General features: G+C 47.4%; 13 protein-coding genes, 3 long non-coding RNA genes, 12 other non-coding genes and 2 pseudogenes across 48 annotated transcripts; 8 read left to right on the top strand and 22 right to left on the bottom strand.

Annotated features, from left to right (window-relative positions):
- Positions 1–794: 794 nt before the first annotated feature.
- KLHL20 (kelch like family member 20) lies at positions 795–29,164 on the top strand. Its single transcript, XM_037034958.1, has 12 exons — positions 795–887; positions 1,762–1,825; positions 9,038–9,611; positions 13,871–14,029; positions 14,797–14,891; positions 17,162–17,277; positions 19,121–19,304; positions 20,219–20,362; positions 23,225–23,358; positions 24,185–24,393; positions 25,973–26,079; positions 28,525–29,164. The coding sequence occupies exons 2-12, from the start codon at positions 1,803–1,805 to the stop codon at positions 28,607–28,609; spliced, it is 1,830 nt and encodes a 609-aa protein (XP_036890853.1). The 5' UTR covers positions 795–887; positions 1,762–1,802; the 3' UTR covers positions 28,610–29,164.
- On the top strand, positions 27,736–27,854 carry LOC118979298 (small nucleolar RNA SNORA32). Its single transcript, XR_005064887.1, has one exon. It is a non-coding gene; the product is annotated as a small nucleolar RNA SNORA32 (small nucleolar RNA).
- Positions 29,165–33,032: 3,868 nt separating the features above from the next.
- On the bottom strand, positions 33,033–45,428 carry CENPL (centromere protein L). Of its 2 annotated transcripts, XM_037034912.1 has the most exons (5): positions 44,869–45,428; positions 43,858–44,034; positions 41,530–41,781; positions 38,328–38,870; positions 33,033–35,657 (listed from the first exon to the last, which is right to left on the bottom strand). In XM_037034912.1, exons 2-5 carry the CDS (start codon positions 44,029–44,031, stop codon positions 35,586–35,588), a joined length of 1,041 nt encoding a protein of 346 aa, XP_036890807.1. In that variant the 5' UTR covers positions 44,032–44,034; positions 44,869–45,428; the 3' UTR covers positions 33,033–35,585. The 2 variants fall into 2 exon arrangements, with proteins under 2 accessions (XP_036890807.1, XP_036890808.1); XM_037034913.1 differs by lacking the exon at positions 41,530–41,781.
- Positions 37,806–64,904, top strand: DARS2 (aspartyl-tRNA synthetase 2, mitochondrial). 2 transcript variants are annotated; one of them, XM_037034910.1, is made up of 18 exons: positions 37,806–37,816; positions 45,837–46,326; positions 46,937–47,036; positions 47,871–47,937; positions 49,919–50,020; positions 50,402–50,497; positions 51,687–51,810; positions 52,525–52,571; positions 53,834–53,940; positions 54,635–54,704; positions 55,408–55,587; positions 56,565–56,672; positions 57,794–57,856; positions 60,195–60,347; positions 61,787–62,005; positions 62,152–62,262; positions 63,663–63,738; positions 64,484–64,904. In XM_037034910.1, the coding sequence occupies exons 2-18, from the start codon at positions 46,194–46,196 to the stop codon at positions 64,696–64,698; spliced, it is 1,971 nt and encodes a 656-aa protein (XP_036890805.1). In that variant the 5' UTR covers positions 37,806–37,816; positions 45,837–46,193; the 3' UTR covers positions 64,699–64,904. The 2 variants fall into 2 exon arrangements, with proteins under 2 accessions (XP_036890805.1, XP_036890806.1); XM_037034911.1 differs by lacking the exon at positions 37,806–37,816 and having other exon boundaries at positions 45,565–46,317.
- Positions 64,905–69,578: 4,674 nt separating this feature from the next.
- LOC118979041 (uncharacterized) lies at positions 69,579–73,598 on the bottom strand. Its single transcript, XR_005064834.1, has 12 exons — positions 73,532–73,598; positions 72,872–72,924; positions 72,645–72,677; positions 72,403–72,444; positions 72,070–72,101; positions 71,704–71,750; positions 71,374–71,413; positions 71,189–71,218; positions 70,942–70,999; positions 70,073–70,100; positions 69,848–69,889; positions 69,579–69,649 (listed from the first exon to the last, which is right to left on the bottom strand). It is a non-coding gene; the product is annotated as an uncharacterized LOC118979041 (long non-coding RNA).
- Positions 69,740–69,814, bottom strand: LOC118979290 (small nucleolar RNA SNORD81). Its single transcript, XR_005064880.1, has one exon. It is a non-coding gene; the product is annotated as a small nucleolar RNA SNORD81 (small nucleolar RNA).
- Positions 69,958–70,035, bottom strand: LOC118979294 (small nucleolar RNA SNORD47). Its single transcript, XR_005064883.1, has one exon. It is a non-coding gene; the product is annotated as a small nucleolar RNA SNORD47 (small nucleolar RNA).
- On the bottom strand, positions 70,818–70,897 carry LOC118979297 (small nucleolar RNA snR60/Z15/Z230/Z193/J17). Its single transcript, XR_005064886.1, has one exon. It is a non-coding gene; the product is annotated as a small nucleolar RNA snR60/Z15/Z230/Z193/J17 (small nucleolar RNA).
- LOC118979291 (small nucleolar RNA SNORD79) lies at positions 71,063–71,148 on the bottom strand. Its single transcript, XR_005064881.1, has one exon. It is a non-coding gene; the product is annotated as a small nucleolar RNA SNORD79 (small nucleolar RNA).
- Positions 71,489–71,553, bottom strand: LOC118979302 (small nucleolar RNA SNORD78). Its single transcript, XR_005064891.1, has one exon. It is a non-coding gene; the product is annotated as a small nucleolar RNA SNORD78 (small nucleolar RNA).
- Positions 71,823–71,886, bottom strand: LOC118979296 (small nucleolar RNA SNORD44). The gene has a single exon (XR_005064885.1). It is a non-coding gene; the product is annotated as a small nucleolar RNA SNORD44 (small nucleolar RNA).
- Positions 72,168–72,235, bottom strand: LOC118979301 (small nucleolar RNA SNORD77). The gene has a single exon (XR_005064890.1). It is a non-coding gene; the product is annotated as a small nucleolar RNA SNORD77 (small nucleolar RNA).
- Positions 72,513–72,594, bottom strand: LOC118979289 (small nucleolar RNA SNORD24). Its single transcript, XR_005064879.1, has one exon. It is a non-coding gene; the product is annotated as a small nucleolar RNA SNORD24 (small nucleolar RNA).
- LOC118979303 (small nucleolar RNA SNORD75) lies at positions 72,749–72,810 on the bottom strand. The gene has a single exon (XR_005064892.1). It is a non-coding gene; the product is annotated as a small nucleolar RNA SNORD75 (small nucleolar RNA).
- Positions 73,227–73,306, bottom strand: LOC118979295 (small nucleolar RNA SNORD74). Its single transcript, XR_005064884.1, has one exon. It is a non-coding gene; the product is annotated as a small nucleolar RNA SNORD74 (small nucleolar RNA).
- Positions 73,599–74,305: 707 nt separating the features above from the next.
- On the top strand, positions 74,306–83,911 carry ZBTB37 (zinc finger and BTB domain containing 37). 3 transcript variants are annotated; one of them, XM_037035238.1, is made up of 4 exons: positions 74,306–74,480; positions 75,747–76,703; positions 78,878–78,977; positions 83,163–83,911. In XM_037035238.1, exons 2-4 carry the CDS (start codon positions 75,781–75,783, stop codon positions 83,649–83,651), a joined length of 1,512 nt encoding a protein of 503 aa, XP_036891133.1. In that variant the 5' UTR covers positions 74,306–74,480; positions 75,747–75,780; the 3' UTR covers positions 83,652–83,911. The 3 variants fall into 3 exon arrangements, with proteins under 3 accessions (XP_036891133.1, XP_036891131.1, XP_036891132.1); XM_037035236.1 differs by lacking the exon at positions 74,306–74,480 and adding an exon at positions 74,488–74,839 and having other exon boundaries at positions 75,744–76,703; XM_037035237.1 differs by lacking the exon at positions 74,306–74,480 and adding an exon at positions 74,488–74,839.
- A 209-nt stretch (positions 83,912–84,120) lies between these two features.
- Positions 84,121–92,840, bottom strand: LOC118979219 (uncharacterized). The gene is made up of 2 exons (XR_005064869.1): positions 91,670–92,840; positions 84,121–87,601 (listed from the first exon to the last, which is right to left on the bottom strand). It is a non-coding gene; the product is annotated as an uncharacterized LOC118979219 (long non-coding RNA).
- Positions 92,841–98,786: 5,946 nt separating this feature from the next.
- Positions 98,787–108,243, bottom strand: SERPINC1 (serpin family C member 1). Its single transcript, XM_037035239.1, has 7 exons — positions 108,091–108,243; positions 105,983–106,352; positions 105,516–105,731; positions 104,666–104,803; positions 102,873–103,263; positions 101,951–102,015; positions 98,787–99,361 (listed from the first exon to the last, which is right to left on the bottom strand). Exons 1-7 carry the CDS (start codon positions 108,129–108,131, stop codon positions 99,185–99,187), a joined length of 1,398 nt encoding a protein of 465 aa, XP_036891134.1. The 5' UTR covers positions 108,132–108,243; the 3' UTR covers positions 98,787–99,184.
- Positions 108,244–119,902: 11,659 nt separating this feature from the next.
- RC3H1 (ring finger and CCCH-type domains 1) lies at positions 119,903–182,315 on the bottom strand. 2 transcript variants are annotated; one of them, XM_037035265.1, is made up of 20 exons: positions 182,102–182,315; positions 156,865–157,246; positions 153,964–154,084; positions 153,036–153,275; positions 152,425–152,600; positions 149,735–149,935; positions 146,418–146,544; positions 141,501–141,619; positions 139,495–139,607; positions 135,546–135,827; positions 134,802–135,016; positions 132,298–132,659; positions 131,205–131,369; positions 128,591–128,740; positions 127,483–127,699; positions 126,924–127,014; positions 126,666–126,798; positions 125,474–125,617; positions 124,818–124,933; positions 119,903–123,950 (listed from the first exon to the last, which is right to left on the bottom strand). In XM_037035265.1, exons 2-20 carry the CDS (start codon positions 157,093–157,095, stop codon positions 123,800–123,802), a joined length of 3,354 nt encoding a protein of 1,117 aa, XP_036891160.1. In that variant the 5' UTR covers positions 157,096–157,246; positions 182,102–182,315; the 3' UTR covers positions 119,903–123,799. The 2 variants fall into 2 exon arrangements, with proteins under 2 accessions (XP_036891160.1, XP_036891159.1); XM_037035264.1 differs by having other exon boundaries at positions 146,418–146,550.
- A 12,720-nt stretch (positions 182,316–195,035) lies between these two features.
- On the bottom strand, positions 195,036–195,901 carry LOC118979136 (TIP41-like protein; annotated as a pseudogene).
- A 12,777-nt stretch (positions 195,902–208,678) lies between these two features.
- Positions 208,679–236,165, bottom strand: LOC118979248 (26S proteasome non-ATPase regulatory subunit 8-like; annotated as a pseudogene).
- A 2,969-nt stretch (positions 236,166–239,134) lies between these two features.
- Positions 239,135–239,938, bottom strand: LOC118979205 (uncharacterized). Its single transcript, XR_005064862.1, has 3 exons — positions 239,896–239,938; positions 239,649–239,807; positions 239,135–239,322 (listed from the first exon to the last, which is right to left on the bottom strand). It is a non-coding gene; the product is annotated as an uncharacterized LOC118979205 (long non-coding RNA).
- Positions 239,939–240,164: 226 nt separating this feature from the next.
- On the top strand, positions 240,165–688,709 carry RABGAP1L (RAB GTPase activating protein 1 like). 12 transcript variants are annotated; one of them, XM_037035334.1, is made up of 28 exons: positions 240,165–240,253; positions 253,296–253,411; positions 271,676–271,736; positions 292,390–292,560; positions 293,990–294,182; positions 297,104–297,314; positions 300,913–301,087; positions 307,914–308,071; positions 309,277–309,387; positions 325,429–325,495; positions 329,120–329,222; positions 335,372–335,538; positions 337,128–337,269; positions 363,658–363,751; positions 365,709–365,859; positions 503,110–503,223; positions 515,523–515,597; positions 525,195–525,320; positions 527,869–528,012; positions 553,613–553,654; positions 588,937–589,065; positions 661,826–661,918; positions 671,915–672,025; positions 676,345–676,449; positions 677,613–677,696; positions 680,349–680,420; positions 682,439–682,639; positions 683,616–683,768. In XM_037035334.1, exons 4-28 carry the CDS (start codon positions 292,423–292,425, stop codon positions 683,766–683,768), a joined length of 3,159 nt encoding a protein of 1,052 aa, XP_036891229.1. In that variant the 5' UTR covers positions 240,165–240,253; positions 253,296–253,411; positions 271,676–271,736; positions 292,390–292,422. The 12 variants fall into 12 exon arrangements, with proteins under 12 accessions (XP_036891229.1, XP_036891231.1, XP_036891232.1 ...); XM_037035336.1 differs by lacking the exon at positions 271,676–271,736; XM_037035337.1 differs by lacking the exon at positions 253,296–253,411 and having other exon boundaries at positions 240,170–240,253.
- Positions 396,271–401,081, top strand: GPR52 (G protein-coupled receptor 52). Its single transcript, XM_037035346.1, has 2 exons — positions 396,271–396,943; positions 397,809–401,081. Exon 2 carries the CDS (start codon positions 398,241–398,243, stop codon positions 399,324–399,326), a length of 1,086 nt encoding a protein of 361 aa, XP_036891241.1. The 5' UTR covers positions 396,271–396,943; positions 397,809–398,240; the 3' UTR covers positions 399,327–401,081.
- Positions 468,888–469,075, bottom strand: LOC118979304 (U2 spliceosomal RNA). The gene has a single exon (XR_005064893.1). It is a non-coding gene; the product is annotated as a U2 spliceosomal RNA (small nuclear RNA).
- A 1,381-nt stretch (positions 688,710–690,090) lies between the features above and the next one.
- CACYBP (calcyclin binding protein) lies at positions 690,091–700,511 on the top strand. The gene is made up of 6 exons (XM_037035107.1): positions 690,091–690,344; positions 694,032–694,251; positions 697,202–697,298; positions 697,551–697,650; positions 698,880–698,977; positions 700,165–700,511. Exons 1-6 carry the CDS (start codon positions 690,324–690,326, stop codon positions 700,319–700,321), a joined length of 693 nt encoding a protein of 230 aa, XP_036891002.1. The 5' UTR covers positions 690,091–690,323; the 3' UTR covers positions 700,322–700,511.
- A 4,594-nt stretch (positions 700,512–705,105) lies between these two features.
- MRPS14 (mitochondrial ribosomal protein S14) lies at positions 705,106–716,441 on the bottom strand. 2 transcript variants are annotated; one of them, XM_037035124.1, is made up of 4 exons: positions 716,347–716,441; positions 711,753–711,911; positions 709,182–709,250; positions 705,106–705,529 (listed from the first exon to the last, which is right to left on the bottom strand). In XM_037035124.1, exons 1-4 carry the CDS (start codon positions 716,389–716,391, stop codon positions 705,347–705,349), a joined length of 456 nt encoding a protein of 151 aa, XP_036891019.1. In that variant the 5' UTR covers positions 716,392–716,441; the 3' UTR covers positions 705,106–705,346. The 2 variants fall into 2 exon arrangements, with proteins under 2 accessions (XP_036891019.1, XP_036891020.1); XM_037035125.1 differs by lacking the exon at positions 709,182–709,250.
- Positions 716,442–739,651: 23,210 nt separating this feature from the next.
- Positions 739,652–769,525, top strand: TNN (tenascin N). Its single transcript, XM_037035170.1, has 18 exons — positions 739,652–740,077; positions 742,327–742,701; positions 743,177–743,440; positions 746,398–746,583; positions 747,498–747,587; positions 748,191–748,454; positions 750,357–750,620; positions 751,233–751,513; positions 751,783–751,978; positions 755,302–755,565; positions 756,650–756,913; positions 759,610–759,740; positions 760,679–760,811; positions 761,244–761,395; positions 763,185–763,281; positions 763,980–764,147; positions 766,712–766,875; positions 768,655–769,525. The coding sequence occupies exons 1-18, from the start codon at positions 739,672–739,674 to the stop codon at positions 768,796–768,798; spliced, it is 3,843 nt and encodes a 1,280-aa protein (XP_036891065.1). The 5' UTR covers positions 739,652–739,671; the 3' UTR covers positions 768,799–769,525.
- Positions 769,526–778,481: 8,956 nt separating this feature from the next.
- KIAA0040 (KIAA0040 ortholog) lies at positions 778,482–807,172 on the bottom strand. Of its 2 annotated transcripts, none has more exons than XM_037034980.1 (2): positions 806,720–807,172; positions 778,482–779,643 (listed from the first exon to the last, which is right to left on the bottom strand). In XM_037034980.1, exon 2 carries the CDS (start codon positions 779,549–779,551, stop codon positions 779,246–779,248), a length of 306 nt encoding a protein of 101 aa, XP_036890875.1. In that variant the 5' UTR covers positions 779,552–779,643; positions 806,720–807,172; the 3' UTR covers positions 778,482–779,245. The 2 variants fall into 2 exon arrangements, with proteins under 2 accessions (XP_036890875.1, XP_036890877.1); XM_037034982.1 differs by lacking the exon at positions 806,720–807,172 and adding an exon at positions 789,701–790,086.
- Positions 807,173–866,221: 59,049 nt separating this feature from the next.
- On the bottom strand, positions 866,222–1,019,530 carry TNR (tenascin R). 3 transcript variants are annotated; one of them, XM_037035142.1, is made up of 23 exons: positions 1,019,435–1,019,530; positions 930,191–930,522; positions 929,965–930,091; positions 926,969–927,445; positions 920,674–920,937; positions 917,429–917,544; positions 915,124–915,274; positions 910,091–910,360; positions 904,527–904,712; positions 895,226–895,315; positions 894,066–894,329; positions 893,230–893,499; positions 891,928–892,047; positions 891,138–891,284; positions 888,486–888,605; positions 884,947–885,120; positions 884,120–884,250; positions 883,159–883,291; positions 874,039–874,190; positions 872,689–872,785; positions 869,341–869,502; positions 867,696–867,859; positions 866,222–866,696 (listed from the first exon to the last, which is right to left on the bottom strand). In XM_037035142.1, the coding sequence occupies exons 2-23, from the start codon at positions 930,458–930,460 to the stop codon at positions 866,577–866,579; spliced, it is 4,005 nt and encodes a 1,334-aa protein (XP_036891037.1). In that variant the 5' UTR covers positions 930,461–930,522; positions 1,019,435–1,019,530; the 3' UTR covers positions 866,222–866,576. The 3 variants fall into 3 exon arrangements, with proteins under 3 accessions (XP_036891037.1, XP_036891036.1, XP_036891038.1); XM_037035141.1 differs by having other exon boundaries at positions 929,965–930,522; XM_037035143.1 differs by lacking the exons at positions 929,965–930,091; positions 930,191–930,522; positions 1,019,435–1,019,530 and having other exon boundaries at positions 920,674–920,833; positions 926,969–927,049.
- Positions 1,019,531–1,147,894: the final 128,364 nt, after the last annotated feature.

Below are 1,147,894 nucleotides of genomic sequence, written 5' to 3' on the forward strand. Positions count from 1 at the left end.
GGATAGCCTAGACTGTTACTAGCAACAGTCTTTCACTGATACTACTGAAAATGTATCCCCCAACCTATCACTTGTATGTTTTTAAAATATATACTAATAATCAGCTGGCTATGTGCTGTGGGGAAATCAGGCAAAGGACAAGTTGAAAGGCGCTCCCACCACCCCACCCCAATACTAAAGTAAGCTCACAGAGGTGTTCGCTTATGTGTCTGGTGGTCGATGTTAAGTGGAAGGGCAAGCTGATACAACCTTAGAATCCTGAGTGAAACTCTGGTGTCTTGAAAGCTAAAGTGCGGGAAATCAGGAAGGTCGGGTCTGTTTCTGGTTTGGCCGTGTAGCCTCAGCAGTTTGCACAATAAATATATGTCGACCCCATGTATGCACGGGCCCGTCAATCATTCAATCCACATTCAGGAACAAGACTGTGCCGATAGGAGACTGACCTGCTTCAAATGCATCAAAATCCCTAACTTTCAGTGACTATTCCCATCTTTCTATTGACGTCTACTGGGGACAACAAGGAAGAAATGAGAAGGCTACAGTATTCAAATACTGCCAGTTCAACAGCAGAGCTGCAAAGAAGAGACGATCGGGATAAAAGGAACTAGATGCAAACTCCAGCAGTGTTTGAGGTTATGCACATCTTCAGCAAAGAGAACGGCTACTTCCTAGGCCACACCGGAACCTCCTGGCGGAATAAGTGCATTCCAGGAGGACCGCTTTCAGATCAGGACCACTTCCGGCTGCTGAACATTGGGCGAGGGACCCGGAGGAAATAGCTCGAGGAGCGGCAGCCGACTGGCGCTAGCAGTCGAGGGGGAAGCGGAGACAAGGCAGCGGGCAGAAGAGGCAGGGGAGGCTGCGGCAAAGGAAAAGTGTCAGAGCCGGTGAGTTAGGCCCCTTAGAGCAGGGACGGGGGAGAGCTCCCCGAGCTCGCTTGGTGAATCTGTGGTGTCAAGTTGCCGAGTCTCCGGGTAGAGCAAGGGCCGAGCTTCGCCCCGCCGCCTGTTAGGGGCGCGGAGGAGGACTGTTGGGGCTTGGGGCAGGGGCTCTGGGGCTGGGCCCGGGCCTCGCGGGGCACCAGACTGCGCTGTGGTTCGCCGACAGCCCTACCCCGGAGCCTGGGGAAGCGTTGGGCGGTCCTGCCTGGGGGCTTTGGGCTTCTCTGGACAGCTTCTCCGGCCAGGGGCTGGAATTCGGGAGACGCATCCCATTGAACCCCGGGGCCCTAGCGAGATCTTGCCAAGTGGGTGCTGGATATTGTTTCGGGGACAGGCAAGTGCTGGTAAAGAGCCCTAGTTTCTCTGTACTGTTCAAGCTGCCCCAGCTTCTGCCAAGTTGTTTGTTTTTAAGGGCAAAATGCTGGCCATGCCTCTGTCCCCTCTGGACAAGTTCATTGCTTTCAGATCTGTTTTAAACAGCGCATCCCCTGTTGGAGCTATCTCGTTAGTACTGCTGGGGGTATCTGGTGAGTGCTCGGTGGGTACACGTGATGGCGAGGTCAGAGTTAAGTGTCTCCAAGCACTTTTCGAAGATAGACAGCACCACCCTGGCAATCGGGACTGTGGAGTGCGCTTCCCCTCACCTTCACTTAGAACCGGTTCAGCTTCCAGAGTGAGGATAGTAACCCTGAAGGTAACAGGCTGAGGGCACGGTTGTGCGCCTGCCAAAGGCCTGTGAACGAAGGGGACTTGATGTTGTCACTGAACTGGAAAGATCAGAAGTAGTTTTTATTAAGTTACTGCTTTTCTGTTGCTTTAGGTTTGGCTTCAGAGTGTGGTCAAGGGGACTTTTCATGGTGCATGGAAGGAAAGCCAATGCGCAGGTAGGCATTTAGGGAGAAAAACTTTTTGCTTCACGGATCGAAATGCAGCATGTAATAATTCAGGGCTTTATTGAATTTTTAAAAAGAAGTTTACAAATCTTACCAAATTCTGCTTGGGAACTAATGATTCTTGTTCTGAAATAAATCTAAGGTAATATCAGGAATTAGTGGCTTTTAAAATAAGGTAGTATATAGAACTTAAATATCTAAAGAGTGCTATGAATTTTGTGTTGTTGTTAACATTTAAATTTTCCTTTTTGTGTGGTAATTTTCAATGATAATCACTAAGTGTACTATGATATATGGGTTTATTATAGTCTTCAATTCCCTGTAGAATGTAGAGGGTTCTGTTGCTATATAACCATTCAATGTAATGATTACTTGTAATACACTGTACTGAATGTCTAATTATGGTTTTAGTTATTTCATCATCGATATTCAGTAATACATTTGTTTTGTTAATTAAAATAGCTGCATTGCAGGAAAGATTGAGGAGTAAAAAAGTATTGGACGTAACTTAGTCCATAGAAAAGTAGAACAGTATGTGGGAAAATTATAGGCCCTTCCAACCTAAAATGTAATCATGTTTTTTTCTCAATCTGTTCTAACAAATAGGACATAAGTCCTTGAAACAAAATCAGCACAGTTCAATGTCTTCATTTTGTAAGCTCATTTTACATTAATTAAATGTAATTAATTTACATTAAAATTGAACTATATTTAATCATTTGTTCCTTGACATCAGAGGTAAATAACTGTGGCAGACCCTTTTAAGAAAAGAAACATTTCATGGTAGGGGTATGGCTTATAACTCAAAATCAGTAGCTAGAACCAGAACGATCTGTTCCCACAGCTGTCACTGATTGTTTATTCACTCTGAGCAGTTCCCTTCTGTGTACCCTGGTTCACTTCTCTGATGTGTCTGACCAGGATATTGGGAATTAATGAATGCTTGCACATGCTTTGAGATCTCCAGATGAAAAGATGTTATGGATAAATGCCATTACCTTATTTATATCTTACTCTATAGTAGCAATAGTTGACTGAAAGTACAAGAAATTAACAACACATATTAATACTTGTCACTTCAGCTTTTAACATGGTTGCCAGAAAACAGAGTGCTTTTCATCCTCAGCTGCCATACATGTTATATCTTATGTAATTGCTAAAATAAGAGCTTATTATTCTTTAGAAAGAGAAGGCACAGTGTGGGAATGTCTTTATCAGTAATGTCTATATAAAATATTCATTTAATTACTCACACCCATTTTTTCTGCCTTATTATATAATACCACCAGTTATTCAAAATCATTTTGGAGAATTCTGGCACCATTAAGTTATAGTTCTTCGTTCATCACTGTCGCTTAGCCAAAACCTGGCCTGCACTTTGCTGTCTGGTTTACTTTTATCTGATGCCTGCATTACGTCATGGTCACACTGCCAAAGGGTACTTCCTGGTTGGGCTGCCATCCTTGTTGCTGCAACCCAAAAGGCAGTCTCTGAAAAGTAGAGTTTATACTTAGTTGCTATTGGAGAAGCTTTTATGTGGGTACATATTCATTCTTGCTACTTGCGTGTAAACCCCTTGAGTCTCAAATGTCTGCTCTGTCCTTGTATCTCTGGAACCTAATAATCACTGAGTAATTGTTTGAAGGACTGAACGGTCTCTGCAGATGTTTCCTCGGGTGCAGGGACGATACACAAGATTAAAAAATATTGTTAAAGGTATTCTAATGAATAAAGTTTTGTGAAATTCATTGATATTTTAATAGTAAAGCTCAGTTGCATTCATTTATTTAACTAGCTGCTATGCGTACAGGGTTCGTAATTTAAAAAAATAAAATAGGACACTCAATGAAAAGTAAGTCCCCCAGTGCTAACCCCGGCTCTCCCCAGTTTTTCTCCCCAGAGGCAGCCAGTGTAAACAGTCTGTGTGCATGCTCTCACAGACATTGCAATGCACATACAAATATATCTAGACTATCTCCACTTAAAAAAAAACACTAGTGTCAGCATGCCATGCATATTCTTCTGTATCTTTTTTCGCATCACAAATTACCTTGTACTTTGTGACAAATACATACATACCTCCCTTACTCTGTTTAATAGTCACATAGAACTCCATCATCTGCATGCACCATAGCTCACCAGTCCTTTTGAGAGACGTTTAAGTTACTTCAGTTGTTTTGCGGTTACAACCAGTTCTACAAGTATCCAGATATGTAAGTACAGAATAAATTCTTAGACGCAAAATTGTCCAGAGAATATGTGCATTTTCAAATTTTGGTAGATATTGACTAATTCCCCTTCCTAGAGATTGTACCAGTCTAGTCTCACCAACAAAGTGCCTGTTTCCCAAGCTACTATTTCTAATCATTTTTTCCATTTTGAGACAGTAACACATTTTGCACTGTACCTCTTCCATCTTTCCTTAAGTGTATTGATGGGAAACTGAGCCTGCCTTCATTAGGAATCCGTTTATTCTCTCACCAAACGTGTGTGTGGTGCCTGGTCTGTGCCCGTGTGCCGCATACATGCAGGTGGAGTGATGGGAAGACGTGTAAGGGACACCGTGACACAGCAGGAACCGGACTCTAGTGGGGAGGTAACTGCAGAGGAGGGAATCTCTGCTCTGTGGAGGAGAGGAGACCTTCACCAAGATGGTGCTATTTGAGCTGGATCTTCTAGAAAGGATAGGAATTTGCTTTACAGTAAAGTGTACTTTAAAAAGTAAGAATATAAAGAAAAGCAATGATAAAAGACACCATGAAAAGAAGGAACAGCTGTGCCAAAAAACAGACAGGAAAACCTGAGCAGTATGGCATGCGTGGAATGGTAAATAAACCTGGAATGCAGAGTGCCCGGGAGAGCCCAAGGGGGAAGGGGAGGGCAGAGCCATGGAAAGTGAGGCTGCAGCCACGGGAAGAGTGTGGCTTTACCCTTCAGGCATTGAAGGGCCATTGGACATTGTTACACGGATCAGATTCATTCTTTGGGCTGACATTTAGGAAGCAAGGGCAGGGGCTCGAAAGAGGGAAGAAATGATGGCAAAGAAACTAATTTAAAGGGGTTGTAGTAGCTTAGGTGACTCTGAGGACCTGAAACAGATCCCTGGCAGTGGGCACTGAGAGGAGAGGATGGGATTGGGAGTTTGACAGGGAAATCAGGAGGGTCTGGTGGGCAGTGTTCCAGCTAAGGGAACGAGGTACTGCCAAGACGAGACGAAAACGGTGGGAAGAGGGACAGGTTGCAGCAAGCCAAAACCAGGTTCTCTTCACGCACTTCCAGCTTGTTATGCCTCGGAAACAGCCAGGTAGAGACAGCCAGCATGTGATTGGAATCGGGGGCCCGGGAAGAAGAGTAGCTTGGGTTGGAGATTTTTTAAAAATCATGAGTCATCAGTGCACAGAAGGTTCTAGAAGTTGTAGGTGTGAACGAGGGTAGAACAGAAAGGGAGGATGCCAAAGACGGAACCCTAGGGAGCACCACGGGTACTTAACGGCCCAGCAAAGATGAAATCCTATAAAGATTCAAGATGAGCAAGAAGCTTTAGGTCTTTTTTGCATCTAGAGTTTTATCAGTAATTTTCACTCACGGTGAAGATCAGATGAGCTTTTCTCCTTGAATTCAGCTTCAAAAGACAAAAAAAAATCCATTTAGATCTTATATTGTTAGAATTTTCTATTTATTCTAGCCAATCTAAAATGTATGCTTAGCCCTGGCTGGTGTAGCTCAGTGGATTGAGCGCGGGCCTGCGAACCACACGATCGCGGTTCAATTCCCAGTCAGGGCACATGCCTGGGTTGCAGGCCAGTTCCCAGCCGGGGACTCACGAGAGGCAACCATACACTGATGTTTCTCTCCTTCCCTTCCCCTCTAAAGATAAATAAATAAAATATTTTTAAAAAAATAAAAAAATAAATAAAATGTATGCTTAGTAGTGTAAGATACGCTGTGTGGTCAGCCTGCTCCTTGCTCAGCACCCCTCCTCCTTCCCTCCCTCCACACAGACACAAGGAAGTTAAATATTACTCTTAATAACTTTATCTTTTCCTTTTGTGGTGGCGTGTGACAGCTGCCAGGGAGATTGTTACAGAACCGACCCGGGGCTGGGGTGCGAATGACATACTGTTATCGAATGGACCCGCCCTTGTGCTCCGTGGGTCCCCAACCCCGTACGAGGTTCGCCTTGCTTGCCACCAGGGAAAGGTGTCTCTCAATGCCAGAGGTTGGTGAGAAGGGAAGGGATTGTTTATGTAAAGAGTTACACAAATTTAAGATTAATGACTTAGTAATGTCTTCATTGAGATCTCAGATTCCTTTAGAATACTGACAAACGCACAGTCCTTCCTTCCCCTCTGCCCAGCCCAGGGTACCGTATCTCAGGAAAAGAAGTAGACGTCCGTGGTTCTTCTCTGCCCAAGCCGCTCGGTCCCATAAAGACACGGCATGGCTGCTGCCCCTGGGTTTAAATCCCAGCGCCAGTCTTCCTCTCCCACACCATTTCTGACTCCTCCCACAATTGGCCGCAGCTGCCAGCATTCTCATATTTTTCTGGCTTTACTGGGCTGCCATAGTCAGGCCAGGCAGTCATGACCCTGTGGTGTGGAGCCAATCATCTCCAAGCTTTTACATAGGCTCTGTAACCAGGGGGAATTGCCTCCCAGTTACATCAGGGGTTGAAGCATGGCCACAGCTGTTTAACATCTGTGAAACCAGTTAAAGGTTATAGAGATGTGAAATTGCCATTCTAGAGGTTATCTGCAAAAACTGTTGCTATTCAAAACGACTCTCAATGGCCCTGCTCCGTGTGTCCCATCCCCCAGCTCAGACTTGTGGGGGTGAGGACATCCTATATTTTTTTTCCTAATATTTCTTGGACACCTGAGATCTGGATTTGTAATGGGTTACAAATCCCCGTTTGGGGGCCCCCTTTACAAGATGCTGGGAAGTTGCTGAGGGCTCTCCGAGGACAGCTTTGCTTTCCTGATGTGCAGGGAGAGCAGCTGGCTTGCGAGGCCTTTTCCCTGCCTCCCGCATTGTGCCTGGAGTGCTGGGCCAAGGCACCCAGTGCTGACCCTCGGTTTATCCAAGGACCAGTGGTAAGATGTCTTGAGGCTGAAGAATCCGTGTCCTATTTTCAGATTAAGAGTTGACAGCCTGTCTTTCTGGTGTGGAGTTAGGGGTGGGAGGTAGTGTCTAGCAGGTCCCCTTCTAATAAGCAGACCTGGCCCTTACATGGCCTGGCCCTTCCTCCAGAGCCACACCTGGAGGAAGGACGCGAATCAGGCCATCAGTTTCAGATGTATCCTTGAGATGCCGTGTGTCTGAACCCTGGCGCGTGTGGCCCACAGCCAGGTGGTGTTTCTCTTCCTCTCTTTCTCCCTTCCCCTTTCTCAAAAAATAAATGCAGTCTTTAAAGTGAGAGAGAGAGATACACTGGGTTTGAGTGATGGTGGGACAGTCCTATGGGTGTGAATTCAGAAGTTACCCAAATTGGAGATAGGAATCCTCGAGCCATTCGTACACGGTGATGGGAACCGCAAGGTGACGTGAACTGCCCCAAGCAGAGAGGGCAGGACTGTGGAGAAGGGCCACATTCAAGAGAAATCCTTCCAGGTTTGTTCACCACAAAGTTTATAAGGATATAGAAATTACCCATTACCTAAAGTTGGAACCTATACTAATACAATAACAGCATTTTTTTGGTATACTTTTAAAAGAAACAAGTCTGTAGAAATTAGCTTCCATGTTGTACTTAGGTGAGATAAAAAAACCACTTATATCTGAGTTCAATAGTACCATTTTTGCGTACATAATTAAGGTCATGACAAACATGCTTTAACTTCTACATGCAAGTCGGTATTATAATAGGGATTTTTGAATTGGTCTTGTCTTTAATGGTGGCTTTGTATAAAGCTTGGTGGTACCACTGTTAACCACGTGGTTTATTCTTTCAGCATCCACTGTGTACAAGGCACCAGTGAGCACAGTGGTTAGAGCCTTCTTGATTATACTTGTATTGGGGGGGGCGTGAAAATTATCCCTTACCTGTTCAGCTCATGTTTCAGCCTTTCACTTGTCAAGTGCACACAGTGCTGTTTCCTCCAGACACGAGGCATTACAAACAGTTTGCACTCTAGAACACACAGCCACCTCTGGGCTGAGGCCAAGCACAGAGAGATTGAACTTGAACTTACAAGTACTTTGAAAAAACAGGTTGCTGTTGGAGAAAGGAATGACCATGTTCTTGGTTTTCAAGTTCCTGCCTTTGTAATGCAAACGCATGGTCATTTACTATATATCCTCACTTTTAAGGCACACAGTTGATTTAATAACAGCTTTTTAGAATTGGGAATACTGTAGTGAAGTTATGCAAAGCTTTTCTTACTAGCTGGCAACATAGCACATGCTACCCGTGTAACTGATACCTCGGAACTCTTCAGTATCACAGAAGTCTAGGGCAAGCTCTCCTCTCATTCACGAACTGGAGTCCGCTGAATTGTGTCTGGCCTCAGGCAGTTATCTGTAGCATCCCAGTGACACACTACTGCTTCTTGCACCCTCCACTTGTGATTCGTTTTGTTTTTTACGTGTTTAGAACCATTGCGATTGGCTGTATAAACTGAAAACTAGGCATCTTGGGATAAAAGAAACTTAGTACTACATAAATGTAATTTTTGGACTGTGACCTGTTTTTCCTGCTGACCTTTTCATGCAACTTGAGCTACATTTTCTAAATTTTGTGCTGAACTTTAGAACAGTTTAAAATATCACCCAGTGATAAGAAGTAACATTTTAGGAAAATGACAAATATCAGGATCTTGGCTAAACCGGGTTAAGGAGTTAAAGTCCACAGATCATAATTTAGAAGTGTCCTCCATAGGTTTTTATTACCGCACTGTGGGCAGTTGTGAAAGGCAGGGCCTCATCTAGTCCGACGCTGCCAAGACGGGAAGGAAGTGCCCTTCACTTTCAGGGAGTCATGGCGACAGTGGGGAGTGTTCTGAGGCTAATACTCTTTATTCCTCAGGGGACTTTCAGGAAGTCTGTGAGTTCGAGAATTCTGAGAAGGGGAGCTCTTTGGGGTTAGTTCTGTCTTTCGGTCGTCTGAAGGTTTCCCTGGCTCTTGACTTAGGAACACACTCGTGCAGGAGTGAGCTTCTGCTAAAACTGCTGTCTCCCCCTCCCTCTCCCCGCCCCTCCCTGCAGGTGTACCAGCATTCGACCAGGAGAGACTGGAATGGATGTTACAAGCCGCTGCACTCTTGGAGACCCCAACAAACTGCCAGAAGGGGTTCCCCAGCCTGCCCGCATGCCCTACATCTCAGACAAGCACCCTCGACAAACCTTGGAAGTGATTAACCTCCTCAGGAAGCACCGGGAGCTCTGTGACGTGGTGCTGGTGGTGGGCGCCAAGAAGATATATGCCCACCGAGTCATTTTGTCAGCCTGCAGCCCCTACTTCCGAGCAATGTTCACGGGAGAGTTGGCAGAGAGCCGGCAGACGGAGGTAGTGATCCGAGACATAGACGAGCGGGCCATGGAGCTGCTGATTGACTTTGCGTATACCTCCCAGATAACCGTGGAGGAGGGCAACGTTCAGACCCTTCTCCCAGCTGCGTGCCTCCTCCAGCTGGCAGAAATCCAGGAAGCCTGCTGTGAGTTCTTAAAGAGACAACTAGATCCTTCTAACTGCCTTGGTATCCGGGCTTTTGCTGACACACATTCATGCCGTGAGTTGCTGCGGATAGCAGACAAGTTCACTCAACACAACTTTCAAGAGGTGAGTTGTACGGAGTGGTTTGGATGCATTCTTAGTGTGTTTGCCAGGAGAGCAATGTGGATTTGCTCGGACAACTAACACACACAGAACATGCCCAGTCGGGCTTTGACTGCCAATTGTAACTCATATTAAAGAAAGGGGTTATTATAAATTACAAACCTGGTGTTTATTTTAGAGGCCAATTTTGTGTTTATCAGTAAAAGTTAGAGTTTAGGGGTTGGCTGACCCTAGTCATACTCACAAAAGGCTCATTTGTAAGCCAGAGTACAGTTCGTTCATTGACAAGGAGACGGGTGTCTGGTGGGATGGCTGGCAGTCGTTTACATGAAGTGTGTCCACCGATCACAGAGATTATTCCGCAGAGTAAATTATGAGTCAGAGGTTATTTGTGACTAATCGGAGAAAATGAAATTAGATATTATCAAAAGAAGTTTTCATTAAACCTAATAGTTTTCATTTATTCATTCACTTAATGAATATTTGTAAAGCGACTATGTTTCGGCCACTTGCTCAGGAACAAAGGCTGCTGCGGTGGGGAACAACCCCCCCCCCCCTCCCAGTGTCTGTTTGCGTGACACTCGTATCCAGCAGGGAAGACAGCCAGTGACCGCGCCATCTCACAGATCGGTCCTCGTGGACACGGGCACTCCTGAGACGTGGCCCTGGGTGGTCCCGCGGTGCATTACAGAGATTTAACTCTGGTTCTTGAGCAGCTCGTGCAAAAGTCTGAGACAGGAAGAAGCAGGACTTGTGTGAGGACTAGAAACAACCTAGGGAGACTCAGTGGGGGGAGGGGGGTCATGTAATGATTTCACAGAAGGAACGGAGCCAGGCCGCACTGGAGCTAACAGACCATGTTAAGAATTTGAAACTTAACCATTAAAGTGTTTTGAGCAAAGAAAAGATATGGCCCATTTTACACTTCAGTGTTACCTACTGTTCACCGGGATAACCTCCGGTGGATCCAAGACTTAAAAATACAGAATGAAACCATGAAAACGCCACGCAACACGGAGTAATTCCTTTCTAATCTTGAGGCAAGGAAGGCCTAATCGACTAACCCAGAAGGCATGGAAGAAATAGTGATGGATTGGCTGTCTAAAAAGATTTTCTTCATGGCAAAAACAAAATAGTAATAAAGACGTACTGGGGCAAAATGTTTACAGTTTATATCACAAGCAATAATCTCTTTAATACACCACGGTCTGCTGTTGGTCAGTGACCTAGACCAGCAAAAGGAGCAGGAAACAGGAAGTGCAGATTGCCCTTAAATAGATGCAAATCTGCTCAGGCTTGTTCATAATAACTGAAACATGGAGTCAAACGACGCAGACTACTATTTTCTGTCTATCACATTGTAAATACCCAGAAGTTTGGTTGCACACCCTGTTGACAAGCCCAGGCAGAAAACAGCTACGTAGCCAGAGTGAGTGTAAAGTGACACAGTCCCTCTGCAAGGACGTTTGGCAGTGTCTCTCCGAGCGACAAACTTCCCGCACACAGTTGGCTCAGCAGTCCCGTTTCTGGGAATCCGTGCTGCAGATGTGCTGGAGGCGACACACGGTTTCAGCTTGGGTGCGTTCAGGTCGAGACCCTGGTGAGGTGTTGAGCAGCCACTGGAGTCTGCGTGTCTTAGAAACAAGGTTAGGCAGGTACTAAAATTTAGGAGTCATCAACATAGTAATTAAGTCACTGGAATTAAACTATGGCTTAACCTTTGTAGGCAGGATAGAATCCCGAAGCCATGAAAGAAAAGATTGATAAATTTCCATAAAAATTGTAAACTTTTTAATAACAAAAGCCCCATAAACAAGATAAAAAATCCATGTCCATGAAATCACCTACTGGGGAGAAGGAAGAACAGAGCCCTGAGACTTCCCGACATCAGAGGGTGGTTGGCTAGAGAGCCCCTGGCGGAGGGAGCTGGGAGTAAACAGGAGAGCTCGGCCAAGGCATCACGAAATGCGGAGGAGGGGGTTATTTAAGAAAGGAAATGTATATATTTACAAAAACTGACCCAGGAAGAAACAAAACCAGGATAACATTAGGGTGAAAGAAATTACCATAGTGTGGGGCTTTAAGTTCAGCTCTCCTGTCTACTGCTGTTTGAGAAAGCAGATACTTAAGTCATCATTTTCTTAACCTGGTCGTCTGGTTCCAGGGTAGACCCCAGTGCCACATTTGCCCAGTTGGTAGATCATTGATACCTTTTCTTGTTTGTGGGAAGGCGAAGCGACATTTTAGCCGTACTGCATCAAACGTGTTTTTGCTCTTTGTCCTTAGTGCCAGACAGATATTTTCTCACACACACTCTCCTGTCCTCTTGCCATCTGACGGGTCCAGGAAGTGGCACCGCTGTCAGTAGACTGATTCGCTTAGGAATTTAAACTTGGCGGTCACTGGGACTTAGCATGTGGTCTGTAATCACTGAGTCGGGGAAAAATTATGCTGACAAGATCCACAAAGAGCACTGAGGCTCCACAGAGCCTTCCTCCATGGAGAAATACACTACCTTCCTTGCACTTAAGTAAGAAATCAGAGTGAATAGAAGTTAAGAGGAAAGTAGGATGCAGCATGTCTTAAATTCTGCGTGCTGTGACGGCCGGCACCCGTAATTTGGAGGTAGGCCCCCCATTTGGCTCTGGACTTTCTCTCCCCCAACATAGGGTTGCCAGATAAAATACAGGGTGTCTGGTTAAATTTAAATTTCAGATAAACAACAAATAATGTTCCGTGTAACTGTGTCCTATTTTTTATTTTCTAAATTTGACAACCTCGCCACAGAGAGCCGTATAATGCAGTCATTCTGGCTTCTCAGCCACCTGGCTGAGCAACTCAGCTTAGGTCAAAGGTCACCGATTTCACTGCCTGAACCCCGGAAGGTTTCTCACTCAGATGATTTGAAACCTGCCATAAAAATTAAATTGTTCATTAGTACTTTCTACTAGAACTGACCTCTGGCCCTACACTGTTTTATTTGGGGATGTACATTTTTTTCTTATGTACTTGGGGAAACATTCTTAATCAAATACTCAAATTGCTATGGCTTATCTCGCATCCTGGTAAATATTCTGACTTTTTGATGAGCATGAAAATAACCTCACCTGCACCAGAGGCCACGCGCTAGGAATCTGAGCTCCTCACCACACCCTCCTGCACTCCCGGGCAGCCCTGTGGCGCAGTGTTCTGCACAAGAGACCGACCACGTGGAGAGCGGTCTGCACCGCACCCTGGCTCCCCTGCGCCACATAGTCACGCAGGATCCGTAAGCTCTCGGGATCTGTGGCTGGCATGTGCAACAGGTGACATCCTGGTCCCTCTCCGTTCCGACAGCTCCCTGGCCCTGGGTGAAGATAAATGATTGGTGTGTTACAGTATATGAGTATTTTATATATATACATACACGCACCAGTCAGACAGATACATAGACAAATACCAGAGTGCTTTAGTCCTCAGGTTTCCCTGGGTCGGACTCTCCTCACTATATTCATTCTTGCTTGTAAAATTGCTGACACCTCTATCCTTTTTTTAAACTGGCCCCTTTGTGTTTCTGCCCTAGGTATTGCCCTGTCAGTATTAATCTTCCTCTGGGAGCTGCTCTTGAAAATTTATGTGCTTTTTATATTCCTGGAGTTATAACTTGGTATAGTTAGTTTAGTAACATTGAATATAAACTTTTATTTTGATACTTCATTTTAGGGGGGAAAAGGTGTCATTTGACTTAAATTACTTGAATCACAAATTATTATTTGCCCTGAATTTTGTGTCCTCTATACTCTCCTCCGTTTCCTTTTTAAATAAACATTATTTTTTAGAGCAGTTTTAGGTTCACAGCAAAACTGAGCAGAAAGTACAGAGTCCCTTTGCACGCCGTCTCCACACGTACACACACAACCTCCCCACGGCCAACATCCCATGCCAGAGGGGTCCCTTGTCGCAAATGATGACTGCACACTGACATGGCGTTATTGCCTGAAGTCTGGGATCGACATCTGGGTTCTCGGGTTGTGCGCTGTACGTGTGTCGACAAAGGTGTAAGGACGTGCATCCACCACTGTGGTCCTGTACCTGATCATTTCGTCGTTCGAAAAATTGCTCTGCCCATCTTTGTGTTCTCTTTGACCTTTTTCTTCCTCTGTTTTGAACTCAGCTATGTTGTGGAATAGAGCTTTGCCCCCTAGTCCTTCAGGGAAATATTGAGACAATAAATTCAGTATGATCACAGGTCTTTTCTTTTATTCTTACCTCACTTTGAACAGGTGATGGAAAGTGAAGAGTTCATGTTGCTCCCAGCCAATCAACTCATTGACATAATATCCAGCGATGAGCTAAACGTTCGCAGTGAAGAGCAGGTGTTCAACGCGGTGATGGCCTGGGTCAAATACAGCATCCAGGAAAGACGCCCTCAGCTACCCCAGGTACGTTGGAAACGGGTCTTTCAGAAACTGCATAGTACTGGACGAGACAATATGTGTTCGACTTGCAGGGGGGAAAGGAAAAACAGATACTACTGTCCCGGGCATGAGACCGCAGGACAGACCATCTGTTTCCCAATAACCAAGGAGATGAGCTCTCACCACTGAACTTTTTGCTCCCTGCTTCCTCTCTACTTTGCATCAGCTCTAGGTTTGAGCTGTAACACGGGTCAGAACCTAAATGGTGCAGAAGGAACAAAACGAACGAAAGGAAGCAAGAGTGGCCACTCTCATGCTTCCCCTCCCTGTGGCTTGGAAACCCTGTGACACTTTGAAGAACAAAGGGATGATTTGGGGCATAAGTGGTCACAAAATGAAGTGTTTGATGTCCTTGCTATTGTGACTATCGTCTTTAGCAATTTAATAGGCTATTCTTCCAGATTGTAAATTAGAGTCCAGTTACATAATTACTACTAATTATAGTAGTACTTATAACACTGCTGAAAGCTTAAAATAGCATCTAAAGTGTTATGAGTGTGTTGTCTTTTCTGATTATTCTAACTGAACTGGTGGTTAGAATAAATTTAAATTTAGTTTTAGTATTTATGCCTTCCCTCCCTCTTCATTATAGATAAGTTAGATCAATTAATAGATTAATTCCATTAGATCCCAAAGCAACTGAAAATCCCCTGAGGAAGCGAGGGTCAGGTGCTCTCCACCTGCCTGCAGGTAAGCATGTGAGCTTAAGCAAGGTGTTGGTTATCTTGCAGGTGCTGCAGCACGTCCGTCTGCCTTTGCTTAGTCCCAAGTTCCTGGTGGGCACCGTGGGCTCGGACCCCCTCATCAAGAGTGACGAAGAATGCAGGTACGGGGAAGTCCACAGCCTAGCATTCCAGTTTTCTCCTAATTTCTGTATTTGTATTGCTTCCTGAATGTTGTGTTTCTTAATGCTGAAAGCAGGGCCATAGGTAGCAGGCTTTTCTTCTGCGCCGGGGTCAGGAGGAGCTGGAAGAGAGCACTGAACCTCGCTGTCCCATCCCATTGGTTTTTCAGTGTGGCGCTCATTGGGTAGAGTGGCAGTGAAGAGGCAGTCTCTAAGGTTATAGTGCAAGCTCGAAGTGGAAGAGGCGGTTCTCTGCTGGTACCCCTGTTTGTGAGCGAAATTACATCATGGTGCTGATTCTGTCAAAAAGTGTCCAGGGCACTTGTCATCCCGTCACATGCCCCATCAGGGAGCAGGACGGGCCTTGCTTTCGGAGACCGCGGACGAAGTTAAGGGTGTGCTGCACTCCTGTCGCGGCTGCGGGAGGATTCCCACCAGTGTCACAGTGTTTATTGGTTGAAAGAAACACCAGACGCTGAACGTACAGAGCAAACAAAGCACCTGTTCATTGGGCCGTCTCTGCAGGTGTACACTACCCTCCATAACATTTAATCAGTCACTTTCCCCAGCTTGAGGGACTTTAAACACTTTAAATCCCCGCCGTGGGTTCGAATCTGAAACCATATGGTTTTTTCAACCATTTTTCCTAGCTTGGGCCAGATATAAAGATGAAAGAGCAAGTCAGTACTTAGAGCTCCTCAGACTACACTGACTGACCTTTGGACCTGCCTTAGTGACTGAGCAAGCGTGTTCTCGAGTCAGGAGCCCGGGACCAGAGGAAGGACACGTGGGTTCATCTGCATTTCTTCTGTAATCTGAAGTCCGTCCAGCAGATGTTGGAGGGGCGTTTAGATGACTGTCTTTGAGATTTAAGAAACAGACCAATGGCAGTTTTCCTCCCAGACGTTTACCGTACCAGAGGGAAACCCACAGGAGGCGTGGAGCTGAGACCTGAAGAAATGGTACAGAGGTGTTCCTCCTGCATGAAGCAGAAATCAGATGGCACTGATTCTGATGCAGGAAGCAAAGGTGCTTAACGAAGCCCCTTCCTGGTATTCTGACCTCACCATTTATTGGCTGTGTGACCTTAGGCAAGTTGCTTTAGCCTCTCTCTGCTATAGTCTGTTCCACTTTACAGTTGGGACGTAACAGAACCTGCTCGTAGGGCTTCAGCGGGGATTAGTGAGCTAGTTCTTTACCGCACACGCACTGAGTGTCGTTGTTGCTGCTGATCTGGGTCGGCTTGCTGAGCACCAGCTCTGTAGTCCTCATCCTAGGAACCCCGGACAGCGTAGTTAAAAACCAGCCATCAGCAGATCACAGGCTTTGTGTTTAAGGCTGGGGAAGCTAGAAAAAGCTCTTTGCCATCAGCTTGGGGGCTTTTGTTTGTTTGTTTTGGGTTTTTTTTGGGGGGGGTTATTTTTATTTTGAAGATAAACTCAGAAGGGGCCTCGCAAAGCCATGTATTGGAAGTGCATTATCGAGTCATGCCTGGGGTCTGGTCCAGCAGAAAAAAATTACCCTCAGTAACATTAAATAACTAGAGAAAGAAAATATAGTGTAATTTAGGAAGCACTTCCAGAGCTGAGAGAGAACGGAGTAGTGGATGCAGTGGTCAGACACTGCCTCATGCAAAGGACTTCTGTGAGTACGTACAGAAGTAGTTTGCATTGTATTTAATAGGTATAATTACTAGGACCTCCTTGTAAAATGCCTTAACAGACAGGAAAAAAAGTTTTCTTCATCCCCAGTAGACTTGTTGAGAGTAAGCCATTCCGACAGCACCAGATAGCACATCAATATTAAATGGTGATAATAGTGTTTCTTTTTAGCCATCCAATTTTTGACCTAGTTTTATTACTTTAATCCAGCAAATATCAAGTGCATCGCCGATGTACTGCTCTGTCAGAATCTAATAAAATACATGAGAAAGCAAAACTTTGGAGGCTGCTCATCAAATGGTAATTTTTTTAGTTTCCCCTAAGTCATTACTGGCCCCAAGCATGTTGGGTTTTAGACCAGGTCTGCAGTAAGATATGAAGCCACGATAGGCATACCAGTCACTCCATGACTCCCAGTATGACCGGCATCCCTGCGGTCACACTGTGGCCCTTTTAAGATGGGCTGGTGTTCGTGGTTCGGTCTGATCCATGCTTGTTCCCCTTTGCCAATGCGCACATTGCTGAACCGTACCGGGTTTGACTAGCAGTGTTAGGGAGATGTTCAGAATCAAGGCAGAATTTTCTCCGCAGAGACCTGGTGGACGAGGCGAAAAACTATCTCCTGCTGCCCCAAGAACGACCGCTGATGCAAGGACCCAGGACACGACCACGGAAGCCTATTCGATGCGGAGAGGTGCTGTTTGCAGGTTTGGGTCTTCCTGTTCTGTGACTAAACCGCACCTTCCCACACGAGGGGCTGGCATGTGAGTGGTCCTTTGGGCAGCCATGCTGTCTGCCCACTGTCACAAGAAACATGTGAGTCATTGTGTAGCTGGACTCTTAACTCATGACCCAACACCAGTGTTCTCCCAAACGGTGCTGTTTGATCTAAGTGAGAAACGCACTGCAGTGGATGTTCTGTAGAACAAACCATATGCACTCATTTATAGTCCAGTGTGCAGGTTACCTCATCATTGCACGGAACTGTCAAAAACAAAAACGTCATCATTGAACAGTTACACTCCGTCCCAGCTTGACTGCGCCAGCCTGAGCCCAGGGCACCCGCTGTGTCATTTTGCTCCCGTTACCTGCCCCGAATGTGTGGATCCTGAGGAAAGCCAGCGAGAAATTATCCTCTGCCCACCATGATTAAGGGGAAACGAAAATCGGGTTTCATTTAAATCAGGATGTTCAGTTAATACTAAATGATGGGGAGTTGTGTGTGTTACTTTGAATTGTGTCCTAGGACGTGTGCCGGGAGTTTCAGTGTCAGAGAAAACACCGTAAATCCCAAAATGTAACCTGGCTGCAAACGTGAAAGTTACGAGCATTTGCGACAAGTCAAGTAGCCTAATCATTAAACTCAGGCACAATTTAATAGTGGAAGCCATTAAACCAGCTCGTTACTGGATTACATGGTTCCAAATCAAATTAATATCATAAACTGTATTTTTTGCTATCAGAGAAAAATATATAGGTCTTTAAGAAACCAGTGTACTTAAGGAAAAATATTACTGAAAAGGAACATAGAGTATTAGTTGAATATCCTGGTTTAAATGTACCATAATAAAATGTATACGGTACATTGAAGTTTGAAATAAATAAATGAATTTTCAATCCATCTAGAAGGTTAGACCCATTCCTGTTTTAATCTGGCTCAGAAAGTTACTGAGATCCCCTGGAAAACAGCAGTTTTCCAGTATTTCGAGGTTACAGGATCCTTAGGCCTCACTTTTTAAGCTCTAGAATCCAGCACTTATCTTCCCGGTCCGAAGAACAGCTCTGTGTCTGCTGTAGCCTCAGGCTTTTCCAGGGCACACTCAGAGAGGCTTTATGGCACTCACTTTGAGCTTGTTACCCCGAGTACGCCGGTGAAAAAATGTGACTTCCTCAGAACCTTTTTTGATCTTGTGTTATGTTGGATATTACAGAATTGAGTTCAGGCTATGGTTTAAACAGAAAGCAAAATGCTTTGTAATATAAATCGTAAGAACTTCTGTATTATTTTCATGAAACAAAAGAGTCATAAGAGTCAAAATCATTCTCCCCTACCAGAGTAAACACAGAAAGAACAGATTTATGAATTGGGGTGCTTCTCTTGGTTCTTAATGATACGTGACACTTATGTAGGGTTTTATGCTTTGGAAAGCAGTTTCGTGTATGTTATTTCACTTGAGGATTGTCATTCCTCACTACAAATTGGTAGTGAGCGCATTTTGTCAGGATCCCATGGGTTAGCAGAGGCAGCGGTCAAGCCCCCGTTTCCGAGCTAAATTCATGGTTCTCGTCCCTAAATGTCACAGTAACTCCCAGTCTGATTTGGGTTGGTATCCTTGCCCTTCTCTGTACTGGACCTAATACTAACTTATTTAGACTATTAAAATATATTATACTGTCCCAGGGGAGTAAGTAAAAGTCAACATGTTTTGCTCGCCTTCTAGAGACAGTTGGTAAGTCCTAGCATTGGGTCACAATGTCAAGGTCAGCCGTGAATACATACTTGCTGCTTTAGCATGGGCATTCTCCTGACCGTTTCTGTTATTGCCCCAGTCGGTGGTTGGTGTAGTGGAGACGCCATTTCCAGCGTAGAACGCTATGACCCGCAGACCAACGAATGGCGAATGGTGGCTTCCATGAGCAAACGGCGGTGCGGGGTCGGGGTCAGTGTTCTCGACGACCTGCTGTACGCAGTCGGCGGCCACGACGGGTCCTCCTATCTCAATAGTGTCGAAAGGTAAGTAGGTGGGGTTTCAGCTTTCTCCTCTGCTCTTCAGAGTTCCATTTGGGGTGTTAATTAGGGAACGGAGAGGACTTGCTGCTTTCCTGCTGCCTCTGCGGCACGAGTTGGCGGCCAAGACCGCTTAGCGTCACACACGAGTCCTTTGTGAGCTGACCTCCCCCTGCGTCTCCCGTCTGCCTTGCCGGGGCACCACTGCACCCCGAACACAGACACGCCACTGCAGACCCACTGAGTGGCTTGCTGGTCCTTGGACGTGCTCTCCTCTTTTGTGCCTGCCGAGTGGTGTCATTTATGTAAAGAAAACATGCTTGCATATATATATATATATAGATATAGATATATCTATATCTATATATATGTGTGTGTGTGGATAGGTACATAGCATTTAAAAGTATTTTACTGACAAGTCTTGTAGGATATACACGAAAATGGGAACAGAGCAGAAATCAAGTGTAACTCCAAGGGAACTTTATACATAGCATTCTGAAAATTTTTTCAAAAAAATTTTTTTTTGGCTGGTGTAGCTCAGTTGTAGCTCAGTGGGTTAGGCATCGTCCTACAAACCTAAAGGTCACCAGTTCGATTCCCAGTGGGGGCACATGCCTTGGTTGCAGGCCAGGTCCCCAGTTGTGGGTGTGAAAGAGGCAACCACACAGTGATGTTTCTCTCCCTCTCCCTCTCTCTCACCCTCTCTCTAAAAATAAGTCAGATCTTTAAAAAAATATTTACATGTAACTTAAGTAAAAATGAATATAAAAATAAAAACATAAATTAGACTTTCATATGCTTCAGTTATTAATCAGTCACATTTAGGGGAAGAACATATATATGCCATATGTCAGTGAATACGTGAACACAGGCGTGCTTTCTGTGTGCCATGCAGACTCTGGTCTCGGTGTTCTCGGCAGGTATGACCCCAAAACCAACCAGTGGAGCAGCGACGTGGCCCCTACGAGCACCTGCAGGACGAGCGTGGGCGTGGCGGTGCTCGGGGGCTTCCTCTACGCCGTCGGGGGCCAGGACGGCGTGTCTTGCCTCAACATTGTTGAGAGGTGAGTTTTTTCATGTCGTCTCCATTTTTTAGAAGCATGTAGAAGGCTCTTTAAAAGAAACCAGTTAGGACACAGGGGATCCATCATTTAGTAGATTTCCCAGGGGCTTTAAGGGAAATGTTTCCAGTTGATCTTGAAGTCTAGGATGAGGAAAGATATAACCCGATTTTTAAACTCTGTGATACACTGATTGGGGCTGACGGTAAAGTGCCGGAATCGTATTTCAGGTGCACTCCATGTGTAGTATCAAGCCCCCACTTCCGGGATCCGCTCCGACTTCCTCCTGGCCCTCGGAGTGCACGCCATGGAAGCCTGCCCAGACCTGCCCCAGGGCGGAGAGGACTGCAGTGATGGTCCTTGTCCAGCACAGACTCCCGGTGTCTCTGTAAAGGCCTAGGGAAGTCTGGGCGAGCTGCCGAGGTTTCCTCTGTACTTTTACAAATCAGTTAATTGTGGGGAAATAATTCTGTTCTCCGTGCCCCATCAGTTTTTGTCACTCCAGCCTAGAAATGAGATTTTGGAGTCTCATGTGCTGTGATTACTGGCAAGAGCGCACCATCTTTCCTCCTCACTCCTTAAAAAAGAGATGCTCAGGCCTCCAGAATTCCTGGAATTGCATTCACTAGTTGGGTTACCATGTGTGAGGTAAAGAGTTAACTCTGTCTTAAATGGAGATAAAGTTGCTGGTAACTCTTAAACCTATTCTAGTTCCCTTGTACCTGTCTGTCAAGAAACTTACTTCTCCACTTTCAAAACTATGCAGGAAGATTCTGCAAAGATACAAAAGCAACTGCATAATTTTTTAGTCTCTCCCGTAGAAACCCCCCAGATAGCTGACACGTATTTACCATGTAGCGTAAGAGGAGAATTTATGAACAGCTGGAACGAAGAAGGACGTTGCTCATTCCCAATACAGACCAAGGCAAGGGACCCACAATAAGATCTGAAGGACAAGGACTTAGAAGAGGGTTTCTCAGCTTCAGCACTACTGACATTTTGGGGCAGATAACTCTTGCTGTCCTGCGCGTTGCAGGATGTTTAACAGAACCCTTGGCCTCTACCTACGAAGTGCCTGTAGCATGTGCTGCTTGTGACAACCCAGCCATCCCCAGAGTCTGCCAAATGTCTGGGGGTGGGGCCAGGGCAGAATGGCCCAGCTGAGACCCAACCAGAATGACCTTCCAGGACCGAGTGCACACCTCTGGGTGCAGAATCAAAATCGAGCAGGATAAGGCCGACAGACAAAATGAAAAGAGAAGGCCAAGATGAAAAGGGGGGCAGTGCACAAGGCCAGTCCATCTCGAGGGGCACCCAGGGCACTTTCTAGTGCTGTGTGAAAAACAGGCGGAGCTTCGCGAAGTTAGAGAAATTATCACAAACCACTCACTCCCCTTCCAAAAATTCAGGAAAACTCGTTCTGTATAAAAATCGGCAACAGCAAAGTATTGAGGTTAGATCCAATACAAAGTTAAAGTAAGAAGTGCCCAGGCCAGTGTCGCTTAGTGGATTGAGTGCCGGCCTGTGAACCAAAGGGTCGACGGTTCGATTCCCGGTCAGGGCACGTGCCTGGGTTACTGGCCAGGTTCCCAGTGGGGGCGTGTGAGAGGCAACCGCACACGGATGTCTCTCCCCCTTTTTCCCTCCCTTCCCCCCTGTCTAAACATAAAATCTAAAAACAAAGAAAAGTAAGCAGCAGCAGCAGAGGAACATCTCTGTAGACAGTGAGACACCAGGAAGACACGCCTAGAGGACAGATCAGAATGTAATCAGCTGTTTCAAAAGTGCCAAAAAGATGTTGGGGAAATGACGCAAGATATGAAAATACTACATGAGCCAGAATTAGAAATATATTTTTGTGGATCTGACTCCAAAGACAAAGGAAGCAAGCAAAAATGAACAAGTAGAACTACATCAAACTAAAAAGGTTTTGCCCAGCAAAAGAAACCACTGCCAAAACGAAAAGGCAACCTACTAACTGGCAGAAGATGTTTGCAAATCATATATTCAACAAGGAGTTAGTTTCCAAAATACAGGATGGGGCAAAAGTAGGTTTACAGTTGTTCGTATGAGAAATAATGCAGTAATTTATGAACAGAAATACAAGACAAGCTCTGTGTTGTATGCACACAACTGTCAACCTGCTTTTGCCCCACCCTAAGAACTCCTACAACTCAACAACAAAAAGAAATGATTTAAAAGTGGGTGGAGGGTCTGAATAGGGATTTATCCAAGAAGATGTACAGACACATGGCCAACAGACACGTGAAAAGGTGGTCAGCATCACTGGTCATCAGAGAGATGAAAATTAAAAGCTCAGTGAGGTCCCACCTCACACCTGTCAGAATGGCCACCGCCAGCCATCAACAAGAAGGGCAGGTGAGGGTGTGGAGGAAAGGGAGCCCTCCGGCACTGTGGGCGAGAACCGGTGCGGCCCCTGTGGAAGACAGCGTGGAGTTTCCTCAAAAGGAAGAATAGAACTACCATACGACCCAGCAATTCCTCTTCTGGGTATTTACCCACAGAATGCAAAAACACTGATTAGGAAAGGTACATGCGCCTTATGTTCATGGTGGCAGCATTCACAGTAGCCAAGGCATGGAAGCTGCCCAGGCGTCCATCGGAAAACAAACGGTGGGGCCCGTGTGGTGCACAGCAGCAGAGGCCGCGCGCAGGGCACTCGCAGCCGACTGGGCACAGGCTCCACGAGGTTCATTCCCGATTACGTCCCACGTGTTCGCTGCTCTCGGTGCCCTTGACCACAGCACGCCCATGGCCTTAGCATCTTCAGCGCGACTTCGCACTCGTGACAGAGGCTTCACTTGCTGCAAACACGTGTGCAGTCTGTGGTTTCTCTCACTGCAGGTACGACCCAAAGGAGAACAAGTGGACCCGAGTGGCCTCTATGAGCACACGAAGACTGGGCGTGGCCGTGGCCGTGTTAGGAGGCTTTTTATATGCCGTGGGGGGCTCTGATGGGACATCTCCACTCAACACAGGTTAGTCCCTCCCAGAGTCCCCATGGTTCCCCCAAAGCAGCGCATTTTCCGTAGGAGCGTCCCTGCCACGAGAAGTGCAGTGAAGTCCAGCCTACCCCGTCACGCGCTGGGGCGTTGTTTCCCCTCCGGCGGCTGCAGGCGGGCAGCCTCCTAGTGCACCCACAAAATCTTGCTTTCTCCCTCTGCTCTACAAGCTGCTGGGAATCTTTAATGAACAAAATAAATATTTTCTCAATACTGTTTCCCTCCCCTCAACCTTCTCACCTCAGAAAACAAAAAACAAAACCAAAACCTTTTGTATTATAATCTGGGATAAATAAAAACTTACAGCTACAAGCAGGTTTATGTATTAGTCCTTTCTATTTAGAGGTAATGGCTATTGCCACCTGAGAGTTGTCCGTGTGGCACTCAGATCAGACTCACTGCCGACTCTTCTCGTCGGTGGCTCAGAATGCAGTGGGAATATAGACCGGGAGTACAGAGTAGTCTGATTCTGACGATGAGTTACTAGAACAGAATGGTGCTCACAGGTCATCCACTCTAACCCCATTTAAAGATAAGAGAGTGAGGCCACAAGCCCCCCAGCTATCGCATCCCAGTCAGAACTGCAACTAGGAGCCCCGACTCCAGCTCAGCCCTTTCTCCACACCACACTGGAAGAAACCACGCCCTGGTGAGAGCATGGCGGTGCCGGCCAGAGGTACACGAGTCCTTCTCGGAAGCAAAAGTCAGAGCACGTCTTCCTGCGACGTCCCAGTGGCTGTGGAGAAAACGAGAGGTGAGAGGGTGTGGCTGATGGCCACTCCCTGGCTTTCTCCCCCTGCAGTGGAGCGCTACAACCCCCAGGAGAACAGGTGGCACACCATCGCGCCCATGGGGACCCGGAGGAAGCACCTAGGCTGTGCGGTGTATCAGGACATGATCTATGCCGTAGGGGGCAGAGACGACACTACGGAGCTTAGCAGTGCCGAGAGGTACAACCCCAGGACGAACCAGTGGTCCCCGGTGGTGGCCATGACATCCCGCCGCAGCGGAGTAAGTGCCCGGCTACGGGAATCTGAAAACCCGGCGCCACGAGAGGGTTGCGTGCGGTCTGCACAGGAGAGTGCGTTGGGGCCGTGAGGGGCGCACTGCTTAGGCAAAACAGTCTGTTCCTTTCGTACTGGGAAAATTTCGGTTGCTGTTGTCACGGAGTTACACCTTACATTCAGTCATGCCTGTAATTAGCGAGTCCCCTGAAAGGCATCTCCCTGTCTTACCTACCACCGACTATCCTCAGCCACATTCATCTGTGTCTATTAGAGCTGAGTGTTCCTACCTAACGTTTCTAGGTGATATTCCAAGGCACTGGCACACCCGAACAACATGAATGTGCAGGCAGAAACACGCCTGGCCCTGCCACCAGTCCCCACAAGCCAGCTGGAGGCCATCCCATTTACAGCACAGGCCCAAAGGGGTGGGCCTGTGTCACGTTCTAGACTTTCAGCCGGGGTAGGCTTCACCCCCTGCCCCAAGATGTTGGCTGCGAGGGAGCTGCAACCCACAGAGCAGACCCTGGCAGAGTCCATCCATTGAGGACCACGAAGGCAAAGCCAGCAGTGGCTGAAGGCTCCAGACCCTGCGGATAAAGGGAGTCAGTGTGGCTGGCACACGACGGGGCACCGGTGCCTGGCATCAGCCGGTCACGGCATCCCCATAGCTGGGCCCTGCAGTACAGGCTCTTAGCCGCGTCCCTGCTGTTGGCACTGCCACGGTCTGTTGATTATACTTCACTTAGCGGATATTTGCTGGGTGCTTTCTGTGTGCTGGGCAAGCAAAACTGAGGATGATACGATACTGTCCTTGAGGAGCTTCTGTCTTAGTGAAAGAAAATGTTCACGGCTAACGATAAAAAAAATTCTGGAGTAGCGGCTTGTGCATTAATTAAAGGAAAACGTGGGAGAATACGCTTAACACTTGCGGGGCAGTGAGGAGACTCATCAGAGAAAGTCGCGCCCAAGCTTGGTTGTGGAGGGAGAGCAAGGTCTTCTAGAAGAGGGAACAAAGCCCGCAGCCAGGCCACGACATGTGCAAACGTGGGGAGATGAGGAGAATGTGCGGCCTGGGGTCCACCCTGTGTCGCTGCTGCAGCCTGGGGTGCACCTGGTGTCACCACCTGCAGCTCCTGTGGGTTTCTGGAGGGCCTGGGGACGTGAGGAAGCTTCTAGAGAGTGACTGTGCGGTTAGATCTGTTTTGCAATGGCTTGTCATAGCACTTTAGATGGTGGATTAGAGCAGGCAAACACCGAAAGAAGTGAAAAGGGTTGGAGGTTCTTGATTACTCCCAGTGAATGCTTTTCCTAAAATTCAATAAAGACATGTTGTCAGCTTTGTCAGTAGTCTAAGAATATATAATTTGATAGTTCCCGTAATTTAATAGATTTCTGCCTTTCCCTCTGTAACACAGACAAAAATCTATTACATAATCAAGTAAACCAAACAAACAAATCAAGTAAACCAGAGGTAAGGCCATGAAGAATTGTCCCCCATTAGGGAGAGCTAGAGAGAGCTGTCTAGAAGCCATGCCCCCCCCCAGGGCCCGTTCCTTCAGCAGCCACTGTGTTTGGTCCTGTAGGTCGGCCTGGCCGTGGTGAACGGACAGCTCATGGCGGTAGGAGGTTTTGATGGCACCACGTACCTAAAGACCATTGAAGTGTTCGACCCTGACGCCAATACGTGGAGGTAAGCTTTCGGCTTTGCTGTGGATCCCCTCACCGCTGCCTCCAAAAGCACCTGGAGACGGCCCCTGACCGTCCGAGTCAGCTCAGTCCGCACACGGAACTGCCTCTTGCAAGTTCTCTGCAGGGGCTGAAGTTCCCCAGACTGGAAGGCTTGCTTGGGCTTAATTAGGCTTGAAAGTGGCTGGCATGTTACAAAATTCTTCTCTTTGGTAATTGTTCAGTTGTAGAATTAGAAAGGGCAGAAGCAGGAGGGAAATCTCCTCTCTGGGCCCAGCATGTTTCGCTGGAGAAACTAAGGCGCCGATGGCTTGCCCCGCCAAGCTGGCGACCGAGCTCCAGGCGGAGCCCAGCTCTGCGGCTCTCGGTCTGTCCGTGCGGTTTGCACTGCTCCTGTGGGTGGCTTTGGGCCCCGGAAAACACATTTCAGATACTTAAAAAAAATATTTTGCTTCATCTTAAAAACCAGTATTTTTCCTTGAGGTTTTAAAATCTACTCAGACTATCCTATTTTAAAGTAAATTTAAAATCACTTTTAGGTGGAGGCTGCATGTTACTTAAGAGTGTTGTGTTACACTATATCGGTTTAATTTTAGTTGGCTTTTAAATCTTTGTCTAACAGGGCCCTGGCTGATATAGCTCAGTGGATTGAGCGTGGGCCTGCGAACCACACAATCTCGGTTCGATTCCCAGTCAGGGCACATTCCTGGGTTGCAGGCCAGTTCCCAGCAGGGGACTCACGAGAGGCAACCATACATTGATATTTCTCTCCTTCTCTTTCTCTCCTTCTCTCCTTCCCTTCCTCTCTAAAGATAAATAAATAAAATAAAATCTTAAAATTAAAAAATAAATAAATAAAAAATAAATAAATCTTTGTCTAACAAATCCTTGCTAAGTACCTAAGTGGTCCTTATAAATTCACATAAATCAGGTGACTCGTGCACTTATTTTAAATATTCATTAACTTTGACAGACTTAGCAAAACTCTCTTAGGCCTCTAAACTTAAAATCTTAGGTCTAAATCTTTACTCAATCACATGTTTTATACTTAACTCACAAACTAATCTTATAGATGCTTTCATATGCCAATGTTTCTTAAACATTGTAAAGACTTAAAATGTCAAACATTCTCACACTTAACATGAAATATCAATACTATGAGTTTGATGCACTTTGTATCTGTACTCGGCTCTAAATGCTGGCCTTCTGAGGAGTTTCACCTTCCACACAACCCGGGGCCTTTCTCAGTAAACTGGGCTTATTTGCCTAATCAGATCCAGGGTGGCTGTCCCCGCAGCCACGTCACCCGCAGCCACAGCCTGGACGTGAGCCCCGAGGCAACCTTCCGGAAGACTTCTCGTGACCGTGACGGGTCCGATGGGGTCTGTTTCACAGTCCCTCAGTGTCCGTTTCCTGACACGGAGCCCACGGCCCCCCACTCGGATTCTTTATCAGGTTGAGATTCAATGAGTGGATTCTCCGTGTTCCTTTCATCGTCTTCATCTCCGGGAGAGTCACAACTCTTACATGTCTTTAAGTAATGTTCTTTGGTTCTGCGTCTCTCTCACGGCTGCGTGTGGCTCAGCGGTCACAGTAATAACAGACTAATGACACTGTAGCACTTTTTCTTCTACATTACATTTTCACAGCCTGTTCATTAAGTTCATTGCCAGGCTTTCAGGTTGCAGTTTCTCATGTGCCGAGGACATGACCACAAACGTTCTCCCACCAAGTTTTCTTTCTGCTCCCTTGCTAGCATTCAGCCTATTGAGAACATTAAACATTATATGTTTAATGCTACATGTTAAACATTACATATAAAAGTATAAATTACTTTGTACTCACTAAATGTACATGTAAATTAAAATGTGAGTGTGAAAATAATATAGCCACGGTCAAAATTAGACACAAAAACGTAGAATCTGTGATTGTGTATAATTGTTAGCAGTCTAAGTGTAAAGTCGTACAGTTATAATGTGAAAAGTAATAGTTGTAAAAGTCATGTCTACTCTTATTGAAACAGCCCCCATAAGTGAGAGCATTTCATTCAGTGTCTGGAATAATTCTGCCACTTGCCAGTGCTCGATTCCGGCTCTAATCTTTGGAACAGACATTGAGAGCTAAAGATGGTAGTAGTGATAAAACCATAGAAAAATGTTTTAGTGCTCGCTTCGGCGGCACACGTACTAAAACTGGACCGATACAGAGAGGACAGCAGGGCCCGGCACGGGACGGCACGCAAGCTGGTGAAGCGTTCGTAGTTTTCGAGCTGATGGATATGAGTCCCCAGTCCGAGAATCTGTTTAAATTCAGGCATTTAATGGTGGCAAATAAAAAGGCCTATTGGGGGGGGGGGGCGAGGGGGGAGAAAGATGTTTTAGTAACATCTTACCTGTGGAAGTGCTCTTTTCCTGTAGAAACCTGAGTTGTCTCTTCCCTTTCTTTGCAGGCTGTACGGCGGGATGAACTACCGTCGGCTGGGGGGCGGCGTGGGAGTGATTAAAATGACGCACTGTGAGTCCCACATATGGTGAACGCCCAGGAGACCTGCTGTGGGTGCTCGCTGTGTTCCGGAGCACTTCGACTTTGGAGCTTTCCACAGCTCGAGAGAACACTAGAACGAATTTTATTCTTTGCCGGTGCCTCAACCTATGGAAATACAAATATCAACACCGTGAGAGTACTTCACCCGTAGGATGCCATTTTTGCACAGTGATTTTCAGTCCTGTGCACAACATTTATTTTTGGTTTTAATTTTTCATGGATTTTTTTCCTTTTTTTTTTAGTTTTCCTCCTAACCAAAAAAGAAAAAAAAAATCCAAGCACTAAAATATTACTTTAAGATACTAAGTTTGAAAATGCTAGTAAGGGGAGGCGCTACATGTGACCCAGCTGTTACCTCTAGGCACTCCGTCCTCGCGACTCCACCCACTCCTGACCAGGACTGCAGTGACTGAGGTCACATGCGAAGTGTGGAAGTCAGCCATCGTTCTTGCACTAAGCACCAGAAGACTTGAAAATCTTTTTTAAAATGAAGCATCTCATTTTCACTAGTACAACTCAAAAGAAATACCATATTTTTCAGACTATAAGACACAGTCCCCAAATTTGGGAGGTAAGAGGGGTGCGTCTTATAGTAGGAATGTAGCTTGCCTGGCTCGCTGGGGGGCAGTGGCCTATGTTATTTATGTTATTAAATATTTTACCATTTTTTGCTTCAAAATTTTCTTCCAATTTTCCTCTAAAACCTAAGTGCGTCTTATGGTCCGAAACGTCGGTATTAGATCAATAAAACCAGGACTCAGTTTTCATCAGTGGAACTCTGCAACCTGCTTCTTTTTTCCATATGAGCTTGTTTTCTGCTACATTGAAAGTCTTTTTTTCCCACAGTATTCTCTTAGTTTCTGACTGAACTAGAGCCCTGCTCAGCGCCTCTCCAGAAGCAGCAGACGACTCTCAGGCCCCTCGAGCCCCCGAGTCTGTCCCGTGCAGCCCTGCAAGTTCTCACTCCGAAACACACCGCTGACTGAGGCAACTCTCCTTCGCTCTCGAGCTGCTCCCGAGGAGCAGCGGGGGCGTCCCCTCCCCAGCAGTGAGCTCTGCTGTGCACCTTGCACAGGCTCCTGCTGAGGCGGAGGCCCCCCTGCAGGCACGGCCTCCACGGGACGAAGCCGTTCAGGTGACGGCAGGCGGGACGGCGAAGAACCGACGGCGCAGGTTCAGTGCTGCCTTCGTTCTGCTGTGCACCTGTGTGTCCTCGCCCTCGCTCCGTGACGCCGCTGTCACCGCTTCTCTCTCTTGGCACCTGGGAAGCAGTTAGAAAGGTCTAGGGAGAAAATGACAGCTTCATGGCGGTCATTGTGTTCATAGGCCTTCTGCGGGAAAATCTTTAAACAAGACTATCCACAACAAAAGGAATAACCTTCCCCCCCCCCCACTAAAAAATGTTTGGCAACTTTTGTGTTTACATTTAAAAATCATTTGCACCTTTACATGGAAAAAAATAAGTATTTGGTAAACAATTGTTTACGTGTATCATTTATGCTTTTTTCTAGCATGTATAACTTTTTAAAATAAAGATAGTACTTACCATAAACATTTTTAATGTTTGTATCCTTGCTGTTTAGATTTTCTGTGTCTATATCACTTATATTTTGTGTAAAGTTCTAAGTACTTTCACAAACCTGAAGGAATAAAGGGATTGCCAGCTAGAGTTCTATTTTATATAAAAAGTTTCATATATAACATGTTAATGTTTATATGAATGTTTCTTTCATACACTGGTTATAAATGTTTAGTGTAACATTTCCTAAGCACTAAACTTACTCCCGGGACCAGACTCAGAATCGTAGTTTCGGGCTGGAAGGACGCAGCAGTCAGCCGGCCCACACCCACTCGTTTCTCTGCTCTATGGCGGAAACCCAGAAGCCCCCCCTCAGAGTAAACAGGCAGCCACCAGTAGCAGCCAGTTGCCCAGAGGCCCCCCCATTCCTCTTCCTCTGCCCGCTGCCACCGCAGGCCCGCCCAAAACCGGTACACTCACCTTAAGTAGCCTGCTTAGTTACACTGAAAAACTAAACATTTTCGAACATTTTACTGAATCCTTAGAGTGCTGCATCATTAACAGCCAGTCTTCAAGGCAAAGTCGCATATTTCTCATGGCTCTAGTGTTACCTATGTTGGGAGAGAAGGAGGAGACTAACAGCAAAGTTCTAGGGCTGAGACGCTTCACAAACGGGGGCGTCCCCAGTGGGAGGTTCACGTGACCGTGATCCTCGAACAGACCCAGGAACTGGGTTACTGGCCAAAGCATTTGGTGGAGTCAGATTTTACCGAGTGAAATAAACACACTGCCGTGAAACGATGTTTCGTTAACTCATTTGCACAGTGATTCCGCCACCACTCTGTACCTGGACCCCCGGGATCGGCCCTCTCTGAGTTGCCCACGCCGAGCCCGCAGCCGAGCCCGCAGCGCTTCAGCAGGCAGGGCTCTGGTCTGCTCACCCGGCGCCGCTGCCGTGTGTGCAGTCTCTGCCCCGGAGGCTGTGGCTCCTTGCGCTCGCCCGTCTCCCCAGGCTCGGGGCCAGCTGTCTGCCCTGGGTCGTCTCTCCTGGGGATCTAGGAAGAGTTATTTTTCCATCTGTTCACCTGTTTACGTGGCTAGGGCAGGATGGCAACTTCCAAACTCCTTCCATAAGACACTGGAAACCGGAAGTGGAGTGTAGTTTTGAGTTAAAAAAAATTATGAATCATCTCAACAGATGCAGAAAAAGAAATTTGACAACATTCAACATCCCTCATCAAATTAAGAATGGCAGAGTGCCACTTTAAGCTGATAAAGGCACTTATGAGACGCCTACTTCCCATTTAAATGCTTTCTCGTTAAGATCAGGAACAAGATGCAGATTCTCATCACTTCCATTTCTTCTTATACTGAAGATTCTAGGCAAAGCAATTTAGCATGAAAAAAGAAATATGCATTCAGATTGAAATTAAGAGGTAAAACTCTTTATTCACAAATGACACCAATTTTGTATATAGAAAATATATGGAATTCACTGAAAACACTAGCCTGAAGAGGTTCAGCAAGGTCACAGGACACAAAAGCAATATACAAAATCAATTGCATTTCTGCTCATCAGTAACAAACAGTCCAAAATAAGAAAACAATTCTAAGTAGCATAAAAAAGTAATATTTAGGAATAAATTTAATAAAATGCAATCTTTGTATGCTGAAAACTATAAAACAGTTGAAGGAAATTTTGAAAGATTTAAATAAATGGAAAGATATCCCACGTTCATAGATTGGAAAATTCAATAAAACTATGATGATATTCCCCAAGTGTATTTACAGATTCAAAACAATCACTATCAATATCCCAGTTAACTGACTTATAGAAACTGACCAACAAATGCTAAAATTTTTATAAAAATGAGAAAGACCCAGAATGGCCAAAACATTCTTAAAAAACCAATAAAGCTAGAAAAGCATACTTTCTGACTTTGAAACACCACAAATCTACAGTAATCAGACAGTGTGATAGCGGCATACAGACTGATATAGTATAGACCAATTAAATGGAATGGAGAGTCCAGAAGTAAATATCCGTAGCCAACTGGCCTTTAAGAAAGGCAACACAATTCATTGGGAAAATTATCTTTTCAGGAAATGGTGATGGAACAAGTGACTATCCACACGCCCAGTGATGAGTCTGGATGCTCGCCTCACACCACACATAAAGAGTGACCCAAAGTGGGTTACAGCCCTAAATTTGAGGGCTAAAGTTACAAAGTCCTTAGAAGAAGACATAACAGTAAATCTTCAAGACTTAAGGTTAAGCAATGATTTTTTAGATATAACCCCAAAAGACCAACAGAAAAAACTGATAAACTGGACTTCATCCAAACTTAGAACTTGTACATTTTAAAAATAAGTGAGTTCATTCTGATACTTCCAATTCAAGTTTAATATTACAGTTTCCACGTGGCCTGCCTGACTCTACAATTTGTGTATCTTTTCTCTTACACTGTAAATCTGGTTCCAAACTTTGTTATAATTATGTGTTTCATCTCATCATAATCAGTGGTGAAATAATACCACTATTAATAAAAATATAACTGAATGCAATTTAGGGTTCCTTTGCTCTTCTTCTTTTCCTAGGATATGGGCCACTGATGGTGTAGAGTCAAAACAGAAGTATTTACAGATACTAAAAATAATACTTTGTGTGATAATGGCATGAACTTAGTATGTTTAGTTCATTTTCAGCTTTTAAGGACTGTTTGGTTTTTTTTCCTTTTGGACCTAGTTTCATAATTATATAAACCACTTATACAGTTCTAAACTATAAATAGGGAACATTCAGAAATGTTCCCTCCTGTTCCCCTACCCAGTTCCTTCCTTTCCCCTAGTAATAACCACTTTTGCTAGTTTTTAATTTGTCTTTCCTTTTTTAAAAAATGTAAGGAAATACACAATGTATTCCTCCATTCCCTCCATCCTGTACACTGTGCCCACATTTTGCTTTCACATAATGGATTCTAATGCAGTACTCGATTCTCTCCTCCAACCTTTTTATAGTTGCAAAGTAGTAATTTATTGGGAACTACACCATAATTTACTCAACAAATCCCCCTCTGATGGGCATTTGGATTGTTTTTAGCTTTATTGTTGTAATAAATAGTTTTGCGCAGGCTCCATTTTGTATTTTTGCCAGTAAGTTTTGGGGACAGAATCCCAGAAGTGGGGTAGGGGGTCAAAGGGTAAACCACACATAATTTTGACAATTGCTAAGCTGTTAATAGATGTTGTAGCATTTCTAACAACCTTGTCACTATTTTCCCTCTCCCACTCTTGCTCACCTATGTTTCATTCTATACCTTATAAAATACAAAGTGGGTCATACTCCTCTCCTGCTTAAAACTCCAATGGCTTCCCATTGTACTTAGTATAAAACCCCGTCTCTTCACAGTACCTACAAAAACTTAGGTGATGTGACTCTTGCTTCTCTGTATCAGGATTCGGTCTGGTTATTAGGGGCGAGAGATCCAGAACATCAGTGGCTGAAACACGGGGGAAGTTCACTTCTCTGACACATAAGTCTGGAGGAAGATCACCCAAGGCTGGTACTGGGGTTCAGCTTCCAGAAGCCCTCTGGGCACAAACCCCTTCCAGGCCCTGTCCCCCGATCCCCAGGACCTGACCCTCAGCCCTGCGACCAAAAAGAACAGCTGGAGTTGTAGTCATATGTGTTCCAAGCAGCAAAGCTGGAAGACAAGGACAAGGCATCCACAAGCCCACCGTGTTTTAAGGAAGAATCCTGGAAGCTCTGCACAACACTGACATGCCCTGGGTCAGAACCCAGAGACCAATGGGAGAGGCTGGAGAACTCTTCTGGGCAGCCAGGCGCCCAGCCAACTGCTGGGAGACATCACACTGGGAAGAAGTCCTGTCGCACCAGCCCCGCGGCTCCGTCCCACACCGCCCGTTCTCACTCACTGCGTTCTAGCCACACATATTCCCTCTACTCCTCCAACAGGCTGAGCCCTCACCTGTCCCAGGGCCTTCGCTCCGGCAACGTCACCAGCCGGGCACAGCCGTCCTCAGATCTTCCCGTGGCTGGTTCCCGCTCATCACCCAGGACTCAGCTCACCTGTCACTCCCTCAGAGGCCCTTCTTGGACACCTGTCCCTAAAGCAGGCCCACCGTCACCCTACCTCCTAGTAAACCGCCTTATTTTCTTCACAGCACTCGTCTCCACAGGAAATCCATTCTCCTCTGCCTCCCTCCATCCGAGTGTCATTCCCACAGGACGGGGATCTCTTTGGCTTTCCCAGCTACAGCCCTGTCACCCAACACAACTGTAAGTGCAGAGCAGAAGCTTAATGTCAGTTCAGTGAATGAATGTCTGACTCCAAACCCCCGCTTCTTCTCCTGCCTCTGCTGATCCCAATATTTGTGAAATAATACCGCACTCCAGAGCTAGGGTTTGTTTTACAGTGATAACCTATTAAAGTTACTTTCCTCCAAACAAGATTTTTAAAAACCTGGTTTCTAAAATAAAATAAAACCTTCCTATGCTCAGTTACGATTGATAAAAAGAAGAGATTTAGATATAACCTCTTGGGCAAGTCTCTAAAATTGGTAGATTTTGTAGTTTCCATCTATAAAATGAAAGAGTTGGTTTAAATTCATTCATTTTATCTACAGTTATTTACTAAGCACTGTGCTTAGAGCAAAATTATGGACGTGAAAGTTAGGAAAGTCTCTGCCCTCAAAAGAGGTTCACCAGAGCCTTCCAACTGCACAACTGTGTGACTCTGCGTAACTCGTGGTTTGTAACCTCTGTGCTAGAGAAAAAGCCGTGACTCCCCGTTCCTGAGATGTCCATTAATGATCTGCCACCAAGACACTGATAAACACACTGCTTCCGTTTAAAAGTGACTATTTAATGCAACATTGCAATAAGGACAGAATATTAAAAGGAAAGGCATATTAGTGGCTTTAAAAACCTACACTCATCTTTAGTTTCCTTTGCAGATGACTTTTTGATTGCGAGTTCTCCACAGCAAAATGGTGCTAGGAGAATGTCTTTGCAAGACAGAAATTCTCTCTGGACACAAGTCTAAAATGCTTACGAGGGGTTAAAAGTTTTACAGATGCAACTCAGAAATATTGAATATTAGCAGTATCTCATTTGAATTCTAAAAGCTGATATAATAAACATTCCCGATTTCTTAGGAAGATAGCCAACAAATCACACTCAGCCTTTTGCACAGACCGGCACCCCAAGCACCGAGGCCGTCCCAGGAGCTGGCTGGGGTTCACCCCCGTCACCTCCTGTTCTTCGGGATCCTGCTTGGCTCCCTTCTGGGCACCTGCAAAGGCGCTATGAGGACACAGACGCAGGCGGGCCCGTCTCTCCCCACGGTCCCTCTCAGCACAGCAGTCAGGCAAACGATCAAGGAGAAGAAAGTATATAATCCATAACATCTCATCCTCACAAGGCCTCACTCGATTTGAAAAATGGCCAGTTCTGTCAAATATGCCAACACTCCAATAAGGTATTTATGACACAGAATCTGAAAACAAAAAAAGGGCAACATTTAAAATTACAGCAGAATTATGATAACAAAGCAGTTTGTATTTGATACATACTCCGAGGTTATTTTAAATTCCATATCTGCAAGGCATTTTATTTATTTGTTTACTTATTTATTTTTTAAAGATTTTTATTTATTTATCTTTAGAGCGGAAGGGAAGGAGAGAGGGAGAGAAGTATCAATGTATGGTTGCCTCTCATGTGTCCCCTGCCGGGAACCGGGAACTGGCCTGCAACCCAGGCATGTGCCCTGACTGGGAATCGAACCGTGATTCTTTGGTTCTCAGGCCCATGCTCAATCCACTGAGCTATGCCAGCCAGGGCTTGCAAGGCATTTTAAATTCCATATGAATACTACTATTCATATCTTAGCTTGCAGATACAGAATTCAAAACCACTGCTGCTCTAAGTCAAATGAATTTTACCTAATGAAGACTAGAAACTGTAATAAATTTACAGCTATAGTCAATGGTGCTTAGAAGTAATCAGACTAGGGTTCTTATTTATCCTGGCTTCCGTGCTTGGGCTAACGATCCACCTAGAGAGTGAGGGGAGAAGGGGCCTCTATGAACCCCTTGGACTTATAAGCAAATTGAGTATCTTCATTTTCTAGAAAGAGGTTCCACAGCTTCCTTCTTCTCAAAGGAACAGACAATTCCAAATGTATCTTGCAGAAATGAAGCGGATGGCAGAAACCTGGCTAATACATTCGTTCCAAAGTTTTGAGAGGCAGTGCAGTGTTGTAGTTGAAAGCATAAGCTTGAGTTCAAATTCCAACTCCACTTACTAGCTGTGTGATCGTGGGGCACCTGCTCGTCCTGTGTCACCATTTCCTCTTTATAAGCGATGTAAATTTATAGACCACGTACACATGTTGTGGTGAAGGCTGGCGGAGACAATATGCGCTGAATGCTTCATAATGCCTAGCACGATTCGGCGCTTAATAAATGTCAGCCTTCATCGTGGGGTTATTTGAACCTCAGAGCCAGTTGCAGGCTTTTTTTTTTATTAACTTTTTTTTAAAAGATTTAATTTATTTATTTATCTTTAGAGGGGAAGGAGAGAGGGAGAGAAACATCAATGTATGGTTGCCTTTTGTGCGGCCCCTGCTGGGAGTTGGCCTGCAGGGAACCCGCCTGCAACCCAGGCATGTACCCTGACTGGGAATCGAACCACGATCCTCTGGTTCGCAGGCCCGAGCTCAATCCACTGAGCTACACCAGCCAGGGCCAGTTGCAGTCTTTTATCATCAATCTAACAGACTAGTCTTAGATTTAGAATAGACCAGATAAAATAAGTGTGTTTAAGGACCACCCTTATATACATAGATGGATAACAGCACATTATATACAACAGTTTTTAAATGTACTTTACTAAAAGGGTGCATGCATATGGAAAGAAAACTTTTAAATATATAAGGCAGGGGTGTCGAACTCACTTTCACCAGGGGCCACATCAGCCTCATGGTTGCCTTCAAGGGGCCAAAGGCAACTTTAGGACTGTAAATGTGACTACTTCTTAACTAGGGCCAAGGAGCTCAGCACTGCTGCCCGGTAGAAGCAAGGCGCTGGACCGGATAAAACAAGGTAGAGGCCGGATTCGGCCGTGAGCCTTGTGCTTGTCACCTGTGATACAAGGACTTCGAAAACACTGAATTCTGAGGGGCTAAAATGTCCGAATCACATGGCATAGTATAATCTTGTAAATTTCTTACTGTAAACCATAGTAAGAAATCAATTTAACATCATGACCCAGTACAAATGAAATATACCCTTACCACACATGATACTTTCATTTTTATAATTTCTATATTTTCTTGTTTTAAAAGCTGGCCTCTTTCCATCAGAATTATTTCCCAGCCTCCTGCTGCGCTGTGCCCTCAGTTTGGAAAGCACCGATAGAGCGCTTACAGACCCAGTCTGGACCTCTTGGAACCTGGGAAATAAGCGTTTGGACCGTGCTCCCCGCCCCCGCCCCCACAAGCTACCTTGCATGCGTGTTCAAGCCTATCCTGGCCTTGTTTAAAACTAAAATGTGGGCGAGAACTCCCAACAGCAGGGTTACTCTGAAGATCACTACTGGGACACGTTAGACCCCTAGCACAGTGACAAAACCAATACTCACTGAGTGTTCGTGGTGGTTGGTTTTACTATATTTAAGGGCCTACTCTCTGGTGGTTTCTGATACTTCCTCTAATAGGACTTCATAAGCAGTAAAACAATGACTTTCTTATTTCTTTTCCAGCAGGAATAGAAAAGCCTAAAATATAAAGATAGTATCTCAGGTTGTATGTTTCTGGCTATCGTTTCCTTATCTAACATACAAAATACTCTATCTGATTATTTCAAAGTTTGACAAGAAACTATTTTGAAAGTTTCAAAGTTACTACAGAATAATTCATATCATTACCGAAATCTGTAGCACATAGCATAGTCTCTTTCCATAATAAAGCTGAATCGAGAAAGCTAAAGAATTTTTAGTAAATCTTTTATAAAACATAAAATAAAATCTCTTTACTGCCCTGAATTGGTAGATATTCGGTGTGTTTCTTCCACGTGGAAAATACAATTACCATACACTCTGAAAACTGCAACAATAAGGAAGATTTGTTATTTAAGATTTTTACTTGACTGGATTTGTTTAAACTAACCTTTACTTTTCCATCAGTGTGGGCTGAAGCTACAGATGTTGAAACACGAACCAATCTTGTGGCTGATAAATGAATTTTGAAATGCCTATGGAAATGTGAACAAAGGCAGTCCATGAATAAGTCAACTTCCTCCTGGGTGACTTCCCCAGATGCTTTGTGGACACTGTCCCACAGAGCTTTGGCATCTTCCGGATGTATGGCATAAGAAATATCCAGACTCTGAGGGCTACAGGGTACGGACCAAAGGAATTCCGTGGTGGCCACGTAGCGGTCCACTTGGCACGCCGTCCACATAGCCGCCATCCAGGAAAGATTGAACGCATTGATGGCTAAGGGACTGAAACAGCAGTCGAAAGTCTTCTGAAACCAGGTTCCAACGAGGGCGGTGTTGGCCTCCGCGCCACTGGTCAGGAATAAGGGCAGGCAGGTGAAGTCCTCTGGGACGGTCTCCAGAAGACTGTCTCCAAACACGCAGCAGAGCCAACCGGTCCACAGCACTTTGCCCTCTCTGCTCTCAGACGGCAATTGAGATTTTGACAGAATCTACAAAGGATGAGGATAAAAACAGGCTCTTTAAGTTCAAAAGCACACTTACTCCTGCCCTGACCAGCGTGGCTCAGTGGGTTGGACATCGCCCCGCAAAGCAAAAGGTCACGGTCAGGGCACGTACAGGAGGCAGCCCACTGATGCTCCTCTCACACGGATGTTTCTCTCCCTCTCTTTCCCCCTCCCTTCCCCTCTAAAAACTAAATTAAAAAATACCCTTTAAATGTAAACTTACTCCTAAATTACACCATCTCAAAATGAATTAGTATATTTAAAAATAAGTATTAACTTATGAAAAAACACAAAGAATAGTGCCCTTAAGCATTATTAGAGTTTATCAAGTTCCCTGAGCGTTTTCCTAATATTTTTATACACTAGAGACATGGTATATGGCAAGATCTTCGTACACTCAAAATGCAAAATAAAGGATGCCAATGTGGTACAACCAGGTACAGCATCACACAAACCTCCACTTTAGAAAGGACAGCTTTTACTGCCACCAAATGCGACGTGCTCCAGCTCCTGCACTGAAGAAAACCCCGGCACTTCCCGAGGCGGCTCTTCCCATGCCCTCCCCGTGCAGGCCCCCCAGTTCCCACCACTGGTCCTGCTGTCCTCCGCACCCACACGAAGAGCAAAGCAACAGCTGCCTACTATTCTACGGGAGACGCCCTTCAAATACTTGAAGATCCCTATCACATGTACTGCCACGTTCAGTATCTCCCCTATCTTCGACCCTTCCTCCAGTGACATGTGTTCAAGTCTCACATAACCCAGGTCACTCTTCTCTGAAAGTCTCTGTGGGTGAACATAGCGAGTACAGTCTCTCCAAAAGATCTGAGCACAGGACTACCATCGGCTCTAGCCCAGATTACACTCCTATCAATACAACGTTAGATTGCAGCAGTTTTCTGGGGTTTGGTTGACAGCTTCACATAAATCAGAGCCCTACATATTCAATGTCAGTGTTAACGGGTCAATCCCCATCCTAGCCTCTACTGAGACAGTAAACGTACCCCCATTAAAACTTCAATCTCTTTCAATTTGCCCATTGTGGCACAATCCATTGAGCTCCTTCAGAATTTTGGTTCTATTTTCCAGCAGACTGACTAAATCTTCAGACTTTAAATTTGTCAATGACACAAAAAACCTGCCTGCCTTCCAAGTACTCATAGATGTTTTCATTAAACTTGATGGGTGCGGCCACTGCAGAAAGCAGTATGGAGATACCTCAAAACATTAAAAATGGATCTGTCTTACGACCCAATGATCCCACTTTTGGGAATAGGTCCAAAGGAACCCAAAATACTAATTCAAAGGAACATAAGCACCCTTATGTTCATTGCAGTGTTATTTACAATCGCCAAGATACGGAAGCTGCCCAAGTGCCCATCAGTAGATGAGTGGATACAACAACTGTGGCACATTACACGGCGGAATTCTGCTCAGCCATAAAAATCCTGTTTTTAATGACTCAGACATTAATCGTATTACTTTTATACATTGCATATAGGAAGGAATGTAAAATGTTACAATTCTGAGAGTAACTTACCATGATATCACAATGTGTAATATGCGACATTTTTGTTAAAATTCTACTTCTAGAATTTAATCCCAGTAAAGACCAGAGGACTGTAAACTTCCTAATGACATGAGTAATTATCTTCAACATTATTAGTAAAAAAGCCATAATGCAAACAAGTATGGGCACTGTGATCCCAATCTTGATACAAGTAGCCAAATACATGTATCTATGTTGACAAAAGGTTGGTTTGCAGTTTTCTCTTCTACTGCCTTGTCTGGCTTTGGTTAGCTGAACGCTGACCTCGCCAACCTCCCAGAACAAGTTAGAAAGTACGTCCTCTGCTTCTACTCTCTGACAGCGAACGTACATAACTGGTGGGCTCTCTTCCTTACACGTCTGGTAGAATTCAGTGAGTCTATCTGAGCCTGGTGCTCTGTTTTGAAAGGTTATTAATTAGTCATTCAATTTCTTTAATAGACATAGGCCTATTCAGATTGTATTCTGACAAAAAGATGGATACCAAAATGTTAAACTGTGTTTTGTTTTGTTTTTAAGATTTTATTTATTTATCTTTAGAGGGAAAGGGAAGGAGAGATGGAGAGAAACATCAATGTATGGTTGCCTCTCATGTGTCCCCTGCTGGGAACTGGCCTGCAACCCAGGCATGTGCCCTGACTGGGAATCAAACCGCGATCCTGTGGTTTGCAGGCCTGCGCTCAATCCACTGAGCTACACCAGCCAGGGCTTAAACTGTGGTTTTTAACTTTCTTTGTTCTCTATGTATTTTCAAAGTTTTCTAAAATAAACATGCTTACACAGTGTGGGGTGAAAGCAGGTTTTACAGTTGTTCACATGGAAATTAAACAGTAACTAATAAATGATTACACGAGAATAGACTGTGTTGCCCACTCACAGCTGTAAACCCACTTCTGCCCCACCCTGCATTGTAATAGAAAAAAACTTCTTTTAAGTTGACCACATCTAATTACTTTAATTTGGTCAAATCAGACAAAAAGAGTCATAAATCACGAGCTTAAAAATTGCAAAACCAGTAAAAACCATGACAGTCTCCAACCCAAAACAAGGCAGAGTCTTTTCCCCTCGGAACCAAGCACTGCTTACACACTGTACCTGGACAAGAACTGCGTCGGGGTCCCTGTGCGTTCCTTTCACTCCCTGGAGAGCAGAGAAACTCACTCTGAGGTTCAGGTCTGCGCCCACTTCCACGGCAAGTCCCTTCTGCTTTTCAGCAGCAAGAAATGCACTCAGCAGTTTCGAGTACTCTTTGAGACTAGTGTAGGAGAATTTATACAGGGGCGTCGAACTATATAGAGTCCACTGCCTATGCAGAAGGAATGCAACCTTTTGAGGATCAACATCTTCCTTAAAAAAAAAATCACAACAAGAGAGGCTTAAGAATTAGGAAACTTTAGTAAATAAAAGCTTAATCATAGTATTTAGCCCAAATCTGTGACTGGGTGCCTGCTCTTTGCACGCCAGCCAAACTGGCGTTTACAAGGCTCTTTGAAGATCCAGGGCCAGGCCTTCCCTTCGGCCTTCTCTTCCCAGCGATGTTCACACAGCATGTCCCCTTCCTTCGATCAGCTCTCCGCCCCAAGTCACTCGAGGCCACCCTATCTAAAGCAGCCACACCCACTCCAAACTCTCGCAGCATTTATTACTCTCTGATATCATGGATTTGTCTGATTTCTATTGCCTGTCTTCCCTACTAGAGTATGTGTTTGATGAGATCAGGAATTTGGTTTATTTTATGCCCTATTCCATTTCAGCACCTAGAACAGTGCCGTCTAGAACAGGTGTTCAATAAGCATTAAGTGAATGAACTTTTATGTTTCACTTTTAGAAACTTAAAATTACAGATGTGGAAATAGTCATTATTCCTAGAGCAACTAATCTGACTGGTTTTAATTAGTTTTTAAGCTGCTGGCAGCAAACCCACTCTCTGGCCCAATGCCTCATTCAGTAGATTAAACAAAAGGCACCGGGACTTATTTCCGCCATGCTCCGCCAGGGCTCAGGCACTGTCAGAAGCAAAGCGCTTCATCTGTGCCGGCCCTACGGCATTATGGGGCGTCTTCACAGACACCCCACGGCTCCCAGTTTCACCCTGAATTGAGGTTTTCTACACGATCCCTGCGTACTTCCTCAGTCTCATAGCTATCTTTGAGAACTTTCGCTACCGTTGCCCACTTACAAAAACATTTGCTCCGACTAGAGAACTCACGAAAATGGTTATAAACTTCTATATGAACATCATAAACTTTTTTCTTATTACTGTCAACACATATGTTAAAATGATTTGCATCACAGACACCGGGAGCACCGAACTGGACATCCCAAACTTTAATCTATACCCAATGTCTGTCCTCTGGTTAGCAGCCATCACTTTTCATTACCAGCACCAGTTAATTTTTCTTTAAGAACATGTTCACAAAGAAGCAAAAATTTTCTTACATCCCAAAAGATATCCCATCTTTGGGCACAGAGCAAAGACAAGACAAGACAAGACAACAAAGTAATGAGGTGCGGCGAGTGCCTTTCAGGACCACCCCTTGCCAAGTGACTCAAAGCCACACCCAAGCTTGCATTGCCTAGGGCTTTACTTCGTGCTTCAGTAAAATCACACATTACTAATGGGGCATACCTTCAGGGTCGCTTACGAATGCTCAGAAGAGCGCATGATGCCACCAGAGAAATCTGGACGAATTTAAACACCAAAATAATTTGGTAATGAGTTCCAAAAATTCGAAAAACAGGAATTCATGAATTCTCACTGACAGAAAAATACATGGAGCAGAAATGAGAAGGGCTTAAAACAGAATGCCAGAAGCTGGTTGGTAAGCATGGAGTAAACAAAGATGGAAAATTGTTATCTTGTAAGTGTCATGAGGAAAATGGGGCCGGGCAATAATTTTCAATGGAGGTTAAGCCTATGAGGAAATTCAGGTGAGTACCATGATGCCTGTGTCATTTAAAGTATCTCCCCACCCTAAATACTGGACAGCACCTTGACAGGACGACCAAAATGAACATCATCTGTGTGGCACCAGAGGTCACTCCCCCAGGACCCCACAGCAGCATGGACAGAGTGTCCCAGCCGAGAGTATTCGACTCAACCTCATCAAGCAGAAACACTAGACAAATACAAAGTGAGGCATATTCTATTCCAAAAGGGGAGAGGAGGAAACCACCCTCTTCAGAAATGTCAAAACCATAAAAGACATAGTGTGGGAACGTTCCAGGTTAAAGGGGTTTAAAAGCCCTATCGAAGCAGGTATTAATAGTATAAGTAACTGTTTCTTCTAGCCGTTTCTCGTTTATTTTATTACCTGAGCGACTGAGAAAATACTAATAACAGAAAGAGCACCAAAAATTGAAATGTGTGGCTCACGCTTACTCTCAATTATTGCGGGACACAAAGGCACAGGAAAAGCATACCCGCAACTGTGACCCCTGGGGAATCCTCCGTGGAGGTGAGGTCGGGACAAGCGAGGTCTGCTTCCGGGCCGACTCCAACCGCTTCTGCAGAGGGGTGGCACCTAGGAAGTACTCCTTCAGCCTTGAGGATGCCCTTCGTCTGGGAGCTGACTGCGGTGTATTGTAGGAATCCATGGTCTACATAGAAAGAAAGAAAACCAGAATTCTAACCAGCAGAAAGTTAATTGCCTGAGGGCAGGGGGCCGGGGGGGGTGAAAAAAGGTGACGGGATCATAGTCAATGGTATTGTCAAAGGGCACGGGGTGACACGTGCTTATTAGAATTGGTGGAATGATCACGTCGCAGAGTATGCAGATGTCCGATCACTATATCGTCCGCCTAAAGCTAATATCACTAATATAATATTGCATACCAGCCAAACATAAATGAGTAAATAAAATTCAAAACCCGGGTACAGGATATATATTTACTAAATAGTTTCTTAAATTTTTAAAAATATTTATTTATTTTTAGAGGGGAAGGGAAGGAGAGGAAGAGAAACATCAATGTATGGTTGCTTCTCGTGCATTCCCTGCTGGGAAATGGTCCCTGCCGGGAACTGGCCTGCAACCCAGGTATATGCCCTGACTGGGAATTGAACCGTGATCCTCTGGTTCGCAGACCCGCGCTCAATCCACTGAGCTACATCAGCCAGGGCTAGTTTCTTAAATTTTAAAAATTAGTTTAAAGTTCGCCAGCTCTCCTGTCGTGTCCTCTGGGCAGAGCACACCATTACAGCTTCGCTTGTTTTTCTTGCCCTGCATCAGTGGAGGAAGCAACCCTGATTCCAGTCACTTTTCTACACTCGCCACCAACCCCTGAAGTCAACCGCCCCGCGGCCAGGGCTCAGCCGGGTGCTGAGGACACAGAGGGAAACACACCGAAAGGCACGAAACTGTAAAGATAACAACCACACAACAGGTTGAAATGTCAAGTTCACTGTCAGTCCCGGACCAACATAAAGCAACTGACCAATGAAGTGACGTGATGACGCTGTCACCCATGCCGGCTTCACGAATCATTCTTCAAAACTGGGCCCAACACTTCGTCCAGGCTGAAGTCCCCAGAAGTTGGGGGAGCGGGGTGGAGGGAAGGCCGCCCAAATGGCAGCTAACGGCGAGGCCGGAGGTACACTTGGCCCCCCAAATTCTCTTGCGCTCCACGACAAGTGGGTTCACCAGGGACACAAACGTGCCCACTACGGAGACCTCCGCTTTCTCAGACGCCAGGAGAGCCCCGCGACTTCACCCCGAGTGACATTTCCGCACAGCCAGACGCCCAGTTCTGCCACCCTCGCTCCTGCCGAGTCAGCCTTTGCCCGCGGAGGGGAACAGTGTGTCCCGCCTCGCACTTTGCACCTGAGCCCCTTGGGTGCCAAGCAAGGACAGCTGCAAAATCCCGCCGTTGAGAAGCGCCAAATGACTCCCAAGCCACAGCCTCAGTTTAAAACTGTTTCCCGCCTCGCTTCGCGGCCCGTCACCGGAAGCCTCCCGGGCGCGGATGCCAAGTCAGTGAAGCCACTGTGGTCGCCATTTTTACTGAGGGCATGTTCGAGCGCCCTAACCACTAGCCTCAATGTTTCCTAAGGGCATGGCGGTTGCGCTACACTACCGCTCTTTCCTACGGACGTGAAGCTTTCCTTCCAACTTCCGGCCGCACTGAGCATGGCGCCAGCTCTTCTGCGCTGATTGGTTGCTTGTGCTTACCGTAATCTTAAACGCTCGCGGGACACTTGGAGGAGCACTTGGCCCCCCCTGAACAATCTGGAAGTGATTTCGGACCCTCAGAAAATTTGGGATTTGCACTCTTCCTCATCTTGAATATCCGAGGTCGGTGCCAAGAGATTTGAAACGCGAGGCTGAGTTCTCCCTGTTTTCCGTTTCTCCGGCAGGAACCTTCGAGGAAGCGTGGAAGGAAGAGAAAAGCGGGGCATTCTCCAGACGACCGGCCGCTTCCTTCTCTGCGTGATCGTGGGATCACGCCTTGCGCTGCTGTGTGGACGCATTCTCGCACATCTGGCCGCAGTTGCGTTTGTTAATACAAGTGGAAACTGATGCCTGCAGAGCGGAGCAAAAGCCTTTCTTCTACCCATTCTCCTAGGGCCTCCAAAGACCTTGCAGATCGATCTAGTGCCTAGACACGTGCTCGGCGGAGAAGGGGTTAAATTTTGGAGCAGTGACTCGAAACTGCTAGCACTTTAAGGGATTCGTGTGTATTTACAAAAATGACTGTTGACCATCACTCAACTGCGGCAGTGTGGGATTCGTAAGCGTCTCTCGCCCTCCTGCAGCTCCAAGATGTTCTCCAATTGGTTAACTCGGCTAAATAGCGGTGTAGCCACACCCACCGGAAAGATCGCCCAGCTGATCTGGGGGTCTCTCTCCAGAAGTCTGTCACTGAGTTCACAGCGGAGAGTTCCAGGTGAAAACAGTGAAGAGCCCCTTCTTGTCTCCCAACAGCACTTGCTCCTGTTCTCCATTCCCCCTAGTCTTAGCTGGATGGATGGCCTTACATGGAGAAGCAGATCACTGACCCGCTTCCTTTCTTATAATGTAGTTGTTTTGTTTTTATCCTGGAGTTTAAAAGGACCAGAAAAGTAGCCACATAGGCAATTCTGCTTTTAGTTGATGCTACTAATACGTCTTGAAAAATTCCCATCTGAGAATACTTTCAGTAGTGTGTTCCAAGTGTACATAGTGACTTTCATTCTAGATTCATACTAAAGCTGGTCACTGCACCATTAAACTTCTGTGATTTCAAAGATCCTATCTGATTTGGGAAAGATATGTGCACTATTAACAATGGGCTAATTTTAGGGCAATGCAAATGCTGGGTAAAACAATTTAGAAATCCTAACATAAGCTAAAAATTTACATTAGCTTTTTCTACATTTGCAGGTAAATTTAGTAGTAGTCAAATCAAATGACATAATTAGATTTACTTTAGCCTTTGACATGAAATACCTAAGATGATGTGATTTGAGAGTCTTTATTTTTAAGCAGTTTGGAAATGATATATTTTTAATCTATTTTTTTTTAAGAACTCAATAGCTTTGTCACCCGGACCAACACGTGTGGAGAGTTGCGTTCTTCTCACTTAGGCCAGGAAGTCACCTTGTGTGGATGGATTCAGTACCGAAGGTAAATTGAGGTGGTGTTTTTCCAAGAATGCATGGTGGTGTTTTTCCAAGGTAATTCCAAACCTTGATTAATTTTCAACCTGGCAAAAGAATAAAAGCGTTGCAACTCCTGCAAGAGTCTCAGAATTCATTAAATTAGTTTTGTTTTGAAAGACCCAAATAGTGTCTCAATTGTTTTTTTCTGTCTAGCAGAAAAAATCATCGTACCAGTAACATCTGTTGAAGAGTGCAGTAATGAAGTATGAGCCACCAATGGACTGAAATGTCCCTTGGCTTATAAAGGTTGGAGAGTCCTGACAAGGAGACAATTCTGAGATGTTCTAGATTAAATTATAGCAGGCCAGCGGGTAGAGGGAAGAGACAAAGGGGTTAATTGGTGAACAGCTACAGTGCAAAACCAACAAAAGGCTGCTCACACTCCTTCATGTGTGTTGGAATTATAATTAACATCCAAGTGGGAGTCTGCTTCACAGTCACAAGTGAGCTTTACAGATTCGGCTGCTGTGCCTAGCCCACAAGCAGCCCCGCTCCACCCTCTCCCATTCCCATTGTGTATAGCTGGGCTACCAGTTCTTTCGGAATGGCTACTGTGACACCTTTCTCTCGCTGTGTCATGCATAAAAATGCTTCCAAAACTCCAGGGTGATGGACATGCTGTTTTTTTCTGTCTAGCTGTGCTGCTGATTTAGAGACCAGTCTTCCTTTTTGGCCAACAAACGAAAGTGCATGTTATTTATTAATAAATGTGAGAAATTGTGTGGGTCGTTTGTTTTGCTTTCTTAAATTTGGGGCTCAGAGATTTTATCCTAACATGTTCATTTTCTTCATTAATCAGGCAAAACATCTTCCTGGTCCTAAGAGATTTCCAGGGACTTGTTCAAGTTGTCATTCCCCAGGATGAGGTAAAAATAGGTTTCCCACTGTTCCCGAGAGCCTCTTTGATGCTGTGGTTAGGGTAAGCTAAATATGTTTGAGGTTTGAAATTCAGAAGTTAATGAAAACTAAAAAAAAAAAAAAGTAAGCAGCATGGAGACCAATGGCAAACTGGGAAAAAATATTCCCCATAAACATACACCTATATAAATATAAATGACATTTGTTAATGAGCACAACAAATACAAAGGGTTAATTTCACTAATATCCAAAAGGCTACTACAAATCAAATTTTAAAAAATAGTAGTGACCCAGTAGAAGTATGAACATAAAATTTACGGAAAAAATATAAATGGCTTCTAGACCTATGAAAATATGCCCAACCTCACTCATAAGTAGAGATGTGTATTAAAACTACCCAGAAAAAGCCCTGGCTGATGTGGCTCAGTGGATTGAGTGCTGGCCTGCAAATCAAAAGGTTGCTGGTTCAATTCCCATTCAGGGCACATGCTTGTGTTGTGGGCCAAGTCCCCAGTTGAAAAAATTTAAAAAATGAAAGTACACAGAATCGTTATCCTTGACACACTGGATTGCCGACACACTGGGAAAACAAGTGTCTGCACCTTCCCGGAGGGAGTCCAAATGGCACCAGTTCCATAGAGGGCAGTTGGTACTATCACAATCAGCGACACATCCTTTCGACCATCCTTTCCACTTCCGGTCAGTTATCTTCCAACTGTCTTACACCTGGACTTATACAGGTACGAAATGACGTAGACACAAGGTTTTTCACTGCCAGGTTATTTTTAATAGAAAAAATATTGGGAACAACCTAGATGTTCACCAATAAGAGACTGGCAGTAGAAAATGTACATTTTGACAGGCATAGAAAAAAATTAAAGAAGCTCGTTATGTACTAATACAGAAAAAAACACAAGTATATTGTTAGACTGAAAAACACAGGATACAGAGGAGCATGCGGAGGGCAGTTAATCTGTGTTAAAAGGGGGTATGTATGTGTGTACCTCGTGACAGGTCCCAGAAGGACATGTGAGTGTGTGGTCACATTGGGTGCCTCTGGGGAGAGGAACTAAGGGGCTGGAGGACAAGGACAGGAGGGACACTTTTCACTGTGTATTTATGTGTCTCCTTTGAATTTTGAGCCATGTGATGGTACTACCTACTCAAAAATAATTGCCATTAAAATTAGATAAAATAACGATCCCTCGGCATGATTATTGGGCAACGGTGGTTTCTGTTGTGATGTTTACAAAGGCTGTGTGCCTAAGAAAAGAGATCTGCTAAGCTGTTTGTGTTCTGAAGTCAGAGCATGGTGGTGTTTGGTGTTTGGTGGTGAATGGTCTCAGGGTCCGGAGATGGGCGTAGTTACTTAACCTTCGGCCTCCGTTACTGCTGGTGGACTTACCTGCCCCTAAGACCAGCCCTGCAAACAGTTGCCTTTGAAGCACCTGTTAGCCCTGGCCGATGTGCTTCAGGTGGTTGGAGTGTTGCCCTGTAACTGAGGGATTGCGGATTCTATTCCCGGTCAGGGCTGATACTTAGGTTGCAGGTTCGTAAAAGCAATGAAAAAATTATCCTCGGGTGAGAATAATAAAAATAAAAGTATGTGAGACTTGTTTGCTTTAATCATTCTTCCCTGTATTTTCCTTTAAGGAACACATTTTAAACTTTTCATTAAGAGTTAATGAAAAGTATTAACTTGCTGTATTAACTTGAATCAAAACAGGGATGCAGTTTACCAGATTCTTTAATAAACTCAATAAGGATAGCCACAGTAATTTACAGCAATTAAGTTATGTGACTACTGTTGTTTTTCTAAACCATAGACTAGAGTTACTACAGATTCCTTTTTTAATTGTTTATTTTTCGTTATATTTTTCCCATTCCCATTTATTCCCCTTACCTTCTCTTCCACCTCCACCCCGCTCTGCCCCCTACAGATTCAAGTTCATGTGTTTCTTGGAACTGTCCTCCCCTCTTTTTCTGCAGTCAGCTGCTTCTGTGAAGAAGATCTTATGCGAAGCACCCGTGGAATCCGTGGTGCAAGTGTCTGGGACAGTCACTTCCCGGCCTCCAGGACAGGAGAACCCAGTTAGTAGTCTCGGCACTGTCTGTGTCAGTCTTGCCTGTACACACCGCCACTGTCTGCCTTCACACCCAGACAACGGGGGAGGAGCCCCCACTGGACATCAGGCGCTAGGGCTCTGTAAGTTCTGTGAACGAACCTACAGATCTCAGAGTCTTCACTATAAACACACACACCGATTTAGGTGAAGGTGTTTGTTCAGGATCACGGCAGCCATGGGTATGCATAAGAACGTCAAAATCATGCATGGACATTTACAGGACACACTGTGACCACCCACGCATTTTACATATAAATAAGTCATGTGTCTTACAAATGTTCACTGTGCACATGTCCCGATGAGTGAATTTGAAAATAAGTGTTTTTTTTTTCTCTCCCTCTCTAAGAAAATGCCAACCGGTGAGATTGAAATCAAGGTTAAAACAGCGAAACTTCTGAATTCCTGCAAGAAGCTGCCCTTTGAAATTAAGGACTTCATGAAGGTGCCGTCCTTTGTTATTAGTCTGGAAAATGGCCAGTAAAATATTTTCAGAGCTTTTTAAAGAAAAACTTTAATTTTCACACCATTAAGCCTTCTGCTAGGGATATATCGTGAGTTGTGTTAGTTCTGCGATTTCCCGACAAACCCTCCCTGACAGCGGCACTCCGTTGCGCAGTCGCAGTGCCTACGCACCGGGACCTTTTTTCAGACAGCTTGAAACATGGCTCTGCCTTTAAGGCTCGGGGTGGATGCTACTGTGTTCAAGTTTGTTGTTGCTGTTTTACAATTTGAAAGGAAATGTGTGCCTAGCTTGCACATAGCCAAACAGTGTAAGAGATCCTGCATCTATTACATTTAAGCCTCTAACAGCGATAAAATGCTGGCCTGACTTCCCCAGCACATAGGTGTTTCAGTGCTTCAGGATGTCGGTTACCAGGGTTTGAGGGGGTGATGAAGCTAGGCAGCACTGGAGACGTGCACCCAGGTGAATCCAGCTATGTCACACCTAGCTACAGTTGCAGACCTGCAGTTTATAAACTGATGTGCAAAGGGACTTTCAAGTTCCTGGGACTTCATTCTGTAATTAGAAGAAGCAGTGTAGTTACAAAGTTGGCCGTGTGGTAGTGGTGGGGGTGGTGGGGAATAATACCCAGCTAAACTTGCAGAAAAAGAAGTGACAGATAGTTCTTTTATTTCTCGTCGAAGAAATAAGCTGCACTAGGAAAATGGCTTTTTAAAAACTTCTTAGCACAGAGGGGGATGCAGAGATGCACAGTGTAAGCAGATGTTCTCACCGCCAGCACAGCGGCTGAATGAAGTTCCCTCTGCTGCTCCTCACGTTTCTGACTCTGCTGGTCCCATTCAGGGGATAGAGTCGTAGTTTTTAACTCTGGTGTGTATTTTTCAAAGACCTTGAAATCAAGGCTCAACTACAGGTTTACCTGAATGTGTAAGTGTTTAGTATCACCGGCAAATTTCAGTCAGCAGAAGGTCGTATTAATAATTATGAATAATGAAAAGTGTAAAATCTGTCCCAGGTGGTAGGAACCAGGAAAGGTGGTGTGTACCCCAGCAGCGGAAGCTAAAGCTAGAGCTGAAGTTTTTGAAAATTCAAACTCTGTATCTAAAGTTAATATCTTCTTTATATTTTAAAAAAATACTTAAACATAAACATCTCCAAATTTGTCTAGAAAACTGAGGCCCTTCGTTTGCAGTACCGCTACCTGGACTTGCGCAGTTTCCAATTGCAGCACAACCTGAGGCTGAGGTCCCAGGTGGTCATGAAAATGAGGGACTTTCTCTGTAATCTACACGGTAAGGGAGGTGCCCACGTGTCTCTCGGAGCTTTTTAGGGCCTCTTCTGTCCTATTCTGGAGTTTTGCTGTATCCTCTCCTTCGCATCACTGGGTCAGATGTTGCCAGAGGGCTGGAACTAACTCAATGTGTAAAGCAGTTTTTGAAGTTTTACTTCCAGGTGTTTTGTCCTAGAGCGTAACTTAGTAAGTTGGAGCATAATTTCATTTCCTTCTGAGTCACAAATACAGCCTCTTACGGGCTTGAGTGCCCGTTACAGGAGTTCCCGTCACTGCTGAGGGTCAGATGGCCCCTGGGTGGTCACCTCTGTAAGTTTTTTAACTCTTTATCATACTTATGTATCATTTGTTGTGAGCTCAGGAATGTCATGGGAGTTAAATCCAACTCTCGATCAGTCCTGGGGACTTTTCCTACTCTATTTGTGCTATTTCTACCCTACAAGAATATTTTAAAAATCAAAACAGTTACTAGACAAGATCCCATTAGGTTAGAATTATACCATGACAAAAGTATCAATCTAATTAACAGAATAGGATTTTATGAAAATCTTCAGCTTTCTTCTTGGGTTGATAGGAACCAGCATCAGTGACCTTGGTAACTTATTTCCGTCAAAATTCCTAGTTAAAGGGTAGCCTCGGGTTTGTTGGACTGCACCACAGACATCAGGTTTGACAAATCCCTATTTATTAAGTTCAGGCGTTTCTCTCTTCTTAGGGTTCGTGGATATAGAAACTCCGACCTTGTTTAAGAGGACTCCAGGGGTTCGTATCGGCCTGCTCTAATCTGTTCATTGGGAAACTGGGCCACTTTGCATTTCTGTTCACCTGGTTGTATTTCTTTCGCTTGTTTTACTGCCCCTGGAGATGGTCGCATTACCTAGATTTCCTAGGAGGTGAGAAAATTGACGGTGATGCAGAGGCGCTGAGAGGCAAAACCGTATCCAATTCCCACTGCTCGCATTCGTCTCCTCAATTTGGGACGGGAGTGGATCCGGGTGCCAAGGCTGGCCGCCCTGCACCCCACTGCTGGGTGTCCCTCCCTCAGCTAGGGTGGACGCTTGGGGACCCTGAGCCCGCCCTTCTCACCTGCAGCAGGCAGGACGTCCAACCCGGCCCCCCTAGGGCAGCCCCGCCAGCAGGGCCTTGGGAACTCGGAGTGGGGTCCGCCATCCCTCGTCCATGGGTCTGCAGAGAAAACGGGACTTAGGGCTGGCGAGAGTCGCACCTACAGTTGGCAATGCAGCAGCTCACGAGCCAAGTCTGGCCATGCCTTCCCAGCCCTGTGTTCTCTGGCTCTCAGGGTCATTCAGCTAAAAAGGGGTCCACGGGCTCCAGCCCCCAGGGCCCAGCACACTCCCTAATCCTTGGATTTGCACTGGGGTTCCCAGGCATTTTTATTCAGGATAAACCTTTTCACGTGGAAAATGCTAAAAGAAGCTTCGTAGTAAGTAAAATAGCATCTCCCAGCCATTCAGTTCACAGTGGTATTGAAGTGTGGAGTGCAGAAGGGGTGTGAATGGTGATGGAAGGAGACTTGGCTGGGGTGGTGAATTAACCAGTGTCACCCCAGTGAAGTTAATTTTAAAAAGAGCTGAGTGCAGCAGACATGAGGCCGATGGACTGATCTGGGAACCTCAGAAATAGGCCAAGGCTCTCACTGTTCTCAATCTTTTATTCTTCAAAATGTCAAAACTGAGCAGAAAAAAACCCCAGATGGGTTTTGATTGCAGTCATTTTAACGTGGGCATCACTGAGGTCTCCCTTTAGATCCTTTAGTAAAACTGTATTTTTCATTAAAAAGGAAAGTTGAGAAATTATATGGGTCAGTATTTTGAGACAGAATTCTTGTATTCTGCATGAGTTTTCTTCCGGATTTTTAGATGCAAATCAACAGTGACTTGGTTCCTTAAACATAAATCACTTGTTCATTAAAAACTGACATTTCTACACTTTGGTATTTAATCTGTTTATGCAGTCAGTGGACTTATTCAGTAATTCACCCTCTCTCTCTCTCTTGTTAAAAGGGCGCAAAAGAGTTTGTAATCCCATCCAGGGAACCTGGAAAATTCTATTCTCTTCCTCAGAGCCCACAACAGTTTAAACAGCTCCTGATGGTCGGCGGTTTAGACCGGTGAGCTTTCTCTGTGCTAGTAGTTAGTAGGAAAGGGAAGGTGGGAAGGAAATGGGGAAAAAAGGGGGGAAAAATTGGTCTGAGCTGTTAAAAGTTTAGAAAATGTGTGTGCGAGTTTGGAAAATGTGTGCAAAGAAACCCTCTAAAAATGTGTAGCCATCCCTCAGTAAACATTTGTTGGGTGGACTCCGTGTGTAGAGGGAGCTCTGGGCCAAAAACCAGCGGTGATATACACGAAAATGAAGTGCATTGAGATTGCAGAGTAGGTGTTAAGAGGTTTGCAATTGTATGATTTGGGGAAATGTCAAAAGCTCTGGGAGCTGCTCCTCCTGGGACAGAGCCGCTTGTTGCCGGATGAAGACTCAAGCCGAACAGCACAGCCCAGGAGAGCTCCGGGCGGGCCTGGGACAACAGGTAGTCACTGTGGCCAAGACGGGATGTATGAAGGAGCACGGGCCACCTGGCATGCCAGGCTAGTGGGTGACTATCCAAAGGTGCCTTTGTGTGTGCAAACAATACATACCATAGTTCAGTCCTCACGGGTCAGCTGTGTCCGACTAGGTTAGGTTGCTCACACGCCCTTCAGGTAGTATTATTAATGTACCTCACAGCCCGCACTGCCGTGAACTCTAGGGGAGAAGCGTGTGTGCCTTAGTAGAATCATGCCTCCCTTAATGCTGTTTTTCAATTGTAGGTACTTCCAGGTTGCCAGATGTTACCGAGATGAAGGTTCACGGCCAGACAGGCAGCCCGAGTTCACTCAGGTACAAAGCTGCGTTCTCTCGTCTCTCACTCACTCCGCCTCGCTGCAGCCAGTGTTTGCAGACCAGGACAGCAGTTACCGTACTTCCCTTCTCATTGCATCATACCCGTCAGACAGTTAATGGGACTATCCGGCAGTGCGGCGTTCATTATTTAGTTCTTGGCCTATTTTATGTGTCCTTTTCAGAAGGAGCGTGGCTGCCAACTGAGGGATGCCACGCTCAGTGGCATCAGAGGTTCCTACAGTGTTGAATGGCCACGATAACATTCTTAAAATGCCTGGAGTGCATTAAGAACTAGCAATCTGTATGTTGGGGTTTAAGCTCTCAGGGCTATTACAATTGGTTTCTGTTTGGTAGCACACTGATCAGAGTGGGGAAGCTAAAAAATCGTAAGCTTTGAAGGTGGACAGACCTGGGATCGAGGGTAGCTTTCCTGCTTCCTAGCTACACATACACAGGCAAGTTGCTCAGCCTCCCTGAGCCATAAGCCATGAAATAGTCTTGGGAACTCAACAAGTTGATGATGTATGTAAAGCGTTAGCATAGTGTCTGACAGAAAACAGATGTATAATAATTATTCCCCCACGTAGTAAGTATTTACGTCCAGAATTGTATGGTAACTTAAAGCCAGAGAAATATGTAAGTATGTCTATATTAATACTGCGGCTGTTCAAGTTAGTTTCCATATGTTATTTGGTTTCAGATTGACATAGAGATGTCTTTTGTAGACCAGACCGGGATCCGCAGTCTCATTGAGGGTTTGCTCCAGTATTCCTGGCCCAAAGACAAAGGCCCGGTGGGGGTGCCTTTTCCCTGTATGACTTTTGCTGAGGCGTTAGCCAGCTATGGAACGGATAAGCCTGACACTCGCTTTGGGATGAAGGTACCAACGCTTCCGTCTTCCAGGTCTCCGCCCCCAGAGTCCCGCAGTCTTTTGACCCACTTTGAAATCTACGTCCAGCCACACATGTGGTTCTGTCGTATCTTTTCTTGTTACCTGGGCTTGTTCCTTCTGCTGTTTTGGAGCTACAGCAGGAGAGGATCATAGCGGGCTGCCAGTACAACCCCCGTGTGTGTCTGCTGTGTTCTAAAACCCATTTCCGAAGAGCAGGCTTCTTGCTGAAAAGTTTATATTACTGACAAGTTATTAATCACATGGACACCAATGGTAACTTAAAAGAAAGAAAAACCTGTGCTTTCCTCTTCGGTGTTTCTAGGGCTAAAATGGCATTTGGAAGGCAAATGATTGTAAGTTATTTATTCTTTTTCCATGGTCTTTAAAGAGCTCAAAGATGTGGAAATGTTTATTCCAAGTATTAAGATCACTACACAGTCGACTAAGGGCACAGGCAGAATCTACGTGGCGCAGTTTCCATCAGCAAGCCTCTCGTTGTTTGCTCCTAGCCACAGCCCCTTCCTCCCTAACGCTACTGACATTTCTGTATCGGTTCTCCTGCAGACGCGTTAGGAGCCGAGTTCCGCCTCATCTGTGAATAGCGGTGCTCCGTTCTTAGAATGAAAAAGTTCGGTGCCCAGAACGTCCTAACTGCCAGCCCCTGGCTGCCAGTCTGCGTCCTTGTTTCTTCTTTGGACTACGGACTGGTGGTTCTTAAGCAGGGCTGCGTCGGTTCAGGCTCGGCCGCTTAGTAGCCGTGTCATCTTGGGCACGTTCTCGCCTTCTCTGGGCCTTGGTTTCCTGTTTTAAGTGGGGATAATCCCAGTGCCTCCCTCACACTTGTTTTGCGGAGGCGATGAATCAGTACTAATGCGAAGTGTGCTCACACTCACCACAGCGCCCAACCCACGGGAACCGCTCTGTAGATGTAACAAAATCTGCTTGTTCTTTTACCAATTTTCCAGATTGTAGATGTCAGTGATGTGTTCAGAAACACGGAGGTTAGATTTCTTCAAGACGCACTCAGTGGACCCCAAGGAACCGTCAAAGCCATACGTGTCCCTGGAGGAGCAGTAAGTGACGCACAGTCCTTTGCTTTCTCTAGAGTTTGCACAAAGTCACTGAGTTCAACGTGGGCAGGTTTCAACTTGAGAAAGAACAATCTCTTTAAATAAGTATGCTCTTCTTGTCAAATAAACTCATAAAAACGGCCCTACAAAAGAGAACATATATCCTTATGTAAAGTCTATAAGTAGACTTTAAGTAGAACCTATAAGTAGAGAGCAAAAAACCTGATAAGCGTGACTTTATGCTCAAGACCTAGAGCCGTTTCCCATGTAAACAATGCTGCGAGACACCTGCTTCGTTTGGGGTCATTTCCACCAGCAATGAGCATGAAATCTCATCCCTGTTCTGTCTCCAGCCTCAGTTTGTCCAAAGGCTGTCAGCTTAGCCCAGGACAGCCCAGGCCTGTTGGTGCCTGAATAAGATTGCTATTTGAAAGACTGGTCATTCGGGTGCATGAGCACGTTGGGTATATTCAAACTCAGGGTAAGAATTCCGTCTCATTGCATTCTGTTCACTGCGCGTGTTCAGTGGAGGGTCAGGTGGCGTCCCATCTCTAGTCCAGACGTGGGAGTGTGTCTGGGTAAACTGCGAACTCATCTAACATATGTTGCCTGTTCCCACCTCCACCCCAGTTCAAGGGTGTCCGTTCTTCCCCGAGCGACTGTAAGACGTGCAGGGCTGCGAGTCCCCCGCGCCCAGTTCGGTGGCCCATGAACACTAGTTATGATGGCAGTGCCCCACTTAGAAAGGCATGGAGATAGTTTACGAAAAGTAAGATATAACAAATTGGAAGAGACCTGAAATAATTAAATTCTGAGTCCTCCTGTTGATCTAAAAGTCATTTTTTCCTTCACAGTTAGATGTGGAGACCATTTTGAACACTTACCCTGGTTATTACACAGGACACATGCACAGCTTCTCCCAGTGAGAGCTGCGTGTTAAGGGGAAATAGCCCTGTAGCAAGCTTTAAAATGTTGACATTTGGCAGTAGAAATTAAAATTTTATTTGAATCCTACTGTTGTGATGTAAAGAGTCAGAGTGTATTTGTATCCCATTTGCTATCATAAACATGTTTACGAAGTTCAGTGTCATATTGATGAGTTTACTTTGATTTTCTTTCATCAGAAATACTTAACAAGGAAAGACATTGAGTCCATTAGAAAATTTGCAGCTGACCATTTTGATCAGGTAAGGAGTTCATCAGAGCAGTTTTTTCCCTGCTTTTAGAGATTTAATATTTTAAATAATCGCTTGAGCTCTTTCACTGTCATTAGTTTTGACAGTCTTGTTACTTCAGATCATTCTACTTTTTCTTTTTCTTTTTCTTTTTAAACTTAACCTTACCCCTGGGTACAATTCTAAGACTTCAGCTTAAACAGTCAAATTCACCATTAGTCAGCCCTGGCTGGTGTGGCTCAGTGGGTTGAGTGCAGGCCTGTGAACCAACAGGTCACTGGTTCGGCTCTCAGTCAGGACTCGTGCCTGGGTTGTGGGCCAGGTCCCCAGTTGGGGGCGTGCAAGAGGTAACCACACGTGGATGTTTCTCACCCTGTCTCTCTCCCTCTTTTCTCCTCTCTCCAAAAATAAATAAATAAAATCTTTTTAAAAATTCACCATTGATGAGAATGTAAGTTCAGTCATAAGCTTTTAAATAAACAATGGTACTTTAATCTGGTTAGGAAAATAAATGAAGCCCCATATGCCCAAGATTTTCCTTTTCACTTGAAAAAAACCAGTAATAGTGAAACTCCCACAGTGTTTGCTGTGGCTCGTGCCGCACCAGCCCCACACCATACTGCCTTTTAAAAAAGTCTGTTTCAAACTTTGTTAACTTCCTGCGATGGGAGGTGAGGCTCCCAGACACGGGCCTTACCTGTTACTCTGTCCCTGTGCGCACCTGCTTCCCGGACCTTTCCTTCACTCCTCTTCTGTGTCAAAGCCACTCTTGTCCTCGACCCCAGTCGTCCTCCTTCTTACCCGGGCAGGAGTTGATCCTCAGGTCCTTCCTAAGAAAGTATGTGGGAGAGAAACTTTCAGAATCCTTACAGGTCCAAAGATGTCTCTGTGTTCAAAACCTCACTTGCCTAACAGTTCTGCTCTGTGTAAAATTCTGAATTGGAGGGCACCTCCCTGTAGAACAGTGCTGTTCGGTAGAACTTTCTGTGAGGTGGGAAGGTTCCACGTCCGCATCGGGCTAAATGGCAGCCAGTGGCCAGAGCAGCGCTTGAAGGCTTGGAATGTGGCTAGCGTGCCCGAAGAAGTGAATATTTAACTTAATTTCATTTAAATTGATATAGCTGCGTGTGACGGGCGGCCGCTGTGTTAGACAACACAGCCCTGCTTGTTGACGGAGCTGCTTCAGTTTCTTAGTTTCCTCCTCTGTCTGCTGGTGAGAAGTCCGGTGCCGGCCTAGATTTATTCCTTCGTAGCAAACCTAATTTTTTTCCTTTGGGAGCCTTCAGCCCCCCAATTCTCGATGTTCTGAAACCTCAGCTTGTGTAGCTTTGCATCACTTTTCCATGTCCTGTGCACTTGAAGGGCCCTTTCAACTCACTGAGGCACGCGTCTTTCATTGGTGCAGAATTCTTTTTTATCTAATTATTTTGACCTTATCATTTTCTCTAGTGTCCCTTTTTGGAATTTCTTTTAGTTGTCCTTTGGACCTCTTTTTGTAACATGTATGTCTTTTTTCTTTTTTTCTGCGTCCTTTCCCATCTCTTCCTCTCCCCACCCCGCCCCCACCACCCCTGCCGCCCCCCTCCCCACCCAGGAGATTGTTCAACTCTTCTGTTGAGGGTTTTTTGGGGTTTTTTTCAGCAATCCCATTTTTATTTCCCAGGAGCTCTTTATTCTTTTCATTGCATTTTAAACTTGGTTTTATTGTTAAAAATATCTGTGACTGCCTTTGAGGTTTAAGTCCTTTTTTCGTGCCTAAATTCTCTCTTTGCTCTTGGGTCTTTCTTATCTTGGTTGTGGATTTGTTTGGGGGGATTTGGGGGGAGAGGATTGTACTGCAGAGGTTCTTCAGTGTGCAGCGATTGTTGATTGCGCACATTCAAGCATTCACAGAGCTGATTGGGAGCACCGGGCCCTTGCAGGGGTCTTTGTGAATGGTTAGGTTCGGATTAGGGTGAGCGGCAGGGCCATGGGCCATTGCCCTGGGGACCCAAAGCCTCAGGAGTCCTGGGCATCTCTAGGATTCTGCAGGTAAAACCAGTGCCTTCTCGTGCTGAGGCTGCCCCACAGTTCTCTGGGCCAGAGCTCCCTGCGCCTTGCTTCTTCAGTCGTTCCCATTCCATTCACTCACGATCTGCCAAAAACGTGCACAAATCTCTTATCTGCTGACATCCCTCCGACCCTCATTCTTGTTTGTTTTTCATTATTCTGAGATGACTCTTTAAATTCCTTTAGTATCGTTGGAAAGGGGCTCAGGGAAGGAATAGATAATCTCATGTAAATTCTCTTCTATTGAGAACAAGAAATCTTTGTACTGTAACAAAATCAAATGTCTTTTTCTTTATCACAGGAAGTCCTGCCTGTGGTCCTGAAAGCCAGTCAGAACTGGAATACACCAGTTGCCAAGTTTGTGATGGAGGAACAGGGATGGGGACTCGTTGGGCAACTGGAGGCCCAGGAGGAGGATGTGGTCCTGCTCACCGCCGGAGAGCACAGGAGAGCAGTAAGAAACGCTGCCCCAGGCTCCGGGCTATTGGGTGGAGTGCAGCTCCCCTCTCCTGTGCAGACAGTGCATCCTGGAAATTGCCAGCTTCACAGACTGGGACTGGCTGGCATGAGTTTTTATATGGGAAAACATCTTTCAGCCCTTCACACTGCATGGTAGAAAAACTAGTGTTGTTTCCACGACCATCCTCCACATTGCTCACACAAGACATGGATGAGGAAAGCCACTTGGGTGGAGAGCTGTTGGCACTCAGGGTACAATTGTGAAAACATATTTTCAATTGCAAGATTTTGCAAATTAAGAAAATTTGGTAGTCACTAACTTTTGCACGTAATGCATGTCAGCCTGCTGGAGGGCTGCTGGGCTGGCAGACACCTGGCCCACCTGGGCGTGGCAGGACCCTCTTCCTCAGGAGCAGCCACTGGGAGGGGCACTTTCCACCACCCACTGGCTGGGTCACTGTGCTGCAGGAGGTTCACGGAGACTGGACGCAGCTGCAGAGACCATGGTAAAACATACAACAGTGGGGTCAAAGTCAGAGGAGCACTGGAAGTAGACAGTAAAGGTCAAGAAGTACTGATACTGCCCTGGCTCCTGTGGCCTAGTGGATTGAGCACTGGCCTGCGAACCAAAGGGTCGCCAGTTCGATTCCCAGTCAGGGCACATGCCTACATCACAGGCCAGGTCCCCAGCAGGGGGCCCATGAGAGGTGGCCACACATTGATGTCTCTCTCCCTCTCTTTTGTCCTCCTTTCCCCTCTATCTAAAAATAGACAAATAAATCTTTTTTTTTAAGAAGAAGTACTGATACTGTTACCATTGTGAAAGTAAGAAAACCGAGACTCAGAAGTTAAAAATTTGCTTGCATACAGCAGGGAAGTGGAAAAGCCAGATTTTCTTTTCTGACCCTCCAGGTCTGGTTCCCAAGGCCACACTCTAAGTTAGCCTCTAAGCCACACTGCCTTCCTCATAGCAGCCAGTGTTTGTTGAGCATTAACTACGTGCCAGGCACTCAGCAGATCCTCGGCACAGCCCTCAGGAGCAGTGCAGAAATAGTCAGAAGAGGGACTCGTCATACTGCCCCTTCCAGGCCTTATCCCACGGAATTGTCACCACTGCCCTTTGGAGTAGCTCTTTTATCTCCGTTTCACTGTGGGACGGGGTGCGGTCAAGCCAGCAGCAAACTGAGATTCAGACCCAGGTCGTCCAGCGGACACCGGTGCTCCCAGTCACCGAGTCACAGAGTCTGACGGTTCTTCTTAGCCTGTTTCAGTCAGATGGGCCTCAGACCACTGTCTCCTGAGAGGCTTAGGTGTCTCCTCTGTTAACTGGCTAGTCCCTTCTCCGAGAACAGCCTGGCTTCAGAATCTAGACGGTGTCATCTGCTGACTACTCCATCCCGGCAGTTAACTCGGTGCTCGTGCTTCTGTTTACAGTGCTCTCTGCTGGGAAAATTACGCCTGGAATGTGCTGACCTTCTAGAAGCGAGAGGAGTGGTGCTCCGTGACCCAGCCCTGTTCTCCTTCCTTTGGGTGGTGGATTTCCCACTGTTCCTTCCCAAGGAAGAACATCCCGGAGAACTGGAGTCTGCCCACCACCCGTTCACGGCTCCCCACCCCAGTGACGTCCACCTCCTACACACCGAGCCTGAAAAGGTACCCTGTGGGTCCTGGGAAGGTAAAGGAAACGTGGAAACGAAGGCAGGGAACTTCCGATTTCAGTCTGAAAGCCCCAGGAGAAATCGTGGGGTCTGAGTCAGTAGTTAACATTCCCTGACGTAAAGATGCTGTGTATCTTCTAGGTCCGTAGCCAACACTATGACTTGGTTCTAAATGGCAACGAGATAGGAGGTGGTTCTATCCGAATTCACAACGCTCAGCTCCAGCGCTACATCCTGGAGACGTTACTGAAGGTAACCATCTTCCAACCTGGCCTTTTCGTGTGTTAAGGTTTGTTATGAATGCAGGACTCACTAGATACAGCACAGTATTGGCTTATCTTCCTGTCTTTAGTGTAAGACTTTGAAAGTAAATGGTAATAGCTGCTCATTAGTGCTTATTTTATGCTGCACACTGTTTAATACCGTGATGCACGGACAGACTTCTCACTGTCACTTCTTGGGGATGAACGCCCTCACTCTGCCCATTTCACAGCTGAGAGCGTGAGGCCTTGTAATTCGCTGCCCCGCCTCATGCCAGCACAGGAGTAAGTGAGGTTAGGATTCAGATCCCGGCAGGTGGCTCTTGACCCCAAGCTCCTGTCCTCCGAAGTGAAATGACTGAAACAGCTGAGGATGCAGAGGAAGAGGGAGGCGTGACGGGAGCCTGTGTCACTCGGCCGCTGCTGCTGCAGTCAGTGGCAGGCAGAGCAGGGTGATCGGGATTCTGCCGAGTCTGGACGGGCTCGGGCTCGGAGTCTGCCATGGGGTGGTGATTCTGTAGACGGCGAGGACAGGTCTAGGGAAGGAAAGGTCCAGCTCTGATCCTGAAAGGTCCCCTTGTGGATTAACCCAGGGGGGTGGCATGGGATGGAAGAACTTGGTTTTTCAGAGCAGCCGTGGAGAACTCAGGACAGCCGATGCCCACCAGCGTTACGGGCAGCGTCCGGGCAGCAGCCTGCCGCCCACCTGTCTTCAGTGTCAGGCTTCTCAGAGGTGTCAGAGTGCGCCTGCCTCTCCCCACACAGCAGCGCCCCCAGCTCTGCTGCCAAGGGGGGTGGGATCGCTTGAAAGGCATTGAAAACGAAACACTCCCTCTCACCCCAGACCAGTTAAAGGAAAAGCTCTAAGTGTGAGGCTGTGGTGTTTGTTCCGGAAAGCTCCTGCCTGGTTCTGATCTGCAACCTGGTTAGGTGACCATTTCCAGACACTGTCAGCATTTCTACATACCTTGTCCCACAAGAGTTCCTTGTCCCCAAGCCCAGTGGCCTGCCCTCCCCTCCGAGCACTCCCACCTCCCAGCAGCATTGGACAGGGTTGCTTCCTCCGGTCCTCCTTAGTCCCTGGGACGGGATGGTTCCCTGCTTTCCTCCTGCTGTTTGGAGCCCCCCCCCCCCCCCCGCCACCCTTAGCCTTGGTTGGTCCCCCGTAGCCTTGCTAGGTCTGCATTATCAGTATAATAGCTGCATTTACTGAGCACCAGGCACTTCTCTGCAGGTTTTAACACCTGCGATTTGTCCCATTATCTTACTTCACTAAACCTCTTTAAGTCATTTTTTAATCCCCCTGTATTTTCCTTTCACGCCTAAGCACACTGTGTGCTGTGTAGTGTGCCCTCAGTGTGTGCTGAAATGGAATTATCTTTGGAATTTCAGGAAGACGTGACATTGCTCTCCCACCTGCTCCAGGCTTTAGACTCGGGGGCGCCCCCTCACGGAGGAATCGCCTTAGGTAAACAGCCTGTCTTTGCAAGCCAAATTTCATTCTATCACACTGTCTCAAATTTGGGCTCCCAGCTTAGAGGGTGGTGTGGGGGAGGAAAATAGGGAGGGGGTGAGCCCAAGGGTTCTACAGAATTTAAGTTTGGGCTTTCATTTCATTGATATACGAGTGTGTGAAAAATACACTTTACCATGATAAAGCTAAAACTTAACTGATAATTCGCATTTAGAAGATTTTTTTAATAGAATGGAACTGCGTGGTTTTAAGTCACTATTGCTCAGCCCCTGGGGCCTCCAACACATTGGCAGGAGTCTAGGAAGCCTGGCTGCCTGGCCCAGCTGCCGGCTCGGTGCCAGGGCCCTCCTGACGGCTGAGGGTGCTCACCTCGCTGCTTTGATCAAGTCAGGGAGAGTGTGAGAAATTCTAGAAAGCTCACCTAGGATGTGGACCCTCAACCACAGGGACCTGCTTCTGTGTCCTTAGAGTCACCTGCACGGCACCGAATTTTGCTCAGCCTTGAGTGAGCTGTCCCCATGCATGCCAGCTGACGTGAACAAGTCCTGAGCATTTTTCTAAAATGAGACAGAAAATAACCTCAAACACACAAAAGGTCCTTGAAAAGACTGGGAACTGTGCTTGGCTGCAGCCTATTAAAGATTCTTTTTGAAAAGTTCTCTACAACCTTTAAGGGAAACTGAGTCGCTCCCAGCCTCCGACTACATTGTCCCCTGTTGACTTTGTGTTTTACTCACAGGGTTGGACAGACTGATATGCATCATCACTGGATCGCCGAGCATCAGAGATGTCATAGCCTTCCCCAAATCCTTCCGGGGGCACGACCTCATGAGCAATGCCCCAGATGTCATCCCTCCCGAGGACCTGAAGCCCTATCATATCCAGGTCTCCTGGCCGACAGACTCAGAAGTGGAAAGGAACTCATGGAGTCATCCACACCGTCCAGAAAGTTGAACTTTGAAGTTTCATCCTCTTTGCTCCCTCAAGGCTAAAATCAGATTCAAGTTCACACATCTGACCTGTCTTTAGGTGGAAGGGCTCCAGGCTACATTCTTCACCACAAAGAAGAGACATATAGAAGGTAACCAGTCTTGCACTTGATAATGTGAGTAGGGTGTTTTTGAGGTTTCTTTTTTACTTGGAGAGGTGTGAAAGAAGGCCCTTTGTGGAGTAATATAGCGGCTGTTTCCTAATCACAGTTTTCATACCTGGATAGTAGACTGTGCACTCAGGACAGAAGTAATCAAATCATGTGCGGAATGTGAGAAAATAAGTGCCCCTGAGACTGGTGAGTTGCTGGAGGAGTCAGTTTAACTGGCGTCATCCAGAGAATCCTGTGAATTCAGCCAGCTATCGACATAACAGGGAGAAGCCACGTGCTGTAACGCAGAACATCACTGAAGTCCACAAAGTCCTAGTCATTGCTGCACCTCGAGCAAGTTGCCGGAGCCTCTTGGCCTCCCTCCTGCTTATGGGAAACACAAACTGCCTGCCCTGGCCACCGCACCTTGCCAGAACCAGAGGAGACAATGTATGTGGAAGACAATGGGAGTGAAAATGCTCTGAAAAACGGTGAGGCATGGCACAGATGTAAGACTGCCCTCCCTTCTGGAATCAGATACAGGTCTATCTGTGTACTTTATAATTTAAGATTATAAAGTACTACTGACTATCTGTAGTGAAAAAAAAGCCAATTTATGAATCAGTATTGCTTCTATTTCTATTTTTTAAAAATAACTAATTGCTGAATAACTTTTGCTCAATTTTTTGAAAGTATGTTATCGACACAAATTACAGCTTATGATTCATAAATATAAAATAGGAACAAGGCCTTGATGATTGAAATTGTTCTTCTCTACATAATCTTCACTTTTGCTTTGACAGTCTTGATTTATAACGTGTCAACACCAAGTATCGGCCTCTATCCCTGCCTGCTTTTCTCAGGGCTCCAAGCAGGCGATACTATAACCTCTTGGAAAGTAAAAGCAGCTTCACTTCCAGGTCTGATTTCTGCTGCCCAGGGGGCTGTGAGGAGCGTCAAGGCCCTCCCCCACTGCAGACAGCCGCTCCGCTAGGTGGAGTGTTCCCCTCCAGTTGGCCCTTAACAGTGGCTCCCCAGCTGTGGGAAGACTCTGGAGCCAGAAAATCCTTGCTGGCAGGTTCTCCTGGTAAGAGAGGCTGCCCAACTCTGCCTGCCCTTTCTCCGTGGGCAGACTCTCTAGAGATGCCCGTTATTGAGCAGGAAAATGCGCTTTTACATCCACTTATCCCACAAGCATGTTACCCAGGTCTTAAATATAATAAATTCACTCTTCACTGTTTAGTCTCATTCTGATCAAAATATTGTCTTTCTATGCGCAGATGAGTGACAGAAAATACCCCAAATCTGTAGGCTGATTTCTAGGCTACAACTAACCCAAGGCCCTGGGGCCCCGGAAGTCCCACCACCCTGTGTCAGCATCTCAGAGACCCAGTCACGTAGGGGCACATCACTCAGCTTGTCTTCAGTCCTGCCTGTCAGAGGGGAAAGAAAATGCTCATTCTAAAATCCAGGGACACGTCACTATTTTAGATCTTCATCACTGAGGTGGAGTGAAACTTTATAAACATTTCAAATCCAATCCCCAGCCTCCTAGGCAATTTAGATTTATCTTATGTTGCAAGTTTTAAAAACATGGTAAGCAACTGCCAGCTACAACGTGGATAGTTATTAGCTTCAAGAGAGCTTTGCCTTGTGAACAAATTCTCCTCTTGGGGAAGGCGTGTCAGGTGATGAGTCCCATGGGGCTGTTTTATGCTCGTGGGCTTCGGGTAACACAATGCACCTATACAGCTGCTGTCTTTTCCCAGAATTCCCCTCTGTGAACCGGAGCTCAGACACTGCTCCCATTTCTTTTTGCTTTTTTGTTCAGATGCATCTTAAGGATACTTTTTTCTCAGGAGTTACTCATGAGCCATAACCAGGTAGAACCATTTTACCTAATAAAAAGGGTAGGTTTTCTACAGAACAACTGCACACCTAAGTCACACAGTAAGTGCTTATCAACATCAGTCTTTTGTGTTTACAACGGACCCAGCCAAAAAAACCTCCTGTGACCTGGAGACACCTGGATTTAAGGACTGGCGTTACCTCTGGTTACACGGCCTCGGTCCAATCCAGCTTACCCTGTCTGGGCTCCTGTTTCTTCCACTGTAGCCACAGTTCTCACGCTTTTTGGTCTCAGGCCTCCTCACAGCCTTTAAAAATTGGGGGACCCCAAAGAGCTCTTTAGAGGTCCACCACTATGGTAGGAATTCAGATTTCTTAAGTACTTATTAATACATTAACAACTAGTATATTTTTATTTAAAAAGTTCTCTTATTAGAAAATACACAAAAATTGGAAGAGTGACATTTTTACATTCATTCCTGCACATCTTTCTGAGACCTGGCTTAAAAGACACTGGGTTCTCGTTTTTGCTGCATTCCATCTGCTGCGATTGCTTTGGTTGAAATATATAAAGAAAATCTGGCCTCACAAAGTTGAAAAAAGGAAGCATATTTGAATGGCCTTTTCTGGTAATTATGGAAAGTCTTCCTTGATACTACACAGGTTACTTGCAAAGGGGAATCTGAATCATACAGATGAACTTTTCCAAGTCCTCTGGCCCTTTTCATAATTTGTCACTTTTACTTCTGAGTAATTTTATAACACACCAAACATTCATCATTTGGAACTTATTAGTCCACTGAGTTTTGCCAGCCTTCCCAAAGTCGCCACATTTCATCATGCAATCCCTAAAAACCGCATGCATTAGTACCACCAGAGAGCTCGTCACAAAAGGCTGAGCGTGGAAAGGCTGTGAGCTCACTGACAGATGCAAGCTTTCCGAAATCCCCATTTTCCGTTGAAGCTTGAATTTTATCACTGGCAACAAATGCCATCAGTTTCTCCCACACTTACTTGTTCATTTGTGAGAAAATACCTGCCAAGTATCCAAATAGGGATGATCTTAACTTTCTCAAGTGAAGATGGCGTTCCACAGGAAAAGCCAGCAACTCAAGACATCGGCTTTCCCAGGAGAAAACTACTGAGGGTCGTGGCACAAGTGTTCCACGTGCCCCTCCCACTGCCACACCAGCTGCCAAGATCACGTCTATGCAACGTCCAGATTTAATGGCTGAAATTCCACAATATGATGCTGTATTATCAAAATTCATATTGGATTAGCCAAAAAAGTCCAAGATTTCTCCATAAAACGCTGTTTTTGTTTTCACCAATAACCATTGTCCTCCTATGAATTACATGAGCGCTCCCTTGAGGAATGGGCGGCACTTTCCAATGATTCAGGATCCGGGACTCACACCAGGTACCGGGGCTCTAATACCACCTTACACACCTTCCCACGCACAGCCAGGTTACGGGAATTACGGGGCCCTAAAACCTGAAGGCCCACACTATTGTCCAACTTCCCACTGGTTTCTAGGGTCACACCAGTTAGAGTCCAGTCCCCATACTGTAAACAGGGTTGGCATTCCATGAAGCCTATCTCCCAGCAAGCGGGCGCCCCTGTACCACGGGGGCTTTTCAGAGACTAAGGCTCCTCCAGATGGCCAGTGTCTGGTAGCCATGGCCTTTTCTTCCTGTCCCCAAATAGGTTTGTTTCTTCTACCCCAATTTCAAAATCAGGATATTTGATCTTCAGCCTTTCAGCACCCAGTCACCAACTCTTCTCAAAGATTTCACCTGATCACACCTAATTATGATACAACTCCAGCCTGATTGAAGGCTTGGAAATACCGCAATACAAAAAACCCTTCATGGAGTTGCGTTCCAGTAGGTGAGACCATGAGTAATTTAAAGTTTTAAGAGGTAGCACCTGAGTGGGGATGGTCCCATTTTATACAGGGTCTGGAGGCCCCTGGGAGGACATTTAGGTATGGACCAGGAACCAGAAGTAATGTGGGCACTTGAACTCTCCTGCAGAACAGCAAGCATCAAGTCCAAGTAACTTCCAAGTACGGGTGTCAATGCAGCTAGGGTTAGCAACTTGGACTATTTCCTCATACACTGAAACTATCACCGTAACAGCACCAATTATTTGGAGAAAAGGACTGCCCACCTTTATCCTGATTCAGATTTGCAGTATCTACAACTTTTGAGTTATGCAGCATGAAGTCCTAAGCGAAACTGCAACTCAATGCTCCAAGTGCAACATTAGAACGTGAGTTTTAATTTGGCATTTCAATGCTGTCAGGAGCCCAAGTTAATGTTTTTGGAGGAAGTGGCTGGTAAACCCCTCGGTTAAATTAATGTTCTCATTTACCTGAGCACATCTCCATAACTCTATTTGCAAAATGTTCTCCTAAACTGATTTTCTAAAGACAAGGACATTTTTGTAACCACAGCACTAAATGGCCTCAAAAAACTTAATGTGCCTTACTGTTAGCTTTTTCTTCTTTCCAATACGCATCTTTTGGAGGTGATCCAACCCAAAGACAGCCAGTCACTTCACCTTACACATCTATTTTAACCAGAGACCCAGCACCCGGTGCTTGGAGCAAATAGAAGGTTCGAATTTCAGCACTTCCCCCACTAGTTGGCATTAAAGAGCTCACCTGCTTTTCTTTGCAATTTTATCTGCATAAACTCAATGGCCCATTCTGAACACTTAAGACCACACTCCTCAGCATAAACTGCACTTTCAAACCTAAGACATCATGTAAAATGCACATGGACAGACACGCTGTTTGTCTTCTGAGTGAAACTGGGACTGCCTAGGGGGTCAAATTACAAAGCTGTCCTATTTTCTTCTCTTCGTCCCATTAAGTTGGAATAAGCAGACTGGATCAGGTGGTTTGCACATAAAGTTTTATTAAAACCCAGTTATTTGATCTTCTACCTCAGGAGCACCCATCCAGCTCCCTGCAAGAAAATGGCCATTTTTAGTCACACTTCCGTATCTCAGTTCTAATGGCATTTCTGTCTTTCAATTCTAACGGCATTTGAAGCACACAGAATATCAGATCTTCTGTACTCATCAAGTGATCAGTGAGAGAGTTCAAGGTGGGTAGATCATCATATATTCTGGAATAAGGTGGTACTGCTCTTTTCCGGGCTTACCTTCAGCGGGCCAGTCAGCCGCCTGACCGCCGTCCTAAGTGCCTGAAAGCAAAGATAATGCGTTAATGGTGACCCAAAAAAAGAAAGCTCGTGATGCTTGTTGGTCAAGTAACCTCAGATTCAAAATGGAACGGTTTTGTGAGTGATATCATTCTAGTTCATTTGGCAGAATCAGAGCATCACCGGTCACAGTCTACGTTATCACTAGACCCACGCCTGACTCACCTGGAAACCTTCAGGGTGACAGGTCTGCCTGGAGATGGAAAAAAGGACAGTCATTAGAACTGTGCCCTACCTTACTCCTGTTATTACTTTTGGAAAACAACACTTAGGGCAGTGACCCTATTCTGTATAGTACGACGACGAATGTGTCACTATACGTTTGGCCAGACCCAGACAGTACACCGTGAGTGAACCCCAGCGTAAGCTATAGACTTTGGATGGCCACAGTGTGTCCTGTCTGTAGGTTTGACTGCTGGATGCTGACCGTGAGCTGTGCAGTTCCAGGGCATACGGGAACTCCGTACTTCCTGTCAATTCTGCTGTGACTCTAAGTGCAAAATTAAAGCTAATGACATAAAATACAACAGCTATATAACTCTGGTATAACCTAGACTGGTATATTCTCTATAAATTTTTATTGCAATGCCCTGGCCAGATAGCTCAGTTGGTTAGACTGTATGTAGTCCTGGTATGCCAAAGGCACAGGTTCAATCCTTGGCATACACATCAACTGATGAATGCATAAAAGTAAGTGGAACAAATCAATGTTTCTCTCTTCCATTCTCTAAAAATAAAAAAATCTATTAAAAAATTTCTTCAACCTGAATTTATCAACCTGAACTCCAAATATGAGTTCTTCACCCTTAAAATAATACCACATGGAACATTTATACAACATAAAACCCCTGAACCATTTTCTGAGATAATGGCCAGTTCCCTTTTGAGGTTATAAAATGATTGTTGTAGCCGGATACATCAGATAGGAGCGAAAGACATTGCTGTTCATCACTGTGAGTCTGCTGAACTATGTTATCATCATTGTATCGGCTTCAAACCACCTAAGATAGAAACCAAACTCGAAACTACCATACCTCTGTGCTTGAAATTCTTTCTTCCAGGCCACCTTCTCGACAAGCTAGCTCTTCACACCTGCAGAAATACATCCAAATTTAGGAGCAGGTAGCAATAAGCAAATTTCTAAAATTTTCCAGGTGCTGTTTCAGTTATTAAACAAAGCTTCATTCTTTTTCAGAGAGATTCCCATCTGTTTTTAGTTTGAAAAATCATCACCAACAGCATCTTTCTTAGTAACTAGCTAAGATTAATAAAACAAATTACCTTTATATTAAATGTCTCCAAAATCGGCACCTGAAAAACAAAGTATTTCTTTAGACTATTTAACAACACTGCCCATGGCTTTTTAGCACCAGAAATCACTAACAATTAACAATTACTAAGACAAGTACATTTCAGCAACAATATACATCTGAGTAACAGAGGCCAAGCACTGTTGCATGTCTTACCCCAAGCATGCCATCCACAGAAGAAATGTGTATCCAAGAGCTAGAAGGCACACAAAACATCTTTTATTAATGTTAATACCATTAAGTTCTTTGCTCAGTGTTCTTTGTCACAGGGTTTTTCAGTGTTAAATCTGTCTACATGCTCCTTTCAGGTCAGACATTTGATCAACATCATTACAAAAACCCCACAGAGAGCATGCGTAACATGCATTCACTAACCAAACACAGGACATCAAGTATTAGTAGCTTGTTAGCCAAGCACCGTATTCTATCAGCATTCTCAGTAACGGTTCTGAACCTAGTAGAATATTTTTAAGCACCGATACTCACCAGAAAAAACTAAAGCTGGTCCAGACATATCCAAGACTCAAGTCCACCTAAAGAAATAGGGGCAATTTTACAACAGCTAAAAGTGAATTTGCCCCTCACAAATCTACAAAAACGCCCGAAATCAGGTAGAGCTAATAAATAAGACCTTCACGTCCAATCAGTATTTGCTTATCATCACGCAGGCTGCTTTGACTAATCATGACACGGTAGCAGTACAAGGACCAGAATCTCTAACACAACCCACTTGCCACACTGAAGCCCGTTGCGGCGAGTGCTTCCTGTGCACTGGACGGCAACCCTAGGGAGCCGCTGGTGGCACTGTCATATTTGTCCAGCTACCAGTATCTAAGTTGTTATTTTACTTACCACGCCAACTCCCAGTTGGTTCTTTTCAGCGCCTACAAAGAGAAGCTAGATTAGTAGTGGCACTTTCCTTAAGCTGTTACCAGCCAAAGTTTTACACCAGACACATCAGACAAATGGTACCTCTCTTCAGGACTCAATCTGCTGAACTATGCAAACATCATTGTATCTGTTTTAGGTTTCGCATGAAATATCCAGAGTGCAGAAATTCACGTTTGAAAAGCGAAGGAGGAAAACCCTACCCTAAGTTATCAGCACAGTTTTGGCAATCGGTAACCCCTTAGAAAAGTAATCGAAAAGGACTGGGCAAATATGAACTATGAAAAGGTTTCTCACCTGTCTGCCCATGGCCAGGGTGGGATGCTTGTGCGTTAGGACCTGTGAAAAAAGTTTCATTTCATGTCAACTTAAGTGCATCTTTCTCTTCTCTAAATCACCATTTGGTGTGCCTCAGTTAGGATAATGGTGGTAATAATTCTCGTCATCCTCACAGTCAAGAGTAGCAAATAAAATGTCATCATTGTGGCACACCGCATGGACTTTCAACCTTCCTTTGTCAGGGAACTTCAGTAACTCACCACAGCAGCTGTTCTCCTTCCCTCAGCACAGACCTGGAAAACGCAAAAGACACCAATGACACATACTGCAAAGCCACGTGCGACATTAACATCACAAATATTTAAGCCTCAGAATGAAGTTTTTCAGAAATCCCTTCTGCCCACTACTCTTAAACCATCACAGGCTTAACGAAGAGGTCACATCTAAGCAAATTTCATGCTTCCCACTGCATTTACCCATTTCCTACCTGTCCATCAGACGATATCCAAAGCCACGTGGCACTCGTGCCTAGCAACATTCCTAGGAAAAAGATTAGGTTGTTTAACTCACTTTTCTTCTAATTACGTCCTTTTTATTATCACCTATGCAAGTTGTTTACAACACCACCCATAATTTCATGGCTGTAACAGGCACTCTTAACGTTTTATAAATCTAAAGACAGCACTGCACAGTTAAGATTAACGAAGACTGATGTAAATAATGGTGCACTGTGGAATGCAGCCACTTAAGAGAACCACGTGGACTATCCCAGTTACCCGCCTCCCAGGAGGAAGTGGCTCCAGCCGAGGACATTAACAAAGGCCCACTCGGTGACTCGGCATGTGCCGCCATCAGAGCTGTTGGCATTCATCAACAGTCTCAGATGTCCCTACCAACATAAGCTTCATCAGAGGCAGGGCACGCAAGCCGAGGTTTCTGTGCAGTTCGGCCCAACAACCCGACTGTTGAGTTCACGTCGAACCCGCACCCAACACACCATCCTCTACAATCCTCATCCCGTGAGTCCTGCAAAGGTTTGCGACTAGCCTGGAAGTAAGTCCCAGGCAGTTTACAACGACTTTAGGTGGAGTGACCGCGGGGGTTCGAGCCAAGACCCCACTTAGCGACTGCAAAACGAGGCACATACCCAAAACCGACCTTCATCTGCGAAAGACCGAGATGGCGTCCAGGCGCCTGTATATAAGGGTTTCTTTTAGTGACGTCATGACGCACTCGCCATGCCAGCGTCCGCGTGAGCTCCTCCCCCTCTCCTCCCTCAGTCTCCTCCTCCAGCCACACCTCCATCCCTGCCTCTAAGCCCGCCTTGGCCACGCCCCTAGGCTTGTGGGCGGGGTCACGATTGCCCGCGTGACCCAAGGCTCCCACCCTCCTACCGACCGAGGAGGAAGACAGGAGACGGGAGGGAGGAGAGGGGAGGGGGCGCGAGGGAAGGAAAGCGCTGGGGGAGGGGTGGGGGGGATGGTGTAAGGGTGAGTGATTTCCTTCCGGCACGTCGCCCGCTCTGGGGGAGGGGGCGGGGGGTTTCACTTCCGGGACGGTGTTCCGGCCCATTCCGGCCCATTTCCACCCCCGGAGGTAGGTGCTGCTCCTTCACTGGGCTGGGGCCCCGCACGACCGTCCCGCTGCCCTGCCCGAGGCTGCCCAGCCAGGTCTCCGCCGCAGTTGCTCCTGGAGTGCTCAGCCTCTTCCCTTCACTCCCACCTCAAGGCACCCGGAGACCTTCCACCCTTCTAGCCCCCCGGCCGGGGTGAGCTGCCTGGCCCGCCCCCTTGCCTGGCCCCTCCCCCAAGACCCCGGGATGGGCGGCCCCCTCCCCCACCCCCACCCCCACCGCAGCCGGCCACACCCAGGCACACACACCCACCCATGGCACCTCCCCGCCCGCCTACACCTCCTGCCTGGCCCTGGTCCCGGGGCGCCGCCCCCTTCCCGGTTCCATCCCCACACCTGAAGGCCCACTCCCGGCCGCACGCGCTGCTGCCCTCATTCTCTGTCCCCCTGCTCCTCGGTGACATTTGGTGGCTCAGCCAGCACCCCGGTCCCCACGCTTCCTAACGCAGACGGAAGCCACTCAGGTACGGGAGTGGTCGACCCCACGCGTTCCCGATTCTCCCTCTTACAGCGCTCACCCTCCAGTGCGGACGGGAGAGGACCTTCCTCCAGGGGCCTCCTCCTCGCTAGGGCATTGCCGGAGAGAGCACACAAAAAAGGCGCTCGTGTAGGCGCCAAAATAAACACATCTGAATTCAGGATGGCATCGACAGAGGCTCTTATTGGATTAAAAGTTTTCAAACAAACAATAACACTTTGGAAAAAGGTCAGATTGGCTCAAGTTGGTTCTTGAAAGCAGTGTCCACTTCCCTGTTTACTGATAAGTGTGTTGTGAATGCCGGGCGATCCTGGGAGCTTGTCAGAAGTTCCTGCAGTTTCTTAGGTAACTAACTATGCAATGTCATAACTTTACAGATAAATGGAAACACATGGGGCTCAAGTCAGTGTCTTACTGGGGTTCACGCAGAGTACTCTCAACCACTGAAGACTCTTGGATGCACTTATAGGCTTAGTGTTTTCACCGTTTTTTAGAAAAGATTCTAATTTAAAAGTATTAGCCATACTTGGTAAGTGCCCTGTTCTTTACCAGCTTTGGGGAACTAGGTTTTCAAAGTATCATCACCACCCTGAAATTTCCAAGTGTGGATTTAGATAGGATTGGGTATACCTACCCTTTCCTAACTCTGAGAGTGAACTTCAAGCTCTCTGCATTGCAGTTGAGTCCTGTGCTCAAGAGTCCTGAACGTAAGCCTTTTTGTGGGGGCTCTGACTCATACTTATCAATAATGACTTACATTCTTGTGGGCTTATTAGTGACTTTACAAAATAATAAGCTGACACAACATGTAGAAAAACATTAAGAGGCATATCTAATCTACCTATTCATAGGTAATTTCATACTTAAAAAACTTATTTCCTCCAAGGAAAAGTTGTCACAGCATTTTATATTCAGTGCAAACACCTTATGATTAACACTTTAAGAAACTCATAACTGCGTTTCTCCTCTCTTCTGTTGACCTTTTCGGCACTGTGTCCTGATGCTGCATCCTTTTTTAGTAAGGAAAGCATGGGGATAGCTTGAATTTTGGGCAGTCTGACAATCACTTTTTGGTTTTAAACTGAAAGACCTGTGGGTACTTCTGGTCCATATCTAAACATGGAGTGGGTATCTTTTTACTGGGAGATTTTGAAATTTTGCCAAATGATGTTTTCAGATAGGTTTGAGCATAGAAGCACTAGGGGAGTGCAGTTCCAGTCGTTAATGAGAATATGGTTTCTTCTCTCAGCAGGGTTGAATGCCTGCCAACACCCTCAGGCCCCACCATGGAGAAGGGTGGTAACATACAACTGGAGATCCCTGACTTCAGCAACTCTGTCCTGAGTCACCTCAACCAGCTGCGCATGCAGGGCCGGCTCTGTGACATCGTGGTCAATGTGCAAGGACAAGCTTTTCGGGCTCACAAAGTGGTACTGGCCGCCAGCTCCCCCTATTTCCGGGATCACATGTCCTTGAACGAGATGAGTACCGTCTCCATTTCGGTCATCAAGAACCCCACGGTCTTCGAACAGCTCCTTTCGTTCTGCTACACAGGGCGGATATGCCTGCAGCTGGCAGATATCATCAGCTACCTGACAGCCGCCAGCTTTCTGCAAATGCAGCACATCATAGACAAGTGTACCCAGATCCTGGAGGGCATCCACTTCAAAATTAACGTGGCCGAGGTCGAAGCGGAATTAAGTCAAACGAGGACCAAGCATCCGGAGAGACCCCCGGAGTCTCACAGGGTTACACCAACTCTAAACCGCTCCCTCAGCCCTCGACATAATCCCCCAAAGGGGAGCCGGCGAGGTCAGGTGAGTGCTGTGCTGGACCTCAGGGAGCTCAGCCCTCCGGAGGAGTCCACCAGCCCGCAGATAATTGAGCCGAGTTCCGATGTAGAGAGCCGCGAGCCCATCCTCCGGATCAACCGAGCGGGACAGTGGTACGTGGAGACAGGAGTGGCCGACCGAGGGGCACGGAGTGACGATGAAGTGAGGGTGCTCGGAGCAGTCCACATCAAAACCGAAAATCTGGAGGAGTGGCTGGGGCCCGAGAACCAGCCTTCCGGAGAAGACGGGAGCAGTGCGGAGGAGGTCACAGCCATGGTGATTGACACCACGGGCCATGGCTCCATGACACAGGACAGCTACCCTTTGGGATCGTCAGGAGCCAAGGTGGCTCGGCCAACCAGCAGTGAGATTGACAGGTAAGTTTTTCATTCTTCGTCCATCTGGCCCACCTGACACCCCCCCCTTCCCGTGTGTCCCTTCTCGATGCTCTTAGCCAGGAGAAGTGATGTTGGGGAAACTGGAGGCGTGCCAGAAGACTGCATTCTTGATTCTTTAAAGCAGGAAGTTCCTGGTCTTAGAGAATTCAGTGCTGTGGGAACTACGGTGAGGGGAGACGTGTCCATGAAACAGAGTAGCATCTACAGCCACACTAGGGGCAGCAATTGGCAGGGCTTCCTGGGAACTCGGGGCAGGCGGCCGGTCGTCAGCTGGAGCCCGGTGGCTTTGCCCTTCTTCCTCGTTCCTGGGTGTGTTAGGACCAGGTCTTGGTCTCGGAGCTGTTTACTTGACTTCCCTTTGCCCCTACCTGCCAAAGCAGAGGAGGCTCCAGCGGGGGATCGTTCTTCTTCAGTCAGTGTGATCACGGTAGGTATTCCAAGGAAAAGCTTTGGGACGGTTTTCTTTCCTTTTTTCACTTCTCCCGTGACGTCTTCCCTTTGACTTTCATTGGCGACAGCTGCTGCCACGGGCCTAGTTTTCTCACCCCTGCCTTTCCTCTTTCTGTTCGCAGTGAGAGCGTTTCTTCTTTGGTGGAAATAGCAATAGTTTGAATCCAAGGACAGTGAAAGTCTCAATTGAAAGAAAGAAATATTGTCAACTTAGAGTGATAATATTCGTTTTTTCCTAAATGTCAGTTAAAATTGACTGCACAGACTGTGAATACTAAAGCAGCTCTTTCTTTGGTCAGCGCTTAGTCTTGAGAGACAGGTGCGGCAGACTCAGAAAGTCCGTACTGTGTCCACCTCGGGCCGACTTGGTTTCCATGTTTTCCTTCTTGTGTTCTTAACAGTTAACATGCTCTTTTTTTTAAGACTTTATTTATTTATTTTTCGAAAGAGGGGAAGGGAGGGAGAAAGAAGAAGAAAAACATCGACGTGTGTGGGAAACCAGTCAGAGTGACAGCCAACGCACTCGCAGGCCCAGTACTTACTGCCCCATGGTGTTAGCGCTGTGTCGGAAATTATAGCCGCCCTGACCGTGTGGCTCAGTTGGTTGAGCATCTTCCAGCAAAGCGAAAGGCTGCCAGTTCCATCCCCCGTCAGGGCACGTGCTTGGGTTGCAGGTTCAGTCCTGGTTGGGCGCTTAGGAGAAGCAACTGATCAGTGTTTCTCTTCTGCTCTTTTTCCCTCCCTTCCCCTCTCTCTGAAAATTAATTAGTTAATTAGTTAATTAAATTTTTTAAAATATTTTATTTATTTATCTTTAGATGGGAAGGGAAGGAGAGAGGGAGAGAAATATCAATGTATGGTTGCCTCTGCCAAGGGCACACAATGTATCGTGGGTCCCCTGCCGGGAACTGGCCTGCAACCCAAGCATGTGCCCTGACTGGGAATCGAACTGCGATCCTTTGGTTCGCAGGCCCGCACTCAATCCACTGAGCCACATCAGTCAGGTAGTTAATTATTTTTAGAAAGAGAAGTAATAACTTGAATGCAAAGCCTTTGAATCTCCTTGTCTATTATTAACAGTCTGAAGTACTGGTATATAACAAGTTTTCCCAGGGCCCATGGGAAAGAAAAACCAAAAACCTAATAGTTACATAGAAGAAACAAAATTACAGACCCAGTTTTATTTTTTTATGGACTCCCCAATACTTACATAAGAATAGAACTCATGGATAGAACTTATGTTTAGCCTTGGCTTCACCAGGTCACATGGTGTATCTGCTATGTCATTTTGTATTTTTTTTAAGATTTATTTATTCGTTTTTAGAGGGAGGGGAAGGGAGGGAGAAAGAGAAACATCAATATGTGGTTGCCTCTCAGGTGTCCCCCAGTAAGCACCTGGCCTGCATCCCAGGCCTGTGCCCTGACTGGGGATTGAACCAGTGACCCTTTGGTTCGCAGGCCAGCACTCAGTCCACTGAGCTACACCAGCCAGGGATCATTTTGTATTTCTTAAATTTACTGTGGCAAACCTTTCTTGTCTTATTTCAGCCCAGACTCCTGTATGTTGACTTCCTCAGAGCATGTCTTAGTCATCTGTTCAGTTAGCTCCCTCTTCCTCAGCCACTGGCCAAAGAGGATAGGCATCACCGTGACTTAAGCACCTTGACACTCTATTAGCCCCCTTTTTGCTCCTCTTCCGACAGATTTAGCCCCTCTGGCAGTGTTGTCCCCTTGACGGAGAGACACAGAGCCCGAAGTGAGTCTCCCGGGAGGACGGATGAGCCCAAGCAGCCCAGCTCCCAGGTACGTCACTGCGGCTGCCGCAGAAACCGCTCCTGTGCGGGCATCCAAAGGGAAAGATGTAGGAGAGGGGCAGCGGCCTGGTAAATAAATACTCTATTGGATCGCTTTAAAAAAAAATTCTTATTTATAAGTGTGCAAGAAACGCACTTGTGGTGTCAGCAGAGTTTGGGAAGTAGAAAAGGTGAGACTGTGGAAGTCTTTCTGAACCAGTCCGTAGCCCTTGTAGTAGAAATGAAAAAGCAACCCCTGACACCTGTGTGCAGGTGATGTAGGGCCTGGGCTGGAGAGTCCGATTCCGTGTGTGGGTGGGGCTGTCGCTACATAATCACTACTTTATAGGCTATTGTATATTGTGAACAATTGCTTCTGCATTTTTGTGTGCTTGTATCTTTTCATTTATTTTTCTTCCTGAATATTTTATTCAACTAAAATGCTCTAGAAAGGACAGGAACGATGCCTTCTATTTTCTTTGCAACTCTCCTTAACAAGTAGCATAAGTAGTTGGTTGATAGTTCTGTTTGCTCTTCCTCACAGGTCTCTATCACTGAAGACTGGTTTTTAGAAGGACAGTGAACTCACCAAGTAGAACATAATACATTGCAAATACTTTGGTCCTTTAAAAGGAACCACTGGTTGATAAGGTTGCATTGCACAGTTAATCTTCATAGCTTCTGCATTATGCTGATTTCTTGTTTAGTTTTTACCTAAACATCGGATGTTTGTTTTGTACGTAGCATAGTAACACCAGCAAGACATTGTTACAAAACTATTTTTACTTGCATATTAATCACAACAGGGTTTTTTGGTACCAGAAAAGGAATTGTAATTATAAGAATTTTTATAATTTTAATAAGGTGTTAGAGAAAATGTTAGGAGCTTGGAGGAAAAGTAAGCTTAATGATATAATTAGGGCCCTTTTTCTCCTCATCTTTCAAATAGGAATTGATGACTACGTGACAGTGACTATTACGAAGATAAATACAACAAGGAGACAGACCGTCCAACTTAGTGGGGGCATGAGGCAGACTCACAGACACACAAAGCAGGTATAGGGGAGACTGTATAGGCTTCGGTAAGTGTGGAGGGAATAGGAAGTGCTTAAAAGGCAGTTAACTGCGATCAGTAACCACTTAAAGCAAGCCGTTATTCGGGAGAGTTTAAATGCAGTATTTAATGAGGTAGTTAGTAGAAAGGGCTAACTTACTCCCCGTGTAGATGTGCTCGGGGTAACAGCTGGAATTCTGCCAGGCTGTTTGCCTGGCTGTAGCGGACGGTGCAGCTATAAAGGAATAGAAAAGAAGTGATGGCCTGGAGATGGTCCTAAGAGTTCATGCATGCCCTGGCATGGATGGGAATTGGTTTTGGAGGTGAGTAGACCGTTATTTTCCCCCATCACAGAACCCAAACAGGACACGGACTTGCGTTACAGCGAGAACAAATTTCTGTAGACTTGGAGGGCTTCCTGCTTAAGGCTGATGATAGTGGAACCGACGACCAAGGTCCCCTCTTTGCTCAAAACATTCTGTAGCTCTTTCCTTCTTTCTACCACGTGAAGGGTAAAATACGGGGCCTGAGGTTCCAAGAAATTCATGATCTTTCTAACATGGCTTTTCTCACCACTCATCAGCACGCACTGCCCGCCCTGACAGGCAGACTTTCTCTGCCAGGACCTCATCAGACTGACTCCTTCTCTGCTCCTTCCATCGGGGACGCCCTGTTTTTCTGGGTGTCCGCGTCCACCCCAGTCCTGACTGCTGGAGCCGTCTGCCCTAACTACCTAGTCCTCTTTGTCTCTCCCCAAACCATTGTAGCATTTACAGATGGTATGTTTACAGTGGTTTACAGGTGGTATGATGCAGTCTTTCTTTTTTATTTGCATTAGTTTTGTGTCTCCATCTAGACTGAAATCACCTTGAGAGCAGAGTCCCCTTTTTTAATTTTTGTATCTGACCTTGTCTTCTCCCGTGCATCCCGCAAAAGGAGTTGTTTAACCACTAAGTAACCTGAGTCACTAAGGTTCCTAAGTTGGTGCCCAGTAAGTAGGGGATTACTTAATTGCTTGTGAAATCCCCAGTTTTGGAGATCTTTAAATAAAATTAGTGAACTAAATCAGATGATTTTTGAAGTCCTTTCAAGTCATTGAGTCTCTGGTTAGTATTTGAAGATTAGCAGAGTGAACAGCGTTGGAGACCATGTCAAGAATCCAGACTGCTATTTGTTTTGGAACATATAAGCAGTCATTTGTTTACATGGAATTTATTAATTATAGAATAATTCATTTAAAAAATAGTTCTTGAACATATGACACACCAAGCACTGCTCGAGTCTGGGACATTCTGCAGCTGTCCCCTTGCTCACAGCTTACAGTCTAGGGGGGAATTGCCAAGTGGGAGCAATGACAGGACCCCACCCCCACCCCAGTGTCAGAGAGCCAGGGACCCGCCACTGTTGTGCTTGCTTCCTATTGCAATGAAACTATTGGAGATATCACTGCCATCGACAAGGGCCTAATCCACATTTTATGCTCATTCATTTGCTATTTTATTGCAACTTGATTGTAATTTTTTAGCTGGGATTGATCATAACGTTCCAGTTCTGTGATTATAGTTCATCACAGATAACTAAAACATACAGGGCCCGGCAGAAGTAAGGCCTCTCGAGATGGTTGGTAGGGTACGTGAATATCTCGCACCAGATGGACAGCGATTTGACCATTTCACCTGAAATGTCTTGTGGTGTGCTTGAGTGTGATATTGTTATGTTACAGAATTACATGCTTGTGACTTTGTAATAAAAAGAAGGGCATTATTTGTGCTGAACCTTGTATTTATTTTCTGCTTGTGGACCATACTGGCATTACATTATGACCTTATTTTCCTTAAAATTAGGGATGATTTTGTTTGTTTTGTTTGTTTTAGGGAGTTGATACTCTCCAGATTATGAATAATATTCTTTGTAATGTATAATAATAGTGAACATTTGTTGGGCCTCATTAAGCCCTTCAGCTCATTCAGTGCTCATAGCAGCTTGTGAGGTACATGCTATTATATGCATTTTAAAGATAAAGAACTGTCCCATAGAGTAGTTCAGTCACTTGCTCAGGCCACACAGTCAGTAGGACAGATTTGACCAGGGTCCAGCAAAGCATTTGCTAACCCTTTCATTTCATGGATGGAAAACTAAGCCTCAGACAAGTGGTTATGCCCCTTGTCCATGGTCACCCAGGGCCTTTTGTGGGATCATCCCTCCCTCTTCATGGGAGTTCCCTTTCTATTATCCAGGGAATCGAAGCAGAAAGAATTGTTGTCTAAAACACTGAAAATCATGTAAAACCTTGGTCTCACTGCTTAACGCTGGGCTTCGCCGGCTGCCTCCCAAGCCTGCTGAGAACTTTGAGTGCCAATAGTTTTAGTGGTAAAATACTTTGGGATAAAAAGGAATACTGTCACCTACAAAGCACTTACATTTTTATAAAGCTAGGTACTGGTGGACTAAATTTTGGTGTGAGTGTAATTTATTTCTGGGATAAGAGTAAGTTTGCTGTAAGTGTAACTTACAATGAGCTTGCCACAATGTGCTCTGTACTGTCAGATATCGTAGCCATTAGCCAGGTCCCATGTGGCCACTTAAATGTTAATGAATTGAAAGAGATTTAAATAAAAAAATCCCGTTTCTCAATCGCATTAGCACACTCCAAATGCCTAACAGCCACACGTGGCTAGCGGCCCCACTCGTAGATGGTGCGGATAAAGGGACAGTTCCGTCCCCACAGGAAGTTCAGTTGGACCAGCACCATCCAGGCACCTGCCGGACTGTCCGGGTAGCACTAGATGAGAGTCCAGGAGGATGGGGCGAGCGGGCTCTGGCTCACCCTTTGCTGCGAAAGAGAACGTCCAGTGCGGGGTGCATGAGAAGCATGCTGCTGTGAGCATGCGGCCAGAAAGTGACTTGACTGTCTTGTTCTGTTGTGGCAATGAAATGCTGTGTGCTCAGATTCTTTTGTGGTGGTTATGTTAACATCTCTACCTTTGGGTAATAATACTCTGTTTGGATCTCTACTAAAAATAAGCATCAAGCTTACTAACAGAGGTAAAAGTTGGTTTGATTTCTTTTACTATGTCTCTCCTAGTACATATTTAAAAATACATGCTTATTTTCGGTGCTTGCTTTCCTCACCTGGCACAGGTGGACGAGTCAGCAATGATGGGAGTAAGCGGCTATGTGGAGTATCTCCGAGAGCAGGAAGTGTCTGAGCGGTGGTTCCGGTACAACCCCCGCCTCACCTGCATCTATTGCGCCAAATCCTTCAACCAGAAGGGGAGCCTGGACCGGCACATGCGCCTGCACATGGGGATCACGCCATTCGTCTGTCGCATGTGTGGCAAGAAGTACACCCGCAAAGACCAGCTGGAGTACCACATCCGCAAGCACACGGGCAACAAGCCCTTTCACTGCCACGTTTGTGGCAAAAGCTTCCCCTTCCAGGCCATCTTGAATCAGCACTTTCGCAAAAACCACCCCGGCTGCATACCGCTGGAGGGGCCCCACAGCATCTCCCCTGAAACAACTGTCACATCTCGAGGACAAGCTGAGGAAGAGTCACCTTCCCAAGAAGAGACAGTTGCCCCTGGGGAAACGGCCCAGGGCTCCGTGTCCACCACTGGGCCGGATTGAAACATCCAGGGGGAGGGGGCAGACCCTCTTCCCCTTTGGGCCGTAAGCAGCCAGCGTCAGAGCCATGGGCTGGTACTTCGATTCACAAAATGCCACATCACCAGATCGGAAGATGCTCCCAAGATGTTGCCAAACTAGAGGATCAGCAACATACACACAAGTACTAGAGGCTTTCCCCTCCTCCTTCCCGCCTCACACTTTGGAAAATAATCAAGCAAATCAACTTTCTAATTCAGGGATCAACAGCCTTGGTTTGTTAACTTTATAAAAAAAAGTTTTAACAATGATAAATGGTCATTTATCTACCAGTCACATTTGAACACCGTACTTTTGGTCCATGTCATCCTGGCTGTCACTTGCCCAGATCTAAAAAACACAGCCGGAGCCTTGGTCATCGGAACCAGCCAACCACAGAAAAGAAGGAAGTTACCACAATGGTGATGATGAGGGACTTTTCTCCCTTCCTGCCGGAATGTGCAGTTTCACGTGTCACGGGGGGGAAAAAAGTATCCTGGTGCTTCTTACTGTTTTGCAAGGTTAGACCTTCTCTTCGCCCTGAGCCGGCACCCAGGAGGTGCTGGCTTGTGGCCTGAAACAGCCATCCGGGGGCAGCGTTCTGGGGCGGCGTCCCCTGAAGCACTTTAGCCAGCTGGAAGGGAAGTGACAGCAAGTAATGGCAATAGGTACCACTGAGCTCGGGGGCCTGGGGGCCGAGTGGCGGTGAGGGGAGCAGGGAGGGAGGTTTGGGGTTTGCAGATGTGGACCAGTAGAGAGCCTGCTGCAACCACAGCTCTTGCATATCTTTGGGGATTAGGAAGTGGCTCTCAGTCCAGATGAATTCACGCGTTAGGTGAATTCTGACTACCAAAGTTTCACCCAGTCTCCTCGGCTCCCAGTTGCACCCAACAGCAATAGTACGCATCAGAAACGTCACTTTCCGGTGAAATGAGCCAGGATTGTGTTTTTAAATCCACATGTCTCCCTATTTGATAACTTTTATATGAAGTTTTAAACACATTTTTTTCCTGCAGTATTGTGATTGAAGAAATTCAACACTATGGTTCTCACTGCGACCGTCGTTCCATTTCCTTCTTCGTAAGTGATAGTTTATATTCTCAGTGCACAGAAGAACCTCACGAAACCGTGTCTCACAATCCTAGTAACTCATAAAAAGCCGACCATCAGCAAGGTGCTGGTGACTCCAAGAGCTCTGCTTTGTAATAATACAGTCCAGGGCGTTTATCAGGCAACGTCGGCCACAGTCCTGTTGCAATAAACTGATCAAGGCATCACTTTTGATCAGGTTTGGTTCCTTAATCATTCCTGAGATTTTTAAAACTTCAAGAGACCTTTTTGGTAATTCTGAGATTCTTAATCCAGCACTGAGTTGGAAAGAATTTACCAAACGTGTAGAGCTTCAGACGCCCTGCAGGGCATGCAGAGGGTGAGGGGAGATTGGTAAGGAGTGCAGGCAAGTAGATGCTCACAGTGCGGGTGAGAAAGAAAATCCTCAAGCTTCTCTTAATCATCCTTACGTTGCCAAGAGTATTGAAATGTGTAGCAGTTTAAGCAGTTGTTTGAGTGCAGAGACATGGGCAATTGTAAGAGAGATTTGAGAGAAGGCTGGTCCTGCCTGCACTGGGGAGCCATCCGTGAGCCAGCTGTAGTGGTGCGTCCCCTCCTGAGAACGCTTTGGGTACAGGGAGAGGAAGGTGGTAATGATGCCACCTCTTTGAAGCCGGGATGTTAGAATGCAAAGGGTAACTTGAGCACTCCGAGAACTGTACGTACACATTCAGCTGCGCTGTATCGCTGGAGAATGGTGATTTTGTCTTTTCTGGAAAAGCAGAGATGTGTCTTTTAATAGAAATGTAATAATGCTACCATTTGTTAAGAGCCTACCCTTAAACGTAGTGTTGAAGCTGAACTTTTCTCCAGAAGACAGGCTGGGACATTGTCCTCTGTAGCTGGGCATCAGCGTGATAGGGAGAAGCTCTTGCCTAGGACCATCTTAGGGACCAGCTGGGCTGGGTGGCCTGGGAAATGTGGATGAAATTAGATGCAGATCTTTAGGGAAATGTTTCAGCTGGTCATCAAGGCTTCCAGTAGACAGATCTTGCCATTACTAAATAGGTGAGGAGGACGGAATGTCCTGCTTTAGATGGGGTTTTTAAGCCTGCCAAAAAAAATATTAAGTCCATCCATCCTACTTCTGAGAAGTAGTATGCTGGAAAGTTCCTTAATGCTTTTGTCAGTTTCTTAGCTTTTGTATGAGAAAGTGGAGCTTTTAAAACTCTTATCAAATTGTAACAGTGAAGTGCAGTAACTTCTGTCAAGAGAAGCTTTGCCGCATTGGTCAGCACTCCGTCCGAGGTTGGCAGCAAACGCTTTAGAGGGAGCTGGGGCTGCCTGAGGGATGTGGAAATGCCGTGGTGTTTGGAGGGCCCCGCCCTTCTCGTTCACGTCCAGTAGCCTTTGCTGTGTCGGTACTGTGAACAGAGTGCTTCCAGGTCGTGTGGGACCCTTCCGCACCACCATGTTTGCTGGTTCTCTCCTCGTTGATCCAGCCCAGGGCTGTGATGTTCGTGAAGATTCTAGCAGGCTAGCTGTTGAACAGACTCAAGTTCCCGAAAGCAATTCTCCCGTTGTAGCTAGAAGAGCCACTGCTGCTCTGAACGACTACCCAGGACGCTTCTGGAGGTTCACCGTGACGTCGTCCTGGCTTCTAGCTGACATCCCTGTAGGACCATAGGAGTTAGTAGTGTTCTATCTACATTAATGAATAGCTATATTGTTATGTGCACAGAGGATACCTCTCTCAAGGGTATGCTAAATGGACTTTAGCTAATTAATGCTGAAAACTCATTACCAAATCTTAACTTGCACATGTCACCTTGGGAAGGGAACTGCATTAGCAATGAGAGCTAAATCATGGCTAAGTACTTTAATGCCAAGAAATAGCAAACACTGGGACTGTTCGTTCATTGAGTGGCACTTCATAGCAAAGGAGCTACCCAACATTCTCAGCAAAAGAAGAGAGATGGTGATATACCAATCTCCTTGCCTTCTGAGAGGTACTTTTTCTTCTGGGAACTCTGATACCAGCTGAAATACCGCGTTGACATGAGCATTGGCACCGTATGTACTTAGGCGGAAAGGCTCTTTCTAATGACCTCTTCTCTCGACTCAGAACCATATTTACCTCTGAACTAAGTTGAGTTTTGTTTCATGTAAGTTACAGACCCCCCCCCCAGGCCATTTCATTGGACCACTCTGAGGGTTAAGTCTAATTTTGAGTATGTAAAAATAAATTACTAAAGGATAAAGATGGGACAAGAAGGGAGCTGGCAGTTAAGGAAAGTTTTCTTGCTATTTTGTTTTTGAGTATTTTTTTAATGTTTCCAGTTCCCTCTACATCAGTGACAGGACTTGCCAAAGATGGTTTGACAGTAGAAATAAATGATTTCCCTCTGAACTTCATAGTTGAAATTTGGCCTTGGTCGGAAGTAGTCTGGCTGAAGAGAAAAATAGGAAACTTCATCCTTCATAGCTGAATAGTCTCTGGTTAAGAAATAACTTTTTTAAAGTGTTAGCTGTTACTGGACACTGATTTTGTTTCTTTTAACTAGTAAAAATTACATTTTGTTTGACCAGAAGATGTAATTTAAAGAAATGAAAGCGATGGATAATGGAAAGGAATTTAAATTGAACAAAGACAATTCCTAGTCATAGTGGGAAGGTATTTAACCCTGAGAACGGGGCGGAATCCTGGAAGGGTTTCTTCTCTCAGACACAGCAGATGGGCCTTCCCTCCTCCGCAAAGGCCCTCCTTGCCTGTGAACTGCTTGTTCGAGGAACAGCCACGTCTTCCCTGAAGTCAGTCTTTGGAAGCGGGGCTCTTTACTTACGCCATGTGGGAAAGAGTGCAAAATACTGAAGTATTTTGGTTCCTGAGATTGAGAAAAGGGACCACAAGCAATTAAGTCCGGTTCATCCCTACATTTGAGAGGATGTTCCTGAGCCAAGTGCATCTCTAGGACTATGAATTAGATCAGGGATCAGCAAACCACAGCCCCGGACTACATGCAGAAGGCTGCCTGTGTGTGTAGAGAGAGCGACGGTGCGGCAGGGCCACCCTGTCCACTTGGGGGACGTTCATGGCTGCTTTCCGCTGTGCCCGCAGAGCTGGCACGTGTGGGCCTGCACAGCCCGATCACACAGTGTCCACCTGACAGGAGGGTTCACCACTCCAGAATTAAATTGGGGGACTACCTCCCAAATCTGTCAGTCCTGCCGTATTGCTTTTTGTAATTCGTAAGTTAAAGAGGTTTTGAATTCATATTGCCATATGTGCATGTTTCTTCAAGGGTTTGCCATCCTTCTCTAGTTCCTCTTCTCACACCCCACTTTGTGCTTCATAAGGGTTCCTGTTGCTTTCAGAGCATTTCGAATAGGCCTTAGCATGCAGCCTTGCCTTAAAGGTGCAGGTAGCTTAAAGTGTAGGGCAATTTTTTACAGATGTAACAATTTTTAAAATAATTCCCATGTGTAATAATGTGAGGTTAAACGAGTACCGTGTTTACATAAAATACTGTAAAAAAATAATGTTTTTATAAGTCAGTTTTGCCATTCCTCTGAGTTAACTTGAACTTGCTTGCAAAATAATGGCAAGGATGGATTTATTCCCACTAGTATTACACTTTTATTTCTGTTTTGAGTAAGTGGTTTGATTCTTATCCAAAGTACTGTTTTTCTAGATTAGAAGCCTCCAACTCTTCCCTGTACTATAAATCTTCATTTTAATTTCCTCAAGTAAACTCACTGTGTTCCACGTGGAGGACTTAAAAGCCAAATCTTCCTTGTCTCTTTTTAATGAATGTTTTAAAACGTAACAAAATATCTGAGGATTTCAAATTCTTGTTAGGTCTACCTTCCAATTTCTTTCACTGTCTGTAATACATTCTTCTAAATATATATTGGGCCATTAAATACTTGCTTTGCGAATGTTCCTTCTTACTGTTCAAACAGCTTATTTATGCTAGACGTGGAAGACATGGAAAATGTCAGGATAACAATGAACAGACTTCCTTGCAAAAGGAAAATACAGTTCTCCATCTGCAAACAGTGCATCGAAGTCCAAGTTAAACGCACTTACCCGAACGGAGCGCCCCAGCCGTGCCGACGCAGCACACTGAGTTTGCTTCTGACCTTGCAGAGGCAGCTCTGCAGCACATACGGAGCTTGGGTGAGTGACCTCGCCTCCTAGAGAGCACTTCTTCGCTAGACAGTTTGTTCTTAAAGTTGCCTTTTTCTAAATTGGATATTAGTAAAGGATGATCTTCATCTGTAGGGTTCCAGACTACTTGCCTAGATTAGCTCCGCTTTGTCTTAGATCACTTCTGGTAATAATGGGTTCTGGAGACTTTGGAGTGTTGCTTGTCGGATCAGTTTGGGGTTCTGATGGATCTGGGGTGATGGACTTGAGAAAGAAGTTGGATTTCAGTACTGGGCTCAGTGAGTCGTCTGCATCTGTCTCTGAGGTCTGGGGAGCAGATGCCATTTAAATAGGAATCTGTTTAAATAGGAAACAGTGGAGTTTGCACTAGGGCTTCTCTGATAATTACCAAACTTACCTTTTGTCTCGTTTTTGAGTCTCTTTGTCCGTTTTCAATCTTCTTATTTTTCAGTGGTGCTTTCTCCAGGCCCAGTCTTTTTCTTTCGCAGTAAGTAGGTTTTCCTGCTCAGGACAGGCCAAAGCTGGGTATCGTGAATACTTTGAAGTACAGGACTGACTTACATTCCAGAGGATGTAATTATTGGTGGGGGCAGTGACATCAAAACCTGGGACATGTCTGCGCGGACTGTCCGGTTGTGTTTGGTAGCTGACGTATCTTCCCCTCTACTGTGCGGAGCAGCGGTGACTTAGATGGCGCATATTACTTGAAATACACGTGACCTTCACAGAGGGTACGTGTACAAGTGAATTCCTTATCACACATCTTTCTCATTGTTTATATGACAAATACCTCCCATCTTAACACAGTTAAGAATGGCCCACCAGCTCAAAGAGCAGATGCTTTAAACCTCAAAGCTAAGTTACAAAGGCAGAGTAGCTTTGTTAAAAAAAGAAAACACTTCTCTAATGCTTGTCTCTCTCGTGTCTATGCAGTAAGTCCCGTTGAAGTGGCTAGAATTCATTGTCCAGTTAAGAGAGATACAGGTACAGCGTTCCCGATGGCCAGCAGCATAGTGTAAGATGAATGACTAATAACTAGTAAGTACTGTGAATCTTGGAATCTGAATTAATCCATCCTGCCAAAAGTGGAAGCGTCTCACAGGAAAGCACTCCTATGAAATCACTTACCCTAAGGGGAGCACACAGGAGAGTCTGCACCATTAAGTAAATACTAAGTACTTTATGGTACCAGACAGTGTGTTTGGACTTTATATAACAAACATTATTTTAGACCTAGTTTAGATGTGGTTTCCTATACTTGAGCGTCCTCATCCCACTTGGTTGGAGTCTGGATGTATGCTTTTCAAAAGCCTGCACTTTCTACTACATACATAGAAGATAAGAAAGAAGACAGGAGGAAAGAAAAGGGAGACAGAATCAACCGCACTAAGAAAGCAGCCCTGTGAGGCAGTAACAGAAGGAGCCAAAAGGAGGTGACTTTTTCGAGTGCTTGCTGCCTGCCAGGCTCCGTTCTCTGCTTCACATTGATGACCTCACGGGACCCTGACCATGCGCGTAGGGGAGGTACTGTCGTTCACCTCACTCCAGGGAGGGAGAGACCGAGACACACAGAGGTTGACCCCCGCAGCCCCACTCTGGAGCCGACACTCAATTTTGGGAGTGTTACTACACCTCGTTGTGCAGATGAGGACACTGATGGGCCCGAGGCCACTCAGTGGGCACGTGGCACAGCTGTGTTCAGCGACCTGATTCCAAAGCCCCGACCTCCACTGTGCCATGTTGACTGTTTACCAGCAGAGTTGGGGTGAACTGGGGCGGGCAACAGCCCCTAACAGTGCTGCTTACGGTGAAGTGTTCATTCAAGAACAAGTGATTGGGAGAGTTCTTCAAAGATAATGCAGTTCCTCTGAGCAGGTGTTGGAGGGTGGCTCTTTTCCGGGGACGTTGCCCACTGACTCAGAGGCATAGCTGGTTCAGCAGGTCTGGTGGTGAATGAGTTACTGCCAAGGCGAACTTCGGAAGGCAGCATCCCAGCTGTGTCTTGTGTGCAACAGACTACCCTAAACCTCAGGGACTTAAAACAACTGTCTTATGTCTCTGATGACGTTGTGGGTTAGAAATCAGAGGGACTCCTCGCGGCAGTTCCCTTGCTCCCGGTGGGGCCAAGTCAGGTCACTCGGCCGTACTCGGCCTCCTCTCCCTTGCTGGTGTCTCAGCGACTCTCTGTGTGGTCTCTCCTTCAGGGTAGTCGGACCTACTGAAAATGCCAGCTCAGGTGTCCAAGAGGCTGGGGGGAAGTGCCAGACGTCATAAAGTCAGGCTTTCAGGCACGTAGCCACTGCCCTCCAGTACTGGTCTAAGAAGTCACTGGTCGGCCCAAACACAGTACCTTCCCGCTGGCCAGGAGGTGTGCGAGGGACAGGGCCCATCTTTAGTCTGGGGTGGCACTGGGCTTTATGGTTGGTGTTGACTCTTCGTGTTCATTCATTAGGTCTCATGTCTGTGCCATCGGGGCCATTTGTTAGGCCTGGCTTCAGTCAGCACAGGGGCGAGAGGGAGAATGATGCCTACGGCAGACTACATCGGCTGCCTGCCCCAAGTTTTAGGTATCTCACAGCAGATTTCCCATTTGTTCTTTTGTTCCAACTTGTATTTGCCTATGTTTTCTTTGTCTGTTTGCTGGTTTCTGTGAAGCCACAGAGACTGTATTTGCTGAGCCAGAAATTCTCCAGAGGGGGTGAGAAGCTTACTGTTCAGAACCTGATGCCAGCTGTGTTTCGAGTTTACAAATTGAGGGAGCTCCTGGGGGACGAGAACTTACGTGGCTACTGAGTCTCTTTCCACAGGACTCTTTGTTGGGCAGCCAGATGGTCATATCCTTGAGATCATTGAAAGCTGCGCCTGCGTGTCCCAGCCCCGTGTGCATGGCCACCCACCTGCACTGGCACAGTCTGCGCTGGCAGACAAGCAGGCCCATCCCGCCTTTACCACCTTTCAGAGGGAAGTCCATTGCCCAGTGTGACGTGTTGCTAATCCTCTCAAAGTACCAGTTGTTCACCAGCCTCTCATCTGAAATAACAGATCATGGAAGTTTTATGCCAGTGGTTAGATTGGTCAGATTTAAGATGCTTTATTTTAGCCCCTGCTGGCCTGTAATAATTAGACTGTTACTGCCATCACAAGGCATAGGGGAAGAGAGTAAATTCTGCCCTATAAATGGTCATTCTCAAATCAGTATGCTTTCTAAGAGAGGAAAGGTTAAGGACAATCCATCCGTTCCTTGGGCAGCAGATTCCTGGCGAGTTAGCTGTGAGGGCTTCTTGCTGGTCACCCAATTATACAGTAAGACCTCTGTCCATAGGGCAGGCAAATACAGGAACAAAAGAGGTGCCCAGGGCCGAGGACTTCATTTAGGACTCCACAAAATGCTGGGAGAGGGAAGAGAAGACTTTGGCTTTGTGGTTGGATAATCAGGGATGTTGATCCTATAAAGATTTGGGAAATTTTTAATGAATAAAAATAACAGAGCCTTAATATATTCTTTCTGATCCACCTTTCCCATCTGGTGAACCTCAGAGTCTGCTCTTTGTGACAGAGGAAGCCTTTGAAAATATTCCCAGGTGGTGAAGAATCTTATGGTAATCTACAGAGCTGTCGCCCGTTCTGGGTTCCGTAGTCTCTCGTTCTGGGTTCCGTAGTCTCTCATTCGGGGTTCCGTGCTCCCTCGCTCTGGGTTCCGAAGCTCTTTGGCCCTCCCCTAGATGCTCCATGACTCTAAAGTTTGAAATCATCTGGTGGTCACACAAAAATTCAGGACTGTGGGCTCAAATTATAAAAGGGAACAAAGTCAGAAGAAAGGGAACTTGTAGACGAAAACGTTTGTTCTTTCTTTCCCGGTCACAAGTCTAAACCATTTCAAGCCAAATCACAGCAACGTGAGCAAGTAGAAATTCTTAAGGGTTAGCTTTCTGCCCGCAGCTACGTGTCAGAGCAGACGTTCGCGTCGGGAGAGGATGACCTACTGAGCTGTCTAGAAGGTCACTGAACCCCAACCACTGCACAAACAGAATTCCAGCATGGGACAGAGCTTGCGGTGTGTTTCCCCCGAAAATCAGGGGTGACGAAACCCACCTCTAGAATGGCTGAGAGCTCTCTACTCAGAGAGCAGAGATTTAGGATTCATATGGCATTTGTATTATTTTTACAAAAATGATTTTAAATCATGTAACTTGAAGTTTTTTAGATATGAGCCGGTTTTCTTTTTGGAAAAATGGCCCGATAGAAATAACACTAATATAATTCAATTGTATATGCATGTGCATTGAATGCAGAGTAGTATGCTAAAGAGAGCTCGTGCAAATTACTTGGGGGAAGTTTGGCTATTTTCTTAATATCTTTTTCACAAATGTACATTTATAAATGTATTTACTCATCCACTATGACCTTGGTAGTAGTGTTAGACGCATTTGGTTAGTTGTAGCATTGATTCTAAAAATCTGATTCTTGGCACAGTAGGCTATGAGAGCTTTTGTTGCTTACTTTGTATTTTGGCCAAGGAGATTCTCTCATGCACTTTCTATTTATAAAGATGTTATAACACACTGCACCCACTTAGCACAGCTCTCCTCCAGAGACGGGGGCGTAGGTGTCAGCGTGCAATGTGTGTCTAGAAGCCTGATGAAAGGAGGAACCTCAGAATGACCCCCTGGCCTGCACCCGCCCGAGAAGAGCCGGGGTGCTGTGTGAATGGCGGACTGAAAGCAGCGTTGGGGTAGGCGTGCTGCTGCTGCAGGCTGCAGTATTGTGCGTTGCCAGCTACGTGTGTATGATTGCATGTATGGGTGTGAGCACACCGCGTCTGATGCAGGCAGATAAGTCAGAGCCGAACACTCTACCTCCCGTTGGAGACGGAGCACATTCCAAGGTTGCCCTGTAGCTCTGTCGGCAGGAGCCTGGACCCCTCGGCCTCTGCCCCCCGCCCCCCAGTCTCCTTTGTACTCACTTCAGCCCCTCTACCTCTGAGCACCTGGCTGAAGAAAGAGTGCAGCTTTCCGTCACAGGCACAGGAAAGCCAGACCCCGAATACAGAGGCTGCAGGGCCTCGTTCTTGTCCAGTTCAGACGTTAGTGCTTGGTTTTGTTGCCCAGACCAAAGGGTCAGAACACTTGGCTTCAGTGCTTCTGTCCACCGGCTTCTACTTGTCGAGAGTAGTCTGGACGTGCAGTCTTCCTGTTGTGTTTAAAGATGCACCCAACTCCGTTCGGTGATGTGAAAAATCTGCCTGAATCCTGAGTTGTTTTATCAGTTGCCATTTGCAGTCCATTTGGGGGTAGAGGGTGGAATAAAAAACATACTTTCCTGATAGTGAGCCTCCTGCCAGCATCTTGACACAGAGGTGTGCATGACATGGACTTCTGGGTGCATCGTTTTGCTTTTCGTCACTCCAAAGAGAGAGACTCCTGTTTTTAATGTCAATGCTGTTATCACGGTCAAGGTGGCCTTGCTGGAAGGTAACAGGCATCGGGAAGTGTAGCTCCAGCAGTAAGTGCCACTAGGCAGGCCTCCTCATCTCTGAATCCAGGTGTAGCACTCGGCAGACTGGCCGCTGGGGGCACCGGTGCACTGAGCCAGGTCCAGTCCCCTTCCCTGTGAGCATCTGTTACAGCTCTTGGGGCCGGGGGGCGGGGGCGGGGGGTGGTGGTGGGGGGCATGGGAACCACTGGCCCTTCTGTAGCCCCACCCTTCTCTGCAACGCCCTGGCTGGGATGTCCAAGTGGGGGCTCTCTGGGTAGGAGTGAAAACGAGAGAGAGCGGTCTGCTTTCAGATTCTAGAGGCTGCTTCTGTTTTTAGGTACCAGCTGCTAGGTATTTACTTGCCCAGTGACTGGGCAGGGCTGGTGACAATACCAGCAGTGTGAAATGCCAGGTAATGAGACAGGCCTTACCCGTGGGCGGCAACTGACACAGACGGCACCTCTGCCCGAGGACACCTGGAACCCTGTGGGGAGACGAGGCAGGAGAATCAGTGCGAATCTGCTCACCACGGCTACTTCCTGGCTGACTGTACAATAATGGTCAGCCTGTAAGCCATGCTAATATCCTAGATTCAGGACTTAACTCCTGCTTGCGGAAATTCTTCCCTCTGGCTTATATTTGGTTTGTGCCCAGAGTCTTGTCCGAGACCTGTCTCCAGCTGTGTGGCCATACAGCCTACCCAAGGTGCAGTCTTACCTAAAAGTCAATAATTTACTCTAGGCAGCGGGGCTTATCACGGCTAAAGTGATTTATTTAGACACAGAGCAAACACAAAAGTGAGAGAAATGCCTAGGTAACTTCTTTGAGGTATGTTTCTTCCCTCTCATCTGGTTGAACCTTGGCCTCAAAGCTTTCTCTGCCAGGGCCATTGACCTTGGCCAGTGGGTCCCCATCTCGTCTGTACATTTATTTTCATTTGGAGCATTTAAGAAATGACTGATGCCCAGGGCTTCCTCCAGACATGCACGTTTAACTGGCCTACTGTGTACCCTGGCCTTCGAAAGCTCCCTGGGTGATTCTAATGGGCAGCCAGGATGAAGAATCACTGTCCAGGTGAGCCTGAGTGGGCTTTGGCAGGAGACCCTCAGTCTGGTTCTTTTTCCTATCAGAGACCTTTATTGGCATCCCAGGCACGGCTCCAACCTCAAAGACTATAGGGGGCAAGGCTTGGGTAAGGAAATGGTAGTCCGTTTGTCCTCAGAGGAATTCTTGAGGGAGAGGCTGCCATCCATCCAGTTTCCAAGTGCAAAGGACGCTTCAGTGAGCAAAACGTTTTCAAAGTCTGGTCTCTAGAATCCTCTTTGCTTTGCATATGTGATGTGAGTGGAGATTTCTCCATCTGCGAGCTAAAATAGAGACCTTAAACTGTTCAAGAGCCAAGCCCAAGCCAGCCAGGGTGACTTCTAGAAGCATTGCTCATGTTAGTGGAGGAAGAAAAGGCTCCTTCTTGGGGCAGTGGTGGCCCATTTGATTGTCTGTCTCGTAGCCATCTTCTCTGTGGGAGTTCAGCGCAAAGTGACTTTCCTTTTTCCTTACTTCTTTGTGGATGAAATGCACTAGCTAAAGCTTATATGTTTCTGAATTGTATATGAAATGTGAAATGAGTCCTTTTGGCATCCTTGGTCTAGGGTGTCAGAGACTAATCCAGTAATTCCCAAATGAGGTTCCATGTCTTTTCCTTCTTCCCACTGCAGGTGGTAAAGGTACCTGCCCTGGGCAGCCTCACACATGGGAAGGGGAGAACTGTTCGATTTCCTTAAAAAGTGAGAACCACTGTTCTAACTAACAAGCTACCAGGTGATTTCTAATTCATGAAAGAACTTTGTGTTTAAGAACAAGTTCAGGATAGCTGTCTTGTCTTCTGGGCACGGTAGAAATCCGTTCGTATAGTATTGCCTCCAAATAACTGATCACTCAAATTTCAAATAGGTGGTTTGTTTGAGAAGAAAAAGGAAAGATTGGTTAGTGCAGTGAATTGGCAGCAGGCTGTGGAACTTAGTTATAGTAACATTAAAGCATGGCTATTTGCTTGGCGTGTAAATGCTGCCATGTCAGAGAAAATGCCTGCTATGCCTTAGAAAACTACAAAGGCTTCCTGACGTTGGGTGGCATTGGGAAGCGGTCACCTTTGGAACTTGCATGCATCGGAATTCCCATACTGTAGAACATTGTGGAGTACTGTGAAACATTGTTGAACTTTATGCAAATCATACCGCACTGGACTTTAAGATTGGAGAGGCAGGGGGAGAGTAGAGGAGGAGGTTGGGGAAGCAGTGGTAGAAAAAGAAATATATAACCTTGTACTATATTTTAAGCAAGGAATGAAACATTCCCTATAGGCCTGTGAAGTTCGGTCAAGTTCCTCCACCCTCCCGTGTCGGCTGGCTGATGCCTCCGAAACCTCTAAGATCCCCTTCCCGAAGCAGCTACCCAGACGCTAGTCTGACTGCCAGTACGCCACCCTGTCTACCCCGTCCTCTCGGGACAAAAGGCAGGCGTTCCCAAACTGCAGGCGGAAGCCGTGCGTCCTGTCCCCGCCCATGGGCTGTTCACAGGTTTAGCCCGTTGCATTTTTTTGTGATCTCAGGGCAGACCTGAAAGAGCTCTGCCAGTTCAGCCAGGAACCAGTGGCTTCCTTAAGGAATCAAATCAGAACTCAGCGTGCCGCCTGTTAGTGGACGCAGGGAAGGGGAGAGCTCACTGGCGGGGGGCGCTCCGTTCGGTTCCGGATTTCCGGCTCCTCCTCACTTCCGGGCTGGGCCTCTGCTCTGCCTCGGAGGGGAGAAGGCGGAGGGCGGCTCGGACAGCGGAGACACTTGGTTTCCTTCGGATGGACGCGGTCTGAGAGCAGCCTGTCCACTGCTCTCTATGGTGCTTACAGGGTGGGTGACAGCTGTCCCCATCCGCTGTCCTTGGCACTGTGCCTTCCCACTGGTCACTGTGAAAAGCAGATCACACTGGACTCAGAGGCCAGAATCCAGGACAATTTCCCTTCCCCTTGAGCCCGTCACTTCTTCGTACAGCTAATAATGTAGCGTTTCCTTCTCTGTGGGGAACACTCAGGGTTGTTCCCCACGGAACAGTGAAGCCTGAAAGGAAGACAGTCCACGGTGGCCGTCAGGTCGCAGACCCCAGGGAGACGGCTCTTCTGGCGGCTGGGAGCAGGGCCCCACCGCGCCCTCGGCCCGGGTTTGCAATGGCTGCCCCGGCAGACGAACCTGACGCTGTCCACAACTCAGTAAGCAAGGATTCATATTAAAACAGACAATCAATTTCTAAAATAATTGTTATCCCTGAAAGGGAGCAAGATAGGAGATAGTTTTTAACTATAAGAACCTACCAGTCTGTTTTTTCCCTTTGCAAAAACTTACCCTTGGGGTTTGTGTCCTTCATCTGCAGCGACTCCTTCAAGTCGCTTAAAGATGCTTCAGAAAAGGCAGCGAGCCCGGCTGGCGCTCCTGCCCTGCCAGGGCGCTGGGCTGGGTCTGTGCATCTGACTTCCTTAGAGAGTGTCTGTTTTTATTATGACCTTAATTATAAATACCTATATATAGGAATAGGATTTTCTCTCGCCCCACCCTCTTAATCATTATCACTTCCCCCACACCCCTTTTACTGAAAAAATGCACTTTAATTCCTAAGGAGAGTGGCTGTCCCCGCCCTGAAGCCAGATTACTGCAGGAGGGAGAGTTGAGGAGGGAGAACCCTCACCAGACTCTGTGAAATTAACCAAATTCCTTAATGTAAACACACAGATAATAACATGCATTTGTAAGCTGCCCCCACCCCCCGCCAAAGGGAAACAAACAACCAACATGAAAAAGCTCAAAATGCCTACTCTGATTTTAGAAGGTTTGCTGGGGAAACACCCAATGTTAAGTCATCTCCTCAGCTACCAACCTGTTGGGAACTTGTGGGTGGTTTTGTGGGAAGCTGAGATCCTGTTTGTTGGAAAGTCTGGTGGAATCAGGCAGGCCGTCGGGCTGAGTCTGACTGTCGTGTCTCAGTCCGATTGTTCTCGCCCGCAGTTGGACAGGTGCTCTCAGCTCCCCTCCTGCAGGCTCTGCCCTTCCCCTGATGATGGGCCAGTACTCCTGGTGGCCTCGCGTGTCTCCCGGAGCCCCAGGAGCCCGCTGTGCCCAGGGGCAGGGGCAGGAGGGGGTGCAGAGACCAGGGCTGGGCGATTTGGAGCAAGGGTTAAATGGGGGTTTATATAAACATATTTGAAGCAGCTTAGCAGAGGCTTTCTCGTCGAACAGCTTTAAGAACAATGTGAATGAAATCTTAGCAACTTGGTGAGTAATCTGAAAAGTCTATTAATGTATACTTGAAATTCTGTTTGTATAAAAAACACATTTTCCTCTTTATTTTAACACTGTGTAAAAGAACATTATGCATGTGAGTGGTTTGAGAATTAAACGGTTTAATACTCAGATTCAAGTCTGTGACTTTTCTGTACATGGATATTGACATGTCTTAAGTTTTTGGATTTTTTAGTAAAGCGGGAATCCGAGAGTTCAAGCGCTCTGCCCACCCCCTTCCTACCCCCCATGCCTGCTATCTCTCAGGACGACGTGCTCCGACAGCCTTCACTGCCTCCACCCACAGGCGTCCCCGGGCAGAGGGCAGGGAAGGACGCCATTCTCCCAAATGCCCAGCAGCACGACTCTCAGTTTCTCCCTTCCTCGTCTTCATGTCAGTCGGCAACGTCCATTCATACTTGAGAGATGGGAGTAACTGTGTTTATTTTTACCTCTACTCACACACCAAAATAGGAAGAGGTGCGAAGCATAAGAACACGTTAGTCAACACAAGGGTTGGCTACTCTTCCCATGAAGACAATAGTGTTCAGAGCAACTTCCCTTATAAGAACCAGGAAGGGCCTGTTGGCCTTGAAGGTCACCCTGTGGGGGTTCAGCGAACGGCCAGCGATCACGATGGAGGTACTGGCTGCTGCCTCGCTGCCTTCCTCGTTTACCTGCGGGTCAGAGAGCAAACAAATGCTTCATTAGCCACTCCGCAGTTCCTTGGACGCGGGGAGGTGGTGCGCAGACACGGCCATTCCTCCAAGTGCTATCTGTTACCCAGAGGAGAGTACCCTTGGGTCAAGTCGAGTTCCCTCTGAAACCCTACTGGAATGTTCCTTATTCTGCCATCCAGTGAACGTGGATGTAAGCATTTGTGCTCGTCCATGCCTTTGGCCGAGTCCATTCAGATAACCGCAGGACCAGAAATCTGGAGGTAGACAGGGTTGTCCCATTTGGGGCTGGCACCATTGTACGTGGTATCACCCGAGGATTATTTTGCACTTGATGCTGAGAGAGATTCTGACTCAAGATCAGAGCTCTACAGGTGAGGTGGTTTCACTGTTGGAGCATCAGGATCCTGGATGTAACTACCCCAAACAGCCACTGAGGACCTAGGCCTTAGGAGACGAGGGGAGGGTGCTCTGGCCGATGAGATGAGTATTCCTTGGAGTAACAGACTGAGACGGTGGCTTGGAGTTTGCTGATAAGCAGAACCGTCACGGGGCTAAAGGAGACACCTTTAGAAAACTGGTCGTGCGGGGACCCAGAATATCACTGAAAGTCTATCCCGGCCTCTTCACCCAAGCCCTTTGGACCCCTGAGCTTTGCGGAGCTGGTTGGTGGTGGTCTCTTTCTCCCTCTTGCCCTGCCTCTTTCCTTACCCACCCCCATCTCCCCATGCTATCTATTTCATAATCATTCTAGGACTAACTTTACAATCAGAGCTTTACTGGAGCTTTTGTAAGACCAGTATTCTTTTATTCAAACCAGATTCTAGTTTTTAATGCTTCCCAGGAGATTTACAGTCAGTTGGGGTCCTGCACACTGAGTCCTTGAGGACTTCAAGGAGAACAGCTTGGTTCCCAGAGCCATGGAGGAACCTGGCATCACTGGTTGGTGGGCTCGGGGGGGGGGCAAGTGGACCCAGACCTTGCCTCTCCCCGAGAATAGCCCAAAGCCCCCAAAGAGGCATGCGTTGGCCACTTCTGTTCGGGTCCTTCAGAGAGTATTTTCGTAGTTGAAGCCCCGAGGGCTCATCTTCCCTTGCAGCCTTTCTAAGTGCACTTTCTCCCAGAATGCACGTGGAAGAGGGCGACAGTAGCATCACCTCCACTTCCAACTCGGTGACTCACGTGAGACCCCTTGTTCTGGTCTCTGTTAAGTGGCTCCACCTCATCCAGCCCCGTGAACATTGCCTTCACTTCCACTTGCACGAAGCAGTCCCCAGGCCACACCTCCAGGGAGCTGTCTCCCTGAGCTGCTGTCCCTCTGAAATTATACTCACGTTACCCTTCTCTCCGACAGTAGCCTTCTGTCTTTCCAAGCTGCCTCATTCTCTCACTCCCATGACAATGAAGCTGACTTCCTCTTGTCCCTTGATAGGTCCGCTCTCCACTGAGCGGGGCTGTGCCACCCGGTTACTAGCACCGTGCTCTGCAGCCTTTCTCTCTGACCACAGCCTTCTTGCTTTGTGATCTCCTCGGTCCCGTGACCTTTTCTAACCTTGGCCCACATCTCTGTGCCCTCACAGCCTGGTTCCCCAAAGAATAATCTACAGAAGCGGCTTCCCACCCTGCCTGTGCACCAAAATTCCCTCAAGGAGCTTTGAAACTAGATTCCTGGGCTCCATCCCGGACTCACCAAGAGGCCAGCCCCCCAATAACTGACGCCGCCGGTGGCCCCAGTTCAGTCATCCTCTGCAAACCAGAGTGGTACAAGCTTTCCACAGCTATGACTCTAGCTATGACATCTTACTTGGGGCGACACCAGGAAAGCAATAAATACTCAACTGTTTTCTTCCCTGGAGACCCTCTCGGACTTCCCCACGCTGCTGCGGCTTCATTCTCATTCGTATCCCAAGAAGAGGGAGTGCGTTGATTTAGCTACCTAGCTTTCTGCTACCTGCTCGCAGTCTAGAGCGCTGGTTCTCTGGAACACACTTCAGAAGGCGATCCACTCACCAGCTCCCCTCCCTCTCTTCCCTGTGCCCTGGCCCCTTATCATTAGGCTGTACCCCTGCTATCCTGTCCAGCCGCCTCGGAAAAGGAGCCCATGGTCACCTTCCAGTCTTCCTGCGAGATGCTTTCCATTTCCTTAAAACTGCTCTCTGGGTTTCCACGAGCTCACACTGTCCTGATACTTCCCAGAATTCCTTCTCAGGGTCCTTTGCTGGCTCCTTTTCCTGTCTCCCCTTCGCCTTCGTGTTTGTGTCCCTGCTTGACCCGCCTCAGGAGAGGCCGTGGGGGGGGGGGGGGGGGAAACAATCAGACCCCAGGGCTTCAGGGCCGGGCTGTGGGGTAGCAGCCCAGGAGGGGGCCGTGGCCTTGGGGCTTGAGGGACACCAGAAACATGGCTCCCCCACCTTTTGTCTCCTGCTGCTCGCCCATCTATGAGCAGCCTGTGACGTCACTACCCTGTGACAGCCAGTGGAGCAGAAACCCCAAAGTTACAGACCACACAAGATACTGATGAAGGTGTAATAACACGGCACGGGATTAAAAAACAAAATCAGAAGAGAGAGCACAGGGTGGCATACTCACCTCAAGAAATGCCTTATGGAACGCATCCGAGACGTAGAGGTCGTCCCGGCCTTCGGCCACAATACCTGGAAGGAAGGCCAGATGGAGGAAGTTGACTTCAACCAGCAGCAAGGAGTTCACTGGCGTGAAGAGGTCCTTTGGGGTCCTTTTGACAAGTAGGAAGCAATCCTGGCCCCTCACCTAACGGCGCCCTCCAAAGAAATGCATGTTGACCATAATGAAGTGCTTGGGCTTCTTCAGCCCGGCTCCTGTGGGTTTGGTCTCATGCTTCGGCCCTTGGGTGGGGTGGGGGGGACCAGGGACTCTGTTCCTAATGAAGAGTTCTCTCTATCGAGTAGGAATGTCTGTCTTTCCATTCTGGCAACTCTTTAAAGAGAAGGACTGGTTTTCAGACCTAGTTTAAAGTCAACCCATTAAAGGTAAACTCAGCCACCTAATGTTGTAAACTAACGCTTGAAAAAAGAGATCCGAATGCACCGTTTTAAAGGATGGTGCATTAGAGGGGCCAAATCAAGTGAACACCGTGACCGAAACGTCCCGACGGGGAAACGTCCGGCTGTGTCCGTCCAAGTGACCTCGAGGAGAACACACGAGTCCCGTGCCGCTACTAAATGTCGGCTCTGCTGTGTGTGGAGCCCAGGTGGCCAGCTCTTCATCGTGTCTGGCTCTTTGCCCTGCGTTCCGATGCCCTTTCCAGCTCCTCTCTCCCTGGTCTCATCTCTCTCAGTGACAGACTCAAAGGGCTCTCGTGCCAGCTGGGCCCGTGGACATCCAAGAGCCCACCCTCCCTTTTCTAGAAGCAGAAACTGAGTGAGCAGGAGAGCTGGGGTGGAACCCAGCTGTCCCAGCTCGCGGCCCTTTGCCCCCTTTGGTCCGACCGCCGACAGGGCAGAGAAGGGAGGAAAGGCCCCGCTCGACTCACCCGGGAGCTTGGACTTGTCCGGGCTGAACAGGTCCACGAGGCCCATGTCTTGCAGCTGTTCCTTCACGCTGAAGCTGTCCTCGATGCGGAAGCGGGGCATGTGGACCACCAGCATCGTCTCTACCAGCTCGTCCAGCCACTCCTGCAGCAACTCCGGGGACAGTTCCTGCTCCACCTTCGCCAGGCTCTTCTCCATCGTGGGCAGGATGAGCACCATGGTGATGTCGTCCCCCTTGAAGGGCAACTCCAGCACCTGGGTGCCTTCTGCCACACGCCGGAAGCGGAACCTGCCTTCCTGGTACATCATGGACACCGAGCACCTGTCCGCATCGGACCTGAAGAAAGGTTCCTTCCTGGTGTTCTCAGGGCTGAACTTAGACTTCCACAGGCCCTGGGAGATGATGTCAGGTGGGAGAATCATCAAGCAAGAAGACTCTATTGACCTGGGCATATTCACATTATTTTATTACATTAATATGTATGTATCTTATTAGCAAAGTGGGCCAGAGGGGTCTGTGTGAAAAGATGAAGAGCCAGGGTGATAGACTCACTAGTGTTTTCTTTCTGTAAGCTTTCCTGTATACCCCAGATTTTTAGTAGTGACTGCCTATTTGCATTTATAACAAGAAAAATAAAAACTAGAACCAGGCCCTGGCTGGTGTAGCTCAGTGGATTGAGTGCAGGCTAGGAGCCAGAGGTTCGCCGGTCTGATTCTCAGTCAGGGCACATGCCTAGGTTATGGGCCACGTCCCCAGTAGGGGGTGCAAGAGAGGCAACCACACACTGATGTTTCTCTCCCTCTCTCCCTCTCTTCCACTCTGCCTAAAAATAAATAAATAAATAAAATCTTAAAGAAAAGAAAAAAACTAGAGCCAAGAACAATGTACTGGCCTCTTCACAAGTCTCTTCTCGAGTTTAAATCTAATTGCCTTTGCCTTCTGACTCCCACCAGCCTCGTTCTCCAAGGCCATCCTCCAAACCGCTGGGCTCTGCCCAGGTGAATACTGGCCACACACAGGGAATAACCTTAGGGGGTTGTCCAGGCATCCTGCCAGGCAGAAGGTGAGTCCTATTCAAAGGGAGGGGATACCAGACACTGCTTCAAATTTTCTGAGTTGTGCCATTCCTCATCATCTTTCCAGCTCTTTGATTTGGGTCCCAGTCATTTAACTCCTTGAGTGACAGGTCTTCATCTGTAATGTGAGGAGCTACTGATCACTAATACCTTGCTCCAAGCCTGTTACCTGTATTAACTGCATCCCCTTAGTAACCCTTGTGAGGTAGGTGTATCATTACCACCATTTTATAGATGCAGAAATCGGGGCAGAGAAAGGGCTCGGTAGCTAGCGCAAGTTCACGCCGTCAGGAATGGAAGAGCCTGGATTTCTACTAAGGCCCAAGGTCTCCTTTGTGATGTTAGGAGGATTGGGAGGGCTAATAAATGGCCCGTGTTCTGCGAACGGTCAAGGCCAGTGCACACTGTGGAAACACAACCTACTTTGCTCTTGGAGAGATGGAAACTCCAAGCAGCGACGTGGTGTTAGGGGGTAGGGGGCAATCTGCTTATGGGGCATGACCCAAGATGCACAAATGTGGCACAATGCCACTAGCCTTAAGTCGGTGACCCCCCCAGAGTGGGTCAGTAATCTGTTTATCCCCAACACTCTCGCCCTCATCCTCCTCCCTCTACGTAACCAGCCCAGAAGAATCCTTTGAACTCTGGCTCCCCGAGACAGGTAAGGTGCCGCTGCCTGATCAAATTGCAGGGCCTCTGCAGAGGTCCAGGTTAGTACCTTGAAGTAAATGGTGTTGACCAGCACCAGAACAGTGAACTCATCAATAGCCTCGGGGGGAATGACGTCAGTGATACGCCCTTCGGTCTTGTTGGCTATCCACTGGTTGATGGTCACTCTGGACAGCTCCGCGTTTTCCTAAGGAGAACGGGAAACAAACCTGCCCACTTGTGCTAGTCAGCGGTCTCCCCGCCCCCCCCGCCCCCCCGCGGTTCTCCGTGCAGCGCTTTGTTTTACCCAGCATCCCTCTGCCCTCACCCACCACTCAGCTACGCCATCCCCCTCACCCAGGTTGGGGAAGCCTCATGCATCTAGTGTAGTGCCAGGGTTCAGGTTCCCTGTTCCATGTTCTGTGGGAAGCTAATAAGTGATGAGGAGCAGGGAGGGGACGGGGGGATGTTCACGTGGTCAAAAAAAGCCTGAGAAATGAGCTTGAATTAAACTCGGTGAGACTTCTCAGACAACAGCTCCTCGAACCTCCATGCGGAGCATTTGACACATGCCATATGCCAGTTTCATTTAACTACGGTAACTTTAAAACACTGACCGAAGAAGGCATCTTGCAGGACTGGCATGTCCCAAATAGCGTTTGGTACGTATGTGAACTTGGTGGGTGAAATGAAGAATTTGTTATTTGTACCACTTTCTCGGGGCATCATGACCATCCATAGATAACACTGACTTCTCAGGTTTCAGGCAAGAGCAGGTGTTCCGGGGGTCTGACTTACAACCCCCTCCCTCCACCTCTAGCTGGCATGGCCGGGTGCGTCTGGCTTCTGCTCCTCCATCTCCTCGGTCTCGGAGTGGAAAGGGAGGAACTGGGAGGTCAGGGGTGACGCGTGTCACTCACCTTGAAGTCCAGGGGCTGGAGCTTGGCTCCATATACCAACTCGCTGATGTCCTGGTAGGTCTCATTGAAAGTAAGGGACTTTTCTCCAAAAAGGCGGTTGGCTGACACCAACTGGGAAGATTTGTTGGCTTTTCGGTAGAGCCGGCAGTTGAGTTTGGCAAAGAAAAAGTGGATCTGATCAGATGTCTTCTCAGAGATGGTATCGAACTTAAAAACCTGTAGAAGCCACAAGAATAGGGGTGGTGAGTCTGGTGGCGCAGCCTGGCGGCACGGGCCAGGAGGACAGTGACGCCAGCCTTGACCAAGGGCCACCTTGCCTGCGAGCTCCTTGGAGTGTTTGGATGAAAGAAGAATGGCGGGTAGGAAGGATAAGAGGGAAAGGAGACGGAGAGACCAGGAGCGTGGAGAGCACCTGAGGCCTCCAACGGGCTCCAGACCGAGACCCCACGGGAGGCTGCGGACTGTACCTCCATCAGCTGCTTGAGGGTGTCGTTGCAGGCCCCCAGTTTGGTCATAGCGAAAGCCGTGGAGATGCTCAAGGGCGACAAGAAAACGTTGTCACTGTCTTTCTTGGAGTCGGCCAGGTGCTGATAGAAGACGGTGGCAAAGCGGGAGTTGGCCTTGGACAGTTCCCAGACCCGCCGGTTGGTGGCCTCAGGGATCTTCTGGTCTGTGCCCGCCTCCTCAGGGGCCTTCTTCTCTGGGGACCGGTGAAGGCACATGGGGTTCACGGGGATGTCCCGAGGCTTGGCTGTGCAGATGTCCTCTACCGGGGTCCAGCGACAGGTCACACAGCCCCAGAGGCCAACGAGCAGCAAGGACAGGAGACATCCCCTCCTACAGTTGACGGAAAGCTGAGTTAAGGGAGGCGGGGAGACCCCACCCCCGACTGCCCATCACGGAGCTGCCCCATGATGCGTAGACAGGATGCCCGCCTGCCCGTGTGACCTTGGACTCTGTAAAACACAAGGCCCAGGACAAGTCCAGTCCTGGACTTCTTGCAAGTGGGCAGTTCATGTTGAAACTGGAATCAGCTATTGAAGCAACCGATGGTGCCCCGGGCCCCACGCAGGGAGAAATAAAGAGCGCGGAGCTTCCGGTTGGTGAGACGGGGCGGGCAGGGACCTTTGGAGCCCAGTGAAGACCGAGGGTGGCAGTGGGGGCCGTGTGCAGAGCTGTTTCGGGAAGACCGCGGAAAGGGACGGAATTTCACCCGGGCGGTACAGGCGTGGGAGGGTTTCCACCGACACAGCAGAGGGACGTCAGGGACACAGGCAGGGCGGGAGGAGCGGCTGCCTGGGGCACTAGCTGCGTGCTGACCTCCCGCAGCGGCAGCTCCAGCCCTGCGCGGCGCCCCAGCGGAGGGTTTGCCGGTCCCCTCCCTCCGCCCCTGCATGTCCTGCACCTTCCGTAGGGAGCCCCCACCCCACACCGCTTCTCCTTCTGCGTCCTCCCGCTCAGCAGGTGGGACCCCCATCACCCTGAGGTCCAGTCCAGAGGCATGGGAGTCAGCCTGATTCCTCCCTCTGCGCCTCTCGTTCAGTAAGACGGAGATTAATTTTTCCCCTTGCTCCTCACTACCTTTGTTTGGACCTCGTCCTTTCTGGTTGCGGGAAATCTCAATAGCTTCCAACATGGGCTTATTAAAGGGGTATGAAACTAATCTCATTTTTTAAAAAAGTGAGATCATGAGATTGGCAAATTAGAATCGGGACACCGATTGAACAAACCAAGGGAGACACTCTCTCCTGGAGTTTTGTGGCCAGGCCAGGGCGGGCCAGGGCTTCCTCCGACTAGGGTGTCTGGGTCTGGGTAAGGCAGCGTGTATGTGGGTACCAAGTCTTCTCAACCTTCCCCGGGCAGGAGAGGACGGGTGCACAGGGCAGAAAGGATTCCCTGAGGAGTCCGCTGGGCCAGAGAGGGGCTGGCCTGCAGCGGGGGGCACCCCTTCCCCGTGGTGGGACCTGAGGCCAGCACCACAGGCATGTGAAGAACAGAGGGCCACAGGGTGGGAGGGCTGGGGAGGTGTTGAGGCAGAGAGGCGAGGGCAGGGAAGATGCAGAATCTTGCCACCCATCTTTCCATCTGGCCGCCCCGTCTCCCACTCTGTCCCTCAGCCACACCTGGAAACACAGCTGGGGGCTGGGCGGCCCCGGAAGCTGGCTTAGACACGAAGGAAAACCGAGGTGTCCTCACCACAGCCTCCGGTCTAGCTTCCTACAGATCGAGGAGGGAGTATGTGTGGTGTCCAGGTGGGAGAACGGGGCTGACATCCTTTGGTCAAAGGTCACCGAGACCTTGGAGGGAGGCAGCCATGCGGGAGGAGCAAAAAGGGAGTTAGGAGGCCCTTGCAGATTAAATTTGCCTCACTTCAGAGGCAGGGCCAGTCCTGCCCCTTGGAGGGTCTCCTGGACTGCTGTGAGGACCCCAAGGGGTGGCTTAGGGAAAGGTCTTCAATGGTAACCTCCAGGGAGAGGGCCTGGGCTCCTCGCAGGTGCGGAGGTCATCCTTGTGGCTCCTGCAGAGGTCAGAAAGCCCAGGGAGGGCAAGCGAAGGCCACGCTCACCCCTCTTACCTTTTTCCAGCCGCTCCAGATCCTGTCCCACCGGAAAACATGGTCGCTAGTCCTCCCCAGGGCTCAGCAGGTGGAGGTCCTGTGATCCGAGGCAAACCCTCTGAAAACTGGCTCTTTCCTCTAAATCTGAGGCTCCAGAGGCTGGGGTGGGGGAGGGGCTGGTGAGGACGGGAGGACAGAGGTCAAAAGCTGATGACCAGCAGCCAGGGTTAAGCAAAGCACGGGGCCCAGCGTTGTTTTATTAGTGGAAAAGTTTTAAAGTTCAGGCGGGTCCAGGGAGAGCAAAGCCAACCTTTCTCCACCATCCTCCCCCTCTCTCTTCTCCATCTCAACCAGACAGGCCAAGATCATTGGCACATTCAAACCTGGTCTGCAAAACTCCAGGCTGAGGCCAACGTTGCAGGATTGCTCTTCCCAGTGAACCACACTGGGAGGTAGGAACCAGGTGACCATAACCAGTCCAGTGGAATGTCCAGAAATTCTAGCCTTCCACCAGCAGAGCTTCTATCCCCTCAGTGCCATGCCCTCTCTTCCACAGCTCTCTCTAGGGGAAGGGAGAGAAGGGGAAAGTCCACTGCATCCAATCAGAGCAGGGAGAAGAGGAATGTTCTGGAACAAGGTTCCATCTTCCGGCTTCTAAACCAGCACATCCGTGGTCACACGGGCAGTCCGCAGATGGAGCCCTCCCCACTCGGCCCCGAAGGGACCAGGGCAGAGGCCTCAGGGTTCTCAGGGGCACACCCAGGATGCTTCCCGAGGCGACAGAGCTGGTTGGAAGGTGCCGCATACAGTTCTTTGGGGCTCGGGAGACAGAGCGTGGAGCAGGTAAAAACACAACTGCTGAAGTACTTTAAAGGCAAACAACCCCAGTCACGGTGGGCCTGTATTGTTATTTCTACCCAGTTTCGTTACTGGGGAGGCTACATAAATGCCCACCAGTGGAGACAAAGGGCCCGTTTATATTTTTCTCTTCCCGAACGGCCCAGAACAGCGTCTGGCCTGCTGCGACAGCCTTCACGCTCAGACGGGGTGAGCAGGTGCCCTCCGTGTGGCTACAGGCTCCTTTTCTTTGACCCAGCCCCAGGAATTCTAGAGACTTCTCTAACCCTCAGATACGAAACCTCTGTCAGGTCTGAAGCTGTACCTAAGCTCCAGGCTGCTTTAGACCCTGGACCCCTTGAGGATTCCCTCCCATGGGCAGTGATTTCCTTTTCTGTTTTTGAACCTGGCGATGCTCACCTGTTCCACAAGATCTTGACTGTGAGTGAGAAGGGTGTTGTGTATTCCACAGTGGCTTTGGGGGAAGGGGGCTGGAGTTGCGGGCAGCACCAAAGAGGAACTAGAAGCCCCTGAGCCCCTGGCTGGTGACCAAGGAGAAGAGGAGACAGAGAGAAGCCCAGTTCAGCGTCTGCAGGTGGGGTGCGGGCCTTGAGGCGTGCCCAGCCTGGCCAAAAGTGTCTGATAGCTGCAGGTGTCTCATCGTCTGTAATCTAACTGCGACTCTACGTTCAGGTCAAATTCTTTAAATCTTTGAACATGATCACAGTAATAGGCACCATATTAAACACCTGCTATACATATATGTTTATATAGAAAACACAGTTATACAGAGAACCCAGTTATCACAGAATTCTATAACATACAAAAAACTCTGTTGCATTATCATGGAAGGAAACACTTTCCAATAATAAAAGTAATATAACAAAATTCTTTTTGTTTTATTTTGAAATACCAGTTGGTAAGATCGGAAAGTGAATAGGATCGAACTCTAAAGAAAAATCACAGCATGTTAACAAACGGATTGACAATATTCAAGTCCAAAGCCTGTGGACATTCCAAATTGATGTGTAAGCGTAGATAAATCAGGAGAAAGTCAGCCTCATTGGAAGGATTGCACTGCCTGGAATCTCTAACACCCCAAGTGACGGGAAAATCACAGGGCGCCTGGAGCGACCCCCTGGCTTCTTTGCCACGTAATCACTCGCTGTCCGATCTCGGATGTGCGGCTCAACCTCCCTCAGGGGCAGGCTTTTCAAATCTTAGATGCGCACAGAGTACTGAGCTCTCAGGGATTGTTAAGAATTAAAGATCGTTGTCCATTGGTCTGTTGTCAGAGTTCATACAGTTGCACTTCCTCCTGGGAAGACAGCTAAATCTATTTCCAGCCTTCCCCAGCCTTGCAGTTAGGTGGGGCCACCGGGTTCAGTTCTGGGCAACAGGACACGTGTATGGCTCCTGAATGTCCCCCCTGCCACCCCGGTCCTCCGAGCTCTGTCTCCCATGCTCAGGCTGGACAACCTCAGGACCTCGAGGGACATGAGGTATCTCCGCGTCATCCGGCCTGGCTGCTGGACCGCTGTCCTCCCGGAAGACTCCCACTCGACGATGGCATGCACATGACTCTGACCGTGGCGCTGGCTGTACAGAAATGAGCTGCCGCTGTCAGACGCCACGGAGAAGCTGCTGTGGTGGTTCCCTTTCCCTGCAGTTCACTGGCAGCGTCTTCATAGCACATGGTGTTGAAGGGAAATCTACCGACAGCCCCAGTGCAGCTCAGCCTGGTCTGGTTAATTAACAGTTAAGGGACACTGTTGTGGCAAGGACTGGCCTAGACACTGGGAGCAGAATGGTAAACCCGACACCTTCCCGGCCCTCGTACAGCAAATGTTCTAGTGAGTGAGACCGACAATAAAGGAGCTAATTTACATACACATGTACACAGACACACACACACACATATGTTCTTTTAAAAACCCACTCCCTTGTCCATCAGGGTCCACACTCAGTGCTTTGCAAGCTTATATAGTTTTCTCATCTGGCAGACACTGTTATGCCCCGTTCTCAAGGGTTAAGAACTTGCCCCAGTCAGAAAGTGGAGATTCGAACCCTTGTCTGCCTGTCTCACTGTGGGGACAGTGCCCAAGTGAACATTCACTGTCCACTTGTTTTCCAGGGGCCAGGCTTAGGACACGTCACCCTCGGGCTCCTCCCTGCATGGTCTCTACCTACCGAGTTTGTCCACGCTTCCCTCCAAACCCAGGCCCAGCGAGGAGCCCAGGGACCACCATCTTTCTCTTCGGTCACCCACGTTCTGCTAGAAAACGTCTGTTTCTAATGCACATCCCAGAGGCAGGTGTCAGTGGGTCCTTCGGGGTCCCTCACACCAGCCTGGTCGCACGGTTGCCTCTCAATCTCTAGATTTTGACGACTGGAATCCCTCCCTCTCCTCTCAATTCTTCATAGTTTGGTTTGATGAGGAAAAGAAAAAAGAGCTTGTATGCAGAGGGGAAAACCACCCTGGGTTCGTCTGTCTGTCTGTCTACACACACACACACACACACACACACACACACACACAGTGGCACTGGTAGCCTGTAACATGTTTCAATAAATGCGCATGTTTATATATGTAAAAGCACATTCAAATCAAATTCTTCATGACAACTTCTAGCTGTTTCTGGAAGGGGGCAGCCTGGGGGACCTCTCTCAGGTAGAGTCTAGTTACGGCAGAGGGCCCTCCGCTTTTGGGGCATCACAGCTTCTCTCTCTTCCGAGTGGAGAAAAGGTTGAGAGCAGCTCAAAGGAACTCTCTGTGCTTTGCTGTGCTCGGGGGTGGGGGAGTGCACTTGGGGAGCCAAGGAGAGGAAAGAACGTAGCATTCAATCACCCGCCCTTTTAGAAAATAGTTCCTCCAAGGTGAGTAATACAATTAGAAGTCCCTCGGCCCCTCTGCCCGCCTCTGGCCTCAGCAGTAACTGCTACCAGCAGGTGACTCAGTCGGTCCCTGCCTTCATCTCACACCCGGGCTGTTCTTTTCTTTGGATTCAAGAGCAAGACCTTGGTGGGAGCAAACAGCAGAGCGCGGATCCTGCTGTGGTTACTCAGTAACTCGAATCTGAGCTCTTGCTGGGACCTCCGGCAAAACACCTGGCACCAGATCTGGAGTTGTCTCCCACTCGCCCACGCTTCGGGTAGACCAGGCGGAGGTGGCATTTTAACTAAGGCGAAATCAAGTTCATCAAACTAAGTCTTGCATTATATCACTTGGCACCTTGCCGGTGAAACTCTCCGAGCGTCTGTCCAAACTCTCACAACCGTTAGAAAGTTCGGTGTGGGTTTCAGGGAAACCAAATGAAAACAAATATTTATTGAGCGTGCCCAATGCCAATCCCAATGGGTCTCCAATGTCCTGGGTACTCAATAAATATTTGTGTTTGAAGAAACCCAGGATCAGAGCAGTTTCGCTGATTTATTAACAGGAACATACTTCAAATTCCTCCCAAGTGGAAAGTTACCAAGTAAAATAAAAATGCCCCCTGATTCCGAGGAAGTGGCGTGAGTAGAAATAGTCCTGGACCTGCTGGTTTCATCTTTAAAAACGGAAGGGAACAGTCTGCAGACAGGAACAGTCTTCTCAGAGAACATAGCAACTGTGAGACTAACGGACCCAATGCCATTGCATTGAAAAACTCAAATTGCAGACATACCACCCTGGCTGGTGTGCCTCAGTGGTTTCAATGCCAGCTTGCACACCAAAGGGTCACAGATTCGATTCCCAGTCTAGGGCACACGCCAGGTCCCCAGTAGGGGGTACGCGAGAGGCAACCACACATTGATATTTCTCTCCCTCTCTCCCACACTTCCCCTCTCTCTAAAAATACATAAGTGAAATATTTCTAAAAACTGCAGATGTATTGTCCACACCTGGGACTGTGGCTGCTACTACAATCACACCTGCTTTGACCTTTGAACATATTACGAAATGGACGGCCCCAAGCGTTATGAAAAACCTGGTGGACCACACCATTCCTGAAGTTTCAAAGTCATGACACCCTGGGGGCTTGGCGACACATCCCCAGTTCACTTCCTCAGTAACTTAACTTTAAGTCATGCACAGGGAGCTTTCTCGGAGCCAGGGAGTATATAGATGCTGCAGGAAGACCCTTCTATCGGACTTTGCGGCTGTAAATCCTGACTGTTTGAGCTGATCCCTCGTGCGGACAGTTGCAGCCTTATCCCGGCTCTGCAGATGGGAAGCGGGGAGAAGATTTACTGACTTTCACAGAACAGTGTCTCTCCTAGAAACCTGGTGCTTTTACAAGCCATTATGGTTTAGAATGACGGATGCAGGCTGAGCTGTGTGTTAGAACCGGTCATCTTTATTCTTGAAATCAACCAGTGCTGTTCGTATGACTTTAGTTCTGTGGTATACGGAATAGTTGCATTTTTACTGTTACTGTAGTGCATTTAGAATAATTGCTTTTGATGGTTCTTTTGGTTTTCTCTGTGTGTAGTGTGTGCCTCGGTAAAGCACTAACAGAATTAACGCTGGTTTCCCTCCGTGTAAGCATTCTACAATGTACGGAGGTTGCAAGAGATTGTATTGATTATCATTCAGTTTTAACTACCTTCACTTGATATGCTTGAACTGTCGCCTGAACTATGCTAAGCACCTAGAATAAAGGTGCCAAAATAAAATTATTGCTGGCTTTCTAAAACCTTTGTGTAAATACCCAAAATGCAGTTGTGTGTCAAACCGAAATGCACACCAGCCCAGAACAACTTAACGGCACACACTGGGCTATATAGTGCAGCGGCTTAGTTGCATTTCAGATGTTCTAGTCATTGCGTGATGGAAGCTTCTTCTTCCCAAAGTGATTGGTAGCATGTTGAGAAGTGAATCACTATACATAATATGTGAAAATTCTTGTATAAAGTAGGATAAACTTTTGACTTCCTTTTTTCATTTGTAGATTAAATGGGATGGTATTTTCCTCTTCACATTATGTGATCTGGCTACTTTGGGATGGTCTAACAAGATAGTCCTGATGATTTTCTATTTCCTGACTCCTCCTTGTAATTAAAATGGCATCGATGCTTTATCTAGATTATTTTCTTTTTTGGTTTATGCCTATTCAAATTAAATATGTATATGTATAAAGTTGCTGAAACAAAAAACCCTCCAGAATCACCTTGCTCTCCACCCCTCCGCATCTTCCCTTAAGCAGTCTCCAGGTAATTATGTCTCATGTCTCATTCATTTCACACAAATTTAAGTCTGATCCGCAGAAACTGGGTCTTTCTGCTGAAACCACCCACCACGCAGAACCTGACCACTACAACATGTGGTCTACAGACAGTGCCGCTGTAATCTGGGTGCTCCTGATCTGGGTTTTCTCGGGCCCTGCTCCTGACCTGCTAGACAGTAGCTGCATCTTCACAAAAGCCCCAGGGGAACCATGTGCTCATTAATTTCAAGAAGCTGACAGGGAAGTGATCCAAAAAATGCAAACTGAGAGGCACCAATCGGATCCCTTCATCCCCTGCTTATAGCCCTTCCCAGGATTCCCTTTACTTTCACAGTAAAATCCTGACACCTCTGGGCTTCCTCGGTGACCTGCTTGCCGCAGCTCAAGCCACCGTCCTGTGCCTCTCCCCCAGCCTCAGTGACCTCACAGTCTCGGTGACACAGCTCGCTTCATTCTCAGAGCTCACTTCATTCTCAGAGCTCACTCAGCCTGTTTTCTCTGACTAGGGGGCTGTCTCCAGCATTCCTCCCATCTCCCCCATTCTCCAAGTCTTACCGTCAAGCCACTTCCCCAGGAAGGCCTTTGCTCCCCCACCGGGCAAAGCGAAGTCTCCTTTGCACAGCCTCACAGTTCCTCGCTCTTCTCTTCTAAGAACTGTGGTTGAAGCATTCATTGCTGATTCTGTCCAGGGCGTTTAGATGATCGTTACCTGTTTTTTAACTGTATACATGTACAGTTCAGTAACGGGAGTCCCAGCCCGTGGAAGGGAGAGAGTTCTCTTTGCCCTTGACAGGGTTGCATGTACACAGACTATTCCATAAACTGCTTTAGTAAATACGGTGGTGGGTGCTCTGTGAGCGGCTGTCTTTACATGTTCCAATGAGCCACCGTGTTGGACAGCAGAGGGGTTTACTAGTGGATCGTTGCAGACTAGCTGGTTACTGGGATTGAGGTGCTAACCCACGCACACCAAACTCCCATCAATCCATGTGAGCCTCAGTCTAAGGGGCCCCGAAGTCCCCTGCTGCTCTGAGCACGGCGAGCGGTGACAACGCAGGTCTGCTCGTGAAATTCCCACTCTAGACTGTGGAACACTGAAGGACGGTTGCAGTACTTACCACCTTTCGTTCTCCTGAGCCTTTTCCACTCCAGCCCCTTCTCTTGAGGTCAGACATGGTTACCTATGGGCGCCTCATTGCTAATTGCTGGTAGGACTAAGTAACCCTCACTGACAATGTCTATTTTCTAAAAAAAGATATTTAGCAATTCTAGCACTGATCAGTGTGGCTGAGCATCGTCCTGCAAAGGGTTGCCCATTTGACCCCTGGTCAGGGCACAGGCCTGGGTTGCAGGTTTGGTCCCCCGTCAGCACGCGTGCAAGAGGCAACCGATTGATGTTTCTCTCCTTCTTTCCCCTCTAAAAGACATAAAACCTTTAAAGAAAGATATTTAGTCATTTTAAACTCTAGCTATGGTCAGTTAGGCATCTTTTTAAAAAAGATGGACGTTTTCTTACGTTGCTATCATCACACTGAACAAATCTATCATTCCCTGATTCTATCTAACACCCAATACTTAATCAAACTTCCCCAATTATATAAAAATGGCTTTGCACATTTGGCTTGCTGGCATCAGAATAGTAACAAAGCCTACATGTTGCATTTGACTTTGGCATCTCTTCAGTTTCTTTGAATCTGCAGTAGGGCTCCCTCCCTTTTTTCTTTATGTCCTTTTTCTTACGTAGGAGAAAACAATCCTACATTTATCCTCCAGCTGCAAGGCACAACTAAGGGGTGGGAGTTTCAGGACAACTAGGAATCAGTAAGAATGGACTGATAAAAACTCTATCAGGAAGGCACCCTAGCAGGTCCGTGTTGAGGGACCCTGTAAGAGGGTCCGATTTTAAGAGAAGCCATGGAAGCCAGGACTTTGGGTGTTTGTTAGTCCCCGAGGCTGGTGGTCTCGGAACCAATACCTCACTCCTACTGCGCACTCAATGGGTGAGAAATGAAGGCCTTTGGGCATCGGTGTGTGTTAAGGTTGGGCTAACTCCTATGATGTCTCTGAAAGTCTGGCTACTACAGTATGTGTTTGCTTACGCACGTGATCTGCTTCTCTATTTTTCACCTAAAAAGACAAAGAGGTGTAAGAAATGAGCCCCATGGTTAGAATAAGATGGCACAGACTCGCGTACAAAAACACACTACACGGTTCCTCATTAATTTATCATTTAATATAAATGCTGACAGAAAGCAGATAAAGACCTTGTAGATACTGCCACATATTTACAAACCAAAAGGCGAATCACCTCCTTCTACATGTTAAAAGAATCCTTTTATCTGCAATTCGTGGGAGCCCTAAACACTAACTAGGAGCAACATGAGGCTGAGTCAGTTTTCAAAGGTAATGAAGGAAAAAGCATTTTTAACAAAATGCGGCGGCTTTGCTATACACAACACGCACAGGAATGATCCCAAATTGAGGATGGCTCTAATCCTCTCAACACCTGCAAAAAGTGGAATACAAACTCATTCCCATGCGGAGTTCTACTGCCCTAAACCTCTTCCTTCCACTATTTCTGTTTTTTCCACCTCACTTGATCAAAAGGCTATCTAAAAAAAACGAGAGCTATAAACAGATTTTTAAAAAAGAGAGGAAAACGGCTCATTTCAAATGGGGTTCTCTTTTCTATTGAAAAAGGACTTCCAGGAAAGAAAGTCTTCAAATAAGATTTCGGCTTGCCGAATGCTAAGGAATTATTCACAGCTTGTGGAATTCCAACCTACTGTTCATCTTCGCTTTTTTTTTTTTTAAGTTGAAAACATCGGAAAAAGTACAATTTCACAAGCCCAGCGATTTAAAAATCAGCTGTCACTTCAAGGCTCAATATTTCTTTCCCCGAACAGGTGACGGAGGCAGACGGAGTGAGCAGGGAGCTGAGGCGAGGATAAAAACAGGAGTGCAAAGAACGGTGAAAAGTACTGAGTCTAGCACTGATTTTTAACAAGAGGTTTCAATTTCGTTATGCAAAACTGTGATTTCATGAAATCATTTATACTCTGACTCAAATCTCATGGGCTCCTTTATTAACCTATATTATTTTTGTCTTAAGTACACCTCTGCCGGGCACAATCACATACAATCAATACGATTGGTAAATTACACAAGCTCTATCCCAAGCAAATATGCATCCATGTTAAAAAGTTATTTAAACAAAACAAAATAAAATCCACCCAAAAAGGTGAGAATGACTGCAGAATGTCTCCGGGAGACTGACTGGTATGAGCCTAAAGACCAAATTGACCGTGGTCAGGGGGGCAGGGGAGCGGGGTGACGAGGAAGAGGCCACACACAGGAAGAGGAATCTCACAACTGGAAAATGTTTGAGTGGGTGAAAGGTTCTGTTCATCGTCTTGATTCACTTTTACCACTGCTCTTGTTCCAAAAGGTCATAGATTTATCATGAAGTAAGATAATGAGGCTCAGGGATCAGTGAATAAAATGAAAAAAACAAAATTTTCGCCCAAGTTCCTTTTCATTTCCAGAAGGTAGGAAGAGAAGCCAGGAGAAAAGGGATAACGAAAATTGAAGCAACAACACACCTGTTAAAGCAGTTCCCAGGACAGTGTATTAGTTGAACAGAGGATGTAAAAATAATAAACAAAAGCTTAAAATGCCTTCAAATTAGAGGAATATTTTATAAGGTGGTTCAGAAATTACACTAAAGTCATTCATTAAAATCAGGCAAAACAAACCCCCCCCAAAAAACAACCCATAAACAAACTCCAAAAACCCAAAACAAAAAAACCACCAAACACCCAATAGTTTGCTTCCATCCTCTCCTTGACCTTGACCTTTTCAAACAGTGGCTGGGGTGGGGGAAGGGCTACCGGACAGTTTCCAGTCATGACCTCGAGTGAAGGGACAACCTAGAGTGGATGCCAAAGACTTGTGAGCGCCGTCCGCTTAGTGAAACGAAACCAAACCAAACCTCAGCACAAGAAAATAATTCCCCCCATGTAGTATACAACACACTAATGCCACAGGATTTAGTTTTTCTAGATACGCATTTTGGGGGGACACAATCTTATACTGAGATTTACGTTCTCTCTCTTGGGTTATTGTGCCTTATATTCTTTTGAAAATAAAGGTTATGACTCTTGGGATGTTTTGCTCAGAAATAAAGTTTGGGAGAAACGCCGTGTACGGTTAAAAATTCAGAGGCTCTGCCAGGGAGGATCCCAGTGGTAGGTAAGGCCCTGTATCACAGAGGACTTCAAAAGACTCTCCACTCACTTTGATCAGTGCAGTATTGAAAATCCACCTACTGGGAACACATCACTAGGGGGTGTTCCTTTCTGCTAGAGGTGGCAGTTTTCTGTTCTTTAACATTATAGCTATTGCTACTTATTCATTAGACTCTATTACAAGTAGCTTTAACGAGAGAAAAAAAACAACAAAAACCCTTAACAACCAAATCTTATTGTTATAGTTAACAGTACCTTTTGATAAAAACCTCTTTCTTTTTCAAGTGGCTCAGAAAAGTTGAATTAAGAATTGAAAAAAAAATACAGTGCCCTGGCTGGGTGGCTCCGTTGGTTAGAGCATCGTCCCAGTATGTCAAGGTTGAGGGTTTGATCCCTGGTCCGGGCACATACAAGTGTCAACCAATGAATGGGTGAATGGGTGGAACAATGAACCAATGCTTCTCTCTAAAATCAATAAATAGAAAAAAAATTTTTGAAAAAAATTTAAAATATATTCATTGCAATCCACCTACAACTTCCAATAAGTCATTCCAGCAGGAAAATTTCATAAAGCTGAGCAACAGCAACAAATAAATATAAAAAATAGCTGTCCAAGGGAGAAGTGTGGCCTGGCCGACGGCCCTCGAGGCTGCGGTGACCCACGGCAGCAGCAGACTGCTCTGCTCGTCCAGCGTCGAAAGCGACCGCGTTAGTCTAGGGCTCTCTTTTTCATCTAAAGGGACAGGCAGATTTTCCGGGGAAGAGGACACTTTAACCATGTAACACCAAGTTAAAAGGACATAAAATTGGACTCTTTAAAGGTAAAAATTGAAGGAAACACTGCAATTAATTTCCAGGCAGGTTATTAATGTCTCCTAATAAGTAGCTGGGCTTTTCCTTTTCATGAAATAGAAATCATTCCGGGTGCCTTTCACAGACAGATTTTATATAGAGTTCTTACTCAATTCTTCAAGATGAGTAAAAAGAACGTGGAAGAAAGATGGTAAGACCTCCATCCACCACCATTTGGGTACAAGTACTAGCAATCAAATACTCCGCAGTGAAAAAGAGTATTTTTCTCCAAATCTGAATATAATCCGACATACGTTACCTGTAGTTAGTTATTTCTCACCAGTCACATGCTCACAAATTCTTTGACCCAGACCCATGACCTGACCTTGGCAACAGGAAATTGTTCTTTAGGCACAAGTAAAAAACCAAAAACATGCAAGATGCTACCATGACACGTTAGTTTCCAAAAAAAGGAGGGACAGCTTACACATAATATTGTAAAAGATGACAGTTCCTGCTGAAAGACAAACTGATGAATTTTCAGTACTTTGACATTTGATAAGGCCAGCTAACTTTCCCAGTTAACTTGAGATAAATCTACTTATGCAGTACAATCCAGTCACAGATACTTCACGGTTTCACAATCGAAATGGCTACAATTTCCCCCAAACCAAAACAGAGTACAGCACAAGTCTTTGGCTCTCCGGTAAGGACAGACAGACAGACAGACCGACGAACGAACGCACAGCAGGCTGCCATTCTGAACCAGACCTGTGTTTGCCTACCAGTAGGGCAAATACCACATTTGTGCATCACTGAGTAATGACACCAATAGAAAAGGCAACTTCACAGAAGTTACTGGCTAAGCGAATTCATTTGAATGCTCTGTTGTGAGGCAGCACACTGTCACTGTTGCAGATTGGGGAGGGAAGTGGGAGGGCAAACCAAGGGGAATGTGCAAGACAGAGAAGGGCCGGAAAAAAAAAAGAGAGAGAGAGAAAATGACCTTGAGATCCAACCCTGAAGACCGATGGGAAGCCTGATGAAGTCATATATTCAAGCAGCAAATGAGAATCACATCAATTTTGTCTTTCAGGCAAAAGAATACATACTTGAGAGCGATGAGAAGGGAAGGGAAATGGGAGGAGGAACAGACTCGGCTATGTTAATGCTGTACCACATCGGTCTGTATGCATTCTGAGCAGCTGAATATTTGTAGCTGGCATTAGAAATAGTGTCTTCTCATTTGAATAATGTTAGTAGAAACCTATAACTAACTTCTGATTACAAAAGTAATAAGGAAGAGATCTTTGGTCAGGTTAGCCTCTAAATCAGCCAAGACAAGGAAGCTATGTGCCTTACCTTGTAACAATATTACCAGTAAGGCAGAAAGAATTCCATGGAAGCCAGAAATTGAATCTAGGTTTCTTAGTCTCAGTTCTTCTACGCTTTGCCAGAAACCCCTTGGAAAAAGAGTAAGTCAAAGTACTTTAATACTCCTAGCTATGATAAAAGCCTGATTTTTAGTTAAATGGTGAACACGGTGCTTATCATTCCTGAGTCCTCTCAGACTTATTCATGTCCATCTGAGAAGTCCAAGTTCGTGCTTTTGAATTCAGTGAAATAGTCATCTTCAGAAGAAATGAACACTTTAATACGTAGAAAGGGTAAAAACTGTATTTTCTATCCGACTGGTTTGATCTCTTAACTCTTTCTAAAGGCATACATTTTAAGAGCAAAACAAATCAATGTTTTTCACAGACTTTGACAAAACAGCGGTCAAAGAGTCAAGCAGTTTGGCCACAACGGGCCGCTTCCCGACACAGGCTCATCATCTCCGAAAACCTATCAGAGAGAAAAGGGCAAGGGAAGAAGACCCCCAAACTTTGGAGGCTGTCCTGGGTTCCTAAAACTGCTCAGGAGCACTGGGCAGGCTGTGAGAACACCCCAGAGGGAAGGTGGAACGACCGGTTTGGGGTGGTCCACCAGCTGCAGGCACAGCGGGTCAGGACGCCACTCCCTGCCTTTCGCCACAGCCAGCTCTCCTTGCGAGTGTGGGGCCTTAGAGGGGTGCGGCGGGAGTTAAGGCTTCACTTTCAGGGGTCTCCTGACCCGCTGGATGGAAATACCTTCCGCAGTGGAAGAAACTAGTTTAAGTCAAGTGCACACAGTGGCTTTCCTGGTTTTACTCGGAATGGGAATACTGTGTAAGTTCATCCCTGCTCCTGACTAGTGTGGAAAATCAAAACAGTGAGTGGGGACGAGAGTGGGGATGACAGCGTTGGAAGGAAATGAGAACAACAGAAGTTATCAGGGGCTGCTGTGTGTACACAAATGGAATTTTGTTTTTATTCTGAACTTGAACAAGATCAATGCCCACAAGCTTCCTTCCAACCCCGGAATCATTTTGGGTTCCAAATGCAACTGGCTGCTTCTAAAAGCCTGGAGTCCTGACACGTCCAGAGGAGAAGCGAGTCAGGCGACCCTGCCCACACAGGCTGGGGGCTGAGGGCACGGCCCCCTCCGTGGCACAGAGGGCGGGGACTCTTGGGACTCTGTCAGACCCCTGCTTCTCTCCTTCTCCCCCCCCAAAAACACACAATAAGCACTTAAAGAGTAATAAAAGGGTTTTAAGCAAAACAAACAAAAGCAAAAAAGCAAATGTACTGACAAAGCAGGAAAATGTGGATTTCCAAAAAAAACGCCTCATCTTTATTCAGTGCTTCTACCTCCCAATCAGTCGTTTTATCGCAACAGCTGCGCTCATGCGAAAAAATCCTTAAAACATACCCAATATATATACAGATATAGCTATGTATATGTGTATATATATAATATATATAAATTTTATTTAAATAAAAAAGAAAGCTCGAATCCCAAGCCAATATGTGTATATCAAATCCTTGACCAGCCAGGTCTGCAGGGCATAATCAAATTCAATGTGAAATAGTATATAAACACGGTGCCTTGACTGGGCAAATTAAATAATTGCTACTCAAAAGAGTGTTCGGTTTGGACTCTCCTACTGGTAGGCAATGGCAGGACTGTTGTGACCCGCCCCCCCTCCCCTCCCCACCGGGTGGTTTCGGTGAACAGTACAATGGACACAGAGCTTAGACTGAGGTGGTGAGGGCCTCAGCAAGAGTTAAGGGTTAAGAAAATAAGAAACAAGAAAAATACAAACTCTTGCTTTTACCCAACCAAAGCAATGCAGTAACTTATTACATAACCAGTGCTTTCTGTTTTAGTAGTATAACCCAGAAAGGGGAGTAGGAAAACCTCGGGCACACAGAGGGGCTGGGGGGGCAACCACAGCGAATCGTCCCCACTGAGCATGTCGTGCAGGGTCTCAGCTCAGCACAGACGTGCCGTCAGAATATGTGCAGTGGAGCCAAACAACGAAAGCTCTTCTTTATTCTTCTCAACATCGTCACGAAGAACCTCTTCAGTATCGCAAAGCCAAGTCTCCCGACACTGACTTCTCGGTACTTACTACCTTGTGCTAATGATCCTGAACAGCAAGGACCAGTCAGTTCACAAACTATACTTGCGATCCAGGCAAACCTCTCTGAGAGCCGGGGGCGCCACTATGGGGAGATGTTATTTCAGACTTTTGGGTTTTGAGGGAAAAGCAAAAGCATCCAGTGAAACAATGCGGCTCTGTCCCTGTTAAGCTCAAATCAAGCGCCGATTGTCCTGGGTTTTTAACATTCTATGATCTCAGCCAAAGTTCAGTTTGGAAAAGCACAGACCAACATTCCCAGCCGTCAGCTCGATCGAGGTGGTGCACTAAGCGTGCACTTTCAGAGCTGATGGGTTACAGCTCATTTCTAGAGTCTCCACCTGAGTCTGACCAACGATCTGAGACCCCGGCTCAGCTGTCTGATCGCATGGAGAGAATAAAAAGGATCGGTACTACAGAAAATGAGAACTCACAAAAGTAACTACCTAACAATTTAAAGACAAAAATGAGGACTACTGCAACACCCCCGAACGACAACGACGACACATGTGAGGGGGTGGTCCAGAGAGGGCAAGGCTGTGACGGCTTCCCAAGAGCAGCTCTCTCAGAAAACTCGGTCTGCTGCACATTTTCTAATGACTGGTCTGTCTGTCTGTCTGTCTGTTTGTCAAGCACCACAGACTTCTCAGAAAGGCCGGGGTGTGTTGTCTGGTTTAACTTACGGGTTGTGAGATGGGGAAGGATTGCGGGGAGAGAATTATACACTGGGTATGTAATAATACCAAAGTACAAGAAAAGCCTACTTCATTAAGATCATACAATTAATCAAACAGAGTGTATATATAATATCTTCTTTTTTTAAAGCCCTGGATCCAAGGCGTCCAAAGTTATTAAAATAAAGTTCATTCACAGAACAAAAACAAATTTAATCTGAATTGCTTGCAGATACTGCTAATTTTCTTTTTCTTTTTTCTTTTTTAAATTAAAAAATGCACTGGTGTGAGCGATGTGCAGGGCTGGCCAGGAGCAGTGGGTCTGTGCACATCGCACGGCGCACACTCGCTCCTGTGCTCGCATGCACGGGGCTTCTCCTGCCACTCTCAGAGGGCGGGTGCGGGAGTTGCCTTTCTTCCTTTCGCTCTTGTTCTTCCGGAAGCGAGAGTGCAGCTCTTCCTGCTTCAGGGAGCAGGGCTGGGCACGACCCCTGACCTCTGGGAGTCGTTGTTGTCCCCTCCTCCCTCAGGGTCCTCTGCCAGGTTCAGAGAGCTGGTCTGGTTTGACAGGAGGCTGATATTCTCTTGTGTCAAGGCTGATCCATTCGGTACATCACTGTTCCCATTAAAAAAAAAAAGGAGTTGGAGTTTTTCAAAAAGGAGATAAAAATGATGACTTAGAATAAAATCAGCAGGGCCATTCTTTTAGCCGTACGGACAAGATATGAATGGCTCTCCGACTTTCAGGCTGGCCAGCTGCCAGTTTTTGTAAATAAAGTTTTATTGGAACACGGCTCGCCCATTGTTTACCTACTGTCCATAGCTCCTTTCACACCACAATGGCAGAAGTGAGAGTTTTGACAGAGACTGTAAAACCCATCATTTTAAAGATGTAAATCTTGCCTTTAAGAAAAAGTGCTGGCCCCCTACTAATGTAAGACATTTTTGGAACCAAAACAGTGCACAGATTTCAACAGCCAAACCCTAAGTCTAAAAGCAGCAGAGCACCAGCAGTTACTGCTGCCCATTACCGGGAGCGTAAGGCGGGGCTACGAACAGGAAAGTCTCAGACCCTGAGGCGCGTCCTTCCACCCCTGCAGAAGAATCGCTGGGTGGTATGAGACAGACCAAATTAAAACCAGGGGTACGGAGTGACGGGGGTAGGCACATTCTGAATGAAGCTCAGTGCCTGCACACTTTAAAAAGATTGGAAAGGTGTACATCAAAATATAAATATTGGTTTCAAGTAAATTAAAAAACATAGGAAGGAAGAAATGTAACTGGAAAATTTCTTTTAGGTCTTAACAGACAATACAATGTTGGATCTGCTCTAAAATGAGTTTCGTAACTCCTAAATTTATGTAAAAACACTCTTTCCCCAATGTATACGGAACAATGATATTTTAAACACCAAATCATATTTCTAAGGGTATTTCTGTCACAACTGGGTAATATATGACTATGAAAATGTCCCTTTCTTTACCTGAATGTCAATGTAAGGTCCTCAGCTGGAACCTTATTTTGGGGTTCCGGTTGTCCATTTTCTGCTTGTTTACTTGTATTCAGTTTGCTTTTCATGTCCAGAGAACACTGGTTCTCCTTTGAAAGAGAAGGAAATAAATGCAGTTAGCTTCCATTAATGGTGCTAATGAAGAGAGACCAAACAGGTAATACAAACTGATGGTCCAGAAATCATTCAGGTTTTCGGAAATGACTGAAGACACAGGCAGACTCGCGGAGACAGACACACCGACAGAACACAGCCCCCTTGCGCACTACCCGGGCCGGTCAATGAGGGGAAGCTCCAAGTCAATACAGAAACATCCCACGTAAAGGACGGCATAGAAAAAGCCAAGTATACCCAACTACCTTGTTTTCCCCAAACAGCTTTTGTCATGCAGAGTCCTAAGACAAAGATCACACGCGAACCAAAAGGAGTGAGGACAAGAACGATAAAATAGGGTGGGAAGCCCATCTTCGTGAGACTTATTCTAAGTATTAAGCACTCGCTGGAGCGCTTTGGGGTGATTATTTGACGGCTCTGGATGATTCCAGAACTCCAGAGCCATGAGCTCGGAGACACGACTACAGAGCAGCTTCCCCGTCACCTTCCCCCTCTTTTCCCACCACGTCACTCACCAGACTCAGCTCCCGGGTTCTCTTCCCGATTTCCCGTTCCACCTGGTGCAGTTCCAAGCTCAACTGCTCACTGGAGACCATTCCGGGCCATTTTGGGGGTGCTGGTGGGGTCTGTGACTGGCTTGCCAGGGTGTTCGCCTCCCTCTGCAACAGCAGCCTGTTACTAACAGCATAGTGCACGAAGCCAAGCACACACACAGCTCAGCGCGCTCCGCACCATGTGCAGAACGGCTGGGCCCCACTCCAGACCACAGCCACAGGCAGCTTATTGCTCAAGTATTTGCAATGAACACAATGCAACTTAGAAGGTACTGTCTCTTTCTTTGAGTACCGTTCAAAAAGAAAAACAGGGGACTTGAACTTAGTGAACACTTGAACCTGCGTATAAGTTGCTCTTAGAGAAGTCAACTAGAAATGTACACTGTTCCCCTCATTACTGAATTTCTCTGATACACCCTGTAATTTATTTCAATGAAACCTCATTAATGGCAATGACCTTTAACCAGAATTAAGTTAAATATGTGGCAAGATTGCAAATGATGCTGTTATTACTTTGGGGCAGAAAATGGGTTTAGAAATTTCAACTAAGACAAAAAGCCATGAGTTAGCAGGAACCCTGACTCTGGAGTTTGAAGATCAGGGCTGATGCTCCAACTTCGGTGAAACTACGGAACTTCAACCAAAAAGGGGAACAACGCCACCCGCCCACCCTGCCTGTCAGGGACATGGTGAGGGCCTGCCAACACGACAGTAACTTATAAACTAAAACAACTTCATTAATGAAGGTGCTATTATTATACAGAGACTATTTTTTAAAGGCAAAGATCAAGGTTTCATTTTTTAACATACATAAATAAACGCTGAGAATGAAAGGAAGTAAGAGAAATTTTCAAAAGTTAAAAAAGCATGAAAAATCAAAAGCAATCTTAAGCTAAGGCACATGTTGATAGCTCCCTGTTGGGAAAACTCAGATCACCTGCCTCCTATTCTCGGGTAGTGAAATCTGAAGTTCCCCACTGCCCCAGAACTAAACTCTAAGTACCCACATTCTCTGAAGAACGGACACCTAACCCAACTCTCAAAAAGCAGACCTTACAGCTCTGCACCCACAGTACCTCAAAAGACCCCCCTTTTAGAATCCCTTCAAGCACCCTTCAAACACTGGAACAGAAACCCGGCCACGGGCCGCTACCTCCAGTCCGCGCAGCTGGGTCTGTTGGCTGATTTGATGGTTCAGTTGCTGCAGTTCCAGTCGTAGCTGCTCTCTGTCCGCAGACGGGAGGGGTTTTCCATGACTGGCCACTTCTGACATGGATATTCTCTCCCTTTGGTGGAAAAGAAAGCATGGAATACACGAAAAAGTTTATTAAAAAAACACGGGCCAGAAAAACAAAATGAGGAAAGTGGCAAGACTGTCAAGGTCTGCAGGAGCAGAAGGAGTGACTCCTACCTCTCACTGAAGTGCGCCTGAGACGTCGCGCTCTGGTGAGGGGCGTACGGGGAGCCGCCCCAGCTGCCGTGGGCTCCGTACGGATTGTAGTCTGTAAGAGAGGGACTTGCTGCAGGCAATGCACCCCGTCCACGGCGCAGTTCTCCTGCGTGGCTGCGCCCCGAAAGGCACGTGCACGCTGTGTGTGCAGCTGTCTGGAAAGAGCTCCACCTACGCAGTGACGATGCACTGATGTCTGGTTCCCCCCGCAATGAAACACCAGTCTTTGTAATTTTTCTTCTGACTGCATTTTTAAAAAATGATAATGCACTGCTTTACTAAAAAGCAATGAAGCTGTTAAAAAAAGAGGCAACATTCACATGCAGGCACTTAGTTTTAGTCTGTACCCTCGAATTCCCTGGCGTGTAATTACCTTTCTCCAGGGACAACTCCATGAAGGAATTTGAGGGAGGCTGTCATGGACGATTACGGACAGCAATGACAGCAAGTGGGTGGTAGGGGTGGTGCTGGGGGTCACACACATGAGCCCTCCAGAGAAGCTTACCCCTGAGAGTCTTACCTGACATGTTCATAGATTTTGTGGGGGCTCCCTGAGGTGCCATCGCCTGCAACGGGCCAGCACCCTGATATATTGTTTTGGAGGTTCGAGAGATGGCACCGAACCGCGACACTGTGGGCCGGTCTCCAAATGGGATGAGGTCATCGTCACTGGTTTCGGCAGCTCTTCTCTGATGATGCTCCAGTCGCTGGTCTCTCACTCCTTTACTCTCCACATTCTGACACGTGAAACGAGAAACCCACCCACATTTAGATCTCAGTTGAGGACAGAGTTACCTCCGGGGAAGGAGGGGGGGAATGAGATCAGGGCGGTCTGGATAGGAGGATTTAATGACCTCTAAAATTTTTCTTCTTAAAAAAATGAAGAAACAATGAAGATGAAATAGCGATATATTTTAAGCTCAGGTATTAGACGTACTGGTGCTTCATTATTCTTTGTTGGAAAACAAAAGCGTGTGAGCGGAACAGCCCAGCGCACCACGACTCACATGAGGCTCCACACTACAAGTCTGACCCACACACTCTATTTCACTAGATGCAACTTTGTTCGTTTACACTTCAGAGTTGTAGGAGTTATAATGTACTTGGACAAGAAAGTCAAGATCTTGATTAGTTATACAAAATAACTTCATCTGGGGTCTAAGAGGCTGCTGGGTTATCTGCTACCTGCACAGAAACATAATAAATACTCTCTGTCTAGATGAGTATTAAAATATTTTTACTTATATCTGAAAATCCAAAATAGTATAGTGTAAATGTAATTCAATTGCACAGCAGAGAATATAGCGTGAAACTTAAAAAAACAGAGATTTATTTTTACAGGGAAGTGAAGGGAGGGAGAAAGAGAGGGAGTGGAGCATGAATGGGTCCCCTCTCACTCGCCCCACTACTGGGGACCTGGCCCACAACCCAGGCATGTGCCCTGACCCAGAATGGAGCCAGCAACCCTTTGGCTCCCAGGCCAGCACTCAATCCACTGAGCCACCCCAACGAGGATTAGCCTGAAACTCTAAAGCAAATCCCATTTAGTTCTGTCTACACCGTAGTGGGGAACGATTTATTTGGTTGACCTAGACCTGTATTAATTATGGCTCAGTCAGCACACGTACCATCATCTCCGCACTCCCAGCTGCCACGACATCTTTGGGTTTTGCATCTTTGGTTCCGATGTAGGAGCCGATGGTGTCACATGACCAGGGGGAGTACTGGCTATAATCATTTCCTTTGTATTTCCCAGCCTTCAAGTCTTCATCCAGAAACTACAGACGAGGGGAGAAACCAGGAAACAAACAGGAAATGGGTCTATGAGTAAACTACACAGAGAAGCAGACATCCCGTAGGATGTCACGCTGAAACAACGTCTGACGGCTGTGGGATTTGTCGCTGACTTTGGTAGTCTACAAAGATACGTACCAGGCCCCTGTTTTGCTAAAGCCTCTGCTCAATGTTTCTCTCAATAACATTCCAGGGAAACAAGAACAGGAACATTATTTTTAATGATCTGTACGATGATGTAATAACTTTTTACTGAAATCTTTGTAATAGTAATAATTCATATCTTGAAAGAATTCTGGCCCTGAGGTTGATTCACTGAAGTGAAAATGAAAAGATGCCTAACTTTGTTTTCTCAAGATGAGTTTGGAAATTATGTAATGACAAAACAGCCATCCCAGGTCTAACGTGTTCTTATGGAGACCGCGGCACTCACACTCGGGGGCTCTGCGGCTGTTGCAGTGCTGGTGTGCACACCGCCTCCTGTCCAGGACAGTGCCCGGACTTCCACATGGCTCTCACCTGACACTGACCCCCCGGGGCTGCTGGAACTCTCAGGTGGCTCCAGGCCTCCCCCATCTAAGACAATCTTTTTTTTCTGAGTCCTCAGTGTTGGTCTTCTGCGTGACACTGGGCCGGCTATTTCCAAATATCACTCATTTCCAACCACAACGCCAGTTTCCAACGTTAGTATCTCTTTGCTTTTTTTGGGTCCTACCTCTATTTTTAAAATTTGATATCCTTTCTCATTTCTCCTCCACTTCCAAACCTTGTGTAGAACAGCTAGCCTTTCAGAGACATACTGAAAAGCTAGCGGTTTAGTGACCTACTAAAGAGTGTTTTTCCCCCAACCCTAATGTATCATGCAGCTGTTAAAAAGAATGAGATAAATTTATATTCTAACATACAAAACCTCAAGATAAATTACTAAATGATACCATTAAAAATAATGTTAGTTCATGCACCGAAAAGTTAAAATATCTACTCAATTGACAGTGATGTACAAAATGAGATTTAGGAGGCATTTTTTATATACTGTTAGAATGTACAAAGTTGATACAACTCTATGTATGTTGTTTATAATCAGAATTAAAGTGTAAATACAGCTGACCCATGAATGGCATGGGTTTGACCCACTCAGCCCCATGATACATGGCTACTGTTCAGTAAACATACAGCCGGCCCTTGTACTCCCCAGCTCTGCAGCTGCGAATGTGGAAGGCTGGCTGTGTGCATTAATCTATGCCATTTTATGTAATAAACTTGAACGTCCATGGATTTGACATGTGGGCATGCGCTGGAACCAACCCCCACAGACACTGAGGGACAACTGCATAGCAGTCAAGTTTTTAGGGGGTCAAAAGTCATACTTGAATTTTTGACTTCATGGGGGCTGGCACCCCCACCCTGCATGTGGTTCAAGGGTCAACTGCATACGGCGTTTGCGCGGCAGTAACTGGGGACCATCTACCGAGCGCGTGCTCTGGCCGTGGGCCGCGTGTCCCACTTGCTCTTCCCCATCTCGCTATGAGCAGGCTTCGCTGTGTTCGACCTAAAGGGAAATTCGAGCCTCCGGGGTCAGGGAGGCCAAGTAACTTGCAGAAGATCACATGCTGAGTGACACAGCTAAACCTCAAAGGTGTCTGATTCCATAACTGGCTCACCTGTCACAGAGTCATGTCGCTTCCTCTATTTCTTAAAAAACAGCATGGCATAGCAAGGTCCTGGGATGTCCCTAACATACAGTTTTCAAAAACACGTGACATTTATACTCTACAAGTAAAACTGTATTAATAGAAGATGCTGTGAGCTTACTAATTAATCTATATTGCTATGGACAATTTATCCCAAGTGTTCAGATAGGAAAGCTAGATACATGAACAACTTTTCTTTAGAAGATCACTTTCACGGACCCCGAAGGCGACTCTTTGCTGTATGTGATATGACGCACCTCACTTTCCACTGCCTGTCGCTCACAATTTGTCAGACACCAAGGTTGTTTAGAATGATAATTCTACACGCAGAGAATGGGAGACATTTTCCTTACATAACACTGCACCCAGACGACGTGGTGTTGGTGTAGGGACACAGCAGTGAAGCGGAATGCGAGTCCTGAGACGCGCACAGTCACCTGGCCATGACAAAGGGGACCTGATTATGATGAAGGTGACTGCAGGGAACTGAGGAAAGAGGTCTTTTCACTAAATGGTGCTGAGTCAATGAGATATCCTTTGGGAGGAAAAAGGACCTTGACTCCTAACACACTAGAATAAAAAAATCGATTCTAGATAGACTGTAGGTCTAAATGGGAAATAAAATAGTAAACCTTTTAGAAAAAAACAGGAAAATACTTTCATAGCCTTAAGAACAGGCAAAGACCACTTCAACAGGACACGGCAAACCACTGGCAGAGGAGAAGGGGACAGCGGAGATGGAAAATGCTGTGCTTACTTCCTCCGCGTGGAAGGGCGGAGGCAGCGTTGGCGAGGGCGCGAAAGGCGGCGGGGAGATAACCTTCCTTTCCTCCAGCTGGGCCATTATTTCCTTTCGTCTTCGATGCAGCTCATCTAGACTGGGATGGGGCTGCGGGGGAGGAAGCCGGCTATAGGGCGTCTCCTGCAAATGCAAACATTAGCAAAGACTGAAAAAGAATTTCAGAACACATTCATTCATTCAGCACATGTGTTAAATAAGCAGCAGCTTGTAAACTCATCTTAGCATTTGGAAATACCAAGAATCAAAGCAAAACAAGCTCCCCACTCCCTGAAATTACCAGGATTTACCAAAGAGCTAAATTAAATTGTTCTTCTAGGTCAGAGACCACAATTTCCAAATCAATCTAGAATTGTTAATAAAACCACCTAAACTTCAAAGACTAAGAAGGATTATTAGTGAGAGAGGGATAGACATTTTTCCTTTTAATAGTTTAATTGAAAAAACAAAACAAAACAAAACAGCCCTGGCTGACGTGGCCCAGTGGATTGAGGGCTGGCCTGCGAACTGAAGGCTGCTGGCTCAACTCCCAGTCAGGGCACATGCCTGGGTTGTGGGCCAGGTCCCCAGTTGGGGGTGTGTGAGAGGCAACCTATTGATGTATTTCTTACATGTTTCTCTCTCTCTCTTTCCCATTCCCTTCCCCCCTCTCTAAAAGTAAATAAAATCTTTAAAAAAAAAACCAAGACAAAAAAATTAGCCCTGGTCAGGTGGCTCAGTTGGTTAGAGCATCCTCTCATGTACCAAAAGTTTGTGGGTTCAGTTCCTGGTCAGGCACACACTTGGTTGCGGGTGTGATCCCTGGTTGAGGCGTGTGCTAGAAGCAACTGATCTGCTCTCTCTCACATCAACACTTCTCTCTCTGCAGCCCCTCTCCCTTCTCTCTCTCTCCAAACCAATGTATGTGTCCTTGGGTGAGGATTAAAAAAAACATCCTTCCCAAATAATGACAAGATGAAAAATAAAGGCATGCTTTCCCACTAAAAAAAAAGTCACTCTAAGCAATAATCAAACTAAACCTATGGGGAAGTAAGAAACAAACGTAGCGTACTCTGATGTACGAAGGTCTGATCTGCGCTGGATGAGGGGCCACCGGATAGTAACCCTCCACCTGCTGGTATCTCTCTCTGGCCTCTGGTACGTAGGAAGGTACTGCTGGAGGTGGAATCTCAATGGAACTTTCTCGGAAGATCTCCTCCCTGGGGTAAGACTGAGCAGGGTACACTCGACGGCCGTCACAGTGTGGCGGGTACATGGGTGGGTACTGGTGTGGCTGCGTGCCATACGGGGGGTTTATGACGCGATCTTGGAGGTAGGGTGGGTAATGATCCAGGTAGGGAGGTGCGGGCTCTGGAGCCGACGGTGGAGGTCGCACGAAGCGGGACACACACGGCGGCGCAGTGTAGTACACACCTGTGTGTCACAGAAAAGCAACAATGGGCCCATCTAGTACTCCATATGAGATTCTATGACAGCATTTGAACACAAGAGAATTAACAACCCACTGATTTCTTCAGATGTTTCCCTCTCTCCTTACTCAGATTAGCTTTATGAAAAATAACATGTAAAAACTGTTCTTAAAAGTTATTGAAAAAACTAATCTGGTTTATAATCTGCAATCGCAGATTGGCTCTCTCCAGTGTTTGACTGTCTTTCAGGTATGCCTCAACACAATGCAAACACTGCAGAGCAAAAAACTCCATTTCCCCGAATTTTAGGCTGCACAAATCACCCACTTGCATGAGTTCTGAATGTGCAACTGCACTAGCCGGAGAGAGACCCAGCGCAGACCTAGTGGCTAACGTGTTGCTCCAGAGCTGTGGCAGGAGAGCCCCAATTTCCAGATTTCTGCCACACGTGACGTGGTCCTGGAACTAGCAGGTAAGACAGAAGTTCCCCATTTCTGCTGCTTCTTCACTGTAACAGGTTCTTTTAGCAGCTGGTGCTGGGAAGTGCTGCTGAAGGCCTAGCTTAAGCCTGCTTTTCCTGCACTTTCCAATGACTTTATACCTGAACTTCTTGCATTAAACCTTTCTGCTAAACACTGAACCCTAATGGGTGCACTGGATTTAAAGTCGCTTCAACAAAATAATAGCCTGATACTGTTTCTGACACAGAGATCCAACACTTCCGTTTAAAAGTTGGGTGTTTGCCCTTGTTGTTGTGGCTCAGTTGGTTGGTTGGGGCACATCCTGTAAACCAAAAGGTCGTGGGTCTGATCCTTAGGGCACATGACAAGGCTGCGGTTCAGACCCCGGTTAGGGAGCACAGAGGAGGCAACTGATCAGTGTTTCTCTCTCACACTGATGTTTCTCCCCCTCCCTCCCTCTCTCCTCCAAAGTCAGTAAGCACATCCTCAGGTGGGGATAAAAAAACTGGGCGTTTATTTTTTCACACATTGCATATATGAAATGTCAGTCGTCTACAGTCCTTCACTCTCCATACCTAGTATTATCATTAAAACTGGCTAACTTTCCAAACTTACCTAAAGTCACTCCTCTCCTTTCCCTCCACGCTAACTCAGACCTCAACACTCCCACCTGCATCAGCAAGTCTCCTTACAGACTCCAGTCTCATTCTTTCAATCCACTAGTAAATCCCTCTTTCTAGTCCCCAACCCACTGTTCAGGGCATTCTTCCATGAAGTCTCCATAATCTCCCAAGCTCCCAATGAGCTCCCAAGGCCTGCAGTTACTGCAACCACACGGATACTAAGCAAGCAATACAACCGAACACCCACTTTTTAACACACGTACAGTATATATAGACAACTTCCCTTGTTTGCATTTTGTTTACTCCCTTTCACAATAATTGCATTTTCAAAAAACTGAAGATCTGTGGCAACTCTTGGGAGCAAGTCTACCGGTGATAGTTTCCCAATAGGCCCAGTTGGTGGTCAGCGTTTTTTACCCATAAAGTATTTTTAATTAAGCTATGTGTAGTTTTTGGACACAACGCTGCTGCACACATTAACAGATAATAATACAGTGTAAACGTCACTTTTATATACACGAGGAAACCAAAAATTCGTGCGACTCACTTTACGGTGGTCTGAAACTAAACCCAAACTATCTCTGAGGCGCCTGTACATATACAGACACTCGCCCATCGAGTTTTCTCCTCTTTACTAATGCTGATTCCACGCTATAAACTCTATGTATGCTGCATTTTTTGTATATATGATAGGACCCAGAGAAAACTATTAGGTGATAACTGAAGAAAAATATGCTGTGCTTACTTAGTTTCTATCCACTGTAGTAGTAAAAATATTTTTCATGCTTGAAGAAAATTTTGGTCAGGAAAATATATATTACCTTAGCTAATTTCCACTGTTTATGTGGACAACTTATCTCCATTATATATGAATATATTTAATATACAACAGCTTTATAGCTTTGCTACTTCATTTATTTTATACTATTTAGTTGATCACCAAATCTGTTTCTTCCAAACTATTAAAAAGTACACTACCTTAAGGAGGCTACTGCAAATATGACCACTCCTACCTGGACTCATTCCTAAGAACAGTGAGTGCAGTCAAGGACAGGTCATTACCCTGCTGATACGGTGCGGGGTCAAAGGGCGGAGCCGCTCCCCGTGGATCCTGATAGTAGACGTCTGCCTGCTGTGCTGGGTACAACTGAGAGCCCCGAGGCACCATCTGGAGCGGTTTGGTGACAGGCATGGGAGGCAGGTCTGTCGGTCCCCTTGGAGGTACAGGATGCGGGTTCACAGCTAGGGCAGGAATGCTCTTGGGGACAGATTCTAGCCTACAGAAATAAAATTCGGCAAGTCAAACTTAAGGTCTTGAATTGTATGGATGGTTAAATGTAAAAAAATAAATTGCCACAATTTGAGAAACGATTTTCTTCCAATAGTCATTCCTTCTACAAAATTTACCAACTTTCATCTTATTTCGCCTACGCTAACTTTCTTACAAAATCAGTAACACACACAAAAAGCGAGATGGCAAAAAAATTAATTAAAAAACACTGATTATTCTTCCTTCCCTCTATTTTACATTTATAAAAAAGAAACTTTAGCCCTGGCTGGTGTGGCTCAGAGCGCTGGCCTGTGAACCAAAGGGTCACTGGTTCAATTCCCAGTCAGGGCACATGCCTGGGTTGCAGGCCAGGTCCCCAGTGAGGGGTATGCAAGAAGCAACCACCCATGGATGTTTCTCTCCCTCTTTCTCCCTCCCTTCACCTCTCTCTAAAAATAAATAAATAAATAAATAAATAAATAAATAAATATTTAAAAAAAAAAAACTTTAAAATAAATGTTAGGAAAGTGGCATACAGGTCGGGAGGGGACCCAGGGGCGCTGCTGCTCAGATGGTCGATCTTCCCTGGTTTCAGACTGGAGTCGTAGCCGGGGTCCGTCCCGCGTGGAATCAGCTGCGTGACTGCGTTCCCTGCCGACACAATTCCATTGGGCAGAGCAGGGGGCTTCCTGCCAGGCAGATCCACGGTGCCCTCATCTGGGAGGACAGCTGCCGCAGGCAGGCCCACCTCGTTCAGCTGACCCAAAGAGGCGCTCAGGGGTCTTCTGGGAACGAGGCGTTTGTTCATCTTACGGAATCTACGTAAAAAGCAAAGGCACACAGCACAATCAAGATGACAAAAGTAAGACCGACAACACAAATGTCCTTAAGAAATAGATACATAAGTTAAAGATTCCAAGTGCATTATTTCCTAGAAATTCTTTGCCAACACTGACTTTAGCTATCCATCTGAGCACATGTGTGCACATGCACCCATGTTTATGTGTGTATATATTCTGTAAAATCTTAAGCAAGACACACTAAGTATAACATTCCTCATAATATTTGTAACATTACAAATCATGCTAACTAATATTTGTATGAATATAACTAAGTTATTTTTACTGAAATTTCTCTTTCTAGAACTTATGGGAGGAAGGGGTAGAAAAATTTTTAGAAGACAGTTTTCCGCAAGATTTTAGGTTCCCCTCAAATGCCTTGGGATACTGTGAGCCTATATTATAAATTGAGAATAAAACAAAAAGCCAATATGCACTGAGAAAAATTTACTATTAGTTCCATTAAAATATTTAAATATTCAAGGATTGTAATTTGTATCAGATCTGAATCAGAAATGCTGATGTTATGTGTACCCAACAAAAGGCTAAAATTATTTCAAAACTGGGTGAAGGGAAACAATGGAGAATATGCCTAAACTTGAACACACGCTCTGGTGTAAAAGGCATGGAGATGCTGCATGTAACCACAGGAAAAAAAGGAAGCCCTCAGACTCGGCATCCTTGCTCCTCGACAATGAAAGCAAATCTATTTACAACTACCTAGTGCATTTTAAAAAATTTTAAACACAAACCCCCAAAAGAGTAATGCTATTTTTCAAATACATTCCGTATGTGACAAATTTCTGGGGGAAACCACTGTGAACAGTTTGGTATGTGATCACACAGATTTTCCCCCCCATACACTTAATATTCATGTGTACATGAGATTACTATTTTCCGAAAGAGGGTCATATGTGACTGCTTAGAAGTTTCTTCCCCTCCACTTCGTAATCTTGGGTATTCCTTTATGTCAGTACATCAGAAAGTATTCCAATTTTTTTGCTATTAAAAGAATGCAGTGACAGATAACTACGTGCATGTATTTGCACCCTTGTGTGAGTCCCTGCAAGCAGAATCACTAAGTCTCACATATGCATATTAGAAACCATTTTAATGCTCACAACAAGTAATTACCAGCCCCACTAACAGTGTCTTTTATTTCAGCATCTCGTCAAACACTAGGTAGCATCAGTCTTTGTTAACCGTTAGTTTAAGAATATCAACTTTCATTTTTATTTGCATTCTTTAGCAATGAGGGAAGGTGAACACAGCTTCACATGTTTCCTGGTGATCAGTATCCTACTGTGTCCTGCTCACTCATGTTCATGTTCCATCTGTCTCCTGGCCTTTCTTTCTTACTGATTTGTAAGAGCTCATTCTACGTTAGGGATATTAGGCTTTGTGGATTATTTCCCCAATAATCTTTTTTCTTTGAATTGTGGTGCTTAGGCCACACTTCAGTTTTTAACTTTTATGTAATCAAACTTATCGATCTTCTCCTGCATGGATGCTGGGTTGTCATTCTTCAAAAACCCTCTCCTGTTGTAGAATTACGTAACAACAGAAGTCTCAAGTATTCTATGGCTTCTGCTTAAATATTTAAATTTCTCACAGATTCATAATTCATTCTGGTGTAAAGGTAAGAGTCCAGCTATTATACTTCAAATGGATAGCAGTTCCGCCATCCACTTTTCTCTTATTGGTGTGAAATGCCACCTTTAACACGTATGCCAAGTCCCTGCATGTATCTGGAACTCTCTCTACGTTTTCTATTATATTTCATTAATCTATGCTAATATTATAGCCTGTATACATTTTAGCTCATAATACAGACTAATAGTTATTAATCTAGTTATTAATCTGGTTCCTTCTTTTTTCAGAGTGTTCTTGGCTATTTGCATAATCTTCCAAAAAATGATTATTACGTCCTAAAAATCATCATGTGAAGATATTAATTGGGATTTCAGTGAATTTAGTATTTCAGAGAAAATAAAACCTTTATAATGCCCAGTCTTATCTAAAAATATAGTATTCTTCTTCTTTTATCCAATTCTTTCCTTATGTTCCCAGCTAGTCTACTAACTCAATTCATATAGGTCCTGAATACTTCTTACAGTTTATACCTTCCTATTTATCTTTTGTAGTTAATGCAAAAGGAATCTTTAATTTCACTTTACTGGTTTATATGACAACAATTCATCAAAACATTTTTTAATTTGCAATCTTTTTAAAAAAAGATTTTATTTATTTATCTTTAGAGGGAAAGGGAAGGAGAGAGGGAGCGAAATATCAATGTATGGTTGTCTCTAATGCGTCCCGCGCTGGCAAGTGGCTGGTAACCCAGACATGTGCCCTGACTGGGAATCGAACCATGATCTTTTGGTTCGCAGGCCCACGCTCAATCCACTGAGCTACACCAGCCAGGCTTAATTTGCAATCTTACTAAAGCCTCATTTCGTTTTTGTTAAAGATTTCACTTATTTATTCTCTTAGAGAAAGGGGAAGGGAGGGAGAAAGAAAGGGAGAGAAACATCCATGTGAGAGAGAAACATCGACTGGTTGCCTCTCACACACCCCCTGAATGGGGACCGGACCCTCAACCCAGGCTTGTGCCCTGAATGAGAATCACTGCCCAACTGAGCCATGCTGGTCAGAGCAAATTCTCATTTCTTTAGCTTCCAGTGCTTTTCTTGAATTGCTCTGTGTAATAATTTTAAGACTGTTTTACTCTCTTGTTCACATACATTTGCTACTACTTCTAGAATATTAAGTAATTGTTTTACTAGCACAGAAGTTTGCTTTACTCTTAATGAGACTGAATCTAACCTACTAATTAAGCATGATGTTATCATGCTGGCTTATAAGATATAATGTTGAGGAAATGCCTATGATATTTTTGTTCTAATAAGGGATTCTGATCTATTATGGACACTGGATTTTATTCAAATGCCTTTTGGCATCTTTGAATGTGATCACAAGGTATTTCTCCTGTAACTTGGAGTAACTAATACTGTGCTACCTTTGCAGTAAGCCGTGGCGCCTACTTAATGTATTATTGAATTTCAAGTTGAATATTTGAGATTTTTAAAATGTTAATATGGGAGATAAATTTGTAGTTTAAATTATACTATTTGTCAAAATTAGTATTACTAATTTTATTAAAAATTTACAAGTTTTTCTTTCTACTATGTACTGGAAAATTTAACATCATTGAAATTATCTGGTCCTTGAAATTTGAATGATATCTGTGAAACTCAGCCTGGAAATTAAGCAATTTCTTTAATAGAGCAAAGAGGCCGTTTTTCCACTGGTCATATGTTACTCAATTAGTTCAAATCAGTCAGTGAAAACTGATGAAAATTCTCAGAATTTTCATCTCTATTTTGGGAGTGAGAATGACTCAATTCTAGATTTAATTAACCAGAAATAGCTTCCTATTTTTAGGCACGATGAAATGAAAGCTGCAAAGACTGCTTCAATTTTCTTTTGAAAAATTCTGTCTCATCCATTACTTTCTAAACATTTCCTGTTCATTGAAGAGAACACATCTACTCCTCTTGTATTTCTCCATGGCAGCGAGTTACTCTACTTAACAATTCTACCTTCTTCCATTAGAAGGCTGAGTTCAATGACTTTTTGCACTTACTTTTCCAGTTCCTCCTGGGAGTGTGCAAATGTACAGCTGGCCCCACGAGGGCATCCTCCTCTCTGCTTCATATCTCGACACATGTATGTTTTGTATTTGCTATGCTGTGGAGGCTAAGTCCAAAATTAAAACATTAGACATTTTAAAAAAGATGGAAAAAATTCACTGCCATTTTAAGGATCCTGATAATCTAGATGAACAATTCAGACTGACTGCTGCACACATTTATCTAGACTGTCCAGAGCAAAAGCACTGGAAAGTCTTGCTGTCTTGTTTCAGAAGTCCCAGAATAAGTTAACTAAAGATAAATGTGGTCCAGATACCCTGGTATGTTCTCAAACACATACCAAGAGAAGGAGGGAGGTTAGGAAAGGAGAGGGATAGAGCTGGAGGTAAGTAGGTAGGCAGGCAGATGGATAGTAGACAGATAAGATATTGTTCACCCATTCTTGCATTCATTGGTTGATTCTAGTATGTGCCCTGAGGATCGAACCCGCAATCTTTGTGTATGGGGATGACACTCTAACCGATTGAGCTACCTGGCCAGGGCTCACATAAATTTTTTATTAAATCTCATAAGGGCTCAATGATATTCTTTCCAGGTTTCATAATGAACAAACCACTGAAGTTTAGGATTTTTTAAATGTTTAAACTGTCTTCTAATATTTGTTTTGAACAATGTTTAGTATAGTTCACTTATAGTTCTGTTTCTTTTCTAAAAAAAGATTTTATTTTACTTTTAGAGAGAGGACAAGGGAGGGAGAAAGGGGAGGAGAGAACCATCAAGCGGTTGTCCTTCCTGTGCCCCCAGCTGCGGGACCTGGCCTGCTACCCAGGCGCGTGCCCTGACTGGGGACTGAACTTTTTGGTTCGCAGGCCGGCGCTCGATCTGCTGATCCGCACCAGCCAGGGCTATAATTGTGTTTCTTTGTAACATCTACAATATGCCCTATAACCGAAAAATACTCTGTAACCAAGGCTTGACCTGTAGGCTGTATCAAGGACTTAACGTACCTCCCCAGGTACAAATGACTCATTATTTACCACTCAGTGATAAGGCAGGACAGAGGATTTGGGAGTTAATAAGTTATCAAACACAATACTAAGTGAAAGAAAAATTAATGCACCTTTATCACTTATTGGCAGAATTTAAAGGTTAATCTTACTAATTTTGTCACATTCTTCATAATGTCTCATGGAACAGGGAGTTAAAAAATAGGTTTTAGTTTCATGTATTTCTGAATCAAAAAATAAAGCTCTGATTTGTGCTTAGATTGATTAGAATAATAACATCCATATCATTCTATGTAAGACAGTTTTAATATTTCTTGCCTCCCAAAGAAGATTAAGAATAGCAAATAATCTATTGTTGCTATTTACCTGAGCCAGATAAATGAATAACAGAGTTACAATTTCTCAAGTTTATTACTGCAAAACAAAAGCGCTAGTAAACCTAATATAAATCCTGAGCATCAAACAAAATTTGGGGGCGTAAAGTTAAAAAAGTCTAGTTACATGATGTATTATACTATACTGCTATATATTTCATTTTAAAAATTTGAGAAAATTTGGTCCACTGGAGGAACAAACATTACGAGTGAAAACGTTAAAATGCTAATGCATAAAAAGCATTTACAAACATGTGAGCGGTGCTGGGGAGAGGTGGCATTAGCAGGACAAAGTGACGTGTACTGTCAAGCAGAGATGCTACAGTAACCAAGGAGGAGAATGTGATTCGAAAGGAACAAGCTTTGGCACAGAACCAAATGCTGCCACACCCACGGAGAAGAGTGGCTCCAGCCCAACCGCAGGCCAACAAGAACTACGTCATTTCAGTGCCGTCACATAAAATCGCCAGACCAATCCAGCAACCGGCTGCTGCTCATGCTGCCCTGACGTGTGGCCTGTACGGTCCAAGTCTCAGAGTGTGCGTGCCGCCCTGCCGGCCGTGCGTGCCTGTGGAGACACCGCGGCGGCTCGCTTCTGCGCTCCCCACCGCCCCTCACCTGCTGCTGGTCGGCCCCCTTCTTGCTGTGGTTCTGGATGTAATCCACCAGCCCGTGCACCACCGTGCGCACGGCGACCAGCCCGTGCTCCAGCTGCTCCCAAGTCGGAGGAGGGGCATCTACACAACAGACAAACACACAGTTTTAAAACGTTGTTCACAGTTTCTCTGTTCAAAATTACACTGACAAAGGAGCTGTGCCAGCACTTCAGTGAAATCCAGTTAAGCTTCAGGTAATAGCTTATTCACCTAAGCATCACTGCAGAGAAACAGACACATGACACATTCTTCTAAACCTAGGGCTGCAGAATGAACTGGCTGTAGGGACAGGGAAGGTAACATGAAGCAATTAAGTAGACCACACCACAAATGGCAGCTGTCCTTAGACCCTTAGTGTCAGAAATGACAGCAGAAAGAGAGAGGGGCTGCGCTGAACCGCAGAGTGCGTCTCACATCTAAGGTCATGGCTCCCGTTAGACTTCATCCACCGGGCGTCATGTGCGGATGCAAGGCTGGCACTGCCCGCACACCACAGCTTCCCAGGGAAAGCTGACATGCGAGATGTCTGGGTAAAATTATCCAGTCTTCAAGTGTTGGTAACCTCAAATGATTTAGAATACTGTGTAGGCCAACATCGTGTGCACCAAACAAAACTTACCTGTGGACCACCCACATAAACCAATCTGTAATGTGTATTTTGAAATTCCGTATACATCAAGTATTGATAAACAGAAATTTTAAAAGTTTCATAGAAGAACTAATATATAAAGCAACTCTGCTATCCATCTTCTTCATTTCTTACATTATTTTTTGAAGGCCAGCATTGGATTTTATAAAGGAAAAATTAACCACGGGGCTAAATATGACATGTTTAATTAATTGATTAATTATGATCAAGAGAGACAGGCAGGCAGGCAGGCAGGCAGGCAGACAGAGACATCAACTTGTTGTTCCACTCACTTAGGTACTTATTGGTTGATTTCTGTGTGTACCCTGACTAGGGAGCAAACCTGCAACCTTGGCATGTTGGGAAATGCTCTAACCAACCGAGCAACCCCGCCAGGTCTGAAATGTTCTTTAAAAGAAATAGAAAATGGCCCTGGCTGGTGTAGCTCAGTGGATTGAGCGCGGGCCTGCGAACCAGAGGATCGCAGTTCAATTCCCAGTCAGGGCACATGCCTGGGTTGCAGGCCAGTTCCTGGCAGGGGACACATGATACATTGTGTGTCCCCAGCAGAGGCAACCATACACTGATATTTCTCTCCCTCTCTCCTTCCCTTCCCCTCTAAAAATAAATAAATTAATTTAAAAAAAAAAGAAATAGAAAATGATGTGAGAACACAGATGCAGAGATGGTATCCGATGGAGACACTCCGAAAGATTTAGGTGATGGCATTCGAACTAGGCTTTGAAGGACACATGGAATTTTAATGACAACAACAAAGATGAGGAGGTGGAAAAGGTAAAAAGAACAGACACACAAAAAGATTTTTTGGAACGCCTAATTCCCTGGGATTGCTCTAGTTGCTGGGGAAGCAGTAGCAATCAAAACAAACATCCTTGTTACATTCAAGGAGAGGAGCCAGGTAGCAGGCAAGATAAACAGTCCAAATACAAAATGTTGAGATGATCATGAGTTGAATAAACCGAGCAAAGATGGGGAGTGAGAGAGGTGTGTGTAACCGGACTTTGGACCCGGCGGACTGGGAGGGCCTCCTGAGAAGGTTGCGCCAGATCGAGGACCTGAAAGAAGGGTCTGCATGTGCCCTGGGAACAGACTGGGAGAAAAGCGGTCCAGGGAGAGCGTGCAAAGCTCTGCCTGGGGAGTGGCCTGGCCCGTCTGTGCGGGTGAGACCAGAGGAGCCGGTGGGATGGAGCGAGTGGAGATGAGGTGGGAGAGAGGCCAAGGAAGGCCACAGGCCGAGAGCCCTGAAGGGCATGGAGAGGATTTTGGCTTTCACTGAGTAATGAAAGCCCTGAAGAATTTTTGAGCAGAGGGGTAACAGGATCACCTTGGCACCTATGCGCAAACCGACCAACAGGAGGAGGCTATTCTCTAGTCCGTGAAGGGAGCGAAGGGTGGCGGCACTGAAAGTGACCAGCAGGCGGACTCCGAATGCACCGGGCCTACAGGATACCCTGATGGGGCAGCAGATGTACCTTGTGAGAGAAAGATGAGTTGAGCCTGGTATCGCCAAGGTGTCTGCGCTCAGCACACAGAAAGCCAGGGTTGTCACTGACTGGAATGGGGGTGGGGCGGAGGCTTGGAACTCACTTTTCAACTGATTCAGTTGGAAATTCTTATCTGATATTCAAGGCACAGGCTGGAATGTTGGCTATTGAGCAGGCAGGTGGATATACAAGATAATTCTGGAAGAAGGTCTGGCCTGGATATACTGTTTCACAGATTCTATTGCCATTGATTGTAACACACACATGCCATTATATTAAGTGCTAAAAAATTTTGTTAAAAATTACTAAATTACCGCATTCCATTGCTTGTACAAATGCATCCTAATTTCAGAAATGCTAAGATCTAAATGAAATTGTGGGCTTCAAAAGTAATGAGATACAATAAATTCACGAGTTATATACATAATATTTAAAGCCATGAGACTTTAAATACATTTAAATAATATTTAAGGCCATGAGACTTTACATAATGATTAAATAACATTTAAAGCATATTCTAGGGAATACAAAGAAATAGAAAACAGAAGAGATACAAGGATTAACTGTGGAAGCACTCCAAAAGTTAAATACTAGGGGGCAAAATGATTAGAAGCTATGGGGAAGAATAGGAAGCAGCAAAGGAAGATAAAGAGGAGGATGGAACAAAGAAAAAAGGAAACTAGGAGAGAGTGGTGGCCGGGAAGGGAAGTGAAAAAGGTGTTAAAAGAAGCAGAATAAAGGACAATGGTAAATGCTGTTAACGAGCCAAATACAGTAAGTACCAAGCGTTGAGGTTTGGAGTTAGCTACATGGGAAGTCACTTGTCACCTTGACAAAGGCAGATCAGATTAAGCGGTGGAGGTAAATGCCTGGTTGCAGTAAGTTCAAGGGCTATAAAAAAGGCGAGAAGCGAAGTGGTAGGCGGAAGGCAAGCCGTGTGAGAAGTGAGTTAGTTACAGTGGGAGGAATAAGAGTGTGTTTGCATGCGGGCAGAACTGGCGGTAAGACACAGAGATGCGGGAAGGGCGGCCTCGGCTTTGGCGCAGTTCATCTGCCCTCACACCAGGAGCACAGAACCAAATGCACAGACGCAAGCTGGAGGGTGACAGGTGGTGAGGCTGTGAAGTGCTCTTCTCATTGCGCAGAGTGATCAGAACACAAAAGCAGGGAAATCACATGCTCTGGGAATAGCTCTGATGGGTTTGGTTAAGTAGTTTTGGTGGTAAATCCACAAAGGTAGGCTGGTAAAAAATTAGAGTGCTGAGGGCCACATTCAGGAGTTCTAACCTTTATTTGACGAGCACTGGGGTGTCCCTGAAAGTTTATGAGTGTGGAAGTGGGATCAGTGAGTGCAATGGGGGGCACTCAGTCTCGGGAAAAGGCCTGAGGCCCTGACCGAGGCGGTACTGATAGGCAGGGACAAAGGGACCCTGTGGGAGAAGAGCAGATAGATCCTGTTATCAGGAATGGTGTGTGGAGCAAGGGAAAGGAAAAGATAGAAAGTAACGAGAGACTCAGGTTTTGTGCTCACATACCTGGAGGATGAGGTCACGTACAGAGAGAGGGCACAGAAACAGAGCAGGCATCCAGTGAAGATGAAACGAGATGACAGTGCACCTCAGAAAGCATCTGGGACAGTGGGTCCGGGGTGATGAAGACAGAAGAGTGACAGAGATATCTGGGAGTCTGTGGTCTACAAAGAGACACCATCCGATGTTGGGAATGAATGAGTGTCATCCACAGAGTACGGAGAAAACAAAGTCCCAGAACACAGCCATCCTACTCCTTGGTGGGCAGGAGAGGAAGGAACAGTCAAAGACAGACAGAACAGCATTTAGACAGATGAGAAGATACCCGTAAGACTACGGGTATAAGCTACACACTTCTACAAGAGTTCCTGTATCAAGGAAGTAGTCAACAATATTATCAAATGCTGGGGACAAATCAAGTAATGTAAGGACTGAGAGAAGCTTTTGGAATAGAAAATTGGAAATTTTAAGAGAGTTTTAGTTCAGCCCCAGCTGGTGTGGCTCAGTGGACTGAGAGTTGGCCTGTGAACCCAAGGGTCGCTGGTTCGATTCCTAGCCTGGGTTGTGGGCCAGGTCCCTGGTGGTGGTGCGGGGGGTGATATGTGAGAGGCAAACACACATTGATGTTTCTCTCCCTCTCTTTCTCCCTCCCTTCCCCTCTCTCTAAAAATAAATAAATAAATAAATAATCTATAAAAAGAAAGAGTTTTAGTTCAGTAGTGGGAATATACACAGGAACTGCAATATACAAGCCGAAAGGTCTCAGATGAAGTATGAGGTGCACAATCAAGGTTGGGTGATTTTTAGGTCAGGAAGAAGGAATTGGAAGGGGAAAGGGGAAACGGTTGAAAACAGGAAGAAAAAAATGGGATCAAAAATGCAACTAATGACATATGATTTAGAAAAAAGGAGAAAACTTGAGTTTTGTCAAGAGATGAGAATGGTAAAATACAGCACAACTCTACAGTGAGAGAAAGGAAATGTAAAGGATTCCAGAGAGAATCTATGAACAGTATAATAAAAAGTATTCAGTAACTATTAGTTGAAGTAGTAACAGAGATGAAGAAGACTGGAGCCGGAAACTTAAAATACTGTAGAAAAAACCTAAAATAACCATTCTAGGAAATTCTAGAAGGTAACAAGAAATAATTTTAAAACCCCCTGAGCGGCACTGGGGCACACAGAGGACACAGTCCAAGAATTTTCCTTGGGTTTACCTGGACTGGGGTCAATGTTTGCCAATAGCTCCAAATGGGGTCTCAGTCGGTTCAAGTTTGCTGGGTCTCCAGTCCGCTGGAGAGCAATTGTTAGTTCCTGAACACTTTGTGCAAAAGAGGCTGGAGTCTGCAACTTAAAAAAGAAAAATATTAACATCCCCAAAGGCCAGATAATCCCTTTAAAATAAAAATTATTTACAATGTTCACACTCATTTGCCCAATTTATTAAATTTAATTTCGATCCTCCCGCACATGCCACACGTTGGCCAGATTGGATTACCTGCTACTACCTGAGCGAACCCTGCACTTCTCTGCGTCTACAGAGCTTGGCCTACCCCATCTGCTGCCGGTCCTCACAGGGGAGAACTGTCTTGGCTCTCAGCTGGGAAGTACTCTTCCCATTTTATGTTCTCACAGTCTGGGTGTTGGGATCCTTTCAAATAGCTGAAATTTGGAAATACAGTCTAGAGGTCATGCTATACAAAGGCAAGAACAATGAAGCTGAACTCAGTTGGAGTTGGAGTTCAAGTTCTCTTATAGGCCAAAGATCATGACACTGGCTATAACCTTTACAGACTCAGCCTGAAGTGCATGTGTTGTATGGACTAAATAATTTCCAAAGTCCACTGAAACTCCAAAAAATTCTAATTCAGTTTGGGATTCTTGGAATCCACCAGGTTGTATATTTTCCTAAGGCTTAATGCATTAACTTCCTTATGCTGCCCATATATGACCTTTAACAGGAAAAAAGGCTGATTGTGTGATAATAACCTAGGGTTTATACTTGGAAAAATTAACTGTTCATTAACACAGATGAGAATATTTTCCTTGCAAAAGGTTACTCTATAAAAGATAATTTTTCTTTAAAAGCATTTAGTTTAAAAGACATGGAAAATAACATTACTACTAGAATGCTGACATATCTATATTTAATTTTTTTAATCTGTACATGTTTTTATAATCAGTTTATAAAATTATGGTTTGGGCTACCTTTGATATTATAACAAAACATTTTTATGTTGCGATCCACAAAAGTAACTGTCTGATATAATGGCAATACCCCTGGTATCTAACACAAAGACTTAATGAAAATATTTCGCTAATTTTTAAAAAGAAATTAAACATTATTTATCAGTTCAAGGAAGTATCTGTTCTGATATAACTGTAATTTTAATAGCCATAAAACAGTGTTCTGAGCAGATAGTTCTTAACTTTTTTAACCATCCCCTCATTTTCTCCTTTATAAATAACATAGCAATTAATACTTTTGAGCTCATAGCCTTTGTGAAAGTTTTGATTATTTCCTTAAAATAAATTATTAGGAATACTAAGTTTGGTCAAAGGACATGAATATTTTCAATTTTTATTCACTGATGCTTCCCAAAAGATCTGTAACGCCTTTTACAAGCCATCAGCAATGTATGAGCACATACGTTTCTTCTACTAATTAAACAAGCAGCATTTGATTTGTCACTGTTTTAAATGTGTATTTAATTATAATTACTATTGGGGCTGAACTCTACCCAATCAACTAGACAGATTTCTCCTTTGTGAACTGTTAATTCAAATTTCATTGTCTATTAATTTACTAGGATAACTGCTGTTATCAATTTTAATAAATCTCCCCACTGTTCAGTACAGTAGCCATTAGCAACATGTGGCTATTTAAATTAATTAAAGTAAAAATTTTAGTTCATCAGTTGCACAAATCACATTTCAGTTGCTGAATAACCATGTGTGTGCTCTGGCTGGCTAGCTCCATTAGTTAAGAGCATCATCCTAATACACCAAGGTCGAGGGTTCAATCCCTGATCAGGGCATATACCAAAAAAAACCCAATGAACACATAGATATGTGGAACAAAAAAGCGATGTTGCTTTTTCTGTCTCTCCTTTCCTCCCCACCCCTCAAAAACCAATTAAGAAAATACCCATGTGTGGCTAATGATCACCGTACTGGACAGTGCACATACAAAACACTGTATTATCACAGCAAGTTCTGTCATTCTATAGGATAATAATACACCCCATACACTGCAAAGCTTGTTAATCAGTTTGTTGTGTGAAGGTCTCTGGATAGTAAATTCAAGTTCTTGCTCATAATGTGAGAAAATTACTACAGGACATACACCTAGTTACACAGTCCAGTTCAGACAATAGGTCAACTTCCTTGTAGAATCTTTATTAAAAAAGTCAAGATTCCCTTCAGTGGTAGAAAGCTACTTCTTTAAGAGATCATCACTAGGGTTTCAATATGTTATAATCAGTCAGTTGCACAATTTTAGACCTACGAGCTGCAGGTAAAGTTTGGTAAGTGGTTATGAACATGGATGCTAGAGTCGGAACACCCTGGTTCAATCCAGGTCTGCTGCAGGAGGAGCGCACTTGACCTCTTGGCCTCTGTGCGGAAGGGATCGTACAGCACTGTGAGTGAATCCATGAGTACATGAATGAGTACATGAATGAGTACATGAATGAATCCATGAGTACATGAATGAGCACATGAATGAATTCTTTACGTCACCGGGGACGCGCCCAGTCAGCTCTCAGTGAGTGATAAACACCTGGGCAACATCTTGACCTTATTTCTCCCAATTAATGGTAGGGTGGACTCTAAAGTATATAATCTCTATGGTTATAAGTATGTATGGTAAAATAGTAAAAATTAAATACTATTATTGAACATAATATATTTACATACATTCTAAGGCTTTTTAAAGTGCTTTCATATATTTCATATTGAATTACAACACATTTATAGTATATTCCAGTTTTTTTCTTAGTATGCTCCTGTTTTAAGAAAATTAAAAATAGCTCTTAGAGTCAGAAATAAATAATGGAGGCTGACCTAAAATTCATGTATACTCTACTAATTTTTTCATCACAGCACACAACAGATAAAGCAGAAGTAAGTTTACTGAAAATTTGATCAAATTTAGAACGGCTGGTAACTTATGTGAAATTTTTCTGGCTGAGGATATAGGAAACCTCAACGCGAACATCTTCCAGACCTTAAGTGGCTGCTGTGAGCCGACAGCAAAGGTGCTCAGACACTGGGTTTAACTAACACAGTGAGCACAACTTGGGGAACAGTGAGAGAAGGGAGGCAACGACATGAGCGACGAGAGCCCAGAGGAACGAGCGAGCGCGCAGTGGATAAAGTGCCAGTCAAATCCTATACAAACGATGTCCATTATACCCCAACTCAGACCAGTCTGTACAGGAACTGAGGAGTCTCACAGTACTACTCTCGTTAACACACATTCGTAAATAAATGAATTACCAGTCCAAGAAGAGAGAAACAAACAAAGGTCTACCTTGTCAATGATGGACTGCATGTGAGATTTGTGAGACTGGTCTCCGTAAAGCAGTGAGGACCACTGGTCTGGCGCGATGCGCAAGCCTGCTTCCATCGCGATCTGCACGATCTGGGAGTCGTGCTCCCGCCGCAGCGCTTCGTAGGTTCTAAACTCTTCCTTTAGCTGCATCAGAGAAGAGTCTTCATCACGTTTGGTGACCTGTTCGACACATAATCTTGTCATGAGTCCAAGAAAGAACAAAATGGGCTTATACTTTGTAAGAGCCTTTACAGATAATGGGTAATTTTTAATGTAACAAATTTCTTTTAGTAACAACAGCAAGATTAAAATGGAGCACGCCCTTTTGGCAATAAAACATTTCCCTTTTACTGATGTCGAAATTGTCTGGAATGAATGTGAGCTGGAACAAATCCAAAGACCTTAACACATAATGCACTTTAAAGTGTACATGTGTGTATATTATGCATTAGTGAAAAAAATACTAACACAAGTACGATTATTCTGAAAAAACAACGTACACTTGTTTTCCGTAACTGTGGTATATTACTGCAGGGTCTGCCTGGTGTTGAGCTAACTGGTACCCATAACTGGAGTTCTGGATGCTGGTGTGACTCTAAAGATGACTAATTTTATGTGGCTTAATTCTCCATGGAGTTTTGTAGGGTGAGCCACCAAAAGAAAGCGTAAATTCTGAGATGCTAAACTACAACCATGCTAACAATATCTTTTAGTAATTAAAATAATTAACACTTATTGAGCATTTAGCATGTGCCAGTCAATGTATTAAGCTCCCTTACCAACTGTTATATTGAAGTGTTAACTCATTTAATTCTCCCAACTTGTTGAGGTGAATGCTATTGTTCTCATGACCAGTAATTCACACTTTTAAGTCAAGCTGAGTTTTGGCCAAATCCTTAACATATCAAAGTAAGACACTTTATTTTTGTCTAGGATCACCTTGTATCCTAACACATTTTAGAATGTATTTTGCCTACAAACCTTTTAGGACTCAAATTCCTCTAGCAGAAAATTTCCATTGAAGAAACTACAAAATGTTGTAGTCAAGACTTCTAGGTCGTACGGATACAATCTTCTAAAGCATATTCCATTCTTATTACAAGATAGAACTTAAATTGTTAGGTAAGTCCACAGAAAGACCAAATAAATTTTTTTAAAAAATCAAGAACTACAGTTACAAAAAGGAAACATATTTTGCCACTGTTAAAAAGCAAGTTGAGCCTGGCTGGTGTAGCTCAGGGGATTGAGCACGGGCCTGCGAACCACACGATCGCGGTTCGATTCCCAGTCAGGGCACATGCCTAGGCTGCAGGCCAGTCCCAGCAGGGGACTCATAAGAGGCAACCATACATTGATATTTCTCTCCTTCTCTCCTTCCCTTCCCCTCTAAAGATAAATAAATAAAATCTTTTAAAAAAAAAAAAGCAAGTTGAAAGACCAAATGCATATGCATACGTGTGAGAACACCTCCCCAACACAGGCTAACCCTCGGTAACACGGAGACTGTGCTCTCTGTGTGCTGTACTGGGTGGGGTTCCCTGGACTCGGCTCTCAAAAGTTCCTGTGACAACCACCAGGGGTTTCCAGGAGATGCAACGTCCGAAGTCCTAGAACTGTGCTGTGCTGAGAACCACCAGAATTGTCCCTCGGCTTGAAAAGCTGCTCGAATGGAAACGAGAGGAATGGAAATGAATGGAATGGAAATGGGGACTCACGAGAGGCAACCATATATTGATATTTCTCTCCTTCTCTCCTTCCCTTCCCCTCTAAGGATAAATAAATAAAATCTCAAAAAAAAAAAAGAAAGACAGACAGATGGCTATTTCCATCTTTTCTTCCCTCTCTGTCTCCATTCTTCTCTCTCTAAAAACCAAGCATCAAAATTTTTTAAATAAAATAAATTTTTTACATTAATTCTGTATACTTTCCTGTTGCTCTTGTGGGCCATTTTATTCTTTTCAAAAAATGAAAGAACAGAATTTAGTAGGATGCCTAATGTCAGATTTTTTTTTTTTTTTAGTTTAAGTGTCAGGTGAGGGAATGGGGTGACCTCAGGAATGGATTTCCATGTAGCTTGGGTGGATTAACAACATTTTAGAGATATGCCTCCCTGGTCCACACAGCACGGGTTATATGCTGCATCACAAGCAAGAAGCCTTGACTTTAGGAAGTCAGGAAAACGAGATGAAGAATAAGTGAGACATAGAGGGCACCAGTGTGGGAAGCAGTATGGAACTGACCTGGAGTACGAAGAGTCTGCCCAGCATTCCTACCTATCCTGAAACCCACACGGCAAACGGAGCCCCAGTGCCCTACGTGTAGAACTAACTGTCTCTGAACAAACAGCCAAATACAGCTCATTTCCTGCTTCAGTGACTCTCTCTATTCAGACCATTTCCTTTTGTATCTTGGTGGAAAACTGACACAGCTTATTAAGTCTCTCCAAACACAAAAATCTCTAAGGCTTGGTCTGATCTATATTGTTCAATATCTAACATCCAAATTTAATATAAAGAGATTTAACTATAATAGGAAACTATCTATATTCTTTCAAGAGAAAAGTGAATTTTCTGCAAAGACACAGGCACCTTGATTGAACTGCAAGCTGCACTACTCGCTTAGGGACAGGACAGTGTCCCCTCCAGGCAGAAGCGTGGCAGGGTTCATACCTTGAAGCAGGAGGCACGATAGAGGAGCTGGACAACGTGCCCGATGCTGGTTTTGGACGCTTGAGGGAACCGAGGCTCCAACCTTTGCACCACAAAGAGAACCAACACTTTTCTTGACAAAGCAGAACCATCTTCTAAGGCCAGGAGAACCAGCTTTAGAGCTTCCTCCTGCATTGCTAGGAAAAGGTGGGCAAAATCAAAATTTACCACGTGCAGGGACAAGATAAATCCACTTATTAGAAGGGCAAAATTCAGTCATTTTTGCAGGTATCACCTGATAAACTGATAACACAGTAATAGATGGTCACAGTTAAACTTTTTAAGCTTTGGGGGGCATTTTTGTATTATAGTATGTGTATTTTATTTAGGAAAGCATATAAAAAGTTAATACATCTGAGAAAAACTTTATCGAAATGAACAAACTTTGGCATTAAGGGAAGTTTTAAGTGCTCTGAAAAACTACCGTGGAATTGCCCACGTCACGATTACCAAATGGGATATTGCTCGATAATAACAGAATCTGCAATGAACTAGCCTTTGTACATATTTCTAGTTCCTACATCACACTTTGAGAACTGCTAGCACAGTAGCCATGAAACTGAACTCTATACCTGGTCCAAGGAACTGGCAGCCCCGGGCCCTGACCGCCGCCCAAAGATTCGAAGAGAGCTGTTGAGGGTTCTGGTGCTGGAGGATGAGCTCTGTGACCGTCCTCTCGCCCAAAGAGCGTGCTGCCCGCATGGCCCGAATCCTGCCTTCTTCTTCCACGAGCTGGCAGTGGACCAGAGTCACCAGCTTTCTCTGCATCGGGCGACTTAGAACACTCTGGGTCGTGCTATTCAGACCCACTCCTTTAAAAGAGAGTAGAAAGTCATTCCTCAGTTTACAAGGCAATTTCAGAGGCCGAGAAAACATCCTCTGATGGGCTGATTGACTTAGGGGGTATATGAACAGTTCTGGGTTTTGCTGGGGTATCTAAAATGAGTAATACAATTACGCAAGTGAGGCATTTTTAGAAGCACACAAAAGCTCTTACCTCATGCAACTATTCATGACATTAAACATACCCTTACTCATTTTAATCATGGAGAAATAAGGATCGAGAGGCCAGATCATAACACTTAATTGAAGAGCCACAACTGGAGGTCACGACAATTCTGGCATGTTAGTTCATAGCGGTTACTCGAATCTTCCCAACGATACCAGGCTGTAATGGCCAGACACTACCAGCGACCTCCAGTTTCACTACATCCCCTGCAGCACACCATATAAGAGTGAGTCGAGGGCAGAAGATTCAGAGCTGCCCAATGCTAGCGAGCCCTTCTGAAACTGTTCTTGCATTTCCACTTGTATTTTCTTCTGCAGCGCATTCAAGTAATGTTTCCAACATCACCTAAACCCCCACTCATTACTGTATTTGGTGTGGTTTGTAATGATGTCATTTAGGACCAGTGAGTCTGGTTCACAATAAATAAATGAATTTCATTAACATTCATTTAATAAACACTGGCTTGGCACTGATAACTGCATCCCACTCACCTCTAGCACTGCTGAGTGGTTTCAGGTACAATGCTAATTCTTCTACACATTTCTTGGCTTCTTCATAATGCTTCGTGTCTTCTACCCCACTACACAGAGTAATGGGCGGCTGCTCAGGGACCTGGAGGCCAGAAGAAAGGTCTTCTTCAGTGCTCACTAACCAACAAACAGCAGTGGTACCGAGTGTGCATGTGCACCGCCACTAACCCCGGTGACATCAGAACTCCCACTAAATTTACTGAATGATTTTTTACTTTTTAAAGATTTTACTCACTAATTTTTAGAGAGAGAGGAAGGGAGGGAGAAAGACAGAGAGAGAAACATCAATCAGTTGCCTCTCCAACAAGAGACCTTGGCTTTGCAGCATGATGCCCAATTAACTGAGCCGTACCGGTCAGGGCTATAGTTACTGGATTCTTAAAAGAACTCCACGCTGTTTTAACTGCTACCCCCACCATATAGTCCTTCCCAAGCCCTACCAGCCCTACAGAAGAACTAATCTATCAATATTTCCTGTTTCCATGGATTTGCCCATTCCGGACATTCCATATAAACAGAACCATAGAATCATACAACAACTTCCCAAATGACTGCACTGTCTGCACTCCCACCAGCAATAAGTGAGTTTGTTGTGCCACAGCCTCGCCAGCATTTGGTGCTGTCCGTGTTTCAGATCTTAGGTATTCTAATTGATGAGTTGTGTGGTAGTACTTCAGTTTAAATTTGCAATTCCAAATGACAATGATGCTGAGCTCATTTATTTGTTCACTTGCCATCTCTGTATCTTCTCTGGTGAGGTGTCTATTCAGATCTCTGTCCATTTTAAAAGTATGGTCTTTTTATTAAGTTGTAAGAGTTCTTTGTATATTCTAGACACAAATTTCTTACTAGACAGATGAGTTACAATAATTTTCTCCCATTCTGTGGGTTTTGTCCACTCTCTTGACAATGTTCTTTGAAGCTCAAAGTTTAAAATTTTGATTTACTTCAATTTATCTTTTGTCTTGTGCTTTTGCCTACTCAAAGGTCACCAACATACACAGGCCTACATTTCTTGTAAGGTTCCATAGTGCTGGCTCCTACAGTGGGTCCTTTGATCCACTTTGAGTCTACTTTTGTATGTGGTGTGAGGTGGAGGTCCAAATTCATTCTTTGACATTTGGATATCAAGTTTTCCCAGAACCATTCGTAGGAAAGACTGTCCTTTCCCAGTTGAATGGTTTTGGCGACCATGTCAAAAATCATCTGACCATACATGGGGTTTATTTCTGAACCCCCCATTCTGTTCCACTGATCTAAACACGTCTTCATACCAGTACCACACCCACTCGATCACTCTAGATTTGCAGGTTCAATATCAGAAAGTGTGATTCCATATGAACTTTAGGATAAACTTTTCTACTTTTAAAAAAAACAAAGAACACCACTGGGATTTTGAGAGAGCTTGCACTAAATCTGTAGATTACCTTGGGTCATATTCCATCTTAATAATATGAAGTCTTCCTAGCCATAAGCAAAGGATGTCTTTTCATTTATTTATGTCTTTTTAAATTCCAGCAATGTTTTGTAGTTTTCAGGGTACCGGTCTTCCACCTCTTTTGCTAAATTTATTCTTTTTTGATGCTACTATAAGCGTAACTGTTTTTTAAATTTCTTGTCGAACTGTTCACTGTTAGTGTATAGATATGCAACTGATTTTTGCTTGTTGATTTTATATCCTACAACTTTGTTTAACTAATTTATTAGCTCTACCAGTTTTTAGAAGGAAATATTTATGTGTTAAAATACATACTATTCTATCCCAGAAATTTCACAAACATTAGCTGTTTGTTAAGACATGAAAGGTTTTACATAATTTTGTAACTCGGTGTCACCCCAGGAAATTCAATGGAAAAAAAAAAACATATGACAAGGCCTTACTTATTTTGTAGAAAAAGAACCAGTTCATCCTTAAATATCTCTAGGAAAACAAGTAAGCCTTGATTATTTGTCATTAAAATATTATATTTCTCAAGTTGTTACCTCCTAATAAGCCAATTTTTAAAACGTTTCCAAAATGTCATACTGGAATTTTCAAAATAAAAAGAGAAGTGACTCTGAAATAAAAAGTGCAGGAAGGAAAGAAAAATAATCAGCTGTACTCCCCCCGACAAATGTTTGGTAGTATCGCTGGTGACACTTTTGGTAAGAACTGTCCCTCTACCTCCAACACACATAACATTGACCTTCTCTGCTTTATGGCAGCTTTTAGGAAGATATCAGCAGGGTGAGAGTCAAAGTTCCAAATGTTTATCCAGATAGTACTTTACGGTGAACAGAGGTACTTCAGACTCCCATTATGCAAATTAACCTGGTAAGGGATTATTTAAGTGACTCACACACAGCCTCTCCCGTGAGCCCTTCTGGGGACATCACAGCACTTTCAGAACTAGCGCACTACTGTCACAGGTGCCCAGGGACACCTGCTCCTACTCTAGATACCTGGCTCCCAAGGCCGTGCGCTTCAGTTTTTGTTGCCTTCTTCACCTTTCATTTATTTCGGTTAGTGTCTACGAAGTTAAACTCTCAAGCAGCTTCACTTTTCTTATTAAGTAAAATGCGACGGTTCTATGGGTAATATTTTCCTCCTAAGAGGTCCTTGTGACTTACTTCTTAGGTTTCGCTAGCGATCTGAATAGCTAAGATTGCTGAGAAAGCCTAAACGCCGGATTAGATTGTTACTGTACCAGGACGAGACTCACTGGACTGCCACCTCACTCTCTTAACAGGACAAAATAAAGGGCTTGCATAGCACTGAACAGAATTCTATCTATTTAAATAGAGGGCAATACTACTCAGTTTTTTCTCAGCAAGAAAACACAGAGAGAGAAATTACAAAGTGTCATAAGTCACACACCATACCTGAGCACCCACTAGCTGCAGCAATGCCGAGTTCACTGGGAGGAGCTCAATGTCTGTATTGATAGTGGTCTGGTCGAATGGGCAAGCCTTGCGGTGGAGTTTATTCAGGCACATCTTGCAGACAGTATGGCCACAACCCAAACTGATGGGCTTTCGAATTGTTTCGTCGAAAGTCTGAGTGCAAATCGGGCAGGAAAGGAAATCCGTCCACTGTGGAGCTTGTACAGGCATTGCTTCTGGAGTTACAATTCACTAACACACACGCGCACACACACAAATATCTAAAGCAAAGATTCCACTGGAATCAAAAATCTTTGAAAAAAGTTTATCTTTTTTTAAATATTTTCTGTAGATATAGTCAGCACATAGTGTGAAATATAACCTGGAAAACAAAGAAAAAGAAAAAAAAATGAGTCCTTCTTCAACAATTAAACTGTGTCTTCTCATCCCACTACCCACAGCCTTTTATACCCCAGCTATGTCACTGCAGTCCATCTTTTTGCACTTTTACAGAATTAGAGCCATAATGAAACATTTGGTCTCAGCCCCACAGTTTAAAGACTGGGGACAAACTCCAAAAGACGAAATAACTTGCCTAAAGTGATACTTGAAGTTAATAAGAAAATTAAAAAGAACCAGGACCTAAGTCTCTCAAATTTATCTAAATCTATGCTTGTTTTATACTTAAAAATTAGCATTTTTAAAATTCATTGATTTGAAGAGGGAGACAGACAGACCTACAGACATCAATTTGTTGGTCCCAAAACTCACTCATTCATTGGTGGATTCTTCCATGTGCCCTGATTGGGGATTGAACCTGCAACCTTGATGTATTGGGACAACGTTCTACCCAGCCAGGGTCTAAAACTTAGCCTTTTTAAAGGCGGTTAATAATATTCTGGTTTTTGATCTGTACACCAGTTGCATGAATCTGTTCAATTGTGAAATTTCAGTAAGTTCTACACTTATGATATATACACTTAATAAGAGGGTTTTAAAAAAAATTGGCCTAAGAGAAAAACTACCTTAAAATACTTTATCATCAAATGTGGCACGGGTAATAAGATAAAAACAGACTAGATTTTTTAGGATTTATTTTTAAGGGTTTTACATATTCTTAAGAGTTTACTTTACTAGTAGATATCATTAAGCCCCAGGCAGGACCTATACTCTTTGCTACAGGATGTTGAGTTAGAACAACACAATTAGTATTATTTACTCCAAGAGATTTTTTTAATCCTCCAACTTTAAGAATGACAGAGTAATTATAACTTACCAGAATTTTCACTGCCTACACTCTGTTTGTGGTGGAGGATAAAAGCCAAATCACAAAACTCATCACCTATGTGTAACAGAAATTTCTTTAAGTATAAAGCCCTACCAGAAGTGTCTAGCACGTATCTCAAACAATACCTATTACATTTCCTCTAACTGTAGCATCTAAAAATGACAGCTGATGCAGACAGCTGTAAAGTAACAGTATTACAAATTCCTAAAGATTTGATTGTGCTTAGCAGAGACTATTTACGAAGACTTTAAAAATCTCGTTTAAGCTGTAATCACCTACAAAAGTAATCTATGCATTGTACTCTTCAAGTATTCCGTTTAATTCATGTTTTATTGAAATAACTCCACCTTAAACACAAGCCCATTGTTGATGAGAACAGTTTCTAGGAATACAAAACTTGTATCCACTCACCCAGCAAATATTTAACTAAGCGCTGCTACGTGCCAGACTCTGCTTGAACTGCCAGAGAAACAGTGAGATGGCAGAGTCATGACATCTGCCCTCTGAGTAACCTCGGTTTTGTCTGGGTTTTGGTGAAGCGCGCCACCAGACACATGGACAATGTAAAAACACTTAATGCTCTTGTAGGCAGTCACCAAGGTAATTTCACATTCAAAATCTAAGTTATCTGCATGTACGTTCAAATGGTCCCTGCAATAACAACATATAATAGAAGGACTGCCCAACTTTTGATGTCTATGTTTTAATTATACTTTCTTTTAAAAAGTATTTTGCTTATGCTAATTACAGTTGTCCCAATTTTCCCCTTAGTCTCCCCTCCACTCAGCCACCCCCCAATTATAAATACTTTTAATAAAATAGATGGTGAGTAGCTACAAATATGTTTATATGAAATTATTACTACTTTACACACTGAGACTACCACCTGGAATGCTAAAAAAGACAACACAGTTTCTGGTTATTCTACTGAATAGTAAAGCAAATGCCCCAGTTATGCACGGGGCTGCAGAATGCTCCAAAATAGAGAACAAGAAAAGCAAAGTGTTTAGAGGACACAATCTCAAAACATGAACTGGCTATCAGTCAGAAAATGTTTGCTGACAGATTCAAGTATCATCCACACGAACGTTTCTCTAGATTAGCATGGTTTTATATTAACACCAATAAAGGAACTGGTCCAGATGTCAATCCCTGAAAGGCAAAGTTAACAGCTCCTTTCTTTTTACTAGTATGGCCTGCAGAGAACTTGAAATTTGCTAATCATAAAGTTAAGATAAAACACATCACTTTATTCCCTTGAACACTATAAACTATACAAACCCCAAAGAACACAACAATAAATGTTTTACCACCCACCATTATAAACTTTGCTACTTATACGACCAAGTGTCACATACTGAGCTAAACGCCTTACATACAGCAAATCTATAAAGGGCAGGTAATTACAATACCCTGTTTACAGATATAAAAATGGAGGTTTAGACAGGCTCAGTAAGCTACAGAGAAATAGAGGTGAGATATTAACCCAGATATTCTGGCTCAAACTCTTAACTGTATCACCACCCATAGTTTAAAGGTTAATTATAAGGAAGGAAGAACTACTTGCAGTTTCATTTAAAAGTCAATGTCACAGAGCTGCATTGCCTACCAGCTACTGACTTCACAGTATTCTGTTCTTCTGGCGAGCTCGCTGCCAAATCTAATGGGCAGGTCATTGTTCTGACGGTAACTGTCTTCTCAAGGAGGTACGACCCAGAGGACTGCTCCCTCCTTCTTGGAGGGTCAGTGAGCCACAACACTTCCCTCAGGCTTCCCAACTCACTGGCTGTGCTTCCGAGCTCTTAATTCCCGAATTTTGCAGTCACCATGCCTCTGTCTCGAGTTTCTTTTTCTCATTCTCTAGCTAACAGTCTGAAATGGCTTCCTAGTACATTCGGAATAAAACTGGGATTTCTTATTCTGGCTTACAAAGCCCTAAGTGAGATGACCTGTAATTTAGCTCCAACTTTCTCTCACCCTTGTCCCCGTCACCCCATCACTCTCCAGCTGCTCACGTGAAGCTTAGTCCCATCACACAATGTCAGTACTGGGTTGGTCAAAAAGGCCATTACTTTTTTTCCATAAAAGACACATTTTCCATTTTTCACCAATAACTTCACAGATACGGTTATTTTAAGTATGTCGGCTATCTCCTGCTACTGGCTTCCCATGGGTAGAGGTCAGGGGTGCTGCTAAACATCTTCCAGTGAGTGAGACAGCCCACAGCAGAGAGTTACTTGGGCAAAATATCAATAGAACCAAGAAACTTCGCAAACCACTTCTGACATGTTCCACCACTCACAGCACCTTCTCCACACACTGTACACACTTATTTTTGCATTTCAGTTTCGTTTCTTACCTTTCTTGAAATAATAAAGTGTAATGCACTGAAAATGATGCATATATTCTTCCATCTTTAACATTAAAATGGCTGCACAAAAATCCATCAGTTTTGATACTTTTTTAAAGTGCATGCTGATAGGACAGCTGTCATGATACAATCTTAATGAAAGTGTTTCAAACGAAGTTAAAGACAACTAAGCACTCCCACAGCCATTGCAGGGGAAAAACACTAAACGAACGTTGTGGCCAGCCCAGTACTAGCCTCTCTAATGTTCGTATTGGAGGCCACCCGTTACCATTCTTAACAGAAGCCATCAAAAATGTCAACTCTTCAGAAGACCTCCCTGACCACCTAAAACCCTTAAATAACCTCTAAATCCCTCCGTAGTCCATCACCGTATTTAAATTCTGTATCAAACATGTCCGTCATCTATAAGTTGCATTTTCTTGCTTACGTTTTAATGTTTTTATTCGTCTATATTCTCCTATTAGAATACAGACTATATGAGCAAAGAACTGTCATCTGTGCTGCTCACTATGCAAGCTAGAGCCACTCATTACAATTCCAGCACACTGAAAGTTTTACATGTAATTTCAGAGTTCACAGAATGGTGAAAATCTACTCATATCTCTAGGGCATTTAAATACGCAAACCTTTCTTTCATGAATCTTAAAATCTGAGATTTCCATTTTCCAGAAGCATGGAATATGGAACAGGCAGAAAAAATGGTCAACGTCTGTTTTACAAACTTAAAACACCTCACTGATCTCTCACATGAGTTCAGATCAGCGCTGTTATATAAAAAGTTTTCCAAATTATTCTGTTGCAACAAGAATTGTCTTAAGAATCACAAAGCTTTATTGTAAAAGGTATCTAAGGGAACATCAAGTTCTAGCCTAATTTTTCAAGATGAGATAACAAATATTTATTTATGTTCCTATAATAACAAGTGCTACAAAACCTTTTGAAATATCTCTTTTCATTTCATCTTTAAAACCCAGAGAATTTGGAATCATCTTCCCTCTTTTTTACAGAGAACTAAAATAACATTTGGAAAACTTGTCCAAGATCACATGCATAGTAAGTGGCAAAGCCAAGTCACAACCACCTCAGGTTAATACCTGACACTACAGCCCATGTAACTTCTGCTACACTGGCTGGACACAGTAGAGACCAAAGTCAAGCAACACGAATCCACTGCAAATCATGCAGCTTAAGGGTGGCAGAGTGGGGGTTAGAAACCAAGCTGCTGAATCGCTAGTTTCAGTGCCCTCCTCCCCTCTGAATCACCCTGTGCATAAACCCATCGCTGACCCTCTGAATTTAAAAACACCTTCACATAGTAAAGCTACAATTAGCACCCTGGCCAGGTAGATCAACTGGTTAGAGCACCATCCAGATACACCAAGATTATGGGTTCAATCCCGGGTCAAGGCACATGCAAGATTCAACCAATGAATACGTAAGTGGAACAACAAATCTATGTCTTTCTCCCTCTAAAAATCAATAATAAAAAACTACAGTTAATGATACTTGCCTTAGATAAGGCATCCATTAACCTTGGAAATGATATGTAAACCATGCACATGCTCATTCTTCTGGAAATACAACCTATGACTTTTATCAGATTCTCAAAAGATTTTGCTTGCAGGGCACAGAATAAGAATCATTGACCCAGATATACTGAAATACAGTAACAGTTGAAAACATAAGAATATAGAAAAAATAGAAACAGTGCATTATATAAATGTACACTTCCTCTGCATTTACCCCACAATTTCAACAAACTCATACATGAAAAGGTTAAGCAACATTCGCCTGGGTCCAAGAAAGTCCAGGGAGTATAGTGACGTCCTGCCCACCCTACGGTCTCAGTCCTGCCCCGTCTGCACAGAGAAATACTGTCAGTACTCCCAGTCTCTTTATCTCTGTAAGTAGACATACAGATACATTGCTAACTAGAAAGAATTTTAAATGCTGTCATTCACAACTATTCTATCTGCTCATTAAACCAACTTTGCATAGAAATTTTCCCTAGAACCCTTTTCCCATTCCCAGCAAAAATTAAATGTTCAGTTACTGGCAAAAAAAAAAGTGTTATAGGTCTTTATTATGCGGCCTACAACTACATACAAGACTGTAACTCATGGCATGAGGGTGAAGCTCGGGGAGATCCAAGCAGATATAATGGAGATAGTCAAAGCAGTCTCGGTGGGCTGAGTGGGGCATTGCTTCCCCGAGGAAGGGATATACATGGTAAGATTTGAAAGCTGAAAACAGAATAAGAACTGTGGGGAGAATAATGCGTGCTGTGTGTGTGTAGACTCCAGGTTAACAAAAAGCATAACCAAAGGTATGGAGACAAGATAGAATACAGGACAACTGGGAAGCCAGAAAACCCAAACAGGAAAACCAAAAACAAAACACAATGCAGAGAGCAAGACAGAAAGTCATGGATGAGGAAGGAAAGAGCCAAGGTCAAATACAGAGGGTCTTTTAACTCAGCACCATGTCTGGTCATAATGCAGAGGCAGCAGGGACCACCCCGCTGTTTTCAACATTCCCCAGCCTGTATAATGTGCTCCCCAGCCCAGCCCACGGAGATCTCCTTCAAGGCCCAACAGGAAGAGCAACCTAATAAACCCCATGTGACTTCTCTCTCTCACTGCTGGGCCCTGAACGACCTAAGCTCTGTTCCACCAGCAGCACGCTCACCTTAAGAAAACACGACAGGTAAAAATTCTAACAGAGAACACAGACTACAGTGATCATTCATATTACAGAAAGACAATCTACCAAGGTACTCACAACAGGGTTCCTTTATTGTTTTCATCCTCTGCAGAGGACACTTTTCATTGTTTTTAGAGAGAGAGGATGTGGGGTTGGGAGTGGGGGTAGAGAGAGACACATCAACGTGAGAGAGAAATATTGACTGGTTGCCTCCCACACACGTCCCGACCAGGGATCAAACCCGCAGCCTTTTGGTGTGTGGGACGATGCTCCAACCAACTGAGCCATCCTGGCCAGGGCTTATAATAGGGTTCTTTTGAAAGAAAGGCTAGAAATCTTTGTAAAAAAATGGAAACACTGTGTTCAAAATAGGAGAACACTTAAACAGACGTTATACCTATACTATGGAAGCACATAGAAAAATCAAAAGGAGATTTATACATATAGAAATGGAGGGAGATCCAAAGCATATTGTTAAGTAAAAACAAAACTGTAAACCAATACACATGATATCATTTGTGTTGGGGGGAAATCCTACGTATTAGTCTTGGTTTTAGTAGATGTAAACGGATGGAAGGAAAAGGTCTAGAAAGGCATCTAACCAACGGGTTTTTTTGTTTTTTGTTTTGTATCTAACCAACTGAATAGCCATTACACAGCTGGGCAACATATACAACTGTGAATTATTTCTATAAATGTAAATAAAGTTTAAAGAATGAAAATAAGAGAAGCTAAGCATACATTTAGAACACAATTTAGGCTATTCCTAAGATGAATTGCTATAAGACTAGTAAAAATATTTTTCCTTACTAAATTGACCTTTTAACCCATTTGGAAAAACCACATCATCAAAACGTATTAGTATTAAAAATCTCTACATATTTCCCTATAATTTATGTTTCCAAGAACTAGCATGATTTGTTAATTTTATAAACAATTATTTCCATTTCTATTAGCCTAGCAAATGAGGCATATTGTTGCTGAACTCTTACATTTCCTAATAAAACTTCTCTTAGAGACAATTACAACAAACTTGATAGAGAAAACACACAGAATTAGCCCCTAATTCTTCCCTAAAGTAAGAGCATCCCTCTGCCCACACCGGTAAGTTTGAGAGACCAAGGAGAAAATAGTCTTTTCAATAAAGCATGACTCTGCCTGGGAAATGTGATGATTAAGAATAGTAATGATTCAATTTCAGGAATTAGAAAAACATAAATCAAAGATTTTTTAGAGACTCAAAGAGTCATTAATTATAGTTATTAGATCTAAGAAGAATTTCTTCTTCATTCTTAAACATTTTTCTCCAGTTATCTTTCCAAACATTCTCCAAGCTTCTCAAAGACAGTGTTTACATCATCTTCAACCACAAAACATATCTAAACAACATACGACATATGGCTTAGTGAATGTCATAAACATTCTTTCAGTCAAGAGTAAACATACAAGCCCCGGCTGGTGTGACTCAGTGGATTGAATGCCAGCCTGTGAACCAAAGGGTCGCCGGTTTGATTCCCAGTCAGGGCACATGCCTGGATTGTGGGCCAGTTCCCAGGTTAGGAGAGCACAAGAGGCAACCACACATTGATGTTCCTCTCTTTCTCCTTCCCTTCCTCTTTCTCTAAAAATAAAATCTTTTATTTTATTTGCTGGCTCAGACCCGTGGCTCTGCACAATAACAACTAACCGTACGTTGTGAGCGTCAAAGGCTTACCTGTGCGGTTAAAGTGACTGCTAAAGAGCTACTATAGACAAACCTATGACCACCTGCAGCATACATAACACAGTCTGGTTTTCCGAAAACAAAATCTAAATCTACCACAAATCTAAACCACAAGATAAACTTCCAACAGTAACCAATATTTGTTAAGCACCAACAAGGTGTCAGCCTCAAAACATTCTATATATAGAATGTTCTAGGTGTAGAACATTTTCAGTGTTTTATATATAGTATCTAATCAATTAAATGCTCAGAGCAATACAAACAGCTGTAATGTAATTATCTCCATTTTAAAGATAAAGAAACCAAAGTACAGAGAAGTAAGTATCCAAAGGCGCAAGGCAAGTAAGCAGCAGGACTATGGTTCAAACTCTTGCAGGGCTAACCCCAGACTGATACTTTTAAATCCTATAATGTGTGTGTGCCCTTAAAGATGAAAGTTAACCATCATTAAGGTGAGGGAACTTCTTGGGGTGAAGGAGATGTTCTGAAATTGGATTGTAGTGATGGTTGCACAGTTCTGTAAATTTACTAAAAGTCAGTGAATTGTGCACTTAAAACAAGTAAATTTTACTGCATGCAAATTATACTTCAATGAAGCTGCTAAAATAGTCACTAAAGCCTTTTCATAAAAAGCCAGTTTTTGAATTTTTAAAGGCAATAACTTCCAAACATAAAGACACTTCAGATTCGTTACACGAGCACAGCAATAGTTAGAAGTTACATTTACATATGTCACAGACAGACACTTAAGAAATTGCTGAAAAATGTATTAACCATCTCCTCTACTACAGGTTCATTTTATCTGCCTCTGATTAGGAGGGAGAAACGTGGAAATCAGAATTTATCAGTATCTACTCTGGGCCAGTCGCTCCTCCGAGGCATCAATGCGCCCATTTTCTGGATGACTCTTGAGTTTCTAAGGCATTAAATAACCTGCCCAAAGCTAAAAATTGTGGAGCTGAGATTAAAATCTCAGCTCTTCTTTGAAGTATAAGTTGCTTTGAGAAAGATATTATATCAAATAAAATCTACTGTCTGCAAGAAGACAATCTTGATCTATTCCCACCTGTCCTGCCATATGAAACAAGTTTAACACATTATTCTTGGCCTTAACCTGCCATTTTTCCAGAACATTTCCATAGCAACCAATACACAGGACAACACAGAGAAAAAGTTTTACTATCTTGGAAAATGAAACTAAAAGCAAGAAATAAAAAAGAAGAAATGAAGGCTTTATGATTCCAACCCTACTCAGTGTTATCATTCCAGCAGAATATCAATTAATTTACAGGTAAAATAGTAGTCTGAGAAAGACTGAGGTTTTCCCAGCAATATCCTGAGAAGAAAGACCCAATTTTGATTGTAAAAATATCTCTTCCCAAAATATATGGATTAAATTATAACCCTACGCCCTGGCTGGTGTGGCTCAGTAGATTGAGTACGGACCTGCGAACCAAAGGATTGAGGTTCGATTCCCAGTCAGGGCACATGCCTGGGTTTCGGGCCAGCTCCCAGCAGGGGACTCAAGAGAGGCAACCATACATTGATGTTTCTCTCCTTCTGTCCTTCCTTTCCTCTCTAAAGATAAATAAATAAAATCTAAAAAAAAGTTTAAAATGTATATAAAAAAATTGTAACCCTACACTGTATACAACATTCTAGATATAAATAATTCCACATGCTAATGTTATTGCTAATGGGGAAATATCTGGGGTAAGTATGAAGAGAAGGGCTTATGATTTAGAAGGAGAAAGGCCTGAAAAACAGAACTTGAAAGAGAAGGGTTACCAAAGCTGCAAAGGGTTAATCTAGGTGTTTTACTTTCCCAGTGTGCACAGGGACTAAAAGAAACATTTCTACTTTCAATTTAATTCCAAAAGAAAAAGAAACAGTCAAAAAGATAAAACCATTTTCCCCAGAGGCTGCCTGATGCGAAGCTGAAACAGTACTCTAAGATGTGAATGGCAGTTTCTAACTTTGTGTACACAGGCTGAGGCTCCAGGTTTCTATTCTGCGTAACAAAGTTACACATTGTGTACAAATGCGCTATACTGAAGGGGGGGGGGGAGATCAAGAGGTGATAGGATGAAAAGGCCAGACTCAAAAGCATCATCCGTAAAAGACTGAGATACTAAGCAGGAAAAATGTATCCATTACAGCAAAACAGCAAAGAGTCATTTTCTTATTTCAGTTTCTGTAGTACATACACTATTCTGTCAAGTACATAAATGGGTCATTACCAGTAGTTAGTGGTAGTCCAAACATCAAGGACATAATGAGAACAAATAACCAAAATCAGGACTTTTTTGGGGAGGAGAGAAACATCCATCCATTGCCTCTCACACACACCCTGACAGACCCAGGACAGAAACCTCAGCCCAGGCATGTGTCCTGAGGGAGAATCGAACCCGCGACCTTTCACTCTGTGGGATGACACCGAGTCACACTAGTCAGGGCAAAAGCAGGACTATTTTGGAATACACTGTGCATTTAGTTGATATGTCATCTTGTTAACTGCTTTCAAATGAAATACAATTTTTTCTTTTAATTGCTGTTCAAGTATAGTTGTGTCTATTTTCCCACCACCTCTTTCCCCCACCTCACCCATCCCCACAAATTTCTGAAACCGGCTGTTCTCTTTGTAAAAAAATTGATGTCGCCTTAATAAGGTTCTTTGCTAAACTGTAAAGATAACTCAGTCCTAATACAAAAGCGTAATGAATACATTTTGAAGATGAGGCCAGACATTTCCTAAGACCTCAGTTTCTCAGGTCCCATTTTGAAGCCGCCCCCCACCCCCACCGTAATAACGGCTCCGATTCACGGAGGAAGCCTGCTCCCAGTGCTCCCAGACGTTATTCTGACACACGATGACAAACCTGAACGACAAGAAGTCAGTGATCTTGAATGTAGGGAAAATGCTCACAACGAAAAGAAAATCTAACTTATGCCTCACGAGTTTCTATTTCAGATTGTTAAATACTAACCCACAGACTGAGGAATCCAGTGACACTGAGACATCTGAAGGAGCAACACCAATATCGCTGCATTAACTTATCCCTCTTTACCATTTCTTTTCCCACCAGCATGCTTAAACCCTTATTCAGAGGGGGTCAAAAAGATGTTTCCATTTCCAACCTGTCTTATTTAATTGAAAACAAAACAAAACAAGACAAAAAGTCATTCAATCTCTGCCCGTCTTGTCCCAGCCTCCGTTCCCTACCCCCTCGCCCCTCAGCTTCCAAGCGGCCCCCCTTTCCCACCACTATTCAGAAAGGACTCGAAACCGGCACATCAACACCTGCTTACGAAACCGAAGGGTCACATCTGGGTCCTCACCTCCCTTCTTTTCCTACAGCATGTAATGATGCCGCCCAGTTACTCTGGCACCGTCTTTTGGCTTCTATAGTACGTACAGTCCAAGCCTCCCACCGACCGACCGGCCACGCCTGTGCACCTCTCCGGAGGCCCCCTTCTCTGCCCACCCTGGGAGTACACCTGGTTCCCTCAGAATTCCTTCCTCGCTTCTCTTTACAAACTTTCCTCGAGTGGTATCCTGCATGTATGGGCTCTCAACTATCAACCAGATGCTGCTGACTTGCAAATCTGCAGCTCAAGTTCAGAGGTCTGAGGGCCAGGGCCATGTAACAACCAGCTGGCTACTAGTCATTCGTGTCCAACTACGGTCTCAAACCACCTCAACTGAACCCAGCCTTCTGTTCTCTAAGGCAGAGACTGAGTCATTAAGCTCTTGACCAGGGTACAGAGACTCATTCCTACCACTTCCTTTCCCTCAAATCTGCCTCTCCGACTAACGAGCCACCGCCGTGTCCCATTCACTTTATTTATTTAACATTTCTCCAAACTCTCCCATCCATTCCGAACACCTAAGTTCAGGCTACCAACACCTCTTACCTAGATTACTGTGACAATTTCTTCACTGGTGTCCCTGTTAACAGTATCCCCAATCAAGCAAAGCTAGGCTATAACTGAATTGCAAATTCCTTATAATCGGGGAATATCTTGGGTTTTCCCCTCCTCTCTTGCCATTTGCTCTATGGTTTTAATACAGAACAAGCCAGCAAACCTAGCAAGCTGGAACACTTGTTTTCTCCAATGGAGTTAATTAGGCCAATGGAAAACTTTAAGATCCTAGCATCCACCACAGCATGCGCAGCTCAACGAGGACATACGCGTGAGACTAAAGTAACTCTACAAAGCAACTGGACCCGAGAGGCATCCACAGAACACTATACCCACGACAGCAGGACTCTTCTCAAATACATATGGAGCACTATCTGTGACAGGCCGTACACTGGGCCAGCACAGGAACCCTGGAACTATTCAACCTACTGGTTTGTTTAAGAAACAAACAAACACCAGGGAATGGCATCTATTTCTTTCGAAGAGAGCCACAAGAATATTTTGTTAGAACACACTGAGAAATATTCAGAGGACTAAAACAGAAAAGGGCTCCTAATTCTATACGTAATGTATTCAACTGTGACATGCACACACCAAGCTACACAGATCAAGACGTGCAGCTCAGTGCACTGTTGCAAAGTGAGCACACCTGTGCACCAGAACACAAACTACCAGCACCCCGGAAGGTCCCCCCATAACCGCTCCTTTATTCTTCCCCTAGGGTCACCACTACTCAACGTAATACCGTAGATGAGTTTTGCCCCCTCTGAAGCTCTACGTAACGAGACCATCGGAGTGGAGCCCTTTTGGGCTCCTTTCACTCAACATTTTAGTTGTTAGGTTTTTTCCTACTTACACTTTTAAATAATGACAAAACATTCTCATAAATGTTTTCAGAATAGGCAAGATGTTTCCAGAATAGGCAAGATGTTTCTAGAATAGGCAAGGTGCGTGGGCAACATATTTTTTGCAATGGTCAGATGATACTGGAGTGTATACACTGACCTAGGGAATTTTTGCATCTTAAAGACATAATCTCACATACTTAATAATGATAAAATAGCAATAACATTAATGTTATTAAAACATTGCCCCCATCATCTACTGGCCAAGGCTTAAGAACATTTAAATTACTTTCCATTTATTTTATGGACTATATCTAATAGAATTTGAACTATTTCCAGAAAAAAAGGGACAGTGACTTTCTATTACACATACTTGAAAAACAAAGCTACAAAAATAAAGAGGTGTGCATTTACCATTTTAGAATTATTTCTGGACTATGATCCCAGGCAAAATTTCACTTTGAGTTTAAAAGAGTGAACAAATTGCTGTGTGGACTTCAAACGCAGAAGCCTATAGCCACAATGTATCTTGTTTATACAGCTGAACCCTGGTTCTGGAACTTCGTTTGTTCTGGAAGGCTGCTCAAGAAGCAATTTATTCGAAAACCAAATCCTTTTTGCTTGTCGCCCAAGAGACGTGTGACTCATCACACAGGTTTCAGCACGAAAGGGCTGTCAAGTCGAGACTTGAGACCAGAAGTTTTGTCAGAGGCCCGAGACATTTTTTCATGAGCATCTCGGTCAAGAACTAGAAGGGAGACGTTTGAGAACCGAGGTCTGACTGTACATAATGTGGTTTGAAACAGGTATAGAAGTTATAGAGAAGGCATTCTGCTGATTCCCAAGTAGTAGCTACTGTTAGAGAACCTACTGATTTATTATTGCTAATATATCAGAGTTAAACAGAAAACACTTCTTCCAAAGTATAAACGACAATCTCTTAAGGATTAAATCCATGCTTAGGTTTGGTCGTGTGTGGGTCTGTGTCACAGGGAGGAGGAGATGAAAGGCTGAGACACCTCGTCCAACAGCCCCAGGTGCACAACAGACAGACCTACTAGCATCATATCATACTCTGTTCTTTGGTAAACATACGGAGCCCTGCTTTCTTATCTTAAACAATTATGAACAGTCTGTCCCACCTTTCCCCTAAATACAAGCCTTCCCCCCACTTTTCTCCAACGTGTGGACTTCCTCAGGGTGGGCCACACTTACGCCTCACCTAAAACGGCCTGTCGACCACAATCCCACCATCACCTCACGTGAACTGTGCTTCTCACCTCCTTCCCAATTCATTTTTCTCCAGAATACTTCTCACCATCCAATATGCTGTTCTCTTACTTACTCTGCCACAGTGTGCACCCACTACTACCGAAACGTAAATGCATAATGACGGGGATTTTTGTTTGTTTCCATCGCTAACCTTTCTGAGTCTGGGCTGTGTACCGGGCACTGTACTAAGTGTTTTACAAGCTCTATCTCAGTCCTCCCAGTGACCCTACTCGGCACCACTATGGCTTCATTTTGGAGTTGAGGAAATTGAAGCACAGATGTCTGGAAAGATGTTCAAGGTTACATGGCAACTGAACTTATCCCTACTTCTAAAGTGGTAATTCCTTCTGTAGTCTGTACTTCCTTGGTGCCGCCACTAGCCACCCTGACACTCCCGCACCCACCCACCTGGCGATCTAGTGACCATCCCAGAGTCCACTCTCTTTTACCCCCATTAAAAAACCTTATTATCTCTGGCATCTGCAGCTGCCTGTCCATCTCTACTCCCCTGAGTGAGGCCTGTATTCATTCATTAAAAAACAAAACACATACTGAGTGCCTGCTGTGTGCCCAACAATGTCCAAAGATCTGAAGATACAACCCCGAGCCAAACAGGGCCCCCGCCCTCAGACAGCACGCAGTCGCTCTCACCTGGCTCACAGCCACCTTTAACTGATGTGCACCCCCTCCTTTGTTCTTGCCTCCCCCCACTCTCCTCACAGCCGCTGCGTTTTCTCCAATGACAACCAACTCAATAAAAAAAGGACCACTGACTGGAGCAGACATTTCACAAAAGGGGATGAGCATATGATAATGGCCAATAAGCCTATGATATACACACATACTAGGATACACATACATATTATCTCCCCACTGAAGAATTACAAGATACCATTAATCATGAGGGAAATTTAAATGACAATGAGATATACCCACCAGAATGGCTAAAATTTTTCAAACTGACAGTACCAAGTGTGAAAGAATATGAACACATGAAATTCTCGCACAATGCCGATGGCCGTGTAAATCAGTACATTCACTGTGGAATACTGGCTATATCTACTTAGGCCAAACAAAATGACCCACAAAATCTACTCATAGGTATTTATACAAGAGAAATTACTACATATGTCCACTAACAAACATACAAAATATAAAGGAATATTCATAACAGCTTTATCCATAGAAGCTGAAAACCAACTGGAAACAGCCCTAAGGTGGCTATTTCCACAATCACCTAGAGAGATGCAACAGCCGAGCCCCAGACACCACTGCCTCTTGCTCACACGTATACTCTCCAGGCAATTGCTCAAGACCAACCCTAAAGGGCAAACACCCCCTCCTTACAGCCTCTGCGCCTGCCCCGAACTAGCCCCGCTTCAGGGGCCACCCCGTGTTTATAGCCAATGCAGATTCTTTCAAAACAACTTACATCTTTCTTCCCCAAACTGCTGACAGAAAAGAACCCAGTCAATCCTAGGATGGAGAACATGCTGTCTTCTCCATCCAGCCCTGCCCCTGGCGGGTTAGACGGCATGCCCCAGGACCAGATCTTTCTCTGGCTAGCATGGTAAGTCTTTTTTTTTCCCCATTGCTTTTAGAGAGAGAGAAAGAGAAACACCCACATGAAAGAATCATTGATGGGCTGCCTCCTATAGATGCCCGGGCGGGAAACAAACCCACCGCCTAGGTACGCACCCTGAACAGCACTCAGACCAGCAACCCCTCAGTTACGGGATGAAGCTCCAGCCAACTGAGTCACACCGGCCAGAAAAGCTGTCCCCATAAAACAGCTTTTGCCATTAAAATTTTTGTGTAACAATCCCAACTACAGGACATTCCAGAAACGGTAAACTATGGGGACAATAAAAAGATCAGTGGGTGCTAGGAGTTGGCCTAAGAAGGCACGAACAGGCAAAGCAGAAAGGATTTTTAGGGCAATGAAAATACTCTGCATGATACCTACTCTCATGATGGATACATGTTACACATGTGTCCAAAGCCCCAGAGTGTACAACACCAAGAGTGACCCCTAATGTCAACTACAGACTTCATCAACTGCACCACAATGTACCAATCTGGTGGCAGATGTAGGTAACGAGGGAAGAGCTACAGTTGTGTGCAAAGTTTATGGGAAATCTTAGTATCATCTTCTCAATTTTGCTAAACTTGCTCTAAAAATAGTCTTTACAAACAAAGAAATTTTTTAATCAACAGCTGAACCTGAAATCACTCTCAAATACGAAGATTCTGTTGATAGAATTTGCTGTTCCCTTCTTTCCCCTCTGCCCCCTAAAATCATCAAATAATGGTGATTTTGGCATCATGCCCCAAAGAAGATTATTGAAGTTTTATCTTAACATCTGAGTGCAGTGAATTGAACAATGCCAGTCATTTAGAGGAACAGACACTACTATTTCAATATTCAATGACGCTTTCGTAAGAACGTTGCCTGTTTAGGCTTTGTGATGGTCTAAATGACTAAACATCACATTTTCTATTCTAACAATTTTCTTATTTCAAAAAGCACATTTTAAATAACATTTAAAAAAGTTATCAGTAGAAAGAAAAAAACTGGAGGGTCTTCTATGCCCTTGGGAGCAGGTTTTCGCCCAGTTCAGTCCCAGAGAACAAAATGACATTTCTGAGACAACAGACTGGGATCAAATGAGTCAATGCAAAGAACCCACAATTCAATTTTTCAAAGTGAATGTAAGGCCTTGCATTTATTTTCTTTAAGTTTTTAATAAAGAAAGGCTAGATTCGAGCAAAGTGACAGTTTTCATCAAAACAGTTCAAAAGCTGCTGTCAATGGAGTAATTAATGTGAAAACTGACATAAAAACATGTGTTTTAAAAGCAGTAATTATGGGGAAGGCATTTCAAAATGAAGTTTAAATCAAGGGTGTGTATTTTTTTTAAGTGCAGTACTTAACTATGGAAGATGACTACTCTGTAACCAAATGTCTCCCCAAAATGGACTCCGTGAGCGAGCCCAACCAGCCTGCGCTCAGGGAAGGTTAAATCCAGGCCACACAGAGCAGGACTACTCTGAGCACAAACAGGTACCACCCCCCCCAAAACACCAAAGGGATGGACCCTGAGGCTCTCCACCTTTCAAGCTCCGGAAACTTTACCACGATGAGTTTAGGAATATCCAAGTTCATATGGTGGCCCATTTGGACAGATCAAAATGCATTTGAATAGTATCCAAATGTAAATCAGTGCCAACAAATAATTTTGGAAAACAATGTTTAGTTAAATTCTATTCATCCTTGCCAACCAATTCATATTAGTTCTTGAAATCAATTTGTTATCTAAAATGGGCCACACTTGGAGAAAAACATTTCCATCATAAATTAAAGGAAAAATATCCACTGAATAGGATAAACTTCTTCATTTAAGATTCTAATTGTTTGAAGAATAAGATAACACGTCACTATTTATTAAACCTGTAGCAAACCTCTGTAGTTTTGATTTGTAAGTTTTGAATTACACAATAAAGAATCAAATAGAACTCCATAATTTCTTCACTGCATAAGTGAAGGGATTACACATTTTGAAGTTAGAATCACTTATTTAAAAGTTTTTGAATAAAGTGATTCTAACTTCAAAAGCAACTGTAAAAGCAAACCCAACAGTGGGGATCCCAAGAGAGAACGGGAAATAGGGAGAGCTAAATTCTCATCTCAGCTCTGCCATTTATTAGCTCTGAGATCTATACACCGTGATAAGTGTGCAAAAGGCTTGGAGGAGAAGAAAGAAGAGGGTTACTCCAGATGAGGAGCGATGAACAGCAGACTGAAAGATGATGGACATCCTGGTAGGAAACGGAAGAAACGATGCTGCCGTGAACAACATTTGAAAGGCTGGGTCTTTGGGGGAATAAAGGATTTACTTATTTTTTATTTTTTATTTACTGACTTGAGAGAAGAGAAATATCCATCTGTTGTTCCATTTACTTAAGCATTCTTTGGTTGACTCGTCTATGCGCCCTGACCAGGAATTGAACCCACAACCTTGGTGAATCGTGACTGAGCTACCTGGCCAGGGTGGACAAAGCACTGAAATCATAGGCTTGAGGATAAATTGAGGTCTTATAAGTAGACAAATTCTGAGAATGAACATAAATGACGAACTGGACCTTGGGGAAAGAGTCTACATACTGTGCTCTTCAAAAGAACTTTTTGAGATGATGGAAATGTTCTGTATCTGTTTTTCATATATGCTTCTGGTATGTGCCCTGACCAGGGATCAAATCTGCAACCTGGGGGTATGGGGACAATGCTCTAACCAACTGAGCTACTCAGCCAGGGCTTCGTTGTTAAGTGACAGAAGACAATCTTGCCCATAGAACTGTACAACATAAAGAGTGAACCCTAATGTAAACATGAACTTTGGTTAGTAATAATTTACCAGTACTGGTTCATCGATTATAATGAATGTACCACACTAATGCAAGATGTTAACAGAGGTAACTGTGAGAAGCTGTATATGGAAACTGTACTTTTGATGCAATTTTTTCTATAAACCTGAAACTATTAAAAAAAATAAAGTCCATAAAAATGTTTATATTTAAGTAGCCACATGAGCTAGTGTCTGGTATTAAACAGTATGGATCCATAATATTAAAGAAAGACTGGTGGGAAGAAAATGAGAACAGTATTTCATTTCTGACCACCACCCACAAAATACAAACATAGTTAATACTAAAACACACAAAGTTTACACGTAGCTTGAATATTAACATTTTATAGCAGAACTGTGTGTTTCAAATATTCTAGATGAATAGCTTTCTAAAATGACTTTTTGTTAAACATAATTTAAAGAGGAAAATCACATTTATTCAGTGGGTACTAGACGTCAGGTACTATAAAGGTGTATGTTATCTCATTTGAATTTCAAAACCATCTTTGAGGAAGCTAGTACCATTTCTGTGCTTACAGATGAAGAACCGTAATGTCTAAGTGATGGAACATGAGGACGGAGCTAGATCTGACTCCAAAGTCTATGGTCTAAGATACACTGTATATAGTTTTATGATTCCTAAAATTACAAGCATAACTGAATTTTCCCTACAATCAACTTTTCATCAGGAAATCTCAAAATCTTTTTTCTTTCTTATTCTCCTTTAAACCTTTTGAATAGGTCATACAGCACAATACAATAGTTAATTAATGATACACTCAGAGTCTCATGAAGTCCTGTCCCTCCATTACATGGCCCCTGCCAAGGTGGTTTCCTCCCTGGCCCCTCCTTGCTGCCCTCTTTCCCCTTACCGCCTCCACTCCCACCTCTGATTGGCACCTTTTAATCTCCTGTGGGATTAGAAAACAGACAACCAAACTTCTTAGAATTAGTACAAAGAAAGAGATCTTCTAAACCAGTGCCTTAGCCAGATGACTCAGTTCATTAATCATGTGAGAATTAAAGGTCTTTTTTATCTACTTCTTATTCCAAACTGGAAACTGGATAGATAAAACACTATTCTGCAATAAAGCTAGAAATATAACAATTCTGTTTTATAAACAAACCTTCCATTAAACCACATTTTCAAGCACAGCTATCACCCATTTAAAGATGCTATTTTATAATTAAATTTAGTGTACTAGCTTTTCAAAAGGCCACTATAAGAAATTAATGATATACAAAAACAAAGAAATATATTTACAAAAAACTGATAGTCCATAAAAAAATACTGTTTAAAAAAAGCAGAAATTTTCCTGCATTGAGCCCTGAATATTCTCATATAATTCCTTCTCATAACTTAAGCTGTCCTAAGACCTAGAGTTATTAATAATACTTTCCCTAAAAAGGGAGAGTTGTTAATTACAATTTCCCTAAATTTTAGTATCAAAATTTAAATTCTTTTCCATTTAGACCTCCTTTACTAAGAGCATGAAATCTGTATTTCACATCTCATCATACATTTTAAGATTTCAATTTAACCAGGAGAAGTACCATTGTGAATTTAAGATAAGAATAAAAGAATATTTTGGAGCCCAAAACTGAAACTTCAAACTTAGGAGAAACTTTAAATTTACAGAAAGTCCAACTTTATTACATTATCCCAGAAGGAAAAACAAACCTAACTGTTTTGTTCCTCAATCAACCATCTAAAACCACCCAAAAAAGCTAAATCCAAAAAAGCTAAATCCATACAAGTGTCTTATGTTTTAGAGCAAGTCACCTGTAAAGCCAAGATCAAGGTTCTAAGATTCATCAAACAAGAGATTAAATGCAGAGTGTCAGACAAATCATAATTCCAAATATTCTAAAAAATTAACCGAATAAAATGGTTCAATTTAACAATAATTTCCCAACATATCGTATTTTCGGACTCTAAGACGCACCTCCAAATTTGGGGAGAAGCAGGTGCATCTTATAGTTCAAATGTAGCTTACCTGGCTAGTAAATGCAGTTTACATTTACATTGGTGAAATATTAAGTTATTTATGTTATTATATATTTTACTTTTTTCTACTTCAAATTTGTTCTTCCTATTTTCTTCCTCTAAAACCTAGGTGCATCTTATGGTCCAGTGGGCCTTATAGTCCTAAAAATACGGTAACTTCAAATAAGTCTGTTAATGTTCCAGGTTGTTTCTATACATTGAGAAAAACCAAAAGGCAAACAACTTGTAGATAACAGGCTGAATAAATCATTTACATTTGTATATAACATTGAAACCTAGTTAATGCTCACAACCCAATGAGGAAATACGAAGTCTGAGAGGGAGCACAACTCCTTCAGAGTGATCAAAACTACAACTGCAAATTGTTGTGATTTCCATCTTTGCTTCCAGAAAAAGTCCCTGGCAGCAGCCTACTGTACTTGGAAAAGCATGCAAAGAATGAGGTGGGTTTTGATGGCTAATGATCACATCCCAAAGCTTTTTCTGCAGGTTCAACTATACAGAGCAAGCACGCTTCTTCATTATCGGCCCCAAAGAACTTTCCATTAAATCCAAAGAGACAGCAAGTAGGATGGTGGTCGCCAGAAACTCGGGAGAGAGAGGATGGAAAGCAACTGCTTAACAAATGTAGTTTCCTTCTGGGGTGATAAAACACTGTGGAATTAGAGTGTACATTGCGAATATACTGCTCCTGTACTGTTTACTGGTTAATTTTATGTTATATGAATTAAAACCTCAAGGAAAAATAAATGCCAAGAGAGATAAAATTGACCCCTTTAGAACTCTTCTTCAAAATATTGTTACCATGTTCAAAATCTGTTTAGATCTTAGAGATTTTAGCTAAAATGCATTACAAGTTAAATCATTACCATACTTGCTCAGGAGTATCCTGACATGAGTGCTACAATGCTCAACAAACATCAAAAGAATACCGCTGACATACATTTGTAAACAGTCTCAAAGAAAAATATCAGTGAACCTTAAAACATTTACTCCTCTATGACAGAATGCAATTTCAGTCAGCTTAACTGTGCATGTAAGGTGAATTCAAAGTTTTTACTAGAATTCTTTTCCCGAACCTCAGCCAATCAGGAAAACACTGTGAGCTGATGAGAAGTCTGTGATGTTGTTACATAAAAAGTAAGCAAGCTCAAGAATGACCGACAGGGACATAAAGATGCTAGGGCTAACTGTCTTGGGGATGAAGGGCAACATTACTTCAATTTCTGCGCTTCACACTTGAAAATGTACAGAATCTACCTTAAGAAACTTTGGAGAAAAATTCCTCAGTATAAATGCCTGACAAAATTAATCTTATTGGCATGACCACTAAGGCAAGTCCAAATCCCGTCTAGACTCCAGGATTAAACAAAAGAGGAGTCTTAAAGGGGATACCATGGAACAGGCTCATTTCGAGAGCAACTGTGGCTGTTTCGATGCAGGCCAGTCTGAGAAGGTAAACCCGCTGGAAACCAACCCCAAAGATGCATGCCCTCTGAGCACTGACAGGCCCAGAGCTAAACCGGGTCAGCATACCCTGCCAAGGAACATCTTGCTCCGAGGTGTCCACCAAACAAGGATCATTTATCAGTTTATTCTTCACTCAGTTGGATGCCAAACCCTTTCAAGATATTTCCAAGTGCAGAATGATTAGACCCCCATCAAACTTCAAGCCCTAAGATCTAGAGGTTAAAAAAAAAAGCTGCGGAATTCTAAATGGTCTATGCCTTTTAAAAATGTAAACGAAGAATTCAAATGTTGGCCCACTCAACTTTAAACACCACTGAAAGTCACGAAAGTCATTTTTGAATTTTCACTATGTATTTCAAAGTCACAACTTAGTAACTGCTTATATAACAAATTCAAGTCATGAAACAATTACAGCAATTCCACAAGTCTGTCCTATGTAAATGGTATGAGTTTCTATACTCAAAGTATTTAGACCTGCAAAAGCAGTAAGTGTTTCTTTTGTCAGTCACATGAATAAACACTTTCTCAAATTTATAACTAAGTATTTAGCAGGATACAAATAATGATCATTGGAAGGATATTAGGGCTACAGGCAAGTACAGTATTATAAGACGTAGTTCATGGTCAAAACAAGATGCCTCAAAGTTTAACCTTGAGACACATGGTAGCAGTAGTAAAGCATCTAATTTGTGTCACGACACCTAGGTTTGAATAAACTTTTACCTATTAATTATGTGACCTTTTTGCTACTTAGCTATGCCCAGCCTCAGATTCTTCACAGATAAAATGAGAATATTACAGCCTGACTAGGAGGATGAAATGAGAATGTTTTTATTCATTCAACAAATTTACTTTGAAAAGCTTTAATTTTTTTATGTAGAAAAAAACTTTTTCAAGTATTTTCAAATAAATCAAACATACATTAACTTTCAATATTACCGAGAAAATGCAAATCTGATTCCTAAGCTATGGTCCTGAAACTTCTCAGAAGAAAATTCTTAAATGTTAGTTGAGAAATTCTGAACTGAAATAATTAGAATAAACATGGATAATGAAGAAAGGACAGTTGAGAGATCACATCTTTAGGAAGTTTTGACAAATAAAAACAGAATTCTCTAAGAGATTTCTCAATATTAAACAGGAATAGGGACCCAAATTTAACCCGTAAATTGCTGGATCAACATCCAATTTCAAATTCTAAACCTTAACACTTAAAAAGCTTTGTTTTCAGAAAAATGATATTAAGTACGAGGCAAATTAGTCCTTGACACAACATGAAATGTTTTTTCATAAGAAAACACACTAACCACTTACAATTCACAAACTTTTAAGTTACTAAAATTATAATAGCTTTAGGGACACAGAAACATGTAAGAACCACTGCGATATAAATTTTACTTGTATTCTGTACTAACCTAATAAAATTCAGCTTAAAAAGAGAATAATAGATTTGAGCACTTAAAAGTTTCCCTTCTGAAACTTACTCCCAGAAAATTCACATTAGCGGGAGCCATGTGAAAGCTGTTCTCTTCCCATTACTTGAAAAGTCAAAACATGCGCATTACTTAAGCTGTGCATAACATGAAAGTCATTCACACGCGTCCACTGTAGTTCAGTCCTCCACAAGGCAGTCCCACCTCCACGTTTCCCCAATTGCTAGTCTATCTACTGTCAACTCTTGTGGGAGAACTAAGAACTAGTGTAGCTCATTAAATACTACATAACCTGAAAACGCTCTGAATTACTATAAACATGAGCGAGCAACATTAACTGGCGTGTTCTCTGCACAGGTCAGTCTTCCTTTTAAGAATACAAACCAGATGGATCACCCCATTTAGTGTTGAAGACTAGCAAGCAAGGCATCCAAACAATTTTAATACGAATTTCTGCACACTTCGGTAGAAACTGGAATAGAAGTAACTCAAATCATTTTTCTCCCTCCCTTGGAAATGGGCTTGGTAGATGCCTTTCAAAAACTACGTTTAGGAGAAATACCAATTCCTTGTTGAAGTTTCACACACCACTACCATAAGGGCAAACATAATGAACAGCTGTCCCTTGATAAGCCACAAAAAAAAAAAAGTCAAAACAGAACAGTTGTTGCCAATTTTTGAAAATTATAACAACGTTATGAAATCTGCTTTAGAAACCAAACGTCCAACTAAGAGGAACGGTCTGGTCTGGAATAATTTTAGGACGAATTACTGAAAGCCAAAATTAGAACGGGAGACAGGAGGACACACGAAGTTTCTAGCCTGCAAACGAGCCCTCGCGGCTCCCGCAGGGATGCCTCACTGGGCCCAGTGCACGCTAGTTACCGTCGTTTCTTCCGCGGCACATGAATAATGCACAGCGCTTCGTGGGAAGAAAAGTTCTATTCCAACATTACAGTTTGTCTCCGCGTTGCCAGTAAGTGGCTTTGTTTCCAGTTCCGTGGACTGTTGGGGGATGTCTGGAGTTACCGGCGGTCCCAAAGCGCCCCCTGCTCCGCTCTGCCCCGAGGTCCAGGGAGAAGCGAGGCCCAGAGCTGTTTAAAGAGGAGAGGCATCGCTCAGCCCTCCATCCCTCTCCATCCCTTCTCGCTAATCACCTTGGACCTCGCTCATTTTTGTTGTTTTTCTGGTTGCACTTACACGCTTTTTTAAAAGACACCTGCACTCACAGCGTTCCCCACCTAGCCACCGGGAGGAAAGGAGACTATCTGGCTCCATCTCCCGGGAAGCAGACCTCGTAAAACCCACTCGGCCGGGGCGGGGAGCGCCTGAGGGGGCTGGGGACCCGAGCGGCCCCGAGAGGGAGGCAGGCAGAGGCGGCGCCTGTTTACAGACGCCGTCACCCCACCCCCCGCCGCCCCGCGGGCTGGGGGGCCCAGGAGCGCTGCCCGGACGCGGCCCCCTCCCGGCCGGCTGGCGGCCCCCTCCCGCCGGCCGCAGCCCGCGCCCCCTCCCGCGGTCCAGGGCGGCGTCCCCACCTCCCCACGGCCTACCGGCCCCGCGGGCCCGCCCGGCGGCAAGCCGAGGCCTGAGGCCTAAAGGCCGCCGGCCGCTGACAAGCCCCCCGGCCGCTCGCCGGGCCCGAGGTCCGGCGGCCGTGCGGACGCGGCCCCGGAGCGGAGCACCCGCTGGGGCAGCCGCGTCCTCGCCGCCGCTGCCTATTGTTCCCGACCGAGGCCGGGCCGTGCCGCCCCGCTCCCCACGCCGCCGCCGCCGCCGCCGCCGCTCGCTCACCGCGCTGGTCTGAGCAGCAGCTCCTCTCAGCTCCGAGTCCCCGCGGCCGTCGCCACCGCCGCGGCAGCCACCGCCGCCGCCGCCGCCGCTGCCACCGTCGACTCGGACTCTGTCCCAGGCCGCCGGGCCCCGGCCGCCGCCACCGCCAGCGCCGCCTCCGGGCCCCCACCTGCTGCTGCTGAGGCTGCTCCGGCAGCAGGGGCCATCTTGTTGGTCGGCCTCCTCTTCCTCCTCCTCCTCCTCCTCCGCCCGGTCGCTCGTTCTCGTCCCCTTCCTCTTCCTCGGGCTCCCGCCCGCCCGGAGACTGGGGCGGAGCCCGGGGCGAGGTCCCTCCTTCCGGGGGCGGGGCCAGAGCGGGGCGGGGCCAGCGCGGGTGGGTGGCTCTGAGTCACCCCGCGGGGAAGCTGGCGACGCGCTCCGCCCCGCCCCGCCCGGGAGCGCAACATGCCCAGAGCCGGCGAACAGGTTCCTGCGCCCGCTCGGCCCAACCCGCCCTCCGCGACCCTGCGCCCGGCGGGCAGGTGGCCGGGCAGTGAAGGTGAACTGGAAGATGCCTGACGGTGCCATCCCACCCCGCACTGCCTCAACCCCTTGGCTTTCTCAGTTCCCGTCTGCCTGAGCTAATTGTTCCTTTGCATCAGCTCGCCTCCCCCGCCCCACAAGAATTTTCTCTTACTTCACGTTAGGCAGGTTCTTCAAGACACCAGCTTTGCCTTAGTCACCCCTCTCAAGAGTTCCCAAACAGTTCGGCCTCCCACCAGGGCGACCGGGGCCAAAGGCCCGCACACTCACCGTTCCGGAATGTGTCCCCAGGACCCCGAGAACTGCAAGAGCTCTCTGGGCAAGGACGGGACGCGAGGCGGGAGGGGGCAGGAAAAGATTCGGCTCCTGAAAGAGCTCCGAGACCTAAAAGCTAACCTCGTGAGGACTGAAAGTTTCTTCTCCCTTAGGGAGAAGGAGTCATTTTGCTCTGGGGTAGTGGGAGACCCCTGCAAAGCAATTCGGTTTAGCCAGGTTCTGGTGATTGAGAAGGGAGAGAAATGGAATGCTTTTCGTACCATGCAGCCCTAATTTCAAAATAAATCGTCTTATTAGAGCAGAGGAGAGAGATGGTCCACAGAGATGCACCCCGTTAGTAGTTCTCTGCATCGCCATCCCTTTTTTTCTTTTTTTCCCCAAGGGCGCAGAGATTTGCTTTCCTGTCCTTTCTCCACAGCTTGCATCTCCAATACCACGGAAAGTGCTGTACTCTGTTTAGGGACGCTTCTGCCTTTATCGTGACAAAGTCCAGTCACTAGGACAGATGGAGTTTTTCCATTAAATAATATGTCACACACCTTCCTAAACTCTGGGCAGGGGAGAGTTCTTTTTAAGCTGCTAGCATCCTCCTACTACTCAGATTTCAGCATCTTTTTAGACCTATCGATGTCTTTCTATTGATTGGAAACGACTGCCTTTGAAGTGAACGAAATCTGTAACCTCGTCTTCAACCTACTACTTGGTAACTCCAGCCCTACAAAGAGCAAATTTCCCACCTTCCACAGAGGGATCAGACCAGCCTGCGCTAACCTAAAGGCTATCTTCCACCTCGAACAGCTCGGCTTCTGTCCTCTGCTAGGAAATACAGTAGTCTGTTCCTGCTTCTCCTCCTCCTCCCTTCTTTTCACTCCTAGGGAACCTTCCACAACAGAAGGTTTTAGCGGCTGTTGCTAGGCAAACATGCCAACTTAAGTTGCTTAGGGGAAGCCAGTAACTTCCATTACAACCTAGCAACCTAGATAATATAATTCCTTGAACTATTAATAGTAGTACCTCAGTTGGTAAAGCCTTTTCAAGGTTCCCTTCAAAATAGAATTTTAAGTTAAATTTATTTCATTAATATTTCAGTTAAAAATAAGTTTACCAGGAAGGAGCTTCCCAAATTTTCATGTTAATGATATAATTAAACATTGGGCAGAAAAGGGAGAAGAGCAGCTTTGAAGAAAATACTGAAGTGTTTACAATAAAAACTAAACTACAAGAAGTCATTTACATGTTTTACACTCCCCAGTTAGACCACGCATAGAAGATACAGAGAATAATTTATCCCTTGAGGCTGCATCTATTTAGAAGAAAGACAATGTGGTTATTCAGTAAGAAAAAAAGATATTCTGGATTTGGGGAATATCCAGAATAATAATTACCATCTGTAAGAATTTTAGCAAGTGAATGAAGCTCCTTTTTCTGATTAGGCTGTTTAAAAGTTTTTGCTATGTTATTGTTTATGTAGTAGTAACATTTTTCAGGGTATTGAGAATGAATATAAATAAGATTAAATAAGATATGTTAAAATTTAAGTTATATATATGTTTAACCTTCCAAACACCTACTATTGTCTAATTTGTTTTAATCCAATGAATTTTGTATTAATGCGGTGAAATGGTGTTTGAGCAACACCTTGAACTAAGACAGCACATTAAGGAGGAATTACTGAAGACAAACAGGTTAAATGTTTTACAGTCATTTGTATTTTAAAAATCACTGTTTTGTAGCTTTAACACAATTTAAACAATGTCATTTTATAGTGTATTTTACTATTTAATTCTAATGTGGAATGCTTAGAAATTTAGACTCTCTGACTGGTCCTCCACCATTTGATGCAGTATGAAAATTTAATGAGTCATTTCATATAAACAACTTAGAATGGCATGTGGCCCATTAGTAAGTATTCAAATTTTAAAAAATTCATCTTGTGTATATGTCATTATAGTTTTTGGTTTCTTGATCAAATGAACATGTCATCAAACAACATTTTTGCTCTTAGCATGAACCCTAAAAAATATTAATGCTTTTTTTAGATCACATGCAAAGTAGAGTAACGCCTTATGGATTTCTTTCCATGTATTTTTGTTAGGCCTGCGCTATATTGCTTTTCCTTAGATTATGTCTGTAGGTATATATTTATGAGAACAGCGTGTGCTTTTTAGGTTGTGCTGAGTGATGTTTTTAAAGCTACTGCATTCCTTAGAATTGCTCTGGAATGTACTTGTCAACCTAAAGCAGGGTTTCTTATATTAAGGCTAGAAAAGACCTTGGCCCACATATTTCAGCAAAGGAGACGGTCTGAGAAAGGCCGTTTGGATCACATATCTGAGTTCTTATTTGTAAATGCTGTGTTATTGTGGAGGGGCCTAGAGAGCTGGAAAGGCTGGGATGGGAGGAGGAAATCCAAAGATGAAAAATAACAGTGTAGTAGGAAAAATCCAATAAGGTAGGCAAGTGGATGAGTAGGGTATGAAATAGACTATTGCATAGATACTACAAAGGTCTGTGAAAAGGTGGAAAGAGTAGGAATCTTCGTTCTAACGTCAGAGAACCTACCTTTTGACAGGTGGCAATGCTGTGTATGAGATCAGAGGTGTACCCAGTGGCACAGAAGTACAATCAGCTCTCCATTTAGGGTGGGTAGGAATGAGGAAGAATAAGGAATGGGAAGTGGCAGACTAGAGTGCGGAACTACAGCCTGCTTAAAGTACAGCTGGGACCTGAGAATTCTTCCGTGTACATCGTTCCTGTAGGGGGAGGAGGAATGAGATCCTCACATGGAAACATGCACAGATGGGGTCCTGGAGCTGAGTCATTTGCGTTTTCTGCCCTGCTTCAGGTGAAATAGGGTGGGAGGCAGAGTGAGGCCTGTCTATCTTTCCTCCTCTCCCTATACATGCACAGATTCTCCATAACCTACTCCCTCCCCAAGTCCACACTCCTATTACTAGTGTTCATTGAGATAAATCTCTAGGAAATAAATAAGAAATACAGCACAGGTGGCAAATGCAAGGCCCACGGGCTGAATCCAGCCATCCAGCTTGTTTTACATCTTGTTTCTACCCCGTGGCAGCACTGAGCTCCTTGCCCCTAGTTAAGGAGTAGTTACCTTTATACAGTTCTAAAATTACATTCGGCCCCTTGAAGGCAACCTCATGGCTGATGTGGTCCAAGGTGAAAATGAATTTGACACCCCTAAAACAGAGGAAGAAGTTTCCAGCAATTACACAAAGAAAATCTGGGGAAACCAGTTTTTCTGACCTACCCTTCACCTCTAGAGTCTAGTCCCAAACGAGTCCCAAGTCATCATCTACAAACTAGGCCAAACGGGTTGACTTAGATTCAGGGTTACAATTCATTGTAATCAGGGCAGGTATAACCCAAGCCAGTTTTCGGATTTCCGGAACTAGGTCCCCAGAGACTCGATTTGAAAAGGGCTAAATAGAGTGATGTTTTTGAGTCCTACCTGAAGTTACTTCCCAGATCACCTACCTCCCATGAAGGCCTCCAACTCAACATCGAGCATATCTGAACTTCAGCTGACCTTCTGAGACTTATCTTAGGGTGCTAGGAAACGGCGCCTTTTTACTAAAGAGGCGTCAAACAACTTTCAACAAAGAGGCCCATTCTAGGTACTACTTTGAAGTGTCATAAGAGAAAGCAGCTCAATTTTTCATGGAACAAAACTGTGTGGAATACTGTTCTCTTCGTTATTGTGTTAGTCCGCTAGGGGTGCCATGACTAATACCACAGACTAGAAGGCTTAAACAACAGAAATTTTCTGGAAGCTCTCTGGAGGCTAGAAGTTCAAGAACAAGGTGTAGGCAGGTTAGGTTTCTTCTGAGGCTTTTCTCCTTGGCTTGTGGAGGCTTTGTGTTTGTGTCCTAATCACCTGTTCTTGTAAGGACACCAGGCATATTGGGTGAGGGCCTACCCACATGACCTCATTTTACCTTAATTCCTTCTTTAAAGGCCCCGTCTTCAAATAGCACCACATTCTAAGGTACTAAGGTTTAGGACTGTCGCATATGAATTTTGGGGAGAGGAATGGACACAATTTAGCTCATAACAATAATAAATACTCACTTTAAGAATATCATACTTATGCCCTGGCTGATGTGGCTCAGTGGATTGAGCGCCAGCCTGCAAACCAAAGAGTTGCCAGTTCAATTCCCAGTCAGGGCACATGTGTGGGTTATGGGCCAGGTCCTCAGTGGAGGGTGCACATGAGAGGCAACCACACTTTGATGTTTCTCTTCCTCTCTCCCCTCCCCTCTGTCTAAAAATAAATAAAATCTTTAAAAAACATATACTTATGAATAAAAGGCACCCTTGTGAATGTACAATTTTAAATATACCCAGTTAAATCTGAAGGTTTTCTTTTTCTAATTATTGGTTGTATCATAAAATATCAATGGTTTTTAAAAAAATTTATTTATGCCCTGGCTGGTGTAGCTCAGTGGATTGAGCGCGGGACTGCGAACCACACGATCGCAGTTCGATTCCCAGTCAGGGCACATGCCTGGGTTGCAGGCCAGTCCCCAGCAGGGGACTCATGAGAGGCAACCATACATTGATATTTCTCTCCTTCTCTCCTTCCCTTCCCTTTTCTTCCATTCTAAAGATAAATAAATAAAAATCTTTAAAAAAAATTACCAGAATGTGAATAGACTCAAGACTAGTATGAAAAGATTACTACTCATGTAGCTAATAGTTTGAACCTCGTTTAGAGTTCCATCTTGTCTAAATAAGCAATTATAGATATATGTTTTGTAACCAAATGACATCCTCTAGCACAAATGTATGTTCAGTATCTGTTGGGCACTCTTAGGTTTATCATGTCACAAGCCCCCAGTTAAGAAAAAGTGGGACATTAATGTGTAGATCATTCAGGAAACCAGAATTTGAAAGTGAGCCTTAAGCAAGAAGAGGACACTTCTTTTTGCTCCGTGCCTTACTTTCTAGAATCTGGACTTAGGGCAGTCTATAGAGTTCTTTATGATATTCCAAGAGGCTAAAGATGAGCTCTGCCCCTTGGAGGCAGGTCATGCCCCGGATAGAAAGATACCCCTGTGGTAGAGTTCTCATTGAAGGTAAATATTCAGCTTCAGGTTACTCCGTGAGTTTTTTCCCCTCTCACCTCCTCTACCTTTGAATAAAGTCTTATGTGGAGGCTTCGGTCTTTTCTCAGCTGCACTACCTTCTATCGACAGGAAGGTTCTGCAGCTGTAGTTATGCTGGTCTTTCCCGTGCAGGCCCGTGTAGCATCCGTGATGGGAGACACCTACAGCTCTCCCAGAGGAAAAGCAAGCGCAAGGGATGAGAGTCAGAGTCCTTCTCCACCAGATATTTGTCTTCTCTTGTTGACCTTGGACATGTAGAAAGTCCTGGTGCTGACCCTTGCTCCACTACTTCCTACAGACCTTGTACAAGTTAAACTTAGGAAGTTTTGATTTCCCTTAAACTAAGGATTGTAAAATGTATCTAAGATGGGTTTTAGGAGATTAAAATGAGAAAATACATGGAGACCCTCAAGTACAATGCCTGCCATCTAACAGATACTCAATGAATGAGAGTTATTTTTAAATTATACTAGGTACTGTGTAGATAGAGTATAGTGTAATTATACCAGCCATATTAGGCTGGTGATTCTCAGTTTTGTTGTAAACTTTGAAAAACTGTACTTCTCCAGCTCTGACACTAGAGATTTTGATTTGAGGTGTTGGTGTGGGGCCAGGGATCTTCATTTTGGGGGGATTTTACAGGGGATCCCATCTTACCATCTGAGGTAAGAACCACTAATGTGGATCAGTGGTGAGCAAGCTTTTTGGTAAATGGCCAGGTGATGTACAATTTAGGCTTTGCAGGCCATACAGTCTCTGCCACAACTACTCAAGTCTGCCTCTGTGGCAAGAAACCAGCCACAGACTGTGTACGCAAATGAGCACGAGTGTGTTTGAATCAAACTTTATTTACAAAAACAGACAAAAAGACATGGTAAGGTGCATTTGGCCTTCCAGGCTGTTGTTTGCCAACCCTGTCTTCTATGAAGAGAGGTTATGTTTGCTATCACTGAGGGAAGTATTTTTTTTTTTTTTGGTCCTAGNTGTACAATTTAGGCTTTGCAGGCCATACAGTCTCTGCCACAACTACTCAAGTCTGCCTCTGTGGCAAGAAACCAGCCACAGACTGTGTACGCAAATGAGCACGAGTGTGTTTGAATCAAACTTTATTTACAAAAACAGACAAAAAGACATAGTAAGGTGCATTTGGCCTCCCAGGCTGTTGTTTGCCAACCCTGTCTTCTATGAAGAGAGGTTACGTTTGCTATCACTGAGGGAAGCTTTTTTTTTTTTTGGTCCTAGAGCCTGCAGTATTGTAATTTATTGTGAAACCATGTAACCGAATATTTAAATATATCCACAACATCTATACCACAGTAATGTATAGTACATAATATACTAACATCTGAGGGAAGTATTTTATTATTGTTACGTTCCACAGCGGCATTAAAAGCCTTACACGTAATGACTAATGTCTGGTGTTAAACGCAATTAACTAGACAGACGGGGCTCCTGCCTTTCAAGGCATTAGTAATCTGAAACAAGAGCACAGACAAAACATTTATGGGTATCCCTGAAGGAGGAAGGGTCATGTAAACAAGGTGGCTATTGAAGGCTAAATGTGAAACTGAGTTCGGGCGGGTAGATTTGCCTAATGCTCTTGATTTACAAATAGCAGATAAGATCATAAAAAAGCACAAGGGCTCATCCAGGAACCAAAGTAAACAGGGGAACAACGCCCCAGATGACCTTCCCCTTTTCCGCGAGAGGCTAGGAGGGAGCATCTTTTTAAAAGGGGTCCTTTGACTAGGACGTCATAGTTCTCCACACAGATGGATTTGGCTCCTCACAATGGTAATTTCTTTGGTAAAATACATTAGTGTCTGATCATCCTCTGGGGTTAGGGGCCGTGTTATGGGTGCCATTGAATGACATCTGTGATCATCTCCTTTCTTTAACCTGCAACAATGAAAATCATTTCCCTTTCACCATAGGAATACTAATAAACATAGAAGAAAAATCAGTGGATCAATTTGTGTGCGTGTGCATGCATGTATGTATGGCTTGGTTTGAATCAAGTGATTGCTAACCTATTGCCTACAGGTGTAGAAATGATGAAGTAGTTGCTGTTGGATAGGGCAAGATTCCTTTCTATGTCTTTATATTCCTGAAAGATGGACATAATGAATCTTTGTAATATTTTTGGCTGCCCAGTATCTTGCCCTCTCCTCCTTATACTGTTTGGGAACTTTCCACAGGGGAATTTTTGTGGGTGGCAGGATCTCTTCTCCCACTACAGGGGCCCAAATGTCCAGCTGCTCACCTTCTGTCCTCTGCCCTGCCCCACAGTGAGCCCGGGGTGAGGGGGAAAGCAACCTGCGCTTCTTGGTAGACTGGATGCTCTTATGTGGGACTCTGAATCTGGACTGAGTTACACAGGAGTAAGTAGAAGTTGACCCACAGTGTCTGTGATACCCACAGTCTGGCGGGGCAATGGCAGCAGACCCTGGGGTGGTGTCCAGCACTCACTGGCAGTGGCCAGTTGAGGACCGATTTTACTCTGGTTCTGGCCATCTAGCCTCCCTCAATTCCCTTCCTTACCAGCAAACCACTGAGCCATTCAATGTTCTTCCAGGAAATCCCCTTTCTGCTTAAGATAGCCACTGAGATAGTTTAACCTATGAGGGGAAGGGTGCAGAAATCCAGGGACTGCAGAGGTAATCCATTTTCCCATTCTCATACAGTTGTCCTTCACTCAGTTTAATGGAGTTACCCATACTCTTTCTTCGTTTGGGCCCTGATTTTTATGACCCTCATTATTAGCGTCTCAGAAGTTGAGTTCATCTGTGTTCATTTTACTTAAACTGAAGGGCAGGTGTCCTAAATTTGGTTTCCTTTTGTTAACTAAGTTCACTGATTGTACCCAAATAATGAGCACCCCTCCCAAGCTTTTGATTTGAAATTGCTTCCTCATTCTGCCATAAATGTTTAGTGTCTGCATTAACAGCAAATACTGCACAGATTTCTCAAGGGAAAAGGATCCCTATTAACCTCTATTCAGCTAAAAATTATAAATGCCAAGTGCTTTTTATTTTTTTTCTTGAATTCCTTTTGCTAATAAGAATCGGCCTAATCAAGGGTTTCATTTGGGGCGTTCAAAGCTCTCCTTGCTAAAACAACTATTTCTTGATTTTAGGGAGCGGGAGGAAGGGAGAGACAGACAGACAGACAGACATCGATTTGATTTGCTGTTCCACTTATTTGTGCATTCATTGGTTGGTTCTCGTATGTGCCCTGCCCTGGGATCAAACCTGCAACCTTGGAGCAGGACGACGCTGTAATCAATGTAGCTACCCAGCCAGGGCAGGAAAAGGATTCTTTTAAAATTTTTTGCAAAAGTATTTCAGTTACCACAATGGGGGTGTTCATGGATGGCTCTTTTCTGCAGAGATTTGTAATCTTGTTTCTGCAACATTTAATCCAGCCTCAGATGTTCTCAAATGATGATACATATTCCCAAGCAGAACAAAATTCATTGGCATCTACTTTATTACAATCACAATAAATACTTAATAACCTGTTATGTGCCCGTCACTGTGCTGTGCCCATGCAGTAGTGGACGAGACAGGCAGATTATCTTCCTTGGGAGAGCTTCAAGTTAATTTAGCAGGGAAGATAGAACGCTTCAAAATAGTTGAAGAACCACAAGTTTGAAGGCCAAATACATGGCATAGTTAAAAGTGACAATTGACCTCGTCTGAGATGGAAGGAGGAGGCTTCCTCAAGAGCGATGTTTAAGCTGAAAGTTATAGGATGAGTAGGAATTAGCCAGGCAAAGAGAGCAAAGTGTTTCAGGTTAAGAGAAGAGCATGTGCAAATGCACTGAGGCAAGGAAGGACAAGGAACGTTTAAGGAACTAACAGAAATGCAGTTTGGCTGGAGATGGTACAGAGATTCAGAGAGATGCTAGCAGAGCTAGACTGGTAGGCATTGATACCCGGAGTAGAAACTTGGAACTTTATTGGAAGATAGGTTTACCAGATAAAATACAGGACATCAAATTAAATTTATATTTTAGGTAAACAACACCATTTTAGTACCAGTATGTCCCAAATATTACATCGAATATACTTACACTGAAAAAATTACCCGTTGCCTCTATAAAATTCTAATTTAACTGGGCATCCCGTATTTCTATTTGCTAAATCTGGCCACCCTGTTATAATAGCAGTGTGAGGTCTGAAAGGCTAAGAAGGGACATGATAAAATTTGCTTGTTGAAAAATTACTCCCTAATTAGAGAGTGGAAACTGTATTGGAGGCAGAGCAAAAGCACGTGAGACCTTGATCAGTCTCTTTCTTCAAAACTTCTCTTCCTTTGCCTTCTTACGACATCACACCTGGATTTTTTTCTCCTGTTTCTCTGCTCACTACTTCTCGGTCCTTTTTTTAACAGACCCACCTCTTTTGTTACATGTTAGTGTTCTAAGACCAGCCACCCACAAAGTCTGCAAGGATGTGGAGCAACAGGTTCTCTTGCATGTTGTTAGCGACACCGTGAAATGTTTTGGAAAGTGCATGGTGCTTTCTTTTGAAATCAAAACATCTGTGATCTAGCCAGCCCACTTGTGGGTGTTCAAAAGAACTGAAGCAGAGTACTGAGCATACATTTGCACACCCATGGTCACCGCAGTGTTGTTCATACAATAGACGAGAGGTGGAATCAACTGGAATGTCCATCTACTTATGATCGGGTAAAGAAAATGTAGTATATTCACACAATGGAATATTATTCAGCCTTAAAAAGAAAAACCCTGTCATATGCTGGAACCTGCATGAACCTACAGGACACTGTGCTCAGTGAAATAAGCCAGTCACAGAAGGACAAATACTGTATGACTCCACTTGTATGGGGTCTCTGGAGTAATCGGATTCATGGAAGCAGAGTGGGGTGGTGGTTGCCAGGGAGAGGAGAGGGGAAATTTGGGAGATGTTTAACAGGTATAGAATTTCAGTATTCCCAGATCTCTTACACAACAACGTGAATATAGTTAACGCCAATGAACTGAACACTTAAAAATGGTTAAGAAGGTAACTATTTTTACCACTACTTTAAAAATTAATTTTAAAAAGATGCTCTTTTGCAAGGATTCAAAAATCCTGTCTATACACGGGAGCTTTTGAAGATTATAAATTGGGTTTGCCTAGTCATGTGACCTCAAATAGAAGTCAGACATAGTAATTCAGAAATGCATATTTCATTTAGGGGTAGATTTCTGAGCCTGTAAACATCATTTCTCTTTTCAGATTTGGTTGGTATGCAGGAGGAGATTATATAATACTACTGTGTATATATACATACTATATATATAGTGTGGGTGTGCGTGTGTGTATAGTCACAAGTAACCCCTGAAGCATATTTATGTAAACATAATGGGTGGGGGTTCAGATCAGGCCTCTGCATGGCATGAGTTCTCTTGGCGTGGTGACCGTGTTGGATTATTCCAGTGGGGAGAGATCTGTTCTCTCTTCAGCTCTTGGGACTGTCTGCCATCCATTGTCTGCTGGCATCGCTCTCTTCTGGAGCAGAAAGGTGGGGAGAATGTGGTTGGTAGTCCCAGGGCTACTTCTTTACAGCTCATAGTGTAAAACCAAGGAAGCGCCCACTCTCAACCCCACTCCCAGCACAACGCACAGGCAAGCCCAGGAGGAAGGGATGGGCCCGAACGGTGGTGGCATATGCCCACACTTGTGGTGGTGAAAACCGAGACCTCGGTGAGTAGCTCCTCCAAGACCACGTGGAACCAGAAGAAGAGGGCTCTGCAGGTACATGTATGCTAAGTGCCTTTTAAAATCATGTGCTAAACACATTGTACCTTTTAGGTATGATGTATTTATTAGAACTTGTTCTGAGCCCTGGCTGGTGTAGCTCAGGGGATTGAGCACGGGCCTGCAAACCAGACAATCGCGGTTTGATTCCCAGTCAGGGCACATGCCTGGGTTGCAGGCCAGTTCCCAGCAGGGGACACATGAGAGGCAGCCATACATTGATATTTCTCTCCCTCTCTCCTTTCCTTCCCCTCTGAAGATAAATAAATAAAATCTTTAAAATAAAAAGAACTTGTTCTGAGATAATGCAATAAATGAAACCACAAATAGTAACAATAGCAACTAATATTAATTGAGTGCTTACCATGCGTCAGGCATTATTCGAAATGTACTGACTCGTTTAATTCTCACAACAGACTTATAAATAGGTTGTTATTATTGCTATCTCCATTTTATCAATGAGGACATGAAGGAAAGAGAAAGACCAAGTTGCTTGCCATGAGGTCACTCGTCAATAACAGTGGTAGAACTGGGGTCTGAGCCTTGACAGTCAGCCCTCGAATCCGGACCCTTGGGCTGTGCCGACAGAGAAAAGAAGGGATAAAACCTACCCAAAATGTTTGGATACGTATTTCCCAAGTATACCCAGTAGAAATTTTGGAACAAAACCACAAGATCAGTTTGGTTGTGAACCACCATAAAATACTGAAGACTCAGAAATATTTGTCGAAGATTGGAGTAAATTTTTAAAGAATTCCATCAGTGTTCAAAATCAGCGGTCCCCAACCTTTTTGGAACCAAGGACTTGCTCTGTGGAAGATGGTTTTTCCACGGATGGAGGAAGAGGGGAGGGGAATGGTTTCGGGACGATTCAAGCGTGTTACATTTATCGTGCACTTTATTTCTATTATTGTTACATTGTAACATGAAACGAAATAATTACATAACTCACCATAATGCAGAATCGGGGTGGGGGGAGCTGAGCTTGTTTTCCTGCCACTGGACAGTCCATTTGGGGGTGATGGCAGACAGTGGCACCCAGAGTGTGTTGCTTATGTCCAGTCTCCTCCTGCTCTCGTTTTGGCTGCCGTCACTGCAGAAACCCTGCTTCACAAAGACAGGATGTGGGAAATGGAAGCAGGCTTTTCAGTGTTTTTGTGGCAATCCCAGGATATTCTGCCTTGACTTTATTTTTTTTTATTTTTTATTTTCTCGCCTGCAACAAACTTTTATATTTTTCCTTCAAGGCTCCCCCAAATCTGCACATAGACAAGGCAATTAATCCTCCTGATAAAAATACCCCCGTCCACGCAGCCAAGGTCTCCACCAGATTCCACGGTGAGCATGCGGTGCGTCACGTTCTACTCCACGGGGGCATTTTCTTGTGAGCCTGCGGGGTTGTGATCTATTCTTTCTGGAAATATTAGCTTCTCACAAATGGCCTGCTTGATCAGTAAATACTGCGCTACTTCACGGGACTCTGTGAAGAAGAAAGGCAGAGCGTGCATTAATCGAGTTAGCAATTTTGATGTATGTTCTCGTAAGATGTAGGTCTTGTCAGCTTCTGGTAAAGTCTCATGCTTATTCATTCTGATAAGCACTCCATCAATCCTCAAAAAACAAAAAATGCAATAGCAAGAACAAGCAGGAAGGCATTACTATAGTTTTCACATTTAGCCTTAAAACTCCGTGATCGTGAAGTTCATCCTCGAACAGGAGAATTTCTTCGAAAAACTTAGTCTGTTCTCTGGCTTTCCGTTTCTCTGTATTTACATGATGTGTTGTAGGCACGACCTTTCACTTGATTGGTCATGATTCTCCATGAAATGGTCCCTTATAATCTGTTGTATAGGTCCAGTCGTATGGTTTAACCACCTCCTTGGCGTTCACCCTCGGTCCTGCTTTCCTGCCGCTCTTCCGCACAGGCTACTTTCAGCATTCCTTGGTAGCTGTTTACACATCTCAAAGCATCTGTGGCATTGAACTTGATCCCAAAGCCAGAACAATGCTGATTCTTAAAAGTCTCCAAATATCATTTTGGGGAGAGATGGCATGTGCAACCCATCAGCTAAGTTCTCTGTCAACTTCATGATGTGGGTCTTGGTGGCTGTCAGCTTCCAGGGCCTAAAGGAGAAGTCCTGGTGGATGCTCTGGAAGCCAAGGACCATTATGGCCAAGGTGGGCCCACAAGGGGGCCCAGCTGGAGGGGCTGGAGCGGCCTTGGCAGTGGACCTGGGCTGCTCAGCACCTGCTGTGCAGCCTGGTTTCTAGTAGATCATGGACCATCACTGGTCCGTGGCCAGGAGGTTGGGGATCCCTGTTCTAAATGATCCAAGGAATGTATTGGGTAACAATATATTTCAATCTCCTAGGGGCATGTTCATGAAAAAGCATGTCATGCACGTCCTTGGGTATTGATGGAGAGCTTACTTGTATTACAAACAACTTCACCCTTTGAAGGATTGAAGACAATCTCTTGGTACAGCTGAGAGCCAGCATCAGGCCGACCTTTGATTAAGTCAGAATCTCGGGTTCAAAAGCCGATGACAGAGCGTGTCTTGGGATCCAGTGACATCTCTGAAGACCTTTCTTCCCTGGGGTTTGTGGGATATCTCTCATCTTCCTTTCTTCTTCAGAGGGGCCACCATCCCACCGAGGTTTCACCTCCCAAGACTGGGACCTCCGGAAAAAAGCCCAGGGGCCCTTTTTGTTTTTAAGGAATCACTGTCAATTGCTGTGGGGAAACAAATTTGTGGTCAAAAGAAACTGGCAAAAATGGGGAAGTAGCAGTAGTTGCAAACTTTCAACAGGTTCTTTACATTATTCCTCGTATTTTACCCAAATGAGTCAGCAAACTGGGGTTCAATTAATTTCAGTATAGACCTCTCTGAAACTTGCCTTTTGCATGGTTATTATTTATGAGGACTTATATGCCAGGCCTTGTCTGAAGTGTTTTACAGATGTTAGCGTCTCAGGACACCCTTGTGAGGTGGGTGCGGTTAGAAACTTAGGCACACAACGGTCAGCTGCGGGCTCAGAGCAACTTTGTAAATTGCCAGGGTCCAGGCTCAGCACGTCTCAAGGTCTCCAAAGGATGGACAGCACAGGTGACGAATGAAGAGTCAGACACCCGATTGGAAGCCGGAGAACAGCCAGGCTCTGTGGGTCTGACTGAACTCTCCAAGTCTGATTTAAGCTTTATTTTTACAGAGATTGTTATACAACATTAGAGGATGAGGTATATGGCATGATCAGTTAAGCAGAAAAAATCAATACAGAGGTAACTAGGAAAAGTACAGGAAATTCTATAGCTGCAGTTATGTTAAACAAAGGTTATTTTGACCAGGAGAGCCATTAATCAGACAATTAGAAATAGTTGTATGTACAGAGTTTTAAATGTCTTAATATTTATTAAAGTTCTTAGAATTTGGCATGGGGCGAAAAGATACGCTAGAGTGAACAGTGGTTATAGGAAATTTATTATAAGGCCTTTGTGATGTCCAACTTAGCAATATATCTTTCTGTCTAAAATATTTCTTTATGTACTATGAACTCTAACTCCTTGGTAATTGTTTCTGGGTGCTTAGTTTGTAATAGTTAACCAGCTTCTCCTGCTTCTTTACCTGTCTGATCCCATTAATACATATTCTTGTCCGACGTAGAGGAGGGGCTGTTACTCCATCAACTTTTAGATATTCAGGGGCTACTTCATTAGGGGGGGACTTTGTTCTATGGCCAAGAAATCATTTTGTGTAACTTCATTGGAATTACGCCAATCATTGGGCCTGAAATGCAGGTGTCTAAAAATCCCACCACCTATTAATTGCAAAGACAGACATGCGAGGAGACACAGACAGGAAATCCAGCTACAGTTGCCTCTGCTGTGCAGATGCATCTCCTCCGCCCCGACTGTGTCGAGGGACGGGTGTTAGTAGGCTCCCGACAGTAAATAACATAGTCGGGCTTCAAACTGAGGCTTCCCGGCTCTAACGTCCCCTCTCTTGACCCCTGCCCTCTATGGCTCCTCTGGCAGAGCCCAAATTGGAACAGCTGGTCTGACAAGCAGACATGGGTGGCAGTCTCGGGGACGGAGCTGGGAATGTGGCTTAGGAATTCTGCTCTGGCTGGCCCTCTTTGGCAGAGGACTTGGAAGGATCGCTACTGTTCCTCAGCTTTTTTTTTTTTTAATCAACTGGACTTTCTCAATTACTTAAAAGATAAGGAGTGTCTTCAAGACAATCCGCACTGACCAAAGTCATAGGACACTAGTACCAGCCATAATGTTATGTGATCTCTTCCGTGCCAGTGTCTGGAAACTCTTCTCCTCCACCTGGGACTCTCTCTTCCAGGTATCAGGGATCCTGGAAAACCGAAAAGTTCATTAGTGAGAATAGAATTGTAGCAAGAAAAGCCAAACAACTTGCCAGTACTATGTCCCTTAGGCTCTGGAAGTGGCTGATGAAACATTTCTCTCCTACCACGCTGATAGTTCTTCCCGGATACAATGTCTTTCTCCACCAGTCAGGGGCTGGATGGGCATGTCTAGTATTTGTCTTGGCAGCTCTTTAGACATTAGAAACCAGAACTCGTGCCCACATTCGTGCAACAGAGGTGGAATGTAAGTGGCAGAGGTGGCATTCTCGTTTGGCTCTGATTCCAAAGTCAGTGCGCCTCGTAGGACCGCACCACCCTGGTTTAAAAGGGAGGCCACCACAGAGCACACTTAGGACCAGCCAAGCAGACAGACGCTTGGTATGCTCCTTCTAAGTGCTTCACTCTGTCACATGCAAAATGGTATCCAGACCAATCCTTGCCCCCAGGGAGGTTACAGCTGAGTCGTGTAGGTAAGACCAACAAACATGAAAGTCCATGGTACAAACTCTAGGTGCCCAGACTCCAAAAAGATCAGAAAAGAGAAAGATGACTGTGAGCGGCATGGTCAGGGAAGGCTTTAACGTGGATCAGAAGCGTCAAGAGCGGGTTAAATCTCGATTGGTTGGGGGGAAGGATACTGCATCCCGAAGGTTCAAAGACCACGAAGGAGAGATCACCCCAAGGAGGACGAAGGGACTGAATGGACTGCCTGCAGGGCAGGCGGAGCGGGGGGGGGCTGATAATAACAGGCCTTCGGAGCAGGAAGACAGTTGCGATGTGATGAGTTCGGTATGAAGGTGAGAACGCTCCAGGGAGAACCGCCAGGGAGCTATTGAGTGAAGTAACCCAGATCTGAGACGCTGAGGGACCCAATGGGGTGAGACAGAGGGGAATGGACAGGAGGAACTGATACTTATGAGGAAATGCTACTGGGCCCCCAGTGTCAGTGGCAGTGCAATGGAAGGACTGGTTCAAAACAATGCTCAGGTTTTTTCTGTGTCTACTGATGTTTACCCAGTTTTCCCTCCCTTCCTTCCTTTGAACTGTTTCCCCCCAACCACGAGTAAAACTATGAGGACTGAGATAAGATCAAATATTTCTGATCTCTTTTGGCCAGTTTAAAATTGTTTATCTCAATGGGAAAAGTATGTCAAGAATGAAGGATCTTCATTATTGCTGTTAGGCTATCTCCTTTGAACACTGTGTGCTTTTTCTTTCCTTTTTCTTGTCTTTCTTTGTTGCTTTTTTTCTTTTTCGTAGCAGCTATCCAAAAGCAAAAGGCTATATTTCCTTAGTCTACAACACAATCATTGTCCACTTCCTTTTTTTGTCAGTGACATGTTCCCCAGGAAAATCTCTGGAGTTTCATTATGTTCCTCCAAATAGTGTTTGACGCCTCTGCAAACACTAATAAAAATAACTCGAAGTTACTACTCAACCTTTCATTCAAAAAGATCCCAACATTCTTTACATTGTGCACCAATGTTTCATTATGTAGACACATTGCATTTCCTTAGAGCCTTTATCTGGGAATCATAAAGTGCAAGCAAACGTTAATTAATTCTTACAACAACTTTGTGAACTATAATTTTTATGTGTGTATAGTGGATGAGTCACCCAGAGGACCAGCAAAACACAGCCTTTGTGGGAAAGACTAGGCTGGGCACAACTTCACATATAAACAAACCGGCCGAATCGTTTAGAGCAGGAAAAACAACCTAATTTTTTTTATTTAACGAAAACCACGAATGGAGTTTCCTTATGAGGATAATTATCCAAATAATGACTTATCTAGGTTTCCACCGGCAACACTTGGACTTTTGCAATAAACAATGTGAGAGAAAAAAGGGGGAAGTGTTTAAATCTATTAATAGCAACACGCTCAATCTTATTGTCTCTCCCAAAACAAGTGCTTAGGCAACAAAACAGTCCTGGTCATGAACTGAGTTTTGATTTAGGGTCAATGCAGAGAGTGTGGCACAAGCTGACTCATCGACGCTTTGCTTCCAACCTAGATTTACCTGGAGAGTCTCTCCTTCCGGTGCCTAGCAGGTGGAGGATGATTTAGCTGGCCAAAGATGAAATCTCCATTATTGTCAAGCAGTGTGCTCTTTATTAATGCAAACAAAAATGGAATTTATCATGGAAAATATTTACAAGAAAATGGACTCTTTCTTTTTCTAACCTGACCCCAGGAACAAGAGAGGAGCTATAACGACACGTGCTTTCTTTGCTCAGGAAAACTGAGTTAACACATTTTCCTTTATTGGGAGCCCATCTTTATTCTACCTTGTTAGTACAGAACATTTCAAATATGTACAAAGTGGACAGAGTGATATAATAAACACCCCACGTACCTACCACTTAACTAACAATCATCACCGTGGCTCCTCCTGAACACTGTTAGCACCATGAGCAAACACTTTGCAGAAAGTCCCAGGCCTTTGGTTTGGCAACAGCACAGCTGTCTCAGAGGGTCTCGTGCAATCCTGAAAACCAAACTTTAATTCATTTTACCTGACTTTGTAAAATAAACACACACGCATGGCATTCGGTGAACTCATGGAAAGAAGAGAAAAATATGTCACAGAATTAAACAGCGGAATCTCTGAGCCCTAAATAGTAATGTTACCTGCCATTTATGAAGTTAAGTGCCAGGCACTTTACTAGGGATTCACCCTTTCTACTGACCTCTGATTGTTATTAACAGTGTGATATGCTAAGCGTTAGTATCCCTGTGTTAAAGGTGTAGAAACTGGAGAAGTTAAGTAGCTCACGGTCATAAAGCTAGTAGACAGTGGGGTTTGTGCTAGGCGTTACCTGATTCTGAAGCCCGCACCCTGCTTGACACACTGTTGTCAAAGGACCTACTAAAGCTCAGTTCTAAAGGCACAGGTTCCTAATGTTACAAAAGGAAGAAAAGTGGTAAAAATTCCAGTCTGGGGGCGGACGGGTGGGGGGTTAGAAACCCATAAGAATTGTTAAAGTTTTAGCACCAAAGCTAAGGAATGAGAATTAATCATCTACCTTGAATTTGCTTCATTGAAAAGAACCTACCTAGATTTCTTAACAGGGCCAAATAAATATCATTTGCTCACCATTGCAATAATTTCAAAATTTAAAAAAATTTCTGTGTATGGCCCTGGCTGGTGTAGCTCAGTGGATTGAGCGCGGGCCGGCGAACCACACGATTGCGGTTCGATTCCCAGTCAGGGCACATGCCTGGGTTGCAGGCCAGTCCCCAGCGGGGGACTCACGAGAGGCAACCATACATTGATATTTCTCTCCTTCCCTTTCCCTCTAAAGATAAATAAATAAAATATTTTTAAAAATTTCTGTGCATGTATTTATATTTTTAAATTAAATGTATTGGGGTGGCACTGATGAATAAAATTATATAGGGTTCAAGGGTACAATTCTATGATGCATCATCTATTTATTGCAATGTGTGCTCACCACCCAAAGTCAAATCATCTTCTGTCACCGTATGTTTGGTCCCCTTTATATTCTACTACCCCCAAGCCAGCCCCCTTCTCTCTGGTAACCACCATTCTGTTATCTGTGTCTATGAGTTTTTGTTTGTTTTTCTTATTGTTAATTTGTTGCTTTCAGTTTTATATCCCACACAGGAGTAAAATCATATGGTAAAGGCCATATGATTTTAAAAACTCTGATTTATTTTGCTTAGCTTGACATTCTCAAGACTCATCCATATTATAGCAAATAAAATAAGTTTCATAGCCATAATTGCATAGCAAGGCATGCTTTAACCCTGCCCACTACCATCCAGCTAGGTTAGACCAGAAGCTGTGCAAAATAAATCATCATTAATGTATTCCCTAAATCTATTAAAAGCTCGTGCCATTCCAGTGCAGTGCATTAAACTTGAATTTTATTGGCTCAGTCACCCTCGCCTTTTCTAATATATTGATTGTTATATTGATTGTCAAAATGTAAGTTGGGTTTTTGTTTGGCATATTTTTCCTTTTTTTTTTTTTAAGATTGTGTTTATTTATCTTTAGTGAGAGGGGAAGGGAAGGAGAAAGAGAGGGAGTGAAACGTTGACATGAGAGAGAAACATTGATTGGTTGCCCGTGGCACACGCCCCAACCAGGAAAGGAACCTGCACCCCAGGCATGTGCACTGACTGGAATCAAACTGGTGGGTGACCTTTCACCCTGAGGAACAACGTCCAATCACCAGAGCCACACCACCCAAGGCTGGCATATTTCTCATGATGAAGGATCTTTGATCACTTTCTGTTCAGCTTCTGTTGCTCAGTACTTTATTATTTTTATTATTGACTGTATTGGAATGACATTGGTTAGTAAAATTATCGAGGTTTTAGGTGCTCAGTACTTTTAAAAATATTTTATTAGAAAAAATGTTTTATTGAAAACTAATATCAGTCTTCATTGAAAATTTAATCAAAATATTTACTACATACACATAATTTTAAAAATAGCAGAGAACACCAGATCAGTAAAAGATGAAGAGCAGTTTCTAGCCCACCCCCCGCAGACTGTCTCTGAATGATGGCCTCAGAAACAATAATTTTTTCTTTTATATCATTTTTGCTCTTTCTCTGCGTGTATGTGTATGTGTCTACATTTTGTCTATTTCCATATTCCTAGATGGTATCTTACAGAGCTGCTTTTTGATCTACCACTTTTGCATAGTATTTATTGACTTTATTGGTATGGTATATGATAGCAAATCAGATGTTGGCCGAGCACCTGATCCATGCCAGACTCGGCTTTTCGCACTTAGCGTTCCAGAGGCGACAGCAGAGACAAATCCCCGACTTTGCGGAATTTACAGTCGAGTGGATTAAATCTTTTTAATTTCTCCCCCCACTTACCACACTTCTAAAATAATTCTATCATAATGGTCAGCTCAATTAATCTGTGTTTATGTCTATGTAAATATTGTTCGATTCAGTACTCCAAACTGTCCTATGATAGCATTTCTTTTTTGTTTTTTTGCAACTCTAGAGTACATTTAAAATAAAATTGAAATGAAAAATAAAAGGATTTAAAATATTTTTACAGCGGCTCAAATAGATTCCCAATCTGCCAGTTTTCCCCCAGTGCTCACATGTAACAGAAAAACTACCAGTTTTCTCATTTCCTAGAGACTCACACGCGGAAGCCGCTTTCCTGTTTCTGTCTGTATTGATTGTTCGCTGGGCCAGCTTCTCTGTGCTGTTTCCTCGATTCTGCGTGTCCTCTGTTTTGATCTGCATCCACTTTTGGTTAGAGAACATCCTAAGTAAAATCCTAAAAAGGGTGAGCAGAGAACAGATTTTCTGGGTCCTTGAAGAAATGAAAAAATTTGTTTATCTCCTGGTTTGAAAGATATTTTCTTCTCAGAATTCTGAAAGCATTGCTTTATTCTTTTCTAGCATTCAGAATCGATAACAGAATTGTCATGCCATTTTCTTTCTTGCTCCTTGGAATGGGACCTATTTTTCCTCTCTGCTTTTAGAATCGTCTTTTTGTCTATGGTGTTTTAAAATTTTGCAGGGACATACTTTTGTGTAAAATTTTTTTCAGTCATTAACCAGGGCTTTAAGTATCTTCTTCCTCTTCTCCTCCTCCTCCTCCACCTCCTTCATTTTCAATCGGTTGACTCCCGCCATTTGGGTCTGGGGAATTTTCTAGCTTTTTTCTTTTTATACTTTACTCATCTCTATTTACTGACCCCTTTGCAGCAGGAATTCTAGAACTTGGGTTTTGGCTTTCTGGACTGATCCTCTACATCTCTTCTTTTGTACCTTCTCTGCTTCCTGGGAGATTTCATTCATTTTCTCTTCCAACCTATATGACCACATTGTTAACTCGGCTATTACATTTTTAATTTCTAAGATATCTTTTATATGCTTTGTTTATTTTTAAGAGCATTCTGTTTTGTTTTGTTTTGTTTCATTTTGTTTTGTTTTGTTTTGAACGGGTGTCGTATAATCCTCGACCTCTCTGAAAGTTTTAGAGGTTTGGTTTTCGTTTGTTTGCTTGCTTGGTTTTTGGTAGTAGTGGAAGTGAGCCAGCTGGGCTGTGTAGGCTCAGGAAATAAGTCACAGAAGCCAAAGAAGAGTCCCAGGAGCTTAGGAGAGAGAAAGGCAAAGGTTGCCGGGGAGGTGGGGGTGGGGTGGGGTGGGGGGATGGGGAGAAGAGGGAGAAGGGAAAGGCATCTGAAAGTCTTAAAAAGAGCCTTCTTCTTCCTATGTTGTGACCTCTGTGTTCTCTGGGTCCCCCTGTTCTGTGTATTAGGTTCAGGACGATTGGGCTGGAGGCAGCGGGTTCCCTGGAGGCCACCGGATGTACTTTCTTCCCGGGGTCATTCAGTTTCTGTTCTGTGAATCAGTTACTACTTCATCTGATTTCAGGTTTTCAAAAGCTTGTTGAAATTTCTTATCTGCTGCTTTTTCTTCTACCATTTTCTTTAAAAAAAAAATTGGGGGGGGGTGTCTCAGGTAGGAGAGGAGATAAATTCATATGATCGGTCTGCCAACTTCAACCAGCATCTATGGGAGAAATGTAAAAGCTCTCAAAGTGTAATTTTAGATTATTTTTGATGATTGTCATTAACAGGGATAGCAAGACTTATAGACGTAGTCTTTAAATCCCACTTGTAGGCTTTGCATCTGAGCCTAATAGCTCACTTGGGCAGATCATGGCAGAACAAGGCCGAGCCAAGCCGTGAGTTTTCTGTCCATCAAGGTCAGCTGGCCTTATTCAACTTCACAGACTCCATCTTCTCCCCGAAATGCACAGAGAAGGTCCAGAACCTTGACCTTCTGGGTTGCTCTGGGAAGCTATGAAACAGGCCAGGAACAAGCCCGCTTTCGTTTCCCTGTTGCTGTGACGCTCCTGGGTCCTAGGACAGCTCTGCAACGTGCCGCTACAGGGAGTTACAGGAGCAAAACACATTGGGAAATTAGAGGGAAGTGGAGGGAAAAGGAGTACAGATGCATCACGATAACCGATTCACTTCTGGTGGGCGAAGTGGGTGGGGGCAGGGATCAACCCCCAGCGTTGAGGCAGTTTTCCCCAGGAGCAGACTTCAGATGGGGACGGCGCAGAAAGCTGACCCAGGGTTACTCTCAGGGACATGCCCGGGAGTGAGGACTGAGAGAAGAGTCCATCTTTGACGCAGCAACAACAGAAGCCTCAGCTGAGGCTCAAAAAGTCCTGGAGCTGGGAGTTCCTTCAGAGCTGTCCCACCTGGAGGCAAGAGGACAGGCCTTTGTAACTTCACATCGACCGGTCATCGTATGAGGACCATCCCTACGAAGGGAGCGTGAACTCCTGGGGACATGACTTTGGTGAAGGAGCTCTCATCCGGTGACAGCAGTTCCCAGAGAGATTGGCAGTTGGAGCCAGCAGGCCACATCCCCAGCAGAGTGGGGAGCAGACCACGGTATCCGTTGTACTGTATAACCTACCGCCCCCTTGAAGTTCAAGAGCTGAAGAACTGGTTCTTCCATTTCTCCTAGATCCTCACGGGGAGAAGAAAATGGGCAGGCGGAAGTGCAGCTGCGTTTAGAAGGAGGAGAAGCACCGGGTCGGTCGCTCCACAGAGCAGTTAATTGGCCTCCGAGGGGCCGATGACTGGAACAGACTCTCCAGGGCCTGGATATTTCATTTCACGTCATTTTTGTATTTTGCGCATTTTGAGGATATTTACCTTAACTAAAAATCACACTTAGGTTTTAATACAAAGCCCAAGTGGCCATGTGTAGGTTTATGGTGTTAAATTTCGGGAAAGTTCAGAGATAATAATTTCAGGAGGCAGAAAACACTCAAAATGTATTTTAAGTTTGGTTAACACAGCACAAAAAAGTAATAGTAAAAAATTATCACAATTTTTCACTCTTTCTTTATGAAGAAAGAGGAAAATAGTGATTTTGTATTAAAATAATGCCTTTAGGCACATATATAGAAAAACCATTTTATTAGTATATTATTTTAATATGTATAGCACTGGTATGTGGTACTGCCTATACTTTAAGTTCTAAAATTGTATTTTGTTGTCATCAGTAAAAATACTTTTAATGCTTAAAGAATTTTGAGGAAAATAGGATATCAGATAAAGTACTCCCATTTCAAGCCTTCTTCCCCTCTTCCCAACTCCCCAATGAGGGTTTCTGTGTGTTGTTTTATTTCTAATAATTAATTTTACTTCTTGAAAAAGGTTGAGATGTTTAATAACACCTTTTGATGCATTTTGTTGTTGCTAAAAAGTCAGAAATTCAATATTTTCTAAGCAAAGATATATCAAAATCATTCAAGACAAGCGGCTAAGTGAAACAATGATTTTTTTCTGCTTCTTCTTCTTTTTTTAATATATTTTATTGATTATACCATTACAGTTGTTCTACTCCCCCCTTCATTCCCCTCCACCCGCACACTCCCTCCCCCACCATTCTCCCCCCCCTTAGTTTATAATCACGTGTCTCAAGTTCTTTAGATTTTATATTTCCTCCACTCTTCTTGCCCTCCCCCTTATCTATTTTCTACCTACCATCTATGCTATTTTCTGTACCTTCTCCCCCCTTCTCCTCCTCCCACTCCCCTGTTGCTAACCCTCCATGCGTTCTTCATTTCTATGGTTCCACTCCTGATCTAGCTGTCCTCTTGGTTTGCTTTTGTTTTAGGTGTGGTTGTTAATAACTGTGAGATTGCTGTCCTTTCACTGTTCATATTTTTCATCTTCTTTTTCTTATATAAGTCCCTTTAGCATTTCATATAATAAGGGCTTGGTGATGATGAACTCCTTGAACTTGACCTTATCTGAGAAGCACTTTATCTGTCCTTCCATTCTAAATGAAAGTTTTGCTGGATAAAGCAATCTTGGCTGTAGGTCTTTGGATTTCATGACTTGGAATACTTCTTTCCAGCCCCTTCTTGCCTGTAAGGTCTCTTTTGAGAAATCCGCTGACAGTCTGATGGGTACTCCTTTGTAGGTGACTGTCCCCTTATCCCTTGCTGCTTCTAGGATTCTCTCCTTCATTTTGGTCTTGGCTAATGTAATTATGATGTGCCTTGGTGTGTTCCTTCTTGGGTCCAACTTCTTTGGCACTCTCTGAGCTTCCTGGATTTCCTGGAAGTCTATTTCCTTTGCCAGACTGGGGAAGTTCTCCTTTATTATTTGTTCAAATACGTTTTCCACTCGTGGCTGTTTCTTTCCCCCTTCTGGTACCCCTGTAATCCGGATGTTGGAATGTTTAAAGATGTCCTGGAGGTTCCTAAGCCTCTCCTCATGTTTTTGAATTCTCATTTCTTCATTCCTTTCTGGTTGGATGTTTTGTTCTTCCTTCTGGTCCATTCCATTGATTTGAGTCCCAGTTTCCTTTCCATCGCTGTTGGTTTCCTGGACATCTCCCTTCATTTCAATTAGTTTAGCCTTCATATGTTCCTCTAATTTGTGACTATAATCAACCAGTTCTGTGAGCATCCCGATAAACAGTGTCCTGAACTGTGCTTCTGAAAGACTGGCAATTTCTGGGTCGCTGAGAGTTATCGGCTCTGGGACTTTGAGTTCTTCTTGCGCCATCTTTTGGGCTGTTCGTGCCTGGTACGTAGCAGGATCAGAGCCCTAGGTCTTCACCAGAGCAGGGCAACTCAGTCGCTGGGTTGTGATGCTGTATGTGGGGGTGGGGTCAGAGAGGAGCAATGGCGTCCCATCTGCCGTCTCCTGCCGCGGCCCCCACAGGTGCAGCAGCTGCCACCGTCACCGGGCCCACGCGTTTCGTCCCACTGCACACAAGTGTGCCACCGCCGTCAGCCCTTGCCCCCTGGGGCCTGCGTGGTCTGTCTCACTGTGCGAGAATGTGCGACCTCGGTCAGTCTGCCCCACACCCTGACTGGGTCCAGGCTGCCTGCGCGCCTGGGTTGGGGGATCTGTCCTGCCCGACCCTGCTCGCTGCTGGCTCCGCCCCTCTTACCGTCCTGGTTGAACGGTTCGTTGTTGTGGGACTTCCGTATAATTCAATTTTCTGTTTTTTGGCTGTGTCTTTGTTCTCCAAACCCTTGTTGTATTCAAACTTGGTTGTGGGAGAAGGCACAGTGTTTCCACCTATGCCTCCATCTTGGCGGAAGTCCTTTTTTCTGCTTCTTCTTGAAAAAAGTTATTGTTGTCCAGTTACAATTGTCCCACCTTTTTCTCCTTTGCTGAAACAAGTGTTTTAAACTTTAATTTTGTTCTCTCAAGCTTGAAGTCTGTGGGCAATAGAAGGCAGAGGGAGAGAGAGGGGACTGTCACAGCCTAAAAAGTCTCTTTCTCCCTCTTACTGGGAAACTGAAGAACATGAGTCAACCAACACGAGACTTTAAAAGAGGGAGGGACCCAGTTTTGGTTAGGTGCTGACTTAAGGGGTCGGGCAGCATGAGATGTGTTGTGAAGACAAGCGGGGGCTGAGTCACAGGGAGCGAACATTGGGGTCTGGATCCCAACCGCTGGGCTCTGAGTCCCGTGGATGGTAATCAAGAGCAAAGGCACTGGTTTCTCTATGTCACGGTGAAGGCTGGGGAGATGGTGTCGTCATCATTGCAGAGAATCTTCAGGACACCCTGGAGGTCAGTCTCATTTGCTTCCTGCCTTAGGGTGAACAAGGGTCCCATCACCCGTGAACTCTCGGAGCTATAAAAGTCGAAAGGTGTTTTAGGGTATCCCACGAAAGGTAAATCTTCCTTCTTCCTCTGTTCTCCAGGCTTCTCCTTCCCTTTCCAGAGCCCAATGTTCCCAGCTCCTGATGTATTTGCCTCTAAGATATTCTGAAGTAGGTCTGACAGATCCACACTTTGCTTTCTATTTTTTACTGCCACCACCTTCTGTCACTTCGAGTCAATATAATAACATTGAAAAAAACTTTAGTCTTACAAGTTTATAGGAAAAGTCCGCTGGCTCAGAACATATCCCCACCACTAAGCAGTACATGACTGTAATCTTATATGTGAATTATATCTCACTATTTAAAATATAAAAGAAAAAAAGCAGAAGTGGAGGAACAGAGGAAAAACAACAAAATGGTTTTTTTTTTAAAAAAAAGAGAATTGAGATGATCAGAGACCTTCCTGTGTAACCACAGTGACCTCTGGGTACTGCTTGGCTTTACTTTTCACTGGGACATCTGCAAATGCTCTGACTATAGACATGTCACGATGGTCTCGTCCTATACAAACCTTGAGACACAGTTCATTTCCTGTCACACCCCCCAAAAAAACAAATCCACTTTACAAAATACTGAGAAGAAAAGCTAGTTTTTACTGAAGATGTCATGAGAAGGAAAACATGAAGTTACAAGGCATACCATGCAACAGATAACTTTCGATTCCTAATTGAACATTTTTGAAGCCTTTCCCAAATGCTACCAGCTACAGGGTCTCTCAGTCACTCCTAACCCTTCATGTACCCTCAGAGTAATTGAGCACTTTTCAGCTTCTCTAACTTAAAATCCTCATTCTCCCCACAGCCATTGGAAGCCTCACCTCCCTGCGTGGGTTCAGCAGCAGGTCCGTTCCCAGGAAAGCAATCTCCCGCCCCCCAGCCCCTAATCAGCTTATTTGTGTTGTTACATTCCCAGTTCTCTTCTTCTGGTCCAAATTTCTCTTGGGGGAACCCTTGTTCTATACACCTGGGTGCCAATTGCCTTCTCTGCCTGGGTGTCCCACAGGTGCTTTATTCGATCATGTCTCAAATCAAAATTCTTTGCTGTCTGTCCAATTCTACTCCTCTTCTATGCCTTTTATTTTTTCGTTCAGAAAATGGTACCATCATCCACCCAGACACTCTGAGGCAGAAGCCAGGGAACCGTCCTTGACTCTTCCCTCTCTCCTTCTGGCTTCCATGTCATCACCGCCCCCATCTACCTGGCAATTGGTCACCGAGTTCTACTGAGTGTGTTTCCTAAGATATTTTCAATCCACTTCTTTCCATCTCCGCTTGCCATGACAACATGTCTCCTCTGCTCAAAAACGTACAGTAAAACGTCTTTGCTTTTAAAAATAGATACTAACACGAAGACAGCTTTCTTGTGGTCAGATGGTAGTCAGGAGTTGTCCTCTCCAAAAGTCATTTATATCTAATTTGTAGAGAACTCTTTCACTGCCTCCTTTTTTTATTGTTTGTTTTCATCAAGGATGTACATGGCTCTGGCTTTTTAAAATTGATTTGAGAGAGAGAGAGAGAAAGTGGGAGTGGGGGAGAGAGAGAGAGATTGATTTGTTCTCCCACTTACCTAGTCATTCATTGTTGATTCTTGTATGTGCCCTGACCAGGGATCAAACCCACAACCTTGGCGTATTGGGATGACGCCCTAACCAAGTGGGCTACCTGGCCAGGGCAGATATACATATCTCTAAAGAAAAAAAAATAGTTTTGTATAAGGTTTGAAGGTAAAATGGGCAGTTTTAGTAGGAATGAAGTGAAATCCATCATATCCATCGCACGCTTGTACACAAGGAACAGGGAATCTTGCAGTTAGAATTCTGCCTACCCCCAAAGTCCAAAATTATCCTAATTCATGGTCCATATTTTATGTCCTGATTTTGCCTCTGGAAGCTACAAGTTTTCGTTGTCCAGGTTTCTGGACTTTTGTGATGTGTCTTCCTATGGGTCTATTTTTATCCATCGCACTGCATACTACCTAAGTCTTTTCAATCTGGATCCTCACATCTTTCAATTCAATTTGAATATATTCATTGATTAGTTTCTCCCTTTCGTGTTTTCTGTTCTTGCTTTCTGGTACTCCACTGATTTGGATGCTGGCCCACCCTGATTAGCCCTTTAATTCCTTCTCCCTCGCCCCCTTCCCTATCTCCGCTTTTTGCACTTTGCTTTACTTAAGTTTCCACGGCATCATCTGCCAGATATTAAAATCTTCATTTAGATTCTCAAAGTGTTAATTTACAAGAACTGATATTGTGGGTTTTGTTTTATTTGCTTGTTGGTATCATGAATGTTTTTTATATGGCATATGTACTTGCTTTGTGAATATTAATGAGGATTTTCTTTTTAGAGTATTCTTCTCTCTACATAGTCTTTAAAAAAAATCCTTGCCAGAGGATATGTTTTAACTGATTTTAAAGAAAGAAGGGGGGAGAAAGAGAGAAATAGAGACAAAAATCAACGTGACTGAGAAACATTGATCACTTGCCTCCCATATACATTCCAATGGGGGGATTGAACCTGCAACCTAAGACTGTGCCCCAACTGGGGATTGAACCTGCAGCCTTAGGTATGTGTCTTGACTGAGAATCGAACCTGCAACCTTTTGGTGTTTGGGATGGTGCTCCAACCAACTGAGCCACCAGGCCAGGCCACATAGTCTTTGTTTCCTCCAGGTTACTTTTACATATTTCTTAGAGGCTTTCCTCAGATAACTGTGATCTTTGCTCATCTGTTTTGAACGACTAAAAAAGTTGATTGTGAACTCTGACCCCATGAGTAATGCTTGTCGATTGTGAAAACTGCTGTAGAGTGAGTTGCTTTGGCTCACCATGGTAGGGAACCCCCAGTGCTGCTACCCTTAGGTCTTTCCTCTTGGACAGCTCAGGTGGTCCTGGAAAGACATCTGAAAGGCTTTGAAATCTCCTGTAGGGGGGGTTGTTAGCCTAGTTTTCAGCTCTTGGAGCTGAATAGGGGGAAGAAACTGAGGGTATATATTCCCAGCAGGGAGCCCGGGATTCATAGTCCTCTGTGCAGTAGCATCAGCTTTAACAGATGCCGTGGTTTTCCGTGTTCACACCTGATGGAGTGCTTAACACACACCCTTTGCCTCCCATCTCTGCCTATGGAATTTCTACCATTCTTCTCAACTAAGGTCAACTGACCCATCTGCAGGCAATTATTCTTCCCACTTTTGTAATGGCTTAAAATACAGTAAATGCCTCTCGCAGCACTTTAAGCACACCTGCCTTGAATGATACGTAATTGTTTTCTTAGCTCTTGTTGGCTCTGTCATGAACTTTTGTGATCATGCAACCTTTCTTCTCTTGGTTTCAATTTCACCTTGTAAAAATGACAAATAAAATGCCCTAAATGGCCATCATTGACATTCTTCTTAAAAATCATCTTGGAGGAAGCAACTTCTGGAAACTAGACTTCTTCCTGGTTTTTGATTCACTATAGGGATTATGGTAGCAAATGAGTATCTTTTCCCATTTACCTTTCCATCAATTTTTAATTTCTCTTCATTCTTTAGGCCTCAACACAAATGTTGTCCCTTTTACCAAGTAATTCAGGTTCAGTGCAAAACAGTTTTGGAAACATAAAACAGATATAGAAGGAAATAAAAATCTCTCATCCTGCTGTTCAGTAACAATAATATATTAATGTTTTGGAATATCTCCTTCAAACCCTTTGTTAGGGCACAAATATATACCTAATTTAATTTTAAAATTGTGTATCAAATTAGATCAATATCTTGCACGTTTTAGCTAAAAAATTCTAGTATGAGTATTTTCCTGTGTTGGAATTTGTCTCCAGAAATGGTGTCCATTAAGAGCATCATGTGTCTAGAGGGAAACTCTTCTCTGGGTTCAAATCCCACCTCTCCCACTTCTTAGCTACATGACTTCAGGTAAGTTACTTAACTCCTCTATGCCATAATTTCCTTATCAGTAAAACAAAGATGATGATGAAATACCTGCTTCAGATTTCTGTATTTAGTAAATAAATGACCACACATAAAACACTAGAACAATACCGTATCTTGCACATGGTAAGCAAAATGATCATTAGCTATCGCTATTTTAAAATACTTTTTAAGCCCTGGCTGGTGTAGCTCAGTGGATTGAGCATAGGCCTGTGAAGCAAAGGGTTGCCGGTTTGATTCCCAGTCAGGGCACATGCCTGGGTTGCAGGCCAGGTCCCCAGTAGGGGACACATGAGAGTCAAGCATACATTGATCTTTCTCTCCCCCCTTCCCTTCCCCTCTCTCTAAAAATAAATAAATAAAATATTTAAAAAATAAAATACTTTTAAAATATAGTACCCCGTTATTTGGATATACTATAATTTATGTAATCAATCCCTTATTATTGGACATTTAGGTTGCTCCCAGTTTTTCAATATTGTAAGTCACACAATGTGTCAGTATCCTCAGGTTTACATCTATGTACATCTGTCTGATTATTTACTGTGTTAAATTCCTAGAAATTATGTGCTGTGTTGTCATTGATTTATTATTTATACTTCTCCTTCTCCTGCCCTCAGAGTGAGTTCCCCAAGGGCAGAAAATTTGCCTTTCTTGCTTGGTACTATATCTCCAGTACCTAGGATAGTCCCTGACACATAGTAAGGACTTGATAGCTCCCATTTGTCAAAAAGAGTATATTCATTTTAAGAATATTGCCAGACTGATCTCCAGAAATTAAGACCTTCTCCTGTGGGTATGAGTGACTGACTTGTGACTCCTTTTTTGGTATGACAATATTGCTTATATTCTTTTTTGAATGGGTTTTAAAGATTCTATTTATTTATTTTTTGAGAGAGGGGAAGGAAGGGAGAAAGAGAGGGAGAGAAACATCAATATATGAGAGAAACATCCACTGGTTGCCTCTTGCACAGCCCTAACCGGGGACCTGGCCTGTAACCCAGGCGTGTGTTCTGACCTCAGGGTTTGCGGGAGGATGCCCAGCCCACTGAGCCACACCACCCAGGGCTCACTTACAGCCTTCGCCTGAAGCATCCTTGATATCAGCATGGGGAGGGATAATTGCTCTTCTGGCATGCTGTTTCTCTTGCCCCACTAACCGTATGCTTGTTAAGGAAGGAGCCTCGCCTTATGTTTTTCCTTTCCCAAGGAAAAGGAAACTGTATAGAGAATGATCTGCTGAGGTCAAGCCTGTCTCTTCATCACATTCCTTCCTATTTTCACAATGGTGCTGGCCTCCAATAAGGTATATTGGCTCTAAGTCATAGCAACCAACCTGAGGCGATTTAGGCACAGAGGGTAATTATGATAAGGATACGGAGCTTTGTCACAGAAGTCCAGGACAACAGTGCCGTGAGAGGCGCCGGAAGGATGTCGCAGGCTGTGGAGCCAGGAGATCAGGGCTTCTCTCTCGCTTCTTCTCTCTGCACATCAGCTCCTCCCATTTCTCTGCCCGGCTGCCGCTCTGATTTTACGTGTCCCAGCTCCAGCCCTGCTTAGAGACTAACCTGCCTGTTTCGAATCCCAGGTCAGAATTTCTGAGAGAGAGAATGTGATTGACTTGGTGCGGGCCACCAGCCAGCGAAGTCGCATGGGTCCGTGCCACAGGGATCTGGCTCAGACCCTTTCTCCATCTGAATTTGTTGGTTCACCTAAACGTTATGCATCCTCAGTCCCCCAGAATGAGTCTCCAGTTTTAGAACCATAAAGATACCTCCTTAGTCCAAATTTTTTGTTGTTGTTGTTTGTTTGTTTTTTACCTCTGTTCTTCTGGACAACTTATTTCCTACCCTTAGTATTTGGTATTAGGATAAGCAATAAGTTATTTTCCAACTGTTTTATTCAGGGAGTTTTTGATTTCCACACTGGTTAGCACTTTTAGGAGGGGGGACAGCACTCAAATTTTACTTCCATACACTTGGATGTTTAATATTTGGTGGATTGATTCAAGTGCTCCATAAGAGCTTCGACTTCTCTGAAAGCATTAAAAGAAGTCATTCTGTTAAATTTCAGAAACTTCTCTTTCCTTTTTTAAATAATGCACAACCAGCCCTGGCTGGTGTAAGCTCAGTGGATTGAGTACAGGCCTGTGAAGCAAAGGATCACAGTTCGATTCCCAGTCAGGGTGCATACCTGGGTTGCAGGCCAGTTCCCAGTACTGGCCTCATGCATTCCCAGGACGCATGAGAGGCAACCGTACATTGATATTTCTCTCCTTTTCTCCTTCCTTTCCCCTCTAAAGATGAATAAAATCTTTAAAAAAATAACGCACAGCCAGATTCATTTGTTCACACAAGGATGAAGGAAAGCACCGTCTCTCAAATGGAGAAAACTGAGATTCTTAAGGAGCTGATTTGGGGAGCTACTACTTGATTTCCTTGCGTGAAGATGCTAAGCCTTTTACCCTGATCCGTCAGCAGGCTTTTCAAATGCGTCTTCCCTCCGGGCCTGCTTTTCTCATTCCCAGTGGTGGGAGCTGGAGTTCCAGACGGCCTGTGTTCCGTCTCTGCTTTTGTCCAGGTTCTTTCCCAGGAAGCCCCACCACAGCTCCCCTGCTGGCGGTGGCCCTGGTCTTCGGGTCGCGCAGGAGCTTGCTTAACTCGTTCTCCGACTGTGCACCGACTTGGAGCTCGCAAGCCTGTCCCCCAGGGATCTCTATCAGCCCCTCAATCACCGGAAGGCAGATTTTACCCTCACATTTTCTTAGATGTTTTAACATGTTCCCTCTCCACCTCAGCTTGGTCTTCGAAGACTGTGGCAAAAAGCAATTCTCCCATGCCTTCATGGTAATAACAGGCCACGGAGAAATAAGCATCGCTGATGGGCAGCTCCTAAGACGCCGTGCTCGGTTAAGGGTAACCCTACGCCCTTCCAAGAGGAGGCTCTGGACTGCGCACGCCATCCCAGCTTTGCAGGAAACCAGCCGTCAACAGTGCTTCTCTTTCTAACAGCTTCCCTTTTTACATGTTATTGGTACCTGATGGATTTATAACACCCTGCAACACCTTTTCACATATAAGCAAGGGAGAAATGACAGCATTTTAGAGGTATGGAAACTGAGATGGAGTAATTTCCCCCCAAGCCACATACTTAACAAAAGGCAGCGGGTAGGGAGAGAGGGGTAGGCGCTGTTGAATTTGAGCCTTTTGGTTTTTGGCTCAAGGTTTATTCTACTGCCTTAAGCCATTTCTCTCTCATAAGTGCTAGGTGCCAAACCGGCATTTCCTGGTGGCCCTGCGAGAGACTTGCAAGTAAGTTCTGGTAATTATTTTATGAATGGAATCACAGAGATACACAAAATCTTCTATCGTGTAAGCATCTGGAATATTGACCTTAGTGATCTTGCCAATATTTATATATCAAACCTCTCTTTTTTTGTTGTTGTTGTTCATGGCTTTGGAACACTTGGTAGGGTTTTTAAGTCACGACTATACTGAACACACAATTCAATGTACAGATGATGTATTACAGATTCATACACCTGAAACCTATATAATTTTATTAATCAATATCATCCTAATGAATTCAATAAATAAAAAATTTTAAATAGTTCTTATTACAAGAAAAAAATGTCTAACTGTGGAAGATGATGGATGTCAACTAACTTGTGGTAATTTGCACAACTGTATTGTGGTAATCATTTTGTAATATATACATTTATCAAAGCATTATGCAGTACACCAAAAATGAATACAATATCAATTGTATCTCAATAAAAAGAGAGCACACGTAAAGAGAATAAAATAAAATCATGACTATACAGTTCTGAAAGCTGCGATTAGCTATTTGGATAACTTGAAGTTCAAAACTATCTTGACCACTGGTGCCCTCTATTGAAAATGTCGCAGTATAGCAATTCATTTCTTCCAAGAAGCTGATCACTGAATGTGCTCAGGATAGCAAATGGCCTTGGATTTGGTAGTGATTCTCTAACACATTCTTCATTGCTAAGTGCAGGGGTGGGCAAAGGTAGGTTTCCAGTTGTGAGTACGTAAAACAGAGTTTACTTTTGTCTTATTACTTATTCATTATTGTATTATTTTCCATCTGAACAACTGTACACCTGCATTTGCCCCACACGGTACATTACATTGCATACATGTAAACCTTTACACTCCCACTACCCACCCAGCTCAGAGGCCACTCAACACCTGTGTGGGGAATTATCCTCCGCGCACGCTGCTTGGTTCTGGTCGTGTTCACGGGAGCGTTATTCTGGCATTCTCTCCTGAGGGAGCACCACTTATTCATAGTTCCAGTCGGTCCTCAGTCATTCTCTCTGCCACGCCTATACCCCTGCCATGTAACTGGGCAGCCAGAGTGACTTCTGATCTTTCCCCGCTCCCACCCCCACAACCTTGTCATTTTTCGTTTTGCTCAAAATACACTGGAAGTTGACAAGGGTTTGAGCTTTTGAGCGAGACGTATCTGAGTTTCAATCCAGACTGCCCCTTCCTTGAACAAATGACTTATCCCTTAACACGTTTTCCCATATGCAGAACCGGGAAATAGTCCACCTAACTCATAGGATCACTGCGAGAATTCAAATTAAAGGGCTCAGCATGAGCCTTGTCACTTAGCAACTGCTTGTTGTTAGCTTTTATTATTCTACTAATTTTGTCATATTTTAGTTTAGACAGGCTTTGTCTTGAATACTGAATTCACTGGCTACGAGGATGTATTGGAGGACCACTCTGGTTGTTGCTCTACTTGATAGCATTTGCAGAATGTATTTGTTGAATCAAAAAATTATCTCGAGGAAAAAAATTTCTGAAGAAAATCCCCACATTTTAGAATTCTTTTTCATTTCTCATGTTTTCATGAGATAGGAACAAATTTCATCCAAAAGACTTGCCCTAGATTCTCACCTTTTCAGGCCTCTTTATACTTAGCAATCATTTTTTATTAGTTCTTCCTTCTTCTTTGAAGGCGGTAAAGAATCCTCATTTAATCAGATTGAGGGAACTGGAGCTCAGGGAACAAAACGCTTGGAAGTCGCAGAACTGGAAGAAGATAGCAATCAACAAGGTTCTGTGTATTGCCCCATACCAGTATAAAAGAATTGCCCATGTTTTCATTTTGCTTTATCTTAACAAAAGAAAAATCAACAGTTTGTTGGGGTTTTCACTCAATTCAAATTTTATCACATAACTGCACGTAGGTGGAAAACCCCAGAGTATTATAATGAAAAATGCAGTCTCGGGCGGGCCCCGTGTCTCCCCCAAGAACGCCCCCTCCCTTCATTCCCCAGCAGCTACCGCCTCTTTTTCATCTTTTGACTCGCTGCTCTGGTATTTAGACTCATATTTCTAAAAACATGCTATACTGTTATTTCCTAATATGTCAGTGTTAATCATTACCTATTTGCTACTGTTTACCACCCACATATTCATAGGCACGGGTGTACTTGCACTTTCCTTGTCCATTCCCACATCTCCATTCCATTGCTAGATGAATACACAAAATTTGTTATCATACCTTGTATATGCAAACCACCCACAGTCGAGCTAAGTATTTTTTCCTTCCTGGTGCTACTTTGTATTTTTCCTTAATAAATAGTTGCCTGACTCCTTTGCTTTGTTTGCTACATGACTGTGATAAATTACTCTCCCAGCTCTTAGGAAGAATGTAAATATTCTTTCAGGACATGAAATGTATCAGGTAATCCACTGCTTTCCTTCCTTCTTTCCTCCGGCCCTCCCTCCCTTGCAACCTCCTTTCTTTCCTTCCTGCATTTCTATTTTGACATATTCGCCCCCGCCCCAACTCTCCACGGTCTGCTTCCGATCTGGACTCTGCCAGAGAGCAGTTGTCTAGGACTGCTTACCTTCAAGGTGGGAAATCCCTCTGCCTTGGTGTTTTCCTGAACCTGCAGGATTTCCTGCATCCTGTATCTCCCTCTCTGCCAGATGTACATATTCGGATGTACATATTCCAGTCACCCCACTTGCCCCCTCGACTCCCCCTCTCCCTGTACCACTCTGCTGCGTGCCTTCCCAAGAGGCTGACGTGGCCTTTGGTTGGCTTCACACAGTGGGGGGCACAGCATGAGATCTGGAGGAGGGAGGCAAGCGAGGGTGGGGCATTTATCCCGCCGACTCCTCCCCTCTACCTGAAGCCACAGCTCCTGGCCTGTGGACATTGTCACCTGGCCTTGAATCGCTCTCTCCACTTGCCCCCGCAGGCCTGGGGGTGTTACTAGGCCCAGAGTGCCCCACTGTCTGAGTAGTCCCTTTAAGAGGCTCTCTCTTCAGCCACCCAGTGTGAGAGTGCCGTCTGGTTGCTTCCTTCTTTTTGGCGACACATTCTCCAGCAGCTTCCTGGGAAAGAATACACGGAAGTAATTTCCCGCCTCATATTGGTCTTGTGTTATTGTTTTCTAGCTTTCATTATTGCTGTGGCAAGCTCTGAAGATATCCTGGTCATTAACCCTTTGCACGGGCCATTTTCTGTCTTTCTAAGGGCTCTCCCAATCTTGTCGTAACCCCAGCTCTGAAATCCCACAGGGATGTGCCTCAACGTGGGCCCTTTTCGTTTGTTGTGCTATGGGTGCAGTTGGGTCCTAGAACCTGTCCTTTAGCTCTAGGAGACGTTGTTGGATAAATGCTTCAGTAATTTCCTATATGTTTTTTCTTTTTCATTTCTTTCTAAATTGGGGTGTTGGACCTCAAGTCGGCTTGAATTTTATTTTATTTTTTTAATCTCTCATTTTCCTTTCTTTTTTTTTGCACTCTCTGGGAGATTTCTTCAACTTTGTCTTTTAACTCTTCTGCTTAATTTTAAATTTTTGTTACATTTCCCTGGCATTGGCACATCTACCTACCCCATATCTGCTTCCATACCTACCATTTTTCCTCCTGTTTCTAAAAATGAACTGTCGGTACTCCTAAATATCTTTTTGTTTGTTTGTTTTGGTAAATACCTTTTGAATCCACCTGCTTATCTATGTAACAGGCCAATCCATTATCTACGTAGAAAAACATTTGTTTTCTGGAACTCAAACCTGGTCACCTCTTTCCTGTTGACCTCTTCTGTAATACCCCTTGACTTACCTTTAGGATAAGAACTAGCCCTCTTAATATGGCTACAGCCATGATTACACTCCCGACCACCTTTCTAGCCCGATCTCTAAACTCCAGTGAACATATTTCTATTTTTCAAATGGTCTCGTTTGCTCCTGAGGCCGATAGGAGCTCTTCACTTTGACTAAAACACTCTCTCTCCACTTTCTGTTTGCCTAATTCCTAGTAATGTCTTAGGTCAGGACTAAAATGTGTCTTCTGGTCTATCTCTTGGACCCTAAAATAGGCCAGTTGCCCCTATTATATGTTTCATGGCACACACTTGATTATAGTTATTTAATTTTCTTTATTTCCCACTAACTCCAGGGCAATAATCTTGTTCCCTGTTGCATTTCCAATGTTTAGCACATGTAGCGGTGACTTGATAAATACCTGATAACTGAATGAATGAATGAATGAATGAATGATTTTGTTTTGATTTCTTTCTTAGTTGAACATATACTCATGATTTCTTTAAAAAAGAGAACACAAATGGTATTTTTATTCTGAAGCCTCTTCTGGTTTTCTTTTCCCATCACACATAAACACATTGATTCACATTTGAACAATAGCTTGGATTTCAAACTTTTTAAAAAAGATTTTATTTATTTGTCTTTAGAGGGGAAGGGAAGGAGAGAAGGAGAGAAATATCAATGTATGGTTGCTTCTCATGTGTCCCCTGCTCGGAACTGGCCCACAACCCAGGCATATACTCTGATTGGGAATCGAACTGTGATCCTTTGTTTTGCAGGCCCCTGCTCAATCAACTGAGCTACGCCAGCCAGGGCTGAATTTCAAACTTTATCCCTCTAAACTTTGTTACAAACTCGGTGACAGTTAAGCTTTACACAAGGACTATGTGTTTTTGGTCATTTATAAGTACTCTGTTCTAGTCTGCCTGAATGCTCATAAAACCCCTGTTACCCTATTTTTTCCCCAGGATACGTCCCACTGTGGGTCTTTTCCCATTAATTTTGTGTTGTATCTTTCTCTAATTTCAAGTCTTCTTTTACATTCAGACATTTTTTATTCAATTTGTCTTTCATTTACTGTTTCTTCTGTTCAAAGCCTTCTGGATTACCTCTCTGGCATACTTATAATTTCCAGTTTGTGTTTTATCTCATCTCTTTTTCTTTCATCCTTCTGATTCTGTTTTGTACAGGCCATAAGTCCTCCACAATTTTCTATATGAAAATTTCTTTGAGAGAAGTCTGTTTTCGGAGTCATCTGAATTATGCTCCTTTTCCTTTGTCTATATCATTTTTTGTATCTCTCTTGGGCAAGAAGAAGGCTTGGGTGTCTGACATGGACCAGGTTCCAAGGATTTAGGGCAAGTTGTGTGTCGGCTGGCCACCATCTGTGGGTGGGAGGGGAGCCCAAGTCTAGGAGCCTGGCCGAACAGCCTGGAGAAGAACACGGTAATCCGAAACATGAAATCTGTGAGGCAGGGAGACTCAAGAACTGGATCTTTTTTGAAGATTGTCGGACGAGATTGGCCCTGGCTGGGAGGTTCTGGAGACAGAGCCAGGAACGTTAACCTGAGGACATAAAGCACATGAGTGTGCGATAGCTTTTCATAGCACTGGATTGGAAGGGAATTATGAAGACTTCTCTGATCAGTCTGGACAGTCTTCTCCCTTCTTTATTTTTCCATATACATTTAATACACCCATCATATGCCCAGGCAGGAAATACAGATCTCTGCTGCCCTCTCAGATCTCCAACTAGAGGTCAGATTGGTGTGCTCACGTCCAGAGTAATCCCCAGTGTTTTTCCTTATGACACTCTGCTATACTGCAATGACGTGGTGGTCCTGATGTCAGTGCTCGGGCAGGAGGAACTGACTGGTTCTCCGAGAAACCAAACCAATGGATCTCATGATCCGCTCTCGCTCAGCAAGCGCTGTGCCCAGCACTCTGCCTGCAGACTGTTGCAGGGACAGAGCTGCCCGTCCACATACCTGTGCCTCCCTCCCCATTGCATCCTTCCCCACAGAATTTTGGAGGTCACAGTCTTCCGATACACACAGAAAGATGATACCCTCCAGGCTCCTACAACCAAAAAGTGGGATTGCGGGTTTTGGAGGTAACAGAGGACCAGTTGCTCGGTCTGCCGCTCGCTCTGCACCCCGGCTTTCTGAGCCAGCAAGCTGGGGTCCATGAAGTGGGGGAGGGGTGCTCAGATGTTCTACCTTTCAGAGCTGAGGGTCTGCTCTGGATCATGAAGCAGGGTATGCGTAGACCACCCTTGTTCCCTGGATCCAACTCCATCAGCCTCATAAATTGAGGCAATTCCTTTGGCTATAAGCAGCCTGCCATTCTTTATGCTGTGCACTGGAATGCATTTTGCCATTTTTCTGTGTCTTTTTCTGTGTTTTAGGCAGCCTTTGGGAGAGGCCGAGTCAGGGGCTACTAGCCAAATACCTTTTAACACTAGAAAGGCCTCACTGACTTTCACTATGATTGCATCAGCCTGTTCTCATTCCTTCTGGACTCTGACTGCGGGATTTCCCAGGGCGCAGTCTTTGGCTGGCTGCTCCGTCTGCGCTCTCTTTCTGAGCGTTAGTCTACTCTTCCACCTTCACATGTGATACCCAGAGACTTGCAAACTGCTGTCTGCGGTCCTGTCTTCTCCCCTAAACTGTCACCCTTTATTTTCCGACGGAAAGACATTTCTCCTTGTTTACTGCACAACCTTCTTATCTCCCTGGTAGATGTCTTCTTACCTCAATGATTGAAACTGCTAAACTAACAGAGCCCAAAGTCTTGGGGACAGGAAATAAACACTTTGTGCAACGGCCCTTTCGTTACATTGTGGGAGGCATAACCTGCATTTCCATTTTCTCGGTTCCCGGAGAGGAGAAAGCATACGTTATATTAGTCAAAGGTTTCTAGAGCATTTACCTCATCCTGTAGGACCACGATCCAGCCTGACACCTCAGTACAGCGTGGTCCCAGAGCTGGCCATGTCACAGAGCTCTTAGTGGCCGAGTCACCGACTAAGATCAGCACTAACCGCTGCTGGGTGAGAGGATGGACGCAAGACACAACCTGTGGATCCAAGGGGTGTCACACTATCGACTCACAGTTATTCTGGCTGGAACAATGTTGTATGGAAAATTCCTGTCACCTAGGTTGTTTCCAGTTGCAGTTTTCAGTTGACGCCAAGACACTGGCAGTGAGGCCTAGGCAATTCTAGGGCAGGAGACTGAAAGATTTTTCTCTGGAGATCAGACCAGTCCACAAAGAAAGCCAAGTATAGCAACTCAGGGATTCTTCCAGAAACGACCCAGCCATATCACTTCATGTTAAATCTCAGCGGTGACTTGTGCTCAGGTCTTTCAATCGGCTTTTAGTGTCTTACTGTTAAATACGAGCAACCCAACAACTGAGTGTCAGAAAGTTGAAGATTCCTATTAAAAACCGAAACAAATAAATGATGAAAGAAAATTGGAGAAATCCTATGGGAAAAAAAGATAAAAACAAAAATGAATAAATGCAAGAAAGAGAAATTGAGGAAATAGCAACTAGGCAAAGAGAAAAACCTTAAAAACAAGAGAAGATACTATATTCATGAAGCAAGATGCAATATAAGAACAATATTCAGATAGCAAAAATATTCTTTGGAATTAAAATTATGGTAGCATAAATGAAAACTCAACAAAAGAGCTGGAAAACTCAGCAGAGGAAATCTTCCAGAGAGTAGAGCAAAAAGACTGAGTGCAGAAAATAAGAGAAGAGGAAGAAGATGATCCAGAGAACAGCTGCATCTGAATAACGGGAATTCCAGACAGAGAGAGCAAAGAAAACAGTTGGGAAAGCACCAACAAGATAATTTATGAAAATTGCTCAGATCTGAAGCTTGTGAGTTTTCAGATTGGAAAATCTCCACGGGCACGTATCACTAAGAATGAAGAAACAGCCACGCCCAGACACATTGCTGTGCAATGTCAGACACTGGAGACAAAGAGAAGACCCTACAAATGCCCAAAGAGAAAAAAAGAAGCCTCATGCGAGGGATCAAGAATCAGAATGGGTTTTTTTTGACTCCTCAGTGGCAATACTGGAAGGTAGAAAGCAATGGTGAAATGGCAGAATTCTGAAGGAAAATGATTTCCAACCTAGAATTTTATACTCGGTAAGCAAATGGAGGTAAAAAAGACATTTTCAGACATGCAAGCTCTCAAAAAATCCCCTTCCCGTGCATCCTTTCCCATGAAGTTACTGAAGGTTGTATTCCATCCAAACAGGAGATCTATCCTAGGAGACAAGAAAAAGGAATCTCCAATATGTTTGTCAAGTCAGATCCTATTTAGGAAGGTGAAATTGATGGAATAGGTTAATAAATTTAAACTGAAAGAGAGTTTGATTGAATTAGGAATTAGAAAATTAACTAAACGCACAGGCAACAATGATCATCTCCAAGGAGAGCAAAACTTTTTTGCAGGAAATGATGAAAAATGATCATAGTTGAGTATGTCGCCTGTTCTGAAAGCACATGTACTCATTATAATATAAACACTACATATTTATTGAATCACTCTACGGTGAGGATGAGGAATGGGAACGGGTGGTGCACGTTATGTGTTTGGTTGTGGCAGTGTGAGAAAAGGCAAGAGAGAATGCCTACAGTTTAAAGAACGTGACCCAGCAACGCCAGAAGGCTATTTAGAGTGTGGCAGTACGTACGAAGAAAATCATGTACAATTGAAAGTAGTTGTCTTTTAACAGCTCATGTAGAACTTCCTGACTTTTTAAAAATGAGGACAAAAAGTTCACTGATAATCTGAAATTTTTTAGAGTCATCATTTAGAACACTGCAATAATAATAATAATAATGATTTACCATGCCTTGTACATGGTGAATACTCATAAATGTCTTTGGAATGGAATCTTTTAAAATGTGTCAGAAGTTATAGTAAGTCATTACTAGTCTGTAAGACCCTTGATATCAGGAATTCTTTCTTTTTCTTTTTAATTTTAATATTTTTGATTTTGAGAGTATGTTTATTAATGCTGGGGGACAGCGAGGGATTATTTTGTATACATCTTTATAATTCAGGACGTGATGTGGCATCCTTTACATTTTAAACATTATTAATGTGTAGGATTTTGCATGTTTTAGTCTCATGAAGAACAAAGTCAAATTGCTTTATGTCATAATTAAAATAGAAACAATCCTGAGTTAGATATTTATTTATTAAGATTTTATTTATTTATCTTTAGAAGGGAAGGGAAGGCGAGAAGGAGAGAAATATCAATGTATGGTTGCCTCTCGTGAGTTCCCTGCTGGGAACTGGCCTGCAACCCAGGCATGTGCCCTGACTGGGAATTGAACCTCGATGGTGTGGTTCCCAGGCCCACGCTCAATCCACTGAGCTACACCAGCCAGGGCCTGAGTTAGATATTTAACTTGACAAATAAGATCTGCTTTACTCAGTACTATGAATCTAAGCTCTGCCTATCCATCAAGAAATCAAACGAAGACATTTTTTTAGTACTGATTATGGGCAAGACAGATAACATAGTTCTTTCTTTCTTTAAAAAAATTTATTTATTTATTTATAGAGAGGAAGCGAGAGAGAAAGAGAGGGAGAGAAACATCAATGTGTGGTTGCCTCTCTTGCACCCCCTACTGGGGACCTGGCCTGCAACCCAGGTGTGTGCCCTAGACTGGGAATCAAACTGGTGACCCCTTGGTTTGCAGGCTGGTGCTCAATCCACTGAGCAATACTAGCCAGGGAAATAACATTGTTCTTTACTAACTGTATTACATTCTGTAGGAAAAGAACCTGAGAGTTCACTCAAAGTCACCCAGAAAAACAAGCAGCACCACCTCTTCTACATCAGATAATTTACCCTAAACCAAACTTTTTGATAAAGACACTCAGAGTAGGTGTAAGAAAAGAGTCAGGAGGGTTTATCCCACTTGAGATTAACTGGCAGCGTAGTTGTCTTCAACTCAAGTGTTGATGGATAAAAGACAAAAACTCGTGTGTCAATTCAGCTTTTACCATGTTGAAAGGGGATTAAAAATAGAAAGGAATTCTATTTAGGGTTAGACAGGGAAGGTCGAGATATAGAAAGAACTTTTGTAAAGAAGAGAGCTTGAGATAGTTTTCCCCCCCCGAAGAGCCCACAGTCAGAAGCTGCCAGAATGTGTCGCCTGCTTGCTTGTATTCCTGGTGTTTCAATTAGTCGCATGACCATCCTACATCAGCAGTCTTTAATCTAAAAATTCACAGCTCCAGAGAGTCAATATGAGATTATCCAGACACTATTTAAAGGGCCAGAGATCGGGGAAACAAAGAAGCCTCTTCATCAGAGGTATGTGAGTACTTTTCTAGTCCTTAGGCACTTGGTCATTTCACAGAGTAGATATGGTATATTTGTCAAGTAAATCTCTTTCAACAGTCTCTTTTTCTCCATTTGTCCCCTCTCATTATAAATTGAATTTATAATCTATACCTCCAATAGGCAACAATTATTTTAAGTAGGACAATTGTACTGCTTTCTATTCCATGTATTAATGTTTGTCTCCAGTACAGAATCTTATCTTGGATGGCTTAGGTTTAAAAAAACAAAATGCTTCAGAAGAGCATCCCCAGGACTTTAGGGACTACAACTATAACTGAGAAAACTTTTGAAAGAACGGAGTCTGGGAAACAGTAAGTGCAAGAAAACCGCATTAATAATTACCACTTAAAAATTTGTCATACAGAAGATAACCACAAACTTAAGAGGGCTTGTCTATTAGTGTCTATACTTTTAAATTGATTTTCAGAGACATATTTTCCAGATGAAATCAAAAGAAGCACTCTACAGTCTACAACTTTAGTGTTAAATGCTGCAAGATGTAACTTAATAATAGCACTTTGCATTTACTGTTCTATGCTTTCCCATAGATAGTTGGAAATAGATAATGCAGGTATTACTATTGTTTGTAGATGGAGGAAACTGGGATGTGAGAATGTCTAAGTGACATGCCCAAGACCTCATTGCATTGTGGGAAGACCAGAGTTCTTATTCCATTGTTTTGTTCTTTACCATCTGCCAGTAGAAATTGTGTCTTTGATTAATTACAGACATTCCCATTTCATAGTTCAGTATATAAAAGCAAAACAAAAAATCTTAATGGTTTTGTTTCAGATCTCTCTGTTAGAGAAATGAACAGAAAAAATCCATGAGCATCCATTTGAATCACTTGACCACAATAAATGTAAGAACGTGAATGCTTAAGAGTTGTGCAGAACACCTTGTCCATTACTGTTCTTAAGGTTTGTCTCAGGTAGAAGATTTCCATTATAATCCATTTCTTCTTGGCATACAATATAGCCTTTGTATAACTACTTGTCTCCTGCAGAAACATTAAAAACCAAAGAGAGAATGTTTTTCTTGGGTAAATAGTGGAAATGGAACAATGCTGTATGATGAACAACAGTTAGAAGAGTTCAAGTTTTTAGAACCTAAGTGTAAGATTATGCTCATACAGTTGTAAAGTTTACAATAGGCATGAACTATTTTGTGGCCAAATGATTAAGATAATATTATACAGTAGCCATCTGTTAATCTGACTTTCAAAACTTAATTTTAAATCAAAGAAACCACCATTCATCAGAGGAATAGTTGCTTTAGCTTTCTTAAATAATATTATAAAATTGCTGTAGTGGAAATTGATTATTATTTGGGCCACCTGAATGGCTTCCCTGTATCTAGAGAATTCCTCACTTAAAAAATCTCGGTGGCAAGCAAAGGTCTTTCCCCTAATGGAAGTGGAAGATGTCGATACTTTCTCTGCCTCCCTTGCAGCTAGAGTACAGGCATGTGACCTAGGCTTTTCATTCATACATCTCTGCTGGACCTTCAACTCATTGCTGGATACAAGCAATAGCTATTTCTCCCTCCCTCTGCCTTTCTCTTTCCCTGTCTCCTAGAGGCCGTAGATGTTACTGCAAGCAGAAGTGGCCAAAGGGTAAAGTGTGTTGTCTAGAGCTTGATGTCCATGGCAACCGATGTAAGGTGACAACCAATGTAAGGTGACAACCTTGAGACAATTTGCCCAACACTTTCCCGGTGTCAGCATGGAAAGTTCCAAATCTCTGGAAGTCACTCAGTCCCAGGAAAAACCAGGATCGTTGGTTACTCCAGCCAATTTTCTTATCAGATCAGTTCTGTGGGTGGTTTATTCCTGCTGCTTATGTTCAAGCCTAGTTTTTCAGCTCTCCCAGCATGTCTGTGAGCCGCACAATATCCCCTAAAGACATTTATGCAAGTGTAAACCAATATCTTTTTCTTCAAATTGTTCTGCTTAAATCAGCAAGAGTTGGTCTCCACTGCTGGTGCTACTAAGAGCCTTGAATGACACAGACACGTTTGTGCGTAAGCAGTTTGGAAACCTGTGTTTAACAATGATTCTATGAATTATAGTTGTTTAATATGGCTCATGGGGTTATATGGACCCTATTTGAGGTTAGTGAAACCTTTTAATGTTATGAAAGATGCTGCAAAGCATCGTAATAATGATTCTAACTGTAATTTTAAAATCCTGAGATATTTCTGATAGTTGAGACTCTCATGAACCATTTCCCCTTGATAATGAGGTAAGCAAACATGGACAGAATATAAATCACTTAAAAGTGAAGTTGCTACCAGAACATCTTCGAATTTCCCCATCCCATCCCGTCCCATCTCATCCCCCTAAAATTTGCAAATGCTTATTTCCACAGACGAAGAATTTTAAAGTAAAAAAAATTTAAAAAAGGAAATGACACTTTACCCACCCACCCCCATTCATTTTTGGAGCATATATAAAAAATCCTGCGTTGTTTCTCTGATAGACACCCCTCCTGAGCATATGCACCTGCCATTCAACTTCACCTTCACGACATCCTCATACTCCTGCATTTGGATCTTTCGTTCTTTGGAGAGAAGACCTTCAGTGAGGGTACTCCTGTCCATAGAATGGTTATTGGAATATCATTATGTAAGTAGCACACCTTTACTAATGAAAATGGAAGAGACAAGAAGATGAACAGCAATAAGCACCCATAATTCGGCCCCTGTGAACATTTTGGTGTTCTTTTTTGTAAGCATGCATGTCTATATCTACAGGGTTTTTTTAAATTAGGGGTCACACTATACCTACTATTTCAGACCTTGCTTTATTATAAGTATTGCAAGTTTCTTCTCATGTAGATGCACAGAAGGTATAATTTTAAAAGAGTCAGACTCTCACAGTGTATGTGGAGGTATCATAACCTATCCTCAGTGGACTTTTAGACATTTTCAGCTTTTATAAATGACACTATTCAAGTGATACATATGTCTTGGACAGAAGTTTTACACCTGAAGCTATGCTCATTTTTGAGACTTTTGTTATGTTTTGCCAAATCGCTTCCCAGAAAAGTCTTGTCTTTTGTTCTCCTGCTGGTCATCTATGAAACTGCATACTTCCACTGTCAACAACATTGAGAATCATCATTCTTTTTCATCTTTATTGACTTATCTTGCTTTTTTTGTTCTTGTTTTCCTTTTGTTTAATCTTTATTAAGTCAATAAACAAAGAGATATCTCATGGTTCTATTGATTACTAGTGAGGCTAAACACTGAGATCTATTTTTTAAGCTTTGTAGTTCTTTTTTGGATTATCTGCCCCTATCAAGTTCCCACTGTCTTTACTGTGGATATAGGAGATTAACCACTGCATCCTGCCTTTTCAAGTGCCCAGCAGCCAACTTGGACTCTGGTTTCTCACCCTCCCACCCCACCCCCAGAGCTGTCATCATCTGCTTTGTCACCGTCACCTGGCTACTCAGCCTCTACAAATTCCTACCTCCCTGAATAGGTTTCTGATGGTCAATCTCAACAAGTCNCTATCAAGTTCCCACTGTCTTTACTGTGGATATAGGAGATTAACCACTGCATCCTGCCTTTTCAAGTGCCCAGCAGCCCAGGACTCTGGTTTCTCACCCTCCCACCCCACCCCCAGAGCTGTCATCATCTGCTTTGTCACCGTCACCTGGCTACTCAGCCTCTACAAATTCCTACCTCCCTGAATAGGTTTCTGATGGTCAATCTCAACAAGTCCTTCCTCAAGAAGTCCCCTGACTTTAACAGTTTATTTCTGTTTGTCCCATGAAGTCTCATGCTACTATTGTACTCCTTATTTTAACTATAGATGTTTAGGAATTTATACTTTGTATAGAAAGAAGTCCAGTCCTCTGAACTGGACTTCTGAACCAAAGGATCGTGGTTCGATTCCCAGTCAGGGCACATGCCTGGGTTGCGGGCCAAGTTTCCAGCAGGGGACACACGAGAAGCAACCATACACTGATATTTCTCTCCCTCCCTCCTTCCCTTCCCCTCTAAAGATAAATAAATAAAATCTTTAAAAAAAAAGAAGTCCAGCAGAAGCCCACAAGAATGCACTTATTGTAATCGGTTTTCTCTTTTGGTTAACAATATTATTTTTCTTTAGAAAAAGGAAAAACGCATGTTTTGGTTTTCTCTTCTATTTGAGGAACACATGCACCATCTAATGAAATCGTTTCAATGCTGGTATCTGTCATCAGCTGGGAGTTTAGAGGAAGTCAATCCGTACCTCCGCAGCAGCGTCCGCTGCCTAGGGCCCAGCGGCTTTGCTGCCCCTGAGTCTGCCGTCGCCTCAAGGTCCATCATCACCCACTTCGGCAACCTCCCTGCCGGGCTGTTGCTGCAGGCTGTTAGTATCAGTCACACCAGAGAGAGGCGAGTGGGCGGGGAACTCTTCAGGGGCTCTCGGTTGGCTTTTCTATCTCAGCGCTATTTTTAACGCTCTGCAGTCAGTGCTGATGACATTAGACAATCGCTGAGTCTCAGCGCACGCGGTCATGCTTTCTCTGGCTCAGTCCTCTCCCGCCCCAGAGCCTTCTCCCAAGCTGCCCACTTATGCCCAGAGTGACCATATGCTGCCTTCCTCTGGAAAGTCCCGATCTCAAATATCCGTCCTGTCGCCAAATCAGATGTCAGGCCATATGCTTCATATTTTCTTTGGAGAAATATGTTCACTTACCTATGTTCGAGCTCATCAAGACTTCTACTGATTTTGCTAGACAGCTTATGAAATATGTCATTAATCCCCAAATGCAGCTCAGCTGCCAGACAAAAAAGAGAGTGCGCAATTTTATCTAAATAAAATTCTAAAAAAGTGGCTACTTTGTGTTTATTATGACCAGTTAGTATTGCTATTGTCCTAATGAGAATTTTAGTTTTTAAAGCATAATGTACTGGAAAACTGTGTTAATTTTCTCTTGGTTAAACATGTCTCTGAAAAGTCTTGGCTATTTGAACCCTGACACTGTAACCAAGGTTACAGAGGGTGCATAGGAATTTCCTACAGAAGCACTCCAACCTAACAGGTATGGTTTTTCGGAGCCAAGTACCAGATCACCAAGCAGAAATGTCAGACGAATTTCCACCGGTTAGTTGGTTCTTGAAAACCACAAGGGTCAGGGAATGGAAAGGGAGACGGCTTTTGTGAAGCGCGTTCTTTAGAGAAAGCTGTGCCGTGCATCTTATACCCACCTCACCTGGGCGAATGAGGCGAGGGTGCTTGCCCCCTCACCTCTGGCCGAGTGAGTGGGCATTCTTACAGGGTCATTCAGGGAACGAGGGTGGGAAGGATGGGGTAGGAAGGGCTGATGTCTCCACCCAGGAAAATCTAGACGGCCTGGCAGGCTCTTGTTATCAGAGAGGATTTACCCACAGGTTCTGGGACCAGGGTTTGTCAGGACAAAGGATGTGCAATGCATCCCACAAACCACAAAAGGGGCAAAAAGCCAGTCCGGAGGTCTTCCTGACACCACCCCAAGGGAACTGCTTGAGCTATCAGATGAGTTCTAATAGAAAAAAACTACACAGTGTGGATATTTAAAAAAAAAATCTGAGGCTACGGGAGAAGTGGCAGCCAGAGGAACAGGAGACACGGCCCGAGTCACAGAAGTTGTTGGAGGAGTTGCAGCTTGATGGGGACAAGCGCCTCAGAGGAACTCGCACACGTTCCCACAAGACAAAGGGTCAGCTTTAAACACCTGCCGGTCCCAACTATCCCCTCCCGGAGCTCCAACCAGAGACTCTGAAAAAAGCAGCTACTGAGTGGAGGAGGAAGTCAGCAGGAAAGGGAGAGGCGGCCGGCCACATGCCTTTTCTCCAAGGCTTTCCTTTCTAAGTGTCCCATGGAGGCTGAACTTGGTGATTTAAAGTGATTGTAAGAATCAGTGAGCAGAAAAGTCGTGAAAGTAGCTGAAATTTATGTCTTAGGGGAGGGGTGGGAAAGGGGAAACTCACCCTTCTGAATTAATTTCTAAGAACAGTTAGGTTTGGGCTGTATCTCATAAATCACACCAGCTCATTGTAACGAATACACAGACTTTCCACTGGATAGTCGGTAAGCAGCCTTTCAGAACTCGTAGGAACAAGTCTTGGGGGGAAATAAGCATTGCAAGCCCAGATTTATAAAATAAAATTTTGCCATTTCTGTATTAGGTTCATTCACCAGTCACTACAGCAGAGTCCTGAAATAAATGAATGTATAATATTCAAACTCTCCTTTCAGTAAAAAGATTGTTGAACCAAAACAAACCTGTTAGCCATGGTGATTAAGATAAAACAGTGACTGCAATTCTTGTACCGCTTTCCTGTATCACCTGTCCTTTCAGGTATGATGGGTCCAGATAAAGAATTTCAATTTTAAGGGGATTGCATGGTTATGGAATTGGTATAATTCTCTAACATCACATGCATCAACTAAGAAGGAGCATGACCCTAAAATGAGGTTTAAGGGTGAGAGCAATGGTTATGTTTAGGTTCGGCTACAGTGAGTAAAACAAAAAATAATACGTAATAATAGACTAAATAAATAAGGTTTCATTCTCCATAAAAGAAGTCTGGAAGTTGAAATTTCAGGTGGGTTGGAGGTTCTACAAAGTCATCAGGGACCTAAACTCCCCCCAGGTCATCTCTCCTCCATTCCCGTGGGGCCCTCTTGTCTCCTGGGTCAGATGGTGGCTAGGTTCCCCCACCCTATTGATGTTCCAGATACTGAGAGGGAAGAAAGCAGGGCCCACTTCTTCTCCTTGAAGAAAATTTCTGTTATTCCTCTTTTGCCAGAATGCATGGCTGCAGTGGGGTGGGGGGCAGGAGTTATTCTAAATTGAACAAATTTGGGTTCTGTTACTAAGGTGAAATAAGAAAATGAATGCAGAAGCAAGCTTTTGGGAGTCACTGGCTTAGAGACTTAAATACATTTCTTCTACTAAGATGGCTGGGCCAAACACTCATTGCTAATAAATTAGAATTATTGAAAAAGATGATTACTGTACTATAGGTATTATTGTCTTTAAAAGCTTGCTTTCTCTTTGTAGACAACATTTTTGTCCCTTGCAAGCAAAGAGAGACTAATTTATGAACACTTATCAGGAAACTCAGTAATTTGTTATATTAAAGTTCCCTATTTCATTGAGAAGAGAAACATCTCAAAGTTCTAAAATTTGTGAATGTATTGTTCATTCTATCATTTATACAATGAACATTTATAGAATGTTTAGGACTGGGGGGAAAAGACATGCTTTTTGTCTTCAAAGAACTAAAAAATAGTGAAGATAGTCACAAGAAATGTTAAATGCAAGAAGTTGGTATAGCGGCTGTAAATAACTTATATATTAGGTGTTGCGGGGGCACAAAAGAGTGAGGTGTTAATTCTAGAAAAAGAGACGAAAGGGTGTATCTCCAAGGTAAGGCACAAAGTGATGGTGGAGTTCGATTAAAAATTACATCTACCAAACAGCATAGAGAATAACACAACAGACATTAATATACTCACCATCTACCTCATAAAATAAGATATTATGAACATATAATCACAGGGCATACTTTCTATTAAAAATAATCCTAAAACCTAAATTTTGATATGAAGTTTGAAATGATTAGCAATGATATGTATGTGTATTGTCATCAAACTGAAGAATTACAGAGTAGTAAGAATCTTCCTGAAAGTGGAAAAATGTTAGAGAAAGTGTTAGGAACTTTTTAATGTATTCTAAAGTAACAGTGTTTGTCATTTAACAACTCTCAATGACTTTTATGTTAGGTAGACTGTCATAGAACTTAGATACAAATCTTTTTTTTTCTTTCAAATTTGCAGCTTTTTTTTTTTTTATGTGGCCAAGGGAAAAGGGACTAAAAAACTGTCTTGTGGGAGGGGCAGGGCATGAATTTCCCTTGACTCAGAAGAGGAAAGTGGTAATTTTCCTGGTTTTACCCTGCAAGTATTTGTCATTTTTGAAGTAGTTTTTTTCTGCAAAACATATGTATTTAAGGAATATTTCTTATACGTCCAAAGTCTAAATTTTAGCCCTGTGGCAAGTACTCCAAGGGAACTTGGGGCCACTGCCAAGGTTGTGGTTGTGTGCCTAGTGGAGGGAACGCCTCAGGAGCAACAACTCTGCTAAAACGTCCTACACTACCTCTACAGGAGGCAGCCTCCCTCTTCAGCTATGGAGTTTCTTTACATTGTTCCAAAATAGAATTCCTTTTCAACAGTTTCTTTACGTTGCCTACAAGGAGCCCCTTTCAACTGTTTTTTGAAGACACTGTTTAAAAATTGATCCGATTCACATTAACATGGGGAATGAGGCTGGCACAGAAAGACTTTCTAGCTTTCCCAGGATCTGTAAGTGCTTAGATGATACCTAAAAAATGGAAAACCAGATGCTGCCAATCTCAGTATTTTGAAAGCAAGAAAGGGCAATAGGTCAAGTCCCAGAAAAAGGAAAACGCAAAACGGGGCGGTGGAGGGAGCTGAGGCCAATGACCTGCTGAAGCCCAGTGGGTCCTGGAACTGGAAACGGGAGACAGAAATACACATGGCGCGTGGGGAAGAGGGGAGTGGCCACACACTGAGGACTGTTCAAGCTGAGTGACTGGCACATGAGGACTCACGCTATTTTCTCTACTTTTTCTCTGCTTTTTTGTAATAAAAAGGTTAAAATAAAACAAGTCCTGGGGGCCATCCCAGAGTTAGCGAATCTCTTGGGTGTCGAACATGCAGGTCTGCATGTTTTATAAACGTCTGATGTGATTTATGACGCGCAGTAAAGCGGATCACGGCTCCAAACCAAAGGGGACTGGTGGTGAGGTGCATTTCAGACACCTGCCACAAGGGGTGGGAAAAAAGTGTTAGTAGGTATCCTTTTAATTTCTTTTCAAACTACAAAAGTAGGACTTTGGCTAGTCGTCTTCAGAGAGACATTTACGGCTCTGCCCGCCTCTTCTACTACTAGGAAACTTTCTTTTCTTTTCCTTTTTTTCTTCCAGAATGTCCATCCAACTTTATTGGAGGAAACCCTGAACTACAACTGCTTTCCATAATGCAAGCCCTGCCCCACCCCAGTGCCTGCTGGGCTCAGATGATCATCTCTAGCTGCCGGACATATGCGATGACCTGTTTGGCTGGCAAAGCTGTAGTAGTTGTTGAGGCCCAGGACCCACCCTTGCTTCTTGGTGTAGTCTGTCACCTTTTTGGGTGAAGAAGAGGATTTTCTCATAGGCCTTTCTGATGCGTCCAGCAATCTCATCTCTGATAGTGTCCAGCAGGTTGCCAATGAAGAAGGTACAGCTGTCGGCAGGGATGTTGCCTTTGGCCAGGAACACCTCGTTGTAGCTGCCCTCCATTAGGTATTGCTCAAGGGACACAGGATGCTCGATGCACACATTGGTCTGGATGTCCTTGGCCGACAGCTCAAGGGACACAGGATGCTCGATGCACACATTGGTCTGGATGTCCTTGGCCGACAGCTGCTCCAGCACACTGTGGAACTCAGCCACCCAGTTCTGAGACAACAGGAAGAGGAGGTTAAGGCCCAAGAGCTGGTGCATATATGCTGACTCAGGGAGCTGCTCCCTGTAATTGAAGTAGCAGCATTTGAGCTGGGCCATGTAGTGCTGGGAGGAGAAGATGTCCTTGTCTAGGGAACTCCCCTGGGCCCCCATCTCCAGTATGCCACAGGCCATAATGAGCTGCTGTTTGGTCAGTTTGGTCCCAGTGGTTGGTAGGAAGTTGAGCTCCAGTGGAACTAGCTTGAGATGGTCCAGCTCTTCACCGCACTTGCAAGGTTGAGGCTTTTACAGGTCCACTCACCCTTGAGCTGCTGGCCACAGACTGTAGGACCACACCTGAGACCACCGAAAGCCTGAAGTTCAAGGAGCCCACAGCCCAGTTCAGTGTTGCAGCTGCCATCTTCCTACTACTAGGAAACTTTCTCATCCCTATACATGTATTGTTTGATTTTGTTCTTATGCGGTCTTTTTTTTTTTTAAGATTTTATTTATTTATCTTTAGAGGGGAAGGGAGGAGAGAAGGAGAGAAATATCAATGTACGGTTGCCTCTTGTGAGTCCCCTGCTGGGAACTGGCCTGCAACCCAGGCATGTGCCCTGACTGGGAATCAAACCGCGATCCTGTGGTTCGCAGGCCCGCGCTCAATCCACTGAGCTACACCAGCCCGGGCTTTTATGCAGTCTTGAAAGAGTGATTGTAATACAGATTTGGCTGGTCATAAAGGCGCAGTATGATTTGCCTGAATTACTCTGAATTTCAGCCCTACATAAAATTGTGAAGTAGAAAAATTTACTTTGTCTAGACTCCTCTTTGTTTCCTGTGTGATTCCTTCCTTCCTCTGATCCCCAGTATCCCCAGGATCTTTTTTTTCCAATCTTCTCCATTAAAAAAGATCAAACTCATTCATACAAGATTCTTGATTAGAGTCATGAAGTACTTGTTTCAGGAAAAGTTCATTTAAGTAGGGCACAAAATTTAATTCAAAAATTTAAAAAAGTGTAGCAATGTATTCTCAGGTAACCTAATCAGGAAAGGATTTTTGGGGCTAGTCAGGTTCAAGAGCCAGTAAAATTTTACCAAGTAGGTTGTTACCTATTCATTTCATTGGAAACATATTTTTAGAAAAGTTAGATAATGTAACTACAGCTTTTTCTTCTGTGACATCAGGTGAAAAATTTAGCGTTGGCTGAAAGTAATAAAAAGCCAATTTCAAACTTCCTTAAATAGCTAAGAAAACTTATTGGCTTGGGGAACTCACTAAATCCAGAGGAGGGGGTGGGCTTCAAACTGGGTTTAAGCTTCGCCATCATGTGTCAGCTTTATCCTCAGCCTGGCTTCCCTCATGGTGGCAAAGTGGCTGCAGTAACTATACGACTCACATCCACACATCACACCAGCCAGAGGAAGTGGGGGGAGCCATTTCTTCTCCCAACGAACACAAGGTCTGGCCGTCCTTACGACTGGACCAGTTTACACCCGCCTTTGTGTCTGCCCATGAATACTCAGAGTTAGGTGAGGACGAGATTAGGCTGACTACGTACATCGGTTGGGGCCCACACCTGGAGCTAGAGCCAGACCTATTCCCATTTGACTCACTTGCTGTGGGAACAAAAATGGGGTTTTATGGAAAGTAACATCATGGTGATCTAATCTAAATTCCCAGTGGGCAGACCATGGTGGGTAGTCATGCCCCAGGCCTATAACTTCTTTAGTGACAGGGTTTTAAGCCACCCCTGTCCATCTTGTGCATGTTGACATGCCTTTGAAATGCCACAAAAACTTGACTATCCTTTTTTTTTTTTTTTGGTAAGTTTGACTATCTTATAATCTAATCCCTTGCTTTCTCTCACCTTCATGAAATCTTTCTACATTCCTTCCTTCATTGCAAGTGCATTAAAGAAATTGTAAAACTTTTATTCTCCAGAGCATCTGTAATCTTACTTCCTGACAACTGTTGCATGTTTGTCTCAAATAAATTCTTATAAAAATTCCTTATAGGTTTGGATGTTCTTACATCAACTGCTGCTTCATAATTCAGAGAAATAGAAACACACGCTGGGGAGTCAACTAGTAATGCCTGTTCAAAAGCACTATAATATTCCACCCAGTAAATACCATAATTTACAGTCTTCCATTTTTGTTGTTTAAATTTCCCCAGTGTTCTTACATTCCTATTTTAAATCAGGAATTGTAGACCTACACAAGGGAAACAGGATGGGGAATACAATGGGGAATAGAGAAACTGTGGGGAGAGAGTACACGTCCTACAGGTGATTGTCACCAGGTGAAAACCTAAGCCCACTGTTACCAAGTTTTCCATGTTCTACAAAGAGCAGCTTGGAATGCATGCAAGACCTTCCGACATAACTTTTACAAGCACCATGCAGGTGCTTAAACAAAATATGTTTGTGGGTCAGATCTGGACTTCAGCCACCGGTTTCTGTCATGGTATGAGTCATGCTAGAGTGTTTTATAACACCCTCCCCCAAAGTGAGAACTTCAGACCTTTTGTGGACCTGGGCTGCAGGGGTGTTTTTGATGCAAAGGAAGCCATGGTGGGGAGAGAAGTGAGCTGCGCACTTTGTATGAAGAACGTTCTGTTTTTAATTCTCTGGCATGCACTTGGAACTGTTTCTTGTGGTGAGGATGTTTGCACTAAAATCACCTTCACCGTCACTTATCTGGGTTCTCTTGCAACATCTCTTATCTAGGTTCTGTTGTGAGAAACAGTTCAGTTTTACCACCCCTGGTGATTAGAGGTGTGACACGGGGCCACAGGACAGGGTTCTTCTTTCCCTGTAACAAGCTGGCACACGGATTGACCCTTTAATACTTAGATGTTACGCTCACTTTAATGGAAGAATTAAACAGCTAATGGTGGCTGCTACTATTGCTCTGAGAGACAGGAGGAACTGAATTTGCAGAACACTATTTAGTTTGGACTCACCATTTAAAATACTTATTTTATTTTGGCTAAGTTTTTTACTGAGTGCAGCTAATCACCATAGCGTTGCCCTTTTTGTCCAAAAGCTTCTCTGTAGTTAGAGATATCAGAAGGCAGAAACTACAGCTTTCTCACGTGGGGACTTCCTCATGGTGCCCAAATGTAACTTCACCAGCGCTTTATTCAGTAGAGCCTCAGTACCGCTTGTTGGCTGATTTATTAATAGATACTGCCTCAGGAAATCAATGGAGGACTTGAGTTATTCTAACCCTAACTTCATTAAATATCAAACTGCCAGAATTTGACTCAGGTCCAGAGCTAGGTGAATGATTGAGATACAGAGGTTAATAAAAGGCCCAAGGTAGTTGCTACACTCCATTCGTCCTGTAGACATTAAAATGAGGAAAAAGAACCTGAGAGAGAGCGCCTGTGGACAAACATTTATTTCTCAGGGTAGCTTTTGCATCTAGGTGGGCAAATGAGTGCAGGGGAATTGAAGTGGGACAGAAGGAGTCATTGTACAGCTTAAATCGTTAGACGAATACTTAGGTCTTGCTGCATTGTCTTCGCTCGTTCCCGCAGTAACATTTATGGAGTCCTTCCTGGGCACTCCGCTAGCCTTCGGGGAAGATACAAAAATGAATGAAGCAGGTTCTCGAGGATTCTCTGGGGGATAAACCATTGCACGGATTTACCCAGATGAGGTTGAGTATTAGGCGCCGCTAACTTAGAGAAACAAAGTGCTAAGGAAATGGGGGAAAACGTACAGGTCCTTTCTGCGGTATCTAAGGAGGAGGAAGTCCACAAGTTCAAGGCTCAATCGGTACAATATTTGTAGAGGGAGACAGTTGGTTTATTTGATCTCTACCTACTTTGTACGCCTCAATTTATTGCCCCAAAGGAAAAGGAGGTGTAAATGAGGGCACCTTTTCTTTTTATACATACCAAGCAGTGCTGAGCGCTCTCCTGTTCACCCCCGCAGACTATTTCCTTCTTCCACTTCCCCTGAGCCCCGCCGAACCCACCAACGACGGAGCGTTTCACGAGCCCACGGCACCGCGAAAAAGGCACAGAAAAGAGTTCGTATTCTTTCAGGTGACGCCCCTGAAGAGGACAGAGCATTGCTGGAATCAGGGCTTTGTAGGGAAGAAAACAGTCGCCCCCAACGCCCCCGTCCGGGTCCCTAGCCTACCAAGCCAAGCTCTGCCGGTCGTCTCGCCCCCGGCCCCGGCCCCGTCCCCGGCCCCGTCCGGGGCCTGGCCCGGCCCGGCCGTGCGCGTCGCCGCCCTCAGGAGCGCGCACGCGCGCAGTGGGGCCCTGACGTGCGCGCCCCGACGCACCTCCCCCCTCGGCCCGCCCCTCCCTCGCCTCTTCCTGCCCGCGCCCTCCTCCCCTCTCTCTCCGCTCCCTCCGCCCCGCTCCCTCCGCCCAGCCGGGGCTCTGGCGGCCGCGGAGTGAACGGGACCGGCCCGGCCGCACAGCGCCCGCGGCGGCGGAGACGAGGGCGCCCGGCGGAGTTGTTGCGGCCCTGCCCGCGGCGACGTGAGGAGGTGAGGCGAGGGCGGCCTGCTGGGGCGGGCGGCCGGGAGCGACGGGCCGGGCGGGGGTGTTGGCGCCCGGGCTGAGCCGGGGGAGGAGGGTCGCAGAGGGGGCCGGGCCGGGACGCGGCGCGAGAGGACCGCGGGAGGAGGGCACGGGGCGCGCTCGGGACTGTCGATTGCCGCCCCGACCCCGAGGTTCTCCCGGGCGGCGGCTCCTCGCGGCCCGGGCGGCGGGGTCGGCGCCCCTCACCTGGGGGCGGCGTGGCGACTGGGGCGCTCGGCCCGAGCCGTGCCCTCCTGACATCGCCGCCGCCCCCGCCGTGGCCGCTGCCGGGGTCGCGGCCCCAGCACCCCCGCGTCCGGTGGTTCGGGTGTGTGCTCGCCGGCCCGCGGGGTTCCGTTCCGGACCGGGTCTCGCCCTCGCACTCCCCGTGTCCCCGCCCGCACTTCGCCCGGCTCCGGCCGTGGATGCTTGTGGTTTTGCAGTCTGGGATGGGCTGCGTCCCGGGCAGATCCCTACCTGCAAGGAATGCCCGGTTCAAAGTTGACCTCCTGGCCTCGGCAGCCCCCGTCCAGATTGTGGGTGCTGAGTCCCGATGACTGAGTCAAAGTTTCTGAGACGGCTGATACTTCGCACGGGTCGCCCGCGGCGCACGGCTGGGCGGCAGTGTGTCAGCGGGAGGAGGGGAGCCCGGCCAGGCCAGCGAGGGGCACCCGGGCTGCTGCTGCCAGGGCGGTACGTCCAGGTGTTGGTGTGTGCTCCTTGTGCCTCTCAGATAGTCTCATCTCAGAAAACGTATCAAAATCGAGGTGGTCAGTGGTACAACCTGAAGGGAACCGCCAGCCTTATCATGCACACCAATGGTAGGGAGAACTTTTGCTTGCTTGACAGGTTTCAGCGCTGACTGTTTGGAAACTGATTTCCAGGCCTGCGTGTTCAGTGCGTTTAAATTTTCTTGTACCTGGTGGGAGGTACGTGGTTGCTTGTTACAATTCTGAAAACACAGCTTCGTGAAAACTTTCTGACTTTTCTCATACTCGTGGTTATGTTGGGTTTCTGCTGCATTTCTGTAGGTACCCAGTGCTATGACATCAGAAGATACAAACTTGAAGTTTGCTTGTGGTCAAATAGGCAGTGGATTTTGAACATGGAAAATATTGGCTCGCAAGCTGCTAGCCCTGGAGTACTGGCCTGTGAGTCAGTTGCTCAACTGAGAGTCCCCTATGAAACTGATGATGAAATTGCAAAGGAGAACGACACGATGAATTTCACGTATATGTTACCGTCAGATTGTATTGAATGCTCGCCTGCTTGGGGAGTTGGTTGAGACGCTGAGTTAGACTGGTGTCCATATTAAATCAGTTCAAAAATGTGCTCTTATATTATCTATAAATAAGCCAGGGGGAGAATTGGATGTAGTTGGGCAGTGGCTGTAAGTGAACATATTGTATAACCTATTTTGTGTTCTAGAAAGCTGGAAACGGGTTGGGGGTCCCTGCACTATTCAGACATGCAGTGAATATACCAACCAACCTAAAAACGTGACTATAAATTTATGATGTTTTTTGGCGCCTGAGTTATTTGATGCCAATTTTTATGTGTTGTAACTGGTAGTCCGAGAATTTTTATTCCTCTGCTACTTGTGTCATGATTCATATAATTTTCTTTTCACTCAAAGTTATTATGATGTTTTTTTAAATTTGAATGACAGAATTTTATTAGGCATATGAAACAGTTTTCATGTTTATCAGCCCACTTATTCTCAATTTATAGCTTCTGAAAACTTGTACTTAATTTTTTTGCCTTAACTCGTATTTAAGCTTGATTAATTACTGTATATTTATTTGAACTCAGGTGATACAGCATCTCTCTCTTTGGAGTAGTCAAAAGAAGGAATTTGGTTGTGCCAAGTAAAAAATAGTATGAGTGGGAGATAGCCAGGCTTCTAGAGATTAATTTTGGAGAGAGTAAAGCAAAAATTTCTTGTATTGAGGGTCTGCATTTTAGCCTACCAATGTCTCGAAGTGTTGGGGGAATGATTATGCTGGAGAAGAGGGTGTTTGGAGAATGAAGTACGTATTGTAGCCTATGGGGTTCCCAGGCTCAGCACTTTTTCATCTCCCACTAGTTTTTTAAAATATTTTATTTATTTATCTTTTTTAGAGGGGAAGGGAAGGAGAGAGGAAAGAAACATCAATGTATGGTTGCTTCTCCTGCATCCCCTGCAGGAAACTGGCCCCTGCTGGAAACTGGCCTGCAACCCAAGCATGTGCCCTGACTGGGAATCAAACCGCGATCGTCTGGTTCGCAGGCCCACACTCAGTCCACTGAGCTACACCAGCCAGGGCTCATCTCCCACTAGTTTTAATGAACTGCTACATGTGTGTAGGTCATTCCTTATATAAATGCGTTAGGTTCTGGGTCTGGGGATGACTAGTGGCCCAAGGCTGACCCAGCCCCTGGTGCTGCGAAGACAACTCAGAATTCTCATAGATATTTTTATGAGCACTTGTCCTCATGGAGAATGGAGGCAGAGAAAGTATGGATTCAAGCTTGAGTTATGGTAGAACATACTCAATGTTTAAGGAGAGGTTTAATATTCTGAGCATGGAGACTTGATTTGACTCTTGGCTTTTCAGAGTGGGGAATAATTTCTACTTCGTGGTCAGTGGACCCCAATGAGGAAGAGTTAATGGAATTAAGCAGAACTTGTATCTAAGCATTCTCCTTTTCATAGTTCATTTACTTTCATATTGTACTCATTTAGCAGGTAGGATGTCAAAATTGTTTGGTTATAGCAAGTTTGTGCTCATGTTGACTCCTTTTTGACATTTTTTGGGGATTTTTTGTTGTAAATTTTGGGGATTTTTCTGGGAAACTCCTAGGCATATATTCAGTTGATTTGGAGTTAAGAGTTGGGTTAAGATTAGTATATTTGAAATCCTGCAACTTCTTGTTTTCTAAATAGCCTTAAAATAGAAAACACAATTCCTTATAAATACTGATGGAAAATCTGCTTACAGATTGTGTTGTTGTGATAGACATACTACAGCCAAAAATATATTCAGGAAACTTCCCCCCTCTTTTCCCAGTTTAGTAAGCTTAAATAAGATGAAAATAAGAAAGGTTTTTTTTGAATAAAAGACTGAATATAAAGTCTAACAACTGTTTGCCGTGGTGTTTTTCCCATTGCCTATTCTAAATTCAAGAAATACTACATGTCTCTAATCCGTGGCAAAAACTTAATTCCAGTAGGGAATTCTCAGTATTAGAGGTCTCACCGAGGGATGCAAACGTATGCTGGGGAATTTGGCTGGGGGATGTCAGGTGTAGAAACTTACTTTTTTACGGTACTGGTGTTCTCTATACCCAGGTTCTCAGAGGGGTGGGGTCATGGTTCAGATATCAGAACCCATGGATTTTTTTCATACTGTAGATTGCCTCTTCCTTTTCTCCTCTTCTCCCAATCCTTTGCTAAATGAGCCATCGCTCCTTGTGGGGATATGTTGTACCCCTCAGGTATGTGGGGCTGAATGACCACTGAGAACCTTGGTCCTTTGCTGATACTTCCTAAGCCATATTGCTACTCCCTGTAATTTACCTCTGGTGACACCAGTAGGCATTTGTTACTGTCATTTTTGCTGAGAATACAAATTGTGGTGGTGAAGAGATTACATATGTAATCAAGAGTAAGATTTATTGCATTGTGTAGTACCCATGGGAGAGACTAGGTAATTGTTTAGCTGAACAGTTACTAAATTGTTTTGACTGTGACACAGTAAGAGATATATATACCCTGATTCAGCACAGGCACATGAAATTTAAAGAAAAAGCTTGGGGAGACAATACTTAATCTTTTCAGGACCTTGCTAGAGCTGGCTCATCACAGTGGTTTGCAAGACAAATGGATGCATTTCCCTTCTCACTTAGCTCCATGCACAGTGACATCATGGTGGTAGCTGGAAATCGGCCACAGTGGCAGTGTTCACACCAGGGGGGTCAGCAAGTGGTACGATTCAGGGGTTTCCCCACTTTGGATAGCCAGTGTTAAACACTACACTGCCTGCTGCATGCTTTGAGATTTTCTATTTCATTTTATTTTTTAAAAAGCTGGGTTTCGACCTCCAAATTGGTTTTATGGCCTGCTAATGTAACAGCTCACAGTGGTTTAGTCCACCTCTTCCCTTTGCAGGTGTACATACTGAAATACTGAAGTTCAAGGTCATATAGCTAGTTATTAGCAAAGCCAGGTCTCTGGACTCCTGACCTGGAGTTGTTTTACTGGACTTCTCTCCTCTCTTAACCCAAGCTGTTCATGTAGCTCAGTTGGACGGTCTCACACATGCAAGACATTGCTGTGTTAGGCTCTTGGAGTAGAGATACGTGAGGTATGAACTTTGACCTTGAGGCCTTTGTGCTCAAGTGGGGGATTAGATATGGAAGCAAAGATAATGTAAGGGAGAAAGTAATATGAGGTAAAGAGGTATTGATAAGGTACTACAAGAATTTAGAGAGAGGAGGGAGAGATTACTTTTAGTTGAAGGATAAGACAAAAGGAGACTTTTAAGCCATGCTTTGGAGAATGAGTAGGATTTGGACAAGTTGAAATAAGATAAACATAGAGGGGAAGGCCTTTCTGGGCCAGGCCATCAAAGGCACAGAGGAAAAAGGCTAGGCAAGAAAGAGTCAGCACCAGATGGTGAAGAGCCTTGAATGCCAGTTTTCCTTTCTGCTTTTCAGTTTCTCTCTCATTTCTGTTTCTGGAGTCACCCAGTACTTCTTCACATTAAATACATTTATAGGCTGTGCTCCTGGGTAGAATATGACCCAGAGAGCACTTAGGTATCTATCCTTAGAGTAAAAGCCGAAGGGAAAAGTATGTGTCAGGAAAACAACCTTAAGCTTACCAATCCTAGAACTATTGCAGAGGGGAAAATATTTTCTCTGGAAGGAGATACCATTATTTTTTGTTTTGCCAAATAGCCTCAAATTGGCTATAGAAGAGCAGGAAGCAGTTTTGAAAGTCTTTTCAAAACACCCTCTAAAGCGTGATTTCTCAGTGATTTGGTCTTGATTTTTGGAGGCAGGTCTGGCTCATGCAGAAAGGCCGTTTCTACGGGTCCGCAGCTGAGCTGACGAGCTCCCAGAATTTAGGGCGGCAGGGCTGGGGTTTCACATCACGGCCAGCTGTGTGGGTTGACAGGTTTTTTCCTCAAAGAAGTTACTTGGATTTCAGCAATTATGTGTGTGATGGCCTGCGTGACTGAGGATGTTTTGAAGTCCCGGATGGCGCTTGCCTTATTCCACAGTGGCATTAGGTGCCCAGAAATGAAGATAAATGACAGTAAGTTGTGTCTGTTAAATTGATGCCCTGGTGGCAGCTCCCAAGGTTTCTGTCTGGTGATGATTTCACACTTACTGTTTCTAATGACAATGATGCTCAGTCAGATTGGAGAAGCTTTACTTCTCTCTGACCCACTAGTTCTGTAAAGGTAAAAGCCCTTTTAGACTGTTGCCCAGGTAACAACACACACAGAAACTGTTGGGAGTGTGTGGAAAATTTTGGTAATCTTGGTAATAAAGTTGCTATAATAAATAGCTATTTGGTTGGTAAAAGGAAGCTGGGCGACTTCTGGATGGTTGGCAAAGAATTTTCTGGATAAGCTTTGGTTCCAAGATGGGTATGACTTGTGACTTGGCCATACTGTGTTCTTCACTTATTTAAGCTGCTGGTATGTAAAGTATCAACATATATATTGTCCTGTCACTTCAGGAGGTTTCGGCAGAATGGCCCCACCAGATAGCACAGCCTGAGTCGTGTGGTAAAAGTTCAGGTGCAGCTTCCTGATACCCCATACCAGTTGAATGGACTGGCTAATCATGTCAGCACAGAGGTTTTTTTTTTTTTAAAAATTATTGTGTGTGTGTTTGGAGATGTGTTAGGCTTTATGAATTGAGTTTATTGGAATCCTTCCAAATTTTCTACCATCTTTTATTTGTGTGTGGTACAAAATGTGATGTTGATGTCCTCAACCTAAACTGTGCATACATTTTCTGAAGATACGTATGTGTATATTTTTACGCGCGCTCACACACACACACACACACACTCACAGACACCCTACCCATTAGTTGTTGGAATTTTTGGTGAAAGTATAATTTATCTGGCACATGTCTAAACACAAGTGTCTAGCTCTGTGAAAGCTATCATGTGAGCAGTCACAAATATGTCAGTAAAGCAAACCCAAAGGGATTTTGTGTGTGTGACCAATGTCCAAGAAAGGGGTGCACATTGAAAGGCAAGCGCAGCGATTATTCATGTGCCGGGGCGGGACTTCTCAGGCCCTGCCCTCCCCCATGTAATGCTCTCGTATTCTGCTCCCATCATTAGCAGTAATCAGAATCGGACGACTTTAAAATCAGACTTCTGCCCTGGCTGGCGTAGCCCAGTGGATTGAGTGCAGGCTGTGAACCAAAGTGCTGCTGGTTCAATTCTCAGTCACGGCACACGCCTGGGTTGCAGGCCAGGTCCCCACTTGGGAGCACACAAGAGGCAACCACACATTGATGTTTCTCTCCTTCCCTTCCTCTTTCTCTAAATATAAATAAAAAATAGAATCTTAAAAAAAACCAGACTTTCCCTACAGAAATGCAAATAACGAACACTATTTTTAAGAAAAATACAAATCCATGGTTTTCAGTTTTTAAGTTGTAAGAGTCATGGGACACTAGTTTTGGTAAGTCATGTANCAGACTTCTCCTGCCCTGGCTGGCGTAGCCCAGTGGATTGAGTGCAGGCTGTGAACCAAAGTGCCGCTGGTTCAATTCTCAGTCACGGCACACGCCTGGGTTGCAGGCCAGGTCCCCACTTGGGAGCGCACAAGAGGCAACCACACATTGATGTTTCTCTCCTTCCCTTCCTCTTTCTCTAAATATAAATAAAAAATAGAATCTTAAAAAAAACCAGACTTTCCCTACAGAAATGCAAATAACGAACACTATTTTTAAGAAAAATACAAATCCATGGTTTTCAGTTTTTAAGTTGTAAGAGTCATGGGACACTAGTTTTGGTAAGTCATGTAGAGTATTTATTCCGTGCTTCAAGATGTATTTGTCATTTTGAGGCCCTCTGCTAAGAGCATTATGTAAATGCAAATGGCTGTTAAAGTGGTGATTAAGTATTTCCTCCAGTAGTTTGTTTCTCTGTAGTAAATTTATCTTGGTATGACACTTTGAATAGATTATACCTTAGTGAAAAGTCAACCATTAAAGGGGGCTTATGCATATTGCCAACAATATGGTTTATTAGGTTGTTTTAGAGTAATTTTATTTCGGTAGCTATTTGCTGTCCTATCTCATTCACTTATTATTTCCGCAAACCTCTTTTGTCTTGACTGTATTCTTTCATTCTTTGTCTCATATCTGGCCTGCTGTTAATAGCCATGTGTGGACTGATGTTTTGATTTGCCTTTGTTCTAGTCTTTTTGGGTTACACAGATGTATCACTGCCTATCAAGTTGGTACTGAGTTGTGATTTAGTTAGCGTCTTCTTTTCTCCATCCATTTTCCCCCCTTAGTGGTCTAGAATCAACTCTAACACTAACCCAAGCTTCCTGGTAGTTAATGGGAAAATGAAATTAGGTGTTATAATTTATAATTTAAATTTATAATTTAAACTAGGTATTATAAATCCTAGGACCACTTATTTGCCAAGACTAGAAAACCTATAAAATTTTTATGCAAGAGTTATGCAGCTTACTAAGTCTTGGCCTCTAGGGTCTTTTTTTTTATTTTTAAATTCTGGCCTGAGTTTTATATTTCTTGTCACTATTGTCAGTTTTTTTTTTTAAAGGTTGTAACTCTTTTTTTTTAAGACTTTATTTATTTATTTATCTTTAGAGGGGAAGGAGAGGGAGAGAAACATCAGTGTATGGTTGCCTTTCGTGCGTCCCCTGCTGGGAGTTGGCCTGCAGGGAACCAACGTGCAACCCAGGCATGTGCCCTGACTGGGAATCGAACTGTGATCCTCTGGTTTCGCAGGCCCGCGCTCAATCCACTGAGCTACACCAGCCAGGGCATCACTATTGTCAGTATTGATAGATGAAACAGGTTTCTCCTTTTGCACTTGGTTTCATAAACAATAAAAATAGCAATCTCTACTATTCGAAGATATCAGAAAGTTTTAAAAAGATAATCTAGTAACAGTAGGTTAGGGAAGCCAGTTTGTTTAGCAATGAATGATATTTCCTATTTTGCTTATAAATCTCATGTTTGCCTGTGAATCATTGTGGAACTTTATTATGTTTCACTGAGAATTCACCTTTCTAAAGAAGACTTCAGCAATTTTGTACTTTTGAGCACTTCATTTGGAAGAGGATTACAATAGAACGTTTTAGAAACTTTGGCCACAGGGTGATTGGGAGCGAGGTATGTGGGAGGAAAAATAGTCATGAAGCTGCGAAGAACTAGAGACGTTTCTGGTTTGTGGAAGACAGAGTAGGTAGAATTGAAGATCTTACCTCTTGATCTAGTGCTGCTGTGAGATTCAGAGAGAATAAGGGACTTGCCGCAGTTTTTTCTTTTTGAATAATAATAAAAAAACAACTAACCTTCACTGAGCATTTATGTGGGTTAGTTATCAGATAATGTGGGTTATCTAGTCAGTCTTCACAGTAACTGTATGAGGTAGGTGCTATTATGATAGCTCCAGTTTACAGATGAGGAAACAGGCTAAAAGAAGTTCAGTCAGTTGCTTAAGATCACATAGCTCTTAAGAGGCAGGTATCCTTTGCTCCTAAATCTGCCTGTAGTAACTCCCAATTCCTCTATATTGATGATTCTTTTTTAAAAAATATTTTATTTATTTTTAGAGAGAGGGGAAGGGAAAGAGTGGGAGAGAAACATCAATGTGTGGTTGCCTCTCATGCACCGCCCCCGCCCCCNCCTCCCCCCCCTCCCCCACAACCTGGCCCTCAACCCAGGCATGCGCCCTGACTGGGAACTGAACCAGTGACCCTTTGCTTCACAGGCCAGTTCTCAATTCACTGAGCTGCACCAGCCAGGGCTATATTGATGATTCTTTACATGGGGATGGTGATACTTGCCTTGCCTGTTTCATAGGTTGTTCATGAGGATAAAAAAGGTAAGGTTTACAAAAGAATAGCTATAAGTGTGCCTGGTGTTTTCATTTTACTGGACAGTTTATTTTATTTTAAATTTATTTTTAGAGACCGGAGGGGAGGGAGAAAGAGAGGGAAACATTGAAGTGAGAGAGAAACATCTATCAGTTGCCTCTCGTATGAGCCCTGACTGGGATTCCAACCCTAACCAGAACCGAACCGGCAGCCTTTCACTTTGTGGGATGATGCCCAACCAACTAAGCAACACCAGTCAGGGCCCACTGAATAGTTTTTGAGAAGCCCAAGAAATCTTTGAACTAGATAAGCACATATGTTACTTTGTAATCACTAATGACATAAAATAAGTCAAACAAATGACTATTTGAAAGGCTACCATCTGCAAAGGAGAGACACATTTTGTGTGGGTCCAGGGCAAAGGGAGGCAGAAAGGTAGCAATCTATTGATTACGAGTGGGTTGGAAGGTTTCTGGCAACCGGAATTCTTCCTACAGTGAGGAGTGGATGTAAATAACATCAGGTGATCTCTGAAATTTTTCCAGCATTAAGAATCTATAAGTTTTCATAATAGCTGACTTTTCTTTTATTCCAATACCTCAGAATAGGTTGATAGGCCCAAAATATCATTTTTCTTTATTTGGGATTATCAACAGACACCACTCATTGTCAGTTTTTTTTGCATGTAGATTGAATAAATGTGGGAAAAATGTTGTTACATATTTTTGCTTTTCTCCCCCAATAGATAAAGATGCTTTTGAGAGTATGGTGGGTGAAACAGCTTAAAATAGTAGATTGACACATGCTTATTCATAATACTTTTCTTTCTTTATTTTTTTAAATTTTATTTATTTATCTTTAGAGGGGAAGGGAAGGAGAGAGGGAGAGAAATATCAATGTATGGTTGCGTCTTGTGTGTCCCCTGCTGGGGACTGGCCTGCAACTCAGGCATGTGCCCTGACTGGGAATTGGACCGTGGTTGTTTGGTTCCCAGGCCCGTGCTCAATCCACTGAGCTACACCAGCCAGGGCTCATAATACTTTTCTTATGACTTTCCCTTAAATTTAGATTTCCTGAGTGTGTATTTTCAGGAGAAAATTAATATTATTAGTATGGGTATAAAAGGTCATTTTTATTGTATGGAGCATTATAGCTTTAGGCTGCTTTGTACAGTTGGTTTCATTCACAGCGATGTGTGAGAGATCTATTGATTGGTTGTCTCTTGCACACCCCTAACTGGGGACCTGGCCCACAAACCAGGCATGTGCCCTGACTGGGAATCAAACCTGCGACCTCTGGGTTTCACAGGCTGGTGCTCAGTCCACTGAGCCATACCAGCTAGGGCTCAGTCATACTTTTTAAAGTGAATTTGTAAACTGTGTCAGAATCAAATTATATCTGTCTATCAATAGGCTTATTAAATGAAATGTCTTAACATGAATAACTAGTATATAAAAATGCGGTCTTTGAGCAAGATGGTAGCAAATTATTTGTTCTGCGAATTGGACTACCAGCCTGAAACACTTTCTCCAGCCCTTACACATGTTACGATGGCAGTGGTTTCACGAGGTGGAAACATGGGAGTTTCTTTTCTTGGACTTGCTGCTTTCTGACCTTATTCACTTGTGTTGTTGGCGTTGCCTCTTATTGCCACGATCTTGGCCTTTTTGTGATGGGATTGTTATTGATCTACTTCTTGGGGAGGAAAGGACCTTGAATCTGAGAGGCTTACTAGCTCTGTGACCTTACTTAAGTAATCTCACTTCTGGGCTTATGTATGTCCATAAAATGAAAGTCCCGATTTTTTCAGACTATAAGACACACCCAGGTTTTAGAGGAAGAAAATAGGGAAAAAATTTTGAAGCAAATAATGTGGTAAAATAATAATGTAAATAACATAGACCACTGCCATCCCCCACCCTCAGCAAGCCAGTTAAGCTCCGTTCGGACTGTAAGATGCACCCCCATTTCCTCCCAAATTTAGGGGGAAGTGCATCTTATAGTCTGAAAAACATGGTAATAATTTCTCTTGGCTGAAATTTAAGAAATAAAATGGGTGTGTGGGACATAGAAGGTGCTCCATGGTTGGTGTTCTCAGCTCTGTTACTGAGCCAGAATACTCAGTATTAGTTGCTTATTAGTGACTTTAATTGACAGCAGCAAACCAAGAAATAGGGTGGGGCGAATTGGATGACGTGGGGAATGATGGCGGAGAACCAGTGCTCTCGACCTGGAATGAAAGGCGCGGATGGGGAGGGCCTGTGGCTTTAGGTGAAGGCTAAGGCTTACAGGTGGAACCAGATTGGATCAGATGTGGCGTAACATCCACATGCTGGTTTAGAACCTGATAAACCAGATGGATGGTAGTTTTTTTTTTTTTTAGTTATTACAGTACTAAACTACTTGCTGGATTAGAGAATAATTTTTTTCATTGAACTGAGTTCAATTCATTCAAGGCTTGTGGACTGTTGAATTGTGATAATGTGTTAAGGCATTTCTAGGAGTAAAGTATTTTTCCCCCTTCTTTCCCCCTTTAATGCCACAAGCTGTTGAGATCTATATTGCTGCTCCTGCTGGTGGGGTCTGCCATTTTATTACATGTCTGCTGTGTTTTGCAAGGCACTGTGCTAGGTGCTGTGGAGGAATGTAAAGATGGCTAAGGCATAAACCGTGTGTTTCAGGAACTTGACTGTAATAGGGAAAGTAGTATATGCATGTATTAAAAATAACTGATTTTTAAAAAGAGCAGAATTATTGATTGAAACAAACTTAGTCTCTGAGCCCAGTATCCCTGGTATCATTTGTTTAAAGATAAATGGTTTTTCTGGAAAAAAATCTTAGGCTATTTTATGTGCTGGTGTCAAAAATTAATAGAAAAGTTGAAAACTGAAGGTTTTGACTAATGCTAATCTTCCATCTTATTTGAAAATATTAGAATTATCTTGTCATAATTCCTTCAATAATAACTTCTAAGGATTTATTATCTATAAATCTTGAAGTGTCTTTACTTTGATACTTTTCAATGTGATTCATTGAAAAGTTGGTTAATTATGCTATATATCATTCCAAAGTAGATTAAGTTAAATAATCATGATTCAGATATTTTCTTATGACAGTATTTTATCTTAGTTTGTTACCACTTGAAAAAATCCATTGCCATATTACTAAATTTATAGTATCTTTTAAACAAATATAAGAGCTGTAGCTTGATTAATACTTTTATATATGAGAATTTCTAATAAGGAAGCTCTCTACTTAGATTTTCCTGTTGCTGACTTGTTATTCAGATGTCAGCTCTCTTCATTTTTTCTGAATTTTTCCAAGCCATCCGATCTGAAGTGGTTCCTCAATCCTTCCTCTAGGCTTCCTGTGCACATTGCCTGTTTGCTTCCTTCCTTCCTCCCTTCTTCTTCCCTCCTTCCCTCCCCTTCCCTCTCCTTCCCTCTCCTTCCCTCTCCTTCCCTCTCCTTCCCTCTCCTTCCCTCTCCTTCCCTCTCCTTCCCTCTCCTTCCCTCTCCTTCCCTCTCCTTCCCTCCCAGGTGCTTCTAAGCTCCTTGAGAGCAAGGAATCAACCCCTTCTTCACTTTTGTTATCTCTAGTGCTTTCAATAAAGCACTCAAAACTGTGTTAATTACAGAATGAAGCAGAAATTATTGCCCCTAATTAACTTCAAGTCTTTCTTGAAAAAAATATTTCACTATATATTACCCCTTGGTTACTTCCTTTGCAAAATGGGTGAGGGGATGGAAGACAAAAGAGATTGAATTAGGTTATCTTGAAAATCCCTGTCATTTAAAGGCCTCAGTGTGAGCTTTGAGTTCTGTTCAAGTGATGATGAAGAGTATGTGCTCAGCTACTTAACTGGTTGCTTACTCTGTCTTCTCTGGAAACCAGTCATGCATATTTATATTTGCAGAGTTACTGACATCATTAGAGAGTCAACTGTGATTACAGAATCAGGTTTCTTGGTATGCCTAGATTATTGAAGAGCTTAGATCCGCAACTGGATTTCTGTTCTGATGACCAGATTAAGTAAGGTAAATTTCTTTGACATATCCAGGTATTAGATTGAATTGATCTTTTTGACATTTACTCTAAACATCAGGATATTGAATCATATCAACTTTTTAATTATTTTTAATTGTGAGTGTTATGATTTATATGAAATAAAGAGGTAATATTTGTATAAATAAAATGAGAGTTTATATAAAAAGTAATGTTTGTCGTAATTCCTGAAAGTCAGTGGGAATTGTAGATATAAACTGGTTTTTTGTTTGGCCCATGTGACTAGAACTTTAGACAGTTGGCCCTTTCTTTCTTCACTTGAGAAACTTCATTATTGTAATGAATAAAAACATTTTTTCTTTAAAATTAAATCTGTTGGGGTGACATTGGCTGATAGGTCCACATAGATTTCAGCTGTACATTTCTGTCCTACATGGTCTGTATATTGCATTGCGTGCCCACCACCGAAGCCAAATCATCTTCTGTCGCTGTGTATTTGGCCCCCTAAAGACATTTTGAATGGATAAAGGAAATAAGCAGACGGTTGGTAGCAGAGGAAATGTAGCCTATAAGCAACTCATAGAAGAATGTGACATCTCATCGGTATTCAAAGAAATATTTTTAAAGCAAAATGAAATAGATTTTTATATCTATTTCAAAATTTTTGAAAATAATAATATGTGATACTGGTTAGATTTTAGCAAGGCAGGCATATATAGTAAATATTGCTAGTGAATTGTAATTTGGCAGTATATATTTTGAATTATTAGACTGTTTATAACCTTTTAATAAACCTTTGATTTAGTAATTTCACTTCTGAGACCATCCTAAAAAAGTAACTACAGTGCAGGGTGGAGGGGAATAAAGGCGGGGGGGAATAGAACAACTGTAATGGTATAATCAATAAAATATATTAAAAATAATAACTACAGAAAAAAGGAAAAGATAAAAACAGTTCTATGCAGGAGAATATTCAGAGCATATTATTTATTGTAGTATTATATTGGAAGCCACTTGAATTTCCAACAATAGGAGATTTTAAGATGTAATACATCTATTCTGAGAACCATTTTGTAACATGGAAGAAGACTACATACTGTAAATATTCCTATAAGGAAGGGTGAATGTAACCATTTAAAGTATATAAGAAAAACATGAAGAATGCACTGAAATTCTGATTGTATTAGTGTGATAGGATTATGGAAATTTTTTTGCTGTCTGGATTTTCTAAATTTAAGTAACTTTTATAATGAAAAATGTATAAATCAGATTTTAGTATCTGTGATAATTTTTTTTAGTATAACTATGGTTGCCAGATTTAGCAAATAAAAAAAGCAATATTTGGGATATACTTATACCAAAAATTATTGTTTGTCTGAAATTCAGGTTTAAGCTAGGTATCTTGTGCTTCGTCTGACAACTCGAATTATGACACATTTGGTTATAGTTGAATGTTACCGAGAAGTGTTGGGACACTGCTTCGCAAATAGTTCTAATTACTGTTTTTAATTCAGTTAACTTAAAAAATAGGATTATTTAGCTGGGAGAATTATTTTTACAGTCCAGTTTTACTTCAGGACTAATATTTGGGTGATGCTAAAAAGAAATATGCTTCAGTGTTTGGCAAGAGTAATGTAGGAATATTATTGCTTAATGGAAACACGATAATATTCGATGCTGCCTGTTTACATTAGGTAGAGGAATGACTTGTTAAGCTACCAGTCTTAAACAATAGTGGCATTTCTGAATGAAATATTCTTATACTGTATCTGGAGAGGTGTTTTCCTTGTAGCAAACTCATTAGTACAATGTTTGAAAGGTCAAGGAAATTGGGATAATGGGGAAAGGGGAAACAGGATTCTAGCTACTTTGCTTTCAAAACTGGGACTTTTTATAAGTTTCATATTTGCAGTGAAAACAAAATGACATTTGTAAGAAATTCCAGCAGCTTTCTGTGTCTCAAAGAAGAAATAATCTTTCCACAGAATAAGATGTAGATGTCATGACTTTTTGGTTTGAAAAGTATAATATGAAGTGTGGAATCCAACTGAAGATGAGTCATATGAAGTTGAAGGTCAACTTAGTAGTCATTGTTGATTGACTTAATGTACTCAGTCAAGGCCTTTGATGTTCACGGAAGTGAACAGAGACCTTGCCCTCATGGAGGTGGTCATTTGATGGGTGTAGGTGAGTGCAGGGCTTTGTGACAGGTGCAGTGATAGGGCCCTGTGGGTTGCAATGGTAACTCTGAGGAGAGGCACCTTATTCAGAAGTGAGATGATGTCTAAGCTGAGATGGAGCCGGAGTTAGCCAGGGTGTGGGAGTGCCGGAGGGGAGCAGATCTGGAGGCTAAAGGAAGGGAAGAACATGGCAAATGTGGAGGAAAAAGGAAGCCCAGTATGGACCGGACAGTGGTGCTCCCAGTGAGGCTGTACAGATAAGCAGGGGCCACATCATGCTGGGCCTCAGAGGTCATTTAAGAAGATTGGGCTCTCTCCTAAGAATAGTGGGACATCAGATTTTTGTTCTAGAGAGATTACTTTGGCCTCAGTGTGTGGAATGTAAGAAGTAAGGCTATAGTCAGGAGGGCCGTGTAGACAACCCTTAGAATTACCCAGGTAAGTGAACTGGGTAAAAGTAGGGAGGCTGGAGAGGAGTGGGCATATTTATTGAGGACATTTTTGTGAGGTAGAATCGAAAGGACTTTGTGATATATCAGATTTGGGGGAGAGAGAAGGAGTCACTGACTCTTGGGCAGCTTTACCTAGAGGGATTAAAGGAGGAACAGAGTTTTGGGGAAAGAAAATAGCAGTTCGATTACAGTTGTCTCCACTTTCCCCCATTACTCTCCCCTGTCCTACCCACCCCCACCTCCCACATTTAATTGAACAATGAAAAAAAAACCCACAAAAACTTTGCGAACCACTTTTGACACGTTTGATCACTCACAGCACCTTCTCCACACACTGCACAAATATTTTTTTTGCATTTCAGTTGTTTTTACCTTTCTTGAAATAATAAAGCATAATATGCCAGAAAAGAAAGGTCTGACAATCTAAAAAAAAAAAAAAAGGGACATAGTTGGAGATTTGATGTCTATGAGTGAAACATCGTAGATGTCGGTAGGCAGCTTGGCCTGCGGTTAGGAAAGTGGGGAGCGATGTCTAGGTTTAAATAGTGCTGTTTGAGACCAAGAGGCAGAGTAGAGGAGGCCCAGGACAGAATCCTGAGGAACTCCCCTTTGGAGATAAAAAAATGATTGTTTCTAAAAATTTACATGTTTATATATTTTCTTCTGCTTTGTTGTATTTATTTCTGTTTATTTTGTTTTGCTACATCTCTTTCCTGTATTAGATTTAAGCAGGACCATGTTTCTTGTTGACCTCTGTCAACAAGGCAGGCGTTTGCATTCAGCAAATATTCATTGAATGAATACTTGCAGTTTTCTTTATTACTGCATTTCTTCTGTTCCTCATTTGAATCTTCGTTGTGGGTGCTCATTTTTGGAATCTCTTTACTACTGTGTGATTGGTTTTTCTCTTTAAGTAAGTGTAATACATGTATGTTTTCTTTTATCTTTTCATTATGGAAAATTTCAAATTTATAAGAAAGAATATAGTTTACTCAGTATCCACATAACTATCTAAATTAGAAATTGATTTATTTTATTCCTAAGTATTTAAACATGTCTCTGAAAAATAAGAGCATTTTCTTGCATAACCATAATCACTTTCTCACAGTGTTACATCTAACTAAATTAACAGTTGCTTAATATCATTAAAAAAACAGCCCATATTAAAATTTTGCTCTTTATACCTAAAATGTTTGTATTAGTTTACTGGGGCTGCCATAACAAAATACCAAAGGCAAGGTGGCTTCAACCACAGAAATTTATTTTCTCACAGTTCTGGAGTGTAGAAGTCTGAGATCAAGGTGTTGGCAGATTTCATTTCTCCTGAGGACGTCCTCCTTGGCTTGCAGATGGCCACGTTTTTGCTGAGTTCTCCCAGGGTCTTTTCTCCATGCACATACATCCCTGGTGTCCCTGTGTGTCCAGATTTCCTCTTATAAGGACACCAGCGAGATTGCATTAGGGCTAACCCTAATAGCCTCATTTAAACTTAATCACTGTTTAAAAGGATGTAACCCAGTGGTTAGGGCTTTAACATGGATTTTGGGGGGGCACAATTAATTTCATTACAGTGTTTTTTACTCTTTGTTCAAATCAAGATACAGTCAAGGATAATGCAACTGCATATTTTATAAATTTCTTACATCTGTTTAAATCTGTAATACATTTCCCCACTTTATCTTTTTGCCTTTCGTAACACCTGATCAGTTGTCCTATTAAATCTTCCCACATTTTGAATTTGTCTAATTTATTTCATTGCTTTGTATTTCCTGTAAGGTGAAAGCGAGATCTAATGGTTTGTTTAAATTAAAACCTTTTGGGGACCAGTAATTATGATAACTGTGCATGTCATAAATGCCTCAGACCTGGAGACACAGATCTGATTGCCCTGGTGTTAGTGGTGCCGAGGTTGGTCAGTGGGTAAAGTGATGGCAAGGTCTAGTTCTACTGTAAAGTTCAGGTTTTCCTCTATACACAGTGTCATCTGTGGCACAGAACTGTAACTCTGAGTACCATGTAGTTTTGTTAGTTTGTTTAATTGTTGTTTCGTGTGACGTGGTTGTCTGAATGCCATCAGTAAGGTTGTTAGGAGTAGTGAACATTTGTCATTTCAGCATTTGAACCTTTTTCCTGTATTTGGCACACCCCCAATTTGTGAGTCAGTGCCTTCTTTTCAGCGGACAAGCTAACGATGGCAGGTGCTTTATTCCCAGCCCTCCTTTTATCTCGGACATGGATGCATACCTGGGTTTCCTTAGTCAGATATACCTGCCTCCAGTTTTGGACCAGAAGCTACTCATATGAACATGGTACTGCGTAGAATGCATCTAGCGATGGGTGCTTGGAGTAGCCCCAGTTCCCTTCGATTCAGGAGCAGTGGAGGCAGTGATTCTACGTGTGGCCTCCATCCAGTGTCAGTACTGTTGGTTGTGTGGGTCTTGCAAGATACGACATCTGTGCCCAGCAGACGTGGAGCAGCAAAGGTGTCATCACTGGACAGGCTGAGACATGCTTTAGGTTTAGTCTTGACTGGGCAGCCTTTGTACGTCCAGTTCCTTGCTTTTCAGGAGACACCTTTTTAGTAAGTCCTTTTTCTGCTTAGGTAGGTGTAATTTGTTGTTATTCTTCATAACCAACAACTCTGAGGGAAGCACTTTGAAGAGGTAATTTAGACCAGGGGGACCTAGTGTCTTCCTAGGTTCTCTTTAAGTCCGCAGTTAAATTTGTCTACCCATTCTTAGTTTCTAAAAGTCATCTTATGTTCTTGTTTCTTGTTCTTTGAGATATAGTTTGTTATTGTGAACTTTTAGAAATACTCATTGCTTTTTGGGGGGTATTTTGAAGAGTTTATTAATAGCATCTGTTGCACTGTCAGAATTTTGACCGTGTACATTTGTTAAAATTAAAAAACCTTTTTAAATGGTAAATAACTTATGCCAATACACAGCCTTTGAAGTCTCCCATCTTCCTCTCCAATTTTCTAACATTTCTTCACTCTGTTGGGAAATGTAGTCTGCCCCTGCTCCTCCCTTTTTACCTGGCTCTTTCTTACACACCTTTTACATCTCGGCTTAGACATCACTACTTGCAGGTAACTTCTCTTTCTTGACTGGTGAGGCCAGGCTAAGGTCCTTGGTCACATACTCTCATCGCTGCTGCAGCATTTGCTCTGCAGCGGTGATGAGTTACTTAGAATACTTTCTGTTATAAGTGGGAAAACCCAACGCAAAAGGAAAAAAAGAGAATCTAGTGCCCCCTGTAATAGAATAGTCCAACTTTTGGGCCTGATTCAGGTATGGTCACATTCAGAAACAAGTACATTGTGACTCTGCCTTCTGTTTTGTTACCTTCATTCTCAGATTTCACATGGCATTCTTCAGGAGTTCTAGGTTCCTATTCTCTCAAGTTCACACCTTGAGGTAATAGAGCATTCCTTTCTTCTCACACATAGTAAAAGTCTCATTATGACTCATTGCCTGTAATCAATTTCACATGCTCATTTCAAAATTAAGCAGTGGAATTCAGGGTGCAATGCCGTGGGAAGACCCACATGAAAGTAATACTTCAGACAGTTTCAGCAAGAGCTGAAAAACTGAAATGCAAAACAGGAAAATGGAAAGAAATTGCAGTATTTGATTTGGGCAGAGGTATACTCCTATCGCTGTTCCAGGGAGAGGAACAGTAGGCTTAGAGTATTCTTCAGAGAATCTACTCACTAAGTAAGGTAACAAGCCTTCAGTGATTGTAGCAGTAAAACGACAAGAAGCAAACAAAAAACCCCACAGAAATGATAAAAACATGAAGGCTTAATATCCTGGCATGTCTGTTTGAAGAGTGGGTCAGCAATCTAAATTAGGGGAGGCAAGCGGAAACCCTAGAATGAGACTCTTCTAACTGAAAGTCTGAAACACTGAGATAACCTTTTAGTGAGAAATAGAAGCAAGTTTACCTTACATAAATATTAATTCCAGTTTAACTTAATAAACTCTTAATGTAGCTTAGTTATTTGTTCCCCTATAGGCAACAAATAGCAAATTGATATTTCCAGAAAACAGTGAAGAAGCTCTATAAGTGCATTTTTGAGAAGACAGTTTACCGACGTGGACAACCAAACGCAGGCTTGAGGGGGAAGGGTCAGGAGAGTCTTGGAACCGCTTTCCCCATGAACTTCCATGCACATTCTTAAATCCCAGCTTGGTGCCTGAAGTTCATGTTTCACAGAAATCCTGTTGTAACAATAAAAGAAAACACTAAGCGAAAGCTCAAAAGTACATTGAATCCTTATAAAGCCCACCTTACACCTTGGTACATAGGTATAGTAGGTACTTGCCACCATTAGTATCACCTTCCTAGATTAATAAGATAGTTTTCCCGTGACTGCTAGTCTCTGCCTGTGGAGCCGCCTGAAAACAGGGCCTGGAGGAAGTGCACCTGTTTTGCATGGCACACACACACACACAGGAATCTGGTCTTCTCCGCGCCCTTGTCGGGTGGCTGTTTGCAGCAGAGTGCTGTCCCTTCCTGACAGGCAGCTGTGGGGCTGGGAACACAGTGCTGCGCGTGGCAGCTGACTGCAGGTCGCAATGGACAGCAAAAGCCTAAAGGTGGCTTGTGGGGGCTGTGGTTCAGCCCGAGGCGGAGGTTCAGGGAGGATGTGCAGCTGTCTTAATGAAAGAGAAACTCGGGTAGCAAGACTCTATGGTATGGCAGCGCCCAGAGCAGCCACTTGCTGCTCTCGTTCTGTGCAGCCAAGGGGAGGCCGCAGTGGCAGCTGTGCGAGGGCGAGGTCACCCTGTTCAAGAGCATTCTTGCGTTTGAGCGACTTCATCCAGATCAGCAAAAGTGATCGATGTGCACAGCAGTGTGCAATTGGCCCCTGTGGGTGTCGCATACACCAGCCCTGACCTCACAACATCTGATGTCATGCTGCTGGCACGACTGGCTGTCAGCTGTGCAGTCAGTGCCAAACATGACGGCCACATCCTGGGAAGGGGACTCAAGTCAGAGAAGATCTTAGAGCTGACCAGGCTGCTCCCTTTCAAGTTTGCAAAGTCCATCTACAGTCTTGAGTGAAAACAGCTCCCCTTGAAGCTGGCCGTGGGCCCTCTTTTACCCACAGTTATGCCCCCTTTCTGATGCAGAACTCTTTGCACCCTGGGGAGACCTGGTGTTCTTCCTGAGACCGCCCACAGCAGTACCCTCGCCGTACCAGCTTGCGACGGGATAGGCACAGCTGTGCTGGAGGCAGAGGACAGGCAGAGGACAGGCGGAGCCTAGTGGTAAGGTTTCGCAGAGACTCTCGGAGGCAGGCCTGAGGCTCCCAGGCTGCTCCCCTGGGCTGACGGGGGACACGCTGCTGTGGAAAGAAGGGCTCAGGCCACACGAGCCCCTGTGTGGAGGCCCTGGCACTGGGGAGGCCCCTCAGACCTCAGCCCCTCTGGCCCCTACCCGATGCGGTGGAGCCGTTACCAGCATCCTGACCGTCCAGGCTGTTCTGGAACACTGACGTGCTCCTGTCGACTCAGGCAGTCTGACCTGCTGTGGGGCGTTTTTAACTACGAGAAAGCCCTTCCCTTATTTGAGCCATGCACGGATTTTTGCATAAGCCCGAGGCGCTGTTGCGTGCTTTGCTCACAGGTGCACGGTTGGTGGTAGCTGTCAGAATATAAAATGGACATCTCTTTTGACCACGGTCTCCCTTTGGGGATCTGTCCTGTAGATGTGCCAAGACAAGAGCCTAATGTCAAAGTGTGGTTAATCCTGGTGAATCTCACTCGTGCCTTGCCCAGCCCTGGGACTGTCAGAGCAAAGCTTCAGCGACCCTTGTGGGCGTGCCGCAGGGGGGTTCCTGCACCCACTGGGGGACTGCAGTGGTAACTTCGAGGGTCTTCCTAATCATAAGCTCTTGAAGACAGGTGACAGCCCTTTCTAGTCTTACGCATTTTCCTCTCTACTCCCCCGTTTCTCCTCTTGGCACAGGCCGAGCTCCACGGAGAAGGGAACCAAGTTCAGCACCAGGAGCTTCCCCCTGTTCGCTGAGGTGTCTTGGGGCCACCTCTTGCTTATGCTGGTGGGAAAGGTGTCCAACAGCATGCTTCATGCAAATACTCTGTGCTCAGGGACACACTGTCTGTCCTAACCACGTCATCAGCAGGGCCTGACCAGGGGGCAGGACCGGGGCCAGCGGCAGTGACACCCAAGGGCAGTGTGAGTGTGGATGCAGGAGGGGAGACGGCCAGCAGCCCTGGTACAGAGACCTTGGAAGGCCCAGGAGCTGGTCCCTTCGTCTGAGCCTGGCAGAGTGCAGACAACATGATGAACACAATGGGGCCCAGAGAGTCTCCCAATGCCAGGCTGAGACCCTGCAAGGGAATGGAAAAGGAGAAAACTCCCACCAAAAGGTCCTCCCATCCTGGATCCAATGGAACCGCTCTGGGAGAGCAGGAGGAGGACCAGAGCAGCCCAGGGGCCCAAGGACATGGCTTCTCCCCCAGGAATATAATAGCCTCAGTGTTACCCAAAAGGGGTATAGATTATCTAAGCAACTAAGGGGGAGCAGGTGTGGAACTAGTTTGGGTGGGGGGTGCATAACTGAGAGAACTGTTCCCCGGTCCCTCCGCCATCCTGCGGCTCTCTGGAGTCTAGGAGGGCACACCAGCCATCACAGAACTGTGGGTATGGACTAGAACGTATCTCCAGTGTTGTGATCTCCCCGCTTATTTCAAGATGGGGAAGCCTAACTTTTCTGAAGTGGGTCAATTCTTTCATTCTTTCACTTCTTGAAATGAAAAGAAATTCCAGTCTGGCTCCCTCCTCCCTGTCTAAGTTGAAGTGGGCGTGTGAATCCTCATACATGCTTGGGTCATTTGAACGAGAAAATGCCCAGAGAGTTTGGTGTGTTTGAAGCTATTGCTGTGCATCAATTTGCCATTGTGTTGAGTTTGCTAGTATATGAGAACTGACTATGTCTGAAGTATTGTGTACTATTGTCTGTAATAATTTGTGTCCAGAGATTTCAGTGGGTTTGGAGTGGTCCATTTGTCTAGAGTACTTGCTTTTTTCAAAATGTTAGCCTGGCACAGCTGTGTGTTTCAAGGGGTAAGTCTGTCTTGGTTATTAGTATGTATAGAGTGGTACATTTGTTTGGGTTCATTTTGGTGTTGGCCACACTGTTGAATTTTTAACCACTTCCCATATTCTAAAAAGTTTCAGTCACGGCCTGTTCTTCTAGTTGATAGTGTGACCCAAGGCAATCCTGGTGGCAGGTCTTGAGGGGATGCAGTTCCCCAGTGCTCCAGCATGACCCTTGGCACATCAGGAGCATCCCAGCCGCACCAGATGGGGAGTCCATCTCAACCTGCCACAACTTTACCCTACCTGTCATAACTTTACCCTACCTGTCATAACTTTACCCTACCCTGCCACAGTTCTGGATCACAACTCAGTATTCCCACAGGGGGAGACAGCTGTTAAGTCTGCCCTTGAGAGTCTCACATTCTAGACCCTCATCCTCTCAGAGTGCCTCATCCACCCAAGACTGAAGGCTTCTAAACAATTCTCCTTCCAATAGGTCCCTCCTGCCCTTTGCATCTACAAATGGGCTTGCATGAGGCTGAAAAATAGGCTTATCCAGAGGGAGTATAGGCACCAGCAGTAGATAGCTTGGGATTTATCTCAGGTGTTCCCCTTCAAAGGCTGTCTGACCTTGAAAGTGACATTTAACCTCTCTGAGCTTTAGGGATAATAATAACACCACCTAACCAACAGGGTATTGTAAAGATTCAGTTAGTCTCAAGTTTAGTTTAGTTTCTCACAATGCACAGTTCCTGAAACCGAATAAAAATGAAAAAGAATGAGAGCTATTAACGTAGTCATATTTGCCTAAGTGTCAGTTGTGTACGATTTTCATGTAATTAATGGGATCTTTGTGTTGCCATTGATTGCCTAGCCAGTTGCAGTGGGCAGAATTCCACGATTCCTGCCTCTGGAATGAACATGCTGATACTCAATGTTTTATATAATTACATATATAATAAATTATAAAATAATGTTATAGAGTTATTTCAGTCTGGGTGAACATGCCTTGAACAGTAGTCTTCCTTGGTGTGTGAATGGGATTTGTGAATACAGTGGGATTTTGCTTTTATGATTTTGTGACGTGTATGGTGAAAGAGACCTTGCAGACATAATTAGGCTCCCCAGTCAACTGATTGATTTAAGCAAAAGGAAAACTCCCTTGGATCGGCATGAGAACCAAGTAACTAGGTGAGTTCTTTAAAATGAAATTTCGGAAGTTGAAGCGATGAGAAGTTAAGGAGACATTCTGTGTCCTGGAAGGACGCAAACTGCTCTGGTCTGGAGAGGGCTGCGTGGCAGGGAGTGGCAGGTAGCCTCTAGAATCTAGACAGTGAATGCCTCAGTTCCGCTGTATTGAGCCAGGAGCTCAATTCTGCCTGGGGTGAGTAAGCTGAAGTAAACTTTGAGCCTTACCTGAGGTGGCAGCCTTGGCCTGATGAGACTGGGAGCAGAGAGTCCAGCTAATCTGTACCCAGGCAGTTGACTCATGAAAACTGTGAGCTTATGGTAAGTATTGTTTTAAGCCACTACGTTTGTAGTAATTTGTTATGCAACAGTAGATAACTAATACAAGAGATTTATATGAAAACCATGCAGAGCTAAATTTTATCTATACATATAGATAAAATTATTTTAATGCAAATAATAACCAAATATATTGATTTTAATTGGAGATGGAAGTAAAAAGAGAACAGTTGTCTCATATATAAGAAGAAAAGCCCAGTATTGGTTGTATTTCCTGAAATTATGATTAAGATTCAGTTAGCCACTGCAATATTTTTAAGTTCTTTCAAAAAGAGAAATTGCATTGTTACGCAATGTGTGCATCAAAAGCTAGTTCCTATGATTTTCCAGGGTCAAATATATGTTAAGAACCGATTTTCAGCTGTTATAGAGAAGGGGATTTAGGAAGTATTTACCTATGTAGCATTGCTTCATTGTGTAGGACATCATGGGGAATGGGAGTATTTTCATTCTGTTCATGATCCTCTTACATGGAAGGGAGAAGTCATCAGTGTGTCTGTTCTTGTAGTTAAATCTTAGAGGCTCTACTGAAAATTGAAGAGCAGTGAAAGCAGATGGCAGTTTTACTTGAGAAATGTTAATATTCGCTCCACTTCTCAGGTTGTGTACACATACGTGGACGTAAAATAACCTGTGGCGGTGCTGAATTGTCTCACTTTATGTAAATGGTGGCACTCCTGGGGAAAAAAGATAACCATGTACACAGTCAGCATTATGATTTGTACCCATTTGTTTAATTTCCCATGGTGCTCAAATTTTTATTTAAATATCAAAGAAATATAAATTACTAGGAAACATTTGTATCATCACATTAGGACTATAAAAAAGTTAGCATCCACAGGAGGGAACACTTAAAAATATTTCAGAGTATAATAGCAGAGGAAGATTTTGAGGGATGGAGGGAAATATTGATTTTAATCTTGCTTTGTGAAAAATACGCATTACAGAGTATTTACTGAAAGGATTCCAAATATTCTTATTATCAGTGAATCTAGGACTGAAGAAATGATATCATATAGGTTCGTCAGCCTGGGGTGAATCTCAATGCTGGGAATAATAATTTTAAGAAATAAAATAAGAGCCTGCTTGTGGGAATGGGACTTGCACTTGCTTAAGACAGATTTCTAAGTCCAGCGGCCACTCCACAGCACAGTTCCAAAGAGGGGCCTGGCCTGCTGAAGGGGCCATCACAACAGAGAGGGGAGGGTTTTAGTAGCAGAGTAGCAAAGTTTCTGGTCACAAAAGCCACTTATTGACACAAACAAATAATAAATAGGCAAATGTTAGCAAATGTATGCCCCCAAATCTAGTGAAAGGCTAATTAAAAATGACCACTTAAGATTTATTCTCAGAGTGCATGAGCCTTTGCAAAGTATAAGTCCCCAGCACAATTTGTGCCACCATTGGCAAAATTTAACTAGCAAAACTGAGGCACCTACCCACCTCACCTGTTACGTCTGGTTTCGGATCTTCACCTCCAAAACAAAGCAGAAATTGTGGGGGAAAGAACTGGCCTCATTGTCAGTGCTCTAAATCCGTTCACTTTGGCATGGTACCAACAGGCAATGAAAATATGAATGAAAGAATTAGTTTGGGTGTTAATGGGAGAAAATTTAAGTATTGGTAAAATTATTGCAGTTCTCTTAGAAAGATAAATGGTATATTTGATTATGGAGTCTTGAAAAAGGCTTTTTCAAATGAAAAGTTGGTCTGTATCGTCCTGGTCTCTGTCTGGCGTGTCCCCCAGGGAGGGGTCGGCCCCCCAGAGGGGCCCAGTTCCCTGGGCAGCGTGGCCGGTGTCATCTGCAGTTTAAGACTGTGGTTGCACAGTTCTGAGCACTGTCAGGAAAGGAGAGGAGCAGGGACATGATTAACACCAGGGGCAACCAACGAATGCCCATTAAGAATAATCAAATTTGCTGCAAATCTAGAATGTACTTTCTTTGCCATGGTAACAGTGACCAAAACTCATCAATCAGATTTTATAAGAAAGAGCACTTAAATTACATAAAAGTTCTATTAAAAAAAGCACAGACAACAGAATGGTGGTTATCAGAGGGAAGGGGATAGGGGGGTAGTAAAAGGTAAAGGGGGCCAAATACATGGTGATGGAAGGTGGTTTGACTTTGGTGGTGGGCACGCAATGCAACGTACAGATGATGTATCGTGGAAATGTACACTTGAAACCTACATGATCCTATGACCAGTATCACCCCAATAAACTTAATTAAAAAATAAAGTAATTGCTACAGGGAAAAAAAGAGCAAGAAAAATCGATTGAGTATTCAAACAACTCAAAAATTTAAAATTAAATAACATTTCAATTAAGGAAACTAATGGGAAGGAAAAATTATAGTTGAGACCAAACTTAGATGACAGTTTTAATAAAAGGAATCCAATACCAAAATTGACTCAAATACCAAAATGGTTTTAAAATTATGGAAATAACCAGGGTTTTTTTTTTTAGATTTTATTTATTTATTTATTTATCTTTAGAGGGGAAGGAGAGGGAGAGAAACATCAATGTATAGTTGTGTTTCGTGCATCCCCTGCTGGGAGTTGGCCTGCAGGGAACCAGCCTGCAACCCAGGCATGTGCCCTGACTGGGAATCGAACTGTGATCCTCTGGTTCACAGGCCCGCGCTCAATCCACTGAGCTACACCAGCCAGGGCACCAGGTTTTTTTTAAATGATCAATTTTAAATAATAAGAGACAGCCAATACAGTTCTGCAGGTAGGATCATTAAAAACCTTTAAGTAGTAGATCATTTGAAAACATTTCCATTTAAAGGAGAAAACAGTATGATTATAGATATAAAATCCTACAATGAAACAAAATCCCCAAATCTAGTAACAGTATCAGAAGCACCCCACCCATGCATATTGGTTTCAGGTGGTGTCTGCTGGGGGTTCTAAGTTTTTTCCTTTTTACATTGTGATTAGGAAGAATCGAGGAATTTGTATTAACAAGGTATCTCCTGCAGATGCTGGACCCTGCTCTGTGTTGCCTGGTTTGGGCTCCTAGACTAAGAACTCCTGGGAAAAGACATACTAACACCTGGCTTTCTGAGCATGATTTTTTGGCAGCACCTTCTAGAGTCCTTAATCCTGGCCACTTACCACTGGACTCAGAGTTCTCACATCTCACACACCCCTTTCTTTTTAATCCCATGTTTCAGGTGGTCCCCAGGTATTCTCAACGCCTCTTTGTGGTCACACAGTTCTGGTGGGTTCCTTTATCACAACTCTGAGCACATAGGAACCCACCCTGGTTTCTGGCTTGCCAACCTAGTTGCCTTTTACTGATGTGCTTCAGGTTCACATTCAGGAAAGTGACAGTCTGTGGAGCCTTCACTGCAGGCCTTGGAGGTGTGCTGATAGCCCTAAGAGCGTCTAGCTGATGATTTCTACACCTGCCCTATGTTAGCCTTCTGTGCAGGTTTGGAAACAAAACTCACGTGTGTCTGTCCCCCTAGACCTTCCCGAGTCTCCCTTCTCCCACAATCAAGTGGACCCAAAAGACTCGAGGATTTCCCCAAATCCTATCAGTCAAAGGAGGACCTTTCTCCCTGCTTATGCAGTAGCCTATATTCACAGTAGCCAGAGCTACATTATTTTATGGTGGCCATTTAGTAATAAAAATGCTTTTTTTCTGGACTACTCTCTGCTTTGACATGTATGGCCTTGCTGAAGAGGTTGTGCAAGTCAACTTTAAGACACAAAGCAGGTCAATGTCTCATTCTTCTAGGAAATCAGTGAAGATTTGAGGGCACTTAGATTTCCTGTGAAGATTAACTCATAAAAAGCAGGCCAAGTCCTGAGCACTATGCTCACCATAAAGTTATCATTCAGTGTCAGTCGGCTGCTGTGATTGTTGTAATTCCACTGACTGTTCAGAGAATGCCTTCAAATATTATTCTGGATCTTGGCTTTCTCAGAAAGGTTGTATGTAACCTTTTCTCGCAGACCTTCCCTTTCTCTTCTCCATGAAGTCTGGCTGGACTCTAGTGGTTCCTGTGCGGATATGCTTTCCACACTCCCCCGGGTCCTTTCCCTTCATCCACGCCCTGCTTTTTCTCTGTGCTTATTTCCCTCCGTACTCCCTCTGCGTGCTTTTCCTCTTTGTAAGCACTCTCCTGACCTGAGCCATCAGCCAAGCTGGAGACACAAGCCGAACAGTCTGCACTCAAGGAAGATACATCACTTAGAGATGTTAATCGAGACACAGGTTCAGATAAAGTGCTTTGGCAACTCAAGTAGGAAGAAATCATTTGCAGTAGAAGATGATGAAAGATGCAGCTGTTGAACTGAGTTTTGAGGGACAGTAAAATCTAGATGTGGCCAGATGAGGGAGGAAGGGTGCTTTATTCTTTTCCTCAGAAGAAACTTTATTTATAATAAAACCAAAGCATCTGAACTGTGAGTGTGTGTTTGTGTGACAGCCGTTTTAAGCTGTGTGAGCCAAGAGGAAAACGGGGGCCTCAGGTAGAGGGAACAGCATGACCAAAGATAGGATGATAGGTATGTATGTGGGGCTATTTACTCTGTGAGAAATTAATATAGATAATTTAAAATGCTTATTGGTTAAAAATACCAGTATTAAACTCATTGCATGTAAACATAAATAACATTTTAATGAAAGGTAACTGTTTCTGAAACAAAACAGCTTAGTGAGAAGACGACATTGTAATACACTTTGCAAATCCCTGTAATGTTTGCCTTATTAGAAGACAGACTCTCATTTCTGCTCCTGTGTCCACGCTGCTGTGGTGGTGGTTTGGGGTGAAGTGTATGAAGAGCAGCTGGTCACTTCCCTTCACCTCTAACCATCACCACCACTCTGGAGCAGCGGGGTGAATGTGAATGCAGGCATTTGGGGGTATCCCGTGCGTACTAGGATTTAACTGGAATTAATGAGATAAACAATGAAGATTTTGTGAGGGAGTTGGGATTTGAGGTGAGACTTGAAGGTATTAGATAAATGGGAAGAAATAAGAAGGCTTTTACTGTTGGGGCCAAATAGTATAAACAAAGTTATGGAAAATTTCATGTCTCAAGATCAAAAGACTGGAACAGTTACCATGAATTCAAGAGGTAGAACAAAAATAAAAAAGGCTACTTTGAACCAGGATCTGATGAAGTCTCAAGTATAACAGAAAGACCCTGGGACGGTTAGTTGGCCCGTGATGCTGGGGAGAAGTGGAGCTAGCCACTTGCCGAGTGCTTCCCACGTTCAGTTACTGATCTAAATGGGCTCCGTGTGCTCATTTCCTGTAATCTGCACACAACCCTAGAAGGTTGGTATGGTTATCATTGTTATTATTTTACGTGTCAGAAACCTGAGGCGCAGAGAAATTATGTTACCCACTTGAGATCACACAATTAGTAAACTGCGGAATTGGGTTTTAAACTCAGGCAGTTCGGCACGGACTGGTGTGGCTCAGTGGTCGGGTGTTACCCCACAAACCTAAAGGTCACTGGTTCGATTCCTGGTCAGGGCACCTGCCTGGGTTGAGGCCCAGGTCCCTGGTTAGTGGTGTGGGAGAGGCAACTGATCGATGTTTCTCTCGAACATTGATGTTCTGTCCCTCTCTTTTTCAGTCCCTTTCCCTCTCTCTCAATATAAATAAATAAAATCTTAAAAACAGAAACTCGGGCAGTTGGGTTAGAAGTTCTGTGTTTTTATGGAGCACATTAAGTGCCCCTTAAATATTAAGAAATAAGATTATACAAGGAGGATAATATGAGTTTATGAAGGACTTGTAAAACAGGAATTCGAACTCTGTATAGGAGGCTATCAGTAAATGCTTGATTTTTTCCAATTGAGTTGCTCTAAGAAATAATAAACTATTTCCTGAGTGCCAGTGTGGTTTGTGTCAGTTATCGTGGTAAGGAGGCAAGGATGAGTGTGGCAGAGCTGGCTGCATGCCCCTCGGTAGCTGTCCTTCCTTTCTCCTGCACTTACAGCTGGCCCGGAGGCCACCGCAAGACTGTGTTGCCCAGCCTTTCTGGAGAGCTGGGGTGGCCATGTAACTAAGGGCAGGCCGGTGGGGTGTGAAGTGGACCTGTGCTTATCACAGCTCGTGCGTGGGACCCTGGCTGAAATGCTTGGTGGTAGACCTCCTTTGTCCTCTTCCCCGCCCCCTTTTTTCTTGTGGTTTGGTCCTCTCCTCATCTTGCTGTCTGTGATGCCAAGGAAAGGTGTCAAAAGGAAGAGAATAGAATTTCTTTGAAGTGAAAATTCTTGTGAAGAAGGATTTCATAGAAACCTGCTGCAGCGGCAGCAGGTGAAGGAGAAAGCTTGTCATAGGAATTGCAGTTGGGTAGAGGCAGCGAGAACACCAAAGACGTGTGGAAAATGGCTTATCAGATCAGTAGTGCTCAGTTGTTGAACCTGAATCTGGAGCAACAAACACCTCCACCCCCAACCTGGTGTTCTCAGGAATGTCAAGCTCGTAAAGATGCTTGGCCAGAAAGGGCCCTGGTTACCCACTTATTTGAACTGTCAGCAAACCTCTGGAAGAAAGTTGCAACAGGCTTCGAAGTCATATGGGCAACCCCCTTTTATCTTATTGCTTCAATAAAACCCCATGATGCTGTTACTTTTAATTTATTTTACATTTTTGAATAAACTTTTTTTCAGAGCAGTTTTAAGTTACAGAACATTGAGTGGAAAGTGCAGAGAGTTGCCATCCACCCCTCGCCATTACACACGTGCAGCCTCCCCCGCTGTCCACGTGGAGCGTCAGAGTGGTGCACTGGTTACCACTGGTGAACCTCTGTTCCCGCCGCTCCGCATCCTTGCCAGAACTCGGTGTTGCCAGTGTTCTGGGTTTTGGTCATTCTGGTTGGGGTATAGTGGTATCTCATCATTGTTTTAATTTGCATTTCCCTGATAACGTATGATGTGGAGCATTTTTTCCTGTATTTATTTGCTATCTCTACGTGTTTTTTGGTGGCAAGCTACCTGTTCAGATCTTTCACCATTTTTAAATCAGGTTATTTATTTTCTCATTATGCTGTGATTTTTATACTCTTTTCTCTTTTTCCTCTTACAGATAATGTGAGAGACAGTATGCCTTTGTGATTAAAAATGAGTCTTTTGGAATCAGATTGACTGTAAGGATCCTGTCTCTATCACTTAATAGCTGTGTGACTTTGTGAAAGTTACATAAACTCTCTGTGCCTCAGGTTTCATCTTGGAAAAAAGAGGTTAATAATGTGTGGTGCTTAAATGCATTGATGTATATAAAGGACTTGATATATATAAAGACTAGGGCCTGACTTGTAGTAAGTACTTAATAATGTTAGTGCAAATTATTTAATATTCCATCATTTCATGTACTCATCATTACTCTCTGCTCTTTACTATATATTCCCTGCAGGACACTTACACTAAACCTGTTTACGCACATTTGTACATTATTTTTAGAGGTATTTATATTTTTTAGTTTTTGTTTAAAAAGTCACATCAGTACCACAGCAGCATATTATCTTGGTAAAAGGTTCAGCAAATACACAAATATCTCTATATATGTGTAGTAAAAATGAAAGTTCCCTTGCCTGTAACAGCCCCCTCCTCCCACTTCCCTCTTTCCAGATGTAATGACTGTTAACCGTTTTAGTAGGCTGAGGCTGAGCACATTGGCCTGAGATGTTCTGTATTAAATTATTTTTTTAAACCGAAGTCTCTGGCACTTGTTCTTGCCTAGAGCCTCTTGCAGTGGAGCAGCTTCTGGCGGTGTTAAGCCCTGTACCTCCTCGGGACTTCTTAGTAGCCAGATTCCCGGACTGATACCTACTTCTCTTTATTCACTTCTTTTGTTCGTGGCAGCCAAGGGTATTTACCTTTTGATTTTGGCACTTGTGTGCTGAGAATGTGCACCTTGTTTAAGATGCTCAACCTAAGTGGTGTGGAAGGTGATCGTACCTGTCCCTCAGGGTTGGGGTGGACCACCCTTTCCCATTCCTATTGTTTGCTGTCTAGGGCCAGGATCCTTGACCTCCTGGGGTTCAGAGGCTCCACTGACTTGTGATTCTGGGGACAAGAGGATCTGGGAAGGGTCTGTCAGTGTTCTCTCCATCCTCCTGTTTCTGATGATAGGGTCTGGGCAATGTGGGGAGACCTGGAGATGACTCATAATCTTTTAGATCTAACTTCAGAGACTGCTGGTCGGGGACTGTTCAGCAAACGAATATCCTAGTTGAGATGGAGATAATTGCCTCTTGCTTTGAGAATTAATAGGGCTAGAGTACTTTGAAACATAATTTAAAATTTTATTTCTTTTAGGTTTTACTTGTAATTAAAACATTTGTTTTATTTAAAGAAATGTAAAATTATACGTTCAAATAATCATTTCTTAAAGTTTTATGCCTTTATTTGAAAATCCTGGGTAGTAATGTGTTCATTGTAACAAATTTAAAAGAAGGATACAAATGAAAAGTGAAATCTACTTCTACCCATACATTGTTTAGTGAGCGCACATGTTAGAAAAATGAGTTTGTAGTAGACTTGGTATGTTTTGGATGTCTTTCTGCGGCAGTTCAGTGCAGCATAACACCTCATAGTTTCCTTTTTGTGGGATGTTTACACTGCCCCCCACAGCCCATTGGAAGCAGTGCTAATATGTTTGTCCTTGTAATTTTATTTTTACATATTGGTGGGTATTTATTTGGGGCAGATTTTTGCAGATAGAATACTGGATCACTGCGTACATTTGTTGTAAAATTTGTTAAATTAAAAAATCTAATAGAGTTAAAACATTGAGTTTGGTTCCTTTTGGATACTGCAGCTCAAACTCATTTTGGTGGGGATATTTCTCAGTTGGAATACTGTAGGGAGGCACTCCCAAGGGACTTCTCTAGCTTGCTGAGTTTCAGGTACATGGCATAGATGCAAGGGTGGTTAAAACCTCACAAAATAATAGTCGATAACTCACTTTTTCATTTTGAAATGAAGTGGAAATAGTTTCTGAAAGATTTGGTGATGTTTTGGCAAGCAAACATGATTTTAATTGCTTTCCAGTGAGAAATTTTTATTTTATTTATTTATTTTTAGAGAAAGGGAGAGAGAAAGAGAGGAAGAGAAGCATTGATGTGAGAGAGAAACATCAGTCAGTTGCCTCTCACATGTCTCCAACCGGAGATCTGGCCTGCAACCCAGGCATGTGCCCCGACTGGGAATTGACCCGGCAACATTTTGGTTTGCAGGCTGGTTTTCAATCCACTGAGCCACACCAGCCAGGGATCTAGTGAGAAATTTAATAATTATAGTCAGTGTTTTGATTTTATATAACAGTGAATGTAGTTAAAATGTAAACAATTCAGAATGCCTCTATTCTACCCCAACCTGCTGTGTTATTCAGAGGCTGGTTTCCTCTGAAATCATTATTCATGTACCTTTATTCTCCTTTGTATTTGACCATTTTATTGTTCAGTTGTTTCTCTGTTAGTGTGGATCTATAAAATGAAAGGGAAGAGAGTGGGACCATGTCTGGTAGATGATGAGTTAATTGAAAAAGTCATTTAAAGTAGGGGACCATGAAAATATAACATATACACACATTTAATATATAACTTGAAATCTGTGTGTACCTTTATGTACCAAGCATTCTGGCATTCTAAATTCTTGGTCTTTTTTGAATACACTTCATCTACAGTGCTTCATTTTAGATTTTTTTCACTGTACTTACAATAAAACCTTAAAATTTAAGGGGTGTCAAACTCATTTTCACCAGGGGCCACATGAACCTCGCGGTTGCCTTTGAAGGGTCTAATGTAACTTTAGGACTGTATCTATGTAACTACTCCTTAACAGTTAGGCAAGAGCTCGGTGCTGCCCCCGGGTAGAAACAAGGTGGAGGGCTGGATTGGGCCCGCGGGCCTTGCATTTGCCACCTGTGCCTTAAATCTTCAACATGTGGCACAAAAAGTATACATTATCTGGCTTTTTGCCACTTTCTAAGACATCTGCACTTCTGGTTTTCTGTGATCAAGTTGTACTGACTTCAGTTTCTGAAACTTGCCTTAGGGCCTTTTCCACATGCCATTCCCATGACCTGGAATGATCTTTTCTTCTAATCTTTGGATGAAGATTTTCATCCCAAATGTCATGTTTTCAAGGGACGCATTCTTAGTATTCCCTTCTAAACTGGGGCATGCCCCACCTACTACTGTCGCTTTGTTACTTTCCTTATTTTACTTGGCACACTTGGTAAGTATGTATTTTTCTGTTTATTTGTTGAATTTCTACCCTTCACAAGGCTGAAGGCTACATGTAGGCAAGCGCTGTGTCTGTTAGGTTTACCATGCTGTGATAGCCTATGCTTAGAGCAGTGTCTAGCATATAATGCAAACCTAAGTATTTGCAGCCTTAATCAAATGTTTATTAGTTATGTACAATGTGTCAGGCACTGTGGGGGCATTCATGAATAAAATGCTACTTAGTCACCTCTTGTAGCCTAAAAATGGAAATGTGTGCATCCAAGTATGTGTCATATTTAATAAAATATAGGACATTACAATTTATCACGTGATAATATTAGAACATGCAAATTTTATACTAAAATAAATAGAAACCTTTTTAACACATGGGAGAAAGTGTTGCTCCTTCTTTTAAAAATGATGATTCATCCATTTTCATTCACATTGTCTTGAGGATTCTGACCACCTGTGTAAAGCTTTGAAAAGCTAGGACGATCATAAGGACTGTTATTAATAACTATAGTTCTTTCCCCCCTAAAGTAATTAAGGCCTTTCCTGATACTGCATGATGTGTGATACTTGCCCTCTGGAGAAACAAGTGGGTTTGAAGTATGGGACTAGAATTAGAGCATAGGTGGTTGGAGCCAGGCTAACGTATGTGACCCCGGTTTGCTGTGTCTTCAGCTCTGCTGCTCTTAGTGAGATGTGCGGGGTGAGCAGAGTGTCAGGCATCGCTGGTGAGGGTTTTCCTTTTTAATTGTGGTTTTGTTTTTTTTTGCATTCTCAGAAATTCTCTGATTTGAAAGGGTGTACTTTACGTGAAGAACTGTGTGCCGAAAGTGTTTAGCTTGTCTTTATATTGAGTCTATGAAACGTGGTTTCTTTTTTTTTTTTTAAAGATTTTATTTATTTATTTATCTTTAGAGGGGAAGGAGAGAGGGAGAGAAACATCAATGTATGGTTGCCTTTCATGTGTCCCCTGCTGGGAACTGTCCTGCAGGGAACTGGCCTCCAACCAGGGAATGTGCCCTGACTGGGAATCGAACCGAGATCCTCTGGTTCGCAGGCCTGTGCTCAATCCACTGAGCCACACCAGCCAGGGCTGAAATGTGGTTTCTTGACTATGGATGAGTGAATTAGCCTTCCAAGCCCCATTATAGTTGTAAAGGGGATTGCATTTGGTATTAGTGTGGCTTGTTTTGTATAACCAAAATATTTTTAAAATTATCTGTTGAAATGATCTTTCTAGAGAGAAATGATTTTGGTCTTTTAGTCATTCATTCATCATTCATTCATCTGACAAGTGTGACCTTGTCAGGTGGTGTACTATGTTCCTGACAATTTCCTGGGAGCTGCAAATACAAAAGTGAGTAAAGTATAGTTGCTGTCCAACAGGAATGCATTGTAATTGATGAGATAGACACATAAACAATGATATGGTATGATAAAGGGTAGAGTAGGAGTATAAGTTAATAGAGAACATTGTAGAAACACTGTAGAGGGAGTGATTAACTCTTTTTGAAAGGGTCAGAGAAGGTTTCCAGATTTGTTGGAAAATCCAGACAAACCCAACTGTTTTGGAGGGTTTTTACCCTCCAAAATTAGTGTAAAATAGAGCTTCTTAAACTACCTGCAAAGAACCTCAAAGGCAAAGTGCAGTAAGAGTGCTCCTTGGAAGTTCAGATATACCTGAGACTGGCTTGAAAATGTCTTAAGTTCTCTGTTTTATCATCAGAATTCATGTGAATGTTGCATTTCATTGCATCCTGATGATATAAATGGAGAAATATGTTAACTATAACCAGAAAAGAAGAAAAAATTCCCTGCTGGTCTATTACTTGTGGAAAGCTGGGGCAAATAAAGAGAGCTGACCTACATACCGGGTTTAGCACCTTCGTTTTCTTAGTGTATCCCCAGCGTGTTTGAGTTTATGCCTGGGGATATGTGTTTATTGGTTTGAGAAAAAAACAGGTTGGTCAGCCAGGTCATGGAACATCGCATTCTTCTTCATGTTTCCATAGTGTAGCCTTGGGGAAAATTATTTAATTTGAGTCTCGCGCCTTTGTAAATTGGACTAATGATATGGACCTGTGCTTTTGTTGGGAGGTGATCATATAGCAGCTACTCATAAAATGCTGATTGCCTGTTTCCTTCTCCGCTCCCCCCCCCAATCCTGTTGCTCTTCTCTTCCTTGGCTTTACCCCTGGCCGCATAAATGCTTGGTTTGCCATGATCAGCTCGCTTTCTGTCCTGCTGGTCTTTACCAGCTAGTGAGCAGTCGAGAACAGTACTAGGAGATAGTTGGGGTATAATCAGGGAAGTTCCTGGAATAACAGAGAAAAGCATTCGGTACGCTGGGGAATGGCTCAGGTTTGGCTCATCAGTGTAGGAAAGGTCTAGGGAGGCTCCTGTATTAGTAGGGGGAAAGGTGGGTGAGACTCGAAAGTTGGGATTAGAGTTTAGGACTGAGGGCACTGGTAGAGTCCGGTTTCTGAGCAGCAGCAAAAGTGGTGGTGCTGACTTGTTCTTTTTTTTCCAAAGTGGTCAGAGTATTAGACTAGTGGTCTGAAGATTTTAGATTGGAGTAAGTACATGTTTAAAAATACATGGTGCCTGAAACCTCGGAGTTAAACATAGAAGTTAAAAAGAAGTTACGTTACTGGCTTATTTTGTAAATGGTAACACCCATCCCTGGGTTTCTTGTGATGTTAGTGTTTTGTTAGTGACAGCTTCATCTCAAACCCATGTATTTCTCTAACTGCACTTCACATGTCAGTTGGAGGTTCAGCAGGGTACAGTTAAGTCCCTTCTGCAACTCTCCAGGTTTTTAACTAGTTGAGAACAGAAACAGGAGCCAAATGTAGGACAGAAAAAAGTATCGAGCTTTACTACTGGTGCAGGTGGATTGGAAAATGTGGTGAGGATTTTATTGTGCTCTTCCCAGCAAGAAGCGAAAGCCCCACAGAGAAGCAGAACAGAAGAGTGGGGGTTTCTTTCCAGTGCAGGGAGTCACGGCACCTGCTACAGCCACAAGCCCTTCAGCTGGAGACTGTGGACAGGAGCCAGGCAGGCATGTTTTAAACCGCTTGACCCGGTTCCTCCCTGCTCCCACCACTTGGGCTTTGTTGAGCACTTGACCTGTGGGCGGTCATAGGAGACAGACTCCTACAAAGTGTGGTTGTGATTCGGTTGTTTAAAATCTGGACTCTGAATTTAATTAGCTGTATGAACTAGAATGAATTATTTAATCTTTTGAATGCATTTCTCCTTTTTTTAGGTGAAATACAAATATATTAAGTGATTATTATGAACGCACAAAAGATAACTGAAATGCTTAATACTGTTTGGTTCATAGTATTAAGCATTGAACAAAAGTATTAAAATAACTTTTACTTGTGAGTTTTAGTAACTTATTCTTAAACTAGGCCTTGAATGTTTAAATATTTAAAAATTACAACTGCTACATTAAAATCATAGTTGTGATACTTGCTACATTCCTAAATTGTACTGTCAATAGAAAACATGTATCCCTTCAACTGCATATTGCTTCTTTGACTTACTCATTTCATGAAAGCAAAGTGCTACAGTTGCTTTATTCTGATGTGCCCCTGTGTTGCAGATTTGACCTTATGAATAGTACACAGACCACCACATACGGGTTTTCCTTTTCTTGTCAGAATAAAACTTCAATCATGTTCTCCATATTTGGGGGGAAGGGAGTGTGTAGGTCCATTATGCAGTAGCAGACACTTGTTTCTCTTTTAAGTGACATTTAAAATCACAGCTTTAATTTGAGCCAGTGTGATGATATTTTGAAAAAAGGTGTTATTTATATCAGTGTGTAGCAAACAGAGGAAAAGCATTAACTTGCCTTAAATTTTATATGGATGCCTTGCACATATGTATTGTCTAATAAGAATTTGTATACTGGCCTCGTGTTGTTTGTCGATTTACTCAGAAATGTTAAGGGAGATCCTAAGGTACTTCATTAAGATCTGAATACATATAACAGGGTAAATAAACTTCTTAAATAATGAATGGTTCTCTTTTACCTTCATTTTCTTTCTGTTTGTTTTGTTTTAGGTTAAATTTGCACAGAGGCTGCATGCTTTGTGACTCGCACTGCGTTGTCAGGAGCCAGTGGTAAGAAGAGCCATTCATCCCCTCTAGAGAAAGACTATCGTTTGTTAACCGTTCCATGTCACTAGCGCTATCCCTTTAATTCTGGAGTTTTAAGTAGTCTCTTTTTTTGTATTCACGTTCAGTAACTGGCTAGGATAAATGGTTTTCTCTGAGAGTCTACACAATAATTTTAGGGAGTGGGGGAGAATTGTTTGGAAGTGCTGAAACTTTTGTTTTCCTTTATTTTCAAAGAGAATGAATGACGTCACCTTGAGTCAACAAGGTGTATGTGGCAATTGGAGAAGTGGCAGGGGCACCTGGTACTGTTGTAGGCAGGCACATGGGCCTAACGAGCCCACCGGTTTTATTCATCTCTAAATTTCAATTTTTAGTGTTAAGCTTATAGTAGACTTACAGTTAATGTTTGATGTAATGAATCCATGGCATGCACATTAAAAATTCTTTGATACCTTTTGGGCAAGTAACTTAATTATTTTTCTTATATTTCTTGGGTTCACTTCAGAAATTATGATACATTATAGTGCCTTCATTTTTTCAAAGTTGGGAAGCATGACTAGCCTTTTATAGAAATTATTTTTTTATCTGGTGTTCCATGTTCTTGTACTTTTTTTTTTTGTTAACTAGTTGACCATTCAAGTGTTTCTCAAGTAATTCAAAGATGGAGTACTAGTTTCTGATTTCCAAGGTTATTCCTGCTGTTAAGCATAGAAGTTTCTCCCCTGACTCTTTCTTCAATCTAAATGTATCTCTTATAATAGATTTCCTAGAGTTTAAGGTATGACATAATTTAGGAATGGTATTATACTTTGGAGTAGACCTGAATTTGCATCTATTTCCATCAGTTACTGGTTGTGTGGTTGTTGGGTGAGTTACTTAATTCCTTTTTAAACTCAACTAACAGATTAATTAACAAATACTGTAAAGCTCCTGAAAGAACAATTGACAAACAGAAAAGTGTTCAGTGTTAATAACTACCAGGTTTTGACTATATGTTTACTAAAGGAAAAGCTGAGTTAATCGTGCAAATTCAGGATATGTTTGCACTTGAGGGTGAAGGAAAATTATACACTTAAAATTGTGACCCCATAGTAAATGTCTGTTTTTTTAGGTATTGAGGACTCTAACTTTGTCTTCTGGATACAGACTACTTTTTCTCTTAAACTCACCATCTTAAAAAGTCATTGATGATGTCAGGATTGCGTGTGGTGGGTAGGGGAGTGGGTAGGGCAGGGGCGAGTAATGGGGGGGGAAATGGGGACAACTGTAATTGAGCAACAGTAACGAGTTTTTTTTAAAGAAGTTATTGAGCCCTGGCTGGTGTGGCTCATTGGATTGGGTGCCAGGCTGTGAACCACAGGGTCGCTGGTTCGATTCCCACTCAGGGCACATGCCTGGGTTGTGGGCCAGGTCCCCAGTAGGGGGTGTGCAAGATGCAACCACATATTGATGTTCCTTTCCCTCTCTCCTCCTCCTCCCTTCTCTCTAAGAATAAATAAGTAAAATCTTATTTAAGAAGTCATTGAAATGGCAAACTAAAAATATGTTTTAGTTGAGGTATAATGACTGCTGAATTTTTAAAATTCTGGTTTGTTTAGTTGTTCTTGAAGGGATTACATTAGAAAGAGCAGTAGGTATGTAGCAGTGCCTGCTACATAATAAATGGTAGTAATTGTGTGTGTGGGGCCTGCATGCATGTGCATGTGCTCATGTGAGTGTGCACTGTGTGCGTGGATGAGTGTAAGCCCATGTGTGTCTAGTGGTTAAGAATATGGCCCCTCTTGTCAGACTAGTCTGGTGACTTGGTCTAAGTCTGGTGACCTTGGATAAGTCAGTATTTTGTTGTCTCTTCATATTAACTCTACCGTATATTGTAAGGGTTAAATGAGATGGTATATAATATAAAATGCATAGTATAAAATAAGCACTTGATAGATGTTAGAGATTATTATTGTAAAAATTTTCTTTTGAGAGGCATCTTTCCTTAGTGGAAAAAAAGAGGGATCTTTGGAGTCGGGTTGAGTTGGTTTTGAGTTTTGCTTTGGCTATGGACTAACACTGTGATCTTGAACAGATCCTGTTTTCATGTGCATAAAATGAGGGTAATAGCTACCTTGTAGATTTTACGGAAGTATATATACATAGATATTTAGTAAATGGTAATTATTATAGGCATGATGCCTATAATTCAGGTCAGTGGTCTTTTCTTGCCTTGGCCCTATGAGCCAGCAGGTTAGATTTTTCCCTGACACTGATGCTTCTCTGAAGTGAGTGCTTAGTCTGCAGTCAAGTCAGTCATGCTTTCTCCATAAACATAAAATTTTGTAATAATAGCTAAATATTTGCTTATTTATGATTTTTAGGTGAAACACTAATTAGAGTATTCCCTTTTTAATGTTCTCATCTATTTTTGTAGAACAAAGGTAAAAGCAACATCAACTTGGCTAAGGATAAAGGTGCTGTTCTGGCTCCCCCCACACGCCTTCTGCCTTATGCATCCTAGAAAAGAGAGATCCCGCTCTGTGGGTTGTTTCGAGGATGTGGAGGCTTTGTGGAGAAGTGATAGTCATTTGTGTATTTGCCGAAGTCAGCCTAGAACTTGTATTGCCTAGACAGCAGAGAACTACTCAAAAGTGGCAGGTCACTCTTTACTGTATGAACGTAGCTGTCCGTGGATCAGCTGTCCAGCCCCCAGCTTCAGTCTGCAAAGGCAGGAGCAGTTTTCCCACAGGAGAGGCTACAGCTACTAGAATTGACCAAGTAGCCTTGAGTAATGCAAAAAAAACCAGATGATCGGCCACTCCGAACCAGAGCTATAGCAGGCTCGTGCTAGACTCTCAGACTGGAGACTGTGAAGGGGGAGTGTGAGCAAGGGCTTTGCATGTCCATTCAGACATTCCAATCTCACGGCGTCTTAGGGTGACTTGTGCCCCCCCCGAATTCTTTTTCAAGAAAAGGCATCTTGGAACATACAGAAACTACAGCTTAATAGCAGATTCTTGCTAAACAAAAATTTTTGGTGATTAAGTTATTTTATGTATACAGGGTCCAGCACAAATAACAGCCCTTTTTAATTATAAAATATTTTATTACACAATCATGAGCATGCAATTCTGTAACATAACAATATCACACCCAAGCACATCATGCGACATTTTAGGTGAAGTTACTGCCCATCTCATGCGAGACAGTCACACACCCCCCTAGCCCCACTGAGGCAGGCCTTCCTTCTGCCAGACCCTGTACATCCCTTCTCTTTTTTGGAGGATTTGCATATAAATTTTTGTTACACCTTGTTGTTGAGATATCATTCACATACCACCAAATTTACCATTTTAAAGTATATAGTTGGGGCTTTTTAATATCTTCACAAGGTTGTGCACCATGATCTAATTTCAGGTAGGGTATACATTTTAAGAAAAGACATCTTTTGGGGTGGAGGAGAGTGGTGGGGGGAAAATGGAGACAACTGTACTTGAACGACAATTAAAAAACACAAAAGACATCTTTTGTTATATTTTGAATATTTCATTTATTTATTTTTTAGAGAGAGGGGAAAGGAGGGAGAAAGAGAGGCAGAGAAACATCTATGTGAGAGAGAGAGACATCAATTAGTTGCCTCTTGTATGTGCTCCGACCAGGGACCTCACCTGCAACCTAGGTATGTGCCCTGACCGGGAATTGAACCAGTGACCTTTTGCTTTGTGGGGCCACGCCCAATCAACTGAGCCTTACTGGTCAGGGCTCTTTTATCATAATTTTATTAGCTTACCTCTGGTTTTCTTTTCTACTTTCAAGAAAACCCATTTGGTCTTTGGGCTTATCTCTGCTCTTCGGTAGGTTTGTAGTTCTGCTGTCGTTTCAGTGTTGAGTGGTTGGTTGATTGTTTCTTTTTCAGTTTCTTTTTTCGTATTAGTCACTGGTGATCAGTTAATTCCAGTAGCTGGTCTTCTCTTCAGGGAAATGTTGACCAGTTTCAAGAAGTCCTCAAGAATCTACCTCTGCATTTCATTTTAATTCTGTCTCAGAGTAGGAGAAGATAGAAAACAGTGTCATTTTGGATGATTGCCCTTAGGCTGCATGAATGTTCTTTGACAGTGGATCATTTGTTTGGTAACGTAATTATTCACTCCTTCTTCTTGCATGACTAATTTGTTTTAATATAAAATTTGTTTTTTTAAGGCTAGCTAAAAAAGATCATTTTCATTACCTAGGAGCTCACAGTACTATCATGCAAGCATTTTATAAACTGGTCTCTTAAATAATTATATCTTTATTCATAGAGAAGCTTTACATTTCTTTCCATGTGAACAATGTCAGTAAGATTTGTTTAGGGCATTGTCATTTTCAACACACTCAGTTCCCCTGGACAATGAAAATATGTGTTTATGTAACCATCTGTACACCAATAGGTACAAATCAACAATAGATACAGAATTTAGCTTTGTCTGTTTGTCTAGTGTATTGTGTGTAATTGGTAAAAATAATCTGACTTACCACAATTATAGTCACCTATAAATCTTACCATCCTAATACAGATTTTTAAATAAAATATTTTTTTCTCTGTAACATTTTATTTTTATGACATAGGCATATATATTAGGTAGCAATAATTATCATGTGCCTACCATTTAAAATTTCTTTTTGTCCTTTGCTGGTTTCATATTTTGGTTCTAAAACATTTTTCTATTGTCTTTTAAACCACCCTTTGACTCTGAGTACTTCTTGTATTATGCTGCTTTTATTCCTATAATTATTTCAAGTAAGTCACTCTACTTTTTCTTTCTTTCATCATACCCACTGTACTGTTTATCTGGGAAATTAGCGTCAGCTTTTTAGGTTCTCTCTTCTTCCTTCACCTAGATTTCTGCTCTCATACCTGCTGTATGAAGCCATATGGCCATCGGCAACCTGTTACAGTATAGCTTGTATGTCTTTTGCTAGAATGTAATTATATTAGGACTCATGAGGCTTCATGTGACAAACTCAATTTAAACTAGCTTGTGCAAAAAGAACTTATGGAAGGGAGAATTTTACGGAATTAAGGGAACAGTAGAATTTACTGTTCCCAAGACTGAGAATGGGAACAGATGGAGCTGGGCCTCGGGAGGGACTCCAGCAAAAGGCTGGGACTCAAGTAAGACTGTCTCACGTGTCTGTGTTTGGGGTCGATCAATGTCTCTCTCCCCACGTACGGGCATTCTTCAGATGGGAAAACACGGCCACTGACAGTTCTGGTTTCCATCTGAAAAGTTGTTGCTAAAGAGAGACACTGTCAGGATGGACTCTTTGGTGATCTGTCCAAAATCTTAGGAAATGGGTTGATTAGTCTGGTTTTGGTTCACTATTTACCTTTCAGTCTGTTTAACCAAGATGTTGAGGTTTCTATCAAAGCTGTGGTGTTTGCGTAGAGGGAAGCCTTATTCTTGGAAAAGAAAGTTCGGAGATTATTGGTGGACAAATAAAAGTAGGTGTCCACAAAAGCAGTATAAATTAATAAGATCCTTTGTGCCCTTTTCATAGGTAGGGCACACACATGCACACACAGGTACGTGCACACACACATGTTGGTGTGGCTTTTGCCTGAGGACCGGAGTAGTGGGTGGGTCAGCTAGTTCACCGAGGTTGTGAGAGTTTCCCCCGGACTGGCTTAGTTCCCCGAAGGACAGAGGGTCACAGTTGGTAAATGCTGCTCTAAATTATTTGTGTCTACTTTCTTATCGTAAATTAAGAGTATTTCCTTTTTCTACTTTTGTAATGGGTCCACTACAGTCATTCTAATCCTCACGGCTGATGGTTCTCCCAGCATACCAAATTGTGACTTACACTCATTTTTTTTCCAGTTTTCTATTTTAGTTCAACAGCCACTTGAAAATGAATAGGTGCAAACACATAATATAAAAGCAAGAACCAGACTAACCACATTTGGCACAGAAAGAGATTGGGCCACATGTACCATGATTTTGTCTTCTGAATGCGTTTGGTTATTTTGGGAGGAGATAGCCTCCTGTTAGACTTTACTGAGTGTGGTTGTGCTGTTCCTAGTATATGTGAAATTACAGTTTTAGACATCCGAGTGAGGTGCTAATTCAGACACATTGCTCACTTGACAAAAATGTTGTGGTATTGAAGTAAGAATTAAAAGGGATTTTACTTGTTAAAATTGGTACAGATTTGGGGGTGGTTAAGCCAAAGATTTTTATTGCGTTTTTGGGTTCAGAGCAGGGGAGAAGGTGATGCATTGAAGAAACGTATCAGATTTTCGGTAGCACTGATAACTTTTCTGACCCTGATTCTCATATACCTTTAAAATGTCCTAAAAATAAAAATGTTTGTGTCTAGATTATAGTCCCCAGTAGTTTTTATAACTGACAAGACATAAATATCCTTTTTCAGACTTTACATTCTAATTTTTAGGTTATAATAGGGCAGCTTTTTAACTGAACGCCTTTAAAAGTAGTTTTGCTTTTGTGCACTGCTCTGTTTTACTCCCTGAGTTGAAATGTGCGTAGTAGTCATGAGTTCACAGAACAGCAGGCTCTGTATTTAAAAGACTTCTGCAAATCCAATTTGAGTTGAACACCTGTGTATGTCTGTTAACACCCTAATTCAGAGTTAACTGGTAGGTTATTTATCACTGAACTCTGAGGAATGCTTTGGGGTAAGAGGCAGATGAGTTTTGATTCGGAAAGGAGTGAAGGAGGTCTGGTGTGCGTAGTGATGTTGTGTTGGTGCAAATCCGAGCCTTGGGTCTCAACGGATGAGTACACTCTAAGAGACAGCATAAGACAGTGTAGATCAGAGCATTACTCTGAAGTCAGAATACCTGGCTTGACTCCCGGCTTTACATTTGCTATTTGTGAGAATTTTCAACCGATTGGTACTTTTAAGAACATTTTGTTCCGCACATTTATTGAATACCTACTGTGTCCTATACCAGGCATGGAGTATTCCCTGGTAAACAAAGCAGAGTTGGATTGGTGAGGGGATCTTATTTAGACAGTCTTAACTTTGAAGTGGCCTCAGGCTTCTCTGCTGTCCTTTCCAAACTCATTTCTTACTCCGTTAGCCATACTCATCATGATCAAGCTGTCATGACTGCCTTTCTGTTCCGCAATAAGCCCTTTCTCACATCAAGTTCTTTCTCCCTGGTTCGTCCTGTGGCTTACTTGTCAAGCCCAAATGTCAGCTGGATCCGTATTGCCTCCTGCCTTCTCATCACCTTTGGTAGTACTTATTCCAGTATGAGACCCTGATTTATTTTCTTCTGTATTACCTGTCTCTTCTATAAGAATGTTAGCTTTACCACAGAACCAGAGAACATATTCACCAATACATTCGATAAGGGGTTAATATCCAAAATTTATAAAGAACTTAACAAAACTCAACACCAAAAAATAACCCAGACTTCTGGTCAAGATGGAGGGATAGGTAGACACACTTCATATCCTTGCACAATCACAGAAAGAATTATAACCACACATCGAAACAAATGACACCCAGAACTGTCAGAAAACTGAGCTGTATGGAAGTCTGACAACCAAGGATTTAAAGAGGACACGTTCATCCAGATGGGTAAGAGGGCGGAGATGCAGAGGTGGGTGGAGAAGAGGTGACGGGAGGGTGGTCCCACATTCCGTATGGTAGATAAACACTGGGAGGGATGCCTCGGGAGCAAGTGATCTCAGCCCCAGGCGAGACCACATAGCCCAGGGTTCCAGCACTGGGAAGATAAATCCCCATACTTCTGGCTGTAAAAGCCCGTGGGAGTTGGGGTGGCGAGGAAACTGCTGGATTTTCAGGAGACTCTGCTTAAAGGGCCCTCACGGACTTAGACCCTATGCATACTCACCCCCTCTGGTATTCAGCCCCAGAGCAGCAGCTAGAAGGATGCCATCACATATGTCACATACATATGTGCAGTGGGTGAAGGGACTGGAAATGGGGCAAAGTGCCAGGCACACCATCAGAAGCCAGGCAGTGGCATTGTCTCCTCTCTGAGCCCTCTTGCCACTCAGAGCCACAAAGCAGTAAAGCACGTTGCCTGTCCTAACAATTACCTAAGGCTCCACCCCACATAATTTACAGGTGCCTTTTTTACAATAGGCCACGCTACTAAGACAGGGAGTCAAAGCAGGTCTTCCTAATATACAGAAACAAACACAGGGAGGCTGCCAAATTGAGGAGACAAAGAAATATGGCCTAAATGAAAGAACAGAACAAAATGCCAGAAAAAACTACATAAAATGAAGATAACCTATCAGGTGTAGAGTTCAAAACACTGCTAATTAGGATACTCAAAGAACTAGTTGAATATGATAACAACATAAGAAATGAAGGCTACATTAAGTGAAATAAAGAAAAATTTACAGGGAACCAACTGTGGAGGGTAGGAAGCCAGGATTCAAATAAACAATTTGGAACATAAGAAACAAACATTTAACCAGAAGAGCAAGAAGAAAAAAGAATTAAAAAAGAAAAAGACGAGGAGCCTCTGTATAAGTATAAGGAGCCTCTGGGATGTCCTCAAATGTACCAACATCTGAATCATAGGGGTGCCAGGAGGAGAAGGGAAGAGCAAGAAGTTGAAAACTTATTTGAAAAAATAATGAAAGAAAACTTTCCTAATTTGGCGAAGGAAATAGACATACAAGTCCAGAAAGCACAGAGAGTGCCAAACAAGTTGGACCCTGAGAGGCCCACACCAAGACACATAATGAAAATGCCAAAGGTAAAAGGTAAAGAGAAAATCTTAAGAGCAGCAAGAGAAAAGCAGAGAGTTACTATAAAGGAGTTGCTATAAGACTATCATCATCAGCTGATTTCTCAAAAGAAACTTTGCAGGCAAGAAGGGGCTGGCAAGAAGTATTCAAAGTGATGAAAAGCAAGGACCTACAATCTAGATGACTCTATCCAGCAAAGCTGTCATTTGGAATGGAAGGGCAGATAAAGTGATTCTCAGACAAGGCAAAACTAAAGGAATTCATCACCAAGCCATTATTATATGAAATGTTAAAGGGGAGTTATTGAAGAAAAAAAGGAAGATCAAAACTATGAACATTAAAAGGGCAACAAATTCACAACTATCAACAACCGAATCTGAAAAACCCCACAAAGCAAGCAACCGGAACAGGAACAGAATCACAGATATGGAGATCATTTGGATGGTTATCAACTGGTAGGGGCAAAGGGGCAGGATGGGGGAAAGGTGCAGGGATTAAGAAGCATAATTGGTAGTACAAAATAGACAGGGGGATGTTAAGAATAGTATAGGAAACCCTGGCTGATATAGCTCAGTGGATAGAGTGTGGGCCTGTGAACCAAAGGGTCGCGGTTCGATTCCCAGTCAGGGCACATGCCTGGGTTGCAGGCCAGTTCCCAGCAGGGGACGCGTGAGAGGCAACCATACATTGATATTTCTCTCCCTCTCTTCTTCCCTTCCCTTCTAAAGATAAATAAATAAAATCTTAACAAAAAGAATAGTGTAGGAAATGGAGAAGCCAAAGAACTTACATGCACAACACATGGACATGAACAACAGGGGGGGATTGCTGGAGGGAAGGGGGATACCCAGTTGGAGGGGGCAAAGGTGGAAAATTGGAACAACTGTATTAACGTAATCAATAAAATACATTAAAAGTCCAGTTAAAAATGGGCAAAGGACCTGACCGAATAGACACTTATCCAAAGGGGACATACAGGTGGCCAATAGATAATATGAAAAGTTGCTCAGTGTCACTAATCACCTGAGAAATGCAGATTAAAACCACAGTATCATGTCACACCTGTCAGATTGTCTACCATCAATAAGTCAACACACAACAAATGTTGGCAAGAGTGTGGATAAAGGGGAACCCTTTTGCACTGTTGTGGGGAATACAGCTTTGTGTAGCTACTATGGAAAGTAGTGTGGAGATGCCTCAAAACATTAAAAATGGATCTGCCTTTTGAACTAGTGATCTCACTTCTGGGAATATATCCAGAGGAACCCAAAACATTAATTCAAAAGGACATAAGCACCCTTATGTTCATTGCAGTGTTGTTTATAATTGCCAAGACATAGAGGCAGCCCAAGTGTCCATCAGTAAGTAGATGGATGGATAGAGCAACTATGGACCATTTACACAATGGAATACTACTCAACTATAAAAAAGAAGAAAATGTTACCTTTTGCAACAGCATGGATGGATCTGGAGAGTATTATGCGAAGTGCAATAAGCCAGTCAGAGAAAGACAAATACCATATGATTCCACTCATATGTGGAATCTAATGAACAAGCTGAACTAACAAGGAAAATGGGGACAGACTCAGATGGGGAGTAGATGACAGTTAATGGTAGGGGGAGGACTGGGGGGTAGAGGGAGTAAGCAGGAAGGAGAAAGGGCTCATGGACATGGACAGCAGTGTGGTGATTGGTGGGAGGAAGGGACAGAAGAGGACTAAATGATAATGGAAAAAATACAGTAAAGATGAACAACAACAACAAAAAAACACTAGTTTTAGGAATACCAGGATTACATTTGTCTTACTCATCATTTAGTCTGCAGTCCCCATTATAGTTTCTAGCACATAGTAGGGACTCATTAAGTGTTTGTTTGATGAGTGGATGAAAGCTGATGGCACTAGGAGTTAGTTATATGAAGGTAGTAGGCAAGAGCTAAGGCCCTAATGTGGTCCTGAGATTTCTGTGATTAGAGAGCTGAAGAGATAAAGTGATGGAGGTGAGGGTGTGTTGGGCCTTGCAAATTCTGTCAAGGAGTTTGGACTTCGTTTGGATTTTAGTGAAAAGCCTGTAGTCTGCAGTTTTAATGTAATCCAGTGTATTTCTAAATGTGTTCTCTGGGAGCTCTGTAAAGAGTAGATTAGGGAGGAGAAGACTGGAGGAAGAAGACAGGTTAGGAGACTTATGCAGATGAGAACATTGCTTGTATTAGTCTGGTAGGTGTGGGGTTTATTTTAGAGGTGGGGCTGACATGCTTGGATGAGGAATGAAGAAGTAGAGATGAGTTGGGGATGAGATCCAGATTTCTTGTTTGAGCAACTTGGTAGAAGGCGGTGTTATTGAAATGGGAAATCTGAATGAGAAACAAGTTTGAAGAAACCGTTAGGGATTCCATTTAGGTCACATTTAAGTTATTGATAAGAATTCCAGGCCCTGGCTGGTGTAGCTCAGTGGATTGAGCTCGGGCCTGCGAACCAGACGATTGTGGTTCGACTCCCAGTCAGGGCACGTGCCTGGGTTGCCAGTTCCCGGCAGGGGCCAGTTCCCAGCAGGGGATGCACAAGAAGCAACCATACATTGATGTTTCTCTTCCTCTCTCCTTCCTTTCCCCTCTAAAGATAAATAAATAAAATATTTTAAAAAAAGAATTCCAAATGGAAGTATCAAGTAGAGAGTTGGGTTCCAAATCAGGAGTTTAGTGGAGACATTTGGGTTGGGATAGAAATTTGGGACACAGTGAGCATATAGATGGTATTAAAATCCATCACAGTGAGAGATAATAGAGTACGTGGCAAGGAATCAGAAAAAAGCCCAGGACCTGAACTTGGGGAATTTCTAACATGTAGACGTTACTACGTACAGAAGTGGCAGCTGAAAAGGACCTGGACAAAGATTGGCCACACAAAGAACACCTGGAGTGTGTAGTGTCTTGGCAACCAAGGGTTCATGGGGCAGTCTTGAAGGGTCAAGGCATGGCTTCTAACACATGGCATTTTCCGAAACATATAACATAGAAAGTGAGAAAAATTTGAGAGGATAGGTGAATGTACTTGAAGGGTTTTTAAAAGGAAGGATATTGCCCTGGCTGGTGTGGCTCAGTGGATTGAGTGCCAGCTGTGAACCAGAGGGTCGCTGGGCACACGATTCCCAGCCAGGGCACATGCCTGGGTTGGGGGCCAGGTCCCCAGTGAGGGCCACATGAAAGGCAACCATATATTGATGTTTCTGTCCCTTTCTTTCTCCCTCCCTTCCTGTCTCTCTAAAAATAAATAAAACCTTTAAAAATGAAAAAAAAATTTTTTAAAAAGGAAGGATGTTAATACGTCTAACAAATAAATTATGGCTATCTTATTACACTAGCCTAGGAGTATAATTAGTCTTTATTTTGATATTAATGGATGTTTTGATATTTGATAAAGTTAGGAAGTAATTAATTTGTAAAAGTGTAACAAAGCTGGATATGTGTTTTCTGTATATATACACACATATACACATATGTAATTTTTTGGTTGCCCAAGAGTAATGGTGTTAGTGTCACCTAGTGGCAAAATGAGATACTGCAGCTATATGTATATGCTGCAATGAACAAGTACTGAGTTAGATAGAGAAAAAAAGAACATTGCTAAGGGAATTTTAGACACGAATCAGCAGACTTCTGTAGTTATAAGGCCTTAGCCCTGGTCTGCTTATCCTACCCCTCTCTGCCATTACGCCTTTGGTCACTGAGCCGATTGTGCAGTATATGGTCCTTTTATTGTCTTTCAGGTTTCTGTCAAATATTTCCCTTTCAGAGAGTCCTTTCCTACCACCTTACTTACAGTTGTCCCTACACACTTTACTGCTAAGCTTACCCTGTGTCACATTATCCTCTTTTACTATCTCTGTGGCCTTCAGAGTGATTTGGAGTTACCCTGTGTGTCTCATTGCTTGTTTTCTCGCTAGATCTCAGCTCTAGGAGGGGAGAGCTGGCAGCTTGTCTGCCCGTTCGCTCCTGTAGCCCGGTGCTGGGTGCAGTGTCTCTTCTGTAGTATTCACGTTCATTGTGTCCGTATTTGGAGAATGTGGAGTTTCTGTGGCATAGAGACCTACCCAGAAAACAGAGTTAGTTACACTGTGTTCGATTACTGTAACATTGTTTGCTGTATGAATATAGTGCGAAAGCTTTGACCTTTCTTCCCCGTTGGACTGATAAGTGGTAATGTGTCTGGAAAAGAAAAGATACGTGGCTTAGGGTGTTGGATTGTGTATTAGTTAATTAACTTTAGTGGCATAAAGATATTTTAAAGTATTATTATGTCATCTTGAGGAGGCATTTAGATTTAATTACAGAATAATTTCAGCAAATGTGTCGTGTGTGTGAATTTGTAGATACTTCTGGCATCATGCTTATTTATTTCTTCTTTATTAAATTGAACAAAAGCAGTATTTCTAGGAGAAAAATAGAGGTAAACAGTAGAAAGTCTGTTTAGTTGAGTTATGGGCAGGTTTGTGTTCGTTTTTCAGGGAACAATATGGTTCTTTGAGTCTGGAAGCTCAGGGTGAAGAGAGTGCATGTCCATTATGTGGCCCAGTCTAAGAGGGTGGCTTCCCTAGTTTTGAGATAATTACGTGGTGAGCAGAATTATTGTTCACATGAATCATTTTTAATGGCAGAGGGTTGATTGGCTCATATTTAGATTTTTTTTAATCCCTGTGGTTTCGACCAGGTGGATGTGGGAAGAGACGCTCGCAGGACAGAAATGGAGGTCAGAGCTTCGTTACAGAAGGTTACTGGGTCGTCGGGTTCCGTGGCTGCACTGAACAGTGAGGAGTTTGTTCTGGTCCCTCAGCATGCAGACGATGCCGCTGCCGAAGATGAAGGGAAACCTGAACTGAAGGTAGTTCTTTTCCACAAATGGCACTATTTTAAATTTTGTTTGTTTTCGTTAAGTGAAAGGAGATGGATAAAATCAAAAGGGTTTTCCTCAGGTACTGACTGAGAGAATAGAATCAATGTTTGATTCATCTAGAGGCACATCATTTGGTTCGTATATTTTTGAAGTTTTTTCCCCCTTGTGGTTATTTATCTCTTAATCTGGAATTTAAAAAGAAGGAGTAGAAGAGGAGAAGAAAAAGAATTGGGAATTAGACTTACTGGTTAAATCTTACGTAAGTTTAACTTATTTGGATATTTTTGTTTCTGTTATTGCTAGGTTAAAGTTGATTATATAAATAGTTATGTTTTACTTTACAGAGACTTTTCATTATGGTTTTAAGTCATCTGGTAACATTCTTGTATGTGACTTAACAGTTGGCGTGTGTACATCCTTCTTAAGTGTGTGTCTTATATGTTGAGTTGAGTTTTTTATTTGGATGTGTTCCTTTTTCTGTTTCATTCTGTGTCGCCTTTCCTCCCTCAAAGAAAAGGAAGCAAACAAACCTAGGTGTATATACATGACAATTGCATACCCACCTGGAAACAGGAATAGAGAGATTAGTAAAAAATGCTACAAGTTTCTTAATAATTGTTATTCTGTTTAAACCATGGCATCAAAGGTATATTAGTACATAAATCTAATACAATTATATAAAAACCAGATTAGTAAATACCCATTTTATATTATGTTGAAAATATATAGTTTTATTAAAATAATCAATGGTGTTATTTAAATGTCTATTTAAATAAGTAACTACTTAAATTCCTTTAAATAATGGTATTTTATTATTAATGTATTTAATTTAAGATTTTACTTAGGTTTTTTCTCTTTTGTGTTTTTAAGAAGAACATGAGTTAATAACTTAAATGCAAGGGAATTAGCGATACTCCTCTTGGCAGCTAGCAAACAAAATTTATAAAGAAATCATAAATATGTTTATACTATGGTAAGAAATATGACCTTTTAAATGATATTCACAATAGACACTTTATAGTTAAACTTACCTATTTTTCTCTCTAAAACACATACGGTTAAGATTACTTGATTCTGGAGTGTGTTCCAAAAAAAGAAAAAGAAAAAAGAAAAAGAAAACGAAAAGAAATCTGTATAAACAAGTTCTTGGATCAGATATAATTGGAAACTGCTTGAAGTGTTTTCTGAGGAATCCTTTTCTGAAACTAATGATCCTCTAATTTAGCTGCATTTATAATTCAAGATTTTATATTATATGTAGTGAAATTAGATACAACTGTATAAATTCTTGATATTCATTAACTCTATTTAAATTTAAATATTTGGATCATTTTAATTTCTTCCATAAATGAAATATTTTCACCCAGCTCCAGGACATAATATGATTGAAACAGAATTGTTTTGCTTTGTCCTGTAGATAGTTTCTAATGGTGATGAACAATTGGAAAAAGCCATGGAAGAGATTTTGAGAGATTCTGAGAAAGGGCAAAGCAGCCTTCTTGCTGATTGTCAGAGTCCCAGTGGTACTGCGGACCATTCCTCCGGAGGGGTTTCAGCCAGCCAAACAACTAAGCCATCTCTTCAGTTAGTTTTGGATCCATCAAATACAGGTACTGTCCTGAACTCATATAAACCAGAAGAAAAAAGAGTTAAAATCATAATGAAAAGTTTAAAATCCTGTTTAGCTGTTTTTAAGATTAGGGCCACCAGCTTCTCAGTGCTGGTTGAGAGCTCCCACTTTGGTTCATATGTTTCTGTTTGTTTCTCTACCTGTGCAGTCAGTCTCAATGTTCTTTGAGAATGGCTGGGTCTTCATTTTACCCATAGTACTTGGCACATAGTAGGCCCTCAACAAATACTTACTGAACAAACGAATAAATTCTTGGGTCTCAGAAGTATACTGGACAGTCTTTTATATGATGGGCCTTTTTACTCAGTTTGCCGTCAATTGTTTTAAATTATAATTTGTGAAAATTCTAAGTAAAATACCATTATCAATTCCATCAGTGTATTAAATAATCAGCCCATCATAAATGAGTAAGATTTGTAGTAGGAATACCAGCTTATAAATCAAAATAGTTATGGGTGAAGAAAAGCCAAATGAAACCAAATCCAACTCTGCTTCAGCTGTTTTAAACACTAGCGGTGTGGTTTTATCTGGCTTTTGTAGTGTTTCTTTGTGAACTATTCAGTTTTGCTCTTTTTCATGTCACCTTTTTCCTTAACCAACTTCCTTTGTGGATGAAAAGTAGTTAGCAGAAACTGAAAATTAAGGCCAGGTGACCAGCTCATGCCTGGTGGCAGAAAGACTCTGTTCTCTTACCCATTGAACAAAAGTTTTGAGTTTTGCTGTAATTGGACCAAAGAAAACATTTTCTGGTGGTCAGGGGAATGACAGGAACTGACAGGTGTAGGCCTTGGTTGCATTCAGGACCCTCATCAAGTCACTCTGACAGAGGAGGTGAGATTATCCTGATTGGCTTAGGGCACTTATAGTCTGTTTGAATGTTGGTGTCGGGGAGGGGTAGGTAGATACAGACCAGAGTGCTACACAGTAGGGCCATTATAGCCCTAACTTACACTACATACAAAACTTCTTCCTAGTGGATCAAATATTTAAATGTGAAAAATAAATCTATAAGAGGAAGATGTGGGAGAATATTTTTGTGGTTGTCAGGGTGGGAAAACCCAAATCAGAAAGGACGTTGTGGTTATATTTTAATACATAAAAACTTCAGTCTTCTGATTGGAAAAGGTACCTTAAGTAATATGGTTAAAAGACAGGCCAGGAGAAGACATTTGCACTGTGTTGGGGGTCCCCAAGAAGACCCTCTGGTTTTGTGGTGATTCACTATAAAGACTCATAGGTCTCAGCATATAGTCATACTCATTGAGAAAAAGTATATATATATACATATATGTATAAAATTATGTGTATATGTAAATTAAAAATACAACATTGGAAACAAACCTTACCATTAATTTTTGTAGTTATTAACTGAAGGAACATGAAAGATTATGTGATTTATTGTGCTTTACTTTTTCTTGTGAGTTTCTTACATTCCTACCCCTCCCCAAAAACCCAAAGGATACTGATACTAACATTTATATAATTGTTATTTTTTGGTTAATATAGTAATAGAAGGGAAGAAATACTTTTTATATTCTAATGTAGCTCTAGTGGGTTGTTGGAATCAGCTCTCCTTTGCATTGGCGTAGCTATTACGATTCTGATTCCTGAGCATATTTGATGGACACTGTGCATTGTGTGCCTTTTTTGTCATCTCAACACCCAGTTATGCTAAATACATTTTGAAAAATGTATCTTCTGCTGAAGATCTCAGTGGATAAGAATTTCCTTTGTTTTACAAGTAAGTTTTTAGTATTCTTTTCTATTTTTATTTTTATTTTTAATAAAAAGGCATGCTGTGCTATGGGCTAAATGTTGTGTCCTCTCCTAAGTCCATGTATTGAGACCCTAACCCCCATGGTGGTGGAATTAGGAGATGGGGTCTTTGGAAGGTGATTAGGTTGTGAGGGCAGAGCCCTCTGGATCGGGATTAGTGCCCTTATAAAAGAAAGCTAGCTTGTCTCTTTCTTTGAAATGCATCTAGATTCTTGTCTCCATAGTTTCTGATGAGAAATCTGCAGTCTTTTGAATCACTCATGTGTCTCTCCTTTAACATGCTGTTTTTCTGTTTACTTTCAGTATTTTTTCACTATTTTTGCTTTTAGCCTAATTTTGTGCAACATGGTTATGGGTAATGGGAGGAGGTGGAGACTAGCTGAGTGTAGGTTATAGGTGGGCATGGGGAGAGTGGCCTTTGCTGTATGCTGTGCTTAGAAAAAAAGTGAGTTAATTTTTTTGTTGTTGTTTAAAGACGCTCATTAATGGTGGGGTGGGGGGAGAATTGGGGGAAGCAATCATAGGATTGTTCATCAAAATAATAATTATTTTGAGGGAAAAATTTCTGTTGGAATACTTACATAGTTTATAGAAGCCAGCAAGCCAGGAAAGAACAAGGTAAGAAGCTTGACTTTTATTGTTACTGGTATGAGATGTAACATCTTAACATTACTTTTGCTTAGGGAAGTAGGTTCTCTTTGAATTTGGTGCCGTGTAGGATCTTTACAGCTAAGAGAAACTTTTAATTGGTTTTATTTTATTTTTAACTGGTTTTAGTTTTATTTAATCCTCATTGTCTTTTAGCCTAATTCAAACTCTTAGTGTTGTTTTTTCTCCTTATTGTTCTATATCGTTTGAACTCCATGTTTTTATTTTTTTAAATTTAAAGCTTAGCATTTTTTCTTTTTCTCTAGACAAGTTATAGCTAAGTAAGATAGTACTTTGAGAGATGTGGATGTTTAAAATGGCTAATTCTAGAACTCTGAATTAAGGTGGAGGATAAATATTTAAAAAATGAAAACAGAGACATAAATTTTCTTTACAATTTTTCATTTGTTTTGGGGCAATAGGCAGAATTACACTGTGAAATTTGGTATTGACTTTTGAGCATTTTTTTTTCTCCAGAAATTTCTGCACCCAGGCCATCTTCTCCAAGTGGGTTACCTGAAGAAGATAGTGTTTTATTTAACAAACTGACCTACTTAGGATGTATGAAGGTTTCTTCCCCACGGAATGAGGTGGAGGCTTTACGGGCAATGGCAACTATGAAGTCTTCCAGTCAATACCCATTTCCTGTTACTCTGTATGTGCCAAATGTTCCCGAAGGTTCTGTGAGGTGAGCTCAATCTCCTTTCCCCTCTTCGACATTGTGCAGAGTTTAGATGGTGGTGATGATATTGTATCATAAATCAGGCCTAGGACTTAGTGTTAATTCATTTTTACTCTGTAGACATACAGTGTAAACATGTGTAGGCTTAGATCGTGTTCCTTATTTGCAAGGGGTATTTGCAGAATTATGCTTAGAACATTATCAATGGAAATACAACTGTAAATACCTATAGTTTCTGTTTCTCTATTCTGAAGGAGCGTAAAAACCTGCCTTCACCTGGTCACATAACAGTGGTTCAGAGAACGGAAGTGAGCCCCAGGTTTTAAGCTCTTGGTATCAGACTGGAAGGAAACAGAATGGCTTTCTCTGTTATGCTTAGTCAGGAATAATATTTAATGTCATTTGGACCTTGAATTTCTTTGCATGTAAATCAGGTGTTACTCTCCCACGTCTGGCCCTCCAGTGACCCTCAGTCGCACTGTGATTATAGTCTTTCCCCTCCCTGGGTCTTTTTTTCCTTCAGAGCACTTTGCCTTGCCTTGACATTGTGTTTTATGCAGGGTGGGGCAAAAGTAGGGTTACAGTTGTGAGTAGGTGAAGCAGTTTATTCTTATATTATTGTTTGTTAATACCATAGGAACAACTGTAAACCTGCTTTTGCCCCGCCTCGTATTTGTTTGCTTATTTGTTTCTTCTTCATTGCACATTAGCTCCATAGGAGCAGGTTATTTGCATTTTTCCCTGCTGTAGCTTTAGTGTCTGGAGTGGTATCTGGACCAGGTTTTCAGTGGGTGTTTGCTGAATGAGCAAATAAATGTACCAGGTCTAGGAAATTAGGTTGAATGTGTTCTGAACCTATGTTTTCCCCTCAAGGCTGATTTAATCTTGATTTCATCTTTTTAAAACCCCTTTTGATTTGTCTCATTCTCTAAAGTTTAGAATGTGAAAAAATGTTAGCGAAGTTCTGAGTGCCAAAATAATAGCAATATAAATGAAAAGATTTTGGTAAAAAGTGCTTTGAATTTTTTAGGATATGGTTTTGTAGATATATTGCTTGTGTAATAGCTCTTAAAATGTCAAAAATGCCATTTTTTAATTTTAATTTAATTTTTTTGTTTTTTTAAAAATATATTTTATTGATTATACCATTGCAGTTATTGTTCTACTCCCCCCTTCATTCCCCTCCACCCTGCACACCCCCTCCCCCACCATTCCCCCCCTTTAGTTTATTACCATGCGTCCCAAGTTCTTTAGATTCTATATTTCCCCTGCTATTCTTGTCCCCCCCATCTATTTTCTACTTACTCTGTATTCTATTTTCTGCACCTTCTCCCCCCTTCTCCTCCTCCCACTCCCCTATTGCTAACCCTCCATGTGTTCTTCATTTCTGTGGTTTCGCTCCTGATCTAGCCGTCCTCTTGGTTTGCTTTTGTTTTAGGTGTGGTTGTTGATAACTGTGAGTTTGCTGTCCTTTCATTGTTCATATTTTTCATCTTCTTTTTCTTAGATAAGTCCCTTTAGCATTTCATATAATAAGGGCTTGGTGATGATGAACTCCTTGAACTTGACCTTATCTGAGAAGCACTTTATCTGTCCTTCCATTCTAAATGAAAGTTTTGCTGGATAAAGCAATCTTGGCTGTAGGTCTTTGGATTTCATGACTTGGAATACTTCTTTCCAGCCCCTTCTTGCCTGTAAGGTCTCTTTTGAGAAATCCACTGACAGTCTGATGGGTACTCCTTTGTAGGTAACTGTCCCCTTATCTCTTGCTGCTTCTAGGATTCTCTCCTTCATTTTAATCTTGGACAATGTAATTTTTATTTTATTTATTTATCTTTAGAGGGGAAGGGAAGGAGAGAGGGAGAGAAATATCAATGTATGGTTGCCTCTGCCGAGGACACACAATGTATCGTGTGTCCCCTGCCGGGAACTGGCCTGCAACCCAGGCATGTGCCCTGACTGGGAGTCTAACTGCGATCCTCTGGTTCGCAGGCCCGTGCTCAATCCACTGAGCTATACCAGCCAGGGCTGGACAATGTAATTATGATGTGCCTTGGTGTGTTCCTTCTTGGGTCCAGCTTCTTTGGGACTCTCTGAGCTTCCTGGATTTCCTGGAAGTCTATTTCCTTTGCCAGACAGGGGAAGTTCTCCTTTATTATTTGTTCAAATAACGTTTCCACTCATGGCTGTTTCTTTTTCCCTTCTGGTACCCCTATAATTCAGATGTTGGAACATTTAAAGATGTCCTGGAGGTTCCTAAGCCTCTCCTCATTTTTTTTAATTCTCATTTCTTCATTCTTTTCTGGTTAGATGTTTCATTCTTCCTTCTGGTCCACTCCATTGATTTGAGTCCCACTTTCCTGTGCATTTCCCTTCATTTCAATTAGTTTAGCCTTCATACGTTCCTCTAATTTGTGACTATAATCAACCAGTTCTGGGAGCGTCCTGGTCACCAGTGTTTTGAACTGTGCATCTGAGAGGTTCGCTATTTCTTGATCGCTTAGAGTTATCGGCTCTGGGGCTTTGAGTTCTTCTTGAGCCATATTTTGGACTGTTTGTGCCTGTTATGTATGAGGACTGGAGCCCTAGGTGTTCACCAGGGTGGGACAACTCAGTCGCTGGGTTGTGATGCTGTATGTGGGGGCGGGGTCAAAGGAAATCAATGGCGATCCCCTGGTCCCCTCCACCTCCTCCCACCACCGGGGCTGCGCGGTCTGTCTCATTGCTCACTCCTCTGCTGGTTTATCTGTGTGTGAATGTGTGACCGTGGTCAGCCTGCCCTGCACCCTCACTGGGTCCGAGATGCTACCTCGGCTGCCTGTACACCTGGGTCGCCTGGGTGGGGGATCCTTCCTGCCCAACCCTGCTCTGCTGCTGGCTCCGCCCCTCTTACTGGTCTGGTTGAATGGTTCGTTTTTGTCGGATTTCCATATAGTTCAGTTTTCTGTTCTTTGCCTGTGTCTTTGTTTACTAAACCTTTGTTGTATTCAAACTTGGTTGTGGGAGAAGGCACAGTGTTTCCACCTATGCCTCCGTCTTGGCGCAAGTCCCTAATTTTTATTTTTAAAATAATTTCTTTTATGTATTGATTTTAGAGACAGGAAAGGCGGGGAGGGTCGAGAGATAGACAGACAGACAGACAGAAACATTAATTTATTCCACTTGTTTATCTATTCATTGGTTGCTTCTTGTATGTGCCCTGACTGGAGAACAAACCTGCAAAGTTGGCATATCAGGACAATGTTCTAATCAACTGAGCTACCTGGCCAGGGCTCAGAATGCCTCTTAATGTTATCTACTTACCTGTGCTTATAATAGAAAGCATAAAGATGAAGTAATTGTCAAAAGAATATGAAGAATTTGTGTGTGTGTATGTACATATATGTACATACATGTACACACATATAGCAAGTATATATACATGTACATTATATATACACACATATATACCTATACATGTGAAGATAATTTGTTTTCTTGCATTGTTCTGGTTTATTTTGTGATTTTAAGGTGATTATGTTTATATGTTATTGGTGTAGTAGAACTGTTTGCCTTGTTCTTTGATAGTTACTGTTTTATTTCGTTTTTCATCACTGCTCTGCAGAATCATAGAGCAGGCCAGCAATGTGGAGATAGCCTCTTTCCCAATCTACAAGGTGCTGTTCTGTGCACGTGGACATGACGGGACAACAGAGAGCAATTGCTTTGCATTCACAGAGAGTTCCCACGGTTCAGAAGAATTTCAGATACATGTTTTCACCTGTGAAATTAAAGAGGCAGTAAGTATAGCATATTTGCAATTCGCTATAGAGAAGAAGTAGGGTAATATTTTTGAGCCCTAGTCTCGCTGTTAGATAAATCTGTATGTATGACCATACACCATATTTTATAAATTTGGAGTTTATTTCTAGAGAGAAAGTTCATGTTTGTAAATGGCAAAGAACTGACTGTGGAAAGCCAAGCCTGATGACTGTACCCAAAAGGGGCATCGCAGGTAAGACGGGTGGCCTACCAGGTAGAGCAGGAAAGGCCGCCTAGCTGGTTTTCCTCCCACCCAGCTCGGTAGTCACTGCCCGACTTAGAAAGGGGGAGCATTTTTGCACATCTTTTGTTATTTTTCGTAAGCCTGCTGGTCCATGTGACTTCCAAAAGTGCCTCCGACAATACCTTTTCCTCTGTTAGGCACCATGGTTGTGTGTTGCTTGCACTTGAATATTTTACTGAGTTGGTTTAGTAGAGCTCTGTGGTTTCACGAGTGATTATTTGTCATGTGCACTCATGTAGAGGCTGACCTTTGCTCTAGAGAACTGAGCCAGTTAAACATACAAATGCTCGCATACAGCCGGGGTGTCCAATTGAAGGCCGTCAGAGGGGCCAGGACGTCCTTTTAGCCATGCTTAAGTGGTGGTTTCTTTTAAGACTAGAGACGTAGTTCAGAATCAAGTGGCTGTTAAATAAGTGGGGAAATTTCCCTCTATTCTGCATCTGTTCAATTCTCCCCAAATTAGAAAGAAATCGCACCGTTTGAACCTCAGTTCTTAGGCCTTAGTCAATGGCTGTGGATGAGCAAGGTCTCCAGTGTGTGTGCTTTGGAGAATACAAATGGTGAGCAGAAAATGTTGAATGTTGCAGTTCTTCTCCTTGCTCTTGCTGTGAAACATAAATAAATCATTGTATTAACAGGAGTTCCGAGAGCTTGTTTCAGGCCAGAGCATGAGAACTCTTAGAAACACAGGTTTCTGTGCGTTTGATACTAAGCACGATGGCTGTGCCATCCTTATCCCCTGAACACCAAAATGAACACGCGCAGACACACGTCATTTAGGTTGCTGTCCCAGGAGTTCTCTGCCAGAACCCGTGCCTGTGTGAGAAGTAGTTCCGAATCTCCTTCATCCCAACATTTATGTGCACACTCGGACTACATGACCAACCGGGTGATAGGAGAGTGAATGAGTACCAGTGTGCCTGTCACATAGGAGGCAGTGACTATGAATAGTAGGAAAGAATTTGTGTGTTTGTGAATGAGGGGGTCTGTTTCTTGTCCTTACAACCCCACTGCAGAAGTGGGGAAGCAGATGTGCTGGCCTTTCACGCTGGCAGCCAGCATTTAGCATGCCTGCGTGGTTTCCGGAAGATTGACACTCAACAGAAAGGAAGTGAACTTAGAAGAGGTGGACACCTGCTGCTCGGGGAGGCGGAAACGCTGTGGCAGAAGCAAGTGAAAGGGACCCGGCTGCGAGCATTCTTCCTGACTGTGATGGTACGACACTCCGGGGGGGTTGTAGCGTCACTTGTTTGTGGGTGGGGCAATCGTCATTTGTGAGAGCTTTAGCCGTGGGAAAGCAGTGGGAAAAACTGGGGTATTCTTGGCCTTACCCTTTTGGATGTGGTATTAAGTAGTACTAATCATATTTCTAGAGAGGATACTTGGTACTCTTCAGGTTGTGAAAAAGTGATGTCCATGTATTTTTTTTTGATGTTCAAGAATTGCTATGACTATTATTTTTTAGAGTTCATTTTTCAGAGTGTTACATTATGGGGCATTGGTGGTAAAATTCATTGTTTGAAGGGGACATATATGATAATTGTCCTTAGACTTTGTTACAGGAAGTCATTTTTAAATGAAAATAGCCTAGTATAAATATAGAGCTCATGCCAGGCACAGTGCTAAACATTTACTCAATCCGCATCACATCTCTATGACATAGTATGTATTTAAACCAGCGATCTCATGCTCCTCTTTGCCTGGAGCTGGCCTAGTTTATGCCTGTTCAGGTGTATCATTAATGGCACTCCATTTTATTCCCAGAAGTGCTCTGGTTTGGCTGAGAAGTTGAGTGGTTACCCTTCGATTATCTCAAGGCTAGAACAGACGATGGAGCTGGGTTTCCAGTGGGAGTCTCTGACTCTGAAGCCCCGTGTGATTTTCAGTAACAGGCAGATGTGGGTTTCTGCCGTTCAGTTATGCTTTATAAAGGGCTTGACTGGCCACAGAGCTTGCATCCCACCTGCCTTTGGGTTGCACCATACCTTTTAGAGAAGATGTCCAGCATCTTCCTCTCCCCTTGGAACATAATTACCCTTTGGTTAATCTGAAGTCTTTTCCTTGGATCTACCATCTGTCTGGTTGATTGATTCCCGGAAGTTTCTTGTGCTGTGGTAGAGGGATAACGTTAGTCTTTAGTATTTGGGCCCCTCTTGATGGCCACAGAGCACTGGCCATGGCAGCTCAGGAGCAGGTGATAGACATCTTATTGCTTACATGTGTACTGTGTAGTGGTGCTGCTTATTAATTTGTTTACCCTTGTTTTCAGGGTCCCTGGATGAGACAGGAAGAAATCCGTTACAGACAAGAAGCTGTCTTCTCAAGTAGGGGAAACAGCATGGCTACCACCACCAGCTGTCACTCTCCTGGCCTTACTTCACCGTAGAGCCCATCAGCAGCAGGCACTGGCTGTGGCGGAGGGGAACCTGGTGAAGGCGATGGCTGTGTTGGACCTGTGGCACAGGACTAGGGGTCACGGCCCCACTGAAGGGTAGCACGCTTCTGACTCACCACCTGGATGTGCGGCAGGACTCGCGGGAGTGAGTCTCAGTTGTCTACGGCGGGGAGTTGGGAACCCAACCAGAAGATGCCTGACGCAGGGCATCCTCATACCGGAGAGTGATGGCTGGGCGTCTGTTGAAAGAAGCAAAATGTCAGGAAGCTTAGAGAAAAAAGCCAAGGAGGCACCTCTTCCGATGCCATCTGTTTTTAAAGATACTTTAACAGGCTTAATTGATGCTTTAAGAATTTATTTCCATTAGTCAGGTTAATCATTTTCTTCAAAACAGATTTTGATTGCTTTGTTTGTATGTTTTAACATACTTATTCATTACGAACAATTCTCAGTGTTATGTTTCAGAAGCATGGTTGTTATCATCTGGTATTAGGCACTCAGAGACATTTCGTGGTAAATAGCAGAAGCGTCATTGGGAAGATCTTCATTCTTAATGCACAGGTTTTTCTTAGTATTGCTAACATGCTGCTATGTATTGAGTAAGACCCTGTTCCTCACATGGAAGAATATTTTAAAACATATTTATTGAGATGTTATTTTAGCAAAATACATTAGTTTGGAAATTAATTAAACTTCGCTGTTGGCATTTTTTCTTAGAAAAATAGATTTCTAAATAAATTTTTAGAAAAAAAATCTAATAGATTTTTAAGGAAAAACATTTCCTTAAATAGATTTAAGTTTTTTTTTAAGTTTTCTTTTTTTGGTATGATATGCTTCTTATTTTAGTCCCTTTAAGTCATTTACATATTTGAACAAGATGTTTTTAAAATTTTAACAAATATCTTTCTGGGTATATTTTGTAGATTGACTTTTTTAAAAGATTTAATTTATTTATCTTAGAGGGGAAGGGAAGGAGAGAGAGAGAGAAATATCAATGTATGGTTGCCTCTCATGTGTCCCCTGCCGGGAACCGGGAACTGGCCTGCAACGCAGGCATGTGCCCTGACTGGGAATCGAACCCTGATCGTGTGGTTCGTAGGCTCAATCCACTGAGCTACACCAGCCAGTGCTATAGATTGATTTTTCTACATTTATTTCTTAGGTTAGTATTTTCTTGACATATGGTGTTTTTATTTCTTATTATGTATCTTAACTATAATTTAAATTTAATATTGTATTAGTTTCAGATGTACAGCAAAGTGGTTGCACATTTATATAATTTAATCAAGCAATTCCCCCCAATAAACCTAGTACCCACCAGACACTGACATACGGTGCTTTTAAAAGAGTTGATTTTCTTTCATCAGTATTAGTGAAAAGGGTTTGTTTTGGAAAAATTGCCTATGCCATTTATCTTAAGTAAATACCTTTTTGTTTGATGGCGCTTTTAAAAAAACTGTTAACATGTAATATGTATTTGAGAATTTGGGAAACACTGTAATAAGAAAAGAAAATAAAAGTTATTCAAACTTCCACCAGAGTTAGGGTTTGGTGTGTCTCCTTTCCACACAGCTACACGCGCCGTCCTCCCCACGCCTTCAGGAACAACACAACAGTAGCAGCAGCAACAATCTCTGTGTAGTTTTGTGTTTAACTAGTGCTTTCTGTAGGTGCTGCCTTCTGGGGAAAGATTGTACTGTATTGGTCAATAAACCTTTGCTTTCTGCCAAGAAAAAGCCTGTTCTAGTGCATTATTTTGTGTGTGTGTGTGTAGTAGTGTGGAATGTAGAGAAATGTTTGCCATGGTGTGTGTGTGTAACTTTTTTCCTGTGATATTGGGTACCCAACTACTTCTGATAGTTACAGATATTGGTCATTCTCATTTCTGAAGCTCCTCTTTTACACCAGTCTGTGGACACCGTTCCAGCTTATCTGTCCACTCTAGAATTCACAAATGATTTTAACCTTTTTGTTACAAAGCAACTTGTAGGACACAGTCAAGACTCAATGCGCTTTGATTGCTGTTCCTGATGTTAATGTACTGCTGTTTCCCTCCTTCAAAATGAGAGAAAGGTGTAGTCTGTATCCCCACCCCCCCATACCTACCACCCTGGCTTAGCCCCATGTCCTCAACCTTTAAAAAAAGAAACTCCTGAGCCTTGCCCTCCACTTCCAAATTTGCCGAGTCCTTTGACTTTTTCTGGTGTGGTGTGATGGGCTAGGCTTGCTGATAGTTTCGACCCCACAAGAGCAAAATTGAAGATATGGGAGAGGAGAAAAAAGAAGTATGGTTGGGGTTTGACTCTACAGACGCATTAAAAATTATGTACAGTTATTCCACTTCGCGCGTGATGTTTCCTTAAAAACGTGCTGAGGTTGAATGTGTAGAAAGGAACCAATGGACTTCACATTCTGTTTGGGGTTAGGGGGTGGGCAGAACCCAAAGGACGAAAAGCAGAGTCCCCGTTTACACTTCACTCTGTAGGCATAATCTTCAGTGACTGATTCCTAGCGTGTTCTTGGTTCTGTTTTGCTCTGTAACACTGAAATTATTGCGCTAAGTCAAACAAGTATCCAGTTGAGAACAAACATTTCTGCTTTCGGCTTACCAAAAGAGTCCTCACCTACTTCAAGCACATTCAGCTTACATGTGCTGGGATGTAAGGTCTATGTTCACTGATGTATATAATACTTAGTACACGGCACCTATGATAATACTGAGTACACAGAACATGTTCAAAATATGTTGAATGAATGAGTAAATGTCTCATTGTTTTAATTGTATAAGATTTGAGGCCTACAGTTTTTATTAATGCCAACTGTGTAAGTCAGTTAATTTAAGAAGCTATTAATTTGGCATTGGCAGGGCAGCTTATGTATAAGTTTGGCTCTTGGAGGTTAGAAGATCACTTTTTTAATGTGATAGACTGAACATATGTGAAAAGGTACACTATATGAATCCAACAAAAATGAGGAAAGATCCCATACTTTAAGAAATTTTGTTAAAAAAAGAAAAAAAGAGAAATTTTGTTGACAAGTGCTCTTGTTTTAAGTGAATTACAAAACGTTAGTCCTGGACTGATATAATTTAGTGGATTCAAGTTTGAATCCACTCTATCTAAAGTGAAGGATTTATTAATATTCCTCTTTACTTGTTCCTCCCATTGCGATCTGTTCTTCCCAAGATCTTTGTAAAATCTTTTTTATTTCGTCGTCTTTTCTTTGTTCAACTCATGAGTGGCTGAAGAGGTTTGGAAGGTCTTTTGTGCTTCAGGCTTACACAGGTGTGAGATGGTATGATGCTTCTTTTGGAACTGAGGGAAAGAATAACTTCTGGAAGAGTGTGGGGTTTAGAACACTTCTCCGCTTTAAGGGAAGAGGATAAGATTTCTGTATCTATATATTTTTTAAAGATTTTATTTATTTATCTTTAGAGGGGAAAGGAAGGAGAGAGAGAGAAAAATATCAATATATGGTTGCCTCTGGCGTGTCCCCTGCTGGGAACTGGCCTGCAACCCAGGCATGTGCCCTGACTGGGAATCGAACCGCGATCGTCTGGTTCTCAGGCCCGCGCTCAATCCACTGAGCAACACCAGCCAGGGCAGGTTTCTGTATCTATATTAACTAATCAGCAGGGTGGCTTAATGCTAATAAAATAGAGAAGACCATTTCAATACAACGGTGTGTGTGACAATACCAGAAACTCTTTAAACCGTGTTCCCATGTTTGCTTATTGCTAAAACCAGTATTTGCTTCATTTAATGCCTCACATGTCTCGTCCTCTGGAGCTGAGGGAAGTGAAAAGTGAAATTGATGACTTGTTTGCGTGTGATTTCGATGGTGGAAGTTTTAGATGGAAGCATCATCCTAGTAATTTTTAGATTCATTCATTGCAATATAGTATATTCTAAGGTCTAGAAACATCTATAAATAAAGTTCTTATGTGAACGTAATATCTTTCAAAGAAGTAACTGTATGTTTAGACTATATGTATGCTATATATTATGAACTATGTTATAAACTATATGAGTATGCTTAGACTATATCTCTCTGCTAAAGAAAAATATGATTATGGAAATTTATGGATTTCAAGATTTAGGTGAGAAGGGTACCGAAATGTAGTTAAAGTCTTTGCCTGATGCTTCTCCCCTTTTTATCCTTTTAGGTAAGCAGAATTTTATACAGTTTCTGCACAGCCTTCAAACGTGCCTCCAGACTAGTGTCTGATGTTAAAGACTCAGCTATTCCGACTCCTGACAGTGATGTGTTTACCTTCAGTGTCTCCTTGGAGGTAAAAGAAGACGATGGGAAAGGCAACTTTAGGTGAGGCTGTTGCACAAGCATAAAAATTGGTATTGTGCTTGAAATATGATGTTGGCTAACACAGAGATTCTCGAAACTACACAGTGTTTGTATAAAGCTTTAGCAGCCTGAAGAAATATTGGACTGGTGAATGAATATGCTTCACTTTTCTCATGCTTTTCAGATATCTCATGTAAATGATCATCTTAATATTTCAAAATACTGATCTTTATTACATAAAACTTAGTAAAATAATACAGGTGGCATGGAAAACAGCTGTAGTCTTGTCAGTTAAGACAATCACTTTTAGTAATTTAGTCCCTTTGTCTATTTCTACAGGGTATTTCTGTACAATCATATATATACAAATTTTTCTGTTAACTTTATGATATAAGAATTTTTCCATTAAAATGTTCCTAAAGTCATTTTTAATGGTTATCAATAGTATATTGTGTGGTTTGACCACCATTTACTTAACCCATTTATTCCATTGTATATTTAGAATGTTTTCTCCAATTCAAAAATAGGCGGATAGTAGGACAGGGTTGTGTTCCAGTGGTCACTCGTATGCCTTGACTATGCTTTCGGTGTTACCAGTAACCGTTAGGCAGGTGTTTTATTTGTTTCTTTACAGGTACAGAAATTGAGTAGTTGGTCAAATAACTTGCTCAAGGTATTTTTCATTTTCAGATAAGACAACTTGTATTTTAGACATTTATTGTTTTAATGATTATTCTTCAGAACAGTCAGTGTGGCCTAGGCTGCACCGCTACAATCCATACCCCTTTGTCCATTTTTAATTTATACTTGCCTGGGTATGTCTCAGTCATCTCAAATTCTAGAGGGTTAAAAGTACGCTCTTCTGTTTTTCTGCCTTGGCATTCGCTATGTTGAAAGGACTCATAACTGCGCTGCTAGTTAAACCAGAGATGTGACCATCTTTAAAAATAATGAAGTCATATTCCTAAATCTGTTATGTTGAAAAACGAAACTTTGAAATGATGTTATCTTAAAAATCTTGTTTTTAACCTCAGTCAGGTTTTGTTGACTATAACATTTGTAGTTTGTTACTGAGGGGCCGGATGGGAATTGAGACGTTTTCAGAGTAAAAGTGCTGTTGCCTGAATATCAGTAGCTTGCTGTCTCATTCTGACATTGGAATAAATGGTTGTGTTTTATTGTATTACTTACTGTATTGCTAAGTCCTGTTCTTTTTGTCGTTCCAGCCCTGTGCCTAAGGATAGAGATAAATTTTATTTCAAATTGAAACAAGGAATAGAGAAGAAGGTTGTGATTACAGTGCAGCAACTTTCTAACAAAGAATTAGCTATTGAAAGGTAAGCAGCTTGCTCTAAATGCTACCAGAAGCTGTATTGGCGTTGCTCTGTGTGTCAGGAGACGCACGGCTGAGTCTCAGCTGCGCGGCTTGCTCACTGTGGCTCTTCCCGGGGGTTCCGTTTCTGCACTTAAGACGGAGAGTGAGGATGAGAAGCGTAGTGCTCTGGCCACTCTTAGGTAAGTTAGATGTCACTGGTTCGTTGCAGATCTTACCGGCGGGGCGATAAACATGAGATGGCTTTGTTTTTTCGGTAGTAACTTCTTCAACTCTGGTCAGATTCGTTTTCCCTACAGTTCCTTACTTACATGTAAGACATTTATTTTTATTAAACAGTGCATGTAGTTACTGGGATTTTGGAAGCTTTAAAAGATGGGTACATATCTTTTAAATATATAAATGTACACACACACATATACATACATATACGTGTGGGTATATTTATATACTTATGTATATATTTGGATAAAACAAAAACCTTGTAGGACCAAACATACTATAAATAAAGTCAATAACAAATGATAAGTACAGAGAAAATATTCATAATATAGATGACAGATGAAAGGTTAATATGTATAGTATATATAAATTTCATAACAATTGACAGGAAAAAAGGGAGAACACCAAGCAAGAGTATGAATAGGAAAGCTCTTTACATGGCCAGCAAACATGCATCTGTAAAGATGTCCCAGCTAAGGTAACAGCAAGATACCTGACTGGCAAGTACAACAGGCACAGCTGGTGGGGGTCTGGAGGAAAAGGGTAAGGGACGTGCACCTGCTCTTTGAAAGCAATCTGGCAGCGACCATGAAGATTAAAAAATGCCTAGAATGGGACACATGGGTCTCATTCTTGGGACTGTATCTTGTTTTAAATAAAAGTATACCATCTAAAGGACGTTTAAAAAGATATTTCTTAAAGCATTTTTTTATAGTGGCAAAAAACTGGAAATAAAAACACATACCTATTCACTTGGCTTGGAGCAGGGGGAGAAGTTGACCATCACAGAAAAAAGAAGCCTGTCTGTGAAGGAGGTTGTGTACTGTTGACCACTCCCTCTGGGCCCAAAACCTCCGTTCTCTAGACTGGGATGAAGGTCAGGGCCAGTCGAGGCTCTGGCTGATGGCATCATGGGAGCCTCTGTCCCAGTTGACTCTAAGGAAAGGTGTCGGCAGCTTTCTTTGGAGGGTCAGGTCATTAGCTCCTCTTTCTTCCCGTCTTTGGATCCTACCTCTGGTATCCACATGAAAGTTCTCTGCAGCATCTTGGTAGTGAGGCACCCACGTGATTGTTGGTGAAAGCACACACAAAACCCCCACTTCATCAATTTTAAGAGGCACATTTTCATATTTAACATCTCTGAAATTAAGGAGTGTTTAACAGTTGGTGGCATCTTATAATTATACTTGTGTGTTTTTTCCCTTTCTTGGTAGTATAAAAATAGTTTTGAGCCTTAAAATTGATGGCTTCTTAAAATTGAAGAAAAATAGCTGAAGGTACAGGTATTGTTGATTTTGAGTATTTTAGTTCTAAAAGAATGATAATGAGATTTATGAATTTGGGGGGGTTAGCAGTAAATTACAGCAATATTTCAGTCTTTTTATTTGGAATTAACTTTTGAACTCATATAAGAGATAAAGAAATAAAACACGTGCAGAGAACACTTGTGTACTCTCTGCTCAGAGTCATCTGTTGGTCACATGTAGCCCATTTGCTTTGCGCCCACATTCTCAGTGTCTCTGTTTCTGTCTCTCTCTCTCTGTTTTTCTCTTCCTACTTATCCATATATACATACACACAACACACACATGCATTTGCTTTTCTGAGCAATTTTAAGGATAAGTTACATACTTCATGGTGTTTTATTCTTATGTTCTTCCTTAGGAAGTGGGTATCTCTTTTATAGCCACATTATATGTATCAGTGCAGCAAATTTAGCATTCATGCGATACTGTATTTCACTTGCCATTTGTTTCCGGTTTGTTAGTTAATCCATAACATCCTTTCCTCTTCCAGGAAGGGGATTCCCATGCACGGCATTAAGTTGCCATATGTCTTTAGCTTTCTTTAATCTGGAAACATTTCTACAGCCTTTCTCTGTCTCTTGCAAAATGAACATTTTTGAAAAGCTGCGTCCCTTTCCCTTCTTTTAACATCACTCCTTTTGGATTGGTTATTCCAGCATTTCCTCGTGCTTAGATCCAGGCCATTAATTCTGTAAGTGAGGTTCCCTTCACGGCGCTGCACACCTGGGGGTGTTTGGTGCCCATCTCTCCCTTGCTGGTGGTGCTTTTCGATGACCTGGTCTGATGCCTGAATTCTTCACTGTAATACCTTTTTCCCTCCCTTGCAACTAGTAAGCTATCTGTGGGGTTATCCATGAAAACAGCCTGCTTCTCATCAGAATTTCTCCCTTTATTTATTCATTTATGATTCTCTTCTGATCCAGTCTTTACTATGATGAATGCAAAATGAGAATTTTCTGTCTCCTGCACTTTTTCTAGATTTATTAGCCCTTGGCATTCTTGTGTAAGCCAGACTTCTCCCTTCTCTTTCATTTATTTATCTACTTATTGGTATAGACTCCTGAATTCCACCCTCCACCCCCAGCCATAGTTTATAATGCACTATAGTGCTTAATTTCTTTGATGTTAAAATGGCTCCAGAATTCAATGGTGGGAGCCCCCTCACACGCTGTGTCCTTTGACACGCCCCAGCACGTTCTTCCTGGCATAACAAAGGGTGTCCCTCTGTTGATCCAGTCTGTGGTGACACGGGCAAAGAGGTAGTAGGTGCTGGGGTGAGTAATTTAACCTTTAGTGATTACTAAGAACTTTGGCTTTTTATGACTGAGAAGTCTGGTATGCCCCTACTCCAGAGGCCTATCCTGTGCGTGCAGGAAAGGTGCGATCCTTTGTTTTTCCAATGAGAAGCCCCCAGTTGGATGAATGAAGGTGAAATTGTTGAATGCTCCATCATACTATTTTCTTGGTTAACTTAAACATTTACATGTATACTTTACACCTGCACTATAAATATATTATACAAAATGAAAATGTAGAAATGCTGCTTTTTCCCACTAATATTCATGAGACAACTTCATTCAGAATCTCTTCAATAATCTTCAAATCAGTGTCTTCATTATCACTTCAGCTACTTTTTGAATAATTTTAAGGCATTTTCAGAGCATGTTATCTGAACTTCTGCCTAAGTCGAGATAAAGTACTTTCTGAGTCAGTATATATTGCTATCAATAGAAGTTTTACATAAATTGCAAGTACACATTTGCATAGTATTGGAATAGTTAAAAATCATTCTATGTATAACCGCTTACTGTGAGGGGAAACTCCCCAAACTGGAATTTATTTATTAAAAAATTGCATATTTATTCTTACATGTTTAAACCTCAGTCACCTTCAACTTACTCTCCATTTGATACAATGTACCTATCAAGACTTTTTTTCCACAGCTCAAAACAAGTTTTTGAACTTGTCGATTTTGATACCTTTTAGTGCTTCTGTGGTTTTTTGTTTCACCTCTTCCACATCAACAAAATGTTTCCCTTTGAGGACATTTTTCATCTGGGGAAACAAAAAAGGTACTTGGGCTGGATGGGGTGAGTAGGAAGGGTGGGGCGTTGGGGTCATGCCGTTTTTGGTCAAAAGTTGCTGAACACTCAGTGCAGTGTGAGCAGGTGCCCTTGTAAATCACCCATCCTGAGATGGGCAAACATGTTGAAAGAGTCTTCAAAAAAAAATTCTCTAAAGCTGAGCACAGCCTCTCACAATGATGCCTGCTGGTACACTGATACAGATGGGTTCCTAGAACACTCACCTAGCAGGGGAAGCCTGTACTACATGGGGCCCATCTTCCAGAAGATAATTGTTGTTTTTTGGAGGGGGATCCTCCCTTATATATTGCTTTTATTTTAATATAATTAATCTTTAGGATAGTAACAACTGTGGGTTCATATATTCTGCAGTAATCACTGAATCCATGTTAAGTTTCTTTGCTTTTTCACACATCTCTCAGGTGACCTCTGTAAACGTCTACTCTAACATTGACTGAGATTGCTTTAGGCTAATGGGCTTCCTTAAATAATACTTTGTTCAAACTAATGGGCAGAATTTCCTGTGCTGTGTGATATTTTGTAAATACCTGGATTTATTTTTTCCTTTGGAGGAAAAAACCTTTTCCAGAGAACTACTGGAAAAATCCAGTGTTTTGTTGAGTTATTATGTGATATTCAATATCTTTAAGTCACAAAATGTTAAAAGGTGGACTTTTAGTAGTCCAGTAGGGGGCAATCTTGTTAAGAGAATTCGTAATACCTCTGAATTGGAAACATTGCTGCTGACAGTTACTTTGTAGCATTAAAGGAATTGGTGTGAAAGAAAATCCTTCAAATTTGATAATTTGTGTTTTATCCTGTAACAGAGAAAGTGATTTATTAGTTTTAAAAGCAGCTTTTTATTATGTAAAGTTTCCAACATGAACAAAAGTAGCAAGAATAGTATATTGAACCCCAGTGGACCCATCACCCACTGGAAATGCGAATTTACAATATTTGGGGTTTTTTAAAATACTCCTTTTCATTATGAAAGAAGCCATTTGTGCATTCAAGAGTTCAGGTGTTCCTCCTACGTACAAATTTGATAAATTATACTGCGATGATCCATCTTGACCCCTTTGAAGGCAAATGCGAAGTCATCTTTCCCCACAGTCTTCAACCTCTAGCACAGTGCTAGGGGCACAGCTTTGTACGAGGCTGTCCAGTCTTCACTTAGCCCTCTGTCTGTGCTGAGGGAGCTTGGTTCTAGGTACTACGCAGTGGAGGAAACTGAGGCACAGAGGTTAAATAACTTGCCAAGATCGTACAATTAAATACTGAGTACAATCTGATATCAGAATATAGCTGCTTACTCTTTACTGCCTCTTACTTGTTGAATAAATGAATAAAAAGTTTATAAGCCATGGCTGGTGTGGCTCAGTTGGATGGGCATTTTCCTGCAAGCCAAAAGGTTCGGGGTTCAATTCCTGGTCAGGGCACATGCCTGGGTTGTGAATTTGGTCCCCATTCGGCCCAGGTGCAGGAGGCAGCTGATCAGTGTTTTCCTCTGTCCCTGACCACTGGCGTTTCCATGGGTTTCGTATCACCATCTACAGAAATTTGCAAAAGATTTACTTGCATACTGCTAATTGATATGGATTTTAAGAGCTTTATGTAGCATTTAAAATGCACCATCGCATAGCACCCACTTTGATGCTTTGAGTGGATTGTTGGTTATGCTTGATAACCTAAGAACTGAGTGGGCAGTTTTTTGTTTTCTGCTGTATTATATTTTTGACTAGTTGATTTTTGCCAAGTATGACTTCTTATTTTGTAGTGAAATGATTTAGGAAAAATAATGCCGTATACATTTAGAAAACAGGCCTCTTTGCAAGTCCTTGAGAAGAAGCAGTATTATAGTGATGGTAGCTCCAGGCCTTGTGGGAGGTTAGTTGGCTCAGCGTTTTCTGTCTGTTAAATCACACTGTTCCCACAGACCTGCCCTGATGTTTGCTGTGGGAACTGGAATGAAGGGCCACAGTGATTAGATTCATTATCAGCCCTTAACTCTGTACTGAGTGGCGTGGCCAACACTGCTAGAAAAGAAAGGGTTTTTTCCTTTTCTCCTGGTTTGGGGGTGGTGCAGTCATTACATATACATTAAAATACATACACGTTATTACTAGAAGTCAGTGTGTGGTCATTTGTAGAGTGATTCAGAGATGTGCCTGTTTTGATTGTCAATTCTGGTTTAGTTCTTAATTCGTGCTTGCCGGTTTATAGCAAAAAACCATATGTAATGAGAATTTGAAGTGTTAAGTACCATACTTCTTAGCACAAGTGATTGACAGTTTCCTCTTCTTGTGTTGTTTTCTGGAGGAAAAGATTTCCCAGCCAAGGAGTAAACAGAAATCAACAGGGGCTCTTCCGACAGTGGTCCAGCGTGATCTGGCATCACTGAGGCAGACGGATGTAGTGTTTCAGCTGCTGATTACTTTGTGCTGCTGTAACGGGATGGCAGGCCATTCTCGGGGTCTTTCGCTGGACTTACCTGGCACTTATTTTTGCTGTTACCTAGCAAGTTGTTTGGTTTGATTTAGGAAGAAGCTGAAGTCACTGACTCGAAGTCACCCAGATGTTAGTTCGATTTGCATCTTTTATTCTCTGCGTGAGCTAGCGTGTCTGTGAAATTGCTTAAGAAAATCAAGAGCTTTAGATGTTCTAATAATTTTCCTTAATGGGCATCATTCTTTTCTAACTTGAAAATGAGAAAAAGTTAGTAGAAAGATAGCTCTCTTTTTACTTAAGAAAATAGGGTATAGTTATACAAAGTGACTCCATTGTTCTCTGGTAGTTACTTAAGGTGCTTTGGAGAGTGAATAATTGGAAGTTTCTATCTGTCTTTCAGCCGTTTTACTGGAACTTGTAATTAGGACAGAGTTTCCAGTATCTTTCACTGCTGGCGTCTGCTGGCACCCAGGAGAGGGAGGTGGCGCTACAGGGTAGTCTGTGTAGTCCTCTTCAGCATCATATACTAAGAAATGCCATGTTTTTATAGTTGCTCTGTTCTGGATATCTTGGAGTTCATATTTAAATGAACTTTTAAATTTAAAATCATTGTGAACTCAGAGGAAGTTACAGAATAGTATAAGAGAGGCCCAATGTACACTTCCTCGGACCTCCCCCCGCCCCCCCGCCGCGACGGGTAGCATCTTACGTGTCCCTAGTACAACATGAAAATCAGGGGATTGACACCGGTACAGTCTGTAGATTTCTAGGGGAGTTCTTTTCAAATTCTTTTGTGAATCATACGATACTTATAAATGTAATAATAATAATGTCTAATTATTTGTTTTCCTAGTGGCAAGGGATCTTTACTTCGCTTTACTTAAGGTGACTAATCAAGACAGTTATGGACAAGAAAGGGGCTGCCTGGTCCTAGCTGGAGAGAGTTCCTGGTTGTTCAAATGTAGAAGTCTTTTTTTCATTGAGATATATTTGAGATACAGCACTGTGTAAATTTAGGGTATACAAACTGATTCAGTGTATTTATGTGTTGTGATATGACTGCCATTGTAGTGATAGTTAGCACCTCTGTCAGGTCACTTAATTATCACTTCTCTCTTGTGGCTGGAGCAATTCAGACCTGGCCCCTTAGCAAGTTTGATTCTAATGCGGTGCCCTCGCCTGCATTCACTGCACTGCACACCGTGCCGCTAGTGCTTGCTTACTACTGGCCGTGAGTCTGCGCCCTTACGCGGCATCTCCTCTGTTCCCTCGTCCCTTAGCACAGTGTCTTCAAGGTCTGTTTATGTTGTTGCGGGGGCAGGACTTCCCTTGTGTCATGGCTGAATGACATTCCCTGTGTGTGTCACACTTCCTTGATCTCAGCACCCATCCATGGGTGCTGTGGTGGTTTTTGTGTCTTGGCTGTTGTGAGTGAGGCTGCAGTAAACATGGGAGCGCATGTATGTCATGTCTACTTGATGCCCTGTTTTCATTTCCTTTGGGGCTATACCCCGAAATGGACTTGCAGAATTACATGTTTTATCTATTTTTAATTCTTTGAGAGACCTCCATATTTTCCATAAGGATGAATCAATTTATACACTCTTGATTTACATTATATAAATTATTTATTGGTACGGGAAATTGTGATTTCTAACATGGCTATTAAGTAGTTAGAAGAGGTGAGGTATTTTAATTATATCCTGGTTATCAGTTTATTGCTTCTTGCTTCCAAATCTACTACTCTCTTACTGGGCCAATTTTGTTCAGGCAAACACAATATTGTGCCAGTAGAGGGTGCTGGAGAGACACTGCAGGAGGAAGGGACTGCTCTTCCTGGTTCTGGAGTGATTCTTTTTTTTTTTTTTAAGAGGTTATTTTCTTTATTTATAAGTTTAGTTGGTTTTTTTTTTTTTAAGATTTTATTTATTTATTTATTTATCTTTTAGAGGGGAAGGAGAGGGAGAGAAACATCAATGTATGGTTGCCTTTCGTGCGTCCCCTGCTGGGAGTTGGCCTGCAGGGAACCAGCTTGCAACCCAGGCATGTGCCCTGACTGGGAATCGAACCGCGATCCTCTGGTTCGCAGGCCCGCGCTCAATCCACTGAGCTACACCAGCCAGGGCTGGAGTGATTCTTGCTGTAAGATTCTGGGACACCCTGTGGTGCTGGGCTCCAGCTGGGCACCCAGTGCACGCTGCCCTTTGAGCTCAGTCCTGGTCCTGGCTCAGTGAGACCTTCCTCCGCCCTCCAGACACAAACACTGTGGTCTCCAGGGATCACAGCACTCTGCCAGTGAGCTGGCTCCAGGAGTCCTGATTTCCATTGTTTGCCTGCCAGCACACCGTGGCTGTCTGCGCCTCGAGGGCTGTTTCCTGCTTGCTTGTGGCCCAGCTTTGCCTGGACGGTCCAGTAAACTTCAGTAAACTGAGTTGCAGTCCGTCCTCTCCTGTGAGGTGTGAATACCAGCCTTCGGGAGAGGGCCCTCCTTCCGAGTTTGCTGTGCCTTGGGGCTGGCTCTCCCTTAGCCCCAGGGTATTCCTTAGAATTCTGTTGCTAGTTATTCTCCTGTTACATTTAATAATTCTTCACCTTTCCTGTTCGAATTATTGTGTGTTCTCGCTCCTAATTGGACCTCCACTGACAGTGTCTATTTAAATTAGTATCTAATGAAAATAACCAGTCTCGTAAAGTTTCTGACAAATCGTAGGCCTAACTACATAGTACGTGTCAGCAGCAGGTTTTTTCCTGGAATATTTTTGGTTCATGGTGGGTTGAATTAGCAGATGTGGAGCTCACAGATATGGAGGGCTGACTGTAATTATTTCCTATCACTGGTAAGCATTGCTTAGTTACTAATATTTTGTTCTTACGTATAGTGGTAACATAGTTTTCTTTTAATTTTTAAAGATCTTTGGAGGGAGGGGGATAAAGGGAAAAAATGGGACAACTGTAATGGCATAATCAATAAACTATACTTAGAAAATAAAAATAAAAATCTTAAAAAAGATTAAAAAAATTTTTTTTATAAAAGATTGTGGTTCATTTGAAAGGAAAAAGGAGGAAGAACTATGTGAAATGTATTTTTATTTAGTAGGACTTTAGGTGATTAACAAAAGTTAAATGTTTTTATTACATGTGATTTTTGTATTTGTGCTTTAAATATTAATTTGATTTTTCTACTTTCTATATGGTTTTAAAAATTTACTTGTCATTTTTATTCTCATGTTATTTTTCTAATTGTCATTCACCTGTTTTTTTAAGGTTTACATATAGATAAATTATTCCTGTATTCCATTATAGAAAATTGTTGTTCTTTCGGTAATTGACCAAAGCCTTACATAGCTCAATTCAGCTGTTTTAAGTGAAATTGAGCTTCCAGGGAATTGATAGTATTTTACACACAGATGATACTGTTTTATATTAAAATTTCTTTACTAGAAATGGAAATAGCAAACTAGGGCTGTGCAGGCCTGAAGCTGTCATTCCTGAAGGTCTGCTCTGGAGCTGGGTTCTTGACACGTGTGCAGGAGCTTGGGTTTCGGGAGGGTCCCCGCCATTCCCGGAACTGACAGGAATGGCTCACCGTGCCCAGACTGTGGGTGCAAACAGCATGGCTTTCGCTGAGCACCTGCTTTCGGTGGGAATTTTGGTGCCTGGTAGACAGAGGGTGCCTGCGTGATCAGCCCCCAGTAAAAATCTTAGACACTGAATCTCTGAGCTTCCACCGTAGACACTTCCCATGTGTCAGCTCGCTGCAGGAGGGGCTGTGTCCTCCGCGGCTCTTCAGGAAGAGGCCTCTTGGAGTTCGCCCTGCTTGCCTCCAAACCTCACCCTGTGCGCCTTTTCCCTTTCCCGATTTTGCTGTGTATCAGTTCACTCTAATGAATCCTGGACGTAAGTACAAGTATGTGCTGCGTCCTCGTGGCAGAGCTCTGACGGGAGTGTTCCTGGGGACCCCAACACAAGGGCATTTTGTTACTAGTTTTTTGTGCAGGAATCACATTTAAAACCACTTTCTGTCTTGGCGTGCACAGCTTTTATAACATAGAAAGTCTGTATTTGCCAAATGGAAGGTCTCTAGTAGGACATGGGAAAGCTTTTGGGGACCTTGTCCTCAGAGGAACAGTAGCATTTGTGAGCTGAAATTATGAGCTAATGTAAAATAAATATATACTTGAACCCAAGTATATAATAAATATATGCCCAAGTATATATTTATTTTACATTAGCTCATAACTATATGAGCGAATACTTGGGTTCAAGTATGTATTTATACTTTGCAAACTTATCAAACTGGGACACCCAGAAGTAGTCTTTTCTTGATGTACTGCGAGTAAAACCCCCTCCATACTCATGTATTCTGTTCCCCTTTTACCCCCATCAATAATAGTAAGAGGGTGCCCAGAACCCCACATTCCTCTGATAACACTAGTTATCCAGGCAAGTCCCCTGCCTGGACCTGGGTACCTTAACTGCCCCAAACCGGAGTAAAGCAGGGTACTGCAGAGCTCTGTGTGTTCTTGCCAAGGTCCTTCTTCCTACTCTGAACCTTCAGCCTCACTGAAATAATCTGTTTCTATTTTGCCTGTTTCTTTCAGGCCTTATAAGAAGTCCCCGACTCCTGGGTTTTCCACCAATACTCGGTTTCTAATCCCCACGACTGTGTATATCCCCCCACCCGACATACCCCTCTTCCACCTTGGCCCACCTTTCTCAGCCATTCCATTCTCCACCCCGGAACTCCTAGTCCATCACCAGTACAGCTCCTGTCCTCCTCCACCTAGTCATCTTCACTTCAGGATCTGGCTGCTGCCCCGGTCCACCGCTCCCCTTACAGCCCTTTTTAGTGGTGGGTGTTTCTCACCCTTTGTGCCTCGGGCCTGGAGATGGGCAGGCATCTTTCCTGCATGCCTTTGCTTCTTCCAGACGGTGGTTGTGCCTTCCTCCTTAAAACCCCCAGCTTCAGGGTTCGTGCCCTGGTGTTTTACCTCTCTCGCCGCTTTCTTATTGCTTCCCTCTCCGTCCTTCATGCTCCCCTTCTTGTTGCTGCGACCTACGCATCCTTGGGGTTCCCATCATTCTTGGAAGGTTGAGCTTCTGGCTCACTGTCATTCTAAGTATTAGGCTTCTTTTCGTTTTGGGCAGTTTTCGTATCTACGTAGATGATTTTTCTGATGATCTAGCTTCTTAATTTCTTGACCTATGCTTGTCTGAAGATCTTGTCCTCTTTCCTACCTCAAACACCCGCGTCTCTGGTCATAGTGTGGAATTTGTCATTACCAGTATTTAAAGGTCACAGGACAATCACAGTTTCTCCCCTGGAGAAAAATCAATATATACATAAGGTCACTTTTGCACATAGTGTACAGTTCCACACCACTGTGCCTAGTGAGGAATGCCTGTGTGTCTTTCTTTCCTTCAAATCCTTCAGTAAGGTGAAAACAATCCCAGTAATTTTGTGTAGGAGACTGTTCTGTCTATTGCTTTAACTTCTTCAGCCTGAGACTAACTGGAATTCCAATTTTTATGAAATTATTTAGCATTTTTATATGTTGTTCTAAAAAGCCCTGGTTGAGTTCTAGCTTTTGTTGCAGTTGTCTGTCCCTCCTGTCATGCTGTCGTTTTTCATTTTTAATGGCAGAAGTTTAGGAAGAGACGGTTGTCTTGAACTGACACTTGTCGGAGGCCTGCCTCCTCTCTGTTTTTTACCCGAGTCTTCGCGGACGTGTGTAGAGTCCTCATGGTTTGAGAGACAAAAAGGAAAAGTTAAAAGAGGGTGTTTCCCATTGTAGCACAGTAACACATCAGCTCTATTTTTCTCACCTATTTGCCCATCATTAAGTCTGGAACAGTGCTAGATACAGAGTTTTCATGTTGGTGTGGGCGGTGACTTGGTGTTAAAAGCTGGTTTAAACTCTGTTTTGAGTAAACTCTCACTAGGTATTATGGAAAGCTACACTTTTCCTTCATATTTATAGTGGTAATGGTAATCATAATCTAATTGGCACTGCTTTAGTTTGCAGTGCTAATGTGTAATCCATTGTACCAGAAAAACCAGGGAGGCAGCCGGGGTATAGTGCGGAAAAGACCGTGCAGTTTGGGAGGCACAGACGTGGGCTTTAGTTCAATGTTACAACTTAATAGGTGTGTGTTTTGAGCAAATCACTTCTACTTTTTGGAACAATGGTTTTATTGCTAGGTTATTAGAAGGTGGGTTTGAAATACAAATGTAACAATATAGTAATGTCTGACTTAAAGTGAAGTTTCAGTAACCAGAGACATGGAACCGTGGGACAGACTGACGGCTGCCAGAGGGGAGAGGTCGGGGGTGGGGGGGGGCGGTGGAAAGAAGGGGAAGGAACTAGTCAAAGAACGTGTTCGAATGACCTGAGGGCATGGACAGCGGTGTGGGGATTNAAGAACGTGTTCAAATGACCTGAGGGCATGGACAGCAGTGTGGGGATTGACTGTGGGGAGGGGGGTTTGGACTGGGTGAGGAGGGTGGTGGGGGGAAATTAGGACAATTGTAATAGAAAAAATGAGAATAAATAAAATAAAATAAAGAAGACATTCAATAAACGATAGCTGGTATAATTAATATGATATCATCTCATTCTCAGAGGTTCGATTTCACATTCTGGGCAGGTCAGCTGTTTACTGCAGTGTGTGATAGATAATGGTGGGTGTGTCTTGCTCTGCTCTGTTAACATTCTGCACTAATATTTGGAGAACTTACCATATCAGATTGTAATTGCCTGCTTACTTATTTCTCTCCCCTACTAGACTGTGAGCTCCTTGAGAAAATAGGTGTGAAAGCAATTTGCTTTCTACATTATTTATAGATTTAATAAGAGAAGGTTGAATGCTTTGAATTCCCCAGTGAAACACTTAATATTTGCCTTAGGTGTTTGTGGTAATAATAATATCTATCTAATTACTGACACATTATTCCTAATAGACCTTGCTTGTCCCCATAGGAAACCTGGTGTGCTTTAATGAAGTATAATTTTGGAAATGACTAATGCAGCTTGATATTGATAGGAAAAAAGTTGTGCAAATTTAGTGCTGGAAGAACCCTCAGAGTGTATCTATTACACTTCTCCTTTCAAAAAGAAGAAGCAGAGGCCCAAGGGGAAAGGCGCTTTCTCTAAGGTCGCACTGCTAGTTGGCGGCAGGATTTTTTATTTATAACCCAGAAAAAGAACAGTGCATCAAAGATAATTAAAATAAGGTAATATGCATTGCCGTTTAAGGAAAACCTAAATTTCCAAGGCTCCTTTTGCAGTTGAGCTTAACATAGGAATATTATATTAAGGAAATACAAAATTACACCATTTACCTGCAAGTGCTAGACAAACAAAATAATATACGAGTTTAAATGTTTTTAAGAAGCCAAAAGAAAGGTAGGGAGGCTGCATACTGAAGTGTTAGCATTGGTTTTGAAGGAGGCTAAGATAAAGAAGGGAGAATTAATTTTTTGCTGTATACTTTGGTATTCATTAACTTTTTACAATGAGTATATAGTGGTATTATAATTTGAAAACCCTATAATATATGGAATTGTTCTTTTTTTATCCTCACCTAAGGACATCATTTTAGAGAGAGGGGAAGGAAGAGGAAGAGAGAAGGAGAGAAACATCAATGTGAGAGAGAAACATCAATTGGTTGCCTTTCATACATGCCCCAACCAGGCACTGAACCCACAGCCCAAATGTGTGCCCTGACCGAGGGTCAAACCTGCGACCTTTTGAGGTTCCAACCGAGCCACACCAGCCAGGGCTGGGGAATTGTTCTTTAAAAAAATCTGTGAGTTATGAAAACTGAAGCCAAATATACAGTAGTTTTTTCTTATCCACAGTTTCTCTTTTCATGGTTTCGGTTACCCTAGTGAGTCATGGTCCCAAAATATTGAGTGGAAAATTCTAGAAATAAACAATTTACAAGTTTTAAATTGTATGCTGGTTTTTTTTGGTAATATGACAAAATTAGGCCATATACATTGCCTGTCTATTAGTGACTAAGTTGCCACCTTGGTTTTCAGATCCGCTGTTGAGGTATCGCAGGGCTTGTATTCCAGTCACCCCCATTGTACTTCACAGTGACCCTCAGGTGCAAGGGGAGTGATGCTGGCATTTCGGACATGCCAAAGGGAACTGTCAGGCGCTTCCTTGAAGGGAAAAGTTTGCCTGTAGAGTATAAACATGGGGTACATGGGGTTTGGTGCTGTCTGTGGTTTCAGGCGTCCACCGCGGGTCTGGGACTGCTACATGGGAAATGTCAGCCAAGTCTTCTGTCTCACTGACCTGACTTTTTAGTTGGGGGCCACATTTTATATCTGAAGGGAATGAACTTTTTTATGAAAAGAATATAAGGCAGTAGTAGAAGAAATAGTACAATGAGCTGCATGATTAATTAACATTTCTCTTATACAGACAGAGTTTACTATAGGAGTTCACAGGAGGGAGACCAAGTAGTGTGTAGTCATATTAGTCACGACTATTAGAGTGTGATTACCTCTGTTGGAGTAGATTATGTTTTGTTCGTTGATACAGTAATACGCTTGGAAAATTACCCCCAGAGTTTATCAAGATTGTCTTCGTTACATACTTGATTATTTTTGGAGTCCGAAGGGGAATCCTGAGCAAAGTATCCTGAAGTGCTCAGAGGAAGAACACACTGTGTTACTGCTCACCGAGCTCATATTGGATAGGATCAGTCGCCTGTTCATGGGGAGAAGAGCCAATGCCTCTAGAAAAGTAAACCTTTGGTAAATAACAGGGATCCGATTAAATATTGACTGGACAGCTACCACCACATTTTTTGAAATAAAAAAAATCTTATATTTAATTGGTCTACATTCTTTATTTCTTGTATAAAATGCTCCATATTATATTTTTAAAATTTGGAAAGCTACAATAAAAACACTCTAGGAAGCCCTGACCAGTGTGACTCAGTTGGTTGGGTGTTTTCCCCAAGGCAAAAGGTTGCCGGTTTGATTCCTGGTCAGGGCACGTGCCTGGGTTTCGGGTTTGGTCCCTGGTTTGGGTCCCTAGTAGGGGCACGTGTAAGAGGCAGCCAGTCAGTTTCTCTCCCCTCCCCGTTTCTCTATAAATAAATAACATTAAAAAGCATTCTAGGAAGTGTGGATGTGCATTGCGGGCAGGGAGACCCTGGACAGATCACGTGGCCTCTAGAGTCACAGGACCTGTGGGCTAGCCATATGGAGTTGGGTGAATTGGTTAACTTCTCTGGACTTGGCTTCCCTTTAAAGCAGAATTTACAACGATACCCTAACCAATAAAAAATGTTAGATCTAACTGAAGTTTGGAACTTTTTAAAATCCTTACAAATAAAGGGGTAGTGTCTGTGGGAGTTCTCCCACTTCGTTAGCATCAGTGAGCACAGAATAAAGCAGATGGTTAATAGTATGTTGGGTAATGTTTGCACTCATACAGTAATGTTTTTAGTAGTGTGTTTCATACGACTTCTTTCAAACTGAGAACATAGTTTAATAAGATATTCAGCCAACATGACTGTTGAGGGCCTGTTAGGACAGTTTGATGCACAAGGACGGCAGAGTGTCTTATTCTTACTTTTTTTAAAATCTGATTTTTAATTTAACTGGGTTAGATGATTTTGACCTGTATATTTGGAATAACGATAAGGAAAATAAAATCTCATTTCTATCTAGAAATAATTTGTATCTCACTGCTGTATTCTGTCTCAATCAATTTTGTGGCCATTTTTATCACATTTTCTGATCATTGGTAATCTTTTACATGCAAAAATAAAGATCTGGGAATTTCCATGTAATTTTTATTATTTATCTTAGTAATTCTTATTTGTGCCATTTTTGTTAAAAAAAACTATTTGTAAGTACAGAGCTCAGATTGTGTAGTTATTATAAAACAGCTTTTTCTCACTGGGCTTCTATATATTCTTGATACCTTATTTCTCCTTTCTTCCCCCCAATATTTTCAGATGTTTTGGAATGTTATTAAGCCCAGGTCGAAACGTGAAGAACAGTGACATGCATTTACTGGATATGGTAATGATAACCTTAAACACTTTAATTAACCAAGTAAAGATATGATAGTTATTTTATATTTTAATGCATTTTCTATTGTAGAATTATGTCATATTGGGAAAATTGTTTCTAACTTTCAGCTGAATGACAGTGATAATGAAATTTGAAATCCTAACATTAAAATTAATAATGAAGGAGAGATTTGGGGAAATTCTTACTAAAAAATCATATGCAACTTGAAAGCCAATAAAAGGACAGAGTTATGACAATATCCATCCATTCATCTGTTTGGCTTCTTAGAAGGATGTCTTTTCTTTGAGCCCAAAAGGGCAAGTACATGATTATAACAGGCATATCCAGGGTGAACATGGTGCCTTTTATTTATTTTAATGCATTGTTATTAACTTGAGTATTATGATGGCTGCTTTTATTTTCTTAAAAGCATTTCCCTCTCTGAATTTCTCCTCGATTATCTGTCCTCAGCAAAATGTATTTGCTGCGGGCACAGCATTTATTTCAGGAAGGCCCTCAAAGGTCAATATATATTTTAGAGTTGGTATTTGACATAAAAATAGCAAGCCATCATAACTTTTAAACAGAAATACCTTCTAATATTGCAGTTAATGAAAACATTTACTTTGCGATTTAGAAACGTTGTAGGAAATGGTCATCTTAGAGTAAACAAAGCTTTCTACTTCACTGAGATTTTTATATTTAGTGACAATAAATACTACATGTTTTTTTCCTTTTCACCTGTGTTTTTCAAATGTCAGGTAAATGTCACTGATTATGTCAACATTTTCCTTATTTCAGGGTGACAGCCCATTGATTTTCCTAGTGGTACTGGAATGGTTCAGTCAGCATTTTTGAGCTCCCAATTGTGTGCCAATTGTGTGGGGTGCTGGGGTTGTGGAATAAGGTAGAACACAGCTCTCACCACCGTGGGTTCATAGCCTGGTGATGGAAACAGAGCCTGTAAGTCTAATGACGGCAGTGGGCTAGGTGCTCTCATCCAGCTGGTCCAGTGAGCCGCAGAAACGTAGAGGAAGTACTGCATGGACTGGTCAGGTAGGGACAGCCAGTTACGTCGAATGTGAAAACAGATTAGCTATTGGTCCGTCGGTCCTCCGTCCCTCTTTACAACACAGCAGGAATGGGAGTGCTTCTGCCTACGGCAACCCAGAAAGTGGTGGAGCCCTGAAAGTTCCTGGAGGAGGCAGTTCAGAGACATTAAACACTTAGAAGCTCCTAGGTCTTAACTAGTCGTGGTCTTTGTGAGTTTAAGAGGTGAGCATGAGTCTCTGGCAGAGATTTTCCCATGACCTTAAGTTCAGATTCTAGAATTACATGCCCGGGGTGAACTTCTGAGGCCCCATGCGGTGTCCACCATTAAGAGTCTGTGTTGGAATCAAGCGGCTGGTCAGCACTGAGGCCCCGGAAAGAGATGCGGGCTGACCTGTACAACACACAGGTGGTCAGGCAGGGGTTGCATTTGCAGTTACCAACAGCTGTGATTTGTCATTACCCAGTGTTGTTCATCTCCACACTACGTTAATACGTGGTTACTGAGCTTCGGCTATTACAAAGTTATTTCTTTGTAATCACCCAATGTCATATTCCTTGTACCCTGGCCTCATTTGTGGTATTTCTGCCCCCTAGAGCAAGACACTAATACTTCTCTGTCTTCTCTGACCCCTCCAAATATGTGAAGACTCCTGAGAACAAGTTTCACCTTCGTGCACTTCCTTCTAACAAACTTTGAAAGCTTTGGAAAGTCTCTCTCAGCCTCTTTCTTTCCTTCTCCCCCTCCTTTCTCTCCTCCCCTTTTCCCTCCTTGCCTTCCTTCCTCCTTGTCGCCTCTCTGCCTCTCTCTCTGCTTTGTTCCCCCTTCCCACCCCCCAGAATTTGCCTTTGTTTTTTGAATGCATAACTAATTATTTTAAAAATTGTTTTCTCCATTTGTTTCTTAGCATTTAGCAGTTTCCCCCACTGTGCAGTTTTTGTTATCATATTTCTAATTTTATTTTATCTATTTTTAATTTTTACTGAATTGGTTGGGGTGACATTGGTTAATAAAATTATATAGGTTTCGGCTGTACCATTCTGTGATACATGATCTGTGTGTTTTGTACTGTGTGTTCACTGCCCCAAGCCATGTCTCCTTCTGTCATCTAACTTTGTTTTACATGTAGCCTGTCATCACCTGACTTCTTACCGTGCTTTGCAGCTCCACTTTTCAGTGCCCATTTTTCTTGGTATTTATTCATTGAAAGGAATAATTTGATTGGTGTAGCTCATTTTTTTCTGGACTCAAGCATAGCACAGTTCTTGTCCACTGGTGGATTTTTTTTGGTGGGGAGGTTAAGTACCCATTCTTGTTCCTAATGAAGGTCCTATTAGAAAGTAGAGAGAGAGGATAAGGGAGGGGGATTGGGGTGAGGAGGGAGAGATGGGTGGGGAGAGAGAGAGTGTATGAATATATGAGTGTTGAGGTACTGAGTTTCCTTTGTATGACCTTGAGTGTATTTCATTGAATGTGGTCCTTGCACTCAAACTATGCAATCTGATTGGTGAAATATCACCAATACACTAGAAAAATATGCATAGTAGTTACCAAATGACTGAAATAATTTTATAGGGATTCAGAGAAGCATTTGTGTGTAGGTAATATTGAAAAAAGTTCTCTTTTTTTTAGTCTGACCGTTTGAACCCTCTCTATTCATAATAGGGAATTGATAACAGGAAATTGAAAGTAATGTAGATAATATTCTTTTTTTTGCATATGCACATGTTTATATCTGTGTGCTCTTCTGACAGCCTTTAACCTCCCCACCCCCAGCACACACACACACACACACACACACAACTTTATGTGGTCTTGCTCTCAGTATAGGGAGTTGCTGGCTTCTGTTGAGAGAGTCAGGAGCTGGCTGGGTAAACGTCTTAAAGAATAGAGGAAATGAAAAGCTTAAAGAATAGAGGAAATAGTTGAGAGAAGGGAAGAAGGAGGGAGTGAGGGTGGAGGGAGATAGCCAAGAAACTCCCATGATGAGTACAAACCAATATAAGTTTCCTAATGTTAATTTGTGATTTTAAGAAAGTATATAGATATCTGATGTGTATATAGAAGGAAAGGGTTCACTGTGAAGGTATTGACTGTGACCAAGTAAGTTAATGTTTGAAGAGTATATTGAAAATTAGAGCATTAGAGGAGAATACTGTCTTTGCCTGTTACTAGCTATTCAGTTTAACTGTCATCAGTGAGATCTATACTGTAGTTTTCATAGCAACTACGTACATCCTGATATGTATGAGATTATGAGATTTGGACGCCCAGCCTAAGATCAAGGTTAGTATAACTTCATAGCAATATTATGTTTGTGTGGTCAAGCATGGAAGAGTATATATACCTCTTTTAACCAAGAGGTATGTGTCTCTAGACAGAAACTCTTTGAAGAAAGCTGTAGGAGAATTTAATATTTAAAGAAATATTTTTGTAGGGTGAAAAAAATGTACAAAGACAATAAACTCCCCTTTGGAGTATAAATCCAAATGTTAGCAAATTGGATTGGTGAAAGTAAGATATATTTATTGTTTGAGAGGGTGATTTTCTTGATGTATCTGTTCTTTTTCGAACTTTCCCAGGAGTCCATGGGAAAGAGCTGTGACGGGAGGGCCTATGTCATCACTGGGATATGGAACCCCAACGCACCCATCTTTCTGGCACTTAATGAAGAAACCCCCAAAGGTGACTTTTCTTAAGAGATTACTTATTATTTGCTTAAAACTTTATGTTACAGACAATGTTGTTTTATCATGTTTTTTTTAATCTGCTGCTCATTTAAAGTGAAGTATTTTTATTTAATAGATTTTACTATAAAATTTAGCCTTGTCTTGACCTATGCGTTGAGCACAATAAACATATCTGATATAGTTTCTTACTATTCATTTTCAATTTCTACACCCAGTGCTATTTCTTTAGCACAAGGAGAATGGTCCATTGCAGGGAAGATAATATTCTATGTTAATGTATATAATGCATTAATACATGCTAAATCTTCTGTGTTTTTACATGATCACTACACATATGATCGACACTGAATACTATCATACTGAGGCACAATAGAAAGTCATAAATAGGTTGAGTATGAATAACACTCTTTAGAGAGGACTTCTGGTCAAGATGGAGGTGTAGGTTAACAGGCCTTGCCTCTGTGCACAACTATAGCAAAAAAAAAAAGCTACAGTACAAAACAAATATCACCCAGAATTGTCAGAAAATCGAGCTGTGTGGAAGACTAACAACTAAGGATTTAAAGAAACCACACTCATCCAGATGAGCAGGAGAGGTGGAGGTGCAGAGCGGTGCAGAGAGGCATGGACACAGGAACTGGTGGCCCCACATCCACATGTCATGGATAAAAAATGGGAGGGCTACCTGGGGAGTGAGGGTTCCCAGCCCCAGTCCAGACCATCCAGCCCAGGGTCCCAGTGCCAGAAAGATAAGTCTCTATAACTTCTGGCTATAAAAACCAGTGGGGGTTAGAAAAGTGGAAGAAACTGCATCCTCTTAATGGGTCTATAATGGACTTAGGACTCACACAGATCCACCACCTCTGAGATTCAGCACCAGGGTAACAGATGGAAGGGCAGCAATGGCATATGGGGAGAAAGTGAAGTGTGAGTGGGGAGACAGCTCTTTCCTGGGCAAAACTCCAGGGGCCAGGTAGCGGCATTGTCCTATCTGCAGTACCTCCCCCACATAGAGCAACAGAGCTGTGACATGGGTTGCCCTGCCCTGGCAGTTACCGAAGGCTCCGCACCATACAACATAACAGGTGCACTAAGACAGAGTCAAAGCAACTCTACCAAATACACAGAAACAAACACAGGGAGGCTGCCAAATTGAGGAGACAAAGAATTATGGCCCAAATGATAGAACAGAATGAAATCCCAGAAAAAGATCTAAATGAACAGAGATAACCAACCTATCAGATGCACAGTTCAAAACACTGGTTATTAGGATGCTCCAGGAACTCACTGGGTACTTCAATGCTATAAAAGAGATCCAGGCAGAAATTAAGTTTGCAGTAAGTAAAGTAAAGAAAAATTTACAGGTAACCAACAGTGGAGAGGATGAAGCCAAGAATCAAACCAATGATTTGGAACACAAGGAAGGAAAAAGCACTCAATCAGAACAGCAGGAAGAAAAGAGAATTCGAAACAACAAGGACAGGCTTAGGAACCTCTCGGACATTTAAACATGCCAACATCTGAATCATAGGGATGATAGAGGGAGCAGAGGAAGAGCAAGAATCTGAAAACTTACTTGAAAAAATAATGAAAGAAAACCTCTTTAATTTGGTGAAGGAAATAGACATACAAGTCTAGGAAACACAGAGAGTCCCAAACAAGATGGACCCAAAGAGGACCACACCAAGACACATCATAATTAAAATGCCGAAGGTCAAAAATAAAGAGAGAATCTTAAAAGCAGCAAGAGAAAAGCAGAGAGTTACCTACAAAGGAGTTCCCATAAGACTATCAGCTGATTTCTCAAAAGAAACTTTGCAGGCTAGAAGGGACTGGCAGAAGTATTCAAAGTGATGAAAGGCAAGGACTTACAACCTAGATTACTCTTCCCAGCAAAGCTATCATTCAGAATGGAAGGGCAGATAAAGTGCTTCCCAGACAAGGTAAAACTAAAAGGAGTTCATTATCACCAGGCCATTATTATATGAAATGTGAAAGGGAATTATATAGTGAAAGAAGATCAAAACAATGAACATTAAAATAGCCACAAGTTCACTCTGTATCAATAATTGAATCCAAATAAGAAAGCAGACAAGCAGAACAGGAACAGAATCATAGATACAGAGATCATTTGGAAGTTATCAGTTGGGAGGAGAAAGGGAGAAAGTGGGGGGAAAGGTGCAGGAATTAAGAAGCACAAATTGGTAGGTACAAAATAGATGGGGATGTTAAAAACAGTATAGGTTGTGGAGTAGCCAAAGAACTTACGTATGCGACCCATGGACATGAACTAACGGGTTATTGCTGGAGGGAATGGGGGTACCAGGTGGAGGGGGCAAAGGGGAAAAACAGGGACACTCTAATAGCATAATCAATAAAATAAATAAATAAAAGACACACTCTTTAGCCAGAAAGGTAAAAGAAATGCAGAACACATTGGCTTTGGAATTTGAATTTTAAGATTGTTATTTACCTAATATTGGATTGGCCAAAAATCTTGTTTGGTTTTTTTCCGTAATATGCCTCTAGTAGTGCTGAGTTGTCTTTAACTTCATTGGAAACAATTTTGTTAGATTGTATTATGACAGCTGTCATATCAGTGTGCATTAAAAAAATCAGAATTGGTGAATTTTTTTCCATAAATTGGCTTCAGCAGCTTTTAATTGTTAGATTGTATTGTGACAGCTGTCTTACCAATGTGCATTTGAAAAATATCAAAATTGGTGAATTTTTATGTATCCATTTTAATATTGAAGATGGAAGAAAATATGCAATATTTTTGGCATATTATTATTTCAAGAAAGGTAAAAACCCAATTGAAATGAAAAAAAAAATATGCTGTATATGGAGAAGGTGCTGTGACTGACTGTGTTAAAAGTAGTTTGTGAAGTTTTATGATGGGGATTTCTCAGTGGACAATGCTCCATTGTTGGGTTGACCAGTTGAAGTTGATAGCAATCAAATTGAAATGTCAATTGAGAACAGTCAGCATCATACCACATGGGAGACAGCCAGCATACTCAAAATATCCAAATCAATAGTTATTGGCGAAAATGAAAAATGTGTCCTTTATTTTATGGAAAAACCAAAAATCTCAATGAACTTTTTAGCCAACACAATACTATTTAGAATGGTGTTCTAAAAAAAAAGTGTGTGAGAACCCTGACTGGTGTAGTTCAGTGGATTGAGTGCAAGCCTGTGAACGAAAGCATCGCCGGTTTGATTCCCAGTCAGGGCACATGCCTGGGTTGCAGGCCAGGTCCCCAGTAGGGGGTGTGCTAGAGGCAACTGCACATTGATGTTTCTCTCTCTTTTTCCTTCCCTTCTGCATCTCTCTAAAATAAATAATAAAATATTTTTAAAAAAGTTTGTGAGAAGTCAATTTATACCTCCTTTAAGTCCTTCAAATTTTCTTTTTAAAAAATATATTTTTCAATTACAGTTGACATGTAATATTAGGAGTTATTCTTCTTTAGATTTTCAAGTTCCTTTCCCTACTTTATGCATCTACTGGGAAGAACCTTCACTATTTGAAAGAATCTCCCCAAAGATACATGAATTAATTTATTAGATTATGTAGAAAGTATTTGTGCTGAGTGCTTCATATGTCATTATAGAGTTGGGTTTTTTTGTGGAAATGGTGAAAGACTATGAAAGAAATGCTGAAAGCAAATTCTGAAATTGTGCATATTTTTGATAAGTATTTAGCTTATCAAAAATTATATTATTGCTTATTTTTTTATTCATTACTTTTTTGGTTCCAGTTTTTTGAACTTTGGGAACTTAGATCTTAGTAATGTATATCAGACATTTTATTTGTGACAAACACCCTTTTTCTTGTTCTTTACTTTTTTGTGTTGTTTACCATGGCTAATGGTGAATAGAATTTATAAATGGTATATAATCACCTTTGTCATTTTTCCCATTGTGTTTATTTTATTCCTCCTTCTTCCAGTTATTTTTTAATTTTTTGCATTTTTTCCCCTCCACCGCCTACCTTCAAACTTAAAGTTTTACCTCATGAGTTATATAATCTTACACTAGATGCTTCATTGTCATTCAATCAATAATTTATATTGAGAAAATATTGGATCTTTTAAAAAAAATAGTCTTACATTTTTTACTTTATACCCACAGTGGACTTTTTGTTCAAGACAGTGAATACTGATATGGAAGGATAATGTATTAATGAATATCATAAAAATCATAATTATTCTCACATTTCTTTAAGGAGAGTCTTTCCCAATACTCCATAATTGCAGTGCATAAATTGCATGCATTTGATTGCACACCAAGTGATTTCATACTAAGGGTAAAAAGGGAGAAAAAATGGTGATTATATAAAATTTAGCTTTTTGTATATTAGGAATAAATAATTTTTACACTCACATCTTTTTATTTCTGGAGACAGGCTTGTAATACCAGCCCGTAAACTTAGTTTTTATAATCATTCAGAAGGAAAGCACAAAAATGAAAAAAAGGAGCCAATTCATAATTTTGAAGAATAAAATATCAGAGTTTCAAAAAGCAGTTTTTATCTTTGTTTACCGTAACACATAATTCATTTTCATTTTGTATTTTAATACACATTTAATTCTCAAGTAAAAGATTATGTATTTTAAATTTATTTGTTTTATTAAACTTTATGTAATACTATTATTATAATTTTCTGATCCAAAAGATAATGTGTTTTAAATTTAAAATTACTTCATATGGAACCCCAAAATGTTGAGCTGATTTCCAAAGTTTTCAAATCATGTTCTTGATATTATAAATTATTCAGGAGATTCATGAATTATGGCTTGATTTTTACAGGAGAAGTTGGGGCCCTGGGAGAGGAAATAGCTTAGCTCTTTTCCCTGCACTAAGTTTTGTAGTGTGTGTCTGTAGTGAGTGTTGTGTCTTGTGGTATGTTTACTACATACTCTTACCTTTCTACCTTACTCCCGGAGACTTTCAGGTCTGCTGAGAGTCAAGTACAATGTCTAAGAATCCTCCTTTCTCTTGAATTGGCAGGGAGAATGTGTATATTTATTAAGAATGTAATACACTTTTTGTTGAATTTGATGGCATTAATAGGCATGTGGTTGATGACTATAAATGTTGTATAATGTTTTTAAAGAACACTATTGAATGTTTCTGTTAATGAGCTTGGTTATTTGATCTTTCCTCTGAGAACCAAAAGTGATGGGCGCAATAAATTTAAAGAAAAATTTTGAAGTAATGCAGTAATGATATAATGGTATAGAGTAACCAAGCGACAGAGTCAAAAACCCAGATGAATCTTGAAGCAGGGTAAATAAAATAAAATTAAATCTATATTTCAACCTATCATTGTGAAACTGTAGAAAACCAGGAGCCACTGGCTTGGAAGGTTCCAGGTTCAAATGAAAGGAAGACTGTGGCCCAGTAAACATTTTAAATGATAACTGAAATTTTGACTGTTGCTCTCTCAAGCACTTGCCAGGACTCTTATGATGTATGTGTAATCTAGGTGAAAACTCCCAGAACTGTTGCACCAGAGCTGGGTCAGCGATTTTCTGGAGAGTAAATAAGTCTTGCAGACGGTGAGGGTACTGACAGACCCCGGGGGAGTCCCCTGCGGTGTAATGGACACGTGTTCGTACACGTGTTCGTACACGTGTTAGCAACGTCTTCCTGTACAAGTTTAACGTAGCGGAGGTAGGGCGGCTCTTCTGACCTGACGGTCTTTCTCGAGCAACTCCACAAACGATTTCCAGTGTCTCTTTGTATGAGATGAGAGAGCAGACCTTTGAGATTTTTCCAGAGGTTCGACTGGGAAATCTGGAAGGTAGTTTTAGTGTTAAAAGACATCCTGACAATTTTATATTGTTTATAAAGATATAAATATAAAAATATTAAGAACTGATTTGGAGGAGGAGAAAATTAAAGTTGTCAGAGAAGATTTGGACAGTTGATTAAAATAGGATCCTGTGTGTCGAGAAACATACTTGGAACACTTGGTTACCTGTTCATCAAACTGACAATAAAACATTTAAAATTAAACATTGAAGGTAATGTGATTATAAAGAAGCTTAGTTCTTTCATAAGTGAGGAAACTGTCTTCTTAAATAATCGAGGCCCGATAAGGCCAGTCTAAGACGCAGACCATTTCTGCTGCAGACAAGCGGGTGTACATGACGGTGGCGGTGGACATGGTGGTCACGGAGGTGGTGGAGCCCGTCCGCTTCCTGCTGGAGACGGTCGTTCGGGTGTACCCTGCGAATGAGCGGTTTTGGTATTTCAGCAGAAAGACTTTCACGGAGACTTTCTTCATGAGGCTGAAACAGGTAAGACCTTCTTGTTCTTTTCGAATAATAACATACATATTTTTTCTGTCCTTCTTTTTAAATGCTACACTAGTTCCTTAAGAAGCAATACATTTTTTCTCTAAATGACAATCAATCAATAAAGTATTTAAAAAATCCACATCTAGGTTATGTAAGTAAAAAAAAAGCTAGTCTAATAATTGTGTAGTTTTCCCCCTAGAAACCTATACTATGTACTTGTAAAGTATCAACATACTTAATAGAAACATTGATTTTATGTCCAAAACAGCTTTTCCTCCTTTTGTATATAATAATTAAAACCAAACAGGACACAGATGTACTATACCTTTGATAAAGTTATAATGAAAAAACATTCAAGTAATACTGACTCATTGTTGTCATTATTTCTATTTATAATACTATGTGCATACAGGGTGGAGCAAAAGTAGGTTTACAGTTATGAGTAAGTGAAACACAAAGTTCATTCTTATATTATTATTTATTAATTATTGTATTATTTTCCATGTGAACAACTGTAAGCCTACTTTTGCCCCACCCCATATACTGTTTGACTTATCAGTAAGGTTATAAAATTATTTTAATATTAAATGAACAAAATTAGGGGTTCTGTGACATTCCTAAATAGGCAATGTTAGTAGGTAATATATGTAATTTTTGTTTGTAGTGAAGGAAGAAGGTGAGTATTACCAGTCATCTTCCCACTGATACTTGTTGAGTCCCTAATAATACAGCACCGTGTCAGGCACCGTATTATTTCTGATAGAAATAAACGTAGTCCCTACCCTTATGGCACTTACTTTCTAGTCCATAAGACAGCCACTAAACAAACGAAGATGACAGTAAGTGTGTAATGACATTGTAGTGAGTTCAGTGAAGGAAGAACAGGGTATGACGAGAACTGAAATATGGGGAACTTAGGAACTCAGGTTAGATTCTCTGTGGAGGTGAAGAGATCCGAGATTGCTGGGACCTTAGCAAAGCGTAGGAGCAAAGGCTGTCTCGGCAGAGAGAAGGGTAAGGATGTCCCTACACCTTGGAGCCGGGAGAGGGTTTGAAGGTTCCTAGCACTGAAACCGCGCCACAGTGGGGGAATGTAGTATCGTACTTTGGTGTGCGATGAGGCTGGGGGCACTTTACCTAGGGCTTTGTAGGCATTGCTGGGTTAGTTAACTGGCGGTTACCTTGGCTTTTCCTCCTTAAGAAAGCCATTTAGAATGGCTTTTATAAGGTAGAAATGATCTACTTCCGTGAATCAGTTGGAGGATGTAACGAATCCTCCTCCCCTTAGTGTGGGGCAGTCTCCAGAATCAGGTGGTACTTGCTTACCTGCCTGCCCTAGGATCTGTTTTTTTCTGATAGAAAAGATTGACTTCTCCCCCGATGGTCCGTAGGTTTCATTTGTTGGTTGACATGGTTCTGGAAGAACCATGCATTTGGAGTGTCATGGGAAGAAGAAAGCACTTCCAGAATTTTCTCAAACACGACATGCTGCTCTTCTGTCCAGCTCTTTCAAGAGGACCATTGAGCGTGATCTTTCAGGGCTCCCTTTCCGTTTCTAACATTGAAACACATGTTTGTGTCTTTCTCAGTCTGAGGGAAAAGGTCACACCAGTGCTGGAGATGCAATCTACGAGGTGGTGAGTCTCCAGCGAGAGTCCGAGAAGGAGCAGCCGCCCACTCCTACTAGTGGAGGGGGCCCATTGTCGCCCCAGGAGGAGGAAGCGGAAGAGGGTAAGAAGGGACACTCGCTCAGTTTCCTTTCTTTATACAGCTGCTTTGCTCAGAATCCTCAGTGGAGAGAGTGTGTATGTGTGTGTGTGTGTGTGTGTGCGCACGCATGTACGCGTGGTGGGGAGGAGTGGGGTTATTCCTAGACCCCACCACTCTCAGGCTGGATCCTGCCAGGTGCTGAGACAACCTGGTTCTTGGAGTGTCTCGGTTGTATAGTCCCGGTGTCACTTACGCAACTATTTAAATTTGGCAGCCTCGCTTTGCTGTTTGCCTCCTATTTTATTTGAAGTAGTTTTGAAGTGTTTAATGAGAAGTTTCAAATTCTCTCAAGTGCTGTTAGACTTTCAGTGGAATGTTATGTCCTACTTTTCGTGTGGCATTATTCACTTCTGACTTTTTGTCGGTGCCTTACGTAACACTTACCACTCGCTTTTTTGGAACTGTGATGTCTGCTCTGTTCGCTCCCTGGGTGCTGCTGGAGACGCCGAGCAACCTCAGGGGAGTCATGACTCGCTTGGCTCTGTGCTCAGTCCTCTTGTCAAAGAGCCTAGAGCTCAGTGGCAGAACCTCGCCCTAAGCCCTTACATGATCTGTTAGTAGAGTAGGGTTTATTAAAAATACATTTCTGGATTTATATCATCTTTGAAAAAAGCATCTTAAAGTTCTCAGTCTTTTCTCTATGACACCGTTTCTCTTGGATTGCCATAAAATAATAGTTATTTTTAGCTAATATTGAGTATTTTTTATATATCCATATTTATATATGTGTGTGCTAGACATTATTCTAGTGTTTCATTAAAAAACTATGAAGATACAATTTATGTACTGTGGAATTCACCAGTTTTAAGTGTGTAGTTTATTGAATTTTGATAACTACTGTATAACCACCAACAGAATCACAATATAAAACATTTCCATTACACAGAAGCTTCCCTCGTACCCCTTAGAGTCTGTCCTGTCCCCTCAGTGGTTCTGGCAACCACTGATCTGGTTTCTGGCAGCATGGGTACCTTTTCCACAGTTTCCTGTGGAAGGAATCATACAGTCCACAGTCTTTTGTGGGTGGCATCTTCCCTCAGTAGCATAATACTTTTGAGATTTACTGATGATGTAAAAGTATTTGGTTCCTTTTTATTGCTGAGTAGTGTCTGTTGTAAAGATATGCCACGATTTGTGTATCTGCCTAGTCACCAGTTAATGGACCTTTGAGTTGTTTCTAGCTATTGGCCATTAGCAGTAAAGCTGCTCTGAGTATTTAGGTGTAAGTCTTTGGTGAAAATACTGCTTTCATTCCTCTTGGGTAAAAACCAAGGAGTGGACTGGCTGGGTTTTATGATAAGTGTACACTTAACTTTATGAGAAAGCACTAAGCTGTATCTCAAAGTAGCTATACCATTTTCCATCTTTATCAACCACAGGAGTCAGTGCCATACCTTACCAGCGTTTGACATTGTCAGTTTAGAAGGTTTCATCCATTCGGGGGGGTATAGTGGTGCTTTGTGGTACTCATTTGCATCTCCCTCACAACTAATGATGTTGTACATCTTTCCATGTATTTGCCACTTGAATATCTTCTTGGGCAAGCGTCTATTCACATCTGTTGTACATTTTCAGATTGGGTTGTGTTTTTGTTGGCTTTCAAGATTTTTTATATGTGTTGATAAAAGCCCTTTATTAGATAGGTTTTACAGATATTTTCTCCCACTCTGTAGTTGGCCTTTTAATTTTCTGAACAATGTTTTTTGAAGAGCAAAAGTTTAATTTTGTTGAAGTCTAATTTTTTAGTGTTTTCCTTTATGATTGTGATTTAAGTTTTTATGTATGGTTGGAGGAAGGTAGAAGTCAGAGTTGTTTTGTTTTGGGCTTAAAAATAGTGACACTTATTATCTCTTATAGTTTTTGTGGATTAAAAGTTAGGAAGTAGCTTATCAGGGCAATTCTGGCTAAGAGTTTCTTACCAAGAGTCCGCTATAGTCTCGGGTTCTTAGTCATCTGCAGACTTCTTTGGATGGGGCTGCAAGCTTGGAGAAACTTCCCCAGGGCTCATTCACACAGCTGTCAAAATGATGCTGGCGGTTGGCAAAGAGCTGTGCTTCCTCTCCACAGAGGCCTCCCCGTGGGGTTGCTCGGGTTTGCTCATGGCGCAGTGGCTCGCCTCCCCAGGTGGCCGTCCAAGACACCAGCCAGGGGAGGCTGCAGTGCCTTTGGTGTCCTGGCCTTGGAGCATGCAGCGCACCTCTGCAGTGCTCTGTCGGTCTCAGAGTTTGGCCCTCATTCCCACGGGGTGACTCTGCCGTGTTCTGTAAGAATACAGCCTCTACAAGACGCCCAAGAACAGTGGGGCCGTCTTCATCCTAGCCGACATGAGGAGGAAGAGAGATCATACAGAGAAGAATTTGGGGCCAGACTGAAAGTTCTGTGCCTGTTACTTTTTGCTGAACAAGAACCTGGGGGTGGTTGGGGAATGTAATTGAGCCGTGCGCTCAGGAAGAAGACTAGACAGGCATGCCAAGCGTCTACCAGCAAGTTATCTAAACACAAGATTTCAGGCAATTTCTTGTGAAACTTCCACACCCTTTAGAAATGAAAAATATATCGAACTAGAATGGGGAAAGAGCAAAAGTAATAGAATGGCAGGCACTTCTCTGTAAGAATACATTGCACAATTTAGTATCACGTAATTATACCTTTTAATTTAGTAAATACAGTTCCTCCTTGCTATCCTATTAAGTCAAAAGAAGGATAGCTAGCTAACATGGCTTAAGTATCTGTTTTGTGCAATATAATGCATTAGTATTTAATAGACCTAATTTTATATTATACTTACATTAGCTCTGAGCTATAATATTATCATCTTTACATGTCATGTGAGAAAATAGATGTAAAAGTTTTAGGTAAATCACTTGAGGTCATTGGGCTAAAAAAGTATGATATACAGAATTCAAACCTGTGTCAGTCCACCAAGAGGCCATGGGTTTTCATGGCTCACTAAATCAAGGGCTTTTCATTTAAATAGCTGGGTTGGTTTAACTTCACTCCTACTTGTTTAAAAGGTAGTCTTTTTGGTATTCCCTGTGCAGACAACGTATTCTCTTTTTCTAAAATTATATTTTATTGATTATGCTATTACAGTTGTCCTGATCTTTCTCCTCCCTCCCACTCAGCACCCCCCACTCCCTCAGGCAGTCCCCACACCATTGTTCATGCCCATGGGTCATACGTAGGTTCTTATACTGTATTTTACATCTCCATGGCTATTCTGTGACTACCAATTTGCCTGTTTGCACTTCCTAACCCCCTCACCTCTTCACCCATTCCCCCCACCCTCACCATTTGGCAACTGTCAAAACATTCTCTGTATCCATGATTCTGTCTCTGTTCTTGTTTGCTTAGTTTGTTTTTTAGATTTAGTTGTTGATAGATATGTATTTATTGCCATTTTATTGTTCATAGTTTTGATCTTATTTTTCTTAAATAAGTCCCTTAACACTACACCCCTAATTGTTTAAAAGGTAGTGTTTTTAGGATTCCCCGTACAGACAGCGTATTCTCAATCTTACATGTTCTAGATCATGTCCTCAGTCTGTCTAGAATTACAGGTTCACATCGAAGGATGTGATATGAAAGTACAACGTGAGAGCACACAGCGCTGTTGTGTGTGGAAGCACTGTGGAAGAGCGATGTCAAGCGTGCACTGAACTGTGCGTTCAAAAAGAACTTTAGATACAGAATTTAAAAATTACTTCAGCCAAAAGCTACACATACTTCATTCAAGGACAGGCTGTGGGAAAGTCCGTTGGCAGCTATAGTAATCTCTTCAAAAGAAGTCTTTAAGACACACAAGCACACCTTTAGATGGGAAGGCATTTTTTAATCCAGAGATAATCACTTCAGAGGTGTTGAGATTTGAAAGTTGTGCCGATGAGTACTTTAATGGAAGGGCCATTTACTTATGGAAAGCAACATTACTAGAAAACTGGTAGATTTAGAAGTAAATGACAAGCCAACAATCCCAATTTTGGCTCATTATTAATCAGCTGAATGTCCAGAAATACCCACTTTCAGGATCTTAAAATTGTGTGGGTGGGCATTGGCAAGGCCGTCATTTTTTATTCTTAGCAGAGAGCTAAATTTAAATCACGGGAAATTTAAATTAAGAAAAGGGAAATTTAAATTTAAAATTAAAATACACTTTAATTTTTAATGTATTTTATTGATTATGCCGTTACAGTTGTCTCATTTCCCCCCTCACTCCCCTCCGCCCTGCACACTCCCTCCCACCCACATTCTCCCCCTTTAGTTCATGTCCGTGGGTTATACATATAAGTTCTTTGGCTTCTACATTTCCTACACTATTCTTACCCTTCTCCTGTCTATTTTCTACCTACCATCTATGCTACCTACTCTCTGTACCTTTTCTCTCTCTCTCCCCTTCCCCCTTCTACTTTCCCATCGATAACCCTCCATGTGATCTCCATTTCCGTGTTTCTATTCCTGTTCTAGTTGTGTGCTTAGTTTGCTTTTGTTTCTGTTTTAGGTGTGGTTGTTAATGATTGTGAGTTTGCTGTCATTTTACTATACATGTTTCTTTATCTTAGATAAGTCCCTTTAACATTTCATATAATAAGGTCCTGGTGATGGCGAACTCCTTGAACTTGACCTTCTCTGAGAAGCACTTTATCTGCCCTTCCATTCTAAATGAAAGCTTTGCTGGATAGAGCAATTGTGGCTGTAGGTCTTTGGATTTCATGACTTGGAATACTTCTTTCCAGCCCCTTCTTGCCTGTAAGGTCTCTTTTGAGAAATCAGCTGGCAGTCTGATGGGAACTCCTTTGTAGGTAACTGTCTCCTTATCTCTTGCTGCTTCTAGGATTCTCACCTTCATTTTAATCTTGGTTAATGTAATTATGATGTGCCTTGGTGTGTTCCTTCTTGGGTCCAACTTCTTTGGGACTCTCTGAGCTTCCTGGACTTCCTGGAAGTCTATTTCTTTTGCCAGATTAGGGAAGTTCTCCTTCATTATTTGTTCAAATAAAATTTCCCCTTGTTGCTCTTCCTCTTTTCCTTCTGACACCCCTATAATTCAGATGTTGGAACGTTTAAAGATATCCTGGAGGTTCCTAAGCCTCTCCTCATATTTTTTAATTCTTGTTTCTTCATTCTTTTCTGGTTGGATGTTTCTTCCTTCTGGTCCACACTGTTGATTTGAGTCCCAGTTTCCTTTCTGTCACTGTTGGTTCCCTGTACATTTTCCTTTATTTCACTTAGTGTGGCCTTCACTTTTTTCATCTGATTTGTGACCAAATTCAACCAATTCTGTGAGCATCCTGGTCACCAGTGTTTTGAACTGTGCATCTCATGGGTTGGCTATCTCTTCATCCCTTAGTTGTATTTTTTTCTGGAGCTTTAATCTGTTCTTTTGGGTTTTTGTCTTGATGCCCCTGTTACCTAGTGAGGGGCGGAGCCTTAGGTGTTCACCAGGGTGGGGCACCCAGTCACAGGGTTGTGACACTGTATGTGTGGTGGCGGGGAGCGTCCGAGAGGGAACAATGGAGCTTGCTCCGCTCTCTGCCTGATTTCAGTCACTTCCACCCCTTCCTCCAAGCAAACTGGGCCCTTCTGGTGCTGGTTCCTGGGTGTGTAGATGGGTTTGTATAGTTCTAGGACCCATTGGGTTTCTCCAGTGAACTCTCCTGTGAGGCTGGGAGTTTCTCCCAGTACCTCAACCCCCACAGGTGTTTTCAGTCAATATTTTGAGGCTTTATTTCACTGCGCTGGTCCCCTGGTCCAGTTCATACTGATCCCCAGTTGTTCCTCCCAGTTTATCTGTGCTCGAATGTGGGACCCCCCAGTTCTCAATCCACTGCCTCGCTGGTCCACCAGCCTCCGGCTCGCCAAGAGCCCTCTCTACCAGGACGCCCGTCTCCGCCCCTCTTACTGGTCTGGTCTGAATGAATGTGTCTTTAACTCCTTGGTTATCAGACTTCCATACAGTTTGATTTTCCTTCAGTTCTGGTTGCTTTTTGTTTTTAAATTGTTGTTGTCCTTCTTTTGGTTGTGGGAGGAGGCACAGTGTGTTTACCTACACCTTCATCTTGGCTGGAAGTCCCCAAGGTTTCCTTTTTTTAAAGAAAGATTTTATTTATTTACTTTTGGATAGAGGGGAACAGAGGGAGAAAGGGAGAGAAACAGTGATGTGGGAGAGAAACATTCATCAGCTACCTCTTGCACACCCCCACCTGAGCACATGGCCTGCAACCCAGGCATGTGCCCTGACCAGGAATCCACTGAGCCACACCAGCCTGGGCAAGTTTCATTTTTGACGTAGCCATTTTGACAGATTTTTTTTTGACACAGTTGTGTCAGAATGGCTACCTAAAAATGTAAGGAACGAGGGAAGAGGAGATAAATTTGAGAATATTCTGGAGGTAAAAATCATCGAGGCTTATAAATTAATTGGATATCCTGGGCAGCAGAGGAGAAAGGAGGAGAAAGAATCAAAGGTTATATCCAGGCTTCTGGCATAGGTACCAGTCATTGAGAGAGGGAACTCAGGAACAGAGAGAGTGGGTTGGGGGTGGGGGTCGGATTCATTCAGTTTTAGACATTGGTGAGTTTGAACGCACTTGTGGCACATGAAAGTGGAATGATTTTTCACATATTAGAAATGGCCTCAGACTGAGAGAAGGTAAAGATTTGAGAGTCATCAGCATGAAGCAGTGAGAATGGCTGAAATTTCCTTGGGGGAAAATACGGGAGATGTGGGTTGAAAGTATAGTGTAGGAGATCAGTAACATTTTGGGGGTAGATTCAGAAAGGGATCTAAGCTAAGCTAAGAGTGTAGTAATGGACAAGGAATGGAAGTTTGCAAGGAGGGAGTGAAAGGCAGTACTGTCCAATGAAATACAAAGGTCCATCTTGAGAAAGACCAAAAGTCATTCCTTGGATTTGGTAGATTTGAGAGGTGACTGGCCCCAGTGAGGGTGACTTTAGTAAAGTTGGGGACTGACGGTCAACTGGAGGTGAGGAAGGAGAGAAACAGTTCTTTTAAGACGGTTGATGAGAAGAAGAGGAGGGAGCTTGGACTAAACCCACGGGGCTGCATCCGGCCAACAAAGGGCGTTTTTAGGGCAGAAGAGATCCGAGCTCATCTGCAACTGCAAAGGACGAGCTCCAACTAGGGAGGAGCTGCCTGGCCGACACTGAACCACGCAGCCGGTTCCCAGTGTGCTTCCTGTCTTTCCAAATGCAGTCACTCTGCTTAGAGGCTTGTCCTCTTACCTCTGCCCAGGTAAGCTCTTCAACAAAGGCGTGCTAGCAGGTGAAAGAAAATGGTAATTTTCCGTAAAATTGTTTCACAATATTTTCTATGGCATTTTTAGTAAGTTGCTCAGACAATTTACATGTAAAACACATTTAATGCAGAATGGCTGAGTGAGGAGCTTGGCAAATTTATCTACCAAAGATCAATGATGGAAGTTGATAAAACTGTCAAAAAAACAGTCAGTTTAGGGCTTGAGAAAGTGACTAGAACCTAAAAAAATTGAAAGATGATGACTCAAGACAAACGACTGGCCCTGTAAGCACAGCCTGGTGTGTTAGCCCCAGTCCGGTGCTCACTGCCACCACCGGCTGTGTCGGGGTGGATTTACTGGGCGAGCTGCGGAGACGGGTAGCTCGCCTTCCGTTAGAAGGGGCTGTCTTGATTTGGAGCAAACACAGAAAATCCCATGTTTCTGGAACATTGTTGGAAACAGTAGTGATTTTTGCTGCAAAAGAATGGGAAGGCCAATAGGTAGCCAGTCGCATGAGGTTGTTATTCTGGAGGGAAGCCACAGATCGGCCAGAGGTTTAGCCAGGAGATCTGAGGAGTGATTGGGCTTTCACGAGATCCACCATGTGGCTGGGTCTGGAAGGCTGTGTGCGTGTGCAAGGCCGTGTGTACGCCTGGGAGAGACCAGAGAGGCCCTGACAAGTCACACCCATGCTCACGAAGGCCTTGCCTGTGTGTGTGGAGGTGTGTTTTCAGAATTCTGTCTTCTGAGTGGTTTTGCTGCGTTCTTCTTGATTCTGTGGAGAGAACTGTATTCCAGGTGGAGTGGATGGCTGAAGCCTGGGTCTCCGGCAGTGGAGCCCTTAGACTTTCTCTGTGAGCCAGTGGCAACTTCTCAGAGTCCAGAATCTGGCCTCCCCTGGTCCTGTCAGTGCCTGTGCTGAATTATTGCAGTGCCTCCTGCCTGGTCCCCTGCCTGCCATCCTGTTCCCGCCCCTGGTCTCTGGTCCACACACCAGCTGTAGTCATCCTTTTGAAATGTGTCAGTTCACGTTACTTTGCTGCTTAAAACTTCCTTCTGTTGGCTTCTCATTTCATCAGCCAGGTCTGCCCTTTTATCATGGTTTACGAGGCCATATTCGATCTTGCTCTCTGACTGTTACCTTCCCAGCCTCATCTCCTACCACTCTCTGCCTCGTGGGTCCCACATGTGTCCGTTGCCATTCTGCTGACACACCACCTTGGGGATTCTCCTAGATTGCCGCGCTTCTCTGTCCCCCTCTCCCCAGTCTTTGCTCAGATGCCACCTTCTCAGGGAGGCCCTGCCTGCTCAGGCAGTAGTATGAATAATAACGAGTGAACAATTAATAAATAAATACTATATATTATAATAATGAATGAATATTTTTCTTCTTATGCCAAAAAATAATTCAATACTGAGGAAGATTAGAAAAACACAGGTAAGATTTCTGGAATTGAATTTAACATTGTGAAAAACATACATAAAACTCCATTTATCATTTTTATGCATGGCTGAATAAAAACAAGTCATCAGATTTGTTTTTCTCTAACATTTTTTCACTTCTTAACAATTTTTCGCTACTTGAAATGTACCTTGTCTTTTGAAAATGCATTAGCCATCACCTTAAATTAAAAAGCTACAAAAAACACAGAGTAAGAAGTAATCATTTCTTTTCTTTTATAGATCGGGCATTTCATACATTTTCAATACACTTTATTATTAGTTCTGTAATTGACATTTCTGTCAACGCAAGCATCAAAAGTTAGGGCCGGAGGCGGCATAGAAATGTTTTCCTGCTGGGGGTGGGAATATTTTTATTTAATTATTTTCAACAATTTGCCTGTCAAAGCAAAAATGGCAGTTCAAGTCACTCTAACTTGTCTTGCCTTAGCTTGTAATTTAACTAAAATCGGATACGGATTTAAAAGAACTAAAATTGCTTTTTAATTTTTGGGGAAAGATCTAAAGTAAAATGAATTAAGGTATCTTTGCATATTTTTTCAAATGCTGTTCAAAAAATGAAGTATGTTAAATAGTATTTGAATGCAAGGAGTCTTAGCAGAAAGTTAATTTCATCAATGCGTCATTAAAGAGATTATTTTAAAATTACCTTGTCAGGTTTATAGACTCCCACATGTTCTGAATTGCTCCTGCTTTTGAAATTTGAGGTGCACTGTTACTACTCATCTGAATTTCAAACTGACTTGCTATTGGTTGACCTCATACTGGTGCACTGAGTCCTCATTTAATGTCATTGATAGGTTCTTATACATATAGGTTCTTGTACTTTTAGGTTTTATAGGTGTAAGGGAAATGATGTATAAGGAAACCATTTTTACCATGGGCTAATTACAAAGGAGAGTGAAATCCCTGTGGCATCTCATCAACGTTGTCACAGAAAGATGTTGAACATTACGACTATGTTATTGGAGGACCTGCTGTATTTACTTACTCGTAACATGGATAGTACGTTACAAGAAGGAAACAGATAGCAAGTACAGTATGGTTTGCTCTAGGTTTGCCCAAGTACTTGTAAAATTCCAGATTCACAGTAATATTAGGTAAGCTTTACTCTTGGTTGGTTTGCTTTTTGTGTTTAATATGGTCTGGATTTTTTTTTGTTTTTGTATTTGCATCGGTATTTAAAATGTTATCTATAAATTTTTTCCCCTTAATTTAAGTGACCATTAGCTGTATAATACTACTTTTAACTCATTATAACTAGAGAGCGAAATATCCTTAAACTTAACTAGAAGCTTATTTTCTTTTAATCTCTTAATTTTTTATGGCCAGATTAGAGAATAAAATCTCTAGTAGCTTTTGCTACAGAAACCAGTTTGCAAGTGAAAATTCTTTATATTCAAATAAGGTAGAGGGTATCTAAAAGAAACGAGTTTTTAAAGAGGGTGTAATGACCATATAGCAGTTGTACGTGGCAAGCACCAGCTAATGAAGTGCTCCCAGACTTTAAATGCACACATGTTACTTGAAACCTTGTTCAGATAAAGTCTTTATTTTAATGTCTAGGATGAGGCCTGATCTGCGTTTCTAAAAAAAAACGTACAGTGCACTGCTCTGGGTTCCACCAAACTTCCAGTAACAGACATTTAAATTGCCTACTCACGTAAATGTATTTAATCCTATACCAACCCTGTAAGGATGATGCTATTATTATATCCATTTTAGATGAGGAGACATGTTCCAGACAAATAATTTTGATATGCTAGTTACTGTTTCTTTTCCGATCAGACACCTTCTGTATTTATAAATTGTGCGTGTATGGGGGTGGGGAGAGAAAGATAGGGAGGAAAGAACTTTATATACTGTTGTTTCATTCTTATGTTTTTACATGATCTATTTTAGCAAACTAAAGTGACTGAAAAATATATTTGAGAAGGGAAGGAATTTTGAGAGAAAGTGGAGGTAGCAAGTATATTATTATAGTTCTCTATTGCTCCATAACAAATTGCCAAACCATTTAACCTCTAAAAACAACAACATTTATTATCTCATAGTTTCCACGGATCAAAGTCTGGGGTTGGCTTAGCCAGGCCCTCTGTTCAGGGTCTCATGAGGCTCTAATTCAAGTTTTGGTCAGGGCTTGGGTCTCATCTGAGGCTTGCTCTTCTCTTCCAAGCTCATGTGGTTGTTGGCAGAATGGATTTGCCTGCAGCTATAGAACCCATGTGGGCCCGCGTCTTCAAGGCCAGCAGGAGGCGCTCTCTACTTTAAGAAAGGCTCAAGCCTTCTTTTAAGGCCTCACGCGATTAGGTCAGGTGAGGGGTAGTCTCCTCTGGATTAACTTGACGTCCGACTGGTTTGCAGCCTTACAGCTGCGGAATCCCTTCACCTTTGCCATAAGCGCAGCCTAGTCAGAGCCATGACACCGTCCTGTTCACGGGGCCCACCCGCATGCCAGGGCGAGGATTGCACAGGCTGCACCAACGAGGAGGCAGGAGTCTTGGGGCCACCTTAGAACTGTGTCACAGAGAGCTGTGGACCCAAATGCAGTAAACTATCATTTTCAAGCTTCTGTTATGTAACAGCCACTTTTGCATGCATTGTCTCAATTGTTATTGTAACTGTGCAAGGTAGGAACTATTCTGCTCCCCATTCTGTGTGTACCTCACGTTTCCTATTGGACTAGGCCTGTCAATATATGTGGCAGTAGCTAAACAAAAAGCAAGCTAAGAAACCCCTTAGAATAGTGCGTGGTGCTTTGCCAAATGGAGTATGATTTGGAATAGGAGGCATTGATTGCTATTGGCTTCTAGTGTCTTTTCTTGAACTGTGTCCTTCACCTGTGAGGCCCTCATGATCTTGGCCTGTGGAAGCTAGGGTGTAAATGCCAGTTTCCTCACGATACCTCCACTTACCCCGTCCGAAGTGATCTCTTGTTTCCTGAATGTAGTGCCCACTGTAGTGTTGCTTAATGGCATTTATGATATTCCACGTTGAATCATAGCTGCATGTATCTTCTCTTTCTGCTTGAATGAAAATTCTAAATTTTGATCCTCCTTCTTCTTTGCACCAATCTCTGCTGGGCTCCTTAGTTCAACACAGCAGGTCACCAGTAAATGCTAGTTTTAGTTCACTTTCAACACAGTGGGTCACCAGTAAACGCTACCTTTAATTCCCTTTCCCTGAGTTCGAGAGTGTCTCAAACTGAGTGTCTCTCAAACTCAGGGAAAGTTTCAGAGAGTGGAATTTGCAGGAGTAGAAAGTAGGAAGCATAGCATTTTGACATTTGTGGAACCTGAACTGTGAATGTTACCCAGTGAATGGAAGGTTGGAGAGGCAGCTGGAGAGCAGGCCTTGGAGCGCCTCCCGAGAAACGTCCAACAGAGCAGACTTGAATTTTGTAAGGCAGTGCAGGGTCTTTGAGCTAGGGCAGGGCGTGAACCGAACTTTGAATTTGGGAGAGTAAGCTGGCGGTAAGCTATGTAAAATGCAGATAAGAACAGTGAGGAATCTATGGTATGCACATCTAATTTGAGGAGCTACAGCTTGAACTAGGGTGCTGGCCCTAGAAATAGACAGTGAACAGTTTTAGGGAAATGATGGACAGGAGAAGGTGAGTGAGTCATACCTGTGTTCAATGGCTCGGTGCTGGGTGAACGTGCCCAGGAAGAGAGCGTATTTGTATGTTAATCCATTTCATTCAGTTAGGAAATGTTTGTGTACCGACTGTATTTTCAGCCACTATGCTTGATTCTGAGAATGACAAAAATTAAGTCTTTAATCAAGACTTAATTTTAGGCCCTGGCTGCATAGCTCAGTGGATTGAGCACAGGCCTGCGAACCAGAGGATCTAGGTTTGATTCCCAGTCAGGGCACGTGCCTGGGTTGCAGGTCAATTCCCAGCAGGGGAAGCACAAGAGGCAACCACACACTGATGTTTCTCTCCCTCTCTCCTTCCCTTCCCCTCTAAAGATAAATAAATAAAATCTTAAAAAATAAAAAAAAAGACAATTTTAGGTGGGAATAAACATGTTCAGTCATTGCAGGAATGAAGAAATACCGTGCGACAGCACAACGTGTACTGTATTGGACCCAGATATAACCATGTGCCAAGTGTGTGCTTAGTCCCGAGTGCTGCGAGGTGTTTTAAGGTGGTTTAGGGTGTCATTGGGCTCTCGGCCTCTTCCACTACAGACACCAGTGGTGTCCGCAGCTGCGACCCAGCCGTTGGGCGCTTGGGTGTGATCGGTCCCACACCAACTGAACTCAAGTACTGAGTGCTAATCTTCACCCCTGTGATTTGTATTTTGTTAAAAAAATTATGGTACAAAACTGTGGTGTTGAATTCATGAGAGGAATCTGTTAAGGTCTAACCTTATTCCACTTCAACCATGTAGTACTCTTTATATTTTGAAATACAGTGCCTATAAAGAGTGAAAATTAATAGCATTCAATAGATAGTAAACAACATTCTCGTGTTTCTAGGTTGGTTTCTAAATTGGGTTTATTCGTACTTTGTAGATAAATTGTTTATATTTTCAAAACATTTATATAAAGATTCGCTATCAAGAATTAAGTGATCATGTTTCCCGTTATGATATGTTAAAAATATTCATTTCAGAAGTTAAAAGATTAATTTTGAATTAGCCAATACCCCCATAGAGAGTTATCCCTAGTGCTTTCTTAATTAGTGCTGTTTTCCTGTCATTCTGTAGGCAGACAATTGTCCTTCATCATCTTTCTAACTTCAAGGTTCTTGGAAAATGGAGATTAAAATTAGTTTTTAATTTATTTTAGAGACATTGTTACAATGCTGTCTTTATAATCCCCCTACTAACACTTTGTGAAAATGTTATAGAATAAGAGGAAGGTTGGATAGGAGAGAATACTGGAAGATAAGAGTGAGGTGGAGTGAAGTAAAATTTGGTTCTGCAAACTGAGATTAGCACGGAGGCCGGTGTTACCTGGGGTTTGGATGGAAACTCGTGTTTCTCATCGATACTATTCAGAGTTGATGTTATATACCTGGATATTTTTATTTGAAATCCTTGCAGTTTAGCTGAAATGGGATTTCTTCCCTTTTCATTAAAACTCCTTTCTCTTACTTAATTTAATTCATGGAATAATTGGGCATTGAGGGGAAAACCTCTGCTATCTGAAGTTTTAAGATAATACAAAATTTTATTCCCATTTCTTTTTTCAAGGAAAACAATTCTCTCATGACTTGAGGATTTTTTGTTTTATCTTTTTGAAGTACGTTTCAAATATATAGAAATCTTGCATATTTACATGCAAAGCAGTCATGTTGCAAATAAAGTTATATGCTGATGCTTTTTTGAGGACTGGAAGGCTTAATTTGATTCCATAAACGTCTTTGGATAGTAGAGCTGACCTCTAAGTGATGAATGAGTAACCTTTGCTCCTGAGGGTCAGCGAAACAGGCGAAAGGCCACCTGGTTGTTATGTAGGTTTGACTTGATTTTACTTATCTCTATATTAACACTTTTATGTGTGATTATATTTTCCTAAGTGGTCTAGTAAAGCATGTGTTTGTAAAGCTTGTCTAGACCCAGCATGGTGAGAAGAAGACTTTGTTCGTGATGATGTATCAATAGCACTGTGAGTGGTGGCCTCATAGAGGGAGGAGGCTGCTTAGAAACAGGCTGGAGTTGGTAAAGTGATGATCACTGTTGACAAATGATGAACCAAATGTAACTGAAAAGTCCCGAGTGGAGTTTCTCTGAGATAACCGTATAGTAATCGTGTTCTGTGTTCCCTAGCAAATGTTGTTGATATGTTTGTCATTTCACTTTTTCCAAGTACATGAATCAACTAAAATGGTTTTTGACTGAGAACATTGTTTATTTTATCAAATCTCTAAGACCTTTAAATAAATGAACAGAACTACTGAGAAATTGTCTGTGTGAAGCCAGTCACAGATTTATGATTTGGGAAGGTAAGCAGCTTTGTATTACTTAGAGAACAAACACACAAACATAGATGGAGTTTTCTTTCCCTTATTGTTTCAACTATTTAAATTAATATAAAACGGACTCCTACTGCCCATGAATTCTAATTCTCAGGAGAAATATGTTGTTTTTTCCAAAAGGAACTTTGCATATATCCAGTTTGTCAACTTGCTTTTCTCATTAAATAACCCATTGTGAACACTGCATTAAACTATTTCTCACTCTTTTTAATTGCACATAGAATTTTCTGGCATGCATATAGTATAATTCACATTTCCGTTTCTCTGTTGAAGATTCTAAGAGCGATTTCCATTTTTTCTTTTTTTGCTGTTGCAAATGTTGTAAAGAGTAGTCTTTTGTGCACAGATTTGCTGAAGCACACATGCGGATTTCTGATCTGGTGAGCCAGGCACTGGTTGTTGCAGCTGCGACCAAATTGCTCTCGGGAAAGACTGCAGGTGTGTGCCCGTCCCAGGAGAGCATCTGAGTGCCCTCTCTCCCTCGGGCCTTCACCAATGACAGATACTATGTCTTTTAAGTCTTTACTGCCCTGATTGGAGATACATAGCATCTCATTTTACTTACATTTGCCTGATGACAAATGAGGTTGAGCATGTTTTATATGTTCATTAGGTAATACATTTTAATTTTGTAAGTGCCTATCTGATGGTTAAACCTCGTCTGCACTGCTCTTCCTATCGGACATTTACAATTTCGTAATGCCCACAGTCAGACTGTCAGCCTCTCCTCAGGTTTGCCTGCCTGTCTGCCTGCGTGCTAGTCTGAAGGGGAGTCAGGAGGGCAGTGAGCATTGCTCTGCAGGAGTGGGGGTGAGGCATGAGAACCCTCCTCTCCAGTCACACCCACACCTTTGGGATTTTACCTGCTGACAGGTGCGTGGTGTTTTGGGGTTTCAGCCTGCGTGGATGTATGAATCAGAACTCCTAGGAAACCGGGGAGTGACCCGGCCTACTTGCAGGAAGGGAACTTCCCGTCCCCCAGGGGTCTCGCCCTTCCTCCCAGAGGTTCACGGAGCGCCTCCTCTGGCGGCACTGTGGCCGCTCAGGCCTGCTGCCTCCTCTGTCCCTGCTTTACTAGGTGTGGTGGCAAGAAATCAAATCAAGTGCATTTGTGCGAGATTAGGACAGCTCACGCATGTTTTAACTGACTGGAGAAACGTACCGTAAATGTCCCTGACCCTGACCTCTAGTGAAATCTGGAAACCTTACACTTTGTCAGGGGCGTGAAGGTATAGAGAGGGTGCCTGGAAGGATATAGTCCTTGGAATTTTTGTGACAGTTCCTGGAGACTGCCCCTGTGATGTGTTAGTAGTGACAATAGGAGTTAACTTTTATCGAACATTTACATGGTGTGGGACTATCAGCGTTTCATAGCTGTTCTCCCTGTTGTGAAGTTTACCCTCTCTGGCCTCTGGACTTTATTCCCGGTGGCAGTGGTGGGTGGTCTGCAGGGGTCTGTGAAGCCCGCCCAGAGTCCTGTGTCCAGGAGCACTTGTGTGCTGATGCCCCTGGCCCACTTCTGCCAACTGAGTGACTGGGGTCCAGACTAAAAGGTGGCGTGACCGGCTTGGTGTGGCTGGGCACACGCCCCTGCGGTGGCAATGCAGCCGCGTGGTCTCAGCGAACCTTTGAAGTAGCAGATCTGTGAGGCATCTGCTGACATCGAATCCCCTCAATGCCTGGCAGGTGGGCAGGAAACAGACAGAGTAACTGATTCAGAAGGCAGTCAATTCCACTGTCTAGTCATTAATAGTAATGAATGATATGTATGAAAAACTATGTAGATTATCCATTTAATTCTCACACCAGCCTTATGAGCTGGTATTATTGTCCTGTTTGAACAGAAAAATTGAAGCTTAAAGAGGTAAAGCCGGTTGCCCAAGGTCACACAGGTGTTTTTTCCCCCCTAAAACTTTTCTTTTTTGCAGGCTACCCCTTGCTGGAATCTCCCTTTTCCTCCTCAGGCACTGCCCCCCTTTCAGTGGGCTGGCTCCATTGTCTATCAGCTTCATCCTGGGACCTGGGGTGAAGCCAGAAGTCCCTGAGAGCAGCTGCGACTCCCAAGCTATGCATTTGGGAGCAGGTGCCTGAGGGAAGCCCTGAGGAGGGTGCTAGTTGTGGGGTTTTCCTACAATCTATTAAAATCAGGAGACCTGTGCTAACCTCAAATCATTAAAATATTTAGATTTTGGAGCTTGGCAACAGCTCAGGCATTGTGTATTTTGTACAATGAATGTACTCTGATTTTATTGAACTACGTCACTTGTAGTTCTGGAAACTGAGGCCCTTGGATTAAGTGACACCATCGGGGAACAGAAACCAGGCTCCTGATTACTTTTTAAAAGTCATTTATGAAAGAAAAATTGGTATGGGTTTTATTAAATTTACAGTGTCCACTCTGTGAATGACAGTGTTCAAAGGGTGAAATGAAAAGCCCCTGACCAGGGGAAAATATTTGCAAAACACATAGCTGAAGAAGCACTTGCATTCTGATTATTCAAAAAGCTAGTAAAACTTTGCAATGAGGAACAGACTCACCCAAATAAATAAATAGGCCAAGATATGAGTAGGTGCCTTACTAGAGAATAATATGTATAGACACAGATAGATAAATAGATATAGATATATAGGTACATGGGAAACAAGCATATGCAAATTATTCAACAGGCTCCTGATTACTTTGTAATTGCATTCTGCAAACAATTAACTCCTTTAGTTGAAGCGAGACTGAAAACTTCCGAACTGTTTGCAGACAGATTCTGGAAGTAATCCATATGCCATTCTTTTTAGCACTAGTTGGTATCTAGAAAGAAAGAGCCTGATTTTTTGATTGGAGATATTATGACTGTTGTCACATCAGGGCGATGTGGTGTGCCAGTGTTTTGCCAGTGTTGTGCCAGTGTTTTGCATTAGGAGTTGAGTGACTCAGATCTCTTATAATACAGGAAGAAAGCTGAGCTTTCCGAAAACTTGTGCTAAAATATTGCACTGGCTTTAACATTGGGGCTGGAGTCAATATTTGTGAAATTACATCAGCAGAAGAGCTGCACAATAGACTACCATTAGTGTTTTCATTGTGCTGTAGCTAGAGATGGGCAAATTATTCAATAGAAATGTTAAGTGCTACCCATTTGAGCACTTTAAAATCTTTTGAGTAGTATTTTAAAGATTAAACAAGGTTGGCTTTAGATAATTAGAGCTTTAATTTGTCCTAACTGTTGGTACAAAAACCACAAACAAATTTTATGTCAGAGAAACAAGAATATTAGATTTTTCATGTCTCTTCAGAATTTCCGGTCCATAACCTGCTTAATAGTGTTGGTAATCAATTGCTTCTCTTCCCGTGACCTTTAGGACTCACGCTAGTTTCCACTTGCTCCCACCATTCCCCAGCTTTGCCCTGTCCCACTCCCTCTCTCTAGATTCCTTTCTCCCGTTCTTCCTACATTCAGTTGGCTTTAGTGCCTATTGTATGCGAGGCACTGTGTTATGCTGAAGAACAGTTCCAGTCTCCAAGGAGCTACAGCCTGGAGATCGAGAGAGACGTGCACAAAATAAAGACATTAAAGGTACAGACGCTCAGAGGAAGGCAAGTTGAATTTCAAGGGTTAGAATTTGGATTCCTCTTAATACTTATAATGGTCTTATTATTCAGTTAAGAGATTAAACTGCCTAAAAAAACTTCAGTTTCATTCTCACTACTTTTCTTGAAAAGAGGATACTTTGTATAAGTAGAATAATAAACCTGAATCATACAGTGACGTAACAGATTCCTTTCACTGTGACTGGCCGCCAGATTTTAGGGCAAAAAGCGGAAGTATGGATTATGGTTTGAGTTCAGTGGAGTGTCTGACCATGGTGTAAGTCACATTTTGTATGCTGGCCTTTATAACTTTTTTTAGGGAAAGAACTTGTTCTAAGTTGTAAACATACTCATAGCAGACTAATACATCAGATTATGTGATCTTTTCAAATTGGAGTAATATTTGTTAGAACAGTAATTCTCAGTATGTGGGAGGAGGTTGTTATTCCAGAGGGTGTGCCCTCAGTTAAGAATTCACTGTGTGCATAGGAGAATGTCGTCCGTGAGAATGGGCTTCATGTGCGAGCGTAGGGAGCCCCAGAGAGCTGCGCACCACCGATTACGGAGCACTTCCGCCGAGACTCGGAGGCCCTCCACCCATGTGTGGATCTACAGAAGACTGAGCCCTGCAGGACAATTTTGCTTTGCCACCATCCCCCTAACACATGTGCGTAGGAAATGGAGCTTCTCTGTCTGCAGTGCAGACCAGGGGTCACTGGGCACTTACTAATGACCTCAGTTTTGAAGGGTCTGTATTACAGACCGAGAAAAAGGTAGACAGCTGATATTCAGGAGGTCCTCTCCAAAAGAAACATTGATGATTTATTCTTCTGTGTTTTTTAAGTGTGATTCCCAGATCAGCTAGAAAGCCATCTGTAACTCAAGTTAATTATTCAGTAGGTTTTATCAAACTTGCAAAAGTTTAATAAACTTTTAGTGGACCAAGTGCGATGGACACAAAAATAAGTAAGACATGACTTTTCCTCTAGGAGCTTATAGTCTAGTTGAAGAAAAAGACCCATAAACATAATTTTAGTAAAATGTAGTAAATGAAGTGACAAGACATGAACAGGGTATAATGTTACTCAAAGGAACTTAGTTTGGCCTGAAAATTCAGGGAAGACTTCTTAGAAATTATGCATCTGAGCTCTGTCTTGACTAATGCATATTATTTAGCTAGAAGTATTTGGGTAGCATGGTAAGGGAGGCCTTCCGGGTCGAGGGGCACTCTGGGTGGTGGGAAGCAGCTCTACACGTGCAGTGAAAGTACTCATAGTTCACTTGTAAGGGAGGGAGTGAGTGAGAGGTCGCACGGAGGCTGGGTGCTGGAGGCCCTCGTCATGCTGGTGTCGGACTTCCACTTCAGCCAGAGGCTGGGGTAGACGTGCTCCTGCAGGTGGGGCAGAAACGCCTTCCTGGACGGGATCTATTATGTTACGCAGGGCATTTTGTATGAGGATTTAGGAGGTAAGTTGCTCACACAGTTTAGGAAAAGGTGTCACTCTTACAGAATTTTTTCTAACCTTTTATCAGCTAAGAGCTGTGTATGTAGCCCTTCATTTTTTTTCTTTCTTTGCCGTGTTTGTGGAGAAGGTCAAAGCTGAGTTTTCCACTTACCTCTTGTGTGTCACTTTTCATTAGTTCTGATCTAAGGCATCTTTTCTGCCCGCCCGGCTCCAAGCCCTGAATTTCCTGGTCCTTTTTCTCTGACAGCCTGCATTCTGCCCTGTTGTCCTGTGTCTGTATCTGTTTCCTGTCCTCTCCTAGAATGTGAGCTCCTTAGAGGCCGGAAGCATGTCTGTTCCACCTGGTTAGGCTTGGGCATGTGGTGAGCGCTTCCTAAACACTCGGATGCATGAATAATTGATTTTCCCTTCATTTTACTTGTATCTGTTTTTAACTTCTGTGTCATCTTTTTTTGGTAAAAGATACAAATGTACTAGGGGCTGTGGGCTTCATTTATGGTAGCTACTTTACTAAGTCATCAGTTTCTCACTACGTGAAGGGGACCTGATACTATAGTAAACTAGGTACTTCGAGCTCTCCCTCACACGGACCCTCACAGATGGTGCCATCGCGGTGGTGTTCCTTGTTTGGAAGCTAACCTCTGCTAGCCTCCTTTTCCTCATCATTTAGAGCGCAGTTCAAGGCTCAGGTGTTACCTATTCAGAGTCTTGCTTGACCACTTCTGGCGAAAGTATGCCCTTTCTTCTCCCATGTTTTTTTTCTGGAAGGTTTCCCTTACCCACTGAAGCAGTGTTAGTCTTTGTACCACCTTGCTCTAATGGTGTTTTGAACACACCACTATCATAACTCTTAAATTATTTTGTTTACAAATACAGTCTTTTTAAATTCATTTATCTCACCTTCTAGAGTGTGAGTTCCTTGGGGGCAGATGGTATTTTATTCTTTTTTGAGTTCCCATAGTCTAGTATGTGGCAAGTGTTAAGTAAATATTTCTTTAATGAGTGGAAATCTCTCTGAAATGTTAGCTTCAGGGAACACCATAGTGTATTTTACAAATCTGTTAATAGGAATTGCAGTATGATGCAGGGGTGAATGGGTGTGCAGAAAATGTTTAGCGTAGCAGGTGTCAGGTTGCCGTCCTTAGAAAAGCGTGCTTGTGAGGTTGGCCCGTGGCAGATACCGGGCAACGTAAATTTCAGGAGGGCTCCCACCATTCCCTGATTGAGAAGACTGGTCCACTGTGCCTGACACGTTTGTCCCAGCCGTTCGGTTTGTGCTGAACACCTTTTTCCTTTTGGAGTCTGGAATTTTGGAACGTGCTGGGCAGAAGGAACCTAGGTGACCAGCCCTGATAAAAACCCTGGATACTGAATCTCTGGTGGACTTTTTTGGTAGGCAACATTTCACACAGGTTGTTCCAACTCCTGTTGGAGGAATTAAGTTGTCCTCTGTGAGCCCACTGGGAGAAGACTCTGGGGAGTTGTCCCTGGTTTCCTCCAGCCTTCACCCCCCGTGCGTTTCCCTTTGTGATTTTGCTTCACCGTACACACTCACTGAATTGAGTCATAAGTGGAAGTACAACTATATGCTGAGTCCTGTGAGTCTTCCTAGTGAACCAGGGCACCTGGGGCGTATTTTGAAGACCTCTGACGTAACAAGGTAGATGCATTTTCTCTACTTCTAGTTTGGGGTGTGATGATAGTTAATAAATAAATACTTCTTATTTACCGCTCCTCAATTTGTTTTGGGAAAAAGTCATAGATAATACATTTATAGTAAATGTATTATTTATGCTCAAAATTTTAAATGATATGTTTTACTAGCCTCTCCAAACATTTCAAGTGTGTACATTAAATATCTGTAGCATTTTGTATGTCAATCATACCTCAATAAAACAATCTGAAAAAGGAAAATGGGCAGAAAATTGAAGTGCATTTTCAAATAACTGGGATACAATATGTAAATAAATATCTAAATAAAATTGAAATGTCATTAGTAGCTCAGAAAAATGTAAAAGGTAACAAATACCGACACAAAGACTCATCCTTAGGTGGGGTTTTTGGCTGCCCTACTTCTTTTGAGTGTGGTGGGCAAGTTTCACTGATTAACGATAGATTTTTATTAGTCACTTATGCTTAGCAATTATAGGAACTATTCATTAGAAACCTGTAATGAGATTTAGAAAGACAGGGATGATGACTTAGTTGGAAAGAAGTCATGCCACGTGTGGTCGCCTCTACTTTGAATCTTCTATTAAAAAATCACCTGTTTTTGGCGGTGGGAAATGTAATTTTTCAGAAATTAAGGATGATCTTATGTTTAATGATTTATGTTTGTGTATCAGCTTCCATATAGATCAAGTATTTTCTGACTCTGTCATGTGAGAAGTGAGAAATTATATTCAAGGTCATATAAATGTGGTTCTAGTTTTTGGCTGTCCAAATGACATTATTTACTACTGAGTAATCAAACTAAATCACTTTTGTAGCATTTTAGATTGACCTGTGCTCCTACAGGTTTTACACAATTAGTGAGGTTTTGGGTCCCCCCCCCATGTGTTTAAAAGAGCATATAGCAAATTGGGAATCTCATATTATTTTCAGCAAAGGTTTACTGCTTATCTTCAAAGGGGTCTAGGGAAGGTCGCTAAGACTGAGCAGGGACATTTTATTGGTGCTTTTCGGCTGTTTGCTGAGTGATCTTTCAGTTGGAAAGGAAAGAGGTGCTTGTGTCCATTTGCTTCTGATTTTGCGATTTATTTTTAGCTTTTTAAAAACATGTACTGTGTCTGTGTATGTTTTTTCCCTTTTATAATGTCTATTGATACAAGTTCTGAAAACTTTTTTTTATGACTAGGATGAGAAACGTTGCTAATGGAAACATATTTTTTCCCCCAAAGCAGGGAGTGGTTAGAGTTAAGAGAGAGCTCTTAAATTATTTTGATTGAAGTATCATACATATTTATTGTTTGATCTAAAAATTTACATCTATTTATCTTCTTTTGGTGTGGCACAGTTGGTTTCTGCTGTCTGCATATCAGAAATCAGTGGATACTGAAAAACAAGCGTGGAATGCTTTCTCGGTCACTTGGCAGTGCTGGGCAGGAACCTGAGTACTTGGTGACAGTAATCATAATAATAAAGACAGCTGACACTGAGTGCCACCGCGTGCCAGGCACTGTGCTTAGTAGTATGCAGGCATTTCCATTCAATTTTTACAACACTGTGATTGGCACTCTTATTTCCATTTCACTGGTGTTCAGATTAAAGAAAGTAGTAGTCCTACAGTTGGGTCCGAGGACACCTGGAGTACACTGTATGGTCCCCCTTTCTGAAGGAGACCACCACGTGTGGGGAAACTGACATTGATGAGGAAAATGTTCCTGAGAAAGAACTGAAGTAAGGAATATTAGAGGGGTCTCTACCAATACTGCTTCCTAAATTCAGTCTCCCAGAGACCTCTTCTAAAGTTAAACTTTATCGAGGAGTTGGAACTACCTAATTACTTTAAATGTATTAACAAGTTCTGAAATAAAGCAGTAACAAAGGAACCTTTCCATTCATTCCACACGTGAGTGTTATGATGTATATAAAGAAAATAGAGTGTGGTTCCAGCCCTCGCAGAGCTTGGGTCATGAGAGAGGGAAAAACACATGTAAAAAAACCATGAGTGTTACAGATAATGAACACATGAGTAAAGGATGAAGACAGGCGTGTTTTCATGAAGGCCTTAGAGCTATCTCCACAGGAGTGTACACGGGGGCGAGGAAGGAGGAACCGGCCCATTTCCGGGAGTTGATGGAGGAAGCGGAGTGCTCCCTTCAGCTCTCTTACTGTCTCAGCTCCCTAATTTTCATGAGTTGGAATCAATTAAACTCTGCATTTACTGTCTCACTTCCGACTCATTCATTCTTCAAACCATGCAGTCTGGCTTCTGTCCCGGTACTGTGCATTGTAGGCATTCACACTTGTTGAATGAAACAGCTTCTAGTAGCTGACATTTATATAGCGCTTGCCTTTTGCTGGGCACTGCAATATATGTTTTGTATGTAGTAACTTGCTTGATACCAAATTCTTTTAAACTACTGGATATTATTTTCTGAATGGTTATACCATAATTTAGTTAATAAAACTTCTTGATGGATTCTTTATAGTTTTCAGTTTCTTATTATTACAAGCAGTGATACAGTGAAAATTTTTTTATGTATATCTCTTTGACATATTTATTTCTAGAGAAAAGTTTTTAGATGTGGAGTTGCTGGATCCAATAGTGTATTAATTTCAAATCTTAATAAGTTTAACAGATTGCTCTTATTTGAATATCAGTCTTCTTTCTTGTTTCCCCATACTTTTACCAACTACTAAGTATTATTATTTTTCATACTGTCCACCAATCTAATGGGTGAATGTTGTATCATCCTAATTTGCATTGAAAAATTATTGAGTTACGTCTTTCTTTGTTGGCTGGTTATATTTTATGTATTGTGACCTATGCTATGTTCATGTCCTTGGCCCAATTTTATGTTGGACTTTTCTTTATTTTATGGGTTCCGTAGACCTTGGCATATCAGTGGAAATAGCCCTCTGTCATATGTTGGATCTTTTCTGCTTTAAAAAATTATACTCTATACCTTACTTCTGGACATTTTTAATTTGTAGTTAGTCATATTTCTTCATCTTGCTCATGGCATCTTGGTTTTGTTTCATGCTTTGGGATTCCTTTTCCAATAAGAATAATAAGAATCTGACAGATTCTCTGTATTAGTAGTACTTTCTGATTTGCATCATAATCAAGATTAACGATGCCTATCAGTGTTTGTTTCTGTTTTTCTTTTTCCTTTTTATTGTGTTCTTAGATTTTGTTCTCCAGTTTAGCATGTACAAATTTCTAAGTATTTTAGAAATTTGACATATCAATTTACCGTGGAGCAAAATGGAGTATAAGGTGGGGTCATCTTAGACCCTGTTTAATTGAATTCCAACTTATAAGTAATTACATTGTACTTGGTGCCAGTTTAAAAGACAGTGACCAGAAGTCCCTATTAGCCGGAGTTTATCTCTTTTTGGTGTAACGTTTAATAGTGGTTTTTTTTCACTCTCAAAAGTGCCTCATTTAGATGAAGAAATTATAAGGATTATAAGGGATAGTTGTTATAAGGATGATACTTGCAATCAAGTATTACATCGGATCGTTCTTGAAGATATTTTAATATTAAGGCTTCAGTTGTTTTTGGTTACATTGTCCCTTCAATACTTAGTAATAATTCATTTTCTTTAGCTTTTAAAATATTTCTTTATTATTTTCATGGTGAACTTGTTGCAAACTTCATAGGGTTGCTTGTGTGAGGTAATTCTAGAGCAGCGATGTGTCTACTCTCTTAACCTTTATTCCAGTTTCCAGAATAATGTTCACCTTTTGAATAAAATGTGTCTCTTAATTCTTACCAGTATTATCCTGAAGATATTGAAGCATTTGTCTGTGTGTTCATATGTTTTGGTTCTATTTTACTGAATCTGTGATAAAAATCTTTCTGTGTGCATATGACCAAGTGTTTTCACCTGGCCAAAGAAGCCTCTGCCTGTCACCTTAATGTTTTTTTGGTGTTGAATGCATCCACCGACAGGAATTAGCTGACGCTTGGGTCACTGGGTTTATAGCGGGCCGAGCAGTACCGTTCCTAACACAGACCCCGTGGGACTGACCTACTGCCAGTCCCTGCTGTGCTGTGACAGTGCTGAGCAAGCCAGGCACTTGCCGTCAGCCAGGCAGAGTTTCATCTCACGCGTTCCAGAGTTTACACAGCGTTTCTGCAGCCTTGTCCTGCGTAGGGCTGTCAAAGGCTTGTCACAGTGCAGGTAAATCGTGCCTCCTGCATCGCTTTCTCTACTAACTCTGTTACCACTGAAAAGATTTCTAGAGAATCACTGATCTTCATCGGATTGCAAACTGTCACTCCATCCCGTTCTTTGTAAAACTACCACTTCACAACTTGAGGTGTTTTATAAAGTTGCTGTTTTGAAAGGCCAAATAGTTCCCTTTAGTCTTGTACAATATCTTGTACATGCGAATATATGTCTACAACCTTTCTTCTTACGTTTCAGGTTGTGATGTGTTTGTATATATTATAATATAGGTGTTTCTAGCAGTGTGTGTGTATCTGACCATTGGCTTTAGTATATTTTAGTCTCACTAATAAAACATTGATATTTGAGAATATTAATCTGGTGAATAGAGCACCAAATAGAAATTTATACTTGTATTATTATTAACTTTTAAAATGTACTCTTTGTATTTGTAGGTATTTACCCTATTTATTTGTAGACATTTTAAATTTTATACTCTGTGGAGTGTAGATAAGTATTTTCATAAAAAGTTTATGATTTGAAAGTATCTAGGCATTAAGGATAAATTATATGGATGAAAATTTTACTGTTATTTTTTGTAATAACAGTAAATGTGTGTAATAATAAAAGCAAAAGTATCATTTGTCTTTTATAGGCACTGAGCCATGCTTTTTATTTTAAAGTATATAAATATCTAATATAATATGGAATATAATGTTTATTGTTTTTGTTTTTGTGTTTCTTCTACAGAGAGTGATAATGAGCTCTCAAGTGGAACAGGCGATGTGTCTAAGGATTGTCCTGAGAAGATCCTGTATTCTTGGGGAGAATTGCTAGGAAGATGGTAAAAATTAATTTTTTAATTGAAAATTTTATGTTTACATAATTTATGTTGTATTAGTTAAACTTTATATTGTATTAATTTGTATTAAAATCGATGTGTTCATATATCTTAATATTTTAATGTACTTTAAAAACATAAAAGTTAAAATTTATAAATAGTCCTTCTATATATGCCCTGGCTGGTGTGGCTCAATGTATTGAGCGCTGGCCTGTGAACCAAAAAGTCGCTGGTTCAATTCCCAGTCAGGGCACACGCCTAGTTTTCAGGCCAGGTCCCCAGTAGGGGGCACGAGAGAGTCAACTGCACATCGATGTTTCTTTCCCTTTCTCCCTCTGTACCTCTCTCTAAAAAAGCATATAAATAAAATCTTAAAAATAAGTAAATAAATACTCCTTATGTTTGCCTAGGTCTTCCCCCCAGTATAGTCTTCTTTATAAGATACAACATTGCTCAGAGTGGTCAGTTTTATGCTACAATGCCAATACATGTAGATATCTATTGTTAAAGGGTTACATTTCCTCTCTATACTAAGTCTATTACCACTGAAGGGGGCTGAAGAGGTTAGAAATACTGATTTCCCCACTGATTATAAACTGTAATCCAGTCTGTTTTATTCTTCTTGACTAAAACGATTACATTTTGGGATTTTATCTGAAACTACAAAAGAAGGTACCCTGTTCACATTTATTATAAATATTCTGTTCATATTTATTATCATTGAGTTTTTAAAAAAGAGAATCATGAATAAAAAATTCTTACCAACAAAAAGACTCTGCCGTGCAGTGGAAAAACACTATCACTGGGCACGCACATTGGATCGTATGCATGCCGGTAGTCTAGGAGAAAGGACGAGGTTTGGGATGAATTTTACACATTTTCTACAATCCAGTATGTGAAAGAGCAATTAAAACTACTTTTATTTTAAGAGACAAGTGAGTATCTCTGGTGGTGATCTCCTGTGCAAATCCCGAGGCACTCCTGAGTTAATTTGGAGATGTGTATTTATAGATCCGAGGGTTGCAGGCTCGGGGCTTCTCACTGTAGAATCTGGAGACCAGGTTTGTCAGATCCCCAGCTGAAGAGTTGAGCCTGCTGTGTCTCCGAGAAGATACTCCAAGAGGAAGAGGGGCTGGTTGCCCTCCCTTTCTTAGACGAAGAAAATTATCCTACGTGTACAAATATAAAATGCACACATCTCAGAGTTTATTTGACATTAACTAAGAAGGAACCAGTAATGTATTAGAACCAATGAAAATGAGGATTTTCTTTGGAGATTTATATTCCCTACCAGACAATTCATTTGCATTGCTACAAATAGGAATCACTTGAATAGCTAAGGACAAAAAAACTTATGCATTATTATCAGTTTTCTACACATTATCTTCGATCTGTTGAGAGATATAAATTAGCCTGGTCAAAGAAAAATAAAGGCGTACACCCCTATGGTGTCAGACAGTTGCAAGCTCCAGCATTCCACGGAGACGTCCCGCTGTCTCTGTAGCCAGATTGGGACACGACAGGGCGAGCACAGGACGTGTTTGGGGGGGGGGGGTGTCGTACTGGGCCCTGCAGTGGAGCTGGAGGACCCGCCAGCCGCCAACTTGCCTTCGTGCACTCATCTCAGGGGGTTCAGTTGGTTCTTTTTGTGCCTTGAAATGCTGCCTGGAAACATTTAGTTAACACGTTTAATATTGCAAGTTTATAGGGTAAATAAGGATAGTAAATGAGAAAGAAAAACCTTCTTTGGTGGTGGAATAACATGGTTCACACTTAAGAAGGTAAGATGGAGAGAAAGCCAAAACCATCGCAGAGTTAAACCCTGTCCTTAGTTCGTGCCCTTCCCCTCTCTCTGGGCCCAGGCTTAGTCTTCGTGTAAACTCGTCAGTGTGCTTTTCCTCGCAGCAGCAGTTCGGCAGTGGTGAGGGGGTCTGAGTGTTTTATTTGCGTGTGTTCTCAGGCACAGTAACCTTGGGGCTCGACCGAAGGGACTGTGGACGCTGGTGAAGAGTGGTGTCCCGGAAGCTCTGAGGGCGGAGGTATGGCAGTTGTTAGCCCGCTGCCATGACAACCAGGCAATGCTGGATAGGTACCGGCTGCTCATCACAAAGGTAGGACGCTCTCTCCATGGTATGCTCCTAGGATATATTAAATAAAGCCTGTTTTCACAGCCCACGTGAGTCGTAAGTGCTCTGGGCCTGTGTCGGCGCCTTGTCGGTGTGGTGCAGGGGGGAGCTCTGCCTTTCGTTCCGAGCAGTGCTGGCCAGTGGCAAACAGCGCACCCTCCTCGTCTGCGGCCCTTTGTGGCTTGGCTCTCGATTTTTTCCTTTTAGTGACTTTATAATAATTATTCACCAGACTGGAATATAGTTATATTTCGAGGACAGTCAATTAACCTGTTGTTGTTGTTTGAGATTTATGTAGTTATACTTGTTCACAGTGTATTGTCTTCTAGTGTAATTTTAAAATCAGATTAACTTGAAATGAAAGGGCCTTCTGCGCTTACGTGACCTTGCATTTCAATGATGTGGGCAGTCGCCCAGATCCCTATTCTGTCAGGAGCCTCTGGGTCCAGCAGAAGTTCCTGTGCCTCTGTCTAAAAGGCTCGTTTTGGAGCGTGGTAAATACAGGTCCTCCTTGATACTGGGCGGTCTTCATATGGCTCACCTTCCACCGTCTTAATCTGTAAATCACAAACTTTAAAATAATAGCAACGTTTTTGTTTTTTAAAAGGTCTCAATTCATAAATGTGACTTTGGGAGAATCAAGCCTTGTTCCTCAAGATGTATCAGCTGTTATAAGTCTTTAACCCCTCCAATTCCTTCTTCCCTTTTCCCCTCTCTGCCCCCTCCCTTCCACATATATTTTTGAGTGCCTAGTATATTCAGTCGTTGCTAGATTCAGGGTCTTTTTTAAACCTTTTTAATGATTGTTTTCTACAGTGCCATGTGCAAGGTGACCCGCCGATGTGGGGTTGGGCAGGATGTCTTGTTTCATCTATATTTTTAAAATTACAAACACAAAAGGACATGAAGGCGTGCTGGTAGTTGCTGGGCTATGACACTGAGGCCTCACTGGCCACTTGTCCCGTGTAGTTCAGGAGTGGCCCGAGGGAAGAAAGGCTTACAGTCCTCGGGGCCCAGTAACTGTCGTGCTCACACTCATATGTTCGCTCTCAGAGTATTAGATTTTTGTGTTTTGCATGTGTTTGATTATGTGGACTTATAGATTATGTAGTTTTAATTCTACTGTAACTCATAGTGTGGACAAGCAGTTTAAAAAGATTGCTGTCAGAACAACTGTAAAGGACTTACGGGCAAAACCAGGGTGGGGGAGGTGGAATTGGGGGAAGGAGGTGGGGTTGGCTGGGTAGGGGGGTAAATACACCAAACTATACTTGAACAACAATAAAAAAATAAGAAATAAAAATAACAATAAGTAAAATAAAGATATTGCTGTCATAAGATATTACATAGCAAGATATTTTAAAACAGAAACACTGATCTATCCATCAGCTACCTATCCAATCTATCCATAACTCATGTCATGATGATGGGTAAGAGGACAACTGCTTTTGGAAATAAACTCATGTTATTTATGGCGAAGGACATTTAACACATTTGGCAATTTAAATATCACTGTGATTTTATCACTGGAAACTTACATGCATGTGCTATTATAAAAACTCTCAATATCTTCTTACTTAACCTGAAATTAGGAATATCAAGTATAGTTAAACCTGTACAAATAGGCGTAGAGAATTTAGACTGAACATTAAACATATAAAAATAGCAGTATAATACAGTAGCATGTGTGCCTAATTAAAATAAGTAATAAAAGGTGTATGCATATGTTAGAAGTTTATGCTGAGAATAGTTTTCATTGATTTTGTGCTATATGAGCAGAAATGTCCAAAAACCATAATTCTGGGTGTCAGGTCACACTTTCATATAAATAGCGAACTGTGTACTTTTGTATGAATAACGAACTGTAATGGCTGCTCATGGTGTAGCAAGTAGAGGCTTTGTTACCTCATACCTTTCAAGACTTCAAACTTTTGGGGAGAAAAATAAAGATATTATTTATGAACTCCCAACATTACAGTGTATGTTCATACATGTGACCGAAGTTTTACCATACATACCAAGTGCCACATGAGGAACTTGCCCAGGGTCCCGAGGTCGTAAGTAGCAGAGCTTAAACGTCCAAGCCACAGGCTCCTTCCATAGTGAACACCAGCATTTCCTTCTGGGTTTGAGTCTCACTTCTTCCTGGGTTTCTGATCTCGGGAAGTTACCCCAACTTTTTAAGCCATGGTTTCATCATTTGCAAAGCAGAGATAATGGGATTGTTGCCAGGATTGTAGTAGGAATTAAATAAAGTGATACTGTGATATGCACATAGCAGATATTCAAGATTAGCTTCTATTTTTACCAATATGATATTACATCATGAGCATGATAAGAATAATAAAGGATGTGGTGTCAGTGTATACTTCTACTTTAGTGTGTGTGTTGGACAACTTCCAGTCACGCAGTTGTCACGGGAGCACGTGTTGTGAATAGCAGCTGATGGAACTGGAAAGGAATCTTTTTAGAAGCATAAGTGTCAGATTTATCTTCTTTTGTTTGTTTGTTTCTTGTCTTTTTTTCCCGGCTGGTGTATATCATGGGATATCTGAATCCCAAAGCTGGACTTTGTAGTGATTCATGAGTTATTATGTTAGTAGTTATGCATATTCAAGTATCTCATAAAGTAAAATGACATTCTCTAAAAAATCACTCCTAATGTCTTTCTAATGTAATCAAGGTTCCAAGGCAGGTATTAATTTCATTCACTTATTGATTCACTCATTTATTCAGTGACTCTGTTGATCATCTTTGATAGGCTGAGCTCGCTGTGGTTTCTAGGGCCATGGAGATGGCAAGGGCTCCTACCCTGAGGAGTGTAGCCTTGGGAGAGGTCAGGCCCGTGCACGGGTAGGTCGGCGTGTCTGGATACAGGTCACAGTGGGCATCTTCATCCCATGTGTGGGCGACAGACGAGGGAGTGACAGCTGTGCTTGGGAGAGAGCCGGGGAAGACTTCCCAGGGGAGGTGGCACCTGTGGTGGGGAGTACACGGTCTGAGCAGCCGAGGTGAGGATGCGATGTAGACAGCACCAGGGAGCGACCGGCTGCCAGTCTGCGACTTGCTCGGATTCCCCGGGAAGCCTTAAAAGGTGGAATCAGTGTGTTCTTTCCTCCCCCACCCCCACCCCTGCTGGCCAACCACATCCACTGTTCACAGATCAGTGCTTGTCCCCTGCTAAATGGGAAGAGTGTAACACAAGTGTTTACTCTTGTTAGAATAAACACCGAACAAGAAACCTCAAACTGTATCATATCAAAATGATATCACAAGAGGATATTTATCTGGTTACCTAGAATTGCTGTGATCGAAATTTAACAAGTAATATAAGGTCTACTCCATGTGTGTTTGAGTGCCTGTTCGAGTTCTGTGCTGGGTGATGCTTACCAATTTTTAAAATCAGTGAACTAAGAAATATACCATTTATTGGCTAACTATAAGACAGTATAAACTTGCAGAGAAGAAGGCCAAATTGATAAACTGCAGACCACATGTGCTAGGGCCTCTGTCGGAGGGCGGAAAGGGCAGTGGCTGCAGGTATTACTTTTGGCAGTTGCTGCAGAAATCTTGTTTTGGAATATAAATAAAAGACAGCCTTCGTACGACTCTGCACATTCTCTGCTTCCTTGAGCATTGTATGGACAGATAAAGCTTCCTCGTGTTTATCCTTGTCAGATTATTGGTACTGCTCAGAGTAAAGTCTGTCTTCTCTCTCCAGTGTGTTATTGTAGCAGACAGCTTTTAATAAAACATGTAGCTGAAGAAGAATTTTTACTCTACTTCGTTGGAATGTGCTATAATTATAGTTACAGACATTCTCAAGAGGAAATGTTTAAATTGGTATTTTTCTTATGATCGAATAACATTTAGTGAGTCATTGAAAAGTGAAATTATGGTATCAGTTGTGTCTGTTTTTATTTGATAAGCTTTCACAGCTAAATTAAACTTCTGTACATCATTTAGTCAGGTAGCTCTTTACCTTTTCTTTACATTGCTTATTTTTTAAAAATTCAATGCAGCACACTAATCAGCCGACACTCAACACTAGGTTTCACACTGCTGCCCTGCTCTCTGTCCTCACCTCGTCTGGTTGTGGGGAATAAGCTCTTTGATAGGATGGGGTTATTCCAGCTGGGTCGGAACCGCTGAGATGTCGAAAAGCCACATACTCTTGTACTGATGCAGCCAGAGCATTTACAAAATTTCTCCAGAAAAAAGAGTTCTTTGAAATTTATTAACCGAAAAAAAAGGCACGGAGAATGAAGAGCACTCACTATGTTGTAGTGTAAGTATCTTGAACATGTAGATGGACTTGGAAGGTCTTTATGAACGGACACTGAGGATTATTGAGAGATTTTTAAAGAAAACATACCTTTCATTTTCTCTTGTCTCGTAGGGGTGGTGGTTTCCTACTGTGTAATCCCACTTTGCTTGTTACCTCACAGCATAATTGTATCAACTCGCCTTGGTCTTCATCCGCGGAGCTCGTTCATCTTGTCGTATCTGTCCTGACACCTGCGTGGGAAAGCTGCCGTTCTGTGTCAGTCCGAGGACCGAAAGGTTCCCCTCAGCACTGACATGTTTCCGTAGAAATTTACAGATATATTCGCAGTTATTTTCTTACGCTCAGAGGATAATGTTCTTTTCTTCCTAACATATTATTTGTGTTATCATTTAAACATAGTCATAGCTTTGAGGTAAATTAAAGAAAAGATGGCTTTCTGATGTTACCCTCATTTTCATATGGTGCATAAGAGTAGGAAGGAGTGCACTGTTTCGAAGGGAGGCTGTTGGGTGACTGTTAAGCTGGATGAGTCAGTTGCATGAAAGCTCTGTTTCCAGCTATAGACCTGAGGGTAGGAGGCAAGCAGTGCTATGTTCCCAAAGCCCCGGGTTGTGGTGTGACTCCCGCGTCCCAGTGTTGTGACTTTACTGACCGCATTGGCGTAGGTTTCTAGGACAGATGTGTGTATTTACTTACTCTTAATTTTTTTGATTTTCAAAAAAGATTTTTTAATTTATTTGAAGAGACTGGGAAAGAAGGAAGAAAGAGAGGGAGAGAAACATCAGTTGGTTGTCTCTCACACGCCCCCAACTGGGGACGTGGCCCACAACCCAGGCGCGTGCCCTGAATGGGAATCAAACTGGTGACTCTTGGGTTTCCAGGCTGGGGCCCAATCCACTGAACCACACCAGCGAGGGCTGTATTGATATTTTATTGAGTGATGTGGTGAGATGAGTTTTTTCCAGGGCTTTTGCTTTGGTTCTGATGTACTTTTCCATTTAAACTTAATGTTTAGATGTGTTTACTGTTATTAGTGTCAAGGTTTAAAAAAGGGAGAGACGGCAAATACCTATGAGGCAGGTGCCAAAAGTCCACGCTCCCCCAGCGCATTACACAGTTCTGCCACTGTCTGCTAACACTTCCGTCTTGTAGCTTCTCGCTGGATTGCATCACGAATCTCTCAGCGTCTTCTCTTTCTTGGTTTGCGTGTCTTTACCATTTGTATTTCTCTGTCTCTTTATCATATCTTCCCATTCTCTTTATATTGTGGAGCTCTGAAAAGTGGTTTTCATTGTTTGTTATTTTGTGTTTGCTTGGTCTCAGATTCCCTGTGACTTTCTTGGATTAGGTTGCTTTGTAGTTGTTTTGACTAGGTTTTGACTTGGTTTTCAAACTGACAAGATAGTAGACTGTGTCATCACAGAGAAACGGTCACTTTGTTGTGCTTTGTGGCCCAGAGCCTGGCTCTCAGTAGCCTTTAGTAAATATTTGTTGGATAACAAAAGGAATTAAACCCCAGAGGGTAGTGCTCCATGATCTAAGTATGTATGTATTTCTTATAACATAGAATATACCAAATTGTAGACTAGAGCTTTAGTGAAAGTCTTACTTTTTTCATTGCACTTAACGAATAGCACTTAGGGACTACCCTTCAGGAGTAGGCATTGAAAGTTGTCTTGAATTTGCTCTTTTTTTTTTCATTATATCATAAATAACTCTTTAGCGCTTAGGAAGAAGGTATGTACTTGTTAATGTGCACATATGAAGACCCCCAAATATGACAGGTAGTATGTCTTCTGTTATAAACTCAGATATATCTGAGTTTCTACTTCCTTTTTCTTTTTTTTTCTTTTTTTAATTTTGCCTTTCTTTTTTTTAAAAAATATTTTATTTATTTATCTTTAGAGGGGAAGGGAAGGAGAGAGGGGGAGAAATATCAATGTATGGTTGCCTCTAGTGTGTCCCCTGCTGGGAACTGGCCTGCAACCCAGGCATCTGCCCTGACTGGGAATCGAACTGCGATCGTGTGGTTCGCAGGCCCGCGCTCAATCCACTGAGCTACACCAGCCAGGGCTCCTTTTTCTACCAAGTAGAAAAAAATAGATGGAAAACCAAAAGACCACTGAGTCAATATAATATTATTTTCAACCATAGAAAAATTTAGTTCCTTTGTGAAATTTCTTGAGCTTCTTTAAGATGATACTCGGTAACTGTCATTTTTGGGGGGTGTTATTAATGTTGCAATTATTTTTTCAGATTTAAAAGCCTTATTTTATAGTTTGGTTTTTGATTTAATTAATTATTAATTCCACAGAATGTTTCAAACTAGGTATTGTAATCAATTCATTATGTTGCAGTTTTAAAAGAATAGTTATACCTTAACAGTTTATTATGTTTCCCATTTGGTTTCTTTCTTCTCTATGCTAAATCTTTACTTTTTCTAGATTCACAATCAGTTTTATCAGTAATGCTTTTATGAAGTGCATAACAGACTAACTTTTTACATACCAACATTTCTATTCCTCGTGAATAATGGATACACTAGGTAAAAGTTGCTTGAAACTTTTCATTCCCAGATGGGAATATCAGGGGTATGCACATTTCCGCAAGAGAGAGCTCTGCTGGTTACTGCTGTCAGCACGACTCAGTCACTTCTACCCTTTACGGGGCTCGTATTTGACATGTTTTTGAAAACTGATTAATATTTTAATAGATGACTTTTACCGTGATACCAGCAAAAATTCTGTGAAAAGGAGCAATTCCATGTAATTCTTTAATTCGAGTTCTTTTTTGAAAAGTATGATGGCAATTTTTAATTGAAAGCTTATCTTCATTGTTCTGCCTAGCCATCTCCTTGGTACTTAGGTGTTCCAGGTAAGGTTCCATCTCGTCACAGAGATGACTTAGTCAGAGTATCTGGGGCTTTCTTACTTTAGTTTCCAGGGGCCTTGGGGGTTTACTTTGAAGAGTTTCAAAGCTCAAGTATGGGTATGATTTGGCTATGTTTCCAAAATTTCTGTCTTAGCCTTTCAGAGCTGATTGTGCGGTCCACAGGAATATTGATCTTTATTGCGGATTATTCAAAATCAAGATTTTCTGAGTGAAAAACTGTAGCAGAACCTTAAATTAAGGATTGAAGGCATTCCCCTAGATAATTTAAATACACTCTTGCATGTCAGGGTCGATGGTAATGATACCACGCTGTGGTTTTCAGCCCACTTCTGTGGAAAGGCTTCCCCCACTGGAACAGAAAATCGATTGAGCTCCATCCTCAGAAAGAGCTGAGACAGTGCCCGGAGGAGAACGCTCCTGTCCCCAGGGCACTGCGGAGTGTTGCATCAAGTGTCCTGAGACTCATTAATCAGGAAACGACTTCAATTAAAGAGGAAACTGCTCCTCAGCTGCCAGACTGGGCTTAGCTCCTTGCTGTCTAGCTGCCAGCACATTCTTTAACTGCTCTGTCCCAGTTGAAGGGGGTGACTTAGGGATTTCTAGCAGACTTGACTTGTAGTGATGAACTTTGATATTTAATGCAGTTCTTTTCAGGTATAAGTTTACACAATAGGAGTAATTTTGGAGTTAGAATGTTTTGGTTGATCTGCAAGGCTTTTTAGCTTATAATCTTAACCATTTTTTTAATCCTGAAAAAAACCATGCTACATAATTATAATCTTGGGTGTGTGTGTAGATAAATAAATATGAACACACATGTATGTGTCATGTGGGACCACACTGAACAGAAATTTCTAAAAACTGTAAGTAAATTTATTTAAGTCATACTGTTAGGTTAATAGATTATGTGGCTTGACTAAAGTCTTTTTTGAGAATTAGTGTATAGGAGAGTATTTTAATTTCACAAGAGTGTGTGCATTATATATGCTTTATGTCTTATTATTTCCCAGGGTTCTTCGTATTTTTATAATGATTATTATATTCAGCATATCAGATATTTCTTAATTTCCCAAATGGTATTTGATTATTAACAACTACTGCTGAGTACTTTATAATTGTTCTTAATGTTACTTTTGTTAATTTTACTTTCTAACTTTTGATACTTGTCTTCATATACACACAGAATTTTATTGGTTTCTAAAACCGGTAAGTAGTTGGACAAATTCAGAACTGGGAAGCCGCCCTCAGTAAGGACTAGAATTGCAACTTATTCGTACCCTTCTCTGTATCCTTCCCACCCATGGTGCGCAGTGAACGCTGAGTGTAATTCTGTGAAGCTGGTTTCAATCAGCCCTTTGGGATCGGTTTTTCCTGTGCTATTACTTCAAACTGGTTATAGCTCAAGAAGGTAAATTTTGTACAAGCAGTTGCTGGTACCACACAATCTAGTAGTTACAAACTTCAGGGAATGCTTAACCAGGGCAAACATAGTCTTGTGAATTTGGAGTAATTGCTTTTTAAGGGCAGATGCATTTCTGTTAGACTCCCAGTTTCTTTCAAGAAAGGAAGGAAAAGTTACGGAGCCCAAGTGCCACTTTATATGGGGGTTTATATTATGTGTGATGCACGTGGTGAGAGCAAGACAGAACCTCGAACAAGAGCAGTGCTAGAGCCAGCGGCTCTCGTTTTTATTCAGGGTGCGTGGCTCTGGGCTTGTTGTTGTTGAGGGTTTCCGTTGAACTTCGGGCATGTGTCAGCATGCACAACTCAGTCATGTGTACTTGCAGTATTGTCATATGAGTTTATTTAATACACTGATTTAGAAACATGCATTAGTTTATCTTTGTGACTTATCTAGGGATTAGACTGATTTCAAATACTAGTTTTACAGTGAATGCAGAAGTGTAAATCCTCACATCAAGGTCAAGTGTAAAGTGTGTGTCAGAACTGGCAATAGAAACTCAAGTTACTTCTTACTTATCTATGATTTCTCACTCTCTTTTTAATGTTTCCTATTGAACATTGCTTGGGCCACAAGGTTGGAGAATACTTCTCCTTTGCAATGTAATAAAGCTGCAGGCTTACCAGAGTTTTCAGAAGACAGTAGTACCTCTGGAGGTGGAACACCAAAGGACAGCCTGCTGGCTTTCCAGAGGTGGCCCTTCGAGTGCTGAGGCACGGCAGCGCCTGTGGGGGGGCATACGGATACTCGGAGAGAATGGTTCCAGTTAAGCCGTGACTGTGTCTTTTTACTGTGGAGAGACAGATGTTCTCTAAGGATGCCCGCAGCCATGGGGTGAGAAACCCGGATCTGATCACGGTGATTTTAAGGATTTTCCAGGGACTCCATGATGCTTCAGAGGCTGTCCAAAGAGTCTTTAAAGATTGCTGAGTCCCTGAAAAATATGGCAGTAAAACTAAATGCCAACCTTATGTCACTGTGATGCTATGTGGAGTCCACTTAGCACCCGGGCTAGGGGACCAGTTCTGTACCTGCTGCAGGCGCCTTGATTCGGACGTGAGAGCAAGCTCTGACTTGGGTCTGGAGGGTCTGTTCCCGCTTTGTTTACATTCAGTTTTCATGTCACTGTTGCCCTTTTTGTCAAGAACATTATCTAGGACAGACCTCAAAATTTAATGTGCAGGTGTGAATTCTATTAAATACAGGTTTGGATTTGGTACATCTGGATGAAGCTTGCGATTCTCATTGCTATAACTAGTTCTCATTGCTGCTAGTCAACAAATCACAATTTGAGTAGCAAGGCTCTAGGTCTTAGCCCTTAAACTCTAAAATGTTTCTGAAATATTTTAAAATGATTATTAGCTCAGTAAATGCATGTAATCATTTCTGGCTAAATTATATTAGTTAAGAAAGATACATTTACTAAAAAGTCACAGTATGTTTTACTATTTACTATAAAATTATCATCATGAATGGTCTTCATTGTAATACAGAGTTCATAACCAAACATTATTATTGCTATGAAAAGATGGACAGATAAGGCAATATAGTTTAAAAATTAAAATAGTTTCTTATCAAAGGATTATATAAAAATAAATATAAAATGATAACCAATATAAAAAGCTAACCAGTATAAAATAAAAAGGGTAAAACACAGTTGCTCTGTAAGGGTTAAGGTTTTCTTCTTAATTTATGTTTTATATAACATCTGAATCTTCTGACATTTGGCTTTTACTTGATGGAAAAGAAAGAAGGAAAGTCAGAGAATCAGAGAAAAAGATGATTTTTCTGAACAACTTTTCCCGCCTGCGTTTTAGCTGCTTTCGTTTTTGAGTGAAGCCTCTTCTTTAATTCTCAGAATGTTTGGTGCCTCTTAGATTTTCCATTTGAGCCCAGAGAATAAGAATTAAATTTTACTTCTGTTAATCTCATTCTCATACTATCAATCTACCACATTTCAAATTCAAGGAACGTAAGTCCTGGTCACCTTCCTTCTGCTGGGTTAAATTGAGAGAAATCCTTTACTTAGCAAACCATATTACTTTAAAATATTCTGTCCTGGAGAGAGTAGGTACCACACAATCTAATATTTACAAACTTCATGGAATGCTTAACCAGGACAAACATAGTCTTGTGAATTTGGAGCAATTGCTTTTTACAGCTTCACACAGGGGTTAAGCTTATTGGAGGGCTATTTTTTTCTTTTTGGAAAGGGCAAAGAAGCCAGAAAGATATTGTGACAAACAGTTCTGTAGAAAACCTGACCAGTTCCTCTGCTGTGAAAACAAGGTGACGTCATTCACTGCGTTGACCCAGAGAGCCTCTTGGTTGCTCTTCCCTTGCAGAAATCACTCCCAGGAAGAAAATGAGTTGGAATAGTGTTCATGATATATTTAGTCACTGACATAGGCAGAGTTAGAAGATCTTGAACATACTATATATTGAGATTGTGAATTTAGAGAACATTAGTTTGAATGTTGCTAATTTAATTTGTGGGAGTGCTTTTTAAATGACATTCATCATTCAAGAGATGTTTAGTGGTATTCTGAATGCTCAAGAGGATTCATATACTTGCTTGCAGTTTTCATTTCTAATATGCCTTTCATCCATCCATTTTATGCTACTTAGTTCGTGTAAATATCCAATATAGATTTAGGTTTACTTGGTCCTGACACATATATAATTTTGAGTAGGGAGAGCTCTTTAAGGAAAATAATGTTTCGCTGGCAAATTTTACAAAAATATATAATGATGTGAACATATTTCTAGGGACCCTTTCAGGGCAGACTGAAGTTTAAGCTAAAAGAAAGGGTAAGTGAACTTGAAGGCAGATGTTTCACCAAATTTGGAAAGACTTGGGGCATTATTTCTTCAAATATCTCTTACTCCCCAATTATCTCTACTGCTGGCATCCTAACTGCAGATACTGATCCCTGAGGCTTTTTTTTGTTTGTTTTTTGGTAAACTGTTTTTCTTTCTTCCAAAGATAGGTTAATTTTTCTTGATCTGCCTTCAAGTTCACTTACCCTTTCTTTTTTCATTTCTCTTACAAGTCTTTTCAGTGAATTTTTATTGTATGTTTATATCCTAGAATTTCTTTGGATGTACTTTATATTGTCAGTTCATTTCCTGATTTTTTTCTTCTTTTATTTATTGCAAGTATAATTTCCTTAACATCAATGAGCATAGTTACAATAGCTGCTTAAATGTTCTTGTCTGATAATTTCAGCATTTAGATAATCGTAAGGTTGGTTTCTGTTAATTGTCTTTCCCTTTGCAGTGTATTACAGTTTCCATGTATTTTTTTGTCAAATAATTTTGGAATTCTCTCCTGGAAATTGTGAACTTTCTGAGTGTTGATATTTTGTTTTAGCACACGATTAACTTAGATTTTACTCAAACTATAAACTGTGTAAACAGTTTACTCAAACTCAAAACTTTAAAAAGTTTTAAAAATAGAAAATAAAGTTTATTATGATAAGAATAGTAATTAATATTTTATAGCTGTCTTAGTCCATTTGGCCTACTATGACAAAATACCATAATGTAGGTGGCACATGAACATCAGACTTACTTTCCACCATTCTGGAGGCTGGGACGTCCACGATGGCAGGTTCAGTGTCGTGTGAGGGCCCCTTCCTGGGCCGTAGACGTGCCTTCTTGCTTTGTCTTCACATGGTAGAAGAAGCTTTCTTAGATGATTTATAAGGGCAGCAATCACCTCTCCAAAGTCCCACTTGCTAGTACTATTGCCTTGAGGGTTAGAATACCAACATGAATTTGGGTGGGATACAAACAGTCCAAGAAATAGCACTCACAGTTTGTAAGGTTTTTTCTATATACTTTCTAATTTTATCCTATGAAAGGTTCCTATAATACTGAGTCCAATAATAATGACTGTACCCCCTGTATTGATGTGGAAAGAGAGGCCCACAGCAAGTTACGTGAAATAGTCTGATACCAGTCAGGCATCTGTTCTTCATCTATTAAAATCTGCTTTAAGATATTTTTAACCAGTGTCACCCCATTGAATTCAATAAAAAGGAAAAAAAGATATTTTAAAGTATTAGTGATAAAAATAGTGACACTTAGCATACTTTACCCTTTTTTCCACAAAATATTTCATGAACATTGTCTAATTTAATGTTCCAACTAACTGTCTGCGATAAACAAGACAATTAGTATATTAGTTTTTTCAGATGGGAAATCCAAAGGTAGCACTTACTTGTGTGGAGTAAACACGTGATAATGATGCGATCTGCAGCTGCAGCCTAGAGCTCCAGTACTAGGTTCTGTGTTCATTCCTTTATAAATATTCTTATTGTATTTTTCCGTTACCATCTGTCCCCCTCACACCCTCCTCCACCTCCACCCACCTCTGTCCGCCCCGCCCCGCAGTCACCATACTGTTGTCCACGTCTGTGAGTTCTCTTTCTTTTCCGCTCGGTTTCTGCCACCACCCTCCACCCCAGGTGTCACCCCGCACTCTGTACTGCATTCTCTTCTGCTGCGGCTGCTGCGTGACTCTGATGATGTACCGTATGCGCTTACCGCCCCTCGGTGTCCTTAGACTGCCTCTGACATCGTAGGAAGCATTTAACACTATCGAGTCAACACACAGTGAATGTAAATGTATTTTCTTGGTAATAAGTCTTGATGGCTTTTGAATTTTTTCCTTTATTCTCTTCTGGAAAATGTACTGTGAGTAAAACTGCTTTTTCTCCGTCTCAGAATGAAGCGCGTGTTTGCAGAGTGCCATGCGCCTGTACTTTGAGTTATCAATAAACTGATAAAAAATTTAGAAGACTTCTGGGCTGAAGGGGCTATTTAAATGCCAGGCAATGTGGTTTGGGATAAAAGTACATCACAAATACAGGGTGTGGCACAAATAATGCCCCTTTTTATTACAAAATCACTAGCATGTAATTGTGTAACATAATAATATCACACTTAAGCACCCCATAAGGCATTTTAGGGAAGTGTTCAAATTAAAACTGTAAGTTATTATTCTCAAGTTATCACTCTACCAACCATACTCAAGCAGGGATTACTTTTGCAGACCCTGTGTTTACAGTTAATAATTTTTAACATAATCTTTTTGGAAACTTTTGGAAGATCCCTCCCTTCTAGTACAGTGCACTGCTCTGTAAATGTTTTGTTCTATCTTCTGCCAAGCCCGCAAATCTAATTTTGGAACAATGTCTGCAGGTAATTTAAGTATGGAAGGTAGACCGAGTGTTCATTTTACTTTTGATTTATATATGACTTCTGTTTGGAACTTTCTTTTCAGAAACAGAAAAAAATATTTATTTGGGGATATGTAGGCCAAAGGCAAATGATCTGAGCAGTAAGCACCTTATGTCAAAAGAAGTCACTTTAGTTTATAAAAAAATGTATTTGACCAAAACTAAAACTTTCAGAAGGAAAGCGTAGTAAACTAGATGATGAAGGAAAATGTGTGACCACGTTTCACAACCTGTGTGGGATATAGGATATATCTTTTCTTTTTCTGACCCACTACCAAGGAGAGGCTGTAAAATTGCTCTGTTTCACGGTGTTGGCTTAGAACACTAGACCGCACCGCGCTCTGTCCTGTGCTGTGGAAACAGAACCGCCCTGTACCTCATGCCTGTTGGAGAAGCACGGGCACCTGCTCCTAGTTAGACTTCGGATCGGTGCTCAGTCTGCCATTTAAAACATGTCAAATGCAGATTTAAACTTCGTTTCTCCTCTCAAGTCCGTATCATTTCTGTGTTTCTTTAGGTATTCAGTGCTTTTGGATAATAGTAGAAATATACTATATTGACTGTTAGAAATGTTTTCTTACATACTTTTCAGAGTTTAAGGCATGCCAGCCATGTGTCCTCAACCATATTTTAAATAAATAATTACCATATTTTAAATCAAAATCGTGCAGCAGTTTGCTTTTTGTTTTCTTCATAGGAAACAGAAAGGTACACCAAGGCCTGGAAAAAGGCATTGAGTGGTTCATTCGACATTCAACACAGTAATCTTGAAATCACACTCTTTCCTAAGTCTCTTATTGTTACTCTGAAATGAAAAAAAACAGGAAAAAATTCCAGGCTTGAATGGATTTTATTGATCTGTATATAGCATCATTTACAGCACATCTTTGTTTCATTTGTGGCCACGATTAATGTTTTATTGGCATTATTATTGTTAAAATTTGTGGTGTATGATTGGAATGCAGGTTTTTGTGGAATGAAAATAAGCCAACAATAGGGTTAACATTTAACATTGAGAACAGAATGGTTAAATTGTCTTTGTTGCTAAGGACAAGCAAATACTAGAGAACTTCCTACTGTTTTTTAATTCTGTTTCACTTGGCACAGAAGACTGAGTGTTATTTGAGGTGTGTGGGTCATCAGCAATGTTGGGGACCTTTTCGTCGCGCCGAGTGTTTTCCGTTGGAATTTGCTGCGGCGTTTGCTGTGGATAGGATTTGACCCAAGCAGCAGACACTGTGGTATGTTGCTGTTCATCATTGACTTTTACGCCCACACTTTTTGTGTCCCAGCCCAAATTTATAATATTGTTAACTAGCACCCTTGTGAATATAAAAATTTCAGGGCTCTCAAGAGCTTCAGAAAAGCATTTTGAGTTGCTATCACACGCTTCCGATGGTGAGCATCCTCTTTGATAATGAGCTGCATCAGGCATTGGGGGCGGGAAGAAGTCAGATGACTTCCTCCTGGTCAGCCGGGGGATAAGTGAACTAGAACTTCCTCCTCCCATTCCCAGCAGTGTTTGCCCGAGACACGAAGAGTATTTGCAACGATTATATGTAGAATTCTTCACAAACTTGGGTTCTTATGAAAATTCCCTCAAATGTAAGGACCAATTTAGACTAACCTAATATTTTTTATTCTAATGGATTTTAAAAATTGAATAAGTAAAACAGAAGAAAACAAAACAAAGCAAAACCAAACATCTTAGTCTGATTATCCTTCCTCCACTGTCTTTTATTAATGGCATGTCATCATGTTAGCTAATAATTGACATTTTTCTCTTGAAAATGTTTATGTTGGTTAATCCCTGTTATGCAAAGTTAAAATTTACAAATATAGTATCCCAGGGATATTGGGTACATTATTTGTCTGAAATTTCCCAAAACGTTTTTAACATTCCTTTTGTGCACAAAAACTTTAATTGTAATAGCGCTATACATCTACTTGATTAGGAAGCTCAAGGGATTAGAGTTAAATTTGTAACTGTTTCATGTACTTAGAAGGAGAACTTCACTGGTAGAGGAACATTTGTTACTGTAATTGGTGTGGTCCGAGCGGTATGGTTTTATGGCAGGTTGTACTCAGTCAGCCATCATCGTCCCCGTGAAGTCCTGTAAGAGATACTTCCAGCTTTAATACCTTCACTTGTGAACAGCACCAAGACTTTTATTTCCCTTGGGGCATACAGCTGTTCCCAGCCTACTCAGTGCCATGTCAGGGCATAACATCATCTTGACAGAAATCTCTAAATTATAAATAGTCCCATAATGACATTCAGCTTGGGCGGTACATTTATAAAAAGGAGTTATTAAGGAAAATGTCATTCCAACTTATTCCTATAGGAGAATTCCTCCCACTTTTGCAGCTTTCGGTACCCAGGTAATATTTGCATATGTAAGCATTTAAATGGCTAGGGTTATCAAATTCACAACTATGAAGACTTACCAGGGATATTGGATAAATATTTTCTCAAATTTTCTAAAACTTTTCAATCACAAATGCATCTTGTGCATGCATTCTTTCTGTGAGGGCTGCCGAAAGGCTGGATTCTTAACACTCCAAGGATTCAATATTATTCCAAAGCATAGCTCTGGAAATACTTCATATATGGTAAAAGAAACAAAAGAATCAGAAGTTGATTTATTTCATTATCTTATAAGCAACTTCAGAATATTGGGCATTGAATAAAATTTTGTGAACACCTTTTTTTCATAGCTAAATGTTGGTTACGGACTACTTGGTGTTAGTCCTCTGAGTTTTAAATACTTGATTAATGCTGGCGTCTTACTGGCACATTTGGATCCTATCAGGATCTGCTTTGAACCCAAAGAATATTTTTCTTTGAACAAAATTATAGTTTTTCCAAAAACCTTCAATTTTTTGAAATACCTGTATTTCTATAAATCATCTTTCTGCTTATGTACCAGGTTGTTTCGGCTCCTGAAAGTCGGGATGGGTAAGAGTGAACAGGGAAAGCGGAGGGCAGTAGCATCTGTGACCTGCAGTGACCCCACTTTAGCCTGTGCGGTGGTTACCACTGAAGACATGCGGGATGTTGTTGCTGGGTTGAAGCGGGCACTGTGGAGGTGCCCAAATTAGAGTAGCAAGGGCATCCTGTCTCTGTGAATGTATGTACATGCGTGTACGTGAACATGCATTTCAAGCCCTATCCCCAGTGCAAACGTTGCTGCATGGTGCTGTTTGATAGGGCCAGAAAGTGCCCAGTGGGTTTCTGGTTCCTCCTTCAGTCTTCTCGGTTTTCACACACATTTTCTTCTTCGATCCCAAATCCTTCTTAATAGAGACAGGTTCTTGGTAGGCTTCTGCCAGTTTAGCAACGTTTATCCCTCTTTCAGGCATGTCTCAAAAACAGCATAATAGGTTTATTCTTTCCTTTCTCAGTTTCTGTCTCTTAGAAGTGATTTCTGTCAAAGGTTCCGTGTTGGGAGCCGTTCCCCACGCTATCTAATCACTCCAGCCACTCAGCCCTGAAACTGCCTGGTGAGAAACGGAGTGGTCCTGGCGGATGTAGGTCAGTCGCTTGATTTCTCATTTTCTTCATTCCCCCATAACATGACCAAAAGGTGATGAGAAAGTTTAATGTTTTTAGCTTTCTTTTTAAAAGCTTTCTGTTCTGGTCATGAGTTTAGTAACCCCAATTTCTGATGTTTTAAGAGAATCCTGCTGTTTATTCTAGATTAGCCTCCGGATTTATAAAATAATCTTTTGCGTTGATTTTCAGCAGGGGAAGAACACAAATCAGTAAATTTGATTAATTTAGCAAATATTATAAGAGGAGTTCATAACGTAGTGAAGAAGGTGGTTGGATATACTCACCTCTGTTGGTTGGTGAAGAAATTGCTGAAGAAATTGGTTTAGGCTGCAGCAGGTGCTCAGTGGTCTCGCGGGTAACACACCCTGGGCTGAGGGTTAGAAAGCTTCCTTTGTGCCTTTCTGTGGACGTGTCCTCTGCCGTCACGCCTCGGTGTGATCCTGTGCAGTCAGTAATGTCTGCTTATGGAGCATCAGGAGATCTTCGGGACAAAAGCGCCGGGTCAGTAGGAATGTCATCCTCCCAGGGAACACGAAGGGAACCAGTGTGATTGGAGCGCTGGGTGTTAGGCTCCGGGATCCATGGGAAGATACGCGGGGCCCTTGCCTAGGGCTAGAGCCGCAGCGCAGTGTGGGGGGTGCACGTGGCGGGCAGGGAAGTTTGTGGAAGAGGGGGCAGTAATCAGGGCGCTTCTTTGTGCTTTCATGTAAAACCAAATGTATGTTTAAATGAGAATCTTATAATTGTACCGTCTCTTATAACTTTTTCCATATGTTCATATGACTTATAATTGAATATTTCCATAAGCCTGTGAGCACTGTACAATCAAATGTTAGTTTCTTTCTTTAAATTTATTTAAATTCTTTGTTGTTATCCTATTACCATTGTCCTGATTTCCCCCCCTTTGCCCTTCTCCATCCATCCTACCCCCGACCCCCACGGTCAGTCCCCACACTGTTGTCCATGCCCATGGGTCATTCATGCATGTTGTTTGTCTAGTCCCTTTACCTTCTTTCCACTGCTGTCCCCCTCCCACCAGTCTTCTGATCACCGCCAGGCTGTTTCATGTTTCCATGCCTGTGGTTCTGCTTTATTCATTAGTTTATTTTGTTCATTAGATTCCTCTTTTTTTAAGCATTCTTTATTTATTTATCTTTAGAGGGGAAGGAGAGAGGGAGAGAAACATCAGTGTATGGCTGCCTTTCGTGTGTCCCCTGCTGGGAGTTGGCCTGCAGGGAACCGGCCTGCAACCCAGGCATGTGCCCTGACTGGGAATCGAACCAAGATCCTCTGGTTCGCAGGCCTGTGCTCAATCCACTGAGCTACACCAGCCAGGGCCATTAGATTCCTCTTATAGGTGAGATCACACGGTATTTGTCTTTCACTTACTGGCTTTCTTACCAACCTAGTCAAATAGTTTTCTGTAGCTTTGCATTCTTTTGGCTTTTATTGTCGTAGCTCTTAGTCATCATTATTAAAAGACATCTTTTGAATATCAGCTACTTTATGTGTCTGAGATTTAAACTTTGAACAATATGCCTCCCCATTTCATGAGGATAAAAAAGTCCTCAACGATCCCTTTCTGCCAGTGTTGACTATAAATATGATTTCAATGTTACCTAAACATGCAGCAAAGCAAAGTCAAATATCAACTCTTCATAGTTGTAGCTCTCATGACCATAAATAATCTAATAGAAGCAAGCTATACAAGCAGTAAAAGTGTACATTTTCTGTATTAGTTTAATATTACAGATGAGTTTATTTTCTGGAAATTAAATTTGCCTCTGACAGCCTGAATGTGATCCCGACAGCTCTGATGTAGATGTCCTTGAGCTTGGCATGCTTTGGGGCTGTGCCTGCAGATGACTCAGGTTCCCAGCACACTCTTCCAGCCCACTGGAAAACTTACTTGTATGGTGTGGTGTTAGGTCACGTGACCTTCACTTGCTGCACCATTTACATATTAAATGCCTTTATGTTCTGTTTTCTTAGCCTGAAACATTCAGAACTGCTTGGCTCCAACACAGCGGTAAATGTTTCAGCAAATGTTGGCACCCACATTGCAGAACAGTGAGCTGGCAGTCAGATGATGAGAATATCCTTCTAGTAAAGCTTTTAGATTGTTGCAGAAATGAAGTGAAAATTACCAAGTGTTATAGAGTATCTGTCACAGGCCACTAAAGATATATTCTCAAAGATCCCATGGACTCTGGTTTGAGAATAATTATGAAATATATAATGTATATATAAACATAAGCACTATATATTGTATATATGGCATACACAAGTAGAAATCCATCAGATCTTTTTTTAATGATTTTTTATTTATCTTTTAGAGGGGGAAGGGAAGGAGAGAAATATCAATGTATGGTTGCCTCTCGTGAGTCCCCTGCTGGGAACTGGCCTGCAACCCAGGCATGTGCCCTGACTGGGAATCGAACTGCGATCCTTTGGTTCACAGGCCCGCGCTCAATCCACTGAGCTACACCAGCCAGGACTTGAAATTCAACAGATCTTACAAAATTAATCATACAGGCACCACATGAATATAAAGTACTACACTGTTAAAACTAATGCTCACTGTCAGCCTGTCAGTGGCATTATTTTTAACAGTGTAGAGGGGAGAGGGGAGGGAATTTCAGGGGAAATAGGGGAGGGATTTAGAGGAACATATATAAAGGATACATGGACAACAACTGAGAAGGGTGGAAATGGGAGGGAGGGGGGAGCATGGGGGGTGGGATGGGATGGGAGTAATAGACAGAAAACTGTACTTGAAAAATAATTAAATAAAAAATTGAAAAAAAGGCTCAAATTAACTATTGAACAATTTTCTTCTAATTTGGAGGTACAGTCTGATATTTTTTAGTGCTTCTGTTCCTTTTTGTAAAGGACAATAAAAGGTGTTTATTTTAACAACAGACAGTAGAGTGGTATGGGGCTCAGGTGCCCCATGGTAGCTGCCATTGCTTGGCTTCTTTACAGGTAAGGTAGCCAAGGGAGGAGCCTGCTGTGTTGAAAGCCTTGTCTTTCTCCGGAGTTGTCAGACTCCACTGCAGCAGGCTCCAGGAACCAGCGGCTGTGCTCTCCCGGCCTGGGCCTAAGGGAGACACATGCTGGCTCTCTCTCCCTGGGCCCAGTCTGAGCTTCTCAAGGTGTCTGTACTAGCTCACAGGATAAGCCACTGCTGGCTTAAAAGTAAGCCAGTGGTTTTGGGGGGGAAAGTACTAAAAGGAGGAGGATACAGAATGCACGTAAAGCAGAAGGGTATGGAGAGACGTAGTAGGGGTCTGTCTATTCCCAGCCAATTCTCTTCATAAATACTGATGTGCCATGTTTGCACCACTTGTTACATTTGTCACGCAAATCTTGGTCACTAGTTATTAGAAAGGAACAAACAAAAATATGAAAGGAAAATGTAAACTGATTTTCTAATGCAAAGCACGTAACTCTAACAGATAATTTCTTAATCTGGCTGTGTCTGGGAAAATGATTTAAGACACTATGACATAAAGCCTTTAAAGACCCTGCCACTGCTCATAGGGCCTTCGTGCGTTCTCTCCTGCTGGTCTTGTTGTATCCTGGCCTTGAACTTCACTGCTCAGTGATGCTACTCGCCTGTGACCTGTATGGGGAGAGGTTCTAGAACCTCTCACAGTACCTGTCATGCAAGAAGCCTTCAGTAACATTTTAATTTAATTTAACTCTAATTGGAGGAATCTGGGCAATGCATGTTGACAGCGGTTCGATCTTTTTCACCTTCAGTGTATTTTAGAGCAGAGTGGTGGAGGTTGGCAGTAAAAAGCAAATTAGAAGACCAAAAAATTTTTTTTTGCAAAATTCTGAATAATTGAGTTCAGTTTGGTGTGCGTTTACTGAGTAATCAACATTTTCTGCTACTCATGGAGTTTGGTAACTTGTGTAGTTATCAAAGCCACATTGTTGAATATGTGTAGAATGATGACGGGATATAAGGAATATAAAAAATACTTCAACTGTTATCCTGAAGTTTTGTTTCTTGTTTTTAAATTTGGATGGACTCCAGAGACAACTTGTAAAGACAAGAGCAAGAGAATTCCAAATTTCTTTTTGAAAACTGAGTCATAGATGTTGCATTTCAAGCCAAGTAAAGGTTTGATTACTTTACACTTCATGGCTTTTTAAAATTCCAGTTGCTATAACAACTTTGATATTTCTTTATTATTTTTAGCACTTCAGTTGCCATAACAATAAGATATCTTTAAAAAATAGCAATTTTTAAATAAGTGTAAATCTCTTTCAATTAAAAGTGAATTTAAGCAAACATTTCTTGCCTATAATGTGAACCATTATTTAAATTGTAATTGTGCTCTTCTGTTTTCATACAATTTTAACAGGCTTTTGCAGGAGATAGTTTAAGGTTCAGCATTTTCCTCCATGTTTTTACTGTATAAAAGTTAAAAAGAGATGGTTGTATTTAACCCTTTCTATGAGGTAACATTTGATGGGATTTCATTGATATAAAAACCTTCTTAAACAGTTTAATTTCCGGATTCATTATTTCATAAAGAAAAAGAAGAACATGATTGACCAATAGCTCTCCCATGGAAGATACCAGAAAACTTGAAATTGGTTTTCCTGTGTGTTGTTAAGTCTCTTTACTGTGTGTATTGCCACGCTGGGAAAATCACTGCCTCCCTCATCCGGAGTCGCTGACAGCCCAGGCCTGTGCTAGGGGCACTTTAGTAAATAGAGCAGTTCTACTACTTCCTTTTTGAGAAAAATTCTTTTCAAGTATAGTTTCTGATATTTAAGCCTCTAGAAAATTAAAGGTAGCAAATTAGGAGGAGGAGGAGGAGTGGTACTGTATATTTGTTGTATGCAAGTAGAGCCAGAAAATATAGGGAGCTATATATTCTTTTCTAAATGCCCAGTTATTTGTGGAAATTAAATAAGTCTCTCTCAATACATGTTATTTTGAATCCAGCAGCTGCAAAGGTACGATTGTATCGGAAGACAGTGTTCTGGTTGATGCTAATAGAGATGAGCCCAGGCTGCCAGGCTAACAGTGAATTCCGTTCAGCATTCTTAGTGTAAGAAGGTGGAGGAGTGGATGATGCCTCTTATAAAGATTTAAATGTAAAATTTGATAGAATGAAACAACATTTTTAAAATTTAAAAAGAGAAAATCTCAATTATTTGGGAATTGCAGGATCCATGTAACTGGGGTGTTCATGGAGTCAGGTTTAGTAATTTTTATATTACTGTGTTGCTATCAGAAATTTCCCAAGATACGTAATCAGGTTCAGACAATGCATTTCTCTTAAGAATGGACTTTTTAGCCCTGGCTGGTGTGGCTCAGTGGATTGAGTACCAACCTGGGGACCGAATGGTTGCTGGTGCAATTCTCAGTCGGGGCACATGCCTGGGTTGTGGACCAGATCCCCAGTTGGGGGTGTGTGAGAGGCAATCACACGTTGGTGTTTCTCTCCCTCTCTCCCTCCCTTCCCCTCTCTGTAAAAATGAATAAATAAAATCTTTAAAAAAATGTACTTTTGAAAGGAATGTTAAGGGAGTTGGCCACTCAACAAAATTGATTAATTTCCTAATCTCAAAAGGTTAATTGTGGGTGTAGTTTCCTAAGGAGAAATAATTAAACAAAAAGCCAGTTGGTGGTAAAGAATATGTTTATCTTATTATCAGTGAGCTTTAAATGAACATCTGCTTTGTGCTTTTCGGAGTTAATTTTTGATTTTTGATTAAACAACCAGATGTAAAAGGTGTTGTCATATCGTTTTGCACATGGAGAGGATGACATACTGAGGCCTTGTAGGTAACAAGTACCGCGGCCAACATGCCCACCCAGATTGGGCTGGTTCTAAAGCCTGTACCCTCTTCTCCAAGTCAGTCTTTCCTTGTCTTCAAACTTAATAAATGTTTATTACAGGCAAAACTGTAGCTTGGAGAGGATGGAAAGAAAGATCATGCTGTATATGGTTTTATCTTATTGGTCTGCATACTATTTTATACCAATTAGATTTTAATTATATATTATGTGAGGATTTCCTCCACTAAGAGTTAAACATAGATGTAAATTAGTATTTTCTTTCTCCATTTTCCTTAACTAACTATAGTGAAGCCTCTCAGAGATTTTGCTTTCTTGGCCAGCGTTCTTTCTTCCAGATCCCCGCTCGCGAGGGCAGGCTGAGGGTGCTGTGGGACTGAGGTTGGGTGAGAAGGCCTTTCTCCCTCAGTGTCCCACTCGCGTCTGGGCCGTTGTGTGTGTGAGTACAGACACTGAGCCCTGAGTCAGGCTCACGGATCCGAGTGTGACAGGAGGCACAGGCCTGATGGACTTACTCTGTTCAGTGGTAGCTGCTCGTTTGGGTCTTTGGTAGCTCTTATTCTGGATGGGATGTTGCTTTGGGGAACTTTGGTATTTTTCTTCTCAAATGTCAATATACTAGGGTTGGTAAAACTAGGTTAATAATAATAAAGTTCACTCAGGTAATTTAAGGCCCTAATAGTGGTTTTACACAGCAGTGGAGCACTTGAAACATGCAAGTGCAGTCATCGCTTTATCATTCTTTTCAGCTATAATTTACAGGTAGGTGAAATGCACAGTGTTAAATGTTACATTTTGATGAGTTTGACGTGTACACGTGCTTGTAACCCATAGCTATTGAAATACAAAGCATTCCATCATCCCCGAATGTTTCCTTATACCTCTTGCCAGTCAACACACACAGTCCCTGATTGATAGATACGTGGCTGCTGCCAGTGTTTTGCTATGAAAAAGGCAGCTGCTATGTACATTTTTTACAAGTTTTTATGGATATATGTTTTTGTTTCTATTGCGTACCCTTGATGGGTCTAATGTTAGAAGAAACTCCTGAACTGTTTTAAAGTTGGGCCATTGTACGTTACATGGGGAGAGTTTCAGCTCTGCGTCTGTTCAGCATTTAGCGTCAGTCAGTGTTTGCATATTAGCCATTCCGGTGGGCATGTCATGGTATCTCACTGTGATTGCAGTTGGCCTTTTCTTGATGACTATTGATGCTCAGCGCTTTTTCATTTTTTTAAGGGTCGTCTGTATATCTTACTTTGTGAAATGTCTGTGCCAATGTTTTTCCATTTTTAAATTGGGCTATTTGAATTCTGTTAACTAATTATAGGAGTCAGTTACATTTGGAATACAAGTCCTTTGTTAGATATCCGTTTTGCTAATATTTCCTCCCAGTTTTCTGACTTGCTTACTAGCTTTTGAAAATTGGATTTTTTTCAAAAGACCTCACCCAACAATATGTTTACTGATTTTATTTACTTAAACATTTTATTTATTAATTAATTTTTTTAGAGAAGGGAAGGAAGGGAGAGAGAGAGGGAGAGAAACATCAGTGTGACAGAGGAACATTGACCAGTTGCCTCTTGTATGCACCCTGCCTGGGGTCCAAATCTGCAGCCAGGCATGTGCCCTGGCCAGGAATCAAACCAGCGACCTTTCACTTTGCAGGATGATGCCCCATCAACTGAGCCATACTGGTCAGGGCAGATTTATTGATTTGAGAGAGTGAGATTGATTTATTGTTCCACTTATTTATTCATTCATTGGTTGATTCTTATATATGCCCTGACGGGAGATCAAACCTGCAACCTTGGTGTATTGTGACAGTGCTCCAACCAACTGAGCTACCTAGCCAGGGCTGGTAGTTTTTTAAAGTATTTCTTATGTATGTAATCATGTCTTCCTTTTTCTTACGGCTTAACTATTTTCCTTGCCTGTTACACAGGCTGGGGCCTCCGGTACAGCGTGGATGGATGTGGTCAGAGTAGACATCTTTGTCTTGTTTCCATTCTTAGTCTTTCATCATTAAATGTCATGTTAGCTGTAGAGGTTCTTTAAAAAGATTTTATTTATTTATTTCTAGAAAGAGGGGAAGGGAGGGGGAAAGAGAGGGAGAGAAACATCATTGTGTGGTCACCTCTCATGTGGCCCCCACTGGGGATGTGGCCCGCAACCCAGTCATGTGCCCTGACTGGGAATTGAACTGGCGACCCTTTGGTTCACAGCCCATGCTCAAGCCACTGGGCTACACCAGCCAGAGCAGCTGTAGGTTTTCCCATAGAGTTTTCCCCATAGTTTTTCAGGTTGAGGAAGTTTTCATTTGTAAAGCTACTAACTTAAAATTTGTTAAATATTTTTAACTGTTAATAACTTGCTTTACAATAAAATGCAGTTAACAATGTAAACTTTTTTGTCTTTGAGGGGCCACTAAATCAGTGTATTTTTAAAAAGCATGTGCTGCTTCAGAGGCTTGAATTTTTTTGTGAGCACTTAGACCGCGTTGTCGCGATACTGCCGACAGTGCCGTCGGTAGTGCTGCACTTAAAGTGCATCGCGGCTGCCTTTTGCAGCACTTGTCGTTTTTAAAATAAGTAAATAATCATCATCTCTTACTAGATAAGATTTTTTCCAAAGCATTAGCCAAACACTCTTATTATATTGGGTTTAGGTAGTGGCATTGACGAATATTGCCCTTAACTTGAACATATCAGAAGAGTAATCGTTTTCCCCTACAATTTTGGTCGTATGTTTTATAGGAACATAAAAGGAACATCCTAGGAGCTGTCTTAGGGAGTTCATGTGTCGTGCAAGGGATTGCATGGAACTTTGTGTATTCTGAGTTTCACAAAACTAATTATTAATGTTTTTCTGTCATCAAATAGATTCTTCAAACGATTTTTGTGTTATTTATATTAAAACTGTATCGAACATTTCTTTGTCCAACTCCTATTCCATACCCAGCTCTGTAGTGTGGGCACTCGGTGTATCATGAGGAACAGACATGTTGCTCCTGTCACAGGACTGGCAGTCTTGGTAGGAATGCTCAGTTGAGTGAAATAGATCATTGTAGCTATGGTGAGTGTGGGATCCGGAATAATCTAGGAACTCAGGGACGCTTTCCCCGGGGGGCGGCATTTGAACAGAAACCTGGAGATTGCATCTGCACTTCCCCAAAGAAGTGTGATGGCACAGTGAGCAATAGGTACGGGTAACCTGGGCAGCAGGGCACAGCACATATATGCGTATGTGGGACATGGGGAGGGGGCAAGTGGAGCTGAAGAGCCAGCCAGCTAACTCTGAACAATATAGAAGAGAAATAAAATTGGATAGATACATGGAGACTGGATTGTACAACCTATTAGGACTTGATCTCTAAGGGCAGTGTCAAACCATGAAGTATTTTAAAGAGGGAAGTGATATAGTTTGGTTTGTATTTTGAAAAGAATATTCCTTCTGTTTTGTGCATAATGGAATGAGCAGGAGCTCCAGACAGTTCAGGAAGCCACTGCAGTAGTCCACACGCGAGACGATGCCGCTCGCTTAGGGCAGTGACAGTGGAGAGTTGACCAGTCGGGGGAGGAGCAGAAGAAATAGATAAATCCTGGATGCATACACCTTTTGGTGCACTCAAGAGATATATTTAAAAACCTCTTACTTTATTCTGTATGTTTACTTTTTAATATATTAAATTAGTTGTGTAGTTCTCCTTGATAGTCATTGCCCACTTCACCTTATTTACCATTGAAGGCTAATGTCCGTCTTCCTTTACTCTGTAGATCCTGTTGGGTAGTTGCTTGACTTGCTTAGATATTTATCATGCAATACTGAGATATATAAAAGAATATATAAGGTACCTTTAAGGTATAAATGAAAAAAACCAGACACCTGTGATGTACTATCTCCCAAAGTTATATAATTTTAGCTATATTAGAAGTAATTCTGAAGAAATCCCAAATGATGATTCCTCTTAGAGATTTCCTGACCAGCATCCATCAGTTGAAAGGAGAGGAAGGGTAATGACTGTTAAAAATGGCAATAATCCAACACCTAATGACCTTGAAAATGAAGAGAATGATGCGTAACGTATAAACAAAGAATGCTTTATGTAATGAGCTATGTAGATATATGATGTTAATACTCTTGTTATTAGAGCTTCACATTTTAAATTAGTTCCTATTGTAATCAGATCAGTAAAAAGGGTGGGAACAAAGGAAAGTGAGGGGCTAGTAAAAAGGGTCAGTCTCTAAAAAGAAGAAAATTATTTTGTTAGAACTACCAAAACCAAAACTTTTTGGTAGAAGTTGGTGGAAGGAAAGAAGCTTAGTGGGTCAGAGGTACTGCTCCTTGAACTTTCCTTCTCACATTATCATACTCATCTATCTTTGAAAGCTGTACAATTACGGGTTATTTACAGCAATCTTAGATTCTAATCCCTGCCAATGATTGTTGGGAAGTAAATGTAAAAAAAGTGGTCTACTATTTGCATTTCCAAAATGAGATATTTTTTTGCCATTTCCCTGATTTTAGAAAAATTGTAATTCAAGACTTTAAAAAATGTGTAATGTTTATACTTTAAAAATGATTTGTTTAGATTTGGGTGTTTGAGGTAGCTTTAATGATTGATAGTGTTTTATTTTTCAGTGGCTTTGTAGTAAACCTTAGTACCCTTTCTCCAAGTATAATGCACACCTGCATTTTTGTGAGCATTATACACAGCTTTATTATACCCATTGTATGTAATCATTATACCCGTGTATAATGCACACCCTTATTTATCCCCCCAAAATCTGGGCAAAAAAAGTGTGCATTACGCACCGCAAAATATAGTGACTCCTTGTGTGGAATGTGGGATCTGTCTATATTTATGAATATTTATCTGCGGTAATTTGAATTTTGAAAATTTATTATTATAAAAAAGAATGCTAATTAAATCCAATCTTGTATGGTTTTAATATTTTGAGTTATCCCTAAAATTCAAAATGCTTTCCTATAAAATAGGACCTTCTAGCCTTTAAAAAAAGTTGGCAAGCAGTTGACATACAGTATCTTATTAGTTTCAGGTAGACATCCTAGTGACATGGTATTGATACATATGCATTAGAGACAATTCCCATGGTGAGGCTGTTTACCATCTGCCATTATACAAAGTAATGACAGTATTATCAACTGTATTTCCTGTGTCATCCACTACCTCCTCATGACCTACTGACTTTGTAACTGGAAGTTTGTATCTCGTAGTCTCCTGTACCATTTTCTCCTGCCCCTCAGCCCCTCCCCTCTGGTTACGAGCAGTTTGTTTCCTGTACCTATAAGTCTGTTTCTGTTTCATTTGTTTTGTTTTTTAGATTTCATGTAAAATTGAAGTAGTGTGATATTTGCCTTTTTCTGTCTGACTTACTGAATTTAGCATAATACTCTCTAAAACTATGTATGTTATACAAATGGCAGGGTTTCATTTTTTATGACTGAGTAACCTTCCATTGTGTATATATATCACATAGTATTTATTCATTCATCTAACAGTGGACACTTAGCTTGCTTCCATATCTTGGCTATGGTACATAATGCTGCGTTGAACATAGGGGTGCATATACCTCTTTGATTAGTGTTTTCATTTTCTTTGAATGCTCTTCCATTATTCAGTGCAGCCTTATTTACACTAGCATTTTTGTACTCAATTTAAATATTTCAGACCTCAACATGATTGTCATATGTAGAGTGTTCTTCTCAATTGTTTTATAAATTTTTCTGGTAATGAGAAATACAGTTCCATTCTCTTTCCCCTAAATCCCTGAAGATTTTTGCAGTGATGTGTGCTTCCTGAAACTCAGTTCAGTGTGAAGGAAATAATAGGGCTGTCCATTTTTACAGGTTGTTGCTTGAAATCCAAAAGAACTCTCCTTCGACATTTCCAGACCTGCAGCTGTCGGTGGAAGGGAAAGGGGAGAAGGATGAGGTTGATCAATAGGGTGTTAAAAATGACAGTTGTGACCCGTTTCAATCCTAGATTCATGACTCTGTAATAGTAGGCAGGTTGTACTTACCTTTCCTAGTACCCGCTGTCTTCCCTTGGAAGATGACAATGATAGTACCTCCTTCATAGAGAGTTGGGTTTTTATAGAGGGAAAAAAATACATGTAATTACATAGCATAATGGTTGGCACATGGAATGTGCTTAACAAATGTCTATCTTCCTTTTTTATCATACTTTTTCAAATTCTGAAATAATTGGTAAGTTAGTTCTAAGTCACTTTTAAGAAAAGTACTGACCCTATAAGAATTGTGCTTAAAATAGTGAATGTTTATTGCTGTAAGTCACAATAAATGGAAATGTTTTTAGCCTCTATCAAATAAATGCGCTTAACTTGTTTTCTTTGAACTGGGTATGGGCAACCCAGGTGCGCTATGACAGTTCTTTAAGTCTGGGAGTCTCTTCCATGTTTGAATAGAAAGTGGACTAAATGCGCACTCTGCTCATGTCTGATGCCTGGTCTTCTGAGGTCATATTGACCTTAAATATTTTCCCAAACGGATTGTAGTGTACAGGCGCTAGTTCCAGTGTTTTGTTTGTGCAGTTAGATACATGAAGTTCAGCAGTTCAGTGTGGGCGTGGCAGGGATTGGAGAGATCGTTAGATGATTTTTAACTTCTGTTAATCAAAATTTAACTTTTATAAAATGAAATAGGTATATCACTCGAGTTGGTGAAGACTTAGCTGATTTTTAATAATTAATAAGTTTTTTCTGCCAATGAGCATTAGATTACTGCTGACTTGTTAGTGTCATGGTGCCTTGTGGTAGTTTCTCTGCAGGGTTTAAAGGTGTATCCCAGTTTGGGTTTTTTTTTTCCTGTTCTGTCCATAGGAAATTATCTTTATGAAACTGTAGGGAGAATACCTCTAGAGGTCCATACATGCCATTAATATGTTACAAGGATCGGTCAGTCCCATTGTCTTCTTTTGTCAATCTTAATCGGAGCTTGCCGAGTAAGTCTGTAAGCCTGCTTGTGCCTGGCAACTGTTACCTAGTGACAGTTCAGCTGCAGTAGCCATTGGCTGTGCTGTTGATTGGGCAGGAGGGCCGAGTCACCTTTCTGATGGTGAGTTCTTCTGCATCAGCTCAGGACAAGGAGGAGGAGCCGGCTCCTGCTCAGGTGGAGGCAGTGATGCTGAGAGATTGTGCAGAATATCTGACAGCATCCTGGGAACTGCATCACAGTGAGTCGGACTTCTGAGTCAAGCAGCCCAGTCTAGCAACTGATAAGAGTGAATGTAGGTGAGAAGCAATGCCTTATTCCTGTAACAGGAGAACTGTTTTTTACAAGTGAAACTGGGAATGTGCAAGGAGGAATATCTTGTGGCTGTTTTAAAAGAAGAAGGACTTCCCCGAGTGACTTGGTGATGCACAGGAAAATAACTTTCAGAAGCGTGCCGCTGCATTGTTCCTGAGGAAATGCCTGTATTTTTAATTCACGGTCTTCCTTCAAGAGGTATGACAACAAAGGCTGACAAGCGACTCTCCGAAATGCCTGCACTTTAAAAGGGACTTTGACCATGTTAACCTTACACCAGAACGACCTTGGAAGCCTTCTGGGTGGCTGCTATCCTGCCAGCCTTTCAGTATTTCGGACTCTAGGATTTAGACTCATCTTGATGCGTTAGAGGTATTTTAAAACGAGACCATTTACAACCCACCTAATGGCCCCTGTGTTAATTGGGCACTTGCTCAAAATAGAACGCAGAGGTAGAAGAGGCTTTTTAAAAACATATGGCTGCTACATAACTGCAAAAATGACAAACAAGGTAATTTTCCACTTTCAGAAGATTTGGCTGCAGTGATGATTTAATGTGATCATCGTCTAATGAGAATAGGAAAGGGAGAGCAGCATAGGCTGTGGTGCCCACTAGAGATACCCAGGGCATGCACAGCGGCAGCGTTTCCAGCCAGACGAGCCCGGACAAGGCAGGAGAGTTCCTGTTACTGTCCCACTGTCCTCTAAATCCACCCAAATCTGTGAGACGTAGGTGTGGCTGCGAGGTAGATCATAGCTTTGAGCTGTGCATGTTGTGATCTTGCTTCACTGTAAGGAAGGTGGCCTATCGGGTAGTGAAAGTTAGTGATGCTGAAATCAGTAGCAAAAATGATCTTTTTGAAAAGGAAGAAGTATAAATTACATTGTTGGTGGTAGCACCAGTAATTGTAACAGACTAAAACTGTTTTCTTCTGAATGCTTTAAAAAATGCATGCAGAATGAAAAGTTCACAAGTTTATCATATTTTGTCAGGTGTTAACCCATTTCATAGCATCTTCCGTACTGGAAGTATTTTATTTTCTCATGAAAGCTGCATGGCAATCTGAACCTTTGTTCAGCTCCTTTGTGCCCAAATACAGACGAGTCTTTTGGAATTAACCTTTTGGGGGAAGGGGATGATGGTGGTGGTTTGTAGCTTTTTAAAGAAATGAGAGACAAATGGATCATAAAGTTGACCCACCAGCATCCACGCCTCAACTGAGCCCAAAGACATTCTGCCACAATGAACTTTTTGTTAGCTTTCCAACCAAATCTGAAATATTATTTAAATTCTGAAATATCAATCCACTTTGTATGTTAGTTGAAACAGGAAACCTAAGACAATTTCAGACTTTTTCTTTTCTCATTCTTTCCAGTTGACCCCCTAAGAAACAGCCTTTCTGAGGAGGACGAACAGCCCACAGATGCTTTTCTTCCTCTGGCAATTGATTTTTTTCTTTTTGCAAATTTAATTTTTCATAGTGCAAGGTAATAAATCCATTTTCTCCAGTAGTGCCTTGTGTCTGCAAAAAGTTCTTCGAGACCACCAGAGGAAGCTAATGAGTGGCCTTTTCCCACCCCCTTTGTAGCTTTCCCCTCCTCTTCCCCCTCAGAGCTGAGGTGTGTCACTGCTGTGCAGAGGCTGGCGAAGGGACCTGAGTCCTGTCGGGGCTGCTCAGCTGTGACAGAAGCGCTGCTGCCATCTCCCGAAGCTGATCCGAGACACTCGGGTGCAGAGTTGAACAGATGCAGGGCAGGGCACCGCCTTGCTGTAGCCAAAGCTGCAGAGGTCCCCTCGATCCCAAGCCATGAATGAATCCAAGTGGCCTGAATGGAGGATCCTGAACCTGACCAGTGGCCTTGTGAATGTGTCCGAGCGTCACTCCTGCCCACTTGGATTTGGCCACTACAGTGCCGTGGACGTCTGCATCTTTGAGACAGTGGTTATTGTCTTGCTGACATTTCTGATCATTGCTGGGAATTTAACGGTCATCTTTGTCTTTCACTGCGCTCCACTCCTACACCATTACACCACCAGCTATTTCATCCAGACGATGGCATATGCTGATCTTTTCGTTGGAGTCAGTTGCTTGGTTCCCACTCTCTCGCTTCTCCACTACTCCACAGGTATCCACGAGTCACTGACCTGCCAGGTTTTCGGATATATCATCTCGGTTCTAAAAAGTGTTTCTATGGCCTGTCTTGCTTGCATAAGTGTGGATCGCTATCTTGCCATCACCAAGCCTCTTTCCTACAATCAATTGGTCACCCCTTGTCGACTGAGAATTTGCATTATTTTGATCTGGATCTACTCCTGCCTAATTTTCTTGCCTTCTTTTTTTGGCTGGGGGAAACCTGGCTACCATGGGGACATTTTTGAATGGTGTGCCACCTCTTGGCTCACCAGTGCCTATTTCACTGGCTTTATTGTTTGTTTACTTTACGCTCCTGCTGCCTTTGTTGTCTGCTTCACTTACTTCCACATTTTCAAAATTTGCCGGCAGCACACCAAAGAGATACATGACCGGAGGGCCCGGTTCCCTAGCCATGAGGCGGATGCCTCTGGCGAGACTGGACACAGCCCTGACCGTCGCTACGCCATGGTCCTGTTTCGGATAACCAGCGTATTTTACGTGCTGTGGCTCCCCTATATCATTTACTTCCTGCTGGAAAGCTCCCGGGTCTTGGACAATCCAACACTGTCCTTCCTAACAACCTGGCTGGCTATAAGTAATAGTTTTTGCAACTGTGTAATATATAGCCTTTCCAACAGTGTTTTCCAGCTGGGCCTCCGGAGGCTGTCCGAGACGATGTGCACGTCTTGCATGTGTTTGAAGGAGCAGGACACACGGGACCCCAAGCCCAGGAAACGGGCTAATTCCTGCTCCATTTGAAGAGAGCTGCACGGTAAATCGAGTGTAATCTGACAGTGGTTTTGGATCGAGGTCTTGATTCACCTGGAAACTTGCCACTGGAGAAGAGAAATATTTGCCTGAATAGTTGACTGTGAGATGAGGGGACTGAGGGTTTCTCCCCCCTTTTTTATGGAGGAAAAAAACTAAAGAAAAGGATGTATAGGGAGTAATCTCATGAGACAATTATAGCATGTGAGTATAAATGTGCAGTAACAGGAAAAAGTCAGCACCGGGGATGACCGAGTATCTCAGATCTTCCACTGGATGCGAGCGCAGCCCCTGGTGTCTGTCTGACCGAGCTCTCGCCTCTGTCTTTGTCTCTCATTCTGTCTCTGTCTCACTCGCTCCCACTGTGTTTGTGGAAATTATGGCAATTGCTCTCTATAGAAAAATGCTACATATTATATATGTGGCCAAGTGTAATCTTTGGCATCAGAGTGTGCTTTAGCACACTGATCTGAAATTCCTAAGTGGTCCTCGTGGAGGGTGCACAGTAAGCGCTGTATGTTAGTACCTGTCACACCCCCCCTTTGCTGGAGTTTTTATACTCTCTGCAGCACAAAGTTTCTGCCCCGAACAAAAAGAAACAGTGTTTTTATCTCCCCAGGGTAAAATCGTGTTCCCCACCCCTCCTTTGGGCAGCCTGCTGTGTTTTTCTTCATCTGCATCCTTTGGTACCTTAATCCAGAAGTGTCTTAGATAATGAAAGAATCTACTGTATAAAGCAATCATAATGTTAAGTAATTTATTCCTTTCAACAAAGCAATCAGTAGCCTGTTTGAGATACTGTCTTGTATATTTTTAATGGCTTTTGGAAACATTTTTTCTGGTTCATTTTAAGTTTTTTCGTGTACCCAAAGTGGTGTCCTTTTTGCTGTAGTAAAGCTCTGTTTGCCTCGAAGACAGTCCACAGAGGACGCTCATGCAGATGCAGAGCGCTCACCCCAGAGCGAGGCATCGCTCCAAAGCTGTTCGGTGTGTCTTTTTTTTTTTTTTTTTTAAAGAGTGAAATATTGACCTTTTCGTGTTAGGTCTACAAAACTTACTGTTCTGTCCACTAACCATCTGTGTGATATATGTTTCTACACACTATATTTTTTACAACAAAGAAAATGTAAATTATATTGTGTAATCTGTGCCTAAAGTTTTCTTAGCACAATCTATAGATCAATGTTGCTCAAGTCACCAACATTGGAAAAAATATACAAAAACTTCTTTTAAGAGAAAAATACTTTTGTGTAGCTGTTATTTATTTATATTAGACCAAGCTGCATTCTTAGGGCTGCTGAGTATATAATATCATATACTTAATTATGAAATACAGGTAAGAGCTTTCAGTATTTTCTTTTGTAATGATCTGTTTTCATATTCAGAGGTTAAATGAGCTTATTTTTTAGTGTGCTCCATAGAATCGTGTAATAATCGTCAGGGGTTTAGATGTAGCAAAAGGCACTGGGAATTAGCACTGAAGCAGGTGTGAGTGATGAAACATCTAAATCTTACCTTTTTACCGTAATTTTCCTGCCTGACAGATATTTTGAAATTTATATCAGACTACTGAGTATTTTTCTTCTCAGCGTTTTTGATTTGCTTGTTTTATGAGATGCATTGGTGAACTGTGCCTACGGAAGCCAGCCGCACCGCACACTGCAGTTTGACTTCAGGGGCCCTTCAGTGGAGATGTCATTGTTTTGTTAAGGTGGTTCTGAGCCCCTGTATATTTTTAAACATGTAAGAAAGGTCTAAAATAAATAATAAAATAGTATTCTATATATCAAAATCAGACTTGGCTTCAGTTTAATAAAATACTTCACTTGCAGCAAGAGTTTACTTGTTTGTGATCAAAATTAAACTGGTTCACATTTCTGTGGTTTGGGTTGGTCACATTAATTCTTGTCCCCTGTTTGCCGGTGGCATCTTGGAAAAGTTGAAATGTGCTGTTTAGGGTTAGACCAGTTCAAGGGAAACAAAGTTCAAGGAGACATAGCAGTGTATCCTTTTGGTCGTCATAAACAGGGCCTTCGGCGTGTGTCGTGTGCGAGTCAGATTTCTGGCTCCGTGAGTCTGGAGTGTGCACACACAGCTAGAAAAGACACAGTAGATCCCCGGACAGGAGGCCTGAGGCCACATTTACTGCATTTTCCACGTCTGGCTTTTCCTCATAATAATCAGTAACAACACTTATGTCTCAGGCACTGTGTTAAGTTTTACATGTAACATTCAATGCTCACTATGACCCTTTGAGACAGCTGCTGTTATTCCCATAATAGAGATGAGGAAACTGAAGAATTGTGACTTACCCAGGGTCACTCAGTACGGTCAGCGGCAAAGTTTCAGTCACCCTGATTTGGGCCGGAGCCAAAGCCTGTACCCTCGTACTGCTTTTCTCCCCACAGCCTTCAAACCTTTGTACCTCCGTCTACCTTCTCCCTACAAAATTTCTCTTTTTTCACCTAAATCTTTTGCTTCACTTCTTTTTTTTCTTGTGATATCTTTCCCCTCAATCTCACAAAGCTCTTTGACGAAAACAGCAACCTTAATAAGTGCAAATGTGCCCGGTTAGTCTGTAATTGGACTGAAACCCGGGGCACAGCGTTCCCTTGACGTGACTTTGTTTGTTTTTGTTGTTTTCCTTGAATCGCTTTTCAAATCTCTGTAAGTTTTCATTGAAAGACGTTTTCTTGCAGGAGGGTGGAGAAGGGAAGCTTGATTATAGGCTGGGAGGGGAGCGGGCCTCTGCGGGGCAGGCTCTGGGCTTAGGTCCTCCATTTATTGCCGTGTTTCCTGTGTGGCTGTAGAGTAAACCCTCTGACTGCCTTGGGACGAACTTTAATACGGTTTCTATAATAAGGTAGTGCTTATTTTGAAACTACCCTGTCTCGTTTTAGATGAACATGTTTCAAGAGCAGAAAGCATAGCCATTATTCTCATGATTACATTGTGTTCTGCGGTCATGATCCAGTTTGGTTACAAATGATGCTCAACAGTAGTGCTCTGGTCTGTCACCGCGGGCTCCGTTATCTGTGCAGTCCTTTCTAGAGTGGCATAACCTTGGAAGGCTTCACAACCTACCTGTGTGGGAGACCTGGGTGGAAAGCCAGCCTTCCTAAGCTGTTTGGCTGCAGGTAAAATACTGAACGGTCCAGGTCCTCAGTCTTCTCGTCCGTGGAGCCCACAGGCTCGTACCTTCCCGTTGGGCTGGGTCGGAGGAATGAATGCCACGATGTTGTCTGTGTGCTCAGCCCAACGGCGGCACATGGAGGGGTCAGAACACGGTAGCTGCTGTTGTAGTTTCTTCGTGGCTTCCATGTTTATTGCCATCACAACCTGAATCTCACCAATTTTAGTGTAAGAAAATTGTAGTGTGTTACAACAAAGTTAATCCACTGGGTATTAGAGTTTTCTAAAATAGCATTTTCCCCCACAAATCTGTTTAAGCTCTTTGGCTTAAACTCAGATGTTTTAACTATAGAAAATTTCCATGATTTCTGAAAATTCATTTCCCATGAATAATTATTCAGGAAGACATCATTTAACCCGAAAGATATCCAGCAAGTGGATGTTGGGATGAAACAGGGGTGATTCCGAGATTCACATACTTCCTTACTTTTTTTGTATTAAATGTGCTTAAATTAAACATTTGTCTTTCATCAGGTTGATGATAGTAGGAAAGGATTGTTCAGGAATGCTTTGCCATTTGTCTTTGCATTTTAGTTTTCCTCACTAAAATAGCATTTAAGGTGTTTTATAAATACAAGTTACTTGGAAGAAGTAAAGATGAATAAGCTGATTCGTGCTACATGTATCATTTATTATGTGAATGTAGACATAAATGAAGATGTTGCCTTAAAGAGCCTGCCTCTGTCTCTCCCCACCCTGAGAACCAGTCATTAGATGTGAAAAAGGGACCAGTGTGCAATAAACAGGTAAAGGAGAGCAAGATGTGGAGAAGTTGCTGCTATAGCATGCCGAGCAGAGCGTCCCTGGTGCTCAGGTTGGAGCCGTGCAGGACACAGGAGCTTGTGTTACTGGGGATGCTCCATTCTGATGTGTAGGTTCAACAGCTGCCCCTTTCTCTGAGAAGAGCTCTTTTAGGTTAAGAAGGTCATGTGTAGTGGCATCCTCTACAACCAAGTGCCTAGACATTGGGGAAAACAAAATGACCAGGAAAGGAAAAATATTTTCCTTTTCAGTGTTCCTTGGAGAGAAAGCTTGACCCAGTAATAGTTTTGTTCTATAATTTAAAATAGTCATAACTTTTTTAAATAGTAAAAGTGATTGTCTTTTAAAATATTAGAAGTGAAGTGATTAGGTATTTATTAATACTCTGTTTTAAGTTTTATTTATTATTATTTTTAAATCAGTTTCCACAAACATTGGAGTAGTTTTATGATATGAAATAACTACAGTGCATTATTTTTTAAATCGATTTGAAAGAGAGTGAGGGAGAGAGAGATCGATTTTTTTTGTTGTTCCACTTATTTATGCATTCATTGGCTTATTACTTACTATATATGCCCTGACCAGGGATCAAACCCTCAACATTGGTGTATGGGGATGACAGTCTAACCAGCTGGGCTACCTGAACATCAAAACTCTTATGTTTTGTATAATTAGCAAGAGAAAATTATTTCATTAAAAAGGATGCTGTTTTAAAAATATTTTGACATTTCACAAAACAGTATTTGTTGATTCTGTAACATATCCAACTTTGTGTTACTACAGTTTTGCTTTGAAGATAGTTTATATAATTTTCTGACTTTTATAATATTTGTTATTTTAGGTACATTTGCAGAGAAATTTGATGACCTACTTATGATATCAGGTGTTCTTGACTTATTTTTGCTGGAACACAATTGGTTTGAAGTATTATCTGCTGCATCTGAAGCGGCTCTCAGTCACTGAGGGTTTTTATTTTTTTTATTTTTTTATTTTTTTATTTATTTATCTTTAGAGGGGAAGGAGAGAGGGAGAGAGACATCAATGTATGGTTGCCTTCTGCGCGTCCCCTGCTGGGAGTTGGCCTGCAGGGAACTGGCCTGCAACCCAGGCATGTGCCCTGACTGGGAATTGAACCGCGATCCTCTGGTTCACAGGCCTGTGCTCAATCCACTGAGCTACGCCAGCCAGGGCTCCACTGAGGGTTTTTGCTGTACCGTTGACAGTGCCTCCTAGCGTCTGTGTCCACGTCTTTAGTGGGAGGGGCCCCTGCACTGGGTCAGTGGGCTCTGGCTGGTGTGATGACGGCATTTCACAGATCGTGACAAGATTCTGTTTTCAGCCTTCCATCTCAGGAGATCGTATCTGTAACTTTTAATAGTGATTTTGTTCTACTTTTGTATATGATCCCCCATGAAGGTGTAGGGAGGAATGGAGGAGATTAACAGTGACGAGTTCAGCAGGATTCTGGTGTGTCTGGGAGATGCTAGTCATGCAGGGCATGCCTGACACCTTCCCCCACACTAAATGGGGCCGGGTTAGTGTTTGAAGTTCTGAAATTTGTAGGTGATAAATATCAAGAAACATAGTGCAAGATGCGAGAATTCATTGAATGGAAATATTTGCTGAAATTCTAAAACTTCCCTCTCTTTATACAAGAGAAATCACTTTTATCTTTGACTTTTGGAATCTGACTCCGATTTTATTTTGTATTTTCTATGTAAGCAAGTTTAAATAAGGTTGATGCCAGTTAAAAGTGTCCAGTTATTCTTTGTAAATTCAAAGTTGTGGCATTATTTTAGTTGAGAGGCCTACAAAAAAAAATCAAACACAAAATTATATAACCTGTTCCTTACAGTTTTGAAGTATGTCTTTGAATGCAGTGCAGACTGTAGGGAGAGCTGGCTGTGCCCTTGTCTGGGGTTAAGCCTGGCGCAGACCATTGCCCCTGGGTGTGCTCTGTGTGAAGTGCAGTTTTAAACGCGTCTGCTGCTAGTAGAGTTTGAAGTGTAAAATAGGTGTTATTGGATCATACATTTTATACTGATAGCCTCTTCAGGGTATTCATTTACTCTTTGGGAGTCTTATAATAAAATGCTAAGTTGGTGAAATTGATATTATAGATGATAGATGTAGAGAAGATTAAAAGATAATTTGTGAAGACGCCAATAAAAATACCCTGAAAATCCTGGTTTTAATGTTTTCACAAGTTAAATTATATTTGTTTTTTTCTTATATTTATTATTTTGTCAAAGAAAAGTTGATTCAGAGTTTCGTTTTCAGAATTGCTTGAAGTTATCAATTACAAAGTATAGCGTGGTTCCTTGTTTGCAAGAAAGCAACTACTGTATGATGTATATCTAGGTTTTTGTGCAATGTTCTTCTTGCCGTAGGTTAGATTATAAAATGTAATTTGTATTGAAGTTAAACATTACAAATATGTATACAGTTAAATTGCTGCTGTCCTCAAATAGATTTTGAGGAAAAACTTGGCATCCCAAAGATTAATTTTATCTCCCTACTCTCATTGCTCCACGGCAATTTAAAAAGACCTTATCACGTGTCCAAGATCTTAAAAGTTTACTGGGTTTCCAGGTATATTTTTTGGGAATGAACGTGGAAACGTGCATTTGGAAGATTCACTGTTAGAGTGTGGTGTTCCTTACTGGCTCTGGGGACGGCCTCTGGTATTTTAGTCTTTAATGCCACGTAGCAGCCCCACTTTCTCTGTTCCTAAATGCGCCTTAACGTTTGTGATTGAACAGGCTGTTACAGTTCGTTAGAGGGCTGTGTCTTGCGGTTTCCGTAGATTTTGAAGTCCAGGGCGTCCAGTAGTAGCGTGGGGACAAATAAAGGTGTGCGTGTGCCTGTTTAATGCTTTCACCACATTCTGAACTTACGGGGGAAATTCAGTTTGCAGTTATTAGGGTGTTTAGTTATTTTTGCCATAAAGATACACATTTTTTATAGAAAACGTGAAGATTTGAAGTAATGTTCTTGTGTGTGATTATCCATGACACCCCAGTTTTGGAACGTTAATGTGGGACACATTCAAACGGTTCAGAGGAAAGTGGACACCCAACACCTGCCCTCTGGTCCAGTGCAGGGTTGAGAAGGTATTAGAGAACACTGTGAGTTAAAACTTGGGAAAGCTTAAAATGCTTTGAACATGAGTAATGACCTTGACATGAAATAGATGTATTCTAAATGCTCCTGTGAGTAAGCACTATCATTTTACAAATAGAAACCTGAGGTAAGATTTTTAAGTGATCTTAACCAGGTCATCCAGTTGATGGAGGTACCACTGAGCATACGCCTCATGCAGCATCAGTTTTGGCCGGGATGAAGTTCTTAAATATGCATTTATGGCTGGCTGATGGTAGAGTGTCCTGCCCCTTCTTTCCTGAGTAGAGAGTAAAACCGCCTTAGTTGATACAGGAGAAACTCCATGTGAAATTTCTCTCTTAATTTATGATAGGAAAAATTACTTTAACTGTCAGCAAAAGGTGAGATTTTGAGATCATGGAAAATTTTAATGAGGTGTTATCAGAACTGCTCATTTTGATATTTCTTGAAACAATTCCTTATTTATAGAGGTTAATGAAAATTTACCTGTCCTTTAAAAAATGTGACAGTCACCTGCTGTATGTATTAAGAGGTATATATCGGCTAAATTGAACAGTGTTAGCTGTGTATTTAAAAAGCTACAACCTTAATGATGAAGAATTGTCATCAGCTACACTATATTCATGTAATTAGTTTTTTTAAAGTAAACATGTCTTTGCGAGGTACTTTATGTTCTGCATGTTCTCTGTCATGGATTTGCAGCGCTGTTGCAGTCATCGCAGGATTTTTTTTTAAGTATTATGATAGAAAAGGTTTTGACTTCTGGCTACAGTGCTTTATATATGTTTTATGTATAGTTTGTAAAATAATACTCAAGCAGTGTGAATTAGTGATTAAAAAACATTTTATTTATTTATTTTTAGACAGGGGAAGGGAGGGAGAAAGAGAGGGAGTGAAACATCAGTGTGTAGTTGCCTCTGTGTACCCCCTACTGGGGACCTGGCTGGCAACCCTGCATGTGCCCTGGGGGATCAAACCAGTGACCCTTTGGTTTGCAGGCTGGTGCTCAATCCACTGAGCCACACCGGCCAGGTAGAGATGTTTTAAATAAAACCTCTTTAATATATAATTCAGTTTCGTTTCAGTGAAAAATACGGTTACAGAAAAATTAAAGGGACTCAGATTAGGCTAACACAGGATCTCCTTATAAATCCTTAGGTGAAAGTTTTCCTTAGTTATATGAGTGAGAAAAATGAATAAATTACCTTGATGTTTACATTAAAGACACACATCATTTGGTTCATTAGAACGGGAGCAAGCACGTGAGCTAGGCTTTCTGTGCTCTGGGCACTGTTCCGAGGCACTGGGGCTGCAGACCTGTCATTGGAACCCGTGCAGTTGGCTTAAGAATTTGTTCATCATATAGTTTCTCTGCAGAATTGAATAGGATAATTTCATGTAGAGCCGAATATTGAAAGATGGTAAATTACCAGGTTTTCATTAATTTGACTTTAAATGACAGATCTCAGAGATTCATTGTGTCTTCCTGCCTTTTTCAGAATGGTCAGTAGACCGGAGGGTGTCAAGAGAAGAAAGATCTCAAGGATTTCTTAGAGAGATCATCTGAGTGCTCACGTTGCTTCTCCTTCATGTGTCCCCCAGTTTGTCCCTTCACACTAGTACCTTTCGTTTTCAGGCAACTGTGAAAAAATGAGTGAATGCTAATCCCTTATTTCCGAGTTCTGCCTCTCCCAGTTTCCATCCCTTCTGCATAACTAATTTCCCCCCTTTCATCCTCAGTCAAGATTCACATTGGTTGTTTTCATTTTTAATTTTTAAAGAAATATTACCCCTTGAGGCCCTGGCTGGTGTAGCTCAGTGGATTGAGCACTGGCCTGTGAAGAAATATTACCCCTTGAGGAAATTTAGGAATTTAAAAGGGTAAAAAGGAAAATAAATCACCTGTAATTACATTATCCATATATAATTGGATATAACAACCCTTCTTTTTCTTTTATTTTTCCACTACAGACTAGCACTGTTCTATGTAAAAGACTTTTAATGTAGGTATTTCTATCTTAAGCATTTTGATGTTATTGCATATTCTTTATGAATATCTTTATAAGTAAAACTTTGTCCTTATTTAGTATTATTTTCTTACAATTTTTAAGAAAAAAATACTGAATTAAAACACATGGAGATATTTCAAGATTATTTATACATATTGAGAAACAGCTTTCTAAAAGGAATGAGCTAGTTTATCTTCACACCAATAATGATCAAACTCTGGTTTTTTTACCACAAGCTTGCTGGCAGAAACTCTGCATTATCAAGTAAATTAAGGGAATTGAATTCACTTTATCCCCTCCTAGCCCCTATGAGAGGTTGCTTTGTTAATTTGGTTCTTTGCAGTATTTGTCTCCTCAGCATTTCCTTCCACCAAATTGACTAGGTGGGTAAACCAAGGTGTCCTAATTCTTTATTTCAAAAGCCTTTGAGCCCAGATCATCTTCTCACTTTTATTAGCTCACCATTTACTCTGTGCTGCTGCTTAGTTATGAATTTTTGTTTTCATGATTGCTGGGAGGTGGGGGACGTGGGGGAGCATAGAGAATGGTATGGGGGCACAAATGGTGATAGAAGGAGACTTGGCCTTGGGGTGGTGATCGTACAGTACAGTGTACAAATGGTGTGTTACGGACCTGTATCATTTTGTTAACCAGTGTCGCCCCAACAAGTTCAATAAAAAGAAAAATAAAGAACATTGAATTCCGTCAATGCTCCTCTTCCATTACTGGTGCTGTCTTCAGTGTTGCCTGTTTCATGGTGTGTCGTGCGTGCCTCAGGGACACCTGTGTCTGGAGTTTGAGAAAGACTTTGAATGTGTTTTCCATTGTATTCTTCTGCTTCTGTCACACAGTAGCATCCCCACTGTCCACTCAGCGTGGGGGCGGGCCTTTTCCTAAGCAGACTTTTGAGGCCTGTGTCTTTGGAGTGTATAAGGAAGTCAAGACTTCAGCTGTTAAGGGCTGAGGACCCCAGGCCTGGTTTTGATACCAGGGTTTCCCCAGCCTGCAGAGCCACGGGTACAGTTTCTATGGCAGCTTTACCACCTTGGAGAAGTCACACTTGGCAGGCCCTGTAGGGAGCAGCGGATGCTTAAATGTCTGCACCGTTTCTCCTCGTTGTGCCTTTTACACGGATCTCGCTGGTTCCTCAGTGCTTTGTATAGAGTTGCTGCTCAGTGTTTGTTGTGCTGAGTGTAAAGTGCTTTCTGTGTAGTAAGGCATTTATTTCTTGAGTCCAGCGGAGCTCAGTTATTGGGATTAGCTGTATTTTGGGGTCTTTGCACCTTAACCCCAATTCATTTGAGGGTGTGGTTGTACTGAAGATTACTTCAAAATCCTTCCCCCTCTGCCTTTATAGTAGAGTATAAATGGGAAGCCATGGAAAAGAATGTATTAGGAGTCAAAAGGTTATTTATATAGCTATCATTTAATATAGCTGTCCTCTGTATTTGAATTTGTCTTTCCAGAACCCACACTGTAGGCTTTGAATTTGTGTTTTAAAAAAGAGTGAATGTACTCCAGGGAAGATTTGGGTTTTGCATAATTTTTATTTACATTCAGCTGAAATGAATGTCTTTCTGACTTCTTCATGATTATTTAGAAAAACATTAAAATTCTGTTTTACCCAAAACCTTCTGTATATGTTGGTAGAACTATTGTCTTTATCTCTAGTTTTCTCCTTGTCTTGAACCATTCCTGGTAAAATATGGTTTTGAAGCTCATCACCAGCTTTTCCCTGAATATCTCTAACGTATCCTTCTTCAGTGGTGCTCACAGCTGCATGTGGTGTTCAGTATGGGATGTGCTCAGCAACAGAGGAAAAGTGGGGTTATTGGTTTTGCTTGCTCTGTGTGCCGTGCTGCTGTTTATTCAGCACAGAAGTAAATTACGTATCTTTGGTGGTTATATTTTACCATTTAGCATGTTATCTTTATTTTCAATAAAGCCCTCTTTTCACATCTGCTTCATTTTATGTTCTTTCTCTACATGAAAATGCTTTGTGTTTTTTAAAACCTTATTTTCATCTCTCTTAAATTTTACCTTGTTGAAGTTGGTGCGGTTATTCCAGTCTTTTTTGAATCTTCATTGTATCTCTGAAAATACTCACTAAACTTTAGGATGGACATATTTACTGTATAAATCCAGAGAACTGATGCTGAAAAATCAAACAATCTGAAGCTTTCTTTGTCACAGGTCCTTAAGCCCACCCCCGGTTTGGTGATTTGTTGGAAGGACTGGTAAGGTTTGTGTATAGCTGCACCTGTGGCTGAGATTTATTATAGCAAAAGGATACAATTAGCACAGGGAACCAGATGGAAGCTTTTAAGAGTCCTCTCCCGGTGGGGTCACACCATATCTGCTCACTTTCCCCGGTGAGTCGTGACAACACATGCACCCTTAGGTACCACGGAAGCTTGTCAGAGACCGAGCACCCGGGGTCTTACTGGGGGCTGCTCACTGTAGGCATCCTTGGCTTAGCCCCTAACCAAATCCCAGACTCTGAGAAGGAAAGCAGGTATTCAATATAAACCATATTGTTTGCACAAATGGTCCAGGCACAGTGAGCTACCTTTATCATTTCAGGGGGAGCTTTACGTCATTGCGGGGAACTGTCTATCAGCCAAGGGCCAGCCTTTCAAGGAGGCTGTTGTGAGGATAGGCAGCCTCGGCCGTATTCACGCCTTTCTGTGCATCATACCACGTTGACATGTACTGCAATAGGATATGTCTGGTGTGTTTGGAGGTATTGGTGGGGCACAGTTCCATATGTATACACCACAGGGAGTCCCCCAGGGTTTTCTGTTTGTTTGTTTTTTACTTAGAGAAATAACTGTGAATGTTGGCCTTTTCTTAAAAATTTTTTTCTTATCTTCGCCCAAGGACGTGGGTGGGGTATTTTATTTATTTACTCAAGAGAGGAAGGGCGAGAAACATCAGTTGGTTGCCTCTCATTCATGCCAGGACCTGGGATCGTGTGCACTCAGACTGGGGTCAAACCCACAACCTTTCAGTTACGGGGCGATGCTTCAACCAACGAAGCCATAGCGGCCAGCGTGGGACGTAGGCCTTTTCGATGGTTAGACCTGTTATTTTGACAGCAAGAGGTCTTCTGTTTGGAACGCACCTTACCTTCCCACTTGGTGTTGGTTTCTTATAAACAACAGCTTTATTTATATACTTTTGGCTTAAGAAGATGTAACAACCTTCACCTCTCATTTTTCCTCCTCATCACTAGCTGCCAAATAGTTAACTAATTTTCTGTGTTCCAGACTTCCAAATGGCTAAATTACAAAGGTGGTTTACCATTTGTAGAATCTAGTTTTTCTCTAATTTTTAGTATTATTTTAACCTTGTTTGTGATTATGAACAAGGTATAAGAGAAAAGAATTAACAATAACAACAACAACAACAAAAACACTTTGGAAAAAAACAGCTAAATCTTTATATTTTAAGTTTCATGAATTATGTTTTTTTAAAGATAATCACATATACTTTTAAATATTTCTACTTCTTGATTTTAGAGGGGGGGGAGAGAGAGAAACATTGATTTCTTTTTCTACTTATTTATGCATCGATTGGTTGATTCTTGTATGTGCTCTGACTGGAGATTGAACCTGCAACCTTGACATATCAGGATGACACTCTAACCAACTGAGCCACCCAGTCAGGGCATGAATTACACCTTATTTAAGTTGATATAGAAAGGTACTATTTATTATAGAGTAGTAGGGCATTTATAGAAGTGTAGAAACTTTTATTTATTTATTAATTTTTTAACCATTTGAGAAGTACTTAACTCGATGTAATACCAATAAATATTTTGGGCTTGTTAGAAATGAATGTTACTTTCTAGGCTTATACTTTATATTAAGTTATAAATTTTTAAAAAGTCAAGAAACATGTGTTAAAGTCCTTCCACCTGTTCTTTTAACAAATCAAACTATATTTCAATATATGATTATTTGATGTCATTTATTATAAGAAAATTTGTCATTTGTATTCCATAACTACATTTAAAATATGAACATATTTTAATACAGATATCTTTAGCATTTGGAATATATTTTGCAGTGAGATTTTTAAGAATGCCTTTTAGTAGAGATTTTTAAGAAGATGAAAGATAATGACCTTTTGGGTTTGTATTTAAGTGCAGTTCTGCCCAAGGACAAACAAATGATTGGATGACATTTAAAAATGATCCTTACAAGAGCTGTAATTTAGTGGTGCTCTCCCCAGTCCTCATTTATTGTTCCCCTTGAATATTTCTGCAGAGAACACATCCTTTCTCAGGGCCCAAACTGCCATCCTTTTGCCAAGTGTTCTGAAATGAAGCCCTTAAATCTGGCCTTGTGCCTTTTCTCCAGTTGCATGCATCTAGCCTCTGATTCTGGATTTCTCATGAAAATTGTTACGTGAGCAATTACAAAGGAACTCATTATTGTCAACTCTTATTCCTTAAACTGACCATCTCATTTTATTTTTTTTACTAATTTTATTGGTACAGCTTATAGCTCTCTGTATTTAATAAATGTTCATTTTAGCTTCCAGCTCTGTGTCTTTAGTAAGTGCCCATTGGGGGAAAAAAACTACCAAGACTTACTTCTCCCTCTCTCCCCATATCATTCAGAATTCAGTCTGTTCTCATTCTTTCTTCACTGTGATCTATGATACCTTCTCTGAGTAACCACTTTGGTCATTTTGTTTACTTTTCAGTCTTCATGTACAGTTTTATGCATTTTTATGTACTTTGAATCATAGGAACTGGTAACTTCATGGACACAGCCTCCTACCCCTAAGAATCTTTTCAGAACTAATAATGTGGGCCTCTTTAATTGATAGATGGCTTGATGACTCAGGAAGTACTTCCTGCCCTGGCTGGTGTGGCTTAGTTGGAGTGGTGCAGACTTTCAGTTACTGGTTCGGTTCCCAGGGAGGGAACGTACCTAGGTTGTGGGTTTGATCCCCAGTCCAGCTGCATGTGGGAGGCAACTGGTTGATGCTTCTCTCTTGCATCGGTGTTTCTCTCTGCCCCTTCTTCTTTCTAAAACCAATGGGGGAAAGTGTCTTCAGGTGAGGATTAAAAAAAGAAAAAAGAGAAAAAGAAAATGCTTCCAGACTGTGAGCCCCACCCTTTCTCAAAACGCCACCATTTGGTCCTCTGTTGTCTCTCTGGAGAAGAATGGAAGTGTGTTCTCCCTTTTCGTTATAGCTCTTCTGATGTATGAAAACTGCTTTTGTTTCTCTTTTCCCTTCCCAGATTACCCATCTTTATTTTCCCACCCTTTGCTCACTTATCCATTTAGCAAATATTTATTGAGCACCTCTTAGGTGCAAATCACTGTTTGAGATACTTGCAATATGGTGGTGGACAAGAATGATTAGCTTTCTTTTCTCATAGGGTTTATTCCAAAAAGAGAGAAACCAAGTGTTCCAAATTAAGACATCAGCAAGTAAAAAAGAAGACAATCTCAGATTATGATAAATGCCATGAAGAAAATAAAACAGGGCTATAGGATAGAGGGACATGGAGATAGGAGGCCGCTACTTCTCCATGTACTTTGGTTTCCAAATGTCTCATTGTCTTGGTTGCCCTCCCCGACTACAACACGCATGGCCTTTGTCACTTGTTCAAATTTGGACAACAGTGGGATGGACTTTTGACTTGCTGATGTCCTCTTTGTACCTAGGAAGGTAGAAGCTTCTTAGTTACATGTTAGATGGAGCTACTGGACTACTCTATCAGTAAGGCCACTTGAAAGAAGCAAGACATGAAAATGTAGACCCTGTGGTTATTGTGGGACCTGGGTGCGGCATTCCCTGGCCCAGTGTGCTCTCAGCAGGCACAGTGTGCCGGGCAGTTCCCGTACCCAGACAATCGCTCCCTTCAGTGCTGACCCGGATATACTTAGCTGGTTCAGCATCAGGGGCACCTAGCTTTCTGCTGAACTTCTTCAGGTCTGTTGTTTTTGAACTAGTCTTCAACCAGATCTTTCCCTATTCTGAACTTGGAGAATCAATTTATTGATCTTAATTTTAGGGCTTTACAGTCATCCCTGTAAAATTTAATCTCACCTCCTAGCCCTTCCTTCTAGTTTTATGTGATCCCTTCCAGTCTTGTTGTAGATTTGAAAAGCGTATCTTCTTTGGTATCAAGTCATGAATAATGAACTTAGCGAACAGGTGTCTTCTAAATTGATTTTGCTTCATAGAGTTAGCACATTTTTCTGCTTCTAACTCTACCAGATAACTAGCTCCGATTTTATGGAGTGTTAATCTCTAGTTCCCAGGTTGTTCCCTCTTGTTTTCGATTATTTCACGAGATACTTGCTAGAGAGAGTGAGGCGTATTTGTTAAGTCTGCCTCCTAGAGTCAAACTGATTTGGGTTTTAATGTTTTATTCTCTTTCCCGTTAATTGTGTAATACTGAGCAGGTTACCTGACCTCTCTGACCATTGGTTTCCTAGTAATTGTTCCTGCTTCATGAGGGTATGTGAGATAATGGATATAAATCACCTGTCATAGAGCCTGGCATGTAGAGAGAGGAGGCCAATAAATGTTAGCAACCGCAGCTGTGGTCATCGTTGCCAGCCCTTCAAAAACCAATGTATTCTGTCGGGCTTTCTTGATCTAAAACCCTTTAAATGCGTGTTCATGTATACAAATACACAAGTAGCTAGATTTTTGCCATTTTTCCCTAGATGGACACAGTGGAACATCTTGGTTTATTAAGTCTTATAAGTCATCTGTGTAGAATTTTATTAGATATAGCATCAAACTTACCATCTCTGAATTCCATATTTTCTTATTGAAAGCTTAAATTTTGTCTTCTCTCCAGTCCCTTATCACCTTTCCAGTGGTCCCCAATTTCTCAGAGATTAGCAGTAATACCAGGTCTTTTAATGGCTGCCTTGGTGTATCTTTGAGCTTTGTCTAAAATGAGACGCAGGCATACAGTGCTGAAAGTAAATATGGAAATTGCCTGGGTATTTCACTTAGTCATGGTTCTCAGGTCTGTTAGCACAGAAAGTAAAATTGTCGATGGTGGGGAAGGGAAATAACATTTATAACACAACTACTTTATGACAAGAGCTGTGAAAGTCTCTTTATATAGAATATTTTATTTAACCCTTTTCATAACTCCATTTTACAGGTGAGGAAATTAGCATCAGAATTTAAATACCTAGGTTATCTCACATCTCCTGAGTGGCGAAATGTATGGAATTTGCATACAGCTTTGTCTGACACCCAAACCATGTCCTTCCACCCATATATGCTGCCTCCATCCCCCTGCTTTCTGGCAACTAACATTATATTGACATGTATTTTAAACCTGAACTACTATTATTTTCTTTCACTGGGCATCTGTCCCTGGGAAGCTAATAAAGATTGCTGTAAAGGAATTTTCAAAGTCAGGGAATTGATGAGGATTGTGAGTAACATTGTCAAATTTCCCTAGCTTGGAAAACTTCAGCACTTTATGGTATAATGGAATCTTAAGGACAGGAGAGACCTTCTTGGTCCCTTGTCTGCTGGCCATGTAGCAGTCATATATGTGGGGTATAAGAGGTTATTATAGTATTTTAATAGCTGAAATATTTTTATTGTGATTTAAGATCAATTCTTGCTTTTTGTTGTACTTCTCTGTAATACTTGTATTTTTAAAACTATCTTTTGTATTTCCATAATGTAATGGTCACACGAACTCGATGTGTGTAAGTACGGATGTGTGAATGGAAATGTAAGGACCCTTCTTCTGTCCTTGAGAGATGGCAGGGTGCTCTAGTTTATTCTGGGAGAATTGAGTGAATTGGTGCAGACATTCTGGAAGGGAGTTTTACACACACAAAAATCACACAGGGAGGCTAACTTTGCATTAAATAATTCTGCTTTATTTTTATGTTTTCACATGACTCTTCAAAGCTTCTAATAAAAGTTTATTTCATGTTTTTGTCAGTTGTATTAACAAAAATTATTTTTATTTGTTTCATACATGACTTTATTGTTGTTCAATTATAGTTGTCTGCATTTTCTCCCCACCACGCCCCCCACCCCAGCCAAACAAAAATTACTTTAAAATGTTAAAGTGCATATAGACATCATCCTTATTATCTGATACCCGATTATAAGTCTCCTCCCCAGCTTTATTGAGGTATGATTGACAAATAAATTTTATGTATTTAAAGTATACTTCGATAAAATAAGAACTCATCCTGATAATTTTTAATGGATTCCTGTTCTACATTGGTTTTGTAACCTTGCAGTGTTATAGCATAAAACAGAGTTTAAATAAGCATTTTGATCATGTAATATTAAGCAGTTTCCATATGATGGAGTAGACAGATATTTTTTGTATAAATATCAAACAATAAGTTTCAAATAGTGCTAAGTTCTTCAGACTAATACTGGACTTATTACCCCAAGGAATCCAAAGAAAAAGTTAAGTCTCTGAAGGATTCTATAACTTACCCTGAGATTGAGTTTCTTACTTGGTTATGAAAAAATAGGCATGACTAAAATGTGGACAGGTTGAAAATCAAATGGGCTGTGGTAATTTAATTTCCCAGAGCCATTTAAGCAATTCAGTGTTTGTGAAAATCTACATCCTATTTAAATGTACATTTAACTTTCTTCAATGAAATGAGCCATGAGCCAGCCCATTAGGTGGTTTTGCAAGACTCAGCGTTAAGAACAGTGTTATGCATGGCTATTTCCAGAATAATAGATAGTTGAAATTTGAAATGGAAATCGATATTTCTTGAGTTCACTGACATGAGTGTGTCTTAAATGTCTGTCCAAGGTCTCGCTCTTTAGTCATCGATGTTGAACAGAAACACGGAGAAAGACCCCTTTCAGCTGAGTGATGACAACGCTGTAAGTCTGATAAAAACCATGACAGGGAAAGTGTAATGGTTACATAAGAAGAGGGTTTTGCTTGGCCTCTGGTTTTTGTCCCGAAGTCAGGAGAATTCCATTCATGTTGTTTGTTTTGCGCTGTGAAATCTTTTTCACATAATTGCCCGCATACTCAAGAACCCGGGTGGCTCCAACTCTCTTTCTTGCCCTGCTCTCATGTTCTTGCAGCCACAGCAGTGTGGTGCTGGCCACCTTTGCCTCCTGGGAGGCTGTTGCTGTTGACGTTTGTGCCCCAAGTCCTGTCTCCGGACAGCATGGGACCTCTGCGCGCCTTGCTCGTGTGCAGACTCCTGTGTCAGGTGTGGGTGGCACCCTCGGGAGCTCTTGCTGGAGCAGACTGCATTCGGTGTTACCTGAGGAAACATCCAGCTCTTCCCACCCCCAAAACTGGATTGGTTATAATCCACTACATGGAGCCCAGAGCTTTTCTGCTTTGTACCTCAAGGGTCGCAAAGAGATTTTTCAAGCAGTGTCTTGCTTTCCAGTTTTCGGTGTAGCATCTGCAGTCCTGAGTTCTAGGACAAGTCCCAGTAAAAGCTGGGAGGTAGAAACATTGTAGTCTCAAGGGCACCCAGAGGACAAGATACTTGACAGCAGTGTTTTCCCTTCCTGCAGCCCCATGGCCCTTGTCATCCTCAGGATGATTTCTTACTGCAGCGGCCCCAGCAGTTAATAGAAAATAGCTTTGTGGCAGACGGGACATGCTTTGAAGGGAGCATAATTTGACTTATATAACTGCATGATACCAGGATTTTTCACGTTTGCAAACTTCTTTTTAAAGCCCACAAAATCTCCTTTACGTACATATATACCCATACGCATGAGCTGCCGGATAGGCTGAGGAGTCCTGCAGCCCGCCCCCTCCCCCGAGGCTTCTGTGTAGAGTCACAGGCTCTCGGGATCGTTGCTTTCCTCCAACTCCTTGTATCGTTGCTTTCCTCCAACTCCTTGTTTCGAAGATGAGAGAACGAATGCCCGTGCCCTTAACCCTGCTCCACTGGCTCTTTCAGGGCCTTCCCCAACTTTTCCCAGACCTCCTTGACTAATCTGATTTCCTCCTTTGTGAAGCCTGGTGCAATTAGCTGTTCCCATGGCATTTTAGGTACTGGGTTGACCTAAAAGTCATTTCGTTTTTTCCATAAATTAAAGGACACATTTTCCACTTCTACCAATAGGTTTACTGATTTGGATATTTTGAGTATGTTGGCTGTCTCCCACTATTGGCTTCTAGTGGGCAGAGGCCAGGGGTGCTGCTGAACACCACCCAGTGCTTGAGACAGCTCACAGCAGAGAAGTATTTGGTTGAGATGTCAAAAGTACCAAGAAACATCACAAACCACTTTCAACACATTCGGTCAGTCATGGCACCTTCTCCAACACTGCACAAATCTTTTCTTACATTTCAGTTGTGTTTTTACCTTTCTTGAAACAATAAAGCATAATATGCTGAAAATGTTGCTTATTTTCTTCCATCTTCAATATTAAAATGGCTGCACAAAAATTCACCAATTTTGAGAAGTTTCAAATCGATGCTGATGCGACAGCTGTTACAATGCAATCTAACAAAATTGTTCTGAAGTTAAAGACAACTAAGCGCTACTAGAGCCATTGTGTGGGAAAAAACCCAAACCTTTTGGCCATCCCAACACATGTACAATGTCATGCTTTTCGTATTGTTTTATACAATACGTAAGCATTTGTGCTGTCCCCCATAGTCCCTAACCTCAAAGAGTCTATTTTTAAAATTAATTTTAGGTCCTCAGTGCCTAATACAACCTTTTATGTATAATAGGTAGTTAATACATGCTACATGAAAATGAATACATTTATTCAATGCATCTTGGAAAGTATATGTTCAGTTATAAAGTGTCATTTAGCATTTGTTCATATTTTAATTTCTAATGGTTGTCTATTAGTTTACATGAGCTACTTCTATTTCTTCGAGTAGATTGTCACTTTTCAAAAAATCTTCTGTGTCTGCTGCTCACCATAAAACCCAGCATAATGGAAGCACTTTGGTAAACCAGAGAGCCGCACAGAAAATGTCACGGTAGTGCGCATCATGCCCTTCTTAGGGCCTCGTACGGTATTCCTGACGTTGACAGTAGCAGGTGCGAGTGCTCTTGTCTCGGGAGGCCAGGGGGTGGAGAGGCAGTTAGAACTGAAACAGCGTGGGTTTGTGTGCAGGATTGTGGCCATGTTATTTAACCTCTCTGACTCCTAAGTCCGGCATCCGTGAAACGGGAAAAAGAATATCTACCCTGTTGTGATAAGTATGTGAAACAACACACGAAGTGTCCAGCACCACTCTCAAGTCCAGTGGTGTTTAAATTTGAACGTGGTTACGGATCATCTGGGCAGCTTGCTAAATTGTAGGTTTAGATGTAGTAGGTCTGAAGTGGTGCCTGAGATCTTTCATTTCTGATGAACTGGGTGATGCTGGTGCTCAGATCCGCAGACTGCACTTGAAATAGCGAGGTGCTCCTCCTGCAGACAACCCCCCCACCCCACCGGGACAGCAGCTGCATTTTATTCAGCACTAGCCAGCAGAGGTAAGGAGAGGTAAGACCATTTTTTAAGAGTAGAGGAAACTGGAAGACGATTTGCTGGCGGAGGTTAATTGGTGTGCTCCAGCATCGCATTTCTTTGGTGGGGTCTCCGGTCCATCCTCCAGGTGCCTGTATCTGGCATTCGATGTAGTTACTTGGAATACGCGCAGTCTCCATTCCAGCTGGACTTCCAGCAGGAGGGCAGCAGACCAGCCTCCACCCTCCCATCCTGACTCTTCACCCCCAGCTCCTTGGATGTTCCCAGAGCCTCCAGGGCAGGACCTTGGAGGGAGGGGCCAAGAGCAGGAGGCTCTGGGGACTGGGTTGAACCTCCCCTTACCCCCCCCCCCAACTGAGGAGGCTGACCTCTCCTCTCCCCCAGTTTGAGCAAGTCCCCATTGGTGGTAACCCTGTGCTGTGTACTTTGAAACAATAAATGAACTTCTTCCTTAAAAAAATAAAGTAGCCCTGGCTGGTGTAGCTCAGTGGATTGAGCATGGGCTGGGAGCCAAAGGGTTGCCAGTTCAATTCCCAGTCAGGGCACATGCCTGGGTTGCAGGCCAGGTCCCTGGTACAGGGCGCTCAGGAGGCAACCACACATTGATACTCCTCTCCCTCTCATTCCCCTCTCATTTATCTTTTTAAAGATAAATAAAAATCTTTAAAAAAATAAAATAAAAAAGAGAGAAAGAACGAAATAGCGAGGTGCTAAATTACTCAAGATTCCCACGTACATTTTCTTTTTTACGCGTGTTAAATGATTGATTGGATTGTCTACAGTCATTCTATGTCAGACATTGTTACTGGGTTTTTAAGGTAGTTTAGCAATAATATCTTGGACTTACACATTGCTTAGTTTTGAAAACATCTTTTCATTAAAATGCCAAGGGCATGGTATATTTTTTTAGAAAGCTTTCCATGCTGGGTATCAAACAGGGAAGGTAAACACGGTGATCCTGTCTACATCTGTGAAGTAGAGACTGTGACTTTGAACGAAGGCGGTCAGGGACTTCTGGCCCATTGAGGGAGGTCAGGTCTTCAGCCATTTTCTTCTGAGTGTGGGGTGTATGGACTCCCAACAGGTCAGGAAGTTAAAGGTGTAAACCTAAGTATCCCGTGTAGATGAATCTTGAGAATCTTCATATACTGAAACCAAAAGAGCACTAGGCTAGGAGTCAGCACATATGAATTCTGGTTTTGGCTTCGACAAAGGTTAGCAGGATGACCTTGGAAAGGTCAGAGCTAAGTCTTACTTTCTGTGCATTTATATAGTTTATGAAGAGAACTTTTTAACAAGGCTCGGTCTTCTGTGTAACAAGGAATCTTACCTATATCAACTTTCTAATCTTCACTATTAAATTTAAAACTGTTAAATATTCTAAAAATTAGTTGATGAGGCTTATATTCTTTTTATTTTAATTGTATTCATTTTAGTAAGAGTTTAATAAATTTTGGAGCAATGGACTGACTAATCAAATATGTTATCTATTTCATTAAAATTTGAATACATTTTTATAAAAACAAATTAAAGCAAATGTAAATTGTTTTAAAACAATAATTATTTTTGAGTTATTTTTCTCTAATATGTGCAGACTTATCAACTGCTATAAAAGACAAAACAAGAGATTATGAATTCCTTAATATTATAAAGTGCTCTTCAGCCAAATAACGTGTTATCTATGAATACCTTCAGAGCCACAAGTTAACACATGAAGTAAGAAAATGGACCACGGCACTATTGGGAATGGCGCTTGGCTAAGCAGGGCTGTGTTGCACTGATGATGTCTAAGAGAGGGCTTGGAAGGTTACTGGAATAAGTTTTCCACTTGTGGCTGTTTCTTTCCCCCTTCTGGTACCCCTATAATTTGGATGTTGGAACGTTTAAAGATGTCCTGGAGGTTCCTAAGCCTCTCCTCATTTTTTTGAATTCTCATTTCTTCATTCCTTTCTGGTGGGATGTTTCTTTCTTCCTTCTGGTCCATTCCATTGATTTGAGTCCCAGTTTCCTTTCCATCACTATTGGTTTCCTGTGCATCTCCCTTCATTTCAATCAGTCCAGCCCTCACACGTTCCTCTAATTTGTAACTTTGTTCCTCTAATTTGTGACTATAATCAACCAGTTCTGTGAGCATCCTGATAAATAGTGTCCTGAATTGTGCTTCTGAGAGGCTGGCAATTTCTCGGTCGCTTAGAGTTATTGGCTCTGGGACTTTGAGTTCTTCTTGTGCCATCTTTNCTTTATCCAGCAAAACTTTCATTTAGAATGGAAGGACAGATAAAGTGCTTCTCAGATAAGGTCAAGTTCAAGGAGTTCATCATCACCAAGCCCTTATTATATGAAATGCTAAAGGGACTTATATAAGAAAAAGAAGATGAAAAAGATGAACAGTGAAAGGACAGCAAACACACAGTTATTAACAACCACACCTAAAACAAAAGCAAACCAAGAGGACAGCTAGATCAGGAGTGGAACCATAGAAATGAAGAACACATGGAGGGTTAGAAACAGGGGGGTGGGAGGGGGAGAAGAGGGGAGAAGGCACAGAAAATAGCATAGATGGTAGGCAGAAAATAGATAGGGGGGAGGGCGAGAATAGTGGGGGAAATATAGAATCCAAAGAACTTGAGACACGTGGTTATAAACTAAGGGGGGGAGAATGGTGGGGGAGGGAGGGTGTGGGTGGAGGGGATTGAAGGGGGGGAATAGAACAACTGTAATGGTATAATCAATAAAATATATTTAAAAAAAAAGAAAGGTTACTGGATTTGTCGTTTCTCTTCCCTAAGTGCGTTCACTGCTCAAATCCTCTGGACGCGCTGCAAAGCAGCATCTGCCTCTGCCTCCGGCGGCAGCTGAGCCCACACACCGTTGGGGCATTCGGACCCAGGCCCCTGTTATTTTGAGGAGGATGGGGGGAGATGCGGGAAGGCACTTCCTGGGGCTTGAAGAGTGTCACTGTGACAGATGTTCAGGGTCACAGGTCACTGTGTCAATCTGACATGTGGCAGAAGGCATTCACGTGTTTATTAGTAGACTCAGTTTGGGGTATTTGTGACAGCAAAGGTCCTTGGAAACAGAGTGTCTGTGTCCCCTCTGTCCTGGACCCGAGGGTCGTACTGCTGGGTACCATCCCCACAGGAGCACAGCTGGCTGTGCTGAGACAGCAAAGTTGTGCCCATGACCCCTGCCGGATTGTTAAAATTAAAGTATTAATTTGGGTACCAGATACAGTGCGAAAGTTACCACTGGGTGTGTTTCTTTCCCAGGTCTCTGCAGGCAGTTTGTGTGTTTGAATGGCAGCCAGTCTTTCGGGAGATACGAACAAACAACGTCACAAATTGAAATGGTGCTGTTAATGAGGGAGTGACTTCCACTGGGCTTCTGGGCATCTTGGTTACTCTTTTCCTGGTTGTAGCCTTGTTGTCACAGAGTCCTCATTAGTTTCTAACATTTAGGACCGCTACGCGGTTGTATTTTCTGAGCTTTGTACTTTTACCTCATTTCCAGGATAGAAAGTTGAAATGGAAGTAGGGTCAGTTTTGAGTTAGGTGTTGGTTTCAAAGTCAACCACAAGTGACAGCTACTTTAAGTGACGTTCTGGTCCTTGGTTCCTGTAGCATTTTTTTCAGACTCAGTTTTCAAGGTACTGAGATGGGGGAGAGGTACTGGACATCTGAACAAATTCTCTTCTCTGCCAGTATTGTCCTAAGCTGGTGGATGGATGGATGGATGGATAGGTTTTTATTTTTAAAACTGATGTAATAATCAGTTTATATTGTAGTATACAACAGACACCTTGACATAATACCTAATAGCAGAATTGTATTTTTTAAAGAAGATATTGTCATTTATTTTGTTGTTGACATACCTAAACTTTATTCTTATTGTACTTTCACATTAATAAGATGTTCAGTGAGTGTTTTGATAAATTAGTGCTTAAACGAGTGCTGAGATATCAGTGCACCAAAGATATTTTTTAAAACTATTTATATCAACTCTGCATATTACATTTTATAAATAAGCTGAGTGTGTAGTTTTCTCCTAGTTGAGTGGTGATAGTGTCATTAACCAGTAATAAAAGTGATAACTAATTTATATGTTTCTGTGATTAAGAAAATACGTGGCTATTTCTATTTAAAAGGCAGCATAGTATTTATCTCGAATATACACATTAGTTCTTGTTTCGGAAAAAGTGTATTTTCATGGACTTTAGTCATCTCTCTGATCAAGGAGGACTGACTGTTAACATTAGGTTTTTTAGTCTTTTTAGCAAATCTTTTTATTAAATAAGAAACTGTGTCTCAACCTCAAGTGCATTCATATATGAGAAACTTTTAGAATGATCTGAATTAAGTGAGTGAAGTCTTGGTTATTCCTTGTATCTTAAGTGGGTCTAAACTGGGGACCAAAGCAGCTCAAAAACCTCTCTCTTTCAGGCGTTGTCTGTTCTTAGTTGTCTTCTGAGTGACTTCTGTCTCCTGTGATTAATACAGTGCTTGGTGGAGTAGATGGAAATCGTATCGTGAACATTTTAAATTTCAACAAAAGATGTTGATAATCTTCCCTCTGCATTTCAACAGGGCCTTGGCTTTGATTGCTATTTTAATGGAAAGTACATTTCAGATGTTTACCCCAATATCCCTAATGCACTTTCCAGTTCGGCTGATGTAAGGGACCAGGACACCCACATCCAAGAATAACTGTTCTGGACCAGTGCAGCTCAGGCTGGACGTGAGTAGGAACCCTGGGATCTTGTTGAAACACAGTGTGTTTTCAGCAGGGTGGGGACGAGCCTGAGATTCTGCACTTCTCCTAAGCTCCTAATCTGAGGACCGTGCCTTCAAAGTGGGGCTTGTATCTCTAAGTCTAGTGCTGCTTCATGCATATGCCAAGTGTCACAGGAATAGCTGCTTCTTGGGCAGTGGTCCTCAAACTCTTGCATGTGCCAGTCCCATGGGGCCTGCTTGTGAAAATGGACAAGCCTGGGCTCCAGGCTTCAGAATTCATTTTAGTGAGTCTTCGGAGCCTAGGAATCTGCGTTTTCAAACCTCCTCAGATTTTGGTGCAGGTGGACTGAGGCCGCACTTGGAGAAAGAGTTCTTTAAAGATTGGGATTGCTGTGGAAATCCACAGTCCTTTCTGGAATAACAGCCTCTTAAAGCCAAAGATAGAGTGAAAAGCCCATCTGAAAGGTGATCGTTTGGAATGCCAGCGCAGTGTTTGGTCGGCGAGGACCCAGCCTTCTAATGTGGCAGGTTCTCTGGTCTGTCCCATTGCCTCAGGCAGAACGCACAGTTATTGTGTCTGTGGTAAAACTCAGAGCTTCATTTACTCCCTAGCTGACCTTGGAGGGGTCTTAATTCTGTAGTTGGTTGGAAGTAATAGGTGAGTAAGCACAGTAAGTGGTGGTGAGTGGGTGCCTGTGTTGGTTCTTATCTTGGACATTCTGGCCGGGATGTTTCCTGTCTCTCTGGGAAACACCTCCGTCTCTAGTAGTGCCTGCTATTCTCAAGTTAAAAAAAAAAAAATTAGGAATTCAGCTAACTAGTGAGTTTGTCATTTTAGTTTAAGACAGCACTTCTAAAAGTGTGTCATTAAAAGTGAATTTTAAAAAATGACATCTTTTCATAACTTTCAAATTGATTCTTCATCTGCTCATGTCTATTTCTGTTTTAAGGATGTGGGTGGTATTTATATAATACCTAATTGATTTTTATACAAATTATTTAAAACAAAAGGGTTGTACAGAGGTTGCAGTTATCAGATAATCCTACTAGAAACAGTCAGTGCCATGTAGAATATTCTGTTCAGCAAATGGTCTAATGTTGACCAAAGTGATTTGAAAGTTTTATTTAGGACTGACCCATCATATGCTTAAATTTATTATATCACTTATTCACCAATTTGCATATGATTTTGCAGTTGAAAAATTTAAAGCAAACAGAAGTCTATCCAAAAACGAATTAGAAGGTGAATTGAATTAGAACAGATTTGTAATCAAGGTCAGCCCTGGACAGAAAAATGGGATTAGTGAGCTGCAATTGCATTTCTCCTTTTCTGCTCCTCTGCGCTCAAGAGCAGGTTTGTTTGTGTGCTACCCCTGGGTGATTTTGTTTCATCACCACGGCCATCATGCCCCTCTGAGGTCTCTCTTGCCCTGGAGAATTTTGAGGTGTGGAACATGAAGAAGTTTTGAAAACCGCCGTGAGCAGTGTAGTGAGTGCTGTGTGAGAAGGATATGTATTGCACAAAGCACTTTACAGTCACAGACAGAGACTAATTCTGCTCAAAGGGAAGGGGAGAACAAGCAAAACATGTCTGGGGGCGACCATCTGGGGGCGATGGGCATAGCCCTCTCTGGGACGGTGGCATTAGCCGAGTCCCCTTTGTGAAGTACCTTTTCTAGCTCGTTAATAACCAGAGACTCTGCTTCGTGATGCACAGTCGTCATGCCTCTTGACACAGAGGTGGTTAGCACTGAGAGGAAGAGTGTCTGCTGCTTTTAAAGCAGACCAAAACATTTTTCATTTTATGCTAGGAAGTGGTTGTATTGAAATTGGAGTAAGAATTTTCCTTTGATATTCTCCAGCATAATGGTAGGTTAATTGTTAATGAATTGAAAAAGTGTTTTACTTTTGTAGATATTCCTTTTTTGTATTCCAGCTGCTTTGGGTTAAGAGAACATCTGAATGGAAGAGAAACGTAGAAAGCATTTCAGTTCTGACATGTTCTTAAGAGCAGTGGGTTTCTAATGGAGAAGAAAATCAGGAGAGGTTTCTGTACTGAAATAGAAAGTTTGTGTCGCAGACTCACTGCCACATTGCCTTCACCTTCACGATGGACTTTTCCTGAGTTCCTGCAGGTAGATCTCAAGATAGGTGTAAAACAGTCACTCCAGCAAAATGTGATTACGAGCATATCTCTTATGAAAATAAAAATAATGTTGAGAATTTTACTATAAAGTTATATATCAATTAGGGAGGAATTTTATATCCTCCTAAATTAACTCCATTACAGTTTTTATGCTCCCTGATGTGTAGAGCTGTTCTATTTAAATTTAAATTAATTGAAGCTAAATCAAATTTTAAATGTTGTTTTAAGTGTTAAAAAGCTTTTCAGGTGTTCAGTAATCACTTGTGGCTCATGGCTCCTGGATTGACAGCAAAAATACAGAGTGCTCCTGTCATTACTGAGAGCTCTGTTGGACAGCAAGCACTAGTCAAGACTGGAGCGCATATACCAGGCGTGGGCTTGTTAGGACAAGTACATTGTGTCAGTTAGGGTTAGGTTCAACTACGTGAAGCTAAATACCATGCATAACATGGCTTAAAGAAATGGAAGTTTGTCTTCCTCCCATGGAAATAGTCTGAATGTAGACAGTCCAAGACTGATGAGGTGGCTTCAGGGTGTAATGAACCTAAACTCATCTATTTTGTTGCTGCCCTGCCATCACATGGCTTCTACCTTATGGTTCAGTGTGGCTACTCAGGCTCCAGCCATCAAGTCAACATTCCAGCCAGAGAAAACTGGGGAAAGGGAATAAGTTTCCCTCTTTTTAAAGATGATTTTTTATATAACTGTCATAGAACACTGTTTTGACTTACATTTCTTTGGCTGAGACAAATTTTATATTTCACATGGTCCGTATTAACCACAAGTGAAGACAGGAAATATTTTTTAGCTGAGCGGCAATGTTTGTTTTTTTTTCTTGAGAGGACTTGCTGTTATCATGTTCCTCATAAGAGCCAATGAGAAATTCAGTTTAATATTTAGGAGTTATTGTAAATGGATAATTTTTTCCAGGAGTCAAATGCTTTTCTAGTGTTGTTTGAAACCTGAGAGAGCAATAGGGACAAATAACACCACCCCCTTTAACGAGTCAGAGAGTTCACTCAGAAACCACGTGTTTAGTTGGAAAATGTCTATGGTGCTCAGGACTGGCCTCTCGGTGAAGTAATAGTTTGTCGTGTTATCTATGAAATACTAGTATTGAGTTGAGGCTTTAATTGTGTGGGGTTTTGTTGAGATATGTGACCCTCCGAATTAAAAGACTTTGAGATTAATGAAATTAGCAGATTAATCAGAGTCAGAAATGACGTTCTTCGTAAGAGTGACACTCTCTGTTTTATAAGTGTTGAGGGACTGGTAATGTGTTCTAATGTTCTGTGTGTGTTTATTAGTAAGTAGCATAACTGTATAGTGTTATAAGTGAAAGTAAATATAAGTACAATTAGAAAGTAAAAGTTGTTATTGTTTTCAGTGTTTTGTTTTTTATTATTTATACATTTTTTCTGTTGGAATCAAATTTTTGTATTTGTCATTTAAAAAAAAATTTTGCTTGTGTTTCATGATTACTAGTGTTTTCCGTAATGGACTTTTTCAGTGTCTGTCTGCACCTTCAGGAAGTTTAGAAAAGAGGGAGAGGAAGTGTCGTAGTGAAGAGGGCACGTTCAACAGCCATTCTGCTTTTCGGTCACCGGCTCTAGCATGGCTGAACTTGATCACTGCTGTCCTTGTCATTTCTTTGGTGCCGGGGTTGTTCATATCTTGCGGGAGACAGAGCAGCAGACAGGCACAGTCGTGAGACGTGCAGTAGAACCGTGTTTGAGTCCAGTTCCCTTCCGCAGTGCTGTGTACGGAGATGTTGAACTTTATTCTTCGCTGTTGCGCAGGGGCTCGTCTGCGACCCTGAGGCTGTGCCTGCGCTCTCCAAACGGACGCGCTGGTGCCGTGGGCGCAGGGGAGGACCCAGATGTCCGTCTGAGGAATTCAGGCAGTCACTAGATTTTCTTCTTTTGATAAATTAAAGTTTTAGAACAGGTACTTTTAAAATGATATTGTCAACAGCTTTGCTATATAAAGTTCTTTACTTTTAGGTATTAATTTTTTTACTCTCAGCTTTCTTTATCTTTGACTTCCTCATGTCGGCATACTGTGTAGTACCAAAGTTTTCATGTTACCATCTTCACAAACTTCTTTTTAAAAAATTGTGTGTGTGTGTGTGTGTGTGTGTGTGTGTGTTTGTTTAATGACAGCTGTATCCAGAGATTCACTTATGCTTGCCATGAGGTCAGGAACTGTGTCTTTCTTTGCTGTCCATTACTCTCCCAGAGCCTGGCCTAATGTGCATTTAATAAATACTAATAGGATGACACTCATGAAATATAGTAGCGATCTTAAATGTGTCAAAAATATGTTCAACCTAAGTAGATACAAAATATTGTTTCCAGGTTCTTTATTTGTTTACCTGTTAAAGTTCTTAACCAAACCCAGTGTTAAACTTAATACGGGCTTTATAGGCAGACTGCAATCTGTAATAGTAAAATCTACTTTTATTTTTACAGCATTGAAGTTTGTCTAAACTTCCAACCTGACATTTCATCTCAAGACTTAATCTGTTTCACCTCTGTTTGGGATTTAAACACTTCTTGGAAGTTACCATTTTACACTTACATATTATTTTTCAAGAAATAGTTTTACTTTTTTTCATTTGGAGTCTAGTACTTTTGGGAGCATATATTTAGAACATCGATTGTGTATAAGTTTTTTTCAGAGAGAAAATGGCATTGATCTGTTTTTTGCCTTTTGGAAATAATTCTCTGTTGGAGGCTTGGAAGGGTTTATGTAGAATTAAGTGGGCTTAAGTCTGCTGACGGGCTCCTGCAGATAAAACCACAACCACCTTCCCGATGGCTTTTGTGTTGATGTGCTGCTTCTACTTTGGCCCCTTAGATGCCGTTTCTTGTGAGATAAGTATGTGGTAGGGAGGGGAATACGCTCTCTTTCACTGCTATTTAAAGCGCCATGGGCCTGGCTGGGAGACCCTGAGGCTCTGTTCACCCCATCCTGGGTTGAATTGTTACTGTTATTTACTAGAGAGAAAGGTCCTCGGAGAGTATTTCTACAAAGAGCTTATAATTTACAGGATATTCTGTGTTTTTCCTGGTGAAGTGAAATGATTCTCCAAAGATCTGGGCCTATTTACATTTGGTTCCAGAGTCTTAACCACCAGATGGTTTTGCCTGCAGTTTGGAGAATTAAAGTCAATAGAGCTAATTATTTCCTCCGTTTCCATTGTCAAAATGCAATTTTAAGTTGGTCAGTAGAAAAAATGCCCAGCAGCCAAAATTTGGGGACTTTTACAATGTCACTTGAAATGACTTTCTCCTCCTTATACATGTTTGCTCTCTGTCTGCCTTTACTCTGGCTTTCATTTACTATGGGGCCTGGGCGACTAAGGGTCGCAGGAGACACCTGGACCCTCACCCTTTCCACAGCCGAGAGACCGACAGACGGGGAGAGGGTTTTGCTTTCTACACAAACCAAGGAGGAGACTTGGGTGAGTCACGTGTGGCACGTCTTTGCCATGTCCTGCCTGCCGAGTGATGGCCATACCTGCTGTGTTGTGAAGGTTACTTCATTTGTAGGGAGGTGGTACCAGAAGGGGGAGGAACTTCCGCGTGGAATCTGAGGTTGGAGTCCACGATTAACAAGGAAGCTGTATGGTGTCCCACTACTCCCTTCATAACGCCACTCACTGTGTTTTAAGTCAGTTCTTTGTCCTCCCGTCATTCTTGTCCCGTTGTTTTTTCTGGTCTTTCTGTGTTTTTATTTTCTGCTCTGCCACCTGAAATCTTTCTGGTGTCCTGATTTCTGGTTCTCTGAGTCTGTTCCTTATGCTCCTTGCCCCCTCCCACGCTTTGCCCTTTTGTCTTTGGCAGCGTCTTGCAGATGCTCGCCCTCCCTCCTGCCTCCCCTCCCTCCCCTCCCCCTCCCGCCCTCCTCCCGCCCTCCCTCCCTCTCTCTGTCCAACAAAGACTGCTCTGAAAGAGCAGCAGTCTTGCTATTTGAACAAAAGAGTCTGAGAACCCGGTGTAGGTTGGCTATTGATTTGTTGAACTGAAAAACGGATTAGCCACTTCATTTGTGGTTGCGTATCTCTATTAATGTCAGGGAGTTATGCGTTCCAGAATTAGTAGCTCGGACTGTGACTGCCTGCACATTAATTTTATGTACTCATTTCTGTCTCAGAGGTCTTAACTACACAGTGGTTATTGCAGGGTCTCCCAGTAGGGAAAAGAAAATCCCTGAAAGCACATTACTTTACAGGCTTGATTTATTTCAAGATCCTGTTAGCTTCATGGATGTGACTTTCATTGCACCTAGAAAGCTGTTTTATATTTTTATTCCATGTTTTTAAAGTTCTGAATCATGGATGGAGACGATGTCATAATTTACTGCTTTCAGTATTTTGAGCTTTGGACTAATTTTTATTTTTTTAATCCTCACTCAAGGATTTTTTTTCATTGCTTTGAGAGAGGGGAGGAGAGAGGGAGAGGATAGACAGACGTTGATCTGACAGATAAACATCAACTGGTTGCCTTTCGCGTGTGGCTCGATCAGGGACTGGAACCACAGCCCAGGTGTGTGCCCTGGTCAGGTATCGAATCGGCCACCTTTTTTGTTTATGGGCAATGCGCCATCCAACTGAGCCATACCAGCCAGGGGTTCTTTTTATTTAGTACTGAGATATAGTAATAGAGTGTAATGATTCAGTTAAAGAAGACTGAATTGATACATAAATTTGTATGTACATTGATTTATAGAAATATACAAATGTTTTATAAATATTAATTGTATGTGATCATGCATGTAATATTCACATGTTGGTTAGGTGTGTTAATTGATAAAGAGGACTTGCCGAAATCAATTTTTTAATCTTCCTTTTAGTGATTTTCCATTAAGTGATCATGTAGACTCTGATAATTACATTGAATTTTTTGGATTTGGAAATAAGCATATTTTAACTGAAACAAAATCTTGATTGCAATATTTTCCATCATTTTCTCCTCATGAAACTAAGAATTGACTCCTTGATATCTGGGATCTCCTGTGAGACCATAAAATAAATTTGATATAATAATTTCCATTGATTTCTGTGTTCTACCAATTCAAAAGTACTCTTCACAGTCTCTTAGTATTAGTTGGTAATGTGCTACAGAATGTATTGCAACAAAGTTATTTTCTTTGTATTTTAAATTCCTTTTGGATAATATTAGGAATTCTTATAAATGGAATAGGTTTTCCATTTATTTTAATTAGTTGTGATTATTCATCCAAAGTTTTTTTTCCTTTAATCCAGGGAGAGGCCAAAATATCACAATGCAATGTGCACAACAGAACTGGAAGTAAAAGAAAAATGAGTTCCTTTCTGTCAGCTCAGGCGCCACTTGTAATCATTATGATCCAGGGAATGGCTTGGAGGGTCATATGATTCATGTGTTCTCGGTGGAATATTACAGAACTTAGAGATTCAAGTTTAAAACATCTGATTTTTTCATGTGAATTAATAATTTAAAAATTATAGCACAGTAAAATGATCATTGTAATAATCAGGTTGTCAAATTTGTGTGTACAGTTGATAGGACTTAGAACCTATATGAATAATAGAGTATAGAAAAGGGTACCATTGGGTCATTGCTTCTTTCATGTCTGAGTTCAGTACTTGGATGTTTGTAGTGGTGCGGTTATTTAATTTTATATAGAGTTAGAAAACTTATAGATACCTAGCAATACGGATGTTCAGTAGTAGGTTTTGCCATCGAACACACATTGGCTTGAGCTCCAGCTCCAACCAGTGTGACTCTGGGCCACCATTCCTAGCCTTGGTTTCCCTGGGTGTAGTGAAAGTCATGATCCCGTGGAACTCTCGTGGAGATGACATGGTAAACTTCACATGCAGGGTCTAGTGCATGTGAGTAAGTAAGAATATCTTCTAATAACGTATTCCATCAGTTTTTATTTTCTGCTGTTAGGGGACATCTAGAGTAGGTAAGTATACTCAGGTAACCTCCATCTCTTACTTTAATGCTATCAGTAGTTTCAAGACTTCTATTACTATAGCTGCAACCAAGAAGCTAAAATAGAAAGGAAAAGAAAGAAGAAAACCCCAAACCAGAATAAAGCTGATTTACTACTGTGGCACTCTTGTGGAGGTGATAATAGTGCAAAGACCAGAGGGGAAAGGTAAATGAGTCGCAGTGGCCCCGATAACCCATAGCCCCATGGGTTGGCTCAGAGTGAATGAGATGAGCATCCCTGGGGGTTGGGGAGCCCTATCACTTGATGGTAAATAATATGTCTCTGAGTTTTGATTTACTGTTAGGTATCTTGAATGTCCTACATTTTGTATTCACCAAATCGAGCCATCTCTCTCACACAGTTAAAAGTTTTTTAAAGGCAAAAAACACAGTTTATTCAGCCTTTGCATCCTCTGCACCATAGTCACGTCAAGAAAGGCGCACCTTATCTTGAATGGATTTTCACTGTCCAGAAGCAGCATGTGGTAGCTGTATGGCAACAACACCTTAGATTTGGAAGTGCATGAACAAACAAGTGTATGATACCACAACATCTTGAATAAATAAAAACATTTGAATAAATAAAAACATTTGAATAAATAAAAGCATTTTCCTGATTCTACATATGTATGGTTTGCACTAATGATAAAGACTCTGCTGTTTTCCACTTTGTTGCAACGGGAGCCCGTGTCTTCCCTGCACACTTTAATAGCAAGTTGCTGTAATACAAAGACCAAGATCCCTTATCCTTTTTTTTCTTCTAAATTTGAATACACTGGCAGAGAACATCTTTCTAATGTGTTTTTCTGTAGTGGGCTTTCAGTCTGCCTTGAAATCTGCTCCGTGCTTTTGTTTCACAGTCCTTTGCTCTTTTCTCTGAACCAATACAATTATGCAATTTACATTGCTATTGAACCTCAGGGTTATTTTCTTACTTCTTAATGTAGTTTTTCATCATTTCTGCAGTGTTCTCTTTGGAAGAATTTTGATTGCTTCTGAGCTAAATGGTACCTTGGCCAGAGGAAAAGCAGTTAAGATTTGATGACATATAATGAATTGGCATGTCATTTGCAATTGTGTATTCTACCCAGATCTCTATTTGAGGGAGATGTCTCCTCCTGGGAGTGCTAGAGAAATGGTTACAGCCTCCTTCCTCGGAAAAGCTATTCATAGGAAAGTATCTGTGAGACGCATCTGGGCTGAGGATGTCGCATAGAAATGATTGTCCTTTCTGAACAAATGCCACATATTTTTACCAGAAACTTATTTTCTTCTCATAGAAGTAATGATATTATACACAGCATATGACTCCAAAGAACTATGACTCTGATATACAAACAATACCTGTTTCATTACTTTTATGTAACATGCAACTCCTGTTTAGTTGTATTCATTTGGGTAAGAATGACAAAAGAGCACATTTACATTTAATTAAATTGAGATGATATAGTATTATACCGTCTTTTAAAAACTACTGGCACATTTTAGATGTTCAAAGCACTATATAAATAGGGACGAGCAAAGTCTATTCAGGACAAGGTAATTAGAGTGTTTTTGGTTAGATGATCTCTGAGTAAAAATAGCCTCAGATAGTGGTGGAGAAAGGTAATTAAGGTTTGAAGAATAATGATGAAAATCTTTTGCTCAGATACTCTTTCTTTATTTTAGGTTCAGTGCCTTACATTCAAAATAGTGAACCCTAGCCTAGAAGTCTCTGTGTAAAGAAAACTAGCCTGATGGGTACTCCCGACTGAGATAAATTGTAGTGCCCTGTTTTGTATCCCTACTGAAGACGGGAAATGCATGTGACCTAGTACCATAGCTGCTTATGAATGAAGAACATTTATCTTTCCTCTTCTGTCTTACTTTGGCTTTGTGTGCATGTAGGTGCTAATCCCCTGATCACATCTCCTCCTTCGGGGAGCTGTCTTCAGTTCTTTTCTCCCATCTCCCCGTTAATCCAGCCCTTAGAAGTCCTTTATTTTTCTAAGCAGTGATTCCCAAACATATATTTTTGGTCTTTAAGCTTTTTGGATTCTAAAACTGCATTTCCCAGTGTAGCCTGATGTCTCTACTGGAAGTGTCGTGACATCTTAAACTAAATGTCTCCTGAGAGCCATTCTCTTCTCTGCAACCCCCAACCTCCACTGGACACAGACATCGCCCTTTCAGTTCAAAGCACTTTCAGTCACTTTGGACAGTTTTACATATTCATCTAAAGGCGTGTCCGTTCTGCTTATGTAACAGCCATTATTACATTTGTCTCCTCCACTTCGTTCTTACTGTCCATTGTTGAGGTTCAAGCCCACAGTCTTCTGACCAGAAATGTAGTGGTTGTTGCCATGGGTCTCCATGTCCTGTCCTGTCCAGTCAAGTCCTCCTCACTGTTCATTGATCTGCTTCCTTGAGTCCTGGTCCCATGATGCCTTTACTCTGTTTAAACATTTCCCCTGGGTCACAGTGCACATCTCAGAGCACATTTTCCATCTCACTTGCAAGGCCTGCCTCAACATAGCTCTTGAACCTGTCACACATGGTCCATACTTTAGCAAGTGGGCTGGTCTTTTCCCCTTCAAATATCGTACACTTTTCCATCTGTCTTTTATATTAATTTGTAAGCTTCATTAAGACAATGATTTTTTTTCATCTCTTCATCTAGTTTTATTCTCAGCTCTTAAGACAATGCCTGGCACATTGTATGTACTCAATAAATATTGGATGAATAGACAAGTAAATGAATAAAAGAAGGAGTTAGAAGTTGGAGGGAGTCCTTTTATGGGACTCAGCTATTGTTTCCTGACTTTGGGTTCTGAGTGAGAGTCCTGTATCCTCTCGGGAAATTCCCTTTGCCTTTCTGTGCTAATGTAAGAGGGTTCTGTTCCTTCTAATCAGATGGTTCTTTTTTAAAAATTTTATTTATTTATCTTTAGAGGGGAAGGGAAGGAAAGAGGGAGAGAAACATCAATGTGTGGTTGCCTCTTGTGCGTCCCCTCCCGGGAACTGGCCTGTAACCCAGGCATGTGCCCTGACTGGGAATCGAACCAAGATCCTCTGGTTCGTAGGCCCGTGCTCAGTCCACTGAGCTGCACCAGCCAGGGCCTAATCAGATGATTCTTAACTAAGACTAGGGCAGCACAGAGGAGTTGGGAAAGCACCATCTAAGAATTTGGATAAGGAAACTTGATTTTAGAGACCTAGGGATTCTTGTGGCTTTTCTTACCTTTGCCTTCATAGAGTAGAAACAAAAGCTCACCCCGACCCAAATATGTGAGGGATCCCACGACCTAAATGGGTGGTGAGTGAGGAGGTATCTGGATAATAAGAGAACTACTCATTAATGGGTGCAGGGTCTCTCCATGACTCTACAATACTGTATTTTGGTTACATGTGAACAAGAAATTAATTCAGTCATGTATTAGTTATAAAGCTTATTATAATGAAACAGGTTATCCTGTTAACATACCAATTCAGTATGTTTTAATTAGTTGATTTTCAGAGTGCAGTAAGTTGGTTGATTGCCAGCTCACAATAAAAATACTTCAGTGGATCAGCATTCACATATTTTCTTACTTGATAAGTGATTAAAACTTTGGACAAGAAGAAGAAGCAGGATCTTAATGGAAGCATGATGTGAAAACTTGAAATTTTAACTAGCAGACATAAATTAGGGGACTCCACATACCTAACCTGATAAAGTATTTATTGTTTGAATAAATATTTAGAACATCACTCAAAGCCAACCACACGGCTTCAGTTATAGGGAAGAAGTTGGTAGACAAAAGACAGCTTTGATCGTAAGCATGGAGTGAAGAAACTGAAGTATTTATAAGGCTCAGATGGCTAGGGATGAAGGAGGATGATTCTGTTTCTTTGCCCACAGAACAGTGGGGTGGGGAGGTGCGTTTTCAGTGAGGGTGGGGGCCGACACATGGGCGGTTTTCCGTGGTTGTAAAGCAGCTAGGGTGCTCACATGTGCTGGAATGTGTTTACGACTGAGTGAGCCTGCTCCCAGAACGGCAGACTGAGGACACTGCAACTAAAATAAATTAAGCCATAATTTCTACCTGAGAACAGTGTAAATTTCATGCCTTCTTTTTCATGGCTACTGGAGTAATTTTAGGTATAATTAGCATGGGTCTTTCATTTGATTAAATTTTCTAACTCTTCAAGGTCTCTGATTAACTTATCTCCTGGTGGACTTTTTGATAACATGTGGTTTCTTTATACAACTAATGATGTTGTGAAGTATTTTAGGTGATTTTTAGTGAACAGTAAACCAATCGTAATTCTCATTATTAAAGACAAAGAGGATTTCTTCATGTATGTGTGTATTTACATATATGAGGTTAGTCCAGAAAAAGTGCAGTCATTGTTTGTTTGTTTGTTTGTCTGTTTATTCATTTATTTATTTATTTTGAAAGATTTAAAAAAAAAATTTTTAGAGAGGGGAAGGGAGGGAGAAAGAGAGGGAAAGAAACATCAGTGTGTAGTTGTCTCTTGTGGGCCCCGTACTGGGGACCTGGCCTGCAACCCAGGCATGTGCCCTGGACTAAGATTATAACTGGTGAGCCTTTGATTCTCAGGCTGGCACTCAGTCCGCTGAGCCACACCAGCCAGAGCCCAGCCATTGTTAATATAACGAGAATGGTTTGTGCAACATCGATGTAACCTGGCAGCCATGGCAAGTGGACAGGAATGTGCATGCGTGAACAATGCTGACTTCATTGTACTAGCCAGTGGGGGCGGTGGACACATTGAGTGAGCAGTGTACTGTGTGGTCATCACATTCAAAATGACTGAGTAGAGCAATGAATCTGTATCAAATTTTGCATTAAGGTTAAACATTCCTTCTTGGAAACCATTAGGATGATTCAGAAGGTTGCAGCTATGGGCAATTAGTGATTGGCAGCTTCATCATGACAATGGGTACACTTGTGCATCATGTCTCGTGCAGAGTTTTTTTGTCACCACCAATTGCCTGGTGACTTAGCCCCACTTCAGCCCAGATTTGGCTCCCTGCGACTTCCGGCTTCTTCCCAAACTAAAATCACCTTTGAAAGGGAAGAGATTTCAGCCATCGGTGAGATTCAGGAAAATACAACGAGGCAGCTGATAGTGATTGGGAGAACTGGGTGAGGTCCCAAGGTGCCTACTTTCAATGGGACCGAGGTGTCATTGTCTTATCTACAGTGTTTCTTGTATCTTTGACCTTCTTCAGTAAATGTCTCTATTTTTTTATGTTAGATGGCTAGATACCTTCTGGAAAGACACACACTCTCTCTCTCTCTCTATATATATTATATATATTTTTTATGTATATAGAGAAATATATATGTATATATATATTTCACAGCACAAGTGTGCTCATGAGACATAAGACTTACCATTTGGGACACAACATTTCTGGCCTAAATGAGAAACTCTAAAATAGGAACATAAGGAGAATAAATGCACATATAAGAAGTTGGTGGTTACAACTGCACTAGGATTTACAGGTCACACTGTAATACACCTCCTTTTTAGAAGCTCAGGGGACTACTGAAGTTTATCATCTTGCATATACAACAAGCCGTGTTTTCAGAGCATAACGACCATACTGTAAATCTCCAGTCTGTCTCTGATGCTTTTAAAATCTGCATCTGGTCAAGAACTCAGAATGGCATAGGTGGCTAAATTGGAATTTCAGGTACACGAATTTATGTGTTGCACACAGTGGTGCTAATGTGTGCCTCTTTCCGGAGCCCGGAATGCTGCAGACATTGCTTTTGGCTAGATTGCTCTACTCAGAAAAGAAGGAAAATGTACGTATATAAAATATGTTACTCAGGATAGTTATATTTTAAATGCAGATATGTATAGATCAGTTTTCTAGCTCCTGCTAACATTTGTCATCTCTGATGCCACCATGCAGAGACATCGAGTCCTCTGACGGCTGCGTTTCTCCTTGAGCATGAGCTCTGTCACAGCACTTCCATGCTTGAGGGCCAGGGATATGCGACATGAAAGACTTCCGATGGTTGTTTGTGCCGTGACCAAACGGGGCTCTCGCTCCTATATTTTAATCGTTCACCGGAGACCTAGGCAGTCTGCATTAAGTGTTTTTAAAACAATTACTCTAGAGCATCCTTCAGTGTTATTTTTCAGTGTATTTTTATGTGTTACTGACTCCGATCTAGTTTGAAATCTAATGTCCGACATTCAGTGGATCACTCGCTGATTGAGAAAGAGACCCGGAGCCCAGCAGCTGATGTCAGTTGCTGTGTTTTGGGGAATCGCTGTGTCGTAGGCCCAGACACACTAGTGGCACCCGTTTGACAGGCGTAAAAAGTAGTTTTCAAATTGACTGTATTCACGGCATGTCTGTTTTGGTGTGGATGGTCTCCTAATGGTGTACTGAAATTATTTAACGTTATTTAGATAAAATTATTTATTTAAAATGAATGTATAGCAGATAACCTAGACATGTAACAATGAGATTGCCTTTTAAGTACTCTTCATGTGAAAAATTGTAAAACTAGACTAACCAAATTGATTGTGCACATTCATGTGAGTTTTTGGTGTATTTTATGATGATACACAGTGTGATGGAGGTAGGTCAAAGGAAGTGAGACTCCGAAAATGAAAAGGTGATGAGAGCGAGTGCAGCCTCTCAGTTAAAGCTGAGAGCTCAGCTCTCAGAGCGGAAACGGCCAGGCAGGATCTGAACGATCAGATCGGACACAGCCACATAAGCAGATGGATGTTTAGGAATAGTGCTAATTATTGTTAGAAGAGAAAAAACTTGCTTCTGAGAGGGGAACTCCATGTGTAAAAAGAGAAATAATGGGTTGTTTTATGCTACTTGATTCTCTAATCATGAAGCATTTGCTATGCTTTAAGCCCCCCAAAGGGGAGGGCATTATCTTGGGTGGGATTCCTTTGCCACCTTCAAAGCTTAGAGTTTTGGGCTGGGGTAGAAACCAGGTACAGGGACCTAGAATGGGGAGGGGTGAGCAGCAGCTGTAACCATTCCTTCAGCAAAGCAGCTTCATCTGGAAGGGGTTAAGGACCATGAGATAGACTAGGGTAATTAGCTCTAAGTTATTCCTCACATGGTGTGCAGACTTTCACCATGTGTTAAATACACTCACTTACTTAAACATTATACGCCCAGTTATGATTTAAATAGATGCATAAGTGGCCCACCTCTGGGGTAAGAAGATGAAGGTGAACCTACGGCCCAGGAGCTTCGAAGTTCAGTGTGGAGTTTTTTGCCTCAGAGGACTTTTGTGTTTTCTGGTCCTTTCATGCAAGCTAACCTTGGTTTCTTGATGGAGATGGTGATTTTTCATTTTTGTTTTCCCAAGACACCCCATTCTTTTTAATCACAATTTTTCTGACAGCTTTTGGATTGGATCTAAATTTGCAACTCAGTCCCTGAGAATCTAATTTATGTGTCTATTACAGCAGTCCTCAAAAATCTTGGTCTCAGCACTGCTCTATGTGCTTAGAAATTATTGAGGATCCCCAAAAGCTCTTGTTTATGTGGGTTTCATCTATTGATATGTACCATATTAGAAATCAATATCTGAGAAATTTTGTAACTTTTATTAATTTATTTAAAATAACATGAAGCCATTTGTATGTCACCATAGCATTTTTTATGAAAATTTACTATTTCCTAACATAAAAATAATTTAGCGAGAAGAGTGATGGTGTTTTACATTTATGAAGATCTCTTTAATATTCGGCTTAATGAAAGACGGTTAGAAACTCAGACCTACTTTTCCTTCACTTTGTCCCATTGCCTCTGGAAAACTTCACTGCGTACTTGAGAGGGGAGAGAGAAAAGGCAAATAACATTGTAGTATTAGTAGGAAAATGGTTTTGACTTTGAGAACCTATTAAAAGGGTCTGGAGGCCTCACAGATGAAGTGTGGACACTATTGGTTGCCCTCTTTGACCTCCATCTAGTTGACATGTGTGTGTGTGCGCCCACCTATGGCACCCTCCCGAGTTAGGTGGTCCTGACTGCTGGGCCCCCTTTCACAGTTATTTACCCCAGTGGGATTTTTTCCAGCCTTGTCATCCTTTCTTCTTGCCCTTTGTAAAGGGAGGTTCAATTTCAGCAACATGCATGCAGTCTGTGTTCTTGAACTCGTGCCCACCCTGGAAGCTGGAGACATTTAATTCTGGACTGGGTGACAAGAGAGGCCTCAGGCACTCCCCTCCAGCTCGGAGCGGGGCTGTTCTCCAAACTTTTCTGAGTGCTTACCCTGTCAGTAAGATAGATTTGAGCACACATCTCCCATGTTGTAAGTTTATTTATGTAAGAGTTGATACTTAACATAGATTAGCAGAAGTATATGGCAAGGACTTGAAAACCGAGAAGTTGGCATAGCAGTGGTCTGTAATTGGCAAAAAGGAACCCAGAGTGGGGATGGCACACGAAGTCATTAGTATTGGAGAGATTGGGAAAGAAAGCCAGATTTTAGTTAATGCGAGGAGCTAAACTTGAAGGACATGCAGAATTAACTCATGATTCCTAAGAGCCCAGAGAAGGAGACCATCAGAATGGCATGGTAGATATGGGGAAGTAGAGTCAGCCTGGGCAATGATCAGCATTTGGTCTATGTGCCAGGGATGGTAAATGTGAATAACACAGAGGAGGGGCATGAGAGAAGACTGTGCGCACGATCCTTGGTGAATTTCACTAAGAGGAGCTTCTGTTGTCGGAGATGCTTGTGGAACTCGCCACCCGTGTTTCTTGATGCAGTGAGTTGGCAGAAGAGCCTCTGCCTTTGTCCTGAGGGCCTCAGGCCCTCGCTCTGCAGATTGGCTGACGTGTGCCCCCATGAAGGAGGGTGCGGGGACTGCCTTTCTGAGACTCAGCCCCTCAGTAGTTACTACATTTTGTGGTACAATAGAAAGGACTAGTCATGTGAGGACTTACAACCAGAAGCTGGGTCTGGTTCACCCCATTCACAGCAGTGCATCCTGTATCCAGAGCATCTGAATTCCTCATTACACCTGTGCCTGTCTGGTTCCAGGTACACCACGTTCCTGCAGGATTTTACCCATTGACCCCCTCTTCCCCATCCATGTGACTTCCTTCTTCCTCTGTTATGTCCAAGTTCGTATCTACTGTAACCAAGTAATCTTGCTTATGAAATGCACAGTGTACACTGTTCTTTAACATCCATCCGCACATGCCATCCCCTGGCTTTGAGTAATTTTAAAAATCTATTTCCTAGTTTTTTTATGATCCTAATGGTTCTTCCCTCATTTCAGCCTCTGCTTTAAACTCTCTTTGTTCAGGAAGTGTTTTTTGCCTTTCTACCTGTAGGTGTTCTCTCCAGGGCTGATTTCTGCAGGGACCCTGGCAGGTTGCTCCCCAACTCACTCAAGCGTATACTTTCACTTGGAGTTGTACCTGCCAGTCCAGGGGAAGGCCTCTCTTTCGAATGTGCACAGAGGTGTTGGGCTAGCAGGGCCACGACTAGTCATTATAAAAATGTCAGCACTCATATATTATTTCCCGAATAGTGAGAACAATCACTAGCCAATAAGGAGCACTTGTTCATGCTGGGTGTTGTGCTAAACTCCGCAAAGATCGTTCGTTTATATCATGTCAAAATAAGGCCATTGAAGTGGGCCCCTTAATTACAGTCTAAGGTAAGTGGACAAGTGCCTTGTAAGATCAACTCAGATTCATTTGAAATATCCATTCTCTTTGCAAAGTAAAATTATATGCACCCTTAATGAGATTAGACAAAATCATGACATTAGTCAGAAGTATTTGAGCTGTTCCAACTTTGAAGGGAGTGTGTGCAACATTAATTCAGCAGAAGACTCTCCCACAGAGTGTGCTCCCACCTGGCAGGGGGGTCCTTCTTTCTGCTCATCTGTAGTTTGTGTAATCCATCTAATAGCTCTGGGAGATCTTCAGTGTTACAGTGTAGTTGGAAGATTGATTGCACTTGCAAATTGCTTATTTTCTATATATGACCCTTAACACACACCTGTTTTTAGTTACTTCCTATGTGTTTGTATTACGTTGAAACTATACTTACATATTTTTCATTGAATCGGAAGTTTCTTAAGAAAAGTGGGGTTATTTTGAGCTCTGTGGTAACCTGCCATGACTAGATGTATAGTGTCGAAGCGCTCTGTGCACAGGGTGCATTTACTACATGCTGACTGCCGTGCACTCAGGGAAGGTTTGCTATAAATGGAGACTTTTTCATTACTCATAGTATCATTAAAGGCAGAACTGAAAATTACTGTATTAAAAATAATATAGTAGCACTCCATCTTGGGTTTGGGTTCTAATATGATTTTTGTCATTTAGATCAGTTGGAGACATTTCTTGGGCACCTGCTAAATCTTTGTTAATCAGAATAGAAATGATGGTTCTTGGAAGATCGCTTCCAAATAGTTGCATCCAAAAAAAATGAGCTCCTAACAGTATAAATAATTATGAAGGTCAAGAGCTGTGACTGAAGCGTTATATTTTCCATATGAATAGGAAGAATACCTGCAGAACAGTGGTTGTTGAGGTAAAGGCCAAATTCAGACCAGCCATCGTGATTAGATCCGCGGAGACAATGATAATGGAAGGTGAGCACTGAGTGCACACCGTGTGCCACGTGCTGTGTTCCATGTCCTGTGCCTTGTCCCCTTGAACCACCAGAGCAGCCCTGTTGAGTGGGGCATGTGTTACCCTCATTGTGTCCATGCGGAAATGGAGGTAATGAGGTTAAATAACTAGCCCTAGTTATTGGCAGAACTAAGATTTGAACCCAGGGGTTTATTTGAATAGTGATTTTAAAGAAATTATAGGTGCTGTAATATTTATATTACCAAAGATGATTCTGTATTCAAGTGCTTGGTCACAATTCCTTTAAAATGTGGAGCTAATAAATGATTTCAAAACGAAGGCTACTGGAAGGTCCCCACAGTTTCACTAAGGGGCGGGGTTCAGGCACAGGTCCAAATAGTGTTTCACTTTGGGGAAACATTGTCATCATTAGTGGGCTCTCGGGGGGGTGCACTCTAACTTTAAATATCTGGCGTTAAACGGCTTTTATTACAACATTGTGATGTCACTTTAGAGGGGCCCCGCTCATGTGAATGGACTTCTCTCGGGAGTCTGTGGAGCCTCCTGTAGTGGTTGTTGGTTACGTAGGAGAATGGCGTTGGCAATTGTGATGTATTGCTGATACAGGAATCACAGGATCACTGGCGTAGCAACAGACAATATGGCAGTCACTTCCTCCTTAAAATGGGTCAGATGTAATGGGAAGACTGAGGAAAAGTCTGTATTGTACAGTAGCTGAAGATGGAAAATGTCCTGAGAAAAATAAGGGGAGCTGTGTGTGAAAGGAGAGTTTGCGTGGGGTTTCAGAGGGAGTGGGGAAGGGTATACAGCAACAGGGTATACAGCTTTTCTTCATTAAAGAGCGTATCTCTTTAAAACAGAGCAGGAAAATAGCCATGACCATAGGAAAAGGAACGCCCCATTAAGTACCATTAGAATAAAACACCACGTGGGACCACTGTGGAGCCTCTAGCTAACCTGACAGGCACGTGCTGCTCACTGGGCTTAGGCTCCTTACGTTTTAACTAATCTCCGCTGATGTGAAATAACCGGGCTCTCACACCAGTTTGACTTGGAACCCGTTTGGGAGGCTAAGACGAATTATGGCTTTGGGCGCTCTCAGCACCGTTGTGCATGCTTTATTGTGGCAAATATCAAAACAGCAGTTAATTATAGTAGGGCCATTTCTGTTCTTCACCTCATTATCTCTGTCTTACACTATTATTTTCTCCTGGCACCAGTGAAGTGTGAACACAATGCCAGCACTGCACTCAGCACAAGAATAGAAAGGCAGATGGCAGATTTGACTATTTATAGTTGGAGCCAATTTGCTTGAGGTGAGCCTGGCTGAAAAGGTTCTTATCAAGAATGTTTTCATTTATTAAAAGGGTAAGGAAATGAAAGCCAAATAAAAAGCCTCAGTCCCCAGGACTCTGAGAGCAAAATTCTTGCCAAAGGTTGGAAGGAATTCTGATTGTGGACTAGACATTTATGAACTGGAAACTGGTAGATTTTTCTTCCTGTCCTTAAAACGAAGACTTCAGGCTGGCAGCATCCTTTGTGGGAGAACTTGAGGAATTTATTGTTCAGGGAAGTCATGCTGCCGTAGCAATTGAGGCCAAGTAAATTTTAATTATTAGGAATAATATAGGGTTATGATGAGAACTAATTATTGAACATCATCAGGTATATATTTAAAATATGATTACTGTTTTACTTGCTCACTCATTGTCTCTTGAATGCCACAGACAAAACACAAAACAGCCGCTTTATATCTGATTACTCTGTTTTTAAAAAAATTAGTCATTCAAATTCTGAAAAAAAGTTTTGTATAATCAGTTGCATGTGGAAAGAAATTTTGTATTCAAAATTAATAGAGCATGAAACTTCCTAGGCTTTCTTATTTTGTAGGCATTTGATTTAAAAAGTATTTTATTGTTAAGAAAATCAGTTGAAAACTAAAACAACCTGTTAAAGAACTACATGGCCCAGATAATCTGGACCGTAGCAGTCAGCCAATGATAGTGACTAATGAGTCATATTCCACAGAAAATAAACTTATATTTTAGACTGAAGAGACTCTTTAGATTAGGATATGGTTGTAAAAAGTATTTTGATTGGATATATTGCAATTTAGCAGATTATTTACTTATACTCTGAATTATGCCAAAACATCTAATCCATGTTCAATCATGGTAAAATGTCATCATATGAGTTTATTGGTTTTGTTTAGATGAAATAGCGAGTTGATTTAAAAGTTTCACTTTTCTGTGGCTTGTACTTTGATGGGTAGAAGTAGGAGCTCCTGTCTTTTTAATGTTTCGGTCTTTATTTGCATGAAGTGTCTCTTTCCCTCCCTTCATGTCAAGCCTGCGTGTGTCCCTAAAGCTGAAGTGGGTCTTCTGCAGGTTTTACGGAGTTGGGTCTTGCTTTTTAGCCTTCAGCCACCTTGTACCTTTTAACGGGAGACTTTATCTGTGTAGGGACATACTAGTACCGTCTTACTAATTGTTTTCTGATCGTTTGTAGTTCCCTTTTCCTTTCTTCCTCTTTTGCTGTCTTCCTGTGTGACTTGATGGTTTTCCGTAGTGGTATGCTTCGATTCATTTGTCTTTATCTTTTTTGTATCTACTCTAGATTTTTGCTTTGTGGTTACCATGAGGCTTATCTAAAATATCATATGCAATAGATATAATCGTCTTCTTTAAGTTGATTACAATTTAACTTTCATCCCATACAAAAGTTCTACCCTTTTATCCCCAAACATTTTATTTGATGTCATAATTTACATTTTTTAGATTGTGTATCATTAACAGATTATTTTAGCTACAGTTATTCTTACTACTTCTGTCCATTAACCTTTGTATCAGAATTAACACATCACTATATTGCAGAACTAGAGTAATCTGATTTTGACTATATACTTACCTTAACCAGTGTGTTTTATTGTTTCATGTTACTAATTAATGGCTCTTAATTTCAACGTGAAGAACTTGAAGCATTTCATGTAAGGTGGTTTGAGTGGTGATCAACTACCCAGCTTCCATTTATTTAGGAAAGTCTTATTGGGCCTCCATTTCTGAAGGACAGGTTTGCCGAGTGAAGTATTCTTGGCTGACAGTTTGTCGCCCGGCGCTCGGACGCTGTCATCCCAGTCTGCCCTGGCCTGCAAGTTTCTGCTGAGAAATCGGCTCAAAGTCTTAGAGGGATTCTTTCATATGTGAGAAATGTTTTTCTTTTGCTGCTTAAAATTTTTTCTCTTTGTCTTTAATTTTAGACAGTTTTATTTTATTTTTTTAAAGATTTTATTTATTTATCTTTAGAGAGGAAGGGAAGGAGAGAAGGAGAGAAATATCAATGTATGGTTGCCTCTTATGAGTCCCCTGCTAGGAACTAGCCTGCAACCCAGGCATGTGCCATGACTGGGAATTGAACCACGATTGTGTGGTTCACAGGCCCACACTCAATCCACTGAGCTACACCAGCCAGGGCTTAATTTTAGACAGTTTTATTACAATGTGTATTTAAGAAGATTTTTCTGGTTTAAACTTTTTTTGGGGGGAAACCTCTGAGCTTCGGAAACTCTGATACCTATATCTCTCCCCAGAAATGTTCAGCCATTATTTGTTTAAATAAGCTTTCTACCCCTTTGTCCCTCTCTTCTCTTTTTGGAGCTCTAATGATGTGCAGACTGTTCCCTTATTGATGTTCTGTGTTCTGTAGTTCATGTAAAGTTCTTTTGCTCTTTTCATTTTTTTTTCTGTCTTCTCCTCTGACTGGGTAATTTCAACGGACATTCTTCTACTTCACAGGTTCTTTTTCCTGCTTGTTCTGTTCTTCCGTTAATGCTCTCCATGCATTTTTCATTGCATTCACTGTATTTTTCAGGTCCTGCATTTCTGAGCCTTGATTAGTCTTCCTTCTCATAAGTAGTTCTAGGAAATGTCCCAAGAAATAACTAGGAATCATACAATTACCTGGGAGAGAGGGGAGGGTTTTTCTAAAGCAGTGTTGTCAGAGTTTGGTGCTGATCAGAGTCCCTTGAAGAGCTTGTTAAGGGGAAGATGGCTGGCCCATGCCTCCAGAATTTCTTATTCAATCCATTTGGGGTAGGACCTGAGATTTTGCATTTTTCACTTAGTTCTCAGGTGAGCTCAGTTGAGCTGGTAAGAGAGTGCTCTGAGCTGCCAAGTGTCAGAGTAGCAATTAAAACAAGCCAAAAATGGAAGAGTTAAGCCTTCCATTGTTTACTGCTATGTATAAGCAAGAATCTAACAATGGAGGAAATGCTGCACCCCCTTTCTCATTTTCCCCATTGAAGGGCACAGCAGTTGAGGGTTCGGTGGGTCAGCACAGACAACGGGATTGTTGCCATGTTGAGGAAGCTCTGGCAACACCTGGGTAGGCGGAGGAGGAAGCACTAGAAGTGGGTAAGTAGTGAGTAGTGGAGACAGGTGTCTGTTCCCCCCGACCCCAACCCCACATGAGGCTCACAGCAGAGAAGCCAGAAGAAGACCTCTGCACAAGGCCTCAGATAGAGAGACCTAGGAATGGAGACACCTGTAAGGAATAGAAATAGATGGAAGAGTGTGATTGGCCAGGGGGTCTGCGTCCTTGACTGCAACTCCTGTCGGAGATTGCAATGCCTTATGCGTTGGCTGGTTTGGGAATGCAGGTTTTCCCACGAAGCTTGCTTGGGAAAGCTTTTGTGATTGCCTTTGGTTGGGCCTGGAAAACCACACCTGGGATTTTAGCCAGTAGCCAGACTCTTCAGTGCTAATGTTGTTGGCTGGAGAACCGCAGTTTGAGAACCGTTGATTCAAATTCTAAAGCAGAGCCGTGTTTATCTGCTCGTGCCTATTTAAGATATTCATCACATTGAATTGTCACGTTTTCAAAATAACATGCATGCAGCATTTTAAAACAGCTTTCAACCATCTGTTGACTAGTAAATATTAGCTTTGTCACTAAGTAATAATGTGAAATATTTGTAGTATGATTAGATGCTAAACCTTACTGTACTTGATATTATATGTAAGCTCCCACAGTTGAAAACTAAAGTAGTTTGGATTCCACTTGGTAAAGCCACAGTCCTCTTCCGTAAAAACAGTTTACTGTATTTTGACAGACAGCACAGTGGCTCGGAGTTCAGACTCCGGGGCCAGACTTCCCGAGTTGCTGGCATGGCTTTGTCTCCTCCAGCTCTGTGAGTTTTGACAAGTTATTTGCCCTCACTGTATTTTAGTTTCCTCATTTCTACAAAGGGAATTATAATGGCACCTACCTCGTAGGGTCGTTGTGAGAATTCACTGTTGTGTGGGTTATTACATGTAAAGTGTAAAGAACGGTGTTTGGCTTATGGTAAACACACAATCAGTATAAACAGCTGTTGTTTAACATTGCCCTTGACATCAATATCTTTCTCCATGGGAGGATTTTTATGTCACATTAAGTGTTTTATTTCCTAAAAATAAGTAATTTGCCATAAACTGGTACATCCTTACCTTTTTTTTTTTTTTTTGCAAATAACTACTAGCTGTATTTAGGCGAACTGTGGATAATATTTAGCATTTCGAAGTATTACTAATTACTAGGATGGAAAATTGGATTCTGTAATTACAGGTAAAGAGTAAAGTATAAGATTATTAGCTCTTTAGATTTGGAAGTGAGTGGTGGTTTTTAAGTTATAATCTGTTTCGAAGTATTTATGTTATGTTATGTCTTTTATTCTCTTTTCTTAATCCACTAGGACAAAACAGTTTTTGAAATAATTTTCTTCTTCTAATTTTGGTATTCTGCATTATAAGGCACATAAGTAAGGGTTTTTTGAATGGAACTTATTGGGGCGATATTGGTCAGTAACATTACGTAGGTATCAGGCATCCGGTTCTGTAACACATCATCCGTACTGTGTGTTCACTGCCCCAGGTCAGGTCTTCCGTCACCTTTTATCCCCCTAAACCTGCCCCTACGTCCCCAACACTCCCTCTTTTACATATGTGAAGGTTTTGTGTCCACGTACACATTTCTGTTTTTAAGGTAGAAATATGCTTATCTTTGTTTAATTGCAAAAGCTTTGTTTTTTGATGGCCTTATTCAAGTAACTCTTTGCATGTGGTACGTTTTTTGCTTTAGCTTTATGGAACTCATATGGATAAACCTTTCTATGGCCAGAATCTTAATATTCCAGAGAAATGACAAAAGGTGGATTTAGGATAAAGATGTTTTATTTTCAGCAGATACAGCTTTTGAGACTCGCTAAGATTCCTTAATATTCATATCCAAAAGGTGGAGGGAATAACTAGAGTACCTTAAAATCAAAAGTACAGTGAAATGAAGTTTGATTATCGTGCCGAGAAAGCTCCAGGAGAGAATAGCAAAACAAAACAAAAAACACTTCAAGAGACAAAAGGAAGACCCAAAGTGTGTATCAGGAAGAAAACTAAGTGGTGACAGCGTGATCATTAAGCTCTGTGAAGAAAAGCAGGAAGAACAATAAGACACTTACTGAGACCTAGAGGAGGCGTTAAGGGAGGAAATTGAATATGCTTCATTGAGGACATTTCAACACCAAGGGGACACAGGCCTATTGATGTATGAGAAGTAAGGTTAAGTGTTGTTAAAACATGGTTCAAGTCCTAAGGTTCTTTTTTTTTTACTTGATTTTTTAACAGAATCAATTAGCTATAGAGATAGACAAGTAATAAAACTTTAAATATTATTAGATAAGTTTTTTTTTAAACTTGAGAAAATTGAAACATACGAGTAGCTATAGATTATTGGGAATTTCAACTTCGGGTTGACGGCCTTCAGCCTGCAGATGAGATCTGGTCTGCTGCCTGCTGTCCTGGGACCGGAGAGCTGAGGGTGGTTTTTACATTTTAAATGGTGGGGGACAAAAGGAAGAGTACCGTTTCATGACCTGAGAAAATTCCATGAAATTCAAATTCCAGTGTCCACCAATACATTTTTAATGGAGCACAGCCACGCCCTTCACTCACTGCTGTGTAAGGCGGCCTGGGAATACAGGGGCAGAGGAAGCAGCTGCAGCAGACCCAGCGTGGCCCTCAAAGGCTCGGGTGTTTATTGTCTGACGCACCGCAGTCTTTTCAGTTTGAGAAATCCCGTGTTCACCGCCTTTTTGCTCTTCTTGCTCAGGCCTCTGTCCGTGGTGCTGAAGTTCCTGGCCCACCTCCCTCTGTCAGAATGGTCCTTAGGTTGTAAGAGCCAGTTCAGATGCCTCACTTGGTCCATTCCAACGTCAGTTCTTCCATCTTACGAGTCCCACAGAACAGGGTTTGTAGTTTGCTTTGAATATCTTTAATACTTAGCTCCTTGTTGTGAACCTGTATCATATTCATGTTTGAATTCCTCATAGTTGGTGAGTGGAGTTGGGGGAGAGGTGAGGAATGGAGCTGTTTACCAAGTGCTTCCTTTCAGATAGTTTACTGATATCCCCACATGCTTTCCTTCGTCTTACCGGATCTTTTGGGCATCTACGTGTTTCTTCTTTGGGATTTTGGAACTTGCCTCAGGTGAATGAGTGGCATTCACTCGGAAGACATATGTGCAGTAATGGGGAAAGTTCGTGTGGTTCTGAGAAATGCTCGTCAGCAGGCTTTCCTTCTTCCGAATTGCTTGTCAGGCTTTCATGGAATTGGAAAATACCTATTTTTTCCATGAGCTTTATAGAAAAATAGAGCATCATAAAAAGCAAATTGAATGTTCATAATTTTATAAGAATTTAAAGGTTTTATCCTTGAAAAGTTTCTGTTTTCTTTGACTTTATTTTGTTGTAGAATATTGTCTGCACGTAATAGGCACTCAGTGAATATTTGTTGAATGAATATGATAGCCTCGTGGTAATAGAATTCAAAAATATGACAATAATGTGAATGCGTGTTTTCTGCAGGAAGTCTTGTCCTTGTTTCACCTCAGGTTTTATCATAACATTTTTCCTCTTTGCAAATATCTTTTCATCAGTATTTTAATTATTGATGAGGTCCACACTTGGAGAATTTATTCAAATGAATCATTCGAGCACCAGGGATAAAAACACTGGAAAAGTAGTGTTTGGCCCCTTTTCAGTATTTATATTACTTTATGTAAAGGGCTGTTGGAGAATGTAAAACTCCGAAGCAAAAATAATTCTTTCCGCAACTGCGTGTTCGCATGTGCGTGTAGACCGAGGAGGGAGAGACAGGAAGGGAGGGCGGGAAGACAGACAGGATGAGGGTGTGCCATTGTGACACATTTCCGGGGTGACTGAGAATGACGGGTTAGGTAGAAGGAAAAATAAGCATTTTATTTTCGTGGGGGAGAATTTTACTTTTTCTCTTTAAAAAGTTATTTTTATCAAAACAAGCAGTAATAAGGTGAACAAATAGTAACTTTTAGATAAAATTGAACTTTATTTTTAGATAATAGTTAAGTCACTAACTAGAGGGTAGAAACTATCTTTTGGAAAAGGGTTTGTATTAAAATAAAAATATTTTTATAGTCACTTTAAAGAAATTTTTCTAACATTTAGCAAGAAATGTTGTTGGTTTTTTTTTTTTTTCTGAGCAGAAGAGTATCTGAATGATTGCCCAATATGGCTTTACCCTGGACCTTTTAGATAATTTATTTCATCTTCTAGGGAAAAGAGCAGAGTTAGATAATTTATTTTGTGCTTAAAACAATTGTTTTGTAAGCTGGGGAGAAATAGATGTAAAACCAAAGGGACTTTAAAGTTGTACGGTATAGTTAGACAGTGAAATTCTATCTTGCTTCTTTCTGAAGTTCGTTCTTGGACTTAAAAGGCCGACAGTCTCATTTATTGGTTTCTTTGAAATGATAAGTTGCCTTTCTTCTCTCCCTCACCAAACCAGAAAGATAATTTCCGAAATGTCTCTCCAGCTGAGCTTTTGTATTTTGCCAGGTTTTCTGTGACTTAGATGAAGTTTCAATTAAAAATAGACTATAAACTGATGTGTGGGAGGCAGTTCAGTGAGTTGCTATGACAGTTCACATTGTGAGTTTGAACCCAGTGCAACAAAGCGTATTAAGATTTGAGAAGCAGAGAGCTCCGTCAGTACCAGCGATTGCCCTCTTTTCCCGAGGGTGGCTGTGAGGGGACAGCTCTTCTTCTTCAGGGGACGGAAGGCAGGGGGGGGTGGGGATCAGTGGAGCCTGTAGGCCTGAACTCGGTGCTGCGAAGAACCCATTCTCCTAAAGGAGCGCCTGTCCCTCATTCCCACTGGTGGCCAGGGGTAAAAGGTTCAGGCACACTCACGCCTGGCTCCCAGCCCTCCACAGCCAGGGTTCAGAGAGGTGCTTAATGAAAGCTACCTACCATGAGCAATTCTTGCACTTTCTGATTCTGAAAGGAAGCTTTTATTTTCCTTATGGAATTTGCTAAATCAGTTTCTGCCATTTTCTACACTGTCTTTCACACCAGAATTTTGGAGTATTGTAAAGTGTACCTGTGCACTTACCAGGAAATTTAAATTTTTCGTTATTAATGGGCCATCGGACATTAAGGTTAGATATTGGACAGGAAAGCAAATAGCATTTTGACTTAACTGTCCTCTATTTTAAGAAAAAAAATTGCACTTACAGAACACTGGCAACTGAAAACAGAAGAGAACAATAAAAGAGAAGATGGCTAATAAAATTTATTTGGGTAATGAAAATGCAGCTATTGGAGGAAGCGTCTGTAATGAATTTATTTTCCTATTTCTAGAAGAAGCTGTGGGTAGACGAAATGAAAAGATTTCATTCTCCTGCTGATAGAAGGTTGGTTGTTCAGAATGCAGATATGCAAAACCAGAATGGAGAGCCACAGGCATCACACAGAAACAGAAAGTCTCTTTGTTTTTCCTGAGTTCCAGGGAAGGAGCCCTCGTCTTCATGGGGAAGGAAGGCTGCCATTCTGACCAACCACGTGCCTTTTGCATGTGCCGTGCTCTGTTTGTGGTCTGTTTTTAAACTTGACTTAACAAATCGTCGTGAACATTTTCCCACACCACTGAATATTTTTTTATAACACAATGTTCCCATAATATAATGTATTATATTTTATTGTAAGGCTTTTATTGTATATATCTATTTTCCAATTGTTGAGTGTTTCCTGATAGGATTTTTAATATTCTAGTATGAAGTGCAAAGAATCATATTTTACTTTTTACAGTATGATACACTGACTTTTTTTACAATGGCATACAAAGAAAATAGTTTTGTTTTTGTTTTCCCCTCATTTTAAGTACTGCATGTTAGGGAAGAAATAGTTTCAAGAGCTCACATTAAGTAGCCCAGTTATTAAACTTCTAAAAACAGCTTTCTTGATAAGGCTGGAAGGATTGAATGGGACACTTGGTCTTTATTTACTTTCATAAGGTTACTTGTGACTTTGATTATTTGTTCTGCCATCAGCATTAATCCCATGGCCCAGAGCAGCCTTCTTCTTCGATGGCTCCATTTTTGATGCTCTGTGAGATAGGGTTTGGGCTCCTCTCTGCCGTGCGAGTAGCAAGGTCCTTCCTCCCTCCCTCCCTTCCTTCCTTCCTCCCTTCCTTCCTTCCTTCCTTCTTTCTTTGATTCAAGAAAGGAAATAAAAAGGGAAGGAAGGGGGAAAGGATGATTATATCTTGTAGTATTGTCATTCTCAAAACCTGTGCAGATAAAATTTATCTTGAAGAGTCACATTTTTTCCAAACCTTATTTATAATTTTAATTAAAGCTCATTTAAATATTCTTATGTTTTAGTACTTATGACCTTATTGTTGAGACATATTTCTAAACTGTATATTTTGGTTTTTGTTAAAGATTTCACTGAAAATAAAACTGTTCTATGTAAGTATTATGACCTTAGGGAGGAATGCTAAACATTATAATCCTATCCGGAGATACTGGCATAGAAGGACAAGCCAGTAGCTGCTGCTGAGCACTCTTGAAATTGGTGGGGACAAGGCTGGGGGGAGGGTGTGGAGGTGTCTCCTACCCCGACCACAGCATGTCTCGCCTTGGCTGAGAAAACATCATTACTTTTGGCCTGATTAAATCCTTGATAAAGGATTTATGATAAAGGGAAATATGAATAATTATGATGCCGTTTCATCTATTGCATCTTCAATTATTTAGTCAACAGACACTTACCAAATACTTACCAGATGCCAGGAGTTGTGCGGAGTCCTAGGAATGCAGCTACACCCGAGAGAGTCCCTGACATGGTTTGAGTTGAAGGGGGTCTACACAGGCAGGAAAACAGGCCATATGGGATAAGCTGGTAGGAGCTTAAGCAGCAGTGTGCGGTGATCTGGGGAACTGGTAGGGTGGGCACCTTACTGGGTCTGGGCAGAAGGAGAAGGAGGGGGTGACCGCCATGACTTTGCCCCTAACATCTAGCCGGTTCACCTCCCCCTTCCCATTCAGTTGTCATATTTTAGACCTTCACACATACATTATGAAAACCTTATAGGGTTTTTCTCAAACATTTTCATCTTAGAACTTTGAACAGCTAGCGAAGGAGAGGGCCCTAGTTATTGTGTAGAGAGGAGGCGGGGAGCTGCCCTAGAGCACAACCTGGTGCCTGCCTCCGTGAGGGTTTACGCATTTGTCCATGTCGCTGGTGGAAAGTGTGGGAGGTGTGATTCTGATGTACGTGTAGAGGCCTTTTTTTAAAAAAAAAAATTATTTAACTCTTGTTCAAGTTCAGTTTCTGTCTTGTATTCCCAGCCCTGCCCCCCCCAGTGCTCCCCACCTCCCTCCCATCTCTGTCCCCCACCTTAGTTATTGTCCATGTGTCCTTTATACTTGTTCATGTGAGTCCTTCCCCTTTTCCCCTGTGATTCTCTCCCCTTTCGCCTCTGGACCCTGTCAGCACATTCTGTATATCAGTGTCTTTGGTTACATTTTGCTTGCTTGTTTGTTTTGTTGTTTAGATTCCTGTTAAAGGTGATATCATATGGTATTTGTCTTTCACCACCTGGCTTATTTCGCTCAGCATAATGCTTTCCAGTTCCATCCATGATGTTGCAAAGGGTAGGAGCTCCTTTTTCCTTTCTGCAACATAGAATTCCATTGTGTAAATGTACCATAGTTTTTTGATCCAGTCATTGACTGATGGGCATCTAGGTTGCTTCCAACTCTTGGCTATCGTAAATTGTGCTGCTATGAACATCGGGGTGCATAGGTTCTTTTGGATTGGTGCTTCAGGGTTCTTAGGATATACTCCTAACAGTGGAATTGCTGGGTCAAAAGGCACGTCCATTTTTAGTTTTCTTAGAAAATTCCATACTGTTTTCCATAGTGATTGTACCAGTCTGCAATCCCACCAACAGTGAACTAGAGTCCCCTTTTCCCCACAACCTCTCCAACACTTGTTGTTTGTTTCTTTGTTTATGGTAGCCATTCTGACTGGTGTTAAGTGGTATCTCATTTGATTTGCATCTCTCTGATAGCTAGTGATATCGAGCATCTTTTCATGTGTCTCTGGATCCTCTGTATGTCCTCCTCCTTGGAGAAATGTCTGTTCAAGTCCTTTGCCCATTTTTTAATTGGGTTGCTCGTCTTCTTTGAGTGGAGTCGTGTGAGTTCTTTGTATATTTTGGAGATTAAACCTTTGTCTGAGGTGTCATTGGCAAATATGTTTTCCCAAACAGTTGCTTCTCTTTTTATCTTGATACTGTTTTCCTTGGCCATGCAGAAGCTTTTAAGTTTGATGAGATCCCATTTGTTTATTCTTTCCTTTATGTCCCTTGCTCTAGGGGACGTATCAGTAAAAATATTGCTGCGTGGAATATCTGAGATTTTCCTGCCAATGCTCTCCTCTAGGGCTTTAATGGTTTCACGGCTTATATTTAAGTCTTTTATCCACCTTGAATTTATTTTGGTGTATGGTGTAAGTTGGTGCTCAAGTTTCATTTTTTTGCATGTAGCTGTCCAGTTCTCCCAACACCATTTGTTGAAAAGGCTGTCTTTACTCCATTTTATGTTATTGCCCCCTTTGTCGAATATTAATTGACTGTAGAGAGTTGGGTTTATTTCTGGGCTCTCTGTTCTATTCCATTGGTCTATGTGCCTGTTTTTGTGCCAGTACCAGGCTGTTTTGATTACAGTGGCCTTGTAATACAGTTTGATATCAGGTATTGTGATCCCTCCTACTTTGTTCTTCTTTCTCAAAATTGCAGCTGCTATTCGGGGTCTTTTATGGTTCCATATAAATTTTTGAAGTGTTTGTTCTATGTCTGTGAAATACGCCATTGGTACTTTAATAGGTATTGCATTGAATCTGTAAATTGCTTTGGGTAGTATGGACATTTTGATGATGTTAATTCTTCCAATCCATGAACACGGTATATGTTTCCATTTATTTGTGTCTTCCTTGATTTCTTTCTTCAGTGTTGTGTAGTTTTCTGCATACAGGTCTTTTACCTCCTTGGTTAGGTTTATTCCCAGATATTTTATTTTTCTTTTTGCTATATCGAATGGGATTTTTTTCCTGATTTCTGCTTCTGCTGCTTCATTGTTGGTATACAAAAATGCCTTTGATTTCTGGATATTAACTTTGTATCCCGCTGTTATGCCAAATTCATTTATTAGTTCCAGCAGTTTTTTGGTAGAGGCTATAGGGTTTTCCATGTACACTATCATGTCATCTGCAAACAATGCCAGTTTTGTTTCCTCCTTTCCGATTTGGATGCCTTTTATTTCCTTTTCTTGTCTGATCGCTGCAGCTAGAACTTCTAATACTATATTGAATAGAAGTGGTGAAAGTGGGCAACCTTGTCTTGTACCTGATCTTAGTGGAAAAGCTTTTAGTTTTTGCCCATTGAGTATGATGTTGGCTGTAGGTCTTTCATATATGGCCTTTATTATATTGAGGAATGTTCCCTCTATTCCCACCTTGCTGAGTACCTTTATCATAAATGGGTGTTGTACCTTATCAAAAGCTTTTTCCGCATCTATTGATATGACCATGTGGTTTTTGTCTTTGCTTTTGTTTATTTCGTGTATTACATTTATTGATTTGCGTATATTGAACCATCCTTGCATCCCCGGGATGAATCCCACTTGGTCGTGGTGTATGATCTTTTTGATATATTGTTGGATGCGATTTGCCAATATTTTGTTGAGGATTTTAGCATCTATGTTCATCAGTGATATTGGTCTGTAATTTTCTTTCTTTGTTGTGTCTCTATCTGGCTTTGGGATTAGGGTGATGCTGGCTTCATAGAAAGAGTTGGGGAGTTTTCCCTCCTTTTGGATTTTTTGGAATAGTCTGTGAAGAATAGGGGTTAGCTCTTCCTTAAAAGCTTTGTAGAATTCTCCTGTGAAACCATCTGGCCCAGGGCTTTTGTGTGATGGGAGTTTTTTGATTACTTCTTCAATTTCATTTGCTGTTATTGGCCTGTTCAGGTTTTCTGCTTCTTTTTCATTGAGTTTTGGAAGATTATATTTTTCTAGAAATTTGTCCATTTCACCCAGGTTTTCAAATTTCTTGGCATACAGTTCCGCATAGTAATTTCTTACAATCCTTTCTATTTCTGTGGTATCAGTTGTAATCTCTCCTCTTTCATTTCTGATTGTGTTTATTTGTGTCCTCTCTCTTCTTTTCTTAATGAGCCTACTTAAAGGTTTGTCTATTTTGTTTATCTTTTCAAAAAACCAACTCCTGGATTCATTGATCTTTAGAATTGTGCTTTTAGTCTCTATGTCATTTAATTCTGCTTTGATCTTGGTTATTTCCTTCCTTCTACTTGCTCTCGGCTGTCTTTGTTGTTCTTCCTCGAGTTCTTGGAGGGGTCAGTTTAGGTTGTTTGTTTGAAATGTTTCTATTGTCTTTAGGTAAACCTGTATTGCTATGAACTTCCCTCTCAGGACTGCCTTCACTGTGTCCCATAAGTTTTGGGTTGTTGTGAGGTCATTTTCATTTGTTTCCAGAAACTTTTTTATTTCTTCCCTAATTTCTATCTTGACCCACTTGTTGTTTAATAGCATACCATTCAGTCTCCATGATTTTGGGTGTTTTGGGTTTTTTCCTGTGGGGTTAGTTTCCAATTTCAGTCCCTTGTGATCAGAGAAAATTCTTGGTATGATTTCTATTTTCCTAAATTTGTTGAGTCTCATTTTGTGTCCTGTCATGTGGTCTATCTTGGAAAATGTTCCATGTGCATTTGAACAGAATGTGTATTTAGCTTCTTTGGGATGAAGGGCTCTATATATATCAATTAGGTCCATTTCATCTAGAGTGTCATTTAATACTGCAATATCTTTGTTGATATTTTGTTTGAAAGATCTGTCCATTTTTGACAGTGGGGTGTTAAAATCCCCTACTATAATTGTTTTGCTGTCAATATCTTTCTTGAGGTCCTCTAGGATGTTCTTTATATATTTGGGTGCTCCTGTGTTGGGTGCATATATATTTACGATGTTAATGTCTTCTTGGTGGATTCTTCCCATGAGTAATATGAAGTGACCTTCTGGGTCTCTCTTTATGGCCCTGTTTTTGAAGTCTATTTTGTCTGATATGAGAATTGCTACCCCGCTTTTTTTTCTTGACCATTTGCTTGGAAAATTTGTTTCCATCCTTTCACTTTTAGTCTGTGGTGGTGTTTTGACCTCAGTTGGGTCTCTTGTAGGCAGCATGTGTGTGGGTCATGCTTTCTTATCCATGCAGATATTCTGTGTCTTTTAATTGGTTCATTTAATCCATTTACATATAAGATTATTATTGAAAGGTACTTATTCATTGCCATTTGTGTACCTGTGTTTCTCTCCATCTCTCTATTTTCCTTCTTTTTCTTAAAGCAGCCCTTTTAGTAATTCTTGTAGAGCTGGTTTGGTGGAGGCATGTTCTTTTAGACTTCTTTTGTCTTGGAAGCTCTTTATTTGGCCTTCTATCTTGATTGAGAGCCTTGCTGGGTTCAGTAGCCTTGGTTGTAGGCCTCTGTTTCTCATTACTTGGAATATTTCTTGTCATTCTCTTCATGCTTCGAGTGTTTCCATTGAGAAGTCAGTAGCCAACCTTATTGGGACCGCCTTGTATGTTACTTCCTTTTTCTCCCTTGCTGCCTATAGGATTTTCTCTTTGTCTTGGAGGTTTGCCATTTTAATGATGATGTGTCTCGCACTAGGCCTCTTTGGGTTCCACCTGCTTGGGACTCTCTGCGATTCCTGGATCTGTGTGACTTTGCTTTTGTTTATGTGGTGTATTACATTTATTGATTTACGAATATTGAACCATCCTTGTATCCCTGGGATGAATCCCACTTGGTCGTGGTGTATGATCTTAACTGTATGATCTTAACTCTTAGCTTCAGGGAGACTGCTCTGGCAACGTTTTTAGGAGACTGACTAGAAAACACCACTTGGTCGTGGTGTATCTCTCCTCAACTTAGGAAAATTTTCCATTATTACTCTTTCAAGTAGGTTTTCTATCCCTTGCTCTTCCTCTCCTTCTGGTATTCCTATTATTCGGATATTATTATGTTTCATGTTGTCTTGCATTTCTCTTAAATTCTCCTAATTTTTTCTGATTCTCTTTTCCCTTACTTGGTCTGTCTGGGAGATTCTTTCTATCTTGTCTTCGATCTCACTTATGCGATCTTCTGCCATATGGATTCTATTCTTCATACCATCTACTGTGTTCTTTAGTTCAGAAATTGTATTCTTCATTTCCTCTTGGCCTTTGCTGATGGTTTCTATTTCCTTTTTCATGTTAGTATAGTTTAGTATAGTTTGAAGAGAGTTCATTGTAGCTCCCCTGTAGTTTCTGGTAGCTCGTTGTAAGTTCTTTGAATTTCCTGATAACCAGTGCTTTGAATTCCACATCTGATAGTTGACTTGCCTTTATTTCATCTAACATTCTTTCTGAGGCTTCCTCCTTTTCTTTCATTTGGGGATTGTTTCTTTGTCTTCCCATTGTTTGTGATACTCTTCTTGTTGTCCTCAGCTTCTTAAATTGATCTGTTCTGGTTCCCTGGGTTTATGGTGTGAACTTTTGTGGTAGGATACCTGTGAAAGTCACCGGTGCAGTCTTCTGCAGGTATCTTGTTGTTCTCCGCTTCCACCTACTCCTTTCTTTATTGTGCGTGTGTGATCAGTTGTGGGGGAGGCAAAATGGTTTGTGATAGCAGAAGGTTATTTTATGTTATTTACAGACACAGTCGGCAGAGAAGAAATAGACAATCTTTAGGCTATGTATAGAGTTAACTGTGCTCTTCGACCCAGCTTGCCATTTTTAGGAAAGGATGGACATAAGTTAAGTCTCTTGTTGGGAAGGGGGAGCTTGTGAGTTGTATCTAGAAAGCAGTGTGGTTGTGGATGGTCAGATTTTGAGGTAAGGTGAGAGTACAGGTTAGTGACTGGATGTAGCGTGTGAGTAAATAGAGTAATAGAATTCAGGAACCTGTAAGGTGGTCTAAGGTCCGAGAGATGTGTTATGAAGTATTACTGTTGTATAGAACAGCTCTTATTTACAATAATATTAGAGCAACACTCACATGATAGACTCTATGTGATCTGTTTAAATGGGGGTTATAGAGCTTGGGTAGTATAGCAAAGGAAAGCAAGTGAAGTATAGAAAATTAGCAATACACTGTGGAGGAAAGAGCAGTCGGAACGTGTCAGGTAGTACAATATAACCAGCCAGGACTAAGAAACCTGTACAGAAAGAGGTGGGGTACAAAGATATTCTTAAAATAAAAAAAAGAAGTAAGAATAATGCAAAAAAAAAATACACCTAAAAGAAAACTAAGCACCACACAGACAAACAATCCAGCGCACACACACACACACAAAAGTCAGGAGAAAAGAGGAATAAGCGGAAAATTTGGGAAGAACAGAAGGCCTAATACCGGACAAAAAGAAAAAGAAAAAGAAATGAGTGACACAGTATTGAAAGATAGAGCAACAATACAGTTTAAAAGATATAAGATTACTTACAAAAGAAGTTGAGAGAGAAAAAAAAGGGGGGAAGGGGAACCCCCCCCACACACACACACACCCATTTTTAAAAAAAAACAAAAAAAAAACCACCCTTCCTAAGAAAGGTGTGGGTGTGCTCCCGAGTGGGAGAGTGTGCCCAAAATGTGATTTTAGGGAAGATACTCTATGGGAGTCTGGTGGCTTCACATACCCCATGCACACTATTATTCAACACTATTATGCACCCAATTAGTTATGCTCTTTTCTAGTCAGTCTCCTAAAAACGTTGCCAGAGCAGTCTCCCTGAAGCTCCCGTGCTGTTACGTAATTTCTTTGTTCTCCTTAGTTTAGGGGAAAACTCGGAACTCCTTAGCCTGTTTGAAAATCCCTCCACAATCTGCCTCCAGCCGTCCTTTCCACTCCGAGGGTCGGCCTGCCCCACATGCACAGCTGAGTCCTCTCTGAACTGCTCCCTGGGCAAGCCGTTTGCTTGTGATGGTGTGATTCCTTATACATACACCTTTCTATTTACTGCCAGATTATTAGCTACTTAACAAAGATTTTTAAAAATATTGTCCCAAAGCCAAAATTGTCAGCCATGTACTGTGTATAGTGTGTGCCTACAGATGTCTCCTGAGATGAGCTACAGTTTGAAGGCTAACCTTACAGACGCACCGCTCATCTGGGGACTTCTGCAGGCCGCTCCCAGCGCCGCCATTTACTCTTTGAATCGCAGCCTGACGTTTAATTTTGTGACTTAGTTATTTTTCACCCACAAAGTGGGTGTAATGATATTTCAGTCTGTGCTATAAAATTACGTTATTTATTGAAGAGCACCTTTCAACTCCTGGGAGGAAAATGGTCAAATTTACAGAAAAAAATAATAGGATCATGCCTTTGCAATATGAAGCATTTGAACACAATTTGAAGATAATTTTGTTTAAGCATCAAATAATGTAGATCTACAGGGCCAATAACATACATATGCATGTGTGTATGTGTGTGTCATCTTTCCTGTGTGTGAGTTCAGCTTGTAATGTGGTACCAACACCAGATCATGGTGAATTTGCTGAATTTTTAGGAGGCAGAAATGGCTGCAGAACGACACATCGTTTTAGCGTAGTGGCCAAGGGTCTGGGCTCTGGAGAGAGAAAGCCTACGTTCTAATCACTTTGAAGCCTTTTACCACCCAGAGCGAGTATTAAACCTTTCTGTACTTGGATGTCCTTGTCTATAAATCAGAATAATCACTACTGCTTAGAGTATCATTTTCAAGAATAATTAAGGTAATGTGGCACATACTAAACATGTTAGTTATTGTTGTTACAATCTTTCAGTGGAGAAATCAGGCAAGCTGGCCTTAGCTGGCGGTCAGGCTTGGTGGTTGAGAGCTTTAACATCAGATGAACCTGGGTTTTAATTCTTGCTCTTCCTGTGCTGCACGTATGGTTTTATGGGAGTTACCTAATCTGTTCTAAGTCTTTCTTAGGTTTCTGAGAATTGATTTACATATATATGTAAGAGGTTTAACAGATTCTTGGTGCATGGAAATATTTAGCAGGTATTAGTGATTGGACGTACTTACGTTATTCTGCCATTGACTTCTTCACACAGACTGCTTTGATTCGATGTATTTATTTTAGCATAAAAGTAGAAAGAAATACTCTGCTAAAGATGAAAATACATATGTTAAAAAAGAATAGCTCTAAGTGGGAATTCAAAGAAGATAAGGCTTTCCCAGACGAGTCCTAAAAACTCTTAGGGGCGATCAGAGGGGCTGCCACACTAGCAGCCTGGCCTGGTGGTGACCTTGGAGAAGCAAGAAGCTGGAGAAACTCTGCACTTGGTTCTGTGGTTTCCAAAGTGAGGGACACACCGTCATCCAGTGGGTAAGGGAACGTGGTGCACTGTCCACTTATTTGATCTAAAAGCATTTATGATATGATCGACCCATAGCTAACCTAATAAGTGTAACGGTGTAGAGAGAGGGACTCATACACACACGTACCCCTCCAGAAAATCGTACCTCCAGAAATACACATCTGTATAGTCCCCGTGGTCTCTCTTGCAGGTTACTCTGAATGGAACTGAGAATTAAAAGTACTTAATTTTATGTTCAAGCAAGGAAAAGACTATTCTTTGCCCAAAGTCCCAAGTCATGGATAAGTAACCATCATTAAATAGGAGTAACTCTGGGTCAGTACACATGCTGTAAAAATCAGCCAATCAATGGCAGCCTCACCGCAGTGGCCGTGCCTCAGAAATGACCAGCTGGTGAGTCTTGCTTCGGTAACCACATTTCTGGAGGTTTGCAAATCAAAGGCAGCCCCAGGTTTCTGAAAGACAGGCAGCCAGCGGCTGCTACTGTACGTTCAGTTTACCCACTCAACATGTATTACTGAACATTCAAGTGGACAAAGGGACAAAGTAAGTGGGATGTGTCTTCTGTAGGAATTGTTAAAATGTAAAGGGGCCCAGGACACCATTTTCAGCAACTGGGAGAACTGCTAGACAGAAATTCAGCAGGGATGTAAAGGAGCTGAACAATAGATCTAACAGGCAAATGTGGAACGTGCTCCCCAGCAGGAGCAGAGGACAGTGGGACGCTCACCAAGACAGTCCTTACCCCCGGCCATGAGGCAGATCTCAGCGGATTCAAAAGAATTGAACTTAGAGAGAGAGTGTCCTCTGACAGCCATGGATTTAGAGCAGACATCAATAACAGGGATAAACAGGGAGGAAAGTGGTCTGGAAGTCACAGAGGAAGTCTCAAAGGGAATTTTTAAAAATACATAGAAATGAATGAAAATAAAATGTATCAGAATATCAAACTGGGTTAGAGGCAGCTAAACCACCGCTGATGGAAAATTTGTGGCATTAAATGCTTTTATTAGAAATAAGGAAAGGTCTCAAATCAATAATCTAATTTACTCCCTCAAGCAACTTAAGTTTCTACGTCAAGAAACTAGAAAAAGAGAAAAACTTTACAGAAAAGGAAAATTATAGACTGCTATTTCCTAACACACTTAGATGCAGAAATTTCCCATAGGAATCATAGAACATAGCGGTTACAATTAGTATTCCTCCTCTTAGAGGTTAATAATCAAAGTCTGTCATTTCAATGACAGTTTCTGTTCAGTGCTTTCAGTTATTCCTGCCGCACTCTCAACAATGAATCGATTTATAGTCAAATACAGCAGATTTTGTAGTTTCATTTTGTCCTCTTCATTTGTATCACCAGTGTTTACAAGTATAATTACTTTTGCAAATTCGACCAAAGTCCTTGGCATTATTTTAAAAATTGAGCCTTCCTCTCATTTGCCTTTTCTGAAAAAGCCCATGCACCTTTTATGTAACTTTCTATTTTTTTTAGAGCATTGAACCTGCTTAATCTGCAGTTCTCCTTGCTTTAAAAGGAGGTATCTAAAAATCTAAAAATGCTCCTTGCAATGTTTTTATTATTGGGTGAAATTTTCCTCTGTGGACCTGGTGGCTGTAAAACCGAAACCAGTTAGAGTTCGAGTGGTCGGCGGTGTCCCCTTGGCATCTGCAGGTGCAGCTCCTTGGAGTTTGTGATGGTGGATTTTCAAGAAGCGGCACATCGAGTTCGAAGTGAAACATGCCATAGGATGGTGTTTGGTTCAATTTATACACTGCAATTCCCTTTGTTAGAAGACATCTTGTACTTGTTTGAAATAGTTTCTTTCAGCAAAATACCTTCCTAGAAGTTTAAATTGACCATTTTCCCTCGAAATGAAAGTGATAATTCTTTCGAATAACATGTTTATTGGGGTGTTGGATGAGGTCACAGATCTTACTACAGATATCATCTGTTTTAAAGGAAGAAAGTACAAGTCCTCATTAGATTTAGTTGGCGACATAACTCTTTTTCCTTTTTGGTGCTTAATAAGTCTGGAGCTAATAATAAATAGTGATGGTTGCGTAACATTTTTCTCATTGTTGTGTTTTTGTTCCCCCTCAGGCATCCATGGCCAGCACACAGGCGGTTGTTCATGGCTCCTTAATTAGGGTTCCAGCAGTTAGAATGAACAGAGGGAGCCTGGCTGTGGAGTTGCAGTGTGTCCTGATAGGCTTCCCTTGGTCACGGTTAAAGTAAACAGAGAAATTAGCAGCCTTCTTCCACAATTACCCTTTCTATAAATGACCACTCTGTTTATAGTTAAGCATTGAAAAGTAATAACATACCCATTGAATGAAAAGAATATACTGTTAGAGCCTTTTTAAAAGAACTACAAACATGGCAAGGTACCAGTTATCTTTCAGACTGAGTTTTAAGTGTTTTCCATCACTGCCTAACCCCCCGAGTAACCTCCGTTGGACCTCAGACGTCGTGTGATGTGCCTGTGACACCAACGGGGCTCCTCGAAGCAGCTTTGCGGTGGCAGCCCTTGTGGTCATTCCCCTTTGTCCTTTGAACACCAGGCAGAACAGAACGCCTGTGCAAGCATACGCAAAGCATCGGAGTGTGTTTAGGGAGTCATACAGGAGACATTTGTTGAGCATCTATTATGTGCCAAGAAGAAAAATACAAGATATGTTCCTTTTCCTTAGTGTTTAATGTGACTAGTGAAGATAGAGGTAGAGACACTGTTTACATAGGAAAGAAGGTATCAGTTGACTCTCGGTTTGGAGGGAAGCTTTGAGGAAGCAGGAAATTCCGCTTTTGGTTTGCAGTGGATGTACATAGTAGCCCTGAAGGCTTTGGGATCTGGGTGGGTGATGATGATTTTGACCAGGGAAGGGCTCAGGGACCGCATTGTGGTACAGCAGCAAGAGCAGAATGACAGGCCTGGGAAGGAGCTGACGGGGACCCAGGCCTGTGACCAGGTCAGTGGGAATGAGCGTGTGAAGAGGCTCTGTGGGACTCATTGCAGGGGGCCAACGCTGGGCCTGGCCGGTGGGGGGCTGCGCCTTTGGGCGAGACTCTTAAATTAAATCTTGAAAGCAGAGCTTTACTTTTGACTTTTAAAGTCCTTATCTATGTCAGTTTTAGAAAGATTAGTATATACTGGTAAGCACATAGAAAATAAAACCATGAAGTGGAGGTTTTGAGGATATCTGGCGATACCCAGGACGGGCGAAATAAGGAAAAGCAGGGCTGAAGTCAGGGGGCCCGTTTGGTGGCTGTTACTGTAGTGTCTCCCTCCCTCCTCGCTCTTCACCTGTCCCCTCTGCTCTCCTTTCTCCCCGGCCTGCTGAACAGTGGCCGAGGCTCCAAATGTGACTCAGAGCCCGGGCACGAAGGCGATCTGGGCAGGTCCCTGGGACCAGGTTTAGAAGTTGGAATGGACACTGCACATTAATTTTCTTGTTGGGTCCTGAGGGAGTTCTTTAATGAGGGCTCAAAAATGTAGGATCGTTTACAGACACATGGAAGGGGCTTGACTGTGAAAGCAGCCTTCTGCTAGTCGGCGGGGGTGAGTACAAACCTATAGGGGCCTTGCTCGTGCTGCGAAGGCGGGACCTGGAGGTTTGCACCGATGAGTCAGGGGCATTTTTGTAGAAGGAGCTTCGTGTCTCTGACTTGTCAACCACCCAGAAACTGAGCGTGTGAAGGACAGCCAGCTGTGGAAATGGAAAGGTCTTCCTCTAATGCCATAGGTCGGCCAAGGATCATCTCTCTCCTGAACGACAGGAGTGAAGTGGAAAGTGCATAACCAGTGCAATGCGAAGGGATTAAGTTACACCCAGGTGGCAATCTCTGTGTTTGGGAGGGGCAGTCTGACTGGCTTGTGCCTCGGCCTTTGCAGTGGCCCCTGGCTGATGTTGCCACGAGTTGCCGCATGGAGTACCGCATGGAGTTCAGCCCAGGCTCAAGCTTGAGACTCTTTGGTGAACTCTTTAGGATCATGGCAGGTCTGATATCTTCAGTGTGGAGATTACCAACAGTTTGGAAATTGCTGAGATCAATGTAGGTTCCTTGACTGAAGCCAAGGGGCACGGTATCTGTCTGCTGGATCCCAGGTCAGTGCTGTTGATTTCATGAGCATATGTCTCTTGCTGAGGGGCCTGGACCAGTGATGTGCTGCGTACCTCTAGACCACCCTGCAGGGATTCTCCTCTTCACTCCTGTGAGCCTCATCCCCAGCTTCTTTGTTCCAGTGCCACCGCTTTGGGGACCTGCATCTCCTCCCTAACCTTGATATGATACCATCCTGCTGAACAGTTCCTGTTTAGTTCAGGCCAGAGGCTGTCCCTGAATTACCTTGTCTTGGTGCCCTCTTGGTCAAATCGAAGACACCTGCCAAAGCTAGGGCTCCTGTGGTTCCTTTAGCTTTATGCCAAGCTCTGGCAAGCTGGAAATGTTGCCTGAGCATCTCTGGGGGCAAAGCCGACTCTCCAGATCCCTGTAGAAGTATGGCTTTGTTCTCAAGGGCCAGGGACATGTGTCCTTCAGGAAACACTTTGGAAAAGAGGGTTGTTCTGCCGGGAAGGCGGCTGCTTTCTGACCGAGAGATGATAAGTCCATGGGAAGCAAACAGACCACAGCCTGGGGTCAGTGAGCAGGCAGCCCCAATGCCACTGCTCAGCTCTCTTCTTCCAGAGAAAACGAAGGTGCTCCAGCTTGGTCCCTGTGTTTTATGGTCCCCAGTTCAGTTATGTCATTTGCAGCCACCTCTCCCTAGTCACCTGGAGGGACACGGGGTAAAGGAAACAGTCTCTTCTCCCCTGGCTGCCACTGGTTCCATAATGCAGTTTGAAGTTCACCTTGACACCTTATCTGTGGCTGCTTTTGTGCTACAGAGGCAGAGATGAGAGGTTCGTTCTGTGATGTTGGGCCACAAGCCCAAAAGTTGTATGCAGAGAATTTTAAGTTGAAGCAAGGACAGTCCTTTCCTGCTACTCTTGGAGGTCCGAACATGTCTAAACCTCTGTTCAGCTTCTCCTCGTTCAGCTGTGTTGCCGCCTCCTTTTTCATACAAAAGGCCTGCCCTGGAGCTGCGTGCCCGCCACCTTGATGCCTTTGCAAGGGCTGTGAGGTTGTCTCAGCTGAAGGCAGCGAACTCCCTACGCCGTCTTACAGGTTTACTGCCAGGCTAAGTGAAAATTTCCATCAGATCAAATATATATAGCTTAACAATTTTGCTTCTTTCCCTCATTTAACCTTGTCTTACTTTCAGGCTTTTGCTCAGTTCCCCACGAGGTGAACAGACTCTACGGGGATAGCTGTCCTTCCGCTGACCCTTGGAGATGATTTGTGGCACCTTCCTAAACAAAACAGGGGCAGTTAGTGGTAAAAAGCCAAAGTAGCTGAACCTTCCTCCAAATAAGGCCTCAAGTGACACAGTAGTTCCCCCTTATCCGAAGCTTTGCTTTTTGTGGTTTCGGTACCTGTGCCCAACCAAGGTCCAAACATATGCAGTGGAAAATTTCAGAAATACGCAATTCATGTTTTAATTGTATGCAGTTCTGAGCAGTATGACGGAATCTTGCACTGTCTGCTCTGTCCAGTCTGGGATGTGACTTACTTCTTTGTGCTTGAATTGACATTAATGAGACCTTAATTGACAATAAGTGGGGGGCAGGGGGTGGGTGCACTGAACACAGGTTTGAAAACATTAAAACCTGGGTTAGTTTTAGCTCTGATACACAGTTGGCTTTGTGAACCCTTGTACATCACTTAGCTTCTCTGAATATTAGTTTTCTCCTGTGGAAAATGAGATAAACACACCCACCTTCTCTTTACAGGGTTGTTTCAGGACCAAATCGGAGAGCTCTTTTGAGGGGGACAGGTAGAAAAGATTGCAACAGAAACTGTCATTCTTACTAAACTGATAAGAACAGATACTATGCTGGATCTTAGCCAAAAGGCCGAGAAATGATATAACTATGATTCTTAAATCAAGGTTCTTTAGCTTCAGCACTATTGGCATTATGCGCTGGATAATAATGCGTTTTTATTGTAGGGACCGTCCCATGCACCATAGGACGGTTTAGCAGCCTCCTTCACCTCTAATGACGAAATGCCAATAACACTCTCCTAGCTGTGACAGCCCAGAATGTCTCCAGATTCTGCCCCAGGAGGCAGTCACCCCTTGTGCAGAAGTACTGCCGTAAACCAAGTAAATGATTTAAAGCAGCTGACTCGTAGGAATGCAGGTAGCCTGTGCGCCAGCCTGCTTCCACTGTAGTAGACTCTTATTTCTGTGCCTGCCATTTCTGTGTGGGGCAGGGTGAGCACGCCAGGGCCTCAGGCCAGATCTGCCTGCCACTGGTTCCGTAGTGCAGTTTGAAGTTCACGTTGACACCTTACCTGGGGCTGCTTCTGTGCTGCACAGGCAGAGGTGAGTGATTCGTTCTGTGACGTTTGGGCCACAAGCCCAAAACATTTATTCTTTGGCCTTTGTCCAAAAAAGTTTGCCCACCCCTCATTTTAGAGTGTTTTAGAGGATTTTAATGGAATATCTTTTCCCATGCACCGAACCACGAGTGCTTAGATTTAAAATTGTTTGGGGTGCTTTTGTGCAGATATTGGCGGAAAGACAGTTTCAGTTGGCACAAGTGTGTAGATTAGGTGTACAATGAAATTGAATGTTATCTGTGCTGGCCGCTGTACAGACGTACGTGGTGCACGTTAACTGAGAGCAGAATCTTTGGAGCCAGGCTGTGTCGGTTCCCACCCTGGCTCCCCTCCTCTGATCTAGGACAAGTCCTTTACCTTCTCTGTGCCTTGGTTTCCTTGTGTGTACAACGAGGGTGATATTAAAGCCCGTGAGGACTAAGTAAATTAATGTAGGCAGAGCACGCAGAACAGCATTTGGCATCTAATAAGCGTGTCCTCATTACTTCGGTAGCCCAACAGTTCCAGAAATCAGCTCAATTTATATTCGGCTTCTACAGTTTTTTATTTAGCAGTGCCGTTTAAGGGTGTGAATGCATAATAGTTGTTTTCATAGTAAAATGTGGGCAAATAATTTCACTTAATTTATTTCTTCCTCTAACACAGAAATGGATGAATGGGGGGAGAGTCATTGAATTGGTGTCTAGCCAGGCGAATTATTTAATTCCAGCCAGAGAGATTAGCTTAAAGTCTCAAAAAAATATATTGTCACTCCAGGGTTTTGCCACTAATAGAATCTAGATTACCTCTAAAAACACATTATGGCTTTTTCCAAGTGTTTGTCACTTTCACTGACACTCCCTTCCAGCCGAGGATGGTTTCTCCAGCTCATGCTAAGCCCTGCTTGTACCCACCAGGGTTCAGGAACCCCGCAGGCAAGGCTCTGGCTTCCTAGAAATCCGTATTTTAATGCAGTTTTCTATTTATGGAGTGGCATATTGCCCCAAAGCACAAAAATGATTATAGATGATCTTATTAATGCTCTTATATAACATTTAGTCCTTATAATTTCCTTATTTTCTAAATAGAAAACTCAAAAGAGAAGTACCAAGATGAAATTTTTATTCCCCTTCCCCCCCCCCCCTCCGGACACATGGGGTATGTTAGGTTGCCACAATTGCAATGATTGATCAGCTGGCAACTAATTACTGAACTCTGTGAGGTGTGATGCTAAGTAATACAGAATTTGGAAGGAAATACAGGGCCTGAATCTTGCCCTCAAGGGGTTCTGACTATATGAGAAGACCATAATATGTTTATAGGTGTTTAAAGAGCAACACAAAGATCACACAATATTCTGAAAGCATTGCAAGAGATGCTACGTGACTTTTCATAATAAAATACCAAGTGAAGTATAGACAATGAGTGTTTTGTGGTCAAAGAAGAGACTGTTCATAATTGATGCCAGCGTATTTGTCCTGAATTTCACAACATTATGGCCTTCCAGGTGTCAGGAGCTGAACACAGAATTAGGGCTCTGAACGAAGGAGCACGTAGATGATGGGAATAGTGAGGGCTGACAGGATGCCTGGCAGGAACGGGAACATACTCGGGTTGGTTTTTTAACAAATCTCCCAAAATAAGCCCTTTTCTTTTCTACCTACATAACTTGCCATGTAGAACATGTACCAAATATTTCTCTGTTTTGAAAAGAGATTTTTCCTCTTACAATGATGTGCACCTGTGTGCTGACGCCTGCGCTACCTCAGTGAAGAGGGCGGGGTGGGGACTGCCCTTACCCACTGGCAGCGGACAGCTGCACACCAGCCAGAGTTCTGGCCGCAGCGCTCTGCATTCTAAACCTCCATGTATCTGTAGTTGTACACAGGTTTCACCTATCCAGTCTTTCTGGATCCTCACCGTGGGCAAAGGGCTGTTGGTTGTCCTTAGCCCCATTTTTCAGATGAGGAAACGGAGGCTTGGAGAGGTCGGTCATATGACCAGAAAGTGAGTCTCAGGACGTGGAAAATCTGTCTCCTGATCCCCTTCTTTCTGCTGGAATGGCTTTCTCCCTGACGGCAGCAAGTGGCTTTTATTGACCGTTTAGGATGAATCAGCGACTCCACCCTGGGCTTTGCATGTGTGGCTGTGTGTAGTTCTCACGGCAACCTGTATAGTAGCAACCACTGTGACCATCATTTTGCAGGTGAAGCTTGTGAAGCACAGACAAGTAACATGCTTGGAGGCAGTGAACCCAACTGTGTAATCAAGGATGGGAGGAGCAGTTTCCTTTTTAACTGGGGTCATTGGTTTATAACACTACATGTGGCTCGGGTGTACAGTACTATAATATAATTCCGTGTCTGTACCACCCAAAGGCTAGTTTCCATCCCTCACCACACATTTGACCCCTTTACCCACTTTGTCCTCCTCTCACCTTCCTCCTTTCTGGCAGCCACCAATCTGTTTTCTGCATCTGTCCGTTTGTTTGCTTTTTGTTTGTTTTTAAAATTACATTTGTAGGTTATCCATGTTCAAAAGAATCTGTTTTGCTTGTTTTCCTTCTCAGAAAAAAAGACCTAAGAATAGCACATACCTTTCTGTAAATGGAGTCTGCAGATAGTGTATAAAAGTAGTTTTCATCTGTAAGTGGTTTAAAAGCAATTCTATAGTAAAAACAGTAACCAAACGGGAAAATATCTGTGTTAGGTTCTAACGTTCTTAGTCACTCTCCCTTTTTGTCTTCTTATATTCTTTTTCCCCTTGATTAAAACCCCTCAGATTCCATGGGCAGGGGACAGGTGTAATTCAAATGTCCCCAAGGAGAAAAGATTCTTTTTCATTTATTCAACAAATTCTTTTGAGTACTTCCTATTCATGCACAGGGAACGCCTTCCTTGAAGTATTTGCAACCCACCTGGGCAGGCGGATAAAGCAGCAGCAGGGGTTAGTGTATTCAGTGCCCAGCTAGAACTTTCTGGAGGGCGGAGGAGAATATGACTTCCCGTTTAGGGGGTCTAGGAAGGCTTTCTAGGAGAGGCAGAACCTAGAGGGTGAGTGGGGTTTTGTGGTGATCTCCTGTAGCCCTCGACAGTGGGAGAGACTCCCAAAGGAATGACCCTAATGCCCAGTACTTTCTCAGTCCCCACGGAGGACTTTAGAATAATAACATTCCAGTAGTAGCAGTGCTGGCCTCTGTCTCCAGGTTTCTCCAGGTGTGACCATCTTTCTGATACTCATCCACTGGAGAGGAGGGTAGACAGACCAGAATGAGCTCATCGGTGCTTCTTAAGGCCTCAGCCCTAGACCCTGATAGTCCCTCCCTTCAAGTCCCATCTGGTGCAGAGGTTCTGAAAGTTGGTTGCAAATGCTGGTCCAGAAATCCGTCCTGCCATCTTCCTCACTCTTTCTTTTCATGGCCCTGTTTTCCTGTGCTCGCACTGCTGGGGCTCTCCTTCCCGACAGGAGCTCTGCCGTGGGACTGTGGCTGGATTTCATGCCTTGGAAACTTTTCGCTGGGTTAGAAGAATGAGCCTCAGAAAAATTAAATATATATGAAGTTGCGTGGAGGTGTTGGGGGAGCCTGGCATTTAGTATATTTAGAACTGTCTAGATCTTACAAGAGGTAAAATGGTTTTGGAAGTGGCAGACCTGAAATAAAGTAGAGCTGCCTTGAATACGTGCCAGGGATAAACTGCCTTTTGCTCCCCCCAGACAATACAGACCCCCCCTTAAAAAGTTATTTTATAAGGTCATACTATCCATCCTCTTGAGCACTACAGCCATTTTCTCACAGAATATCAAATATTTGCAAAACTGTAACAATTTCTTTTAAAGGAATAGAGAGCTTGTATTGTAGGGTATGTAGGCAGTGCACTTTGAAGAGGGGTTCTTTATGGTTTAGCAGATTAAGGGGGTGATTAGGAGGGACAGTTTGGTAGGGAGTGTGATGTGTCTAAGGCCACACTCAGGCAGCTGGGCATACAATAGCTATGGCTGGAATCAGTTATTTTATTTTTTCCACGTTTACTTTTATTTTTTATTTATTGGGGTAATACTGGATAATACAAGTATATAGGTTTCAGGCGTACAATTCTGTAATACATCATCTGTACACTGTACTGTGTGTTTGCACCTGGAATCGAGTCTCCTTCCATCGCCATTTATCTCCCTTGCCCTCTGGTAAATGACCACGCCGTTGTCTAACCTAGTAGTTATCTCCCACTCTGGAGCCCTATGTAGTGGCTCCCATATTTCCCTGCTTTTACTCCACCTCCTGAATGTGTCCCGCTGTGTGTGAAAAGATGGCGTCACCTACTCCCAACAGAGGGGTCCTGCTTCGTGGGTTGTGTTCCTCACTAACCTTTTGGCAGGGCACTCTGCTTACTCGGTTTCCAGCTAGTGGTCTTCACTTTTATTTTTTTGACTAGGTACTTTTTTCCTTCCTCTTATGATCCCTCCAGTTTCTGTTGGTTTTCACTTTCCTTCTATTTGCCCCTGAACTCCTTTGTGTGTGTTAATATTAAACTGATGGGCATAGTATTTATAAGGTATTCATTGTTTAGACTTGGCACAGTTTCTCCTAGTATTCCTAGTACTTCTGAATTTAAATTTCTAGTGTCACACAAAGCTGAGCTGCAGTATAGCTTAAGCACCGGTCACACGCCAAAGAAATGCCACCTAAGCCTTATTTCCCCATGTCCCAGTTGCTTTGTGTTGGAAACTGGGTACAGAACGTTTGGTGAGGCTGGGAAGGTGCTATAGGTTAAAAAAAAAAGATGGGGGAATTGCTTCAGGAAGCTGATCAAATCCTTCACTTCAAAAAATGGTGAAGATTTGACTGCTTTTCAGTGGGACCCTCTTCCTTATATATCTAAAGATGTAACTTTCATTGATTATTTAATATATGAAAAATTGTAAGTTATTCAGACAGATAAGTTTTGATCTTACAGTGTGGTATTATACTAACAACTTCTCATTCCTAATTAGGATTCTTAAGTCCCTTTAGAATTCATTCCAAGAAGTGCAAAGAAATCTCAGTGACATTTATAGTTACTAAGCACCCAGTTGCCGAATACTTCAGTTTTTACTGCATCTATTTCTCTGGTGTCACAGCTTCCAGTAATTCCATCGTGGTTTATGGTCTCTGCCTCCAGGAGAAGCCAAGTGGAGAGCAAGAGGAGAAGGTACATTTGCTGTTTGTCAGGAGCTTGACAGGGCTGAGCATGAAGGGTGGCAAATGGGGAAAAGTCTGGCCAGTGAGCAAGCAGAGTTTCTTTCACCCAGAGAAGGTTTTGGAACCTCATCACCAGTGCTTAAGGTTATTCCTTGAAGAACAGGTGCCCCCCTGGCTTGCTTCTCAGTCATGGTGGGTTACTCAATTACTCAACCTGGTGAGTAATAATTGGCCACCTCTTCTGAGTTAGTGCCTCTCAATGCACCCCTTTTGATTTGGAGGGCATGTGGAGTGCTGTGGGGGGCGCGGTGGAGGAGGGGGTGTGGGTGGTAATTGGGGCCCGCCCCACCCCACGTTCATCTCTACAGTAGGAGCGTCATGTTGAAGATTTGTTGTGTGTTTCAATACTACGTGACCCAGCCACTTGCTGAGTGCTGGGCTGAGCACCGCAGCTCTGAGTGTCAGCCTCACGGGCCCAGGGTGGTCCGAACGGCTTTGTGCCTGACTTCGACCAGGTCCGCGAGGGCAGTCACAGAGTTGTCCCTGAATCTTGGTGACGGAATTGCGAAGACTGAATGAACATTCAGTTTAATTAATCTGGGTTCTGTTGAGCAGTGTGTGTGGCGGTGTATGTGTGCGCACACGCACAACAGTTTTTTCCTGAAGATACCATGATTGTGTTGGGAAAGCAAGGTGTGTTTATGGGCTTATGGCTTAGGTGTTTCATAGAAAGGGAAGTTCTCATTTGCTGTCTGCCATGGGTTTTAGAGTCCGAACCAACCATGTGGGAAATTTCACAGCGTCTCCTTGGCCCAGAGGGGCTCTGTCTGCCTTCAGTAGCATCTGTGACGTGTGGCTGTACTTTGTTGTGCCTGGTATTGTCTGTTGTAGTAAAATGTAACAGTACCTGTCAGATATCAGTATGTGTGATTTACCATCTCAGTAAGGGGTACGGGGAGAGTATCTTTTGTTGGAGGAGGTGCGTTCTGGCAGACAGATGAGTGGCAGCGGGGGCTAGTGGTGAAGTCCAAACTCCGCATCCAGGCTAGCTGGTTGCAGCCCTGGCTCCTTGCCTGTGTCATCTGGAGCGAGTTACTTGCCTCTTTATGTTGGCCTCATTATGAAATGGGGATAATTAGGGTCTCATTGACAGGGCTGTTGGGGGATTAAATGCGTTAGTATGTGTATGGTGACCCTCGTGGCACTCTAACAGTAGGCTGTCCGTGCTGTTTGTGGTCGTTGGCATCGCTGTTGATGGTGGGCCGGTAGAAGAGGTCAGACGCCAGCTGTGTCTTAGTGAAACTCTGCAGGATTCGACTAGGAAAAGAATTTGAAGGTGACTCAGGTGTGTACAGGGAATGCAGATGGCATGTTTGTGTGGGAAGACAGGTGTCACACAGTCGCTAGATGAGCAACTTTGGAGTCCAGCAGACCACTGCCATTCACTTACTGTGTGACTTTGGTTATAACCTTGCTAAGCTTTAGTTCTAATCTTTCTTATGGTGATAATAATAGTGATAACCTCATAGGTCATTATGAAGGTTAGAAGAGGAGATTCATACAAAACCCTTAGGTTATTACCTGGCACAGAAAAAACTTTCAAAAGGATGGCCTCTGTTAATTTGTACTTTTCATCATCACTTTTGTCCTTGTTGTCACGAGTGTTATCCATATCGCATTGTAGTAGGAGATGTTGCTGGAGAGATGTTGGGGAAGCAGAGAAAAGGGAGTGTAGAGGTTATGGCTTAGCTTTAGGAGTTTTCACTTGAACTTAGGTAATGGGGTATACTAAACTTTTATTTGAGAGAAAGGAAAAGGAAATGAGTGTGTGCAATGTATGTGTGTGTATGTGCACAGATGTGCGTATTGGCAAGGACATTTTTTCTATGCTCACCTGAAGGACATATTTTTTATCGAGTTTTTAGAGAGAGGGGAAGGCAAAGGGAATCACTGATGTGAAAGAGACATTGATTGGTTGCCTCTTGTATGTGCCCTGACTGGAGATCGTTCATGCTTAGACCGGAGATCAAACCCAGCATTTAGTTGTGTGCCTTGACCGGGAATCAAACCTACAACCTTTTGGTTATGGGACAATGCTCCAACCAACTGAGCCACAACGGCCAGGGCAGCAAGGGTATTTGAAAGAGGTGTGGTCTTGCTGAAAGCAGTGATTCAAGAACATGGATCTGTTTACACTATGAAGATAATTTGAGAGTTGGGAAAAATTAGATAAACCAAAGGGACAAAACAGTTAATATAGTTTTTAACAATTGAAAAGGAAATCAGTAAGAGAAAGAAAAATAATTGTTTACTTTGTTGCATATGTATTATGTATAAGACCCTGTGCTAACCCCTCTGTGTTATTATCATTTCAAAGTAACTCAGGAGGGAGGGTCCATTGTTGTTCCATTTCACAGATGAGAAGTCAGTGTGTCGAGTGGTTAAGAATACACAGGCATTGTGGTGGAGGCAGCTCGTCCCGATATCTGTTCTCACCTTCTCCCCACAGTGATAACAGCTCAGCTGGGCGTGTGGATGCTCAAAGCCCTGAACTCCCTTGCAGTTCAGTGTGACTAGTTGTGGCTAAAAACAAATGTTGTGGGTAATTTGGGGGAGCTCGCTTAAGAGAGAGCTGGCTTGCCCTGCCTGCTTCCCTCTGCTCCTCCATGGGGCTGTTGTGGGCATTAGTGGAGGCCTCTCTGAGGCCGTGAGGACTGGGCTGCCCCCGGGCAATGGCAGAACGGAAGGCTAGAAGGAACAGAGCTTCGCACCAGCCCCAAACTGCCCACCCTTGGGCATTTAGAAAAGAGAGAAGAGTCAGCCTCTCTCTGGGGTTTCCTGTTGTTTCCGGCCAGCCCGAATCCTCACTGACAAAGATCACCCAGGGGACAGCGAGGGGTGGGGCCTGGGCTCTCTCATCCCGGAGCCTGATGTGACTCCAGCTTGTTCTGCCTCATCGCACTGTTTCTCAGAGCAGCCCTCGGATGCCCACTGGTTCTCACAAGGAGTTGCTGGAAAGACTTCGGTGCTGCAGCTCAGAAAGCTGCGTCTGTTGAGGTTAGCGCGTGTCCAGACCCGGGCTCAGGAGCCCCGTGGTGGGGCTCGCAGTCACCTAGAGACGCTCGGATGCTGCACTTCTGTGTCCTTCCAGACGAGGTGGCCTGGGCTCCCTTCTCCTTTGCACACGCGGGCCTGATCCTGAGAACGCCACCCTGCCACCAAGGAAAGAAGTTGAGGAGTAGTTTTAATTATCAAGAATTGTGATTTATAAATAGCTTTTTGAAAAATAGTACTGTCTTTAAGCTAAGGACTTGTGTGGTTAATTCTTATGACAAAAGTTAATTTTGCAAAACCATAGGCAGAAAGTGTTTTTAAATGCTACAGAACTAACAATTCTCTGACTCTTATTTTGAGAATAAGTATGAGATGTCGGAATTATACACCTGATTGGCTGCTGACAGACAGTCCTGAGGAATCGGCTGGGACTGCCAAGAGGTTACCCGTATTCTGTGTTCCTAGAAATCCTCAACCTGAAATACTTTCGAAAGCAGTAGTTCAGACGTTATGTACAGAGATACCAGAGTGCTGGGGCGAGGGTGGCTTTGGGCTGGTTTTGGGGCAAATTCAGCTTTATTGCTCTTCTCCTCTGAACAGTCTGAACGACCACAGAGCTTCGTGCCTCAGTGAGCAGCGGGTTCGGATGATGTGCTCAGTAGCCCGTGGTGCGAGGAGGCTCGCTCCCAGAGGGTGTGGGTGTCACGCGGTCTGTCCGAGTCCTGTTCCAGACTGGCACTCCTCACACGGTCAAAGTTTCGACTGGGTCCAGTCCCAAAAGGGCAAAACAATTTTGGATTAATGTAACTAATTCCAAATTCATTATGAATGTTGTAATTTCAGTGTCAGGAACCAAATAAGTTGAAAAGTGTGTTTACATTGCTGCAGCATGACTCCATTTAGCTGTGTGTACACCTGCTTGTCTTTCTTTTCAGGACTAGTCTCAATCACTCATGTATTTACGTGATCCTGAATCTCTTTTTAGGAACAGCATACAAAGGGAAAATAGAAATTTTGACATACTCTGGGTAACGTTTTTGCTCTGCTTTCCTAATCTAACAGGAGTTGGGAAGCTTACAATGAAGCATTTTTAAACACGTTCTTTGCTAAATCAAACTCTAAGGGCTTTACTTGTACATTTGAGATGATGTAGTGTGATGGACAGAACACAGAATGCAGAGAATGTACACTCCTGATTCTAGTGCCGTCTTGGAACTTGACCTTCATGAAACAGAAACATAATAATGCTGCATCTTATTGAGAAGATTAAGTGAGGTAACACGTGAAAGTCCCCTGTAAACCCGACGCTGTGTTAGGTGCCCTTGCAGTCAGCCTGTCTGTACTCCGCTCCCAGCAGCACAGACGCAGAATCATGGCGGGCGGGGCTGCGAGAGAGCTCGGTGAGCCAGTTACACCAACTTCTTCATCTTGGCCCTGAGTGCACTGAGATGCAGATACTAGGGACTGAAGCCACGGAACTAGCAGGGCCAGAAAAGGCAGGACCTCGTGCATCCCAAGCTATTGCTTATTTCACTTGGCCATTGTTTCTTGGATCACTGGTTTAGTGTATACAAACATTTTTAGGTCGTGTTTCAGTGTCAGGGACAATTTGGAATGAAATCTCCCTGTGAGGAATGTTACTGTTAAAAGTAGCTGATAGTTTTCTATTTTCAATAACTGCCATGTGGCTGTATAAGAGGATGTCATTACTCTTAGGATAAAACCAATAATTACCGAATACTAATTTTTGTGCCAAGTGTTACTTTCTAAGACACTGGGATCTTTTCTTTTAAGGAACTTAAACTTAAGAGATTTGGCCTATTATCTTACTATGTTATGGTAGACTTCTACCTCACAATGGTGTTTTTTTCTTTTTTCTTTGGGTTATGGATAGAAATGACAAGAAATGGCCAGTACTAGTCTAAAACTTGTTTAATTTCCTTTTACCATAAAAAATATTTAATGCAAAAATAGCTGAGCATAATAAGCATTTAAAACAGAAACATTCAGAGAAAGGTGAAACCAAACTAAGGAAAAAACCTCATTAATTTAAACTCTAAAGTAAGGATTGAGTGTAGTGTCTGAAATGAAAATTACTTGAATTCTTTCCTTATTGCCTATGCAAGCCACGAATGTAAGCAGGATTAGGAAGGGAATGTTTTAAATGGCTAACAGAACACAGTGTGTCCGAGCAGCCTTCCGTGGATGGGAACACAGATTAACACGCACGCACGGAAGAGGCGTGCTAATTGCAGGCGCCTTATCTGGTCGGGACAGCAGGCCCTCCCCCACCTTTCTGCCACTTGGTGGAACTGGAAGTCAGGAATTTGCTGTCTTCATAATTATTTTGTAATTAAGAATTGCACAAATTTCTGTTCTGCTTGTTCATTTGTTTTTTAGATTCAGTTATTGATAGGTATGTATTTATTGCTATTTTATTGCTCATAAAATGCTTTTTAATCTTTCTTTTCCCTTTTTAGAGAAGAGTCTTTAGCATTTCGTATAATACTGGTTTGGTGATGACCAACTCCTTTAGCTTTTTCTTATCGGGCAAGCCCTTTATCAGTCCTTAGGATGCACCAGGTTCCGCCTTTTCTGCCATTGCTAGTTCTGCGGCTTTAGGAAAGTCGTCAATCTCTGCATCTCAGTTCACTCAGTGACCAAATGGTAGCTTTGCTGGGTGGACACAGAGGGGTTTTGATGGCTGCCAGATGGGAGTGGGGCTCTGGGGATGGGTGAAGGTGTGAAGGGATTATGAAGTGCAGATTGGTAGGTACAGAACCGCCATGGAGATGTAAAGGACAACATAGGGAGTGTAGTCCACACTGTTCTGATAACTGTGAATGGTGTCCAATGGGTGTGAGATTTACCAGGATGCTCACTTAGTAAGGTATGTAATGTCTAATCGCTGGGCTGTGCATCCAAAACTAATATAATGTAGGTCCACTGTAGTTGAAAACAATTTTAGTGCTTTAAAATAAAAAAAAAAATTTAAGAATAGAATTACACAAATTTAAATTATTTGCTCACAGCATCACCCTGATTAATTGACTTTAAGCAAATAATCACCCATTTCCTGACACACAGTACAGAGTAGATACTGATGTATGGAAAAAAAGACAGTGACTAAGTTTGTTTGAGAGCATCACCCTTTGTAGTTTTCCATTTGACTGCTTTGATGAGAAATTTATAATCTCTTTCTCATTTTTAAAAATTGATCCACGTCTGAAGGTTCATATTGCTCTTGTCCTTAACTTCATAGAAGTAACGATGTTTTTAGATCTCTCACTAGTTTTTCTTTCTTGGATGGAGCAAAGAAGAAAGAAATTTGTTTCTCCTATTGATGGGAAGGGTGAGGCCTCGAACAGAAAGGAGGCTTCAGCACTTCCGTTTTCCAGAGAACAGAGCTCATATTTAAATTGTGCCACTTTTGTCTTTGCACTTGTAGAACAACCACATATGAGAATGACATGGTACTCCTATTACTTAGAAAAAGACACTGTGCAGTGGTCATTATTATAGGTATTGATGTGGCATCTTTTGTTAAGTATTGAAATAGCCTTCTTAGGTGTCATTGCCGAACAGTACATGGGTGGTTGTGCCATTTAATTTTTGGTCATTTTTTCCTAGTATTGAAATAGCACAAACAGGAATGAAAATATTCTGAGGTTCTGACTTTATTGTTTCTAAGAAACCAGACAAACTTTTCATTAGGTAGAAGAATGGAGTAAGTTCTCTTAGGTCTTCGCTACCTCTTTTTAAAAAGATTTTATTTATTTACTTTTAGAGAGGGGAAAGGAGAGAGAAACATCAGTGTGTGCTTGCCTCTCACATGACCCTCACTGGGGACCCGGTACGCAACCCAGGCATGTGCCCTGACTGGGAATTGAACCCTCAACCCTTTGGTTTGCAGGCTGGCTCTCAGTCCACTGAGCCACACCAACCAGGGCTCTAACTCTTTCTTTTCAGAATGTTTACCCAAAAGGGCTAACTTTTTCCCCCTCGAATGTTTGGTGCTTGGCTCTTCTTTTACCCCCTTTCCCTTTCTCTAGATCTCAGAGGAATAGCACGTTGATCCCGTCGTCCTCAGAAAATAATTCCCGACTCTTTACCCTTCTGTAGTTAACACACTGGAGAAAAGTGTTTAGGTGAACATTGAATGCCCGGGTTCCCTCCATCTCTACACTAGCAACAATTCCTGCCCCTGCAGTGTCAGTCTCATTGTTTGATCCAGGGGAGGGATTTTAGATCTTGTTTAGAAGTGTCTGTGATATCTTATACCAAGCTCTCTTTCTTGACACCTTATCACCAGTCTCTTTAGTTTCTGTTTTGTTTCTCTTCGTCATTTGTACAGCCAGAATTTATGCTGCTCTTTTCTAGGTCCTGGGATTTAAGTGGTGAACAGAGTCACATTCCCTGTCCTCCAAGAGTTAGATTATGGTCTAAGGAAGGAGAGGAGCCAGTAAACAGTTTCATGCTTTTTTGCCTTTATTCATGCAGGTCTTCTGCCTGGAATCATCCATTCCCTGCTCTCCCCATCCCTTCCTATCTCCTGCCCCCTCCCCTACTCTCTCTCTGTCTCTCTCTCTGTCTCTCTCTCTCTCTCTCACACACACACACACACCCCCTTACTATGCATTTGCAGATTTAAAATATAGCTCAAATATGATGAATAAATGTACACACGTACTGGATTTGAATCTTGCTGTATCATTTGCTAGCCATGTGATTGAGTTGTAATTTACCCGTAATTTGCCACTCCCGTGTATCATGCATACCCATGTTTTTGTGCACATTATACACGGTATTATCACACCCATTATTATACCCATGGCATGTAATCATTTTACCCACGTATAATGCACATCCTTATTTTTCCCTCAAAAATTTGGGCAAAAAGGTATGCATTACACATAGAAAATGCAGTAACTCTCCTGGAGTTCGTAGTTCCTCATCTGTAAGGTGCTGTAGCGATCCCCCGTGTGCCTGTGGCCTTGTCATGAGCATCAGGTGACACGGTGAGGTGTGTCAAGGGTGTGATGCACTGGGAAGCACAGTAACAAGGTAAAGCAGGTTATTTCTTCTCTCTGGTTCGCCTCCTGGCTCCTTTTTCTCTTCTTCTCTTCTCCTTTTCTAAGGACCCTACCCTACAATAAGTTGTTTTTGTCCTAAAAATAGTGCATCCTCCCACAGTCATTGGGGGGAATACGGCCAATAATCTAATCAAAATACATNGCATCAGGTGACACGGTGAGGTGTGTCAAGGGTGTGATGCGCTGGGAAGCACAGTAACAAGGTAAAGCAGGTTATTTCTTCTCTCTGGTTCTCCTCCTGGCTCCTTTTTCTCTTCTTCTCTTCTCCTTTTCTAAGGACCCTACCCTACAATAAGTTGTTTTTGTCCTAAAAATAGTGCATCCTCCCACAGTCATTGGGGGGAATACGGCCAATAATCTAATCAAAATACATAGCTTCCCAGTGGCCATAAACTATTTTGAAATCATTTTAAAACCAACCATTACAACCTGAGCTTAATCTGTTTAACACATAAATAAAGCTATTTCATAAGACCCTGAAACAGATTTATGCTAAACAGTCTGATAAAATGAAAATGCTGTAGCATCAAATATTAATGTTTTGCTAGCAGCAGGCAGCCCAAATGTTAACAGCTGATATGCATTTGAAGGCCTACTTAACTGCGAATTTAATTAGGACCATTTCTCAGAGCTGGAGTTATAAATGGGCTTATAAATGAGAAATTAGTCTGCCCTCTAGGGAGCATCAGGTTCTTTGAAATCTTAATTAACCAATCACATTGTGCTTCTCTTCTTTCAGTCAACAATACAGCTAAATGCCGAAGAAAACATTATCTAGTTAGTAGCAAGTTAAATAATTGGAGCACAGTTCTTTTATGTGATGTTGGAACATAATCATAAAATGAAAAATAAGAGAAAAACATTACTCAGATTCGCCTTTTTGAATATGTTCTTTTGTCCACTGTACTTATTTTTAAAAACTGCACTTTAAAACAAGGAAATTTGTTCATAAACATCAGGAATAAGTGTAAGACAAAATAGTATTAAATGTAAAGTGTAATTAAGAAATAAATTTTATGTTAAATGTATTTTTAAAACAAAAACTAAGCACAAGAAGCAGGCTGTTTCATCGCTATAGTAATCATTATTTACAGTATGACTTGAAGTATCAATTCCTCCGCACAAAAGGCTGCAAATGGAGGCAGCTTGTTTAAGGAAGTTAGTTTTTTTTGCATGAATAGCCAATGAGTTTATTCAATATTACATATAAAGAACATTTACAACTCACTCATAAAAAGATAAATGGCCCATTGAAAAATGAACAAAGGATTTGAACAGCTGTTTCTCCAAAGAAGATACGCCAGTGGCACGTGAGAAGATGCCCAGCGTCATCAGCTGCCCGGGAAATGCAAGTCAAAGCCACAGTGAGACCCCGTTTCACACCCATTGAGATGACTAGAGCCGGTGGGCGCTGGCAGCATCAGCGCCCTCGTACGCTGCCGGTGGGAATGTAGGGAGACTGCGGCTACTTGGGAGAACTGTCTGGTAGTTCCTCAGAGGGTTAGGCAGAGAGTGCCATGGGACCTAGCAATTCTACTCCTGGGTATATAGACCCAGGAGAATTGAAATATGTTCAAACTTGTTCACAAATGTTCATGGCAGCGTTGTTCATAATAGTCTAAAAATGAAAATAACCCAAATGTCTACAAAGTGGTGAATGAGTGGATACATTGTGGTATATCTATACAGGGAATATTATTTGTCAATAAAAAGGAATGAAGTACTGGTGTATGCTTCAATCAACATGGATGAACCTTGAAAATACTCTGCTAAGTGGAAGAAGCCAGTCACAAAAGACTACATGTTGTATGGTTGTATGTATATCAAATTTATAGACATAGTAGAGGTTGCTTCGGGGTGGGGATGCTAGGGGTGATGAGTAATGGACATGAGGCTTACTTTTAGGTCACGAAACGTCTAAACTTTAGATCATGGTTTAGATGGTTGCACAACTCTGTGAATCTGCTACAAACCCTCGGGTTGCGTGTTTTAAGTGGTGAGTTTTGGTAAGTCAGTTATATTCCAATAAATCTATTTTAAAAAGAAAAAATTGATACTCTTCTAGGGAGAAGAAGCTCGGGTACTGAAGTCAGGTGGGGGAAACAGGAGTGGAGGGCAGATGGCGGAGCTGAGGGTCAGCAATGAGAAAGGTCAGATAGGGCTTCGTCGCTGGTTTGGATGACAAGAGTCAGATGAGCAGCTGGGTGTGTGGGGACCCCGGTTTCTGAGATGGGGACTAAATAGCAAGTGGTGCCAGTCGCAGCAGGGCAGGGGTGCGGAAGGGAGGCAGTGCTTCAGGAAAGAGGTAATGAGCTCGTGTTCCAGCAAACTTGAGTTGGAGGTGCCTGGGGGGCAACCAGGTGGCGATGTTCAACGTGTGGGTCTGATCCTAGAGACGTCATTTGACACTCATTAGTGAATGGCTTAGATTTGAGGTCTTCTGTGTACAAAACTGCACGAGGAAAGTGTTGGCTAAGAAGAAAAAAGGGCTGAGAACATGTAAGAATTTCACAGGAGAAGGGTAGCTGGCTAGGGAGACCGAAGAGCTGCAGAGTGGGGAGAGGGACTTGGGAGGCCGTGGGAAGAGGTCCAGGGAAGAAGGGGGGGTATGCAGTAGGTAGGCCCGAGGGGTGCAGCCCGGCGACTGCTGTCAGTAGTACTGTACTGTGTGCAGGTGTAGCTTGTTTCCCTCCTTCACTTTATTCAGTCTGTAAGCCGTGCTCCACAGATGTCACGGTTTACAAATTGAAGGCAATACCCTCCACCCGCAAAAAGGTTAAAGCTCAGTTTATTGGGCTGGTCCGGAACCGAACCCGCAATATCTCCAAGGTGTGCCCATATTTGAAAGTTGCTAACAGAGTAGATATTAAAAGTTCTCACCACAAGAAGGAGAAAAACCTGAAGGAGCAGTTATTTTTCTCAGCTGCTGGCCCACTTTACACAGCCTGAGCGCTGGACAATTCACAGGTCAGTGTGACCTTCCCAAGCAGCCTTGGTGGAGAGCGAGGTTAGAATTCATGAGGAGTGTAAAGGAGGGTTTCTTTAAAGACAGGATGGAGTTAGCTTGAAAACAGTTTTTTTCTCTAATTCTTTTCTGCCTTAGTGCTAAAACTTGAAGCATTTCTAATCCATAGCGCTTCATTTAAAAAATTTACATGTGTTTTAATCTAGGTTGGTTTTTCTTTTTATAACCCAAAATAGCAGTACAAACTATAGCATCCATATTATACCCATTAGAATTCTCAAATTATGTAAATTTCCAGTTCCATATACAGAAAAGACATCAAGTACTCTTTATAAAGTCAGGAAAATTCCTTTCACCACAGTCTTAACTCTGTTATTCCCAAGTGCTTTTAAAAAGAAATTCCATTTAAAAAAAGTAACTGTAGCTTATACTATGAGGACTCTTTATTGTATTTTATTATTTATGCTATTACAGTTGTCTCCGCCTTTTCTCCCTTTGCCCTCCTCCCCCCAGCCCCCCTCCCCCCCAAGGCAGCCCCCTCATTGTTGTGCACGTCCACGGGGCACACCTGTGTGTGCTTTGGCTCATCCCTTCCCCCTCTGTCTGGCATCTGGCTCGTCAGGTGTACTTTGTGCTCTGGCCGTTGAAGGTGGTTGGATTTCCCACAGGCATATCGGTCAGAGTTTGGATCATTACGTCCTTATCCCATTTGCATATTTTAGAACCCATCTTTGACAATTGTACCTCACGGTCACGGAAAATTCCTTTGCAGAGGAGTCAGATGACCTCTCCTTTCCTGCTCATCTGCATTTCCCAGGAAGAGAGAAGTTTCGGGGCTCCCCGAGGTTCTCGGGTGTCTAAGGCGGTGGTGGTCGGGCTTTCTGACTCCCCTGCATGCGTCTGTGTCTGTCTGTTGTCAGAAGCAAATATCTTCAGAAATGATTTTGTGAGGTGCACTGTGGGTTTTACAGTTTCTTTTTTTTCCTTTGCCTGCCCTCCCTCCTTCCTTCCCTCTTTCCTGCCCTCTTTTCCTTCCTTCCTCCCTTCTTCCCTCCTGATTTTGAGTGTGGCCCACTACAGTGAGTGTTAGGTCATAATCCCCCAGTAGAGGAGATTTAAAATTTGCACAGAGAAGCTACCCTGGTCTGTTCGCCGGGACTCCATGTTAGAAGTTCAGGGTATGGTCTGGCTGCCTAGTACCATCAGGAGGCAGCAAGAGTTGCCCAACTTCTAAGCGCTCTTGTGCTGTAGAACAAAGCAAATAATTTCGGCTTCATAATATCTACCATGGATTACATGCTATGTGCCAGTTGGTATATCTTATCTTAACATAATTTTGAGAATTAGAATTAGCATCACCATTTTGGTGGGAGAGTAGGGAGAATAAGGAAATCAAAGCTTAGAGACCCGAAGTAACCTGTGCAAGGTATTCTGTTTGTAGGTAGCTTACAGCCTCAGTGTTGTCCCCTAACGTATGCTCTCTGACGAGGGTGTGCCATTGTGCAGGAGCTTCCTTATTGCGGCCAAGGAAGATCCAGAGACCTGGAAAAAGCGAAAGCCGCAGATTGGATTTTGATCATCTACCCTGTGAGTATTCTCACTGCTTAGAGAACTCAGGCAATATCAGCATAATCAGGCCGGTAGTCTCTCAATACACGACTTACTAAGATTTGCTTCCATAGTTTTTTGGCAGTCCCAGGAGCAAAAGTTATCTCAGAGCTTTGCACAGTCTTCTGGGAAGTACTTGGAAGCCAAAGTCTAGAGACAGTGGTGAAGACCATGCCCCAGCAGGTACCGTGTTTACCTCTGAGCCCAGGGTGGGAGGCTAAGTCCTTATTAATTACATCCCGAGTGGAAACGGGCTAAGAAAGCTCGTTCTGGTAGTGGGTTTAATCACTTTGTAAGAAACCCGGGCCTCTCAGGGGCCGGGTGGACCAGACAAAAGCCGTTAGCAGTCATTCTCTGTAACATGAGGTCGGAGGGCCGGAACCTGATACAACGTACACAGTTGGGGGCCAGTTTTGAGAATTTCATTTCCGTCCTTCTCACCTCCTCCCTGATTTTACTCTCCCACTCAAAAGACATTTCTCCTGTGCCCCCACTAAAGAGGAAAATCGTGACAAAGGAACTGAAGTGTGGCTTCCGAGTTAAGCCCTGTGTCTGCGTTGTCTAGTGTGGTTGGCCCCCGCCACCTGCACTTGTGAAGCACCCGAAACGTGGCAGGTCAGGGTAGACACGTGCAGAGTGTGTAAAAAACCTCATACCAGACTTCAGAAACTTAGCGTGAGTCTGTTTCTGTTCTGCTTCTCCGTTTCCTTTGATTTTTAGATTCAAATCTTGATAGATATGTATTGCCATGTTATTCATATTTTTTATTTTTTTCTTTCTCCGTAAATGTTAACATTACCCTCCAACATTACATGTAATGCTGAGTTGATGGTCATGAAGTCCTTCAGCTTTTTCTTGTCTGGGAAGCTCTGTATGTGTTACCAGTGTAATCACTTTGTAAATTATATAATGTCTAATCACTGAGGTGCACACCTGAAACTAACAATATGATATTGTATGTCCATTCTAAGTGGGAAATGAAAAATGATTAAAAACCTTAGTATGACAAAGAGAATGTAAAATATTTTGTTGTTAATTTTTAATATTGATTACATGTTGATATTTCAGATTTATTGCATCAAATAAAATGTTATTAAAATTAATTTCCCCTACATTTTTAATGTGGCTATGTGAAAATTTTAAATTGCATTTGTGGCTTGTGGTATATATTTTTTGGATGGTATTGATTCTAGACCAATACTCCAGCCGCCTCACCTAGGCTAGCTTTGAATTATGGCCCATTGTCTAATTCCCCAAAGAGGGTTAAATTTGTCCAGTCTCTTCTTCTGATCCTGTTTACCTCCCTACCCCTGCTTGAAAGGAGTATTTGATAATTTACTGGACACGGAGGGTGTGTGGAAGAAAACCAGCACGTTGGCCCAGCAGGAGGTGAGGACAGATGGTCTTGTCGGTGTTGCTGGCAGGGGCCCCGGGTGGTGGACATGCTGAGTTCAGTCCATGAAGCAAGGCGAAGAAAACCGAGCACATTTTTTATTTTTCCCACTCTGACTACTTAAGCGGTTTTGGTTTGAATGAAGTATCACAATTTCCCACGATAACTGTGCTCCTTATTTTTCAAGGCCCCTGGTTTGTCTAGTCTCAGTCCGTGTGGTTTACATTCACAGACCACCAAACCCTTGGTGAGCCCAGGGGTGGGATGGCAGGCAGTGAATCCCTGAGCTGTGGGGCTAAGCTCTTGCTGGGGTTAGTTGGTTGCAGCCAAAAAGATTAAAGTAGCTGATGGAAACTGTTTTTAAAGGAGTTGGGCTGTTGTGTATGTGTGTATGTGTGTGTGTGTGTCTATTAAAGACATTTCTGTTTAAACTGTTTTCAATGGAAAATTCTGGTTTTTTCCTTTTAAATAATTTCTTTATTTTTCAATTTACATACAGTATTACATACAATTTTACAGTTTTTACTGTACATACATATGATTTTCCGTTGACATACAGTATTATATTAGTTTCAGGTGTATACCCAGTTGTTACATATTATACAAAGTGATCACCCTGAAAAATCTCATACCCACCTGCGGTACATAGTGTTTTTTTAATTTGATTTATTTATTTTTAGAGAGAGGGGAAGGGAATGAGAAAGAGAGGGAGAGAAATATCAATGTGTGGTTGCCTCTCACCCACTGCTACTGGGGACCTGGCCTGCAACCCAGGCATGGGCCCTGACTGGGAATCGAACCAGCGACCCTTTGGTTTACAGGCTGGGTCTCAATCCACTGAGCCATACCAACCAGGGCAAGTTTTACAGTATTATTGACTATATTTCTTATGCTGTACTTTACATCTCCATGACTATTCTGGAACTGCCAGTTAATACTTTCACTTTTTAAAAATTGTTTTAAAGTAAAAATTCTCTGTTTCAAAGAGTACAGCACAAAAAGAAAAATCATCTTTTTTCAGTTAATTTACAATGTAAAGAAAGACTAACAGTTTGTGCATAAGTCAGCATTATCATCAGACTGCAAGTGCCTATTAGTTACTTAGTTAATGAAGTTTCAGTGAAAATTTAAAAACCCTCCAGAAAAATAACTAAGAATATTTAAGTGTAGGTGCATTTATTTACTTTACATTTTTAATTGAAAATGTGTTTAAAAGATGCCACCTGTACGCTTTAGTTTTACCTGAATTTGCAGGTACACGCAAATGGTGCCTCTCCCCAGGCCACCACACGCCCTGAAGCTCCTTCCTGTCTAGCACTGGAAGAACCAGAGCAGGAAACGGTTGTGGGACGTCCTGGTCCTAGGACACGGCCCAGTACTGAAACCTCAGCTATAGGTGTATGTCATTGCACTGTCACTGAAGCCACCTTCTCTGTGACCAGAAAAGTGTTCAGGTGTTAATCGATTGATCTTTATTTGGTATTTGAGCAGAGGCGAGACAGTGTTGACTAAGTAAACCTTCTCAGTATCTTTGTGTTTTATTCACTAGCAAGAATCTCTGTCTGGCCCCTGCCTTCACCTTCAAGGGCCTCATTCCACGTCGCTCTGTCCTAATTTGATCTTATTTTCTAGGTCATCAACTCAGCTTTCCTGTGCCTCACAGGCGTGGTACTCTCACTAATGATGCGCCTGCGCGTTGTTATCTAGACGCCCTTGTTTCCCTCTCGGTATTCATGGTGTAGAACAGATCTCTCCGATTCTATTCATAGCAGTGTCTTTTAGCCAATATTTGCTTACTTTTTATTAAGTAAATTTAGCAAAGCTTGCTTGAGAAGTCAGATGTGACTCATTTAGGCCAAATACTGAGCCTCTCACAACCAAGTATTGAGTAACGGTTTAAGAACAAAGTGATGCGCGCGGAGCCCTCAGGAGGTGATTTTCCCAGTCCTGTGATGTTGGTAATCTGAGGAAGGGTTTCTGGTTTAGCGAATAACGCCATAGGATGCCCGCTTAAATTTTCAGATGAACAAAAGCTAATTTTTTCATGTGAAATACGTCCCATGCATTTTAACTGGGCATCATGTATGTTATATGGGGACCCTAAAGCTGGTGTGAGGCATAGTGGCCGTGTGGAACTGTAAAAGCACACAGTAACAGAAGCCCACACAGAGCTGAGCACGTCGGGCTGAATTCATTTTCTGCACGGGCGCTGATTCTGTAGTAGTGCCGTACTTGAGTTCTTGGTAACATGCACATGGAAAGCTAGCAAGGGTTCTGCACCTGGGGTAGTGTCATGCCCTCCCCTCCCGTGCAGTCTTTCCCACCCTGCTCTCCCTTTGCTGACATTTCCTTGATCCTCCGTGGGGTGGGTGTCGCAGTGCCTGCTGTCACGATGACAGCCAGACAGACCACTCTGTGCGACTCACTTGGGCCCTTCGTTCTCCATCTCTCCTCGCCTTCAGAGGGTGCAGATACTCCCCTAGAGACTAAGGCAGGGGTGTCTTGACTGATACTCAGGGTCGGAATTCTGTTTTTGTTGTTTCCAGAGTCAGAGTCAGCCACCATTCCTTTCCTTTTTGCCTGCAGCTCTCAAAATTGCTAGAGGAGTGACAGGTTCTCTGGTTCATGCTGCCCCTGTTACATTTCAGGGCTGCATCATCCACCCCCCTCCACCCCCCGGTCCCCACCACAGTATCACAGTACTGACGCGGATGAGCGCTGTTGTCAGCGCCTGCGGAAAGCATGTTAGCCCATGATGAGTTAAAGGCAGCTTTAGCAAACGCAGTGTCTTCTGTTGGTCTTGATGAGTCTGTGTAAAGGCTGCTTTGATTCTTCTCTGTCCACCAGGAAGTTAGTGTTATGAACTAAGTTGTGGGGACTTGCTCCAAAGTTTCCTCCGGGTAACCCTTGGCAAAGCAGGGTGTTGCACAATGAGACCACCTTTCTTTTTGTGGGTAAAAAAAATGTGAATTGTTGTGAACATAGTATTAGTTATTTTCCTATTGTGAACTACTTACCGATTACTCCTAACTGCCATGCCATGTAGGAGCCATTAGGAATACGTACCTGGGGATCCACTAGTTAGATCTTTGGGAGAATGAGAGGGCTTTTATGGGTGGAACCTGGCCTGGGTAGGGAGGCAGGGCAGATGCATGCTGGAGAGAAGCCTGCTGTGGCCCCCAAGGCCGCTGAACCAAGTCCGGGTGCCCTCTGCAAACAGCAGTTTCATCCACAAGACCCAGGGCTGTGACAGTTGCGGCCTGTTCATGTTTACAGCAGCTGCGTTGTCTTTCCCTTTATTAGAAATTCAGACTTTAAAACCCCCCTCTTAAGAACTTGGTTGTGCTAGGGAAAAAAATACGTAAACTCTGTGGTCCTCATAGCTTTTGAATCGGAAGCCAATCTGTATATTGATGAAAGGGTTGGGGGTGGTGTTTCAGAAGTGAGAAAGACCACAACCATAAACTCATCCTGTATTTTCTCATGCCAGTATTATAGAACCTAAATAACCATTCAAAAGATGGGGGAAAAACTTCTCTTCATGACTGTCTTCTAAATTATGATGTAGAACAAAAAGCTGTCGTCTTTCTTAACCTGTAACTCTTAAAGCATCCTAAAATCAAAAGATCCATTTTCCCCTCTGATTTAATGTGGCATTAAGACCAGTGAAGACCTGCGCCTATTAAATGAGATAATCCAGAGGTACAATGAGCAGGAAGGACTTTCCTGACTCCTGCCTGACCTTGATCTCAACCTAGGACTTCACACTATTTCGCTGCGAGAGAGTTAACATGTGAACTGTGAAGCACAATTCGGAGTTCTGAAACGTCACAGTGAACGTAATTTCCTTCTAGCAGGGTTTTGAATACATTAATTAATGTGATTTATCTCCTTTCACTTTTAAAGTAAAAAGACTGAATTAAAATAATGTGAATTTTTCATGTATCGGTATCTTTTATTGCTTTTCAGATAACATGTGGTACAACTTGGTGAGAAAACCCTGGCTTTCTGTAGGGATGGTTTTTGACCATTCTAACAGCAGCAGAAGTTCTGATTCCTCTTTTAAGTTGGAGATCCATTTCATTTTTATGTAGTTTATGCAATATCTGTGATTGTTTTCATATGTCATTTTTGTATTAGCAGTAAGGATATTTAGGTATGTATTTTGCTGTGAAATTTTGGTTTGGAAGCCCAAGAGTCTTTGTTATTATATTTTGGTGCAAATTATTTCCTTTTGCTACTGCTCTTAACTAAGTAAAGTTAGAGGAGAATAGTTTGCTTTTAAACGCAAAGCAAAAATGATTACAACTTTATTTGCGCCATCATAGGAAATGTGTGCTTCCCAAGCCTGCGTCCCTCTTTCTGATGTATTGAGTGTCCATTTGCTGAGTGTCTGGTGAAGGCCCAGGCGCCAGGGGAACACAGAGAGACGAGAACCGATCATGCACCGCTCGGAGGTGGCGGTCGAGTGCGGGCAGTCAGACACGGGGCCAGTGAACTGGAAGAGCAGAGTGGGAGGCCAGAGGGCCAGCTCAGTAAGTGAGGGGGGTGAGCAGACGACTTCCCAGACAGTTCGTCACACACTGGCTCGGAGATGAGTGTGTCAGTCCACTCCACTGAGAGGGAGAGTGTAAAAGACCCCTGATTATACGGAATATTCCGAATTTGGTTTTTGACTTGTTAAGTTTAGACGTGGAATGGTAGCTCTGCAAGACCAGTAGTTCCCAGGTAACAACGTGTGGACTTCTGGGGACAACCTGGGTTTTGCAGTAGCTTCTCAGGTGAGTGTGGTGATCAGTAAGGCATGGCACCCACTTCAGTGAAGGTCCAGGAGAGAGCAGACAAGTGGTAGTTGAAGTCGCAGAAATGGGTGATTCCCCTGGGATGGCAGAGAACAGGGCTGCGGAGGTAACTCCGTCCTGCGAGGGGCAGGCAGAGGAGGAGTCCGCAAGGAAACTGGAAAGGGCTGTCCTGTGTTCGGAGCTGGAAGATGTATTTACCTAAATCTCCTAAGTCTTGGAATAGCAACCTCATTTCTGAGTCCATGTAGAGAAGAGAGGCGTAGAATAAAAATTGTAAGGTTTCTACTCACGATTTGGCTGTCTTCCAAAAAGGATTAATCAAGTTTCAAATGTACCCAATGGAGAAAGGTTCGTTACTTTCAGAGAAATCTGTTGGAGAAACAGAAATGGACCTTCTTGAATGTAGAAAAATAACAAAACATCAGAAATATCAGAAAAGAAAGTTCTGATACTAACCAGGATCTGTAAACAAAAAAGTCCTATTGTATACTTACTAGATGCAATTAGAACATCTAATTCATCAAAATGACCTTGAACCGAGAACTAGAGCCACTACAGTCTCCCAGGAAGCACTCCTGTTCCCCGCCCTCCCACTTCTTGTGTTACTGTGTCCTGCTGATGGGCATTCTCAACTCCTAGGTGAGCAGAAACCCCAGCCCGCACTGCTGGGAAGGGATGGAATGGCAGTTACGTGACCTGACTGGGTATTAAACCTAATTGCCTTTTTCAAACTCCACATTCTGGTAGAGCGTGACTTTACGGATCCCAGAGGGTTTTTAACTGTACACGTTATTGGCATTTATTTAGGGTGTGGTTACTGCTTCACATACAAGCTCTCCTGTGAGGTTCCAGGTGGCCCTCTATGCAAGGAGGTTTTCAGGTCACTTGAGTGGTCATCATTTCAGTGACCACATGCAGACATTTGAGGTGGTCCATGAACAAGTGGTCAGGTGGTCAGCAATGGTCTAATATTGAGGTTCTGCATTGAAAGTGATTCTTAAAATCATCTGAATCAGCACAGTATTATTGGAGGACTGTTTTATCATGAATAATATTTTGTCAAAGAAGAAAAGGTGGACAGTGATACGCATCTTTGTGGTGAGCATACTGCAGTAGGATCTTTCAGCGTGCTGACGGCCAGCTTGATGATGCACCGAGCGTTGCCAGCTAGGGAGGCCCACTGCAGTCTTGCCCAGAGTTTATGTAGGGACTCATTCACGAACTGCCCGTGTGACTGACCTTTGGACTCCAGCTTCCACGGTGGAACTAGTACTGCACGACCCCAAAGCCTGTCAGAAATCACACTGGTAGAGCTTGGGTGGCCAAGGCCTGCATGCAAACGCCTTCTTTCAGGCTCGGCATTCCAAGGGCCTAGAGATCACCTTCTAGTGACCAGTGACTAAGGCCAGCCCTCTTTTTGGTAAGGTTAATTCCTCACCATACACAGTTCTTTCACAGAACTGTGGCTAGAAATACCATGGCAAATGAAAGAGCTTCTTGCTGTCCACAGGATTAAGTAAAAACATCTTCACTCAAGATGACCTTCGAGTATTCTGGGTGCCACTCAGCTGGCCCTTTAGGAGTTCCCTCCGGGGTCAGTTAATTGTGTCTCCTGGGCAGACCAGGTGCCTCCTGCTTTGGGGCCTTTGTTCACACCTGACTTGCTGTCGAGGACTGTCTTGAGATTTTTACTCTTGCTGAGTCCACCCTGTCTCGGGGCTCAGCCCAGTCCCCAGCCCCCGAGGGGGGCCACTCTCTCCACTCAGCCCTTCCGAAGTCACTTTTGCTGCTGAATTCCCCTGCTGCCATTTCTTTGGTTGTTAGCAGGTTGCCTTCCATTGGTATTCACACCTGTATTTTGCCTGTAGAAATGGACCTTAACCTCATTTCAGTTCACTGTGGGCTGTGTCCTGTTCCTTTTGATCCCCCAGGTCCCAGTACAGTGTCTTGCTCATAGCAAGTGTTGGATACATTTTGAGTGGTAAGCTTTCACATAGACACGGGCAGCTAGGAGCATGCTATTCAAATATGTGAGTTAAATGTCTTTTAAAAATCATGAAATTATACTTACAAATTTTGGAGGTAGTCATGTTAATCGAGGAAAGCATCAGAGTCATTTTTTGGTAATTCATTGAAGCCATATGCAAACATGAAGGTTGGCAAAATTCTGAAAATGTCTGGGGACGTATTTCCGTTCCGCTGCCACCTCGGCGCTTTTCCTTGGGCTCGCCCTCTGCCCGTAATGCTCTTTCTCTGCGTGGTCCGCCCTCACTCGGAGAGGCAGAACCGCCCGTCCTGAAGTGCCAGGCCTCTCCTCCCGGTCGCTCTACGTGGTGGTGTGTTTTTACCATGCTTTTCATTATTACACAGTGTTCCTGTATATACAAGCACACACACACATGGTTATACACACAGATTTGGCCAGAAGGTTCTCTTGTTTTTACCACACATGGCTCTAGTAGCACTTAGTTGTCTTTAACTCATTAGAAATGGTTTTGTTAGATTGTGTTGTGACAGCTGTCCTATCAGAGTGCAATAAAAACAACTTATCAAAATTGGTGAATTCTCGTGTAGCCATTTTAATATTGAATATGGAAGAAAATAGGCAACATTTTTGGCATATTGTGTTTTATTGTTTCAAGAAGAGTAAAAATGTAACTGAAACTCAAAAACAATTTTTATAGTGTATGGAGGAGGTGCTGTGACTGATCGAACATGGCAAAAATGATCTGCGAATTTTTGTGCTGGAGAGGTCTTTAAATGGTCAGGCAGACCAGTTAAAGTTGGTAGCCATCCGATCGAGACATTAATTGAGAACAATCAGTGTTACACCACATGGGAGATAGTTTACATACTAAAAACATTTAAATCAGTGAAGTTATTAGTGAAAATGAAAATGGTGTCTTTTATTTTATGGGAAAAAAAACTAAACAGACTTTTTTGCCAACCCAGTATTTCCTCCTGCTACTAAAATATAAGGTCCATAAAGAAAGGACATTGTCTTGCTTACAATGATTTCTTCTGCACCTTAAACAGAGCCTGATTGTTGATAGGTACTCGGAAAAGTATTTGCTGAATATATGAGTGAATTTGTACTATGCGGCAAATAGAAAGCTTAATTTTTTTATGTTACTCAACTCAAAAAAGTATAATTGAGCTCAGAGTTTCCAAGAAAAAGATATAAAGTGATTGGAGTGGCAGAATGTTTTCTAAATTTATTTAAAGTTATTCGACCTGTGAAAACAATAGTTTTCCCTGGCTGCTGTGGCTCAGTGGACCGAGTGCCGGCCTGTGAACCAAAGGGCTGCTAGTTCCATTCCCAGTCAGGGCACGTGCCTGGGCTGCAGGCCGGGTCCCCAGCTGGGAGAGGTGCGAGAGGCAACCACACAGACCAATGTTTCTCTCACACATCAGTGTTTCTCTGCCTAACTTTCTGCCTTCCCACCTCTCTAAAGATAAAGAACATCTTTAAAGAAATGAGATGTATACATGGTAAAAGGTAATAAAATTATAAAATGTAATGAGTAGGTGAAAATAGGCATGTTTTTCGAATATTGGTTATCAGAGGCATTCTCTAAAGTTTTGTGGAAAGATGAAAGAATTTTTTAATAATGGGTAGTAAATATGGAGCTCTTAAAAGGTTTATTCATTTCAAAATGGTTTCAAGGGTTGTTTGATAAAAGCCATAATTGAAGCTAAGTTAGAAATGCACCCAGAGCCCTGGAGTACAGCTGTTGTGCTTCGTTTTAACGGGGGCTGCAGGGTTCATCCCTTCCCAGTCGTGTGAATTTCCAAGACTGTCACGTACCCCATTTGAACCTTATTTTGGGACAGTGAGTGGTCAGCAACCCAGGGAATGAGGACATGTCCAAATATGGCCATGGACGCATTTGGTAGATGTATTTGGCATCTCAAAGTAACTGCAGATGTTCATCAAAGAGAGTCATCTCTTGCTCCGACCTAGATTCCTTAGGCACTCGGGCAGTTCGGGCTGGGCTTCAGCGCTTCTCAGTCCTCCAGCCCCAAAGGAGCCCTTTGTTCTCTTCGAACACTTCCGACTCCAGTCCTGCCCTTCCTTCGGGACCCATCGTGAATATTGACAGGTCTTCTAAGTACCTTCTTTCTCTCCCGTCTCTCCCCTGCCCTTCCGTCTTCTTGGTGCTGTCCCTGGAGAGATTTCTTTGTAAGTGAGGCCAGCATATGGCTTGTGTTTTTGACCTTTATGTCAGGCTTTGATTTTGAGACATTTGGGAACATGTGTGTGCAGTGCCCACAAAGCAGCTTGCTCACAATGTGATACAGTTGATGCTTCTTTTATTGCTTCTGTGTTACCCCACTTATGCTAAAACTTCCCACCATATTCAAGGGAGGGAAACGAGCAGCAATCCAGCCTTTCTGTGTGACTGTTTCCAGCTCCTCGTTTTAGTAGCACATTTGAAACTAGATACACTTTTGCATTTCCCCCTTTCATCTCTGCTTCTTTGGGGTTTTGGCAAACATCAAGGCAAATAAATCAGACCCACCACTGCAAACCCATCTGCTTTTAGGGACATGCAAGCCAGCCAGTTTGTGATGTTTTACCCTAGCTCCAGCATAGAACTAAGGGAGCATCCCTGTGGAGGAGGAAGAGAAGGCACGTTCTAAGGTCAAGTTTTTTAAGCTCTGAATCATTTATCTGCTGACAGACTCTGGCCAGGCATGGTCTACATTGACATTTTTAATGACACGGACAAGGTGGCATGAGACTTCTAAAGCTGAAATGATTTTGTAGTAGATGGAAAGTGCAAATGCAGTTCTTCCTTGGATTCGGCAATAGGGCTTAATAATAAAAAAGAAAAGATGCCTTCATCATTGTAAAATGTAGCCGGTCAAGTTCCAGTCCAGGTGTTCATTTGTCAGGACATCATGTTCACACTTCTGCTGGTGCTAGGTCACTCGTGAGAAATACCCTTCCAGCTGTTGGCAGCCCAGAAATTGTTTTATAAGAAGTAATAGGCTATGATTAGCCACACTTGTCTTCCTAATGCTCAGTGACACTTGAATGCTGTGTCATTTGTTGCTTGCCAGTGTGGAAGTGATGCTTCCCCCAGAAGAGGAGTGAGGAGGGGTGTAGCCAGTCAGGGCACACGCGTTGTGCTGGGGGCGCCGTTCACGTACCACTCTCCGTAACGGTTGTAAATGGACCCACTTAAAATGGTCAGAAGTGTCGGGCTGCTTATCATACCTCTCAGAGGTGGTTTTAGACTGATTTTGAACAAGCTGAATTGTATCCTCTGTTGGGCCATGGGGTTTTTCACACTGGGGATCAACGTCTTTTTAAAAGATGTTTAGTGTTATGACTTAGTTGTTTGGAATTTCAAGAAAATCCTTGAAAGGTTAACTAATTAGAAATTTATATGGTGGTAGTATCGGGGTGTGGGGTGGGGGGAAGAATATTCACCTTTTCAGACTTTCTTCCCCACCCCTCCCCACTTCTCCTAATTTCGGATCTGAGTCAGCTTTCATGTGGGGCCCAACGTGACCCCTCCTTAGAAGAGTAGGGGACAATGTCAAAGACTCTGCCTACTGGTTACATTCTGGGTAGTGATGGTGCAGAAGGGGGGCATGCAGTGGGGATAGTGGCCTTTGTCCTCTCCACAACCATGACTCAGCCCTTCCCTGAACCTCCGGAGCTAAACTCCATAGCAGTGCTGCTCAAAGCGGTAGCTGCTCCTGCACACCGGGCGTCCACGCTGCCTGTCCTCCCCGTCTTTGAGAGCGTCTTAGTGCACACCTTTCTTTATCGCAGGGGCAGATCTAAGATCTCGGCCGGAGGGCCTGCGGTAGATAGAACTTCGCTCTGCCGAGTGGTTGTTCACTTCTTTTATTCGTGGGTCCTAAAAGCAAGGGGACTTCTGAACACGTCAGGTGTGTGAGAACAAGTTCAGAGCAAGGACTGTGTGCGTTATGTGTGTCGTCATGCTGACAGCCGGGAATTGGCTTCATAATCATGATGTTCGTGGTAGCCAGAGGAAGACACTTATTTTTTTATTATTTAGAGTATACAGAAACAAGGATGTCTAAAATTTTGTTCACCAAAATATTCAAATGGTTAAATGTGATTCTTAAAGAAAAGGGGAATAATAATTACTTTTATTTATTTCTTTAGTGAGTAGTCAGTTTATCCTAGGCAGTGTGCTAAGCACTGTGCATACGTTATTTTATTCTAAATGACATGAATTTGGTATTTTTCCACTTTACAGATGAGGAAACTGAAGTTGAGTGGGATTAAATAAGTTGTCTTGAGATTCCGTAGTTATCGAGTGGAGTATCCAGAAATAGATCCCACGAGCTTTTCTGGCCCCCAAACCACAAAACCTCCATTGTGTCCTGAGAATGGAATGCGAGGTGGTGTCTCTGCTGGGAAGTGAGTGTTGGGTCAGATTGTGAGTGAGTCTCTGGTATTGGGGAAGTCGCTGCCCATGAAGAAGTGACTTCCCTCCTCTCGTTCTGAAGGTAGCTGGCAAGACTTAAGGGGAAACTCTGCTTATGGCAGGGGTGGGGGTTAGGGGGGCGGCCCTCCAAGAAAATGACCTGTATCAGTTTTGGTTGTGCTATGCATTGTTTTTAGCCATGGTAATAACAATTCTACAAGGTCACATGAGACCTTTTAACTCCATGATGTAGATGGTAAGTTATTTGGCCTCTTTTTCATCCTCTGTACATTTTATTTCTTGTATAAATTGACAAATGTATGTGGAGTAAGACAAAAACGAGGTATTAATAGAAGAGAACAGTTGTTTATCACCCTTCTTTTACAGAGAATGAGGTTTGACGACTCCGTGACTCTGATGTCTGTTGAATGGGGAGGAGTGAGGAGTTTGGGGGGTTAGGTGTGGGTTCCTGCAACGCACACTGTTGCTGTTCTCAACAGTGTGGATAATGGGGAGCTGGTTAACTTTAGCTTCACTTAAAAACATGATGATTTTTTCTAGTCTAGTGCACAAGTTTATTCATATGAGCCTATTTATGAGGCTAGTGTGCCTCCTGACCTTCACTTTCAGTGAATAATGTAGCAAAAGAACTTACTGAGTCTATAAAGTGAAGTTCCTGAAATCATTCCCTTAGCCAGCTGAGATTCATGTGAGGAAGAAAACTCAAGTACTTGAGTGTTGAAAGCATTTGAAAGTAACCCCAGGCCCTGGCCTGTGTGGCTCAGTTGGTTGGAGCATCCCGTAAACCAGAGGCTGCTGGTCGATTCCTGGTCAGGCACGTGCCTGGGTTGTGGGTTTGGTCCCCGTCAGGGAGTGTGCAGCTCTCATCTTGATGTTTCTCTCTCATTGTTTCTCTCATTATTTCTCTCTCATGTTGATGTTTCTCTGTCCTTCCCTCTCTCTCTCTAAAAAAAAAAGGCAGTGGGGGGAAAAAAGGTCATTGGGCAAAGATTTTAAAAAGTAACCCTAGGAAGGGAATGTTTATTAAGGAAAAATTTATTATTTTTAATTTCATTTGAATTTTGCCTCTTTCTAAAAAACAAACAAGAAATAGTCAGCTATACATAGGAAAATTGCTCAGAATTATGCAAACTTACTTTCTAGAAATTGTTGGTCAATTTCCCCTTCACTGAATCAGACCGTTGGCATTCCAATACAGCATGATGCCAAATGAGTAGGCAGTTTCTGGGGAATGTACATCAAGGATTTCTCTCCCTGACGTCTTGGAAACTGAGAAGAGTTATCTTGTGAACTGCTTGGCATATGGTTGCCTTTGAAACAGTCCAGCAGTGGCAGCGGTAACATTTCCAGTGGTCATCTTTACAGAGAGTTTGTAAATGGAAACTGTGTAGAAAGAGAACCCTCTCTTGGGGACACCTGGGCAGTGAAAACTTGCTTCTACCTGGTACCACACTCCCCTCCTTATTCTCTAGGCCAGACCAAAAACATACAGTTCGTAGTGTATCTTTTTGTACATTACCTTTATATTCACTTCAGTCTGTACTCCCACCTTCCTCCGAAATGCTTTATCATTAGAAACTCTGTTTACCTTGATAAATATAACTTTTGATGTTCGCTTTTACTTGAGTTGGACTATATTTTTAGGTCTCATTTTTTCCCCAGCTCTCACACTCCATTCCTGTCAGCCATCAGAATTTCCTCTGGACTGATTTGCAGTATGTTTGGTGTTTGCTAGCAAATGTGGAACTTTTCAGTTTGTGGTTCTTCTCTACGTGATGTAAAATCTAATTACCACCCAGCATGAAATAGCAGCTGAAATGAAAAAAAGGCAGCAAGAGAAGGCACCGGCTTCCCTCAGAGCCAGGGAGCTGCTTCCTCCACGCACTTCTCAGCCGGAGAGCCGACGGGAACGGGCATCCGTTACAGTAGCTCACGTGTGAAATGTTCTTTTCCTGTCTGGATTTTAACTGAAAGGGGGGATTTTTTTCCACATCTTTACAGAAGCCAGGTGTTAAACAGTACTTTTAATTTGTAGTCATAGTCATCGGTGTGTCCTTAAACTGTGCAGGGTATTCCCATCGTCAGGGTTGCTGGACCCGCTCCCATCCTGTTTCTTTACGTTTAAACAGATAAAACTAACAGACCTTTACAGGAAAAAATAAAATTAAGTGAAGCGTTAATCATCCTTGTAAGACTTAGAATTGTACTCAGTTTGGAGCTTCTGGATCCTAAACCTGAAAAACAAAAACCTACCTCTAGATTTATCAAAAAAACATTTGTCATCTTAACATGGGAGCACTGAGGCTTTTTATTTTCTGGAGTGCGTGGGGCACTTAACCCCTCAGGGGGAAAGATTGGTCATGTCCTTGCTTTCTACTTTACCATGGTCTGAGTTTTCTGTTTTTACATTGTCCAGAGTTACAGAGTTGGGTTCCATGTGGTATCAGGTGAGCACAGAGAAATGCATGCCTGTACCAGTGTTTGTGTATATTGGTACAACTCTGGAGGAAAGCACATCAGCAGACGTGGAAATGTGTGTGCCCTTGACTTAGCAAGTCCACATCCAGGAACCTATTTTTGAACATGTGTGGATACAAATATTATTTGTAATTTAAATAGGAAAGTGCAAAAGGTCATTATTGGGAGAATATTAAATAAACTGTTATAACCATATCCAGAGGTACCTTATTCTTCTAAACAGCTGCTCTCACGCAGAATGAAATACATTTGTATATATGGATAAGGAATATTCCATAAGTTATCCTATTATGTGAAAGGGGCAGGTAGTCTTCTTCTGTTTGTGCTTCAGAAAGCGAAGGATGGAGATGTGTGTGTACAGCCTCCCTCCCTCTTCTTCTCTCACGTAAACATCTACAGAAAGATGAATGAAGGGGACGGGAACTGTCTGGGGTGTTTATCTCTGGTGAATGGGCCCATGGGTCCAGGGTGGAAGGCATTTGGGGGTGTACTTTTTGTGTGCTATTTGAATTTTCTTTATGATGTGTACATATTAGTTTTAATAATTAAAAGGAAATTTCAATTTTTCTTTCAGGACTCCGCCCAGGAGAGTGTTATCACTCGAGACATTCACCGCACATTCCCCGCACACGATTACTTTAAGGATACTGGAGGTGACGGCCAGGAGTCGCTGTATAAGATCTGCAAGGTAGGGCCCTCCCCTCGGCTTTTCTAACTTATTTTACAGGGTTATATTTTAGGAACCCAGCTTACGGGTTTTCAGACTTTTTTCTGTCCTCACTTCTTTCTTGCACTGTGTCATGTTCTCTGCTTTACACTCAGACTACCAGATCCTCCGTCACAGGTCCTGAAGGTGACTCTTGGGTTGCGGAGGAGGCGCAGTGTGGCCTGCCTCAGTCTGGCTCTGCGCCCACGGAAGGGAACAGAAGGTCCTCTTCAGGCTGAGGCAGTCAAGTCTCAGAGGGGTCCCCATGACTCCGCCCTCTGACAAGATGCTGTGGCACCTGCCTCAGTTTTTTTTTATAATAGGCAAGATGAAGAAGCAGTGTGGCACCTTTCCGAATACTGGCCAGTTCTCTGCTACTGCTGATGTGCTCTGCGTTGTCACATCATACATCTTTGTGCAGTTTGTAGGTCCTGCCTGAAATCTCTCTTCTCCCTCATTGGTGCCAGGCCTGGGGGAAACTGTTTCCTGGTTTTCAGTAAACACACTCGGTGTGGGTACAGAAGATTCTGCCTCTGTTAGTGGAGAATCTTATCACAATATTAATTTCTCTAGGTTATATCAGGAATGCGGAATGACTTTTAAATCATTGTATAAAGTTAACTTATTGTTGTCAACGCTAATTGAGGCCAAAGACCCAAAATTAAGACGTCATTAAACACAGTTTACCCTTTGCCTCATACTTAAGTTGTCCTGCAGAGTGTGCTGGGTTACTCACCATCACCCTCCTCTGCCACTCAGTAGAGGTTGTTAACAAACGGGGAAGAACACAAAAGTCTTGTAATGATATGGAGAAAAGGCAAATACCGTGGTTAATTTTTAAGTTAGATCATTGATTCCTGAATAATCAAATTTTGCCATTTGAGTAATTAAAATTAGCTAGTAGGTAATCAGAAATATACTGACATATCAATGTCACTTTATACTTACTTCTTTTTTATGGCATTTATAAAAGCGCTTGCCCACATATGCTAACCAAGCAGGGTTAATGTTTAATTCTGCAAAGGGCTCAGCTTTCATTAAAGTCCTCCTTGCATGTTTGTGTGTCAGCCGTCTGCCCACTTGTCTTTACTCCTGATGAGAGAGAGTTTTGGAGGAGTATACGTGCATGCACTCATTGAAATTTACTTTTATATAGACAATACCATTCAGGGGTAGAAGTGCCTAATACCTGAATATCTGAGAGTATACTGATTTCTGGAAAGCAGTACATCATCTAGTTTTAAAAAATGTCAAAGCTATTGAACACCAAAAAAATGTGTGATATATTCATTATATGCGCCCTAGGCTGGTGTGGCTCAGTGGACTGAGCATCAGCCTACAAACCAAAGGGTTGCTGGTTTGATCCCCAGTCAGGGCATGTGCCTGGGTTGTGGGCCAGGTCCACAGTAGGGGGCGCATGAGAGCCAATCTTACATTGATGTTTCTCTCCCTTCTCCTCTCCCTAAAAATAGATAAAGAAAATCTTTAAAAATATGTATTTATTATATGCTTATAGCAGGAAAAAGTAATTATTAAAATTTTTCTACCAGTTTTAAAATTCTATAGGCTAATTAGTTTTGGGCTTGTATAAGGAAACTATAGCAAACTTTGTGTAGTTTCTCAGTTTATTTAGAAGAGTCTGGTTTACGGGCTGTGGAGCACTTGCCCCCAGCGTCAAGTCTGTTTTCAGCCAGGCCGTGACGTCCCCTTGGTTTCTCTCTGACCCATGCCCCGGACTTTCTCACGTAACTGAGCAGGTGGTTCTGTGTGCCCACAGCCTGGGACTTCGGTTTGCTCCACTGTGGTAAAACCAGCGTTTGCCTCGTTCTGTCGTATTTGGAGAGGGAAATACCGGAAACATTACCAAACACCAAGATGAAAGTTAAATAGTTGGTACATTGAAGTACTTGCTACCCCTTGCATTTAAAATTGTAGGTTAAAAAATAAAATAAAAATAAAATTGCAGGTTAATGTTCCAACCCTGAATTCATTAGAAAATATTCATTAGTAATTCGCACAGCCCTTGTGGCCATTTTAGATTTTCAGTGTATGTTTTGCAACACAATTATACAGCTTTAAAGGTCTGAGTAAAGAATATTATAAAAATGTAGCTCTAAGATGCCTTAATTGCTGAATTAATTGTGCTAAATTTTGTACAAATTGCAGGAAACAAAAGAATCATGTTAAAAACATTTTAACATGCAGAGGCATGTTAAATACAGCAGAGGCATTCCTATGCCCGGCTCCAGCTGTCTCTCATTGCTGGGACCGTAAAGGAGTGTGATGCACCTTCGAAGACTCCACCTGGCTTTCTGTCGTTGGGTTTGGGTGTGTTTCGGGCGCACAGGGAGCAGGGTGCATTTACTTATCTACTTCTAATTAACTTCTTTTGGTGAGAATTCTTAGGATCGCCTCTCATAACAACTTCCCTGCCTGTCACGCAGCGGTGTTACAGCCACGCGGGGGCGCATTGCACCCCTGAGACTTAGCATCTTCGGGCTGGAGGTCCGTGTATGCTGGCACCTTCCTGCAGTGCGCTCCCCGCCCCTGCCTCTGGTAACTGCAGACATGACCTCTTTTTCTATAAGTTTGGTGTTGTGAGTGGTTTTTTGTCCTGTTTCAGTTTTAGACTTCATTATTTCACTTAGCACAATGCCTTCAGGGTCTACCCATAATGTTGGGCCTTCAACTCTACAAAGAACAGTTTTCTTAATATCACCTTAGATCTCACTGCTACCATTAAAATTTTTAATAAATATAACATTTAATATAAATACAGCAAAGTGCACAAACGTTGAGAGTATAACAGTGAATTTTGCCAAGTGAACACTTCTGTGCAGTTACTATCGGACGAAGGTTTTTACCAGCATTCCAGAAGCTTCCCTTTATTTCCCCTGCCGGTAGTTACCTCCCCCAAGGTCACCATTCTGTTACCATGCAGTAGGATTGCCTCTTTTTGAATTAAAATAACTGGCTTACACAGTATGGAGTACGTGGTTACTCTTGTTCCCACTGTCCGTGAGATTCATCTGGGTTGTTATATATGGCAGTAATGTATTGTTTTCACCGTGACGTAATGTTCTGTGGTATGACTATGTTGTAGCATAGTATACATTTCTGTTCTTGGTGGGCTTTTGAGTTGTCCCAAAAGTTATAAATAACTTTGTCCCACCAAGTTATAAATAGTGCTGGCATGCACACTCTTGTGTTAATAATGTGTTGTTGCCCATAAGGATGCATTTCCGTTGGCAGTATGCTGGGACTGGAGTTTCCGGGTCAGAGGGTATGGGCACGTCCACCCTCAGTCAATACTGCCAAACAGGTTTTCAGTCCTACCATTTACGTCGCCGCCAGCTGTGTATCGGACTCCCGTTGTTCTGTGTTCACCAACACATGGTAAACTTTTAAGTGTCACCATTTTGTTGTGGCGTCTCCTTGTGGTTCCAGGTGCGTTCCGCAGCAGTTACTGGGCAGGGGCACCTTGCCGTACGCATGGTGCCCGTTAGGGTGTCTTCTTCTGTGACAAGCCTGTTTGTCTTTTGCTTATTTTCACAATTGGGCTTTCTCTTACTGTTGTTTTGTAGGAGATTTTTTCTGTATCCTGGGTATGAGTCCTTTTTTAGATATGAGTATTGCAAATACCTTCTGTATGGCTTGCTTTTTCACTCTATAATAGTCTCGTTTGATGGACAGAAGCCATTGAAAGAGTGAGGCCCTCTTTGTTACTCTTCTTTTTTATGGTTAGAGTTTTTGCATCCTGTTTGAGAAGTATTTGCCTAGCCCCAAGTCATGGAAGCTTTCCTGATGTGTGTAAACATTGTATTCTTTTGCTTTTTACCCTGGGATCATGGCCCATGTGCAGCCGGCTTTGGGACGAGGCAGAAGTCAAGGCTCACTGTCCCCCATACACGGCTCTAGCTGACCCGGTGTCACATTGCCACAGCCGTCCTTTGCCTGCTGGGTTGCCGCAGCATCCTTGTCGTCAGTCAGATCCGTGTGTGGGAGGGTTTGAATCTGGGCCGTCCTTTTTTTTTTTATTCTAGATTGTTTCTTTTTTTACTGAATGTATTTGACACAGAGCACTGTATACTTAAGGTGTACAATGTGCTCATTTGATACATTTATGAATTGTAATATGGTTGCTCTCATGGCAATATTTAGCGCCCCATCATATCACACACCAGTAATCATCTTTTTAGTGTTGGAGTAACTAAGTTTTTGTCTCTTACTAGCAAGTTTCATGATCATAATGCAATGCTGTTTTGTCTGTAGTTCTTATACTGTGCATTAGCTCTCTGTGGCTTATTTTACTCATTGCGTATTGGTTCCCTTAATGAATATCAGTCTTAATCTCTCCACCCCTGTGCCCTGGTGAATGCCATTTTACACTTGGGGTTTTTTTTCTTACAAATTGACTTTTTAAGATTTTGCATGTAAGTGATATCATGCAGTGTTTGTTGTTCTCTGTCTGACTTATCTTGCTTAGCATAATGTGCTCGAACTCCATCCACGTGTCTCCAATGTCAAGGTGTCCTCCTTTCTGCCTGAGTAGTTGTGTGTGTGCACCACGATTTTTAGCTGTCCCTACTGATGGACACTTAGGTTGTGTCCGTGTCTTGGCCACCGTGAGTAACAGTGCAGTAAACACAGGAGTGCCTTACCTCTCTCGAAGCCTGTTTCCAAGGCTGGACTGTTCTGCTGCTTTGATCTGTGTGTCTGTCTTTGCGCCAGTCCCACGCTGTTATGATTACAGTAACTTCATATGTCCTATCACCGTGTGTTCTTGGACCTGCAGCTTTGTTCTGCTTCAAAATTGTTTTTACCGTCTTGGCCCTTTGTAGTTCCATATTGTAGAATCAGCTTGGAAGTTTTGAGGGGGATGCCTTTTGAGGATTTTGATTGGTATTTCAAAGAATTGATATTATATCAAATTTACTAGTTTTTCAAAGTTTATTTTATTTCTTATATGTTTGCTTTCTATTTCATTGATATCAGCTCTTATTTTTATTATTTTATTTGAACTGTAGTATCTGATCACCCATCCATATATTCTCTTGTCTCTTATGTTTTAGTTTTATCTACTTGCTTGTGTTTTTTTCCATGCTTGTTTTTAAGAGAGTTCTGAACCTTGTGTCTGAAGAATTACAAAGCTCTGTGTGGTGTTTACTCTGGAGTCTATTCAGAGTTTCCCTGGTGGGAGGCGGGGGGTGGGGGGTCCCTTTGACCCAGGTTTGACCTTTTCTGGCACCGAGGGCAAGGCCTTTCCAGGGTCTCAACTAAGAGCCTGAGGATTCACTAGTGGTCTTTCCCCTTTGTGGGTCCCACCCTCCAGTTTGCATCCCTGATGCTGTGAGACTGCTAAATCTCTGTGTACTTATTCTTAGCGTTCTCGTGGGCCACTTCCCCCCCGCCCCCCGATTTCCACTTCTGTGAGATGTAATTTAGCTCCTGTGAAGAAATAGGAACTATGAAACTTTCACAGTGTTCCCCTCAAACTTCCTGGTAGACAAGTAGGTGGTTAATCATTTCACATTTTCCAGGGGAGCAAGGAATTTTCTCCTGATCTCTAGTTTGTTGTGGGATAACAGGAGCACCAGATTAACATACTGATGTATCTTAATCTTTCAGAGCGAGAGTTTTGCTTAGTTTTATCCCTCCCTTTATATCACTCATTTCACATTTTCCATCTTAGAAGAATTGTCCAATTCTGCTTCATTGCCAAGGACAATGTTTATAGCCGTTGAAAACAGCAAATGCACGTTCACACGTACACATACCCATATAAATACACTTCACAGCGTATGTGTGGGGGTGTGAACTTCGTGCTTAGCTTTGGCATACAGTATCTCAAAAACATTGTATTTTTGTTGGTACCATTAAATTCGTCCATGAGGGAGTAGTTAGGGGTTTTAGTTTTGTGATGTCCTACAATGTACATATTAAGAGGATAGACTTTCTGAGTCAGAGCTCAAGTAAAAAGATGTGATGTTATTTTAAATATGGATTTTTCTTCTGAAACTGTAACAGTGAAAAGGTCAGGTTTATGAAGCTGGAGTCCTGGAAAGAGAATCACCGACTTGTGATGCTTTTCAGAGTGTCTGAGGAGAATTTAAATTTTCTTTCTGTGCTTGGTTCTCTTAAGCTTTTCCTGAAATAGCTTTGTATTTTCTGTGGAGCCTGTATTCAACAGGAAGGCTAATTGGAGCCATCGCACCATGGCTAGGGTACAGAAAAGAAAGGGTGCGATTATGAGGATGATAGACATGTTTAAAATCCGAATTCAGGGATTTGTGTTTACTCTCAGGGTTTCATTATAGCAGCTCTTTTTAGAAAACAGCATCAGTCTGAGGAAGAGAAGTTAGCTCACTTTTTAAAATACAGAGAAAAGGAAGAATAAAACCAACCTGCAAAGATATAATACAAGGAACCTTCAAATGAAATGCTGCCGCTGGTGCCTCCCGCACTGGTGGTTTTTCACCACGTAGAGACCGTTTCTTTACTAGATTCCAGTGCCTTCCGTGTCTTAAACAATCCACTGTCACTGATTTCTCAGTGGATTAGTTATGGACTTTTGGGGACTTATTTCCTGTTGACTAATTATGATGCAGTTGGCAATGTCTTCGTAACTTTGAAGCCTCCTCCTTAACCAGACCTCTTCCTGCGTCTTTCATAGACCTGGGAAGGGTGTGAATCTGAATTGCTTTCCTCCTCCTTCCCATCTGTCCAGATCTTAGTTGCCCACTTCCCTTGTGAAGCTCGTCTTACCCACTTCTTCCCACAGTGTGTTACAGATTAAAAATACATTCTAAAATGTAGAGTATTATGGTGGACTCTGGTTTTGCATGTTCTCTGATCAGATTCGTTTCTGTCTTTTCTGCAGTATGTTCAGTCTTGGAGGGAAGAAGCTCCCTCTGATGTTTTCTTTTGTTTCTGAAGAGCAGAGAGCAGTGCTCGTTACAGTGTCAGTATCATTAACTACAGGGTGGTCTTGACCTGATGAAACTGACAGTGTTAGTCCAGGTTCTCTAAGAAGCTGGTCACCGGGACAGGATTCAAGCTGTAAGAAATACATTAGGGGAAACACCTACAAGAGAAAATGGGGAGGAGCCTGGGAGAGCATGGACCCCAGTGCTAGTCTGATCCCCAGGGAAGAAGAGGGAGGAGAGTTGGGTGGAAGGATCTTGGCCCGGAGCGTCCTTCTAAGGGAAGGCTGGCGAGGCCAGTTGGGAGTCCTCAGCCTCAGTTGCCTGGGAAATCCACGGCTGCGCGAAGAGGGCCTAGCTGTCTGTGTGTTCTTGCTGTGCCTGACCACTGGGGGCAGCAGCTCATGGGGAGTGTGGCCCTGGTGTAAATGTGAGGGTGGGTTTCAGGCCACAGCAGGGGGGGCACTCCCGGTGGGTCACATCTTGTGGTGGAGCGCGTCTCCACGTCATTATCCTGATGTTTTAGATGGAGGTTTCATGTATGGAAATTGATGGAGCTCTCCATGTCTACCATTTTCTTCTTCTGTGAAGTAATCTTACTCATTAAGGTTGTTATTCAGGACAACCTCCTTAAGAGTGGCACCGTTGCTTTATCTTACACTTGGTCTAGGATGGCCTTGACAGATTTTCTTTTAAGTGAAAACTCTAAGGATGTAAAAGAAACACTGACTAATTTACCATAATCACACAGTAGTTTACTTGTAATAGAGACATTAAATTTTTTAAGGTTATAGTAGGCTAGTTGTTTTACATTTCCTTTAAAAAAAAAACTGAGTATATTAGTTCCATTTTAAATTGTTGCCAAGGGCCTTTTTTTGAAGGATTATATAAAAGGAAAGTCACATCTAGGAAGTTAGCCAGCTGCGTTAGATACGAAATTGCTTTGTGAGTGAATGTCTGTGAGTACATCTAGCCTTCTATGTTTTCATCTCCAGTATTCAGATTATTTCATGTCAGTGAATCTATTCTGCAGCTTATGTTGATACTCTGCTTTTTACCAGCGCATGGCACAAACTTAACCAGCAAGTAGGACAAGCTTGATAACCTTTTTTGAGTCCCAATTTTCCGTTATTAGAACCAGGTGACAAAATGACTCAGTCAAATTTTTATATATGTATATTTCCATATTTCCTTATATTTTTAAACAATGTCAAACTTACAGGGAAGTTGCAAGTATAGAGTTTTGTTTCCTTCTACTGTCCGAGAGTGACTCACCATCATGGGGCCTCCAGATGCTTCCCGGTGTTTTCCAACGAGCAGCAGTATCCTCCTGCGCAGCCGTCATGCAGCATTGAAATTAGGGCTGCAGCACTGATACATTGCGTCTGCCGCAGGGCTACACCAATGGTCCAGACAGTGCCTGTAGTGGAAAAAGGGTCTAGTTCACAATCACACAGTTGGGTCTCCTTGGCTTCTTTCTGTCTGCAACAGTCTCTCGCTCCTCCCTCCATTTTCTTGACCTCGGTACTTAGGAACCTGACAGGCCAGGCGTTTTTAGACCGGCCCGCCATTTAGGGTTGTCCGCAGTGTCCCCGTGGCTGCGTGCGGGTTACACATCTGTGGCAGGAGTAACAGAAGTGACCCGCTCTTACTTCTTTCTCCCAGGTAGTACGCTGCTGTGGTTTTCCCGTTATTGATGATGACCACTCTGATCAAATAAATAAGATATTGTTTACAACCTTCTGCACAGTGAAGTTACTCTTTGTCTCTTATAAATAATATTTTGTGTGACATCATTTGTAATTATATAAATATCCCATTTCTCATCCGACTTACCATTTATTTATCATTTTCGAATGGACTCATGAATTCTCGCTTTATTCTGTTCTGTTGATTATTTGTCCTTATATCAGTTTTGCAATGCCTTGAATTCTGTAACTTTACAGTAAGAATAGTAAGGGCTTCTCTAATCTTACTCTTTTTTCCGGAATTTCTACTCTTGCTTCCTGTCTGTTATGGTTGCCCCAGTCTGTCTTCTGTTTCTTAAGCCAGTAGGATTACAGTTTTATATGCAAGTTGTAGCTGTTCCATGTGGTACCTACTGCTGGTGCTTGACCTCTGCCAAAAGCCACAGAGAATGAGACTCTTGTGTCATTTCCTTCTTTCAAGTTTCTTCTGCCTTCCAGTTTCCACCACTTTCGCTGAGCTCCTCAGTGCCCTCGTGTATTTGTTGTATGTATTTGTCCAGATACAGATTAGCTTTGTGTCCAGGGGAAGGTTGGTCCAGTAGGGGCAACTTCCCTGTTGTGGAAGTGGTACCTACCCCGATGGCTTATAAAAGTCAGGTGCAGCAGGTACGTGACCAGTAAAGCAGTTAAAGTGAGGAGTGGGGAGAGGTTTGGTGCAAAGAGAGGCAAGTTTTGAGTAGAGAGAGAAAGGATTCAGTTCAGTTCAGTTGGAGAAGGCGTAGACTAAAGCCAAACAGTGCTTAGAAGGACTCCAAGCAAAAGAACTTGCTAGAACACTGTGTTTCAAACTGTGACTCCTAAAAGCAATTTAGTAAGTGACCTCTGGAAACGTCATTTTCCTACTAATCTAGCCCAGAACAACAAACCAAGTTGGAAGTAAGACAGTGCGTTACCGTTTTGCACTGCTCCCCTCAGTGAGTCTGTGGAGTCCCTGAACCCTCTCCTCTCTGCCCGGTGCGGGTTGGACCTCGGCGTTCCAGTGGACGTCCCCAGTAACACAGCAAGTGGCTCTCAGTGAATGTTCAGTGCAGTCACGTAAGGATGACTCTGACATTTGTCAGAGCGGTGTCAGGGGTGTGAAGAGTGATTGGCTTTTGGAGACCCAGAGTTCCCCAGGGTAAGGGAGGTGCTCACTGTTTGTCAGTCAGCAACCTGCTCCGCCATCAGCAACTCCCGGAGCTCCCCGTGTGTGGAAGCGGCAGTGACAGAGCACACCGGGCAGCTGCCGTGGGGACAGTGTCGGAGCCTTCCCCTCCTTCTGCAGCCTTGTGCTCCTTCTCTGCCTCTCTGCCTGCAGTCCCTCCTTCAGCCGCGCACACACACACACACACACACAGACACACACACACGAGCTCTGGAGAAAAGCTCAAGTGAACCAATCGGGAACCTCACTGTATAAATCAAAGAAAATTGTTAAAGTAAAAGAATGCTAATCCCTCTTTCAATTTAAAAAATTCAGCAGAGCTCTGGCAACTGATGATAATGAAGAAAAGCTCCTTTCGGGTTCATTAGGTAATGATTCCATGATCTAATTTCTGTCTTAGCAGAAGAGAGTGCGATAGTATCATCATTAGCAGGAGAAGGTTAAAAGAGAACAAGATACTTCGAAAGATACCATTAAGAAGAGGAGAAGGCAGGGCACAGACCGGGAGAAGTACTGGCAATAGAGTCTGACAGTAGAGACTTGTGAACTGAATGTATGAGGAAATCCTATGAATCGATAATGGTAACATGAACAGCATAATCAAACCAATGAGCAAGAACTTGAGACGGTGCCAAAAGAAGCTATGTATCAATTGCCTAACAGCACGTGGTAATGTGCTCTGTGTCATGAACTGTTAGGAGAATGCAAGTCAGAACCACAGGGCCCGGCAATACCAAGTCTTCACGGGATGTGAGGCACTGAGTGCCCACGCTTGCAGGTGTGGGCGCAGTCATTGCACAGGTACTCTGAAACAGCAGCTTGGCATTGCTTGTCAAGTTAAGCATTCACTTAGCATCTGAACCTTGAACCTCCACTCCTATTTATTTACCTAAGAAAAAGAAAAACCCATACCCCCAAAAAGCTCTGTGTACACATAGCGACCTTATTCATACTAGCCAAAAACTGGGGGAAGAAACCCCACATGCTTGTTGGCGGGAGCGTGGATACACAAACCGCGGTGTGTTCGGGTGGGGAAGCACTACTCGGCAGTTAAAAAGCGGGAATGGACTGCTGAGCAGGCAGCAGCGCGGCAGGATTTCAGAAACGTTATGCTGAGTAGGGGGAGCCAGGCACAAAAGAGTGCATGTTATAGCAGCGTGGTTCTGTATATATGAACTTCTTGGCAGGTGCAAAGTTAATAACACATTGTGATAAAATCAGACCGGATCGTGCCTGGGTTTGACGGCAAAGAGGCATTGGGGCAGGTTCTGGAGTGGTGGAAATGTTCCATGATGATGGGTTACGTAAATGACCCAACTCAAAGAATCATGCAGTTGAAACGTGTGCGTCTCATTGGAAACAAACTCTAAGTAAGAAAGTTCCCGACCCTGTCCCCTGACTTCTCTGGCGTCTGGGGGACGGCTCACTTCCCCGCCCGTGGCAGCCCTGCCCAAGCATCTTTGACAGCCACCAGCCGCAGGGAGGCAGTTTTCCTACTTGCACCTCAGGTGAAGGCCCCTCACTGAGACGGCGCCCGGCACGTGGATGGGGTACATGTCCGGGACCCAGCCAGCATGACTGGGGTGGTGGTCTTTAAAAATGCACGTGGGAACGCCTGGACGGTCAGCAAACTGGCCCACGCCTCCTGCTCTGGGACCGCCCTTGAGCTGCAGATGGTTTTTATATTTTAAAGGTTGTTTAAAAAAACAAAAACAATATGCATCAGATATCTGTCTCTCAAAGCCAAAAATATTTACTGTGTACATTTGCAGGAAAAGCTTGCCAATTCCTGTTCTGTGCTCTTTGATCAGCTCTCCACACCTACTGCACTGAGTCAGCGCCTTAAAACTTAGGATGGGCATCTTCTTGATGCCCATCAAAAATTATACTCTCAGCTCTTTGAAGTACTAGTTAGTGTACATTCAGTAGACAGCCTATTTCCTTTCCTCCGAAGAGTGAGGCAAACCCTAGTATATCATGTGATGTGATAGCTGTCCCAGGAGTGCTGGATGTTCCATGAATGGGCCTCTTCGGCTCTGTACCCGGGCCTGGTTAGACTGCTGTTAAAGATGCTGAATCCAGAGCACCCACGCTGGCGGGTGCTTCTGTGGTGTGCGGCGCTCGCAGCCATTCTGCAAAATGTGCCGACAGCGCTAGTGGTTTCTGCTCTGCCCTGATGGTGTGGATGGGAGGGGTCATTTTTACCCATTAGCACTCTGGAAAGTGGGGGAGTAGTGTGGGAGGTGTTTGAGAACGTCTAGAGGCTATAGAAGGTGGTTATTGCGTCTGTTGGATTAGCGAGTCCGCACTACGTGTGTTCAGCAACATTCAGATCCCCCCTAAGGTGCATTAGAACCCACATCCGCTTACCTTCCCACCTTCTTCCGCCGCCGGCCCTGCGTGTGGGAGCTGGCGCCTGATGGAAGTCTGTGAATGCTGACTCCTCTCTGTCCTCCCTCCCTCCAGGCCTACTCTGTCTACGACGAAGACATCGGGTACTGCCAAGGGCAGTCTTTCCTGGCCGCCGTGTTGCTGCTGCATGTGAGTAACTCCCACGTGATAAATGGCAGGGCCCTGCCGAGTTCGCTTCGTTGCTGCTTGGTTCTGTCCTCCCTCCCTATTTTTCATTTACCTGATGGAGATTGCCCATGGCATATATATTTTAAAAATGTACCTTTGGTGATAAAATAAGAGATCTGAAGTCAAGAACAGGACAGTTCCTCAGTAGAATTAATTCTGTAGGCGAGAAAGCAATAAATTGCTTATTTGGAGTTATTTTTAACTGGAACCCTCCAAAACTGAAAATGTCAATGTAACCGCCCAGATAGGAGCCGTACCAGAACCATTGTGAAGGGAAGTGACAGGGAGGTGTTTTGCCTTTTCTGTGATTTATTTTTGTGTACTCTCTTCTCAGCCGCTTGCAATAACAGAACATTTCTTGAGCATCTGTTGTCAGTTCTGGGGTAGAAGGTGGGATTACACATATGAATAATTCATGACTTGTGTTCCCAAAGGCCTTGGGGGCTAGAATGGGGCACAGAGGACGGAGGCACAGACTCACTATTTTTACTCTTATGTCTTCATTGATTTTTCTTAAGTTTATTAAAGAACTTATAGAGAACATACTGAGTGCTTAGTGAAAGTGGTACACAAAGTGATAGAATGATAGAAGAATTTCCCAGCCTAGAACTTTCAGGAAAGGGTTTCTGGAGGAGGTGGTAGCTTTGCTGAGACATAAATAATTCAGGGTAGGGGAGGTGAGACAGGAAGGAAGGAAGTAGAGGTTGTTAGACAATAGGAACAAAATGAACAAATATATGGAAACACAGAAGGGTGTACACCGTATAAAGGGAACAAAGGGGAATTACAGTTTCTATGCAGCTGGCAGAGGAATTGTACGGAGGGAGAGGGGTGAGGTAACAGCAGTCAGATGGGCAAGGGACCAAATTGGGAAGACTTTGTAATCATGTCAAGAAAGGTGGGCTTCATTCTGAAGCAGGGGTGTCAGACTCATTTTCACCGGTGGCCACATCAGCCTCGCAGTTGCCTTCAAAGGGCCCAATGTAATGTCAACTCCTTCACAGTTAAGGAGTAGTTACTTTTATACAGTCCTGAAATTATTTTGACATTGATTATGACAAAGAAGGGTCAGAGGTGACGTGCCTCGTTTTCTAGCTTTGGCGACTGAGTGCATGGTGGTATTTTGAGCTGAGATAGGAAAAGATGCCTCCATTGAGACTGAACGAGGAAGAGGGGTGAGGAGGGGATGGTGACCTTTGTTTTGAGTTCCTGAGTGTGTGCTCTTTGGGGGGTATCTGTGTGAAGCTGTCCAGCAACCAGTTGAGTATTGGAGACTGACGCTGATGAAAAAGTCAAAGCCAAAATTGTGAAAGTGGATCCGGTCATCTAGGAAGAATAAATAGAGTAAGAAGAACAGGACAGAGCGCAGAGATGCCAGATATTTAAAGGGCTGATGGGAGGAGGGAACCTTCAGGAGTTTCTGGGTTTTCAGCCGGGAGGACGCAGCGTGCAATGTCGGATGCAGAGACGCACAGCGAGTACAGCATCTCCTCCATTACACTCTGGAGAGGGAGACGCGCTAGTGTATTGTGGTCCAGGTCCTGATAACTTGGTTCCCATGATAGTAATGGTGTACAGTTGCGATTATTCACCTTATTCAACTTTGAGTTGGATTTCTTTGTTGCGTTATCACATGTTGTTCGTCTTCTTGCCTGTCGTCCCTCTTTCTTGGATATCTCCATAGCCTGTCTTCTTGGGCTGTAATAATAGCCCTGTGATAATCAAGCAGTTTGTGGCCACAAATTCTCTACGACTAAACCCATCCCGTATGTAGAATACTCAGGTCCCACAACAGGGACTAGAGACCGTGCCCAGTGACATGGACATGCTCGCCGAGGCTCAGAGCCCCCGTTCTTCCAAAAGGAGCCTTGGCAGTCACTCTGATGAAGGCGTGGTCAAGCCGTGCGTGGTGAGCTCTGTCCTCCACAAAGCCATCTCTGAGCCTGTCCCAGTTTGGTGGTTTAGACCCGTGTCCTCGTAAACACATTGTGGCATACTGATCCAAGTTCATTCAGAGGCACAGCTCTCTGAGGAATCTGTTCTGAGATTTACCATAGGGTCAGTTACTTGTAAGTTTGTATTTGTTTGGAAACAGTTTTCCCTGAAAAAAACAGAGACAGACAGAGAATCAAATAATCATAAAATTCAAATACCCAGAATTTTTCTACATTATCTCCTCTTTTATTATAAGGGTCATATGACAAATTGGCCATTGTAAACATTTTCAACAAAATTGCTTTTAATGTATGTCACAAGATACATAGAAATTCAGTCTAGGCTCTTACACTTTCTGCATAAATACTTAGAATTACTCAGTTGTTGCCAGGGCTTATAAAATAACTGGAAATACAGAAATGCCTTCAGAATCTTGAGGACAGATGAACTGATATTCAGCCTAGTGTTTTTGAAAAACATACTTTAATTTTTAATTGACAGTATTTGCAATATTGCTCTTTATCAGCATATTCCATTAACTAACCAACCCATCCCAGAACCAATCTGAATAAGAAAAGTTAACTGTAATTTTTTCTTTCATATTTTTGCCTACGTGGTTCAAATAGGGAGGAGAATACAGTCTAGCTTAAACAATTCATCAAACACACTATCTCAGGTTCTAGGAAGGTGCGTTATTAGGGTCTTACTAATTTTTTATCCGTTACATAAGCTGTGGCCTCCTTTCGCTGCCAGACTCCCCCCCGGCAGCTCCACATTAATCACTGTCAGAGGCTGCTGCCTTGGAGATGCTGCCTTCTCCTCCCCGTGGTCATTTATATTTTACCCTCACTGCCAGAGGGGGAGGAAGGCCCCAAACCGAAAGGATGTTCAGAAACAAAATTTTAGAACTTTCAAGTTTTACCATGTCCAAGTAGTTTTAGGAAATAATCACTTTCCTGATTGGACATTTCCAGAGGCTTTGAAACTAGCCTCTGTATCTACGAGTATGTTTCTGTTTCATTTATTTTGTTCTTTATATTCCACACGTAAGAGAAGTCAAATGATATTTGTGTGTTTCATTTAAAAATAAAATACGTTTTAAAAATTATGAATTCTTTAATGCACCTCCCAGAAGGGCAGCTTTAGGATAAGATTTAACCAATAGACTTAAGAAATGAGAAGCAGAGCTGCTTCTTGGTTGTTTGAGAATAATGATCCCACGGCGTCCAAGGTGACAACATAGAGGCTTCCTAGTGTTTTTATAAGTAAAAGTGTTTGTGACATTATATAATTCAGGACTCTCTCTGCTACCGTGATGCAGCCTTAGCTCCAAGTACCTTAAACTACAAAGGAAATGTATTGGCTCACCTAACGGGAAGTCCAGGGCAGAGGTGGCTTTGGCCTGGCTGGATTCCAGACTCCATCTTTTGTCATCAGTGATCTGTGTTGCTTTACCTCTGGTTTTACATTTCCTTGTCTTTGTTATACGGATCAACCACAAAGTGGGCAACATGGCTGCTGCCTGGCCTGGTCCACAGCCTTTCAGGTTTACAACTTCATTTAAAAGGGACCATCTTTTGCTATAGCTCCTACATGGAAAAGAAAAGTCCATGGAGGATTCCGACCGGCCTGCCTTGGAAACCTGCCATCCCAGAATCAGTTGTGAAGGCCAGGAAGCCAGGGTGTTCGGCTCAGCTGGCCGAGGTCCTGAGTCGTCCTCGAGAGCGGCGGGTGTGCTGGATCGGCTCCCCCTGGCCAGTGGGACAGAGCTGCTGCGGGGGAAGGGTTTCGGTGCAGACGACAGGGAGCCAGGAGGCTGGACAGACGCATCGCGCCATCTTGCTGCGCTGTCCGTATTGCAGGAGTTTTGGTGCCTTTGTAATCAGTCCTGTTATGCTCCCAAGTCACCTTTTTCTTACAATCCAAGATTATAATCTTATAATCCTTAGATTTCCCTTGTCTGCGTTAATTCTTGCGTCGGTGCTTTGGAGATCTTTTTCTCACGTCATCTTCCTGTGTCCTGTAAATATATTCAAGGTATTTTGCCCGTAAACAATATTTTGTTGATCCTCCCATTTCAATATCTTAGGTTTCTCTGCTCTTTCAACGCTGGACTCACTCAAAGGATAGTGAAAAGCACAACTATGTATGTGAACTGTGGTTCAATACCTTTTAGGTCAGATGGCCGTGGGCAAGTTTCCTAAACTCTCTGAACCTCAGTTTTTTTATTTATAAAATCGAAACAGGGCTATCCTATTTCTGGGGTGCTCATGAATATTGAATACTGTATATTATGAGCGTAAACGCTCACATCTAATATCTGCCACAAAGGGTGCAACCGTGGGGTTAAATCCTGGCTTCACCTAGTACATGTATAGTTATTGGCAAATCACTTAACTTCATTGGACTTCAGCAGCCTAGTGTGTAACGTGTAAATATAACGCCTACTTGGCAGAATTTAGGGAGGACCAAGTGGGGTCATGAATGAATGTCTCTGTAATGGGGCTGCCGCTACTCTTCCAAAAACTAGTTGCTATTTGCCCATTCAGTTTTCTTTTGGACTCTGGTCCCATTAGCTTAAATTGATCACCATCGGCAGATTCATATGTTGACAACATGCTTTATTGCTTCCAGGACTGAATAGACATTTAGGTTAAATGTCTTTCAGCATATGTTGGATTTAAAAGGAAAATAAAACAGCTAGAAGTTTTCATTCTGTTTGCTGTTCCATGGGCAAAAAGAAAATGAAGACTTAGGAGTTTATGGTTTTCAGAATAGTCAGTAGCATCCACCTTTGTTGAAGAAAACTCAGAAAATGAGTGAAGTGCTCAGCGCCTTCACGGAAAAAGGTATATTGATTACAAAAAGATGTGGAACGATCATGCAGAACAGAGAATTTAGTTTTGTCTTAAGTAAGGGGATTATTGAAAACTACCAATGTATAATTTTGCTTCAAAAAACGCCTGTTGTTTGTTACTTCGGGTGAGTCTGAAAGACTCTGGCGTCCTGAGAGCTGTTTTGTTTCCTGGTTCACGACAAAGCCTGGAGACTGTCCCCGCCCAGTGCTTCTCTGCGTTAGCACAGATGGCAGGTCCCTGCCAGTACCTGTCACCCAGCAGTGGTGACACCCTGCTGGGTCCTCAGATTGTGCACGTGAGGCAGGTGTCTCATTTCCTGTTTCATAATGCCGTGGGAGACACTTGGATGTCTCCAGTTATGGGGTTTAGTGCCCCCCCCTCACCTCAGTAAAACAGCACGGATGCCCGGGCAGAGTCCCCGCACAGGGTGGGCACTCCATGTCTGGGTTCCCTCGTGTGACAGCATCTTCAGAGTTAATAGTGATGGGTTTCCAGGGACTTTGATTGTCCTTTAGACCAGTTATGTGTCAGTGACAAATTGGCTTATCTAGTTCAATGAAATATTCATCATTGTGATAAATTCATTTTAATTTTTTTTAAAGTAGGCAGTGCCATGATGCTTCATAGTGGGGGACACTCTTGTAGCAAAGCGAGGTTTCGTGGTGCCGTTAGGCACTGATTCTTCAATCCTGATGATTGATTCTCTTTATGCTCATTGAGGGGCAATTACTAGCCAATACAAAATACAGATAACACTTAAGTTTTTGTGTTTGGCATCTGTAATAATATGAAGAGAAACGAAGTGCGGATATAATTACCTTTGGCTGCCCCTTGCTTCCACTCGCACACCAGTCCTTTCCCTCGACATTTTTGCTGGCTCTCACCTTCTCGGCCAGTGACAGATGGCTTGTCTCCTTGTTGACATACCTTCGTTTATAAAGGCAGATGCATTCAATTTTGTTAAAGTTATCCTAAACAAATAAGTAACACTTGATATTTGTTTAAGTCTATAGCTAAACTTATATGTTCATATAAATTTTATGTACAAATTAAAATTTACATTTAATATAGAAATTAAATAGAAATATATAAATCAAATATAAAAACTCTATTTAATTTATGTATTTACATGTCAAATATGTATTTCGATAAAGGTTATAGGCTTTCCCAGCCAGGTGGCTCAGTTGGCTGGAGTGTCGTCCTGTAACCAAAAGGTTGCATGGTTGGGTGCACACAGGAGGCAACCAGTTGATATTTCTCACATTGAGGTTTCACTCTCTCTCTCCGCCTTTCATCCTCTCCCTCTAAAATTAATAAACACACCCCTAGGTGAGAATTAAAGGTAAAATGAAGGTTACAAGCTGGGATTATCAGGGGTTTTTTTTTAGGGATTTAATTCAAACTTTCCAGTGATTTTGTTTTGAGGAACATGTATTAAATGTACCATTTGTGTGTATGTGTTTGTGATAAACAGCAGACAGAGGGAGATAGGGAGAGAAAAAGGGAGAGAAAGAGAAAGTAAGGGGGGGGGGGTGAGGGAGACAGAACAAGAGAGACTAAGCTCCACACCTAAAAGCAAAGAGGAAACCTACGTCCATCTGTTGTTTTCCTGAGTAATTCATCTTGACCTGGCCCATACCCAGCTGTCATGATGCCGAACTTCTCCTCCACACACCCTTCCTTGCCCAGGACTGCTGTGTTCATCTCGAGCTCAAGTAGGGTCCCCTATTTGCTTGTCCTCTGAGAAGGCACTGTCCCTTCCCCTCTGTGCCCGCTGGGTCCAGCACAAGTACTTTCATCTCATGTGTTCGTGACTGACTGTAAACATGATGAAAGGCATCTAAACCTTTTGTTTTGTTTTAATGGTTTTACCACATTCAAGGAAATAAAGGCGTATCCTTTTTATCAGAAGCCAGATGATAAAATATTTGACTCATCATCATTCCGTTACCCAGAGGGGACCTTTACGGGAATCAGTCTCTCTAGGGCTGGCTGTGCTCTTTAAAGCACAGAGGGGAAGATGAAGAGGCTTAGCACCGGTGGTGAGAGAAGTACTGCAGAGCAGGCGTGTATAGCGTCTCTGAGGCCTCCACGGCGGCCTTGCTGCAGGAGAGAGAATGCAGTGGACTTCCATTCTCAGCAACTGAGTGCAGAGGAGGAAATGTGCGCTGACCTGAACATCTGGAGCCAAAGCCATGGGCCCAAACAGCTCACAGGTTAAAAAAGAGAAATAAGTAAATATTTAGAGAATCAAAATGACAGAAGCCTAGTGTACTTATTTAACTTTAGGAGATTTTGTTTGTCTAACTGTTTACATATTTCATTGTTTGTAAGCAGAAAATAGAAGTGGCCAATTTGCATAAGAACTTAGATAATCACATTTCTAAGTGGGTAAATAGAGCTCTATTTGGATCGGTTATTCAGGCAGGAAGTTAGTCTAACGAAGGTGTCAGATACCTAATCAGCCAAGGTCAGACTTTCAAAGGAGTGACATTTAAAGTAGCTATTCACATAATAGTTACATCTTAGGACAGTGAATAATGACAGTTTTTTCTGTGTGCCTTATGTAATTTTTAGAATATTACATATGGCTCTTTCTCTAAATTCTTTCAGCTTGTTGAGACACAATTCATTTATTTTTTTTAAAGATTTTATTTATTTTTAGAGAGAGGGGAAAGGAAGGAGAAAGAGAAGGATTGAAACACTGATGTGAGAGAAACATTAATTGGTTGCCTCTGGGATGTGCCCCAACCAGGGACCGAGCCCACAAACCCAGGCCTGTGCCTGGACTGGGAATCGAACTGGCAACCGTTCACTCCATGGGACAATGTGGGACAGTGTGGGACAACTGAGCCACGCTGGTCAGGGCTCTTTTACTTTTCCTTTTTTTCGCACTGTGGCAAAAACCTCGTATTTGTTTTTACTCTTCTAATTCAGAATTTTTAATATGGTATTTAAACAGAATCTTAACTTTGTTTTTTTTCTTTTTCTTAAGTAAGCTTTCCAGATTATGATACAATATCATAGATAAGATTATGGGAAGAATGCTTTAAATTACTTAAAGACCAAAGCTATTTTTATACATTCTCAAAAATTTCAGAAACCCTAATTGCCTAATGTGCTAATAACAAATGATTATCTAGTCATTAAAGCAAGCTCTGTGAGCTCCACTAATTTGATTTGAACTCTAAAAATAATGAAGTTGTATTCTTTAGAAATAATCCACACTAAGATTTCTTTCCTATCAAAATGCCTTTTCTAACAATTAATTTGCAATGGAGATCACTGCTTTTATGTTACCAAATCCAGTTGACTTTCTCTGCAAACGGGCAATGGACGGTGGAAGTCCCTCTGTTCATCGGGCTGCAATCGTGTATCAGCCAAGGGGTCGTTGGTCTTTCGCACACTCTAACGTTCTCGAGAACAAGGCTCCGAAATCAGCACTTTCCCTACACAGGCATTTGAAGCCAGTAGGGGCTAAAAATGGAAGATAACTCTTCTCTGGTCCGCTCTTTGCACAAGAGCTTCTCTGTCCTACTTTGGGGACCAGACCGTGGATGAGGGAGACAGATTCTCAGGAAGTCATTTAGGTAAATGCAGTGGTGGCAACTGGAACATCATCAGATCTTTTCCTTTCTTTTTGTTTATCACATTGTAGCATTTTCATCTCTGCAGCCTAGAACTCGGAAGTCACAGACCTTTTAGGTCCTTATAGGTGTCCCACAGGGCATCTGTACTTTTTTTTTATTTTTTAAATTTTTTAAAAATATTTTTCAGTTACAGTTTGCATTCAGTTTATTTCGTATTGGTTTCAGGTATACAGCATAGTAGTTGGACAGCCATGTACTTTACACAGTGTCCCCCTGATATTCCCAGTACCCACTGGCACCAGACGTAGTTATTACAATATTATTGACTCTATTCCCCATGCTGTACTTTACATCCCTGTGACTATTTGGTAACTACCAGTCTGTACTTCTCAATCCCACCACAATTTAGAGATTCTTTCTTTGACTTCAGACTTCATTCTCTGTTCAGATAAAAATACCTCTGGGAGGGTGTATTAGATTTCATTAGTCATTTAAATTTTCATGATGGAAACACACAAGATTCTTCCTGAAAAACTGTTTTTTATAGAAAGAAAAATAGCAGCATCAATAAGATTCTGGGGGGACAGTGTTGCATTCTCTGCCATAACTGAAGATGCGTTTCTCCTTGGACCCAGCAACGCCTCCTTGGGAGAACCCTTCCGTGGGGATATTATTGAGGGAGAAAGTGAGCTACCTTTGATGTAGAAAAGGGGAAATATGAGAGGAGGCAGAATGCTTTACTGGTGCAGGGAACCACTGGCAGGATAGAGGAGGAAGTGTTTGGGGCCGTTACACAGTCACGCAAGAGAGGGGTCGGGGTGTGGGGACGAGAGAAGTGAGGCTGTTGCCTTTATGTGTTTTCATATTTTTTTAGTTTTGAATCACACGACTGTGTTATCTATTTCTAAGATGGCTTAGTGAATGAATGAATGAATGAATGAAGGAAGGAAGGAAGGATGATTAAAATTCACAAAAGAGGATAATTCACCCTGAGTGAGGAAGCTACAGACTTGGAACACAGATTCTTTGCCTGTACCACTTCAGCAGGCCAGCCCTGGAGAGCTTCACCCAGCAGAGCCTTCGGCTGGTGGTGCAGACAACGAAAAGGTGCAGGGGCACCTCTGACGCCTGGCCCAGTGCCCCCAGTCATGTTCTGTGATTCTGTGGTTCTGCAGATGCCGGAAGAACAAGCGTTCTGTGTTCTGGTGAAAGTCATGTATGACTATGGCTTGCGAGACCTCTACAAAAACAACTTTGAAGATCTGCATTGCAAATTTTATCAGCTGGAGAGGCTGCTGCAGGTAAGTAAAAGTTTGGTTGAGTTATAGAAAAAGTCTAATCAAATTGAAGAACTATCATCATTTCTGAAACTTTAATGGAGTTTTCCAAAATGCAGATGGATTTGGTTTCTGATCAATATTTACACTGTTTTTTTTAAAAAAATTATTGTTGTTCAGTTATAGTTATCCAGCCTTTTTCCCCATCGCCCCCCCCACCCCAGACCCCCCACTCCCACAGTCGGTTCCCTCCTGTTGTCCGTGCCTGTGAGTCTTCTGTTCACCTTCCTCTGCTTGCCCTGTCCTCCTCCTCCCCGCTTCCCCTGGTCGCTGTCAGGCTGTTCTTTATTTCCAAGTCTCTGGTTTTCATATTATAAAATATTTACTTAACCACTTGATTATTTTTTAAAGTCATCTTCCTTTTTAAATACTCAACTGTAATACACTTCGAAGTGAGAATATAGTAAGTTAAGTCAAGGAAGAGACTGTTGAGTATTATTTGTAAAGAGATGAAGCTATTTACAGAATAAAAGTTAAAGTACTTAAGAGTTTTTTCTGCATTCACTGACACCAGTACCAGTGCCACTCTTAGTCCACATGCAGAGAACATTTTAAAGAGACAGAAAGATATCGATGGGGAATAAAAATACCTAAAATATTATAATGTGGAGACGTGCTTTAGAATTTTTCCCACATAGGGTGAAGACATTAAGGAAAAAAAAACCCTCGCAGACACAGGCAACAATATGGTGATGACGAGAGGGAAAGGGGGAGCAGGGGAGGCTGGAGAGGATAAAGGGGGTGAATGGTGACGGAAGGAGACTTGACTCGGGGTGGTGACCACACCGTACGGTGTACAGGTGATGTGTTGTAGAATCGTACACTTAAAACCCGTATAATTTTATTAACCGATGTCACCCCAATAAATTCAATAAAAATTTTTGGAAATATTTTCCACATAATTTCCTGATTTCAAACAGAGTTGTTACTTTTCATAATATATATGTACAAATGTGTGTGTGTGTGTGTGTGCGTATGTATATATATATATATGTCAAATATTATATAATAAAGATTATAAGGGCAAAATTATTGACTAGTGCTGATAAAAAGAATTAATGAGTAGCTTTGAAATTCCAGCTGAGATTAGAAATCTTAGGTTTATAATGGATCGATGCATTCTTTGTATCAGGTATTGGGAACCCAAGAGAAATGTGAAACAATATACACGAGTGGGTGACTGCGCATTGGGGAGAAGAGCAGTGTCTGGGGAGGTTAGCGGGACGTGGCAGGAGAGACTGGCATGAGCTGGTTGACTGACTTGTCAGGGGGTCCGTGGGTGTCTGAGAGGGGAGAAGAGCCATGGAGAGGCTGAGGGACAGGAGGGTGGCCACGGAGACTCGCGGTTCGGCAGAGGACAGCTTCCCTGGGCGCGGGAAGGTGGGAGGGTGGGGCCCTTAAAAGTGAGGAGGGGATAAGGGGTGGAAGGATGTCAGGTAAACTAAGCACAGTGGCAGGTGGTCATTGAGGGGAAGAAAGACTGTAGAAGACTCTGGTATCTCTAGGCATTAAAAGCTATAGGCTCTTTTTTAGAGATTTAATTTTTCCAAGAAAGGGTTTGTTTGGGATTATTCAGTTCTCACTGGGTCTCTTACAAAAGGTTATATTGTTTCAGAGGTCACTAATCTTAAGTACTTTGGGAGTCAGATACTGTGCCTGATAAATGAATAGCAAGTTCATGGTGTTATGAAAAGACCCAAACACGTTTTTCTGTTGGCACTTTCTGTGTGTTAACTGGATAACCTTTGGATGCCCCATTTAAAGTAGGAGACAGGCGCATTTGGGTGTTTTTCAAAGAGCGTCCTGCACAAGAAGTGGGATATTTGTTTTTGCTTTGCGGTCTGTGTATGAAAGAAGGCCTCTGTATGTCTTTGCCTTTCAGTGATGGGAACACTGTGCTAATGCTGTGCACTGCCTTTCTCGCTTTCGAAAAGCAGTTGCTGGTGCAGCTTGGGCGAAAAGATAAAGCCGGCATAAGGCATTATAAGGAGACATTCAATGTCATACACCAGACACCGGCATTTCCTGTATTTTGCCATTTTTTAAAGATATCATGGATAGGTTTTTTAAAAATTTGGTTACGTTTTGGCCTTTTCTAAGTGTGAAAAAGCATACGGAAGCGATATCATAGAAGACGAGATGACAGTAAGTACATCTCTCTCCTAGCCAGTGAGGGGTTGAACGCTGCAGGGGGCGCTGTCACTGGGCCCTGGGTCGTGACATTCCCTGCAAGGCAGTGGGTGTTCCGAGCCTTTCCCAAGAGACAAAGCCAGTCAAGTGAGCAAGAGCTGATCTTTGTTATTTGTTCCTGACAGGTCTGTCTGTCCCTCAGTGATCTGTCACGTCCCGAATTCTCATCTTCTCTCATCACTTCTGTGCCGTTTTAGACAATTCAGTGAATGCCACCGCGGAATGAAAGTGTTCACAGGAAGCTTGTTATAAATTGCAGTTGTCGCAGGAAATAAAGCTTCTTCCGTGTTCCATCTGCTAAGTTTTCCACTCTGACTTTCAGGAGCAGTTGCCGGACCTGCACGGCCATTTCTGTGACCTGAACCTGGAGGCCCATATGTATGCGTCCCAGTGGTTTCTCACGCTCTTCACGGCCAAGTTCCCTCTCTGCATGGTCTTCCACATCCTGGACCTACTGCTCTGTGAGGTAGAGTGACTCCCGTCCCCGCACCTGAGCCAAAGCGCAGAATAGTTTCTACGTAACTGACAGGGCTACAGTGCTCTTCGTTTTCTTTTTTCCCGTGACATTGAGCTAATAAATACTGACCAGAAAGTTCTATTTGGGTTTTTATTAAAGACTTTTTTAATTGTACTTATATTATTCATGAGAAATGAAAATATTAAGGCATATATAATTCCTCCAGAGTAAAGTGAGGTAAGAAAATTTGTATAATTCATAATAAGCCCATATATGTGTAGTAATAGATTACTAATATAAAGAACCTTTAAAATTAAATAAACGATTTAGAATCAGGTGTTTTTAATAGTAATGCAGTTATACTCCAAGAGTGAATATAAGTGAAAATTTTATAATAATTAAATCCTCAATTTATAAGCTCTTTGTATATGATGTTTGAAAATGCATCCAGATAAGAGGGAAGTGATAAAGTTTTGTATCACATAATTGTGCAAACTGATTTTTGAATATTTTGAAGTAAGCTAGAGTAGAATTATTTCAAAAAATAAGCTTTCACAATTCCTTAGGTATCTATAGTGTTTATTTTATTTATTGTTTTTAGTTCCTTAGATGACTATGTTTTTTTACTTTACTCTCTTAAGTAAGCAATATTACACATATACACCATGTATACTAACCGTCAAAATGTTTAACATTCTTAACAGTGTTAGAAAGTTGCTGGATGAGAATAATTTTTTTGCATTGGAAATATAGATGGATGTAAAGTATAGCTATCTTAAATTTAAAAGCTGTAGCGATTATTCAAAAGTATTGAATATGAGACTAATATTATGATCTAGGCAGTTTTGTATTCCTATATTACTTTTCTTACATAAAGTTGCCTCTTTCTTCAAAGAAAATTCTATTTTAATCACCCTAGAAACTAGAAATGTAATGATAGGATTTGTAAGAATAAAACGTATCAGCTGCGTGAAGCCTGACTTGTCTCTCCGCCCACTGTAGCAGGGCCCTTCCATCTGTGAGCATAGCTGGGGTTGCTCTTCGGGGGTCCTGGTTGGCGTTTCCCAATACTTGAAGGTGCAGAGCATTCTGTGGGCACGTAAGCTTTTTAAAATTCCCAATGTATTTTGATAAAGAAGGGCCAAGTGACTTGCTGAAGGTCACAGAAAAAGTTCTCAAATATTGAATGCATTCCCGTTAGAGAAATTGATTGATAACACACCCATTTTACTTGTTTTACTTACAAATTGGTTTATAAAATGCTATCTGAATTTAAGCTAAATGCAGAGTTTGGAGCCAAAGCCTTTTTTGAAGTCAAATGCTGTGGTCACTGGACTGGTGACTCTAGTCTAAAGTCGCCTCTGCCTGGTGTTGGAGCACCGTTGCGGTGTCTTCTGGGCCCCGGATGGAGGGTTTTGCAGGAAGTTTTATCTTGAAGATACTTGAATTTCTAATTTCAGTTGCTAAGAAAAATTAGCAGCATTTATGGTGAGGAAGAGAAAAGAAAATTTATAAGCCTTCTTATCACTTGTCAACTGTGATTCATAACCATGGGGTTTGAAATATCTTAATGCTCATGAAAATTAATAAGAGCATCACAGATAGATGTCACTTGCCCTCTGTCCAACTGATGCTCTGCAGCTGTTTCAGGAAGTCGCATACGCAGCTTTCCAAAAGACGGAGTAGGTTGCAGTCACAGCAGTATGTTAACCAGGGAAATAAACCACACACCTTACCAGGGCAAAGTGGCTTTAAAGATAAATTTCATTGGGAACAATAGTGCAGTAAGCTTCAGGATATTCGTTCTTTCCACTAACTCATCTTTGTCAGAGTATTATTTTGCAAAGGAAATTTTTGGATAAACTTTTATTTCCTGCCTGTCTGTGTTCTCTCTGTCCATTTCCTTCTTGTAGTTAATAAAATATTTATATCAAAGCTATTCTTTCACAGGATAAAATATTCTAAAAGAAGAAGTAACATTGTCTTAAATAGAATCAATCTATTTATGTTTTTTGTCATATTGTCTGTTTTTAAGAAAACGACTCAAATCTTGATGGTTATAAATTAATGTTTAGTTACAAATGGAAGGCTAGGAAATTCTCAGATGGCAAGTGTTAATTTTTCAAAAGCTGTTTGAAGGCCCTCCTCGCCTTCACCGCCCCATAGTCATTACCCCTCCAAAGAGCCATCGCTTTCCTGATTTAGATCACCACTGAGTAGACTTGACTGTTTTTGAACGGACATAACTGGAATCATGCAGTATGAAGTCTTTCTTGACTCGCCTTTTCATTTATCATTGTGTTTGTGAGAGTCATCCATGCGGGTTCATGTAGGTGTGGTTTGTTTGTTTCATCAGAAATGTACCACCATTTCTCCATCTTCCGTTCTATTGTCGATGGACATCTGAGTCATTTCCAGACTAGGGCTATTATGAGCAGTGTCGCTGTGAATGTTCTTGAACTTGTCCTTCGGTAAATTCCTTTTTGGAATTGCTGGGTTAGGGCATGAATGCACTCAGATTTATAGATGCCACCAAGCAGCTCTTCAAGGCTTTTGAGCATTACCTTTTGAGTTGTTTTTATTCACTAAAACTCTCCTTGGGATCAAGGGCTAGTTTTTATTTTATTTTGTTTTGTTTTTTAAGAGGGCAGATCCTGGATCAGATTAGAATTCATGAATGTGAAACAAAATGCAACTCATTTGGTGACAGAAGTCATTCACTTGATCTCTGGAGTTGCATACAAATGGGACTCAGAGCTGGATCTAAGAGCTGAATCTCTGGTTCTTCTCCGAGAGAGTCAGCCTCATGGGGAACATCGGCAGTGTCTTCAGTTATGGAAGAAGCAACACAAAGTCAGTTTGGTGTTGAAGTTAAGATAATTGGTGTTTTAGTTAACCCTTGCTGTATCATCGTGTTCATGTTCCTCGGTTTCTTCATCCTTTAAATGAAGCTAATGATACCTGTCTCCCAGGTTTATGCAAATAATTAAGTGAAATTATGAATAACAAGGTGCTTAGCACTGTGTCCATTACGTAGTAAATATTCATTTCACATTACCCTCCGTTCTGCTCTCTCAGTTTTTTCACTTAACTAGCTGACTTGAGAGATTAAGAGAGGGTCAAGTATTTACCTTTCTAACAACCTTTTAATAAGAATAACCTTTCTAACAACCTTTGTCTACCCCCCCCTCCCAAGTTCAGATGCTTCTTTGCTAAAACCAAAGTTTTAGCCATTGACCTAAATGGAAGTTACATTCTATTTCTTTTTGAGTGGTGATTTAAGTAATCCTCCAGTAATAATTTTTCCACCTTCTTTCAAAAGACATAAGGAAAGCAGTATTTCTTTTAGTCTTGACAAGATAACTGACAGCCGGTATTTGAAGCTGACTCTTCCCAGATAGTTCAATCTTTAGAGTATCAAATATATTCAGCTTTTTATAGTAACTTGGTATTTCATGAAATGTAAGAAAATCATTGACCTTTCAAATTAGAGTATATTTCTTGCCTCTCCTTTCTTCTTAGAATAATAAAAATATTATTTAAAATATCTTGTTAAATACAAGGCGGAACAAGTATAATCCCCTTTTAGGGCAATTTTCTGGAGCTGTTATCTGAAGAGTAGATTTATTATATAATATTCTTACTCTTTGCCCCATTTTCCTCCCTCAAGCAGTAATATGTTGAATTTTTATAAATTGAGATATAGCTGACATAGTATTTTGTGAGTTTGAGGTTTATAACCTTTTAGTTTGATATGTGTTGGTTATATATTGCGATATGATTACTACAGTAGCATTAGCTAGCAACTTTATCAAATAATACCATGAATTAAAAAAAATCACAGTGGGCCAATGTAAAGAATATTAAGAATTCTAACATAAGTATAAAACTTTCTGAAAACTTTAAAAGTAGTGATTGGCCACAAGAGTGTGGGGCAGGGAGTTGGTGGGGGGGATGCTTGGACTAACCAATCAGTACTGTGTGGGCTGCTTTAAAATTTCACTTAGCAATAGAAATCTTCAGGACTAGAAAAACTCTCCCTAAAACCCTATTTCTGGACCTGACTTCATTCCCACCTTCAAGCTCTTTGTGGTCCTTACATCACCTGTATTACAGCTCTGTCTTGTGTTTTTATTAATTTTGTCATTAGTGAAATGCAAGAACCTCAAGTTAAAATGGCAGAACCGTTGTCTGTGCTTGTGCTTCCTATGACTTTTAGAGGAAGGTTAACTCATTCATTCATTCATTCAACAAAAATGTATTGAGTTCGTATTAAATGCTGACACCATTCAAGTTGGGGGACACAAAAGTAAAGAAAAGGCAGATAAAACTCTTGCCCTCATTACCTTGTAGAAGAGACCGATGATTGAATGGGATAAACAGGTGATTCAGTGGGGTATGGGGTAGATCGAAGGCGGTGAGTGCTGTGGAGAAATACAAAGGAAGGAAGAGAAATGTGGCAGATTCCAATAGGGTCTTTTGACCATTGGAGAGAATCTATGTTGTACTAGACTGAGATAGGAAATCCCTGGAGAGTTTTGAGTGGGAGAGTGACACACTCCGACACCTGGTCACTCAAGCTGCAATGCTGAGAAAGATTTGGGGAGCAGTCGGAGGCCAGTTAGGAGGCAATGCAGATATCTGGGTGGCTTGGACCAGGTTGGTGGTTCGTGCCAGTGCAGGTGTGAGAAGTGGTTGAATTCCGGACAAGATGTGCTGATGGGTCGTGTGGGGTAAGTTGGATTGATCACACGTTTTCATTAACGTGGTAGCGAGAGGGAAGGACTGGTGTGGCTTCCACGGTTCCTGGAGCGTCTCGGAGACAGACCGTGCTGTGGAGTGACTGGGAGTTTCACTGCGATGTGCTTTCTTCGGGCAATGCTCGGATTTCAGTCTCTCTGCCACGTTTGCTCTAGACACAGGTCCTGGTGGCCTTGGGGACATGTGGGTCAATTTTGGTACATTTAAGTAAGAAATATAGAGGTTGGAATAATTATAAAAGATGGTGAGCGGTGGAGTAGGCATGTCCATCCTCGTCCTTTAAAGGTGCATTTTACTGTGAGAATTTGAAGACTCACAAAGACCTGATGTACCTTGAACCTGTTCAGGAACCTACAGTATTTAGTTGCTGTTGGTCGAGTTCTCACAATGAAAACGAACACTGATCACTGACTTAAAGGTAGAGGGTGACATTTTTTTCCCAATGAAAATCTTACAGATTGAATTTAATTTAATCTTACTGAATTGAACTTAATCCAATTCATCATGAATTAGAATAACTAAAGTAAGTTATTTTATACTATTTTTTGTTGCAGAAAAACTCATAGCAGGTAAACTGTGTATGCCTGGATTGAATAAAACAACTAAACATGTCGTTATTTTTAAGATTGAATATTGAAAACACACAAAGAAAGCACAGGGAACCTCTGTGTCTCTACCTCTGTGGTGAAGAGCTAACACAGCCCCAGCGAGCGCAGCTTTGTGCATTGCTGCGCCTGCCTGACCACACCCCTTTGCCTCTCTCAGAGGGACCCCTGCATGGAATTCAGGGTCTGTCGCTCCCACACATACATCTCTGTGACGTGTGGATGGATCTCTCAGCAGTTTATCCTTTGACGCATTTGGAAAATACTCACTGGTTTATCAAATCCGCGTCCAAAATAGGTCTTGAAACTTTTTTTTCCAAGCCAGTAACCTCCCAGCCGGTCTCGCCACTGGACACCCTGTCTCTCTGTCCCACCGTTCCCCACAGCATCCAGGGAGACCTTCACAAAGCACACAGCAGACCACGGCCCCTCTGCTGAGAGCCCTCCAGTGCTCTCCTGCCAAGGAACCCTCACGTGGTTGTCTCACTTGGCCCACGCATGACCTTGCCTTCCCTTCCTGCCCAGGCGTACCCTAGGGTCAGTCTTCCTCTCACTCGCTGGACGTCAGTGCTGGCCTTCTTTCAGTTTCTGGAACACCAGGAATCGGTTCGGGTTCAAACTGCTGGTATATTCTTGCCTCTCTGCCTGGAATGCATTCTTCGCTCTACCTGCTTAACTCCTTCGAGTCTAAAGTTAAACGCTACTTCTCCCAAGACACTTTCTGCGATCACCCACCTGAAGTAGGTCCTTCCCTTTACATTTTCTCATAGCACTCGGTGTATTACTTTTCTGATGCCTGTTTCTTCCACTAGGTTGTAAGTTTCCGAACGGAGAAGCTGCATCTCTTTTGTGTGCTGCCGTATACCTAGTCAGCTCATAGACACGCAAGAAATATCCATTGATGGGAAAAAAGAACAAAGAATTAATGGATGAAATTATTTTGATTATCTTAATATAAATGTGTTCATGAAATCCTACAGGCTGAAAAATTATGTTGCTCTTGAGCTTTAATATCTGCAAAGTGATATAAAACATTTCAGTGTTTTTCATTGTCTGGAAATTGGATTGTGAAAGCATCTACCTCATGCCTGTTTAAAGACCTCTGCTGCAGTTACTAGTAGCAACAGCCCCCCAACGTATGAATCGTCTAGATTGTACAGCGGAGGGGACACTCATACAGCACCAGCAAAAGTAGTTGGAAATGAGAGCTTGCTTTCGAGAGTAGTTACTTGGCTTCACCACCTAGTTTTATTCATACCCGATTCCTGCTGATAAATTCTCAGGCTTCCCCTTTGCAGCCTCAGAGATTTGATGACAGGATACAGGCAGGCTTTTTGGGAGCGTGTTTCCGGTCCACACGTTGCACTAAAAGCTTTCACACCTTCTTCCACTCGTCCTTACCTTCCCCCAACAGATCGCCACCCTTCACCCTTCTCAGCCTGTAAGTTAACCAGCTTAGAAAAAATTTTAAAATTTACATGGGCAGGTGGCCTGATTATTCTTGTCCATCTCTAGAGCAAACAGACCAATGGTCTTTTCTTCTCTTAAGAAGCCCCATTACCTACTCTTCTTTGAAGGTCCAAGTCTTATCAGTTCTTGACATCAGTTGGGGCCTCTCAGGGCAAGACCCTTGACCTCCCGCCCCAGGTGCCCCTTTGCAGCCTAGCAGAATTTCACCACAAAATGGCTGCCTCTGATGCTCCGGTATGCCTCTCTGGCTTCCCTTTGCGGGCGCTTTGCCATCAGCGTCCGTCGTTCAGCCCTTTTAACCAGATAGTGGACTGACCCTCCCATCACTTTCCCAGGGCCTCTGAATTATATCTAGATGTACAGTAAGTATCCGGCCACCAGCCCTGGTTTCGTTGATTGCATTAGTTAAAAAGAGGCATAATAGGACCTTCTGGTTTCCTGCTTTTTGGATTGTCTTATCAAGGTTTTCAGAAACTCTTGTTTTTTGGAAGTCTCCGTGACATTTTGCTTCTTATCCATGTCCTAATAAATAGTCCGTTTTGCTCTTCTTTGCTGAGGAATAATGCCAGAAAACTTTCCACTGAAAAGAACAATTTCCTGCATGTTCCAGTGCCTCCTCAACCTATTGGACTGCAGCTCAGGCTTCAGCACAGTCTGCTGGTTGTTTCTGACCTAAGGCATTAAGTGGTCACGGTCTAGCTGTTCTCCGGTTTTCCGCTACGTCTCTGGCTTACGCTCACTGACAGATAGGCAAGAATCCATTGTGTCCATAACACCCCTTAATACACCGAGAAATTTGTACATTGTTAATATTCAAAATCTCTCTGTCCCTCTCTTTGTAGTAAGATGAAAGCTGGATGCCCAATAGTACTGATATGGCCTATATTTTAAATGCTCTTTTAGAATCAAAGCACATTTAATTTTGTAATTAATAAGCTTTCAACATGAAAAGTAAGCAGCTTAAAGTAAATGACCATAGGTTGAGTTGAATCGTGTTGAACATGCTTAACTACCCTGAGTCAATCCTGAAATACTTGAAATTTTCAGGCTTCGGAAAAACAGGTTCCCTTTAGCAAACAGATATTACTTTGCTTATTCACCTCCCTAGAGATATGATCTTGTTCCTGTTCTTGGGGTTGAACTGCTAATGGGAACGAGGGTTCTTCTCAGGAGCACAGAGTATTCTGGAATTAGTGGCGATGGTTGTATGACCTTGCAAACACACTAAAAACCACTGGATTGCACGCTGTTAAAGGCTTGGTTTCCTGCTATTTGAATTCTGTCTCAATGCTAAAAATAAGGTGGGAGGCACTGGGGCATGCCTGTTGAACACGTAAGCCCTGTAGACCCCTCCGAGATGGGGGTTCTTTGAGTGTATGACCCCAGAAGTCTGCGTGCTTAACAGATGTTCCTAAGCTTTTGAATTTTCCAAGTTTAAGAAATGCTGGTTTAACAGTTTTTTGACTTATATGTTGAAATATGGTTGGGCTAAAAGATCTTTGCCTTTTGGTCATTTTAATCATCCACAGCAGCACTAGCAAAGAGTCGTTGGGGGCTACTTGGTGTCCCACGTGGGAGTTATTGATCTTCCGGAGGACCGAGAACAGTGGGACGAGAGGGAAGAGACAGCGCACTTCCCGTCTCTTAGAATTTATTCTATTGACAAATTCCAAAAATAAAGTCATAGTTCAAGGTAATTAGTTCAGGGAAGCACAAAACTTAAAGGGAAATATCCAGCAATATTTCTGTGGTTGCTGCATTTTCAGTGTTGTCTCTGGGGGTCAAAACTTGGGCTGTGGATTTTTCTCAAGGCTCTTTCGCTCAGATGTTCCTGTGGGCCTGTCAGCAAAGCCAAGTTGATAGAGAGCAGAGGAGTGTTTTAACAGCCAGACTTCCTCAGCGCTGGGGTCTGGATCACGTTGGTCTCGCGGCCTTGCTGCAGCGGGACAGATTGTGATGAACAATAGGCAGATGTTTCAGTTCCTGTGAATTTAAGTCAAGAACAAGACTGAACCCTCAGCTGCCGAACAGGGAATGAAGACGAATCTGCAGTCTTCCAGTGCAGACAGGCTGGTGGTACGGGTGCTTACTCAGATTTTTACTCTCACTAGGTCAGAAAATTACATATGACCATTAATGGTATCCTATAAATATATTAAGCTTAAAAATTTCTTTTGAATATCTAAAACTTTTTCTTAAAGTGTCAGAGCTCTTTATTTTTATTTTAATCCTCTCCTGAGGATATGTTTATTGATTTTAGAGAGAGGGGAAGGGAGAGAGAGAAGCATTTATTGGTTGCCTTCTGTGTGCACCCTGGCTACGGATCCCACACGCAGCCTAGGCATGTGTCCTGACCGGGGATCGAACCCTTGGCCTTTTCTGTGCATGACAACGCTCCAACCAACTGAGCCACCTGGCCAGGGCTCAAAAGTTTTTTTAAAATGACATTCATAAATAATTTTTTAAAAAACAGAAGTGTGCTTTGATACTTCATAAACTTTTCATGGTTGATGTTAAGCGATCTTACTTTGACCAAGCCTGTTTCTTTCTTTGACAGTAAAAATACATCAAGTTGAAAAGTTTTTACATTTATATGAATGGTTTTGTTATATTGTGAGCCCAAGAATATGCTATAGAGCAAATACTTTGTTCAGTTAGGGTGTGGGAACATGAATATGAGTAGCTTTTTCTACTTTTTTTAATCTTATGCTTGCCTCGGATTTGGCATACCCCAGTTTGGGAAACACAACTCTCAACATGGGGAGCCGCTGGAAGTTTAGGTTAGGGTCATGTCATGACGACATATATGTATTAAAAAGGTGTTTCTGAGGCAGCCAAAACAGCTATGTTGTGATATCAACTAACATATATCCGGTGGGAATAACAACATTAAAAGTAACTGCTGCCCTGATTGGTGTGGCTCAGTTGGTTGGGCATGGTCCTGCGAGGTGAAAAGTTACCGGTTTGATTCCCAGTCAGGGCACAGGCCTAGGCTGCAAGTTCAGTCCCCAGTCAGGGTATGTAAGAGAGGTAACCAGTCAGTGTTTCTCACATTGATGTTTCTCTCCCTCTCTGTAGCTTTTAATTTCCTTCTCTCTGAAAATAAATAAGTGGAAAGGAAGAAGTAAAGCTGTCACAATTTGAGAGTGATGTGATTCAGTACATATACTATATAAAACCCTAAAATATTCAGTGAAGTTGCAGGGTACAAAATCAATATACAGAAATCTGTTGTGTTTCCATACACTGACAACAAACTATCAGGAAGATAAATTAAGAAAACAGTTTCATTTATAGTTCCATCAGAGAGAATAAAATACATAAGAATAAGTTTAACAAAAGAGGTGAAAGACCCGTACACTGAAAACTATGAGTCATTAATGAAAGACATTGAGGAAGACAAATAAATGAAAGGCTATTTCATGTTCATGGACTGGAAGAATTAATATTGTTAAGATGTCTGTACTACCTGAAGCAATCTACTGTCAAAACCCCAAAACTATTTTTTAAGAGAAATAGAACAAACCATCCTAAAATTTGTATAGAATCACAAAAGACCCAGAATAGCCAAAACTATCTTGAGAAAGAATGACAAAGCTAGAGGCACTGCCCATTCTCATTTCAAACTATATTACAAAGCTATAGTAATGAAAGCAGTATGATAATGGTACTAAAAACAGACTTACAGATCAGTGGAACTGAATACAGGGCCTAGAAATAAACCCACCACGTATATGGTCAATTAATCTACAACAAAGAAGGCAAGAACATACAATGGGGAAAGGACAGTCTCTCCTATAAATGGTCAGCCATGCACAAAGGAATAAAACTAGACTACTGTCTTATACCAGGCACACATATTAACTCAAAATAGGTTACAGATCTAAATTGTAAGACCTGAGACCATAAAAATCATAGAAGAAAACCTAAGTGCTGAGCTCCTTGACATCGGTCTTGGCAATGATATTTTGGACCTGACTCCAAAACCAAAGGCAAAGAAAGCAGAAATAAACAAATGGGACTACGTTAGACCACAAAAGTTCTGCACAGTGAAGAAAACCATCAACAAAGTGAAAACACAACCCACTGAATGGGGGAAAATATTTTCGAATCACATATCTGATAAGAGGTTAATATCTAAAATATATAAAGAACTCCTACAACTGAATAGTGAAAAAAAAATCAATTCGATTAAAAAATGAGCAGAGGCCCAGAGTAAGCAATTCTCCAAATGAGATATACAGACAGCCAACAGACGCATGAAAAGATGAGCTCCACGTCACTAACCAGCAGAGAAAGGCAGTGAAAACCACAGTGAGACATCCCCTCTCATCTGTTAGAATGGCCGTCATCAACACACGGACCAGGAAGAAAATAGCTCGTGTGGGTGAGGATGTAGAGAAAGGGAACCCCTGTGCGGCCATTATGGAAAACAATGGGGTTCCTGAAAATATTAAACACAGAACTGCTGTATATGCAGCAATTTCACTTCTGGGTATTTATCCAAAGAAAATGAAAGCACCAGTTTGAGATTTTATCTGCTTACCCCACCATGTCCATTGCAGCGTTATTTACAGTAGCCAAGACAGGGAAACAGCCTCTGTGTCCGTCAGTGGGTGAGTGGATAGTGAGGTTGTACTATAAATAGAAAGGAATTTACTCAGCCACAGGAAAGAATAGAGTCTTGCCACTTGCAACGACATGGATGGACCTTGAGGGCATTATACTGAGTGAAATAGTCAGAGAAAGACAAATACCATACGATTTATGTGTGGACTCCAAAACAACAGAACAGAACAAAAAGCCAGGCCCAGTATATACAGAGAAGAACTGGCTGTTGCCGGATTAGGGGGAGGCGGGGGTGGGTGAACGGGACGAAGGGAACTAAAAGGTACAAACTCCCAGTTATAAAATAAATCAGTCCTGGGGGTGTAATGTACAGCACGGTGGCTGTCATTAGTACTATATTGCATATTTAAAAATTGCTAAGAGAGTAAATGTCAACAATTCTGATCACAAAAAATCATTTGTAACTTATTTTTTTAGTATGTAACTGATGAATGGTGAGTAGACTTACTGCGGTCGTCATTTAGCAGTACAGAAATATTGAGTCGTACCTTGTGTGTGAGAAGCTCATATAAAGTGTTGACTGAGCCACAGTGGAAACGAATTACAGGAGAAGGCGTGCTGCTGTTGTGGGCTGGGGCTTTCGCAGGCCTGTCCTCCAGTGCTGGTGCCTTTTAGCTCTTGTCCCGGGTGCACATTTAAGAGCATGTGGTACAATGCTGGATTTTCTAACAGTACTACATCATTGTGGAACTGTAGGGGAGGGAACACATTATAAAGGGGAAGCAAAAGTGTTAGGTGAGATTTCTCTTGCCAGCCTTTTCTTTTATGTGATGACTTATGTTTGGGGAGAAGGGGCTCACAGAATATGTTAGTATAGTACCCAGCATGTTGCACTACGTCAGGGATACAACTCGATTCTTAATGGCTGGTTTATCCAAGGTGTATGTGGGAGTCCCAAGGGCCTCACAAGTAATTTCAAAAGCATTAAAAAGGAGTGAAAAGTGAATGACTCCAACACAGTACTTAGAGCAGTTAGAAGGATGCCAGGAGAGACAACAGTGGAGCAGCACGTGCTTCCAAATTGTTACGAAGTGGGGCTTTGACTGTTGTCTCTAGAAAAATAACAACTAGGAGCTCATCCGTTTAGCATCTGGGGACCGGAGGTGCTCACTGAAGGGAAGGTCTCCTTGATCCCTGCAGCGTGCGTTTGTGCAGTAAATACCGGACACCTGTTAGGTCTTGACGCTGAGCTATGTCTAGTAGATGCTGCAGTGAATGGAACAGACGTTGCCTTTGCATGCGTGGAGCTAACAGGCGAATGGGAAAACATAACAAATAAGTACAAAAACATATATGGTTATAATCTCTGCACCCAACACAGGAGTACCTGCATAGATAAAGCAAGTGTTATTGGATATAAAGGGAAAAGTTGACAGCAATACAGTTATAGTGGGGACTCTCATACCCACAAACACTATGGGCAGATCATTCAGACAGAAAATTAATAAGCAAATGATGGCTTTAAATGTCACATGAGACCAGATCGACTTAATAGGCATCAATATGATTATACATGATAATAAATGCCGTGGAGGGAAAGTGCAAGCTGCCTCAACTTTTGTAATAAGTAAGCCTATTTTAGATCAGGGTTTCGAGAACAGTCTCTCTGAGTAAGTGACATTTCAAGCTGAGATCTGAGAGATGAGTGGGAGAATTCCCACGGATGGGTGGGGGAAATGCGTGTGTGAGGCACTCGGGTGGGTGGAACTGAAAGAGAGCCAGAACTGGAGCGCAGAGAGCGGTCGGTCACAGGTGGGTGGGCCCGGCGCTGCCCTGGGCTGTCGGTCACGTGGAAGGGTGCCTGGGGCTTTCTCCCCAGGGCGGTGCGAAGCCGTCGGGGATCTTTCAGCCTGGAGTTGCGTGGTCCAGCGGACATGTTTCAGCCTGGAGTTGCGTGGTCCAGCGGACATGTTTCAGCCTGGAGTTGCGTGGTCCAGTGGACATGTTTCAGCATGGAGTTGCGTGGTCCAGCGGACATGTTTCAGCCTGGAGTTGCGTGGTCCAGCGGACATGTTTCAGGGATGACTAGGTCTGCGGCGAATGCCCTGGGGGGACAAGGAGCTGGAAGCGGGGGGCAGTTAGAGACTATGTCCCCCTAAGAAAAGGTGGGGGTAGTCAAATGTGTCAGCAGAGGAGATGGAGGGAGGCAGATGGCTTCCTATTTCAGGAGTAGAGGCCATGATGGTTAAGGATGCGGCTAAGGATTGAGAGGTGGCGGATTCCTTGATGGATTCTGACCACTTAGGACTGGCAAGGCCTGGTAGAATAGGACTGGGTTGGACTGAATCAGAAGAGAGCACCTACCTACAGCCAAGAGCATTTTGTTAAATGGACTTTCATTTTTCCTCTATGTATTGTTTGGTCCTAAAATGAACTTGTGCAATTGAAGGTCGAAGTTAACTGCAAGTTAACTTTCCTAAGAAGTATCATTGCTGTGTATTACCCAGGTGAAATACCTGCTCGGAACAGTGGAAATCATGACTCTTTTCCCAAGCACCACATACATAAGTCGAGAAAGAGGAATGAATATATTGCAGGAAAATTGTTGATGAGTTGTTGCTGGGTTTTTTTTTCTTTAACTTCTGAAAATATGATCTCCTATTTTCTTCCCCATAAGTTTTGTGTTTGGAAAAAAAGAGGGTGGAATTTAGACTTACAAATTGGAAGCATCGTGAATGTAGAACTTTTTACATCACTTTTTATTTTTGTCTCTTAATCTTTTACTTTCCTTCTAGAACCTATATAGAAATTGTGTCTATGGAGTTTCTTTTCTGTCTTTTTTTGAAGAAAGACAGTCTAGGTGCTTTATGTTTCTGAGAATGACATGGCCGCCAAAGCAGTGTCCGTGCTTGGTGGCTTACTGGTTCGGAGAAGGGAAGGGCTCGCCTGCCCGCCGGCCACCTGCCCACCGACCGCCGGCCGCCTGCCCACCGACCGCCTGCGCGCCGACCGCCTTTAGAGTCACGAGCTCCCGAGGTGTCTGCCGAGCTCTGGGACGGTGCTGGGAGCGCTGCAGTCAGTGGAAGGGCTCTGACGTGGTGGCAAAAAGTATCATTCTTCGTGAGCAGTCACGTGAAAATGAGTTTTGAAGATATAATAATTATTTTATGGTCCTTAATGGATATTAGATTTGTTTCATGATTTGGCACTTTTACTTTTCCCTTTGAATTTTTATTCTTCCAGAAATCTCTGCTGGATTGGGGTTTTCATGTTGGGATTCCTGTTAGCAGAATCCCACTGATAGGGGCTGATACCTCTATTAATAAGCTCTGTTTGTAAATTGATTTGCAGCAGATTTTTTATAAGTTAGGATACTTTTTCTTCTTTTATTTCCTCACACAATTTTCGATTAGCAACACTGGATCAAGAGAAACTTACTCATTTAAAGTGAATTTCAAAGTGAAATCTTTTAAATTATCTGTCACTATTATAAAGCTAATTAGAAAATTGGAGTTATTTTTGAAAAGATACCAATTTTGACAGCTTGATCTTTATGGCTTTTTACCCTTCTCTCACTGATGCGTGGAGCCATCTGCTACTTGTGAGAAGTAGACTATATTTTGAATTACTAGGCAGAAAAGATATATACTGTCTAAAAGAAGTGGATCTGAAATTCTGATAGGCGTTCGACCCAGCTGGCGGTCCTGTTGAATGCCAGTTCGGATCGGGGTGGGCGGTTCCGGGGCACAGAACCCGAGCATCTGCACCTCGAGCCTCCCTCCTGGGTGATGCGGAGGCGCTGCCGCCCCCACAGGGCGTGCCTCCTGCAGCAAGGACGGCCCAAAGAGGGCCAGCGAAGGTCCCGCTCTTCCTTTTCCCACAGTTGACCTCACGCAGCAGGCACCGCAGCAGCATTTCTTTGGAGAGGAGAGGAGTCCAGAGGACGAGCAGACCGCTTTGTCCTGCACTCCCGGCAGGCACGTGGTGGGGTCGGTTTTCCTGCAGGCCTGGTCGGCCGGTCATTAATTGCCCGGGTGCTGGCACTTCCACTCACGGCAGCCCCTGCCTGCTTCCCCTGGACCCATTCAAAGTTCAGCTGCAACCTTCATTTCTATCTGTGGTGTGCTACTCATTTAGTTACATTTATATTGTCTTTAAAGTTTTACTGCATTAAAAAATGAAAAGCTAAACAAGTTAGTTCCAATACGTAGCTTCTGGAACAGTTACTTGACTAAAGACTGTTTTTTGGTGAGTTGACATTACAGTGATTCCCCCTCCACTGTGCAGACACAAACACCCCCATTTCCAGTGCACCAATGTAGGGTCACAGGATAACGTGACTGCACCCCTTCTCTGAGAAGGGGCGCCTTTGGTTTCACCCAGGTGGAACATCACTCAGACCGGAGGGCCGCCGAGCACAGTCATACAGTCTCGTGGTCCTAAAGGAAATCAAACCTGCATAAAGCCAGTTCTGATTGGGGGCATGTGAATTTGATTAAAAAGTAAAAATGATGGCCTAGAGAAAAGCGTAATGGACAGAACATTTTTCCCAAGTTCGTTCTTCAGTGGAACAGCATTGCCTCCCCATCCCTGCCCACCTCGTGGGAGGCGGCCCCAGGGACCAGCTGCGTGGACAGGCAACTCCCACCCTCAGAGGCGAGGCTGTGAAGCTGCCCAGAGGTGCTGAGGGCTGCGGGAGGGGAGGGGAGGGACTGGCCTGCCGCCACGCTGACTGCACACTGTCTGAGGTCCCTCTGAAGTGGGTCCCAACCCCCCCGCGCAGGATGTCTAGAAAAGGGACTTTCATTTTTGTGACTCTTTCAAGACTTTCAATGCCCTTGCTTTTCTTAACGTTTGTAAAAACTAGACCACATTATTTGGGGGAACAAATATATATTCTGATGGATAATCCAGAAAACAAACAAGACAAAGACCTTTGTGCCCCAGATCTCCACCTTGAGGACGTCCTTTTCCATACCTCTCCTGGCCATCTTTATTCTTACTCATAAACCTGCCCTTCACTGAAGTCTGCAAGGTGCCTGGAAACCCCGCCAGTCACAAAACGGCTACATTCTCCAGGCATAGTCTGTGAGTGAGTCTCGGTTACCACACTGTGCCCAGGTGGTGGTGGTTCTTTCCTTGGTATGCTGTCTGGTGAACTAGAAATTTGAGACAACCATGCATTTATAAACCTATTCAGTCTGCTCTCAGTTTGAAACCAGAAAGTCAAGTGTTTCTACTGTATCGAGATCATAGAGAATAATAGGTTGTTAGACTGGGAAGTCTGTGGGTAGTCTAAGCTGGTAGCCCCCATTGAGAAGAATGGATAGAGTTCCCTCTATATCCACCGTGCGGATTTAGAAGAAGAGGACTGTGCACACCTGGCAGGAGGAGGGGCAGGCCCCACAGCTGACCTCACGCTCAGAGCGGGAGTGGACAGTTGACTCGCCGGGCTTCAGTGTGATGCCCTGGGTATAGTAGGTGATTCTTCGGTAGCAGCCTGTACTGTCTGGACCTGTGCTGCAGCAGGCTCTCTGGTTTTCTTTTCTGTTGGGAGATGTATGAAGGCCTTGAGGAGAGTTCATAGACAAAGGAATTCGCAATTAGTGCATATGAAGACAGATGACAAGAATGGAGAATATGAAACCTTGAAAAGTGTGCCTTCCAGTGCATCTTCAGTGACAGGGAAAAATGGCACTCAGGTGCTCTCCACTTCCTTTGAGGACAGACCAGAAGGAAGTACTCGTGGATGATGACAGGAGGGACTGACGGGAGGGATGGCCGTCTGGTGGAAGGCAGAGCCGCAGGGGGAAGCCAGTGGGCCCAGCACAGGACGGGCGTTCAGCTTCCCAGTCACCTTCCCCGTGGCCTCTGGTTCTTATCACTGTTTTCTGTGTGTGGGGTTCCGTGTCTCAGGGCTCAAGTCAAGGCACCTCCAGAGGTCACGTCTGCTCGGTGATCTTGCACGGTCTGTCTCCCGGTGACGGTCTGAGGCCAGACTGCAGCCTGTCTGGGCGAACTGCTTGCATCTTCAGCGCCGCTGAGCTCGGCTTCATTGAAATGACTGTTTACACTCCAACTGGCAGGTCAGGAGTAGATGCCAAAGGCTGACTTAGTCAGCATCTACTGCTTTCTAGAAGCAAAACTTATAAACACCTTTCCTCTCTCCTCATTTTGTAAGGTTTGTCCTCTGATCTGCTTCTCCCAGAGTGCGAGCCCCTCCCATTTCCTGCAGCTTGAGCTCATCCTTGTATGGCTGTCTTTGAGCTGATCAAATTGATTGGGAGATGGGAGAGACTGTTTTTCAGGAAGTTATAGGGGAATGTGTATGTCAGTTGTTTTCATAATATGTAGCAATTTCCTTGAGATCTTAAGTAACTGCAATTCCTGACAACATCCTGAAGTTCAGTTCCCAGGACTCTGCCCTAACGGTGTGTTCAGACTGGTGCTGCCGAACTGTGTGTCAGGCACTGTTCCAAGTGCTTTACAGACCGTGACTCATTTCATTCTCACCGCCACCCTTTGAGGCCGTGCTGGTACTGGGGAAACTGAGGCAGCGAGAGTTTAATTAATCGCTCTCCGTGAGACAGGAGGAAGTGAAAGGTCGACTGAGACCTGGTAAGGTCAGCCCCGGAGTACACCTCGTACCCGCCACTCTGCTGACTCTCCGAAACCAGGTAAAGGCAGGAAGGGGATCAGACTTGGCAGGAGGTGAAAGCCCTTTGTGTTGCCTGAGCATCGCCAGGGTGATAACGCGGACCCAGGTCTGGGCAGTTGCAGGGGCCACGGGAGGCGGTGGGCAGGGGGCCCGGCCTCCCTCTCCAGCTCCAGGCCTCGCAGCCCTCCGGCTTCTGGCAGTTCTTTGTCCTGACGAAGGGCATCTCACCGGGATGGCTGACTGCAGCCCGCAGCCGAGGGGCAGTAGGATCCAGGTCACCATGACCGGGAGGAGGCAGAAGGGTGACCGCCACCAGAGTTCCCTGCCGACAGGGTGCCTTTGTAGGAACTGTAGCGTGTTTTCCAGGCCCCCTCTCCTTGATTGCCCAGGGTGGGCTCTAACCTGTCTGTCCTTGTAAACATACGAATGTTAGTATGTGCTAGGCAGGCCTCAGAATGGCTCCGATTTGATGAGTACCTGTCAAAACCTCCAACTTGATTTCTTTCTCTTGGCTTTACCTGCCTTGTTTCTGGAAGGTCTTTTTAATTCAGACGGCACTGGCCTCCGAGGGCTCTTCCCTTCAGCTAAGACTGCAGGCTGCAGGCCTTGCAGATATAGGTCTATTTAGTACTTCGTTTATAGGTAAAAAAACAGTCACCACGATCAGGCAGAGGCGTTCATATGTTGGATTCCTCTCTCACCCTCTCTATTCCTGAGCCCTTCTTCACAGCCTACTTAGGGAGAAACTAACAGGGGGATCTGTGATACAGTGGAAGATATATAGTAAACCTGGGGAAGGGGAAAGTGGGAATCATTGAAATTTTGTCCCATTTTGTATTACATTGTTGAACACGTAGTCAGTCCACGTAAGGGGAGACTGAGCCCCGGGGACTGGAGCTGAGGCTGCCGGAAGGGCCCTGTGGTCTTCCTGATCAGTGCTGCCGCCCTGACCTCTAGTGGTCGTCCGCAGCAAAAACCGGAAACCGAAACGACCCGTCTTTTGTATTTCACTGGCTACTCCATCGAACTCTTACAAAAGACTGAACTTGTAAAGAGCTTGTAATATGAGAAGCGGAATGAGGTAAAATACTTATTGGCTAACGTGTCACAATATTCCTGCCATAGAACCTGTATTAAAGGACAGACAGTACTTCTTTATATTTGCACGGTAATTGCTTTCTTCGTTCTGTGAAAGAATGCATTGCTTTACAGATCACAGAAGTGGGAAAGTTATCAAAGAGGAGGCAAAGGGACTCTGGTCTGCTCACCTGACGACACACTCCTCCAGGCCCGAGTGGCCTTGAGCCAGTGGTTTGGAGTGAGAGCTACTGAGAACACACAGCCTCCTGATAAGACGCACCCACAAAACCCTGCTTCTGTGGTGCTCGTGCCCGGAACACGTCATCCCAGTCTATCAGAAGCAGGCATCAGACAGATCCAACTGAGGGACGGTTTACAAAAGAACAAAAGTGTCGAGTTCATGAAAGGCAAGGACTAGAAACTGTTCCGGACGAAAGGAGGCCAAGGAGACATGGCAACTGAATTCAGTGTGTGACTCAGGACTGGGTTCTCCACCAGGAAAAGGACGTTAGTGGGACATCTGAGGAAACTCAAATTCATCTTTCTAGGTTTTGATAGTTACTCTGTGATTATGTAAGGTGTTAACATTGATGAAGCCAGGTGAAGGATATGCAGAAACTCTTGGTACAGTTTTTGGCAGTTTTTATCTAAATCTGACATTTCAAAGTGAAATGCTTTCAAAACTTAAAAGCAGCCATTTCCTTGGTTCACAGTTTTCTATGTCAGGGCTTTGGGATGGCTTCAGCTGTGCAGTTCATCTCTGGTTTGCATGGCTTCCACGTGGGCTCCTGGGCCGGGGGTCCTCTTCCGGGTGACGATTTCACTCACGGATCTGGCACCTGGGTGATCCCTGGCCTCTCTTTCCTGTGGGTGGCAGCTCATCCTGCAGGCCCTTCCCTCTCTGTCTGACTCCTTAGAGCAGGTCCAAGTGCGATTGCACTTCTCACCTGGGGACCGGCTTCCAGGAGCGCCTGCCCCAGGAGATGGGCCGGGGAGTGGTCAGGGCCTGAGTGTTAGCACAGCCTCACATTCTCCGCACTGTTGCTCAAAGAAGTAGCATAGCCTGCCCAGATTCCAGAAGAGAGGACAGAGACCCCACCTCCCAACGGCAGAAGTGTCAAAGAATCTTGGCAGGCTGTAATTCAGCACAGATATCTAACCAAAGTCTCGCTGAGTTTGCAGTACAGATGGAAGTAGCTGTGAAAAGCATGGGGGTTTTGTTGTCATCTGTTCTCCCCGCAGGCATAGGTTCTCATCCTGGCTTTACCATTTATTTACTAACAGTCTGATGTCTCTGAGCCCCCGTTTCCTCATCTCCAAAGTGGTAGCAGTAACACACAGGCCTCAGAGCCGTGGAGAGACTTACATGAAAGATATGTGTAAAGTGCAAGACCTAGCTGGCAATAACCATGTGAACCTAATAATCATTGCTGGTGTTGATCGACTACTTAGCAAGAGCTCAGCATGCTAATATGCTGTTTATATGAGGTCTCATTCAGTCATGCCCCTTCCTGGGGTGGCCTGTCCCATGGGGTTGGGTCAGAAAGGGCAGCACCCATCTCCTCTGGCATGAGCACGTTTGCTGGTGGGTCTGCTCCTGCAGACTGCTGGGACCGCTTTCTGTTTGCTCATTTCTCACGGCCTCATTGCTAGGGCTTCTGCCTTCACATGCCACCGATGTCTCTGTTTTGATCCCCGAGGACCCAGGTGCTGAGGCGCATGTGACACCACCTTCTCAGCGTTTGCTCTCCATGCTGCCAGCATTGTTTCTGACAGCCTCTCACGTCACCTGTCAGCTCCCGGAGCCCACGCAGTGCGCTCATCAGAGCCACAGCGCGTGCCGTCTGTGGCAGGAGTGCTCTGCTCTCAGCGGCGCTCCGTGCAGGCCGCGGGAGCTCGGTTGTTGGCCTCCCCGGGAACACGACGATCTGCGCTCGGGAGCAATTATCTAATTTGGGGCAATTACTCGTGGGTGTTCTCTGAGTGAACACTTTTGCAGGCTGTGACTGAATTCTGAAGCAGCAGCTTCCCAGTCGGATCTCAGTCTGTTGTCACTGGAGGAAGGTCGGATCCTTTCTGTCCCCGACAAGCTGGCCACGGCCTCACAGCCTGTAAGGGGTCAGCTGCTTTTAAGAGTATTTTCGATGTGGAGACAAATGGTAACATTTGGTTTTGGTAGGAGTCACCTATTTGTTATCGTTCCACTCTCTGCTGTCAGGATTTATGTGCCTTGAAATGGAAGGAACCACTTTAATCCTTTAGGAATTAGAGGACACATTAAATAGTACCCAGCGAAGGGATTTGTCCCTTCGTGCGCCTGTCCGCTGAGCCATCTTCTCTAACTTGGTGGTTGGTGGTCAGAGGGGCACTGCCCCCGTTAAAGTCCGCTTACCAGCTGTGTGAGCTGCAGCAATGGACTTGGCTTCTCTAAGTCTTGATTTCCTGTGTGTAAAATAGGGTCTAGGGTTGTCCTGGGGTTACGCAGGGACACGTTTTCCATATACCCAATTCTGACCTTGGCACACAGAAGACATTCAGTGGACGCTACTTATTTTCTTCCTCTGGGAGGGAGACCTTGTACTATCAGTAATGAGTAACCATAGCAACATATTTACTTGTTGCTTGTTCTCTGAATAATTCTCCAAACGTCTTACCCTTTGAATCCTCTGAGGAAATCTTATTTCCCTTTCAGTAGCAAACAAATTGCTGCAAATTACGTATTCTTGAAAAGGAGAGGCATTTTGAAAATGTGTAACTTGTTTTTCTTTTAAAAGTATATTTCAACAAATAAATTTCAGCTCAGCTAGGCAAAGGTTGGATCATGTAAGAGTAGGGGACAGTGAGGTGACAGTGGGCGTTAGATTGGGTTCGTGGTGCTCAGAAGAATGAAGGGCGGTTCGCTTGGTTCACTTTGTAGTTGGCTGGGTGCTGAGGACCGTGGCCTGCGCTGACATTGTCATCTTCAATCCAGGCCCTGTGGAGAAGGATTCTGTAGTCTAACCCTACCTCTAGTTATAGTCCTAAATGAGAATGTCTTTTAAAAGAAAAAACAGGGGCTAGTATGGCTCAGTGGATCGAGTGTCAGCCTGTGAACCAAAAGGTCGCTGTTTCAATTCCCAGTCAGGCCACGTGCCTGGGTTGCTGGCCAGGCCCCTGTAGCGGCCATAAGAGAGGCAACTACACACTAATGTTACTCACCCTCTCTTTCTCACTCTTTCTCACAAAAGAATAGGTATTTTTAAGTATTCAACTAAGGCTGCCTTTGTTAATCTTCTCTTAGGAAATCAGGGTATGTTTTTGTAGTGAAATAAAGATCTTGGTAGAATAGCAAGTGTTTCTTGATTTTCAGCAGTTCAGAGGTCTAAAGGGGTCTTCGTTTCCATAGTCTGGCCACGCTGTTCTAGTTTAGTTTAAGGCTTGTGAAGTCTGTACTTTTCTTGTTTGTTTTTTTAATGGATAATATCTGGAGCTTTGTGTAAGCAGATACAGTAATATCTGACTATTCTGAACTTGTTTAAAACAAGAGTTTGCATATATACATTTTTTTCTGGTAACTGCAAGTCATCTCTTTAGCTTCCCAAACTTAAAAAAATCGTCTGCTTTTTATTGAATGCACACACTTCTAACACACAGTATTCACGAACACGGCTGGGTTACCGTGATGCACTGGCGTTAACCACTGAAGGGCTGTTCACTCCCCTACAGGGGCCAAGATCGCTGTACATTTTATAGTTTTTTGAAAGTGTATCTTCTATTTCTGTCAGTTCTAGTATTTTAATTTTGATGGCTGTCCTTAGAGGCTCTCTGCTAGCGCATCTAGCGCACACTTTGCCTTTAGTTTGCTACTTCTGATATCTGTAAACTATAAAATCATATCAGCACACTAATTTGAATAAACATTTCTGTTTTGTTAGAGTTATTTTGGCTCTTTGGAGATTATTAACTTTTTAAAAAATTTCTAAGTTCTTATTTGAATTTTTCATAGCTCAGTTGGCTAGTTATTTCACTTTACATAGATAAAAACTATAGTTTGATGGTGATTCTGTAATTGGTTTAGCTGGGTCTGTGGGGAAGAGAGTAAATCCAGAAAATTGGGGATAGCTAGTACAGTCCAGTCATGCGGCCCTCAGACAAGCACTCACTGTGCTACAGCAGCACTGTGCAGTGAAATGCCCTTCCTAGTTTCTAGGGGGTTTGGGGGTGACCCTAACTTGCTACTAAATACAGATCTATACCCTTATACTAGTCAAGTTGATAATGTGAAAAGTATGAGCTGTAATAGATTTTGTTGCGAAAATCAATGTGCTTTCAATTACTCTGAATGCAAGGAGGAGGGGGCAGTGTTTGGAGGGGGGTTGAGAATATAGCAGAGTTGATTGAACCTGGAGTGGTGTTTCCGGAGAGTTCGCTGAGGGATTAGGAAGGAGAGGAGGGGGAGGGAAGGCCTGGGCGTCGTGAGGCTGAGACAGGAGAGCCGTGCGTTTTCAGCAGGGACGAAGAAAGCAGGACGGGCAGGCGAACTCAGTCCTGGTGGCGTGTGCACAGGCATCGGGCTGTGGGACTTCACTGGCGCCTGGCGGCCGTGATGCGGACGGAGGGAGCATGGGGCCAGGTGGCAGGTCTTTTTCTCTCGGTCTGCAAGTTGTTTTTTTTAATATATTTTATTTATTTATCTTGGGAAGGGAAGGAGAGAGGAAGAGAAACATCAATGTATGGTTGCTTCTCATGTATCCCCTGCTGGGAACTGGCCCCTGTCGGGAACTGGCCTGCAACCCAAGCATGTGCCCTGACTGGGAATCAAACCATGATTGTCTGGTTCACAGGCCCGCACTCAATCCAGTGAGCTGGTCTGCAAGTTTTGACCGCCACGGGCAGCAGTTCGTGGGTGAGGGTGCATCTTTAGAAAAGCAAAATTTGCTTAGTTGTAACCCAAGTTTTTGATCTACAATGGTCTTCTTTTCTCTGCTTGGTAATAGTAATCAAAACCAGTGTAGGGTCATTGCTTGGTGTGGAGATGAACTGTGTCAGTCTGTTTTAGTCTTCTGGCTGGATTATACTTACTCCCAGCTGCTCGTGTTTTCTTCAAGAATTAACTGAGTAAACCCGGAACTTCCAACCAAGTATTTTTTTTTAAAGATTTTATTTATTTACTTATCTTTAGAGGGGAAGGAGAGAGGGAGAGAAACATCAATGTATGGTTGCCTTTCGTGCGTCCCCTGCTGGGAGTTGGCCTGCAGGGAACCGGCCTGCAACCCAGGCATGTGCCCTGACTGGGAATCGAACTGCGATCCTCTGGTTTGCAAGCCCATGCTCAATTCACTGAGCTATGCCAGCCAGGACCCAACCAAGTATTTTGTATTTATCATTTTCCCTCCTACCGTCACGTCATATTTTCGGTGGCCGTGAGAGATCACATTAGCAAGTTGTGGTGGGAGGGCACTCTAGGTACCTAGTCCTACTCCCACTTCTGATTTTGGAGACAGGAAAGGAGGTTTATTTGAACGCCTTTGCATAATGTCCCCGATACAGCTCTGTATCCGAAAGGCAGAGGGGTTCCATTTGTGCCCTAGATGAAGAGGGCGCATCTCCTAGACCCCGGGCGTATGAGAGATGGCAACTCACAGTCAGCTCCGACTGGAAAGATCTTTCTTCTCATGTACAGTAACTGTCCTGGTGAGGAAACAGCGTATTCTGTGGCAACCTTATTTCTGGTTCTGTCATCTTGAGTATTTATGATTTCCTCTCTTGAATTTAATATCTAAGCATCTCTTCAGAATGAATTGTGAAGTCAGAGTTCACAGTTCAGCTCCAGTATGGCTTCTTAACAGGCTATTTAACTCGCTAATTCCTAAAGAAATGCTGCTCTGACTATGAGGAGAAAAAAAAAGGAAAAGCAAGTCTGGCAGATGGGCCCTAATTACCATCTCTAGTTGTTCAAATACTGCTTGAGAGCAAGAAATCAAATACACAACAAGCAGTGAGAACGGTGGTGGGAATCCGGTGCACGGTGACGACTCCCTTCGTGCCGTCTGTCCCGGGGATCAGCGGCGCTGCTGGTGCTGCTGGTGCTGCTGGTGCCGGGCCCTGCGCTGTGGGCTGCCGCTGGCGGTTGGGCCACACCGCCCAGACGCACAGCCCCGGAGACTCGGGAATCACTCTGGACTTCTGCAGTCTGCCCTCTTGACCTCGGAACTTGACTGTCCCAATTCTTAGACCATAGGAAGGATTTAGAAATAGATTGAAGGAAAGTGATTTATTGTAAAAGCAGTGATTTTATATGAACATTCATTAAATAGTATCTAAAATTTGCAATAAGCCTCTCAGAGAAAGAAAATGCCTTTAAAAAAAACTTCACAATTTGTTTATTGCTGTATGTGAAAATGGTGTGTGGGTGTCTTGGGAAAATACTTAATGAAATAGCAGTGTACATAGCAGCGTTGATTTTGCCTCTTTTTTTTAATTGCAGGGTTTGAACATAATCTTCCACGTGGCCTTGGCTCTTCTAAAGGTAAGTCTGTCTTTATTTTGAGGTCACCGGACTCTCTGACCTCTGTGTCCTTGGACCTGGCGGAGTTCAGCTCCCAGCCTCTGGCTCGTTTTAGATCCTCAAACCCATGAGGAAGCCTTCTGTGAGGACCTCTGATCCTGTCCTGTCCTTCCACCCTCTTTTGTTATTGTTTATTTGGAATTTGTTTCTTTGTTTTCCTTATGATCTGCCATAGCACTCATTCCAATAACTTAAAAAAAGGTTTTTGTTCATGCAAGTTAGATGATACAAGAGTAAAGTTAAAACCTGTTTCTGTCAAAATGATGCCAGTTTTTTTCTTAAAATACTTCTCACCGTAACAACATCCCTTCAGGTACCTAAACGTATCATCAAATTATTAGAAAGCTTCTATAATACACTGACTGAAAACGAAACTACTACATTTCAGTTTGCAGTTCTTTCTCTGATAGCTAGAAATTTATAAGACACTTTAGAATTCAGTTATAATTGCCTTGTTGACTTTTATATCAACATATCAATGCAGCTTTAACAGTGCGGTAATAGCAAGCCATTTACTGAAGAATTGGTAAAAATAACTCAGTCAGTTTTTGTCCTTCAGTCAGAGACGACATCTGTCATAGACTGTGGTAATTGCCTTGTGGGTTCAAAGCTGCAGGCTCGCCTTGCCCCTAGTAACACAGAGTGGGGTAGATTTCGGCCACTGGACCTGATTTGGCTCTCACTTCAGCCCCAGTGTACGTACGACCTTGAGCAAATTACTCCGAACACTCAGGCCCTGAGATTTGAGACAGTAGAAACCGATTTGTGGGATTATTATAAGAACGAGACACGGTGCTGCATGAAGGTTCTAACGTACTGTCTAGCAAACCACACTGCCCAGTAAATGTCAGCGGTCATTGCTGTGGCGACAGCTGTAGTCACAAGGTGACTCAGAATTCGTGTCTGGGTTCCCGTCATGCCTGTGAGTTTCCCAAGAGGTAATGGCCTGGCCTCCCGGTGCCTTGGTTGGCGAAGGCGGGGCCGCACTGGGGCCTGTGTGACCCTGCCAGCGGGTGCGGCTCCTGACCGCTTAGTCTGTAAGACGTGTGCTCTGGGCAGTTCATTAGATGGACTTTAAGTTGTCCACTTAATCATTTTGAGTTTAGATATGAATGGTTCTCATAGCAAAGTTACTTTAGAAGTTAGGAAAAGATTTAAAATCCCTTCAGTGGAATAGCAACCATATTTGCATGTATCTTTTAATGAAGTTATGGATTTGTCTGCCTGTTTTTTTCTTGTCATTAAAACAGATGAAAACCAAGTAATGTTTAAGATGCTTTCCTTATAGGGCTGGAATAGGCCTTTTAGAATGCCTAAGTAGTGAAAGAGTTTTGTAATTCAGAGGGAAAACCACACTAAACGGTACAGGGAGTGTGAGGAAGTCCAGCAAAGTTCTGCTGTTTCCCATCATGTCTAATTTAAAAAAAATCTCAGAGGTCACATCTTTTCCAGGATGTCTCCCCCCAATTTGGGGGGTGACCTTTCTTTACTGGCACTCTTAGCACATGTGTGTTCTGTCTTTCTGGGTAACCCTCTGGGTATCAGACATGGACTCCGTGTCAGCCAGCATGTATCTCTCTGGTAAATTACCTTTCTGACCAACAGGGTTTTAGGCTTGATTGTATTGGCCGTGGGAACCCAGACATGACCTGTGCGGAGGGAGCTGTCTGGCCACGGGGCAGAAAGGCTACTGCATCTTCTCTGGTAGTACTTGGATACTCATCTCGTACCATCTTGGGAATTTGACGAGAGAAGGTGTAAAAGGGAGTTTCTCACTGCTGTTGGCCTATATCTCCACCCCTTTCCTGTGTGGATCTGGAGCTGGCCCCACATACAGCGCAGATGGGCCGAACCGAAGGCCATTGACGGATCTGAGGGTGCACTCCAGGCACGTGTGGCAGTGGCCGACTGAGCTCCCGATCTAGCGTGCCAGATGGAAGACTGTATTTGTTTATGTAAAGCTGACAAACGCAGTTCGAAGTGCTTGTGCACCCACTCTAAGTGACTTGTGGTACAGCGGCCGGGAGACTCCCGGTTCCTCTGAGTGAGAGGGTTTCCTGGGATGAGGGGCATCCGAAAGGGAGGCCACGTTTCCTGAGCGCCTGCCCTGTGCTGACTGCAGGCACAGGTGGGCTCTCTGGCCCGCACGCAGTGTCCAGGCGTTATTTGTAGGAGAACCGTGTGGTGTGTGAGCCGGAGAAAACTATCAGGTTCTCTCCCCAGCCGAGAATGGGGGCCCCAGGTTGCCTAAAGTCTTTTGGCTTAGCCATGACAAAGCTGGTTTTGTGGTATTTTTAAAGAGCACAGACACAGGTGAATGTCTCTGTTGCTCAGAATGGGTTAAGGACACTTCCTCTCCCAATGGGAGCTGCTTTCTTTGGGGTTAGAAATAGTCTTCAAGGTGGCTTGAAAGCTGTTGAGCTACAGGGACTCACTGTCACAGGTAGCAGTGGCCAGCCATTCAGGGTGTCGGCACTGTATCCCAGGCGGGTGAGCGATAGTCCCCCGAACCTAAGCCGTTTATTTTATGAAGCATTCAGTGGTCGCAGCACAGGGCGTTATAACAGACTGCAGATACTCACTCAGAACTAACCTGAGCCGCCTCAGACGGGCAGAGGAAGTTTCCCGTCAGAATGGGTTCTTTGCTTTCAGACAGTGGTTAAAAGTAAATGATAGAATGTTTTCCCCCCCTCTCCCCGGGCTTATTTTGTGTCATAAATGTGCATGTAGACATTGCAGGCGTAAAGAAAGCCCACTCCTCTCCCCACCTCTGGGAGTATAAATAAGATTGGGTATAAAATCTTGCTCCCGTGCTCCATGAATCCGCATTACCTACTCCCTACCTAGACGTGTGTGTGCACACGCGTCTTTAGTGTGGGTTTGCAGATTACAGATGAGACAGAGAGGCAGGAGGCAAACTGAGAAGAATGCTGTGCAAGGGTGAACATTTATTTTCTCTAGAAACGCTATTGAACAAGACTCTTTTGCATTTAATGATACTTTATAAATAGCTTTTGATGTCACTACACGCACGTAGCGTCTAAAATCATGGGTGCTGGAGCCAGACTGTTTGAGTTCAAATCTCATCTCCCACAGCTTATCCAGTGACCTTGGGGAAATGATAGATTCCCGCCTTTGAAATGGGACTGTTAGTAACACCTGTCTTATGAAGTTATTGCTGGGGTCTCGTGAGTTGATGATATATGACTGGTGCCTGGAACTCTAAGGGCTACGATGCACTCAGGTGCTGTATTGCGCACAGAACCTTCTTAACCTTTCAAATCCTGCGTAGTGTCTCACCGTATGTGCCATAATTTAACCAACTTTATATTGAATTGCTATGAACATTTAAGGTGTTTCCTGATGTTCCCATTTAACAAACTACATACTTATCTAATACTTTCTTTTGGATAAATTTCTAGGAATGTAATTGCTGGGTCAAAGTGTAATCACATTTTAATTATTAATGCATTTTGCAAAATTACTTTTTACTAGCACTATGAGTGCATTTTCCCCATATCCTTGAAAAAGCAGAATTTCCAAGTATGTACTTTTCAACCCTCTCCACTATGATGTTTTTCCTCATTGTTCTCTTGAAGATTTTATCTTTCTCCATGCTTCTTTTCATTTGCCTTTGCTCACTTCTTTTTTTCCCTAGTCATGAGCTCCAGCCTCTCAGAACTCATTCGATTCTTCTCCCTTGATGATCTTGTTCATTCCCCTGGTTTTATCTCTCAATTTCCACTCTTATCGTCATACTTAGCCTAGACTCAAGTATTGGGCAGTGGACTTCACATGCCTGCTTGCATGTTTCAGGGGCACATCAAATCCCAAAGTCAAAACCAGACTAACATGCCCTCCCCGGCCTGTTCCTCCTCCCCGCACCCCCGTAACCCTCACTGCAGAGAAGGCACCCCCTGCACAGCTGCTCAAAGTGGAAGCCTAGAAGCCATCCTTACCCGCCCTCTTTTTGAATCTCTGACCCCTGCCAAGTGGATTCTCTCCTTGACAGTTACAGAATCTTCCCGTGGGGGTGGCTGAGGCTCCGAACTCTCTGAGCTGGAATATTGCCTTGACCTCTTTCGGTGACTGATGTTGAACACCTGCCAGGTGGTAGGCTCTCTTCTAGGCATCGGAAAGGGTACTGATGAGGAGAGGCCCGAGTTCGTGGAGCTTGCGTTCCGATGAGTGAGAGACAGTGATAGAACAGATACAGTGATTCTAGCAGTGATGTTTTTACATTTACCAAGAGAGTGGTGTTGGCACAGAGTGAAGAGGGTCCCCCTTTTTGGATTAGCTTGTCAATCAAAGTGCTCTAAGGGGTGATATCTGAGCTGCAAATTGAATGAGAAGAAGCAGCCAGCTGTGCCCCAATCTGGAGAATTAGCTTCTAGGCAGAGGAGGAGTGTAACGGCCGAAGAGGGTTTCCTGTGCTTGCAGGAGACGGGAGGCCTGCACCTGGAGTGCGGGAGCGAGAGAGCTTGGTGGCCGGGATGTCGGGGCCTGCCGTGGAGCTAAGAGAAGTGATCTCTGTGCCTCCTCCATGTACGCGTGGCCGTTGTCCAGTTCACTCCCACGTGGCCACACACTTGTCCTTCTGAAACAAACTTTATTGCTTACTGACCCACAAATATTCACCGAACACCGCTTCAGAAGCAGACGTGGTCAGGGGACTGCAGGAACAAAAACAACACTTGCCTCCATGAGGCCTGTGTCCCAGCAGTGGGCAGGTACAACCCGGAACCATAACGAATGCACAGCACAGTGACTGCGAAGCAGTCGTGCTGTGGGAGAAGGGAAGGCACGGCAGGGGCAGGACGCAGTGGTAGGTTTTGCCGTGTTAATAGGGGGCCAGGGCTGGCCAGGTGGGAGGGACCTGGAGAAAGACTTGGAGGCAGTGAGGGAGTGGGTGATGCTGTGCACATGAGACAATTCAGTAGGTGGAAGAGGCCCGCAGAGGCTTGTGGTGGGAGCACAGCTGCGGCCAGGAGTAGGGAAGGGCTGGAGGAGGTGGGTCAGGGAGTGACTCGCCACTCTCCCAGAACCCTTCAATGGCCTGCCACTGCTCTTGGGATAAACTTCACCATTTTGAATGTCACGCACAAGGTTCTCATGGTCTGGCCAAGCTTAGCCCTTTTCTCATCTCCCTCCACCCCCCACTCCCCACTGCACTGTCTCAATCAAGTCATAGTAAGTGCTTCTCTCCACAACCCTAGGGCAGGAATCCCACCCATCCCAAGAGGATAAGTAAGAGGCAGTGGAAACAGTGAGGGTTCTGATGTCTCTGCGTCCTTGCTGCCTCTGCTCTGACCTTTTTGATTGTGGCCATAGTGGGTGTCAGGCAGAATCTCTGGTCCCATCCGCTTTTCACGGACCGCTAACGTGTCGAGCATCCTTTCATGTGCTCGTTGGCTCTTTGTGTATCTTCTTTTGAGACCTGTCTATTTGGCTCTTTTGCCCAATTTTTAATTGGGTTATCTGGGCTTTTTATTATTGTTGAGTTGTAAGGGTTCTTTGTACCGTCTTCTTATTTGCAGTGACTTTGGCAGTTAGTTCTGTAGCTTCCATGAAGGAATGTCTCATGGCCTGTAGGTGGCAGCACAGCGCTGCTCCTTTGGAAATAGGAGCTGCTGGTCCAGCGCTGCAGTTCCCCGACTTTGGTATTGCTTTATACGGGTTTCCCCTTCCCACATAATTTGAATGTTTAGAACTTTTTTCTCGTGTATCTCCAGTTTGCACATATACAGGGTGGGGGAAGAGTAGGTTTACAGTTGTGAGTATGTGAAACACAGAGTTTGTTCTTGTATTATTATTTCATTACTGGATTATTTTCCATACGAACAACTGTAAACTTACTTTTGCCCACCCTGTACACACACACACACACAGTATGTGCTGCATGCAACCACCTCAGTCCTGTCATGAAGAGTAAGAGTCATCTTGTAATTAGACTATTTGTTGTTTAAATGCTTGGCCCAAGGGTATCTTTGTATCTTCCAAAAAAGAGTTTGTAGAGCAACATAATAAAATTATGAACAAAAGAATATTTAGTCTATGATAGTTAAAAAATACCAGCAAGTTATTTTTAATCCCATTTAAAGGGCCTGTTATCACTGACTGCCCTTGAAAATGAACAAGCTGTTTGTTCTAAGTAAGTGAAATGTTACCGTGTGCATGTGTGTGTGTGTGTGTGTGTGTGCATGGGAGGGGGTGTGGGTAGCGCACATGCCTCTGTACTGCCATTATTCTGACCAGGGGTCTCCAGGCACTTGGGAAGTATGTTGGGTCCATATTTTAAAAGTCTGACAGCTATCAGTAATTAGGTAATTGTATAGCATTTACCACCTGTGATGAACTTGCAGATGCATTTCGAAGATAGTTAATAAATCAAGTTAATAGTAATATCTCTACCAGTGAGTTGTTCGGCACTTAAAACATGGCTGGTGCCATGCTAAACACTTGGAAAGTGACCTTCAAGACCTTCAGCGTTTTCCTTGGTTTTGTTGCAGTGACTATTTTAGCCATTTCTGAGCGTGTCGTTCAAAGTACGCCCACATCGTTGTGCCGTCATCACTCCGAGCCCTCTGTAGGGCCTTTTCATCTTCCTGAAGTGCAGCTCTGAGCCCACAAAACAGTTACTCCCCATCCCCCTGACCCCCACCAGTCATCATCTACCTTCCACTTCTGTGAGTTTGACAAGATTTTATCTACAAGTTTCTATGACCTTGAATTTTAACAGTAATCCTATAAAGGCAGGATGAGTCTACATCCCCCCTTTACAGATGAGGAAACAAAGGTGTTGAGAAGTTAACTTGGCTGCAGTCATTCAGTTTCACAGACACACTAGACTCGAACTGGGCCCGTCTTACTCTAGAGCCAATGTCCTCAACCACTGAACTCTGTGTGTGTGTGTGTGTGTGTGTGTGTGAGAGAGAGAGAGAGAGAGAGAAACCTGACAGACAGTCACCTTGTGGAGAAGAGATGGCTGTGCCCATGCGATACCCAGCTGCAGTAGCTGGCACCCGAAATTCCACGATTATTCATGTTGTAGCGGGGAGACCCTTGCATGGTAGTGAAATCAGCTTCCGCCTCACAAGTCCATGTTGACACTGTGTTGTACAGGAAAAGTCTTTTTATCCCGGTTTTTGGGAGACTGTAGGGAAGGAAAATGTTTTCCTTAACCCTCTTAGGGCCCCTGGCCAGATCTAGAATTAAAGTGACAAGACACATTACCAGGAAGAAAGCACACAGATCTATTTAATGTATTTTCCATGACATGGGAGCCTTCAAAAGGAAATGCAGACCTGAAGAACTGGTTAAACGTGTGTTCCCAGGGCAGGTTTGGTGACGAGCAGACAGTCGTGCAGAATGTAATAGGGCGGAGGGGGCACAAGCTACATGCAGTAAACTGGGGAAGCTTTGCAGGGTCTGTTGGCGTGTGCTCTGCTCAGCCTCTGCGGGTCTTGCAGATGAGGGTGTTTCGTTCCTTCAGGCAGAGGGAGGGCCTGCTCACAAGAGGGTCCTAGGACCCGCCTCGGGAGGAGGGCGAGCGGAGGACGGAGAGACCTTTCCGCTTCGGTCATTGTCTCCTTCAGCCGCAACTGTTCAGTATGCCCAGGTGCCATATTTCGGGGTAATGAGTTCCGAACCCCATCAACAGTCCAGTCAAAGGTGGTCGCCCCAGTGTTAAAGGGCCACTGGTTGAGTAGGACAGAAGCAGAGCCAGAGCAGCCGGGAGCCGTGGCTGTGTCGGCAGGTAATTGGGATGGGCTGACGGAGACGCCCCACTATCAGGGACGATCACAGAATTGGAACATTCTCTGCTCTTGACTGGCCAGAATCGTACTTGATTCCAGAGTTCCGCCTGTCCGTCTCTTCTTTCACAGCCGTGAAGACGTGTGAAGTCACCCCTGCTTCCTGGTTAGTGCCCTGTTCAAACTTCATTTCACTCCGACCAGTCACTGCATGTGCGCTGACCACAGGGCGATGCTGTTGGGAGACTTTTCTCAGAGCGTGTCACTGCCCAGTAGATTTGTATGGCCCTTTTTGCCTGTGAGAGTGGCCGGCAATGCTTTTCAGCACGACACAGACTAACTTTGCTCGTTCAAGTGCTGGTTGGGGACTCACTGAGGGTCGATGGATGTTGTCACGGTGGGGTCAGCCATCAGAGGACATTCGGCTGAAGCGCATGAAAATGCGTTTGATACTTGGTTCCTGCAGGTTGGGAAAAGGTTGAAATATGCACCTTTTACTGGAAATACAATAACCCCAGGCCCTGCAGCCTTGTTCTTTTTTCCTCCTTTTTTCTTTCCCTGGGCTAAGGAGATCTGATTTGGGCAAAGCCTCATAAATTTAGAGCAAAATCCTTTCCCTGTGGCCTATGTGACCTTGATTAATTGGGGTATAGGCTAAGCTACTATTTAAAGAGAGAGACAGCACATGAAGGGAACCCATAAGAATAAAGTGGTATAAATAAGATGGTTTATTTGTCTCACACTAGTCCGCAAGGAGGAGGGCTGGCCCCCAAAAGCAGGCAGCTCAGCGCCATGAGATCACTCAGGGGCTTCGGGTCCATGGGTGTTTTGCTTCACCATCTCCTAGGATGTCATCTTCATGCACGTGGTTAACACTAGGTCAGTGCCACATCCAAGTTCTAATTCAGAGGAAGTAGGAAAGTATAAGCAAAAATTGAATATATTGCTTTGCTCCCAATCCATGGACAAAAATGTTGTCCTCGGCCACACTTAGCTGCAGGTCAGCTGGGAAATGCGGTGCCCCGGAAGAACTCTGCATCGTAGAAGAGGGGCCGTCTTTCAGAGAACAGTGAGCAGTCTCCCAGTGTGCCCTCAGCCGTTCAGCATCTGTGGTCACCTTTGTTCCTGCACTCAGACACTTCCTCCCTCCCACGGGAGATATCAAAGGCCTCATTCAGTGACCTCATCTGCTCCAAGTCATGGGTGTCCGGACGATGCACAGTCCTGTGTCTCTGGTCTGGGATAGCTCCTTACAGCCCCCTGACCTGGTATCTGCTCATGTCGCATCTGTGCACAGAAGTGTAGGGAAGCGTATGGTGGGTGTGAAAGCTCCCGTTCGGAAAAGGGGAGACTGGGAAACACCTCACAGTCAGCGGTCCGTAGGAGCCCGCAGGAGTCCTGGCTTCAGCAGCAGAGGAGGTTGTTTGGTCGACCCGCCGGGCTGCCCTTGGTTCGAATCTCTGGGAGCTACTCTGTGACCTGCTATCCTTCGTGGTGCCGTCTGCAGTCACTGCTGGGGCGCACTCCCTCCGTGGGAGCTGAGTGGTGTTCAGCGCTGCTTCCTGTTTGCGGAGCGTTGAAAGCCTGAGCGTAGTTTCAGTGATCAAACGAATACAGGTGTTTGTAGGCAAGCCTTTTGGTTTCTTTTGGGAATTAGTTCCCTTCATATTTTCGTGAGCCTTGGTTTTTTGCTTCCAGTTAGTTCATTATGAGCGAACAGACCCCAAGATTTCTTCTAAACATAGTTCTTAAGCCTTCTTCCTGTGTTCGCTTGTCTGTTTTCAGTGGCCCCTTCTCTTCCTTCCCCATCTATTAGTGGGCGTCCTGAGACCAGCCACAGAGTGGGTGGGAAGGTGACAGTCTTAACTTGACCTTTGCCTCGGGGCTGGCTCTGTATTTTGGCTGAGATATCTTAGAGATACTTGTGAAAAAATACAGAAGCTATGTCTCCTTTTGTTTGGGGAACAAGCTAGATTTTTCAACCCTGTGGCCCCACATCACTGTACTTGGTCCATGTAGGTTATAGGCCATTTTCCAGTCAGTTTCTCTAGAGCAACTGCTGTCATAGACACATCCACGGTCTCCCTTTGAAGTTATCACAGGCGACAGTTTTCCCAGTATTGTGACATGGCATGAAATGGATCACCAGTGCTCCAGCCTGCGAGACTGGCTTCCTTCCCTTATCTTTCCCTCAACCACGAGGCCAAGACACTTAAGTTCTCATTTTGGCAGCACCTCATTTCTGGGTACCAGTTTCTGTATTGGAGAATCGGTGGAACTGCCACATCCACCCAAAATACAGTAGCTTAAGTAAGAAAGGCTTTTTTTGGTTGTTTTCTACGTAACCGACTGTGGAGTTGGATGTGTGGTCCGGGCCGCACGCAGCTCAGCTCCCTGAGATGTCTCAGCCCCAGGTTCCTCTCACCCAGTTGTTCTGCAGCAGGGTTCCTGCCTCAGTACTGGCGACATTTCGGCCAGCGAATCCTTTGCTGTAGATGGCCGTCCTGGGCAGTATAGGATGTGTCACAGTGTTCCTGACTTCCGCCTCCCAGCTGCCATAACACTTCACTAGTTGAAACAGGTGAAAATGTCTCCAGACATTAGTAGATGTTCCCTGGACGTGGGGAGACAAAATTACCCATGGTGGTTAAACACATCTTAGAATTGTTTTAGTTTTGTGTGGTCCAAGCAGGTTTGGATCGTCACAGAGAAAAACGGACCAATCAAAAGAGGCCAGATATCAGAATTAGCAATGCCATTAATACAGTCATTATAACTTTATTCCATATATTTAAAAGTTAACAAGGGAAATTGAAGATATAAAAAGGCATAAATTGAGTTTTAATAGATAAAAGTACAATGTTTAATAATGTTTAATAGAACTAAAAATATATTGAATGGGATTAATGGCAGATGAGACATTGCAGCAGAAAAAACTAATAAACTTGAAGACAGCAATTGAAACTACTCAAAATTAAATATAAACAGAAAAAAGAGTTTTAAAACAGAAAGAAAGAAATGAGTTGTGACACACTTCTAAAGGCTTCCTGGGTTTGTAATTGGGTCCTAAAGGAGGAGACGCAAGGAGGATAGGGGAAAAATGGGGAGAAATAATGCTGATGTTCTTCCGATTTGATGAGAACTGTGAATGGACAGATCTAAAAATTCAATGAAGTCCAAGCAAAAGACCCATGAGGAAAACTGTGTGAAGGCGTGTCATCATCAAATCGCTCAAAACTAGTGGTGAAGAGAAAATCTTCAAAGCAGCCAAAGAGACACAACTTGTATGAAAGAACAAAGGTAAGTATTGCCCCAGATTTCTCTTTACAAACAGTGTAAGTAATAAAACAGTGTAAGTGGGACAACATCTCTGAAGTACTAATCCCACCCGAAAGTGAAACTCGCATTTGAGAGTGAGAGAGGCCCCGGCTGGGCAGCACAGCTGGTTGGAGCGCCGTCCGTGCACCAGAAAGGTGGTGGGTTTGGTCCCTGGGAGGGCACAAGTGGAGGCCGCCAATGGGTGTCTCTCTCTCCCCTTTCCTCTCTCCGTGACATCAGTGAGGATTTAAAAAAAGTTTTAAGAACTAAAGGAAAATACTTTTATAAGTATTAAAACTTGAAAGAATTCATCACTAGCGGATATGAATTACTAAAACGTTAAAGGAAATTGGCTGAAAGGAAAAATGGTACTTGATAGAAATAGGAATCCGTTCTATACGAAGGAATGTAGCTCACTGCAAGTGGGAACTATACGGATGAGCACATGACCTTCTTTGTCATTGAAATATCTCTAAAACATAATTCACTGTTTAAGCGAAAATAGAAGTATGTACTGGGGGTTTATAATGTTTGCAGAGAGAACCATGTGGCACCAGTAGCACAGCAGGAAGCAGTGCTGGCCTGTCGTTGCGAGGCGCTCCTGCCGCACGTGGTGTGTGACGTGCCACTGGCGGGGAGGCCGTGTGGGTTTGAGCCACCCCACAGCATCCGTTCTGATGACAAAACAAGGCGTTGTAGCCAGTGAGCCAACAACGGAAATGCACAAAAATCATAAAAAACTATTCGGTGTTAAAGAAGCAGAAAAAGAAGAAATACATCAAACAAATGTAAAACACATACCAAGATGATAAACGTTCATGCACCTAATAAGACTCCAAAGCAGACTGCCCAGGAAAAAAAGTAGAAAGATACTAATTACCAACAACAGGAATGAGAAAGAAAGCATGACTATAGATTCTAAACATTAACAGAGATAATGAGAGAATATTATGAACAATTTTGGGACAATAAATTCGACAACTTAGATGAAATGGGTAAAGCCCTTGAAAAGCACAAACAACCAAAACTCATCCAAGAAGAGAGAGATTACCTGAATAGCCCTCTGTCTATTCATTAGTACCGACTTTTATAATACCTTTAATTTTGCAACTTGGAATTTTTAATAACTGAGGGAAGTGGAAGGGTGGTCACATCAGTGCTACATTCCAACAACTGAATGAAGTGTCAGTTAATCTTGTGTCTTAAGACAGAGAAACTGCTGAAACAACAGCACACAAGTATAAGGACAGATGGAGTAGAACGGACGGACTGTATGAACACAGCTTTCACGGCTTGTCTCCCCCAGAGTCCTAGCTCTCTCATTAGCCCGATCGGGGGAAAGGGCACTGCACATGTGGCGCTGCTCTGTCCTTTCCTCGCTCTGTGCTCCTCAGGCCCCTGCTTCTCTGCCCTCCACTTGGTGGGTTCCTCTTCCTCCTCAGCTTTTATGAATAGATAGCCTTTGGGGCTCCCGCATTTTTGCGTTGCATAAGTTCATTTTCCAAAGCAAATTATCGCTAATCTTGTCCTAGTTCAAGTTCCACCTTTGTGTCTTCAGCCACCCTGTGGAAAACCTGCAGAGGCCTCTGATACTTCTTTTCCATTAGCGTCATTCATATGTGGACAAGGTATCTTCCGTGCAGCACACTTTCGGAGGCCCCATTACAAGGACAGTGATCTGCACGTGTGCGCATCGTATCCTTGGTTACTACGCTTTGTTCATCTTTTCGTTCTCCCAGCGAAAGCCTTTGAGCTAAACTCTAGCACCGTATCCTGAAAGCATCTTGCTGTCACATGTCCTGTCCCCTTTTCTCTGTTTACACAGAGCCTTCCTACCACCCTGTGTTCTGGCTTACACGCTGCCTCCTTCACGGGATGGTTCCTGGCCCCTTCTGCCTGACATGGGTGCCTGCTGCAATTACAAAAACGTATTGTTCACTTTGATGATAACATACTGTCTGTTGTTCGGTGTAAATGTTTCGTATGTAAATGTATGTCCTGCATTCTCCAGTTACACTGTTTGTTTCTAAAGACAGTTTGAAGCTTGCTTTTATCCCCCAGAGTGACAAGTGCATTGGCACGTGTTCAGCAGGCATCCCTAGTTCCCCGGGTGATGCACAGGGTGGCGGAGGACCAGAGGGTTAACCCATCCTTATCCACTTGTTGTATTGCAGCAGACTGCATCTCAACTAGAGCAATATTTAAGGTGGCTTTGACTTTTTCCTAAAGATCTGTGCTTTGTTTTCAATTTTTATATTAGAGAAAAAGGAAATCACATTCACCTTTGCTTCTTTTGATTAATATTTGTTAATCATATAATAAGTATAGATCTTTCACATAGATTATGTATGCGGAAAACTCTTTTCCTTTGAATACAAAAGTGCCACGTTTCCTGAATTTAAATTTTCAAATTTAAATAATCGTGCCCTGATTAAAAGTTCCCTCAATTAAAATGATTAGTGGTACAGCTTCAGATACTGTTTCCATCTCTTTTTTCCCCTGTATTTAATAGGAATTCACCGACTCCTAAAGATTGAAGATTGAGCCCAGATCCTTACCCTAGCCCTGGAAGCCCCCTGCCCCTGTTTCCGTGGGTCTTTCTAACCTTCTCACATACCTCTGCTCCAGCTACATTGGAAATGGGCGGAAGGTTAGCCACACACACCTTGGACGTGTCTGCTTTCTGTCTGGGAATGATGACCTTTCGGCCTTTCCAAAGCCACACATTTTTCGAGTCCAGCTTTAAAAACTTGTCAAAAATCTGCAAGTGGCTTTTGACCCCCCACAGCTTTACTAAAGAGGCCTTATGGACAACGCGAGCAGTCAGTCAGCACTCTTTTTGTGTTTCTGCATGTAGTATGTACTGTGCACTTACAATAAAGAAAAGAAAAGTTACTGAGAAAATCTTAAGAAAGAGAAAATACATTTATAATATTTATTGAAGAAAAATCTGCATATAAGTGCAGTTCAAACGCATGTTCGTGTAGGCTGCGCTGCTATGTAAATGTGAAACAACTGGAAATTGGAACTCCGATTTGTTTGTTTAGCCAGCCTGGCTAATTCCATTTCAAACATCTTACCCATTTACTTAGAGTTTTTGTCTTCCCTAAATGTAATAACTTGTACAGAGACATGCAGGAGTGTCTTCCACGCACCACAGTGACGTCCGTGTCATTTTCTCCAGTTTGACTTTAGTCCTGTCACGGGAAATTCTGAGCACCTGCCTTCCTGGGCAGACTAGCCTGTCAGTCAGGTGTTTTCTTAAAAGTAGATTTGACATTAATATTAGTGCAGGTGCACGGTGGTGGTGTTCAGAAATCTCTGTGTGTGTCCTGACCAGTGTGGCTCGGTTTGTCAGACATTATTCCACAAACAGAAAGGCCGCTGGTTCGATTCCTAGTCAGGGCAAGTGCCTGCATTGTAGGTTCGATCCCTGGTTGGGGCGCTTGCACGAGGAGGCAGCCAGTCGATGTTTTTCTCTCATATCAGTGTTTGTCTCCCTTTCTTTCTCCCTCCCTTCCCCTCTCTAAAAATGAATAAATAAAATCTATTTTGAAAAATAACTCTTTGTTTGAAAACTTTAATGATTTGATTTCACTTATAGGCAAACATGTTACTACTTCCATTAACACATACACTTTGTTCCCATGTGAGGTGGAAAATACTGTTTTATTGAACACTCTCCTACCCCAACATATTTTACGTAGTGAGATCCAAACTAAAGTCATAACCGTGGACTGCAGTTCGTGTCTGCCCTGGGAAATCTGTGGGTCTGGTGATCCACTGCCAGGGCACTGGCCCGTGTGAGGACGAGAGCCCCCAGCCCCGAGTCAGAGGTCCTCGTTTCGGAAGCGCCTGCCCACTGACAGTGAGTAGGTGCTGACTCACAGTGGGTTCCATCGGTTTTCTCTCAGCTTCCATGCTCTTTCACTGTGTGTCCGCGCTTCCCTCCCTCCTTTAGGAATTCATACCCGCTGTGCTTGTTTTCACTTGGACTTCTCTTCGTACTAATTTAGATAGCACGTAAGAGAGAAGCACACTTACCTTCCCCTAGTTTAATGCGTGCATTTAAAAAATTAAGTCCGTATTTTAATTCTTCTTGTAACTCACTTCTTCATTGGAACATCATTTATTCATTTACTCAATATCTACATAAATGACCAGTGGCCACAGTGACTGGAAACTGTTGGTGGGGAAGACACAGAGATGAGTATGTTGTAGTCCACCCAGGGGTCTACAGAGAGACGGAGGAGACAGGCAGGGTACCGGTAATTGCCGTTGGACAGTTGTCACTGCACAGTCACAAGCAGGTGGCACAGTGTGTGAAGGCAGAGGAGGGAGGTAGTGACAGGGATGGCTTGAAAGAGATGGTGACATATGAGTCTTGAAAGATTAGCAAGACAAGGAGTGATATTTTGGGCAATGAGAACAGCATATATTCGGAACAGAAGCATCACCAAACCGCATGCTTGGGAAGCTCCGTGAGAACACTGCCCGCGAGGTGTCAAGGTAGTAGATGTGTTCACTGGAAAGGTAGGTGAGGTCTAGATTGCAGAAGGTGTCTTATGGTTAGGGTCATGTGCTGACCTTTGAACCTGAGGGCCAGAGTTTACCTTCAAACAGTTACAAGGGCAGGTATGGTGTTTTAAGAAGACAGTTTTGGAGAGAGACAGAGTTGAAGTGTGGACACTGGTGATAAACGTGGGCACTAGTCAGACTGTGAGAACAGTCCAGAGGAGAAATGAGAAAGGCTCCTTCACCAAGGCTGCGGCACCCGGGGGGCGGGCAGGGAGGGGCCCGCTGAGCAGCGTTTCTCAGGTGCCATCAGGGATGCACTGGATGGTGAATAATAAGTCATCGCTCTTCTCCACTTTTCTTTCTCCTTCTCCTCCTCTTAAACCAGGTGTCACTGGGCCTTTGTGAATGGGGCTACCACATCAGCTTCTGCTTGGCTCAGCCTAATATATTATGGTTTAAACTCCATTAATAGTTAGACTTTCAGAAAAAGTGACCAAACCAATTGACCTTGTAACCGTACTTGGTGCTTCAAAGTCAGCAGTGCTGACAGAGCCACCATGCTTGCCTATAGTGGGGGCCTGTGGGGTGCTCTCCCTGGCTTGGACTTGGTGACGGGCGTTGTCTCTGGCCCTTCTGTGTCGGTGGGTTACATAAAGGAGGACATAATGAGCCACGTGTACTCAGAAAGTTACACGGAGAGCCAAGAGCTGTTTTTTCCTTCACGATGCTTCTCAGGTTCAGCATGGCTCTGTTTCCACGGCAACCACCTGGTCCAGGCTCTCATTTTCTCACACTCGGCTGACTGCAAGAGCTTGTGACTTGTCTGCCTTCAGTCTCTTCCTCTCTCAGGCCCCCTGGCCCTTTCCTCTGCTGGCAGATCACTCTTCCCAAAGTGCTCTCTTCGCTGCGTGTGCCTGTCTGTTGTTTGGGGTACACCATTCTCTGGCGTTCCAATTTCATTGTAATCTGGCCTCAGCTGCACCTCCCGGGCACAGTATCACACACGGTCATGTGAGGCCCACAGCCGTTCCAGCCGAGTGTCCTGTTGCTACCATAAAGTCTACTGCCAGTGCCAATAGAGAGCCCGTCACGTGCCAGTTTTGTACTGTACCCGGAACCAAGCACAGCCCCGGGCTCGCAGTGCGCACCCGGAGAAGTGACTGTTTCCTCTTCTCCCCTTTGCCCTGGGTTTACTTATTCCTCACTGTTCCCACTGGGTCTGAGGGCTCTTCCCGGTTGTTTTGCGTTCTTAATTTTCTTCTCCTTCTTCAAGTAGTTGATAGTTATACAGCATATATTATCCAAAACTTGCAGGACACTTTAAAAACCAATTATTATCATATCTTTGCTTTTAAATATAGAAGCCTCTCTCTTCAGCAAAACCCACAGTGACTCAGCTCCTCGCCGTCCAAAGGGGTTTCTGCATTTACTCTGCGGCAGGCCCTCGAGGTGGTTATGGGTTGCCATCAGTGTCAGTCGTGGCGCCGTGCATTCACCCAGGTCGGCCGCTCCGGTCGGCATGTGGTCTCTGTGTGTGGACAGTTCCGAGAGGAAACGCAGCTCAGCGTTCGTGAAGTTTATATTCTAAGATGCTCTTAAACTTCCTAATTTTTTAAAACAACTATCATTTTTAACTCACTCTATTTATAAAATTGAGGTAAAACTACTGCTTTGCCATCGGAACACATAGTAAGAGATGAAAACAACCATAAGCTACGCTTACCCACCAACTGCCACCTGGGAGCAAGTAACCAGATTCATTCCTCAGCAGCCCACAAGTTGCTATGTTGCGAGGTCTCTCCGGGAGAGCAGAAGGAATAAATCCTAAATCTTTAAATGTCAGGGGGTCACTTTAGCTGACTTCTGGTGGCTAAAGAAAAGAGATATTAAAATGGCCTGTAAAATAATAAGCTTTTAAAGGAAAAATGAATGAGTGGAAGAAGCTGAGACAAGAATCTTATTTTATCTTTGTATTTTTTCTAATAACTTGTTGATAAAGCGCTATCTCCTCTCCCCTGTGACGCTTGCCCTGATGTTTTCTAATTAGGAAGAGTGATAATGCAGAGGAAAGAAGCAAACAATGTCAAGTAGTGACAGATGTCATGAAAACACTCCTACAGGGGACTCTCTGGTGCTACTGCCCTTCCTGGGATAAGGAGTTAAGTCAAGGCCTTTGCGAGCAAAGTAGCCCTTGGGTTCTGTGAGACAGTGGAGCCAGCCAGGTGGTGGTCAGCTGCAACGGCACGTGCAACGTCCCCGAGGCAGAAGCAGAAAGGAGGCCAGTGTGGCTGGAGCACAGTGAGCGGGCTGTGAAGAGGGAGGAGATGTAGGTGGAGATGCAGGCAGGGTCAGGTCAGCAGCGGCACAGAGAGAGTGGGAAGGAGAAAAGCGGCACTCGAGTGTAATGGGAAGACTGTCAGTTTTACGCAGGAAGAAGCCCGATCTGCTTTGTGGTTTTAAGGCACTGATTGGGGAATTCGGGTGTGTGGAATGTGAATTGTAAAGAGGTGAGAGTAGAAACACAGAGACCAGTTCGGATGTTATTTCAGTGGGACAGGCAGGAGAATGTGGCAGATAGCAAAGATGGAAAAGAGGGCAAATTAAAGATCATTTTTAGATAGGGCTGACAGGATGTGTAGGGAAATTGAATTTAGGAGGCTGAGGGAGAGGGAGAAATCAAGGATGGTGGAGAGATGGAGCAAACTGATTTTGAAAAACCGTGAGCAAATCTTTTAGCGATGATTTAGAACACCTAATAAAAATGAAATGCGCTCATGCGTGGAAGTGGGTGGTGCCATGTCTGACACACCACAGGAACACGTGAGATTTTTGTTCCTACCCCATCTCAGCACATTTGCACAAGGAACTTGCGTTCTCACAGTACTATTAATTTAAGCCACTGCATTGGTGAGGATGATGTGAGGTTTAGTCACCCATCGACTCGGTCATTATTTCCTGAGCTCCTTCCTCGCTCGGTCAAGGCCTGGGTGCTGGGAACATAGTGGTGAGTTGAGCGGATGCGGAGCCTGCCCTTCAGGAACTGGCTGCCTAGTGGGGCAGTCACTGCTCACTAGCAAATGGCGCCTGGGACGATTAAGAAGAGTAGCAAGGCGTACTTTGAGAACGTCTCCTCACAGCTCTTCTGTTGTCCCTCGCGGACCTGCGTCAATCCCATCTTTTCCTTCCCTGGACCACCAGTGATTTCTCAGCCCGCTCCTTGGTCCCTGGTCACATTTCCCAGGGCCCGTGGAACCTCCAGCAGAGGGCCACACGCTCCTCGCCAACTCCGTGCATCCTTCTTCTTTTTCTGTCCCTAGCGCTTGCCCTATTAGTTAATATCTTTATTGTCATCCAGTTTCCCAAGCTAGGAGTGTCACAGACCTTACTAGCATTAGCAACTTTGTAAGATTAAACCTTATTTCCTTAGCAAAAAATGAGACTTAGAGAGGTTAACTTTCCTGGAGTCATGCAGCTCCCGGACATGAAATCCAGGCTTTAAGTCTAGGTCTCTCTGATATCTCAGAGAGCTTTTGTTCTTTCATGACATTTTGAAGGATTGTTAAAATTTTGGAAGGAAAAAGGATGGAGGGAAACAATCCAGAAAGAGGGAAGAATGTTTAAAAGTCTCAGAAATTGTAAAGCACCAATACCGCTAATCAGAGAAATATTTACCCGCTGTGCAGGGTAATCGTATTTTATCCATTTTGAACATGGAAGCATTTCACCAAGCAGTTCTGCAGTCAACAAACACAGCGTGTGAAGTGACTGCCTCTGGCAGCCTTCTAGGACAGAAAGAAGGGTAACTCATGCTCCCCGTCTCTGGGCGCCTTAGCAGGAGAGAGAGGCCCTACACGTCGATTTCAGGGTGACTCGTTCAAGGCTAAGCCTGCAAGTGATATGAGAGAGACAGCACGGTGGGAAGGGAGCAAACAGGAGGGCCGTGTCCCCCAGCCCTGCGGTTGAGGGGTGGTTCCTGTGGGAGATATTATCACAGTTGAGTTTTGATGATTAGAAAAAGATAAGTGAATCAGAAAAGGGTTCCATAAAAGGAGAAACAAGAACACAGACAGGAAGCAGGCAGTTGCCCATTGTGTTCAGGAAACATCCAGTAATTGGAGCATTGCAGACGGTGGAGGTCCCAATGTGTCATATTGATCCCAAATGGAAAGAAAGGGGCCCTGGCTGGGTAGCTCAGTTGGTTAGAGCATCTTCCAGATACACCAAGGTTGAGGGTTCGATCCCTGGTCAGGGCCCATATAAGAATCAACCAATGAATGGGTAAGTAAATGGAACAACAAATTGGTATTTCTTTCTCCCCCTCTCTCCCCTCACTTCTTCAAATCAACTTTTTAAAGAGCTTTAAAAAAAAAGAGGTGGGCATGGAAATAGTTTGAGAGATGATGAGGAAGTCAGATCAGCTAGACTTGAGTGATGGGCTGAGGTTGGAGGGGTCATCGGAGGCCTGTGGGATGACAGCAGGTGTCCGCTGGGGCAGGCGGGTAGGCGAGGGCACAGGTAGCCAGGAGAGGAAACGTAGGGAAGGGGCTTCCCTGGGGAGCACGGTGACTGTGGACGCACCGAGGTTAGTTGCACGTGAGGCTGCCTGTGTCCAGTCAGGAGAGAGACACGGACTGGGAGCTCGGGGGGAGAGACGCTCATCTCCTGACCGGGGCATTCCGTAGCAATAAACACAAGCGTGTGGCCCGGGTCACCAGGGTACAGACACTGGTCTTGGAGTGTGAAGCTTTGCTTTGATTTTGTTTCTGTCGCTTCTCTTAGAACCCACGACACACTGGTCCCTCTGCATATTTGTAGTGACGTGGCAGTGGGGTCCTTTTGTGATTTGCCTCTGGGTCCATCTTCTCTCTGCCTCCTTCGTTGGTTCAGTAAGTCACGCACCAGATTTAAAGCACTCGCCTATCAGGTGTGCGGGTGTCGAAAACACTGCAGTCGCGGTTGCCCTTACTGGCTGCATAACCTTGGGCCAGTCACTTAGCTTTTCTACACTCAGGTGCTTCCTGTGTGAAATGGGCATGATTCGTTGTTCAGATTAGATGCAGTGATGCATGCGCTAAGGTTTTAGCCTCGTGCCCCGGCCTTATAAACACTACATAAGTGGTAACTATTGTTATTGGTACAAATATGTATCAGGAGTTTGTGGTGTGTAAGTTGCTTTGTTAAGCTCTGCTTGGGAAAAAGTGACTAGGAGGTGGTGAAGGAGCCCACCGGGCAGGGAAGCCCCGTGCACACACGGATGGTCCCTTGTTCCCGTCCTCCCGCAGGGCCGCCTNATCAGGTGTGCGGGTGTCGAAAACACTGCAGTCGCGGTTCCCCTTACTGGCTGCATAACCTTGGACCAGTCACTTAGCTTTTCTACACTCAGGTGCTTCCTGTGTGAAGTGGGCATGATTCGTTGTTCAGATTAGATGCAGTGATGCATGCGCTAAGGTTTTAGCCTCGTGCCCCGGCCTTGTAAACACTACATAAGTGGTAACTATTGTTATTGGTACAAATATGTATCAGGAGTTTGTGGTGTGTAAGTTGCTTTGTTAAGCTCTGCTTGGGAAAAAGTGACTAGGAGGTGGTGAAGGAGCCCACCGGGCAGTGAAGCCCCGTGCACACACGGATGGTCCCTTGTTCCCATCCTCCCGCAGGGCCGCCTGTGGCAGTGCTGACATGTGCAGGTGCTGAACTCGGAAGGCACGTGGGGAGGGAGCTGGTCCCCTGCTGTGAAGGTGGAGGGGAACCGCCCCCACGCTCACTACGTGGCTACTTCTGAGGCTCTCTCCATCCCTTTGAAACCAAGAGTGAGTGCGTGGGGGAGGGGAACGGTGTGGCTGTGCAGTTCCTTATAGTCTATATTTCAGAACACACCGGCCCATTAAAAGAGAGAGAGAGAGAGCCCCCATCTTGACATATTCATTTCGGGGAAACATTCACTTGCTGTACATGGGCTGACCCATATAACCTCACTGAAAGTATTCCTTTTCACGGAGACAGCTGCTGAACTTCACCTAGCATTCCACGTGATGGCAGAGGTGACAGGGAACTGGAGGCGGGGTCGAGGGGGGTGGTGGAGCCAATTCACAGCTCCTGGAGATGAGCACAGCACCTCGTTATTTTAACAGCAGTGGCATCACACACACAAAAATAAAAGTAAAATGCTCGGCTAGCTTGAGAGGATCAAGGACTAGTTTAAATTCTGTATGTTGTGCTTCTTACCAACTTAAAAGTAAAGAACAGGCTGCCACTAGCATTTATGTTGTGTTTGGAAACAAAGATGAGCCCAGGGTACAGCGCCCAGGGAAGAGGACGGAGGAAAGGAACAGCGTTCCATGGTCAAGCCCGCACTGTGAACTTGGCTTTGAGGAAGCTGCTCTTCTCTAGATTGTGTGTCTGAGCTGCCAGGTTGTGGCCTCCCCAGCTGTTTGCTTGAAGTAGAGGCGCTTCTCAGTTAAAAACGGAGGAGACACATGTGCTTGACTGTCCGTCACAGGTGTGAGATGGGTGGGCCCAGGTGTGAGATGACCGTCCGGCAGGCCTGGGTGGGCCCAGGTGGGCCCGGGGTCTCGGCTTCCTGGCTCTGCCTCAGCCCGGTTTCATGACCGTGAGCAAGTCCCTGACTCACCTGCGGCCTCAGCCCTTCCCTCGGTGGGATGAACTTGCAGACTCCGATGTGTTCCAGGGTCTGACATCAGCACATTGGTTCCGACTCTGTTGTGCTCTCTAGAGCATCCTTTTTGGTGTGAGTGGTGCCTGGGAGGGACACTGTCCAAAAAGGTGTGTCCTTGGGACAGCAGGCAGGACTGTGGACAGTGTGGCATGGGACAGAAACCAGCTCATGGGGAGCCCAGTTAGCAGCAGAGATGGCTGTCTTAGAAAGAAAGGAAATTAAGATTCTTAAGATATTTGATTTTTAAAAAGATTTATTTATTTTTAGAGAGAGGGGAAGGGAGGGAGAAAGAGAGGGAGAGAAATTTCAACGTGTGGTTCCCCTCACACACCCCCCACTGGGGACCTTGCCAGCAACCCGGGCATGTACCCTGACTGGGAGTTGAACCGGCCACCCTTTGGTTTGCAGGCTGGTGCTCAGTCCACTGAGTCAACATCAGCCAAGGCAGGGCTCTCTTCAGATATTTTAATCAATGTCACATAAAAAATAGACTTATTTTGTGTTGTTATTAAATATATAACCCAATCCAGTAACTAGAAGTCTCAGATTTTTGGATTACCATAAGTAGTTCTTTTTAAACAAACATAACTGTCCAGTAACAAGACAGGCAGCCCTTGGAGTTCATTGTCAGAGGAGATATAGAAGCAGAGGCAGAAGGACCAGGTCTCAGAGAGACTGTAGTAGTTCTTGCCCTAATGAAGGTGTCACACTGGAATGTGATCACAAGGGTAGGTGACAAGGTGACAGGGATGCTCCCGTGACCATTCTGAGTGTTATTAAATTACTCTTGCTGGAGGGAAGTTCTCTCTTCTGTCAAAACAAAACAAGACAAAACCAAACACTCCTTTAAGATCATTGCACCTTAAATCCCACTAAAGGTCAGAACATTCAGGAATCTCTTCTTTTTTGAATTCCTCTAGACTTGCTCCCTGGACTGCCCTCCATGATGTCAGTTAATTACGTATTTTCATTTATTTTTACTCGACTCCTTCTGTGTATGAGCTCCAACTACAAAATAATGAGCCCCATTTCCCTGTGCTATACCTGTGTGCTCAGTCTTCATGCCATTCACCTGAGCAAGGTTGTTTAGCAGCGTGCGTCACCCAGAGCTGGACACGGCAGCTGCCAGGCTTTCCCCACCTGGGCACAGCGGCACGTAGCGCAGCGTTGAGCAGAATCAAGACTTGACTGGCAGTGTGTGAGTTGCGTGGGATTCCCAGGACCACGCTGCTGACATGACTCAGCCATCTTCATCTGACCTGTTTGTTGGACCCTAGGAACTTGCCCAATTTTCAGGGTTCATCTTTTTAAAAAGTAGACTATCAGACAAAAAAGAAATAGCTAGGGAATGAGGTTTTGCAGTCTCACCTTTTCTAGTTGAGAAAGAGTATAGATCCTTTGCTACTTATTATTGGTGTGGCTAAGTCTGAAGCATGAACTCCAGTGGCGCTCGGCTGTCCTGTCTCTCTGAGCCCTAGCCCAAATGAACACAATACATTTCACCCTTGTCCTCCCCTCCTTTGCAACTTCCTGGGAGGACGGAAATCACTGGTTACCTAGAACCCACTCTGCGCCGGGCACCATGAGAGAGTCCTGTATGTGCACCAGTTTATTAAATTTTCAGAGCGGCCTGGCCGGATAGGTGACACTGGGAATGAACAGAGGCTCAGAGAGTTTGCGTAACTCACCCAGGTCACGCAGCAAGTAAGTGTGACTGAGAGCTGGTGCGCTAAGCAGTTCTCTGCTTTGCACGGAGAGACAGGTTCAGTCCCCACCACCCTTGGGTTTGGGTCCAGGCCATCCCCCCGGGGAAGCCCACTTCTGTCTGCATCTGCTGTGGGCAGCAGAGGCACGACTGCGTCGTCACACACAGTGTGAGCCTCCTTCTGTGTGCCCGGCACACCCTGCTTCATCCCCGTGTTCAGAAGCCTCCCTGGCCAGCTCCCGCGAGATGAGTGACCCCTGAAGGGACACTTAGTATGTTTCTTTGCACTCAGTGTTTTCATCACAGTGCCATGTATGAAGCCCAACATGCTTTTCATTGACACTGGAAGTCTGTTCCCACCTCGCCCATGTCCAGTGGCCGTGCCACGGTGGTGCGGCTCAGGGGGAGCGCTCAGGCCCGGGCTCTGATGGGGGCTGCACCCTGTCCCCTGCTTCCGCCCTCCAGAGTGAGGCTTCGGTCCTTTAGACCAGCAGTTTTTGACCCTTTTCATCTCATGGCGCATGTAAGCTAAGTACTAAAATTCTGCAGGACACCAAAAAATGTATTTTTTGCTGGTCTGACAGAAGAATAGGTATAATTTTAATTCATTTACACCAGTTGGCTACTGTTGTGTTGGCTGTTGTCATTTTTTATTTGGCAGCCTACTGGGTAGGAGGTCACTGTCCCGTCTGCGTAGTCAGCGACTGCACGTTTTAAACATTCTCGTGGCCCCTGGCCGGCAGTCCCCGCTTTAGTCGTGGCTTCGGGGCCACCGCCTGGTCCCCCTCTTTCCTCTCTCTCTGCCTCGCATATGATTCATTCCCATTTTGCAGGTTATCGTCAACTTGCCATTGAGCTTCCTGGACAGAAAATTTTCTTGAATCTTCTTTGTGTTAGTGTAAAGAAATGTGAGGCGGCATGTGTTTTTAACTGGTAAACTCAGAAGAGTTTCTTATTGTTCACTTCATTTTTGCAGTCCTTCAAACCTCCCAATTTTCTTTTTTTTTTAAGATTTTATTTATTTATCTTTAGAGGAGAAGGGAAGGAGAGAGGGAGAGAAATATCAATGTGTGGTTACCTCTTGTGCATCCCCTGCTGGGACCTGGCCTGCAACCCAGGCATGTGCCCTGACTGGGAATCGAACCTTGACCCTCTGGTTCGCAGGCCCGCGCTCAATCCACTGAGCTACACCAGCCAGGGCCTCATTTTCTTTCTCAAAAGTGTGCTGCATTTATTGCTGAACCTCATCAGCAGTGAGTGAATGGTGCGGGGAGCTGGTGAAAGAGGGGAAATGCTCGCTGAGACAAGGACTCTCCCGGGGCTCTGAGAACTCCGGGATGACTTCTTTCTTTTCACCAAGTGATGCTCCAAGAGATGTGTTCTACCTGATACTTACCAGCAGCCTATTCTCAGAGGACAACTTGGAATTAGGACCAGGTTTGGAAAATCATGGAAACTATGAAAGCAAGGATGATGCTTCTGTTTGGCTTCCGCGTGCGTGGGGCGCCTTATTTTCTGTAGAGCGGTGCATGCTGAGGTGCGCGGGGCTCGGGCAGACGTCCCCACGTGTGCGGCCGAGTCGGTGGGTCTCTGAGGAGTCTGCTTGGCCTTGAAGTGGAGAGGGAGGTGGGAGATGCGGATGCAGGTGGCACCTCGGATGCATCCCGTGTGCTGCTGCCTCTGTCCTGGAGCACGGGGAGATGAGGCAGCTCTCAGTGTGGTCCTTTCCAGACTGGGAACACCTTCCCCCTGGGCATTTGCCACCTCAGCCCAGGCAGGAGCCTGCTCGTGGCAGGCTAGTGCCAGCCTTCGCCCTGTCCCCCAGCTCTGCGTGTTCTGGGCCCTGGGAATGGAGCTGTGGTTGCTCGGTGCTGGAGTCCCTCCTCCCCCTCATCCTCACTCTTTAATGGCAGGTCCAGCACGTGAAGAATCTGCATCCACCCCTGCATGTCAGCAGCTGCCTTTTCTCCATCTCCCACAGTGCCAGCTGGGCCTCCTCTTCCTCAGGCTCTTCTCGCTCCAATCCCCAGTGCCTTCTGCAGGGCCTGGTGCGGCCCTCGCTCCTCAGCCTAGTTGGGGTAGGGACACCCTGGACCCGTGCTGTCTCCCTTCCAACCACGGCAGCTGTCACCCCAGCAGGGACTGGCTACTCGGGGCCCAAGGCTGCCCCTGCCCCTCACTCCTCGAGGATGGTGCGCTTTTTCAGGAAAGCGTGGTGGAGAGACTGGGCGGCTCAAAGACGCGACCGCTCATTTGTAGTGTCTCTCACAGCGTTTGGTCCATGCGCCTGTTTTAGTGTCACTTGTTTTGCTCGTTAAACTGTCACGTGCTAACTGCTAGCATTTAAACTCCTTCTTCTGTGAGCATTACAGCCAAACTGTACCGTTCCAAAGTCCATGGATTCATTTGTGCTTCTTTTCACCAGAAACCTTGGGGCAAGAAGTTTTTTGTTTCTGGTTCACAGAAGAAAAAGAAATGCTTCTGCCAGGGTTCCCTGAGACCAGGTCAGGTGGGTGAAAGTGCCTCCCCTCTTTTTAAAAAGAGCAGTCCGAAAGAAATCCTGTGCACAGAGGAGTCAGTGTACAGGGAGGAGTCCTCCTTCCTCCGTGAGTCAAACAGTCCCCTTGTCCTTCAATGGGATGCGTCCAGGGCGGGCGCGTGTTATACGCACAGAGCAGCCGTGGTCTTTTTGCACAACATCTCCTGCCGAACTTCAGTGTGTGACAAACAAGGTAGAAAGGGGGCTCCCCCTGTCCCTGTGTATGTGCGAGCGTGTGCGGGGGGGTGAGCAGCCCAGAGCCTCTTCCCCCCTCCTGAGAGCCTCCGCACTCCAGCCGAGCCAGCCCCCACCCTGGTAGTCTGGCAGTCACCTCCTCCAGCTCCCGAAGGTCTGGGGGTTTTGTGTGTAGAATATTCTCGTGCTTCTATTAAAGTCTCCGCTTTGTATCATTTTTAAAAAAATTTTTAGGCAGACATAAAGGCTTGACAACAACATATAGATGTCTTATATTAGATATTTTGTTAATTAATACTTTAAATATTTACCAAGAAAACTTTTGTTTTCCTGAGGTTTTAGAAAAAGAAACCAAACGGTGTTGTGCTAAGGAAAGCAATATTTCCCTTTAGCCCAATTCCATAATTAGTGTACTTTTCTAACCAAGATCATGGAAATCTTATAGTAAATGTTTGTATTTTGCTACCTGCAGAGGTCTGGAACTTTTGGGGGAACTAAGCGTTGGGAGGGAGTTGCTTGGGCTCTTTCGGTGCCCAGTTACTGCCGCCATCCCGGAGAGACCACCTGGTCTGGGGGGACTGGCTGCAGACTGCCACACCGGGGCTGGCACCCACGTGGTAAATTGTCGGGCTGAGGTTAAGGAGCTGTCCCTGAAGGGATCTGCCCCTTTTGCCTTCATTTGGCTACAACTGATTGATTATGTCTAGTAAATTAATGTAACACTTTAATTCTGAGACTGCGCAGTTTTTAAACTAGGGGCAGTTCCCAGTTACATTATTACTAGGGAAGGGTTAATGGGACCGGAGTCTATCAAAACAACGTTTCGGACTATTACCTGAGCGTCTTTCAGGGTCTGTGACTTAAGAAAGTTATTTTCACTTGGAGAATCTTGACTTTAGTAGTTCCTTAAATGTATGCTGTTATTATTAGAATGTAGGTTTTTGTTTTATCATACTGTGTGCTTGTAAAACACGCCCTTCTAACTGTGGCCAGCCTTCCCAGAGTGCTGACGTACTTCTGCACACCCTCGCATTGCAAAAAGTCATTGTCGCACAGACACTTCAGCACGAGGGTGTGTCACTCCTTGGATGCTGAGTCCTTGCTCTTCATCCATCCTCTCTCATTTTTCCCTGAACCTCTCTTCAGTTGAGATTTCAGTGACCTTACAAGGATTAGAGCTTTCAACTTGGAATACGCAGTATAAAATCAGGGTTTTATCTGTTGTCGTTGTTAGAAAGCGAGAGTGGTAAAGGTCAGCCTCTTAGCTGTCAGGCTGTCTGATTTCTCTGTGAGCATCACATGCTAGGAGAAGCGAGTTCATCTGACTGTGGGCTTAGGATTCAACAGCATAAGCTGTCAGACGAGCACTGATTGAAGGTGGACCAGGAGGGGAAGCGCATCTGCCCGTCGCTCGCCATTGGCTTCTTATTACAGCATTCTCCCCCGAGACACGCTCTGCATGCTCATTCACCGACCTCCTCTTCCCTCCCCTGCCTCGCCTACCCCCTCATTACTGATTCACAGCGAGAGGCAGCCGTGGAGGTGGTGGCGGCGGCAGCGGCTGCAGCAGCAGCAGCAGCAGCAGCAGCGCTGCTTGTCACGAATCAGGGATTGCAATGAGCTCATCCTTTTTCTCCGTACAGCCTCACAACTGCCCTGGCTTCCTGGCTACCGCTGCTGTCTGCACACACACAGACACACACACGCACAGCATGCACACACGCTAAACCCTTCTGAGCAGCTTGTACGTTTTGACACATGGATCTGAACTCTCCTACGTCACTCTTGGCCATTTTCTTGCATTTGATTGCTTTTGCCGTTTTTCATTGAGATCAGTATTTGATTTTATTCTCCAGTCTACTTTGGGGCTCTTGCACCCTGGCTGATTTAACCAAAATGCTTTTCCTGTGGAGACATTAGCTGGCATTTGCCAGCACGGACCGGCCTGTCGTGTGCTCCTGGGGAGACCTCAGCGAGGCTCCCCTCCCACCGCACCTCTTAAAATTGTGGGTGAGAGACCCAGCCTCCTCAGTCTGGATACCTACCTGCTGCTCATGGAACAAGGGGTGCCCTGCCCAGCCCCAGCTGCTAAGCTCGCGCCTCCCGTCAGAAAGTCCCAGGACATGCACGACGAGAGGACCAAGCTGGTGAATGAGTATGCGTGTCGCGTGCTGGAACTTCTGGGGATGGGGCATCGCCTGTTTGTGCCTCGGCTTCTGGCGGTGAGACTGTTTTCATTGAACTTCATTTGGGGGGGTCTGCCACCCTCCATGAGAATCCCTGTGTCCTGGAGGAGCTCGCAGTCTTCTGTTTTTTGCTCTTTTTTTGCTCAACCAAGAAGGAAGTGCCAGTGGCTGTGGCCAGGGGCCCTGCCCCAGCCTGGTCCCCGCCACTCCTAATTGGCTGGAGGAGCCGAGGCTGTCTTCTCAGAGCCCGGGGCCACACTAGTGGCATTATCTCTGTGGCAGCCACACACACAAAAATGCTTTTCTGGCTGGCTCAGCTCAGCAATAAAGCAGAATTCTCAAGTGCTAGCATTCTGTTCTTGTGTCTCCAAAGGGTTAAACTTTACAACACACGTTGCTACTTATCTAGACTGTGTGTGGTTTGCTTTCTGACCTCCCCATTTGCTTGCCAATTTGATTTTTTTTTTTTGGATAGCGAATTTTACCCCCTAAAAACCCTTGTTTAGGAAATTGCAGATTTCTCTCCTGGAATGTTCAAGCTGTGTGCCTATGAAATAGCTTCAAACTGTTGGGTTTGTGCCGCTACTGGGAAGTCTGGCTGGCTTGTTTTTTGATAATTTGCTCAACAAGAGGAAAATCGCCCTTCCTCGCTTCCTACCAAGGGTTAAAATTAAACACCCACAATCCCCGGTGCAGGGCTGCTTTTCGGTGGTTTGAGAACTGTACCTAGCAACTGTTCTGTAGTGTAATTGGTCTGCAGTAGTCCTATACCGTTATTTGGAATAATTTAGCTTTGTCTGTTTTATATAATGGAGTTTAATGCCTTTCTGACAATTTCCTCATTGTGATTATCTCACATTTGAGTCTTTTCGAAAGTACAGCATTGAGTTGACTGAATTTAATTCTTTTTTCTCACCTATTTCTCTCCAGTGTAGTTCATCTCTGTTTACACTTATCTTTACCATTATTAATTCAGTCTCCACACATGTATTTGCATACACATGTAATCATAGCAGACATGTTAGGCAGCTGCATACATAAGTGATCTGTCACCCTCAAGAAAGTCTGTTTATCATTTCAAGATGACGTTACATATGGTGACTAGCATACAGTTATAGGGGGAAAAGGCCGTATTTTCGAGATTTGGGATTTGATATTTAAGAAAGAAATAAAGAGTTCAGTACGTGTTTTAATGCCCAGGTGAGGTCATAAGTACTCATTTAGATTTTGTTTCCCTGAATCACATTTTTTTCTTAATAAAGGAGAAAAGTGAGGATTCTTGATTCTGTTAGAAAGTTTTTTTTCAGTGAAAAAATTTTAAGTGAAGTTTTAAAGTGAAATAACAAGTGTATTTCAGGAGCTTTGACACTAAGAAGTGCTAAAATATATTTCAACAAATTCTCTGTGTCTCTTCGAGGGATCAGTTTTGGCCTCATACGTTTGTAAAGACAACTCAGCTTTGTGTCGCAAGGAGCTGGAACAGGGAACTTGCCGATAAGCTAGGGCTTCCGTACTTCGGCGTTTGCACCTTCAGTGTTGGGAGGGAAACAGAAACTGGGAACTAAGGATGTGTCTCATGGGCAAATCTGCATCAGAGAAGAGTTTGAGCTGCCTCTAGTTTGAAATTATCAACGATAAAGTCCACAGGAGTCAGGTTCTTGAGCTTCAGGTCTCAGGGAGGCCATAAGTGTACGGGCATGTTTTAAATGTGACTGTGTGTGGATTAAACAGGACTGAGTGAAGTTGGCTTGGTTGCCCAGTTAGGCATCTGAGGAAGTACATCCCTTGAGTTGTTTTGGGGCCTGACATTCAGACTCTAGGTCATAGGGCCACACGTGTTACATGTGAAAAGTGTATGCCGAGTTGTCCACAGGGCCACTGGGAAATCTCTGGTGGCGTTATGCGGTGTTGTGCTCACGGGATTATCGATAGAGCTGGGGTGACACTCTGCATGTTGGCGAGTCACGTGCCCTTTCGTTAGTGACCTGGCTGTGGATGGGGACCAGCTGTCCAGTGACCTACTGCTCGAAGTTTAGTGTGTCTGCAGGGGGGTGTGGGGTTGTTCAGCCTCATCTGGGCAGACTGGACAATGGTGCGGGGTCCATGGCCGATCTGCCCAGGGCGGTCTTGTGAGGAATCCTGCCACCTGCAATATTGGGTCTTTCCATTAGCAGACAAGGGGGCCAGCACTGGAGTTTAGGTCTTGTGTCATGCTTTCAACATGAAAATGTGTGAGTAAAACACATAAAAACACCTACTTTTACCTTAAAGATCCCAGTAGTTATTTTTTCATATGAGAAAACTTAACTTCATAATGAGCTGATCGAATCGAAGGAGACCGATCTGGACAGTGTTGCTCCATAGCTTTGGGCCTGGAGCCTTGCTCAGGCATTGGCCCCGGTTCCCAGAGGGGCCATCAGCCTGCCGGGGCACCAAGCACGCTTGCGGCGTGTGCTCCCTGTTCCCAGAGGTGCGCCTTTGAAGGACGGCTTCCCTTTAGAAAATCAGCTGCAGGTGTTTCACCACAGATGCCAACAAAAGCCTAACACCTGTAGGGAGACTCACCAAGTTTTGTTGGTGAAATCAAAACACGGAAACAAGATGCAGGTAACTTAGACACCAGCTGAGTCATGCTTCCGGCTTCTACAGCCTGTGCCTTGGGATGACCCTCGGATCTCCAGAGCATTTCTCAGCCGCACACACACCCTGTCAGACACTGTGTATAACTAGAGGGAGAAAAGCCGTTTGTGGTGAAAACAGGGAGGATGAGAAAGTGAATCGTGCCTAGAGGTCTTTTTCCAGTGAGTCCCTAGAATAATCGAACCTAGAATTTGCGGCCCGTCAGAGGCCCATAGAGAATGGTCTCTCACCCAGGAGTCGTGGCGGGTCGGGACGGAAGCACTAGAGCAACCGAGAGGCTGGAGCCCCCCATCTGCACCGCACGCCTCCTTACAAAAACCACTTTAGGGTGTGGTGCCCTTGCACTGAGTTTTTCAGTGGGAAAGCGCACTCAAAACGGTGTCGGCGACGGCCCTACCAGAGTCCACATGCTTGTGAGTGTGTGAAATGTGGAGAAAGCAAAGGCTTCCACTCTCCTTATGTGCAGTGTCCCGCCTTCGCCTCTTATGTGACGTGGGAGTCGTTTTCAGACCGCGACTCACAGATCTCAGCTGCGGCTGCGTGTTCACACGACACCCAGGCATGTGCACAGTGAGTCCCAAGGACTGTCAGTCCAGGGAGGGTGGATGGACGCAGGCGATGCTTCAGCTGGCCCGTTAGTAGCCGTTTGAGGTTCAGGTTTGGTCAAACTTCTCATGACGCCAGATTACACCCTGGTTTGTTCTTAGTCTGTAGACTGTCTGAAAGCATTCCCGTTAAGCAGGGAGCGAAGGAGCGGAGGAGAGAGTATGTCTCCATTTTCACCTCTGTCACTAGCAGCTGCGAGGATAGCTCATTGGAGAGAGACTACAACTCTTCAAAGAAGTCAGAGACCCGGTGTAGAAGTTGCATGTAGGCTTCTGATGTAGCCCAAATATAAAAATCAATTACACATCAAAATGAGTCCTAAATCCACTATCTAATTTGCACTTAAAAATGTTGATTTATGCATATTTTTAAAAGATTTTATTTATTTATTTTTAGAGAGGGGAAGGAAGGGAGAAAGAGAGGGAGAAAAACATCAATGTGTGGTTGCCTCTTGTGCGCCCCCTACTGGGGACCTGGTCTGCAACGCAGGTTTGTGCCCTAGACTGGGAATCAAATCTGTGACCCTTTGGTTTGCAGGCCAGCACTGAGCCACACCAGCCAGGGCTATATGTTGATTTAAAAAAGTAAAGAAAACCCTGGGTCTGCCTGAAGTGGGACTTTGGTGGGCTCACAGACCAGGTGTGTGTGTGGTATCACTTGTGTGCCCGGCAGTTTGTTTCACTCATTGGACTGGATGGGTGGGAGGGACGTGTGGGGCAGCATCCGCCTTGCCTTTGGCCTCTGGGTATCTCTCTCTGCCTACCTGAAAGGAAAGCGAAGTTGGAATTGTTTGAATGTTTTTAACTGTCTGAGTTACCTTTTTATAATCTGGAAGATGTTGTTAATGAACAGGTTCCCTGTCTGAGTGTTAGTGGAGCCACTAATTTTCAAAAGTTATCACTTCCTAGTTCTTATATAAAAGCTGGTGGAGTTGAGTTCTTTCTTTTATTTTTCAAGGGAGGAAAACATGTCTTTGCTTATTCAGATTTTTCCATTTCTTGTCTATCGTATCTTCTGGCTGACATTACTTAACGAATAATGTCAGGAAGGTTATCGTATTTTCATTATTTTACTCTTCCCTCACTATTGTTCTGAAGGCAATATAGAAAAACTTGAAGATTCTCCAGTTGAAGAACAGCCTTTCCAGTTTCCGTTGATTCTTCCGAAAGCAGAATGAATTACTTAGTAGTGAGAGCAGATGCAGAGTGGTACCCGGGAAGGAGGAGTGGGGGGTTATGGAGGGACCTGCGGGCAGTGTTAGAAACTTGGGTTTCATTCTGAGAACAGGAAGAACCCTCGGAGGGCTCTGCGTAGAAGGATGACGGTGGTCTGAAAGGGTGTCATGGAGCTGCTCTCGGGAGACTGCATTGTGGGGAGCATGAATGGAAATGGGGACCAGTTAGGGGTTACCGCAGTGGCTTGCCTGAGAGATGACAATGGCCAGGACCAGCATGCTGATGGCAAGGACGCAGACCCTATTATGAGAAGAAACCTCTCCAACTTCCTTATATGCTTTCAGTGCTGTTTTTACAGTTAATAACTTTACTTCTGAATTTAATAAAGGAATATTTTGAACTAGTGCATAGTTCTGTGATTTCTAGCCACCATGGTTTTTTTTCTTTCATTTTATTGCTGAAGTTTTGGATAATTCAGTACAGACTCTTAAAGCATCCATTTTCTTTTTGGATTACCTCTGTGTTATTGAGTCTGCATGTGTAATTTGTATCACAATATTTGCCAAAAATTGCTTATAGTTGTTCATTAAAATTCTTAGTGTCTTTCTTATTACAAAATCTTCCCTGTAGATCTGTAGAAAATATAACAAAAAATATAAAAGATATATATAACCATAATTTTGCTATCCAGAGAAGCATTTTATTTCATTTCCTTCTAGTCTTTTTTCTGTACATGCACATATTTATAAGTAGCTGTTATTTATTAAGGAAGTAAATTTTGCAAACAGCAGTTTTCATGAGAAGTTCAGTAGTTAAGTGGCTTCCTCCATTTCTTTTATTTGACAGAATTTTATTTTATGTTAAAGATTTTATTTATTTACTTTTGGGGCAGGGAAGAGAGGGAGAAAGAGAGAAACAACAATGTGTAGTTGCCTCTTGAGTGCCCCCTACTGGGGACCTGGCCCACAACCCAGGCACACGCCCTGACTAGGAATTGAACTGGTGAACCTTTGGTTCTCAGGCCAGTGCTCAATCCACTGAGCCGTACCAATTCTGAGCTTATTTTGAATTAAATGTATTGGGACAACAGTGGTTAACAAGATTATATAGGTTTCAAGTGTACATTTCTAGGATACATCATCTGTATATTACACTTGTGTGCCCACTACCCAAAGTCAAATCTTCTGTCACCGTATATTTGGCCCCCTTTACCCTTTACCATCCTCCCAACTTGCTTCCCTCTGGTCACCATAGCGTTCTTTTTTTTAAAAAAAGATTTTATTTATTGATTTTTAGAGAGAGGGGAAGGGCAGAACAAAGAGGGAGCGAAACATTGATGTGAAGGGGGAATATTGGTCAGTTGCCTGTCATACGCACCCGACCAGGGACCAAACCTGCAACCCAGGTATGTGCCCTGGTCGGGAATTGACAGTCAGGGCAACCATAGCATTCTTTAACGTATGTGATCAAATTCTTCTTTTCATCACTTGAGCTGCTGAAAAAGCCATCCTTCAATTAGGTGTTTATTATGTAACTCCGATGTGCTTTGATTGCATTGTCTGTGTCTTCTTCAGTCAGCTTTGTAACACTATTTTTAAAATGCCCATAAAGCCACAGATTAGTCCCAGGGTTAAATCTTTTTTCTTTCCTTGCATTTTTCTTTTCTCAGAGCTATAACTTGGTTAGCTTTGCCAGGATCCACCATTTAAATCTTTAGGTAGTATAAATTAAATATGTTAGCCTGTTAATTAATTCTTAGATTGCTTCTAGGATTTATGGTGACTTATTTCAACTTACAGTAAATCTCTTTCTCAAATTTTTTAGAACTAGCCTAGATATTAGCTGTAAAAATGCATTATAGACACTAGGAATTCTTTTATCAGTGTGTTTGTCAGGCTAAAATGTGGTGACGATTCTGGGTGATTGTTTTGCAGACCTCAAAGGAAGATCTTCTGCAGGCTGATTTTGAAGGTGCTTTAAAGTTCTTCAGAGTTCAGCTTCCAAAGAGATACAGAGCAGAGGAAAATGCAAGAAGACTGATGGAGCAGGCCTGCAATATTAAGGTAAGGTGCACAAATTTATATGTAATAAAGGTGGAACTTGAATGCATAATAACATGGCAAATTATGTAAGAGCTAGTCCCTTTATGTCGCTGGGTTTTGACTGTTGAAGGAAATGTTGTGTGTGAACTAGTTTCTCTCAGGCTTTCTTGTCAGGCTGATCAATATATAGTAGCTGTACCTTCTAGTAGTTGGCAGGTTCGGATGGTAACAACAGGAAGACTAACATTTATTGTACAGGTTAGGCTCTCGAATGGGCTGCTGTGATAGTGGTTTCCATAGCAACAGACGAAGTATTTCGCTTTGGACATCTGTTTTTAAATGATTTAGGACAAAGTAAAACAAGCCTGTTTAGGTTCCTTTCTGTGAGGGACTTGGGAGGCTTTGAGTCTCGACTTACCCATTCGCATCCCATGCCGACCAGATGACTGGACTTGTTGCTCCTTATTGTATGTCTGATAAAACTATACACAGTGCATGAAATAATTTGAAATGGAAATCTCTATGCAGAACGTTTTGGTTTCAAGGTGAGAGATCACTCTTAAAAAATTAGCACCAATTTACTGATGTAAATTCTGTAACTATGGAATGTACTAGAGAATCTTCTTACCTAACCATGACATTAATATAAATTTCTTTTCTGAACAAACAGCAAAGATCCCAGGTCCTGTGGACCTTATATTTTTGCATAAGGAAACACATTAAAAGACAGAGTAAATGAGGACTATACTTCTCCATTAGAAGATGATAAATAGCTTTGAAGAAAGAAAAAGTAGGGAACATGAGTGAGATGGGGTAGGGGGGGAAGGGGGGTTGCTGCTGCTGTCAGGTGGGGCAGGCTTCCCCAGCAGGTGAAGGCACTGGGCTTCTCCTGGGGAAGTCTGGGGAAGGGGCACCCTGGCCGAGGCAACAGCGCTGGGCTCCTCCTGGGGAAGTCTGGGGAAGGGGCACCCTGGCCCAGGCAACAGCGAGTTCCAGGGCCCTGAGGGCCGCTCTCGCCTGGTGGGTTCGAGGAGCAGCTACAAGGCCAGTGTAGCTGGAGCGAAGTGAATGAAAATGAGAGTAACAGGAGAGGGAGATACAGAGCCTGTTGAAATGTCAACCATTGTGAGTACTTGGGCGCTCCTTTGAGGGAAGTGGGCAGCCCCAGAGGAGCCTGGAGTGGAAGAGGAATGTGCTCTGCCTGAGCTTAGAGGGTCGCAGTGCCTGCTGGGCTGAGAACAGATGGCAGAGGGTGGGAGTAGTGAGACGGACCTCAGATGGGGCTTTGCAGTGCTGCCTGTTGAGAAATGGCGGTAGAGAGTGATAGGAACAGGGGTGGGGAATGGGGAGAGGTGCAGGCGGCTGGAACCTGGGCTATAATTTTGAAGAAACTTAATTCACAGTATGTGTTACATGGGTGTAAGAGGAAAGGAGGAGCCACGGGGATTCCAGAGCCTTCGGGCTGAGCACATGGGAGAGAAAATCACCATCAGTTCGTTCAAGCTTGTTCCTTAGTGTACTCTGACAGTGCATTTAAGCACCTTACCCCTGTTGTAACACTTCTGCACTGGATTTCAACTTACTTTAAAGTGTTCTCTAAATCTTAATATGTGCAATTCAATGTTGAAAGTAAATCACTGAAAAAATTGTTGTTTTTCATATAAACTCTATATTGAAAGAGATCATTTTCCAAAGGTATTAAGAAAGGTAGACCTTTGAGGTCTTGATCCTGAAATGTGGGATTTAAAGCGTTCTGGCCTGACTGTGCTGTGTGGCTGGGCCAAGTGACTACATGCGAGCCACAGTTATGTGCAGACTTCGAAGGTGCACTCCGGGGGCCCTGTGGCTTTGATCGATTTTGACTGAAATCTGACAGGTAGTCTTGAGCCAGATAATTGTCCCAGAGCTGTCAGAAAAAAGTGTTATAAATGGGCTACTGCTGTAGGAATCTATTAAAATAAAACATTCATTTCTAAGAATAAGAGTACAGAGTTAAGAGATACAATTGAGGTTGAAAGTTTAATGTTTTCAAGGGAAATCTTATAATATTGGAAAATCATTCAGAATGAAAAACCTAGGAAGACCATGCAAAAATATGAACTTCACAGGGCAAGATTTTCCCCAGGTATTTAATGGAGTCCCTCAGAGGGTGATGGTAATAATCGCTAAGACAGAACTGTGGGATCTCAGAGATGCAGAAAAGGAAAACGTTAGAGTTCAAGTCCAAACTACGATCTAAATGGACTGCTCCTGGAGTGGGAGGCTGCAGTGCAACCAGCCTGGTCTGTCTGGCTGTGAATGGATAGATAAAAGTATTTTAAAAGTAATAACAGGGTTGTTATTCTCCTTTGTTTGGGGGGTTTGTTTGTTTTTTCATTATCTAAGGAGAAGGACTTTTTCTCAGATATTTACAACAGTGCCCCCAGGACATCATTTTTTAATTAAGGTATGATTGATACAACATTATTAGTTTCATATATGCAACATAATGATTCAATATGTTTATATATTGTAAAATGATTGTCACAATAAGTCCAGTTAAAAACTGTCACCATACATAGTTTTCTTGTGGTGAGAACTTTCAAGATTCTCTCTCCTAGCTACTTTCAGATATGCGGTATTCTACGATTAACCTTTGTCACCATGCTGTGTATGACATCCCCGTGACTTACCCACTTTATAGTTAGAAATTTGTACCTTTCCACACCCTTCACCCATTTTGCCCAGCCATCACACCCAGCTTCAGGCCACCACCCATCTATTCTCTGTATCCATGAACTTGGTTTGTTTGTTATTTTTAGATCCCACATACAAGTGAGATGATACGGTACTTGTCTCTTTCGGTCTGCCTTATTTCACTGAGCATGACACCCTCAGGGTCCATTCGTGTCATCGAAAGGTCGGGATTGCATTCTCTTTTCCGGCCGAGTAGCATTCCATTGTGTGTGCACCACATTTTCTTTATTCGTACATTCATCAGCGGACACTGAGGTTGCTTCCCTGTCTTGGCCATTGTAAATAATGTTGCAGTGACTATGGAGTGAGTATCTTTTCGAGTTAGCATTGTTGATTTCTTCAGATAAACACCTGGAAGTGGAATTGCTAAGTCATATAGTAGTTCTAATTTTCATTTTCTGAGGGGCCTCCAGGCTCTTTCCCAGAGTGGCTGGACCAACTTAGTCTCACCAGGAGTGCTCCAAGATCGCCGTTTCTTCACGGCCCTGCCAACCTGTGTTTTTGGTAGTAGCCACACTGGCAGGTGTGGGTTGGTACCTTAGTGTGGTTTGGTTTGTATTTCCCTGCAATAAGTGATACTGGGCACCTTTTCACGTACCTGGGTTTTTGTGTTTTGTTTTGTTTTGTTGCGATTGAGTTCTTATATGAGTTTGTATATAGTTTGGATATTAACCCCTTATCGGAGATGTGACTTGCAGATATTTCGCCCACTCAGTAGGCTCTTTTCCTTTGGCTGATGGTTTCCTTTGCTGTGCCGAAGCTTTAGTTGGGGATAGTCCCATTTGTTTCTTTTTGCTTTTGTTACCTTTGCTTTTGGTGTCAAATCTAGTTATTGCCAAGAGCAGTGTCAAGAGGCTTACCACCTATATTTTCTTACAGGATAATGGTTTCAGGTCTTACATTCGAACTTGAATACATTTTGAGTTAACTTTTGTGTGTGGTATAAGGTAGGGGTCCAGTTTCATTGTTCTGCATGTGGATGTCCAGTTTTCCCAACATTATTTATCGAAGAGGCTGTCTTTTCCCCGTTGTGATACATTGACTGACCATATATGCAAGGGTTTATTTCTGGGATTGACCTATAAGTCTGTTTTATGTGAGTACCATACTGTTTAAATTACTGTAGTTTTGTGATATAGTTTGACATCAGGGAGCATGACGCCTCTAGTTTTGTTTTTTCTCGTAATTGCTTTTGCTCTCTGGGGTCTTTGTGGTTCCATACAAATGTTAGAATTGTTCATTTATGGATGCTTCTGTAAAAGTGGCCTTGGGATTTTGATGGGGTTTGCATTGAATCTGTAGATTGGTTTGGGTAGTATGGACATTTTAATAATATTAATTATTTTAGTCCATGAGCACGCAATATCTTTCCATTTATTTATATCTTCAAGTTTTTTCATCATTATCTTACAGTTTTCAGTGTACAGATCTCTTACCTCCAAGGTATTTTGTTCTTTTCAATGCAATTATAAATTTTTAAATTTCTTTTCAGGTAGTTCATTATTGGTGTAGGGAGATGGAGCAGATTTTTGTGTGTTGGATTTGTAGCGCGGGACCTTGATTTCTAGCCTGTGCCTGTGAGGCAGACTTGAGGGGACATTGCGGGAGCACAGTGTTCGGGGTTATGCTGGGACTGGAATGTAGGTCTCCAGCCTGAAACTTAACACAATTTTTAAACCAAGACCTACACTTTTAAAATACCTTTTTCATTAAGCCCTTGACCCCCCCACACACACACACATACACACACATAGTTATCTGAAGAGATACTTACCCTTATCATATATGATGCACTCTGATTTTTCTCTTTTACTGTATTGTATCCTCTTTCATTTTAAACTTCTCCCTCCTGCCAAGAAAAATCCCCAAACCAAAAAACTAGTCACAGCCTACTAAATCGGTTTCACAATGATTTGCAGTTTTGAAAAACCCTAAGGCCTATCCCATCCTTTGCACCTCCTCCCCCAGCCAGGTCCCATCCCGTGCAACCTACTAGAGGCTGTGGGGCATGAGGCCACCCGGAGCAGTGGCAGAGGGCGTGTGGCGAGGATGTGAGTCAGTGCACCCTCATCACAGCAGCGCACATGGCACCTGGGAAGTTTAGGGTATGATGGATTTCAGGCTGAGGCTCCGTGTTAGCCTGTGTTCACGGACCTCAGGCAGGGGGAGGCAAGAAAGCAGAGTCACAACTTCTTATCTACAGCCTGTTTCAGGTTAAAGATAGCATTTCTGTCACAATAATAAAAGTTCTCTTGCAAATTTTAATTATTTTTAAAGTCACTGTTTGTCTACGGTTGTTTTTTCTTCAAATGGAGTGTTCTCATTACCCAACAAAATTAATCACTTCCTCTAACTTGAAGGGACTAGGTGATGAGTGTTTTCAGTGAACCGACAGGCTTCACAATGTGTGTGACAGTTGCCAGTGACAATGAACTTGCAAGCTCTGTGTGTGGTTTGCTTCTGAGTGCACCCACAGGGTGTATTAATAGACCACGTGGGATCAGATCAATGTCAGGAATATCTTTTGGTGTTTATTTTTTCTAATTTAGCTAACAGGGCTTCAAATTATTCTGTCTCTCACTTCCTGTGGTTTTAGCCAGGCTAAAATCAGAAAATCTGTTGACCTGTCAGCTGTTTTGGAAACATCATTTGGTTACTTAATACTTCATGTGTGAATACCCAGCCCTTTCCCAGGGAGTCAGCTTTTGTTGAATGTCATCGTGCAGTCATTGCCTCAGAGTACAAATCCTGCCATTGTTTTAGCTTACACTTGGGTCTTGGCTTCATGGACTCTGAATGAGTAGAAGTTTGAATTTCTTTATATAAGCATGACAGCATTTTGTTTTTCCTAGTGAGACAATGTATAGCTTTCATTGGAGTCTTAAAGGGAACTCTGTAACTCAGAATAATAATAATAGCCTTTGTATTGTGGGACAATCTGAAACTTGTTAATAAATAAATTATGTTTCTGTAGAGTGTAAGAATTCATAATGGGATACCTGTATTCAAGTGCATATACAAATAACCTTTATAATTATTCTGATGTGACTGCCTATTTCTGTATATTTTTATTTGACATTATTTATATTGTATTAGGTTGAATTGATGAAATTATCATTCTTGTTGGTCATAAATGTCAGATATTAGATATTGTACATGGTTAAATTCAGTGTTTCATGCCGACTTATGGTTCAAATAGGTGCTACGTAGGTAAAAGATGAAATATTAAAATTTTGACTCTTTTAATTGTAGTCTAAATCACTTAGCTGGCATTGCTCTGATAAAAATAAAAAGGGGAACTAGAATAGTAAAATATCTGTATATACCTTAGTTTTTTGGATGTGTAAACTTACTCTTTAAATTTTTCTTTGAGGCGGGGCAGATAATGTTGCAAATGCCATATTTATGATGGGCCTCTTTAGTAGCAAAATTCATCACATACTCAAAATATTTTGTTGTTAGATCTGTATAACAGAATATTTTAAAATATAAATCAGCCTACGTCATTTGTATTTTATTAGTAAAATAGCTTGAGCAAAATCAAAAGTGCAAAACCTGGCATTAAACTAAGACAAGGGAATTAGGAAAGAAAGGTCATTTATTGGGTGCCCGCTGTTTGCCAGGATCCCTGCAAGGGGCCTTCTCAGGGGAAATAAGAGTTAAGGTGGCACCTCAAGGATGGCAGGAGTGACGAGGGGTGTGGAGGAGGGGGAGGGGAGTGGGAGATGGTTGTTCCGTGCAAAGAATATGCAGAGGCCCAGGGGTGGGAAAACATGGAGCTGTCCAAGACCTAAACTAGAGGTCATGACTAGAAGATGGGGAATGAGGGGAGCCAATAGATGCTCAGGGGAGCAAGTAGCAGCTGGACAGCTGGGGCAGAGCCATGTAATCCACGGCAATTTGGATTTTATCCTAGGGGCAGTGGGAAGCATGACTGAGTTTCAAATAGGAGGCAGATTTATGTTTTAGAAAGGACACCCTGGCTGCTGTGTGGAGAGTGGCTTGGAAGAGGTAAGATTAGATATTGGTGACAGGCCAGTTCAGGGACAGTTGCAGTAATACAGGTGAGAAAGGACCAGAGCATCTGTTATGGCTGGAGAGATGCAGACAGGTTCCAGAGATATTCGAGTGAGAGAATCCATAGGTCGCAGGTCTTAGTGATGAGACGTGAGCACCAGGGTGTGGAGAGGGAGCCGTTAGTGACAGTCGGGAGTCCCGCTTAAGCAGCTTGCTAGTGATCACACTGCTGAAAGGCACAACAAACAAAGACCAAGTTACAAGGGTGGGCGATGAGTTAATGTCAAACAATGTGAAGTTTGTGGTGTGTATCTACAAATTCATGTCCAAGTACATAGAAATATCAAGTAGGCAGGTGGGATCCCTTCCTGAGGATGAGGTCCGAGCTGAAGGTAGATGTTTAGGTGTCGTCAGTACTGACTCCGTGGAAGAACTCTCAGAGAGCAGGGAGAAGGGTTGCAGGTAGGTTCAGGAACGCAGAGAAGATGGGCCGAGGAGTAGAAGCATGAGACTCGGAGGCAGGAAGGAGCCCAGAAGAGTAGGAAGTGCGAACACTTAGTGTGAACACCAAGGGAATGGCGTTTGTTTGCAAGAAGGAAGGAGTTGACAAGTGTCAGTTGTGCTTAGACGTCATCTGAGGTATGGGGCAGTGGAAAGTGGTCATTGTGCAACAGTTCACAATGAAGGTGTCCCTCCTGGCCACACTGAGAATGGTTCTGGGGGAGTGATGGATTGTAAAAGCCAGTGATTCAAGGGTTGTGTGGGAGGCGAGTAAATGGAGAAAGGAAAATGTAACATCTCTTCTAAGAAGGTTCTTGTGGGGAGAAGATGAGGGATGGAAGAGACAGCCATCAAGATAGAAAGTACAAGAGGCAAGATCAGTAGATGTGAGGTTGAAATGCATTTTTGGAGGATGGGAAGGATGACTCTTTAAATGCTAAAAAAGCTCAATAAATCCATTTTTTCACTGAGCACTCGAGTATGCCAGGCATTGTGCTAAACCCAGGGAAACAAAGATGAGCAAAAGCAGATATGCTCTCTGAACTTACGTAGTTTATACTGTTGTGTGGGAAATGACAATTAGATAATCACCTTAATAAACGCACAGTTATAAAGTGAGATAAACTCTGAGAAGGCATATAAGGACATATGAGAGCGAAGAGCAAAGGAGCCTGACTTTGACTTGGTGGTTTAGGGAAAGCTTTCTGACCTTAGTTACAAGGCGGTCCTGACTGAAGGAACAGCACGTGCAGACCCTGTCAGGTGGGACGGAGGGAAGTGCCTTTGAGAAAGTGGGAGGGGCCACTGCGACCCTAGCTCAGAGAATGATGAGGGCTGGTGTCCAGGGCCCAGGCCACTCCATCTCCAAAGGAGAAGGGGAGGGCCACCGGAGGAGGAAAGCTGAAGAGTCGGTAGAGAAAGAGGAAGGCAGCAGAGACCGATTGAGAGGAGGTGCGGGATTAAACTCGAAAGAATGGACCTTTCTTCCCTTACAGCAAGAGGGAGAGAACGAGGAACGGATGGGGAGGGAGGGAATGTACCATTTGTGAGGACAAAGCTGAGAATATTCCGTCCCATGGTTTCAATTAAACAGATTCTAGAATGAAAGGAATATAGTAGAGTCAGAGGTTTAAAGAACATGGAAAAGCTTTCAGACGTGGTAGAGAGTGGAAGAACTAGGAAAGCACAGAAGAATTGCTGGAGATCCTGAATTCATAGTGGCGAAAATCTACAGTGTTTTGCAAGTTTCTCTGGAAACGCTCGGCAGCCCACATGCATGCGTGAAGGGAGCGGACGGTTACTTTGACTCAGAGCTGAGGGCTGCCAGCGCGAGGCAAAGGAAGGGCAGTGGGGCTGGGGCAGTGGTGCCCTCACACCCCAGGTCTGGGGGCAGTGAGGGGGAGCAGGGCAAGGGAAGTCCCTGATTGGTAGCTTTTGCCAAGTTCACGGTATGAATTCTCCTGCAGTGGCCGGTTTCAAGGTACCAGTGACCTAACTGGCTCACAGTTTCCAGACGTTAGCAGTCAGGTCTCAGACGCTGGTGGGTGGTGGCCTAGCACCCCACAGGGTAGGGAGCTGGGACTTGAGGGATCATGGAGTCTGACCTGAAGAAAGAAAGTGAAGACACATGGGAACTGATGGAAAAGAGGGCAGGGGAGGGGTGCCGAGGCCTGCTGGACCCCAGACGGTGGAGGAGGGTGTTAAATGATGACTGGTGGTGGTCACCAGGAAAAAGGGCATCTTTTCTCTAAAGTGCTTCCATGTTAAGGACAGTTGGGTGACGGTGGAAGATGACACGGGCCTGGGCTCACATTTTTCAGCCCAGGTTACTGCATCGAAGTGCACTGAGGACGTCAGAGGCGGTAGGAGCCAGGGTCCCGAGGAGGCCCGTGAGCGAAGCCCTGCCCTGGCATCTGCGGCTGCACAGCAGGTCTTCCTGCCCCGCGGTGCCCACTTGCCCCCGAAACCTCTAAGCTCTGCTGCAGCTCGTTTCCCTGTGTGCAGTGGTAGGCAGTGACCCCACCTCCCGGAGTGGAGTTATACAACTGCGCTCTCACAACCATGTTAGTAATGGCACAGGGGCAGTTTGGCTACCCAGAGATTCATGTCTGCAGCCGTGGATTCAAACTTAAGTGTTTGAAGGTAACTTTCACACTTGAGCGAAACAATAAAGAACAGCTCTATTAAAAGTAATTTCCTCTAATTTCTTTGCGTTGCTGTGTGTGCATGAGAACGTAATCTCCCAAATAGAGCTCCTCTTGGAATTAGCAATGAAGCCACACCGAAACTTCTGTCAGCTCCCCGTGTCTAAAATGTGTGCCCTGCTGCGCCCCAGGACGGGGTGCACTTTGAATGGCATTACCTGTGTTCCGTGGGTTTAAAGTGTCACCATCTGCTGGGGAAATGTTGATTCTGTTATAGGGTATGCGATAGTTAACACATTGATAGTGAGGTAGTTTCTATATCCAAACATTTGTCTTTTTTCCTTGGAGATTTTCATTAACATTCGTAATCCTCGGTGTGCCTCACATTTGGGGGCACTGGTTTTGGTTCCCCAAATGGCCATTTGTTCCCCCCAGATGGGTACAGTCTGATCTTGCCTTTAACAAGCCATGCGCTGTGGGAGCAGGTGGGGGCGTGCAGATGCTGGACAGGCTGGGAAACCATCAATCATTAAATTTTTTTTACCCCAAAGAAAAATGAAATAAATAAACATAAAAATTGGTTTTTATATGGGTGTCTCTTTTTTGGAAAAAGAGAGAATAAATCACAGGAGTAAAGCATTATGCCCTTACCTGCTCTCTGTGCTCGTAGTGGGTCCTCTAAGCTTCCCAGGTAGTTAACAAAAAACACTGCAGGGTGCCATTCTAGCGCGTGGTTCCTCGACCCTCAAACTCGAAGCGTGTCCCCTGCGATGAATCCGCTCTCAGCAGTTTCCTGAGCTCTTTGCGAGACTGATGATTGTGCTCTCAAATCGACTGCCCATATTTCATGTACCTTTCTGCTGTGTTTTGCCAATTACCTCTCATCCAGTTAGTCGGATTCATGTGTGTCTGTGTGGAGAATAAAGTCCAAACTCGCCTTCACTGTTTGAAAACAGTAGTAATAAATATTTTTCCCGCAACTAGTTATGTAATCCATAGTTCCTTGATTTTTTTTTAACTGTTTGAATTCATTTAAAGATTGTAGTTAAAGTGTAGCTTCACCAGTTGTGTTTGGGGATCTAATTTGGACAAGATGATGTTTCTCTCTGCCCTTGTTGCTGCTTACTGGAAATAATGTAACTGTTTTAGATAGTGATAAAAATAAATGTGAATGTCTTGGGTTTTTAGGATAGGTTCGGTTAGGAAGGCCGGGCCGTTGGAACCTGGGGGTTGGTATTGCAGACACTCCTCCACAGCTGATGCAGGCACCAGTGTCTCTACTCCAGGGAGTGTAGACTGTGATTAGATTGTGTTTACTGAGTTGTTCACGATGCTGTTTCTCCAACTCATCGTGGACCGTGAAGCATACAGCTGCCAAATGATGGAGTCTCTTCAACACTCTGGAGAAGTTAGGCACTTTACTGTTGCCTTTTGTCTCTCCTCCCACCTTTTCCCTTGAGAAAAATTCTTTTCTTTTGAAATGGTGGCAACACACGTAAATGAGAATGGCAACCCCCCCAAACTGAACATTTTTGTTACTCACATATCTCCAACTGCTGTTCATCACATTTCTGAAGCTCCACTTAAAGGCAAACAAACTGCTGAGCAGGCAGCTGTATTCCCTGCGGTAGCTGAGAACTGTGATGGAATAGGCCGCCCTCTTTCACGGTCCATTCGTCTAGCTTGGAGACTTTCTGTGGCTACCACCTATGGGAGGGAGCTGTGGCTTTCATCTAGAATGTCTAGAATTTTCCCTTTCCCTGCCTGGACCACTTCCTACCCAAATCTGTAGGACCACTTTCTACCTTAACATATAGTTCACATAGTGTCCTTCAAATTCTTGGTGCTGGTGGTATTATTATTATGATGGAGACGATCTTGGGAACAAACTCCATGAAGAGGCGGTAAAACCCAGTGTTCTGTTCGCAGTTTAGGCTGGGGGACACTTGTGTTCCTTCCTTTGGCACAGGTTCAGCACACTATGCATCGTTTCCCGTGCATCGTTCCACTCTTTTCCAGCTACTCCGTCACCCTCTGCTGTCCCTCACCCTTAGGGTCGCTGTTCTTCCTCCCAGCTCTTACCGCACACGGGAGTTTCTCACCAAGTTGGTTCCTAATAGCACTTTCCTTTCCGGGCCTCGTGTCTGCCCTGTTCCGTGTCTGTGTTAGTTTGCTGGGCTGTCATCAAATGCCACTGACCGTGTGGCTTGAACAGCAGACACTTACTTTCTCACAATTCCGTGGACTGCACGTTCAAGACCAAGTGTCCACAGGTTTGGTTTCCTCTGAGAACGCCTTGTCTTGCAGACAGTGCCTCCTCACTGCCTTCCCTCTGTGTGTCACTGTCCTAGTCTGCTCTTTAAAGGACACTGGCCATATGGGATTAGGACCCACCCCTATGACCCCGTTTTAATTTAAGTACCTCTTTAAAGACCCTGTCTCCAGATACAGTCATATTCCGAGGTGCTGGGAATTAGGGCTTACGAATTTGGGGGACAAATTTGGGGGACACGCAGTTCCGCCCATGACCGTGCCTTTCTCATCACAGTCAACAGAACACCAGTTTCCCTGAAAGGATTCTTCTCTGAAAGAGCCTTGCTGGCAACCAGAGCTGAATCTCCGGGACCTGCTAACGCAGGGCAGTGCCTGACGTTTGTCTGGGCTCCTGCTTCCTCCCACTTTCTCCTGAACTCCTAGATTATATAAAAAGACCCTGTTCTTCACAACTTTACCCTCCACTGCATCAGCCCCCTTGGCTGGCAAGGAATTTCCGCTGGCATGCATATTAGCTTGTTAAAAGTTCTAATTTACCTTATTTATGTACCCTGTTCTGGTAAGGTCTTCTTGCATTAACTTCCTGATAGTCCCACCTTTGTATTGTGTCGCATCTTATATGACATGACCCCGCCCCCACTGACCCCCCTCCTTTTCTGAAAGAGAGCCAGTGAATTGTGCAAGTAAGTTCCATCTCAGCGGGCTGCTCATTGATAGACGAAAGTCTGTATTTCAGTATAACAGGAAAAGTATCTTAAGCAATAGCATAATTTGAATACTATATGGGATGGAAGGACTTCATTTATTTTCTGAAATCATTTACATGAAACCTTTTATTCTAAAATATTTCACCAAATTTTAGGATGGCTGTTGTTTAAGAGGTCAGATTGCAGACACTAGCCTTACAAGGCAAAATATTTCAGGAAAATGGTCTGACGTAGCAGAATCTCTCTGAGCCTGGAAGTCATGGACCCAGACCCCTCACACTGCTGGGCTGGACTGTGACAGCCACCTCGGGCCAGCCAGGCCCTCTGGCTTCAGTTTTTATCTTCTTTAGGTTCCTCCTCACTCTTCCTCCGGAGCCGTTGGCCTGGCACACCAGCCTCAGCTTTATGGCTCCCGACCTCGCTCATCTCGCGCTCAGCTCTGGGCATTTTACCCCAATGTGTGTGACTGTAGAGCCTTAATGTAGGTGATGCAGTTAAACTCATCCTAATAGAAACTTTTCATGAGGCCGTGGGTAGGGGATCTCAGGGCGACTAAAAAGAACTAGATTTGCGTCTCCTAACAAAGGGTAAAACATTATTTGCTATAAAATAATCAGACACGTAGTCAGTGCGGTGTCACAGGATCCCAACTCTGATGACTTTACTGTGGATGGATCTAGGCTCGGGGGTGGGGAATGAGCGCACTGGAAGTGATTGTGTAAATACAGTCTCAATGTTAAAAAGGAACAAAGGAAATGGGAAGCATCTAGCATGTTGTCTTTTGAAAAACAGGATCCATGAGTAGAGGGCATAGTGCGTTTGTCAGGAAGACTGTTACCCTGGACCGAACTGCCTCTGATGCCCGCTCGCTCGCTGCTGTCAACAGGCACACGACGTACCCTTGCCTGCGTGGCGGATGCTCCCAGCGATTTCCAGGGGACGAGCCTGAAATCAGATCCAAAGACGTCCTCCCCCCAGAGAGTGGGTGAAGGGTCGAGTGAACTGTGGCTCCGGGCGTTTGCAGGAGATGGCAGGCCGTCCAGGCTCTCTCGCAGTCCCTCCTCCCTGACCACCATGTGCGCCATCAGTATAGGCTGGTGCTGGCGACCTGCACCCCCGAGCCTGCTCCTGCCTGCCCCTCCCGGGGAGTGTCTGTGTGCTCCTGCCTCTTGCTGACACTTCTGCAGCTTGTCCACCTTCTGATGTTTCCCTTCTGATCTGTGCCACTCGCCCTTGCCATTCGAAGGCAACACTGGCTAACGTTGACTTTGCAGTGGCAACAGCCACGACCGCAGTGCTGTCCTGCTTCCCTGGGTGCCTGGCCTGGCTATCGTGGTTGACATCACAACAAACTTGTGTTGACCCGATTTCACAGGTCAGAAAGCAGGTACAGCACGCTCGAGTCTCTAACAGGCCCCCCAGCCGGTAAGTCACGGAGCTGCAACCGGACCCAGGCCGCCTGGCTCCAGAGTCTGTGCTGTACCTCTGCTCTTCTGGGCACTATTTTTTGTGCTAATCTTACGCCATACCACATCGTTTTTGAAGGCAGTCAGTACTTAAACTGTTGAACGTCGCCAGTATTTATTGGTCTCTTACAGGGTTTAAAACTACGCTGACTCCCTGTGGTCCCGTTAAATTTCATCCAGTCTTCCTTTCATTTAATGAGTAGTTAGGGTTCGTGGTGTCCTAGCACTGTGCCGGGCGCTTTATTCAGTGACAGTCGCAGCAGGGAAGTTCCCTGTCCTCCCGGAGCTTACAGATGACAGAGGGACAGGTGACGCAGAAATTGTGTGTCATCCAAAGTTGCAGTCAGGGTCACAAAGGGGAGAAAAGTGGGCTACGATAGAGAAAAGAGTAAGGAGTGCATTCAAGTTGTGGAACAAGTACGGAGCAAACTGCCCAGGCAGAGCCCTGGGATGCATAAGAGACCGGGGAAGCGTGCGGCAGGAGGTCTGTTTCTGGCAAAACTACAAACCCTTCTGGTGTGGAACATCTAGTAGTTCTCGATCAAGTCATTTTAGACTATTTTTAAACGTATGACCGAGTTGGTGGGGAAATTTTTAGAAGCCAGAAATTGCGTGAAAAGCTGAATCTTGAGATACAAGTGAATTCTAAAACTGTATTTGTTCTTTGGGCACTTGCCAGTCCTCAAGACCTACAGCCCAGACCTTGGGCTTTAACAGGCCTTGTGCAGGAGCCAAAGCCAGGGCCTGTAGCCGCCACTCTGCCCGTGGGGGGCCCGGGGGAAGCCCGTCTCCTCCATAGCCATTGATTGCACTTCTTGGCCTTGGCGCTCAAGTGAATGGGAGTCACATCCATCAGGTATGTTCTTTTAGGGGAAAATATAGGTCACGGTAAAAAGAGAAATACAAAAACCCTCTGGACAGAGGAAATACTAAGTGGGAAGGCCCTTAGGCAGAAAGGCCGTTGACCTTTTCAAGGAGCTGACCAGCTGGTACAGAGTGAGCAGAGTTAGTACTGGTAAATGAGGTTGGAGAGGAAGCTGGGATCAGAGATTCTTGTGGACACTTCCAGGTCTTGCTTAGGATTTTTTATTTTATCCTAAGTACAGTGTAAGTCTTTTAAAGTGTTTTCAAAAGATTGTCTGACTTCTATGAAAAACAATAGATTGAAAAAAAAGAAAAATAGCTACTCTAAAGGTAGAAGTAAACAAAATAAAACTAAAGAGGCATAAAAATAGTTTTATGTAGTTGAAGTCATCTTTGAACAAAGCTGTGTATAATGATAGTGAAAATGTACTTTTTACAGGCTATATCCATTTTATAGTAAATTTCACTGGGAGGGAAATCTGTTAAGTAGTATAATTTACTGGAATAAGTACGAGGTCTATCCAGAAGGTATCCAGCCATGTTATATGGAAAACAGAGGCATTTATTGATGAACGTAGACGGTACAAGAAACATTGCATGTAGGACAACAATGCCTCAGTCCCCTTCAAAGTAGGCACCTGGGACCTCACACAGTTCTCCCAATTGCCATCAGCTGTCCCGTCATATTTTCCTGAATCTCTTCGACAGTCTGAAATCTTTCCCTTTCAAAGGTGATTTAGTTTGGGGAAAAGCCAGAAGTTTACAGGATGCCCAATCTGGACTGTAGGAGGGCTAAGTCACCTGGGTGATTTGATATTTTGCCAAAAAGCTGTGCATGAGACATGATGCATGAGTGGGCACATGGTTGTGATGAAGCTGCCAGTCACCAGGTGCCCATATGCAGCCTTCTGAATCATCCCCATCTTCCATGGAGGAATGTTCAAGCTTAACAAAAAATTTGATGCAGCCCTGGCTGGTGTAGCTCAGTGGATTGAGCACAGGCCTGTGAACCAGACAATCGCGGTTCGATTCCCAGTCAGGGCACATGCCTGGGTTGCAGGCCAGTTCCCAGCAGGGAATACATGAGAGGCAGCCATACATTGATGTTTCTCTTCCTCTCTCCTTCCCTTCCCCTCTAAAGACAAATAAATAAATCAAATATTTAAAAAAAATTTGATGCAGATTCATTGCTCTAGTTGTTCAGTCATTTTGAATACAATGGCCACACAGTACACATGCTCACTCAATTGTGCCTGCTACCCCCACTGACTAGTAATAGTGAAGTTGTCATCGTTCACACATGCACNTGTGAACCAGACAATCGCGGTTCGATTCCCAGTCAGGGCACATGCCTGGGTTGCAGGCCAGTTCCCAGCAGGGGATACATGAGAGGCAGCCATACATTGATGTTTCTCTTCCTCTCTCCTTCCCTTCCCCTCTAAAGACAAATAAATAAATAAAATATTTAAAAAAAATTTGATGCAGATTCATTGCTCTAGTTGTTCAGTCATTTTGAATACAACAGCCACACAGTACACATGCTCACTCAATTGTGCCTGCTACCCCCACTGACTAGTAATAGTGAAGTTGTCATCGTTCACACATGCACATTCCAGTCCACTCTCCTTGGCTGCCAGGTTACATCAATGTCGTGCAAACCGTTCTCGTTATGTTAACAATGGCTGGACTTTTTCTGGACAGACCTCATTTAAATTTACATCACTGGGATGCAGGAGGTGAGTGCATTTGCAGATAAAGTATAATATTCTGGGAAAGACTCTGGCAGAGATCGGTTCATTATTCACCAAACCTGTTGTTCTTTTTTCCTTCTGTCACAGCTGGGCTAGGTCTCCCAGCCTCCTTTGCAGTTAGGTACAGTCATATGACTGAGTCTGGCAGGGGAATGAGAGTAAAAGTGATGCACATTTCTCCATTTAGTTTGGCTGTTTTCCCATGTTGCTTCCGTGCCCTGTATCTCCTATGCCACCTGGGTACTGCACTCCAAAGCGACCTTAGAGACCACTTGTTGAAGGTGGTCTCTATCAGTCGGAGTTGTAAATGACAATGTCGTTCAGAATCCCCCCAGCACCACCCACTTGTTAGCTGAACTTCCCATGAAAAAAATAATAACCTGCTATTGCTTTAAATCACCAATATTCTATGATTCTACTTTTTCAGCAGCCAGCATCATGTTAAAAAACGTTCATTTTCTTTCAGGGTGATACCAAGGACCTAGTCTCATTCTCGGCTGTTTTGTCCTTTCTCGTGTACACACTTGCTGTCATATGTGACCAGGCAATTCGAGTGACTTGGGATGTCTGGGTGTTTGTGCATGGAGTAAGGGGATTTGATGTGCTTGAGGTGTGGGAGGAGCTGGAGGGTCTAACCCCTCCGTTCTCCTGTAAGATGACCCTTCTCCTCCTGCCCTTGGGGCCAGGATTCCCTGCCAGGCTTTCCACTCCTGCCGGTCCGTATTCCCACCTGCTCACCGTGCCCTCATGCAGAGCAGACTTGATGAAGACCTCGGTGCCTCTCACTTCCCTGCCTAGTTTAACATTCATGCATGATTAAGTTTACACACTGCGGTATAAAAGTCACCAGATCAACACCGAAGAATACCGTTTCTTTGTACATCCAATAATAGATGTTGTGGGATTTCTCATAGCAGACACTTTTGGGAGAGGTAGAAAACACGTCAGGAGATTGCTTATCTCTGAATAGACACCTTGAAACCAAAACATCCCTGTCAAAGTCTTTGGCCAGTGGGTCAGCGAGTGAGATGGACACTTGCATTGTTTTCTTCTTCAGTTAGTCTGTTTGTCATGCTGGACCTATGGTTCCTCTGGAGGGAAGGTAGTAAGTAAATTCGGTTTTTTTATTAAACATTAGGAGGTTGAGAAGGGGGAACCTTACCATATTGTACTAGCAAAGACCTTTCATTGTAAAAAGTGAGATGATTCCTTTAGAAAACTGTAAATTACAGAAGGGAATTATGACCAAGAATATGTTTTGGATGAACAGATGCCAAATGCCTATCTCACTAGATGATTACTATTCTAAATAGTTTTCCATTAGCTAGTTTCAGCTCAGGAAGTGAATTAGACCTTAATGGCCGAAGCAACCAGGAAATGAATGGTGTATTTATAGATTCCACCAGTGAATTTGAAATAAAACTTCTTGCCTATTAAAAATTCTGACTGCAATATTCACTGTAAATGCTTTTTTTTATGTCCCCTCTTCTTCTACCCCAACTTTTGAAGGTCTGATAGTCTCAACAAAGAGAATAAGTTACCTAAAATCACATTTTGAGGAAAGCCCAGTTTTATATAATGTGGGACGTCAAATTACCATGGAGCCCAGCTCGTGTGTTTCAGTAGCAGACACTAGTCGTTTCCGCTTTGGGAGTCTGTGGCAGGTCTGCACCATGACCGCTCTGAGGGCCCCGTCCAGGCCTGGCGCTTCCCCCGTCCAAAAGGCACTGGGGGAAGCTTGTTTCCACCTTATTTAGACCTAGGAGTATCGCTGTGCTTTGGAAGACTGGGAATGCCTGTCCTTTATGCAGACCAAGAGCAACACAGGCCTGGGCTTCCATCAGGGCTCTGGGTTAAGAGTCAGGAGGGCCGCTTCCATCCAGACTCGCTCACTGAGCAGCTCTGTGTGAGGCCTTGGACGTAAGCAGCTGAGGTAGAGGACCCCAGGTGCCCTGCGCACCCCTTACACCGCGTGAGTCTGCGTTCCACCTGCAGCGTTGTAGACTCTCCTCTTTTAAATTTGGTTTTTCAACTGGTTTACAATCAACAGGATTCTGCATTCGTTTTAGGTGTGCAGCGTAGCTTTTGCATTCATTTTAGGTGTGTGGCATAGCTTTTGCACTCGTTTTAGGTGTGCCATGTGGTGATTGGACAGTTGTGGACTTTACATAGTGGCCCCCTGGCATTCTCAGCTCCCACCTGGCACCACACGTAGTTGCCACGATGTTACTGACTGTGTTCCTGGTGCTGTACTTCACACAGTGTCGCAGAATCTTCAAGTAAGCATTCCACTCCCCTTGTTTCCTGTACCCGTTAGGCCAGAAGCTATAGGCTCTTAAGAAAGAGGGACTGTTAAAAGCAGTGAAAAGAAAGACTCAAATGAGAGACTTTTAAAAACAGACTAGGCTATAAGGGATTTGTGTTTTTGTGGGGAATGAGGGAATAACACAATTATTTTCATTACGTGTGGAAATTTCTTTCACGTTCTTTCTACGGACAGCCGATCGGCAGAAGTTCCGGCTCCGTGAGTTTCTCACTCTGGTGCCCAATGCTTAGCGTTCTGCTCGCTGTATTGGGAACACTGTAACTGTATGTGTGCTCGAATGTTACTGAAGCGTGACTTGGAAAAGTGAGGTTGCATCGACCGCCTTTAGTATTTGGATGGTTGTCAGACCTATTTTTGCTGATGGATCGATCCTCCGGCCGTGGCCCCCCTTTGTTGGCCTGTGCGGCAGAGCCCAGCTGGGCCACTTCCTTCCTGCTTCTTGCTCTCCCGCTGGGCCCCAGGGCTGAGGTCTGAAATCTCCAGGCGCTGGCCTGCCCCCCACCCCCAACGCCCCCTCGGGGGGTTGCGCTTCTTCTCTTGGCTTTGTTTCTTTTTCCTTGTATGCCACTTTCTCTGTTTCAGTTTCCCCTCCTTTTTAAAAAAATGTAATTTGTTTTTGCTTTTTCAGCTGCCTATACCCTAGGCTTTATTCTTTTCATCAGTAAATCAGGGACTAGATAATAATCTTTAAGGCCCATGCTAACACTCTGTGAACCCATGGTGTTATGTACTTATGAATAAATATATAATTGTCATCTTTTGACAAGTTTCCCAGTAAATCATGGGGTAGAAGTGTAGAGGGGATGACTTCACCCTCCACATTTGGTTTCTGGGGACCTGTGAATTAAACTGACAAAAGAGCAGATTAACAGTAGAAACTACTTTTAAAAAACTAATTTAATATTTTTACATGGACGGAGACTTCACAGAATGAGAGTGAAAACCCAAAAAAGGCAGTTAGACCTGGGAACTTATATACCATTTTAACAGAGGGTAGTGAACTGCTGAAAGGGGACTGAGAGGAGAAGGGGCGTGGGACTGCAGGGTCAGTGTGGGAAGGCAACTGTGGAATGGACCCCAAATGCTGCTAGACAGGGGCTGTAGAGGAGGCCCCTTTACAATTGGAAATTGCCTTTACGAAAGGGAAGTTTGTGCCCTGCTTTCAGGCAGATAGGAGAGGGCAGAGGGCTCCTGCAGAGTCTGCTTCTTCTCAGTTGTCTTCGTCCAAAATAATCCTGCGCCCAAGTGGCATAGTTTAGGCAGCATATTCTGATTCCCTTCAGAAACATGAGCATCTGAAAACCCTTTGGGACCCTCCTGTCTTTCAAAGTCATGGATACTGCTTTATAAAACTGATTGATGGCGTCAAATAATATGTATTCCAACACATAAATAATCGATACTGATACGTCAACAATACCTATGACAGTGGGACACCACAGGTTTTTTGCCAGTAACTTATTTGTGATTTTCTAATTTTAAGAATATTTAATACCAGCCCTGACTGGTGTAGCTCAGTGGAATGAGCATGGGCCTGTGAAGCAAAGGGTCACCAGTTTGATTCCCAGTCAGGGCACATGCCTGGGTTGCGGGCCAGGTCCCCAGTAAGGGGACACATGAGAGGCAACCACACATTGATATTTCTCTCCCACCCTTTCTCCTTCCCTTCCCCTCTCTCTAACAATAAATAAATATATTTAAGAAAAAAATATTTAATACCAAAACATCAAGTTGTGCTCCTTAAATAAGTATAATTTTTGTCAGTTATCCATCAATAAAGCTAAAACATAAAGGATATTTTAATATTCTGGTTGTAATCTATGAAGCAAAGACCTTGTCCAAGTAAAAAAAAAAGTCCACAGATATTAATCAATGACTCATGTGTTGATCATTTTCAGTAGGATCTGAGGCAACATCATTAAAATCTGAAAACATAGAAATTATTTTTTAAAAGTCTCATGCTTAAAGGTCAATTTGGGATTTTTTTTTAAAAAAAAACCTCCTCATAATTTTAATTCACTCTATATGCATGGTCTTTGGCATAGGGCGGTTTGCCCCCAGGGGCATTTGGCAGTGTCTGGAAAACTTTGGCTTGTCCCAGCCTTGGGGGATGGGCACTACTGGTGTCTGGTGTGCAGTCTGGCGATGGTGCAAACATCTGCAAATTCATAGGACAGCTCCCCACAGCGGTAAAATTGCTCATCCCCAAATGTAAATAGTACCAACTGGGACTTTTCTACTTGTGACTCCGTGACTCAGCATAAGAGTTCTAGAATTGGAGTGTCTGCTCAGGTTTAATTCTGGTCGGCCTTGAAACCCAAAGGAAGGGCATTAAAACTCACATCTTGGCCTCGCATATCATTACAAACTACATGCTTATTCGTGGCCTTCTGCCCTCCTTCGGACAATTAGATTTTCGCAGTGGATTCTTGAGCTGGGTTTGAGGCCCTGTCACCAGGGTGGGAAAACAAACAGAGGAGGCACCGAGAGGATCCCGCCGGCTGGTGTCGTGTCTGCACCGAGCAGGTGTGGCGATTGAGGGGTCGCTTCACAGGTAACAGTTGTGCTCACATAGTGATCCAGAGTGGAGTCATGGGCTGTGAATCCAGAATTGAACCATTTGGTCCAGCACTGTTGTTCTAGAATAAAACAAGCGGCTGCCTAGTTTGCAGTGTTTTGGGTGCAGAACTGACACACACACTCTTCTCCTGAGGATACCCCCACGCTTCCAGGTCTCTCTCGTGGGCTCAGCTATTAAAGTGGCCCCTCACTAGCCTCTGTGTCAGGCTTTGGTCAGTGTGCACTTTAAGACAACTCAGGGAGGCCCTGGCCTGTGTGGCTCAATTAGTTGAGCATCGCCCTGCAAAGCGAAAAGTCACAGGTTCAGTTCCCAGTCAGGGCACGTGGCTGGGTTGCGGGTTTGGCCCGTGATCAGGGTGCATACGAGAAGCGCCTAGCCAGGTTTCTTTCCCTCTCTTTCTCCCTCCCTTCCTCTCTCTTTAAAAATAAATTTTTAAAATTTTTTAAAGGAGAAAACCCGGGGAAGAACTGACTGTGTAAATGAGGGATTGGCAGTTGCAGCCCTACACCATTTACACAACTTGGAACATAAAATGAGGGAGGGGAGAGATGCAGGCTTGGGCAGGGAGTTTAGGTGGCTTTACTAAGTTCATGTTTCACTAAGTAAAAAAACCGAAATACTAACAAAGTCAGTGACACACCCTGAAACTAGATGTTTGGGGAAAGTGACTGTTGGAGGAAGGAGACTGACAGAGATCGCTGTCACTCTCGGTGATTGGACTGCCCTGACCTGGTTTAGCCCGAGGTGTCCAGAACAGGTCGTCAGGTGCAGAGGCTGGCCTAACGGTCACTGCTGAGGTACCGGTGTCCCAAAGTGCCGCCTCCCTTGGTGCAAGCGGAAGGCGACATCTCCAACCGCCACTGCAAGTCACTGAACCTCTCACAGCCTGATTAGCAAGTTAATGCTTTTCCTGTTTTGCTTTTTAAATGCTATTCCGCAATTTTACTTCCAATTTATCTTTTTCTGAAAACCTGCTAATTTCATGTGCTTTAGCCCTACAGAAGAGAATGTTGCTTAGCAACTGCAAACATAACTAATAAGCCTATATCTAGTAGCAGCTTGAAGGACTTATTTATTTTAAATTTATATATTTCTTTATTGACCATTAAAACCAAGAAGAAGTTGTTTCACTTTGAGTTTATTCTAATTTCTGCATTTTTAAAATTCATATATGGGCTGTCTATAGCAAAAAACCACACCACATCAAAACAAAAAACAGTATATTTTCTAATAAACAAAGTAAACTGATGAACAGGCCTGGACACATGCAACAGACTGACAGTTCTCAGAGGGGAGGGGTTTGGGGGGCTGGGTGAAAGGAGGTGAAGGAATTAAGCAGGAAAACATGTATGTATAACCCCACAGACACACACGACAGTACGGTGATAGCCAGAGGGAAGGGGTTGGGGGAGGCCGGGCAGAGACGGAACAACTGGGGGCAGAAAGAGACTGCTTTGGGCGGTGGGTGCACTGTGCGGTGTGTGGATGATGTCCAGTTGAGTTGTACACTTGAAACCTGTATGGTTGCATTAACCAATGTCACCCCAATAAGTTCAATAAGAAGGAAAAGACAGCGTGTTTGACGTGAATGCCTTTTCTCCCATCATCCTCGTGGTCACAGTGCTCCATGTCCATTACTTGCTTTAGTTATTTTTTCCAGCAGGATACCCTGTCAGTGGCATGTGCTGGGTAGAGAAATGTTTTCTAATTCACTGAATACGCAATCCTTCAATGTCGCTTTTTTAATGCCAAGAAGCTATTTTCTGTAGAAGAAATAGATCAGAGTTTTAGGTGAGGGGGAGCCTTCAAGATTACATTGAAATGGTTGCTATTTACCTGTAAAGATTTTGATTTGGGGCTGTTGACCAGAAGTCTATGAGAAGAGTTATCAGAGCTTCTGAGGGCTTTGGGGGGTGGGAAATGGTGCCATATGTGCTGCAGTGTCCTCTCAGCCCCGTCACCTCGTTTTGGCATGACCACTGTCACAGGTTCTAGTGTGCCTACTCTGATGTACAGAACTTTGTCGCCATCTGAGCTCAGACCTATTTTCTTCACCGTGCCTGTTCAAACGCCCAGGGTTCACGACACACTGCCTGTGAAGTTGCTTGCTGCTCCGTGCATACATGGGTAGTACTAAACCATGGATGCGCATTATATGCGGCAAAATACGGTACCTCCTTCCCTTGAAGCTCCAGTGGGTCATCCCATTTCTTAGCGCAGCTGCCCAGCTTGCCCTTCAGTCCTTATCCATGTGGCCCCTGTATGCACACAGTTACATTTGTTTTTCTCCTCTTGGTTTGTTTTATGGCATTTAATTACTGGACTAGCCAAAAGAAAAGTAGAAAATGAATGTTTGCTCCCTATACCAGCATTTTAATAATGAGGAGATGTTGGTCATTTTAGTATTACAAATCATAATCTCATGTTACATTTCATGCTTGAAGTTCCCCACAAGTGCACGCCAAGTAAATAAGTAAGAATGTGAAACAATAGCTGGTTAGCAGTTTTGAACATTTAAAATTTATCTTTGAGAACCATATTGAAGATTTTAATACAGGATTATTGAGACAAGATAACAAGGAATGAGTAACTAGCGATTCTAGAAATTGACAGAGAACTGCCTGTTTTGCCTTCATTCTTCACGTGTCGTTGGCTGACTGGCAGGCAGGCCTCTTTCACCTGGCCGTTTGAAAGTTTTCTTAGATCCCTGTGGACATTTTCGGTAAGAAAGGTGTATTATAGAAGGTGTACGTCCTTAGGTCTGAATATGGTCATCATGTTAGAATTTGTGACTTACCCATGGGGAGCTACTAGGCAGTAACGTTATTTCTTAAGTTCATGCTTAATTTGAAGAGCAATCAAAGCATAAGGATTTTAGCTGTTTTTATGAACTTTGTGGTATTGGAGAGAGATCCTCTATGGTGATACTTTATGACCAGTTTTAGACCTGGAGTGACCAGTTTGGGGGATAATATTTTAAATTGAACATAAACAATGAATTCCCACTGAAATGGGTGGGAGTAGACTGCTCCGGGCAATGCCAACTGCTGCCACCGTGGCCACTGTTTAAAAATGATGCCCTTTCTATTATGTGACTATTGGCCAATTAAGCAATTCACTATTGCTCTTAAAGTAAATAAAAGGCCAGTTTTTAACACCGAGGAAGCCACCATTGCAGATAATTCGAGGAAGGTTGCCTCCTCCATCCAGATACTCCCCGTTATAGCAGATTACAAATATGTGCACTGCACTCACCACCAGTTTGCCTTCTTTTTCATTATGTTTGCAAATGCCTTGTCAATAATACTGCTAGATGCAGCATGAAGTGTTAGCTCATAGTTTAAGTATATAAGGGTATACGCAGTATAATAAGAAGAGAAGTACAGAGTTTAGCTTTAGAAATTTAAAAGCTTCTATTTCAGGATCTCTGAGTTCACTTTACTTTCTTTTCTCTAGCAGTCATCTTATAATGCACCTGTTGTAGGTGGGGGGGAAACCCCAGAGCTTTGGTAATCACATATTTCAGTTTTAGTTATGGCTCTGATTCACAGCTAGTGATACCACCTTAAATTACTAAAATGCTCTGCTAGGGCAGTGCTTTCCTCTTCTGTAAAATGGGGCTGATAAAACTAGCTGCATAGTATTGTAAAAACCAAAAGAGATAATGTAGTTAAACTTCCACTCCAGCACAGTAGATGTTAAGTGTGTTACTTTTCCCCTCCTTCCCCTTCACCCTGACTTCAGCTCAGCTGATATCTTTGAAATGCAGTGGATTACAGTTTTATTAGTCAGTTCTAAGCTTCTAGATAAGCTACTGCTGTTAGCCATTGCGGCAGATATTTTTTTGGACTCTAAAATACAAATAAATGGTGGAAAACCTTATTATAGTACAATTATAAAGAAGGATTATGAATTTCACATGATAGCACGTAGTGGCTGTGTTGGTTGCTCAGGTTACCGCAGATGAGGATCGTGATACAACAAGTGCTCTCCTTGTTCCGTGCTCTTGTCACAATGGCTCAGTTTAATAAGAGGTAGTTGATTAAACTGTTTGCATTGTCCGCAGGAAACTGGAGAGGGTAGCTGAACTGGGGGAGATCCCCTCCTACACACACACATTGTTAAGCTGGTCCCTCCTCGAACCTGTCTCAATGATTTCTGTTGGGAACACTCGTGTAAATCACCCAATTGCTCCGAGATAAAAGCAGAGCTCTGGAGGGATTTCATTGCTCGGGGAAAACTGGTCGAGGTTCGGAGTCGTGATCCCTCCTGTTTCTCCCTCCTGGGTGTGTGTGCTTTGGCCGGAGCAGCAGCGAAGGAAGGCCTTGACCTGTCCTTGCACACTGAGAACGCCGCCCGCCCCCACCAGTCCGGTCCCGAAGACTGCTGTTGCAGCTTCGCCCGATTCCTGGCACCTGATCCTGACCCTTCAGACGTAGTTTTCATCGGTATTGATAATTACAGTGGTAACATTAATCCAACACTTCCTAGAACCGGGCACCTTAGTGAGGGCTTTTACACACGTGATCTTATTATTCCTCATAGTAGCAGCAGTGTTTTCATGTTCCCCTGTTATGGACGAGAAAACGGAGGGTGTGAGGCAGCTGGCATGTGGCAGAGTCAGGTACGAGGCCAGGCTGTGCTGCACGCTGGGCACACGCGTTGCCTCTCACACCGTCGTCCTTTGTCTGCAGGCAGAGCCGGAGGCTGGAGACGCAGAAACCCTGAGTCTTCAGTGGCTGCCCCTGGCCTACACGCAGTGGAGTCCCAATTCGTTGGCCTGGCACTGGAAACCTACCAGGGGCTGATGCAGATCTCCCCTGGGAACCTGATCTCCCACTGCACCCGACAGCAGCTCACCAGTCCGGCCCCGCTCAGTTCGCTTTCCCTGGGAACTGTTTCCCTTTGCCTGTCCCAACCCGGCCCAGCCCAGCTTCTCCGTGGAGATGCTCCCTGCTGCAGGGAGTCTTCGTTCCGTCCCAGCCCCGGTTCCTTGACAGACACAGTTTCTTGCAGTCTCTAAGCCGTGTCCCTGTGGAGGCGGTGTCAGTATTTCACAAGCTGGAGTGGCGGGCACTTGCGGATTCTCAGTGTGTGTGTGCCTTCTTCCTCTGCCATGCTCCGGCGACGGGCTGTGCACTTTGGAGCCAGACGTAGCTGTTTCTGAATGCTGTCAGCTCTGCTTCTAGTGAGAATTGAAACAAGTCACTGAACTTCTCCACCCTTGGGGTACCACAAAATGGATAATTATAGTACCTAGCTCATGGCCTTTTCATGAAGATTAAATGAGATTCTGTGTTTAGGACACAGCGAATGCTTACTAAAGTGTGTTGTTATTATAAAAGAATTTTCTGTATACATTAGTCATTATTATGTTGTTATATTACAAATTTGAAGCATCCCTCATGCGTATTACAGACATTTAGTAAATGCTGTTGGCTTTTTAAAATTGAGATACATTTCATAAACCATCAAATAGATTGTTTAAAAATCTTGTTAATTTGTTGATTTGAGAGAGGGAGACATTGATTTGCTGTTCTTATTGTTCCGCTTATTCGTGCCTTCACTGGTTGATTCTCATATGTGTCCTGACCAAGGATCAAACCCGCAACCTTGGTGCGTCAGGGCGACGCTCTGCCCGGCCAGGACAAGCTCATCGGGTATCAACTGCAGCATTTCCACCATGTCTGCCACTGCGGATTGTCATACGTGACCCGCTGCGGGGGCCTGAGTGCCCACTGGAGAGGGAAATGTTCTGGGTGGGCTCACCAGCCCTACAGAAAGAACTTGAGATAAATGAACTTTTGGATGAAAACTAGTTCACACTTTTTTGCTGTTCCCTAAACCTGCCTTCTAGATCTTGTGGGGGGAAAAAGGAATCTAAAATGTCATCCTCTAGTTTGATTTGGTTGTTACTAAAACTTTTTAAAATTACGGAATGCTTTAGAAATTAGGTAAATTTATTTGTAATGACAATTCATTTGTCTATTTTGCTCGAAATGAGACAAGAGGAAGCATTATGTGTATTTTTAGATGTGTCAGAAACCACCCTCATTTTGGGTGATAGCAAATCTTGGTGAGTGCCTAGCAGCTCTTGAAACACTTGTTTGGTTACGTCAAGTTTAAGTGAATGTGTTGTGTTTAAAAATAAAATTCAACTGAGTGACTTGTAAAGATCTTACTGGCCTCATTTAAGGGTTCACGAATCGGGCACCACCCAACCTGGCCGATGGAAAGGGGTCCCAAGGACTGTGAAAAATGAAGGACTTTCCATACGAAGAAGGGAGCCGGGCAAGGAAGACGCGCTAGGCAAAATGGCGGGTTGGTGACGCAAGGCCACCGTCCCTTCGGGGATGGCTAGGGTCCGTCAGGCAGCAAGCTGGCCTCGCTCGGGCTGTTGGGTGATTCCTGATTGACGGGTCCACCATTCCACTTCTGGGAGAGCTGAAATTGTAATGAAGCCTCTGGTGAGTGGGCTTGGGCTTAGCATAAACATCTCTGTTTTGGGCCCTTTGTCTTGTTTTCGAGACACTTGGCTGTCAGATTTAGAGTTCCAAACGAGGTCAGAGTCGAATTGTGAAGGGGTTGCAGCTACTCTTTCAGGGCCTGGAATCTGCCTCACTCCGTTCTTTGTAGTGAGATGCAAATGAGGAAGTAATACACCCAGTGTAACCGCTAAGTATTTATGTCCCACTGGGTTTTTCTTCTTCTTTTTTTTTTTTTTAGTTTAACTCCAGGGAATTATTTTAAGAATCTGGTTTTTTATGAGGTTTTGAATTTGCCTAGCAGTTGCTAGGAAAGATAGGAAAGATAATGAGTTGAATGGCCGGAATTTGATGTGGAATAATGGTTTTCTGTACTTTCCTTTGCATGATTTTAAAGAGAACTCAGATTCCCCTTATCTTTTACTGTTCGCTTCCCACCCCCGCCCTCCCCATAAAGACTCAGTGTGTGTTACTGGACTTTTCTGAAATCCAAAATAGTCTGAAAGGCGTTCTTCTATTGGTGGTACTTCCGTGGTTTCTCATTCTCATCTTGTTTTATCTTTGTGTTTTATAATGTGCACTAAGTGTAAATAGAAACCTACTTGGAATATCGTTTTTTTGTGATTAACAAAGTATTTGTAGAATTTTGTCTTTCTTATAGTTTTTAAACTCTGTACTGATCCCATGAACATTTTGTAATGATCCCTTAATATAGAGTCATTTATATTTCATGAATATTTATATTGAATTATTTAGGAAGATGTGTAAATGCGGTCACGTGTGGTGATTATTCCTGGCAACATCGGCTTTCGGTCCTTGAGTTCAGCAAAGAAAGAACTCAGACCAAGGACTGTAGTGCAAGAGGCAGTTTACGTAGCGTTCAAAGCGCAGGCACACTCACAGGCACACTCACAGAGAAGATTCAGGCACACTGCTCAGAGGTTGCCTAGGCCTTTTGGAAAGGATGTCACAGAGGCAGAAAAAGTGAGCCAGCCGGGCCTCGTGGGCTCAGGAAACAAGTTACAGTGGTGAAGGAAAGGATCTTGGAGACAGGTTCAGGAGGTTAACCTGAGACAGGGCTCCTCCCACTGCTCCCCAGTTTGCACGTCTCAGGGAACCCTCAGAGCTTCAGAGAAAGTAAGGCTGCATGCCTGAAGAAAGAGGGCATGGGCGTGAGAGAGAGAGAGAGAGGAGAGAGCGCGTGCACTTGAGTGCGCGCACACATACGTGCCCTGGGTCCTTTGTCTTAGGGGCTTTTATCTGTTTTCTAAAGTCAGGAGTGTAAGGGGAGGATCTCAATAGAATATTCCTGAGCTTGGGTCAGGGTCATGGTCTCCACTGATTGGTCGGCATTGGGGAGTCCTTGGTCTTTGCCTCTGCTCCCTGTACCAGCTCTGAGGTTACTTGGTCCGGCTGTGCTGCCTTTGGGCCTGGAGCTGTGAAACCCACCTGAGGCCTGGGTGTTGTCTCTAGTTTGACGCAACTGTCTCTTTGGTCGCCAGACCGGAGGCTTTGTTCCCAAGATTGTTTGATGCTGATCTGAATCTCATTGTCCTGAGGGCTTAGGGCTTAAGGGAGTGGCCGGGCCAGGGGGAGGGAGACAGGTGAGACAGGGTGCTGGCTGAGGCCAGTTCCAGTCAGCCATCTGTCTCAGCTTCCAGAGCGGAACCTGCACAGGGCTGTGCCTGCCCCTGGGGCGGGGTGGGGGGAGCTCACAGAAAACGGCCCCGGAGACCATTTTCTGTCCATTTTCTGTCGTAGTGGCTTTGTCCTCCTTTCCATCCTCCCCTGCCTCAGTGGCCGTGTTGGTGAGACCGTCCTGCAGGTAGGACAGGAGAGGGCCTCTGCGGCCGCTCCTGTGAGGCGAGGGGTTTTTTTAATGATGTGTGATCATTTTGTACTGTATTTGCTGCTTGGACTGGTGGATGAGAAAATACTACTTTAAAACCGCTTTGCTTTGCTGTATTTGGGGAAAACGAAAGAAGAAAAACATTCACACACTATTCAGGTTTTTCTTGTTTCTGCTGCTTCCACGTTTGACATCTGAGGGTAAATAAATAAGTCCTTCCTGAAGGCCAGGGAGGGTCTGTCGGACCCAAACTCATCCTGTATGACCCAGGAATGGTTTGGTTAAAATAGTCCTAGCAACATGCCTGTTGGAACAAAATCAGCTACCTGAGTACAACTCTTTCTATGTGAAAATCTTAAAACAGCACTTAAAAATCACTGGAGATTTTATCTGTTACAATTTTAACTTAATGTGATCTGGAGGCTTTTGAAAAGTGTTTGTAGCTGGTTTGGCCCCTGAATAGAAAGGTTGTAAAGACTAATAAAGAGTGTAACAAGTGCCGTTAAACCCTCTTTTACAGGGAAAGAGTTGTTACTCGAAAATCCAGATGAGGATACCAAGTAGCCTGCATTTGTTGAGACACACTGTAGCATCTTTGGGGGGGGATACTTTCTTAACATCTGGGAGTAATGTTACCCCTCGTTTTTATTCTGATAGAGATGAATAGGTACTTTCACCTTTACACCCCCCAAGAAGCCTATTGGTGGAGGGAAGTAGGACACACATGTCCTGGACTCACTCTGAGCACCTGTGAAAACCTCCCACCCACTCCATCCCTCCCCATTTGCATGCCCACGGGAAATGCCCTGGGACCCACCCTGCCAGCTCCCACCTGAGCTGGGGACCACGTATTGGTTACCACTGCTGCAAGTGTTGCCTGCTGCCCCTTTGATACACAGTCCCCTCCTGGTAACTGTCACAGTGAAGGGGGTTGTGGGCCCTGCCCCTGGATTTCAGGTGATCCTCGTCTCCCACACCTCTTTTCAGTGGAGTGGCTTGGTGTGGAGTAGGTGGCTGCAGGAACAGCCCTGGGCGATCTCTGGGTCTCAGTCATCGGGGAGAGGCAGAGGGCCGCACAGGTGTCCTGCTGGAGAGGGCAGGCTGTGTGCAAACAGGTTTGTGTGCCAAGGCCACTGAAGTTCAGGAGGGGGTTGTAGCTGTTTTTTCTAGGACTGGAAAATGTTTTCTAGGAAAGGAGGAAAAGCCAGTACAAAGATTCAAAGTCAATTTTCAAATAGACATCAGTTTTCAAAAAGTGTGGTTTTTGTGGGGCCACAGCATATGTTTCATTGCATGAGAGGAGAAGCATTTGAATTTTTTCTTTGCAAAATCTGAAAGTGAAGTATGGAAGAACATTTTAAGGGTGGCAAAAAATGAACGATGCAAACCAAACTTAGGGAGTCCTCGCTGGAGAAACTATGCGCTGTGGCTGGGATGGAGGACCTCCTGGATTTAGGAATAAAATGTTCTTAATCTAGTTACTGTGGCTAATTAAAACAGTCTTTTAAAGGTAATCAGACACTTTTTAAAAATACCTAATTATTTACCTAAAATGGCTGAATTGTTTATAGTTGCTAGCTTCTGCCTGTTTACATAATTTTAAAACTATCTTTGATACTGTTTTGAAAAAAATGTTTTGTACACTTATAGCCCTGATTCCTTCGATGTCTTAATACACAGCACCGGGAGAATTTGATCCTGTTTTCCTGTTCCTTTTTTCCTTGGATTATAAGTGTTTTTCTTAAGCAAGGAGATCACCTGCTGTTGCACTAACGCGCTCTCCGGGACGCATCCGCCGCTGCCTAGGTGCGGTTATAATTCTCGTTTGCCCCTGGGCGGTTGCCAGCAGGGAGTAGGGCATTGTGGGAAGTCGTTTCTTTACCTTCCACAACAGGTGTCTTTGTCAGTGCACCTTAATCAGATACCAGTGTGGGAGCTCTGAGTCACTGTAGCAGAGAAAACTAGGAGAGAAAACGGTGCTGCAGGATAAAGCCGAAACCCTCTGGTGCTCCTGAAAGCGTGAAGAGGCTCGCAGAGCCCCTTACTGTGCTTCCGAAAAGACAGAAAAGAATTCAGAAGGTATGAGCTGCCTGGGCGCCTTGGAATGCCTTGGCTCTTGATTATCATTTAGTTTTTACCCGGTTAGTCAGCATTGAGATAAATACGCTGGAGAAGTTTTTAACGAGAATCATGCTTTAAAGACAAAGCTGCATTGTAGGAAAAAAATATGCAATAGAAATGCTTACCGATCCCAACGAGGGTCAAATGCAGTTTGAGGCTGCTTTAACCTTGGGGATTTATTTAAAGTATTGCATTTTCTGTGTAAACGAGCCTATTAGACTTGCCTCTGTTTCCTAGCAGTAAGTTGTTTTCCCCTTTCATTGGTCTGTGTTTCATTTAGAATGCCGGGCAGTGGCTAACCTCTGCTAATCGCATTGAAATGGAAGAACGTGCTGTGTAAGCAACCATGTCGCTCTACAAGGAGCTACTTTAGGAAAACAAGGGAAAATAAGTGATATTTTTGTTTCCTGAAAGCAAGCGAACTTACTCAACATAACACTGCTATTGGTCATTAGTATGAAAAGGTGCTACCAGTATCCATTTGATACTGGTAGGAAGTTTTGAGGCAAATTTTGGCAAATTGATCTCTAATTCTAGCAAAAATATTTCTCATTGCACTGCAGTGTCATCTTCTATTGAAAAACCAGGGAAGAGAACAGTTTAATTATAAATATTGGGGAAACAACTTTTGGAGGAGCTTTGTTCTCCCCCCTTTATTTACTTAGTGCTTTTTCCATGGGATTAGCATACATTTTATTTTCTGGCAGTTTAGGCAGAAAATGGGCCACTTCCAGATTTTTCTTCTGGGCATGGTGAGGCTCATTCACAATTGCCAGCTGTACTGGAAAACACATTTCTGGTTGGTAAGGCCCCATAGCTATCTGCGGATTTGGATAATTACAAGAAACCTCTGAGGTTAAAAGTACAAGATGAAGAGAACTATTTTTTTATGGGAGAAAAGCATTCAGTTTACAGATGAGACCTTGTGTTGCTTTCTGAATAACAACAGAAAACTAAGTTCTCCAGATCAAGAATTCTGTTTCAAGTACTTGGGGGATTATTTTTTGTGTGTGGTAGAAGGGGAAGTGATTATTAATTGATATTACACCCTGCCATTTTTATGTTTTGGTACTTTTTTTTAAAGCAGAATACTCAGGTTAAAGGATTTTTTTTCATACTTCAAGAGAAAAATTTTAACTACACCAAGGTTACTAGAAATTCTGAAACACTGAAGACCACCATCTATTTATTTTCTGCTTATGTGAAAAAATAAGTAAGAAAATCCACTTCTCCCTCAAGAAGAAGAATCTTGACATAAAGAATGCTTAAGAAGATAAACTTAAAAAAATTCTAATTACCAAAAGCATAACATAAATCCCTTTAAATTTTTTTGCTATAGGATATTTTTCATTATGAAGCTTTTATTGATTTTTCTCTTTTGAAGTTTAAAGAAGATTTTCAAAAGGTGAATTTTCCAGCCTCTATTAAGAATGCCGACGGCGTTTACGGTGTATACTTTACTTCCTCCATAGATAAGCGGCCTCCCTTGGTTTTCTGCTGGGGGTGAATTGCCAGACCAGCCTGTGACGGCAGCTGCTTTTTCCCCTCTCTGATTCTTTCTGGATCTTTGACACTCCACCCCTCACACTCAGGTGGGTGTGTGCATTGGCACCGAGCTGCCCTGGGGTTTTTCCCTGGACGGCCTGGTCTGGAGCTGGGCGCAGCCGCTGCGGTGGAGAGGCCAGCTGGCAAGATGATGGAAGAAGTCTCCATTATGGTAGCCTATGACGCCCACGTGTTCAGCCAGCTGCACGATGAAGACTTCCTCACTAGTCTGGTGGCCGTCAGCAAGCCCCGGTCCATGGTAGGTGGTGCCTCGCACACACTCGGGGCTGTTTCTCCTCTTCTAAGGTGATCGTTATATTCCTGCAGCAGTTGAGGCATAGCTTCCTGGGGGCTGGAACGAGGTATTGCTCTTGCCTTTGTGGTACAGGCCACAGCCAGGGCTACAGGTTTTCGGTGGTTTCTTAGAGAGCTAGGCACTGAGACCTTAGGAGAACATTTCGAGTGTCTTAGGGGTAAAACAGGCGAAAATGCTTTCATCGGTAGTGAGGTTGCTGGGGCTTCTGCAGTGCTGAGTTCCACTTCACCCCACGTCATTATCTTCTGTGTGCATATGGTTACGGGGCTCCCTGCTTCTGCACACAACTAATTCCGTCCTTTTGAAGTGGGGTGTTTGTAGCAGTGGGCTGTAACACTGGCGCTGAGTATTGAACTACCTAAAAATCAAGTAACTGTCAGAGTCTTTACAGTATTACCAAGAACTATGATGAAAGTAATTTTTAATTTAATCTTAGTTTGGACTTAATATTTGTATTTTGGGGGGTGAGGTGGGGGCATTCTCCACCCACCCAACAGTCTTCATGTGTATATCTTGGCAGAATAGAAAAGTGAACTTCTCGCAAATATTGGTTGTTTCTTCTCTGTAGATATCATTCTTATAATAGCTATTGAGTTTAAGATATCAGTGATCCATACCTTTTAAACAAAGTTTCCTAATTACTGTTAAAGTGACGGCTTACCCATTTTTTTAGTTGTCCTCTTCGCAGGCAACAGAATGGAGTGTAGTATATCGGAACAGTTATCTGGCTGATCTGAACTCCTCATTCTCTATTTAAAGGCCTAGGAACCTTCAAAATACAGTATGGCAATTTCTTCAAACAGTAAATTGCAATTTAAGAAAAGGGAGAAACTCAGAGACTGATTTAAAAAGACTTAAGGGTTCTGTCAGCCAGATGCAGTTACTGACCTTGTTTAGATGCTGATTTCAACACTCTAACAAACATCTGTAAGATAATTGGGGACATTTTGCAACTAGTTAGGTATTTAGTGATATTAAGAGAATATTTGATTTTTTAAGTGCAGTAGTATCATGATTATATTAAAAATGTGGATGAAACAAGGTGACTACGTGTTGATTGTTGAAACTGAGGGGTGAGTTCCTAGGCATTCTCTGTGCTCTCTGCTTTTGTAGCTGGTTTTTAAAAAATATTTTATTTATCTTTAGAGGAGAAGGGAAGGAGAGAGGGAGAGAAATATCAATGTATGGTTGCCTCTGCTGAGGACACACAATGTATCGTGTGTCCCCTGCCAGGAACTGGCCTGCAACCCAGGCATGTGCCCTGACTGGGAATCGAACTGCGATCCTCTGGTTCGCAGGCCCGCGCTCAGTCCACTGAGCTACACCAACCAGGGCTTGTAGCTGTTTTATAGCCACAGTTTAAAAGACTCAGCTGGCCAGAAATAGTAGTGAAAGCAAAACAGATTCAGAGCCATGACATACTTCTGTAAGTGTTCATTTGACATAGAAACATCTCGCCTGTTTTTTATTCTTTTCCTATTTAATATACAGACTCTATTTCTGTAACAACATGCCGTATGTGGAGATCATTACTAACCCCCAGTTAACCACAGTAGGAATACCAAGTCAGGGTGGGGTGGTCCATGGTGCTGGACGGTCTTTAATATTCATTTTAGCCATTGGTCTTACAGTATTCCACCATGAACATTGATCCAAAGAATTCAGAATTCTATTTTGTTTTTTTTAAAGGTTTTGTTTATTTATTTTTAGACAGAGGGGAGGGGAGAAAAAGAGGGAGAGAAACATCAATGTGTGGTTGCCTCTCATGTGCCCTCCACTGGGGAACTGGCCTGCAACCCAGGCATGTGCCCTGACTGGGAATCGAACCACAATTGTGTGGTTCGCAGGCCCGCGCTCAATCCACTGAGCTACACCAGCCAGGGCTCAGAATTCTATTTTGTATCATTCTAATGGGCTTGGCAAGATCTTCTTCTGGAGTCTGAGCTGCATCTTCAATTTCCAGGTCAAAGGGGAGACGATGTGAAAACAGGGAGAGGTAAAGCGGCACCACAGTGTGGACAGAGTAGGCTGGAGAGAGTGACCCGGTGATAGGAAGCCTCCGGGCTCAGTGAGCAGAGGACCTTGCGTCATGTGTGCGCCTGCGGAGGCCGGATGAATTAATGTTACTGTGTTTATCAGGAAACACTCTTCCATGTGTAGGTGACATGAGTATTCTGTATATTGATACACGGCAACTTAAGGTCCCCCAAAGGGGACTCCTACTCCTAACCCTGGAGCTCATTTGACATTAAATTTGGTGACTAATAATGGAAAGCCTCAGAGACATGATAAACAAAATATTGCTCTGTATACCAAACTTGTAAATAGTCTAGATATTAGTGTGTTGAATTTTTATCCTTTGTTTTATTATTATTATTATTAAAGATCTTATTTCTTTATTTTTAGAGGGGAAGAGAGGGAGAAAGAGAGGAATAGAAACCCCAATACATGGTGGCCTCTTGAGGACCCCAAACTGGGGACCTGGCCTGCAACCCAGGCACGTGCCTCAATTGGGAGTTGAACCAATGACCCTTTGGTTCTCCGTCTGGTGCTCATTACATTGGGAGCCACATTAGCCAGGGCTAAATTTTTATCTTTTAAAGATTTTATTTAGTTATTTTAGAGAGCGGGGGAGGTCAGGGAAAAAAGAGAGGGAGAGAAGCATTGATGTGCAAGAGACCTGCAGCGGCTGCCTCTCACACCTCAGGCAGGTGCCTTTCACTTTGCTGTGAGATGTTCAGCCAACTGAGCCACGCCAGCCAGGGCAGGGTGTTGAATTTAATTACACAACTTCCTGGAGACATCTGGTTCTCCAACTTTTGAAAACTCTAGATGCTGGGGTGCTGAGTCTAATGACACAGCTTCCTGGAGATTTAGTTTCCTCATCAGATTCAGAATTTAAAAGGGTTGATCGAGCATGGCCTTTTGGAGGTGAGACTTGGTTTGGGTTCATCTGGAAAAGTTTTACTAAAATGGTGCTAAGATAACATGTTTATCATTTGCCTTTGGTTTTGTGTTGAATTTTTTGCTTTGTCTGAGATGAACCCTCTAAACTGTGTGAACGAGATAAATACTCAGACTTTCTACAGTATAAAATTGCTTCTTGGCCTGACTTATCACTGCACTGTGAAGCAGATTCCATTCTTGCTAACACTTTAAATCCTCTGGGTTTAGGTTGACTATTACATAGGGTGTTTAGAAGTTTTCTTAGTGCCAGATTAATTAAATGTCTTTCTGCATTTGGACTTTATTTCATAATATGAGGCATCTGGGTTCCTCAAGTGGTAAAAACAGTGTGGAAACTGCATCCGTCCTTGTTGGTAAGCGGCCCTATGGGTCTCCGACACTTCTGATGGCGACTCAGTAAAAACCACCTTTCAAGTCATCATACACACGAGACTGAGAGAAACTTTGAACACTACTTACTGTTGCTATATTGAAGTATTCGGGTTCTCTTCTGTTGCATTTAATTGTTTAAAGGCTAGTTATGAGCCACTAAGTTGATTTCAGAAGAGTCTCCGTCCACACCTTGGACAGATGAGGCTGCTGTCTCACCGATGTCACAGCTCCCTTTAGACGGCCCACAGACAAGGAACAGGCCAGGGAAGCCAGGCCGAGTTCATCTTGTCTTCCAGACCATCCACGAACACACAAAATAAGAAATTGCCCAGACCTGTGTTGTGTTTACTAAGATACGCTAAACTAGCTTGTGACTAGCAGAACTTTAGCACCTCTGATTCCAGCAGGAAGAAGTTGGTAGGTCAGGGGAAACTCCGGTGTAGTCAGAGTGACTCCAGGAACAGGAGAAAGGGGCTCCCTGGACACAGGATTCCTGTGTCCCCTTCACTCCAACAAATGGCTTCTCTCTTTCTCTGGTTGTTCACTGGCTGAAATTAACTGGCTTGCATTTTGAGATAAAACATTGTGGCCTCCCCTCACCCTCCCCTCTTGCCCTCCTCCCTTCCTCCCCACCCTCCCCTGCTGCTGCTCCCCCCCCCCGCCCCCCGCACTACAGGGATCTTTAGATGCTGCCCAGCCTCTGCACTGGGGTAATGACAGCTAAGGGGGGAGTCCCTGAGGTTTCCCTTCTGTCTTGTCTCCCAGTGGAGTGGCCAGCATTCCTGTCTGTCACCTCCACTGTTTCCAGTTATTTTTGTACCTGACCGATATAAATAAAGGGAGAGATTATACCTGTTAGCTTTATTATGTCTGCCGTGCATTCCAAAGGAAGGTTTGAATGTGTATTTAAATTCAAAATGTGTGATTTAATGTTTGAACAGCAAACCAGCCTAATAACCAATGTGTCCTCAGTCAGGCTTGAATATTTCAGATTAAATGTTACTTTATTTTCTGAATCATTCAACTTTTTAATCTCTAAAGTGGTTAGGAAGAGAACATTGCCTTCTGATGTATGTTAGTAAAGGCTATATGTAATATTACAGACAGTTTGGGGTTATTACAATTGCTGGGCATAAATGGAATCCTTTACTTCAAAGACCTCACAGTCAAGAAAAAGAGAAGCAAAATAAGTAAATACGGGGCTGATATTTGCTATCAGAGGGCAGAACGAAGTGGGAATAATTACCACTGGTTGAACAAAGTGGAAGAAGTCTTCAGAAGGTGATGATGGAAGCATGTAAGTTAGCTTTGGGGGGTTTTATTTTTGCTTTTTTTCCCCACTCCACCTCGGCTGCCACAGCGGGACAGACAGGAAGTGCGAGGAGCCTTTTTTCTGGCGTCTGTATTGGAATTTTAGCCTGTAAGTTAGGCTTTGAAGGCTGACCAGGTGCTGGGCTGACAGTAGAAAGCAGTTGGGCCTTTCTGAGCAGGGTGTGCAAAATCCCAGGAGTTAACTCTTTGGGGAGCTTAATGTTACACAGTCCTCAGTTCAAGTTTGGCTTCCAAGACTTACTGGTAAGTTAGTTAATTCCTCTAAGGTTCACTTTCCTCCTCTGAAAAGTGAGGGACGTAGGACTGTCTCGCTGGATTACTGTAAGGATTCAACTGGCCACTTGTAAAATATTTAGCAGGGAAAAAGTGCTTACTAATTGTCCCCCTTTCTAACAAGGGGAGGGCTGTTCACACTGTTTGGTCAAAGCCCAGAGGAAGGAGTGGGCTGAGTAGATAAGGTACCCTGGGGATGGAGGAAGGAGGGGTGGGCAGAAGAACAGGGCTGGTTTGGTCATCCTGGTGAGTCGCTTCCCTTAGGCAATCAGTATGAGCCCTGCAGGAAGCCGGAAGCCTTCTGCCCTGGAGATGGGACAGCAGGTCTTGCGTTGAGCCTCAGGATGATGGGAAGGCAATGTAGAATCGGTGGGAGGGATTCATATGGGCCAAAGCATCAGCTGAGTGGGTACATCCATTACTGCAGCAATGATCTGGCAGTGATGGGCTGACGGGGGCCACGTGACCATGGGAAAAGTTAAAGGACATTATCACAGGGCAGGTGAAAGAGTTGACAAGTGTCTGGATGTAGGCGCTTGACTAAGGCAGTGTATTAGTCTACCTTGCTGTTAGTCCTTTTGGTGGATAAAAACAGTAGCATTACTTAGGAAGAAGCGACCACGGGTCCATGTGAGGAATGTAAATGATGGGGAGAAGTTGAAAATCACCAAGCTTCCCACCATATAAAATCGGGGAGATTGTTGTCCTGTCGACTTGAATGGGCAAGTGGGATGCTAGGCACGTGTGGAGAAAAGGTGGCCATTCTGACTTGACCAAGTTCCGCAGCTAGAATTCTTTCGTCGACATCCCCGAAAGACCCTTGGAGCTCAGTGGTTAGAGCACTGTCCCCTCGAAAAAGCCGCTCACCCAGAGGAGCCTGTCTGGGCAGCCCTGGCGCTGGGTTTGTGTTCTTCAGTGGCAGACACCAGAGCAGCGTCCCTGGGGCAGAGAAGGGAGGAGCTGGCTCAGGGAGCCAGATCTCTGCTCTGTAAGTGGGAGGCGGTAAGTGTTCTGAAATCACTTCCCCTCACCGGAGTGGCACACAGATTTCATCTAGCATGCCAAATTAAAAAATTAGGAGCAATTCCATGTGCCAGAGTTGGGGAAAACAGTGAACTCGGTACAGTTGTTTCTTCACTGGATATACATTTCACATATTGACTAGAAGAAAACGTTATAAAACCAATGCTGATTTATCCGTGTTTTTAAAGTGTTGTTGTCTGAACAGTTCTTATTCTCATTATTGAGTAGGTGCATATTTTGGCAGCATTTGATCAGTTTCAGTCCAGCACAGGGATCCAGATCTCCCCTCATTTGGGTTGGTTCTGGCATCAGTTAAGGTGCTTATGGTCCAAGCCCTGAAACCTTGAGCCGTCTTAAACAAGAAAGGTGCCTTCTGACGTGGGCACTAGGGTGTGTCCCTTTAAACGCAAGGGCAGGAATTCAGCGGGGCCTCAGCGCTGGCTGATGCTGGCCACCATTCAACAGGTCTCTTGCCATCCAGTTAACTCCCCTCTCTGCGTTATTGATCTTCCCGTCACCACGTTCTCTGCTTCTCCATTTCCACGGCAGGACGTGGGTGACACACGACATCAGTTCCGGCTCTGTGCCATGCAGAGTTGGCTTGCTGCCCCTGAATCTCAATTCAGACCCCTCGGAGTCTGACCACGCGTGTGAAGTGAGGTGAACAGGGCCCGCTGGAGCCTGTGATGAGCACAGACTCTGGAGCCAGGCTGTCCGGGTCAAAGCCCAGCTCGCCCTGAACGGCTCACTGACTCTGGGCAGGTTACTTGACCTCTCTGAGCTTCGTTTTTCTCATCTGTAAAATTAGAGTCATATGTGATAGAGGCGCTCTGTAGGCTTGTGAGGATTAATCATTAATACATATAAGCACTTAAGAGTACCTAGTACTTAATAAGAGGAATATGTATGGATATTAGTTGATATTACTCTAAACTGATTCTTTCTTTGCAAGATTTTAAAAGATTAGCTTTGAGCAAGACTTTATAAATAAATTCACTATTCAGAATTTATTGAAGTTATGTTAACAAATATGAATTATTGAACCAACCTCTATTACAATAATCAGAACTTTTTTGCATTTAATCCTGTTTCAGGGTTCAATGCAGAAGTAATCTTTCTATACTTGATTCTGGGGTGGGGTTAATTTGAAAGTTAATTCAAAATATCTTTTTATGAAAGGTGTTATAGGAATAGTGGACATGAAACATAGACCATGTTAGTATTTTCTTTTCCTGTTGTATAAAATCATAGCTTAGCGCTGGTGTGGTTCAGTGGATTGAGTGCTGGCCTGTGAACCAAAGGGTCGTTGGTTTGATTCCCAGTCAGGGCACATACCTGGGTTGTTGGCCAGGTCCACAGTAAGGGGCACTCCAAAAGCAACCACACATGGATGTTTCTCTCCCTCTCTTTCTCCCTCCCTTTCTTTCTGTCTAAAAATAAATAAGTAAAATTAAAAAGATAAAACCGTAGCTTATTCACCATGGTTAAAATTTTTTTCTAGGTTTTTGGGGGTTTTTTGGTGCTCATGTTTGTAATTCAATTTAATAATCAGTCAGATGTACTCATTGACCTACCCCTATGTGCTGTGCTGTAATTTTGACCCCGGGAATCCAGGTACGACAAAGAAAGACACACATCAACCATGAACCCTACACAACTTTGAAGAGAGGCACAACTGTTATCTAATGATATCACTTATCAGCTAGTGCTCAGTGTTATGCGGACTGAAAATGGAGTGATGAATTGAAGGCGGTCTGCTGCAGGTTCTGGGCCGGGTGCTGACCAGGGAGGGCCACCCCCACAGGTGTCACCTGAGATCTGAGTGACTTCCAAGGGAGAATCGGGGGAGAGAGTAGCTCGGGCTGGGAAACCTCCAAGGGCAAGGCCCCAGCACCACTGAGAGCTTGGTATGTCAACAGAACGGTGGGCCGTGTGGCTGGAACACGAGTCAGGCGCCGACAGTGGGAAAAAACGAGACTGGAGGGTTGGCGGCCAGACCATGGCGGGGCTGTGTGAGTCGGCAGACGGAGCTCGGGTTTTATTCCTCATACGATGTCCTTGTGTTTTCAAAGTCTAATGAATCAGACTTTAGACTTGGTTCACAGAAATCTAAAATGATGATTAAATTGCCAGAGAAGCCAGTATTACATCGAGAACTGACCATGGTGCTTGAGCTCAGCATGAAATCAAATTGTAGCATTCAGACTCACTACGTGGACAACAAGATATAGACAAGATTGACAACAAAAATAACACTATAGCTCTGGTTATTGTAGTACCTACATCCTAACCAACTTAAACGTTTACTTTAACTTAAAATGGAAGTATCTATTTATTATCAATTTTGTTAGGAATTGATAATAATGATTGCCCTCTCTTTGAATAGGAATTCTGAGATACATCATGCTTTCTAGTTTGTTTCCTAAGAGGGGTAATAAATTAATAAATTTAGGAAGAAATGCAATGCAAACTTTGTAGAGATTTTTTATAATGGTTTTTACATCTTTGATGATAGCATTGCCACCATTTAATGTGATGGTAACTTTTGTATTTAACCATTCATCTTTGCCAAGTCTTTTCAGATTGCTTACCTGAGTTTTTATAGAAATACCAGTTCAGCTTCTTTTCACATTTACTTTATTATGAACATAAAATGTTTGGGAACCAGTGTAATTAACTTTTTTTTAAGCATAAACTCAGATGTGAGAACAGCCTAGTAACCACAAGAATTCAGCATGACAGGAGTATCGTATTTCTGTGTGTGTGTGTCTTTGAAAATACAAATGTAATGTTGTAGGAGTATACCTAGATATTTAGAAAGGCATTATCTTCTAAATCATAGTGCAGAAATAATAAAACTTTGATTTTTCTTTCCACTCTCCCTTTTCTTTTCAGAGTTCTTGATAAAGGGAATGAAAAGTGTCATTTAATCAGGCAAGGTTTTCAAAGTTTTTTTTTTGTTCTTCTGCCAATATTGTTGCACAGTTAACAGTCGTAAGTCTCAGTGGCACATAGCAACAAGCATTAATCTATTGCCTTATGAGTCTTTGGTTTCTGGGGTTTGGCTGGTCTTGGCTGGTCTTGGCAGCACATAGCTGAGCTTCCTTAGCGCCAGGACCCAGATTTGCTTAGATCTGTTCCACGCCTTCGTTTCTTCTGCAGCCTGTCTATGTGTGTTCTTCTCGTGGCAGGGTTGGAAGTTCCCAGATGTGGTCAGTGGGAACATTTGATGCCTCTTAAAGGCCTAGGCTTAGAGCCAGCACACACAAAGCCCTCTTGGACGAAAGGCCACTCTCAGCATAGTGGGGCAGGAAAATACACTCCACCATAGAGGCGGGGCGAGGGGGGGGGTGAGTATTTGCTGAGCAGTCATCTGCCACATCTGTGATAATCGACCCGTTGTGTGATCACGGTGGTCAGGTTAGCTGTCTAAAACACATGAACCTGTGTTTTTCGATAGCACCTGCAGTTTATAGTCACAAAACCTGTGTATCCACAGATTTGTCACCGGAAAATGACATTATACAGTAGTCCTGCCCTCATTTGGGAGGATTTGTTCCAAGGCCCCCAGTGGATGCCTCAAACCACTGATAGTCCCGAACCCTATAGATACTGTACGTACATATGTTCCTCTGATACAGGCTGGTTTATCAGTTAGGTACAGTAAGAGATGAACAATAATAACTTAACAAAGTAGAATAACTACAGCAATATAATGTAATAAAAGTTATGTGAATGTGGTCTCTCTCAAAATGTCTCATTGCACTGTACAAATAGCCTGGATATGCGAGACAGGGGTGTGAGTCATGTCCTAGGGGGCATAGAATTGGTCCTCAGAATGGCATGTGTGCAGCTTAAAGCTGATGAATTCCTTTTGGAATTTTCCATTTCATGTTTTTGGATTGCAGTTGACTGTAGGTAACTGAAACCCCAGAAAGCGAAACCGTGGGTAAGGGTTGGGGGCGCCAAGGTACTCAGTGACAATGTGATAAAGCCTGATTGGAAGTTTAGGCTTGCCAAACACTCTGTTACCCTTTTAAGTTCTCTTTGAAACTTGGAAGCGAATCAGAATTCATCTGTCCCAGAGGTAAGTACAGCCAGACAAGTGTTTTCTCCCACGAAATGCTGGGCGTCTCTGCTCCATCTTTGTCTTGGCAGCCCGGGGGTTTCGAACAGCTGCGAGGTCGAGGACTCCTTCGGCAGTTGGTCACGTCCATGGATCCGGGGTCAGAAAGCTGTTGTAAATGCGTGAAATAAAACACACAAGATTACGAAGGAGACTAGTTATATTGAAATGGTTATCAAAATAGAGAAAAGTAATTTTAAAATGGAGATATAGCTGACATGTAACAGCTGCAGGTTTACAACATAATTTGATATTTGTGTATGTATTACGGAATGATCACAGTCCATCTAGTAGCATCCATCACCGTACAGCTGCGCATTGTTTCTTTGTGATGAGAACTTCTAAGATTCGCTTTCTTCGCAGCCTTCACATGCGTAGTGGAGTGTAATGTGCTCTGGTCACCGTGGTGTGCGTCTCACCCCTAAGAGTCGCTCTCTTCGAAGCCTTCACATGTGCAGTAGCATGTAAGGCGCTCTGGTCACCACGGTGTGCGTCTCACCCCCAGGACTCAGTCATTTTGCAACTGCAAGTTGCACCTTTGGCCCCCTTCCCCGTTTGCCCATTCAGTCGAATGAGCGAACAGAAGAATGATGGCGGAGAATGTGGCGAGTGGGGGGATCTTCATACAGATGTGGACACTTCTTTTTAACCTTCCGATTTTTAAACTTTTCCAGTTTTAGCTTTCGAATAAGTAGTTCATTCGTTCACAGGGTTTCCAAGTGTCAGCAAATACAGCACAGTACCCAACAACATTTCCCACCCACCCTGTTGTCCCAGGGGTGAAGTTACTGGTGTTCCAGGGGTGGCCTTCCAAAAGTGTTTTATGCAAATACAAGTGGATCTGCACGTACTCTTTCCCTCTCTTCTCACAGGACTTTTGTGCTTCTCTCACTTCGTGGGGTCTGTTGGAGATTCTCTGCATCAGGGCCTGCAGGCCTCTCTGTTCGTTCAACAGCTGTGTGGTTTGCCCCGGCCTGGGCTGCTGTAATGTGTTTGACTGTCTCCTGATATGTGGGTATGTAGGGTGCGTTCCAGTATTTTGCTGTTGCTGGTAGTGGTCCAGCAAATAATCTTTTGCATGTCATCATTTCAAAAATGTGTGAGAGTGTGTCTGTAGGCTAAATTCCTTGGAGTGGAATTGCTGGATGCATCATTTTACCCATCAGCCATGTATGTCTGTGCCCATTTAAAGGTGGAAGCTTTGCACAGAATTCTCATGGGGAAAAAAAAAAGGAATTACTCAGGTGGTTGGGTGGGGGGAAAAGTTGTTCCATGTCACGGGAATAGCACTTGCAGAAACACAGCAGTGAGAGAGGTAGCAGGTCTGGGAATTGAAGAGGAGAGGTTGGCCATGAAAGGTCTGGTAAGTGTGATGCTAAGGAACCGACACTGTTAATTCTACAGATGTAGGTGTGAGTAGGGAAATGATGTCATAGAGTTGATGCACACATATGACAGACAGTAGCTGTTTGCATCAATTTACTTAAAGTGAAAATTGCCAGGTGCACCTGTTTTCTAAAGATCGTGCAACTTAAAAGGGGTTTTCCTCGTTAATGACTAAAATACTGATGATACAAAATTGGGGAAATACATGTAAATAAAAACTATAATACAGAAATTACTCATAATGTTACCATGCAGATTCTATCCAGTTAACTCCTGTTGTCCTTAAAGCAATAACATGCATTCGTTTAGAAAATATGAAGTGATTTCCAAAGACACCCCTTGTTAGGGACTTTTGTGATTTCTCCCAGGGAAAAAACAAAAAATCTGGTCCATATTCCTGCACCCATGGAGGGATATGTGGTGAAGGCCTTTTCCGGAACACACAGTGTCTTTTATGCCATAAAGAACCGTTTCATCTTCATGAGGGCCCTGCTGCAGACCATTTGGTCCCAGTTGTGCCGGCCTCCCTCTTCGTGATGCTCTGCTGGTAGGCATGCCCTTGTCTGGGAGCAGCGCCCGGCAGCCACGCGCGGTGCCTCGGAATGCCGAGGCTCAGAAAGCTGCGCTCCACTGCGCCTGCTCAGACATCCTCTTGTGGAATAATCCTAGTTTTTAGGATCCCGATGAGCAGCCAACCCTTTCATTTGTAGTTTTTTTTAATAGTCTGTGGCAGACCCTCTGCAGGCTGTTCTTTGGGTGCAGGGTTTGGAAAATCCCCCCAGGTCACTGATGCTGCGTTTGAGTGCACGTGTCCCACCATTCCGCAGGTGCATTTACTGAGCCCTCTGTGAACACAGTCCAGGCTGATAGATTGTGACAATAACTGTGACGGTTTAGGATTCAGTATACCCAACGTGGTGGTAAAACCACACAACATATGCTAAACACTTGAGTCAGCAAAAATTTCTCCTGACAGTTAGAACACGACCTTCCGTTAGAAGCCCAGAAGCTCGGCAGGGCCCTCCAGCCCAGCAGTGGTTCTGAGGCCAGTCCTGTTCTTTTGTATGAAAGGATCATTTTTATTGCTTCTGCCTGAAAGGTGCAAATTGCTTTCTCTCTTGGGCGTTGGCTGAACAGCTTTCTTCTTATTAAAGAGACAGGAAATATATCTTCCGTTTAAAGTATTAGTGTCATCTGTAAATGTGTAGTCTAGTTTGTCATTGCCTTGAACTCTTCAGAGAAGATTTAAAAGCAAGGTGTAACTTAGCACTCAGGACTGTTACACGAGAATCCAAGTCCTTCGGTGACCGGCCTTCTCAGTGAGGATGGGCAAGAAGGCGGGGTGGACCTGCACATACTTTATCTCACTCACTGCGGAGGGGCGCGGATGGGTGGGCTGGCCCCACAAGTCCGTCCTTCTCCTAAGAAGGACTCTAATCTGTTATGGCAGGAAGTGAACGCTCTTTATAATCCTCAACTGAGTGAGTTTACAGCCCACTGCACTTGGTGCAAGAGGCTTGTCGAGACTGCACCAGGGAGAGAAGAGCTCATTTGCTAACATACATGTCTAGAAACTAGGACTTTCTCAACTCTTACCAGGTCAAAACATGGTAGCTGTTCACCAAAAGTGGTCGGGTAAGTAAATGGAATAACCGAATGAGAGTTACTAATTTCTGCGAATTAGGAATAATAGAAAACTGTTGTATGTCGTCTCTGCAGATGTGAGAAAAAAGTATTGAAACCATTTAAAGGCTAAACAAACTGGAAGGGATACAATGTAAAATGAAATTATTAATTCCAGGGTACAGTGAAGGCATTCAGCCTACTCACTTTTTTAACCTATGTAGTAGTTTTTGTACACCAAACATATTTGGACATTGTATAAATCACTACAAATTTATACTGGAAAATTCTACTCACCTGTGACCTGCTGAGACCAGCCCAGCCCCAGGAGCCGGGCCCCACTGGGCCAGGCTAGTGCCCTAGGTGACAGCATCCCAGGCACAGGCCTGACCCACCTTGCTCCAGGGGCCTCTGTGGCCCCTCTCCTTGGGCGCATTGTCGGTCTTCCTCAGCTTTTGGAGATCTTCCCACATAACAGCAGAGTGTGCTTGCCTTTGGTGTGTCTGGTACCCCTACGAAGGGAAAGGATTCATTTCCTTTTTTGATTCAGTGCTGACTTGATATTAGCTTGGGAGCAAGAATAGGAAATTAATATACTCACACACTGAGATGCAAGAGCAGTGACATGATAAGGAACATAGGGGCAAGGTCCACCAATCCTGCAGCATTATAACCTGGGGTTCATCTTAATAGTATTAAAATAGATGCAGAATAAAAAGAATAACATTACTTTACATTTTTAACGTATCACATTATTTTTTAAAAAACTCAACCTTCATGACAACTCGTGAGGTAGGCACAGATTTTTAGGCTTATTTTACGGATGGTCAAGTTGAAGTGCGGATTAAGTAACCAGTTCAGGGTACACTGCTAGAAAGGAACAGTCAGGCCCCCTGGCTCTGGGCCAGTACTCTTCATCCGATTCTTCAAAATGCATGACTGTGTGCTTTGTACTTACTCCTGAGTTACAAAACCCAGGATCCCTTCAATGATCAGTCCTGAACTCTACACTTCAGCAGTTTCTGGGGCAGTGGTTGGTTAAACATAAAGTCTGTAATCGGTTTCCTGACTTTCTGAAGCACAGGTCTCGAAGGTGAACAACTGCTCCAGCAAGGGCCACCCCCTTGTCGGCAGGTGCTTCCTCCCTTTGTCTTGGGTGTTTGGGTGCTGAGTGGACATGCCTGTCTGGGTGCCCCAGTTCCACGTTTGCCCTTGTGCTTCCTGCCGGAAAGGGGGGCGTGTTCTGCAGCAAGCATGCACACAGTGAGTGCACAGGTGGTTAACAGTCCGGCTGCTTTGAATTTCCCCGGCTGTGGAGAAGGCACATGCCAACTCGAGTGCTATTGTTTGAGCTTGGGTCTGTTGCCATCTGATTTAAATCGAGTTTTCTTTTCCTTCTGTTTAGATTTTATTTATTTATCTTTAGAGGGGGAAAGGAAGGAGAGAAGTATCAATGTGTGGTTCCCTCTCGTGAGTCCCCTGCTGGGAACCGGCTTGCAACCCAGGCATGTGCCCTGACTGGGAATCGAACCGCAATCACGTGGTTCGCAGACCCATGCTCAGTCCACTGAGCTACGCCAGCCAGGGCCTAAATCGAGTTTTCTAATCCACTTATTCAAGTTTGTCTGTGAGAAAAGCTAGGAGTGCTTTAGTGGAATGGGAAAACACTTGAGTAGTCCATGAGGTGGCGATTTAAAAGACCAGACAAGAATCCAGGTGGCTTGTGCTCCAAGTTATCTTTGGGCAGTCCGGTAAAGGAAAGACACTTAAGTACATAAGGGCAGGACACTGGTTGTAGCATGCTTCTCAGATTTATAGAGGACCCGGGGGACTGGTTCGCCGAGTCAGGGTCCAGAAAGATCTGCCTGGAACAGTGTGTTCGTGAAGCATAACAGGGCTCGAGTAACAGAGGAGACGCGAACCCAAAGGAGTCCGTGTAGCACAGTGTGATGAGAGCCTTTGAGCAGATATTGAGCCTTTGTAAACTGTATTATGTATTAAGCACAGTATGTACTTTGTGTCCAGGAGTGTGTCTGTGCTAAGACCGCAGAAGAGAGACAGGAGAATGTGGTTCCTACCTTCAGAGGTGTTACAGCCTTGCCTGCAACTCGGATATTACACAGTGATCACTGGAAAAACATTAGGAGTTTGGGGGCAACAGGGGGTCCAGGTCCTATAGGCACATGTGGGGACCTGATGTCTACACCGGGCTCCTGGGTTCATGGAGCATCTAGGGGTGACTGATCCACGCTGGGACTGGGGAGACCCCGAGATGGTAGGATGGAGTCAGGTGGAACAGTGAAGGTAAAGGGAAGGGGAGTCAGTATATTTTAAGTCTCAGAGGTGAGAAAAGAAGAATTTAAAGAAATTAAATAACTGGGGTGTGGAGAGGACATTGGGACCGGAGGCAGGAGGGCCTCCATAGGGATGCGAAGGGATTAGACTTTCTGAGCCGGGTGATGAGCAGCTGTTTAAGAGACATTGATTTTCAATGTCAACACTTCAAGGTAATGATATAAACTTGGCAATTCACTTGACCTTTCTAGTTCTAAATTTTCTCGTTTTTAGAGGGAGACTCGGGCAGGCCCTTTCAGATCGAAGATCTCTGTGTGACTTGGAGAACCCTGAAAGTTGCGTGTCTAGGAAGAATTAATTAATGCAGTGCTTTGCAGCTCTTCCACGCTGGTTCTGTTCTGTTTTCTTTTTCCTTTCAGATTGGGTTATAAACTTTATTATGAAGCATATTTTAGTATCTAGAGAAAGCATTTGAATGACTGCTATGATGTGTTATTTTAGTCTCTTTATCACCATTAAGGAAATATAGATGTATTATAGACAATTTTCACATGTCAACAATGCATGAGAAGAAGGGCATAATCCTGGGCACCGTGATACTAAAACACGCGGCATCTCGCATGGTGGAGGGTTCAGGCTGCAAAACTGGTCTGAGATCCTGTCACGAGGGAAGCGGTGCCGCTGGGTGAGAGCGTGTGTAGGCTGGCAGTGGTCCTCAGATTCTGAGGGGCCGTCGTGTGGGGCTGGGCTAGAAGGCGGGGTTGTGGTTAATGAGTAGTGGCTGCTAAAAACACATTTAAACTCAGTGTCAAGAAAAACAAGACTAACAATTAGAACTTGGCACCCAAAAATTAGTGAAGTGCTTTGAACACTTGTCAGTGTTCCAGTAAATTCCTCCATGTGGTTGAGCAGCATGCAGTCACTTGGGGATGCGACTGGGGAATCTTGACCATAATAATGCATTGATTAAACAGTTGCTATACTACGATAGAGCTCGATGGAAAGGGCTGGGGGGACTTCTGGATGACTGTGCAAAGTGAAGAGGAGTTGGAACATTGAAAGGTGTTGATCTGCTCTCGCCGAGCAAAACCGTCAGGGGCCGGTGCGGACACTGAGACGGGCCAGCCCCACGGCACAGGGCGTGCGGGGCAGTGCGGGTTCTGTCCTGGGTGCCAGCGAAGTTCGCAGAGGAAAGTTTAGGGCCATGGACAAGGACTGAAGCCCTGTGGTAAACAAGACTTTGGTAAAACAAAAGTATATAGTCAAAGTTAACTTCCATTCCCTTTTACAAGAACGGAGCACCCAGTTTATGTCAGGGGCTGTGCTAGGACTGGAAAAGAAAGAAAACCCAGGTGTGCCTCCAGGATGGCGAGAAGAGGGGCAGAAACTCCTCCTGTGGTGCAGTGTGGAGAAGGAGCTGAGGGGTATTTCGTGAGCGCCCTGTTTGTCTCGATGTGCTGAGCCCGTATCGCCCAGTCAGTTCTCAGTGCCCCCTAAGGGTGTGTAACGTGTGGGAGCTAAAGGTCTGGGAGTCAAGGAGCTGGTGACAAAGCTGGAACTTTAATTCCAAGTTCCAGCCTCTGACTCCAGCAGCGACGTTTTTTCCCCCCGTTGTATGCACCCTCTAAATTGAATCCTCCATGTGAGGGGGAGAGTTTGGGAAACTTGCGGAATTCNTGCTAGGACTGGAAAAGAAAGAAAACCCAAGTGCGCCTCCAAGGATGGCGAGAAGAGGGGCAGAAACTCCTCCTGTGGTGCAGTGCGGAGAAGGAGCTGAGGGGTATTTCGTGAGCGCCCTGTTTGTCTCGATGTGCTGAGCCCGTATCGCCCAGTCAGTTCTCAGTGAGCGCCCTGTTTGTCTCGATGTGCTGAGCCCGTATCGCCCAGTCAGTTCTCAGTGCCCCCTAAGGGTGTGTAACGTGTGGGAGCTAAAGGTCTGGGAGTCAAGGAGCTGGTGACAAAGCTGGAACTTTAATTCCAAGTTCCAGCCTCTGACTCCAGCAGCGACGTTTTTTCCCCCCGTTGTATGCACCCTCTAAATTGAATCCTCCATGTGAGGGGGAGAGTTTGGGAAACTTGCGGAATTCCCAGACACTCATGCGCGATCAGGGGTAGTGCAGTTTTAAGGGGTTTGCCTGTACTCTCGGGTCAGCACCCAGACACGCAGGATTACATGTTGCTCCCTAGTTGGCGTTGTCCCTTTAACACGCTGGACTTAAGAAATGTGCCTCCAGTGCAATGCCGGAGCTTCGGCACTAAGGTCGTGAATAGAGCGTGTGTCTGCATTTACACTGAGAAGCTCACTCTAACATCAGATAAGCACTTCTCTGTGGCACAGAACTTCCAGAAATTGTGCACTTCTGAGTCTTCAGAGACAGCCTTGGAGATGTACGACAGTGCAGTTGGGAGGGCAACAGTGTTCCTGTAGGACGTGGGGGCAGCATTCTGAGCACCGGATCGGTGATACTACCATACAAGGCCATGTAGCAGCAGGTGTAGGTGGGTGAGAAATGGACCAAAATTTCCACGAAGAGACCTTTGGATGGGAATGATTTCTAAAAGGATGTGAGCAGAGTGTCTGCAGTCTTGAGAATGGTGGCATCGGGATGTAGACTGTCATTTCAGGGACAGGTATCATAGAGTCAGCTTTAGAGACAACTATGAAGACATCGTTGCCAATAAGGAGTAATTGAAAGTGTGTCATTATAAAAAGTCTGTGGTGCCACAGTCTGAGCCATCTGGGTCAGCTCTGCAGCCCCTGATTGGAAAGCTCAGCCATAGGGCGTGGTCGGCAGTGAAGTGTCAGCGGTGGGACTGTTTGGTTGACCGAAGGGTTACCTGAATTGGGGAGAAGTCTTGATTTAAAGTTCCATGTCCGGTTGACAAATATTAATGTGTATTTTACCCTGTTGTTGGATGATGCTTTTTTGTTTTGTTTTATTCTAGCCATCCTAGTGATTGTGAAGTGGTATCGTTGTGTTTCTGATTTGCGTTTCCTTAATGACTAATTATATGGAGCATCTTTTCATCTGCTTATTAGCCATTTGTATATATTCCGTGGAGAAATGTCTATTCAAGTCTTTGTCCATTTTTTAAAATTGTGTTGTTTCTCTTGTTCTTGAGTTGTAAGAGTTTTTTATATTTTCTATATATTAAACCTTCATCAGATGTATGAGAATCCCTCAACAGATATGTGACTTGCAAATATTTTCTCCCATTCTATAGGCTGTCTTTTGAATTTTTTTAAAAAAGATTTTATTATTTTTAGAGAAAGAGGAAGGGAGGGAGAAAGAGGTGGAGAGAAACGTCGATGGGTGCGAAAAACATTTATCAGTTGCCTCTTGTACATGCCCCACCCAAGGACTGAATCCACGACCTAGGCATGTGCCCTGACTGGGAATCGAACCAGCAACCTTTCACCTTGCAGTACAACACCCAGCTCATTGAGCCACACCAGTCAGGGGGGTACTTTTGACTTTTTAAAAAATATTTTTTTTGTTTATTTTTAGAGAGAGAGGAAGGGAAGGAGAAAGAGTAAGAGAGAAACATCAATGTGTGGTTGCCTCTTATGTGTCCCTTTCTGGGAACCTGGCCTGCAACCCAGGCATGTGCCCTGACTGGGAATTGAACCAGTGACCCTTTGCTTCACAGGCCCGTGCTCAATCCACTGAGCTACACCAGCCAGGTCGTTGACTTTCTTGATAATGCCCTTTGCACAAAAACTTTGAACCTTGGTAATGCCCACCTTTGTTGCTGTGTCAAAGATATTTGTACTTGATGTAAAACACCATCAAATACCTGGGAAAGCAAATTTTATTTAATGAGTGTGAACTGTTCAGTTGGATACATGCAGAATAATATTATAGCTAAATTGAGTGTAAATTTACATGATTTGAGTAGTTTTGTTACTTTCACCAAGCTTTATTCTTCTGTGAAAAGCGGTCCCCTGTAGAGGATATTTTGAGTTTTTTAACTAATGCTTATAGACCGTGAGAATGTGCATATAAGACTGGCAGTAAATTTTGTGAGCACATTATTTGCTTGGTAATGACATTGTCTGTTGTACTAGATTTAAGATATTGAATATAGCCCATTCAGGTACTCCTATTATATAATCGAATCACCATTTATTATAAAAATCAAAGCTCCCTTGCTTCTCCTGTGATTCTTCTAAGCTGCCAAACATAGAGACACCTGACTGAGCAGTGCAGGATCCCTCAGCTCTCAGACGTCAGGCTGCGCTCGCCGTGGAGGGAGAGGGCAGAGCCGGAGCGGACTCCGGGGAGTGTGGTTTTCTACACTGTTCCTAGCGCCGGGGCTCCTTTTGTTCCAGATACCCTCTATCTCTCTGGAGCTTCGGTGATGCCCGGCGAGGCTCTGAGTAGAACCCAAAGCCCCTGTTGGGTTTGGAAGTGACCTCTTATTGCCGTGTTTCTGACATTGCTGTCTCAGTAGCCCCTTGGCCCTGCCTTTGCTTTATAGGTTGAGGGAGCAAATAGGTAACATTTGCTTTTTGCCTTTGCAAACTTGAAGTATGCACTGAGTTGGGGAGGCACTTAGGCCTTTGCAACATGTTGTTTATATGAAACAAGAAGCACACAGGCTTGCGCAGTGGCGTTGTCTGTAGCTGGCCAGTGTCAGGGGACACGGCCCTGTGCTCTCTGTCTACATGGGACACGCGCCTGGGGCCTGCTCCGTAGATTCCACTGCTTGGTCCTGCCAGCAGCCTCTGCAGCTCATCGCACAGAGGGGCCCCGGTGGGAGAAGGCGGATGGAGCAGCTCACATCCATGGCTCTGGAAAACGGACTCCAAAGGACTGGGTACTTGTTCCACCCCTGCATAAGCTGGGACTGTGCATTTATCAAGTGGCAAAGGGGTACCTTGCCTTATTACACAGGGTGTCAGAAAAAGCTAAATACTTGCTCTTCTATCTCAGTAAGTTTCATTACTCTCAGGGAGAAACACGCCCAAATCTAGAAATGTTTTATGACTTAAAAACAAGGCATAAACAGGCCCTGGCTGGTGTAGCTCAGTGGATTGAGTGCGGGCCTGTGAACCAGACAATCGTGGTTCGATTCCCAGTCAGGGCACATGCCTGGGTTGCAGGCCAGTTCCCAGCAGGGGACTCATGAGAGGCAACCATACATTGATATTTCTCTCCTTCTCTCCTTCCTTTCCCCTCTAAAGATAAATAAATAAAATATATTTTAAAAAACAAGGCATAAACAAATGCAGAGGAAGAGAGCAGAAACAGAATCTGTCTGGCTCAGTGCCAGCCGTGTCTAATCAGATAAGTTTATTTCATGTGGAAAATGTGTATCAGTCTAGGAGATGAGGCATGGCAATTGGCTGAAATGAGCTGTGAATCCTGGTCCCTTCTAGGTTTTCAGAAAAGGGTTCAATTTACAATCAAATTTATTCCAGGTGTTTATAGGCTGTGTGCTTTACCTAGAAAATAGTGAAAATAATTGACATACATGCCGTTTTAATGGCATCAACTTTAATGCTGTTATTTCCATTGTCATCTGGTAGAGCCGTCAAGCAGCACAATTATCCAAAGTTTAATTGCAGTCTAGCACTCTGTGAGAGCGTATGTCTCTGTCGTATGTGACGTAGACGGTACCATTCATCGTTCACTCTCTTCATACTTATTTGCAAGAGCCGTGTGGTAAAGCCATGCAGCTAGGAGGTTTTCGAGTCTCCCCCAGGAGTTCCGACTTGCATGCATACAATGGCCGTGGAGGCCTCGGCCCTGAAACAGGCCTTCCGGCGGTAACAGAGCCGTTCCTGTGGGCTGTCGCTGAGGACCGGTGGTTTCTCTCGTCTTGCCTGAAGAACAGCATACCTCTCTTTTGTGATAAAATCTTCCTGATAAGAGAGATTTGTTTACCAAAACCCTTACTTTGTGGAAAGTTTATAAGGCTTAACCCTGTAACTCCTGTAGGGGAGAAAGGGGCCTGCCTTCTGACTGGCACCTTTCTCCTGGCGGATTGCCTGTCACCGTTCTATTCCAAGTCAGGTGACAGGCGAGTGAATACCCGGCTTCCCTATGTAGATGAGCTGTCCACAGACGGTTTCTGTGCCATTCACCTATCTTAAAGTTTAATGGGAATAATATACGAAAAAGGAAAGGGACAGATTTTAAACTTATGACCATTTTAATGACAGAGGTTGTATGGCATGATAAAAAACAATGTGGCAGTTCATTGTTTCAGAAAATAAATCTTGATATGTAAAAGTTATAAGGTTTCAATAACATTTCTGGAACACTCTTTCAATATAAAAACTTCAATGTCCAGGATAGATTTCCCAGTATATTTATCTACAACAGATCTTAAATATCGAAAACTAACAGAAGTTGTTGCATAAATTTTTCTGTAATTAGATACGAACATTCTTCTTGCTGGTCTGCAAATGGTTCACAAAGATAGCTGCTGCCTAAGATCTTTGCAGTCAACAAACGTTGAGTGGTGAACTCTGTTCTTCATTTTTTGTAACATAATTAATTGTATTATCTTACAATTCTCACCTGCATTTCAGGGTTGAGAGGTCAAAGGCTGGCCAGACAGCTGTGCCGTTCTCACAAACGGCTTCCGTGTGTGGGTTCACAGAGCCGTGAGAGCTGTGGCCGGGTGGCTGTCTGGAGGAGAAAGGGAGGGGGACAAACCCTCACCCCTGTAAGAGTGCTGGTGGGAAACGGCTCCCGCCACCTTCACTTCCGTCCACGCCAGCGTGAGGCCTCCCCGAGCTGTGGGGCGGGCTGGGGAAGGCTGTCTTCAGATGGGGGGGGCATGAGCCCAGTTGGAACCCAGCAAGGATTAGTGTGGAGAGGAGTGCATCCATCAGCACCGGCCAACCAGTGTTAGGATATTTATGTCACCCAAAAGTTACCTCATCCTCCTTTGCAGTCGGTCCCCATCCCACCCCCAGACCCCTGTGCCAGTAACCGTGGTGGCTACATGGAGGTCAGGAACCCACCTCTTCCCGTTGTGCTGGATGGCGCCCTCCTCTGCGTGGTCCAGTAACTCCCCAGCACACCTCCTCGGTCCATGGTCCACTGGAGGGAGGGTGGACGTGGGAAAGGGAGAGTGCACCTCTTCCTTGGGAGGGAGTTTCGCCTCACAGTTCCACCCATTTCATTGGCCAGAGCTCCCGACTGGCCCTATCTCAATGCAAGAGGGCTTGGAAGTGTAATCTTTAGCTGAAGGCCATGAACCCAGCTCACAGTATGTTACTAAAAAACAAGGAGAGTGCATATTTACAGGCAACTCTCTAGTTTTACTTACATTACGTATAGTTATGTTCATACACATAGTTATAGTTATGTGTACATCAGAAGATGAACACTGAGCGGTTACATTGGGGGCATTGTTCGGGATTGTCAGAATTGCCTGTAGTGAGATTTCCAGAATTCAATACTTGGTGGTGGGGGGAGTGATCATAGTTTTATTAAAAGATTTTATTAAAAATCTTTTAAAATTTTTTATTTTTCAAGCATAAGCACTGAAGATCCAAGCTGCACCATGTATAGTTTTTTTAGCTGCCTTATTTTAGTAATTCTTCACTTTAAAAAACACATACTGAGTACCCATCACGGTACTCAGTGGTACTGTCCAGGGGGAGTAGGGTAGATCGTCTGCATCCAGAAATACAGTTATGTCTGGCCTTGGACAGAGAGCCCGTGGAATATCCTGAATGCTGCCGTTTGAGTAGTAGAGACAGTAAGAGCCTTTGTAACATACAACTGCATTGTGAAATAATTGTGGTTTTGAAAGCACGTAGGACTGGAAGTGAGGAGACCTAAGTACATGTCTCAGTCTGTCACTCATCGGGCAGCTGTGGACCGGCCTCAGTTTCCTTGTCTTTAACGTGAGGGGGTTGATTATGTACTACCTTACAGTCCCCTATGTTTCTGTGATCCTAACAGCTCTTGATATCTATAATATATATTGTACATGCAATATGTTGTATTACACATTACCTGAAGTCTGTATATCTCTGTGATTCGATAGTTCTGTCTGTAGTCTATAGTTCTAGTACATCTATTGCAAACCACCCCCAAACATCATATCTTAAAATAATAAGGCCATTCTGCTCACAGGTTCTGTGTGTCCAGAATTCAGACAGGACATAGTGGGCTTTGTCCCTGCTCCACAACCTCTGGGGCCTATGGGAAGACAAGAACCAGAGGAGGTGACTTGAGGACTAGGGGCCAGAACCATCTGGAAGCCCCCACTCTGGTGTCGGGTGCGGGGAATGGGATGTCTCGAAGGCAGGGCTCTGCAGGGCGCTGTGAAAGCAGCTCCTTCTTCGGCTTCGCGCTAGGCCGGGGCTCCCTCGCCACGGGGCAGCTGAGCGCCACGCTGGGCGAGGCTGGTGCCTTCCCAGAGCCGCCTCTGCCTTAGGAGGGGATGGAAAGTGTGAGTGGATGAAAATGGTAAGGGTTATATTTAAAGCCAAATTCACAAAAGGTTATTAAGCATCGGCTAAGTAAAGTTATAACAGTGTGTTTGGGGTTAGCAGGACACCAAATCTGCCCTTGGTTTGGTGCATACTGTGAGCCAGGCCTTGTTCTGCAAGCCCCTTTGTAGAGGATCTCATTTCCTCATCACAACAACCTGGGCAGAAATCCAGGCCTCGAGAGGAAGAGCAGCTTCTCCGGGTCGTCATGCTATCGAGTGACTGAACGGGGACTCAGAGCAGGTCTGACTCCGAAGTCTGTGGCTTGCCCACTGGTACGGGCTGGGTGGGTCTCCGCTCACCTCGGTCCCTGCCATGTGCCAGTTTACATGTTGAAGTTCCAGCCACCACTCTCACTACCGTAGAGTGTGGGTATACTTGGAGACGGGGTCCTTTTTTTTCTTAATCGAGGTAACACTGGTTAACAGCATTATGTAATACTCAGGGGCAAACATTATAATTTGATATCTGTATCCACGGTAACATGCTCACCACCAAAAGGCTAGCTTCTACCCATCACCATATATTTGGGACATATTTTGCATTGCATTTTAAGAATAAAATTTGAAATCACTCGTGGTAATGATGAGGCTTATGTTCTAATACCCTAGTTCTCAGTCTCACTTTGAATTCTTTGAATAAGGGAAGTCCTTTCTTAGGGCTTCTAGCAGATCATGCTTTTCTCAGTGATCCTCTTATAGGAATTTGCTCTGTGACGCTTTTCAGGCTTAATAGAAGCTGGTGCTTTGAGTCAAATCAGAGCTTGCTTCAGCCCCAGCAAGACTTACATGCATTTTAAAAAAGAGATTAGGGAAGACAGCTCTTGTCATGCGCTTTACTCAGCTCTGTGGAACCAGAATCGACTGTCTCAGCCAGTTGGCGACTTGACAACGGGAGGAGGAAGACAAGGCGTTTTTGTGTCTGTATGACATAGGTAGCTCTGTTCTGCTCTTTGCCTAAAGGGGTGAAGAGCTGATTTGTTGGCCAGTGGTAGCCCCTGAAGCTGGTAGGAAGCAAACGAGATCACACTATAGAGGTTTGTTTACCGTCAGTCTCCAGGGCACTACAGGAGGAAAAAGAGGAAGCCTGTTCTGTATCAGAAGGCTTCATTAGTACTGTATTTACTTAGAAAACCATTTAACTGTTCTGTTTCTGTTTCTTCCTGGTTGAGCCTGCAGTCCAGCGGCAGCCCTGCCGTAGGAAGACTGCACGCCGGCCCGTGCTGGCCGCCGTACGCCGCGTGTCGGGTGCAGGTTTTCGATACCTCCCGTCTCACTGTTATGGTGAGAACGAAGCTTGAACAGTTTTCCCAAGGCTGACCGTGTCCTGGTCTCTGGTGAAATGTGGCTGTTTGCCTGTCTGGTGAGGTTCGGAGCTGCATGGTCCCTTGCACTCTGAGTGACAGATGAGCGGGTGGACGGCCCACAGGGTGTGGAGTTGGTAGATCAGAAGGGACCCAGAGAAATCATCTGGTGCTTCTGTTTTCTCTGTGTAGGGTTATATCAAAACCACTGCAGAGAGTCGGTCCTTTTCTATAAAATTTCAAGAGTGTTATTTGTTTATTTAAAATGAAGATTTTAAGACCAATTCTGAGCCAGGTACTTTGATTTGAAACAGTCTCTCAGTCTTTCTTTGACCTTTATGGCCTTGATACTTTTGAAGGTTACAAGCTGGTTATCAGTCGAGTGTCTCAGTGTGGATTTGTCTGAGGTTCCTCATACCAAGGTCTAGGGCGCACGCTCTGACCAGGACATCCTAGAGACGACGCTGTGTGTGTCTCCCTGCATCCACCCTGTCAGATGGAGCCGGACTGTGGATTGTCTCTCACTGGAGATGCTCACTTTGACCATTTGACTAAGGGCAGTTCCTGCCAGGAGCTCCTTGAAATTGCTTTGTTCCCCTTCATAACTAATGAGAAGTTTGTGGGGAGGTGCTTTGAATTTCTGTAAATATCCCATTCCTTATCAGACTTTCAATATATATACATGTATATATGCATATACACATGTATGTGTGTATACATGTATATATACATGGGAGGACCCCCAAAAACAAAATTTATTTATAAAAAACTATTTGTTCTCACATGTTTAAATTTCAGTCACCTGCAGACTCTCCATTTGATGCAACACACCTATCGAGACATTTTTCCCACTGCTCAGAACAGTTTTTGAACTCATTGTTCTTGATGGCTTTTGGTGTGTCTGCCAGTTTTTGTTTCACCTCTTCCACATGGGCAAAGCATTTCCCTTGGAGGACTTTTTTCATTCAGGGAAAGAAAGAAAAGTCGCTCTGGGTGAGATTGAGTGGATAGGGTGGGTGGGGTACAGGGGTCATGCCGTTTTTGGTCAAAAACTGCTGAACACTCAGCTTGGTGTGGGCAGGCGTGCTCATAAATCACCCATCATGAAATGGACAAATGTGTTGGAGGGGTCTTCAAAAAAAATAATTCACTGAAGCTGAACGCAACCTCTCACAACAATGCCAGCTGGTACACTGATGCAGGTGGGTTCCTAGAACACTCGCCTAGTTGGGGAAGCCTGTGCTACAAGGGGCCTGCTCTGCAGAAGATAATTCTGTTTGGGGGGGTATCCCCCTTCTTATATACTAATATATATGATTATACATATCTCATATATATATGGACTATTGAATATTCTCTTTTGTTCGAATATTTATTTTAATGTTCAGATTATTCCCTTTTTGCTATTAGGAGTTCCTTCAAGATGGCTTCTGTGTCCTTTTTTCACTTTCTTTGTTCATAGGAGATGAAGTAACCCACTTAATATGCAGTTTGATTTACTATTGTTTGGTCCTTGCATTTTTGCACTTACAAATAATCCCTTGAAATTGTATCTCAGGAAATTGTTAGTAAAAATGTGCTTATGAAAAGAGAAAGAAAAATGTTTCTGTAGAACTGGAAAGTTCCAGAACTTATCTATTACTTTGGTCCCATATTTATAGACTCACCCTGGGACCTAAGAAGTGACATCTATTTTTCATCTACTAATCTGCATTTTATTGCTTAAATTAAGTGTTACATGATAAGTGGCATTTATAGAACCCCAGTCCTTGTCCATCAAGGTCTATGTGGTGATGAGGCATGGGAAGGAGGGCTACCTGGTGTGTTTCTTAGGAATTTAACTTAAAAATAGCAACACTCCATTAAACACACAGACACCTGGCAGTTAGAGGCTGACTTACTCACAACGCTCGGTGAGCGGTACCTGGTGCTAAGTGATAAGGCCCCGTGTGTGCTCACGTGGGTTACATCATTGGAATCAGACTGGAGCCAGCAGTGAAAACCGAGTGTCCCAACTGGGAGCTCCTTGGTGCTTCATTCTCGTTTTCTTGTCTTGGAAATACCGCCTCGGAGGTAGCAGTGAGGGTAAGAAGCCCGGAAGGTCTGGTCTGATATTCCTCCTTGTCTCACCGCCGGCTAGTGCTCTGGACTCCGTTCCGCTGAATCGTCCTGAGGCAGTGTTCAGGGTTTGTGTCTGCCCGAGGCACACGAAGTAGAAGCCAAGCTGTAGTGAACAGTTCAGAATAACGACCTCTCCAAAAAGAGTGAAAACTACCTCAGAGGTAAAACTGACTTATGGACATGTAAAAGAAAAAGAATTCCTTTTTTCCTTTTCCACCTTTATGTGTGTTTAAAAGGATGCCATTCATTTCAGGTTATTGACGAGACTGTTTCCCCTTGAGCTAAAAGCCATTAACACATTTTCCATCTACAAATCATTTTACGTGCGTATTCTAAAGCCCTTGGATGTAGAGGGGGAAAGGGGAGTCCTTAGCAAATTCTGGCCTGTCCTTTCCAGTCACGCTTTGCTGAAGAAACTGGGGTAACCCTCTCTATTTGAACTAAGGAGCTGGGGAGATTTGGATAGCCATTGTGAGTTGTATGTTTATAGAGTTCTTTATAAAGGCTTAAGTCTAGGTCCCTCATGAAGTTCATTGGGCTCAGTGTTCCAGCGCTAGGTGTAACTGACAATCTTTACATAGTTTCTTTTTTTTTTTTAAAGATTTTATTTATCTTTAGAGGGGAAGGGAAGGAGAGAGAGAGAAATATCAATGTATGGTTGCCTCTCGTGCGTCCCCTGCTGGGAAATGGCCTGCAACCCAGGCATGTGCCCTGACTGGGAATCGAACCTCGATCTTTTGGTTCGCAGGCCCGCGCTCAGTCCACTGAGCTACACCAGCCAGGGCTTACATAGTTTCTTGTAGTAAAATATAATGAGTTTTTAAATTAGATCTCTCTCTAATGAGTCTCTCTGTACGTTTTACTCGTCTGCCGTTTGGAGGAAGTCTGACGTGAGGGCGACTTGACCAAACGTCCTTCCTTCGCTGCACCTCGTTTACCGCTGCAGTCACTCGTTCCAACAGGACCTGGTGCCTGGCATTGAAACAGACGACCGAGACTGAGCCTCCGAAGGTCCCTCTGAGGGCTCCGCCTCGCGCTAGTCATGTAGTCAGCGTCCCCTCCTGAATTGTTGCAGAGGGGAATTTATTAGGGAAAACATCATTTAAAAATTTTAACAGCTGCTCTAACCTGTCATTTGCAGCTCTCAGCTGACATTCAGACAGCTGCGATCTGTGAGTGAGCTTTCCCTCTCAGCCACTGGAGGCCTTTCAATTCCTGTTCCCATGGAAATGTGGGCCGGACTGGCAGGAGGGAGGGCTGGAATAGACGTTTCCCCAAACCTTAGGTTTCTTGCCCCCTCACCGTTTCCATGGCAATGGGGACATAAATGCCCCTCCGCACCACGCTCCGGAGAGCAGTCTTTCGCGTGTGAGCAGCAGTCTGTGGACTTGAACGGCACACGGAGCAGCTAATTCTGGCCTCCTTCTATCTGTGTGTGGCCAGCCCTGACTTCAGATGTTCTCGCATTCGATCTGCTCTGTGCATCAAAGTGACTCAGTCAGTTTTTGCAAAGTCAGTTTGATGCTACCTTTTCTCCAAAATGAGAATTCTGTTGGGCTTATTCTTACTGGCTGTCAAATACATGTCTACTCCTCCTCCATGTCTCCCACCCTGTCCCCAAGATTAAAGCAATACATTTCAATTTAAGGAATAGCACCAATTGCATAGCATAAAAACTCTCCTCAAACAGGCTCATTCTCATGCGCTGTTTTAGAAATCGCCCCACAGAGCAGAGGTAATTGTGGGCTCTGTCAAACATGTCAAGGAGAACTGCCATTTTTAATTGGTTACCACAATCTTCTCATCTAGGTAACAGAAATACCCTGTGTTAAGTGGATTTCGGTATCTTTCCACTTATCAGCTCTATGTCATCACACAGCTCCTCAAATACCCATACTCAGGGGAAATGTGTGTGCATAGCCTTTGTCTGCCTTTTTGAAAAATTCCAGTATGTTAACTAATTAACAAAGTATGCTTGAACCATGAGATGTTAGGAGTAAACTTAACTGAACAAGTCTGCTTCAGGCGTCTGCTAAGTGTTTGGCTTTGTGTCAGATCAGAGCAGGGGTACCAAGTTTGAGTAAGGCTGGGCTGGCTGGGTTTGTGTTTGTTCATTTGTTTGGGGGGTTATTTTTTCGTCCTTTTTAGTTTAGAGAAATGTATACTTCAGGAAAATCTTTTCAAAGCCATCTATGATTATTAAATGAGTGGTGTGAGCTGATTCTAAAGAAGTTGAAGGAGGAGAGGGATCCCTTGACCTAAACCACCAGGGAAGACTTGCTTGGAAGACCTCTTACTGGTTTAATGGCTCATTCTTTCTGTTTCTCCTGCCCCCTTCTTCCCAGAGACTTTCTCCTGGGCTGTTTTTGTAACTTTCTGAACATAGTTTTCCTTGCTGCCTTCCTTGGTCCCCAGGGCCCTGCACCTCGGCCTGGCACCCGTGCGCCTTTTCCTTGTCCTCCTGTGTAGTTTAGCATGCGCATCGTTTCCGGGAGAACGTTTTTACCAGTACTTGTGATCCTTTTATTACTCTGTTTTAAAGCCTCAGTGACTTCTTATCAATACTGGGGCAAGACTTTTTATTTTTTTTAAAGATAGTTCTAATGGCAAATATTCTACCTTATGAGCCCTTTAAGCTACAGAAACGGTAAAAAAAGTTTCAGTATTTCAGGTTCTTTTCTGTTCCAGATCGCCCCTCATGTCTAGAATGGGTGCAGACATCTGTAAAGATGATGTGCCTCATTGTTGTCTCAGAAAATTCGGCCATTTCACTGGCGACCCCCAGAGCCGGTTCACACTTTGAGTTGGCAGACTCAGACCTGCCACCATCTGGCGCTGGTGTGTTCTTCCCAGCCAGCTGGGCACGTGCCTCCCACCAGGGCGTCTAGTTCCTCACCCAGACAAGCAGAGTAGCTCACACAGTTAGGAGGCCATGGTCTTCAGCCCCACGCCTTTGCTCACAGCGCTTTCACTGCTTCCCTTATGGAACGAGGAAAGAAATGAGCAATACGAATGGTGCGTTGCTCCAATGGTTCCTTCCATACCCTGTCCCTCTCTGCACCTCTTACAGCCCCACGCTCCTGTTACGCTCTCTGTGATTCACATTGAGTACTCCACCCTACACGGCATGGTGTCATATATGTCAGTTTTAGTCTACACCTTGGGCTTGGTATTTGGGGCACCCTGATATGGAAATGCACAGTCTAGGGGTAGTTTGGTTGGTATTGGAAAGACCCTAATCAGGAGTTAACTGCTATAATTTACCCCACTTATATTTGAATCTATACGAGAGGGTTTTCTGATTAGCATAAAGGATATCATAATCTTAAATTAAATTGGCTAGAGATACTAATAGGCCCCCGTAGCCTTGCATAGATTGCAGTTAGATTCTGGCACGCTGACGCCTGCAGAACGGCCGCAGCAGAGTGCCGTGAGCCTGTTGCTGCCGCTCCCGAGCCGTGCTGCCCACCTGTGGGGAGGTTGGGGGGAGCCGCCTGTGGCCTTGTGTCTGCAGTCCTCGGAGGCTGCTGGTACCTGCTGAAGAAAAGATCCTGACACTTATGGAAGGTCACTATCAAAAGCTCCCCCTAGGACAAGACGTTGGTCACATGCATGTTCCCCCTTAGAGTCTGTCCCAAATTTCCTGGTGTGTTCGAAAACATTTTCCTCTCAACAAATGACAGCATGAGGCTTATATGTCTCTTACTGATAAAAGGTTGTGCCATGGGTGTCTTTGGGTCCCGTGTAGCATCTGGCGTAGTGCCTTGCACACGGCTGATATTTGTCGAATAGGGTGCACACATGTGCCTCCCAATCCTGGAAGGAACAGAACCAGCATCAGGTCATGGGGGCCTGGAGAGCTACGTGCGCGTTCCCAGAGTTCCGTTAACTCAGCGTTCACAGTTTTCAGTGAGTCAGTAGTAATCGTCCATAGCTCCATCGGCTCTAGTTGACACACCAGGGCTGTCGTCAGCTCCAGAGGACAGTAGCATTGCATGTGTCACCTTTCCTCAGAAATTCACACCTAAGTGTATTTCCCATTGCTGTTTGTGCCAACTCTGGCTCTTGATGACGAAGGCAGACTAATCTTTCGGGAAAATCGTTTTTCTTGTATATCTCTGAGCCAATTTGAGGCAGTGTATGCAGCTGACAGAACAGATGAAAAGGTTAAACCGACAACAGGAGACCAGGGAGAAAAAATAAAAAAGGCATGAGTGAAGCACATGGATTTTTTAAAAACGAAGCAAACTAGAACAATGTTAGGGAATGGCAGTGCAGTGTAGCCGTTCGGAGCAAAGGCTTTGGACCTGGGCTGTGCTGGCTGTGTGACCTTGGGCAGCTTATTTAACCTGTGGGGTCCGTTTCCTCCTCTGTCCGGTGAGGGTGGTAGCGACACTACATCATCGCCGCGAGGTGAACATGAACTAGTCCGTGTAGGTGTGGCGTTTCGTGCCTGGCACCCCGGGAGTGCCGATGTGTTGCCATGCCCACAGAGGCACGGCCGCACCACGGCTCTGCTGGTGGAGAGTGCTAATTTCAGTCCTTCCGTCTGTGTGCTTTCATGCCCCACCTCAAGTGAGTAATCTCATGCCTTCAGCCTCCCACAAATTGGTGCTTGTACTCCGCTGTGGAATGTACCCTATTCTGCCCTAAATTATAGAATTATTTGTAAGCTTCTTAAAAGCAAACACTACCTTCTTTGTCTTCCCCTCAGTGTACTTAGGCAATGGCCGGGCTCACACAACAGCTCTTTGGTGACTTCGGGGGACTGAAGGGGACACCGCAGGCTGCTCTGCAGCTTGGTTCCCAGGGCCCTGCACCTCGGCCTGGCACCCGTGCGCCTCTCGTACCGCGTCAGCCTCCGCAGCCAGTTCTCTCCCTGCTGGGCTCCACTGGCCCTCAGCTCCCACTGCACCCTTCCTTCCCAGAGCCTCTTCCTGGGCACGTGGGCCTGTGCAGTCACGCACGTCCCCACACATAGTGTGCTGCTCTGTCACCATCTTGAAGTCGCCCCTTTGCTCTCTCGTGCTGGGCCTGGCCTCCCCCGGAGCCTGTTGTTCCCTGCTCGTCCTAGGCTGACCTGACTCGTTCTTCAGGTCTCTCAGCAGTTAGAAGTAGAGCCCTGACCCGGCAATTCCACCGCTGGAAATATGTCCTAAGAACCCCAAAACACAAATCCAAAAGAACCTGTGCACCCCAGTGTTCATAGCAACACAATTTACAATAGTCAACTGCTGGAAGCAGCTTAAGTTCCCATCAGGAAATCAATGGATCAAAAAACTATGGTACATTTACATAATGGAATACCACACAGCAGAAAGAAAGAAGGAGCTCCTACCCTTTGCGACAGCATGGGTGGAACTGGAGAGCATTATGCTTACATGAAATAAGCCGGGAGGTAAAAAACAAATACCATATGATTTCACCTGTAAGTGGAAACTAATTAACAGAACAAACAAGCAAGCAAAATATAACCAGAGACATTGAAATTAAGAATAAACTGACAGTGACCAGGAGGAGGTGGGAGGGGATGATGAGGGGAAGGGGGAAGGGTTTCCGGGGACAATTGTAAAAGACTCATGGACAGCCCTGGCTAGTGTAGCTCAGTGGATTGAGCGCGGACCTGCGAACCAGGCGATCGCGGTTCGATTCCCAGTCAGGGCACATGTGTGGGTTGCAGGCCAGTTCCCTGCAGGCCAACTCCCAGCAGGGGATGCACGAAAGGCAACCATACATTGATGTTTCTCTCCCTCTCTCCTTCCCTTCCCCTCTAAAGATAAATAAATAAAATATTTTTAAAAAAAAGACTCATGGACAAAACCAAGGGGGTGGATATGGGAAGGGAGGTGGGGGGAGGCTGGGGTGGCCAGGGAGTGGTGGGGGAGGCAGACAACTGTACTTGAACAGCAGTAATTTTTTTAAAAAAGGTAGAGCCCTGGTTGTCATTTTCTCTCTCTCCACCGAAACCTCTCCTCACTTTGTACTTGTGTATTTTTGTCGTGGGTTATCTGCGCAAAGATTTAACCCCCACTGACCGGACGGGATGGCCTGTGCCTTGTTCCTGTTTGGCTGTGCCTGCTCCGTAGTAGATAACCAATGAATATTTGTTAAATGGGTGATTTTTTAAAATGCAAAGTAGGGATGTTTTCTTCCCGTGTTAAAAACGTTGATGTATAAAAGTGCAATCACCATGCACCTTAACACTGCTGCTGACGGCTTCTGCCCAGTTTCCCGTGCAGCTTTTGAAGGCAGAGAACACAGCCAAGGGCCTGCTTCCCTCCCTTTCCCACTGAGCGTTCTCTGCAGGTATCTGGAATAGTAAAGTAGAATCTCTCTGAAGACTCTGGTAGTTTTATACAGCTACTGCTCGTGCTGGCACATTAATCTTGAATTAAATTTCATGTAGTATAAATGTCTATAGCCTTCTGCATACCATGAATGTGAGGTATGTATTTACTTCCGATGTAATCGTCAGTGGCAGCTGACGTAAAGTATTCTGTGCTTCAGGTTTCTTAGCATCCCCCTGGTGGCGGGGCCAGCACCGTCATCGTGGATGGAGCGCTTGCTGGTCACCGAGAACAGTGTCCTGCCTGGCTCCCCTATCGTTCTGTCTCTCCTGCCTTGTTGTCTAGTTTTAAAAAAGCTTAATTAGCTCCCTCTGAATGCACAGCTGTATCACTTTCTGTGGCCTGGTTTGGGGACTACATCTGGTTAATCTACCCCTGGAATCAGACCAACACCATTCAACATGTAACCAGGTTTAGTGTATTACTTACTATCTCACCATCTTCTTTTTTAGCCCTTAGTATCGATTCTACTGTTCGAGCACTATAATAAAAGTTTAAGTGGTACATTTCTAACCAAAGATTCATTCAGAGGTGGAATTTTACTTGAGATATTACAGTGGGTTTTGAGTGCCTCCCCCTGACAACCAAAAGAAATAGAAGCATGCCAACTTGAGATATTATTACTCTTAATTTTTACAAAGGGAAAAATAACAGGGTTTCCATAATTCAGCCTAAAATTTAGGATATCCAATATAATGAGAAGAATTTGTCTTGCTTACCAGAAAAAGAGACAGAATATCTTTCTCTGTCCTTCATGTGCAAAGAATCTGAGCAAAGCAGATTTAGAGCCCAGCAGAAGGAGGGCTGGGGCCACAGCTGCAGCTGTCGCACGTGGGTGAAGGAAAGAACTGACAGTCTGTGTGCACGTCGGTGCGTGAAGCGGTGGGGACACAGAGAAATAGGGGAGAGCACGGGAAATAATAGAGAAGAAGGACATTCTCAAAAAATGTTCCATCTGAGAGGTAATTTGCTTTAAGCTCTCAATCTCCTGGGTGCTTTGTGCCTCAGTGCCCGTTTGCAGAAGGCTGGAAGGGAGGGGCAGTACATCATTCCCATCTGCCCCCTCTCAGTTCTTTGTGGACTTTTAAGCAGGCTTCTCCCAGAGTTAAATTCCTGGTTCAGCCGCCCCAGGGTCTGGGTGACCTCCTTTTTCTGGCTTGCCCGGGAAGTTCAGGGTGAAGGTGTTTATATTTTTCTGAGTTCCTCTTTTATGCTGGGTGATAGGACATGTATCTTGGGTTCATTATTGCCCAGGCAGGGGTTAAAATAGCAACATCTCCATCATCTTGCTGTGGGTTAGTTCAGTGGGTATAGCAGGCTTCTGACGAGGCTCACAGGGTCCTGGGGTTGAAGCTGGTGTGGTCGGTGACAGGCACGAGACATGTTGCAGTTAAGGGTTTGCCTTTGGTGTCAGAAGGGCCTGTTGGGCCAGTCCTCACTCTGGTCCCTGTGCGTGCTACCTGGTCTTTCTCAGCACGCTCACTTTACAGTGTGGGCCTGGCAGACCCGGCTCAGCTTCGTGAGGAGGCTAAGGCACGAGTGAGTGAGGAACACGTCTCAGTGCTGTGGCGTGAGTCGCATGCTTGGTGAAAGGGGGCGGTCACGGTCATTGTCGTTAGTGTTACCTCCATTAAAAAAAGGGGGGAATCGAAGCTTTGAGTGAGAGCTTTAAATGACACGCTTATAAAATTCCATCGCTAGTCTGTGATGGAGCAGGCTCTCGAACGCAAGCCTGTTTAAGCCCCAGACCGCCGCACCTCTGGTCTCGAGAGAAACTCTGCGGCCTCGGTAGTTGTTCCTGATGCGCTTACGGTTTTCTCCTCATTTAAAACTCGATTTCGTCCTTATACTCAAACTGTTTATGTAATGGGTTCTTGAAATATTTTAGAGCATCAAAAATAGTCCTTCCAGCTCTCACAAATTGATTCTCTCCTGAACTTTCCTTATAGATTGGTTGTTTGAGAGTCCGAATGGGTGTTTCCTTAGGGACTGGAAGTCATGTTCTAGGCAAGCTCATCAAAGCCCCCTGGCCTTTCCCGCCCCTCCCCGCCCGGCACTTGGTGTTTTAATCCAGGGGTTTTCTAATGGACACGCCGTCAGAATTGCCTGAGAAGCTTTCTAAAAATGGAGGATCACACCTCAGGTGTTTTGAGCCGGAATCTTGAGGCGAAGGTGCCGGATGCATCTTGGCAGAACCGAAGCTCCAAGACGTGAGACAGGGCAGGGCCTGATGTGATAAAGAACCCAGGGGAAGACCACTCTGGCCACAGTGGAGACTGCTTGTCTCTTTTGACCTCTATCTAATATGTAATATTCATTGTAAAATAAATCATAGGTGTGTACTCTAATAAAATTGGCACAAATATGGATGTTTTAAAGAGGTGCGGTAGAAATAGAACCAGAAATCCTAATCATGGCCTTTTGCATCTGTTTGGGTCCTTTTCCACCCTTCCTAGAGTGCACAGCCCAGACGGGGGCAGGGAGGGTGAGGAGGCACAGATAGAGACCGAGCCCTACAGAGCCCAGCCAGGCGTTCCTCTCTTGATCCTTCGTGCAACCGGGAGCCGTTAAAAGTTAGGAAGGAGAATAACATCAGATTTGCATCCTGAAAAACACTGGGTTGAATTTAGTCAAATAGGAGGCAAGGCGTTGGGCAGGCAGGGGATGGACGCTCGGTGGAACAGGTCCCCAAATTCGGTAGACACTTGGAAGAGTCGGGGGTTTCTCCCTTGGCATCCTCTTCAGGTGCATGTTTGCATCAAGAGTATCTAACTTGAGAGCAATCCCTAGATTGCTCTTGAGGTCATCGGTTATTTCCATTGTCATAATTCTTGAGGTCTCTGTGTTCCTTTCATTAAAACTGCAGTCCCTATGACAAAATCAATTTTGTCGTGGAGTAATAGTTCAGGAACCGGAACCGTCCATTCTCTGTGTGTCGTCGTAAGTAACAGGAGTCTCCCGTCAGCTCCCCTGTCCCTTGCTCCTCTGCTCTTTTTTTTGCCGCCTTTCACTCTGTGCCAGTCACAGGTGGATGCTCAGTATCACCCCACAGCACAAGATAAATAAGCTTGGAAGGTTTCCTAGCAACATATTGTTCTGGGAACTTGTTCTGTTTCCCTGAGCAAGCTGAAGCCAAACATCCTAGAATATCAGCCAGATGGGAAGGGATTAGCTTATTGAAGGTGTTCACTGTGTTTTGAAAAAAATTTCACTTGGAAATGAACCTCTTAACATAAGTATCAAGGTTGACTTTTAAAAGGACACTCTTTTACTTTTAAAAACATCTCAGTACATGTTTGAATATTAAAATATGTGCTTTGAGAAGAAATCTTCTAGAAGCCAGCTTGCCATGTGAATTGAGTCAGTGGCCAGCAGATCCATGTAGAACCACGTAGAAGATACTTCCACCCAGGCCTGGTGTTCAGCCTGGTGCCCCCTGGTACTGCTATGCGGTTTCGAAGATAGTGAAATACTTGTGATCTGTGGGTAAACCGCTACTGGGGTGACCCTCCTCCCCTTGGCCCCTGTCCCTGGGGTTATACATGAAACACCTGGCCTTGCTAGAACTCTCAGACTTCTTCTCTCTTTTCCTTCAGTGCTAGTGATTGCCACTTCAAATTGAGTCTCCCCCCTCCCCCAAGTATGTGATTAATACACACAGAGAAAAGAAAACCAGAAGACATTGAGGCCTTTCTCAAGGTCAGGAAAAATGACATCGTCTTCCCACATGATCATATGGAATGTCCTTGGTCATCTGATGACCTTGGAGCCCCACGGTTGGCAGGCGCTGCCTTTTTCTTGCTGTTCGTGTGGTCGGTCACAGTGTGTGGGTGCCGTTCCCTGGAGATGGTGTGATAATGGGTTAGTGTTCTCACGACAGTTGTCGACAGAGGCTCTGCAGTTCGGTCACACCCTGGGCCACGTCCTACTTCTTGTTGGACTGGGAGACAGCCCCCGCCGGCAGGCTGTCCTGCTGGTGGTGAATGTCTTACCTGTCTGCCAGGTTTGCCTGGGTTTGGAGAGCTGTCCGGTGGTGGTGAGAAGCAGATGGTTCTGCCCTTGGCAGTGCTCCTGGGTGGGAGGAGCAAAGTGATTACCATACAATGGTTGGCTCTGCTGTGGTTGTTTGGTTTTTGTTTTTGAACAAATTTCTCTGGCCAGATTCCAGAGAACTCAACCTTCCTCAACCCAGAAAGCTGCATGATAATTTCACATCTGTTCAGGTGCTGCCCATTCTCTCTTGCTCTGTCATACACACATGCACACACATGCACATGTGTGCTCGTGTTTTCCAAACTTCGTATTTTGAACTTGACACGGAGCAGTCTGCTGAGAGCATTGGCTGGGCTGCCCCAGCAGACACTGTGACAGGCAGGCAGGGACATCAGCCCCTCACCCTTGCCTTCCCCGGGTCCCCAAGACCTCGGCCGAATAGCACGTCCGTAATCCTTAGAAAATTAGACGAACTGTTTCTCTTCACTTTCCATCACTTCCTTTGGGACCTAAATAATAAGGTGTTGATTTCTAGAGGGATGATACCATTTTGATTATCTAAGGAAAGCCGAAAGGTAGATTTAATATATTCTATTGAACATAATAGAACAGATTAATGGGATATAATTATATTTTAATTTTGAGGGGATATCATTAAAAAACAATTTAAGAATTTCCATGAACCATGCATTATTTCAGGTGCTTTACCCCGATCATTTAACTCTCCCGACACCACTCTGAACTGGAAGTTGGCTTGCCTGTCGTTTCACAGGCATGGTCGCATTCACACTCTGTCCCTCCAGTGCCAGAAGCTTATTTATTTTTAAAATCCGAAGGTTCTGTACGTTCCCAGCCTTTCCTCAGACAAGAGTAGAGTGCCACTGTCTTTGAAAGATGACGTAGTTCTAGCAAGAAGCAGAGGAGCCGTTGGGGTGGTTTCCTGTCACCTCCTTCAGCACCACGATTCCATCTTTTTTTTTGTTTTTTAAGCTTTCAGTGACAGATTTAGAGTCTTCTTTCTGCTGGTAAATTAACTTGTTTTTTCAAAAAAGGCTGTGAGTGAATTTTGCTGAAGGGAAGGTAGTTCACAAAATTAATAGCGCTGGCAAACACACGAAGGAGAAGAGGGTGTGGTGTGTCAGCGGTGTCACGGGACAGAGAGGGACAGGCTGCAGCCCGTTTCTGTGAGTAGGTTCGTGGGACGCGGCCAGACACGTTTGTTCATGTGCCCTTCGACAGCTGTGTGCGGTCACAGCAGAGTGAGTGGGGCAGGTGTGGCCTCGACCGCCGGACCCAGGCCCACAGTCCGCAGGCGGACTGGCAGGGAGAGCGTGCGGCCGGCCGCTCCTCCGGCATCTAGATGGCCCCCAGCTCTGAGTCGGGCGAGCCCCATCAGAATGCCGGAGACTTGGAAACGCTTTGTAGATGTTTTCCTCAGTCGCCTCCCGTCTGACTGCCTGTCCTCGCACCCTGCAGGTTCCCACCAAGAAGCTGAAGAAATATGAGAAGGAGTATCAGGCGATGCGCGAGAGCCAGCTGCAGCAGGAGGACCCGATGGACAGATACAAGGTACGGGGGGCGCGGGCACCCGCCGGAGCAGTGCCCTCCCCACCCTAGGGCAGCCCCTGCGCAGGTTCGAGTCCCTCCGCCCCTTCCCGACTGACCCGCACCCAGCCTGACCCTTGGGTCGGATCAGGTCCAGGTGTGTGTGCGTTTCAGGGGGCCGCCCGAGGAGCCAGCCCGCCGTAACGTGTCTTTTCTTTCAGTTTGTATATTTGTAGGTAACGCCACCTGTTGCATTTATACTGGGAGTCTTCCTAAGAAGCTGAGAGAGAGAGGGGAAAAGAAAGAGGGAAGGTGGCTCTCGACTACTTTCAAACATGAGGAAAAAGGAAACGTGGCCAAGTGCGGCGTTAGCTGCGCACGGTCACAGCCGCAGAGACTCTTAGAAGGTGACCCGGTCCGGGACTGGCGCGAGGATGCTTCAGACGCACCCGTGTCTGTAGCAAATGTCAGAAGCACAGACTTTCTGGAAGGACGAATAAAGACCACAGAGGTCGTGTTGAGCACAGTGATGGTGTTTGTCGCAGCTTTGATTTCCACAAACGGGTTTCTGAGTGACAGTGACGTTTCACTGCAGTGTCCAGTTGCAGAGTCAAAATGGTTTCATCTTAACATCTCAGTTGAATAACTAACAGTATTTGTTTAAATTGGGCCATTCACAAAGATAGATCTCTTCAGTGGTAGTGATGCAGTGACTGAATCTGAACTTATTTTCACACTGAAATACTACCATTTCTCTTTACCATACTTCGATTCTTCTGCTTCCTACAGATCTGCCCTTCCCTTTCCACATCAGTACGTTAGGAGAAGAGAACACTGTATTTGCACAGTGAGCCGTGGCACAGCATCCTGCCAGGAAAGAGAAACACTGGGGTGGCATTAGGAATTAAGTCGCCCACGGTGGCATCACTTCCGCTTTGGCACTGTAACTGCCCTCGTGCCGGCAGAGGGCTGGGCCCGGCAGCTCCAGGCACACAGTGCCCCCTGTCTCTGTTGCTAAACTGAATGGCATGGGGGTTCAGAGAGGGGCGTGGGGGACCGAGTATACCCATCTTGTAGTCAGACCTGAGTTGGAATCCTGCCTTTCCAAAAAAAAAAAAAGGGCCAGGGTTTGGGATCCAAGTTGAAGGTTTTTAATCCCCATGCCATTGTTCATTGTCTTGAACTAACTATCGAGCCTCTCTGGTTTGCAAAACACGCACCATGCACATTCCCTTGAAGGATGGTTGTAAGGTTGAGGGATGGTGTACGTTAAGGACCCGGCTTAACGGGACCCGGCCGCATGGTTGGTACGCCGTGCATGGAGGTTTTAGCCTTATTAGGCCTGCTGCCTCAACTTACCCAAGCATTACTGGGATAGCGCCACCGTATGTGCACCATTCTGTAGCTGATCATCCTCATAGTTCTCCCAGGTGTGGCTGCCCAATCACCTAACGTCGGTCTGGTTTCCCCTGCGCGTAGAACTGGCTGCAGACCTGTCTCCCAGACCCTCTGGCACAGCAGGCGCTCACAGGGCGAGGCGTGAAGCTGGCCACCCCTCGGTGAGGCAGTGTCGGTGCAGCCCACGGAGCGCGCTCTGTTAGGGAGGCTCGAGGTAGAGTTAGGAGGTATTTTTGAGGGTCCAACATGAAGCCCTCCTACCGCTCATGTCATTGGAGTTTTCCTATTGCTACCATCGTTATAAATAAAATCTGGGGAGGGTGCTTCAAAATAGAAGGGAGGGAACTGAAGACTAAATCGTATGTGTAGACTCTGACCGAGACTCAACTTGTCATTGTTTCTTCAATCCTTTTTGTGCCAAAGCAGATATGTATAAATTAATAGTACAATGCACATTATTTAAAAAGTGCTCACCACGCAGAAGACTTACTGATGTGTGCAATTTTTGTTGAGGGATCAAAGTAGAATTAAACCTGTTGTTTTGTTTGAAAACAGGTATTACCTTTTCGCTGCGGTGCTGTGGCCTCGTCTGTGTGCACACCAGGCTGATTCTGTCACTGCTCCCTTTGCGTTACTGGCACAGCTGGCCAGGGCCCCCCACCCAGCATCTCCACACCCTTTAGTAATGTCTAGACATTTGTGCGGGGAGAGACGTGATGGGTAAGCTCTGGCCCTCGGGTTATAACGATATTCTCAAGGTGGCAGTTGACAACATAGTTTTCAGTCATCCACACATTTGTTGTTTCCCATCTCCAGTTTCTAGCTTAAGAATCTAATTATAATGATCTTAATCATGCTGGGGTCATCTTAGGGTCACCGTTTAGCATCTTCTAAGTTGAATCCTGTCAAGGCTCTGGTCTAGGTCCTGGGACCTTTGGAATTCATAGATCGCAGACTGGGAACCTGCTACGTAAATTCTGAAGAATAACTTGGGAAGCGTTTCGAGGCTTTGAGTTGAGTCCGACACCAGCTCGCTGACACCATGTCTCCTCCACCATTAGGATCCACACCGCTCACAGCGCCACGTTTACCTCGGGCTTGCCACATGGGAGGTTGTGTCCATCTAAAAAAATGGCCCAGAGCTGTCATGCAGTAAGATACTGCCAGACAGCGTTCGGTCTGCAGACGCTGAGCGTGGCGGTAGGCAGATGGGCCTGTTGCAGGGAGGCCAGAGGCGGGTCCGAGACTGAGCAGGGCACAGCTGGCTCTCAGCAGTCGCATCATGCTGTCTCACCTTCCATCCAGGCCCGTGACCTGGGCTTGTTTTTATGACGTACACAAACGTGCGTTCTCGGGGTGTGTCACTGTGCTCACCTGTGTCTAACACGTAAACCTCAGCCACAGAGAAGGAGATGAAACAGGGTTGGTTTGAGTGTGAGTTTTAGAACCCTCGTGCAGCGAAAACATTTAGGGATCAGATAGCGGTGACAGTCACACAACTTGGCGACTCCACAGGACCCGCTGAGCAGTGCATTACAGAAGATGGTTTCACTGGCTTTGTGAATTTATGTGACTCCCGTCTCAAAAGCATGCAAGCAGAATGTCCCGGGGGGATTGGCGTCTGCCCCATCATCTTCTCTTCAGAAACTCTGAGTCACTGAGAGGTCCCTGTGCAGAAGGCAGACTTGTGGGAGCAGAGACCATCCTGTCTGAATGGAGCCAGTTCGTGACTGGAGACCCTGTGTCCCCGTATTTATAGGGAAAGGGCAGCACAAGTGGGTCGTATATGCATTTTCATGTGTGTACAGGTATATATCAAAATGCACACACATGAAAATGAATGTATCTAGTCCATATTTCTATTATGTACATCTTCATAAATACAGTATCCGTGTGCATATGTACACGCACAGAGACGTAAATGTCTATAAATAGTTATAATGCACTTGTATACACACTGCCTGCCTACCTGGTCTTGGCCTCTGTTGCGTTTGAAACTCCATGAGCTCTGTCACGGCTGCTTGTAGCCTGCAGTGCACTTCTGTTTACCTTCCTGGCCGGAGCTCAGGACAGAGAGAGGAAACTGGAGTGGGAGAAGGATGTAGCGTATGCATCCGAGTCTCTGCTATGGTCCCCAGGTTTGGCCTGGCCAGACGTGTCCAGGGGCACTGTCGGTTTTGAAGTGTGTATGTTGATTTCGGGTGAGGTGCCGTGCAGGGAAAGGTGTGTCTGTAGAAACACATCATGTGTATTTTCGTTCTCACGCAGGTCCCCAGAAAACAAACATTCATGGATACGTGTTGCTGTTTTAGTACATTTTATTTTTTGGTAAAGATTTTATTTATTTATTTTTAGAGAGAGGGGAAAGGAGGGAGAAGGAGAGGCAGGGAATCAGCGATGTGTGAGAGATACATCCATCAGTTGCACACCCCCAACTGGGGACCAGGCAGGCGCCCTGACTGGGAATCAAACCGCTGCCCTTTTGGGTTGCGGGCTGGCGCTCAATCCACTGAGCCACACTGGCCAGGGCTGTTTTAGTGCATTTTAAAAATTAGTTGCCAAGCCTCTAATAAGCATTTACCAGTGTCAGAAATTAAACTATTTTCTATTTTAAGGAGGTGTATTGTTCCCTTTGGAGGAAGTTGGTTTTCTCATCATGTAGTCAATGGACAGTGCTTTTTAGAGAGTCACCGCCTCCACCTGCCTCCAGGGGGTGCTGTGCTTTCCTCGTTTAAGTACAGAACCACTGTCACCAGTGTGGGCCCAGCCTTAAAAAGCACAGCTAATTAGTTAAATTCAGGGACTCTCCCAGAGCACGAACAAGGGTATGTTATTACCTATTCTAGACGGGTAAATCCTAGAATCAGGGTTTGGGACACCAGTATTACACATACGTAATTTCTCATGTAATATCCATGTTCAGCATGATCAAATTTTGAATGTTTAACTTCTTTCTTGAAGTTAGACATAATAATTTTTAAGTCAGAGTGTAATGCAAACAGAAAGAAAAGGGTTCCTCTAAGCTGAAAAGTCTCTTGCACGTCCCAGTGTTTGGAGAGCACTTGTCCCTGCACGCAGTTTAAGCTGAGGTGTTGCGTTGTGCGTGGTTAAAACAGTGCCAACGAAAGATCGGAAGTAAAGCTTGATGGTACTTGTACTGTTTGCCATCCCCACGTGTCTAATGCAATAATTTAGAACAATATCACATTTTGTTTTTAACTTGACTAGTGAAGAATTTAATTATACTAAATTTTTTTACCTGGAAAAAAAAGTTTCCCCTTTTCTCACTATGTTGGGTCCTTCCTCATTCAGAGAAGTGAAGATACATGAATCCGTGTTTGACAAATGTTTTTCTACAGATGAAAAGAAAGTTACATTTTAATATTTTTCTGTATCACCGAGACTGTGGTTGGCTTTTGGAAACATTTCTTATAAGATAATGTGCCTTTCATGAATAGTTGTAGTGAAGAGGGTGGTTTCCATGGTAACCAAAAAAAGCTTGATGATAAACCTCAGAGGACCACCACTCTGCCCTTTGAGCTTTGATAGCCAGTGCCCTTGCCGTGGGCGGAGCTGGGGCAGCGCAGAGGGCAAGCCCTTGGCCTCCTAAGGCCGCTGGAGCAGCTTAGCTTGGAAGGAGCCCGTGGCTGCTGATGGCGCTTGCCTGCTTATCAAGTTATTCTCAACACTAGGGGAAGTATAAATGGTATGCATATTAAGAATTCCCGAGTATGTTTATTGGTAATCTTCAGAGTGAATTCTCTAAAAATTTTCTTCACTTTTTAGTAAGCTTTGTTTCCTGTTGAAGTCACATCACTGAGAAAGTTACATCACACTCTTGTGTTTCTACATCCTCTGTAACCCATTTGCTTCTTTAAAATTTGATTTGTGTGCCAGAGTAGAGCAGGGATTTGCAAACTACGCCCCGTGGGCCAGATCTGGCCCAATGCCTATTTTTGTAAATAAAGTTTTATTGGGACACAGCCACATCCATTTGTATAGTTACTGCTCGCCTTTGCTTGCAATGACAGAGTTGTGTAGTCTCAAAGGCTACATGGCCTACAAAACCAAAAATATTTACTATTTGGTCATCTACATTAAAAGTTTGCTCTCCCCTGTGCTATTTAATCTAAGGTAATTTAAGGGCCAAATGAAATGCAGTCTGGTTTGCCAACTGCCAGGTACTTACTTAGTCCCGACAAGATCTTGTTTTTAGTTTGACATTTAAACTTTTTAACCCCCCACCAGGTAGATAAAATTGGATATTTTGGGTAAAAGAAGAGCATAGCATGATTTTCAATGTATCAACGTTTTCCTTCTCAAATCTCCATTTACAGACAATGTAGACATTTCAGCATTTCATCTGTAAGCATTTCTCTTTGAATGTCAAAAAAAAACCTGATAAAATTTGAAGGTGATGACTATCAACTCTTTTGAAAGAGGTGTCCGCAACAAAATCAGTGAGGGCGAGTGTGCTGTTGGGAACAAAATTGCACTGGATCTTTTAGGGAAACGTTTTCTCCTGGCCCTTAAATGTCTGCAAAAGCACGTGCCAAGAATTCGTTGCAGCAGCGGACACACACCCAGAACACTGAGCTATGAGCTGGCGTTCGTAGAGCCGCCTCCCGCCCCATCATTTTTCCCTTTAAGGCTCAGTTTATTCTCTTTTGGTTGCCAGCTCACATTTTCCTGTTTTTCCATCTTGGAAAAAATGACATTCGCCATCCCTTGTACTGGTCCACTGCGCCTTCAGCCCTCAGACCCCGGGGGAGGCCCGGGACCCACTTCTCTCTCGCGTCCCCCTGTCTGTCCAGCAGTGTCACTCTGTTGCTGGAAGATGACGGGCTGTTGTGCAAGGTTTCCAACCTTGTTGCGTAAGGAGTCCCTCCCACCCAGCTCTGACAGCGCAGCATAAACAACTCACACCGAGTTGCTCACAGCCCCACACAGCATTCCCGTCAGTCACACAGACCGCAGAGAGCCCCTGGGGAGGGAGGAGGCTAGCGTGTGGCCGCCCTGAGCTGAGACTGGCCCACTGGCTGCCTCAAGTGTACTTCCCCGCACCCCGAGTGCTGGCCGCCCCAGGGTGACCGGACAGTGCGTCCGACCAGCATTGCCACGTGTCTGTTCTTGTTCCCGCCATTTCCCGAATGTAGGAGGAGTAGGTGTGCAGTTTCACTGGACCTCCTCCTTTTCGATTGTCTTTGTGCCTATGATTGAAAACGGTAGTTGGTCTAGGACTTTTGAGGAGGTAAGTTTTTTTTTCTTGATCTGTGTATGTCTGTGATAGCAGCGTCTGTCTCTGAAAAATGCAGTATCCTCCTCCCAAAAGCTGCTAACCACGCTCCCCCGGCTGCACGCCTCCTGTGCGGGAGGTGGGGGGGTGGATGAGAAAAGCTGCCCAGGGCTTTCCCTGCAGCTCTCCGGTCAGCGGCCTGCCGTGGGGCGTGCCCCAGACGGCGTGTCCAAGGGCTGTGGAGGCAGTGTCTCCTGCAGTCTTTGCTGAAAGGTCAGGGGGAGGAGGGGGCGTTGGCCTGCTCTGTTCACATGCTCCGTGCATGCAGCACACCTGCCCCGTGCTGACATGTAACACCCAGGGGCCCAGGGCTGAGGTCGGGGCCCTCTCTGATGTTTCCAAGTGAGTTAAACAAGGTAACTTCCCGTCCAGACGAAACTCTCTTCTCCATCCTGGTGTAAAAGCAAACTTTTTCTTGAATGGGCCAGTTCTGAAGAGAGTTTTGACTCCTCGGGACAGCCTGGCCCCGGTGGCATGAGTGGCCCGGGAGGCCTCCCTGGGGCCACCTCCGGGCCCCGGATTCTCGCCATGGAGGATGATACTGCATTTCTGGCCCCGTGGCTTGCTTCGCCCCACGTGTGTGAGCGCAGAGCTGGGCCCATGCTCCCCACTCTGCCGCTGGCTTTGCAAACACTGAATTGGGGCTCCCTGCTAAGCAAAGTCAGGTGTGCCCCGGCTATTGCGCTTTGTAGGGACCCTCAGACGCATCCTTTCTCCCCAACATTCCCTCGTCCCCCCACCCCCTCAGCTGTGTGTCTGTGAGGAGGGGTTCCAGCCATGACCGTCTTAGATTGGAACGTCCCAGGCAGAGTTACGGCCGAGCTGACGCTCTTGTATAACATAACCCCTCAGCCCCATCGCTCGTTAGTAGGGAAAGGAGCGACCTGTGCTTTTTAGATACTGACGACAAAGTCCTTTTCCACTCACATCGTGTGGCTTTACCTAGAGGTTAACTTGACTCTGAGTGTGTGTCCTACAACCTGAAAAACTGGTGGCTGCCACAGTTTCACTGGTGCCAAGGGACTGTGATGTGGATTCCAGGGGAGCTTGTCGCACCCCGGAGTCCCACGGGTACGCTTCCAGCAGACCCAGAACACAGAACTCAGGAACAGGGGTTGCAGTGGTCTTACCAGGGCCCCTTCGGAAGGGACTCTGCAGGAAGTGGGAAGGAGGTCTTCTCTGCGTTGTGAAATATGTCGTGGGGAAATCGTGCCGGTACCGCTGCCTGTCCTACCAACGAGGGCATTTATTAGGAAAGTTTCTGAAGTTTTTCTAAAAAAATCTGAGTTTTCAACAGGCACGTAAGTTGTTTCCACAAAAAGGGGTGAGAGTGGGATGTCCTGGAATGGAAGACAGGCTCCAGCAGCTGCTATGGTTTGGGTCACTTCCACAAAGCTTGAAAGGTTCAGCCCGAGACGCCCTGGCTTCTTCATTATGTCAGCCTCCCTGTTCGTTGTACTCAGTGACAGGAGACGCCTGTAGGTGGAGCACAGAAGGAATTTGATGAGTACAGTCTGCCCCTACAAACACGCACGCTGCCCTTTCAAGAAAAACTTGGAAATAGATTTCTGGTGAGGCAGCGCTTTGAGGGGTTACGTTGTATCTTGGTCACAAGAAAGATCCAGGGTGGTTTCATGTGGAAAATGAACTTCTAACAAGAGGGACTTAAAAAAATTATTGTTTGGACATTTCATCATTTACAGTGAAATTGAAGTTCTAAATTGCCTTTTATTTTTAAACAACTTTTTAAACTTTTAAAATACATGTTATATATTCATTGCAGAAAACTTGGAAACCTGTAAATATCACCAAGACAACCATTAAAATAGTATACTGCCCACTTTAATATCTGTTATTTATGGTGTTATAAAATGGGATTTTTCTAGTTACTTAGCTCTTTTTCTACAAGGTAGCATAACATTGCTCTGTTGCTAGATATTTTTACTTATATTTTAATACTACATGGAATTCCATCATGAGTTTATTTCAAAGTATCTCAGTGATTTGGGATTTGAAAATCTTTTTCACTAGACATCCTTTTCAAAAAATGTCTTAACATTCCGCAGTTACCCCAGTCTGCCTTCTGCAAAAGGAAAGACTGAAATGAGCCCCCGTGGCTGGTTACATTTCAAGCCCAAGTTTGTGCCTGTGCTTCTTTGCCGGCCCTGCTCAGGTCCTCTGCCCCCACGGAAGTCTCCGGCTCTGTCCTCCCCCACCCATTGCTTAGCCCTTCGAAAAACAAAAAGAAGAAAGAAATGAGGTTTTCCACTTTCCGTATAACACACCCCAGTTTGTCTTGTAGAGAAGATAAAATCCACCACACACACACACACACATGTACACGCACAGAGCGTGCTATGACACACCCTCTTCCAGGACATAGGTCTGTCTTCTGGTCTTGCACCACGGCTTTGGGTTTTTGCCAGCCTCGCAGAAAACACTGTTAGGCGTGCACATCTGAAAAACAGGAAGGTGTCGTCACCTCGAAGTCTTTCCCATCAGCTCTCTGGAGGCACCTGTGACTGCCAACAGGGACGGAGAAAGCACTTTGGATTCTTTGGAATGGAAGGCACCCCGCTGCTGCTGTCACGGGGAGGCCTTGCTTCCCAACGACGTGACGCGACTTGTTCTCGTCATTTAACTTTGTTTCAGGCTGTTCCCTGGGAGTTCGAGGGGAGCCAAACAGCTCAGTAGTGTGCTTTACCTAGAATCTTTTAATCTGAAATGTGGAAAGCACCAGAGCAAATGTTTAGAGGGATGCTATCGTAAGGACTGCTGCTTGAAACACAAACCTTGGTGTTCAGAAACGTAAACACGTTTTCACCCAAAGAGTGAACGTGTCAGTCAACAGCAGAGGCATGAACCCAGGCGTCCTGCCCCCGGGTCCTGGAAAAACTGTTTGAGAAAGTGTCCGGCAGTTCCCCCATCCCAGCCCTACTGTGTCTTGCAGTTTCCCTTGAGGTCAGGGCAGGGTTACTGTGCATGGTTCAGAGGAAGACTTGCCTGTGTCTGCACTCCAGTTCTGTACGGAAACCTCACGGGGCCAGGGTCTGTTTGGACGTTCTGCTTTTCTGTGGCACATTTTTTACGCTGTCCAGGGGATGTAATGACAGGGGCAGGTTTCACTGGGTGCCGCCTCCGCACCGCTCGCTGAACTCACGTTGTTTCCTAGACAGCTGCCCTGCCTTCCCGTGCCACTGCGCCCTCTCCTGCCACACCTTCGAGTTCACTATTGTTGCTGCTTGTGGTTCCTCACCAGTCCCTTCCGCTGCTGCTGTCCCGCCAGGCACTAACGCCTGTCTCTGGCTGTTGCTCTCTTTCTGCAGAGGGAGAACCGGAGGCTGCAGGAGGCCAGCATGAGGTTGGAACAAGAGAATGACGACCTGGCCCACGAGCTAGTAACCAGCAAAATCGCCCTGCGGAATGACTTAGATCAGGTACACTGGTCCTTCGCCGGGAAGAACTAAGACCGTGACAGCCTCACGGGCAAGGACCCAGTTGCTCTCACCACAGCCCCACCAGGGCTCCCTCTGTACTTGACACTGGTCAGCTGCTCAGTGGATGAACGAGTGGGCGAAGGTGGGAGGGGACAGCTGGTGCTATTTGGAGCAGGTGGGATGTGACAGCCTTTGAGGAGGATTTGGGTCGCTTCCAGACAGCATGTACGACATACATTTTTATACCTCTGCATTTCTCTGATGTCTCTCCCCCACACGGGTACTGTTCCTGAACCAAGGGCTGCCAGCATGACCGCCTGGGAACATCAGTCACGGGCATCCTCATCTAGCGTGCATGCGGGGTTTTATAGGACACGTGGACATTAAGACATGTGTGTTCTTGGGTTGGCAGGCATCCTAGTGGCTAAGAGCCATAACACTGCCTGCGTGTGAGCCTGGCATTACCATTTCCTGACCGTGTGACCTGGGTGGTGCATAACCTGCCCATAGGTGTGAAACAGTCTACCTTGTGAGATGATTGGAGAATAGAGTAAAGGACCTTTGTAGTATGTGTTGAGTAAGCACTAGCTGTTGCTAGGAAGATGTTAAGTTGTTGAACTTTCCTTGTTCTTTCAGCCTGAGGATTTCTGTTTTCTATTGAATAGATGAAACAACTGTTTCAAAAACAGTTGGCAGTATGGAAGGAGTCTTGCGTAGATTTAAAATTATGACTGTATTTTCTGACTTTAAAAGGTGAACATTCCCAACAAATGGTACAGGGTCAGAAAAATCGAGACTCAGACTATTAAATGTGTGAAAAAGAGTCTTGTGCTCTAACTATGCACTGGCAATATTTGGAACACAAATCCACTAATAATATGAATCTGGTTGAATTAAGATTGAAGGAATTTTAAAATATTTCAAAATGGTCCATGCCACACCTTTTCCCATATAAACATCTGATTTTGTGCACACAAGTTTTGACCACAGTGAGACGGGAGCACAGTGCCAGCGTATGGGGAGAGGTGGAAGCCGAAGGAGTCAGTGCTAAATGGAATTTGAAAATAAAGCAAATCTCTGCTTGCTGCTCAGGGCGCCGATTGGAGGGTACAGCAACCCAGTGGGGGTGGGAGGGGGGTGGCACTTTTAACCACCAACCCCATGCAGCCCACCCCTCTGTAAGGCGTCAGCAGAAAAAATGGGTCACTGGGGGAGTCACAGTCACGGAAGGAAGAGGTGTTCTGGTCGCCAGGACCCCGCCCGCCCGGCCCAGCCGTCCCAGTCTGTGTTCATCCGACTCCAGTGGTGGGGTAGCACTGCCATGGAACTCTTGGCTCCCTGTCTGCCTTCCAGATGGCCCCCGCTCACAGCTGAATCTGTCCTCTGGAACCTCTTATCTGTTACTGGTTTTCTTTACGATGACCAGTGAAGGGAAAAAAGTTCTAAGCAGTTGGACTCAGTGGGGGTGCAATGGAAGAAGGTCGAGTTGTAAATTGAAAGTTGTGTGAATTAACGTAATGCATTTGTTAAGCCTTTAAAAGGTTTAAAAATAATGAAATTAAATACTGGTTGAGTACCTACTGTGCACCAAGCAATAAATTTAGTGATTCATGAGCATTATCTTATTACTTAATCTTCCTAAAGACTTAGTTATTTTAATCTTCTGTGGTATCAATGAGGAAACCGGCATACACACACACACACACACACACACACACTCTCTCTCTCTGACTTAACTGTCCTAAGAGAGAGATTTGGTCAAAAAGATACACACAAGGTCATTTTCTGCAGTGTTACTCATAAGAATAAAAAATAGAAATAATATACAAGTCCAACAGAAGAGGAGAACGAAAATATACTTGTAAAATGCCTTTTTTGGAATAGCTTTTAAAAATGATAGGAAGACGATAGAATTTTTTAAAAGCAGTAAATTAATTTCTGTATAATGTTTTCATCTAAATCACAAGGGCCATGGCTGCCAGGGACCGTGCTGTAAGGAATGGAGGCTGGAGTGTACCCAGGCGGGAGGAAGCCAACAAGGAGACACAGCGCCCCTAGATTTCTCTGGGCGATAGGAGTAAACCTAAGTTTTTTTTAAATTTATTTATTTACCTTTAGAGGGAAAGGGGAGAGGGAGAGAAAAATCAATGTATGGTTGCCTTTTGTGTGTCCCCTGCTGGGAGTTGGCCTGCTGGGAACCGGCCTGCAACCCAGGCATGTGCCCCGACTGGGAATGGAACCACAATCCTCTGGTTTGCAGCCTGTGCTCAATCTACTGAGCCACACCAGCCAGGGCGTAAACCTAATTTTTATATTCATCTTTATGCTTTTATTTTTTCAGTGACTACTCTTTTATAAGAAGAACTTAAATTATTTAACCACCCTTGGTTGAGCAACAGTATACATTGTAACTTTTTAAAAATAAAAAAATATTCAAAACTTAAAAAAGTTTAAAATATAAAAATATACTATTTTAAACATAAAAATTATCATAAAAATATATTATTAAAAAGTTTTCCAGGCCTGGCTGCTGTGGCTCAGTGGATTGAGTGCTGGCTGGCCTGGGAACCAGAGGGTCACAAGTTCGATTCCCAGTCAGGGCCACATGCCTGGGTTGAGGGCTAGGTCCCCAGTAGGGGGCGCATGAGAGGCAACTGATCAACATATGTCTCGCACATCCATGTTTCTCTCTTTCTTCCTTCCTTCTCTTCTCTAAAAAAATTAAATAAATAAATAAAATCTTTTTAAAAAGATTTTCTGAGAAAGTCCATTTGGTGGGTCTGTCTGGAATGACTGCCCCATGGGGGCTCCTGAAACAGTGCACTGTTGAGAGCCCAGGCGCCTCACGGAGATACCAGCTCAGTCCCTGAGGAAAAGTTGCTCCTTCCTTTAGTCCTCACTCTTCTTTCCTCCCTTCACACACCTCTTTTTCTTTCTCTCTCACTCTTTTTTTAATCCTCAACCGAGGACATGTGTATTGATTTTTTTAGAGAGAGGAAGAGAGATAAAGAGAAAGAGAAATATCAGTGTGAGAGAGAAACATCGATCGGTTACCCCTTTACACACCCAGACCAGGGATCAAACCCCCAGCCTTTTGGTGCACAGGACGATACTCTACCAGCGGAGCCACCTGGCCAGGGCAGCTTCCTCTCTCTTTTTTAAAAGACCTAGCCCCTGCTTTTGAAGCTTTTTATCTGAATGAAAGAATAAACATTGCTTTTTCATGCCTATCTCCCCCTGATGTTGCAGTTTTGCCCAAGCAGGGCTCACTCTCCGCTGTTCGGGTGACCTGCCCTGCAGCTTCAAGGAAGGGCCCCGCCGGAGAGTGGACCGGCCGGCTTGGTCTGCATCGCCCACTTAGCTGGCCTGGTACTTTTCCGTCTCAGCTTATGGAAATCAAGTCCCTGCATTAAAACAGTAAACCTGGCAAACATTAAACATGGAGGCAGATTGTATTTGACGCAATAGTGAAAGCAAACAAACACTAAGTAGGTACTTTCTCAAAATAAGTGCGTCCCTACCTCTGTCGCGAACTTAGGTGGGGTGGGCAGGGCGTGGGCCACACTGCCCTGCATGTGCACACTAGCAGCTGAGACCTAACAGGTGACAGACACACATACTCATGAGTTAAACACACACACACACACGGTGCTTCCTCAGTTTAGTTGGGCTCTGTGTCTAAGTTGAGCCCGAGTACATTTCTGAGCTTCCTGTGGCCATTCTAGTCTTTTCTGTTCAGATTGTTTGTTCCTACTTCACTTGTCCTCATGGATAGCTCTATCGTGGGTTTGGGGTATTGTGTTCTCACTACTGCACTCACTCCTGTGTGAGTGCCCGTGTGGGGCTTCGAGTGTCCTCGCCCGACTGTGGTCCATGGCTCAGCCTCGCCCTGCACCCACCCCCAGGCACAGCTCTTAGGAGCTTCCCTCCATGGCTCCACCCCCGCCTCTGCCATGTGCACAGTGTCAGAGTGGGTGTCGTGTGGCATCCAAAACGTGCGAGGAGCGTTCAGAACGAGCAGGGGCCCAGATGCCATTCCAGTCGGCACTCGGGCCTGGGCGCCAATACTTGGTGTGCACCCAGGCAGGGGGTCTGATCTCTGCGACCCACTGTCGTTGTCTGAGAGGTCACCGCTGTGGGAGGAGTGGAGGCAGTGCGTGTCCAGGGCCTGGGCCGTGTCTGGCATTCAGCGAGGGCAGCCATCGCCAGGTCAGCAAGGAGGGAAGCGCACCCACTCGCAGTAGCGTGGGAGCAGGACGCGCACTGTCCCCACGTCTCTGTGACTGTGGCCTGTGACTGTGGCGCGCTCTGACTTGCAGGCAGAAGACAAGGCAGACGTGTTGAACAAGGAGCTCCTCCTGACCAAACAGAGGCTGGTGGAGACCGAGGAGGAGAAGAGGAAGCAGGAGGAGGAGACCGCTCAGGTAACAGGCATGGGCGCACTTTCCTTGGCACGAGGCGTATTACACAGGTACGGGGCCGACTGCCAGAGCGAAAAAGACATCGCTTTGTTCTAAGTCAGGGTGCCGCGGAAGCAGCCCCCGCGAGTAGCATCGAGTCTGGACGCCTGTCTGCAGGCGCTAGAGTGGGAGGCGGCCTTTCCCCCTCGAACAGCTGCCAGGAATCCGCCTTGACTGAGCCTTCTAGCATGCGTGTTAAATTTCCTCTAAGTTTAGTAACTTGGGATTATGATCCAAGAGCTCTGACAAATCTGCAAATTTTGTGTCGTATCGCCAAGATAATTGACTCCTCAGAAGGGACTGGGGCTCGTGGAGCTGAAAGCCCACAGAGCAGTCTGCTGGGGCCGCTCCACCAGCCACGCTTCACTTTCCAGACCCCGGCCCCAGGAAGCCGGTCAGCGCTCCCCGGGGCACAGAGCGAGCCCTCTGGGGCCCCGTTTTGAAGGTAGCGCCCTTCCGTCTTCTGTGAGTTAGGAGGCTGTTCGGCTGGAAGGTGCCTCCCCCAAAGGGTGTGGATGGGCGACCAGAGGGGCCTCTGTGAGTGCCAGCCCTGGCCAGCACACGCATTCCAACAGGCTTGGTTCTGAGATGGCAAAATTGCTAATAAAGTAGAACACAGCGCCCTTCCAAGACCTACATCCGAGCAGAGAAGGTTTTGTGACGTTCCTAATGCAGGGATGTATCATTTAACACCTTTGGAGGAGTGGTACAGAGTGTCCCTTCGTGCTTTTTGTTGCTGTTGAAACGGTAAAGTGACTTTGGCATTTATTGCAGACCAAGACTTTTTTTTGATTTTTTGACATACCCCAAATTTTTCAGTGGCTGATTATCCAGTTGGGTGTAGGCACTTAATCCACGACAGGGTTATAAAGCAAGCAGTGAGCATAGGCAGTTTTATTATCGGATGGCGTCTGTGCCTTACCTGTTGCAGGAAAGAAAGATTCCTGTATCTCGAGATCATTGGGTTTTTCAGGTGATCAAGATGCAGCCTCGGTGAGGAAAATTTATATAGTTTCAGTGTTTATCTTGTCACTGGCTGTGATCCAGGCAGACTTGAGTCTGGATGTTTGTGGAAATTAGTAAGGTTTTGACCGAGTCTTGACAGTTGTCGTCCTCACTCTTTCCAGTTAAAAGAGGTCTTCCGGAAACAGCTGGAGAAGGCAGAGTACGAAATCAAGAAGACCACAGCCATCATCGCCGAGTACAAACAGGTACCGCGCCACGGTGGTGTTGGCCACCAGAAGAGCGGTTGGTGGTGGTGGTCTCTGGGGAGATGAACTTCGTGTTTAGGGTTCCAGAGCAGTGGCCACCCTGCAGTCACCTGCATGTGGTGGCTGATGCTCTCCTCTGAAACTGACAGTGGTCGGATACGCCTGCTGGTGACGTGGGAGGTCCAGCCGAGCCACAGTCTGTTGTCTGTTTGTCGTGTTTGCTGATGTGGAGGAACAGAAACGCCACTGTTACCGTGGGGACCCTGTCTCCGCCCTACTCAGAAGCCCCTTCCTGTAGAGCACAGGGCAGACACAGGGCCCGCGGGCAGAGCCTGGCCCTCCACCTTGTCTCATCTGGCACCAGCGCCGAGCTCTCACTCACCTGTTAAGGAGCAGTTACACTTACACAGTCCTGAAATTACATGCGGCCCTTTGAAGGCAGCCGTGAGTTTGATGTGGCCCCCAGTGAAAATGAGTTTGACGCCCCTGCGGTAGAGCATACTAGTAGCATTTGCCTCTTTGTCAAGGGCTAAAGTGTAGTGATTGTATGAATGGCAGTAGCTGGGGGATCAGTGTGTCCTTTGCTGTCACAGTATAGCATGCGGGCACCGTCTTCCCACATGGCTGTGTGGCCTTGAAAGGGAGATGACGCCTGTGCATGCAGAGGAGGAAAGGGAACTTGCTGCGTGGGACATGGGGAAACTCTCCTGGAGGAGGGGCGATTTGAGCTGTGCTTCCAGGGCCGGGTGTGTGGGGAGGGGAAGGAGGGGGCAGGCACAGGGAGAGGGGACCAGCACGCACACGCACGCACACGGGGGTGGAGTAGTGGACAGAAGGAGCTTGGTTTGGCAAACGCTCCGAGCTGGAAGAGGAGCACAGGTGAGTTGGGGCGCAGGTCAAGGAGGGTCGTCGGGGACAACTGAGGAGTTTGCATTCGATTCTGTTTGTAGTCGAAACGTGTGGGCAGGAAAGCGGCACAATCAGGGACCTATGGTTGGCACTGCTGTGTCCCAGTGGGAAATGTGGGACCGAGAGGGGACCCACCGGCAGAGACACAGACCAGGGAGAGGCAGAGTGCAGAGTCTGGGTAAGCCAAAGGGGCCCTGGACATAATCAGTGGTGACAAAATGGAGACGAGGGTGACACAGAGATGGCTACTTTTTTTTGCTAGAACAAGGGAAAACATTGAAATTGGTCTTGAGAGTTTGGATTTGGGTGAGGAGGAGAGGGGATGCACAAGGAACATTCGGGGCCATGTGTGGTGGAACTCGCCATCACTGCAGATGCATTTTTCTGTCACCACGTTAGGCCATGGGTGGCTGCCATATGCCGTGCTCTGCAAATAGCAGGCTTGGGGACTGCTCTTGACTATTATCTGGCAAGCGCTTCAAGTGACGTGAAAGGCAGCAGACCCATCTGTCGGAAGATAATTAGGACCTCAGACATGATCTAAGTGCATCTTATAGTTGGGATTGGCTGCTATTGGCTGTCTCAGAACGTTTTGGTCTATTTAAAAGGGTATATGGTTTGCCAAAATTACTAGGGAGATCGCTTTTTCAAAAAATATTGGCTAATGCCTGCCTATTTGTCACTCTCAGGCTTAGATCTGGAGAGATCAGAGCGTGCGCTGCACAAGCAGGCCCTAGATTCTAGAACTGTTGTTGAGTGAACTGGGATCGCTTGTCAGTGTCTGTTTGCATAGAGAGGCAGTGGACCTTTTCTGGTTTAGTCCAAATTGCACGTGAAAATTTCACACCCCCTAAACTTTTAATTTCATGTTTCACAAAAACAGATTGAGATTTTACTCAAGTTCAATAACAATTGAACTTCCAGTATTTTTAAATGGTTTTTTGTTTGTTTGTTTGTTTGCTTTAAAAGCACTCACTTCTGCCTGTTGTAGTACTTGTTAGTACTTATTTCAGAACTACTAATAATGAGGTTTTATTTGATGAGTGATTACCAGCCAGGGGCTGTAGTAAACCCTTTGTGTACATTTTTTCTATTAATTGTCACAGCACAACACTCTCTGGTCAGGAGGAAACGAACCAAAGCATAGACTGATCGGTGAATTTGCCCAGGAACGCGGTGCTGGAAAGCACAAGAACTGGACTCGTGGGGTTTTCATCTGTGCTAAGTTGCCAAACCACTTGATGAGTTTTAGTCTTTATTATTTTCTGGTCATTTGACCTTTTTTTTTTTAAGTTTCATTCACTCTGGCACTTGTTGAGGAGGTTTCTGTACTTGAAAACAGAGGCCCTTTTCTGCGGCTGCAGTCAGGAGACATGCTTGGTTCAGAGCCTTCCCACCAGAGTCCCAGCCCAGACAGTGTCTCGCACGAGGCAGGTACTCAGCGAAGGGCCTACAGAGAGATTCCAGAGGCGAGGGCAGGGATTCCCTGGAACCAGTCACAAAGGCTGGCGACGAACGGAATCAAGTCTTCCTTCCGCCCGTTACGACAGGTGCTTTACACAGGGGGCGCTCCCAGGCTCTGTGCCGCTCACTGCAGAAGAGCCAGGCTTCACAGTGCCGTTCCTTTGCACGATTTCTCCAGCATCACAGGTGTGACAGTGGAAGAGTTGATAAAGTGATGTGCACACGTGTGAAAGTTGTTCTGTTGTCCAGGAAGGAAACTTTTTTTTCCTTTCCTTTTAGATCTGTTCCCAGCTAAGCACCAGACTGGAGAAGCAACAAGCAGCCAGCAAGGAGGAGCTGGAAGTGGTAAAGGTGAGGGCTGGCGCGGTTCCCTGATAGAGCGTCCTCCCCGTTCCCACGCTTCAGCGAGCACCTGCCAGGAAGGTCCCCACCCTGCCCTTCGTTCTGGAGGACTTGGGCATCATGCAGAAGAGTACCTCTCGCCTGACCGGGTGTGGTCCTCTTCCCTGCCGCTGAAAGGCTGTGTCCCCCCCTAAGTCTTGTGGCCTGTCAGAGGTAGGTAGTGGTTTTCAGCGCTGTCACAGGAGGCCCCAAGCTTTCGTGAACAGAGGGCCCTGGGGACCCCCAGCAGCCTGCCTCCCAGCTGAGCCTGAATTCATGTGACGCTTCAGTGTGCAGCCATGGTCTCATCTGTCACTCTCTTGAGCAGGAAGCAGCGTGGGTGGTCTGGGACTTGGCTGGAGAACACATGCTGGGTAGCTGATTCTAATTTTTGAGAGATTTGTTTAAAAAAAACAAACCGAACCATGTAGCATTTATTTATATGCTGCCCCCTGGTGGTAAAACTCCTATTGATTATTTGAAAAAGTAAAGTTAAGCTTTATTTTTTCAAATAATCACAAGTAAACCGATGAAAAAGTAAATACCGATTCATTCTGATACTCATCCATCAGTATCAAAAGTAAACCAAATGGATCGGTATTCTTGAGAAGTAATGTTGGCACTGCCAACTCTCGGACCAGTGTCCAAGAAACCTGCCGTAATTCTATTGGAATATATTCCGGTCTCCTACTAGGAATTTCTGTGCGTTTTAGGGACTCCGGCATGCCCTTTGACACTGTGGCTCGTTACTTACCCTCTCTAAGGGCCCTAGAGAGCTCTTCTCACTGCCTGCCTCTCGCGACCGCCACACTTCCTCCTGCTTACACACCTCGCTCCCCATAGTTCCCCGAAGGCGCAGTGTGTGCGCACAGGGTGTTCTCTCTGCCGAAATGCCCTCCTCCCGCTGGCGAGATTCATCTCTTCCTTTATAAGGTCCAGCCTAATGAAACTGCTTGCCTAGCTTGGTAGACTTTTAGCCACTTAAGACCCAGATGAGAAGCCACTGCCTTAACGTCTCATTTAGTCAGCGATAAGTACATGACAGATACTCGTGGTGTGCCCTCTGCGCCAGCCCTGGGCTCTTCAGGGACCTCTGGGTGTCCAGTGAGCAGGAACCAGGAACCTGGGTGTCTGAGAGCACAGTCTGGGAGGGGTACGAAAAATGAGTGGGGGCCAGGGAGAGTGTGGTCGTGTCAGAGGAAGAATTTAGTGACCAGCTGTCAAGGAATGAAGAGGCAACATCCAGGTGCTCAGGCCTCAGTGGTAGCCACACGCACCGTGTCCCAGAGCGGCTGTGTGCGTGGGGAGAGGAGCGTGCTGCAGCAGGAGGGCATCAGAACAGGAAGCTTGTGGGGACCCTCTTCTCTCCAGGCTATTCTGGAGGTATTGTAACAAGGCAGCAGCACTCTTGCATCGAGAAGAGCCGCTGCTGTCGCACTTCACTTGGCGGTACAGGTCAGAGTCACTTTTATGACCTTGAACAACAGTGACCACCTCCACTGGAAGCTGAACCAAAGGACATGAACTTTATTTGCCACAAGGGTAGATTTTGGTTTATCATAATGACCTCAGCTTCCTCTAGGCAAGTTGCTGAAACTCTGGGTTTCCTCACTTACGAGCTAGCACCTAGTCACACAGTGACGAGCCCCGGGAGTGGACGTGACAGCGCACACAGAGCACAATGGAGGGGCGTGGCGTCCAGTGAGAGCGATGGGAGCTCAGAGCTTCCAGAACAGACGTCAAAGCGGCGCTCTGCTGCCGTCTGTTCCCGGGTCTCTCTACAGATACTGGGGGGAAGGGGCGGTTGGGTCCTGTGCAGACTCAACCCATTTTGGCTGGAGTACAAGAGAGAGAACCACCTTCAGATACAGGCTGGTGTTTGGTGGCAGAAAACAGCACCTGAATAACAATCAAATCATATGCTGTTTCAGGAGGTGACTTACGCTGTGGAACACACAGCCAAACATTGTTCTCTCTCGGTGTTTCAGGGCAAAATGATGGCTTGTAAACACTGCAGTGACATTTTCAGCAAGGAGGGGGCTGTGAAGCCAGCAGCCAGCCCCCGCCGAGCGGACCGTGGGACCGAGTTGGACGATGAGAAGGACTCACTGAAGAAGCAGCTGAGGGAGATGGAGCTGGAATTGGCACAAACCAAACTGCAGCTGGTGGAGGCTAAGTGCAAAATCCAGGTCGGTGACTTGGTGAGAGGTCAACGAGAAAAACCAAGTTCACGGTCTGGGCTATTCTGGACTTCAGAATAGACGTATCTCACTCAGAATTATAGGTGTTATGATAAATTCATCTTTCTGCCCCAGAATACACAGTCAGATGTCATATCATTATTTTTTAACACTGATATAAATACATAGATTTAAATGAATTTTAATAATTAAAATTATATCTTGTGTGAACTTAGGTATTTGCTTCTTTTAGTTTACCCTGTGATTTTTCTTTTTTTGGCCAAGGTCATTCCTCATTGAACTTGGTCACTTTGGTAGCTGACCCTGAAAATGAAAGGTCAGACTTCCTCTGTTAGTCTTCCTTCGATGGTTGAACATCAGCTGACACCTTTTTTTTAACCTCTTTTTCATCTTTACCTGATTTTGCCAAATCTCTTTCCCTATAATCCCTTTCCATATTGGCAGGGCAACATAATTAGAAAAACAGTCCCAGCTTCCGGTGGACCGCGATCCGTACCCACCGCCACATCCTGCGGTGGCTGCAAGGCCACTGCACCTGCTGTCCTTAGCTGCCTCTGCGCTGGCCCTCGCACGTCCTCAGGGCAAAGGCCATGCGTTTGGATCTAGAGCGCACTCGTACTCACTCCATCAGTAGAAATACAGTCCATCCATGCTTTTCTGTTTGTGGTTCTAAACATGTTATCTTGGGCTGTAAGCTCACCCTAAATGGCAGGGGGAGTAAAAGGATGACATGGGGTTTCATTTCACTGTGTGGAAAAAGCACAGATTCTGGGTTTTGGTGGTAACTCTTCTAGCTATACACTTTTTTTTGCCCATTAAGAAGCCACTTTAATTTCTCCTGGGCTTTGTGGGAGGGAAACTATGGATATATAGACCTGGACATTCTAAAACGCTGTACTTGGATATTGTTTTGTCAGAAAGAAAACATTTATAAAACCTCAGATGATTTTCTTTCTTTAATTAGGAACTTGAACATCAGAGAGGGGCACTTATGAATGAAATCCAAGCTGCGAAAAACTCTTGGTTTAGCAAAACCCTGAACTCTATCAAAACGGCCACGAGCACCCAGCCCCTGCAGCCGCCCCAGGCCGCCCAGCCACCCAAGGAGAGCACATAGTCCCAGCCCCAGCCCAGCACAAGAGCACAACGATCGAAGTGACCGAGACCCCGGAGGACTCTCCCAGGCGTCCCTTTTGAAGAAGGAAAGTAAAGGAGTCCAGAAAGCAAGCCCAGTCTTTCCGTGGCTCTCCCTCTTCCCTGTGTGATGCTTTCAAGGGGATGTGATTTAAACTGACCTGGTTTATGCTGAACGCCTGTTTCAGAGCTTCTTGGAAGGCCATGTTCAGATCCGTCCTAGTATTACCCATTATTTTACATGCCTGAAATGTAGTTGGAAATAAGTAATTCAGAACTAAATGCTTTTTATTGAGCACTAATTCCACAATTGTTTTTCTTACATAAAAATGAAGATGTCTTTTATTCCAAGGTTGAAGTGATAGGAAGAGATATTTGTCACAGGCAAAAAAAAAAAAATCAAAATCCAAGACTCCTACCTTTTCGGGATTGGTTCCGATAAAGCACACTGTGGAGCTGGTCGGGGCCACGCCAGGTGGTTTCCTCCTGACAGGGTCCCCTGGCCGGCGGGGTCCCGTCCGAGGGGGGGGCAGACCTGGGATTGAACCGTCCCCGGAGACGGGTCGAGTGTTCCCTTTTCTGTTGGCTGCATCTGGAATAAAAGTGCCAAGACCCCCGGGGGAGGGGAGGCTGTGGAGGAAAGGAACTGAGACTGGTGAGCGAAGGAAGAACTCAGTCACTTGGTGCTAGTGTTCCCACAGGTCCTTTGGAGGGCCCCATGCGGGAATTGCAAGGACCTTAGTAGGAGCACAGTTGTGGGCCTGGCAGACATGGAGCCGGGAGTGAGTGTCGCGAGACGCAGCTGAGGGAAGCCTTCACCAGAGGCGCCACACAGATCCAGGTGCACCGCGGAGTCCGCACTGGACTCCGGAACTGGGGACAGAGTGTGTCGTGTAGTGTCCACACACTCTGAGGAAATGCGAATGCACCGTAACTTGGCTGAAGGTTCAGAATGGGAAGTCGGGGCCAGCTTCCCATCATCTTAATGTTAGGCAACTTTTCCTGATTTCTGTGGCTCCCCCAAAATAGGCCCTCGGTACCCCGAGATGAAGAGACGCAGATGCATTTATGACATTTTTGATGGAATATGAGACCTTTATAAGGTGAAAAAAGCTATTTAAAAGGTGATGGAAATATTTTTCAATTGTATTTCGCATGTCTATATCAATAGCCCATGCAGGAAACCCTTTGGGAAGGGCAAAATGCCTTTCCCCATTTTCCAGGCTATTTCGGAGGCCTTTGGTCTTTCCCACCAGCCCAGCTACCGTCGGTCCCCACGATAGCATTTATTCACACTCACCCTTGGCTTCCTTGGTGAACATAGTCTTTTCTTCTTTTACGATTGTTGTTCAGTTTCAGTTGTCCCCATTTCCGCCCTTTACGCTCCCCTGCCCTACCCCCCACCTCAATGAACGTATCCTTCGCAAAGGATCTTCTACCCGCAGAGCCAGAGCGAGTCTCATCGGCGCCAGGTGGTGCAGTCGAAACTGACACAGTCAGGGGATGAAAACCTAGTTACAGCGACCGCGGCCCCAAGGGCACACACTACAAGTTGCTTCCTTTAAACTGTTCGTGAACCTCTGAGGAGAGAAGTCACTTCGTTGGCATTCATGTCCTCTACAACCCATAAAACATAGGGTTGTCTGTCACCCTTGGTCACACTCATCACGTGATGTTGTACTTTCTCACTGGATTTGTTTTGGTCCTGACATCTTTCATTATAGTTACTTTCTTTACCAAAAATTAAAATAAGCCAGCATTCAAGTGTCCGTGTTGATTTGAACATTCCTTCCATGGCAGTTTAGAAAAGCTAATTTTTTTTGTAAGATATAGTGGCTAAAGAATTGCATCTTGGTACTTATTTCGATAAGTCATTTAGTATAATTTGTTAGCTTTACTGATACTTATGCTTTGATTCCAAGAAGCTTTGTACAAGTTGCCTTATCAAATGGCCAGCTAAGTTAAAGATTTGTGTTTCCTAAATCTTACAGTTCTGCCATATAAAGTTCTTTTGAACTTCCAGAAACCGGCACATTCCACAGAATGCCCGAATTCTTTTCCTTAAGTAGTGGAGGGAGGAATAGAATGGCTCTTGCTCGGTCTAGTCCTTACTGTAAACCTGCCTCAGTTTCAGAACCTCTTACATTTTTTTATACAAAATCAGGTGTATACATTCCAAATGTTTACTAAATCAGTCTTTTGCCTTTCCTTTTGACTTTTCCAAAGGGTCATCTTTAGATTTTTTTCTTGTGCCATTTCATATCATACTTGAGTATGTTTTGATACCATCAGCCTACGCTGTTCTTCAATGCAATGCCTTTGGGTCAGAAAATTCAAAACCTGGTGTAGGTAAGATGTTCTGCACGGTGTGTTATAGTAGCATTAGCCGAGCACACGTCCTTCACTGTGTATCGTTGAACACTCATGCATCCCAGCGTTGACTGCTAGTTCCAGTTTCACTCATTTTGAAATATATTTGAGAATTGCTACTCTAATCTTGATTCCTTTAGAAAGAGATTAACCAGCCCAAATATCCAGGAAATTTTCAGATACATATTCTAGAATGTGTTTCATCTTTTCCTAGAATGCAGTGTGTGCAACACCCCAGAAATCCAACATTTACAGTTCTGAAAAGAGATTATTTCTCTTTTTATTTAATTCTGCAAAATAAATTAAGGGAATGAGCTTCAATTTGATCATTTGATCCATGAGCTTTTGTATCTTGAAAATCTTATGTAACATTCTTTGAAGTTGACTTTTGAAAGAAACCAAGCTTGAATTTTGCAGTGCGTATGTTTGCTAGCTTCCCACATCCTGAGCCGTAGAACAGTTTGGTTATATTTAGTTACATAGAATTCAACGCAGAGAAACAAACTCTCGGTTGCCTAATGCTTGTATGCGGTGCCCATCAGAACACTAGCAGGTTGTCATGCAGGCCTGTGGCCTCTTCCCATACGAGCCAATCTCTCCTCTCTCCCGATACAAAGGTGGCAGTTTCTTCCTCATGGGCTTTCTCAAACTTCCAAAATAAAGCTGAAAAGCAATCTTTGCACTGATGTTGGGATATTTGGTTGTATTTATCTTGTTTCATCTCTTCAGAATTTTCATTCTTTTATATATACTATGTGTTATTTATTTTTCTCACACCATTACTCCATTTTCTTAAAATACTTTCCAGTTAATAACTAGTGGCTTCATTTCCTAGCTAAAGTGAGGAACACAAGAGAATGCACAGTTTAGGGCCCAAGAGATGAGAAAACCTTAGAAGGGCTGATGAGTTACTGCAGATGAGAATCGACGTGTATCTGATGGAAGGGGCTGAGTTTGCTTTTTTTGGCTGAAATACGTGTACTAACTTCTGCCAAGATGGTTGTCTGATTTCAGGATCCCCAAAAAGAGCTCTTAAAAAAATTAAATTCCTTGTTTGTTTTACCTGTCTTGGAGAGAGCACTTTTAATTACTTAGCAAGCTGATTCTATGGTAGAACTTTAAAAAATGGCTCTTAGAAAACCTCTGATTCTCATGCTTCAGTTACAGATAAACGAGAGAATGGACAAACTGTTGTTTGATCTGCACTCTTGGGTCTGTGTGTGTGGACCTGTCCAGAGTACCCCTGCCTCTCTTGTGTACCCAGGTACCAGCGCACCTGAGGGAGCACACTCGTGGCAGTCAGGGATAGAGGGGCAGGTCGTGGCTCGGGAAACCAGGTCGTGACTCACTCTTGCCCCCCAGTTGCCCTGCTCATGGCCGCACTGAACGAGAGCTGCTCTACAACATCCTTCCTCTGCCGCAGTGGCTTCCACACAAGAAAGGCAAAGCTTTTTACCCTGGGGATTTCCTTAGTTTCCCAAAGCTACCAAAATGAAGACTTGAGTGGGGGCTGCACCTCAGTAAAAGATGATCTGGAGTTATATGGAGGAAAGTGGATGTCTATGAGTTGCATTGTGACTGCAGTCTCAGCCGTCCGGTGTTCTCTTCTCAGCTTCCGTGTACCAGACCACTTGTCCAGCTAATCTGGAAGTGGGTCTGCTACCTGCTATAAAAACATCTTCATCAACACGTCCCATCTCCCCACCTCCATCATTGTGATATTCTCAAATATGTAATAAAAAACAATCATGGACTAGAACATGAACATTTTCAGTTACTTTTTCATTGCAGTAAGTTAACATTTGAAATTGTTTCCATTGAAATGTAACATAACTATATATTACTTATGGAATAAAATATAGGAAACTGGATTAGAAGGATATAAAATGCATCAAGTCTCTGGGGTCACAAAAGCACAAGAATGAAGCTGGAGATGGTCCCAGAATCCAGGATGCCCCAATAGCCTTTTACATCAGTTTCTCTATTTTTGGTATTTGCATAATATATGGCTTCTTAATTCAAATGAGGGTGGGGGGGGAGTTTCTGAGTATCACTTTTCTTTCTGCTCCTACCTTTCCCTTGCTGAGGACATGGTAGACATTCTTACCATTTATTTCCATGGATTGTTTAATTTTTGTACACGGTTTCCCTAATGGAAACAGGTTCTGGGATAAAGGAGTTGATTAGCGCAAACAGTGTTGACTACAAAAGAGACAATAGTAAGCAGCCTCACTCCCTTTAAACACTGACCAATTAGATGTTTCCGTAATTCCACGTATTATGCATAGTACACTATAAATGTAAATGTAATGCTTGTTAAGAAAAGTGCAATTTATTGTACATTGTCCCAACAAATGTTTACTTTTATAATCGTTATGAACTTGAATTGGATTAGTATCTTGTTTTCATGTGTGAATGAAACCTTGTGAAATAAACAAGTGCAACCAAGGAGGTGACAAGGTGACTGTTTTTGTGAGCCAGTGATGTTTTCAATGCTTTGTGTTGCCCCTTTTTTGCCCCTTTAAGCAGTAATAAACATTTGTTCTCGAGTCCACACACGTCTTCTCAATTTTTTTCTAGTTGATTTTATTCGGAATCATTTGAACCCAGTGTTTCTGTAACACTTCTTATTTGACACAGTCAGCTTAGGAAGAAAACCGATGTGGGAGCTTGTCCTGGGCTCTCCCTGCAGAGCCGTGTCCTCCACAGCAGCGCTGCCAAACGCCCCATTTTCCTCTCTCAAGAGTCCTTGGTTGCAAGTAACGAAGACTCTTAAACTAGCTTAGTAACAAGATAATTAACTAAAAGGAACTAGGGATGTTTTTATCAAAGACACCAAATGCCAAAGAGTCTGAACAGGTACTGGGACAAGGGACTGGAATGCCATCTGGAACCTAAGCAACTGTTCTCATAGTTGCTCTTCCGCTTGTCTTGCCCCGTGACACTCACCTGTTGCTGCTTCTCTCTGAAAAACAAGCTTTCCTTGCTTCTATGTGATTCACTTTCAAATCTACATTTCCTCTGTTCAAGGGACAGCAGGGGTGGATTTGCATTTCAATGCAACAGGTAACTCCAAAGGTTATATAATTTGATACTGTAGGACATTCATTAATCAGTTTGTACCTGACTTTGCAACCTTCCACTAACACTGTTAAATTGCCTAGTAAGTCCCCAGCTACCCAAATGCACCGATAGTTTTAACATTACTGGTTCCCTCACAGTGAATTGACTATTTGTCACATATTCATTTCACATTTGCATGAGTCTTGATTTCAGCTTTTTGAAATTATACTTTAACAAAACTAGTTTTTGTTTTTTGAGGATATACTTATGGTCATAGAGACAGACAGACATGATAGGACACCGATGTATTGGCTCCCATGTGCGCCAGAGCAGGAACACAACTGCAACCTACATATGATCAAACCGCGACCTTACTGGGGACGCCGTCACGTGGCCAAGGCAACCCTACGTGGCCCGTGATGACGCCACCACGTCGCTGATGCTAAATTGTGCTGACGTACCCGATAGCCAGAACCCACTGAAAATCAAGCTGTTCTCTCCAGGGTCCTCCATACTTTACGTCTTCGCTCTTTCCCGTTTTAAAAACCTAAATAGGCCGCCCCTTCTCTTTTTTCCTACTCTGGCACAGAGTCACAGATTAGCCTCAGGCAAGATGGCTGCATAACGGGCCCGCCTCCTAAACGGGACGGAAGTAGCCGACTCTGTAGCCAACTTCCGATTTGGATCCGGAAAACCTGTACGTTACTTCCGGGGTTAGGGAAAGTCCCCAAAGGCAGCGGTTCCGAGTTGCGACTGCGCAGCCGAAGCAAACGAGGTCAAAGTGTAAATCTACAGTTGTCGGTGCGGAGAGGAAGTGGCGTCATTCCTCTCGCGAGAGTTGAGCGTTGCTAGAAGGCTCGGGGTCGGGGAGCGGGGCGGGACTAGGGAGGCAGGTGGCGCTGCGGGACGTGCTGTGACGCTAAACTCGCGAAGGTTCTAGAGACGCCGCGCGCGATAGGCGGGCCGCGGTGTCGCGCAGGGCAGGCGGTGCGCACAGGTTGCGGGCGCTGCGAGTCGTGGGGTCCTGCGCATCGAGCGGTGCGACGTTTCCTGTTTATTTCCCCCGCGGGGCTGCATCTCGTGCCTTTCCTGGCTCAACCGGACCATGGCTTCAGCTGTGGAGGAGGTAAGGGTCCCGCCTCATCTTCCTCTGTCGGCCTTGCCGGAACTCCTCGCCGCGATTCGCGTGCTGACCGCCCTGCGGCCCCCTCCCTCCGTTGTCGCCCCCCGCGGTCGCTGCGCCTCGTACCCGCCTCCGTGCCGCGGGCCTGATGCTGATCGGCCCCCTGCGGGCGCCGGCTTCCACGGGAAAGTTGCCGATCGCCACCGCCGCCACTCAGCCCTGCTGGGAGTCCCTCCCGGGGTGTGTTGGGACATGGTGGTGCGGCCCGCGGATGGAGTGAGCCGGTCACCTTCCCGCGCCCGTGGTACTGGCCCGGGGACGTGAAGCTTCGTTTGCCTGGGACTGATGGCAAACCCCGAGTGTCATTGCAGGGTGGAGGGGGGCGAGCAGCTGAGAAGCCTTGGGTCCCACCACTTCATTCTCCAGGGCGTGTTTTCTCCGCACATGCGAGTAGTCGCGGGGTTTGGGACAGGTCGTTGTGCTTCTCTGAGCCACAGGAGCACCCATGCCATGGGGTTAAGGGCGCCAGGTATCAGTTCTTTGTAAAACAGTGCTTGGCGGACCACAGTCTGCTCTATGCGTTAAAAAAATTGGAAGGTTCGTTTACCCAGCGGTAGGAATGGCCCTTCTGTCTTGTAAGGGCTCTAATCTCTGAAGACGGGCGACTTGAGTTTGGAGAACTTGGGCGGTTACACACTGGGCGTGACGGTGCCTGGGTCGCTCTTTCCCTGGTCTAAGCAGAATGTCAGCATCCCTGGAAGTCTGTTCCCCGGTGTGACCAAGGCTGGGGACTCCCAGGTGGGACTTTCTAGGTTTCATAGTCTGCTAAAGTGAAGCAGAGGTGTGTGTGTAGTAAAGTCTGGGTCTGGGTGACTTGCCACCGGTTTCTGTGACAGGCTAAAGACAAGCCCAGGGTGCTGCGGGCTGAGGGAATGATCCATGCGGTGACTTTATGGCCCTTCACCCTCTTCAGTGAGTAAGGACTCATCAGTGCAGGCACTTAAATCAACATTTAGGGACGCTGCTGGGTGTTTGTTTTGTTTGAGATAAAATCCACTGTTTCTAACCCGCGGAACATGTATACAAGTCAGTGCGTTTTAGTGTGTTCGGTGTTGTTCAGCGATCACCACCAATTCCGGAACATTTTAATTACCCCCCCAGAGAAACCCACAGGAGTCCACTGAAAAGCCTCCACCCGCACCGCCGCCCTCGCTGTCCCTGCACGTTTGGGCGTGCCCCCGTGGGAAGCCCACGGAAGCCTACGCTGGGCGGCCTCTGCTTTTTGACTTTTTTTCAGTTAGCGCGATGTTTCCAAGTTCATCCATGGTGTGGCGTGTGTTCCTTTCGTGGCTGAATAGTATTCCACCGCATGGACACACCACACTTTGTTCTGTGTCATCCATTTTTGTTTTTGTCGTCAGTGGGTGTGAAGTGGCGTCTAACTGATGTGCGGATGAGCATTTCTCGGTACCTGCTGAGTGAAGCCGGCGTCCTCTCCTGTGCCTTGTGGTGTGGCCATTTGTGTCTTTCTGGAGCGATGTTTTGGGGCGCTTTGATTTTAATGCCTCCTCCCGCCGGACTTGGAACTGCAGTAGAAGATATGTTTGAATGTGTTTGAGGATGGGGTAAAAGTACCTGATTTTGCATAAGGAAAACAAGGGAAGGCCAAGATGAATTAGGCGAGAGACTGCGGCTGAAGGCACAGAAGGGGTCACTCCTACTGGTTTCAGGTCCACACAGTGGGAGCACCAGGGACCACCCACCCACCAGCCTACCTGAGCTGCTTCGGACCCACGGTGTCTGCACCTGCTGTCAAGGCACCAACAGGAGCCAGCACTGGATGCAGAGGGCCCAGGAATCCCTTCATTCTCGAGTCCTTTCCAGAGTCCGCTAGGAAAAGGATTCCTAGTCTAGTCAGACGAAGTCCTTACTCTAGGGACGGATATGCTAACTTTACATTTCAGCATCTGTCACGTTGGTGTTAGAATCAGTGTGAAAATTTTAAGCCATCTTAATAAAAAAGATTGCTTTGAACTGAAGCATCTTGGTGCTGGCATCCAAGAAGAGTTTGCAGTTTTTTTGTTTTGGTAGCAGGAGTTTATGGTTGTGTAGCGTGCGCACAGTGGGGCGCCTCTCACCGTGTTACCAGTCGGAGGCAGGGAAGGCAGGGCATCTGAGTTCAGTGAGAATGTCAGACACGGGTACCAGACAGCGACTGTTTTCCAGTCACTTCACTTTATAAGGACTTTCGACCTCTGCTTCAGGTCTTGTACAGAGTCACTAAGCATTGAAAGATGTTTCCCCTGAGCCTTTTATGTGCTCTCAGGCTATATAATGTGAGCATCTTCCTGTCAAATTGCTAGTGTCCAGCCAGAATGTGAAGTTATTTTAAGAAAATCAAATCCGCCCTGGCTGGTGTAGCTCAGTGGATTGAGCGCAGGCCTGCGAAGCAGAGGATTGCAGTTCGATTCCCAGTCAGGGCACAGGCCCGGCCTGCAACCCCAAGATAAATAAATAAAATCTTTTTTAAAAACTATTTTATTTCTTTATTTTTAGAGAGAGGGGAAGGGAAGGAGAAAGAGTGGGAGAGAAACATCAGTGTGTGGTTGCCTCTCATGTGTCCCCTACTGGGGACCCGGCCTGCAACCCAGGCATGTGCCCTGACTGGGAATGGAACCGGTGACCCTTTTCTTCGCAGGCCCGTACTCAATCCACTGAGCTACACCAGCCAGGGCAAAAATAAATAAAATCTTTTTTTTAAAAAAAGGAAAAGCAAATCCCTTTTTTGTAATTTGTCAGAGGATAACTGGGAAAAGTTTTGTCAGGCCTGTCAGTTTTGTAACAGTGTCTTTAACTTTTGAACTTAGAAAAGTGTTGGCTGTGCCTCCAGAAAGGGGACGAGGACTTGAGTAGGTGACGTTCTGGCACGAGGAGAGAGCGGGTGGCCCGTGTGGTGACCAGGAGCATGTTGGGCTGTGTACCCAGGTTTTTCTCTCTGCTGCGCGACCAAGTCCCAGACATTTGCCCATAAGATTAAGCATGGAGCTTCAGAACAAGATGTTTGCTTAAAAGCAGAAATACGTCTTTTTAAAAAAATCTTTTGTCTTTAAAATTCAGACTTTTTATGTGTAATAGTTGGGTATTTGGTGAAGAACTTTCGCTGACGGGAGTTAGGCTTGCTCGGTAAAGTTGCTGTAGCATTTCGTGACCCCGTCGGTAAAGTTGCGGTAGCATTTCGTGACCCCGTGTACTCACTCGTCGTGATAGTTTTAAAATTCTCAGTATCCGATGTCTAGGAGTGGATGTTAGAAGGAAATCTATGAACTCCTCTTCTTTTAAAAAAAATGAGATTCTTCATCACAGTTTATAAATCACTGAAGTTACCTTGTAATAAATGTTCTGTAACAAAGACAGTTAAACAGTCTACCAAACTGGAAAACAAAGGTTTGATTACCTATTGTTAATTCAAGATTGTCAAACTTTTCCTTAGAAAGAAAGCAAGCAAGCTTGGTTTATTTACAACTAGATAGGCTGGAAGAAAGAATTCAAGTTGCTACCCAACCCTAGAAAATGTGAGTGAATCCATCTCAGTTCTTAGCTCTTATTTCAGTAAGCTGAAATGACCAGTAGGCACGATGTCAAACTGTTACCTTATTTATTATAGCTGACTTATCTTTTATTGTAACACAGCTACAGAAAGATCTAGAAGAGGTCAAAGTGTTGCTGGAAAAGGCCACGAGAAAGAGAGTGCGTGATGTTCTGACAGCTGAAAAATCCAGGGTTGAGACGGAAATCAAGAACAAGATGCAGCAGAAGTCACAGAGGACAGCAGACGCTCTTGACAGTGAGAAGCCGGCTGCCGTGGTGGCCCCCGTCACGACGGGCTACACCGTGAAAATCAGTAATTACGGTAGGACCCTGTGCCCAGCTCCTCCTGCCTGTGAGCAGCCCAGTCTGCAGTGTGACCGGCTAACACACTTAGTTGTTAAAGTAGCTTGGAGTGGTCGTTTAGTGGTTTCACAGAGTGGTCCCATCACTTAATAAGATGCTTTTTAAGAGATGAACAAGGAAAGGATACATTCCAGCAGCTGATTTAGTGTAATAATGAGGAGCAACAAGAAGGAACCTACTTAGCACACGTGGAACACAGCTTTTTGTTTGGGTTTTCTTCCCGTTTCGCATTTCACTTTGCCGAACAACCACCAGTATTAACTGAGGAAAGAAGTCTAGTGAAAGTCAGACATTTCTGAGCATCTGGCATGTGCCACTATCGTGCTCAGGCTTGTGGGCACGCAGCGTGGCCAGCACCAGGCCCTGCGCGCAGTCCAACTGCCCACTTGCCCCTTTGGACGTTTTCGTTTGAGCCCCTCGGGCCAGGGGTGGCCTCGTCTCTTCGTGCACGCAGTGTCTGGCACCGAGTCGGCACTGGGTTGGCCAAAAGTCCCTTCGTTATTTTCTGTAAGGTGGCTTTAGTGGGCTTAGTTGTCTAACTTCACTTGAAACGATTTTGTTAACTTGTATTAGCTGTTAACTTGTGACAGCTGTACGTGTGCATTTTTTAAAAGAAAATAAAAAATGAGTGAATTTTTGTGTAGCCGTTTTAATAAAAATGGAAGAAAGTAAGCAACCTATTTTGCATATTATGCTTTGTTATGTCCAGGAAGGTAAAAACGCAGCTGAAATGCAAAACAAGATTTGTGCAGCGTACAGAGGTGGCTGTCACTGATCAGAGGTGTCAAAGTGATTTACATGGTTTCGGGCTGGAGATTTCCTGCGGGAGGTTGCCCGACGGTGGGGAAGAGTAGGTGGAGTTCGTAGCGATCAAATTGCCACATTAATCGATAACAATCCACATGACACCACACAGGAGACGGCTGACATACTCAAAATGGCCAGCTCAATAAAGTTACTGGTGAAAGTGAAAAAAATGTGCCTTTTTGGAAAGAACTAAATGGACTGTTTGGCCGACCCAGTATCTTGGGCCTTGTCATAGTGAAGAGCAGTGTGTGTGTCACACTTGGGACGCACTGTAGGGTTACGCTGTGTCCTTAGTCTGATTGACACGGGGAAGTGGTCTGAAGGTGGGGGTGACGCAGACACCAGCCCGCAGTGTCCGCAGCGTCGTGGATGAGACATGAGGCAAATTCACACGGACTGCCGAGTCCTGTGGAGGAAAGGGACGGCACGGCTGCTCCCTCAAGGGGGCAGCGCCTCAGAGCGGCCTGGCTACTCTCTCAAAAGTGCCTCAGCCCTTTACCCAAACAGGCTTTTATTGGGTTCATTTGGCACAGTAATACAGGTAAAGTTCATTAGTTATTGTCAGGCAGTAAGGACCAAACAAAAGGTAGCATGCAAAGAACTCTGAGGGCCTATTCTGAGTCAGGGTCTGTTAGCTAAAGGGCTACAGAACTTCGGGAAACAAACTCATTTCCTGCTCGGACCCTTATCATTTAATTAAGAGCATTTTTAGCAAAGCAGGTCTCACAGTATTTTACATATTCTTTCTTAGGCCTGATCACCTGGGGGGGACGCGCCCTTTCCAGCACGGAGCTGCACCGCCCCGTCATTGTTTCAGGCTTGAGTCAGGCAGGGGGAGTAAGGCAGTCCAGAGATTAGGAGACTTCTTGCAGACAGAGTGAGGACTCAGGCTATGTCAAAGCCCAGGGGCGAGGGTCCATCTCCCCCTTTAGCTGTGGCCCCCCAGGTCCTCCCCTGGGGCCTCCACATAATCATGCCTTTCTTAGGTGGTTCCCCCCTTAGGGAATCTTACTCGTCATTGGCTAACGGACCAAGCACTGGGGGCCAGTTATGGATGAAGTAAAAGGAGCAGAAGTGGTGCCCCTGCCAGGGAGACCAGCTTTGTCTCCTTAGTGGCTCACAGTCCAAAGGTCGCTCACTCAGCCTTAGCCAATCGGGGGGTTACAGCTCCTGAACCCAGGCAGGGCGGTTCCCAACATGGGGGGTTCTGGCACAGTAACCAGAACCTAGATTTGTGTTCAGGGAGAAACAATGTGGAAGGGTGGACTGGGTGAATGGGGAGAGACTAGAGGAAGTTCTGTAGAACGCTGTGGGCTCTTGAGTTAACGCTGTTTTATAGGAAAAACTGAGGAAGTGGTAGGAACCTGTATTTCATGTGTGTATATTATATGTACACAGTAAACATACATGTATTTCATATACTATGCTTTGTAGGTGAAGTTTGTGTTTTTCTTTAAGAATTTTGTCTCATGATAGTTTGTGTATTTCTGTATCGACGAATCACCCAGTGTAGAGACTAACACAGTTTCACAGCATGTACTGAGCTGGCATTGAGTAGGTATTAGGTTAGATTGGCAGATTGGTGAATCGGACTCTAAGTTTATGTTCCATGTCATCAGAGAAGGGAGCCGAGGAAGCCAGAACTGGCTGTGTGGGGACCTGCTTCGAGAAGCAGGAATAATTGTGGGGTTAGACAGTACTGAGGTTCTGCTGTCCACCTGGTGGAGAATCACCAGTATTCGGGTACAGGACAAAGTTATTTTCATAAATAGGGGAAATGAACTACTGGTAAAGAATGTCTCTGAGAATCTTCAGATGAAGAAATATTCTTTACTTTGAGGAATTAAGAAAACGCGGACTTTGTGTTCAGTGAACACGGACCGGAGTCGGGCTCTGCCGCTGGCTGGAGGTTGAATTCTGGGTGGATTATCCAGCTGCTTCGGAGCTCAACTTCTCCGTCCAGAAAATGTCTTACATTTTAATTGTTTTCATGTTTCTCCTGCTGGATTTCTGTCTTACCGAGTTTTATCATAAGCCACGTGCACTTCTGTTTTAGAGCGAGTACCAGACTTCACATGTCCCTCTCTGGTTCTTGTCCCCAGGATGGGATCAGTCAGAGAAGTTTGTGAAAATCTACGTCACCCTGGCTGGTGTCCATAATGTCCCCACTGAGAACGTGCAGGTGCATTTCACAGAGAGGTGAGTCCCCGCTGTGGGGAAGGTGGCAGTCTTCCGGTCAGACGTCACCTTGAGGGAAGCTCCACCCACAGCTTCTGCAGCCCGCCCAACTGCAGAGTGCGTGACCCTCCGCACCTGCTCTGGCCGGGTGCGTCGCCTCTGGGGCGGGTGGCCGAGTGCTCTTTCCCAAACCGCTCTGGTGGCTCTTTTCCACACGACGAGGCGTACCTTTCGTAGAACCAGATAGACGGTTTACTCACTGTTGTGTTGTAGGTCATTTGATCTGTTGGTAAAGAATGTCAATGGGAAGAATTACTCCATGATTGTGAACAATCTCTTGAAACCCATCTCTGTGGAAGGCAGTTCAAAAAAAGTAAGTTTGCTCTTTTTGTCATAATTGTGAACCTCATTAAATTGTACCTGGCTGATTTGGAATTGAAATAAACCAGAATTAATGCTCCATAAGTGGGCCCAGCAAGCCGCAGCACGTTGCATGGTGTGTCCCTGCAGTTCTGCTTGGACACGGCCTCCTGTGGGTGGTGTGTGGCTGCCTCGGGGCTCCGGACGCGGGGTTCAGGGGCTGCAGCAGGTGTGGCCACACAGTCTAAAATATTTCCTCTCTGGCCCTTTACAGAAAAGGTCTGCCAACTCCTGGTCTAGAAAAATAGAATATGATAAGAATATTGCATGGAAATCAGGAGAGGAATAAGCTTTTTAAATGGTTCAGAGTGGGACTTGAGTTTTAATGCCGGTCTTGCCACTTCCTGGTCGTGACCTTTAGGCAGTTTTCTCATTTGTACAGAGGGAATAGTAGTTCATTTCACAAAATTGAAATGAAATATATATGGAGTGTTTAACGGTAGCCCTTGTTGGAAGCCCTGTGTGGTTTTGATACATAAAAGGACTTAAGTACCTAACCTAGTTGGAGTCAGAAGCTATAAAAATAAACTGCCTCAGAAAACTCATCCACACTTCCCGCTAATCAGACAATCCCTCTTTCTACCTGATGTGAATGAGACTAGTTCTGCCATCTGTGTGGGGGGGAATTATGTAACCGCCGTACGGTGACATTGGAATATTATTTATCTATTAGCCTGTGTCTCACTGCTCGCTTTCCACCTGCTAACTCCGTGGTCGAAGGAACACTCCAACGACCCTGAAACCCCGTGGAGCACGGTTGAGGGAGTCGCAGGCTCTGCACTCCTGTTCCCTCGGTGCCCCCCCGCACGGCCGGGTTTCCTGCCCGTCTGGGACCCTCCGCTGTGTTGCCCCGCCCCCACCAAAGCCCGGCCGCTCCTCTGCTTCTCAGACGCCAGGCTCACCACCCTGGAGCTTGTGTGCTTCTCTGCCTGCTGTCTCGGGGGCGCTTCTCCTGCTCCCGGAGACGGCTTCCTGGTGAAGGTCCCCCCGGCTCCACTGACACCCTCTTTGTTTTGTGGACGCTTGGTATTGGAAGGTGTTCTGGTAGGACTCGTGGTCTTTCCGCTGCCCGAGGGCCTTGTCCTGGGACCTGAAACAGGCCCACGCGTGACAGTGACGACCATGGAGGAGCTGTTTGTCTTCTGAGTGGCTGAGCTGGGCCTGTGTTGCCTTCTCTTCCAGGTCAAGACAGACACGGTGATTGTCCTGTGTAGGAAGAAAGCGGAAAGCGCGCGGTGGGACTACCTGACGCAGGTGGAAAAGGAGTGTAAAGACAAAGAGTAAGTTCACTTCCGTTTCCTTAGGAATTGTGACGCCTTCTTTGCTGGGGCTGTAGATTTCTAGTGGCTCGTCTTTGGGGATGACAGACTTGCACGTTCCGCGATTGGACCGCTCACCTCTCGGTGTCCACTGGCTGGCTCAGTTTCCTTCTCACCTGCTCCGCTGTCAGAACCTACTGGAAGTGTCCGGCACGTTGCTTTTGGTTGGCTCTTGGTGCTGGTTCTTAAGGCACCCAGGTGCCCTTGGGACCCAGGCACCCTCAGGGTTTGTGAGGCCACAGAGGGTTCTGATAAGGTGCTTAGGGTTTCGAGTCCCTGATGGAGAGTGGGAAAGATGGAGTATTTTTCTCCTACTTAACGGCTCCTCTAAACTGTTTATTTAAAGACTTCCCCATCAGTCACGCAGTGCTCTGCATCGTCAGCCAGCCGTCCGCCTCTCTCCCTCCTCCTCGGGGGCATCTGGGGTGCGGCTGACTGGAGCTGGGTGCTTTCTGCGGAGCTGACTTTACTCCTGGGGGGATTGCCTGAGTACGGGGCCCGTCTCGCCGTTACCGTGTGTCGCAGTGTCCGGGATATAACCCGGCACGTAGTAAGTGCGGCGAGTGAGGATTTAAAGGGGCCCGGCCCAGGCGGACACGGATTGGACTGGAAAAGGCACCGACCACGTTGAGGACTGTTCACTGCCCGCCCAGCCCCGTGTCTCAGGCTCCAGGGGAGAGCGTTTCTGATAGGCAGTGTGTGAGCGTCCGTGTGTGACGGGCGTTGGTGTGCTTCTCTCAGAGTGTTTGTGCAAATAATATGAGGAACGTGCTTTGAAAAATTCAGGCAGTTCAGAACAGTAAATGCTCGTTTACTTACTTTTCCACTACAAGTCGCCTAAAACCCTGCCGTCCCAAGAGAACCTCCGGCCGTTTGGATGCCCGCCCTTTCGTGGAATCAGTGGGACCACGTGTGGGCACGGGGTGCTCTCATGGAGAATTTGTGTGGGCTGCACCGTGGGTGTCTGGGTCCTCGGCATCTTCCCCTTGTCTCCACTGTTGTGAACGTCAGCAACCTGGTTTCTATGGTTCCACGCTTAGTAATGATGCATATAAAATCTCTCAGTAAATGGGATCATTTGTGCACACATACATATATACCCATTTTTAGATGTATATGTATTTTTCAATTGTTTTCTTTTTTAACAGAAAGCCTTCCTATGACACGGAAACAGACCCTAGTGAGGGATTAATGAATGTTCTGAAGAAAATTTATGAGGATGGAGACGATGATATGAAGCGAACCATTAACAAAGCCTGGGTACAGTCCAGGGAGAAGCAAGCCAAAGGAGACCCAGAATTTTGAGGCTGCAAAGCCCTTTTGGGAACTGCGATGTGGAAGTACCGATGTTTCAATGAGGACACGTTGGTGAGCCGCACTGATAAACGCAACCGATAACTTGACAGAGTCATCTTCTAAGTCAAGGCAGTGAATTCTCCTACTGGAGGGTTTATTTAAATAAAGTACGCTTATTAAACACTTCCTCTAAAGGTGGTTTCCTCAGTAAACTGGCCATTCTGTTCAAGGAGTAATACTGCATTTGCATGTGAAACACGAAGAAGCAAGTCTTGCCCAGTGAAACACCCTGTAGTATTCTTGTTCACCTAGGAGGTAGAAAAGTTACTGCTTCTTAAGTTCCTGGCATCAGTTCTCACCAATGTTGAATAAGTAAAAAAAAATAAAAATAAAACCTGAATTTTTGAATAAAATGCAACTCTGTATCTGTGCTTCCAGGTTGCTATAGAGACGTCGATCTCTTCTGTATTAGCAGCTTAAGTAATGCACGCACCCACCTTACGGTGCCCTAAGGATCCAGAGTGTCCTTCACTAGGTTTAAATCCGTTTGTTGATGAGTAAATTGAAACCAAATCTGATCTCGACAAGGACGAACATCTCTGTCTAGTACCGATTAGTGATGTTGCCAGGGTCACACAGCTCACAGAACAAGCAGTGACCACCGGCCGAAACGTGAAAATGCATCCTATTTTCAGTCAAGTTGGGGTTTTATTTGGTGTCACAACTTTACTATCAGTTTATCCAGGAAAGGCTGGGCCTTGTGGGGGATTGTTGGTTTAGGGGGAATCGCTGACTTTAAAAACAGGAAGAGGAGCGAGATGCCTGGGTCTCCATCCTAGGTCGCGATGCAGGTTCCACACAGGAAACGTCCGGGAAGACTAACCAAAACCACCATAAGGAGAATCTGGTGCCCGTGGTGGAGTCGGATTTGGTAGGTCATGTTCAGAATGCACAAACAGCCAGTGTGTGGGATGGTCGTTGGAACCACTGAACACATTGTTAAACCTCGGTAAGGAAAGCCGGGACGCTGACACGTGAATGAACAGACCAGTGGGACAGAGTAGAGAGGGGCCCAATGCAGGGGTTTTTATTGAGCTTCACTTTATTGCACTTCACAGGTGTGTGTGTTACAAATTGAAGGCAAGACCCTCCACCAGCAAAAAGATTACAACTCGCTTTATTGCTATACGCACTTTATTTCGGTGGTCTGGAACCGAACCTACAGTGTCTCCAAGGTACGCCTGTAATAGCATTTCACAAGAAGTAGAGGTGAGCTTTTATTGAAATAGCCAAAAATAATAATATGTACATTCCAAAGAGATGAAAGATTTAAATGTAAAAGTGAAGCCATATGAGTATTAGAAGACATGAGTAGAACTCCACCGTAACTTGAGTAAGGAAACCTACATTACATGACCTGAAAATGAGAAGTAATAAGGCTGAATAATAAACAGTGGTTAATTTCAACTACGTAATAAATGTTTACACGGCAGAAAAAACCCACACACATAATAAAAGACAGAGAGAGGATTCCAAAAGTCAGAACAAAGAGTTCACAGAGAAAGAAATGTAAGTGGATTTTAACGTGAGAGGATGCTCACCTTGTTTAGAAAAAAAGAAAACACTTTTTACTTTTTATTGGAAAAACTCCAGAAGTGTAGCGTCCCCACGGCTGAGGGTCTGGGGGACTCGCGGGAGTGGGGCGAAGAGAATGAGGGTGAGAACTGCAGAAGAGCCGTGGTTGTTGCTGCCAGGGTCTCCTGTGCACTTGTCCTCTGACTCCCAGCTCTGCTAGCTCCTTCCCCAAAGGTGATGACATTGACCGAGGTTGGGAATGATGTTTGCAAAAGATCGGAGCCATCCAGATGTCAGGAGGACTAGCTGGGTGAAGCAGGGTGCGTCCGCACGGGGACTGCTTACAGTCACAGGAACAAAGAGGGCTGAGTCCTGGGGCAGCGAAGACAGTGGGAAGGCGATGCTCAGAGCGCCGCTTACGGTGCACTCAACCGCCTCTCGTTAGAACGGGTGGGCGTGTGAATGCATTCATGCATGTGTTTGCCTGCATTTCTCAAAGAAACTGGGAGGGTAAATCCAAACTAGCCAGAATGGCTGCCAGTAGGAAGGAAAGGGGCAGGGTGGAAGCGTTACTTCTGTGAATGTACCTTTGTCTTCAGTTTCAACCTGAGAACCATCTAAAATTTAATTTAAACGCTAATTTAAAGTAACCCTAACACTTGAAAACACACCAGGTTACAAACCTGTTGCTTTCGTGAGGCTTTAGAACATGGCATTTTGACTGTCCATTGGCTGGTGCACTAGTTGGGACTGCTGCAGATTGACGGGGGTTGGAGCCAAGTTTTTACAAATACAAAATCAGTATAAACTTACCATTTTTGTCTGGAAAAGATACCCATTTCTTCACAAGTCCAACCAAAAGTAGCGATGGGTGGCACCCTTAGCACTCAGATGTGGTCCCCGCGCATCATTTGCTACTCAGACACCAGAGGTGCTTGGGTCGGGAAGTCTGGGGCAGGAAATACCACAGGAAGCCTGGGCTCTCGTACCTCAGAGTGAGGAGAGGTCCAGTATCCCCCACCACGGCAACAGGGTAAGGGACCCAACAGCGGGGCATCGGGGGCAGTGGGTTCATCTCAGCCTGAAAATAGTGTCCAGAGTGGGTGGAAACAAAATCTACAAGTTCACTATAGTGAAAGGTCATTTATCACCTTTGGAAACTGCTCGAGTACCATTTACTCTGAGAGTTGTTAGAAAACCATGCATTTGTCTAGTCTTTATAGTAAGAAATCTATTTCAGGGTAATATGTGGTTGGTAAGGGAAAGTTCCTTAATGACAAATTCCAGTTAATGCAGAAAGAGTGGTGGAAATTAGAACGTCCTTATTGCAATCCTTAATTACAGGGTGGGTTAATGGTGAACTTCAAGTTCAGAGATCAGGCTGAACTTCAGAGATGACTGGTCAATCATCTCTAAAAGTGGGACAACTGGGTATATATGCCTTTGGATGTGGTAGGAAAGTGCACAGCATACTGTGAAAACTCATTTCTACATAATTGGACCTGTGGTTAGTCAAGCTTTTGGATGTAACAGCCGGTTTTTAAGGACAGAGGAGTAAGTTAAAGGACACGTGAAGCAAAAGGCCAAATGCTGGGCCCTTCCACAGGACGGACAGCGGGCCCCTCCAACAGACAAGACATGAAGAGACAGAGCAACCCAGTACGGGTCATGCTTGAGTCCTGATTCAAACAAAAAACAGGTCGGGAGGTGTCTTAGCCGGGAATGCCGGAAGTCAGCAGACGTGAAGTTCTAGCTCTGATTGGATTGACACTAGTTTCCAGCTGGGATCAGCTAGCCCTCCAGTTTGTAATTTTAGAAATGAATCCGCAGCGTATCGTGGTGATTCCCTCTCGTAACTTCAGCGAGGTCCTGACTCCGCTCTCCAGCTGCACTGGTGACTGCCCCTTCGGGATGACACAGGCCCCTCAGACATTGCACAACTGAAACCTGAACTTCCGGACATTTCCCAAACCCGTTCTTCCCCCAACCCCCATTATCTTCTGTCCGGGGGGGTTGCTCTGTACCACGTATCTACTCACCCTTACCAGGAACCCAGAGAGTCCCTTTCTCCTTTTTTGAATTTCAGTGTTTTTTTAATCTATTTTTAGAGTGGGAAGAAAGGAGGGAAAGAGGGGAAAACATGAATCAGTCTTGCACAGCCCCAACTGGAGACCTGGCCTGCACCCGAGGCATGTGCGCTGACTAGGAATCGAACCAGTAACCTTTTGGTTTGCAGGCTCTGCTCAATCCCCTGAGCCCCACTATTCAGGGCCAGAGAGCCCTTTTACTCTTAGATATAAGCAGTCTCTAGGTCTTGCCCAGTTTTTTTCCCTAATACTTAAATTTGTTCTATCATCTCCTTCACTAACATTGCTACCTTAGTTCAGGCCCTTGTCTACCTGGACAATTAAGACATCCTCCCAACTGGTTATCCTGCTTGTAGCCTTTTCTGTTTTTGGCTGTATACCACCTATCCGTCAGTTACCTGTAGAGCAAGCTGGTGATGTCATTCCTTGGCTTAAAATTCTGCAGTAGCTGTGTTTAAATTAAGTCTTAGCTCCTTGCCATCCATGACATCTGGGGTTTGGCCCTTGTCTTGTGCTTTGTGTTCCTGATGCACTGAAACAGTTAGTTTCGCTGTTTGGTGCCTTTAGGCCTTGGCTTCCACCGTCCCGTCTGCACAGAATCTCATCGCTGGCCTCCTGGTGCACTCCCCGCGGGTTAAGTAGGTGCCGCCACACTACCCCTGCACACTCGTGTCACTGCACTGCTCACACTGCTCCTGCCTCAGACAGCCTGTTGCTACCCTGACTCATTCTGCTACAGGGGACATAAACAAGGAGACAGACTTGACTATGCAACAAAACTCTTCCTCTTTGGATAGGTTTCTCAGGGGCTTTGTTCTAAGGGTCCCTGGAGATGGAACGAGAAAACCCGTTCCACCATTAGTTTGTCATCCCACGAAGTTGAGGGTCAGGTAATCAGACGTCAGCTCTCCCTCCCCACGCCCTGTTTCTCTAACAAGGAACCAACAGGAGAGTGGACCGTGAGGCCAGCAAGGCCAGCCCAGCGCCAAGAGGTGCCAGGATGCGCTGGCTCCGTGCCGGTGAGCTGGATTAATGGTATCCTGTGTTAGGGGAGAGTGCCCTTAAGTGCGGGGACCCCAAAAGACTGCTGGAAGATGCAACTTGAAGGGAAAGGCAAGCATACAGAGCCTGTTTTCACAGAAGATATTTTTTATTATTCTGCACCATGCATGAGAACAGTGTGTTTAATTTAGTCCAACAGGAAAGAGAATTCGCTGACAGGACGAACCATCCAAATGTCTTCACTGAAAATGTAAGCATAACGGCATCAGGCAGACTAGACTCCGGGACTCGATGGGAAAAGGGCTTTTGTCGTAGAAAAGTCTTTTGTCACAGCCGGTTTCCCTGGACGCTCCGTAGGCTCTGGAGCGGATCACCATATCGCCCGCTGGACCCCAGACATTTGACCGTGGTCAGCCAAGTGACGGAAGACGATGCGGCTGAGCCTCCAACGCCGCTTCACACCACGTGGCCGGGATGTCATCACGCACCGGTTTCTGATTCGGACGGGGCAGCTGTCCCGGGGAAGGGCAGCGATTTCTTCATCAGCCACTTCCTGAGGGAAGGCATGACACTGTTAGATCACACGAGTGCACCGAGTCCAGATGCTGAGGTCAGTGATTTGAGGAGGAGAACGACAGGCTGGAGTCACTAATGTAGCCAGAGTTTGGCCAAGGAACCGTGGCCATGGTCGGGAACCTTAACCTCAAAGTAGAAACAGACCAGAAAAATGGCAAATGTTTGACGTGGTCCCCGTATGACTTTTAAAGACTTAACTGAAAGTTAACACGGCACATGAGTATCCCCAAGCTGTTAAGCGTAAAGCTCAGTGACCACAAACGACACATCCGTGCAACCAGAACTAGACTGAGAAACATCATCGCTGGACCCGAGGCTGGACCCTCGCCTCCTCTCAAGTCACTGCCCTCCCGGCTGACAGCCAACCCGGTTACCGCCACCACGGATTCTTGTTGTGAATGTTACATGAACACAGAGTGTGCATTTCGTACTCTGCTGCATGTGTCACAGTTGGTTCACTCACGTTGGTGGACACTTACCCATCCTACACTTGATGGACATCCGGGTAGTTTCTAGTTCTCAGCAGCTGTTTATGAGACTGCTACATATACCGTGTCTGAGCCACGTGGGACGTGTGTGAACGCATGTCTGTTGTCTCCCCACGTGACCTTCCCCAGCCTCGCGGACAGGCAGTTGACACACAACAGTGTGTGAGTTTACAGTGCGCAGCACGGGGACTCGGTGCCTGTATGGACTGTGAAATGATTACCACAGTAGGTTCCTTACCATCTCCATCACCTCACGTAATTTCCTTTTTCGTAATTTAAAACTCCCTCTCGGGCCCTGGCTGGTGTAGCTCAGTGGATTGAGCGTGGGCCTGCGAACCAGAGGATCACGGTTCGATTCCCAGTCAGGGCACATGCCTGGGTTGCAGGCCAGTTCCCGGCAGGGGACACACGATACATTGTGTGTCCTCGGCAGAGGCAACCATACATTGATATTTCTCTCCCTCTCTCCTTCCCCTCTAAAGATAAATAAATAAATAAAATCTTAAAAAAATATATGCCCATTCATGGTTTTAAAAATAAACAAACAAACAAACAAACAAATAAATAAAACTCCCTCTCGGCAACTTTGAGGAATATAATGTGGTGTTAACCACAGTTACCACGCTGTACCTTAGGTCCCCAGAACTCCCTCGGAACTGGAAGTCTGTCCGCTCGGACCAGCATTTCCGTTCTCCCAGCCTCTGCTCAGGCCGTTCTTCTGTTTCTGTGAGTTCTGTTGTGTAGATTCCACACACAGGTGAGATCCCAGTGTTTGCCATTCTTGGTCACTTACTTCACGTAGCATAATTGCCCTCGAGGTACATCCATGTTACTGCAAAAAAGCAGGGGTCCCTTTTTGTGAGCACAGTGCCACACGCATCCGTGACACCGAGGCTGCTTCCACAGCTTCGCTGTTGTGAATGAACTGCAGTGAACTTCGGGGCACACGGCTCTCTCCTATGGTGACCTCGTTTCCTGTAGGTGTACAGTTAGAAGTGGGGTTGCTGGGTCACATGCGCTAGTTTTAGTTTTTTGAGGAGCTTCCATACTGTTTTCCATAGTGGCTGGATCAATTTACATTCCTACCAGTCATGCATGTATCCATTGTACATTTATGTCTTTGGATTACCTATGTCTACGCCCATTTTTAAACTGGATTTCTTTTTGGAATTTTTTTTTTCTGTCGACTTGCGTGAGTTCCGTGTACGTCTTGGATAGACATTAACACCTTATCAGGTACATGGTTGGCAAACAGTGTCTCCCACTCACGAGGATGCCTCTTCCTGGTGCAGAGGTTTTAGTTTGATGGGGTCCCACTGGTTTATTTTGGCTGTGGTTGCTCGCACTGTTGGTGTCATGCTGACAACCGCTGTTGCTCACACTGTCGGTGTCACACCTGAAAACTGTTGCCAAGACCAACGTGAAAGGTTTTTTCTTATGTTTTTTCCTAGGAGTTTGGCATTTTCAGGTGTTAAGTCTTTACCCATTTCAAATTCACTTTTGTGAGTAGTGTAAGGGTCCAATTTCATTCTTTTGCATAGGACTATCCAGGTTCCCTAACACCACGTATTGAAGAAACTCTCCTTTCCCCTACTGAGTATTTCTACCTCCCATCATGTATTTACTGATCATTTACGTGTGAGTTTATTTCTGGACTCGATCTCGCTCCATCGGTCCGTATGGCTTTTTTATGCCAATACTATACACTTTGGATTAGTATAGCTTTGTTATAGAATTGGAAACCAGGAAGAGTGACGCCTCCAGCCTTGTTCTTTCTTGTGGCTGCTTTGGCAATTTGGGGCTCTTCTAACATTCCAAATGAATTTAGGGTTACTTTACTGTTCATTATTTTTGAGAAATGCCACTGGAATTTTGATAGGGACTGCAGAGAACCTGTAGATGGTTTTGTGCAGTTCTGCCATCTTAACAGTATTAATTCTTCTGACCCATGAACACAGGATATCTTTTTATTTAGGTCTTCTTCAATCTCATCAGTTTCTTGCAGTTTTCAGTGTATAGATCTTTCACCTTAAATTTATTTCTGACATTTCATTGCTTTTCTTTTCTTTCTTTCTTGCTTTTTAATCCTCACCTGAGGTGGTTTATTGATTTTAGAGAGGGAGGAATGGAGACAGGGGGAGAGACAGAACATCGATTGGTTGCCTCCCGTATGTGTCCCAACTGGGGATCAAACCTACAGCTCTAAGTCTGTGCCTGATCAGGGATTGAACCTGCAACCTTTTGGTGTATGGGGTAATTGTTCTCTGGATTCTTTTTCACATAGTTTGTTGTTAGTATATAGAAATGCATCTGAATTGTTGATTTTGTATCCTGCAACTTTACTGAACACATTGACTAGTTTCAACAGTTTTTTGGTGGAGTCTTTAGGATATAAGATCACATCATCTGCAAACAGACAATTTTACTTTTTCCTTTCGATTTGTATGCCTTTTTCTTTTTTGTCTTTCTTGACTGCTCTGGCTGGGACTTCCAGTACTATGCTGAATAGGAGTGGTGATAGGGGGCACCCTTATCTTGTTCCTGATCTTAGGGGAAAAGCTTTCAGCTTTCATTGTTGAGTATATTAACTGTGGGTTTATTATGATGAGGTATACTCCTTCCATACCCAATTTGTTGATAGTTTTTAAGATAAAAGGATGTTGCCCTGGCTGGTGTAGCTCAGTCGACTGAGCATGGCATGGGCCTGTGAACCAGAGGATCAAAGGTTTGATTCCCAGTCAGGGCACATGCCTGGGTTGCAGGCCAGGTCCGCAGGAAGGGATGCACGAGAGGCAACCACACATTGATGTTTCTTTCCCTCTCTCCCTCCCTTCCCCTCTAAAGATAAATACATTTTTAAAAAAAGATAAAAGGAAGTTGAATTTTGATGCTTTTCCTGTATCTGTTAAAATCATATAATTCTTATCTTTTGGTTCTGTGTATTAATGTGGTGTATCATTTGTTCCTTTGCATGTTGAACCATCCTTGAATCCCAGGAATAAATACAACTTGATCATGCATGGTGTATGATCTTCTTACTGTGCTGCTGAATTTGCTTTGCTGGTATTTTCTTGAGAACTTTTGCATCTATATGCTTCAGGAATACTGGCCAATAGTTATCCTTTCTTGTGGTGTCCTTACTTGGCTTTGGTGTCTGGGTAATAATGCCTCCCTCATAAAATGTGGAACTGTTCTCTCCTCTTCAATATGCTGGAAGAGTGTGAGAAGGTCTGCTGTTAACTCTTCTTTAAATGCTTGTCGGGTTGTTATGTTTTAAGAATTTATTCGTTTCTTCTAGGTTATCCAGCGTGGCAGCATACAGTTGTGCGCATTACTCTCTCTGATCTTTATGTCTGTGGTGGCAGCTGGAGTGTTTCCTTTCATTCTGATTTTATTTATCCGAATGCTCTCTTTTCTGCTTTGTTAGTCTAGCTAAAGGTTTGCCAATTTTTTTAATCTTTTCAACAAACCAGTTTGTAGTTACACAGATCTTGAGTGTTTGCCTGGTCTCTATTTCATTTACTTCTGCTCTTTATTTTCTTTCTTCTGCCAACTTTGGGCTTAGTTTGCTCTTCTTTTTCTCTTTCCAAGAGGTGTATAGTTAGGTTATTTCCCACGTGATTCTGAGTCACAAAAGTATGAAACTTCTGGGCTGAAGCAGCAGCAGGAAGAACTGTGGTTGGGAGGAGGCTGTCGCGGGAGGAAGGGTAGGACCCCACACAGCCTTGACGTCCGTGGTCAAGATTCTGACCGAGGGAGAGGCCGAGTGAATGAACAGATGAGGTTTACAAGTTTAAAAGATCATTTGTAAAGTAGAGAGTGAGCCTGGTCCAGGCAAAAGTGGTTGAGGGGAGAAAAATGGAACTTCCTGCAGTAGCTCGCACTACGGTTCTGCCAGCTGAAGTTTATTCTTATGTATGTACCTAAAGGTGTGGGTATGTGTGTCTGTGTAATACACTGACTTTTATCTGACAAGTATGACCGACTTTGTGCCAGATTATGGTACAAGCCAAACAATTACTCTAACGTATTAAAAGTACATAAATTAGCCCGGCCAGTGTGGCTCAGCTGGTCGTCGCTTATACCAACAAGTTGGGGTGTCAACAGATTGTGGATTTGGTCCCTGGTTGGGGCGTATACAAGAGGCAACTGAATGATGTTTCTCTCTTTCTCCTTTCTCTAAAAATTCAATAAACATATTTTAAGTACATAAATTAAATGAGAAAATGCACAAGAAAGCCACTAAATTAACATAAACTATTAAGCATTAAAGACAGTTTCTGGCCCTGGCCAGTGTAGTTCTGTTGGTTGGAGTGTTGTTGTCCCTACACCCAAATCTCAGGGGTTCAATTCCTGGTCAGCGTGTGTATGGAAGACAACCAATCAATGTTTCCCATACCAGTGTTTCTCTCTCTTTCTCTCTAAAATCAATAAACACACTTTAAATATTTTTTTAAAAAGAATACTTCCTGATTTCCAACAGCTTGTAGATACGTTACTTCCTGATTTCCAACAGCTTGTAGATACGTTGCTGTTATAAAATACTGACAGAATCATACAAAACAACACAATTAAGTCAATGAACGGGAGACAGTAAGTGTCACAGGAAGAGCCGGAGAGGAGAGAAACGACCAGGCTGGAAGAATGAAGCAGTTCCATGGACGCAGACCCTCAGGAGCAGCTGCGAACTACTTACTTACGTGTGCACCTAACAGTGTACATGCACCCCCCTACCTCTGCCTGTTCCCAGAGTTCAGGCAGCTCACAGTGAGGGAACGAGGCAGAGGCCACGGGACCAGAGCACGCGCTGTGCACGCCTGCGGCGGGGTGACACCAGGGTGGAGACACCGGCTTGGAAGCCACTCAGCCAGCAGGAGGAGCCACGGTCCGTCCCCACAGTTCAGAGTCTCTGCGCAGCTACTGCTGCTCTCATGTCAGGGATGTTTCTCTAAGGAGTTTCCCAAGTAGCATCCTCCACCACACCTTGGGCTAAGAGGGCCACTTCTTGTTACACCCCAAATACAGGCAAGTGCCTGAAGCCATTACACTCAAAGGCATGAAAGAGTGGTCCAGGGCACTCGGTTTTCTGTTCATCTGTCTTAATCTGGACAAGATGTAAAGGAACCCATTGTAATGAATGGCCTATATAGTCTGCAAACTTCTACAAACCCATTTTATCTTTACTCTTGAGCTTTTGATAAGTTGAGTGGCCTTGAGTTTGAGTTGTACGCCCTTTACTCTTGAATGCAGGCACTCTGTGTCACCAGTTAGGAGCGAGACCTTGGGCATCAGGAAGCCAAACAGGGTTGACATCCTCTTATTCAAGTTAGGGAGTCTGGGCAAAGGAGTTCAGACTGGCGGGCTACGAATGGCCCCGGGGGAGGATCAAACAGCCCCACGCGTCAGCAGAGCTCAGGGCATGGAGATAAGTGGGGGAGAGACCCGAGGTCACAACCACTGTGTGGTGGCCGCGCCCCAGTGCTTTCTAGGGATCACCTAACGGAATGGTTAGAAGTTTAGTAGTTAGGAACGAATGAGTCTCTCCAGTCTGAAACTCACCAAAATCAGTGTCAAGGATATTTGTGTTGACTAGAGTACTGGGTCATCTTCTCCAGAAATTATTTTGTAGCAAGCCACAACAAACGGTATCAGAAGGGATCCGATTTGAGCTAATGACCTTGAACAGACAGGGACTCATCTGAATTAGCTAACCTGAAGGATTTTCGGCAAAATGGTGTTCTTCCTGAGCGAATTAATCCGTAGCCTCTCGTCTGCATAGTCAAAGGCCATTTTCCGTCTCTTCACATCACGCAACATTCTCCAGTCTACGTAGTAACCTCGAACTTGACCTGACGCTGATGAAGGAACCATCTGAAAGAGATAAGGAACAGCCCTGGCTGGCGTAGCTCAGTGGATTGAGCGTGGGCCTGCAAACCAGAGGATCGCGGTTCGATTCCCAGTCAGGGCACATGCCTGGGTTGCAAACCGGTTCCTTGCAGGCTAACTACCAGCAGGGGATGCACAAAAGGCAACCATACATTGATGTTTCTCTCCCTCTCTCCTTCCCCTCTAAAAATAAATAAATAAATAAAATCTTAAAAAAAAAAAAAGAAAGATAAGGAACAACTGAAGGAACAGTCAGACCATGCTCTCCCCATGTCCCCACCTGCAGTCCTCTTTCAGTCACTGCTTACGACAGCTATTTTTTTTAGTAACTTGGGATCACTAATAATTTTAAATAACAGATATCTTCATTCCAAATAAATAACTTTTGGGGATGTACATTAAGCCAAAATGGTGATAACTAATACAATGCCAGTAATGTGTGCTGGAAGGTTAAAATATTTTCTGAGATTTTTAATATAATTGTTTGATCTTTACTCAATAGTTATATGGTTCAACATTCAAAAAAAAAAAGTATGAAAAGAGCTCTGGCTGGTGTGGCTCAGTGCACTGAACACCAGACTGCCAACCAAAGGGTCACTGGTTTGATTCCCAGTCAGGGCACATGCCAGGGTTGTGGGCCAGGTCCCCAGTAGGGGGTGCTCGAGAGGCAACCACACATGGATGTTTCTCTTCCTCTCTAAAAACAAATAAATAAAATATTTACAAAAAAGCATTTTTAAAAAAGGATGAAAAGACATACAGTGGAATCTCCCTCGCACCTCACCTCTCACCTGGTCAGTGACCACCTCCTGCCTCCAAAGGTACCCAGGTACTAGTTTCTCCCAAAACGTTTGTCTACACAGACACATGCATACAGTCTCTCCCCCATGTTCTGTCCCTTCCCTTCCCCCTTTGCGTTTAATGTTGTATCTTGGAGGTCTTTCCATACCCAAACACTTTCCAGTCTCCTCCACCCCGCAGATGTGACAGGGTTAGGTCACACTACCTAAGAACATGGTGCCTTGGCATATTGATCATTTTAAGCAAAACAAATGTGAACAATGCCAAGTGCACAAGGGACTTTCTGACCTTCCACTGAAGCCAGGAGACCCTCACATGAAGGGGTATGCTCTTCACAGGCGGGGGGGGGGGGGAGCGGTGAAGAGCACGCTTGCCTATGAACTGAGAACAGTCTGAACACAGAGGCCTCGCTGTTTCTCCTAGGTCACACTTAGCTCCTACCCTTGGTCCTATGACATGCTGCCTTGACTTTCTGCTCTACACCAAACTAGCACGAGAACTCAGGTTGAACCATTTCTGTTGGTCTTCGGTTCCTTGTGAAGGCTCCCATGTCATGTAAAGCTTACAAATTTGTATGCTTTTTCTCTTGTTCATCTGTCTTTTGTTAGGGGCCCCAGCTAAGAACTAAGAAGGGTCAGAAGTCTTCAGGGAAATTACTTTTTTCTCCCCTCAAATGCATCATAACTTATTTAACCTGTGACTTATTAGTGGACAGCTAGACCACACCTCTCCATTTATCACTGCGAAAAATGCCGCAGGGAATAGCCTCCTACACGAATCATTTCACGTGGGTCCTGCACATCAGCAGAGCTCAGGGTAGCAGAACCACAGGGTCAAAGGGTACTTTGAAATGACCACTGACCAAACATTTCTTAGCATGAGCCGTCCAGAAACAATATAGCAGGCTCCTTATTATCACATGTTTACATAGTGACAGTCTACAATTCTGACCGACAGTACAGGCATAGAGGATAGGCCACTAAAAATTCAAGTATCTCCCAAACCAGAGCAAACATTATAGCTAATTAAGTTGTAGCTACAGAAAATGATGATGGCTTCCTATAGCAGCTGTTTATAGAGGAAATACATGAGGTCTGTCTGGAAAAAGTCCAGCCATTGTTAATATATTAACGGTTTTACTTGACATCGATGTAACCTGGCAGCTGAGGAGAGTGGAGTGGAATACACATGCATGAACAGTGACTTCACTGTACTAGTCAGTGGGGGCGGCAGACACCACTGAGTGAGTGTGTGTGCTGTGTGGTCATCCCACTGAAAATGACTGAGCAAGAAGAGCAACAAATCTGCATCAGATTTGGTGTTAAACTTGCACATTCATTCTGCAGAACTGCCTGGATGACTCAGAAGCCGCAGCGACGGGCACCTGGTGATGGTAGCTTCCTCACCAAAACACGCCTGCTTAGGCACCACATCTCGCACAGAGGTTCTGGCAAAACATCAGATCACCCAGTGACTCGGCCCCTCTACAGCCCAGATTTGGTGCCCTTTGACTTCTGGCTTTTCCCCAAACTAAAATCACCGTTGAAAGGGGAGGAGGTTTCAGATAGTTGGTGAGATTCAGGAAAATGCAACAGGGCAGCTGATGGTGATTGGGAGAACTGTGTGAGGTCCCAAGGTACCTACTTTGAAGGGGACTGAGGTATCATTGTACTATGTACAATGTTTCTTGTGTCTTCCTCAATAAATGTCTCTTTTTCATATTACATGGCTGGATACCTTCTAGACAGACGTTGTATATACAGCATTATACAGAGTATAAAACTGAAAACGGGAATACTATACTAGAAGCCAACAGTTTTCCAATCTATTCACAGAAGATAAACTCAGTATTTTCAATGCTAAAATCTCAGAGTAAATACAACAAATCTATAACCACCTTTTGGAAATGAGGCAGCTGACTGGACTTTCAGTACTGATTTGACACATGACTGGGTCAAATGAACACTTTGGCCCCCGTGGCTGGAAATAGGGGGCTTCATGAAGGCTTTGAAGGACTGACAGAATTTTAATTTTTCTTTTCATCCTCACCCGAGGAAATCTTTTTCATTGCTTGTAGAGAGAGAGGAAGGGAGGGAGAAGCACTGATTGGTTGCCGCTCGTCAATGCCCAGACCAGGGATCAAACCCGCAACCTTTCGGTTACTAGGGGATGCTCCAGCCAACAGAGCCACACCAGCCAGGGCTGAACTGACAGAATTTTGATACAGTTATGGGATGGGGAAGGGAGGGGAAGGTGAAGCTTGTCCAAACCAGACAAGGAAATGAAAAAGACATATTCATGAAGACCAGGGGTGATCCTTCTGGCTAAAAGAATTCATGCCGAGGGGCAAGGCAAGGTTTGCTTTTACCTTTTCCAAGAAGACGTAGAAAACAAAATTCAACATTTTGTCCTTCGGTTCTATTTCAGACTATCCCTAATGAGCTTCCTCTCTACCATTTCCTATCAGGTTTCTATTTATTTTTTTGAAAAACTTGCAGACTTTATATAACTTTTTTTCTGACTACAAAAGTAATACACTTTGAAAATGTATTCATGTATATTCTGTGGATGTTTTACGCCTTTGCCCATATTTATACTCTATTTCCTCATCAGTTAATGGAAGTGCTTTATATATTAAGACTGCCTCTATTCTGTTCTGCACCGTCCAGGTCTGCCTACCTGTCTCACCCCTCTTCACCTGGGCCCTCTCCAACTAATGGGCTACCGCCACCAAAATCTCAATCCTCAGTTTCTCCTCTTAACGACTCCTTCCGATTTCTGCTCTGAGTCCTGAATTCTGCCTGATAGCTCCCTCGGTCGCTCTTTCTCCTCCCACTACTGGGAGAGAAAAATTAACTTCATCTTTTAAAACTTTTTAAATGTGCTACTAGAAAATTCCAGGTTACATATGCGGTGGGCGTTATATTTCTGTCGGACGAGGGAAGGAATGGGAAGATGAAGGGAAGGGTCCACGTTCCTAAGACCAAACAATCATTCATGAGACCCATGACCTCTTGCCTACACGAGGGCACAGCTCCAGCGAGTCTCTCCATCTTTTTTTTTTTTTTTTGCCACTCGACAGGATCTTGCCCTTTACCACAAAAACACACAAAACACCCACTCTTCACTCATCATTCCTCCAGCCATCCAACCAGTTTTCTGCCCCACTTTCAGAGGCTCGTTTCCACCCTCTGGTGTCCGATTTCTCTCCTCCCATTCTCGCCAGGACGCTTTCGCCCAAGCACCTCCACCACGCCAAACCAAGGGCCGGTTCTCAGCCCTCCTCGAAGGGACCTGTCAGCCTCGAGCGGTTTACCACTCCCCGCTCCCTGACGCTGAGCCCTCTTCAAGTCTCCTTTGCTTATCTCTTAACGTGGGAGTCCCTGGGGCCGATCCTCGGACCCCTTCTCTTCCCCACCTACACTGCCCTGTAAACAGAAGTCAATTTCGCGGGTACGGACACCAAACGTGCATCAGCAGCTCCGGCCTCTCCAGAATCAAGCCGGAGGAGGGAGAACCCCTAGGGCGGGTCCGCACTGGGTTCTACAGGTGGCAGAGCAGAGGGCGGGGGGCGCGAGTTCGGAGGTCCAGGAGCGAAGGGGAAGGGCGCGGGACTGACCTGCCGGACGCCCCGCAGCAGCGAGCCTAGCATGGAGGCCGCCATGTTGTCCGCCGCAAAGTCAAACCACTGCAACTTTATTGACTCGGCCCAATACAGAGACGCTGGCGGGGCGGAGCCCGGGCCTCAGGGGCGGGGCGAGACGGGGGCGGGGCTCCAGCTTACCGGAAGGAGGGGTTAATTTTTGGATGTGCGTTGTCGTGGTAATTAACGGAACTTGGGCAAACTTCAAAGCTGGGAGCGCAGTCTTTATACTGATAGGCAGTCTGGCGCTCCTCGCTCGCTGCTCCCTTTCCCTTGGCTTTCCCTGCCCGCTAAGGCTACCTTCGTCCCTACCCACGGCCCCTTCCTTCACTCCCCACCCCCTTTCCGTGATGGTCGCCAAGGTCTCTGCCCCTAAGTCCTCCATCTTACTCAACCTGTTCCTCTCATAGGTCCTCCATGCAGTTTAGGGGGCTACTTGCCAGACACCGACAGTTATTGTCAATCCTCTCTATCATCCTACTGTAGACGTTGCAAATCAGCTTTCTGCGTCAGTGGTGATAGTGATCGTGTTGATGGTGGTGATGATACAGTTCCCATTTATGACTATACACTAACACGAATTCTGTGTTTGAAGGGGGGCATTGCTGTTTAAAAGCTGCTGATTCAGTCTGTAGTGCAGGAAACTCTCAGGTCATCTTACTCATTTGTAAGTGTTTGGTTCAGTGCTATTAAAGACATTCACACTGTTGTACAGCTGCAACCACCACCTATCTGGAGAACTTTATATCTTCCCAAACCCAAACTAGGTGCCCACTGGGCAAGGGCTTCCCATTGCCCAGCACCCCCGGCCCTGGTGCCACCGCTCAGCTTTGGTCTCTGTGAATTTGTAGCTTGTATAGGTGCAGTCCTACACCTGTCCTTTGATGGTGGGCTTCTTTCACTGAACACATCTTAGAGCTTCATCGAAGTGGAAGCATGTGTCAGGGCTTCGCTCCTCCTTGTGGCTAAATAATAAAGACCCCATTGTGTGGACATCCCACCTCCTGTTTATCCCTTCGTCTGCGGGTGGACATTGGCTCTGCACCTACCTTTTGACTCTTGTGAGTGATCCTACTGTGAACACGTGTATACTGTACCTTAAACAGCATTGCTGTCTTATGAGGCTGTTTTTCACAGTACAACAAGAGATCAAAGCAACTTAATGGTAAGATAGGCGCTCAGAGATAGTGAGATAAGACTCTAGGTCTTCTTTAATTAATTGTGTTGGTTTTGTGAAACAGCCTGAGATCTTTTCCCCCAGTGCACCTTCTCTCACTAAGTGTGGGGGGCTGGGCAAGGCCGAACGGAGGAGGCTCACTTTACCTTGGGTTCTCCCAAGGGGTCTCCAGTTCCCTGGCCGTTTGACGGAGTGTGGGCAAGGCTGTTGCACTTACTGTCCTGGAATTCCGGGATCAAGAGGACCATCGTCGCGCATTCATTTATTCGATCAACAAATTTGTTTTAAGTGCCTGTTGTATACCACTGTGTGTGTGTGTGTGTGTGTGTGTGTGTGTGAGGTGGAGTGACAAAGAAAAAATCCTTGCCCTTCTGCTGCTTGTACTCAGCTGGAGATTGTAGAGTTGGACAGAGGTGGACGCACCCACCATCGCTGTTGTGTGTGTATGTCCTTTGCTCTCTCCTCTTGTCTTGGCTTTGGAGGCTGGAACAGTATCTTGGGGTGAACAGAGGAAAGTTTAAGAGTTAAATTGTTTTGCGATTTGATTGCGAGAGACTGTTCTATCACAATCTAGAATCACAATGTTGATTCTAGGCCCAATGAAATAATAAAATGATTGTTATAGGTAGTGAAGTTGAGACACAGAAAGGCTGGGTGACTTGTCACGACCCCTTCTGTTTGCCCCCATCCACACTGTCCTCTGGAGAAATGCCGGGTCAAGGACAAAGGCCCCTCTGTCACGGCATCTTTTCTTATGGAACCTGTCAGTTTCTTAATGTATAGATTGTGTTTCAATTCAACCAATACCGCAATAAAATTTTCCTTAACAAAAGTAATTTAAATATATATATGAATAAGAGAAATGGGAGGGAGGTAGAAAGCTATGAAATTTTTGAAAAAGAAAAGCAACACTATTTTTGCCCTGCCAGTTATTGAAAGGCCTATGTCCTTACACATGACCGACTGGCTGGGTCCTGGTGCCAAAGCCAATAGACAGGTGCGAGAACTAGAACAGAAATGCCAGGAAAATACTGTCAGTATAATTACAATTTGGATTTTATTGAAGGAAGCAGGACAATTATTCCACAAGTGGTATTAGAACAACTGTTTAAAGACTTGGTAAAAATGTTTTTACCAATTATATTTTTACCTTTTACTACTTACCAAAATAAATTTTAGATAAATGAAAGAGTTAAATGCTAACAAACCTCTAAACACATAGATCAATATGTGTTTAAACTTCAGAATCACACATAGAATATTTGCCTGGTATGTGCCTGCCCTTGGAGCCCCAGTCCTGCCTGGGCTGGCTCAGGACCTGACCACCCTCCCTGCCGACCCCCACAGTGCTCCCCACATGGTGGTCCAGCACGGCCCCCAGCACCAGGCCTCCCACCGAGGGAGAGCGGGAGGAGGGGCTGGACTCAAAGGCACCAGCCTGGAGCAGCGTTTGCTGGTGAGAGGCACTAGAGACAGGAGGACGATGAGAGTGACAGGAAGAACGTGTGCTATGGAGGGGCACAGACACCCACACAGCATTTCAGCCCGTGCTCTGAGATGGTGTGCGTGGACAGCCTCCCTGCCTTCAACACTGCCAGCTGAACAGTAACCCTCCTGGTGGACTGGCCTGGGCCTGCAGTAGGGGTGGCCTCTGCACCTACTTCTGGTGGCAGCCCCAAGTGCCTCCCCACCACCTGGGAGTCTCGGCCGGAGCTCTGTGCTGTGCACGAGTTGGACACATGGTGGCAGTAGTATCACACCTGAGCTCCAAACCCCACCTTCCTTCCAGACCTGTTCCCCTGCACAGCAGGGCTGAACACACACACACACCCCTGTCCACCAAATAAGATGATTATCGGGCAGGACCTGTGTCTGAGTCTGCCTTCTTTACAGGAGTCGTAGGCGAGACGGGCTGCCCAATTTGTAGGCCCAGTGCAAAATGCAAATGTAGGCCCCTTGTTTGAAAATCAGGAAAAAGTTCCTGTTGAAGATAGTAAAATGCAGAGCTGAGCTTAGGGACAGTGAGACAGGCCCCTCTCACTTCTCACCTGGTGGCTTCTCTGAAGTGACATGGACAAGTGAGGAACCAAGGTCCTGCTGGCCACTCACACATGCATGGCTAGCTGCCTAGTGTGGGGCAGTGGACACCCACAGGAACCCCCGGAACCAGTGGGGAACTGAATGGCTCCTCGAGGGTCCCAGAGATGTGGCGTCACTAATATAGGACCGCATTCCCCATGGCTCTGTCCCTGTTCTGGCTCCGCCCTGCTCCCTCTCTCCTGCTCCCTGGGGTCCTTGCACATCGACCTCTGTCTTGGATTCTGCTTTGCGGCTGGTCAGAGAGGTGTGCAGGGGTTCGGGCTAAGACAAAAACACCAGCCAACGGGTCATCCAGAGGGTGTTCAGTCTGCTTCTGGTTTTTCTGTCCCCATTCCTCAGACCGGCTTCATCTTTTGGGCTCCTTATTGCTCTTTTGGGGTCCATTTTTTAAAGCTTGACCCATCACCTTCCTCCAAAACACACCCACCCTTTTCTGAAGCCAGAATGAGCTTTCTCAGACATGAACTGCTCACTTTGGGTAGCTCCCCATTGCCTGCAGAATAAAGCCCCCTGCAGCGCCATTCCCCATGCCCCCAAGCCCCCCCTGCCCACTGGGCTGCCCGTCTTCCTTTGGTTCTCCTGCCTCCTGAAGCCTTTATTTCAAGGACCCTCCCCATCCATTTGGTTTGGTTCATCAATGCTTAACTGAACGCCAGGCACACAGTAGCTTCTGCCGTCCAAGGGGTGAGAAGGAGCAGATGAGTGGGTGAGGAGACGCTACAAATGACGGGTGAGCAGCGCTCACATACCACCAGAATCCCATGCAAATCAAGGCTGTTAGCTGGTCCGCCTCTGCTGAGGGGCCTGAAAATGTTTTTTCCCCAGGCCCGACTGTGTGGGGTCTTGGTAGGGAGATAAGAATCTTTTCTTTTGCAGAATGTTTGAGATCTTGTAGAAACCTAAGGTTCTGAGTGGGGGAAATACATGAAAAGCCTTGTTATCTTTGTATTAATCCTGAAGACTGATGTCTAAATAAAGGTAACATGATTGGTGGTTCGCACATTTTAAATTAGTCGTAGTGGGTATGTTGCTAAAAAAAACAAGGTTACCTCATCTTCCCAGCGGTTTCCAGAAGACGCTAGCATATTTGGTTTTGATTTGTCGCGGATACTACGCATGCAAAGAGGTTTTTCTCTCCTGCGTCTCATTTTCCATCCTCATATTCAGTGTCTTCCTGGCCCGAGGGCTCGGAAAGGTTGGTTTCCCGCCTCCCTCGCTCCACCTGCAGGTCCCAGACGCGGTGCGCAGGTTGGCCTCGCCCAGGGGCTGAGGCGCCCGCCGCCGCGCTCCCGCTGCAGCGTGGCTCTTCCTCCCTTCTGCTGTGACTCAGAGGCCTCGACGCTGGCGCCGGCGCTGGCAAGAGAAGCGGTTTGGGAGTGTCATCTCCAGAGAGGCGCGGCCAGCAGGGGTCCCCGGGCCTTCCGCGCCCCTCCCCGCTGCAGTCTCGGCCTCGCTGCCCGTGTGCAGGAACGCCGCTGGCGGCTGCTCTTTCAGGCTAAGCTCCCCACCCCACTCTCGGGCTCGCCCCCACTTCTCAGGGCCCGGTTTACTTTTCCTCCTTGTATTTGTTTCCGGTGGCTGCGGGGGACAAGTGCCACAAACTGGGTGACTCAAAGCACAGAAATGTATTCGCCACAGATCGGGGGGCCCGAAGTCCACGATCAAGGTGCCAGCAGGACCCACTTCCTCCAAAGCCTCTAGGGCAAGACGCTCCTGCTGCCGGCATCACGGGAGGTTTCCTCCCTTCCAGAGGAGAGGAGCCAGCGTTGCCCGGAGAGGAAGGGGAGCACGGGGGCCTTTCCTGGGCCTCTAAAACACAGGGGTGAAGTACGCGCCTCGTCCCCTTGACAAGAAAGTGAAGTCTGTGAGGACACAGGGGCGGTGTGGCCGCTGTGCTTCTTCCATCCAGCCTGCTGCCCTGCGGGGAGCTGGAGCCAGACCCAGTCCCCGTGTGTACGGCGCGCACCGGGGCGGCTGAGACTCCTGCAGGGGTGGTCACTCTGCCACCCCTTGGAAGCCCACGGGGGCCTTGCCAGCTGCCTGGGGCGACAAGGCCCCTGGGCTCCCTGGCCTTCACAGGTTCCCGAAGTCCTGCCTCAGCAGAGTCATCCTCTTCCCCTGCGGCCTCCGTGCCCAAGGACACGGTCAGTGCCAAGTGGATTCGCAGCCGTCTCTGCCCCTGTGGCTGTGTGGGTGCCTTTCTCTCCTCCAACCAGATTTGAGTCTGCACTGGCCTGAGGCTGGATGACTCAGTGCCCCCAAGGGGTCCCCCTCACTCTCCCCCTTCTCCACCAGCTGCTTGTGGTCCTGTCTGAGACAAAATATTTCATGTGGCTTCGGGGATGAGGTCACAGGCGTTCTCTTGTGCCGTGTCCTCAGCAGATTTTTATTTTTGGGAATAAAAAGTTGGTAGGAAAAGCAGCTTTTTTCTTTCACGTCATTTCCCCCTTTTCTTTCTTTCCCCACATCCTACTTTTTCTAAATTCCAAACCCCAAAGAAAGGCAAGATGTTAAGAATTGAGCTGAACTACCAGAGCCGTAAGTTAGGGGGAGCCAACTGCAATGTGAGTCCCAGGGATGCCAGCACAAGGCCGAGGTCCCATTTTCTGGAGAGGACACACAGTCAGGTAAGCCTCTGGGTCACTCAGCAGCCCCAGAGCGACAGAAGCGTGCGCCGCAAGTGACCTCATGTCTGTGGTCGTCGCTGGGGCCTGGGAAAGCGCAAGAGGAGGCTGCACTCACTTCATATTCCCTGTCTGTCCAGGGCTCCTCCAGGGCTCACTCCAGAACCCCCAAGGCCTGAAAGTCCCTCCCACCCCCACCTCTGAGCAAACCTGTGTTAGAGCAGATGCTCCCAGGCCTGCCTTGTCCCCCGCTGAATTTATCAGCTGTCCGTCAAACCTTGAATTCCCGCCTTATCTACTTTATAAAAGGAAATTAAGATTGTGTTTCTGGAAGTCTTTCCATCCTCTGCTCTTTGCTGCATGAACAGGGGACATTCGGTCCTCCGTAAACGCCTCTTCATTGAGTACTTAAGTTCCCAGGTTGAGTTAGACTCCAAGCACCTCTGCCTCCAGGCTCGGCTGGGGCGTTTTTCCTCCTTGGATGTAATTCACAGTGAGAAAAGCGCCCTGGACTTCTCTGCTCAAGGGAGAGAAGAGAGGAAGAAGGACGGGGGTGACCACCAAAGTCCCCTCCCGTCCCTAGGATGCACGCGGTGGGCTCACTAGTGTCCCGCAGGGCGCTGAGAAGGCTGGTGCCCACTGCCTGGGGTACCAGGGGACTGTGACCTGCCACTGGTTAGCGCACCTCTCCCCCAGAGCCCAGGGTTGTGCCTCCCCGATATCCGTCCCCTTCTACTGCGTGGGTGCCGGCCGTTCTCTCTAGGAACGTAAGCTCCACCAGGGCAGGAATGATGTTGGGGGTGGGGGGCAACGTGAGGATAGTGTATTTTGTGCAATTCTACAGCTCTATCGCACGGAAAAGTCCCTAGCACACAATTCAATAAATACGTAAGGGAGCAGAGTCCAGTTATATTGGGCAACACCTTACAGGCAACGGTAACCAGCAGAGTAGAGGTCAGACTTGTCCTCTTGTGCACGTGGGGTCTGTCCTTGAGGTCTGACGTCCGGCCGAGAGTCTCCCACTCTGATTCGGTCACCTCCTGCTCTCAATGACCACGAGAATGACCACGAGAACAGGCCCGCACACGTGGGTACTCACTGCAGAGGGCGTGGGGCAGTGTGCTCGGTCCACAGCCACCACCGAGACCTTCCACGGGGTCCTCTTTCTCTGTTCAGCTTCACTTAGCTACCCCTCCCCTCTGTAATGATCGGTTGGGTTTCGATCCGCATTGATTTGAATACCTGGGACTGCTCAGAGAGCATGGGCAAGGTGAGGTTTGGATTAGTAAGTGCCTCGGGGCCAGCCCACTCCTGGGGGGCAGCAGGCCTGTGCAGCCCCCTTCCTTGCTGAGTCTCTGTGGCTTCTTGCTCCTGTCAGGGGCTGGGCCCGGAGGGCTTTCTGAAAATGGCTGCCTGGTGTGTGTCTGCAGAGTGTTTATGTCCAGCACAGCCTCATGCAGACATTCGTAAACACACCTCCAGCTCCCAGCCACCTCTGGGACTCCTTCTGTCCGTCTGAATTGCCTTTTGTCTTTCCTGCCGCATCCTCCTGTTAGACGTGCGCACGCCTGATACCCGCCACCCCCCCCCATACCCACCCCCCCCCAGGGCCTCACCGAGGCTCCTCCCTGTGCCTCCAGGCTCACAGGCTCTCTAGGTTCCCCCCCCCCCTCCACCCACCCTCTGCAGAGACCCAGCTCATCCCCACCTCCCTCTCTGGTTCTGAGTCGCCAGGCCCTCCGTTCCCAATCCCTTCTGAACCTCAGCTTTAAACCTCTCCCCAAACCACAGTGGTATGGTAGAAGGTGAAGTCACCAGGGTTTATTTAAGAGTCACGGGGCCTGGTGTCCCCTTTGCCTCGGGCCATGTTCTTCTCCAGTAACAATGTGGTGGGAATGAGGGCAGACCTCGCTCTGCGCTTGTCTGCCGGCCCCTCCTGGAACATAAACTAACATACGGTCCGGGTGGCGCCGAGGCCCGACGCAGGGGCGCTGCGCCGAGCTGCGGCCGGTTTTGGAGTTGGCCAGACCGAGAGGATTCCTGAGGGATGGATTTTTTGTTGGGTTTTTTTTTTTGTCTTTTCTTATTGCTGAGCGGATGGCTGTAAGAACCAAGCAAAAATAGTGATGGCCTTTGAAATTCTGGGTCGGAAATCCAACCTGTTCAAGTCAGTGGTGACTTGGAACAGAGGACACATTTCTGGATGAGAAACATGTTCTTGACAGGCCACTCCCTACGTCTCATCTCCAAATCTCCATAGTGTGGATCCAGCTTTTGGACCCCCTGGCCCCGGTCGGGAGGCTCAACCAGGTACAGCCAGCGAGTGCTCATCCGTCACCACCCCTGGGCAGGACGACACTGGACTTCATTACCTTGTATGGGAGGACCTCCAAAACGTGCCCCCAACTTCCCACTCCAACATACCACCCACTCTGTGAACTCTTGCTCTATGGGAACGGCATGGCCGGTGCCATGGGAGCGGATGGTCTCGCTCTTCCGACGGCTCCCTCTCGTTTCCTTGGGGGTGCCTCTTCCTCCACGAACACGGCCCCCCAGGGTTTGGGCGTTGGGTCTTTCTGCCCTTCTCCTTTCATGCATGTTTTCCTTCACTTCGTGGCTTCAGATGCCCCAGCGAAGTCTGCATCTGTGTCCACCCAGAAGTCTTGTGTACGCTCTAGGCCCCCTAGAATCCCATCGGATGCCTCGGATGTCTCAGTGGACACCTCAGACTCAGTGTGTCTAAAACTGAATTCCTATTTCTCCTCCAGCTGGGTTCAGCTTCTGAATTTCCTTTCTATGAGAATGGTCCTCACGCCAGACTCTGGGAGTCACCCCCATTTCTCCCCCAGCCTTACTTCTCAGCCCGAATGGAAAACCGGGACCCCTCCCCGCCACATGTTTTCTCCATCTTGTGTCCAAGCACACACCAGGCATGGTGCTGGGTGTCGGGGTCACACTGGAACAGGAGCAGTAGCTCTCCTCCCAATCTTACTGCTGGATGGGTGTTACTGGGAAAAAAACGAGGCCAGCCATCCCCTGTCCCCATGCCCACCCCTGTGGCTCTGGCACGAATGTCATCAAGCTCACGAGGCCTATGGAGCCCCCGCAGCCCCCAGCACAGCACGAGCCTGTCTAAGAGACGGGGCTGCAGCCCGAGCCCTGCCTGGGGCTCCCCCGGCACACCGGTCTCCACCATGAGGTTCAGCTCGGTCCTTTCAGGGTCCTTGCTCCTCGCTCAGCATTCCATTCATGGTGAAAGGCTGGCCTGGAAGCCAGTGGCACCCAACCCTGAGTATCAGAAAAAAGGCAAGGAGAGTAGTAATGAGGTGGGATGAACTTTTACAAGGGAGCGAGAACAGTATTCTCGGTCCAGGCCTCAGGGCAGAACACACGGAGGGTAGAGTAACATTTAAATGCTGTACTTGGAGATTTTAAGGAAAAAGGGAGAAAATGTAAAAACCCACTAAGTAAATGAAGGGCATGCAAAGGTGGCCGCCCTGTGGCTTGGTTGACGGTTATGGAGTGCTCCTCTGTCCAGGCACTGTTCTCACTGAGTTATACCAGAGATTCCTTTCACCCCGCTGCGGGTGGGTGCTGCTGTGATCCTGTTGGACAGGTCAGGCAATGAGGCAGGAGAGGAAGGCACCTGCCCAGGGCCAGATGAGTAGCTGGGAGTAACAAGGTGTGAATTGGGCCGTTTGATGAAGAGAGAGGGGCAGGCCTGTCATTCCACCCTTTGGAATTTCTCCTGGGTCCCTCTGAGCTGATCTGGCCTGGACACCTAGGTACCGCAGCCCAGGGAAGGGGTATCTTTAGTGGGGAGTTGTGAAGGGGACTGTGACGTTGCTTGCGACTCTTGGGGTCTGAAGGGATGTTAGCGCTCAAGTGCCAGCAGGCACGTTGATTCCTACGGCCGAGACTTTCCTCCCAAAATGCGAGTGTGCCCTCTGAGCAGCAATCAGACGTCAGTGGTGAGGTGTGGATCGCCACATTAACTCACTTTATTTTCAAGGCGTGGGGCTCAGAACAGGTGGGTTGTAATGAAGGGAGAGGAGCGAGGGGCAGCCAGAGAGAGAGGGTGGGCGGGAGACGGCACGTGGCAGCCCCTTCTGCAAAACACACGTCCTTGAACCTGTGGAAGCATGATGACCTTGAAGGTCAAGATCGAAACAAGGATGCCAGCTTTCAGTGTTTCTGGTCAATTATGTCAAAAAGTATAAAAAGATAGAAGAAGTAAATTAAACTGTCATTATTTAGAGGACATAATTATTTATCAGAAACTTGTGAAAAATCTATAGAAAAATTATTGGAATATAAGAATAAAAACCAAAAAAAAGAAGGTACCACGGAGCACATATGACAAAAGGTGTGGAAGATCCCCACGGAGACAGTTATAAGGCCTCGCTGCGGGCTGGAGAGAGAGCCTGTGCCTGCAGACGGAAACTCAGCGCCGGCCCTGCGCCGCCTTCCCCGCCCTCGTTTACCAGGGCTGCTAGACCAGAATGCGCAGACTGGGTGGTTTAATCGATGGAGAATTAACTCTCTCACAGTTCTGGAGGCTTCCAGTCTGAGACTGAGGTGTCGGCACGATTGGTTTCTTCTGAGGTTTCTCTCCGTGGCTGGCAGGTGGCCGTGTTCTCCCCGTGTCTTCGTACAGTCGTGCGTGTCTCTGCGTTGTGATCTCTTCTTCTTTAAGGCCGCCACCACCTGGGATTGGGGCTCACCCCTGTGACCTCATTTAACCTTTAAATGAGGTCATAGAGGTTACCTGCCTCTTTAAAACTCCTGTCTCCGAATGCACTTGTGTCCGAAGGTCCTGGGTGTAAGGACTTCAATATATAAATTTTGGGAGGACAATCTGCAGCCCGTCATATTCCCTAAATTAACCTGCAGGTTGAGGGCTACCCCAGCCAAACTCCAGCCAGGCTCTCCTTAGACCTTGACAATCTGAATCTAAGTTCATACGAAAGAACAGAGGTCAAGTATAGGCAAAAAAATTTTTGAAGAAAAGAATGAGGTAGTCGGGTATGCCTGATTGGCTGTTAAAACTTGCTATAAAATTACAAGAAGGCAGAGTGTGTTGGTTCAGGGAGAAAGCAGATGGGTACGGGAACAGGGGAGACAGACCAGAAGCAAACCCACCCATGTGCACGTGGTGGAAACTCGGTAAATGAAGGGCGACATGCGCAGCGGAGGGGCAGACGTGGCCTGCCCTGCTCATGGCGCTCTATGGTTAGGCGTCTACGTAGAAAAATAAAACAAAACCGGATGCTCTCTTCCTGCCCTGGAGAAACATAACTTCCATGTACATTATAAACCTAAGTGTGTTAAAGCAAAATTTTAAAAACCTTTACAGGAAAATGACAGAACAGACTGTCTCTTCTGACCTCCAGATAGGACAGTATTTCTTGAACAAGTCACAGAAAGAATAAATCATAAAGGGAAACGCTGATACATCTGACCAAATTAGAAGGGAAAACTTCTGCGTATCAATATAGCAGAGAGTTACAGGAGAAGCACAGATCCGAGGAAGCTGTGGGTGCCGCCCCCTTGGGGTATTCTCCCACCTCCCTCTTGTGGAAACCTCACGCAGGACGCCGTGGAAACGGTTGGGGAGCCGCTCGCCGGGGTCTCCACAAGCCTGCGGGACTCATCTGCGTGGCCGTTTTTGCGCTTGCGGGCTTCTCGGGGCTTGTACGAGTGGCAGAATCCTTCTGAGACCTTCCGCTCGGCGGGACGGCGCCTGACCCACGGAGCCTCACTGGTCAGGGCCGTCTGTGTCGCTTTCAGCCTCTGCCTTCCTGGTAGTGTGTGACGCAGTGAGAGAAAAGCAGTACAAGCGTGGACGACAGCACAGTGCTGGTAGAAACAAGGCAAGTTGCAACAGGACAGATACACAACATACCAGGAACCATTTACCTGAAGCTAAATGCAGGCAAAGTTCCCTGCACTGTTCAGGCGTCTGTGGGACACGTGTGATGAGCATGTAAGGACACACCCTGAAAGGACCGTGCCTGTGGCCACAAAATGTTGCTCTCTGGGAAGGGGGAGCCAATCAGAGACATACACAGGGGCTCTGATGGTTTGTGTAGTGTTTTATTCCTAAGCTGGGTGGAGACTCGAGGGAGTTTAAAGTGTCGTTCTCTAAACATTTCCGTACACCTGAAACATTCCGTAAATCTCACAAGCCCCATCTCCAGCGGCAGCTCCACGGAGATGACACTGGGCTGACCATGAACCTGGCCCACCTGACCTTTCCCAACCTGTCACTGACAAGGGGGGACGACAGGAAGCAGAGCTTGTAAAGCCCAGCGGGGGTGGGGGTGGGACAGCAGAGAGGGAAGGAGACTGGAGGGGAGAGGGCCAGAGGGGTGGCCGTCTGCAGGGGCCCCAGTGGGAGCCCTGACCCCCCGTCGCCCAGGAAGCCACCCAGAGACTCATCTCCCAGAGACCACAGTTGGCCTCAAAGGGGCGGCCTCAGCAGTTCCACACACGACCTTGTCATTACCCGCGGCTTTGCCCTGCGTGCAATGGATCAGTCACCACGCGGCAGCCTTGCTGTGTAACCCTACGCTCGTAGAAAACAACAATTAAAAAAACAACCAAAACCAAAAGTACTGCTAGTTAGGCTGTTAGGGAGAATGAGAATGGCTGAAGATAACAATACAACAACGGAAACCCACAAAAGCCCGAACGGCCTGGCCTTCGGAAGGAACTTGGGGACAGGAGGCTGTGAGTCAGTTCGTAAAGAAAGTGATTGGGTTTCCTGTCATTTTTAATCAGTTAGTCATCTTTGGGGAGGGACAGCGGGTTCTTTCTTCTCTCTGATGTGCAGTCATGAAGCCGGGCAGATGCTGTGGTACGTACCTGGGTAGTTCGGGGACCTCTGATTTCCAGGGTGACGGGGAGAAGAATTTCCAACAGCTGGCTGTCCAGAGAGAAAAAGCTCTTTTCTGATTTCCGTGGTTTGAAACCCTCATTGCGGCTGATTTTTAAGTTGCCAATGGAAGCTCACTGGGTGCTGAGCTGGGAAGAGATGCACACAGTCAGCTCTTGGAAACCCGTACGTGCTGGCACCTGGAATTTCCTTCCTACCAGGGTGGCGAGCAGCCCTGGCTGGAGCCAGGACAGGCTCAGCCACAGGGAGGGTGACCACTGCCCTGGAGGTGGCTACTGTCGCAGACGCCAATGTCTACGGCCTCCCCTGGCTCCCTCTCCGTCCACAGATGTCGAGATTTTATTATTCCACTGAGAATGTAAAAACACGTCCTTCATAGCCACACGTTTTTAGAGGGAAGACTATATTAAACACCTTAACCAGACTCTATTTTTTTTTAATTTGTAAAAAGATTTTATTTATTTACTTTTAGAGAGAAGGGAAGGGAGAGAGAAAAACAGGGAGAGAAACCTCAGTGTGTGGTTGCCTCTCACATGCCCCCACTGGGGACCTGGCCCACAGCCCAGGCATGTGCCCTGACTGGGAACTGAACTGACGGTGCTTTGGTTCACAGGCTGGCACTCAGTCCACTGAGGCACACCAGCCAGGACATATTCCTTTTTTCAGAAAAGCAATAGAAATGAGCCGTCCTCCCTCATTTGTCTGCCCAAAGGAAAAGGGGCAGACACAACAGTGTGGCCGCCACGGTTAGGCCTGGCATGTTTGGGGAATTGTCCTGGGACATCTTGAGGGATAAATCTGCCATGACAGAATTTCAGGTGACATGTTATGGACCTTGCAAGACCACAGGCAGAGAGGGGGAAGAAGAAAACAACCCCCCCCTTCTCCAGAAGCCCATCCTGAATTTAAGGAGCCGCCGGCTGTACACCCGACAAGCCAATCAGCTCTAAGGGTCTCTAAGCGTCTCTAGTGTAAAGCACTGGAGTGTTGGAAGTAATTCAGCTGTGAAGGAGTGTCTCAGGGGCCCCACTTCTCCCCGAGCCCCAACCTTCGGGGCGTTGCCTCCCAGAAATCGTTGGAACTTTTTCCTGTTTCCATTGCCAATTCCTATTCATGCCCGTTTGGCTTTTGTTTGTTTGTTTGTGTCTTTGTTTCGTCATAAGCCTGCCCTTAGAATCCCAAGGATTTACCTAAACAGAGAGACTCCCCTTCCTAACAGAACCTCTGGGGCCGCTGCTAGAAAACTAAACACTGAGGACATTCTATGAAAGAACTGATCCGCGTCCTTTAAAAATGTCTGGGTTGTGAAAGGCAAAGAAATGCCCAAAGAACTGACCCAGGGTCAAGGACAAAAGCCAGGACGACTGGACACCATGAGCTCTCCTGAGTCGGATCCTGGATCAGTAAGAGCTATTTCTTTTTTCTTTTGTGGTAGGAGAGGGGTGACTGGTGGGATTCGAACCCAGTCCGTACACTGGACAGTGCTCCTCTGTCGGTGTCGCCGCCCTCCCTCGGGTCGCTCTAGCGAGGTTACGTGAGATTCGCCCTTGTTTGGGGGGTGCTGCACACTGACGGTTCTGGGGGCTCTGGGGGGCTCTCCCATGTAAAAAGCAGAAAAGAAAGGTGCAAGGAAGAGAACGTGTGGGGCTGGGGGACGTTCTGACAGCCCCGGTTCCCACCACAGCGTGACCTCGGTGTGGGGCTGGCCTCCATTCGGGGCAGATCGAAGGGCTGTTGGCGGCTGGAAGGAAGGAAGGCAGAGAACTGTGAGCCCACCTAGACGGGGGTGCAGGCACCGAAGACCACTCTGCACGGTACCCAGAATAAAGAGTGGCACTGACGATCACAGCAGTCACAGCAGTTTTGCTTATTGACTGACTCCTCGTTGTGTCCCTGGGACCAGCAGAAATTCTTTACATGTATCAACTCACTTAATCCCCACCATAACTGTAGTATTCGTCCTTAAAGGTTAGTAAGTTGCCCTGGCTGGTGTGGCTCAGTGGATTGAGCACTGGCCTGTGAACCAAAGGGTCGCTGGTTCGATTCCCAGTCAGGGCACATGCCTGGGTTGTGGGCCAGGTCCCCAGTAGGAAGCATGCACGAGGCTACCACACATTGCTGTTTCTCTCCCTGTCTTTCTCCTTCCCTCCCCTTCTCTAAGAAATAAATAAAATCTTAAAAAAAAATAAGAGATATGTAAACTGAGGCAGGAAGAGGTTAAGTCAGAGGTCATTTGCAAGTAGCAGACGCAAGCTTCAGATACAGACAGTCTGGCCCCAAATGCACCCTCACACCGCTTCTGGGGCGACTCCCTGATGGCCCCCTACCTCTGCTGTCCTCTCCCTTTTGTTCCATCAACACTGGCTGAGGACTTCAGTGAACTGAGACCCAAGGGGCTCCTTCCACGTGTGCAGCCAAGCGGGGGCGGGGAGAGACAGCAGCTCCAGTTGCATAAAGGCCTGTCCGTCCCACGGCCACAGGGGAAGGGGCGTGGAGGGGCGCCCTGCACTTTCCTGGCGATGGGTCTGTACTTCTTGCTCCCAGCTGGCCCCGGACCCTGCGACTCCCCGCTGTGATCTGAGGGGCAGAGAGAGGAGGGGCGGCCTGTCTGGGCAGAAGGTCTCTTCCTAACTGGAGGGCAGTTCACCCCCGAATACCCAAAACTGGGAAAAGAGAAAAACTTGAGAAATGCATTTTCAGACCTGAGACCCAGCTCCCAGCCAGGAGACCTGCAAACTCTTCATTCACTAGCCCTATCCTGGAGCTTCTTACTACTTTTTGATTGAATTTATTGGGGTCACACTGGTGCGCCCAAACCATACAGACTTCGAGCGCGTGACTGAACAAAACATCATCTACGCAGAGCGCTGCACGCCTATCGCCCGAAGCAAAGCCTCTCGTCTCCACCCCGCCTTTGCCCCCCTCCCCCTCCCCCCTTCCCTCTGGCTGTCACCGCACTGTTGTCTGTGTCTATGCGATATACATCTCTATGGTTTTCTGCTTAAATGGAAACAGCACTCTCAGTGGCTAAGTATTTTCCATCCCACTGTGAGAGTGAGTGGCTGGGCTGAGCTGCTGCCAGTAGGGGAACACCCAGGAGGCCCGGCCAGCTCCTCCCCGGCCGGCATTTAAGCAAGGGAGGGAAGCCGAGGACAGGAGAGACCCGGGGGCTTGGGACGACCAGCACCAGGGACTGGGCGGCGGAAGAGTTGGATGGCCGTGGTGCCCAGCAGCCTCCCAGGTAAGAGCGCTGGTCTCCGAAGGCTTTACCTGTGAGACAGGACGGTGGCCCGGGGGGGCACGAGACTGACCAGGCAGGCAACACACCTCGCCTCCCGTCACCTCCCGGAGGAGTGAGGCCAGTCAGGAAATACTCCCCAGGAGCTGAGTGACAGGTCCTTAGCCAGCGGATCCAGCAGGGACCAGGAGCGATGGTCCCTTCTTCCCGGCTCAGTGCATCTGTGCTGTAGAGGGGTCTCCACCTGGACAGCAGGGGGGTCTTCACCTGGACGGTAGGGGGTCGCAGGAAGTGCTTCCTGTGAGTCTCCCTGTGCTCCTCATCGTCACTTCTTTGCTGGCTTCTTCCCAGCGTCAAAGGCCTCTTTTCTGTAATGTGTCTATGTGTCACTGTTCTAAAAGATATATATTTTAAATTACAGTTACGGATAACATTATACCAGTGCCAGGGGTGCAACCTGGTGATTAGACATTCACGTACCAGACGGAGCAATCTCCCTGGGAAGTCCAGCACAGTATATCTTGTTTTTTTTGTTGTTGTTGTTACAGGTGCTCAGATTTATTCTGTTTGTATTTTCACAGAACTCATCACAACTTTTTTCCCCACCACCATTTATCCCCCTTTACGCCCTTCTTCTACCCCCCTCCCTCCCCCCAGCAATCACCACACTCCAGTCCGCGTCCCTGAGTTCTTTCTCTTTTTCTTTCTTTTTTGTCCAATCCTTCCACCCAAATCTCACTTTTAACAAAATCCTAAAATAGAATCTTTGTTTGAGTCCTGATCAGGAAACTATTTTGACTTTCCCTGTCTCTGGCTTTTGTAAATACCAATTAGATGAGGTTTACAAGTGCACTTGATTAGCTGTGAACTTCATTCAAACATTTAATTTTGTTCTCATTGTAAGATGACTTCTTTTCTCCAAATCCTCATGCTCTTACCCTCACATTGGCCCAAAGGAGACATTTCGAAACATTTCAAGACATGATGTGGTAGACTCGTTTTTGAAGGTCTTTTTAATGTATCTATTTCTCTTTGCAGTTGGGAGAGAGCTGGGGGAGGGAGAGGGACAGAATGAGAGCGGTCGCTTCAAAGTTCAAAGCTTGCGTTGCTCATATTAGTTAGCGTAGTGTTTGAGAAAGTATCCGTCCTGACATCAAAGTAGCAACCCATGCCCATCTGGACGTGGGTGAGCCACAGTGCCTGAAGCCCCCCTTTTCTTGGAGAAGCTGAAGCATCACCTGGGTACCCGGTGACCCCCGCTGAGCCAGGACTGTGGGCTGGTGGCGGCAGAGCACAGGGTGTGTGTGGAGAGAATCGGCGGTTTTCGGCACGTGGGCGTTTTGGAACTCAGGGTCAAGTCAGGTGGGGGTGTTTGGAAAGGCGACTCGGGAAGGAGTGGGGCGAGGTGACGTGAGCACAGAGAGGATGGGAACACCCACCTGCCATCGTTTCAGACGGCACTTTCAACCTGTGTCATCCCACGGCGCACATAAACTAGTTACTGCAGTTCTGCGGCGCACCCAAAAGCATGGTTTTTGCCAATCTGACCAAAAAAATAGGTGTAACTTTGCTTCAGTCACACGGAACAGCTATTGTTGTGTGGGCTGTCGTCATTTTTCAGTTCGATGGTCTACGGGAAAGAGGTCAGTGCCCTGTCTCCACGGTCAGTGTTGCCTGTTCGAACACTTCTTGTGGCCCACGGGGCTGCAAGTCGCTGTCTCGTGCCACTTCAATTCCTGCCCTGTCCCAAGTCTGTGGGTGGCAGCTGACTCCTGAAAGAGGGGAAATAGCCCAGGATGACTTCCAGCCCTCTCCTGGCTCCTGGCTCCTGCTCCAGCTGGCTCGTGGTTTGAGATGTGGGGTGGACTGAGGCCTGTCCCTGAGAGGAGACCCAGCAGAAACCCGTGTCCATCCAGGGCTTGTCCCCGAGCCTCGGCCCCTCGGGCTCTGGATGCGGACATGGGACCGTGGTTTAGGTTCTGCAGCTGCGCCTGGAGCCTGCGAGCTGGTGGTGCTGAGACCTCGGGCCGACGCCTGGACAGGCAGGGCCTCTGCTGGGTTTCGCCACAGTAGACTCACCGCTCATGTCCCCCAGCCCCTGTGTCCACCAGCCACCACATCAGTGGGCGCTGTTGGTCCCGAAGACAGACCCAGAGAGTGTGGGGGGAGTAGCTCGAGGCCTTGAAGTTAGCAGAGAAAAGCCCCTCCCCTTTGGCAGGAGGCCGGCACTGGAAGCTGTTTCTGTGTGAGGACCCCTGCGCACTCGGGCGGAGCCGAGTCTGTCGTCGGGTGCCCCACTGTGGGGCAGAAGGCCATCTGTGTCTGCAGTGGTCTGTAGTCATTCTGGGGACTGGGTGTCTGGTCCAGTGTGGCCCGAGGTCCCTGAACTTACGCCCTCATGTCCATTTGACCCTGTCATTGTGCTTGAGCCGGTGCGTGCCCGGGAAAGCAAGAGGAAGGTGTTTTGTGAGAAAGGGTGTCATTCCGCGAGGGGTGAGCCAGCATCTTTGCCTGGTGTCTTCAGGGGGACCTCTGAAAGTGCTTGGCACAGAGGCACGCTCACGGTCAGTGCTTCAAAAATGGGCCCACCCTCGCCCTCACCCGTGTGAGCTGCTGCAAGGTGGGTTAGGTTCCAGTTGGCAGCACCGATCAGCCACAGCAGCCTGTGGCCTCCGTGGCAAAGGCGCTAGCGCTGAGGCTGGGTCAGGGAGGCCCTCCCACCCTCGTTTTTTCCAGCAGAGTTGGGGGGAGAGCTCTTCGGGAAAAGGGGTCCGGCTCGGTGGGGTGGGAGCCGTCCACAGGTGGGGTGGGCCGTCTACAGGACAGGGCACACACTGGACCTTCTCCACGGGACCAGGGAGCGAGGGGCCAGGAGGATGCCCAGAATGTGACCGTGTTAATTAAGCCTTACCCCCAAACCGGCTTCTCATCCTCACCACACCTGGCTATCCCGTGTCCAGGATGGAACGCCTGTGCAGACTTCCGTGTCGCCAAGGCTGGGGATAAACATGCCCGTGTGTGTCCCCGGTCTGCCTGGAGTGCGACCTAGCAGCAGCCGCAGCAGCCTGGGTGCTCACACACACGCATTCCTTCCGAGCTCAGGGGCGCCCGCCCTGTCATTTGGGGACAGGGCACCTTTGAAGTGGCCCCACTGGAAACCCACGATAATCCAGTTTCTCTGACCCCGAGGCGGGCTCTCGTGTGCCGGGGTTAACTGCACAGGTGGGAGGAGGTAGTGAGGGGACCAGACAGCCCTGCGTCTCCGTGGAAAGAGCTGCCGTGGCAGCTAAGCAGCTGGCGGCCCCTCTCTGTGGTGTCGGCGTTCACTCCGCTCCTGACGGGGGGATGTGACCTCCTTTGGGGGGAATGAGGAGACACGGAGGCTGTTCGTTAGTCCTCGGAGTGGAGAGGATGGTCCCAGACCCCCCGCCGGGACTCAGGGTCCATCCTCCTCTTCCGGCCTTGCTTGGTTGGTACCTGCTCCTGGGTTTCCTGGGAAGGGAGTCCCCTGCCTCTCGTGTGCGCGGTGGGGTTCAGCTCCCCATGGGGGAAACACTCATTTACCCCTGCAGGGGTCAGCACTGCCCGGAGGAGGTTACAGAGCAGTTAACACTGAGCTGAGCCCCTCCCGTGCCCCGGGTCTCCTTTATTTTCAGGAGACGCCCTCTCCCGTGTGCAGCAGGAGAGAGGGCCTTTGGGTCGTCCTTCCTTGGTCTCTCTCCTTTGGAGGAGTGTGTGCAGCGGAGAGAGGGAGAACGCAGACAGGCGTGGGCGTGCGCAGACCCGCTGATTGGCCGTGTGTCCTCGGGCAGGCCGCTTAGCCCTGAGGGTGCCCTCGCGGAGAACACTGTCAGTGGGCCCCTGGGACCACGCAGATTACACGAGGATGGTGTTCATGAAGTACTGGGCGCAGCACCCAGCACGTGATAAACGTGCCGGCATCCAGTGGCTGTTAGCGTTCACTGCACAAAGTGTTCCTGTGGCCAGATCTGTGCCGTGAGGCGGGGGACACAGAGGGCACCCACACGGTCACGGCCACAGCCATCCCTGAGCCATCTCTGAGTGAACACGGGGCCGCTGGTCTGGGAACTCACGCTCAGATGTGGGCGCCGTCAGTGTCTGCACAGCAAACTCCTGGAAATTAAAGCCACAGGGGCAGATGTGGCCGCCCAGAAAGAGTAAAAGAGCACAGATGTCCGTGTGTCTGTGACGTCAGTGTGTCTCTCAGACGGGACTGAGGATTTGTCCGCCAGGCTCGCAGTCAGTGGTACACACCGCAAAGGGCCTTTCTCCAGAAAGTGGTCCCGGATAGCCGGTGTCTGGAATCTTGGTGCCTCTGCCCCCACCTGTGCTCACCGCCCCACTCCCCTCTCACAGCCAGAGCTGAGGAGGTGGCCCTCGGGCGGGAATGGCCCCTGGAGATCCCTGATGTCCTATGGTCTCCTGCTTGCACGCCCCTGCAGCTGAACCCTCTTTGCCCCGAGCATCCTGCCAGCACTCACCCCACTTCCTGTGAGAAGCATCCTAAACAGAGTAAGCGTCCCCACTCGGAAACCCACCGCCCTGCGTTTTCCCTGGGGAGCCTGCCCTGCCAGTAAGAGTGGGTGAGGGCATCCTTTCCTCGAGCCGCGACACAGGCAAGCGTCTCCTGCCACGAGTCCCAGGGAGAGCCCAGAAATGCCTCCTCTCGCTCTGCACCCTCCACAGAAGGGCTGGGGTGAGGATTCCCCCGCCCGCCCCATCTTCTTTCGAGCAACGACTCTGCCCAGGAAAATCTGAGCTCAGCGTGTGGAACGGGCAAGGCTGTAATTAGCAAGGACATCTCATTACCACTCGGGACAGGGACACCCGGGGCTCCCACAAGGGCTTCTGGGGCTTCTCATGTTCCAGGCTTCAGAAAACAAACACCCTGAGACTGGGCTGTGTGCAGCCTTGTGGTTTATGGCAAGAGCCTGTGGCTTTTTCTCACCGGTCTGGAACGTCTTCGGAAAGCCATCTGCATGCGGCTTATGTCTGAGAGCAGCGAGCCCAGGCTGGGCCTTGGGGGTGGGTGCAGGAGCAGGCAGAGAGGGCTGAGTCTGCTGTTTAGCCCTGCTGTCCCCCGGGCAGGGGATCTTGGACCGTGCAAATGTGTGTGCTGCGAGGTACCAGGAAGGCACGTTGAGATTGGCCTGTGTGGTTCTGGGGGCAGCAGATGTGCACAGGGGTTAACAGCCTGGTGAGGGGGCTCCGTGAGGGGCTCTGTGTCCTGGGGCTGAGTCTACTGGCTGGCACTGACCTTGCATCCTAGGGGGCACCAGCCTCACACCTCTGAGCTCAGTCCCATCTTCGGGCAGGCGGGGAAGCAGTGTGGGACAACTCTGTATCACAGGGCTGAGCTTCGGAAGACGGCAACAGTGAAATGGCGTTGTTTTCGGCCCACAGCGGCCTTGTGCCTGGCTCTGCTCACCTCCCCACCCTCTGACAGAGGCCTCACGCAGACTCCAGAGCTTTTCTTGTTTGGTATTGCAAGGCAGGTCTGTCCCAGTATTGGGCCTCAGGGTCCTATCTGGGCTGCACGATTCTTTTCATCCAGCTCAGGCCTGATGCTGGGATTGAAGATGAGGGCACAGGGGACAGAGGGTGTCCTGTGCTTCCCCCCCCCTTCCCCGGAACTCACACACTGTGCTGCGGGCTCCCCCAGCTTGCTGACTGGGGCAGGGAGGTGGGGGCCAGAGGAGAAGGGAAAAGGCGCTTGTGTTTATCTGGGCCTCTGCAGCTCCTGGGGCTCTCCGGGGACCCTGTTATGGCGGCTCCCTGCCGGTCCCGTGTGGGCCTTGTGGCCTTGTGTGGTTTTCTCAAACAGCCCTCGCTGTGTGCCGCCTGCCCCCAGCCCTGCCCCCGTTGCGGTCTGCCCACTGGGGAAGCACACTCCGGCTGAGCTGGGGGGCTGCTCCCCCTCCAGCCCTCAGCTGCCTTTTAAGTGGCAGGACGTATGCTCGTCTGCCCGGACCCTGGGGTGCAGGTTTCCGCCAGGAGCCCCCGCACTCCGGGGCGCCGGCCTGTACCACGTGGCCTCCCTACAGTGTCGCCGTGCAGCCGTCTCCTGGCCAGCATCTCTGAAGTCCTCTAGGGGAGGGGCTGGCACTGGGTGCTGCCCTCTACCCCCCTGCACCCCTGTCCCTCACCCCCCAGAAAAGCATCTCTTTGAAATGGGTGGGCACTTTTTAAAAGTATTTTATTTATTTACTTTTAGAGAGAGGGGAAGGGAGGGAGAAAAAGAGGAAGAGAAACATCAATGTGTGGTTGTCTCTCATACACCCCGAACTGGGGACCTGGCCGGCAACCCAGGCATGTGCCCTGACTGGGAGTCGAACTGGTGACCCTTCGGTTCGCAGGCCGGTGCTCAGTCCACTGGGCCACTGCAGCTGGGGCAGGTAAGCACTCCTGACCCACTGTCCACATTTCACCAGCATGACAACAGTCCCGCCGATGTTCTGTTACGTCTGCATGGTGGCCAGTCCAGCTCCTGGGATGTAGTAAGTGCCCAGAAAAAGTGAGGTACGATCAGCATTATCAACAGCACTACACGCTTGGGACAACAGCAAGAGCCGGGAAGCAGTGGGTAGGGAGGGGCTGTCTTTGGTGCTGTGCTGTTTCATTCGCAGTGGTGGCACCCGCCTTGGGTGCCCCCTTGGGTGCCGCGCACAGGACATGTGCTCAGGAGGCCATTCAAAGCAGGTAGCGGCTGTGCCCTGGTTCCCCTCTCCGTAAAACAGGGGTAATCACAGCAAATCCCATGAAGGCCGTTGTCAGGATGCAGTGGTACGTGTGGACTGCGCAGAACAGGGCCGGCCCACAGCACGCACCCTCTGTGCGGCCATGACCGCTGGTGTTGTTGACGGGAGGAGCACGTTCGGGCTGTTGTGGAGATTAGGGATCGGGGAGCGAAGCCTGGCCGGCAGCAGGCGCCCAGTACAAGACAGTGCTCCTTGTTCTTGTGAGAAAGCGGGTCAGTGCAGGGTGGGAGCACAGAGAAGGGCCTGCAGCAGTGGGAGCGTGAGAAGCAAGCAAAGGCAGGAGGCAGGAGTGTGTCCCGCGTGAGGACGGGACAAAAGACAGTGTAGCTGGGATCCCCGGGAGATGCAGGGTGAATTTTTCTATTGGTGTCTCTGCTTCCTGTGGACTCTGAGAGCCCCTTTCAAAGGCCGGTTTCCATCTACAAATCTCCATGGATGCCTTTGCATTTTTTCTGGATGCAGGCCTGGTCCTCGTCTCTGCAAGGATGGCCCACCAGGGCGTGTTCTGCTTCCCCCTGGGGCTCCTGTTTGGCTCTGTGCTCCTGGTGGCCTCGGCGCCAGCCACTCCTGAGCCTCCTGGCTGCGGTGACAAGGAGCATCAGGTGACCGTCAGCCACACCTACAAGATTGATGTGCCCAAGTCCGCGCTGGTGCAGGTGGAGGCTGACCCTCAGCCCCTCGGGGACGATGGTGCCTCGCTCCTGGCCCTGGGGGAGGCCGAGGAACAGAACATCATCTTCAGACACAACATCCGCCTCCAGACCCCACAGAAGGACTGCGAGCTGGTGGGCGTCGTCCAGAGCCTCCTGGCCCGCGTGAAGAGGCTGGAGGAGGAGATGGCGCAGGTGAAGGAGCAGTGTGACGTCCAGCGCTGCTGCCCAGGAGCTGCCGGTGAGCTGGCCACCTGTGTGGGTCCAGGACGCACTTTGCGAGAGCCTGCGGCTCAGTCTGGTGCAATCCTGCCCTTCATTCGGGTCTTCCCTGGGGGGTTCGTCACTGGCACCAGCTCGGCGGGGAGGGGGGGTGCGGGCCTGAGCAGGGAGGGGCCGTCCAGGGAGGAGCCTGGACTCCTGGGTCAATGCGCCCAAATGGGAATGCTGTTTTTCCGCTGGATCCAGTCTCTCCCTTGGAAGCAAGAGGGGGAATCAATCTAGAGGAAAGGTAGGCGGGACCGGGGACGAGTCTCAGTCTTAGCTCTGTGACTTCAGGCAAATTCGCAGGTTCCCCGAACTGTCCAGTGGAGATAATTTGACCCACTGGTCCGGCTCTGGGACCTACAGATGATGTCTTAGTTAAGGTCTCTGGCCCGTAGTACAGAGTCAGCAGATTGTTTATTTTTCAACTCTTTTTCAGGGCCTTGAACAGGGTGGGGGTTCTCAGAGGCTGAGGGCAGCTAGGGGTTGTGTTCCCTACAGAGCTGAGTGAGAGGAGGCTGGGCACCAAAATCTAGCTGAGAATAAAATTAAGGAGTCTGGGTGGGGGGTGCTGGGAGGAAAGACCCTGGGCTTGGGGCTCCCCTCTCTTAGGGGTGAGAACTTCTCTTTGGCAAGGAGAGGGGCAGCTGCTCTGTCTGGGTCCCAAAGCCCAACATGGAAGCAAGGTCTGCTGGGGCAGCAGGGGTAGGGGCCTCCGGAAGGGGCTGAGACCCTTCCAGGCTCGGCAGGGAGAGAGGGAGAGGGTGGAAGCCAGCCCCTACCTTTACACATCAAGCCTCGTAAAATGGATGGGACAGGGGGATGGGACGGAGGCACTGGAGGAACTTAAGTGAGTTGGTGAATTGTTTTTGTAGAATATCTAGCAAGCAGCCCACTGCTCAGGTCACTAAAATCTCTCTTTCCCGGGCAAGATTGCTTTGAAGGGAAGGTCGGACATTCTTCTATCCCCCCCCACCCCCGCCGACACCTCAGCAAGTTCGCTGGTGGAGTGGTGAGGCGGGCGGGGAGGGATGGGGTCCAGTGTGGGCCCCTCCTTCTGCCCCCTGGATGCCCCATGAGGCCTGCTCTGACTGGGACTGATACGCTGGGTCGAGACAGGCAGAAGTGGGCTGGGTGGAGGGAGGCAAAGGCATTAGGGAGGGTGGGGGCAGGGGGTGAGGGGGCGCAGCTGCTGTTTCTGTCCCCCTGAACACCTGGGTCCCTGCCAGAGAAGAAAGAAAAGAGAATTTTTTCGGTTACAGTTTCCATTCGACATTACTCTGTACTAGGTTCAGGTGTGTAGCACAGTTGTTAGACAATCACAAATTTACAAAGTGGCCCCCGATATTTCCAGTACTCCCCGGCCCCGTACACGGTGTCACAAGGTTAGTGACTGTAGTTCCCGTGCAGTACTTGACATCCATCCCCACGACTGTTTTGTGACTGCCGATCTGTGCTTCTCACTCCCTGCATTTTTTAAAAACATGAACTTCCCAGGCTGATCCAAATAATACCAAGTGGCCCTTCACACACATTCCATGCCCCGTGTGCTGCACACAGAAATGAATCGGGGTGGGACTGCCCTTGGGGAGTCCCCGGGGAGAAAGCGTTTTCAGGAAGGAAAGCGGGTGTTCTGAGAAACGGGGGTTACTGGCTGGACCTCCCCTCCACAACCTCTGGCTGTCTAGGGTCAGAAAGGGCAGAGAATCCCTTCTTGCACCCCCACCCCCACCCCCACCCCCTATCGGCTGGGCAGTTTAGTAATGTCGTCTGCAGGTCCACCTTCCCAGGCTTCCGTTCCGGCTCGTTTCCCCGATCCGGCTCGTTTCCCCGGAGGGCCTGGTCTCGCTAGGCTCAGCCCCTGTAGTTGCCCAGCCTGGAGTCCACCTGCGGGCCCCAGGAGCAGGCCCCTGACTGAGGCCAGGCTGGAGCTAAGGCAGAGAATGAGCACCGTTTAGAGAGGAGAGAACCGGGGCATTCCCATGAGCACTTGGGACAGGAATGGAAAGGGAAGGGTGGCTCCTTTTTAGGCCGAAAAGGAGGAAACAGGTAGTAAATTTCACAGGTCAGAGTCTGGCCCAGGTTGGAGGGGGAGAACCCCCTACCGTCCTCCAAAGAAAGCACCCCGCGGGGCTGGTGCTTCGGGGTCTCCAGGGAAGGGTTCCCCACCCCCCCCACCCCCGCAAGCTCTGCAGCTCACAGCCTTGTCTTTCTTGTCGCTGGCAGGTGTGAGCCGCCACTGCAGCGGCCACGGGACCTTCTCACAAGAGACCTGCAGCTGTCGCTGCGAGCAGGGCTGGGAGGGCCCCGACTGCGCAGAGCCAACCTGCCCTGGCGCGTGCAGTGGCCACGGGCGCTGCGAGGACGGCCACTGCTGGTGCGCCGCGCCCTACGTGGGGGCGGACTGCGCCTACCCCGCCTGCCCCGGGAACTGCAGCGGGCAGGGCGTGTGCGTGCAAGGCGCGTGCCAGTGCTACGAGGACTTCGCGTCGGAGGACTGCAGCGAGCGGCGCTGCCCCGGCGACTGCAGCGGCCACGGCTTCTGCGACACCGGCGAGTGCTACTGCGAGGAGGGCTTCTCAGGCCTGGATTGCTCGCAGGGTGAGGGCCGGGCCCCGCCCCCGCCCAGGACTCTCCCTTCCCCTGCACCGGAGACCTCCCGGGGCACCGCCTAATCTCAGTCAGCCTTGTCCTCCGAGGGGCGGGCCCAGCCCCCACCAGGTGTCCTGGAGGGCTTGTTAAAGCACAGCTGGCCCCTCCAACCCCAGTGTCTGATTCAGCAGGTCTGGGGTGGGCCCGCGAATCTGCATTTTCAGCAAGTTCCCAGGGGAGGCAGTGGCTGCTGGCTCCAGGACCAGTAGTTTTATGTGAGCTAGTGGTTTTGTGTGTTAGTGTAGGGGGTTGGCATTGACTCCCAACCACACAACTTTTGGGGGGTCCAGAAGGGTGCCTCACACAGCTGCTCCACACCCAGGATGATAGCTTTAAGTGTGTAGTAGGTGCTCAGTGAGCACTCATTGGCTGTGGCTTCTGCCACTCACCCTCGCCCTCTCCTCCCCGTTCCTGTCCTGTGCAGTGGTCGCCCCCCAGAGCCTGCAGCTGCTCAAGAGCACGGAGGACTCCCTGCTGGTGGGCTGGCAGCCCTCCGCCGAGGTGGACCACTACCTCCTCAGCTACCACCCGCTGGGCAAGGAGCTCTCCGGGAAGCAGGTCCGGGTGCCCAAGGAGCAGCACAGCTACGACATCCTCGGTCTGCTGCCCGGGACCAAGTACGTCGTCACCCTGCGCAGCGTGAAGAAAGACCTTCCCAGCAGCCCCCAGCACCTGCTGGCCACCACCGGTGAGGGCGCCAGGGGCCCCCCTTCCCCAGGAGAGGCGCCATTTCGCACGGTGTTTTCAGTGGTCCCCACAAGTGCCCATGCACTAGCCAGGCTGTTGTCCTGATCTGGGGCTGAAAAGAAGTCTCAGTTCTTGACCCCCTCACCAATTATTGAGTCCCCCAAGCCAGTGATGGAGCCTGTTACATTGGAACCCCCCGGATTTTCTGCCCCTGAGGGTAGTAAGGTCCCACAGCCCCACACCCACACACAAGCAGCCACACACATGTGTCCCCGAGTCCCCACTGAGCCTCTGAGGCCATGCTGCAGGTTCGGGTTGGGAGGAGCAGGGCTCTTCTGAAGCCACCTACTGGACTGGTCTCAGCAGGAGAGAGGGAAGAAATAGGGCAGTTGGAGAAGGTGTAATGAAAAGGTTATTTGCAAAGGTGTGACACTCTCGGCCTAGCATCCCTGGGACTACACCCCCCGAGCCAAATGGGAGGAGGTGGCAGTTGGTGCTGAGACCCAGCCAGCGCTGTAGGAGAGGCTGCCCAATGAGCTGCTTTGGTAACAGGAGACAGGCAGTCTGCCGTGTGCTCCCGGGCGGGGGAGAAGGAGTTCAGTTGCCCCAAGTCTGTCTCCTGCCATGTGACCTTCTGGTGACCCTCACTGGTGGAACCCAACCGGAAGCCAGAGGGCAAGGAGGGAGCCTGGCTAAGGCAGCTCCTAGAGGTCAGAATCTGGGGTACAGAGGGGCTTGGGGGACGGATCCGGAGGGACACACAGAGTCTCTAGGGCACCGCCAAACGCTGCCAACATGTTTGGAAGGACCAGCATCACTACTCACTCCTTAGAAATTCTCGTTTCCTGTGGAAGCTCTTAAAGCTGCTTAGCTCTTCAAGGGCTCATTTCTTCACGCAACATATTTTATTGAGCATCTGCTATGTGCCAGGCCCTGTTCTAGATGCTGATAAAAATGGCCTGCCTCCATTCTGCCCTGAATTCCTGGGGAAAGACCCGGGTAGCCCCGGACAGACGGGCCTGCGGCACACAGTGTCCTCACAGAGACCCCTGGCTGCCCGTCCTGTTCGATGGTGGGGCAGGGCTGGCTCAGGGTCCGAGAGAGCTGTGGGTGACATGTGCTCTGGGAGCACAGTTTCTGATGGCCTTTGTCTGTGCCCTCCGGTGAAAACCCCTCCGGAAACATCCCTGCAGTTGAACAAGTTGCATTTAATCGGCTGTTTCAGCAGGAGGAGAAGGCACGGCAGGTGAGGGGCAGGGGTGGGTGACTTGGGCACGGTGTGAGGCAGCAACGCTTTGCACACTGTCGGGAAGTGGGGGTGACTCCGTGACGGCACCTTGGTGACTCTTGACCTAGAAAGGGGCAGCCTAGAGGGAGACCAAAGCTGTGGTTGGCACACGAGGAGCAGTCACTTCCGCGAGTTAGGAGAGGGGTCGTTCGGTCTTTTTAGTGGTTTGACGATGTTCCCGTGTTTGCCTGTGTTCAGACGTCATCACAAGTGGTCTTTTTTTTGTCCCAACCTTTCGTGGTGAGAGTGAGCGAGGCCGGAGCCTTGCCCTGGGGCCTCATCTCCCTTTCTGTCACCCCCTCTGCCTTCAGACAGGGCTGCGCCCGAAGCCTCCGAGGGGCCGTCATCTGTTCTGAAAGTCTTGGGGACCCCTCTGGGCCTCTTGTCCCAGGGACCTGTAGGACCCTGCAGTGGCACGGCTCCTCTCTGTCTGGTCTGACTCACGGTGAACTCATCCTCACTTACTCCTCAAGGGGCCTCAGCTTGGGAGACACTGGTCCCCACAATAAACTTGACCATTTTTCTGAAAGTCCTGCTTTTCCATGTATGAGCCCTGCAGGACTGTCTTCGTTACTCGCTTCCAGACCTGTTCCCTCAAGGATGCCGTCTCTGCAGGGCGCACCTGCAGGCCGGGTGGGCCGTAGGAGCCGGGGTGAGGGGCATGGGGGCGATGCTCAGAGAGAAGGCTCCTTGAGGTCCTTTGGTCATGACCATGAACGGGAACTTGTCAGAGCCCAGGGGTCTGGAGACCGCTGAGCTCCCTGCCTGAGGCACAGTCCTCATCCCTGGTCCTTGGTGAGGGGTTGCCAGCCTGGGTGGGGTTGTGACGGAGGAAGGGGGCAAGGCTGAGGGGCTGGGGCCTTTCCCCCAGGCAGGCCCACCAGCCTGGGCTCTGGACGTGGGAATTCAAATGCTCCCAGGACCCCAGCCCCACCCACTTCACCGCCACCCAGAGTCCTTCCCTCAGGGCCACGTTGGCGAGCCATTCCCTTTGTGTCAGTCATTAAATCTTCTCTGTGGGGGGTGGGGGGTGGGGACAGGGAGGGCAAAGATTTAGCCTATGAACGAGCGAGTACAGTAACCCTGCTTCACGGGATGTACAGACCGGTACCGCTGGAGGTGCTGAAGGCTGGCCGGAGGGGCAGGACAGGTACTCAGAAGGACCGAGCCGAAGCTCACCCCGTTTAGTGCTGCCTCGGCTTGACCCCCACAGGAGCATCTGGGAGGCGAGGAAGGAGCAGGTTGTGTGATCAGCGTTACACTCCGGCACCTGTGAAACGCATTTCCCGAACTTGACGTGAGGGGGCCTGAGCCCCTCTTCCTGGCCTGAGTCTTGGAGGGCAGGGGCTGTGCACCCAGAGGGCGAGCGTTCGTTCGGCTGAGAGCAGCCTGAGCCTGGGGCTGAGTGCCCGCGAGGGCCGTCCTGAGCAGTGTGGTCCGGAGGGCTGCAGGGTCGAGGGGATGGGATGGGCAGAGAAGGCCTTCCCGGGGCTGCAGACCATGTGCAAACCAGCAGTCGCCCGGGGGGTCTGAGACACGTATGTCCGGGGCGGGGGCCTGCTCTCAGTGTGTCAGGAAGGCGAGCTGACCCGGTGTCCAGCGGCCTGGTGGGGACCTGCCGGACCTTGGCTCCTCACCGCCTCCTCATGCCATCCCGATCCCTGCCCTAGATGTCGCTGTGCTGGGCACCGCTTGGGTGACAGACGAGACGGAGAACTCCCTGGACGTGGAGTGGGAGAACCCCCCGACCGAAGTGGACTATTACAAGCTGCTGTACGGCCCCCTGACGGGGCAGGAGGTGGCCGAGGTCACCGTGCCCAAGAGCAGCAACCCCAAGAGCAGATACGACATCACTGGTAAGAGCCAGCACCGGGGATGCGGATGCAGGGTGGGGGCAGCGTGGGCCGGGGTCCACATCTGACCACTCAGGTGCGCACGGGGGTCCTGGGGCCTGGGAGTCACCTGAACCCGGGCCCCAGGAACCTCCAGAAGTGAGCCCACTCTAGAAACCCGAGGGCTCTGCTCCAGCCTCCCAGGGTGACCCCAAAGTCTCAGGGCACCCAGGTAGCAGGGGGAGCATCCGACATGGGACACCTGGAGGTTCTACAGTTTCAGGGCCCTCTTTCAGAAAAGCACCAAGGCAGTCACACATTCGGCATGTGGCCTCGGCGGGGCCGCGGCCTGGAGCTGCCTGGGGAGGCCTCCTCTGGGGCCCGTCCCTCCATCTGCTCCCGGGTCCATCCCGAACGGCCGTCTGGGGTCTCCACTGCGGTGCAGTGAAGACTGGTGTTCCCTCTCGCACACTGCTGTCTGCCTGCATTGTGCCAGCAATCATTCTACTGAGCTGATTCTACTGAGAAATCTCAACAACAAAAGGCAAACAAAAGAAAAAAGGAAAAATTTAGGTTAATTCTTATATTGAGAAGGAAAGAAACTTTTGAGGGAAAAGGATGGTGGGGAGCAGAAAATCGTTTGGGCTGTGGAGACATTGGGAAACCAATGCTCACCGGCCCCACAGAAGAAGCTCCATGGACTTCATCTCATCCACTGTGTACTCACCCGGCCCCCCACCAAAGGGTGAGCCCCTCCTCCACGCTCCAGGTGGGGAGCCCAGTGGGCCTGCGGCTCTTCACCTGCCTAGATAGATTCATTGTTAGGGAGGAAACACAGTCCATCTCCCTGCCCCACAACAGGAAATCCCGGGGGGCGCAGTCCTGGGGCCAGGGGCCGGAAGGGGCAGTCACACCCAGCCCTGGCCGCCTGTTCCCAGGTCTGCAGCCCGGGACGGAGTACAGGATCATAGTCGTCCCCGTGAGAGGAGACCTGGAGGGCAAGCAGATTCTCCTGACCGGCAGGACAGGTACGAGCTGCTTGGTGGCTCCGGGGGGCCTTCCTCTCCTCTCTGGGCAGGACTTTGGGACTCGTGTACGGAGAAATTCTGTCTCTGTGTGCTGAGGTCTGTTTCACAGGACAGGGAGGGCAGGGAGGGCCGGGGACCGGAAGCCAACCTCCTATTCCAGTTTGGGGTTGTTGTGTTTTTTTGCCATTAAGAACACCCCCCACCCCAGATCTTGGAGTCAAGAGAAAAGGCCGTTTCTGACACCTTTTGGCCTACTCTCATAGCTTCACTCACTGGGTTATTTTTGAGGCAATTATTACCGTGAGCCCTGGCATCTTACCTAAGACCTGCCATTTCTTCCCTGCTTCTCCCGTGTCTGTGCCCGGCACCACGCTCCGCGGTCGCTTTAAAACGTTGGAAGATGCCATGGAGCCTCACAGGGTAGCGGTACATTTGCTGTTGGTGGACTGAGAAAACATCATGACAGATGTTATAAATCAGTAACGTGTGACAATCAGTCTGTAATTTATTAATCAGATTATTAATGAACTAGATCTTGACGCACCCGTGACCTTGACCGACCAAATGGCTTCTCTAATTTTTTTTCTTACGTGCTTTTTGAAGAAATTGATAGCCCGACCAATGTGGTCACAGAGCGAGTGACAGAAGACTCGGCGGTAGTGTCCTGGGAACCGGTCCGGGCTGTCATCGATAAGTACGTGGTGCGCTACACCTCCGCCGACGGGGAGACGAAGGACACGGTGGTGCCCGGGGAGCAGAGCAGCGCCGTCCTGACCGGCCTGCAGCCAGGGGAGGCGTACAAAGTGCGCGTGTGGGCCGAGCGGGGCAGCCAGGAGAGCAAGAAGGCCGACACCACGGCCCTGACAGGTAAGGGTGGCAGCTCGGGCGCGTCAGCGGCGTCCTCGAGTTGGGGGCAGGAGCCAGGACGCCGCCGCCCACCTGGCCGCAGCGCTTTCTTTGTAAGGGTCAGGGAGGGGGTTGCCAAGCAAATTTCATAAGGATGAATTTTTTCATTTTTAAATGTCAGACAAAAGAGACCAGCAGCCTTTTTATTTGATCCAGAAGGTCACACTTATTGGGGTTGGAATTCCATGATTTTCATTTTTTGGGTGTGAAAACTCCAAACGCTTGGCGGACAGGGATGACGGACGCTCATCTCCTGGCATGTAGCGGCGCACAGGCACGTGGCGTGTCACCTGGAGCTCTTTCCTGCCGGGGACATGGTTTGTGTCCTGAGTCATCACTCACCCAATGACCCAGTCTGCCTCGAAGCTTTCACAAGGGTCCCCTCCCTGGACGTCACCCCCGGTTCCCCCAGCTCTGGCCGGTGTCCTGAGACGCGCGGGCAGACCAGGACGCTCCCTCTGTGCGCACGGCCTCTGGCCCTGCCCGCGTGCAGAGCAGCCTGGTCCTGGAGAACGGTTGGGGTTGCCAGCGCCTGGCAGGAATCGTAATGAAGACTCGCTGGCAGGACAGGCTCTGCTCTGACAGCCGCCGGGTAGAGAAGCTCTCAGAGACGCAGCTGATTAGTTCGGAGAATGGATTCAGACGCTCCGGGTTTCATGGCTGAGTAGCTTCGGGCGAGTTTCTTCCTGTCTCTCCCCCAGATTCTTACCTGTAAACTGGGCGTCTGGGTGTCCGCGTCGTAGGGCTCCGTTCGCGGACGCGTGTGAGTGCCCCACAGGGATGGCCGTGTCCTTTCTCAGAACGTGACCGTCCGCCCAAGGCCCAGGCTGCTGTAACGTGACTCTGTGGGTGGGGGGCTTCCACCGCGGAAAGGCGTTTCTCACAGTTCTGGAGGCTGGGGGGCCTTGTGATCTGAGGGCCGGCAGGGACCCTCCTCCGGAGCACAGACGGCCGCCTTCTTCTCATGCCCCGTTGGAGAGAGGAAGCTCGGCGTTGGAGGAGGAGGAGGTTTCTGGAGCAGGAGAAGAGACCTGCCGATCATGCACCCAGTGGCTCGGACTTCCAACTCTGCAGGCTTACATTTTGGGGAGAACGTGGTATTTATACCTCCAGTGACATGTGTAATAGCGAAGAGCCCCCGTGTATGCGTTTGCCGGGCGACCTCTCATTGACTGTCTGCCATGACCTGGGAGGGAGGCACTGAGAGCTCCCTCTTCGTGGAGATGAGCAGACGGAGGCTGAAACCGTGCAGGCCGTGCGGAGCTGGCGATCCACAGCGCTGGGCCCTGGTTCGGACGCAGGGCCACCACACGGCACCTGACGGGTGCCGCAAGCAGGGCCACTCTTATCGGCCCAGACCTCAAACGCCATCAGCTAAAAAGCCCTTTGGTTTTGTGGCCACAGACATAATGTTCTAAATGGAAAGAACTGGCAGCTTCTCTTCCCAGGATAGTTTTCTTCCCAAAGGAAATGTGAGAGCACATGCAGAGGTTGATGGAAGTGTAACTGCTTTCGGGCAGGCATGAGGGTTTGGAAACGGAGAGAGTGTTTCCCAGAAATGCAGAGGAAAGGGGAAACTTGCATATGAAGACTAATTTGTGTCATCCGAAGGCAACTCATCGGGAGAGTTCACAAGGCTGAGACTCCACGGTGGCTTTGTCTGCAAACCCGACGGCTCCTGAAGCTCAGTTGGCTCCTTCTTGGGACGTCTGACCCCTTGTTTACTTAACCCCCAAGTTATCTCAGTCATTGGCACATCACGGGCTGTGAAGTTTACTGAGGTCGTTATTTTGGTTGCATGTATACTGGCCTTTCATGAACTAGAGAGTTGGTAACTGCTACCCTCTTTCATTTCTCTTAAAGAAATTGACAGTCCCCAAAACCTGGTGACCGACCGGGTGACAGAGACCACGGCCTCCATCTCCTGGGACCCGGTGCAGGCCACCATCGACAGGTACATGGTGCGCTACACCTCCGCCGACGGAGACACCCGGGAGGTGCCGGTGGGGAAGGAGCAGAGCGGCACGGTGCTGACGGGCCTGCGGCCGGGCGTGGAGTACTCGGTGCACGTGTGGGCCGAGCGGGGGACCCGGGAGAGCCGGAAGGCCGACACCACGGCCGAGACAGGTAACAAGAGAAAGGTGGTCGGTTGAAGTTGAATTTTCAGCGTGTGCATTGGAGAGTCCATGGTACCAAGTGATGTGGCCCGAGTTGAGAGGCTTTGCAGAGCCAGTCTTAATGATCAAGCAGGCCAGCCTAGTGGTTCTGTCCACAAGCTGCTCACGGAACCCTCAGCCCACCAGAATGGAGACATGAAGTTGTGATGTAGCCACATTTTTAGCAGGCTCAGCGGAGACATGTAGAGGATGTAGACGTTGCAGTGCTGGTGATAACACTTTTAGAACGGTCGCCCGTGACAAATGATCAATGAGGCTCCCGGACGCCGTGGCAGATACACAATGGACTGCTCTGATGTGCCATGACATTGCTAAGAAGGCCTCGTTCCTTCCACCTCGTCAGGAGCTAGAAGCCAAGGGAGATGGTCAAGTTTCTAATGAGTAGTCCTTTGAACTTGAGACCCAGGGGTGACTTTGCCCCCACTCCCACTCAGGGAGAGACCTGGGGTGGGACTGTGATTGCCCTGGGCTGAGCGATCGGAAGATGAAGTCAGGGGGGTGGGCTGGGGGGCATCTCTTCTGCAGCTTCAAAGCTTAAACTTTTCTAATCGTTTTCTTAAAGAAGTTGATGGCCCCCAGAACCTGGTGACCGACCGGGTGACAGAGACCACGGCCTCCATCTCCTGGGACCCGGTGCAGGCCACCATCGACAGGTACATGGTGCGCTACACCTCCGCCGACGGAGACACCCGGGAGGTGCCGGTGGGGAAGGAGCAGAGCGGCACGGTGCTGACGGGCCTGCGGCCGGGCGTGGAGTACTCGGTACACGTGTGGGCCGAGCGGGGGGCCCGGGAGAGCCGGAAGGCCGACGCCACGGCCGAGACAGGTAACGGAGCTTGCGTTGTCTGTCACTGTGAAGCTTGTGGTCTGTCTCGGGTGGGGGTCCTTCTCTGCCCTTGGCAGGAAGGGGGGCCATGTGAAGGAGCAGGTGTGCGTCCCACCGTCGTTCACTGTGTGCCCTTTACTGCCCTCTAGTGGCTTGCGTAGAGTGCGCAGCGCGTTGTTGGGGCCTCCAGACCCTGGGCTTGTGTGCTGGGGTCGCTGCACTGGCCCGGCCCTCCCCCTGCGCGCCTCCTTCGTTACTCGCCCGCTGCGTGCGTCCCCTCCATGAGGGCTGGGCNGCCACCATCGACAGGTACATGGTGCGCTACACCTCCCCCGACGGAGACACCCGGGAGGTGCCGGTCGGGAAGGAGCAGAGCGGCACTGTGCTGACGGGCCTGCGGCCGGGCGTGGAGTACTCGGTGCACGTGTGGGCCGAGCAGGGGGCCCGGGAGAGCCGGAAGGCCGACGCCACGGCCGAGACAGGTAACGGAGCTTGCGTTGTCTGTCACTGTGAAGCTTGTGGTCTGTCTTGGGTGGGGGTCCTTCTCTGCCCTTGGCAGGAAGGGGGGCCATGTGAAGGAGCAGGTGTGCGTCCCACTGTCGTTCACTGTGTGCCCTTTACTGCCCTCTAGTGGCTTGCGTAGAGTGCGCAGCGCGTTGTTGGGGCCTCCAGACCCTGGGCTTGTGTGCTGGGGTCGCTGCACTGGCCCGGCCCTCCCCCTGCGCGCCTCCTTCGTTACTCGCCCGCTGCGTGCGTCCCCTCCATGAGGGCTGGGCGCCAGGGAAGCACAGGACCTGTCATGCTGAGGGAGCCGGACTCCAGACTGGGCTCCAAAGCCATGTCCCCTCCTCATGTGTGTAAGCTGTTGCTATGGGGATTGGCTTTGTTTTTGGATGGATGTTTTAGGTAAAACAAACACGTTTTATTAGCTAAAAATAAGCAAATACTAGTCACTTTTAGCTCCCCAAATGGATCATTTTAGTGATTAACGTGCCCACACCCCTGTAACAGTACATCCCCTTAGACCAGAGGCCCCCCCCCACTGGAGGGAGGGGCGGGCCCGGCTTCCCTTTATTTCCGTCTGGCACTTCAGGGGCCGGCCTTCCTGCTGCGGTTTCCGACTATGTTTGGCACGGCTGGGAGGGGGTGTAAGTGGTCTTGGGGGGTCTTGCTTGACTGTGAGCCACACTGGCTTGAGCCTATCCCAGGGACTAAAAAATGTAGAAGTTTTTCCTTCATGGGACACTTCTGTGGGTTCTCCAGATANCAAATGGATCATTTTAGTGATTAACGTGCCCACACCCCTGTAACAGTACATCCCCTTAGACCAGAGGCCCCCCCCCCACCACTGGAGGGAGGGGCGGGCCCGGCTTCCCTTTATTTCCGTCTGGCACTTCAGGGGCCGGCCTTCCCGCTGCGGTTTCCGACTATGTTTGGCACAGCTGGGAGGGGGTGTAAGTGGTCTTGGGGGGTCTTGCTTGACTGTGAGCCACACTGGCTTGAGCCTATCCCAGGGACTAAAAAATGTAGAAGTTTTTCCTTCATGGGACACTTCAGTGGGTTCTCCAGATACACGTCACCGTGGTCTCCCCAGGACCTCCCCCTGTGGGCAGTGGTCCTGTGCAAAACGCACCTGCCCTGTGCCCTCCCTCGGCCCCCATATGTAGGGTGCGCCCCAGTGCCTTTCCAGAGGGGTCTCCACACCCCTCCTGGCGATCCTCTTGGACAGCTTCTCAAGCTCACTTCGGGTCCACAGGGCCATGCAGGGATCCTTTGTCAAGTCAGCCGGATGCCCAGGTCTCTCCGATGATGCAGCCTGTCACTGCATCAGGGCAACGGGCCAGTTTCTTGCCCCGCAGATATTTTAGGCGCAGGTCAGACACCTGTCCACGGCGTCCCCTGAGTCGGGTTTGTCAGCCACGGCACTACTGATATGCTGGGCAGGAGCATTCTTTCTTGTCGGGGCTTCTGTGCACCGTAGGGTGTTTCACAGCATCCCTGGCTCTACCCATTAGAAGCCAGTAGCTGCCGCGTCCCCCATGGAATGGTGCCAAGCAGAGTGTGTCCAGAAACTGCCAGTGAGACCCCTGCTCCGGGTGCAGTCAGCACACCCTGTGACAGGGCCGCTGCAGCTGTCTGCTCCCCCAAGGCTCTGTCCTCGCCTGGGGCCTCCCAGTGAAGCTCCAGAGAAACCTTCTCTTCAAGTCACACCTCTTTGTCCCTGTCACAGCCTGGAGGTGGCTGCTCAGCTCAGGGCCACAAAACTGTTGGTCCTGCCTTTGCTGTGGGCTCTTGGGTTGGAACGTAGGTACTTACTTTAGGGGGGTCATGGCCTAAACCAAGAGAAGCATAGCCCTCCCCACCCCCTGACATGCCATGCACACCTGTGATGGGCCTGGGGGCAAAGGCCGCCAGGGAAGGGCTTTTGCAGTGAACCACTCGGGACAAAGAAGTGCCTTCATGATGATGGTGATGGTGGTGATGATGGTGATGGTGGTGATGACGATGATGGTGGTGGTGATGATGGTGGTGATGGTGGTGGTGATGATGGTGATGATGATGGTGATGGTGGTGATGATGACGACGACGACGATGATGGTGGTGGTGGTGGTGGTGATGATGGTGGTGGTGGTGGTGATGGTGGTGATGATGGTGGTGATGGTGGTGATGATGGTGATGGTGGTGGTGGTGGTGATGGTGGTGGTGATGGTGGTGGTGGTGGTGATGGTGGTGGTGATGGTGGTGATGGTGATGATGGTGGTGGTGGTGGTGATGATGGTGGTGGTGATGATGGTGGTGGTGGTGGTGATGATGGTGGTGATGATGATGGTGGTGGTGATGGTGGTGATGGTGATGGTGTTGGTAGTGATGGTGATGGTGATGATGGTGGTGGTGATGGTGATGATGATGGTGGTGATGATGGTGGTGATGGTGATGATAGTGGTGGTGGTGGTGGTGGTAGTGATGGTGGTGGTGGTGGTGATGATGATGGTTGTGGTGATAATGGTGATGGTGATGACGACTGGTCAGTGCCGTTTTGAACTCCTGCTCTGTGTGTGGTGTGAAGGACCATAACCTCTCATTCACATTCATAAGATGTCAGTGAACTGACGTCAACAATAGCTTTGGTCACCCGGCACCCAGTCCGTGCCAGGACCCGCCACCAGGGTCATGTCATCAATTCATACGATGCTCAAGGTGACTCTGTGGGACATACTCTGCTACTCTGCCCCCCTCCACCCCCTGCCCCATGTTTTTTTCTGTGAAGGAAACCGAGGCAGAAATACTGGTCTGCCCTGCATTACACCCTGAATTGTGGGGTGTATGTTCGGTCGTTTGGGGGTAAAGGCTGTCCCACTTGGTCTTCAAGGCCCTTTTCCACGTGACGTTTTTGGTCTTGGTTGTCAGTTACCCACAGAGTCATGTTCGAGGACTGGTCACAACCTCACTTACAGATGCAGAGACAGGGCCTGAGGTCACAGAACAAGTTAGTAGTTAGATGCATGTGTGGAGTACAGCATCCATGGGGACTTCGCCGGAGGTTACCGGTGAAGGCACCGAGGCAGCTGAGTTGTCCAGGGCCACAGCCTGTCACTTCTCTGACAGTGGCCCTGGTGCTCATTCTACTGTCCCATGCCGCCTCCTTGAGGATCCAAGAGCCCGGCTGTGGAGAGAAGGTCTGTGTCTATGACACAGCTGAAAACCAGCACACAGGATAGGGACACCCTGGGGACGGAGAACTGACCCCTCATGCAACATGGCCACTCAGCCTGTCAATACTGTTCACTGATCATTTTCCTCTCAGACATTGATGGCCCCCAAAACCTGGTGACCGACCGGGTGACAGAGACCACGGCCTCCATCTCCTGGGACCCGGTGCAGGCCACCATCGACAGGTACATGGTGCGCTACACCTCCGCCGACGGAGACGCCCGGGAGGTGCCGGTGGGGAAGGAGCAGAGCAGCACGGTGCTGACGGGCCTGCGGCCGGGCGTGGAGTACTCGGTGCACGTGTGGGCCGAGCGGGGGGCCCGGGAGAGCCGGAAGGCCGACGCCACGGCCGAGACAGGTAACGGAGCATCGATCTTGGGAGTGTAAGGCCTGCCATGCTGAGTGTGCGGCTGGTCAGTTTTTGTTTTCCTGCTTTGACGCAGGGAGAAGCCATGGTCTGTGCAAGGGCAGGTGGCGTCCCTTGGTCACAGACTGTGAACATTAGCTGGTTTCATTGCCGCCCAGGCCCTCCCAGTGGTCCTTGAGCGACGACATTGCTGTGGTGGTGTCGTTGAGCCCCACGAATGTTTGGTCGTGGACAGTGTTGAGGGTCTGCTATTGAACTTGTGAGGGGGAGAGAAAAGGAAGATCAAATGCTGTTGATATTAGTATGTTGAAAAATTTACCTTTAGAAAAGTATACTGTACCTGTGGGAGCAGATGTCTGTGCTTTGCTCTGCGCTCTCTGAGTGGTGCGATGATTCCGGTTTGGGGAGTAAGGACAGCTTCTGTGTCATGGTCTCATCCTGTCGGGAAGGAGATGGATGGCCGCATTTCCGCGTGGCGGCCGAGCCGGCAGAGAAGCACTACAAGTGCGTCCACCAGAGTATAGAGGATGTGGGATCCGGGCTTGCTGTCTGCGGGTTCTCCGAACAGTGCGTCCTGGGTGCTGGCCGTTGGCCCTGCCCGGTCCACAGCAGCGAGGACCCCGAGGGTGACAGGCCTCTGCCCCCGGGGGGGTCACACCTGCAGCGGGCTCTCGGGACCTTCGTGTATGAGATGGGAGGTCTTCACCGATGGGCGCTGGAGACAATGTTATTAGGTGCTTGGAGCCAAGGCCAGGCCTTCCGGTGGCCCCAGCGCCCGGCCTGGCGCCCTGCCGTGTGCTTAGTGGGGGTCAGACACACGCTTACTAACTGAGTAAAGACGTTTGTGGTGCTAAACGCTTGCTGGGGGTAATGGCGAGGATTTGTAGCTGTTGGTCCACTGTGCTGCTCCTCGGGGAGCCAAAGTCTCCGTGGGGAGAGAAGACGTAAGTCCACGATGGAACCAGTGCGTTTGAGATGGAAAAACTACGAAACACGAGCAGCTTTTGCCCCAAGCGAGACGGCCATGCGTTTCTGCTTTCCTTGGTCCATTAACGGTGCATATTTTTTCTTCCAGACATTGACAGTCCCCAGAACCTGGTGACTGACCGGGTGACAGAGACCACGGCCTCCATCTCCTGGGACCCGGTACAGGCCACCATCGACAGGTACATGGTGCGCTACACCTCCGCCGATGGAGACGCCCGGGAGGTGCCGGTGGGGAAGGAGCAGAGCAGCACAGTGCTGACGGGCCTGCGGCCGGGCGTGGAGTACTCGGTGCACGTGTGGGCCGAGCGGGGGACCCGGGAGAGCCAGAAGGCCGACACCACGGCTGAGACAGGTACTGTGAGGGACCTGGGACAGGGGACTCTTCACACATGTCAGGTGTGGGGAGGGGGCGGGGAAGACCGTTGTTTCACCTAAGGACATTCTTCAGAGGGTTCCCTCCTGTTACTCCGGGGTCATGCACTGATGTGACCTTTTGGATTAATGTGAAAGAGAGCAGAGACGTGCTGTCAGGCAAAGCTGTGTGACCCGTCGAGAAGGGGGTGCAGAAGATCACCTCTCTGACCGCCCTCTCCACCCAGCTCCCACGTCGTGCTATTAAGGGCACATTTGAGAGGGCGGCCACTTAATTTGGAGGTTCAGATTTGCAGACAATAAAGACCCCAAGTCAAAGGTGAATAGCTAAGCACGTTATTAAGCGAGAGCAAAGAGGAAAGCAGGAATCAAGAGCATACATCACCCATGGGAACTCACCCACATCCCAACACACAGACGGCAGGGAATCCCAGAGGCAGCGGCGTTCAGGGTTCATCTGGGAACCGTTCCAAGAGAGGCGTCCTTCCCCCGGGTGGGATTCCAAAGTCCCACTTTGGGGGCTATGATTTAACATGTTTCAGACGAACGTGGCTACGCACCAAGGGCCTTGTGTGATTTTGACTAACTGACCGTTCCCTCTGGGAGAAGGGCTGGTTCTCCCTGGAGACGGCACTGTATCTTGCTTGTCCAGTGAAGGTCACGGCTCAGGCACGATCAGAGAGGATTCTCCAAGTCCCTTTAACACCACACGTCAGCCCCAGGCCGGCGGACAGGGAGGCCAGGAGTGCTGGCCCTTGCCCTCCCCAGCCTGGGGCCACAGTGGGTGTCTCCTCCCCACAAGGCCCCCCTCCAGGTGGCGCAAGGAGCCCATGTGCCTGCTTGTGGGTGCTGATGGGGCCTCTGGTCTCGTTGAGGGTCACCGCAGTCGGCCCCGGGGGTCCTGAGAAAAGCCTGGTGCCCTGAAGTTCGCAGGACTTCTTAGCCAGTCTGGGCGAGACCTGGCTATCCCCTCTGTGGCCGGGGCCCCTGGAGTTACATGAGACTTGAGTTTTTGAATTATTTTTATTAGTTACAATAGGCATTTTTAACCAAAAAGGTGATACATGCTTCTATAAAAATTTGCAAACAAGGGTATGGGGAAGAAAACCCCTTTTCCACGGCCCAGGCTCCCTAAGGACAGGCCTGCTCTCCAGAGGTGGCCAGTGCCTTCTCTCTCCCCCCTCCCTCCCTCCCCCCTTCTTGCTTCCCTCGGTCCCCTCTCCCTCTCTGCCTCCCTTCCTCCCTCTCTTCCCTTTCTTCTCTTTCGCTTCGCTCTTCCTTAAAGATAATGCCATTATCATGTTTCCAGTCCACAGAAATGAGAAGGTAAGACAGAGCTCCGCAGTCCCTAACCCGGGACGGGTGGACAGTCATGGAGGTGGCAGAAGCCAGCTTGAGACATTGAAATCGCCCAGGTTTGGCTTTGATTTTGCAAGTGGAAATCCAGTTTTTCCGGGTGATGGATACACTAAAATCCATACCAGATGTTCCGCTTTAGACTGTCAAACCAAGCCGACATCACAGAAACCCAAAATTCATCCAAACACCCTAACTCTGAACAACAGCTGCCTGATTTCTATTCAGCCACAGCAGTTCCATTCTCAGCTGAAGAGCTACTGGGTATAAAATAGCCTGGAGACACCTTTTTCGGCCACGTGGAAATTAAAGTCATATTCTATACTGACTTTTCAAAGTGGAAATTTCCATTTGTATCTTATTTGGTTGGAAAAAATAGCCTCTGACCAATTACTGTGGTGTTGACTCTGAGTTTGCTGAGCTTTGGTTTTCTGGTCCACACCCTCCCTTCCCCCAGGCCGTGTCCCCACATCCCCACAGCTCTGTTGGAGTTTGGGAGGGAAAGTCATGGGGCCTGGGGGAGGGCTCTGCTTGTCTCCACCTCAGTTTTTCCTTTCCTTCTGCTTCATCTTTGCCCTCCCTCCCCCTCCGCTCCCCTCCCCTGCCCTTCCTTTCACTCCTTCCTACTCTCTCTCTTACTCTTTGTACAGACACCCCCGCCCCTGCTTCTCTCCACACAGAGCAGGCGTCTAAGGCCACCCACTTAGATACGTAAGGAGTACACTTCCTACGTCTACGCCAACTTGATGTCCCTCATGAGCCCTGCTCTGCTCGTTGGAAATAAATCTCAGTGACTTTATGGTCATACTCCTTCCCCCGGATTGGATGCAAAGCCTTGGGTGGTTTCCGACTATAAGGCCTGGGGTCCCATCCGGCACTCAGGCCATCTTTCTGGGCAGCTGTTGGCTGAGACGCCCTGGCGTCCACGTGCAGGGCAGCTCCGGACCTGCGCTCTCCCATCTCCCACCGCTGTAGGAGCCCTGCTGTCCCCACCCTGTCCCTAGCCCAGCTCGCTCCTACCCCCAGCCTCCGGGAGTCTGCTGGGCAGGTGGGAGCCCGGGTTCACTGCATCGGGATGTGGGGGTGGGGGGGGACTCTGCCCAAGCACTGTCCCATCGTCGTCCTTGTCCTCAGTGGAACTGTGCTTGTGGACGCAAAGGTCGGAAAGGGCAGGTTGCAGGGAGAACCGCGCCTGCCACCTGCCCAAAGGGAGGAAGAGAAATGGGAGGGTGTGGGGACAGGAACTGTAAGTCGACACCTCAAAAGTTACCCCGCCCCCATTACCTTCGTAATGACCGTTGCCTGGCTTTCCACACACAGACATTGACCCTCCCAGAGACCTCCGTCCATCTGCCAGGACGCAGTCCAGCGGGGCGCTGACCTGGACGGCTCCCTTGGCTCAGATCGATGGCTACATTCTGACCTACCAGCTCCCGGATGGCACCGCCAAGGTACTGGACTCTCCTGGCTCTTCTCTTGGTGCCCCTGCCTGGCCCCCCATAGAACAACGGCCTCCCGTCAGCTCTCGTGATTTCTGGTTCCACGGCAGCCGGCTGATAATGGAGCCGGTCCTCACTGATCACCCGCTGTGTGCAAGGGGCCGTGCTGAACACAGTCGTCGCCCGTGACCGTACCGGGTCTCACTCGACAGCGTTAGCCTGTGCCTGCTCCCGCTGACCGCTGCATAGCCCATACTATTTGTTTATTGTGCCCCATAAATCTTAGCTCCGTGGGGACAGGGACTTTTCGTCTCTTTGGCTGAGTGCCTACCAGGGAGGCGCTCAGTAAAGATGTATTGAGTGAATTGATTAACCGTTATTTCAGAGATGACACCTCACACCTGAGATCTGAAGGCCAGTAAATTTTCAAAATTAGTCCCAATGGAAAATTATTATCTTTTCTCCTTGGGAAAAGAGAAAGGAGGAAGGAAGGGGAAAAGGAGAGACGCACTGATTTAGTCATTAGCTCAACCACTGCCTAGGCCTGCCCTTCCCGCTAGAGGGAGGCGGGCAGGTTCTGAAGGGAGGCGACTGGAAAACTAGCCCCTGCCCTGGACAGCAGACTGGTCTCACTTCCCTCTTCACTTCTCAGCCTGGCGTGGAGGCCCCAGCATGGGCCTTGGGGCAGAGGGGTCTGCGGGACCTCGGGTTCTCCCTGGGGCCGCTGCCTGGCACTGGCCCCCAGGGCGTGCTCCCAGCCCACATGCCTGGCGATGCTGAACCTGGAGAAGCGGCTGGGACACGCTGGGGTCCTGGGCCACCTCTGAGCCCTCAGAGGCAGACACTGTGCTCTCTGAGAGCTTCTGGCCTTGGCACTGGGGATGTTCCCGACACACAGGTGCTGAGCGTGAAAAACTGAATGTGTGCCTCCTGTCTCCTTTGTTCGGTAGGAGGCACGGCTTGGACCAGGGGACCTGAGGTTTGAGCTGCAAGGCCTTGAGCAGGGCGCCGCCTACCGTGTCTCCTTGGTTGCCTTTAAGGGTGATCGCCAGAGCAGGAGTGTATCCACCACCCTGTCCACAGGTACCGTGGACCCGCACTGGGAACGAGAATGTCGTAGGGGATGAGCCTTTGAGAGGCCAGGGGCCATGCCCACGCAGGAGCGGGTAGCTGCCGAGCTATGGATCTCTCCAGGATGGGGAAACGGGAATAGGGTGTGGGTTTGGGAGAAATCCATCCTCTGGAGGAGAGACTGGAGAGGGAAGTGGAAGGGAGTGTTATTTTGTGGGGCAGTTGGGTTGGGGGAGGAAGTGATGTGAACTTGACCTTATTTCTAAAGCATTTGGCCAGTTCGATGAGAGCAGTGAGTGGGGGAAATAAGATGTGATTGAAGAGCCAGAAGGTGCAAAGTAGTAGGAGGTCATGAACTGTCCCTGAACGAAGTACACTAACTTCAAACAGGGACTAGCCCCGCTACCCTTCTCCTAACCCCACCCCCCTCTGCTTGGCTCCTAGTTGGTGCCCGTTTCCCACACCCTGAGGACTGCAGTCAAGTTCAACAGAACAGCAACGTTGCCAGCGGCCTGTACACCATCTACCTGCACGGCGACGCCAGCCAGCCCCTGCAGGTGTACTGCGACATGGACACAGATGGCGGAGGCTGGACTGTGAGTCGCGGGGGCCCTGGGCAGTGGCCCCTTCTCAGCCCAGGCAGCTCTAGCTCCTTCAGGAGAGGGGAGCCCCGGTGGCCCTCGGCACCCATAGGGCCCGGAGCCCCTCACGCCCAAGATAGAGCAGACTAAGGCCAATGGCCACAAGGCTTGGGGGCTGGTCCCCACCTCGTAATGTCCTGTGTGTGTGTGTGTGCGTGCGTGTGTTACCCACTCTCCCTCCCCTCAAAGCACTCCCCTCCACGCGCCCCTCACCAAGCAGGACCCTCACAGGAAACAATGGCCCCCACAAAAGCTTCAGAGCAGGGGGTGTCAAACTCATTCTCACTGGGGGCCACGTCAGCCTTGAGGTTGCCTTCAAAGGGCCGATGTAATTTCAGGACTGGATACATGTGGCTGCTCCTCAACTGGGGGCCGGGAGCTCTACGCTCGGCGGGGGGGGGCCTGGTGTCCGTGGCCACCCAGCCGCCCGTGGCGCTGCTGCCCACACCTTTCCCTCTGGGGACTTTGCGAGTCCGTGTTTTCCTGCTTCCTCCCGAGTCTCTGGCCGCTCCCTCTCTCCCCCACGTGCCCGTCCTTCCCCACGTGGTGGTTGCCGATTTGAGCTCCTCCCGGCTTCTCTGTTTGGTTCCTGTTTCCTTCCCAGCCAGCCTCATCCTTTCCAGGGGCTTTATTTTACTTCCCGAGCCTGTTACGATACAATGNTTCTCACTGGGGGCCACGTCAGCCTCGAGGTTGCCTTCAAAGGGCCGATGTAATTTCAGGACTGGATACATGTGGCTGCTCCTCAACTGGGGGCCGGGAGCTCTACGCTCGGCAGGGGGGCCTGGTGTCCGTGGCCACCCAGCCGCCCGTGGCGCTGCTGCCCACACCTTTCCCTCTGGGGACTTTGCGAGTCTGTGTTTTCCTGCTTCCTCCCGAGTCTCTGGCCGCTCCCTCTCTCCCCCACGTGCCCGTCCTTCCCCACGTGGTGGTTGCCGATTTGAGCTCCTCCCGGCTTCTCTGTTTGGTTCCTGTTTCCTTCCCAGCCAGCCTCATCCTTTCCAGGGGCTTTATTTTACTTCCCGAGCCTGTTACGATACAATGCGCTACGCAGCAGCAATAAACCAACACCAGATTCCGATGATCTGAAACTTGAAATGTGTTTTCTGCCGTGTGCAAAGCCTGTATTGGGTTTGGCAGTCATTTCCAAGGGGCGGCTTAGGGACCGAGCTGACTCCGGTGCCCTGTCAACATGCGGCCGTCACGGAGGCCCAGCGCTCATGGTGATGGAAAAGGGAGCAAGGAGAACCCCCCGTCCCCCTCTCCTGTACCCCACTTAACAGTCCTTGGCTAGGACGAGTCACACGACCCCAGCTGCGTGCAGGGGACGCTGACAGGAGGCCTCCTGGGGAGTGAAGTGAGGCCTCGAGTCATCTCAGACACGCTCTCCCCTTTACAAGCCTGGCCTGGTCGCTCTTTACAGCTCTGGCCCTTACATTCAGCCGCTCCTGTGGCATCTTCGCTCGCCAGTGACTCCCACTCCCGGGTCCCCAGCGAGCTCGGGGACCCACAAAGCCGTCTGCTCCCAGAGCCCCCGTCCCAGCGAAGGGCTGTCCAGCCAGCACCAGGCCCAAAGAACAGATCTTGACCCCCCGCCCTCAGTTCCACTCCCGGTCCACCCCCAAACCTGCCCACGGTCCCTTCCTCTGTTCTCAGGGCAGCCCCCAGTCCGAGCTGCTGTCCCCCCTCGCTCGGTGGTGGTCATGTGAGTGTGTCAGAGGGAAACAGCCATCGCCTTTTTCAGGTCTTCCAGAGGCGCAACACCGGGCAGCTGGACTTCTTCAAGCGCTGGCGGACCTACGTGGAAGGCTTTGGGGACCTCAGGAAGGAGTTCTGGCTTGGTGCGACCTTGGAGACTCTGGGATGGGGGGCGGTGGGGTGGTGGTGAGGACTTTCCCTCGGAAAGCTGCTCAGGCAGCTTGAGGATGCCCACCACCTTCAGGGGGAGGTCCCGGGGCCGGGGACCCTCCGGGGAACCTGCTGGTCAGTATGTGGGAAGGTTCCCGCTGAGCTCTGGTGAAAGGGTCGGGGGGCGTGGAGGGGGGATCCCAGGTGGCTTCTCAGCCGTGTCCAAGCCCCACAGGATTTGCCTGGAGCCCGAACCCTCGAGGACCATGGGAGCAGACAGGGGTCGGTGGAGCGGGATTGTGGGTAGCTGTCAGGAGGGCACGCTGGTCACCCTGACTTCCTGCCAGTAAGGCCAGTCCAGCCAGTGGGCTCTGCTCCCTCTCTCCTCCCTCTGCCGCGTTCTGGAGCAGAGGTTCGGTGGGTCCCCCCTGCCCCCCCATGGGATGTGCGGACAATAACAATAAGCCACTGAGGCCTGAGAGTTGACGCCGCCGGAGCAGGGTCACCCTGGAAAGGCCCCCCACTCTGCCCTCCCAGAGGCCGGGGCTTCCACACTAAGTAGGCCAATGGTGCCAAAGAAGTATGCGGGGGAGAAAATGAGCCCCCAGAAAGAGAAAGTGGGGGAGGCCCGCGTGAGCAGAGGAGGTGAAGGCTCCGGTGACGTTTGGCAAGTGGAAGTCTTTGTTTCCAGGGCTGGACAAGCTACACAACCTCACCACCGGCACCCCGACCCGGTACGAGGTGCGGGCGGACTTGCAGACCGCCAACGAGTCGGCCTACGCCGTCTACGACTCCTTCCAGGTGGCCTCCAGCAAGGAGCGCTACAAGCTCAGCGTCGGGAAATACAGGGGCACCGCAGGTGAGAACCCGGGCGCTGGGGCCTCACGCTCCGGGTGTCCGATCCCCAGTTTGCGCGCGCCCTGGGCCTGGAGTGGGATACTGCTCCGTAAGGCAAGCAGGCCTCACTGATTGACAGCCGAGGCCCTGCCCGCAGCAGGGGGTCTGGGGTAAACAAAGTCTTAGGAGCAATCCTGGACCCTCAGAAAACCGGAACTTTTTTACGTGCTGACCCTCCCCGTCGCACCCCAATCCGGGGTGCTGCGCCCTGGCGGAGGAGCCGCATGCTGAGCGGCCCACCTGCGTGCCTGCCGCCCTCACCGGGGCTCTGGTCGGGGAGAGGCTGCCGCCCTCACAGGGCACTGAGCACGCCCGGCGTTGTTTCCACAAAGACTGGAAACGGAAGGGGCGATTCCAGCAGCAGGCAATGTGGGTCCCACCTACGTCACACAAGGTGACAACGTGGGAGCGAGGAGCAGGGCAGCGGGGGTCGGGGACCTCCCCCACCACCAGCGATGTGACATCAGTCCTGGGTACACCACTGACTGTTTTCTTGAAGTGGGTGGTTATTGTTTCAGTGCTACAGCTAAGCCTCCATTTGTGGCATTTAAATGGAGGTTTGTTGTTTGATTTTGCGTGTTTGTTTTCACTTTTTTATACTTGTTCTATTACAGCTGTCCCAGTTTTTCCCAGTTGCTCTCCCCTGCCCCGCCCCCCCAACTCCCACGGTGGGTCCCACCCTGCTGTCCACGTCCGCGGGTCACTCATGCCTGTTTGCTGGTTTTGTGTGTTTTTGACTTTGGTGTGACTGCGGAGAGCAATGTGCTAGCAGCCAGATGGACTGACTGTGCAGGACACGGTCTCCCCACTTAGACTCACAGAGAAACAGATCAGTAATGACGGAAGGCAACTTTTTAGAAGAATCTGTCGAGTCAGCGGTCAGGAGACTAAGGAGCTCTGGGAGTGGGGACAAGGACGGTGCTTCTGCAGGATGCGGCGGGGTGGAGTTGGGTCTGAGAGGGTGGCGCTTCGATGGGAGGGCCGTCCGGGCGAGGGCCGTCCGGGACTGAGCCGAGGGGGGCACGTCGAGGTTTATCCTGGGCACCTGCGGCTTTCCTAGAACTGCCCGCTCAACGAATGATCCCTGATGGCGGAGGTCTTTGTAGACGCTGTGATCGGAAGTGGCCAACTGCTAATGCCAAACTTCTTCCAGGTTTGGGGACTTAACTTTAAAAAACAGTCACACGGATTTTGCGTTTGTTCTCGTTCCCCAGGCCTTCGCACGGGCCTGGGGCACAGTCACTGAGTGTAAAATAGGAGGCTGCCAGTACGCCCTTCCCGAACTACATACAGCCTCAGGGATGTGTTCTGTTGTGAAGAGGAGACCCAAACAGGCCCATCCGGGTCAGAGAGGGGCTGAGTCGAGTGACACAAGGTGACATGGGAGGAGACAAAGTGGGAGGGGTGGGCATCTCGACAGGTCCCCCTGTGGCTGTTTCCTCCAGGGGCTGGGAGGCGCCCGACCCACCCCGAAGGTTTGCCCAGGGGCTCAGACCAGAGGGTGTCTGCGAGGGTGATCGGTAATCTCGGGGACCAGGTGTGGGTGCAGGCGTCCTTGTAAGAACAGAGCGGACTTGAGCTTGGGATGGACATGGGCCCTGACTGCCTTATATGGGCTGAATTAAAAAGTGAGCTTCTAAAAGGATGATAGACACATTGGGGAAACGAGAAAGGCAGGTAAAATCATTGCAATGTTTCCAGACACTGAAGAGCACTGGGTGCCCAGAGGGCGCTGGGGGTCCGGGTGTGAGCACTCGGAGGCTGCGTGGGAGGGCCCAGGAGGGGACGCTTTCTTGGGGTGGGCTGAGCTGGGCTTCAAGGGCCGGATGAGGTTTGGACTGAGGGAGAGCAGAGAGACACTGGTGGGCAGGGGCATAGAGGCTGGGCCTGTCCACTGCACAGGTGGAAGGTGCCCGTGGGGACAGTGGGCCGTGAGATGGAGTGTAGGGAGCAGCCAAGTCCCGGGCCTGCAAAGCAAAAAGGAGAAATTTGCCCCTCCACCCCCGTGTGGCAGAAAGTAGGGTGAGATGCCTGAGATGATGGATATGCGTAAGCTTCTGGGGGTCCCAGAGGCTGCTGTGGGGACACCCAGCTGACGGTGGAGAGGGGCAGGGGAGGGAGGTGCAGAGGAAGGGCTGGATGAAGGTGCGCACGCAGCAGGTGTGTCTGATGTGGCTCACAGGTTTCTGGTCCGGGTGGCTGGGGTGGGGTGGGGGCTCCAGCAGAGACAGGGAGGGTGGGAGAGGTCCCCTGGGGAGGGCCGATGCGTCTGCTCTGGGGGCTTGGATCCTCCACATGACGGCGGAGCTTCTAATTGAAAATGCCTCGAAGGCGATAGGAGAAACAGGCCTGGCGTGCGGGAGACAGAGGCCAGGAAAGAGGACCCGTCCGTGTGGCTGCTCTGAGAGGCCCGACTCCCTGTGGCATCCTGGACCGGACCCCTGGCATTTCTCCCCCGAGTCCTCCACCCCTGGGGGCACAGCGTGGCCTCTCACCTCTCACGCCTCCCCCTCCCCGCCCCCGCAGGGGATGCACTTTCCTATCACAACGGGTGGAAGTTCACAACTTTCGACAGGGACAACGACATCGCCCTCAGCAACTGCGCCCTGACGCATCACGGCGGCTGGTGGTACAAGAACTGTCACCTGGCCAACCCCAACGGCAGATATGGGGAGACCAAGCACAGCGAGGTGGGTGACAGGCACTGCTCCCAAAGTGACACCCTCCAGGCCGCCTGCCCGTGCTCCGGGCTGAGGAGTTCATTTGCAGCCCCTGTGGCCTTCAGGTCAGGCACTTGCTGCCCGTCGGCTGCGGCCCCTCCCCACCCTGCATGCCCCCCGGTGCCACACACCTCGAGCAGGCCTGGGGAGAACAGAGACAGGGGCCGTGGGTCCCACACCACACTTCACACTTCGCATGGGGACACTGCATGAGACAGCTCACGCCTCGGTAACAGAGCGCCCTGCTCTGTAAGGCTCGAACCCCAGATGCTGTTTCTCACTCTCCCAGGGGCTGGAAGTCCAACGTCGAGGTGTGGGTAGGTTCGTTTCCTGCAAGGGCCCTCCGTCCTTGTCCTCACATGCTGCAGACAGATTGAGAGAGCGCGTGTGTGCTCTGCTGTGGTTCCTCTTCGTATGAAGGCGCCAGTCTCATCACGGGGACCCCTTCTCCTGACCCCATCGAGCCCTAGTCCCCTTCCAAAGGCCTCGACTCCTGAACACTGTCACCATGGGAGTCAGGGCTTTAACACTGTGAGGGGTCGGCGTGGGCAACGCCTACAGTCTGCCCGGAGCCGGTGCCAAGCCAGTCTCTCCCTGTCGGGAGTTCTCGTGGGCTCCTCCCTGTGCTTTCCTCCCAGACTGTCTGCCAGCAGCTTCTCGAATGTCCGTGATGTGGGTGCGTTATCCTCACTCCTGCCCGCCTCCTCACAGCTTCCTGAAAACTGCATCTTTGCTCCTGCTCCTCATCAAGCCACCCCCTCCCTCGACGCATCCCCACCCTGGGTTTCTGATCTCCCGACCTGGGCCCTGATCCTAGCCTCCAGGAGGCCCCCCACCCGCCCCAGGACTCACCTTGCATTACTGTAAACCCTAGCACACCTGAAGTCCGGGCACACTTTGATTACCCTGACCTCCTAATCCTGGAGTGGTTTTTTAAAGGGAAGAAATACGGCCCTGGGAAACCGAGGAGGGTGGGCCCGTGAATAGCTGTGGCATCCAGGGGCCCCGCCCAGGGATCAGATATTTGGAAGAGCGGCCAGCAGGCCCTCAACCAGCCCGTGTTTGCTAATAAAAGACATTCATCTGGTTAATGTGCTTTTCACAGCCTGCAAGGCATTTAGTTTCTTGTTTATTATTTACCTCACAAATTAAAATACATAAAATTGGTCACTTGGGCTCTTTATTGGCCAGGTTGCAAGGTTATTAAGTGAATTAAATATTGCTCTCACCAGTCAAAAGACATAAAATGAAATTTAGTTTCTAGCAGGTTGTGTGTTACCCCAGAGCTAATATCTAAACAGTCTAAATTGAAAATGATTTCACACAATTGGCCAATTAATATGTTTATTTTTGGCTTTAAATTTTTGGAAGGGAAAGAGGGAAGCAAAGATCATGTCACCGGTGCTGGGGGGGGGGGACGACGACAAACACACACACGCACACCCCGTGTTTTCTGAGCCCCTGTGGCCACTCCCCTGGCCTTGCCCACCTCCAGGGCCCACACCCCCGTTTCCAATCACAAGGGGGCTTTCAAGCCTGTCTCGCCCCAGCTGCCCAGCAGAGGGCGCATGCTCCTAGATTTCACCCCCATTTCCCTCACGGTGACCATCCCAGGCACCACTTGGCTTTGTCTCCCCTTGGCAGTGAGGGTTTGCTTTCCCAGGCAAAGGAGCCTTCCTTTGGGCCGCAGCCCACACGACCCTCCTCCAGGGGCCTCTTCTTGATGCTGGCTTTTTTTTTTTAATGTAGGGGGTGAACTGGGAGCCGTGGAAAGGACATGAATTCTCCATTCCTTACGTGGAGCTGAAAATCCGCCCCCATGGCTACAGCGGGGAGCACATCCTGGGCCGGAAGAAGCGGGCACTAGGAGAAAATTCGAGAATGTTCTGGTGACCCACTTGCACATTGATCGCACGAGGCAAGACCAGCCCGGGGGTGGGGCTGCGTACACTTGGGGGGGGTGGGTCGTGGGGACCGGTGAACGGAGATTGGGGGAAGGTCAGAGCCTCTAGTCTCTGAGGTGGCTGGATCGCCAGCAGTGCAAAGCATGTCGCCAAGGCTCAGACCGCAGAGGGCGCTTCCTTGTGCCCTGCGTCTGGCCCATCTCTGTTGGGGCCCAAAGACCCCGGTAGTAGCTGTGCGGTGCGTGTGGGAAAGATAGCACGTGAACTGCAAGTTTTTATGTCTTCAGCAGCGAGTAAAAATAGAGTCCGGTGCTTTACCTATTGGCAAACTCTGGGATCGGTATATATATTTTATATATATATATAGAGAGAGAGAAAGCTCGGCTAGTACAGATCTCTCTAGAAAGAAGCCCCAAAGAGGTGGTCTCTCTGAGGTGGCCTGGAGCCTGTGACCCCCACCCCATTGCCCCAGGTCCTGAGGGAAACGGGGGGGGGGGGGGTGGTGGTAAATCTTCCCCTGTCCCTCAGCTCCGCCGAGTCCCCAGCCTGCTGGAAACCACAGCGCCCCTGTTCCTGCTATTTTTAAGTGTCCTCTTTCCAGCCATTTGCATAATCACTTCCAGAGATCTGCATATGTTGTGAATAAATTCTCACTCATTTCAACTTTAAATAATTTGAGTGTCTTGCTAATTGGCTCCTCCCAAAGGAGCTGCGACCCCCTTCCCTGGCCCCCCACTCCATCGTCCCCCCCACCCCGGGGTTTTTCTGAACGCGTTCAGCCTGGGAGGCTCGCTGTTGGAATGGGCACCAGGTCAGATCCTTCTGGTGTATTTCCCCATCACTTCGGAAGGTTTTTCTGTAGGGAGGTTGGCCACCGTTGAAGGTACTCGAATTCCTACTCCAGAAGAAAGTACTAATAAACCACTTGATTAAAAATAATTGCCTTGTGTTGTTTTCCCCACATAAGTGCACTTGAGTTCTAGATTTAACCTAATTGCCAGTGAGGGCGCAGTCTGTGCATTGTAACGGCCGCTGGCTGCGGCCTCTCACGTGCGTGATGGCAAATGATGGTATTCGGAGGCAGGGGTTGAGTGGGAAGGAGGACAAAGGTCCCCTAACAGCTGCAGTCTCCCTCCAGGACCCCGGTGTCATTTATTGCCTCGGTTTCTTCTGGCTTTAACCTCTGGCTGAATGCCAAGCTGTACTTTTGAAACTTTTTAAAAAAATCAACCTTCAACATTTTTATTCCGGGCTCCCGCCCCCCCCCCCCCAACACACACAGTGAGTTACTGCTGGATTGCACCGTGGGTGGTCTGAGCCACGCCCAGTTCCAGTGCTGGGACGATGGATAAAAAGTGCACTGCGCCTTGTTCGTGGGTCCCACGAGAATCTGTGTCTGCCTGCTTCTCACCAGGCAGTGTGCTAGGCACTGGGCAGACAGAGGCGGGCCAGCTGGACAGGGTCCTGGCACTGAAGAAGTGTATGGTCGCTCCGTCCCTCCGTAAATGAAACATAACATCCCTGCCCCGGGGCTCACTTTCTGCCAGTGAAGCCTGACTCCAAACCACGCAGAAATGCGCAGTTCCCAGCGGCGCTGAGTGCCCTGGTAGCAGAGGTCGGCGCAGGAGGAGGGGCCTGCGCAGCTGGTGGGGCGGGGCGCCTGTGCAGAGACCTGCCGTAGTTCCTGAGTCTGATCCAGCTCTCGCAGGACCCAAGCTGGAGCTTGTTCTCTTGCCGGCTCCAAGTTCCGTCTGTGCAGCTGCCCCATCCCGTGTTCTCGAATTCTCTCATCCCAACTGCACGTGGGGTCCACAGCTTGGTGGCCCAGGAACCCCGTGCTCACCCCAGTGGGTGCAGGCTTTGTAGAAAAGAAGGGGTTCCTCTGCAAAGTGGGTCAGACCAGGGAGTGACCCAGGGCTGGGGGTGTGCATCGTGGATTCGCTTGTCCACCGGGCTTGGGAGTGCAGGGTCACTGAGCATTGTCCCCGGACGCTCTGACTCTGTAGGTCTGGGCTGGGGACCCCTCCGAGTAACTCTGACACAGCGGTCACCCGCCTGTGGTCTTTCAGCTCTGGATGCGTGGCCACGTCCCAACTCCCACACCCTGTGTCCTCTGACCCCAGTCTTTGTTCTCCACCAGCCCAGACAAGGACTGGGGGAAACTGGCTGTGTCTTGCTGTCTTTTGCCTGTAGGAACCAAGGTGCCCAGAAGGCTCAGGGTGGAGGAGACCTTAGCTGACCCTTCAAAGGTTCTATCGGAGGCAGAGCAGGAAGTGGGGGGAGGGGAGCTCATTTTCAAAGGATGTTTATGTGATAGGGAACATTCTAGCCTTTAGGCCGCCTGCCTAACCTCATTTAACTGTGACCAGCTCCCCTCTGGTGGCTTAAATAGGCCTCAGGAAGGGGTTTCTCCATCAACCTGCTCTTCAGAGGGTCACACATTTTTTTCAGAGTCAGGTTAGAAGCCACTGGGGACAAACCAGAGAAAACAACAGCTGTCAGAGAAGGGATAAGCATTTAGTAAAGTCATGCGAGATGCTACAAAGCAGTGACACCCAGCCCCTGCCTGCAGTATGGTGGGGCCCGCCCTGGGGACACGCCAGGACAGTGGGCAGTGGGATGGGTTTCTCGTGTCTCACTCCCCGTGGGAATCAGCGGCAGCTGCTGTGTTTGCAGGTCCTGCCCCACCTCGGGGGCCTCCAGTTTAACGAGCCTCAGCTGCGCCCTGTGCGCCCGCCCGAGGTTTTTAAAGTTCCGGGGAGGCAGAGGGCAGAGGCCCGCAGACAGGGCGAGGGCCCTGCAATAGGCCTCATGTACGTCTGCCTTGGCCTGAGCCAGAAACAGTGCGAAAGGAGAGAAAGCTCAAATTAAAGAAGGATTTAGGAGGAAGACTCAGCAGGGTTGGAGGTGCCTGGGCCCTGAAGGCAGGGGATGGGCCCTCCCGGGACAGGTGAGAGCCAGCTCTCTGTAGGCGCTTCTGCTGGGGTGGGGCCCCCGAGTTTCTGTTTGTCGGACGGCAACGAGAGCTCTGCTTGTGCACTGAGGATTCTTGGGGATTCCGGGACCGTGGAAGCCAGAAGATGCTGAAGGGGCCAGGCAGCACGAGCTAGGGGCTGCCGGCAGGAAGGGGGACCAGGTGCTGTGCGCGTAGGGAGAGGTACCAGCGGACGGGCAGCGCGGCAGAGGAAAATCGAGTATAAGTGGTGGAAATCTCCAGGTGAAACGGAATCGTCTGCTGGAGGAAGTCCTGCGCGGAAATAACTCCCAGGGCATTCCTTTAAGCCGTTCGCCGGGCGATGGAGTGAATCAGGAAGGAGTTTCTGTGGATGAAGAGCGAGGAGACACAGGGTCGTGCCCTGGGCCCCGGCAGGAGGCGCGCTGTACCCAGCCAGGCCAGGAGGTGGCAGTGTCGCCCCGCTCCACCGCCGCTTCCTCTCCCCCATAAAGGTGAGTTCTGGGAGTTCCCACTCGTGCTCCTCCCTGGATACTATGGGTTTGAGAGTCAGCCTGTGGGGCAGCCAACCTGTGCCTGGTCAACGCCCGAAACAGATCACTGGGAAATACCTCCAAAAGACGGCCCCGTGAGCCTGGACTCAGTGCCCCACTGGGGCTCACCTGGGTGGTGAGTCGGGTGGGATGGAGGCCGTTGGCCTGATGGAAGGGAGGTGGGGGGCACCTCCGGGAGGGAATCTAGGCAGCTGGTGACACGCAAAGAAATCCACGCCCCGGGTCCTCCTGGTAGCCGGGCTGTCCAACGGGGGGGGGGGGGGGGGGAGAAAGGGGGGGTTGTGGTNAGGTGGTTGCGATGCCGGTGTTAAATGAAGAAGTTAGGTTCCCGGGTTCGCCCACAGAAGCCTGTGCATCCTGCAACACGGCCGAATTGCAGTGCAGCTAGGCGAGGAGCTAGGAAAGGGTGGTGTTGCAGTGTTGTGAGTTACAGAAGAGAAGGAAAAAAACGGGATGAAAATAGTTCTTTGTTTGGGTGAGTGAAGGAAATGGGCTGTGATGGGAGGAGGCAGAGGAGGCGCCCCGCGGGACACCTGGAGGAGCCACCTGGGGGTCTGCAGGCTCCCGAGCAGAGCCCTCTGTTGTCTGCGAGATGTTCTGGCTCCAGGGCGGTGCCCGTGCCGGCACGTGGTCCGGATGGCGCCGCCTCGTGTCCCGCGGGGATGCCGGGAGAGGCGTCTGGGGCTGGGTTCCATGCCTGGTCCGGGGAGCTGCTTCTCCTCTGGGCCTCGTTTTCTTCATTGATACACGGGAATGACACCCACTCCGGCTGACGCGCTGCGTGGGTCGCTGCAGGAGTCCAGCGGGGACCCTGACAGCGCTCTTGCGTCACCGACAGCCGTCAGGAATCGGAAGGCGGAGTGCCTGCATCTCCGGTCTCCAAAACTTCATTGGACACTTTCGGATTTGCTTCCCCTGGACAGAGGGGTACCGCCAGCCAGCTCTAAGGTCTGTGCGCCCTGAATACCCACCAGTGGAATTATTCGGGGTCGCTAGTGGAAGGAAGAGAAAGGGCAGAGTGAGACACAGAGCTAATCAGAGGTACGGGAGATGGGAACCGCTTTCCCTGGGGAGGGATGGGGTTGGGAACTGGGCTGTCAGCAGAGGAAGACAGGGACCCTCCCGAGCGGCACTTCCCAAACGGGGTTCCCTGGAACAGCGTGCTCCTCCAGGTGTGCTAAGAGGCTTGATGGGCCAAGAAGCCTGGGCAATGTGAGTTCAGAGTCGCACCTGTTCCTTATAGTACCTGTTAGAAGCGAAGGTGATCGGTGCATTGCAGATCTCAGGCAGGAGAGGGCCATGAGGTGTTTTGCCAACGTATCTATCTGACCGCAGAATTTGTTTTCTGAGACTCTAGCGTTGGTTTCTCCCGAGTGTGATTCGGAGCCCACCGCCATTTACCTAGAGCGCTTGTCCCAAGAGCAGACACACGTCTGGCCGTGCTTTCGATTTGACAAACCCGGCAGGAGGGTGGAGCGGGTCTGGGGCCTGTGACTGGGAGGAACAGCCGGGGACTCTTCCCCCCAGTTGGATTCCCGTGTAGTGCGCATGTGCCAGGCCAGGGGCCCCAGGTGCACCGGTGACTGACTCGGTTCCACCCTGGCCGCAGAAAGGCCGGGCCTGATGCGTGCGGGGATGGGGGTAGCTGCTGGGAGCAGAGCCACGCGCGGCTGCCACACCGTCTGGCCTCCGGGAGGGGCGTGTCCTGTGTGGTCCCCGTGCGTAGTGAGGAAAATCTGGCACACCTCGGGGGCATGTGTTTCAACAGCAGCCCAGACTCGGTGTGATAGAAACCCTCGTGCCTCGTGGGGCGCGGCAGTCTGAGCGCGGACCGGTGTGCGAGCACCACGTGCGATCCAGGGAGAGTCTGCACGTTGGGTCTGAGGCCCCGGGACTGCGGAAAAGATGCGGACGCCAACGCTCGCCTGACCTGGCCACCAGGGGGCACTGTCGCCACACGACAGTGATGGTGGTGGTGAGGGGCCCGGGGCTGGGGCGAGGCGCTGGGAGTTGGCAGCCCTTATTCATGGGCTGCTGCGCTTGCTGTAGCCAGGGGTGTCCGACCTTTTGTCTCTGCGCCACACTGGAAGAAGAAGAGCTGTCTTGGGTCACACATTAAATACATCGTGACATGTAATCACCAAAAAATTTCATTGTGGTTTAAGAAAATTTACGGTTTTGTGTTGGGCCACATTCACAGCCACCTGGGCTGCATGCGGCCGGCCGTGGACTGCGCGCTGGACACCCCTGCACAGCGCAGTGTGGGGTGAAATGAGCGGAGGTGTGGGACCCCGGGACATAGAAAGTGTGTGCGTATTTCCAATTCCTGTCTTTGGTCTGCACCGCGTGACTCTCTGGCCTCTTGCTTTCCTCTGGAAAGTTTCTTCTCTGACTTCCAGAGCACAGCCCTCTTGGGGTCTCCTTCTGACCCCCAGGAGTACTCAGGACAAGCCAGGCCCTGCGTTCGCTGCTCTGCGTGCATCACCCCACTTACAGGCTTCTGCCGCGGGCCTCACCGCCTGGTCCCATCATGGATGGTGGTCCTCGCCAGGCTGTCCCTGCATCACCACTGCAGGTGGCACGCCAGGTGGCACGCCAGGTGGCAGGCTTGGCAAATGATGCCCCCCTGCCAGGTTCCTCTTCTAGACTCTCTGGGCAGCTCGGGGGTGACGTCCCCAGCCTGCTCAGAGACAGCCATACACTGTGCTGCTCCAGCTCTGGTCTGTCCCCGATGTCAGGCTGTGGGCCCCCCTAGACAACTTTGTTTTGAGGGCACCGGGTGTGCCCAACGCCCGGTAAAGGGTCAGAAATGCTCTAGAATAAAACAGCCCGAGAGGGAGTTTGGTATGGGCACGCACCCTGCCCAGTGACGTGTCCTAGGTCCTCGAAGGGACTCTGTATTTGAGTCTTGTAATCCTGTGACTCTGAATTTGATAATGATACCCAGGTCAAAGGCCAAGGAGCCTGTGCAGAGTGTTCTGGCGAGCTGAGAGTGCTCTTGGCCTTGTCCAAATCCCATATGCATATTCCAAGGTCAGGGCCAAGCCTGGGCAGGAGGAGCTCATGGCATTCAGCTGTGGCCTCCCCTCAGGTGTCTGCAGTGGTAGCTCCCTCCACCTGGCTCCTGGGGAGCCCGCCCTCCTCTCCTCTGGGAAGGTGTGTGAGTCCTGGTGGGGGGTGGGCGCGGGCAGAGAGCTGCCTGAGGGTCTCTGTCCTCGGCCCTCGGCTGTCAGGGAGTGTCAGGTGCTGGGGAAGGGGGCCCAGGAATCCTCCAAAACTAGAGACACCCCCTGCCTTGAGGGAGAGGAGACTTGGGCCTTGCTTGCTCAGCCCTAGCTGGTGGCCGGCATGTCTGACCCAGGCCCCTCCTTCCACGAGCTTCTAGACAGACCCCTGGTCTCTAGGATGGTGGCCACAAGTGCATGTGGCTCTCGAGTGGTTGAAATGTGGCTGACGTGACTCAGCTCCTGGCCCTTTAATGTCATTAAATTTTAATTTCGCCCGCCGCACGTGGCCCCTAGCACCGTGGTGGATGGTGCAGATATGGAAGAACGCCATTATTCCTGCTTCTGTCGGCTGGCATGTCCTAACGGTCTCTGCAGAGGACCAGCTGAGGGTCCTCGAGGGGGGCCAGGGGCCTCTAACCCAGGACATTTCATAGCTAATGCAAAGCTGTGGCTGACTTGGAAGATGAATGTTTACACACACCTACATGTGTCTCCACCTCCTCCCTCCCCCCAAGCAGCCGCTATAGAGGATTTTGATCTCTTCTCCTCCCCGGGTTGGGACTAACTTATAGGTCTTTTTTTCTTACTAAGTTTTTGCCATTCCCCACTTTGCCTTTAAGAAGACATGGCTGGCTGACGGCCTTGAAGGGAGAAGGGCGCATCTCTGGTTGCTGCAGGGACAGCGTGCATGTTCCTGGGGGTGCCTGGCTGGGAGGTGTGTGCTCTGTAGGTGGCGAGGGGGCGGGGGCAGGATGACTGGGCTTGTGCAGCCCGGGGAGGGGGTCACTGCACCCCTTGTGGTGTCTGGGAGAAGGTCACACCGAATGCCAAGTGAGGAGGCCAGGCGTGGGTTTTATTTTCAAAGCATTTTACTTAAATAAGTTTTTCTGTGGATGTGTTTGAATTTTCCAGAAAACAAATACTGACAAATACTGTACAATGTGGGTCATTTACATTCTTCTTGAAAAGGTCATGACCTTTCCTTCTGTCCCCCTCCCCCGGGAGAAATACAGAAGCGAATCCCCCAAGCAGCCGGGGAGACCTCCGCTGACTGTGGGATCCAGCTCAGTGGATGCCGTGTAGACCCCCAGGGGCTGTGCCCCAAGCCTGTGCTGGGTTGGGGAGCCTCTCCTTCACTGTCCTCATTGCCCTTCATGAGCTGAGCCCCCCACGATGGGCCAAGCTGGCTCCCACCAAGGCACCCTGGCTGCCGGCGGCAGACCTGGGACAGAGGCTGGGAAGGAAAGGGGTGAACGTGGAGATGGCTGGAGGAGGACGGAGGAGGAGGGGGAAGGGAAGGGTAGCCGCCCCGAGATCCTGTCACGCACCCATGTCTTTACTCAGCAGGACTGTGAGGCCCCTCCTGCCCTGGGCGCTGATCTGAAGCTGTTCTAGGGGCTCCAGGGAGGGGTGCCGGGGAGGCCGGGTGGGGAGACGCAAGGCCGCTCGGGGTTGGGGTGCCGGGTCCCGGGCTGTGGAAGCAGCCGAGATGTGCGTCTCAGGGGTTTCGTGGCGGGAGCTGAAGTGGGTCCGTTTGGGACCCTGAGTGCTGCGCCTGCAGGCCGAGGCCTTGTCACTGCAATGACAGTGACCGCTCTTAATTCAGATGAGCAGCCCGTTGCCATGGCAACCTGTTCCTGGTGATCTGCTCTCCTGGGTCACATCTGACACCAGTCTCAACCTCCAGCCGCCACATCTCCCCAAGTCCCTCATCTTGGGGGGCCTGAGAGGCAGAGAGAGGAAAGGCATCCCGTCTGTGGTCAGCGACAGGTGTGGGGAGACTCCTGGTCGTCCTGTGCTGTCGAGGGGACAGTCAGACGCTCCATGACAAGCTCTCCAAGTGACCATGGGGCAGAGAACCAAGGGTGTAGCTTTCTCTGGTCAGAGGGGTTTAGGAGTGAGGGGCCCGGTGCCCAGGACACTTGGAGTCACGTGGGGTGACAGGGTGAGCGCCACTGGTCCCACAGTGTACGCAGGCCTGAGCTCTGCTCCCCGGGGTCCCTTGGCTGTCCCCACCTGGCGCCCGGCCCACACAGCCTGGAGTGGTCCTGCAGGCCTGGAGCACTCACAGCCCCAGCGAGCGACCAGGGTGCCTTCCCCTCTGCACTGCCCCCTAGGGTTGGGACTCTGCTACTGTGAGTACCGTGGTTCAGCTGCATTTTTTTATTGAGTTCCCTCACCATTAGTGCAGCTTCCGTGGGAGAGCCGCCCAGCCTGTCTGCCCAGTGAACTTGGACAGCACAGCCCGCTCCTGAGTTGGGAACTGCCCATCCCTGGGATGACCAGCTCGCCCTCTGAGTGGATTGACTTGGCCCCCCTGCCTTCTGCCCACGGGGAGACGCTCCCCACCCCACTGAGGACCTGGTTCACACATCCTCACGGGCTTCAGGGCACACGTGTCCCCCACCCCTTGGCTCTGCAATTGCCCCCTGCAGAGTTTAGCACCTGGCCTCCAACCGCTGCAGCCATGCGTGGGCTCACTTAGGCGGTCGCTTGGGGGGGACAGCCTAGTCCCCCTGCAAGGCACTGCAAGCTTACCCTTCACATCGTCACATAACCTGCAGCATCGCAGGCAGTGAGGAGTCCCCCCTGTGTGCAAGGTGTTTGCCCGGACCCCGAGATGAATATCGATAAACCTCTGTATAGCTTCAACCTGCTGTCATGTACACTGCGTCCCCTGCGTCCTGTCTGCAATGCACCGCGCCTCCAGGGACGACAGCCCGAGGAAGTCGTTTCCACGGAGGCTGTGTCAGCAATCGTCTGAACCCCTTCCCGCCCCTCACACCTGTGGTTCCGTGGGAGCCTCCTCGCCCAGGTGTGGCACTGACTTCCCGGCACAGGTGCCCGGGGCAGCCCAGCAAAGGAAAGGGAGTAGCCTTGACCTCCAAGTTCCCCTGGCTTTCCAGGAGTCTCCACCCAGAGACCGTGCATTTCTGCATGGAGGAGGGCACCCTACCCGGTGGTTCTGGGGGCAGCGTCTCAAAGAGAAGAGGGGGCTTGGGCCGTTGGGACACCTACCAGTGGCAACGTGGACCCTGTTGGGGTTGGGACAACCGCTTTCGGTGAATTCAGAGCTTCCCCACCTTACACTTTCCTCCCAGGGACAGGGGCAGGAGCACGAGACCTTGGTGGGCAGGTCTGTCTCAATATACCGGGAGTGGGGACTGTACCAGGTTGCCGAAATGTCCAAAGAGGAGGATTTCCAGCCAGAGGTTTTGGAGGGATAGCAGGAGGGAAGCACACATCTCTGACCTGAGTGGCATGTGGAACGGACAGGAGCAGGCAGCCTCGCCTGGTCCTGGGACTGAGCACGCGTGCCCGAATCCGACCAGGCCCCCCTCCCACAAGCTGTTACTGTGAGAGCAGATAGCACACAGTGTGTGTGCATCAGGAGACGTGTCAACATGCATGGGTACGTGTTCATTGTGCTTTTGCATAGGGACCATGCCGGAAGTCGGCGGGAGGCATGGGGGTCTGCAGCAGCGAGCATGGCTATGGGGCACAGCGCTGCCAAGGTAGCACCCCAGAACTGTCCCTGTGCGCCCCCCGGGACCGCCCTCCCCCAGGACACTCCATTCGAGGTTTGTTCCTTGTTCGAGCAGTTCTTCTGTGGATGTGAGTGTGACCCATCAGGGGCCGCTGCTCCCTGCCTCGTGCACAGCCGGGGCGGCCGACCCCACCAGCGGACACACCCCTGCTTCCCTAGACGGGCAGCGATGGCCTCTTGTCCATCTGCAGGAGCTTGGGCTGCGCGGAGATCCAGAGGTCTTCTTCGCCCTTCTTCTTCTTCTTCTTTTTCTTCTTCCCCCCCTTGCTTTGCTCCGGCTGCTGGCCGCGCTTGCCCACCCGGCTCCAGCAGCAGTAGCAGCAGATGAACAGCAGGGTGAGGGCCACCAGCAGCGGCAGTGCCAGGATGACGCTCAGGCAGATGGTGTTGAAGAGGCCCTCCTGGTGTTTGGTCATGAGCAGGTCCCAGATGTCACTGAAGAAGTTCTTGACTTTCTCCATGGCGCCCAGCCCACTGCCAAGTCCTGGGCTCGAAGACACGACCTCGCCGGCTTGGAGCTCACGCCTCCTCTGGCCGTGGGTGTGGGTGGCACCTGGAGGGAGCGAAAACACACGGTTCACTGAAGCGTGGTCACTGGGGTCATGCTGAGACCCAGTGAACAAGATAGAGGCATGCATTCGGTCAACGCGCATTCCATTTGGTGATTCTTACTCTGGAGACACACTGTATGGGGCTCAGGATGTGGAAATTCAGAGGCTACCAAACCTGGTCTGTAGAAGGGGCTCAGTAGTCGGCTAAATGAATCAATGTGTACAGCCAGTGTTGTGGGGGGCAGGGGCTGGCTCCCTGGGCCCTGTGTAAGAGCGGTCCCTCCACTGCAGCCCACCGGGTGGGTGTGGGACACCCCCCGCCCAAGGACAGCTCCGTAGCTCCCCTTCTACAGACACGCCTCGCCGTTTCAGCACCTGTGGAAGCTCAGGGGCCAGAAGGAAGGTTGATGTCTGGTACCTGTCGGGGGAGGAGGGGCTTGGACTTCTCCAGGCTGTGAGGTTGTCAGTCCTCCTCCAGCCTCACTCCGGCCTTCCTCCTTGTCCCTTCACGCCCTTTCCCTGCTCCGTGCCCCACCCCCCCGTCCTGACAGGACTCACTGTGCTCTGCTGGGGGACCATCTGCTGCTTCTCCCTGTTTCCGTCTCCCTCTCCCCCCTCACCTGTGTCTGCTTGCTGTCCCTCAGCCAAGCTTTCCCCACTCTCCTCCTGGCCTTTTCAATGGAAAAGGCTCCATCACGGTGCTTGGAAATGGGGCTGGGGCCCCAGGATCGCCCACACTCCTGCCCCGAGCCCAGCTTACAGCTGCCTCTGCTCTGGTTGCCGGTCCGGAGCAGCCCGTCTGCCTTTGGCTCCTCCTCCGCCTCTCCACGCGCACCTTTGTTCTTGGCGCTCAAGGGTAAGCTCTCAGAGGCTCCTTCAGGTCTGGAGTCCGCAGGTTCTTGTGTCCAAACGAGACTCGGAGGCCAGGCATGATTCAGGAAAATGTCAGAGACCCGTTGGTGTAGGACACTGCTCAGGACCCAAAGGTCGAAGTCCTTGGTTTTCAGGCTGCAGACAAGAGCGCTCATCCCGACTGACTCTCTCACTGAAAGATGGAGACTCTGAGGCCCAGAGTGGGGGGTGACATGTCTGGGGACACACAGTGGTGACAAACACCCCAAACCCTGGACAGGGTGTTCCAACACCCAGCCAAGGCTGCTGGGCCGGTGGAGGAATGGAGGATGATAATGTTACTTTGTAGCTGTATTTATTCCACTTGACAGTTTTCTAATCTCCGTCTTGTGACTTACATCCTTTGAGCGGCAGGGCGGCACACTGTCAATCAAGTGCTCGGGAGCTGGGGTCCAGAATCACCGTGGGGCCCTGTTTCCCACCCCGGAGCATGCATGTGTGGCCGCCCTGGGCTTGTCCTCGGGCCTCTTTCCTTAGACAGCATGCCTGGGTGTAGGCATCCTCGCACCCAGGGCTCACGTGTCCTTCAAAGCCCGCAGGACCTCAGTCCCGGGCTGCTGGCCAGTGGCCCTGCACCCTCAGGGCACCATTTATGCCGTTGCCTAAACTGGCTCCTGCTGTGGAGCTATTTGGCCCATGGGAGGCAGTGAGAGTGTAAGTTGGCACTTGTCGCTTGATGCCTCCTCATCATTTGGTCTTCGTGACGGCCTTACCAGGTGGCTACGGCTGCTCCTCAGTCGTGCAGCTGAGGGGCCGGAGGCACAGGTCCCACAGCGAGTGGGTGGCGGGGCTGGTTGTGCTGGGAAGTTGGCTCCTGGTGCCTCCAGGGTGGGCCGTTCACAGTTGCTCCTGGCCGCCTCTGGCTCCGTGTGGGTTAACCTCTCCCAGGCAAGCAGCCCAGGGCGTAGAGAATCTTAGGACAATGGGTTAACTTGGTGACTCCCAGGACTGACCTACATGTTGACCCCGTCGGTTGTAGACAAAGATGGCAGAGAGACTGATTTCCCATTGTCCAGTGCTTCACAAAGGCAGGGCGGAGAGCAAAAATCCGGCCCTGCCCAAGTGAAGGTTCGCGGGAAGCATGGGGCTGCCCAAACGTAATGCGACAGGCAACAAAGAAAGCTAGTCTGAGAGTGCACAGCCCCCCGGGGACCTGGGAACAGCTTGCTGTGGGTCTGCCCACAGGCCCCCAGTAGGGGAAGCCGCCCGGAACTCTGGAACCCACTGCGCCCACTCACGGCCTCGCACGCCGCACCGCTGGTCTCCACATTGCACCATGACCTTTGCTTTGGCCTCAGCCCCGGGCCCGGCAGTATCCGGCCCGTCGAGAGGGGTTTTGCTGCTCTGCGGTGAGAGACTTGGGTGCTTTTCTCTACTTCGATCCTACACGGAAGCTCTCCCAGGGCCAGAGTCTCTTTGCCCTGCATTGCTGCCGTTCCAATTAGACAGTCAGACAGTGACAGCAAATTGGTGGACAGTTTCCGCGAAGGTGGAGCCCCTTGAGGAGCACCTTGAAAAGCGAGGAGCATCTTGACAGAGAAGTGTGGGTCAAGGACACCCAAAGGTTGCAGGCAGAGGAAGGCTCAGAGGCTGGGCAGAAGCGCAGGGGCCGCCCAGGGCCCGAGGGCGAGCTCATCTGGGGGCTTTGTCACCAGGTGATGGGAGAGGACCTGGCGACCACAGCTGCCCTCCGGGGAAAGAGAGCAGGAGCCGAAGAGTTCTGGAAAATGCTTTCAAGGAGTTCCGCACGAACAGACATGTGCTGAGCACCTAAGATGCACTGCGCTTTGCATTAGCTGCCGAGGATTTGGTAACGAAGGAAAAAGATACGGTTTCTGCTACCTCAGAACCTCGCACATATGTCCCAGGGGAGTTGGCATCGTGGAGGGATCGTGGCATAAAAGCCAAACGTCAGCAAATTCCAACTGAGGGTACTTAGTGGCTAACACAGAAGCACGGACTAGAACTGTGTGTTTATCCCAATGTCCCAGGCCCTCCTCCCCCTCCCAGGCTCTGTTTCAAACTTGTCTATCACATGGCACCTGAAACAGCCTTTGAATAAACAGATTGCTCGTCAAGCTAAAGAGAAATCAATAATTCACTTCCGGAGTCCTAAAGGCACTTATGCGAGTCTGCTCTCCTCCATATAATGAGAGGATTCATTAACATTTGGGAATCCGGTCCGGGGTAAATTTGGTGGAAAGGTATTCTTTATGTGTTTTAATCTAAAAACTCTCTTCTAGGCTCCCCGCACCCCAGGTTACCTGCTGAGCTCTGCTGATCTATAGTGTTTCACGAGTATTTATGAGCCTTGCATTATTAGCATTTCCAGGAAACAATCAGATATCTCCTCGGTGGTTTGAATGAAAAGTTAGAACTTCTACAGGCTGTCTGGCATGAGGAACCGCACTCAGGCCTTAGAGATGCATTCTGGGAAAGCTTTTGTTGGCTCCTGGTTGTTGCTGACACTGAGAGACAACTCATCAATTCTTGTAAAACCCATGCAGGTGCCCACCCACCCGACTGTTTGATGGTGGTTGTAGGGGTGGGGGTGGGGGTGGGGCTAGAGAAGAGGGAGGGGTTATGTTCAGTTGACTTGAAACCATAATTATTCACCTCCGTGTTCTCCACAGTGTCTAGGTGGGGAGAGAGTCATTCATTCATTCTTTCTTCCAACAAACCTTGACCTGCCTTGCGTGCGAGGTGTTCCAGGAGCATGAAGGTCGTGGGCCACGAGACCTGGATTGGAGCCTGGGCCCAATCTTTGTGGCCTTGATGAGTGAGCGAACCTCAGCGACAGAAGGGAGCTAATGAGCTTCCCCTGTAATGCTGTTGAGGATTAAAAGACCTCATTGTACTCAGTGCACTTAGTAGGACTGCAAAAGGCGATGAGACACCCTCAGTAAATTCGTTGGTTATCTCTGAGTCACAGCAGATTCACAGCCTCGGGCTTTTCTTCTCTATCCCTCACCCGCAAGCCTCGCTGCCAAAGGACCATGGGCCCCACCCCATTCCAGCAGAAAGGGGGTCACAGGGAAGTTCCCTGCTGTGGCTGGTCCGCAGGTGATGCCAGAGGACTGCTGGGCTCACGACGTGGGGCTTGGGGAGGGGACCTGGCCCTCCGCAGGCCCTGGCCTCCGTCCTGGGTGTTGGGAGCCCTGGCTGTGTCCAGGGAGGGCTAGATCCATCCTGGGGAACCAGGAGCTGCCCCAGAGCTGTGTCCAGGGCTGGCCTTCAGACTGGTGGTCCTTCTGGAGCCCCCCAAGCAGGGGTGGGGTGCTGTCATTTGCTCCCGCCTCTCGTTTCTGTGTATCAGATGCAGTGAGACGTGCAAGCTGTAGAGTAGTATCCGATGGCCCGTAAGTGCTTTTTGGAAACATTCCGTCCACGATGGCACCCAGTGCAGATCCCTGAGACCAGCTCCGCAGTGGCCCGTGTTCCAAATCTTTAGCCCGTTAGTGAGGGGTGGGGTGAGGCGGGGGCGTGGTTCACTTCACTCCCCGAACCTTCAGAGATCCCTGTGCCGCAGCTGCAGACTCCTGGGTGTATGTGGCTGGCTCGGGCTGCGGTCACGGCTGTGCTTGCTGACCTCCTTACCGAGCACCTTTGGGATAGCATGGTGGGCACCTGGCTACTCTGGGAATCACAGGTGCAGATGGCTGGCTTCTCTCCTGGAGACCCCGATTCAGCAGGTCAGAAGAGAGGTCCAGGAGCATCGTCAGGTTCCATCCTGCTGTGTCGGCAGGCTGGCCACCGGTCCTTTCCCATGAGCCCTGGGGTCTTGTGCTGAGTGAAGGAAGGATCTCGGGGGAGGACAGAGTACCGAGTGGTGGGTCCTGGGGTCCAGCTCTGTGTCAGGGACACGGAGCAGCCTAGTGGGAGGGGTGAGCCCTCGGACCTGGAGTGGGTTTGGGGGGAAAGTGGTTCAAAGCGAATGGCAATCGGGACAGGTGTCCGCCCCGCCATTCGGTCAGGGCCTGCTTACAGGGTGCATGTCACGTGCTGGGAGCTGTGTTGGGTGCTGGGTATCCGAGGACCTGCGGCCCGATCCCTGCCGCCTCATGCTCGTCAAAGAACCCTGCAGACCCGTGTGAAAGTGTAGGCCCGGGGTTGCTAGGAGAGGCCCGGGGGAAGTCAGGGAAGACTCTGGCGGGTGACTTTGCTAAGATCTGAACGACACAAGCAGCAGACACCCACGGGGGTGTCTGGAAAAGCCCAGAGGCCTCGACTCAGTTCCTGTAGAGCCTTTGCAAGTAACAGGCTCGATAGGTTTCCCTCCAACCCGCAAACGCTGTTTCCGGTGAAGAGCCTTGGAGGTTAGAGGGGGAGTTGGGTGGTTGGTCGCTGACCAGTGTCCCTGCAGGTCTGGGAACACAGAGGAACGATGTGCTTGTTGTGCTTTTTTTCAGATGAGCAACCGAGCCCCTTGCTCCCCCTGAAGAGAACCAGAAAGGACCATGTGGCTGGAGGCAGCGGCCACGAGTGGCGTGACAGCGGGGTGACCCAGGCCCACCAGGTAGGCGGCCCCTCAGCCACGGGGCCTCTGAGCCGTGTCGGTGGCTACTGTTTGCTGTTGGGCCATAGGTTTTATACAAGCAGCGGACCTGATCGGTCTGTTTGTAAGCAGCACTGTCACCAAGGCGAGAGACACAGGCTGTCGCAGGCAGCCGTGGAAGGAGGCGACGATTGTAGTTCGGGGCCAGAGGCAGCTGAGACCGGGTGAGGGTGGCGCCCGAGGGCGGACGCGTGGCCTGGCCCGGGTGTTCTCCAGCAGGTGTGGCGGGAGAGGGACATGAGGAAGTGTCCCCTGGGTTGGGCTTGGCTCCCTGTCTTCTAGTCCCAGTCCCGCTCTGGTCATCGAGTCTGGGCATTGATTTTCTCTAAAATAGGACCTGCATCAAACAGTCTCTACCCGGTGCCCCTGCCTGTCTCCGGGGGACCGTGCCGTCCTCACAAACCCCGCTGAGGTGGCGCTCACGTGGCACGCTGCTGCAGCCTGGGTGCCGTGGACCCTCAGTCCGTAGTTATTGACCTGCGGCTCTGGGGGGTGTTTTGTTGACGGGTCTCACCTCGCTCGCCTGGCGTGCTCAGGTGCCCTCTACCAGATTAAGTACCGTTTCACTCCAAAGTCGTCACACCGCAGCAAATAATCTGCGGGCAAAGGATCAGGTTCACAACTGGGCCCTGGCCCCTGGCCCCGGGCACCATGCAATAGACGTCTGTGTTCTCCCCAGTTCAGTTAATTGCCTCAAGTGACTAGTCCAGACACAACGTGGGGGCCGCTTTGCCCCCCTCGGAGTATGCACACATGCTGTGTTACTAGACACCGAGGGTTCGAGGACAGGGGATGGTATTTTCCTCTCCGTAGCAATGTTATAATTATGGCGGCAATTTTGAACAAAAGCACACATCGATCGTCAGTGTAGAGTTGATGGAAGCACCGTGATTATTAAAAAAACAATGAAATGCTGCTTTATCACGTAGACCTTCTGAACTGGAAGAAGGCGGAGATGAGTCGTGTGGTGGGTAGACCATGCTGATAAGGAACAGGAGGTGACAGGAGGCTGGACACACGGGTGGCAGTGGGTGGAGTCAGGGCCAGAATCAAGGTCTTTCAGCCCCTGGCACCTCCTCCAGCCTGGTCTCCCTACAAAAGTCCTTAAAAATAAGCACCCAGGCAGCATTGGCAAGATGCCCGCCCCTCAGCTCCCGGGACACCTGTGTGGGGTTGTGTGACTGAGTTCTGGCCTAGGGAGCTCGGGGTCCTCGTGTTGTGTCGGGAGGACTCCCAGGCCCCTGGGGTGGCTGTGGTGGATGGTGTCGCTGACGGGCTGTGGAGCCCAGCGGGCCTGCCGACCGCAGTCAACAGTGGGGGGAGTGAGGGACGGACTTCGGTTGGGCGCAGCCTCTGAGACGGAAGGATTCTTTGCTGCAGCGATTAGCCTTCTCCAACTAACCCAAGTGACAAAAAGTTGGTAATGACCATAACCATGGCACGGTGGCTTGGCGACTCCCCCAAAGTGCAGCTCAGACCCAAGAGGGGTTTTGCGAAGTGCTTCAGGGCGCTACTGTGGGGACCCTGGTTCCTGGGTTCGAGTCCTGATCCCACTGCTTGCTGGCTGTATGGCCTCAGGCAACCGCTGTCTGGGGCTCAGGTTTCTCATTTGTGAAGGGGAGTGGATCGCAGGGCAGGCCTCTGGGAAGTCCTTGAGTCTCGGACCTGGCACCTCCCAGAGCCAAGCCTGGTGAGAACCTAATAGGCTGGTTAGCTCATTAGGGTTTGTTGGCCTCTGGAGAACCTGGGATGGTTCTGGGCCTACGGCTTTGATCATTGAGGTTTCCTCCCAACTAAGGCACTTTCTCTCCCTTCCCTGTAGTTGCCCCACAGCCAGGAAACGCTTCCTCAAGGCCTCATCCATTTGCAGAGTGACTAGGTCAGAACAATGACACAGACACCGCACAGAGCAGCATTGTGCGCGCACAGCCTCTTCCCCCTTGCTCCTTGGGTCCCCCATTTCAGGCTGAGTCGGACCCATGCCGCCTTCCCCACCCCTACTCCATGCTATCCTTGTGTCTCCCTGGCCCTGCATCTCATGAGCCCCCCGCCTGGGGGTACAGTCAGGAGCAACATAGAAGTGGTGAAGCTACCTGCTTTCTTTCTGCAGGGAGAAGGCAGATGATAAACTGCGCACAGATATGCCGCGATGCGTTGTCAGGGCTACCCAGGCAACAGCCGGCATGGCCCTGGGCAGGGGGGATGTGGCACTGAGCGAGGTCTGAGGGGATCGAGCACGCGCAGAGCCCAGAGGCACCCCCCAGTGGCAGGCCCAGCAGGACGAGGCTCCGAGGTGGGAAGGAGTTGGGAACTCGAGGTGGGGGGTGGAGGGTGGGGCAGTGCCCTGGTCCGTGAGCTGTGGCCAACGACATGGGCTTCCCACCTCGTGAGGGCGCTGTGCATGCATGAGGTGAAAGAGAGCAGGGCCTGGGAAGCCAGGTGCCACCGCCTTTGTCCGAGCCTCAGGGTGGCTCTGGTTCTCCTCCCTCCAGCTCCTCTTTCTGAAACCGCGTGTGAGCACAACCCTGCTCAGCCTCATCTTTGCAAGGACAGAGCTCTCGTGGTGGGCACCACCCCTATGCCCCACCATCCCAGCCTCATCTCCCTCTACCCCCTTATGGCCCCACTTGCCCTGAGTTCTCCCAAACATTCCTGCTTTCTCCCTTTGTGGGCTTTGCACATGCTGTTCCATCTTCCTGGAAGGTTCTAGTTACGGGGGCCCTCAGTCCCCCACCCTCCTAGACAGAGTCGTTTCTCTTCTGAGCTCCACAGAGTCAATAACCTACCAAGGCCCTTATATTCGTGTATTACAGTTGTTTCATTTCCTCAGCCCCTCTTGGCCTCGTACAAGCTCCCGATCCCCCGTGGCCCCACCCGTCTGTGATGTCATAGCCTCGCTCTGTGCCCAGTTAATGCCATATAAACACAGTGATGGAAGGACAAGTTCTTTCCCAGCCAGGGTTAAGCAGAAGGCTGACTGTGTGTCCTGGTTCCCCGGTTATGGCTTGAGTGACGCCCTGCCCCCCGATTTATATGGTCCAAGCCGTGGGAAGGCCTAACCCCCAGGACCTCAGAATGCAACCTTCTTTGGACACAGCATTTTTGCAGGTGTTCTTCGTTAAGATGAGGTCATACTGGAGTAAAGAGGGCCTGCAGTTTAATACAACTGGTGTCCTTATGAAAAGGGGAAATTTGGACACAGAGACGGACATGCATGGAGGGAAGACCAGGGGACGAGGCATGAGAGACAATGACCACTTAGAAGCAGGGAGAGGGGCCTGGGACGGATCCTTCCTTTGCCGTCTCGAGAGGGAACTGACCTACCGGCACTCTGAGTTCCTGTTTCCAGCCTCCAGAACCGGGAGACAGCGCAAGCCTGCTGTTTGATCCACCAGCCTGTGGTGCTGTTATCATTCTCACCTCCGCCCTGTCAGCTGGGCCCATTGGCTCCCTGTCCAGAACCCACACAGAATCCGCTCGCCTCTCCACCTTCTCTGGCTCGGACACCCCCATCTCTCGCCCGATCACTGTGACAGCTTCCCAGCCGGCCTCTCGTGCTCCTGCTCCCTCTGCATGGCCTGTCTCCCACCGAGAGCCAGATCAGACCCCACCCCCAAGCCCCGGACACGCCTATTTACTTCCGGCCTGCCCGCCCCCCAGGACCGTGTCTGTCCCCTCCGCACATTGTCTCTCAGCTCGTGGGATGCCTGACTGTGCCTCACGTTCGGAGCTCAGTTCAAGTGCACTTCTGCTAGAGTAACCTCCACTGTTGCCCCTCCCAGAGGTCTTTCTTCACCCAGCATCCCGCCAGCCACTCCAGACCTTCCCATTTCGGGGCCCTGGCAGGAGAAACTTCCCGTTCACGTGTGGCGCTCTCGTCACTTTGGCTTACACCCTTTGTGACCGTGGTCCTGGGCTGCAAGATGAGCTCAGGGAGAACGGGGCCTGTGCCCGTCTTGCTCTGTTTGGATGCCTGGAGCCTGACTCCAATGAATGAAGTCACGCCAGTGAGCCTAGGGGTCCTCAAAGAACAGGGATCTTGGGGGAAAAAAAAAAAAAAGTGTTCTTCAGTCAACCCAGGTCACTGGGGAGGGAGAGCAGGAGTGACAAAGGGCCTAGAACAGTGACTGTCAGTCTTGTCTGTGGCCAGACTTGGATGACAGTGACCCGCCATTTAGTCCTCAGCCAACTAATTCATTTCGGGAGGAAGTAATGATCAAGAAAACCCCCATCTCTGAAAGCAGCAGGGAGCCGGGGTGCGGGCTTTATCAGCCCCTCAGTGATTGCCCACCTTCCTCTTGCTCAGCCACGGAGGCCTCGGGGTAGCTGGGACTTTCTGATAACGGGGGATCCTTCCCTAATCACGATGTGCCCTATTTCAGGTTCAGCAGAAGAGAAAATTAAAAGCTCCATTCATTTCACTCCAGGTTCCAATGAGTCAGTCTTTCAATTAATCAGGGATGAATTAAGCTATGCTAGGGAGTGCAGGGGAGGCACAAGACACCATCTCTACTCAAAGACTATGCCAGGAAAATTATTAGAGAGTCCTTCAGAACAGTGGAAAGAGCCGACAAAGGTTTTTGGTTTTTTACCTGGGTTTCCCCTGCCTTTCTGCTATGGAAGAATCTCTCGCCACTGTATCTCTGTTCCTCTTTGCATCCTCTTCTCTCTTTTCATCCTAATTCCATTGTCTCCAAAGGGTCCACGCCATGGACTTTGCCAATAGTCAGTCTTTTTCGGTCGCCCTTCGGATGCGACGCTTGGTCCTGTCTGCTCCACTGGAAATTCCAACCGTGCTAAATATGAGTGAGTGCAGTCAGTCTCTCCAGCCTGTTAGCAAGTCAACAACTTCCTCATATGTCCGTCTCTGAGATCATCAAGGAAATTTTCTGGTGTGTGTTCTCCTGAGTCAGAACACTCGTAGTCAAAGCCTTTTGCCTTCTCCACTAACATCGTGTGGAGTCTGGGCAACATTCACTTAAGCACGTTTTCTGTTTTCTCCCCTGCAAATCGGTATGAGCGCACGTCTCAAAGGGTCGGGTGTTTCATCCTTTGTGCTGCTTCGTGTTAACCTGAGTACCCAGCACCGTGCCTCATAGCAAGTGGGTGGCAGCAAGGGTTTGTTGGACGGATTGATGGATGGGTGGATGGGTGGATGAGTGGATGAATGGATAATGAATGGATGGGTGGGTGGATGAATGAATGAGTGAGTGAGTGAGTGGATGAATGAATGCATTGCTGGGAAGAATAAAAAAGATACCATGTGTGGAAAGCATGCAGCTTAAGTGTACCTTGCACAGTGGGTGCCTTACAATAGCCTTGAAAACAACAGAACACTACATTTATTATTATAGCGCTTATACTGTGTGGAAGGTGAAAAGAGCCACTTAAGAAATTGTTTTGTCGTAACCAGGGTTGGGTCAGTTTCCCCACACTGGTTTAAAGGGTGAGCCAGCTGACTCCGAGGGAACCAGGGCAGACACGCTGGCTGGCCCTCTGCCCTCTTGCTGAAGGTCCATTCATGCCCAGCCGCGCCTCTCTTTCAGCCCTCCGACCTCCAGGATCCAGTTTCTCAGGGGTGCCTTGTTCTGTCCGTCACTCTCAGCTTTCTCCTCTTCATTCCAGCGAGAATGCGCACTTGTTTTCCTCTGCCGGGCCTCTCTTGACACAGATACCCCTCAGGAGGCCAGAGCCTCAGAACAGAGCGTTGGCTTATCACCTTTCACAGGGACAGGGGAGGGTCTGTCGCATCAAAAACCTGCCATTCGTTGTGTTCTAAGGGCGCAACGTGGTGTGCCTAACCAAGGTTTGGTAGATGCAGCCCGTTCCAGAGTGTGGGCTTTTGTGTTCCCATTATACAGATGGGCAAAGCGAGGCTACTGGGGATTAAGTGATTTGCCCAAGGCCATGCACCTGCTAAACTACCGAAGAAGTTTGACTATAGTCCCATCTGAGTCCTAAGACCCTGCTGTGACCGCCGTCTACGCAGCCAGCCTCCTCCTGAGTCTCCAGACCCTGTCTTCTGGGATGAGGGGTGTTCAGTCGCTCCTTCCCCCACCAGCCAGTTTTGAAAGCCTGCGCCCGGTGGACGCAATCCTGATTAATTATGATGCTCTCTGTGGCTTCGACGCTCGTGTTTTCGTAGGGCCAAATGTGCAGAGTGACACCACGTGGGACAGTGGGCACTGGGGATAACACCCGACTCACAGGCCCCTTTACATCTTTGTTTATTTGCGCTGGCCTCAACACTGGCCACGCTGTCTTCCCCTACAGAGAGGATCGGTAGACCTCTGTTCCCTCCACCCCCACCCTGTCCCCCTGCCTGCTCTACTGGTCCTGTGCCCTACCTGGTCTCTGAGGGCACTGCACACACGTGGCCCTGGACCACACACTCCTGTGCAGTAGGGACCAGGCCACCCGCCCTTGGTGCCGTGGCATGTGGAGAGGGGAGGGCCACCTAGGGGGCTGGGCATAGAGAAGTGAGGGCGCCAGGCACACCCTCCTTTCCAGCCTGGGGGGCCTGACCCTGGTCTTTGGCTAATCAGTGAGGCGACAAGGAGGAGGGTGTTTGCAGGAGCCATGAACACATATCACAACACCCCCAGGACGATGCCGGAGGGTGGCGGAGGCGGGCAGGGTAAGGACCAGCGAGCCCGCAGTCAGAGGGCCCCGTCCCAGTCTCGTCCAGTCGTCCTCCCAGCGTCTGGCCTTGGTCCCATTAGTTCTACTTCCTGAGCCCTTCCCTCCTCTGAGCTACGAAGCTATCAAGCAGCTGAGATACATCCAAAGACTGTTGTGAAGAACACAAAAAACACGAGTGTAGAAAGGACACAGAGCAGGGAGAATTGCCATCTAGATGCAAGGTAGTGGCGTGGTAGAGGATCAGGTGGAAAAAACTGAATTAAAGCTGAGACAGGAGCTCGGGAGGCTCTTGCCCACACTGCCTGGTTACAGACCCCCGCTCCCCCCCCCCATTGTGAATCTACATCATCACAAGCCCCATCTCTAAGGGGAGGTTTGAGGACACACACAGTGACAGCCACGCGCACTTGCGTTCGCCATCTGCGTGTATCTGATCCGACCACATCCTGGTGTTAGTGCTAATAAAACCTGTAGCCGTGGTTACTGTGCAATTCCTTGGCTGTACGGTTCTCATTTTATTTTTCAAAGCTATTTGGTAAGGGCTTGGAGCGTGTGTGGGTGGGTGTGGTAAGTGCTTAGGTAGAGTTTTATTTTTAGCAATGGTGAGCCCAAGCTCTGAGGTCACCTTGAGCAGGAGGGTGGGTAAAGGGGGGGGTGCAGGGTGGTGCCTTCCCCCTTCCACGAATAAGGGGAGGCTCAGTCCCTGATGGCTGAGTCTTCACACGTCATCTCCTCTTGGAGGGAAAGAGTGTTTTTTGAAAAAGCAAGAAGACAACCAAGCCCTTGTGTGATTCTGGTTCTCCCACACAGGTGGTAATTAAAAAAATAGACCTTAAATTTGAAGTTGCAAAATTTGGCTTAACATTGCAGACGGGAACTCAGCATTCCGCAGACTTAGCGGCAATCACCAAACGGCTGATTTCCTCAGCGGCGGTCAAGGGGAGAGGTGGGTCGGCCGGGATACTCGGAAACTAACCGAGTGGCAAAAATGTACAATTATGCAACTCCACAGCAATACAGATACGGCTTTATTTTCCTCCCCATTTCCTCCCTTCGTTGAATGTTAACAGAAGGTCAGGACAATTACAAGCCCAGAGCTCCCTTGCTGTAATGGTAGGGCCTAAAATGTAAAGGCCAAACCATGGAGGGGAGGGAGCAGAAATAACCTCGTTCCAGAGGAGCCGACAGTGCGGGGGTTGGCGTGGGGGGTGTTCACATCCTGTCTGCTCCAGTCCAAATCTGCATCCCTCAGGTCAAATGAAGATTACCCCCCACCTTTCCCCCCAATTTTGATTAAGTCATTGCCGGTGCATGCAGAGGACCTGTGTGAGTGTCCCAAAGTGGTCCCTGAGCACCCACTCAGGTCCGCGGCCCCCTCTTTCTCTGAAACGGGTGGCATTTTCTCAGTCTCGTCAGATGCTGCGTTCGATGCCTCTGTGCTAATACATTGTTATTGCCAGGCTCCTGTCACAGAGACACTCGGGAATGGCCACTAGCCTCGCCCTGTCCCCGGTCCCCTCCGTTTGCCTGCCCTGGCCCCCCAATGCCTTCCTCTCCACCCCTGGAACGCCCCTCCCAAAGGGGGCTATGGGCCTTGCGGTATCTGCAGATAAGTGACGTGGGAGGAAGGACGGGAGGACCTGCTTAAGCAGGGAACTGTGTGGGGGCGGAGGGGTAGCCCTGCGGATGTCGACATGCACGGGCACACACACACCCCCTCTCCTGGGCCTCACCCCGCACCCCTCCACATCCACCATCTCTGTGCCGTCCTTGCCTGGAGACCTGAGAGCTCTATGGCAGACTCTTTGGAAACCACCTGGGCCACTGGGAGTGGGAGGATGAGGCAGAGAACGCAGACCTTTCTCCCTTCCCCTGCAGGGCGGCCTCAGGGCACAACGGCCTCGCTGCGTGGGGGCCTGCAGGCTTTATCTCCCGTGGGCAGCCCAGAATACATTTTTAAAATCAGACGAACACTCAAAAGTATCAGGGGCTTGAAGAAATAGGACACCGGGTGGGACTGTTTTGACAGAGCGGATGCTCTGAATGTGTGGCTCTGGCTCTGCCCGTCAGGAGGGGCCCCTGGGGCCTGAGGTTGGCTTGGGGCAGCCAGAGGAGGGGACAGGTGTCCTCATGGTGCTCCCTCCTCCAGGGAGAGCCCGCAGGGCCACAGTTCTGGCTTCGACTTTTCTCCGGTTGTATCTGTTCAGGCTCCTGCAGGTGGTCACAGGCCCGACTTCTTGGCTAACAGTTGCCTGAGGACCGGGGGAGTGGGGAAGCTCATGGGCCCTGGCCGGAGGAGCTGGCTCAGAGTCTCACCCGTGACTTAGCGTTTGTGTCCTTGGGAAGGGCATTCGGTGACTGTGGGCCTCTGTCCCACCATCTCCAAAATGGGGACAACGTCTGACAAACACACAAGAAAGCTATTGCGTGTGTGGCCTGGACGGAAGGACACTGGGGATGAGGTCGGAGGGAGACAGTTGTCCTCTCGGCCCTTTAGTCCCGAGCATCTGCCCCAGGCCCACACTTTCTAAAGTCAGCCGACACGCTGAGTTAAAGCAGACAGCGCCCGTGTGCGTGCTGCTGGGCTGTTAGGACCTGTTCAGAGACTTAGAGTCCCAGCTGGAATGAGTCCAGGCAGAATCAATGGGGGCCTGGCAAAAACGGGACCCCTCCAATCTGCAGGCAGTCCAAGGGGCTTGACGCTCTTGGGAAATTTGCTCCTGTGTGTGGAGGGCTTCCTGCTTCCCAACCAGAGTGGGTGGATGGACGGACGGATGGATGGACATGCCCCCACCCCTACCCGGAGGCAGTCACCCGGCTGGACCGCAGTGCTGGGCAACCTGCATCCTCCCTGTGTCAGGTGACCCGGGCTTCTCAGGGCTGGCTGGGCATGGGGCGTGTCCGCCCTGCGGAGCCAGCTCTGAGAAGCACATTCGATCCTCCTCTGCCTGGTGGCAGTGGCCCCAGTGCCGAATTTGCTGCTGACCTCTGGATGACCTGATTGGGGGGGGGGAGTTTGTGCAGAGTAAGTTCGAAGCTCCCTTGGCACATATAAAAATGATGCTGCACGCATATTGTTCTTGTATATGAAGAGGCTGATAGTACAGATGACAATTATTTGCATCCATAAAAGTGCCATTTGAATTATGTTTCCTGAAGCTGCACATGGATGTTTATATCAAGAAATGCTAGTTACGTTTACACTATGTGTATTGAGTTTATACCAACACGGCGAGGAGGGAGAACACAGAGGTGCAGGAACAGGTTCCTATCTGAACAGAGTTTCTTCTTGAAACTTTGAATTCTCCTGCCAGTGGATGGTGCAAACCCTGAACCCTCAACCTCGGGTTCCTCATGCCTAAGATGGGAAACTAATGAGCCCACTGACTTCCTCACCATCCAGTGTGGTGGTAAAAGTCAGTTAATAATATCATGAGAGTTCTTTGTAAATGAAAGGTGCCCTTCTGAGCTGGATTCCAAAAACAGTCACAGCCATTAGAGGCTAAAGCGAATATCAGAAAATCCTAAGTGCACACACAATGGGAAAGGAAAGGGGACGATATTGGCTGGGATTTGAAAGGGGGCGGGCACCCAGAGGAGATGCAGGCTGTGCTGCGCCCTGTGCTGCAAGTCACCATCTGGAGGACTGGACATTCAGAGGAAGAGGGAGGTCTGGGGGCACTGGGGAGGAAGGGGCAGCAGGAGCAGAGGCTCAGAGGCCGGTACATGCGGAGTGTGGCATTGGGGTGGCAGTGCAGAAATGATCTGAGAAAGAGCGCGGGATGAGGTGCTCCAGGTGTGGCTGGGGACATTACAGACAGCTGTGAAGGCCGGACAGAGGTGTCATGGGTCCCAGGGAGGTCCCCAAAGCTGGTGAGCAGGGGACATAGCAGTGTTGGTGTTTTGGATGCCACATTCTCTTCCTGAGCTCACTCGTCAGTCAAAGTGCGTCACGCCTGGGCCAGAGCAGGGGATGGTGCAGGGTTAAGGCCCCTCCTGGGCTCAGCGGATTGAGCACTGGCCTGAGAAACAAAGGGTCACTGGTTTGATTCCCAGTCAAGGCACATGCCTGGGTTGCAGGCCAGGTGCCCACTAGGGGGCACATTAAGAGGCAACCACACACTGATGTTTCTCTCCTCTTCCTCCCTGCCTTCCCCTCTCTGTAAAAATTTTAAAAAATCTTTAAAAAAAAAAGAAAGAAAAACTTTTATTAATAGCTTACTTTCTGCCTTAGACAAAAATCTGATTATGAACTGAAATGAAATATCACCAAACCAATCAGAAAGAAACGACTATTTGTCTCCTGCTCCCTTGGGGTGGGAGGGGGGCTGAAAGCTGCGCTGTAATCACTCCCCGGTCTTCCGCTGACACCAGGCCCGGCTGGCGCTGTCCGTTTGTGGTTGGGGAAGGTCCATCAAGGACCCTGAACTGATAACTCATCTTAATTTCTTAAAGGCTCTTGCAAACATTTCTCCATTCAGTCCCCGGTCACGTGAGCAGGGGAAGGCTTCCTTGGCCTTTTCACAGATGAATAAACTGAAGAGCAGAAGCGTGTTCCAAATTCTTCTAAGACAGCAGAGCTGGTCAGGGGCCGAGGGCCTGGGATTCGGGTCTCCTGCTTTCTCAGTGGGAGGTGCTGACCCCTAAAAAGCACCAGCAAAATGAGCAAATGGCAACCAGTCACTCCGGCTGAGCAACACCCTTTCGATTCTCGGGGTCCGCGGGCTCTGTGGTCTCTGTCCTTTGGAGCCTCGCATGAGCTGCTTTATCTGGAACCCCAGCCTCCCCCAGCCCCTCCCCAACCGCCGCCCGGAATCCCCTGGCCCCACTCACGTTCCCCTTGGGGAGCCCTCCCGGTGCCCCACGCTGTCCCCCCCAGACAATAGCCTCCTGTAGGCTCAGTGTTTACTCAGTAGTCGCTCTTCCTTTCTCTGCAGGTCGGTCCCCCTCACGGCATTCCCAACTGCTGGGGCAGGTTTTGCTCTTGGAAAATATTTCTCGAATTAATGAGTGAACATTTTTATAGGTGAGGGAGTGACGGCTCGCTCACAGCTAACCGGGACAATGTGGCCGTTCTCCCCCAGGTGTCCGGTGGCCACCTCACTCTGCCCCGCGGGTTCCTGGGTTCACACGTGGCACTGTGGGCAGGCAGAAGATACTCAGGGGAAAACCAGCCACCCACTGGAATGTCAACATTCTGGATTGGGAGAACTCCCGCAGCCTGGGCTCAGATGCCAGTATCTGTGGGCGTTCCAGGGTGTAAGTGGACCCTGCAGGCCTCTCTGGGTGACTGGCTCCTTCTGAACCTCCAGAGACGCTGTCAGTGCCAAGGGCAGAGATGACCGAGGGAGGCCTGACACCCGTGAGCGCTGGCCTCCGGAGGAGATGGGCATCAGTCTCTCGGGGTGGGGGTCCATCCTGAATATTGTTGACATGACTCCTGTGGAATTGAGGTGTGGTGTCGGATTCTGGTCCGCCCGGCAGTGTTCCTGGGATTTCGATGTCCCTGGATGACCATTTCGTTGGTGGTTCCTGACCATCAGGACCATTGCGTCAGGTCAGCATGTGGGGAGCGCTCAGCGTCTTGCTGTCTCATTGTTATTACTGCATAAGGCTTTTCCCATTATTTCCCTGAGAAAGGGAGGGACACTCCGCCCTGCTTCCTTCCTTCCCTGAGCCTGGGTCGTCGATGCAATGAGGCTGGAGGGGCCAAGGACGGCCGTGTCATCTCCTGCCCGCGGTGCAGCTGCAGACAGTTCCTTGCACAGGCGTTGGGCGCCCACCTGGTGCAGGAGGACCGGGCCCTACTCTCGTGTCTAAGGCTTTCCCAGGCGCTGCTGCCCCTGCCAACCACCTGGGCCGGGGGGTCCAAAGGGAGTTAAAGGTACAGACTGTGAACTCGTGGAATTGGTTTTTTTGTTGTTGCTGAGGAAATGGATGCGCCCGGGACAGGAACAAGAAAGCATGGCTAGTTAAGGGCCCCGAGGGGAACACAAACACATGGTTACGGGAGCAGCACGGAGGAAGCTGTGAGCTCCAAGGAGGACTCTGGGTGAGGCTTCAAGGAGGGCGCGATCTGGGTTGGACCCGGAGGGAGAATGGCTGACTCAGTGCGAGGAGGATGGGAAGATGGGGTTCCAGGCTGCTCAGGAAAGTGCAGCTGGCTCAGAGAGGGAGTCCCATCCAGGGGGCCGGGCTCCAGCCAGCGCTGGAGGCTTCCAAGCTCCTGCTGTTGCCATGGCGACTCTCCAACACTCCCTCCAGCCCACAGCTCTAGTCCATGGAACAGCCCAGCCGCAGGGGTGGGGAGGTGCCCGAGCTTGTGGCCCAGGAGAAGGGACATTGCTCTGGGACGCTGGCCCTCCCTCCTCCGGAGTCCAGGGACGGAGCTGGGGGTGACTGGCGATGTGCAGGGCAGAGGTCCTTACGGGCAGTTTTCTATGTTTGGTCATGAAAAAAATGACTGTGCAAGAAAACTTCAGTAGACAAGGAGTCCACGTCCTTCTTCCCCCGACTTGGAACACACTTTACCCCTTTGTATATTCTGAAGTTTGGTGGCGATCCTGATTTCGACTCGGGTCACAGGGTACACAAAGTGGGTTCCAGTGGCTCCAGTTCAAAGGGACCCCCCACTCACACTCACCCCTCCCCCTCACTCATGCACACACACTCTCAGCCTACCCATGCAGCAATATTGCTGCCATTTAGCACAAGGTTGGTAGACACCAAATGAGGCTTTTGTCCAAGGGACAAACCTCTACCAGAGGTTGCACATCGGAAGCCCACGAGGTGGATGTGACCAGGGAATAGATTCTGTTTCCTTCACAGCTTCCCAGAAGGAAACAGAAGCACATTCCCACTTCTTTCCCGCCCCACTGGCGCTACCCCGTTAGGTGGACAAGCCTGGGTCAAAGCCTGGCCCCCCATTCACTGTCCGTCTGCCCGTCTCCCTTCCCTGACCCCTGGGCTACATCTGTTTTGAGAGCATCTATGAGTGGACATCGAGGACTCTGCCATCGGAGTCCCATGCCAGTGTGACGGGGGGCTGGAAGTTCCCCCAGCAGAAGCAGATGGGCCTGTGTCTGTCGGCGAACCTGTGTTTAATGAGCAGCTGCTATATACTGGATGCTATATGCTGGGAGCACAACGGAGAGCAGCACCCAAGGGCGACTGGGGGAGAGTCAGACCTCACTGACGGTCACCAAGGTTTATAAAGAAAACAGTACCGGAGCCAGGGGAAGGGCACTTAGCTCTTGGCAGAGACCTCAGTTTCCTCATCTGTGAAACAGGCATAGTAGCTGAGCTGTCATGAGGGTTAAACGGGAGGGAGGAGGAGGTGAGGGGGTTAGCGCAGCGTCCGGCACACGCAGGTGCGTACCACACTCCATAAATGTGACCGTTGTCACCTGTTGCTTCCTACTCAGTCACACCCAAAGGACTTATAATTCACCCAGATATTCTCTTCATCAAGCATCCAAATAGCCCTATATCTCAGGACAACAAGAGGCCATATCGCTCATTAATGTGTAAGATCAACGGCAACAAACCTGGGGCCAGGCGTAGACAAGTGTGGCACTTACTAGGCATGTTTTCTTCGAGAAAGGGAAGTGAGTCACAAGTATGCTGATAAGAATGTGGGAGGAGGGAAAGTAAGTCTGGCGGTTCCTCAAAAAGTTCGGCTAAGAATCACCATACGGTCCAGCATTTCCACCCCCTAGTCGTGCCCGAAGCAACTGCAAACAGGTACCCCAACAGATCCTTGGACACGCGCACTCACCGTAGCCAAAAGGTCCATCGACCGAGGAACACATGAACAAACTGTGCTGTGTGTACACAACGGAATACTACTCAGCCACGAAAAAACATGGAGCGCCAGGAGACCCTAAACCTCGGACGAACCTTGAAGACATTATGCTACATGAAAAAAGCCAGGCACAAAAGGTCATATATTGTAGGGTTCCATTTATGTGGAATAACACATAATAGGCAGACCCACCGAGAGAGCACGCACAGTGGAGGCTGCCAGGGGCCGGGAAGAGGGAGTGATGGGGGTGATGGCTTTGTGGGTACGGGGCCATATTTGGGGGTGATGAAGACGTTGTGGAACTACAAAGAGGTGGTGGTTAAACAACATTGTGGACGTACAAAGACCACTGAATTGCTCACTTTAAAAAATTGCTAATTCTGGGTAATGCAAATTCCTCCTCAATTAAAAAAAAAACGTGGAAGGAAAGAATACAAAATTTCTTGAAAGCTAATTGATGGTGAATGGAGCAGAATGGTGCAGCTCCTGTTAGGAGTTGCTTAGGAAATAGAAAATGTCACAGTCATGTTTTCAGAGCGAGGTCTCCACTGCAGAGCCAGAGGTCGAGGGGCCACACACCTCGGTGGCTTCCGCACGCCCATGGAAGGGGTGACAATGTTAAACCGTGACACGCTGATTCCTGGAAACTGTCAGTCAGGAAGGAGCATCAGACCTTCTTCCCCATGTGGCACGTGCTCTGTGACAGTGTTCGCTTCCCCTGTCCCAGACAGGGAGGGGGACGCACGGGGCATCGGTCTGGAAATGAGAGGTTCTTTCCATGGCTGGCGGGGCAAACCCGTGCGATCCAGCCACCGAAAATGGCACAGGTCGGCTCTATCCTCAGAGGGCCCGACGGCATCATGGGTCTCGTCTGGCTGTGAGAAGGTGCATGGGCCACCCCATGCGGAGGGCTCATGGTGGGACTGGTGGGTCACCCACCGGGCAGGGGGCATGTTCCGGGTCAGGAGTGGAAGGCACAGTGGCAGGGGAGACTCTGGATATCCGTCAGGATATTCACAAGGAAGGGGCTCGATCGATGGGGGGGGGGGGGTGTCTCAGCATCACCCCGTGTCCCACGCGTAACGTTGAGTAAACAACCTGATGGGCTCGGGAAGCAGCCAGGTGGGTGGGTGACCATTCCAGCTGTCGTTTCTGTGCACTTTGAACTCTTAGCCCCACCATACGGCAGGTGACTGCAGAGGAGCGAGCCTGCACCATAAAAACTCGAGGGGGCCAAGAAAGGTTGGGTGGAATTTGTTTACTCCCCGTCCCTGATCCTTGGGAAGGTCACCACGGCCCCAGCATTAGGCCCTGGGAGATGTTAGACCACTGTGCTCTGGAGTCTCGGGATTCCGGCCAGAGGGACTTTGGAAAGTTGGCACTCTGTCCCCTAGTGGAGCCAGGGTCGCAGAGCTCAAGCAGGAGGACACACAGACCCAGGGTCCTACTCAGGTTGGGGTGGCGAGGGCAAGCTCCTGCCCTGCAGTACCCTCTTTTTCAAGGGGGCCACGGTCACGTGTCATTTAGGTGGAGACACAGCGTGTCCTCTGTGTGCCATTCTGTGCCCGTAATACTTCAGCTGGGGGACGTCCCACTTTCCTCTCAGTCCCGGCCCCAGCCCAGCCTGGACACCTCTCCCACCTCAGGGACAGTGTGAAGACCGAAAGCACCGCGACATGCAACTCTCCTCCTCGCGACTAGTTTTCCCTCTCTCCTGCCAATTTTCTTCTCTGACTCGCCTGGCAAAGGAAAGGCGGTGGCTGCCGGGCTCTTCCGAGGCCTACCTGGCTGGCAAGCAGGGTTGCATTGGAGGACCATGAAAGTCAACCGCAGAGCCCCCTGGCAGGAAGAAGTTGCAGGTGGTGCAAAGCAAGTCTGCAGTGGCTTCTAAACACAGTCTTCAATTTTGACCTAGAAACAGAGCCACGGAGAGGTTTTCTTTCATGTCTCAGCGACGAACTCCACAGAGCAGCAGCTTGCTTACAACCGAGGGGCAAGTTTCTTCCCGGGGCTTGGGCATGGCCACGGCCCCCTGGGGGTCACCCTGAGAAAGGAGTCTTGCATTTGTGTGACATTCATTCTGGAACTGGGCTGCCCTGTCCAGTCGCCACTACCAGGTCTGCTCATGTCCCCAGGTGGTGGCCTGGTGAGGTGGCCCAGACCCACGCTGGGGCGAGTCAGGAGCCTGGGGCTGCTCAATCCGGGCCTGGGAATCGCCCCACCCAGAATCTGCTGCAGGTTTTCCTGTTGCCACTTGGATGGGGAAGTGGCCTCTCTGCCCCTTCTCTCTCTCTCACTGGGATGAGTCTCGGAGCTCCTGTGACTCGCTTGCAGCCTCTCTTCAGGTTGTAAATTGTGTGTCCGCGTGTGATGGGTAACTCAGACCCGTCCCCAGGTCTCTGTAGGACCTGTGGCATGAAATAACCAAAAGGGTGGGAGAGGCACCCGATGCACTCCCCTTGTCCAGGGCTCTTCGGGAATTCTCCAAGACCAACCCACCCCCCTCCCTGTGTCCCCTGGAGCCACTTGAGAGAAGATTCAGCTTCGAAGGCAGCCTTTTTATTTTACCTTCCTGCCAGCATTTCGGTCCCTGTGCCTGGGCCTGTCTGTGTGTGGGGGATGGAAGGTCCAGGTGTGAGAAACCCTAGGGTGTCCGCTGTCCCAGCCCGGGGAGAGGGAGCTCGCGTTCCGGCCCCTCCCTGAACCAGCTGCTGACCTGGGCGCACACTGTGCCCCCCTGAACCTTCGTTTGCTCATCTGTGAAGTGAAGGGGTGGGGCAGCTTCTTGCTCAAGTGTTTTTCCGTTTGAAGTCTCTGAGTCTGTGGTTACTTCCCTTTTTCATCAATAGCTGGTGCTATCAGAGGTCTGTTGACTTGAAAGTTTTGATGTTGGCATGAAAGTCAAGCTTCACTGGGGTGGAGAACAGGTCAGGCTTCCCAGCTGGGGGCAGAGGGGAAAAAAACCCAGAAACACCCCTGCAAGAGGCATCCATCGATGCTCGAATTCAGGGCCACTGCTGGTTTCACCAGCACCTTGGATCAGAAAAAATCATCCCCTCGGGGGACACCCGGAGGCCCGTGGGTGGTCTGTGGCCCAGCACAGGAAAGACTGGCCGCTTTCAGCCCCACGAGCTCCCGGGAGCCCTTGCTGCGCAGTGTGGAACCTGCTTAAGCGCCAGTAAGGCGTGCTGTGCACTCTGGGGCTCTGGCTGCTGCGGGCGAGGAGTAGAAGGAGAAGCAGCCAGAATAGACGTGTGCCGTCGGGGAGACACAGCCACCGCCTTAAAGTATCTCCTGCAGGTAAAAAGCTGCAAGTCTGGACCCAGGACGCTGCCCAGGTCCAGCACCTGCATAGTCCACCCGATGGCTCCTGGAGGCCAGATGAGTAGTAACAGAGCCCCTTGCATTCTTATAGAGCCTTACAATTTCTTCAGCACGCTCAATGTACTTTCTTCTTCAACTTGACCCTGATTTTAACCATTGCCCTGGCGAGTAATAATTATCCCCATTTTAATATTTTTAAAGATAACTTTTTAAAGATTTTATTTATTTAGTTTTAGAGAGCAGAAGGGATTAAGAGAGGAAGAGAAACATCAATGTGTGGTTGCCTCTTGTGTGGCCCCCCACTGGGGGCCTGGCCTGCAACCCAGGCATGGGCCCTGACTGGGGAATGCAACCGGTGACCCTTTGGTGTGCAGGCCAGCACTCAATCCACTGAACCACACCAGCCAGGGCTTATTATCCCCATTTTAAATGTAAGAGAAACGAAATCCAGAGGTTCAAAGACTTGTTAAAGGGCAAGTCAGTCAGGGGTCAAGATAAGAATTGAACCCATATCTATCTAGTTCCAAGTTCAAGGCTATTTTTCCTTCCACACCAGGGTCCCATAAGATCCTGACCTGGGCAGGGGCAGCCAGACTGAAAGGACTACTCTGTAGGGGCTTAGAATCAGTCTGAGGAAGTCATTCTCTTATTTGAATGACCGCAGGGCTCTCCCACACTTGTGTAGTGAGTTCTGGGCGGCTCTTGGCAGATCTTACTGTTGAGCTAAAGTATTCGTTTCTCTCAGTGGACGTGATTCCTGGGGACTGGCTTGTTTGGTTAAACCCACTCGCCCTTCCTGTGTGCCCTTAACCCAGGATTCTCTCCAATATCTCAGGTATCGCCTGCAAGGGGCCTGGGGAAAGCCTTGGGCACCTAGAAAGAGTCATTTCGACGCCAGCATGTATATGAAAAGAATCTCTGTAGGCCTTTCCCGACAAATCCAAGACTCTCTCTCAGTAGCCCGTGGTCTCACGAGGCTTCTTTGGCTCCTTCAACACTGCCTTCGTGTTCCATTGGAGCAGGCTCCAGCTCTCCCTGAGCTCCGGCACGGAGCGCTCCCTGCCAACCACACAGCTCCGCCTGGACCTCTCCGGGGAAGAGCCATCACCAATGTGCCTGTATTGTTCACTGCCTGCTTCTCCCACAATCCGCTTCCCAAACCCTCTCCTCTGCAATTCATGGGATTTCCACTGCACACATCACAATACACCCCGACCCCCAGCTCAGCACTGTGTACACATCCTCTCCCCCATTCGTTCCTCCATTACCACATTCAGCTGGGCACCAGGTGCTTTGATTCTCCGTCCTAAACATACACTGAAATCCACTCTTTCCTCAGATCCCACTGCCGTTATCTTACTCAAGGTTCTCGTAACCTCTGCATCCCGTCTCTCCAAACCCGCTTCCCCTGGTCAGTAGTTGTCTCTCCAAACACAAATCTGACCGTATCCTTTCCCTGCCTAACAACCCAGGGTGACTTCCCCCTGCTACAGGAGAGAGCTCACCGTTCCTAGTGGAGTACTGGGTTGGCCAAAAAGCCCATTACGTTTTTTCCCTGCAATGGCTGTGGGAGTGCTTAGTTGTCTTCAGCTTCATTCGAAACCAGTTTGTTAGATTGTATTGTGACCGCTGTCCTGTCAGCATGCATTAAAAGAACTTATCAAAACTAGTGAATTTTTGTACAGCCACTTAAATATTGGAAGATGGAAAAAAACAGGACATTTTCAGCATATCATGCTTTATTATTTCAAGAAAGGTAAAAAATGCAATTGAAATGCCAAGGAAAGATTTATGCAGCATATGGAGAAGGTGCTGTGACTGATTGAATGGTCAAAAGTGATTTGTGAAGTTTTTTGGTACTGTTGATGTTTTGGCCAGATTATTCTTTGCTGTGGGACTGTCTTATACATTGGAAGATGTTTAGCAGCGCCCCTGGCCTCTACCCACCGGAAGCCAGTAGTGGGAGAGAGCTGACATACTCAACATGTCCAAATCAATCGAGTTATTAGTGAAAATGAAAAAGGTTTCTTCTATTTCACAGAAAAAACTAAACAGACTTTTTGGCCAACCCAATAATACAGTCCCCATGACTTACATTTCCCCCAACCTGCCCTTGACTTTGCATACACTCTTTCCTCTGCCTGGACACCCTCCCCTGGGACCTCCTCCTCACTCCCCACACCTACCCATCCATAACTTCAGCAGGGTTGACCTTCTGTACTTTGCCATATATAATGTGCACCCTAGTTTTTCCCTCAAAATATTTGGGCAAAACAGTGTGCATTATACACAGCAAAATACGGTACTTCCCCGGGGGAGTTTATCCTGCCCTTCTTGGGATTCTTCCAGTGTCCAGGGGCCACTGCTGTTAGGGCATGGATGACTCTGAGCTGCAGTTTGTGTATCTGCCTCATCTCTCAGATTGTGGGTAAGAAATCTGGGGTGTCGACCTACTGGGTGGCACCCAGTAGGTACACTCATTCAGTTGAATGAATGGATGGGTGGGAGGGATGGTTCCCTCTTCGATAAAAACAGCAACCTCGCCTGCTGAGTGTTCATTATTCTCTCGGGTTTAGTCTTCAGGGAAAAGGGCAGAGGTCATCCTCTAGTCCCCACAGGCTAAATGTGGACCCAGTATGGAGGCTGGAGAAACATTTGTTTGGCAATGCATTTCTTTCCTATAATTGAATCTGGGGGCAAGACAGGGAGCCAGCATTTCGGAAGGAATGAAGGGCTGAATCCTTTTCCAGCACCACTGCCTCCAACAGAGCAGGAGGTCGGCAACCTCCTGGCAAGACTCTGGCCGAGTTCTTCAGGGGGCCCTTGTAAGCCATTTGTAATAGGGTTAGGGACAAGATGCACCAACGCCACTTCAAGATCTTCTAACTCAAGGCTCTCCCAGTCTCCAGCCGGACTTTCCAAAGGAGGGGCGCTTAAAATGCGCATCGGGTTCCCAGGAACCGTAGTGGGGCCAGGGAAACCCAAGGGCTTCGGTGGGGAGGGGCTTTTCAGTTGCTCCGTTGGGCTTTCCTTCCCCTTCCTCATTCGTCAGAACCCAGGGAGCAGCCCTGCGAGGTGGCTGGGGGCTGGCAGCCGCCCGCTCTGTGAAAGTAGGGCCATGCCGGTCTGCTTTGGTTTCCCTTTCGGTTAGCAGAACTGGAGTTCCCCCACCAGCTAACGGCTGTTGCTGAGTTACCTATTATGACATAATGTGCCCCGTGAAGCTCTTCAAAACTCTGGGGCAACAGGGCTTACTGTGCCCTCCGTTCTGGGCGGGGGAGGGGGGCGGCCGGTGGACCTCAGAGTCAAAGAAGTGAGGCGCAAGCAATCTGCGTCCCAGCAGCTCCCCAGGCCAATGGGGAAGAGGAGGCAGGTTCCCATTCCACCCCTGGCTCCAGGCCATGTTTTCGCTTTGGCCACTTTCTCAGCCGGGTGAAAATTTGGCTTCACCTGGAATAATTCAGAAACATCTCAGCCAAACTTTTGGGAGGGTCTCAGGCCTTAACGTTTTCGGTAGCAAACAGCGTCCCTGTGTCCCTTTCAAAGCGCTCCTACGGGGCGGGCAGCGGTTGGCGACTGGAGGCGGAGAACTCCACCCGTCCCAAGCCGAGCCGCCCAGCGCCCACGCCGGCACCGCCGGCACCGGGGCAAAGGAGGGAAACACCTCGGAGGGGCAGGGGGCGACTCAGAAACCACCCTTCGCCGTTACTCGAATATCCCTGGGGCGCTGGCCTCATCCTGCTAAGGAAAGAAGTGAGCTGGAAGTCTCCTTCCAAATAGCGAGCAGCTTAACGTGCATTCAAACACACTCACAACCACCACGAAAAGTCTTGAGACTCACCTTGCAGGACTTCTGCCAGCACGGCGGCCCAGGGGTCTCCGGTGCTGCCGGCTCACGGCGATCTCGCGTGGGGCGGGGCGTGCAGGCAGGGCCAGGCTCGTTTTCGGGGCTCCTGTGGGTCCCCGCCGCCGGCAGGGCCGGGTGTGGGGTCAGGTGCGGGGTCAGCGGGCACCCTGAGCCTACCTGCGCCGGGAAAGGCGCCCTCTGTCTTCCCCGCCCGCCTGCTGGCCAATGCCTCTCATTTTTGAGGTTTTCTCCAACTGCGTCCGGGCCCTGATGTCACAGCCTGAACTTTCTGAATCAGCCGGGCTCACTCTCCCGCTCCCTGGGCTCCCTGGGGAGTCCCACGGGGGCCCACGGATCACGGAGCCCTCGGACTTGGGCGCACACGCTGGGCCCGGCCGCGCCCTCCTGCTTGCCGCCTGTTTCCCCCACCCCGCCCCGCCCGCCCCCGCAGTTACGTGTCTGTGCCCTCTCCGTCCGGGACACGCCTCCTGCAGGACACAGCCGCCCCTCCTGGCGGGGAGCCGCTCCTCCGGCGCTTTCCCAGCTGGAAAGTTCTCAGGCACCTGAGACCTGCTCGGGAAGGGGGTGGGAGGCCTTGGAGAGCGAGGCCCTGGGGCAGACTGGGTGAGGCCCCCCAGTGCCTCATTTGGACAGACAGAAATGACTGGCTCCCCTAGTCGACTATTGTGCGCACCGCAGCGCCTCTGAAAGTCTGCCACTCCCTGCAGGCATTGAGGGACGCTGCACCGGGAGGGAGCTGTCAGCGCAGGCGGACGGGCAAATTACCTTCTGGAATCTCTCAGACTTCTTCCCTTCCCTCTCCTTCTTAGACCCCCCACCCCCATCCGCTTTCCCTCAGGCCTTGGTGGGTCTTGTTTCTGGCACCTAGAACTCTGGAAAACAAAATGTGGGGTGCAGGACTCGGGACAGAAAGCCCGGATGACTCAGGGTAGGGAGTTTATTGATGGTCTCCATGGGTGGGCGGGGGGGTGGGGGGGGTGGGGGGGAAAGAGGGGGTGATGCAAAGACCTGGACCCGGATGGGCCTCCTGAGAGTCGTGTCTCCTGGGAGCCCTTCTAGGACATGGGCAGGGGATACTGCCCACTTGCTGGTGTTCACCAGGTTGCCCACGTGCCAGGGGCTAAGACAGGTCTGGCACCCCTCCCACTGTGTTGGAGAGATGGGTCTTTTGGCCTCCGCACATTACCATTAGCATGACTGGTTAGCATTAGAATGAGCCAACTATTCCTCCTCAGGGACAGGGGACCCCTTTCTGTACCTGCAGGAGGAACCGAATGTGTCTGAGTGGAAAGGCCTAGGAGGTCGCCCAGCCCTCTGGTGCAGCTGCCAAGAATGATTAAGGAAAACAGGGGGAAAAGGTTTTCTTACACTGGAAGGAGATTAGATGAGGCTCTCTTCCGAGAAATCCAGGCGCGTGCATTCAGGCTGGTTTGGAACAAGAGGAAGGGAAGTGGGCCCAGGGCAGGTGGGCCCCAGGAGCAGGTGGGCCATCGGGCATTGGCAGGTGGGGGGCAGGGAGAGAGGACTTCCTCAGCACCTGTGTTTCCAGATGGAAAGAAGCTCCATCTCACTGGGGATAAGTGGTCTGCCAGGTAAACCTGGCCCCTCCCATGCTGGGAGCTGGAAGGCAGAGGGCAGGGGCTCCGAGAATGGTGGTGGACAGGTGTGTGGTGCTGGCAGGGGGCCTTCAGTGCTGGCATGCAAGTGGGGAAGGGACAGGCATGTCCTTCCGTGTTGAGGAAGGACACCGGACCCGGAGCTTGACGCGTAACGTGCCGTTCCATGTTTCACAGCACAGTTGTGAGAGGCAGTGTTATGGACAAGGAGGCTGAGGTTCAGAGAAGTTAAGTACCTTCCTCAAAGTCACAGAGCTCCTCAGAGGGGGAGCTGGCTCTGAGTCCAAGTGTTTCCCACCCTGGTCCATCCCCAGACCACTCTGTCAACACATAGAGGAGGGACTCGCCTCCAGGACAGGGACCCCGCTCCAGAGAGGGGTGGCGTCTAGGCCTGGCCTGAGGCCTGGTCGGGACAAGCTACAGACAATACTTGCCTGGAAGTCTGCTGGGGTGGCCAAAAAGTCCATGTGATTTTTTCCCGTAAAATAAAGGGCACATTTTTCACTTTCACCAATAACTTCATTGATTCGGATAATCTGAGTTTGTTGGCTCTCTCCCTCGTGGGTTAATGCTAACTGTCCTCCGTGTCTCGGTATGATCACTGTCAAGTTCAGCCGGTCCACCTGACCGTACAGCATCATCCGGCGAGAAAGCTCCAGCAAAAAACTTTGCCAACCACTTTTTCTTTAAAAAAGATTTTATTTGTTTACTTTTAGAGGGAAAGGGAGGGAGAAAGAGGGAGGGAGAAAGAGGGAGGGACACCCATGTGCGAGAGATACATGGAACAGTTGTCTCTCTCACAAACCCCCAACTGGGGACCGGGCCTGCAACCCAGGCATGAGCCCGGACTGGGGATTGAACCAGTGACCCTTTGGTTCTCAGGCCAGCACTGAATCCACTGAGCCACACGGGCTGGGGTAGCAAACCACTTTTAACATGTTCATTCAGTGATAGCACCTTCTCCATACACCTCATGAATCTTTTGTTTGTTCTGGTTGCATTTTTACCTTTCTTGAAATAATGAAGCATAATATGCAAAAAAATTTTCTTCCATCTTCAATATTAAAATGGCTACACAAAAATTCACTGGTTTTGATTTTTTTTTAAGTGCACGCTGATAGCACAGCTGTCACAATGCAATCTAACAAAATTGTTTCGAAGGAAGTGGAAAAAGCTAAGCACTCCTGGAGCCATCATACGAAAAGAACCGAACATTTTGGCCAACCCAGTAGAACCCAATGTTACAGACTGGCTGTGGCCTGAGTGACAATTCCTTAGAGCGGTTTTTAAGAGAAAACAGGAGGAAGCTAGCTGAGAGAAACTGAGGCAAGCGACTCGAATACAGGGCTTCTCGGACATGACGGTCGATGGCAGAGAGAAAACCAGAGGCCATCCTGTGAGGTGGCAGCTTTGTGCTGTGTGGGACAGAGTGAGGAGAGAGAAACCGGTGAGTCACGGGCGAGCGAGATGCCGGCGGGGCGGCTCGCAGTGCACTGCCCGGGGCCGCAGAGAGGCGAGGGTCGGGCGGCCCTGGGAAGAGGCCGCCCTGGCAGAAGGAGGGGGCAGGTGTCCAGCCCGGGTGTTCTCGCTCTGGGACGACGGGGCGCCCCTCGTGGAAAGGCAGGCCAGAGCCCCCACCGGCTGTTTCCTTCTCCGGGCAGTGAAATCCCAATTGTGATCAGCTCATGGATGGCCCCGGGGCAGCCACAGGGCTGGGACGTTTTGCTGCATGCTCATGAGGGCTTTTTTTTTTTTTTGGTAAAGCTATTTGAAGGTGGTCAAGAAGTCAGCAGGCTCTAAATGGAGCGCAACAGAGCGTTAACATCCTTCTTTTTTAAAGAAGCGGACTGGTGTAATTTGAGGGACCACCCACTGCTAGCACCTGCCGAGGCCTGGTTTCAGTGTTGCCCTGCCTCTCAGAGCCGTGGAAGCCAAGGGGGCACCTGGCCCAGGACGCAGCTGCCGTGGAGGCCAGGACTGGCTGCACTTGCTTTTCTCCTGGCCGCGCCTCACTGCAGACAGGTGGTTCACGCCGTGGGGCAGCACCCCCCCATCCACCTCGCGCTGCCTGCAGACTCTTTCCCACCAGTCTGCAAATCCTCTGGGTGTAGAAGGTGTGGGGAAGTTACTGCTCGTGCACCCAGGACGGTGCTGCCCCCCAATGGGCAGGATCTCCCGTTATTTTACTCTCCCCTAAAAACTAGGGTGCAGTGTGTCCTTTGACACCTGGGCAATAGTCTAGAAGGGTAAGTGGGCCACTGAGGGTCCTTGGCGCCCTGAGGGGCACCTGGACGTGGGCAGTGCTGTGGACAAGGCGCAGGCTGTTGGGAAGCCATCAGCCCGTCAGTGGTGTCGGTGAGATGAGCCCGGACTTGTTCATCGCATCCTACCAGGGAGCAGCGTCGTCTTGGAGCCACAAGGGAGGCAAGTTCAGGGCATGTTGGCAGAAATACTACACCACGCAGCAGGTAATGAATTTACGGAACGGATCACCGTGCGGAGGTGGCTCAGGCTGGCGCTGGAAGTGGATTCCAGAACCGTTTGGACAGACGTGTCCATGGCAGAGCCGTGGGGAGGCTGCAGGAAGCTGAGGGCGGGAGTTCAGGGTGGCCTCACAGTCCTTACACTGGGTGTCCGTGGGGGTGTTGGGGACAGGAGCTCTGGCTGCCATCAACCTTGGACTTGAGCTGGTTGGCAACACCAGCACCACCTCCCTGAGTCTTTGCTCACAATGGCAGCAAAACCTTGTTCTTTACACCCTCGCCAAGTACTGTTTGCAAACGCGTTTTGTTTCAGTCTCATGTGCACTCAGTTTTAGCAGGTTACTCAAAGAAGACTGCGTTTTCCAGCTTAATTGTAATCATTCTAGGGAAATATTTCCTCAATGACTATCCCCCACCTCCAGGGCCGCCCCTCACAGCCCTCCACAAAGGCACCGCTTTTTCATTCTGGCTTTGGACGTCTACACAGATTCTGAGAGCTTGTTTTCATACCAGCTATTACATTTATCCCTCTCAATTCGGTTTCTGTTCAGACCTCCCCTGCTGACCTGTCAAACCCTGACATAAATTACTCCAGTTATGAGCGCTCCTCTGGGAAGAGCCGAGACAATGCACTCACCTTGGGAGCTCTGTTTAAGGCAACTTCCGAACGCCTTCGGGGCTTCGTCCAGGATGCCGGGAAGAAGGTTACTTTTATGGCGGTAGCCCCAAATCTTGGCCCTGGGGGGAGTGTTGGGAACTCTGGGGTGTCTCCTCTGATAACCCACGTGCCCCCCTGCACACCCGTGTCCCTCTGCTCTGTGTGTTCCCGAGCGCCACTGGGGGTTCTCGTGATGGCTCTCCCTTTCCGGTCATGGGGCTGGTGTGTGAGTCGGGGTGCTGGCTTGGTCAGACCCCTGGGGCATGAAAGGGCTCAGTTTTCTTGTTGTTTCCGTCACTCAGCACCCCCCCCCCCGAGTTGTGTCCTGAAGGCTATTTTACGGCACTGCCCCTGTGAACTGGCCAGTCCTGCTGTTAGGCATCCTCTGGGGGCACTGAGTTGTGGCTTTGCTGGAGTGTAAACAGCAGGCCTCTGGGTCCCCTCGTTCTGCCAGGAGGAAGCCCCCTAGAGTCCTCGCTCCTCTCTCTGTGGCCCCGTGTCTCCTGCTGTCCTCTGGGTGATGGCTTACCTACGGATTTATGGAGGGAGTACCTGCGTGGGCTTCTGGCATCTGTAGACACCGGGCGAAGCCTTGCTTGTCCCTACACCCGGGAGCCGCCTGGGAGCCCCCAGCCGGCCCTGCCCTGCACTGTCTCATTCTGGAGGCGGTTTTTGTGACAGTTTGTTCCTCTTGCCTGGACCGCCAGCAAAGTAACCGAGCTTTTAAAATGCGCCTCCTGGATTACTTCAGTGACTCAGAACACTGAACGAGCGCCTCGCCTTAGGCTGGCTCTTGCATAACAGGTTCGAGGAAGGACCGACGTAAAGGTAACGTAATGGAATAGCCTGCAGTTGCAGAGCTCCGTGCACCTCTCCTTCCATTTTCGACTGCCATGGACTTAGTGCTTTTCATGAGGCCACCGGCACTGTGCCAAGCGTCGGCCTTGAAACCTCTGTCCACACTCCGAGACGCCGCTACACCAACCTAGCAGGCGAGGAGCCTGAGGGTTGGGGGATTTTTAAATGAGTCACAGATCTGGTACACGGAAGGCAGGGATTCCAACGCTTGGTGAGAAGCACGTTTATTTAGCCCAGGTACGTTCCCAGCGCCACAGGAAACCTGAGATAAGATTCTAAGTCTGGCGGCGCTTACCTGAGAGCTCCACCCGGAACTTTGTCGCTGCAGAGCTCCACCTCATTCACCGGGACAGGCCTAGGAGGCAGCCACCACGTCCATGCCGAAAAGTCGAATGAGCTGATTCTGGGACAATAAGGGCAACAGGAATGATACCTGGAGCTTACGCGTGATTTTCAGTTGACAAAGACGTTTCACATGTGTTATTTCACTGGACGCAACCTTATTATTGAGAGAGCAGCGTAGATGGGGGGCTGGGGTTTGAACAGGCTGGTTGCCCGCAGCTGTTGCATAATTGGACCAGAGCCCGGGGTTCTGGCTCCCAGACCAGCGGTCCGATGCACATCGCAGGATGAACGATATACTCCAAGAACATCTCTGGGTGGGCTGTATACCCACGGGCATCTGCAAGTGGCAGAAGCAGAGCCCAAAGTGATGGACTTGAGCAGAGTCTGGGTGTCAGTCTTGGAGGGGATTCCTGCACTTGGAAAAGCGTGGGCTACAAAAGCGCTTCTCACACTTTCCCACCAAAGTATCCCTGAAGGGCAGGAAAATGGTTGCTTTAGGAAGACGTTATTTAATGTCTGTGGCTTTGCGTACCCTTGGCACCCTTGTCCATGCACCTCCAGGGATGTGGGCACCCCAGTTCAAAGGCATACAATCAGATGACATGCAAAACGAATCGAAATCGCGCTCTAATCCACCGAGCAGACATTCATGTAGCATCTGCACTAACTTCTGCCTTGTGCCGGGTTGTGGTCCTGGGTGGACTCACAGCCCAGAGTGGGGCTGGCTCAGGGGATGAGGAGCCTATAGTGGGGAACGGCTTGTGACAAAGGGGTAAGTGTTGTACTTTGGGTTTCAGGACTGTAAGGGCTGGAGTGCTCACGGAATCCTGCCTTACAGAGGTGTGTTGGCCGGAATCAAGGGGTAGGGGCTGTAGGAGAGTTTAAGGGCAGGGAAAGAGGGAAGAGGTTCCAGGTTGGACACAGTGCACACGAAGGGGTAGAGAGGAAATGAACATGCTGGAACTTTTGTGTCGGTAACACTAATTATTTGATTATCCTCTCTCTCTCTCTCTTTTACTCTCCCGGTTCCTCTCTGTTTCTCTCTCTCTCACACACACACTTTTCTCTTTTTCTCTTTCACTTTCTCTCTCCTGTAGAAAACCAAGGAAAGACTCAAAACATGAAGGAGAAAAACAGCGTGTCATTCATGCACGCTGATTAAAGACCACCGATGCTGCGTTTCGGTCTGGGTGACTCTAGTCTTTTAGCTGAGATTAGAAGACTGTGTGTGTCGGTCATTTTGAACAGTGGACTGACTGACTCTGGAGGAAAGTTAATCTGGGGGATTTTTGCAAGATTTATGGGAGTTTGGAGAGACCTGGAGATTGGAGTCAGAAATTCCCGTCGGGTAGGAGATCACTGCCTCCCTAACTCCTGCCTTTAAAACTCCTTCACTTGCTCACTAACCGCAGTGGGGAGCTCTCCATCACTGGAGCAATTCCCCCCTCCTCAGGAGGGGGACGGCCACCTGACTGGGACGCCCTGGAGGTTTACCCCTACCTGGTCAGACGTTGGAGATGCAAACATCCACATTCCACTAGCTTCCCATACTGCCTTTTAAAAAAATCTCACAATTCAACAGCAGCTGGTTTGTTCAGGGCACGTTACTGGGTAACAGGGGAAATGGCATTGGGAGGCAGAGATAGAAGGTCTTCGAGGCGCTGGGGTTAAGCACTGATGTAGGTTAGCGCTGCTGTGTTCTTTTGCCATGTGTCATTTGAGAGCGGGCCTTCCCTGGGAGCGTTGGAAGAGAAACTTCCCTCTCCAGCCTCTGTCTGCCTGGCTGCCTCCAGTCAGCCACCATCTTCTCAGAAAGCATCTCCTGACTCCCCCAAATTAAGGCGGCACCTGGCCCCTCCTATCCCCCCCTGCTGGACTCTGCCTGCCCCACTATAATGAATTCAGCTGTTTCTGTTCTTGGCATGTGGGGCTGGAAGCTTGGTGTGAGCAGGACCGTGGTGAGTCTCTTGGCACACGCTGACGGAGGCCATGTCAGGGTGTGGGAGGCGCAGCGCCCCTCCCGTGGCACTTACCCCTGTGAGTGCCCGAAGTGCCAGGTTCCCTCCTTCCTCAAACTGCTTTCGGCGCTGCACTGCTGGGCCCTCACAGAGAACCGAACGTGTGTTTGGGACTACGCACGTAAAAGGACACGAGAGGGGAAAAGAACATAATCAAAGGTGGCACCTGGTCAGGGTGTGCGGCCTGAGCGCAGTCCAGGAGGCCCTTCTGAAACCGGATTGGGTGTGTGCTTTTCCTAAAGCTGCTGTGACATTTCTAAGAACAGGACCTTTCTGGAACCTCCTTCTCCCAGTGTCCAATCCTGTCCCAGACCAAGAGAAGGGAGGGACCACCGCCCCTAGGACTCCCCACCTCCAGCATTTGGCTTTTCCTTCCTCAAGGTCCTGATGTTGCCAGCCGTGGCGGCAAGGGCCTGGTGGGCAAAAATGCTGCCGGCTCAGGTTGTAGTTGGGGGTGTCTCGCCCCAGGGTCGCAGCCTGCCAGATGCTGCCTCCAAGTTCCTGGGGGGTTCACACAGGTTCCAACCACAGCCTGAGTTCAGAGGGAAAAGCTCCCGTCTACAAGCTTATCTTCCTTTCCTCTGACGGAGTCCCACAGTTGTTAGTAACTCAGAAGCTGTGCGGATGAAGGAATCTTTATTTCTATATATGGCCAGAAAAGAGCCCAGTCATGGGCCAGCTTCCTGGTGGACACTGTCCAGTTTTTCCAGACCTGCAGCTTTTGGAGGTTTCCAGGCTGGCCCTTGTTTCTGCGGCCTGCATGCAATTAGCTTCAGCCACGGAAAATCTGGCTTTTGGTGTGACTGCCCCTGGTCGTCCGGTCCCCACCCCTCCACCCTGACCCCTCCTCCTCCAGAATACCGCAGCTAAACGGCAAATAAGGAGGCTCTCCCAGCTGCAGCCCTGCTAAAAATAGCAAGTTTGTTTATTTTTATGTTCTTGAAGCCCTTTTCCTGCTGTCGCTGTTGTCTTGAGTGGGACCCGGGTCACCCGCCAAGCGGATTCTCTCCTGTGCTGGGGGCTCACATCAAAGCCTCTTGAAGGGCCAGAAAATTCAATGATTTGTGTTCCTTTTTGAGCCTCTCCTCACCTGGTGTCCTAACTCGGGGCTGTGGTCCTCTTGGTTTTCAGGTGATCGGCACGAATGGACTTCCCCTTCTGTTTTGGTCTGCTCGGGGGAGAGGCATGGGCAGAGGTGTGACCCTGGGGTGGAACGTGAGAAATCTGGGTGTTTCTTCTTGCTCCGTGACCTTGAGCAAGTCATAGTCTCTCTGACCTCAGTTTCTTCATCTGTACCATAGGTTTAGTGCCATACACACCCAGAACTTGAGTGTCATCGTGGGTACGAATCAACGTTGAAAAGGTCAAGATAACTGCAAAAAGATTGTTTTCTGTTTTGGCTAAACAAACCCAGGCCTCTCCAATGTGCCCGAGAGAGAGGTACTCCTCTGCCTTGAAGACCATTTGAGTCCTTTCTCCTGAAGGAGGTGTGGGAGGGGGATCATGTTTCCTTTCAGATCTGCAGGAAGCCAACTGCCCGGAGGGGCACCCAGGCTGGCACCCCCCCCCCAAATCAGGGTTTGGGAAATCAGGAAGCGGGGCTCTTTGCCCTCTGCCAGCCTGCTGTGCGGGACTTTGGAGTGGTGGTTACCCCGCTGGGTCTCGTCTCCTTCTCATAATGTAGAGCCTCATCCCCGCGGGAAGGGCTCTCCGCCCGCCCGGCCATGTGGAGCCCTGGTTTCAACCGCGTACACTCCAGACAGCATCCTGGAGTGTCACCATTGACACTTTCTCCTGGAAGGTGCTAACAGCCAAGAGCGGAGCTGTGTTGAATATGGTTCGACGCATCCGGGGCCTCCGTGACTGTGGCGTTCGCCTGTTTTCTGTGGAGAACCCAGGCATAGTGAGCGAACTTCCCTGGAACCCGGGCCACAGCGGGTCCTGCGGTCCTGCAGGCGTCTCTGCTCTAATCAGCAAAATAATGGCTTTGACTGACTGAAGCAGAAAAGGAACTCTGTTAAGTTAAATTTTAATTAATTTAGTTTTAAAATTAAATTAAAATTAAATTTTAACTAGAATGTAGGGGCTCTGGGACTTGGATGGATCACTTTTTAAAAAATAGTCCCCTGAATTTAACATTTTCATGAGTTATTAACGTAGGCAGCAAACCAGGAACCTGCGACTTTATTACCCTTAGAAATCATAGGTGTTTTCAACTTACATTTCAGTTGTCGCAGACATTCCAAAATATTTGTACAGTGCTCACTACTACTGGGTAACAGCAATTGTTAGATCTGCTAATGGATTTATTTAATGCACTAATAAATACACTTTGCTATCGTATATGTACAAAAATACTTTAACTCTATTTTAATATAATTGGCTTCTTATGTATTTTGTTTTGTGCATTTAAAAACATTCTTTATATGCTTCAAAGGTTTCACCATCCCTGGTGGGATTGCTCAGTTGGTTGGAGCGTCGTCCTTTAACCAAAAGATTGTGGGTTCGATTACCGGTCAGGGCACGTACCTAGGTTGTGGGTTCAGTCCCTGGTCAGGGTGCATATAGAGGCAACCGATCGATGTTTCTCTCCCATTGATATTTCTCTGTTTCTCCCTTTCTTTCTTGTCCCTCTCCCTCTGCCCATTCCTCTTTCTAAAATCAATAAACACATCCTCAGGTGGGGATTAAAAAATAATAATAAAAAACAACAGAGGTCTCACTAGACTCCAAAAGGTTCCACAACACACAAAGGTTAAGAATTCCTTAAGCTTAGTGTCAAGCTCACAGCAGGATTGGCTACACAATTTGCCCTGCACAAACTGAAATTGTGAGCTCTCCTGGTCAAAAATATGGAGAACTGGAAGATGGGCAACAGAGCATTTAAACCGAGTACAGGACCATGCTGAGCCAAAGACCTGGGAGACCACAGCTGAAGTGGCCCTGGGCTCCCAGACTTTCCAGAAAGGTCAAAGGGCCTAGCTTGGCCTTCCTTCAGCTGTGCCGGAGAACTGGCCTGGTGAGCACAGATACTGGCCCCATACCGTGCGGGCGGCGAAAACTGGGGACTGCCCCTGAATCCGTCCCCATTGGTATGTCAGTAAGCTGGATGGAGTGGTCTCCATTGCCAGAATGGATTCTCTGGGGCTCCTGTGTTCTTGCATGACTAGTTTCCAATTTGAGTCTGGACTGGGAGCCTCTGGTCGGGGCAGCCTAGGTCATGGCCAGCCGTCCAGCTGCAAGGGCAACTAGTAAGCAAATCTGTCATTGCTAGTGCCCCCAGAGGGAGACCAGCTCTGCCTCACAGGGAGAGGGGCTCCCCAAACATTGGAAAGGGGTTCAGATACTAGGTGGCCAAGAGGCATGAGGAATGTCCTTGTCTGTGCCCGCAGTCCCTGTGGGTATCCTCACCACCTCTGGAGAAAGCCCATGAGCTGGAAGAGCATATGACCACCCTTAGGTCACCCTATGTCAGTGAGAGAATATGGCCGCCCTTATTCTCTCCCATGAGCTGGGAGAGAATACAGAACCAGTACTTCCAATTTCTGAGACGTGAATAGTTTCCTGGACCAACAGGGCAGCATGTAAGAAAATCCACAAGCTATGGACATAGGACATAAAAACTTGGGACTTTCACCAAATGTCCTCCATCTGCAGGACAGACAGTGCCAGGAAGGGTGGGTGAGGTCTGCACAGTCCCACGGTGACAAGGTTCTAGTTAACCGAAGAGTTTTCTTGAAGCAAAAGACCGTGAGTGAGGATGGACACAGTAAAATTGGGCCAAGCCAAGGGGAGCCGAGTTTGCTCCAGAAATGAGTCACCGTGTGGGGTGGCGCAGGGCCACGCTGGGGCACAGATGGCCCCAGCTCATGGCTCAGTCTCTTCCTCTCACTTTTACTGAGGAGTAAATCCGTAAGTCAGTGACAGGTTTTTCTGTCTGCCTGTCCCCTCTGAGGGATGGGTGGGCTGTTCTTTAACAGCAGTGCAAGGACTTTGCTGCCACCAGAGGGCATGGCCGGAGCCCAGCAGAGTGCACGGCGCACTGTGGAAGTGGGGCTGAGAGGCCACAGCTGGCTGTCTGGGTGCTGAGCCATCCAGCAGGTGCTCGGGGGCCCAGGAGTCCAAGGAGCCTGACTGGCCGAGACGGAGGGGCTGGCTGAGGTGGAGGGGCTGTCCCTCTGACCACCCATCAGCTTCCCCAAGGGGCTGCAGGAGCTGGCGTCCAGGATGTTCCAAGAAGGAGGGAGGGAAATGCCCACACCTGGCTCCTGACGTGTGTCTAGTGCTGTCCGTCCACAGTGACCTTGATTCCCCTCAGGACGGCTTGTGGGGGATGTCACCATCTCCACTTTACACCTGGAGAGCCCAAGCCTTTGGCCCCTGGTTCCCTTTACCTCCCCACACGTCCCCTCCCCATGTCACTGGGGGGAGACAAGCAGTGGTCTCTGGCAAAAGGCTGGGGGGGGGGTGTCCTTTTCATGTACTTTTCACTGGGAGAAAAAATAATCCTCACCCTTCCCACCAGCCAAGGTTCTTTGGTAAATATATCTTGATTTATTATTATTTTTTAATATTTTAAAAACAAACCCTGGGATAATTTTGGATTTCTAGAAAAGTTACGGAGGTAAACACAGACAGCCAATCTATTTTCCACTCATCTTTCCCACACGTTAGCGTCTTATAACTATGGGGCCTTTGTCAAAATGGAGAAGTTAGCCTTGGTGTTCGACTAGAAACTGAACCCTGAACTCTCTGGGCGTTGCCAGGGGGCCACGAAGGGCCGTTCCTTTATTTCCCTGTGTTGGGATCTAATTGAGGAGACCACATCGTTCCGGGAAACAGTGACTCGTAAGAGAGCTTTCATACTGCCGACGAACGGCTTTCCCAGGATGAAGAACCGTTTTGTATTTTCCCTCCTTTTTCTTACCACAGTGCTTCGACTCTTCACTGCTCCTGAGAGTTGTCTGGCCTCAGTGAACTCTCGTTTGCTCCTAGGAGAGGCTAATAATGACGGACAAACTGAAGTGGTTGGAGAATTTTGGAATAAAGATACTGCAAAAATGCACAATTTTTGGCCAGAAGTGCCGGCTATCCAAGTCTGTTTCTTCCCCACACGGTGTAAGTGCTGAAGAGCAGGACACGCACCGGGCCCGCCGCCTCCCGCCTTCCCCTGGAGCCAGCTAAGCGCAGGCTCAGTCTTGCCCTGTGCCGAGCGCAAAGGAGAATCCCAGTGAGCGACTCATTCCACATTCCAGAACCAGGCTCATGCCGGCACTGTTCCGAGTCACAGCCTGTTTTCTTATATTTGTCTGGGCCTCTGCTGATCGACTGGGCATCCTTACTAATGTAGTTTGTTTTCTCTTGAAATGGAACTGAAAATGGAATTCTAGTGAGGCATTCTGGAGTCTGTGACAGGTCCCTTTGTACGGTCTGTTGGCGTGGGCTCCTGGTGCCTTCAGAAATCTGCACGGTGTCAGGAGCCGGGCAGCTGGCGTGTGTGTGGGGTGGTCCCTTTCATTGCCATATGGAACTGAGGTCCCCCCAGAATATATTGGATATTAGAGTTATTTATGAGGCTTCATGGAGTAGATATAGCAAAATAAGAAGTGCTTGGTCGATGTTTTAGCTCCTCATTCCCCAGCTCTACCCACCATAATGCAACAAGGTGGGTGTGTGGCTCAGCCACGAGTGGAACTGTGTCCATCTGCCCTGGGGGCCCACATAACTCTTGGGGCTTACTTCTACTTATTTATTTAAAAAAGATTTTATTTATTTTTTAGAGCGAAAGGAAGGGAAAGAGAGAGGGAGAGAAACATCAGTGTGTGACTGCCTCTCACACGCCACCTACTGGCGACCTGGCCTGCAACCCAGGCATGTGCCCTGACTGGGAATCGAACCAGTGACCCTTCCGCTCGCAGTCCAGCACCCAGTCCACTGAGCCACACCAGCCAGGGCTTGGAGCTTACTTTTAGAACAGCCATAATTGCTGATATTTGTGGAGCATTAGCTCTGTGTTAGGAAATCTGCCATACTTTTGAAATGTTTTTGTTTTGTGTAATTTTTCACAATCCTGTGTGTAAGTACCCTTATTGTGTTCGTGTATCGGCTGAGGAAAATTAAACTAAGAAACTTGATTTCATCCAGGGTCAGAGAGCCAGGATGCAGGAAAGCTGGGCCTCAAGACAGAGTGGTCTAACTCAGTGTCTTTGAAACCACTGCACGCACTGAGCCAGGAGCTGTGAAGAGGTCGTTAATGCCCGCACGCCTTTCCCATGGTTCAGAAACCAATAATCTGCATCATGTTGAATTTTTCCTACGTGCGGAACTCCATGCTTGGTGCTATAGGGGATGGTGAGACAAAGGAAAATGAAAAAGTACTGGGGGAAAAGAGTCCAGGAGACCTGATTCTTCTAGCATCGTCACTGATTGGTCTGGCTACATCACACAACCTCTCTGGGTACCAGATAATTCATCTGTAAGGCGAACAGGTGGGATTAGATGAACTCAAGGTCCCTATGAGTTCTTTGATTCCGTGCCCCCAACCTTGTGCCAGACATGGCCTGGGATAAGTGCCAGGTGTCATCCCTCCCCCCAAGGATCATGAAACAAAACCTTCACATGCAGGACACAGTCGATGAACAGTGGAGTGGTCAGTCCTGGGACCTGGGCTTACTCACATCTCACTCCCTCCGCTGTGTCAGGGATAAAAGACATATGTCACAATATGGCCCTGAATAAGCTGCGGCGTGACGATGGTGACATTTGCTGGGTTCTTAGGCGACGATGCAGGATTTTGGGGGGTGCCCACAAGACCCTTTGTCATCAAGAGGAGTAATTCTTTAGGGCAATATTTTTTTAGATGGAGAAATGCAAAAAAAATCACAATGAACAAATAATCAAGATTTGACACAGAGACAGGCTCTGTACTGTTGATAGTTCCTTTGGGCTCAGGTTCAGGTGTGACTCGGCGCCCTGCTGTGCGCTGGCTACTGCACCTTATTGCGTTACATCCGTCATCTTCTTTAGTCCTCACAACGGCCCTTATCATTAGAGTGTACGATTAGCATCATTTTATGGAGGAGGAAGCTGAGGCAGTTAGGGGTGGGGATGGAACTTGAACCCCAGTCTTTGGCTTTATCACCCATGCACTCAAGTACAGCTTAACTAGACAGCACGCACTGCCTCGGCAGAAGTCTGCCTCAGTGTCGCTGTGCTGGGTGTGGGCTCTCCCTGGGTGGTCCTTGGGGGCTGCTCTTCTTTTCCTACCCACCAGGTCCACTGAGACTGGAAACCACCCCCAGCAGGGCTCCACCTAACACCGAAACGCCAGGCTGCATACATGTCACACTCATTTCATCCGGAAGCGGAACATCCAAGGTGAAGGGCTCTCTGCCTGACCCCACACAGAGAAGGGGCCTTGGAGTGTTTCCCAGCATCTCAGAGCAGAGGAAACCATGCTGAACAAGAGCCTGTCTCAGAGATGTTTGTCATCTCGGGCCCACCTGCAGCACCTCGCTCGGTTTCCGGGCAGGAAATGAAACCACAGAGGGCAAGGGCAAGCCTGATTTTCAAGTTACCACTTTGGGAGCAGCAGTCATTGTCTTGCTGCTTTATATTCAGCGTATATTTGCCCACAGCGGGGGCCAAGACATTGGCCAGAGAAACCTAGCGGGGCATTTCCACTGAGCTGCGCTGTTTGGACCAGGAATCCACCCCTGTACCTTTGGGACTAGGCGTTTGATTTCTGCTGCCTGGGCTGATTCCTTGTTAGGACAGATAGAGGCTTGGGGTAACCAGATGTGGGGTGAAAAAGGAAGTCAGGGTTATAAACTGTTGGACAGGAACTGGCTTTGGCGGTGATCTGGTCCCGGTTTTCTTTACAGGAGAGGGATGAGGAGCCCAGAGAAATGATGTGGCCTTGGGGAAGGTCCAATAAGTATTTGGTGGCAGGCAGAGGATGTGAAATTGGGTAGATGGCATTTTGCAATGTCGATTTCAATGCGACCACAGGGCCATTTGGATGACCCTAGGAAGCAGTACTTGGAACAGCACCACGATACTTCCTCCGTTTTCTGCCCTCACCATCCCCCCTTATCTCAGGTTCAGGTTCAGGGGGCAAGCACACTGAAGTCATCACGTGATGCCTGCGGGGGCGTGAATAAAATACTCTGTCGTGTTGTGATACCCCGGCGTGTGTTCTTCCCACAGACTGGTATGCCTTTGTTTTTATGTTTGATCTGGATGGAAAACTCTCTTTCTTTCTATTGTGGAATACAGACCATGTTTCTGACAGTTAGAAAATATTTATTTCTCCAGGATGTGGGGGGTTTTTCAGGTCACTGCAGAGCCCATGCTGGGATGTGGTGTCTCTGTCCCTCAGCCTCCTTCCCCTCTGTCCCACCTCAGGACCTTTGCAGCTGTGGTGGCCCGTCTCACAGAGCTTCAGGAACCTGTGAGGAGCAAGGCATTGATGACCGCGGGCCGTGTCGTCACCCGTCACCAGTAGAAACTCCAGGCGTTTAACTTAAAAATGTTAGGTGAGCCCAGTGATCTCATGGAGTAGAGGGGTTCATGTCCCATAAGTTCATGGGACATGCCCTGATGAGACGGAAGTAATTATTTGCTGTCGATTTCACAAGGAGAGTTATACATGTATGTATTATGTATTAAATTATACATATGTAGGTATGCCTGATCTACACACATTATGTGTGACTGATGAATATCCCAGTTCTTAGGAACTGCCCACGGTTCCCTGACTTCACCCCTTTGTTTGGACTCGGGGCCTTTGTCCCAGAGGTTCTGCTGCTCACATCCTCACCCTGGTGTGGCAAGTGCCTTATCTTTTTATTTTTTTAAGACTTATTTATTTTGGAGGAGAAGGGAGGAAGAGAGAGAAACATCAGTGTGTTGTTGCCCCTCATGCACCCCCTATTTGGGACCTGGCCTGCAACCCAGGCATGTGCCCTGACTGGGAATCGAACCGGTGACCTTTTGGTTCTCAGGCCAGTGCTCAGTCCACTGAGCCACATCAGCCAGGGCTCAAGTGTCTAATCTTTTAAGGTTCAGCTCAGTTGTTACTGCCTCTGAGAAAAATTCTCCTAATGCTTCAGGTTCAATAGACCATATCGTCCTTTGTGCTACAGCATGTCCTCTGCAGACCTCAAGGTCAGCCAGTCACACTGTCTACCTGCAAGGATTTATTACAGGTCGACCTCTCCTCCTGAGCACAAAAATCAGGAGCTGCCTGTCTCAGCCTCCCGGAGCCCAGCAGGGCACCGATATTCATAAAGCTCCCTAAGCACTTGCTTGGTGGACATGACCTTGGAGCACTGGTGCCTTAAGAAGAGTCCTAGCAAGCGCTTCGGTCCTGGGAGCTAGATCTCCTGCTCCTTGTGTCATGTGGCAAGAAGTGACAACAATGTCGTGGACACATGAGACACACTTGCTTCCACTTTCTCATTTTTACCAGTAAGGGGCAGCATTTTGGGGACTGTGCCTTTAGGTGTTCATAAAACCCTGATTTTCTTCTTCCACATGATTTCTAGTTGCCTTTACTAATGCTTTTAAAAAGGCTCCCTGACTGGTGTGGTTCAGTGAATTTAGTGCCGGCCTGCAAACTGAAAGATTGCTGGTTTGATTCCCGGTCAGGGCACATGCCTGGGTTGTGGGCCAGGTCCCCTCTCCCTAAAAATAAAAATAAATACGTACATACAGATATAAAGTACATGTGAAGTACAATCATTGTCCTGTGCTGATTCCACAGCTCTTTAATGCCGTCTTCATGAGGTCATTCATCTCTTCCCACCTGTGTCATTTTTCCACTCTGACAATGTGTTCGTCAGCCAGGAAGTGCTGATTGAGAGCCTTGGGGGTATCGAACATTTTCAACACGCATGCTTTTCTTCAGTTTTCTCCTGCTGTAATAACTTTGGCTCCTGGTTCAGTTTAAATGAGAAAATTTTTTTACTTGAAGGCATTTGGAAGTTTGCAGTCCAGGGATTGGTGGCTTGGGTGGGGACAGTCAAAATTTATCGGCCAGTCATTATGTTCTCCGATTTACATAATTACGTGACCGATGCGCGCACCTGTCGCATGTGGAGGTGGTCTCAGGAAATGGGTTCAGAGATGCCAAGCTTCTGTAAGTAGCAAAGGGTCAAGCCAGGCCCTGAACTGGGCCTGTCTGAAGGTACTTCAAGGCCACTCATTCATTTGTTCGTTCAGTCAGTCGGACCACGTGTTTGTCCATCAGTGTTGGGCTCTTCGGTGTGTCTGAAGTGCGTCTCAGAAATGCACACTGCCCCCATCTGGAGGAACCCTAGGCAAGCACGCACACAGCCGACGATGAGGCAGTGTATTTGCTCCATGGAACCTTGTGAGCACCGTCTAAGGGGCTTGGGGAGAGCGAGAAATGAGTGATGTTGGAGGAAGCACGAGGAACGGGGAGACCGAGGAAGCCAACTGGGTGGCGGAGCCCCAGGGGAGGGGGCTATCCAGACGTCCCACAGACATTTCCTTGACCATCGTTGCATGCCAGGCCCTGCCTGAGGGCCACTGAAAATGCGGACGTGGGTGGGACACAGGCCGCATCTTCCAGCCCCTCATGTGAGCAAGTGAGTGTTGGGTACCACATAGATGTGCATGTGATGGAGGGTGAGCTGTGTCTGGCTGGGCCCTTCCGGGAAGAAACAGGCATGAACTCCTCCGGGGGGTGGGTTTAGCTGAATCTTGAAAGATACGATGACACTTCGAGGCCGTGAAAGCTACGAAGGTGCTTAGGGGCAGGGTGAGCAGACAGAGAGGCATGAGATAGCAAGGCAAACTGAGGAACATCCGGTAGCCAAGAGCTGCAGAAAGGAGCACAGGCAGGTGGGCAGCAGGGAAGGGTGATGGGCAAGGGCCTGGAACAGAAGGGAAGTGAATGCTGAGCTAAGAGTTTGTACCCTATAGGCCTTGGAAAGCCACGGAAAGATGTTTAAACCTGAAAATGGTACCACAGGAGGACGTGGGAGTATATTTTCATCAGTTATTAATGGAATAATATGGATTGTTCCATTAATGCATATTATTGCATGCATTAATGCAACGCCACTGTATGCATTGTTCTACGCCATTTTAATATCCGGGACTTGGGCATCTGTGGATTTTGGTATCTGGTGGGGGGAGGCCTGGAACCAATGCCCCACGGATACCAGGAGGTGACTCTGACTTTGTGAGGGTGTCAGAAGTTACACTTGGATTTGAACTGCAGGGAGGTTGGTGCCCCCAGCCCCCTTCTTGTTCATGTGTCAACTGGAAGTGTTACAAAGTGAACATTTAATGTTACCTTTTATGTAGTTGCTGAAATTTTTACCAAAGCATTTATGATTATGTATTAAAAGAAAAATACAAGTTATAAATTCCAGTTTTTTTTTATTTTGAGGTAATTGTGGATTCACATGCAGTTATAAGAAATAATACGGAGAGATCCCATGTACCCTTACCCAGTTTTCTTTTCTTTCTTTAATTTTTTATTTGTTTATTTTTAGAGAGAGGGGAAGGGAAGGAGAAAGAGAAGGAGAGGGAGAGGAATATCAATGTGTGGTTGCCTCTCACCGCCCCCTACTGGGCACCTGGCCTGCAACCCAGGCATGTGCCCTGACTGGGAATCGAACTGGCGACCCTTTGGTTCACAGGCCAGCCCTCAATCCACTGAGCCACACCAGCCAGGGCAGGTTTTCTTATATAACACCATTGTACAATCTCTCAACCAGGATATTAAAATTGATACAGTTAAGGTTTTTGCCCCGGGTTTTCTTGGTTGTACTTAATGGAAGCAATAGGTATATCTAAGTACATGTACTCTATGTTCCCTGAAGAAGGATCGAATGGAAATATTTTAAATAAAGCTGAATGTTAATTTGATGTTTTCGGTAATTTAAGGATATTTACAAAAACAAACCCACTTATAGTTTCAGCATTCAATATTCTTCTGGTTACCATGAAAATACTGGTATCGTGCTTCATCCATTCACACAAATTTAAGGCAAATGTGACTGTTTTAATATTGCAAACTGTTTCTCAGCTGCTACCCGCATCTGTTGCAAATACTGTGATCATTTCTGACTACGCCTGGAACCTTCAATTAGAATACAAAGAGAAGGAAGAAAGCAGACACCTGGCGCTTACCAGGGACCAATCATTCCATCATTCGGTATGCAAGACTTACTGCATTTACACCGCGAGGAAGGATTTGACAAGTTAATTTGTCTCTGCTCTGATAGCTAAGTGCTCTTGTGCTCCGGTTCTCCCTGAGGTTCGCTGTCCGCGGGATAAAAAACCCACAAACCTTCAAGGCATTCAGACACAGCTGCCTTCTGTTTTGTGGATCTGGGCAGGAGACGTGAACTATTCCCCCAGGGCCTGGGGGTGTTGGAAACAGGAGTGGATGCTCAGGGTGGTGGGTTGCGCTCAGCCACCACTACCACCGAGAACTAGAGCCCAAGAGACACTCACATGCCCTTCGGTGCCTGTGTTGGTTGGGGGGTGGTGGGTAGTGCTGGGCGTGCCGTGAGGTGTGGGAACCCCTCTGACTCAGAGGTCCAGGCCTCGGGCTCTCTGGCCTGGAACGGAAGGTGAGTTTCATTGTCTTCCCCTGGCCAAGTGCAGGTAAGACGTGGAAGCTGTTTGGCCACACATTCTAAGGGCCTTCTTTCCTGTCTGTTTTTCTCCTAATCTAGTGTAAGGCTGTTAACAATGTAAATGAGGCAAACTGAGCATTTCCTCATTCAGCTGAGAATTCAGATGAGGTAAACACAGATCAGGAGATGGAGAGCATTCTGTCTCCATCATTTACGAGGAGGTTTTAATGGCACTGGGCCATAGTGTCTGTGTGGAGAGACCGTGTGGGCAGGCAGGGATGTTTCTCTGAATTATGGGGGAAGAGAGAAGTTTTTTATGGTCAATTTCATTTTTTCCCAGCATCAAACACTTGATGTGACCATTAAAAATACATTAAGTCATCCCCAACGGCGCAGTGGTGGGTTCGGTCTGGACGGCAGGATAACCGCCAACCCTAACCGTCAGGCCTCAGACCTACACCTCTCTGCGTTGAGTTTTAATTGGCTGTGGGCCTCGCCACCCTGAAGGCAGGGCTCATTTGTCACAACTGTTGTGTCCGAGAGACGCTGCTCTTTAATGGGTGCCCTGATCTGCCTGCCTGATCTGTCTTCATTTTTGTGGTGCATATTTTGGGTTGTAACACCAGACTCTTCAGAATGGGGAACACAGGTGCCCCGTCTCCCTCTCAGAATTACTTTGTGGATGTCTGGGAACAGGCCTTAGCTCATTCAATCCCGTTTTTAACAGCTCTCCACCGGAAGCAAGGATTTGCACGTGCGTTGTTCCTGCTCGAATGCCTGTCGATTGTTCACAGCTCCCAGAGCGGCTGGCTCTGAGCACCGCTGTCTTTTTACCATGACTCCTTCTCCTTCCCAAACCGCCAATTAAATAGTGGCCTGGCTGAAGGTGGCTTGAACCCCTCAGGCTGTGCCGCTGACCGGGGGCTGGCCCTAGCTACCTGACAGTCGGGAAAACTTTGGGGTGAAATATCTTATTATTAAAGTCAGAAACCCTCTCTTCAGAAAAATGTGGAGTTGTGGAGAATTTTAGGGGATTCGCAGACGTTCTGCTATGATACCCAGAGTCCTAAGGTCTCCTAGGCCCCAGGGGAAGCCCCCTGGTCTGGACTGCTCAGAGGCAGAGGCATTTGCAGCAGCTGTGGTGTGACCATGTAAGATACCATTTACATTATGTACAGGAGCCAGCGAGCAGATGCTGTTGGCTGGGTCTTGGAGGAGCAGAGGGTGGGGTCCCAGGTAGGGAAGGCCATTTCTTTAGCCCTGAAGGCAGTACTGGAGGCTCGGAGCCGAGAGGGCAGTGGGCAGAGAATGCCACAAATTAAGGGGTGAGCTTATAAAGCGCAACAGGAGACATTTTCTTTGCCCTCTAATGAATTAAATCAAAGTCTTCATTTTATTCCGGAGACAAAGGATAAAGATCACCAGTGAAAGCAAGCGTCTGTGAAAAGTGGCCCTTCAAAAGGAGTCGGAGGGTTGGGCTCCGCTGCACACATCTCAGTGGGCTTCGGCTATGCACGCTGGGGCGGGGCTCCGCAGGTGAGCAGGGGTCAGAATTCCCGGGGGGCAGAGGGAGCGGGCAGCCCTGGCGCTTCCTATTAAGGCACAGCCAGCGAGAAACCCCTAGAGGGTGTTCCAGAAATGGGACATCTAGTATCAGATGTTAGGTTGTTTGCTGTGCGGTGAGAAAAGGTAACCCATCCCTCCTGACCTACAAACCACCCATAAAAATTCTGCTAACAGGCAGCGCTTGTAAAAACGACTGCTTTTAGGCGAGGACAGGGTTGAGTGAAGACAGTGCAGAAATTATGGAGAGCAGAGAATAAGAATGCAGTGAGGGCAGGAAATTGGAGCCAGAGGCGAAAGGAGAATGTAGGTTCCCTTTCAATTTGCAGAAATATCAAAGCAAGCACTCAATTTTCCCCCCTGGGGCATAACCCGGGGCATTGAGCCAAGTAGATGCATGTTTTCCAGAGGATGGTGGTCCCTGCTGGCCTCAGACTAGCATTCGTCTTCAGTGCCTCCATTTCTAGGTGTCCTTTGTATTCATCCACATTGTTCGTTCTCTTCTAATTTGGGGGTCAGGGGCGTGGGGGTTCATCGGGGGCGTCCCGAGTCTTGTGAGACCTGGCATGGCCGGAGGAGGGGCTGAGGGCTGAGAGAAGCTGTAACTGAAACTCAGAGAAAAAATTGAGTGGGACCCGAGAATTTGAAAAGCATTTGCAAAGCTTCATTGCAAGGTGTTGAGTTTGGTCATATCTTATTGCCCGGTGGGACAGTGCAGGGGCCTGGAGGTGTCACCCTCCTCTCCTCTGGGTGAGAGGTCTCATAAGAACAGGTGCCCTGAGCTGGCCCCCGCCTGGTCTGTCACCGGAATGCAGGGCAGGGGGGGTGGGCTGGGGTCAGTCTGTTCTTCTCCTAAGTGCTGACTAAGGGGTTGGTTGACTCTGGGAAAATTGTGTATGCTGCCCCGTACGGTATCACATAAAAATAAAACTGGGATGCTCGCCTTTCTTATTAGTGTGCCTTATACATGTCCTGACTCTGCGCAAGGATTTGGGGGGTGGAGGGCAGGCTGACGTAAGGCCGTCAGAGGTGGGACTTGGGTGCAGGGCCTGGAGGGAAGGTTGCCTGGCTGACCTTCGTTTTCCACACCGACTTGCATTTTCAGTCCTTTTCTCCTTGAACTTTATAGACTGTGGTCTCTGGACTCATGTGACGTCTCCCTTGAGGGTGGGTGAGGACACCTGTCTTCGAAGGGTGGCGGCACTGACTGATACGCTGTCCAGGCTGGGGAGGGTGTGGCAGTGCAGGGAGGGGAAGGGGGCCCAGTGGATGAGTCTGCACGACCCAGGTACTAGGGCGTCGTAGAGTGTGGTCCCCACGCCGGAGGCCCTCAGCAGGTCTGTGCCTGGGTAGGTGCCCTGCCAGGTGCTGGGGCGGAAGAGATGAAGTCCTGTGGCCCCTGCTGGCCAGTTCCACATCCGGATGGTGGCCTATGGGGCCCATGCCAGTCCCTGCTACCTGTTCACCCCGTCTCTTCCCTCCTTATCCCATGCCCTCTGGCAGCCTGGCCACACCGGCCTCTGCTGTCCTCCTCCTCCAGGCCTCGCACCCCTGTTTCCTCCGAATGGAATGTGCTGCTCCCTCACCTCTGCAGTTAGTCCTTCCCCAAATGTCTCCTCATTCTTAGCAGCGTAGTAAAAGTCTGATGGGCCCTCTTCCCAACACTGCCGAGCTCCGGGACCTTGCTCTACGTCCGATCTTTTCCCACCGCACCAGAGAATCGACTTGTTTGGTATGCTGTCATTCCCGATGCTTACTGTCCCTTCTCACCCCGGAGAATACAAGCTCCATGAGGACAGAAGCGGCCGGTGCATCCAGGCACCTGTGACACGGTTGGTTGAAGGAACAGATAGATTGCGGGGTGTGTGGAAGGTCCCCTGCCCGACCCCATTTCTGTACTTGAGCCGAGGTCCTGTACTTGAGCCGAGCTCCCCGTCTGAGTCCTCAGCCTCACCCTGGGCATGGCATCAGAGGAGTCTTCCAGGCCCTCTCAGCAACATTGGCTGCTGAGGACCCTCCTTCTCGTGGTCCCCGTGGAAAGGGCCAAGTGGCCGAGTGGGAGATGGGACATACTGCTGTTCTGATCAGTGTCGTAAAGAACTTAGGTATCACACCTTTGAGATAACCTAAAAGGAAGTCTCTGGAAGAAGACTGTATTTTGTGCCAGAGATCCAATTCCAGTCTTTGAAAAATGACCTACCTTCCACCCACCTGGCTAGTTCTACTCCTCCTTCCAGAGGCCTCCCAGCTGGGCTCTCCACTCTCACCCACCTGTCACTGTCTGTGCCCCCCACCTGCATGTCTCCAGAATCCTGCCCCTTCCCCAGATGTTTCTGAAAAATCAGCCAGGAGGGATTTTACTAGCTGCCCCTCAAGTCACCCTGGTTTTTGCCAGCTCCATCTGACTTCAGCTTCCTCCTCAGTGCGCCTTGGACTTGTCGTGACCACTTCTCTAGAGTATCTTGCAGTTTGTCTGGACTCCATCGCCCTCAAAACCAGTTAATCGAGGCTTTGGGGATTGGATAAATGTTCTGGAGGGCTTGGTTTCAGCGCCCCGCCCGGCGTGAGGGCCCAGCATCTCCCAAGCCTTGTTCCCCAGGAATTTGCAGTCACAGCATTTGCCTGCATGTTCCAACAGCAGGGCCAAGGCCAAGGTCAAGGCATCAGAGCCCTCTATGGCCCCCATGAGGGTCAGTAGGTGCACATTTATAATATCCCTGGCTGTGTACTTACCACCACCGGCCTGTGAAGGGAAATCCCCAGGCTCCACCGGCTCAGCCCTCTTTCGGAAGAGAGCAACCTCTTTCTGGCCCTTTTCCTGCTCTGAACACCCTCCACCACCCCACCCCCCCCCCCCCCCCCGTTTCCGCCTCCTCCCCCGTCCCTGGAGAATGACCGGAATTGAAGGAAACCAGCTGCCGAAGCTGGCAGGCAGGAGGAGGCTTTGTGCAGAGAGTTTTCCGTGGAGCCAGCAGCAAGAGGTGGGCTGGCTGCCCTCCTAGAAGCAGAGTTTCTCTCCACCAAGTGCAGAGGGGCAGGTGTCCCCCGAGTCCCAGCCCCCTACCCTCTAGCTTCACCCACAGAGAGTGGGGCTCCCCAGAGTTAGGGCTGCAGGACTAACTGTGAGCATGGGGCTGGCTCCTGCTGGAATGTGCCCTTCTTTCCCCGGGGAGCACACGGCGCTGGCTGGGAACGGGAAGCCCCCAGCTCTCTGGCAAAGTAGAAAATACACAGACTGTGTGAGCAGTGGAGAAAAACTTCCCCGAGGTGATGCTTGCTTGTGCCTTTTCCCACATTTGATCCCTCTCACCCCCCCTCGTGTTCCTGGTGTAGTAAAGTGGGGGGAGGGAGGAGTAGAGGGGAGGCAGCCCAGAGGTCAGGTTTGGAAGCGGGGCTGAGACTGGAGGGCCCCCTTTAACAAGGGCACCTGCGAAGCTGCCCGAGGCGGACTTTGAGGCCTGGTCACTATTTATGACACAGGGTGTACTGTATTCACCAATGAACTTCAGACGAGCCTGGGCATCTCTGGCAAGTCGGTCCGGTGCTCCAGCCAGGGGCGAGGGAGCCTCCTAGGAGATTCCTTGTCTAATGGAAGCAGAAACTGAGCCCCACAGTCTCGCCCTGGTAACCGACTGTCGGTTTCTGGGGGGAGCAATGAGGCATGCGCTCAGATCTGTCCCGTGAATCCGGCTCTACCCTGCCCCCCACCCCCGCCCCAGGGAGAGGGGGAAGGAGCCGTAAGAGGAAATGGAAGGAATGCATGTAAATTCCACAAGACGCCAGGCAAGGACATTTCTGCTTCAGAAGTCCGGGGAAGTTCTGTGACACCACGGGGCCACAGGACACTTCTCCTCGTGTCTCGACATCCATACCTCAGTGCGTGTGCCGGTCCAGAGGGGCCGTGGGAAGTGCTCTGTGGAAGCCCCCGCCCCTGGAGCTGGTCCCAGCTTTGGCAGGGTGCCTGTAAGACAGCTCCTGAGGACACCCAGGAATTGGTGGCCCTTGGCAGGGGGCAGCTGGGGTCCCACATCACAGGATTGTCACAGCTGGATGCTGCTAACCCCACCTCACATTGACATACGGGGCATACTTTATGGGAAATTTCACATACATGTTCTCACTGGATCCCCATGACCTTCCGGCAGGGAGGGGCTGGGCTAGCAAGCGCAAGGTCACTTCAGCTCTGGCACTCAGGGTCCTCAGGAGGCGTCCAAGGGTCCCCCTGGACTGTTCCTTAGGTAGAGGCACTTCAGAGGCTGTGGAGTCAAGAGGTGTGTGTTGCCTGGCGGGGGGGGGGGGGGCTAATCTCTGCCCAGCGCAATAAGGGCCCTGCTAACTGAGCTCAGAACTGGGTGGACTTGCCTACCTGGTCTCAGGCACAGCAGGACCTGGTTCCAGGTAAACTTAGAGCACACAAAGGCTGAGGGGAACAAGAAGAGGAAGGAACTAGGCAACTCTGTCTGGTTTCTCCATTGAACTTACCAACTAGGCGAGGGAGGGGTAGAGACAGGGGTGTCACGTTAATGGATGTCCCTCCACATGGAAGAAACATCAGGGGGTTGGGGAAAAGGGTTCCTGTTCAAATAACAACTGCACTGACATATAATGTCAACTGGGCGAGGCCCTGTGTACCAGCAGGAGCTGCCTAGTTTTCTGGACTGTTGAAGATTGATTGTTTCATTAGGGATCTTCAGGGAAACAACAATCGATAGATACCGCTGTCTCCGTCTCTTTATCTTTCTCTCTATGTGTGTCTGTGTGTGCATGTCAGAGAGAGAGAGAAGGAGAGAGAAGTGGGGAAGGGAGAGAGAGATCAATGAAAGTAGATCCACTCAACAAAACTAAATTATAAAGACTTATAGCAGGACCACTGAGGATGTGTGAACCACTGCCTGAGTCATGAGCTTTCTTAAATAGTTCTTGGGGTGGGTATTGGAAACAGGTAAGAATGTCTTGCTTCTCGATCCAGTAACTGGAAAGCAAGCAAAGGGTCTGCTGCATGCTATCTCCAGTGTGGGGGCCACGTGGTACTTGTTTCCCCCAGAGCTCAAGGTTAAGTCAAGGAAGTCAAAGCACAGAGGGCAGGCAAGAAGAACGAAGCGAAGTGCCATTGTGGTCCAAGCGAGGATTGATTCTGGCTGGAGGTCTGAAGAGAGCTCTAGGGAACAGGTGTTTAAATGGCACCTTGAAGAGTGAATGGAATGTTGACAAGCAGAGATTAAGCAGAAGGACCTTCCTGGCCATTTGGTATTGGAGGAACCGGGTCTTGTTGGAGTGTCCTGGGGGCAGGGTGTAGGCACAGGCGCTGGGGAGGCCAGGCATGGCTGTAGAGGTTTGCGAGGGGCTGGAGGGCAGGAAGGAAAACGGAAAGAGAGGCCTTGATCTGGGAAGACAATTTATGTTGGGAAAATACTGAATGTTGTGGGTAGGCATTGAATAAGACTGCCTTCCAGAGGTAATGGGGACTGTGGACTTTTTAGGGAGTGGAGAGGGAGGCATGGGTTTGTGAAAACCCTTCTGGGAGGGCCTGAAGAATGGGTCTCGAGATGGTTGAGGCCTGTGCGTGAGTCTGGGCGAGAACTGGAGAGGGCAGGGCCACTGCAGCGACAGCAGCAGGGGATGTGAGCGGATTCATGTGTGAGACGTGATGGGGGCCGACGTGATTCCCCTGGGGGTGGTTTGGCTAGTGTGGGGCGGTCAATCAGAGTTTCCCTGACCGGCCCTATTGTAACAGTGTGTCTCCTGTCCCCTCTGAACTGGGGCTCTCATCTTTGTGTGCCCCTCAGCCTTCAGCCCAGAGCTCTGGCCACGTGGAGCCAACACTATATATAAACCTTTGTGTCAACCAGGTGACCCCAGGCTAGGCGGCAGCATGCAAATCGCAGGAGGGAGGGTCTGTTTGTTGCTACGCAGGTGCAGCGCCTGGCACCTGAAGTGAAACTCTCTGTAGGATCCACGTGTGGGGCCAGAGAACCAGGGTGGGAAGTCCCTGCCCGACACCCCTGAGCGGTCACCTCGCGGGGCCCCTTGAACTGTTGGGGTCTCAGAGGACAAGCTGGCCAGGACTCCAGCTGAGCAGATGGCAGGTGCTGGCCTCCCACAGCCATCACAGGTGCCACAAAGCCCCAGGAGGTCATCACTGATCATAGGGTTCTGGGGTCACCCACCGGGTGAGGGATACGGACTAACTGTTCTCTCCTTTATGTTTGGTTTACTTCCCCCTCCCTTTTTTCAGAAAGAGGAGCACATGCTCATAGCAGAAATTCAGAAAATACATACAAATAAAGACATAGATAAAAGCAGCCTTTGTCCTACCGGAAAAGGTGGCTGTATCTGCATGATTTGGGCAGTGTGTCCTCACCACATGTGGAAGTTACGTGTACCATGTATGTCATCGCCAAATCCAGGGGCGGGCAAGAGCAGGCTTACAGACAGAATGCAGCCAAGAATATGAGAATCAACAAAAACCTCCTTCTGCTCGCCCCGGCACATGGTGCGTCCCTTTCCTCGGTGCATCCTCGGGGCCCCATCCGTCCTTGTTTGAAGGAACTCCAGAGTCTTGCCTTTAGGTCCTTCCCTCCGTCATTGTCCTGTGAACACCATGGGCTCACTCGGTCCAAAGGGAGCCAGAGCTGCCCTCAAACACCAGGAGGTGACAAGGCCAGATTGCACTGGTCCCGTGTCACTTGTTTTCCTTGCTGCCACAGGGTGCCACTGTTGACAGGTGTGCCAAACTGACATCTTCACAGGGCTAGGCTCCGGTCGAAGCCACCGAGAACCCCACGCGTGGGCCTCAGAGTCCCGGCTCTCTGAGTTCCCGTCCCACTGGAAAGCCTTGTTCCCAAAGGGCTCCCCCCACCTCCCCCTCAACCCCACCCCTGGATGCGGGAGGCAGCGCTGCGTGAGTCTGGCTGCCTCAGTCACATGCTCCCCCAGAACTGGCCCTGCCCTACCTGTCTCAGGCCCTGGGGATGGTCTGGAGTCCCCAGCAGGGTGTCCCTTTGCCCTTCTTGTCTTTGGGCCCTTTGGAATCTCTCCTGCCAAGGAAACATAGTCAGGGCTACTTCTACTCCCCTGATTTTAGATCTTGGGGAAAAAAATATAGGAGTGTAGGTTCCTTCCTTCCCAGAAGATGCTGGGCTCCTTATGCAAATCTCTCTCTCTCTCTTTCCCAGAAACTAGTTCTCCGTATCAAGGAGTATTAGGCTACACAAAGTTTAATCACATTGTTCTACAAGGAACATGTCACAAACCTGAGATCTCCAAGGTGGCCACCAGGACACGCTCGGTTGGGTAGTTTATGCTAACCTCGATTGGTGGGTTAGCGTGTCTGCCTGCCTAGGCAGAGTGTCCAGGGGAGCTCTGGTCCGTCATTACGTGGACCTATCCTTGGGAGTCAAACAAATGCGCTGTCTCCTCACCCTACCGCTGCTCTGGTGACCTGGCAGAGCCAAATGTCACCTCCCGGGGCGTTGGCGAAGTGCCGGGCTAGCTCTTTCTATCCTCAGTTTGAAAAGTGAAAAGGCTTCCAAATCTCGCGCTGAGGACCTCACTCTGAGTTACGGGCATGTGTGTGTCACCTTCCAAATGCATTCTGTGTCACCAGTTTTTACCGCCCAGGTTCAGACCACAGTCATTGCTCTTCCGGAGAACTGCAGTGACTCCCGACTAGTTTCTGTGCTTCTGTGCCGTCCCCTCTGGTCTGTTTTCTTGGGGAGCCCGAGGCTGTTTCCTCCTCAGGGCCTTTTCAGGTGCTCACTCTTCTTGCTGAACGTTTCTTCCTCCATTTCTCCACTTAGCTCCCCCCATGGATACATTCAAGTCTGTGTTTGAAAGTCCCTAGTTTAGAGAGGCCTTCGGGAGCAGATACTGCGCCCTGCCAGCGCCGTCGCCCCCCCGCCTCCCCCTGCCCCCCCATGCTCTATCCCCTCCTTGTGTTGTGATTTCATGCTCTTCTGGGGGGCTTTTCTCTCCCCCTCCGCCAACCTCACGGGGCTTCCTCGCAGCCGGTGAACCTGGGGCAGCAGCAGGCCCAACACTCAGTTCTGACTTTGACTCTACTGCTTTTGAACTTGGTGACACTGAGCTGGTGACTTTGATTCTACAAGCTTGCATGTCCTCGCCAGTGAAATGGGGCCAATCAGCTGTGTCTTAGGATGTGGTCGTGAGGGTTTAAAGTGACGTATGTCTAACAGGAGCATGGAGTCCCAGAACCTCAGGACCTAGGAGTTTGCGAGGATGGGGGTGGGGGGGGTGGGGGGTGGGGGAGGGGTGGGGGGTGGGCAGGAGAATGATGTTTCTGTTCCCGTCCTTTCCTCTTATGAGACCTCCTTACAGGAGAGCCTTCTCTCACCAGACAGGGGCCTGGGCCACGTGTGAGAAACTCGGCCGTTTCTAAGCTTCTGATGATTCTTTGTGCTGTTTGGGGTGGAGCCCAGAGCAGAAATTCACACTGAAGGGCCCTCTGTGTTGATGGAAGCAGGCCAAGCACAGGGCCACCAGGTCACCTGGAAGTGACCGCAGGATGAAGTAACAGCAAGTGTCTGTTTCTCGGGCCCTGAACTCAGAGAGGGGGAGGACGAGAATAAAGCTCACAGTGGGAGGGTGGGATCCCAGACTGTGAACTCCCACTTCAGTCTGCTTCCTTCTCATAATTGCCTCCGTTTTCTCCAACCCCCCAAGGAAAGCTTGGTGTTGGTGCTGGGGGCAGGGGCAGAGGGCAGCTGCTCTTCATTGGAAGAAGGGAGGGGACGGCGGACCAGAAAGGAGCTGATGAGACCGCAGTTTGACGAACGCGGGAGTCCACCTTGGAAATCCCGGAGACGACCCAGGCTGGTGTGTCAAGTAGGAGCTCAGACTGTTTCCCTGGGGGAGGCTGGCCCCTGGAGGCTGGTGGAGTGGGGGGTGTTTGGGTGATGTCCACCAAGAACTTGACCTCTAGCTGACTTCCCTTAAATGGTCAATTCTCTTACTCGGAGTTCAAGGAACTAGTGAAGGGAAATAAAGCTCGGTGTGGCGAGTGGCATTCAGAACCTGGTTTGTGGACTCTAATGTCTTCGCTTGTTGACACACACTCTTCCATATTTCCTTCAAGTACTATGTATTTGCTGTTCAATCTTTTTTAGAATATTAGAGCTAAATGAGAAACCAGGTGGGAGCTTGCTGCCAAGTTAAATAGTGACTCACCCCAGGTCGCCCCATGGAGACGGGGGCATCTCCGGGCTGGCCGGGCTTCGCCCAACTACACTTTCCCTTGATTATTTCTGAGGTCAAGTCCGCAAGGATCAGCAGCCTCTCAAGTCCTTCCCTGTTGCAGCTATTTTAAAATCTTGTTTATATGCTAATCATCCCCCACCCTCTGCTGGCCGCCTATCATCTGTCAAGTAAATAGTGACTGTAATGAGAAAAGAAACCAGAAATGCAAATGAAGAAAAACAAAGAGTGTGGGTGAGCAGGAACCAGCTTAGCAGTAATCTATAAATTCCTGCTCAGAGACACATCCGCTCATATCTGAACTCACACCTTTATTTTTTATTTGCTCTGGCATAAGGAGGTTTCCTTGCATTAGTAATGAAATTGTTAATGTTTTATAGGGCTTAGAAGTCGCCGTCACATTGAAAGCTTCCCTCGGCAGGTGGAGGGCTCTTAGGCTTATTGAAACACACACCGAGTCAGGATCACACTGTCATCCGCCCCAACCGAGGCCCTGAGCATTCTTTAGGGGTGTTGGTGACAACGGGCCCCCTTCCGTGGTTCATGTACACCCCTCCACATTCTCACAGGTGTTTCAGGAGGTCCTCAGCCCCCTGGCTTGGGTCTGAGGGTCTGCCTCAGACTTGGGTCTCCTCCAAGTCCGGACTCCTCTGCTGTCCCCGCTGGGGGGGCTGCCCATCCACCCAGGCAGCATCCCAGGAAAGAGGCTGCTGTCCTCCTGGCCCGCACCTCCACCTGCATCTTGCTCTTTTCCTCCCGGTCACTGGCATCTGCCCGCTTCCTGGTGAGTTTCCTGTCTTCAGATGGCGGCCAGTCATTTATTCCCTTTGATTTTAGACACAACCCTGGGGTATTTTGTCACGTGTTAGGTAAGCCATTTAGAAATCCAGTCTCCAAACTCCTGGACGCTGTCAACTCTGGTGTCCTTCACGTCTCTTCTCTTCATCCATCCTTGCTTGGGGCACACTGCAGTGTCCTACTCCCTGGTCCCGGGTCCTTGTCCCCACAATGTCTGTCCCGCTATATTTGACCTCATATGCACTTCCTGTCCCTTGATCATATCACTTTCTCACAGTTGTCTGCTTTCCCTCTATATAAACTTGACCCCGTGGGGTACACAGAACTCTGAACCAGCGTTTCACAAGCGTCCTTGATGTCTTTTCATCCTTTGGCCTTCTGTCGTGTCACCCATAGAGTCCCAGCCTGGAACCAACGTTGCTGCTGCTTCCTGCCGCCTCTGCTCTTGCACCAGAGCTGGGGGATGTCCGGGGAAAATAGCCACACTGAGGCTGGCACGTTGAGAAGTTCATGGTCTCCCAGCTCCGCTCGTCCCTGAACGCTGCCTCTCCATCTTGCGTCTTGCGTCAACTCTTTCCCTCGTTTCCTTTAATGGCTTTCAAATTGTACCTATTACTTCAGGCCTCCTGTCTCACCCCTGTTCCTTCGCTCTCAACAGACGATCAAGAAAATTGAAGCAATGAAGCATCATTTCTACCCCTGGCTACAAAGTTTCCCCCATGTTGGCAAACACTCTGGTTGCCTAACCTACAGCCGTGCCCACCTATTCTTGCCTAGAAACAGACCCCAGCTTTGGGTGAGGTGTTTGGTGGCCATGTCCCTCAGGGAGGCTGGGCTCTGGCCTCGCCCTGGTGGATGAATCATAGTCAGTCTAGCCCACGTTTAATTACTTCATTCCTGTCCTCCATCAGACCTCTTGCCAGGCCTTCAGATCCTCCTGTTGCTAGAAATCTTCACCAGGGTGCCACGCAGCCCCCTCAAACCTAACATGTTTATGCTGGATTCCTCATCTTCCCTCCTCTATTCTCTAGCTCAAATGGTGGTCTCACCATGTACGAGTCACTTATGTAAGACACTTGAGCGCCACCCTGAATATTTTCCTTTCTTCCCTTTTCTTATTCAGTCCGCCACCAAATGTCATTGCTTTTGTCTCCCACCTAGCTCTCAATATTATCCTGCCCCACAGTTCGGGCCTCCGCCACCTCTCTCCTGACTACAACGATGACCTCCTGATTGCTTTCCCTACCTTCCTTGTTTACCTCCTCCAACCTGTCCTCCGCACAGCCTGGGAACTGCCTCTTCCTAACTGAGTCTGACTGGGATATGCCCTTGATTGAATTCTGTGCCTGCCTCCCCAGTTTGCATGTACAGGGGGCAGAGCCTTCCTCACTGGGACACAGAAGGCTCTTCATGAGCGACCCCTGCTGGCTGGCTTATCTCTTGGCATTCACCTCACATTTTATTCACCAGCAACAAAAAAATTGCTTTTGTTACCTATGCACCCCATGTTATTTCCCAACACACACACACACACACGCACACACACACACACACACACGTACGTGTTGTCTATCTAATTCTCGAAGTCGGATATCATTTCTTATTTCTACCACAAGACTCTACCCTTTTACCTCTATAGGTGACCACACTGCTTTGTCATTTTCTGTTTTCTGACCGGTGCAGTTTTATTCACATCTGGGCTGCTACGACCAGCCGATAGTAGGGATCCCTGGCCCACAGCACAGATTCCTTAGTAGCTGTTGAATGAATGCACGGATGGGTGAATCAGCACTTCCTCCAGGGGTTCAGGGTCCTGCCTCTGTCTGGGTACATGGGGCTCCTGCAGCCCCAACTCCGACCTTGAAGAGTGAACTGACCTTGAAGAGTGAACCAACGGCTGGCTGAGCCCGATCCCTCTGAGACCGCTTGTCACCGCCCCCCTATTTCCAATCGTATTGTGATCCTCCCGCTGTGTTGTCAGCCCTCTGGTGTTAGAATAACAAGAGAATGTCTCCACGGATCCACGTGCAGGAAATAGTAAAAGGAACTTGTGATTCTGGGATTACTTGCATGAAATTAACATGCACATAAATAAACTGTTATGTTTGTTTTCGGGCCACCGGAGCGGATGTGGCTTGCTGATTTTATGTCTTTTCTGTGCTTCCTGTTCTCTCCCTCAGTTGCTAGGTGAGACGTGATCCCTCCCCAGAAGCAGGGAACTCTTAGAGCTGGAGGGGACGCCGCAAACGCGGCTTCTTCCTGGGTTTTAGAGAGCGTAGCGTTGAGCTGGGAGTCTTTTCCAGTTTAGAAATGTTGGTATGTCTTTGACTGCTGCTNCAGAGCCTTCCTCACTGGGACACAGAAGGCTCTTCATGAGCGACCCCTGCTGGCTGGCTTATCTCTTGGCATTCACCTCACATTTTATTCACCAGCAACAAAAAAATTGCTTTTGTTACCTATGCACCCCATGTTATTTCCCAACACACACACACACACACACACACGTACGTGTTGTCTATCTAATTCTCGAAGTTGGATATCATTTCTTATTTCTACCACAAGACTCTACCCTTTTACCTCTATAGGTGACCACACTGCTTTGTCATTTTCTGTTTTCTGACTGTCCAATGCAGTTTTATTCACATCTGGGCTGCTATGACCAGCCGATAGTAGGGATCCCTGGCCCACAGCACAGATTCCTTAGTAGCTGTTGAATGAATGCACAGATGGGTGAATCAGCACTTCCTCCAGGGGTTCAGGGTCCTGCCTCTGTCTGGGTACATGGGGCTCCTGCAGCCCCAACTCCGACCTTGAAGAGTGAACGAACAGCTGGCTGAGCCCGATCCCTCTGAGACCGCTTGTCACCGCCCCCCTATTTCCAATCCTATTGTGATCCTCCCACTGTGTTGTCAGCCCTCTGGTGTTAGAATAACAAGAGAATGTCTCCACGGATCCACGTGCAGGAAATAGTAAAAGGAACTTGTGGTTCTGGGATTACTTGCATGAAATTAACATGCGCATAAATAAACTGTTATGTTTGTTTTCGGGCCACCGGAGTGGATGTGGCTTGCTGATTTTATGTCTTTTCTGGGCTTCCTGTTCTCTCCCTCAGTTGCTAGGTGAGACGTGATCCCTCCCCAGAAGCAGGGAACACTTAGAGCTGGAGGGGACGCTGCAAACGCGGCTTCTTCCTGGGTTTTAGAGAGCGTAGCGTTGAGCTGGGAGTCTTTTCCAGTTTAGAAATGTTGGTATGTCTTTGACTGCTGCTTCCCCCCTGTCATCCCCCTCCCTGTCACCCCTGATACCCAGCTGGGACCCCCTTCTGCCTTCCTGGACCTATGTGGAAATTTCAGAGCAAGGTGAGTCCTGGACACACTGTGAACGCATTGTCTCATGTCCCCTCCAGCCCTGCAACAGAAACTGCAGGAGCGCCCTTCCCTCAGCCAATCATGGCAGAATTTCAGAGAGAGGTAGGCGGAGCTTTTGGTGATTAATGTCTTCAGACCCCCGTCCAGAAGTAATTGCCTCCTTGACTTGTAAATCAAGATAGGGAAACCTTTGTCTTTGAGCCATAAGCTTTAAGATGCTTCAAATGTCCTTTATATGATTCCTCAGCATCTTCCAATCCTAAGGATTTCTCAGAGCAAATGGTGTGGGTAGGCGTGGTCACGATGAAATTATAGGGTTTTCTTTGTTGCTCAGGAGCTCCCTGATGCAGGTTCTCCCCGAGGGTAAGAGAGACGATTCTAAGCTGAGACGGGCACTGCGTGAGGACCAGGGCAGCAGGGACACTCGTGGACCGGCGGCAGGCTCTGTCCTTCCCCTCGCCATCTGCTGCAGAAGCAGGAATCGAGACCACATCTTTCCAGGTCAGGGCAGGCCTCGGAGTCGTCATGGGTGCTCCCGGGCGTGCTGACACGTGCCTTGTCAGATGGCTTGAGTGTGAACAGGGGCTGTCCACATGCTCTTGCCCTTCCTTTAGGGCGATGAAGTGGAGAAATGCCAGAAATATGTTGCAGTGGAGGCTAGGACTCCTACGCCCAGGTTCCTTATCAGGGGAGTCAAACTCATGTTCCCCCAGGGCCACATCAGCCTCTCGGTTGCCTTCAAAGGGCCTCATGTAATGTTAGGACTGTGTAAATGCGACTACTCCTTAACTAGGGGCAAGGAGCTTGGTGCTGCCACTGGGTAGAAACAAGGTGCCGGGCTGATAAAACAAGGTGGAGGGCCGGCTCCGGCCCACGGGCCTTGTGTTTGCCACCTGTGCCTTAGCTGCTTGGTTCAAGGTGAGAGTTGGAAATTGCTAATGAAAGTGTTATGGGTGGAGACAATAGGTAGATAGACAGCATTACAGTTATGTGAGATTATGTATTTCAGGAGGGGGGCACTGGGGAACGGAGTGGGAGGTCTGAGGGACCCTCTCCCCTTCTTCCTTCCTTCCTTGCCACGAGGTACCCGAAGTCTCAGAGGTACCCAAAGTCTGAGAGGTACCAACATGGCAGTGCAGTTCATCCAAGAAAACATTACTTTGCTTTTGAATTTAGGTAGTTATGAGCCTTCACCTAGGATGCTCCTGTAAAGTGTTCAAAATACAGACGAGCCATAGAGTGTGGCCTGCCCAGTTTTTCCTGGAGGAGGCCTGTAAGCATTACAATGTATTCCCAAACACCCCAGTGCATGTTATACAACAGACCTTCGCCAAGCACTGAAGTAAAAAGGAAAACTTTCGATCATTTTCATTTTAGATACAGGAACGAGAATTCTAAATAACGTATTGGTAGACAGTGAGACTAGGGGACAGTCCAGTTGGTGGAGCCCCAGAAGGGACACGGGAAAGGAAGAGGTCAGTGGAAAGACGGTAAAGAGAAGCCGTCCCCAGGACGTTAACTGGACCAGCGCAGGCCCTGGGGAGTTGATCCGATCAGGGAATGAAAGATGAGGAGGCTGCGGAGAGCTGGGCAGCTGGGCTAACAAAATCGCAGATAGTAGTGGGGAAGAGACGGGAACTTGAAAGCCAAATACTGGCAGACCTTTTTGCCAGCTCCTGCTTTCCTATGTGGAAATTGAAAGCTGGATAAGAGAGCTAAGTATAAAAACGAACCAATGGTATTTAAGACAGAACGTGGGGAAGTGGTCATCGCCAGGAGACCTGAGATCTAGTCCAGTCTCCCTGGCTTCATTCGGAGGACATACTGTCACTCCGGTCCCTGCCAACCCCTTCCTCATCACGTAGCTCCTCTGAAGTGCAAAGACAGACAGTGAGTTCACACGTGCACACGATGGGGAATTCTAAAAAGCAGCTCGGGTCCTGACTGACAGACGCCCTAGTCCCTGGTTTAGGGCTCAGAGCACACGCCCGGGGTTTGCCTGAGAACTGGGGTGCAGGAAAAAGGTGGGGTGGACCCAGCAGATGAGCATTCAACGTGCCTTCCAAACCAGAAATCTTCTCTGTTGCACTTATTCATTGGAAAATGACTCCAGTTTAATGGCAACGATGATTTAGCATCATCCCATTTATTTACCTTCCAAAAAGTTCTGAGAGGTAGATGGAGGCAGGTGCCATGATCCAGTGTAACAGAGGTGAAGGTCAAAATCAGGCAGGCTAGGACCAGGCAGCCAGTTAGTGCTTGGGGCAGAACGCAGGTCTCTTCAGCCCCAGTCAGTGGACTTTCCTCTACAGTGTTTGTACCTCGCACCGCACATGTGTGATCATGTTGGACTTGACGCGTGGGAGAGAGATGTACCTGGGCATCCACCTTCGCGGTGCAGTGAGAATACCTGCTCCCGAGTGGAGGTCTGTAAAGGGCCTTCTTCCTTCCCAGGACCATCTTCCCTGCTCCCTCCGACAAGACGGCTCTTCAAGCAGCCCTGCCACCCTGCAAGGCTGGCGTCCTTCACAGTTCTGGCCGTTTTGTTGCCCTTTTCATTGCAAGAGCAAGGGCTAGAGAAGCGCTGTATTTTGTGTGTATCTGTGTCACAGGCAGCCTCTTGTTTCAGACTGATACTAGGGGCGTTGTGATTCTGCTGAGCATGTTCCCCGGGCCTGTGCTCTCAGGGCTGTTTGCCGTTGGAACTCTGGAGTGGAGCGGTACTGGGCTGGGCCTGGCTGGTGGGGTGCGGAGACCTGGGACGGCTGCTTGGCTCACTCCCAGCCCAGGGCCCCTCCTTTATGGAAGGTCAGGAACCGAGGAGCAGCGAATGTGCACATCTGTTTGGGGCGCTTTTTTCCACACCGGTCCTTCTCCTCTGAAGCTTCAGTTTCCAGTTTAATTTGCTAGCTAATGATGGTAAATTATCATTATTAATTGAGGAGCGCTACAGTGCTTTGACTACAAAGCACTACATGTAATTTCTAAGGCTGTTAATTTCTGGTCTAACTTTGAAGACTAATCAAGGGGAGAGACAATTATAATAATAATAGTTTGGGGGCTTTGTTTTCTTCTGGTGGTTTGGACAAAGGCCTTCTCTTGGTCTGCACACTGCCTTAGAGAAACATCTCGTAGAGTCTCTGGTTTCATACTCTATCGAACGAACAAACAAACAAACAAACAAACAAACAAACTCTCCTTTTGCCAGAGGCATCCCTGGAGGAAGAGGGCCTTGGGAGAGGCCCGTGTTTCTTTACTGCCCAGTGGGTAATACAGAAAAGTGAATAAGCAGTTACTCTCCTGGAACATACGGGCTGTGGTAGGGAGGTCCCCAGGAGCTGCAGGATCACAGGGCGGGGGTGGGGTGGGGGTCTGAGATCTTTAGCAGAAGGCAAGAACTGCTGAAGGACCAGCAAGACTTCTCCAGGTAGATGTGGGGGCAGTGAGAGTAAGAAAGCCAGTCTGGGGAGAGAGAGTAACAAAGGGTTGTGTGTGCGTGCATGTGTGTGTGCGTGTGTGTGCAAACAAGGGGGGAGAGAGAAAATATGCATTTGAAGAACCCCAAGTACAGTGTGCTTGCAAGGGTATCAAGAGATATAATGAAGACGCCAGGGAGCTTTGATTTAAAGAAGATAAATCGAACACATGCATGAGGTCTCTCCTGGCCAAAACTCTATTAAAGGGTGATAATGCAGTTGTTACAAATACAGAAGCCATAAGGACAGACAGAACAGGAGAAACACAGCAGTAACGAAATTTTAGAAAATGGGCAGTGTGTGGAAGATTTAGCAATCTGGAGAAAGCGGGATTTTAATCTTAAGTAGCAGTGGGGAGAATGAAACAGGAAGGTATTGGGACCAGAGATTGTCCCCCAAATCAGAGGAAAAGGAGGGTCTAAAGCCAGGAGAGTCGGTTCACATTTTTTTAAAGAGAGAGTGGAGCTGCACGCCATTTCTTTGTCTGTATGGGAAAATGAGTGCCCACCTCCACACTGGCAGGAGCCTAGAGGGTCCTTCTGTGGAGGGGGTGTGAGCTCGCGCTTTCGGAGGCTGCAGAAAGTGTGTGAGGTAAGGGCAGTGCGGGCTGCTGGTCTTACCCGTCAGGAGGAAGCTGTCGGTGACTTTAGGTGGAGCTGTTTCGTTTGAGTGAATGGTGTGTAGAAGCCAGGTTGCAGCGTCCTTGGGGTCCAGGTCACTGTCTTCTGAACCAGGTGATTGCTCAATGCCTACCCCTCGAACTCAAGGTCACATCCTGTCCATGCTCACAGTCAGGTCTTTTGGGAGGGACCTGTGCCTCCATTCAGGGGGCCACTCAGACACACAACACTGGTTTCTATTACGACTTAGAGCCTTGCTAGGGGTCACAGGCCTTGACCCACCCTATCACTGTGTTCTTTGGTGGTTTTTATGTGTTTTTTAATGGGAAACCTTCACTGGGATGAAGTGCTGGGACTGGCCAGGAAGTGAGTGTTGAATTACCTTGCCCTGCAAATTGTTTCTTAGGGCGAATGGAGAACTTTCCACCCAGAAAAGTCAGTGCCTCCCTGTACAATGAAAGCGTCGTTGTCCACTCATCACTGGACCCTCTGGTGGTTCGGCACTGCTGCTCCAAATGCCTATCATTCATTCATTCATTCATTCATTCAAACACACCACTGTCATAAGAGTTACAGGGAAAGAACAAGGAGCAGGTATGGACTGTGCTCTCAAGAACCTCACAGGGGAGGCAAAGGGATGGTCTCCGCGTCCAAACAGCACCCGTACATGGTAGAAGGATTAAGGAGCCTTATTCTGCGCAGGGTCCTCTATCTGAATGCGACCACACGGGGGTGCTACAGGGAGGTGCGGTCCCGTAGGAAGTGTGTTGACTGTTCTGCCTTGACATTGCCCCTTATGTGACCTGAATGTGACCCAAGTCTTTCCAGGGCTGTGTGGGTTGTGAACTTGAGACCCGGGGGGCCGCCTAGGCTGAGGGTGGGTGGAGAGGTGGTTTTGTCTGAAGCTTGTGTTTGCAGTTCATTACAATAACCCCCTCCCTGTAAAGGGATTATGAGTTTGGGTATATGAGTAAAATGATACTTCTGACCTGTTAAGTACTCAAAAGGATGCATTAAAATTTAAACAAGGGCCCTGCTGGGTAGCTCCATTGGTTGGAGCACTGTCCCATGCACCAAAGGGCTGCAGGTTTGATTCCCAGTCAGGGCACGTGTCTAGGTTACCAGTTTGATCTCCAGTTGGGACTCATATGGGAGGCAACCAGTCGATGCTTCTCTCACATTAATTTTTGTCTCTCTCTCTCTGTCTCTCTCTCTGTCTCTCCCTCCCTCCCTCTCTCTCTCTCTCCCTCTCTCCCTCTCTCTGTCTCTCAAATTAATAAATTAAAAAAGGTTAAATGAGGAACCACAAGCCTTACAATTGGAAGGTCCAGACCGTTTTCGTGGCGTAGCCAGGTCTGTGGCTATGAAATCAAATCAGATCCACAGTAATGCCCCAAAGGTTGACGCTCGGAGCCCATCCATCCTTGACAGGCACAAAGTCTTGCTTCCAGGAATTTCTCTCCCCCAGCGTTTTTGGGCTCTCCCTCACAGAGTGCTTGTGCATCCCAAACGTCCCCTTGTCTCCTGGAGTCACCCCCGGGAGAGTGTGTGTGGGGCCAGCAGATTCTCACAGCTGGAATGAGAGCCTTTGCCAGCAGCTCTGGCCTTGGCTGGCACAGATGTCGGCCAACCAGGGATGTTCCAGTACGTCCAGATGGCCTCCGGGACTCTGCTCTCCCTGGGTCAGCTGGGACCCGCCTTTCTCCTCTGACCAGCTCTTTCAGAGGCGTCGTGTGCAGCAGAGCTGTTGGGTCTCCACGACGCGGTCTGTCCTGTCTCCACGACACGGTCTGTCCTCGTCCAGGAGGGCCCTGGTCAGGAGATACCAGGCTCCACACCCCACTTCTCTGGAACCTTTGCTTTTCCATATCCCAGGCTCATTCCACCAATGTGTTTGTTCACTCCTGATTTTGTTTTGCTGCCGGGCAGCTAATTTAGAGTCCTTGGACGTTTCCTGGCAGATCAGAAGTTCCCTGAATGTGCTCAGGGAATCCCAAGAACTTCCTGAGGAAGGTGTTGCCCAGCTTCACCATACTGACCTAGCCAGCTGTGTCTCCAAGTTAGGGGCAGGGTAGGATAGGTTCCAGCATTGTGGAAAACAATAGAATTTTTTCTAAAAATGCTACTTGGGGTAGGGGATGGTGAAGTGGACATACGAAAAAAAAAACACACACAGGAAGGTGGGATTGGAACTTTCAAACCTGAGTCATCGAGGGCAGCAGCGGCAGTGGCACAGGTTGGGTGAGGTTGGCCCGTTAAATAACACACTAAGAGCTTGTGGACAGTTTCAGCTGTTAGTGGATTAGCTTCTGAAACGCAGAGTTTGTGCTGGAGAGCGGAGATGGGCTGTTTGGGGGGGGGGGGCGGGAACAGGAGAACAAAGTATAACTGAGTGTAAAGAGAGCTGGGGCACATAAAAACCTCTGGGGGAAGAGGGCGTTTGTCATTATTTTTGTCTGCCTGGCCAACTCCGCATTCCCTTTATCTTTGAGGCATCTGCCTCTGGGCAGAATGCAGACCCCTCCTCTCTCTGTAGAAGCTAGACACCGTTCAGCTTTCCTGATGTCTAGATCACAGTCGTATGACCAGGGACTCACAATCAGATTCACTCGGAGTTGACTTGCACTTGGAAGCTAAGAATTTGAAAAAGCTGGGCTACACAGACACACTCTTGATGAGGCTCATGGTGCCCGTGGTGGCTCGATCCGGCTTCCAGAGTCCATGGAGGTCACAGTTCAGCAGCAGGGACAGCGTCCAGTGACAGCGCTGTCTGTAGAACAGGTAGTCACAACTGTGTGTGGTAGAAGCAACCGTCATATCTTCATAGAATTGGTTGTGTGCTGGAGTTTTGGATGCTTTTCTTGGCTGGGCAACATTTAAACTGGATTCTGACCCTCCCAGAACCTCCACGGACAGCCCGATGCCCTTTTCTGCCTCCGTCACCCATCTTGCTACTAAGAAGCTTGACTCCAAAACAAACAAATGGTCAACATCATCAAACCACTTTGACTGCAAAGCGTTTGAAAGGAGAACAGACACTCCTCATGCCGTCACTTTAACACAAAAGCAATGAGCCCTGTGATTTCCCCAGCTCCCCCCCAGGGTAGTTCCGTGGACAGACCCAGCCTCTGCCATGAGGTGATTTTGGAAATTTGAGCAGTGCCCCATATTATTATGCACTATTCCTTATTTCAGTGCTTCCCACAATCTTTGGTACGTTAGTTCACTTCGAGGAGATTCCAGAAAAAGACAAAAACATCGCGTGCAGGTACTTAGTCTCTGCTCACGTGGATTCTGGTAGAAGCAGGTTGTAAGAACAAAATTAGGGCCAAGACCTCCCAATCCTGACATAAATTTAATTTATTCGGGCATTTCCAACTCACTAAAGAGCATACCTAACTTTCCCACCCCCTCCCCAGACTGGAGGGTTGAGCCTGTACACAGCCTGTGATCTGACACAGACTGTAAAAGAGAGAAAGAAAACCTGATATTCCTCAAAGAAAGAAACTCAAGGACAGCAGACAGGCTTTCCATGCAAATCAAGTGTCTCTGGTGTCCCCAATACGCCCAGCGTGGGGAGAGCAGAGATGGAAGGAGACTTAACTCTGAAGAAAGAAAAACAGTGGCTCATCCGCGGGGCATTGGTGTTAAAGGAAAGGTAAAAAAACCCATTTTCACTTTATTATTATGTTTTCACCCGCTGAGTTGGCCCCAGGAAATACAACACTTGGTTGTAGCCGCATCCCAGCCGCGCCCGTAACTCTAATGGTTAGACTGTCGTGCTGAGAGAGGCACCGCCATGAATCTCCATTCGAGTTTATACTCAGTGGGGACAGGTTGTTTCACTGCTGTAGCCTCGGAAGGTAGAGTAGTTGCACCATAAATATTTGTAGAGTTAATAAAACCTGTCTCCTTGGAGCAGAGTTTTGCTTGGCCTCGCTGACAGGGGTGAAGCGCGAATCCCCAGCAGCCCGAGACTTCCCACTTGGTGTGTGTCTGTGCAGAAAGACAATAGCCATCCTATTCCTCTCGGTTTCCTTTGAAAGAGCGTCAAGCCACAGACGTCTGCGGTGTCCTGTTCAGCAGGAATTGAGTCTGAATTATCTCCTCACTGCAAACGCGCCTGGTCAGAAAACGCAAAGCTCCGTTTCTGGTGATGTAACGGCCAGGTGGTACCTGGACCACTTTCTGCTAATAACAGCAGAGATGCAAGTTAATGTATGTCTTACCAAATCTTCTTCAAAGCCTTGAAGAGTGGGCACAGTATAGCAGCAAGGATGTCTCCTTCCAACATCCAAGGGGGAGCACAAGAAACAAGAGGGTGACCTTGGTTTTTACCCTGCGAGCTGTGGCTAAGTCTGATGAACCTGAGCTCCAATTTTTATAGTTTTTCTCGAACAAGGAGTGTGTGTGTGTGTGTGTGTGTGTGTGTATGAAAGAGAGAGAGAGAGAGGGAGAGAGCAGAGTCCAGTGTCTGTTCCCAATTCTGGAACCACAGTGGGTCCCAGATCGTGTGTCAACATGATCCCCAACTACGCCTTCCCCTTCTGCGTACAGGACATTTCAGGGCAAGTTGCCTGAGCACTGGACAAAACAGTTAATAAAAAAAAAAACACTCAAAACTAAAACCAAGAAACCCAAAACAGCTCTTTCTTCTCATTAAACTCTGTGGCCAACCTTTGTGGGGACCTGTGAAAGTCCAATTCCTGTGACCCGGGTGGTCCAAAGGCCTTTAAGTCCCCTGTCTTTGACTCACAGCCGTGCAACAGTAACAGACTGATTTATGAGGTTGTAAGCATGGTAAAGTCAAAGCGTGGACCCCAAAAGTACCTGGCAGTAAATCTAATAAAAGCTGTGTAAAACTTCTCCAAAGAAAATTAGTTAGACTCCTCCATTGAGAGGCATTGCAGAACAGGCAATAAGTTGAGATATATTTTGTGTTCACTGACTCAAGCCCTCAAGACTGTGAAGAGGCCCATTCTTCAAAATTATTAGGCAATGCCATGTCAATAAAAATATCAATTTTGCGGGGGTAGAACTTGACTAGCTGATTTAAAAGTGATTTGGACATGCAAAGAATCAAGAGGAGCCAAACACTCTCAAGAGAGTTGAATGAAAAAGTAAGAGGTCTGCCCTGGCTGGTGTAGCTCAGTGGATTGAGCGCGGGCCTGCGAACCACACGATTCTGGTTCGATTCTCAGCCAGGGCATATGCCTGGGTTGCAGGCCAGTTCCCAGCAGGGGACACACGAGAGGCAACCATACATTGATATTTCTCTCCCTCTCTCCTTCCCTTCCCTCTAAAGATAAATAAATAAAAATGTAAAAAAAGAGGTCTTACCCTACAGATTCGGAATTATTTTAAAACCCTCACTGGTCACTGAGATGGTGTGGCGCTGGGGCTGGCGACGACAGGAAGACCAGGAAGACATTAGAAAGCTGGCTTTGCAGGTCAGTGAGTCAGGACCGACTTCGAAATAGATACTGCCGGGAAGGTGTATAACCCATGTGGAACAAATAGGAATGTGTCCCCGTCTCACACCATAGACTGTGCTGAGCCGTCTAGGACCGTCGTTTCCTAGGTCAGAAAGAGCCAAGTGTAGGCAGTTCCAACTCATCCTACCTGGCAGAAGATTCCAGGTGGATTAAAAACCTAATCGTGGACAATAAAAGCACAGCTACGGGAGAACGTTTTCACGTCTGAGGATCAGAAAACAGGACCAAGAAGTACTAGCCATCAAGGGAAGAATTGGTAAATTCGATCACATCAGAACCAGAAACAGTATCAAAGATACTGTAAAGTGGGTGGAAACACACAGCAAAGGGCAACACAGTCTTTTAAATGCCCCAAACCGATAAATGCTTCCTATCTGGGATATGTAAAAATAACTGCTAAAATCAGTAAGAAAGTGACGGGCAATCTAGTAGAAAAACCCTTCAAGGAGTTACACAGATTTTCACAAATTTGATGTAGTTTATTATACAAAACTGAAAACTTACACTTTTTTTTTTTTTTACCATCACCACTGATCTCAGCAGAAAAGTCCCTGAGCACCGAGGAAGCTGTCAAGCTTCGCGGGGCAGATGGACACGAATGTTTCAAAGTTCTGATTTTCTTTTGAGCCAGATTTTATCACCAGATACAAACACTGTGGATTGTTTTCTGCAGAACGATAGGTTCGTTGGCTTGTTTTCGAGAAAACGCGAGATACCCGCGTCTAAAAAGACCACCGCTTATCGGTCGCCTGGTCTTGCAAGTAAAAATGGCATCTGCCCGCGAACAGAAGCAGGGACTTCAGCCAGAGACTCGGCCCAGCACTCTTTTCCTCCAGTGATCACTGAACTCGCGCGGGTGGTAAAAGCGCTTGGAGCATCCTTCCTGTCCAGTCACACTGGATTAAAAATGCACTCGGGGTCAAGATATAATTAATAATTTTTACTTCTTCTTCCAGTGAAACTGGCATTCGGCTTGATCTGTGCAAAGCATCTGCAGCTTTACTGCCATCTCTGCCGATGTCCACGTGATGAAAAAGCTCAATATTGTCTTTGGGGTCTTACAGAATAATCGGGATTTAGTGGATCCTCTGGAAGGTCTCATGGACCCCCTAGGGTCTGTGGACCACAGAGTGACGGCCACTGCCCTAGATGGGAGATCGTGCCGATGTCAACAGCAAGGTGGTTGAAGAAGCATCTAGAAGTCAGGTGTTTAGTTATCTTTCTTTTTCACCACAGGGTCTCTCAGAAGCACCTCTCTGAGCTGGTAACCAAGGACATTTTTATGGGGGTAGAGGGCAAAGCTCTTTTGACTTCCACATGAGTACCTACAGGACATGCATTGGGGGATGGGTGTGCGAGGTCAAAGAAGAAAAGAGGCGATTTCAACTCTGCTTAATTTTTTGTTCAGAAATGGAAGTTAATAGGAGGTTAATTTTTAGACTGGGCCAAAAATTGCCTGGGGTCTAAAGGTTATGAACCCACTTACCTTATTTTGTAGGGCAAGTTTCTTTTAGTATCCAGTAACAAAAATCCCCAACCGTCTTCAACAACAACAACAATAACAAAAGAGGATGGTGTCATAAACCCGGGTCAGACTGGCTTCAGTAACTTGACGTGTCAGAACCGGTTCCTTTCAGTGTCTCGGTCCAGCCCGTGTGGTGTCCGCTTCATTCTGTGCCCGACCTTTTCCATGGAGAGAAAAATGGACACACTTTCCAAGAGCTTTGTCCATATAGCACAGAACTCAGAAGCAGTGGGGGTGTCGTTCCTTGAGCCACCAAAAAAAGAGAAAGAAATGTCAACTCTAACCTTCTGAGACAGAATTGGGACTGGTGGTCACCCCAAACCAGTTTGAACGGTGGGCCAGAGCAGGACTGTGCCCACGGTGCCCACCCCCTCAGAGCACTGATTTTCGGGGGGCAGGGATCATTTCTACCCCAGGGGGCATTTTGGTTGTCATAGCTGTGTGTGTGCGCGCACGCTCAACCGGTATCTGGTGGGCAGAGGGTGGCTCAGTTATTCAGAGTGGCTTGATCTTGGAAGAGAAGTGAATGGTCCCGGAAATCCCATGAGGAGGGGTAGGCAGTGCCCAATGGCAGGATCACTTCGCGAGTTGCTTGGGGGGCCCTTGATCCACGCTGTGTGGTGAGAGAGATCACGACGAGAGCAGCACGTCTTTGGCGGCCAGATGTGAACCCCCAATTTCCCTCCTTTGCTGTGAGCTCTCTGGCTTCATCCCTGTGCTTGAGAGACGGACCCAGACCTGGCCCCTCCCACCAGGAGGAGCCCACGTGAGGGCCACTGCTGCTGTCACACTGGTGTGTCGACCCTCCCCGATCCCAGGGGACCTGCACCATTAACGTTCCATGCTATGGCGACGGCACTCTCGAAGCACAGAGCTAGGCCTTGGGCCCAGCGGGCGCGGCTGGGCTGGTAGGAAAGAAAGAGCAACACTGTGGCTTCTCTGAAAAAGCTGGAAGCAAACACGGCGTCCCTCCCCACACCCCCTTCCTATGAATGGGAAGAGCCTGTCTGGGAGGGTGAGCAGTCCAGGTGGGCGTGCAGGTGGGCGTGCAGGTGGGCTCGTGCGTCTCTGCCATGCCCTGGGGCCGCCATGGGTTTCTTTCACGGACACCTTTCTGTTTTCTCTTTTGCTTCGTCTCTATTCTCGTGACGCAGTTCAAGTTTTCCTTGGCTGGGGTCTGCTCCCTAATGTCACAGAATGATGAGGCGGGCGACCCTGTCCACACTCTCCTGGGAGTGTGAACAGTCACACTGGCCGCCTTGCTCGGTGGACCAGAATCCGGCCAGAACCCAGGCAGAATTTGGGGACAAAGCCTTCCTTCTTCCTGTCTTTGGTGCCTAACTCACCCTCATTTCTGTTTGTCTTAAGAGACCTCCAGGACAGGTGAGACTGGGAGGTATCGGGGGATCCTCAACAATCAGTACCATTTAGTACTGTCCACCAGGGGGCGGCGCCCGAGCCAACGGTCTAACCTACAAGTGACCCTAGCTTTGAAACTTTCATGCATCCCTGGAGAGCCGTGGCGCACCGAATCACGGTGCGTCGAGCTCTCAATTTCTGTAAGCACCGTCTTGTGAATTCCAGTCCCTGCCTTGGAACCTCATCTCATGCCCACAGCGATTCTGGCAAAATGAAACTGAAAACACAGATAGCTCTTCAAACATTTATAAACTACATAAAAAGAGATTCAATAGAAAAGCCGTAACAATGCTCCACCTGGGGGGCCCCTTTTGTCTCTTGGACCAAAATGGACTGGAGGATGCTTCTTAAGACGTCGCTTTAATGAAATCTCCGTCGAGGTCGTCGTCTTCTGAAGATCGATCGTACAACAGCGACGCTTCGTGGAGGCTGGTTTTGCTGGCCGAGGGCAGATTGTGTTTGTCAGTGTCTGGAGGTTTGGGTTGTTACAGCTCGGGGGTGGGTGGTGGTCCGTCTGGGGTTCGATGGCTAGAGGCCAGGGATGCTGCTAAATGTTCTACAACGCACAGGACAGTCTCCTGCGACTAAGGATGACCTGGCCGAAGTGACCGTTGTACCTGGTGTCCTTCCCTATAGCAGGGATGGGCATTTGAAACTGAGTTAAAATTCAGGTTATTTAAAAAAAAAATACAAGGAGGGCTGTTGAAAGCCAGGTTTACATGAATGTCTCTCAAAGATTTTAAATGGTCCGTGATGGGGTCGGGGTACGGGGGAAGGGTAGGAGGGCAGCAGCTCCGTGCTGCAGGCTGGCTTCTTTTCTGTTGGCGACTGACATGACACCAAGTCAGCCGAGGTGCGTGTGACAGAGATCCAGGATGTCGTTGGGGACAATTATTGCAGCGTAGCTTTGGCTGTAAAGGCAAGCCTTGGTGATTAGGCTGGGAGTTTTATTTGTGGAAGAACACTCCTAAACAGTGAGCGTGGCCCACAAATCAGGCCAGGTGGGGCCTGCACGCAGACGTAATGTACACGGTCCCTCCTAGTTCCCTCTGTTTTTCTGGGATCTTTCAAGTTCCCGCACAGCTGGCATATTGGATCTTCATAACTGCGACTGCATTTCTTGTGATTTATGCTCCTTTCTCAGGAGCCTCTACAGGGCTGATTGTTCGTGGTGAAGAGCAGACCAGTGCTTCCCCAGGAGTCGTGAAGGAGGGCTCAGCAGTGGCCTCGGTCTCAGCACTTCTTACTGGAGATCTCAAAGGGCAACAGGGCCTGAAAGTCCCAGGGCACTTACTTTCCGATGCCCTCTCCCCCCACCCCTCCCCCCTGGGAAGACTCTATAGCACTTAATCCTTTGAGAAGGTTCTATTAGCTTTTGAGATTCAAGAAGCTCCTTAACTGCCGCTTCCTGTAGCGTTGGAAGTGTTGAAAGTGTTGGAAATGTGTCTGAATTAAAGCAAATTGTCAATATTGAAATGACAGCCTTCATCTTAATTAACTGAATTCTTTGGCTGTGCGTCTCTCTCTTCGGTTCCTCGTCAACACACAGTGTAAACTGGGAGACTTCACTCTCTATTATCAGAAAACCTTGGGCGCAAGGGGGCTTCACACCCACGCACGTGGAATGTCGAGACGGGGGAGTGGGGAGTTTGGTCCCAGTGGGCGAAAAGGGAAAGAGGCAACCACAAGAGATGACGTCTGTTCACGGGGGACCAGGCTGTTGTCCGTCTCTGTGCCTTAGAGACGGCACTGGGCCCGGTCACAGTAGCTGCTCCGGCTGTTGTCCGTCTCTGTGCCTTAGAGACGGCACTGGGCCCGGTCACAGTAGCTGCTCCTAGAACAGCCTGGGAGCTGATCCCTGAAAGCCTGGGCGGTGGGGGGTGTATTGCCTGTATCCCCTGAGAGGAGAGACTCGGGCTCCCCAGGTCCCAAGGGCCCTTAGTCCATGGTGACGTCTTACAGCCACCCGGCAGAGAGGTCACTACTGGGGCACGTGTCCCCAGGGCCACCGGGCACGTGTCAGGACAGAAAACACTCCTGTGTTTAGGTTGGGTTCCTGGTAATTGCTGTGATTCCTAATGCTGCCAACATTTCTCTTGCTTAATAATCCACTTTTAATTTTCCCCGTGGCAGTTCTGGGCTCCCACAACACGGCGATAATTAAATCTGGGTTCCAGTGGTTGTAGAGGCACCCAGGGGGCTCCAGCAAGGGGTGAATTATCCTCGTTTAAGTGAGAGTCTAATGTCTGCATTGAGCTACCTCAGGAATAAACACTAATTACTGAAATTCCTTGACGTTCCTCTTTCTCCCTGACGTTTCCTTCTCCCAGGGAACTCGTAGGATGGGATTTGAGGTGACGGGTTTTATGTGCACAGGCTGACGGTCATCCCTCCAGTCACACGATCCTGAGTGACTTAAAACAGGGCCAGGAAATGCGGCTCTTTTAAAAAGGCCGCTCTTGTCTGCTAGTCCAGATATCGGTGTCTTAGGAAACTTAGCCCCCGCCCCCCCGAGGCAGGGGGCAGGCTAAGAAGGCGCCATGCCCTGGGTCTCGTAGGACGGGACCCACTGTGTCTGGGAGCTGGGATTCCATGCCTGTGTCCAGGGCTGGGGAGAGGCCTGCTGGTACCTAGAAAGGACAGGGGGAATGACTCTTTTTGGAAAAAACATTATCATCAAGTGTGTGATTCTGTGCCTTTAAAAATGACTCTCTCTGCCTCCCTTTTGGCAAGGGAACGTGGAGAAAGGTCTCTCCCTCCTGGCCCTGGGGGTTCACAATGTGCATTGGGTCCCTGGCCGCTGGGAGGGAGCTTGTGGTTCAGGTGCTGCAGAGTCTGGGAGCCACGAGGACGCGAATCCTCCACCTCTCCTGGCCTTGCCCCTGCCCCTGCAGGCTGTGCTGCCTTGTGCCCTCTGACCCTCGCTCATGCTGTTCCCCCCTCACGCATCCCTGCTGGGTCGTTCCGCTTGTCAGAAGCACCACCCTTACAGCGCCATCTGTCCCTGCATCTGTGAGCTCGTGGAGCTGACCTCCAGCCAGATGTCCTGCATGGCCCTCCGCTCGGGGCTGGAACCTGGCTGGGTCTTACCTGACGTTACCTGGAGGTTACCACTGGTCTTACAATGTGTGCTGGGGCCATTTTCAAGGGCAAAAAGGGGAAGATGTTTTCCCAGGGGACCAAGTCTGGGGGGCAGGTGGACCAGGGAGCTGGAGACAGACTGAGTGGATGGGAGGCAGGCTCTGCAAGCTGGGTCTGTTGAAGGTTCTCCGCCAGGGCCCATAGATGGCGCTAGCGCCTTGGAGATCTGGCTGCCTCGGGGCGCTCCAGGCTTGAGGGAGCTGGACATGGAGACAGCGTGTGTGTCTGATCAGGGCCTCAAAGCCACAGACAAGGCCAGTGTGGGCGAGGCTGGGTCATCCAGCAGAGGCTGCCACCATCGGGGACCTTTTCTCTCTTTCTTGTTTTAATCCTCATCCGAGACATGCTCACTGATTTGAGAGAGAGGGGAAGGGCTGGGAGTGGGGACTCGGAGAGAGAGACATTGATGCGAGAGAGGAATGTCAATCAGTGTACGCCCTGACCAGGCACTGAACCTGCAGCTGGGATCGAACCGACCACCTTTCGGGACCAACTGACCAACCCAGCCAGGGAGGTGACCTCTTTGGTGGAAGGGGGCCACAGAGGACACATTTTGGTGGAAGCGGTGGGCGAATGCGCAGGGTAGGTCTGAGCAGAGGAGGGGGCAGGCGGGCCATCGAGAAAGGCCTTCCTCCCCAGCGCCCCCCAAAGGACCCACAGATGACATGAGTCTTCAGGATCTTTTATTAACGTATAGAAAATGTGTTTAAAAAAGGAACTATACAGAGGCTAAAAGCAACCCTGACTAAAAACACTAGTTAACAATGGTTAACACGTGGAGATCCCGGTCTTTGAGCTACAGCGCAGTGAAAGGTCGGGGGGGCGTCGGTCTGTCCGCTCCTCTCCTGGACCTCCTCGTTTTGTTTCAGTTCGTTAGCAAGTGCACCGCCTGAGGAGGGGGGACGCCAGTTTCTCCTTCGTTTCCTTCTCCCTTCCAGTCTTTAAGTAAATGCTTTTCCAAGCACATCGTAGCTACAAAGTCAGTAAATTGGTCTTGTTATTTTTACCCAAAAAGGCTGTTAAATGTTAAAATGGCACACGCAAATTCGGAAGGACTGGAGGATTTGGTGGTGAGTTCTCAGGGCCACCGTGAGGTGGGTTTCAGCGGGCCCAGTCCCGGGAATGCCTCCCTCAAGGTCATAGTGACCCCCTTAGCGGGCCTGGCATGCCTCTGGGCCTGTGTATTTGAATTTGAGGTTCGAAAAACTGGGCTGGGGGAGGTGTGAATGATAGGAAGGAGCCTCAAGCCTGATGGGAGTCCAGGCCTCAGAGGGGACGCGAGTCGGAGAGGGGGTTGGTCGGGGAGCACTCTTGTCTCATGGGTGACGTGACTGCACTGACCACAGTGTCCGCTGCTTCCAGCACAGGGTGTCACTGCTGCCCAAGCAGCCCTGTGTAGATGACAACTGTGACATGCAGAATGGATAGCTGTTGGGGAGAGCCATCTGTCCTGTGTAGGGAAATGTCGTTCCTTTCAGAGAAAGGGGTGCACTCCTGGGGTTTGGGCCTGCCAGCTGGAAATACAGGTCACCAAGAACAGATTTCCTTCTCAAAGGAGCAGAGAGAGCCCACTGTCCTGTGAGATCCTCAGGCCAAAGGGGAGGGGAACAGGAAGGGGAGGGAAGAAATTGGGGAACGGATGAATGTCGCCTGCCTTCTTCTGTCCTCATTCCGCAAACATGTCCACTGCTGCGCTTCTGCAGGGGCCACGAGGAGAGCTGTCCTTGTGACCCCAAGAGTCTGAGGGAGGGAGCCCACATTAGTCTGGAACATGCCGGTTTCAGCCTAAAAAGTCTTGGGATTTCTGCATGTGATACCACCTGCATTGGTCTGAATACATTAGTAACATAACCTTTTCCCTCCCTGGTTCAGGAGTAAAGTTGACACCCCCAGACACGGCCACATTTGTTCTGTGGCTCCCCCTCCCCATCCTGGCTGCGTTGCCTGCCCTGGTTTGGGGAGAATGGCTCTGGAATTTCCCACTTTGCTAATGTTGGGTGAGAAAGAGGCTGCAGGTTCCCAAAGCGGTGGGGTGGGGTTGGGGGTGGGGGAAGGACTGTTCGTGTTCTGGTCTTCACCTTCCCCTCCCAGCCTGCTGTGACCCCCTCCCTCACCTCCCAGGTTTAAAAAAAAAAAAAAGACAGATCTGCTGTCAGGATGTTTCTCACTCCTGATGGTGAGGTTAAAGATCCCCTGGAGTATGTGGCAAAAACAGTTCAAACTCCCTTTTCTCAGACCATGGAGAGGAAGGGGCCTTAGAAAACCCTTGGTAAGAACATTAGCAAATCCAAGACGGTGGCCACTTGGCCACACAATACAAGGGGTCGCTGCGCCTGCCGTAGCAGAACATGGATTCTAGAATCAGACAGAGCGCGTCTGATTGCGGCTCCACTCGATAGCTGTGTGATTGGGGGCGTGCTCCCCACCCTGTCTGTGCCTCACCTCCAGTCGGGGTTCTGGTGAGGACTCAACAACGTACCGTGTCAGGCTCCTAACCCAGGATCTGGAAAACAGTGGGAGTGCAGTAACGCCGCGTCTCTTAGCCTTCCTTTGGGGAGAGGAACATTTGAAAGCCGATGCTAGACCTGATCTCAGCTCTGTTCCTAATCAGCTGTGTCATGCACTTGAGCAAGTTGCCTACTTTCTCGGCCTGGAGTGTGCAAGGTGGGAGTTGAGTCCCTCCCTTCCAGGGCTGGAGGTGTGTTCCCAACATTCACCTTTTGGAGGCAGTGTTGAGCACACTGGTGTCCAATGACAGGATGTTAAAAAGCACCCCAGGGTCTCCCTGGGGCTGCTCAACTGTTGGGAAGAAAACAATAGCTCTCATGCATGTATCTGCTTGCTGACCATGTCTCTGGACCCCAACCCTCCCTGTGGCTTCGGGGTTCCACTCCTCCTGGAATGTCACGCAGCCTCCAAAGAACCCATGGGACCACNATCCAAGACGGTGGCCACTTGGCCACACAATACAAGGGGTCGCTGCGCCTGCCGTAGCAGAACGCGGGTTCTAGAATCAGACAGAGCGCGTCTGATTGCGGCTCCACTCGGCAGCTGTGTGATTCGGGGCGTGCTCCCGACCCTGTCTGTCCTCACCTCCAGTCGGGGTTCTGGTGAGGACTCAACAACGTACCGTGTCAGGCTCCTAACCCAGGATCTGGAAAACAGTGGGAGTGAAGTAACGCCGCGTCTCTTAGCCTTCCTTTGGGGAGAGGAACATTTGAAAGCCGATGCCAGACCTGATCTCAGCTCTGTTCCTAATCAGCTGTGTCGTGCACTTGAGCAAGTTGCCTACTTTCTCGGCCTGGAGTGTGCAAGGTGGGAGTTAAGTCCCTCCCTTCCAGGGCTGGAGGTGTGTTCCCAACATTCACCTTTTGGAGGCAGTGTTGAGCACACTGGTGTCCAATGACAGGATGTTAAAAAGCACCCCAGGGTCTCCCTGGGGCTGCTCAACTGTTGGGAAGAAAACAATAGCTCTCATGCATGTATCTGCTTGCTGACCATGTCTCTGGACCCCAACCCTCCCTGTGGCTTCGGGGTTCCACTCCTCCTGGAATGTCACGCAGCCTCCAAAGAACCCATGGGACCACTGAACCAATGCCAGCACCTTAGAGAGACGATCAGGGAGACCGAAAGGGTTAAATGTTTCTGAACTGGAAAATTTAGCGTCAGCCGGGCCTCACAGCTGGCAATGACGAGCTGTTTTATTGAGTTAACAGAGGGGGCAGAGTTTTTTCTGAGGAACAAGGGCTGTGTTATTTGGATATTCTGCAGTAGCCTGATTAAGCTTGGGGAAGGAGGGAGGATTTCCGGTTTGGAGAACAGGCAACACTGTCCAAAGACGGAGAGGCTGGCCAAGGACATTGGGACAATGAAGTGTGCAGGTGCGATGAAGTCATGTTTCAGGCAAGGGCTGACCTTGAAAAATTAACCAGAAATGTTTGGGAAGAGAAAGTGAGGCCCAGGCAGGATGGGCTGAGCAAGCCAGGGAAGTCCCTCTGCTTTTCTGTCCCTGGGCGATGACGGGCCCTGGGGACCTCCACTTCTTCTCGGGCACAGTGGGCGACCTGCCAGGGGGCTGGTGAGTGGCTGGGGGCCAGAGAGCAGGGAGCTAATGCCTGGCCTCTGCATTTGTACTGTGGGCCTGTCTGGAAAAGCCTTGCTTTTAGCCTCAAATGATCCAGTGGTTTATTTTTTTTATTGTCATGTGATATTTTATATTTTAGTCTTCCTCCCAGCTGTTTCTCCAGCCTGAGGAACACATCTGGGTCTGAACGAATCCAGTGTGGGACAGTTGGGATGAACAAGAGGCAGTGTTAAATGGGACCTGAATCTCCACAACACGCCCTCTTCAAGTACACGGTGGATTTTTCCCTACTTGCTCTTAGAGGGCTGTGTTTATTACACTGTGAGTTCTCGTTTGGCCTGGTGGTGCCCTCGTCGTTGCCGAGGAAAACCCGGTCACACTCGTGTGGGGTTGGGTTGCGGAAGAAACAAAGATTTGAGGGAGCAGTGAGTCAAAGATCTTCAGGAACGTGGCATAGCTCGGGGGAGAGGGGATGCAGGCTCACCCGGGAAGCCAGTCCTGGGACTCACCTTCGGAAGGGCAGACGGCCTGTCACCGTCACCTGGAGGAAAGCGGACCGTCCAGGGAGGCCGCGCAGAGCTACCGCAACCTGGGGCTCCAGCCCAGAGGAAGACCCCCCAGTCTAGGAATGATTCACCCCAGACCTGAGGTCCAGGGCCCCCCTCTGTTCTTGGCAAGTTGGACGTGAGTGAAAACAAATCGCCCCGCCCGCTCTGGGATCACGGCGTGGAAGTCCTGTTGAAATCTTCCAGAAATTTGTTTTCAGCATTTTAAGGGCAGACAGTGAGATGCCAGATGAGGGCCCCCTTTGGAGGGAAAGAAATGGGAGTAAGGAATTAGGCTGAGTAGGAGGAGTCTGCTGACGAGAAAGAGGCCACAGAAAAGCCCACGCTGGAGTCAGTGGCTCCGCCTTTCCTGAAATTCTGGGTGGAGGTTGAGGTTTACCAAAAAAACCCAAGCAAACAAACAAACAAACCCAAATGTTCAGAAGCCCCAGGAGTCCTTGCACACCCAGGGCCCAGGGGCTGATTTCAGCTCCTCAGCTTGGTGCGTCCTCTGCTGTCACAGACGTTCCTTTTCCCCTCGAGGAGACAGGACAGAGAGGAACTCGGGAACCCTTTCTCAACTGACGCTTTTCAAAGGGCTTTTGAAAAAGTTCCACGACAACCTTTCGTGCCTTGGTCTACAGCTCTGCCCTGGCACTGGGTCCGAAAAGCCGACCCGCGGGTGGGCTGCTTCGGCTTGGCCCCGGCGCACTGGCGGCCTGGGCTCTCCTGCTCTGTCTTTGAGAGCCTGCCCGGCGGCGCACGGGGAGCTGGTGGATTCCCAGGCGGACGGAGCGGAGCGGATGCGCGGTCTCTTACCTCTTTAGGAGGATGGGGCTGTGAAGGGTGGCGTGGGTTTGTGAAGTTTGCTCTGTGCTTCCTTGCTGCCATTTGTGTTGCATTATTACTTTTTTACAACTCAGCCTCTTGTGCAAATCCGTGGGCTAGTGTTCCTGGGTCTTAGCTTGGTCTGGGTTCTTCCGGAAGCCTGGAGGCTCTTGTCCTCACCCCCACAGGGGTTCACACGGGGTTACACAGGGGCCTGGGGCCGTGACCGTCACCTGGTGGTGACACTCAGAAGTCTCCCCCCTCCAGATGAAACACGGCTGAGGGCCAGCAGTCTCCCACAGACCTGCCTTCCCCATTCCCCCCACCCCCTCTGCCTTTTAGCTCCTGTGGCTCCTTCACCTTCTGAGGGGACCTAGGGCATTGTGAGTGTTCCCCGCAGAAACCACCCTTTTGTGATGGGGGAATGCAAACGGGACAATCTGCCTGCCCTCCAGTGTGGGCAGTGGGTCTGCTGCGGTCACTGGTGGGGCTTTGTTAGTAAGTCCACATCCGGATGTGACTGGGCAGGGCTGCTCTGTCCCTGTTGTGTCCCTGGAGGGAAGTTTTGGGGCTCAGGGTGAGTGCCTAGTGGGCGGCGCTCCCCGGACCCACCCTTGGGAAGAGCTTGGGGGAGCCCAGTTAGCAGGAACCAGTGAGTGAAGGTAGAAAGCTCTGGCTCAAGTTGACCCTAGGCCTTGGGCAGAGAATGGGCATGGTCTCTTTAAACATGGTGACAACTCATGAGTAAATTAGTCGACTTAATGAAAGGAGTGTGTAAGGCCTTCTGTAGAAGGTTGGGCGAGCTAAGCTTTGAAGTCCCTGACTTGCTTTCAAGTTCCTTAGAATGAATCTGGGCAGCACAGCGAAGACTATTTATAGAAGCGCTCCGCAGGGTAAAACGGCTCCAGCAAAAGGCGGATTTGGGTTTCCATGGACGCCGTGGGCTTTCTCCAGAACGGGGCCATGAGGGTTCAGAGTCCTGACCTGGTTTAGTCCCCCTGTTGAGGGGGGCTGTGCGGGACCACCCAGGTCCCGGGGCTCTGCTTTTGTGGACAAAATGCATGCAGCCTCCTGCTTCTCATAATCCTCTCTGCAGTGTGCGTGTGCGTTTTATTCACGACCTCTGAATCGGCCTTCTGCGCTCCCTCCCTCCTAAATACAGCAGGATTTCGGGACTGTCTTCATTACTCGGTTGTGCTCTCTCACCAACGCCAGTTCCCACTCAGATTTCAGATCAGAGAGGAGCATTGCTGGCTGTCAAAGCTGAAAGGGAAGTTAGAAGCCATAATCCGTCATGCGACAGGTGAGGACCTGAGGCCCAGAGAGGGACAGCCACCTCCCTGATGTCACACAGCCAGTGGGGGGTCTATAGCTTAGCCTCCAGTTTCCTCATGCAGCCTGCCTCCCGCTGTTCACTGGTGGCCCACTCTAGCTAAGTCTTACTTAATTTATAGGTTTCTAGAAAGGACTGTTTGTTTTCCCTGGGTTTCTCCTAGTTTTTTCGAAACCTATGGTGAACGGAGAAATGAAAATGTCACCACTGTGGTTCAGCACCGGGTATGTCAGTCCCACCCACCCTGCAGCCGTGAACAGGCCTCGGGGGCCTCCGAAAGGGACAGTGCCCACAGCACGTGGCAGCATGACACGTGGCATGACTTCCCATGACATCACAGGTGTGAGCGTCCACCCAGGGGATGGTTCTTTCCTGGCTATCAGAGCTTGGTTAGACAGCGGAGGGCTCCGTGAGCAAATCGCCCAGTCCCGGGCTCACTGTGATCGGCCGGGGACGGCACCCGGGTGCCCCGGCTGGACTAACTGTGCCAGCACCGAGAGCGGGGCCCGGGGCCCCGCGGATGGGGTGGGGCAGCTGGCAGACGGAAGGAGGACGCGGCGGTGGCGCTGAGTTTGGAGCAGCTGCAGGGTCCTGGCGTCTAGAGCTTCCCGCTCCATTGGGGCTGAAGAATCAAACCGCACCGGTGAGGAGGGCACATCCTGTCCAGTGGAGCGAGGGCCCGCAGCCCTCCCCCGTCCGCCTTTGGATTTCCGGATGCAGTTTCCCCTGCTGCTGTTCATGTCTCCCCTCCGAGGCAGAATAACAAAACGAGATGGGGAAAGTCTCCTCGTGACCTCACCCCATTAAGGAGGTCGCTCCTGTTTCCCCGAGGGACCAAAAGAGAAAAAAAAAAACAAGCACGGAACCCCCAAATGGTGCCTCTTCCCAGGGATTATCAGTCAGGACAATGGCTGGTTGGTCATAGAACTTCTTTGTCTGACTCTTATTAAGCTTCTCACACAAAGGGGAGCCTGAATGAAGGTAGGAGTCAATTTGCAACTTAAAAAAAAACAAACAAACCAAAATTCATGGCACGTCGTAGGACCCGAAAGAAAGAAATCAGAGCCAGGGGAGACCTGGGCTCCCCATGGGATCTCGACTCTCACTGGCAGATACCCTGAATTCTCCCTCTTGGGTCCTTGCCTCAAGGCCAGGCCACAAAGTGCTGAAAACCACAACCACCCTGCGCCCCGCTCCCACTCCCAAAGAGGGTGGGTGGCGGCTTGGGCCTCACTGGGCCTCACTGGGACACAGCGCGCAGCTGCGGGAGACCTCGGGTTGGCGGGACGGGGGGGGGGGGGGGGGGGGGGGGGGGGGGGGGGGGGGGGGGGGGGGGGGGGGGGGGGGGGGAGGTCAACTGCTTTCTCCTTGGGGCAGTCGCTCACGAAGCTCTGTTGCTGAGGCTCCCCGGTGGACTAGGTGAGGACCTGGTCATCGAAGGCAGTGACCAGAAACAAACCCGTGGGCGGGAAGGGCGTCTCGGAAGGAAGGAGAGGGGAGAAGGCACGTGCCTGACCCACAGCCACCCAACTCCAGGACTTGCCTTTAAATTGGTCTTTGGAGCAAATACCTCCCTTTCCTCCTGGGTGGGATGAGAGGGGAAGGTCAAGGTTGGCAGGGTAGGAGGGATGATGGACTGAGGGTCTGGCTTGAGGGCAGCAGGAACCATGGGCAGCTAGTTCTCGGTTGGTTCCTGCTGCCCCCTGCTTCCCCCTACACTCGTCGTGTGTAGCGAAGCACAGTACTATCACCCCCTCACCCTCGGCGTCATATTATAAAATACAAAGGACAGGAAAGGTCAGTTGCTTGGCGGCTGCCCACGGTTCAGAAGTGCAAGGACCGCCGTTTCCGCCCCGCCGTGGGACGGGGGTTGTAGGGGCGCGTCTTCATTTCCACAAAGGGGATGGAGAACTCATGGCCTTTCCAGTGGTACCAGTTGATGCCCTGGGAAGGAGAAAGAGGTGCGTGTCAGACCACCTGGGACGGGGCTGAATTCCCAGTGAGGTCAGGGCTCAGCCCATTTTCAGCTCTTCCTTTTCTTAAAAAAAGATTTTATTTATTTATCTTTAGAGGAGAAGGGAAGGAGAGAGGGAGAGAAACATCAGTGTTTGGTTGCCTCTCATGCATCCCCTGCTGGGAACTGGCCTGCAACCCAGGTATGTGCCCTGACTGGGAAGCGAACTCTGATTCTTTGGTTCACAGGCTCGCGCTCAACCCACTGAGCTACAGCAGCCAGGGCCCAGCTTTTCCTTTTAAATAGGCCTGTGGCCTGGGTCTCTACTGGGATTGTATCTCGGCTCTAGTTTTTTAGGCTTCAGGATTCGCCTGCAGCAGGCACTGAAGTTGAATTTCAAAATCCCACCAGCACAGAGGCATTTCGAAGAGAGTGACTGTGTGTGACTACCCGATACGGGAGAGTCAGGTGGTTTGCACCAGCAGTGACTGACCCTCTGGCTTTGCCCGGGACAGCGGGGTGTCCCTGACTGCCGGACTCCCAGTGCTACCACTGGGAAAGTCCCTGGGGGCCCATCCTATGGACGTGTAGTCTCCAGTGGGGACAGCCAGCCAGTTTGCACTGGTCTCTCCCTCCCTGGGACACTTCTGAAGCTCAAGTGGAGCCCAGAAAGCTGCCCTTGGCTTCCCAAGGCTAGAAGATTGTCACGGAACCTTCTAGATGAGGGAATGAAATGGGGCTGCAGGGGGCTTCCCTGGGGGAGTCCTGGCTCCTGAGTCTGGCTGCCTCTCTTCTTCTGCCTCTACTCTGTCCTGCCTGGACCCCCAGTCTGCGTTCCTGTCCTCTCCACGGTCCTCCTTTCTTGAGACTCTGAGTAGTTCACTGTCAAAGACAGGGGGTGGGGGTGAGAGCACACGTACAATTAAAACATAAAGCTAAGGGCCCGTGGGTCCCACAGCTCCTGCCAACGGTGGCCGAGCACCACCCACCTGACTGTGCCTGGACTCCCCGTATTTCCCGTTGAGGTTGGTTCGGTGGCAGTTCTTATACCACCATGCCCCCTTGTAGGACAGGGCGCAGTTGGTCACTGCGATGTCGTTGTCTCTGTCCTCAGTGGAGAAAGGGCGCCCGTGATGGTAGCTGAGCGAGTCCCCTGGGAAAAAGAGACCTTGGTGAGGCTGTTCAACTTGTCACTCTTTAGCCAGGATTTTCTGGACGCGTGACCCACTCCCGACCAACCTGGTGGCCACTGCAGGGTTCCCTCCACTTAGTCCCTCCACGTCCACCCAGCGGTCGGACTGGCTGTGCTGAGCCTCCTCCACCTTCCCCGGGTGGGGGGCACCTGCTTCCACGCTGCTCCCTCCAACTCGTCCCCTCGTCCCCCGACCTCCTGCTCAGAACTCTGCCCCTCGGCTCCACCTCACCCCGTCTGTCTGTCCCAGGCCGGCACTGGGACACAGACATTCCTGACTCCTTTTGTCTCCAGAAGGGACAGTGACGAGCCATGGTCACTGCCCTGCAGCCTGGCTAATTTTGAAACGATTTGGCCTCTTGCTTTGTTTAGCACAGTGCATTGTAATGGCTACTGTGTGCCCCAGGTGTGGCCAAGTAGACCTTTGGTGGGGCACCACAGGAGGGGTTCCTGCCCACTGGGAAAGGTCCGAAATAGGGAGAATAACAAAGGATAGCGTGTCTTTTCTTTGGAGTAGTGTCCCTGGCTGAAAAGAGAAATAACTGGACAGAGGCAGAAACGGAAGGGCAACATCTTGACGCCCTTCTTAGTGCCAAGAGGCATTAACGTGTTGCTAAAATTATACACTAGCATGTGGCCCTAAAACTGGAGTTAATGAGAGGACCCATAACTCCATGTACCAAACAACAGAACATTGGGCAAAACAGGTTTTATGACACGTGCCATAATAGAACCCAGGAAACGGCCTGGTTGAGCCCAAGAAGTGGACTCGGTGTTGTGTTCTGATAAAACTATTAATGCAATGGAGTTTCCAGAGATGGTGGTTCTACTTAGCAGAACTGTCCTAAAAATCTATACAGAACACGGGCCAATGCACGCGCTGCTTGTGGGAGGAGGAAAAGCAATGTGGCTGGTGGGGAACATTTAGGTTCACTGTTGGCTCCTGGATGGGGTGGGATGATGACGTCTGATGCGGGGGCACATCTTGGAATCTGGGGGGGGGACCCAGTTTGCTTTCATTGGTTCGGAGATGGTTTTCCTACGTGTCATCGCAGGGGAGCTGCCTACCTAGACTGTAGTTGGTTCTGCTCTCTCTGGATAAGAGCCCATATTGATTAATCTAGACAAGAAAACTAATTGGTGGCCCTCCCATTGACCTTTGTTTTTTAGACCTTAACAGCATTCTCACGGCACTTAATTGCACTTTCTCTGAGTATTCTGTGAAGCAGGACCGGGGTCATTATTATGATTTTCCAGACGAGGAAACTCAAGTCCTGGGAAATCAATTTCAGGTCCCCTGAGTGGTGTGGGACGGCCTGGATCAGAGCCAGAGATGGACAGCCCTGTGCCCTGCTCACTGGCCAGCAGGGAATTCCCAAGCATGGGGGCCCTGAGCTTGCCACATGGCCGCGGCCTTGGGGCCTGCTCAGGGGCCGAGGTACCTGCGGTGCCATTGTAGGCCCCGATGCGGAGTTTGTACAGGCTTCTGCTGTCCTCCACGGAGAACTTGTCATAGTGGGCGAAGGCGGCCTCCTGGCCGTCCCGCAGGTCCACGCGCAGTTCGTAGCGGCCCTGGGACGTGATCCTGTGGATGTTGTCCAGCCCTGCAGGGGTGAGCGGAGAATGCGGGAGCTGGGCCCTGGTGGCTTTGGAAATGGGGGTAAGAAAGGGCACTGTGGCTCGAATCAAGTGTGATGAGGAAGAGGAGGGTATATGGAAACCCGGGGGCCGCAGCCGTTCCCAGACTGTTGTCCTCCCAGACTCTGAACTTCCTCCTTCAAAAGGCCAGCGCAGGTGTGCTGAGGAGTTCCCTCTGCAGGGCAGCTCAGGGGGCTGATGTCTTCTCGGGACCCGGGGATAGGCAGGTCCTGAGCCTCAGCAACTCCCGGCTCTGTGCCCACCACCTCTCACTCCAAACATGGTGCTGGGTGAAAGTGACAAGAGGCGTCCCGTGGGCATGAGCCCTTTGGTCCGAGTGACAGGAAGAAAGAGACGGAGACAGTGGTCAGAGGAGTTCAGGGTGGGCCCACGGCCAGGATACCTGCCGTCCCGCCGTCTCTGAGAAGCCTGTGAAGGAAGCGGTCTGTCCGTCTTTCTCACACCCCCTCCTCCTCCAGCCTCCCCGCAGCTCACATGGCCTCCTTCTTGGATTATTGCCCTCGACCAAACGGCAGTCCCTTCACCCTGGAACCTACACTCTCTGTCCTCACACCGTGGGGCAGACCTGCACAATGCCTGAAGGTGGGGGTGGGAGGGGGCAACAAAAGCCTGACCCCTCACCCCCAACCCTGGGGGCAGTTTTTGCTCAGAGTGTCCCTGGGGATCAGACTGAAGCTAACCTCCAACCAAGGCCTCATTTTTGTACTTTACCCCCATTTTGTCTGGCTTCCCCACCCCCTTCTCCTGAGAGCACCCCCCCAGTATATCCCTTGAACAGGAATCTCTGTCCCAAGCTTTGCTGCCAGGGGACGCAACTTAGCAGAAAAACCGGGGGTCACAGTGTTACCCCAACCTGAGTACTACTGCCTAACGACACACCACCAGGCCAGGCCTGTACTCCGGACCCTCCCCGACTCCCTGTCATCCACCGCATCCAGTCCAGACGTCTCTTCCCAACTTCGCCTACTGTCCGCACCTTGGTCCCGCCCATCTGACCTCATCTTCCTCTTCCCCTGGCTGCAGCTTTGCTCTGGTTCCTTCTCTGCCCTGTTTGCACACATGGGAAGGAGCCTTGTCTTCCCTCTTTTCCGGTTCCTGTCCTCCCCACACCCTACTCCTCCCTCAGTGCCTCTCCACAAAGCCGGACCCGTCCTTCTCTGAGTAGTTGTGGCTTCCCTGTCAGTGGCTCGTAGGTTGGTGTGGTGTTTCCCAGTGTGGGGTGACATCTCCGATGATATGACAAGTATCTGGGGCCTAAGGACTCAATAACCTTGAACGTACAGGGAGAAGGGGATTACCAAATTCTCCATCTTTCTTAATAGAGTACGGAGAACCCTTAGCCCTGACTCTAACCCTGACTCTCAGTTTCAGTTTGGTTCCGAGCACTTTTGTGGGGTAGCACCAACACTTCCCAATGTCCACTGGTACCAGCACCACCAAGAGCAACAACAACAGGCTGTCAGCCCCGCATTTAACTGCCGTTTAATAATATTAATATGGTTTTCGTGGGGTGGGCTTTTGAGGCTCCCTTCCGTCTTTGGCGATGCTTTGTTTCCTTCCCAAACAACAGATTTAATGAACTAAAACGAGTGACATACGGAAAATGTTAAGTGCACAGGTTTGGGGCATGTGAGCCCTGTCTGCAACGGGTGCACTGATTCATGGGTACTGTCTGCCAACTCTTAGAGGGTGAGGGTGTTTTCCTATTCATTGACTTTTCTCTCAATGCTGTTGTATGACTTTTACCATATATCTTTATCAGCTACATCAGCAAACACACATCTGGGCACTGAAGAAATTGTCAATAAACTCTTACCATTGACCGATTAATTAATTGATAGCTACGGTTGAGGTGCTGACTCTTCCCCAGGCACTACAAGAGGCAATGCGGTTGAGAGAGGAATGTGATGTGGTCCCAGCCCTAAAGGAAGTTTCTGTCGTATGGTCTATAGTCGTGAGAGAAAGGGAAGGGGACACTAATGAGGGAGTGACTTATTCCCCCACAGGCAAAGGGCGAGGTCAGTGGGTAGGGTGGGTTCTCCAAGTCTTTGAATATACACAGATGGACACCAAGGTGCCTAGAGGAGGGGACAAGTGGCTGGGACAGTGTTCCCTGCAGAGGGGGCATCAGTGATTGTGAACGTTTGGAGGCTGGTGTTGGGCTGGGGGCATGTGGGAAGGAGAGAAGTACTTGGTGGCGGGGAGCAGGCTCCCAGGGAGAGTGGGGAGGCCAGACGCCTGAGTGGAGATGTCTGGCTTTCACCTAGTGGTGGTGAGGCCTTAAGAAGTTTACAAATGGGGTTCACCATTGCTCAGATCATTGGGGTGAGTAAGACTGTCCTGGGGGCCACATGAGCAATGAGTAGTCCTACAGGCGCAGAGGCCAGTTAGGGGGAGAAAGACAGTGAGACCCCGGGAGGCAGTGACAGGAAGGTGGAGAGGAGGCTGCCGATTCGGGATGCCATCATTCTCCTCCCCCCTTGCCGCCCTGTCCAAATCACTGAGAGTCTGAGCGAGAGGGAGACGCAGGTCATAAAGAATGCGCTGCTTCCCGGGCGTGGCAGCGCCACAGTCTGCCTGGGTCAGACCAGTGTGTGTTTTCCTCCTCACACCTGTTCAGTCCTCAATCGACACCTCCTGCTTGTGCCAGACCTCTAGGAAATTGATGGCTACCTCTGATGCCATCCTCACTTTTCCCCATCCCCTGCCGAGTCGGGGAAATCACATTCCCCAGGGAACTGGACTGGAGTGACGGCCTCCTTCTCTCGGCCCCATGGGCTGCCTGGCTGGTGCCTCACTCGTGAGAGGTGTCCAGCCGCCCTGGTGCTCCTCATGTCCCCTCGCCCACCAGGCCGGTCTCTGCCTTTGTAGTCGCCTCACGTCAAGACCCATCAGCATAAGAGACTATTGGTGAGGATGGGAAGAGACGGAGCAAAGAGAAAAGCGCCCCAGTAAGATAACACAGATCAATAGTGCAGCCAAACACAGCCAGCGGTGCTGAAAGCAATTCACAGGCTGTCAGCTTCTCAACAGACACGGGGCTGCTGATAACCCCAGATGGACCCGGAAAGGGGAGAGGCGGACCGAGAGCCCGGGCAGCGCGGCAAGGAAAAGCAGCACAGAGGCGTTACCCAGCCAAAACTCATCCTCCAGGTTCCCGAAGCCAACTCGGTACTCGGCCCACTTCCGGAAGAAGTCGGTTTGGCCATTCTGCCGTCTCTGGAACACCTGCCAAGAGACAGGGAAAATAATGGGATGCTGAGAAAAGGAACTTGTGTGAGTAAACTTGTTGTCGCGGAGTTCTACATCTGCGAGAACAGAGAGGCTCGGATGAGGAACTTGGCCGTGCACAGCTGGGTGATGGCAGAGCCAAGTTCATAGGAGACACCCAGTACCTCTCTCAAGGCACAGAGGCCCCGACGAACAGGCCTGGGTGGGATGTTGACACTCACTGGCACCCCTATAATGTAGAATGGGTTCAGGGACACATTCTACATTGTGTCCCTGCATAGGGAAAATCGGCGTGGCTCTCAGATGCTGTTGCACCAGGGACTGCAGCAGAAAGCGTTTCCCACCCAAAGAGCAGGACCAACTGCACGTCAGCCAGCCCCTGCCATCCTTCCCACGCAGGCAAAGCAACTGCGTATCATTCATTTTCTGAGCTGTTTAAGTGCTAATTTCATCTAACCTCCCCTACATCAGCCTCGGCTTCTGTTTTCCAATTATGTTTTACCAAGGAGGCAGAAATACGCCGGAAACAAAAAAGGAAATGTCTCCCAGGAGCAGCTGCTATGAGCACTGCCACTATTTCCTCCATTCAAAACCTCGTTTCCATCCGCACCCACCCAGCTAACGCTGGACCGTGTTTGGGCCAGGCTGCAGGAGCCCAGTCCGCCTCGTGGGCTGCACTGATGGGCAGGCACAACAGTGAGGCCACCCTGCTCTCGTCTGTTCTGAACAGTCACACGGAAGAGGATACTTGCAGGAAGTGGTGTCTCTCTCTTCCTAATTGAGGAATTGGTGATTGGTGCCCCCTGAAGGCTGTGACACTCTGGGGAAGAACCAGGGAGGCCAGGGAAGGGCGGTCCCCATGTTCGGTCCCCCATGGGCAGTCGTCGTACAGCCTCAGCTCCTGCTTCTTCACTGGAGCCTCAGTTTCCAGCAGGCAAGACCCGGGGCCTGTCTGAGCCACTGGTCCCTGTCCCTGCATGAGCAACTGCCATCGCAGAAGGAGCCCCCTCTCTGGACAGGCCACGGCAGCCTCCATTTGTTATTTCTCTCTCTGCCCAGCCAAAACCTATGATGGGGCTGCTGAGAAGGAGCCCCGAGGGAAATGAGGAACCCCTTGAGGAGGGACATGCAGGGGCAGGTGAGGAGACAGGCAGAGGATGGTGAAGCTGGGGTCCCCCGGCGCTGAGCCAGGTGGACCAGAACGCCAGGACAGGGGAGACTGTGCCCTGCGGGGGGCAGTGGGCACTCACGATCCAGCCGCCGCCGTCCGTGGTCATGTCGCAGTACACCTGCAGCTTCTGGCGGAGCTCCCCACGGAGAAAGATGGTGTAGACCCCACTCAGCGTGTCCCCATTCATCAAGTGCTGGGCGCAGTCCTGCGGGTGGGGGAACACGCGGCCCCCTGCAGAGGAACAGAGGCCGTTTCCTGAGAGGGTCCTTTCTCCCACCAGGCATAGCCCCTTGAACCGGAGAAGGGGTGGGGGTGTCCGACCTTTTGGCGTCTCTTGGGCCACATGTTAAATACACGGTGACACGTAATAATGAGAAAAATCTCATGTTTTAAGTCAATGTACGGTTTTGTGTGGGGCCGCACTCCCAGCCGTGCTGGGCTGCGTGTGGTCTGAGGGCCGCAGGTTGGACACCCCCGAGGGCCTCGTGGTACCTCATGAGGAGCTGTGGGACATCCACTCTGGACCTGCCCCAGAGTGCGGGGACCCCCCTCACCCTGCGTTCCCCCGCAATCCAGCCCATGTGGATTAATCAGACAACACACAGTCTGATGGGACTTGAGGACCAAGGAGCTGGGTTCGAGGTCCGCCTCCTCCACTTACCTGGTTAGCTTAGGCTAATGGTCTGACTTCCCCGGGCACCAGTTCTCATCAACAAATGGGGATAATAAAAATACCCCTCCCCCCGAAAGGGGAAGATGTGTCAGTACAGCTAGTGACTGTCACTCAGGCGATGATGACAAGGGCAGGCCCACAATGCATCACTGTAGGGCCCGCCTTCCCGCGGGATGGGAGGCACCGAAGTGCCGATCTCTGCCCTCCTCACGGCGGCCACGAAGGGATGCCCAGAGAAGCTCAGCAGGCGCAGAAAGACGGGTGTCTATTCCTCGTGCACAATGATCTCCCGATTGGACTAAACAAGCAAAGGCCCAGGCTTTACAGTTCAGTGGAAGTTTAAAGAGAGGGCAGGGGGAATAAATTGCTGCTCATCTTTCAGTGGGCACAGCCCAATTTGTACAACGCTATCTAATTAGCTGAAAGCGAAGCTTAAATCATGTGTCTTGAAGAGTGTAGCTTCAGGGCACATCTGAATGCTTAGCAGGCAGGCAGAGGGGCAGAGATCCCAGTGGCGGGCTTTGCGGATAGCGGGTGCCGATAGTGAAAGGCGGGACTTGAGAGTGAGCGACTGAGGTTGCGGGGGGGCCCGGAACACAGAACGGTGTGGCTGCTGCACTCCTGCAGCCGTGGCCTGCGGCAGAGCGGAGGCAGGAAGAGGCAAAGTATGGACCTCACAGGCCAGTCACTGCAGTGTCCCCTGTGCGCTGCAGGGTGTGACAGCCAGCTCCCGGTGGGTCACGGCGAATGACAGCGTGATGCCACACAAGGAAGGGGACAGAACAATATTGCTGAAGGCCCAGGGCATCTGAACACCTGTCACGGACCATCAGCGAAGCATCCTGTGTTGGGAAGAGATCACTGGGGTCCCACAGACTTCACACAAGACCCCTTTAGAGATGAGTTCACGCCCCCAAGCACAGGACTGTCCTTCAGCTCCGCCACGCCAGGGTCAGGGGTGGCGGCCATCGAAGGCAGTTTGGAACGAAGGGACCTCCCCCTTCGGCCATGGCCGCACCAGGGAATAACAGTGCATTTCTACGGAACTTGTGCTTGCCAAAGTGCATTTTTATCTTCATTTAATCCTTGCAAGAAACTTGAGAGGAAGACAGATCGTTATGCATCAAAAGCTCATTTTACGGAGAAGAAGACTGCACTCAGATCACATGACATCCTCCGGCACGTGAACTTGCGTTTCCAAGTTCAAGTCAAGTGCTCTGTGCATTATGCTGAGAGAGACTAGAACACGATGCAGTGGACGGGATCCACCTCTGTCCCCGTGGCAAAGGGTGAATTAATGTCTATGTCTAAAGTGCAAGCCCATAAAGCCCCAAAGGCCAAAGTGACCTAAAAAAAGCCCTACATTCAAATTGAATATCTTTACTCCCCGAACAGAAAACCGATTTTCTGAATAGCTGCCGAAATGCTCTCAGCTTTCATCGGCAGCTTGTCCCAGAGCTCATTAGCGCTCGCCGTCCAACCCGTGCCTAGGGGTCACAATTATATTTCGGGACAGCTGCCAGAGAGCTCCTTCCTCTCTCTCCCTGTGGCTTGGGGACACTGCGATTATTTCCCTTTTTCCAGATCATTCTCCACCTCGTCTGTGGAGCAACCAGCCTTCTCTCACAGCCCGGATTTCTCATTTTCAAAATGCAGCACCGGACGTTCTTGGTCTTCAGCTCACTCCTGCCTTATGGACCAATGGCCCTGCTCCCGAACCAACTTAGCTTCTTAAAGGAGCCAGAACCCCAGATTTCTTTCCAATACCCAACGCATGTGTCCCTGGTCATCTTCTCTCAAACCTTAAAATGGCAACCTCACACAAATACACATACGAAACTAGACCAAGCCAGAGTAAGTAAATCCACGATCTTACACAGGCTACTTCACATCGGTCATGTAGATTGTTTAATGCTTATACTTTTAAAAGGCTCAAATGCATCGGTTGCTTTAAAGGTAGACGACCAGAAACAAATATAATAACCTGAGATGACTTGCCCTGGAGAAGACAAGTTCTTAAACATGTAAAGGACTGTCCTATAAAAGAAGAATTCCTTCTTTTAATTTTAAAGTCTGAAAATGAGAGCACTATCAACTGATGAGTAAAGTGCGGTCCGGGTGGTGTCGAGGGTAGGTGGGAGGAAGGTCCCAGGTTGCACCGTGTGAGGGAAAGGGCCCCTCGTTGGGCCAGTTGGGGGAGGTGCTCAGCTGAAGTGTGAAAGCCTGGTGCCCGGTTGCTGGGTGTACGTGCCTCACCTGTGTCAACCTGCAAGCCCACTTGGTTGCTTAGAGGTGCCCCTCGCTGTAATTTAGTCAGTGGCCCTGCTGGAAAGCCAGCCAATGAGCATTTTGTTTGTGCAGAATATCAGGAGCAGCGGCCTAGGTTTTTCTACCTCCTGGGAGCTGGGAGAAGACACATTTGTCACAAAATCCCTCCAGTCCAACCCATCTGGCCTGCAAGGCTGCCAAGGGTGTTGCCCCCTTAATCAAATTCTGATTCCTTTTCCCCCACCCCGATGCGAGGAATCAGAGGCTTGTTCATTGTTCCCAAACTGGGGCCTTTACTTGAATTCAGAGTCCTGGTTCCATGGCGGAGCTGCTGAATGGGATCGTTGGGCGTGGGTCTTGGGTTCAGGGTCTCACCCAGGCTCCTCAGGCGAGCCTGGAGCCCACCTGGACTTGAACGCCGCTCTTCCTCGGTACAGTCCCCTCTCCTCAGAGAGGCCAGGGAGTGGCACTGGTGAGAGAGACTGTGCCCCCAAGGGGCCCACGCAGCCCAGACCCCTAGGGGTGTGTGGGTAAATAGACTGAGGCTCTCTCTTCTCCCCTTTCCCTTTCTCCGCTCCCTTCCCTTTCTCCCCCCCACAGGTATGTCTTGGATGGGCAGGTCCCAAGATTTAGATTGGGGGGGGTGTCTGGGAAAGAGGAAACAAGAGCCTCTCTAGCTTTGGGCTGAGGCCTCAGGTGCCCGTTTTTACCACGAGGTTCTGCCTTGGTGGCTGCTGGACTTTGGCTTAGCTGACAACAAAGATGACCCCAAGCTCTGTTCTGCTGCGTTCACTGCATGCATACTGCGGGTTCAGACGTTTTTAGGGAACCGTTGGGGTGCAGTCAGGCATCCCTGGGTCTCTGGATGCCCTGCCATCCAGCGCCATTGGAATCTCGCTTTTAACCCTAACACAGGTCACCCCGGGGATTTTTCCCAGGGCGGCCGTTTCAGGGCCCAGAGCAACACTGGAAGCTTTTCTTCCCGTCGATGCAATAGCTGTGGCCTGGCCCACAAAGACCCTTTTCCTTCCCCCTGAAGCACTGGCTGTGATGATTACCAAGTTAAGAGGAAAGCAATGCCAAGTGACTGGGACACCGACTGTCTCCTGGTCAAAGTGTTTCTAGATGTAATTGTGAGATCAATAGGATCAGGGCACTTTCCGGAGGAATTGCTCAGAAATTACTCAGGATCTGAGGGCTGAAAGCCGAGGGGATTGAGGGGAGCCACGTGACTCTGGAACCAGAGGGCTGTCAGCCTCTGGGAGTGAGGGAAGAGACTTTCTCACTGTCCCCCTTTCCTGTCTCCTGGCCCCTGCCTCTTGCCATGTTCCTGGGCACAGTCTTTAAAATGGCCCAAGCTAGTGGCTTTGGAGAGTCTGAGCTCGGNACGTTTTTAGGGAACCGTCGGGGTGCAGTCAGGCATCCCTGGGTCTCTGGATGCCCTGCCATCCAGCGCCATCGGAATCTCGCTTTTAACCCTAACACAGGTCACCCCGGGGATTTTTCCCAGGGCGGCCGTTTCAGGGCCCAGAGCAACACTGGAAGCTTTTCTTCCCATCGATGCAATAGCTGTGGCCTGGCCCACAAAGACCCTTTTCCTTCCCCCTGAAGCACACTGGCTGTGATGATTACCAAGTTAAGAGGAAAGCAATGCCAAGTGACTGGGACACTGACTGTCTCCTGGTCAAAGTGTTTCTAGATGTAATTGTGAGATCAATAGGATCAGGGCACTTTCCGGAGGAATTGCTCAGAAATTACTCAGGATCTGAGGGCTGAAAGCCGAGGGGATTGAGGGGAGCCACGTGACTCTGGAACCAGAGGGCTGTCAGCCTCTGGGAGTGAGGGAAGAGACTTTCTCACTGTCCCCCTTTCCTGTCTCCTGGCCCCTGCCTCTTGCCGTGTTCCTGGGCACAGTCTTTAAAATGGCCCAAGCTAGTGGCTTTGGAGAGTCCGAGCTCGGCCCACCCTTCCGGCCTCAGCGTCAGGAGCGGAGCTGGGATGGCGGCGTCTGCCCCTGAGAGCAGACTCAGGGCAGCCAGGTGTGCCGCCGCGGAGACACGCCAGTGACCGCCTCCGGCCTCCAGAACTCGGATTTGTTTCCCCGGAAGAGGGTTTGTGGTCGGCAGGTTTGTGGGGAGGGCAAAGTTCCCTGTTCCGCCCACGTGGGCTGTCAAACCTGCCACCGTAGCGACCTTGACAGCATCTTCTGACTAATTTACCTATTTGTTCTCTTATGTATTCATTGCACAAACACATAGGAAGTGTCTGTGGGTTCTAAATACTGGGCTAAGAAAGAGGTGGGGATGAATATACTCTTTTAGGTGCTTACACTCTGGTGGGAGGCACAGACCAACACAATCCTAAATTCTCTGTGTTCTGGAAGACAGACAAACACAAGGAGCTGTCAAAATATGGAAGCGAGCGTGCCGAGAGCCCGGGGCTGCGGAGGGGTGGCTGAGCGGGGGTAGGAAGGCCTGAGATGGGAATGGGATTGGCAGGTGCTGATCAGAAAGGGCTTCTTCTTTTGGGAACTGACACAGAAGCGAGCCACACGTTGGTGGGGGAGGGCGTTTCAGGCCAACAGAAAAGCACAGCCTGTTTGGGGGAAACAGCAGGCTTGGTCAGGAGACAGTGAGAGACCGGTGGTGTGGGGGAGGGAGAGCCTTGGGGAGGTGCATGGAGACGGGTCCACGCCACTTAAAGAGCTCAACTTTATCCTGAAGGCAATGGGCTGAGGAATCCAAGGGTGGACTTCAAGCTGTGGTTTTTAGAAAGACTGTCCTCATTGTGGTGTGGGGAATGAGTCGGGGGGAGAGGGTGGGACTGGGGGTATGACTCACTTAGGAGATGGAAATCGTGGGAATCCAAGAGGAGAGGGGGCACCAGACTTTGAGGAGGTGACAGGGACAGAGAATCAACTGTGTAATAGATGGCTTGGACGTCATCGTTGTCAGCGGAGTGGCCAAGGAAGGTCCCCAGGCTTTGCAGACCCCCTGCCTTCGGCCCAATGGGCCCCCAGGGCTGCCCTTTGAAGGTCAGCTGCAGGCACCCTAACAGCGCAGACACAGCCTGACGGGACCTGCCGCACTGGCCTTGGCTTCCCTTAGGTCAGGAGACCCTGTTCCGCGGCCTGCTGGCTGATCACAGACTGGCAGCTGCCAGCCTGGCCTCTCTCTGTGGCCAGGAGAGGGGTGGGCCATGGTAATGCCACCTGCCTGGTCTCTCCTTGCCACGCTGGCTCTCCTTACTCCCATTCTCCATGTTTCAACCAGAGTGATCCTTTTAGAACATAACCATGACCTGCATCTCACACTTGCCCACAAGCTTCCAATGGCTTCGCCAAAGCAATGGCTCTAGCTGAGATGGCTTCTTTTAATTAAAATAAAACCCCAAATCCTCACCACGGCCCACCTTCCACGCCCAGCGTGCTCTGGCTCCTCTTGGTACTCCCTTCCCTTTCTTATGGACTTTCCTCGAAACTTCCAAAGGCGCCGAACGTACTCCTCCCTCCGCGCGCAGTCCCTACGCTTCCCTAGGCCCGAACACCCTTCTATGCCTGCTTCTCTCTGGTGCTGTGCATCCCGGCTCCAGTGTCTCAGCTCAGAGAGGCCGTTCCTCCGCACCCTCGTTGAGGCCTGGGGTTGGGGGAAGGAGGTGGCAAGTGCCAGGCAGGAAAACCTTCCTCCTGGAGGAGGCGATGCTGTTCCATCACTCTGGTGCCACTCCATTACTCTGTTGGTTTGTACGGTGGCGTTACTGCTTGGAATGACTCACGTCCCTCCTCCTGTCTGTTCCCCACTGCCCCGTGCTCTTGAGTGTGAGCTTCTTAAGGGCAGTCGCCGGCTGACCTTGTTCTTCACTCCAGCCCAGCACTTAGCTCAGTGACTCCCCCCCACAGCAGAGGCCCAGTAAATGTCTGCTGAGTGTGTGATACCATGTGAATTCTATGATCCCTTCTGGGACAACGAAAAGGGAGATCAAAGCTATACTGTTCCGAAAACAATGGGACAGCACAACTGAACATGGGCCAGGTCCCGACAGGGGGACCGCACATCTCTGTCCCGCTGAGGAGTGCAGATGTCTCCATCTAAGCAAAGTCCATGAAATGGACCAAGTCCTCGAAAATCACCCCCTACTAAAAGTCACCCAGACGAAACGGAGAACCCGACTAGTACTATGCCTAGTAACTGGTAACTACCCGGATTTGCACGGCCCATGGTCTGTTGTCCAGGAACCCAGGGTTGGCCAAGTCTCACTGGTTTTCACAACCCCCAAACCGAAGCTCGTGTAGGAGCAGACCCCTGGCGTTTCCCCCGAGAAAGCCCCGGAGAGCGGCGCAGCCTGGCTGTGGGAGCGCGGGGACCGGAGCAAAGGCAATAAAGAAAGCTTCTCATTACCCGTCTCTGAGAACCCCTGCAAATGATTGTCTTCGTTTAACCCCAAGGTCAAGACGACCTGTTTTATAGTGTTCGCCGTCTCTGAGGACAAGTGGCAGCCAGCGCCTTGTTTGCTTCTTGGAGTATTAAGAGAGACAATGAAATCTGCCTCTCGGAGGACCTCGTCGCCAAGTCCCTGCTGCTCTGTGGGGAGTGTTTGTTTCCTCATTTATATTCATGTCTCCAAAAGACAAGTAGACCTTGGATGAAATTTCAGGCGACAGTAAACTATAAATAATGTATCCATATTTTTTCCCTCCCATACTACCTCTATTAAATTCTCCTCAGAGTCTTGTGCAAACAGCGGAGACCAGAGGACAGGAAGCTATTAGCGCCGATTGTAGGAATGAAATGGGCTTAGGTTATAAGGCAGAAATGCAACCAGGGAAGGCATCTTGATCAAAGGAGGCTCTGGGGAAGACCGGCTTCCCTTCCCTTCCCTTTTCTCTCTCATTTTTAACACCTCAACTCTCTTCCAGCCCATTCAGTAGGTATCTGTTTGACACGAGTCTCCTCTCGGCCCACCCAGGACAAGATGAGGGTTTGCCGATGGGTAAAGGCCATGTAGGGACCCACGTGTCAGCTCTTTTCCCCATAAGGTAAGGCATTAAAAGTACTTAGGGGGATGAGCTGAGATGGGCCCGTCCCTCGAATAGGATGATGCTGAGTGGGAAGGCCAGGTACTGTCAGTGAAGTCGGAATGGATGCTGGTAATGGGGCTGGAATTGGCCTCCGAATCCATCGGCCCCCGTTTGCCATCACAGAGGGTGCCGTGAGGTGTCAGGCAGACGTGTGTCTAGAGATAAGAGATAGGCTCACAGCTGCCCCACACAGGTACACAGCCACAGCCAGAGCGGGGGGCAGGGGGAGAATTCAAGTCTGGACTGGGCGGTCCCATGTTACCCACAGTAGAGAGGGCCCCATGGGGAGTGGCAGAACGGGACGCTAGCAGCACCCACCCCAGAGCCAGAACAGCTGGTCGACCCCCAGCTCTCCTAAGAGCTGTGTGCCTTCGGGGGAACCACCTCAGTTCTCTGTGGCCCAGTTTCCTCATCTGTCCATAGGGATGAAAAAACATCCCTCAGGGGCTGTCGTGAGGATGACATCAGATCACACACTTGATGCCATTGGAACAGTGCCTGTCACACAGTCCTCAAAGGCTGGACATTAGTTCATTTCCTGCCACACACACTGGGACTCTCTTAGCCCTTAAGGACACTTGAATGAGGGGGGCAGGAGGGCCAGTGGGGTTTCGAAGGAGAAGACCTTGGTTCAAGCTCGGACCCAGCTACTTACTAGCCATGGGACCCCCTTGGTTCCCATGCACCTGTCCCCTCACAGGTGAGAATGGGGCGAATGGGCCCTGCTCCCCTGTCATTGTCGGACCGTGTTGAGACCAGGAGAGTGCAAAGTGCTTTGTGAGTGGAGGAAAGCCGCAGGGCTAACGGGAGGGTTCACGGCCACTCTCCATGAGGCGAATCTCTCATCACAGGCAGCAGAAGGGAGGGGGGAAAAGCAAAGTCTGCTGGAAAAACTCCTGCCGGAAATCTGAACAGGAGCCCAAGGCCCCCACTTGGTGGCTTTAGCTGGGCCAGGTGGGCCTAGGGGCTGACCCTGGAGCTGGTGCAGTGGGCCCTCTGCTTACGTGGGTAATAAGCAGGGATTGGAGGGGCCGAGGCAGGAGTCCAGGAAATTATTACTTCCCTTTGCAGAAAAGAGGCAACTGAATTTCTTTGACGGCTGCCTCCCTGGCCACATCTCGGCAGAGGCTGCCGAGGAGACAAATGTCTTGCAGGGTGGGAGGAGGCGGCGAGTCTCTCACCTGTGGTGAAGGTGGTGGAGGTGACGCCGCTCCGCTGGGCGTCCTGGGCCGCCTGCAGGAGGACAGTGTAGTTGGTGCTCTCAGACAGGCCCTCCAGTCGAATCCACGTGTCCTCTGCGTCCACAATCAGCTCCTGCGGAGGGAGGGGGTGATGGGGAGGGAGATGGGAGGGCAGGACCGGCCCGCAATGAGGGGCATGGGGAGGGGGGGGTCCCATCCCATGGCCAGCGAGGTCAGTATTGCAGTGGCCGCTGCCATCCTCTCCATCCACAATGAGGAGAAAACTGAGCCAATAAGCAGAGAGGACGGCTCCTATCGGCCGTGGGCACCTGGACTATCGGACCCGGTGCTTTTTAGGTCACACTGGGCCTCCTTAGGGCCCTCAGCCTCCTTGCTGCTGAGCAGCAGATTCGCTAGGCTCCGAATCTGTGCTGCACACTCGGCTTCTCAGTATGATTCCACTTAGAAACAGCGTTCCCCGGCTAACCCGAGTTTGACATCCACGCTCTAGACAGGCTGTTTCAGCTGATGCTATAAAACAGAGACTTGTCGTCTCTTTGCAGCAGGCTATGGACACGTAGCCTTTCTAATGCTTATCAAGGGGCATAAACTTGGCCTTCAGCTCACACTTGCTTGGCTCTGCCAGCAAAAACCCTTCCAGTACCACGTACTAACAGAAGCCTGGGAGCTGCCAGTGCGCACCGCACCATCATGTTGGGAGCACCCACCACTGAGTGAGGATGCAGGGGCAGCAGACACCCCCACTGTCTAGAGAAGCAGCGAAGGCTTGGAGAGTGTTGGCCATTCGCCTTTGCACGCAGCCGGGGCTGGCACCCGAGGCTCTGACTTGCAGACTGGGGCTTATTCCTGAGCAGTGAGCTGTGTATTCGTAGCGGAGGACCTACCTGGCTCCCCATGGATTGCTTGGTAGAAATGTCTTCACCCTTCCCAGAAAACTCACCTTGCGGCTTCCGTCGGTGGATTTGTAGGTCAAGATGTAGTTCTCAATCTCCGCTCTGGGAGGCTGCCAGGAGATCAGGGCGCTTTGTAAGGTGACTTCACTGGCTGTCAGGTTTGCAGGAGGGTCCAGGGCTGCAAAGAGGAGGAAATGCTGGGAGCGCCTGCCCCCTCCAGCTCCTCCCTGTGATTCCTTGCACGGGCAACTCTTAGCCCACCTATGTGGCCTCAGGGCTGCTCACGTGCTGACCCCAGTCCTAGCTAGGACAGACGCGGAGGGCACTCCCAGTCACAAGATAATCCCCTGGGGTCGTAAGCATCCAGACATCGATTCCTCGCTTACCTCACCTGGGCCACTGGGCCTAGGGTGACACTTTCCAATCTGACCCTCTGTCGGGATTCTTGACCTTGCTACACCTGTGTGTCTGTGAGTTCACTCTCGAACTTTCGGCAGTCTCGCAGCTGTACCTTTGTCTACTGCTCTCCTGGCTGTGGCTGCATCCAGCAGCTCTCTTCCCCACATCAAGCCTTTTAATGTCCATCAGACTCTCTGGGCCCGAGGCATTCCAGGGCTGGCCTCTCTTGGCCTTGCTCTGCTGCTGTCCCCAGACCCAGGACAAGAGCAGAAAACACGTGTGTCTGCGAGCCGGGGCTGCCGCTGACTTCCACTGGCATTTGGTCTGCCGTCAACTAAAGAACGAACAGCTCCTAGCTGCCTTGTCCCAAACCCGGAGGCTGTAACCAAGTTCACCGCGTGGGGAACAAGCATCGTCAGGGTCTGCACAAGCCTCCAGGGGTGCCGGGGGTGGGGCTGACTGCGCATGTACTCACGTGTAGAGAAGTTGGTGCTGACCGTGCTGCTGGTGAGGCGCCTGCTGGGGACGCGCCCGCTGGGGAGGGGCCTGCTGGTGGCGTGTATGCTGACGGTGTAGTGCGTGCTGGGGAGCAGGTCCGTCAGCTGGAACTCCTCACTGCCCCCATCCACCACGATGGTCTCTCCGGCGACTGAAATCAGACGAGCATGAATGAGGATTGAAGAGAGAGAGAGAGAGGGAGGGAGGGAGAGAGACTTCCCAGATCTCAAGGGATTTCACAAGGAGTCAATATGGGAGAGTTTGGGGCGGGGGGAATCATTTAGAGGTTATTCAGTTCAGCCTTTTATTCCCTACAAGGATCCCCTTTTGCTTATGCATCTTGAAGATGCAGATGTTGTTTTGCAACTTTTAAGAGAAATATTCCCTATTTGGAAGCTGATTTGTCTTTTTTATAACTTCTACTCAGGCATCTGGAGTTACAAAGAATACGCCAAATCCTTCGTCCACATGAGCACTTCTCCCCTCGTCCCCCCATTCGAGTCCTCTTTTCTCTGGACTGAGAAAATTAAGTCTTTAGCCCTCAGAATGTCTATGAGATGGTTCTAGAAAGGCTGCAGTCCTGGCCTCCTTTCCCCAGACTGGCAGCAGTCCATCCGTGCCCCTGCTGAAATGCAAAACTCGGAAGAGAATGGAGAATAGTCGAGAGGTACTGACCAGTAAAACAACCAGCATCAATATTCGCTTTTATTTGTGACAGTTACGTTAATCCACTCTGGAGACAGTCACGCGATGTCACAAGCAGAGATTATTACCAATCAAAGACCTTATTTATAACTACCTCCAACCCAACCTTGTGTAGTGGGTTTTGTGCATTTACTCCTATCAGTTTTGGCCTTGATGTTTGAGATCTGGACGGCTGTTTCAGTTCATGAAAATACACTTGAGTGCGGGGTCTGCTGATGACCGTTTTTATTTTATATGTGAATTTGGTAAGCATGTCTTCTCTGCACTCGTTCAAGCTGTTGATAAAACTGTTCATTAGACCAGAGCCAAGCCCTGCCCCGTGCATTCAGAATTTTCCCGAGTTGTTCGGCATTTAACGAAGTGCTTCTTCAAACTAGGTAGGTAAGACCTGAGGTGTCCCGTTTCCCATGCGGCAGGGAACACCATGCAAATAAGTTGAAATCTAAACCAATCCTTTGGAAGAGCACACGTACCGCAACACCCTGCCCCCAGTCAATGCTGCGGCCACACCAACCGTGGCAGCTCCGGCTCCTCCTGCTCCCTCGCATCTCTGCAAATGCACACGGGCTGCTCTCTGCCTTGGAACGCTCCGTTTTTCTCCTGTTCTCTCTCCTTCTCTAAGATACACTGCAGTCCCACGAGTGTGGCCCAAGGTGTTTTGCGCTGGCTCGTGTCGCAACACTGCCCACACTGAGAACCCTTGTCTGCATCATCACTAAGGGTGAGCTCTGTGACTCGTGCATTTTGTCTCTGAATCCTGTTGGCCTAGTGGGGTAGATGGCCCATGGGACGGCATCAGAAGGAGTCGTTGAATGAATGAGTGAACTGCGGTGGTGGAGCTGGGTGCACCTGCGAGCAGGTACATCAGACTGCCTCTGGGGAATAGCAAAAGCTTGGACAGAGGAGGCGGTGTTGAGGCTGAGACCTGACGGGTGGGTTTACGAGGCAGACAAGTGGGGAGAGAATGTCCCGGTGGAGAAAGCAGCCCATGCAAATGCGTGGCGGCTTGAGAAGGGATGGTGAGGGGTAAGAAGTGCAGGATCATGACTGGCAAGGAGGCATGGGAGGAGTGGGCGTGGACTGTGCATGTGTAGGGAGGGGTTAGGATGTAGCCTCGGGAATGGTATTCGTTCTCAGAGGAGGGGCATCCAACCAGCTACAGTTCTGCGTAGCTCCAAACATGACCCACTGTGTGGTTTTGCATGTAAGTGATAAGTGGATTTTGCTAATGCCTTGCTGAACGTGTTAGAGGACTTGCCAAAAAACCAAAAAAAACCAAGGAAGTAAAAAACCTGTATTTTGCTAGGTACCATGCACTCCGATGTGTAGTGCACACCTACGGTTTTGTGTGCATTTTACGTGGGATTATTACACCCATTATTATACCCATGGTATGTAATCGGTAGACCCATATAGGATGTGCCTGCTTACAATCTGGGCAAAAAGTGTGCATTACACATGGCAAAATACAGTTGTTTGGGGGGAACTTATTCTTAGGGAGCCTGTGCTGGTGTAGAGTCATCGTTAGTTCCTTTTCCCACTCGTTTAATAATCTGTTTGGTTTTTTACTTTCCCAGGTTTTGACAATCAGTCTCCCTCTTTGCAGCTCACAGAACGAGCTTTCTCTTAATTTTTAAAAAGTTTATTTTATCTAGTTATTATTTTTATTGAATTTATTGGGGTGACATGGGTTTATAAAATCACATAGGTTTGGGTGTATAATTCTATAATATATCATCTGTACATTACATCATACATTCACCACCTGAAGTCAAGTCTCCTTCCATCAGCATTTTCCCCCCTTTCTGTCTTCTACATCCCCCAACCCCATTTCCCCCTGGCAATCACCATACGGTTGTCTCTGGGTTTTCCCTTGCTGGGGGGGGGGGCTTTCTCTTAATTACGAAAATGAAGACATCTGCCTTGCCTTCTGTCTCCTGATGACTGTGTTCTCTGGATTCCTAAGGTAACCCACAGCAGTTCTGGGGTCACATATGTAATTGGGGCAGGGAAATCATTTCTGCAGGCCTAGCAGCTTGAACTCCTCAACACTGTCTTCCTTCGGGCTTCACCATTCAGTTTCAACAGCGTGTGTCGAACCGCGTGGTGAAGATGACTTCGGGACTCGGGTTCATGCTGGCTCAACTTTTGGGCCGGGTACGGGTAGGGAAGACTAAAGCAACAGAAGAGTTTTTTAGTTCTCGGCCCTTGGTCCCCTGTTGTACATTATCTGCTCCAAACATGGTCCTGTAACTTTAGTGGTTTTCTTGCTCTATAAATATCTAGAAAAGCCTACTTTCTCTCTTTCTTTTTTTAATCCTCACCCAAGGACATGTTTTTATTGATTGAAGAGAGAGAGAGAATATTGATGGATTGCCTTCCATACGTGCCCAGACCAGTGATCAAACCCACAACCTAGGTGCACGCCCTGACTGGGGATTGAACCCGCAACCTTTTGGTGTACGGGACGATGCTCCAACCAACTGAGCCACGCCAGCTAGAATGAAGAGTCTACTTTCTTGCTCATAGCATTTGGGGGCAAGTCTCGGCTCAATTCTGAGTTTGTCTTCCTAGTGCACTTTCTCTGAATTTGTATCTGACCCTCGGATACGTGCCCTCCTTGCACCATTCAGATCCAGCTTCCTCAATCCCCATAGCTGATAGAGTTTGGGGACATCTGGAGGACAGGAAAATCCCTAATTTGTCCATCAGGTTGAGCAAATGTTTTAGGGTGTTTTTTTCTTGCTTTCACACTACATTCAGTCCCGTCCCCACCACACCCATCTGAGGGACCCGCCTGCAGACACCCACCTGCGAAGCGTGTGAGAACAATGACGTAGCTCTCCACATCACCCCCTGGGGCCCTCCACCGAAGCAGGGCTTCCGTTGGAGTGACGTTGGTGGCGATCAGGTCCTTGGGGTTGTCTATGGCTGAGACAGGATAGGAGCATATCAGAGGAAGGAGTGACTGCCGGCCGGAAGCGCAGAGGCTGGTCCCCTACAGTTCCGCCTGTGGCGTCTCCCAGAGTTTCACCCGTGACACACGCCGGCCGCTGTGCCAAATAAGGGGTGAGTGGAGACTGCTTTCTTGTCTCCCCTCCTGCTTCCGGTGGCCCCTTCTCTCCTCCCGATCTTCCTTCCTCTCAAGCACACAGTTCTCCCAGACCTTTCTTCTAATTAATTCAGGTGCTATCAGGTGCCCTGGGGAATGCCAAGGCATGGTCGTGTGTCTTAGGCACTTCAAGCTAGATGGAAAAACTAAGAGCATATAGAGACTGTTCTAGTTCATTAGTGAACAGGAGAATACGCACCTCAGGCTATTTCTCCTTTCACAGATGTGAGCAGTTGGTCTGGTGACCCCTGTGAGTGTGGAGTCAGCTCCACGCAGCCCCCAGCTTAGAAGGTCCTTGTGCAATGGCTGAATGGGGCCTCAGGCTGCCCCACCCAACTACCGCATTCCTGCTTTCCTGCTCACAAGGCTCAGCTCATACTGAGTCCTGGTATCTTCCTGGGACACAGAGAAGCAAGGGCACTCTTCCAGGCTCAAGGCCAAGAATACTGTCGGGAGAACCATCTGCTTGTCACAGGACCACAGTCCTATTCTAACTGCCTCCCTCCCTCCCATGAACTTGGGACTCCTTTTAGCAATGGATGTTATTACAATGGTTTGGGTGCCAGCCTCAACTCAATGCCATGTAATGGACTTCTGCGGACCAAGGGGCGCTGTAGGCCTGTCCCTGTTCTGTAATGGAAGGTGTTACCGCTTGCCTATGTCCCTATCTCAAAGCCACAGCAAGAAAATACCTTTATAATTTTAACATCTGAATTGTATCTATCATCTCTGCCTTCAACAAGTTTTTCAAATTCTCATAGTCTTTTACGAGAATTACTGACAGAAAGTCTTATGGGACTGGATCAGCTTGGTATCTTTGAGCTTAAGCACGAGGCCCGAAGGAATGCTGATTTCCAAAACCGTACAATCTGACCTCACACTAACACAGCGACGGCAAATGGCAACAACATAAGACGTCTCTGGGAGCAGTCTGGTTATTGGAAGTTCACCAAAATTAGCGCCACCTGAACTTGAAGGAGGGTGGTTTGGGTTGATGTACCGTGGAGAGATACTTGATGTTTTTGACCAAGATCCCAAGAAATGCGTTTTTTGAGCCAAGTTTCTGTTCTCTTTTACCTTGGGGGTAGGAGACTTTTGAAATTCATTTTATTATTCTCAGTGAGAAATGCTTCATTTCTTTATCACAAATTTCTAAGACTTTCAGGAAGTGTAAGGGGGGCTTCTGTTGACTCACTGGGTATCACTTCCGGGTCAGTATTTGTTGATACTTCAACGGCCACAGGTAATGTGATGGAAGTGGTAAGACTGAACCAAAAACATGGCAGGGTTTTTTGTGGTCACGGGCCTGGAAGGAGACTAGGGAGGATTTGAATAGACTGTGGGTGTCTTTAGAGCAATAATTTTGAGTTTCTGAAGGGACGTTTCTTTGGCCGTGACCTTAAAGATGCTATTTACCTCTGTGCCACCTCTGCACGGTGGGCTGGCTGAGGGGGCCAGAGAAGGGGGGGCAGTGGAGCCCTGTCCTCAGCCCCAGAAGGGGCTCATTTCCCAGAGGAGGCCAGTGCCTTTTTCCTCTGTTCCTGGAGCACAAAGCAAGAACAAACGCAGTTCCTTAGTGGTCGTGGCCACATTCAGTGAGAGGCTTCCTGACCACAAGGGCTGTTGCTGGAATAACCACCCCTTCCTTCGCGGAGGGGAAACGTCCTTCTCTGAATCATTTAAAAAATTAGAGGGGATGATTCAGATGTCTGTTCTGAAATTCACTTCCATCATAGGTCTTTCACAGGTCACACTTCAGACCGAAGTTCCATGAAAATCCCTGACCTAGACCAGCGCAGCTCCTGGAGGGGGTCTGTGGAGAGAGCACTGTCCAGGGAGAGAGGAGCTGCAAACTGCTGTGCACGACGCAGTGCATCAGAGCGGTGCCCAGGAACAGTGCCCGTGGGCCTAGCTCCAGCGCCCTGTGGGTCAGCCGGAACACCCTCACTCTGTGCCTCTTTTGTTTGTAGCAGGTCTTCAGTCAGGGCTCTGAGTTGGCCATGCCAGGGTCACACGCCTACCCATGTGCACCAGAGTGCAGACAAGCCTACCTGTGTGCACAGGAGTGCAGATGAGCCTACCTGTGTGCACAGGAGTACAGATGAGCCTCCTTGTTTGCATGAGAGTGCAGACAAGCCTACCTGTGTACGTGGGAGTGCAGATGAGCCTCCCTGTTTGCACAGGAGTGCAGATGAGCCTACCCATGTGCACAGGAGAGCAGACGAGCCTACCTATGTGCACAGGAGTACAGACAAGCCTCCCTGTGTGCACGAGAGTGCAGACGAGCCTCCCTGTTTGCACAGGAGTGCAGATGAGCCTACCCATGTGCACAAGAGTGCAGATCAGCCTACCTGTGTACACGGTAATGCAGACACGCTCACTCTCCTCCCTGCCCCGCACGCTGTTAAGGCTGATTTCGTATTCGGTCGCTGGCTGCAGCTTGGTAACGGTGAATTCTGTCACAGTGTTAGGCACCACGGAGCTGTCCAGCCGCCCCACTGAGGAGGAACAGAAGCCACAGTTAGTGTTCGGGGGAATCACACTGGCATAGCTCATGCTGCAGTGCGCAGAGGAGTTCTGGGAGCACTGGGTCATGATCCATGGACGAGTGCAAGGCGAGGCACCCAGTGGGGACTGTGTCCTCCACCAAGGCCATGTGCACTACTAAGGACTGGCAGGATGCAGGCCAGGTCTGGCCAATTTCCTCTGACCCATAACTTGGCCTGAGTGGCAGAAACAGGGCCACTGTCCCTGCGGTTCCCTTTGAGCCTCCACCTGGCTCAGCTGGGTCTTCAGGCGCCCACCCCCCGCCCTGACCCAGGGCCCTAGTCCTAGACTTCACTCTTTCAGGAACGTGCACGTGACCCTGGCTCTTGGCAGACACTTTTAGGGCTCTCTCTGCCTCACGACACTGCCTAGGGGAGTGTGACCAGTTCCCCCTGCAGGGGAGGGGCCTGCTTTCTGGGTGAATGTAACGAGGACATTTGCCACCCAGCCGCACTCGTTCTGATGGGACGTGCCACAGAGAAGAGAAAACGTGCAAGCAGGGGTGACGTCCCCTGGGACGTGCTGCCTTTCCCACGACAACCCCTCCCAGCTCCAAACCCCATTCGTCTTGGGGACACTGAGTGGCCTCCTTACCTAGAATTGGCCGATAGGACACTCGGTAGTAATCCAAAGATGCGACAGGGGGGCTCCAGGAGACCACCACGGAGTTCTTGGTCACACTGCTGATTGTGACGTCTCTGGGGGGGTCGATTCCTACAAGGGGCCCGGTGGTGGTGGGAAAAGACAGGAAGCACGGTGTGAGAAGGGGATCCATGCCCCCGGCATCATGCGGACCAAGAGCCGGCAGCGTCCCAGGGGCAGACAAGACCTTGGTGTATGCGGGCACCCTGGACCCCGTGGTCCGGCTGAAGTCCCACCCACAACCCCGTAGGGAAGGCCCAAGCCACAGTCTCGAAGGACAGTTCAATGACATGAAGTCACTCTGGCAGGCTCTGTGCCTGGGCAGCAACTGTCATCTACCGATGGCCAGCTGGACAGCTGACTTTGAGTCTGTTGTGTGTTCTGTTTTGAACTAGGAGTAACGTGGCCATTTCTCTTGGGTGAACCCGGCTCTGTCTCTCTGATTTTTTTAGCTGCCCCTTTTGGTCCATTTGGAAGAATTGACTATTGACTAGAGAGGGATTTCAGAGTACAAGTCCAGAAAAAAACTACTTTCCTGGCTGTATTTGTGTTTGCTGTGTACTGTATTCTCTCTGTGACGGCTGGAGTATCACAGGATAAAAACCAGGGGAGGGTTACTCTACTTGTCCAGCTGGGAGTCCTGGGCAGGCCACAGCAAACGCCCAATGCTCGTGTCCTCGCCCGCCTGTGCACTCATATTTGGGAGCGTGTTTGGGAATGACGAGATGAGCCTGGGCCAGTCTGTCTCACGGTGCCCGTGTTTTCCAAACAACATGCAAACCCCGAGAACGGGGTGGAGTTCTCAGAGCGCCAGGCCCCCGACGGTTGAACGCAAGTCCGTCGGATTCTGGGGAAGCATCCTCAGCACCAGCGACCTCACTGAGCAGTCAAGAGCGGGCTCCCCAGAGTAGAAACAGAGCTCTCCGTAGTGGAGAAGGGTTTCCTCTCGGGGACCAGCTCTCTCCTGGGCTCTCCCCCCGGGCTGGTGCAGGAGGACCTCTGGACCGCCCTGCCTGAGCCCTGTCTCCTCAAGGCACTGGGCGCATCCTACCTTCTAAATGGCAGTTCCCCATCTCGGGCATTTCATGCAACTCTGGAGGGAGCGGCTTTCCCACAGCAGCTCACAGGCCCTCTTGTCTGAGTGGGGCAGGCTCCTTCCTACTCCACGGGTGTTTCACTGTGTACATTCCATTCACCCATCAAAGGCTCCATGGGGACCCCTTCCCCACCTGCTGTCCAGCCCTCCGGCCTCACCTGTGGTGATGGAGCCCACGATAGGCTCAGAGGTCACAGTGCCATGGACTGCCACCAGGTTCACGATGTACTCGGTGGCCGGCTGCAGGCCCATCAGGACCGCGTGCCTCTTGGTGGCATCCAGGGAGACTTCTGTCATCTCGTCCTCCTCATCCCGAGGGCTGTAGTTCAGAATGAGTCTGTCTGCCGGGGGGGATGGGTCACTCCAGGTGATGTTCACGCTGGAGGAGGTCACGTGAGAAAAGTGCAAATGCGAGATGGGGCGGAAGCCTGCAAGGTAGAGGAGAGGGGAGGTTCTGAAGCTCATGCAGAGGGCGGGGTCACGGATGACCACGCCCCCACTCCCAGCTGAGCCAGAGGTCCCGCCTCCTCATGCTCCAGTCCCGTCCACTCTGCTTTCTTCAAGCCACACACATCGAAATAAGCACCCTGGGAGGGTAACGCCAGCAGTACTTCTGAGTTATTTATAATACCAACCCCAGATTTAAAACCTGTATCCTGGAAGGGGTTTAACATGATCCCATGGATCTTCTAAACGCCCCTGACTTAGTGCAGGTGGGGACAGACGGGCAGAAGGAACCGCTCCGCCTGGGCTGTACAGAATCAGGCGCATACGGTCAGGCCCTCGGGGAGCTTTGCGCGCCTCTCCCCTTTACCTCCAGCCGGTCCCTCTTGATGATTTATGAGTTTCTCCTCTATCTGTTCTTCCTCGGCTCACTTTGTGTCACTTTCTCTAAGTGACACAGGGCACAGAAAGAGTGGGCTGCCTAGATGACCTGTCCCCCCTGAAGGTCCGTGGGTCCCTGAATCCAGCTGGGCTGCCGCTGCCCGGGTACCTGTGAAGGCGTCCACAGTGGACTCCAAGCTCTGCTGCCGACCCCTCTCGGCGGCAATCGAGATGATGTACTCTGCCCCGGGCTCCAGGTCGGTCAGCGTGTGCGCGCTCCTGTCCCTGGGCACGGTGACCTCTGAGGCGATCCCCGAGGATGGGGTGAAGGTGATTCGGTAGTGGTCAATGGGGCCGCTGGCCTTGGTCCAGATGAGGGAGATGGAGGTGTCCGAGGAGGCTGTCACCATGAGGTCCCGAGGGCTGTCCAGTTCTGTGGATAAGCACACGGAGCCCTCTTACCGCCAGCTGTGTGATGTCTAAGCTCTCAGCTGGCCTGCTGACCACGAGGGTCAGCCCGTCACTGCCGACATACTTCGCTCACTTCTTGCTAAGCACCTTCCCTTGGAAAGGTGGCTGGGGGGGGGGGGGGGGGGCTGTGCGAACAGATGTGCGATCTGCAGAAAGCCTGTGGGTTTTCAGGCTTTGCCAATTCATTGGCTCCCAGCGTTCCTCAGTAAGCCAGCTGGGGCAGCCCAGGAGCCACAGGTAGGGCTGTGCCAATCCTGGCAGCAACAGCGGCCGCCATCTCTGTTCCTCGGGTACAACCCAGGGCTTGCACCTCAGGTACTAGAGTGACTTTGAAATTTGCCCGGGACTTGGACGTAAAACAGCAGGATCCAGAGTAGTTAAGGGTCTCAAGTGGACGTTTCCACTGCCCTCAGGTGTCACGGGTCGTTTCCACACCTAGACCTTTGCCCCTCTGGCCTTTCTGAGGGCTTCTGTGGCACCCCGTGTGGCCCAGCCTATTCTGCTTGCTGCGGGGTGGGTGATTTAGGAGAAATATGACCCGCTCTGGTGCCTGCTTGTTTGGGAGTTTCCACCTTCACTCCAGACAGCGCTGGCCCCACCCTCCCCCCCCCCCCCCACCAGGAGGGCCGTGCATAGCTGGCTGGGGAAGAGGGCGGGGCTCCATCCTGGATGTCAGATGCCAGGGGTTAGATGCAGGCACGCAAAGGCTGCAGGTGGACGCTGTTCCCCGCTGTGAGCTCTTGCCCAGGGACCTGCTCTCTAGGGCACTGCCTTCTGAGCAGCCCTTGCCAGGACAAGCCTCCTGACTCCTCGGGACCACAGGGTCTCCTGGTCTTCCGCACCGATTCGCCTACTCACCCGTCCTGGCATTCATGGTGGCTGGTATGCTTTGCTGCGAGTTCATGACGGCAGATATTCCAACGCCGTACTCAGTGCCCGGCACCAGATCTGCCAGTAGGCGCAGAAACAGATGTTATTCTGAGTGTGTGTCAGGGTGGAAAGGCTGAGAGGAGGGAAGCAAATCAGGTTATCCTCCTGTTCAGCTCTCATGTGTAGTCCTTCCTGAATCCCCCCCCCCCACCCCCCCGACTGTGCCTATCAGGAAACCAGAAGTTCACCACTTAGAAAATCGATGCCCCTCAACAGGACGAACTGGTCAGTGCAGGGCCTCCTCCTATTGTTGGTGTCCTTGGGGAGGCAGGAGCTCCCCTTGTCTGTGACCTTCAGAAGTGTGCCCTCCTGTGGACGGGGCTTCTGTGGTACTGCTGGCGAAGTGACACCTGGCCTGCACTGCGAATTGGGGGGTGTGCGTTCTACAGGGACTGTGTGGACACAGGGCTTTAAAGTGTGTCTTGGGTGTGGTACGTGAGGACCGAGCTGCATCTTTGGCACATGCCGACTGAGGCCCCACAGGGACGCCTGGGTCTCTTTGAGAGAGTGACAGTGTGTGGTCTTTCTCTCGGAGCACAGGGCTGTCACAAGGGCTCCACCCTCATGGCCTAGTCACTCCCTGAAGGGTCCATTCGCTAAATGTAGGATGGCTGTAACGTGGAGTTTGGTGGGGAGGGACACAAACATTTGGTCCACAACATGTGGTCTTCTCCCTGTGTGTCTCTGCTCCCCACTTCTCCTGAAGACACTGGTCACAGAGGACATGGGGTTCACCCTGACCCGTTAGGACCCCATCTTGACTTGACTTCCTCTGTAAAGACCCCAGTGTTAAGTAAGATCACAGTCACAGGTTCCAGGGGATGTGGGTTTTGTGGGGGACCCTTCAAACCAGTACATCTTCTTTTTATTTAAAAAAAAAAACTAAGGCAAAGAGTAAGCCTGTGCCCCACTGGAGATGACCCTCAGGCTTCTGGTCTTAGGGTTCAGGGCTTTTAGGAGGACGAAACGTCCCACCTCTCCCTGGAGCAGCTGTGATGCCCTCAGCATCCCAGAGGTGTCGGGAATGATTCTGAGAGGAGAGGCAGAGATGGAGCAAGGCTTCCCGAACCAACGGCTTGGCTGCCTGAGCGCCAAGGGCAGCGGCATGGACTCAGGGCAGGCTCTGCAGCCAACGCCCCCACACTCGAGCATGGCAGGACCTCCCGGGCCTTCCTGACCCGACTTCCCTGCAGGAAAACATCAGATTCAGCCTTTTCCCTCGCTCAGACCAGTCCCACCCACTTCCTAGCCCTCAACTCTTCCTCCGATGGGCCAGCACTAGTGGAGGTGAACTTGGAAGTGGGAAGAGTTTGTGGTCTGCCAAACTTCCATTAGTGTCCAGGCTCTGCCACTCTCCACCTGTGTCACTGTGACCACCTACTGTCTGTAGAAGGAAACGAATAATAGTCCCTGTCTCAGAGGGTCATTGTGAGGATGAAATGAACCAACACGTGTCAAGTTCAGTGCCTGGCTCATCATGACAGTAGCCACTATTCAGAGAACTACTCTAAGACGTCGAGTCGTTTTACCCGTGTGTTCCCCAGGCAGGTATAGGTCGGTCCTTGGCACACCTATTGTTGATTCTCTGAGGCTTCGCCTGGTGGCTCTGATGAAACCAGTGGCTGGGGGAGGCCAGGTGTCACCGAGGAGCTGGCCCCTGGAAGGGCTGACGCCTGTCGCCAGACAGATGGGCTGATTGCAGTGCCCAGATCTGTCCAAAGCACACATTCATCTCCGTCACGAGTCCCAGGCACATCCTTGGTTGGAGAAATTAGATTACCTTCGGGACATAAACTACTTTTCCCGGGCAACTGATTGAGACCTTCAATGGCCTATAATGAAGTAGAAATTCTGTGACATAGATGAAGGGTGACAGATTGAGGGAGCAAGACAGAAATTACATGGTGCCAAGCGGATCTCACATGCACTGTTTTCATCCAAGTTTCTTATTTATGAAGCTTAAACGAAATGCTCAATAATTTACAATAGAATCATCTTCTTCCAGAAAAACCGCGGAGCAGAATTTCAAGTACCTGCTCCCCAGCCCTTCTGTCTGGGGAGCGGGGAAGCAGGACTCACTTTAGAGTCTCTGCCTGCTGCTTTCCTTTGATTTTCGGCAGCTTTCCTCCCATGCTGCAGGCAATTGGTGCTTTTTGCCGGCAGGGGAAAAGCAGTTCCACTGAGGCAGAGAATGTATATCTGAGGCGAAGGCAGCTCACTTCTGTATCGGCACGCGGGGGGCTCCGAGGGATCTCTTGCGTCTTCAGCTTCTCACTGCTCTCTATCAATGCTCCCTGCGTCTCTCCTTCCAGCTCCTGCACGTGGGAGCACAGAAATGGCTCTGTTCCCTTCCTCAACAGCAGCCCCAAAAATGCACCCCGGAGGGAACCACGGCTCTCCATCTCTCATGCCACCTCCTCGGCTCCGCTCGGAAGTGGCTCTGTCCTCAGCGCTCTTGCTGTGTACCCATTCATCTCTGAACTCCACAGTACAAGGCTTCTTTGTGCCCGGCACCAGGCTACGAACTCGGGATACTAGGGGGACCCGAAGGGACAGCACCCTTGCCCTTAATGACATTTCGAAAGTCTGTACTGAAGGAGAAAACTAATTATTCCTTGAGCACCTATACTATGCCAAGCACGGAGCTGCATGCCACAGGTAGTCGGGAAAAATAATGAAAAAGAGCCCTGGCTGGTGTGACTCAGTGGGCTGGGCGTCGTCCTGCAAACCAAAGGGTTGTGGGTTTGGTTCCCGGTCAGGCACGTGCACTTTGGGGAGGTAACTGATAGAAGTTTCTCTCTCTGTCTCTATCTTGCTTCCTCTCTCTCTGGAATTAATGGATATATCCTTGGATGAGAATTTTTTTGTTAAAGTGAAAGAAAAATCGTGAAGAAAAAAGGGAGGGATGGAAAGAGGGGTAAGAACTGGAGGAAGCTGCTGGGTGTCTGATGGTCAAGAACGCTATTAGCATCCACAGTCCCTGAGAGACCCACACCTGTTAGCCCCTTTCACGCCCCCACAGCTCTGCCGGGAGGGCTCTGCTGAGGGGCAGAGGCCCCCAGAGGTCCCTTCTTTGACCAAGGTCACGACGCTCATATACAAAAAGATGGGGTTGGGACCCACGTCCTTTGTTCTTTCTGACCCATCTTAGCATGGTCCCCCATCCCTAAAACTCTTGCAGGTTAGGAGAGGGGCGTGGAGTAAGCCGACTGGAACTGGGGATCCATTTGTTGCTCCGCCAGGGGGCGCTACCTAAGAAACCGTTTGGGAGCAGGGATGAGATCAGCACAGGCTGAAGCGGACGGGGAAGGGCTTCTGGAGAAGGGACGGAATGAAAAAAGGAAGAGGGAAGATGTGGACTTCTCTGGGGGTCGGGATGGGGCGTGGTGAGCAGCAGGAACTTGCTGGTTCTCGGCCGCCACCGCGCAAGGACCGAGGGCAATAAAGGCAGGGTGACTGGCTTCCCCTGCTGGCAGGAAGTAGTGGGAGCAGGAGCCGGGAGAGACGCGCCTGCTGTCTCATGTGAAAGCAGGAATGAGAGACACCTGGAGACCGCAGGCTTGGCTGGGTTCAGGTGGGCACGCAGAAATGTGGGCTCTTTCCCTCTCTGGCGCCCCTGGCTCATCCCCCCGAGCTCCGGGACACTCAAGCCCGCCAGACTGGGGTTGGGGGGTCTGGTGGGTCTCAGAGCATTGGCAGGTCACCTGCCTTCACAGGCAGGACGGATCCGGCCCCTCAAGGACTTTGCAGCCGTTCTTTCAGGTTTTAGAGGCATTATGTTATTACACTGTTAGTGTTCACATTGGTCTCCTAGGTCTTTGGGTCAAGGGGCTCGTTTTTTAAATATTTCAATTCCTTATGCAGCATAGTGCAGAGAAGTGGGGTGGCCTGGGTGGGGGGAGTGTCGGGAAGACTTCCCAGAAAGGTATGGGCCTGGGTCGGAAGGATCGAGTCACGTGTGGGTGGAGAGGAGGGAATAAAACTCGCCAAGGCACATCCGATAAAACAATTCATGACAACCTGGGCCCCTCCCGGGGGAATTTCCAGCAGTGGAATTTGGGTGCCAGAGGCTCCGGGCGGGGATGTGTTTGGAAAGAGAAATCTTCTGGGAGCCCCTGAAGTCACACCAGAGAAGCAACAACCCCCTTTTCCGTGCAGGGCAGGGCGAAGCTCCCGGGCTCCCTGTTCTGATCTCCGTGGGTGGTGGTGGGCACATCTCCCAAGTCCCCCGCACGAGACAGGTCTCCCAGGAAGCGGGACTTCCTCAGAGGACCTCTCCCTGCCTTCTAAGCACTGGTGATGTCCAAGCACCGAGAGAAGCAGCCAGTGCCACGCTGACATTAAGGAAGGGAATGGCCCTGCAAACCTGAATTTAAAAACTCTACTGGTTCCAAGGACTGCTCTTGAGGCAGTGGCTCTTCACCCCGTTCTGCAGGAACACCCGGCTCTTCCCTGGTTCCCTTGCCCCAGCCCTTCACCATGAACAAGGGGACAGACACCTATGTTCCAGCTCTGGAGAGGAAGAGGGCTGTGGACGCCCTCTTCCTCCTCTCCCCTACTTGGGTCTCCACAGCCCACTCTTCGCTCGCTAGGTCCCCGGAAGGTGGTGTCAGGTTCAGAAGGTGCCTTACCAAAGTGACCACTTGGGGGCACTGTGACTTTGCCCACAGGAGGCTGAGCACAGTCTGGGTCCCTCCTGGGTGCCAGGCCCTCCTCCTCTGCAGGAGAGCCTGCAGGGAGGGTGTTGAGGGTCTGGCACCCTGGCTGGTGTGGGTGTTCGGGCCCTGGCACGTCAGAGGGAAGGGACAGCCAGTGCCTTGGTCCTGATCTGCCAGATGGGCTCCTCCAGGAGTCTCAGATTTCTCCATGGCAACCCCTCCCGTGGACACGCACGTCTCCTGCCTTTGCCCCTCGGGGAGCCCACCTTCTGACCACTCGACCCCCAGGAGAAGATGGGTTCGGTAGAACCCTTCATTCCAGCAAGCACAGGGATGGTTTGGAGGTGGCAACTCCCTCAGCCTGGCTGGGCCAGAGAGAGGGGATGCGACTCAGCCGCAGGCCTGGGCTTCCTTGCAATCTTACATTGCACTGTGAGGTCTGGGTTTGCGGTCAGCGTCCTGCTGGTGAGGTAGAGGTGGTCGTGTGCAGAGAGAGGCAGCTGGCTGGGAGGTGACGTCAGGAGGCACGCAGGTGGGTGCCCCATGGGCTGGGTCAAGGAGCGTGACAACCGGCCCTGGGGTGCTGGGGCTGAGCCTGTGCTTACGGGCCATCAGCTGGTCCTGCCTCCTGGTCACGAGGGAGCACTAGGCAAGGGGGTGCCAACAGCTGAGGACAGACCCTTTTCCCTTCTTGGCAACACATGGCAGCCACAGTCCCTTCCGATGGCAGGTTGGCGGGGCTACCCCAGTGGCAGAGGCCAGAACGGGGCTCACACTTTGCACTGACCCCTGGCAGGGCCTTCTGACCAAGTTCCAGCCAAGGATGAGAATCCCCTCCCCCCCTCCACTACATGTGTTCTTTGTGGTCTACTGTTTTGCATTGCTACCCAGAAAACAGTGCGCTGAGAGGCTGAGTCTAAAAAAAAAGACTTATTATTGAGGACACAGAAGCCACCAGAGTGAAAAAACAAAAAACATCATTGCAGACGTGGAGACTCGTTCAAAACAAATTCGTACTCCAGAGGCCGTTCACTGGGCACCACCTGGAGAGAGAAGCGGACAAGACGTGTCTGGCGTGTGGTGCCCCTGCCTGGCCTCTGTGTGTCACAGGCTGAGGTTGGTGGGGTGGGGAGGGAGGGCAGGGGTGTGTTCTGTGAGTCCTCAGCATGACTCAGAGACCCCAGGAGTCGGGAAGGGCCTCGGGTCCACAGCGAGGGGATAAGTAGTGGCTGTGGAGAGGAGGCTTCTGCTGAGAAGAGAAAACACAGGCTCCCGAGGACTTTCGGGGGCAAGAGCAGCAACGAGAAGTAAGGTGTGAATTTGCACCAGGGGAAGGCCAGGCTGCCACGGATCCCGGGCTGAGCTTTGTGGGGATTAAAAGCCACCCAAGGCCAAGTGGCCACTGAATGTTCGCTGGGTGCCAGTCCCCGTCCTAAGCGCCTGTGTGTACAGACACAGATGGCTTCACTCCGTCCTCACCACCACCCTCTGAGGTAGACACGGTGGTCTTCGGGCCAGGAGCCTGAAGACACTTGCCCAGGGGCACACATCGGTGAGGTGGGTTTCAAACCGGAGCAGCTGCTTCCTACCCAGGAGTGTACATGCAGCCCCCCACCCCCACCCCCCTGGGCTCCTGATTGGGTAGAGCTGGGAGGAGGGCACTCTCCCCTCTCCCAGGAGACGCCCTTGCTGCTGGCCCCCCATACCCCAGGCTGAGAAGGAAGCAAGGGTCCCCACTCTGTTGCACCCAGAACCATCCGTCAGTGCCCAGGCTCCGTCTCCGTCCCCACCACTAGCCTTGTAGGGATTGGTCTGCTGTGTTAGAGTTTCTTAAACTCATGGAAGACACAAGTGCATGACAGACTCTCAGGGAGCTGGTGGCATCCTCCCCATTTTTCGGGTGGTGAAACAGGTTTAGGAAGGTGAAGTCAGCGACCCTGAATCACACGGGGCTTGGTGTCCTGCGTGCTGGCCCTCACCATGTTCCCCCGAGCAAAGCATTCAGTGAAAACTGGGGCGAGAGAGGTAGACCTTCCCCTGGGAGCCCTGATTCTTTCTGACGAAGGGACAGGGAGCATGGAGGTGGGGACCAGAGGGATGGCTGCAGGTGAGCCTGTTTGCCCTTCCCACCCTGACCAGCTTCTTGTCTTACAAACGCAAATAAACGATGAGTTCGGAACCAGAAGAAAGCAGGAGTGGGGGCCCTGGGAGGCGGATAAGCTCTTGTCTTCATTCAAGGTGGGGAGTGGGCGCAGAACCACAACTGTTTAGAGCTGGGATCAAGCTTCTCCCTCATTTTGCCTTGCCCCCCCCCCCCCGCCTGTCACGGCCCACCCTGCTGTTGCCCCAGAAGCCACTGCGGGCGAGCCAATAGTCCTTGTAATTTGCATCTCAGCAAGTACAGACATACTCGATTTCCTTCTGTGCCTATAGACTCTTGTTAAGTCACATAAAGCCGTTTGCCTTTATAAATCTCCCCAGCAGTGCACTCCCTGGAATAATTATGAGTAATATATATTTGTAGGTTAATTTCATCAGCCCAACTCTAATCAAAAAAATCGACCCCTCCAAGCCCACTCCTCGATAATAACTTCTCCTTCCCTCGTGAGTCTGCAACACTGACGTTTGGGCAGCTTTAGCACGGGGCCGCCGTGGAATGGGGAGGCTTGTGACTAGGACTCAGAGCCGCCTCTGAATCGCCGCCGCGCCCCTTGCTAGTTTGTAAGCCAGGCAAGTTTCCCAGTGCCCTGAGCCTCGGTTTCCGCATCTGCAAAATGAAGATGCTACCTTCCCTCATGAGGCTGTGGAAGTGAAGGGAGCTGTAACTCCCTGGAGGTCAAGTCTATTCCCCCTGGTTGAGGGGAACGATGGCTGGGATGTGACTGGGTTCTTCTCCAAGTGTCCCGTGATTTTAGGGTGTATCTGCCATTGAACACCTTGGCCATCATCCTTGGATTTGGCTAATCACCAAATCAGCCCAAGGCTCTGGGCAGGGATGGGCTGTGCTCGGAATCAGTTCCCTCCTGTATCAGGTCAGCTTTTTGGTTTCGCTTAATTTCTGTGAATGTCCCCAGCTCTCTGTAAAGGCCCTTCCGCCAGCTGGTCTGTTCCTGCTACATCTAATTCACCCCCATTAACCTGCTTGGTCAGCATATCTTTTCATCTCCTGGCTGTGTTTCCAGGAGCGCATCTGCCTGGAGAAAAGCATTTATTATATTTACTTTAACTGGCCCCATTTGGCAAGGCGGTCTGGGATCTCAGCTCAGGAAGAAAACAGCTCTGATTAGTGTGCCCCTGTTTACCGGGCACACTCTTTGCCGTGTGTCCCTTGTCTGCTAAGGTGGCAGATGCTTCCGTGGGGAGCCAGGACACAGCCATCCGGTCTCTGTGTGGCAGCTGTGGTCTCCCCATCTGACACGCCCCACACTGCCAGTTTTCTACCCTCAGGGAAGTCCGCCAGGCAGGTCTTGGGTGGGTGTGTCTGAGCCCCTGGGGGCTCTGTCTGGGCTCCTATCCCCGAGGGGACAGGGCATGCTCCCAGCCAGCCATCATGGTGACCTTGACCATTGTCTTAGAGCACCATCATCTCTCCCCTTGATTCCAGTACAGCCTGGTGACCAATCTCTGCCTCTGGCCTTGACCCCGCGTCCCTTCCCCACTGCAGCTGCGCAAACCTAGGCGTTGCGTCCCCTTCTTTAGAATCCCTCAGTGGCCCCCACCCCCATTCTACATAGGGTGTAAAGGCCTGAACGTGCTCTCACCTTGTCAATGACTTTTGTCACCTATGCCCCAGTCACAGTGAACATTTACAGTTCCATCCCCCCATCCCTCCACTGCTCATCTAGAACCTGGTAAGCACCAGACACTGTGCTAGACGCTGGGGAACCAATGATGAGCAACAGCAAACACGGTCCCCCTCCCACAGAGCTTTAGGTTGAGGGCGGACAGTGACAACTGAACCATCACGCCACAAGTGTGCAATGACAGAGTGAGGGGTGCTGGGAGAAGGGGGTAACCAGGGAGATGAGGCTGCAGGATAGATGACCGGACTTCGCCTGGGAACCAGGCAGGCTCCCCAAAAGGGACAAGTGAACTGAGAGCTGAGAGCGAGGCAGACATAACTCACGAAGAGGGTGGTAGGCGAGCCGGAGACTCAGCAGGAACCGCATGGAAGCCCTGCCGCCAGAGGGGGAAGGTGTTTGAGGGACAGAGAGAGGTGCGCCCGTGGGCCTGGAGCCCAGGGAGCGCCAGGGCACACGGGAGGGATGATGTGAGGGAGACGGCAGGAAGACCAGGCAGGGCCGTGTGGGCTCTGCTGTGGCCTGGGGTTTATCCCGAGAGCAGAGGAGTCCCTGAAATGCAGGTGCATGGATGGCAAGATGAGAAATGTAAGACCAGACGTGACAGTAGCTTAGGCCAGCTGGCTGCGTGCAGTGGAGAGCAGCAGACACACGTGGTGTGACAGGTACTCGAGAGATTAAATCAGCAGCATCGGGTGTGGCCGGGTGTGGGGCAGGTGGGCTGGGGAGAGCGCCGTGAGGGTGCAGGCTGGGGAGCCAGGGCTCACTCACCGTCGAGGGTGGCTCTGGTGGTTGGACCCGTGGCCTCGGGGACCAGCAGTTCATGGTACTGCTCGCCCGCCAGGGTGCTGTACACGACCTTGTACTCCTGGACCTCCGCTTCGCTGTTGTCCCATTCGAGGTCAAGGCTGGTTGCCGTGCGGGAGTCGACCCGTAGATTCTTGGGGGCGTCAATCTCTACAAAGAGTCAGGCATCACCAAGGTCACGCGGGGTGACGTGCGTTCTTTGCGCATCTTGAACCCAAACACACTCTGTGGTGACAGCCCACACCTCCTGACACTCTGTCTCACATGTGAGGCAGACACTGGGGCAGCCCCTCAGCCAGGCCAGCCGCGGGCAGCACGGAGACTTTTACTAGGAGTTCGATACCCACGCTTTCCCTCTTCCCCATGTCCATTCGGAGTTTCCAGTGGTGTTCTAGAAATTTAAACTGAACCCTTTGCATCATAAGCTTGAAACCAAGCAAGGAGCACCCCGGGAGGAGGAAATCAGAGACAGGGTGCACAGGATTGAGATCGGCTAGCGGGACATCAAACCTGACCTTGGGCACAAGGAGCACAGCCAAGGGCAAGGTTTTGAGGTGGCCTTCCCCTGGCTTACCTGCACAGATGCTGCTGAGAGGTCTGCAGGCTAGAAAATGCTTTAGGCCGGCGTTGGCAAAAGTAGGTTTGTAACTGTTGGTATGGGGAAATACATCATGCAAGAATAAATGACAATATAAGCATAAACTGTCTCATGCGACGTGGTGGAAAGGCCATGGGCTCTGGCCTCAGTTTGAGCCCCGGCTCTACCGCTCGCTGTAGTGGGACTGTGGGCAAATCTTGTCACCTCACTGGGCCTGGATGGCCATGTCTGTAAAATGGGCTAATAATACCGACATGGTAGTTGCTGTTGTACAGATTGTACAGACAATGCAAATGCAGCGCATGACACGGTGCCTGGTGTCAAAATAGGTGCCCAAGCCCTGGGCAGACTTTCGGTTGCCTCCAAAGCTCTTTCTGGGTCCCAACAACACGCTTGCTCTCTGGGGACCAGCAGGTCCAATGCCGTGAGGAGACCACCTCCTTTGAGGCCTCTCTCACAACCCTGGGGGCTGCGTCATCTCAGGCTCATTTTGGCAGAAAGAACACAATTTACAGGGTTACCCTGTAGTAGGCACAAAAAACAAAGAAAACCCTGTCACCTACCAAGTTCTAAATAGGTCTTGTCTTTGAGACAAGGATTTAACTTGGGTGTGGCCCAGTGTTTGTTCCCAGGGAACCTGACGTAGGCTGCTTTGATCTGCGACGGCCAGGCAAGTGTCCCCCAGCTGTTCTTGGGGAAGCCGTGGGTGTGTGACTCCGTCTGCAGGTGCTCCGGAGGGAAGAGTGCTCCATTCAGTGATGTGAATTGGGTGAATCTTGAGGCAGATTTGTGTGCCTGCAGCTTCTTTCCCTGAGAATGGCGCCTTGCTCAGTGTGGCCTCAGCACACGGAGACGTGCGTGGGCGCTGCTCCTCCAGCGCGACGGTGGAGAGAGGGGCTCGGATCAGGAGGCCACTCCACACTGCGCGCCACTCGGTCTCCTACCAGAGGACGGGCTGGGATGAGGCGCTGCCCTGAGCTTGGGGTCTGTGGCCTGAACGGGACGGACGGAGGCAGAGTGAGTGAGGGCTGTGGCTATGGCTGAGTCCTGCACCGAAGGGCTCTTCAAAAGCGTCAGACCTTGAAAATAATGGTTTTTGTTTTCTGGTTGTTTTGTTATTTTGTTTTTGTTTTGCCTGAAGGCCTGTGCCCTATGAAGAGGGGCCAGTGTCCTCTTTGAAGGGACCAGACGGTTCCAGTGTTGGTCAAGCCCAGGGATGAGGGCTTGTTGGGGGATCGGGGTGGGGAGCCTTTGGACTGGGTGGGGTGAAATGGTTAGTGCCCCAGGGAACCAGTCTAAAGCCTGACCTCTGGGAGGGGCAGCTGAAAGGCACCCCTCTGGGGGTGAGCTGGGCTGGTCCCTGCAACCTGTCTGCAAGCCAGGGGCGAAGCAAGGACCGATGTCCAGTGGGGACCCCAGGGAGGAACTTGGGGCTCTGGACGTGGTACCAGCCACGTCTAGTCTCCAAAATACGGAGCAGGTTCAGCAATTTTCCTGCTGGACACCTGCCTCTTGCTTCCTATTACCGACTCCCAGGCGTGGCCCGCTGGCTCTGTGGGGTCGGGCCCTGCCTGCTTCTCAGACACCACGCCGCAGTGCCGGCCCCTGTGCTCACTGAGCCCAGCTGCCCTGCCTTTGTCCCCGCCCCTGACACACGCCGAGCTGATTCCCGCCTCAGGGCCTTCGCATGGGCCGCTGCCTTTGCCTGGAAGGCTCTTCCTGGGTCCTCACATGGCTTCGATCGCATTGGTGTTGATTAAAACTTCGAGTCCTGGGAGGGGTGTTTCTGAGCTGCTTCCTCTCCATCATCTGTTTTACTTCCCCACATAACATTCATGAGTGACGTGGCCCTGCGTGTTTCTTTTCTTTCTCCTTGTCCAGCTTCCCGGCCAGAAGGTGACTCCTAAGAACTGGGTTCTTGTTGGCCATGTTTATTCCGGAGCCTCAGCGCGTACGCAGGGCAGTGGGTGGCATCTGGCAGGTGCTCGGTGGGTACCTGCAAAGTGACTGAGAGGGTGCTGTTGGGTCTCTGTCGGGTCTGTGCCCCGAGAGCCACCAGAAGAGTCTGGCTAAAAATCTCAGCTGCAGGGTGAACGCAGCCGGTCCTGGCTGGGAGGCAGGTGCCACTGAGTTAGAAGGTGGAGGAGGATCTCAGTGTGCAATCGTTGAGGACAGGGGCGTGGCCCCAGCTGTTGCGACTTGGGCCTCATGTGTTTGTTTCCTAGGGCCGCTGTGACCACCCCCCCTGCCCAAAGATGGGAGGTGGCTGACGCAGTGGGAATGTATTGTCCCGTGGGCTGGAAGTCTGAGCTGGCAGGGCCGCTTCCCTGTGGGGCCTGTGTGGGAGAATCTGCACCGAGCCTCTCCCTGGTGGCTTGCTGGCCTCCCTCGGGCACAGAGGGTCCCAGGAATTCCCAGAAACTAAAACCCAAGCCGCGGTGGGGCAGGGCAAGTCCCACACGGGCTGCTGGGTTTCCTCTGGCTCGCATTTGGTCTCTCTCTCTCTCTCTCTCTCTCTCTCTCTCTCTCGTTGGCCTCGGTGGGTTTCCGTCAGGGGTCCGCCTTTCCAGAGCAGCTCTAAGACCCAGGCAAACATCCCGCTTGCCAGGCCGGAAGCCGATCTCTGTTTTAATTGCCTGTGCAATTAGTGTGCACCTGGTATTGAGGCTCTTACCTGGGAAAGCACTTCAGCTAATTTGAACTTAAGCTGAGTTCTGAAACGACCAAGGCCCCACCTTGAGGGACCGGGCACTCTTACCCCACAGCCGGCAACTGCCAGCCCCCGGCCTGGAGGGCTGGTGGGCAAAGCTGCTCACGTGCCCCCACCTCCACAGCCCCCTCCACCTGGAGCAGAGTGGGGCAGGCGGGAGGTGCGGTCACCAACCCCCCAGGCAGGCGGCAGTGAACCAGACGATCAGGTGGCAATGAACCGAGCCGCAGGGGGAGCTTCCAGGAAGCGGAAGGCGATAGTCTTGGGATTTTTCCGGGCCTCCAGCCAAACCTGCCTCCACCTTGTCAACGTGGACGTCCTGCATTTGCTTTCCATCCCCTCTCACGCCTGGCCGAACTCCTTATCCAGGCAAAGCACAAAGAAACCACTTTTCAAACAAAAACTGCTTTCCAGTTTAGACGGAACGCAGCACCTGCGGCCCACGGGGCACCCCGCACCCCGAGCAGGTGGAGTTGCGGGGCCGGCACAGGCTGGCCTTGAACTCACCACGGACAGACACCCTGTGAGGTCGTTCCCCACGCTGGGCCCCAAGCAGGCCGGGTCAGGAGAGCGAGAAGGGAAGGCAGTGGGCAGAATTTAGTTTCTGCGTTTGGGAGGCGTGTGCTCAGTCACCAGGCTGCCAGGGCGTGTTTGGTGACAAACTGCCCTGCACCCTGGGTGTAGGATGGAGTCCGGGACCAGGGCTGGAGAGGACTCCCGAGGGGGTGTCTGTCAGAATCAGGACCTGCCTCACACTTCGTCAGCGTCCACACTCGCTTTTCTTAAGGGGGAAGCCTGTTCCCCTTCCCGATGTTCGCGCGCACGCGCGTTAGGGGAAGCCCCGTGATAAGACTCTGGGCCTCAGTGGCTCTCACACTGGAGAGGATGGACGTAGCTCGGTGGTGAGTTTCTCAGCAGGCCCTGGGCATGGCCCTTCTGGTCCCCTCTCTTGTGGGGGCCCCTGCCCCCAGGCCTCAGGCCTCTGCTTCTTCCTCTGTGCTGTACGTCCAAACTGCCACTGCAGGGGGGACCTGCCCAGGCCCACAGGGCGTCAGGGTGCAAGCCCACCAGGCTCTAATGCTCAGCGACACGCTCCAACCCAGGGGAGCACCTTTTGGCCTCCATCTGCCTTAGTACCCACAGGTAGGGGACGGGGGAGCTGTTTATTGCACCCCCCCGCCACTCTACAGTAGGCTCTTAGCCTCCAGTTCAGGCAGGATGCTTGAATGAGAGATTCCCCTTGAACAGTCCCCCATCAGAAGACGCTGGTCCTTAGCTCTTGCAGATGCCAGCAGCTTCCTTGCATCCCTGGGACAGCGGGGAGCTGGCAGAGACACTCCTCGGTGTGTGACCTCGACAGGGCAGAGGGGCCGAGACTGAGAACCTGGGTTCGATAGAGACTCACAATCAGAGCCCAGGTCCCTGCAGACCTGGCTCCAGTGCCGGGAAGCCCGCCTTCGGGTGGTGCCTGTCCTGTCTGCCCACCAGCTGGCCAGTGTGGGCTCTGAGGGTCGGGGAAGCAGGTCCCTGTGAGGTCTGGCCTTTCCCGTCTGTTGGTGAAGCTCTTGAGGAGTCCCAACAGCCTTGGTGGGGGGGGTGGTTGGCACAAGCAGACAGGCAACACCTTCGTGGGCTCTCTCCAGCCTGCTGGCTGTGGGAGCCAGACATCCCGTTAGCCTTAGAGACTGTGCTTACAAACGGCTGTGAGAGTCCCAGAACCTCAGGCAGAGCTGGCTGCCAGGGGCCAGGAGGGGCTTTGTGCAAATCCAAGGGGTGCCACTGAGGTGAAGCCATCATGGCGAAGCCATCGCGATGGATTTACAGAGTTATTGCAACCATTTCTGTAAACAGCAATACCGACGCCTCTCCCCAGAACTCTCCCTAAGTTGCCACTGGGCCTTGTAATATGAATGTGCAACTGTCTTCAAGACAAAGCCTTCATTTTACAAATGGGAACTCCGAGACCCTGGGCTGAGACTTGGATCAGGCCACCAGCCTGGCTGGTGACATGAGTGGACATGAATGCGTGCTCCGAGGATGAGTGTGTCCCTGTTACCCTGCAGTATCAGCAGGGGGCCCCAGGACGTTTCGTGTCTTGCAGTGTCTGTGCTGACGTGGCTGCCCCAGCGCGTGTCACCTTGCTCCCGGACACCCCTCTGGCCCCAACTACACCCCCGCCAGCTGGCTCCTCCCCGGCCCCTCTGCGTACCACAGCCTCACCTGTTGTGAACTGGGTGGTCGTGGCCTCGCTCTCGTTGGCCCCGCGGATGGCACTGACCCACACCTGGTAGCGGGAGCCGGGCCGCAGGGCCTGGACTGAGTACTGGCTCAGGGGGGGCTGCAGCCGGAAGGTGGTCTTCCCGCCTTCCCCGCCCACCAAGCCGTACTTCAAGAGGATGAAGTCGACTTTGGCTCGAGGGGGAGTCCACTCCACGAAGGCCACGGTGTCGGAGACATCTCGTACCAAGATCTGGGTGGGCCCATCGATGACTGAAAGGGTCAGACAGAAACAGAAGTTGGAGCCGTGAGCGTTCCAGCCCAGGGCTCCCCCTCCTCCTTCCATTAGCCTGGCCAGTGAGGGAGCGGATGCGCGTTACTACCCCATGTCACAGATGGGCAAACAGGCACAGTCAGAAGAGAGCTCTTTCCCAAGGACACAATTGGGCCACGGGGTGACAGGCCCTGGTACTCAGGGCTCCTGAACTTTGCTGTGACCGGGCTGTGGTTTTCCAGTCCTGTCACTCCCAGTTTGGGTGGCGGGGGCTGGCGGGGGGCACTTCCTGGCTTGAGGCGGCCAGTGCCACTCTGGCTGCAGATCAGGGGACAGAGCACGGAGACCCAAGCTTCTGGCCTGAGCCCCACTGCCCAGCTCTGAGGGAAGATCTGTGAGTTATCAGCCTATCTGAACACGGGAGACCGCCAGCTTGGCCGCCACACAGGGCGTCGTAAGAACCCAAAAGGGGCCCCTGCTCAGCAGTAGGAGCAACTCAGTCATCCCAGCTGCCAGGACACCACCGACACCCAACAGACGTTTGTATTTGCAGCATGAAATGTGCCTTCTGGGGAACTCGGTCTCCTAAAAAAAAAAAAAAAAAAAACCCCAGTTTTGGAGCAGTCTCTGTTTTCCCAACCAACCTGTTCTCACAGATTCCTGAGCCAGAAGGACCCTGCAGTCACACCTAAGTCCCTCCGAGTCACTCAGCATCTTCCCTCCTGAGCCCTGGCCTCTGGCACGAAGTCGCTGAGCAGACACTGTTGTGGAATGGTGTGACACTAGGAAACCTGGCTGGTTTCCTGGGGGGCCACCATTCATGGCTCCTGCACCCACTTGGGGCCCTGTTCCTGTGGAATTCGGTGGTGCAGGTGGGGCAAGGTGAGAGAATGGAGACAGAAACTAGGAGGAGGGAGGACTTGGGGAAGAGCATGGAGACTGGTCTTCTCCACCGTGGTACGCTGCCTGGCCAACATGCTCCTCCTTCTCTGAATGACTACTCATTATATTCTAAAAACAGGCCCCGTTTCCTTCCGTGTTTCCATTTCAGTCTGTGACGGCAGCTTTCTGACTGGAGCGGATTCACATTAATACTCTTCAAGGATGCGGAATTAGAACCGGGGACTCTGGTTCCCTGGTGAGCTGAACTTGGACCATGAGAGTGGCTGTGGCCATTCTCTAGGGTATTCACACATCAATGTCAAGTGAGACAGAGAAAGAGGAGAGAGAGAGGGAACGGGGCTGGGAGCTGGTTGCAAGGGGTCCCAACCATGTGATCAGGGGGTTGAACTTTCAGCCCCAGCCTTGACCGCTGGTCCCTCGATCAGTTGGGCCCCTGTACTGAAGCCTCCGTAAAAACCCGGCAGGACTGGGTTCAGGGAGCTTCCGCATGCCCCTGTGTCAACCACGCCCAAACTCCACCCGGAACAGGCTCCTTTGACCGGGACCTCTTCTTCTGTGTCTCTTCATTTCCTTGTTGATTTGTGTCCTTTAATAATATCCTTTGTAATGAACCGGCGACCTAGTGAGCAAGCGGGTTTCCTGAGTTCTGTGTGCTGCTCTAGCAAATTAACTGAACCCAGAGAGCGGGGCATGGGACCCGCCAACCTGTAGCCAGTCACTCAGAAGCACAGTGACAGCATGGACTTGCGACTGCCGTCTGAAGTGGAGGACAGTCCTGTGGGACTGAGTCCCCAACTCTCTGGGTGGGGTGTCAGAATCCAGGTGAATTACGGGATACCGGGCTGACGTCGCAGAGAGCTGCTTGGTGTGGGGAGTCCCCTCTCCCTCCCCCACTGGAGTTGGGGACAGACTTTCAGGAGCAAATATACAGAGAGAAGCAGAAATGGGTGACTTTGGGGTGCTTTTAGACAGAGAGAGTAATGCGATTCCTGACTTTCCATTTTTCTGGTTCAAGTCTTTAGGGAGCTCAGATGCATGTCTGGCCCCAGGGGGTTCCCTGAGAGCCTGTCCTTCCAGTAAATTCTCTTTCCCTTCAGCTGGTAAAGAAAGATTTCTTCCCTGCTACCAGAGAGTCTTGACTAAGACCAACTCTGTAGTCAGCCCCCCCGGCCCGCCTCCTGAGTGGTCTCAGCCTGACCTTGAGCCCCTCAGTTTTGCCCAGTTGGGCCTTTCCCAGGTCCCCCCACCTTCCTTCTGGGTCTAGCCCAGGCCTGTTCTCTCTTAAGCAGCTTAGGATTTGGGGTCTAGCGCCAGCCAAAACGAAAATCACGGGACCATTTTGGTGCCACCTGGTTTGGGGTTGAAGTTTTGTTTTTCCTATTTGGGGCAATCATGTGATTGAACAGAACACATCCAGATGTTTTCAGCATGCTGAATTTAGTGGCTTTAGATAACTTGGGCCTTTTGAAATTCTATTTAATCTTGAGCTGGGGAAATGGTCTCCTAGCTGCTGTATCAGCATAATGCCTGGAACAAGTAGACACTCAATAAATGGGTGTTAAAAAAGTGGAAGGAATGGATATTCCTCTCTATCCAGGAGAAGGGACTGAAGTTCTCATTGGGGGCATGGGGGGAGATGTCACAGAAACTCAGGTGACCTTGGGAGGCTTTTGTCCTGTAACTCTTCCCATCCCCCAAACCCCAGTCTTAATGGACTGCCCCTATTTAGAAGGCGGTGGTTCGCCAGAGTGCTCTCGCCGCAGGAGGTCTTGTAATTTGCATTCCCAAAACGACCTGCAGGGAAGAAGCCAGTGGGAGGGCCTGATGAGGAGACAGAGCTTCGCAGGAGGGGGCTGGTGTAGGTCAGACCTTAGCAGGAGGAAATAATTAAACAATCATTTTCTAAAAACAGCAGGCAAGGTTGGGGAGCCAACGGTATTTTCTGAGGCCAGTCTTGGATTCTGCCTTTCCTTGGCCACTTGGTTGAGCTATCTCATTCCAGTAGGGAAGTGTCAGCTCACTTTCAACTTGGGCCCCGATGTCTAAACAAACACAAGTCCCGCTCACTTGCAAAGTGAGCTGGGATGAATCCTCTTCCTCCCATTTCTTTTCATGGCTCTGTACGCAAAGCCAAAATGTCAATTAGGACATTTTTCTGAACTGGAAAAAAAATTCTCCCTTGCTTTACCACACATTTCTAGATCTGGAACTTGGAATTTTCACCTTAAGAAACTTCCAAACCTGAAAAATCCTGCAAACTTTGTAAAAATGGGGTCTGAGGAAAGGCTAAGGAGGGTTGGACTGTCTTCAGTGCGTGCGGCTCGTGGTCTGGAAGAAAAACACTCTGCAACTACGATGCTCTCCGGGTCCCCCCACTGCCCCCGCCTTGAGCCACCTCCTCCTTGCAGTCTTTGGTTTGCTAGTCATCTTCCTCACTGTCCAGTCACGGGAACGGCTGGGGGCCCTGACATGCTCCACGTCAGAAAGGAGAATCCACGCTCCTTCAGGCTCCAGGTGACCTTGGGGAGCTCTGGCTCGCGGCACCCGGGAGACCCCCACAGAGCACTTCCAGGTTTTGTGGCTATGGAGTCCCTTCCCAAACATATTTGAATTAGAACACTGGTTTAAAAGCCTGTTGTTTGGGGGAAGGACAGTACCCTTCTTAAAGCACAAACTCTTGACCGACTGTAGAAAACGTAGAGCAGATAAGCATGAGGCTGCCTGGGTCGGAGGGGTGACGGGAGTCCCTGGCCCAGCACTCGAATGGATCCTAATCTGATTCCACAATAGCTTCAAACCAGTGTTTTTTAGACGGAGCACAAACCCCTGTGCCTGATGCTGTTTAGTTGGGACCCAACGAGCGAAGCAGGAGTCACTAACGCAGCCTGTCTCATGTCACAGCGCCGGGGCTCCCCTTCCTGGCCAGCTCACCCTTTGTCCGGGACCCATGACTGGCTCTCTTCGGTGCCGATTGCTGTTTATAAAAACCAAAGCTATACCAGTGCATACCTGTCTCGTTCACGGACAGGGAAAGCTGCTTACCCTTCGAATCTGTCCTCCCATCCATACTATGAGGGCCCCAAAGGCTACCAGGTGCTATTTATAACTTTTGAAAACGGCGTGGCGAGGGCACACAGATATGTATCATATTTACTAATTCGTAGCATTCAGGCTGAACAGCCTTTGCTAGCCAAGGAAACAACACGGCAACACACGGCACAGTTAACGAACCGTGTGTAATGGTCTTGCACGAGCTGACCTGTGGGCAGGACAAAACAGACTTCAGCTGTCACCTTGAATAGTGACCCCAGCCCTACTGGCTGGGTTTTCATGACGAGTTTCCTGCGCTCTCCCTTCTAAGCGTGTTCTCTGAGCACATGTGAATGATGTACCAGGCAACACAGTACAGTTCCTTCCCGTGCTTCATCTAACTTAATCCCCGGGCCGGCTCAGGGAAGGGGGTGTTACTGTGTGTCGCTGTAGAGTGAACTAAGGTTTGGGAAGGGTTGGATGACTTTCTCCCGATCTCTCAGTGGGTCCCAAAGCTCAGATAGATACGTGGGGCTGATGAATGAGACCTTCCAATGAGTAAGACTGGCAGCAACTCGCTGGAAATCGTAACAGAGAATTTCCCGCCGGACTACTCCCCCGGATGTCTGGGCTTGTGAGGAGAAGCAAGCAGGAGGGTGTTCAGCCCAGCATCCGGGAGGGTAGCAGCTCCATCTCCAGGCACCAGGATTGTTCTCAGCTCTGGGGGAAATCCTAGCTCCCCCACCTCTGTCCAGCTCTAGGGCAAGTCTGCAGTCCCTCCTCCTGAGTGAGCCAGCGGCACCCGCGGAGGAGGGCGGGAGGCACTCACCCGTGGAGACGCTGGCCGAGGTGGGAGGGCTCCGGGCCTGCTCCTTCAGAGCCACCACGTTGACGATGTACTCCTCCCCAGGCTTCAGTCCCGTCTGGTTGAAGGAGGTGACATCGCTGGGGAGCTGGGCGATCACCCCTCCTTCATTGTTCTGGGCGGAGGGGGAAGCAGAGAAAGCAAACGAAAAATCACTGCGAGAGAAAGGCGTCCCACTGCTTGTGACTCGTGAGTTAAAAATCAGGGCTGCTCCTCTTCCCTCCATGAGGACAGCAAGTGTCTGGGGGCAGGGAGGACTCCCAACAGGCTCGGCGGGAAGGCCGCTTCTCTCAGGGGATTTGGCAGGTGGGGAAAGTCCATTTTCAAGAACATTTCTTTGGCCTTTCCCGAGTCTACTGAGTTTGCTAATAAAAATTGGTCAGTAGGCTGGCTCTTGCCAAAGATGGAATGTTTGATGGTTCGAGTTGGCATCCATCAGACTTGGGGGCATTTATCACGTGGTTGCACGAGTAGTGGGTGTGTGTAAACAGCTCTGTGTACACCCACAACACTTGCCAAACTAAGACATTTCCAGGGTTTTTTTTTTAATGAGCCAGAGCTATTTTATGCCTGGAGTTTCTCGTGGTGTTACTCTGGGTGCGAATTCATCAATGTCTTGTTTCCTCCTCACCCTAACGAGTTAGAGGTCTGTGCCGCAACCAACTGTAGGTGCAGGGAGGGGGGAAAGGCAGCATGGAACAGAAAATAATGCAGAGGAGAGAGGAAGGAGCCAACCCGGTAGGAGGGAAAGTAGGAAAGATCAGTGCGATGATGCCGGGCCCCAGATTTATTACCTCCCTCCCTCCCCGTCTGTCTGTTCGCACACACCTTCTGTGAGTCCCTGAAAATGGTGGCGCCAAGAGGCCTGTTCTGTGACACTGTCCCTCTCCCCTATTCCTTGGGCTCTCTTCCTGCTGCCTGGAGTGCCATACATGAACTCCACAGCCATCCTCCCAGAATCAGTGTGGAAAACGCCGCCCAGTGGCCTGGGCCTATAGATCACATTCATTCTATGCAGCCGTGTGTTGGACCTTGGCATGCCCTAGCCAGCCCTTATTTTTCACAGGTTGAATGTAAACCAGGCAAAGCTGGCATCGTGTTTTCTGCCTGGGCAGTAGGGTTCCACGATTCTCTCTGCTTTGTGGTACACCCACCTGCCCGCTACACTTTACCGGCCACTTGAACACAAGTAAGACAGCGAATGAAGTATTGCATACAGTGTTGTTTGGACCTATTGAACTTGTGATGGCAGGATCGCCCACGAGAGGGGGGTGCATCCTGGTGCAGGGGACACAGCCTTGGAGTAGGCAGTAGACACCGGGTTCCTGGATCAAGCCTGCCATCGACTAGCTGTCTCAGTTCAAGTTCACAGAGCCTTGTCTCTATAAAGGATACAGATTGGATGTAAAATGAAGGGTCTACTCTGTGAACTTGAAGGTCTTTTGTAGCTCCAATGGCCCATGCCTGTAAGAATGGTGAAGTCACAGTCTTGTTAGCCAAAAATGTGTCATGTACCATTAAGTCTGATGAATGACTGGAAAAACGCTCTTTGATATTGAAAGATGAAGCCAGAGGGAAGGAGCGTGATTCGACATTATGGCCCATGAGTCATGGAGTTAGGAAGGACAGCAGCAGGCTCAGCCAGTCCGAGAAAACCAGAACAAGTCAGGGACCTCTGGCAACTCAGGAGCGTTAGTTTTAGGATGAAGAAAACTAAACACTACTTTAGAGAATAGAAGGGAATCTTGGGATACTTTTAACTCAAAGACTGATTGTGGAATTTGTTCAAGGAAAATTGTTCTCCATTCACAGGTTATAGAAGGTGTTTCTGTGGTAGGCCCCTCGCCTTTAGAGGTTGAGGCCTGGTAAGCTGACTTTTGGCACCTCTGTGGGCCCGAACAAAGCTGGGGGCCAACCACGTGGCTGGTGTAGGTGGACTTTCTCTGCGTCCCAAAGACCACCCCCAGCTGTTGGAGGGTTTGGTATTCAGACTCAGTCATGACCACGGCCTGTGAAACCTCAGCAGCGCCTTCTGAGCACATGGCTAGGTTTGGTGTCTGCTTCCCAGGCTCAAAGTCATTCTTGCTAGTTGTCCCTCACCACACCTGACAGCCCAGACACCCCAGACACCCCCAGAATGTCCCGTGGTGTCCTCAGTGGTGGAGGGAGATACTGGGTAGTGCCCTCCTCCCTGCTCCTGGCCCCATGGGGGGGGGGGCGAACATGCCCCGGGAGGCTATTGGTTTAGTGGTCTGGCAGCTGGGGTTACCTTTGGAATGAAGCTGATCTCCCACCCATCGAAGGAGAAGGAGAAGGGCTCCCACTGCACCTCCACGGTGGTCTCTGTGATGGTCTTGAACTGCAGCCCTCGGGGGGTGGAGAGATCTGAAACACAGCAGTGGGGGTGACCATGTCACGGCGATTGTACGGAGACTGTCACCGGGGCTCCGGCCGGGTGTGCGTGAGTGTCGTGGGCGACGCACCTGGTGGGGGCGGCCCGCTCCCTTGTGGCCTGGTGAAAGTCTTGGAGAAATCCATGGGCAAAGGTAACCCAATCTAATCAATACTTCTGTTTCCTATTCCATAATACCTCATTATGGAATAGAAAGGTATTATGGAAGTATAAAAGTCATGCCTTCCTCTCCCTACTAAGGTGGTGAATCTTGGCATCTAACATCACACCTTTTTCTGGGAACCTGAATGCTATCTTCGGAGGCTGTATGGATTCCTGAGAGGTGACGGAATGGCTACTGTCAGCGTTCCCACCTCACACCCAGGAAAAGGGAGGCACAGAGTTGGCTGGAGGGGCGGAACCCACCCACTTCAGGATGAAGGCCGGGAGGCTTGCCTTGGCCCTCTGATGGGCAGTGGGCGTATTTTGTTCATTCAAACCACCACATGTAGTAGGGGCCTGAAATTTCCACTTCACATCCACAAGCAAAGCATAGCCATCCACCACGGCCAGTGGCAGACCCTGGGGTTTTCGCTCCTATTTGACCATCTCCTTTTCTCCAGCAGTTCTTTCATTGCTTCTCTCTTCTCTCCCTGACTCACCTTTGCCTCCCTAATGTCGTTTCCTTCCTCTCCTACTCCCCTCTCCCCCCGCACACGTGCGTACACTCGCACAGGCGCGGACAGGGTCAGTGAGGTGGATGCGCGGTTGCCCTGACCCACGCCGGCGTGGCTTTTCTCCGTCCTGCGGGGAGCCTGCTTTCCACTGCAGCTTCATCTCTGTCAGGATGTTCCCGTGGGGGCACAAGCAGGCTCTCGTCCTCCCTGGGCAGAAGCCCTCTCATGCTTCTGGGTGGAAAGGCAGGGCTGGTTCTGAGCCTACCTTCAGGCATGCCAGGTGAGTTGACGCGATTTTGTCCTTGTCACCTGGGAGTGTGCCTGAGGGGATGCCCTTACTTGGCATAAGAAACACTACAGGAGATGGAAAACCTCGTCACCACAGGGGCACGAGGGTCAGGGACAAGGCGCTCGGGAGTGGGGCCAGGCACTGGCTGTGCTGACTCATCACAGAGCAAGGTGGGGACAGTGGCAGATGGTGACCTGCCTCTCCATAACCACTGCAGGTATGTAAAACCTGTTCTTAGGCACCAGAGGAGTTAAAGAAAAAAAAAAAGATCAAATAGAAACAGAGATAACTACCAACATTCGAACAAAGTGGGCATTCGCAGGAAGAGTCTGATATGATCCCAGGCCACATCATCCCCTGAAAAACGAGGGACAAGCTGACTTCTTCAGTCCTGTCCTCCCTGCCTGTCTCTATCCTTGCATCCTTCACAGCTCTCAGTTCAAGTCCTTGGGAACTCTGTGAAAGCTCCCGGCCCACTCTTTCTACAGTGACCTCCCCCTTTTCTGAATTCTCACGGTATTTGTCACCCAAATACCATCTGGTCATTTGAGAATGACACAAATTGGGTTCCAACTTCTTATCTCATATGTAATGATGAGCCTCATTTTCTGACCCAGGGGCTTCTGGGTCACGGTCACTCCTTGTCCTGGTTCTCTGCTACTGCCGCCGCCTCCGTGACATCATGAAATACACATTTGGTCTTGGCCACAGGTTCCTGGAACACGGCTCCTAGAACCCACGGGACCTCTGGACTGGTAGGAGTATCTTTTGTATGATTATAGGATACCTTGTAGCTGGGGCTCCTGGAGAGCTGGTGTCTAGAAAAATCTAGGCGTGATTAGAGGCTTGGCATCTTCAGCTCCACCTCCCAAGCTGCACGCCTAAACCAATCATGCCCCCGTAGTCAGCTCCCCAGAAGAAGCCTGAACAACGGGGTTCAGAGAGCTTCCAGGCCAGGGGGCACAGGGAGGTGTGGGGAGGGCAGCATGACCAGAGAGGCCGGGGAAGCTTCACGTTCCTCCCCCTTTGTACCTCGCCCTACCTGTCTCTTCATCGGGCTTCATCCTGAGTTGTGTCCTTCATAATAAGCTGGTCAGTAAAGCACTTTCCGGAGGTCTATGAGCTGTTCTAATGAATTATCGAATCTAAGGAGGGGTTGCGGGAACCCCTTGAGTTTATGGCCAGTGGGTCAGAAGTACCAGTGAGAACCTGGGATGGGCACCTGGGGCGGGGGCAGTCCTCGGAGACTGAGGCCTGAACGCGTGGGACCTGACGCTAAGTCAGAGCTGAACCGAATTGCAGGTTGCCCGCACGGTGTCTGAGAGTAGAACTGGTGTTGGAAAAAAGGATTTAAGAATTCAGAGGTGCATAAAGAAAAAAATAACAGTGGTCTACTCCCTCAAAGAGTCAATATTAATAGTTGGTATGCAATCTTTGAAAATTTTTCCATGCTTCAGTAAACCTACAAAATATAGATACACACCTATAGGAGTTTTTAGAAATAAGAAAAATGTCCATTTCTTACAGAAAGCAGTTGACTTGCTTTCTATCCCCGTCTCTGTCCTAGTCTTTCTTTTATTTTTCCCCACTGAACTTCTCTAAACCATGTTCTAGAGCCTCAATTTTATCATCAAAATGGCCTAGCAAGCCATTTCGCTGAACGAATCATGCCAACCCTCTAAGGCAAGTGGGTGTTGCTAGTTACGGCTTTCAGTAAGATCCTTCCCCCTTGCAATGCCATCTACAACACGCCATACAGAATGTGCTTATTACATGTCCCACTTCAGGTCCCCTGGTTTTGGGCCTCTAACTGGAATCAGTCCGTATCATTCTCATCTTTCCTTGTCTTCCATCCAGACTCTGCCTTAGAACAAGTCAGGACTCAACAACAAAAGGACTTTGAGTCCTTTGGGTCTGTAACTGACGGAGCTGACTGGGTGTGGACACTCTCTGAATCGGAAGGGCCTTTTGGATGACGTACCCTTTCCTAAGTGGGTCATGTCAGGAGCCTGTCCCCCCCACCCCCACCCCCCAGAGTGGTGACGATTACAGGCGTCCCCAAGGAATTAAGACAAGACACTGCACACTCTCACGAATGCTCATGGTCTCATGTAGGAGGACAGAAAAATGAAGCAGGACGGGGAGATGGTACGTACGGGTGGCCACCTTGGCAGTGATGGGAAGGCTGAGGATGTTGCTAATGACAGCGTGGACGCTGATGTTGTAGGTGAGACCTGGCTCCAGCTCGGTGATGGTGACACCACGCCAATCTCCAGGCACCCGCTGCTGGAGCTGGAGGCCCGCCGGGGCCGTTGGCTGGTAAGAGATCACATATTCCGTCACTGCCATCGGCCCGTCCCATGCCAGCTCAATGGACCTGTCGCTGATACCAGCCACTCGCAAGTCCTCTGGAGGGGCAGCTACCGGGAGGCAATACACAGATAGCATGAGCTCAGAGGACTGCCTTCCCCATCCCGACTCGTCCTGCTGCCTCACGGCTCACCCCGTGTGCCCTGTCTGGACGCTCTGCTCGGCTCCATGGCTTAGGTGATTTGTAAGGCCCTTTGGGGTGGCTTCCTGTCTTTCTGAGCTTGGTTTTCCCGTCTGTAGGGGACTCCGAGTCAGTAATGTGCTGGATCCAGCTCCTACTGACTCGTGAAACCTGACTCTCAAATGCTTGGGAATTTTGCAAGACAGAGGTTAAATACAGCCTTTGGGACAGGTTATTGCATTTTGCTGAGTATATTGTGCACCCACATATTTGGCCCAAACTCTCAGGAAAAAAAATCTTTCATTTTAATTTTTTAGTTCAATTATTTATTTATATTTAGATACTTGTATTTTGTATTATTAAGAAATTTTAGCATTTATTTTAAACATACTGATATTGTTATGCTTTCTAGAGTTACAGTTTTTAATCCATAAGCAAAAGTAAGAAAATTAAAAACATTTATATAGACACAGAACTAGTACTACCCAAGTATAATGCAGATCCTTATTTTTGCCTCAACAATTTGGGCAAAAACTGTGCATTATACATGGCAAAATACGGGTACAGATAAGCTTAGAATTAAGTAAATTAGACTAAAAACATATTCATAAATACCCAACACTCATCACTTTCATATTATTTCACTACATTTGACTCTTCTCTATGACCTTGAGGTAATTCACATGTGCTGTGTCTCTCTGGCAGAAATGCTGATGAGCTGTGTCCTTTCGCACAGGACTACTGCCCACCCACGTGTGGTAACATCATGCTGGTAGTTTGAAACTGACCTCCGAGGGAGTGTTTACACCATGGAAATTGGCAAGAGCTACAAAGCAAGGCTTTTTATTTTCTTCTTCGGAGAGCTAGTTATTAGACACTTAATAGCATACCAGTGGCCAGAATTTATGGTAGTTTAATACACTGTCACCAGATTACCCTGGAAGACAATATTTGATTTTGCAAGAGGAAATAAAGGCATATTTCCAGTTATCTTGCAAAATACAAGACACCCAAACAGTAAGTCCTGGATATCATGGACTGTTAAAGTCATTCAATAATGCCTTATTGGATCATTTTCTCTGTTAAATAGACACTTTAAGTTTTGAAAGAAATGTAACTTGGGTTAAACTAGTTTTAATTAGCCTTGATCTTGGGGATGATGATAAAGAAGCATTCTTGATGGTATTGCTTTTCTCTCTTGTTCAACTGCTATTTAAAGAATCACCAAAGATTAAACCTCAGTGAAATGGTCTTTCATGTAGGGTCCTCTTGGGAAGGGAAGATTCGACCAGGAGCGTGGTATTAAATCATTGAACCTTTAAGACCAATTAGGAGGCTAAGTCCCGGGCCCCTGTAATTGGATCTGCCCACAGATGAAATCAAAGATCGGGCCAATATTGAAACAGTCATAATTAACTGGGGAGGCTTCGGCTAGTTTAAGAGTTGCTACTGGTTTTGAAAATTTCTCCCCGGAGAATTTTCACTTTTAATTTTTACAAGTGCGTGGGACCACAGCCAGCTGCTGGTCACAGGCCCAGGCTCAGAGAATGCCTGGCCCCCCGTGGGGCTCACACGTGCACCCTCAGCTCCTCAGCAGCGGCAGCCAGGAGGGGCCCAGACTCGGAGGAAGGAAATCGAGAGCACGTATTTGCAATATTGAGCATTGGCTTTGATTTCTTTGCCCCCAGAGTGTTCACGGTGGAAAACAGTCCACATTAGCAGAGCTTCCGAAGATGGCAAATGTTGACCAGAACAAAACATTAAAAATGTATTGTTTACATGTATAAAGCTAAGGAAATGTAAATTAAATTTAAATAATTAAACTTCCAAATGATAATTTATTAAGCATACATCATTTCTAATTCTGACATTATTAATGTTTGAACCACACTGAGAGCATTCTGTAGGGTTCATGCAGAGTAACTCCGGACCAAGGGGAACAGGGTCGATCAGCAGAACTGTGAGTAGTTTGCGTGGTTACAGGAAGCATTTATTAGGCCCCATGCTGAACACTCTTGCGTGGATTGTCTCATTCCACCCTTCACCAGCACTGTGGGACAGGGATGATTATTGCCCTGATTTTGTGGGTGAGAAACAAAACTCTGTAAACACAGAAGCAACTGTTTAAACTGGCAGAACAGATCTAACAGGGGTGTCCAACCTGTGGTCCACAGGCTGCATGCAGCCCAGGATGGCTGTGAATGACGCCCAACACAAAACTGTACGTCTGCTTAAAACATGATGAGATTTTCTGTGATTACGTGTTGCACTGTATTTAATGTGTGGCCCAGAGACGCCAAAAGGTTGGACGCCCCTGGAGAACCTCTGAGCCAGTACACAACACCCTTTACATTTGCACAGCATTTCAGTCTCAAACACATTCACATGCACATTCTAGCCAGAATTTAAAAAAGAAGTCCGTTGTGTCTGCACCCAGTGCTCTCTGCCCTCCAGCCTGTTGGTGTGTCGGGCGTCGTCCTTCACTTCCGTGCAGCCGCCAAAGGAAACCAGGCAAGAGGATGATCCAGACAGTCCTTCAGGAGGCGAGTTCCAGCCTACTGTGCGTCGTGGAGGTAAGAAAAGTCCTTTTAAACAGCTTCTCCAGTGCTTGTCTCCTGTGATTCAGCACATCCATTCCAGGCTCCTAGGGGAGGCTTCTCCCGTCACGGTGACAGAAATGGCCATTCCAAATTTCAAGGCCGCAACAACTCTTGGGGCAGTTGGGACAAGTCAGTACTCCCTTCTGGTTCCTTCTTCCAGAAAACAAAGCTAGTAATACCAACAAAGGATGATCCAAGAGGAGTATTTTGGGGATTTTAAAGTTAAAAGAGATACAGATGGATTTTTTTTATCTTTGACCACCTCACCTGGCAAATTTTAATCTTGAGGCCTGAGGTGGGCAGCACACACAGCCTTCACTTCTGGTGAGGAAGCAGCTCCAGTGAAGAGGTCCTGGGAGCAGTGTCTCGAGGGGAGGGGCCGCCCCCACCTGGCCTGTGGCTTAGCAGCAGCTGTGTACACGGGGTGTCAGTAATTCACATGAAATGATGCGAGACTGAACTAGAAAGCAAGCTGTGGAGGAGCTGTGGTGCCTTGTGCTCTGAATTTGGGGGGCGGGGTGCAAGGGAGTCTGAGGTTCCCACTTTGAAACTTAGGGGAGAGCAGGCAGTTAGAGTAATAACAACCCGTGGCTTGAGGAGTGCAGTTGCCCCTGTCTGCAAACAGGCCACGCTGGTGGCTTTGTGGGTCTGCATCAATTTCACACCTAGGTGGGAGAGCGATAGAATTAGTTCCGGGAACTGTCTCACTCTAAGGAGTGAGTGACGACCGTCAGGTGCTGATGGCTGGGCTGCTGGCAGAGGCTGCTGGTGACGACTCCCCACGGGTCTGACGGCATCGCACACCCCGCTCTGCTGGCGCTTTTATCCCGTGGATTCAGAGGAGTCTCGGCCAGCACACTGACCAGCTCCCGCGGGAACCTGCTTCACGGGGGGCAGGTGTGGACAATCCATTTAATGGGCTTGAATTCCCGCTTCCAACATCGAGCTCTTTCCATCATTTGACACAGCTTGGCTTTCATATCAAAAGACGATTTCTTTGTGTACATGGCTTTTCAAACATTTTTAAAAATTCTGCTCTACTTAGCATCCCGGAGAGGATTAAAGAATGCTAGAAGGTGGTGGGCGACCAGGGTTATCTTTCTCGCTCCACCACTAATTAGCTTCCTGGCTGGAAAAATCTTTGCCTCTCCGGACGGCTGCTTTTTACATCTGTGAAATGAGAAGTCTGGAGCAGCTGCTGAGGCCTGTTTAAGTGCTCCTATTCATGAATTTATCTTCAGGCAGCCAGCGAAAAGGGGCAAACGGGCGGAGATGCCCTTCCCTGGCCCACGACGAGTGAAGGCTGGGGCTAGGAGTCCCACACAGTGGCCAGCTACTGTCCACGCTCTTGCAAAGAGGAAGGAACGACCCAAGAGCAAGTCTACGCTGTGGCTCCCCGTGGTTTCGCCTTCCTCCCTCCTGCCGTGAGGTCAGCAGGGCCCCTGGCTTGTGTGCACCAGGCCAGAGACGTCCCGCAGTGCACACACAGCCCCTCCCCCACGGCCTCTGCACAAAGATCAAGCCAAGGAGCACTTTAGATAACGGCCTAGATGGTTGTAGGCAGACACCCATGGTGTTCGGTTTAAAAGGCACAAGAACAGTGCCTCCCGCAGTGCCTGGTGGCTCCAGGGTTGCCATAGAAACAGATGGGGAGATGATGTAACTGTCCTTCACACAGGCTTTGGAACCTGTGATTTTTCATCTGGGCCTCCAGAAAGTGTGCCTCCAACAGCACAGAGGGGACCTGTTAGAGGCAGCCTGTGCCCCTGGTTCGGCCTCAGCCCAGGTCAGCGACCGCTGTGCTGCCAGCCGCCGAGTCTTCCCCGAATGACCAGGGGGCTTTGTCTCCAGTTCAGTTCGGACCCTGGGTCAGATTTAAGACTCTGTCTGCAAAGGGACCTGCCCCTGTAGAAAAGCAGGGTCAAGAACATGACAAGTACGTACAGCCCTCCCGAAGCACGTGGACGACAGAAGGGCCATAGGCACAGTGGCCCCTTTACATCCTCGGGTCCCTCCCCCAGCACTGCCTAGTGACTTCAGATTCAGAAACATTGGAGCCTTAACTTCTGCTTGAATTGTTCTTCCAGAAGAGCTGGTGTAACATCTAAGTATACTTTGACCAAGCTATTTCAGTTCAGAAAGCCAAATTAGGAGGCTCAGTAAGTCCCTGACTGTAGAGGAAAATGAAGGAACGCGGACGTGTTTTTTTCCTAAGCAATGCACTATTATTTGTTTACTTGTGTCCGTCCGTCCCCGCACCCCCCCCCCCCCCCCGCCATGGCTGTTATTGCCATGGATCTTCTGAATTAGATCCTCATTTTAGATACCGCCTTTGCATTGGTGCCTGGGGTGTGGGCCGCACGTGGGCTTGGCTCCCGTCTGCCGCATGTCACCTGGACAAAGGGAGTCACAGCCTGCTGATGCACTAACTGTGAGCATGCCAGCGCCTGCTGGCAGACCTCCGTACTTTCCCCCTGTTCGCGCTCAACCCCTTACCTACACTCACACTGTGCCCCATGAGGGTGCCGGACCGTTTGGTCAACTAGCAACACCTGGCAGTGTGTAAGCGCCTGCCTAGCCGGTCTGGTTATCGCAGCCTCCCCAGGGTCCAGGGTGGCAGCGTTCAGAAGGGCTTGTCCTGGGACACGGGGAGAGGCACGTACTTTGTCTGTACTTTGCCACGTACAATGTGCACTTTCTCACCCAAACCTCGGAGGGGGAAATAGGGATGCACATTATACATGGGTAGCACCTGAAATACCCTGTATCTGTTCTTGTGTTTTATAATGATTTGTTACATAGAATTTTTGGTACCATAATATGTGCAGAAATAAATGCTAGAATTCCTTTAGAGTACAACAACCAAGTATCTAAGTATAAATAAATAAATACTAGAATTCAACAATTAAAAGATTCTTTTCCTGAAAGTTTGGGTCGAAGATGTGGGTGTGTGATAAACACAGCAAAATACGGTATTTGGGGGCCAGGAAGGGAGCTTGTGGACACCCTCCGAGTTAGAGTGGCCTTGCACAAGCTGTTCCCACGGCCTGTCTCTCCATTTTCCTCTGCCTCTAGGACAGAGGAATGGGGTCACCAAGACCATCGCCTTCAGTCTCAGGCGTCAGACCCAACTTTCGGCGAGAGTCTGACCTTTTCTGCCTCGCCCTGTCCCCCGCCTCCCGTTAAGTCTGCCCCATCAATGGTGACGGGCTGGCTGAAGAAACTAGCTCCCTTGGAAAGCAGATGAGCAAGACGCAACAGGGAATTATGTTTGCCTCAAGCCCACCTTCCCTTCCATGTCTCTTGCCCTCTCCCGTGAGTTTGCTGGGCCCGTGCCCGAGGCCCGGGAGCCCCTCCTACCTGCCGAGCAGTCCGGGCCTTGGTAGCCCTCGTCACAGAAGCAGAGTCCCTCCTGGCACTGCCCTCGTCCACTGCAGGCATTCGGGCACCGCCGCTGGCCGCAGTCCTCCCCGACGTAGCCCTCCTGGCACCAGCAGGTCCCGTTGGCACAGGTCCCCTTCCCCGAACAGTCCCCGGGGCACTTGAGCACGCTGCAGTCCTCCCCCACGTAGGGCTCCTCGCAGACACACTGCCCGTCCACGCAGAGCCCCCGAGAGCTGCAGTCCGCGGGGCACCGGAGCTCGGAGCAGTCATCGCCCCCGTACTCGCTGTCACAGATGCACTGGCCGTCCACACATGCGCCCCGGCCGGAGCAGCCCAGGGGGCAGTAGGGCTCCGAGCAGTTCTTGCCGAACCAGCCTTCGTGGCAGACACAGCCACAGGACTCGAGGCTGAAGTTGCCGTGGCCACCGCACTGAGGGATGTAGTCCAGGTGTCCTGGAATGGTCAGGGAGAAGGTCAAAGGGCAGCACTGGCACCCCCTGAAAACAGTGCATGGTGGGGGGGCAGAGACCTCCTCGCACTCCCTGATCAGACTTGGGCTGCTGAAAGTGAATCTCAGCCTGTATAATCAACTTTATAACTGTCTCCCCCAATTTGGGTTGCCTGTGCTGAGCACAGTGCTGGGGGCGAGGATGTGTGAGCACGGGGACCTCACACACCGGGAGTTCGCCTTCAGTGGGCCCCAGCTTGGGTTCCCGAGGAAGAGGCCTGAGATGGGGATTCACGTGAAAGTGACTCATCAGAAAGTGCTCCCAGGCTCTGGCTGGTGCAGCTCAGTGGATGGGGCACGGGCCTGCGAACCAAAGGATCACGGTTTGATTCCCAGTCAAGGCACATGCCAGGGTTGCAGGCCAGTTCCCAGTGGGGGACGCATGAGAGGCAACCATACACTGATGTTTCTCTCCTCCTCTCCTTCCCTTCCCCTCTAAAAAAATAAATAAATAAATAAATAAAAACAAAGTGCTCCCAGGAAAAATGATGGGGAAAGGAGGTGTTTGGGGAGGGAAGGAGCCCAAGCCAGATATGACGTCAGGCACAGTCCCAGGAGCGGTCACTTGGGTTCAGTCTGGCAGGATGCCTTGGTCACAGTGTAGCTGACACCTCGCTGAGGGTAAAGGGCCATCCCTGGGGGGTGTGCATGCTCAGGCCCTTCCATTCTCTCTCTGGGCAGGCCAAGAGGGGTCCCACAGCCCGAGGACAGCCCCTGATAAAGGCACCCAGGTGCTGTGGGGACGGAGGGGGACCTGAGGGGATGTAGGCTGGGCACTGAGCCCGCTATGTAGGGCAAGGTCGTATGTGCTATAGAGCCGCCCTGTCCCTCCTTCCTGCCATCCAACTCTCTCTGCTCATTCATCACCACTCAGCTCCAGGGTCACCTCAAAGGCTGCCCACAACCTCGGCCTCATTTAGTCACTACTGGCTGTGATCTTTTTAGGATTCTGTGCTTATCTCTGTCCTGGCCCTCACCACGCTGTAACCACAGCAGCGAATTTATCTGGCTAACATGAATCAAACAAACTTATTAAGCAAACACAAACCCAGTACCTGCTTGACATCCTTCTCTGCACTTGGCCTTGGGGATCTGAAGTGCAGTCAGTTATATCCTGTTTAATCCTGTCACTTCAATCAGCCCCCGCGGCCCGAAAGGATTCAGCACTGACATTGCTGAGTACGGCTCTTGCTCGTCGATTTTTCCGTGTCTGCCAGGGAGCCTGGGGGGAGGCTGGGAAAAAGCCACTTACAAAGCTGCCCAGCTGCCTGGGCAGCAAAGCGCCCATGTTCACAAATGTGAGCATCCCCGGCTCCACGAGAAAACCGACCTGACAGTTCTCACCAACTGGAGACTGAACAACTGGACTCTCTTCTCGCCTGCAGACTATGTCTAGTTTTGGTTGGGAAGAGGAGCGGAGGTGAGAAAGCCCACGATGCACGTCATTACTCAAAGACGGCCCCTGGTCTGCATGCATCTCAGGATAAATGTGTCTGCTGGCCTTCCGGGCACGTGGGCCGTCCAGGCCGCTTCCTGCTCTCACCCTGTGAGAGCCTGGGGACCTCAGAAGGGAAAGCTGAACCCAAGATAGTACGATTCTTCTTCCTAAGGAACACACGGCCTGCCTTGGAGGTCCCTTTCGGGTGAGAGAAGATGTGCACCCATGGGCACACACACAGCTCCTGCACACTGGGGCCCGCTGGTGACCGCTGTACTTGTACGGGGCTCCCTGGATGCCAGGCTTTCACCTGAGTAGCTGCTTTTATGTTCAGTGACTCCTGGCCATTCCTGTCTCTCACCATTTGTCGGTGGGGAAAGAAAAGCATGGCCCACAGAACTTGCTTCGGGATTAAGCCAGTAAGTAGCAGAGCCGGGATTTGAACTCAGGAAGTCTGGCTCTGAAACATAATGACCCCTATCAGAGACACACGGACAGCACTCATAAGAGTTACTCATCAGGGGGGTGGAGGCGGCTAGAGGTACCTCCCTGGACATTCAGGGGGCAGTGGTTTAAGCTCTGTGAAGTGTGTGCACGTGTGTGAGCAGGTGTGTGTACATGTGCGTGCTGCTGGAGGGGCAGGGGCCAGAACTTCCATCTTGCTGGGGACAACAGGGACGAGTCCTCAAAGACCTGGGTGCCTGTCCTTCACTCAGATGGGAGGAAAGCTGTGACTGAGTGAGCATGGCGCCCGCAGCCCCCAGTCCCCTGGGCTGCCACGGATACACCCAATCCGTGAAAACCTGGGCTGAGTGCAGAACTGGGGCGCCGTTACCGGGCTCGACCGCCACCATCAGGCTAACATATTTCAAACTGGCGAGCGGAGCAGTGATGAGGATGCAGGCGCTGAACCTGCGGGGAAAGACCGCCTTTCGATCTTAGAGGAGGTTTAACGGAGAGCTGCAGACTGGGGTGCCCGTTCCCCACCTCCTTCCCCACTTGAGGCCTCTGCAGGCCCGGCCCTACCTGTGGCGGCACCGTCTTGGCAACAGCTGCCACACTGGTCCCGCAGCACCGACACCTCCCTCTCCAGCATCTCGATGCGGCTGAGCAGCTCCCGTAGCACCCGGGCTGAACCGGCGCACGGGCAGGCCTGTTTGGGGAGTTTGATCTGGTGGGTGAAGGTGACCTGGTTCTCCTGGTCGGAGGTCTGGCCCAGGTACTCGGCCGGCTCCTCATCTTCCGCACTCACCTCCCTCTCGGCGGAGGCCTCCAGCCCCGAGGAGCAGAGACTGTCCAGGGGCACGTTGATGTTGCACATGTGGTTGAAGACCACGGGCGGCTCATTGTCGGAGGTGTTGTAGCTGGCCACGCCTCCCTCCTCCTCCACCGCCTGTCTCTGGACCCTTTCCGTGGGCACCTCCAGCTGACACTCTGAGGGCTTGAGCATGGAGCCCAGAAGGATCAGGTTGACGCCAAGGAGCATGTTCTTCAGGACCCCTGCTTCCCCGTCCGCCCCCATCCTCTCTGCAGCGCCCCAGGGTCAACGCCGGCCTGTGGCACACAGCATGGAGCTGTCGGAATCTGCAAGAGAAACAGGGCTGAGATGGCCTCTGAGACCTGCACCTGGGGCCGCGCTGGGTACCGTCCTGCAAAGCCACAGAGCAGGCCGCAGAGGACTTTCAAGGGCAAGGTTGGGAAAAGACAGGAGCATTCAGGTCCTAAAAGCCCAGAGCTTTGTCCCCTGGGGGGAGGGATCCCTGACACAGACACCGCTTCTGCCGAAGAACACCTGGGTTTCCCAAAGACTTGTCTGGGACGCGCGCGTCTGGACCCTGTGGTGGCGGGTGATCCCAGCAAAGAGAATACACGAGGGCAGGGGTGCACCCTGGGGTGCTGTGCAGAGGCCATTTCTCCCAAGAAAACTCAGAGCTTCCTTCCGCTGCCGGGTGAGAATTAGAATGAAGTCCTCGTGGAGCCTCAGGCACACCCCCACATTTTCCCAGCCGAGCCGGGGCCCCGCCAGCCACTTCAGAATAACTTATTAACTCCTCTGAGCTCATCTCTTCAATACAAATTGACTTTGGAGTAACCAACCAGGCAGATAATATAGTTCCAGGTAATTGTGGTTGTTAATAACCCTTGGGTACATTTGTGATGATCTGGGACTGTGTGAGCTGAACTTTCTTTTAATCTTCTCATTAGTGTCGTCCCAGCGCTGTGCGATCACAGGGGTCCTTTATTCCGGAGTCCTGTTTCAATTGCTGAAATAACAAATCAGCCCCTCTGCTGGTCACCACGTCACAGAGAGCCACAGAGAGTAAGACACTTACTGTAATGCAAACCTCTTGTGTGGAAACTGTATTTCTTTTCTACTTCCCACGTGAAGGAGATAAAAGGCTCACAAACTTTGCTTCTAGAGGTGGTGTGAGAGGCGCTGAGAAGAGGAATAACCGAGAGAGGGTGAGATGAGAGGAACTTGGAGTCTGTGGGCGAAACAACACATGGAACGAACGCTTGCTGAACGTTCCTGGTGCACAGACCACGCTGCGCCGCTCACTCCTGGCCTCAGCTGACCCTCAGCACAACCCTACAATGGGCGTGGTGCTCATTCCTGACTTAGGATGGAGGAAATTCTGCCTAGAGAGGTCAGGGTTTGAGTGCAAAGGTTAATTAAGAGCTGGACTCCAGAGTCAGGCTGCCTGGGTGCAAACCCCACTCCTTTGCTTTGCAGCTGTGAGGAGACCATTCAACCTCTCTGAGCCCCAGTTTCTCCATCTATAAGGTGGGGATCAAGAGTACCTACAGCTGATGGAACTGTGGTGATGACTGAGTTAGAACCTGTGTAACACTCAGCTGGAACCTGACACTCGGTAAAACAAACACGCACTGTTCGCCGACAGGTAGATTAACTGTTTCGGTTGCTGTCCTATTCGGGTCAGATACAGCCTCATAACCACTGCCAGGGCTTTGCGCTTCACTGTGGATAAATGGTCGCGGCTCAGAGACACATCCACACGCCAAATGTTTATGACCTAGTCCCTGTCCTTGAGAAACTGTCCTCAGTCTCATGGAGGAGACGGAAACACAAGTAAATTTAATGGCTTTGCAATGTGATCATGACGGTGACCAATAAGAACATGAAATACCCCGGGGGGCTGCAGTGACATAGGCCACCGAGCCAGGAATAGCAGGGAAATCCACTCAGGGGGTGCGGTGGGCCATCCGCGCTCCTGGCCCAGGGTTCCTGGCCTGGCTTCCAGACACGTGATGGGACTATACTGTCTAGGACATGATTCCATCCACAGCAATACCGACAGCCACCTGGGCATTTACCAGGCACCAAGATACATGTTTTCCTTACATTATTCCATTGGTTCCTGACAACGACCATATAAGCAAGGGGGGGAGTTCTGGCCAAGATGGAGGCATAGGTAGACACACTGTGCCTCCTCGCACAACCCAAAGAAGGACAATAACAATTTAGAAACAACAACCAGAACTGACAGAAAACTGAACTCTATGGAAGTCCGACAACCCAGGAGTTAAAATAGACACATTCACCCAGACTTGCTGGCGGTGCGAAGTCAGGTGGCTGAGCGGAGAGGGGTCTCGGCACAAAAAGCGGTGGCACTGGGTGTGCAAGGCAGGAGCCGACGAACCCCAGGCATGCAAGACGGCAGCGGGTGGCCCCTGGGTGTGCTGGTGGCAGCCGGCAGACCCAGCGAGACGGTGACTGTGAAGTGGGGCATGGCGTGCAAGGCGGCTGGCTGACCAAGGGGTCCCACATTCGTGCACAGATAAACCAGGAGAAACCAGGAGCAAGACAGACCGCGAAACCCAGGGTCCAGGCGCAGGGAAATAAAGCCTCAAAACACTGATTAAAAACACCTGTGGGGGGGGTGTTGAGGTTCCGGGAGAGACTCCCAAACTCACAGGAGAGTTTGTTGGAGAGACCCACAGGGTCCTAGAACATACACAAAACCACCCACCTGGGAGTCAGCACCAGAAGGGCCCAGTTTACTTGGGGGAAGCAGCAGACGGGACTGAAATCTGAAAGAGAGCGGAGCAAGCGCCATTGTTCCCTGTCTGACTCCACGCCCACAAACAGCGTCACAACCCAGCGACGTGGGTTGCCCCGCCCTGGTGAACACCTAAGGCTCCGCCCCCTCATACGTAACAGGTGGGACAAGACAAAAAAAAATGGCCCAAACAGAAGAACAGATCAAAACTCCAGAGCAAATATAAGCAAGCGACCAAGAGATAGCCAACCTATCAGATGCACAGCTCAAAGCACTGGTGATCAGGATGCTCACAGAATTGGTTGATTTTGATTGCAAATTAGATGAAAAAATGAAGGCTACGCTAAGTGAAATTTAAAAAAATGTACAGGGAACCAATAGTGATGGGAAGGAAACTGGGACTCAAATCAATGGAGTGGACCAGAAGGAAGGAAGAAACAACCAAACAGAAAAGAATGAAGAAACAAGAATTCAAAAAATGAGGAGAGGCTTAGGAACCTCCACGACATCTTTAAATGTTCCAACATCCGAATTATAGGGGTGCCAGAAGGGGAATAGGAAGAGCAATAAGTGGAAAAGTTATCTGAACAAATAATAAAGGAGAGCTTCCCCAATCTGGAAAAGGAAATAGATTTCTAGGATGCTCAGAGAGTCCCAAACAAGTTGGACCCAAGGAGAAACACACCAAGACACATCATAATTACATTAACCAAGATTAAAATCAAGGAAAGAATCTTATAATTAGCAAGAGAAAAGGAGGCAGTTACCTACAAAGGAGAGCCCATAAGACTGTCAGCGGATTTCTCAAAAGAGACCTTCCAGGCAAGAAGGGGCTGGAAAGAAGTATTCCAAGTCATGAAAGGCAAGGACCTACATCCAAGATTGCTCTATTCAGCAAAGCTTTCATTTAGAATGGAAGAGCAGATAAGCTGCTTCTCAGATAAGGTCAAGTTAAAGGAGTTCATCATTACCAAGCCCTTACTATATGAAATATTAAACGGACTTATCTAAGAAAAAGAAGATCAAAAACATGTACAGTAAAATAACAGCAAACTCACAATTATTAACAGCCACACCTAAAACAAAAACAAAAGCAAACTAAGCAAACGACAGGAACAGAACCACAGACATGGAGATCACATGGTTAGCAACACGGGAGTGGGAGGAGGAGAGCAAGGGAGAAGGTACAGAGAATAAGTAGCACAGACAGTAGGTAGGAAATACGGGGGACGGCAAGAATAGTGTGGGAAATGTCGAAGCTAAAGAACTTATGACACATGGACATGAGCTAAAGCAGGGGAATGTGGGTGGGAGGGGGTGTGCAGGGTTGAGGGGAATGAAGGGGGAAAATGGGACAACTGCAAAAGAATAATCAATAAAATATATTTTAAAAAATAACAAGGGAGGAGTGGTATCTAGGAGCTGAGCTATTTAGTAACTGGTGGGGCTCAGGCAACAACCAATCAGACGGGGCACCAACCAGTTGGACCAGCTGTAAATCACCCGTGGGGCTGTGTGGTGACCCCACTATGACGGTAGGTCTTTTTCTAATTTCTGTTGTGGACATGAGGACAAACGAGCTTCAGGAAAGGCCAAGGAATTGACCGAGACGGACAGCGCATGAGCAGAGGGGCCAAGCCTGAGCCTGGTGCAGCCGACCACAGTGTGCACTCTTTAAAAACATTTTTAAAAAATTGATTTTAGAGAGAGGGGAAGGGAGGGAGAAAGAGCGGGAGAGAAACATGGATGTGAGACAGAAAGATCAATGGGTTGCCTCTTCCACGCACTCCAACTAGTCTAGGGACTGAACCCACAACACAGGCATGTGCTCTGACCGTGATTTGAACCTGCGACCTTCCCGTGTGCCGATGCTCCAGCCAACTGACCCACACCGGTCAGGGCAGTCTGGGCTGCTCTTCACGGCGGTTTCTCCACCACCTTTAATTAGTGGCCGCACACCATTCTCGTGGAAAGGCATACAAATCAGCCCTCTTACAAATCAACATGCCCCTCTCCCTGAAGGAGCCCTGGGACTCCCTGGCAGTGACCACATTCAGCGGGATGTTTACTCTGCCCATCCTGTCCACTGTCCCAGACACTGCTTTAGTCTCTCTGCCTGGAGGAGAGGCTGGTCTCATGGTACCCAGCCCACACTGCGTCCCAGGAAGCCAGAGCAATTTTCAACCAGGAACCGAGACCCTAGAGGGGGCCGGAGACATGTCTGAGACTTGCCCTTCCCCGCTGAGCCAGCAGTTACAGAAAACTGGGGCCGGTGGCAGCACCCTCCGGCTCTATTCACTTCTCTGAGCTCCCCGTGAGGAGTCCCTGTCACCGGCCACCGTTAATCACGCTGCAGACCCTCCTGCTTCTCCCCTGCTTCTGCACATTTGGTTTGGGTTGCTTTTCTGCACAGAGAGAAGGTGGGATGGACGGCGTGAGGGGCTTCACTTTTCTCACTTCTTCTGAAGCCTTGCTGAAGGCGAGCTAGAGCTAACGCTTATTAACACCTACTTAATAAATGTGCCTTCAGTTCTGCTAGGCTCGTGTCATGTCACAATTATTTCAAAGTGGCTTTTCTTTCTTGTGTCCCTGAAAGCTTCCCTCTCCGGCTCCATCTTCTACCTCCACCTCCTAGTCCTCTGTATCGCTAAGAATGCTGTTTGGGGGGTGTCTTCCGGGGGCACTTTCCAGCGGTGCAGTGGGCAAGTTTTTGCAGTTCCCTCTGAAGAAGGCCTGGTCTAATCCCACGGCATACTCATGGTGCTGCATTTGATGTTCGACTCCTGGGGGGCGGGGGTCCCATCTGCTCCGAGACCCACGATCTGGCTTTAGTGCGAGGGGGGATGTCTGCATCTCTAAGCCAAATGCATCTCTAAGCTACAGCAGAGCCTCCTCCCCTCCCCTTCACTGTCTTCCTATCTCTCAGACGCATCGCCTGACTGGTAGGACCCCAGGGCTAGAAGCAAGACGGGCCAGTCCCAGATGAAGTGGTGGTGGGAGGAGGGAAAGGAGAGAATGGAGGGGGACGAATGGCAGAGTGCCAGGCTGGCCAGGGGGACAGGTGAGAGTTCCATAGGTGGAGTGAGAAAATATAAACCCAAGGGACAGATAATAGGCCCAGGGTCCAATGATATACTAACAGCGGTGAGCAAGACAGACAGCTATTGACCTGGCAAATGACAATGCGGGGGACTTGCAGCAGTTGGACAGGTCATATTCAAGGAATCTGCGAGGTCCCATTGATTCATTTCCTGCGCTCCAGCTTCCTTATCAGTACAGTTATCGTGGCCGCACCGAGGGGTCTCCGGGGAATTTGTAAGAGGAAGGTAGATGGCAGGATGGCCCTGTGGGCCGGGGTGGTGCTGTGTTACTGAGGGTGCGTTCCTCTCCGGGAAGTCACCCTGGCCACTGAAGGTCTCCCGTGAGCAGCCTTCCTCTCCCTTGGCCTGTCCACCTGTCCTCCCCTGGCACGGAAGACTTTGCTGCTGTTGTAGAAAAACACCCTGCAGGCCCTCACCTTTTCACAGGCTGGAGGAGAAGGGAGAGGAGAGCTGGTCTCAAGAAGGTGGTAGGGGCCGGGAGGGGAGGAAGAGGAATAGGAAGAGGAAAGCCAGCAACCACTCAGGAGCGAAGCCTCTGCATTCCTTTTCCTGGAGTCGAGGCGGGGATGGGAGTGAGACATGGACAGAGGGACCTCTGGGGGTGGAAATGGAAGGGAAAACGATGTGTGTGCAGGTTGTTGGGCAGGTTGGGAGAGGCCGTCTCGGGGGGAGGGGTGGCGTTCTGGATTTCCAGCTGCCGCCAACAAGAATCCCCAGGGGAGATTTACAGACCAGAACTCTATCTGTGAAAAAAAAAATGACTCTCTTTTTTCAGTGAGAAATAGTTTAAAAATAGTTCTCCTCCCTGCCGTTGGGACGCTCTGTCACTTGGAGAAAGAGAGTAATTATGAAAGACGAGGTTGTAATGTGATTACAGCGGCCCCATTGTGTCAGCGGAGGCAGCTGGGCTGCCGGGAAGCCCGGGCCGCTCTCCCCATCAGCGCTGGGCCTTTATTGGGCCTGTCAGGCTGGTGAACAGAACCCGAGGGCAGAAAACTCCCTGCAGACAGGCCTGCACGGCCACTCCAGAGCTGTCAGGAGGCCCGCAGCGGGGTGGGAGGTCGGCAGCCCCATGCTCCGGAACTGTGTCCGCTTCCACGGGCCCCACTGCCATCTGCGGGAAGGGCAGCTGGTGCAGAACCCCGTGGGGCACATTCATGTTCCGGCGCTAGGGGTCAGCCCAGGCCGCCTGCGGCGCTGTGCCCGCGTGGCTTAGAGGAGCCACAGTGGCTGGGATGCGGGGTTGGCTTCTGGTCCCGTCCTCTGGCTCTGTCTTGCATGCTCTGTGAGAACTCTAACTGACCTGACCTCCCGGACAATTCCTCTTCATATGCAAAACTGGGTCTTCAAAAATAGGGTCCTGGACATTGATCCAGGGCATGACACCAAAGGAGTGAGAAGTCCTCTGCCTGGAAGTGAGGATGAGGTCATTGGGTTCCAATTCCCCACTTTACAACACATCCAGCAACACTGGGCCACCGGAACTGCTGGGGGACACTGTTTTCTGGGGGGGGGGCTGAGGTGGGCGGCCTGCCTTCCAGGTTGCCCTGATGATTTTTGGTCAACAAAGATCCCGTTAAGGTGAGAATTTACCCACCTTTTACAGATGCCAGAGAATCTGTATCCTCTGCAAAGCATTTGAGTAGATAGAATTCAAAATACGTACTGCCATTTAACCTAGAGAAACGTTGATGGGATTGTTCCCATTTTACAGATGAAACTCCAGGCATGGGAACGACCTGCCCAGCCACACACAGCGAGTCGGAGGCGAGCTGAGTCCCGAGTGGTGTTTGCAGAGTCAGCGCTGCCACGGATGCCCAGCCTCCCCCCTCAGCAGCGGCTTCCATCCTTTGCAAGTAGGCAGGATATAAATAATGAATTCCTACTGAGTCTCCAGCATTTTGGTCAAGAATTCCTCCCGGAGTCTGACTCTTACTGTCGTTAATACCTGTTTTTCGTCTGTGTTCCTTGAGCTGGGAGCGCAGTACGTCTCCATTTGCTGTTCAGTTATTCTTCTTGAAGAACCGTCATATTACTCTTTTCCTTCTTTACCTTTCGCGAGACTGCAAGGAAAACCCCCTCTTAAGAAAGACCGCCCGTCTGACTGTGGCCCGGATCCATGGTTTCTGGCTCCTGCCCGAGACGCCCACGAGGATGGATGGAGAAGTTGGTGCAGAGCGTGAACAGGGGTCTCCGCCCTTGGGGGCCTTGTCATCTAGTCGAGCAGACCGGACCCCCCCACACAGAACCGAAGGGGAAAGCAAAGCAGTCCATTTCTACCAGTAAACAGAAGACCACTCATTTTAAGTTTAAAAGGAGCTCCTGGCTGTGAAGAAAGATGAGTGTGGGAGAAGAGATGGGAGAGGGAGTGATGCCATCCAGGTGCAGGGATGGTGTCGGAAGCGGGGGGGTAGAGTTGTGGGGTACAGCTGGGGGGAGGGGCAAAGGGCCGAGCGTGAACGGAGTTCATTGGACCCCCAAGGCCGAATGCACGGAAGTTCTACTGTGGAAGAGACCATCTGCGGTCTTCACGAAGGCTCGAAGTCCACTGAAACGAGGCCATGCACACCCCACTTGCACGCCCGGGCTGTGCCTGTGCACGCGGGCAGCAGCCATGCATTTTCAGAGCTTGCAGGGCTGGATGTCCACAGACCAGTGGGATCCAGGCGGACAACGAGGGGCCAATTCAAGAACGTGGCTCAGAACATCTAATTAATTGTAATTGCCAACGTAGAAATTGTTTTTCTTGATTCCCAGGGCACCGAAGCCCTTCGGAAACAAACGGGTCTCAGGAATAGTCACCTTTGAAAACGGTGCTCACCCACACAGCGAACACCAGCTAATTCGTCTGCTCTAAAAATACACTAATGACAGATTCAAATATCAGATTCATGCTGTTTTCAATTACATGACACAACTCTATTGGAGTTGATCCTTCCAGCAGGAACGGAATAATTGCTTTCATATTGGATATCCATTAATTTCTTCAGAGGGCTCGTGCGTTGGAGGTGACAGCTGATGAACGTTCAGGTCTAAAGGAGTTACTGACTCCATCGTATAAATTATGTCTTTTAGAGCATGAAATCGCACTCCCTCCCCCACCCGAGGGCTCTACACAGGTGCAAGACACATAATTATTTTCTGCCTGAGGTGTGAGGACCCTCAGAGTCATGCTGCCCAGAGCAGGACTTGCTTAATTAAATTCCGTTACACGGTGACAGCATGCCAGGACCTGGGCGGGGTTTCATGGAGATGTCAGGGGTGAGCCAGGGAACTCTCAGGTAGCTCCCCGTGTCAGCTGGAGGAAGGTGGTCACGTAACGGGAATACGCAGCAGACCACGACGAGGGCCGGACCAGGGGTGTGGGCAAATTCTGGGAGCCCAGCAGCAGGAAGCTTTTCAATCAGAAGACTCTTGAGAGACAGCGCCATGGAAGGGGTGGCCTGGGGGTGTCTGTGAGTGTTCCGAGGTGGAGGGTCCTGAGTGGCCTCTTCCAAATGTGCTCTGGAGTCCCTGGCTTGTTGAGCCCCCAGTTTTTCCAGCAGGGCGTGGCACCACGGAGAGGAAACCCCTTGACATCTGTGGCTGCGGTCGGCCCCAAAGATGAATTCTAATCTGAGAAATGTAAACGTTGGTTTTGCTTGTCATTTATCTTAGTTTGAGGTGATGTAGTTGCTAAGGCCCAGATTAGTCTTCCTCATGACTTTAGAGAGTGATTTTACCAGGCTACATAATTTGTTACATTCTTTCTCTCTCCCTGTCTTGACAAAACGCATTTTGCTCTCCATTAAGTTATACAACATCATCTTTGTTCATTATTGTTTAGAGGAGGCTCCAGTGAAATTCAAATGCGGTTTTATTAACTGCTAAATCCGGGGGATGTATTGTAAAAGATTGGATGTTTAAATGTTTTCAATCTGAATAAAGACAAGAATGGACTATTTAGCTACAAGCAGCTGCCTTTCTGAAAAGTGAAGCATGCGAGCTCTGAGTGGGGCCAGGTGCTGAGGCTTTGGTAAACCCACGTAGGCTCTGGGGGTCCCCAAAGCCCCGGCGCGGTTCCTAGAGGGTGCAGAGCAATCCACAGGAGAATGCAGAATGTGTTGGGCTGGGGTTAATACCTGTGCATGGCGCCCAGGTCTCTCTGATGGGAACTTCCTCCTCCCCCCCCCCTCCCCTGAGTCTTCTTCCTGCCCCAGTCTCCATGTACGCTGCTCCGCTGCCTTCCCTCTCTGCACAGAAACTTCTGGAGTTCTCCCATCTGCCCCCAGACCCTCTCTCCCCACAGGCTCTCTTACCCTGGAGCTTCCCACCGAGCCAACATGTAGCTGAAGCTCCAGCCTGCAGGACAGTGGAGTCCCGGCTTCCTCCTGGGGGGCCCCCAGGGCCGTGTCCCTCAGTGGAAGGGCACTGCTCCCCTCAAGGTGACCTTCTTGGCATGACCGACTCTCTGCCAACTCCCCTCGCCTCCTTTGGGGCATAAGGATGATAACAGGTCAAATGGTCTGGGTCCAGTGCGCTCCTTCGTTGACCTGGACCGTGACTGTCCAGGGCTCATCCCTGAGGGTACCTTGGGGACCTCGCTTCCTGGGAAGGGCTGTTTGCACAGGCCTTCCTCCTGCCCCAGCTCTGCTTAGAGCTCCCCTGTCCCCTGCGCCTCCTGCCCTCAGCAGTCAAATGCCAAAGCAACACAAGATACAGTATTGCCAATAAATTAACACCCTCTGAAAGCTCTGTTTGGAAACAGGTAGACCTCGAGCCATAAATAACAGTGACATTTTCATTTTAACAACAGCCCCCGGCTAACCCAACAGTGGACATGGTTCACTGTGATTTCATGCTGTCGCAGAGAAGATGATAAACTGCCCGGAAAGCTTCAACATCCGCTCCCCGCCCCCCCCCCCCCCCCATTGCTCTTCTACCTTTCCCCTTCCCAGAAGCACCAAAAAGAGGCGGAGTGACAGACTCCTGAACGCCTGACATTTGCAGACTTCTTGTGGTTCGGGATGCTTTCCGACACGTCATCTCCCTTGAGCCTTTTGCGGATTTTGTAAGGCCGGGAAGGCTGGGTGTGCTGCCCCCTCCACAGAGGAGGGAACGGAGGCCCCTGGTGTGAGTAACAAGCCGTAAAGTTTCAGCCTTCTGCTTTCTCCACTCTCTGGCCACTTACAGGGGCTTTGACGAGCGGCTGCCTGGGGTGGGGGAGAGGCGGCTCACCACCTTTGACTGGGAGCGGTGGGGTTGGAGGTGGGCTGGGGTCTGGTGGCTGAGCGGGGGAGGAGAGTGGGTGGCGGAGCCCAAACAGGCCAGGGCAGACGAAACTTTCCGCTTCCCTCTGCGGATTCACTCAACAGCTTTCCTACTTCAGGGGTGGCAGGTAGGAGGAAGATACCCTGAGGCTCTCAGGTTTCTCTAACAACAACTCAAAACGGAATCCTTTCTAAGGAGTCTGTGAGAGGAAAGCGTATCCCTCTGGTCCTCGTGTGTAATCAAACGGTTCCTGCAGGGAGCTCACTGGAAAAGCGTCCCTCGGCTGAGAAGACACCGTCTGGCAGATTCTTGGGAAGCCCCAAGGAGGGGGAGCCGCTTCCCAAACTGCCTCGGAGAAGGTTCCATGCCCTCTGCATCGGGGGCTGACTGGAAGATAATTCTGAGGTAGGGAGCATGTTCTTCTACTGTGCTGGGATATCCTACTTTCGTTAGTCTAGGCCCAAGGATGCCCAGAATGATTTGAACGTTGGATCTGCGAGAGGAGTCCACAGTGTTCGATCACCAACCAGTACGTATCACCTTTCTCCAAAGCCACGAGATCTCTGGGCTCCTCCGGGGAGACTGCAGGTGCGGGACTGGTGGCCGGATCTGTCCAGGCCAGTGGCACCTAACTGGGAAGGAACATGCCCACCACGTCCAGCGAAGCGGGTCAGACAGAGCCGCGCTGCCGGCAGCTCCTGCGGTCTGCCCTGCAGCAACACGAGGGCGGGGCTGCACCAGGAAGGGGGGAGGGGCTCTCTGTGATGGACGCACACGCACTCCAGGCACCCGCCAGGCACTCTGCCAAAGGCGCTTCCCACCCACTCATGTGATCCTCCCATTGCACAGATGAGCCACGGTGAGGTCAGCCGACTTGTCTGAATCCACAAAGCCTTTAAGTGAGGGCACCGGACTCCAACTTTGGCAGCCTGGCTCCAAAGTCTTCTCTGAATGTCAAAGGATGCGTCTGTCCAGTGGGTCTGGGTGGCACTTGGCCCCCTCTCTGAGCTCCGGCAGAACTTGTCACTCTGCTTGTCATGGAGGCCATCTACAGGGGTACTCCCTGCTGTCCACCGCCCCTCCCAGGGGGACACCCCGAGGGGCAGGTCTGTGATCCTGTCACCCTTTGTGCCAGCACAGAGCACAGGTCCCGAAGCCTAACCCGTGCTCTCCCGCAAAATACATGCGCGCATGTCCTCATGCGTGTGCTGTGGTCCCCGCCCGCCTCACCTGCTCAGGTATCCGTATTAGCCACACAGATTGGTTTTCCCTGCTTCCAAAGTTTCTGAAATTTCCCTCTGCGGTGTTACCCAGGAGGGCTGCTGAAGGGGTGTGAGCAGGGACCTGAGGGGACTGGGGACACACTGTCCTGCTGGCCGTTGGCACGCTTTATTGCAAGGTAACTTGTGTCCTGCCCGTCCCCCTCCAGTCCTGCTCACTGAGTGCTTTGGGATGCTCGGTGCCCCCCTCACTTCTCTGCTGATTACTGCTGTTGCCACATTGTTTCTTACTATTGACCTTGGTACCTGCCAGCCCATCACGCCCCCTAATTGTCTTCACCCGCCACATGTCCATCTCCACTGATCACTCAGGCCCTGTTACTTGCTTCTTCCCTGAAATGAAGGATGATCTGTGGCCTTCTTTGCCCTTGGACTTGACGGAGGCCTGGAGGCCTGTTGGCTGTAAGCTCTAGGGGCCACCTCAGGGAGATTTTGGCAGGCCGAGCCCCTGCCTTGAGTTTCCCCACCCTTCCATTTGCTGGTGTTATGAGCTTGAGCGAGGCAGGTGGCTGTTCTGAGTTTCCATGCCCTTATCTGTGACGTGGGGATTATTTAGCGTGAGAATCCAGCCTTTGTAAAAATAGTGCACAAACTAGGAGGCGGCACATGCTTGGGGGGGAAGGCATCAGGGCTGTTAACGCGGAGAATAAAGTGGTGTGTGGTCTCCCACTCTGTGGGGGTCCGAGGTCCTGTATGAGACACCTCTGCTTCTATCTTCCCTCAGCCCCTGTGCTTAGAGGGGCCCAGGATGGCGGGTCACTGGGGGGACACTGGAGTAGTAATGACTGAGTTCGGCAGGACTGAGGATGCTGAGGTGGCGGGGGGCGGGGGGGGACACATGCCATGGCAGCGTGCCCACAGTGCAGACGCGAAAGGACCCTCCCTGCATGCAGGTGATCAGTGACACTCAGGGGGTGGCCTGTTTTCCAGAGTGCGCTGATTAGAACGTAATGACAAAATCGCAAGGGTTCCTAAATTACTTTTTGGTTGTGGTTGCCCCTTAAAACCAGACTCTGAGCAACCAGAAGGGCACCAGGGGTCAAAGCTATTCACCTATAGCAGCTGGACAGGAGGCCTTGGAGCCCCGNGTAATGACTGAGTTCGGCAGGACTGAGGATGCTGAGGTGGCGGGGGGCGGGGGCGGGGGGGGACACATGCCATGGCAGCGTGCCCACAGTGCAGACGTGAAAGGACCCTCCCTGCATGCAGGTGATCAGTGACACTCAGGGGGTGGCCTGTTTTCCAGAGTGTGCTGATTAGAACGTAATGACAAAATCGCAAGGGTTCCTAAATTACTTTTTGGTTGTGGTTGCCCCTTAAAACCAGACTCTGAGCAACCAGAAGGGCACCAGGGGTCAAAGCTATTCACCTATAGCAGCTGGACAGGAGGCCTTGGAGCCCCGCTCCAGGGCCCAAGGCCAAGGTGGGGCTGCTGTGAGCTGCACCGGAGCACGACGCTGGGCAAGACTGAGGTGGGGAACGTGGAGTGTGCAGGTGCAGCCAGGGTCAGCCGAGTCCCAGAGCTGGATTAGAGCCCGAGGCATCAGACCCGAAGGAGAAGAGACACCGACTGAACCAGGGTGCCGGCCCCACATGTCCTGGGGTGCGGAAGTGCGTGTGCCTCTGGGGTCATCACCCGCACCGACGACCTAAAGCTAAGCCAATAGGTCTACGTTTTTAAATGCCTTTTTTCTCTGCCTAGAAAAAAAATACTCACTATAAGCTAACTAGAACATACAAAAAGGTTATGTTTTTAAAACCCTGGTGGATTGAGCGTGCACACCATTTGGAACAGACACCTTCATTTCAACCCACGGATTCTTTGGGATTGCTATCTTTGCAGAAGTACCACCCAGTGGCAGGCCTGGAGGGCAGGTCTAAGGGCCACTTAGACCTGGGCCTGCATCAGCATCCAGGGCGCAGGGTCACACAGGAAAGGCCAATGCCAGGCCGAACCAGCCCGTGGAGGGGAGCCGGGCAGATCTCAACAAGGGAGCCGTCCCCCTCCGCCCTGGCACCAAGCACACGTCCCAGTCTGTTGGGAGCCTGTGAAAGCATGGTCAGGGCAACCCGCTGCCTCTGCAAGGTCCTCCTCACGAGCACATGTGCAGAACTGTGTCCGAACGTGTCGCTTCCATTCGATCGAATTCATGAACCGAGTCTGCTAGAGAGAACCCCACGGGAGGGAAGGGGCTGCTTCCCTCCTGACTCCGATTTCCAAACATCACAGCCCTGAGGCGGGTGGCCCTGAACCCTGGAGAAGAGAAGGGTCCACAGGGGTGACAGCGACAGGCGCAGGAGACAGCAGGCACCATGGTCCCCGGTTCCCATGTGCCATCCATGGAGACCAGGGTCCATCAGAGGGAGTTAGGAACAGCCAGTGGCCAAGTGGGAGTGGGAGGCGAGCTGGTGGCCGAGATGGAGGCTGTGCTCAGAGTGAGCTTCAGGCACTTGGAGACCAGCACTGAGGAACACTGACTCACGTACCCTGGAGGGTGACTCAGCCCTGAGTGTCAAGGAGTGCTGCTGCCTCCAGAGTCCCTGGGGGTTGGGTGGGTTTGCAGCCCCTGGAGAGGGTCTGAGATTGGTTCTGACCCCAAGGACTGCAAGGACCTTGGGCTCAGGTTTGCAGTGTGGTGGGCCCATCGAGCCATTTTATCAGACCCCGAACTGAGGCTGCTTGACATGAGAGATAAAGTGGTGCCGTAGGCCCAGCGCCTGGGCCTCCCACAGGCCTGGAGCCCAGTCCGCCTGATTGTGGGCAAGCGACTGACTTCCTCCGAGCCTCTGTTTCCTCATCTGTAAAATGGAAGTGCCAATGTACGGATCCCCCAGTGTGGTTGGAAGACTTACTATGTAACACGTGTTACACATTTAACGCAGGGTCTAGCACAGAGCCCACACCGTGAACAGGGAGTCAGCCTGACTGGCAGCGTTTCCCGAGGTGCTGGGTGGGGCTCTGAGGGGTGCTGCTGTAAGTATCCTGAGTAATTCAGGGGCGTGGAGTTGAGCTGGTTGTTTCCAGAACCTGTGATGTTTGTTTGTTCCCAAAGCAGTGTCCCCATGAGCTACAACAAGGGCCTTCAGATGTCAAACTACAAAGCTTCCACCCAGCCAAAGAAACCACGAACAAAACAAAAAGGCAACCCACCGAATGGGGAAAGATATTTGCAAACGACAGTTCTGACAAGGGGTTAATACCCAAAATACAGAAAGAACTCATAGACCTCAACACCAAAGAAACTGCCCAACTGGAAAATGGGCAGACGACCTGAACAGACACCTCTCCCAAGAAGACATACAAATGGCCAACAGACAAAAGGAAAGATGCTCAACTCCACCAGCTGTTAAGGAAATGCGAATCGAAGCTCCAGCGAGACACCACCTCACCCCTGTCGGAGTGGCCGTTACCAACGAGACAGTGATAACGAGTGTTGGGAGAGGTTGTGGAGAAAAGGGAGCCTCATTCACTGCTGGTGGGCATATAAACTGGGGCAGCCACTGTGGAAAACAGTATGGAGGTTTCTCGGAAAATTAAGAATAGATTTACCATGTGACCCAGTAACCCCTCTTCTGGGTATTGACCTGAAAAATTTGAAAACATTTATTCCCAAAGACACAGGTTCCCCTGTGTTCACTGCAGCGTCATTCACGGCGGCGATATGTGGAAACGACCCAGTGCCCTTCAACAGGACCGGATGGAGAAGAGGTGGCGTGTGCACACCACGGGCCGCGCAGTCATAAGGAAAGATGAAATCCCGCCGTTTGCAACAACAAGGATGGACCTTGAGAATATTACGTAAGCAAAGTAAGTCAGACGGAAAAAGTCAAGAACCATATGATTTCACTCGTTTGTGGGATACGACACTGAAAGCAACAAATGAATAAACCAGAAAAACCAACAAAAACTCACACAGACACAGACGACAGTGTGGTGGTGACCACAGGGAAGGGGGTGGGGTAACAGGGGCCAAATACATGGTGATGGGCGAAGACTTGACTTTGGGTGGCGGGCACACAACGCAGTACACAGATGGTGCATCGCAGAATTGGACACTTGAAACCCATATACTTTTATGAACCATCACCCCAATAAATTTAATGTACAAAACAACCAAGCAGGATAAACGGTGGCTGGCAGGAACAGGGGAGCTCGCACCCTTTCTTCCTGCACACCACCCAGTGTCATTACTCTTGAACTTCCCACTCTCTGTTCTACTCCCCCTCCTTCCCTCCTTCATTTCCTTTTCTTCCCCTCCTTGGTCACTCTTCCTTTTCTCTCCTCCTCTCAGTCCTTCCATTCTTTTAGGACTCATTCCTCTCGCTGAGCATTTGCTGTTATTTTAGGATCTGTGGTGTTGTATTAGGGGCCCAGGGGCCTCTGCTCCTCACGTGATCACAACTGAACTGTAGCCAAGATGGCTACACCCCACCCTATATCCATTCTCCTCTTCTCTCTTGGTGGCAAACACTTATTATTTGGGGCCATGTTGCATCCAAGGGAAAGACTACGTTTCCCAGTGTTTCTTGCTAGGAGTGGCCAGGCAATCAAGGCTGGGCCAATGAGAGGCAAGCAGAGTGCCATGTGGGACTCTGGGAAGGTCACATGTAGGAAGCTGGACAGCTGAACTGCAGACTCTCTGCCCTTGACCTCCTTCCTTCCTGCTACTGGAGCACAGGCATGGTGGCGGAGCACCGGGAGCCATCTCGGACCACGCAGTGAACTTGACTATGGAACTACATGGTAGGGAGAAGAGTAGAGAAGATGGAAGGGTGTCTGGGTTCATGAAGACCCCATGTGTCCACACTCCAGCGCCAGGCTGGATGTCTCCGGACTTCGTACTTGCGCGAGAGAAACGAATGTCTACGCTGTGTCAGCCATGCTATTTCCGGTCTCTGTCTCTACAACTGAACTCAGCCCTAAGGGATTCACTACCCTCATCAAAAACTGTGTCCCATGCTCCACTCTTCCTTGCCTGGGTCATGACTCTTCTGCCTGCACTATCAGGTGGGACACGGACGCTTCGAGGGGCAGCCTGGTCACCTCCTGTCGGGTGGCTCATCGTAAGAGGGTCACGGCACCTCTGGACTGTCTTCTCCATCCAACAAATCCTTCATAGGCGCAGTGTGGGACTTGGGGCGGGGGTTCGGAGCTGTAGCAGATGAAGGTCTGAATCCTTTGAACCCACAGCAGAGTCACCTGTGGATGTGTCATATGGGGAAGCAAAGGCCATCCACTGAGGCTGTCACTGTCCCGGAGAGCTTGGACAAGGAAACAAAGGGTGTGGCGCCTTCGGGCACCAAGTGTGAGAGGGGGCTTCATTCAGCGGGGCTCGCCGGCTCTGTTGTATGTATGCTGTGCTCACAAAGTAATTCACGGTTCCCTTGGAAACATGAAATAGTTTGGGTCTAAATTTAGAGTGTTCATTCTGAGCTGCTGTTGGAAGCTCAGACCACGCAGGGTGAAGGAACGGAATGAAGAGATGGGGGGCGGTCCAGCGCCGGTCGGGCCCCCACGCCCGTCCTTCGGGCCACTGCAACCAGAGTAGTTCCTGCAGGAGGTCACTCCACCCTCGCCTGCCCGGTCCTCGCCTGGTCGAGGGGCAGAGGGGAGGAAATCCCTTCTCTCTGTTCTCGGAGCTCTGGTCCTCGTGCTTGCTTTTTTGGTTTCCTCCTTTGCCTTCTCAGTTGCATGAGGCCCCCTGACACTTGCCATCTGTTTCCTGCTAAATTTTCTTGCAAAGTGTCTCAGTGTGTAGTCCCAGAGAAGCGGCATGTGACACTCGGGATGCAGCCAGATTGCATTTTCCAGCTTCGTCGGTATGCGGGTCTCCCGGGAAGGCTCTGGCAGCCTGGGGTTGGGGGGAGCACACCCGTTCCAGAGAGCGGGAGTGAGACGGAGCACCAGCAGAGAAGGGAAGGCTACAGATGAGTTCTACCTGTGACAGTGACAACATATGGCATGTCCTCTGTCCCTGAGAGCAGTGTTCCTTCCCCGGGCCTGAACCGGAATATGAATCCCCCACCAGGTCTGTCTCGGCTCCCTATGTGTCTCCACACTGCCAGGGGGGTGACCTGGCTCAGACCAAGCTGGTCCCTCCATGCATCGTAGCTGCTCACTGACACCCCCTGCTGGACTGTCACGCCATGACCTCAGGGCCATTGGGCTAACAGTTGGCACATAGCTGAGTCTATGAATTCAGAAGAGTTGATTGAGTTTCTTAGTGAATGAAACCATCATACCTCTGCTTACAACACAGGTGGCAGACACAGGCCCATGGGCTGAATCTGGTCCTCCACCTTGTTTTATCCGGCCCAGCACCTTGTTTCTACCCGGCGGCAGCACTGAGCTCTTGCCCCTAGCTAAGGAGTAATTACGTGTATACAGTTCTAAAATTACATTTGGCCCTTTGAAGGCAACCTTGAGGCTGCTGTGGCCCCCGGTGAACATGAGTTTGACACTGTCGGCTTACAACCTTGAGATGTCTCCTTGCCATCTACAGGCAAAGCTTATTGTCAGTGCTGTGACTGCTGAGGTCTCCAACCTCACCGCGGACCACTCCGGGCCCCTTGGTTGTGTTTAGGAACAAGTTCCAGCCTGCAGCACAGACTTTCTGAACGCCCTGACTTCGCTCCTGCTGCCCCCTGCCTGAAGAACGCTTGGGGTGATTCTTACCTCTGCCCTACTTCCCTACCTCTCTCTCTCTCTCCTCCAGTGCACCCCAGCTACCTATCTCCTCCTTAATCTTAAGACTGATTGTCACCTCTTCCAGGAAGCTTTCTATCACCCTCCCCAGGTGGAGGTAACAGCTGCATCCCCTTCTCACTCCCACAGCTTTCTGTCACCGACCTTTCTACGGTGCCTTGTGAATGTATTTTTATATTTCTGTCTTCTCTGCTAGACTGTGTGCTCAAGATTTTTGGTCAGTGCAAACAGAATCATAGCACTGCCATGAACTTGAACAGGAAAGATCAGGGAGGGTCAAGGGCAGAGCACAGAGTGATCAGAGGTTGTACCGGGGACGCATGAAGCTTGAGATAACGGAGGACTCCAGAAGGTCATATTGAGAAGGAAATTGGACATGTGAGTCTGACACTCAAGGAAGAACTTGAACTAGAGGTAAAGATCGGAAAGGTGTCAGTGGACATTCATAGAAGTGAAGGGAATGAGCGTGGACACTGAACAGAGAAGGACCCCGAGGATCGATTCCTGGGGCGCACCGATGCTGAGATTCAACGGATGGTCAGGAGCCAGCACAGACGAACGAGAGGGCGCGCCTCCCAAGGCGGGAGGAGGGCCGGGACGAGGTGGATGCATCGTCACCCAGTGGTGACAGGGTTTCAGAGTCGCGAGTCAATCCAACAGAACGAGGACTGAGACACGACCACTGCATTTGACCGTGTGGAAGGCACAGGTGATGCAGAGCAGAGAGAATGCTTGGTGGCCTGCTGGCCTGGAGTAGGCAAGAGGGGATGGGAGCCAGTGCTCAAGAGGAAAGAGCTGGGATTTCTAAGAGCCTGGTCACTGGTGGGAAGGCGGAGAAAAAGCAAGTGGGTTGGTAGATGGGGCGGTAGGAGCAGACAGACCCTCCCTTCTGACTGCTTCCATGTCTCAGAGAAGGAAGAAGTCAGGCTGAGAATGAAGGAGCTGGCCCTTGTCTTACTGATGGCCGTGTCCCCAGAAAGTAACATGGTGCCCGCCACATGGGTGGCACGAGTGCACGGTGGGTGAGGTGCATCTCTGCCCAATGACTCAGCATTTTCTGTTTGGTTTTGTGCTATTTCCACGTTTGGAACACTTGCTGGACTTGGGCGAGAGAAGGTGGGATGCCACAGTAGAAATGAGATGCTTTCCGATTAAAGTTTTGTGTGCATATTCACATACGACATCTAAATACATATACACACATATGTCACATATGCATAAAAGTATGAAACAATTTAAATAGATGCCAACAATTGCTATTATTAGCTAGACCTATCTTAGATCATTGTTCTTGGCTGTTACAGGCAACATTCTGCCCTCCGTAGAGATACACAAATGTTCAAATGACTGTGGGAAGCGGGCCTGTGGGAGGCCCGCGGGGTAGCTGTGGAGGGAGGAGGGGCTTCCAGTACCCACTGAGCTACACGGGGGAAATCACCACCACCCCTCACGCAGCTCGTCCTCTCGCTGGCCTGGGTACCACGGAGCCCTGCTCCCCCTTGCTGGCCACTGACTCCAACCAGCTACTTCTGAGTGATGTGGTCCAAATATTCCCAATACTCCATCCTACTGCTCAGAGAAAAACATAAAGACAGGCTTTAAAAAGGTAAAAAAAACCAAAACTATGGAGATGGAAGTTAAATAAGCAAAGAACGGGAATGTGAATTACTGAAAAGGAGGATATAGAAGTTATGCCTAAGCGTGACATATTTTGTGTTTGGAAGTCTGCCCAGCCCGGTCCTAGCTGCTAGAACCAAACAGAAAATTTGGTCCCAGAAACAGAAACAGCTAGCTATTTCGTTGTGTCTTCCTGCTAGAACCAAACAGAAAACTGTTTGTGGGAGCAGAGGGCAGAGCCTGAGGCTGCTGGATGACTGCGTGCTGGGGACCACCGAGACCTCCGCCCACCGAGGGCTGCGTGGCTCTCCGAGGCGGGAGCTCTGGAGGACTCCGGGAGGTGAGCCTCACTGACCTACCTTGCCCTCCACCTCATTTTTCTCCTGGACTTCCTCCCACTTTTCTCCTTCTTCAACCAGCCCACAGAAGTCACTGCAGGCAGCAGGGACCTGTAAACAAGCCGTGTAAATTAGGACAAGGGGAAATGCCCATCAGGTTGACTTAGGGCCGAGCAAGTGAGTGGTAGGAGATTTAAGCGGCAACAAGATGGAAGTGAATGAAGACAGAGTGGCCTTGGGGTCACGCTTGAGGAGAGGCCACAGCTGGGAGAGGGATGCTTGGAACACTGGTGTTAAATGCTAGGGCTCTGGGGTGATTTTGGCTGGATTAGGAGAACATTGAGGGGATGAGAGTGGTTTCAGAGTCCCCTAGACGGGAAGGGAGCCATTGTGTTCACAGTCCCTGGGCTGCCCTGAGACACACTGTCTACACCAAGATAGACGCGCACAGAATGGGCAGTAGGGAAGAGGCGAAAGCGGTGACCTGTCCTGCCAGCCTACCCCTCAGCCTTCAGCCCTTCTGCTTCCATGCATCAAAATATAATAATTATGGAAAGTCTTGTCACTGGCCCCAAACTGCAGTCATTCAAATCTCCCAGAACAGGTTTCTAAAAGTGAACGTCCACATAGCAGGAAGATGCGAGGCTTCTGGGAAAAAGAAATCCTGAAACATCTGCCCGATGGCCGCCCCGCTCTGTGACGGCTGGTGTGTCTGCAGGCCCCGCCAATTCCCCCCTGGCTGCGTGCTCGGTTGTGGAATTTCCACTACTCAGTGCTCCTTGGGTTTCAGAAGGCTGCAATGAGCGCAAAGTAAGTTGTAGATAGTAACACAGTCACCCATGTATATTTACGACACATTCCCGTAGGCAGCTTGTAGCTCGATGGAACATTTACACTGTAGTATCATTTTTCAACAACATTACGTACGTTAATAAAGGTAATCTGGAAAAAGCCTCGTAAGGTCATTTGACTTTTCTTTTTGCCAATTGCCAGAGTAATAAAATGCCTTCACATTATACTGGAATACAGAAGCTGTGCCCTTTGCTTGATTAAGTCCCTTCAGCATTTACAACTAGATACTTGCATGTTGCTTTATTGCCATCTTATTTCAGCTTGCGCTACGCCGTTCCTTTCTCTGGAGGGACCGTTTCCCCATCGTGTGGGGGAAGGGGACTCAACTTCCACACACCAGGAGGGCCAGGTACACGACTGTCCTGTCGTTACCGGGCGCTCGGGATCCCAAGCACACCCCCAGGTCCTGCAGTCAGTGCTTAGCCCGTGTTTACTGATCACCTAGTGTGTGCTCGGCACTGCGGTAGAGACTGGGGGGCCACTGAAACAAGACAATCTGGGGGTGAGAAACGCAAACGAAGCTTTGCCAAGCTGAGTCTGGGCTGGAGCGCAAGAGACAGCGGAGCATATTTTCACTTCGGTGGACGATCTCTGTGTATTCCTGCTAGAACCAAAGAAAACTGTTTTGGCCCCAAGACACAAAGACGGGGAAGGAGAGACAGAAACAAGCAGGGGGCACTGGGAGAAAAGGTGCTGCGGTGCGGGTGGGCTGGTTGGGAAGGACTCGAGCAGGGAGGAATGCGAGGTGGCGGGCTCCCAGGTCCGGGTGTCCGGATCCGAGCTGTGATGTTTGCAGCTTCCCGAACCTTCAGGGAATTTTGCTGTCCCTGCAAATGTTCTGTTTGGGGTTCGGTTTGGAGGAAGGGGAGAGCGCTTCAGAGGAATCTAGTGGAGGACTGAATTTCTAGTTGACATTCACTCGAGGCTTCATGACACCGTGAGCCCACGGCAGAGCTTCCAGCTCTCTGTGGCCATGGACTTGGAGGTCCACATCCATTCAATGTGGACCTCTCAGGAGAAGGAGGCGCCAGAATCAAAGGCTCTCATTGAAATACTTATAGCCTGACAGAAAAACCAAAATCAGCCAACAGAACCAAGGGCGCTGATAAAGGGCATTGTAATTAAGTGGTGAATTGAGAGTCAGGGCTGTGGCTGGTCAGAAGAAAGGGAGGGAATCTTACAAGGCGAGGAAGAGTCTTGAGGCGTCTCTTCATTTTCTGACCAAGCCATTTAAGACCCTTTTGGAGGAGGAAGCGAGACCTGGTGGGGTCCTAGGAGATCTAAAGATTTAGACCGGCCAAGGCACATGTGGATGTGTGCCAAAAGAAAGGCACGCACAGGAGCACCCTGGGAAGTGAGCAGGACAGCTGTCCCTCCCCCCGGGGGGGGGCCTTTCCCGTGGGTCTGCGGGCCAAGCACCCGGGCCCCGATCCCGTGCATGTGCCACAGGTCCCGACGCACACCTGTCCTTCCTGCACCACTGAACACACAGCAGGCAGCATCCCTACGGCTAGCACGGCCGTGGTAAATAACACAGACAGTCTCTGCCATCCCGTCTCCTGGGAGAGACAGAGGTCTAACACGAGAACCCACAGAGAAACAACTCAGAATTGCCATCAGTGACGTGGAGGAAGCCGGCAGGATGCTGAGGTGGGGAACACTGCTTCCCAGGCAGAAGTGGCCTAAGAGAAGGTGTTCGGAGCAGACCTTGGCCAGGAGGTGATTATTTAAAGTGGGACCTGAAGACAGAGAGTCAGGGTGGGCAGGAAGGACTTGGGCAGAGGCAGAGGCATGTGCAAGGGCCCCGGGTTTGGGGAAAGAACTTGGCACCTTAGACACTGTTACAGGCCACGGGGACTGACACACAGTAAGGAGGCAAGAGACGTGACTTGGGGTCGGGGACTGAGTTGGACCAGCCCGGGTGAGGCCTGCTGGGCGAAACAGGGTCAGACTGCATTCTGACTGCAATGAGAATTCATCCAAAGACTCTCAGCAGAAGTTCCAAATCTAGTCAATGACTTTTCTCATTTCTTGGTCTCCGTCTATAAAAATTTCCACCAACAAATTCTCAAAACTTCACAGGTGCGTGCCTGCCCCGGCCACTACGGCACAGGAAACGGTACGAGCCTCCTCAGGGTTTCCTCATTTCGGCTCCCCGAAGAGCCAGCAGATGGATAATAACATTTAGTCACTGCTGGCTGGTAATTACAGTCTATATTCAAAGAAGAAATAACTACACTGCCTGCTCCGAGCTCTCGCTTATGAAACGGAGAACCAATACCTCCCAAACTGTGTACCAGGGGACGCCCTCTGCAGCTCCCAGAACTGATAGAGAACTCCTCGGGGTTAATAACTCATGCACGACCTCAGACTGCAGTTGCACTTATACCTGTTCTCATCAGATGTTCTCCTTTATTGAGTTTTCACAGGGCACGGCGCAGCCTCTGTGTGCCCCTGTTTGAAATAAGCTGCTGCGTTTAAAACGTTCCGGACAATATAATTTCGTCGGCACCGCGATGGGAAGCTCATGATTCCTGTGCGTCTGGCTTTTTCAATCTTCCATACTGGCCTCTGAGGCTGCGGCTGGAGGCACATGCCGTGCCGGCCCAGGCCGGTGGGGGCTGTGGCTCTCGCCGTCCTGCCCGTCTGTTCGCCCCCGCCATTGCTCTGATCCTAAGACAAGGGTTTCTAACACTGGGCGTTCGCAGGAATGCGTGGCACTCACTCCAAGACTGCAGGCTCTGCTGTGACTGTACGACGCCCTCTTTGGAGGCAATCGGTTTCTGTGTTTTCTCTGTTCTTGTTTCAGGGAGTAGTTTTTGCTCCTGATTTTGTACCCACCCTGATCGTGGGCAAGGGGTGGCCTCTGAGGCAATGACGGGCTCAGCCCCATGTGGGGAGGGAGGTGTGTGGAGCTCAGCAAGGAAAAACACCTCAGTTAGTGTCATTGAATCTTATTCCTTTATGTGTAAGACAAGACCAATCAAGTGCCCATCGTTTAAGGTCGTTCTGATGATGTAATGAGCTAATCCCTGAGAACCTGCCGACCACTGCACAGTAAGGACTGGATAAATGCTACCTGTTGTTACCACTGTTACTAGCTGCTGCTGATTATGGTGCTTCCGGCAGGGAAAGGCACCAGACGCCTGGATTTACCCTCCCCAGGAGTCTGGAGCCATGTCAGTGCTCTGGCGACTTGCTCGGGGGCCACTCTCCTGCTGCTGACCTCCCCCCTGCCAGGGGGGCTCCTGAGCCCTGACACTGTCACTCAAGTTCTACGTCCCACGTCCCAATCTCAGGAGTGGTCAGGGGCTTTGCTGGCATCTCTGTCTGGTGAGCAATGGCCGACTGGGCTCCCTTTGTCCACCTTTGACCTGGCCAAGGTGGACGGACCTGTGGGACCTAGAGACCTAGGTGAGCTGGCTCAGCAGAGGCGACTGGAAGGCCCTGGAGGAGGCTGAACAGTCACATGCCTTCCTGGGTGGGAAGCAGATACTTTCAGGTTCAAGGTTCCTGATTCCCACTTTGGTGCTGGGAGCTGCTCCTGCCCAGAAGGCAGGCAGGAGAGCCCGGGGAGGCGTCCACCGTGCTTTCCCTGGATACCTGCGCCTGTCCCTGCACCCCGAGGAGTTGGGGGTGCAGGGAGTGTTGAAGCTGCTTCCTTGGGGCTGGCCCCCGTCTGAGAGGATTATGTCTCTGCTGGGTCCTGTCATCTGACCCAGTGAGCAGCCTGCTGGTACGGCCATCTGTGGACAGGTTTAAGTGACAGCAGTGCATGGGAGGGTCTGCAAAGACCCCCGGCTGCCTTTTGTCTGCAGTAGTAGAGACCAGCTGGAGTCACAGGAAACACTGTGGGAGCTCTGCCAGCCCCGCACACCCCAGTTTGAACGAGATTGCCCCATTGCCACAGAGAGCGCTGGCCAAAGCCCCACCCCCAGGGGGTGCTGCCAGTCATTCGCTCTCATACACAGGGCACACGCACGTGCACGCAGACACCCGTGCCCACGGCAAAGCTCAGAGTGCCCGCACCCCTGAATTCCTCCGAGGTGGGCTGGGTCTGCTACACACGATAAGGGCCACTAGCCATGTGCTGCACCCCGAGGGCGTAGTGGCCGAGCAGCTCACACCGGGACAGCCCTTGAATGGACACCAGGCCAGACTGTAAACTCACGGGGGCAAAGACTGGACCATTTTCCCGCCTCTGTCCTCTATGCACCTAGGACGTGCCTGGTGCACACTAGGCCTCAATAGATAGTTGCTGATTAAAACAAATGAACAGAGCAGCTTACGGGCAAGAACTGGCACCTGCTCATGTGGGTCTTACCAAGGCCCTTGGGAGACGCTCGTGTCCTCCTCTACAGTGATAATTAGTACCCGGTAAGCACATCCCACGTCCCAGCACTCCACATTCCACATCCCATTCCAAGCACTCCACACACACTGACTCATTTACTTCTTGCCACCACGAAAGCACCAGACAAAGCTAAAAACATTAAAAATAAAAAAAAAAAGTCTGGAAGTGCACCGCTGACTAGAAATGGTGCAGGCAGAACGGGCAGAGGATGAGAGCAGGCGGGTTCCTCTCCCCCCTTCCCATCCCTCTCTGCACCTCCCACTGCCTCAGAGGGTAGGACTGTCAGGCTCAAAGTGGACTTATGGACCATCTGGCCCAATTTCTGCATTTGTGCTTGAGGTCCCTGAGGTTGGAAGAAGTTGAAAGACTTCTCAATGCCACCTACTTAGTAAAAAAGGTGCACCTGGGAACCAGGCCTCCAGGCTGCTCCTTCGTCCACTGGACACCTTGCTTCCAGGCATAAAGCCTCTGCTGTGCCTCGCCCCTGGGGGACTTCATCACTTTGGCACTAGGACAGGCCATCCAGCTGTGCCCCCTGACCCGAAGGATAAGAGAGTCTAGCAGCCCCTAAGAGCGGACGTGTGGAACCTGCCACCCAGCACAGGATGGAGCTGCCCATTTCAGGGGCAGGTAGGCAGTCCCCAGCTTGGCAGGACTGTAGCTCTTATTGATGAAAGAGAAATCAAGCCTGAAAAATGACTTAAGTGTTTTGAACGTTAGCGGGACACAGACTAATGGGCTCTCTCCTGACATATATTATGTGGTCCAGTGACTTAGGGGCTCATCTATAAAGGACTGCTCTGGCTGGACCCGGAGCCTGGAAGCCCAGGGCCTGGGAGCTGGAGTGCACACCTGCCTTGGCTATTACTGGACCAAGTGTCTCCCCAGGCTCCTGCGCGCGGAGGTGGCCAGAGCAGCAGAGACGAGTCTGCGACGGGAGCCAACATCGTGGGCCCTGCGTCCCTGTTCTATCAACTTCTTCTGGGGTCCTGTGACTCCTCTATCCAGCCGCTCTACACCTGGGGCTGTCAAACTCGGACTGCTTTCATTCCACACACTCGGAGTGCCCAGCATGCCAGGCACCGTACGGGCTACGGGACCGGGTAACACACAGGCACCTGGTCCACAGTCCAGTGGGAAAAGACAATAGCACCTGACAGAGATGCTGTGTCACGTCAGCCGTTACGGAGCAGTCCTACCTGAGGACCTGACTGGAGGGGTCGATGAAGGGGTTGGGGTGGGGGCACCTGGGCCCCTGTGGGGCAATGGGAGGCAGGCCATTTTTTTTAAAGATTTTAAATGAGGGGAAGGGAAGGTGGGGAAAGTGGAGAAGGTGGGGAAGGGAAGGAGAGAAATATGAGAAATATCAATGTATGGTTGCCTTTTGTGCATCCTCGGCTGGGAACTGGCCTGCAACCCAGGCATGTGCCCTGACTGGGAATCAAACTGCGATCCTTTGGTTCACAGGCCCATGCTCAATCCACTGAGCTACACCAGCCAGGGCAAGGAGGAGGTCTTTGAGCAGACCTGAATGAAGAGGCAGAGGTGGGCCTACTGGCGTCTGGAAAAGACGCAGTAAAATGCAGTGCAGATAGGGGGCGCAGCACTGGCCGAGGCCTTGGTGAGGATGAGCTCTTGGGATTCCCTGAGATGTCGCCCCACCCAACACGCAGGCCCTAACCCAAGCAGTTTCCAGTGGCTTTTACATAGAAATGGCCTGTCTTGGCTCCTGCTTTGGATTTTCCCCAAATCTCTCAAGCAGCATCTGGCCTTGGTATATACCTCTTATTTCTCGCTAAGTGGCCCCAGGCCTGGCCTTGGTTTGCAGCTTGGCCTCTCCTGGGCAACTCCAAGCCCAGCACAAGGAGCAGCCATCTACAGATTGCTTTCTAGCTCATGTGGGGTGGCCCCAGGCAGGACACAGGTGGCAGCTGAACTTGGCCTGTACGTCATGGGAGACACCAGCGCCAGCACACCCATTGGATAGCTTCAGAGTAGACAGAAGCACTGTTCAGCCCCTTCCACCAGGGACACACTCAAGGGGTGGACTCAGCAGGCACTAGAGCCTCACTGAAGTCAGTCCTGCTCCATGGGGTCGGCCTCTGCATGGCTGATTCTCCATGGAGGTCACAGCCAATCCTCGCAGACACTGGGCCTGTGGGTAAACCCCTTCACTACTAAGAGCAATGAAGGCTCAGCTACAACAGGAGGGTGTCTACAACCCACACAGGGAGAGCGCCTGGAGCACCCAGCTCAGGTGATTAGGGAGGCTGTCGCCTGGACCCCAGAGGCTCCCTACTACATAAGGCCACTCTACCAGCCCAGAAGGCAAAGCATCCCTTCTTAATACATAGAAACAAGCACAGGGAGGTAGCCAAAATGAGGAGACAAAGAAACGTGTCCCAGATGAAAGAACAAATCAAAACTTCAGAAAAAGAACTGAACACTATGGAGACAAGCAACCTCCTAGGGGCAGAGTTCCAATCACTGGTTATCAGGATGCTCAGTGAACTTCAGGGAAGGGTAGATGAACTTAGTGAGAACTTCGACGAAGAGGAAGGAAACATGAAATCAGAACTAAAAAACCGAAAAGCAGAACCAGTCAGAAATGAAGAATATCTTAACCGAGTGAAAAATACAGGATAGCAGATCGGTAGTGGAATAGATGAAGCAGAGAATCAAACTGGAGCTTTGGAAGATAAGGAAGCAGATCCAATCAGAACAGCAAAAAGAAAGAAGACTCCAGCCCTGACCAGTGTGGCTTGGTTGGTTGGGCACCGTTTTGCAAAGTGAAAGGTTACCAGTTCGATTTCCAGACAGGGAGAGCCCATGCCTAGGTTGCGGATTGGGCCCCTTGGTTAGGGTGTGTTTGAGAGGCAACTGACGGGTGTTTCTCCCACATATCAGCGTTTCTCTCCCTTTCTTTTTCCTTCCCTTCCTTCCCAAACAAATAAATAAATAAATAATTTAAAAAGAATTAAAAAATGAGGATAGTATGAGGAGCCTCTGGGACAACTGCAAGTGTACCAACATTCGCATCATGGGGGTACCAGGAGGAGGAGGAGGAGAGAGAGAGAGCACGGAATTGAAAACCTGTGTGAAAAAGTAATGGGAGAAAACTTCCCTAACCTGGGGAAGGAAACAGGCATACACATCCAGGAAGCACAGAGTCCTAAAGAAGACGAAACGAAGAGGTCCACACCAAGACGCATCCTAATTAAAGTGCAAAAGGTTAAAGACAAAGAGAGAGTCTTAAAAGCAGCGAGAGAAAAGCGGTCAGCTCCTACAAGAGAGCTCCCATAAGACTGTCAGCTGATTTGGCAAGAAACACTCAAAGTGATGAGAAGCAGGGACCGACAACCAAGCTCACTCTCCCTAGCAAAAGCCAGCATTTAGAATGGAAGAACAGGTAAAGAGCTGCCCAGACAAGCAAAAGCTAAAGAAGTTCATTGCCACCAAACCAGTATTAATTAGGTAAAATATTAAAGGGTCTTCCTCATGAAGAAAAAAGGGGAAAAAAAGGTAAAAAATATGAATAATAAAATGGCAATACATATCGATCAACAACTGAATCTAAAAAACAAATGGACAGGCAGAACAGAAACAGACTCGTGGATACGGAGAGCAGATCGATGGTTGCCAGAGGCGGGGAGGTTTCGGGGGATGGGTGGGAAAGGTGAAGGGAATTGAGAAATACAAATTTGTTGCTGCAGAATTGTCGTGGGGAAGTACAGCATAGAAAATATGCTCAATAACATTGTAATGACTATGTATGGTGTCAGATAGGCAGTAGATTTACCAGGATGATCACTTAGTAGGTTCTATAATGCCTGATCGCTGGGTTGTACACCCGAAACTAATATAATATTGCATGTCAACTATAATTGAAAGATAACAAACTTTTTAAAGTAAAAAATGCTGCAAAAAAGTTGGCACGGCACCTAAGAACTAAATATAATGGGTAAACATTGTAGTCAATAAGAAAACAAAGGGCAAAAAAATCAACCAAGGAGCTACTTAATTTCATGAGGGTTGGGGCCCATGGGGCCGTACCAGTGAAAACTGTAGGGAAAGGAGGCACCTAACCATGCCCTGAGGGACCGGCAGGGTTGCTTGGGGCTCACCAACCAGACAAAGTGGGAGATAGACATTGTAGGTAGGGAGAGAGGTGACAACCCAAGGGAAGCAAAGGCCCCTGGGATTGTTTCCCTCAGCTGACCTCTGACCCATCAGACTCTTCTAAACAGAGCAGCCAGGTGAGTCCTTGGCAGGCTGTATAAGTCAGTCCCAGCCCCTCCATCCAAATCCTCCAGTTTCTATTTAGCTCAGCATTAACAGCCAAGTTCCTAAGGGGTAGCCCACGAGTGGAGTGGTTATGTAATGGTTGGTTTGTATCCTTGGAAGTTCTCTGGGTGCATTTGACACAGACCCACCACCTACAAAGGGCAGGAGAGACCCAGGAAAGAGGCAGACCACCCTGGACTGGCAGGTGGAAGGTGAAATAGCGAGGCTCGTCCTGGGCAACCTCAAGATGCTCGGATCTCCACACCCGACCACCAGAACCTTAGTGTTTATATAGAGGCTTTAACGAGGCTCAGGCGTATACGCAATTCAGACGGCCTAAGAAACTTAGTACTCTGTCAAGGCTCTGTCCTTCAAGTGACTCCTCTTATGTGACCAGTGGGCAAAATGCACATTCTAAGAATGGAAAGGGGGCAGGGAGCCTCCAAGGGCCCCGGTGTAGCTCGTGTGAGAGTCAAGCAGCGGTCATACTCTCTCANACCTACAAAGGGCAGGAGAGACCCAGGAAAGAGGCAGACCACCCTGGACTGGCAGGTGGAAGGTGAAATAGCGAGGCTCATCCTGGGCAACCTCAAGATGCTCGGATCTCCACACCCGACCACCAGAACCTTAGTGTTTATATAGAGGCTTTAACGAGGCTCAGGTGTATACGCAATTCAGACGGCCTAAGAAACTTAGTACTCTGTCAAGGCTCTGTCCTTCAAGTGACTCCTCTTATGTGACCAGTGGGCAAAATGCACATTCTAAGAATGGAAAGGGGGCAGGGAGCCTCCAAGGGCCCCGGTGTAGCTCGTGTGAGAGTCAAGCAGCGGTCATACTCTCTCAAAGATCTCCTCCACCCAAAGTTCACCACCCAGGCTGGGGCACTATGAGAACAAACAAGGCCACTCTTAGTAATTCTGCCAGGACAACAGATGTTCATCTGAGACTGTTTCACACAGTTGGAATGTGCACTCGCCGCACCTGTAGGCTTCCTGAGGCCTGCCCCCCTCTACCTCCTGCTAGGCCCCCGAACTTACCCCCTCCTTCTCCACCCCCTTGCTCATCCCAGGCCAGGCTACCTTTCCTGATGCTTCCCAACCTGCACAGGCAAGTTCTGCCTCCGCCTCGTTCCACCCCACGGTCTCTGTCCAAGACACTCTTGTCCTGGTTGGTCACCCAGCCTGTCCCCTCACTGACTTCAGTTCCTTGCCTGAATGTGATTTCTTTGTCAGACCCTTCCTGCCTATTCTATCACAGGCTTGTCGTCTACGTTTCTTTGTTTTTCTCTGTAACACTCATCACTTATCATACACTATATATCTTACTATTGGTTATGTTACTATTTTTGGCTTGGGGGCCGTTTCGGGTGCGGCCTCACCCCTGTCTAGAAACCAATGACACTTGGTGGCCACACAATGAATACGCAGGGAGAGAGAGTTTCTGGGCGAGAACAGCTGCCTGCTCTCCTTCGCGAACAACAGTCTAACAAGGAATAGTTCAGGCAGTTCGGTCTGAGAGCACTGAAGAATGTTTTGCATGAGAGATTTCATTCAAGTTAGCAGCGTTCGAAAATAGCCAGGAGCCATGTCTACAGGAAAATGTATGCTCCGTGTTCAGCACGATTTTCTGTTATAAACTTCCCCTTCATATCTCTTAGTACCGTCACTTATTATAGCTAGAAGAAATCAGCCCTAGAATCCTACGGTTCTAAGTGAAAAGCTCTATTATATCTCTAGAAAATTGAAACGACACATATTTTTTTCTGGAGAGCAAAGAAAACTGGAGGTCTGGGTAATAAGGAGAAACTGAGGGTTCGGGCAATTTATGAGTCAATTTTCTCGGGTTGGCAGACTAGTGGGATTTCTCCCACTGGCTGTGGGGGGTATTTCGATCCTGCCTCTAGCTGCTGAAATAATACTTTTTCCATTTCTTTAGGTCTCCACTGTGCAGATTCAGGTAGATAAATTGTCAGCAGCCCTACCCAGTTCTTAGGCATTAGGTTTAAATCCTGTTAAGGTTCCTTATATACTAGAAAGAAAAAAGCCCTTCTATTAACTTTTCCCCTGTCAGTGTGATCGGAGTGGAATTCATTTTTAACACTTGAGTAAAGTGGCAGCAGACAGATGTGTCTCTGGAACTGCCACATGTGGGCCGCTGGTTAGGCAGGGGTCCTGGACCGCCTGCTCCCTGCAGAAGCCGCCCCAGCATCCGTTGCATGTAGGGGCGGGGCTCTGTCCCCATAGGCAGCACTCCTGCCCATACACTGAGTGTGGGCAGGACCCTGGGCGACAGTCGATGGCCACAGGTAGGTGGGGAGCAAACCAAGACACTGACTTTGTAGACTGGTGTTAGACCACTGAGGTGGCCCAGCCAGCCAGCCAGCCGGCCTGGGTTTTCACTGATTTGGTCACATGCCATCATCCCTCCGGAAGTGGCCCTGTGACTCATTCTAAGGGCCAAGAGAAGGAGCTCATTTTTTGAGGCAAACATGTGCTATGGGAGAACATGGGCTTTATTACAGATAAAGTTGAAGCCGTTTTCATCAACTGAAGGTTAGTAAGACCTTAAGTAGAAAAACAGCGGAGGGAAAAAAAGGGCAAATATTTACTGAACACTTTATCTTGGGTACTGAGCAAAGGAATGGGAGAGAGAGAGAAAGAAATTTATAACCATATCATATTAGCTATTGATATATTTATAGGTATAAAAATTCTCCTCATACGTCTCCCTCATACAATGAAGTATTACTTCCCCACTTTTCAGATGAGGAAACCAAGGACCAGAGATAACAATTGACTTAAAAAGAGGCAAGCAGCTGGTAAATGACAGAGTTCTTATTTGAAACCAAGTCCATCTGAATCCCAAGCTACTACTTTTAACCATGAGGCTTTAGTGCCAATCGTGGAAACTCCACGATCTTCAGTTTTCCGTCCGTAAGATGGGGAAACAGAACCCATTTCATAAGCTCAGCGTGAAGATTAAAGGAAACAACGTGTGAGAAGTGCTTAGCACAGAGCCTAACACATTTCGGGTGTTATTCCAGGATCGTTAACTAAATTCCCTCTTTCTTACAATGCCAGAGGAGGTCTTTGTGCTCAACTTAATTTCTTGACTATTGTATGCATCATCACGCTATGTAGTCTTGGGAGAAAAAGACAACACAACAGACTCGTTCATCAATCCATTCATTCATTTGGTGACTGTGTATTAGTTTATAGGGTGTGAGATTAAAGGAAGACAAGAAAGGCACCTCATCTTCAAGGAACTCGTACCTGCTGGAGATGGACCAGCATGCACACACGGTAAGATAATGAGGGCGGTATGTGTGCTAAGCTAAGTAAGTAAGGCTTGAGGGGGGGAGCCCCCATGGGCCAGAGGTGAGAAGCTGCGCTTGAGCTGACTGTAAGGCAATGAGGATTTGCCCTCTAGGAGAGAAGAAGGTCGGGACCCTTGGTCCCAAAGACAAGGATGTATTTGGGGCGCCAGCAGGCAACCGGTCCCTCGGAAATGGAACTTCGAGTTTGCAACCTCTGCTCTGAGACACACAGAACCGGACAGGGTTCAGAGAATGGTTTTACGAAGGTCAGATCTGAGGAAGAAGCAAAGCGCCTTCTTTCAACAGAAGTATTCCATTTCTTTTTTTAAAAAAATATTTTTAAAGATTTTATTTATTTATTTTTAGAAAGAGGGGAAGGGAAGGAGAGAGTTAGAGAAACATCAGTGTGTGGTTGCCTCTCATGTGGCCCCCCACTGGGGACCTGGCCTGCAACCCAGGCATGTGCCCTGACTGGGAATCGAACCAGTGACCCTTTGGTTCGCAGCCCGTGCTCAATCCACTGATCGACACCAGCCAGGGCAGTATTCCATTTCTTAATGAGACCTTGTCCTGAATACAAAGGTTATATCGTCACACTCTATCAGAACACACACAGACCTTAACACACCACCACCACCACCACCAAGACCACCCCTGCCCCCACGATCCCCTCACGACCATCATCTTCTCCGTTAGCACCATCCTCACCACCAACAGCACCACCCTCGTCACCTCCACCAACGCCGTCATCACCTCTGTCACCGCCACCTTAACAGCAGGACCAAACCATCCCATCCCCGCGTCCCATCGTCATCAACAGCACTATGATCATCTCCAACGTCACCATTATTGCCGTGACCATCGCCACCAACCCCATTCATGGCCACCCCTGCACCCACCCCCACAGCCACCCCCGCAGCCACCCCCGCAGCCCCCGCCACCCCCACCAGCACCACCAGCACCACTGCCATGGCCCTCCCACAGTACTGCCACGCCCACCTCCCCGCCGAGAAGCCCTCCTGACTTTGAGCCGAGATGACGGTGAAAGCGAGTGGACTTCACTCGAAGGGCTACACCAGCGTCAGCCAAGTAAGAGCTTTATTTCTTCTGTTCTCTCCCAGGAGGATACCTGGGAGCTGGACCTGACGCCCCAACTGACCTACTGGGGACATCTGTCCCACCCCGCAATAATCTGTTAAAGCCGACGTAACAGAGAGAATGCATTTAAAAGCCACTTGCCCTACTCTGAGCCAAGGCCCCCACCTCCTCCAGGTGCGCCTGGGGAGCTGAAGAGACATCCAGGTATCCCCAGATCCAGGAGGCAGGGCAGTGCTGGCAAGCATGGAGACAGGCGCCCGAGCCAACTGGGCAGACGAGGGCTGTTTCCCTCCCACTCGAAGCAGCCCGCTGCCTTCAGGCGATAGACGGCCCGACTCTACACCCCAGCCAGGGATCCTGCTGCATGAGTAATGCCCAGGAAGATTCTATAAATGGTTTGTTTCATCTCCTATTGAAATGAAAGAACAAGAGGGAGAGTGGAAATGAATTGTATTCCTACTGCAGAGAGTTCATTTGATAAATAATGTATACAGAGTTTGCAGTAATAACCGCTCTTGCCTGATTCAGCCGTGTGCGGGTGAGCTTTGACATGTATTCTCTGTATTTCGAACAGACGCTGAAGGACAGGCGCCTGGGTTGGCATTATGAAAGGCAAGGCAGGCTGTTACCATCGGCTGTTGTGTCACGAAGGTTAATCTGGCTCTTCCTTTGAGCTGGGGGCAGGGTACCTTCGCCTTTCGGTGGAGATACGGGGAAGACGGTAGGAGACAGATGGAGGATTGGTTGTCCCTCAGCTCCGAGGAATGGGTGTCAAGAAGGTGGCATATGCCACCAAGGTGGTGAGACAGGAGACAGGCAGCGGGGACCCGTGTGTCTTGCGAGTCTGGCTCTGCTGCCATCTGCTAGCTTTTTCTCCCTCCGAATCAAAGCAAGCCTGAGAGACACACTGAGCACTGCAAGGGTGCAGCGGTACGAAGCCCAGCTTTCCTGGGGGGCTTCCCTAGGGGACGGCGGTGGGCCCCTTGCTCCTACCAAGAAAGCGGCAGGACCAGGATGTTGGCAAATCTTCCCCGATTCTGCCAGCCCTTGGATGTCAAGGAGACAAACCAGTTCAAGAACGGACTCGAACTGGAAAATTAGTCATTCGACCCACATGTATCACCTCCCAGTTTGCCCCTGAACAAGCGAGAACTCGTGTGTTTTCACAACGTGTTTGGCTTCCAAAGTGCCCTCACACCTGGTCTGAATGGGTCCTCTCAACAATGAGGCAGGGACGGTCACCCCCACGTTATAGGGAGAAAAGTGAGATTAGGAAAGGTTTGGCAACATGTCCAGGGCGGTGAAGCAGCAAGGGAAAGAATTCATTCAGAATATGCTTCAAGTTAGGTTTTTGGACTCTCTGTTCAGCGCTTTTCTACTCAAGGTGGCTGCCGTAGAGACACACCTGCAGAACACTGTTGTCTTCCGTGTGTGTGGTGCCATGCACATGTATGTACACATTTGTGCGTGCATGAAGACACACATACATGCATGCACACATGCACAAGCATGCACACACCTGCACACGCACTTGCACACCCGAAGCTCCAGAAGCATTCTCAGTAGCACTGGGTTCCTGCTGTTCAGTGTGTTTCCCCTCACCTTGGTGGAAAACTGCAAATCACTCAAAGCATCAAGACTCTGGGCCCAGATGGATGGGAGAGCCACCTGGGAGTCCCGGGAAATGATCTCCCCACGGCAGGGGTCTGCGACACTGGAGAACCATGATCCACGGCCTTGTGTAGCCACTGAGCCCCGCAGCTGGGGCTCACAGCGGCTGGTGGCGACAATTCACGGGGATGGAGATCAATAGTCCTCAGCGTCGGAGAAGATGTACTCTGCCTCAGAGAACAGGCAACTCTTGCTCCCAAGAAAATGTCTGCCCACCGCGTGCTCCCCCCCCCGCCCCCCCGCCCCGGCTCACCTTTGGATTTAAGGAATTACTCTGAAAGGTGAGAGTGCATCTAAAATTTTAAATATTAGATCCACTTCCCTGAAGATTAGATAATGTTAATGTCAGAGCTGACTCCTGTTTTTCTCAAAGGTTCTCTATCCACTCAAGTAACCTACAAGGAACCTTCTGTGAAAGAAAACAAATTATTGATATCTAATATTTCCTCCCCACACCCTTCTTATTCCATCTTTTACTTTGATTTCTTCCTGCAGCATCTCTTGGGAAATCTTACTCCTTATTTTCAAATGCTTACTGCTTCTGCTCATATTTTTTTTTCCTGTCAATTTCTAGTTTTCTTTTCAAATGAGACCTTTTCCTTCCACCACCATGAATTCTTAATTCAGGTAGCCTCCTGTTTCTGCCAGTTCTGCGTTTTTTCCCTCCTGCCACCGCCCTGCCTTGTCTATGGCTCTGGGTCCCCCCACCCTCTGCAGGGGGCGCTCCTGGCAAAGTGAGAACTCTGACCTCAGCCTCTAACACTTTCACAGCGATGTGACCTTGGCAAGCCACACCCCCTGCTCTCAGAGCCTTGATCTCTAGACTTGAACTTTGGGCTAATAACACACGATAATATTCTTCTGAGAAGTAAAGGCAATCCTGTGGGGAAGCCCCTAGCCCAGGACCTGACAAGTAACAGGTACCCAGAAAATGTCCAGTTGCCTCATCTCTTCCTCTTTTGACTATAAAACGTGTCCACTTCCTGTCCCTTTCTGATTCATTAAATTACCCAGGTTAAGTTGCATGGGTTAACCAGGTCACATAACGGCAGAAAAGTCCTGAATTTGGTGTATATGCAAGATCTCAAAGGAGACAGGTTTAATGAGGAGCCAACTCCAATGAAAACACAGGCAACACTTAAGGAAGCAAATGATCAGGCTGAAATGTGCCCAAGGATTGGTCCCTGCGTGCTCCCTGGGTGCATGAAGACATTGTGATGAACAGGAAAGAAGAGAAGTCAAAATGTGCTCTTGGTTGAAACAAGTTGCCATGGCCTGCGAAATAAACAGGGACTCGTCCAGAGAAGTCATTTTCTAGACACACACCGTCACCATCCACAATTTAATAACAGACTCAGGCATTCTCCGAGTGCCTTTACTTGGCAGTGGCCAACACTCCCAAGAGCCGATCTTGCTCATTCTGTGTGTCTGTCTGGAATGTGCCGTGAAACGAGCAGCCTCGATGTCGGGGCTCAAGGAGAACCTGCTCTGGAACTGGGATGACGCTCGAGGGGGACCCTCTGTGCAGCTGCAATAATTAGTTAATTCACACTGACAAAGGAGTTTGCTGATGTTCAAGTAACGCCACCCCATCGACAATAACAACACCCCAGACAAACAAAACCAAATCAAAATAAGAAACCAGCAGCAAGACAAGGACAGCCGGTCTGAGAATCGGGACAACAGTGAAAAGGGCTGGGGTGGTGTGTGAATAAATTTTCACCCTGAAGAATAGGGGGTGTCGTAGTTAATAATCTGATTGGCCAGCAAGATGGGTTTGAATCTTTTGACACAATACGAGGCTATGCTTTGGAAATTATCTCCGTAGAATATAGAATTGCCTTACTGTGCTTTTATTAGAGGAAGAAACAGGTTACCAGTAACTTTCTAGAAGTCAGGGGCCAGAGCAGTGTTCTCTGAGTCACACTGGAGAAGCCCTGCCTTAAAATATTCTGTATCTGTTTCTATCAATAGAGAGCCTAGAGTCCCCCCAAGCAAGAGTCCTGCAGGCAGCAGGTGACCTTTAGGTGGGGCCTCATGGCCTTCCCTCATACCACCTCCCGATTCCGCCATGCTGTTCAGAGACTGTAGCTTTCCTGGTTTTATTCCATAAACTCCCCTGTGTATGCTCCTACAACACCCTCAGCCTGATTTCTGGGACCATCCTTTCAAAGTGTGCACTTGCCCAAGCCAGTTTATTTAGCAGCTTAATGCATCTTCAAGGAATTAAGTTACTTTTGTCTTCTTGCCCCGACATTTTCATCCTATTGGCTGTTGTTCTTAGCCTGGACTCTTCCTGATGCCAAAATAGTTGCCACAGCCCCAGTTATCACCTCCTTGCTCAGCAATGTCCAAAGTTTGGAAGTGAGGTCAGAGGGACTTTCCCTTCCTTACATCCCTTTTTAAAAGCGAGAACATTCCTTAAAGTTGCCTCACAGCACATTGGCCAGAATGGTGCACGTGCCCATTTCCAGGGGAATTGCTTGCACAGGAGAACAGAGTTGCCATGACTGGGTTAGACTGTCAAGACCTCCCCCTTCCCGCCAGTGGCTGGGGTGAGGCTCAGCCTCCTCCTAAACTGATTGTCACCAGACACTTGAACCCAATTAGGATTCTGCTACAAAGAAGAAATGAGAGACGGCTGTTGGGCAGAACATACCCACAGAACATACGTTTCCCGTGGACTCGGTAACATAATCAGGACTCTGCCAGGCAGGGGGCTGTCAAGGAGTCATGTTCTTTTGCTCTGGTCTGACCTGTCTTAGGGTCCTTGAGTCCATTGGTGCGCTGCTGTCAGAGAGTGTGCAGTTACCACACAGGTTCGTTACCTCTGCGTAACTGGCCCCCTGATCCTCACGTAACAAATCACTTCCCTCCCGAGATCTAAGCCACAAGTCTCTCCTCCCCAAAACTTGACAGAAAGCCTTGAACTCTAAGGGGAATAATCAAGGAGAAGAATTATTTGATAACAGGGCAAACCCCAACCGTGCTGAACTCAGAACTTCCAGATGAGGCACAAATCCACTTTGTCCACCAGGTTAAATAAGAAACGGGTTAACCTTTGTCCTAGGAGCCCCGGGGCTTCGGAAGTCCAGTATCCAGAATGAGAGTGTCGGGTGAAGTGTGAAGTTCCTGAAGAAGAGCAGGAAGCCCATCATAAGGCATGTGGGGGTCCCAAGCTGGAAGACACAGTCGGCTCCAAGGCAGACAGGAAACTGGCCAAAGGCATGGAAAGTGGGGTCCGGGGCAGAGCCATGAGAGGGTCAGAAAGACGCACACCCCTGGTGCAACCGTTCCCGGAACCCTGGCATCCCAGCACCCGGGACACACCTGCGTGTGACCTGGTCAGCTCCTGGCCATGGGCTGAGCAAATGTCCGAGACAGAAGGGGTCTCTGCGAGCAACAGTCCCTGTGAGCCAGGGTCATTTTCTAGACCAGGGAAGCAGCCCTGCTGGGACCTTCCACTCTCATATTATCTTAGTGGTAGCCAGAAAGTGCTCATTAGAGTAGATAACATTTGTTTTTCATCGTCTCTTACCCTATCAATTGACTTGATTTAATTTTTCCTGTCCTAATCCCCAGGAAAGGGCACTGAAAATGAAGACAATTATTCAAAGGCAGAGCTGGAGAAATCCAGGCGCCAGGATGCTGCTGGGGAGAGGGCTTGGCAGGGCCTTGCGTCCTGGGAGGGAGAGGGAGGGCTGCCGGCCTTGCAGGCACCCATCCGGCCCCGCTCCTACCCAAGCGGGTGCTGAGACTGGGCAAAGCCAGTGTGCAAAGTGCGGCTATTTGGTTCTGAGCTCTCGCAGACTGGTCGGAGAAACACCGGTGGGCTCTGGGTGTCCGTGAGTCAGGTGGCAGCCAGGTCCCCTGGAGGAATGAGTACTCTGCTCGCTCGCCCTGGATGGAGGCCCAATGACACGCAGCTGTTCCAGGCCCAGCGGGCCGCAACTGACAGCCCAGCTCTGTGGCTTACTTAGTGTAACACCTCAGGAAAGCTCCTTTCCTGCTCTTAGCCTCAGTTTCTTAACCCGTGAATGGAGATAATAATATTACGAAAGCACCTAGGCTGGGAAAGTTAAATGAATGATTCCCGAAAACTTTTTAGCTTGGCGCCTGGTATACTGTAAAGGCTCTATAAATACGAACTGTGATTCCGTGTCAGTCAACGGCAGAGCAGGAGACTGGCGGCAAGTGCTTCCGTAGGGTTCGAAGCATATTAATCATAGAGCATCTCCGTGTCCTTACGTGATTTTTAAAAAAAAAAAAAAGAAAGAAAAACGACCTCTTTTCCAAGTAAGAAGGCACTTGCCTTGCCCTGGGGAGGGGGTGTGGCCCACTGGCCAGTCTCTGAGTCCCTGCCCCGCCAAGGGCTGTCCAGGTTCTAGAGTCAAGCCTCCAATGCGTGGCAAATAGGATAGACCCAGAAAAAACGTTGAAGGAAAGTAGGAAGAAAAGAGAGAGAAAGGAATGGAGGCGTCAAGAAACGGATAAGGGGTCCACCTTATCTTCACTCCCACGCCGCCTCCACCGGCCAGGGTGACTTCCGAAGCCAGCACTACCTCCCTGGACAGCAAGTGTGGCCACCTGCCCGTGCCCACCCTGTCTCTGGTCCCTGAATTAAGCATCCCCATCCCCAGCCAGTAAGGAGAACTGCTGGTTGGTGTTCCAAGGTGGTGTGGGGTGGCTTAAGACAGTGCTCACTTGGTCTCATCTTTTTATATTCTACCCCTGTTTTACCAACCTGGACCCCGGCTCTGCAACCTTGACCTCAATCCTGCCTCTGGGCTCTTGAACTTGCTGTGCAGAAGTGCCTTTTCTGCTGCTGCGTGGAAAATAGAGTTCTCATTGCGTGAGCTCCTACCTGTCACATGTGGGCATCAGAGTGGACATTATTATGTCTGTTTACCCTCTCAATGACCCTGGGAATTGGGTTTTGAGGGTCCTACTTTATAGATGGGGAAGCAGAGGCCCAGAGGGGCAGAGTGTCTGGCTCGGGGCCACACAGCAAAGACTCTGACGCCAGGCTCTGGCTTCAGATCTTGTGTATGAGCATTCTCCAGCCTGGCTTTTCTCAGGGACACTACCCTGGCTTTCAGGGTTCCCTGAGCCCTCAGGAAAGACTGTCCCCATCCGAGTCTGTGGAACACAGCGTCCCCAGTTGGTCACTTGGCTGCAGTCTACCCCTCTTCCAGGGATCTGTACATGGCCAACCCTCTCTCGCCAGCTTGAACCTCACCTTCCCAGAGAGCCAGGTGCATTCTGAATCGCTGCCCAGTTCCTGGGCTCTGCCCTCCTGGCCACGGATTCCTGGGCCAGCCAGTTGGCTCCCGGCTCCCTATGCGGAGGCGCCCATCACAAATCAGTTTATGCCAGGAAATCCCATCCCTTCCCCAGATCCGATGCCTCCCAGGCACAGCCTGGTCTTCGGAGAACTCCTTCACCTGACATGTTGGATGCCTGGCTTCGGCCACAGCACCCCCACGCCACCGCCGGCACCCATGGTCCATCCCCAGCAGACACATGGCCTGATTGGGACTCCAGGCTCCCCCGCCGCGTGTGAGCTACCAAGCCCCACATCGGGGACATGACCCAGTCCTAAACCTCCCTGTGCCCTGCCTTCTGGGGGCTGATGAAACGGTGCCGGGGTGGGAGACATGGGCCTTGACCCCTGAATTCTCAGAGGAGGGAGGCTGGGTGTCTAGGGCCGGCCGGATGATCAATAGTCCTGGCATATTAGATTCGACCCGTCGGGGCAACATTAAAGGTGATTTATGACTTGCTTTTAATTGAGATTTTACTTTATTATTATTCGATGCAGAGAACAGACCTGGACCCATATTCCTAAGTGTCCTGAGCTCAGAGCTGGGTGACTGTGGTCTGCCCAAGGGTGATGTCACTTGCTGCCCCAGCAGGGCCTCTGTCCCACCCACCCCTCCCCTGCCCCCTCACCAACAAGGGTCAATCTTAAAAGAATGAGAAAGATGGAGCAGTTTGCCTTCAGCCCCGTCATTTTCCTTCACCCTTCAAACTCAAGTTCAAGCTACAACTTCACCTGGTTCACAAAGTGAAACAATGACCTAGATAAAGTTAAGGGGTAAGTGACTTAATGGAGCATTTCCTTTCTCTAAGAGAACCGAAGGATTGGGCAGAGCCTAAATTGGAAGAATGACCTTTCTAAGGTCGACTTCAGCCCACTGGGGAGATGCCTGAGGGGCTGCCCCAAGATGGACAGAGGGCAGTGAGCCTCCAGGCCCTGGGACCGCCAGGGCCCGAGACAGCGGCTGCCACCCTGATTGTCAGGGACGGTCATCCTGGGGGAGCGGCGACTGCTGGGCAGCAGGGCGAGGGCAGGGAGGAGGACAAGGAAGCGTGCGGGAATTTTCGCCCCACCCCCACGAGGCTGCTCTCTGATCTACAAGCGGGAAAATTGGGCTTAAACGACATTTATTGAATTTTGAGCTGCATTGGGCAAAGAAAATGACTCATTAATATATAAAGCACTGTATTTCCCATCATGTGAATGCCAGTGAAAAATGGATCCGTGCCTGCTTCAGAGAGAGGAGCCTGCCTTTAAAGCACTAACGTGAATGTGCCCTCAGGGAGAGAAGGAATGGCAAATTAGATAGAAGTTTGCACTGTGTTACGGCAGCAGGGAACACTCTGCAGAGTGCAGAGCAGGGGAGGGGTGTGCAGAGCCGCAGGAGAGGCCAGGGTAGGACAGGGAGGCTTGGTCTGGGGGCACTGGGCCGCCTTTCTTCCCGGAGAGCTCCCGAGGGTGTGAGAGCTTGCCTGCCAGTCCAGCGAAGAGGGTGTCACAGTCCCCAGTCCCCAGTCCCCCTCTAATGCTCTGTGCTTTGCAATTGTGTGTCCCCTCGCTTCTCCACCAGCCTCTGGACCCTGAAATTCGGGGGCAGAGTCCTGCATTTCTGTTGGTTGAAAAGTTGGCTCAGGGCCCCGCATGAGGTGGGGGACTCAAGGAATGTTTGATGAGTGATTTACTGAATGAGAGGTCCAGGCTACCTGATGCCGCAGAGGGTCCAGTACAGCGAGGACTAGAGCAGGGGTGTCAGACTCGTTGTCACCAGGGGCCATATCAGCCTTGAGGTTGCCCTCACAGGGCCGAATGTCATTTCAACTCCTTAACAGTTAAGGAGTGGTTACATTTATATAGTCCTAAAATTATCTCAGCCCTTTGAAAGCAACCTGGAGGCTGGCGTGGCCCCCGGTGAAAATGAGTTTGACACCCCTGAAGCAGAGGTAAGCGTGGGCCCTGGAAACGTCCGCAGCTTCGGGGTGATGGGGGTGGATGGGCGGAGCAGTGGGGGTGGAAGGAAGAGGCCAGTCAGCACTGTCAAGGACAGGACGTTTACTGCTCTCACTTGACACATCGGAACGGGACAGCCGAGAGAGAAAAGCAATAAACGCGCTGCAATTAGAAAGTAAAACAGAGGAACGGCCTTATGAGTCATGACAAGCCTGCAGTGACTACGGCGCCCTGAGTAATAAACTCACTCACGCCCCTCCCCCCCACCTCCCACTCGCCGCCTCTCGGCTTGTGAAGTCTTTATTTGGGGTCCTTGACAGAACCCGTGATCACGCCTGTCTGCGCTCGCTGCCATGTTAATAACGTGTCCTGTGTGTTGACACCGGGGGAGCCGTTGAGCGGGGAAGGGATGACATCCTAAAGGAAGGCGGTCCGGGTCCCTTTGGGCTGTTTGAATCTCTGCTTTCTAACGTTCTCCACCATTAGCTGATGATGAGTCAGGTCTCCCCTCTGCTGCGCACCGGTGCCGCTGGGCCACAGCTGGGGCCCACCTCGCAGGCCAACCTGGGGTGGCCAGCTTTTGGAAGGTTGCACCGAGGCACCCACTGAGAGGGGTATGAGGGACAGAAGCATCTGAGCAGGGGTGGGAGATACGGTGGTGATGTCAGAGATGCCTGTGAAAATAAGTGGTGGTCTCGGAAGAAACTATTCTGGCAGGACCAGCCCTTTGCGTTTAAGCCCCACTCATTCCCCTTGTATCCTCACATTTTAGCAGAGAGGGCTCCCGTGGGGACCGGTTTACTGTCCCGTGGCGTCTCAGCAGACAAGCTCAGACCCCACCTCAGGTTCCAGTACACCCCAGAAACTCAATTTCTTCGTCCGGCTTCTTTCTCAGTTGCCCGGGGAATTTTCCCGCTCTCCCCATTAAATGTCTGGCGGCTGCCCTCGTCCCTTGGAAACACAAACCCGCATGCGCACACACCTGCTAACCGCCGGCAGACCCTCCGAGGCGCCCCAGCCCTCATCTGGAACGAACACTGCCCCCCCTCCACAAAGACACGCCGTGGGAGACGCAGCACCCCGCACGTACTCGTGGCCGAACTGTCGTTCCCGAGAAATGGAACAACTCGGACCCTCTCCTGGGGAGTGGAAGTTCCCGGGGTGGAAAGAGCAGCCTGGCAAACTGGCCTTGATCTCCCAGTCCCAGGGGAAGGCCGGCTGGGTGGGCAGAGTAGACCGCCAAGGCCTGGATGTCCCAAGAGCTTTGGAAATGAGACTCTGGCTCAGCTCCGCTGGGCAGCCAGGGTGACGTTGGAGGGCTAAGGCTGAAGCTCTTCACCTTTGATTCCTGCTTCCCTTTCATGTACGAGTGGCGAACAGGGTGAGAAAGGACGATCTTTTATGTGCAATCTACCCGGAAAGATCAATGGCAGCTTAACAGGCATTTCTGTCTAATATGCGCTCTGGCGGGTCTTTGTAATAAAAATACTGGTTTTAATGAAGCGCGTTAAAATGGGGAGATCCGTGGCCAGCCTGGGTGCATTTATCGCACTGTCTCCCCTTGCACGGTCTTAGCACAGGTCTTAGCACAGGCTGCTCTGTGGGAGGAAGACAGCGGGGGAGGGAGGGGTGTTGTATCAGGAATCCCTCATGCAAAAATCCTACACTTCTGGAAAGACCCGCGTTACTGGTGCATATTTCAACTTAATTCACTGTATTTCCACAGGATGACGTGTCTTTGGAAGAAAGCTGAGCCAGGCAGGTAGAGATGATGGGGGGAAAGAGTCCTGTTACGGGCGGAACTGTGTCCCTCCGAAAGTCCTGCATTGACATCCTGACCCCCCAGCCTCTCAGAAGGTGGCCATATTCAGATCAGGTCTTCAAAGAGGTGATTAAGGTACAGTGAGGCTGGTGTCCCTCTAAGGAGATGAGGACGCATGGAGAGACACCCAAGGCGTGCGTGCACAGGGGAACAACCGTGAGATGGGACAGCGAGAGTGTGGCCACCTGCGAGCCAGGGAGAGAGGACTCAGAGGAAGCCAGCCCTGCGGGGACCCTGACCTGGGCATCCAGCCTCCTGAACGTAAGAAGGTAGGTTTCTCTGGTGTAAGCCCCAGCCTGCAGTACTTTGTACTGGTGCCCTAGCAAACCCACACAACACCCAGAGCCTGCGATCACGACCATGGGCTCTGAGCTTACTCTCTGGAAGAAACTGACCCAGGGGCCCTAGAAGGCAGCCCCCAGCCAGGCACTCGCTGGAGTGAGGTCAGTGGGAACAGCTGGAAACTTCTGGAAAATAGAGCGTGAGGGTGTTGGTGGTAGCGGCCGTCCCTGTGCCTGTAATGCTGCCACTGGCAGGAGGGGACTGGGCTGTGACGGTGGGTGAAGAGCGTCCCTAGATGGGCAGGCAGACGGGCGCTCGGTCCGTGCCGGTTGAATGCTGGGAACCCGCGGGAGCAAGTGGCACAGCACAGCCATGAGAGCACAGAACGCCGCTCCGCCTGCACCTACCATGTGACCCTCCAAGCCGTAGCTCTCCACCTGTGAAGTGGGAGTCACAGCAGCCCCACCTCTGTGGGATGAGACTCGTTACTATTTTTCACATGCTTAGAGCAATGCCTGGCACGTGGAGAGGCGGCTGTGTGTGTTAAGTGAGCGAGCAGCTCCGCTCAAGGTGAGGAGTCTATGCAGTAACAGAACAGGATGCCCAGGGCAGGGAGCTCTTTATCTTGGACTTGCCCAGTCCTGTCCACGCCGCAGTGCCCCCCAGCTCCTCCCTTCCCCCGGCTCCTCGAGTACTCTCCTCTAGACTCCCCCCAACATCCTCTCTGTTTCAGGGGCATCATCCTTGCATCTCCCCTGCACTGGCTGCTCTCCCGCCATTCTGTCAAAGCTAAATTTTAAAACCCATGGCACATTTCTACTTATTGCCTCCATTACCTAAGGGCTTAGGAAGGAGGTCCGTGGGTGTCGGTGAGCGGCACCAAGTGACCTGCCAAGTGTTGTAGACATGCTAGCTTGTCGAGGTCGAGAGGGATACAATGTAGCTCTTTGGCATGAGACAGAGACAGAGAGACAGAGAGACAGAGAGACAGAGAGACAGAGAGACAGAGAGACAGAGAGAGAGAGAGAGAGAGAGAGAGAGAGGAGACTCTCCTATAATCTGATCCTTAGGCTACTTCTCTGGTTTTATGTCCTGTTACTTTATGTTACACAGAGGCAAGAATGCTTCCAGTTCTAGGAATATGCAGTTCTGGGTCATTGCCACTGAGCCTTCGCACACGCTCAGCCTGTGTGTGCATGTGCCCAGGAATATTCTTTTCCTTCTCTTTTCTCCTCTGGGGAATTCATGTTCGTCTTCCAAAGTCTCTCTGTCCTGATAGAATAGTCCTGATAATCTTACTGTCCTGATAGAATTCGCAGCTGCCAAACCAGCCAGTTCTTCTCCTGGATGAGAAGAGAAAATCTGTTCCTGTCCAGCTTACTTGTTTACTATCAATCAATACACAGAAAAGTCCAATAAATAATCAGAAATTTGAAATCGCCTAAGGACTAAAATTGGCATTTCCCCCCCGAGTATCTGGTTGTCCCTCTAAACTTCAATAGCAAAACTATAACAAAACGATATTTTAAGGAGGAAGCTAGCTCTGCAGCCAGAGCGGGCATGAAGGTCATTGAAGCAGAGGCCCTGTGGTAGCGAGGAGACCTGGACAGGAAGACCCCATACAGCCCGGGGGGACAAGCAAAGTGGTGCCATGTTGCTTGTGCACCCATAAATTCGACAGCACCCTCAGCTTGGTGGCCTGCTGTCCTGTGCTCACGACGTTGTCTCGCCATCAGGGACAACAGATGAGAGCCCTGGGTGGCCAGTAGCTGTGTCCCAGGGTCAAGAAGCAAGCATGTGCCGTGACAGGGGTACACGATGATCTCAGGAAAATCACAGTCTCTGAGCATCAGTTTACACATCTGTAAAATGGTCTGATTCATAAGACCACCCAGAGGATGGAGTAGCCAGGGCTTCCCTAACTCAGAACCCTGAACAGAGGAGGTTTTGCTTTGGGGATCAAATGCTCAGTCCATGGCTTGACTTCTTTTCATGGAGTCCCTACCTTGACTTCCCCGAGCACGGTCCTGTGTCCTCATGGCACTTAGTGACCTTCCAGGACCTGTCTCTGAGTGGCACCCTCCTTGGAGACCTCTGAAACGATTCACATCCCACACTGCCTCCCAGCCCCCCAAAGTCATACCTCCCCATCAAATGACCACTAGTCTCCAACTGAAAAGTCCCTTCCAGTCTTGCTGGAAAGGTAAATGAATTTACCTGCTGACTGACTTCTGCAAAAAGAATTAGCAGGTAACAGGGCTTTGGGTGTGCCCCTTCCTCTGAAAACTAAGACCGATGACCTGACATACAATATGAACCCCAAATGGTGACCCTTTCGGGAATTTGAACTCCTGAGGAGCTCAGGGTGGGGGCCGGGGAGCTGATCAGGACTGTTGGTTTTTAAAAACTCATAAAGCCGCCCGGCAGGCATCAGCTCCCCAGGCCTGTGAATCCAGTGCAGGGCCCTACAGAAAGGCTGTTTCCCCTAACTGCATTTTAAGGACCGCAACACCAAAAGAATGGCTCTTAAATGTTTCCATATTTTAGTAATGCACTAGTGAAATGTAAGTGAAAAAAGTCTGCAAGGATAGATGAGGTAGCAATAACCATGGATCACTTTCGGTTCTTGGAAGGAAAGCAGCATACAGACCGGAGGTGTTATTATTATGCATATAATATAGAGAGACAGTGTGTATTTATTCACAGTGAAGCTCACATATGTCATTCCCACTAATAACATTTTCTTTTCTAGCTCCAGCGTGAAAGGAGACAGGCTGTTTTTGTATGTTCCGCACATCCTCCGAGGAACCTGCTCAGAATATTTTTGCCGGTGAGATTCTCTGGGTTGTAACATTTATCTCTTTGAAGAGCCTGCTTCCTGGAACGGAACCCCACGTGCGGGGCTGCGCTTTTGCCTCTCATTGCGATGGCATCTACGTGTGGCTTTCGGTGTCAACTGCTTATCTCAGGAGTTGGCCATTTTCTTGTCTGTTTGTATGTTTCTAAAATGCTGGACGTACACAGCGCCTGGCCGATGAATGGGAACCCGGCTCCCTGCCCCGTGGAGAGCACCATCGAATGACAAATAGACAAGCCCGCACACCAGGAATCATACAAATACAAGGCCGGGAAAGATGCCGCTGGCTCGGGAATCTGCGAGGGCCAGTCAGCACGTGGTGCATCTGAGGAAAGAGAGGGAAGGCCTGGAGGAAACGCAGGTGGCAGGTGGCAGTTCTTATGCAAACTTGGGGTTGGGAGGAGCTGTTGGAAGTTGTCTGCCCCTGTCATTTCCCATATGCTTCTCTCCCTCCTCCTCCAACGTCCCCCAGCCTTGGTCCCCTTCAATGGTGGGGAAACGGCATTTAAATGCGGGTCTTTGCGGAGCTGGGATGTCATCTCCAGCCAGCTTCTTCCGCCACCCAGGATGCTTCTGGATGGCTGGCTGCCTAAGCTGTCACCTGCCGGGTGCTCGGAGAATGCAAATTCACTCGAGTATTAGTGATCGCAACGCATAATGGGGAAATTAAGTGTGCTGCTGATGGAGGGCCCGTATTCTGGCCTCACGGTAAAAATAGACCATTTAGGGGTATGTGTAATTGCTCTCTTGAATTTGTTACTTCGCTGGCAATTCTCTTCAGAGTGGATAATTGGAAAGTCCCCATTTAATTTACACACCGTCCATCGCAGGTGCGGGTGGGAGAACTCGCACCAGCCTTCAATGTGCGTTCGTGCACTGTCCACACACAGCGATATCGGCCCGAGTGGAAGAGAAGAAGGGAGAGAAGAGGGGGCACAAAGTTATCTGCTGCTTCAGGACCTGCTCTTCTTTAAAGCCCAGTCTCGTGACTCTGGGAAGGAGGCGGAGTGCCCCAGAGGGCACGAACAGAGGCCGCTGCAAATCCCAGCCCGAGGTCCGACCCCGGGCCCACCCTCAGGGCCTCCGTCCCTGCGTCTGACGCCGCACTTCGTAAACGCTCGGTTCCCTTTGCGGGTTGTTTCAACAGGTGGTGTTGATTCAACCCTGGTGTTCATCTTTGTGTCTGAAACGTGGATTCTGTCCAGACCCCCACCCTTTGGGGACACAGGACACCTCCATTTAAAAAGACCCACTGTGTGCATGTTCCTTCCAGCAGCCACCAGGGTGAAGGACTTAAGAAAGGGTGGAAGGAGACCCATACCCAGGCTAAAGTTCCCCACCGCCTTGGAAAAGGGCATCCGAGGGCCTTGCTGGTGCTCCGCTTTGTGGCTGCTTCCCAGCACTAGGGCCCCTGCCTTGCTTTTTGGGCACTTGCCTTTACCTGTCAGCATGCTCTGGTAGGGTCCCTCTCGAGAATGTCAGCAGCAAGGCCACCGGGGCTCCTGCTGCGCAGACGCAGACAGTAGAAGAAGAAAACAGCCCTTGGTGTTGGGGTCCCAGGCTAGAGCATCTGGGGGCCCCTGGGCTGCAACAGCCTGTGTCCTTCTAGTGTTCACCTTGGGCCAACCCCTTTACGCACAGTGTTTCATTCACTGATGCTGTTATCCCCATTTGGCAGGTGAGGAAATTAAAGTTCAAAAGAGTTAAAACACGGGTTTGAGATCACAGACCAGGTGGAGCTGGGACTAGAACTCTGGACCGTGTGTTCTCAACCCCCGGCAAGGCGTCACCCCACCCGGAGGCTCTGATCTCCCAGGTGGCTGCCGGCTGCCACTCTTGGCTGTAGAAAGGATGCTCTCTGTGCTGATGGTAAAACTCTTTGGGTTCCTTGAGGAACTGGGGGAGACTATTTTTCTAGCACTGGATCGGGCCACATTCAGAAGGCCTCTCCTGGGGACCCCCTGAAGAGATTCCCCCCAAGTCAGTATTTTACATGCACCCACCTAGCTTCAACTCCTCCTACATTATGGCCTTGGGCTCCTCCCACGGGGACCCTCAAAGTGGTCAGACTATTCCTCATCTTCTCCTTCCCAAGAATTACAATCTCGGTGACTCAGTACCTCAGGCCGCCGCCCCCAATTTCCCTCAGCTTTCGATGGGCCAGCCAGCGCCCGTCACACCTGAGTCTCCTGGCTGAACTTGGCAGCCAGAGTTCCCGAGGTTGGTATTTGGATTTGCCTACACACCATTCTCAAGGCCAAGTTCCCGTAACAGCACCACCTGGCCCCTCACTGAGTAAGCAGATCACTGAGCTCCAAGCTGGGGACCTGAGGCTGGAGCTCCACGGACCTCAGGCTTCCCTCCGCTGCGCCTTGGGGCTGGTGGGTTCCTTGGAAAACCCTCCCAGCTTCAGCGGGTGGCTGCACTGTTCCAGTTATCTCTGAGTCAAGCTAATGAGGCGTGCTAATTTTGGAAGACGCCTAACCACTGACAAATCTACTTCCAATCTCCAGGAACAGGACTGCAGTCAGACTCTGGGTGAAGACGAGGGGGCTTTAGACCCCCCCAGGAAGTAGCTCCTGTCTTCAGTTCCTGAAAAGGAGCAAGGACAGGTGGCGACACTAGCCAGGCAGGAGGAGGAGCAGAGGGAGGAACGGCCGGGAACAGCCCTAGCGACCCATCTGCAGGCACATGCTAAATTTGGGTCGAGTCCCCACGAAGGCTTTCCCTTAGCCTCCACATCGCAGCCCCAGATGGACGGTGAGCCCGCGGAGCTGCTCCCGCAGGTCTTGGGACCACCCTGGGCTCCACGTCCTCCAGCTGCAAGGCCCGGAGCTCCGATGTGCCCCAAGGTGGCGCTCTGCAAGGAGAGCCGTCTACCACTGAGAAAGCGGCACCAGCCCTGGGCTGGAGGACGCCCGAGTACAGGGAAGGCTGGACTCAGTCCAACTGGGAACAGGAGTTTGTCCCCACTGCTCCACAGCCTCCCCCCTCCTCCCCGCAAGTCAGAACGACTGACATTTACTCAGTGTCTACACATTTACACCAGGCCTGCCTGGCACTGTGCTCCTTCTTTACAAAGCACCGTGTAGCTGAATCCCCACAGAACTGTAGGAGGAATTTGGAGGGAGGTTTGGAGAGATTAAAAGCTCACCTGAAATCAAAGGCTAGTCCGTAGGAGGCCAGATCTGGACCCAGAACACACCCTCCAAAGCCACCGCTTCCACTGCCTTCTCTCTGACCTTTCTCTTTCCTCCAGGCGCCCAAAGCCCTGAATTCTCTTCCTCAAGACCCCTGGGTCTCATTGCATGGCCCTTCCCAGTGGTCTCCTGGACCGCATTTTGGCTTCTTATTAATCCACACTTACTCGGCTCTCTAGGTATTTGACCTAAGGATGCTTTCTGATAGAGCAAACTAATTTGTGCTAAAGTGTTAATGACTACCAAAAAGCAATCTGTGGTCTGGAACTGAAACGCTATGCGCTGTCGCAGCAGACTGCAGCTGGAGCAGTGAGTGAGAAAAGTTGAGGTTAGGGAAAGGGGACTGAGGCTTTCACCCTTGTTCCCCTGGACTCCTGTTATCTTACTAGCCGGACATATAGTAAATGCTCAATAAATGCTTAGTGAGAAATGGGTGACTGAATGAATGAGTGGACAAATGATATGAAAATATCTAGACAAGATTTAAGTACACAGTAATACCACGTCTGGACAGTAGAGGCCACTGTTAACATTTTCCCAACTTCGACGAATCCTTGAAGGGAAAGCCTGGGGTGTGGAATGTTCTGTTATCCTAAAGGTTGACTGTGGGAGTGAGGCTGGCTGGTGCATTTCAATGTGCTTCCTTCCTGCACTTAGCCCTTCATGGGGGAGGGGTGGTCAGGCACAGAGAAGGAGTTGCTTTCCCGGCTTGGAGAGAAGGTTGGATGGCCCGCAGCCCTAGAGTGACTGGAGCTGTGGGGGCCTCCACCTGAGGATCAGACCGGAAACCTGCCCTGTCAGACACGGCCCCTGTGGGTGGCTCTGGGGCAGAGGATGGTGGCAGGGGGAGTTGGGGGGACTGACCACTGGCTAAACGTTGAGCTTTGCTTTTTAGTGAATCTGAGCACCACCAGAAGGCCATATTCCAGACGATGCTGTGGCTCCCACCGATGCTACGGTTGCCCGCACGGGAACCTGGGAAAGCAGAGGAACCCTTCTCCAGGGTCCAGCACGCGCCTTTGTCCACGAGGCACTGTCCCTGCGTGTCTGCCTGCCAGGCGTCAGGGCCCCATCTGCTCTGCCTGGCATTCCTCTGTAGCAGAGCCACCCACAGAGTGCCCAGGGGTCTGTTACCTGCTCTGTGACGCCTCTGGAGACACTGTGCTTTGCTGACCACACCCCCGCCCCAGGGGGCATCACATTCGGTCCGTACCCTTGTTAAGGGGTCCGTCCATCATTTCCCAGGCACATCACTCTGAATTCTCCCAGGGCAGGGACAGTTTTCCTTCTCTCTCATCTGTAGGTCCCAGAGGAGTAAGCGGTTGAAGTCCACCCCGTCGCACTGTGGGGATTTAATCAGCCGCTAGATCGGACCTGCTATTTACCTGTGGTCTTACTGCTGTCACGTGGATTCGGGAAATCGGAGGAGAGAGAAACGGCTCTTCCCTCGTTGTGGGCCTCGCTATGACAACTGGCAGGAGTGAAACTTTGCTTGTTGAACATAATGAACCAGAGTTAATTTTATCCATGTTTATTTTCGGTTCTTCACGCACAACAGGAGACCCTTAATGACCATCCAACTTGTGCCTTATTAAATTTAAAAAGATAGAATGAATTGCCTGAACCAGAAGCTTATAGGCTACCATGGGCTGAGAAGGAAAATGCTGATTAAAGTTTACTCAGCACAGAACAGCAACTCTGTGCACCTGGAGCAGGACAAAAAAGACACGTGAACCGAAAGGTACACTGAGAGGTGAGAATCCAGCCTGCTACTCCGTACTTATTAGTAGAAGGTAGGAATGAATTAACTGGCTGGGAACAATGCAACAGATGAAAAGCAAGATGCTCGATTACAGGAGCCAAACGCACTGAAACTTCTCGAAGGATGAACTTCCCGGCTGTTGTGAGAAGCAGCCAGCAAATGAGAGATCTATACACTCGGCTGCATGCGGCGCGCTCAGTGCCGTGACGCAGTAATGGTGCTGAGAGACACATTAGGCATTGAGAGTGAGTGCTTTGCAGAACAAAGACGTTTTCGTGTGATGTCAGAATTTGAAAATTCCCAGAAACTGTTTTTTTTTAATGGGTGGGGAAAAGAAGGCAGGAGAAAGAAATTGCATTTTTTAAAAGGACTGCCACTGAGGATGAGATGCTGGTTGGAAGAAAGCACTAGAAGCCAGATGTGATTCGGGAACCCAGGGAAGGGCAGTGGAGGGGAACAGATGCAATACAACCCCACCCAGTTTCTCTGCTGGGCTGGGAAACTGATTTCAGGGGAGCTGGGCAGGGCGTCCTCAGAGGCCTTGTGTGGTCCTTGGAGGAACGTTGAGCAGCTTCAGATGCTCCCCAGGCATCTCCTTCCAAGGAAGTCACTTGATCAGGGCACTGACTAGGGATCCCCAGCCACCACAGAAGTTCTGGCATGGGCCGGCGCACATGTCTCTCAAGAAAACGCAAGAAGATGAAACTCCCAGAATCCCTTGCCACTATAAAAAGCTGTCAGGGTACATGAGGGACAGGGGATGAAAAGAGAACACATTTGCCAGTCCCCCAAAGGGGAGATGGGGCAAGGACCTATCCCTTCTGGGGAGGATGTGGGACAAAAAGCTGCCTCTACCTTGAGAAAGAGCCAAAAAAGATGGAAAAGTCAGGGTAAGGGAACAGGAATCCTGAGGACAAAGGATGTTCAGAGTTAACAAGATTTGACCCTACAAGAGAATGTCAATTCTCCCGGGGAAGGCGAATAAAACCCAGTGCAGCGGCGTAATGCGTCACAGTCCTAGGACGCCACGGATGACCTTATTCATGTATTTGTTGACATCTTCACACACATTTTAGACCCCTGTCAACACTGAAAGTGGTAGGAAGTGATGTGATGACCCTCAATGAATACACAGGCAAGCGGGGCCACCCTGGGAGAGAGTTAAGCTGTCCAAGGTCACCCCGGATGAACCGGAAACCGCCAGAACCTCCTGAAGAATTCCGGCCCAATGTTCCTCCCTTCCACCTTGCTCACAAAGGCCAATTCTACTTCTGAGCACCGTATTTTGCCGTGTACAATGCACACTTTTTGCCCCAAATATTTGAGGGAAAAGTAAGGATGCGCATTATACAGAGCAAAATATGGCAATTCAGGCAGTCCTGAGACTCTGCCATCATGCCAAGCATGACTGTTATCCCCTGCAGGCAGAGGCTGGAAGAGCTGAGGGTTCCTATGGTCCCTTTCGGGGCCTGCGCAAAGAACATGCTTGTCCCACCTCCCACATAAATCATGGCTGCTGATCCGATGGAACCCTGAGTCGACTGGCGTTCAACTTAGGGAGCAAAAAGAGGAGGGGAGACCATGTGGCCCCATTCCCTGGCCTGTTGTCTCGTCTTGTCTCATTACCGTGGGAGACTCGCACGCACAGAAGCTCAAGAGGCACTTGCTAATTATTTGATTTTTCTGAACATTCCTCAGAAACTGCTGATGGTGGCCAAGTGCCCTCGGTGCTTAACAGGGTTAATTTTTAATAACGCTCGCCATTCAGGTGCTAATATTTTTGTAAGATCTTCCTATCTGTTGTCGCTTGCGTTCTTCAAAAAGTTGAAATTACACACACACACACACACACACACGTAAATCTTTTTTCTAATGTCAACCAAAAAGAACTATACCTTTTCAATCCATAATATGTGGCTTCCTTATGAAAACAATGAATTCAAACGTCCATTAATTGCCTGTTCTTCTCATAAGATCCTTCTAGCATTCCATCTCCTGGCTTCTTTCCAGTTTACCAGTGAGGGAGACTGACCTCTGGTGATGTATCCCTTTTCAGAAATGAGAAAACAGAATCCCAGTGCAGCCCAGTAACTGCCCAGTATCTCAGAAGTTAGCACATGCATTCAGGCCAAGTTTAAATAATACAACTTGTACCATAACACCGGCATCAATATAATTCTGTCTAAATTTCCAGGCCCAGGCATTTACACTACAAACTCTCTGACAGTTGGTTCTACGGGTTGTCTAGAAGTTGCATAAAGGAAGGTTACTCATTGTGGGCCATGGGCCAAGGGCAAAGCCAGGCCACCTAGCGACCGTCTTCAGAACCAATCTGCGTTGCTGCCCACTGAACAAACGGATCTCATCGAATCCAGGAGAAGGCGGGAACATGTAGTTCTCGGTTTGTCCCTCGGGAGAAAGCCCATGCTTGTTTGGTCTGCTGCTTCTGAGCGCGGCAGCGGCGGGTCCGCCGTCAGTTACAGGAGTCGTCTGACGTCGGCGTGCACGTCTGCCTGTGCAGACAGATCTGCAGATGGACGGGCAGTTGTTCACACAGCGCCGTGCGCAGCTGGCACGCAGGTGTGATTCCTGATAGGCTGACGCTTACAAAATGATTTCTTCTGGGGAGAAAGACGGGGAATTGCCTCAGGCCTTGGATAAAGCTGTCCGTGAGCTGCGGGCGCTGATTTGTTTCTACGAATGGTTTTCTGAGCCGACAGTTTGGGCGAGATGATGAGATATAGGTGCTTCCGTTCTCCAAGGCAGGTGTGTGCCAAGGCCTGAGCCGGCTCCTGGGGCTGGAGACGGTCCTGAGAGTGAGCTTGCTGGCCAGGCTGCTCCTACGCATGCTCGGGGGCGGGCGGACGGACACGGTCAAATGGGATTTCTTAAAAAAAAATCCCAAGTGGGTGTGTGGGTGTGTGGGTGTGGGGGTGAGTGCCGGGTATGTAGGGTGGTGTGTGGGGTGTATAGGTGTGTGAGGGGGTATGAGGGGGGGTGTGGAGATGTGTGGGGGGATATAGGTGCATGTGTGGGGGTGTGGGGGTATGAGGGGGGTGTGAGGGTATATGAGAATGTGTAGAGTGTGAGGGGATGTGTGGGGGTGTGAGAGGGTGTGGGGTGTGCAGGGGTGTGGGGGGTGTGGGGGATGTGGGGGTGTGAGGGGAGTGCCAGTTATGCAGGGAACAAGAGAGATGCACTGCTGGAGATTTTTATAGACAAGTGGTTGGTACATGGGGTTCATTGACAACTCTCTCTATTTTTATGAATTTAAAACATTTTCTGTTAAAACGTTGAAAACAAAATCTGTTCCTACATATGGGCTCCCAGGAGTGCAATGGATATTATTAGGGCTTTTTTGGATCCTGGGGGGGGAGGGCGGAGGCTGTTGGGGGGTGGGGATGGACCCCGGCGGCGAGTGGTCGCCCAGCGGCGCAGCAGCAAGAGGAGGAAAACGGGGGGGGGGGGGGGGAGAATGGGCCTGGCACACTGCGGGTACCACACTGTTCTCCACTGTGCCCGTGAGGAAGCAGGTGCCTCTCTCTCACGCCCCATAGCTGTGCCTCGCTCCCCGAAAAACACCTGGCAGTCTCTGCAAGGAAGGGAGCCTGGGTCTCCGTGCATTGTAGAGAAACCATGAAGCCACATCCTGTCAGGGATCAACCGTAATCCAAAGGGTAACCAAGGAAGAGAGCAAGATGCAAGGGAACAGAAAGATGGCCAAGTAAACACAAAACCAGAGAAGTTTCAGAAGAAGCTTCTTCAGGAAAGAGGATTCCTTGGAGCACCAAGCTGCTCACATAGCAGGGGGCTGCTGCGAATAGGCAGCCCGTGAGTCTCAGGCCATCGGAAGAGGCCTGGCGCTCTCTACGGCAGATCCCCCACCCCAGCAGGTGGCTGTGCCCCATCCACCAGCCTTCATGGAGGAAGGGATGGCAGCCTGTCCGGCCCTGGGACAGCCTCTGCCAGGCCCCACCCCCTTCCGGACCCTCCCCAAACCACAAAGACTGCACTAAAGCTTGTGAATGAGCCTTTCCATTCCCAGCTCCCAGTCAGTCCTCCAGCTCTATCCCTGCTTTCCCACTAGAGAAGATACGCTTGGGCTTGGGGCCTGGGGACAGGTGGTCCCACCAAATCAGGGCACTGAAGCCAGCGACTGGGCTGGCGGGGAGAACGCTCGCTGTCCCCCAGGGAGTCCCTGCGGCTGTGTGGCCACAGACAGACACACCAACTTGAAAGAGTCTCCCACTCAGCCGAGACCAGCTCTGGACACCAGAGTCGGACACCGTCCCCAGGGGGGAGGGACCCCGTGCTCTCTTCTCCAAGGCTCTCCCCGCTAACCTCAGTGTTGCTTCGTCGTCAGCGGCTCCCCCTGCTTCTTCCTCCCTCTTTCCCATGCTGGCTCGGGTCCCTTCCTGCTGGGTCTGTGCTTGCCCTCCCTCCTTCCTCCGGGGCCTCCCCCGCCCTCTCCGTCCTCGCCTCTGCCTCCAGCCACCCCCTGGCTCCAGCACACAGCTGGGCTCTCTGGGGATGCCGCTGTTTGGGCTGCAGTTCTATGGGCACAGGTGGCACTGGCAGATGCAAGTTCTTTCCATTCGTGTGGGTAAACAGTAAACATTATATTAAAATATTCATCACCAGGGCCTCCGCCTGAATGTTAATCTGGGGTGGGAGCTGATTCCCCACCACTGGTGGAGACGGCGCAGCTGTAACTTCAGTAGCACAGTGACCAGGAAAGCTTGGCCTGAGCAGAGAAGCATTGATTTCTCATTTGCTTGGTGGGGGGAGCAGGGTTGGGGCGCGTGGAGCCTTCTGGCCACAGAGGCCACCTGTCAGCTGGCGAGGATGGTTTATGGAGGGCATCTGCTGGCTGCCCGGCCGAGGATGACCTATAGAACAAGCAGGTGTCTGATGCTAGCCACATGGCCGTCTGTTTATCACCTTTGTACTTATATGTCTGGCTAGGTACTGAATGCTAAAAAGTCCTGTGGCTCTTTAAGGGCCCGCTGGTGATCCACTGGCTCTCTTCTGTTAAGGATTACATGCCATGTGTCCGTTCCACCTTTGCCACCGAAACCCGGGAATCCCGACTGAGTCTGTCCAAAGCCTCGATAACATCAGGCAGAGGACCATCCGGCTTCTTTCTCAGGACAGATGAGTGGAGGGAGGGACTCCCTGAGCTCAGAGCCAGAACATCTCGCAACCGGGAGGCTCTTGCCTGTGGCCAGCCTGCTCCCTCCTACTTCAGAGGAGCTGAGACAGTCCGACAGGATGTCTTAGGCGCAATCTCCTCCTGCACTTGGCCCCGATCAGGTCCCGTGCTGTCTTCGGCTTTCACTTCTGACACACAGCTGAATGCACGCACTCATTCCTCCCCCATCCTTGCACAAGTTCCTTCGTTGATTCAATGACTGTTTACGAATTGCCTGGTCAGTGACCCACACGGGGCCAGGCCAGGGGGAAGATGAGTCCTCTCTGGTGACTTTTCTTAAAAGGGCACTAATGAAGACCCTACCTACCCTCACGACCTCAGCTAACCCTGATTATTCCCACAGGCCCTGTCTCCCATCACCGTTACACTGGGGATTAGGGCCTCAACCTGTGCATTTGCGGGGAAATGAATCCATAACATCCTTGGAGGGCCCAGGCCCATCACCTGCCTCCTCCAGTCCAGGAAAAGCCCTGGATGGATGAAGCAAAGGCAAGCAAGCTCCTGAACGGCCTGAGACTTCCCAAATTACCCAGTGTCCTCCTCCTCTGTCTCTTCCTCCTCGTCCTTCTCTCTCTTTCTCCCTCTCTTCCTCTTTCTCACACATGTAAACACATTGAACTCTAAGTATCCAATCACACAGGCAAACATCCACTCATCACTTTTTATGAAGGTCAAGGTAACCTCACCGAGGTTTTCTGGGCTTCCTTTCTAGACCTCTGCCCCCACTGCACCCCAGAGTGGAATGTGTCAGCACCCAGACCACGTCACTGAACGTTTGTCATCTGCCTCTCTGGCCAGACCAGGGGTTTCTGAAGGGCAGGGATCCCGTCGCATGCCTGTGTTCAGTTTTGGTGCTTGCATGCTGCCGGGTTACGCAGAGTAAGCGCTGACTGAATGTTTGTTGAGTGAATGAATGAAGGCGTTCTCAGGACACAACGATATAAAAGGTGATTCCTGCCATCCAGCGCTCGGACACGCCGGGGAACAAGATGTTGTTGAGATCACTGAGGACATATTTCTCCAACGCTAGACTCAGGGCCAAGCCCCGTCCACCCCACTGCTATCGCTGGGATGCATTCCCCGAGCACTGCACACTGGCTGGCTGACCGAAGTCGTACGTCGAGACCACGGGACAATCATGACATCCTAGTGCCATTTATGCTGTCCTGAGACTCAGGCAGTCACATTAACCCTCACACACCCAAACTGTGTCTTTTTTCCCCTTTACCTATTCAGGAAGAAGAGCAGAATGAAGAAGTCTTGCTTCAGTCCCTGAGTATGACCTCTTGTCACTTCCCAGACCCTGTCCCTGGGTCACTGGATTACACTTCACAGGGCGTGTGCTGGGTGACGTCACCGTCCACCCTCATCAACGCGTTTTGGGATTGACCTCAGGAAGACTTTGCCTTGTTTTCCTATACAGAGAAGTTGGTGTTCTCATGGGTTTTCTTGCTATTAAAATAGAAAGGCTTGTGTTTTTCCAGCTCTGATTCTCAGCGATCCTTGCGCCTCCATGCTATTTCCCAGCTCCATCACACCCGCCACCGAAGTGTGCGGGAGCCACATCCCAATCCACCTCACTGCTTAACTACCTTTCGCCAGGTGTCCCCGCTTGGCCTTGTCTCCCCACCCTGCCAATGTGCGTGGATGTGTGCCAAGTGCCTCTCTGATTCCCTTGGGTGGGAGCTCGGCGCTCGCGGCCGCCTGTTCTGTGAAGCAAGTAAAAGTGAGGGTGTGGGCTGGCACACTCTCTCCACGGCGACTCGGGGCTGCCGCGCACAGGGGTGTCCCTGGCACCACCGACCGGAGTCTCTCATTTTCTCTCTTACCGGGATGTGGGAATACTTTAAACACTCAGCTCGAGGTAGCACTTAGCATTTATTAACTGCCAGTTCTGTGCCAGGCCCTGGGCGGGCATGTCCACGTACAAGGCTCAGAGAATCTCACCACCTGTGAGGTTATTCGAGGAGAGGCAGAGAAATGAGCCTCATTTTACAAACAAGAAACTGAGGCTCAGGGTTCGCACGGACTGGACTCGGGGGACGTGGGGGTTTCCACCCAGCTTTTAAATCTGATGCCCATGTGTACGGGGCTCGCGGTGCTCTGAGCATAAACATTTTACAAATATTGACACACTGAACACTTAGAGCCACACTTCGAGGAAGGTTATGTCTGATGTTGGCGGGAAAGGGAACGGAGGCGCAGTAGGGTCGTGTGACTCTCACGGTTGTGCAACTGGTGGGTGGTGGAGCCGCAGCCCTATGCTGCCTGCCTGTCACAGCTCCTGGGCTTCCCGTCACACTTAACCTAAGCCAAGGGTGGTATGGGGGCAACTCCAAGAGAACATCAGAAGGACCCCCGCCCCACCCTTTTCTAAACTTAATCATGAGCCTGATTGTATGGCTGCCTACACATTCTTTTTCTTCCTAGTTCAAGAGTCGTTCAGGAAAAAAAAACAAACCAAAACACTTAAAATCTAATTTTCCAGTACACACACTTTACAACCAGCACCCCCACCCCCACCCTGCTTCTTTCCTTCACTCTGCCTCGGTTTCAGGACTATGGGAGTGGAAGGCTGGTTCCTGGGATGCCTCTGATCCACTGCCTGCCCCGTTGCCCCTTGTCTCAGTGTCGATTCCAGAAAATGTCATACATTTGAAAAGCAAGGGGCCAGCAAGAACGGATTTTGAATTAACTAGTTCAGAAAACCTGCCATTTGTACTGGAGCATGACCAGGTATCCAGGTGGCTGGGAAACAGTGATTGCTTCCTTTGGGAAAACGGTATCTTCAGACCAAGGACTGGCTGTCGAGGGAGATCTCACAGGTCTCTGTGTTTCTCAGGTGTCCCGAGCCCAGGTCCCAGAGGCTGGGGCCACTGCTGGCTGGGGGCTGGGGGTCTTGTGGGAGAAACGGGCTCCCACTTTTGCAAACACACATACCCCTGGGCTCCCTGTGGCTCACGCATGTTCTCTGCCCTAGTCCCTCGTCGGTGCGTTAACCAGTCCCCGGAAATCCTCAGGGCTCCTGTTAGGTGAGAAGCACTAGTATTTAAACCAGGCGGGCCCTGCTTGAGTCTTGCAAAATGCCTGCAGCAGAGAAGGCTGACTACCCCTCTATACCATGCAACTAGGGAGTGGCTGCCTCCCCTTGGGCTATGGTTTCCAGTCCCCTTGCTTCCAGGGTAGGCTCTCCCTGGTGGGAGAGAGGCCTGAGTGATGGGTGTCACATCCAGGCCCAGCGGGTGCAGAGGTGCACCCTTCCTCCTCTTGTCTGCATCTGCCACGTGGGTGCAGAGAGCTCCAAGGACCAAGGGATGGTGCGGCCATAGGTAGGGGGTAGGGGAGCTGCAGACCCCCAGACTTCCTAAGGAGGACAACTGTAGGCCGATGAGGACCACCCCCACTGGGCGGCTACGAGGGTGCCAAATGGGCTCTGTTGGGGGTGTCTACTCGGTCCAGCACCTCGTGTCACCCCAGGGTGATGGTCCTCTTCAACCCTGCGGTTCTTGTGTTCTGCTCAAGGCAGGGATGCTCCCTGTGTTTGCTGGACTCCACGCCCAGAAGGGACACGGTGCCAGAGAAACTGCTGAGGGGGACGACGTGGATGCTGGAGGGCCGGCCGAGTACAGGGAGGAGCTGGCAGGAGAGTCGCGCTCTGAGCCCTGACTTTGGGGGACTGCCTACAAGGTGGCCACTGGCCACGCAGCACAGAGACCCACCAGGGCCACCACGTATTGATCCGTGCTGTAAGAACATGGTGGTCGGTAGGGTGCGTTTGACGACAGTATTAAACTCCGTCTGCTCAGCCTTCTGTTGTGTGACGAGGTCATTTGATCACAATTAGAAGGGAAAACAGCAGCAGAGGAAGTGTACAGCAGAGGTGAAATCTGCAAAAGCTGACACACCACTGGGGACTTGGCCTTGGATTCTGGCTCCTTCGAGGCTGACACCGAGCAGGAGCCCCCTCGATGTGGCAGGAGCCCACGTGTTTGGGTTCTGGGTTTGTTTTTGTTGTTGCCTTCTCCTTTCCAAATATGTACAGACCAGGCATAAAACACTGTCTTTGGAGGAGAAATTGAGAATGGCACTGTCTTCCCCTCCAGTTAAAAATAACAAAGGAAAGGACGCTTCATGACGAATAATAATAATAATTACAGGAACAATAACCAACATGTCTGAGTATTTAGACACGGGGCTGGCACAGCTCCACGGGCCACACTGTCAAACGGCAGAACCAGCTCTCCACACGGCGATGAAGAGTGAGGGGTGACGCTGACTTGCCTTCGCCCTGATCCTCGGCAGGTGTCTTTGCTTCCCCTGTACCCCGGCTCAGGTTCGGATTTATGAATGACTTTTATCTGCTGCCCATGCTCATCTCCCCTCACGCCCTGCATTCGGGGAGCCCCCAGACCTTGTGCCGCAGTCCCACGGTCCCAGCAGGTGGGACAGCCTCCAGTCACATCCCCACAGAGCTTCATTCTCTGAGGGTCTTCCTCTGTGTGAGGCTCCGAACCAAGTGAATGACCTCCCAGCATGGCTCGGCCAGAGCATCCCGAACAGCCATCAGACGCCTTCGGTGTCCTGACTGACGGGCCCTAGAAGTCCTGCCAGGGCAGGATAATGCAGATGTTGGTTTGGGCTGAAGGCAGAACCTGCACTTCTCGTGGGGTCTCTTAGCGGGAAGTGCACCTGTCATCTCCGCCCCCCACCCCAGCCCTTCCTCCCCCGCTCCCCTGCTCCCGGTCAACTGGCTACATGGCTGCTACGACCGAATTTTTAAAACCAGGATTGAACTGGTTGGACAAACACCAATACAGTGCCACACAACAGGACAGCTGACAGACAGTAAAAGCACCCTGGGAAACACCATGCCCAGGGTCCTGGTGACCACGCACGTCCCAGCAGCCTCTTCTGCCCTCTGAGAGAGTTTCGACTGCACGGACGACTGCCGTGTGTCTCTCCTGCCCCCACACGGTGATGACGGACATCCCACGGCAGCCTCAACCTTACTGAGACTTGAACAGGAGTGGGAACAAGAGCGAAGCCAGAGCACGAGCGCTGGCAGGGCCCAAAGGCCGCCTTCTCCTCCCCTGGGCCTCGTGAACAGCTCAGCCCTTCCTGGAGGACTTGGGGGAGAATTGAGCTTCTGTGACGCCCCAGCCACTTGGGTGTCTGGACATTGAATGGCGTGGCCCAGGAGTGGCCACAGGCTCTGCTCCTGCCACAGACAAAGCTGGACTGTGGCGCGCAGGTCTCACAAGGCCCAGGCGCCCCTGCCTCTCTTTTCCTTATATGGACGTGGAATTTCTGAGTGGGGATGGGCATGGGAGGGCTCCGAAGCCCGGTGCCCGTGACCCCGCTGCAGACTCCATAACCCCAGGACCCTGGAGGTGGGGTGGGGCGGGTAAATAGAACTTGTGTGTTGACCACAAAGGATGCTGGGAGGAGGCCATGCAGGCAGGCAGGCAGGGCAGGACCAAGGCTGCACTGCTGCTGGGCGACCTTGGGGATGAGCTTGCATTTGACCGCTATGCTTCTCTGCTCCACTCAGCCACCCCGTTGTAGAAGGAGAACCAGATGCTGCCTCTGTGATCAGCTTCAGGGCTGAAAATAAATTAGAAAAAGAGGGTTCCATGCAGGGAGGCAGCAGGGCGAGGGATGCAGCTCGCCCCAGAAAAGCCTGATGGAGGCCGTGGTGCTGACCCCGTTCCAAGGGCCAGCAGGGAGAGGGCCGGAGCAGAAGGCGGGCTAGCCCTTGGCCTGGCTTTTCCCTTTTAGCACCTGTGTTACCACCTGAACGAGGTCTCAGCCAGGGTATAGTTGCCCAGTGCTGATAGCTGAGGAAGAAGAGCAGGGCTAGGCAGAACAGCAATGGGTGGGTGTTCTAGTGGCTTAGGCAGGGTTCCAAGCGGGCCTCCCACTTGCCTGGCCTGGTGCAGCCAAGTTTGGGAGCCTCTGGCACAGTGAACACTGGGGGCGCCCTGTTCAGATCCCCTCTCAGGGCAGACCCATAGAACCCCCATGCAGGACGTGTGGCTGCTGACGGCTCACAACGGCATCCCTCACTGAGCATCCCCGTGGGACAAGGGGTCCTTTCCAGTCCTTCTCAGAGATGCAGAGGCCTGGCCCCTTGCCTCAACCTGGGACTACCCTGATGGGCCCTCTCAGCTCCAGGGCTCCCTGGAGGGTTGGCTTAGGCCTCAGTTAAAACCACATTTTGAGTCGCCTCCTACTTCTGCTCAATCCTACCTTCCTCACCTCCTTGCAGACCTCTCTCCCAAGAGTCCTCCGCAGGAAACCCTCTGCGTGCGGCTCTGGCTCAGAGTCTGTTTCCAGGAAAACCAAACTGAACCCAGACAGGCACTCGGCATCACTGATCAGCAGGGGCGTGCAAATCGAAACCACAATGAGATACCGTGTCACCAAGAAGACAAGAGACAACAGTGTGGGCGAAGATGGGGAGAGCGTCTGGATGCAAAGAGTTCACCATGGGTGTGGGCGACACGTCGAAGATTACCAAGACTCCAGGGTGGGTTGGACCTACTGGAGGCATGAAAGACACACTTTAAGCTATTTTTGGAGAGTTCTACAATTATTTCCTAAATATCAGACCATGGCTTAACAACCAGTCACAGAGTTGTGACATAGAGCCGGCATGTGCTGGCCCCATTCCAGCTCGCTGGGTGGGTGGGGGGCACGAGGGAGAGTTAGGGGAACAGGTGCCCCACCACAGCTGCACGGATGCACACAGGGCCCTCGTGAACAGGCTCCGTGGCACTGCACAGGATGGACGGACGACCAGAGCCCAGGGCAGAACCCTGGACCCATGGTTGAAGGGATGGAAGTCTTTCTAAGAAGGCCAAGTTCAAGAGGCATCTGGAAGACTGCATTCAAACAGTATTAAGCCTTGAGGATGGATCGCAACCGAAGAGGGGACTTGCTTCTTGGGGCTCAGCGTCACAGGAACCGGCCGGCCCACGTTCTTTTTTAGTAATGGCTGGTAATAGCCCTATTCATACAGAAGGAATCGATATGTGTTTGGAGTATCATATGACCATATATTATCTATAAATTAGGTAAAATATATGAGAGGACTTGGTAAATGGAAAAATGAGCTGTGCAAATGAAAGGTATTATGTCTCTTACAGTCTTTATGTAAATGAGCTGATGGGGATGGCTGTGTTCTGGGGACTGTAATTCCCCGTACAAATGAGAAGCTGCATGATTAGGTATTGCACAAGGTACCTTGGACCTGGGGAAGGCACGTCCCGGCTTCCATTATGCAAGGGCAGCTCACTGCCAGCAGAGTGAGCAGCCCGTGCTGAGCAAGTGGGCTGAAACCTCACGACCTCTTTTCACGGAGCCGTGGAGCAACAGTGTTCCAGCTGGTCCATTTGCAGAGAGTAAATTAGGGGAATGAAATCCTGCAACAGATCTTGAGAGGAAGGAGATGAAGACGGAAACGGACACGGAGAAGGAGGCGGGCGAGGATTTTTAGTGATTAGGAATGTTTAGTCAGGGCATGAAAACCAGGCAAGACCTCCCACGTGAAATGCCTTCCCGATGGGATGTCAGGGTCACACACTAGAAACGCTCTGTCCCCACAAGGCCAATCCCAAGGTGTGGTAGATGCCGCGAGGGCGCAGATAGCAGGCATACTCCGAGGGCTGAGGCCCAAGAACTCCTCAAACCTTCACCCCTGCTTCAGCCACGATGAAGCTGTTCTTAGAGGAAACTGGTCCTGAAAGGGAGTTTCATTTCCCAGGGTGAAAAAGCTCCCTCGGGTTGGGTGGCTCAGCTGGTGTCTTCAATATTTCACATAGTTGTGATTACGGCTGCCATTTGCCGTTCAACCAGTGCTGAAGGATGCCTGCCTTCCCCAGGCCCAGAGGTAGGCATTTTACATGCATCCTCTCGTCGTTTCTTACACGTCCACAGGGTAGCTACTGTTGACATCTGTTTTACAGAGGTGGCCACTGAGGCTTCAAGAAGGTGGATACCCCATGCACCCAACGGCTCACCTGCTACCTACCACGTGGTGCCCTGCCCTACTGCTGACCTGCTTCCACTCTGACTCAGCTCCTCACCCCCTCTCACCCTGGGCTGCTGGTCCCCTGGTCTGCTCAGGGTGTGGAATGCCACCCTGCCCCCAACAAGTGACACCCCAGGACCTACGGGGTTGGTGGTCACCACCCCCACCGCCAGGGCAAGTAAGCTGTGTGGTTCCCATGCCGGACAATGGGGCCCCCGCCCTCAGAAGGGAGGTTTTGCAAGGACCGTTTCTAAAGCTTCAGGGAGGCTGGGACAGTGGTAGGCAGGCTGACCCGTGTCCCCCGGGACTTCATACGTTGTGGCACCCTGGAACATGATTCTATTTGGAGACACGGTCTTTTAAGAGGTGATGAGATTAAACAGGGTCGCCGGTGGGCCCTAACCCAGTGAGACTGGCATCCTCGTAGGAAGAGGAAATTAGGTAGCAGGCACACACAGAGGAAGACCATGGGAAGAGACGAAGTGAGAAGATGGCCACCTGTGAGCCAAGGAAAGAGGCCTGGGACAGATCTGCTTCCGACAGCCCTCGAAAGGAGTCAGCCCTGCGGACATCCCGGGCTCGGACGTCCAGAACGGGGCGGAGATAAGCCCCTGTAGTTCCCACCACCCAGACCAAGGTAAATACTTTGTCCCAGCTGCCCCAGCTGCCTGATGTAGGTTTCATCCCCGGTCTGTCCCCAGCCCCTCCCTCGGTCCCACCACTGCGTCTCCCATGGGCTCACACTCCCTCAGTGTCCCCTCTGGAACTCTTGCTGCTGTTTACCTCCAGCTTCTCCAGGCAGGACGGGCAATGCCCAGACTGAGAGGCAGCTGAGCGACACCAGTGGGTTGTTTGAGCAGACCCCACTCAGTGTGAGTTCTCATCCCTCTCCCCTCCAACCTGGGGGCACTCCCGGGTCATTCCACGTTAGGTCGGGTTCAGTCAGGCCCCCCTGCCTTGGTGTGTCAGTGTTTTGCAGAGCGAGACCATCAGGGCGAGGCGAAGTGGGCACAGGGACAGGAGAGCCACCCTCACTGGGATCGCGCTGTCCTGAGAGCATGGTCCCCTGCAGGCGCGCTAAGGGATGGCATGCTCCTTCTGACCTGCTTCGTAAACCGCAAAACTCTAAACACTGTCTAAAAAGGAGCTGAGTAGAGGGGGTCCCTCCATGACAGTGGCTCAGAGATGGGCCATGTGCTTTCTACCTGCTCCTTTCACACTGTCCGTGGTGACACAAGCACCTTTCTGGCATCATGTCCCAGGCAACACTCAAACACCTCCAGTAGCTCCTTTAGTCGGTGTGGTGGGCTGAATCATATGCCCCCAAATCCATGTGTCAAAATCCTAACCCTCGGAACCTCAGAATGTGACTGTGTTCAGAGATGAGACCTTTAAAGAGATAATTAAGTTAAAGTGAGGCCATTAGGGTGGGTTCTAATCCAATGTGACTGGTGTCCTCATAAGGAGCAAGGAAAACACAGAGAGCCCTGCTGTGCACATGGGCAGGGACAGGGCCATGTGAAGAGACAGTGACAAGACAGCTGTCTGAGAGCGAAGAAGAGAGGCCTCAGTGGAAACCAGCCCTGCCCACACCTTGATCTTGGACTTCCAACCTCCGGAACTTGGAGTTTGCACTAGATTTCTCCCCTCACTTCTAGTAAACAGGCAGCACTGATGGGATGTTACTTCAAAGGTTAGGTGATAAAAAGACTGTGGCTTCTGTCTCAGGGCTCCCTCTCTCTCATGCGCTCTCTCAGATGGTAAGCTCTGGCCCAAGCCAGCGGCCATGCTGTAAAGTACCTGCAGAGGGGCCCGCTGCTGAGGGGCTGAGACCACCCAACAGCCACATGGGTATGCTCAGACGCACAGCCTGCCCCAGCTGTACCTCAGGTGACTGCGGGTCTGGCTGACCACTGGACTAGTCTCGCAGAGGACCCTGAACCTGACCAAGCAAATAAAACTGCTTTCAGATTCCTGTCTTAGAAACTGTGAGATAAATGATCATTGTGTTAAGTCGCTAGTTTGGGGCAATCTGTTATCAGCAATAGCTAATTAATACAGTTATGTGCTCCCAACTAGTCCGCGTGTCTCTCCCCCTCTCTCTGGCAGCGCCGCTGAGTGAGCACACGAACAGACGACATGTTGTTTTCTAACGACGCGTCAGTCCTATCCCTAGAAATAGACCACGGCTTCTTGGAAGGCAGGAGCTGCAGCTTGTAAAACAGATAGACATATTTCATGGGGTACTGAATTATCTTGGAAGGGCTTTCTTGTTCCCTTCGGAAAGATTAGGAGTCACTGCTTCCTGGGACAATGGTTTCTGTTCTTCAACACCCAGTTTCCTCTGGGCCTGCGGAGGGGCTGCGGTGCCCCCTTCTACCAGGAGAGTTTTTCTTTGGTAACTATAAACACTCTTTTAACCAGATAGCTGAAAGATTTGTTTTTTTCAATTACCTGGTAAGATTACTTAAGCTGAACTTTGCTGTCAAAGTGATCTTTTTCACCCTTAAAAAAAATACTCTAGATGGGAGAGAAGATGGTCTGGGGAGACCGAGCCTGCTCGCAGGTTATCTCGGAGGAAAATGTGGTGCACCGTGTCCTGTGGCTTCCAGGTTCCTGCTGCCCTTGATGTTGGTGGCTCTTATCTCCATCCCTTTATCTCGCGGTTGCCTGGACACCCTCTTAGCTCCCAATGCAGGAGTTTGGTCACGTGCCTGCAAACCGTCTCACCTCTGTGACGGACCCTGGGGGTGAGCGTGTGGACACAGGCTTTTAGAAAGGGACCTCTTCCGGCCGGTTCAGCGACTGGGTCTGACAGGAACCCCAAAGAGCTAAGACGACCCCGTCTGACGTTGGTCTTGCAGGGCTGCGTCTGAACTCCTTCTGACGGACGAAGCGTGATGCTCTGCGCAATGTCCAGCGCTCTGGGTATGGGGCCTTCTTATACTGCACTTTTAACACTCTTTTCCTCTTCTGTAAATGCAACTGAAGTTTCACAAATGGTGGAGACCGGCTCTATAGCGTGTGTGTGTGAAATCCTCCTTCTCAGTACGGGGCTGGGGGTAATCTAGATACCCTCCACATCCAGGTTCTTCATTTTGTCTGTAAAGGATACCCTCATCTTCAAAGGGCACTGGAACCCAAGTGCTGCAAAAAGCCTTTGCCCCAAAGCAAAGGTGACAGCACAGGCCACCACCCGTATGTGTGAAAGCTACACACTGTTTTAGACCACAACCAGCTCTCAACACCTGATCTAACCAGGAGTCGCCACCCCCATCACCGGCACCGAGAAGCCCCTTCCAGGACACAGGCCGTTGTGCCAGGTTAGTGCCCACGAAAAGCAAACGATAACCATGGTCCAAACGATAACAGTCTCTATGACTCTACGTGGCTGGGAAACTCTTAAATCAGATCTATAACTTATTCGTGCGGGAAGCCGCAGAAGGAAGAAATAGGGTTCCTGTCAGAAACTCTGAATCGAAACCAGTACCGTTTGGTCATTCCAAATCAAGTTTCCCCTAGAGATGGCACACTTTTCCTGAAAGGGCCTGACAGTAACTTAACGAGCACACCCGTACCTCAGTTTCCCCACTGCGGCGCTAGTATCAGCATCCTAGAAGCCACAGATCATTCTCCTAGAAAGTCTAGAAAGAGGTGGTGTTTATAATGCAGGCACACCCACAAATTGCTCAGCTTCCAGTTTATAGAGAATACGCTTTCGGACCAGGGTACGATCACTCAAAGCAGCTTAATGTTTGTGCCGTAAAAATGTCACCAACACGCAGCTGAGTCTCTCCCCCACTGCTTTGCGAGAGTGGATGTTGTTAGCTGTTTCGTTAAACGACTTCCTGCCAAATCCAGCCAACTCTCCTGCCCGTGAAACCAAGGGAGGGCCCCAGGGACCCTCGAAATTGGGCGCCCTTGGGTCCCGCAGCTGAGGCTTCCTCAGCATCAAGTCTCAGAGCCCACGACAGCGAACGTGTAACACGACCGAACCCGCCTGAGGTCGAAATGGCGAAGCGTGTGCAGCTAATTGATTTAAATAAAGCATGTTGAATATTTGCTTCAGTTTAAATTCCTAAAATGCCATTTCATTAAATTGTGTTTTCATTTATGTCGGGCGACTGTCATGCCAAAGCTATTTTTTTTTTATTATTTTAGCAGTTACCACGTACATTTTTAGAAGAAAATACATTTTGAGAATAAACCACAGTCGTGATAAAGATATTTGAGCCCTGTAATACTGGTTTTGTAGCGGGATGATGGGTTATGGCGTCTAAGGGTTGTTTTTTTTTTTTTTTACTGCGATTAAAATAAACATTTATAAGAGACCTCCACCCCCCTCCCTAGGAAGACCCTGCGACAGCTGCTGGTTGGCACCTCTGAGAAGTAACGCTCCTGGTTTCATGATCTAAGCGCATCCTGGAGGGAGACGGAGGGAGCCGACAGGACTAACCCAGAGACAGAGATGTCGTGTCTTTGGGGGAGAGCAAGAGCCCTTTTCCTTTCCCCAAAGGAGAAAGCAGGACCTGGAGGAGAATGGGGGGGCCTGGAGGAGAATTTAATGGTGAGCTGTGGAGCCCCGGCCCTGCGCCTTCTGTCACACAGCCATGTCTCTGAGAGTTCTCCTGTCCTTCCCCGGGGCCCCCAGCCAGGTGACTCCACAGCAGGGCCCAGCAAACCTGAACGTTAGACCCTCTCCTGGCACAGTCTCCGGTCTCCAGGTCGTGATGTCTCACTGAGCACAGTGTGATGCCAGCCTTGAGGAATGACGACTCTCACTCATCCGTAGGGTCAAAAACACACACAAGTTAGCCACTCCACGCCGGGCACTATCGTTGGCTCCACAGATACAGGATGAGTGAGACAGAATGTCTGCCGGGAAAGAACTTGAGGTCTGGTGGGTGGACGCGCTCATAAAAACGAATTACGACAGAAGAGGATTTGGCAGTCACTCCAAGAAAATGCCTTCTTGAAAAAGGACCCTCTTCACACCAGAAAAAAAAAAAAAACATGTGGGAGGGCCTTGAACTAGCTGGGGAAGCTACCTCACTCAGAAGGAGAAGCATTCTCTCCAAAGGAGTCCAGGCCTTGACCTCCCAAGCAAGTGGGGGAGGCAGAACCTTGAGGATATCGCTGGAACTGATATTTTGATGACATTGATTCTAAGTATGAATTGGAACTATTTTAAGGCTTTTTTATAAGACACCCATAGTCACAAGGTTTTTCCTTTTTTGTTGTTTTTTTTTGTTATTGAGGGAAAGCAATTTTTTAACATGTTAAGATAGGATAGATACCAGCTTTTCGTAAGTTCTTTTAGGTATCTAGCAAACTTGGAAAAGACTGCTTTTCTCCAAGAATCGCCCTTCTTCCAATGTATCCCCACAAAGTTGGAGGGACCAGTCCTAAGACCTCGAGTTCCTGCACCTGGTGGGCACAGCCGACCTGAGCTGACCTGGGCCATCAGATTCTCTGTCCTGGGAATGGAGACTGGGACTGAAGGAGGCTAATCTGTCTGCCATGTTCAGGGACAAAGCACCTTCGGGAGCTGTGTAGAGCTCACCCTCTGCTTTCCGTGTCCATGAAAACACAGAGGGGTCCACGGTCTCATGGCAACGGTCATGGCAGCAGACACGAAGACGGACAGGAAGCACCACTGGGTCTGGGAAGCGCCTAGTTCCTGGGGCCAATCCCGGCCCCTGGGGGACTTTTCACCCTCGTGCTCTGGGGGACGCCCAGGGGTCCTGCACACATTCCCTCTTCTGGGAAAGTCAGCTCAAGTTGGCTTCTGTCACTTGAAACCCAAAGAGTCTTGTCGAATGCCCCGTCTGTCTGGTCCATGTCAAGTCCTGCCTACATGACCGAGACCCCCATGACCTCAGATGTGTTCTCCCTTGAGTGCACTCGGGATTCAGAAGCCCCACTTCTGACCTGCTGAATTGGGGCCAAGTGCCCACATTTTGTAAGGAGCCATTAGGATATTCCTGTGGGTGCCAGGGTTAGACCCACCAGATCACACAATGTCCTTGGAATTGAACTACGATGGACCAAGGGCTGACACATGCTCCATCACAGCTCTGTGACGTAGACGCCACCCATCAGGGGAAATGCTGGTCCCTTCTCCAGATGACTGATTCACCCCAGCTCTACCAGCTCTGACACTTCCGTCTGATCCCTGTCCCCTTACTCACCGGTGACCTGTCTGTTGCTGAGTTTAGAAGCACACACTAGGCCTATGCAGCCCTGCCTCTTCCTTCCTTCTGGGAGCTGGCCTGCCTGCAGAGAGCATGGACTCCCGGACCCACTACTCCTCGCCAGAGGTCCTCTTCCACAGGCCCTGCCCCTGCTGGCACGGCTGCTGTGGGGAAGACCCCTCCGGTCCAGCGCGGCTGTGGCTGGGCAGCAAGGTCTCAAGGGCAGGTTCAGTGTTACGCCTGCAGGGAGAGCTCCATCACCACCTTCCCAAGGTGGCATCTCGGTGCCACCTGGCACACTTCCGGTCTTACATCGCTCTCTGTCCTCCCTCTGACAGGGAGGAGGGGGGCTCTTGATTATTCTTAAGACCCCTTTAATATCACAGACATGTTTCCCAATGAGACCGCTCTCTGTCCAACACCAAGTTCAAGGTCTCTCCTCTGCCCTTGGGGAAGCTCTGGAGTGGTGCTTCTCAAACTCACGGCATATACACATAATGGCAGGGGGTAAAAATTAGGTTTTGATTCTGAAGGTCTGGGGTGGGGCCTGTGAGTCTGCATTTCTAATGAGCTCCCAGGTGACAACGTTCCATTGGTGAGNCCGGTCCAGCACGGCTGTGGCAGGGCAGCAAGGTCTCAAGGGCAGGTTCAGTGTTACGCCTGCAGGGAGAGCTCCATCACCACCTTCCCAAGGTGACATCTCGGTGCCACCTGGCACACTTCCGGTCTTACATCGCTATCTGTCCTGAGCTCTGACAGGGAGGAGGGGGGCTCTTGATTATTCTTAAGACCCCTTTAATATCACAGACATGTTTCCCAATGAGACCGCTCGCTGTCCAACACCAAGTTCAAGGTCTCTCCTCTGCCCTTGGGGAAGCTCTGGAGTGGTGCTTCTCAAACTCACGGCATATACACATAATGGCAGGGGGTAAAAATTAGGTTTTGATTCTGAAGGTCTGGGGTGGGGCCTGTGAGTCTGCATTTCTAATGAGCTCCCAGGTGACAACGTTCCATTGGTGAGAAGTCCACACTGCGCACACAAGGTTATATGAAGGACACCTTCCAGAGAGGCCCAGAGTCATACAAGTGTGGTAGAATCCCCCCACCAAAGACGTCCATGTCTTAATTCCTGAAGTCTGTGATTATGTCACCTTACACGGGAGCAGAACATTAAGATATAATTAAGGCTGCTAATCAGCTGACCTTAAAGTAGGGAGATTATTTTGGATTAACCAGATAGGCCCGATATTCTCACAAGGTCCTTAAAATGGGAAGTGGAGGCCAGGGGGACGTGATGTGAGGGAGACTCTCCCAGCCACGGGTGGCATTGAAGATGGAGGGAGGAGATGCAAACCAGGGCGTGCGGGAGCCCTGTAGAAGGTGGGGAGGGCCTCCAGAAAGAAGCAGTGTCTTTGGACACTTGGATTTCAGCCCTGGGAGACTCCCGGCAGACTCCAGACCCGCAGAACCGCAAGATAACAAATGCGGATGGTTCTGAGCCTCTAAGTTTGTGTTAGGTAATTTTTACAGCATCCCCAGGGAACTAATAGAGAGATACGTCCTTCACAGCAGTCTTATCTCTGGGGATCGAATATTTATATGTAAGGAATGGTTGGTAAAAACAAGTATGTCTACGGTGCCTGTATGAAAAATTCTAAAGTTTTAAATGCCAAATCTGCATGACGAGGGCCCACTAATGCCTGAATGGGCTTGATTTTAAGGTAAGTGAGCATGACGAACGCAGCATTAAAAACTCAGGCCTGATTAACTCCCCGATGAAGCACAGCGTGATCACTGCCAGGCGAGCAGGACTCCGTGAAAACCAGACCCAGCGCACAGCGTTGAGGAGACGCCCGGTGGGACTGGACGCCAGACCCAGGGAGAGCCACGTGGGTCACCCCATGGGTCATACTGATAGAGGCTTCCAGCCGCACGGAAGCCTCCCACCCACGTTGCAGAGCCCAGTTTTTCAGATATTTACTAAAGCGTGGGGGGGGGGGGCGGTGATGCCTTCACTAGCTGTAGGGAGACTCCCTCATTCTGGGCCACGTCTTCACTGCCTGGATTTCAGGTTACGAAAATCCACTTTTCAAATGCTTCTGCCCAGAGTTGGGACTGGAGGCGTGGCTGCCCGAATGGGCGTAACCCGTGTTATTGGGTTCACCGGTTTGTTCAACCATGACTTCACTCACCCACCCAGTATCTGTTACGTATCTACCGCTTGCCCAGCATTGGAAACACAAGGCTGAACACCACGCAGCATGGCTCCCAAGGAGCTGCCTGTCCGGCTGCAGAGAGGGGCTGTTCCAACTATGATGGTGATGAGCACGGTGTTCGATGACTGAGCTTTGCCCCCAGGTGCACGGAGAAAGGGCACCCAACTCAGTCTAGGGAATGAGATAAGAAGGGCGTAGGAGAGGGCTGGAGGAGGGGGCACTGTTCAAGATGAATCTGAAAGATAAGACTCAGGTTGGGGCCGACGCTCTAGCGGGAGAAACAGCGTGGCGCTCTGAAAGAGCCCAGAATACTCAGAAGCCCTGAGGGCTGGGGGTGACTCATTTATTTCCTCTATTTGAAACAGACCCTTTAGCATCTCTTGCAGAGCTGGTTTAGAGAAGGCATATTCTTTGAGGCTTCTTTGATCTGGGAAGCTCCTTATTTGGCTTTCCATTTTAAATGAGAATCTGGTATTGTAGAGTAATCTGGCTTGTAGGCCCTTGTTCTTCATTACTCGAAATATGACTTGCCATTCCCTCTGGCATGGGACGTTTTCATTGAGAAGTCAGTTGCTTGTGTTATCATTCCTGCAGGGATGCACTCCTGCAGGGGAACAAAGAGGGGCGAGACTGGAAAGGGGAGCGGGCGCTGGCCACGAAGGGTCTCGTCCGCCACACGCAAAAGACTAAGACAGAGACAATGAATGGAGGGTGGTCAGCAGGGCTGTGAGTTCCGGGAAGGCCACCCGGGGGCTGTGAGGCCGGTGTCCTGGTGGGGAGGGAGGCCGGGTGCAGGTGGGCCAGCTGGGAGGCCAGAGGAGCGTAGAGACGGAAGGGGCTATGGTGGAGGTATTCCTTTTAAGGACGGACCAGCCTCGGGGATTAACCAAGGTTTACTCGAAGCTGGAGTGAGGGGCTCGGAATTTATTCAGTTCCCCCCGAAAACGTGTGACAGAAATACTAGGAAGCTGAGAAGCGCGGGAGGCCGTCGCTGGTGCACGCGATGGGCTCTTTGGCTGGACAAGAGGCGGTGAACCGTGAGCAGACGGAAGCCAGGACTGTGCTCTGTGCTGCTGTGCATTGTGCTCATGTGCCCTGGTTCCAGGCTTGGCCTCTGCTTTCTCCTTCGCAGCCGCCGACTCGGAAAACCTCGTGTTCAGAATCTGCGTTCACTCCTCATTAATTCCGCGGCGGATTTCTGTAACCCAGTGATTGAATTCCCTAAAAGCACCTGCCTGAAATGACGGCCACAAAGGGAGCCATGGGGTTGTATCTGATGTAAATGATTCATTTCCTGAAGTTGTAATTTTATTAAAGGGGGACCCAGTGAACCACCTTCGCAAATGAAGGTGAGGTCTTAGCTTCTGTGAGGTGCCTGGGGGGTTAATGAACGATTAGCAGGTAACAAATGACAATGTGGCTCGGGAGGAAGGTGGCATTTCTCAAGTGGTGGGTCACCATCCACGGGAAAGGGAGGCATTATTTTAATCCACTTCCTGGTAAGTGTGGTAACCAGGGTGAGAGGGAGAGGTAAGCCACTGAGCAGACGGCCCATCCTGTGCCCATGAACTTGCCCTCCACCATGGCTTCGATCTGACTGCCTTCATTATTCTCAAGTGGGTGAAGTGGGGGTTAACTTCACTACCCTCCCAGGGAACGTGGGATAATGCTCCGAGTGTCTGCTCCTCCCAGACAGGTCTGGGCAAGCCGGTGCGAACAGAAACCGTGCTTTCCATCTTAAGTGACAATGGCTTTGAGCCAGGCTCTCCCAGTAAGTCCCGGGTGTCTTCGAAAGTCCGTGCTGAAGGGAGCAGGGAGAATTAGGACACAGGCTGTAAGGAACTATTCTAGCGTTTTGTTCAGCAATGGAAAAAAAAACCACTTCTCTGACATGCGTTGTTTAGTCGTTACACCCGTTTTCTCATTTTGTTGGTTCAGGTGCAGACATGCGTACGTACAGGCCCGCAGTTTATATGCCGTGTAAGGACAGAAATAACTGGTCCCTCCCAAATCATGAGTTGGATATTTTTATGGTATGGATACTTTTTAATCCCCCAGAACCCTGAAGAACACAACGGTACATCTGAGGGGGGGGCCAGAGAGACCTTCCAGAGATGGCAGCTGGGGACACCCTCATCTTCAGACCCATGGCCGTTCCCACTTGAGACATTTTTCCAGACACTTTCTCCCTTCCCCGCACACTGCCATCGCTGGAAGGCCTCACTCTTTCTATTCTGGCAGGAACAGGGTCCAGGGGCCCCAGGCGGCCAGTTTTCTGTAGAGCCATTCTGAAGAGTCCCTCCCTGGCCAGCCAGGAAACTGCTACATCAATTGCGCGAATCCTCAGTGGGGGAGAAGGGCCCCCCGTGTGCACGTGTATGTGTGCAGGTGGAGGGTACTTCACCGGTGAGAAGCACAGGCTCCTGAGTGCTGCTCAAGTCCCACTATTAGGACGAATCTACTCTGAAGGTTGGTCTGCACTCATCAACCATGCCTCTCCCACCTTGCGCCCAACCTTTGCCCCATGGGGCCTCGGGTAGACACGCAGACAGTGGTTCCCACACACAGCGCCACGGGGAATTCCCAGGGGGTCTCTAAAACACAGGGTCACAGGCCCTGCCCCTTACCAACAGAATCAGACTCTCCCTGAGGGGGGACCTGGAGCCTGTATTTGCGTAGAGGCTCTCCCAGTGGTTTGGGTGCAGCTGGTCTGAGAGGTGGCATTTAGGGACTGGAGGCCGAGGACACCTGTGTCTCACAGCAGCTTCCCTCCCTGTACAGATAACAAGCGGACGACGGGGCTGTCTCTGCTGCCCTCACCGGCTCCAGGTCTTGTCCACGTCCACTGGCGGCCCGTCTGTCTGCTGTCAGGGGAACGGTCTACACTCTGGGCTGCTCGACGCAGCAATGCCAGCAGCAGTGGGGCGCCCTGTGAAGCCCACTCTCCCAGGTTCCTTTGCAGAGCCCACATCAAAGGCTTCCCAGCAAAAGCTGTCACGGCCTCTCCCCGGATGAAGCCTCAGAAGCTAAACAGTGGGCCCCAGAGGATTAAGGTCCCACTTCTCCACTCGGAAAGGGCATTCATGGTTAAAATGATGCATCAAAAAATACATAATCCTCTGTATTCATTCCCTTCTGCTGCTGACATTTTGTTTACACACCTGCTCACCGAAATGTTCCACTGAGCTCACGTGTTGTCAGGCCTGATTTCGGACCACAAACAGTGAGCCCCAGTGGTTGCTGCAGCCACCACTGTCCATCCGGGACTCCCCGGTGCACAGCAAAGGCCACGTGCCGATGACAGCAGTTTCACTGAGGCCAGATGACCCAGAAGGACGTGTCTGGTAGAGGAACCCCAGTCCCAGGACCGACAAACATGTCCGCACCGGTCCCCCTCCAGCCGGCTCCTGCTCCTCCCTCGTCTCTCCCACCACACAGCTAGCTCTAAATGCCATCACAAGGCTCCTGATTTTCATGGCGGTCATCATCTTTTCCATTAATGTCATTATCTTATCCCAGGGTCCATTAGAACTCCCGCCGTAATGAGAACTTTGGGTGTTGCTGTTCATTACGTCGCTGGTCACCCACAGCTCCAGCTGTTGTCGGGAATGCCCGGTGTGCGGCTCTGACCTGGACCCTGCCGCCCCTCCTGCTGCCATTAAGGATGATCATCTGTCCACCCCCGGAGCCGGCACCACATTACAACTCTATTACCGATCCCGCTGCCCCCATTACCTCCCTCGATGCCCCCTCTCCATTTCAGCTGCCCTCACCTTCTCCTTTCCAGCCACCAGCTTTCCAATTACAACTCCATTATCTTTATTATTACCTTGGTTACAATCATAATTGTCCCCATAACAATTTTCATGTCTCTCCGCCCCTCTACAATGCCAGACCCCGGCCACCTTTGGTAGAGCGTCAGGCGTCCCTGTGACACACTGGACATGTACTCCAACCGCCCCCCCCATCGGTGTCAGAAGCCCCTTCTTTTCCTTTATCGCACCCCCGTGACCACGTTCCTCAAGAAAGATCTGCCCCTTCCCGGAGCAATTTCACCACTGCCATCATCCTGCCTATTCACAGCTCACGAACTTCCCTTTCTGTCAAAGCCAAACAGAAGGAACCCTCCTCTTAAGACGCCAGCTTCTCATCTGCATGGGCCTCTGTGACAGGCGCCTCTCTGGCCCCAAGAATCCTCCCGACCAATTTCTTCCTCCGAGCAGTCCCTGCTGACGGAACTGGCGGGGCGCCCCTGCACGTCTGATGTCCTACCACAGCCCTGCTTTCTCCATCAGACGGTGAGCTCACGGCGGGCCAGACCAGCCTCATCTCTTCCCCAGAGCACGCAGCCGCGGGACAAAGGCAGCGTCCAGAGAGCTCCTGGTCTGCACACTCGGAGGGACCGCTGGGCATTGAGCCCTAGAGGAACCCCGTGAGGGAGCCTCCCCAGGCCCTCCCCGGCTCGCACCAGGCACCCTCCCCAAGCCCGCCCTTCCCTGCAGAGCCCTGTGTTCTGAGACTGTTTTCCCCTCTCCTCCCACCTTCACTTCTCATGCTCTTCTCTGCATGCCCTGCTCCAGTGGCCACTGGACAAAAAAAAAAAAAAAAAGATCAGATATAATAATGAGCATTGTAGAGTGAATAAATGATTCCTCTGGGGACACCTGCCTTTCACAGGGACAGCCAGGAGGGGCTACGTCTTTCTAAGAATGTCTCCCAGATGGCAGAATTTATTTTTTATTTTATTTTATTAACTGTTGAGAGGGGGTGAGGAGGGAGGAGGGGAATAAGCCACAGGGCAGGGAGATTTCACGGTGCCAATCAAAATGTATTTTGTGGGCACTGTCCTCCTCTCTGAATAAAAGCCACTTGAAAGGCATCTAATAAATTACCCTGGATCTACCCATCTCTCCATTGCTCAGAGGCTATGAACGCTAGCTGAGGAAGCCATCTCATCTGTTGTGGGGTTTCTGTGAGTTCTTTGCACCCAACTGTTAGTGGTGGGAGAATTCAGTTGTCAAAGATCAGTCTGGAGTGTGTGCGTCTTTTCTGTGCAAACAGCATTCTTCTCAGGCAGACGCGGAGGCAACGATGCTTCGCGTTGCGATTACAGAGACGACAAAAATCGGCTGGCACTGGGCCAAGCTACGGAGACGGCGGGGACCGCAGACTTATTGTCTGCCTCTGGATCGTTGGTCTCTGGCCAAGGTCTGAGGGTTGGCTCGGGAACCCCAAGATGTGAGGCAGCTGTGGGGGCTGCTGGACTGTCTCCGTCCTCGGAAACATTTTCCTTCTCCTTCCCTTTCTTCCTCTCTGTTAAGTCTTCCCTTTCCATAGTCTGAGGTGCCATTTTGCCTTCTTGGCCTTATACTGGCTTTATGTCAGAGGCTCTGCTCAAAGTCCACACCCCCTCCCACGAGGTCCTCTGGGGTTGTCTCCAACCCCCCCAAACCCTGTGACGCTCCTCCTCTTCCAGTTGGTTCTCAGTAACACAGCCCAGCCAGTGGCAGGGTGTGGCACTGAGCACCTCGTTATGTTGTCCTGTTGCTTCTTCATTTGTTTCCTGTCTGGACGGAACCCTAAGCTCCTTCCGGGCAGAGACCACGACATTCACTTCTGTCGTGTGGCCCATGGCTCATCCCGTGGTATCGGACCCATAAACGTTACTCGGCGAAGACTTGCTAAGGGGGCCTCCTGCTCCTTTCTCTTATTCTCCCCTCAACGGCCTGGCCTTGCCTGCTGCGTCCCGTTCTCCTTCCTCTCTTCTTCTCTGCTAAGGTCCCAAGACTGGAGACCCACGCAGCCCTGGCTTCAGCCTGCTGGATGCAGCCCAGGGTGGGGAGATTTCTGGCTCCTGGTTGCCTAGAGGTGAGGGGTGGGTGTAGGAGTGACATGTAGGGACTGCACTGAATGGGACTCACCCTCGGCCTGTTAGGATCTCTTGGCTTGGCATGAGAAAGAGAGGCCAACCTCAGCGTTATCCAAAGGGGCCACAGTAACAGCTGTCATGGGGCCACACGCAGAAGGGGTCAATGGCAAACGGGTCAGTGCTGGTTAACTCCCGACGGCGTGTTTGTTAACTGCACTGTAGATAAGTCTATCGGGGGGAAAGTCTGGATAATTTCATTGGCTTTGATGACATAACAAAGGGTAAGTGTACACGAGCATTTTCACCATCACTACGGGTCCTGCTTACGACTCATTCTCATCAGCATGTTGGAAAGCAATTTCGGTAAGTACTCAGCTTAATCAATTTGCATCTGCACACTGACCTCCGGGACGCCGTGCATGGGTCCCATCACGCAGCGTGCTCCGAGATTCTGTATCTTCAGACGGCATATTTCTCAATATTTGTACGTGGCTGTCATATTCAATCAACACACTCATCTGTTCCCTCCTTGCTGCCTCCTCCCTCGCCCGGGGAGGCAGGAGCCGAGGCAGGAGCCAAGCAGCGCCCCCGCCACTGTGTGTCAGGGAACACTTGCTTGCTATTCCCCCCAAATCTGGAGGACTAAGAAGACAGCAGGGCATGCTGGCGTAATGGAAACAACAGAAAAACAGGAAAATATTTTATCAGCTTGTTTTCACAATTAAGTAAACAATGAGAACTCATACATGGCTGATTCCTCAGTTATTCATGGTTTGAAGCGCTTGAAAATTCAATTCAACTAAATAACCTTTCCGTTAGCTCTTCTTAAGAGCAAGGTGTCGTGATTTGAGGAAGGGACAACAAAGATACAATCCACCGAGGACAAGCAGAGAAGCACACCAACGACCGGGGCGCCAGCAGAGCAGGCAGAGGCAGAACAGCGCAGCCGCTGCACCGAGGGTCTTGTGCAGGAAGGCAAGTATCTGCCTGGATGAGTCCGAAGGGGGTTCTCGGTGGATGGAGGGGATGCTCTTCTCTGTCCCCAGAGCCATTCCTGGCTCCGGCCCCCATCACCTCTTCTCTGGACCATCAGAGCAGCTTCTCATCTGATCTCCCCGCTCTCATTGCTCCTTTCCAAGTGATCTTTTTTAATCTCATTTTTTATTTGTATAAATGTGTTTACTGATTTCAGAGAGAGAGGAAGAGAGACAGAGGGAGAGGGGGGGTGAGAGAAGGAGAGGGTCGGGGAGAAGGAGACAGAGAGAGAGAGAGAGAAAACTATTGATGTGAGAGAGAAACACTGATTGGTTGTCTCCCACAAGTTCCCCAATTGGGGATGGAACATGCAACCTAGGTATGTACCCTGACCAGGGATCAAACCTGCAACTTGTGTGTGTGTCCTGCCTGGGAATCGAACCTGCAAAACTTTTGGTGTATGGGATGATGCTCTGACCAACTGAGCCACATGGGCCAGCCAAGTGATCTTTTTAAAAGGCCATCTCATTATGTCACAGCTCAGCTTTGAACCCTCCCAATTTGTTCCCAATTCTGCAAGAACAACCCTCCCAGAGTTGTTCCCAATTCTGCAAGAAAGGATTCAAGTTTCTCAGGCTCTCGCACTTGAAGATAAAATATCTGTCATCCTCTGAAGCCTTAACCCCCTTGTCCCCTCGCCCCCACTACGCACACGGTGCCTGCTATCCAGTGGCTTCAATGGACTTGCACATTCTGCTCCCTCTACCTGGACTGGGCCTCTCTTCTTGTCTTCCCGGGTTCCCCACCTGTCTGGAGAGCTGCTACAGCCCTCTTCCCTGTCCTCTGCCCCCAAGACAGGGCTGATGCTTCCTGCGCCTTTATAGCACGCGACCCTCACCCTGCTTATCACAAGCGTTGCGGCCTGGGGAGGGGTGGCATGCTTGGCTGCCTTCTAAGAGTGCGTCCTCCTTGGGGTCAGAATCCAGGCTGGAGAGCACGCAGCAGGTGATCCATGTACATTTGCTGAACTGTCACATTGTGTGCGTGGGTAGTTAGGATACACCATTTTCCGGGGCACTAAGGGGTAAACACATGATGGGCAGTGAGTGTAGAATATGCTTCCACAGAGTGTGGGATAAAAGAAGGAGGTCCAGAGTCACGAAACCATGCAAAAGCTGTCGGTTTCTTTTCATGGAGACCGTGATCAGAAGGAGGGAAGGCACTGACGGGCCGTGAGAGGATGCGAGTGAGGACCCACTGAGGACTCACCGAGGGCAGGAAGGCTCTGCTGCAGTGGTGGGGAAGGGGGCTCATCGTTCACTCTGTGGGAAGGTTTGCCTTGCAAGGGGCAGGAACACTTTGGCCCCAGAGGGACAAAGCAAGAGGCATTCTAAGAAGGAGAGGAGAAGAAGCAAGCAGAGCCCTTTTAGCTCGGGGCCAGGCAGGCTTGCTTGCAAACTGCCAGCTGGCACACCCAACACCCCTACCTGCTCCCCACATAAACCACTAGATATGGAGAGAAAACACACATAAATATTGGGAAAGTCCTTTGACGTTTTAAGAAACAGCCTCTTTGATACTCCGCCCTCGATAAATGCTCATCACCCCTGAATGGCTGCGCAAGGAACAGGACGGAGCATGGGAGCTCTGCCGAGCCCCCTGGACTCTGCCCTTCGCCCCCGAGGAGGCTGAGCAGCAGGGGGGCCCCAGGGGGCTGTGCCCTGGCAGAGGCCAGCAGGTCACAGCTTTGGGAGAGAAGCAAATCCTGTGAGTCTGGGGTCCTACTTCACTGATCTTCCTCAACCCTGTTCTGTTCTCAGGAGATAGCTCGGGTGGCCATTCACATTCAAAGGACAGTTTCTGCTTAAATCCATTCAAACCACATCTTACATGGCCTACAGGTCTTTTCCTCCACAAGGGTCCCTGAAAACTGGGTGAGTTTTGAAGACTGTTAGGACCAGGGCAGGAGGAGCAGGTGCACCCTCAGCTGGGCCCGGGCCCGGGCTCCCCCCACATACCACTCTGCTGTGAGGCTTAGAATTCTCAGTGTCACTCCAGGGAAAGGTGGCGGAGCGGCTTGTCCCCCCAGAATGCAAACCCGAGGTTGAAGCTCAAGGGTTCGCGTCTCCTGAAAGGCTCTGAGGCTGCAGCTATTGTTTGGTGAAATTCTAAGAGGAGGCTTAAATTCAGGGGCACGTCTGCAATGATCACCGACCACACCAGAGGGGCAAGCCATGGTTTTAAGAAACTCGAGATTTCATTCTAAAAACACCAGGGGGTTGGGTTGGTTTGGTTGGGTTGGGAAAAGATGGGAAAGAGAAGACAAGGGAGTTTTTGTTGACTTTTGGTAAAAATCCATTCACCTCAGCATCGAACAGCGCGTTTACGCTCCCTTTCCCACCACACCCCTTGCCGTTCTGTGTACAACCTCCACGAAACCCTACAGGAGAACGTTGCTTGGGAAGGCCGTCACCCCGCAGAGGCTTGAGAAGGGCGCTTCCCCTCCCCAGCACGAAACCCACCTGTAAGAGTTACAGAAGGAGCTGAACACACCGACCGAGATGAAGCATTTGTGCTTCCGACCATTTTGCATTATTCTCAGCAAGAGTCGGGTGTTAACAACATTAATGTTACGTTAACTGAGTAAATAGTAGTTGCTCAGTGAAGGCCTATTGCCTGGAACTGAACGTTATCAGCGAGTGTGGGAGCACAGACAGACGTTTTCCCGTAGACTGGCAGCTAGATTCTAACTCTGCCCTCTGCCCCTTGTCCTCAACTTACCTTTCCTTGAAGATGCATGCTCACGACGACACATCGACACACAGAATCCTAGATCTTTGGAGATGAAAAAGAGACCTTCCCGGCGCACGCAAACCCAGTTTCAGGCGGCAGAGAAACTCAGGGGAAGACCGCTTCCTACAGGCAACAGAGTCAGCCAAGGCAACAGACCACTGCTTGTTTAATCCACGTGCAGGACTCATCCTATAAAAACTGGGCTAGACTCAGGGGAAGGCAGACTGAAAATTGGTAGAAGAAATAACTTAGGAGGTGCAGATGATCCCATCTTACTGGCAGAAAGTAGGCACGATTTGAAACGACTTCTCAGGAAAGTGAAAGGAGAAAGTGCCAAAGCATGACTGCACTTGAACGTCAGGAAGACAAAATCGTGACTGCAGAAGGAATGCATGACTTTACCATGACAAGGAAGACACTGAACGTGGCACAGATTTTGCTTACTTCGATTCAGTCATCAATTCCAATAGAGACCGCAGCCAAGCAATCAAGAGGAGGCTGAGCCTCTGAGGGGCAGCATTAGAAGAATCAGGGGAGATCCCCAAGAGCAAAGATGTGTCAATAGAGACCAAGGCCAAGATCACTCACACCCTCCTGTTCTTAACTACTACGTACAGACCTGGAAGTTGGACAGTGAAGAAGGCTGATAGAAAACAAAGCTACATTCATTGCAAATACGGTGTTGGAGAACAACGCAACGGGCACCGTGGACACCAGAAAGACCAACAAGGGGTTCAGTGCACAGAGAGCCTGAAACGTCCCTGGAGGCCAGATGGACAAAACTGAAGCTCTCCTCCTTTGGGTGCATCATAAGGAAGTTGGGTTCTTTGGAAAAGAAAATAGTTCTGGGGAAAACAGGAAGCTGAAGGAAAAGAGGAGATCAAATGCGAGACTGATTGTCTCCATAAGAGAAGCCGCAGGGAGAAGTCCCTACGAGCTGACCAAGGCTGTTGAGGACGGGACATGGTAGACCCACCCCGCTCACCCACAGGATCACCAGGAGTCAGAGCTGAGTCAACGGCTCTTGACACACACGCAGTGCTTCCAAACCCGTCTGCAGTCCAGAGAGGCCCTCAAGCTGGGAGCTCAGCTCCCCAAATATCACATTTATCTTAATTTGGCAAGAGGCTGAAAGCCTATCTGGGGCCATTTAAACTCTAATGTTATTAAGGGCTCATCTAATCAGCTTTTAAAATAAGCTGCTTTCAAATGCATGGGGAACGAAGGTAGGGGAGCAGTAAGCCGAGGGAGGCAGCCTGGGAAGCGCCCCTCTGTCTGAGTGGCTGGGGAGCCAGCAGACAACCGGAGACTTTCCTCTTTGGTGACTTCCGCCCCTCCAACACCAAACCATGCTGGTGAACAGCCACTTGTGAGTACAAGGGGAGAGGGCTTTTCTGGACAATCCATGTTCTCTGTGAAGTCGATCGTACACGGGTGACAAAGCTTGGCAGAGAAAGTTGACCGGCCTCGGTGCCAGGAGGTGGCTGTGAGATTTGATCAACAGCAGCTGATGCTTCTGAGAACTAGCTCTGACTACCGCATCCTGTAGACTTCTGAGAAGGCCCACCCTCAGGAGGCCAGCAGGACCCCCCCTCCCCGGACCACTGGCGGTTGGTAGCTGGCCTCAGGGAGGTCCCTCACATCCATCTTGGGGTTGACGGGACTTCCATCAGGCCTAGGCTGAAAGAGAACTTCACCCTGGTGTGCTCATGGCTCTGATGTGCTCGGGGACGACAAATCTGATTCTGACACCAGTTCTGACGTGGGTTTTTCTCCTCCCCCGCACCAAGCAGTTCTCTGCAACACTCATTTCTGACACTCTACCCAGAGGAGAGCAGCAGACTCCACAGGCTGGGGGCTCGGTCCCACAGGACTGTCCTCCACTTCAGACGGCAGTCGCAAGTCCATGCTGTCACTGTGCTTCTGAGTGACTGGCTACAGGTTGGCGGTCCCATGCCCCCCTCTCTGGGTTCAGTGTATTTGCTAGAGCAGCACACAGAACTCAGGAAACCCGCTTGCTCACTAGGTCGCCGGTTCATTACAAAGGATATTATTAAAGGACACAAATCAACAACCCAAGTGAACAGCCCAGTGAAGACCCCTCCCACTTAAGGGAGCCCCTCTGTTCTCATGGAAGCTCTTTGAACCCTGACCTTCTGGTGACGGATGAAATCATTGGTCATTAGTGACTGAAATCTCCAGCCCTTCTCCCCACCCCACAGATAGAGGCAGGACAGAAACTTTCAACCCGTCAGTCATACATTCGGGTCCCTGGGCAACCAGCCCCTGTCCTTAGGGGATTTCTGAAAATCACCTCATCCACATGGGGTGGTTGGAAGGTGCTTGTTATAGATATCAAGGCACTTTTATTTCTTTTATCGCACTTAGGAAAGGCCAAAGGTTCCGGGAGCTCTGCGCCCAAAACGAGATGAAGACCACTACCTATTTCTTATCGCGCATCACAGTATCAGCAGGGACATCCCTGGCCCCGCTGTAAACGTCAGGCTCGCCCTCGACCTTCCGGCGCGTTGCTGCCTCAGCCTGCAGGCCGCTTCCCGAGAGGCCCGGGGCAGGGCCGGGCTCACTCCGGAACCCAGGCGGGGTTTCTCTTCCCCCTTCCCGGCCCCTGGTGGGGTCCTGGGCCCCTCGGTTGCCCTCCCCACCCCTCCATCAGAACCATCAGGTGCCGGCGCTGATGACAATACATGGGTGTTCTTCTCGAGTGACTCACTGGTCTCCCCTTTACACCAATATTCCTTAGACATTTGTTCAACATCGATTTAGAGGACAACAGCAGCCTAGACCTCACGCTCCCACTGAACTCACCTCATTCGGAAGTCAGTTTCAAGAGCACTATTTTCATCTACGCAAGTTTCTCTTTGGGGGCAGGGGGACCTTCGTCTCTCTACGCAAATGGTTTGTCCAATCCTCTCTAGCTGCACGAGGACGTTGTCCGAGCAGAGTGCTGATGAGTAAACGCATCTCTGCCTTCACACATTTCCAGTGATGCTCTTGTGACAACTACCCCTAGTTGCTGCCCACATGGTCCACCTGTGCCAGCTCCGCTTGGCTGCAGGGAACTTAGTCTCCACCAGCTGTTAGCCTGAAAACACGAAATCAAGCAATTCACTCTTAAATGTGAATGGCTGATAGCCAGCTTGGTTCAGTGATGTCTCTTGTGAGTCTGTATGTTCAGAGGTGTTTTAAACGGCCTTGGCACCGGTCAAGTGTCCCCAAGTAAGGCAGGATGTCCCCAAGGACACTCTGGGTTGATTTCAACGTGGGACTTCTTACCACTACCAGTGATGGATAACGAGTGCATGGTGCATCTGAGGAAGGAAATGAGTTTTTTCCTGAACTAGCGATCACGTGAACAAATGGAGAAAGAAGGCTGGTGGGTATATTATCATTGTTTTGTGCAATGAGAAAGGGCCTCACTTGTTTCAAAAGTTCCCAATTCAGACTACAGAGTTTCAGCGCCAGGGAGAGTTATTCAGGGTCACCGAGTACCTGTCAGCTCCGCGAACCCTGAGTGCCTTCTCCCACGGACTGGTTTTTACTATTTCAACCCGAAAATTCTTTAGACACATATAGGCGGTGTCCACACAGAATTAGGAGAGCTTTTAAATTAAAAGAAATAAAATGACAGTTTTTTTTCTCATCTAGCCATATAAATAGTTACGGATAGAGATAAAGAGATGGATGTTTTTTCATTGTGCTTTATTCGGCGCTTGGAACTCCAGAATTTGTTGAGTCACGCTGGTGAATAATTTAGCGCCAGATTCATGCAGGCCTAGTACGGGCGCGGTTGGGTTAGGGAATCAAGTTTAAGTTCTTGGAGGGGCTGAGCGCAGTAACACACTTTTATTACCAACCACATCATGAAATGCACTTCAGAAATATGTTACGAGAAGCCCAAACTTTGGGGCCTGGTTTCCCCAGCCTTTTCCAAGACGGCCTGGAGCCCAGGGAGCTAGCGCACCCCACCACCTCATTGCAGGGGGACCGTATCCCAGGCTGTTGTTACAGCAACAGAATCTCAAATCCCTGGGAGTGAGCGATGAGCAGTGAAAGCCTCACACCAGGCCTTGTGCTGACAGGTAATAAAAGGTTCAGAAAATGGTACCTTTAGTGATGGGCTCTTCGATGCTTTCTCTTCCCCGCAGGTCTTTAATCCTAACGCCCACACAAGCCCGGCCTCTGCGTGGCTACGACGATACGGGTGCCTGCAACGGGAATGGGGAGGGGAGAGATGCATTTATGGCTTCGAAATAAAGAACCGTGGTTTCCCCTTCCATTCCAGTGCTGTGCCTTTTCAATACACGGGGAGGCACCCGGTGCTGATTTCTAAAGCGAACTGTTATTTATTATGTTATTGCCCCTCTCCAGAGAGTTCTATTTGTTTCAATAATTTTCTTTTATGCATTCCAATAACTTTGCAATAGAGTGGTAAATACTTAAGGCAAAAAATAGTACAGAATAGTAAGTCCAGAAACGTGTTTTATGTAGCACATCGACTCTGAGATCTTGGAGGGTGGCTGCAGTCCCCCGTTTAGGCGGTCTGATGTGACAAAAGCTTGACACTTCCTCTGGGAAGCCACTCATCCCCCCTAAACCCAGGGCCCTCTGATGTCCTTGACCTCTGAGGGCTTCCTAAGACATAAAAGTCACCACTTTGTGAAGCTCTTCTTTTGAGCTGTTCTCACTCTGGACTCTTAACCCCACAAGGGCAGACTCGGTCCGGCTCACTGCTTCTCAGCTCTTGTCCCAGCTACAGTGCCAGTACAGAGCAGTTCAAAGATGCAGCAACATCTATGGCAACGGGGAGTTCCCGTGGCTGCAGTGTGTCGGTCCCTTTAAGTACGGCCCCTGTGCTGAACTTGGGCCAGGTGCCCCTACACGATTCCCAGGGACCACTGACACAGTCCCCTGCAGGATGGTTCTGCCTTTGAGGGCTTGCTTCCCACAAACCCCTCTCCAAAGGGCACACTGAGCCTCAGGGATCTCCCCGAGAGGCGCCCCAACAGGGTGTATTTGCAAAAAATTAAGTAGCCCGGGAGAGCTGAAGGAGCAAGCCTCTGGCTGAGGTGCGGGCTTGCTCATCTAAGTTATTCCTGAAAAAATCAATCTTCCCTGGGGGACCTGCAGGAACCTGGGAATGGGAGGAAGCCGAAAGACCCCTTAGTTCTGGAAGGGCGAGCAGAGTCCATCGCTGGTGATGCAGCAGCACAAGAGCCAGGGCCACCCGGCTGTACCACTGGGAAGGAGGCCGGTCATCGGTGGGCGAGCCGGTGCCCAGGGCAGGGTGGTGTGGACTACAGAAAGGCCGGGTGCATTTTTGCTCCAGTTCTACTCTGGCTGCTCGCCAGACGAAGAGGGACAGGCCCTTCGGACAGTGTCGTGTGGACAGCGGCTGCCCCAAACCTGCAGCTTCTTTTCCTAGCAGGCAGTTCTGACATCACGCAGCCTCCCTTTCCATGAAGTTACACCCCCCTCACCATTCTGCCTCCACCTGTTGACCCGCTTGCTTCTCATCGTCTCTGTGGGGGGCGGGGGGAGATGCCCTCGCCCCGGGAAAGCGCGTCCACTCTCTCTGGAAACAACTGAGTCAAAAGTCACCCAAAGGGACGCCAAATTCCCTTTAGTTGAGGTCATTAAACACTGACACCTTCAACATGCTGTATCACTGTCATTTCTACAACGAGGTGTAGACACGGTCATTCCTTCATTCATCTCACCATTATTTTTTTTCACTTTAAATTTCTTCCTGTGGTGTTCTTAAAATTACTGAGGTAATACGTGCTCAACGTAGTGAGTGGCTTCACATGCAGGCACCACACAGGAGAAGTCTGCTCTTTCCCTCCAATCCCAGCCCTTCAGGTAACACCCTCACAGACGAGGACAGACAAGAACGGCTCCCGCCGAGCTGTCTGAAGTCAGGTTCCCGGGAAGGAGACCGAGACGGTGCCTGTGCTCGGAAGGTGGACTGGGGCGTGCTAATACCCAAGACTTCCTCCCCTGGGGGAGTGCAGGGAGCAAGACTGGCTATAGGACCTCGGGAGCTGGCCTCTGGCCCCCACCAGTCTTTGGATGTGAGCTGCCCCCCTCCCCAGGGCGGGGACAGGCACGACCTTGGGCCTAGTACCTCCCTTTGGCTGAGAGCGACCCCTGAGAGGAACTCAGCTGTGGGCTGTCAGAGCGGACACTCCCCGAAGCCTGCAGGGGGTGCTGTTGAGTGCCTCCGTTTGGGGGCACTCCATAGCACCCACCACACCCACCCTCCCTTGTGCTCCTTTAAACCTAATTACGCACAGATATACAGATACACGTGGTGTTTTGTTCACAGTTTTTAACTGAAATCCTCTGTGATGTGTTTTGTTTCAACATATATACATACATCCTCCTTTCCCCCCGGATTCCGGATTTGGTGATGCACACACACCTGTACTTTACCTACACAAAGACCATATTAGACACCAGGCATTTTTAGTGCAGTCGCCTTATTTGTGTGTGTGTGTGTGTGTGTTGCTTGCCTCTCTGCACCTCCCCTCCTCCTCCACCTGGATTCAGCATGGAATGGGGACTTTTGTACCTGCCCTCGTGCTCTTGTAACCACAGGCATACGTGTGTGAGTGGGAGCAAACGCTCTCTGGTGTCTGGTCACTGGGCATAGCCACTCACGAGGCAACCGCTGTGTGCCAGAAGAAGAGGGCGGAGCCTCTGCCCGCGAAGGAGAGAGGCGTGGACTGGAGGTTACACCCGGAGGAAGTCACCGAGGGAAGCACGCACCCCACGCAGAGCATGCAGAGAATCAGAACTAGACTGCAGGGCTCTGGAACCCGGTCTTGTGTGCTTTTCCATTTCACCGGCTTAAACTAGGAGAGGGTTCAAACTGTACCCTGCACAATGGCCACGCTGAATTCGAGCAGGCGAGTGCTGGCCTCCCTGACGTCACCACCACTGCTGTGGCAGCAGGAGGCTCAGCGTGCTCCGGGCGTGCCGGCCCCCGTGATGCACTAGGCACCAGCCCACAAAGCGATCCATCTGACTTGGCCACAAGCCGTGCTGCCCTGGAAAGACATCACATGGAAGCCTATCCTTGGAGTAGATTTTCATATAACTGGAGGGCAGGGAAAGGATGATTATATTTATGTATGAATTTATAATATATTATAGCTCCTTTCCCTCGGGTTATAAGCTGGTGGGGTCAGACTGTGGGCAAGCATGCCTGTGGCAACAAGTTCAAGAGCCTCAGCAGAGATAAACACCAAGTGCTCCCAAATCTTTTTAACCTACACACTTCCGGCGGGGGGGGGGGTGGCAGAGGGGGAGGAGACATGGAACCTGAGAGGCGTCTGTACACAACACTGAAGAGCCAGGTGATGGGCTCCCCAGCAACTTCAGCGAACCGAGGTGTTCTTGCTGCCCACTCACTCACCTGCACTTCGCTCTAAGTGCCCAGCCTTTCACTCACTCCACTCCTGGGGCCAAAGTGTAATAGCTCATCACTGAAAAAAGGTACTTTCCCTGTGAAACATGCCCCAAACATGTGCGTTCTGTTTTCTTTCCTCATCAGAGGCTGATCCTGCTCCTACTCAATGTGTTCAGGAACCCAAGGGCCTGGGCTGGACGTTCTCACGGCAGGTGGGGGGCCCTGCCCCTGATGACCCAGGCAGGCTCTGTGGATCTGGGCCCTGTGGGCCCCATGCACAGATTTTCCCCAAAGCCCTGTGTTTTTCCCCCGTTGGCCCCAGTGAATCATGGGTAGAAGACAGACGCTGCCAGGCCAGGTAAGACGCAGCAACTAAAACCTGCACACTTTGCGGCACAGTTCATTTTGCTACCCTGTGTACACCCTGGTATTTGGTTGGTCAAAGTTTGTTTATTGCAAATTGCTGGCCGTCTTCCCGTAAATAGCCTTGTGATTGCAAGGACGCTGATCAGCTCCCTACATAAAACTGCCCAGTATTCTAAAGCACTGTCAATCGACATTTTTCTCAGTTCTCACAGCAGTCCATTGCTGAGAACAGATCAGATTGTGAAAGGCCAACAAATTGTACCTAGTCATCCTGATGAGAAAGCGGGGAATTTCGGCAACCACCGGTGGCCTGACCTACGCCTGGCTCCCGAACTCACAAGCTCTCCCGCCGGGCGAGTTGGAATGACTGCAGTTCAGGGCTTCTCCTTTCAGGCACCACATCTGAATGTTCCTTAGAAGGATTTCTCTGACCCACTCCTATTGGAAAGACGTTGCAATCCAATGAGACGTGGAAAGTTCGTGAACGCAGAATTTATTTATTACCTGTTGCTGCAGAACCACTTACCCCCAAACCCACTGGCTTGGGAGAAGAAACATTTGCTGCCTCATGGTTTCTGTGAATCAAGAATCCAGAAGCGGCGTATCTGGGTGGTTCTGGCTCAAGGTCTCGCATGAAGCTGCAGCTAAGGTGCCAATGAGGGCTATCGCCACTGAAAAATGTGCAGGGGCTGGAGGGTCAGATTCCAAGCTGGCTCACTTGTGTGACGCTGGGGTTGCAGGAGGCTGCCCCAGCTGGGCCTCTGTGGGCTGCTTGAGTGCCTCCGCAGCAGGGCTGGCTTTCCCCAGGGTGAGCGACTGCAGAGAGGTAGGTGGAAGCTACCGTGATTTTTAGGACCTTCCTTACCATCATTTCTGCACCCCCCCCCATTGGTTACACAGACTGTCCCCACTTAATTAGGAAGGAGACAACACAAGAGGATGGATACGGGAAAGCAAGAATTAATTGGGGGTTGTCTTGAAGGCCAGCGACTGCAAATGCTTTTTCCCTTCCTCAATAACGATGAAGGCCAGGGAGAAAACGGGTCGGAGAAAACATGTCGCTTATCGCATCTCCGGGGAGCAACAAATGGAAGCACGTGGAATTTGACTCCAATTCTAGCTTTTAGGAGCCACAGGCTCTTGGAAAAGATACCTTCTAAGTTCCTTTTCCAATCTGTAAAATGGGAGAACAATGACATTTCCTGACAGGGCTGCTATGAGGATTAACTTAGGTAACAGATGTAGAAGGCTTAACTCACCACCTGAATGATGTGGTTTAAAGTCCTCAACCAAGAGTCAGTCTTCCCCCTCCAGTTCCCAACCCAAAGGAGGGCCTCGGCCTTGGTAATTTTTATCTTTCTTTCCTCCCAGCAAAAGATTTGCTGAGGCTTCATAAAGTGAGGACGTGTGAGGGACACTGGTTCTTTCATATCTTAATTAGTAATTAATTAAGCAGAGGTGCAGCTATCTGGAATATTTGACAGACAGGCTCAATAATTATCCTTTATCGTTGTTCCTAATGGAAAATATGGTCAGGGTGGTACAAGCCTTCCCAGAATCTCAGGTTTAATTGCGTGACCCAGCAGAAAATCAAATGAGCAGGCTGCCCTTTCCACATTGTTTCATTAAAAACACGTTGACACTTGGTGACGCCCTGCGCTCAGGAGCTCGGCGGGCCGGGCATCTCAGGCCATGATCTTCAGTCTGAGAAGCAGCAGGGTCCCTCCAGGAGAGCACGCAGTCACAGTTGCCAACCACGCCAATGACGCCGGCAGTATTTCATTAACCCTTCTCCTCCCTGCCCAGGAAGGTCTTGGTTTGAAGGTCAGGAGAGAATGCTGCTCTAAGGTCTGAGCTGGAGAAGAAGACGGAGGGGCTTTCCTGATGTTCCTACAGTCCTGTTGGCTCCACCTCCCAGAAGATCTAACCAAGAGCTGCAGGGAGACCTTAACTTGGTGATGGCAGCTTCACAACCTCCTGTTCACACATGAGGAGGGATGGCAGGTAGGGGGCCCAGAGCCTTGCCACTGCTGAAGGGCTGGTGGGATTGAGCCCTCGGGGGCAGGGGGAATCCTGGGCAAAGAAAGCTGGGGCGGGGCCTCTTGTGTGTTCTGACCCACACATGGTGGGCCCTCCACAGGTGTCACTGAACGGGGACTAGACAAGCCACCCCAAGGCTTCAGTCTCCTAGAGCTGACTTGAGACTGTTGAACATGTCGGACCATCTTTTCACCCTGGAGACGACGTCCCCACGGGGGATCGCGTGGGGTCCGCGCTGGCCAGATGTTTGAGTTTGTGGGAACACATCCTAGATTCAGGGCTGTACCATCACCATTATTTCCAAATGGATTATTACCTGTAGGTTTCCGGGGTCTGATCCCCACGCCGGGCAGGTATGGAGCAGAGTCTGTCGGTATCCCTCATCCACTGGGTAACTTCCTTTACTCTCAGTTCATGATCCCAATGAGAGAGAATTTGTCAGGTCTAAGGAGAGATCAGAGACCGGGGGTGGGGCTGGAAGATGCCCGCGGGTCCTCTGGGTGCTGGGCTGCCGTGGCATTCCGGCTCTGGTTCTTTTTCTTTTCTTCTTTTTTTGCCTCACGTTTATTTAACAGATTTTTAAGTTCCATTTATTGGGGTGACATTGGTTAATGAGAATATGTGGATTTCAAGCGTACATTTCTATGATTCATCATCATTGTGTGTCCCCCACCCAGAGTAAATCTTCTGTCACCGTGCATTCGGCCCCCTTTCCCCTTTTCTACTTACTCCCACCCCTTCCCTCCGGTCACCACCACACTGTTGTCTGTGTCTGTGAGGTTTTGTTTGATGCTTTTCTTATCTGCTCATGCGTTGCTTCCAGGTTTATATCCCACATATGAATGAAGTCATATGGTTCTCAACTTTTTTCTCTGTGACTTGTTTCGCTTATATCACGATCGTGTCAAGATCCATCCACGTTGTCGCATATGGCTGGGAATGTAAACTGGTATAGACACCGCGGAAAACAGTAAGGAGGCCCCTCAAAACACTGAGAGTAGAGTTACCATATGACCCAGCAACCCCTCTTCTGCGTAGTTACCCTCAAAATTGGAAAACCTTCATTTGCAAGATATATTTGCACCCCTGTGCTCACTGCAGCATTCTCTACGGTGGCCAAGACATGGAAGCAACCGAAGTGTCCCTGGATAGGTGACCGCGTGAAGGAGAGGAGGTACAGGTGTGCAATGGAACACTCATCAGCCACAAGAAACGAGGAACTGCCGCCTGGCTCTGTTTCTTGGTACTTCCTCCGCCCTGCCTGCGGGGGGCGCTGTGTTGTAAAGGGCATGCACTCTGCTTCCATCACTGGGCTCTGTGCAGCTTCCAGCCCTCACTCACGGTGCTTTGAGTTGGCTCCTTATTGAGCATCCCTTGCGCCTTTCCAACCCTCCACTGCAACCTACAGGCCTGGATGGCGCAGACTCAGCAGCCGAGTAACAGATCAGCAATGCACGCCGCGTCCGAAAAGTCCGACGACTACCCCGGGTGTTAACAGTGGTTTTCTCTGGGGCATGTTTTTATCTCCTTTGTCTTTGCTACTTAATCTGTATTTCTTAACGTCTCTATTAAGTTTGCATTTTGCTACCGCGAGGAGAGAATGAAAGTTATTTTTAAAATTTAGGAAATATGGTTACCACTTATTTTACAAAGTCGCATAGCGATGGTCCTTAGCCTGGGGTTCTCGGAGAGCCCGCAGACCGCAATGGGGAAAATTACATCGTTATTTTCCCCAAGCTCCAACAAAAATCTAGCAACTCCTCTCTTTTTGAACATAGGCAACAAGTCACAGTAGCATTAGCTGTAATTTCGTCACCAATAGAAACCACAGATATTTTTATATCTCATTACAGTTGGTGCGGATAAGCTGAAATATTGTTTAGGCTTATTACTCCTTCAAAATTACAGTGGTTATTAGAATTGCCGGCAGACCTTGTTATTTACTGTGTTAATAAAGAAGCCTATATATTACCATCCGGCAAATTTTTTTCAGTATTTTGATAACTGCATTTCAATAAAAATGCCTCTTTCTCAGCAAGCCTATATATTTTATCTTACACATTTATGCCATTATTCTGAGAAGGGGTTCGCAGGCCTCGCCAGGCTTCCCACGGAGTCTGAGACAGAAACAAGGGGAATCGGCCCTGGCTTGGCAGGGCGGGAAGGCCTGTGCTGACACTGTGGTGGTGCAGGCCCTGGACTTGCTGTGGGGTGCCCTGCCAAACCGTCCCTAAACGCTTCAGAGGAAAGTGACTGCCCCCATTCTACAGCCAGGAAATTGTGACATCAAGGGACCAGTAATTGGTCCAAGGCCATTCAGCACCCACCCGTTAAGAGCTGAGGCAGAGCTCAGGCAGAATGCAGGTGGCTGGCCACCCGTGGCCTCCTCTCAGCCCCACAGATGGGCCAGAACTGAATGTGCTACCTCGTTGCGTGTCTGTGTGTACAAACCACACGGGAGTTTGTTGTCTGGAAGTTGATAGGATGGTCTTGACCTTTCCAACCACAGTGTAGATACCTCAAGTGCAGGGTCCAGGCCATTTTCCTTCACTGACCCACCCCAAACCCCACAAGGCAGTGAAATGAAGGGAATTATATTTCAAGCACTATGTTGATCAGTAAATATTACAGGATTTCAGCCATGGAAGGCACCCCCCTACCCCCGCATCTCACCCCCAACTTGTGTTCCAGCCTCACCTTGGAGTCCTGGGATGTCCGCAGCCAACCTGGCCTTCCTTGTCCTGGAGGAGGCCCTCCCCAGCCTGGGCCTCTTCCCTGCTCTACTTTCCATCCCTATCTCTTGGAGCACAGTCTGTCTACATCTAGAGGGGACAGAAAGTTCTGGTGGCCAAAGCCTGACAGAGACAAACGCTTCATTACTAGGAGGTCTCGGCTGCATGCTCATTAAGTGGTCACCAAACGTGGACCGCCACCCTGGAAGGGCACCCCTCAGAGAGCCCTTAACTGGGCCCTAATTGCGTTTTCTGGACATCGATCACCAGGGTGACTTCCTGTCTTTAGATGCATGTGCTCTCCTTAGTGAAAGAAGCCAACATTGATGTCAAAAAGGGAAAGAGAAAGCTCTGGGTCTAAAGGCGCCTTCTTCGCCTGATACAGAGGCCTGGCTTGCCCGGGCGTGGACAGTGGTGTTTCTTCTCTCCTTTAAATGGCTCCTGAGGAGGTGACTGGCTGACCCAGTACTTGGTTGGCAAAGGTGTGACCCTCCGGGCCAGAGACTGAGTATATTTTTTTCTGAGGACGGCTCTCAGGTCCTCCTCAAAAATAGCAAATTTCCTCTCAGAGGGTCTGACCCAGAGGTCACGTCTTTCCAACTGGTTCGGGAACATCTGTCTTTTCCAAGCAAGTTCAATTTTAATTTGCTCCATGTCATCGTCTCCCTTGGATCTGCAATTAAGGCGCACTCGGTTACCGAAACAATAAAATCGACTTCCCAGGCGTGGGACGGAGGACTGTCCTCTGGGTTTGGATGAGCTGTGAGCCGAACCTCTGCTGCTTCTGCCTCAGTCCACGCAGTCGCGGGGGACACGGGACTCAGCAGGAGACACAGATGTCCCCCGAGTCCCTCCCCCAGGCCAGGGGCCTGGTCAGGCATCTCTGTGGATCAGGCCCTGCTACAGGGGCCTGTGAACTGGGGGGAGCAGCAGTTCGGGGAGTCACCCGGTTCAGCAGGGAGTGGATTCAACCAAGTGTTTGGTATAAATCCAGTGGGAAACCACTGTCATTTTGAGTGGGACAATTCTTTTTTTGGGGTAGACTGTCTAAAAAAAATCTGGGGAAGCAGGCTAACGAAGAAATCTGTGCCAAAGAAAGTCAGGGAGGCAAAGCTACAGGTTCAGACTGTAGCGCACCTAGGAGCGGCCCAGAACTTCTGCGCAAGGCCAGAACCACCAAGTGGAGCCTACGGGGCACGCCCAGGGCTGGGGTGTCTGAACTTGCTCTGCTCAGATCCTGGCCTTGCGGGAAATGGGAAAGGGAAATGCAGGGCTGGAGCAGAGAGTGCGGCCACCTGTAAGGTCACTGCTAGGCCACTGTCCCTTGGGCTACAGTGGCCTGAGTAGAACCTCAGTGTGGGTGCAGTCTGTGGAGGTAGGGAGTTTCATGCAGTGTAGGGAAGTACTGAGGAAGGCTTAACATGAAGTAGGCCCTGGAAAGGAAGGCGTATGTTCTTCACCAGCATCTGTCTTCAAAAATGAAGACTCTGCCTGAAACCTCAAATTCCTATTGTCCCCGTAGGAGCCAGAACTGTCATCCCACCTTGTGTTTTGCAGAGTCTACTCTCGCCATCCTGGGTGGGTGGATTTCTCCTCGGGCGGGACGTCAGGACACTGCAGTTCCTGGCCTCCACGGACACCGTGTCACCACGCCCTCCGCCACACATGTCTCCCAGTCTTCCCGGGGGACCGGAGGAGGGGCGTGGTGAGGACCACCTCTGGATCACCCGGCCTCTCGGCCTCCAGGGAGGCTGCTGCTGTCTTAGATGTTGCGTTTACACTAAGGAACCTGAGGCAGAGTCTGGGAGCCTCCCCAGACCCTCAGATTTCACCCTGCCAGAGCTGGCCGGTCCCCAGGGGTGGGTTTTCAGGATAAGGCCACCAGCATGGGCCGAGAGGAAACCATGCCTTCAACATTTACACCTCACACCTATGAGGTCCTTGGAGGAACCAACAGAGGCTTTTAAGACTGCACTACAGCCTCGGGGAGGTTGGAGGGATGCTCCCAAACGAAATCCCACTCAGCCTTCACATCACAGTGGTCTGACCTCGCCGCTGCCCAGGAACGGAAAGGGCAAGGAAGAGGAAGTAAAGAAAAATTATTTACTGCTCACTTACTATCTGCCAGAACTAAAAACCACTAAATAAAAAATGGCGCGGGCCTGCGAACCAGACGATCGCGGTTCGATTCCCAGTCAGGGCACATGCTTGGGTTGCAGGCCAGTTTCCGGCAGGGGCCAGTTCCCTGCAGGAGATGCACGAGAAGCAACCATACATTGATGTTTCTTTCCTCTCTCCTTCCCTTCCTCTCTAAAAAGATAAATAAATAAAATATTTTTTTTAAAAAAATGGCTCCTGCCCTTGAACCCTTGAAAAGAAGCTCCCAGTCCATGGGGAAGACACAGTCAAGTGTACAGAGAGCCGTTTCCACGTGGCTCTTTGTCAAGAGTTTAATGGAAGTGTGAGCGATGCCCCACTGGAAGCCTGAGCATGGAGTCCAAGGAGGCTCACAGTGGGGAGGAATTGGGCAAAGACGGAAGGACCAACGCTCAGACACGAGAAGGGGTGTCCCTCTCCAGAAACAGAGAACCAACTGTGCAGACACACGGGAGCTCCTGAATCTCAGTGTGAGACTGAAGAGAAACACAGACTGCCACCCCCCCCCCCCAATCTGTAGGAGTCAAGTTCTACAGAAACCTCACGGTCCCTTTGGGGAATGTGCCAGAACCAAGGAGGCCCATCCTTAGGCCAGGCGGTTGCTCACATGGTATGAGTGGGAGGTCTGCCCAAAACCCAAGTCCTCGTTTCTGAAACTCACATTTCTACCAATAGATTCATACCTGTCTTACTCTTTGCCCTTCCTAAGATATTTGCATTTCAAACCAAAGCACAAGTCACTCACACTATAGCGTGAATTAGTTATCACCAGCTTTTGGTCCAGGACACCAAGGGAGAAGAGGGACTTAAGGACTGCCATAGAGGACATCAAAAGGATAGAGAGAGTACGGCAAAGCCTTAAAAAACAGAGATAAAGAACACAAAGTGCCCGTACATCACACTGTGGGTGCTTTGACAGAAAGGGCAGCAAAGGAGGCAGGAGCTGGCAGGTGGGTCGGGAACGCAGCGTGAGGAGGGAGCTGCTACTGCATTCGAGTTCTGGTTTTTGCTTTGTAGGCAGGCCACGTTATTGCCATGGCGATTTCCTCATCATCTAGTCCTGCCTCACGTCACACTGACAAGTGCCACCTGGATAACGGAGGCTCCGCGTGGCCTCCGTGCATTTGGAAGCTGCGTGGCCCTGCTGCAGACAGGGAGAAATCCGCCCTTTTTTCATGGAAGAAATCTCAAGAGTTTAATGGAAGGCGGCCCCCCTGTCCCACAACTGAGCTTGGGGTCTCCCTCTGAGGCGCCACTGATCACACTCCTGGACAAAGCGACTCTGAAAATGTAATCTTCCAGAGTCACTCAGCTCCAGGGCTTGACTTGCATCTTTCCATGGTGATGCCCGACTCCCAGCAGGACCGGAAGTACCAGACCATAGGGTTGGTGAGGGCAGAGGAAAGAGTTTCAATCTCCTTTTGCTGGGCAGGATCCCTGGAAGAGGACCGGAACAGATTCCAGAGGCCTCGGGCGATCTGCCGCTCCTGAAGGAGCCGTCTGCAGGGGCAGCTCCCTCCTGTCCCCCTCCTGTCTACCGATAACCCTGGCCTGCCACTCCAGGGTTAGGTCTCTGGACAGCAAACAAGAGCTCCAGCCCTGAGAGAGGAACACTAGGACTTCACTTTTGGCACATTTCCTCTCCCCCAGCCTTCACTTCCAATCCGCCTGCCTGTCCCATGCCCACAGCTGCTGCCTTCACTCAGGCCCCAGCCTATCCTGCCTGTCTCTCCTCCTCCCCCCCCCCCCCCCGCAACCCGGGCTTCCCGCCTCCACTCTCAACCCCCTTCCAATCCATTTTCCATGCTGTTCCCAGAAGATACGTCTAAAGTAAATCTACTCAGGTTATTTTCTTCTTAAACCCCTCATGTTTCAGGTGTGCCCAAGGCCTTTTATGATCTGGCCCCCCTTCCTCCCTGAACCCCTCGCTCACTGCCACCCTCCACCGCCTCATCTCTGCACACCAACTCCTTGCATATTCCCAATTCCCACACTCTCACTCTCTGCTGTTGCATCTGCCTAGAAACTTCTTCCTGCTTGAGATTAATTCTCCAGGAGTCACCTCCTCCAGGAAGACCTCCTGACACTCCAGGGAGGGGTTAGGTGCCGTCTCCTCTACCTCCTCTCCCCTCCACCACGCACTCTCATGATAACATCTCCAGGTTGTGTTGCAATCGCCCGTGTACAGCTGGGCACATCCTCAGCACCAGGCCGCGTGTGGCCCACAGAAGTTGGCGTGCCAGCCCGTACCCTCAGCTCCCCGCACCTACGGCTCGAAGAACGCAGTTCACTGGGTAAAAGAAAAATGCCCCCATTAAATAGCGCTGCTTGCTGCAGAAAACTGTGTGCAGAGGGAAAGCAAACAAGTGATTAAGTAATGGCAGGCAAGTATTTCGCTGCGAGTCCTATCCAAATAAAATAACAGGAAAAGTGCCTTTCAGTTCTGATTAACCGCAGTTGAGAATTAAAGATCATTTGTAACAAATCGTTACAGTCCACTGATTAAAAATGAATGAGTGTGTACAGAGAACCATTACTGAATCTAGGGCTAGAAAAATAAGAGTTAAAGCCCATTAACATGAGACTCCCAAACCATGTGCGTTTTGCCTGAGGCCGACGAATCATTCCCAGCAAAGGGACGCCCAACATCAGAAATGGCGCGAAACTACGTTCCAGTTCAGCTTGGGGTCCAGCCCCATGTCTTCTCTGGGAGGTGGCTCAGATGTCTCTAGAGTCTCATTTCTGTCACTGAGAAAATAATAATGGAGATAATAACACTGCCAATGTGAGACTGAAACATATGAAATTGCCAACATTTGACAGTATTTAACATAAGAAAGTGGCAATTTCATATGGTTCAATGTAATAGCCAAGAAGGCGATTGCAGGGAACATAATGAGGTGATGGTTGCAAACTGGAAGATGCAGTAGGAACGCAAGACCCAGCACCAGAGCAAGACTGCACCCACTGGCAGCCATGCGGCGCTCAGCTTGGGGCAAATCCCAGGAGCCAAGAGCTTCCCTCTGCCGCGTAAATCAACGTTAGGTTGGAGGAAGGGGAAACAGAAAGACAAAAAGAGATCAAGAATTCCTTCAACTCCTAAGCCAGGCAGGCCCTCCCCGTCTCCGCCCAGCCTCTCTCTGGGCCCCTGCCGCAGCCCAGCTGGTGTCTGATGTGTGAGCACAGGCTCAACTTCACTGTAAGAGTCCAGTGGGCTCATTCAGAGGCAGGCATTGTCTGGTTTGAGATACACTGAGTCCGTCTCTGGTTCTGGTGGGTCGGCCCCCAAATCTGGCCTCTCATTACCCTTGCTCCGAGGAACCCTCTGACTCTGAGCCACTGGTGCGGAATGAGTTAATAAACAAATGTTTGGATTAATAAATGGGTGACTCAATGAATAAGCTGACTCTGCTGGCTGGCGGAGGGCCTGTTGCCTATCCTCTCGCCGTGTGACAGGGAGCTAACAGAAGATAAAGTCGTTCTGCTCCCACACCCCGAACCCACGGAAAACACTGTGTTCGTTTGATGCAAACAATGACAAGCGGCTTCTTCATAACTACAGAATGCTTGTAATGAGAAAGCTTGTTTTTATTTTTAAAATAACTTTTGCATGACATTAGTCCAAACCCTTTACTTACCAAATAACAACACATCTTAACCATGTGTATGTAACACACATACACAGTTTTTTAACTGTCCTTTTCCTATCGGCATCCATTAAAGACCTTATTCAGATTTAACCTATCCCACCGAATTCTCTCTGACGCTTTTGCCCTCACACAGGCAAAACATGCCCTCTCTTCACCTTGCTGACTCACGCAGGGGTGTCCAGCCTGCGGCCCAACACAAAATCATAAATATACTTAAAATATTATGAGATTTTTTTTATTACGTGTCACAATGTACTTCACGTGTGGCCCAAGACGACTGTTCTTCTTCCAGTGTGGCCCAGAGACACCAGAAGGATGGATACCCCAATCTAAAGAATGGGTAATACGAGTATTCCTAGTTTGATTCCCTGCATGTGGGTTTGGCCTGGGACCGGAACTGAGGGCCACCTATTTGCATGGGCATGACAACACGCTCAGTCACACAGGACCCTGTGCTCAGAAGGGACCCTTGCTCGTGCTTGGTTCCCTGCTTTGTGGCTACCACCCTGAACTTCTTAAAAATGTTCGGACAAAGGGTCCCGTGGAGGGAAAGGAAACCGTAAGTAAACTGGAGGCAGCAACGATATGACCCGGGTTTACAGGTCCAGGAGAGAATCTATGGAGCACACAAGGGGGCCAGCAGTGGATGGGGGCAGGGGGACATTAAAAAAGCCGGAGGGCCAAGTTGGGGAGCAGCTGCAGAGGACAAACAAGGTTGGAAAAGGGAGGTTCACTGAGGAACCCTCCGAGGCTAGAACTGTCAGAATCTGGCTATGGTGGGGGGTACAGAGAGACCCCGTCTAACGTGAAGGCAAGAAGTGAGTCCCCCAATTTGGGAAGAAGACTGTATCTCCTAGGACCCACAAGCAGCCAGAGAGTAAAACCAGGAAGTGGAAGAAGCTGACCATTATGGCAATATGACAAGACTGGATCCTGTCATTTGTTGGCTTATTCATTCCCTCAGAAAAACTTTTACTGAGAATCTAATGCGCATACACTGAGTTAGTTCCTGAGCAATTTTACAGATGATGAGAATTCAGACCCTGCTCTGGGAAACTCCTAATCTACATAGAAGAGAAAGATGTGAATGACACTGCAATGTGATTAATGTTCTAACAAAGGTTGCTGTCCCCCGCCCCCCCCCCCGGCCCCCCATCTGGAGTGGGGCCAGGGGATGAGCAAGGCTGGGGAAGGTCTTGTGACATGTGTTGAGACTAGCTCTTCAGGGGTCAGTGGGAGACCAGCAAACAAAAACAGTAACAGCAAACAAAGGGAACAGCAAGAGCAAATACAGGGGACCAAGAAACATTTGGACACTCCTGAGAAGTTCAATCCAGCCAAGGCAGAGCATGGAAGATGGTGGGTAGCAGGACAGGGCGACCAAAAGGGCAGCGGAATCCTAGTTGTGAGCAGCCTGAGTTGTCCTGCAGGCTGACGGGACAGCCTTTGAAGTTTCTTAAGCAGAGCCCATCAGAACAGAGTGGCTCTCACTCCGGAGATCAGGGTGGAGAAGGCCAGAGTGGGGGAGATACCTTTGCCAAAGGGCACGGATGGATTCGAGGGAAGAGTGATGGGGCAGGCAGGCCAGTGAGAGAGTCACTGACATAGTGCAGCAAGAACAGGGGGGGCCCAAACCCAGGTGAGAGCAGAGTAAACGGAGAGTGGGGAAGAGAGTAGAGATTAATCTTAAAGGTAGAATGGATTGTAGTTGACTCGTTGGGCCTGATAAGCAGGGAGAAACAATTCAGCATCCCTAGGTTTCTGGTTTAGACATTTGGGTGAACGACACTGTCATTAACCGTGATGGAGAATAAAGGAATAGGAAGGTAAGAGGAGTTGTATTGTGGACATGTTAAGTTCAAGGGCCCACTAAACATATCTGGGGGTGGTCTGTGCCAGAGATGCAGAAGTGTAAGAAGACAGGTACTTCCTGAAGTGATGGGCACGGATCGAATTCCCTGCAGCAGACCTGCAGGGAGACACGCTCTGGAAGGCACCAGAGTTCAGGGACGGAGTGGATGAGCGCAATCCAGTGAGAGAGGCTGAGAACAGGCTATTGGAAAGGTGGAAAGACATCTACACACTAACTGGTTAGTGTGTAGATTTTAATATTATTTCCTATTACTTGCTGTCTTTCCTGGAAGGTCATTGCAAGTCCATGTCCTTGCTCACTGAAAGTGGGAGGAGTCAATTCTTTGATTTTTTTGGTATCAGCCTTGGGCTATGTGACTTGCTTTGGTTAATGGGACATGAGAAAAGGTGATGTATTGGGTTGGCCAAAAAGTTCATTTGTTTTTCTCCGTACGATGGCTCCAGTAGCGCTTACTCGTCTGTAACTACATTCAAAACAAATTTGTTAGGTTGTATTGTGGCAGCTGTCCTATCCGTGTGCATTTAAAAAAGCTTATCAAAATGGGTAAATTTTTGTGCAGCCATTTTAATATTGAAGATGAAAGAAATCATGTAACATTTTCAGCATATTGTGCTTTATTATTTTGAGAAAGGTAAAAATACCAATTAAATGCAAAAAAAAAGATTTGTGCAGTGTATGAAGAAGGTGCTATGACTGACGGAATGTGTCAAAAGTGGTTTGTGAAGTGTCTTGGTACGACTGACATTTTAGCCAATAATTCTTTGCTGTGGGGGCTGTCCATATGCACTGGAAGATGTTTAGCAGCACCCCTGGCCTCTACCCACTAGAGGCCAGTAGTGGCAGATAGCCAACATACTCAAAATAGCCACATCAATAAAGTTATTGGTAAAAATTTAAAAAATGTGTCTCTTATTTTATGGAAAAAAAAACAGATGAACTTTTTGGCCAACCCAATACATGCACACAGAAGTCTTAGGAGTCCCAGAGGTTCTTGGGATCCCAGGGGAAGGATATCTGAGGAGCAGAGAGATGTGAGCAGAAGGAAAACCTTTACTATAAGCCCCTGAGGTTTGGGGACTGTGACTTCAGTGCGACAGAGCCAAAGTTGACCACTACAACTGGAAAACAGCAGCATCTCAGACGTGAAGGAAACACTGCAAGAAAAACTGAGTGGTCAGCAGGGTCAAAAGGGAGGGACGGAGTGACAACTAGCTGGAGCAATAGGGAGGTCACTGGTGATCTTGAATGCCAAGCGTTTCGGTGGCGTGGTGGAAGCCGAGACCAGACTGGTGCAGACTGAGGCATGAATAGGAGGTGAGGCGGTGGAGGTGGTGAGTGGAGATTACTCATTCATGGTGTTGACTGAAAAGGAGGAAAGAGAGACAGAGAGGGAGAAACAGCTTAAGGTAGAGAGAGAGTAGGAGGGAAGTTTTATTTGGAACAGAACAGACTTGAAACTGTTTGCAGACTGAGGAGGAAGATTTGATGAAAACAGGGAGATTGAAGATATAAGTACCGAGGCTATATGCCTGAAAATATGTGTCTATGATTTCTTCATAATATTAAAAATCATAACAGCAAACACTTACAGTGCTCACTAAGTTCCCACACAGCGTGATGGCTCTGCATGTACTATTTTAATCTTCAAAGCAGCTCTGCGAGGCAGGCACTGGTATTACCATCATTTCTATTATATAAGTAAGTAAACTGAGGCACAGAGGGTTTGATAAACTCATCCAAGTTCACACAGCTAAGAAATGGCAGTGCCAGGCCTCAAACCAAGGCCATCCAGCTCCTGGTGCGAGCAGGTCCTTGACCGTCCCACCACACTGTGTCTCGGGGAGGCACAGAAAGATTCTGAGCTAGAAGCACAGCTCAGGAAGATGGTGTTCTCCAGAGGGTCACGGGCATCATGAATGAGGGATGTGGATCAGGAGTGAAAAGGGAGAAGGCAGAGCAAACCCTGGGTTCTTGGAAAGTGGAATTGGAATGTTACGAGTTCTAGCCTGGTTTTCCAGTTGTCCTCAGCCTCTGTTAGTCCACCAGGGATTGGGGGGTGAGGGAAGGTGAAAAGGAGGAAGAGGAGAGGGAAAACATTCGATAAAAAGGAGGGCCAAGAACCAAAGGCCAGGAAAGGGGAGGAAACCAAGCTCACTTTGAGGTACACTTAACACTCACTAGGGGCCAAGCTCTGTGCTGGGTGGGGGCTTAGGGGGAAAGACCCTGAGAAGCCCCCAGGATAATGGGAAGATGGATGTAAGACGCAACTTTGACCTCGGAGTGAAGTTAAATGGGATGCGTGCAAAATACTAAGGAAAAATGGGCCACCAAGGGACGCAATCTACCAGAGCAGGCACCACCCCTCTAGTGGGAAGCTGAACTACCAGCAATCTGTCACCATAAGGATGTCCCCTCCTTTCACTCTCTCTCTGTGAAGATCAGGTCACGACTCACGGAACGAGGAACTCCCTCCAATCTGATTAAAGGCAGCAAGGCCACGAGGGCAGGGATGCTCCTCAACAATCAAAGTTGGACCAATTTAAAGCGACAGGCCACATCTAAGCACCCAAACTCAGAGTGCCTCTCAGGAAGCCTTTCGCCGTGTGAGTGGCCTTTCATCACCACTGAGTCTGCAGGACGCGTTGTGAGCTGTCAGGTCGCCCCTTGTCCCCTCAGCGCGTGGCGGATGCTCTAAACTGGGGAGGCGTTCTCTGGACTCTTGGCAAGTCTGCAGACGTCCCTGCTTTGGAGGTGAAGATACGAACACACAGGGCAGCAAGGGAGTGGCCGATGCGGGCAGCGGCTCACCCTCCCCTCCCGCTGGTCAGAGTTTACTCTGTTCCCCGGCGAGGCTTGCTGCTGAGCTGGGGTGACGTGAACCCTTGGTGCTGCCCTGAGAAGGGCTTGTCGTGCCCATCCTTCCACTGTTGCGCCTTACTTTGCCTTCCTAGCGCAGCCCCTGACTCTGGTGAAGGGCAACTACTGTCAAAATGGATATGGGGGGCAGGGACCTCTGTCTCCCCGGTAGGCTGGCCTGCCTCCTACAAGCCTGCTAATCAGAATCCTGACCCCAGAGCACCAGATACAGCTCAGCAGAGCGTCTCTGACACCAGCCTCCGCCACCCCAGGGCCCTCTGCAGCACACTGGCACTTTCCGCCTGAGTCACGCTGAAGCTGCATACCCCTGAATCTATTCTGTGCCGGATTGCAGCCATCCTCTTTGGTTGAAGTCCACACCTCTGCCAAGCCCTTACCTTCGACCTTCAACCTGTATAGCCTTTACTTTTCCTTCACTTTAATTAACCACTAACTTACTCTGCTGACCCCCGTGTGCCTTGACATAGAAAAGACAAAGTAGGAGTCAGTGGTAAGCAAAGAATTTCAGGGAAAAAGAAATTGAAGCTGGTACTTACGAAGAGTTTTCTGATACACAGACAAGGGAAGGCAGGGAGGGCAGCACGTGCAAAGGCACCGAGGTGAGCCGGACAGACTGAATTCGGGGAAGGGTGCGGTTCAGTGGGGTTGAAACAGACACCTAGGCAGGGAGCGTGGCAGCTACAAACGACCCTGCTGTAAACAGCACGGGGCACCTCGCTCGCTCCGCCATTTGGCCTTGGGCTTGGCTCTGCAGAGAACTGAGGTCTGGCATAGTTGTTTAAGTAAGGAATCTAACATGATGAGATCTGAGGTTTAGAAATCTAAATGTGGCCGCATGAAAGGTGATTCCTGGTGGGCAAAGACCTGGTGGGAAGCCATGGAAACCAACTCTCCTCCTCCCCGGGGGAGACTGCAGCCTGGCTCTCAGCACTGACCTTTACCGTGGACTCGGTGGACCAGAAGCAGGTACGTCCACGGCAGGTTCTCGGCCCTTCTGCAAGGGGGCGTCTCACATCCTCCCCTGTTGTAGTCTTCAGAACCTGTCTTTCCCCCCTCGTTTTACTGGCAAATGGATAAAGTTGGCTTCCTGGAAAGGAAGCCCAGAGACCCTTCTAGGAATGAAGGCTGAATGCGGAGAGCAAACTCCGTCAGCCTGCCACTCCATCTAGAGGGCTCGTCTGTGAATTTCTTCCAGACGCTGCGCACATCTCTCTGGTTCGCTGACACCCAGTTGGGTGCGATAAGAAACACACCCGTCACGGAAAGATACTGAAATCAGACTACTTCACCCTTGGCAATCCTTCTCTCTCTTCCTGCCTCCACGCTTTCTCTCTTCCCCCTTTCAGTCTGAGACCCAACTGTGTGTGACCTTTCCGTCCCTGCAGGGTCCCTCATTCTGCTAGCACCTGCCAGCGCCTCTCCCACCAGCGTGACTCTGAGCTAAAATTTTTTTAAAAGTGAGATGGACAAGGAGCCTTTCCACAAGGGACCACCTGACATTGAAGGTGAAGAGACACGAGACTAATGAGCTGCACAATATTGGTTACATCTCACTTGATTACACTCAGAAAATGTAGAACCATCTTTTAGTTGTGACCGGCCATTTATCTGCCAGCTTGCTCCAAGGAACACCCCCACACCCATTTATCTCCCGCCTTCAGGTTCCAGTCAAGGTTTCTAGAAATTAGTCATTCATCACCGAATACAACTACCTTTGGGAACTGCCAAGCCGGAAAAAAATCACCACGTCTCTGTGCCAAGGTGCTGTCTCTCGTTGGTAATATCTTTATGTGGCAGAGTTGTACTGGCGCACGACATCCATGCACACGCCCGGAACAGCGACCTCAGCTGGTTGTGTGCGGACCACTGAAAATAGGTCCCGACCCCTTTGTCCAGATTGCCTCCTGGGGTCCTAATAGTCTTGTGCTTGGGAGGGGACAGTGAAAATACACTCAGAGCCGGCTGTGGGTTCCTGGGGACATAAGACTCACTTATTTGGGTGAGGGACAGGGACGCTCTTTCTTCCTGAGCCGTAACTAAAGAAGGCACCACTCACAGGTGAAGAGCTGGGGACAGAGTTTGCCATTATGTCTAGATTACTGATGGCAACTAAGATGCCCTGAATGAGTAACGATCTGTTCACGAGAGGCTTCTGATTAAACATGTCAGATCCAACCAACACGGTTATTCTGTTCCCTCCTAAAAATCTCACCCCGGCAGGCAGAATTCCAAGGCAGCTGCCGTGATTTCCCACCTTGCCCCTCAGGATACACGCCCTGCATAAACCCTGGGAGTCTGAACATACGATTTTACGCCTGTGACTAGGGAGGCTGCATGGTACATGAGCCTGAGGTAAGAAAATTATCCAGGTAAGCTTGTCCTAATTCCGCGAGCTCTTTAAAAAGCAGAGAGTTGTGGGTTGTTTTGTTTTGTTTGGGGGGGGGGTTGTTTTGGGGAGGTGGGTTTTTTTGTTTGTTTTGTCTGGTTGCAGAAAGAGAAGTCAGAGAGGTTTGACGCAGAAGAGGAAGTGGATGCATAAGAGGAAGTTAATGTGAGTTAACAAGATAGTCTCCACTGCTGAGCTGGAGGGGGCTGCGAGGCAAGGACCTGAGACTGGTCACCAGCCAGCAGGAGGATGGGGAACCTCAGTCCTGCAATTGCAAGGAAATGAACTCTGCTAACCACCTGGCATCTCACGAAAGTGCGTCTTTCCTAGCCAAGCCTCCAGGTGAGGATGCAGACAGCCAACAACACTCTTTCAGCCTTCTGGGATCCTGAGCCAAGGTCCCAGCTAAAATGGGCTGGATTCCTGCCCTGATAAAACTGCTAGACAATAAATTTCTGTTGTTTTGAGCTGCTACGTCTGTAGTAATTTGCTATGCAGGAACAGAAAACTAATGCACTTTCTAAAAGGAATAAAGATACAAGTCCACAAAGGAGGCATTTAAGGCAGAGAAGTGGTAACAAACTTTGGAAAGATGAGAAGCAGGTGGACATCGGTCACCCTCTGAGAAGAGCAGAAGATGGAGCTGCAGAACGGAGGCCAAAAGGCGGGGTCTGATTTGGATTCTCAGGAGAGAACCAGGAACTAGAGGTACAGGAGCCTCTGAAGGCTGGGGTGCAGGGGGCACCGCCAGCAGCGAGGCCAGGGGAAGGTCCGCATGAGGAGTTGCCAGGACCCCTAGATTCCCCTTCCTCCTCACCCAGCCAAACAACTCTCCTACCCTCACTTCTGTGGGGGGGCCAGAGGTGTATTCTCCAGAGACACCAAGTCAGGCCGTGAACTTGAGGCCATCAGCGTTAGCTGAAGACAGAGGTGAGGGGAAGTTCTAAGGCGGGGTGGTCATTTAGTGAAATTCAAATGCTGAACCATCAGGCTCTCTGTCCCTCTCTCGGTTAGGCGTGCATTGCTCTCACCCCCTGGGAAGGAGACTAGAAATGTCTCCTAATTAAACAACTGTGGCTGCAACTATAACGATTACCGTGCTGATTACTCTATAGTTAGAGAGGCGCCCCGCCCCCACGGTGCGCGTGCACAAGGGGAGGCATGCATACGGCATCTAATTAACTTTCTAGTGGCGCATTTGGATTTAAGCTGTGAATAGACAGAAAAGAATTGAGACATTTCAGGAAAGACTCTCTTACAGCAAAGGTCGAACAAACAAAGAGGAAATGGGAGTCAGATGGAACAGAAAATGCAGGGAACTGAAAAAATTCACCCATGAAACAGCAAAATAAGATCCTGTTTACAAAGGGACATTTACAAAACAAGAGAAAGCTCCTGAATATAAATATTAAGATAGAAGAAAAGCAACAGAATGTGTGGAAGGTAAAATATGGCAATCTCCCAGAAAACAGTGCACAAAGATAGAAATTAGAAAAGAAAAATTTTCTTAAATTAAGTGATTTACCCTTGGAAGTCCTACTTTCAATTAACAGGAATCAGAGAAAGAGAGAGAAAGAAAAAAGAAAACAAAGGACTGGAAATTATTTAAAAATATACAATAACATTTTCTTCTATTGAAAGGCATGACATTTCAGAATCAGAAGGCTTACTGAGTGCCCAGAACAGTACGTGAAAACTACATCAAAGCACACTGTCATGAAACTTTAGCCCAGCTTCCAGAGAAAAAAGGCAAGTGACATATAAAATACATAAAATATCAGAAAGCAGAATGATAGTAGCTTTCTAGGAAGCCACACTGGACTCTGAAAGACAATAGCGTGGTTCCTTCAAAATTCCGAGTGAAAAATTTTAACCTACTTTTATACCCAATGAAACTACCAATCAGGTGTGAGGAAAGAATAATCGCATTTTTGAATATCTATGTTCTTAGTTTCAAAAAATTGACTTCTTTTTTTAAAGATTTTATTTATTTATCTTTAGAGGGGAGGGAAAGGAAAGAGGGAGAGAAATATCAATATATGGTTGCCTCTGGTGTGTCCCCTGCCAGGAACTGGCCTGCAACCCAGGCATGTGCCCTGACTGGGAATCGAACTGAGATCCTCTGGTTCGCAGGCCCGCGCTCAATCCACTGAGCTATGCCAGCCAGGGCTCCAAAAATTGACTTCTGATGCATCATTTCCCAAGAAGCTGGAAGTATGTATAGGCCACAAAACAAGGACCTTACCGCGGAGAGAAGCAAAAGGAATTCCCAGGACGGAGCTGAAGGAAGCTCCGTGAGGATGGGTGGGCCGCAGGCCTGGAAAGCCGTCAGGTGACAGGGTGGGCAGACTGAGCTGCTGGGGGCAGTGTCCCCCAGAAAGACACAGAAATGACACTTTGCTTGCTGTGTCTGGCTGTTTTGTGTTTTATGGGCCTGCCAAAGAGTCTGCTAAGAAATGCAATCAGTCACAAAGAAAAGTAACAGATAAAAAGCTGAACTCTGGGGACACCTAAGGAGTTACGCATGTGGTTAATCACGATCATCGTACGTGCATGGCGTCCTCATAATATTTACCAGGCAAAACAATGTCCATGCCCAAAGTGGATTCGAACAATGACTGCAACTGACTGCGTGCGGACGCGCGCGCGTGTGTGTGTGAGTGCGTGCGTGGGGGGTGGGGTGAGGCCAGGGTTGCCGGAGAGTCAAATCCGTACCTTCAGCAAGAGTAAATCAATGTAAGATTTCTAAAATTTGAGAGAAAAAAAATAACCTCGAGAAATAGTAGTCTAAATATATCATCTAAATTTATTTAGGCAAATACTAAAATAAATTGCTATAAGTAGTTGCCTCTGAAGAACAGCCTTCAGAGTTGGAAGGGATGGGCCAGGAAATTGCTTTTTTTCCACGATGAGGCTTAAAGCATTATTTGACTTCTTAAGCTCTGTGTCCACCATCAAGAGGCCATAAATAACTACCTTCAGTTTACACAGTACCTGGATGATAAGGATGCTCCCCTCGAACCCCATGGTCTGGGTGGGAGGTGGAAGAGGATTATTTCCGATACCCTCAACATGGCTTGAAAGCCACAATTTTGCATGGGAGCACATATCCTTGGTTCTTTCTCCCAGCCCAGCCTTTTGGGTGACAAAGCCCCTCTCCCTGGTGCTGAGACACAAGTATAACCACACGTACTTTGCCACTGCATGTACAAAGTACATGTACAAAGCCACTGCATGCACACTGCCTTGTTTGATCCTTGTAGCAACCTTGGGCGGTAGTCACTAAGGGAGTGACAGACAAACAAGGGGACTGGGATTCGGAGAGGACTTACACAGGGTCACACCGCCTAGACTCTAACCACCTGCTGCTCTAAGGACCCTCCCGAAGCCGTCCATCTACAGAAGCAAGCGGAAACACAGCACAATTTAGGAATAGGCCATTTATCGACATTTGGTACGTTGTCTACTGGGGACTCCCCATTGGAGGACATTGAGTCATTCTCTGCTTTACCTTCCCTGTCTTTCCACCCTGCCATTTCCCACCTTCTTTCTTCCCAGAGCTGCAGCAGCCTCTTGTGACAGCCTGGATCTCACCCCTGCCCTGGTCCTCACAACCCCAGACTTAATTGCCAGTGTCAGGATGAACACCTTCCAAACACTGAGACCCACCAACTAAATCACTCTGATGGCGCTTCTTTGGTGGTTTATACTCACCATGGGAGTCTGCCCCACCCTTGGGATCTGAATTAGACCTGGAGACCACATGATCAAAACCAGGAGGCACCCGGCCCATCGCACGCCATCTTGTAGCTCCCTGCTCATCTGGGAGCCCAGTCTCCCGCAAACATGGGGCTCTGGCCGGCGGGACATAGTTCCCCAAGGATGGGCTCCTTTTGGTATTTCCATCTTTCACTCTATCCCTCAAGCACACGCTCAGTTTAAGGCTAAAAAAAAAATAGTGAAAAAAAAAGGAAATGAGAGTGGAGGCAGGGGGAGAAAGAAGATGCTGAATGCAAGACACTGGCAGCCAAGGACCACCACCAGCATCTGCCCAGGGACAGGTGGCGAGCACAGCCCTGGTTTCGGCCACCAACGCTTCTGCCAGCCTCAGGTTTCTCGGAGGCCCCTCGGCCCCCTTGCGTGATGGAGGCAAGCGGGATCACAGCATCCCGTGTTACGGCTGCAAGGCATGACTCCAACACGTGAGAACATTTTCCTCCCAGAGATTTAATTTCCCCTTCCAGCCGCTTTACCTCTGGGGCCCGAAACACACTTCACAACTCATCTGTCTCGTTGTCTTACCCGCTTTGGCAAGTCTTTTAATATCCATTGGCAAATAATGCTGCCTTTGATTCCGAGGCAAATCCCTAACACTTCTTCCCTTGTTTCTAATTAGCAATATTTCTGCGGTAATTAAGACGAGAGCAGCTCCTCACTTCTGCAGCATTTTCAATTCAGAGAGAACAAAAAAATGCAGCAATAACATAAAGTGGGGCTGAGACTAACTGTTCGCTGACTTGGCGGTATTTTAATTTTAGTACCTTGGTGCAAACATACACATACATGCGCACACACACGTTCACACACATAGATGCAGTACATGTTCGGGCACACGGACACGCTCCTGTGCACACGTACAGTCAGGAAGAGTCAGTCACTCATTTCTGAGATGAACAGGATCCAAAATGTCCTCATGGAAACGCTGAGGCTCTGGGGCAGAGCAAATGCGCCAGCTGAAACCCTGGGCATCCCACAGAGGGAAGGGTCTCAGTGAGCCGCGTGCTGACGGAAGGTGGCCGGGAGGGGCCGCCCTCCTCCTGTCACCGATGGTTGGAGATGGGCATGCGGCCTCACTGGTCAAACGGCCAGAGACTCGGCATTCTCCAGATCCTTCCAGGCTCCCTGCCTATGTTTGCTCTGTGTTGGCTTTTGCTCTTGCCTAGTGGGGCAGGGAACCAAAGCTCTGTGTTACCCTGACAAAGCCCAAAGCTGGAGGCTGAGCCCAGAGAGTTCACGGTGCCACAGTTTCCCATTCAGAGATGCTACTCCTGTCTCTAAACTTGGCCACGTGTGAACACACGGACGCATGCTTATATACTCTCCCACGGGTTAACACAGGTGCACAATGGGAGGCTGGTGTTCACCAGAGTTTAGGCAAAGATCTCTTGTAATTGTGTATGCGTGTGTTTCAGGGAATTGACAGGTAGCATAGGGTTTTCTTTGTTTGGGAATTATAATTATTTCAGGCAGCTTGGTAATTATTTCTCCCATAGGGAGTTACTTTGTGCCTCCTCAGGCCGACCCATGTTTGCCAATAGCTGCGCACTGTTTGGTGGCCAAGGCCATGGGCATGGTCCTGCTGAGGCCCAGCTCCTGGCTCCAGGAGGCCTCTGGCCCCCACCTGGAGCATGTCCATATTTGGGCAGGCTGAGTCAGTGAGCAGGATCCTTCTCTTGTACTGGTTCCTCTCCTGCATTGTGAAATCCTGGATCTCCCATCCCCATGCTTGTCGAATGGTGAAACCATGGGGAGTTAGTTGGTTGAGCGTTAGGGATCATGCGTACTATTCAAGCTTCTCCTTTTATCGATAAAGACTCTGATGCCAAGAGGGAATGTTGATCCCAAGTCATTCAGCAGTAGGGCTAGAACACAGGTCCCCTGACTCTGCAGCCAGGGCTCCATCCTCCTCCACGCAGAGATTTAATTCTTTTTAATGACGCAACAAGCAGTGACTTTCTAGGATGAATTAGGGATTGCGTGAGATGCTGCAGGTCCAAAAGAGCCACAAACGCGAGTGCTCAGCAGATACCAAAGGAGACGATGTTTGGAAGGAACCTCACACAGTGCCTGGCTCAGAAGAGGTGTCTCTTGAGTCCCGGCCACCTTTCCCTGTCCCCTGCCCCTTCCTGACCAATACATCTGCGAGAAGAGAGAATACCATATATTTGAACGACTCAAGTTCTTGCAGGTGTCAGAAGGGGAGCTGAGGGACCACGCCTGTCCCTCCTTCCAAAGCACATGTTCTAGTGCCACCATAAGCCCCCTGGCCCAGGGGCAGCCTGGAAGAACCCCCAGGTATTCTATGAAGGGGCGCTGCCTCATGCAGCCCCTCTTTTCCAGGATGTTGGGTGAAAGCGTGTTTCACTCACGCTGGCCTGACTCACAGGCACACTGGTGCTGACTCGCCGACAGCCACAGGACAGAAAAGCCACCTTCTCAGGGTTTGGCCACAGACAGAGACAGTCAAGAAGCAAATTTCGGCTCCCCCAAGGGGACACACTGTGGGCTGGCTGTCTGGGGAAAATGTCCTCAAAGCTGTTTGGCTTTGAAACCCAAGCTGCTCAATCCATTTCGTGACCTCATAACGGGACTCTAATTTTCCAGAGACTTAAATTCTCCTCGCGTTACTCTTATCCAAAAGCCCGAAGGCATAAAACCATGAAGAATCTGAAATAGCCAGGCCAAGTCATTCCTGATTTTAGCCTTGAAGAAGAGGACTCGACTAGAAGGTTCCTTCCGACCCACGGTTGTGTGAAGTGAAGACCATCACATCCACCATGCTGCCAGCTTTACATGCACCTGCTGTGCATTCACTTGAGGCTTCTCTAGACCCTATTCAAGGTGAGATACATGGACTCTGAGTCTCCGCCCCACTGCTCGACCCTTACAACAGAATAGTGATGTAGAAAGATATAAAACGTGAGATAAATGTAGGTCTCTAGTTGGGGGCCAACTAGAGCTACAACTGTAGTTTCTAAGCCACTTTGCAAATATATCTACAAATCAAAAGACCTGCCCTGGCTGGCCTGTGATGAGATGCCGGGACATTCTGAACCGAGGCTCCCTGGCCACGGGGGCCACCATCCTGGGCTTTTAGCCTCAGCCCCTCTCCCTCTGATTCTTTTCCTCCTCCTTACCAGAGGGCCAGGGACCTGCAGCACCAAGCTGGACACGCCCAGATGGGTGGGTGGGCAGCCTTAGCCACGTGCAGCATGAGATAAATAGCTCCGATGGAGTGTGTATAACTGGGCCGGTGACCAATGGGCCACCTGGAGCAGAGCCGAGTCCGATCCCAACACAGACCCCTTGTCTTCTTTTCAACCGGCCGTGCACCTCAGCGCGTTCCGACCCACACCGTCTCTCTGCACTCTGCGGCACAGGGCCTTTTCCCCAACACTTCGGGGTGCAGCCAGTCCTCCCACCAGAGGGCCCCACGAGTCATGCTGGTAGCTCAGTCAGCCCGAGGCCCCTATGACCACTCGCCTTCCCTGCGCTCTGCTTTGCTGACTTTTTAGCCCATCAGCGTCCCTAACTCTCTTCCTCCTGCTCCTTCTTGTGTTCAATGTGTCAGCCTCCTCTATCACTCCCCTACCCCGCACAGTACGAGGGAGGCAATTGTGCTCCAGATGCCTCCCACATTCCCCTGCCTGTGACAGACAGACTTGAAAATGGCCCCCTGTTGCCCTCACCGCCCCCAGGGTCATGCCTCTGAGTAATCCCCTCACCTTGAGCATGGGCAGAATCTGTGACTTGCTTCTAACCAATGGAATATGGCAAAGTCATTGGGGTATCACTTCCACAATTGATTACATTACGTAAGAGTATAGCATCTTGTTGGCGGACTGCATCCCTTGCTGGTTTTGATGGAGCAAGCAGCCGTGCTGGGGAGGCTCACACAGCCAGGAACTGAGATGGCCCACCCACCATGAACAGTCACCAGAATTGAGGGCGGTTCCTGGCACACAGCTAGTCGGAAACCGAGACACGTGGGCCGGCAGTCCAGCAGGAGCTGAATTCTGCTAACCACTGTGGGTGACTGGGAGCAGATGAAGCCTGGAGAAGAGATCCCAGCCTTGGCCAACACCTGGGATGCAGCTTTCAGACGAGACCCTGAGCGAGAGGACCCAGCTAAGCCTGATCTACAGAAGTCGTAAGATAACATATGTATTTGTTTTAAACCTCTAAGTTTGTTACAGAAAGAGAAGACTGGTACATTTCACTCATAGAAGAACCCAACAGTGTGATTCCTGAGTGTCTGAAGCAGACCTCGAGGTCACACAATGTGTGAGAACAATGGGCGACACCTGTAGCTTCCCCTTGACGCCGACGTCCTCTCTCCAGCACCGTGGACAGTTCGCCACTCAGCCTCACCTAGAACTTGGAGAGTTCAGTGTCTCACGGGGTTGGCCAAAAAGCTCACTTAGTGTTTTCCATAAGATGGCTCTAGCAGGGCTTAGTCGTTCTGGACTTACTTCAGAATACTTTTGTTATACTGTATTGTGACAACTGTCATCTCCGTGGGCTTTTTTTTTTAAAAAAAATATCAAAATTGGGGAATATTTGTGCAGCCATTTGAATATTAAGGATGAAAGGAAATACACAACATTTTTGGTGTATTATGTTTTCTTACTTCCAAAAAGATAAAAATGCAACTGAAATGCAAAAAAAAATTTGTGCAGTGTGTGGAGAAGGTGCTGTGACTGGTCAAATGTGTCAAAAGTGGTTTGTGATGTTTCCTGGCACTATTGACATTTTGGCCAAATAATCCTTTGCTGTGGGCTGTCTTATTCACTGAAAGATGTTTAGCAGCACCTCTGGCCTCTACCCACTAGAAGCCAATAGTGGGAGACAGCTGACATACTCAAAATATCCAAATCGATGAAGTTATCGGTAAAAATAAAAAACGTGTCTTTTATTTTACGGAAAAAACTAAATGGACTTTTTGGCCAATTCAATACAAGACAGTCATTCTATTTATGAACAGTTCTTCCTTTACTTTTAATATTTATTTTATAATTATGCAAGTACTTCTTCTGTGCTAGCACCTATGCTCTCATCTATAGACTTCATTTCAATTATTCCTCACAGTAATTCTATTAGGTTAGTAAAGACAATGATCATACAGTTCCCTTCCTTCTTACAAGTTTGTTCATTTTGGTTTGCTTGTTTGGTTTCGGCACGCTCCTGAATCATGTATTATGTAGAAGAATGAATCGGTAAAACAGAGAGGACTTTTATGGGAAAGTGAAACGACTCCGTGTGATACTGAAATGGTGAATACATGTCATTATCCATTTGTCCAAACCCACAGAACGCGCAGCACCGAGAGTGAGTGCTGCGTGAACTCGGGACCGCGGGTGGTGGAGACGTGTCGGTGCGGGCCCACCAGTTGTAGCAAACCCACCATCTGTGGGGATGGGGGTGAGGGGTGGGGCATGCACGTGTGAGCACAGGTGCAGGCGTGCCCTCCCCCCTCCGACCCCTCTCAGCTCTGCTGGAACCTCAAACGGCTCTAAAAAAATAAAGCCGATTTTTATAAAGTCTTCATACTCCCAAACAAAACAAACACCCCCCCCCCCATAAAACCTCTTCAGTGGGACATGGGCATAAAGTGCTCACTGGACATGGCATTTTATTTGGAGTGAGAGCACTATTTTGCAACTTGATAAGGGTGATAGAGTGTGGCCGGGGTTATGACAATACTAAATACCACTGAGCGGTTCCGTTGAAAATGGTTCATTTCATGTTATCAGAATTTTACTTCAATAAATGTTTCATATCCAAAAAAGTATATTTTGGATATTTTAAACATAGAAAACGGTATAAAGATTAAAATAACAGAGGCCCACCTATCCAACACTCAGCTTAAAAATGAACTATGGACAGAAGTCAGTCTTGTTTTCCCACGACGTTCTGCCTTGCCCCCCACACCCCCACCACCAAGGAGCAAACGCTGCCCAGGGCTTCTCAGGTCTCACTCCCCTGGGCTGGTTTATTGTTTTACTTCCTACATATGTATCACTGAACGATGCATAGAATTACTGTGCACATTCTAAAATGTAAATAAAGGCTCACACACTGCAGGTATTCAACATCCTTTCTCCATTCTACTTCTGTTTGTGAGGTTTATGAATTTATATCGTATTTTTGTAGCCATTCTCCTATGGACAGACACTTAGGTCATTTCTCTTCTTAGCCATCACAATCAGTGCGGCTAGAAATGCTCTCAGAGATGCCTTTTTGTCTGCAGGAGCTAGAACTTTTTTATCAGTTACACATCTGGGAGTGCCCTTAGCTCCAGCAGACACAGTCATTTTGCTCTCACAAGGAGGTTTTGCGGTGCCCCCTCGCATTGCGTCGGCCCTCCCTGGAGGAGTCTGGTTTGTCAGGGACACTTCTGAGGACAATGAGACGGTCGCCTCCTTTGTCCTGGACAGAATACCTCTCTCTACCAGGGGTCTGAGAGTCCAGGAAACATTCCAGAAGGCTTATCCACTTCAATCTGATATTGATGTTTCTGTCGGGTGGTAATCCCTCCACTTTTTACATGAATTATTCTTAAAGCAGGTACCCTCCATCTGTACTGGGACAGCTGATGGGTTTTTTTTTTTTTTTGCACCCAAGAACAGGACTTTAATTCTATCCCTATTGACTTCCACTTTGCTAGCGTCAGCCACTTCCTCTCTCTGTAGAGATATTCTGAATCCTGGTTGTGCTATTCCACCATAAACTTTGGTAAGTCTGCTTTCAGTATTTTATCTAAATCCTTAATAAAATAGGCCCGGGTCAAAGAAACAAACCCTGCAATATTCAACAAGGTGTCCCCACAATGTTGACAGAATGCAGTGCCTGGGCGTGGCTGGCCAACTAAGCCCAATGCTAGCTACCAGCACTATGCAGTCCTCATTGTCCATCTGATCCGCAAGGACAAAGTCAAGGCAAACTTTGTCAGGGACCTTGTCACATCTGGAGTATTCGGCTGATGTACAAATCTAGCAATACGGTCCAAAGGGAAAATGGGATCCTACCTATCATTCCTCTTCCCAGTGGACCTATGCTATTAGCGAAGGCATTTAGCATCTAGTAATTTTCCCTCCCCTCCAAGACCCCACAAACCACTCAAAGAGCAGTTAACCTCAGAGTTTCTAGGATGCTCAGCATCAAATTCACCGGGCAGTAAAATGTGGAACCCATTTTCTACGAAACGCCCCATTTTTCTCATCTCTCGTCTTCTGGTCTCTTCTCTCAGCCATCTCCAACTGGTGGTTTTATTATCAGCATTTATAACGGTTTCTTTAGAATCCTCGCATGAAATATGCTGGCTCTGGAACCTCTCAAAGCCTCCAGGTAACCACTTACTTTTTGTTTATCCAGCTTCAGTTTCAAGATTATTTTAACAATATTGATTCTATTCTCTTCTGCTGAAAGAGCTCGCCTTTCAGTAAAGAACAAAATATTTGAGTGGTGTTTCTCTCTTTACTCGTCTTTAACCTCGCATCAAGTCCCCATGCAGCGGGCCCATCCCTTTTAATCCTGAACATAGCTGCTAAGAGCTTCTGTATTGTCCCTGCTTTTTCCTGAAGCTTCTGCTCATTCTGAGCATTGAGGCTTCCTGGTCCCATTCTTCCGGGCTCTTGACATCCTTTTGTGTTTGTCCTCGGTTATGTGTTTCTCCTTTCTTCTTCCATACCTGACCTTTACATAGACCAGTTAATTGAAGAGCTTTCTAGGCTGCAACAATAGTCCCTCAGGATACCCCCTCGTTTCTCCTGTCCCTCCTAAGACAATGCTATTACTTGTCTACTTCTAAAGAGGAAGGAGGGGGCAAGCAAACAGAAAGAAACATAGCCGTTGCCCTCTGTAAATCTCCCTCCATGCCAGTCCCTCCTCCTGCGGTTGGTGGCTGCCTCTTCTAGTCCCTTCTCCCACTGGGAGGCAAAAGACATCAAAGGATCAGAAAGCATCCACGGGTCCATGGATGCAAAGGACTTTTCAACCTTCTAGAGCCCTTTGGCCCTGTGATGTGCAGGGTGTTACAGTATCAGTGCCTTAAAGAACTAACGGTGTTTACTGTGTCTCAGATGGAGAAACCATAGCAGCCAACAAAATACCACATTCGGACCTTGCAGAGTCAATAAAATCTGGATCCCCAGACTCTGGGAGTGCATCTGGGGAGAGAGGCTGGTGGGGGCAGTGTGGCACACATTTCCACCTGCATCAGAGCTGGGGTTTTTCTATACTGGCTTGGTCCGCAGACTGGCCTCAAGTCCCTCCGCCTGCAGACCCGCACTCTCAGCATCTCTTTCCTCTGTTTTCCAGTGGCCCCAGGCCACTGGCAAGAGAGTAGGACCAGCTAAGCTGCAGACCACTCCTGGTCCTCTTTTCTCTCCCTTCCCGAACCACTCTTTCCACCCCGAAATACAAGAAAAATCTCACCACTTCCTGTCACCATCAGTGGGACAGCAACAGGGACATAATACGCCATGAATCTCCTCTAAAGGAGAAGCTACATTATATTTTTATGTGCATAATGGTGTTCATATGGAGCAGGTGCTGGCAATATGCTCGCGGCTCCTTTACTACAAGGCTGTATTGTTATATTTATTTTCTCACTCTCCAAATAATGTGTCTGGTCTCTTTGGGCCCAGCACTACGGGAACCCAACTGAGGTTTTATGAATTCACTGGCTCCTGCGCTCTCCACCCAAGCCTGCCGCCTTCCCCACTGTGAAGACGTGCCTGACTCGGACCCATTTATACGGCCAGGCCCCTCGCGCAGCCACTTGTGCTAAGTCTAACCAGGTCGGTTCTGGATGTGGAGCCCGAGCCCATGGAGCACAGCTCCGGTCATTTAAGTGCCTCTCTCGTAACGGGAGGCAACTGGAATTCAATAGAGATAAATGTACAATATTGAACTAGGGAGCTGAACCGTCCACGGGGTGGGAGTCTAAACGGAAAGGTTATGGCTGACTGACCGAGCAGGAGAGAGCGCACAGCACGCCCAAGAAATTCTCGCAGAAATACAAGTCCCTGGTGGGGCCCGCACGGAAAGGGTGGGAGGCCGCCAAACTGCAGGGCGGAGGGGTTCTGCCGCCCACCGGTGCAGGCTGGCCGACGGGGGGCAGGGGAATCGGGCTGCTGATGTAAACACGCCAATGTATAGCTCTCGTCGTGAAGAGTCAATATTGCCTAGTCTCTGCCAGGCCCCAAACGCAGGCCCTAAAATCCCTAATGGCAAGTTGAGGCATTGTTTGTGACTACTAGGAAAAAAAAATACCGCCATGCCAGTTGGTCAGTTCAATCAAATGCCTGGCCAAGGTCCATGAAGTGATCGGTAGAATCGGGTGTTTGACGCAACGGACAGACCAACATGGAGAGCACAGCGGGTCAACCCCATGTCCCCAGAATGTGGGCCACACGAGGCACTGTGTGAGTGCACCAGGGCCCCGCTGGGTGCCTGGGAATTTGCCTCGCAAAGAGCCCACGGCCCTGACATGACTCTCCAATGCACCCACCGTGGCCCTCCTGTAAAGTGTGTTTTCACGGAACTCAGCAACCGGTGGGGGGACCCACTGTCTCTTAGCCTGAGCCCACCAGGTGAAGAAAGAAGGAAGGGGGGAAGCCAGTAAAAAAGCACAGATGAACATCTGCTGGGATTGAACAAGTTTTCACATTGGTCCAACAATTTCTCGGGACACAGAAATCACTTGCTCTATTTTCTGGCCCAAGGCCGTCAATACTTATTAGCACACGAACCACCTCCATGTCACTCCCTGAGACCTCACCTGGCATTTGACTGGTTAAGGCTCCTCAGTGACCTGCCAAAGGGCACTAAAGACACGCCAGACATTAGCCCCGAGCACAAAAGAGGGGGCCTGGGCACAGCTCCTCCCTTTGCGGGTCTCCTCAGAGTTTGCTTGGAGAGGCCCCAGGCCCTAATGAAGAGCGCATCCATTAGTTAAATGAGGGCAGCTGGACCAAGCTCCGTACAGTGCTGACACACAGACTCAGCTTTTTTGGCTCCAGTTCCAAATTCATTGCTCGGCTTTGGCAGGGAACCACAGGGAGGCCTCTTCTGGGAAAGCACACGGCCCCAGGAAGGCGAATGCGAACACGTAAGAAAGAAGAGCCAGGAAAGCTGGCGCTGTCCACAGGGGTGCTCCCTGCTGGGTCCCGGGAAGGGGGTCTGTTATTGTCTAATCAACTAGGAGCAAGTGGGTCTCCCCCTGACACTCTGGCTAGGTGACCGAGGGCTTCCTCTGACAGCCCCGTACCTTGGCAAAGGGCTTTTTCTCTAAGGCTCCCGTCACCCCGGGCAAAGCTCACAAAACCTTCTGAAACAACTTGGCTTGTTTGCTTTTTCTCTGGCACTTCCGAGGCGAGTCTCATTCTTTCGGCTGGAGTGAGTAAGTCTCTCTAACCAGAGCACCAGATGTGGATTTAAAGAGATTAGCAAAAGCACAATCCTTCCCATTAAAAATGGTCTCAGTAGGACCTGTCAGTATCAACAAGTCCAGCAGCAGCGGCCGACTGCTCTCCGAGGTCCTGACTTGTCCAAGGCACTCAGCAGCGTGTGGTGCTTCAAAGGGACCCGCGCCTGCCCCCCCAGAGGCCCCGTGTCCTCCCTCCTGCCCTGTCTCCCTGTCCGTGGCTCGCCTGCCCACTGCGGGCAGGAGCAGGTGGCTGGGAGGTGCACTCCAAATGCAGCCCCAGCACCAGAGGCTGTTTTGCTGGCCTTTGGCTGGACAGGAGAGAAATGCCACGTTAGGGGCTTTAGAACATTTGGTGAGTAGTGTTTTTTTTTTAAATTAGTCCTCTTAATCAGTAAATTAGACAACTAATCTAGCAAATGGTACCTGAAGGTTTAGAATATTTAAAAATAATTTGTATTAACTGCATATTTTGAGGGTGAACCTGGACCCTCCTGGTGGCACAGGTTCCCTACAGGTGGAGCCTAAGGGTGTCATTTGATTTCAAGGGTAGGCTTTGGGGACATAACTGAGACTGAACATCTATCTGGGTGGGTGTCTGGGAGGGGGGAGGGGGACTGGAGCAACTGCCACACTTTCTGGGGCACTGAGCCAGCCGCCCCTGCTCCTCCCCCTTGCCCTGCCCCTCATCACTAACTTTGTCTCCGAATCTGGCTTCCCTTTCGCTCCATCTCGTCACAGCTGCCTGGAAGGCAGCAAAGCCCAGGGGACTGTCATCGAGCCAGAATTATGATGTAACATCCGAGGCTAAAAGCTGAGATCACTTTTCTCAGTTGAGAACAACTGTTTTTGATGGTTCTGCCCAAAGAAAATTCTGGATCTTAAGAGAATCACGACAATCCTTGTTTCTTTCTCCTTTTTCCAAACAGGAAGAATCAGGACCACCCTGTGGGGCCGGGTATTTTGCCTCTGAGCCTTCCACCTTTCTGAACCCAACAGGGGCCCTGCCACTTGTTTGGAGCCCTTGACATCTTCTTGGTCTTCCTCTCCCCTCTCCGCCACCCCCATCCCCAGCAGAGGTGGGATGACCCCTACGAATGAGGTCAGACAAACCAGTGAAGGATGAAAACAACAGACTGACCTTTATAAATATACAGTATTGGATTTGAAAGGGCTTGGACTCGGACACCAGGAGCCGAGGGTAGAGGGATTGAATAATAATGCCACTCACTGGGAGAGCCTTCACAGAAGGAAGCAATTTTCCACGGATACCTGATGCTGGGAGATCTCCTCCTGGAAACAACTAAGAGAGGGCACACAGACATGGCCCTCCTTCGCCGCTGGCACAGTTATCTGTAGAGTGGAATTGGCAACCTGTGTCCAGATCCTTAAAAACACACACCCACTTTGACCGAGCACTTCCTCCTGGGACTTGACCTTCACAAAGCAATTAGGACACTACCCAAGTATAAGGATGCTCGTCTCATCAAAGTATTGGTGGGGATACTAGAAAATAGAAAATGATCTCATCGCCCAGTATGTCTGGTTAAATAAATTAGGGTAGAGCCCACGATGCTGTGCGACCATGGAAAGTGAATTCTAATTGTTGACATTAAAGATGTTCATGAGCTGTTGATGAGTGAGGTTGGGCTGGGGGGCGGGGCAGGAAAGCTGTGAATGGAAATTGGACCCCGGACTTCAGAAAGCTTGCGTTCTATAGGGAATGGACAATAAGCAGACTCTTCGAAAAGGGTTTTAAAAGAAAAGTAAAGGAAATTAGACCATGGTTGGTGATTTTGTTTCTGCAAGAGTCCTCGTTGTTTTATACGAGCCCCAAATCACTGGGCCTCAAGCAGAGCGGGGGGGGGGGGGGGGGGGGGNGGGGCGGGGAAATGAAGACAATGAGCTATCGCTGAATAATCGAGAGTTCATTACGGACTCTTAGTACATCAAAATCCAATTAATTCATTAGCTTGCCACTTCCGTTTTCCTTCTATGCCCCACACCCCCACTGGCCGCCAGCCTTTTACCCTACTATGTAGTTTACTAGCAACCCCAAATGGAGGAGTAGGAGAAATGAAAAGGAGATAAAATCCAAATGAATCCAGTTTGTTACTTGTTCACAACAATGAACCGGGGTGGGGGTGCCTGTAGGGGGCAGTGCTAACAACACTGTGTTGCTTGGGTGGCTTCAAGTGGAGGTCATGCTGGCAGAACAGCACCTGGCACACAGTAGGTCCTCAGCTGGGCACTGCATAGATCCCAAGTGAGGGAATGTGATCTGATACCTTGGAGCCACAGACCCCCAAACCATATGCAAATTTCCTCTGCAAATTTCCAATAAGAAAAGAGGGTCCAGCCAGAAGGGGTTCTAGTTCTACAGGCCCCGACTCCCCACAGTCTTCAGAAACCTGACTCCTCCTGTCCCTGTGGGGTCTCTGGGTGACATTAAGGCTCCCACCAGTGGCCTGCCAAAAGGTTAGACAGCAGATGAACGAAGCATCCTCAGACTCAAATCCCCCGGATGCCATCACTCGGGCGCCTGCAGCGCCTTCCCCGCCGTCATCCCGCACCCACATATCACAAACCTGCATTTCTTTTTCATCTGCAAGGAAAAAGCCAGGTCTGTCACTGCCAAGTAGTCATTAGAAAGCAAAAACGCCAGAGAAAATATCACTCGCTCATCCCACCAGGAAGCCGCATTGGCAGCGCCCGGCCCTGTCTGAAGCCTGCTTCCTCTGGGCTGTCACCAGCGTCAGTGGTTGTCTTGTTTTTCCACAGAACCGTCACGGAAGCTTTTATTTTCCCGGCCTGTGTTCCCTCAGCCCAAACTGCGTTCTTCTCGGGTCTTTCAAGATTGGCCAGACCCCTACAGTTGTGAGCCTCTAGCTGCTCTTCCCAGTCAAGCACTAGCTTGACAAGGTTTAAACCTCGCATCCTCCAGAGGCGGGGGTGCATGTGATTATGTTTAGGACGACGTTTAAGTTTGAATTCCCCAGCAGGAAAGAAGGGGCTGGGGAATTCAGCCCCTGTGTCGGCTGGAAAGGGGGAAGGTGTGCGAGGCTGAGACACGTCCGAGGCGCGGTCCACCTCGGGAGTCACCGAGAGACGCCGGCGCTGCCGGCGGATGTGCTTGGGTGAAAGTAACTAAGGTCCCCAATAGACAAGAACGTGCCTCTGAGAGGTCACGGCGGACCAGAGCCCCACCCGGGAGCTCTTCCTGTAGTTTACTTATAGGGAGGGGGGCCTGGGTTAGCCATCTGTCAGGGCCTGGCCCATGGGGACGGCACCTCCAAACCACAGCAAAAAGGAGACAACGTTGGAGCAGCCGTGGTCTAGGACTGCCTGTGAAAAATATCTCGGGGGTCGGGTAAGCCACATCCAGAACACCTCCATCTAAGGGGAGACAGTGCGCGGGGAGGGCGGCTGGGGGAAGCAGGGTATGGGACCCAGCCCCTCCGCCCTCAGGGACGCGTCTCGCTCTGCGATAAATGGCGCCCAGAGGAGGGATTTCCCAGGCGACGACTGTGCTCCTTTCTCAGTGGAATGGTGGCATGGGTGTTCTTGGTGGCTTCCTTCCAGCCCCATACTTCCTAGGACCTCACTAAAAGCATCAAAGAAACAGTGACTGGAGAAATGAATGACTGAAACGCAGTTGGGGTATCTCCTTCCCCCTTATATTTCAATGTTCCTCTTGCCCTTGTGTTCCCAACAAAGGATGATAAGTTGGCGGGAATATTTGTAACAACGAACTTGCCAAAAACCTTTCAGGCTTCTTGTGTGAACTTGGTGAACGAGACTCAAGAACCAGCACCTGACCTGTCCTTTCAAGGCCGAGCCCCTGCGGTCCCAGGGCTGAGTCCCACCGACGTCCAGTGGGACACGGGCGCCTGGTCAGGGCCTCCTTTGCCGGCTCCCTTATCCAACTGTCACCCCAATGGTAAATATTTATTTAGTTGTCTGAAGTATGATGATGAATCACTGCAGCTCTCTCTTTAAACAAACAAGACTGACCTCTGGGCTTTCTTTTCCTTGTTAATAGTTTCTCCCTCTTTCCTGTAATTGTTTCCAAGGGCTTTGGGTCCACGGAACAAGCCTGGCGAGCACTGCTCAGCAATCAGTCCATTCTTTTAAGACTAGCTCCATCCCTTCCCATAGAGACGATTCCCTTCCTTCGTATTACAGAAGGCGCTCAGGTTGGAGATGGTCTCCGTCTCGCTCCATCCATCACCATTGTTGATACGCTTTATCCCTGCCTGTTCTTGGTACTCAACACGCTCCCACACCCCCTTCCCATCGGCGCTTCGGCTTTAATGTCACTGTCTGGGTGTCAGGAGCCGGTCATCGGATGTGGCGGGTCCTCTGCCTCCTGTCCCATCCCAGATCAGTTGCTGGAGCTCCTGGAAGTTATTACCTCATTTCTGTTCACAGCTTCCACATGGAGGCCCAGTACAGAGAAGAGCAGTGTTCGGGGGCTGAAGTTCAGGGCGACACCCTCCTCGGGGACTTGAGAGTCAAGGAGGAAGGAGAGCAATTTCACTTTCCTCAGGGCAGCCTCGAGGAGGAGGCTGACCTCGCCTTCACGGTGACCCAGGACTAAGTAAAGGTTTCTTGTGAAGGTTCCCTTGCCTGGCTGTTCATCTATTTTTTTTAAACTTGGCACCCTTTGGGGGTTTAATTTATTGGAGTGACATTGGTTAATAAAATTGCCATCTTTTTTGGAACATAAGACACACCTAGGTTTTAGAGAAAGAAAACAGGAAAAAATTTTTGAAGCGAAAATGTAGTAAAATATTTAATAACATAAATAATAGTTCACCAATGTAAATGTAAACAGAACTCAACAGCAGCATTAACAATCACTATTCCTCCCAAATCTGGGGGGCTAGTGTGTCTTATCATCCAAAAAATACAGTATATGTTTCAGATGTACAGTTCTGCAATACAGTTATTGTATTGTGTGTTGACCACCCCTTAAGTGAAATCCTTTTTTTGCCCAGTCTTAGTGTTTTTATCCTACTTCCTAGCCAAGGACTGCCAAGGAAAGGTGCTTTTCCCCTTTCCTCCCTGAACGGGAAAGAGGGAAAACCCAGTTCTTACAAAGGGGAGGGGAGGAATCACAGTCAGCCACTTAGAAACCCTCTCAAGAGATGGCGAAACATCCCCCAAATGGCTGGGGAGAAAGTTGCGGCCCATCTCATCTGCTGTGGACACTACATTTCACTCTCAGGAGGTGCTAGGCAAGGAGGGGTCTGCAGGGAAGTCCGAGCTTCCTCCTGACCCCTGCGGCCCAACCAGCCGACGGCTCTCCCATTCGGGTGCCTCCTCATAGCAGCCCAGAGTACACTCGAGAGAGACCCTCGCTCAGTCCCTGAACACCCACTGAGATCGACCAGCGTGCCTGTGCTGATGTCGGGTGGGCCGTGCAGATGACAAGATTTCCGCTTTCAAGCAGTTTACGATACAAATGGGGACAAGACAAAGACAAATGAAACCAAAAAAAAAAAAAAGCCCCAAACCTAGTACAAAGCCATCTATCACTCAGTGACGAAATGTGCGGTTTTTGCAGTTTTGTTTTGACCACTACTCAGAGAATTGTCCTCGATCAATAAAATGCTTGCTGGCGATACCAATATGTCATCAAAATTAATAGCACACTATGGCCAAGCTCCATTTATTATCATTCAACAAGTACTTATTATGTACTTGCGCTAATCATGTGTTGCATTTGTGAAGAACGTCAGAGTTTGCAAAAACGCTTTCACAAACACCAACTCACTGGATTCTTATCAGGCAGGTAGGTTTCCAGGAGACGGGGACAACAAGGCTCTGGGAGGCTGAGTGGTTTCCCAAGGTCACTGGGTTATTAAGTCTGAAGCTTCATCTCATCATCGGTGTGCGGGGTGTGCCGTGGGCCAGTCGCCCTTGAAGTTCAGCCGTAGACAAAAGATGCAAGTGGGAGTCGGGTGGTTAGCCCAGGGCAAGGGTGCCGTCTCTCACCTTAGGCATCCTACGCACCCCTGCCTTGCACTCAGTGGTGGATAAAAAGGCTGCAAACACTAAAAATAGGGGCCTTAGGAGTCCTTTTCTAAGTTTCTTATAGATCGGCGCACACACACTCCACCGGCCCTTTGACTCAGCTTCTTTCATTGCTGACCCTCGGTGGGGAGACGACGGAACTGCTGATGGGTGGTCTTTGTGAAAATGTGTGCAGAGGCCCAGGATAAACTTTCCAAACTCACCTCAACTTTCAAGCTGAAGGCGGGGCTGCTTGTACAATTTTCCCATCGCTCTCACCCAACCAACTCCGATTAAAGGGTCGATTGCCTGCAGCTGGGGTCAGAGGAGGAGGACACTGAACAGGAGGAAGCTGCTTTCGTTGCTGTTTAGAGTGTGTGTATGCATGTGTGTGCATGCGTGTGCATGTGATAATCTTATTCTATGTTCTGGCTGGCTATACCCTAAAGGACTGGACTGTGAAGACTCACGAAGCCCCCTCCCCAGCTCTGGTATCAAGAAGTCCAACTCCAGTCAGCACCACTCCAGTCAAGTGTTCTCAGAGGCCGCGTTACAAATGGAGTATCGAGTACCGACCAGAGGAACCCTCCTAGTTGCCCCTGGCCTAGTCCCAGGAGCCCCAGAGATGGCAGCGTGTCTGCTCTAAAGCCGATGGGAACGCACTCGCCTTCCACTGAAGAGTGACGACCGGGACAAACAAGCAAACACATGCCCGAAGGTGAGCCACGTGCATACTGACCGGGGCACCTGACCCTGCCGATGCTCCGCCTGCAGAAGTGCCCTCCCCGCCCACACCCAGCCTGGACAGGCAAAAGTGCCACGTGCCCGGACCCACGGCCCCGACGCCGATGAGGCACAGCCAGATGCCGTCGGCCTGAACCGACTGCCTCGGTTGTCTTGTTCAAGATGAAGAGCAGCCACGGCCCCTTTATTCACTCATTCGTCCGCTCAACGGATGTCTCTGGGGCAGCCGCTGCTGAGCGCGGAGGATGCCATCATGAACAGGACATCTGCACTGGGGAGACTTTCAGTTTCCCAGTCACAGAGCCCTTCTGCCTATATCTACTGTCAGAAGATGGACTGTGAAACCAGAGAGGTTCAGGCACTTGAGGAGAGAACAGGCCAAGGAGGAGAAATGGACAGACAACCTGCCCCTCGGTGTCCCCTGGTGGTCAGACCGTATACAGGGGAGGGTCCGACACCCTGCGTGTTCATCCCACCAGTGAACCGGGCAAGCACTGTCATTCATGGGTTGTGCACGGGTTTGCTCCCAGGGCGAAAATGCATGTCTCTTGTAGGAGGTGTAGAAAACGAGGGGAAACAATACATTTGGGGAAAACAATACATCGGGACAATTTATGATACATATATATAATACGTACATACAATATATGACAAATTACACATGCACACACACATAGGTCCCAGTGTCTGAATTTAACCTTTTTATCATTTTGGTGTTTTCCTTCCCAATAGGACTCACTCCATCTTTCTCCAGAATTAAAAAAAAATTTTTAAATTCATTCACACATACTCTAGGTACTGTATGATCACAGTCCAAATCTTGTCCAAGCTTCCTCACCATGATTTAGAATTTCCCAAGCCACCGCCTCGTCCAGACATATGCCTTGAGAGAAGGAGACTTCATTTTAATGCTGGAATAGCTCAAGTTAAAAGGGTTGGCTACAAAATACAGTGTGATTCATCCAGGAGTCAAATGCATTCACATATTATTTATGTGTCATTTTGCCTGCCTTCTTGGAAGTTTTCAGAAGTCTGGACCCACTCTCTGACTAGGGTGCCCAAGCCAGGGTTGAGCACAGAAGTATTCCCCACACCGCGGACTTGTATATGACTGGGAAAGTGCGCCCTCAGGATGCCCTCACCCCTCCCTCCCCCAAACTAAGGAGGAAGGGAGAAGGTTTGTGTGGGCCGGACCTGCTTCGCCTTTCACAGCCCCCGGAGGCTCTGCCCTTGCTGGCGTTGTGAGCCCATGGCCCCCACGGCCCCTACAGCCCCCATGGCTCCCACAGCCCCCAAAGGCCCCCACAGCTGTCCCAGCTGTCACTGCAGCGGTAGCAGGAGAGAGCAGGACAGTCTCTGGCAATGAAAATCCTGGCTGCCATTTCTGGAAGGCGAGGGCCTGGCTCACTAAAGCAAAGTAGGACCGAAAGAAGTACCAGGAGAGAGGCCTGTCACTGCCACCCAGCCTGACAGCCCGACAGGTGACTTAACCAATGCTACACTGTAAGGAATTGCAAGCTATTTTCTGCAAAGTGGGCAAAGACTCTGGGATTAACGACTGTACAGCGTGATAGATGTTGCTAAAGAAGGTCATAAATTACCAGCCATGAACCTGGCAAAGCTCCTCTGATTGTACGATGCAGTCTGAGGCGCTGGCAGGTTCCCAGCCCAGGCAGGGGGCAGGGGCCTGGGGCGGGGGCTGATGCAGGAACTGGCAACGCATACCCCTGCCCGTGGGGTACAGATGGTGAGCCTGGCAGCCCTCCAGCCTGGAGCCTGTGGAGGCAGCAGAGAGGCTGGGCCGGCTCTGCCTCCTCTGAGCGGCAGCCCTTAATCGATGATGCTGTAAACGCCCAGGCAGGCTGCAGCAAGATGAGCACGAGAGCCAACCTTCCTCCCCTTTCCTGGCCGTGGGACAGGGGGCCGAGGGGGCCCGTTTCTGGACATGACCCATGGGACCCAATCAGGTGACTTCTGCCCCCAACTTTCTCTGCCAGGGCTCCCAAACCTGGGCAGGTGTATCTAAAACTGTGACCATGACAAGGATACCTAAGCCACGACCATGGCCTCAAATGCTGGCCAATCTGGAGCCGGCCCCCAGTCCTGTTTCCACACTCCTGACTTGGGCCCTACCTTCTCCCCATCCTCTTCTCCACCTGTCATCGTGACCTTGGAGGAAGGGACCAGGCAACCAGCGCAGAGACAAAAGAGGGAGAAGAGAGGAGAAAGGGTCTTCGAGTGGAAGAAAGGATGAGAGTGTGAGGCACCCACAGTAGGGAAGCAGACAAAGCTGCCCAAGGAAAAACCACTCCCTCCCCCACCTCTCAGGGTCTTCTCCCCGGGCCCCCCACCAAGGCCTGCATCGAACACGACGCTGATGAATGACTAGCAGGAGATATGAGAGAGAAAGTACGGAGCTACCGTCTGCCTTCCCCCTTCCAGTGTTAGCTGTCACACACATACACACTCAGGCACCTTCATACATACACATATTTTTCAAGGAGTGTCTGTTTTCCAAATCGTAAAGAACAGTGTCAACAGACAAGGCAGCCCCTCCTTTCCTGCCTCTCCTGTGGTGCAGAGGGGACACGCCTAAGCCACACTGCCCTGTAAGGGCTGACGAGCAGTGAAGGTGCGGCTGCCTCCCCACAGGGGCTTGTGGTCTACAGAGGCCCAGAAGGCAATTCAAGGCTGATGAAGCACATAGCTCAGCTCTGCACCAAGAGAAGGGATCAGACCCAGCCCTGGCCACAGGCCTGAGTAATTATTGAGTCTCTGTGTGCCAGGCATTAGGGATTCAGCCTTGGACAAAACAGACATAGCTCGTGCCTCACAAAATTTAGCAACTAAGCTATTGGTGGTATTCACTGAGTATTTCTAGCCCTCTGCCTTCTGGCCACATGGGAGGATTGCACCTTCTGGCCCCCTTATGGTTGGTGGGGCCACGTGACTTGCGACTAGAGATGATTTGTGTCACTTCCAGGAGAGAGCTGCATTGCACTGCCAACGTGAGATCTTCCCATGCGGTGCTCGGGCAGGCGGCCACTGAATGACCGCAGCGAGCAGAGTCTGCTAGCTGACCACAGTGGACAGGTAGCATGAACAAGAAATGAATTTGGGAGTCATTTCTTGCTTTAGCATAACCTAGCCTATCTTGACTAATACATTCTTATCAGCACCCAGCACATTTATGGAGCATCTATTATGGATTTAAGAGACATGGTTGGTTTTTTCTTTATGTGCCTAATTTAGCTCCCTAAGCAGGTTGTGAGCAGGCTGAGGGCAGAGACTGTGGCCTAGGCACGCGTGTATCCATCCACACACGGTAGATTCCACAGCGGAAGCCAACCACCACTTTAAGCACATAGGTTCTTTACAAACGTATTGGCTGCCTGTAGATACCCGTCAGGACAGGCGAGGTTATAACATAGGGCAGAGGTTAAGGACATACCAACTGACAGAAAAGAGGGACAGAGAGCCACAGATTGGGTGGGAAAGGAAGACTTCCTGGAGATTTTGGTCTTGGGTTGGGCCATGGAGGATGGATTGAGTTCAGCGCGGTGGACAGAAGCGTATGGAACATTCTGAGGGGGAGAGGGCCCACCCCGCTCCGTACAGGAGGCCATGTGAGACATGCTTGAGGGGCAGTTGGTGTAAACAGATGCTGAGCCAAGGGGCCGGTGCTACAAAGGACCCACTCAGGAGACTGTGGTGATGGCGGAGAAGTGGGTGGGAGCCGAGGGGGCAGGAGAAGGATGGGGCGAGGGTCTGCCCTGGTCCACACCGCCCTGGGCTGCTCTGGGACACATCCGCACTTGGGGAACCACGGCTCCAGCCAGCAGCTGTTTTTTCCCCTCATTTCCTGCAGAAGGTAATAACCTGTCACCAGAGCAAATAAAGTCTGATTTACATGAGATTTAATGCTGAGCATTTTCCTCTTTCCTCAGCACGGTGGCGGCAGGACGGCCTTGCCAGCACAGCCCGGCCCAGCCTGCCGTGTGCAGCAGCAGGTTGTCCCTGGACGGAAGTTGCAAAGGAAATTACTTTTCGGTGACAGAGTCTATCACTCTGGGCAGGGGATCCCAGTCAGTTTGGCAACACCCCACCTGCTCTTCTTGAAAAAGATGCAAAGTCAGATGAACAGGGCTTGAGGAAAAAGAGGGGAGAGGGAGAAATAGTCAGAGAGTCACTCAGTTTTCCCAGGCTCTGGCCCCTGGTCCTCAGCCTTATGGTGACGGTGGCTTGAGTCCCATCGAGCAGCATCAGCCTCACCATTACACACACCATTGCCATGACCATGACACCACCGATGATTGGAGACATTCCGTAAGCACCAGCCATGACCGTGCTAGACACGGCAACTACAGAAACGCGGTACCGCCTCCACAGATTTATAGTTAGTGAAGTGAGATACAGAAAAGCATCATCTTTCTCCGCCCCCACCGCCACCCCATCCCTTCTCCCCAGGCTTATAAATACTCCAGGAACTTTCCTGCCTTTGCCAGTGATCTTTCCACTTGGAACCTCTACATAAATCTTATTTTTCAAGACCCAGCTTAAATGCTACCCTTTCCCGAAGCCTTTCTCAGTCCTCCGTACCAGATGGCTCCTCCCCTCTGTGCGCCCAACTCACAGCAGTTCCCTCGATTTCGGCTCTCGGCGCCTCTCTACTTGGATATAGTCATCGAGGCACCTGTGTTTCTCCCCGCCAGGCTCTGTAAAATCCTCAGGGACGAGTAGAAAAGCCTTCGATACCAGGCAAAGCAAGCCCCCGAGGCCCCAGTTCACTTCTCTACAGCAGAGGTGGTATGACCGGGGACCTTGTGTTATTCTAATCAGACAGGGATAAGGAATGTACGCAAATGGTTGCACAGCTAACGCACAAGAGGTGGGCTAAGGGGACGGGGCGGGGGGGTGCCTTGAATTCAACGCTAGAGGCACGAGGGACCCCAGGGAAGAATTTGAGGCCACGGCCTTCAAGAGTTCAAGAACTTCCCNGGCACCTGTGTTTCTCCCCACCAGGCTCTGTAAAATCCTCAGGGACGAGTAGAAAAGCCTTCGATAGCAGGCAAAGCAAGCCCCCGAGGCCCCAGTTCACTTCTCTACAGCAGAGGTGGTATGACCAGGGACCTTGTGTTATTCTAATCAGACAGGGATAAGGAATGTACGCAAATGGTTGCACAGCTAACGCACAAGAGGTGGGCTAAGGGGACGGGGCGGGGGGGTGCCTTGAATTCAACGCTAGAGGCACGAGGGACCCCAGGGAAGAATTTGAGGCCACGGCCTTCAAGAGTTCAAGAACTTCCCCTGCAGTTTGCCTGGGGTCCTGTTTCATTGCTGCTTTCCTCTGACTTCGGGACTCCTGTTTCAAGAGTTCACAGCTCTGGGAGTAGACTCATTTTCTTCCCTTAACCAAGAGGCTTAAGGAGTCACTGTGTCCACCTATCCCAGGGTAGGCCCTGAATGGACTCTCCTGTTGCCTAACTCCTAGCAGACACTCCATTACCCCCTGTGACCTGTCGGTGGCCATCCTAGAATCTGGATAACTGTCCTCTGGCTTTCACCAGCCATCAGGTAGCACCCCTGCACGCCTGGGTCACTGTGACGCTCAGGGTACGGACGCAGCGCACAGGGTTGGGGACAAGGCTGCCAGCCCCCACACTGGCTCTCCCCGTCCCGGTGACACCGCTGTCAGTGTGCACGACCATTTCTGCAGAGACACGGTGGCATAGCACCGCGGCCTACGCCGGCCCCTCCCGCACAGCCCTTCGACCAGCAGCCCCTGCGCGGCAGCCGTGCGAGGACAGCCCGCTGCCCAGATGCAATATTCAGAGCCTGTTGGAAATGAGGGCCACACTTCCTGCAGGGGGAGATTATCCACGCCGCTGCTCACGCAGGTAACTTAGAGCCTGTTGTGAATACTGACTGCACATGCGAACTCTGTGACCTTGAGCGAGCGCCTCCACCCCCCACCCCCCCGCCCCGGAAACCCAGGCTTCCTCCTCTAACGTAGGGGAAAATGCCTCGAGAAGTTGTAGGAAGCAGGAAATGAAGGCCCGGCGCAGGGCGCGACACAAGTGGGATGCTGAATATCGGTTAGCTCTGGTTCTCAGCAGCAGAAGGGGAGGACCTCGTGGGGCGTGGTCCTCGGTGCCTGGCTGGGCAAGCCCCGCCCCCTAGGGCAGTTGAATTGCTCACTTGTCAAGTGCAGGACGTGGGGGCGAAGGGGAGCGGCCATATAGGTAGCCATGGAACCTGGAGAGGATCACAGTGAAAGCTGAGACAGAGAGGGAGGGCTGAGGGGCATTTAACAGGTAGCTACCCGGGTAAGAGTGAGAGAAGGGGCTGTGGAGGAGTGAGTGAGATGACAGAACAGATTAAATGGGAAGAGAGCCACAACACTTCAGGGGAATATAAACAGACTAGACCACGGACAGATAGATGCCGTGGATGGAAAGAGACCCCAGAACCGCGGAGGCAGAAAATGTAAATGATGTGCACAGCCCAGTGAGAACATGGAAGTGACTGGAGGTAACTAGGCATCTACCCACTCTCGTGGGTGGATGGGGAGCGTCACCTAGAGAGACGCCCCGCTGAGCAGAGGGGAGGGAGAGATGACGGGTCCCTGTGGGTGACCCCGCAGGAGTGCACAGGGGGACCCTGGCCACAGCCCTGCCAGGTCTGCTGCCTCCTGCTCTGGGCTCTGGCCCCAGGAGGCATCGGCGATGTAGCTTAATGAGGAATCCCTGGAGCTAAACTGGAATGGAAACAAACCAACGTGCTGTAGGGATTTTGTCACCTTTTCTGCACTTGCCATGGAGAGGAGTTTAAATGACAGCCAGCATGGCAATTAGCGTGTCCTCCAGGGGCCGGCTGAGGGGAAGGAGGACTTCTGAGGGCTCTGAGGCTTGAGCCGGGTGGGAGAACCGTGCCCGCCCCCGGAGAGCAGAGCGTGGGTCTTTCTGGGCAGAAGGCCCCCAACCCCGTTTCTGCCAGGGCCCCTGCGGTGCTCCGGTGCTCCGAGGCCCTGGCTCAGCTCACCCCAGTCGGGGGCTCTCTGCCTTCTCACAGCGGAACCACCTGCGAGCGTCAGGAAGCACCCGCCCCCCTCAGAGCTTTATCCACGCAGCTCTCTCAACTAAGCAAACAAAATGGACTCAGGGCCTTTCCTCACCTCCCAGCACCAATCATGTTTCTTCAGAATTGAAGGATGAGGAGAGCCTTTCCTGTCTCCTTCTCTCCTTCCTTCCTTCCCTCCCTCCCAGATTTTTCTGCACATAACCAGCATGAGACGGCACAGGCATTATGAGCACTACCGGAAGGCCGCCGTGTGCAGGAATGGTGAGGAAGCACAGACAGAACGGAAAGCTCAGTGTGTGTGGCAGGTGAGGCTTAGAGGGCTTGGAGGATGGCAGGTGAGTTAGGCCTCCAGGCGGAGGGCAGGCCTGAGCCAGGGAACGCAGGGCACGTTGGGGCCTGGCAGGTGGACCACCGTGGCAGAGGAGATGAGAAGTGGACAGTGGAGCGGGAGGAGCGGGGCAAGGTGGTTTGGGTTAGTCAAGGTCAGAACTTTGCACAGTATCCAGCCTCAGTGACACACCCCTGGAGGGTTCTGAAGAAGGAGAAACAAAGTCCGAGTTTTGGGTGATGGGTAAAATGACAGGGACGACGTGGGTCAGGGGACAGAGAGCCCATGGCGTGGGTCCTCCTGGAACTGCAGCTGCGAGGGTCGGGATAAGCACCACCCGGCTTCCTCCTGACAACAGTCCCACAAGCCCTCTTCTCTCCAGAGCCCTCTCTCCTGGGGATGTCCACTGTGTATCCTTGTGCCCCTGCAGGCCCCACCTCTTATCGTTCCGTGCCTTTCCCTTCCCCTTCTCCTATGAGACAGCTTTAGTATTTAAGGAGGATACTGGTCCCCATGGCAACTCAGACACATCAGAGATCCCATAAAAGATGCTGAGGTCCCAATGGCCTAAGGAAAGGAAAGCTAGGGAGAGGGCCCCATCCTCCAGTTCTTCACCTGCAAAGCCCACCTCGGGAACCCTCCCACCCGGTTCCTAGACACTGATTCGGGGGAGCAACCTCTTCTGGGGAGGCGGCCCTGGCAGCTGACATGAGAGCCTGATGCTCTCCTGTGAGGTGTGGCCGATGACTTTGACAATTCTGTCGTGTGCTGTCAGTTAAATGCCATGTCACTGAAGTGCACAATCTAACCTCTCCCCAAAGAGAGCAGGGGCGGGAGAACCAGGCCTGCCTTTTCTGTTTGCCCTGCAGCCCCTGGCACAGAGCCTCACGCAGGGCAGAGCTCAGAAAGGCCATCTGAACGAATGGACGGAGCCCAGTGCTACACCTGGGGGCGGGGGCGGGGAGGAGGGACTCCATCTGCATAAGAAACGTAATTAACTCCACAGGGATCCAAGGGAGGACTGTCATTCAAAGTAAGGCCTTCCCTGGTTCTCCCGCAGTTCAGAATATCCTTTGAACTTCTCTCGGAATTATCTTTAAGGCTGGTTAATGAGCCACACAAGAATAGCAGTCTTATTACATTATAATCACCCTGCACTCGAGGAACAAGCGCTCCCACCTTCTGCAACGTTTAGCAAAGGGAATTTTGTGGGACTCTGCTCCCCCCTTTCAAAGACCTTCCGTGGCGTATTTGCTCTGTTACCGTCAAGACTGTGTGTGAAGCTGGTTTTCACTTGGTCTTTTCTGCATAAAGGGTGGAGGCATTTATGGGTCAAAACGAGGAGAGTTTGCACTGTCCCTCTGCCCGGTTTATGGCATGTGGGTCTATTTGCCCTGTTTCCACCCCCCCACGGAGAGGTGGGGAGCTCCTGTATATTCTTACAGAAGGAACAAAGTGCCCCAGGTCTGCGGGGTCTCTGCTTTGAAAACAAAAATGGAGTGGAAAAGTGTGCAGTTCTGAGTGACCGCGTGGGCCTTTGGGGGTAAGCTGCCCCCAGGCTCCCAGGAAAGTCCACAGAAGTGACTGCCGGGCTTTGCTGAGCCGGCTGCTGCTGCGGCAATGTCTGCCGGCTGCAGCCAAAGACTGGGACCCCTCGTCCTTGCCGTCTGTGTGTGCCAGCTACCTGCTCCGGCACAGGGGCCTTCCGACGGTGTATGGTGGACGCACCAAGACCTGCTCCCACAGCACCTGCCACGCTCCCAAAGGGTGGAGCGGGGGTGGTCATCCGCGTGGAGAACTGACCCTTCCTGGGCAAGCAGGTGGACGTCTCTGAGCACAGCTGCTGAGGTTCTGGCTCATCAGAAAGTCCGCCTTCAGCAGCCATGAGCAGGCGGGTCAGAGGTTCTTGGGGGTCAAGCATTTGTGCTTGTTCATCACCTCCGAGCCGGATGATTACAGTAGAAAAACAAGCCGTAGGCTGGCGAGAGTAAGGACCCCTCGTGGTAGCGGGGGGCGGGGGGGGAAAGGGAGAGGAAAGGTGGGGGCTGCAGTCGGTCGCCGCAGAGTTCTGCCACGCACAGGGCGCCTTGCCGTGGCTTCGTGACAGAGAAGCTTTGAAATCTTTGGGGCGATTTTTCTGTCTAGGGTTCCAGGTCTACATGTGTGAAAGGACAGAGACTGGACGAGATGATCAGGTCTGCAGAGCTGGTGGCATCGAGTGGCATGTCCTTCGATAGGAAAGGAAGAAGAGGCTAGCGACCCAGTGACAGCGCGCTGTATTCCATCATGTTGTGGCCGCGGCCCATCCTGTGCTCATCCATCTATTTCCACACTCTGGGGACGGGCAGCACGTGCTCGGGATGTGGAGGGCCGGAATTAGAGACGCTGTCTCTGGCCCTGAACAGCAGCAAAACCAATCGACTCCCACAGGCCGGAATCTAGGGCTCGTTAAAATGGTGCTTCAACCAAGTACCCTCACAAATTCTAGGTGGTGTCGCATAAACTCACAAATCCTCTTCCTGGCGGCAAAACCTCAACACTAAAACAAAAGTAAGGTGGTATTCTAAACTATCACCGCATGAGTTTTCCTTTCCAGGTAATGCCCGTGGACCCTGCCACTCCTTTCCCGCTAAAACCAGACCGTCGGGCTAACGGTCACGGCCCTGGGATACCTGAGCACCTCTGGAGGGCCAAGGCCTGGGGTCTTGGCCTTGAGGTCTCGAGAGCCAAGCTGCTATGCTGGGAGTCAGGCTCGGTGCCTTACTGCCTTGTTGTTTTAGTATCAAAAACGTAGGGTGGACCGTCGAGAAAGAGGACTCGAGCTCGGAATTTACACCACAAAGTGGGGACAGAGGAAAACACGAAGGCTGTGATGTCCCCACATCATGCAAAGAGCACATAAGAAATGTCTGGGGGGCTTAGGGTGGTGGTGGGGGAGCTGAGGAAGGTGGGGAGAGGAACACAGGACAGTTTCAGTGCAAGCGGGGATCACACTCCACGTTGCACTCCGAGGCTCAAACTCTGGGAGATGGGTGGTGGGGAGCACCACGCACTGGGCGGGGGGCCTTCGCCATGCTTCCTGCCTGGACCACTGGGCACAGAGACCCACATCCTTGTCCGGGTGAGCTGTGCGGACAGAAGGGATGGCAGGACAGGTGTGGGTAGTGAGAGCTCCCACGCAAACAGCACCTCCCCCTACTGGCCCCCACTGTGGCTTAGCGGACATGGAGGCCATCCTCTGTGCCTCAGTAGAACGCAGAAGGGGACACAATCTGAGAGCCAGGAGGCCTGCCCGAGCAGCCAGCAGCAGAGAGGGTGATGGAGGGGGGCCTGGTCCCAGGACCCTGGTAGGCCAGGACGCAGGGACACTGTGTGGTGTGGTCGTGGGGCCCATGGTGGGGCCATGGTGGGGCCATGGTGGGGCCATGGTGGGGTCATGGTCAGCTCAGAAGACGCTGCAGAGATGGAAGCTGATGCTCCGAGATCAGGAGGCATCAGCAAGCCCTGGAGGAAACAAAAGGCCCTCTCACCGTCAACCCTCCCCCTCCCCCCTGCATCATCTCAGCGCATCCTCTGGCTGTACCTGGGCTGCCACAGTGAGTACCAGCTTGAGAGCCCACAACTGGCAGGGACACCTTCAACTGAGCGGATCACGCAAAGGTCACAGAATTGACCAATCAGATTGAGATACATATGTGCTCTAGGGAAGTGTAGTCTCAACCAGTGTCACAAGGGATGTCACCTGCAACACTGTGGCACACCAAAGGCGCCTGAACGCAGAGGCGGAGCCGTGTGGGGTCCAGGCTGGGTCTGAAAGACAGGGGGCTTCCCCAAATGCCAGCTACATGACCTGGACACATTCCTTGTCCCCATGAGGTTCAAACATCTCATCGGTGAAACAAGAGGATGACACAAACCTCAAAGAACAGCGGCAGGGACTCAAATGTGTCCCCCAAAGGACATGTTGATGTCCTAAGCCCCAGTATCTGAGAGTGAGACTTTATTTAGAAATGAAGTCCTTCCGGAGGTTAACGAAATTAAGGTCACTGGGGCCGGCCCTAACCCAGTATGACGGGTGGCCTCGTGAAGGGGAGATGTGTTTGTAGAGACAGACACACGGAGGACAGACAGTGTGACGAGGCACGGGGAGGCGACGCCCGCGGCCTGCACGCTGCATGGGGTGCCGAGGGCTGCCAGGAACTGTTGGCAGACAGCAGACACTGAGGTGAGGCCAGGAAGGCTTCTCCCTGGTGCTGTCAGGGAGAACGCGCGGCCCTGCTGACGGCTGAGCTACAGCTTTGGGCTGCTGACGCTGTGAGACAATGCTCTTCTGTTCTTTTAGGCCGCCGGGTTTTGGGGACTGTGTGGTGACAGCCCTCGGAGATGAGTGCAGGTGCCTTGCAAAGACTGAACGTGTGATGTGTGGAGAGTGCCTGCCACACAGCAGGCTCTGAAGAGCGGCGAGTGACAACAGCAAACGCTTGCTGTCTTGCACTCAAACCCCTTTGTGGCTCCAGACACGGGCCCAGAACCTGCTGGCTCGCAGACAACCTCAGTGTGCGTCTGCATTTCCACTCTTAGAGCAGTTAGAACAATAATCCAAAAAAGGCGTTCTTGACGTCCTCCGAGCCCACAGCTTCATTTATGTTTAAGGCCTGCTTAATCATTGTAGGCTTTGGGGCTTGTGCTAATTAGCACAACTAACTGCAAATGGACTCTATATTAACTGCAAATGGACTCTTCTACGTCTCCCGCCAACCCGTCAGCACGTGGCCCCAGCTGTGGATGCTCCAGGGCAGGACGTCAAACTCATTTTCGCCGGAGGCACATCAGCCTCGTGGTTGCCTTCAAAGGGCCCAATGCAATTTCAGGACTGTACAAATGTAACCACTCCTTAACCAGGGGCAAGGAGCTCCACATTCAGCCTTTTGAAGGCAACCGCGAAGCGGACGTGGCCCCCAGTGAAAGTGAGTTTGACATCCCCCATGTAGGGTTTCCTAAGCAGTAACACCGTGCTACCCTGGACCCAGGTGTCTGGCCAGCATCAGTACTGGCCACCTTCTGCTGTCCGCTACTGGGTAATCACGGAAGACTGAACACGCACATGAGTGTTTATGGTGAGCAGGCATGTCCACTCATTCAATCCTCTGAACAAACCCGGGTGCGGCTGGTGCAGTTACCCGCATTTCACAGACTTAACAACAGGAACAACAGCAGAGCACACCTGCGGGAGCAGGGGGAGGGCTAAGTAATGCACCTGAGATCACAGAACCAATAAACACGGAACCAGGATTTGAGGTCAACTACTGGGACTTACGCACTAAGCCATGTTCACCGCTGCGCGCTGCAAAACCGGCTCCTGGAGGGGTTTGGAAACAGAATGTAAACATCTCAGGGAAAACGCCGAGCGTCTCCCATGCGCCAACAGTTCTGCAAAACCTTATCCCGTCATTCTCGTGCTCACCTAAAAACCAGTCATTGTCCCCAGTCACTTCTCCGTGGTTGAGTCACAGAGAAGTTAGATGCCTCAGGCGGGGTCCTACAGATCCTGCCTTCGAGCCGGCACTCACACGTCCCTCTTCCCAGTCCCAAAGGCCGCACGGCTCCTGCCAGGTCAGTCTGGCCCACAAGAGCAGGAGACTGTGGATGCCGCGTGTCACAGCTTCAGACGTGGACAGCCCCTGCTGCAGAACTGCCTGGTAGGTGGTGGTTTGCAAGTATCTCCCGTTGCTGAAAACGTGCTCCCACCTGGGTCGACCAGCCAGCCTGCCTGCCTGCCTGCCTCGTTTTCCCCCTTCCTTCCTGTCACTCACAAGGAAATGTTTCCCAACATTTTCTGCACCATGGCACACCGGCTCACCAAAGCAGGCTGCTCAGGGCTCCAGCGGCCGGATGCCCCAAGTGCTGCGGCGCACACAAGCTTGGGCACACCTGCCACTCACCGGAGGACACAGGAAGGGCTGGGGGCCAAGGAGGAGTTGGCGCTGCGGCAGTGCTGTGTGTCCCCTGAGGAGGTAGGTGAGTGCAGGGCTGGGAGGGCGCGGGCGGAGCGGTGGCCCGTCTCAGGTGCTCAGGGAAGCCCCTAAGCCAGAGGGGCATTCTCGGCCGCTGTCTGAGGGACAGGCTGCTTTCGGCCCGGGGAAGAGCTGGGTGCTGCTGGGCTGGCGGGTGTTGGGCCAGGGCGACCCCACCCTGTGCGGTTGGTGCCCCCTGCACACCTTTCATCGTCACTACTTCCCTTCTCTCCACTTTACTTCGGTGTCTCCTCTCCCTTTTTTTGTCTGGACTTTCTTTATTCTTACCTTGTTATTTCTTGCCGGCCGGTACCTCGAAGCACGGTTTCCCCCTCACAAGGCCCGCAGCTTAGTCAGGCTAAGGGGAAAAAAGGGGCCAACCTAGTGCGGTCTGTTCCAGATGCTTTGGTGGGAAGGCTCACAGAGCCACTGGTTGTGGGTCACATCGCGTGCCTGACTGAGATGGTCTTTAAGGGGCCGGGCGGACCCGGCGGCCAAGACCGTGGGATTTGCTCTGCTGTCACTCCCGGCGAGGAGACCCTGGCTCTGGGGTCAGCAGCCCCTTCCTTAGGCACCAGATTTGCCTTCAATAATGCAACGCCAGCAGCATCCCACAGCTCTGTGGGTAGTGGCTTCACCTACGGCTTTTTATTTTCTCAAACATTTTATTCTGACATTTATTTTACAGCCAAATACCGAAGGCTTATTTCCCTACGAAGCCTGCAATGCGTCAACATGCTTTTTCCTTCAAGAAAACAAACCTGTAAACAAATCATGGAATGAGAAAAAGGCCACGTTCCACATCCTCCTCCTCCTCGTTGAGTTGGGCAGGTTACCCCAAAACACCAGCCCCCGCGTCTGGCATACGGTAGGAACCGATTCTTAATAATCATTACATTAATTAAATTAGGGGAAGCAAAGTGGCATGATAAAAAGGAGGTAGGCTTTGACTCCAATAGGTCTGGAAGTCCCATTCTGTCCCTTGTCGAGCTGAGTTAACTTGTGAATTGCTGGGTGTCATTAGGGACGGTTTTCTCCCCTGAATCTGGGGCAAAACACCTGACTTACAGTGAAAAGCAAATGGAGTAATGTCCCTACATGCCTAGCTTGGCATTTACGTATAGAAGATACTCAAACAGCGAATCTCTCTCCTTTTCTGAAATGCACCTCCCAACCAGGCCGGGTGTATACACACTCCAAATGGGCCATTGGCCAAGCAGAGCAAGAATTGAGGACTCTGTGCCGAGTGTCAAAAGCAGTGGTCCTGAATTCTGGCCATACAGAAGAATTGCTTGGACCTTTTTTTTTTTATGTCAGAACCTAGACAACAGCCCCAGAATTTCTGATGTAACTGCTCAGGATGAAGCCTGGAAAACGACATCTCGTTTTCAAAAGCTGCCCAGGCAATTCTAGTGAGGAAAGTGCTGAAAATCCCCGGACAAGAAAGGGGGAGCTGGCGTGCTCTCTCCAGCTCGGTCAGCCTCGCTGGACGTCCAGTCCGTTCCAGTACATTTCCCTTCAGAGAGGAAAACCCGTGGTGAGGGCCAATCGCGTGGGGAAGGAAGTTAAACCTACGCACAAAGAGAGGAGCTCAAGGGTGGGGGTGATTTGCTCGACCTACTGGTGATGACAAGCAGCCAATTATGAGAAGGGGGAGTGAGCTTGTCCTGCCTGGTCTGACGAGGTCTAGGAATCAGGGGTTCGGGTCCGATGTGACCAAAGGTGGTGAGTTCACAGTCACTGGAAGAATTCAAGAAGACACTGTGTGACCACTTGATAGGGACAGAGGAGAGGATAGAGCATTGAATAAACAGTCGGACCAGTGCTTATTGTCCTCTATCAGCACTTTGTGGTGATAACAGTGTAATTAATTTGAGTGATTTCTTGAGACAGAGATGTTCAGAAAGGTAAATGATGAGAGTGTTCAAGCCACCATCCTCTGTGTTTCTACTCTTGAGCCCTAGTTTATGGGTTTAAATGAATGACTCCCTCAGACGCAGGTGAAGCCAACTTGGCACCTTTAAAGCTTCACCCAAAAGGTCACAGAAAATAGTTTGCATTATTGAAATGATACAGCCCAGTATTTTGTGTCATTTTTGTCAATGCACTGCAACTCATTCACTCCCCCCCCCTTTTTTTAAAGATTTTATTTATTTATTTATCTTTAGAGGGGAAGGAGAGAGGGAGAGAAACATCAATGTATGGTTGCCTTTTGTGCGACCGCTGCTGGTAGTTAGCCTGCAAGGAACCGGCCTGCAACCCAGGCATGTGCCCTGACTGGGAATCGAACAGCGATCCTCTGGTTCGCAGGCCCGCGCTCAATCCACTGAGCTACGCCAGCCAGGGCTTCATTCACTCCCCTTTTTAAGAAAGCGAACCCCGCTGGGGGATCCAGGGAATGGCGCCAGCCCGGCCGCTCTGGAGGCCGCAGAGTGGCTACCTCCGGCTCCCACGGGCCCCTCCGTCACCCTGAGGGCCCGCTGGCCACCCCAGGGCTCCATGACACAGGCTTGAAAACCATATTGTATAAATGAACCGTCTCTTGTTACGTATGGATAAACTGGAGCTCAGAATGGCTGGGTAACTCGGTCAGGGCCCACAGCCAGAAAGAGCAGCAAGTGGGCCCAGACCCAAGCCCTTCACGCTGGCCAGCGCCTCTCCCACTTGCCCACATTAATGCCTTTAGCCGAGGAGGAGAGCGGCTCCGCACGCAGCCACGGGGCCCGTTCCCGGGCATTTATCTATGACAACAACGGTGCATAAAAACCCAAGAACTCATTTCAACTACAAATGTCAACCACTCCCTAGGGCTGCGCATTCTGGGTTGCTGGTGGTGCAGATGGGTTTGCTCTGAGAGCTGCTTCTTCACTCAGTGTCCCTGGGGACCCAGGCCTTTCGCTCGAGTAGTGACCAGCTACGGTTGGCGGGGGAAGGGTGGCACGTTGTCTCTGAATCCACAGCAAGCGACTCATCCACACAGATGCGATCGCAAATCTTGGCCCCGTCTCGGGGCGCTCCAGCTACCTGAGCAAAGCACATGCAACTGGCCTGAGTTCGGGTATTGTGTTTCTTTTCTTTCTCTCCCCTACACTTGAGAAAGAATTTAAAGAACTTGTAACTGAATGAAAAAGGAGTTCCTCAGGACACATGGGTAATCCAAAAAGTAAATACCTAAGCTTTGGATAATTAGAGATTCAGCCTGCGACCTTCTCCAGCCATTCACTCACATACTCAGTCACGTACCCAGTAAACTCGCTCATTCGCCTCCCACTCGTCCCGGTCCTGTCCCAGCATTGGTAAGACAAGAGGAGACAGAAAAGTAAATAGGACATATCTGCATTCTCCTATAGTTGTCAGACTAGTGAGGAAGATGGACAGGTAAACAAGTAACTGAAATAAAATTATTTCTGTAACAGAAATAAGTGCAAGGGACGGTGCTGGTACAAGGAGAAAGGGCTCTCCTTCATTGAGGGAGGTAGCTGGCATGGCGGTGGGGAAAGGGGCCCCGGGCTGAGGGAGGCACGTGCTCAGGTGAGGGTATGGTGTGCAGTGGTGAGAAGAGCCATTCCTTCCGGCTGGCTGGAGGGCAGAGTGAGAGCACAGGGGGGAACGGCAGTAGGTGAGCCTGCACGGGAAGGCGGGAACCGGGGGCCGCAAATGCCGACTGGATCCCCTGCACGTGCTTGGTGCTCTGGGGGCCACCGTGGAGCATTTGTTATCATCTACGCTCTGCAGAATTCGCTTTAATTACAGCAGATGGAACACGTCATGCAGAGAAAGAAACAATCAAACCAGGTAACCAACAAGGGGTGCGGGGACAGTGGTTCTGAGGAAGGCGCTGTCAGTCACTCCAGGCTGGGGAGGGGGATCACAGAGAAAACAGCTCTTAAATTCCGTGCTGAAGGACTGGCACGTTCTGAGATTCCACACCCTCCTGGCTACCTCCTCTCAAAGTGAGGCACCTGTCTGCGTCTCCGTGGCTGAACTCCTCCCCTCTCTCTTCTTCGTGAATGCAGCCAGGGAGCTGGCCCAGGAGGAAGAGCCCGCTGCAGCCCCAGCCTCAGGTAGCCAGGGCTCTGTGCCTGGGACATAATCCCAGCTGGACCTACGTGCTGGATGAGCACAGCGAAACGTGTAAGTGACAGGAGCAAGGAACCCCCCCGCCCCAGGACTGCTGTGGGATTAATACACCCTCCAGTCGCTGGCACTCCAAGCCCTGCAGAAACTAGAGCTTCAATTGCTATTGTGAGCAGGCTCCCAGCCATGGCCCCTTCAGAACATGCTGTTAGATAATCTCTGTGCCTCTGCTGCTGGGAGCTGTCAATCACCCGGTGCCTTTCTTCCAACCACGGCCTGGGAAGCAAAGGGAAGGGAAGAGGCTCTGCAAGTCCCATGTGGGGTAGGCATGCTGGGGACCAGAGACTGTCCCAGCTAGCTGACCTACTCTTGCAGAATAACACGAGGATATGGAACATGGGCTTTGGAGTCAGCCAACATGAGCTTGAACTTGTAACTGTACTCCCCAGGTACTGGGTGGCCAGGAATGGGGCTGTTGATAAACACCCCAGTTCTTTAACTGGGCACATGGCAGAATTGTCCTGCTCTGTCCCCTTTGGAGGCGCGGCCCTGTGACTTGCTTCGGTCATGAGTGTGAGAAGAAGCGATGTGGAAGGGGGGCTTTAAAGGCTAGGGCAACATCTACCACACTCTCTCTCCTCGTCCTGTGGGAACTGAGGAAGCACGTGTTGATTCTGACTTAGCCTGGGAGGCCAGGATCAGCAAAGACTCTGCTGAGCTTCTATGCACAGGAATGAGAAGTAAACTTCTATTGGNGCCCACCACAGCCCCAGCCTCAGGTAGCCAGGGCTCTGTGCCCTGGGACATAATCCCAGCTGGACCTACGTGCTGGATGAGCTCAGCAAAATGTGTAACAGGAGCAAGGAACCCCCCCGCCCCAGGACTGCTGTGGGATTAATACACCCTCCAGGCGCTGGCACTCCAAGCCCTGCAGAAACTAGCGCTTCAATTGCTATTGTGAGCAGGCTCCCAGCCATGGCCCCTTCAGAACATGCTGTTAGATAATCTCTGTGTCTCTGCTGCTGGGAGCTGTCAATCACCCGGTGCCTTTCTTCCAACCACGGCCTGGGAAGCAAAGGGAAGGGAAGGGAAGAGGCTCTGCAAGTCCCATGTGGGGTAGGCATGCTGGGGACCAGAGACTGTCCCAGCTAGCTGACCTCCTCTTGCAGAATAACACAAGGATATGGAACATGGACTTTGGAGTCAGCCAACATGAGCTTGAACTTGTAACTGTACTCCCCAGGTACTGGGTGGCCAGGAATGGGGCTGTTGATAAACACCCCAGTTCTTTAACTGGGCACATGGCAGAATTGTCCTGCTCTGTCCCCTTTGGAGGCGCGGCCCTGTGACTTGCTTCGGTCATGAGTGTGAGAAGAAGCGATGTGGAAGGGGGGCTTTAAAGGCTAGGGCAACATCTACCACACTCTCTCTCCTCGTCCTGTGGGAACTGAGGAAGCACGTGTTGATTCTGACTTAGCCTGGGAGGCCAGGATCAGCAAAGACTCTGCTGAGCTTCTATGCACAGGAATGAGAAGTAAACTTCTATTGGAACAGGGTGGAGACTGTTACCCCCACAAAAAGGGACGTGCCCTGGGCTTGGACAAAGTTCTCTACATACCAGGTAAGGCTCCAGCCTGCAGAGATGCTCTTGGCCCCCACTTCTGTCCCCAGTACCCCCTTGGGAGGGACTCTCCTCCGGGGCTTAGTGCACCTCCTTGGCTAAAGACAGCCACTATTTCCTTTTCTGGTTTGTAGTGACAGATAGCTAAGGAGCTCCCATGCCACGGGGCGTCCGGGCAGTGCCAGCATACATCTGTTGGTGGTGTGATTATTACCGAAACTTCACGGAGGTAGCCACGCCCCTGTGGGAACCTGACTGAGGGGCGCCTGGCACTCCCACATTCCCTGCTGGTGCTGAGTGAGGTGGTCCTCAGGCTTGCTCTTCCCCCCACCATCACATATCTGGGCTGATCACTCTCACCATTATATCCCTGGGTCACCTGGCTATTAACCACTGTTCAGTGAAGAGCAGCATCCTGTGTGTGACCAATGAGGCAATCCACAGTTTCAGGCTGGGGAGCGGTTTTAAAAGGCCCTCTTCCTCCTGCCCTCCCGCCAGCAACTCAACATGGTCAAACAAACAGTTCTTCAGGGATGGGTGTTTGTCCTTCTGGGAGTTACTGGCTGTTTATTGGGCATCCACCAACGTACAGTGCTGGAACGTAGGCCATGTTGTCCTTGGCCGTGGCAGAAAGGAAGCATTTATCCGCCGTACCTCTCCAACTGGGGGTTTCTCCCTGGACACCACCTGCTAAATGTCTTCCAAAGAGTGTTAAGGGTGGCAGCGTGGCTCTAGAGGAGGAATTAAGGGCAGGGATGGGATCGGAAGGCAGCTGGCCTAGGGAACATGTCTTGAAGTTTGCAGTGTTTGCAAAGAAAGCATTCTGATTTTTTCCAAGTGTCTTTTTCTGCAGGAGTGAGGTGGAGGGTGCAGACGCAGGCTGCGGGGGCGCTCGGGTCACTCCCCCACCCTCTGGCTCAGCCCTTCCCACTGCCCACACTGCCCACACTGCCCTGGTCAAGCCAAGCCCTCAGCTGAGCCACTCAGCAGAGAAATGGAGGAGCCCAAGACAGCTCGGAGATGGCAGTCTGACCCAGTCCAAGCCCACGGTTTGTGCCTCCAGTCACGGCGAGAAAATAGATACCCTTTAAAGGTCAGCCCCTCTGAGATCCACCAACTGGCACCATAGGCAAAGGATTCCTGAGAAAGTAGAGCTGGTGACAGGAACTCAGCACCCCGCCCACCCAGGCTGCAGAGGTCGCAAGTTTCAGGAAGAGTCACGTTTGATCGGCCCTCAATCCCTTTGTCGCCGTGAGCTCCCTTTACCCGTTGAAATCAATACAGTGACACTTCGAAATGGCCTGCCTGTCACGGACCCTGTCCATGGCAAGCCCAGGGGCCTCCTGGGTCTTGGTCCTCCTTCCTTTGTACAGAGGAGATGTGGGTGGGCATCTCCTGCGTGGCAAGCAGGGCCCGGGACCATTGGTTTTCTCAGAGACAGAGAAACGCTCCCGAAATCCCTCTGTACAGCACCAAGTGTCATCCCCAACAGACCAAGGACAGGTGGAAAAGTTCACGTTCCTGACTCCAGAACCTGGGGTGGCTGCAGTGCTGAATTCCTTTTATTAGACTTAATCTCGGTAGGAACCACTCACCCACAGAGCCCCATGGTCAAACTCGGAAGAGTCGGAATAGCAAAATAAGGGGGGAGGGGCTGTTTCCACACATATTCGCCCCTTCCTTTCAACCTCTCAGGAGGTTCCTGCTTCTGGATGTTAATTTCTCTCTTTCCGGAGTCCCTCGGTGCCCCTGGCACACTTTCTAAGGAAAGGGGGAAGCTAAGGGTGCCAGTTGTAGTCATGTGACCTTCCAGAGTCTTCTTGGTGGGCACTGGAAATGTTCACTCTGAGACCTTCTCCTCCCTCCCCACTCTCCTGAATTTATGTATCAGTCAGTACAGGGAAAAAGCATAGGTTTTCTGACATTTCCAAGGGCTCTTCCCCTGTCTTCGCTCTGGCTTGTGCTGTTATTTCCTCCCCGGATGCGCTCTGCCTTTGCCCGCTTTTCCTGGCCATCAGAAATCCTCTCAGTATCCAATCTTCCCCTTATTACTATTGCTGTAACTTATGCTCCCCTTTCTATCTGCCAAAGAATTTCTTTGCACCTGTTGTTTTTGTCCTTAAGCACATATTACCTTGAACTCTGCGCTGTTTCAGGCATACAGTATGATTCTTCCCGGTGAGATACAAACTCTCTCGGGACAAGCATTAATCGACCACAGATTCTGGATGGTCTTGGCGTTGGTGGGGAGTGTGTCATGGAGGAGGAGAGGTGCCAAGAGGAGACACAGACTTCGGAAATTAAATGTCAGCTAAGTGAGGGGAGGGGTTCTGTTTCATTAACTGCTTTAAAAAGTTAAACATAAGCAGGTCTTGGAAGATGTCTAGGTCAAATCACTCGCTTTGTAAATGAGAGGTGATGGCAAATATACAGGAAGTCTTTCGCACGCCCAGGCAAATCTGTCGGAGCTAAAACCCAGATTAACCTACACGTTGGACTTCTCTCCTTTACCCCGTGCTGCTCGCTCGGCAACTGGGCAGCATTTCGGAAGCAGACAATCGAAGAGGCAGAAGCTGCGGTTCCTTGCGAAGCCGACTGAGAGGGTAAACAGGGGCGCTTGTGCACCAACTGTTGCCTTTGCAACTGCTTCCCGCTCCCTGGCTCTCACGAGTGCTGCCTTTCAAAAGCCCGTTCCCTTGTCTCATTTTAAGTCTGTAGCAAGCTCTCGAAATGATCTGATAGAATCGAACTGAGGTGAGTTAACCAGTGGGGACATGTTTCTTACCAAAGAGGGCAGGGGACTTGATTCCCAGGCCAGGATCTGGCTAGTTACCAAATGAACCAACCAAGGAGAAAGGACAGGGTTTACCGAGGGCTCGTTAGGCGCCAGGGTCCTGGTGGTTTGTGTACGTATTTGCTCACTTATTACAATATCCTAGGAGCTTTCACAAATGAGGTGGCTGAGACACAGAGAGAGAAATTAAGCAAGTTGATAGAAAAAAGAGAGCCACCAAGATGGAGAAAAAGAAGCTGGCAGGAGTCTACAGTTCTTCTGTTATAAGATACTTGTGGCTTAAGAGAGAAAACTCCATTTCCCCCACCCCCACTACAGTTTCATTGTTAATGTTCATTTAAATCCAAGCTAAAAACAATATCCCATAGCCAGGATGTGTGGTTTGGCTGCACAGCGTCAAAAAGAATAATTTGTGAGTCATATTTAAAATGGAGAGATGGTATCTAGAATTAGCACTTTCTGGCTTCCCTTGAAGAACTGGAAGAAACCCGGGAACCGAGCTTCTGCCCTGCAGGAGGTGGCCGGGTTCCCCGGCTCCCCATGACTCCCTCCACTTCCTACCGCTTCCAACGCGGAGGGGAAGGCGCTCAGAACATGCCACCCCAAATATGCCACCTGGACACGGGCCTAGGAAAGCAGACCATGCTCTCCCTTGTAAAGGCGTCCCCTCCCCCACTGCCCGGAGCTGGGAGGGGAGAGCAAGCCCCTCAGGGAGACGAGAGGACATCGTTGGAGACAAGGCTCAGAAAGAGACCCCACAAACACAGCTCACTAATGAGCCCTTACCTTCTACGCACTTCCCCCATATAGTGACGTTCCCAGTTTGCTGCTCCTTGAACCTGAAATTCCATTTTGGGGGTCTTCTCTCTTCTCTACAGAATTACGGCTTTTCTGTAAGAGCCTGCACCAGCCCCCAATTCTAACCACCCCTTTGAGCTGCGCCCCGTGCGCGTGCGCCCCCGTGCGCCCCCGTGCGCCCCCGTGCGCCCCCGTGCGCAGTGCCTGTTAAGGAGCCTCTGCCTACTCGCCTGTTAATGGTCTGGCTCTCGTGGGACTAACCTGCAGAGCCCTAGTCAAGCACTGAGGAGGGCAGAAGGAGAAAGCTTTCCTCCTGTTAGAGGCCAAGGGTGGTTGTCATGAGGTCTGGCCTACTCCCCCCTCGGCCCCCCTCTGATGTTGTCTGCCGCCCTCGAATCTTCCCGATTGAGATTCCCGCGGCGCACACCCCCAGGGGGCTCTTCTGCTACCCAGGGGCCGACTCTACATCAGAAAAAGGACTTCGAGCGGTTTCTGAAAATCAACGGTCTTCCTAAATTGGAAAGATGAACTATTGCCAAAATAACAAACTTCATTTTTCAGTGTGGGGAAAGTCACTGAAATAATTTCTCTTGAAAGAAACAATTTTGTCATATGAAAAAATCAGGCTCTGTTCAGCAACCCCTGAATGGCGGCTTCGAACATCAGGGCCTCGCCCAGACCAATTTTCCCCTTTCAGACTGAACACTATTCCATTTATCTCAGTGGGAACTAAAGACCAGCTAAATTTGAAGTCATAAAGCTCTGGCTTTTTGAATGATTTTGGTCAAAACAGCTCTTTTGTAAGCAGCCAAAGTGTGCTTATTTAATGTTCTTCCTTGTCCAAAGAGACTGAAGAGAAAAGTCTAAAATTTTCCTAAAACAGCTCACCTCTGGGTGGATTAGAAGGGTGGAGAATTTCTACTGGGAGACAGATGTATATTTCTGAGTGTTATCAGCTCTGGGAACTAGATGTGAACCCTAAGATAATGAAATGACATTTTGCATTCACGGTCATTCCTTCTGAGCATTTTCAGAAGCTTTGAAAACATTATCTCATTAAATCCTCTCCACCTCTGAGTGAGGCTGGTAAAGACAGGAGATTATCCCGGAGGCATCAGGTCCCCTGGGAGCAGGGCTGGGATGGGCTGCCCAGAATCCCAGGCCGATTCCCCTCTCCGCCTCTCCCCTCCCCTCCCCACCCTCTCAGGGCTGGAGACCACCACCCACCCCAGGGCTGGAGGCAGAGCTCTGGTTGTAAGATGCCAGATGACGCTCCTGTGAGGAACAGTGTTTCCTAGGGGGTGTCAGGAGTCACTTTGTTCTGCACATGTCCTTGTGCAGCTTCCAGAGGCTCCTGGGAAGGGAAGGCATGGCTGGGTCCCCCCACCTGGAGCCGGTTTGGGATCCTGTGGACAGAGGGGGCACTCAGCTTCACTGCCCGCCTGAAGGCCACTTCAGTCTCAAGGCTCCCAGCTGCACGTGGCTGAGCCCAAGTTCAAATTGTCCCCTGGAACTGACTTTTCAGAGGCTCACCCTGACTTCTGTGACCCTGGGGCCCGTTTTCCAACGTAGACTATCTCTGCCTGGTGATATTTTAGGTGGGGGAGGAGGCCTGCGTGTTTGGGACACTGAGATAAAGCTCCTGCTAAGGGGTGTGTGGGGAGTGTATGGGCAGGGGGTGGGAGCTGGACCGGAGGTGGTAATTAACACTGGTACGCTGACCTCGAGGGCAACAGCCTGGCCCAAAAGAAAAGTAAAAAGAAGGAAGGTAGATGGCAGTGGGTGGGGGCTGGGGTAGAATTTTCATGAGATTCGAAATTACTGGTTCTTCTAGAAGAATCGTTCCTCTAGGTTCGGAGTACTGGTTTCCATTCTAAGTGTCCTCACTGGAGAACAAATAGAAAGATCGGTAAAAACTGAATAGACTTTGGGGCCCACGAGAGTCTTTACATCCAACTTCTCAAGGAGTTCTCAAGGATCTAGATAATCAATCTTTGGTTATCTCTTCTGGGTCTCACCTTTATCATCAACAAATAATTCTTACAAGGCAACCACACAAGAGCACGCATTTGTGTACCAAGGATGCCAAGGAAACAGGCAGCAGGCAACACTCTGGCTTTGGTGGACAGGACAGGTACCAAAGAACTAAGTAAAACAGTAATCGTTCCTGGAACCCGGACATACGGCCGTCTCTCTGGAAGTCATTATCAGCAGGCAAATGCAAAGTGTTTTCTTACTGGTGATTTAACCATAGACCTCATTTAGTTCAATTCCTTATTTCAGTTCACTTTGACTGTTATTTATAGAGCATCTATCGAAAGAATAGCCAAGCAGGTTAAGTGACTTGGTCAAGATCACGTCACTTGTCACACCGTTGAAAAGTAAAAGCGAGTCAGCCCCCTGGAACTGATGTTCTGTTTCTCATGGGACACAAATAGAGCCGACATGAGAGGCTGTAGGAGTGGCTGCAGATGAAGCAGGTGTGGCTTTTAGTGGGCGTGTGTTCTAGGTCTTCGAGACCTTGGACGTGAGCACAGAATATATGCTTATCAAGTGCACAGATACCATATAAACAGAAGGCAGAGAGGAAACAGGGCATGGTGACCAGGAGAAGCCAAATTTTAAAAGATTATGAGGGTCTAAACCCATAGGCCAAAATGAATAAAGAGACATTTTTAAGGAAAGGTTGCACTCTGCACTCTGATTGTGGGTCCCACAATGGGACACTGGTCCAGAGCCTTTAGCGAGGCGTCCCATGAGCGCCATTCCCAAGGGAAGACCCTCAAATAGCCAACAACCTCATGCAACCCACCCCATCAATCCAGGCACCCCGCTGCTCAGTGGCACGTGAGACTCACTTCTTACTCCGAGACAAATCTCCTTTCTGGAATGCTCTGCTGGACTGTAAACTCCCTGAGGGCAGCCACCCAGCTGGGAGGAGCTGGTGGGCAGAGAGGGGATGGTCCCCTTAAAGCCCGTGCACTCTTAGGTGTCTCCAGCTCTGAGCTCCAGGGCTTCCCCAAGGTCACATAACACGTAAGTGGACAGGCAGCCGTGACCTTCAGACTCTGCCCCACACCCTCTCCCGTACAGGAGGAAACCTTGAGGGTGGGCTGCAGCCACAGCAGAGATGTGCGGAGGCCTGGGGGTCCTGGAGCAGGAGTGGGGAGGCTTGAGCAGGGGGAAGAGTCTCAGCTCGGCCAGTCTCTGAGTACCCCCCCAGAATCCCTGCTCTTCCCTTTGGTCGCTCCTGGCTGTGCTGAGCCAACACTGTCACAGCAACGCCTACTCGGGCTACCATACAGTGACCCATGGGGGCAAACACACCCCCTCTGCTCTCACCTCAGGTACTTAGAGGGCTCCTGGAGTGATGTCCATGTTGCTATGACAACAGAAGCGGACCATTAGAGCATTACCAGGAAATGGGAAGACTGGCCGGTCTGTAATTCAAGGTGCAGCTGCGCAGTGGCAGCAGGATTAATGGGGACCCGGCCAGCGCTTGGGCGGCACTAGTGTCATCATTAGTGGTAATGAGGCCTGGCCTGAAGGTGGCTGAATCGGGAGGCCTGTGGTTCCTGGCAGGGGCCCGGGTAGGGTGGGGGTGGGGAGAGGGGGTGGTGTCTGCAGCAGCCCAGGCTTCCTCTAAGACAGATGGAGTCCCTGCTACCAAGTGCAGTCCTCCCCACTGTCTCCTGTCCCACCTGAAACGAGAACATGGGCCTCCCAGGCAGCTAGGTGGGTTCCGACTCATGGCAAGAGGATGGTTCCACGAAGGAAGAAGGCACCCCTAGCCTGGAGAGGCTGGCCCATGCTGGGCAGCTAGGATGGTCCTCAGCGGTGCGGAGGGGTGGAATGGGACTTGAGGACTTCCGTTTGACAACATGCATAGCTATCCCAGCATCCTCTACAGGTCCGGCATTTTACATGAGCATCGCTGTGGTTAACAGGGCAGGCTCTGGAGCTGGACTTGGGTTGGAATCCCAGCTTCACCACTTAAGAACTGAGACCTGGACCGGGTTGTTTAACTTTTCTATGTTTCAAAGCAGTCCTGCCTCTCTGTAATGGGGACGATATAGTAACCACCTCACAGAAGTGTTACGAGGATTACAAGAGCTAATACTTGTGATACTTAGAATAATGCCTGGCAGACAGCATTAACTATGTGTTAGCTATTACTGCTGGTCTCACTACTATTATGAATTATTAATCTGAACTTGCCTAATGAGCAATTTTATAAAATAAGGGGAATGGAAGACACGGCCATCCACTGTAGGTGACATATTTCAGCAAACAATCTTGTGCGTTATCGGTGCCAATGGCTATGATTTCATGGTGATTAATAGACAGCAAGGCTACTGTTTAGGCCCGAGGTGCGCTGCACCCCCAGATGCCGACCTTATTGGGTCAATGGCCCCGCGCCTGTTGTACACACAGGGCTTCCCCGTACAGACAGGGCTGCCTTGGACAGGTGAGTTGGTCGCGTCACACGAGTGGCAGCTGACAGGTGAGGAGCGGAATTCAGTCCAGGCTCCATGCTCTCAGCCATCCTCCCCCTTTGGGGCCCAGTCTGCTTGGAGAAAAGAGTGCCTGTCCTTAACTCCCACAAAGGCTCCCTGTGGGCCACCAGCAGCCTTGACCTTGGGGAAGTCACAGAAAATGCTCACCCGAACCTGAAAAGCTTTACAAGGGAGGGGGCAAGACAATTCCCTGAAAGGCAGGTAGAGGATGAGAAAAACGCACACAGCAAAGGAACTCCTGGGTCTGCCTGTGGTCTCGAGTGAAAGGATTTCTTGCCTTCCCTCATTCTGACATTTTGCTGTCCTTCCTGCCACTTTCTGCTGCATTTGTTTAGGATAATTTTGCTGAGATCCAACCACTCTGCCTGGATTGGAAATGACACGCAGTCTCTTCATATTCACCCATATTTATTCACCCATATTTATATGTGCGCAGAGCTACGACCCCAAGTGTAGAAACGCGAGGGTGAGAGAGGCCTTTACCTGTGGTTTGTGTTGCCCTGGTTTTGACAGCCGAGCGGCCACACCTCTCCGAGGAGTCTGGTAGGAGTTGCCACTCCCTGAACTTGCTCTGCAGCGAGCAGAGGGTTGTTGAGGTCGCACCGGCAGTCCTCGCTCAGGCATGAAGGGGTGTGGGGTCTGCCCAGAGTCACCGAAACACCAAGGCCCTGTCCTCAGTCTCCTGGAGCTGACCGCAGCCACTATTTGCCTGGAAGTGAGACACTGGGTTTACACACTTTGCAGGAGGCTGGGGCCCAGTGTGTGACTGGCTGGCTTCTAGGCACAAGAGGGAGACTCCACGGTCAGAGAAGGGAAAGGTGGATGAGCCAGAAGCCGAGGGGCCTGAGCCCCAGTCTGGGTCTGCCCTCCTGAAAGCTGGGAAAATGGAGCAAACATCCAACTGCTGAAGCTTTAGTTTTTCATCTGAAAATGGGGGCAATAATACCCACTGAGTATTTGTAGGGATAAAATGCTGGAAGGCAGGTGAAAATTAGGAAATGCTACGTAGAGCAAACAAGCAGATTCAAGTCAGAGTCCCCAAGAGCCTGTCCTGTGCCCGGTACCGAGCTACGCAGTGCATGAAGGGAAACAGCCCCTGTTCTCAGCCCGCCTGTGTTCTGTAAAGCGAGGAGGTGGTATCACACGATCGGTACGGTCTCTTTCAGCTTTGGGGCTCTTCTTCTCCTTCTCTCTAATGGAATAGTCCCAGGGTTTTAGAGCCAGGAGGGATGGTAAAAAAGAAAGAGCAAACATACACACAAAACACTTAAGAACCGTGGAAAAGCAGCCCGGGAGACGTGCACACTGTGCAGTGAAGGTGTCTTCAGAAGAAAGATCTGGGCCCTGCTGGCCTGCCCTGGCCACCCTCGGAGCACAGCAGGGAGTCCGAGGACCTCCGGGGACACTGCCTCTGGGGACGAGGCAGAAGGCCAGGCAGACTTTCCTCTGAGTTGTCTTGAAAGTTTACGGATCTGCTTTGTACAGGATTTCTTAAAAACCCTCACCTGAGGATATGCTTACTGATTTTTTTTTTTTTTAGAGAGAGAGAAAGGGAGGGAGGGAGGGAGGGAGGGGAGCAGGGAGAGAGAGCAATATCGATCGGTTGCCTCCCCTATGTACCCTGACTGGGGATTAAACCGGATGATGCTCCAACCAACCTCGCCAGGGCACGAGTCTGCTTTTAATTAACAACACACGCATTCCCTCTCCAGGCGTTTGCCGCAAAAAATATGCCCTCAAACCACCTGCCGCCCAACTCTAATAAAAAAATCAGAGGCAAAAAGTAGCGTTTCTGTAATTGTCAGTCGGAAGGGCATGCTAGCTTTTCAGCATCCCTCCCTATGTCACTGGTCTTCAGATTACATCGGGACATCGGGAGCGGGAACAACCTCCATTCCCCGGCCCCGCCCCAGAGTTTCTAGGCCTGGGTGGAGCTCGAAAATTCACCTGTCTAATAACTTCTCGGTCGACGGGGGCGTGGCAGGTCCAGGGCTAGGCTTTGAGAACAGCTGGTCTAAATGACGTCCTGCTCATCAACAGGTCAACCTCCGGCAGAGAAATGCGCACCCGCGGCCTGTGCCCTGTTGATTCCCAACCTGCGGGGAGTCTTCCCCGAATTCCCGGCCGACCCCACGCCCTCCTCTTGCAGGGAGGATGAAGGCGAGAAAGAGCCTGAAGAAATGACTGGCATCTTCACTCTCGTGAAGGTGCTGAGACGCCAACTGCTCCATCTCCCAGTGTCCTTTTATTAGAACCGAAGAAAGAAACCTCTGTGAGTTCTCAGAAACAGGAAAAGGCGCTTGTTTTCTCCAGAATGAGGGGGGTGATGAAGCTCTGCCCTTTCATGTGACATGACTGGCCACTAGAAAGCCCCGAGACCAACAGGTGCCTATTTCTAATCGGCAGGCAGAACCTTACGACACCTGTTTCCTAAAAACGAATGTTCCCCATCATATATTTTTATCCCACGCCTCTTTCTCTTTTCTTTCTTTGCTGTTGTAAGCTTTCTCAAATCCTTCCTGGAATACAGAGAGAGTAAATAAATACATAAATAACGAAGGGAAGAAATGGCGAGAATTATGTGCACTCCTCCCGAGGGGACAAGAAATAGCGGCGTGACGGAAGCCGGTGTCAGCGAACGCGGCTCGTCGTTCGTCGGCTGCGCGCGGTAAGTAACAAAAGTGATTTACCCACGATCCACAGCTACGTGCCGTCTGCCTGGCGCAGGGGTATAAATCTTCCTGCTGCAGCGATGGGGACCTTTTCCTCTCGTCTTTCCTGCTTCCTGAACATAAAGCATCAAGATAACTGGGGCCCTGCCTTCACCCTCGGTGTCAAGTCCGCCAGCCTGAAAAATCAATACAATGACTTTGCTTCAAACCCAGTCACTCCCGCTCTCAAAGGAAGTAGTAAAGCATCAGCAGAAAAAATTCTAAAAACTTGAAAAGATGGCTGGGATCATTCATAAAGAATGTGTGGTGTTTTTTTTTTTTGAAGTCAGGAGAGGGTGGGTGATTGCTTCCCTCCATGTCTCGGCAGTCACTGGACTGTCCTGAGGTTGACGCCAGCGGGGGCAGGAAGTGTCAGGTTTTTATGGGATGCTGTAAGTGCCGCTTCGGTGACATCAGAACGAAAATCACAGGGGTGGCACAGAATGATTCGAATGGTTAAGTAAGAGCCATTGCTCAGGGAGCCCATACATACCCCAGGGGTTAAAAGAGGGGTACTGGCTGCTTGGCTCTGCCCAACCGGGTACCCTTGTACCCCTTCCAAGGAGCCTTGACAAGGTGGTGTGAGCCCCGCCTCTGGCCTCCCATCCCACCCGTGCACAGTGTCCCTGTAGCGAGACTGCAGACGGCGGTAGGGAACAGCCAGAGCCGATTCCAGCAGGGTCGGCCCAGAAAACCAAACCCCTTTTATTTTCGGGTGAAGGGAGCAGTTGAGAGCTTTTAACTGCGAGAGGTTTTGGGGAGTGGCCCACCCGTGCTCGTGCGTTCTTGCTCCCACCTGGAGGACCTATCGAATCCTGACCGCCTCAGCTGAGGAAGCCAAACAGAGGGGGTTATGGGTGGGGTGCAGCTCTTCCCTGTCCCTTCCACCCCCTCCAAATGGATTCTTCAATCAGCCTCCAGAGGAGGAGCTGGGGAGGTGGGAGGGAGCCTGGTAGAGAAGGTGGCCCCTCTGCAGGCCAGCAGCATTCAGGTGGGGCTCTGTCGCAAAGCTGCATGCGGCACTACCTCGTCCTCACAGGAGCTCCCAGCTCTCCCAGCACCTGCCCAGCCCTGTGAGGTGCCAGTCACGGCAAAGGCCTGGCATGGGGTCCAGACACTCTGGGTTAGAGGGGTGCACTGGCCTCAGCACCCCTTTTATGGCGGGGAAGGTTGGGGCTGGGAAGGGCCGCCAAGGTCACTGCTGCCGGGCAGGCTGGGCAGCAGTGAGAAAAACACTCTTCTTTGCCCGATGCTATCTGGCCAACCGGAGGAGGAGAGGAACCCAGGGGCAGACAGGCTGGCTCCGCTACGCTCCAGGGTTCTGAGAACCTGCATTGATGCCCGCCTCTTCCCTCCCTCCTCTCCCTTCCAGCCTTCCAGAGCCAGTCTCAAAGGGACTGGGGACTGATTCTGCTTTTTGGTGGGGCTTTCAAAGGTTCCTGTCCTCCCATTTATGTGCCACAGCCCCCCAAGTGCCCGGCACCCCCTTTCTGTTACCCTTTGCTGTGATGCCAACCCAGGTGACAAGGCTGCCTCCAACCCTAATCCTACCTGTAAGTGCGTGCGGGAGGAGCATCGGGAGCTGAACAAAACCTGGCTTTTGCCCCAGGGAGTGTACAGCCCAAGGGGAGGAGAGACACACGGAGGAGACATCGGGGCGGGGGGCCTGACATGGGACAAACAGTGGCTTAGCTTAGGTTTCATCTTTTTCTTTCTCCGTGTACCAAATGGAGGCTGTGTAGCCAAAGGGTCAGGTGACAAAGGGGCAGGGAGGACAACAGCTCGTACTCAGAGGGGGCAGGCAGGCCTCACATCGTAAAGAATTGTCTGTAAATAAAGAGTAAACCCAACACAAATCACGGACTTGGGAGGCAGACAGCCCTTGCTTCAAATTCCAGGCTTTCCATGAATGAGCAGCCTGCAGTCAGGAAAATCACCTAACACCTCTGCATTTAAATTTTCTTTTCTTTTTTTTTTTAGATTTTATTTATTTATCTTAGAGGGGAAGGGAAGGAGGGAGAGAGAAATATCAATGTATGGTTGCCTCTCGTGCGTCCCCTGCCGGGAACCGGGAACTAGCCTGCAACCCAGGCATGTGCCCTGACTGGGAATCGAACTGCAATCGTGTGGTTCACAGGCCCGTGCTCAACCACTGAGCTACACCAGCCAGGGCTGCATTTAAATTTTCTTAACTGCCAAACGACGATGATAACGTCTATCTCACTGTGGAAGGACTGACGTGACTCGAAGAGGTCAGGTGCCCAGCTCTGCGCGTTCGTCCATGTTAGTCCTTTCAAACTTCCAGTTCATTCATGCATTTTTTGGTCACTCAACAAATGCGCAACAAGTACCTGTTATGTACTAGCCATTGTGCTAGGCCGGGCATCCACATACATCAAGGGTGAATGACAAAGACGGAGGCCTTGTCACCAGGGACATGACATTTGGCCAGAAGAACAGATGAGCAAATGCACAATTATAATTCAGTCTGTTCAGTGCAAGGATGAAGAAGTCACGGATTGGGCCATGGGAGAGGAGAGAGGACATCCCTACGTCATTCCTAAAATTTCTTGCCTCGTGCCCTAGTTACTTGCATTATTTTTTCTCCTTCTTCCTTCTAAGATGATCTGGCCAATTGATTTCTTCCCCCTCTAGCTGATAAATCTTTAGTGCTCTAAGGAATTGCTGGCCACTTCATCTGCCCGAAGAGCAAGAATGACAGCTTTCTCATCTGTTTGAATTCCTTTCCTCCCTGCCTGGTGGTCCTCACGATTCTTCAAAAGCAGGCTTAACCCCTCGATTGCTCTCTGACACTTGGCCCACCCAGGTCTCTATCAGGGGAACTAGGGGAGTGGGGGCTGGTTTGGGAAGGCACAGGCAAAGCTCTAGATTGAAGAGTCCGTGATAATGACTGAGGGGGAGAAGAAGCAGACCGAGGGCTCTTTGCTCCATCTCGTCTTTCGTTCTTAAACAGACAATAATTTATTTGATGTGAGCTGAGATTGATGGCATGACTTACAGGAGTGGAGATTTGGGCGCAATAAAAATTTGTCAGACTCTCCAGACCTGTCATCTCCTGAGTGCCTTCTTCCGGCACCAAAGTTTCCTGAGCTACCTAGATAAGTCTTCCTTCCCGAGGACTGCCAACCGCTCTGTCGGGAGGAAGGCGGATTCCTACTGGGCTCCCTGGGCCAGCAGGGCCTGCAAGGACAGGTGCGGGGCCTAAAATACCAGACTCTGGATGAAGAGTAATGTCTACTGGGTTGCCACAGCGTCCCTCCAAGGGCTGAGGGCACCGCAGGGAAGTGCGGTGGCTGGATGCGGTTGAAAGAGACCTGGACTTGAATTTGGAAGCCTGAAATTCTGATTTCATCACCAACTAGTTTATGTGGCTTTAGCAAATACTTTACTCTCCTTGTGTCTCAGTTTTCCCATCTGTACACTGATGGGGGACTCCTAGGGACCCCTAGGATGGCTACACGCTGGCCACGAGAATTCCTGGACATGGCTCACTAGTGTGCCGCAGACCCTGTTCACAGGGAGACTGTTGATGCTGTCTCCTGGCCCCATCACTCTGCCAGCTTCCGTGGGCCTTCACTTCTTTATGCCCAGTTCTCTTCTGAGGACAGAGCCACGGACCAGGTGAGCAATCTGGGACTTTACCTGTCAGCACCTCATCTCCCTCCGGCCCTTAGCCAAGGCCAGACGCGTGCTGGAGTCCAAAATCCCAGCAACATCATGTCAAGTCTGAACACACTCTGAGATGCCCTGCACCGGGGTCCTGCCCTGCCTGTCAGGCTGAGACTGGGACTTTGCCTGTAATGGCACCTCGGCTGGCACCCTCCCCTCCCTGTCCTGCCTCCCCTCTTTCATCCTTGGTTCTCCGTGGCTGCTTTCTCATGGGTCCCGGCCCTGGGGTCTGCCTTGGGGAACCTAACCCAGGACACCGTCCAAATCTAAAGTTCACAGAGGGTGTTCTGTTGATAAAATATCCACCCACCCCTTTTCTTCCTGTTCTTTTCTTTCTAGATTCCTGGCATGTCTGGCCTCTACGTAAGCTTTCCTTTGGCCAATGGTGGAAAATCACTGAGACTGAGCAGCTTTGAGACTGTAGGCCAAATGCCAAACTTGCAAATGGCCCCCGTGAGAAAGATGTTTTTATGAGAGATAGGCCTCTCTCCTTAATTCCCAGAAGCCTAGAAGGACTCTGGGGCTACGGCTTTGCTAGGCATTTGTGCAACCTAGCCATCACCACGCAAACTTGTGATGACAGCATACGAGGAAGTCTCACGTTTTGTGGTACCAAAGGGACAGGACTTCTTGGGAAGAGGTGAAGACTGGGAACGTTTCTCCCCGTTCTGAGCAGCCACAGGACTCGGGGCTGCTCCAAGGCACCTCTCCTTTCCCGGCCCCTGCTGTGCCTGTCTGTGGGTGTGTTATCTGCCAGACTAGGCTGGAAGAAGCTCCGTAAGGACGGAATTTGCATTTGACAAATCTTTTGGCACCAAGCACATCTTACAGTGGTGGGAACTTAGCAAACGATGGCTGAGAGAATAAAACAGATGCAAGGAGCAATATAATGAATGGAAGGTTATGCTCGTGGGGTTTGGCACCCCAAGATTCGAGTTGAGCTCTGAACTGTGTCTGCTGGGAGGACTGGTGGGGGTTAGTTTAGACTCTTGGCATCACTGTTTCCTCACCTGTAAAACTGAGGCTATACTAACGACGTGACAGGGTGAGTGAGGTAGTATACTTAAAGGAATTATGGAAGTTGCAAACACACGGCAGCCAATTAACTAACACTAGCTGCTGCTGGGCGGGTCAGCGCTCCAGTCAGAGATAGGACAGCAGTGGCTTTGACACCGGAAGTCACTGTGCCTCCCCCGGAAGCAGCAAGGAGCTGGGCTCTCCTCTCGGGCTCTGCCCGGGAACGCTGCTCCCCCGGAGCAGGGCTGCAGGGTTGCAGGGCTGCAGGGCTGCCGGGCTGCCGGGCTGCCGGGCTGCATGCTCTTTTTGCTTGCGAATAACCTCCTGAAGCCTTCTTACCCTTTTACAAGTCAGTCCAATCAGCAGCCTTTCGGATACGGCGCACCGCCAGGAAAGTTTCATGTGCGATAAAGGCGCCGCCCCCAATCAACAGGGAGGAGACAGAGTGCCGAGAAGACGGTGCGGACAAAGCGGCAGCCTTTGTGAACTTAAACTTGACACAGACCTTTGCCGCAGACGTCTTTCTGGAGAAGAACACGACCAGCGTCCTTCCCATGAACATCAGACACGAAGTAGAACACGCACAGATTAAAGAACTAAATGGAACGATCAGGGGACGTGTTTCCGAAGAAAACGTACGAGAATCACCGTGTGGCCTTGAGATGGGGAAGGCATCTTAAACGGAACTCAAAAAGCATAAAGCATAAGACAAAAAAAAGTTGCGTTCGACTGATTAAAAATTAAAGGATTCGTGAACAACACAAGTCCTTGTCAGTTAAAACTGGCAAGTGGCTTGCGGGCAGTATTTACAATGTTTAGACCTGACACAGAATATAGAAGGAGGCCCTGCAGATCAACAACAAAAAGAAAGACAAGAAAAACGGGCAAAGGCCAAGAATGAGAAATAAAAGGACGGCCACACTGGAAAGCATCATTATCACACGAGCCTCTGGAACACACCAGTCATCAGAAGTGTGTGACAGAGAAGGATGAGGCCTTACTCCAGACTGCAGGAGGGCGCACACTAGAAAGCTGGGTGACGCCCAGTGTGGGCCGGGGGGGGGGGGGGGGGGGGNCGGGGGGGGGGGAATGGAAGCCCTCACGCTCGGCCAGTGGGGTGCACTTTGACAGCAATTTGGCAGTTCTCAGACAACTGGAGTGCACACACCTGGGGCCCAGCAAACCGGCTCCTGGGCATCCGTCCCAAAGGGTCCCTCTCCTAGGACCCCGAAGAGGTCCTCTCAGCCCTATTGGCTGGGCAGTGTGGTGTCCACCCTCGGAGTCTCCATCCTGGAGAGTGGACAAGCCAAACATGGTGCGTGCGTGGTGTGGAGCACTCCGCAGCTGTGGAACTCTAAGTGGAAGCTGCGGGCTAGGTGCACACATGGTGAGCGGTGTCGTGGGAGGCGGGGAGAGCCAAGCTTGGATGCCTGTAACCAATTCGACCTACATTAATATGTATGATACAAATCATTATGACCCATAACTTGCAAGAACATACATACACCAAAAACACTGGAATCGTTGCCTTGTGGTGGTAAGAGAATAAAAATGGAGAATGAGAATAGCAGGCAATAAATTAATAAAAAGAAGAAAAGACACACACTGGGGCTGGGCCCACGCTTCCTCTCCTTTTTCAGTGGCTGACGTGGTTAAAGCGAATTGGAAGTGGTGGGCCTTTTCGTTGGAAGGGACTTGAGGGTTTTGGAAAATGGTAACTGGACGTGGTAGTGAGGTCGTCTGAGGTGTCATTCTCAGGGGGTACCCTGCCGATGTCCCCCCATTCTTGGACTTGGCTTTTACTTTGCAGGCACAGAGTCAGCTTCTGTCACTGGCCAACTGACACTGGGCCCTGGGGACTAACCTCTGACACTGAAATGTACGGGAGACAGACGTACGTAACGTTGGAGGACAAGGGACTCATTTACAATGGAAAGTAAGTGACAACCAGAGCCTGATTAGTGCATCCTCTCCCTATAACCCAACCACAGGAGGACCCAAGTCACAATCAGCAGGTCACTCTGGTGGGGACAGAGACAAAGCAAAAGGAATGTAAATGATCTCATAAAAAGTCCCTCAACTGAGAAAGCTTGAGAACTGTCCCATCACAGGGACAGTCTTGCTAAGGACACCCTAACACCAGGATCGTATCCATATTGGAATTGGGGGACGTAGGTGCCACCTAACTAAACGCAGCTGAGTGAGAAGAAAGTCCGACTGAAGGTCGGGGCCCAAACAGGTTCCAAGGGCAGCAGGCACTTCCTTGATTCCGGACAAGGAACACAACCGGCTGCCTGAGGAAGAACCTCACTAAGCACAGACAGCGCTGCTCTGCAGACGGGGATGAACTAGAAAGCCCCCCCCACCCCACCCCCCTGCCAGGCTGGTGTTTCACCCCGGCCCTGTGCTCCAAAGGACTGCCCCCTCCAGGTGACTGAGCTGAGACTCACTTGGCCCTGGTTTACCCGTCCGTGCGTGACCAGCTACTCACGGACCCTCACATTCCCATCCTTCGCCTCGTAGGTGATCAACTGAACTTCCTTTCTCTCTGATCAACCGGAGCAAACTCTTGCTCAGCAAACTTTGGTTAAGCTTCCTCCAGGTGCCCGAACTTCGGTCAGCCTAAAACTGTAACAGCCCCTCTGGGGAATAAGCTGGCTTCAGGGTCATTCTCTGCTCTCCTGTCCCCTCACAACACCCTTCATCCCACTTTTCCCCGCCAGGTGGCTTCCAGCCTCGTTCAGCCCTCCCAAGGAGAGAAAGAAGAGTCCTTTTGCCTAACTTTGCAATGCTGGCAGATCTTTGGTTACAGCGGAAGCCATCCTTTCTGATAAAGTCTCTCCTTAACAAGTTGGGCTTTTAAAAATTGGACCCACCTCCTAGCTTCTCCAACTCCCTCTCCGTGTGGCAGGCAGGGGAGGGGGTGGGGAAGAAGGACGGATCCCGCGTGCTGCCGGTGCGTGGCTGGCTCCACAGAGTTCTCCCCGAGTGGAGAGTGTCGGCCCGCTCCCTCACTCACCGAGGCTGCTTCTGGCTGACGGTTGGCCTGGCAACCCAGCCACCCAGAGGCTCCTGCCAGGCTCCTGCTTGAAAGGTCACACTTTGAAGTTTCTGTCAAAAAGCGCTTCCTCCTTGCCCTTTGCTCAGTTTGTCACTAATACATTTTTTTTGGCAGCTTAAGAAGGTGCAGAGTCACTTACCCTGGTCCTTCACTTGGGAAAAAAGCAGGGGAGCTGTGGGTTCCCCCAAGGCTGGGGGCATCTGGGGCTGCGCTTCGCTCAGTCACGTCTGTGTGGAATAACGGCCCCTTCTCTCCGGTGTGCACTCTGCCCCCCAAGCACCCATCTTGGTCTCTCTCCACTTCCTTCCTCTCTGCTCTTTATTTTTAGAGAGGGAGAAGGGAAGGAGAGAGGGGAAAAAACCATCAAGGTGTGGTTGCCCCTTGAGTGCCCCCTACTGGGGACCTGGCATGTGCCCTGACTGGGAAACAAACCAGCCACCCTTCGGTTCTCATGCTCAGTCCACTGAGCTACACCAGCCAGGGCCTCTGCTCTCGACCTCCTTCTCTTTCTTTCTCCTTGTTCTGGCCCATTAAGTGAATTAATTGGTTTTCCAACGACATAAGCAAACAGTGCCTCCGGAGCCACCTCCCTCGGTTTCCGTTACCCACAGTCAACAGCCGTCCAAAACTATTACCTGGAAACACCAGAAATAAACAATTCATGAATTTTACATTGCACACAATTCTGAGTAGCTGATGAGACTCCACACCATCCCGCCCCGTCCGCCCAGGACCCGAATCATCCCTCATTCAGCATCTTTATGCTGCGCACGCTCCCCGCCTGCCAGTCACCCGGTGCCCCTCTCGGTCATCAGATCAGTGATGAGAGAGAGACGGGGTCCGCGGTGAGGGGGGAGGCAAACAGGGGGGTCACCACAGTCACACGACTCTCATTATGTATATTGTTGCAGTTGTTCTATTGTATTCATAGTTATATTTTGCTAATCTCTTGCCGTACCTATTTATGAATTAAAGATAGGTATGCGTGTGTAGACAAAACAGCAGCACGCATAGGGTTGGGTACTATCCATGGTTTCAGGCACCCACTGGGGGTCCTTCAGCATATTCTTTGTGCATAAGGAGGGACGACTGTATACATAATGCTGTCCCTGTCTCCGGGGCTGCTGCTGGCACTGCAGACACGTGGGCATGGAGTCCCTGCCACAGAGAAGCTGGCAAGGAGCAGGGAGGCAGACAAATAAAGTAACAGCACAACATGACTACTCCTGTAAGAGCAATATGAACAAAATAGTAAGTGCTGTATATTGAGTTGACGTCCACGAGGGACGGGGGAGCAAATTGCTGACAAGTACCAACTGAAAATGTTGTATGTTTTTTCTCCAATGCTCGACCTTCCTCCAGGATGTCTAGATGACCCCTGCTCGGAGGTCACAGGCAGGTAACACAGTCCTCCAACCAGCCACCTGCTGGGCACTGGCCACAGAGTCCTTCCCAGGAAGGAGCTTCAAACCCACCCTGTCTGGGTTTTGGAGAAGGAGCCTCCAAGTTGGGTTTGGGGTGGGAGGATGTAGCCGGAGCACTGGCTTGGATCTGACCATCCAGCCTTGTTTGTCCACAGCCCCCTGCCTCCCCCCAGCTGGGTTTTGGAGATATGGGTGGACGGGGGTCTCCTTTGGCCCCCACCCCACCTCACTACTGCTCATACATGCTTTGGGCTAAAAGGTATCCCAGCAAAGGTGGCCCTCAAGGACCTAAATGACCCATGTGGTTTTACTCAGGAGATCTGAGTCCCTTTCTTCCACAGGCTGTCTTTGCATAATTGGTGACTTTTATAGGAATTCTACCCACCCCCCCCCCCACCCCGTTGCAGTAGAAATTCGAGCTGCGGGCAATGGCTGTCCTCAGATATGCCCAGCAGGGACAGGCATCTCAGTGGGCCAGGCCTCTGCTGTCACTCAAAGGCAGGGCCCACAGGCAGTACCAAACACTGGGATTTTCCATCCCCCTGAGCCCTCACGGCTGGCATTGATAGATTTTTTTTTCAATTAGAAAAAAAAGCCCACCTTTCTTAGCATAAAAAATAATGCAGCTCTTTTACAGATGAAGGAACAACCTTCTTACCTTGCCTAAGATACCCTTACACTTTCTGCAAGTCTTTAAAATCCCAAACCACTTAAGGGATGAGAGGAAACTGAGAAAGAGAGGAGAATCAGATAATGTTGGGATATAAACTCTTCCTAGTTCCCTGAAGATATGTTGCTTTTCTTTAAAATACTTTCCCCATTAATTGAGCTTGAGTCCAATCATTTACTAGTGCACAATGCTTTGGGCACGTGGTTCTGTGCTTTGTGCTGCTGTACGAACACACCCTCACAGTCAGGAGAGACGGAGAATGTGTGGGTCCCGCACAGTGCCCGGCACTCTGGAAGTCTTCACGAGTATTTGATAAATAATAAACAGATTAATCAGTGATTTGGAAACCAGTGGAGGGGTCTCCAGAGAGACTTTACAGGAACCCCCCTCTGAGCACGGTCTGAGCTGGAGCTGTCTTGCTAGAACGGAGGTCCCGCTCCCCGTGGTCTTCCCGGACCTCGAGTCCCCTCAGTAGGTGCCAGCTTGCTGTGCAGGGTCCTAAGCCCTTGCCTTAGTATTTCCCTCTTTCCAGAGGTAGAAACCAATTGCCAAATTTGGGGAAATTTTGTGCACCACTTGGTATCACATTAGTAGCTTGACGTTGGCCACAGTGGGAGCCTTGACACCATGCAAATGGGCAAATCCTACAAGTCGGCACATGTGCCCCTGCTCCCCACTCCCACCCCTGCCCCTGCCCTCACTCCCACCCCTGCCCCTGCCCTCACTCCCAGGCAGTCTTCCAGCACACCCTGCCCCCTTCCTCTACAGACCTCAGGCCTGCAACTGGTACCACTGTCACTACTGGACTGGCCCCCTGTCCTCGATGCTAGAGGTCGTACTTCTCCGCCTAGTCGTTTGCCTTGCTGTTTTGTTTTTGCTACAGCTTCAATGTTGCCTCTGGGCCGGGTGGCCGGCCCTCTGACCCACTTAGGGACTGGGCATCAGGCCAGTGCTTTCCCACCCTGGCAAGTGACCGCCCTCGCCCTTCATGGAGAAAACAGGGTCAGCAAAGCCAGGGGAGATGGGTCAGAATAGGGAATTCTGCACATCCAGCCTTTAGCAAATACATATTACATGCTTCCTATAAAATGAACAAGCCTCTCTCTGCCCCGAGAGTGTTGCAATGTAGATCCCCGTCCTCACCATTGGAGAGATTTTATAGTATTGGGAGAAAACACATGTTCGGAGAGGCAGGAACCCAGTCCTATCCTGGCTGTGGTCTTGGGCAGGTTCCCTCACCTCTCCAAGCATGGGCTTCTTTGTCTGTAAGTTGGGAGCAGCGGTACTGACCTTGCCCGCCGACTGTAATTATTGGTGAAGACGTACACAGCGGCTGCAAGAGGCGCTAAATGCCACATCCTGCTTACATGTTTGCTTTGTTGTTGGTCTCCATGGATTACTGAGTCTGCTCTATCAGATTCCTGCTGTTGTCAACGGGAATGCGGAGGGGAGGGGAGTGTGGAGAGAGATTATGGTGGGGAGCGGCACCCCCCTGGGAGGGCAATGGAGCAGAATGGGGTTGAAATTGGGTCCCGGCCAGAGGAAATGGGTGTTCTCCCCTCTCCTCTCCCAGCTGCGTTCTTCCTTTCCGTATCATCTCAGTAGAGCCTTTGATTTCTTACTAACTCCAGAGAACATGTTTTTTCTTTAAAACTTTCTTATTTTCATCCATCCTGTCCAGAAGTTTGTCGTCATCACCACCCCCATCATCTCAGATTACTTCTAAAAAGTTCAAGCATTTCAAAACGCCCTCCCACGGGCTCTTCCCCTAGAACCTCAACTCCAGTCCCCCCGGCAGCTCCCTCAGGAGCCAAGCAGCCCTGTGGGCCTCGGCCTGCCGAGTACCTCCACAAACACCTCCCTGGTGTTCTCTGCCTCTGTCACTGGCCCAATCTGGGTTCGCCCTGCCCCTCGTCCGGACTGTGCTGGGCACGTAGAGAGCTGCTCAGCACTCAGGCTTCCGGCACAGCTGCCAGGGGTGGGTGGGGTGTGAAGGGGGCAGCACAGCAAAGGTACTGAGGACTTGAGGGCTCCAGGGCGCCTTCCTTTAACAGCCAGCCTGGACGGGAGCTGCTGTGGGACCCTGGGACTCAGCAGGGGACCCCGCCACCTAACCAGGGCCTGGTGAGAGACGCCAGTGACAACAGCCTCCTTCCAGAGGGAGAGCAGAGGGAGAAGAGCAGTGGCTTAACATCATTTGTGGGGATAAAGGAGGGACAGGGGTGTCACCGAGAGTTAGGGACGCTGCTCACAGAACTGGGGGCTCCTTCTCCTTGAATGAGGCAGGTGACCCGAGCCCACAGAAATTACAACCAATTCTGTTTCCATCCTGTCTGTCTCTCCCAGCTGAAGAGGGGAGGTCATTCTGGGAGCTTCTTATCTCCCCAAGTGTGCCCCATGGGCTTCCACTTGAAGGAATGTGGGGTGCCGAGCTTGGGCAGGTGCCTAGACAGTAACCACCCCCCACTCAGAAGACCTGACTTGAAACCCTGAGTCTGGGAAGGAAGGTATCAGTCTCAGTGCGCAGGCCTGGGGATGCCCGGGGACGTTCAGGACACCCAGCTCTGCCCACGGATGCGGGCTGGGAACCCACGCCTGGAGGGGTGGGGTCTGAGGCCCGCCCAGGTCCCCACTGCTGGTGTGGATACAGAGGTACGTGAGCTCCCGGCCAGGACAGCTGTGCCCCACAGAGTCCCTTTAAGCAGTCCTCTGACCTCACTGAACTTCGGTGCCTTCCCAAGAGAGGAGCAGACGGTGAAGCAGTATGCAGGCAGGGGCGGGAAGGTAAACAGCTGGCCTTCCCAGTGAAGGCAGAGTGAGCGGTGCCGAGGAAAGACACAAACCTGACACTTCACACTCTCTCCTTCCCAGCCCGCACCACAAACAGAGCAGGCGCCCTTTGATCAGGCTTCTGAACACCCTACATTCATGCACAGTTGGATTTTATTCTACATAGTAGTTAGGAATCTCACTGGAGTCTTAGCTAAAAGGATACTTAATGACTTCCCATGCTCGCTCGCTGCTAGGAGTTTCAAAAGTAATGCTGTAATATGAGTTTATATTAAATTTGCTCACCTAATGTACATGTTATAGGTTGTAGATTAAGGTTATTTTTAAAAATGACTTGAAGAGTTTGTGTGTGGATGGTGCTCTGCTCCACCATGGCATTCCTGACTCTTCCCACCGGCACACAGAGCCTGGGGGGTGGGGGGGGGAAGGAATGGGGGAAGGGGGGTGTGGTCACAGGCTGCAGTGGCTTCTGGGGCCAGGACCTCTCCCCACGCCCCCTGAGAGAGTGTTTCCTGATGGGTGTTGTTTGAAGGTCCCTTTGCCCTTCGCTCTGACCACAACCTCATGTTCACTGCCAAAGTGCTCCTCCCCCTGGCCCTGGGTGACCTCCACCTCCCTGGCATGGCTGCTCTGCCTGAGATGCACTGTAGCACTTAGGGACACCAGCTGTCTCCTTGAGAACAAGGCACTGTCCCTTTGTCCTTCCCGGCGCCCACCCATCCCAGAAGCTGGCAGGCTGCACTGGGGGTGCTGTGGGGTCCAGTCACAGGGAGGGGCCACCACTCTGAATCAGAACCTTGAGGCTCTGGGGTCCCATGGTGGCTGGCTTCCCCCTGTAGTAGGATGGGGACAGAAGAAACACAATGGCTTCTCTTAGACATCACACCAGTGGCATTCAGAGCTGAGGGAACCAAGAGGCTCAGCAAAGAGTCAAGGAGCAGGGTCCTCCTGTGGCCCCACCCGGGCTCCTGGCATGTAAGGACTGTCCACGAAGTAGGTTCCATTTATCCAAAATGGGGACCCTGGGAAATCAGACAGGACAGAGAACTGAGCTCTGATGCCATCTCTGCCACCGGCTCCCTGTGCAGGAAAGACTCTTAGTCCCGGTGTCCTGGACCGTCAGACGAGAGGCTGAGGAAGATGCCTTCAAAGACCCCTTCCAGCTCCGGCGCCTATGCTTTGGGATTCTTTTCCGTGCCAGCCATCAACAAACGTGCGACACAGGCAATGGGCATTCTTCCCACCACCCCCCAAATTCATTCCTTCCTTCCTTCCTTCCTTCCTTCCTTCCTTCCTTCCTTCCTTCCTTCCTTTTCTTCTGTTTTCCGTCCTTCCTTCCATCAAAAAGCCTCCAAGCCCCATCCTGCGTAGAGACAGGATCTCCACGCTCTCTCATCTGCTGAGTTTTCTGATAGAGAAACACCATTGCCCCTCATCACACAAAGCTATCTTTTCTTCAGACCTTCCTGGTGCCCGCTCTGGGTAGAGTCTCACCCTTGTCGACGCAGGGCCCTTACCCTCAGGGCCTGCCTCTGTGTCAGGCGTGAGTGCCCAGGGCTCCCACCCACCCACCACTGCTGCCAGGGGCAGAGGCCCCCGTGGGGCTGGCTTCCTGCCATCCTGGACCATGGAATCACCCCGCCCCTCCCTCCTGTCGCAGTCCACAGATGGCTCCTTGTCAGGACAGACTCCTACTCACAGCGTGGTCTGCAGAATGACCGGGCCAGCGTCACCTGAGAGCTCGTGACAAACGCAGAGTCTCGGTGCCACCCAGGCCCACTGCATCGGCACCTCAGGTCCCCGGGGATTTGTGGGCACATCGGAGTCTAAGAAGCACTGGCTGGAGGTTTCGCATTGTTTTGCTCCCCAGCTCTGGAAAAAACAGCAACGCTTAACGACTACACGACCTTTTTGGTTCTGCAGAGCTTGATCGCAAATAGGATCTTTCTGCACCTTGACCTTTGTAAAGTAGTTTTTATTTATTTCACCCATTTTAGATCAGGAAATTGATCCCCAGAATCATCTGGTGCTTGGTAAAGATCACACGGAGAATAAAAGACTTAGTACCTGAACTTCGGACGCTGGGCCCTAACCCTCGGCTTCCTGAATTAGAATGCCTACACCCCCAGCCCCAGTCTCTTTTGTACCATAGTCAGGAGGGTCCTTCAAGTTCAACCGATGTGGTTCCTTGTGGTAGTTACTGGGGAGGCTCCCTGCCATCAGCCAGTCTGTACATCTGCTCTCCTTCTCCTAAGCTGCAGTAAGCTTTATGGAAATCGACTCCGACCCCGTTTACGAAGGTTTATTGCCCACTAATCAGAAGTGAGCTGCAATTAGACTGGAGGCAGACAGTAACAGCACAGTAGTGACCCTGCAGGTAGAGAGTAACAGCAAGCAGCTGTATCTCCGGCCCTGAGACTGGAAGCGGTATCAATAGGCCCCTCCTCTTCGGTGAAACCAGGGACACAAATGCAGTGTCATTGCAGATGCTACAAATCAACCCAGCGGGGCTGGTCATCCTCCGCTCTCCCGCTGTTTTCACTGTGGTTCCAGGGCTCGGCCTGGTGCGCACTGGCAGCTTCTCGGCTGCCTCTATTCCAGGCTGCTTGTTTAACTTGGGGTACCCGTCCCCAAGAGGAAACCACTCGTTCACCTTGCCCACTCTCCTGGCAGATGCCCTGGTCCAGCCCAGGAGCTCCGCCACCAGACAACACCTCCTACAGAAAGCCCAGGGCCCACTGCTCACAGCAGGGAGTGGGGACCTCCAGCCTGGCTGGCCTCAATGCACCTGCTTGGTAATCTACAGAGGAGCCCAAACCTGCCTGTCACCGCCAGCCACACAAGGCCTGGGGGGACAGCGGACCTGGTGCTAGGACTACCAGAGGCTCCACTTCGGGCCACGCCCTCCATCCAACACCGCCCTGGCCTTCCGCTGGGAAGCACCCAGCAGTGCCCAGCACACAGGCTGGGACTCATCTGCGAGGGCCAGAGATTCGGCTGGGCACCACCAGCACTGGTTGGCTTCCCACCCGGCTGTTCATTAGTGTGAAGCTGTGCCATGCCAGCCTCACTGCCCAGATGGGTTTGGCTGGAAGAGCAACCAGAGAGGAAGTGGCCACCACAAAGAGACCCTGGTGTGCCGGCTCCCTGGGAGGGTCTCCCTTGGTGACCGAGGGTCCCTTCCCCTCAGCCCCCTCTTCCAGTGTCGTCTCCTCCTCCACATCCCTCCTGGGTCGTCTCAAGCTATCCGGCTCCCTAACAGAAGACAGACTGAGTGCTTGGCCGTGAGCTTTCCCACTGGCAACCACTGCTCTGGAGCCAATTGTCCATCGCTGCTCAGAAGCCCAAAGGGGGCACCTGGTAGGTGTCGTCCCAGAAGGGCCTCCCAAGGCTTTGTCCAGAGGAGCGAGCGCAACATCGAGTCCATTTCACGGCAGGAGGCCAGAAAAGTCACACAGTACCTCCCTCGTGTACTGGGTGGAACAGAAGCAAGCTGGGGCATCAGTCTATTAAGGGCTGACCTAGCTGGGGAGAAAACAAGGGTCCCTCACAGCTGGCTTTGAACCTGAAGAGGAAGCAAACCAATAGGAACCATGGCGGCACAGAGCGGAGAACCAGAAGCATCTGGGGAAATCACCCAGTGCAAACTCGCCACCTTACAGGTGGGGAATGCATCTGAACAGAGCCCCGGCAGCCTGCGAGACTCCCTCTCGGACCCCACCCTAGCCGGGGCAGAACCGGCAACGGTCACCAGGTTTGTGACACATGGGACATTGGGGGTGGTGATCAAATACATGCCCTGCTCTTCCCCTTGAAAAAAAAAATGTAATAAACAAAGGCCATCGCCAAGGAAAAGCTGCAACATGAAGGCTGTGTTAGGAACAGCCACGGCTTTGGAACAAGAACATGTTCACCCAAACACATCCCTACCCCAGGAGCCCAGCCTCTTGCATGAATCACTGAACTGAAACTTGCTCATCTATAAAATGAAAATAGCCCTGGATGGTGTAGCTCAGTGGATTGAGCATGAGCTGTAAACCAAAGGGTCACGGTTCGATTCCTAGTCAGGGCACATGCCTGGGTTGCAGGCCAGGTCCCCACTGGGGGCCATGTGAGAGGCAACCACACATTGATGTTTCTCTCCCTCTCTTTCTCCTTCCCTTTCCCTCTCTCTAAAAAAAATAAAAATAAAGAAATAAAATATTTTAAAAAATGAAAATAATAAAACCTGCCTCGACAACTCCACAGAAGGGGGGTGTTAAATAGAAACTAAAGTGCTAGGTAATTGTTAGAATGGGCAATTTCACATAGACTCAGTTGTCTTTGCTAACGCCTCTCTCTTGGCTGTGTGACAAGTCCAAAAGTAGCATCAGAGTTCCGGAGGTACATTCTGGCACATAGAACTTCCCGCCCAGACCCCTGCTGCTTGTAAGAGATTAACAAGTACCCTATACACACAGAGAGCCGGCGAGAAGGATCTCTCTCAGCATCCTCACCAACCCCACGGTTAGGGGCTGGCTGAAGCCTGACAGAATTGGGGTAGGCAGGGAGGCCTGGGTGTAGGATATGGAATCACCAGACTGGCGTAATGTCGAGAAAAATTTGGCCCAGTAATCTCACCCCACCCCACCCCTACCTTCAAACCTGGTTTGCATCAGAGCCAAAGCAACTAGTCCAAGTTCCTATCCAAGCAACTAACCCCGGGAAATTTCCTATCCACCCCTCCACCCACACCCCACTCCCGCCGGCTGCTAACCACAGAAACACAGCCCAAAGCAGGAGGGAGTGAGGAGACAAGCAAGGGGCTGAGTGAGCCTGAGCTGCACACTCGGGCAGAGCAGGGGCGAGTGGGTGGTGCAAAGGCCCAGGACCCAGGAAGTGCTCATGCTAGGTGGGCACCAGGCTGGCCTCTGAAGCCCAGCGGGGGTCCGGCGGCCATGGCACGGCACCCCCTCACTGGCCAGCCATGTGTGAAATGCCCTTTCATGGAAGCTCAACCTCAAATGAGTTTGTGTGAGTTTAAAAGCATCTCATCCAAACTCCAGCTTGTTCTGTAAGCGGAGTTGTTTTTAGCCTCATGCTGATGTCCCAGGTGGGTTGGCCCCAAACCCATGGGCACGTTTCACATGCCAACTGCCGAGAGCGTCTGACCATCTCAGTGGCCGTGTCCTGGCAACTCTCTGATGGCGCCGCCCACTCACTTTGGTCTGCCCTGGCCCTGCCTGGACCGGGGCCACCATTGCCATTGACCTCGACTGCTCACTGTAGGAGGGCAGAGGACCCTTCTTTCCAGATGGCCACTCTGTTCTCACCCACTGCAGCAACTCGGCACCTACCACTGACCAAACAATAGGCCAGGTTTGCCGGATGGGCCCGCACGAACTCCCTGTCCACGTCCGCCCTTACTCCGGCCCGAATTCGGCTGCCCCGTTCATCTTCCCAATTCAAATCCCCCAGTGCCTCCTCACTGCTTGCTGCACTGAGTCCAGACTCTCCGCCTGAACTCCCTGCTGGCCACGACCTGGCCCCGTCTGACCTTTCTCGCTCCCTTCCTGGACCTGACACCCACCCACCAGGCTCGGCTACTGACTCCCTGAAACTCCCCGCTGAGGTTGCCACCTCCCTCTGTGGCCACTGTCCTCATTCCCAGATGCAAAACCTAAATTAAAATTCAACTTTTTCTGTGACTCAAATTTCCTAACTTATTAATGAGCTAATAATAATACTCCTACCTCAGAGGGTCATTACATAAAACATTAATATGACATTTAATACATAGCAAGTGCTTGACAAACTCTTGCTAATATTACTAACTACCCATCAATGTTCAGCTCAAATTTGACCTCATTTGAAACCTTCCTGCTCCTTCCCCCTTGCTCCTGCTCTTATGTCTGGTCCACCTTGTCCTTCCTGAAGCATTGGAAACTCTTCCCATGCTCTGGTCGTGGTGGTCCTAGCCCCCTGCTAGACGACAGGCACAGATCTGTACTGCACGGAGGTTAAAGGTAGGGCCCTGGATGGAGACCACCCTGGTTCGAATCCCAGCTCCCCAGCTGCCCGGCTGAAATACTGCGGGCAAGCAAGTCCGCCTCTCTAGACTCGGATTCCTTCTCTGTGTGGCAGGGATGATCACGCCCTGCAGTCTGTGAGGATGCTAACAGCACTAAGTGAGATAATCCACGTTGAACACTAAACACAGTGCTTTGTACACAGTACGTGTTGGGTAAATATTAAACATTATTGTTATGGTACATTTCTGCATCTTACCTACCTCGTGCAGAGCGTTCAAACACTAGACAAATATTTGGAGAACGAATGAGTCTTGGAGAATCGGAATCAGGAAGGAGCACGTTGGGCAGGAAAGCCTGCAGGCTCTCCTGTCTTTACGGAATGCTCCCCAGGAGCCCGGAATCAGGGCTTTGCAGGTGCAGGGCCCAGCAGCTCATGGGACGTCCCAGCACAACTTCACATTTCAGAGGACTCCACAAACAGGGAGGCGGCTGGAAGGGTAAGCAGGGGCCACATCCCGGCTGCTGCCGACACAGGGCACCACACTGCAAGCTAAAGGGAGCAGCAGGATCCTGGGCTAGGGAACAAGGAGCCACCAACGGGTATGTGGGGAAAAGCGCGGGGGCAATGGTGTTCCAAGGTCACTTTGTGCCCCCTCTTCAGTCCTGAGGGGAGACCAGCCTTCAAGGGGGATGCTTCCTGTGTCCTGGTTAACCCCAGGATTCCAGGGGACTGTTAGCTCAGGGGAAGTTCAGGGGCAGGTCAGGGTCTTACCCTCAGCCTGACCAGGGGGTGGATGCTCTGACACCAAGGATCCCCTTTGCCACCTTTGAGCACTTTGGGGTAAACGAGACCCCTATTTACCTGGGAGAACCCCCAGGAGCCTGCAATAGCCACAAACATGGCTCCCACGATCCCCAAGTCAGCCCTGGCAGCTCTTTTTGATGTCTCATTGTTTCTTCCAAAATAACAACTGTGAAAAAGAACAGGGCGATTTCTCTGCCCATTCTGTCTAGAAAACATTCCTTCCCAAGGGCCAGGAAAAAGAGAACGTCGCAGATGTGAGAACTTGTCAGCAGCCAAAGGGGGAACATAGGGAAGGTGTCACTGCGGAGTGGGGTGGGGGTGGGGCCCGGGGCGGCACAGTCTCAGGTGGGCAATGCTCTCTGGCGCTGGCCCACATCGGGTCTGCCAGTAGCCCCCCGGGCATAAAAAGGGTTTCTTGTCCTGCAGGACACCCCAACTTCTTTCGAGAGCCCAGGTGTGGTGAATTCTCAGAGGCCTCCACCACGTGGCCATCCAGGCCTGCATGACTCGAAGTTCCTGGAGGACGTGGGAGGGCACAGCAATGCTGCCGGCCGCCAGAGAGGGTTTCTGCAGCTGCTGAAGGGATTCTCACGGTTTCCAGCCTCCCCCCCTCCCACCCGCCCCACCTCTCTCCGAATGACAGCCTCAGAGCGCAGTTCACTGCCCCACGTTCTGCAGCGAGCCTGGTTCTGCGGTCAGCGGGGCTTCCTGGCCTTCTAACCCACGTGCCCCTCCCCGACTGAGCTGACCCGACACTGGAGCCAGACTAAGATGGCGACAGTGGTCTTCTCTCCCTCCTGCCCTCCCGACACAGAGGGAGACGTCGATGCCTACAGCTGTGTGGAAGCCCCTCAGCTCCATCAGAAGACTCACCCCAAAGACTCACCGAAAATCATTCTCCAGGCAGTCCTCACTCAGTGCTCGGGGAGAAAACAACTGGAAGGTGAATTGAAATGAAGCACTGTCTGTGCTTTCGAATCAGCACAGTATATTTACACTTCCTGGATTATTTATGGCTTCACATACTAGTAACACGTGGTTGAGTTGTCAGTGGTGGCCCCCCAAAAGATATGCCCACATCCTCCTACCTCCTGAAACCCATGAACGTGACCTGGCTCAGAAAAAAGCGTGTCTTTGCAAATGTAGTTAAGGATCTCAAGATGAGATCACCCTGGATTAATTACCCAGGTGGACCCTAAATCCAAGGACAAGCGTCCTTCATCAGAGACCTGAGAGGAGACACAGACGCAGAGTAGAAGGACTCCTGAAGACGGAGGCAGGGCCTGGAGGGACTCAGCCATGGATGTGGGGTGCCTGGAGCCAACAGAAGCTGCAAGAGAAAAGACGAAGACACTAGGAGTCTTCCCTAGTGTCCTCAGAGGGAGGGTGGCTCCGATCACACTTGTGTTTCAGGGGACTTCTGGCCTAATACTTGGCATGACAGGCACAGAAAACTCACACCCTTGTTAAGCTCAGGCAACAATCCATTGCCAACGGAAAGCTAAGGCCTCTTGGGTAGAACTTGAAATGCACGAGGCAGGAGCACAGAGCAGAGTATTGGGAAAGAAAACTCTCTGGACTGCGAGCAGAATGCCGTGACTTCAACTCCCGACTGTTTCTCACCAGCTCCTGGTCTGAATGCTGAATTCCTCCCCGCCCAGCTCTGCCTGTCGTCAAACTGCTGGCTGCCTCACAGGGCGGGTGTGTGCCCGCAGAGGTGTCCAACCTGCGGCCCTCTGGCCACATGCAGCCCAGCATGGCTGTGAATGCAGCCCAATACAAAACCGTAAATTTACTTAAAACATGATGAGGTGTTTCTGTGATTATGTGTCCCAATGCATTTAATGAGTGGCCCAAGACAACTCTTCTTCTTCCAGTGTGGCCCGGAGACACCAGAAGGTCGGATATCTCTGCTATGGGAAAGGGCTTTGACTCTGTACATTTGCATTCACCTGAAAGGGGCCCTTAGACTCAGAGCTGGGATCAAATTCACTAATTACGTGACTTCCAGCCACAATGTCCTCCTCTGTAAAAAGAGCATACTAATACCCAGGACCACTAGGAGAAATGCCTCTAGAATTATGGTCAAGGTCTTTTAAAATGCCTCTTAGATTCTTCCTGGAAGGCGGACTATACAGGCCATTTCCTTGGAAGCAATGGCAGAGATCCTGACTTAATGACTCTGGGCAGGCAGCAAGAACTATATACTTTCCCAGGCGACAAGAACTATATACAAGAACTATATACTATATACTTACCCAGCATCCCAGGGGATGTGAGGTAGCTCGCCAGGACCCACACTCTGAAACGCTGCCGTAAGCCAGCAAGGGAAGCATGCATCCTGGGCCGAGCTTCCTCCCCAGGCAAGTGGGCCCAAATGTTGTGGCTGGGGGTGGGGGAACCTCTCCCAGGTCCCTAGGGTCTTTGCAGAATTGCTGAAATCTGTGACTTAGGAATGCTTTGTTTCAAGGCCACTTAAAAGGACTGATAAGTAAAGAGGTAAAGAGTCAACCATTTATGGGTGCCTCTGCTAAGCTTTTAGCTGATCAGGTCCATTCTAGCTGAGAGCTAGTGAAATCCAGGGACCCTGGGTTTGGAGCTTGTGACCGCCACTTGGTAGCCAAGGGAGGGGAAGCACAGAGGAGGGTAGGGAGGGGCTAAGGATGAACTTCCGCTCTAGTATTTTGCAGTTTTGTCCAGGGCTCACCTGGAGGGAGATGAAAGGAGGGACCCCCCTCCCGTGTGGTTGTGCCAAACGGGAAATCAAGGGAACTGCCAGTTTATTCAGTTTGTTCATCAGATCCCCCTGGGCCTGCAAAGGGTCTTCCTGCTGCCACCAAGGTCAAATCAAAGAGGACACTTATCTACAGGACTCTGCAGAAAACAAAGGAAATCTCATTTTCTCTCAAATTTAATTTTACCGTGTGCTCTGAGAGTGCGATCCTATCAGAACTGGAGTGTAGCAGCCCGGGGGGAGTGGATCCGATTGGATTTTTGATAGCGCCCAGGAGTTCCCACATGGCGGCCATATCCTGCCCAGCTGTCTGCAGCGCTCAGGGACTCCTGACCGTGGAGAGAAGGGACCTTTTCTCCATCGCCACCAACTGATCTCGTCATCCCTTTGCTTTGAACGTGTGGTCAGCAGGACCTAGGCTCGGAACACAACCTACAGATGTAGGCTAAGACATTTCCATGACAGGTCCCTGGGTGGAAGTAGGTTGTTTCAAAGTTTCCAACCCCTGGCAATGATGCCAGGCTCACAGCACTCAGCTGGGCTTCCGGGTGCAGGCGGGAAGGCCAGGCCGAGGTGGTGCGCTGAGCCATGGTGGACACGCTTTGACTTCCTGTGCCCCAAATACAAGGAAGGGAGGGACAGGAGGGTTTGGCGGGCAAGAAAAACCATGTTTTGTATAGTCCCACCTGTGTTAAAATTGAAATAGAAATGCCTTTCAAGTGGTGAGTGGAGGGCCTCTTCCTATTGTATGTAGAGTCTGCGGCATGAAAGGAACTCTCAGCCAGGAGTTGGGGGCGGGGCTATGGGCCAGAGAGGAGAAAAGAGTGAAGCAAATGCCTCTGTGCCCTCCAATCTGCTGGGACCTTGGTCTCGGAATAGGGCAGGCGGGAAAGAAAAGAGCGAGACAAGGAGGAAAATGCAGCAAAACTAATGTGCCACAGACCAGAGGTGGCTCTGGCTGCATCAGGGGACAGTGAGAAGGACACGGGCTCGAGAGTCAGACGGAGCCAGTTCTGCTGGCGCTGACAGCTACTGGACAGTTACTAGCCACTTGGACCTTCCTGGCTTCTTTTTCTCATTCACAGAACCAGCAGCACAACAACAGAAATAAGGTCATGAAGTCCAGCATGAGGATGAAATGAGCTGCTACAGGTAAACCACTGGACACAGAAAATGTCCCACAGTAGGCTCAGTGATCGCCAATTCCCTGCGTTGGCTTGATACCCGCTAGCTGTTGCAGTTGGGGGGGGGGTGGGCAGGCAGGACTGTGGCCTGTTTCAATTCTCCTGAATGGTTGTGTCTCTATGGAAGATGACAGTGCTGGTAATAAGCTTGCTGAGCGTGTCACTGGGTTGCTGCTTTGCCTCCTCTCCCCATTCCACCCATCCAGGCGCCGACACCCCCTCCTCCTTCCTGTCAGTCCTGCCCTCTGCCTCACCTGTGGGTCTTTCTGCCTCACCTGTGGGTCTTTCTGCCTCGTGGGTGGCGACGGCGTCGCCTGGTTGCCCGGCGACGTCCCTTCTGCTGATGGGCCTTCATCTCCTTCCACATTTTGTTTTCTCAGCTAAATGACTGTCTGTCTACGGCAGGCAAGTGTTTTATCTCAATCAGCCAAGAGTGTCTGAAGAGTGGAATGCATCAGAGAGAAAATTCTGAGTGTTTTGGGGAGGAGAAAGGTGGGTGCTGGCTGGGATGTCGTGTATCAGGGCAAGGGACGGGACTCGTGGACTTGAAGTATGACAGTTAGAAAGGTGCTAACAGGTGCCCCTGTCCCAAGGTCAGGTGCAGGAATGAGGTACAGAGTTGGAAACGCCCTGCTCGGACTCAGGAACTCCGGCAGCACCAGAAGTCAGTCTTAAGTTTCCTCCTCATCTGACGCTCTTTTTGTGATAAACCACTGCTTTTTCACATCAAATCCTCATTTTATATGGTACTACTGATTACTTAGCATGCCCCCCCTCCCAATAAAAAGACTCAAAAGGAGGCTGCCATGGCTGTTCTCAGTTACCCAGCTCTCCTCATTCTCTCGATGGAAAATGCTCCTACAACAATACCTTCGGTCACTGCCCCCTGCTCGGCTCCTCTTCAGTCCCCTTGCAGGTGCAGCTGAGACTGGCCATGGGCCCCAGGGACAAGGGACCTGCTTCCTTAGGCAGCAAACAAGATGCATCCCCCAAAAACGAGAGATCTGCAGCATGCCCACACATTGCCCTCAACTTAAAGGTACACGAGCTGGTCCTCCTGCAAGACGCTGACCTAGCTCTTGGTGGTTCTGACTCAGAGGCTGGCGCTGACCCAGAAGCCTTGGCTAGACCTGACATCTGAAGCTGTTCAGTTTGAGCGGCCTGAGCGGGTCCTTCTTGAATAGTTCCACCAAGCGGGTCAGCTGAAGGGTCTCTAATCGTCTCTTTCAGACTCTGACCCAGGGTGAGGGATGGTCTGGAGTGGTTTGGACATCCTCCCAGTAGGGTTTGTCCTGGTTTTAATGTTTGCCTGAAACACTGGGGCAGATGATTCCCAAGCAAGAGTGAGTCCCCTTGTCACGATTCCACATCCGCATTTGTGGAAGGCATTTTATCAAGCGCTTGGCTGGAGATACAAGGTGCCAAGGGGGTACTTCTCTTGTACTGAACTAAGAATATTTAATAAAAACTCGCCCAAAATCCAGTTGCATGGATACGAACAGACTCGGTAGTGTGTGCTCCAGACTGAGCTAACACTACAGAGGCTGAGTGAGTCACGGGAGTCCTCAGCAATCGCCCCATTGTCCGCACTCCTGAAAGATGGGGGGCTTGCCCCAGCTGCAGAAGACTCCTGACCCAACAGTGGATCCCATTCATCGTGGACCACGACCATCCACAGAGGCCTACAGACCCCTGAGAAGAGAGATAGCATTATCCACATTTGGATTCCTGCGTTTATTTTTGAAATATAAAAAATCAATTTTAATCCAAGAGGATTTATGTCTCCCCGCCCAGAAACTGGGCCTGCTCCGTGGTGGAGGGCTATTTATTCCATGGTACTCCCCCGGAGGCACCTAGCACGGCTACTCTCCAGCCACACAAAGGGTGCCAGCCTCACCACCCTTCCCTCTCCATCCAGGTCCCTCAGCTGAACCTCCTGCTCCCGCCAGCTGATGGGTCGCCCCCGCTCCAAATCCCAGGTCAGTCCAGAGATGCGAAAGGCAGCCTCGCCACAGTCTGGCCAAGCAGGGCTGGGTTGGCCTCTGCTGCCTGGCTGAGCTGCGGTCCAGGTGCTCAGTACCGCTCGTTTCCGCTGCCAATGTCAGAGCAGGATATGCCATTCCCGAGAGAGCCACATGAGAGTAATAACGGCTGTGACAGTGATAACAGCGAACGCGGAAGGGTGGTCACCGCATTTATTAGGCCGTGTCCGAAGCACTTCCTGCTTATTAGCACTTTTAAGCTCTCCCTCCCCCAGCTGTGCACCCCCGAGGACCCTCTTTCCGGGGGGCCGGCACCAGGCCTCAGGGCTCCACGTCCATTGAGCTTTTCTTCTGATTGCCCGGTTCTCTTGCTGTCCCTAGTCCCTCTTCGAGGACTGGAGATCTGCCCTGAGTCCCGATTCTAATGACTGTATTGTCTTCTACCCGATTTAAAAACCGTCTCTGGAGCCCTACCCCCTGTCCTTGGAACCATGATGCTCTCTGCTGTGTGACTCTTCCCCAGTGTGGCCTTTCTGTTTGGACACCAAGCTTCATCAGCCCTGACAAACCCAGGCTTGGTTGGGGTAGGTCCCATCCATGCCAGGTGTTCACCTGAGGCCAGAGTCTGGGGGCAGGGGCCGGAAATCACTAGATGGCAAGACTGTTCAACAATGAGTCCCTTTGGGAAACTTCTAACTCACATGCACTGGGTATGACTTAAAACCAACTCAATTTATACCAAAAATGCAGAGAGAGTGAACGTCCACCATGCATCTCACAGATTTGATCTTGAAAATTTGTAGAGATAGACTTGGTCTCTATGAGTCCAAGAGAGTGTTTAAGAGAGAAGGGACGATGAAAGATGGCTGAGACACTCGGGACAGTACCCTGGTCTTGTCTTCTGCTTATTTCTGTTGCTCTCAGCATCCTGAGTTCTAACAGTCCCCAATAAAGAGGCTGGAATACGATCACAGAGGAGACATTGTTGTTACATGATGTAGTTGTCAGCTGCAGCCTCCAGTGGCTCCCCAGGTTCAGGGATCCATAATAATGGAAGCAAAGACAACGTGGATAATTAAAAGCGAAAGAGAATCCAGTATCATCTTTAAGCCATTTAATTTCTCCCACACCAAATCTTTGCTCCTAACTTGCAAGAACACAGACTATGTTGGGCTGTGCCTCTTCTTTTATTCACTCCCACTCTAGGGTGATAGAACTGATTATAAAGTCATCAAAAGATAGAGATTAGCATCCCCCCCCCCAAAATAGAGAGGCCCTGGGTAACCCACAGCCTGATTAATTATGCCTGTATGACAATGACTGAGAGGTGAGACATGCATATTTTCATGACAGGGTCATCTTTAGGAGCCAGAAGAAGCCATGTATCAGCTAATCAGTGCCCAGATAATTAGATGTTGGAAAAAAATCTCCCAGGAGGGGGAAAACATCACATCTGATGTCATCTGGACTCCTTCTCGTTGTCTCAGGCTACCTCAGCTGCGACTTTGGATTAGATCTCTTGGCTCACACTTGCTCTCTGTACGTGATCACCATCAGACACCGCTCCTGGGAGGAGACGCTGCATCTAAAGAGGGGCAAATGGGCATCTTCCCCAGAGCTGCCAAGCTCCTTCTCCCCACCCCGTTCCCTATGAACCTCCGGAGAGACTCATGGTGTCCAGGGTCCCCCTGTTGCTTTGCAGCCTGCGTGTAAGCATCTCATTGCTCCTCTTTATGGAAGCCTAACTCACGCAGCTGGGTGGCTGGAGCCCAGCTCTGCGGAGCAGGGAATGCTGACCTTCCAGCCATGTCCCCGAAACCCTGAGGCTGAGGTCGTCTCGGGATGGGGCAGAGACCGTGAAAACACATGTCCTCTGATGCAGGCTCCTGCTGGAAGGGGTGCCTCGCAAGTCCATTCTTGTTTAGCCGGACAGAAGAATGGATCACGTGAAGTTTCTCAGTCATTGGCAATAGCCAATTGTGACAACCACTTGGTCAGGGGCACTCCTCAGTGACTTTCCGGGAAAATGTCCAGCTCTCTGTCGTTCTTGCATTGAGACCCGAAACCCACCTGGGTCCAGTCTCCTTCAGATGGCTTCCTGATGACTAGGCTCCCGTGCATGTGTCCTCAGGCTAGGTCTTGGCGCAAAAGGAGCCTCCAGCAAAATGCTGCCCCTGACCTCAGCCCCAGGGCTGGGGCCGGAGAGGCCACACTAGTGCTGAGCCAGCTGGCTCCGTGTCACAAAGACCTGCCTAACGGAGTGCTGGGGGAGGGAGAGTTCGGGCGCCCAAGCCCTCCAGCCGAGATCAGAATGCCACCAAGCCAGCTTCCGCAGGTTAGCAAGGACCCTTCCCCTTGACTGAGGGAAAAGTCTAGCAAAAAACTGGTGGCTGAGTCCATCTTCCAACAAATGACTCAGGATTAGGGCCAAATTAGGCCATTGTCCCTCCTTGTTTGCAGGGACAAACGTTGTTCTTCCCAAGAGAAATATCAATCTTTTTCATTCTGTTCATCTTTTAAATCTTATTCTTTCTATGGGACAGAGTTTTATGAAATATTTCCTTTTTTAAAGATTTTATTTATTTATTTATTTAGAGAGGGGGGAAGGGAGGGAGAAAGAGAGGGAGAGAAACCAATGCTGCCTCTTGCACACCCCCAACCAGAGACCTGGCCTGCAGTCCAGGCACGTGCCCCGATTAGGAATCAAACTGGTGATCGTTCGGTTTGTGGGACAAGGCCCAACCCACTAAGCCACATCAGTCAGGGCAAAATGGAATATTTCCTTCTTGACTTCCATCTTTCTCTCAACACCAAATCTAATCACTGGCAAACCCTCTCAACTTTACGCTCAGAACACCCAGAATCTGATCACTCCTTCACGTCCGCTGCACATACCCAGGCCTAACCCACCAGCAGCATTCGAGGAAAACCCCGTCTCCACCTTTGCCTCACCATAGACTGCTCCATAGTCTGACCTTTGCCTCATCACAGACGGCTCCATAGTCTGACAGGTCGTATCATGTCACTCCTCTGCTGGCGTTCCAGGTGACCCAAATTACAGACGACTTCATCACAACCTATAAGACCTTTTATGATCTTGTCCCAGCTAACTTCCCGCGCTCACCCAGGACCCCTGGCCGATGCCGCTCCAGCCACTCTGGCTTCCAGCTTCTCGCCCACCCTGGGAAATCCCAGCCAGCTGCACCTCCAGCCAGCAATGCTCCGCTCCTAGCTGGTCACCCCGTTCCCTTATTTCATTTTCCTCTCTGCTCGAATGTCCCCTATGAAAGCAGCTCTCTGTAACTACTAAACTCCTCATTCCCTTTACCCGCTGATTTTCTCCATAAAACCTGATAATCCCTGAGAACGCAAACTCAACGAGTGTAAGGACTTTTCACTTTACTGCTACATCCCCGTAGCTGGAATAGTGCTTGGTAGGTAAGATGTGATACGTGAATAAAATCGGTGAATTAAAACTTCTTGCATATTTGGAAAGAGTTATGGGTGTTGAGGTACTTGCAGAAACGAGCATTTTCTTTAAAGGGAGAGCTGGCAACTTTAGCTCTGCGTGCCTTTTACTCAGCTTAAACTCAAGCAAAGGTTTGGGGTCACTGAAGCGAGGTTCCCCAGTCCTCGAAGTTCCTTCTTCCCTTGCCCACCCACGGCCTGTGTTCCAGGCAACCTCTGAGCATCGCCTTCAGAATTCCCACGGCGAGCTAACCGGCGATGAGCCCCTGAGCACTGTGACCGCTGCCTGGAGAGGGAGAGTTTGGGGACTGGTTGTCAGGCTAGGTGCCGGAGCCACAACACTCCAGTGCTGCCAAGATTTGGGGCAGATGTTTGATTCAAAATTTGCCGTCCACCCATGTGAGAACCCCGATTCTAAAAGCTTACGTTGCCCTGCTTCCTCAAAGTACTTGAGGAAGGAGCCATGTTTAATGGCTCTTTACCACGTGGGAAGGCCCGTGGGCAGGTTCTTGCCAGCCCCTCCGATTTCCCCTGGGCCCACAGGTGACCTCAAGCTGGGCGCAAGTTGTTTCCTTTGCAAGGCGGTGCCCTCAGCCGTCCTTTGAAGATCCAGGACTCGATGTTAATTGCTTTGTCCATCTCACCTAACCGACAGTGTGTTATAACCAATGAGACAGACAGACAAATGGATAGAGAGAGGCATTTATATATTTGGGAGGATTTATATATTTAGAAGGATGGGTTAAAATTACCACAGAATTACTACCATTTTACCACTAATTAAAACAAAAAATTAGTTAGCTGTCATAGAGTGAGGTATGCAATTCCTGGCCCTACCAGGTAGAGGCGCTGTGCATGAGATTGTAGAGCCGACCCAGGTGCAGTTGCAAAGGTGATATAACCTAGTTCGACGCAGAACTTCCACTTACGCTGCTTTCTAAGTCATATGTGCTCTGACTTAATGATTGTGCTGTCTATGTATTGGGTGACACCTTTATTTGTTGGTATACTTGATAAGAAAAGAATCCAAAGTAGTTGATAAAGAGATATACTATAGAGTACAACAAAATAGATGACATTGGAAGGGATTGGTCAAAGGAAAATAAAGTGTGGGGGGGGAGATGTATCTGGAAGTGATGTTAATATGTAAAATTCATACTTTGATGGCTTATACACTAGCAAGAGGCCAACTGCAAGTTTGATTTCAAGCTTCCTCGCGGCCAATTTGCGACAGAGAACCAATCGGTTGTGTGGTCTGCCTTGTCCATAAGACACAAATAAATGAGTTGTCCGGGAGTATCCAGGTGACAACACCAGATATGTTCTCCTAAGTGTCCTCAAAGGTAGGACACAGTAACAGTACACAGCAGCAACCCCATCACCCCATCACCGGGGAGAAGGCACCATGAGGTAGAATGACTCACAGTGGGGACGCTCCACATACGTTTGCCGTTCAGCTAGGGTCTTTAAAAAATCTCCCCCATGTCTGACACTGGAATAGAAAAAGAAACCTACTTTTCACTAACGCAGCCCTTTGTTCGGGAAGCTAGGTTACGAATGGGCTTCCTCTAGACACTAGGGTTGTGCCCAGATGATTTGTGTTAAACAGAGGGGGCAAGCGTTAGTAAATTATTGACCAGGAAGAAAGTCTCCTAGCACAGGTACCCAGGGTGCTGAGGTCTATCACTAGGGGAAGAAATAGAATTTGCGTGCCCAATTCACTTTGGTCTACTTCAGTTCAGTTCAACAGGCAGTTACCGAGAACCTAGTCTGTGCTAGGTGCTGCTAAGCTAATGCCGTGAAGATGAATAAAGCGACCCAGCGACCCAGCGACCTGCTGGGTACCCTGTCGCTGCTACCCAGCAGGTCGTAACAAGAGGAGATGGAGAGCAGACTCAATAATCCGTAACCAAGGCCACTCAGCTGTTGAGGATGCTTGGGCAGCACAGTGAAGGGGCTTCTAACCCAGCCCCAAGGGATCAGAGACAGCAATGTGAGGGGGAGATGCTTGAGCTGAGTCCCAGGCAGCACTTCTGTCACCACTGCTCCCACTCCGGAAGGACAGCCAAAGCCTGTGTGAGTGCAGGGCGGGGTGTGCCTACCCACACACGTGGTCCTCGTGTGGCTGTAGAGTGAGCGCCGGAGGGAGAGGATGCTGCAAACCCAGGAAGCAGCATGAAGCAGGGAAGCATGAAACGGCAAGAAAACTGGGGTATAATTGAGAGGAGCTTGGGGACAAGGAGTTGCCAGACCCATCTGGAGAAGCACTTCCAGGCCAAACCACACGTGCAAAAGGAGCCTGGACTTTTCGTGTCAGCAACAGGGAGGGACCCAAGTGGACACGGCCATATTTGTATTCTATAATGTCCTTATACTACCGTGGAGGAAGGACTGGGTTGGCAACCAGGGTGCAGTGGGGAGAGAATGAAGGCCTGGAGACTGGCTGGAATGTTGCAATGGAAAGGCCTGGAATAGCGCGAGGAGAGGTGGAAAGAGGGGAAAGGGTCAGTTTCGAGACTCCATCCTTAGCAGAAACACTCACAGAACTTTGCAATCTACTGAGGGAGAGGTGGGGGAGAGGAGTCTGGGGTGTTTCTCTCGTGGCTAATGAAGGATGATGCACCAAGAGGACCCCGAAAGAGAAGTACATGCGAGCTCCTCGCCCTTCACCTGTAAACAGGCCACAATCAGACAGATGTTAGCCTTGCACATCCATTCTGCAGTCCCCCTTAACATCCTGGAGATACGCTCTAAGCTGTGACAAAAATTTCTCCTGTCAGCCTCTAGTTAGAAGGCGGTGTTAGGAATGGGAAGTGTTTGGAGGGGGATATTGGGAGCTCCCGGCCTTCCCCTATGCTATTGCTGAGCAATTAGTAATATTGGTCACTACAAGTCACCAGCTCTCTGTAGCTCAGTTTTCTCATGGGCACAATGGGTGTCTGACGAGGCCCGCACACCCATCTCCAGGCTGTACCTACCAAAATGGAGACAGCCCCACGGATACAGAGAACAGACTGACAGCTGTCAGAGGGGAGGGGCTTGGGGCTGGGAATGAAGGGTAATAGGATTAAGCAAAGAAAACAAAGATTCGGACACAGACAACAGTACAGTGACTACTAGAGGGAAAGGTGTGGTGAGGGAGGCAGAGGAGGGTAAAGGGGGATAAAAGGTGATGGAAGGAGACTTGGGATAAATGGTGATGGAAGGAGACTTGACTTGGGGTGATGAACACACACTACAATATACAGGTGATGTATTACAGACCCGTACACCTGAAACCTATATAACTTTATTAACCAATGTCACCCCAATAAATTCAATGAAAAGTAAATTTAAAAAATAATAAAAAGACCACACAGGACTTTATTGGGTCACGCTTTTTAATTATGTGCACTGTGCAAAGGTCAGCTGCTGTTGCTATTATCACAGGAGGGAAAACAAAGCCAAGGGTGGGGATGGAGAAGGGCACGGGCGGCTCCACGGAACCCGGACAACGGTCTCATCATCTCCCTCCTCCTTTTCATTTTCCTTTCAGTAGGCAATAAAAACCCATAGAAATATGACCACAGGAGTGCTGCCAAATTCAATACTCATAATATCTATTCAATACTCAGCAATACACACGCAACCCTGCAGATGGCTGTGGATGCGATGGTCTCTTTCCAACAGTTCCAATGGGGAAAACAAAATGTTACAAGACAACAGCCAGTCATTTGGTGCATCCTGATGGTTTCAGTGACACGAGAGGCAGCAATCATGTGCCAATTAAAACATAATTATGCACACAGACCACCCAGGACTCAGTAGCATTTCACAGATGCATGCTAAATGACTAAAGACTCTTTGAAATAAATTGTGACCATCATTGGCTATTTTCCCAAAAATATTATTACCAAAGAAAGTCCAAGTACAGAGACACGTATTGCCTAGTGAGATAATGGCATGTGTGTCATCAGAGATTGTCACCACAAATTGAGGGGGTGGGGTATTAGCCAGGAAGTAATTGTGTTACCTTACAGCGTCAGTAAATAATTTATGTAAGAGCGCACCAAGAGGAGCAATGCCCAACAAAACGCTATTTCTCCGTTGGTGATGCAGACTGTTCAGCTTGGAGGTGGCTGGTCACAGTTTATTGCAGATCTAATCAGTGCCACCTCATTGTAATCCCTGGCTGCAAGCGATTGTGCCCGTCTCCATCCCTGGTGTGGGCTGTGTCATGTGTCAGCCCAGCCAGGACGTGGCTGTGAACCCAAGGGTCGAGAACATGGTGGCATTGGGCTCACTGCTCCAAAAACTGGAAGGAGGAGAAAGACGAAGCGGTGCGAGGACATGCACGTATATCACAAAGCAGACCTGCGGCCAATTCCTCACTGTCACCATCTCCGCACCCCTCTCCCGGTCCCACAGAGCCAGGCAACTCCAGGAGGTGACCCCGATGGCAACGTCCTAGGGCCATTTTGTGGGCGGTGGTCCCAGAACGCTGTCTGTTTTTCTACACCACCCCCATCATCTCTGCCTCCCCTCCCCGGGCACGGTGCCGAGCACATGCTAAACACGCAGTGCTTGTTTGCTGAACACAGGAGATCCTGAATGAGGTAGATGCCATTCTCTGGTCTTAAAACGCCCCAATAGGAGTTCCGACTGGAATCCAGGCCGCACTGAGTAAGTCGCACTCTACTTTGTGTCACGTGCCCTATTCACGGACAGAGGAGGGAGAGAATGCATGGAACTGTCTATTCTCTCACTCCACGTTTATGAATAAATTTCATTCTCTACAGAAGTTAAGCTTTTTTCCTTCTTTCAGTGCATTGGGAATGAGCCATTCATCAATGGTGAAGCAAACAAATTAGCAAGTATTTAGTGAGTGCTAACTGGGTGTAAAGTTCTGTGTGGAATACAATTAAAAGATTTTTAAAAAGTATAATTCCAGCTGAGAGAAGATTAAAGACATACAAATGAAGTCATTTGAAAACAATAATAAAACGACATATGTGTTCAAATGGTTATGAAATTTATGTACAACTTATGTGCCGCTTACTTCCAAAACTATCTTCATCAACATATAATAAAACACATATGTGCAGAAAACGATGAAGGAACAGCTGGTCAACAGCAAGGAAACGGAGCAGTAAAATGAGGGTGCTCTGATGCCCCCAGTACAACAGCAGGTTTGAAGCCCCCCAGTGGCCGGGGCCATAAAAGGACAGGGAGCCTGGACTCTCCCCGACTCCTTAAGGGGAAGCATCTCCGGTGCCAAGAGAAGCGAACGTCTTCCCGGCACTACATTCTAAGAGGAATTTACAAGGTGGCTCATTGCATCAGGGACACTGACCAGCACAATGGATGGTGTTGTCCACAACAGTTTTGAGAGAACACAGGAAACCTTCTTCATCCGTCTGGCCTTCCATGAAAGTCACGGGTGTGATGACCAACACGACTGAGGAAAGACATTTCTGCGGGACCAACCAGCGTGCACCTGGTCAGGGAGCGCAGCCTGCTGAACTTCCTGACCGGAGTCAGGGAGAGAGAACTTAACCAACATGCAGCAATAAACGATGGGCATACATTTGATATCATTTAAAATGCATCGCTATTCCAGCTAAGCTTTTTGTCTGGAAATAAAGAGCAATCACTCTGGTACCGAACACTAGCAAACTCTAAAATGTTGAGTGGAGAGTCACATGGTTTAGGTAAACGTGCAGTTATGTAAAAGCTGATGTTTTGCTCTGAAAGTAAAAAAAAAATCACCATTCCTCTGGCCTCAACTAAGGGCCACAAGAGGGGCTTTGCAGGCTGGACTCTTCCTAGTTGCTAGATGCTAAGGCAGGAAGGCGGGTTTTTAGTAGGATATTAAAGGGGGGACGTATTGGGGGCAGGGAGGTACAATGAAGACATTCTAGTTTTGTGTCCTTTTATGATCAAAGACTCACCCTACAGTTTTCGCCTCCTCTGCCATAACTCACGTTTCTACAAACTTTCCACCCCATGGCCATTACAGGACTCTTATCTGACTCGGGTGCTTATTCTGCGCAAATGTTACTCAGGACGTAAGACCGGCTTTGCATATAAATTTGGCTTCACAAACTGGGTCACTTCTTACTAGTAACAAACCACATACACAGTGCTGACCTGACGGGTAGGCAGAGCCCCATGCTGCTGAGCTGGCAGAGTCTCCTGGGGGCACAGCCACAGAGCCGGATAGAGTTCTTGCTACCAAGGACTTTCCCGGCAGCCCATCAGAAAGCTCCCAGCTCCACCATTAGAGGCGCGCTCTTTGGGCTTTGAGAGGCTGCAGTGAAAAATCATCTACCACCAGCTGCTAGAACTGGAAGGGTTGCAGACATAACCCAGCTCAGAATCCACAAGCTTACTGCTCACAGGCCCAATTTGGTCAGCAGATTGCTTTGTGTGGGCTGAAGAATGATTTAAAATAAAAATTTTTCATATAAAATTTCAATTTCTGACAATGACAGGCTCATTCTACCTATGGCAGCAATGCATGGGACAGACTAATACCTGCCCCTTAGTCACAGAGGGCTTTCTCCACTTTGCCCCACTCCCCACCACTCCCTAGTGTATCCCAGGCCTGCCTCACCCTGTGGCCATTTGTTTTTAATCCTTCATGATGCAATACTCTCGCTTTACATACTAAAGAGGGGAAGAACTTGCTCATGGTCCCATGTCTGGTTAGAGATGGAGCCAGAGGTGACCCCACTTCCCAGGGCCCTATTCTCTCCATGTAGATCTAAGCCCTCAGCAGGCAGGAAGGGACAGATGCCAGTGGAGGTCAGCCCCCTCAGAGGGGAAGAGGAGTCAGGAAAGCACCGAAGACAAGCTTGGCTGCGCCTGCCTCTGCCTGAAGCAGGATGTTCACGGCATGTCCCCGAAAAATCAGTGTGTTCAAACCAGCAGCTGATTTTGCCCCGGGGTGAAACTGTTAGGCCCATGCCAAAAAGGGAGCATTCTGTTTTCTTTAAAGCTCTTCCTCACCTGTGAACAAGTAGAACTGTCCACCACACATGGCACCAAAAAGGGAGGGAGGGAGGGAGGGAGGGAGGGAGGGAGGGAGGGAGGGAGGGAGGGGAAACAACGCTCAAGAGTATTTTCTCCCGGGCAGGACAGATTTAAAACTTAGGAATGTGAGGTTTTATGTAATTCTTTAAGAACCTTTCTTTTGGCCACATAATGCCCTTTTTGAAATAATATTCAAAAATACACTTATCACTATTTTATCCTTAAAAAAAAAAAGAAAGGTCTGTGGTCTCCAGCTCTCCTTTAGGAGAAAGGAGCCAAGTAGAGGGAGGGGACCTGGAAAAAGGCTCTGCCCAGGCAGAACGTTGCCCAGAGGCCGAACACCAGAAGGAGATAAGAGGCGGCAGGCGAACTGCCAGTTACGGGGCGGGGGGGACAATAATGAAAACAGTCCTCGCTGGGCCAGGATAGTCCCAGGCTGGCTGAGCTCCCCGGGCGCTCAGGAGTTCTCAGCCAGTGGGGCCTTCCTTACCTGGGAGCCAGGTTAGTCCAAGGCTGTGGGTCAGAAATGAGAAATCCCAAGGAGCGCCCCCAAAGACAGGCTTGCCTCAGTCACTTTGCCTCCATGCTACTTAATCCGCATGGTTTCTCTTCTAAAGCAGAACCCCCAGTTCTCCAAACTCTTCCACTACAGCCCCAGGCAGGTACCCTCCACGTGTGTGTGTGTGTGTGTGTGTGTGTGTCTGTAGATGACTAATCAGCTTTCCTTCACCACATTCTCCGCTCCAGAAAACCCTCCCATCCTTCCCCCTGAGGCAAAATTTCCGCTCTCCTTTGACTTCTCCGATCATAAAGCCACGGCACCCTCTGCCCACCTGCATTATTTGGATTTACACCCTGTCCTCACTGCTGCCTGTTGCTGTGATTCCTCCCAGAACTTCCTCTTTTCTAGTTCTGCTTTCGCCATCACCATCCCTAATTAGATGAGAATTCCTTGAGGCCCAGAGCAATGCCTCACCATGTTCATCCCCTCAAAACTGCAGACTTGTGTGCAATAGTAAGCACTCCGTGACGGGTTGTTGAAAGAGTCCAAGGCCCCACCACGTTCTGAGACCATCTTTCTTGTTTTCCAGTGCAGCCACGGCACCTAGCAGGGAGCCCAGCAGGTGGAGTGGACTCAGGGCAGGAAGGACTGCCTAGCCCGAGGAGGCCACTTCCCCACAGCCCCACCCACAACTCCAGGGGCAGACGGACCTCCCTCCCCTCCACTCCCCTGGGACCGCTCCTCCCTGGGGACCCCACGGCCTTCTTTCAGTCCCCGTCTTCCTCTGCGTCTCCATGGCCCTCCTGCATCCACAGCTCTGATTTTCCACCCTCACTGACACTGTTCACACACGTGTTCTAGAAACTTCCACCTGGTGTGCCTCACCTTCACCCCCCCTCTTGTTGCCTTACCTCAACAAGGTGTAATTTTCTCTGCCCGCACGACCTTTTATCTTTTTTGGTAACTGGTAACATTTGATTGTGTTAACGTGAGTCGAGACGATACACGATTAATATCAGACATCAGTAGACAAAGCACTCAGGCAAGTAGAAACCCTTCGAAACATCGCCTCTCACACTAGGATCCACAGACCTGAGGGAATTTTTAAATTTTGGGTTTTCGGGCAGGACAAGCCTTTAAAAAGTAGTTCACAGAAGCATAATCTGGATTGCGAGTTGACCAATCTGAAGTGACCACCACGTCTGCAGACGAGTTGTTGTTTACCATAACCATGGCAACACGTCGACCCAGCCAATGAGAAACTGGTAGTGGGGAACTAACTCCTCTTCCTGCAGCACGTTCAGGAGGACCAGGGCGTGGCTCTTAGAAGCGAGTGTTCAGAGGGGGAGGGGGAGCGTCACCGGGGTGAAGGAAGGCTGGGTGGCACGTGCGGAGGGTCAGCCCAAACAGGGGTAAGCAGGCTGAATGAACAAATGATTTAAAGGAGGAAAATTCGGGCATAACAGAGATTTCTTAAAATAACAAAATGTTGTGACTAGCTATGTCTCAATAAAATGGAAAAAACTACATAAAATGAATAAACCTTGAAGTATAAAAATACTATATTTATTACAGCTATTGAAAGGTAACTGATGAAATTCTTCCCAAGTATGCCAAGCCTGGTCATTTACACAGGTACATTCTGGCCAATGTTCAAGCAACAGATAATTTCTACATTACGTAAATTGTTCCCGAAAACAGAAAAAGAAAGATGCCTAGCTCATTTCAAGAGGCTAATGTTACTGTGAGCCTAGAACTGATAAGGACAGTACAAGAACAAAAAGTACAGGTTCCCTTCACTTATGTACCCAAAACTACAACCCTAGGTAAAGTATTAACCAACTGAAGACAACAGGGAGTTGAAACAATGAAAAGATGATAGGCAAGTAAGACTAATCCCAGAAAAACATAGTTTAACATTGGAAATTTATTCTAAATCACCATATTTATCTAGTGATTATATTATTACTTTAACATATTCAAAAAAATTTAATGAAGTATAAGCCTATATATAATTTTTTTAAAGATTTTATTTATTAACCTTTAGAGGAGAAGGGAAGGAGAGAGGGAGAGGAATATCAATGTATGGTTGCCTCTCGTGTGTCCCTTGCTCTGGGACCTGGCCTGCAACCCAAGCATGTGCCCTGACTGGGAATCGAACCGCGATACTCTGGTTCGCAGGCCCGTGCTCAATCCACTGAGCTACACCAGCCAGGGCCTTTTTTTAAGACTTAAGAAGTACAAACAACAAAGTGAAAAATTAATATATTTAACTACATACAAATTAAAGATGTGTGTTCTATGGTGACCACACAGACACACCAGGGTACGAACTTGGAGGCGATGTCTCAAAGTATAGAACCGGTAAGAAGTTAATATCCATGATGTACAAGAATCCTGCAAATCAACAAGAAAGGAAACCTGAAAAAAAAGTGGGCAAAAGCTACGGCAGAAAATCCACAGCGAAGGAGAGCAAACTGGCTGACAAACGTTCCAAGAGATGGCCGACTCCCGATTCAGATGCGCCCCGACCCCACCGGGTTAAACAACAATCGGACGCTTTACAGCGACCGACCGCACTGGCAAGCGGGCCAAGTCAGCGGCTCTCACGGATCGGCAGGGAATCGAGAGGAAAAACCCAGCGCGCTCCTCCGGGCTGGAAACTGGCCGGGGCTCTGGAGAACCACCTCACTGCCGTCACCTGCGTGCGTGCGTGCGAGGATTTCATCTCCACCAGCTCATTTCTGGAGTCACGCTCTAGAGAAACTCTCGCGAAAATGGAGGAGGACGTGTGCCACGGCTTTATTGGGGCAGCTGCGAAGTGCGGGCAGTCTAGGTGTGCGCTCTTGAGCACCAGGCGGAACCAGAGCCGGCGCTGAGCATGACGCAGCCTGCCTAGGCAAGAAGGACGCTGAGAAGTTCCCTCGGCAACACGGGTCATTCATCAAAACGCGGCAGGAAATGAAAAAAGTCAGACGCGGAATGAAGTAGATGCACATAAATTAAAACCAAGCCACAAGATAACACTGTATTTTACTAACAAACAAAAGCGGATGTCCAAGGACATAAATCACACATATTCAAGGAGGCGCTCTGGGGGTGGGTGGGGGGCCTGGGGGGCAGGAAGAAGGCAGGAGAAGAACACAGGGAATAATTTTGTACAAGAGAGGGGCCTTGTGCTGACAAATTAGGATCCTTTGCCATGATTTAAGGGACGCAATTCATCCAGCTTTGCCTATCTTGAGTTTACAGGGGAAAAAAGACAAGCGGTGGAAACATTGGGTTATTATATAACAGAGGGTGGAGCAAAAGTGGGTTTACAGTCATTCATATGGAAAATAATACAATAGTAAACAAGAATGCAAGAATAAACTCTGTGTTTCCTATACTCACAACTGTATACCTACTTTTGCCCCGCCCGGTACAGGTATCTTATGATCAAAAGAACTGGCTATATTCACTGCATCGCTCAGTAATCGGACCTGCTATTCACTTTGTGAGCAGAGATTTCATCTGAAACAACAGCACATCATGTTAAATTGAGGTGATTACATATGGGGTTTTTGTTTTAGTTTTGACTTAATTTATAAGTTTCGTTTTGTTTTATAATTATGGGCATATGTATTGTTTCCAAGTGTTCAGATTGTAGTATATTTAAGTCTTATGCTGGCATGCACTTAGGTACCATTATAATAAAAATAGTTTAACATTGGACTCCTTGAGAATATTTTTCTCTGGATGAAAACATTTTTCTCTTTACTCTGGTGTGGGACCTGCGGCTTAAGGAGTGGGAGAGTAGAGTGTCACCGTAAGGCACAGTGGTTTGGCCCCATAAGGCATCTAGATATTTCTTTTCTTCCTCCCCTGTTTTTAGAGCATTTCTGTGAATTTCCCCATTCCTTCTTGCTTATTGCCTGTCATGGCTCCAAGGCTTCCAGCTCTCCTTTGATATCTAAAAATGAAACTCTTGGAGAGCAAGGTGCAGGCTGTAGCTGCAGAGAGTCCTAGGTGTTCGGGAAGCAACTAAAAGCGGTATTTGCCATAAATAACATAAAGAATTCGGGAGTTCAGGAAAGGTGAACCCCCGGCAGCTCGGGAGACGCGGAGTGCTGGCCTGTGTGAACTCGGTCGGAAACCTGCCCTGTCATGCTGTCAGTCTCTTTAGAGGTCACGCAGCTGCCAGGCCCCTGCCGGGGGCTGTTTCTCCTCCAGTTTCATGCCTGGTCCCAGCGCTTCCCTCCTCCCAGAAGACCCCCCGCTCGTCTCCCAGCCCAGCCTCCACAGACTGCTGGCAGACTGATCTCAGTGAGCCTCTTCCACCATTCCCAACAGGCTGTTTTCTCCCACTGGGCAGTGTGCGCTCTCCCTCCTGTGGCCCCTGCCTCTGTTTTGACGCTGGCAGCTGCCTTAGGGTCATGGTGCACTGGGATTGTGATTCCGAAGGCCCTGTGTGGCCGAAACGGCTGCCCCCACGCACAGCACCATGTGCCCCACAGATGTTTTAGGACGTGAATCAGAAGCATAACTTGGCCTCTGTCAGACCCGCCCTGTTACATATCCGCTCCCTCTGGAAACTCACTTTCTTATTTGGGCTCTGTGTATTAGTTCACCCTACATCCAAACCCCAGGACAAACAATCATTGTATTTTCCCAATAAGATTATAAGGCAGTTAGTGTATGTCCATTTGCGGGAGGCAGAAACTGAGGCTCAGAGAGGCAATAAAACTGTCACTTAGGTAGTAATATGCAAGAGATGAATTCAAACCCAGGTCTGCTTGATTCTTAACTCTGTTTCTTGCCACCTCCCTGGATTGCCCTCCAAGAGGAGGACCCTGGTGTGTGTCATGGTCACCCTCGTCATCACTGGGGCCTCTCAGGGAAGACAGGACGTGTGCAAAAGCACGTTGGAAACTGCAAAAGGTTACCGGCCCTTTAACTATTACATCGCTGCTTCTCCCACCACCATGAGCCAGGAGCCAGCTGTGACTTTATTTATGTCAGTGAATCGCTCTGGTCACTGCGTGAGCAGGGACAGCTCAGACATCACCTCACTGCTGCCCTCTTCTGCGAGGGAAAGAAGTAGAGCAGTCTGGGACAGGTCTGTCACCCTCTGGTTCTGAGCTGTCATTAGAAAACACACTGAGAAGGCTCCTTGGGGCTGGGGTAGGGTGATGGAGGGGGTGCCTGTTTTCAGGGGTGCTGCATGTGCGGGTGCCCCACGGGTCGAGGGGGCTGGAGTCCAGCCAGTGCTCTGCTCACTAAGCTGTGTGTCCTGTGCCAGACGGTGACCTCCCAGAGAAAGAGGGAGGGTCATCCTGAAGTATCAGGTCATCAGTCCATCTGCCCAAACAGGGCACCTTTTAAAAACCTGTCCTTGCAGAAGGAAGGGAGGGGTGGTCAGTGTGTGTGTGTGTGTGTGTGTGTGTGTGTGTGTGTGTGAGAGAGAGAGAGAGAGAGAGATCTGTCTGGGCTCCCATCGGCTCACGCCAGCCCTGCCCCAACCCAAGGAGCCACACAGGTGAGCAATGACCTCACCTGCACCGGCTAATGGCTGCCATCAGCTGTCAGACAAACCCAGTTTTTAGCTCCTGTTGACCAGAGTGGAGTCTGAACCAGTAACCTCTCAGTACAACTCTCCCAACTCCAGGAACTCAGCTGTCCAAGAGCCCAGCCCCTGGTCGCAGTTCAGTTGGGGTCAAAGCCCCCGCAGGGTCCTGCACCCTGAGGCCCTGTGCTGGGGCTCACCCCCGGTGGGCTCAGGGGAGCCCCCTCCATGCTGGCACTCCCTCCGGGGCTGTTAGCCCAGGCTGGGGCGCAGGGAGGGCACTACCGCTGGAGGAGATGTGACTGGTCCCCGCGGGGTGACAGCTCATCAGGGCCGGGCTGACTGCCAGTCGGCCCTGTGCCAGGCTGGCAGAGGCGAGGAGCCGGGGTGCTGTGGGCGGAGGGCATTTTGGGAGAGAGTGTAAGTAGCTGTTTGTTTGAGCCTTAAGTAGTTGTGTGTGTGTGGGGGGGGGCATGCACAGGCTTGTGGGTACAAGGATGTGAGCATGGTGATGCACTCAGGTGACTAATAAATGAGGGTGTACGTACGGTTGTGTTCGCCTGTGTTTGCTGTACGCCCTGAGCACAAGAGTGAGGCCGAGATCAGACGTCTGAGAAAGGAGGTGAGAGAGGAAGATACAGGAGGTGAGGAGGAAGAAGAGAAGAGGCAGATGGAAGGCAGAACATTTGTGCAGCGGGCCGCTGAGCAGCCAGCAGCAGCCTTCCATTGAGGAAAGACAACATTTTCAGGGGGGTTCGGTGGCTGGACCCTTCTGAGTCAATGGATCGGCAATACCCTCCAGGATCGGCAATGCCGCTTCCTGTTCTCACCTCCTTCGATGGTTTACACCACTCAGCCCTGCCTGGCCAGGCCACATTTTCATCCATCCCTTGAAAGCAGAGATGCACGAACAGGGCAATCTCCTCTCTCCAGAATCGATACCAGGGGACAGAACTTCACCTTTACTCTCCTGCCCAGCCCTGGAGCTCATTTCAGGAAACAGACCATATTGGAGGAAGAGCAGGAAGAAGCCCACCGAGTGTAAAGTGCTAACACCCCACTAGGTGCTGTGCCGGGCACTTGCACGCAGGTTTTCCAGGCACCACTGAGCAGAGGAAACTGGCCGTGTTTAGTGCGGATCCTTGACCTAAGCCACACTTGCCAGGTTGGGACAAGGAAAAGAAGGGACGGGGGCGGGAGCTAGCGCTGCCTCTGTCCTCCCCCACTCCGCTTTCGAAGATGCCAAGGATTGCCCCAGAAGCCCCAGCGCATCAGAAGCCCCACCCGTGGCTCAGGCCTCCGCTGGGCAGAGCTGGTGAGTGTCTGAGCTCAGCCATCCTTCCTGGGGGCTCCAGGCCGGCCAAGGCACGTGGCTTCCCCCAGCAGCCCAAGGCTGTGGCTCAACAGCCTTCCAGGTGATTGGAAGGCACTGGGAACAGAGGACAGAACAATGGATCAGAACTCTATTGCAACAGACCCTCCCCAACCCACTGTGGATGGTAGGCAAGGCCAAGGTCCTGCCAAGAATGAGCGTGCCAGCCTGGTCAAAACACCGTAGAGACCCTGAGTGTCAACAAGAACAGGGAGAACCAGGAACAGACCCTCTTCTGGGTAAGGCACTCAGGCCCCGTTTTTTCAGTCAGACTCAGCACACGGCCCCCCACCCCCACCCCTCCACCCTCACGATGCTCAGGAGACTCCTGACTTCGGCGGTCCATCTCCTTCCATCCCCCATTCATCAGGTGGGACTAGGGGCCCCTAGTCTGGCAGTCACGCTGAGGGCCAAGCAGCTGTAATGTCTGGAGGACTGCTCCCAGGAAGGGGCCCCATGTATCACAGTGACCCAGAAGCCACCAGAGACTGTGGCTGCAGAAGCCGCTGCAGGTTCCAGCAGCTGGGGATGCCTCCGGGAGGTGGCAGGTGGGCAGCGTGCTAGGAAAAACTGAATGACCTGGGCTTATATGCAGGGTCTTCGGGTGGATTTTCCCCTTTTGTTGCTACTCAGTTTTTCTTTCCAATTTTCGCCCGAGTATAAATTCTGGAGGTGGATCCGGGCTCCCTTCTCACTGGGACAGACTGCTAGAAAAATGGGTGACTCCTGACCCGGGTGTGTGGTGTGCGCGGGACCCCGGGCCCCTCCTGACGCCCACCATAACGACCTGACCAACTCTGACAGTCTCTTCTCCTCACTGGACTCAGTTTCCACCTTTGAAACAAGAAAGCTGAACTAGCAGGAGGCTCCGGGGAAGGACCACATGGGACGTGCATCAGACCTCCTGACTGACCGGGGTGAGGCACAAATGGGGGACAGGGACATAGAAATAAAACAATAACCCCGCCCCTCGGTCACAAGCTGTTTAGTCAGCTCCTGCCATGCCCCAGCCAGCACTGAGGCCTGGGGACAGCACCAGGGGAAGTCCCTGGAGACTTGGAACGTCCTCGGCCCTGAGGGAAGGTCAGCTAGTCTAAAGAGAATTTTACGAGGATGTCCGTAATGTCACTGGCAGGCTCCACGGCCTTGGGCAAATCCTTCCCCTTTACGTGTGCCTCGGTCTCTCCGTCAGCAAAACGCCTGTGTATCTCCCTGGCTCGGGTCCAGGAGGATCGCGTGAAGATGGTTATGAAAGCCCTTTACCAAGCATTCGGGTATTCATGGGACCCTCACAGAGGGTCCGGTTGTCATCACAGACAGCGGGGAGGGAGTTACAGCCGGTGAGAAAGGGCCCAGAGACCACGGCGCCAGGGGTTCACAGGGGCCCCTGTTACAGTACAGGACAGAGGATCTCGGGGAGAATGTGTCAGGAATGAATGAAACAGTAGAGTGTTAAGCCCACAATGAGAGTCTAGAAATGGCGGGAAGTTCACTCCTGTCTCTACTGTCTCCGGGGAAGCTTCTGGAAGGTGTAGAAACAAAGACAGGGCCTCAGAAATAGGGGAGGAGACTCCAGATGGTGCAGGGCCCAGGGTAGAAGGGGCTTGCTCCCAAGAATGACATGATGTCGCTCAATCCATAGCTTGACATCAAGACAGGAAGCTGTTTCTCTTCCTGACGGTTAGAGGCCCGCACTGGGAGAACCCCGAGCCCAGAGTCCGGGGCGGTGGCCCTGGAGCACTTGACCGCAGGGACCTCCAGAAAGGCTTTGAGAACAAAAGGATTTGAGACGGGAGAAGGGTTCCAGAGCCTCTTCATCCTGCACACAGCCTCACTCACTGGGAGGCCTCCCTGCTTGGCAGCTGAGAGAGAGTAAAGCCAATGGCTTCCTGTAGGGAGGGATTTTGCTGCAAATCCCTAATCAATGAGGGGAAATTTAAAGAGATTAAGGTAGCTGCTGGAGGCACACTTCTCCCATCCCCTCCCCCTGCGGGGGTTCCTTTCCTTTACTTAATGTTTCTCCCTCTGTTCCCTTCCCCCCACCCCATATCTATCTATTCCTTCTCCCCCTCCCCCCCTTTCATCCCTCCCCTCTTCCTTCCAGACTCCCCTGCCCCCTCAGGGCCGCTGGACCCACCCCTCTCTTGCTCTTGCCCTCTCTCTGCCCCGCCCCCACCTCTCTCCCACTCCCAGCCACAGGCCTGCAGCAGGGCCTGCTTTCTCCCCGCAGCTCTCTGGTCTCAAAGGCATGCTTCCACTGCTTACCCATTGAGGCCCAAACGAAGCAACCGATTCAGTCTGTGCACATCAGGAAGCCCACTCTGGGTGTTTCCTAGTGGGCTTTTGAGTCAAAACCTCCCTGGCCCCGCACTTTCACCACACTGCCCCTTCTTTCTGAAAGGCCCGCCCCAGCCTTCTCCTCGGGTCGAACACCTGCCTGTCCTTCAAAGCCTAGGCCATGAACCACCTTCTCTGGGACACCTCTCCTAAGCCAAGACCCTCTGTGAAATGATCCTCAGCACGGCCTGTTCTGGTAGCAGGTCATTAAGGACAGTGAGTGCCCTGGCTGGTGTAGCTCAGTGGATTGAGCACAGGCCTGCGAACCAGAGGATAGCGGTTCGATTCCCAGTCAGGGCACATGCCTGGGTTGCAGGCCAACTCCCAGCAGGGAACGCACGAAAGGCAACCATACATTGATGTTTCTCTCCCTCTCTCCTTCCCCTCTAAAGATAAATAAATAAATAAAATCTTAAAAAAAAAAAAGGACAGTGAGTGTCCCCGTGAGCCTGGAAACCCCGTGACAGCAATGACCACACTTTAGCCTCCCGTTGAGACCCCAGCCCACACCTAATGCTTTACAAGCATTCACAGACGGTCAGTGAAGGAAGACTCGGGCAGTGAAACCCATCTGCTTGTATGTGGACGAGCCACCCGTTACTCATTCGCAAACATTTCTCAAGTACCTACTATGCGCTGAGCATTGTGTGTGTATGCTGGGAACACAAAGGTGAATCAGGTTCCTGTTTGAGGGGTTTCAGTCTAGTTGGTGACAAATAAGTTCTCGTTGGTAAGACGTACAAGGAAACAGGTCATGGAAGACAAGAACAGCACCGAGGAGGCACACTTAACTCACCTGTACACTCTTGATCAGATCTTTCTTACAGGTCGCAAAGGCAGTTGGCCCCGCGAGCTGATGGGAATGGAAGGACAAATTGGAGGAACCACGAAGAGAGCAAGTCAGTGGAGAGTTGGCCAGGGAGACCAGACCCACCTGCCCTGGCTACTCAAAGCGTGGTCATCAGCATCGCCAGGGAGCTAACTAGCCGCGTAGATTCTCAGGCCCTGCCTTCAACACACTGAATCCAGGAGCCGCGTTTGAAAAAGAGCCCAAGGTGAGTCAGAGTCTTATTCACACTTGAAACACTCTGGGCTAATGCACACCTTTCAACCCGCCGTCCCGGAAGCAGGCTCGGGGTCCTCCTTCACAAGAGCGAGGCGAGCACGAAGTCTGTACGAGTGAAATTAGCACACGAAGCATCTCCGTTCCTGGATCTCAATTTGAGCAACAAGGTGACTCTCGGGTCAGTTGTGTGAGGAGAGACGTCTTGTGTCACTGTGGGTCGGAGGGTCTGCCTCCTGCTCGCCCACCGCTGCACCCACGTTCTGCCCCCGCGCAGTGATCTCTGCACAGCAGAGGCAGCTTTCACCCGACCACAGCCATCTGCGACTCGCCCCCAGGTTCTGGGATGCAGCCCCTCCGGGTAGAGTGACTAGGTGGCCCTGACACTGGGTAAAGGGTGCATCTCACTGGCAGTCACCAACGCTGCCACCTGGCATCTCAGAAAGGGTCAGGCCCCAACACTGGACACAGCTGTGCGGAGCATAGTGATTGCTTTTACCGAACACCGACCGTGACCGCGCCAGGCTCCTATGACACCCATTCCCTCCAAGGAGCATGACAGCACTTCAAAGGTCCAGTGTGAGGAGTGGCCGAGGGCTTGGCTGGCTGAAGCCAGGTGCGGGGATTCCACCCCGTGGATGAGACTGGTACCAGGAGCCAGGCCCTCCCAGCAGCCTGCCCAGGAGCCTCCAAGGTCCTGCTTAGTCAGAAGCCAGCGCATCTGCTTCTATCTTACCTTCCCCATACTTTAGCAGTGGGCAGCAGGAAGTGACGCCTCTCTCCAAAGAAACGAAGGCAGCAAAGCCCCCGAGAGGTAAAGTGCAGTAACCATTAGGGTGACTTCTGTCCTCTGGGAAGGTCCCCTGCCAAGCACAGAGCCCGGCGCTCGGCGTGGCTGGTTGCTGAATGAACAAATGAATGAAAATCCGGAAGCCTGTCTAATCCCACGGTCCTGGCTCCCCTCCGAATCCAGACTCTACCCCACCCCCATAAAGCAGCCTAGCCATGCCGCGGTCAACGCTGTGGGGTCACTTTGCACCCCCTTCCCGCCCATCCACAGAGCACACTGCACCCCAGTCAAGGGACAAGACAATTAATCATTTTTTAGTAAAACTGTAGGTGCTTGGGGAATTTGGGCATATAATTGCCTGGATGGATATTTTTCCAGTAGGAACTGAGTTAAGTTTCTGAAGAATTCTCTCCAAGAGTGCTAATGCTCACCACCCGCCAAGCCAGAGATCCCAGAGGGGCAGCCTGGGTCGGTCGGGGGGGGGGGGTACCTCTGAGCTCCTGGATGTGGAGTCTGGTGGGGAGGGTGCTTTGAGCGGCGGGCAAGGAGCGAGGAGGGAGGGCTGGTGCCCTTGGAACACAGCGATCTCTGTCACCAGCTCCATGCTCTCGAAAGGAACGGCCCTTCTGCCTCCCACCTTCCTCTCCTGCGGATGTCTCCAACTCAGGGTCAGGGACGTCTGGCTTCTGACTCCCAGCCTTGGTGGCGGGAGATCTTCAGGTGGAGAGGATGGGGCCCTTGGTCCTCCTGCGGTGAGTGTCCTCTGGTGGCTCACAGGGCACAGGAGCCTCCTGACCCTTCCAGCCCAACCCATAGCCCCGCCTCCTCCTCCACCCTCTCCTGGCTCCTTCCTAGACACAGCCAGCAACTAGTGAGGGCCACTCAGAGGCTTTGGAGGGTGGATAACGACTGCACGGCACCAAATGGAGGTCAGGAAATTCATTTCACTTACACTGCGACCTGTGTCCCAGCAATATTTTCTGTCTCCAGGGGCACGAGGCTGGCTACTTCATTAACCCCTAAGCGCTGTCGAAGCCCATTTGGGGATTTCAATAACATTAGGATCTGGCCTCTCAGCGTCTGAGAGTCTGAAATCCAGGACAGGAAGCCTGGCGTGAGAAATCTGATGAACCGCTGGGACTGCGGCCTCAGACAGAAGGGAATTAAAAAAAACAAAGGGCAGGGTCTGCATCTGAGCAAACACGGGGAAAAGGAAATGGTTTTAGCCTAGGCTGGCATTCTGTGAACTCAGAGAGTTGGTAAGAAAATAAGTTTTCCATCTTGTAATTACCCCTCAATGCACTTACTCAGCTACCATTCGGGACCACCTACCACAGGCAGACACCATGCTCCCCCCCCCCAAAAAAAAAAACAAGCCAAATACCAGAGTGGTGAGTGGTGGCTGAGTGTGCCCCTGCGGGGCGGAGTGGGGGGCAGTGGCTGGGCGGACCCGGAGGACCGTGCGTGTGGCCTCTGAGCTGGGGCAGGCCCCTGCAAGAGGAGACAGTGGAGCTGAAATTTAAAGAGCAAAGTTGGGAACTGAGATGGTTGCAGAGGGGGAGAGAGGGCGGTGGACAGGATGGACAGGTGGGGCACGGGGCTAACAGGTAGCAGAGGCAGCACCAATCATCAAAGGCTTGTAAGGATCACGAGGCTATTTTAATGGGAAGCCAGGGACAGTGTGAAACGGGCAAGTGTGGGACCAGCTTTATGTCTTGGAAAAACCTCTGAGAGCTCTCCACGGGGGGCTGGATTAGGACAATGAGTTGAAAGCTATTCAAATAATTTGGGCTGCAACTTGAACATGAGGAGAGGGCAGGATGGAGAGATGTGAAGAGGGAAAAACACTGTTCATGGCTACTGAATTGGGGGGCGTGTATCAAGAAACAGAGAATGCCAGCGTTTCTAGCTTGGATGCCCCATTCTCTAATGTAAGAAACATGGCGAGATGTGGGGGTTTGAGGAAAAGCCAGACAGATTTGCTGTCTGGTGGGAAATTGGCCACGCTGGGAGGCCGTGATCCTCCGGGGCGGGGCAGTAGGGACACACAGACTCCCTCTGAGCCGGCAGAGGCTGTCTGGTGCCCATGGCACTTCCACCGCCTTGCCAGGACTCCTGGATGCCTATGGAGGTGTCCTTGACTTGGCAATGTGGCAGTGACCGGTGATGAGGCTGCCAGGGTGGACGGCCAGTTAGATTCGAATCTCAAGCAGCAGTTTTTTAGCGTAAGCATGTCCCCAATACTGTACAAGATAGACATACTAAAAGATATATATATATATATATATACATTCCTTGTTTGTATGAACCTTGAATTCATACTTTTATTTGCTAAACATGGCGACCCCACAAGGTTGCCCCTCCAGGTCCTGATCCCGCTCCACCAGAAACACACAGTTGGGCTAGTAGCAAAATGGCTGCTTGGAGGCCCTGGCTAGACCTGTGGGCCTGGCACGTCCTCTTCAAAGAAGCCTGAGAGCTGTGAACCTTTGCGTGTGATGGGATAGGGACCGCCCACTGGTGCCCACTGGCACTGTGGCCCAGCATGGCGGCTGGCTCCTTGCTAACTACCTGAGTAAAGAGATAGATGGGAAGCTTCAGATGCCGGCTCCACAAACAGAGAGACCTTGGGCAAGTCACTTACCCCACAGTGTCATTTCATGTCCATGGACAGACAGCCCCTTCCCCCACCCTGGGAAAGGGGTTTCTGTAGGCCTCCCCGCCGAAACCAGCCTGGGTCTGAGCCAAGACGCTTCGAGTTCAGGGAACCAAAGCCTAGCCAGGTCAGAAGACACCCAAGTCCTTTGGCGGGTGGCACCTCCCAAAGGTGCCCCTCCAAAAGACCCTGAGACCCTCCCAAAGCGCTCGCTGCACCCGTGACCTGGGCTCCCCGCTGGCTCCCAGTTTTCCAAGGAAGAGCAAGCAGGTGCCTCCTGCAGGGGTTTGATCTGATTGACCATTGTCACAGCTCCGTCCACAGTCCCCCTTTGGGTCTGAGGCACCTTGGGAACGCAGCTTCCCACCGGGCTCAGCTCCACTCTCCCGTGATCGCCGTGCTGACTTCCGATCCCCAGTCTGCAAACTCCACGTTCCACTCTTCGTCTGGAAATACGGCCCCCACGGCACCGGCCCAGGGACACATCCTCTGACCGCTGGCTGCAGCCGAATGGCCCCGGACCGTCTCTGACACACGTGTGTGTGTCTGCACATGCACTGGGGCCCTCCCCTGAAACCAGCCCTGACCTCCTGCCCCACCCCTTCCCCCCAACTGCCTCGACCTCTCAGCCAGATCGCACACTCCTGGAGGGAAAGGAGGATGGCGACATTTCCTCCCTGTCCTCCCCAAGCCTGGACCTGCCGTGGCCCAGGAGTAAGCACTCGATGGATGACGACTAGAGGACAAGTGAAAGGACAGAGGTGCCGAAGACTTAACTCGGCTCCAAGTCCTGGGGGAAGACAAGTGAAGGGAAAGGGGTTTAAAGCTGGGGCAGACCAGGTGATTCGGTTAGAGAAGGCACAAGGGTTCAGAAGAGTGAGTAAGTGCTGGTTGGGTAGTTAATGCTTACTTTATGCGGAAGCCGAGGGGCAGGCATATCTGGGGCCTCGGAGGAAGGAAAAGGGGAGCCTGGAATGTGAGCTCCTTCATGCAGTCAGTCAGCAGTGCTGGGAGGGCCTCCTCCGAACCTCGGTGACCTGGACAGCACTGAGCGTACAGACCGAGGGGTACAGACCGAGGGGCACAGACCGAGGGGCACAGCCCTGCCCCAGGACAGCACCCCGAGAGAGCCGACACCCTCCCTCCACCAGATAAATCCAGACAGTCTTCTTGGAAGGTCAGATTTCAACATTTGCTGGTATAGAAGGTAGAATTAGAAAGAATTAAGAATGAAAAGACTTTTTTGACGTGCCAGTCATAATAAGAAACAGTAACTGTATAGTTATTACTGGTTCACAAAGCTAGAAAAGACGCGCCCAAAGACCAAGAAGCTCAAAACCCCATCGGGAGACTGGAAGTGGCAAAGCACACACACAGTACAGTCAGGCCTAGGAGGTGCCTGGGGCACGCGCTACATTAGCTGTGGCCAGCCTCCGGCCTGGCACCGAGGCCCAAATGCCCCTCACCTCACACCTGGGGCCCAGCCTCCTGGAACAATGAGGTTGTGTCCCTCCTTCCCTCTCCCCCCAAGATGAGGGGGAGCGAGGGTGTGGTATGCAGCGAGCAGAACACTAAAACCGGCCATCCCTTCGATGGTCAGGGAGCAAGGAGGCCTGGCCAAAGTTACCGAGAAGAGAGAAGCTCCCTTGCTTTCTAAGGAAGCACAGGAAGAAGAGCTGGGAATGCAGGATAAATGCTCATTTTCTTCTCCTTCCACAGGAGATAGCTCCCCTCCTGAGCGAGTCTCTTTAAAATGAAATATAAGGAAACGGTTCTGAGTGGCGGTCCTGGCCTACAGCCAGACCCCGGGAGACACCAGCTCAACCCCATCAAACTTCATCCTTACACTTGAGCTGACACACTCCCCACCAGGCTTAAGCCATCAGTCTTGCCCTTCCCCATCCCTGCACACCGGGTCCGCATACATGCACACATACACGGGACTTGGGCCTCGCCCATCGCCCTGTGGCGTCAGGGAGGCAGTGTAGGTAAGGTGACCAAACGCCCTCTGGGACACAGTCCCGGGCAATCGGGAAGGCTGGCTGCCCTGCGGTGGTCTGAGTGCTCCCTGTGTGAGGGGTGCTGGGAAAGCAACGGTGTGGCCTGCCAAGAGCCCCTCTCCCAGCGCTCCTGCCCCTCTACCTCCAGGGCCCTGCTCCCCTTCCCAGCCCCCAGCAGGGAGGAGAGTGCCAGGACCCCGGGCATCAATCTGCTGGGCCTCAGAGAACCTGTCCTGCTGTGATGGATTTTTTAATTGGATTGTAACAAACATTTAATACCTAATAGAGCTCTTACCAGCACAGTTAATTAAGAATGTGACTAATCTAATTCAGGGGAGCTCAGAAAAAGAGAAAGAAGGGAAAGCCAGAAGAGGGGAGCAGGACTGGGGGGGTGGGAGTGGCTGCAGTTTGGAAAACAGCAACGGAGCTTGTTACTCCTTCCGGGCTAGGGGATCCCAGACTCGGAGCTCAGGGAGCTCGCACTGGGTGTGCACGGGAGGAGCAGGGTGCTGGCAAGTCTAGAGCAACCAGGCCCACGAGGCCCTCTCTCCTCAGCCTCCTGCTCTGTCCCATGGTGCACGGCGGCATGGTGCCGCCGCGGGCTTGTTAGCAATGCCTGAGTGCACAGGGCTGTGTGGCCCCTCTCGAGATGTAGAGATCGCTGCCAAGTGTTACAAGGCTCCTTCCTGAGCCTGCCTCACGGCGGGAGGCACGGCTTGGCACTGTCAAGCCCGCGCTGATACCTCCCGGGGTCATACAGAGAGAAGGGTGAGCACAAACACAGCGTTCATAACTCCCCCCGCCACCCGGGCACCCTCACACGCAGCCCTATCAGGTGTGGGCAGCACATACACAGGTGTGTGCACAAGCAGGCTGGCATCACCATGGGTCTACACGGCAGAAGTGCACTCACGTGCACAGAAGACACACACAGGTGAAATCCCAGTGCCAATGTACAAACACCCAGGGGGCGTCACCCGCTCAGGGGCCCTCTCTCTGTCTGGGCAGGGACCTCCCACTGTCCTCTTGAGCTCTCAGCACCTGCTTCCCAGATTGGGGGGCTGTAGCTCTTAGACAGCTGTCACTCATTCCAGCAGGGGAGTGGGGAGAGGGGTCTGTGGGAGGGCACTGGGCTGGTGTTCTTGGGGGAATGGTGGAGACTCTGGGGGTGGATAAGTGCCCTGGAAACACTAGACACTGTCGACATGGACGAGGGGAAGGCAGTGTCAGGGATACCTTCTGGGGGGAAGCTGGGCAACACTGGTCCCTGGTAGACCTGGTGCCGTGGAAGCTGCCCGGAAGGGCCATTTTGACTTTCCCCCCAAACTGCGCTGAGCTTTACAAATGGGAAGCTTTTCCTGGTCTGATCTGCAGTGGCAGGGGATGGGACTGGAGCGAGAAAGCTGTGATTTAGCAGCTCTGAGGCACTCATCTCTCACCAGGGCTCAGCCACGTGGGACGAGGCGGGCAGGACGAAGCTGCCTTTCTTCTGGGGAGGGAAGGCCCGGCCTCCTGACTGGCGCAGAGCTGCCCGCTGGGTGCTCAGCTCTGCCATGGGAGGCCTCTCAGTAGCCAACTGACCGATGAGGGAGAATCCAGGGGGGGCATGGAACCAACCTGGTGAGAGCAGAATGGGCAAGCAGGGGGACCACACAGGCCTGGCCACGGGCAGGGGGTGGGACAGAGGCCAGGGCCACTCTCTTCAGTATTGAACAAAGGACGGGTCTCCTGGGAGGACTTAAGAGAGACTGAGGATGAGACTCACAGCTAGAAAGGCCAGAGGAAGCATCAGCAACAAACGAAGTTGAGAGAAGGACAAGTGGCCAAGGAGTGTTGGGCCCTCCCTCCCCGGCCCTCCCTCCCCCCTTTGCTCATCTGCCCCAAGTACAGATGCGTCACTCCCTCAATAGTCCTGGCACCTCCCATTCCCAGGAGAGTGCTCATATGTGGAGCCGGGAACCACTCGTGTCAGAAAGACCTTGAGCTTTTCTGCACACAGAGCTTGTCAGAGGTGGAAGCCCAGGGAGGACCCAGATCTCCTGGGCCTCAAACAAGCGCCAGCTCCCCTACCGTGGTCTCCCTTCACTGTGCCTTGGCACCAGGAGGAGCCACCACTGTCCCATTTTGCAGATGAGGAGACTGAGGCTCCACGAGGAAGGGACCAGGCATGCCCAAGGCTAATTGGGTGAGAGCAGCAGACAGAGGATTGAGTGGGGAGGAAACGTGACCCCCAAAGCAGGGCAGTGCACACCCCCAGGCTGGGCTGCTGCCATTAACAGAGAGAGACAGGAGTGGGGACCCAGGAGGGAGGCGCTGTGATGCAGGCAGGACACAGCCGCCCTCTGTCCACCCCTGCCAGAGCGCTGACGGAGCTGGACCCCAAAGCTGGGGGAGGACGTTCAGCAAGGTTTTCTCCGGTGCTTTGCCACCACCCCTTCCTCTGACTTCCCTCCATCGCCTCTTCACACTCCTACTGGGGGCAGTGGACCAAGTGGCCCCCAGCAGCTGCAGCAGCAGGAGGGGACACTCATGTTCTCGCTGGAGTGTCAGAGCCCATCGCTTCCTTAGGCTCTGAGCCACCCCAGGCCATACCCTTCCACCCATCACAGGCTTTTCCCTGCAGCAGAGAAAACCTCTGAACGATCCGTCTCCTTCGTCTGACAGCTCGGTCCCAGGAGGAAAAGCTGGGGCAGCAGGTGGTGGAAGGAGTTCTAGGGAAGGGCTGGCAGAGCCCGGTGAGGGAACGAAGCCACGCTCGCTACTTACAGCCCAAGTGACCTTAGCCAAGGCTTTGATTGCATTTGAACCCCTCACCTAGTAACTGGGAATTAAAAATCTCTGCATGCCCCTAGGAATCTTGTTGGGAAGAAATAATACGAGGAAAGGGATGTGACTGCTGGAGAGGGCTACGGGAACCAAAGGTGAATGAAAGGTATCTTTTATTAGGTAGAATAAGGAAGATCAACAGCAACGAGGAAGGGGAAGGGAAGAAGGCAGAGGGCTAGAGTAAGTGCCAGCGGAAATGAATGCTTTCCCACAGAGGAATGCATTAGGCACCTTCAACTGTGCCTTCTTTTCTACAAGAGCATAAAGAAAGTGCTATTCTTACTGGGCATCAATTGTAAGAGTTAAGAATTAGCTCGGGGTACCTGGGACTGGTAGATACCATGATAATTCTCTCCGTTATTTCCCTGGCTACCGTCTGGTACCCAACCCCTCCCTTTCCTTGCCCTCAGCCACCCTGGAAAGGGCAACATAAAGATGAGGGAAGTGGAAATGAGGGCAGAACTGAGTGACAGACGCCCCCACTTTCATCCCAGGGAGGTGAACTGGGGTAGAAATGAATAATCAGCGCCTCGAACACACAGGTAGACCCACTGGGGATGGAGGGCACCGAAGTTTTGAACGTACCGCTTCCCTTGCCCCACTGTAGACCTGCTGAATTGAACTCTCCAGGGTGGGGCCCAGGTCATTCGAATGCATGGCCAGGTGTGAAGACCACCGTTTCACCTCCTGCCCTCCTGGCCACCAGGACCAGTCTGCCCACCTGGCTCCCTTCCTGCTGCTCCGCAGCTCACGGAGTGGGGTCCCTGCGGAGGACATGCTGCCGGCGCCATCCAGCCTCCCTGCCTGCCCACCCTCCTGGCTGCTCCTTCGTGCTCTCCTTCTCTCAGGTGCTGAACCAGGCCTGGGAGTAGCACTAGGGGTGGATGAGCTGGTGGCTGCAGGCTCTGGGCAAAGGGGATCACACAGAGAGCATCGGGGGCCAAGGGGTTGCTGACGACTGAATCGACGAAACTGGCCCCAAACCAAAGGGTCGGGTGGAGACAGGAAGGCCAGGTAGGCCACCACAGTGGTTTGCGCTGAGAGCTAGAGAGAGAGTCGCCGAAGGGCCATGGCCTTGCCCTTCTGGGGAGGCAGAGGGCCGAGGAGATAACAGCTGGCAGGACTGTGCACAGCAGCGGACAGCAAGCTGTGGTCAGCTTGGGGGCTGGCCATGCTGCTCTCCCGTTTTCAGAAAGTGACCGACTTCCTCCCTTTTCCCTG

This window comes from Sturnira hondurensis, unplaced genomic scaffold (genome assembly GCF_014824575.4).
Source record: "Sturnira hondurensis isolate 20B ecotype Veracruz unplaced genomic scaffold, ASM1482457v3 Scaffold0022215, whole genome shotgun sequence".
NCBI classification, from domain to species: Eukaryota; Metazoa; Chordata; class Mammalia; order Chiroptera; family Phyllostomidae; genus Sturnira; species Sturnira hondurensis.

Excerpts from the sequence above, each read along its gene's own strand:
- SERPINC1 (XM_037035239.1), bottom strand. The coding sequence starts at position 108,131 with ATGTTTTCCGGTGGGACAGGATCTGGAGCGGCTGGAAAAAG. Across the intron at positions 106,353-108,090 it reads TCTGGAGCGGCTGGAAAAAG|GAGGGGATGTCTCCTGTCCT; the intron begins GTAAGAGGGGTG and ends CGTCAACTGTAG. Across the intron at positions 102,016-102,872 it reads GGACAAGTCCAAGCTCCCGG|GTATTGTGGCCGAAGGCCGG; the intron begins GTGAGTCGAGCG and ends CCTTCCTTCCAG.
- GPR52 (XM_037035346.1), top strand. The coding sequence starts at position 398,241 with ATGAATGAATCCAAGTGGCCTGAATGGAGGATCCTGAACCTGACCAGT.
- RABGAP1L (XM_037035334.1), top strand. The coding sequence starts at position 292,423 with ATGGAGGTCAGAGCTTCGTTACAGAAGGTTACTGGGTCGTCGGGTTCC. Across the intron at positions 301,088-307,913 it reads CCTGTGAAATTAAAGAGGCA|GTAAGCAGAATTTTATACAG; the intron begins GTAAGTATAGCA and ends TTATCCTTTTAG. Across the intron at positions 525,321-527,868 it reads AGCTGGAGAGGCTGCTGCAG|GAGCAGTTGCCGGACCTGCA; the intron begins GTAAGTAAAAGT and ends TCTGACTTTCAG.
- ZBTB37 (XM_037035238.1), top strand. The coding sequence starts at position 75,781 with ATGGAGAAGGGTGGTAACATACAACTGGAGATCCCTGACTTCAGCAAC. Across the intron at positions 76,704-78,877 it reads ACCAGCAGTGAGATTGACAG|ATTTAGCCCCTCTGGCAGTG; the intron begins GTAAGTTTTTCA and ends CTCTTCCGACAG. Across the intron at positions 78,978-83,162 it reads CCAAGCAGCCCAGCTCCCAG|GTGGACGAGTCAGCAATGAT; the intron begins GTACGTCACTGC and ends CACCTGGCACAG.
- CACYBP (XM_037035107.1), top strand. The coding sequence starts at position 690,324 with ATGGCTTCAGCTGTGGAGGAG. Across the intron at positions 697,299-697,550 it reads CAGGTGCATTTCACAGAGAG|GTCATTTGATCTGTTGGTAA; the intron begins GTGAGTCCCCGC and ends GTTGTGTTGTAG. Across the intron at positions 697,651-698,879 it reads TGGAAGGCAGTTCAAAAAAA|GTCAAGACAGACACGGTGAT; the intron begins GTAAGTTTGCTC and ends CTTCTCTTCCAG.
- KIAA0040 (XM_037034980.1), bottom strand. The coding sequence starts at position 779,551 with ATGGAGAAAGTCAAGAACTTCTTCAGTGACATCTGGGACCTGCTCATG.
- DARS2 (XM_037034910.1), top strand. The coding sequence starts at position 46,194 with ATGTTCTCCAATTGGTTAACTCGGCTAAATAGCGGTGTAGCCACACCC. Across the intron at positions 57,857-60,194 it reads CAGCTGACCATTTTGATCAG|GAAGTCCTGCCTGTGGTCCT; the intron begins GTAAGGAGTTCA and ends TCTTTATCACAG. Across the intron at positions 62,263-63,662 it reads TCCTGGAGACGTTACTGAAG|GAAGACGTGACATTGCTCTC; the intron begins GTAACCATCTTC and ends TTGGAATTTCAG.
- KLHL20 (XM_037034958.1), top strand. The coding sequence starts at position 1,803 with ATGGAAGGAAAGCCAATGCGCAG. Across the intron at positions 1,826-9,037 it reads GAAGGAAAGCCAATGCGCAG|GTGTACCAGCATTCGACCAG; the intron begins GTAGGCATTTAG and ends CCCTCCCTGCAG. Across the intron at positions 26,080-28,524 it reads CCTGACGCCAATACGTGGAG|GCTGTACGGCGGGATGAACT; the intron begins GTAAGCTTTCGG and ends CTTTCTTTGCAG.
- TNR (XM_037035141.1), bottom strand. The coding sequence starts at position 930,460 with ATGGGGGCGGACGGGGAAGCAGGGGTCCTGAAGAACATGCTCCTTGGC. Across the intron at positions 917,545-920,673 it reads CACTGCCAAGGTGGCCACCC|ATCTCTCCACCCCCCGAGGG; the intron begins GTACGTACCATC and ends GCTGTGTTTCAG. Across the intron at positions 894,330-895,225 it reads CACCATGAATGCCAGGACGG|AACTGGACAGCCCTCGGGAC; the intron begins GTGAGTAGGCGA and ends GCTTATCCACAG.
- MRPS14 (XM_037035124.1), bottom strand. The coding sequence starts at position 716,391 with ATGGCGGCCTCCATGCTAGGCTCGCTGCTGCGGGGCGTCCGGCAG. Across the intron at positions 711,912-716,346 it reads TGCTGCGGGGCGTCCGGCAG|ATGGTTCCTTCATCAGCGTC; the intron begins GTCAGTCCCGCG and ends TATCTCTTTCAG. Across the intron at positions 705,530-709,181 it reads TACCCAGACACCAAAGCCAA|GAAGTGGCTGATGAAGAAAT; the intron begins GTAAGGACACCA and ends GCCTTCCCTCAG.
- CENPL (XM_037034912.1), bottom strand. The coding sequence starts at position 44,031 with ATGGATTCCTACAATACACCGCAGTCAGCTCCCAGACGAAGGGCATCC. Across the intron at positions 41,782-43,857 it reads CCCAGGGGTCACAGTTGCGG|GAAGATGTTGATCCTCAAAA; the intron begins GTATGCTTTTCC and ends TTTTTTTTTAAG. Across the intron at positions 38,871-41,529 it reads CCGACGCAGTTCTTGTCCAG|ATTCTGTCAAAATCTCAATT; the intron begins GTACAGTGTGTA and ends CATCCTTTGTAG.
- RC3H1 (XM_037035264.1), bottom strand. The coding sequence starts at position 157,095 with ATGCCTGTACAAGCTCCACAGTGGACGGATTTCCTTTCCTGCCCGATT. Across the intron at positions 153,276-153,963 it reads ACCACTCAGCAGTGCTAGAG|GAGTGGGTCTGAATAGCACG; the intron begins GTGAGTGGGATG and ends TCTCTTTTAAAG. Across the intron at positions 135,828-139,494 it reads TCCCAGGAGGAACTGGAAAA|ATTCCGTAAGATGAACAAAC; the intron begins GTAAGTGCAAAA and ends CTTTTTACGTAG.